This window comes from Diceros bicornis, chromosome 6 (genome assembly GCF_020826845.1).
Source record: "Diceros bicornis minor isolate mBicDic1 chromosome 6, mDicBic1.mat.cur, whole genome shotgun sequence".
NCBI classification, from domain to species: domain Eukaryota; kingdom Metazoa; phylum Chordata; class Mammalia; order Perissodactyla; family Rhinocerotidae; genus Diceros; species Diceros bicornis.
Window position 1 is genome coordinate 9,594,497 of NC_080745.1, and position 1,075,425 is coordinate 10,669,921.

The 1,075,425-nt window shown below is 46.5% G+C and overlaps 5 protein-coding genes across 11 annotated transcripts; 3 read left to right on the top strand and 2 right to left on the bottom strand.

Annotated features, from left to right (window-relative positions):
- Positions 1 to 10,069: 10,069 nt before the first annotated feature.
- On the bottom strand, positions 10,070 to 713,590 carry GRID1 (glutamate ionotropic receptor delta type subunit 1). Its single transcript, XM_058542810.1, has 16 exons — positions 713,499 to 713,590; positions 711,167 to 711,322; positions 561,807 to 562,091; positions 489,499 to 489,704; positions 263,263 to 263,316; positions 228,375 to 228,545; positions 214,280 to 214,441; positions 212,720 to 212,839; positions 123,787 to 123,888; positions 122,143 to 122,340; positions 118,559 to 118,883; positions 117,219 to 117,357; positions 53,044 to 53,239; positions 27,296 to 27,462; positions 20,857 to 21,097; positions 10,070 to 10,763 (listed from the first exon to the last, which is right to left on the bottom strand). Exons 1-16 carry the CDS (start codon positions 713,575 to 713,577, stop codon positions 10,335 to 10,337), a joined length of 3,030 nt encoding a protein of 1,009 aa, XP_058398793.1. The 5' UTR covers positions 713,578 to 713,590; the 3' UTR covers positions 10,070 to 10,334.
- Positions 713,591 to 778,781: 65,191 nt separating this feature from the next.
- WAPL (WAPL cohesin release factor) lies at positions 778,782 to 876,354 on the bottom strand. 2 transcript variants are annotated; one of them, XM_058542812.1, is made up of 19 exons: positions 876,026 to 876,354; positions 872,476 to 872,996; positions 848,562 to 849,605; positions 846,286 to 846,386; positions 806,018 to 806,113; positions 804,387 to 804,539; positions 803,982 to 804,118; positions 803,109 to 803,220; positions 800,587 to 800,814; positions 796,048 to 796,159; positions 795,581 to 795,678; positions 794,137 to 794,213; positions 791,596 to 791,771; positions 791,160 to 791,275; positions 790,612 to 790,776; positions 787,778 to 787,985; positions 785,265 to 785,353; positions 781,445 to 781,540; positions 778,782 to 781,141 (listed from the first exon to the last, which is right to left on the bottom strand). In XM_058542812.1, exons 2-19 carry the CDS (start codon positions 872,972 to 872,974, stop codon positions 781,076 to 781,078), a joined length of 3,573 nt encoding a protein of 1,190 aa, XP_058398795.1. In that variant the 5' UTR covers positions 872,975 to 872,996; positions 876,026 to 876,354; the 3' UTR covers positions 778,782 to 781,075. The 2 variants fall into 2 exon arrangements, with proteins under 2 accessions (XP_058398795.1, XP_058398794.1); XM_058542811.1 differs by having other exon boundaries at positions 846,286 to 846,404.
- On the top strand, positions 875,547 to 881,561 carry LOC131406928 (basic proline-rich protein-like). Its single transcript, XM_058542813.1, has 5 exons — positions 875,547 to 876,932; positions 877,709 to 877,786; positions 878,681 to 878,818; positions 880,139 to 880,209; positions 880,448 to 881,561. The coding sequence occupies exons 1-5, from the start codon at positions 875,680 to 875,682 to the stop codon at positions 880,450 to 880,452; spliced, it is 1,545 nt and encodes a 514-aa protein (XP_058398796.1). The 5' UTR covers positions 875,547 to 875,679; the 3' UTR covers positions 880,453 to 881,561.
- A 101,488-nt stretch (positions 881,562 to 983,049) lies between these two features.
- On the top strand, positions 983,050 to 994,086 carry OPN4 (opsin 4). The gene is made up of 10 exons (XM_058542748.1): positions 983,050 to 983,193; positions 984,429 to 984,574; positions 986,199 to 986,332; positions 986,910 to 987,113; positions 987,758 to 987,929; positions 988,354 to 988,518; positions 989,453 to 989,560; positions 990,546 to 990,726; positions 991,907 to 992,050; positions 994,048 to 994,086. The coding sequence occupies exons 1-10, from the start codon at positions 983,050 to 983,052 to the stop codon at positions 994,084 to 994,086; spliced, it is 1,437 nt and encodes a 478-aa protein (XP_058398731.1).
- A 2,985-nt stretch (positions 994,087 to 997,071) lies between these two features.
- Positions 997,072 to 1,058,038, top strand: LDB3 (LIM domain binding 3). 6 transcript variants are annotated; one of them, XM_058542814.1, is made up of 13 exons: positions 997,072 to 997,164; positions 1,006,865 to 1,007,016; positions 1,007,545 to 1,007,620; positions 1,009,043 to 1,009,410; positions 1,013,973 to 1,014,176; positions 1,019,298 to 1,019,467; positions 1,019,957 to 1,019,993; positions 1,035,659 to 1,035,801; positions 1,041,992 to 1,042,412; positions 1,043,642 to 1,043,822; positions 1,044,434 to 1,044,554; positions 1,049,821 to 1,049,936; positions 1,055,235 to 1,058,038. In XM_058542814.1, the coding sequence occupies exons 1-13, from the start codon at positions 997,072 to 997,074 to the stop codon at positions 1,055,322 to 1,055,324; spliced, it is 2,172 nt and encodes a 723-aa protein (XP_058398797.1). In that variant the 3' UTR covers positions 1,055,325 to 1,058,038. The 6 variants fall into 6 exon arrangements, with proteins under 6 accessions (XP_058398797.1, XP_058398799.1, XP_058398800.1 ...); XM_058542816.1 differs by lacking the exon at positions 1,013,973 to 1,014,176 and adding an exon at positions 1,032,291 to 1,032,473; XM_058542817.1 differs by lacking the exon at positions 1,013,973 to 1,014,176.
- The last annotated feature ends 17,387 nt before the right edge of the window (positions 1,058,039 to 1,075,425 follow it).

Here is a 1,075,425-nt window from a genome sequence, read left to right on the forward strand (position 1 = left end):
TTCTATAATAAATCTGACATGACAATGATGACGACAAAGGGACTCTTTTTCTATGGATGGTGCTGGAATAATCAAATATCTGTATTTTAAAAAATGTATTTGAACCTCTATCTCACATCATACTCAAAAATCAGTTCCAGGAGGATGTAAATGTGAAAGAACAACAATCACACATCCAGAAGGAAACATAAGAGAATACCTCCCTGGCCTGGGTTGGGTAACACTTTCAGAAACAGGACCCGCAGAGCATTGAGGATAAGGGAAAAGCTGGTACATGAGCCTACGTTTGTTAAGAACTTCCGTTCATCAAAAGATACCAGAAAGAGAGTGAGAAGGCAAGTCATGGTACAGAAGAGAGACATTTCATACAAAAGCAGATATTCAGACAAGCATATAGAAAGATTTCAGTCTCATTAGTCACCAGGAGAATGCAAATTAAAATCACAATTAGGTACACTACATTCCCGCTAAAATGGCTGGCATTAGAATATCTGACAGCACTAGTGTTGGTGTTAGAGGATGTGGAACAGTTGCAGCTCTCAAACGTCACAGGTAAAGGGCATAATCAGTACAACTATTTCTGGAAACTTTTCAGCAATATTGAAATAATGCCGAACAGATGCCTACCTATGACCCAGCACTCCAACAGAAAGATGTACATAACTTCGCCCAAAATCATATACAAAAAATGTTCATAGACACTATTTGTAATAATGCAAAATGAAAACAGACCAAAAGTCTATCAACAGCAGAATGCATAAATTGTGACGTTCACATAATTAAATCCTCGACTGCAATGAAGGTGAACTTCATGCAGAACAGTAGATAAATCTCTAAAGTCAATATGAATGAAAAAAGCAGGACAAAAAAAGGATAATTGATTCTATCTATGTATTTCAAAATATACGGAATTAATCAGTGGTTATAGAACTGATAGCTGTTAGGGGTTCTGAAAGTGTCAATTGGGAAGGTGGTAATGTTCTATTTTGTTTTGGCTCGTGGCTACATGAGAGTGCTCACCTTGCTAAAATGAATCGAGCTGTACACTTATGATTTGTGCACCTTTCTGAGTGTATTTTATAATTTTTTAACAAGTGTATTTCTAAACTGTGACCTTGTAGTCAGGCCCTTTGTGACCATCTTTCCTACACTGACGACGGTTATCGTGGACTGAGCACTCCCTATGTGCCAGCCATTAATGTTGTACTAGGTGCTTTATCCCAAGTTTTTGGTATTTCATCCTTTGAGATGGGATTCTGCCCTCATTGTAAAGGTTTCATAGATGTGCAAGCTGATGATCAGAGAGGGTGAGTGACTTACTCGTGGTCATATAGCTAGAAAACAGCAGAACCTGACTTTAAAATTACACCTTTCTGATTCCAACACACTGCCTCCCGTGTAGTGGCCTGCCTTGGTATTCTCTGGGGATCCATTCAGAAGAGTGGCCTCCAACAACCGCATCAGAGTTTTGCAAGATATAGGCATTCTGCCTCAACTGTGAAAAAGCGCACGACTGTTTTCTCCACAAATGCCTCATACTCCACTCTGCCTACCCTCACCCACAGGCTTGTAATCATGGTGGCTAAGCCCCAGATCTGGGGAGGTGACCCTCTGCCTAACGATGTCTCACATCTACATCTTCTGAACACGCAGGGCACTCTGGGTGGAAAGAGCACAGGTTTTACGTAGGCTCACAGACAAGTTGGACCACCTTGAGCAAACCACTTAATTATTCTGAGTCTCCTTTTCCTCATTTGTCAAAAACAGATTTCTTTCTTTTCCAAGGTAAGAAATGAATTAATTCTCCTAGGATACAATAAACATATAATCCATGTGAATCCCCTTTTACTCCTTCTGGACCCTGCTATATTAAATGTCCTTTATTTCTCCCCCTCACCCTACCTCATACCCGTTCCTCCTCCTCCACCCTGCTCTGTGCCCCAGGAAGCTGGTCCCTGCGAGCTGTCTCAGCAGGCTCCCTGCCCTCTGCTCTCTGCATGGGCAGGAGATTAGAGGGAGGGGGAATCAGAGTATGTGCTCCCCCAGCTCACTGCTTGTGAAATCACCACCGATGGCTCATTCCCTGGAGATGGACTCAGGCTGCTCTTTGCACACCTCCTCTCTCCCAGTTAGAAGACACGTTCCCTCCTACCCTTCCCGTGATAAGGGTGTGCTGCTCTTTGTATCCTCAGGCGTCTCTACTACGCTCATGGCTTTCCATGGCCAGCATGCATCTTTCTGAATAGTCTCTCTCCTCAAATTCCTCAGTACCCTCTCTTTCTTACTCAGCAGGATCCCTACTGATCTAGCTCTGTCATTTTCTCCTGAATGCGAGAGTCACCTTCCACATGGGATAATTAGCTTGTCCAAACCACAAGTTGCTGACTGAGGAAGACTCAGCTCCTGCGAGTGTCAGCCCTAAGGTAGTAGCAGAAGCTAAAAAAGAGGCACAGAATCAATGTAAAATTATTTCAGCACATATACTCTTTGTCGCTCCAGATTCACGCCTTTATTTTTTCCCTAAAACATGAGGAAATTGGATCCTACCTTGGAAGCAAAGGGCCATCTCCCCAGGAAGCTCCCTGAAGGTCTGGGGTTTTATGGACTATATGGACCTCGCCCTCCCTATATCCTGAGGACTCTTTAGGGCCTCTGCTAACTTCAGAGGCTCTTCCTCCCCAGAGCCTGCTGCTTCTTGTCTGCACGCCCTCATGAGTGTGTCTGGAAGTCAGGCACTGTGAGGGTTCTGACTGAACAGCTCACAGTCGAGTCACACCTCTCCAGGTGCGCCACGCTGCTTTTCATTTGCTTCCTGGGAACAATCAGAATTATTTCCTGAGTAGGTCTCAGCAACTGAGTGAGGGCTGCCAAAGCTGTCAGCTCCCCGTGGGACAGGGATGGGGCACAGAGCAAGCATCCCCGTGCCAAGGGGGGAAATGGAAACGCTACTATTTTCCACCCTGCCAGGCAACTCTGCCTCCTGCCCAAGCTGGAAGGAAGGGTTCTATATGTGAACACTATGGATGAGATGCTTGGCTCAAGTCAGAGGCTGAGCAGTTCCCACCGAGAAGTAGGATGCTGTAGGTATGCGACCATCCCAAGAACTGCCATTTGTGAGAGCATATTTGTGCAGGCACCTTACCTGCGTTATCACTGGTCCCAACAACAGCTCAGGACTCAGGACCCCTTCCACAGGTGAGGGGACACAACAGAGGCTCCCAGATGATAGCGATGGGACTGAGAATACCCATCTGCTGAGTGACAAAGACCAGATTTTAAGCCAGATCTGTCTGATCCCTGGTTTGTACCTATTGTGTGAGCACTAGGCCGTAGATTTGGCTCCAACTTAATGCAGAAGAAAGTAATCTGACCTTCTTGAAGCAAAAGTAAGCATGGTCTTGCTTGTCAGGAGCCAGCCTTGGCCTCTGGGATCTGTGTTGGTTCCACATGGGGCTCAGACGTCAGAAGAGAGAATCTTATAAACTAGGAAAATATCATTCTAGCCATCATGGATCCGATCAGATAGCACCAGAGATGCATTCTCATCACCTCAAATCCAAGAACACACAGCTAGAAAATCCAGAACCAAAATGAAAAACTGGGTCTCACTTCTTTTATTGACACTCAGCATTTGTGTAGCTGGAGGTCTAAGGGACGCCAATGCCTTCTTCCTGAGCCTGCCACCCAGGAGCCAGACTAGGAGAACAAAGCAAGTGCAGATGTGTCTCCGGCCCTGCGCTGATACTTGCAACATGAAGTACGAACATTGGGTCCTGAGTGGAAGCGTGGGCTCTGCACACAGACTGCCGGGACATCACATCCCTTCTGCACTGTGTGAGCACCACACTGAGCTTCTCCGAGCTTCATTTTCCTCATTAGCCACCAAGTCCTACTATAATAGTAGGAATAAACGAGACCCTGCAGGGGAGGCTCTGGCACATAGTAAACACTCAATAACTCCCAGCTACCCTGATGATCACTAACTATGGTATTCTCACAAAAGACAGAGATGGCTATTATTGTCATTAACATCTGATTGAAACAGTGAAACTGAAACAAGTAAAACACATGCACAAGATGTCAGGGCCAATACGTGCCCAAAGTAGGGTTCCAGTCCAGACTCGGGCAGCTTCAACATCAGTTCCTTTGCCTTGTCTGGCCCACTGTCCCGTGCACCAGGCTTAGGGCTTCAGCATTGCCCCGTCACCTCTGCATCTTGTGGGACTTCTCTGCCTCTGAGTTAAAGCCCCGGAGTTAAAGCACCACATGCAGTGCATTTCCCACACTCCCTCCTCTGGGTGCTGTTCTGTGATGATTTTCCCCCTCAGATGGGTACCGAAATGGGATTACACCTAAACATTTTGGCATTGGGAGAGTGGGACACGGGGGCTTGACTGACTCCCAACTCTTAAGGGCAGCGGCTTAGAGCTTTTGTAAGAGAATTTTAAGAATATATTGGAAGATATGAACCCTGTTCCAGGAAAAAATGCATACACATACAGTAACTCAGCAATATGACAAACAATTTTAGAAAGCTCTCAGTCACCTCTGAGATCTATCCAAGGACTTCCAGGGAGGAATTTCTGCTCTGGGGGAGAATCCTAAAGCTCTGTAGAGCACTAGTCTGCCCCAGAGCTTCCCTTGGCCTGACATACAGTTTGCCTTCAACAGATGGAGAGACTTTTTGGGGAGACAAGAGGACGAGAGAGCCTGGGAGAAGCAGCTCATCTTCCCATCTTCTGAGGGAACCTGGCTGACCCTGATGCTTCTGAGCAGGCACCTGGCCCAGGCTCTGCAGTTAGGAGTAACCCTGTTAGCCCAGGCTAGCCCCTGCCGCTTCAGGGATGCATAAGCAGATACTCACCAACATGCCCTGAGGCCACCGGAGAGGAGGCAGCAGACGCGGAGGCTGAGGGACCTGGTGGGGCTGGTGCCACCGCGCCTTGGGACAGAGAAGACCAGCAGGTTCCATCGGTGAGAGACAGCAGGAGCACCCTCTACCCGGGGAGAGCCAGCTGCTCTGACAGGAGCATGCGCTACGGGGTGGGAAAGACCAGGAAGCGTGGAGCCCAGCACGACCACTTACCAGCTCCAGGACCACATCTTTTCGAGTCTCATTTTCCCTTTTCTGTAAATTTTGGGTAGTAATTTCTACCTTGCGGGGCTGGTCTGAGAATGAAAAAGCATTTGTATGTAAAGAGTATAGTCCCTGGAACACTATACCTGATCAATAAACAGTCACTGATACGGATGTGATAGTGGGTGTTCTTATCTGGAAACAATTAGGATGAATTGGAGAATGCTTGAGATTTCTTTGCATATTTTGGGATCTGGTTGAAAATCAGGAGGGTTTCAGAGCAAGGGTTTGGTGACAGAGGAAATGTCTCTGTGCACACACCTGGCCAGAGAGAGGCCACTTTGTGGGAGCTGTGTCTTCCTCCACGGATGGCAGCCGATTGCAGAGCGTCACTTGGCTGGTTGTTGCATTGAGACTGTGCACTGGGCAGGGAAGACCTGAAACAGCCTCTTTCCTCCCCTGAACTCTGTTTTCCAGATCTGATGAGCACGACTTCATCTGCTTGCATCACCCAAGTGCATTGCTGTGTGCTTTTAAAGCCTACGTGTGTGTGCCCGGACTGGTGAGGGTGTGTGTATGGACCTCAATGTCTGTGCTTGAGTGTGTGTATATGCATACATGTGCTTGTGTATACTTACTTCTTATTTCTTATTCAGTGTGTTCTGAATATTTTGTTTCCCTCTGAGCTTGGACACCTGGTTGCTCCTGGCAACTGTATGCTCGAACCTACCAACAAGTGAGCACTCACTGAGACACATTTGTTCGTGCATCCTGGTGCTCCCTCCTCCCGATCCCAGCCATCGGCCATTGCAGATTTCTGTAACAGGAGTTTTTCTTGCTGTGGAGAGAACCTCCCCTCTCTTTGGAGCTCAGCACTAACATCAAGTTTGGAGGTGAGAGATCAAAAGCTGGAGGGAGGGTCTGACATCATTAGCAATTGTTCCTTCCTCCTTTGCAGGAGGTGACTATTAGCTCTCCAGATTTATCTGGAATATGTGCACTTCTCTCATAAGTAATCTGTCTGACTACATACCACGGAGAGGTGAAAAAAAAGATCATTAAAGTTATTGGCACAGGAAATTGTTAACCTATCTGGAGTTTCCTGGTATGAACAGTGAGAATAATAAGAATCAAACATAATTTCATTTATTAAAAGCAACTAACGGCATGAAATAAAATAATATTTTAGACATAAGAAACATTACATTGGGAACAGAAATGCTGTCTTTTTTATTGTGTCCATGGCAGGGAAAGGTCAGTTAAAATTTTTGGAGATTTTATCTAATCTCGTGTTGCCAAAGCTAGGAGCACAAAACAAGGCTTTTGTTCAGACACAGGCACTAATTCGTGAGCAGGTACCTGTGGGAGTGAAAGGTGAGTTCCTCGAGAAAGTTCCCTGAGAATGAAGGCAGAGGCCCGTGAGTAAGTAACCCCTTAGTCTCGGAAGCATAAGATCACACAGACACCCAAGTTCTCCATTGGACCTTGCCCATCCTGATTGTTAAACGAGAGGGCACAGGCCAGAGGAACCCAATGTTCCTTCCACGTCATAATGGCCTTTATGCTCAGTGGTCTTTCTTCCTTGATGTGTCCCTGGTCTTCATTCAGTGCTTGAAAAGACAAATTTAGGTATGGAATTAGTTTCACCTTGCTAAGATTTGGGAGGACTTAGAATTTAGGAACCGGGCAGCATTTTCTTTAAAGAATGTAGCCCTTTGGGAGTCCTGTCCAGATCCTTCTGTCTGTTCAGGTAATCTGGGAAGGTCTGTTGGGTCTCAGTGTCTCCCCGCCCCAGCCTTTGCAGCTCGCCCCCAACATCAGAGAAGCCTCTCATTGGTGCAGGCGCAGAAGAACAAGGAGTGGACTTTCTCCTTTCAGTTCCTGGAAGCTGAGACCTTGACCCTGAAAACCAGACTCCTCAGGTCCCAGCCCTATTTGGCCCAAGGCTGACAGCGGAGCTGTTTCTCCCACAAAGGCCTAGAAGTCAGAGGGGAACCTTGTGATACAGAAGATGGGGCTGGGGAGCATATGAATCTGGGGGTCCAGGGCCCAGGCTGGTGATCTTGGGCACATAGAGATGACTGGGCATATGGATGTTCATGGGAGAATGATACCCACAGACACTCTGAGGGCCACATACTGAGAAGCCAAGCTGTGGGTCCTCAAAGAATGACAGTCCCTTCACCCTGAGGCCTAAGCACAGGGAAGCAACTTATCTGCCTTCAGAATAAGTGTAGAGATGAGAGAAGAAACAAAGTTAGCTGACACTTGATGCTCATTCCACAAGGCCCTGGGAGCCCTTCTCTATGTAGGATGGCCCAATTCTCCCTTAGGAGCTTTCCAAAAACCCACATTTTACAAAAAACTGTCAGGTTAACCGAAAATTAGAATTGCTCCTCAGCCTGTCCCTCACATTGCTCCCTGGTGGATGTGGGAGGGCCTCTGGATGCACACTGTGTGAGGATGCCGTGCCTCCACCCCCAGGCATATCTGAGACCCACTGGGTCAGAGAAGTTTCTCTCACGACTGTCCACGCCAATGAGACAGAATTCAGCGTCTGACAGCAGCATGCCCAGAAACAAGCACACAGCATTTCTTCATCCCAGAGAAGAAGAGTGTAGGGAGCAAAGTCGAGTTGTATTATTAAACAACTTTAATCCAAATGCTGATTATTATTTGCAGTGTCTGAAGGCACAAAATATACCTAAAATGTATGGAATAGTCTAAACAGAGTTATAAATCCAAAGAGCAAAGCATGAAAAAACGATACATTCTGAGCTGACACAGAAATCTGAGTTGGGAAGATTTTTTTTTTCTAAAGAACTTGCTTGAATATCAATCATTTCCCCTCATGCCAAGGGTAGAAAATGTAAAAAATAACATAAACACGGTGAAAAATAACACCACGAGGTGTTAAATTTCTTTTGTGAGCAGAATACCTTTCCTTCAAAGATGCGCTTGCGCTCTCTCTCTCTTTCTCTCACACACAAATACACACACACACACACACACACAGACACACACACACACACCATCTCTCTCCTCTCTCTGACACCCATTCTAAGCAAAGGTGTCCAAGAAGACATCCACAGTATACCCCAGAAGACACGTCATCTCAGGGAAAAAACAGACTTGGGTGTAAGATAAGGCAGTGACACCAAAATTCGATTAAAAAAATAGAGAAATATATATGAAAAAATTGACCATCCAGGGCAGGGCCCCCAAAATGCTGATGGAAAGAAAATGAAGCCTGCTCTTCCTCAGGGTAACCAGAGCCCACCTCCGCTGCACTATGCGCATGTGTCCAGCTCCCGGCTCCACATGCTCTGACTGGAGAAATGTCAATGGATCGCCTCGGTAACGTTCATATCAGAGATAAATAATATAATTATAAACACTCTCCTCCCCAGCGTGCTTTTAGCTGACCACATGATGCAGCCATTCCTTACTGCTCAATCGCGTCACTCGAGACTTTAGGAAAGAAATCAATCCTGGGCTAGTTATCACCCTAATAAACACATCTCTGGAGCAACTCTACCAGGCCAGAGGACAGGCAATCAAAAGGACTTTGTATTTCTCCATGATCACAGACCCGGGCTCTCAGCTCCCTGATTACTGCTGGGCGAGGGAGCCCCCCTCCTCTCGGTGCTGGATGTGGGCTGTGTTCACCACCCTGGCAGGTTAGGAGAGCAGAATCACCTTTGTCTTCAGAAGGAGAAGAGCTGAAGTGATCCAGTTCAGATTACTCAAATTACTCTGCTCCTAGTGCTTCTTTCTCTGGTTCTGTAGTTTAATCGCCCCAGCAAGGGCAATGGACGGAGGTGGGGCTGTCAGGTTGTGCTAGCCTTAAGAAACAGAGTTTCCCAGCAGGCTCACTGGCTCAGGGATAGGCCTGGGAATCCCAGAGACTATACGATGCTCTCAGCCAGGAGGGCCCCTGCTATGGGCTGGATCACTGCTTGAGGGCTTCTGGTCAGGAGGAGGTGACAAAGCAGGTCACCTGGGTTTAAGACCCAGAGACATCCTTTTACTTTTTGGGCTACATCCCTGTGGATGGGGGCTACTTGTCTTCACATCACACAAAGTTATGCTGTTCCTTCTCTAAGCACCCAGGCCCCTTCCTACCGAATGTACATGGTCCCTTGGTCTATTCCCAGCATTCTCCGTCACCTAGGGCACTAGTCTGCTCCCCTCGGCTCCTCCCGTCTCTCTGCCAACAGGATCCTTCTACCGCAATGCTTCTGCTCCCTGCGTCTGTGGCCACACTTTCCTCAATCACCCGGGAGCACGGCTCCCAAACCCAAGGGAGTATTGTCCCTCTACCTGGCTCTCATCCCACCACCTCACCTGGCCCACACACCACACCTGGCATCTCCCTATCCCCACGGACAAGGACAAGCCCACCTCTGCCCTGCCTACCCAGGGCAATGATGGGACCTGCCCTTCTTCTCTCATCTTCTGTCACTTGTTGATTCTTCCAATTAGGAAAAGAAAGTAAAAAACAAGGCCAACAGAATGACCCTAGAGCATGTCGGCATCAAAGCCCTCAGAGACTGTCACCTCCATGTGGGTGCTTCTCTGGGACCCACAATGCACTGTGACATGCAGTGACATGCCATGGGGTGACCAACTCGTCCCAGATTGCCCAGGACTGCTGTGTCGTGGCAGCCTCCTCAGCCCCAGGTTGACAGGAACAGTTGATCAGCCCACAGCACAGTAACCCAGGAGCCAGGCCAATGCTGGCTCGAGGATCACCCTTTGTCTAGAGAGAGGACCAAAAAGGAACACGGGGCCAGGAGCGGAGGAAGATGGCAGGAAACCGTGGGACACGGCAGCAAGCAGCACATGGGGCTCCTCTAAGGGGACCAGCTCGTCATCTCCCCTCTCTCAGCAGGACAGGCTCCTGATCCACTCAACCCTCCTGCCCTCAGAAAGGCCCAGGAACAGGGGGTTTCTTTGGCACTTCAGAATGATCACAAGTAATTTGCCTTTTTATTCATATAGAACAAAATTTACAAAGTCATTCATACAGTTTTTGTGTTTTTTTTTTACTGACTTCGAAAATTGGGAATATTCAAAATACACTTTTACCCCACTCCATTCTGTCATTATTTACACATATGTACAAGAAAAATGAAAGAGTCTTTGTATGTGTGTGTGTGCGCGTGTGTGTGTGGTTTGTGTTGTTGTTTTCTTGTATTAAAAAGCTCTGCTGGTCGGGTGGGTGGATGGGCGGGCGGGAGGGCAGGCGGTGCGGTCAGATGGAGGTGCCGTGGGAGGTGTCCAAGGCCTCTGGAAGGACGCCTCCAGGCACAGGCTGGAAGGACATGGGGATGGGGGTCTTCACCGGGCTCTGGCGGAACAGCCCCCCATTGGGCGACCTGTGTTTGCACTGCATGGAGGGCATGGTGGCTGAGCTGCTCAGCGGCAGCGGCAAGCTGCTGCTGGGCCCTGATGAGAGTGTCCGGCTGGTGCCGTGGCTGCTTTGCTCTGGCAGAAAGGTGCTGACCGAGAGCTGGGTGTTCTGGTACTCCCGCGTAGGCTCCAAGGCCTGGCTGGGAGCCAGGCCCCCCATCTCCAGGGCCGAGAGCTCAATGGACGCTGGGGAAATCTGCTTGTGAGCAATGTCTTCATCCATTAGACTGTTCATGCGCCGATGGACCTGCTCCAGATTCACTTCTTTGTCCTGGAGGGAAAGCACAGGAAACTCAGGCCAAGTCCTGATGTGAGCCAAGGCTGGCTTCCTACAAACTCTAGGAGGTCTGGAAACCTCAGGCCTGTTCAGCTTGCTGGACAGTGGGTGAGCATGTCCCCATTTCTCCCACCACCCCTCAAGTGTATGGCCAGCCCTCCGTTACCTGGGGAACCAGTAGCCTAGGACAGTGCCCCTAGGTAGCAAAGACCCAGCCAGCGGGCCTTGGCAGCATGTGCCTCCCTCCGCACTCTGCTTAGAATTGCTGGCACTCAGAGGCAACCCTTGGGAGAAGATGCTTTGAAGAACTGGCAGAGATAGAAGGAGAGGAAAGGAGTCCCATGGGAATAAAATGGAATGGTCCTTGAGCCCCTAATGTGACCCACGTATTTGCCATTTAGACTTCACAGTGCTCAGAAGACCTGGCTTGACCATCCTCACCTTATACAAAAGGAGGCTTGGGTTCTGGAAGCCAACGACCTCCTCAGAGTCAGAAGCCTGTGAACAACAGAGGCAGCCCCGGAAGCCTGGAGTAGGGAGTGAAGTCCTGTCTCACCCTGAGGCCCCTGCTCTCCTTGTGAAAAATCTCCAGAGATGCCAGGGAGGAGGAATTTCTCTGTCTGGAAGGCTTATGGGGCCTCTTTCCTGGCTGAGGAGGAGGGGTGGGGGCGGTGAGGAAAGGGACCTCCCAGGGCTTAGCTGACTTTCCTGGTATCATGAGAGCTAGAGGCTGCTGAGATGGGTGACCTTCACACCTTTCTCCATATGGTGAATGGCGTCAAAGAAATTGTTTTCTTTGTTCATTTACTTATTTCCTTAAGAAAATAATAAAACAGAACAAATATTATTCCTTTCAAATAACCTGATGTTTTGTCTACAGTGTCAGAGTAAATCAAGGAGTCCCAACTGCTTGAAAACTCCTTAAAGACAAAGGCAATGTGATCTACTTCCTTGGTTTCCCCCAGTGAGGAGGGGCACAAGGCCAGGTGTCCATGGAGGAGCCACGCCAGCTCCTCGATGAGGTGTTAGAAGTTGCAGTCCTATTTCCAGGCAGCGTGAGTGCTGAGGTGCCAGGCAAGGCCATGCTTACTGCCTATGCTTCCCTGATGTCAAACCCTGAGAGATATACCACGTCAAAGCCCCACTCCAAGACAGAACACCACAGGCTGTCTAATGTTGACGTCCATGTAGTAGACAGATGAACCTGTCCCCTGTGCTCCCTGTAGGGTTGTTAGAAACACTATGAAATGTAAAAACCCTGAATGTGCTTTCAGAAAAAAAAGAAGGAACTACACAAATCTAAGGGCCATTCCACTGGCTGCTTTGAGCTCCTATGGGGCTGGTGGGAGAAGATTTCCCCCAGGAAGTGGGAACCCTGAATAACTGGTGTGAGCGCCCCCTCACACGAGTGCACAACCATGGGCTAACCCCCATGAAGTCTCAACCCAGTATTTCTCGGGCAAGGAAGCTGCCTCTGCAGTTCACTCCTTGCTCCCAACACCCCCTGGCATGGAGAACACGGGGCCACTGCTTTCTCCACACCTTTGCTGAGTTCATAACTGGCACACAGAGCTTGGCTTCTGGTGGGACACCTGCTATCTTTCCCAGAACCTTTTCCAGAACAAGAAAACTGACAACACTCGTGAGGCAATGAAGAATCCATTCCAGCCCAAGAGGAAATCTCAGTAGAAGAAAGCCAACTGGTTTGAAGGAGGAAGAGACCATGGAGCATGGCTCAGTGTCATAGCTGAAAACAACATCAGAAATCATGGCCACAGCCCCATGGGCAGAGCCAAGATTCCAGTGATCTGAAGCCCCATACAGCAAAGCTCAGCTCATTGATGCTGGGAGAGAAGCTCTGAGTTGGGGACACCTCTGGGTGGCAAATGTCATAGGTGAAATTAGGGAAAGTAGCTGGAGAATATTAGGCCTTTACTTAGCCAGGCTGAATATGATGCATGCACTGTCTTTCACTGACTTCTTCAACAGTTGGTAAAAGATATAACAAACTAAATTCAAGTTCTCATCTTAATTATCTTACAGCATGATTGATCCAGCTCTGTGCAACCTTGCTCTTTTCTCTGTGTTTTATTTATCTGTTTTGTTTTTGTTCTTGCATGTGAAAATATTTTAATAGTATTTTTAACTGCTATGTTGGGCACTGGCTGTTTTAGGGCCACTGAGCATCAATTCTCCCTTTCTAAGAAGACTATGGTTTATTTGATTTTGGGGAACTACTTCTTTCCCACTAGATAACAGTTTGACAGGTGCCCTGCCCACCTGTAGCCAAGAGGTAGGACCATGACCCAAGCAGGGACAGTAGGACTGAATCTGAATCCTGAACAAAGAGACAGAAAATAGTTGGTGTTCCATACATTACAGCAGTAGTGCTTCGCCAAACTGTATGTTCTGTGACCATCCTCCTAGATCCTGCCTCCCAGTCCTCTGCACAAGTCTTGACTCCTGCCCATCACCCAGCCTGCTTCTCCAGCCTTCTCATGGCTGCTATGAGCTCCTGATAAGCTTCTGATACAGCTGTTTCATCTGCATTAGCCAAGTCAGTGCCACAGCTGTGTTGGGAAATACACGTTATCTACAGGCTATTTTCATTTCAAACTGTATGAAGGGCACAAAACAGGTACCAGAGAGCCTGGAAGCTGGAGAAATTGAGAGAGAAATCCAGACACTTTTCAGGATCAATAATGTAACCTTCTCCTTTCTTTGCAGCCAGCAAAGCTTGGAGAAGGCTGGACGAGCTGGGTGCCACCACTGGCAGAGCCTTTAGTTTCCATCAAAGGAAAACTGACGACCATCGGTCCTGGGATCACTGGAAGAAAGGGTGAGTTGCATAATCTTGCCTTTTCCTTCTTTTTATTTTCTTTTAAGGGCTTTAAGGATCCTTTTGGGGATGCAAAGAAGTAAAGTTTAAGAGTAGACTAATTTGGAGTGGGAGGCGAGTGTCTTGGTCCCAGCTGGGTTCACTCTGGCTTCTGGCAGTTATAAGAGGGGGCCTGGCCCTCTTTCTCAAAGTCAATTGAACATGGAGCCAGGACAAGCATTAGGGGATGCTCCCCATTTTGCCGTGGTCTAGAGATAGAGAAAGGAGAACTTCCTGTCCAAGAAGGCCCATAGAGAGGCAGAGAGTTGAGAGTGGAGACAAAGTGAAAGGAGTCCTCTCTACCGAACGCCAGGGACACAAAACATAAGCAGAGCTTTGGGGGAAGACCAACCAACCAAAATCCTCTGAAGAAAAACGTGAGCCAGGGAGGTCTCTGAGATGGGATCGTTCACCACTGAAGTACAAGGGAGAGGAGGTTTGGGGGTAGTAGTATAAAAGTGGTAGGCACAGGCACCAATTTAGCATAATCATCACAGCTGTGAGGGTCGATCAGGTAATATCAAAGCATCTAGAATAAAGACCAGCCCAGAGTGTGGGTGTCGACACGGCCCAATTACCCTAGAGTCAGTATTTTTGGAGGAAAGAGCTTGAATATATAATTTCTTAAATCCATGTATGTTTTCTTGCCTCACATTAAAGACAAATGAAGCAGTTCCAAGAAGGACTGCAGAGCTGTGCAGTGGGTATCAAGCCCCACTTCAGGTTACTCATTAACCTGTAACCTCTCCACGTCAGGTCACAGAGAAAATGTCCACACCAACTGAACACACGTCCCAAGGAGACCTCTCCACCCCAAACGGCAGTCGAGAAATTCTCCCTCTCCACACCAGAGGCACCTCATTCTATTCAAATTCTATTACTGCCTGTAGCTCCAACACAAAAACAAACCCTGGGAGAAGAGGATGCCATCATGAGCTTCCTCTATTGATTATTTAACTGGATAAGAAAATGGGTAGAACTTCAAGCCGATGCCTCCATAGCCTCTCTGGAAAACACGTGCAGCCCGTTTCCGAGTGTCCTAATATGTCCTCTAAGCTGCCTGCTTCCGCCACTGCTTAGGGGGCCAGAGCTGAAGTGCAGAGAACTGGAGAAAACCACTTTGCTCGGAAACTCTGGAAGCATCGTCTCCTTGGACTACCTGGGGCCACAGATTTAGTACACACTAAGTCATGTCTGGTGGCCCCTGGCCAAGGAAAGAGGAGACAGAAATAATCCGCCTGCTCAAGGAAAGAGGCAGGAGTGATTTGAATAATTATCTATATTTTAGACAAAATGGGGCATTCTATTCTGTTACACAAATTCAAATAATGGACTTTTTTATGTGAACTACATCAGTTTACATCCTCATTATCTCAGGGTTTCGGCGTTCGACCAGGTAATGACAGCTGTGGAGAGAGACTTGGAAACTTGCTGCTGCCTGCACTAATTTACCGTCAGTAACTGACCTAGTCAGACATCCCTAAATATGATACAAAATTCACTGACTGCATTTATCCGTGAATCAAGCTGAATTCCAGCTCTGTATTTCTCACCTCATATTAAACATAACAACAGATGCACCAACAGAGGTTACTTGGGACCCTCTCCCAGGCATTGTCTTCCAGAGAGAGAAAGTTCTGTAATTAAGCTGCTGTTCACCAACATGGAAATAATACAGTGTATTGGAAAACGGTAATTAAGCAAACTATCTATGTAATAGCCAGTTACACGTGGGACTCATTAGAACTGACTTTGTTTGGAGTCCAACGGCTCCTACCTTAAGTTGGGCAGGAACAAAATAGGATGGGGGACTTCCCACCTGCCTGGGACGCTTGTAGGAGGCGTTCTCTTGTTACCACTGAGACCCAACAGCTGAGAGAAATACCATCAGCCTGATCTTAGGTGTTGCTCCAAAGACTTGCCTGACCCCGAAGGGCTGGGCTGGGGGCCTGAGAGTCATGGTTGTGTAAGAGCAAAGAAGCTGAACGCTAAGTCAATGAAGTGGTCTCAGGAGATGGTGGGCCATTTTTAGACCATCATGAGAAAAAGTTCTGATGGGCTCAATCACAGATTTCATAGGAGAGGGCAATGAGACAACAGAGCCAGCGAACACCTCGCACCACAGGTGGTCACAGCACATGTACGTGGGGTGAAGAGACTTGCTCAAGTTCATACAATTCCACAGTAAGTGGAAGGTCAGGATCAGAGTCCACATCTACCCGGCTCCAAAACCTGAGCCCTTCTCCACATTCCAGGCTGAGTGTTCCCAATTTCTTCTGGGAAGGATAGTGTAGACCAGTGTTTTCATTTTTGGGCAGGATATCAGAAGCAAATGTAGAGCTTCTAGAAATTATAGTTGTCCGGATCTACCCGATAAGACCCTTTGGGGGATGGAGCCCAAGCATCTGTATTTCTAAAAAGCTCCAGGATTAATCACCTCTGATGTTCAGCCAGAATTGAAAGTCATTGATCCAAGTGCAATGATTACACAACAATTTAACATTAATAATGTTTTCTTTAGAGGAGCCCAGACTGGTTCATTCATTCAATAAACACTTTTGAGCTCCTACTACCTGATAAGCTAATGTTCTTGGTAAAGCATCCATCTTGGTCCCTGGCACATAGAAGGTGCTCAATACTTCAGTTTCTTCATCACCCTTAACAAGAGGTTCCACTGATCCAGAGACCGGGCAAAGTGACGGGAATGCAGAGGTGGGGAAGCGCCAGCAGACTTGAAGCAGAGACAGGTAGGTAAACCATTAGCGACAATTCAAAGTCACACCCACCAAGAGTGTATACACAGAGAGGTGGCCTGTGGAGGAGGGCAGGGAAGTTTACGGAGGGAAGTGATGTCTGTGCTGGTTCTGAGGTACATACTGGTGTATGATGAGTGTCCAGTGCTTTCTTACTGACACGTGCACTCGCTATCCTTACCCTCATGCTGACTGGGCTGATGTCAGCAGGGTAGCCATGGGCCAGATTCAGTTTTCAGCAGAAGAGAAAAACTGGAGTCCAGAGGATATAAATATCTCGCTAGGAGCCAGGAGCCTGGCTCGGGGAAGAACTCCCAGTTACACCCCTCATTCTTCAAATTCTCCGGAAAATGCTAGGCAGGAACCCCTGCTTCTGCATGCATCCAATGGAAGGCCAAGCAGCAGACACATCTTTCATATGTCAGTTCTGCTCCTGCCACTTCTGAGTCCCATTTCTCCAGGGATACAGATGCCTTCCTCGAATGTCATTGAAGAGAGTCAAGGAGAGTTAAGAAGATAACATGTAATTTTCCTGGCACAGAGAAGGTTCCCTAAGGTGTGACTCATCTTCCTCACTGCCCATCACAAGGTCCTCTAAAGGAGTGGCCCCTTGGCCACCATTGACCAAGCAGCCCCAAGGGGCAGGAGGCACTTTAGACACCTTCCCCTGTTGAACCTCAGGGCAACACTATGAGCTGGCATAAATGAAGAGGGAAAAGATACAAGAGAGAAAGTCTCTATGTGGTGTTGAAGAAGCATCAGAGGAGTGGAGACAGGGAAGGGTGTAGAGCCAAAGGGAGTGTCCCTAGGACCAAATCTTCCACGGAGAGCAGGAGTGCATTGTAGGGGCATGCAGGCAGAAGCTGGCCCACTTGCCAGAGCAGAGGGGCCTGGCTGCTACTCTGCTGCTGCTGCCTGGTCACCCTGGCCTCTGTCAGCTCCTGTCTACAATGGAAGCAGGACTGGGGGAGGGCAGGCAAGGCAGGAAGCAACAAGAATTCCAACCTCCCAGGCCAGTGACGGATGATTCATCCCTCACCCCTCATGTCATCTCCCATTTGTGCAGTTCTCATCTTTATTTCATGAATATTTTATTTCAGAGCAATGGCTCCACTTCCCCCATAAATCTAGCGAGTGGCTCTTTACTGCCTCTGCGGAGCCTGGTGCACACACCGGTATTAGGCAACTACATAATCGTCTGATTCCTTAGAAAAAAATATGAATTCAAATCCACATGAATATTAAGGGGTTGAACGCGCATTACTACTCTTCCTCAAGTAGGTGTCTAAACTCTGAAGACAGCCCAGCACAAGCCATTAAACATGATTAGGACGCCACCCAAAGACAGGTCTCTGGCTCTTAAGAAATATGGCCAATGTCCCAAAATGAAGCATTCTAAGATTAACCAGACACTCTTGCCTAATTGCAAATGCTGCTCCATAAAACATGGGCAACCAGTAACACAAAGTAGTTCTGGATTAAATATCATCACTATTTGTCAAATGTTTAAAGATATGCTTTTAAAATCCTGTTGCTTCAACCCCTTTCCTGGTTCCTATTCCCTCTGTGATGAGTCAAACCCCCTAGGACCTGAGTCCTTCAGAGTGAGGCCCTGCCTCCTACCCCAGCCTCCTCCACCCCTGTCTCCTTGCTGATGCTGACGCTCCAGTCCCCAGAGTTCTGGGAGAGGCGATGACCTTGTTTACCCCCACGCTGTTCACCTTGCCAGAAAGGCAACTTCTAATCTCATCTCCAGCTCTAGGATTTGTACCAAATCTTCAACAGTCAGTTCTAACAACCCCAAGCCCCAAGAGCTCTTCACTAACCAATATCTCTACCCTTTGTGACCCCACCATGCCCTGGCTGGGCTTGGTGCCCCTTGGCACTTCCAGGGTACCTGCTGCTCACTTAAGGATGGCTCTGATCAACAGGATGGACCCACCTCTTTATCACATCTGCCCATGTCGGAGTAAGCCCCCTGAGAACAAGGGCCATATCCCTATAGGCAGACTCATTAAAGGAAGAAGAGGAGGGAGAGAGAAATTTCATTTGAAAATCAGAAACCCATAAAAATAGACAAAAGACGGAACATTTCCTTCTTTTACCATGCAACCCTTTTTAGCAACCCAGGAGAGGCTGGAAAGGCAGCTAGCGTGCTTTTCCAACCTACCTCTTCTTCAGTCCTCATTCCTGTCTAGAAGCAGTTGGCAGCCCGTGTGGAAAGTTCCACATTTTCCAAGTAGGACCAATGTATTTCATTATCTCCTCTTGTGCCTGAGACCCCGGGCTTATGCAGAAGCCAGAAAGGAAGAAGAGGATGCTTTATGGGCAAGAAGGGAGTTGTTCCTCACAACTAGGTCATCCCTTGGTCTCCTGGTCTTTTTCTCTTTCGTTCTGCCTTTTGTGTCCCTGCAATGATCACTCTGTCTCTCAATCCCTTTCTCTCTCCCTCTCTTTCTCTTTCTCTCTGTCTCTCTCTCCTTCTCTCTCTCTCTCACACATACACACACACACATATACACTGTGACAATTCATTGGGCTGTCCAGGCTGCAGTGGTCACTAAACATTGAACTAGGGGATGTAAAGGGACATGACTGGAAGCAGACAAGGACTTCCAATCCAGATGAAGGATGGCCTCTCCCTGTACCTGGCTCACAAAGGACATTCTGGAGGGCTGAGCCTGTGTCCCCTGGGCCCCCATTCTGCCCACACCATCCCAGGACAGCACAATGCTTGCTCCATGACAACACAACGCTCGCCCACCTGGAAAACCTCTCCTGCTCCCCTGCCCCAGTGGGCATTTGCACAGAGGAAATCAGGCTGCAGGCTTAGGGAAAAACAAAACACCAAACAAACAACATGGAGAATGAGTGCAATGTGAGCTGGTCCTCCCTGATTCCACTGCGGGTGGCTCTAGCACCGCTCCACCCTAGCTGCCCACTGATCCTTCTGTGCATATGGACCCGGGTGGGGATAAGCAGATGAAGGGTGCCCTGGCCACAACACAGAAAGGGAGCTGACAGGAGGAGCAGGTTGGAGCGGGGAGATATTTGTGGCCCTTCCTTAAAACCACTTGTCAGAATAATTCACTGTCCCTCTCAGTGACTTCTTCATAGAAAATTTTCCAGTAGCAAAAGAAGCTTGGGAAGGGACAATTAACTGTTCCTTTCAGTGGGTTTTCCTTAAATCTTTTCCCTCCTTCTCTCTTGTGGCTAGGGTTGATGGGAGAGCCTCTGAGGCTGTGGCAGACCCAGGCCTTGCATTTCCTTACATGGAGGTTTACAGGAGGCACGAGAGGAAGATGGATGTCCCCAGAACATTTCAGATATGCTGAGTCAAACAGCAAGCTCCTTCCAGGAAAAACTAAGTGTGATGACAGAGAGCTCCCTTCCTGGTATGAATGGAGAGTCTGTCCTCACCACCACCCCTGCCAGGGCTCCAGCACAGACTCACACACGGCAGTGCGGCCAGTCTCTCCAGGCTGCAGAGATGGTGGCCATGGCGATGCTGCCTCTTTGGATTTGGTGTTAGTTACTTTACTACTTCTTGTTTGAAATTCATACCTGTTTGTACCAACACAATTTACAAGTGGACCTGTGATTCTAGAAGTAGCTGAGGTAAACACAGCACACAGTGACAACCCCATAATGAAGCAGTGGGGCTGGGGCTGTCATGCCTGGGTGAGGTTTCTGCTGGTAGAGCATCATCATCAAATGACACTCCTTGCCACTCTCCCTTAGAAGAATCATCTCTGGGGGAACTTGGTGAAGGCTTTACATTAAAAAAAAAAAAAAATGAGCTTGAAGAATAACAAGAACCCTATGAGAAGGAAATGTCGAAGGCAGAATCAGCTTGTGGTTGGTGCACAGCGAGGGAAGTGTACCCGGAACCTGGAGTCTGGACAGAGCCACAAAGTTCCTTGTGCTGGGTGTGCCCTGGAGGGACATGGGCAAGGCTGGGCCCTGCCAGGAGGAGGAAGAGAGAGAGGAAGGGGTGGTGGGAGGGCAGGGGCCAGTCCCCACACACACGCTGGGACAGCAGGGCCCCGTGGCCCTTGGTGAGAAGGCAAAGAGAACCAGGAAGGAATGCAGTCTCCTCTCTTACCCTACAGTTGGTCTCTCCAGGTCAGGGTGGAGGCACATGGGCAGGGCAGGGTGGGGAAGGGCTCTCTGGCGCTGCTCATGCTGTACCCGCTCTATAGATAAATACAGGACTTTAGTGGCCATGGCTGGTGCCTTAGCACTTTGTTCAAGCATGAAAACATCCCCTACATTTGTTCTCTGGCTTTTAAATCATAATAAAGCAGTGACACCATCCCCCAATATAGAACACTGCAGCATCTGGACCAATGACTCTGGTAAACACTAACTGGGAGAAAACCGCCCACCGAGTGGCCCGGGGTGACTCTCCTGCCTCGAGGCTCAGGAATGGAGAAGTGGGACCCAGGGCACAGACCTCTTTGGGGGTCTCCTGGTGGCACCGGTTGCTGTTCCACCACAACTCCAGGGCGGCCACCAGGCAGGCGAGGAGGAGGCCGATGGCCAGGATGCAGAAGACCCCAGCGAAGCTGTGCAGCTTGAGGGACTTGCCGTCGGCCTGGGCACTAGTGTGGCTGGTGAGGTCGCAGCGGCCTGTGTGTGGCCACCACTTCTGCTTGAGCACATCTAGGTCCCCGGTGTCCTGTAGCTCCAGGATCCTGTAAGACACAATCCAGGTAAGCCGCAGCCACTGACCACATGAACACAGCCATGGGGGCCCTGACCCCTTCCCCACCACACTGGCCCCTCTGCGGTCTACACTGAACCATCATAGCAGCCCTCTCCCTCCCAACCCATTTCCCCCACCTCCCCGCCCCCAATCTGTTCTCCACTCTGCAGGAAGGGCGCTCTTCTCAAAATACACATCGGGTTTTGTCACTTTCCTCCTCAAAAGCCTCAATGCCCTCTCCCACCCCGTCCCACTGCCCACGGATAAAGTCCAACAGCAAAGCACATAAGGGGCTTTCGTGTGGGATTCTGGGGCGAGCTCTGAGGATAAAATTGGGAGATATGGAAATGGATGCAGCAAACCCTCAGACTGCAGACGTAGGGTGTTCATGCCTACAAAAATGCTTTCTTTCAAACTTCAATAACTATATCCTAAGTCTCTCCCACTAGAATTCACCAAATCATTCATTCATTCTTTTGATTTGAGGTGCATCTGCATTGTGCCAAGTATGATGTTCAGCATTGCTGAGCCTGCGATCCAGAGACACGAACACGAACATGAAAACAATTTGCGCAAGCAGTGTGGAAATAGAAGCTGTGAGCAATACAATGAAACGAAAGTACAAGTGCTAAGACATGGTGCATTGGGAGGGTGGTCCAGATGGGAGGGTTAGGGAAAACCTCATCAAGGAGGTGACAGGTAAGCAGAAACCTGAAGGACAATTAGTCATAAAATAGCTAATACTCATCTAGCACATTCCTTATGCCAGCAGGTATCCCAGGCGCTTGACAAATAGTGTTTAATTCTCATGTCAACCCTTTGAGATGGTTATTTCTATTTTTCCATTTTTACAGAGAAGGGAATTGAGGCACAGAGAGGTGAAATATCTTGCCAAGGTCACTTTGTGTTCAACAAGGATGGCATTCGATGAGGGGGAGGAAGAAGCTTCCTGAGACCAGACCCCCGTTTGAAAGTCTTGTCTGGAGTAGGTGCTTGGCATGTCTGAGAGACTAAAATGTGACCAGTGAGGTTGGAGAGCCATGGGTGAGGAGGACGAGAGTGTGAAATGAAGAGAGCGAAGCAGGCAGAGCCGAGAGCAGGGATCTGAGAGGGATTCAGGACTGCATCCTGCCTGAAAAGGTGGGGTGAACCCCTGCTGCTCCTGTATTCCCCATGCAGGTGGCTGGATGGCGGTTTTCCTTTGTTGCGGTATTTCATAGACTCCCTTTGTAATCCAGGAGTCTGAACAGTGAGCTAGCGGTAGCTGGTGGTCCCCAGGCTCTTCACACCTAAGCTTTTCCCCTGGGGAGGTGGGCTCTTTAAGCCTGGCCCATAGTGATATATTCAGCTGAGAACACCTGCAGTGATCTCTCTGAGCCCTCTGGGTGTGCACAGTTTGAGAACCGTGGTTCTGCCTGCCAGGAGAAGCTCACTGCCAACTGGCCAGCTGAGCGGAGACCAGGCCAGTCTCTGCCCCAGACCTGCTTGTAGGCCAGGTGTGACCACAGGCTGAGGCTGAGCTCAATTACCATGCACGGGCTGCGACTGGTGGAGAAGGAGGGTGACAGCCCAGAGGGGCTCCCCTGACCTGCCAGCATCATTAGCCCAGCATAACATGGCATCCTGCTGGCTGGGAACAGCCTGGCTCAGTGCAAAGAGCAGGCTTGGGAGGCACCAGATCTCAGCCAGGTGTCCCTAGACCAGTGAGCCCCTGGCTAACCTCGGTTTCCTTATCTTTGCAACACAGACCCACAATCCCCACTAGGTGAGCAGATCCTTCCAGACACGGGCTGTGGGTTACTCTCCTTGTTTACCCCAGAGCGGGCACAGTGACTGGCATAACCTGGGCTATCAGTGGATGTTTGGGGCATCAAGAAATGTAGGAATGTATTAACTGAATCAGGAAACTAATCTAAACTAAAATGGACATGGTGAGGTAATGAGATAATGTCCTTTAAGTGCCCAGGACATGGATCAGCACAGAAGACTTTGAATGTGGCTGTGCATGCTGGGGCTTGGTCGTTGAGATAAACACATATTTATATGTGCATTTGCATGGCTTGGGGTCGCGCTCAGTATGCTGCTGAGCACCATAAATCCCTTGCATGGTACACCCCATGATTAACTGGGCAGCTGCAGTGTCCCACTACCTCTGTGTGGCTTAGGACATGTTAGGAAATCTGCCTGATGTATGTCCACTGGCTCATGGTGACCGGCTGTTAATTAAAGTCTCCGCTGGCAGGGCTGAGTAAGCCGGGCCTCCTGGCAGTTACAGGAACCCCAGGGCTGGACAGGCAGGACACCAGGGCACTTCATAAGACTGTGGAGAGGCAGCAGAGCTCTGTGTTCATTGGCACAGGTTCTGCTCTGACAGACATCAGCTCAAGCCCAGACTGCACCATCACACCAGCTATGTTATGAAACCTCTCAACTTGAGCTCTCTCATCACTAAAATCTGAGATCATAATAAATGCATCTACCTCACACAATTATTGTGACAAAATGAAAAGAGGGAACACACGTGGACCACTTAGCTCAATGTCTGGCACCTCATAAGAGCTCCCTAAAAGCTGGTCGATAGCTGCCCAGGCTGATGGCCATACTGACGAGCAGCCCAATCAGCCCAGGATGGCCAGGAGCCACCCCTTATGGAGATCATAGTAGGGACTGACCATTTTACGTTGTTTTAATCCTTGTAACAGCCTGTAAAGTAGTTCTTACTATGTTTGGTTTACGTGTTGAAGTCCTGAGGCTCAGAATCTAGATGACTGGCCCATAGTTGCACTTGGAAAGTGGCAAAGCTGCTCTTCAGAGTTGGGTCCTGCTGACCCGGGAGGCCATGCTCTTCCCAAAACAGCAGGCTGCTAAGTCAGAACTCTGAGTTTCTAGCCTAGGGGACAGTGAGGCTATGCGGCTGGATCCCCATTCCTCTGCTCATCGCCTACAGCATCAGGCAGGCTGCTGAATTCTGCTGACTCTTCTCTTCTTCCTGCTCCTTATAATTGTATGCAATTTTTATGCCCAATATTATTCCAGAAGGAGGTAAGGTGATTTATAGGAAAACATAGAATAAAAACAAACAAACAAACCAAAAAGAAAATTTAAATACGTAAGTGACAAAGGAAAGATAAAACAAGGCCCAGGCGTGAAATGACTCCTAGCCCGAAGTAAGAGTAATGCACTCCATGATAATCTATACTCTTGCTTCCGAGTAGGCCGGAGCGATAATAGCCACTTCCTCAAGCCAGTTGTTCTCTTTTTCAGACAGATATAATTGTAGGTGCTTTCCCTTAGTCAATAGTTGTGGAGTCTGCTACACAGTAGGTGCTCTACAAATGGCTGTTAAGTTGCTAAACACTTATTGAATGCCCACTCTGCATGCCATGGTCCACAAAAGGCTTGCAGCACTCAACTGCCACCATACAAGCACATAGATCATAGCCTAGAGACCTTGTCTGCTGTCAAAGCAAAGGAGCATATCCATATTCAAAGAAATAGCTTAGTTCCCAGGACTAAGGGAAAGAAGGTTAAGCAGTTCCAGATAAGACTGGGCTCTGCTATTCACACAGGATGCTTTTTCTGTAAATGGCATGGAGCATTGCTTCCTGGACCTGCCGCCTTCCTCCTCTGAGGCATGCCACAGCTAGGGCAGCTCACAGTTCTGGATGCACCATACAACTGACCCTGCTAACGAACCATAGGCAGCATAAGTTGGAGGTCTGAGGGTTCCCCCCAATAGACACCCATCTGCCCAGGTAGGGGAAGGGAGGTGCGTCCAGCCCAGGAGGGGCTGCAACATAGAGACAGATGACGGTATTAGTAGAGGCCAGCACAACCTACTGGGGACATTTACCTACAGTCACAGAGCATGTGGTCTTCTGATGAAAGCAAACAGTAACAAATTACTTCTTGCTAGAATAACAAGGAAACTGGACTAACCACTTTTGTTTATAGTGACCACTGAGGCCACTGGAGTCAAGGACCAGTCCACAGGGGCTCTGTTGGGAGACAATCTTAACAGAACTTCACGGTCAGTGAGCTCTGCTTCCCTGACTCCATTGAATAATCCAGCCAAGAACAAAGCTCTCTTCTCTCTTTAGTGCATCAATATTCACTTCAGCGGACTTTTGGGAGATCTCTGAGCAGTGCCAGCGCCCGGAGACTCTGAGTTTCCCTCGCTGGGGACCCTGTGCTTCCGTGAGCACCGTCTTGGGGCACATTAGCTGTCTTGGTGGTGCTGCTGCTATGTTGGCCTCATGAGCTCCCTTACCATCTGTTCCAGAGAGCAGCTCACAGGTTGATGATCTGTGGAATGCCCTGAGCCTCCTGTCTCAGAAAACCAACTGGTGTAAACCTTAACACCACCAACGTATTACACATCCTGGAGAGAAGCCATTCTTTCTTCCTGCCTTTAATCTGAGCAATCAATATATCACTGCTCCTCCTTCTCTCTTGTCATCTTTCTCTGCTCCAGGGAGCAAAGGGAGGCACGGAATGTATACACGACTAAATTCTAGGGAAAATCCAAAAGCCTCATTTAACTTAATTAGTTCTACTCCTTTTCCCAGTTTTGCAAATGAGCCACTGAATGGATGGGTCCCACACCCTCCTCCTCGGCCCTTCTCTAATGGGGTTTAGGCAGAGGTGCTCATGATCAAAAGAACACAGTGGATATCTAGGAGGTAGGAGGAGGGAGGTGGGAGGGCTCAGAGAGTCCACAGCAACGTGGGCAAGCACTGAGGCTCAGGGGACCTGGATTCTCCTCCCAACTCGGCCAGCAGCTTCTCTGGCTACTGGAGGTAGCTTCTCTGAGGATGTTAGAGGGACGATCTCTAAGAACTCTTGCCCCTCCAAAAGAATGATCCTCAGTGCTGGACTGCATGCATTAATTAGGCAACTAGGGGACGCTCCGAAGCCTGGGCACCATGCTGGCTTTTTGGCTTGAACACTTCTGCCACATTTTGGATTTTGGTAGACCAAGGCAGAGTCTGTCCTTAGACTTAGAGCTTCCTCTCTGGGCTCTGAAGTTCTGCCCCCTTCACCCACTAGGATGTCACCTCGCAGACATTTGTGAGCGGTAGGCCCAGGGCGTAGACGTTGTGGGGACGGGAGCGGCTGTTAGCAGGCTGGCTAATAGGAAAAGGCCGCTGAGCTTACTCATGCTCTTCCTGTCCACCTTCCCTGGCGAGGCCAGGTCACCTGGCCAAGGACTAAGGGAAGCTCCTGTGGTAGAAAATGGGGGAGGGATGAGGAGTGGCAATTTTTCTCAGGGAGGCTGGCCAGGTGTCCAGACTGAGCACTCGGAAAATTGATCATGCCCAAGGGTCCAGAGATCGGGCTCAAGGGACGGACTGGCACCAGCAAGTCACACGGGAAGGTAAATAGGCCAATGCCAATGACACACACTGTATTCACTTCTAGGGGAGCATGTCCACGTGCCTTTGCTTAGGCTGGAGCACTTCTGTCTATACAGCCTCCTCTCCACCTTCCCCGCAACACATCTGCTGGGATTAATTACCAGGACGCTGATCTGGGGGTGATGGGGAGGAGGCAGGTAATTAGCCACTGGCCACTCTCCACAGTGGAGGGCCGGAGCCCTTCCTGCCCGGCAGACAGCATCTGCCCCTCAGCCCATGTGTAGATGAACGTAGAGTCTGCTTCTCTGACTCCACTTTTCTTCACATCTCCACATTGACTCTTCCCACTTTGCAGATACATTTATTTTAAAAAGTGATTATTAGGCCTTCCTAGATCCAATTAATTATTCATTTAATTTTAAATTACTGGCCTATCTGGCTAACTCCTAGTCATCCTTCAGGCCTCAGGTGTCACCTCCTCTGGGAAGTCCTCTCTGGTCTCCTGGGTCTGGTCAGATGCCCTCGTCTGCTCTCCTCTTCCTCCAGAATATCCTCTCAGTCCCACTTACTGCCCTGTGCTGGCATCACCTACTCACAGCACAGTTCCCACCCAGATATGCACCTGCACGGGAAGGGACCGTAGACTTCCTCTTCTTCATCGTGGGACCTGGCACAGGTCTAGCTGGGGGTGGGAAGAAGCTTGTACACAGTTGGTGCTGAGGCAAATGTGATGAATGAACATATTTGTGTTGGCCCTCATCTCCCAGGAGAAGATAATTCTCCAGCCCCAGCACGGGTTGCTGCTGGAGTTGCACTCCTGGGCGGCCTACCTCTGGGAGAAGAGGTCCCTGTAGGGGCTGCCGTGCTGCAGGGCGATCCCGTAGCCCTTGCTGCTGACGCTGTTGCTGACGACGGTCACAGAGCAGTCATCATCCGTCAGGGCTGCGTACTCCACCACAGCCACATCCCACAGAAAGGCGTAGTTCCCCTTCTTTGCCTAAAAGACCAAAATAACTGTGAAGTTAGGCAGGCCTAGCCTGCTGCATTAGTTTTGAGCAGCAAGTCATTGCAGTGGTGGGATTTGAGAGACCCCCTCCTAATCGTCCTCCTGCCCACCAGCCAGCACAGCAAACTCTCCTCCCATTTTTTTGGCCTACAAATTCCACCACTGGTTGACGCCACTCCCTGTGGTTAGACATAAAAGGACATGATGCTGCCTCTGGTAGGCTCTGGTGTAGCACATCTCACAGAGAGAGGTGGGGAAGATGAACTGTAGGTGGGCTTGAAGGCTAGACTCCTGGTCACAGGGGCATAGCCCTATTCCTCAGATTAGTAGATTCGTTTTGGGGAGTGCAGAAAGTCTGACCCCAGGGAGTTGAGATTTTCTGATCAGAGATTTAGGAGGAGAATAATAGTATCCATTTAATATTTCTACTGAGAAGCTGACTGAGCCCTGCTTAGGGTGAACGTGGGAGATGGCCCTAGGTTCAGCGCCCCCAAATGGCCATGACTTAATATCTAAGTCACAAGCTTGCTACGCATGGAGAGGAACCAATTAAGGACAGTGTCCTGATTGTTATGGTGCCAGGCTGGGTTTCTGCCACTTGCCTTTCACTGCCTACATGAGAGTGTGCACACACACATACACAAACACATACATATGCCCTCATGCACACACATTTATATGCACACATATATGCATGCATGTACAGGTACACACACATGCACAAACATACATGTGCATGCACGTGTGTGCACATACACACAAACACAGACAGGAGCAGGTTTCTCATGTCAGTGTTTCCATAGCAATGCTAAGGTTGGAGATTATTTCATCAGGAATTTGCCTGCAGCCACAGCGGAAGTCCCAGTCCATCACATCCATCCACAGCAGCCACTCAATTCTATCTTGAGCCATAATTCTGACTTTGCCTAGAGTTTGGGCACTAAGAAGGAATATGAGCTGCTTTGCTTTTTGGAAAAAGATGCAAACTAGACATTGTCACTTGGCCAGCTTAAAATAGAGCATAAAGTCTTAATGCAGCAAAGTGCCTGGTTTTAATTCTATAGTGAGCACACAGATGCCTCTTTGCCTTTTCCTTCCCTCCTACTACAGCTCACACTAGAGGCTGCAAGACCTGAATCTGGGTTTGGTGGCATGGCTGAAACATCACAGGCAATGATATGCCAAGCTGGCAAGCTACGAGCTTCATGACATTGTCAAGGGTGTTGTTCCAGTCTCCTGCCTTTATTCAGTTGAGTCTTCATGTTCACTGAGACTTTCCAAAGAGTGCCATAGTTGCTTAGATGAAGCTAGTCAAGATTTTACTTCTTTTGGGACCCTAAGTGTCCTTGGCCCAAAATGGCTCATTTTCTCACCAGAATTTTTCCATCAGAAGGATTTGTGGGCAAGGTGTGGCCTCCCCCAGCAGGAATAGGCTGCTCCTAGCCATTCACATAACTTTGCCCAATGACCTTGTAAGAAATGACATGCACCTGTGCCACCCATTGGCTTTCACCTCAGGGAGCAATCCCAATATTACATCAAAGCCTCTTTCCTCGGCCAAGCCAATTTCAGAAGTCCCAAAGGGCTTTGACCCAGGTTGCAAAATTACACTCATCTCTCTTCCTCCACATGGGAAGATAACAGTCTTTGAAATTTTTTCCTGTTGGCAAACATGTTTTCTCATGAAAAGATATAAATTTCCAACCTCTTAGTAACTGAGTTTCTCAGCAAAATATTGACTTATAACCTAATATTTGGCTTCAGTCTGACTTTGGAGCATTTCACATCCATGCTCACAATTTGACATGACAATCAGACACTGTTATTTGTACGATTTCAAAAGGGCATGTCACGTTGAAGGAAGAACTAGGATCAGATTTGTTTCTACCTTTCAAGTGATGTTCCAAGAAGGAAAAGAAATAAGCTGGCCCAGATCGAGTAGAAACTGACTCTGATGAAAGCCTGGCATGGCCACCTTGATGGCTTGCGTGGATTCCTATAAATCACGAGCATTCGTGGCTCCCGTTTGGGCTGAGTCACAGGTGAGCACAGCTGCATGAAGGAAGTTGCATTTACAGTCCTTCTGGCCTAAGCTGAGAAGGCAGGAAACATGCAAGGGATGCTGGCAATGTCTCAGCCACAAATCCCTGCTAACTGGGAAGGTAGATGAGGAAAAAGGGAGAAGTTCTCCTTCTTGAGCTGCTGAATGACCGCATTCAATCTCCCCATTCATAAACAGGGACTAAATTTACTATTGTATTTCTGACATCTGCTTCGTGAAGCACGTGGCTGGATCCCTAATTACCTGATCGGGACCTGAAGAGGCTGCTGTGCCACATCTTGTATGTGAGCCAAATCAAAAGCTCCAGCTGCAAAGGGACAAGGTAGATCCCAGGTCTACCCTTATGAAATATGCTAAATCCCCAACATCCCTTCCCCAGCACTCCAGAGCTTCCTTGATCCTCCTCTCTTAGCCCCACGCTGAATAAAATGCAGCAGCAAAAGCTTCCCTGGGCTTCCCAAGTCCATCAGTTTCCAGGAAAACTTTTTGGACCTTGCAGACTTCTCCCCAATCTTCCTGGTGCCTCACAGACCCTGTATGAGACAGAAGGCTTCTTAGGTCTGACCATGCTCTCAGGTACACTTCAGATGCCAGCTATAAGAAGCCCAAACACCCCACCCATCATGGCTCTGTCCCCTTTATATAGAGCCTCTTCTTTCCCCCATGCAGAATGAGCTCCACACACCCCCCTAAAATTCTAAGATGTGGCTCTTCTTTTTGTAGAAGCAGAACCAGTTTTCCATGTGGCCCCTAATAATTATGCATCCACCTTCTTGTTCTGTGCTGCTTGTCCACAAGGTCTGGCTTCTCCATACGTGGGGGACACCGATTATATCAGACATCTGCCTCCAGGAGAGCCAAAAATTTCCTCTCTTTCTCTCTCCCCCTATCACAAGCTCATCCTCTTTCTTTCTTGAGTCTGATCATTTCTCCCATCCTGCTCTGAGGCTGAGCTCCCTCCTCTGTGCTTAGCCTGGGATCTATTCTTCATTTCCGTGGGGACGGCATTCTTACCCCTCTCCCCCACTCTCCAGCCCCTCAAGCCCATGGCAGAGACTCCTCCCACTCTGAGACATGTGCCATTTCCTGTTTATATTAACTACTCCCCTCTGTTGAGGATTTTTTTCCCAGTCTCTTGGGAAGACAGTGTTGGCAGGAATCTAGTCTCTTCTCAACTGTGTGTCATTGGCTGCTCCTCACAGAGGGAGAAGGGTGAATCGGACACCTTCCTGCAGGAGCCCGGAATTCCCTCGGCCAAATGGCACAACAGATCTTTGGAGCTGGCTATTTTGCCATTTCTGGTTCATACTAACACTCTTCCTTGTGTCTCCCAGTCCTGTCCTTTCCTTCCTAGGTGGCTGTAGAGAGTGAAGGAGGATGTTATCTGAGAGCAAGCATGATAGGCAGAGAGCTGTTTACAAATTGTTGACCTTTATTTCATAATGCCTAAAAGATAAAAGTGATACCATACATTTGTGTTCTGCATTAAAACAAAACAAGAACAAATATTGTATTTCACCTCTTCAATGGGTTAAATTACCTTTATCTGGCTGGCCCATTTCTAATGTTAAATGTATTCTGAATTTCTAATCACTGGCTTACCATGCATCAATGCCTTGGAATGTGGCTGTTGGAAAATTAGGCTGGAGACAAGGCTGGTTGATTCAGCCAAGACTCTCTCAAACCCTTGGTGCTATGCAGAGCGTAGGTGGGCATAGAAACCCAGAGAGTCCTTTAGGACTAGCTCTGGGGTCCTGGGATTACAGCCCAGGATTCCTCCAGGAGCTCTGGAAGGAATTTGCAGATCATCTAAGAAAGTGGAGGTTTGAAAGTAATATGGCCTAGAACTGTCATTTGCTACTTCCACAGTGTTTTGTTTTGCTTTTTAATTGATAATAACCAGCGTAAGAGAGGTTCTGACAAAATGGGCATGATCCTTTGTGTCAATAGGCATCACAGAATGACACAACCCTATGGAAAGTAATGCAGCAATACATAACGTGAACATTTAAAACTGCTCATGTCCTTACCCTAGCAAACTGGGAACTTAAGCTCAAAAGTAAATCAACATATCTACGTATCTTAAAGATACAACAGATATTTAAAATGTAATGTTGACTATAAAGTAAGTATACAAAGAGTTTAAATATTCAATATTAGGGAAATAATTTAATAAGTTATAGTTCATGAATGTGATGGGGTTTTATACAACAGATAGTAATTTTAAAGACTATGCAGAAACACAGAAATATATATCTAATGAAAGCAGCAGAAAACAAGAGGATGAATAACCTGTTGTTACTGTTCTGTATACATGTGAAATGTAATATGCCAAAAGACAGACAATATGGTCACATAAGGGAGTGGGATTAATGACGACTCTTAGGAGAGGTTGATTAAAATGTTTTCTTTAATCTTGTTACACAGTCTGTGCTATCATATACTACATAGGTGCCAAATCCCATCTCTGCCGCCCGGGGGGCCTTCGGCTCCTGGAAGTGCCCTTGCCCATCAACAGAACACAAAGGCCTGGCAGAGAGCTCCAATTCCCAGGGCACTGGCTCCCTGGCACTACCCAAACACCTGGGAAAGTCTCCCTCACATCCCTGGCCCGCATCTAAACATTTTGCTTCGTTTCACTCTCTCCTTTCCCTAAAAGAAAAAGAAAAGGCATTTGGTTCACATGTAAAAAGAATAAATGTGAGGACTTAGGGAAAGGAGGAAAGAACAGTGTCGACACTGGAGAAAGGCAAGGGCATCTGGGCACCCATCCCCAGGATGCCAGGGCAGCAGCAGGTAGAGAGGCCACCCTTGGCTTGTCTCCCAGTAAGCATCTTAACAAACAGAATCCAGCCCATCCCTGAAGTCCACCCTGTCCTTATTCCACTGACATGCTGGAGCGCTACAAATGGAAAGAGATTGAAACCCAGCGCTCAGAGCATCCTCCCTAACATTTGGAGGAACATGATCAGCCTCTATTGCTGGAGGAAGGTTGGGCACCATAAACAAAGGCAAGAGTGAGCTGGGATATTGGATGACTCACTCTGCGCCGCTCCACACTGGTAATGAAAGGAGATTGCACTGCTTGTCATTGCACCACTGATTCCACCCTTCCCAGAACTCACTCAGAGCACAAACTTTCAGAGACAACAGCCTTCGAGGCAGAACTTCATTATGAAGTTTGAATCCATCCTGACTGCTTTTGGAAAGGGGCAAGCAAGCTCACTGTTCCCCCTAACCAGAATGCTGGTGCTGCAAACATCAAACACAAGTGGTATCAGAGGGAAAGCGTCTAAGGAAACCAGAAGCCCACAGTGTCGGGGACAGGGGCGGGTGTGGAGGGCCTGCTGGGCACAGGTGCCCTCAGAAACCACATTACTTTTCCATCCACAGTATAATTCTGAGGGGCACAACATTAACCTCATTCTACAGAGGAAGAAACCGAGGCTCAGAAAAATAAAGTGACTTGTCCCAAACAAACCCGGATGGTGAGTGGCGGAGCCAGGTCAACCTGAGGTCCCTCAGGCTCCAAGAAGCCTGTGCTCTCCCCTCTGCCCTTCCTGGACTCGCGAAGGGAGGGCTGGGGAAGTTGATCCCAGTTTCCTTGCCCTCTGAGGACTTCCCGGGGGAATGCTGTGGGTGATAGAACACACAGAATGGCAATGACTGTCTTTCTGCAGCTTTACAAACAGAGGTGGTTCACGGAACTGCTGAAATGTTGGAGAGGGCAGACATGGGGCCCGCACTGTCTCTGGACAGGGTCATTAGGATGTCAAGGGCTCCCTGGAAACCTTCCGCATCCTCATGTGCATTCACCATCCAGTGGCACGCTCCTTGCTTTTCCCTGCATCCACCCTTCACCCTAGTCATGCAGAACTGGGCCGTCTCAAGCATCCCAAATATTAGCTCCTATGGTCGTGTTCATAAAACGGGAACACATTGCCACACACAGCCTGAACCCAGGCTACAGTGATACCTGTACTATGCACTGTGCCAAATCACAAGATGCAACAGTAAAAACCTAGACCATCTGCGGAGAAAAGGACAATTTTACAGTCTGCTGGTAGGAGTGTGGGCTGGCATGATATTTCTGGAATGGCAATTTGGTGGGAAGAATCAAATGCTTTTAAAATGTGCATATGTAGCAATTCCACCCCTAGTGATTTATCCTTAGGAATTATTCCGTTTCTGAAAAGATGTTTGTACAAGGATTTTCAGGGCAACACTGTTTAAACCAGCAAGAATTGGAAACAACTTAACTGCTCAACAATTGAGAATTAGCCAGGTAAATGACAGAACAGATGGTGGAATACTGTGTTACCATTACTATGGTGTTTTAAAAGAACATTCATTGCTAAGGGAAACAACTGTCCATGGTAAACAAGAACCAGACTGGTTCTAGACTCCAACTGTATGGACTCGAATCCCAACTTCACTGCTTACTGGCTGTTTGAGTGCCAGTAAGTTCTTAATATCTCCAGGCCTCAGTTCCACTGCATGTAAAAAGGTCCATATCTCCCACACTTCTGATGAGGATTGAATCTCTCAATAAACGACATGCTTAGGGCCTTGCCTGGTATATTATAAATGCTAAATAAGTGATAACAGTATTATACTGTTTAGTGAAAAAGAACCTATTGCAATTGAGTATTTATATTGTGATATCCTTTTTAAATTGTTATGTAAAAACTTTATGTGTATGAAGAATCAAAACCAAGCACCAAATGCCAAGAACAGTCATCTTTGGGTGGTGCCATCTTGGGTGACTTCTGTTGGTTTCTTTCAATCTCTTGTGTTGCTCATGTTTTCTGCAGCTCAGCAAGCTTTTCTTCTGTGGTTGCAGCTGCCCAAGAGGGTATAACTTCAGTGATTCCACTTCCTTCCTTGAGCACACCGTGGTGACAGATAGGGTTCTGGATGAAGACACACCTACTGCTATATCCTAGCTCTTCCGAGAACCTACAGTCTTGGGGGCTAATAATCGCGCCCTAGAGGACTATTCTGAGTGTGAAATTACAGCATGCGAGGCACTGTGCCTGGACATAGCGAGGGCTCAGTGCAAGCCATGCCTCCCTCTCCCTCTTGCAGTCCCCAGCCTGATTCAGGAGATCAATCTGTCAGCCGTTATTGAAACATCTTTGCTCCCACCCACTTCCCTCCTGCCAGTCATTCCTCTACCTTCACCAAGTCAGCAACATGCTCTGCGTGAGTGGTGTGTGTGTGAGTGCGTGTAAGTATGTGCACATGAGAATGCATGTGCATGACTGTATGCGTGTGTGTGGGAATGTGTGAGTGTGTGTGTGAGCACCACAGCCCCCAGGGAAGCAGCATAGAAGTGAACTCAGGTACTGAGCACCTGGAGAGCCACAAAGGATTCAAGAAAAGCAGACCTTCAGCTGACGATCAGGACTCTCTCTCTCCCTAGTCTCTCAAAACAGTGGAAAGAAGTCATCCAAAGTGACATGAAAACATAAAGCAGACAATCAACAGGACCTTGAGAGGTGTTCACAAGCCTTCCTCAGGGGGCTGGAAGGAAACCTGTCGCCCAAGGAGTAAAAGATAATGACCCATTACCCAGATCCACCGCTGGACCAGCAAAGCAGGCAAACCAGAACAAGATTGGTAGGATGGGCAGCTGGCAGCTGGACTCTCCCAAAGTTAGTGGAATGGCTGCTTTCGTGAAGTGTCCACAGGGCACAAAGACAGTCTGGCTCATGGCTTCAGACCAGAGTGAACAGGATGGAGCTGGACGATGAGATTACACAACCAAAAGGGCAGCAAGGCCATCTGGTTGGGGGTGTCCTGTGTGTGTGTGTGTGCGTGCGTGTGTATGTGTGTGTGTGTGGCCATGAGCACAGGCCATGGGGCCACCCTGCAGGCTGTCACGGTGATCCAGTGAGGCTGCCCATGACCTGGGTAAGAGGACCGAGATGATGGAGATGTCCCAAGGCTACAGCAGCAGAAAATGGCTCCTAAAGGCCAGGCACTAGGACTGCAAGATGATTTCTGCACATGCTTACCTGTCTCATCCTGGAATTCCTGTGTCCTAGAGTAACAGTCAAAACTGAGGAGTATAGTAAGGGATGGGGAGAGGGGCAAGTAATTTCTCAGGCCACCAATGCTGTTACTCCTATATTATCTTCTCTTTGATTCCTTAACTTACTTTCTAGAATCTTCAACTCCCTTTCAGAGAGCACAGCACGGTATATTGGTGAGAGCAAGGATGAGACGGGCAGACCAGGCCTTTCCCAGCTACCTGAGTGACCCCATCTAGAAGACAGGGAGAGCAAGCCCACCCACCTCACAGGCTCATCACAGGAAGAGATGGCATGGAAAGTGTCTGATGCACTGAAGGAACTCAAACAATATGATGCTATCCTCATGATCATGATAATCATCACCAGCATCATCCTCACAGCTTAAAGTTTGCATCCTCATTAAAATGCAACTGCCTTTGGGGAAATAACACTTGAACTTGTCCTCAGTCATCAGCTTGGTAAATTAGAAAGACTGTTAGACTGGGCCACAGTCTTGGCCCAGTTACTGACTCACTATCAATTTGTAAAAGTGGAAGACGGGCCCATATAGTTCTTAAGGTCATTTCTAGCTTTAACATCTTCAAAGTCTATGATATAGACCAGTGGTTCTCAAAGTGTGTTCCCTGAACCAGCAGCATCAGCATCACCGGAAAACTTATAAGAAATGTGAATTCTCAGTCTCCATACCAGACCCACTGAATAAGAGACTCTGGGAGTGGGGCCCAACAATCTACATTTTAATAAGTTCTCCAGGTGATCCTGATGTATGCTGAAGTTGAGATCCAGTGATATAGACCTCTGTGTCAATTAACTTTCTGATCTTCTCTTGAGAGCAGGTTTAGACAAGGAGAGAGTATTATGGCTCTAGGGCCTCAGGTTCGGGCATTAAATGGAGGAGGGTAAATCACAGAGTTGAGAGATCAAGGCTACTGAAAACAAACATTAAAGGAAAGGCATACTTTATATCTTCTTCCCACGAAGCTCTCTACGTGGTGCTTTCTCATCCACTCTCTTCTTAGAAAGTTCAGGATAAACTTCCACAGTATAAACTGTGTCCATTTTCCAAGGAAATTGAGGCTCAAAAAGGACTGTGCCCGGGGCTGGCCCGGTGGCGCAAGTGGTTAAGTGCGCGTGCTTCGCTGCGGTGGCCCGGGGTTCGCCGGATCGGATCCCAGGCGTGCACTGACACACCGCTTGGCAAGCCATGCTGTGGCGGCATCCCATATAAAGTGGAGGAAGATGGGCATGGATGTTAGCCCGGGGCCAGTCTCCCTCAGGAAAAAGAGGAGGATTGGCAGATGTTAGCTTAGGGCCGATCTGCCTGACAAAAAACAAACAAACAAAAAAAAAACAAACGACTGTGGCCAAGACCACAGAATCAGCTATTGGCAGAGCTTGAATGTCTCCCCAGCTCTCCTCGACTGCAAATGGCCTTCCCCTCTCCCACATCAGAAGTTCAACATCAGTAGCCCCCAAGAGCCACATAGAGCCCCCTGAGCAGCCAGCTCTGTTATCATGTTGGTTTTTTCTCTTCTGCTGCTAGATTCTGGCCAAGCTTTTGCTAATGATGTCTGCCTCCTGCACTTGACCCTACGGGGGCTTCATGCCCACATTCCCTTTTAGGGCCTCTTACACTCTGGGGAGAAATGTTCTTATTTAATGAACCAAGTATTGTCTTAGTGGGAGAAGGTTTCTCACATCTCCAAGAGAGAAGGAGCTGGTCTGGTACAAAGGAAAAAGAAAAGTTCTAACTTGGAAGAATGAATGGCTCCTTCCTCAAAGTCTGAAATTGCACACTGTCAGCAAAACCAGGGGCCATAAATAACCTTCTCAGCAGGGCAAAGGGACATATTGATTTTCAATGATTTGTCAGAATTTTAAATTGTCCAAAGACCATGATAAACAACAATCTAATCTGAGTTATTCCATGGGAAAGATTAAGAATGATCTAAAAGAAGGAGTAAATTGGTTTGCTTAGATACAAAATAGATTAGAGAGAGAAAAGAATACAGAATGAAAAATGTCATCCTGGCAAAGGAAAACAACCTAAGAACACATGAACTCACACAGCAGAGGACAGACATCCAGGCAGTCAAACACCTCACAAAGAAGGACAGGGAAAGGGCACGTGCACCCACGCACACAGACGCGGGGAAGGATGTAACCCCGTGGCCATGCATGCTCTGTTCACTGCCCCAGCGTGACATCTGGCATACAGTTGGTGCTGAATAAATATGTGTAAAGTGATCAATGAAGAACTAAAGGGATGGACACTGGAATCTGGGAAGCCTGGGTCCTTGAATCAAAGCAAGCTGGTCTGGTTATGCCCTGTTTGCCCCTCCTGGTCTGCGCTCCACTCTTCTCCACTCTGCCCTCTCTTCCGGGGCAGGCCTTCATGGACAGTATCAATGGGCACCCTTGGCTTCTGGCTAAGAGTCACTTTCTAAGATTCAGGAATAAATCAAATACTAATACTAATAAAACAACGATCATAACAACAAGCACCATTCATTCAAGCATATGTCCTCAAACTTGAGAGGACACGAGAATCACCTGAAGCACATATTCAAATACAGATTCCTAACCCTCCTCTCGCTCCCCTCCCCCAGTTTCTGATCCATTGGGTCTAAAGTAGGGCCCAAGAATTTCACTTCTAAGATGTCCCCAGATGATGCTCATGCTGCTGGTCCAAGGACCACACTTTGAGAACTACTGTGTTAAAATATACTCTACAAGGCATTGCCCTAATCCCTTCACATCACCTCCAACCAGTACAGAAACTCTGGGAAGACCCACTACTATTATTCCTGTTTTTCAGATGAGGTAACTTTGTTCAGGAGTTAGTTAACTTGCCTGAGATCACACCTCTGGCATGAGATGGATGCAAGAACCAAACCTACTTCTTGTTAACTCAAATCCCACACTCTATTCACTACACTACGTTGCCTTCACTGAGCACTTGGCTTCATTGAGACAAAGTTCAAGTGAGACTCATGAAACTACACCCTGAGGCCGGGGTGGCTTTGCTATCTGCAGCCAACTCCTCTCAATGTTTCTTTAGCCATAAAAGGTTGTTGGGAACCAACAACTCGAACTCTACCGGAAGGAGAGAAGAGCAGTAAAATTGCCTGTGATCACAGTTAATATCAAAGACTCTCTCTTGCTGTGTTGGGAGACCATCCCTGAGGGATTTACGTTGAGGAGTATCATTCTTTAACCCCATTTGTGGCTAAGTATTCCTTTATGGTCTTTGTGAAAATGTCAGCCTGGAGAGAGAGAGCGCTCACACAATAGCCTTCAAGCACTTGGCGGAGCTACAATAGAGGTCACATTCTGACCAAAAAGATCCAAAGAGACTCCCATCCCTCACAACCAAAGAAGCTCTGGGCTCTACTTGTCAAGATGTACAGCTTTGTAAGGTCAAAGGGTCAGAAAGATTCACCACTGGAAGGGCCTGCCAGGGACACTGCCCTGAGAGAAGCCTGCTGCATAGCTGGGGGATGCCAAACAACTGACTAGAAAGTGTAGTAAACACTTCTCATCCCTTCCCGTGTAACTAACCGAGGCCTGACACCTGGGCTCTAGGAAATAGGGCCAAGACCTCTTCCATATGAAGATTCTTAACATAGTCGAAATACCAAATTTCACTGCTAAGGATTTTCTTTACTGGTCTCCGCCATTTCTGTTTCCTTTATCCAAACCTTGGGAGGCATGCTTTTCAAAGCTTACGCTGGTCCTATTACCCTTCCTGATTTGAGTTAATCCACCTCTCTCATCTCTCTCTCTCTATCTCTGTGTGTGTGTGTATGTCCCTCTCTATCTCTCTGTCTGTGTGTCTGTGTGTCTCTCTCTCTCTTTCTCTCTCTCTCTCTCTCACACATGCACGAAAATTTTAAAATGTAGAGTTCAAAGCCAATCTTAATACCTCTATGTCAGGGAGTAAATACATTCTTTATTAGAGCTACCCATCCCCATGGAAATATTTTTCTACCCAAATAGGTTTTATATTATTAATGATGACAATAATGATGGTGATGGTAATAATAGTAGTAATAATAATAAACACGTGATGGTAGAAAGGGTCCGATCATCTTTGGGCAAATTGCTTAACCTTTTTGAGTTTTGCATTCCTTATTTTCAAAATGGAAATATCACAAAATGCCCTCAATGGTGAAGATAAACTGCATAAGCACAATGCTGCACATAATAATTTCTTTATAAATGTTATTTCCTTCCTTCCTTTCTCCCTGTTTGTTCCTGGACAAACAACATTATACCAACAAAATGGAAATAAAAATAAGCTAAACAAAAATTGCCAACAATCTGGCTGACGCAATAAATCAAAATTGTTTTCATCAGCAATCGCTTCTTGATTTTAATGTAATCAAATAACAAAACAACTCAATTCAAAATGCAAAAACTTAAGTCATAAAACCAAAGTCATAATACTCAGTGGAACAAATAGAATGGAATCAGCCCACATTTATAGGCAGCACTAAGGTGAAGCATGTCAGACCTGGGTACAAAGCAAATTACAGGGCAGAGGAAATCTGAAAAATGAAATCAGATTTAAGGGGAGTGAACATCCTCCCACTCCTCTAATGAAGAGTTTGAAAATAATCAAAGTTAGCATGATGGCACGGATATTGGTTCGAGTCCAGAGCTTACCCTACCAAATTATAAAAATCGCAAAAGAAAGTAATTGAAGAATTCATAACGAGATTTGCTTGGCAACCCTCAAGACCCAAAGCAAAGTAATTTAATAAGGGAGGCACGGTGGGGGCTTTCCTTAATCTTTGGACTGTACGATCCTAAACCAATCAGCATCAAACAGAATTAAGCAGCAGGGCGCGATGAAGGAGCCAGCTTAGTCAATTGTATGGAAACCTGCTCCAGGAGACTGACTAAGGCCCCCTGTCCTCCCTGGCCCTCCTTGCCACTTCTTGCCCTCCCTGCCACTGGGTGCCAGCAATCCGCTCACTCATGTTGAAGAAAGAAGGACATGGCTGCATTTCTGAACTCTCATTTCTTACTCATTGAACATTCATTTTGTTTGATTTTTAAAAGGATAAAAGGCTTTGGATGTCCGTGTGCTTTGCTCCTGTGCCTACCTCTGCTCTGGGCTCTGGGGACAGACAAATGATTAAGAGAGGCCCAACTCTAGGGAGACTCCAAGTCCAGCGGAGGATGTGACAGAGCAGGGCACTGGGGATGGGGTGACATCTGATGAAGCTGTGCTCTGGGATGCACAGTGTATTAAGGGAGCCACTGGCCCTGCCCAGAAGAAGGAGGAGCTCCAGCGGGGGCTTAGGAAGAATGAATGCTTCGGCTCAGGCTGGGGGGATAACCAGGAACCAGCTTAGCCAATAAACAAAGGGAATGGTGTTCCAAGCAGCAAGTCCCAATGTGCGAAGGTGTGGAGAGGGGAAGGACCGCTCAGGTCTCCTATGACTAACTAGCACACTAGGTGACGGCAGGCAGGACCTGAGGCTTCACTTGGGTGGTGCCTGTACTCCATTTCTGCAGAATGTCATGAGGCAATGACACAGGCTCTGGGGTGAGAAAAACACTGAGTTCAAACCCTGGGTCTGATTCTGACTCAAGCTTGATTTTCAGCAAGTTCAATTTTAGTTTCCTTATTAATAAACAGGTTGTGTTGAAGCACAATTAAGCTAACGCATGGGAGAAACTTAACACCACACCTGATCCATCCTAGGCCTCTCTAACGGTAGCCATTATGATTAAATTAACCTCCTGATTGTCCCCAATAGAAGGAAGGAAAACCTCTGTTAAAGTAAAAAAAGGAAACAAAAATCTTTTATTTTTGAAATAACGTACTGTCCCAAATCATCCTTTTTCTTCACTCTGACCTTACACCAATTCTTTTTATTTATTTATTTTTTTGCAGGGGAAGATTCGCCCTAAGCTAACATCTGTTGCCAATCTTCCTCCTTTTTTCTTCCTTTTCCCCCACCAAAGCCTGAGTACACAGCTGTATATAGTTGTAAGTTCTTCTGGTTCTTCTATGTGAGCCACCGCCACAGCATGGCTACTGACAGACAAATGGTGTGGTTTTGCACCTGGAAACCGAACCTGGGCCACTGAAGCAGAGTGCGCCAAACTTAACTGCTAGGCCATCAGGGCTGGCTCAACCTTACACCAATTCTAAGTCACTTTTAGGAGGAAAGTATCAAGCCCACTTTGACATATTAACCGAGCTCAGCACTAGTAAATGAGTTGATAAATAAATGAATGAATAAAAGACAAAATACTTACAATAGTAAATCATTGCAGAAACACACATTTGAGGAAAGGGTTGATATGTGCATCAATTCTAATTATTGAACAAAGGTAGACATCTAACCATGATCTTACTCAATTTCCTTAAAGCCACCAAAATTCACAGGTCACTGATGACAATGCCTAATGCAGGCCAAGAAAGAAATGAGTTGAAAATAAGGTGATTTCTTCTCCAACAGAGTCTCCAGAATAATAAAGCAAAATAAAGCAAAAATACATATGTACCTATATAAAGAGAAAGAAAGAAAAATATCACAATAAAGAATATGAGAAAAGTAGAAAAAAATACCAATTTATAAAAAGATTTCTCCTACTAAAGATAAATCCACAGGGATTTGATGGAAAAATAAAAACAACACTGAAGCCTGAGTATTCTTTTGATACCAAAGATAAGAATGTAATTCTTTCAAAGCCTTGCTTTTGGCAATACTCAGCAATATTTTGTCAAAAGCTTTAAATGTTTATATCCTTTTTTGACACCATAATTCTACTTTTGAGAATTTGGCCTGAAGAAGTAAATGTAGTAACTGAAAAACAATTAAGCATGAAGATGTCCATTATAATGATATTTATATTTGTGAAAAATTGGAAATGACACAAATAACAATCAAGAAGGAAATATTTAAATGTTATTTTACATTTATTTGATGAAATATTAATGAGCCACTAAAATGATTTTTATAAAGGTTTACAACAGTGTTAGAAAAACATAGCATAAAATATAATTTCTATAACACTATAATTGTATAAAATTTTTGTAGAGATTCAAAAAAGACTAGAAAGAAAGGCACACAAAAATTCTTAGAGCCTTATTTTGGTGGTAAAAAAACCACATTGGATTGGTTCATTTCTGCTTATTTTTTATTTTTTGGAATATTCTAAACTTTTCTTAATGGAAACATATTATGTTTAAATTATAAATGTATATAACCTAAGATTTCCTCTCAGAAATCTCTTATTATTTTAAACACTGACGTGGAGTGAGGGATATTTAACCTTAGCGCACTTGCAGTCGGGTTAGACCACAGAGTTAATGCAAGTGAAGAAAGTCCAGCTATATTACGTGGCCCAGACACCTAGAACTCAGCCCCAGACCACGAGAAGGGTTCTGCAGATGGTGACTTAGCCGGGAAAACACTGCTGCTCTTGTGCTCCTACGAGGAAACTGCACATTTAGTAGAAACAAAAATGGGCTTTGTTCACATGAAGTTCAACTGTCTGTTTTACCTCTCTGGTTTCCATTATTTTTCTGTGTATTTTATTTTCTGCTTGGCAGTTTTCTTTCACATTCTTATATTTGAATCTTCAAAACTGAAAGGGAATTGAAGTACATGGATTGTAAAACGTGTGGGCATGACAGGACTGCCATAGGAAGCTTTCCTCAACCTCACTAAACAGGACCAATCCCAGCTCTCTGTGCCCACAGCCTTTTCCACATCAAATCACAGCCATCCGTTGTCCTCCAGAACTCAGTAGGGATGCCTTGAAGAAAAAGACTAAGTCTGATGCTTTATATTTTGAGCTTAATGATAATGAAAACACAACATATAAAAATCCATGGGATTCAGCTAAAATAGTACTCAGAGGGAAATTTATAGCTTTAAATGCTTACATTAGGAAAGAAAACAAGAGTAAAATCAAAATCAATGACCTAAGTTAACATTAAGAAGCCAGAAGAGGTAAGAGTAAGTTAAAGCCAAAGTAAATAGAAGTAAGAAAAAAAACATTTAACAAAAAAAGCTGAAATCAATAAAATACAACAATGGAGAAAATTAATAATGTCAAAATTAGTGTTTTGAAAGGAAAAACTGTGTTCATAGATTAGAAGATTCGATATTGTAATATAAATTTTCCCCAAAATGATCTATAGATTCAATGTAATAGCTATCAAAATCTTAAGCTCTTTTGAAGAAATTGACAAGATGATTCTAAAATTTAAATGGAAATGCAAAAGATCTAAAATTGCCCAAATAATCTTGTAAGAGAAGAACAAAATTGGTGGACTTATACTACATGATTTATGGAATTATTATAAAGCTACAATGATGAGGACATTTTTGTATGGGCGTAAGAATAAATATGTAGATCAATGGAACAGAATAGAGAATCCAGAAATAGATCAACATATACATGGCCAGTTGATTTTCAACCAAGGCACCTAGACTATTTGTTAAATAAATACAAATCTTTTTAATAAATGATGTTAGGTCAATTGGATATACATATGGAAAAAAAAGTGAACCTGGACCACTTCTTTATTCCATACACAAAAACTAATTTGAAATGCAACATAGACATAAATGTAAAACCTTCTAGAAGAAAGTTTGCAACTTTGGGATAGGAAAAATTTCTTAGGACACAAAAAGCATTAACCATAAAAGAAAAGAAAATTTGATATATGGGGTTTTATCAATAAAAATTTCTACTCCCCAAAAGACACTATTAAGAAAATGAATGGGCAAGTTACAGACTGGGAATTATATTTGCAGTACTTATATTTGATCAAAGACATATCAAGAATATATTAGAAAAACTCATCTAAATCTACAATGAAAAATGAAGTGCTCAGTAAAAATTAACAAAAGACTTGAGCACACACCCCTCAAAAGAAGCTACTGGATGGCCGATAAGCATATGCAAGAGTGTAGACAGCATTAGTCACCAAAGGAATGCAAATTAAAACAGTGAGATATCCTTCACATCTACTAAATTGTCTGCAGTCAAAAAGACTGACAACATTAAATGTTGGTTAGGACGTCCAGCAACTGGAACTCACAAGTATAGAAGTAGAATATTACCAGTGGGAGTGTAAAATAGAACAGCCACATTGGAAGTGGTTAGGCAGCTTCTCACAGAGGTAAACACACATCTTCCCTCTGAGCCAGGAATTCAACTCTTTCATATTCAGTAAAGAGAAATGGAAACATATCTCCACAAAAGACTTGTATAAAAATGATCATACTGTTTTACTCATAATAGCCCTAAATTGGCAACAACTGAAATATATGTCAACTGGAGGATGGATAAACAAATTGACATTTGTTCATACAGTGGAATACTACTCAAAGGAAAAAACAAAAGGAAAGAAGTAAGTACTGACATCCAAAACTTCACAGCTAAATCTCATAGACATTTTGTTGGGTGAAAGAAACTAAACATAAATACACGTATTTTATATTATTCCATTAATATGAATTACAAGAACAGGTAAATTTAGAAATTCGTGGTACTAGAAATTTGTAAGTGGTTGCTTCTGAGGGTAGGGAGATGAGTCTAGAAAGTGACATGAGAAAACTTTTCAAGGTGATGGAAATGTTCTATATCTTGTTTTATGTGGTGAGTGATTGATTACACAGTTGTATACAATTGTCTAAACCCAGGAAATAAACACTTAATATCTGTGCATTTTATTGTGTCAATTATATCTCATAAAAAGACTAAGTGCTATTTGTCTTTATATTTTTATTATCTTCTTTTCCTAACATATGGTAGGTGCTAAGGCAGTTTGCAGACATCAACTGAATGTCAACCTTGTGCTACGATCCCCACGGGACACTTTCTGCTTTATGCATTGGTGAACTCACAAGGAATCTGGGCAGGCTTTGCTCAAGTCTCACAGAGAGCTCAGAGAGGTGAATTCACTTGACCAAAGCCATAGATTAAATTAGGTTGAAAGTGGAACTTAAATTCACATCTCTAAACTCTTAGGCAGAAGCTATTCAAACTACATTTCTTGAATGGATGAATAAGTGAACAAATGAATAAACAAAGAGAAGAAACTATCCAACTTGCAAAATGGATATAGTGACCTTTGAGCAAGCACAAAAGATGTAGAGATGAATGGTCACCCAATGCGAATGTCTGAGAAGCAAGGAGGCATATAGAATCCCCGATCTGCATTGAATCAGAAGCAGAGAAAGAACAAAAATATGTTTTGGAGCATGCCTACAAGACCCACTGCTGCTACTGAGAGCAGCGTTGTTGCTTTCCACTGCACAGGCCTACCTAGTTCGTACCAGACCCTCTTCTGGGGGGTCAGACCTGCATCAAGGATCCCTTTCATCAACTTGGCCAAACCTTCCTGATCATTGAACATCTCCAAAATACAAAGGAGTGCCATGCCATAGAAGCCTCTTCCGCCTCCTCAGTAGAAACTCCCAGCATGCCTTGGAATCAGGATGCTTCCTCACCTAGCTCCTTCCAAATGGAGAGCACTGTGGGGCACCAAAGTTCCTGATCATCCCATGGAAGGCTGCAGTCCTTCTGGGGACCACCTTTCCTGTGACAGGGCATATGGCCCCTGACACTCAGCAGGGAGTGTGTGTGCAACAAGAGCAGCCCTTGTCACAGAGCAGACAGCAAGAGGAAGGAGCCAATACAGGTGCTGGTGGGTGATAGCCACACACAGTCTGGCGCCAGGGCAAGCATTAGATCAGTGTGGAAATAAATCAGATTTGTGGGCCCGTTTTCTCCCTGCATTTGCATTCACACTTTATGACCTCAGTGATATTTATCACATGGAAAAAACCACCTTCTGTACCACTACTGGACTCAAAAGCTACTTTCCTCTGAAAATACTATCTCTAGCCACGGGGTCTGAAACAAACTCCTCGTCTATTTATTCAAAATGTTCAATGAGCTGTGAAAACTGACATTTAAACTATTAACACTGCATTCTCTTTGACAATGTTATTAAATATTAGGTCTGATTTATGGAAAGGCTTAATAAATTGGCAGTCCAGGACAGCCCTGGCCCTGCCCAGAAATTGGGTTATGCTGGATGCTACATGATAGAGTTGATCAAGCTAAAGAGAAAAAAAAATCATACCTACAACATCCAAGTCTGATTTCATGTGATAAAGTTATCATCACATAAATTTGAACCACTTGCCAGCTCAATTCTGAATCTCAAAGTTTCTCTAATTGATATTTTTAATAGTTTGGAAATCAAAAGATAAAATCACAGACTTAAATAACCTTTGCTATGACACATGGAAGGAGAAGTAAGGCTTTTAAAAATGGGAGCCAGGCACATATCTTGCTACTTTGGTGTAAAAGAGGAAGGGAAATCAACACACCAGTAAAGAATACGCAAGGGAGTGGAGACACACTGATGTGTAGAAATGGGGATGTCAGGGCCGGTCCCGTGGCTTAGCGGTTAAGCACGCATGCTCCACTACTGGCGGCCTGGGTTCGGATCCCGGGCGCGCACCGACGTACCGCTTCTCCGGCCATGCTGAGGCCGCGTCCCACATACAGCAACTAGAAGGATGTGCAACTATGACGTACAACTATCTACTGGGGCTTTAGGGTAAAAAAAAGGAAGAAGATTGGCAATAGATGTTAGCTCAGAGCCGGTCTTCCTCAGCAAAAAGAGGAGGATTAGCATGGATGTTAGCTCAGGGCTGATCTTCTTCACAAAAAAAGAAACGGGGATGTTACCCCATAGGAAGGGCAAGGCTGGAGTGAGGCTCTGATGACTGTTTCTCGACTTACTCATGCCTGTGTGACCTTGAGCAAGCCCCTCAAACTCCCTGAGGCCCAGGTCCCCTTTCTACATGATGCAGAAAATAAGAGTCAAGTAGTTCTCTTTAGGATGAAAGAAATAATGTATGTAGATTATCTGCACAGTGCCTGGTACATGGAGACTGCTCAATAGATTTTAGGGGGAGACTAGGCCAGGCCAAGAGTAAAGCTGGGTCCCAGGGCAGTGAGGGAGAAATCTCTGATCACCAGAGTTAGAACTGAAAAGGACAAGAAAGGACAGTCTGTAGGCAGAGCCTGTATGCCACTAGAGGGTGTAGAGCAATGTGATACGCTACTCGATATGCCAGTGTGCTGTTAGGTGACATCGAGCTAGATGACGTGTTACTGCGTGGGCCTACGTGCTATCAGATGACATAGAACTGGAGGATAAGCTACTCTTAGATGACAGAACTAGATGATGTGTTACTGCATGTGTCTGTGCTATTAGATAGAGAGATAGGGGACGTTCCTACGTGCAATTAGATGACATGGATCCAGACGCAGTATCCCTGGATCCCCCACTGCTCTAGATTGGGGGTCCTCAAACTTTTCTGTGAAGGGCCAGGAAATAACTACATTAGGCTTGAAGACCGTATAGTCTCTGTCACAACTACTCAACTCTGCGGAAGTAGCAGGAAAGCAGCCATAGACAGTATGTAAATGAATGGGTATGGCTGTGTCCCAATAAACTTTATTTACAAAAACAGGCAGGGGGCCAGATTTAGGCCCTGGACCAGAGTTTGCCAACCCTTGGTCTGGCCTTTCCTAAGGTCTGACAGGAGCAGGTGGCTGGGAAGAATGAAGGCAGCCTCTCTCCTCTCTCTAAGGGCCAGCAGGGTCTTTGTCTTAAGAGAAGGCTTTCAAGAGACAAGCCTGAAAGGGACCCTGGAGATCTTCCCTTGTCCTTTCCATTATGGAACCCATGGAGGGTCACCTGCTAACTGACGGCACCAACTATGTCCCCGATTTATATGTCTCTGCTCAGTCAGACAGCAAACAGGTGACTCATTCAGGACAATCCAGTATTTATTGAGACTTATTGGGTGCCAGGCAGGTTGGTTGTAAAAACTTTATGCTGTGGGCTCTTAATAAATAAATAAAACTTCCCTCCCCTTCCAAATTTCTTTCTGCTCTCTTCACCAGGGCCCAGAAAGGGCTGCCCCCTCCTTACCTGAGTGGCCGCTGGCATGTAGAACTGAGTCACAGCACTGGGGTAGCCATGACATAATCCCTTTCTCTGGCTCTGATACTGTGGAAAAGTGATCACCTCTTGTTAAGGAATTTCCCACAAAAATTGGCTTCAAGTCCTTAAAAGCTACAGCACTCCCAAGGAAAAATAATAGCCGCTCTCCAAGGTCACCCTCCCTACCACGCTTCTTGACTCGAGGAGCAATTAGCCATCACTCCACTAACAAGCACTCTCTGGAAATGCAGCCAGGGTCACCAAAAAGGAACTGGAAATTAGAAGTGGGTCTTCTTTCCCTTTTCCTTGAGAAAGAAGTTTCCTGTGACATCTCTTGGGGGCATCCCTCCTCACCTTTGCCCAGCCGCCTGCACTACACAGAAGCAGATTCTGTCTGGGATGTAGAGAAGCCGCCCATCCCCGAATATCAGGGTCAGGCCCATATTTTCCAACATGCTGGATTTTCCTTTACAGTTTCTGGATTCAGGACAAGGCCCTCACTTGGGGCACGGCCATCCCCAGCCTGGTCTGCCTCTGGCCCGGGGATTCACAAGGTTTCCAAAGCTGTACTTTGGGGAGTGAGGGGCGGCTCCATAGGGGGAGGGGACAGGAAGAGTTTCAGACAAGCGTTTAGGTGCAGTGGTCACCCAAAGAGTCACGTGAAGGAGGAGAATTTGAGAGTGAATCTGAACTCTCTTTCCAGTAAAAAATGCAGCACACTCCATTTTCTAACAATACTATAAACTCAATTTTATGACACTAGTTATGAAACCCTTAACATTTGTCTAGTGCTGGCAGTCAGTTTTTTTCTTAAAGATCCAAATGCAAGAGGGAGATTTGTGAGCCCAAAGCCAGCTGGGAGTTTATAAAATGAAGGTGTCATAAAAGTAACACATCCTGTGCACTGAGAAAAGATCAGATTCTGTTCCATGAAGCTGTAGGCATTTATAAGGCATCCTCTATTTGCATCTTCCACTACTTATCTTTTTTACATTGTTTTATTCATGAGTCAGACCCTAAATATCACCAGAGGGTGAACGATTTCTAATGTGCCAGCGATGGACTAGGGGTAAGTAGGATGAGGAGGGAACGTTTCCCTGACAACCCATCTCCAGATGCATCTCCCTCCAGAGGGCTCCAATGGTGGTGTTTGCCCTCCTGGGGCACACCGGGAGCAAGAACAGGCAGGCACAGTGGAGCTCTCGAGGAGAGAAGGGGCTGGTGTGTGTGGGAACCAAACTCTGCTTGGCTTGGTCTGGACTGATTTATTTGGAAAAGAATGCGACTCATCACAACCCTTGTTAGAGGACTCCCATCCTTTGTCCAGGAATGGCCCTCTTCTTTAATTAATTCATTTATTGTTTATTATAATGAGAAATAAAAAATTAAAAAAAAACAACTTGTGAATCTAAAGTTAACACTGACTTGACTTACGTCCAACAACATGCATTTCCTTCCTGTTGTTCTGCCTCTCCCATCTGTGGTAACCTCTATCATGAATCTTGTATTTTATCACTACTTTGGATGTGTGTATGCCTGTGTTTTATACATTTTTAAAAGAGTATTATATTGTATGTTATTTTCTCTTAGTTGACCCGTATGAAATTGCCTTTAATGCTTTTTTTTACTCAATATGATTCTGCTAAGATTCATCCATACTAGTACATGAAGCTGTAGTCCATTCATTTCATTGCAGGTCATTTTTTTTTTACCTTGTTAATGCTCATTTGGGTTGTCTCCAGGGTTTTGGCTCTATAAACAATGCTACGAGAGCCTTTCTTGTCTCTGGAGTGCAGGCAGAGTTTATTGTGGCTGGATACATAGGAGTGAATTGCTGGATCATAGGGTACATGAAAGTTCCATTTTAGAAGAGATTGACAAACTCATTTCCAAAGTGGTTGTACTGAGCACACTTGCACCAGTAATTAACCACCTGTTACCCCTGTCCTCTCCACTACCTCTCATTTTGTGCCAGTCTAATTGGTGCAAAATGACATATCTTTATGGTCATGATTTGCATTTCCTGGATCACTAATGATTTTGAATATCTCTTCATATGATTATTGGCCATATGTGTTGCCTCTTCTGTGAAAGGCCTGTGCAAGTCTTTTGCCCAATTTTTTATTAAATTGTTTGAGCTTTTCTTATTGATTTGTAAAAATTCTTCATATAATCTTAATATTAATCCTGTATGGGTTACACACATTGTAAATAACAGCCCCTCCTGCCACAGTGTGTAACCTGCCTTTTTATTTTCTTTGAAGTGTCTTGTAATGAATAGAAATTTAATAAAATCAAAAGTAGTTTTCTTTTAAGAAGTGCTTTTTGTAGCGTTGTTGCAAAGAACTTCATAAGAATCCTGTGTGGATGGGAGCATTGGCTCTCTATGAGAGACAAAAAAAGCAGAGAAGGGAAACTTGAAGGCCATTGGGCACAGGCCTACATTCAGAAAAGGCCTTAAATCAACTTTGCTTCATTATTTCCAAATGAGGTCACCTACAGCCACTGTCAGGAATGAAAGTAGACCCAGCAGGTCGAGCTCAGAGCGCCATCCTTTGTAGTGCACTAAGAATGAAGAGGTTTTCATAAATCCTGTAAGCATGAGAATAGCACATTTATGTTGCATTCTATTATTTTTCTTAATGTACCACTTGGTTAAGTGCAAACATTCAAAACCTACCATAACATGAACTTTTGAATATCTTAAGTATTGAAGGAGACTCCAAAATGGGAAGTTGCCCAGGCCTCTCTCAACTCTGAGAAGTTCCAGACAGGAAGAGTGGTGTGCTCCATTTAACATAGTTGGTGAGTTATGGAACTGGGATTCACACCCAAATGTGTCAGGCCCCAGAGCCGAGACACTTTTTGGTGTTCAATGCCACTAAACAACAAGGAGGAGCCATCCCGAGCTGACTGCTGTGACAGAATGCGTGCCAGCGGGCTCCCACTCCACACAGCACGGCAGCCAGGCGCCGCACCCCTCCACTGGACAGATGCCACGCTCCGCCTCGGCCTCCTGCTGCTTCTGTAGTGGGACTCACGCCTCTGTCTCTCTCCCTGGGTCCCCTGGGGCTCTCCTGGGAGGGGCTGGCAGACTACTGAGGACTCTTCTCATCATGAAGAGCACAGTGATGGGCCCTGGTGGCCCCAAAGCTTTCCCCAGACTATCCCCTTTTATCCACTGCCGTCTGCAGTAAGGCTGAGTGATCACCAAAAGGCTGGGGATGTGGAACACAGGTGTGTGTGTGTGTGTGTGTGTGTGTACATGAACATGTGAGGGCATGAGTGTGAGTGTGTTTGACTATGTGTGGAGGTTGTGGGAAGGTTCCACAGAGATGGAATTGATGGGTAGGGAACGGAAGGGAGGAGATGTTGAGGCAGGCTGGACAGGCGTGCATGTGTGAATGCATGTATGTGTGTGAATGTGTGCGATTGTGTGTGTGACTGTGAGAAGGTTCCACAGAGGTGGTAGGTAGGTAGAGGAGAGAATGGAAGGGAAGAGACACTGAGGCACGCTGGACAGCTGGTCTGCTCAGAGAGGCAGCATTGCTGGCCACACGTGCACATCTTCCCCACATAATTCACTAGCAACCACAAGGACAGTAGCCACCACATGTGAGGGTCTCTAGATAGAAGGATGCCACCACCAACACCATCCTTATGACATCTGCCTTCATCCTACCATCTTCCTCCTCACTGGTTTTCAAGAGCTCTGCAGTTCATGGTGGATAAATGCCGAACTCCTCAGCCTCAACCCCAGGCATCAGAACCTAACTAGGACTGTGACCCCATGTCTCTGGTTCTCATCTGTATAATGGAATAATAATAATTAATTCGGGTCATTGTGGAAATTAACTGAAATAAATGAGCAAAGTCTAATCCACAGCTGAAGAACGTGATAACTTTTCTCCACCCTTCCTCTCTCCAGCCCTGGCCTCTTCCCACCCTGTCCTCCTTCAGTTCCCCCCGTACAGCCTCCATCCCAGGCTCACTGTCCTTATCACTATCTCCCAAGCATGCCTCTTCCCCACAGCACAGTCCCCCAGTGTGCCCACCCTCTCCTGAACCTCACCCCCTCACACCCTCCACCTCACACCTGGTTCTCTGCTTCTGCTTTTCCTGAGTATTCTCACCTGGGGTGGGCTGGCCCCCCTGGGCCACCATCCTATGAGTCCACAAGCAGGGAGGTCCATGTCTTGGGCTTCATCCTCCTGCTCTTCACTGACCATTTGGAAACTTAGAAAATACCTAACGAGCGGCCCCTCTGAAGAACAGCTGTCTACCTAAAGAATGTGTGTGTCTCCTCTTTAACACCCACATGTCTGTGACAAATGCCTGTCTAACCTGCTGAAGATGGATCACCCTGCAGGTGACAGGGCTATTCAAAGGAGATGCCTCTGGAAGGTGTTTCCTACCTCAGGGATGACCACACCCAAGGCCCCTGTGCACACATGCCCACCTACCTTCCTGATGCCTTCTGAAGGACTGGACACACAGTTGTCAGCCCCTCCGTTCTTGCTGATGGTCCGCCAGAGCTCAGCAAATGTGCTGTCTTGCTCCAGGGGGTTGGTGCCCTTGGCTCGGAAGTACTCGTACACAGCAGAATCCCGGACGGTGCCATAAGATATCTCCACTTGTTTGGAGAGATCCTGGAATGTCCTGAAATGCAAAAAGGCAGTGAAACATGGGCACATGCTGCACCCTGCAGGGATATAAAGGGCTGCAAGGCCCTTCTGAGGCCCAAGCCCAGCTGTGGCCCACTATCCACAGTCTTCACTCCGAACCCCAGCAGCACAAGTGCCTTAGCCGGGAGCATGACTTGCCCCATTCTATCACGGTTATGCTTCCACGGTGTAGATTAACTCAATAAGGTTATTGAACACCTAAAACCAGGTCCTGTGCTGAACTTGAGAGACAAAAGGATGAATCGGGCATGACTCCTGCCCTCACGGAGCTTATAGCCCAGCTGTAGAAATATATAGACAGTCACAATATAAAAGAGTCAGGGCAACACGAGAGGCTGGATGCTGAAGGTCTCCAACTCCAATGCCTACAGCACAGGAAAGAGAACATGTTGGCAATATTGATGGTAATGACTGGTCTCTGACACTCAGGGCTGGTGTGCGGCAGACACACACTCAGAGACTGGGCCAATTAAGAGGCACATCCCCTCCAAAGCTTGCAGCTGTTCCGGAATTCCACCCAATTGTTGCCTTTTGAGTACCTCCCTGCAATTCGTTTTTCAATAAAGAAAGAAAGCTGGGTTTTTATATGAAATCTCTTGACTTTTAAGTGTTAATAATTATTTAAAAGACGGTAAAGAAAAAAAAATAAGCACTTGTGAGGGCCTTGGGTTTGTTGTATGCGGAAGAGAAGCAGGTAGCTCAGGCCAGGTACACGTTGGAGGGAGGGAGTGCATCAAGAAGGCCCAGAACCAGCCCAACAGCAGACATCTGACCTGCGGAGAAGGAGGAGAACTTTCTTTGGGTTAGGGGGCATAGTCAGGCCAGGAAGGACCAATTGGCACAAAGTTCTTACTTGCCCTGGGGTGGGCACTACCTGGCTTGGTGTGTTGAGAGAATGTCACACAGAATAAAATTGCATAAAACAAAAAGACCAGTAGTGAGCCAGTTTCTCTCTCTGCGGCTCCAACCTGATTGCTCTTTATTTCTGTGCGGGAAATCTGTCTCTTCTTTTTGTCAACCAGGATCATCATCCCCACCTCTCACTGAGTTACTGTTCCCATGAGGAGACTCAACCTTCTCAACGTGATCTATACAGCCCTCCATCATCTGGTCTCGTCTGGCTGTTCCTCCTCCCTCCGAACAGCCCCATAGTCAATGTTGAAATGAGAAATCCCACACAGTCCTCATTTATGGCACCAGACCACGGTGTCCTCTCTACCTAGAATCCCTTTATCTCACTCATCTATCTGATACACTTCTGCAAACCCCTTGAATATTTAGCTGCTGCCTCTCCCTGGCAGAAGCCATCGCTATCCCTCACCTCCCTGTGCCTTCTCTACACCTTGCGTGGCTTCTATGGCAGCATGATCTCTCTGTGATCTCAGAGAGCAGTGTACCAGAGTGCGGGCAAGCAGACACTCTGGATTCCAGCAATCTGCCTTGCCTCCCAGCTCCACCATCCCTAACACTGCAGGCCTGGGCAAGTTAGCTAACCTCTCTGTGCCTCCATTTCCAAATCTTTGAAAAATAGGGCTAGAAGCAGAGCCTGTAGGAAAGGGCTACAGTGAAGATTAACGAGGTGATGTACGTTCAGCTCTTAGGTTAGTGCCTGATGCAAAACTCAGTGCCCAGTAACTAGTAGCAGTCATTCTGTGCTCTTAGTATATGTCTGGGTCCTCCAGTAGACGATAAGAATTTGGAGGACTGGAGCCAAAGCAGTCCTGTCTTTGTATCTGTGGCACCGAACCCAGGGCTGACACCAGCCTGCAGAGCATGCCAACAGAGGAGCCAGCAATGGATGCTTCCTCCTACTTTGGAGACATGCTCCATGGAGTTCCTTCAGGCCCTGCTACACGGCCCAGAAACAGAGCTCAATATTCTATTTCCATACATTACAGATGAAAGGAAACATAAAATAACAAATTCAATGAAGAAATCTTTCTAATTATTGTTCATTATTTATATCTAATTGAAGCAAGATGTTCCTTTGCTTGACAGGCCCCATGGGTTGTTACTCTGTCGTAATTTGCCTGTAATGAAAGGAGGGGGATCTTTTTTTCCCGCATTTTTTTATTTTTCTCATGGTAATACAAACAAACACAAGGCTTTGATGAATGGGAAATATCAGGATGAATTACACAGTTGAGTCTAAATACTGAACTGCTCTAAATTACTGCAGTTTCCATGAGTATGGAATGAATGTGTAACTGCCAAGGATCTCAGCACTACTATTTCATCTCCACATTTGAAATGGAGATTTCCTCTCTCCTCTCGGTATTTATTCACAACTGTGCCCCTGGCCAGAGGCTCAGGGAGCATCTCTAGAAGACAAGCAGGCAGCCCAAATCTTTATGGCTTCACATCCATTTCTGTCCCAGCAGAATTCATTGTTCCCACCCCAAAACACCACCTCCATCTTTGCTGTGCCAGCCCCATGGCTCAGCCCCACAGCCTCCATCCGTCACCTTTTACAGCCGTAAGTCTGGACAAGGGATGTCTCCCATCTCAGATGCACACTGCCTCTTTCAAGGAAAGTTTCCAAGCTCACCAACACGCCCAACACACAGTAGGTACTACCGTCATGTTTCAGAGAGAATAAACTTATAAAAGGCTATTTGGAGGTTTGAGCAGGAAAGTCCAACTATTCATGCACCAAAGCCCTCATCTCCCTGGGGCACTCGTCCTCTTGTCAGAGTGCCCAGTTTTGGAAGGGACACGTGGGGAAGAATGAAGGAGAACAGGGGCAGACAGCCATCCAGGCTCCAAGCCAACACTGGCAGTCAGCACAAGACAGATGTTCATGTCAGATAGGACACCCATTTGAACAAGCGAGGGATTCTTAGCCTAGAGAAGGCTACACTAGCAGCACAATTAATTTAGCATGTTTCTCAAATTAGTTTCTTCAGCAAGAACTGCTAGAAAGTGTCCAGGCACCTCTACCACAGAGAGATGAAGGAGAGCTGCCCGCCACAGGTGGGGTCTCTCTAAACTGAAATCATGCATGATGCCACTGGCTGAACTCACTCAACCAGTTGTTCCACCACCGGTTACTGAATTTCTACTAGGTAAGGCACAGTGGCACACAGAGCAAGGAATGAATGGGGAGCATCCTCAAGGGGTCCATAGTGAGAGGGGGGTGAATGCTCAGAGAAGTAAACCAGGAGTAATCAAACAACATGAGAGGGACCAAACTAGAGTTCTGCATGGGGGATCCTGGAAGCACACAGGAGGAACCACTAGCCCATGGGCACAGAGTGAAAGAAAGCCTTCCTAGAAGAAGAAACATCAAGCTGAAGAGGTAGCCAGATGGAGAACCAAGGGGTAGGGTGTTCCAGGAAAAGAAGGTATTACCTGAGAAGGCACCAAAGTGTGAAAAACCATGGTTCATTGGGGACATACACTGTGGGGCAATTCATATCAGCTAAGGTTTGGGAATCAGACAGATATGAGAATGAATCCTGCCTCAGAACATGTGCACTCTGCAGCTCACCCCTTATCCCTGGCTGTCTGAGGCAGATAGTAGTTCTAAAAGTGTGGTCTTCAGAGCTGCAGCATCAGAGGCGCCTGGGACCTTAGGAGAAATGCAAATTGTTGGGCTCCACCCCAGATCTACTGGATCAGAAACTTTGGGACTGGCCCTCAGCCATCTGTGTTTTCACAGCCGTCCAGGCGATTCTGATGTATGTGTAAGTTCTAGAACCACTGACTGAGGCAAGTCATTTAGTGTCTGAAGTCTTAGTTTTCTTAACTGGTACCTGTCTCACAATATTCGTGAAGATTAAGGATCACAGACATATACCTGGCACATAGTTGATGTTTAATAAATGCTCTTCTGTTAAGCGGTCAATGAGTAATTCAAACGGTTGAAGCAGAGGGGCTACGTGAAGGAGTTATGGGTGAGGGGACCCGGGCGGTCACACATGGATGGAAGCAAGCATGGACAGGCAGCACCTCTAAGCTTCCAGTCTCACAGGATCAGAGTTTCCCTCGGCATCCGCCCTTCTGTCTCCCCAGTAAGGAGCCTGTGGTGGATCTTGTTTCCATCTCATTGCCAAGGTACCTGCAAACTCCTCCCTCTCAGCACCCAAGCTACCACCTCATGAACAGTGCACATTTTAGGCACCCAGGACGCCTAAAGTGACAACCTGAGGAAGTCTGAACCCAGGATGAGCATGGAGATACCAAAACTGGCAGGCAATCTGGACCCTTGTTTTTGTGGACCATGGTGGTAACTGCCCAGCAGAGGCCTCCCTGGGGAAGTAGTGAGCACCTGGGCAAGGAAAGCTGCTAGGGGAGGATGTCCTTCAAAGCATCGTCCCCAGGCTGCCCACCTGGGTCTGGATTCACTAAGAGTCACATTGTGAGCATGTGCACTCTGCAGCTCACCCCCTATCCCTGTGGTCTGCTGCCTATCTCCTTACTTCACATTTCCCCACGTTTGCTGTTGGAATCCTCCATGGCACAGCTTAGCCTCTCCAAGCTTACTTTTGAGCCAGCATCTTTCACTCAATTGTGCCTCCTGGCCTGGACTGCTGATTTTTGGGGTCTCTCCTAGCTGAAAGCATAGCGGACTCCATCGTGTGACATCAAGCTGTCTTGCAAAAGGATTTTGGCAGCATCCCTTGTCTCTGAGAGCAGTTTCCTCTGATTAAACATACACCTTCTTGGAAGTCCCACAATGTCTCCTTCAGTCGTGGCCAAGGACAGTCTATCCAGCTCAGCACCACCTCCCTCCCTCCTTTCACCTTTCTCCATAAATCAATCTTACCATTTCCTAGATACATTTTCATTAACAAAGAGATAAATGTGTTTGCAGCATGAGAAAAATCAATAATACAGAATTTATAAATATATTTTTGCATGTTACAGAAATATTTACATTAGCAATGGAGATAAATACCCTTGCAACAAGAGCAGAATCAATATACAGTATATGTAAAACAGATTTCAACAACTGTGGAGTTGCCAAAATCATGATCCTAACAAATCTAAATTCCAAAGCCCTATTATTCCTCATGAAGGAGAAAAGAAAGTAGTGGAGGGGCCCAAAAGGCACGGGATGGTGGTCAGGCTCATCCTTGCAATTTGAAGCTGTCTTAACTACAGCCCACAGATGCCTTTACTATCATTCCAGCAGCCCCAATTCACCATCTCTCATGTCTCACTCTACAAGTGATGGTGTGCACGAATCAGTTGAGATTGCCTGGCTAAGTTTCCACAGTCTGCTTCCGGAACCTTCGGGCACCAGTGCTGCCACCTCGCTGCCCATTTACCTGCCCCTCCTGGGTTTCTTCCCCAGGGCTCCCACTGTGCCTCCATTCTCTCTGATCCTTCTCCCATGCAGTATTCTTCTACCTGAGGCTTTGCCACATTTCCCATTCTCTCCTCCCCCAGACCTGGGGTCTTCAGGGTGGACAGGACATCAGCTAAAGGCTGAGACACCCTAAGATGCCTCTCAGCCTTGGGCTCCCAAATGCTTCCCAGGTGTCTCCATTCTTTCATTCATTCATTCAAGAAAACCTATTAGCTGAGCATCTGCTTGTGTCAAGCACTGTTCTAGGTCTATGGATATGGCTGGAACAGCACAAAGTTCCCACTCTTAAGTGGTGGACGTGGGGAGAGAGGAACAAAAATGAACAACAACAACAAAAACACAAATAATTATGTGATGCCGGGGTCAGCAAACTTTTTGGAAAGGGACAGACAGTACATATGTGGGCAACAAGGGCCATATACCACTCTCTTGCATATGCCTTAGTTTTGTGGTTTAAAAAAAACTTTAAAAATGTTTCAAAAAAGAAAAATAGTCTTAGCTTGCAGGCTGCAGGAAAACAAGATGCAGGCCAAAAGTGGCCTGTGGAGGTGTAGTCGGTCGACCCCTGATATCATGTATCCAGTGATGAAAAGTGCTATGAAGATTAATAAAGCAGAGTAAGGGTTATAGAGAATAATGGAGGAAGTGATCATATACAGTATACAGGGAGTTATATTAGCCATTGGAGTTGACATCGAGGGCATGTATTTCTCCAATATCTTTCTTTCCTTGGGCTGGACTGAGAGGAGGTGAGAGAAGAGACTGCTGAGGAGCCTTCTGAGGAGCAGAGGCCAGCAGGCTCGGGGCTTATCAGCTCTCCTCCCCTGGAACAGCCCCCCTCAACATTTACCAGGGACCTTCCTGGAGGCCTGGGGAAGGCAATGCTGGGTATTACATGGGGCTCCTTTGTACCCAAAGTCTGTCATGAGAGTGACTGCAGACCCGAATTCCAGCCCAGGAGAACTGTCAGGTTAACATCTTATGAGGACACTTAGTGACCCACCAGGATGAGGGCCGCGTGGCCCATGGCAGGAAAATGCATCCTCGCAGGACACAGGAGACCACAAAGCCCTTCTTCAAACATGTGCCCACATGGTGGCCACGGAGGGCTTGGCGTGTGCTGAGTACCAGCTGAGGTGCACTTACCTCCTTCCCCAACCTTCCCTCCACAGTGTTTTCTCTCCAAATCCCATTTCTTTGACGACTGTTGAAATGAAAAGATGCCTAAAAGACGCTCACTGCTTCAGTGGCCCAAGTTCCCTTCCCAGTCATGGAAGCACAGCACCTGTCTGTGAGTAGCCATGCTGTGGGGGTGGCTCACATAGAAGAAACAGAATGACTTACAACTAGGATAGACAACTATGTACTGGGGCTTTGGGGAAGAAAAAAAAAGAGAAAAGCAGAAGATTGGCAACAGATGTTAGCTCAAGGCAACTCTTTGCCCACACACAAAAAAAAAGATGCCCAAAATTAACTGCTATGAAAAAAAAACCTCAATGTATTTGTATATAGTATATTTGCATTCTTGTAAAAAGTAACCATTAATAAATGTAAATAAATACACAAACAAAAATAGGAGGAATAAGCACTGAACAGCTGTGAGACTTCCACTTTTTACAAATGTATTTCTGTAAAATTTGCATTTTTTTATTACACTGTAAACACAAACGTGATCAGAATGATTTTGGGAGGCCCCTCTTCTGCCTTGTCAAACGCCTGCCCTGCTGGCTGTAAGGAGTGGGCTCCAAGGAGTCTGTGATATTGTATCTTCAGTCCTCAGAGCAAGACAAACATGCCCAGACTAACCCAGAGGGGCCCGAGCCATCCTGGGCATCTCCCATCAGGCCTCTCTCACCTGTGCATCTTCTGCCTGGATTCAACCCAGTCCTGGTGCCTTGGTTGCCAAAGCAAACCAGGTGGGCCAGATCTGAGTTTCTGAAAGGAGGGTATTTGTGGTCATGTGTTTCTGACTTGCCAAACTCAGCCTAGCCTGTGGGAGTGAGCAGGGCTCAGTAATAGGTACTAAGGGATGGAGCTATGAGCATCACCTCAATTAGGTCAGATAACACTGGGCAGGTACCAAACTGAGGCACTGGCATGTGGCAGAGGTTGAACGTCCACATCCTACACTAAGTCAACTCTGGGGACCTCTAACGCCATTGGCAAATGGCAGTCAGCTCCTCGGAGAGGAGCCTCCTGGGTTCTGCCTCCTCCAGCCTCTTCTCAGGCTACCCTGTTCTCAGGTGCCAGCCTGGCAGACGCCCTGCTCTCTCAGGCCTCCGAGCCTTCACCCAGGCTCGTTGTCTGTCCACCATGCAGTATCCCATCTTCTTCATATGAAACCTACCTGCCCTCCAGGAATCAGTTCAGCTCTCATCTCCAGTAGGAAAACAGATCCCCTGGATCCATGCCCACTCTATGTGTCCCCGGCTTAGCCTATCCTAATGTTTATCCCCTTGGACTTCATGTAGCTTTTGATGTGTTTGCCTCCTCACCTCCACATCCTCCCTCGGGGATAGACTGTGTCCATCTCTGGATCCCTGTCACCCCACGAATGGTCTGACAGACAATGAGTTTATGTTTTCTGGAAGAATCAACTCTGGTTTAAAACAACTCTGTGTTTATAGCTAAATATGGCTAGAGAAAATCCAAGTTGGAACCAGCACAGTAATGGGTCTAACTTTAGAATCACGACCACTAGCCTCAAGTGGACCCTAATGGTGCCTAGAAATCTTCTAAATTCCCCTGTTAAATTCACTCTCCCACTCTCTTAGATGACTTGCACACAATGACCTTGCTTCCTCTTTCTTAAGAGAGTAGAAGCAATCAGTACATAACTTTGCTTCTCTATAAAGAACTTTCTTTTCTAAAACCACCAAATACCTGCCTGCCCTCCTTTTAAAATGGAGGCTCTGTTCTTGCTCCTATTTATGTCTACCTCTGTTTGTCTCCTGGATCCCAGACTTTCTTGCCTTCTCAAGTTCATTGCTCTCCCAGTTGTCACCTCTACCTTCTACATCATGAAGTTGCTTCTCTCCATGGATCATTTCCATCAGCATGAAAACACATACATCTTCTATGTTTAAAAAATATCCTTCTTTACGATCACATCCTCCTCCAACCACTCTCTAGTTATCCTAGAGAGTTATCTATGGTTACCCTCTCCATTATTCTCTTCTCATTTCTCACAAACCTACCTTGATTAAGTTTTCATCCCACCACCGAACTGAAGCTGCTTTTGTCAAGGTCATTAATGATCTCTCCAATATGGTGGCCCATTCCCAGTCCTCATTTTACCCACCACCAGCAGAACTGGATGAAGTCGATCACTCTGTCCTTCTTAAAGACCTTCCCTCACTTGGCTTCTAGGACATCACTCTTTCTTAGTTCTCCCACCTTGTAGGCACCTCCTTATCCATCTCCTCTCCTAGTTATTCTTTTCCCAGACTCTGAATCTTAGGGTGTTCCAGGTTCATTCCACACATTCCTTCTCTTCTCTGGTGACACTCCTTTCACCATGATCTGGTCAAGTCAATTGGCTGTAGATACTTCTATACACTGATGACTCTAATGGACCACCCTAGTCCTGGCCCACCCCATCAACTCCAGGCAACTGCCTATCTGACATCTCCATTTGGATGAGTAATAGGTTCCCAGACTGAACATGTTCAAACCCAAGCTCTTGAACTGCAAACCCCAAAACCCACCACCAAATCTGCTCTTCCTCCAGTTCATCCATCTCAGTCAAATGTTGCTCTATTCTTTGAGATGCTGTGGCCGAAAGCCTTAGAATCACTGCTGATTCTTCTCTTTCTTGCATATCTCACATACAATCTCAGCATATTTGATCTCTTTGAAGATGGATCCAGAATCAGATCACTTCTCATCACCTTCACTGTGAACCATTCTGTGTCTTACCTGGATATTGAGATCATCTCCCTAATGGTCTCCCTGCTTCCACCTTTAACTCTATAGTCTACTCCTCAGGGGACAAGCAGAGTGATCCTTTGGCAGATTGTGTCACTTTGTTGCCCAAAACCCTCCAATTACTTCTCATCTTGCAGAGGAATACCCAAAATCCCCACATGGCCAGAAAGATCCCACACAATCTGGACACAATACCTCTGCTTTCACACACTGGCCTCCCTGCCCTCCCACCTCAAGGGTTCAGTAGCTGTTTTTCCCTCAGCCTGGCATCCTCTTCTCTCACATCTTTAATTGGCTCACTCCCTCAGTGTCTTGGGGCTTTGATCAAATGTCAACTTCTCCATGAGGCCTTTGCTGATGACCCCATATAAAATACCACCCTCCTTAAATTATACGATAGAAACAAAGAAATATATCACAGGCTGTTTAATGTCAGTTCTCCCCTTAGAGTGGGACTGGGTTGTTTGGTTTATTGCTACATCACCAATGCCTACAACTTCACGACCAATTATACTGGTTTGCATAGGACAGAGATTTCCTGGGACACAGGAATTTCAGTGCTAAAACCAGGAGAGTTCTAACCACGTTGGGAGGATTTGTCCCTCCACCTGCAACAGCGCCTGACGCACAGCAGACACTCTAATCAACGTGGGTTACATGCATGAATAATATATCAATGAATTAGCCTTTTTCTCCCCTTCCAAACATCTACTTGGATATTCTGTTGGAAAAGTCTTCCTCTTTGGTCAAAAGGGTTGACCAGCCTCCTTTTAGGACAAGTGTGGGTTGGTCATCTGCAGAGAAGCAGGCATGTCATGGCTCGGGGAACTTGAACGGAAGAGCTGCAGCCCGGAGGCAGAACACAGAGCCATGTGGTCAGAGCCAGCCCAGTGACAAATCACCCCAGTCGGCATTGGCTGAGAGAATCCTCCTGGGCCCGAACCCCTGAGCAGCCACTGCCTGCTTCCCCAGCTCTGTGCCCCTCCCACTCGGTGGAAGCCCCACACAAACAGCCCCAGCAGCCTGCAATACCTCCATCCCCAAAACACAGCTGCCTCCCAGCTCTCAGCACTGGCAAATATTTGCTGCCACAAATCAATACAAAAGCAGGATGCACCATTAACCTTTAATATATCAGCGCTAGGGCTCTTAATCCATTACAGACTGTCATAAATGTGACTGAAATGCAAATCAGAGCAGCAGCCCTTCTGGAGCTTGTGAAGGTGCCTTCGCTGCCTCCTGGCACAGCCTGCATGCCCCTCTGCTCCAGAGAAACAGCCCGAGTCTCTTCTCTGCCACTGGCTTTTGTTTTCACTGTTCTTCCCTCCCTCTTCTCCGTCTTTCTAGATGTCTCACTGAGCCCCTCTATTATGTCAGTTTCCCCAGCAGGCAGTCACTTGATATGCGGGAAGAAAGCTATAATAATGCTAACTTCCAGACACTGTACTAATACTTCATTTGTATTGCTTCATTTCACCTGGGCCAGACTCTTTCATAAAGTTATTATTCCTCCATTTTACAGATGAAGAAATCAAGGCTCAAGGAGACTAAGTACTTGTAGAAGGTTACGGAAGCACCAAGTACAAGAGTTGTCTTCCCACTCAAGACTGCGTGATCCCAAACCACATACACCTGATTGCCATTCTTTAGTGATGGTAAGCAGCCTGAAGCTAGGCAGGGAGGACTAACAAGAAAACAGACAATCAAAAATACCATGCAAAATGCATGGCTAGAAGTAGGCTCAGAGTCATCGGAACATGATGTCGAGCCTAGCCAAGCTTGACAGATGAGAGATTGGGGGTGGGGGCGAGGAGGGAGGGTTAGCAGGAGAGGTGAGGCTTAGGAGAAAGCAGGAATTGACACATAGAGGAGAGGAATAAAAGACGTTCTGGGCAAAGGTGACAGTATTTTCAAACCGTGGATGTTTTGAGAGAGCTAAATTTTCCAGGGGCCACTAACAGTTTACTACAAGGAAGCAGAAATGGTAAATAAGAAGCACTAAGGATATAATCGAGGAAATAATTACTTATAAAATACTTAAGAGGGTAGCATAATGGAATGAAAAGTGCAAAAATGATGGGAAAATGAACGATTGATGTTCCCTAGATAATTACAGGACCCGAGTATGTGTAAGATGAGCAGGCAGGCACATCCCGTACACTGGGCAGTGGAGAAGTTACTGCAGAAAGCTGCCAGGCATGTTTTAGAAGGCAGGGCTGACGAGCAGCAGTGAGCCCATGTGTTGTACATGTGTGTCCATGCATATGTGTGCACGTGTGTTTAGAGCCGGGGTGTGTGCATGTATGAGTGTGCATGGAAGAACCCCAGGATAGGAAGAAGAGAGGAAAGAGGGAGGAAGGCACGGCTGGAGAGCTGGGACACTCAGACTAAGGGATGTCATTTGCTATGACAAACTTTAAAATAAAGGAGCAGCTATGGGTTCCTCAGTGATGGAATGGTGACCCCATGAGAGGCAGATTTGTGTGACAGAGAAACCAGCCAATCAGCTAGTGCAGGGATCACAGCACACGAGACATCCTTCCACCAGCGCTTGTCTATGGGCCTGGGCAGTCAGCACTCATAGTGCAAGAAAACAGACTTGGGCTCTTCCCACGTGGGAAAGCTGGAGAGGAGATACTAGCACGCGTGAACCTGTCATCAAACAACACAAAACCAGCTGTAATTAAGTATGAAGCTACAGGATGTTAGTCATTCTGAATCAGTTTGCAGAAAAATCACTTTAACAAGGATATGGACTCTGATGGAAGGTTGGGAAGGGAGTTGGGAGGAGAAAGCTATGTTCTATTATTGATGAGTCTTGTTTGAGTGCAGGGGATAGAGGGGCCCGACTTTGTGCCAAGTGCTGTGTGTAGGTTGGCTCATTTCTTCTTCAGAACCACCCTTTGTGGTAAGTTATTCACCCCACCTGACAGATGAGGAAATTATGAGGTTTTTAGGGCTGGTCCGTGCCAGGGCCAAGTTGAGCTTGCTGGTCTACGTGATGCTGAGCTTTTCCAGCCCTGCATCTCCAAGATGCCTGAGAGACGGCCCCAAAAGAACTAAGGACGCTGTCCATGCCGTGGACCATTCAGTTATAGCCGGTTTTCTCCTGGACAAAAGGCCCTTCTAGCACCATTAGCAATGCCAGGTGCCAGCCACACCACCCAGGAGCCCTAAGAGCCAAACAGCCTCCAGCGGGCGCTCTCCCTGGCTGGAGAGGGAGACTGTCTGCTGCACCCCCAGGCGGGCACCATCAGGAGCCGCCTGTTTGATCAGAGGACACTGCCTACAGCTACAGCACCTGGATGCTGGCAGAACTGAGCGCGGTCCTGCTTTTTGTTCTCTAAGATAATCACTCATCCCATTAACTTCTGAGAGTTTGGACAGGACACTCAGGACAACTCTGCCAGTGTCCAAAGCACACTGTCCGATGGGAGCAAAACAGCCAGCTGCAGAACATTAGATAAACCACCGGGGAGGAGGGATTGGAAAAGTACACCATGGCTTCCACAGCCCATCAGACAAAGAAAAAGACACTGCCATTTAGGGGGCATCCAAACATATCCAGGCCTTGTGCTACTCGCTCTTTTATTGGATCCTCCTAATGGCCCTGGAGGAAGATATCACAGACCTCATTCTCAGGACCCTGAGGAACGAACTAACTTCCCCCAGCATTAGAGACTCACTCCAACTTACCCAGGACCCTATAGCCAGCCAGCACTAGAGCCGAGCATGTAAACTAGTCTGTTCTCGCTGCAAAGCCTGGCTCTATACCTTGACCTGTTACCTTTTGAGAAGCAAGGAACCCATTATGGAAGCAACATGGTCCAGTTTGGTGTGATCACACTGAGAGTCCAGGGCCTGGGTTCTAGGCCCTGCCCAGGAGACGCGGCACCTCCCTGCTCTGAGGGGCACCCATACTGGGGTGGCAGTGCAGGGCAGGGGTCCATAACTTGGGCCCTGGAGTCAGACTGTGGTTGTGAATATAACTCGACCACTTGCTGGCCCTGTGGCCTTGGACAAGCCACTCAACTCCCTGCGTACTAGTTTCCTCCTCTACACAACAGGGACATTCACGGATTGAGCGAATTCAGGCAAAGCACTGAGAATAGCGCTGGTCCATGGGAGACACTCAATATGTGTCACCTCAGTTATCCCAATTATTTAACGAGAGAATTACGCTGTTTTATGGTTATAAACTGCCAGTCTTCATGACAGGTCCAGAAGTGACTGGTTTGGCCAGCGTGGTGTTTGTTTGTTTTGAATGTGAATGCTTTAACCTGGACACATGATTTGTGGGTCCTCACAAGCCCCAGCACTCTCCTTGGTCTGAGACCCACACTGACCTTCTCTGCCTGGCCCTGTAAACATTTGTGATTGAAACCCTGGGACAAGATGGTCTCTCAGGGCTTCCTGCTGTGATATCTCATGATTCTATGGCCTGGGCTGGAACTAAAAACTTTATCTTATTTAGCATTCTCTCTTCCGACAAAGCAGCACCAAGGACTGTTTTCTCTGAAATATGGCTGTTTTCTCTGTAAACTGGAATCTCATTTTGCAGTGTCTGTTGGGAGTCAGAGCGACCGTGGGGAGGATCTCACAAAGAACAGGCCTCCACCAATTAAAATCCGGTCTGTCCAGATACCAGGAGCTTTGCTCCTATGGGGTGTTTGCAGCCACCTCCCCGGAGGCAGGGGCCTGTCTCCAAGTCACACCAGGTGGCAGCCACACCACACCCAATGGGGCAGAGGCAATTAATCACCTTCAAAGGCATCTGCTCAGGTCTCTGTGGGCTTCCCTGACTTTTAGCAACACAATATGTTCCTCATGGTACCTTGGGATAAAAGACAATGCACAACATCCAGCCAGAAACCCAAAACAAAGCCAACCCTTTCCTCAGTGGGGTGAGAGGGGGAGAGTTGGTAGTGAATTTTAGGAGTAAGCTGCCTGCCATCTTCAAGAGAAATGGAGCCTTCCATGAGTCAATAACATAGTCAAAAGACTGTGTTATTCAGAGATGGTATGCCCTGTGCCTGCCATCCCTTTAGATCGCTGTGTCCCCTGAAATGTCCCCCTCCTGCCACATTCATAGTGCATCTGGCCAGGCAGGACAGAGGCCGCCTCCTGTTCTCCCTGGATTCAGAGCCTAGAGTGCCAGGACCAGGCTATCGCTGTAAGTTTATACACAGATCACAAGAGTCACTCAGTAAACAACGCATTTCGATTTGTTTGAGTGGATGAATGATGTATAAGCCATGTATCTCTGCTGCCTCATCCATGGTGTTCTCTCTTTTTCTTCTATGCTGGAGGCTTGGGTCAGGTAAACAAACAGGGGACACTTACAGCTCTCTGGAAAGGCATTTCTGAAAATACCCTTCACAAGTTCGACCAGCTAGGCTGGAAAACGCAAAGGCAAAGGGACTGGAGAGAGGTTGACATGAGGAGACCACCAGGCAGAAGTGGGCTTGGATGAGAGGGTGAGGCTTCACAGGCCATGAAAGAACCCAGCAATTGAGTAGCAAGAAGCAGGGCCTTCCCAACAGAGCCCCACTGTCTCCAGCGTGGCACAATGTTTACTCTTCACTCTGCCAATGCTCCTCCCTCCCCACACGTCCAATGCCAACCAGGGACAGGCTCCCTTCTCTCTGCAAACCACAGGACTCGTCTCCCAGGAAGAGGCCGCATCCCTCCCATGCCTGAACTGAGCCCTGTACAGCGTTGCTCTATTGTTAGACCTAACAGGGAAATGCGACTGATCAGAACAGAGCTGCACCCTGCACTGTGGGAGGCACGGCTCCCTGCTGCACGGTGTGACAAGGTTTCCAGTGGGACGCTGGGAGGCTGTGATGGGTTCTGACCACCATGCTCGTCTGGACAGCCCTTCATGACTCCCCACTCCCCTCAGAACACGACCCCTCCTAACATGACTCTCTAGGTCTTGCAGGACTTGTGCCCACCTAGTCCTCCAGACACAACCCCGACACTTTATGTTCTGGCCAGACTGTCGCCCAAGCCCACCATGCTTTCTGTCCTTCCCATCTGCCACATGGAACACTTCTCCTTCCTAAACACATAGTCAGCTCCTCATATTCTAGTCTTGGGTTACATATCACTACTTCCAGGATTCAGTCTAAGACATTCCCCCTGTTTTAGGTTGAATTGTGTCTCCCCAAAATAGATATGTTGGAGCCCTAACCCCCTGTGCCCCAGAATGTGACCTTATTTGGAGAGAGGGTCTTTACAGAGGTAATCAAGTTAAATGAGGTCTTTAGGGTGGACCCTGATCCATATGACTGACATCCTTATTAAAGAGGGAAATTTGGACACAGAAAGTCATGCACACAGGGAGAATACCAAGTGAAAATGAAGGCAGAGATAATGTATCTACAGGGGTAATGCATCTACAAGCCAAGAAATGCCAAAGATTGCCAGGAAACCACCAGAACATCTTTGCTAGGAGAGGCATGTGGAACAGATTCTCCCTCTGAGCCCTCACAAGGAACCAACCCCACTAACACCTTGATCTTAGACTTCTAGCCTTAAGAACTGTGAGAAAATAAATTTCTGTGGTTTAAGCCACCCAATTGGTAGTACTTTATTACGGCAGCCCCAGGAAACTAACATACCCCGCATGTGCTCTGACAATCCCAGACACTTCCCCCAACACTTGTCTCACTGCACTGGATGAGTCACCCATCTGTTTGCTCCTCTTAATCGCCAACTGCCACTCCGTGAAGGTTGAGATCATGTTCTTCTCATTCACTTTTTTATCTCTAGAGCCTAACACAATGCCAGGCACATAATAGGAACAAATGATCTCTTTGTTGTAGGGATGTATGAATGAATGAATGAATGAAGAGGACAACCTCTGGTTATGGGCAACTCTTGCAGTATGATCATTATGTCAGTTACATGGTGATGTTACTGCAGCACTGTTACCCCACCAATGCCCAGCCCAATCTGGGTAGAGCAACTGCTCAATGACTGCTGATGGATGAATGAATGAGTGAATAAATGGGCCAGTTAACCTGTGAAGAGACTCAGTCCCTCCCAGAATATAGAAGGCACAGTTTCCCCTCTAGCATGAGTTCATTCCTTGAGAGGAACCTAGCCACATGGAATAATCACTTGATCTTGATGTGCAACAGCGCGGGAGCACAGAGACATTGAGACACCCAGCAGGAAGCTTCCAACTGGGAGTCAGAGATCACAGCCTCCTAGTGCAGTTGGTCTGAGAGGCCACATGTAAGGGCCTCCAGCAAGAGGGGTCACGCTGTTTAAAGAACACCTACTACATGTCAGGCACCCTGTCAAACCCTCGTGAAACCCAAGAAAGCTAAATACATGTTCATCGTTCTCCATTTTCCTATGTGGAAGCCAAGGCATACAGGTTAGGTTACTGTCTGTGGTCCTGCAGCCAGTAAGGATGTAGGCGAAGATTTCTGCCTCATGGCATCTGACTCCAAAATGTTCTTCTCTTGGAATTAGAGGATTACTTTGAGGCTAGACATGCATGTCAGACTTCACAGTCTACATTTTCAGTTTTTTATCTCGTGTAATGTCTGAATATATTCATGTTTTCTCATCTCACTTGGGCTGATGAAACATTTTCAAGGTCCCAGCCACCCTTAGCTGTGCTTGGGGAACCCAGGCGATGAGCTCAGTCTCCTCGCTGAGAGCAGAGCTTGAGGCCACAGGCATGGGTAACTTGGAGGTGGTGATGGCAGCAATATTAGAGTCTGAAGTTTCATTTCCCCAAAGGAAATGACACTCAGGAGGGCACAACAGTTCCCTTCTCAACTTGGAGACTTTCCTTCAACTTTCAACATGAATATTTTATTAAGCATTGGCTTTGATCCAAACAGGCTTACATTCGAATCCAGGCTTTGCTATATACAGTTGTGTGGACTGGTTCTCTGCCTCAGTTTCCTTATCTGCAATAATAGCTCAGTGTGGTAAAAATTAAATGATAAAATTAAAATGATAAAATTTATTTAAAGCATTTAGGCAACTCCTAGCAATAATTGTACTATATAATACAGTGTGTGTGTGTGTATATGTGTGTGTGTGTGTATATATATGTATATATAAAATACATATAAAAATATACATATAGAATATATAGTATATTGTATAATATAGTAAAATAATAGTAATTCTTCCTTAAGTGATACTCATTGATGTCATCATTATAATTATTATAATAATAATTACTATCACTAGTGTTGGTGTCAAAGTAATTTCCCACACAGAGTCAGGGAAAGGCTGTGACTGATGATTCAGTGGACTCCTTCCCCATCGGGCCCATACACTCCAGCTTCCGCTCCATAGAAGCAAACCCCAGCAGCCCCAGGGTCACACCTGGGCCATGACCAGCCCACAGCATGTGCTGAAAGCTCTGGGGCTCAGGATGGCGGGCATCAACGCATAGATCCAGAGGCCTCTAAAGAACCACCCTGGTCCACACTGCTACTTTTTCCTCCTCTTCCCATGACTGTAAAGGGTTAACATGGTAATTAAAGCATGAGATCCTAATTCTTATGACATTAATTAAAGTGAAAACTGCAGATGGTGTTTAATAACAACTTAGTCCCAGCAGGTTCGAGGCACTTTACCTAAATCAAACATATCATAAAGTTGGTGTGAGACTCACAGAGCCTGGCCCTGCCACATCTGGCCAGGGACACATGTTCTCACCTAGAGTAAAAGGAACAAACCGTCTCTATTACCTATGCAGATGTGGCTTTAAACTGCTTGACAGTCTGATTCCACTCTACCACCTCCTGGAGCCAAAAATAAAGGAGTATTGATTGCAAAGATTAATAACAGAGCTCAAGAAGGAAAATGGCACAAAACACCTTTTTCTCTCCCTTCGTGATATAAATGCCTGCCACCCCTGCAACCTAATTTTGTCACCCAGCACACGGGAGTGTATTAATTAAAGTGACACCAAGGACAGGAAAATCTGAGCTCTTGGGGTGATGACTGGAAATATATAAATATGCATCTCTAGGCTGTCTCAGGAAGGGAGGCACGTTGCCAGGCAAGATCAGCATAATTCCACCCCAAGGAGGGCGGGGAGAAGTGTGCACAGCTCATCCCTGGAGGTCACAGCTCTGGTTCTGGCAAATGCTGTCCCAAACCAGACAAAGGGTGACTATCTGATATCTCACCTCTTTTACAAAGAACTAGACCATCACTTTTGTAAATGTCCCCCAGGATGCCTGTGGAGCAGCTAATATTTAATGGATAGTAATTATGCACTCAATTTATTTTCACAATATACTGACAGAGATAGAGTGGTGGCATTTTATAAATGGGGAAACTGAGGCCCAGTATGGTTGGTCAATGGCTCAGCCAGAATTCAAAATCATGTTTGACTAAAACTACTCCCCAACACTGCTCTGATAAAACAGGAGACGGGGAGGCCAGGGTAGAATGAGCAGGCTTTATCCCAGAGACCAGTCCTGGGACAGTTCTCCTGGTGGGCCATCCATCCAGGGTCAGAGGTTCCCTCTACAAGACCATCGCCTACTGCTGCCTCTCCCACCAGCAGAGGCTACAATGGGGCTCTGGCTTCCCAGCCAGGGAGACTCTTCTCCCCAGAGAAGGTAGTATTGGTAAACTTGGGTGAAGAGGTATGAGATTTAGATGGGGTTAACTTGTAAGGCATGAGAAGATGATGGACGATTTTAGAGACTTTCATGTTTGCATTGTTTTATTTAGGTCAATTTCATTGTAGTCACTAAATCAGTTTTAACAGCCAACTGCTATGTGCCCTGATTTCCGATACTGCAGGGCTCATCCTGAGCTCTTTTACCATCGTCTTTTGTTAGGCATCTCCACCTGGACATCCATGAGCATCTAAAACTTACCTGGTCTCAACTGGACCTCGCTGTGCCCTCCCAAGCCTGCTCCTCCCCTGGACACCTCGTGCCAGGTATGGGCATCGCCAGCCACCCAGGCGCTGGAGCCTGCCCCCTCCCTTCAGCCTTTCTCCCATCTGTCATATCCCAACAGGCGTGATCAAATTGTCCTCCTCCATCTTTCTTAGATCTCCCTCCTCAGCCAACAATACCACTGCCCTAGTTCAAGAAAATATAGAGAAGGTTCATTGGGCTGTAAGGAGAAAAGGATTAAGCAGAAGCAGAGAGGAGCAGACAGATAGAGAAGAGCTGAGTCTCATTAATAGCAGAACAGTGGAGTAGCCCCCACCCCCCTCCTGCCCCCAGCATCCTTCTGTGACCCCCAGGTTACAGGGGCAGGCATCCTGACATGCAGCACCCTCTTTTTCTCAACCAAAGTCATACACACACACACACGCATATAATATGTCCAGTATTTGCTTGCTTGCTCTCCTAATAAGCTGTTATTTTAAAAAAGAAGAAGAAAGACAAATAAGGGAAGGTTATTATGAGTGCTTATTTTACACAGAGCACTGTTCTGAGTACTTGCAGAACAACCCTTTCAGTAGGGCCTATTATTATTCTCAGTCTACAGAAGAGGAACCCGGACGTAAGCTCAGGCAATCTGGCTCCCTCGTCTGCACTCCTAACCACGCTCCTGCGCTTTCAGCTCCAAGAAGATGTTCGACAGGCCTGGCTTCTTTCCCAGTGTGTCCCCAGAACTGATCCCTGTGCCTGGCCCAGAGTAGGCAATCAATAAAGAGTTGGTGAGTGGATGAGTGGGTGAGTCCAGCCTGTCCTATTGCAGGGCCTGTCGTTACTGTAAACCCTGATCATGGCTCGGTAACACTCTGCTCCTGGCCCCGCTGTGTGACTCGGCTTCCCTCCCCTACAAGAAATGGCACCTCCTCCTTCCCCACCTCTTCATGGATGTGGCTGAGCTAGCGCTCTCACTGGGAGGGCATCCACCATTCCCACCATTTCCTGATCCCCATGCAAAGGCCAGCCTCCAGAGATCACACTCATCTCACCAGCTGAGTTCTCCCCGTGTTCAGAGGAAAAGCCCGTGCTAACCTGCTGTGTGTTTTGACTGGTGTTATTATGATATGAGGCACACTAGCCATGTGAGGGCATCAGACATGCACACATATCCCTTAGCCTGTCAGACACAGAATTCAAAAATACTCCTTCACAGAGGCTCCAAGAGGAATCCTAGACAGAGAAACACAGCCCCAGCCCTGCCCTTCTCAGCCAGAATCAGAGAGGGAAACAAAAGAAGGCAAGGCACAAAGAGATCAGATTCCCTTCTGCATGTGAGCAACAGAGCACGGGGCTCTGACATGCGTGTGTGTGTCTGTGGCCACCTCTGAGTGGGTGTCTGTGAGCTGATGTGTCCTCTTGATGTGTTGCTCTGCAGAGGAGGGAAGAAACTGTCTATTCTTGACCCTAGACTGAAGCCTGCTTTTCTTAGTGTGCTGAGCCAAGGAAAGCCACTTCTGAGATGCTCTGTAGAAACTACTTTGTAAGACCAGAGTCGAAGTTAAGTTGTTGATAAGCTCACAAACTGTTGGAGTGGGAGGGAATTTTAGAAATCTTGTAAAATTCCTTCATTTTACAGAGCAAGAAAATGAGGCCCAGAAAGGACAGTCACTTTTCCAAGGCCAGACAGCTGCTGAGTATACCAGGCCTCTCAGTCCCTATTCAGTAGACTGTGCACAATGCCTGAGGGGCCGCACAGAACCTTCCACTGCTTACAAGTAGATTTTATCCCATGTTTCAGCAGTGGAGTAAGACAAGGAAGGCCATCAATATTCACACTCAATGAGGCACATCAAAGAGTCACATTGGTCAATGTGTTCTCAACAGCTCATGACCCTTCCTGTGAGTCCAGAAGCCAAGTCACAACAATGGAGTGTGGTCTAAGGGGTCCAATCTCAGGAGGCCAGAGAGAAAAGAAGTGACCCAAAGGACACATTGTCAACCCCTGTGGATTTGCACTGACAAAGTTGGGAGTTTGGAGAGCATTATCAAGTTAGGAATCCCCTTGATTCCACCGTAGGATAACACAGGGCTAATCATAGAATTCCCCACTCCAGTTCTGAACAAGCATGTGGCCCTAATCAAGCTTGACTCGACTTCCATGGCCAATGGCTCATTCATGGCCACAAACCAAATCCAGGGCATTGTCTTCTCCTCTGGCTCCACTAAGTCCACCCCAGGTGGGGCAGTAGGGTGAGTAGAGGTGGAAGATGGTGGAGGGTCTCCTATTTATTGAGAACCCCTATGTGCCAGGACCTGTACTGAGCACCTTACAGACAGCAACTCTTTTCACAATCATAGCACTGTTGGGAAGTCAGTGTTATCTCACAGAGCAGGGAACTGGGGATCTGAGAGGACTCTAACAGCCTCTCCAGGGGACATGAGGAGAGGCATAAAAGGCAAATGATTTCCAATATGGACAAGTCAGCTAGGGAAAAGAAAAAGCAAAACACCTCCACATACAACAAAGCCCACACTTTCTGAAGCCCCTAGCTTCACCCTCCATACTTCCACTCCTCTCACCTGACTCTTGACCTATTTTCCATCCAAGGTTTGCTCCTGCATCTCCACTGTGACTTCCAGCCCTACCCCTCGTGGCTTCCTACCTCAGCCCTGCTTTGTGGGTCCTTATTTTACCCATCCTCAGATCAAATTGCCTAAGGAAGGACTGCAGGCTCCCGTCTCCCACACAGATCTGGTCTTGGAGCCCCTTCCTGTATCCTGCCCAACTGGAAGCCACGTCCCTGGGCCTTGTGGGCAAGAGCAAGAAGTTGGAAGCCAGACTCCCTCAGCTTCCTAAAATGGGTTTCAAAAATCACCAGTTCGTGGAATCAACACTGAAGAGGAGAACACTAATATGTAAAGGAAAAAAACAAGCTAGATATCAAATGACTACAACCTAAAGTAGAAAAATAATACTTTTGTTCCACGTAGTAACTCATATTACTAAAGTTTACTTTTTCAACCAAGTTTACTTTTCGATAAATGAGCCTGAAGCATAAGCAATCAAAGAATCCAGCTTGATGAAAGGTGACCAACTGGGCTCATTTCTGGCTTTCATGCAAGAACATATTCTGCTGTGTTTTGGCTTACAGTGAGGGATACTGGCAAAACTGTGGCATAAAAAAGGATTTTGTTTCCTTTAAAAATATAATAAAATATTTTTATCAAGTTAGTTTACTGAATTGTCTTTCTCATCTTCTTTTAAGACATGAATATTTTTGATTTTTTAAAAAAGAGAGTTTATTTATAAAATACGTTTGGGAAATGCTGAGTGCTGTGGCTCCTTCTTGGAGACTTAGGATGCATAATAACATAGTAAAGACTCTGAGAAGTCCTTTAAAAGAAAACTTTTAACTTTATTTAGCCTAGCTTTTTCTATCTCAGGAAAATAGAGTCACTGTGAATTCCCTTTTGGAAATGTTGATGTATAGACCATCCAAAGACCAGAATGTTAGAAAATGGGTATCAAGTGCTGAGTCAACATCGAGACTTGTGTTAGAAACAGAGGATTCAAGACGTTTTTCCCCTTTACAAGCCCATTGTATTTCCATCTTGAATAATGAACTGAAGGAACCCCATTCCTCAAGAAAGGGCGACTACAAAGGAAGAGTCCTCAGAAAAAGGGCTAAAAACAATATCAGAAGTTTAAAAGGGGACCCAGGCACAAAAGAATATAAACATATAGTCTTTTGGGTCTACAAAGACAAAACTGAGCACATCTGCAAGCATGAAAAGCACATGTGAACCCCCTACAGCCCCCTCAGGTCATGCATCTCCACCTTCTGCTCCCACCCATCAGCCAATGGAGTATCCCATCTTGCTCAGGACCGCTACAGGATCAGTAGCCCCTATAGACCACCACCTTCTGGAAACTACTTTGTCTTTAGACTTCCATCTTGAAAATGCTCGGTTTTACCTTTTCTCCTTCATTTGTAATTGCAAATTCTCTGTCCCCTCCTTTCTCTCCTCTTCCTCATCCCATCCACTTATATATGGTTTGCTGCTTCTCCTTATCCCGTGGCCCTCTTTCTCTCATGGGGTTGCAACAAGTACCTCCAGGATGCCAAAATACGGATCTTCCACTCGGAGAACTCCACCACTCAACCCTCTTCTTCCAAAACTAGCTCTTCTCTATTTCTGCTGAAGACACTGCCATCCTGTCAATTTCCCAAACACAAAGTCTTAGGAGTGTTTAATAATCTTTTCCTTTTCTACATCTGTCATATTTAATCAATGGAATCCTACTGCCAACCCTCCCTTTTTTTCATTCCTGCTGCTTCACTTTTAGTTCAGTGTCTTTCTCTGTCACCCAGCTATCATGTATTCTCCTCACGGGCCTCCACTATTCTAGTCTCTTTCTGCTTTAGTCCACCACAAATTCCTCTCAGATCACTCTTCTTAATTTAAAGATCCATTTTGTTAAATTTGGCTTACATTAAAAATTGCTGACTCCTCTTTCCCATATCTCCCTGTTCTACTTGCAATACCTGTCCCAGCTGATGGGGCTTCACGTGTTCTCTCTTCCAGACTGGATGTGTGAGCTTGCCCTTCTCTCTGGTCTCTTCTCTGGCTCATGTGCTATGACTTGGCCAATACAAAGCTTGCTACAGTTACAAAGCTGTGGGCAAGTCTATTCTCCCCCTGTATTTACCTACGGGAAAAAGTCAGCATCTTTCTCCACTTTGTTCTAGATGTCCCTCAGAAAGCCTCTCACAGACCAGGTATCCAGGAAATGTGTGTTAAGTAGAAATCAAATAACAGAGAGCAGCTTCAGCATACCCTGCTGCACAACTCGAAGCTCAAGAAATACACATTTTAAAAGTCCTATTTCACAGACTGATGGATTATAAAAGTTTATTTATTATATCTCATAAGACATTTTACTATATTCCAGGAATCAGCACATAGATTACACTGATTGATCAATATAACTATCCTATGAAATCAACTGCTATTATCCCTACTTGAAAGATGAGGAAATGGAGGTTCTGAGAAGTTAAGGGTTATTTAGGATCACAGAGCTAGTATTTGGTGTGGAACCCTATCATCTACCCTTTCTGCCACACCAGTTCGCCCAAGAGTTGACATTGCAGATATTTTTTAAGTGCTGCATAAATCCATCCACAGCAGAGACAAATGGATTACCTGCCACTGACACACCCAGGGTATACTAATGGGACTCTCATTCATTATTAATGCAAATCATAACCAAAGGCACACCAGGTTCTTTATTCCAGGAGGAGATGTACATAGGACAAACATTGGACATGGAACTCAGAAATGTAGAGAATCGTTCTGCCTTAACTGTTGATATATTCCATTGGAGTTTATTGAAAATTATTTTTTAGAGCTCATTTCTGGGTTCATGTTCAATGCTCTATCAATGGCTTTACAGCTGTTTCGGAGGAGATAAGAGACTGTCCATCAGGCTCAATGCTGCTGGTTTGTGTCATTTTCTCTTAGGAGAATTGCACAGAAAAAAGAGAAACCTATCTCAGGGAAAGTTTACAGAAATTCTTCACACTATTAGAGGTCCAGACGGAACCTAATGTTAGTGTCTACCCTGGGGTAGCACACACATACGAGACGTGGGTAGGGGGGGTGATGAGATGCATTCAGGCTAGCAATTGACCCTGCATGGACAGTCTAGAACATGAGTGTCTGCCTCCTGCCCATCTCCTCTTCTCTGCCTCAGTTTCTCCCAGGTTAGGGGAGAATAAAGAACTCAACCTGGGGCAAAATCCTGCAGAAGGAGCTTGACATGACTGATGGCGGGAAGTCTGCTTGAGGAATGACATTCTATGCATGTCACTTGAGGGGCTCCCTGATCAGTCCTGTAGACTATGGCTCAAGATCCTTAGGGAGACATCTGAGAGGACAAAGCAAGTCAATTAAAACATGTGTATGTGGTGCAGAATGAACCCCTATCTCTCTTTCCATCTTTATCTCTCCCAAACAGAGGGAGATCATAAGCACAATGCAGTCAGTATTCGACCTTCAGAGATAAGAGCAACAGTATCTTTTCACTGTCCAGCAGGGCCGCTGGTATAAAAATGCTGTGGAGCCCGGTATGACATTAACTGACACAGGCAAACTGGAGGTGTCAGCTTTAGGTATGCACAAGAGGGACAGGCTTGGCTCTTGACCTGTGAGGCAAAGTCAGAGGCCAGGGGTGGGGTCCGTGTCAGATGACCGAGAGGAAGGACTGTGAGCATTCCAGGCACTTTGTGAGGGCTGGGACCTGTGAAGGGAAGCCATGACTGGGAACTGAAGGTCCACAGTCAGGTCCCGGGTTCAGAATCCCGGGCTTGGTCAAAGGGCAGTTAGCAAATTCTGCCTCCTGCCCTGCCTGTCCCCAGGTGGTTTTTATTAAAAAGGCTGTGTAATGCCACAATGCTACAGCAGGAGGATTTTCATGGCAGCAAAGAGGGGTAGGTTCAGAGGCTCCACTCCTGGAAGAGAGGTCAGCCAGACCTGCAGGGGACACTGCTGGTGCCCTGCCTAGATCCCTTTTGGCAAGGATGTACCCATCCCGCCTTTGAATGTTGGCTGCTAATGGCACAGGAGCATTGCCTTCCATGGAGGGGAGCTGTCTCCCCTGAAAATGACCCCCTCTCCCATCTCCTCTGCAAGGGGCAGCCCATAGCCAACAACTGAATGACATGAGGCTATAAAAGGCCAGCCTCTTTGCTTGAGGGTAGGACCAACTCTGTGAGACAACCTGCACATCAGAGCACTTGTGGGATCAATCTGGAGCTAGTTTCTAGCTGATATCCCATCCTTGCTTAGCATTTTTTCCGTGTCTTACCCTATTTCCCTCTTTCTGCTTCTCTGGAGATTCTCCCCTCCCACCCCCACCTCCCTAAACCATTTGTGCAAGAATCCTCAGTTCAGGCTTTGCTGGTAGGGGTCCCAACTAGAGGCAAGAGGCCTGGAATTTTGGGGTCAAACACACCATAATGGAGACGCAAACTCCAATGAGCCTCTCCCAGCCCCAGGCTGGCAGATGGAAGCTGGAAAGGCACATGCTTCCAAGTTACAAACAGCTAAGAGGCACAGAACAGAGCATGTCGTGAGCACTCATTAAATCCTGGAGGTCTGACTTGATTGATAAAACTCTATATTTTCATATGGTTGGCTCTTTGCATGTCTGCATTTCTACCCTCCCTCAAGTCCTCAGGAGCCAGGCTCTGCAAGGACAATTAGTTTCACATGCTCACCAGATTCAAGCACAATTAGTCACTGAGTTTGCCATCAGTTAATGGCAAGCAGAGTTATCAGAATGATGATTTTTATGTTTGGAGAAGGAATAAAATAAATAAGGCCTAGGAGACAACCTGATCCACAGTGGCTGCTGTTTGCAGACGAGCTGAGAAACCAATTCTACAGCCCACATGTTTGGACTGCACATTCTAAGCTGTCCTGATGATTTTGGACTGTGTGACAGGTCTCCTCCGATAATCTCAGAGCAGGGCTCCCTGACCCCCGGATAGCCTGGGTCATCTTAGTGTTAAACCTGGAATCTATTTCTAAAACAAAATCTCAAGGGCCAAAGTGTTCAACAGGACAAGAGATAAAGTGGAACTGGGGGAGGTAAGTGTTAATTAAGACCCAGGTCATGTGTGATGGCTGCAGGCAGCCCAAAAGTCTCCACCTGGCCAGCATACCCAGCACCAAGTGGCCAGTGAGCAGGAGGAAAAGGGTGTAGCCTGAGTCACCCTTGTGATTTGGGGGTCGGTGGGGAGAGTGGGGATCAGAAGTCAGTGAGTTCCTAGAGGCATCAAGAACCGGGAATTTAAGAAGAGGGAAAGAAAAGAGAGGCAATGATCCTCATGGAAGACCTACCATGTGCTAGATGCATCCACATGTGGTCTCTCGAAACCTTTTCAAGAGCCTTAGGGAGAAGGGATTCATATTTTGATCTCTAACAGCCCAAAGAAACAAAGCTGAAAAGATACAAACCCACATCAGTCAAGTACCAAAGTCTAGGTGATTTTCACCCCACCACAGTTCTATGCTCAATAGTTTCCTGGAATCCTAGTTGGATGGGACTTTCCCCGGAGAGAATGGGGTCTTGGGTCTGACCTGAGTCTCCCCTAGGAAGTAGTGTTTATGAGCTGAGCCATGAATGAAAAGTAGAATGTTGGAGGTAAATAAACTACAAAGAACATGCCATGGAGTAGGAACAGCATGAGCAACGATGGAGTAAAGGACATGATGCATTTTGCAGACTGGTGAGACTAGAGAGAAGTGAGGTGATAGAGCTGCATCTTGAGACACAAAAAACAGGAAGCTCAAGAGAGTGATGGTGCCAGAGCCTCCTCAGACACCAAGCAAGCACGAGAGTCTGCAGAAGGGATAACTAGAACATGTGCAGGCAGAATGCTGTTTCTCATTCTCCAGTTACATGGCACTAGAAGGCCAAGAATTCCATTTCTCCACCACCAGCCCTCCCCACCCAAACTTTAAGTTGGCCAGAGCTGAGACAAGGCCTGGGGTAGGCTTCCTGGCAAAGGCGGAATTGTCACTAATGAGCCTTTCAATTGAGGCCTCAGTGGGGCAGGAGGCTCAGGGTCCTGCTGGGTGCCAATGTGCCCCAAGAGAAAACCTCAACTAGGATGATTCAGCAGAGGAGTGTTCATTGTTGATGTCCTGACGGAAAAGATCAAAGGCTAGACATAATGCACTCATTTCTACTTCTCCACCAGCCTCCTTCAAACATGTTTCAAGACAATTAGGGCCCCAGCCTTCTCTTTTGTCCTTCCTCAGCCCGAGGAGCAGAAATTATGAACTGGGAACAGTAGACTTCCAGAAGGATCAAGACCCAAAGATAGGCTTGAAGCTTGGCTTCTTCTGCAGCTGGTGGCCTGTGGAGAGTTCACATCGCCTCAAGTGGTCTTTGCACCTCTATTCTCTTGTCCCCTTGTCCACTTGAATCTCACCTTTAATCTCATTTTCTCTCATCTTCTTAAAGACTTTGCCCCCTTGATCATTCCTTCTTTCTCTTACCTCTGGTTACTCTCAGTCTAAAGGCATGATCAGGTCTGCTTAATCTGAAAACAATAACTACAACATCCAAATCTCCCTGGAAGTTACTCCCCCAACCTCCAACCCTGCCATCACCACCTCCACAAGCTACTGCCTTCTCTCGCCTGCCTCCCACCATTAAAGTTCTCAATGACGATATATCCTCACCTCTTCAACTTTGGTTTATACTCCTTGAAATGTAAATTACACCCTTAGCATGCAACTAAATTTCTCTCTCAATGGATAGAGGAGAGGGAGCTACACTCAGCCAAGTTCCACGCTGCTTAACATGCATCATTATAGGTAATCTACACCTGCCATAAGAGAAAACAGGCTCTCAAAGAATGCTGATGACTTAATATGTTATTTAATCCAGTGTTCTTTCTAGTCTCACAAGCCCCATCACATCTAGAGATAAAACATCCTCCTGGTGGCAACAAGATCTTAGGGATTCTCAGTGGTAGTGGGGGGGCATAGTTTCAAACACCACAGGGAATTCTGATATGAACCCCAGACCAACTGCCTGCCCCACTCCTGCTGCATCCCCAGAAGGCCTGCTCCCTGGAACACCATGGCAATCCAGCTCCCTGGGCGCTTCCCACCTCCCTAACCACAGACCTCCCTCCTCTTCCTCGGCCATACCCTACATGTGATTCCTGCCCAAGGTTCTGTCCAAGTCCTCCTGCTTTTATAGTCTACTGTATCTCCACTGGGAATTCATTAACTTCCACAATGATGAGCGCACTCCTTGGCAGGAGACTCCAAAGGCTCTGGCTTTAGCAGCCCTTACTTCTTCCAGACCAGCAGGTGCACTTTTCCAGCTGTTCCTCAGCCCATCCTAGAGGGCTCTGGGAAGGCTTCTTGGAGGATGTAACAATTCAACTGAGTCTTAAGGGACAGATATAGAAAGTAGTGCCCTAGAGAAGCAGGAGAGCAGGGCCTTCTAGGCAGAAGGAGAAGGATGCACAAGAGGAGATACAGAGCCCAGGAGCGTCTGGTCTGCTAGGCAAAATGCGTTACTGGTAAGGATAGGGAAGTACACGTGGCAAGAATGTTTCCAGAGAAAATGCCACCCAGCTAGCTGAAAAGAAACTAACGGAGTATCTAGTGATATAACCAAGGCAGAAAGTGTCCGTAAATTAATTTCAGGACACAATGGCAAAACACCTGCAAGAGTCACTGCAGTGACATTAACACACTCGTCCCTGCCACCGAGGTAGCCCCACTCCCTGTAAGGACAGCACGAGAGTGCTGAGCAGGTGATGATTGTGATGGCCTAGACAAGTGCAGTGCATGAATGTGGGTGGTGACAGAAGACGTCACATGGCTCTGGGAAGGCAGCTTGGGCTCCACTGCGTCCGCCATAACTTTGACTACCTCAGGCCATGCGGTGGCCTGCATCACCGACCTGTTCCTCCTTCCTGTGCCCAAGCCTGTTCCTCCAGCCATTCCAGGGAGGTCCTGGAGCTCCTAGAAATATTGAAGGGTAAATATAAGGATAAGTGTGTGTGGAGTGGGAGTAGGGTGTGGAACGTGGCAATGGAACTAGGCAGCAGGCAGATCCGGAAAGGCCAAGCTTAACACCCTCCACACTCCTCCTCCTTCCAGGCCACATCCCATCAGCACCCAAATTCTGCCGGTCACCCTTTGCCACATCTTCTTCCACTGGAGCTTCTTTCACTAGAACTGCCCCCTGGAGACCACACCCTCACCTCTCCTTAGCTCAGGAGTCTACAGCTTGTCTCTCCAGCCTATTCACACAAACACATCTCCCAAATGTGCCACTGTGATCATCGCCAACTCTTGACTGAAACCCTCATTCATCTAGTCATTCAGTGCAGAAATCCTTGATGTTGTATGCAAGGCCTTCCATACAAGGACCTGGCTCAACCTCATGCCCAAGTTTATTCCTTTGGCTCCCCTCTGAGCCCTGGATCCAACATCTCTCATAAAGCAAAAATTAGTATTTTCATTTATTTCTGAAAAAAAAAATAGGATCAGAAAAGTTAAGTTGAACAAGTTTTATTAATTTCCATGACTTTGTCTGACAGTCTCCACCTCTTCACCCATTTCACTCCAATCTGATGCTTTCCCAGAATCTACTGTGGATTCCCACTCCTGCTTTTACCCAACATGCATTGCCTCTTGACCTGGAATGCCCTGTTCATGATCGCTTTCTAAATCTTACACCTCCTTCGTGGCACAGTGCCTTTCCTGCCCCCTCAGCTGAGAATCATTATTTCCTCCACACTGCCTTTGGCCCACGCATCTGACACATCACTCTGGGTTGTTCTCCTGGCATTTCTGCTTCTCTCTTATTTTCCATGTCAAACTGCAATCTCTCTGATGAAGGGTCTTTTCCAAGGACAACAGCATACGCCACCCCTCTCCCCACACATGCTCAGCACAGTGTTTATGCAGAGCTGATGCTCAACCAGAATTGAATAAGTGTTGGGGTACCCCAAGCAATTCACTCAAAAGCATGCTCTCAGTGAAATTCCTGGCAGAGCTTACTCATTAGCAAACATGAGGAGAGCATCCCATTCCCTTTCTCATCATTGTCTGGAGTATTCTCTAGGTGGGGGAAGCAGTAGAGAGCAACAGGTGCTGGATGACAAGTACTAGAAAGAGAGATTGCCCTCTTAGAACCAGAGGACTTCTCTGCAGTAAGACACAAGGATCCCAAACAAGGCCTTGAGGACGTAGGGAACAGGAAATGAGCCAATATGAGACGGTGAAGGATGAATCCCAGGACCAGAGCTTCTATGAGCTGTCAGGTAACAGTGAGCAAGTCTCTTATTTTCCCAGATCATCTGTTTCCTCTTCAGTGAATGGGAATTATATGGTACCCACCTCCCAGAGAGTTGGGATGATAATATGAGATTATGTTTATAAGATATATACTAGAGATTCCAGGACACAGTGGGTGTGCAGCAATTACAGTTATTCATCACTTAATGAAGGGGACATGGTCTGAGAAATGTGTCATTAGGAATTTCGTCACTGTGTAAACATCACAGAGTGTACTTACACAAACCTAGATGATACAGCCTACTACACATCTAGACTATATGATACTAATCTTATGTGATCATCGTCGTATATGTGATCCATTATTGACCAAAACGTTGTTATGCAGTGCATGACAGTATATTCTATGGCTGGTATGTTCAACAGACTCTCAAAAGGTAAGTTAGTTAGTAAATAAATAAAAAGCCCTAAACTGTAGAGTTTACCGACTTCTATGGTATAGATCCACCACGGCCAATTTCAAGCTAGTAATATGATGTCACTGAACTATCTATAGCTGGTTCCACCACACAATTGGGGTGTGGAGAGGAGAGTGAGACTTCAGGCCCCCTTCCTAGCAGAGGCTGAGGACCCCTCCCAGCCTACCTGCATGGCCTCAGCAACACAGACTTGATAGGATTGAGTCACTGTGTCTGGGGTCCAGCCAAGCTCATGGAATATAGGTGCTTGGCAAAACCACAAGCTTGCATATTCTGAGAATTCTCTTCAAATGCATAAGAAAAGCCTCCTTCTGGCATCCTTCTCCAGGGAAGATGGCTCACGGCTAGACAGCCTTTCAGTTATGGTCATTTCTCAATTTCCAAGGATGTGAAGTACATCCTACATTTTCCCTCATAATTCATTTCTACTTTGTTTCTCAGCTTGCTGCAGCCAGTCTGGTAAAGCAACTTCTTGTCACAATTAGTGCTTTAGTGTTACTCGGTTCCCATAGCAACATGTTGGCCTAGTAGCCCTGACACCCAGCTCACCATGACTCCCAGATAAACAATAATTCCTACAGATATTCCTTCTGTCTCTGCCTGAAACCTACTCAACAAGAGAGACTTCACCCTATAGAATGTTCTAGAGGCTTGTTGTAGGCATGCAAAATTTCACTGGACAAAAGTAAAGGTGATCTTCTCCTTCTACAGACATGTTTTGAGGGATGTGTGAGTGTCAAAGTAGATAGAGTGAACTCCAAGTCTCTCCCCATGACAAAATACAAATCCAATTGGAGAGATGATCTCTAGACCTTAAGAGAGGAATTTTTCAAAGTTTTGATCTGACAAAGAAAATATGAGTAAATCTTCATAATGTTGTTTTAGAGCCCTTAGTAAAGACTTGATGTGGGGCATAGGAAGTGTCCTGGGGACTGGTGAGCCGAGACATTGTGCTATGGACCATAAAAAGGTCATGAAACCAACTCTAAAGCAAATATGTTTTCTCCTTTCCTCATTTGAAGAAGCAGAAAATTGTCATGGAATCTTTGGGACCATAGTTTTTCACGGTCACTGTCCGTGAACAAATGTTTGAAAGTGCACTGAAAGTGTCAAGTAAAATCTGACGTGAGGAAAAATGGAAAACTTGAATAGTCCTACAAGTATTAAAGAAACTAAATCCATACTTTGAAACCTTCCCACACTGAAAACCCTTGCTCAGATAGCTTCACTGTAGTGTTCTACCAAATATTTAAGAAGTAAATATTTCCACTCTTAACTAAATTCATGCAGATAATAGCCAGCGAAGGTTTCCTCCTGTGATAAAGAGTGTCTCATTAAGCCTATTTCCCCTTATTGGACACAACAGAACACTACATTCTACACTCTTACTGGCAGTTAGGTTGGGGCCATCTGACTAGATTCCAATTAATAGCACATGTGCATAAATTATGGATAAAAATTCCAGACCAGGTCATAAAACCTGAGTCCTTATACTCCTTCTCCTTCCATGGAAACCTCAGACACCACACATTTAAGATCGGAGCCTTACAAGACATACAGATTCTGGATTTCTTAGTCATTCACATGCCAAAGAGAGTCACCTGAACTATATTAGACTGTAATGCAAGCCACAATGAATTGCGCTAAGACATTTTGGTATTTGGTTGTTACCACAAAATAGCCCAGACTAACCCAACAAATATCTATACCGCTAACGCAATTTATGAAACTAGCATAACTTTGATAACAAAATCTGACAAAGATAGTAGAAGAATGGAACACTATAGGACAAACTTAATCAGAAATATAGATATAAAAACCCTAAACAAAATATCAGGAAAATGAATACAGTAACATATTTTTTTAAAGATAAACATTGTAACCTAATTGAGTTTCTTTCAGAAATGCAAAGTTGGTTTAGCATTAGAAATATCAGTGTAATTTACCATATTCACATATTAAAGCAGAGAAAGAAAACCTATGATCATCTTCATAGATATAGAAAAAGCATTTAATAAAATGTAATATCTATTCATCTTAAGAAAAACAAAACAAAACAAAAACTCTTAGCTTCATAGAAATGAAGGAATTTCTTAATAACCGATATCTGTAAAACATAAATATTATTCTAAATGGAAAAATACTGAAAGTTTTCCCTCTAAGACAAGAAACAAGATGAATAGGTCCACTGTATTATTCAGCGCAGGCTGCCATAACAAAATACCATAGACTGGGTGGTTTAAACAACAGAAATGCATTTTCTCACAGTTCTGGAGACTGGAAGCCTGAGATCATGGTCAGATTCTGGGGGGACACAATTCAGTCCATAGCATTTCATTCCTGGCCTGCCAAAATTCATGTCCTTATCATATTCCAAATACACGTATTCCATCCCAACAGCCCCAAAAGTCTTAACTCATTTCAACATCAATTCTAAAGCCTAAAGTCCAAAGTCTCATCTAAATATCATCTAAATCAGATAGGGGTGGCACTGGAGGTCTGATTCATCCCAAGGCAAAATTCCTCTCCAACTGTGAACCTACAAAACCAAACATGTATGTGCTTCCAAAATACAATGGTGGGGCAGGCATAGGATAGACATTCCCATTGTAAAAGGAGAAACTGGAAGGAAGAAACGGATGACAGGTCTTGAGAAAGTCCAAAACCTAGCAAGGTAAATTCCATTAAATCTTAAGTCTGGAGAATCATCCTCTTTAGTTACTCTGCCCTCCAGGCCCACTGGGGTTGCCACCCCAGCATCTCCGCAGGGTCAACCCTCCCCTTCTTCTCTCTGTGAGGGCCCTGCCCATGAAGCTCTCTGAGAGAGCAGCCCCACCCCTGAGACACAGGGCGGGGTCATCCTAGCCCAATGAAACCAGACAGGTGGGCCCCACCCTTTGAAGCCAGGGAGAAAACATCTTTGCCACCTGGGCCTGTGGTGAGAGTGGCAGCCCTGATGATTTCTGAATCACCTTCACGCTCATGCTTCCCTTTCCTTGAAGAATAGCATACATTCACAGCTGAAAGCTCTATGATTCAGTCCTGTAGAATCCAAGTCCAACAGACTTCCTTCATTCCATCCACTTTCTCTGTCCCCTTTAGTTCAAACTGGCAATGTCTTTGCTGATATAATCCCATTCCATTCCTGGCTTCTGCTGAGATGGCTGATTAAGTCTATGAGTTGCATCTGTGATCTCTTTATTAAATGGTGGTTCAGCCACACTCTTAGTGTTCTCTTCAGGAAAAGCTTTCTCATTTTTTGCAGTATGGATAGGCTGATAATTTTCCAAATCTTCAAGTTCTGGTTTCTTTTTGCTTAACAATTCCTTCTTCAATTCATCTCTCCTTTTGCATTTTACTATGATCAGTCAGGAGGAACCAAGCTGCTCCTTCAACACTTTGCTTAGAAATCTCCTCAGCTAAATATCTAATTTCCTTGCTTGCAAGTTTTACCTTCCCCAAAACACTGAAACGTAGTTCAGCCAAGTTCTTTGCCACTTTATAACAAGGATTACCTTTCCTCCAGTTTCCAATAACTTATTTCTTTTTTCCATCTGAGACCTCACCAGAATTGCCCTTAACATCCATATTTCTAGCACGCACTTCAAAACTCTCCCAGCCTCTATCCATTACCCAGTTCCAAAGCTGCTTCCACATGTTTAGATATTTGTCATAGTAGCACTCCACTTCTCAAACCAGCATCTATATCAGCCAGCTCCGACTACCACAACAAAATACCATAGGCTGCACATCTTGAAAAACAGACATTTATTTCTCACAGTTCCAGAGGCTGAAAGTCCGAGATCATGGTGCCAGAGTGGTCGGGTTCTGCTGAGAGTTCTCTTCGGGCTTGCAGACGGCCACCTTCTCACTGTGTCCTCACATGTCAAAGAGATAGGGAAAGAGAGAGAGAGATCTCTCTTCCTCTTCTTATAAGGCCACAATCCTAACAGATTAGAGCTCCATCCTTATGACCTCATTTAACCTTCATTACCTCCTAGAAACCCTGTCTCCAGAAACAGTCCCATTGGAAGTTAGGGCTTCAACATATGAATTTGGAGGAGAGACAATTCCATCCATAGCACCTGCTAACATTGTTTTTATTCAACATTATACTGGAGGTCCTATTTAGTGCATTAAAAAGGAAAGGAGATAAAACTCTTAAGGAACAGAAAAAATAAAATCCTGAGTTTTCACAAATGAGATGACTGTGTACATAGAAATTCCAAGAGAATCTATAGTTAAATTATTAGCATTAATGAGACTAGATTATAAATCACGAAAAATAACTAGATTTTAAATCAATGTACAAAATAAATTGTTTTTCTTTTTTTTTTATAATTTTATTTATTTATTTTTTTCCCCCAAAGCCCCGGTAGATAGTTGTATGTCATAGCTGCACATCCTTCTAGTTACCGTATGTGGGACGCGGCCTCAGCATGGCCGGAGAAGCGGTGCCTCGGTGCACGCCCAGGATTGAACCCGGGCCGCCAGCAGCAGAGCACGCACACTTAACCACTAAGCCACGGGGCTGGCCCTGTTTTTCTATATACTTAGCAACATAAACATTCAAAATAAAATTAAAAATTATAAGATACCATTTAAAATGCCATGAAAATTTCAAGTACCAAGTAGTAAATCTAATCAAAGGTGTCTATCTTGATGGCAAAAACATTATCAACAGAAATTAAACTGAGAGAAAGAATACTTAAATAAATGAAGAGACTACCATTTACGTGGATTAAAATATTTAATATTGAAGAAAAATAAAATAAATAAATAAAAAATAAATGGAAATATAGATATATTATGTTCAAGAGTAGAAAGATTCATGTCATAAAGGGGCAAATTATCTCAAAATTTATCTATAAATATACTATGGTTTTATTTTTGTGAAATCTATGAAGCTGATTTAAAATGTACGTGAAAGAATAATGCTTCAAGGAAATTCTGGAAAAGAAAAACAAAGATGAGGGTGGCAATTACAAAAGTATTATAGTGCACAGGGACATCACTAGAAGAGAAAAGAAAACCCAGAGAGAGTCTCAGGGACATGCAAAGCCTGCTTATGTGATAGAAGAGGCATTGGGAACCAGTGGCACTTGTCAAAACCCGTAGGACTTTACAGCACAAAAAGTGAACTTTAATGCATACAAAGTTTTAAAAACAGACCAGGATTTGGGGGGAACCCAGGATAGAATATAAATCGTGACACAGGAATCTAATTGTAACACAAATGTATGACATAACCTCTGAAAGGCTTGGGGAAGAATCAGCTAACCTAAGCAACTTTGGGAAATGATGTTTTACTGGAAAGTGTAAGGCTAAAGACAAAAGGAAGTGTCCATAAACACTTCGAGTTGGCAAATTTGTCTCTCAGGGGAGTATAGGTTAACAATTCTGAAACAGGTGTACATACACACTGGGGTTGAACACATAAGTAAATGGATGGTGGAGAGTGGGATCCAGGTTTCTGACTGTTGGAGAGAGAAATGACAGAGAAGCAAAGGGAGGAAATTAGAATGAAACGTGGTACCAGATCAGAGTCAGAGACAACAGCATGAAGTCATGTTCAGCTTAGTAAAGATACAGATGAACAGACAAAGTAACAATAATGGACACAGGGTTTAGTCTACATACAGACAGTTCCCACCTCTAACCCCCAAGAGGCTCTAGACACAGTGATACCCCAGTAGCAATGAGCACACCTGGAGCCCAAATCTTAGATTCTAATACCATTCTTAAACAAAAAGAACCTGGCTCCCTGGAGAAATGCCTCATTCTAGGACTGGGGCATGGAATAAATATACAAGATGATCGTGGAACATCTCATAGCATCAGAAAGCAAGGAAGTGCTAAAAAATCTAAAGAATGGGGATGTGCCAAAGAGACACAGGAGCCAACCCAAAAGAGCTCCCATTGGCCAAAGCTGAAATAATTTGAGTAACACAATAAATAAGTAGTATTGGATTATAATTTGAAGATAAAATATTCATGAGTCAATACTAATATAAATTAATGAGTGAATAAATAAAAAAACAGAGAGAAGGGATAAATCTCCCTTACAGAATTCCAAATAACAGGTAGCTACTCCCGCCTGCAGGAAGTAGAACTTAATATCCCCTCAATCCTGAGTGTGGGCTGTGCTTAATGACTTGCTTCTAAAGGGTAGAGTATGGAAAGAAAGAAAAAGTAACTTCACACTGGAGAAATCTGGCAAACACTACCTTGGTGAACAAGGCTAACCAGTGGTAAGTAATGTCCATAGAATGTAAACCTGATACCATGTGATGAGAAGGGCATTTCTTCTTTATGGTCTTCTTCCAAAAATCCATGAAAAAAAAATCAGGCAAACCCACATTGAGGAACATTCTACAAAATATCTGACCAGCACTCCTCAAAACTGCCAGGGCCATGAAAAACAAGGAAAGTCCGAAAGTCACAGACCAGAGGAGACAAAGGTGACACGATAACTAAATGTAAGGTGGTATCTTAGATGGAATCCTGGAACAGAAGGACACTGGGAAAATGGGTGAAATCCAAATAAACCGTGGCGTTTAGTTAATACTAATTACTAATGTTGGATTTTAGTTGTGACAAATATACCATCATAATGTAAGATGTTAACAACAGGGGAAACTGGGTGACAGGTATGGAAGAATTCTCTGTACTATTTTGCAACTTTTCTATAAATATAAACTATTCTAAACTAAAATGCTTATTTAAAAAAATCACGGGAAAGCATGAACTCTTCAATAAATGGTGCTATAAAAATTGTTTATTCATATGGGTTAAATGATATTCTCCAAAATAAATTCAAGACATGTACAAAGCCTATATGTGAAAAGTCAATACTGTACCATTTTTACAACAAATTACATGACCTGGAGTTAGGGATGATATTTTTAAATAACACAAAAATAGAACAAACCCTAAAGGGAATAGCTGATAAAGTTGACTATATTAATAGTAAAGTCTTTTTCACAATAAAAGACACGTTGAAGAAAATAAAATATAAGCCACAGACAGGAAGAAAATATTTGTATACATGTAACAGGTAATGTAAGATTGATAAGATAAAACAAATAATCTAATTGAACAAAAGCAAAAAAATATGAATAGGAAATGTGCAGAAGAATAAGACCAAGTGGAAATAAACTTATGAAAAATGCTTAGTCTCACTTGTAATCAGGAAACTTCAAATTAATATAGCCAAAAACTATCATGCCATACCCATCAGATTTTCAGAAGTGAAAAGTATGAAATCAAATATTCATGATGTTGATAAACAATGTGTTCTCTCTTATACAGCTATTGAGAATGTAAATTTGCAAAACCACATTAGAGAGTAATTTGGCAATATCTAATAAAACTAAACAGGCCTATACCAATGAGCCAGCAATTCTATTTCAAGGCATGTATCTTAAGAAACACATCCATGTGTTCACAAGATGTATAAAAAAATGCACAAGGCAGTGCTGTGAATACTGGCAAAATGCTGGAAACAATCTCAATGGCAAGAGGGAGATGGGTAAATACGTATGGTTGTATAGTTAAAATATACCCCACTATATGGTGCCTCAGTAAATGGACTAAGCCTATACGCATAAATATTGATTGTAAAGGGCAATAGATTTTCTATTGAATGTAGATTACATATAGTACAATACTATGTATATACATTTGAAGATATTAAAATATTATACTAATGTTAAAGATATATATAAAGATATTAAATATATTAAGATAGTAAAAGGAGATGTTAAATATATTAAAAATAATCCTATATTTTATTTACAGATGTATATTATATATGGTAAAATTTTATATATATATGTGAACTCGACACACTCTGAATTCATGTCAGTAAATGCCTCTGCACAGAATAGAAAAAAAAAATGAAACTGGGGATAGGTTCAAATTGTGTTCAATGGTATCTATAAAATTTTATTTCAAAAACATAATTTGAAGCAAATTGATTAAGTAACATTTGTTACATGTGGGTGGTAGGGCATAAGTGTTTGTTATTTTAAATTTTTTTCACAATTTAAATGTTTTATACAAAACCCAAGATAACTAATGAGATATAAACTGTAATAAAAATACAAATATTGAGCAATCCCTGAATTCATTTACTTATAGAACTAACATTTGGCAATTCTGGGTTATTATGGTTACAGAAAAGGAATGCAGATATCATAATTTTTTACAATATAAATATAATAACTAGCAAAAATGGAAAGTAATGCTTAGGGAAATGAGAGGATACCAGTGTATAGTAATTTCCTTTTCTTCCATAGTAGAGACTCAAATAACTGAAGCAGGTGATGATAATGTCTACAAATTTCTTCAGTTTTCCATATTTGATTTTTATTTTTTTATTTCTATTTTTTTTGTGAGGAAGATCAGCCCTGTGCTAACATCTGCCAATCCTCCTCTTTTTTTTGCTGAAGAAGACTGGCCCCTGGGCTAACATCCATTCCCATCTTCCTTCACTTTATATGGGACACCGCCACAGCATGGCTCACGAAGCAGTGCGTCAGTGCGCGCCTGGGATCAGAATCGGCAAACCCCGGGCTGCCACAGAGGAGCGCGCGCACTTAACTGCTTGCGCCACTGGGCTGGCCCCCATATTTGATTTCATAACTACAGAAGGATGATTTAGGAACTAATATTTCCTGTGATAAAGAACTATCTACTAAATTTCAGTAATACCTTCAGTTTTTCATACATTCACTTTTCTCAAAGTATAGATTTGATCACATGATCCCATTTTTCCTACATTACCTGTCTATATACATCCATAGATATGCAGAGCTGGACACCTAAAATAATTTTCTCCAAATGAAAATATTGATTATTTTGGGGTGAAGGGAAGAATTCTGGTGATTCTTATTTTTTGTAATTGAAATTTTATGGTAAAAATAAAAAATATTTACTAAAAAATACAACCATTACTATTTTAATACTCATAAGGCAACAAGAATGAAGTGCAACATGCTAGAAATAGACAGTATGTGACAAGAAACTTTAAGGAAAGGAACACCAACTAAATTGGAAAAGTTCAAGAACAATTCAAGCAGAGCAGGCTTTCACCAGACCTGAAAGCACAGTCAAGCGTCATGAAGTACTGAAAGACTGAGGGCGCATTGGGGAGTGGGGCAAACTAACCTGAAAATGACTGCTTCACGATAGTGAAATGACTGTATTTAAAAGTGTAGGGAAGATAGTATATGAAGGACACAATTTCAACAGAGGGAGTTGGCCATTAATACTGGAATGTGAAAAGTGCTGGGAAAGCACAGAAAAATGGGATGTTCACAGAGTCTGGTGGGTCACAAACGGATTCACAAGGATGGAGCACTTGAATGGATTCTCTAATGGAAAATTATGAGTTTTCCAGGAATATGAGGGGAGTAAAGTATTCCAAGATGGAAAAAAAAATGCAAAAGCACAGAAACTTGCAATTAAAACATGTGTGAGAAGGAATGGAGAAGGGTGAAGCAGCAAAGGCAGGCGAGGGTTGTAACATGATTACCATCGGTGCTTTCTGAAAGGGCTTACACTTCTAGCAGAGAATCATTACTAGACTTTTTCTTGGAGTGGGGTGGCGCTGGGAAATAATATGATCAAATTTGTCTTTTAAAAAGATACTCAGAAGGTATTAGATGAAAGAAAAGCAGAAAAGATGGATTTAAACCCATCCAAAAGCATGAGGCAGTCGTCCAGGTGTGTAAGCACCTGCTCCAAAAGTACAGTGAAGAAGGGAAGATTTTGAGAAATAATTATGAGGCAGACTGAATCAATAGGTGGCAAATGATTTCCTGTGGGAAAGGGAGACGGGTGCGTTAAGGATGACTGTGTAGCCAGGTGGATGGTGATGTTCTTCAACTAATGAGTAATGTTGGTGAATGGTTTAGGGGTCGAGCTAAGGAGCTCAGCATTGAAAAAGCTGAGTTTGGGTGCCCGGCCTGGACCAGGACCACAGATGTCACCTCTTCAGCATGTAGTGGTAACTGAAGCCTTCAGAGAGGATGAGACAGCCTGGGAAGGGCAGGAGAGAGCTGATCAGCGAGCTGAATGTGTAAGCCTAGAAATATACCAAGTCAGGCATCCCCTACCATGTCCTGTACTTAAGTGGCTGATTACTTTTAGGCAACCTGTCAGACTACATTTATCCATCTTGTTGATATCATTTAGAGTCATGATTCTATCAGTCAAGAGATTAGCCATCCCAGACTTTCCAGTTCAAAATGGTTTCTGTCTAGCACACACTACTCTCCCAACTTCCTAATAAAATAATGATAAAAAGGACAAAATGTCACACAATCACTCAAAAATTACAACTTTGTAAAACAGCAAATGTGCCGTTTCTTTACAAACATTTTTGGAATTGGTATAGAAAACCTAAGAACAAAACAGCCGGAAGTGAAAAGTCAACAGGATGAGAGTAAAGGAAAATGGTTAATAAAATGAAGACTTGCAGGGGAAAGATTGTAGCTACTCAAATAAAATCCACATTGAAAGTAGAGACAACAGAATAAATCATTTGAAGAACACACTTCAAAAGTTGCCTCTGAATCCGGAGTAAAAGAACAAAGAAATGGAAGAAAAGGGAAAATAAAATAAAAATAGTTACAGAGGCTAAAGATGAGAGCCCCATCCTGAGAATACAGGAGTTGCTAAGAGGTATACAAACAGCTGCAGTAGAAGTAATAACCAAAGTTATATTAAAGAAAAACACCCTCAAATACAACAAAACAGCAAAATATAGGAGCACAAAAATTAAAATTGTTCCCCACATTCTAAGGAAATCCAATGAAAAGAAACATATACTACTTGTACACATACTAACAAAAATCTGTCAAAAATATCCTGCAGGAATTCAAGCTTAAATGGAAGGGGGACAGATTCAAAGGAAGAAAAATAAAGCTGGTCATTCATATCCTGCAGAGTCCGACATGGTAGAGAACATAAACTTGGATCCAACCAGTTATCGTTCATATATAAAGAACAAGAAATGAGACACATCTGCAGAAACGGAGTTTAGAAAAGAAAATGCCTATATTCTGTATTGAAACACCTATTGAAAACATACTTCTACCAATCAAGAGTTACATTGACAGTAAGAACCTAAATATAAAAAAAAATTGTATATAAAGTGATTTTCAAATTTCCAAAAAAAAAAGAAAACCCTATCAGCAGGAGCCACACCCAACCTATCAAAATTATCTTAAGGAGAAAGATTTTAATAAACCATACCTACTAGAGCTGGCTGTGAATTAAATCTGCAATAGAATAAGTACATATTGAAATATGTAGTCTTGTATTTTTGTACTTTGTGCTTTTATCTTTAAAGAGGATGTACTTTTTTAATAATAAACTTTGTATAAAACATTATATGTCCTTTAAATTTTATATCGTCTGTGAAATTGATTAGTATGTCTTTGCTATCTTAATGTAAGTCTTTGACAACTATTGAACACAATGGTTTCAAGGTCAGAACTTTATGCCACTCAACCAGACAATCATCTGCCAAGTTAATCCAAATATTATTTTATTAAAGCTCTGGGACAGTTTTTAACCAATTGCAAATCTATTTAACTATAAATCACATTTTCCATCTTATTTGCAAGATTACTACGTAAGACCATGAAATATATTGCTGAAATCAACATACACTATGTCAATAGAGTAATTCTAATTTGCCAGTCTAAAAAGCCTATCAAAAACAAACAAAAACAAATTGAAAGAGGTTAGCCTAACTCAACATGATCTGTTCTTGGGGAACTGGTACTACCTCCTGGAGATCACTTTTTCGTTTCTAAGTATTCATAAATCTCTTTTCAAATAAGTCACTTATAAATTTTGTCATGGTTGGGGGCTGGCCCAGTGGCATAGCGGTTAAGTGTGCACGCTCCGCTGCTGGCAGCCCCCTGTGGTGGCATCCCATATAGAGTAGAGGAAGATGGGCACCGATGTTAGCTCAGGGAAGGTCTTCCTCAGCAAAAAGGGGAGGATTGACATGGATGTTAGGTCAGGGGTCATCTTCCTCACAAAAAAAATTAAAAATTTGCCATGGTTGAACATCAAATTCACTGACACATCAAATCAAAAACTTAAAAATTCAGGGCTGGCCCAGTGGCCTAGAGGTTAAGTTCACACCCTCCACTTCAGCGGCCCAGGGTTTGCGGGTTCGGATCCCAGGCACGGACCTATGCACTGCTTATCAAGCCATGCTGTGGCAGGAGTCCCACATATAAAATAGAGGACGATGGGCACAGATGTTAGCCCAGGGCCAATCTTCCTCAGCAAAAAGAGGAGGACTGGCAACAGATGTTAGCTCAGGGCATTTAAAAATTCAATTGTTTTTCAAAAAGTTAGATATTTAACCATCATCAACAATCTGACACCATTCTCATTTTCAAATATTATAAGCAGTGCACTTACATATATACCTGCAAGTTTCCAATGTCTTGGGATAGTTATCCAGTTGGAATCTGGAAGCAAGATTTTAAAAGGCATCAAGGGAAAAATGGGTTGATTTATTTATTGAGGGCCAACTGAGTGCCAACACCATGCTGGATATTATGAAATTGAATTTCATTAAGTGGCATAACACACAGTTGAGCTAGTAGGATTGTTTCTATTTTGGAGGTGAGAAAGCTACGGCTCAGATTCATGAAGTGACCATCTAAAATCCCACAGACAGCAAGCCACTATGCTAGCACAATGTTCTAACCCAGCGATTTTTATATTGTAGCCATGATTCTGCTTTACTTTACCATCCATTAATACCATCCAGTATTTCTTAACCACTGACCTTCTCTTTCATTGTGACATTTTTTAAATCAAAACCAGAGTTTAGAAATTAATTCTGCCAAAACTTTATATTTGTTTTTTCCAGCACTTTTCCCCAGTTGAGGCTAATTCTGTAACTCGGCCCTACCTGCATGTGTTTTCAAGTGGACATCCTTGTTGTGTTTTATTACCCTGAGCACTGCCCCCCAACTTCTGTGCTCGTCTCTTAGCTAATCCCACCCCAAGAGAGAGCCACTGGGAGTCTGTCTGCTGTCCCTTCTTCACGGGATCATCTGTGATTAGACGACGACCATTTCGTCATTCAGACCTTTCCCTCTGGAATCCCCGCAGTCCGAGATCACTGCCAAGCTACGCCTAGCTCTTCCTTCTACTTCATGTCTATTATAGCAAATCTCAGGAAGACCATTTCTCTGTCCCCCAAACTTCCCATTACTTGCCTTATCAACCAAGTATTTTCTTTCCGTGATAATGAAAATGGAACAGCTCCACATGGCCATAAATTTGCCATAAATATCCTGGTTGTTTCCCAAGACACTTGACCTGAGCTTGTTAGAAGACAGTCACTGAAGTCCAAGAACACCTGGGTTGACTGGAAGATAGAAGGTTCCACAGTCATTGACCACCGAGAGCAATGACCAACTCGTCTAAACTACCTTGTTTCCACTTCAGAGGATACTGGATTCGGGGTCCCATTGCACACTGGGTGGTCTCACTTCAAGTTGTCACTCTATCCATTTTGGTAGTTCTTGAGATAGCCCCTCTGGCAGCCAAATGGTCCACACCACACTGTATAAGCACAACGAGGAGCTCATTCTCAGCATCAGATATTATTCTCCCTGGTTTCACTGGAAGCCCCAGTGCTACTTCCTCTCTCTACTTTCTCTCTACATCCATCCATTTCTTCCTCCAGCTTTCAATGCTCATTTTTATTATTACTTATTTTCCTATTAACTCTAGGTTCCTGAGTCTGTCAAGTTCCCTTGTCCATTCACTCATGCATTTACCCAACCCCTACTACATTCTAGCTAAGTGCCCAGCCCTTTGCTTACCATGCAGAATTCTAATATGAATGTGACACAGTTTCTACCCTCAAAGAGCTCACAGTCTAGTGAAGGAGATAACTTATAAATGGACAGTAATAACTCAATTTAATAAGTTCGATGATAGAAACACAAAGAGAACAAATAAATAAGCAGTTATGATTCTAATTAAGAAGCTCTATATAGAAGCTGCCATAGAAAATACTAAGGGAAGAAAACTACAGAAGATAAAAACAAAACAAAACTGCATCTTGAAAAATTCAACTCTTAAACTAGCTAAGTACAGGAAGTATATCTAGATGCCCACCAAGGCTTAGCAATTTGAGGCAGAACAGAACATACATGTAGTTGTAAAGTTAGATCTGGAAAGGTGGCCAAGGTCAAGTGAAGATGCTGTGCTAAAGAAGCTGGATTTTAACCTGAAAGATATGGGGAACCACGGAGATGTAAAAGCAAGGGACTGACTTGATCAGAATTTATTTTACAAAGATGTTTCTGCTGGCAATATGGAGAAAGGTTTAAAGGAGTGAAAAGAGGAGAGAAAAAAGAAAGTCAGAAGGCTGTTGTAATAAACTAAGTGGTCCTCAGGACCTGGATATGGCAGAATATAGAAATGACACACGTTAGAGAGATTTAAGAGGTAGAATGGATTTAATCTACCGACAGAAGAGTTCTGGAGAGTATGGAACAGGTAGGTGTTTAGAATGATCCTAGTTTCCGCTTAGTTAAAATTAATATTCAAGGAGAGAGAGGGTAGGATGAATAGGTGGAGCACAGGGAATTTTCATTGCAGTGAAACTATCTTGTATGTTACTCTAACGGTGGAAACATGTCATTACACATTTATCAAAATCTATGGAATGTACAACACAATGAATGAGCCCCAAGTAAACTATGACCTTTAGTTAATAATAATATGTCAATGTTGGCTCATCAAATGTACCACACTGATGCAAAATGTTAACGATAGGAGAAATTTGGTTGGGGAGAGTATATGGGAACTTTCCGCACTTTTCACTCAACTTTCCTGTAAACCTAAAACTATTCAAGAAAATAGTCTACTATTTAAAAAAAAATAGGAGGTGGGAGAAATATCAATTTGAGGTCTTCCCGCACCTTTGGCATGCCACTTTAGACTAGCCATAGAGGAGGGTCATCCTCTTGAACACAGTCTACAGAGGAAGCCTGTGGAAGCCCTGTCTCTACAGTTCCTTAGGAACCCAGCATCTGTCTCCGAGGGCTGGACTCCATCCCTTTGATGTTTCTTTCACAAACAGATGCTGTAGTTCTAGACGTGACAGGAGAGAATGTGCACCCCATCACAGGAGTTGCACAATAGGTTTGTCCCTTATGAACCCAGCTTTCTTGAATTATGTAATTTTTGCTAATATATTGTACATCCATAAGCCTGAGCATGAATACAAATTCTACAGCCAGTTTGTGCATATGGATGACTTATCACAGTTATAAAATCTGGAGCTTTTCAATTCATGAATCTCATGGTTCAGATGTGAAACAGTGCACAGATGTAAACTGCATTTCATGTGATTCTAATGGATTCATGAATACAGGGGCAATAGAGGAATAAACAGGATGAAAAAAATAAAAAGATGTGGAAAATCTCCAATTTCACTTTTAGGAAAAGGTGTCCTGCCCACACCTTGCCCAGCAGGAGACTGATGTGTATGCCCAACACTGATGTGTATGCCCAACATAATAATTTGCCCTCAAGATAAAAACAAATAGAGGAAAAACAAAAAACAAAAAAACAAAGCCAACTCCTTCCTTACATGTAGAGCTATAAATAGAGTGTGACCCAAAGAACAGGGAACAGAGAATACATGACTTCAGAAATTAGGAGTGACATTCGTGATTCTCAGCTATTGCAGACACACTTCTAGGGACATGCAATTCAGCACCTCCCAAGGGTGTTCACTCAACTTCAGGCAGGTGTGACACCAAGAAAGGACATTTTTTTTCTGAGCTCAACTCTATATCTTGAATTGTCCTGCCCAAAGTTCCTAATTCTCTATATATGGACCAAAGAGAACAAATCTGCCTTCAATAATTAATTCAACTATTAACATACATATTGGGTATACACACTGAATGGCTGTGTCACCTCCTCGTCCCCCAGTTCACATGTTGATGCCCTTACCCCCAATGTGATGGTTTTCGGAGGTGGGGCCTTTGGGAGGTAATTAGGTTGAGATGAGGTTGTGAGGGTGGGGCCCCCATGACGGGATTAGTGAGCTAATAATAAGAAGAGAGACCAGAGCTCCCTCTCTCTCTACCACGTGAGGACATAGCAGAGAGAAGGTGACCATCCACAAGCCAGGAAGAGGGCTCTCACCAGGAGCCAAATCTGCCGGTACCTAGATCTTAGGCTTCCTAGCCTCTAGAACTGTGAGAAATAAATTCCTGTTGTGTAAACCACTCAGTGTATGGTATTTTGTCATGGCAGCAGAGCTGTCAGGCATTGTCCTAAGCATTGGTTATACAATGGGGGACAAACAAACTCAGCCCCCAGATCCATGGGGTTTATTATCTGGAAGGATGGATGCACATTAAACAAAAAGTAAACACATAAATACATAGTTACACAATGTGATAATTGCTAAGAAAGAAAAGTACTAGAGCCTATGAAAGAGAAAAGTAGAAAAGGGTGATTTAAATTGAGGTGTATCCAGGAAGGTCAGGTAAGGAAGTGACATTTGAGCAGAGACGTGAAGGATGAGTCAGAGTTGCCTAGGTAAAAAATAGAGAGGAGTGTTCCAAAAATATGGACTAGCTTAAGTGAAGGCTAGAGAGCAGGAAACTACCTGTGATCTTTGAGAAACACAGAGAAGCCAGGGAAGCAAGATTACTGAGAAATAAGATTAGATAAAGTTGGACAGAGGGCATGCAGAATGCCCCTACAGCTTTGCAGAAAGTCTTGAAATCAAGCAGTGTTGGTCTTCCAACTTTGTTCTTCTTTTTCAAAATTCTTTTCCCCATTATAAATCTTTTGCCTTTATCTATAATTTTTCTAACATAATTTTTCCAGTTCTATTTTTTTTTAAAAAGTCTGCTAGGATTTGGATGGGGATTGCATTGAATTTATACTTCAGTTAGGAAGATTTGCCATCTCAACAATATTAAGTATTCCAATCCATGAATATTGGATACCTCTCCATTTATTTAGATCTTCTTTAATTTCTCTTGGTGACATTTTCCATTAAGTTTTCCACTAAGGGTATAATTCTTACACATCTTTTAAAAAAGTATTCCTAAGAATTTTATGCTTTTGATGCTATTGTAATTGTTTTTTTTTTATTTTGTTTTCCAGTAAACAATTGTTTTTTGTATAGTGACTTTGTTTCCTGCAACCTATGAAGATTTACTTATTAGATTTAATTTTATTAAAAGATTGTTAGGATTTTCTACAAAGACCATCATGTCATCAGCAAATAAAGACAACGTTACTTCTCCCTGTCAAGTCTGTACACCTTTTATTTCTCTTATTGTCTGCTGGTCAGGCAAGGACCGCAATACAATGTTGGAGGAAAAGCAGTCAAGATGTCATCACTAAGTATATTGTTAGTAGTCAGCTCTCTGTTTGTGCCTGTTTTCAGGGTGTGGAAGTTTCCTTTCATTTATTTATTTTGTGTTGAATTTTGTCAGATGCTTTTCTGTATCATTTGAGATGATCATGTGATTTTTGTCCTTTATTTTGTTAATGTTGTGAATCACATTGATAGGTTCTCAAATATTGAAACAAGCTTGTATCCCAGGGATACAAACTCCACTTAATATGATGTATTATCCTTTTATTGCTGGATTCAACCTGCTACTATTATGTTGAGGATGTTTGCATTTAAGTTCATGGAGGATAGTGGCCTGTAATTTTCTTTTCTTGTAATATCTTTTCCAGCCCTTAGCATCAGAGTTACGGCAGTTTCATTAAATGAATTAAAAAACATTTTCTCCTCCTCTCTTTTCTGAAAGAGTTTACAATTAGTGTTATTTCTTTGAATGTTGGGGAGAATTCACCAGTGACGCCATCTGGGCCTGGAATTTCATTTGTGGTGAGGCTTATAAATCCAATATCTTTACCAGATACATAGATATTCAGACTTTCTATCTCTTTTTAAATTAGTTTTTATAACTTGCACTTTTAAATAAATTTATCCATTTCATCTAAGTTGTTGAATTTATTGGCATAACGTTGTTCATAATATTGTCTTATTATCCTTTTAATGTCTAAAAGATCTATAGTGAAATCCCCACTTTCATGCCTGATATTGATAATTTCAGTTTTCTCTCATTTATTTTTCTTGATTAGTCTTGCTCGGGGTTTATCAATTTTATTAAACTTATCAAACAACCAACTTTTGATTTTGCTAATTTTCTATGTTATCATACATATTCAAGTTCTTAAAATTACTTTGAGTTTAGCTTGTTCTTATTTTTCTATCTTTTTAAGGGGGAAACTAAGAATCTTGAATTTAAGCATTTTTTGTTTCTTATATAGGCATTTGAAGCTATACACTTTTCTTTAAGCACTATTTTAGCTGATTCCACAAATTTTAATATGCTGTGTTTTCATTCTCACTTAGAAATATTTTTTACAGTTCTTTTGTGATTCTTTTATGTGACCCATAGATTTAGAATTGTGATATTTAAAATTCACTGGGGATTTGCTAGATTGTTTATTTTTACTGATTTCTAATTTAACTTAATTACAGTGATAGAACATACTCTGTAAGATTTTACTCTTTTGAAATTTATTGAGATTTAACTCTATGGTCCAACGAATGATCTCTCTTGGTGGCTGCTCCATGCATACTTGAAAAGAATGTGTATTCTGCAATTGTTGGTGTAGTGTTCTACAAATGTCAATTATGTCAAGTAGGTTGATAGTGTTGTTTAGATCTTCTATAGCCTTACTGGTCTTTTGTTTACTTGTTAGGTCAATTTCTAAGACAATGAAGTTCAAATTTGGATTATTTCAGATTTTTCTATTTTTCCTATTAGATTTGTCAAATTTCACCTCATAAACTTTGATGCTTCATTAGGTGCATACATATTTAGAATTGTCTTTCTGGTGAAATTGCTCCTTTTATCATTATGTAATGTCCCTCGTTATTTCTTGTAATACACTATGGCATAAAGTCTACTTTGTCTGATATTGAGACAGCCTCACCAGCGTTCTTATGCTTACTGTTCGCATGGTATATCTTTTCCCTTCCCTCTCAGTCCACCTGTGCCTTTATGTTTAAAATGCTTGCAAACAGCATATTTTTTCCAGTTTTCCAGTTGTCAGTGGTGGGAGGTCGAGTCAGACACCTGTCATTCCATCATGGCATGGAGAGAAAGTCCACATTCTTTTTCATCAGCAACATTAGTATGTACCACATTAACGGCTGCATCTAACAAATGTATTTTCACAGAGCTACATGCCAGCTTGTGATGCCCCAAAGGCAGGAACTGATGTGTAGCTCTGTTGAAATGCATTTGTTAGATGCAGCCAATCGCTTCAGGCTACTAGAATTTTATAGATCATTTTTTCTAATCAAGCAGTGCTTTCCAAACTTTAATGTGAATAAAAATCAGTTGGAGACCTAGTTAGACACAAATTTTGATCCAGAATCTGAGATGAGGCCTGAAGTTCTAATTTATGCCAGTAATGCTGGTCTGTGTGCCACACTTTGAATAGCAAGGTTGTATAGGTCTCGTTAACTCGCAAAGAGTCATTCAGGTCTTCTATGCCACAGGTTACCAACTTGAGTGACTTGATGGTGGAACGTGGGTATGTGAGTGTGTGAAGCCGGTGGGTTTAGTAATAAAACAGAGGATAGTGGCACCAGAGGCAAGCTGAAGAGCGCTAGCACCACCAAAGTCATTCAAATTTGAATATTTAAAACACTACGCTGCCAAAAAGAACAAGCTTGTGAGGTAAATTCAGGTCATATCCAACTGTTTATGATTCCTGTTCAAAGTCTTTATCCATATATTAATTTTAAAAATAGGATCCAAATTGACAATGATCCGTGTGTAAACAGCCTTTAAGTTCAGCCTGCAAAGAGCCATTGATCCACCTCAGGTTTGGCTGTGACTTCTTAGGTACAACACCAATAGCATGATCAATAAAAGAAAAAATTGGTAAGTTGGCTTTATTTATAAGGAATAATTGATAACTAGCCCTGCCCAGTTCATGTTTCTCCATTTTATCCACAAACATATCTTAAAACTGACATAAGTCTTAGTAGAACCCATATATTTCCCTCCTCTATATATACATATTTATATAAATAATTTAGAAATATATATAAATATTTGTTTATTTATCTATCATAAAACTTTCATTTGTCAATATGTATTTAAGGTTCCTCCATGTCTTTTCAAGGCTTGATAGTTCATTTCTTTTTAGCACTGAGTAATATCCCATTGCCTGGGTATACTCTAGTTTATTTATCCATTCACCTCTTTAAGAACATCTTTGTTGCTTCCACATTTTGGCAATTATAAGCAAAGGTGCCATAAAAATGAATGTGCAGGTTTTTGTGTGAATATGCATTTTCAATTCATTTGGGTAAATACCAAAGAGTGTGACTGCTGGATCATATGGTAAGAGTATGTTTTGTTTTATAAGAAACTGTCAGCCTTCTTCTAAAGTGGCTGTATCATTTTGAATTCCCACTAGCAACGAGAGTTCTTGTTGCTGCACGTCCTCACCAGCATTTGGTGGTGTCAGTGTTTTGCATTGTGGCCATTCTAATAGGTGTGTGGTGGTATCTCATTGTTGTTTTATTTTTCAATTCCCTAGTGACATATGACATTCAACATCTTTTCATATGGTTGTTTGCCATATGTATATCTTCTCTGGTGACATGTCTGTTCAGATCTTTTGCCCATTTTTAAAATGGGTTGTTTTCTATTGTTCAATTTTAAGAGTTCTCTGTATATTTTAGATATAAATCCTTTATTTGATATGTATTTTGCAAAGATTTTCTCCAAATCTGTGACTTGTCTTCTCATTCTCTTAACAGTGTCTTTGCCACAGAAGTTTTTAATTTTAATGAAGTCCAACTTATCACTTTTTTTTCTTTTAGTGATTTTGCTTTTGGTGTTGTATCTAAGAAGTCACCACCAAACCCAAGGCCATCTAGATTTTCAGTTTATCATAAGACTACAAATAATGATACAACATTTAAAATCAAAAGTTTACAGCAAGTTTTGTGTTACTAAAGGTTGTTTCTTTACCTTCATTGGTAAAGGAAGGAATGGAAGGAAAATTACCTTGAGATAAATTAGACTGCCAGTGAATTCAGTCTTTTAATTTTCCCTTCTGAAATTGTCTAGATGTGTGGACAAAAGACAAAGCTCCTATTATGGATTGCTTAACTTTCCCTAGCTTAGCACAACATTTATCTGTAGGAAGCATTTGCTCATTTTAATTTACAAATTTGATATTTCCAAATTCAATAAACGGGGGAACAAACATCTTAAATACCATGACTAGGCCATTTACACCAACCTCCCCATTTTACAGATGTAGAAACTAAGAATCAGAAAGGTCAAGTGACTAATGTCATCCAGCCAGCTGGTGACAATACCAAAACAGAGTTGTCTGCTTCCTAGACTATCATCTTCTCTCCTACATCTCCCAGTCAGGCTGCTTTTTCCTTAGTCCAGGATTTCAAACCTCAGAGCTACTCCTTTGACTACCAAGGTTCTAGTCAACAACAACAACTGAATTGATTTTTTGAATTGATTGAATTTTGAATTGTTTTCCTATGTGGATATAAAAAGAAATATACATGTATTTATACACTTATCTAGACTGATATGGTCCTTTTTATGTGCCAGGTAATGTTCTAAACTCTAACATATGTTGGTTAATCTCCTCCAATAGCCCTATGAGATAGATGCTATTTTTACCCCTATGTATAGATGAGAAAAGTGAAGTACAGAGAGATCAGGTAATTTGCCCAAGATCACACAGCTAGTAAGTGGGAGAGAGAGGATTTGAACCCTGGCAATCAAGCTTCAGTGTCTATGCTCATTACAACTACACTCTGTTATCTCTCTTAGTTGTGTCGCTGTGCTTCTGCCTTCTGATATGAACCTCTAGGCCAAATGTGATCCCTCTGAACATAGGGTGCTACTCACCTAGGATTTTTAACCAAAACATTTCCTAAATATGGGGCATTGATGTCTGCAGTGCTAAATCACCTGCCAATGCTACCTTTTTCTAATGACTCTGTTTTCATCATGACAACAGGTGAAGATCTATTTGTAACTGTAATGGAGATGAAAGTGATTACAACATTTTGAGACATTTTTAGTAAACTATAAGTGAGATAAGCCCTCCTCCCTGAAGGTACCTCATACCCACTGCAAATGAAAAAGCTAAAAATCCTTAAGGTAATTGCTAAGTATATCTCTTGTTCTCTAGAAAATTTCAGTCTCTCTTGGATACCAGCCTTCTCTATGTGGTTTAAAGAAATTTATAGGTTCCAAAGACTAGGACATTTATATGGATAGTAACTAGGAACATTTATAATGAGGATTTCAATCATTATTGAATGGTTTTATATTAGCTTGAGATGTATAGGTTGAAGATCATTTGGCTTAATAAGAAAGCTATGTTGATAAAGAAAGGACAGATATCCATTATCCAGCCTGCCAGATACCTACTGAAACTGCCAGATAATTTCTTAAACTATAGAGAATCATGTATCATGAACCTAGGGAAGGATGCTACCAACTTACCAAATATTTTGGGGAGATGGGAGCAATTAGTGGGAGACAGTAATAGGAGATTCAAATTCATTTTGCTTTGAAAGTGCATCTCAGTGGACTTCTTTTCATATCCACATAGGCAAACAATTCAAAGTAGCAACAATGGAAGTCCCCTGGATTCCTCCGGGTTCTGCAGGGGCCAGCAGGCAAAAGCCTCAGTTTACTGGCATTTGTCTCTGACACAGAAAATAGTAATGCCATAAAGGAGGTTAAAAAAAGATACACTGTGGCTTTTCTTACTGTTGTGGATGAATCAATCAGAATTCTAGAAACAAGGCAAAAATCTTTATCACTAGGGCAAAAATTCAAAAGGGAAAGATTTCCACTAAGGCACAGGACTGGTAATAGGAATTTATATCACAGTCTCCACCTACACTTGCAAGCCCAGGTTAAGATCTGAGAGGATGAGTCTACCTGCCAGGTAGTTCTATTACCTACCTACCTACCAGGTGTTCTATTAGGAGATCCAAGGAGACTCTACCTATTTGTCTATGGAAAGGGTTCTCCAGAATCTAGGAAGAGCAAACTAAACATCAAAACAACAACATGGAGGCATATAGAAAGGAGTCAGCACGAAAGAAATCATGTATAAATACATTTATATTATATTGCATTAAAGATACTAAAAAGATATTGTTCAAAAATATATGCTAAAAAAATAAAGTAAAATTTTAAAAATATTTATCTCACGATAGGTATAATTTACTACAGTGAGGACTCTTTATAACAAAAATTTTAAATGAAATCCATAAAGAGTGACTGAGAAATAAATAAGGTACTAACACAGTGGGAGGAAGAAAGAATGAAGGGGAAATCAAAACATACAAGTAGAATTTATATACTCATTAACATGGTTGAAAAGTATATGAACACTGGAGAAAACCTAATCAGAAATGTGGAAGACAAACTGAAGAATTCTCCCAGAAGGAAAAGGAAAAGGATAACGAATTAAAAATAATCAAAGAGAGTACAGCAGATATGGAGGACTCATAGTTCCAACATATGAAAAGTTAATGTTCCTGGAAAAAATACAAGGATAAATAGGAAAGATTTAATAGATAAGGAAAGATTTAATAGATGATAAAATTATTGAGCTAATGTACAAGTTTCTTGTCACATGTAAAAAGGACTCACAGTATTCTAGTCATAATTAATGACATACGGTTGACATTAAATATTGATGGAAGTTTTTAAATTCAAAGCTATTATTCAGGTTAATTACAAGGAAGAAAGCATAAGAAAGGAGGAGAGGTGGAGGAGGAAAAGGAAAATAAGAAGGGGAGAAGGATGATAGAAAAAGAAGGAGAAAAAGGATCAGAAACAGGGAGAAGTGGAAGAGGATGGGAGGAGGAGGAGGAAGACGAGAGGAGAGACAAGGAAAAAGCGGAAAATGAGGGCAAGAAAGACAGGGAGGAGAAGGAAGAAGGAGGAACAGTGGGGAGGAGGAGAAGGAAAAGAAAGGGAAGAGGAGAGTGACAAGGAGAGGGAGGAGGTGAAGACAAGCAGAGTGACAAAGAGAAGAACGGGAGGGAGAAGGACGAGGCAGGATTAAAGCAGAGGGAGGAAGACGAAAGACAAGAAGAAGAATAGGAGGGAGAGAGGAGGAAGAGGAAAAGAGAAAGGGAAGAGGAAAGGGAAGAGGAAGGAGAGAAGGGAGAAGATGGAGATGGAGAAAAAGAGGGAAGAATAGAGGAAAGAGTGAGAAGGGAAGAGAGGAAAGAAAAGAGGAGGGGAAAAGGGGGGCTGACTGGGGTATTCTCAGGCTTCTCTATAGCATCACATAAGGAAGAGCAATGCAGCAAATTCTACAGACTCCTAAGGGGAAAAGTTGTGACACAAGAATATTATACCCAGATAAATTTTAACTCATATGTAAATGCAAAAGAAAAAGATTTGCAGATATGCTGTCTCAGAAAATATACCACTCTTGCTAGATAGATTGCTCAAAGAGCTACTCTAGCTGAACAAAAATTCATTAAAATAAAGAAATAAAAAATGCTTAAGTCATAGAATAAAGAGCCAGTCAACAAACATTGAAACCACCTGGAAATAGAATTCAGTCCAAATAATGAATATAAATGTGGATGGGATAAAACAAAAAAATGCAAATGCCAAATATGTATCTTAGAGAAAAAATAAAATATTTTTTTAAAAAAGAAGAAAAGAAAGAACCATAGTACAGTAAGTCTAAAATCTCATATTCTATCAACAAAAAACGATTGAGTACGTGGAAGGAAAGGAGGAAAAAAAGGTATTCTATTATCATCTTATATAGGGAGAGATATGAATATATGGTTTTACTCTTGATTCTGAAAGAAAAATAGTAGTGCATGTATATTTAAGCCTAAAGGAAACCACTGGAGGTTAAAAGAGGATGCTAAACTTCCAGTGATGGTAGTGGGGAACCATAATAATAATAATGGTAATAGAATGTTAAACATCATGAAAACAATTTAGAATGCATAAATGGACATGATAGAAGTAAAATCAAATATATTTATATCGTAATACCTGTCAATTGTATGCCAAAAATTGGATAACCTAAATGAAATGGACAAATTACTAGAAACACACAACATACTAAGACTGAATCTTGAAGAAGTAGAAAATCTGAATAGACCAATAACTAGTAAGGAGATTGACTTAGTAATTAAAAGCCCTCTAACAAAGAAAAGTCCAGGACCAGATAGCTTCACTGAGGAACTCTGCCAAAGATTTAAAGAAGAATGAACACCAATCCTCCTCAAACACTTAACAGATAAATTCAACAGGAGGGAACACTTCCTAACTCATTCTATGAGGCCAGCACTACCTTGATACCAAAGCTCTAAAAAGACACTACAAGAAAAGAAAAATGCAGACAAATATTCCTGAGGAATACTTATGTAAAAATCCTCAATAAAATATTAGAAAACTGAATTGAACAGCATATTAAAAGGATTATGCACTACGACCAAGCAGGATTTATTCCTGGAATGCAAGAATGGTTCAACATATAAAAATCCATCAATGTAATGTACTACATTAACAGAATGAAGAAAAAAATATTATCTCAATGCAGGTAAAGCATTTGACAAAATTCAACACCCCTTCATGATAAAAACATTCAGCATGCTAGGAAGAATAGAAAATTACCTTAATATAACAAAGGCCATATATGAGAAACCCAAAGCTAACATCATACTCAAAGGTAAAGATTAAAAACCTTTCCTCCAAGATCAGAAATAAGAAAAGAATGTCCATCTCCACCACTTTTATTCAACATAGTACTGGAAGTCATAGTCAGACAATTAGGCAACAAAAAAAAATAAAAGATATACAAGTTGGAAAGGAAAAAGTAAAAGTATCTGTGTTGTCAGACAACTCAACCTTGTATGTAGAAACCCTTGAAATTAGACATGCACACACATACACACACACACACATTAGAACTAATAAATGAATTAACCAAAGTTGCAGGATACAAAATCAATGCAGAAAAATTAGTTGCTTTTCTATACATTAGCAATAACAATCTGAAAGGGAAATTACAAAAACAATTTCAGTTCCAATTACAATCATATCAAAAAGAATAAAATACCAAAGAATAAACTTAACCCAAAAGGCAAAAGACATGTACACTGAAAACTAAAAAAAAATGTTTCTGAAAGAGATTAGTGACACAAATAAATGGAAAGACGTTCTGCCTTCACGGATTGGAAGACAATATTGTTAAGATGTCACTACTACCTAAAACAATCTACAAATTCAATGCAATCTCTATCAAAATTCCAATGACGGCTTTTGAAGAAATAGAAAAATCCATCCTAAAATTCATATGGAATCTCAAGGGGACCTCAAATAGCCAAAACAATCCTGAAAAAGAACAAAGTTGATCTCAAACTTCCTGAGCTCAAAATGTACTACAGAGCCACGGTAATCAAAACAGTGTGGTACTGGCATGAAGACAGACATACAGACCAACGGAATAGAACAGAGAGTGCAGAAATACTATCCCATGTACGGCCACATGATTTTCAACAAGGGTGTCAAGACTATTCAATGGGGAAAGGACAGTCTTTTCAACAAATGGTGCTGGGAAAACTGGATATCTTCATGCAAAAGAATGATGCAGGACCCTTACCTTATACCATGTACAAAAATTAATTCAAAATGGATCAAAGATCTAAATATAAGACCTACAACTATAAAACTCTTAGAAGAAAACATATGGGAAAAGTTTCATGACATTGGATTTGGCAATGATTTCCCAGATATGTCAAAAAAAGCAAAGGCAATAACAACAAAAATATTTGGACTTCATCAAAATTAAAACTTTCTGCTTCCAAGGATGCTAGCAACAGAACAAAAAGGCAACCCATGGAATGGGAGAAAATATTTGCAAATAATATATCTGATAAGGAATTAATAGCCAGAATATATAAAAAAAAACTCTTACAATTCAATAACAAAACAACCCAATTAAAAAGGGGCAAAGGGGGGCCGGCCCGGTGGCGCAAGCGGTTGGGTGCGCGCGCTCCGCTGCGGCGGCCCGGGGTTCGCTGGTTCGGATCCCGGGCGCACACCGAAGTACTGCTTGGCAAGCCATGCTGTGGCGGCGTCCCATATAAAGTGGAGGAAGATAGGCACCGATGTTAGCCCAGGGCCGTCTTCCTCAGCAAAAAAAGAGGAGGATTGGCGGATGTTAGCTCAGGGCTGATCTCCTCACAAAAAAAAAAAAAAAAAAGGGGCAAAGGACTTCAATAGACATTTCTCTAAAGAAGAATGCACATGGCCAATAAACACATGAAAAGATGCTCAAAATCACTAATCATTGGGGAAATGCAAATAAAAACCAAAATGAGATACCACTTCACACCTATTAGGATAATTATTATTATGAAAACAAAACGGAAAACAGGTATTGGCAAGGATGTGGAAAAATTGGAATCCTTGTGCATCCTGGTGGGAACGTGAAATGGTGCAGCTGCTGTGGATTTGGTAAGGTAGTTCCTCAAAAATATTAAACAAAGAATTACCATATAACTCAGCAATTTCACTTCTGAGTATATACCCAAAAGTATTGAAAGCAGAGACTTGAATCGGATTTCTGTACATCCATGTTTATAGCAGCATTATTAAATAATAGCCAAAAAATGAAAGCAACCCAACTGTTCCTCGACAGATGAATGAATAAACAAAATGTGGTATATACATACAATGAAATGTTATTCAGCCTTATGTAGGAAGGAAATTCTGACACATGCTACAACATGGGTGAAAGTTGAAGATACGCCAAGTGACATAAGCCAGCCATAAAAGGACAAACACTGTATTATTTCACTTATATGAGGTACCTAGAGTAGTCAAATACATAGACACAGAAAATAGGATGGTGGTTTCCAGGGTCTGGAGAAGCGGGGAATGGGGAGTATCGTATAGACTTTCAGTTTTGTAAGATGAAGTATTTTATAGATGGATGGTGGGGATGTTTGTAGAACAATGTAAATATACTTAATGACACAACTGTATACTTAAAAACAATTAAAATGATAAAATGTGTTATATACATTTTACCATAATTTAAAAAATAAAAATTAAAAAACAATAAACATATTTTAATAATATATTCTAATATCTAGATAAACTTGTTTTTAAACAAATTGTGAAGTTTATTCAATAAGTAAAAAACAATAAAAAATAACTTAAAAACTAAATATAGAAGACCATCCATTGAACAAATTGGAAAAAAAAATTTTTAATTATCTCCTAAAAAGGAAGAGATCAGACTGCTTCAAAAAGGAGTTGTTAGGGAAGAGATGGAGTGGAACAGAGTGATATCCCAGGAGCAAAGTTTTCATGTTCTATTAAAATAAAGTTGGTATTAATCCAATCTAAACTGCTATAAATTAAGATGTTAATTGTAATGCCTAGGGCAACCACTAAGACCATAACTCAAAAAATATATAGTAAAAGAAACAACAAGGGAATTAAAATGGTATGCAAAATATATCTACTTAACACAAAAAAGGCAATAATAGAGGAAATGAGGAACAAAAAAGATATGACATATAGAAAACAAATAGCAAAATGGCAGAAGTGAGTTCTTCCTTATCACTAATTATAACAAATAAAAATGGATTAAACTCTCCAATTAAGATGTAGAGATTGGTAGAATGGGTTAAAAAACGTAATCAATTGTATGCTGTGTAGAAGCCACTCACTTTAGATTCAAAGACAAATATATTGAAAGCAAAAAGATGAAAAAATATTCTGTGCAAACAATAACCAAAAGAGAACTGGCATGGTTATACTAATGTCAGATAAAGTAGTCTTTAAGACAAAAATTTTTATGAGAGACAAACAAGGACAATGATAAAAGGGTCATTCACTAATATACAATTACAATAATAAACATATATACACCTAACAATAGAGCTCCAAAATATATGAAGCAAATTGATTGAAGGGAGAAATAGACAGCTCTACAAAAAAAGTTGGAGACTTCAATATCCCACTTTCAATAATTGATAAAACAACTAGACAGAAGATCAGCAAGTAAATGGAAAACATGAACAACACTATAAACCAACTAGTCTTGAAAATGAAATAGACAATATGAAGTGCCCTATAGCTATGAAAAAATTAATTCATAATTTAAAAGCTCCAAAAATGTGAAATCTTTAGGCCTAGGTAGTTTTCCCAGAGAATTATACCAAACGTTTAAAGAAGAATTAACACCAATTTTTCATAGTCTCTTCCAGAAAATAGAAGACAACAGAAGACTTCCTCAATCATTTTATGAAGCCAGTGTTACCCTGATATCAAAACCAGAGAAAGACAGTACAAGAAACAAAAGTACAAACCAATATTTCTCACGAATTTAGCTGCAAAAATCCTCAACCAGAATATCAGCAAATAGAATCCAACAATATAGGAAAAGAATCATAGAGCATGACCAAGTGAGATTTATTCGAGGTGTACAAAATTTGAAAAACAATCAAAATAATCTATAATATTAACAAGCTGAAGAAGAGAAAGGATATAATCATGTCAACAAACACAAAATAAGCATTTGACAATATCCAGTACCCATTCATGATAAATATTCTCAGCAAGTTATGATCTATTTGTTTAATGCAATTACACTTATAACGCAATTCCTATCAAAACCACAGAAAAATTTTTTATAGACATAGACAAGTTTATTCTAAAATTTATATGGAAAGGTGCAGGACCTAGAATAGTTAAAATAATTTTAACAAAGAAAAGTAAAATGAGAGGAATCACTCTGTCCAACCTTAATTAAGGATTACTCTGTAGCTATGTAATCAAGACAGTGTGGTATTAGCAAAGGGACAGACAAAGATCAATGGAACTGAACAGAGAACTCAGAAATAGACCCACACAAATATGCCCAACTGATTTCTAACACATTACAAAAGCAATTCAATGAAGGAAGGATAGCCTATTTAATAAATGGTGCTAGAGTAATTTGACATCCATAGACAAAAAAAAAGAAAAATAGAACTCAACCTAAACCTCACACCTTATAAAAAAAATTAACTCAAACATGATTGTGAACTGAAATGTAAAACTACAAAACTTATAGGAAGAAAGAATAGGAGATTATATTCGGAGTCTAGGGCTAGGCAAAGAGTTAGACTTGACATCAAAATCATGATCCACAAAAGAGTAAATATATAAATTGGACTTCATAAGAATTAAAGACTTTTCTCTGTGAAAGACCTTGATAAGAGGCTAAAAAGATAAACTACAGAATAGGAGAAAATATTTGCAAACCACATATCTGGCAAAGAACTAATATCTAAAATATATAAAGAACTTTCAAAACTCAACAGTAATAATCAAACAATCCATAGAAAATGAGCGAAATACACAAACAGATATTTCACCAAAGAGGATATACAAATAGCAATAAGCACATGAAAAAAGATGTTCAACATAATGAGTCATTAAGGAAATGCAAATTAAAATCACAATGAGATATCACTCCATGCCCATCAAGATGGTGAAATAAAAATAGTGACAACACTAAACACTGGCAAAGATGCAAAGAAACTGGATCATTCCTGCATCACTAGTAGTGATGTAAAACGGTAGTCACTCTGGATAACAGTTTGATAGTTTCTTATAAACCTCAACATGCAATTACCAACTGACCCAGCAATTACACTCTTGGATATATATCACATATAAATGAAAACTTATTTTCACACAAAAAACTACTCGCAAATGTTCATACAGGCTTTATTCATAATCACCTAAAACTGGAAACAACCAGATTTCCTGCAACGGATGAATCGTTAAACAAACTGTAGTACGCTGAATACTACTGAGACACAAAAGCAATGAAGTATTATTGCTAATTATTATTATTAGCAATAATAATGCACATTATTAATACACACAACAATCTGGATGAATCTCCAGAAAATTATGCTGAATGAAAAAGCCAATCCCAAAATGTATGATTCCTTATATCACATATTTGAAAGGACAAAATTTTAGGAATGGAGAACACACTAGTGGTTTTCAGAGGTTAAGAACAGGACTGGAGGGGAAGAAGTGTGAAGGAAGTGGGTGTGGCTATAAAAGGACAACAGAAAGGATCCTTGTAGGGATAAAATTATTTAGCATCTCTACCGCGGTGGGGATATACAAATCTATACATGTGATAAGACGGTATAGAACCAAATGCACACACATACACACACACAGAGAAATGAGTACAAGAGGAGAAATCTAAACAGAATCAGTCAATTTTATTAATGTCAATACCCTGGCTGTGATAATATGATGCTATAGTTTTGCAAAATGTTACCATTGGGGGAAACTGATTAAAGGATGCTATGAGGCCTTCTCTGCATTATTTCTCACAACTGCATGAGAATCTATATCTCCATACAAATGTCATCTAAAAAAAATCTATATAATACCATACTGAATTTTGAATCCTAGTCAAGGAGTCTGAACTCTTTTAAATAGACATTTGGGAGCCATAGAAGCTGGCTGAGTATGGATGACTTGACTAATGCTATGGATCAAAAGAATCAATATGATGATAGTAAGTATGATGAATTAAAGGAGAAATTAGTGAAGGCAGGGACACAAAAAACCATAATCAGGGGTCAAGTGAGAGGTGATATTGAAGCCGATAGTATACTCTGGGAAGAGTAGAACAGATCTGTGCTTTTGGTCACTTCAGCAATCACATATTCAATATATGTTCACTGCACTCAAGTTCTTCTGTAATTTACTCAGTATGTGGGAAACTGATCATAAAACAAAGGCATTTCCAAGTTATTTCACTATGTTGAACTAATTCTTTGATGCCATATTTCTAACATTTTGGTAAAATGAAGAAACATTTTTTAGTCTTTGGTTTTAATAATTTTGTAATTTTATAAATATAAGTGAAATAAGTTTTCTAATCACTGTGATAATTGACATGTTTCTAAAAATAATTTTAGAGCGTTTGAAGACTTGAAAAATATACTAGACCTGTGATTTTAATTAATTTTAATTAAATGTTTAGAAAATTTTGATTAAATAAGTTTGTAATCAATGTTTAAACATCAGAGGAAATTTAATTCATTAATTTTTAATGTTTTGATTTATTAGTCTAATAAGCAGCATTTAAATAGTCAGAGAAATATTATTAATGAATTTATACATTTATTTAATTTTGCCTGAAATAAAATACAACAGGAGGGAAGCTCTTCATGCATTAAAGATTACGATCATCAAGTTGCAGATGTGGGATCTAAGTCCTGTCCTGCCCGGACATGTTTGCATCCTCTCGTTACAGCCTCTGAGAGCTGAATGGTCCCAGATCTGGAAGGAGGAATGATCTTACCTTATGGGGTTGTCCATCCTGGACACTGTGAGGAAGGCAGCAAGATTGGCCGTGTAGGAGGAGCACACGATGAGAGTGAAGAGCCACCAGCTGCCCATTACGATGCGCATGGCCATGGAGTTCACTGAGGATTCACCACCTGTGGGAAACAAGCAAAACGGATTTGTCCTGGGCTTCCACTCTCACACCCATCCCCATGGAAATCCTCTGCCCTGCAGTTGGGCATAGGCAGCCATCACTGGTAATGGGCTGGGGAGCAGGGAAGTGACTGCCAGCTGGTTATGAGGGACTGTGACAATTCTGAGAAAGAATCCTAAAACCACCAATCTCAGAAAGAAATGGAGGACCACAAAATATGGAAAAGCCAGGACTGGCCTTTTAGTGACGTGATGTTTGTCAAAATGCCAAGGATAGAGTTCTGAATATCAAAATCTGACAGTTAGAAGATTCTACCTCTCTCGGTTGAGAACTTCCAGAGCTGCAACCTGATGTAAGGTCCCTTTCCAATTTCAGATTCACATAGAGCAGTCTGAGGAATTCTGTAAATATAGAATGACCTCCGACTCGGAGTGTTCCTTAGCCTTCTTTTAAACCTCAGAAATGAGATGTACCTATATCACTTTTATTCATATTCAGCCTTGACTTGATGACTTTTTTCCCTAGGATTTTCAGAAATCATTGTATGTGACTTTCAGTTAGAAGCTGCTTCTTTAAGGCCAATTACTTCTCCTTGGTCCCTTAGGTGGTATTGGAAGAAATCTTCTCACTGACTATTCTTATATAATCTCGCAAAAAGGTGACACATGTTTTGCCAGGTGCAAACAGGGCTGAGACTCACATTAGGAACTATGCAATTTGTCGTTTCCTGTCAAAATTGCACAATCCTTAACTCCCCGAGTGCTATTCGGACTTCTCAGACATAGGAGAGTTTGTGTCTAAGAATGGCTGGAGTACTGCGTAGATGATTGCAAAACAATCATGATTTTTTTTCCCATTAAGACTTCAAATTTAAGCAAGATACAGTTCCATTTGACAACCCCATGTGCATAACAATCAGTTTAATGTGGGAGGGGAGGAAAGTGCAAAGCAGAACTCCAAAGTTAATTTTATCTAAACTGAAAAATCAGGATTTGACGTTGAGTTCCTTGTTGTCATTTCATTTAATTTCTATCTGATATTACTCAGAGAAATAGGGTGCGGCATGATAACAGTACTGTCCTAGAGATTAAATAAAATTGCATTTAAAATGACTTTGGCAAAATCCATGTGGAAACTTTGCCAACAGACAAGTTCTTCCAGGCCCCTGGGCCTATTCCAACATCAAGAAACCAGGAAGGTACCTTGTTGTACGAAGGCTCCGTAGACGATCCAGATGGCACTGTGCAAGGTGGCAGAAGTGGAGGGTTGGGGCTGGGCAGCGTTCTGAGCCCTCACAGCCTGTATCCGGTTCAACACAAATATCAGCACGCCAACCACAGGGATGGCGGCCGCAATGCAGGCCCAGACCGCAAAATCAAAAGGAGCAAAAAGAGAGAAGATGCTGATTTTCTCCTCGGGCTTCTTGATTAGGATCCCCACCGAATAGTCCATGTACCGCTTGCTAAAGTCCACAACGCTCTCCCTCTCTGGGGTGATGGTGATGGCAGAGATGGCCAAGTCTGCTCTCTGAAAGGCAAAACCACCTCATCAGATGGCAGCCCTCAGCTTACTGCTGGGTTCTGCCCTGGGTCAAGGTCTGCCCTCTGCCCTTTGAGTTGTTCTGTTCAGAGGAAACAGAGCCGAGAGTTGACACTCTGTGCCCTTGAGTATTATAAGGAAAATCCAACACTAAGTTGTCTGTTATTACCTCCTTCACCTTACAAATTTCTCCCCCAAACCCTAAAAACTCCTGGAAACCTCTTCTGGAGAAAAGAGTCTAGAAAGCATCTTAATTCCTGTATGAATTACAGTTCTTCTTCACTCTCTTATTGTCCCCCTAGCAAACTTTAGCTATCTCCTTTCTTTTGCTGGTGTTTCCCTCTACCCCACCCGCCATCATACACACCCCGAGAAGTCCCTTGTCTCTTCTTCTAGGCTTATCTCCATCCTTCCTATACTTCAAGGCCACAGGGACACTCCATTTTTCCATTAAGCCTCTCCAAACTCCATAAGCTCACACTGATGTCTGTCTTGTCTAAAATACCGTAGAAGTTATACAGTGAATTATACAACTACCTGGAATCTCACTAACATATCAGCCCCTGATTGTTTTATATGCAAACTCTATGACAGAGAGCAACATTCTCCAAGAAAACAGGGGTTGTCTACTTCTTTAGTCTTCCACCTTCTTTAACTCATGGCCTGCAGATACATGGGTTGATTCTTCATATAGGAAAGCTGTGTGGTGAAGGGACTCTCTGGGCATGCTGCACCGTGTCCTCAAAAGTACCTCCCAAGGCTTTTGCTTTCCAAGATGGACTTAATTTTTAAAATGGACAAAGACCCCTTTAAGACGGAACTAGGCTGTGCGGATGAAGCTGCCAAGACTGGTGGAGGTCAGGATCCTTATCCTTAGATGGCTGATGACAGGTAAGAATGGACCTAAAGTACCCTCTTCAACCACAAGAGCACTAAAATTTACAGTGATCATCTTGATCTTGGCTCTTGGGCCTCCTAGTAGGAGGCATCATCATAACTAGGTTTATTTTAGAATGACCAGCTGTGATAACTGATCCAACCTACAGATTCAAATTGGGGAAGCACACTAGAAGCATTTTATCAGGTTTAATGTGTGGGCTAGGGGGGCAGATATACCAATGTCGCAAACTGTGAAGTCCAACAACATATCTAAGGTAAAGAGAAAAAATGTTGGAGGTGACTACGTCAGAGGTCTCCTCTTGTACTTGTCACATTCATTTGCATCTCTGGCTCTCACTTCTCAGAAACCCAAAGATGCACAGGTTTTTTTTGGTTTTGTTTTGTTTTTTAGGATTCAGAGAGTTTGGAGCATATTTGAGAACTGAGAAAGAGACTTGGTGGAGCAGAATAGGTTTACAATACAGGATGGAAGGAAACTAATTTTTGAAGCCAGGTCCAGAGGAGGCACAAGGGAACCAACTCGTGACACAGGTGGAGGGGTGACCTGCAACAGGAGGAAAAACACTCCCTCTTAACCTACAGGTGAGGGCCTATGTCTGCAGATGAGAATTTATAGGAAGCTGGAGTAGAATTTCATGCTCAGAAGTCTCCATTTCTTTCCCTAACACAGGAGCACAATCTTTTTTTTATTTTAACTGAGGAGAGAAGATTATTAGATTGCTTGAGGACAAAGGTAAACTTTTAAAGCAGTCTCTAAGGCATATAGGCAAGGGGCCAACCAAGGACAAGTCAAGGACCTCAGGCTGTCCTGATGGCCTAGCTGACGTTGGAGGCCACACATCGTTCATACATCCTCTGGACACATTTGTGATTTTCTTTTCTACCTGCAGGCAGCAATCTGAATGTCAGAATCAGAGGGTAAATAACAGAATCGAGTCAGGGTTGGGGTGGAACAAGAAATCAGAAACACAGAAAATCACAAGGGATGAAGAGAACAGTGGTTTGTCGGGTCAGCCACAGAGGGCACAATCAGGCACGAAAGGATGCAGTATCAGAAGGGCACAGAAATCTTAGAAAAGGATGAATCTCAAATACTTATGCTAAGTGGAAAGGGCCAGACACAAAAGACTACATATTGTATTACTCTATTTATATTAAATGTTCTCAAAAGCAAATTTATAGAGAAAGAAAGTAGATTAACGGCTGCCTAGGGCTGGGGTTGGGAATGGGAGTAACTGTAAAATGAGTATGAGAGATCTCATTGGGGTGATGGAAGGACTCTAACACTAGATTATGGTGATGGTTGCACAACTCAGTAGATTTATTAAAAATCATTGAATTGTACATATGGAATGGGTAAATTTCATAGTATATGAATTATACCACAATAAAGTTGTTTTTTTTTTTTAAGTTTAGGAGAAATGGTGAAATTATAGGCCTTGTGTCTGCCTTTACAGGTTTATAAAGCAAAGAACCTGTGTTTTAGGAGCAAAGGCCCGAAAGAGTCAGAAGGACAACAAGTTGTAGTCACGGAGTGCGACACTGACAGAAACATGTGTGATGCTAACAAGGTGCATGGGTGTAGGTGCTGGAGTGGAGCACAAGCAAAGGTCCCCGGAGGTGGGGAGGTCAAAGCACTGGGAGCCCAGGGTTGTCTCTAGGCATGTCACAATCATCAAGGTTGGTGGCAACAGTAGCAATGGAGAAGGAGGGCTTGAGGCAGATGCTACCATCATAAGTGATTGTGAGGAAATGACCTAGAGGTCATGGGGTGACAGGGGCAAGGATGGGGACAGAGTGAGTTAGCCTCATGCCATGAGTGTCAGTGAGGACCCAGGTTGTAGAGAGGGAGGAAGAGTAACGATTTGAAATTAGTATGAGGAGCTGAAGAACCTGCACACAGCAGTGCAGACACACACACACTCATTCACACACATGCATGCACACACACATGCATACACACCCCACTTATGGGCCATGAGGGAGAGAATAAGCACTCACCAGTACTCCCCAAGAGAACTAGGTACCTATTTCAGCTCAAATGTGGGGATGGTAGTCATGAAGGGTGCATTACAGAGCAGGCATGGTAGATAGGTTTCAAAGACATGAGAGCAATGGGCACAGAAGGAAAACACAGAGGGCCAGGGAGTGAGGAAATACAAGAGCAGAAATGGGTATAGCAGAGAGGGAGGGGGTTGAGCAAAAGAGGGCCTTAGTGTGTGCAGAGTGATACCTGTGGTCTGTTTAGCTGATCCCAAGGTTCCAACCACATAATGGGCCAAATTTAGACATCACCCCACAGGCAGACTAGTGTGCCCCTCCCCATGGACCAGCTTTTAGGACCTACCTTGCTGATGAGCTCCCCGATCATCCCGTTCCAGGAGGTGTTATGGAGCTGGTGACCGTACCTGCCGTCAGGGGCCTGGTAAATCTCATATTTGAAGCCCAGAGCCTTGGCCAGTGCATCCAGGACATCTATGGAGAACCCTTTGTAGCGCTTGGGCTGTCCAAGGATGTTCTCAGCCACCATAACAAAAGGCTCTTCCTGAGGACAACAGAATGAATGTTCTTCAATTAAATAACAGGTTCATTAACACATCTTTCCAGGGTATCATTGGAGAGACCAATCTGATGAATCATAACTGTAGAACCTTTGCAGACATGTGAATGTATTTACCCAATTTAGACCTGGAGTCTGAACCTCGCTGCCCTTTTCTAAAGCAGCTCATGGACATTCAGGGTACAGTGCACAGGAAGATCCCACCAACCAGCATGTGGATGGAGGAATGGAGATTTACCTGTCCTGTGTCATGTTATCCTAGGTTCTGTCCAGAACCCCATCTCCCAGAATAACATGGTTTGTTTTCATTCTTTCATTGTAACACTCAGGAAATGCCATAATTCTTGAGGACCCACATAAGAAATGTGAATACTTCTCATCCAGGATAATAAATAACAATAAAGCTCTGTGATATTAGATTGAGAGACGACAGTATCACATCTATCAGGTTGTACTAGAAAATAATGGTGAATAATGGGCCAAGGTCATATCACAAGTCAAAGGATAGGATAGAATTAAACCCCACAGTCCTCAAGTCCAAAGCCATGCCATGTTCACATTCACACATTTTGTACTGTGTCACATGTGCTCCTGTAGGGCACATGGCCATCTAGAAAACAACTCAGCCTTCCCCACCACAATCCCGTGAAACTGAATAAGAAGGCACATTTTAGTAACAGCCCCAGAGAACATATCTCATTAATTTAATTTCGGGGGGAAAATAGAATATAATCCTTATTCGTAGCGTGCATATAGGGAATGCAGGAATACTGCTGCCAAAGGCTTCTTAGAGCCAAAGAGATGCCAGTGCCTGGTGGGACAGAAGGGATAATTTGGACCATGCCTGACCCACTAATAAGAGGTAAATCTAAAATGTCTCCTATAGTTCTAAAATAGCGAGGAAAGAAATTAGAAGGAAGATGCTTCTAAGGTCTCTTAAAGATGTAAAAGTCTATGATTCCAGGACAACCATGCAGAAAAACTGCAACAAATGCTCTTCATTGCGAATTTTGTGTCACATGGGCCCATCAGTGGTGTTGGATACTGGAAGAATGTCCTCCCCCCTGCATCTTTCTGGGGACTCTGGCTACCAGCAAAGCTCCCCTAAGGACCACCACTAGGTCAAGATCCTGTTTACATCCAAGAACAAATAGAGCAGTGGTGCCAGCTCTGGAGCTCAGTAGTGATCTGGATTAGTGGTCTTTCTCCAGAGCAGCCCAGTGGAAAGCCGCAGAGGCCCTGGGGATTAGAGATTCTCCAATCTTACCCTTCCTTCATTATTCACAAAATTATTTGACTGAAAGGCTGTATGAAAACTCAAGCCACTACTCGAGATCCCCTTCTCTCCAAATCCAGCATTAAACCAACAGGGAGAAGCCTCTGACTCGAAAGCCTGAAGAGCGAACCTCCCCAGTATACCCATGATCCTACCAAGACAGTCACCACTTTGAGAGTCAGTCCATGGAGGCGGCTGCCAGTGGGCCTCTCTTGCAGGCTGCCATTTAGGCCCTTTTCTGAGTCCCACGTCGCCAGCTGTGAAGGAAAAAGGGAGTGTGAGGGACAGAACAGGCACCTGTGCACACCTTAGGAACTCGGCTCCTAACCTGGGATCCTGAATCAGGGAGGTAGGCAGACAGGAGATCTCTGAGTTTCCCAGAGACTCAGAGCCATCTTAAAACATTAGAAAGAATAAAGGTGTGACAGACAGAGAGTTCCACTTCTGCCATCAGTTCATCTGGATCTTTAGGACTTGCCACCTCCTTAAAATGAAACCAGCTGGTATCAACTTCTTTCTAGGATGAACGTTTATGTCCAATTTTATTCTGTCCACACACTGAGGTCATGTCACTGCGTCTCCACAAAGTGTCCTCTTTCTTTAATTACTCCTTTGACTTGCCCAGGCCAGAGGGCTCTTGAGTTCAGCCACTGCCACCATCAGGGCAGGATGAGGCTCAACAGGAAGGCAAGTAACAAAGGCCCTACTGCAAGGAGGGTCAAGAGGTTGCTGCCTGTCTTCACTGTAGTGCAAACTTCATAAGTTTCCCTGACATGCAGGTAGAGGCCAAGGATGCACATGCTCTGGACCCGCTATATCCTCCTGAGTCTGCAGGGTCCATCCAATAGCCTGATGCATCCCTCACAGGCACCCTAAGGCAGTTGAGGAGACCCTATCCCGGCTCAGAAACAACAGGAGACACAGGTACTTTTGGGACTGCTTCCCCGCCCTGCATCCCTGCAGGGCCTGGGCAACAATGATGAAACCTTCATCTGATCAATGATTCTCACCCATTAATTGGTGAGATGTAAAAGAATACAGATACTGGCCCCATCTCAAGGCAATTTAACAGGATCTCAGTGCTTGAGCATGAGGAATGTTAACACTTCCCCAGCGATCCTGGTTGAGAATCTCTGTTCTTCTAGGTCACAGGGCCTCTAACTTGGCTGCATATTAGAATCTCTTAAGGTGGCTTTCAAAACAAATTGAAGGCTGGGCCCCACCTCCAGAGATTCTGATTAAATTGGTACGTAGCGAGCTGGATTTGGATGTTTTAGCTCCTCAGGTGATTCTAACGCACAGCCAGGAGTGTGAGCCTCTGCTCCAGATGAAAGCAGCGAGCCTCAAACTGTGATATGCACACGCCACCCAGGGATTCTGTATGCACTTTCTGATTCTGGGCCTGAGATTATTCCTGTCCAACAAGCTCCCAGGTGCTGCCGCTGCTGCTGATCCATGGACCATCATTTCAGCAGCATGGGGCTAAAGAATCAGCCTGCCACAGGCAGCGTCTACTCCTCCTCAGGGAAAACCCTCAAGACCCTAGTTAAGCTGAGCAGAAAAACTCCCCCTCTGTGGAGAAGTGCCACCAGGTGCCCTAAAGAAGCTACCAACAGGACCAGAAGGACACTTCTACTCTCCCAGCATTTCCCATAGTCTTGACATCTGTGGAAGGGTCTGCACACTGAGCCTTGACTACGAGGCCACAGTTCCAGAACCTGTGAGACCATTCCACCTGGAAGATACTACAACCCTGAGGCCTGAGGCAGAAACATCAGAATGAGATGTGTGGCTCTGAAACTGCTTTAAAGGGAGCCTGGAAACCCCTGCTGTCACTTCAGATACAATACCAACAAAGACCTGCTCCACCCTAAGTAAGAGGATGCCTGGCAGTGACAAGTGAATGATTCAGTTAAGAGCACATCCTCTGAGGAGCTCCCATGGCCACGACTAACTATTTTGAGGGGCACTGCAGTGAAGAGCCAAGTTACCATCTACCCAAAGCCATGTTCTAGAATATCAAAGAGACCACACTCTGGGAACTGATATAAAGAGAGGGAACCTCATGGTTATTCTCCGTTGGGCCTCAGAATCAATTCCTGCAGCTGGATTAAAGTGCTGGTCACAGGGAAGAGAATAAACTCAGACAAAAGAAGTAGAGGTGCTGATTCCTTGCATTCTCTGGAACCTCCAAAATGGATTCAGGAGACTCATAATGTGTATTTGGGCTGCCTGCAACCCCCTAACCATTTAGCCCAATCTCCACTATGTATGTGAAGCTGCAGAGGAAATGATCTCCAGGGTCTTCCATTCTGGCCCTACATCTGTGATCCAACTGTGCTATCTGGGTTTCTTCCTCTGTTGCTGGGATCAAAATCCTGTCTTTATAAACTGTCCAGAGTCTCAGACTCTTGCTTATTCCCATCTCAAGGCTTCCAACCTTGCTTCGAATGCCATGTTCTCCTCTCAAAGATCAACTTGCTATAACTGCTGTAGATTTGGGAAAGAAGAGGAGAACTTGGAGGTGTGGAATTAGCACGTTTACAAGTCAGTAGACCTATGTTCTCATTGCGTTTCCACCACTTACCTGACTGACCCCAGACAGCACATTCTACAACACAGCACTTGAACACTGAAGGCAGTCAACAAATATTTGTTGAATAAATTTAACTTCACTGTGATTTATTTCCTTATCTATAAAATGGAATAAAAATACCTTCCCTGCCTACCATGTTGAGGAGCTGTTCAAAGGAGAAAATCATTTTGAAATAATCTGTTATAAAATAACTTAATCATCCCAAAGTAAAGAATCATGATATAATCCTATGCGTACAATACAACCTTAATTACGTTTTTTAAAAGAGATGGTAGTAAAAACGGGAGGAGATACGTTAAAATATAATATGTGCATATATCTAGGTGGTGGAATTATGAATAATCAACATTACTTCTGTATGCTCTTCTATGTTTTTAACAGCTTTTTCACTACTTTCACAGGAATGAAAATAAGCTTTTTATAAAAATAACTAGCATAGGTGATTAAGCAAAATCCTGTCACATGCACTTGTATGATTGAGGACAGAATGGAAGGGAGAAATCAGAGTCAAATTATCTCTCAGGATGTCAAGGTCAATCTGAGAGTCAGAACCCAATGAATCAGTCATCTGGCTGCAAGGAGCTGTGGCTGAGGGGTGCCCATCTCCCAGAAGAGGTACATTAAGACCTCTCCAAGATGGTGTAGGGCCCATGAGCCTACTGAGCTTGGAGACAGGGAAGTGGCCACTGTTGAGTCCCAGCTCCATGAAGACAGGCACTAAGGAAGAGGGACAGCACCAAACCATGTTACTTACTATTCAACAATTCTAAGGCAAGGCCATTTAAATCAAAATTGCAACTTCATGAAAGTCAAAAAAAATGCTCCATCTGCTGTTATTCCTATTTCTCTGTGTGAAAGTACTTAGGACATAAAGGTTTTTATTTTTTTTGTTTGTTTGTTTGTTTGTTTTTTAATACAGACTTCTCTCTCCCTGGCCTTCGGGCACCCAGTACTCTGACAAAGAAAGAAAAAATTCTTCAAAGCGAAACCAAAATTCTGCCTTCCAACACATCGAAGTGCAACCATGTTCCAGGACCCAGGATCCTTTAAGTAGGGCAGGAAAGTTTATTATTCCCTCACATCAGCCAGAAGCTGAGCACCTGAGGCTGAGTGAATCCCCCATTTCCACAAAGCCCTGTGCTCCTGCCCACATCTTAAGACCAGAGCGGTACACCTTCAGCATTTCTGAGTGAGGCCATCCCTCTGAGCACTTGATATATAAAACCAGAACAGAGAAAGTCACAGTCCAAGTGGTGAGGAAGATTGGTCCTGAGCCACACATGTTGCCAATCTTCCCCTTTTTGCTTGAGGAAGAGTAGCCCTGGGCTAACTTCTGTGCCAATCTTCCTCTCTTTTGTATGTGGGACGCCTGCCACAGCATGGCTTGATGAGTGGTGTAGGTCTGCGCCCAGGATCCGAACCTGTGAACCCTGGGCCGCCGAAGCGGAGCATGCAAACTTAACCACTGCGCCACCAGGCCCGCCCCAGTGGAATTTTTTTTAAATAAAATAAAGCCTTTCAATGGATTCCCAAACTTGCAGCCAACCAAGATCAGGAAAGACTGCATCCTGCCTCCCTACTGAGGGTGCCTGGTACTCTCCCTTCAGAATGCCGAGGAAAAAGGCAATAAAAGCCAAATGAGGCTGATAGCCTTGATGCATGGGAAGCCAGAAAAACCTTTCACCCAAAGAAGTCCTGACATTTAGTCATACAGCTGCAGACCATTTCATTTGTACTACATAGTGCGTCTACTCTGACTTCCCCTTGTAATTTGAAGACAGAATTTTGTTTATGGGATCGACGAATTTATGGCCACAGACACCCACTTTTGACAGCTGACCTGTCAAGATCAGTGCCTGAAAAACTAATTTCCAGCACTGTTAAACAAAATGCGGACTGCCAGTATTTGATAAGACAGCTACGGTTTCCATTCATTGCTGAGATCTGCTCTACCCAGACCAGATGCGTGGATAGAGCCAGGGGTTACAGCACAATCATCACTTGAAAGGAGATATAGGGTTTCAAAATCTGATTATGACAAACACCTGTTCAAGAGATCAGCCAATTGGAGAATAAATTTCATAAACCATTGGTCTCGGGAAAATATGTTTCCTGAGTCAATCAGGGTGTTCTTCATGTTAGCATTTGTGTTGTGAGATGTGGGGATTTGGGACTGTGTGGCCCTGTCCTTAATAAATGCAGGACTCTTAACCCTAAATGGGACAGGCATTCTTTGGAAGATTGGGTTTTGTAGTCTGTAATCTGATTATAGAGGTGTCTTAAAATGCTTTTGTCTTTTCATAAAGATGGGGGAGGGAGAAGGGAGGCAATCCAATCGCTTTATAGCCCAGAGACAGAACATGACGAATGTCATATATAGAGCCTTGCCAATTCCTGGAGAGAGAGGGAGGGAAGAAAGGGAGGGAGGGAGGGAGGAAACAAGGTAGGTTTGCTTAACCCCAAATCTCATATTTAACTAGTATATCCAACAAGACAATAGATCAATAACCTATATTGTCACATTTCACAACCGAGCAAGCAATACTTTGTTGGTAAGCTTGTCTCAAGAGAGCACTGGAAGCAGGAAGTGAAGTTTTTAATGACCATATCTGTCAGCCCTCACAGCTGTGGCTGGAGTCCCATGTGAGCTGTATCCTCATTGACCGGTGATTGCCATCAGCTAAGCGCAGACCTCCTTGGCTGGGATACAGGCTTCAGTCAAGACGGCCACAGTGGTTCATCATCATGTCAGTGCATGGGCTTTTCTAAAATAATAAACCCTCTATTAGCTTTTGTTTGTTTGTCCATTTTTATTGGAAAATAAATGGGTTCCATGTATGCTTCAAAGGATCACAGCCTTGGGTGGGGGTGGAGTGAAGGAGGAACCCACATCTTGAATCAGCTTAAATGGGAGCATTCAGCCAGCACTGATTTCAGACAGGCAATTGCACATCTTAAACTTTGGCTAAATGCAGGGACAACATGTTTAGACACAAACACAGCATCTTGAAAACACAGTATAAGCGTCTGAGGGAAGAACATTAATATTTGTAGCCAGGGTTCCTGAAGCAAGGTCTAATTTGAGAAATCATTTTGGGAATTCCAGTATATCAGGGCCACTAAGGGCCGGCCTTGGAGAGTATGAACCACAGGAGATGACCATCAGGTCAGCTATAGCCATCGAGAAAGGGACCAGGACCACTCTTGATGCTCCAGATACACTGTATAGCAGCGGGGAGGGGACTCACTGTGAGACAGAGGAGAACTGCAAGTCTCAGCCCATGAGCATTTGCACAGGGAATTGAGCATTTGGTGAAAGCTGTACTCTCTTAAAACAAGCCCCAGCAGAACCTGGGCTAGATGTCCAGACGACAGAGGCATGAGAAACCGAAAGAAGAGTGAAATAGGGCAGAGAGATATCACACAGAGGGGCTTCGTGAAAACCTTTAGCAAAGATGAGAGAGAGAGACTCCCCCAGTGGTGCTGGAGAAGAGGACAAGGAAAACTGGCAGAAGTGCCATTGACCCTGGCAACCAGGTCATTCATGACGGAGACATGCACATGCCTAAACTCCAGCCTCCACGATCCGAAAGTCCAGGGCACAGAGGGCTCACTGGGCCCACACTGACCGACTCCAGTGGTACCAGCAATGGAGACTTTCTGTCACATTAACAGTAAGGATGGACGAAGTTCCACTTCTGCTTAAGATATGGAAAGCAGCAAGAAGATGTTGCTCTCATTGTAACAGCAAACAAAAAGCCAGATAATCAACAAAACTATATTTAAAAAATGTATATATTAGCCTCCAAGAGACCTGAGGTCACAACACCATCTGGTAAACTGAATTTAAAAGATGACAAGCCCTTCCAAGGAGAGATAGGACACAAGAAATGTCTCATCTTTGGCAGATAATGAGACAAAAGAGGTGGCAGTTATAAAAGTGAGTAAGAAGGGAAAAAACTGAAGTTTTATCAAATTCTTAAAGACCCAGTATGGACCAGCATAACAGTCAGGCTCCTTGGGAGCCCAGACACAAGGGAGGCCACATCCACTCACCAGCTCCTTCCACCAAGCCTCCACTGGGTGGAGGGAGAGAAAGAAAAACCGAACAGAGCATCCCAAAGTTATGGGACAATATCAGATATATGTATATTTGATATAGGACTTGTGTCCAGTATATGTGAAGAAACCTTACAATTCAATTATAAGACGACCAACGATTCAATTTTTAAAAATAGAGAATGGACTTATTTTTCCAAAGAATATACGTGAATGGATAATATGCACGTGAAAATATATTTGTTCAATATCATGAGTCATCAAGGAAATGCAAAATCAGACCACAAGGACACACCACTAAACCTCACTAGAATGGCTAGAATCAAAGGCTGACATTACCAAGTGTTAGTGAGGATCTGGAGAGCAGAAGGTGGGGCCACCCTGGAAGACAGTTTGGCAATTTCCTCTAAAGTTAAACATACACTGACCACACCACCCAGCAATTCCATCCTAGTCATTCACTCAAGGGAAATATAAAATGTTCCACACAAAAGTTGGTATGTGGCTGTTCATAGAAATGTTATTCATAATAGTCCCAAAATGGAAACACTCCAAATGTTGATCATGGTGATGGGCGAATGGATAAACAAACTGCAGTGTATTTATACAATGGAGTACTACTCAGCAATAAAAACAATAAGCTACTGACACACGCAAAAGCATAGATGAAGCTCAAAAGCATTACACCCAAGTGAGTGAAGCCAGACACAAAAGGCCACATACTTTATGATTCCATTTACATGACTTTCTTGAAAAGGCAACATTATAGGTCCTGAAAATAGATCAGTGGTTGCCTGGGGCCAGGAATGGGAAGAGGGTATTGACGGTAAGGTGGAAGGAAGGCTATTTGAGGGTAATGGAAGTGTTCTATTTTAAGTGTTGGGGTGATTATACTACCATATACATCTGTCAGAGCTGATCAAACTCCGTATACCTAAAATGCATGAATTTATTGCAGATAATTGCATCTAAGTAAAGCTGACTTCTATACACATACACCACACACATAAACAAACATATTGATAGTGATTTGGAAAAGGATGGAGCCATGTGAGAGAGGGGTGGGACGGTGGCACTAACCTGTCATGTGACCCAACTACGACCCGCTGGCAAGGATGGTGAGAGGAAAGGATTCCCAAAATAACACGATGACCGGTGTTAGTACACTCATGTCATCGTGCATGAACTAGCTGGAGTGGGCATCAAGTGGCCAAGAAATTATTTAGCAATCTAGAAGAATTGAACGCATCTTTATAAAAGCTTAGGAAGAACATATGTGCAGTTTTACCTTCAAATAGTTTCTTAGTGTGTGTGGAAAAAAAAATAGATTACATAACGTTATATATACAGTATGATCCAACTTCTTTTAACACTTGTTTCTTTTTGTGAGATGCTGCACGTGCGTGCCCAAGACAAAAAGGTAGTGATAAGTGGCTACTTCTGGCATTAGGTAGAGTGATGGGAGTATAGGGAATGTTCATCTCTTACACTATACAATCCTGTAATGCTTGAATTGTTTTACAAAGAGGAAGCATTGCTTCTGTAATCAGAAGAAAAACAATAAACCTACTTTCATTTTGAAACTGCACTACAGTCTAGCTTATAACTGTAAAGTTGATTTTGTATCTCTCTCTAATTGTTTTAGGTGTATTGGTTTTGTCTCTCTAAATAAACTGCAAGTTCTAGTAAAGGCAGTTCTGCAGTGAGACAGGCCAGGCTGGAATTCTGTTTCTTCCACTCATGGGCTGGGGGACCTCGGGTAAGTTACTAGAATTGGTCATATTCTTTCTCTGGGCTCAAGTGTCCTCTTCTGTTATTAGTTACAAATAGTTAGTGTTACTGACAGTACTTTCTTTACTATCAGGTCTCTACTGTGCTCGGGCTCACACTAGCAGCTTAAGAAATTCTTGCTAGTTTGAATTGACTAGAAGTAATGGCACTATAGATGCTATACACACTATACACCCGTCTGAAGTGTGACAAGACACCGTCTGACAGCCAGTACTATGAGTTCTTGCGTTGAAAAAGCAGCAGGTGTCTCTCACCATACTTCCTTTAAACTCTGGGCCACATCCTCTCCCTAGAACACTCTCCTCTTCCTTTGTTATCTGACTCCTAATTGTCCTTTGAAGATCATCCTAGAGATGCCTCCTCGCACCTTACAACAGGACCGGCTCCCTCTGGCAATACCATAGCACTCTATCCTCGACCCTATTGGAAGTGTTTTTCACACTATGTTAAAATTCCATGTCTATCCATTCACAAATTCACTATAAATATGCTTAAAAGAGATATTTTAAGGCAGGGACTATCTCTTCATTTTGATTACTCAATAAAATTTTATTACAAAAATTAATAAAATTTATCATCCCCTGGGCACTTGCTCATTAACTGGCTGAAATTTCATGCTTTCCTCAAACTCCAGCTCCCAAATTATGTCCCATATCTGAAGATCTGTAAAACACTTTCTCACCTATCACTAACTTCTTTTTAATGGTTGAAAGTGCCAGGGCTGAACTTTCTCTTTTGCATGACTCTTTTTTTACAAACTTACTTTAAGACTTCTAGTCACGGAAAAGTGTTACTAAAATGAATGATTCCAAAGACATTTTTAAAAACCCATTTTTTATGTCTTTACCTCTAGACTTTTGTTACACAAAGTGAGGTCCATGGAGCGGGACCTCACACCACCTGGGAGCTTGTTTAAATCCAAGAATCCTGTCTCCATCCCATGTCTATTGAGTCAGTGACTGCATTTTCACAAGATTCCCAGGTCATGCATAGGCACAGTCGAGTTTGAGAAACACGGTTTCTAGATCCTGCCACCATCATTTCTTGCCTAGAATCTTTATGAAATGCTTTACCTATCTCTCAGTTTCTCTTTTATCTACCCCTTATGTACTCCCCACCCAGCAGCCAGAGTTTTCTTTCTTTCCTTTTCTTTTGTTTTTTGTGAGGAAGATTAGCCTTGAGTTAACATCTGTTGCCAATCTTCCTCTTTTTGCCAAGGAAGATTGGCCCTGGGTTAACATCGCTGCCCATCTTCCCCTACTTTATACGGGACTCCGCCACAGCATGGCTTGACAAGCGGTGCGTCGGTGCGCACCTGGGATCCAAACCTGTGAACCTTGGGCAGCCAGAGCAGAGTGTGCGCACTTAAACACTACGCCAGCAGGCCAGTCCCTCTTTCTTTTCTTTTTTAAGAAAACCGCTTTATATCACTCTCCTTAAAATTCTCAAGTGGTTTTCTGTTAAACTTGGATTAAAAAGCATATATCCTTTTCATGGCCCATAAGACTCTCCAAGACCTGGCCCATGCCTGCCCTTCAACCTTGCCCCATGCCACACTTTCCACCCTGCTCTCTATATCCCACCAACATGGGCCACTTTTCAATTACTCTCTCAAGCCAAGGTCTTTCCTGCCTCAGGAACTTTGTGTACATCCTTCACTTTCCTGATAATTCTTATCTCTATCTTTCACATCCCGTGGTTGGCTCTTTCTCATCTAGCAGGTCTTATCTGACGAGTCATCCTCTTGATAAAGCCTACAGATCACTCTTGCTAAGTACTCAAGCACAATACTTCGTTATTTTCTTTGTAGCTCTCAAATATTGTAATTGTTAAAACCACACTCCACGATAGAAATTTTTTGTTTCTACCTGTTTTGCTGTTTGTCTGTTTTGCTTGCCATCATGTACTCAACATTGGATACAATTTCTGGAATATAGCATGAACTTAACAAGTATTTGTTGCCTAGACAAATAAATTAATGAACTAGTCCCAGAGTCAGCAAACTTTTCCATAAAGGGCCAGACAGTAAATATTTTAGGTTTCTTGGGCCATCTGGTCTGGGTGGTCAACTACCCAATGAGTATAGCTGGGTTCCAATAAACTTTACTTACAAAATAAGTGACAAGCTGAATTTGGCCTAAAGGCCGTAGTTTGCTGATCCCTAATAGTTGATACCTTTATTTTTCTATTGTTCCCTCTGTCTAGAATGTTCTCCCCTCCAACTGAACTTTTCAAAACACTACTCTTCTCTCAAGGTTTAATTTGTCATTTTTTAAAATTGTTTAATTATATTTTCAGGAAACCTCATTTTATCCCTCCAACTAGAAGTGACAGATCCTCCTGCAGCCTTAAAGCCTTATGCTTGCCCCTTTTTCATGGCACTGATCACATTCAGATTTCCTTGACAGTTCCTGCAGCAGATTATATTTTCTAAAGATGGTTGTGACAATATTTCCCATCCCACATGCTCTTCTATAATGTGACTTCACCACCCCTATCAAGAAGTCAGGTTTAATTCCCCTCTCTATTAAAATCTGCTCTAAATCTGATGCTGCATGTCTTCGAGTCTAGGTTGAAAAAGGCCATGAAGCTTCTGCTTGACTCTTGGGATGCTCGCTCTAGGACAGGGCTTTTCAACCTTGATATCATTGACATTTGGAACCAGATAGTTCTTTGTTGAAGGGGCTGTCCTGTGCATTGTAAGATGTTTAGCAGCATCCCTGACCTCTATCAACCAGATGCCAGTAGCATCCCTTCCCCCAGTGTGACAACCAAAAATATGTCCAGACATTGCCAAATATCCCCTGGGGGACAGAATCACCTCCTATTTGGAACCATTTATCTAGGAGAAGTCAGCTACTATGCAAAAAGTTCAACAGCCGTAAGACCGCCATGCTGGAAAAGTCACATGTAGGTATTCTGGTTGACAGTCCCAGATGACAGATTCAGCCTTCCAGCCACCTCTGCCAAAGCACTAGACACATGAGTGAAGCTCTCTTGGGCCCTTAAGATCAGCCCGCCAGCCCGCTGAGTACCATCAGTGATCTCAGCTAATGTCAAAAGAATCACCAAGCCAAGCCCTGACCAAACTTCTGACATGGAGAGTACATAAGATATAATAAAATTGTTCTTTATCATAGCAAACTTTGTGACATTTGTTATGCAGTAGTACAGAATCTGATACCTGGAAACATGGCGGCAGCATAAGGAAAACATAGAATAGGTAGAATCGGCTTTGGGACTGTGTAGCAAGAGGAACAAAGAAGGACCTTAAGGAGACTTTTAATGAAAGCAAAATGGGCCTCAAGGAGAATGGTTGTGAGAGTTTAAAGGAAAATATTATTGGAAGCGAGAGGGAAGGGTACCCTTGTTATGTAGTGGCAGAAAATTTAGCAAAACTGTCACCTGAAATAATACCGAAAATAGAAAATATACTTAATAAACTGATGGATTTGGCTAAGAAAGTGTCAGGCAGAATTGGAAGCATCTTTTGTTTTCTCTTAGCTGTATATTATAAGGTAAGCATAGATGCATAGATAGAAGAGTTCACAGATGAACTAAAGAAGAAATTTTATTTTTAAGCAAAACTTAAAGAAAATATAGAGAAGCTACAATTTGTTAGATCCAAAAATAAAACTATTTTTCACCCCCAGTTTCTTCTAGCAGAAAATTCCAAAGTGACAGAAGCTCTTGATTCATAGATCAAATCCTGTAGGCTACTCAGAAAACGTGGACCCATGAAATTAAGGGTGTGACTGTAAAATCCTTTCTTAGGATCTCAGAAATACTTAAGGTAGTGTCTTATTGACCTTTCAAAGAAACAAATGGCTTTCTACAATCTGAAAGTTGTGTGTCACAGACCCTCTGTTAGACAACAGAGTTTCTAAAACTCCATAACTGTTAGGGAGCTCAAGGTAGAGAAGAGCCTCGAGAAATTTGTAGGCGTGGTTTTCATCTAATGTAGTGAGCAACCAATAAACTTTAAAAATCCACACAGTTTTTAAAAGAATTGTAATGACAGAAGCACAGCCAGGTTAGACTAACTGGGACAGAGAGAATGCAAAATGAAAAGAGACTTAGATCTCTGAATTTCTATGAGCAGGAAGCAGCTGAGAAAACCATTCAGCTGCAAACAGAGTATACATTTTTATAGAAAAGTAAAGATGACTTAGAAGGCAAAATCAAGAGCTCAGAGGATGGATCAGACAGAGAATCATTCCCAGGAAGCAGTAACAGTCCTTAACCAAAGAGCTAATGACGTGAGCCCAGGTGGATATCAGAATTGCTATAGACCAACAATTACTGCGTGCCTCTTACCTCCTCCCTCCCTTATGGATGGAAATGTTTATGGCAGTTATCCTGTCACTGTCTTACCTTTACATGTTGAGTGTGGGGCAGTCAGATAACTCGGGTCTTTGGATTGAGGTCTTCAGATTGAGAGGAACTGTACTTGCAGAGATGTTCAAGCATTTGTACCCAAGGAGCTTCAGCCTCACCTTGACATAATTTAGAGGATAAGATCCTGGACTTCGAGCCAATGCCATAATGGAGCAAGACTCTGGGGTCCGTGAGGGAAGGAAGGAGAGTATTTTTCATTGGGAGGGGTATGGATCATTGTGGCCAGAGGAAGGACTGAATCTTCCAGATTGTATCTTCCAAGGGTAGAAAGAACATCATGCATCTCATATGCTCTTCTAGAATGTGGCCTTGCTACTTCCTTATCAACATGTGGAGCCTAACCCTTCTTCTCTCCACTAAATCTTGACTGGTTTCACTTGGAATTTATAAATTGTGGTGTAGGTGACACTATGCGATTTCTAAGGCTGCATTCTAAATGCCCATGCAACATCTACTTGGTTCTATTGTGACAATTGCTCTGGGGGAAGCCAGCCACCATGTAAGAAATCCAACAGCCCTGAGACCACCATGCTGAAGAGGCCACATGTAGGTATATTGGCACATAGTTCCAGATGAGCTCAGTCTTCCATCAGCCCTGCCAAGGTGCCAGATATACAAGTGAAGCACTCTTGACCTCTCCAAACCAGCCCATGTGCCAGCTGAGTACAACAAAGTGATGTCAGTCGATGCCACAAGGAGCAAAAAGACACTTAGTTAAGCCCTGCTCAAAGTCCTGACCTGCAGCATCTGTGAGATATAATAAAATGATTGTTGTTTTAAGCCGCTAAATTTTGGAGTAGTTTCTTAGCATCAACAGTAACAGTTCCCCATGTGTTTGTCCTTGTGCTCATCTTAAAGGCATGAGGTGGTTCATTCCTCTCTGTATTCTCACAGCATCTAATAGATGGACTAACAGCATACAATAGGCAGACTTGTTTATACTATACAAGGCATCGTCACACACTACACCTCATTTGAGTGCCACCAACATTTTGTGAGTTAAGTTGAACAGGAATTATTATCCTCAATTTTGCAGGCGCAGAAACTGAAGCTCAGAAAGGTTACGTGACTTGCTGTGTGTCCATTAAATAGTTTAGGGAGGCTGTAAACTCAAGACTTCTGAATCCAAGTCCACTGGACTTTCCTTGTAAAATGTTCTTTCTGTACGTAACGGGATCTACATAAGCATTTACTTATTTCATAAAGGAAGAAGGAAAGGACAAATGTCCTCAATGCTATTAATTTCTACAGTAATGGAATCTCACCTGGACTCTGGAGCTACTGATGAGGTGCAGAACCCAAACACATTCCTAAGGTCAACATTCTCTCATTTTCCCAACATTTTATTTGACATTCGGGAGCCAGATGATTATATTGGTTGCAACTTGGAAACCTCACAGTTCTCAGACCTTCTTCCTCCTGTCCCTTCCTCTTAGCCCAACAGTTTAGAGGTCTCTCCAACTGCGCAGGTGTTAAACATACTTCATTCCCTTCAGCACCAGTGTCAAACAATTATTCTTACCCAGAAAATGTATATAAAGGTGACGATAAGAGAGCTAAAACCCACCCCTGAAAGTAGTATATATAACCTGGGAGTGATACTAGGAAATAGGAACCAAGAAATGGAGATTTTGAAAATATTTCGAGTTACGGAGGATAGTAGAAATCTTGAGCCCAGATGAGCTGGCTACAGAGACAGTGTAGGAAGAGAAAGATGGTTCTTCTCATTTCTAATTTCCCCTTTCATAGTCTATAATCAGAAGGTAAATGAAATTTGCTTCCAGTACCAGTGATCCTCCTTTAGATTATACGTGTAATTCAGCTCTGAAAATAACCAAATAAAGCGTCTTTATTTCTACAACAGTAAAAACAGAAAATAACCAGTATACTGCTTTGTAAGATTTGCAGAGGGCTCTGCCTCTGATGATCTCTAAGGCTATGTGCAGGGAACTAAGTCCTAGGAGTGAAGGGCATCTGGCCATCTTGACCATGTGCATCTGAAGGTTGGCAGCTGAGAGTATCTGCCTCTTTGTAGCCTCAAGAGACCCTAGGCTCAGAGCAAACACTCAATAAGGACATTTGTAATTGAAGTGAAATGAATGGGATGGAGTAGAATGTTTACATGACTCCCTATTGATTGACGTATAGTACGGTATGGTTGAAGAACTCACAAATCAAGAGTAAGATTGCCTAAGAAATATCATATGAGCTTAATCAATTAATTTGAAAATCCTATGTCTCATACCATCACTGAAAATTGGGGATAGGAATTTCTTATATTACTCTTTCTACTACTAAAACCATGTATGAAAAAAGAGGGTTGAGAGCTATAAAATGGAACAAAGAGTTGATCCTGTATTAATAATAGTAAAGAAATTGTTATCTTTGGCAGAATGAGTTTGGACAGACTTGAATTTAAAATCTACCTCAATCGCATGCTAATTAGGACCATCAGCAAGCTACTTAACCCTTTTTAACCTCAAGATTTGCTTCTTTAAAATAGAGAACATAATAGCATTGTTGGCAGGTTCTTGTGAGTTTTAAAATCCACCAATGTTCTGATCACTTCCAAATTTATATTACTATATCAGATTTCGTCCCTGGTCCAGATTCCAATGTTCAGGTTTCAACTTGACATCTCCATTTGAATACCTAATAAACAATTCAGAGTCAAAAATCTCCAAAATATAACTTTGATCCCCAAACTCCCCAAACACATATCACACATTAATCTTTTATTTTCTTCCTCATCTCAGGTACAAGCACCATCATCCACCTAGCTGCTTAAGCCAAAGATGTCAGAGTCATCCTTGATTTTACCTTTCACATAAAAGCCATCTGCTCTTGATTCTACTTCTGAAATACAGCCTGAAACTGAACCATCTCTATTGCTGCCCCCCAAATCCCAGCCACCATCATCATTTAGATCATTGAAACTGCTTTGTAATCAGTATCCCTATTATTACTATTTCCATGCCAGGCTCGTGTGGTTAAAGGCAGTTGCTGTCATCAAATATCAATACGTTCCCCTAAGTTTCCTCGCCTTGTTTCAGTGAGGTTGGGTCACCTCTAGGGAATATCTTCTCCACACAGTAACTCAGGGATCCAGGCAACATCTGTCCCACGATTTTTCCCTAACATGTGACCTCCATGGCACCAAAAAAGAAATATCAGGATAAGCACACAAACTTTTATGTGCTCTGGACCAAAAATAAGAATCCCTTTTGCAAACATTCCCATTTGTCAGAACTCGAGCACATGGCCTCACGACCGGCAGAAGGCTTTTACGTGGGAAGTAAAATCAAGGATGACTCTGAAGTCTTTGGCTTAAGCAACTAACTTTGTGGGAATGAGAAATAAATTTTTATAGTATTAATCCTGACAATAGCAGAGTCTAGCCCATCTTGACCATAGTCTGTCCTTCTTCCAGTGGGCAGAGTGTTATTTCAGAAACATGAGTGATTTCATATCACTCCATCACATTTAAAATGCTCCCTTAGCTCCCAATTAAAATAAGATCCAAACTACTAAGCATGACCTACAGCATTCTCCGTGATCTGACCTCTGCTTGGCTCTCTAATAACAGCCTGTCACTTCCTCCTAGTTATGTGAAACAGCCACTCTGGCCTTCTTTCTGTGCCTCAAACATTTCAAACTATTCCTAGTTTAGAGCCTTCGTGCATGTCCTTCTTCTAGAAACATTTTTACCCTAGAACTATTCTGAATTGGCGTCTTCACATCAGTCAGTCCCCATTTTCTCTGAAGGGACTCCTTGTCAATTCTACCTAAGTAGACTCCACTACCAAGTCCCTCTCCACCCTACTTTCCTGTCTCATTTCTGAATAGTATGTACGATGATATGAAGTTATCCAACTTATTATTTAATGGCTAAAATTTTTATAAGTGTATAGTCTAGCTCCCCTCACTGGAATATAAGCCACATGAGGACAGGATATTTTTGACCCATTTTCAGTAGTACCTCAGCACTTATTAAAATGCCCGGCACACAGAAGGCACTCAATAAAAGCTAATGATTATTACTATCACTATCACAAAAAATGCAGATGTACATGCCTATTTTTATAGTTAGCTGAATTCCAACAGCAACATCTATCCCAGTGCCGACAGGCGACTGAGGTGTGGATCTGGAAGAATCCTAATATAAGATCACATGAAGCTTTCCCTCACTCAAAATTCAGAGACAATTCAGCTATGCTCAGAAACACAAGACCGTTTTGACCCATTACAGGTAAAAATTTGGGCATCTGATCATCTGTCACAATTGATTGAAAGGTATGGCACTCTATGACTAGAACAAGGCTTCTGCCCTGGTGTCATAGACAGAATGCCTTGCAACATAAAACATTTGTGAAAATTCAAAAGAAAGAAAATCAGTAATTATGTATAAAAATATATATATTTCCTCAAAAAAGAATACGCAATTACCTAACAAGCATGGAAATATGTTCAATATAATAACATAAGACAAGTTGTAGTGATATCCTATTTCTTGCTTATAAAAATATTTTTTCTAAGTAAAATACCTAGTGATGATAAGTGAAATGAGCACAATCATAATACAGGGTAAATTGACACTCTGTGGAGGGTACTTAGCAGTATGCTTCAAGAGCCTAACAAATATACCTCTTGACCAGTCATTTCAATTCTGGGGGACTTTCATAGGGAAGGAATTCTATATATTAATGACAAAAACAAAAATTATCCACAAAGATGATCATCAGAGAACTAATGGTGAAACAAACCAAAAAGAAAACTACTTTAAAATCCAATTATATGAAAATTGGTCATTAGTTACGGTCCACCCCTAGATATAATATTATACAGTGTTAAAAATGATTATTAGAGGGGCCGGCCCGGTGGCGCAAGCGGTTGGGTGCGCGCGCTCCGCTGCGGCGGCCCGGGGTTCGCTGGTTCGGATCCCGGGCGCGCACCGAAGTACTGCTTGGTAAGCCATGCTGTGGCGGCGTCCCATATAAAGTGGAGGAAGATGGGCACTGATGTTAGCCCAGGGCCGTCTTCCTCAGCAAAAAAAAAAAAAAAAAGAGGAGGATTGGCGGATGTTAGCTCAGGGCTGATCTCCTCACAAAAAAAAAAAAAAAAAAAAAAAAAAAAAAAAATGATTATTAGAGATTGCAATAACATTAGAAAATATCATGACCCTAAATGTTGGATAGTAATAATCAGAAGGGGAACCTTGTAACTGCTGAAGAAATGTTTAGTCAGTAGAAATAGACTGTGTTGCATCTGTGGATTGAAGGCAGGCCCTGGGAGAAAGGACACGAAATGAGGGAGATTCTGGGTGTTTACATTCTTACAGTCTCCAGAGAGAAGGGAGCCAAGAGTGGATCAGAATCCAACTAAATGGAGCAGAAAGTCTGGCTAAGTCTGAATCGCAAAAGCACCTCTTCTGGTTGCCCTGGTTACAGGCCTCCTTCTCTTGGTAATGATATTATAAATGGACCCAGTCACATGCAAATGAAGTGAGCAGATATGAGGGAAGAGCAGGGTTGGTTCTAAGAAGCTCTGTCTTGCAGGTCTGGGGAAGAGTTTGGGAAGGGTTTGTGCAGGAGACAAAAGGTGACATTAAGAAGAGACAATGTCACATTCAAAATAAGAACGGACTGCTGCTGAAGGCTTGAGAACACCAGATCTGCTGCAGCTCCCACCAAGGCGGTCCCATCAATCAGTGAGTCCACAGGCCTTCACCTGTTCAGTCTGATGCCTTTTGTTGTATGGGAGAAGAAAGCTCGGGACCAAAAAATGGTAGTGCTCAATCTCTTCAGTGGCTTTTGGGATCAGTATAGGTAAAAGGTGGGGAATTGAGATTATATGATTTTAAAAAGAAACAAAAAAGTTAAATATACATCCTTATTACAACATATACATATTTAACATCATTCATGTATGTGTATATATATATATATATTATATGTATGGTATGTAGTATGGGGCTATATAATAGATATAAAAGTTAATAATGATTTCTTCAAGAAATGAAATTATTGCTGAATTTCTTTCTTTAGAATTCAATGCCTTTTAAAAACTTTCTATAATGATACTGACTTGCTTTTATAATGAGAAAAATAAACTGTAATTTTAAATTAAGTCATGCTTTTATGCAAGAAGGCATAGTGTTCACTGGCAGAGCAGCCCAGGAATACGGCCATGTTAGTGACAATGAAAGTAATCGTCCCCACATTTATGCTAGTCAGCCTTCTCTGACCGGCCAGAGCAGAGTCACAGCAGCCTTTCTTTAATCCACATTCTTTAATGAAGCTCGGAATAGACAAATTGTAGCAAGAGTTGATGTGCCCCTTGAGTGTATCTTTACAATCCTTATAATTGGTACAAGGCTAAAGCACACACAATCCCAGCCCTCAGGCCCTTTATGAGTGAGAATTGGTGGGAAACACATCCCAGTGTCAGCACTGAGCCCATGCTCTTAGAACACACGCCAAACGGAGAAAAGTCCGGAAACCCTGACCTGCACTTGCACGCTGAAGGTTGAGACGTGTCTGACCACCTTCTCCAAGGTTAGGAAGGCCTTGGAGGTGACCCCATGCCATGGTCTCCACATTTCCTGGTCACTACTCCTTCAGTGAAAGAATGTCAAACCTCAAAACAATATATGAATGCTTATTTATGATGTACCGATGTAATATATTTAGGATATGATACTTCTCATATATATCACATATATAATATCCATATATTATAACATATTGTATATATTATAAAATATATATAAGGTAGAATTTTACAAGTGGAGTTACAGATGCAATGAATTACTGTTAAATGTCTTGTCAAACTCAACAGACCATATTATCTTAGGGAATATCTCAAGACTCAATATACCCTTAAGACGAGGTTCATTATTAACCACTATAAATTTAATTTGATATCTTAAATAGTTCTATTGATAACTTGGAATTTTTTTCACCAGCTTCCTGTCATATCAGAATATGCTGTCACTGTTTTTACCTCACAATATGCTTATAGGGAGCTCAGACTAAGATCTGGAGAAATGGCTACTCCGTCATTTTCATTTGTTAGCTGTGTCTGCATTATTAGTATTATCTTCAATCTGTAAATTATTAACAGGTAACTTTTAAGCTGTTTTTTCCCCCATTCCCTAAGGATTATTTTAGTTAAAACTCAATATTATCAAGAAATCCCTTAACAGTCAGATATGAATTATAATACATAACAATTTATTGAAATCAAATAAAAACTTGGGCACTCTGGCAAACCATCTGTGTTCTGAAATCTCTACTTTTCCCTTGGGGTGCCCTACATTCCACACAGCAGCCCTGCTTAGAGTGTGCTCTGTGGACCAGTGCCAGCCCTCAAACCGTCTCTAGTCCTCAGAGGGTAGGTAGAGAAATCACAGGTAAGTGTTTATACAGACGTAGCAATTTGACAGATTACACGGTGTAACCTAAATTTAACTAAACAAGGGAGGGACTTGTATTTTGTGTCTTTTATTTCATTTTATCTTTTTAGAAATTCATTTTATTATAATTCATGAAAATATTGGTTAGCGGCAGATTGAAAATAAAAATAAGTGGTCCTTTATTACAGATAGTAGGGAAGCTCTGTCAAATATGACACATGGACAGACTGCTGTGTGGACAGAGTGAGGGCATTGTCAAGCACCTAGGCATGGTAAAGACACTACAAGCCACTTTTCGATTCAGGCAGTTTATTACTCATACAGACAGAGAAAGGAAGAATAGCCAGATGCGCTAGCTCCCCGGGTCCTTTTGCCACACACCAAAATGATGGCACTGAAACAAAAGGGTCCAGATGACCATACCACGAATGGTGGGGTACCCCATTGCTGAGGAGGCAATTCTAGACTTCAGCTAAGCAGTTCTATAGCCTGCGGCTATACCCTGTATACAGACAGCCTCACAACTCATCAGAACCTGAGAAGCAATGAGAAACTGTCTCATGATGGCCCCCCAGGAGAAACAGAGACGGGAGTGGGAGATGACCTCATAGCAACTCCTCTCACGTTCCAGGAGGATCCCAAGGTATTCCACCTAGACTTACATTAGCTGCAGTTCAAGACTTTGCCTGTGTGCCTATCTGGATACATGCAAGATTGTCAGGGCATCCTGGCAGAACCACTCCCCTATAATCACCAGTGTCAATCTATATAGTAAATATTGTAAAGCTTCATTTCCTTCTCAAGTTTTAGGAGAATAAAAACCTATAAAGAAATGTCCTAATTTTATCCTCTGTCACCCAATGGTCCATTTGGCTCATGAGATCACTGATCTAGTGAAATCCCCATATGATATCAGAATCCACATGACAGCAGCCTAAATGACTAGACACTCAAGAGATGGGGGGGAGGGCCTCACTTCCATCACAGGTGTCACTTTTCAAATCTGCCAATGGTTCACAGAGTCATTTCTTCCATTGAATCATCAATATATTCACTAATTAAACATCCTGACCCGGATGGGAGAGGTCTGACATGAACTCACTCTGAATTACCCAGGCCTCTCTCCTGGCCCTGGCCCTCAGTCATGTCATCCTAAAATGACAGGGTGGCTTCCTGGCCTCTCAGAGCCCTTCCATAGCCACAAGGACACATTGAGACTCTGCCATGTGCTGGAAACTACTGGAAGCAGCTCCAAACTTCCCTCACTGTGGTGATCTCTCTCCCACCCTCTCCATCCCTCTCTCTCTCATCCTCCACCTACTGATACACACAGGCATCCAGCCACTCGACCATTTGTCCTGTACACTGAGGCATTCGTCCCCTCTTTGTTGATTTAATCAACATAGACATAAGGTTGTGCTGGATGCTGCTCCGAGCACTGTCCAAATATGAACTCCTCTAATCCTCATGACAACCTAACAAGACAGGCACCTTACCAACTCCATGTCCAATGGGGAGACAGAGGCACCAAGTAGGTTTCAAGCTTAAGAGGAGGTGACTGCACTTTTTGATCAAAATGTGCTTGTAGGCTGCCAGCTCCTTGTGCACAACCCACAATCTAGCTGTTGAGTTGTTCCCTGAGCTAAGTACAGGACCTAAGGCATGAGAAACAGACTGAGCCAACAGAGGAGAAACCCTGGGGCTTAGGGTTCACCCATTCAGCAGACGTTCCTTCCCTGGCCTCCGCACAGCCTCAATGCCTCTGACTCCCTTTCAAGGCTCTGCCACCCTCACTACCTAGGAAGAAGCAGCCCCCCACTTAGGAACCCCTCCCTGCTCATTATCCATGAGTGAGCGGGAAGGACCTGCCCGTGGCAGAGCCAGATCCCAACCCCACACAGCTGTGAGGAAGCAAGCTGGCTCTGCTGCTGCTGTGGGGATGCTGAGAGGAGCCGATGCCCATTCTGAACGAGGGTGGGGCGAGGGCAGAAAACCCTCTCCTCTGTCTTCTGTGGGGTCGGCATGCACATAAATACAGGCATAATGGTCTCTGATCAGGGGACATGAGGAGGGGCTACCAAGTCTGGGCTGTCTTACAAACTTCCAAAGCATCCCAGGATAGTGGCTGATCTTGCTGTGGGGGGAAGGCTGGGAGGAGCTGAATTTGGACAGAGTTTAGCAAGAGCTTGAATAGTGTGAGAGAGCCTGCTGGAGGATGCTGAAGAGTGGGTGCAGGAGGGGATGTAGGGCCATGTCCTGTGTTTGGAGGTTGAGTTGAACCAGGTTCAGATTCTAGCTGCACTCCAAACATACCGTGTTAACCTGTGCAAATTCCTGAAATCTCCACACCCCAGTTTTCCTACCTGCAAGGTGGGGACAATCATCTTCCCTGCTGTAAGATTACATGATAAGGCTGCTAAAAAGTGTCTGGTACATTCTCGGAATTCAGTCAAGCCTGCAGCATGCCCCTACGCTGGAAAGCATTCTCAAGGGGGAATGTGAGCTCCAACAGACCAAGAAGCCCCGGGAGGCAGGGGCCAGGGCTCACACACCGCAGCACTCCCTGGATGGCCTCGCACAGACTGACCCTCCCAGGCACGGGGAAAATCCCTGGAGATGCACCAGCAGAGGGAGGAGAGAACAGTGGGTAGAGTACATTTCTGCATTCATACTCCTGGATTCAATTTCTGCAACTGCCACTTCCTAGCAAAATCATTTTGGGCAAGTGCCATAGCCTTTTGTACCTGAGACTTTTCATCTGCCAAGTGAAGTGAATAGGTGTTTCAATGATCTTTTGCTGCATTATCAAACAATTGCAAAACTTAGTGGCTTAAGACAAAAATCATTTTCAACCGTTTTATTTATTTGCTCGCCCTTTTGCAGTGTGGACAGAGTCCAGCAATAGCTCGTGCCTGCTTCATGTGGTGTCAGCCAGGGAAGATCACTGGGGCAGCAGGATCCACTTCCAAGAAGGCTTCACTCACCTGGCGGGCAAGGTGCTGGGGCTATCCGTTGGGAGCTCAGCAAGAGCTGTTGGCTGGGGCCTCAGTTTCCCTCCACATAGCTCCTCCTCATGGCTGAGTATGGTGGCCTCAGGGGAACCAGACTTCTTACATGGTAGCCAGCTTCCCCCAGAGCACAAAGTAAAGACTGACAAATGTCATTAGGTCACAGTGTCCGTTCTGCCACGTTCTATTGGTTAAAGCAGTCATAGGCCAGCCCAGGTTCAATGGGAGGGGACTACAAAAGGGCGTGAGTACCTGGAGTGTGATTCGTTGAGGACCACCAGAACAACAGCTCACCATGGTCCCATCTCCCTCATGAGGCTGCTGAGAGGAATAACCGTATGCATGAATCCTCAGCACTTGTCAAGTCGTCAGTGACCTGCTCATACTGAGAGGCAGACAAGTGGAGTGGTCAAAGCCAGACAACCTAGCCAAATGCTAGTGTCCCACCGCTCACCGGCAATGTGACCTGGGACAAGCTACTTAACCCCTATGTGCCTCAAAGTCCTCATTTATAAAATGTAGATCAAAATAGCCCTTGCCTCTAGAATTATTGTAGGGATTATATAAGTGGGTGCTTGTAAAGTGTTGAAAACACACTTTAAAAACACTAAAGCTAACATTAGTGTTAAAGCTAAGAGTTGTGTTTAACAACACTAAAGTTCCTGGCACATAGTAAATGTGATATTAAGTGCTTGCTCTTACTATAATCCTAATCCAAGCCAACTCCAATCTCTGAGTCCTTCCCTGGATCAAGTCGCTAGCATCAGCAGTTCCCCAGAAGCAAAGTGACTTCTCCAGAGGCACTGTCTTCTGCCTTGTTCCTGAATGTCAGTCAAGGTCACTGAGTGTGGTTCCTGACATCTGCCACCCTGGTGCTCCCTGCCAGGCAGCCCGGTCTGATGGGACGTGCTGCTGGCTCCTGGACCAGCCCTTGGCCCGCTGCGTCCTTACAACCCCAGGGCCTGGTCAAGCAGCTGAATACATCTGTTCTTGGGAAAAGACCTGGAGTCCCACCCAAGCTGGGTGCCACCACTCTGTCTTACTGAGAAGGAACCAACTTGTTGTGTATCTTCATCTTCAGGAACAACCAACTCCCTGTTGGAAGACATCTCCCTGACCTCCCTTGACTCATTACTGCCGGGAAAGGACCCTCGCTAACCAGAGACTCCTGTCCTCCTAGGTGATAAAAGGCGATTTGCACAGTGATAGAAAAATAACATTTTTTATCCAATCCGTAATTAGGTCTTGGAGAAACAAATTAAATGAAGGCAAAATTACATTTCTTTAAAGCATGAACACTGATCTGCATAGTGATATACATTTAACGGTTTAATTTCCAAGGGAAACTATTTTTAAAATGAGTTTGGAAAATGTATTTTTCCCTTTGATTCTATGTCTATAAAGTTGAGTCCCCAGGCCTGGTGCTGCACGGCCCCAGCCTGCAATCCTAGCTAATTAGTGGTGACATTTTAAACCTAATACAAAGCATCTTCTACCTGGGAGGTGCCCTGCACCCCAAGGCACCACGCCAGGTAAAGAATTAGCACAAGAAAGAAACAGTCCCCAGAGCATGAGCCTGAGGACTTGCTCTCTTGTCGCCCCACCCCCCCACACCTCCTCCAAGCCTCAGGCCCAAGCCTTCTCAGTGGGGTCCTTTATAGTAGCTACTGTTGTTACTATGAATATATAAAAGGCATTCTGACATCCATTTGTGTCATTAGCACTGTAGCTTACCTCGCTGGGAGGTGGTCTCGTAACAGGAAACTTGGAGTCAGACAGACCTGAATGACTTAAGTTAGTTAGTTCAGCCACAAATGACATACAAGGAAAGTGTTGACCTTCAACTGTTTTTGACCTGTAGAGATGGCAATTTTATATGGTTCAGCTTTATTAAATGCCTACATATGGCAAGAGCTTAATAGATTCCAGTCGGTATTATTATTATATTATTATTATTATTAATTGCATGATTTGGGCAACTCAGCTGTAAATGGAGATGTTATCACCTACTTCTCAGAGTGTTGGGTGAGTCAGATGAAATTATACGAGACAGTGTACTTAGCGCTCTTCCTGACACACTGGCTGATTTCAAACAATTTAGTTCCCACCCTTCGCCAGTTTTGGGTTTGCCCCATTCATTTGCTGCCAGGAAAACTGGATCAACTCCGCAGAAGTCATAGGGGCCTTGCACTCCTTTACCTTTAAGCCTGCTCGTGTCTTGGAAAAGCAGTTGAGGCTGGTCACACTCAGTGCATGAGCTAGTGAGACAGAGGTCAACAATAAGTGTATATTTGCAACCCTCTTCATGGTTTCTCTAGCACAGCCTCCCCAATTTTCCGATTTTCTCTCTCTTAAGAGCCCACGCGGTGAGAATTATGCCTGGATTTCCCGTGCAGTAGACGTTCTGCTTTGCTGTAGCGATCGGAGTGTCATGGGCCTTGATGAAACACGCCGGCCAGGGAAAGCTGTGTTTCATGGGTGCCAAACCCCAGCAGGGCCATCAGACTCCACCTGTGGCAGCAAGGTTCTCAGCCAAAAGCACAGAGGGAAGGTCTTTCTTCAACATGGGCAGACTTGCCCATCGACCACTCACACCCGGGAGATGTGGCTTCAGCCCCAAGGCATTGATAATCCAGTAATAGCAGCTCTAACCTTAAGTTAAGGGTCCTGGCTTTTGGATCCTTAATGAATTCTTGGCCAACCCTTCAAAAGATAAAAAGACTCTAAGCTTTGCTGAGCAAATAAAAAGTAACTTTTTATGAGTATCCCAGGAAGAACAGAGCACCTGTCACCTGCCAGGCACCTGCCACACACTATTTCAGTTTGTCCTCTCAAGGATGCCCGCAGTCACTTTTACAATCCTCAGTGAGCCCCAGAGAAGCTAACCCATTAGCTGCCAGTCACACCTCAAGTGGAAGATCCAAGTTTCACACACAATTGGTTTTATCTCCAGAGTGTTATAGATCACACCCCCAAACCAGAGATAACAGCTTTGAAGACTGTTTGTTTAGGCTTCAGCACAAGTAAGGATGTGTAGAGAGGAAGAATTGATTCCTCTTCTTTCCAGTTTTTGATCATCCATTTGGACAAATATTTACTAAGCCCTTTCTATGCAGGTGCCATGCTGGGGGCTGGGGAGCCAAGGCTGAGCAGAGTATGTGGTCACTGTTCTGACAGTGGGCGCCCACAGTGTACAGAGGGCATAGGCATATAAATCAGCAATGATATTGTTGTGCTGTGCAAGTAAGCGCATGGCACCTAACCCGACCCAGGGTCATCAGGGGAAGCTCTCTACAGAAGAGACAATGACAATAAGTTCTAAAGTGTTAGCCAGCCAAAAGGAAGAAGCTGGGATGGGGGCCAGGAGAAAGATTAACCTGACAGGGGTCCCCAACAGGTCAGCCTCCAATATCACAAACTCTGAAAACCTCGGGATCCACAGATTGCCACGGTCCATCTGTCCACCAGACACTCCCGTGCCACCCCCACACTCCGGCAAACACACACACACTTTCCAAGTCCTATTCAGCAACTCACTCAAGTATTCTAAACTGAATTCTGCAACTCCAAAGAGGTGAGGGTACCACAAGAACAGAGAACAAAAGAAATGCTTAAGACAGGGAAACATTTTTATCAGCCTACTTGAAATGTACTTTGCTCCTCTCCAATATGTTGAAAACATTGAAAAGCCTTTCCAAATATCTCAAACATCTGCTGAGCGGGCCAAATGCCCCCTCCCATTCGCTCCACCCACAGTCTCTGTATCAAGCCTCCAGCCATTAAGCCTCATATTAAGTGACACTCAATTATCACATGTATAATTTTGCACCATGTTCCTCAATCAAGGGCCTGTGCTGGGATAGCCTTTTCTGCACTGTCCTCTGGGTGTGCACCGTGATGCCCATGAAACACACGTGCATGATAATTAAATTTGGCATAATTAGTTTTCCAAATGATCACTGACACTCCATTGCTGCAAAAGGATTAATCCTCAGAGCCTTCCAAATGCAGTCTGTTCCCTGCATCTAAATGAGATTTCAAAGAATGTAATTTATAATAACCCCAATCCCTAATACACACTTTAATATACCCTTTCTTTGTAACAGTCATTTGCTGATAAAATCCTGCCGATTAAAATTCTCTTAGGGTAATGAGCTACCTACCCGCGGACGCCAGCTGTGCTGTCACAGACGCTCCATTGTAGAGCATGAGTGCGCACTTCACTCCCCAGTCCGCCCCGACGCAGGGGCGGTGCCTCGACTGGCTCCCTCCTTTCTACCTAAGCCCTACACTACTCCACGTGCCAGCCAGAGAGGGAACAGACTGCTTGCTCCCTTCCTGCTGACCAGAAAAGGTGACTGCGGACTGGGCTTTGCTGGGACAGAGGGAGGGCAGTGGGGAGGAGAAGAGAACCCCCGGTCTTGAGTTGTACAAATGCAGGAAGGTCGGGGTGGAGCATGTGGGAGGAGTGAGTGTCTGCTATGAACCAGTGATCTGCCAGGTGCCTGATACACATGAGCTCCTGAGGAAGCAGCATGTTCCTGGGAGACAGCTCTGTCCACCCCGCTTTAGCACATGAGGCCTCTGAGCAGCCTCAGTGGTATAATCTAGCCTAAAAGTCACACCTCTAGCCTGGGGCAGGGCGAGAATTTGCAGCTCTATCAATGGGGCTAGAAATAGCACGCTCTTTCTGGAAACTGGGAAACCACAGCAGAACATGGAGCATCTGGGGAGAGGGGGTAGGTGGACAGCAAACCGATAAAGACCCCCTGTGGCCAGAGCAAGAGGTGCTGCCCTTCTTCAAAACTCGAGACTTGACTTTGGGGAGGACAGGCAGGGGGCTCTGGAGTCTGGGTCCCTGTTGTCAGTGCCCTGAGCCAGCTGCCCACACAGCAGCCCTAATCCCCATTCCTCTGGGTTCCTACCCTGTCCTGTTCTCTGCATTCTACTGCTTGAGCAGAAAGACCTGTGGCCCTCTGCCCGAGGATGCCCACTGAGATAACAGGCTACACTTTTTCTTATGAAGAGAAGACGCAATGATAAACCTTGATTACAAGGCTGTGTGTGTGTGGGGGGGCATTTGTCCTCCCTCTCACCAAAGGCCCCTAGCATACTGATGTCTGACTCTCTATTTTCCCATCACACCCTGACAACACACCTCTACCCCACCACCTTCTGATTACATAATGCAACTTATCTCACAAAACATTCCCCAAATGCTATAACAGTACCAATTTATCTGGTTAAGAAAACTCCAAGTGACAAACATCATCTGCAGACATCACAAACATGGGTCTCATTTATAATACACATTTGTACCTTATCACTGGAAATAGAGAGCTCCAATGGCACTCACAGATTTGGCTATTGCTGCAATTTTAAACTGCATCCTCTGCATTAGTTAGAATCATCAGTATTTGGACAGATTTGAATATGTATAACATTTATTAACTGTAACATTAGCTCTGACATTTCAATTTAATCAGTGTTACTACAGACAAGTAAAGTAATTCTCCCATACTCATACATAAATAGTATTATCTTTCCATTTCCAAAAGGTAGCATTTTGTGATCTAAGACGCTCAGGGAATAAGTTCATCGCTGTGTGGGGAGGCAGATGAGGAAAATCCGGCAAAACCTCTGTGAGACTGCATTTGAAGATTAAATAATACATAAATTATGGAGGAGGCCACAGAGAAGACCTCTGGAGACTGCTGGATGCTTCCACATTAGTTCTTCATAAAAGTTAAATAAATATGTTTTCTGCCTGCAGGAATCCGGTTTGTTCAGGAACAGGATGCTGAGCCTCTGAAATGGTGAGCCTTTCCATGAAGGGTGATGAGAGGTGATCTGAAATGTTCAATAAATCCCTCCTGGGCTAAAGGGCGGCTACATTTAATAATCAGAGAGATCCAGTGTCTTTCTATATTGCTGGGTGCTGTCCTATAAAGGGGTTCTTCTAAAAGGGCAGCACAGAGGCCCCATGAGGAGCGCCATTTTTAGTAGGGGTACACCTGGGGAATGAACCCACCACAGGGCCTCCAAAATAAATGTGGGGCCTTTGCCTGGCTCCACATGGCACTCTTGGCAGCATTCACAAGCCCTCAGTGAGACCCTAAGGAGAGAGAGAGAGCAAGCCCGGATAAATGGGGCTTCCCTCATCCCCTTGACAGCCAGCCATCTTGGTGTGGAGACACTCAGCCACCTGAGCTGCTGAAGGGAGTCCATAGGCACCATGGGGTCCAGAGCAAATGAGGGCCCTGGAGCAAGTGACGGGTAGACAGAGGCAGGTGAATGTCCAGTCTGTGTTAAGGGGTGGTCCAAACCCCTTGAAAACACACTTGGAATTTATTCCTGAATGTACTCCGACCAAGTCAGTAAACCTGTGTCCTCAGGTTAGTCCTCCTCCACTCATGCTAGGTCAGCCCCTTCACTCCACTCACAAAAAGCAGCTAGAATTTGCTCTAATTTTAGCTTACACTCTGGTTAACGTTGGACATTAGCCAGAGTATGGACCCAACTATGGACAACTCAAGGAAAAGAGAAGAGAAAAATTGAAAAAAAAAATCAGGATCACTAAATTCAAAATTGTGCTTGTCTGAAGGTGAGAGCTTTACAGTTCTAAAATGCGACGGGTCGTTGGACAGTATGGGACAAATGCATCAGGGATGTTTATTGGGCCCAAAGAGGACAAAGCCAGTGGTTCGATGGTCTCTTTGAGGATGCTCAGTGTATCTTCATACTTGATACTGACTTAGAGCTTATGATGCACAAAGTCATCGAGCATGTATTTCATTTAATCCTCAAAACAGTCTCATACATTCATATTATGATGATCTCCATTTTCAAGCTGATGAAACGGAGGCTCAGAGAAGTGAAATAACTAGCCCACGGTCACACAGCAATAAAATGGGACCTGGTGTCTGTCTCCAAACCCTGTAAGTTAAACGCCCCCAGAAGGCATGGGAATCTAGCTACCTAGTGGAGCTCTGCATGCAGAGGGAGATTTAACTAAAGGGAATGACTTAGGCCTCAGGGTCCTTCTGTCACTCTGGCCTGACCAATTGCAAGGGAGGGGCCCTAGCCATGTGCTCCCAGGCCCCTTTGGTTTTGTAAAATTTGCAAAAGTAAGATGCTTAACTGAAATCAAGTAAGACCACTGTTCCACCCCAATTCCCTTTAGCCACACTTTCTCTCACGTCTACTGCTGTTGGAGCAGCTAGTAGAAATTTTGGAAGCTAAGTTTCAGTATGTTTGGTTTGAGTTAAGTGGGATATATTTCAGTGGTCTGACATCGCTTCCGTGCGTAGTTAACTTATTGCCAGCTGTCCCCAGGTGGCAATCCAAGATTTCTTTTAACCACCCCGTGTGCCGACTAACCTGGCCTCGTACCACCAAGGTGCACAGGTGAGGTCGTGTCGAGCTAGTATACGCCCTGCAGCCCTGGCACTGGAAGTGTGTGGCAGTGGAGGAGAAAGGCTTGAAATAAACAAATCAGAAGTTAGCTGTGGAAAAAAATCTTCCAAATCTTACAACATACAAAAACCCAATTTTGACAATAATCTTAAATTTACAAGACCTTAACGATAATTAGAAAATGAATAAAACTTTTCTAAACAACTACTAATAAAAAACTTTCAATAAACCATACCAAAGGAAAGGTTTAATTCTCTTTCTATTCTGACTATAGAAAATGAAATTCAAAAAGATTGTCATATAAAGAGAGGATAGCCAAACAAAATAGGAGCCAAAAAGAGGGAAAAAGAATTAGAGAACTGTGTGCCAGGCAGTGTGTGTGTGTGTGTGTGTGTGTGTGTGTGTGTGTGTGTGAGATTTTGCTGTATTTGTCAGCTTTTTTCATGTTTTTTATGATTTGTGTTATGATTTATATTCTCAGTAAATATTCTCTCTCATGCCTGATTTTATACTTACAATTTCATGTTCTTTTTCTTAAAGAAAACCCCCAAAATTGCACACACTTCATGTCTCACACAACTTGGATCCACCCTGCCTGCAAAGCTAGCCATAAGTGAAGGACCTTCTCCTCCACAGGTGAGGATACATTGATGCTCCCCTCGTGCCCTGGAATCAAACCCACGTGTGTCATTGTCAATCCCAGTGAGGTCTAGATTTCCTTAATAATGAGCATTTGGGCCTTTGGGAGAGCTAGCCCCAGACCTCGGTCTCAGGAAAAGCTGAGCTTCTCACCTGCAGCTCTCTGTCTTATTGTAAAGGTTGTGACTAATATTTCCATGTTTGCTTTGCCTGCTAGGAAATGCAGAGCCAAACTGGTGTGCAATATAGCAACTGTACCAACTCATAAAGTTCACGGTGCTGTGAGCCCGTGCTCCCCCGCCCCGCTGTCCCCCACCCCCAGAGTCATTAGTTTCTTGTCCTTCAGGATCTAGGCTCCAATTCCACCAGCTATTTGTTTGTATCTTTTTTTGGTTTCTTTAGCTGCTTCAAATTCTTTATTGTATCAGATTCATTAAAAATGCAAATAAGTTAAAAAGCATATCTATATAAAACAAGCATGTTTTTTTTTCAGTGAAGAAGATTGCCCTGAGTAACATCTGTTGCCAGTCTTTCTCTTTTTGCTTGAGGAAGATTGGCCCTGAGCTAACATCTGTGCCCATCTTCCTCCATTTTGTATGTGGGATGCCACCACAGCACGGCTTGATGACCGATGTGGGTCTGCGCCCGGGATCCAAACCCACGAATCCCAGGCTGCCAAAGCAAAGAGCGCAGACTTAACCACTACGCCACCAGGCCAGCCCCAAGCATGCTTATTTTTATAAGGGGGAAATAAACTTTATATAGAAATGCATAAATAGACAAACAGGACCCAGAAGTCCTGGGTCATATACATTTTGCTGGAGTTTTCAGCTTTTTGTTAATCATTCCATTGGCAAGAGTCGTTGGGTGGGGGAGATGGGGAGGGGACAAGGTGGAATTCAGGGGAAGGAGTGGGAATTTCTTCTGTTATCTTTTCAGATGCTTGACAGCTGACGTTTTCCTCTGCCTTTATGCTCTCCCTCCCCAAATGTAGCCCCCCTTCCACCTGGTGATATTTCTTTTGGTTGGCAGCACCCATCCTGTCCTGAGGCAGAATCCTTTGGTAGAAATAGCAAGCCTTGAGACATTTGTTGAGAGCTCTCTGCTTGCAAATGGCTGTGGCTCGTGCTGCAGCTGTAGCCACCATGAAGGCACATCAGACACATTGGGCCTTTATGTTGTTTTTTATAGGAAAAGAATCCTGTCATCAAGGGAAGCAACCACAAAGGCTTGGAAAGCAGGAGACAGAGTGAAGAGGTACAGAGTAATCCCAAACAGAACAGAAAATGCAAGCACCAGAGGCCTTGACAAAGAGATTTATCACCTTCCTAGGAAATCCCAGGCTAAAATCCATTAAGGCAAGATGAAAGTTCAGAGTGTTTTGCCCTTAACCAAACCGTAAGAAAGTATGGAAAATATGAATTATTTAATAAATGGTGTTGGGATAACTGGGCAACCATCAGGAAAAATATTAAGTGGGATCCATTCTTCATACAAGGCACACAGTACACCAGGATGAATTCCAAAAGGATCAGAGCTTTCAATGAGTCAAATTGAAGCTACAAAAATACTAGAAGAAAACATGGAAAAATTATTTAAAATCTAGAGTCCATAAAAAGAAAAGAATGGCAATCGGACTACATAAAATCCTTCCATCTGGTAAAAAATAATAATAATGGCAATATAATGATAATAAGTAAAGGAAAAAAACTAACAGTATTCTGGGGAAAATACTGACAATGTTGAGATTACAACATAAAGGGCAATCATCCTGATGTATAAAAACATCTACAAATCAACAAGAAAGAGACTCACCAACAACCCAATTTTTAACACAGAAAAATTATATGAATAGCAGTTAACAGAAAAGGAAAAACAAATGCCTCTAAAATATTTGGAAAGATAAACAGGCTCACACAGGGTGATAAAAACAAAAATTTTGATTACTGTATGCTACCATTTTCACCCATCATGTTGGCAAATATCTCAAAGTCTGGTAAGGCACTGTGTTCACAAGACGGTAGGGAAATTGGTTCCCCAGACATTGAGGATGTAGAGATTGACTTGACCCCTGTGGAGGGCAACTTGGCAATACTGAGCAAAATTACACACACACGCAAATTCTTTTAACCAGCAATTCTATTTCTAGGTATTTATCTTAAAGTTATTCTCACACACGTGTGAATTAATATATGTTCAACGATATTCATTCAACAATGTTTTCAATAGCAAAAGATTGGAAACAGCCTACATGTCCCTCCGTTGGGTACTGGTAAAATAAATCAGACTCCATTCACTCACAGGAAAGCATTGCAGCTGAAAACAGACAAATCAAAAACCTGTAAAATATACAATACACCTGTAAAAAAAGAATCAAAAAGTGCTTTCTGAACTAATATGAAAGTAACTGCAACAATATCAGTAAATAGGGGAAGAGGTTAAGTTCTATACATTCTTATTTGTTTGTACGTGGTTTAAAAAATGATATGCAAGAAACTAACAACATCAGGTATCGATTCAGACAAGGAAGAAGTGAGAATCAAACACACAGGAGTTATCCTATTTGTAGGAAAGGGGAGAAGAGAATTTTCACTATAGACTTTCTTAATACTTATAAAAAATTCTTTGAACCATGTGAATATATTACATAATCAAATGATTTACAAATTTAAAAAATTCTAACCTGATGAACTTTTGAAATAATATTTGCCTGAGTTCTAAACCATCAGAAAAACAGTCAAATACGTGCTGTTGGTGGTTGTTTTCGAGGTGGCTAGTGAGAAGCTGTGGACCGAGAGACTCAGGTGTGCATCTTGACCTTGGCGCTAACCCTTCCATGTTCCTGGACAAATCACTCCACACCCCAGGCCCTTGAATGTTGCAGGAGATGTGGGAAAGGCCTCTGCTTTCTGAGGGAGGGCTACAAAGATTTAGCAAGCAGCTCTTGAGGCTATAGGCCCAAGAATGAGCACCTAACATATGTGTATGAAATAAAAACTAATCCTCAAGGCAATCCTGTTTTATTTATTTATTTTTTGTGAGGGAGATTGCGCCCTGAGCTAACATCCGTGCCTGTCTTCCTCTACTTTTATGGGACGCTGCCACAGCATGGCTTGATGAGCGATGTGCAGGTCCACGCCTGGGATCTGAACCTGTGAACCCCGGGCTGCTGAAGTGGAGGGCACAAACTTAACCACTATGCCACCGGGCTGGCCACAACAATCCTGTTATATAAATCCTGTTATAAAACAATCCTGTTTTATAAATAAGAAAAGTGAGGCTTAGATCAATTTTATGATTTCCTCAAGAAAGGACATCGAACATATAACTGATAGAAGATAAAATATAAAAGGTTAATAAACAAATAAGAAATGCTTCCCCTCTCCCTCCACTTATGAGAAAAATAGAAAACACATTTACAAGACAGTGCCAGGGTCCTGGCTGGGGCAGAGCTGAAGGTCACGTAGCAGAGAATGGGCATGAGCTGGTATGGCCTGTGCTTGGATTTACACACAACATCAAGTGGCTGAAGGGAAGCAGCAAGAGGTAAGAGTACTCCCTGGAGGTCAGAACCCCAGACGGAGGGCTTCTACCAAGTACAGTGGCCATAGCCCCAACTCAGGCTGTCACATCGGGATGCTCCTACACAACAAGCAAGTACTACAGATTATCAGAGGGCTCAACACCCTCTCCCAGGGTAGAGGAGGTTGGCCTGCAAGGTCCATGGCTCTGTGAACTGGAAACCAAATTGAGCAAGGAAAGGCAGGGAGCAAGGAAAAGCTGAGAGCCACATTCTGGCAGAGCCCTCAAATCTCTGCTATGTTCACGGGACCCCAAATCCACTTGTCTCTGCATGGCCTGCTCACGAGCCACAAGTTCCAGGGTCAGAGGGATGAGGAAGGCAGTCTCTGGTGAGATTCCAGAAGCGGCAGCACATTTGTTACCTTTAGCTACAATAGATTGTGGCACAGGGAGCTGAAATCATTATCTGGATAAAAGCAAACTTGATGGCCCATATCAATAAATTTGTACACCGTAACTGGGAAGGGGCTTGTGTCACCTCCATCTCCAGTTCTCCAGCCCAACATACAATCACAGCTGGGCATTTTCTCTTCGGGCCCATCAACTATGCCCTTTGCGAAGAGTAAGCCTGGAAACCAGGGAGGTGGAGATGTTCCCAGTATTGGTAGTGAGGTAGAGACCAATTCCCTACTAGAAACTTGGGGTCCACTCTACCCTAGGCCCCTCATTTCTCCTAGCCAGACTACAATCTTGCCACCAGTGCTTTATCTACAGACCACTCAACAATCCATTCATCATTGTGTCCCCACAGTTCCATGTCACAGGGGCTCCCAACTCTGCTGAATATTAGAACCTCCTTGGAGTCTTTAAAGTAGACTGATGCCTGGCTCCCACCCTCAGACCCATGATTTAAGTGGTGTGGGGTACGACCTGCGCATTGGATTTTTAAGAGCTCCCAGGAAACTATATCTTATTGCTGCCTTATTCTGTTTCTTTGAAGCTCTCATTATCTGTGTTCACAGAAATTATAAACTAATGGAGGAGGCAGCAAAGATTGTTATAGTAGCAAATACCTAGCCTTTCATCTACTAAAGAGGCTTCTTAATTGGCCACAGCTCAAGATAGGAGGACAAACTGACCCTGGGACTCTGCCAATTTTGGCTCTGAAAATCTCATCTCCCAGGAAACCCCTTAGTCCCAGGAAAATTGGGATGGTTGCTCACCATAGCTCAGGATATCACAGTCTGCAGTTGAGTATCTAATGATTTAGCAATCATTAGACACTTTCGTATGCAGAAGTTTATACCTGAGATCATGGGAAACATATTGAGGAAAGCATGAACCCACACCCCCGGTGTATTTCTGTCCATGGTCTATCATCTCAGGACTCATTCATTTAACCAATTCTTGGGCATCTAAGTGCCAGATTCCTTGTTGCCCACAGCATGCACATGAAGAGGCCATGCCCCCTGAGGAATGTGAGAGGAGAGAAAACAGAAAATGAAAGCAGGAAACAACGAGATAAGGGCCATCAGAGAGGAGGAAAGAGGTTCTGAGGAGCACAGGGGCACCAGCTCTGCAGAAGGGGTCCTGCAGGTGTGCGAGCAACCGTGAGCTCAGGCTCATGCACAGAGGCCGCATCTGACACCGCTGTGAGGCAGGAGAGACACTCCAGTGGGGCTCCTGGGTTGGGGCTCAGGGGCATTAGTGAGGTAAGACATAGGCACCAAAGGGACGAGGGTGAGATGGTAGTGGGTGACACTGGGCAATGTTAGTACAGGGCCAGGTTGTCAAGAACCATGCAGTTATTCACCAAAAAAGAATACATTGTGCTCCTCCTCTCTGCTAGTCACTGTAGGCCCTTGGTATACTGTGATGAACAAAATAATGCAGAGACTGACCTCAGAAAGCACACTTTCTAGTGAGTGGAAGGGACCCATGAGAAATAATTTCAGGGCACAGGGACAAGTATGCCATGTGAGCTGTGCTGACATTCTGGATTTTAACTTATTGTCAATAGGAAACCAAGAATTACAGAAACAGAAAAAAACACCTCAGCAATGAACTTCAGCAAGACTCCTGAGCTGGAGATGAAGAAAATGCAAGTCCCTCAAAGCTGGAGCACGACAGATATTAACTGGGAAGAGTATGGAGCAATAGAATATCCCAGGAAACAACAATATTTAGAAGGATGTGAAGGGGAAGAAATCATCTAAGAAATCTGAGAAGCAGTTCACTGTTTAAACAGAGTTCTAAAAATGTTTTTTGTTTGTTTGTTTGTTTTGTGAGGAAGATTAGCCCTGAGCTAACATCTGTTGCCAATTCTCCTTTTTCTGCTGAGGAAGATTGGCCCTGGGCTAACATCCGTGCCCGTCTTCCTCTACTTTATATGTCGGATGCCTACCACAGCATGATTTGATAAGAGGTGCGTGGGTCCGTGCCCGGCATCCGAACCTGCGAAACCCGGGCCGCCAAAGCAGAGCACACAAATTTAAGAACAATGCCACCGGGCCGGCCCCTAGAAATGTTTTTAAGTTGTCATTTTTCAAAATAATTTTGGTGAAGTAAAATACCTTACTTTCTTCCTGCTGTTCACGTAACCGAGTTGCTGTTGGAGGAAAGCTGGGCGTGGCAAAGCTCGGATGCCTTTCCCACGAAGGGAACATGTAGCTCGGGAGCCCCCGGCCCAGGAAAGCCTGTCTCATTTGCTGCTGTTCTCGCTCTATGAACTGCTCCAGGCCAGCAAAACACATCAAATGGAAACAAGGCTCGATTTTTGTTCCCTGCTCCCCTGTCGGAAAAATCCAAACCTGCCTTGGGGAGTGAAGTCTCTCTTACCGGTGGGAGCCCTCTCAGTCCTCCAGGCAGGCTTTCATCACTGCCACTTGGCTCAGTCAGATGCTTCCTAAGCACCTACTCTGTGCCAGGCCCAGTGGTCCCAGCACACCCGACTCCCAGGTGTGTCAGGACAGAGACCAACAGGATGATAAACTCCTCTGCAAATCCAAAAGGACAGGCTCAACAGCTCCTCTCCCCGCCCAGCCCGCGCTTTCCTGTTTTAATTAAAGCATGTTGAGTACCAGAAAGACGGGCCAGGGCTTGACAGTGTTAGCCGCTCTACGAGCAGAAATGTGACGAGGTTAATTACATTGTCTACAGAGGTCCTAACTGCCCCTTCCAGGCGTGTTCTCCTATCAGTTTGCCCCTGAGCGAGCAGTTGGTAATACCAGCTAATCTCACACAACAGACACTGGTAAGCAGCCCCCAGATGAGGATGGAAAAGGGAAAAGGCAAGGCAAGTGCGGAAATGGTGGGTGGCTTTGATGATGCCACTGTGTTCAGGGAGGTGGTCCTTTGCACGGGGACCTGGTTGGTTTGCACACGAGCGTCTGTGGGACGATGGGAAGATGCCTGCAGGGAACAGGAAGGCAGTGCTGACCAGGGCAGGGTGCGGCCTTGTGCAGATTCTCATTTCATCTCCTTCCCACAGCACTAGCCCAGGCTGTGTCCTCTGTGGCAACTCAGGTGGTGCCAGGTCAAGAAGGGATAAAACAGAAGCAGCAAAGCAGCTCTACTTCAGGTCACTGCACAGGATTGGGAGGACGATGTGGGCCCCTCACCTACACCCAGCCCCAGGAGCAAATCTGCTAGGTGGGAGAGGAGGGTCCGCTAGACCCCTGTCCAATCAGAGCCTTGCTCCCATAAGCACTGCAGCTCAAATGGACTCAAAGCCAAGGCTACCAGCAGCTGGGATTCATGCTCACTTTCAACTGCTAACAGATCCCTGCACACCAAGGTCTGCTTGGAGGAGGCTGTGGGGGAGGGCTGGAGGGAGGAGAACCCGTGAGAACTAGGGTTCCACAGGGGACAGGAGCCTCCAGGCTAAGGTCCTGTCTCTCCCAACTACTATTCCTGTGACCTTGAGCACGTTACTTAACCTAAACCAGCCTCAGTTCCCCCACCAGTAAAATGGGGACGATAATCCCTCCTATGGGGGTGGCTGCCGGGACTGAGAGCTGATACGCACAAGGTGCCCAGCACACAGCAGGCGCCACGTGTGACTGGATATCTCCGTGACACCCATGAGCCAGCTTTCTTAACACCCGGTCTGGAGGCAGACCGTCTGGGTGAAACCCTGTCTCCACGCCTCCCGAGCTGTGGGATCCTGGGTGAGCTACAGCTCCCTGAGCCTCCTTTTTATAAAGCGGAAGGCAGCATCACTTCCTGAGTCACAGGAGTATTACGAGGATTAAACTAGTTATACTAAATTAGTTATATAGAAAGTGGATCAGAGAATTTCCGGCATGTAGCAAGTGTTTAATAAAGATTTGTTGCTATTACAATTTCCACAGTGTGCGGTCTTGTCAGGAGAGACTGCGATGCCCGGCTTGGCCCAGCACGGGGTTCCATGGGGGGCGCATGCCTGCTTACAAACCCAGACAGCAAGGGAAGTTAATGATCTTGTTTCCCAGGAAGTGTTTCCTCCAATCCCTGCAGAGCATTGGGAGCCTCTTCCTGGCTCCCCAACCAGAAGGGGAAATGAAACGGTAGGATTAAGAGCCTGCATTTGAATCTCTGCTCAGATTGTGAGTGTGAAGGCAGCAGAACCCGATTTTAAAAAATCGATATCGAATCAAGGATAATTTTTCCTCTACTAGAAAGAAACAAAAGCTAATTCCCCTGGACTCCTGAGTCATAATATCATTTGGGGAAGAACATTTCCCTTCAAATATTGAGACTTGTCTGTGTGCTCCCGCTACAACACATGAGCACTTCTGGCCCAGCCAGAAATTAATTCTTTGTCCTCTGAAATCTATACTATTATTTTTAATAGTGTGTCTCTGACAAATGAATAATCTTTGCTTTTGGAAAATGCGGCATTATTGATGACCTAAGCTGTAATATGTGGCGGTTGACCCTGTGAGCATGGAGTTCAGAGGGGAGAATGCCTGGATGATGCAGTTGATAGGCAGGTTACTGAGGTACAGACCTGCCAACCAGAGAGCTCGGCTTGGGAAATCCTACCTCATCCCTTTACACCTCCTGAGTAAAGCCTGTATTTAATGAACAACTACTACATGCCTGGCTTTGTGGTAGGCATTTTACACAAAGGATCATATTTAATAAGTCCGTGAAGTATATACCATTGTCTCCATTTTCCAGCAAAGAAACAGAGATTTATTGCACATTAAAAAAATGTAGTTCTGGGGCCGGCCCCGTGGCTTAGTGGTTAAGTTCACGTGCTCTGCTTTGGTGGCCCAGGGTTTGCAGGTTCGGATCCCGGGTGCAGACCTATGCACTGCTCACCAGGTCACACTGTGGTGGCATCCCACATACAAAATAGAGGAAGATGGACACAGCTGTTAGCTCAGGGACAATCCTCCTCACCAAACCCCCCCCCCAAAAAAAAACATAATTCAAACTAGTTTTCCCACAGTCAGTAACTGGTTGGGTCTGGATTTGAACCCCAACATGTCTGGTCTCAGAAGCCATGATCTTAATCACTAGGCCCTGACAAGGTCTTACAGAGCTCTCATGTTATTCAGGGGGCAAGGAATTCTCAATAGTTTAGCATTGGTTTGACCTACTTTTGTTAGTCTTTTGTCTCAAAATTAATCTTCCTCAAGGCATAAATTAAAAGTTTAATTATAACAAATCCAAATTAATATTCTTTTAAGAATTTTATGACATTCCTAAGTTGAAAAGCCAGCCAGGTCTGGGAACCACTAGTTAGCACAAAATGATAATGATAGCAACAATACTCATTACAACACCTACAATTAACCAAGACCAGAAATATGTGTGTGCGTGGAGACACACACACACACACACACACAGTAGCCTGAGTTTATATTATAATATCATGCCAAGGAAATGCCTGAATTATTGACAATCGATGTCTTTCACAAGATCTCTGTGAGATGGATGGTATTATTGTCTATTGACAGCTTGAAAACAGAATTTCTTCATTCACTTGGCAAATGTTGATCGAGCATGCCAGGCCCCATCCTAAACCTTGGGGATCCAGCAATAAAGAAAAGAAGCACAAATCACAGCTCTCCTGGATGCTACAGTCCACTGGAGAGAGACAGACAAAAAGCAAAACAAGTCAAACCAGAGAGTGTGTTAGACAGCATCATGGTTAATTTTATGTGTCAACTTGACTGGGCCACCAGGTAGCCAGATACTTGGTCAAACATTATTCTGGGCATTTCTGTGAGGGTGTTTTTGGATCAGGTTCACATATAAATCCATAAACTGAGTAAAGCACATTGCCCTCCCCAAGGTGGGTGGGCTTCATCCAATCAGTTGAAGGCCTGCATAGAACAAAAAGGCTGAGTCTCCCCAAGCAAGAGAGAATTCCTCCTGCCCCACTGCCTTCAGACTGGAACACTGGCTTTTTCCTGCCTTCAAGCTGGAAGGAAAACATTGGCTCTTCCTGGGTCTTGAGCCTGCTGGGCTTCCGACTGGACCGACACCACCAGCTCTCCTGAGTCGCCAATTGGCCAGCTCACCCCGCAGATCTCGAGACTTGTCAGCCTTCATATCCACACGAGCCAATTCCTTATATGAAACGTTACATATATTTTATATATATGTAAACCCTAGCAGATTAATACAAATGGTTATATGGGAAGAGGGATAGGGAATGTTTGGGTGTTGAAATTTTAAGTAAAGTGAACAAAAAAAGCCTCACTGAAAAGAAGATATCTGAGTAAAAACCTGACAGATTTGAGGAAGTAAGCCAAATGAATACTGGGAGAAGAGCATTCTAGGCTGAGGAAACAGCAAATACAAAGGCCCTGAGGTAGGTACATGCTTGGTAGATGTAAGGAGCAGCAGGGATGCCAGGGCAGCTGCAGTGGAGTCAGGGAGGCCAGGGGTGACACGTCACATTGGCTTCGGAGGCTATTGTAGAAAAGATTCACGTACAAATCAATGTGTTCGTGTGCACATGTCTAAACCTTCCAGAAGGGATTTGGGACAGCTTACACAGTTAATTGCAATAAAATAGTATACATTGCCATGGGATCAAAAGAAACAAGGGCCGGCCTGGTGGCTTAGCGGTTAAGTGCCCGTGCCCTGCTACTGGTGGCCCGGGTTCGCATCCCCGACGCGCACCGACGCACCGCTTCTCCAGCCATGCTGAGGCCACGTCCCACAAACAGCAACTAGAAGGATGTGCAACTATGACATACAACTATCTACTGGGGCTTTGGCGAAAAAAAAAAGGAGGAGGATTGGCAATAGATGTTAGCTCAGAGCTGGTCTCCCTCAGTAAAAAAAAACGAGGAGGATTAGCACGGATGTTAGCTCAGGGCTGATCTTCCTCACACACACACACAAAAAAAGAAACAAGAAAATAAACAAGGATGGGAATAAACTGGAGCCAGAACCTAACTAGAAATCAAAGACTGTCTCCACATCTCCAACAGGCGAGCTTCACTTCTGCTCTCAACCTCGTAGGAGTCAGCATGAACAGGGACACGCCACTAGTCACCAAATTCCTCACATCCAGAAGAGACATGCAAACAAATCACTGGTTTTGGCATTATAATCAGAGAAGACTTTCCTGGGGGATCATAAGCCCAGACTCTGTGAAACAAGGTGGCCAACAGCATCATTAGCAGCATCCTCGCAACGCGTGCAGCGAGCTGCTTTCCAGACCCTGTTTCTCAGGTGACCAAGTACGGGGTGATCAAACCACTTCTATCGAGGGTGTGGGGAGGGCCAGGCATTTAAGGGTGTCATCTTCAGACACACAGACTGACTTGAGAACGTATTTCATATTGTCAAGAAGAGAGGAGAGACCTCTTGTCCTTCAGGTAATCCTCACTGGATGGAGTTTCTTGCAGCTGACCTATGGACAGAAAGAGTGATGAACTCGAGACTGTCCTGGTCCTGCCCAGCACACTCCTGGAGGGTAGTTCTCTGCTTGCCGGTCGAGTAGTGACCTCTGAGACTTAGAAGGACACAGAGCCAGGTAGAGGTGACATCCTTTCGTAGAAGCCACAGGTCCTCATGGGAACGTGTCCCACCTGTGTCACGAGGGACGCTGAGGATTACCACTGGCAGGGCCAGGAATCACCTCCAACAATGGCCTGGAGTCTGCTTCAGTGCACAGACAAAGGAGCAATCGGGGACTGACCCGATGCTCCCTGTCATCTAGCATGGCCAGAAGCATTTTATTCTGAAAAAGTATAAAGCCATTGACACCAGACACTTATTTGAGCTAAAATAAAACCTCCCAAGAGCATGCAGAGAAGGGAGCCTTTGAGAATGGACAGCTAGACCACTGCACACCAGGAGAGCACATTATGTTGGGGGGATTGGCTAGTTGAGGTTGGGGGTGCCCGTGGCATCGGGGAGGGCGGGAGTGCCTTTTAAGAATAAAAGCAGGCAGTCTTCAATTTCTGTGTGGTTTCCTGCATGGGGCTATGGTGTAACCGCCCTCCGTCAAGTCGAACCTTCAGTAAAATCCGCTACAGATGAGAAAGAAGTGGGAAACATCTAGCAAAGAGAATAACACAAATTTTAAGAAAGTTGAAGAAATATAGACCTTCTCTTGGAAGATTTCTTTTGGAGGGTTTATTGTCTGACGAGAAATTTCTCCATTCTAGATATAAAAAGCATGTCAGCTCTCTATGAAAGAGTTTTTGACTCTCATGTCAGTAGCAGGGTTCATGCTTATCTATTAGCATATTTATATATATCAAACACAAGCTCTGACTATCTAAACCAGTTCTCAAGCCCATAATCATATATGCATACCCCACAGCAGATGTGGCCACGGAGGCTGATGGGAAAAGGGCAAACCTCTAGGGAGAGACTCAGGAGTCGCAGAGGACATGGGTCAAGGAAGCCTCCCCCGGACAGCAGAATTGGGCTCTGTTCAGGGAACTTCGTCCACTGCCAGGGCAGAGGAGCTCCGAGGGCCTCCCTGGGAACTCAGCACTGCTCTGATGACTGCCATGTGCCTCCCTCTCTTCTTTCACCTGAGTGGGAGCATTTCCTGCATTTATCCTGTCCCAGTTCTAGGACTGTGTATGAGGGGGTTTTGGGGACAAGGCTGCAGCTAATCAGAGGTATCAGTTTGCTGGTTTTAGCTCCTGAGTTGCAGGAGTGCAAGGCGCCTCATCGTAAGCCGATGGAGTCCAGAATCACTGGCCTTTGGACCAGATCTAGACAGCAGATGGGATTTTAGGGTTGTCCCCTTTGAGGATAGGGTGCATATGTTCTGTGTGAGGGAAGAAAGACGACACATTATAATCATGACCAGAAGGGCTAACTGTGGCAGGGTGTTATAGCTGATTACCAGGTTCTTTATCTTTTCTCTCTGAGCACACAGTTGGACTGGATTTCCAGCCTCACTTCCATTTAAGCATGGCCAGGTGACACTTCTAGGCCTGGCAACAGTTCTCCAAGGAGATCCCCATGCTTTCCCCTGTCTGCAGACAGGATATTCTCACTCAGTGTTGCTTTGGGACCAGTCATTCAGTTTGCGGCCCAGCATGACCGAGAGGAGCAGATCACGCACACACACACACACACACACACACGTGCACACTAGCGATCAGGAAACACTGGGTGTGGATTTTATATGAATGAGAAATAAACTTGACTGAGGTGGAGAAGCTTTTAAACTCAGAGGCTAAATAGGTGGGTAACGAACGCCCTATGCTGGTCTCTGAAAATCTCCAAACTTGCATGGAAACTCTACTACTGCAACAGCCCTGTGTTGGGGTCACTTTTGTAAATCAAAGGAAGAGTTTGGTTCCATAGTGGTTCAGAGCAACACCAGGGAAAGAGACGCACAGCAGGAGATAAAATGAGCATGAGATGAGTTCCAGGGAGGCAGGAAAGAGACGAGAACACTGGGTGACTCGGAGGAAGGCAGCTTCCCTGAGATGCCCAGAGCCCCCGGTGTGCAGAAGGGGGAGGTGAGGGGTTGCCACTGTAATTTAGATAAGGACTCAGCCATCTTTACATATTGATGGAGCACGACCTCCGGAGTCTGAGGCCTGCAGTCTGGAATGAGATAATTGTCTCCACCAGTCCCCAAGGACAGGGTTGGTGACTTCCTTTTGCTCTGTTCCTGTTGTCCAGTGTGGTCAGTAAAGAAGTCCCATTGGACTTCACAGCGAAGCCTCCAGTAATAAATGGTTTGTACCCAAGTCTCTATCACCACAACCACCACCATCCTCCAGACTTCCAAGCCCTAGAATCAAACTGCGAAATTTCTCTGGCTCAGGGTAAAACTGAAGACAGAAGATTAGCTCCACTCCAATAGAAGGAAAAAGAAAAATGGCCATGAAAGTGCAGCAAACAAGTGCACACACATACACACACAACACACCACACACAAACACACACACTCTCTCTCTCTGTGTATGGCCCAACTACATAATGCTATGTAAAATGAAATGTTTTTTCATAAGTTATCCCCCCAAGCAATCACCTTCCCCAAATCACAGAGGCACTGACAGACTTCTATCTGTGAGCCTATCCCGACTCGAGGAGAGAAAGCTGCCTAGATCCATGGTCAGCCTAGAGGGCACATTTTCTTTAATGCTGCTTTTACACCATTTGCCAAACACTTGTTAGGCTCCTACCATGTGCCAGACATCGCATTAGGCATTTGAGAAACTGGGTGTAGAGGAAGTCATCCTGTCCTCGAAGGACTTTGCACCCAGACTGCGGTGGCCACCTCCCAGGCACTGTAGCCAGTGGTGACTCTGGCTCCCAGGTCTAAGATGACCCACTCCCTAGGGAGTCACTCCACTAGAGGTGACGGGACAATCCTGCCTCTTTCCCAATGGCTCAAGGGCCCGCCCGCCTGCAGGCATGCTGTTCTCCAGTGGAAAGAGGGGCATCCCGGGAGGGCAGCAACGGGTTCGCGAAGGCAAAGGCGGTCACCATGGCTGTGTGGCTGCGTTCACCCCCACAGCCCTCCTCACCTGCCACCTCACCCAGGGGCTTATTTCTATTAGCAATCTCCGTAGTGCACATCCACATTTAGATAAGTGGCACTAAACAAAAATGGACTGTAATTATTGTTATAGATTACAGTAATTACAGAGGGGGAAAGGGCCGATTAGATTAGCATGCCCACCCCCGACCAGGACCTGGCTGATGTGAAGAGGATTTGTGCAGAGGGCAACGAACGTGCTGTGAGCTTCGGATGTCACCACGGCCTCCCAGGGCCCAGGCTGCAAAGGGCAGGGCGGCCGAGGAGGGGCAGTGGGAGGGAGAAGCTTTCAACCTGGAAATCAACCAGCCATTAAAGAACGGGGCCTCTTGCCTGTTCAGCCAACCTGGCCACCCATATGAGGGGCAGAGTCATGGCTGGGCTTCCCACCATGGCCCAGAGCAAACGGGGACTGAGTCCTCCTGTTATGAAGAGACTTTCCCCTCTGCCTCCAGCTCTGGTCTGCCATCTCCCATGGGGGCCACACAGGCCTGCCTGGAGCACAGCATCTACCAAGGACGACTGAGACACTAGCAGGTGACTTAGACTCCCTCTGAGCCTCACTCTTCTCCTTGGTGGATGGAGAGACCATTCTCATTCATGGAACGTTGTAGTGAGATCACAGACACAGAGTGTCCAGGACAGACTGTGCCTGGCAAGGAGAAAGGCCTGGTAAATGTGACAGCTCCCTCCCCTGCTCTGGCTGCTCCCAGACCCTGCTGGACCTGCTGCTGCTCCCATCCTCACACCCAGTCTGGCCCCCAGATCCAAATGATGGTGACCTTGGGTGAAAGGACTTTTAGCCTACAGCTGCCTTGGCCATGAAATCTGCATTGCCCTCTGGGTCACAGCTCTGCTGTCCACCTGGACTTCACTTATAAAAGGTCCCACGGGTAAGGCTGCCACCTGAGCAGCTTCTGACTTGTCCACAGGCTGTGTATCCCTCCATGCTAGCCTCCAATATCCAGGCCTCACTCCCTCTCCCTTGTCTCCCCTCTAGGAACTGAACCCTATTTTGAATCCTGGGGTGGGAAAACTGGGAGCTGATGTCATGGATCTCTCCTGCCCAACCAACTCTACTTCCCTTCCCAGACCCTGCCCAGTTTCAGTGACATCTACCACTACGTGGATACCCGGAACCACCCATTTGTTTGAACCATGGATGGAGTCAGGCATATGCCCAGCCAAGCGCACTGCCCCACCAGCTGGACCTCCACCTCTGGCCTATCTCCCAGGCCAGACCACCTCTTGGCCAGTCTCAACAGGTATGTCTACAGCCAAGGCCCAGCCCTTCTCAGATGAGCTGTCCTTCTGATACCCATCAGCAAGAGGCCCGTGCTGCCAGGCATTCCCCACTAAAGTTTCCTCCTATGCATGACACTTCTGCTCCTGGGCCTAAGCAGGGTCCCTGCGGCTCACAGAATCCACTCCAAAATCACTCCCCAGGGTTTGCTACTGGTTATGCTCTCTGCTCTCATCTCCTGTTATTCTGTAAACACTTACCAGGTCGTATCTGCTTAATCACTGGTCACCCTCAGAAGGCTATGAACTTCATGAAAGAAAAAAAAAAAAAAAGAAATCATTTTGCCTTTTAATTACCCTTAGCAGAGCGTCTGACAGACAGCAGACACCAATTAAGAGTTGATGAATGAAAGAAAAAAATAAGAAAGTATTGATGCCCAGAGCTTGCCAGCCTTTCACTTTCTTGCTTTACTCCTTCTTTGCGGGGAGAAACTTTCCTTATGGAATATGGTAAGGGGTAGGGAGGTGCAGAGATCCTGGCCAGAGGAGACAGGTGCTCACTGTAGGGCTAGACAGTGACTTGGGCCCAGCAAGTAAGGAAGGAAGGAGGGTGTGGCAGATTGCAAAGAGGGCACCCATTCTCTCTGGGGAGATGCTTGGAAAGAACATAGTGAACAGACCCTGAAAACACTGGAAACTCTTGCCATGGCAGGCTGATCGTACTCCCTGGAGATACAGTCTTAGTCAATGTAAGTAAACCAGCAGATTTGCGGTTCCATATGGCCTCCTCTTACCTGGTAGCTATTCTTGCAAGGGCAGAAACCCCAGGGTCTGACATGGGGCTTGTACAGCTTGGCTCATGTTGCTAGATTATTATCTCTGCTCCTTATATTCACCAACAAATATTGAATCCAACTTAAATGCTTTCCTGAAAATCTGCAAGCTGCTACCAGGCCAGCTTTTGTTTTCAGGTTCAAAGGTTTGCCTGTTGGCACCTGCCCTCTGCGTTGAGAACCAAAGTACAGATGTGTCCATGAACCGAGAGTGTTGGCAATGCTGCCACATCACCCCAACAATCAAGCTCCCAGCCCTATTTCCCTTGTCACACATGTGAAGGATAGCACTTCTAACACACCCAACCAACCTTGACCCAGGAGCCTCTGCGGTGATACAGAGCCTCAGAAGGATAACCACTCAGAGGAAATCTTGGGACCCCGCCTCCCATGGGATAGGTCCCATCCAAGACATCCTCTCTATTTGCCCTCCACATCCTCCCAACGTCCCTCTTGCTCTCTCTCTCAAAGTCAATATCTGATAAGAAGGAAGCAAGATAAGTCTAACCCGGGTCCTCCTGTACCACGTAATGCCCATGATCAGATCTCACTGGTGGGGGAAGCCAGGCAAGGTCACTTTCCTCTATGTCCTAAATATACCACTGAGTGTGGCCCCCTGGCCTCTATCCTGGGGACGAGGTACTTCCCAGTAATGGGTAAGCTGAGACAATGACGAGAGGGTCCCCACATGCAGTTCTTTACCATGCAATCCTCAGGGAATCGTGAGCTAAAAACTATAGCCATGGACACTTCTTGGAGGAACCCCTTGATCCCTGGAGGATTAGGGCTCCTCTTAGAGGGTGCCTGGCTTCCTGTCCTCGGTTCTCTGTTCCAATCCTTATCCCCAGATGTTAAAGGCATGAAGACTCCTATTCCAAACCCTCAGGCATGCAGGCTCCTACTCCGTTTCATCAGGGGAGGCTAATCCTGACCGCAGAAGATGAAGGCTCCTGCTGAAACACAGCTGCCCTGACCCAGCATCCACCCAGGCCTGGGGCACTCGTCGGCTTTAAGAGGCAGAACTGTTGAATCCTTCTGAGCCAATCCTGCCTCCGAGAAGGCCAGCCTCGCACCTGGACTAGTCTCAGAGGCAGGCTTTCTGGCAGAGGCCCCTGGAGCCCTAGGGCAGGAGAGGAGGTGTGAAGTCAGAGACACATGGAAGCCAAACTGACCTCCACTACTCCCTAGACCTCCCCAAGGGTTGTCTCACCCGGCTGCCTCTGCCCTCTCCTTTCCTCTGCTTGCAACACGGTTCCCTGGCTCTGCGTGTGTCTTTCTCCATCTCAACGTTTAGGTTTCCGTTTGTAGATCACCTCCTCGGAAAGAACTCTGCAGAACACAGCCCTGCAGCCAGCACCACCCCATCGCCTTCTGTCAGAACCCCTCCTGTTTCCTTCTTAGCATTTACCACGACCGTGAATTATTATGTTTAGGTGTGTTCTTGCCATGGCCTGGCTCCCTGTTGTCTTCTCTGCAACACCTGGCTCAGTGGCTGGCCCAGAGGACGGTCAGTAAGGATTTTTTGGCTGGTCACATGAATTTATTCTCTGATAAAAGGCAAACACTAATTGTTTCTAAACATACATCATCAACTGAAGATTTCTTCAGTCCTGAGTGCCGGGGGAAGGCTCATCTTCTCCTGGCATACCTGACTTACTTTTGCCTTAGGATAGCCTGGCGCTTTGACCAGGACTTGTTTCCTTCTTCACTGTGGCTAGTAGGAGGCTCCAAGGCACATAAGGAGCATCTGGAGCTGACCTCTAGTAACTGATCAAGTTCTTAGCAGATGAGTCACTGGGCACCAAACTGCACCAGCTGGGAGGGCTTGGGGTGACTTAGACACTTCAGCCCAAGTCAGGACTCTCCCAGGAAATACAGCTGGGCTGGAGAGCACAGTGGGTGGGAGGCGGAGCGGGCGCCTGTGTTCTGTATACTAATCTTTCCACCATCTTCGTCTCACATCCCTGCCCTCATTTTCTCTTTCCTCTGATTTCCCCCATTTCTTGATTAGGGGGGAAAAAAAAGAAACCTCTAGTTGTACATTAAGTATTTCTGTAAGCTGCTGCTAATCCCTTTTCGGGATGAGGCAGGATATAAATAAATACATATAAATAAATAAATAAGCTCCGTCTTCCCCCAGGGTGCCCTACTCCACTCGGATTTAGGTCACCCACATGTCTATTTATGATCTATTTTCAAATTTCGGGATTCTGACTGTGTAAGCAGGAGCCACAGAGCTGGCTCTGGGACCGAGACACCTGCCAAAGCCAACACTCCCCAGAACACTGCCGCTCACGTGCAGGCTGAGACCAGCCCCGAGGGCCTGGGCAAGATGCCAGGGCATCCACGGAGGGACTGCTGGCACCTCGAATCCAGAGGAATAATCAACGGTCGTGTCTCTCCCCGGACCTCAGCTTGCACTTATGGACAATGGGGGTTTTGGACAAAGACCGTCTGAGGGTAAAGAGTGGGTTTGCAGAGCTTCTGGTGCAGTGTGCGGGACAATGTATGGTTCTTGGTATCAAACAGCCCCTCTGGGGGCACAGGCAGGTTGGGGTGACGCCGTCAGCTCGGCCTTATGGATTCCTTTGCCACAGCTAAGGCAGCAAACACTCTCAGGTTTCAGAACAGAGGGGGAGGGCCTGGGCTGACTTCAGACCTGCCCATGGGGTGGACAGTCCCCAAGGCACCCACACGATTTGGGGGCCTCATTGTCAAGGTGGCAGAGGTACAGAACAGAGGTGTGGCTCTGTTCTCACCACCCCTCGGGTCCAGCCGCAGCGTGTCCTAATCATCCCCACACAGTGGCAGAGTAATCTCGTAAAATGCAAACCTCCCACTACTCTCGGAATACAGTCCAAACACACAGGTGTGGTTTCCAAGAATCTAGGTGACGGGCCCTGCTACTCTCCCGCTTCGTCTTCCCTGAAGAGCCCCCAGTTCCGGGATAGCAGCACCCACCTGCCCCATGCCTCTGGGCATTCACACCTGTTCTTCCACCTGCGGGGAGCCCTCTCTTCTCCACTCCTCTGCCTGACTCTGCTTCCGGCCTCAGCTTAGATGTTACTGTGTCCGGAAGCTTATCCTGATGTCGCCCCCAGCAGGGCTGGGACCACTGTTGTGTGTTCTCCTGGAGCACCCTGTCCCCCTCAGTGACAGCACTCAGAGCATCACCGACAATGTCTACTGGGTGGGGCAAGGACTGCCACCAGACTCTAATGTGGGAGCACAAGGCTGTGTCTCCTTCTGTCCGTTGTCATTTCCCCGACACCTAACCCATGACTGGTGGATACCGAGAACTCAATAAATGTAGACTGAGCAGAAGAATGATTAAACGAGACAACACTCAGTCCGCCAAGCACCAGCAGTTTATCACCAGGCGATTGTCCTCAGGGGACCTGGCTCTACACCTAGGGGCCATTTCAGGCCTTGAAAAAGGGAAACTTGCAAGAAACAAGCAAGGTCTGCATCTGTGAGGAGACGGCAGGACAGAGAAACTACAGGGAGATTGAGAGCTGGGCAGAAAGGAAGCTTGGTCATGGGGGACGGGCTAGCTGAGCAGAGCTGGGGGCGGCAGATGGGATGAGGTGGGGAGGGTTCAAGCCCCATCATGAGGGGGACCAGGACACGCTAGGGTCACTGGCTTTGGGTCTGGCTCTACCCTCGGTGAGACCAGGAGCCGCCTGGCGGGAGTAGCCAGCTGCTTGGTCCACTCTGGCTTCTGGCTTGGTCAGGCACACACGGGGATGGACAGCACCCTGCTCGACGAGTGAGCATCCAGAGGCCGAGAACAGAGGTGGTTGCGGATAGACACGAGGCTGTCACAGAGTCGGGCACCTGTCACTATAGGGGCATCCGGCCTGTCACTCCTCCTCCTCAGCCTCCTCCTTCCTACCCCTACCAACCACCCCAACCAAGCCCTCGTCACAGGTTGCAGGCAGTGCTTTGCCACCAGCTTCCGCTCTCCTGTTAGAGGAACTTTCCCAAATACCAGCCACATCCTGACGCCCTCTGAAGCAGAAGGGAGAAACTCACTGGCTCTGGCCCTGGTCTCCCGAGGGCCTGGGAGAGGCACACTCTACTGCCCCCATAATCTGCTCCCCCTCCAATCCTGCCTTTCTCAAAGACAAGGAGGGACCTTCACCCCCACAGACTTCAAACCACAGTGACTGAGCACACTGCCAGGTGGTAGCCCTGAGTAAAGAGACAGCTGCTAATGAGCAGAGCACAGGTGTCCCCAGGTGAGTGTTGCAGAGCCCACAGAAGAAGTGAGTAATGTCACTGAAGAGTGACATTAATGTCAGCCCCTAAACACAGCAGGGGACTGAGCAGGGAAAGGCCTTGCTGTGGCCTCCAGCCGGACCTGAGCCAGAAGAGAGACTGCAGACGAGGTGGAGCTGAGGGCAGGCAGCCCAAGTCAAAACAAGGAGACTGAGGCTCTTAAGGCGATTTCCTGCAAGTCCCTTCAAATTCTGAATCCTGAAAACCATGAAGAGACACACACCGAGGACAAAAGAATTGAAGACTTTGCGCGAGAGCATCACGGATTCCCATGGAGGTAGAGGACTGCCCCCGCTCCCTCTCACCCCAGCCCCAACCCCTCCCCGAACTTCCTTTAACAGGGAGCTAGCACGGGTCAAAGATGGGTGACAACCAGAAAGAAAGCAACGATCAATATGAAAACAGAATATCCCCCCAAAATGGGTGGCGGAGGGAGGAGCAAGCACAGGGAAGAAAGGAACATCAGAAAGAGCGGATCAGGGGCCGGCCTCGTGGCGTAGCGGTTACGTGCGCCGCACTCCGCTGCTGGCGACCCCGGTTCCGATCCCACCGGCGCACCGCTTGTCCGGCCATGCTGAGGTGGCATCCCACATAAAGTGGAGGAAGATGGGCACGGATGTTAGCTCAGGGCCAGTCTTCCTCAGCAAAAAGAGGAGGATTGGCATGGATGTTAACTCAGGGCTGATCTCCCTCACAAAAAAAAAAAAGAGCAGATCAAGAAAATGTAATATCCATCACAAGGAATTATGTCTTAGGAAGAGAAGAAAGAAAGATGAAGAGTTCAGACACATATTCTCCCCAGTCTCAAAGAAGTTACAGATAACATGGTCTCAGAGGGAAAAGAAATCTAAGAAGAGAGGCAAAAGTTGAGATTAGAAAGCAACAGAAGGAGATGAAAAGGAGATGGTGGAGCTCAGGAAAGAGAAGCGGGGAGACCCCGGGCCTCTGTGTAGGGGCCGCAGCAAGGGGGGTGGAGGGGAGGGTCCAGCTGTTCAGCCAGTGGGGAGGATGGCAGCACGAGGAGGCAGGGAGCAGCAGAGGCCCTGAGGCCTGGGCAGCAGGAAGGTTGCGGGGCCAGCAGAGGAGGGAAGTGCCTTTACGGGCTCCATGTAACTCAAGTTCCTGTCCACTCCGGGCCAAACCGTAGCCTGCCTTTCCCCCAATCTCCTTCCACAGGCCTGGGACCTCGGCCTCCCTGGAACCGTTGCCCAGCCCGCTGGAGGATCACGTCCCACTGCCAGTGCCGGCAGAGAGCCACCGCGACATGCGCAGCTCCCGAAGGCAGTGGCGGCGGCAGCAGGAGAAACAAGCTGTGGCTGTCGGTTCTGAAATGCAGACAGCGGCGTCCCCGTCTCAGGATGAAGCCACGGGGCTCGGAGCCTCAAATAAAACTTGTATCGATATTTCCACCAGCGGAGGGAGCCCTGAAGAGGTGCCTTTCAATCTTTTTTAAATGATTTTTCCTCTGGGCCGTACTTCATAGTAAGACATCAGACACTGGAAGCCAGAATCCTCTTTCTTGCTGAAATGGTTTGTTCTCCGGCGGGATGCAGGGCTTATTACCCTGGAATCCAGCTCATGACCCGAGCTGAGAGTTGCTGAAGGCCTCCCCGCGACGCTCCTCACCACGCAGCCTACACAAAGCCACAGCTGCAGCTCTGTCTGAGGCCCAGATCCACAGGACAGGTTCAAAGGCAGGGCCGCTCCAGGCCTTCTCAAAAGACGTTGTCTTCTTCCTCTTGAAATTGAAGTCCCTCCCTCCTGATACCCCAATGCAACAATGGAAATAACACCCCAGAGTTCTGCAGGGGGAGCCACAGTGATCCTGAGTCTGCCTCCCCTTCCAACAAAACTAAACCAGAATGCAGGGCTCCTGAGAGAGGGGCCAGCAAAGCAGAGGGCAGTCAAGGCTCTGGCCCATCAGAAAGACAGCAACGAGGATAATGCAGAACATCTCAGACATAGTCAGGTGCCTGCTCTAGGGCTCTGCCACACCCTGTCCCTCTCCACTCCCACCTGAGGCAGGCACCCAGCAGCAAAGAGGTGTTCCATGTGGGTCAACACGGTCCTCTCTTTTTACCACCTTCAAAGAAAATAATTGTTAATGGATAACATACCTGATAGACAGACTCTACAACAGAGGAAATCTGTATCAGCATCCTCAGGGAGATGCAGGTATGAAGCCCAACATGCCTAGCTTTGGCCCTCAACATGCACTGGGATTGGGGGCCCACAAATGGTGGACACGCACCCCATCCTGAGCCGGAGCCACCAGGTACCCACGTGGGCTGACGCAGGTGTTAATATGCTTCCAATATGAAGGATGCAAGATTGCCCAGCCTGGATCCAAATACGCAGATCCCTCTGTCATGACAGAGAAGAAAACGCTGCATTTCATGTCATTTGTGTGGTTTGGTCCTAAATCTGTCCCCCTCTTTATGACTACGGTTTTAGGAACCACCAACTACCTCAGAATCTGGAAGAGCTCAGAATTACAGAAACCTAGAATTGGAAGGACTTCTGGAGGTTAGTTAGTCAAATCCCACTGACAATAGAAATCTCCTTCATAGCATCTGGACTCTGCTTGCATACTCCCCGATGGGGCTCTCACTACCTCACAAAGCAGCCTATGCTGTCTTCTCACAGCTCTGTCAGAAACTCACTCGAGTTGAAAGCTGTCTTCTGATAGTCTTGTCCTTCTGGAACAACACAGAGCACACTCCACTCCTCTATAAGACATACGGTCCTGGGACCACTTCCAGGCTCATGTGTGCTTCTAGAAGTCAAGGCCCCAGTTATCAATGGTAACCTCGTCCTCCAAGCAGCCAAGTCCCATCTCCCTTCTACTGCTCCTTTGAATCCGTCAACACTTTCCAGCCTCCCTGCCGGTCTTCGTCCATACTCCCAATATCTCTCTCCTAAACTATTTCAAAGGCCTCCCTCCCATCCCTCCCACCTCCAGTCTCTCTTCCCTCCAACCCCTCACTACACAGAATGATCTTTCTAAAATGAAACCTAACCACGCCACCACCCCTTTTAATATCCTTTGGTGGCTCCCCACTGCCTTTGGACATATCCCACATTCCTCAGTGGCTATTCCCATAATGGATAACTAGCTAATTACATAACAGGTAATCTATATGGAACACAGATGATGCCCCAGGCACTGGGTTAAGCCCATACTATCTTATTTAAGCCTTGCCAAAAGTCCCATGAGGTGGGCTCCACTTCTATCCTCACATAACAAGTGAAGAAAAAGGTCTTTACCAAGTTTCTAAGTAGTTTTCTCAAGATTAAACGTCTGGCAAGTGTTGGGTGTTAGATCCCAGCTCAAGTGTTTCTTGCATAGCGCGGATGCATGCCCTCTCTCTGTAGTTCAGCACCCGAGGATGGGCCTTGGCAGCCTCTCCAGGCCCATCTTCCATCTCCCACCTTCATCTCCCCAAGAGTTCTATGGTCCAGCTACCCTAAACCCAGTGCCTTAGGCAGAAGCAACTATTGGCTGTTCCTTCCACACATCTTTGTGCTGCGTGCCACAGGGATGTGGCTTGTGCTTCCTCTGCTGGGAATCTTTAGCCTCCACCCACTTGGCAGCTCCTGTCCATCCAGCAGCTCAGGTGTGCTCTGAGCTGACTAGTCTGAACCTCGACTAGTCACTTCCTCTTCTGAGTCTCTTGCTCCAGCTCCTGTCATATGCTGGGCCCCTGTGTGTCACTTGTCTGGCACCACTCAGGATGTTAAGCCCTTGGAGACAACGTCTCTATCTTATTTGTAACTTTACTCACAGAATCCAGCACAGGCCTGGAAGAAGGTCAGTAAAGATGTGAATGAAGGACCGGGTCCTGCTCCTGGATCGCCAGCTGTCACATGCAGTTCTCCAACCTCGGTGCCAGATGGTCTTTTCAGGGCCCCACCTTTCAGCATTCCTGTTATGCTTATTGATATTAACTTTATACAAGGTATAACGTGTCCCAGACACCCCACAATGGGAACTATTACTACTATTGTAAAGAAAATGTTCCAGGCAGATAATGAAGAGTATATGGAAAAAAGAGCATTATTATAGCAAGAGACAGTCGGTGTGAGGAAAATCTCACTGGCCTTAGGCTGAAGGATTTAACCCAGCCTTTTCTAAAGTGAATTCTACAGAGTACTCCTCAAATAGTACTAGGTCCTATGAGGAATACAGCAGAAGCAACAACAAAAGTCCTGTAGTAAATGAACTTTGGAAGAAAAAATGGATACAACAAAAATTAAACATATTTCTTTACTACAAACTTTTAATATGCTAATGTGTGTTGTGAATCATCATAAGACAGATTTAACATACAGCGTTTCCCATATTTAGTTTTCCCCAGGGTCCCCCTTCCTTTGGGAAGCATCTCCTCAAAGAACAGTTGCTCAGAACACACTTTTGGAAATGCTGAATTAATCGCGCTGTCAGGACAGGACAGGTGTTTCAATTGATTGTTTTTACCCAAATGAAGGCTGTAGATTTTCCCCTGCTGAGGTTACTTGGTGAGCCTCTACCAGCCCGCCATAATGATTTAAATATCAACTCTCTCACCCATCATTTTAGCTACTTAATATGATCAGTAATCTAATCATTGACTTGATTTATAACATCACAGGACAAAAACAAGCATAGCTATTTCTGTCTCTGAGACTGAATCTCAGTGCATGGGTGCTTATAGAGAAAACATGTCAGGCCGTGAATCTTTTCATCGTGTTCACAATAAAGTCAGTAATGAGTTTCATAAGTGTGTTTCTAACCATGTCCCTCGATGACAGTCAATGATATCACACCAAAAATATTTGATGAAATGGGTCTCCATGGAGGAAAGCAATTCTCAACAGATGAAGCTTGTTGGAGCCCAGCTTTACCAGATTTTAAACACTACGGTGTCCCAAGGATTGACAGATTGAATAGCTTTCAGGGAATCTATGACAAATGTTTTTCTCTCAACTCACCTTTGATGGGGATTAAGTAGTGGCAAGTTCAAAGTTCTACTTCTAAACCAGTGCCGGGGGTGCAGCCAGTATTTACCGCTGGGTGCCGACAGAGCCACATGCTGTGAAAGGCAGCTGAGCCAGAGATAAGAACCTGAATTTGCCTGCTGTAATCATGAGACAGCACAACCATGCCCTGGAGGCCAAACACTCAAGGGGAAGTGTAAAGTTGGCATACTTCCAGTGCTTGCTTTCCCTGCCCCCAAAGAGACAACAAATTCAGTGTGGATTATTTACCAACCTCTTGCACCATTTACACGGGTCTCTGATTTAAAATGGCAGATAGCACATTCTCTCCCAACTTCTAACTAAAATATTTGTGAAGACACAAAAATGATTTTAAAAAAAGGGATCAAAGAAAAAAGATGAAGACAATACTGGTAGTCATCCTACTGTAAATACCGGGAGAATTTCCTCCGACTATAAGGTCGATGGATATGGATTGAGAGATATAATCATTGGAATACCTATGCTTTCCTGCAAAAGACAGGAGAGCCTTGCCTTTCTGAAACACCACAGGCAGGTATTCTAACATCACCCTTCCCTTCTTTGCTTACCCCTGAGATTGGAGCTCAGGGTCTACACTAACCTGAATAGTGTGCATCAATTCTCCCAGTCAGTGCTTCCTGCTCCTTGGCAGCCAGGCAATTTTCTACATCTTCCCAAACACGTGACAGCAAAGATTCCCCACAGGTGCTCTGCAGAACATCAATCTTACAAGATGCATCTCAAAAAGCCTGGTCTGGCTCCATCTCAAGGAGCGACAGAGCCATCAAATGCTCTCAGAAGCCACTCAGCAAAGAATCTTTTATGGTTTTGTTTCCTTCAATATTTCTTAAACGCATTTGAATACATGGCATTTTTATTTTTTCCTGAACATCTATACATATTCGGAAGAACTACTGTTCCCTGAAACATATTTTCAGAAAATGCTCTAAATCCATTCATTAACATCCATCCAAACAATTTCCAGAGAAGTATCGGGCAAGAAGTGGAGTAGGAGGGGGACAGGCAAGGACATGCTGGATCCTGGGAAGTGTAGTCCCCACCAGCAAAACACATCTGGCCGAGACAGATTTAGAAAGAAGTTTAACATCTGAGAGCAGGAATTGCAGTTGCTTCCTGACTAATCTATTTAGAATCCCATAGAAAGTGGCCATAGATGGAACAATACACAGTGGAGTAAATGATATGTTCAAAATAATTCAGAGAACGGTTCTTTTTTATGAAACTGTTACAAAGAACTAAAAGAAGAAAGCAGGCTAATATGGAAAGTCACAGGAAGAGATAGAAAAATAACAAGCTGAGCTTAAAAGGGAAGGATTGGTGAGCTAAGGAAGGAAGGGTTGCAAATAAAACCAAACTTCCAATTGCCACATTCAAGTCTAGGTTGGAATCGAGGAAGAGAAGACTGAATCAGTGAGGAGACGCCTCCTCTCCCTGGCAGTCTGAGGGGCAGCGGTGACAAGGGTGGAGAAGATGGAGGCAGGGGAGCAATGCCGGGATTACAGAAGGTTCTTGGGAAATACATGCACAAACTGCAAACACACAAAAACTTTAATAGAACCAAAAAAGACACAAATGAAGAAACAGTTCTTTTGAATTTCAAAAGAATAATTATAAATCAGAGGGACTTACAGTGCTCTAAACAAAATTACTTAAAATAAATCTAGGGGCTGGCCCAGTGGCACAGTGGTTAGGTTCACATGCTTCAGTTTGGCAGCCCAGGGTTCATGGGTTTGGATCCCGGGCACGGACCTACACACCACTCATTAAGCCATGCTGTGGCGGGCGTCCCTCATACAAAAAAAACAGAAGAAGGTGGGCACAGATGTTAGCTCAGGGCCAATCTGCCTCACCAAAATAAATAAATAGATAAATAATAAATATAGACATATTATGGTAAAAAATATTTTAATTGAACAAACAATATATACTACAACAAATTCTTACAGAGAAAAAAATGGAGTTAACTGAAATCAGTTGGATTTCAGACCTTCCCTTTTTTACACTGCAAACAGAAAAAAAATAGGAGTAAATGTCTCCAGCTTATGTAATAATACAAGAAGTGCATTCTAGGTTAAGAAGGGCTTGCCAGATATAAAAGGCTCAGAAATTAATAAAAAGTGACATACATGGAAAAATTGCATGAATATATATAATCCAGCATATTGGAAAAACAGCATGAATATATAATCTAGCCACCCAAAAGAGATCACAGAGTTCAGAAATCAGGATGGGCAAATCATAGTAGAAAAGCAATGATGGTGAACACTGAAATAATTTAAGCATGTGGTTTATATGTTTTACCTCGAATTTTTAGATTTCTGACAATTATATGCCAATCTGTCACTTTTCACTCAAAAGTAGAACATCAAGAAGGAATACTAACCACGCTCATTTGGAACACAGGACTGCAAGGTGAAGGAGAGAAGCAGAAGCATTCCTGGACTGCACTGGCACCACAGAGAAGCAGAGGAGACGGCAAAGGAAGAGACAGACAAAAAGCTGTCTGGGTGGGGGCCTGAGGCATGGTGGAGGAGAACATACATGAGGAAGCTCGGGAGATAAATTTTCCAAGACTTAAAGAAAGATGTATGGCCTTGGATTGAAAGTGTCACAGGATGAAATATAGCAAAATAAGAAAATGGAAGAATTGATGTTCTAATGAAATTTAAGAATATCCGAAACAAAGGAAAAATTCGAACCATTTACTGAGAGAAAGAGCAAATAATCTATCAGAACCATCAGACATCAGACTTCTCAGCAGCAACACTGGTTTCATGAGACAATGGAGTGGTATTTTTTAAGGAGTCTGAAGCAAAAGAACATTAACCCTGGAACTTTGTATCCAGCCACACTGCCTTTCAAATGTCACAAAACACTTCTCAGACACACCTGGCTTCATTACGTTTGTCACACAAAGGCTCATTTTAAAAAGTCTTTGTAAGTACTCAGATAAGAAAAGGAACAAATCTACCTGTTATAGGAGATTCATGAAGTAGGGGTGAAAAAATACCTGTAAAGCTTTTTTTTTTTTTTATCTTTCAAAAGGCTAAGAGTGCCCCCAAAAGGAAAAGACAAAGTAGATTCATAACAAACCAAAATAAAAATTCTAGAAAATAGCAAGATGATGTGGGTGATGAGAGAAACTAATGGTACAAAGCAGCTAAATTTCTTATCATTTGGGAAAATGCAAAAATGATTTTAAAAGGCAGAAAAAAGTGGATAATATAAAACAAATCTTCAATGATAGAAAAATCCAAATTTCTTAGTAATCACAATAAATATCATTTCCAGTTTAAAGACGATAATTTTGGAAAAATCTGCTGTGTATTGTTTACAAATTGTGCTTGAAGGACACAGAGAGGTTAACAGGAAAAGAATGAGATGGGGCCAGCCCAGTGGTGTGGTGATTAAGTTTGGCACACTCCACTTCTGTGGCCTGGGTTTGCAGGTTCAGATCCCAGGCATCACTCATTAGCCATGCTGTGGTGGTGACTCACATATAAAATAGAGGAAGACTAGCACAAATGTTAGCTCGGGGTTAGTCTTCCTCAAGCGAAAAAAAAGAAGAAGATTGGCAACAGATGTTAGCTGGGGGCAAATCGTCCTCAGCAAAAAAAAAAAAGGTAGTGGCATCTTTAAAAAAATAAAAGCAAAAGAATGAGAAAAATATGCCAAGCAAAACTAATGAAAAGAAACACTAAAACAATATCAGACAAGATAAACATTAAGTCAAAAAGTAGGAGGAATATTGTTACTACAGAATGTTGAAGTGTTTAATTAATCAAAAAAAATAATATGTCTAAATAAGTATATACGTAATAAATTAGCCTCAAAATGTATATAGCAAACATATATAGAATTGCAAAAAGAAATATAAAAATCCAGCAACATAGTGATTAATTTCTAATTAATTAAGTGATTAATTAATTTCTCAATTATTGGTCAAGCAGACCAAATAATCACCAAAGATATAAAAGATGTAAACAATACAATTTAATGGACATATAATTATGCATGGGACTATTTAAAAATAACATTCTTCTCAGACACATATGGTACATTTACTGATTAAATATTAAACATGAACAAACTATGTTCTTGACCAAAAGTTATAAGTTAATAACAAAAACATAAATTAAGATACCCCCGTATACGAAAAAAAAAAGTAAGTATTTCTAAATAACTCAGAAATCATAGGAAAATTCATAGTGGATAGTTCAAAACCTTCTAGAGCTGAATAATAAGAATAATAATAATAGTAATATTAATAACAACAACCACCACATAGCAAAATTTATAGAATGTAGCAAAAGTGGTGATTTGAGGAAAAGGTGTAGCTTCTAATCCTTATATTAGAACAGAAGCGAGACCTAAAAATTTAGAGAGAGGATCACAATAAATCCAAACTAAATAAGAAAGGAGATAAACATAAGAAAAGAAATGAACAAAATATTTATTTACTAAAAAATTTTGTATATATAAGTATTTGCCAGGAACTGTTCTAAGTGTTTTACAATCAGGAACTCATCTAATCCTCATAACAACCACACCACATAGGCAGAGATGGAAACTGAAACACAGAGAATTTAAGAAATTTACATGAGAGCACACAGCTAGTAATTGCTGCAGCCAGAATCTGGCCACAAAGTCTCAGCTGTTTCCTTTGTTAAAACAGAAAGAATCAAATAGAGATAAAAGTTATGTTTTTAAAAATAATAACAGAATAGACAGGCTTCTGGGATTATTGATTTTTCAAGAAAAAGAAGAGAGGGGGGAGAGAAAAGGGAGAGAATGTACAAATAAATAACATCATGAATGAAAAAGTGACATAATTACCAATCTAGCAGAGATTAAAAATGAGAGAATATTATTAATTCCTTTATGTTAATATCTTTTAAAAGTTAAAAAATGTGTTTGTTAAAACTAATATATAAATGAGTCAAGAAGAAATAAAACATGAAAATTCCCATAGCATTTGAAGAAATTATAAAGCAGTAGTGAAAAATTTTCCCACAAATAAGTTCTTGATAGCTTCACAGGCAACTTCTAGTAAATTTATAAAGAATATGTCCTTTTAGAAATTACAAGAAGAAACAGACCCTAACTCATCTCCTGATCCACTATAATTCTGAGCCCAAAAGAAACAAGAATAGTACAAGAAGGAAATTTTACCAAACCATTTCATTCATAAATATAGATACAAAATGTCTAAACCAAAATATCTGAAACAAAATTCTAAACAACTAAATACAAGAGCATATAAATTAGATCAAACACATTAATGAAGAAGACCCATGTGTCATCACCTCACAGAGGCAGAAAAAGCTTTCCATAATACTCAATATCTGTTTATGATAAATATCATGATATGTTAAAAAATAGGAAGAAAATTCTTTAACAAAAAGTATCTACAAAGTACTTTTAATTTTTAATATTTTTATTAAATTTAATTTTTAATATTTAAATATTAAATAAATATATTTAATAAATATAATCCTAAATGGGAAAATAGTAATTACTTTAAAATCAGAAAGATGAAAGGATGCTCACTATTACCAAATCTATTTGACATTATACTAGAGGTTCTAGAATATATAATAAGGAAAAAAAAAAGACCTAAGGATTATAAAAGAGAAAATAAGAGTCATTATTTTTAGATTACATGTTTATGTATATATAGAACAAACAAAAATAATCTTGAGGGCTGGCCCAGTGGCATAGTGGTTAAGTTCGCACACTCCGCCTGGGCAGCCCAGGGTTCACGGGTTCAGATCTCCGGCGTGGACCTATGCACTGCTTATCAAGCCATGCTTTGGCAGCTGCCCCACATGTAAAGTAGAGGAAGATGGACACGGATGTTAGCCCAGGGCCAATTTTCCTCAACACAAAGAGGAGGATTGGCAACAGATGTTAGCTCAAGGTTAATCTTCCTCACCAAAAAAAAAATAATAATAATAATCTTGAGAAAAATTATTAGCTCTAAGAGATAAATTTAGCACAATGAATGATTATAAAATCAAGTTCCTTAAAGTCAATTGTATGTTTATGAACCAAACAATTAGAAAAAATATCTTTAAATGATAGCATTAACAATAGCAGATTAATCTAACAAAATATGGGCAAGATCCATATGCAGAAAATTATAAAAATTACCAAATTCATTAAAAAACTAAAGAAATGAACAGCTAACCCATAATCAAGGAAGGACAGACATAATATAGTAAAGATATCAATTCTCCCTAAATTGATCTATACAGGTAAAGAAATGCTAATTGAAAAAGCAAATTTCCCAAGGAATTTGGAAGAATAAAGAGCTAAGAACAATTAAGACATTTCTGAAGAAGAAGTGGGAGAGGGGACTCAATAGATAGTATGATTTACATGATTTATTATTAAGCCAGAGAAATTATGATAGTTCAGTATTGGCACAGAGATAGATCAATTGATCAATGTAATAGGATAGAGAGCCCAGAAGCAGACTCACATACATATATGGAAATTTGCTATGGGGAAGAGAAATGATAATCATGATAAATCATTAGGGAAAGGGCAATTTAATAAATGAAACGGGGGTAAATGGTTATCCATAACTTATAAAAAACGAAATTATATCCAATTCATGTTAGACACAAAAATCACTTCCTGATCGATTCAGACCTTAAGTTTAAAAGGAAAAATTGTTAAACTTTAATAGGAAGGACTCTTAATCATGACCATAACAGAGTAATCAATATCACACTAGCCCTTCAAACATAAATAACTAAAAAGTTAGACTAACTATATGAAACAACTATTTTCAGACATTGGAAAAGAGGCAGTGTAAGACTGTGACCCTTGAGAAAGGAGAGAGATGAGAGAGCCTTACCATCTCACCAGAATCCCAAGCAGGGTACACACACACACACACACAAAACACCAAGGCACATTATAATCAAATTGCTAAAAAAAATAGAAAATCTTAAAAATCAGAGAAAAAAGAAGTATTACTTAGAGTAGAAAAAAGTATAAAAATTCCTACAGACTTGTTAACAATTATAATACAAGCCAGAAGATCACGAAACAAAATTGTTGGTGGAAAAACATTTTAATTATCAAAGTAGAATTCTATATGCAGCAAAAATGAAATTCCTCAAAAAATATGGAGAAATAAAGCACATTTACAGACAGACAAATGCCCACCAAAAAATGTTAAATAAAGTTGTTCAGGCTGCTGGCAGATAATATTACATGGAAATGTGGACCTGACAGATCAATAAAAAGCTAAGGAAACTGTATACAGAGTATAGCTTTTTAAATTTTTTTCATTTTTAAAAGATATTTGAGTGTGTAAAGCAAAATCACTAACAATAAACTGTGGGTTTAAAACATAAGTAGAAATAAAATTAATGACAATAACAAAGTATGGGACAGTGAGAATTGAAAGTATACTGTTGTAAGGTTCTTACATTATTTGTGAATTGGTATAATATTGTTTGAATGCAGAAGATGAAAATTAAAGATGCACATGATAAACTATAGGTCAAGCACTAAAAATAAATTTAAAAATTAAAGACATATATCTAATAAATCAATAGAGGAGATAAAAGGGAATACTAAAACATAATACAAAAGAAGATGGTAAAAGAGAAAGAAATGACAAAAACCCAGATGTTACAAATAGACAAATAGCAAAGTTACAGACTTAAATCTAACCATATAAATAATTACACTAAATGCAAATAAAATAAACACACAAATAAAAGGTGAAGACTATCAGAATGAATTTTTTTAAGCCAAATATGTTGTTTACAAGAAATCCTCTTTTAAAGGAACAGGTTAAAAATAAAAGGATGAAAAAGATATACCATGCAAAGCCTAGCCACAAAAAAAGATGTAATGGCTATATTAATATCTGATCAAGTACCCTGCAGAGCCAGGCCAGCCTTCCTTCCTTCCTTCTTTCCTTCCTTCCTTCCTTCCTTCCTTCCTTCCTTCCTTCCTTCCTTCTTTCTTTAACTCCCTGTGTCTAGGTACCAACAGATGAAAAGAGAAGACCCTCAGCCATGGCAGAACCCTGGCATGGCCCTGGTTACATAGTGGGGCAGGGAGGGAAGTGTGTGGAACTCATGTGATCCTTTTGGGTGCCTCTTGGTACTGCCTTGACCAGTCGTGACTACACACACTGAGAAGTATGATCACCAACGCTCAGACTCCTCAGGAATTAGGGTTTGGGTCATTTCACTAGGTAAACCGTGGAGACGAGCAGAGGCGATATATGACGGCAAGACAGTGTATCAAGGAAAGTGAGGGAATGAGCATTAGTTGTGGCTTTGAGTATAGGACTTTTTACAATAATAAAAGTAATAATTCATCTCTATATAAACCTGATAAAAGAAACACGTGAACCAAATACATGAACCAAAAAAATGACAGAAAGTTCTAATATTCCTTACTCAGTAATTGGTATTTTAAAAAAAGACCAAAATATTGGTAAGTAAAAGACTTGAAAACGCTATGTACAAACTTCACCTAACTGGCATTTAAGGAAGACTGCATTTAACAATGGCTATGCAAAGGAATGACAGTTCACCTAGATAAACTATTGTTTGTAAGTCTCAATAAATTTAAAAGGATTAAAATCATACAGATAATATTCTGTGACCACAACAAAATCAATTCAGAAATTAGTAATAAATGTAGTTTTCAAAAAGCTCTAAATAAAATTTTTTAAACATATGCATAAATAACTAATGGGTCAAAACATCACAATGAAAATTAGAAAATATTTTGAACTAAAACATAATGCACATCCAATATATCAAAGTCTGTGGGAAACAGCTAAAGCAGTACTTAGCAAAATATTTATAGTTCTAAATACTTACATATTTTTTCTAAAAAAAGGTATAAAATCATTAACCCAAGATTTTCATTAAGGGGGTAAGAAAAACAGCAAATTAACACAAAATAGGCAGTATTAAGAAAATACTAAAAAAGGGAAATAAATGAAATTGAAAAAAATGTGATGCCAAATATTGGTTCCTGAAAACGTCAATAAAAATTGATAAAACCCTATTTAAACTGATCCAGGGGAGAAAAAAATAAAAGAAAGCATAAATTCCCAATATAAAGGGTAAAGAGGAAACATCACTACAGATTCTACAGACAGAAAAATGATAAAGAACTGTCAAAAATATGCCAATAAGTTTAAACAGTTAAATGAAGTGGAAAAAAAATACTTTGAGATTCAAATGACCAAACTGACACTAGAAGAATTTGGAATTCTGAATAGATCTATACTATTAAAGAAATTGAATTCATAATTTGAAAGTTTCCCCACAAAGAAAACTGCAGGTCTAGATGGCTTTATTCAAAGATCCATTTGAGGAAAAAAACAATACCAATTTCACACAATTTCAAACAAAAGGAGGATACTGCCTACCTCATTTATATGGCCAGCATCATCCTCATTCTAAAACTAAAGACATTACAAGGAAGAAAAATGATAGATCAATATCCCTCATAAAAGTAAATTAAATCCACCTCCATTTAAAAAGAATACAGCATCATGACCATGAGGGAAATTATCCTGGAAGTGCCAGGTTGTTTTCTCATTCAAAACATCAATCAATATAATTCACCATATTAACAGACTAAAGCAACAAATTAACATAATATTCTCAATAGATGCAGAAAAAATTTCATTACATCCAAAGCTTACTTATGTTTAAAGTCTCAGCAAAGTAGGAACCAGATAAAGGCCACGTCCACAAAACCCTTCATTTCACATCATACTTAATAATAAAAGTCTGGATGCTTTCCCACTAATATCGGGACAAGAAAAGGTTATCAACTTTCACCATGTTTTTCAACATTATATTTGAGGTGCAAAAGGAAAAAATGCAAAAAGAAAAAACGAAAGGAAGAGAGGAAGGAAGGGAGGGAAGGAGAAAGAAGTTAACGGCCTTTTTTGGTCCCGTCTGTAGAAAATCCAAAGAAATCTAGGAAAAACACTACTAGAACTAACATAATATCCTTATTCAAAGTTCAAAACTAAAACTGGACAATGCTTTAAGCAGGAAAGGAAGCATAAATAAATATGTGATAGAATCATAAAAATAAGAGAACTTCCCACAGTCAACAGCTATAAAACCTATTAAAATGTATAAAATAACTGTTTTCAGGCTTTTATACATCAACCAATACAAGGCTACATTGGAGATAATGAAAAAACATAAGAGGAACCCAATATTCATACTAGATCTTCTTACCTGAGGACACTTTTCAATCCATTTAGCATGGAGATCGACACTGGCATGGAATGGCAGTCTCACTAGGTGGAGGGAACAGTTTGTGGTGCAGAAGTGAGACAAATTTGTGAACATACTAAGGGAGAGGAAGAAGTTGAAGTCAAGAAGTCCAAAATATCTCTGTAAAAATTGCACACAAGTTCTTGGGTGGCTCCTAAGAAATGTATCTAGCTTGCAAAGAATATGAGAAGATGTGATTGACCTGCCAGGAGGATGGAGAAACGAGCAGATATTTCACAGGTCACAGAATGCTGGAGATATGTTAAATTTTAGGCTCAGCAAAGTATAAATACCTTGATGAACAGCAATAATTTTCAACTGAGACTCCAGGAGGCCATGTCCTAAGTGTAAAAATCCTGTTCTAAGAGCAAGAGAAAGACTATAATACTCCCCCTTTATCCGCAGTTTTGCTTTCTGAGGTTTTAGTTACCTATAGTCAACTGCAGTCTGAAAACACTAAATGGAAAATTTTAGAAATAAACAATTCATGAGTTTTAAATTGTGCACCTTTCTGAGTAGTGTGATGAAATCTTGTGCCATCCTGTTCCGTCCCACCCAGGATGTGAATCATCCCTTTGTCCAGGGTATCCACGCTGTATATGCTACCCACCCGTTAGTCACTTAGTAGCCATATCAAGTGTCACAGTGTCGCAGTGCTTGTGTTCAAGTAACCCTTATTTTATTTAATAATGGCCCCAAAGTGCAGGAGTAGTGATGCTGGCAATTTGGAGATGCCAAAGAGAAGCTGTTGTTGTTAATCTCTTACTGTGCCTACTTTACAAATTAAATTTTATTATAGGTATGTATGTATAGGAAAAATCATAGCATATGTAGGGTTCAATACTATCAATATAGTGGATGCGGTTTCAGGCATCCACTCAGAACGTATCCCGCATGGATAAGGGGGTACTATTGTACAATAGAATCACCATAACAAATTCTGAAACCAAACCTCAATAGTATCAAGATGGTTTGTTAGTAACTTAAACATCTTTCAGTATAGCATTTGACAATCATTAGACAAAGATAACATAAGCCAGACTCTACAACATATCTCCCACAATGTCCAAGATAAAACTAAAAATTACTACTATACATGTGGAAAAAAGGAGACAGTAAGTGATAATCAAGAGATAAAATCAATAGACTTAAATCCTTAGTAGATGAAGATATTGGAGCTAACAGACCGATTGAAAATAAATAGCATATCTATGTCATAACTATATGTTAGGGAAAACAAAAGAAATGAGAGAGAATCTGAATGAAAAGTTGAAAAATTTGCACAGATAATTTGAATCCATAAAAATGAATTATAAATACAGTCAAGAACTGTAAAATAAAAATGCAAAATTAGAATGCATTGAATCAGTATAAAAACTGGACACAGCATTAGATGGGACTAGTTAACTCAAAGACATATTTATACCCAATATTCTACTGAAGCACAGAAAGTGAAAAAAAATGGAAAAAATATAACATGAAAGACATGGGTTCCTGCTAAACCTGTCTATTAGATGTTTAATTGTCTAAAAAGGAGAGAAAAAGTCACAACCAACATTAAAAGAAATAATGGCTGAGAAATTCTCCAATCTAATGAAATACATCAAACCATTGACTCAACAAATACAGCGAGATAAAGGTAAAGAAACCACCTACCTAGTCATGTTATACTCAAACTTTTGAAAATCAAAGACACAGAAAATCCCAAAAGCCACTTGAGAAAAAAGTATACTCCCTTGAAAGAAGCAACAATAAGATTGATAACTGACTTCTCAAAAAAAAGTCTACATAGACAAGAGAATAATGAAATCACATTTGTAAAGTATTAAAAGAAAAATAACTGGAAATCTGAAATTTGATACCCAGTGAAAATATCCTTCAAAAAATAACTGAAAGTAGCTTGTGATGACGGCTGTGAAATAAAGTGGTTCTGGAAACCCTCCTGCAGATAGCAATTATACCCACTTTATTATTTCTTTTATTCTCTTAATTTATTTAAAAGGCATATGGAGTTCTAGTTCTGCCATGATGTCATATATCTATTATAGCCCATCACTCCTGCTAAGTGGAACTATAATTTCTGGACAAAATGCAAGAAACAATTACCTGAAGACTCTAAAGGGTGAATAAATGAAGGCAGATTGTGGAAGGAGTCTAAACTTAGAGCAGCAAATTGCACATGGATGAGTTTCTCCTCCCTCCCTCTTTCTCTCTCTCTCAAAGTAGACATGGACATAGACCTATGTATGTATTAATTGTATATATACGTGAATATGTATGTTTATGAATGTATGTGCATATTTCTCTCTCCCTGTTCTCTCTCTCAGTGAACTTGAATACAGAGCAAAAGAAACTATTTAGATTGCTGGGAATATGGGAGCAGAGGAGGACTCTGAACTCACTTCCTCCCCCAGACACAACAAATCTACAACTGCCTGTGGAACAATTTCCTCTGAGAAAGAACTGGAAATTGGATAAAGAGAACCCCCACAACAAGGGACAACTCTGACAGAGGTGGGAGAGGCAGAAATACCCCTCTGCTGAGGGAAAAAAACACATTCTAGCCTTGACACTTCATGGTCAGAAGCAATCTTAAGGTACGAAGTTTTCCTGGAGGAGCAGGGGATCTGAGTGGGAGAGCTATGCTACAACAAGCTGAGCCACAACATGCACCACTCACATGTCCCGCCCCACCAAAGCGGTCCTACTCACCCCCTGTAGAGGTTTCACATACCCCATCTATGAATTTAGCACAACGAAGACGTGTGTCATAATACCTGGCTTTGCTGGCTATTAAAACCAAGGGGGAAAACCCTCAGAAAAGCTACGGGACACAAGAGAAAGAAAAGCCTTCTTGTAAAGGGCCCACACACAGATTTACCTGTTCTGGAAACCAACACAAAATCACCAAAAAGAAAGGTGCATAGTCTTTTGGTAAAAGAGACTCACTTGATAGGCTCTGAGCGCATCTCTGAGTGCATCTCAGAGAGTCAGGAGGTAGTTGGGCCCACTTTCCCAGGGACTGAGACACTGGTAGCAGCCATTATTGCAACCTAGCACAGGCATGCTGATACAGATGCTGGCAGACACCATTGGATTTCCTCCTCTGGCCTGTTAGCACAGAGGTTTGCCCGCCCACTAGAGCACTGAATTAATCCAGGTCAGCCAGGACAGACAGCTCACCCTAGGGACTGGCCCCACCCACCAGCAAGCCCACAGGGAAATTCTGGGCCCATATAGATGGGGTATGTGAGACCTCTACAAGGGATGAGTAGGACTGCTTTGGCAGGGCAGGGCATGTGAATGGGGCAGAACTGCATTGGCAGGGTGTGTGGCCCCCCAGCAGTGGGACTTGTTGTCTGCAGCAGACTTGTGCTGCTGGCCTTCTCAAACAGCCACATAGAGGATCTGCCCCACTCTCCAACACTTGAAATGTTCGTGTGCTGCCATGCCTGGGGCGGGCCCCACCCAGCTGCTCTCCTGAAAGAACTGACAACAACCTTGCAGGCCAGAGGCCTATAGCAATTATGAGGCCCTGAGCCTAGCAACCAGCCACGCTGGGGGCTTGACTCACTTAACAGCAAAAAGCAGCAGATGTGTGCTATTAGACTTTGCAGCCAGCTGTGCTGGGGCTCCTCCTGCCCAATAAAGTGACTAAACTGACCACAGCAGCTGTACACAACGGAAACTTACAACCAGGTGGCCCAGGGGTCAGCTTAGCCTACCCATGGGTTGCAAGAGCAACCCACCACAACAGAAAGTCACATGTAACCCACACAGGGGTCACTCCTGGAACATTTGGAACTGGTGATGAGAGGGAAGCACATTGCTGGGCCCCATAAGGCATCTCTTACATAAGGTCATTTCTCCAAGATTGGGAGACATAGCTGATCTACCTAATCATAGATATAAGCACAGAGAAGTATGCAAAATGAGGAGACAAAGGAATATGTTCCAGATAAGAGGACATAAACTCAGAAAAAGAAATAAATGAAACATAGATAAACAATCTACCTGATAAAGATTACAAACTAATAATCATAAGGATTCTCATTGATCTTGGGAGAAGAATGGATGAACACAGTGAGAACTTGGAAGAATATAAAAGAATTGGAATTGGAAATTATAAAATAATTGGAAAATATAAAAAGGAACCAATCAGAACTGAAGAATACAATAATGGAAATGAAAATTCATTGGAGGGACTCAACAGCAGAGTAGACAACACAGAAGAACAGATCAGTGAGCTAGACAAAAGAGTAGAAGAAATCACCCAAGTTGAACAGAAAAAGAATTAAAAAGAAAGAGTACAGTCTAAGGGACCTCTGGGATGACATCAAGTGCACTAGCATCCATATGATACTTGTCCCAGAAGGAGAAGAGAGATACAAAGAAGCAGAGAATCTATTTGAAGAAATAATAGCTGAAGTCTTTCCTAACCTAAGGAAGGAAACAGACATCCAGGTACAGGAAGCAGAGACCACCAAACAAGATGAAACCAAAGAGGCCCACACCAAGACACACTATAATTAAAATGTCAAGAATTAAAGATAAAGAGATAATCCTAAAAGCTGCAAGAGAAAGGCAACAAGTTACATACAAAGGAAACCCCATAAGGCTATCAGCTGACTTCTCAGCAGAAATCTTATAGGCTAGAAGGGAGTGGCATAATATATTCAAAGTGCTGAAAGGAAAACTCCTACAGCCAAGAAGAGTGTACCCAGCAAGGTTACCATTCAGAATTGAAAAAGAGATAAAGAGTTTTCCAGACAAGCAAAAACTACAGGAGTTTATCACCATTAAACTGGCCTTACAAGAAATGTTAAAGGGAATTATTTAAGTGGAAAAGAAAAGACTAATAATAGGAATAAAAAAGTTATCAAAGAAAAAAAAAATCACTGCTAAAGACAAATATACAGTAAAGGTAGCAGACCAACCACCTATAAAGCTAATATGAAGATCAAAAGATAAAAGTACTAAAATTATGTATTTCCATGATAAGAGGTTAAGGGATAAACACACACAAATGATAAGAGGTTAAATATGATATCAAAAACACAAAACCTGGGGGGAGGGGAGTAAAAGAGTAGCGCTTTCAGTAAGAGGTCAAACTTAAGAGACCATCAACCTAATACAGATTACTATTTACATAGGTTATTATATATGAACCTCATGGTAATCACAAACTAGAAACCTACAATAAATATACAGAAAATTAAGAGAAAAGAACCCAAACATAATACTAAAGAAAGCCATCAAATCACAAGGGAAGAGAGCAAGAGAAGAAGAAAGGAAAAGAGACAAACTATTAAAACACTCAGAAAAAAAGTAACAAAATGGCAATAAGAACATACTAGTCAATAGCTACTTTAAATGTCAAAGGACTAAATGCTCCAATCAAAAGACATAGGATGGCTGATTGGATTAAAAAACAAGACCCATATATATGCTGCATACAAGAGACATACTTCAGACCTAAAGGCACTCACAAACTGAAAGTGAAGGGATGGAAAAAGAGACTCCATGAAAATGGCAATAAAAAGAAAGCTGGGGTAGCAATACTTATATCAGACAAAATAGACTTTAAAAACTATAACAAGAGACAAAGAAAGGCATTATATAATGATAAAGAGAACAATCCACCAAGAGGATATAACACTTGTAAATATCTATGGGCCCAACATAGGAGCACCTAAATATATAAAGCAATTATTAACAGCCATAAGAGGAGAAATAGACAGCAACACAATAGTAGTAGGGGATTTTAACACTTCACTTACATCAATGGATAGCTCATCCAAACAGAATATCAATAAGGAAACATTGGCCTTAAATGACACATTAGACCAGATGGACTTAGTAGATATATACAAAATATTACATCCAGAAACTGCAGAATACACATGGAACATTCTTCAGGATAGATCACATATTAGGCTACAAAACCAGTCTCAATAAATTTAAAAAGATTGAAATAATACCAAGCAACTTTCTTGACCACAACAATATGAAAATAGAAATCAACTACAAGAAGAAAACTGGAAAAGCCACAAATATATGGAGAGTAAACAAAATGCTACTGAACAATGATTGAGTCAACAAAGAAATCAAAAGAGAAATTTAAAAAATACCTGAAGACAAATGAAAATGAATTTATGACATAACAAAATTTATGGGATACAGCAAAAGCAGTATTAAGAGGGAAGTTTATAGCAATACAGACCTATCTCAAGAAACAAGAAAAATCTCAAATAAACAATCTAACAATACACCTAAAGGAATTAGAAAAAGGAGAACAAACAAAGCCCCAAATCAGTAAAAAGAAGGAAATAATAAAAATCAAAGCAGAAATAAATGAAATAGAGACTAAAAAGAATAAAAAAAAAATCAATGAAACCAAGAGCTGGTTCTTTGAAAAGACAAACAGAATTGACAAATCTTTAGCTAGACTCACCAAGAAAACAAGAGAGAAGGTGCAAATAAATAAAATCAGAAATAAAAGAGGAGAAATTACAATGGACACCACAGAAATACAAAGGATTATAAGGAAATACTATGAAAAGCTATACGCCAACAAATTGGATAATCTAGAAGAAACGGATAAATTCTTAGAATCATACAACCTTCCAAAACTGAATCAAGAAGAAATAGAGAAGTTGAATAGAGCAATCACTAGTAAGAAGATCAAAACAGTAATCAAAAACCTCCCAGAAAACAAAAGTCCAGGACCAGATGGCTTCCATGGTGAATTCTACCAAACATTAAAGAAGACTTAATACCTACCCTTCTCAAACTCTTCCAAAAAATTGAAGAAGGGAAGCTTCCTAACTCATTCTACGAGGCCAATATTACCCTGATACCAAAACCAGAGAAAGACAACACAAAAAAAGAAAATTACAGGCCAATATCACTGATGAACATAGATGCAAAAATCCTCAACAAAATAGTAGCAAATCAAATACAACACTACCTTGAAAAGATAATACACCATGATCAAGTGGGATTTGTTCCAGGGATGCAGAGATGGTTCAACAACAGCAAATCAATCAACATAATACACCACATCAACAAAATGAAGAATAAAAAACACATGATCATCTCAATAGACGCAGAGAAAGCATTCAACAAGATACAGCATACATTTATGATAAAAACTCTGAATGAAATGGGTTTCATAGAAAGAAAGTACCTCAACATAATAAAGGCCATATATGACAAACTCACAGCTGATCTCTTACTCAATGTTGAAAAATTGAAAGCTATCCCTTTAAGAACAGGAACCAAACAAGGATGCCCACTTTTGCCACTCTTATTTAACATAGTATTGAAAGCCCTAGCCAGAGCAATCAGGAAAGAAAAAGATATAAAAGGTACCCAAACTGGAAAGGAAGAAGTAAAACTGTCACTATTTGCAGATGATATAATTTAATATATATAAAACCCTAAAGAATCCACCAAAAAACTATTAAAAATAATAGATGAATACAGTAAAGTTTCAGGATACAAAATCAGCATACAAAGACCAGTTGCATTTCTATACAGCAACAATGAAATAGTAGAAAGAGAAACTAAGAATAAAATCCCATTTACAATTGTAACAAAAAGAATAAAATATTTAGGAATAAATTTAACCAAAGAGGTGAAAGACCTATATACTGAAAAGTATAAAAGAAATAGAAGAAACAAGGAAATGGAAAGATATTCTGTGTTGTTGGATTGGAAGAATTAACACAGTTAAAATGTCCATACTTTGGAGCTGGCCCCATGGTCTAGTGGTTAAGTTCATTGTGCTCCACTATGGCGGCCTGGATTCAGTTTCTGGGCATGGACACATACCACTCATCAGCGGCCATGCTATGGTGGTGAGCCACATACAAAATAGAGGAAGATTTGCAACAGATGTTAGCTCAGGACGACCCTTCCTCAGCAAAAAAAAAAAGTCCATACTTCCTAAAGCAATCTACAGATTCAGTTCAATCCCTATCAAAGTCTCAATGACATTTTTCACAGTAATAGAACAAAGACTCCTAAAATTTACATGGAACAACGAAAGACTTTGAATAGCCAAAGGAATCCTGAGAAAAAAGAACAAAGCTGGAGGAATCAAACTCCCTGATTTCAAAATATTCTACAAAGCCATAGTAATCAAAACAGCATGGTACCAGCACAAAAACAGACACAGAGATCAATGGAACACAATTGAGAGCCCAGAAATAAACCCACACTTTTATGGACAGTTAATCTTCAACATAGGAGACAAGAACATACAATGGAGAAAGGATAGTGTCTTCAATAGTGTTGGGAAAACCAGACAGCCACATGCAAAAGAATGAAAGCAGACCATTATCTTACACCATACACAAAAATTAACTCAAAAAGGATTAAAGGCTTGAATGTAAGACCTGAAACCATAAAACTCCTAGAAGAAAACATAGGGAGTATGCTCTTCAACATCAGTCTTAGCAGCATCTTTTTGAACACCATGTCTCATCAGGCAAGGGATACAAAAGAAAAAATAAACAAATGGGACTACATCAAACTAAAAAACAGCAAAGGAAACCATCAACAAAATGAAAAGACAATCTAACAATTGGGAGAAGATATTTGCAAACCATATATCTGATAAGGGGTTAATATCCAAAATACATAAAGAACTCATAAATCTAAAAGTCAAAGAAACAAACAAATCAATTAAAAATGGGTAAAAGACCCAAACAGACATTTTTCCAAAGAAGATATATAGATGGCCAACGGGCACATGAAAAGAGGTTCAAAGTCACTAATTATTAGGGACGTGCAAATCAAAACTACAATGAGATATCACTTCACGCCTGTCAGAATGGATATAATTAACAAGAGAAGAAATAACAAGTGTTGGACAGATGTAAAGAAAAGGGAACCATCATATACTGCTGGTGGGAATGTAAACTGGTGCAGCCACTATGGAAAACAGTATGGAAATTCCTCAAAAAGTTAAGAATAGAACTACCATATGATCCAGCTATTCCACTGCTGAATATTTATCCAAAGAACATGAAAACAGGAATGCATAAAGATACATGAACCCCTGTGTTCATTGCAGCATTATTCACAATAGCCAAGACTTGGAAGCAACCGAAGTGCCCATCGACTGGATAAAGAAGATGTGGTATATATACACAATGGAATACTACTCAGCTATTAAAAAAAAGGATGAAATCTTGCCATTTGTGACAACATGGATGGACCTTGAGGATATTATGCTAAGCAAAATAAGTCAGATGGAGAAAGTCAAATACTATATGATTTCACTCAAAAGTAGAAGGTAAAAACAACAACAACAAACGAACACATAGATACAGAGATTAGATTTGTGGTTACCAGAGCAGAAGGGGGGAGGGAGGAGGGCAAAAGGGGTGACTGGGCACACGTGTAGGTGACGGATGGTAATTAGTCTTTGGGTGTTGAGCATGATGTAGTCTACATAGAAACTGAAACACAATGATATACACCTGAAATTTATATAATGTTATAAACCAATGTTATCTCAATTAAAAAAAAAAGAAAAGAAATTATTTAATCTGAAGAAAAAGGGGTGGCAGTAAATTTTAAAAAGGACAGATTAGAGCCTGGGAACCTAATGGACAACATTAAAAGTTCTGATATATGTGCCATTGGAGCTCCAGAAGAGACAAAGGTTTTCCCACAAAAAATATTTAAAGCAATAACTACAGAAAACTTCCCAAATTTGGTAAAAGATATACATTTACAGATTCAAGACACTCAGTGAACTCCTAAAAGTATAAACAATGAGAAAATCATGCCTTAGACACATCTTAATGAAATTGCTGAAAACCAAAGAAAAAAATCCTTGAAAGCAACTAGAGGAAAACAACACATCACATACAGGGGAACCAGGATTGGAATGACCATGGATTTCCCATCAGAGTTACAGAGGCCAGAAGAAAAGAACTGTCAACTCAGAATTCTACATCCAGTTAAAATATCCTTCAGGAATAAAGAAAAATTAAGATCTTCTCAGAAGAAGGAAAACTAAGAGAATTTTTGCCAGCAGACTTATACTACAAAAACTGCTAAAGGAATTGCTTCAGGCTAGAGGAAAACAATGTTAAATGGAGACTGGGATTTTCAGAAATGAAAGAAGAATAAAATAAATGGTAAATACCTAAAGACTCTTATTTTCCATCTGAAGTACTTTTAAATGTGTATGACTGTTGAAATAAAAATAATTCATTATATTGTGTGGCAGGGTTTCCAGTGTATGCAGATATATACGATACCTGTAACACAAAATAACTTAAGGATAAAGGAGGAGAGTATAGGAACCTATATGTTACAAGGGTGCTACATTTTATATGAATTAGTACAATATTAAATCAAGTGAACTGTGAAAGCATGGATAGATATAGATACAGACATATAGATAGATATAGAGCCATATATCCCTAAATAAGCCTCTTAAATATTGATGCAAAGAGATAAACCCAAAAATCAAATAAATAAACTAAAACAGAACGTTAAAATTATTCAAATAATACAAAAGAAGGCAAGACAGGGGGCACAGAGTACCATGATAAAAAGAGAACAATTAAAAAGATAATAAATTTGCAGACATAAATCTAACTATATTAATAATTAGCTAAGATAGTAACGGTCTGAACACTTTAATTTAATGGCAGATATTGACAGAGTGGACAAAGCATTAAGTACCCTCCTATAAGCTGCCTATAGAAGTCACAATTTAAACATAAATGCCAGACAGATTGTCTTTGTCCCCATAGGCTTGCCAATCCCCTCCTCCACTGAGAGCCACCAGGGGGCATTAGCAAGAGGGCTTCTGCCACAACCATGATTCAGCCAGGGAAGTGCTCTCCACGCCCCATGGGCAAGGTAGTCTGGCCACAAGTGCCCCACCTAGGAAGTGCACCTCACTTTCACAGCACAGCGATTCCCTTCCTTAAACCAGAGGTACCATGTGGCCCATCCTGGAGAAACCCCTTCACTCTCCTCAGGAAGCATAAAGAATGAAGATGGAACAACAGGAGGCCCAACAGCACCACACAAACTAAGCAGACCAAAATAGCACCACAAGATACCACCAGTTCTTAAAATTAAGTAGTTATTAGAAGCACAGCAGACAAAAGTAGGCCAGCTTGTATGCTAAAACTAAACAGGGTGACTCCCTACTAAAATACTGTAAAAGATTTAAATAGAATACACAGTCTCCTAAGATAATTACAACAGTGTTGAGGATATAATCAAAAATTACCCACATACCAAGAACCAGGAAAATGACAACGTGGCTGAGAAAAGATAATCAACTGATGTTAAGATCAAGATGAATCAGATGCTGGAATTATCTGATGAGGATTTTAAATGTCATCATAAAAATGCTTCAACAAGCAATTACAAAGTCCCTTGAAACAAATGAAAAAAAAAATAGAAAGTGTCAGCAAAGAAAAGAAAATATAAAATAGAACTAAATGGAAAACAGGGAACTGAAAAAAATACAATAACAAAGCTTTAAAACTCACTGGATGGGATCAATCATAGAGTTTAAAAGACAGAGAATAGAATCAGTAAACTGGAGAACAGAATAATCAAATTTACCCAACATGAGCAGCAGATAGAAAATAGACTGAAAAAGAAATGAATAGGGCCTCAGAGACTTGTAAGATCTAACATTAATTCCACTAAAATACCAGAAGGAGAAGAGAAAGAGTGTGGAGCTGAAAGATTATTCAGATAAATAATGATGGACAATTTACTAAATTTAGTAAACCTATAGATTCAAGAATACGGGAACCACAAATGAGATAAAGAAAGAAATCCACACCAAAACATATCATAATAAAACTTCTGAAAACTAAAGATGAAAAAAAAAATCTTGAGAGTGTAATGACCTAGTGATTCCACTCTCAGGTATATACCCAACAAGAGACATACATACGCTCCCCAAAATGACGTATCTAAAAATGTTTAAAGCAGTATTATTGGTAATAGGCAAAATCTGGAAGTAAGTCAAGTGTCCTCAACAATAGAATAAATAAAAAAAGTGTGAAATATTCATAAAGGAAACTTATATGTCAACATGTATTAATCATGTCTTTTTATTTTCTGTATCTCTGATGCCTTGATATCTGGGGTCTTGCTAACCCTTGGAGAGACAGCCCCTCCCAGGATTAGCCAATTCCTAGAGACAGTAAATGACACATGTGCCTTTGATATGCAAACTAACCAATCCAGAGCCCACCCCAAAACCACCTCCCTTATGGAGCTTTTACACTCTGGGCTACTATTCCCCTGCCCTAATCATCCCAGGGCGAGATATCAGACAATGAGGGGCAGCCCCTATCCCTGGAGCCTGCTGAAATCATTCAAACTAGCCAATCCTAAGACTGCTTACCCTGCCTCACCCACTCCTTCCTGCAAAAACCACAATAAAGACCCTTGCCCACATTTTCCCCTGCTCCCTCTGTCTGCTGACTGACCCTGGTGCTGCCCTATGTGGCCCTCTGTGGTATGACATGCTCCCTCCTCTTGGGAATTGTAAGTAACAAACTATATTTTCAATGACAGTCGTTCTCTGATGTGTTGGCCTCACCATAGCTGAACAATAATAAAACCTACATTTCAAAACACAATAAAAATGAATGAACTAAAACTACATGCAATAATAATAATGAATTCCACAAACATGATGCTGAGCAAAGAAGGCAGTTAAAGAAGTGTATGGACTACGTGCATTACACGTCAATAGTGTTTCTGCTGGTGAGTGCAATGACCAGAAAGGGGCACAAGGGAGACCTGGGTGCACTGGTGATGTTCTGTTTCTTGATGTGGGTGTTGATTGCATGGATGAGTTTGCTTCCTTAAAATTCACTGTGATTTTCACTCACGATCTAGGCCCTTTTCTGTATGAGTGTTACACTTAGGTTTATACTAGAAAAACTACTATGATTCAGCCACAACTATATTCAGAATAAAATTGCATTCCAAAACTGAAAAGCATAAAAATAAATTATCTAACACCTCATATAATAAGTTTAAAAATTAACAATAAAACAAACACTAGGCAGCAGGGTGACAGGAAGAAAAACAATCAATTAGAGCAACATAAAATACAAAAAAATTGATTAAACAAATTAGACCTAGTTCTTTGAAAAAAATCAATTAAAAAAACTTCTGTCAAGTCTAATCAAGAAATAAAGGGAGACAACACAAACACACAATATGGTCACGTGTCACTTAACGATGGGGACGCGTTCTGAGAAATGTGTTATTAGGCAATTTTGTCATTGTGTGAACATCACAGAGAGTACTTACACAAACCTAGATGGTATAGCCTACTATACACCTAGGCTGTATGGTACTAATTTTATGGGACCACCGTCGTATACGCGGTCTGTCATCGACCGAAACGTCACTATGTGGCACATGACTATAGTAGCAATGAAAAGAGAGATATTCCAACAGATATTTTGTAAATTATTTGCAAATACTATAATAGAGCGTTAGTAATGAATTTGAAAATGCCAGTGTTATACAAGATTTTCTGTAGATTTTTAAGAATGACTCCAAGCAATGTAGAAACCAGGAAAGAAAGTTTCCAAGATATCAAAGTAATAGCTCCAAGACCAACAACCAGCCCAGATCGTTTTACAAGTTCACTTCTTGCCAACTTTCAAGAGCTCTGTCCATACAAGTGAAAAAGAATGAGCAATTCCCCATCCGCGTTATGAAAGGAGTACAAGCCAAATACAAGTTGAACACGAGCATCTGAAGGAGAAAGTACAGGCCAATGTCACATATGCATCTAGGTGGAAAACCTCAACTTCAACAACAGACAAAGCAAAACGATTATTATATAAAAACGGGAAGCCCAGGTCAACTCCTGGGAAAGGCCTCCTCATTTATAAAAGGAGACACTCAGAAAGGAATGACCCTCTTCTTCCACTTGCTGCTGACTTTCTGGGCATGACAATTGGAACTACCACAGCCATCCTGAAGCTAGGAGGAGTGCTCAGACTACGTCCTGAGAACAGCCAAGTAGAAAGATGAAAAAGACCTGAGCCTTTGATGTGGGCTCTGCACATCTGAACTGGCCAACCCTGGAGCACCCTGACTGCAGGCCTCTTTCTATGAGATAAGAAATCTTCCTTACGGTCTAATCCACTCAAGATGAGCATTCTGTTACTTGCAGACAAGTAATTCTAATAATGCACAAAGTTAAATTAAATTTAAGCTGAGAGAAAAGAGTAAGAATTTTTTTAAAAATCAATGAGGAGATATGCAAAATTTAGTAGAGCATGTGATAAATATGACATTCAAGTCAATGGGGAAAGGAAGGATTACTAGATAAATAGTAGTGGAAAACACCACTGAAAAATGTAAAAGCTAGGTCATCACATCACAATTTATCTCAAATCAATCCCAAGTGGATGGCGGACTTCACTGAAATAAAATCAAACCATAAAAATACTAGAAGATAGTATGGATGAATAGTATCTACTTTGCAAATTGGATATGACTTTCTAAAAATTACAAGCATTAGTTTTTAAATGTCTCAATACATGAAAATATTTTCTTAACTCAAAGGCCAACAGGGCCGGCCCCATGGCTTAGCGGTTAAGTGCCCGCACTCCGCTACTGGCAGCCCGGGTTCGGATCCCAGGCGCGCACTGATGCACCGCTTCTCCGGCCATGCTGAGGCAGCGTCCCACATACAGCAACTACAAGGATGTGCAACTATGACATACAACTATCTACTGGGTCTTTGGAGGGAAAAAAGGAGGAGGATTGGCAATAGATGTTAGCTCAGAGCCGGTCTTCCTCAGCAAAAAGAGGAGGATTAGCATGGACGTTAGCTCAGGGCTGATCTTCCTCACAAAAAAAGAAAAAAAAATAAAAGGCCAACAATTTATTGGAACAAAATATTTGACACAAATAACTATCAATTCCCTTCTGAAAGAGAAGTTATATGAGTTGACAAGAAAAATTTCATCCCCAATGTAAAAGAGCAACGGACCTAAGGTATAATTTACAAAATGAGAAATACAAATGACCAATGATAATATTTTTAAACGTACAATCCCAGAAGAAATGTAAATTTAGCAACATTATTTTTTCATACAGCTACCAAATTAGCAAAAAATGTTTAATACATCACTCACTTTTCTGAGCACGGATATAACAGAGATTTCCATATATTACTGGTGGATGTGAAAATTATTAAATCTTTCTATAATCAATTTGAAAATATGTGTCAAGTACATCAGCAACCTAAAACAAATATTATCCTTGGTTTGGTAATTCCACCTTTTTAAAAAATATAAGGAACTAAAGATGTAATTAAAATTGTATATATTTTGGATGCTCATTGCAACACTATTCTATAATAATATGGTGAAAATATCTAAACATTCATCATATAGGAAGATAAAATAAATGATGACTCCAAGTAAGTTGACCAATGTGTTTCCATTAAAAATTATAGTTGTAAAGAATAGTTAAAAGAATGAGAAAATATTCCCAATATAGCATTAATTCGGAAAGTCAGGATATGAAGTGTATGTACAATAAATAGCAACTTGATAAATATACATATCACTACCTCTATCTCTATGTGTTGAGCAAGGGAAAAAGGAAAAATAATAAAGAAAATGCACCAGAAATGCTAACAGTATTGATTTCTTGGTTCAGACATTATAGCCGACTTTTATATTCTTCTCTTCATCTACCTGTATTTTCTAAACATTCTACACTAAATGAGCATATATTGATGCTATCTTCAAAATGAAGCGACAAATATTACGTAAAATGAAATACTTAATTGTGTCTTTTTCTTATCCCTTTACTAGGACAAAGCAGCAGTGTTTGTTTTGGTTCTCAGCTCTGTCAGAAGCAGTTCCGCGCAAGGGGTTGGAACGGCTGACATTTTACTTGGGAAACACGCTGCAAGAATGCTGATCCATGAAGAGACTGAAGTTTATTTCTCTTCTGTGACTCACCGTGCACAGCCAGAGTCTCTATCATAGCAGCTTACGAGACACACGGCACAATTCTGGGGCTGGATCCTCCCGGCCCCACCACCGCCCACCTCCCCATCTCATTACTAAACCCACTGCGCAGCTCCTGGCACCAGCTGCTGGAGCCACCGGGGAAAGGATTCCACCTGAGCTCTAAGAGGCAGTTCCTACTTCATCACCAGAGCTATGCTGTCTCCTGGCTGCTGCCTTTTCCACCTGGCCTCACTGCTGAGAACTTCTGAACCCTGAGAACGTGCGACAACTTGTAACACAGCGTAGCAGACCTGGGCAAGAATGTTAATGATGTTCATGACGTACTTCCAAGCCCAGGGAGGGCTCCAGTCCTATGGGGTGGCAATCGCTGCATGATGAGCAATTATTACTGTCAATTATCAGCAGCCACGAGGCCCTCCCAGGGACATGACATCAAGAGGGGCATTTGATTCCTGTGCAAAGCCAAATTTTATGAAGGATCAAAACTGAAAAAGACAGAAGAAGTGCCTTAAACTAGTGAAGGGGAACAGAACGAAGCCCTCACATATCCCTGGGTAATTGCTGGAACAGGGAGGCTGAGCCAAGGGCATTGGTGGAACTTCAAGTTAGCAGGCTCCAGGCCAATGGGAAGGGACTATGAGGTCCTAATGCTGGCTTTGGGGGATGGAGGGGAGGCCAATGGACAGGAGGATGGAGTGGACAGTGGGCTGAGGGAGTCACAGAACTGCATCATCCTAAGTTCAGAAGGGATGTTCCGGGTCCTCTGCCTCACATCGCACCCAGGAAATCTCCCTTCCAGCCCCAGCACAGCCACATGCTCCTTGGTGCTACATAATCGAGTCTCTCCAGTCTCTGGGCCTCAGCTTCCCAAGTGGAGCTGCACAGAAAACCACAGAGATGCTGGGGACGGGGGAGACTGTGCAGGGGAGCCTCGGGGTCCCTTACCCCAATTCCCCACCTATTGCAACCGCCACATGTCTGCTTCTACAACTGCTTAATATAGGTCTGGGTTCCAGTAAGATTCTGCTGGAACAGATTTTCTGCAGTTAGGGGAAAGCTTGAAAACCACTGGACTAAATTCTTTCTCAGTCTCTCGGTCCTAACTCAATTCTACTCTATAGAAACGAGAAGAAAACAACTCCATTCTCTCTCTTCACACCAGGGTGTCCTTTGTCCTGGAATGGCAACACATAAAGCAAACCCACAGGCTTTCCAGATGCTTCCCGCCCATTTCTCCACCCTCCTGCCCAAGGAGACAGGCTGCCCTGCACTGAGCCAGTCAATCAGGTGGATGGCACCTGTGGGAAATGAGGTGCAAAGAACCTGAGAGCAGTTGGCAATTTCCCCAGGGTTCCACTGCACCAGGGACCCCGTGTCAGTGGAAGGGAATGAGTCCCCCACACCGGTATCATTAGGACAGAGAAGCAGGGATACTCTCAGCAATCATGTACTGGAAAAATATTTCTGCAGGACTATAGCTGATGGTACGTTCCAGGCAAGTCATGCTTAGGGAAAAAAAGACGTTTTCCGTCTTCCATTAACCATACCAAAATAGTCCTAAAAGTTAAATCTCATCAGAGGTGAAACTCCCAGCATCCTCTCAGCTCTTGGTCTTGACATGTGCTCCTAGGCACGGAAGGGGGCTGAGCACTGCCTGGGTACAGGGAGCATTCCCCCTGCCTACAGCCTCAGGTCTGGCACATAGTGAGGAGCTGTGGTCCAGGGCAAGTCGAAGCCGTGTTCTATGCCTGCCTGTAACTCTCTGCTCTTGTGGGGTCTGGGTTAGAGCACTCAGAAAAGGTGTCCAGCCCCATCTACCCGAAGCTGACGGCCCACACCACACGAGAGAGTTCTCACAGACAAGTGAGGGTAATCTCACTGACTGTCCCACTATTCAACCAGCAGGTTCCTATTCTCTGCACCTCCCATCAGAGAAAATGAAAGTTCAGAGAAAAGAAATGCCTGCAAAAGCTCAGGAGAGGCAGAGCCAGGAGTGACACAAAGGCCCCAAGTCAGTGAGACAACAGACGTGTGACGCATCTCCAGCTCCCTTGCGTCCTGTGCTCAACAGCTTTCCATGCCCCCACCTTTGGAAACTTTCCTACAGGTGGCTTCCAACAATCCCATCGCAGCTCATGTCAAGAGCTAAAGACTTGTGCAGGGACAAGCCCATGAGACCCTCCTTTGGAGATTTCTGTCTGAACAAAGAGAAAGCCAAGTAGAAATTTGTGGAGCTCCAATAGGAACAAACGTGGACCCCCAGGACAAATGTCAGGCCAAGTCCTGTGGGAGCTGGACGTGACTTTCCCGCAAAGCCTGCCCCCGGAGGGGTTGCTTGGGGAGTACCCATGCCAGACAGCTACAAGCAGGACACAGAGATGATTAATATTTCGCCTGGAATTACCCAGCAAGCTGGTGACACAGACCTTTGATTTTGCCATCCAGCACTCCCTGAACAAGAGCTCGCTTCCTGGATGAGATAATTTAATTAGTGTTTGCCCAGCACCCTGCTGCGATAGGCGATCACCCACTCCTTCCATCTTCTGAAGGGCTGAGTAACCCAGGTCTCCTGATGCCACTTCATCTAAAACGTCTGGGTGACTCACCCTCCCCGAGATTTCCCTCCAGGGTATTTACTTTAAGAAAACATGCATCGGCTCCCTGATTTAAATGATTCCTCTTGGTTTAAATCTTAAAGAAACTACTTGGTTTGATTTTTGTGTGTTTGTTTGCTGTGGTTGTTTTTAAACTAACATATGTATTGTGAATATATATAAAGTACATATATGGTATACACATAGGTATGTAAATATGTTAGGATATATACATATATGAAGATACATACCATCTTTGCAGGGACCCCCTGACCCTGCTCTCACATAACAGCGCCCAGCATCTCAGCCCAGTTTGCTCCTCCAGTAGCCCTGCATTGGGCATGGCCACAGAGATGCAGTTGAGGGTGGCTCCTCAGAGTTGTCCTGCCTCCTTAGGATGACTGGTCTTGGCACTGCCTTTCTGTGCCTCCAGATCCTAACCCTACCCTCAAATCTGCTGCCCACCCTCAACTTTGCCTTTAGGTTGCCCCAGTTTCCCAGCTCATCCCTCACAGCCCCATCTTCCGCCAGGAACTCGAGCTCAGCCCTGCCTTCAAATGCTGCCCTACACCGGTGACACTCTGTCCCAGTCCCCTCCCCTTGCTTCATCCTGAAACCTCCCAGACCCTGTTTTAATGCACCCTTGGCCTGAATAACAAACATTTGCTATGGTAAATCCCATTCCCTGCCTTCCAGATAACTTCTCCTAAGCGAGATAAGCTGCCAGGCAGACAGATAACAACTGGGATATGCAGTTATTAAGGGCAGATTTTAAAATGACAAAAGGATACATTTTAAAATAAAGCCCACTTGAAAATCAGCTTCCCTTCCAACTCAATTACATTCAGGCCTCCTGCTTGGAAGCTCCTTATAGGGAGAGATTCCAGCTCCCACTGGCCTCAGGGCATTGGAGGAGCGTTGCCGTGGCAACCTGGAAGGCCCAGACATCTGAAACAGAAGTGGAGGACACTGCCTCCAGCCTTCTCAGGCACCTGGAGTGGCCCCCCATCAGCTGCCTAAGACGAGGCAGGGACCTCCACAGCCAACATTCCCACCCGCTGTGGGGACCTTGGGGTTAGAGCTGAGCTGCAAGAAGGGGGATGGGGTAGCAAAGGAGCCAGTGGGCAGGGCCTGATTGTCCCTGACTGTGGCAGACATGAACAGTAGCTTCGGCAGGTAGCTACACTCTGCAAGCTCCTTTCACCTCAGAGTGGCTGAAAGGGCTCCCAGGTCTTGGTTTCCCCTTACCAAGTGGCAGTCCCAACACCAGCCAATTTCTACTATGGTCATGAGTGACTCAGACCAATGCTGACCACCCACCCATCCCCAGTCCCTGACCCAGGTGCACAGCTTCGGGCATCCCTAACAGACATCATAGATCATCCTTGCCACCCTTGACATTGCAGGTCACACTCTGGCCCTCCATGGTTTCACACCATAGTCATCAAACCCCTCTGTGATGCCACAAACAAACCTCTGAGCTCCAAGACCATGTGTGTTGCCATTGCATCACAACCAATTATTGAACCTCCAAATATTTATAAGTAACTCATGACTCTAGCTCCTGTCACAGGATGGGCTGAAAGTCTCCCACCCCTACATCACCCATGGACCCAGGCCATCCCAGCGTCTCCCTGGGGAGCCAGTCTTTTTCCCATGTTGTAACTCCATGAAAGACCACTCCCTCCAGGCTCTCCAGCTCTCATACTCTCCATAACTCTAAACGTGCATCCTTTCTACCCTGGTCTCAAGGAGCACAGCCCAAGAATACCCTCACCCAGATCAGCATCATGTAACTCTTTCCTGCCCCTCTGCAACCCTAGCCAATGCTAGAGGCCAGGCCAGAGGGCTCTCTGCCAAGGGTTTCTCCTGCCCCGATGACAGCTCACTATGCTCTTCATCTCCCAGGCACTGTCATTAGTAGAGAGGGCTTCCTCTCAGTGTGAGTGTGTGTGTGTGTGTGTGTGTGTGTGTGTGTGTGAGTGTGATTACATGAGCCTGTGCCTGAGTGTATGCCAACCAGTTAGTGCTTCAATGCTTTCCTGATTAGACTGAAGCCTGTGGCCCCTTTCCATCATGAGCACTCCCGTCTCCGACCCCACAAGCATATGAGCCTCCTGTGTGGGCATTTCTGGGAGTGCATCCAAGCCAGCTGGGCTGGCCAGGCCCTGGGCAGCCAGCCACTGCCCTTACCTGCCTCCCCATGACAGGCTCCACACTGTGGCTCACAGTGACCATATCTCAGGTCCCTTGTTGGATAATTGTTCCATCCCTTGCTTGCCACACTGACCTCTTGATGCCAACACCTATTAGACTCTTGACTTCACAGGCCCCACTGAACTTTGGGGGTTCCAACTCTGGGTAAAGACCACCCCCGCAGTCCTCAGTGTTGAAAATCACCCATAAGAGGAGGGAAGAAGAGGCAAGGTATCACTGGAAAGAGCCCACAGGCCTGCCACTTGCATTAGCACCAAGTAAAAAAGCCAGACCCCACCCTGAGTCATGCAGCTGGTCTGTCTCACTTCTCTTTCCAGTGGCCCCAGCACTCCCCACTTCTCATCCACCTCGTGGCTCATTTTTCTGTTCATGGCCATGTCTCACTCTTGGCCCTGGGGGACACTTTCTGACTATAACCCCTGTGTCCTGTCTCAGCCACAGTCACACCTGTCCACATGGTTGGGCTGATTTCAGCTGCTCTGGGAAAACATGTTGTCCCTTCCAGCCTCACCCAGGACCACAAGGCTGGCCCTCCAGACCCAAGCAGCGGGACCAATTGGCGCCGGGGGACCCTGCTGTACTCAGAGACTGCATTAGCGGCTCTTTCTGTTCAAAACCTTCCTGAGCCTCCTCCCCACCATACACCATGAAAACCAGCATCAAGGGTGGCATCAGCAGAGAGAGACTGGGAGAGGGGACTTCTATGCTAGTTACATCTGCTCAGAACACAGTGCCTGCAGTACCGCAGAGGAAGAGGGGGAGGTGGGCGCCCTGAGGCTTACCTTACGCATGTCTTTGCCAAAGGTCTCACTGTAGGTCGTGCCAAGGATTTCAAACTGGACGTAGGGATTCGAGCTGTCCTCGCGAAACTCCATCACTCCTGTGAGGCCAGTGATGTGGCCCTGCAGGACAGAAGGAAAGACGATTGGAGAATGGGGCCAATATGTACCGGGTAAGGGAAGGAATCCCAAAGGCAAGGAAGAAAAAGGAAATGGTCACTAAGAAGGGGACAATCCAGGTCTGGGGAAGCAATGGACACCCTGTAATAAAGAAAGAGTCATAGGCAGTCCCAGGGCCTCGGAGCAGGATCAACACTTCCCAGGCCTTTGCTCACAGAGGAAATTCCTAAGGCTTGAACCCGTCATGCACACCATCAATATGACCACAGCACCTGCTCTGTGCCACACACTGTGCTAGCCATGAGATTACAGAGTGACAGCTTTTGTCCCCATGCCCCTGGATCTTAGTCTTCCCTGGCAACCTGCTCTAGGGACTCACCTCAGCCTGAGCCCAGAGGGAAGTCAAAGGTCAACAGGAGCCGTATCAGGCACACGGCGGTAAGCTGCAGGGCATGGGCACTGGAAGCCAAAACCCAGCTCCAGTCCTGGCCTTGCCACCTGTGCCACCTTGGGCAAGTCAGCTGCCGTCGCCCAGCTTCAGCCTGGAGTTGTTTAGATTCATGTCACAGGTCCCGCAAGGGCTGAAGGAGAAAGTGTGCACAAAGCATGGTGTCCGGCACAGACTGGGTGTGTTGGGTGTGCAAGCCCTCACCTCTCTCTGGTGGCTCAGTGGGCTCTGGGGGAGCAGGCGGCAGAGGGGCTGAGTGAGCGTGTGGTGTGCCCTCTTCTTCCTTCAAACCTGGGGTGGGGGTCTCACCCAGCCTTGATCTCCCAGACTGTTAGCTGGGAGAGTCCCAGAGACCGAGCTGGTGCGAGAGGAGCCCTGGCTCTGGCTTGGGCGGCAGTCGATTCAAACCAACACCAGCATGTGTTCCCTGCTCTTCAAACCACGCACGATTAATTGTGACTAAGACTCCTAGCACTGTAGATTTCCCTAAATGATCTTTTGAAGCCTCTAAAAGCCAATTCATTCTAATAAGTCTTCTGTGGATTACCCAATTCACTTCAAATCCAGCCTTCTAACTTGGTGTCAGGCCTCAGCATGTCATGGGACACATCACAAGTGCAGAGTGTGTGTGCACATGTAGGCACATGCACACACACATGCATGCACACACACATACACATACACAAACACACACAAGCTGAGGTCTCCGCTGATCAGCACATGCACTGCCAACCTAGACAATCTTTCTCACAGACAGTGGTAGCCTGCATGGAGGGCTACCTGGCAGACATGAGCTAGGCAGTTGCCTCCATTTTTTACTTACTCGTGACCCTGGGCATGGTACTTAATCTCTCTAAAGTCCAATCTCCTTATATAAAAACAGAGACAATAGTAATAACACATATCCACCATCCCTGCAGTGGGCAGACAGTGGGGGGGTGCACGCAGGGGCCTGTCTCCGGCCTAGGCCTGGGAGGGTGCCCCCTTGCACACACCTTTTTGATGGTGTCCAGCATGGACCTCCCTCCATTCCACGGCTTGGTGGACTTGCGAATACAGTTGAGGCTCGCCATGCTGTGCCACTTCCTGTCCTCCAGCTTCCTGTGGAAGGCGTTGGCCAGCATCAGAACACTGTCATACAAGTAGAGGTTGGAGATCTGCAAAGACAAGGTGGTGAAACGCTTTCTACTGACGCATTTCCAGAGATGGGGAGAAACCAGTAGAGGGCTGGGGTGAACCAAGATGCCAATACTAAGAAGTGGTGCCCAATATCGATGCCACATCCTCTGGCTTATAGTTGTTCATTCAAAAACCCAGGCAGGCGCTGAGTTCTGAGTAGAATATGACCTAACCCTGCCTCAGGAACTAGAGCGGGAAGCAGATCCACACATCAACAGAAGCAGTGTGATCAGCACCATAACTGAGACTTGCACACGCAGGCCCTGAGCAAGACTGGAGGGGGGCATCCTGCTCACATAACAAAGGATGGAGGGAAGGATTGGCAGAAAGCTCAGCCTGGAAGGATCAGCAGGATAAAGGGTGGGGAGCATTACAGGGAGGGAGCAGCATTATGCAAAGGAATGAAGGTGCAAAGGAGCAGGGCCCGTTAGGGCAGGGTCTGCCAGTGTCTCCTGTAAAGGACTAGATAGCAAAGACTTTAGGCTTGTGGGGCTTACAGTCCCTTTTGCAACTGCTCAACCTTGCTATTACAGCAGGAAAGCAGCCACGTAAGCTGCGGATGATACGTAAGCAAAGGATGTGCAAATAAAACTTTATTCCCCAAAACAGGCAGTGGGCTAGATTTGGCTCATGGGCCAGCCCCTGGGTTAGAGGGACTGCAAATAGTCAAGATGTTTGCATCAATGAGTATAGTAGGGAGGGAGGAGGATCAAGAGGGAGGCAGGGATCAGGGATCTAGCTGCCCTGAGCCTCATGGGCCGTGCTAAGTAGTAACAACATAGATGACTTCAGGGAGAAGGACACCATTGGAAGATCTGTGCTCAGAAATCAGATCTGTGCCTTGGAAAGACCACTCTGGTCTCCGGAGGGGCCTAGGGTGGATGGTGGCCTGAGGGACGCTGTGGCAGCTTGTAGTGACAGATTCTGGAGGCCATGGAGCCTGCTCTGCAGTGGCGTCACTGCCACCCCAGGGACGCATTGGAGATTTGCAACGGTGTGTATCTGAGAACTACCCCTCCCCTTAGCTGTCCACAGTGGAGCTGGGCTGTAGAGGAGACAGCCCATCTCAGAGCTCTGGAGAGCAGGCTTGCAAGAGAGAAGTTGGAGTAATGAAGAGTGAGAAAAGCAGCACCACGGCAGTGAGATCCCGGTGTGGACAGGTCTGGCTCACCCTCCTGACCGTGATTAAAGACCCCCAAAAGGATGAGCCCAAACACCAGCACCTGCCCTCTCAGGGGTCCAGCAAGGTCCCTCTGCAGGGAGGAAGACAGCCCCATTCTCAGGTGTTACCCTCACGCCACCTCACTCCCCCCAGGGGGCGACATGGGGCACGAGGGAGGAGACAAAGGGGAGGGGGTGGGCAGGAGGTCACATCCACCCTCCACCAGGTTTGTGACCCCCTCACGGTAACTGTTGCACAAACACCCATCAGCCAAAGTGGGTTAAGGGGATGATTCTCTGCACACCTAAGCAGCAAGGTGTCTACTAAAAATATTTCAGGAAAACAGAATCACTGGATATAAATAGGAGAATATGTCAACCTCACAGGACTCCTGAGAAGATCAAATAAGGTCCTTGGGCTGCAGGAAGAACCCTCGCTGTCGCCCAGCCTCACCTCCCACCATTCCCCAGTATGCCCTGCGCACCCCAATACCTCCATGCCTGCAACTTCTTTCCTCACGTGTCTTAGACTGGGTGCCTCAAAATCAGACCCTCAGACATGAGCTTGGGTGGTAGGACTCGTCCTCTGCAACTGAAATCAGAGGTGGGCCAAGGGAACTAGCGCAGGACATCGAAAACATTTGCTACATCATGCCTGTTCGGCACCTCATGCTAATCCTCAAGGGTCATCTCTGCAATGACACATCCAAGCAGAGCTGACCGCTTCTTCCATGGGTGTCCCTGTGCTTTGACCATTCCTACAGACCCCTGTCCTATCTGCCTTCAACCTGCATCCTTGCTGTGACCACTGTGGGCACAGGGATGTATGCCACTAAACCCTGTGTGCCCGGCGCCTCTCCACAGTGTAGGTGTAAGAAGTGGATGGAGGGTGGACAGGAGACGCCTCAGTGGTGGCAAGAGTGCACCTGGGATGCACAACCACTCTGATCAAACAGCAGCCTCAAGCCAAGGGGAGGAAGGCATGTCAGTGTCTGGTGACCTTCCTCTGGGCCCATCAGCCCAGAGAAGTTATTCCCACCACCGGGCATTCACTCCCTTTCCTACGGGGAACACCATGAGAGAACCATGTCCCCGGTCCCTCGAGCCCTGGGGTAGCATTTCCTGGATGAGAAAGACTAACCCATTCCCCGATCCTGTCAGCCCCCCAGCTCTCAGGAGCCCCAACCACTGAAAAATTATTTTTGACACATCTACTACTGTGGATTACAAATGTAAATGGAGATGTTGTTATAAGAGAATGCAAGGCACTTAGAGTTGGCTTGGTTTCATTATTTCTCTTTTTCCAAAAGGATAACTCAAGGCTGAGACTCCTTGTTAATGTGAAGATTTCTCTTCTCAAGACATTCATGGATCTCCCAGCCACCCATTCATGGCCTATGCCATTCAATCAGTGGGACCATTTGACTGCCATCTCCACCTATACACGCACTCAACACACAAGGGGCAGCCACCCTGCTGTGACCCAGACTAGCACCCAATGGAATTTTCCCTCCAGCACTTCTATTCACAATGAACTAAGGTACTTAACAAATGTATGAATGCAGAGAGGCCTTCAATGAAGAGGAAAAAACAGAATGTGACTCAGAAAGGCCAAAGGAAGCCCTCAGCCCACCCACAAGTATATCTGCTGGGAAGGGTCAACCCATTTCCGTTCAAAGGAACAGGCTTGAGCAATGCTCTTTTCCAAGCATGGACAGGCCTTCCCAGTGCCCCCATATCTATCACTCTGGGCACCTTCTTCCACGATATACTACACACTGTCAGTTCATAACTGCATTTACCTCACCAAAGTTTGAGCTTCTTAAGTGCAGGGGTTTCTATATATATATATACACATATATATGTGTATATATATATATTTTTTTTTTCTTCACTATCTCTAGAACCCAGCATCCAGCACCAACCAAGGCACATGGTTAATGTATGTTTGATGGATAGATGCATGGTGGATGGATGGAAGGATAAACGGATGGATGAATGAGCGGGTGACTCGGTGTGTGAGTGGGTGGGGGACATGGAGGAATGAGTGGATCTCCTGCTAAGAAGGTACACACGGATCTTGGTTCATAAAAAAAGAATATATAGGGGCCGGCCCGGTGGCGCAAGCGGTTAAGTGCGCGCGCTCCGCTGCGGCAGCCCGGGGTTCGCTGGTTCGGATCCCGGGCGCGCACCGACGCACTGCTTGGTAAGCCATGCTGTGGCGGCGTCCCATATAAAGTGGAGGAAGATGGGCACCGATGTTAGCCCAGGGCCGTCTTCCTCAGCAGAAAAGGAGGAGGATTGGCGGATGTTAGCTCAGGGCTGATCTCCTCACAAAAAAAAAAAAAAAAAAAAAAAAAAAAAAAATGAAAAAAAGAATATATAAAAATAGACAGCAGGAAAAAGATATTTTCTGCCTCCAACTTTGACTTGGGAGGAAATCTCTTTTGTTCAAACAACAACTTGCTTCCCATTTATAGCCTACTCAAAATATCTTCTTGATTCTCACTTGTAGATGTTCCATCTTTTCCACTCACTCCCGCCCCTTCTGGTAAGATGCTGTCTCAAAACTTCTCCTTGCCTTGGGCAGAAGCTGACACTTCATATTGATTTGTGGCTCCACCTCTGCTCTCCAAACCTCAGCATCTTCACTTAGGTGACCTGCTAGGTTTACTGGCGGGGACACAAAGAGAGGGGTGCTATCCTCAAGTCTGGCTGTCCCGAGAAGGGGCTGTTGGGGGTAAAGATCAAGAGCAGATAGTAAAAAGGCAGCCTTTACTTGGGCCCCTCCAAGTCCCAACAAACATAAGAAGCCTTTCCTCAGGGTGGGTGGAGACCACTGTCAGGGCTTGATCATGCCACGCCCCTGAGCCAAGAGGAGAGGTCTAGAAGGAGAGAGGCTCCCGGTTGCACAGACGGTCACTCACTAACAGCCTAAGCTGGAGCTACAGGCCACAGGGACAGAGAAGGGGTCCTGGCCAGAGGAGTCTTTGCTGCTCTCCCTCACGACTCAGGTAAGGCGCAGCAGAGTTCACTGGCAAAAGACAAACAAGCAGAACAGATACTGTCACCATTTAAACTCTATCCCTCTTCCAGCAGGAGCCTGGGGCTCTGGCTGCCTTAGGAACACTGCAGCACAAAAGCGACAAGGAACAAAAAAAAAAAAAAAAAACATTTCAGGTGAGAGTAGACTTGAGAAGCAAAAGAGAGGTCAAAGTGTCGAGGCCAAAGGCATGGCAGAGGAAAGACCCAGACACAAAGCAAAAGATATGGAATGTCAGAGGGAGTCAAGTCAGAAGGACACAAGAGCCAGTCAGGAGAGGGCCCGAGGCTGTCCTGGGAGCCTGTGGCCTCCATTCTAGGTGGGGACAGAGCTGGAAGGGGCCCAGCTGGTTCAGCTGGCCATCCTAGAGACACATGCGAAGTTGCTTTTTTGCTGTCACACAGCATGACACTTACTCCACTGTGTGTGCAGCTTGGCTGGGTGGCCTGGTAGGATGAGCAAGAGCTTTGGATTCATCACAACCTGCTTTGCTCACTGTTGTGTGCCCAGTGTCAACAGCAGTGCATGCATATAGCAAGCACTCAATAAACGCTTATTGAATGGGTGAATGGAATCTCCATTTGCTCTCAATTGTTGAGTGCTGTTGAACAAATCATTTAACAATCTAGACTTAAATTGATGACAATAATATACAATGTGATCAGTGGCCCTGGAGGGGGCAGTAGGGCAGCCCCCCTGTGAAACGCAGATGGGATACCCCTGTGTGCCAAGTACTGTCCTAAGCTCTTTGCTTGCATTTTTGGTTTGGGAGGGAGCAGAGACAGAAAGGAATGGAAAGAGAAGTAAAGGACCCAAGCAGACTCTTGATTTCAATGTGGGTGAGCTGAGAGCTCCTCCAGGGATGTGTCCAGTTGCTGGGACCCAGCACAGATCTGGCACACAGGAGCGTGGAGACTACTGGGAGAACAAACTTGTATCTGTGAACAGCACTTGCCCTCTCCCCCAATGCCCCTTGGTCCGAAAGCTTTTCAAGGGTGAACAGGAGTAGTCTCTGGCTTCTGCAGCTTGTGGGTCCAAAGACTGAGCAAGGATCAGCCCTGAGCATTACATCCCCAACCCTGCCTGAAATCTGCGCTCCTGGGCACATGTCCCTGGCCTTCTCCGGGCCCCAGCGGCAAAGTCATGGCTGCCACAACCCCCTGGGCCTCCACAGGGCCTTTCAGGGCTGCATGCCCTGAGGTGTTGCAGGGTTGCCCTTTGAGGGAAAGGTCAGTTCCCTGCTCCAGGGGTGTTCCATAAAAGGTGCTGATCCACGAAGGCCCAGAGTGGGGGCCTTCATAATGCCCTGAGCCAGGTTCCCAAAAGGGAGGCGGCTTGGCCCATTGCAGTCAAAGGCCTGACATTGGCACTGCAGGGCTGGCTCAGCCACAGGAGGCTCCCGTGCAGCCAGTCCTACAACAAGGAGACGACGCAGGTGAGCAGGGGAGGGCGGAGGCAAGCAAAATATGACTAGAACAGGGATCGGCTGCAGCCCAGCACCGGTGGGAGGCGCCATGCTCGGCACTGTGTCACCTGTTGCCCATCCCCTGCCCAGGCTTAGAGGTTTCAGTCTTGGGGAAGCTCCTTATGTCCTTTCTACATGGTCACCTCCCATGGCCACAGCACGGTTCAGATGCCCTCATTTCTCCCTAGGGAGACAGTAACCACTGGTTATTTTGTCTCCAGCCTCAGGACCTCCACTTCCACCCCGCACAGAGTTGTCTTTCTCAGATGCACATCCTGCCCTGTCCACATCTCCACCCTCAGCATCCTGGCAGCTGCCCTCCTCTCCGATTGACCTCCCAACAAGTCTTGCCTCTCATCCCTTGCTTCAGACACACTGAACTCTGCCTCTGCTTCCCCAGGCCTCTGTATATGCCATTCTCCCTGACTGGAACATGCTACAAAACGGAGATTAAAATTCTCAACTTATTTGGAGTTTGTGAGAATTAAGAGACAGAACATTTGCAAGATGTCTAACATAGGAACTGGCACATAAGTGCTTATGGGTGTTTGTGGAATTAATGAAGGTTGGATAAATAGTTTAAATCTGTTCTTAGAAAAAACACTAAGGTAAAGAAATGTCAAGGTATTTGCAAAGACGATGCCTCTTAGAACACAAGTGATGCAGGATAGAAGCCACGCTGGGGAAGGATATGGGAGCTCTGCATGGGTATACTCCATGTGGAATTGTCCATCTCCAATCAGAATCTGGGGTATGTATTTCCATAAGATGGGGGAGTCCAGGCAAGGCTTGCATTTCCAAAGCCAATTACCTACGCAAGAAGTAGGTCCTCAGAAGGGAAATAGCGGAAGTGGGAGCACATCTCTGGGAGGCAGAAGAGAGAATTCAGCCATAAGCTCATGACTTGCAGCTCAGGAGAAATCCAGGTAGACACTCCTGGCTGCTGGATAATTAAAGACAACCACATGAGGACCAGGGATGGAAAAATAGATTTTATTTTTTAAGGGTTAGCATGAGAATTCCCATTTCACCAGTAACTATATTTTATTTAGGAATATACCTTGTGTCAGCAGGAGCAAAGGCTACCAGTAAGATTGTTAAATTGACTTTCTGAGAAAATAAGGAGAATTTACTTTGGAGTTAAGACTCAGGAGGACAAAATAGAGGGTGCATAGGGAAGCCAGCAAGATGTGGAGAGAGGATAGGGCACTGGCAGGGAGGGAGGGCAAGCAGAGAAGATTCCCTAGCAGGAGAGGACTTGGCACATGAGAGGCTGTTTGTGCAGCAACAATGCAAATGCCCATCGCAACTCTCACTATGTATGACAGCATCTCTGAGACCTGGATTTCTTGTCTTGTGGAAACCAGGACAGGCACTGATTTCCCATCTGGTCAGCACTGGGTGGGGTGGAGGCAGCGCCATCAGAAGACCTGAGACCTGTCAGCCTGTGCCCACCCCGTCAGACTGGAAGGGAGAGGCCTCTGGAAGATGGTGGTCCTGCTGTGTACCCAGCTGTCTGCCATCCCTACACTCTGCACAGGTGTCTCTGCAGCAAATCTGAGAATTTAAGCAAGTCGCATTAGGGTGCTCCAGCCATGTCTCCTTTATTCTCCAGGGGCCCAGGGACTTGCTGTCCATCAACATTATCAAGGTAAGAATCATCCTTGAGGGTAAAGGAAGATGCATGGCAGGCCAGGGTCTGAGCAACCCGGGCCAGCTCCACCTCACCGCTAGACCATTATCTGCCCCACACCAAAGCTGGAATCGCGGGAAACGTTTTCATTAAGAAAGGCTGCACTTGGGCCCGCCCCGTGGCTTAGCGGTTAAGTGCGCGCGCTCCGCTGCTGGCGGCCCGGGTTCGGATCCCGGGCGCGCACCAACACACCGCTTCTCCGGCCACACTGAGGCCGCGTCCCACGTACAGCAACTAGAAGGATGTGCAGCTATGACATACAACTATCTACTGGGGCTTTGGGGGGAAAAAAAAATAAATAAAATAAAATTATAAAAAAAAAAAGAAAGGCTGCATTTTCTCCAGGCTTCTAAGGAGACCAGTTTTCTCTTGCCTCCATCATTAATCACGTGATGTAGACATTCACGGAGTCCTCACAGAGGCAACAGCAGGAACTGACCTCTGACCAGATCCTCAGACAGGCTCTGGTCATCCAGCAAAGTCAGACAAGCAGCCGGCAGACGGTCCAGCTGGGAGGACAAGCTGATGCCCAGATGTCACAGCTTGAGAAATCCATCCCCAGGCGAGGCCTCTCTGCCAAACTGCTGCCAGCCCACCTGTCCTGAGACAGGGCACCACAGCCAGGCCCGAGGAGGGAGCAGATGGTGGCAGAGGGCAAAGGAGACAGAGAGCTCTGCTCATTGCTGAACCAGAGGGGGTGATGTGGAGAGTGGGGAGTGGCATCTGTCCATACCCGAGGCTCTCTGGGCTCCAAATGCACACATGACCACCTGCGGCCAGACCAGCAACCAGTTGCACCCAAGGAGACCACCTGTGCAGTTGTCTCTGACAGAGGCATCAATGACCATGCTTCTCCACTCTGGTGGCTAAACGTTCCATCTGGGTCTTCAGGGTGAAGGAACCCAGTGAAAGTGAAATGCAGTGCAAGGCGGTTTCCACCGGGGGTGCTCAGCGCTGCTCCAGAGAAGGGATTCTACTAGCGGGTTGACGGAAAACTGGCAGCCAGGGAAGAGTACAGAGCATCTTAAAGAAATAGGGCCTCGTGAGGGAGGGGGGGATTCTGAAACGCGTTTATAGATTGAGCGTGGGAGGAACGATGCCACCTATCAAGCCGTTCAACAATGTTAAAACGCACAAAGAAGAAAAATTCCAACCTGAGGGCGCATTTTCTAATAACACCACATTAGCCCCCACAGCTTCATTCAAGGCTCAGGCTCCACGGTGACCAGACAACACAGCTTATATCACTTGTCTGTCCCCCTCTGAAAACACATTTGAATATAAATAGAGTGGCGGTGTGACAATATGTCTGCTTCTTCAATTGCAGCTCTGAAGTCACCAGGCAGCATCGTTCTGAAGACGGAGTTGGTTACAGATTCCCTCTGAGCAAGGCTGCCCGCGAAATCCTAGCAAAGTCTCAGGGTTCTTAGGGACTGGTTATCACTCTTATTAACTAGCTGAGTCAGACAAACCCTAAACTAACTTGTCAAGAAAATCAGAATGAGAAACACCCAAATAAGACAGTGCTTGGTAGGAAAAATAAACAACAGTCCTGCCCACCAGCCAATGCGATGCTTTTGGAGCCACTAGCAACCACTTATTTAGGTATTTTTCATCCAAAGGACTGTCTCTCTACTGAATAGGGACCAAACTGATCAGCTATAACAGCACGTGGTTGGTTGTGGAGCACAAAAAGCCCTGACCACAGTCTAACAGAAGAAGATGGAGTTTCTGAGACCAGCTCGGTGCAGAAGCAGAGAGATGGATGACCTTGTAAAAATCCCCTGTTCCGGATGGTCCTCATGAAAACTTCTAACCCAGAATTATCATCCCAAGAGCAGCTGTCTGGGAGAGGAACTAAAGGAACTAAAGATGGACTTGAGAGCTCCATTTCCAAAAGGATTTTCATTAATTTCCTCAATACAAAGTTAATAATGCATGACATAAATGTGGTTTTTTTCATTAAGTTGTTTGTTCTAAACATGTTAGAGTCTTCTCTATAAATCTCACAGCTAGAGGCTAGTAGAAATTAGCCTGCCTTCTACACTGTCATTAAGAAAGAAAGAAGTGGTAATAGCTACTGAGGAAACTTGAAAGGAATGGCTTGCAAATGAGATGAATCTACAAGCTGCCCAAACGGTTGTTGGGCAGGATGAGTAAATAAATCCACATTTCCCTCTCGTCAACCCCCGCACAAGGAAGCAGATGCAACAAATGGAGATAGAGATGCCTTTAATAAAGTATTTTATTTATAGATGTATAAAGAGGCTTCTAAGGACAGCTGAACTTGTGTTAAGACCTGCATTCTTAACAGATCCACTCCATCAGTCCTTGACGAGGGTCTCTAATGAGCAGGTCTTGTATGAGGGGCTAAGTGGGTCTCAAAGACATGGCCTCTCCTCTCCCACGCAAGGCAGCTCTGACTGAGTGCCTGCGTGAGCGATGTGGACAGTAAGTGGTGCACGACACGCATGATAAGGGGCTGGACCTACGGGAGCTGCTCTCCCACCTGCTCTGATGCTTTTCAAGAGCATGCTCAGGAATATAGGTGGACTATAGCACACAAAAAGTGAGGCCCTCTTCAGCCTTCCCAGAAACCCTCAACATACCTGGCTACCTCCTCTATCACGATCCTGTTAGGAACTCAGCCTTGTTCTAAATGCTCTCTACATGCTCTCTCATTTAATTTTCATTATGACTCTAAAGGATAGGTCACATTTTAATCCCCAACTTATAGAGGAGGAAACTGAGGTACAGAATCACAAATAAAAAATAATAAATTAAATAGTAACTAGAGTTACTGGGATTTGAACCCCGGCAATCTGGCTTCTGTGCTGCTGCTGCTGCTACTATTACTACTAATACTAATACTGCTACTGCTACTAATACTACTACAGCTACTGCTGCTACTGCTACTATTACTAGTACTACTGCTACTATTACTAATACTACTATTGCTACTACTATCACTATTGCTACTAATACTACTGCTACTATGCTGCTACTACTATTACTACTACTACTGCTGCTGTTACTGTTACTAATCCCACTATCGCTACTGCTACTAATACTACTGCTACTACTTTTGCTCATGCTGCTACTGCTACTACGCTGCTTCTACTATTGCTACCACTACTACTACTGCTGCTGCTACTATTACTAATGCTACTATCGCTACTGCTACTAACACTACTGCTACTACTATTGCTGATGCTGCTACTGCTACTACACTGCGTCTACCATTACTGCTACTACTACTGCTGCGACTGCTACTAATACTACTGCTACTACTACTGCTACTATGCTGCTACTACTATTACTACTACTACTGCTACTATCACCACAAGATCTCTGTGATGTCGCTCTTAAATCTTGCTCTTTATGTAGTACTGGGTCTCAGCAGGAACAGAGAAAGGTAGGGAGGCCAGGGTTCTAGGTCTGATATTGCATCCACCACATTTGATGACGATGAGCCACACACCTCAGAGCTGTGGCTTTCTTTACCCTCTTAACAGGTGTGTGTCATTTTAGAATACCCTCTACTGTATCCCTCATCAGTACTGCCATTCTCTCTTTATCTCTTGTCTTCCAGGACAGATTCTTTGCATCCATTGTGTCTGATGTGTTATCAGAGAGCTCCCCCGTACCTTTTAGTCCACGGCAAAACGAGTAATCACAGGTCAAGTGTCTTGACGAGACACTTTCCCCTCTCCCTCCATCCCCAACCTGTGCAGCACACGTTTGTACAATGGGAAGTGGCCCCTCCTTTGCTCCTCAAGCAGAAGTGTAGTATGACTAAGCAAGATCTTGGAAAATGGGGCCTGGCCCTGTGGCTGAGTGGTTAAGGTTCCATGTGCTCCGCTTTGGCGGCCCAGGGTTCACCGGTTCGGATCCCAGGCACAGACCTACTCCACTCACCAGCCATGCTGTGCCGGTGTCCCACATACAAAACAAGGGAGGAAGATTGGCGCAGACGTTAGCTCAGGGTGAATCTTCCTCAGAAGCTAACGAACAAACAAAATCCCTTTACGAAAAAAAAAGAACGGGGAAAACGGATGGGGGATATGAGGCAGGGTGGGGGCAAGGCTGGCGTGTCCTTGGAGAATGACAAAGCCCGTCAAGGAGAGACAAGCTGGGGAGACCTTCCAGGGAGTGAGACCCTCCCAGGGTCTGGCCCCAAAGAGTGATGGGGTTCCCCTCTCCTCCCTGCCCCAGGTGGGGATGTGGGGACAGGCACACACGGCCCGAGCCATATCATCTCACCACACTGCCACCCACATAGGGAGCAGAGGTGATAAATACAGAAGACCTCACTTGGCTCTCACCTCTTCTTCCAAACTCCAGACAGGAGTGTGGGGGATCAGAACCAGCCACCCTAAAATGTGTCTCTTTACCTTGGCTTGATTATTTTTAACAACAAAAGACTCTGAAAGAAACTTTGGCCTTCCCCCTAACTGCCTAAAAGAATTTAAGATAGAGCTGGCCCAGTGGCGTAGCAGTTAAGTGCGTGCACTCTGCTGCTGGCGGCCCGGGGTTCGGATCCCAGGCGCGCACCGACACACCGCTTGTCAGGCCACACTGTGGCAGTGTCCCATATAAAGTAGAGGAAGATGGGCACAGATGTTAGCCCAGGGCCAGTCTTCCTCAGCAAAAATAGGAGGATTGGCATGGATGTTAGCTCAGGGTTGATCTTCCTCACAAAAAAAAAAAAAAAAAAGAAAGAATTTAAGATAAACGCCCTGTCCCCAGGATGGGCCATCACCATAGATAACTCTAGGTATGGGTAGACTGCGAGGGTCCTTGCTAAGCCCATCCTTATCAAAGTTCTGTTTACCAAACATTTGCTTTTCCATCTCCACGTGAATTGCCTTCCTCTCCCTTGAAGTCCCAAACCACTACGGCCATCATCCTCCTTTGTCTTTAGCTAAAGATACTATTTAAAATGACAACCTCGGCCAGAATGCTGAGTTACGCAGTTTCCTGGGTTTCTCCCATGTATACATGTTATAAAGTTTTGTTTGATTTAATCCTGTTATTCTGTCTCACGCAATTTAATTTGTAGCCCAGCCAGAAGGACCTAGAAGGTGGAGGAAATCTCTTCCTCCCCTACAGGAGGAAGGCAGAGCAGGCCAGAGCATCCAAAAATATAAAACCTTGCATCAAGCACCTTCCACTCCTGACCCACATGCTCTAGGCTCTCAAGTCCACGGGTCCTGCAGAGGCCTTTGGTCCACTCTCTTGGCCAACCCTTCACCGCCTTAGAAATACCCCAGACATTTTGATGGCTCCCCGCAGCAGTGGACATGGGAAGAGTGGGAGTTACTCCAGCTAAAATCACAGTGTCTTCTGTGTTTCTTCATCAACCAAGAACATATTTCTAGTGTTTACCATCTGTTGGGACATGTTCCCCTCCCCCCCCCAATTTAAGACTATAAAATGGAATCGATGCTTTGGCAAATTACATATGTACCCAGCCCACTCCAGAGATTCTAATAATTTCCCTCCCCAAAATGTGTGCCCCCTGAGAAAGTGATCCAAAAATGTCCTGGGGTGGGACTGATACTCAGGTGGCAGATACAGCCATCTCTGTCCTGCAACACTGATTTGCACTCCTTTCACCTGGCTGGGTAAAGAAGGTGTAACTAGTTTCAAGTGCTGAATGGCAAGCATATTACGTGCAGAAACTTCTGGACAATTTTCACAAACCCAATTGGGAGAAATATCCTTCTGTTATGTGGCTCCCACCAAGCATCAAATGAAAGTTTTCTTGTGCATGATATTCCTAATGGAGAAGTGGATTCTGGGCCCAACAGACAGTCTCCACAGTGCTTCATTGTTACCCCAACCATCCAGGGAGAAATCCACCTCTCACGACAGGTCACAGCTCCACATCCTACTCCCAGGCGCCAAGAGAAGCTACCAGAGATTGCACCTATGCCGAGGGAGTGGTGGAAGGACTAACCATGGAACTGTAGTCTCATCTTGGAAGGAATGGAATAGGTGGGCAAGTGACAGGCCTGCCCTCTTGCCCCTCCCTGCTTGTCTGCAACTCCAACAGTGTCCTGGTTGACCTAAGCCTCAGCATTCACCAGATGAGCTGGGACAGTCCCTAGTTGTTTCACAAGAGCCATGTCCATATTATTGACTTCTGACAGGGAAGAACTTAAAACAGTCATCAAAATGATGACTTGCCACAGGAAGACTCCATCCCCAGTCCTGCCCTATGAACCCATCCTCCACGAAACAGTCGTCACAGAAGCCTCAGAGAAAGGACTCTCCTTACTCCCTAAGCATGTGACTTTTCAACACAAGAGGCACCCAGTGAGTTGATATGCCCTGTCTGCTGACAGTGGGCATAAACGCCTGCTGACGCTGCTCAGAGGCACTGCCCGGTCGACTGGTTTCAATTTCAGCAAATGACAGAGTTCTAGTCATTAAAGTTGGTGGGCAAGAGTGCTCAGCCAGAGTTGAGGCACATTATCGCCTATGGCAGGCCCAGGTCACGGGCCAGACTCCCTCCTGGAGGGAGCTCGCGAGGCGGGCACTCACCTGCAGCATCTGGAGATAGCCTTCCTGGGGGTCACAGAGCAGGGAGGAGATGCGGTGGTTGTTCCTCATGCATTTCTGGTTGTCCTTTGCAGATGGGAAGATCTGCCGGACCACGGTCATCCTGCCAAGGGCGCTGTGGACCAGATCCAGGATCTCTGGGTCGCTGATTTCCTGGGAAGATAAACAGACTCAGGCTTACCACTGACTCGTGAACTATCTCTGCAAAAGGCCTATCAGCAGGCATCTAGATCAACAGCCAAAGGGGTTAAGGGATCGCCTAGGTCACACAGTTCATTAGTTGCTTATTTACAAACAAGACTTGCTAACCCTAAAACGCAAACAGGATTATTCAACTTCTTCCCTGAAGGCCAGAAAAAGATATTGGAAGCTAAACCACCAATGCATTGGCTTCCATGGAGTCAAGCTCTTAAGAACCAGTGCTGTCAAATGTCCTGGTAGGCATTAGCTGGAAGTAAAGGCTAAATTTCCTATTGGGAGTCATCTATCTGACTTAGAGAGGGAAAACTGGTTTTCTCTGACATAGCTAACCAAAATGCAATGAATTTTCCCTAATTCTTTAATAATTAGACTTTTTTAAAGATTTGCATATAAATTTTGAAAATGTATCCATTCATTCACTCAGTCATTGCACAAAATCTACCCAACATCTCCTCTGTGGTCTGTTCTCTATTAAGCACTGGGGATACAGCTATGAATGAGTCCGGCCTAATCCTATCCAGTGAAGTTCAAAGTCATCATAGGATGAACTATACAGAGTGATGCAATAAGGAAATCTACGGGCAAAGGAAACCATTGTGCTTCCATGTTAGACTGTTTGCTAAGCTCTTTACATACATTATCTCATTTGGTGCTCACAACCACCCTTGGAATTCTGTGAGGTAGATCCTATTATTGAGCACTCACAAGCATAGAAGTAGCAAAGGGAGCAGGCCAGAGGGAGCTCTGAGAGGAACCGGCACTGAAGCTGCACCTGAAGGATGAACTTGTGAGGCAAAGTGCTTGCATGTAGGGGGAGGGGCCGTGCAGATTGAGCTGGGGGTGGTGCTGCTGAAGACAGGGGCAGCGGTGGCCCTTGTGGCACTCTCTTCCTGGTAGAGGCAGCAGGGTGCCCCTCCAACCTGGGGAGGGCAGGGCCACCCACAGAAAGGACGAGTGGTCTGAGGCAGCGCTGGCTCTGCATCCTGGGCCGGATGTGGCGGGGGGGGGGGGGGGTGCTCCGTAAACCCTGCTAACACATCCACCCTAAGGGCGATGAAGGGCCCTAGAAAGATTTGAGGCAGAAACAAGCCACAATCAGATTTACATTTTTAAAAACCTCTGGCTGCTGTACTGAGAGAGGATTAGAAAGGAACAAAACTGCTTCATGGCTGGGAGCAGCACAGGACAACAAAACATGGAAACTCACATGAAGCCAGGGTTTTAGCCATGGGAGAGAGTCAGGTTAAGAAAGCTCTGGTTCACCGACTGTCTCAAAAAAAAGTGACTAAATCGGTGTTGGCTGTAGGTCAAGACGATAACTGTGAATAACTATGTTTTAGAACCAGTCTTAAGTCTTCCTCCTTGCAGAGAACACATTCTAGCTTTGAGAGAATGAGATGGTATAAGTGGAGCTAATGAGGTCAGTAATTAGTGAGCAGGGGCTTCAAAATCCCTTAAACAAGAACATGACATATTGAAGGGGAAAAGGGTAAACAATGTATTTCAGGTTCTTAGGGACCTGATGTGAGCATGAAGACTGCTCAGTTGAAACCACATGCTGGAACCAGAAGAAAGCAAGAAATGAAGTGCTATATCCTTGTAGAATGAATGATCAATAGTTCCCAAGCATGCTGAATTGCACCCATCTCAAGAGAATTAAAGTGCCATTACATATTAAATCTGGGTTGAAACCACTAAACTTTTTATTTCAGACAAAAGTCTGTTTAAGGGCAGATGATCTTTTTGGATTGGGACCTACAGACAATCAAAGGTGGGGAAATTGCAGTGTTCACATCTCAGGACCACCAGCTGAGATGGGCCCAGACCCCTGCTGGCCTTCAGGACACAGAGCAGAGAATGTAGCTGAGCCTGGAGGTCTGTGCTCTGCTCTCTTCTGAGCTGCCCTGCCCACGGAGGCCCCGCCTGAGCATCGGGTCGTAGGATGAAAGAAATCACATTCAAATCTAACACTAAGCGGGACTGTAAGAAAGACTCCTGTAAACACAACATACTAGATTTCTTCACATCCATCCTTGCCTTTTTAGGAGAAATCTCAATCTATTAAATTGGACTATGATTACTTATATACTTGGATTGATTTGTCATATTATCTATATTATACATTTTACTGTCTTTTTTCTTCCATTTTTTTTTTGCTTACCCTTGGAATGATTTTTTTTCCTAGTTTCATTTTTTTATCCTCTTTTGGAAGATATAGTCTCTGTTATTGTTTTATTGGTTATCTTGGATGTTTTAATATGCATACTTAGTGTGAAATTAATCAGTATTTTTCATTCTTCTCTTCGATGTTTATCTCTAATCACCATCACCCCAACTAATGTGACAACAATGTCCAGTATTTTAATTCTATCTTTCTTTTTTTTTTTTTAATTTTTTTTTTATTGCAGTAACACTGGTTTATAACATTGTAAAAATTTCAGGTGTACATCATTGTACTTCTATTTCTGCATAGATTACATCATGTTCACCACCAAAATACTAATTACAACCCATCACCACACACATGTACCAAATTATCCCTTTCACCTTCCTCCCTCCCCTCTTCCCCTCTGGTAACCACCAATCCAATCTCTGTCCCTATGTGTTTGTTTATTGTTGTTATTATCTACTACTTAATGAAGGAAATCATACGGTATTTGACCTTCTCCCTCTGACTTATTTCACTTTGCATTATACCCTCAATGTCCATCCATGTTGTCACAAATGGCTGGATTTCATCGTTTCTTATGGCTGAGTAGTATTCCATTGTGTATATATACCACAGCTTCTTTATCCATTCGTCCCTTGATGGGCACTTAGGTTGCTTCCAAGTCTTGGCTATTGTGAATAACGCTGCAATGGACACAGGGGTGCATGTACCTTTACAAATTGGTGTTTTCAAGTTCTTTGGATAAATACCCAGCAGTGGAATAGCTTGATCATATGGTAGTTCTATCCTTGATTTTTTGAAGAATCTCCATACTGTTTTCCATAGTGGCTGCACCAGTTTGCACTCCCACCAGCAGTGTATGAGAGTTCCCTTCTCTCCACATCCTCTCCAACACACGTTGTTTCCTGTCTTGTTAATTATAGCCATTCTGACGGGCGTGAGGTGATAGCACATTGTAGTTTTGATTTGCATTTCCCTGATAGTTAGTCATTTTGAACATCTTTTCATGTGTCTGTTGGCCATCTGTATATCTTCTTTGGAGAAATGTCTGTTCAGGTCTTTTGCCCACTTTTAAATTGGGTTGGTAGTTTTTTTGTTGTTGAGATGCATGAGTTCTTTATATATTTTGGAGATTAAGCCCTTATCAGATGTATGGTTTGCAAATATCTTCTCCCAATTGTTAGGTTGTCTTTTCGTTTTGTTGATGGTTTCCTTTGCTGTGCAGAAGCTTTTTAGTTTGATGTAGTCCCATTTGTTTATTTTTTCTATTGTTTCTCTTGCCCGGTCAGACGTGGTGTTTGAAAAGATGTTGCTAAGACCGATGTCGAAGAGCACACTGCCTATGTTTTCTTCTAGAAGTTTTATAGTTTCAGGTCTTACATTCAAGTTTTTAATCCATTTGGAGTTAATTTTTGTGTATGGTGTAAGGTAAGGCTCTACTTTCATTTTTTCGCATGTGGCTATCCAGTTTTCCCAACACCATTTGTTGAAGAGACTTTCTTTTCCCCATTGTATGTTCTTGGCTCTTTTGTCAAAGATTAGCTGTCCATAGATGTGTGGGTTTATTTCTGGGCTTTCGATTCTATTCCATTGATCTGTGTGTCTGTTTTTGTGCCAGTACCATGCTGTTGTGGTTACTATAGCTTTGTAGTATATTTTGAAATCAGGGAGTGTGATACCTCCAGCTTTGTTCTTTTTTCTCAGGATTCCTTTAGCTATTCGGGGTCTTTTGTTGTGCCATATAAATTTTAGGATTCTTTGTTCTATTTCTGTGAAAAATGTTGTTGGAACTTTGATAGGGATTGCATTGAATCTATAGATGGCTTTAGGAAGTATGGACATCTTAACTATGTTAATTCTTCCAATCCAAGAGCACGGAATCTCTTTCCATTTCTTTGTGTCTTCTTCAATTTCTTTCAGAAATGTTTTATAGTTTTCGGTGTACAGATCTTTCACCTCTTTAGTTAAGTTTATTCCTAGGTATTTTATTCTTTTTGTTGCAATTGTAAATGGGATGGTATTCTTAATTTCTCTTTCTGCTACTTCGTTGTTAGTGTACAGAAATGCAACTGATTTTTGTATGTTGATTTTGTATCCTGCAACTTTGCCATATTCGTTTATTACTTCTAAAAGTTTTCTGGTGGATTCTTTAGGGTTTTCTATATATAAAATCATGTCATCTGCAAATAGTGACAGTTTCACTTCTTCCTTTCCAATTTGGATCCCTTTTATTTCTTTCTCTTGCCTGATTGCTCTGGCTAGGACTTCCAGTACTATGTTAAATGGGAGTGGTGACAGTGGGCATCCTTGTCTGGTTCCTGTTCTTAGAGGGATGGCTTTCAGTTTTTCACCATTGAGGATGATATTAGCTGTGGGTGTCTCATATATGGTCTTTATTATGTTGAGATACTTTCCTTCTATACCCATTTTATTCAGAGTTTTTATCATAAATTGATGCTGTATCTTGTCAAATGCTTTCTCTGCTTCTATTGAGATGATCATGTGATTTTTATTCTTCATTTTATTAATGTGGTGTATTACGTTGATTGATTTGTGAATGTTAAACCATCCCTGCATCCCTGGAATAAATCCTACTTGATCATGGTGTATAATCTTTTTAACATATTGTTGTATGCGATTTGCTAGTATTTTGTTGAGGATTTTCGCATCGATGTTCATCAGTGATATTGGCCTGTAATTTTCTTTTTTTTGCATTGTCCTTGTCTGGTTTTGGTATCAGGGTAATGTTGGCTTCGTAGAATGAGTTAGGGAGCTTCCCCCCTCCTCAATTTTTTGGAAGACTTTGAGAAGGATAGGTATTAAGTCTTCTTTGAATGTTTGGTAGAATTCACCAGGGAAGCCGTCTGGTCCTGGACTTTTATTTCTGGGGAGGTTTGTGATTACTGTTTCGATCTCCTTACTGATGATTGGTCTATTCAAATTCTCTACTTCTTCTTGATCCAGTTTTGGAAGGTTGTATGATTCTAAGAATTTATCCATTTCTTCCAGATTGTCGAATTGGTTGGCATACAGCTTTTCATAGTATTCTCTTAGAATCTTTTGTATTTCCAAGGTGTCTGTTGTAACCTCTCCTCTTTCATTTCTGATTTTACTTATTTGTGCCTTCTCTCTTTTTTTCTTGGTGAGCCTAGCTAAAGATTTGTCAATTTTGTTGACCTTTTCAAAGAACCAGCTCTTGGTTTTATTAATTTTTTCTATTGTTTTTTGGGTCTCTATTTCATTTATTTCTGCTCTGATTTTTATTATTTCCCTTCTTCTACTGATTTGGGGCTTGGTTTGTTCTTCTTTTTCCAGTTCCTTTAGGTGCATTGTTAGATTGTTTATTTGAGATTTTTCTTGTTTGTTGAGATAGGCCTGTATCGCTATAAACTTCCCTCTTAGAACCTCTTTTGCTGTATCCCATAAATTCTGGCATGTCGTATTTTCATTTTCATTTGTCTCCAGGTATTTTTTGATTTCTTCTTTGATTTCTTTGTTAACCCAGTTGTTGTTCAGTAGCATTTTGTTTAATCTCCACATATTTGTGGCTTTTCTGATTTTCTTCCTATAGTTGATTTCTAGTTTCATACCGTTGTGGTTAGAAAAGATGCTTGGTATTACTTCAATCTTCTTAAATTTATGGAGACTTGTTTTGTGGCCTAATATGTGATCAATCCTGGAGAATGTTCCATGTGCATTTGAAAAGAACGTGTATTCTTCGGTTTTTGGATGGAATGCTCTGTATATATCTACTAGGTCCACCTGTTCTAGTGTGTCGTTTAAGGCCAATGTTTCCTTATTGATCTTCTGTTTGGATGATCTATCCGTTGGTGTAAGTGGAGTGTTCAAGTCCCCTACTATTATTGTGTTACTGTCTATTTCTGTTTTTATGTCTGTTAATAATTGCTTTATATATTTAGTTGCACCTACATTGGGTGCGTAGATATTTACAAGTGTTATATCCTCTCGTTGGATTGTTCCCTTGATCATTATGTAATGCCCTTCTTTGTCTCTTTTTACAGTTTTTGTTTTAAAGTCTATTTTGTCTGATATGAGTACTGCTACCCCAGCTTTCTTTTCATTGCCATTTGCATGGAGTATCTTTTTCCATCCCTTCACTTTCAGTTTGTGAGTGTCTTTAGGTCTGAAGTGTGTCTCTTGTATGCAGCATATATATGGGTCTTGTTTTTTTAACCAGTCAGCCACCCTATGCCTTTTAATTGGAGCATTTAGTCCATTGACATTTAAAGTAGCTATTGATAAGTATGTACTTACTGCCATTTTTTAACTTTTTTTTTTTTTCTCAGTGTTTTAGTAGTCCTTCTCTGTTCCTTTCTTCTTCTATACAGAATTGATGGTCACTTTAGTTTGACCTCTGTCTGAAAGCTGTACTCTTAACTCCCCTCCTCCCTCCTTTTATGTTTGTGATATCATATCTAACCTCTTTTTTTGTGTATTTGTATCCATTACGTTCTAATCATGGAAATAGATAATTTTTCCTATTTGTTGTCTTCTCTTTTCCCCTTAAATCAGTCCCTTTAACATTTCTTGTAGCACTAGTTTCTTGGTGACAAACTCCTTTAATTTTTGCTTATCTGGGAAAATTTTGATCTCTCCTTCCATTTTGAATGATAACCTTGCTGGATAGAGGATTCTTGGCTGTAAGTTTTTTCCTTTTAGCACTTTAAATATATCATGCCATTCTCTTCTAGCCTGTAAGGTTTCTGCTGAGAAGTCAGCTGATAGCCTTATGGGGTTTCCTTTGTACGTAACTTGACATTCTCTTGCGGCTTTTAGGATTCTCTCTTTATCTTTAATTCTGTACATTTTGATTATGATGTGTCTTGGTGTGGGCCTCTTTGGGTTTATCTTGTTTGGGGCTCTCTGTGCTTCCTGTACCTGGATGTCTGTTTCCTTCCTTAGGTTTGGGAAGTTTTCATCTATTATTTCTTGAAATAGATTCTCTGCCCCCTTGTCTCGCTCTTCTCCTTCCGGGACACCTATAACATGGATGTTAGTGCGCTTGATGTTGTCCCAGAGGTCCCTTAGACTGTCCTCACTCTTTTTAATTCTTTTCTCTTTTACCTGTTCACCTTGGGTAATTTCTCCTAGTCTTTTGTCCAGCTCACAGATCTGTTCTTCTGTATCCTCTACTCTGCTTTTGAGTCCCTCTAATGAATTTTTCATTTCCAGTATTGTATTCTTCATTTCTGATTGGTTCTTTTTTATATCTTCCATTTCTTTGTTGACATTCTCACTGAGTTCATCTATTCTTCTCCCCAGATCAGTGAGCATCCTTAACACTCTTAGTTTGAACTCTCTGTCAGGTAGGTTGCTCATTTCTGTTTCACTTAGTTCCTTTTCTGGAGTTTTGTCCTGTTCCCTTACTTGGAATGTATTCTTTTGCCTCCTCATTTTGCCTCTTTCCCTGTGCTTGTGATTACGTATTAGGTAGGTCAGCTTTACGTCTCCTGCTCTTGGATTGGTGACCTTATGTAAGTGATGCCTTAGGAGGCTTCCAGTGTGCTTCCCTCAGTTCTCAATGTTCCAGGGGTGACCCCTATGTGGGCTACATGTGTCCTTCTGTTGTGGCCTGTTTGCTCTCCCTGTAGGCGCCCAGGGAGGCTGAGTTATGCTCCTGGCCAGCTGTTGTAATGCTCAGCTGCTTGTAGTTGTTGTGGGCCCTTCAGTCTCTTTATCAGGTGTGGGGAGCCCCAGCACAGTTCACTGCAAGTTCTAATACGACATTTGTGTTGCAGTATTTCTTTTAAGTGAGTAGGCCCCCAGCGTGGCAGGTTGTTAGGCTCAGGGCCTTACAATTGCTGTAAGCCTCTAGCCTATTAGGTCTCTTGTCAGCTCTCTGAGGATTGCAGCTGGGTGGGGCTGGCCTCAGGCACAGGAACACCCAATCGTTTCAGGCTTTGGAAGGTGGGGCAAACCTCCTATGTGGGTCTTTGAGAAGCACAAGTCTTCTGCAGCTGACAAACCCTGCCGCCCACAGGTCCACACACACAGTCAACACAGTCCTGCCCCGTGTGAGCGCCCTGACCTCCCCAAGCGGACCCAGTCTCTCCATGGCGGGAGCCCCACACACTCCGCCACCGCCCCACACTCTCCACCCGCTCCTTGTGCATGCCCTGCCCCGCTCAAGTCGGCTGAGTCGCCAGGCTGCAGAGAATCCAGTCACAAATCTATGCAGGCCCACAAGTTGCCTGAGGGCTTGTTGTTGGGTGGGGCCAGTCTCTTGGGTGGGCTGCCTGCCCCGGCTGAGCTGGATTAAATCGGGGCTCTAGCGGGTGGGGCAGACCCTGGGCTAGCAGGCCTCAGGGAGAACTCCAATGGCGTCTGTGTCAGCACGCCCACACCAGGCCACAACAATGGCCACCGCCAATGTCCAGCCCCTGGAGAGGCCTCACCTCTCACCGAAATGCACTCAGGGCCTATTAGGTGAGTCTCTTTTCACCACAGCACTGTGCACCTCTCTTTCTGGTGATTTTAGGATGCTTTCTGAAATGGGTGAGTTTGCGCGCAGGCCCTTTAAGAGCCAGTTTTAGTTTCTTTGTGAACCGGGTTTTCTGGGGGTACTCCCCAATGTTTTAGTAGCAGGCCCAGTCAGATATTATGCCGCTGGTCTCGATTGTGCTGGGTCCACAAAATGCCCACAGCGGGGGCGCTCCCCGGCTCAGGGCCCCGCGCCTCCAGGGAGGCTGCGTACCTGTGAGCTGCTCCCGGCAGCCGTGAGGCCAGCGGCTTGTGAAGGTGGCATTTTTCCTCTCCAGAGGGGAGTCTCTGCCTCTTCCACCTCAGTTAGGATTGTCCGTTGTTGCAGGAGTTCCTCTTATCCAGTTTTCAGTTCTGTCTCAGGGGTAATTTTTCCACGAGTAGTTGTAAATTGGCTGTGTCCACGGGAGGAGGTGAGTTTCGAGTCTGCTTACGCTGCCATCTTGACTTCTCCCATTCTCTCTTTTTTTTTTTTTTGTGAGGAAGATCAGCCCTGGGGTAACATCCATGCTAATCCTCCTCTTTTTTTTGCTAAGGAAGACCGGCTCTGAGCTAACATCTATTGCCAATCCTCCTTTTTTTTTTCTTTTCTCCAAAGCCCCAGTAGATAGTTGCACATCCTACTAGTTGCTGTATGTGGGATGCGGCCCCAGCATGGCTAGAGAAGCGGCGTGCCAGTGTGCACCTGGGACCCGAACCCAGGCCGCCAGTAGCAGAGTGCACACACCCAACCGCTAAGCCGCGGGGCCGGCCCGAATTCTATCTTTCTTTATGCCCTCCTATTATGCATAATTTTCAGTGTTTTATACAGTTATTATTCGTCTCTTTAACCAATATCTATCAACATATTTGTTAGACATTCTTCTCTGGACCTCAAACTTCACATCTGGGATCATTTTCCTTCCCCTGAAACACATTATTTACAATTTCCTTTAATGTGGGTTTGTTGGTGATAAACTTAGTTTTTGTTTTCTATAAAATATCTTTTTTTGATCTCATTCTTGAAAGATAAAATTCTATGTTGACCACTATTTTCTCTTAGCACATTGAAGATAATAGGACCCTGTCTTCTGGCTTTCATTTTTGTCCGGTGTATTAGTGTCCTTTGGCTGTAAAACAAACTATCACAAACTTAGTGGCTTAGAACAAGAGAATTTTATTCTGTCACAGTTCTGCAGGCCAGAAGTCCAAAATCAGTCTCACTGGAGTGAAATCAAGATGCTAGCAGTGATGCTCTCCTTCCAGAGGCTCTAGGGGAGAATCTGTTCATTTCCTCTTACAGCTTTTGATGGCTGCCAGCATTTCTTGGCTTGTAGCCACATCACTCCAATCTCTTCCTTCATGATCACAATGCCTTCTCTTCTGTATAATTAAATCCCCCTTTGCCTCTCTCTTATATGGACACTTGAGGTTGCATTTAGGGCCCACCAGGATAACCCCAGATAATCTCCCCATCTCAAGATCGTTAACTTAACCACACTGCAAAATCTCTTCTGCCACATAAGGTAATACTCATAGTTTCCAGGGGTTGGGCCCTGGATATCTTTGGGGCCATTATTCAGCCCACTACCTCAGATATCAGAAATCAGTTTAACTGCCATTCCTTTGGAGATGACCTGTATTTTCTTGCCGGATGCTCTTTGTTTTTTACCTTATCTTTGGTGCTCTGCAGTGCCACACTATGAGGTGTCTGGGTGTGGATTTTTTATTTTTATTCTGCTCCTGATCCTTGGGCTTCCTAGATCTGGAGTTTGGTTTCTTTCACTAATTCTAGAGAATTCTAAACTATAATATCCTTTAATATTATTTCTGCCCCATTATCTCCTATTTCATTCTAGAAATCCAATATTATCATTCTATCTTCCATGGGTTTTAGCCTCCCTTTGTATTTTCCATCTCATTGTTTCTCTGGGCTATGAGGTAAATAATCTCTTCATATTCCTCTGTTCATTAATTCTCTTTCTATACATGTGCGTTTTGATATTTAATTTATCCTTTAAATTTTTTAACTTCAATTATTAGGTTTTTAATTTCCTGAAGCTCTCTGTTTCTCTGTTTATTTCTCAATTCTCCTTCATTTTTAAATGTCTTTTATGTCTTAAATGTGTTTCACTCCTTGTTCATATTTCCAAGCATCTCTTTAATTTTTGGAACCTATTTAAGCATACTTATTTAATCGTCTATGCCAGATAATTCTAATATCTAAAGTCATTTCAGATCTGTTTAAACTGTCCTTTTTTCTCCTGTCCTTCCTTTCTCTTTTTCTTTTTCTTTTTGTTTCTTTCTTTTTCCCTTTTCTATCTCTTTCTTTCTTTCTCTCATGTATGGAATCTTATTTTCCTTAGAACTTCCTTATGAATTCCTTGAAGTTTGCGTGGAATTGGCATTACTTCAGCAATATTTATGCTTGCTTCTACCACCTACCTAGGAGCACTACCGATCTATAACCGCGGAATTTAATATTAAACTTTCCTTTGAGCTTTGTTAGGCACCGTAGGTGGTATGACTTGAGTCACAAACCTGCATAAGACTTATCAGTTCTCAAGAAAATTTCTCCCCTCCACGCAACTCCAAAGTCAAGATAGAAAATTTTCCTTGCTATTCCCTTCTGCACAGTGAGTTCATGTCTCATTAACCTTTCCTCTGAGGATCTGAGTTTCTAGCTTTATGTGGAAATCTCTCATTAGGCCCCACAGTTGAGTGGTTCTTACACTTGGGCTCACACGTTCTACGCTCCACACAGCCAGAAGAATAAAAGCTCCAGGTCTCCACAGTTTGGCCAACAGATTCAAGGCAAAAACTAAATTTGAAACTCACATATTTCCCAGAGTTTCCCTTTTCACTTTATATTTGGCTGCTATGGACATTACTCTTGACGGCTCTGTGATCTATTTTAAAATATTTTAAAATTTTTATCCAGTTTTTTTAGTTCTTTTCCTTTTGGGAGTGTCATTCAGGCTAATTATTCTTTCATAAAGACATATGACTAAATTTTTATATAGAATTTTCATTCTTTATCTCATGACCTGCTCTTTTTCTGGGACACACACCCATCTCCCAAACTCCTCATATGTCTTGATTGGGTATCTGGCTAAACCTTAGTTATTATGATACAATTTATATTTGCTTCATTTGACTGCCTTTTCCTACGTTCATTATCATTAATATTAGAAAGAGGGCTATTTCTGAGGAGCCCAAGAGAAGCATGTGCCACCTTTTCCATTTGGTCAAATCCCAATTGTGTTCTTGAATCATCTCACTATCGTGGGTGCAAGAAAGTAAATATTCTGCAGGTTCCACCTTATTTTATCTGTTGCTCCAGAAATGTCCCCCCTGAATTTCTCCATTACCTTCCTCTCCTACAATCAAATAGGTTCCACTCATAAACCCTCTCTCATCCATACTGCTCACTCAAGAGACTACCTCTGTGAGAGATGATGGTGACTTGGACTAGGACAGCTACAAATGGATCATCACTAGAGATAATTAAAACATCTAGTAAAATCTAGAGTACATATTCATTGTTGGAACTGGAATAGAGCGATGGCAAAATACTGCTGAAGCTAGCACCTTTTTCAATGGAAGAAGTACTTTTAGTTTGAAAACAAAATATTGTAACAACTAAAACAAGTAAAGAAGAAAACAGAGATAGAGTTCCCAGTTAACATCACATCCTTCTTGCCAGTCATCAGGAGGAAAAAAGGCACACTCTTTTGTGCCTTGTGGCATACTTAAAGGAAGATTTCTATAAAAACAATAAAATGTGAGACTTCATGCAGTAAATAATAAAAATACTCATGGCCTCTAATTTTGTACTAAGAATGTACACTGAAGTTCAGACAATCTTCATTGTGAGTCAAATAAATTATTAGGAAACCTCTACAAATATCTACTTCACTTACAAAGACTTAAGACTAAAAAAATGTTAGATGAATTCTAAAGAAAAGCTAATCCTTACATTCCTCTAGAAGGCTTACTTAATTCACTGACGGAAAGCAACGTTGTCCTTCTTATAGAACATAATAAGGAACAGAATGAGATCTGATTGTCCCCAGTCAGAGGCAACGCGTGTCTTCAGCCGGGGGCGCTGGCTGGCTTCAAGGGGGCTTGCTGTTCCAAAAACAATGTAAATATACAAGTATGTGTGCATTTTCCTGTAGAGAAAGCCTGTAGGCTGCATTAGATTTTCAAAAAAGGCTTTGACTCAGAAAAAGGTGATGAACAACTGATATGGAAGCTAGTGATGGTTTTTAAAGTCCTCCTTGTTGTGAACTACAAGAATAAGGAAAACAGAAAAGAAAGAGCAAGTTACAGAATGATATATCAAATAAGGTGCATTTATAGTAGAGATGTAGGTAAGGTAATAAAAACAGATGTGAAGGACACACACTGACTTCAGGAGAGTGGCTGGCACTGGAGACATAGCGGGGATGACAGGCAGATTTGCAGCCTACCTGACAGCCTTGCACCTCTTCTTCTGTGCTGGTGGAGCCTGAGTATGAACAGGGGCCCTTCCCTCCACCATGGGATTCGAGGTGGTAGGAGGTGACCCCTATAGCCAGAATCAGAGGTATATCTTGCTTGGTCTGAGCCAACCTGGGTGGTCCTACTACTTTGGGCATTTTTGGAGGAAGGTACATGACTCCATTTCTGGTTGCTGAGATGTGAGGGGGTTCTCCTTGGGGGATTCTGAGAAGGTTTGCTCAATCCTAGGAAGAGACAGCACTTTTCTGCCTCTGAAGGTTTGAATCTTGGGGAGATTCCCCTTAAAGGCAGGCCCAGCACACTGAGGACAACAGACAAAACAGGGGACCTGAGGATACAATTTAGCCTCTGAATCACCCCGCCCTATAACCTCATGACCTATCTCTGAGCCTTCTCCAAGGCAAGATAATAAAATCTCAGACCATTTAAGGAAATTGGATTAAGATTTTTCTGCAACTTACCATCAAAAACAACCTGACTGATACAGAATTTAATGGGACTGGTAAGTGGGTACAGAGCAGACTTCAATTATATCTGCAATGGTCAATTTCTTAAATTTGATCTCAAATATGGCAAAATTTGAATTGTGGGCATGTAGGTGTTTGTTATATCATGCTCTTTATCTTTTAAGCTTCTTAAAAATATTTTATTTAAAACGAGAGAGAATCACTGCAGAAGTCTCCCTCTAAGTCTGTTTGAATAGCAAAGACGATAAATTTTTATAATGAGGAGAAATCTTCAAAGAAGCAATTAAAATGGTAAGGATCTCCTTCTTCTAAAGATACATTTTGGCGAACCAGATGCCAAACTCATGCACAAATAAGTTTTTGTCTGATCTTTATGACTTCAGTAAAATTTCTAAACCTTCTGATATCAGAGGAAAATATTATTAAACATTTATATAGAACTCTAAACTTATATAGTGCTATGCAATCACATTATTAGTCATTTCCTTTTACTCCTTAGAAAGATCTATATCTATCAAACATCTGTGTGATACCAGCATTATTCCATCTCTGGAGAAATAATAAAGTTTATTTCCCTCCTAAAAACCAAGGTGTCAGTAATCTAAAGTTGATGATAGTAGAGAAACTTCACAGACCAAGCTGGCTGAGAAAAGTTGAGAAAATAGAAGGAAGATTCAATAAAGTCGTGATGAAAAAATTACTCCCACCGAAGTCAACAGGCTTTTCAGAATGTCTGCTGTATTCAGATCCCTACGGAGTGCTTAAGACAGGCAAGCTAAGGCTCCACGGAGACAAGGACATCCTGGTGAAAAAGACAAGGTAGGAGAGAGCTGCCCAAGCTTGGAGCTGGTTACATTTCCAGGACAAAGGATGGCAGAAGGAAAGCATCTTCTGAGTGGTTGTTCTGACCAGAGATATACCCTATCTCATTAATCATCCTCTAAAAACACATGGGATATGCCTGAGTCTCCCATTGTACATAGGATATAGAAAATTGCCATAAAGGATCCCCTTACTCACCAAAGTGTGGTCTGTAGACCAACAGCATCAGCATCATCTGTGAGCTAGTTAGAAATGCAGAATCTCAGGCCCTACCGCAGACCTATCTAATCAGATCTACATTTTGACAAGAGCCCAGGTGATTCATATGCATGTTAATGTTTGAAAGGCCCTGGTCTATGATATTAGACAGTGAAGTGAAGAGAGTGTAGGATCTGGAATCAGATGGGTTTGGGTTCCAAGTCTTGGCTTCTCCTCTTCCTGGCTGTGTAAGTTGGACAAGGCACTTAATTCCTTGGAGTGTCATCTGTAAATGGGATAACAGTACTTCCCAGGGTTTTTAACTTAATTCATTGAGTTTAATTCAATGGGATTCAACGTGTCTAGCACAGAGCTTTGCAACAAGTACTCCTTATCCTTCTAACTCAAAAGTAGAAGCTCTTCTTACAGCCTTGGAAAGCCAACAGAAGACCTACCTCAGCCTGACCTCCGGTGAGCCAGAGCAGCCCTTTTTCTGCCCCTCTGTCACTCCTGCAGCCTTCTCCACATCCCTAAGGGAGCCTGTAGCAGACCACCCCAGTCTGCAGGTAGCTGTTTCCTGCTCCTCATCTCCAAGAGACCCTAGGATACTCAACCATCCTATTGTTAAATAAAATGGCCCATTGGTTGAAAATCTGTATGGCTTCTTTTATTTTTACAAACAACACAAATGGTTTCTACTCCAATGAAGCCCGTACTCTGCCTGCCCCTTTTATCCCAGGTTGCCCAGGTTACAGGTGGCAGACCTCTCCCCCAGCCCACCTCCTCCATCACAGCCCATTCCCACGAGCAGGCCCAGTCAGACCAGCCAGCAACAAGCAGCTGACCTTGTTCCCTAAAGACCTAACCTGGCTGTGGCTCCAGGGCAGGACGGATGTCCCCTCAGACTCTCCGCACAGTTCGCAGAAACCCTCCCCAGGCCTGCTGGTTTACCAGGAGAATCTGCTATCTCGCCCAGAGAAGCACAAAGAGAGTCCCTGGAGCTTTGCATGTTTAGTGGTTCTTTTACTCTATTTCATTTAATTGAGTTTTTATTTCATCACATTTTATTCTATTATATTTGACCATGAGCAAAAGGTGGACATCTGCCCTCCAATGAGCCAGGGGACCCAGGCATGTCCCCAGCATTTATTGGGATAGTCACTAAAGCTCCTCGGCTGGCTGGTTATTTATGGATGATGGCAAGCTTGAGTAGGCTGTCTGTGAGACTTATCCACCCTTCCCCTCAGCTCTCTTCTTTCTTTCCTGTCTCTTGCTTTAACTTTCTCCTTTCCTGTTTCCACTGTCTCCTTTGTCTCACTCTTCCTACCCCCACTTTGTCCTTCCCTCACTTTTCCTCCCATCTTCTTTGGCCTTCCTGCTTCCACCAACCTTGCAAGTTCTGAATTCTCACAGCCCCATGTCACCCACCACTGCTCATGCAGTTTCCCTTAATTCCAGTGGACTCAGACCGGCTAAGGCAGGTCAAAGCAATTCCCAGAGTGGTTCAGCGATTTCTCAGACGTGATATTCCTGAAATATGCTCTAGGTTGGACCTGGTTTTCTCAGACGTGATATTCCTGAAATATGCTCTAGGTTGGACCTAAAATGTATACTTCTGCAGGTCTGGCCTGGGTATTAAAAGCCGAAAAGAACTGTAGGGACAGGCTAAAAATAGCTTTGTCACCATTTGAAGGGCAGGGCAAATCTAGAGTCTGCAAGGTTCAACAGCTCAGGGCAGAGTGTGAGTAGGAGCTCTCCAGGTAACAGGACTCTCAGTCACAGGCAGAGAAGTGGGCCTTCATGCAATCCTATGTCCCCAGCAGAACAGCGTGGAATTCACTTGGAAAGGGGGGTCTCAAGAGCTGCATAAGGAAATTCCCTTTACTCAGATCCTCTGGTCCTTTCTTGTGTATCCACAACTCTGATTCAGATCCGGGGGCACTGTGACTTCGCAGTGCCCCCTGCACAAACCGGAAGGAAACTGCACGTGCTAATCCATCGCTCCGTCTACACTGGAGTTGGAACCAGAACTAGCTTTCAAGGGCAGGACGTGGCTCTCATATTCTGCTATCTTCCTAGCGCTGAGCACCAGGCCTGGCAAATTCTTATGAAGGAAGAAGGGAAGGGACAGGAGAAGAAGTGGAGGAGGAAGAGAAAGAAGGAGGGAGGGAGAGAGAGCAAGGGAGGAAAGGTGGGAAGGAGTCCGTCAGAATTCCACACACAAAAAATGTGAGCCTGAAAAAATGTTAATATTTAAAACTCTGGCCTAAGTAACTATCTCTATAACACAAAGCCAGTGTTTTTTACTATGTTGTTAAATTTTTAAAAGCTTGTTGGGGCTTCAATTTGCAGCTTACTCCCCAGGCAGATATTCAAACAGAAAAATAAATATAATAGCAGCTGATCATTCACAGCACTCATTTGCTTGCTTGCTACAAACCACTTTAATTATTTTGTTTGCAATACCTATTTGCTTGTCTCAAGAGAATATTTAAATCTGCTTTTATTTGTGCACAACTATCTCTACCACTAGGAAAATGTGACCTTATGTTTCACATTAACACCTCACAGTTTTTGATCCCAAGAAGCTGACAGGAAAGTATGATTTTTAATTGCATTTATCACTTAAAATCCAGAAATATTATCAAAAAAAATTTCCAAAGATGACTTGAAAATAAAATTGCATGGTCCAGTGCCCTGGAGAGGATGGTTCTGAAGGTTATAGCCATATGTTTGACACATCAAAGCCCTTACATCTGAACTAGATCCAATTGTGTAGATGCAAGTGTAAAGAACTGAGAATATAAATTCAGAAGAATTGAGGATATATAGCATGGTAATTAAGTGTGTAGATGCTGACCATGATGGACTAATAGGGGCTGAACTTACCTCTCAGCCTAAATAACTACAGAACAAACAAAACCTATGAAACAATAGCTTTCAGACCTTGGACAACAGGCATAGCTGAACAGCGATACTCAAGAGAAAAGAAACAAAGGAAGCGAGCCTGAGCTTCTCACTTGGAGAGACTTTCCAAGTTGCAGCAGAGGAAGCGGAAACCTAGGCAGAGCCTGATGGTCTCCATGAGTTGAAGAGAGAGTTTGAGTTTTGAGGAGGCCAAGGCAACTAGAATTCATAAAGCAGAATTCCAGAGAAGAGAGAACTACAGAGAAAAATCCCTCTAGAAATGTGCAGAAAGTTCCCTTTGAGTCTTTAGCTGAGTATTGATTAGCGCGTGTGTATCAGGAAACTACAGAGAAAGGATCACCTGAAAGGATCAGGTGTAACAATCCTCAATAATGGATCAAATTAGCAACAGACTAAAGACTGTTTCTGATTTGCCTAACAAAGCTTCAAAGCAAGTCTTGAAAAATCAAAATATTCCAAAGGAATTTAACTGTGCCCCGAGGGAGAGAGGGAGGGAACGTATTTAAAGGAATAAAAAGGAATCAAACATCCAACCATGTAAAGTTCACAATGTCTGGCATCTAATCAAAAATTACCAGGCATGCAAAGAAACAGGAAAATACAACCCATAATGAGAAAAAAAATCAATCAATAGAAACAGGCCCAGAAATAATACAGATGGTAGAATTAGTAGAATAGGACATTAAAACAGATACTATAAATATCATAAATACACACCGTATGTTCAAAAAGATAGAGGAGAGTATGTGCATGATAGGGAGAAAAATAAAAGACACAAATTTAACTTCTACAAATAAAAGATGCAAAGTCTGAGATGAAAAGTACTCTGGATGAAATCAACTGCAGATTAGACACTGTAGAAAAAAATAAGTGAACTTGAAAGTGTGGAAACAAAAAGTCTCCTAAATGAATCACTGAGAGAAAAAAATCACTGAAAAAATTAACAGAGCATTAGTGAACAGTGGAACAACTTCAAGCAACCTAACATACCTGTCATTAAGTTCATGAAGGAGAAGAGACAGAGGGAAGGGCACAAAAAGTATTTGAAGAAATAATAGTAGAACATTTTCTAAATTTGATGAAATCCACACCCAAGCACATAATCAGAGAGAAAAAGAAAAATCTTAAAAGCAACCAGAAGAAAAAGACCCAGTATGCAGAGAGAGAGAAAGATAAGAATGACAGCTAACTTCTCACCAGAAACAAGGCAAGCCAGAAGTCAGTGAAATGACATTTTTAAGGAATGAAAAACAAGAGGTGGAGAAGTCATCATATACCAGAACTACAAGAAACTTAGATGAAAGGGACAACTTCCTTGAAAGGCGCAAACTACCAAATTTCACTCAGAAAGAAAAAGATAACCTAAATATTCCTATATCTACTAAAGAAATTGAATTTGTTGTTAAAAATCTTCTCATGGGAGGTGGGGATGACCTTCCAGGCCCAGATGACTTCACTGGTGATTCTACATAAATTTAAGGAAGATATAATACGAATTCTATACAAACTCTTTCAGAACAGTGAAGAGACGGAAATACATCCCAAATTATTCCAGGAGGCCAGCACTACCCTGAAAACAAAACCAGACAAAGAGTTTACAAGATAAGAAAACTACAGACTACCATCCCTCATGAACATGGATATAAAACTTCTTTAAAATATCTTAGCTAATAAGTGAGCTAAGTTTAAATCTAATAGTTCAAAAAAGAACAAAAACAACATGATCAACTGGGGTTTAGCCCAGAACTGTGAGGTTGGTTTCACATTTGAAAATAAATCAATTTAGTTCTCCATATTAGCAGAATAAAAAGGAAAAACCACGAGATTACCTCAATAGATACATAGAAAGCATTTGACAAAATCCAACTTCCAATTATGTTTAAAAAAACCCTCAGCAAACTAGGAATAAAAGAAAACTTCTTTAACCTGATTAAGGGTATTTATGATTAACCTACATCTAACATCAAAATTAATAGTGAAGGGGCCGGCCCCGTGGCGTAGCGGTTAAGTGCGCATGCTCCGCTGCTGGCGGCCCTGGTTCAGATCCCGGACGCACACCGATGCACTGCTTATCAGGCCATGCTGTGGCGGCATCCCACATAAAGTGGAGGAAGATGGGCACGGATGTTAGCTCAGGGCCAGTCTTCCTCAGCAAAAAGAGGAGGATTGGCATGATGTTAGCTCAGGGCTGATCTTCCTCACAAAAAAAAAAAATTAATAGTGAAAAGCTTAATATTTTCCCCTAAGACTGGGAAAAAGGCAAAGATGTCCACTCATTACTTCTATTCAACATTGTACTACAGGTTCTAGCCAGTGCAATAGGGCAAGAAAAAGGAAATAAAAGAGATCCAGATTGGAAAGGAGGAAGTATAACTGTCTTAATTCACAGATGGCATGATTGTCTATATAAAAAAATCCCAGGAAATCTACAAAAGAAAGCCATTAGAACTAATAAGTGAGCTTAGCAAGGTTGTGGGATACAAGGTCAATACTCAGAAATCAATTGTATTTTCTACCTGCCAGCAACAAACAATTGCAAATTTGAATTGAAAAAGCAACAATATTTACAATTGTATTCAAAAATATTAGATATGTAGGGATGAATTTAACAAGACCTGTACACATAACACTGGAAAACATTGCTAAAAATAATTAAGGAGGATGTAAAAAATGAAAAGATATACCTTGTTCATGGATCAGAAGACTTGATATTGTGAAGATCTCAATTCTCCCTCAAATTATCTCCAGATTCAACACAATTGAAATTAAAATCCTAGCAGTCTTTTTCTAGAAACTGCCAAGTCAATTCTAAAATTCACATAGAAATGCAGGGCCAGACCTAGGGTGAGGCCCTTGCACAAACTTGAGAGTGAGTTCCTCCTTAAATTTTGTGCCTCACTTGCCTCACCCTAGACCCAGCCCTGTGAAAATGTGAAGGATCTAGAATGGAAAAAGCAAATTTTTAAAAAGTAAAAAGGTGGAGAACTTACTCCATTTGATTTCAAGACTAACTATAAAGCTCTAATTATAGAGACAGTGTTGCACTAGTGTGAAGATAGACGTATAGGTCAAAGGAAGAGAACAGAGAGAGCAGGAATAAAGCCAAACATTGAAGGCCAATCGATTTTCAGCAAAGGATCCAAAGGGGAAAAGATACTATTTTCAACAAATGGTGCTGGAACAATTAAATATCTATGTGCAAAAATAAAATAATAATTGACCTCAACCCTTACCTCACACCAATTACAAAAATTAAACATCAATATATACAAGAACCTGAATGAATCTCAAAATCACTATGCTGAGTGAAATAAGCTAGACAAAAAAAGAGCATGTATTGTATGATTCCATTGATATAAAACTCTAGAAAATGTAAAGCAATTTATAGTGACAGAAAACAGATCAGAGGATGCCTGGGGTGGGTGGAGCAAAAAACTGATTACATGGGGGCATGAGGAGACTTTTGTGGGTAATACAAATGTGCACTATCATGATGGTGATGATAGTCTCACAAGTGTATATGTCAAGACTCCAAATGTAACTCATCAAATTGTGCATTTTTTATGTTAACTATACTTCAAAGACCTTGTAAAATAATAAGAGTGTAGGCACTAGACTGCCCAGTTCAAATCCAGGCACCCTACACAAAACACTGCTCACCTCGCACACACCATCAAACCCCATCTCTCTTCCCCTGCTGTAAACACTTGCCAGGTGCCTGCCCTCGGGCTGGTCCTTCGTCCTCTCTGTACATCAGCTTGGTCAGCGATGCCTGTCAGCCATCCCTTCTAAATTCCAGAATGTGCACACGCCTCACTCCCCATGCTCACACCACCCAGGTCCAAGCCACCATCATCTCTTCTTAAAGGCCCTAATTTTTTTAACTCTCTTTCCTTTTTTCTGCCCTTTCCCACTCCAACTCCCACAGTGTATTTTCAATACAGAAGTCAGGGTGGTCCTTCTAAAACATATTTCAGAAGACATCACTCCTCAGCTCAAAATGCTGCACTGGCTTCTCAGCTCACTCAGAATAAAAGGCAAAGTCCTTGTAGCAGCAGATGCAGCAGAATCTGCTCGAGCCTTTTCTCACATATTACCACCTTATACTTCAGGCCATTGCCCAATTATTAAATATCTGTCCCTAATTTCACCCCAGTTGTCACCACACTTCCCAGTCCAGTGGCTCGTTGCTGTGACTCCTTCTCACACGGGGTCCACGTCCCTCCCAGCACTGCGTCATGTGAGCTGAGGTACAAACCTCTAATGGATAATAGAGCCCCTCTTCCTGAAGCCAATATTTGGAGGAGGAAATGGCGTTTTATATTAAACTGAACCATTATGCTAAATTGGAATTTCCCTTGGAGGCACCGAGCTTTAATGATATGAAATTCCATAGTGAAGTGCCTGGCATACATGCAGATTGGCCAAGGGAAATGACTGAGAACCAATTTCTTGACTCTCAAAATTCTTACCCACAAGGATGTAAAAAGTCCAGGGGAGTTAAAATTGAGGGAAAGAGGATTTAGTGCGGACCATTTCTCTGAGGGGAAAAGAGAACTTGGATGTGATTCTACTCCCTGTAGGACTAAGGAGGGCACCTGCTCCCTCACTGCAAGTCTTCTTGGAGGGGCTTTCTTTAGGGCCATTGAAGACTCCCACAGAGCCAGGGCCTTGAACAAGCAGGATTCTTTGGGTTTAATCATAAAAGCTACTTGATGTTGTCTTCTATGGGCCCTTTGAGCCCACTCATTCCCTTCAGTTGGATGAAAATTAGCAAATTTTCTGTTTATTAACTAAGGTTAATAGAAAATTCTATGTCACTTTAAGTGGAAAAACCAAGTTTTGATTCAGAAATTAAAATGATCTAGTCCAATACAATAATTGGAAGATTTACTTGGCTTGGTACAGAAACGTTGACCCTTAAAAGACATAAGTCAACACGTCTCTCCCATTAAGGTAGGACTGGGCTGGTTCAGAGGCAGTACTACATGGAGATCACACAGGCTTTGCAATGAGACCAACTTGCGCTTAAAATCCCCACTTGTCTTTATACACTTGTGATACCTCAGACCTTTTCTGAGCCTCAGTTTCCTTATCTGTACTCTAGTGTTAATAATACCTCTCTCAGAGGTTGTTGTAGGGATCAAATCATATGACAAAAGACTAGGGCCGGCCCCGTGGCTTAGTGGTTAAGTGCGCGCGCTCCGCTACTGGCAACCCGGGTTCGGATCCCGGGCGCGCACTGACGCACCGCTTGTCCGGCCATGCTGAGGCCGCGTCCCACGTACATCAACTAGAAGGATGTGCAACTATGACATACAACTATCTACTGGGGCTTTGGGGGGAAAAAAGGAGGAGGATTGGCAATAGATGTTAGCGCAGAGCCAGTCTTCCTCAGCAAAAGGAGGAGGATTAGCACGGATGTTAGCCTGGGCTGATCTTCCTCACAAAAAAAAAAAAATTTAAAACAAAAGACTAATACATCTGCACCAAGGACATGAGCAAGCAAGTCACAAAACTAGAAACAGACGTGATCAGTAAATAAATATTTATAGTGTTTGATGTGTCTAATAAGCAATGAAATACAAATTAAAACAATGCAGTGAGGCTTTGTTCATCTATAATATTGGTAAAAATGAAAAATGTTGATTATATTCATGTTCACAAGACGCAAGTTTGGGGAGAGACAGGCACTCTGGTAAAAGGGACTCAGGCTCTTTGAGAGCTCCCATGCTGTGAAACAATACCTTTACCATCAACATAAATCAGAGAGACATCAGCAGATCCAGGTAGAAGGATGTTGATTGCAGTATTACTTACAATAACATTAACCTAAGTTTCCAAAAACAGAGATTTGCATAAATTATGATTCATCCATATGACAGACTACTACACGGCCATTAAATATTATCTCAAATACTATTTACTGACATGGTAAAATGTTAATGATATATTATTAATTGAAAACAGTTGGACACAAAACTGAACATAACAGGAAAATCTCAATTTGGCAAAATAAACTACATATCTGAGGCTGCTTGAAAGGCTAATTCATTGCATATTAATATGCATTTTGTTTTACTATTGTAGAAGAATCAGAAAGAATTAGAACAGTTTTTCTCTGCTTTTGTTCTATCACTGTCCCTTCCCTCCACCACACACACTCACACATAGCCACAGAGGCAAGCAACACCTTATGCTTTAGAAAGTTTGCGCTCTGCTTTCTCCAAGATATTTTCCTTCAATAAACAGGTGAACTCACAATGATAGTTGGCTGGGGAGCATCTGTGGCTTAGAGAATGGGAGTGGTCACAGTGGCCTGAGCCAGAAGCTTCTGGCAGAGATAGAGAGGGGACAGAAGAGGAGCTTGGGGTTTCCCCCTCCCCTTACATGTCAGTCACAGGGTGGGATATTCAGAGAGGAGTGGCTGGTATCATTTAGGAAGGCTGGAACCCAGGCATGGGGTTCTCTCAGGCTTAGAAAAAAAAATCATCATGCCTAAACTTGAGGTCCAAAGTGGATTGGAACTTCCTGAGTGTCTACAGAGATCTTTCTATGATTGATCTTGACAGTGTAAAACCCAGGAACCTTTGCACAACCTTCATGAGGGCAAGGAGGAAGATATCTTGTTATAAGCGGTTTTAATTTCTTGCCATCGCTTTAACTGGGGATTTCACTGATAGATTTAATTTGTTTTCAAATAATGTCTATAAAACATCCAAAGCAGGGCCTGGCACACAGTAGGTACTCAACAGTGTGAGTTTCCTTGCTTCTGAGGGAAACCACTCGGCTTGCTGTTCTTGCACTGCCTCACCGCAAACAAGCAAAGATCTGAGGGTAGGGAGGCGGCCATTCAAACCCCATTGGCCTCACAAGGTGAGCTCTTCAGCAATACTTGATCAGGAGCCCCGCTCTGCACCTGGCCAGGAGGAATGCCATACATGATGCGGGCAGCACCTGGCTGCCCAGCCCCCTCATCACCTCAGCAGCTGACAAGCCAGTCTCCAGGGCTACAGGGAACTGCATCCTAGTTCTAATCATGGACAGTTAAAGGGTTTCCTCACTCCCATTTCTGACACTGCATGATATTCATTTGAGATTCTTCAGCCAGCTCTAAGAGACAGGCTGGTCCAGTTCACATAACATCCTCTGGTTTGAGACAGTCGGAAAAAGAACCAAAGCTGAGCCCACTGTCTCTCTGAGCCTTCAAACATCACTTAAGACACTTCACCAGAAGTTCTGGTGGTTTGAATTGTCTCCTGCCTCCATTTCTGCTTCCATGTTCCAGCTTTGAAAGAACTCTCCTTGGGAACTCCACAGGGGCCTGCTGTACCCCACGTTGCTCGTGAAGGCAGCAGCCTTGTGTGTCTGTGTCTGTGTGTGTGTGCGCGCGCACACGTGCGCTTGTTTCCAGCCTCTCCATGGGGCGCATGATTATCCAACCTGGCAAAGGAGGTGTAATAACAGGGTAGAAGGCACAGATAATAGGGTCTTTCTGGCACAAGCAGCAAGTTCATCTGAATCCATCAGAACCCATTTGTGGGAAGAGCGATGGATAGGAACGCAGAAAGGTAGAGACACTAACCTTTAGTTTTCGGATACATTTGCTGCACGTGGTAATTAAAGCTATTTTTAAAACTCCCCAAGTGTCAGCACTCCCTTTCCCAAGCATACTTCTGTCAAAACTCTGCAAAACGACAATGTACTTGTTGGCAACAATTGACTCACGTCTAAAACGTGGAGTCTGATTCCACAGCAATGGTAGGGGTCTGGCTGAGCTTGAACTTGAACTTTGAACTTGACTACAAATTGCAGAGGATCTGGAGTGGCTCCTACAACAATTGCCTACCTGTAGTTTAGTGATCCAGGCACACTTGTTTTTGTGTGATACTATAAGCCCTCTGAGGGTATGGAACACATCTCTCAAATTCTCATAAGCATCCCCAGTGACTCATAGGTATTTGGTACATGGATAAGTGAATGATAGATTGTCAAGAGTTATATATCTTGGTAGGGAGACAGGACATGGAAGAAGAAGTTAAGGGTCACTAAAGGATCACAGTCTGAATTCTCTGAGGTGTTGGAAGAAGGAAAGGTCATGAAAGAAATCAAAAGGTGTTGCGAATTGGGGGGAGGGTAATACGAGCTGAGTCTTAAAGGATGCACAGGAGTCTGAAAGGCAGAGATAGGGAGAACTAAGGTCTTCACAAGCCCAAAACACAGTTACAAATGCTGCAATTCAGGTTCATCCAGGCAATGAATCAAGCCATGCCCCATCCCCATGCTCTCCTCATAAAGACAGGCACTGACCTGTTATCAATTCCTTAAATTTGGGTGTTTCCTTAATTAAGTTCCAAAGATGAACTTTCCCGCAGGACATTAGTTATTTGTTAATAAGAGGAGCTATCTTTTAAGAGTGCTTGCTATATGCCAGACCTTGTGATGGGTCACTCTGTTGAGTTATGTTATTTAATCTTCACAACTTTCTGTGAGGTAACTACCATGAACCCTATTGAGCAGATGAGGAAAATAAGGTTCAAGGAAGGAAGTAAAACAATTTGCCCAAAGTCAAAGAAGTGGTAAGCATCGGAGACAAATCATCTCCATGGTGTGTTCCCAAAGACTGATCTAGAACACGATGGTACATCACTGCTTTCTCAATACTGCTCCCCAAATCCACCATCTGTGCAGCTCCAAGGACCCTCCCCACGGGGCTTGGAAAAGGGCTGAAGAATGGTATCACATAACAATAGTTTACTCATATATCTGTAACCATAAGTGTTAAATCTCACAGATTTCTGGCTGAGAAAGGAAAATAGATATAGTCTGATTAATGAACGGAAGTACATTTCTAGTAAATACAGTTTGTTCCCTTCAGATACCACTCATGTGACAAGTATTAGCTGATTTGTGTGGGCTTTTGCAGGATTCTTTCACCTTTTCCATAGGAGATTTAAAAAAGAAGGTGCCAATATGTAAAATAACATAAAGGGAAGAAACCTATTAATAAATAATAAAAGTTTTATAATAAGACTTTCTACAAGAACTATATTGCTGCTTCCAAATTATGAAAAAATTCAAATATTGCTGGTATTCTGTCATGTACTAAGCATCTAGTTAGTGCTGAGTGTGAAGGGGAAAAAGAAGAGAGGGGCAGTGTGGCAAAGAGTACATATTTCTTAATTTGGAGTCACTTGCACCTAAGTTCAAATCCTAACTCTGCCACTTACTATATGACATTGGAAAGTCAATCCATCTGTCAAATGGAATTCTACAAGTTGAAGCACCTGAGACTTGGTCCTCTAACCCCTCCCCACATTCACCCCAGGTCAGCACAGCCTCCTGGCAGCAGCACCTAACATCACTGATCAATCCCTCCTCTTTGAACGGTTTCTCCACTTGGCTTCCACGACTCCACCCTCTTCCAACCACATCAATACTCACATTAAATGTAAATTATCTAAGCACTTCAGTTAAAAGGCAGAGTGTTACAACGGATAAAATAGCAAGATCCAAGTACAGGTGGCCTGTAAGAAACATACTTGAAACAAAAGGAAACAAGTAGGTTAAAAGTAAAAGAATGGAAAAAGATATATTATACTAACACTAGTCAAAATGAATCTGACCTAGATGCCGTAATATCAGATACAGTATATTTCAGAGCAGAGAACATTTCAGAGCAGAGGGATAAAGAAGGCCGTTTCGTAATAACAGATCAATTAATCAACAGGACATAAAAATCCTAAACATTTATGCCTCTTGTAACAAAGCTTAAAATATATTAAGCAAGGACTTTTTAAACTACAAGGAGAAATAGGCAAACTTACAATTAAAGTTGAATATTTTGATACCCTCTCTCAATAATTGATAGAACAAATAGACAAAAAACCATCAAGGATACCTAAGACAGATACAATATTATCAACTAAATTGAACTGACATTTATAGAACATTCTACACAACAACAGATTACACATCCTTTTCAAGTGTACATAAAACATTTATCAAGAAAGACAATATACTGGACTATCAAATAAGTCTCAATAAATTTAAAAGGATTCGAGTAACAGAACCTATGTTTTCTCACCACAACAAAACTAAATTAAAAATCCATAAGAGAAAGATCCCTGAAAAATCCCCAAATATTTGAAAACTAAATAACACACTTCTAAACAACCCATGGGTCAAAGAAGAAATCAAAAGATAATATAAAAAGTATTTTGAATTGAATAACAAGGAAAACACAACATAAAATTTGGAGGATACCATCAAATCACTTAAAGGGAAGTTTATAGCACTAAAGAAAAATAAAGCTCTCAAATCAACGATCTCAGCTTCCCCCCTAAGGAAGATATATAGACGGCAAACAAACACATGAAAAGATGCTCAGTGTCATTAGTTATCAGGGAAATGAAAATTACAGTCACAATGAGGTACCATCACATTCCCCTACAACGGCTGATATCAAAACCCCTGACCACACCAAGAACTGAAGAGCATGTAGAACAGCTGGAATTCTCATAGAACTTGGACGTTTCTTAAAAAGTTAAGCATACATCTACCCTATTACCCAGCAATTCCGATGGCAAAAATGTACCCAAGAAAAATGAAAGCATATGTCTATACAAAGACTTGTACAAGAATGTTCTTGGCAGCCTTATTTGTAAGCACCAAAAGTCTAGCACAATGCAAATATCCATCAATGGGTAAATGGATATCCAAATTGTGGCATATCCATACATTTGAATACTCCTCATCGATAAAAAGAAAAGAACTATTACTATACATTGCAATATGGATGAATTTCAAAATAATTATCAGGAAGGAAACAGCCATAGCAAAATAGAAAATGATTCTATTTATGTAATACTCTAGGAAATACAAATAATCCGTAGTGCCAGAAACAGATCGCCTGGGAGTGGGGAAGGTGGGGAAGGGGCGTGGGATTACCAAGGGGCACAAGGACACTTTGGGGTGATGGAAATGTTCACGATCTTCCTTGTGATTATGGTTTCATGGGTGTACACATATGTCAAACGTAAGTTGTACACTTAAATATGTGTATTTATTGTATGTGAATTAAACCTCAATAAAGCTGTTCATTTTCATGTAAAAAATAGATAAAGAAAATGATGCTCAAAACCAGTGCCCGGCTCTAATGTCTGATAAATGGCAACTGCTGTTCTTCATTCTGGGTTCTCAGCTGAGGCTAAAGAGGTGGGTAGGATGTGGTCCCTGCCCTCAAGGACTCCTCAGTGGGGCTGGGGAGAGAAACAAGGGAATCAATTACACCGAACATAATTGTTTTTGAGTGTTACTAAATTAAATTTGCAGATTGTACATGGGGACTTAATATCCAAACAGTATTGGAAACTTCGAAATGAAAGGAAGAAAAAAAATTAAATCTTTTTCCTCCCTCTCTTTCTCTATGTCCCAAATAGAGATTTCTTAAAGCTATCTGATTCAGCATTCATGTCATGGTCTTGTTTCTTGTTCTCTTCAGTTAGTGCATTAGCATTTCTTTTCCCCACATTATACATCTGTAGCCTAATCTCATTTTCATTTGTTTTAACTCAGCGTGTGTTTGGGGGTAGGGAAGATTTGAAAGTCAGGAGTGATGTTCTCCGGATTGTTGACAGAAGTCCCCTCTGGGGCAGGTCAAGGTCAGGACCCAGAGGATCCTTCTGGAGGATCTGTTGGTGACAAACCAGAGAAAGTGATAAGGTGGAGGCTGGGGCCTGAGGGGCAACAACAGGAGAGCATTCTGGGCAGAGGAGGCTGAAGAGGCCCAGACACTGGGACGACCCTGTGCTTGGGTGGTGGAGATCTCTTAGGATACACTCAGAGCAGCTCGGTATGGCAAGAGGTGGCAGGAACTGAGAAAAGGGCTCTGAAGTCAGCTCATGAACAGCCTCATGGGTCACATGGAGGAATTTGAAGTCTACCCCATGGGGCCCTGACACCACCACCTGCCGACAACCTGTTCCAGCACAGAGACGAGCACCTGCCAAGACAAAAAGCACACGAGTGTGTTGGAAACACAAATGTATGACCTTGGAAAGCACGGCATGCATTAGAGACCAAAGACACCTGCAAAGACACCTGTTTCTCACTGTTATCCACCCTCTTTGATCACAGAATCCTTTTTCCATAAAGCCCTTACAAATTAGCAGAACACGTGTTCCTCCAGCACAATTTGGAAACTGCTGTCGGAAGCCTGGCCAGTGCTTCCCCTGCCCCCTCCCTGGCTGCGCCACCACTTACCAACGGCCTTGTCCAGGGCTGAGGGGAGCAAGCATGTGCCTCACAGAAAAAGCTCATACCCCACGGGACTCATAACGCAGGCACAGGAAAAGGAGGTGCAATGGAACAGGGGGCGCTGACGGCTGTAGCTCACGGAGCAGAATCACAGCTTTCTGAGTCCATGAATTGGGATGGTTAGAAATGCCTCTTCCTCCATGTGTAGGCAATTAGACAAGCAGCATCAAGGTGAGAAAGCAACAGGCAGACACAGTAGCGGGAGGCTTAACCCAGCACCTCCTCCACCTGTGACCCTTCACGCTGGGGACTCTAGAAGGCCTGAGAGAAAGGAGGCCCAGCCCTCACTTACAGGCTGTTCAGGGAGTCAGGCACATGCATCAAGTCTCCAATACAGCATAGCTGCGGTGAGGAGTACACAACAGCAGGAGAATAAAGAACTCTAATGGGGAACTCCAGGAAGACCTGTGGGCAGAGTCGATGTTTAGCAGACCCCTGCAGGAAAGATAAGTCCTTGACAATCAGAGATTCAGGAAGGGCACGCTAGGCATAAAGGGAAATCCTGGCACAGGCCCTGTGGAAAATAGATAGAGAAGAAAATAAATCTAGGAAACAAGTCACACGTCTGCAGGGATGAGCCATGGATAGTAAGAAGGCTAAGAAGTAAATAAGGATGCAAAGGTGTGGTCAGGGTCATCCTGGAGTAGGTTCTGAGGCAAGGAGCATGATGTAGGCTTTTCTCCATTGGCTAGGGAGCCAACCAGAAGGATGGGGATACTGGCCCCAAGACTGGAGCACTGAGTGAGAACCAGGTTAGGGGGAGGAGGATAAGCTCAGAGAGAAGCACTGAGCTGAAGGTGGTCATGAGGCTTCTAAGTGGCTGAGTTAAGAAGGTGTCTGGATCTCTGGGTCTGGAGTTCAGAGACAAGGTCTGGAATGGACATGGGAGGTGGGGGTCATCAACATATGCTGGCAAGAGGGCAGGGTGCCAAGGGCCTGCCAATTGTGCCTCCTCCCTCCTTAGAACCCACCTCCCCCTGGGCCCCTGTTGAGCTACAGATCACAGCTCAGTGCTTTACTCGCTGAGAAAACCCAAGCACAAGGGTTATGTGTGCTTCTGCATTGCTTGTTAAGCATCTTAAACAATGTCCACCAAAGCGTGCTTTGTTTCCATGTCTGGAAGAGCTAACAATGAGAGCTGTCCACAACAAATGGAGTGCTTTAAGTCAGCATCACAGTTGGTTCTGGAAGAAGCTGGAAGTTATATATATATTCCATAAAAGAATTTCCTCCAAAATTTCCCAAGAGGCCAGATTACGAGGCGGCACAGCTCCTGCCTGGACGCAAAGCTTCAGGGGGAGGATATTCTCCTCTGCGTCCAGACTCCACCGGCACTGAGGACACCTGTGCATCACTGGGCCAGAGGGATGACAGGCTCACCTGGGATCTGCTGGAGAGGAAGCGCTCCAGCCCAACTGATAAAGAGGCTCCAGAAGCCACCTGGTTCAATCAAAGTCAAGTCTGACTGGTCCCAAACTGGCAGCGTCTCATGAACGGCCACGAGTGGTCCCCTCCATCCCTGAGACGTGGGTCTTCATTGTTGCCTTTGTCTTTTCTTGGAAGCCACCTGGGAAGTGCTCATCAAAGCAACTTGCTCTGTCCTATGTGGACAGAAGGCAGGTTGGACCTGCCTTCAACCAAACCTTTTCAAGAATCAACTCTTGGGCCAGCCCCAGTTGCCTAGTGGTTAAGTTCGGCACGCTCCGCTTCCGGGTCCCAGGCCCGGTTCCTGGGCACGGACCTACACCATTCGTCTGTTAGCAGCCACACTGTGGCAACGGCTCACACAAAAAAAGAAAAAATTAGGAAGATTGGCAATGGATGTTAGCTCAGGGTGAATCTTCCTCAACAACAGCAACAAAAAAGAATCGACTCTTTGCACGGGGCATGGAGGATTCAGAGATGAGCTGGATTCCGGCCCTGCCTTCAAGGGACTCAAAACCAAGTAGCCACCTTGACTAATGGTTCATTTTGCTCTCCACAAGTGTTTTGAATCCCCACCCTCCTCCAAGTTAACGTGTAACTTAGCCAGTGAAAATATAGTTTAGGGCTGGCCCCGTGGCTTAGGGGTTAAGTGCGTGCGCTCCGATGCTGGCGGCCAGGGTTCAGATCCCGGGCGCGCACCGACGCACCGCTTCTCCTACCATGCTGAGGCCGCGTCCCACGTACAGCAACTAGAAGGATGTGCAACTATGACATACAACTATCTACTGGGGCTTTGGGGGAAATAAATAAATAAATAAAAAATTAGAAAATATAGTTTATTCCGCAAAGCACATCTGCTTGGCAGTGTCCCCACAGTGGAGCCCAGAAACCTGTAGAAACTGTTGGTGAGGCTCACAGACTCACAAGCCTTCCTCTGCACCCAATTACCCCTTCTCCAAATAAAACAGGCCTGTCATGCGCAACACCAATATTCATGGGTGAGGGGGTGGACATATTAAGAAAACTACCGCATAAAGAAAGCAAACAGAAAGATGTGCTCTTGAGTGTTTATCTTGAATCTGGGAAAACACATTAAGCGAGTCAAATGCAGACGGGGACCATGGAGGATGGAGCCTGTGAGGAATGAGGGAAGCAGCTGGGGACCACTTCTTGGGACCACCGTGCAAGCCTCCTTGGGGACAGAGCCACAGATCTGGGCTCGTCTGAGGGACTAAACTTCCTCCAGAGAAGCGGGAGCAGCTCAGGAAGAGAGAAGATGGGGCCCTAGTGTAGTGGCTGAATGCTAGAGACATGCCGGAGCCACCACACGCCTGCTCCTAACTTGCTTCCCACCTTTGTCTGGCCTGGCCATCACACAGGAGCAACAGAAACGCAACCGGGATGCTATTTGTCTGCGGCTCTGTATTTGGATAGAGCCTAGAATGACATAACTGTCACAGAATAACAGGATTTTGTTCCCGATGGGGCCATGAGTGTGCTGGCCCAGGGTGTGCTGCTGACCAGGGGGTGACACAGCCATTCTCCCGGGTGAGGCTGTTCCAGTGGCTCTGATGAGTGTGCTCACACCTGAGTCCTCCTGGTGACACTAAGGAAGCCCTGGGTTCCAGCCGCCCCACAATGCTCTGGGGATGCTTCGCACTGGACAGGCTAAAGTTAACCTCAGCCCTGAAGAGGGACTGAGGAGGGACAGGGAGAGGACCCAGGGATGGGTCGGATTGCAGGGGAGAGAAAAGATAACAGGTTAGAAATGTACCAATGCAGCACATTTTAAGACTGGCAACAGACGAACACTGGCTATCCAATGTGGAGGGGTCACCAAAACAACAAAGCCAGCGCCGGACATTCACCTTAAGGGCACATGGATGCTTCCTTTCTCTGGACCAAAGAAACCAGACCGTGAAGAACCTGTGGACAAGCTGGCAAAGCCCAGAGGGTCTAAACTTCCCGAGGACCAAGGAGGACTTGTGCAGGCTCTGAAGACCAGGGAGGCGGCCGTCATGTTCCCTCTCCTAAGTACCAGCACAACCATCCACAACCTCAGGGTCAATGGGCAGTTACCACACATGTCTGCAACTAGCCTGTATAGAAGTGGAGCTAATAAGATGTGAATTTATGGAGGAAAACCATGAAAAGTGGGCCTTGCCAGCAGTTACTATCTGATGCTACCTGCAAAATTATTAAAATAAGCCACCCAAAACTATAGTAGCACTGAGCTAATGAAGAACACGCATCATAAAAGAAGAAATTACCAACATAATAAACCTTGCGTCTTCTAGAATGAGGCCATTAGAAATTGATCAGTTAATTTAGGAGCAGCTGAAGGCCACAGCCCTGACGGAAGCACACACCAGGAACCCATCTACAGGCAGCTCTGTCAGAGCGAACTGGTGAAGACCAGACCAGGCCACAGTGAAACCTCAGTGTTCTCATTCCTCCTGGGGCCCAAACCAGTGGGATGGCCAGTCGTGGGGAAGACTTCCCATTCACCCCCTTTAAATGGTTACTCTGATCTCCACCCCCACCAGCTGCACAGGAGTGTGTGCACACACGTTTACACTCACACATGCATACACAGCTCCACACACACACATGCCCACACACACACATCCATACACATATACTCGCATACACACTTAAGCACACATACATATCCACACACACACACATACACACTTACACTCACACACGAACCTTCAACCTCCTGCATGAAATGCAGCCCCCGTCCCCTCCTCATTCCTTTGCCCTACCACCCCCTCTGCACCTCATTTTCTAACCTGCCCTAATCTCTCCAGTCCCTGACCCCTGAGTGGCTGCCTCACATCACCCCACACATCTAATGCCTGACACCACTTCTCTTTTTTTCTATTGAGGTCACACTGGTTTATAACATTAACTAAATTTCAGGTGTACATCATTATATTTTGACTTCTGAATAGTCTGCATCGTGTTCACCACCAAAAGTCTAGTTTCCATCCGTCACCATACAAATGTCCCCCTCTACCCCTTTCGCCCTCTGCCCATCCCCTTCCCCTCTGGTGACCACCAATCTGTTCTCTGTATCTATGTGTTTGTTTGATGTTGTTGTTTTTTTTCTCTTTGACTTTTGACTTCCTTGTGGACTCAGGTCTGGATTCTTCCCCTGGTTCCCACCTGCTCCAGGTGAGCCTCTTGACAGGTCAAATCCAGCTTTCTGACCTCCTGTCTTGCACAGTGGAGCCTAGCATTCACTCCAGCACCCCAAATCACAGCTGGACCTGAAAGGATCGCTTTGAACTTTCCCAAGGGGCAGGGGGCTCAGTGCAGGGCGCATCCCTCACCATTCTCAGGCTCTTACCTCGTTCACAAAGACCCAGTGGCTGTCCTTGGAAGCCAGGTTGGTCTCCACGGCCTGCAGAGAGAAAAAGAAAATGAACATGAACAGAAGCAAGCCAGAAGCTGGCAGACACACAGGATGACTGCCGAGATGGGGTTTGATAAACATTGTTCTTGGAGAATTTTTTCCTCACAAAACATGCCATCCCCCTGGGGCCAGTTCTGGCTGCCTTCGCTAAAAGACGCTTCATTTGAACACAAACATCTGATTTCCTGCTGTTGTTCCGCCCTCTCATCCACCAGCCCCGAGCAAGGTTAGAAGCTCTAGTTCCAGCAGGCATCACAAGGCCACAGGCGTGGGCAGCCCGCCCCTCCCTGAGAATGTCTGCAAACATCTTTCTGGAGGGGCGCTGAGGGGATGTGTCTCATCATTGCCCAAGGCGAGAGAGTCAGGAATCTGAAACAGGGATTTATGGGGCTTGACCAGCGGTGCTGAACAGCACTCAGAAGACAGCGGCTCACAGCTGGGGCTCTGAGCCGCCTTCAGTTCTTTAGGAGCCATAGATCTGGCTCTTTCCTGCTCCTGGGCAGGGATCCCACCCCCATCATTCTCTCATAGTATTTTGTTCTATTTCTTTATAGCACTTGCCATTTCTCTGCTTCAATAGTTATCGGGTTTTTATTTCTTATTGTGTATCTCCTCCACCAGGTTGGGGTCTCCATGGGGTCAGGGGCCACATCTGTTTCTGTCACAGTTGTATCCCAGAAACTTACGCTATACCCAGCACATAGCAGGCATTCAATAAATGTTGTTGAATATATTAATGAAGTGTTGGAGGGCCGGGCAGGTAGGATCCGTTACTGATCTTGTTTCTCATATGTTTTTAGGAGTGCTTTTTTCCTCCTTTAATTGGAAAGCCAACAGATTGAAAGAAGTAGAAGGAAGTAATAGTTTTCAGGCATGTTCTGTGAGAACATTCACAATTTGTATGTGCCAAGTACTTGCTGGGTACCAGGCACTGTGCCCGGCCATCTATGAACCTGGGAGAGACCTATCAGACTGTGGTCCTCTTTTATTTATTTATTTGTTTGTTTATTTATTATTGTATTCTTGTAATCTTTATTACTCTTCTTATTTGAAAAAAATACATAAAAATAAAAATGTTCAAAATCATCCCATAACCCTGCCCCATTTTTTAAAAAATGTGCTAACGTAGTGAAAATGCCCCATTTATCCCTCCAAATTCATCCCCCAGAGATTGTCTGAGGTGTCCCCTTGCAGTTGTTAGTCACACCTGCAAGTACATATCTCCATACACATATCAGACAGATGTTTTTGATACCGGTTCAAGACAAGGTTGACGTAAGGGAAGCAATGTTGTAGAAAAGAAAATCTCTGTTGTAACTTTGAAAGACCTCTGAGAAACTAACCCAGCTGGATATGCCCCCTCCAGGAGATCTAACTGCTCTGTAGATTTTACAACCCCTGCTTGTGCATGTACCTCCCAGCTGCGATAAGATGATAAATTTGTTCTTTTGAGTTCCTTAGGAATGTGATGACAGCCCCTCCACACACAGAGAATCTATGCTAATAGCCATCATCAATGAAAACTGAAAGATCTGGTGTGGCCACTCCCAGGCTGTAAGGCCAGAAGGTCAACATTCCTAACCCCCTCCCCCATAACCCACCAGCCTATATAACTGCTGTAAGACTTTGGGCCCCTTAAGATGGTTTTTTTCAGATATTAGTTGGCCATCTTCCCTCTTGCTGGCAAGCTGTAATAAAAAAGTCCTTTTTCTCCTACCACCTTGCCTCTTGACTATTGGCATGTCTTGTGGTGAGCAGAAGGCCCCATGTTGGGCAGTAACAATTTTATTAAAATGGGATCATGAAATACACACCAGGATACAACTGTCATTTTTGATTTATCAATGTATCAAGCATATCTTTCCTTATCAGTACATAGAGATCCAACTCATTCTTCTCAAGAGATGAGGCATAGAAGGGTAAGGAGCCTGCCTGTTCCAGTGACCAGCCATATGTGGGACCCAGGTCACTGCACTGTCTTTGCACAGGATTCTGTTAGAACCACACCTACACAAGGAATGGCAAGTTTGCTGGCCAACACAATAAGCATGTGGAAATAGAGGCCATGGGAGGGCCCAGGCCAGCTCTAGCATCCTAGTCCTTTATGGGTTGCTCCCCACAGGACACTAAGGGTGGGCACAGGGGCCTTTCCTGGGCCATGTTGCATGAAGGATGCAGACTCTCCTTCTCTAGCCTATGAATGAGAGGGTACCAGCCTCTGTGAAGACATACAGGGACAGGAGTCTGTCCCAGGCTGGAAGGGGACTGCTTCCAGCAGCTATCATTTAACCACTCTGGTCTCAGTCCGCTCATCTGTGAAATGTAGACAACACTTGCCCCTTCTTGTCTGCCAAGTGTGTAAAATTTTAAGTTCTCAAGTCTCAAGAAGCAGCAAGCACACAGAAGGGCGTCCACACAAGTCCCAAGCCTTTCCCACGAAGCAGAGATGTGAAGCAGAGATGTGAGTTCCACCCCTGCTCCTTGACTTGCCCCAATTCTTGGATCCTGAGAGTCTTTTCTAGCCACTCAAGTTCCCCTTCTCTTCATGAGCCATGCCCCCATGAAACCATCTCTTCCTCAGGATAAATGAGTTATTTCTACAAATCCCTGAGCCACTTCCTCCCTTACCTCAGGAAGAAGGCTCCAAGTGTTCCCTCTCCTCTACCTGAAAGAAATGAGTCCCGAGAGATGCCGAGCCCTGTACCTGGACACCGCATGGGGCCATGTCCCGAACACTGTCTGTCTCGTTCTACAAACCCAGTAAACCAGGCCCTCTCCACAGAAGCCACGAGGACTTAAGGACCAGTGGCTCTCTGAGGAGCCTCAGACCCTGGGACAGGGTGGGTCACAGCCACCCAGCCCTGAGCTTCTCTCCTCTCAACACTCAGACTTGCATGAATGTCTTCAGAGGCCCAGAGGCCTGGGGAGGAAATCGGGGAGGGAGACGCGGACACGGGGTGCTCTGAGAACACTCTGCAACACACTTCTGGGCTCTGGCTGGCGTCCACTCCCAACACCTCAGCATTTCCTTAATGCTCACTTGGAGGACACCAGTGACACCCTGTCAAATCTGCACATGATACAGAGCTGAGAGGGTGTCATACGTCTGAGAAAGCTGGAACAAAGAACTGACTCTAAGGAGATGTAGTTTAACAAGGCTGAACTCCAAGTCCTACACTTAGGGTCCAGGAGCAGAAGGGCAAATGGGGAGATGAGACTTGAAAGTAACACCGCTGAGTGAAGACCACGGGAAAGCAGGGGGTCTGTTCTGTCCTTTGGGGAGTTGACTACTGGGCCGCCCCACTGGATGGAGGACACTGCAGACTGGAATCCAGTCAGAGTGGGACAGTGTAAACTGACGGCCAGTTAAAGTGACCATGGATGCTTAGAAGCCAGGACAGTACAGGTGTCTTTAAACACATGAAGAACTGTCATGTGAAAGAGAGATTGGAATTGCTCTTTGCAGCCTCTGAGAGTTGATTTAGGACCGAGGTCTCCAGTAATCAAAGAGGCAGATATCAACTCAATATAAGAGAGAACTTTCAGACTTTCCATGTAGTTCAGGATGGAATGGGCTGCCTCAGGAGGAGCGAGGCCTCATCACGGGAAGTGCCTGAGTGGAAGGCAGACATCTGTGCCACGAAATGTATTTAAGTGTGAGCATGGAGGCTGACAGTGGGTGAAGGCTAAGAGTCCATCATGCATCAACATTCTGCAGCAATGATTCTCAAGTCTGGCTGCATGTAAGAACTTCCTAGGGAGATTTTAAAGATGCGGACCCCCTGGGCCCCAGTCCTTGGGATCCTAATTCACTGGGAATGGTAAGGTGCCTGAGATCCTGTGTTGTTTCAGAGCCCCGACCCTCACTCTTGGCCTCCAGGGCTGGAGGCCCTGCTCCGGACTGTGTAGTTCTGTGAATCTGAAGGCATAGGTGCACCTGTGCAGGTGAGAGGTTCTCTGCATGTCCCTGCAGAAGCCAGCCCCACAGAAGACCTGACTCAGTTGCAGGGAGCAGGTGCAAGCCCTAGTTACTCTAAGGACTCTTTCCACTTGGTCCCAGACTCACACATGGAACATATTGATGGAGAGAATTGATCAGAAAACCCCACAGGACAACTGGCCAACTTTCCTGTCCTACTTTCCCTCCCCAATTAAGCATCAGCTAATTTGTTAAGCCTCTTTTCCCTACACAGAGATAAACAGCACTTAGCTGCAGCCTTTTCCACAGGGCACAACTAACACAGAAGCTGAGATAGATGGTAAGAAGGAGAAGCTACTGCAGATTTAGCAAGAATACCCGTGTTTCCCCCGCCTAATAACTGAAGAGCTGCCAGGTCCGTGGGAAGAGCCCTAAACGCTCACAGCCCAGTGGGCACTGTCCCTCCTGGCACCACTAATTCTCCTTCTGTGTGCTGTCCTTTCTGTCTTCCTCCCCAGCCATGTCTGCGGCAAGTGCAGGCTGAGTCCTCCCTTTCATCTCAGCGCAAGCAAGGTAAGGAGGAGGCAGGCAGAGCATGTTCGAATCCCAGTCCCACCACTGCCTAGCTGAGTGCTCCTGGGTGAGCTACTCCACCTCTCTGAGCAACATTCCACACCTATAAGGCGTTCGAATGCCAACAGTGATATCGATGCTCTGCCCACGTCCCCACTGGAATCCCATTAGGATTTTTGAGCACATTGGCGCCCCATGTGCGTTCATTCCCAATGGCAGACATCGTGGCTCAGGCTGCCTGAACCCTGCTTGGCACTCACAAGCAAGGGCTGGGAATTTACAGCCCTAACCAAGGACTGAGGGTGTCACATACGCAAATCCCAGCTTCCCTGTTCCCTGAGGGGGACTGCTCCAAGCGGGAGCTCAACTGTTTCCAGAATCCCGCTGCCAGAACTGCATGCTTGATCACTCACGCTCTCTGGCTTCCTTTACTCCCTATTCCACGTTCCCACTCCCCTGCTGTCTTCTTTTTTTTAAAAAAAATCCCCCTGGGAAAACTCTGTGTATTTTTTGTTTGTTTGTTTTTTTGTGAGGAAGATCAGCCCTGAGCTAACATCCATGCCAATCCTCCTCCTTTTGCTGAGGAAGACTGGCCCTGGGCTAACATCCATGCCCATCTTCCTCCACTTTATATGGGATGCCGCCACAACATGGCTTGACAAGCAGTGCGTCGGTGCGCACTCGGGATCCGAACCGGCAAACCCCGGGCCGCCGCAGCGGAGCGCGTGCACTTAACCGCTTGCGCCACCGGGCCAGCCCCCTGGGAACACTCTTAATAAATCATTGTCACACAAATCCTGGCCTCAAAGTCTGCTTCTGGGAACCCAACCTGAGACAAACACCTCCCACCTTGGGGTTACTGTGAGAATTAAATGAAATGACCTGTGAAGCTTCCAGCTCAGACAGGAACTCACTATAGATGATCAGTTAACATGAACATCCTCCCTATTCCTTCCACTCACGTCTCCTGCCTGGTCGTCATTCAACGGTCTCTTTTAGACGTGTAGAAGTGCATAATCTCTCGTGTGTTCCTTCCTTCATCATTCAACAGACCGGGCCAGACACACACCAGCAGCTGTCCTAACTCTCCTGGATACTAGTGTGAGCCAAGAGCCTCGTCCCTGCCATCAGAGAGCCAGCAACGGCAAGAAGACCGATAATAAACCCCCACTGTTCCATGGGTGGGGTGAGGAGGGGAGGGGAGTTGGCCTCCTGCTCGGGGTAGAGTCACTCGCCTTCAGCAAGTAGGAAGGCTGGTTTCTGGGAACCGGGCTCCTGTCTTGGAGCTGGGCACCACAGCTGTGGGACAACCCTCCAAATAATGCAGTGCAGGTGGGGGAGGCCCGCACCACTGCAGGAGCTCCACACAGAACCTGTGGGAGCCAGGAACGAGGTCTCAAAGGACCCGAGGGACCCCTGCAGCGGTGCAAGTGCCTCGACGCAGCACAGACAGCCCAGGTTAAGTTGTTGCTGTGAGTCCTTCAAGGCCTCGCCAAACCATCAGAGCCAGACTGCCTGGCTCCTGTGATCCATCAATAGGTTGGCAAACATAAAACTTGAGAAGAAGAGCTGAGGAAGTGGAAACTTACAAAGGATCGTGCTGTCTCCTCCTTTAGCCTCTTTTGAATAGAAGAGGAGACCCAAGACACTTAAGGTGGCACGCAGCCCATGGAAAGGGCTGGGATAGTGGACAGGGGCAGTGGGTTAGTGGGGAGGGGCGTCACTTGCAGAGGCAGAGCTGGATGTCTACACTTGTGATGATACCACGTACCACCCTCTTGACAGAAAAGTGCGCTGTCATGGGAAGACCCTGTTAAAGGAAGCGGAGGGCACCTGGGAAGGGAATGTGTCCCCTTGTCATGAGTAGCAGCCCCTGTCTGAACCTCAGGATGACTCTTCCCTAGGCCAGTGGCATCAACAGAGCTGGAGTATCAGTGATGCAGGACACCCACATGCCATCCTGTGGGCCCACTGGGGGCCAGGGGACATTGGATCCTGTCCTGGCCACCCAGGCGCCCTGATTCCACAGTTTCCATGGGGAAGTAGATGCAGACCAAGCGCCAGCTCCTGGCTCCCAAATCCTCTGGACAGAAAGCAACCCTGAGCACCGGCGGGAACGGTCTGTGCAGGGCAGCTCGCCTGGACGGGACCGAGGAGGCCCCTTGACCACATGGAGGTGAGGATCAGTCCTAATACCCAAAAGCCTAGGAGGAAGCAGAGAAGACAGGGGTTCTGAGGGATTGGAGGAAGCACCACCAGCCTGGTCCCCTTCCTCCGTGTTCTCAGCCTTTCCTGTAGGACCAAGGCTGAGCCATTCCCAAGGACGACGAGAGCCTGCTTTTCTCAAACACCCAGCCAGACACTTCCATACGACATCTCCACTTCACAACCCACAGCCTCGCTTTACTCACAACACCCTAACGAGCCAGGCAGCACTCTCATCCCCATTCACAGACCTAGATCTAGACTCCGACCTCGCAAAGGTCCCTCAGCTCGTACACGGCAGAGACTGGATTTGAACTTGGGGCCATCTGTCTCCAAAGCCTGTGTTCTCTTCCCTGCGTCATGCTGGGAAGCCTGAACAACTGTCAGGGCAGGCATACGAGCCTTTGGGCCTGGGCCTGGCCCCTGACAGAACAAAATGATTCTTTTTCTCATAACTGAGAAAACACCATTACGAGCAGCAGCGCCTTCCTTCTCCAGGTTAACTCATTCTCATAAGCCTGAAACCATTATTCCACTTGCATTTCTTAAGTATGAGCCTGTTTCACTTTATCTTGGCCTAAAGAAATGGTAAATGGAGTGGAAAAAACCTCCACATGGAAGCCTTCCAGCAACATCGCTGAGGATTCATTTCACAAAGTGCAAACGCCACCGATTATTTATGTGTGTGAATTGTTGGCCACTTATCTAGGCACTCCCCAACACTGGGAGCCTGAGATAATGAAAGCTTGTCGACAATTAGCATCTTTTGAAAACCCCAACTCTAACATTTCAGAACATTCCCCCCATGGAGCCCAGGCCCTGGCACTTTCCCAAGGACAGACACTGAGGTAACTTTAAAGACCCACTGCTGCCTCTGCAACAAAACGCTATTTAGGAAGAGTTCTCTCTGTGCAACATCACCCCGCTGAAGCACGAGGGAGCAAATGCTCCCCATTTGCAAGGAAGGGGAGTAGCTGGCTGCAAGACTAGGGATGATTTGGGGAGCCCATTTACAAGGAAATGAGCACAGCAGCCACATAAGGCTCAAGTTTCAGAAGCTATGCCCAGAACCACGAGACAACCCACAGAGGGCAGTTATCAATGAACTGTCTCAGGCCACTCTGGGCTTCCCAGGGGCCTGCCTTCTCAGGAAAAGGGCCTGAGATTCTGGCCAAGCTACTTCTGTTTACCCTGCCTTGTCTCCAGAACCTCCTGGGGCCTTGCTTTCACTGCAAAACTGCCTTAAGCTTCTCCCCAAGTCTATGGCTCCTATTTCTGGCTCCATCCTTACTCCTAGATCCCAAGGGGAATCTTGGACCCTGTGTGGGTCTCTTTTCCGGTTTCTTCTCCCAGGCCCTTCCCAGAAGATGGCCCCTCCCAGCCAAGCGTGAGTTATCTGTTCCCACCTCCTCCATCACTCTGCTGGAGCTTCCTTGAGGCCCAGGGCCCTCATCCTTGGCAGGAGCAGGAAACACAGCCACCTGAGCACATGGAAAGACAGCTTAGTACGTGTGTCAGGGGGAGGAGGTTGGTCACTGGAGGATGATGGAGACAAGGCCATCACCTTCAGCTATACAAGGCCATCTGGGGAAAGCGTGGCAGAATTAACCCTGTGTAGCTTCCAAACCCTGGGGGACAGTGAGAAGGCTCTTTCGCTGAGGGAGACCTGAGCCTGCTGCCTGGAAGTTCAGGGAGGCTGCTGGCTGGGAAAGGCTGGAGGTGAGGGCTGCTGCAGGCTGGGGGCAACTGCTGGCACTTATCAACACCTCCTTTCCCTGGCCCCTGAGCCGAGCCCTCTATGCATGACACCTCACTTAGTCCACCCAACTGCCCACTGAAAGGCTTCTGAGCTGAGCCTACAGTTGGGGAACTTGCCCAAAGTCTCCCAGTAAGTCAGCGTAACCGAGGCCACACAACGGACCTTTCAGACATCAAAGCCCATGCACTTGCTAGTGTGTCACACCGACTTAGGGACCGAGAGAAGATAAACTCGCTCTTGGCACTTTTTGTACATGTTTATGTAAAAGCAAGAGCTGAGCTGGAAGGTGATGCAGATGGTGGTGAGACCTGGAGAGTGGACCTGGAAAGCCACAGGAACTTCTGTCAAGTTTGGTCCTGGATCCTAGTGTTTCCTTCCACCCTGTCCCCAGAACTCCCGGGTCAGGTGGTCCTCTGGTTGCCAAAGGATTTCTGTCTATGGGGAGGAGTCTCCAGTCCCTCACTAAGGCTAAGGCCTGGGCTGCTTGCCATGCAGCCCCCTGCCATACACAGCGCCTGGCAGACAGTGAACTTAGAAAGATGTCTGTGGAATGAATGAATGGGTGGATTCACACTCCTGCATATTTCCCTGGTGCTGAGTCTGAGGAAAGTCGGGGACATAAATAGCAAGCCCCATCCAGTGAAAAGGGATATTGACGTACAGACAGTCTTCTCTTCGCGCGGCACCACGTTAACGGAAACCCATGCAGGGCATACTGCGTTCTCGCTCTGCACGGTTTGGATATGCACTTGATTTTCGGTTAACACTGTGCCGTGCAAAGTAAGTACTGCCTGTATTTGAAAGTAGCATCCTTTTTCTACAAATCTGAGAGAACCTGAGAGTGAAAGGAAGTGAACTTGAAAGGTGGATAAATGCAAGAAAGCGTGACCTTTGGAAGCTGATGGAAACACAAACACATTTTAGAGCTTTTCTATAGGGATATAATTGTTTCTTCATTTGTGCTAAGTGCTGAACCTCCTGATGCACATTCCCATATATCTTGCTTAACAACATAGTAAGTTCTGGACTAGTTTGCAATCAATGGCACTTTAAAAGATATTACTGTAACACTGGAGAAAGAGTATTCATCATTAGACTTTTTTTTTTTTTTGACACTGGCTTTGATCTCAGAAAAACTATTATGTTGCTATTGGGGAAAAAAAGCAAGCATAATTAACTAAATGCACGTAAAAATCTGATCTGAACAATTTCTAGCCAATCATTAAACCCCCATGGCCTTAGCCCTCACTGTTTACAAAGTTTGAGATAAATAGCTCTTCCCAACTGCCATCCCACTTTGTTCCGGGGGCAGCAGTGCCAGCTCATGGCCTCCGGGGATAAAGATTCATTACAGATCATTTGTGGATCCTTCAGATGAAATAGAGACAGGTTTCAGGGCTGTGCAGGAAGTGCAATTTACTGTAATAAAAAGTGAGAATATGCTACATGTGGACAATTTATGAGGAAACGTTAATACCAGCAGAAAAATGAAATGGAGTCTGCTCTCAGGCACGATCTGTTTAATAAGATCAACTCGGAGAAGGGAAGCCAGGCAGTGCCAGTGAGTGTCAGCTGATGGATACTTGGATTTTAATCAATGGTCCATAATTTCCCTGCCACCTGGAGGGCACAGAAGGCAAATAAGGCCCTCCATGTTGTCACTCTCACAGACACAGAGGCTGTGTCCTGACCGGAGGCGATGGGAGCTGGCTTTTCTATCTGATCTTGTCTCACGGAGGAGAAAGGTGTTGCCGGCCCTCAGCCCCATGGATGCACACGATCTCTTTTGAGGACCGAGATGTACAATAGAACAAATTGCTTCTGAGCATATTTACGCCCTGCTCTGGTTTGGCGACAGTAGCCGCCAGCCTCTGCAGTGGGCTGTGAACAATCTCACGACACAGTCCCCCAGCGGGCAGGGGACGCAGCTCTTGAGTGGCAGGTGGCTGTGCTGAGCCATTTCTCATACTCTGCTGTTCAGCTCCAGCTTCAAGCGGTTTTTAGTTACAAGAAAAGCAAAGTCCAAAACTGATTAGAAATGTTTTCTTCTCCCTCCCACGGGTATTTGCACATTCATACTGGAGTTGAGAAGGCATTGCCTGCATCCGAAGTCTGGCTCTGGGGACCCACAGTATCAGATGCTCCTGAAGGAGGGGGTAGGGACCGTTTTGGGCAGAAAAGTCCCTCCCAGCATGGCTGGATCATGTAAGGCTCAGCAGGCCTGTCCCCTGTGTGCAGCTGTCAGCCCTAGAGACCCACACCCACAGCGGGATGTCCACTGGGAGAACAACTACACGGCCTGGGCTAGTCAGTTACAGCATCGGTGTTCAAGGTTAATACAGCGACCCTTTCAAATCATACCAAGCAATCTGCTTCTGCTCACAGATCTAATTCCTTTCCTCAACCTAAATTGTTTTTAAAAGATGGAAGTGTTTGAATTCTTTTTAAGGCAATAAAGTTGAAAGTCGCAATTCTTTACCAAGCTGATAAGAGCTGCTGGGTATAATTTGTATTCTTTTTTATGAGCCTGACTTTTCAGAGAATGGACTAGAAAGAAGTATATCTTCTTTTCAGCTCTGGAGACAAGAGCTGCTTCTTCCTCAGGGTGCTGGGGAGGAGTTCCCTGGCTCGGGAATTGTCGGGAAAGGAGTCCCTTATTTGTGACGTGGGAAAGCAGGGAGGCACCCTCCCTGGCAGAGGGGTGAGGGAGACAGGAGTACACACCGCTGCTCACCTTGGCGCTCAGCCTGGGACTATGGCCCCACTGAAAATGACTCAGAGAGGCTGTGAGTGGAGCTCTGAGGTCTTGGGGAGTAAAGAGGAGAAGATACTGCAAACTCAGCAAAAAGAGAAGAGGGAGGAGAAAGCTATTTTCTTTAGAATACAAAACATAAATTGCTCTACAGCCTTTGAGATGGCTTCTCTCCAAGTACAAAGTCTCTGTGCAGTTGGGGCCCAGACCGGAGCGTGGCCAGGAGCATAGTTTTCGCCCAAAGCCCTCTGGGCCCAACAGCAAAGCCATGTCACTCTGCACTCAGCTGCTAGGAGAGGTAGAAGCAAGCCAAAAACACATACGCTTTGTCCTCAGGGGTGTGGTCCACCCGCCCCACCCTCCTCCCCCATTGCCGCACAGAGCACCTGGAAAGGCCTACCCACTGGATAGCAAGGCTAGGGAAGAAAACTCTAAACCTAGGGCTTCCAGGCTCAGTACCTGGAGTAGAAAAAGCAATGAGAGAGCTCACCACCAACCATGTCCTACAACCTGCCTTGGAGCTGTAGGTCTGAGGCACCCCGCTGGTCTCATCTAATGATCCTGGTGACAGGCATGAGGGTGAGGCAATCCGACTTGACACCCAGGGCAACTTTAAACCTTAAGCTCTCCAAATACTCCAGTGCATGTGGGCATGTGCACACACACACACACACCCCCCACATACAATTCCACTTCATACACTGTATGGGGGAAAGTGGGGCACAAATAAAAAGGAAGTAATATCAATGAATCAACAAACACAAAAGGCCTAGCTTAGGCCTTATTGCATCTCTCGTAAATTCCTGCCCCGGATCCACACTGGTCTTTCTTGCTTCCATGACCACATTTTCCATATGGCCTCCAAGGTGTCTATTCTAAAATGTAAACCTCAATCTATGTTGTCACTAATTCTTGTTACAATCCTGCAAGGTGACCACTTACGATCCCCCTTTAATACAAGAAGAAATTGAAGCTTACAAACTAGTAAATGACTAAATGGCCAGCTCTTTGGGGTCACAGACAATAGTATCATTTTGCGCAGGTTGGAGAGCCAGAAGTACAGCCCAAATAACAACAGCATGAGACAGCCTGCCAACGCGTCTGGAGCAGCTGTCTGTCCCACCAGACCCCAAGGACCAGGAGGCTCGTGACGGTCTCAGCCCCTGCCCTGGTGGTCATTCCGTGAAGACTTGATGCTTCTTGACTCTGTCCTCGCTAGGGCTGGGTTGCCTGTGGCCTAGGGGAAGGGCCAAGTGCCAACTAGTGGCAGTACAGGGTCCAGGAAGGGGCACTGGCACAAGGCAAGAGACTTCAGGGCCAAGAGACCAGCCCCATACTCCTCCTATGGAATTTGCCCCATCTAGAGGAACCACAAGGCATGAGGGAGGCCCAAAGGAGACAACCACGCTTCTCTGACTCATCTACTTTGGGGATGTATAGGATTAAAACGTCAAAGAAGCAGGTGTCACCCTCAGGAAAATCCATGAGCAGGTGGGAGGGAGACAACAGCCGGACCCACCCACCCATTTAACAAGCATGTCCTGGGCTCCTACCAGGTGCCAGGTGCTGTGAGGAATGCTGGACATGGAGATAAGGCAGTCTTGAGCCCTATCCTGAGTAAATGCAGCCTCCTGGAGAGACAGACCCATACAGAGAAAGAATTCTACTAGATAAAGGGGGAAAGTACAGTGATAGAGATGTGTTCAGTGAATCAGGAACCAGATACCAACTCCTTCCTGCAGAGTAGAAGTTCCCATGCTGGAGTGGGTAGTAGTGGGACAGTAGGCTATTCCAGTCTAAGGAGACAGCATGTGCGAGCCTGGAAGTGAGAAAGGGCATTAGGTTAGGAATGGTGGTTAAGTCACATCTTCACATCTTGTGGACAAGGATTTGGTTCTAAAATTATTAGATGAGGCAAATATCAATTACAATCAAAATTAGCCATGAAGATTTCTTAGCTTATGGATAAAGTATTACACAGAAAATATAATTTGTGCAAAGAACCCTATATCTGTTCCTCTAACCTGTATTGATCAATGTTTCTCTACTGCCCTCCATTAGAGCTTCAGTTTCTTCCCTGAGGGTATTGACTAGATCATCACTCACTTGCCCAGCCGTCAAATGCCAGGCTCCCTATCCTGTCCTGTCAGATCACTGTTCTGTCCAAACAGTCAGACCAGACAGCTTTGTTATCACTTCCCGCACCACAAGTTAGGATGGGAGGTGCATGGTCAGATCTGCATTCCAGAGAAGTCATTCTGGCCACGTGGAGAAGCCCTTGTGACTATGCACACATTCTTTCCAGCAGGTTCTCTCACCGCGTCAAGCTTTACTGTGCCCCATTGCCTGTTGAGGAGGCAGACATGGCATTGTCTGGCCCATGGACCTATTGACTGGAGTTAAATGTGCACGTGAAGCATCCCCACTGTTGGCCATGCTGTGGCTCAAACTCAGGGGTGGGAGGATCAGCAGCATGAGGCCTGAGTTACGACCTGAAATACTGCCAGGTCCCAAATGGTGGGGCTTTATGCCACGCAGCGGAGCCTGGCTTTTACGCTGTAAAGCGGGAGCTCTCAGATAGTGTTCTATGGAATGGAAGGAGCTTAGGAGGTGCTAAAAGTTCTCCCGGGGGAAAAAACATCTACGCTTAGAAAGCTTGAGATGTACTGCATTTGTGTCCCCACCCTGAAGAATCACAAAGGACACTAACAAAAATGTCCTCAGAATGTTATGGGCTGAATTCTGGCCCTTCCAAATTCATATGCTAATGTCCCTATCCCCAGTACCTCAGAATGGAACTGTATGTGGAGATAAGCTCCTTAAAGAGGTGATTAAGTTAAAATGAGGCCATTAGAGTGGGCCGAATCCAATATGACTGGCGTCCTCCTAACAACAGTAGGAGACACCAAGTATGTGTGCTTACAGAGAAAAGGCCATATGAGGACACAGGAAGACAACGGCCATCTACAAGCCAGGAAGAGAGGCTTCAGTAAAAACCAAGCCTGCCAATGCTTCGATCTTGGACTTCCAGCCACCAGAACTGTGAGACAATGCGTTTCTGTTGTTTAAGCCTCCAGTCTGTGGTACTTTGCTGTGGCAGCCCTAGCAAACTAATACAAGAGATGCTAAAAGTTCTCTTAAAAAAAAATTGCCTGTGAAAAAGTGTGAGATACACTGCTCTTATATCCCTACCTTGAAGAACCACAAAACATACGAACAGAAAAGTCCTCATATCACAGAAAATCATCAAACTTGGCAGAATCCAGTGTTTATCAAATATATCTCCCCAGAATATTAAGTTTCTTTGTTCAAGGAACACACTGATATTTCACAGGATACTAAGGTTACAACAGAACAGGGTGGGATAAATTACACTCCAGGCCACCGGGGCCTAGAGAGGAAGTTGGGATGAGAAGAGTATGGTCAGATCTGGATTCCAGATAGGTCAGAATGGCCACCTGGAGGAGAATTTCACAAGCATGAGAAATTTAGGAAATCAGCTAGAAAGCAGTTACGGTGGTCCAGAAAAGCGGTGATGAGGACCAGAGCAGAGTAGAGGTCACTGGGCTGGAGAGGAGGGGACAGAGTTTGGAATGTTTAGAAAGAAAACATGGACAGGGTATGGTCATCAGTTGGAAACCGAGTGAGGTGTGAAGGAGATAAAGGAATCTGACATGACTGCTAGATGCAATTACATAACGACAGAGAGTAGATCAGGCTAAATGAGGAAGATGATGAATTCGGGTGTAACTTCCTGGGGCAGCAGGAAGTTGCAGAGGAAAGTCTCAGAAGTTTGGGAGAGATGAGTAATCACAGGTGTGAACACAGACAAGGCAAGGGCTTACCTCAGGCAGAAGGTGAAAGTGCAAGGGCAGGCAGGTTACACAGTACCAAGTCAGCCTAGAGTCCCCATCCTCCAGTGTGAGAACTGGCAATGGCTGGCTCCAGCTAGAGTCACATACAAGGGCTCCAGCTGCAGGACCAGTGACCTGTGAAGGCTGGGAGCCGCTGGGAGCCGCTGGGAAGGACAGAAGGACGGGAACTTCTTCACCCGCGCCTTCCCACCACTATTGCTTCCACCAGTGCAGGCCAAGCCACCACATTCCTGGGAACAGCACAGCGCGCATCTAGCTGTCTCACTTTCAATCCCCAAGGATGTATTTTTTCAAATTATGAGTTGTACGCACACACACACACACCCCACCTCCCCTCTATACCTTGTACTGATTCAGAGGGTTCTAAGCATAACTGAAAGACTTCATATTATCCCTGTAAGTTTCTTGCTATTGCAATCTGTCCACCACCCCATCCAAACTGTTCAGACCCCATCCAAACTCTTCTTGCCTTGCAACATTATCCTTTTCACCTGGGATTTATTAAAGAGGAAAATTTTATCAGGCTAGCCCCACGCTGATTAGCCAAGGGAGATGCTGGATGTGAAGGAGACCTGGGTCCTAGTCCTTGCTTTTCCTCTATCTCATTTAACTTCTCTAGGTTTCATTTTCTTCACCTGAAAAGTCTGAGAGATAAACAAGGCTGATGCTTGGGTCTCAATATATTCTGAGATTCTATGGGCAGTTTCCCAAAGGTTTGAGGAACCCAATGGTTTGGGAGAGAGTGAAAGGATATCCCGCATGGCAGTAAGAGACAGTGGTAGCATTTTGGCCCCTCAGTATCAGAAAATCCTTGATTTGTGGAGACACCCACTGTGTGTGTCTTGGCTAGATGTAAGGGGCTGCAAAGTGAGGAGCAAGAAGGTTCCTCTCTCCAGCCTGCACAGGCCAGCTTAGGATCTAGGCTTAGCACAGTGGATTCCCCTAAATCTTGAGACAGTGACCTAAAGATCTAATTGAAAAGTCAATCTCATTGACGAGGGCAGTGCTGTGAGTCCAATGATGGTGTCTTATCCAGACTGTGCTTGGGGATAACCTTGACCATGTCCCCACCATCCGGCCTCTCATAGATTTCCAGCTCTGGTTCTCCAGCCTTCCACTCACCTCCGTGAGTTGCCCAATACATTTGAATAAATTCCCTTTATTTCTTATTAACTCTGTTTTAAAACTTTCTACAAGCAATGGGGAAAATACTATTTATTTTTAAAATCTGAATATCAAACACTGGTAAGACCCCAATGTGCTAAATAAGAACATAATCAAATTTTTTAAAAGGGAGAATAAGTGGAGTAATTTCAAAGCACAATGTGACAATCATAAACTACAGTTTATAAATCTGTAATTCTATACTAAATCATAGTGTAAAAATCAAGTGGTATTAAAAGCCTTCCATTTACAAATGGCAGTCCCTGGTCCTACCCCCACCCCTAGTCCTGGCCTCCAGAGGCAAACACTTGTAACTTTTAGCTATTTCTTTGAATTTACTTCCATATTTCTTAATTATATGTTCATCCTCCTATACTTGGTTGATCAGCTTTAGACATTGGCATTACCTATTATCTTCCTGATATGGTAATGAGGACTTAAGTCTTTTATACAACCCCTCATCCTTTCATTTCCCCTCCCAATGTTCCCAACCTAGTTGTGTCGCAGTTTTTAAATAAAATCAAAAATGTTGACTTTATTACAATTATGAAAATACTATCCCCTGCTAAGCCAAGTAGTGGACTATGATTATATTATTTCCTTGCTCATACCATTGTTGCTTTCTTTGCGTTAACACGTGCCCTGATTTGTATTTATTATACAAGGTCTATAACATATTTGTCCAAATGTTCAACCATACAGAATAGCGCTTCAGTTTGGTCTCCTGTTGATGACAGGGGCTATCCTGAGACTTTCCTTTCTGCTCTCTGGTTGGAGTCTCTGTACTTGCTATCGTTTACTTTTACCTTTTTTGAGTTTCATTTTATTTTTATGAAGCCCATCCTACAGTATCTTCCTAAGAAAAGGTACATGAAGTGTGAATTTTTGAGTCTTTGCATGTATGGAATTTTTTAAAATTTTGCTCATATCGATCGGTTGTTTCACTTAGTACAGGACAGGGTACACTCATTCTTCCACAGAAACAGTGTTTCTCCAGTTATCTTCTAGCATTCAGTGTTACTCTTAAGCATCCTAATTCCTGCCCCTTTTAGGTCACCTGCCTTTCTTCTTCCTCCCTCCTCTTCCTCATTCTTTTCTTCTCTCTCTTTCTCTCTGCTCCGCCCCATACTCCGCCTTGGTGCTCTGAAACTTGCCATTGAGGTGCCTTGATGCGGGTGTTCTTTTCATTGGCTAAGAGCTAAATGGTTGGTAGGAGTCTTCGGTCTGGAGACACATGTCCTTTAGTTCTGAGACATTTTCTGGTTTATTTCTTTGATATTTGTCTTCTCTCCATTTTTTTCTGTTCTCTCTCTAGAATTTCTGTTAGAAGAATATTGAACTTCCTGGATTGAGTGATTCACTCTTGTCAACTTTGCTCTCCCATTTTACACATCTTGACTTTTTGTTTTACTTTCCTCAACTTAATTTTCTAATACTTCAATTGGATTTTTAAAATTTCAGTTATCACATTTTTTTATCATCAGTTGCTACTTTGTGCTCTTTGTTCTTCTTCATAATATCCTATTCATATCTTAAGGATGTAATTTTTTTTATCTCTGTAAGATTATCAATGATAGGGTTTTTGATGTTTTTGTCTGTTGCCTAAACTAAGTTTATCCTGGATTTCTTTTTCGTGTTTGTTTTGTACTTTCTCTTTCATGTATGAGGAGTTCTTCAAGTGCATAATGGGCATTACTGGTTCTTTCATATTTAAAGTGAGGCATTCAAAAGCCCAGTGAAGGGCATGGCTGTGGCTGGTGGATGGATGGATTGGTGGGCTTCCTTGCCTTTGCATCGGAAGACACCTCACTCCCTCACCACATCAGCACCTGCAGGTCTTTTCACCAGAGTTGTTCTGAGTCTCAGAAAAGATTCTTCCAATATCCTGCCTGAAGGTTATACTCCAGCTGCTGGCATTCTGGGAGCAGGGCAGGAAAGGGAAGTACTAGTCCCACTACCCACTGTGCAAATCTCTGTTTAATTTCCACTGGTTTCTGCCACCTGCCTCATCCCCATTTTCTGGGTTCTCTGGTGTTGCCGAGATTCTCGCAGCAGGGAGAACCAGCTCATGTCCCAACAGCATCGTTATTGTCAGGCACTGAGGTTGTAACATCCTTATTCTGCTGAATCAGTTTCTCTTCCTCCATCCACGTTCTATTTTTCAAAAACTAGCCCCAAGCTCTCACTCACTGTTGTCTCCTCTCATGTATTCTTTGACCTGACGGGTTTATAACATTTAACTTTACTGTCATTTTGGAATAGTTTGGAGGAAAGGGGGAATAAACATGGGCAACCAATCGGAACTGTCTAATCAATCAGAAGTCCATAAATCACAAGTCGGTCAGAAGTCAATAAATTCCTTTTTTGCTCAAGCCACCCAGAGCAGGTTTTTTTTGTCAGCCACTGAGAACGCTGACTGATACAAGAAGGCTGGAGGAGGGCACGGTAGCAATGAGCATGCACTGTGCCAGGGATGATGGAAAAGGGCAAGACAGAGGCAAAACCAGAAATAAAAACAATATTGTTTTTTGGCACTAAGGCTGGAAATCTAGCTGAGAACCAAAACTCCAAACTTCTCAGACAGAACTTATTTTCATAGCTTTGGGGTGGTAGACTGCCCACCTAGACCTTGGGATGAGAGAGGGACGGCTCCTTTCTCTGCTCTAGTCTGCACCCCTGGAGGCTGTTTGGGGCAGTGTGTTCTCTGGTAGGCCATGAAGCCAAACAGGGACAATTTCACAGAGAATTCTTATTTGTTTTCTTTTTATGGTGAAATTTTTGTTGTACATTATTGTTTATCAGTCATTGTTTATAAGTGCATCCCTCCAACCCTTGTGCCCAGCCTCCACCCCCCGAGCCCCTGGTAACCACCAAACCGTTCTATCTGTCCGTGTGTTGGTTTATCTTCCACATATGAGTGAAATCATGTACTGTTTGTCTTTCTCTTTCTGGCTTATTTCACTTAACCTAATACACTCCAGGTCCATCCATGTTGTTGCAAATGGGACGATTTTGTCTTTTTTTATGGCTGAGTAGTATTCCATGGTATATATATACCCCATCTTCTTTATCCAGTCATCAGTTGAGGGACACTTGGGTTGCTTCCATGTCTTGGCTATAGTGAATAATGCTGCAATGAACACAGGGGTGCATAAGCCTCTTTGGATTGTTGATTTCAGGTTCTTTGCGTAGGTACCCAGTAGTGGGATAGCTGGATCATAAGGTATTTCTATGTTTAATTTTTTCAGGAATCTCCATACTGTTTTCCATAGAGGCTGCACCAGTTTGCATTCCCACCAGCAGTGGATTAGGGTTTCCATTTCTCCACAGCCTCTCCAGCATTTGTTGCTTTTTGTCTTGTGATTATAGCGATTCCAACGGGTGTAAGATAATATCTTAGTCTGGTTTTGATTTGCATTTCCCTGATGATTAGTGATGTTGAGCATCTTTTCATGTGCCTATTGGCCATTGTATATCTTCTTTGGAGAAGGGTCTGTTCATTTCCTCGGCCCTTTTTTGATTGGGTTGTTTGTTTTTTTGTTGTTCAGTTGTGTGAGTCCTTTATATATTATGGAGATTAATCCCTTGTCAGATACATGGTTCACAAATATTTTTTCCCAGCTGGTGGGTTCCCTATTCATTTTCATCCTGGTTTCATTTGCCTTGTAGAAGCTCTTTAATCTGATGAAGTGCCACTTGTTTATTTTTTCTTTTGTTTCCCTTGTCTGAGTAGACATGGAATTCAAAAAGATCCCTTTATTGCTGATGACGAGTAGTGTACTACCTCTATTTTCCTCCAGGAGTTTTATAGTTTCAGGTCTCACCTTCAGGTCTTTGATCCATTTTGAGTTAATTTTTGTGTATGGTGAAAGATAATGGTCTACTTTCATTCTTTTGCAAGTGGCTGTCCAGTTCTCCCAGCACCATTTACTGAAGGGACTTTCCTTTCTCTACTGTATGTCCTTAGCTCCTTTGTCAAAGATTAGCTGCCCATAGATATGAGGTTTTATTTCTGGACTTTCAATTCTGTTCCATTGATCTGTGTGTCTGTTTTTGTATCAGTACCACGCTGTTTTAATTACTATCGCTTTGTAGTATGTTTTGAAGTCAGGGATTGTGATTACTCCAGCCTTGTTGTTCTTTTTCAGGATTGCTTTAGCTATACGGGGTCTTTTGTTGCCCCATATGAATGTTAGTATTCTTTGTTCTATTTCTGTGAAGAATGTCTTTGGGATTCTGATTGGGATTGAACTGAATCTGTAGATTGCTTTAGGTAGTATGCACATTTTAACAATGTTTATTCTTCCAATCCAAGTGCATGGAATATTTTTCCATTTCTTTACGTCATCATTGATTTCACTCAGTAATGTCTTATAGTTTTCATTGTATGGGTCTTTCACTTCCTTGGTTAAATTTACTCCTAGATATTTTATTCTTTTTGTTGGAATTGTAAATGGGATTGTCTTCTTGAGTTCTCTTTCTGTTAGTTCGTTCTTGGTATATAGAAATGCAACTGATTTCTGTAAGTTGATTTTGTACCCTGCCACTTGGCTGTAGTTGTAGATTATTTCTAATAGTTGTCCAATGGATTCTTTAGGGTTTTCTATGTATAAGTCCACGTCATCTGCAAACAGCGAGAATTTCACTTCTTCGTTGCCTATTTGGATTTCTTTTATTCCTTTTTCTTGCCTAATTGCTCTGGCCAGAACCTCCAGTACTGTGTTGAATAAGAGTGGTGAGAGTGGGCACCCTTGTCTTGTCCCTGTGTTCAGAGGGATGGCTTTCAGTTTTTCCTCATTGAGTATGATGTTGGCTGTGGGTTTGTCATATATGGCCTTTATTATGTTAAGGTACTTTCCTTCTATACCCATTTTATTGAGAGTTTTTATCATAAACGGATGTTGGATCTTGTGAAATGCTTTCTCTGCATCTATTGAGATGATCATATGGTTTTCATTCCTCTTTTTGTTAATGTGGTGTATCACATTGATTGATTTGCGGATGCTGAACCATCCCTGTGTCCCTGGTATAAATCCCACTTGATCATGGTATATGATCTTTTTAATGTATTGCCGTATTTGGTTTGCCAATATTTTGTTGAGGATTTTTGCATCTATGTTCATCAGGGATATTGGTCTGTAGTTTTCCTTCTTAGTATTGTCTTTGCCTGGCTTTGGTATCAGGGTGATGTTGGCCTCATAGAATGTGATGGGAAGTGGTGCATCTTCCTCTATTTTTTGGAATAGTTTGAGAAGGATAGGTATTAAGTCTTCTTTGAATGTTTGGTAAAATTCTCCAGAGAAGCCATCTGGTCCTGGACTTTTATTTGTTGGGAGGTTTTTGATTACTGTTTTGATTTCTTTACCTGTGATTGGTCTATTCAGGTTCATTATTTCTTCTTGATTCAATTTTGGTAGGTTGTATGAGTCTAGGAATTTATCCATTTCTTCTAGATTGTCCAATTTGTTGGCATATAGTTTTTCATAGTATTCTCTTATAATTTTTTGTATTTCTGTGGTATCTGTTGTAATTTCTCCTTTTTCATTTCTACTTTTATTTATTTGAGGCTTCTCTCTTTTTTCTTGGTGAGTCTGGCTAAGGTTTTGTCATTTGTTTTTACCTTCTCAAAGAACCAGCACTTTGTTTCATTGACCCTTTCTACTGTTTTTTTAATTTCAATTTCATTTATTTCAGCTCTGATTTTTATTATTTCCCTCCTGCTGACATTAGGCTTTGTTTCTTTTTCTTTTTCTAATTCTGTTAGGCGTAATTTGAGTTTGCTTATTTGCACTTTTTCTTGTTTGTTAAGGTGGGCCTGTATTGCTATGAGTTTCCCTCTCAGGATCGCTTTAGCTGCATCCCATATCAGTTGGTACAGTGTATTTTCATTTTCATTTATCTCCTAATATGCTTTGATTTCTCCTTTAATTTCATCAATTATCCATTGGTTGTTTAGTAAGTAGCATGTTGTTGAGTCTCCACAGCTTTGTCACTTTCTCGGTTTTTTCATTGTAGTTGATTTCTAACTTCATGGCATTATGGTCTGAAAAGATGCTTGTTATGATTTAAATCTTCTTAAATTTATATAAGCATGCCTTGTTTCCCAACATATGGTCTATTCTTGAGAATGTTCCATGCGTGCTTGAGAAGAATGTGTAATCTACTGTGTTTGGATGGAGTGCTCTGTATATGTCTGTTAAGGCCATCTCATCTAGTTTTTTGTTTAGGTCCATTATTTCCTTATTTATTTTCTGTCTGGATGATCTGTCCATTGATGAGAGTGGGGTGTTGAGATCCCCTACTATTATTGTGTTGTTGTTAATATCTCCTTTTAGGTTTGTTAATAGTTGCTTTATGTACCTTGGTGCTTCTGTATTGGGTGCATATATATTTAAAAGTGATATGTCTTCTTGGTGGAGTGTCCCTTTTATCATTATATATTGCCCCTCTTTGTCTCTCATTACCTGTTTTATCTTGAAGTCAACTTTGTCTGATATAAGTATGGCAACACCTGCTTTCTTTTGTTTGCCATTAGCTTGGAGTATTATCTTCCATCCTTTCACTCTGAGCCTGTGTTTGTCTTTAGAGCTGACATGTGTTTCCTGGAGGCAGCATATTGGTGGGTCTTGTTTTTTAATCCATCCCACCACTCTGTGTCTTTTGATTGGAGAGTTCAGTCCATTTACATTTAGGGTAATTATTGATATATTGGGGCTTGTTGTTGTTCTTTTATCACTCTTTTTCCGCTTCTTTTGCATTTCTTTTGTTTCTCATCCCGTGTGTTTCGGACTACCAGTTTAGTTTGGTAGTTCTGTATGGGAGTTCTCTTAGTCTTCTCTTTCTTTATCGTGTGTGATTCTGTTCTGATTATTTGGTTAGTGGTTACCATGAAGTTTGTATAAAAAATCTCCTGGATGTGATAGTCCATTTTTTGATGGCCTCTTATTCCCTTAGACTAAGTCAATTCGATCCCTTTCCTCTTCCCCTTCTAAGTTATTGTTGTCACATCTTATTCCTTCTTGTGTTGTGAGTTTGTGTTTAACATGAGGTTATATTTATGCTTGGTGCTTACCTTCCCTTGATCTTTGGTTTTATAATTAAGTGTTTGCTAATGTATTTTGGTAGAGGACTGCAATTGTTCTGGTTTTGTCAACCTATTTTCCTCCTTGTTCAAAACTTTGAATCCCCTTACTCTGTTTTTCCTCAGGGATGAGGGCCTTCGTGAGCACTTCTTGTAGTGGGGGTCTTGTGGCAATGAACTCCCTTAGCTTTTCTTTATCTGGGATAGTTATTATTTCTCCATCAAATCTGAAGGATATTTTTGCTGGATAGAGTACTCTTGGCTGAAAGTTTTTGTCCTTCAGAATTTTGAATATATTGTTCCACTCTCTCCTAGCCTGTAAAGGTGCTGTCAAGAAATCAGCTGAGATCCTGATAGGAAATCCTTCGTATGTTGTTTCTTTTTTGTCTAGCTGCCCTTAATATCTTTTCTTTGTCGTTGGCTTTTGCCAGCTTTACTACTATATGCCTTGGAGAGGGTCTTTTCGTGTTGATAATTTAGGAGATCTATTTATTTCATCTTGGTATTTCCAGCTCCTTCCCCATGTTTGGGTAGTTCTCAGATATTATTTCTTTGAACAAGTTCTCTGTTCCTTTTTCCCTCTCTTCTCCCTCTGGAATTCCTATAACCCTTATGTTGGATTTCCTCATTGAGTTGGATATTTCTCAGAGAGTTTCTTCATTTCATTTTAGTCTTAGTTCTCTTTCCTCCTCCATCTGGAGCATTTTTGCATTGCTGTCCTCAATATTGCTAATTCTTTCCTCCATATTGTCAGCTCTGATGCTTAAGGCTTCCATATTTGTCTTTATCTCCTCTGTTGTGTTTTTCATCTCTAAATTTCTGATTTTTTTTTTTACAGTTTCAATCTCTTTTGTGAAGAAACTCCTGATTTCATTGAATTATCTGTCTGTGTTTCCTTATATTTCATTAAGCTTTTTTATGATGGCTATTTTGAATTCTCTGTTGTTAAGGGTATACATTTCTGTGCTTTCCGGGTTGACTTCTGGGTGCTTGTCATTTTCCTTTTGGTCTGCAGATTTAATATGTTTTTGCATGGTGCCTGTCGGTGTTGTCTTACTTTTCCTCATAGTGAAAATATGTGGTTGCATTTTCCTCTTGCTGCCACTGGGTGGGGGTCAGGGGCTGTGTATTCTGGCCTGCCTCAATCCGTGGGCACTCTTGTTGGCCCCTGGCTGATCTGAGGTGTGGCTGAGTGGAGGCAGCTGGTGGGGGAGAGCGTGGGAACAGCTGAAGCTGGAGCATGGGAACAGCTGAGACTGGAGTGCAGCTAGGCCAAAGCAGCTGGGGCTCGGGTGCAGGTGGGTTGAAGCAGCTGCAGCTGGAGTGCCACTGGGCCAAAGAAGCAGGGGCTAAAGTGCCACTGGGCTGAAGAAGCTGGAACTGGAGTGCGCTGGGTCGAACAGTGAAGGGCTGGAATGCCTCTGAGCCAAAGAAGCTGGAACTGGATTGCACTGGGCCAACAAAGGTGAAACTGGAGTGTGGTGGCCGAAGTTGCTGGCGCCAAGTCAGCTGGAGCCTCCTTCCACTTCCTCTGGGGATTCCAGCACCTCTGTCCTCGGGTGTACTGCTGCCTGGGTGCCTCAGACGTCCCCTGTGTTGTGTGAATAGCTTCTGTTGGAACATGGATGTCCTTCTTGTTGTGTCTTAGAGGGGGAGAGTTCAGTGGGAGAAGCTCACTCTGCCATGATGCTGACGTCACTCCCACAGAGAATTCTTGATCACACCCACAAGCACATTTTGGGCTCAGGCTCTGTCTATCACTCCTAGAGGGGCAGGATGTCAGATTCTTCATTCTGCAGTCTATTTAAATAAACATACATCAGACAACCCAAGGTAAGTGGAGGGGAGGATCTATCAGTAACCTTAGGACTGACATTATATCAATCAGATGTGCATGAGGTCTGGCGATTTATAATCATAGCCTGCTCAAAGAAATAGTTCAAACACACTGGCTCACTTTGATCAACACATTCCTTTAGAAGGATGAATGATTTAAAGTCTACAGAATACAAGGATCTGGCTCTTTCAACATAAATCCAGGCTGAGGGTTTCCTGGGCATCCTGTCCTCGATGAAAGTGAGCTTAAGGGCAACAAGGGAAGCCATGGATGATGTCTCTTTCCTCAGTCACACCGGGTTCTGCGGGGAGGAGAGAGATGGAGGCAGACAGCTCATGCATTTGTGGGTGGGTGAGCTGTCTGGAGCGGCCTCTGACAGAGAGAAGTGAGAGCAGGTTGGGAGAGGTGGAAAGGCTTCATAGAGGGGCTGGGCTGGAAGGGTGAGGAGGTTTGGATAGGCAAGAGAGAGCAAAACATCTCCCAGCCCTCAAAAATAACAGTGAGTACACAGACAAATCACTGAGTCCAAAGTGCCCACAGTATGCCCCAAAATAGTGGTTGGAAGTAGCCCTATGGCAGAGATGGGAAACACAAAAGAGCCCACAGTAGAGACAGCTGCTCACCGAGAGCAGTGCTCAACCGAGACGGCCCATCACCAGGCCAGCTGTTGGTCAGAGCTAGAGTCTGGCCTCCCTCTGAGAGTCTACATTCACAGGTATCCCCAGCATCATGCACATTCAGGGGTGTGTGTATGTGTCCTTCCAGATTTCTGCAAATTTTTAAGATTTCTGCAAAGCCTAAACTTATGGCTTCCTCCTTGATTCTAGGACACAGTACACTATATTTATATTAACAAAGTCATATATTCTTCTAACAAAACCATTCCACATATCAGCTTCTGCACAAGTATAATGAAAAGTATTAAATTCTTTTTCCTAATTCTTTTCTTGTAAAATACTTGTGTGTCTTTTAGAGCAGGAAATGCAGTTGTCATGAGCAGGGCAGTGAGAAGCCCATCCTATCCTGGATGTTCACAGAAAGATGGGAGGCCAGCAAGCACCGGCCAGGGTCATGGGCCAGGCCTGGGCCTCAGTGCCAGGCTGCCTACCTGCTGTGGGAGGGCCCTGTGGGAGGGGCTTGTGCAGGGAGCTTCTGTAACTTCAGGCTTAGGTGGGTGAGCATCAATCCCTGCCCACAAATAAGTCCTGGGGACCTTAGTTGGGATAAAGCCACCTTGAGACTTTAAGGCGTCCAGAGTTTTCATGGTTATTTTCACAAAGATGAATTCTAAAGTGAGTTCATGACATAGAGAAAAGGCCGGGTGGAAACTTCAGAGAAGCGAGTTTCACAAAGTCTAGAGCACCAGCATCTAACACTGAGTGTGTGCTGACCACATGCCAGACCCCAGCCAAGCCCTGTACATAGATGATCTCACTGAAGCCTTCAACAGCCACCCTGTCAGGGTTACCGTCATCCCTATTCTTAAGACGAGAAAGCTGAGGCTAAAGATGTTACATAACACACCCTAGTTCACACAGGAAATAGGTCACACAGGAGACTGAGCCAGGAGAGGACCCCAAGTCTTCTGGTGGCCAAAGACCCCTCAACTCCCTCCCAAAGGAAACCGAGGCAGTGTGAGGAGCCACCGGAAGAAGGCTGGAAAGCCTCAGAGATGGAGTTCCAACCTCGGAATCACAAATATCCTTCCACAAACCTGCCCCAGTGTGGCTGGACAGGGAGCTTTGAGAAGGATGCACGTGGTTGCCCAACCTCTGGACAGAGGCGGCCTGGAGAGCCAGTGAGCATGGGTGTCAGGCCAGTTCCCTGCATGCCAAAGAGCCTGAGCACAGCTGCTTTTGAGTGACCCACAAGAGGCTATGTGCCAGGCCCAGCATGGGCACACCTCAGCCCATCTGCCCACTAACCCTGGAGAAAGAGCTGCTGGGACATCAGACACGCCAGTCATCTCAGCCAGTCACACACACAGCAATATCTATGCACCAGGCACTGGACCAAGTACGTTCTGTAGATCTATTCCCTTAATTCCCTCAGCAATCCTATGAGGTAGCCACTATTATTAGCCCATGTTACAGATGAGTAAACTGAGGCACAGAGTGATTCTTTAACTTGTCCAAGGTAGCAGAGTTAGAGAGTGGTAGAGGCCCAAATATGAACTCAGCAATCTGGTGCCAAAGCCCAGACTCTAACCAATCCGCATACTACCTCTCCTATACCAAGAACTACTCTGAGTTATTATGTCTAATAAATACCTATGAAGGCCTACTATGTGCCAAAGCCACTGTGTGAGCTGGGAATAGGAACATAACCGAGGTCATGCCCACCTTTCAGGATCTCACCATCTTTACCACAGACACATAACCGGGGATAATGAGGTGGGGGCTCTGCGGAGGGGAGAGGTGCACAGGACCCTGAGAGAGCACACAGTAGGGCACCCAACTCATCCTCAAGGAGTCAGGGAAGGTTTCTTGGAACAGACGATGCTGGAGCTAAATCTTAAAAATGAAGTAGAAGCTAGCCAGCAAGACAGCCTAAGAAATACCACACTTTAATTCTTCTAAAGCTTTTAAACTCTACCTTGTGCCAAGTCAAATCCCTAGGAAGCTCCAGGTCTGGATGATATCATTTCAGCTTTCCACAGAAAAACTCACACTGAACCAGAATATCACACTGTTTATGCCTTTGGCTTTCAGCCAGGACTGATACAAGAAGCAGCCACATGAATCACATTTGCATTGTTCGTAAAATTGCTAGCAAAGACACTATCCATTATGTTGTCCTACGTCCCTTATCTAGAGACTCATTTGATAAATGCCTCCCAAAGCACTAAACTAAAAAAATAAAATTCCTATTTTATTATGGAATTCTTTTTTCCCCAAGGACTGGTATTCTCCTTTGTAGTAAGTATCTAGGGCTATGCATTCTGTTGGGTTCTGTTGTTGCCTTGCCTACCAGGAAGCTCAGAGTTGAGGTCAATATTAAGAGTTTCCCTTAGCCTATGTTTTCTGGTACACAGATCCCTTTGCCCTTGGTTATTTAGCTTTTAATATTGTGACTTTATTTTAATGGATTTATGGTTTTATACATCTTTATAACTAGACTTCCAGTTATCAAGACTACTGTGACACAGTGCAGCACATGGAAAACAGTTGAGCAGGCTCGCTTAACACTCAAAATCCACCCTGCTTCCCAACTCAAATCGATGTCTACAATTTCCCATTATTTATTTTCTTCAAACCCTGAGTGTTCTTTCAAACCCAGGAGGAATGAGTCCAGATCTTCAGTCAAATCTGAAAGGTCCATGGGCCAAAACCACCCCACGTGCCACCTATGGGATCTGAGACACCTATGGCATCTCCTCGCAGAATAGAAGAAAGAGCTGCCCCTCACACCTCTCCAGGCATGACCTTCACAGGACCTCAGGGCAGCTCTGAAGATGTTCCTCAGGAACTCCCAGCATCAGGGCCAGCTGCTGAGAGGCATTTGAGGTAACTCTGGTAAAACGGAGTGTGTGGCCACCTTTCAGAATGAGTGTGTGTGTGTGTGTGTGTGTGTGTGTGTGTGTGTGGATGCCCAAACCCACCCTAACTCTCGAGCTTCATCTTGGCATGACCGATGCTGTTTTCTCCCCATCCACAAAATGACGTTGCTGTGCGGCGTTACAAAGATGATGCAGACGCAGCAGCTGTATACAGCAGGCCCGTACAAAGGCGCTCTCTTCACATGCCCTCTGCATGCTAGATCTCCATGAGGGTGAGGACTGTAAATGTCCCACTGACTGTTGTAATCGACAGTGCCTAACGCAAATCCTCATTTATAGGAGCTACCCGTTAGATATTCGTGCTTAGAACACAACACTCACTTGATAAATATTAAAAACAAACAACTGATCTAACAGACAACAGGATATATAGCTGAGTCACAAATTTAGCCCCCTTCTTACTCAGATGTGCAAAGATAACATAGCCTCTTTATTTTCCAGAACTTTCTTCACAGGTCTCCATACCCACCCTTGGGCACCAGGGAAACAGACGTACCCATACATTGTGTCTCATCACTTCAAGTTTAGTGGTCTCTCGAGCAGATGCTCAGTCTTCTAGATACCCTTTTCTTGCCTCTTCTCCTGATGGCAGGTTTTCATGACCTAGGGGTGTGGAGGGGCCTCGGAGCAGAGCACTCGCCTCTGACCCAGCTGGTCTGGTCTGCTCTGCTCCTTCACCCCATTGCTGGTCTCACTGGCGGGGGTGGGTGGTTGGCTTCCTGGCTGGGTGAGGGCCTGGTGGTCCTGCCTGGCTGACTTGGCTCCCACAATACTTGGACCCCTCCTGAATTTCTGCCATGTCCTCCTTTTGACCACAGCTTGCACAGTCCTCCCCACAGCCCCTGTAGGAGGGACATTTCATCCTGCTCCATGGTGGTTCTGAAGCCAGCTGTCTCCTGCCTTCCCAGAGGACATTTGCAAATGTTAGATCCCTTAGCTGTTCTGCGTTCCCCCTGGCCTGGCACTGGACAGCTGGGTGGATGAACAGACCAAAGGCAGAGTGTATGTCCCCTGTGTCCTATGTAGACATTCCTCAAGAGGCTGTTCTCCACTCCTCCGCCTCCTGACCGCTAGGGTTGTGCTGGGCACACAGCAGGCACCATACAGGTCTGCTCGATTGAAGCGAGCTGACCGAACTAAATACAACTGAAAGGGTTTGAACTGGACACGGATCACTCCTTATTTCCAAGTTTATGTTAAGGAAAAATGGATCTTTTGAAAACTAAATCGTAGGATCTATTCGAGAAGAACTTGCATCTAGTTTGAGAGAAAAAGCTGACTTTCAATATTTTTATTGAACTATTTTAATGTTCAATTAAAAAATATTTAAAGACAGTGCATTTTAAAACAGCATTAATAAAATCCCTTCTGGCACTAACTTTAAAGATTGGTTTAATAAGTTAATTTTAATTCACATTTATTTTTCAAATCAATGGAGTTTAATTTTATAAATTAAAACAACGCTTTCGTTTCCTGGAAGTGGCCCTTCTCCGTTCACTGACGTTGAACCAGCCCAGCCCTGGCGAGCGGCTTTCCAGAGACGCAGCAACCCACCCCCTGGCCCACCCCCGTCCCTCAACCCTCGCTCAATCTCTTCTCTCTCACTCACGCCCATGGTTCTCCACCCTGCACACCGATTCATCCTGGAAGCTTTAAGAAATATCTGTGCCCGGGCTCCGCCCCTCACAGTTCTGACTTAATCAGCCCAGTGGGGCCTGAGCAAGCGTCAGCACTTGGAGAGAAGGGCAAGAACGGTGCAGACAAGACAGACTAGCAGCCATCAGAAGCGAAAACTGCCCAATCTAACGTGAAAAACAGACACAGGAAGTCAAGACGTAGAGCAGTCTGGGTCATTTGCTGCCGGGACAAAAAGTAGCACCCTCTGACTGAGCCCTGTGGCATCAGGAAGCCAAAAGCCATATCCATAGTACTAACCTCTAGTCGCAAGAAAAAGACCGCTGGCCATTGCATCCAGCAAAGCAGCTGTGGGGAAGGTACTGCCCACCTCGTCCCTCATCTCAGTCTCTCTCACCTTCTGCGGGGCTTCAGCCCAGTGGTTAACCCGACTGTGCCATCAGGGCCCACTGCTCAGGGGTAGGGGTGGGGGGTCTCCCTCTAAACTGAGATTTTCCATGCCAGGGGCTGAGTCTGAGTAATTTTCATAACCCCATTGCCTAGCCCAGTGGTTCTCAACCAGGGGCAATTTTGCCCCCCGACCCCTGGGAACATCTGACAATGTCAGGAGACATTTTGAGTTGTCACAACTTGGGGTGGGGAGGATGCTACTGGCATCTAGTAGGCAGAAGTCAGGCATACTGCTAGATATCCCACAATGCACAGGGCAGTCCCCCACCACAAAGAATTATCCAGCCCCAAATGTCAATAGCGCTGGTTTAGTCTAACATTCGACACAGAGTCGACACTACATATCAGAAAGATATTCCTACCGAGAACTTTCTTCTCCATACATATTCATCATCCACATAAGGCCAATGTGATCTATAAACATCTAAATTCCTCACGCCAGATCTGTTAGCTGTTTGGTCTTAATTTGACAAGCTTTTGAACTTAATATATTAACCAACAGAGCTCCTCCAGGAGGTCCGAATGCCTCCATTCCAAAGATGATGCCAAAGCTCTTGCTGGAGGAAATGTGGAAGGGGGAAACTGGCTCCCTAGAGCCAGTTCTCCAGGAAAACCCACCTGAATTAAGGAGGAAAATATCTGGACACATTTATCTGTAAGTAGGACCCAACATTGAGGGAGAGCTTTCAGCCACACCCAGGACCCCTATTGCATCTCCAGCATCTAAATGCTCACATGGGGTTAAATTCTACCCTCTACTCTTGCCCTGACCCTCAATACAGCATTCTCCAATTTTTCATATATATATTCCAGATTTAGAACAACAATAAGAGAAATTGTTATTTTCATTTGAGCACTTAGCATATGCCTGGTGATGTGCTCAGAGTTTTATATATGGCTTAGCTCCTGTAATGCTCACAGCAAACCTATGGGTAGTTTCTATCATTATGTCTATTATAAGATGAGAAAAAGGGAGTTCAGAGCTGTCATAATATGCCATGATACAACACAGCCAGGATTTGACCTCAGGGATGGTGAGGAAGCCTGCTGAAAACCTACAAAACCCTCTCCAATTCTAACCAGCAATATTCAGAGGCCCAAACAGTTGTTAACAACCCAGTGCTCTGTGGGACATCACCTGTAACAACATAGCGACAGATTGGAAATAGGCCAGAACCAATTTTGTTAGCCTCTAGCTGGACAATCGGAGATAGTCACTTGACTCAAAAAACTTTCAAAAACTAAAACGTGCTAATGCCAGCAATAAAAAAAAAACTCTCATATTACTCAAAGAAGTTACAAAGAAATGCATTAAAATCCCTTTTTAAAATTAATTTCCTCAAAAAAATAAAAATTAATCAAATAAATTTGAGCATAGGTGTTCAAACTTGCCAAAGGCTGATTGTTTTAAAAAAGGACAATGACAGTTATGGCCCCTAGAAAACTAGCCCTAGCCAAGTGGCTGTGCCCTGAGGCCACCCCGCTATAGATAGGTCATTGCTCAGCCCCACTTCCACCTGGAGCCTGGTCTGTATGATCGCCTCTCTGCCAGCTCACCTGAACTACCTTAGAGGCCCACAATTGCTCTCACCTGAGCCAACAATAAGCCAAGTTCATGCCTTCCCACCTCACCCTGCCCAAGTAGGTCTTGTTGGGCCCCATGACGCAGACTGAGATTTTCTTCTTACTGATTCATAGAAAAGATACCACCTATGTTAGCTCTCTATTGATGCTGCAACAAATTACCACAAATTCAGCAACGTAAACAGCACAAATTTATTATCTGGAGTCCTATAACTTAGAAGTCTGACATGGGTCTCGCTGGGCTGAAATCAAGGTGTCAGCAGGGCTGTACCCCTTTCTGGAGGCTCTAGGATAGAACCCATTCCTTGTCCTTTCCAGCTTCTAGAAGCTGCTCGCATTCCTTGGCTCGTGGTCCCTTCTTCTGTCTTCAAAAAATCAGCAATACTGCATCCCTCTGCCTTTCTTCAGTAGTCACCTCTTCCTCTGACTCCTCTCTTCTCCCTCCCTCTTGCACTTTTAAAGACTCTTGTGATTACATTGGGTCCACCTGGATAATCTCCCTATTTTAAGGTCAGGTGATTAGCAACCTTAATTCCATCTGCAACTCCTTTGCCATGTAACCTAACATATTCACAGGTTCCAAGGGTTAGGACGTGGACTTCTGGCTTTCCACCTACCGCACCACCTCTTGGATGGGCTAGCAAACTATCAGAGGACTTGGCCCCATAATATTTCTCAATTGAATTTGAAAGACTTTCTATAGGATACATCCTCTCTAGTTTGCCCAGTCCCGACTACTCTCTGTTGTCTTTCCCCAGCCCTTTGCCCTCATTTACATTATCTGCCTGGACCAAGGAGGCATTTAGGTTTCCAACTGCAAAATTGCGATTTATGAGAAATACATACATTTATTCATGTTTGACTGACCAAATAGATCTATTTCTCAGATATATGTGAGCTGCATCCACCGTTCCTGGCTCACAGCTCCTTAAACCCTTGGAATTTCCTGAGCAATAAGAGCACTGGGGCATCTTTTGTTATAACATTTGGTCTCTTGTCCTTGGTACCTGAAAACGCTTCGGGCCATAAAGGTGAAACTGAAACGGGCGTCTGGTTTATGTCAATGAAGGTGATGTTTGGACCCCACCCATGGCCTGAACCAGCCATGTGGTCAGAGGATTGGAACTGTCAGTCCCACCCCATGACTTCTAGGGAAGGGAAGGGGGACTTGAGGTTGAATCAGTTGCCCATGGCCACTGACTTAGTCGCTCATGACTACCTAATGAAGCTCCATAAAACCCCAAAAGGACAGCTCGTCAGCCCTCTTTCAGGGAGCTTCCACTTTGGGAACCAAAACGCTTCCATGTGCCACTGTGCTGGGCCCCAAGGTCTACGAGGACAGAAGCAACTTTGTTCAGGAGCTCGCCCTAGGTATCTCTTCATCTGGCTGTTCACTTGTATCCTTTGTAACAAATCAGTAATCTAGTGAGTAAACGGGTTTTCTTGAGTTCTGTGAGCCATTCTGGCAAATTAATTGAACCTGAGGAGGGGTTGGTGGGAACCTCTGATTTACAGCCAGGTCAGTCAGAAGTACAGTAACAACCTGGACTTAGCAACTGGCATCCTGAGTTGGAGGGGGTCATTGAACCTCCAGGCTGTAGTCAGTCCACTGGGAGCACAGGTGACAACCTGGACTTGTGACTGGCGTCTGAAGTGGAGGGCGGTCTTGTGGGACTGAGCCCTTTGACTGTGGAATCTGATTCTTTCTCTGGGTAGGTAGTGTCAGAAGTGAGTTGAATTCTCAGGCACCCCGCTGGCATCCGAGAACTGCTTCTTGGTGTGGGGAAGCCTCCACACATGCACATTGGAATTGGGTCCAGGAACCCTTTGCACCAACCCATGTCTAGTGAATCCTCAAGAGAGAGCTAGCTTGCTTAGCTTGGGCTCTTGTCTTAGGAAGCCAAGCTCAGAGGAGCGATCTTATGAATGGACCCCAAGAGTTCCCGGCACCATGCCATCCACAGTTCTCTCCAAAGCTATTGGAGTGAATAATGAATGCAGATTCTGGGATACACACACTGATGTGACTTCTGAAAAATAAATTGGAGAAGCATTCATTTCTATTGATGTCTGGGTAACTTACAGCCCTAGATATATATCTCCAGAATGATTTATCTGAATTTTATAGACCCTAGACTTTTCCCAGCTGAAACCCAGTTACTGCTTCCACAATAACTCATTGGATTGATTGCTTTAAATTTAAAGGGGCGCTGGGAGAACTTTGGCTGCCAGAACTGTTTAAATCTTGTCCTCTGTGGAAGGTTCTGTTATACTTCTGGATGACCTGGACACAAAAGCACTGAGGATCCATGGTAACAATATGGCGCCAGTGGGGGTGGGAAATGCCAAAGAGACAGAGCCAGAGCCTGGCTGGAGAAGGGCGTCAGCCAGAACCTCGGAGAACAGACCAAGGCAGAAGCTCAGGTGCCAAAGGGAAGAACTCTGAATGTAGCAGCTCAAGCAACAAGAGCCTCTGTGGAAGGGTGGTTATAAACCAAGACCGGCAGAGGCAGGAACATAAGGACTGCCCTGCCTGGGGAAAGCAAGGTGGAGAGGGTGGAGGAGAATTTTATCTATTAAGAACCCACACATGTCACGTACTTTACATCAACCTATGACATTTATTCATTTATTCTTCCAACCTTGGGATGATTGGTCTTAATAATCAGGAAGATGTAGGTTCAAATCCCAGCTGGACCATACGTTAGCTAGGTGTCCTTGGGTAAGTTAATTAACCTTTCTGACCCTCATCTTCTGTATTTAGAAATTATTATATATATATATAAACATGTATTTAGAAATTATTTTATACATATATTAATTATACCATATACCTCACAGAGCATGTACCTTTTAAAGTGTGTGTTCATAGAATATTTAATAGCATGGGAAAATGCTCATTAACAACATTAAAAGAAAAAAAGTAGACAGTAAATTGCAGTATAATTCTGATTTTATAAAAAGAATATATATTCTTTGAATATACGCACATTTATATACTTTGAATATAGATGCACATATACATATAAAAGAAAATAAATAAAAATATTAACGATGATTATTTTACATGGTGGGAATTCAGATGATTTAATTTTTAAACGTACTTTTCATATTTTCCAAATTGCCGACAATGAACATGACATACTTTGAAATATTTTTCTAGATTTACATTTTTATTGCAAAAGTGATCCATGTTCAGGGTAGGAAATTAAACTTTGTTACCACTGGGAACAGCTTGTTATGAATCCTTCCAGATGTTTTTCTATGCATATCTGAATACATATGCAGAGGGCATGAGTTTCACAGGCCACAGATCTAGGCATGCAGAGGAGGATAGCTTCAGTTTTCTGTAACTGAATTTCGTTTCTATTGAGCCCCCATTCCACCTAGTGGCAGAGACTTCATTTTAAGCAACGGAGAGTGAGCTCAGACAAATAAGAATCTTCTCAGTCAAATAAAGGTTTTCTCTGTGGATTTAACTTCCCCCTCCTCCTTTTCCCTGGAATCGTATCTTCATCCTAGGGGCTGACGTGGTACCCAGGTGTGGGGTGTCCGGTTCTGGTGCTCACTTAGCATCTGGCCTTGGCAGTGTGAGCTGAGATGTGCTTTTATCCTGGCCTTGGTCTGCAGGACCCACCCCAACTGACGGATGTGGAGACATCAAGTTCCCCACGTGTACTTATCAACCATGCCGAACACTCTGGGACATCCCTGTCTCAGCTGTGAGGCCTCTTCTGGTCCAGGCCTGAGGCCTTCAGTTTCTCAAAGCCTCTTTCAAGGGGCCACATGGAAAACTTCTGGATACTCTCCCACTCATCCCTGGAAGATGAGGCTCCCTCTGCCTGAGAAACTTCTACTCCTCTGATGCTGCAGCCACCTGGCTCCGGGGAGGTTTGTGAGGGCCTCCACCCCTACTGAGTTCAGGTGGGGTCAGGTCAGGACTCTCACATTGCCAGCTATCTGGGGCCTGTGATCCAAACCTCCCTTCCCCGCCCTGGAAGGGCCTCAAAGACACAGAGCCCTTCTCAGACACCCCCCTACACTCCAAAATCCAAGATCTCCAAGCTCACTCTCTGCTCAGATTCTCCTCCCCCGCTGGTGCGATCTGTGATCTGTGATCCTCTGCCAGGACAGCATGCTTGGGTATCCGAGGTTTATGACATAAACCTGATGTTCGGAGCCCTTTGACACAGCTTGGAGACTACACAAGCCTTCCCCTCTAACCAGTATCTCTATCGTAGATTATAAAAAAGTCTATTTTGAAATTCCAAAGCCAAAAATTAAATTTTGTTTTGTGGTCTCATATTCTGCACTAGCACCATCCTCCCTTCCTTATAGCAGAAGCAAGAAATGACTTAATTGCAGCCTGAAATTGGATGGGGTTGAGGGGCTGGGCACAGAAAGAATAGAAAAACACATTTGTTAATATTTTAAAATATAACTTACTATATTCATGTCTGTGGGTATGTGAAATATAGATACATAGTTTAATAACAATGTAATGTGGGATCATACCACACATACTTCCCACAGTGTCCTTTTTTCCCCTGAACACTATGTCTCGAAGTTATTGGGCTAATACATTCTTTGTAACAGCTGACTAATATTCTATTGTCCTATTTGGTTATCTAATCCTGTTTCAGAAATCGAGTTGTTTCCAATTTGTCACTATTACAGTGCTGCAATGAACATTCTTGTACATACCTCTTGTTCACTTGATCAGCTCTGGACGATACACTCCTAGAGATGGAATTGTTATGTCAAAGGATATTGCTATACAGCCACCACCAACAAAATATATATGGGAATATTATAGATTTAAAAAAAATAACATTTCAATTCCATGGAAAAAATGATGCTTTATTTAATCAATAAATTTAATAAATAATGCTGGAATAGAGCAAAGGTATATAAGATACATACCATTTAAAAAACTATACACCAGGGCCGGCCCCGTGGCTTAGCAGTTAAGTGTGCACACTCCGCTACTGGTGGCCCGGGTTCAGATCCCAGGCGTGCACCTACCGACATACCGCTTCTCCAGCCATGCTGAGGCCGCGTCCCACATACAGCAACTAGAAGGATGTGCAACTATGACATAAAACTATCTACTGGGGCTTTGGGGGGAAAAAAAGGAGGAGGATTGGCAATAGATGTTAGCTCAGAGCTGGTCTTCCTCACCAAAAAGAGGAGGATTAGTATGGATGTTAGCTCAGGGCTGATCTTCCTCAAAAAAAAAAAAAAAAAAACTATACACCAGACAGATTAAAGCTCTAAACGGAAATAATAAAATGTTTATAAGGGAAAAAAATACCAGAAACGAGTATTACCTCACTTTGAAATGAGGAATAACTCCTAAGCCAGATCTTTTTTTTTTTTTTTTTTGGTAAGGAAGATTGGCCCTGAGCTAACATCCATGCCCATCCTCCTCTATTTTGTATATAGGTGGGGAGTGCGTGGGTCTGCACTAGGGATCCGAACCTGCAAAACCTGGGCTGCCAAAACAGAGTGCGAGAACTACAAGGCCGGCCACCCCAGATCATTTTTAATACAGTAAAAGATACCACAAACAAAGCCAAGAGATAAATGAAAAATTATAAAATATATTTACAATGTATATGACACGCAACTGGTTAATATCACTAAACAAAGAGCCCCTTTAGAACTGATACGGAAAAAAAGGGTAAAAGATTGCAAAAAGCAACGCAGAGAAGAAGAAATTGAAAAGGCCAATGTGGTAGATTGCAAACAATGGCCGCACGATTTTCCCCTCCCTTCAGGAGGTAGAGTCTATTTCTCCCACCCCGCCCCACCTGAGTCCAGATTGGTTATATGACTTGCTTTGGCCAATGGAAATTAACAAATATAAGGCAAGCAGAGAAAGTACCTGCTATAGGGGCTTGCCCTGTCTTGGTGGTCTGAGGAACCCTGCCACAGCCACCTCAGGAAGGCCCAGGCTAGCCTGGTGGATGACAGGAGACACACAGCCACTCACCTCCCTCACCCTAGCCAACAGCCAGCCAACTGCCAAGCACCAGGGCCACTTAACTGACCACTAGCTAACCACAGACCCATGAGGGGGCTGAGCCACGACCAGTAGCAGAACTGCCCAGTTGAGCTCAGACCAAACTGCTGACCCACAGAATTGTAAACTAAATAAATAGCTGTTGCTTCAGGCCACCAAGCTTTGGAATGGTTTGTTATGCAGCAAAAGCTACCAAAAACAGCTAATAAATAAAAACACGTTCAAACTCACAAGCAGCAAATTTAAACAGAACATCATTTTTTATGCATCAAATCGACAAAAATGAAGAAGAATGATAACTTTGATTCAGGCAAGGATGTGAAGAAATAAATATTTTTATTCATTGCTGACAAGACGGTAAATTGCTGCAAACTTATTTGAGAAGTAATGTGACAATACTTATTAAAATTGAAAATACATATGCCCTTTGACCACTTTGGGGGATCTACCTTACAAAAATAAAAACTGTATATGGATACTTATTGGAGCACTGTCTGTATTGGGGAGGAAATCATCAAAGAAAGAAGGGAGAAAGGAAAAAAGAGAGAAAGACAGAAGAAGGGAAGGAAAGAATTCTGGGAAAACATGCATATCTCTCAAAAGGAAAATGTTTAATATAAAATGTGGTACATGCATATTATGAATTATATCAATATTAAAGGAATGAATTAGAGCCATAGCTACTAACTTGGAGGAATGAATTTGTTGAATTTTTTAAAGCGGGTTACAATGTAATGGATATAATTCCATTTTTCTAAAATAAAAAATGATGGTAAACATGTACACATTTTAGCAGGATAATATTGACTTATTTTCATTTCACTAATTCCTCTTATCCAGTGGCCCACCTAAAAACATGGAAATAATGGATGCCACAGCAGATTACAGAAACAGAGGTTAATTCATGGCTTTTGAGTTTCAATTCTGAGGTCCTGTCTACACCATGACTGCAAACATCCTAGCTCTGTACAACTATCAGCAAAACCTTTGAAGCAGGTGTCCAGTTATTCGTGTACTTAGGTACGTACTTAAAAATTGTGTACATGAAGTACTATAGAGTATGAAACATATACAAAAACATGAATATTGAAAGGAAAGCCAAAAGAAGAAATAAACTATTTTAAATGTTATATTATTATATACAATTAATTAATAGTCCAAAATCCTTTTGCTCTTAATAAAAATATATTTTCAATCATATCCAATTTTGAACTAGAGCAATGTATTTGAAAATGCTTTATTTTGTTTAAATCTTAGTTTAACCATTTGTGATACAGTAATTCAAAGACCTGGTTCCAGTTTCAATTTATTTCAATACTTGATTTAAATGGTTATTGTAGCTGAAAGAGGTAACTCTCAGAGTTTCGTATGTTCTAACTGAAGAAGTTCATCTTTGGTGGCATTGTTTCTCAATCTCAGCCACCAAAGATTATGTCAAAAGTTGGCAAAAACACTTTTGTCTTCCCAGATGTTAATCAGTTCTTATTACAAAGGCTTCAGAACACACTGAAATTTCATGTTTTTAGGAAGTCATTTCCAAACACATTGAAATTCTTCACACTAGATTTTTATACATGGGTTACAATATTCTGTTTCCTAGGTTTTGGGGATGGTTGAAATTTTCATATTTTTAATAATTAGTTTCAAAATAATCTGAAACTCTACACTCTGGAAGATTTTTATATATAAGTTAGAAAATACTGTTTCCTAGGGTTTTTTTTAAATATGCAGGTATGAGAGGGGTTTTTTAAATTATTATTTATGAGTGACATATGTTGTTTTCAGCAACAACAACAAGAAAATAATAGAAATATTTCCAAACATTTGTTTTCAGAATGGTCTCTCAAGAGCAAGAGTTTCTTTCAAAAAGCCATTACTTTCTCAAGTATTGTTAAAACATGATCTTACATTGAAGGAACAGATTAAATATGTTTAATTTATTTTTCAAAAATATCTACCAGGTAGCATTTGACTGATATTGTCATCTCAGACAAAGATCAGTAAACTTCAATACCTGTCTGTTTGTGAAAGAAAAAACATCTTAATGTCAATTTCAAGGAATCTTTTAAATACTCAGCATGAGATCATCAGTGAAGCTCTGGGTAGTATAGAAGAGTCCAAAATTTCTCCCCATTTCATTACAAACTACTGTAAAGAATTATACCATTTAGGGAGTGACATCAGCATCATGGCAGAGTGAGCTTCCCCCCTTGAACTCTCCCCCTCTGAGACACAAGAAAAGGACATTCATATTCCAACAGAAGCTATTCACACAACACAGGGGACATCTGAGGCACCCAGGCAGCCATATACACAAGGACTGAGGTGCTAGAATCCCCAGAGTAAGTGGAAGGAGGTAAGAGGAGCTCCCTTCCTTCCCCAAGGACTGCAACCCTGAGACTGAGACCATGCAGCAGTCAGAGGAGGGGAAAGGGCGGCTCGCCGCGTGAAAACCAGTGCTCTCCAAGACCCCTCACAGCCCGAGGGGATCTCCCAACAGAGGGAGCAGAACTGTTGCCAGGGTAGTTTCAACAAGCTAGCCCCTCAGGAGAGCAGAGAGCCACAGCAACGGGAGAAACCTCTGAGATGAGGGAGGCAAAAGTAACCACCCCTGCCCCACCCAGCCCACCCGACTGGCATTTCGGCACAGCAGCGCTTCAGCTCAGCCCTGTCCCCAGAGGCAGCGGCCCCCAGGATCCCGGGCCACACCAGCAGGGGCAGCGTGACTGCACCCCACGCCCACAGGAAGCAGCCCCCAGGTGACCAGCAGTGGGGTGAGCCTGTGCCTCCACACCATAGGCAGAGGCAGCTCAGGCCCCACCAGGCCACAGCCCTGGCTGCTCCAGCTGGACCAAGCCATGGCCCCAGATTCACCGGCTCCACCGTGCCATGGCCACAGCTCCTTCGGCTGGACCATGCCCCGCCCCCAGCTCCTTTGGCTTGACTGTGCCCCCTCCCTCCAGCTCCAGCTGTTTCAGCTTGGCCTGTGCTCAGGCTGCAGCTGACGTGGCACCAGCAACTTTGGCCCAGCACACTACAGTTCCAGCTTCTTCGGCCCAGCGGCACTCCAGCTCCTCCTTCTTCATCCCAGCGCACTCCAGTTCCAGCTTCTTCAGCCCAGTGGCATTTCAGCTGCAGCTGCTTCAACCCACCTGCACCCGAGCCCCAGCTGCATTAGCCCAGGTGCACTCCAGTCTCAGCTGTTCCCACGCTCCAGCTCCAGCTGTTTCCATGCTTCCCCCCCGCCCAGCAGCCTCCACTCAGCCACACCTCAAATCAGCCAGGGGCCGACAAGAGTGCCCATGGATTGAGGTAGGCCAGAATACACAGCCCTTGATGCCCACCCAGTGGCAGCAAGAGGAAACTGTGACCATATATTTTTACTATGAGGAAAAATAAGCCAACACCAATAGGCACTATGCAAAAATATATTAAATCTCCAGACCAAAAGGAAAATGACAAGCACCCAGAAGTCAACCCAGAAAGTACAGAAATGTATGACCTTGATGACAGAGAATTCAAATTAGCCATCATAAAAAAGTATGAAATACAAGAAAACACATACAGACAATTCAATGAAATCAGGAGTTTCTTCACAAAAGATATTGAAACTATATTAAAAAAACCAATCAGAAATCTTACAGATGAAAAACACAACAGAGGAGATAAAGACAAATCTGGAAGCCTTAAGCATCAGAGCTGACAATATGGAGGAAAGAATTAGCAATATTCAGGACAGCAATGCAGAAATGCTCCAGATGGAGAAGGAAAGAGAACTAAGACGGAAAAAAAATGAAAAAACTCTCTGAGAAATATCTGACACAATTAGGAAATCCAACATAAGGATTATAAGAATTCCAGACGGAGAAGGGAGGGGAAAAAGGAGCAGAGAACTTGTTCAAAGAAATAATCTCTGAGAACTTCCCAAACCTGAGGCAGGAGCTGGAAATACCAGTGAATGAAATAAATAGATCTCCTAAATATATCAACACGAAAAGACCCTCTCCAAGGCATATAGTAGTAAAGCTGGCAAAAGTCAACGACAAAGAAAAGATATTAAGGGCAGCTAGACAAAAAAAAATAACTTACAAAGGATTTCCTATAGGGTCTCAGCCGATTTCTCAACAGAAACTTTACAGGCTAGGAGAGAGTGGAACAATATATTCAAAATTCTGAAGGACAAAAACTTTCAGCCAAGAGTACTCTATCCAGCAAAAATACACTTCAGATATGATGGAGAAATAATAACTATCCTAGATAAAGAAAAGCTAAGGGAGTTCATTGCCACAAGACCCCCACTACAAGAAGTGCTCAAGAAGGCCCTCATCCCTGAGGAAAAACAGAGAAAGAGGATTCAAAGTTTTGAACAAGGAGGAAAATAGGTCGACAAAACCAGAACAATTGCAGTCCTCTACCAAAATACATTAGCAAACACTTAATTATAAAACCAAAGATCAAGGGAAGGTAAGCACCAAGCATAAATATAACCTCATGTTAAACATGAAGTCACAACACAAGAAGGAATACCATGTGACAACAATAACGTAGAAGGGGAAGAGGAAAGGGATCAAATCAACTTAGTCTAAGGGAATAAGAGGACAACAAAAAATGGACTATCACATCCAGGAAATTTTTTATACAAACTTCATGGTAACTACTAACCAAATAATCAGGACAGAATCACACATGATAAAGAAAGAGAAAACTAATAAAACCCCATACAGAACTACCAAACTAAACAGGTAGTCCAAATCACACGGGATGAGAAACAAAAGAAATGCAAAAGAAGCGGAAAAAGAGTGATAAAAGAACAACAACAAGCCCCGATATATCAATAATTACCCTAAATGTAAATGGACTGAACTCTCCAATCAAAAGACACAGAGTGGTGGGATGGATTAAAAAACAAGACCCGGGGCCAGCCCGGTGGCGCAAGAGGTTAAGTGCGCGTGCTCCACTGCGGCAGCCCGGGTTTAGCTGGTTCGGATCCCAGACATGCACCAACGCACCGCTTGTCAAGCCATGCTGTGGCAGCATCCCATACAAATGGAGGAAGATGGGAATGGATGTTAGCCCAGGGCCAGTCTTCCTCAGCAAAAAGAGGAGGATTGGCAGATGTTAGCTCAGGGCTGATCTTCCTCACACACACACACACAAAAAAAAAGAAAACAAGACTCAACAATATGCTGTCTCCAGGAAACACACCTCAGCTCTAAAGACAAACACAGGCTCAGAGTGAAAGGATGGAAGATAATACTCCAAGCTAATGGCAAACAAAAGAAAGCAGGTGTTGCCATACTTATATCAGACAAAGTTGACTTCAAGATAAAGCAGGTAATGAGAGACAAAGAGGGCCAATATATAATGATAAAAGGGACACTCCACCAAGAAGACTTATCACTTTTAAATATATATGCACCCAATGCAGAAGCACCAAAGTACATTAACAAACTTAAAAGGAGATATTAACAACAACACGATAGTAGTATGGGATCTCAACACCCCACTCTCATCAATGGACAGATCATCCAGACAGAAAATAAATAAGGAAATAATGGACCTAAACGAAAAACTAGATGAGATGGACTTAAGAGACATATACAGAGCACTCCATCCAAACACAGCAGATTATACATTCTTCTCAAGCGCACATGGAACATTCTCAAGCATAGACCATATGTTGGGAAATAAGGCATGCTTATATAAATTTAAGAAGATTTAAATCATAACAAGCATCTTTTCAGACCATAATGCCATGAAGTTAGAAATCAACTACAAGTAAAAAACCGAGAAAGTGACAAAGCTGTGGAGACTCAACAACATGCTACTAAACAACCAATGGGTCATTCATGAAATTAAAGAAGAAATCAAAGCATATCTGGAGACATATGAAAATGAGAATACACCATACCAACTCATATGGGATGCAGCAAAAGCGGTCCTGAGAGGGAAACTCATAGCAATACAGGCCCACTTTAACAAACAATAAAAAGCCCAAATAAGCAAACTCAAACTACACCTAACAGAATTAGAAAAAGAAGACCAAACAAAGCCTAAAGTCAGCAGAAGGAGGGCAATAATAAAAATCAGAGCACAAACAAATGAAATTGAAATTTAAAAAAACAGTAGAAAAGATCAATGAAACAAAGAAGTGGTTCTTTGAGAAGATAAACAAAACTGACAAACCCTTAACTAGACTCATCAAGAAAAAAAGAGAGAAGGCTCAAATAAATAAAATTAGAAATGAAAATGAGAAATTACAACAGATATCACAGAAATACAAAAGATTATAAGAGAATACTATGAAAAACTATATGCCAACAATTTGGACAATCTAGGAGAAATGGATAAATTCCTAGACTCATACAACCTCCCAAAACTGAATCAAGAAGAAATAGAGAACCTGAATAGACCATTCACAAGAAAAGAGATTGAAACAGTAATCAAAAACCTCCCAAAAAATAAAAGTCCAGGATCAGATGGCTTCTCTGGAGAATTTTACCAAACATTCAAAGAAAACTTAATACCTATCCTTCTCAAACTATTCCAAAAAATAGAGGAAATGGAACACATCTCAACGCATTATATGAGGCCAACATCACCCTGATACCAAAGCCAGGCAAAGACAATACTAAGAAGGAAAACTACAGACCAATATCCCTGATGAATATAGATGCAAAAATCCTCAACAAAATATTGGCAAACCAAATACGGCAATACATTAAAAAGATCATATACCATGATCAAGTGGGATTTATACCAGGGACACAGGGATGGTTCAGCATCCGCAAATCAATCAATGTGATACACCACATTAACAAAAAGAGGAATGAAAACCATATGATCATCTCAATAGATGCAGAGAAAGCATTTCACAAGATCCAACATCCATTTATGATAAAAACTCTCAACAAAATGGGTATGGAAGGAAAGTACCTTAACATAATAAAGGCCATATATGACAAACCCACAGCCAACATCATACTCAATGAGGAAAAACTGAAAGCCATCCCTCTGAACACAGGGACAAGACAAGGGTGCCCACTCTCACCACTCTTATTCAACACAGTACTGGAGGTTCTAGCCAGAGCAATTAGGCAAGAAAAAGGAATAAAAGGAACGCAAATAGGCAACGAAGAAGTGAAACTCTCGCTGTTTGCAGATGACATGGTCTTATACATAGAAAACCCTAAAGAATCCATTGGACAACTATTAGAAATAATCTACAACTACAGCCAAGTGGCAGGGTACAAAATCAACTTACAGAAATCAGTTGCATTTCTATATACCAAGAACGAACTAACAGAAAGAGAACTCAAGAAGACAATCCCATTTACAATTCCAACAAAAAGAATAAAATATCTAGGAGTAAATTTAACCAAGGAAGTGAAAGACCCATACAATGAAAACTATAAGACATTACTGAGTGAAATCAATGATGACGTAAAGAAATGGAAAAATATTCCATGCACTTGGATTGGAAGAATAAACATTGTTAAAATGTGCATACTACCTAAAGCAATCTACAGATTCAGTGCAATCCCAATCAGAATCCCAAGGACATTCTTCACAGAAATAGAACAAAGAATACTAACATTCATATGGGGCAACAAAAGACCCCGTATAGCTAAAGCAACCCTGAAAAAGAAGAACAAGACTGGAGGTCTCACAATCCCTGACTTCAAAACATACTACAAAGTGATAGTAATTAAAACAGCGTGGTACTGATACAAAAACAGACACACAGATCAATGGAACAGAATTGAAAGTCCAGAAATAAAACCTCATATCTATGGGCAGCTAATCTTTGACAAAGGAGCTAAGGACATACAGTAGAGAAAGGAAAGTCCCTTCAGTAAATGGTGCTGGGAGAACTGGACAGCCACTTGCAAAAGAATGAAAGTAGACCATTATCTTTCACCATACACAAAAATTAACTCAAAATGGATCAAAGACCTGAAGGTGAGACCTGAAACTATAAAACTCCTGGAGGAAAATAGAGGTAGTACACTACTCGTCATCAGCAATAAAGGGATCTTCTTAAATTCCATGTCTACTCAGACAAGGGAAACAAAAGAAAAGATAAACAAGTGGCACTTCATCAGATTAAAGAGCTTCTACAAGGCAAATGAAACCAGGATGAAAATGAATAGGGAACCCACCAGCTGGGAAAAAATATTTGTGAACCATATATCCGACAAGGGATTAATCTCCATAATATATAAAGGACTCACACAACTGAACACCAAAAAGCAAACAACCCAATCAAAAAATGGGCAGAGGAAATGAATAGACACTTCTCCAAAGAAGATACACACATGGCCAATAGGCACATGAAAAGATCCTCAACATCACTAGTCATCAGGGAAATGCAAATCAAAACCACACTAAGATATCATCTTACACCTGTTAGAATGGCTATAATCATCAAGACAAAAAGCAACAAATGCTGGAGAGGCTGTGGAGAAATGGGAACCCTAATCCACTGCTGGTGGGAATGCAAACTGGTGCAGCCTCTATGGAAAACAGTATGGAGATTCCTCAAAAATTAAAAATAGAAATACCTTATGATCCAGCTATCCCACTACTGAGTATCTACCCAACAAACCTGAAATCAACAATCCAAAGAGGTTTATGTACCCCTATGTTCATTGCAGCATTATTCACTATAGCCAAGACATGGAAGCAACCCAAGTGTCCCTCGACTGATGACTGGATAAAGAAAATGTGGTATATACATATACCATGGAATACTACTCAGCCATAAAAAAGACAAAATCGTCCCATTTGCAATAACATGGATGGACCTGGAGTGTATTATGTTAAGTGAAATAAGCCAGAAAGAGAAAGACAAACACTGCATGATTTCACTCATATGTGGAAGATAAACCAACACACAGACAGATAGAACTGTTTGGTGGTTACCAGGGGCTAGGGGTGTGGGGATGGGCACAAGGTTTGGAGGGATGCCCCTATATGGTGACTGATAAACAATAATGTACAACAAAAATTTCACGATAAAAAAATTAAATTAAATTAAAAAAAAACAATTCTACCATTAAAGGTGGTGTTTTCATCAAAGCAATCAGCCAGTGGCATCTCGTAGCAGGCTGAATGGGATGTGCTATGATACCCTGAAGATAAACAGACAGGTGTGGTCATCACTCCAAACTCTCTCCATGTCCACTTCATCGGCCCAAGCGCCAACTCATATTAAGTGTTAGGAGAGCTTAGTTCTTTTCCATTTTGATTTAAAAAAAAATTAGAAGTTTTAATATTTTCCTCTCATACCCCAGGGGATCTGTCGTTCGTCCCACTTTGGAGATCACTGCTCTAAATAATCCATTTGGAAAAATACTTTCTATGGAAAATACACTCTAAGGAGATAAAAACACCTTGCTAAGGCAAGAAGAGAGACTTGAGCAAGATTCCAATGTGGTCTCTTGAAAAGTGTGTTGTCCCCACTCCCTGGGTCCTGGCCCCCAGCCCAAGGTCAGCCTGGGGCAGGGGTTGTTGAGGGAACAGCCCAGTCAGTCTTGGGTGGCTCTGAGTAAAGGGGAACAGGTCTTTGATTTCACTGGGAGGCTGTGATGCCAAGAAGCCTAGTGTTCCCAGGCATCCAGGAAGACAGGTGTCAGGCTGAGGTGAGGATGAGAAAGACAAAGTCACAAGTGCCAACAACCAACGACATGGAAATGCAAATACACAGGAGAAACAACAGCCAATGAAGTCCAGAAGGAACAGTGTATGAGTCAGAAGAAGGGGGCAGATGACACCCCTGGACCAGAGCAGTCTCCACCATCAATACCCCACACTACCACCATTTCCACCACCAGTCAGAGAGACTCCTCCAGAAGAAGGGAACAAGGGGAAACGACACGGCTATCACCACTTTCTCTGCCCCTAGGCAAATAGAAAGCTCAAGGTAAAAATTAAGTTCAGCTGTAGACATAGAAAGTTACATTGTTTTCACTTCTATTTTGGGGTTCGAGGTAAGTACCTGTTACATATGTTGTACCTTTGTACCTACACAGACGTGTGCGAGGGTACTCTCCAGGCTGTGAATGGGGGTTAGCTCAGCAGGCTGGGATTGGAGGGTGGCATGGGGTCGAGAGGAGGGGGGAAAATCACTGATTTATGCTTCTTTACATTGTTCTACTTGTTCTGATGGCCATCTATAACTTTATAACTCAGATAAAATATGTATATAGAGCATTTAGCGGCAGGCTGTTTTGTGAATGAAGCCGTGGTCAGACTCCCCTGGAAGACCTGGCCCAGGTGCTGGGTGAGTTGCAGTTTGCCCACAGGCCACCCCCAAGCAGTCCCGCATGGAAAGCGTGTGATATTTCTACAGGATGCTGTGCCACAGGAAGGCGCGCAAGCAGCAGCACCCAGGTGCTTCAGTCCACTCCATAGAATTTTCTCAAAAATGCTTCATAAAGAAGAAAACCATCATGTTTTCCATGCTAAGGAGAGAGGAAAACTTGAAGACATGACAAAAGTATACAAGCCTCATTTTGGAAGCCTTATTTCCCTCTGAAGGGGAGAGAAAAGAGGTTCAAGAGTCTCATACGCTGAATAGCCTCCTTCAACCCTGTTCTTGTTTGGTCTGCGTGTCACCCAGCCATCAAGGGAGAGCATTGTGGAGATGTTGCAGAAGAATGGGGAGAATGTTGAATAACACTGCGGATGACAAGCAACCTTATAATAAGGCTGCTAAGCTGAAGAAAATTTTAAAAGTGATACTGCTTTACCAGGTTAACGGGGAGTCAGACGTAGGGAAAAAGGAAGTTATCTAAATGCAGTGTGGGATCCTGGATGGGATCCTGGGGCAGGAAAAGGACTTTAGTGGAAAAGCTGATGAAATCCAAATAAAGTCTGGGGTTAATTAACAGTAATGTACCAAGGTGGGTTTCCTAGTTTTGACAAATGTACCACGGCAATGTAAGATCGGATTAGATTAGATAGTTAATGTTAGAGGAAACTGGGTGAGGGGAGATATGAGAATTATTTGGACTATGTTTAATAATCTAAAATTATTCCAAAATAGAGTTTATTTTCTTAAAAGAGAAATTGTCAAGGATAGAAGGAGCAAGACCGCAGAAGAAGAGGAAGAAGATGAGGATGAGGTAGTTGAAGATAAAGTTGGTGAATTAGATGGTTCCAGGGCAGCTTTTCCTCTTCTGCAAAGGAATTACCTGCCCTACACACCTTATTTACTTTTTTCAAAAAAGACCTTTGAAATGATAAGAATATGTAGGATCATTTTTTTGAATAGTAAACCTAGTAGTAAGATAACCCTGTCTTTCAGTGATATTTGCAATAGCCATTACTCTTGTATGGTACAGCATGGGGGCTAGAAATTGGCAGGGAAATTTAAAGTAGGTCACGCATAACACAAATTAGATATTGGATGGTAGTTTTGCTTTTGATACAGCTTATACTAAATAATTGTTCTGTGAACTGAATACCAACTTATAATTGAAAAAAAAAGTTGCATCTGTCTTGTTGACATTCTGAGTGCTTCTAAGTATATACATTATTTTTTAAATTTTAAATAAACCATGAGCTTTATGGACAAAATAATTTTAAATGTAATAACTTCCTCCCTAAATATCTTGACCATTCTAAAAGGTAATATTATACTTTATTGTTGTCTTAATTTACATTTTTTATTATTAAGTATTATTTTTATAATCAGGAAAAGGTATACAAAAAGAAGCTTTAAGCCCACACAGAAATACACAAACTGGTGAGGAACGAAACCATCTGGACACGATGGCTAAATGTGGGCAGAGGACAAAGGAAAAGCTTCACTGTGAGAACAAGAGAGATGCTTGGGAGGGAGAGGGGGAGATAGCAGCATGTGTAGTCAGAAACAGGCTTTTAAATTTTTATAATAAAAATATTATTGTTATTAAAATACTAATATTTATAAAAAGTTCAAACAAGTTTTAATTGAAAACTCCTTTCTATCCCCCAATCTCATTTCCCAGAAGCAACCGCTGGTAACTGCACACTTTTGGGCATCCTTCCAGACTCTTTCTATGCATATATAAAGATATAAAAATAATCTTAACAGAAATGGGATCATCTTACATATACTATTGTATAATTTGCTTCTTTTATTCATTAAACAATATATAATGGACATTTTTCCACCTTTTGTGTATACAGGTCTAATTCATTCTTTGAAAGAAGAAGCTGCACTATATTCCATTTTATGGATAAACCTTAAATTATTTATCCAGTCTCTTATTGATTTTCATTTACAATGTTTCCAGTTTCTTGCTATTATAGATGGTGCTGCCACACTGTCTGTGCTCTGATAAGCACAATCTTTATATCAAGCTCTCTGAGCTACCATGCTGGCACCTCCAAAGAGTAACTCTCTGTGTTTGGATGGATTCTTTAACCTCCCTGAAAGTCAGTACCCTTGTTTTAATTGGAGATAATATCTACTTTATAAGGAGGTTGTATGGATTAAATGAGTTTATGTTAATGAGTGAAATTGAATGAAAATGTCTGGTAGTTTCCCTGATATGTGTGTGTGTGTGTGTGTGCATGTGCGTGCGCGCGCGCCTATAGATGGAGAGAGAGGAGAGGGAGAGAGACAGAAACAGAGAGAGAGATGGAGGAATATAGAAATAAAGATGGATGACTGATGGATGGACCAATGGATGGATGGATGGATGGATGGACAGATGGATGGATGGAACAACTGATAGATAGATAGGTAGGTAGGTAGATAGATAGATAGATAGATAGATAGATAGATAGATAGATAGATACCTGATAGGTAAGGAAGCCTAGCAAGAGTTATTCGTCACTAACAGGGCATGGGGGAAATTTTATAAATTAATGATCAATAAACTTAATACCCTTCCGTGTCCACTCACAGAAACAGGGAGCAGACAAAACACAAGTGCAATGGGAGATTTAGGTCCTCTAAGGTACCTGCTTGAAGAGCCATTAAACGAAGAGCAGGGCACCTGGGCGTGACAGTCACCTGACTCAGAAGGTGGAGGAAGCGATGGAGGAGATGGCACTACTCTGGATCTAAGGAGAAGGGGTTCAGGAAATAGGAGTGGCAAGAACACTGAGAAAAAGTGGCCCTGTCATTTTAATAGCACGAGTTAGCCAGGGAGGGTAAAGCTCTATATAATCACAAATGTATCCAGACTTTGGCCAGAGAGATTGTAAAATATGCAGAGAAAACCAAGACTAAGAGTCTTAAAAATGATACAGCTACAGATGTGGGAGGTTCCCAGAATCCAAACCTGACCAGAGTAGAATAAATTGTCCTGGCAAGGAGCAGAAGGAGAGATATCTCAAAAGGCCTATGAGATAACAAAATATTTAAAAGCAGGAGCACAGCCTTACAGTCAACTTTGATTCATCCTCTAATTCAGTCAGTTCTCAAATCCCATAAACCTTATGCCCAGTACAAACCTCCCGCTGGAGCGATCCTCCTTAACCCATTGTTGATCATGCCAGGCCCTGTAGTCCTCTGTGGTTTGCAGGATAAAGTAAAGTCCTGGCCTGGCATTCAGAGTCATCCCAAATCTGGTCCCAGCCTGACTTGCACCCCTCCCCTCGACATGCCCTACACTGTGATCACATGACCACTCAAGAGTCCCCCTCCATGGTAGCGATTGCCTGAGTTATACTCTGGGCCTGGAGTATACATGGTAGACACCTGGAGTCTGGGGCCTGTCTGGCATCCCCATTCCACTTGGAAATGATCCCTACATGACCTCACCTGGTTCTCATTGGATACCACTCACAAGATCCTACTCTACACCTGGCCATTGGCAGTTTCCATCCTCCTGTTCACAGTGACCAGCCCACAGGATAGGAACATAACCCTAAGCCAGACCAAACCCCGCCTTTCTAAAAGAGGTGATAGATGAAAGTGGAGAGAGACTCAGCCTCTATTTTCCTTGAGATCAGAAGCTATTAAAATGTGGGCTGGGGCTGCCAGCCACCATCCTCCCCACCATGGAGAGAACCGGCCTCTGAGCTCCACAAAGGTAGGGGGTTTCTGTCTGGCACATAGTGCAAGCATATTTGTTGAATGAATAAATGAATATGACAGGATCAAATTAGATCAGCAAGCAAATAATAGCACAAACAGAACCAGTGTGCAGAGAGAGAGAGATTTCTGAACAAGTGTTCTTTAGACCTCCCAGTTAAGGCCCCTCACGTGCTCCATTTCTGCACTTCTGCTTATGCTAACTTGCATTGGGTTTCTGTCACATGCAATCAACAGGCCCTTTCCCCTACATGCTCAAAAGCTCACCTCTCTCCAGATTTGTTTCTTGTGCTAGTTCTTTCATGCAGTCTTCCCAGATGCTCCCAGATCAAGGTACCCTCTATGCCTTTGGAACTCCAATTGCACATTACCTAAATCTTCTAGTAACATTTACTATTTTTGTACCTTGATTTAAGGCTCTTTATTTACACAACTGCAGTGGACACCATTGGTGCTCCACCTGGACACACCCCAGGATCCCTTTTACTGGTCTAGCAGCTATGACCCTGCCCCAGAGGCTGCAGGTGCTGGGCTAAAGGCTCACACCTGCAGCCTTCCTGGAGCAACCGAAGCCCAGAGGTGCCTGGGAGTTACCCACAGGGCCACATCCCCATCCTGTGGCCACTGACTGGAGAACAAAAGCTGGCCCTCTCACCTCAGGGTGACGCCCTGCAGCGCCACCATGTGCCTCGGGGGTCAGGCTGAAGCTAGGTTTCTCTTGAAACCACATTTTCGAGTAGCTCCACGACTTCCTCTATCTCGTGTCCCTCCTCCTTTCTGAGTTTCTCTCATCCTCAATAAATGAAGTGCTCAGGAATCGCCAGGCCAGGCTCTGCTTCTCAGGAATACAACCTGCGGTAACATCCCATCTTCCAACAAACCTCTTAAAAACAAAATGCCTGTGGACTCCCCCTTCTCTATCTCGTAGCACGGTGCCTTCGTGGTGCTCTAAAGAACAAGCAGGAGGGGCTGTACGAATGAAGGAATGAGGAAGTGATCCAATGGAGTTAATAATTTTTAGTAAATGAGGAGGAGTGAATGCTGTGACACAAACCTGTGAACACAGCATCAGGAGCAAACTTCAAGAACAGGTTAAAACTTCAAAACAATTCCGAGAACAATAAAAATGGCCTATTTTTTAGCTCTATCCAGAGGAAAAGCTAGACGTGGAAATTGACTGTTTTAGAAATTCTTCTTTTCTTTTACTGATCCTCTTCAATGTCTCCTAAATCCTCCAACTCAAGTACACTCGCCAACTCATCTAAATTTCCCAGTTCCTCTGTGATGAAATGGGTACTTAGGTATCAACTGCAATATTACTGCACTGCCTTCAGTCTCAGCACAAATATTATTTTTTAAGGAGGTTTGTTTTCCTCCAAAGCTTGCCTCTCTCTCCAAATAAAGTCTTCTACCACCAAAAACAACAACAGAAAAACCAGGAACAGGGCCTTGCAAAGCGACTACATCTCCCACATCTCGGTTCCGTGGGCTCTCTGGCGGGCAGTTTTTTCTTCCATTGATTTGGGCTATCACCTTGGGAGAACTGTACAGTTTCAAGGATATTTTTTAAGAAGAAACTTCGGGATTACATAAAACTGAAAAAGGCTTCCCCACTGTGCAGAATCCACGGGCTCTGGGATCCTCCCGGCTTCCCAACCTTAAACTCTATCCTGGACCCCTCTCTCTCGCTTCAGCCCCTGAGGGGTCAGTGTGTAACCATTTCACAGTCTCTCTACGTAGGTACATCGATAATACGCATGAAGGCCCAGGCATAACTCCTTCCCAGCACAACATATGCACACCTCACAGAAGCCTTCACACAGAAACATCATACTCTCTGGTTTTAATATTCATCGGCGTCTTCTCCTCCCAGAGTCCCTAATTCTCAGCGTGGGACAATGTTTTCCTATTAAACATTTTCCCCTAAGCCTCATTACCTCTCTGTGGTAGAAAATCATTGAGGTGCATTGGCTGCCTTTGCAGAAAAGGAAATTAATTTACAGAAGAGGACAAAATAATCTCCAAATAATGAATTCTTCTGAGCTTGGAATTTGGCACTTCACAACCAAGTCAGATAGAAGGGGAGGCTGTGACTGCTCCACACATTATGGGGGGTAGCTGAAACCAACCTGAAATTAACAAGTGTACAAAATGGAGGAAAGAAAGAGAGCCAGCGGGGAGCCCTGGCCCTGGAAAACCATGCCGTGAAATGCCACTAATTGAGATAATAATTGGGTGGCACTCTCAAAATAGTGGGTGACAACGAGAGAGAGAAGGATGTGCAATTAAATATAAGATCTCACAGAAAGAACTACACTTCCACTGCAAATCAATGGCTGCCAATCATTGCAGTGATTATAAATATTGTCTCTCCTTATCCTATGCCCTAACTATTTAATGAACTGAGAGGAACTTACAGGAACGGGAAATTTTCAGAAATTAAATCTACATGAAAGTTAAATTATAAATACAGGAAATACAAATGACCCTTTTGTCAGCATTCTAGGTATGCAAAAAAATCTTTCTACCTTTCATTTTAAAAGGAATTAGCTCATGAAATACAGATAGTTGGCCCTTGATATATTTGAGAAAGCTGTCCCCAAATTGACAACATTACTACACCATGTGGTTCCTCTGATAAACTATGTATTCTAGTATAAGCAGAAAATAACAAAATCAGGTGATATTTGTCCCTACGCCTGCCTCCCAGGTCCTCATAAGCTTGCTGAACTGTGTTAAACCCCAAAAATGCAAATCAAGGTAGTGAATTACATTAATAAGTGTTGAAGTCATGTGAACTCAAACACTTAGTAATTGTGTGATCCAGCATAAGTCACTCAATCCCTCTGAGCCATAGCTCCCACAGTGTTGTTGTGAAACTTAAATGAGGTCATGGATACAAAGTGTCAAACCCGTTGCAAACACCGGTTGAATATGAAAGTTTTTTCCCCTTTTCTAGTACATACTCTGAAATAGGTGTAAAGGATTGGAGTCCACAGGTACAAGACTACTAAGTGCTCCCACACATGACCGTCGGCTCTCAGCCTCTTTCCCTGGGGGGAGCACACACATGATGGAGTGGAGAGAACCACTGACGCCCCTCAGTGACTCATGGTTTCAGACGATGAGCTGCTGGGGCTGGAAGGAGAGAATCCTCTCCTTGTCCCTTGGATGGTGCAGAGAAGAACTCACTTACCAGCAGGAACTGAGGAAGAAAAAGCTTTTATGACCTGGCCCAAGAGTCCCAGCCCACAGGGACTAGTGATCAGTATCAAGGTGGCAAATCTCTAGCCATGAGCAAGCAACATATTGGAGACCCCAGGAGGCCCTTCAGAACCTGCATCCAGGTTGCCAACCTCTAGCCATGAGAGGCTTGGAAGTACAAAGGACCTGCATGCAAAGGCCTCCTTTGGGAGTAAACCTGGTGAAATCAGTGGAGAAGGGTCTGGCAGGCCCCCTACCCAGCCCCCTGCCTAGGAGGGTCTCTGCAGTCAAAGCAGGAACAGCAGGGCCTAGGAACACAAACTCATCAAGGGTATTGTTCTACTGAAAGACACAGGGCAGGGTGAAGGACAGACAAGTGTTTCCAGGCCTCCAGTTTTGCCCAGGATAAGAAAAAGAAAGCTCTAGCCAGCTACAGAAGGATCCACTGGGACAGAAAGGTCTCTATGGACAGACAGGCGGAGGTTTCGGGCATCCAGGATTCCTTCTTTCAGTCAGTACATCAGTCCACAACTTTACTGAGCATCCGATGTGCCAGGTACTTTGCCCCTATCTGCCAAAAGGCACAGCAGACAGTGCAGCCAACTCGTCCCTGAGTCCTGGAGTGGGCTCACCTCTCCTTCTCACTCTCCCAGCACCCACATGCTGCCAGACCCCCACAAAGCTCCCCAGCTCAGTTTGCACAAGAGGGCCTGCTGGCTGGCTACCAGCCATTGTGGGCACCCAGGCCCTTTCTAATTCTCAGTATAATTAGGAAATTGGGATCTGACATGCACAACAGTTTCTTGTGAGCCACATTAGGTACTCTGGCAGACTCGAGTCTCAATCCTGGCCCTTGAAGTGGAGTACCATAGTCCACATTTGGTTACTCACGACCAGTGATGCTCAATATCTTGGGCAGCCTCACTACCAGCCAGACATCTCCTACTTTCTCCCTTTAACACCCATTATTCTCATGTTCCATTATCCACATATTTTTTCTTATTTTAATTTTAACCAAAATAAGTTCCTGAATGTGACCATAAGCTATTGCCTCAAATGGTCTGTGTCTGCCAGACAAGTCCTGGGCTCCAGAAGCCCAGAGCAAGGTCCATTACAACTGGGCACACTGACTACCTGAGACTTTAGTTGGCTGTGCCAACTCCCTTCCCAAACAATTCCTATTCCAGCCAGCTCATTCTAACCCAAACCTCCCCAACACTCTTCTCTGGACACTCGCAAGCTGCCAACACTCGTTCCTCTCAAAGTTCAGGAGGATATATGCAACTCTGATACCTTACATAGATGTCATGTATTAAGAAAGTATGAAATAGAGGTTCAGGATTTCTCTTTTCAAAGGGAGGCAGGTGGAAACTAAGAGCAGTTTTGACTCAAGGGACCACCTCAGCCTGCTTGTATTCATGCGTGTGGTCTGATCACCATGATTTGCCCAAACATTCGGTAGTGGCACAAGACAGCCCCTCACAGTCCAGCACTCCACAAATTCTAATTAAAAGAGTTTGAATTCACTGAGCTGAATTGAAAATGCCCTTCCTCACTTTGATGAGGTCAGTGCAGAACAGGGTAGGAACGGGAAGCATCAGTTTGAAATGGGTCCAGAAGCTACCACTACCACTGAGTTTTTAGTACAAGCAACAGAAATTAATTCTAATTAAAGTCAGGGAATTATTGGAAGGAATCTGGGAGCTCACAGAATCACTGCCAAAGGTGGAGAATGAAGCTGGGATATAATGCAGCTCTGGGGGTGGGAGAACAAACTACAGAAGTGACCTTGGAGCAGGAACGGTGTGACCAGACTGTCCCCCAGCCCCATGCCCCCAGATGAATAAACTCTAGCTGGGTCTTTGTTCTTCCAATTTTCAAAGTCCCACAAAAAAGCATATGATGGGCCAGGTTAGGTCTTGGTGCTCCCTCTGGTTGTACTAGGAAGTGGGAAGAAATATCAGGCCCCTTTGCCATCTGTAAGTGGAAAAATCCCCCCCGACTATACGCAGGGGCAAGAGGCAGCTCTCTAAAAGAAAATCAGAGAGCCGTGGGAAGGAGGAAAGGATGAATATGCCCCCCAGTGAAAATGAAGATAAGAGTGTCCCGACACCGAGAGCCCTCCTGGCAGGGTCACCCCGGTCTCAGACACTCTGGCTCCCAGCCGGGGTTGGCCTGGCAACACCCCAAGGCTGCTGTGCAGACTGCTCTCTCCCTGCACCCATCCTGAAGGTCAGCCACACTTCCCCACTCAACCCTTCCCCAGAGCTTGCAAGTCGAGGGATTAACAGAAAGGCAGCCAGGCTCGGGATGTCTCGTCTGGCTCACCAGGTGAAACTGCCCCTCAGAGGCACCTTTGCAAAGCTGGCTGTCACCTGCCACACTGAGACCAGCTGGAAGCAGGGCCTTCCACTAAACTGAGGATTCCTACTTTTGATTAAAATGAGAACGGACCTTGTGAAACTCCTCCTAAGGGAGGCCCGGAAGTGTGCTAGCGAGTCAGGTTGGTGATGGCAGAACCCAGCGAGTGGACACCAAAGGCAAAGCTCGCAGACCTGGGGCCAGCATCCTCAGGACACCCCGACTGACACCCTGCTGCTCAGCTCACCCAGGCCGGCTCCTGGATCGCAGACGGCTGCTTCGTGGACATGACTGCGGTTTGAATTTTACTTCCCTGAGTAACTACTTATTGCTGATGGTCTCTCTCTGGAGCATAATCTCCCCAAGGACAGGGACCCCATCTGGTCCGTCTCTGCTCCCACAAATGTCACCAGCATTTAGCATCCGGTCCATGGAAGTAGGAGCTCAGTAAATACATGCTGAAGGAGGCAATCAATAAATGGATGAACAAACTGAGTCTGACCCACTTGCTGTCCACAGCCCAGTTACTCACGTGTCACTCCTCCCTCGGTGTGGCCGAGGTGCTACAGCAAATACTGACTGATTCAGTATCGCAGCAGCGATTCTAAACGTGGACTGAGGGGTGGTGGGAGAGCAAGTCAGATTCTATTATGCGGAGGGGTTTGTTACAAACTACTTTTCCTCCCCTACGGGTCCCCTGGTACACGGAACCTGTGGGCATACACTAAATAATACCACACCTGTCTGCTGCTCCAAGGCCCCACAGTGACCCCTGTGATGGTTAATTTTATGTGTCCATTTGACCAGGCCATGGAGGGCCTAGGCATTTGGTCAAACATTATTCTGGGTGTGTCTGTGAGGGTGTTTCTGGATGAGATCAACATTTGACTCAGTAGACTGAGTAAAGTAGATTCCCCTCCCTAACGTGGGTGGACCTGACTCAATCAATTGAAGACTAAATAAAACAAAAAGGCCAAGTAGAGGAGCTCCTGCCTGCCTGTCTGAGCTGGGACATCGGCCTTTTCCTGCCTTCCACCGTGAACGAAACATCAGCTCTTCCTGGGTCTCAAGCCTGTTGACTTTTGGACTGGAACTTACACTTTGGTTCTGCTTGAGTCTCAGGCCTTCGGACTTAGATTGGAGTTACACCATTGGCCCGCCTGGGTCTGCAGCCTGCTGACTCAGAGCCTGGGACTTCTCAGCTTCCATAACTGCATGAGCCAATTCCTCATAATACATCTCTTCTATATGTATACACATCTTACTGGTCTGTGTCTCTGGACAACCTTAACACAACACCTCTCAGTAACATCCCTCCACTGTCTTGGCTATACTGGACCCTCCCCTAGGAGACCGTGGGCCTCCCCATGATCAGGCAAATAAAGGGGGTAAGACGTGGCATAGCAAGGCGTCTCCAGGACATTGCCCCGTGATCTGCCAGCATCTGCTTTGAGGCGTGCAGGTCGATGAGTTGACAAGTGTACGTACCTGTGCACCCACCGCTATAGTCACGATATAGCACACTTCCTTCCTTCACCCTGGAAAGTTCCTCGTGCCTTGCCCAGTCAGTCTCCCACCCCACCTCACCTCAGGTAGCCACTGACCTGCTGTACAGCACCATAGATCAGATTAGTCTTTTCTAGGGGTTCACATACATGGAATCATACACAAAATACTCCTTCTTTATCTGGCTTCTTTTCTGCAACATAACACTTTTGAGATTCATCCTTGTCATTGTATATATCAATGGGCTGCTTTATTTTATTACTGCATAGTTTTCTGTTACTTGAGTACATCAGAATTCCTTTAACTATTCACCTGTTGATAGGCTTTTGGATTATTCCCAATTTTTTCTATTATGATTAAACTCCTCTAAACACTCATGTCCAGGTCTTTGTGTGGGCATATGTTTTCATTTCTTCTGGGTAAATATTTAGGCACAGAATAGGAGGCTCGTAGGGTAAGTTTATGCTCAACTTTAGAAGAAATGGACAGACGGTCTTCCAAAGTGATTGCACCATCTTCCATTCCCAGGAACAAAGTCTTAGTATCACTCTGGCCCCACAGGCTGGTGGAGAGGTGTTCATACAGGACCTGCAGGGTGTGTAGGCTGGAAAAGGTTGTGATTGTAGCACAGCAGACAGGCCTTCCCAGCCAGGGCTGGAGCCCCCTCCTGGCTAGAGCCTTCTCTAGTCCTCAATTCTGAGCTCTCCTCTGTTCCTCCAGTGTGCAGTGACATGTACCCATAGAGTGTGCACAGCAACGTGTACCCATAGAGTGTGCACAGTGACATGTACCCACACTGTGTGCACAGTGACGTGTACCCATATCGTGTGCACAGTGACGTGTACCCACATAGTGTGCACAGTCACGTGTACCCATAGAGTGTGCAAAGTCACGTGTACCCATACTGTGTGCACAGTGACGTGTACCCATTCAGTGTGCACAGTGATGTGTACCCATTCAGTGTGCACAGTGATGTGTACCCATACTGTGTGCACAGTGACGTATACCCATAGAGTGTGCAGTCACGTGTATCCATAGAGTGTGCACAGTCACGTGTACCCATAGTGTGCACAGTGATGTGTACCCATAGAGTGTGCACAGTCACGTGTACCCATACTGTGTGCACAGTCACGTGTACCCATACAGTGTGCACAGTGACGAGTACCCATACAGTGTGCACAGTGACGAGTACCCATACAGTGTACACAGTCACGTGTACCCATACCGTGTGCACAGTCACGTGTACCTATACAGTACTGGCCATGATGAGGAGAAAGAGCACTATATGCTTCCACCAGTCAAGGGCTCAAGGGCAGGGCTCCATTTTATCTACTTGAGTGTCTCTCCTCCTGAGCCCCATCCCCGAGAATCTTGCACCATACCTGCCACTACCATTCGCTGGTTCATGTGTGATGAAGAACCAAATGAATGAATGAATGAATGGACCCTGGTTTAATCACTTCTATCTTCATGCCTGCCTCACTCAATTGGAACACTGCTTTCTCCACTTGGGTGCATGATTCTGAGCACTGACCTCTCTCAGGGAAAACATTTCATTCAGTTTTTTGAGGAGAACACTAAGCATGATGTTGATGGCTTGGGGAAGGAGGCAGGACTTCTGCAGAGACCCCAAGTGACCCTTCTCTTCACCCTGAAGACTGAAAGAGGGAAGCCCCCCCCGTGGAGTCTCTCTTCTGGCACACACAAGCTGGCAAACAGCTCTCCTGAGTGGTTGTCCTGTTCCTGGGAGGGAAGGGCTCCAGGGCTGGGTCTCATGAATCTCAGCAGTGGTCCCCACCTTGGTTGAGTGGCAGGACCACTCTAAGCCCAGATTTTCTCCTCTGAAAAGAACAGAGTGGTAATAACACATTCATAGCGTAGTTCTGAGGACAGAATGAGATAATGTAAATGAAAGTGCTTTGAAAACACTAAATTGCTCCCCAAACATAAAGCCCTGTTATCATGCGGCATTTGGTTCTCCTCACACAGCCTGCCCCCAACCCAGCCAGCAGCACCAGACTCAATAGCTGTGCCAAACGAGTCCTCATGTAACTGTCAGTCTAGAAGCTATGAACAGACCCACCATCAGCACTCACCAGTGACTGTATGATGAGCACAGTGAGGCCAAGACCAATTAAAGGGGTGTCTTATTACTGGAGCTCTGAGGCAAAATGAAGTATGTGCCCCAACGCATCAGGCCACAAGACGCACAGGCTACACCCTCCTTCCATCCTTCCTTCCTTCCGTTCTTCTTTCCTTCCTTCCCCCTTTTCCCAGTGTTCTTCCCTAGCATCCACAGATTCACATTTTTGGTTACAAAGCTGCTCAGCATCTACTTGGACCAGGATGGTCCTCCCTATAGCGCTCTTTCCCAGTTTCCACTTTGCTTCTCCACTTAAGGAGACAACCTGAAGCTGCTTGTTTCTAAAACTAGAGAAAGCGCCAGCTCAGCTAAGTGGTACTGCCCAGCGCCCGGCAAACTCCATGACTATTCAAAAGCTCCACTCAAAAAGGAGACCCGGGGAAGTTACATTGCCTGAAGCCATATCAGCTCCCCAGAGCAGGAGGGATAGGAGAATACACCAACACAGTGTTGTTTCCAGTACAGCCTGGGCCTCTCAGCAGAGATCCTGGAAGGCAAGATGGCGGCTCTAGAAAAACCATTGTGCATCAAGAGCCACCCTTGCCCCAGGGAGGCTGGGTTTTCTAGCACTAAGGAGGGATATGACAATCTCATTCCTAACCAGTATGCAAGGGCCCAGTCCCAGAGGGTGGCCACAGTCCTGCTAAGCCCATGGTTACAGGAATGGGAGCTCTAATTCAGTGAGCTCTTCCCCCCAAGTCAGCACAGGAACCTCACAAGTGCCTTGGGGAAAAGAGTCAATAGAGGCTGGGAGAGGAGCTAAAGTCTCACATGACGTCAGCAGCTACACAGAACAAGGATTGGCAGATGCAAGTTAAGGAATGGCCAAGTCAGAACTGGCCATCCTGAGTTGAGAGGGGAAGCTCCTCACTTGATATGTATTCACGATGCTGCCCACTCTTGGCACACTGATCACTGGGCACCAGGGCCACAATCTTTGGACTCTCAGCTCTTTGAGGTGAGGACATTGAACACACTTCTCAGGCTTGAGAAGTCCCGAACTTGGAGAGGGATTTGGGAATTGACGGAATAACTCAGTACTAGCCTGTCAGATTCCCTTTTCCTCCCAATCCCCTACACCCACCCTCAGTTCAAAGGACAAATTGTGAAGCCCCTACTCTGGAACAAGCTAGCAACACAATGATGAGTAAGACTTGGTTTCTACGCTTAAAGCACTTACAGTTTACAGAGAAAGATAGACACATAAGCAGATAATTTTAAAATATTGTGCTAAGTGCTTCATTGGGGATAAAAAGTAGGTTCTGTGTGAGCCTAGAAGAGATGCCCCACTCAGTCAGGGGAGTCTGGAAGAATGATCTGTCTTGCTGACGCCTGAGCTAGGGATTGCTTCTCTATTCTCTTCTCCTGCTGCAAGTGTATCATGGATTCTGGGATGTGTTCCTAAGGGAGCTGAAGCCAGAACTCTCCATGTGGAACAAACTACATCTTTCAGACACAAAATAATTCTTTTAACCTTTTCCTCACAAGCAACTAGGTCTCAAGCCCCAAGACTGCCACTACTGACTTCTCTCTCCACTCCATCTCTTCCTTTCCTTTTCTATTGCCATGGCCTTAATCCCAGGTGCTGGCCATCACTTCTCTGAATAATTTGTATGGCAATAATAGTACAAAGGAGGGGAGAAAACAGCTCTACTGGAGCAAAGTTTTTGTATAATATTAAAATTAAGCTATTATTAATCTCAACTAGATTGCTTTAAGTTAAAATGTTAATTGTAATCCTCAAGGCAACCACTAACAAAATAACTCAAAAAATATATAATAAAAAAAATGAGGGGCCAGTAGTGTAGTGGTTAAGTTTACGCACTCCGCTTCAGCGGCACAGGGTTCACGGGTTCACATCCCAGGCACGCACCTACACACTGCTCATCAAACCATACTGCGGCAGCGTCTCACGTACAAAATGGAGGAAGCTGGCCACAGATTTTAGCTCAGGGACAATCTTCCTCAAGCAAAAAGAGGAGCATTAGTAATGGATGTTAGCTCATGGCCAATTTCTTCACCAAAAATAAAAGACAAGAAAATTGAAAGCTTACACTAGAAAATATATATTTAATGCAAAATAAGGCAATAATGAAGGAATAGAAGAGCAAAGACACAAGGCATATGGGAAAAAAATGACAAAATGGAAGATGCAAACTATAATTTATCAGTAATTACATTAAATGTAAATGGATTAAACACTCCAATCAAAGGCAGAAATTGGCATTTATAAATTTTTAAAAAGATCCGACCAAATGCTATCTACAAGAAACACACTTTAGTTTCAAGGACTAAAGAATAGATTGAAAGAAAAAGATGGAAAAAGAAGTACTATGTGAATAGTAACCAAAAGAGACTAATAGCAGACAAAATAGACTTTAAGATAAAAAGTGTTATCAGAGACAAAAGGGGACATTTTATAACGATAAAATGGTCAATCCATCAGGAAGATATAATAATTATAGATATATATGCATCTAACAACAGAGCCTCAAAAATACATGAAGCAAAACCAACAGAATTGAAGGCAGAAATAGATCATTCAACGATAATGGTTGAAGACTACAATACCTCACTTTCAATAACTCATAGAACAACTAGATAGAAGGTCAACAATGAAATAGGCTTGAACAACACCATAAACAAATTAGACCTAACAGACTTCTATAGAACACTCCATTTAACGAGAGGAGAATACACATACTTCTCATAAGCATGTGAAACATACCCCCAGGATAGATAATATGCTATGGCATTAAACAAGCCTCAATAAAATTAAAAGAATTAAAAATCACACAAAGGGGCCGGCCAGGTGGTGCAAGCAGTTAAGTGCTTGTGCTCTGCTGCGGGAGCCCGGGGTTTGCCAGTTCGGATCCCGGGTGCACACCGACACACTGCTCGGCAAGCCATGCTGTGGCGGCGTCCCATATAAAGTGGAGGAAGATGGGCACGGATGTTAGCCCAGTGCCAGTCTTTCTCAGCAAAAAACAAAGAGGAGTATTGGCAGATGTTAGCACAGGACTGATCTCCTCACAAAAAAAAAAAAAAAATGGGCCGGCCCCGTGGCTTGGTGGCTAAGTGCACGCGCTCCTCTGCTGGCGGCCCGGGTTCGGATCCCGGGTGTGCACCGACGTACCGCTTCTCTGGCCATGCTGAGGTCGCGTCCCATGTACAGCAACTAGAAGGATGTGCATCTATGACATACAACTATCTACTGGGGCTTTGGGGGGAAAAGAATAAATAAAAGAAAAAAAAATCACACAAAGAGTGATATCTGACCTCAATGGAAATAAAATTAGAAATCTATAACAGAAGGAAATTTTGGAAATCCATGAATATGTGGAAATCAGACAACACATTCCTCTATAACTAGTGGATCAAAGAAGAAATCACAAAAGAAATTTAAAAATACTTTGAGATGAATGAAAACAAAACACAGCATACCAAAACATGGCATACAATGAAAGCAGTGCTTAGAGAAAAATTTGTAGCTGTAAGCACTCACATTAAAAAAAAAAAGATCTTAAATCAGTAATCTAAACATCCCCCCTAAGTAACTTAAAAAAATGAAGAGTAAACTAAACCCAAAACAAACTAAAGGAAGGAAATAAAGATTTGAGTAAAAACAAATAAAATAGAAAAACAATAGAGAATGTCAGTAAACGAAAGTTAGTTCTTTGATAAGATCACCAAAATTGACAAACCTTTAGCTAGTCTGACCAAGAAAAAAGGAGAGAAGATTCAAATTACTAGGATCAGGAATGAAAGAGGGAACATCATTATCAACCTTACAAAAATAAAAAGTATTATAAGAGAATACTATGGGTAACTTTATGACAAATTATCTAATTTAGATGAAGTGGACAAATTTCTAGAAAGAAACAAACTACTAAAAATGTCTCAAGAAAAAAATAGGATGTCTGAATAGACCTATACCAGTAAAGAAATTGAATTAATAATTTTAAAATTCCCCACAAAGAAAAACCAAGGCCCAGATGTCTTCAATGGTGAATTTTTATTTAAAGAAGAATTAATACCAAGTCTTCACAAACTCTTCCAAAAAGCAGAAGAGAAGGAAACACTCCCAACTCATTGTATGAGGCTAGTATTACCCTGATACTAAAATCAGACAAAGATATCACAAGAAAACCACACACCAATATCCCTTCTGAATACAGACATAAAAACTTTCAACAAAATAATAGCAAACTAAATCCAGTAGCATAAAAAAAAGGATTATACACAACGATCAAGTGACATTTATCCCAGGAATGCAAGATTTGTTTAACATCTGAAAATCAATCAATGTAATACACTGTATTAACAGAATAAAGGACAAAAACCACATGATCGCCTCTATAGATGCAGGAAAAGCATTTGAAAAAATCCAACATCCTTCCATGATTAAAAACATTCAACAAATTAGGAATAGAAGCAAACTTTCTCAACCTGATAAAGGGCATCTATGAAAAACCCACAGTTATACTTTTTTTTTTTTTTTTTTTTTGTGAGGAGATCAGCCCTGAGCTAACATCCGCCAATCCTCCTCCTTTTTTGCTGAGGAAGACGGCCCTGGGCTAACATCGGTGCCTATCTTCCTCCACTTTATATGGGACGCCGCCACAGCATGGCTTACCAAGCAGTGCGTCGGTGCGCGCCCGGGATCCGAACCAGCGAACCCCGGGCCGCCGCAGCGGAGCGCGCGCACTTAACCGCTTGCGCCACCGGGCCGGCCCCACTTTTTTTTTTTTTTTTAAAGATTTTATTTATTTATTTTTTTACCCCCCAAAGCCCCAGTAGGTAGTTGTATGTCATTCAGTAGGTAGTTGTATGTCATAGCTGCACATCCTTCTAGCTGCTGTATGTGGGACGCGGCCTCAGCATGGCCAGAGAAGCGGTGCGTCGGGCGGCCCGGCGCCACTAGCGGAGCGCGCACTTAAAGCGGTTAAGCGGCTTAGCGAAGCTGCGGGGCCGGCCCAACCCACAATTATACTTAATAATGAAAGACTAAATGCTTTTCCTCTAACACCAGGTACAGGACGAGGATATCCACCCTTGCCACTCTAATCATGCCACTTAGGCAAGAAAAAAATTTAAAAATATATAGAAGTTGGGAGGAAGCATTAAAACTATCTCTATCTGCAGATGACATGAACTTGTATAGAGACAATCCTAAAGTATCCATGAAAAATATTAAAGCTGATAAACGAATTCTTCAAGGTTGCAGGATACAAGATCAATATACAAAAACCAATTGTATTTCTATATGCTAGCAGTGAACAATCCGGAAATGAAATAATAAAATAATCCCATTGACAATAGCATGAAAAATAATAAAATACTTAGGAATAAAATTAACAAATCTAAGTGAAAGCAGATGCAAGAATTCCCCAGTGGTAACCTTTCCCAAGAGTCATTCAGTTTCAGACCTAGACGTAAAGGGTAAAACAATAAAGCTTCTAAAATAAAATACAGGAAGATAGCTTCATGATCTTGAAGTAGACAAAGATTTCTTAAACAGGACACAGAAAGCAGTAACCATAAAACTAATGGTCAATCTAGTCAACTAATGGTACTTTATTAAAATTAATAACTGCTGCTCATCAAAAGATACCAGACAGCGAAAACGACAAGTGAAAGAATGACAGAAAATATTCATAATACATATGTCCACAAAGGACTCATATTCAGAATACATATTTTAAAAATTCTCCTACAAATCAAAAAGAAAAAGACCAACAACCCAACTGAAAAAGTAAAGTGGGCCAAAGATCTGAACAGGTTCTTTGCAGAAGAGGATATCCAAATCCAGAGTGAGACACCACTATACCCCCTTCAGAAGACCTACAATTAAAAAGACAGACAACCCTGAGTGTTGGTGAGAATGTCAAGTTTCTAAAACTTGCACACATTGCTGGGGAGAGTAAAAATCCTGCAAACACTCTGGAGCAAAGTTGGCAGCATCTTCTAAAGCTACACATTTGCCTGCTTCATAATCCTGCAATCTCATTCCTATGTATATATATCTGAAAGAAATGAACACACATGTCCACCCAAAGACATGGACAAAAAACATTAACAGCAGATTTATTCACAATACCACAAAATTAGAAATAACCCAAATGTCCATCAACTAGGAAATGAATAAATAAATTGTGGTATATTCATACGGTGGAACTCTATACAGCGACAAACCCCTGATAGATATACAACGTGGGAAAATCTCAAAGACATTATGTTGATGACAGAAGCCAGAAATAAAAAGAGTACATCCTGTATGATTCCACTTATATGAAGTTCAGGCAAAACTAATTGATGCTGATAAAAGTCAGTGGATACCTTCAGGTGAGGAATACATGAGAACTGACTGGGACTAGAACACAGTGCAAACTTCTGGAATATCATTATGTTCTCTATCTTGATCTGGATGGTAGTTACGTAGGAGTATACATATGTAAAAATAAACTACGCTGCACACTTAAAAATGTTTTCATGCATTTTACCAAACCGTGATTAAAAAGGTTTTATAAAAAATTACATCATAACAGATAAAATTAAAATATATTAAATAATAATAAATAAAATAAATTTGTTGTTGTTGTTGTTTTGGGTTTTTCTGTTTTTGTTTTTGGTGAGGAAGATTTGTCCTGAGCTAACATCTATGCCAATCTTCCTCTATTTTGTATGTGGGATACCTCCACAGCATGGCTGATGAGTGGTGTAGGTGCGCACTCAGGATCTGAACCCGCAAACCCAGGCCACCGAAGCAGATCACATGGAACTTTAACCACTTGGCCACTGGGTCAGCCCCCTAAAATAAATTATTCTTAAAAACTGCACCCAGGACTCCAGCCTGGGTTTGCCCCAGCACCCAGCACACAACTCATCTAGTCTCCCATTCCCACGGGCCTCATGATGTGTCTCAACAAAAGCAGCCAAAGATTTCCGAGCATTTTTTATTGACCCAAAATATTAATGGCTCATAGCGGACTTGCAGTCAACTAAAATTCCTCAATGTCTTTTTCCTTATGCATAGCTAGGCCTCATCATCCTCATTCTGTCCTCTTGCATCTTTTAAATATTTTTTAATGTTATTATTATTACTTGTTACTGCAAAATGTAAGAACCCTAATGAAAATCAAATGCAATTGGGAAGAGGAGAATTTCCCACAGGCCTGCCATCCCACGAGTCGTCAAGCTCCAGGGTCCTCCAGTCTCTGTCCACTTACATATTTAATTTTTATGTACTTATAATCACCTCATAGACGCAATTTTGCTCTTCTTTTTTATATACATACTGTTATATCATAAGTATTTCCCATAATCTTTATCATTTTTATTGTCTACAGAATAGTCCATTGTGTGGCTATGCCCATAATTTACTTAGCTATTCCCTACACTGAATATTTAGGTTGTTTACAATTTTTCAGTATGATAAATAGCACTGCAATAAAATCTTTATATATTCATCTATTTCTCATTTAAATTATACTATTGGGCTAAATTCTTAGAAGTGAGATTGTTGGGTCAAAATGTACGATTCTAGGTATGTTTTGCAAATGGTTTCCTAATTGACATGGCCACCAACAATATATAAAGATACTAGTTTTATCACAACCTTGATATCATTATTATAACTTTTAATTGTATATAATAGATATAAGATGATTTCGTGGATTTCATTTTTATTTTCCCATTCTTTGATTACTCCAGCAGTTCTCCATTTTGCCATGTTTTTTCCTGAAATGTTGGTATTTAACTAACACAGGGCCAGGCACAGAGAAGGAGCTTGGTAAACATCCTTTTGAGGTGAACTAAACTTTGTTTCTTCTGTTGTTCACTAATGCCTTTTGTCTATTTTTAAATCAAGCTTCTAATATTTGCCTCACTAATTAAAATGAGGCAAGGTAAATATTTCCATCTTGTCATATTCGTAACAAATAACTCTTCCCACTATGATTTCTGTCCTTTTTGTCTGCGTAAACAAGTTTTTAATTTTTATCAACTTTTGTCTATTTACCTTCATAATATTTTTTACCATTTTAAAATTTAGGAAATCATTTGAAAAATCTTGTGGTCTATTTTTTGCTAGTTTTCCATGATTTTTTAAATTTTTCATTCCTTAATAAAACTATTATTTATTTTTGGCTCATCATGAGGTGTGTAGCTATTTTTTTTCCAAATAACCAATAAATTCTGCCAACATTATTTGTTAAACAATCCTTTCTTTCTTCAAGGTGTTTGATTCCTCCTTTATCTTTGATTAAATTAGTACATGTAACAGGATCTCTTTCAGACTTTGTTGTTGCTGTAAATCTCTCTTTTGTACTAGTATCTCTCTGATTTAATTATTATTGGTTTATATGTCCTAAAATCTGTTAATACTAGTCCCCCTCACTATTTCCTGTTTTCTGAGTATTTTCATATTAACCAACTTTCCCAATCCAGCATAGTTGTCTAATCACTTTGTAAAAGTCCAATAAAAAAGTTGATTGGGATTTTGATAGAGATTGAACTACAATTATAAGTTGAATTGAGTTTTTTTAATATTTAGCCAAAAGACTACATCCTGGAATATAGTAAGTCTCCTCGATTATTCTTCCTAATTTCTTTCAATGAAATGTAGTGAAATGCCAAAGAGTCTGGGCTCTGGAGTCAGGTTATCCGGGTTTGAGTCCCAGCTTGGCTATAAACTGGAGATATATATCAGTCAGTGTTGCTAAGTGACAATCACAAAATCTCAGTAGTTATGCAACATTGACCATGTATTTCTCACACTGGCAGGTCTCTGGGTCAGCTGGATGGGTCTGCTCCACATCTGATTCTTGGACTCAGGCAGGAGGGCAGTGAGTACCCAGGGCATGTTCTTGTGGTCACAAGTGGAGGGGCCGATGGAAACATGCCTTGGCACTGAAGGCCTATGCTCAGAACTTGCACATTCACTTTTGCCCACATGTTTTTGGCTAAAGCAAGTTCATGGCCAGTTCCAATAACAATGGTGCATGGAAATAAACTCATCGATGGATATTTAGGGGAGGGAATAAATATCTGCTGTATAATAATTTAGTCTACCACACCACATGACTGACAGAAATTTACTTAAAGCCCAAGACTCAGTCTCCTTTTTTTTGTAAAACAGGGAATATCACCCTGCCTCATGCGGCTGCCATGAGGACTACATGGGATAATGTCTGAAAACCACTCAGCATCATGCCTGATGAGTGGCATGAGCACAATAAATATCACGTGTTATATTGTTTTTAATTATAGACCAACACTGCAATTGATCTTTTGAACCCAGGTGAAAGACTTTCCATTTTTCCGCATCAGATTTTATCTTGTTATCTCTGACACATTGTTCCAGTCGTTGGAGATATTTGGGGTCGTCATCTATCAAGTAAATAAACAAATTCTGAGAGCACTACACTAAGTAGGATCCCATATATTACCTGGCGGGCTTCACGAAATAGCTGTCCCTGTTGACTTGCTGTAATTTGCACGTTCAATCATCATGCCCCCACTCTTCATGGATGGTGGACGTGTTGAGGGGACAGGGCCAACTCTGAAGCCCTCTTTTGACTGACATCAATCAGTGAATCAATCACCTCTGGGTACATGTGTTTAAAGTTACATAGCAACTAACAGTCCTGCTTAAAGTTCTGTGTTTCTCCATTTTCTCTACCAGGGCTTTATTCAGGGCCTCGTATAAATCTGAATATGCTGCCTTCAGCATCCTCACTCACTCATCATATGTCCATGTCCTAAGTATGATTTTGTGCAAAATCTCCACATATGGCTCTGTTGGTCTATCCTGACCTTCCCTGTCTCCACTAGGGGCATTCACGACCACTTGCCCAACATTCAGTTCAGAGTCTCTACAGACTGAAGAGTTGCCTTCCCTTATTTTGACAGAAACACTGGGATTTCCTTGGGCCTTTTGAAATCCCCTTTACCAAGGGGTAAGGTAAGCATGTGCTTGCCAGGCCTTCCCTTCCCAATTTTGGTAAACTGAAAGGCCATCTGGGCAGCTGTCACAAGCTTCCCCTCACTTCTCCTTTACAAACGTTTCCTCCATATTATCCACAATGAAGGCCACAGTAATTTTCCCCACCGGGTCCTCTGTAATATGGGAAACAAAATTGTCAGAAAGCTATAAGACGCTCAGTGAGACCTAGCAGATGGCTAGTTTGTGATTGGAATCAGCTTGGGGGTCAGCCTACAATCCGCAGAGGAAGCCAACTTGCCTCCCTGTGGATGATGAGCTTGGCCAGTTTGTAGAAGGCTTGGCTAGAACCCAAAATTCCAGGACCGACTTTTCTTGGCCCAGACTTGTGGTCAGTGGGTCTCCAAGAAGCCCTCCTTCAACCAAGCCCTCACAAGGCAAGAGTAGGCCCAACAGGTGATCAAGAAAACCAACGCTCAAGTCCAACTTCTTTCATAGGCCATCTTTGCCAAAAACTAGGTTAACTGGTGCTCCCAAAAAAACATGATAGTAATTTTTTCCTATAAAATATGTTTTACCAGGGCCAGCCCAGTGGTGAAGTGGTTAAGTTTAACGCGCTTCACTTCGGCAGCCCGGGGTTCGTGGGTTCAGAACCCTGGCGTGGACCTACACACCGCTCATCAAGCCATGCTGTGGTGGTGTCCCACATACAAAATAGAGGAAGATTGGTGCAGATGTTAGCTCAGGGACAATCTTCCTCAGCAAATAAATAAATAAATAAAATATATTTTACCTACATGAAACATATTAACAGATTTATGTTTTTTTCTTTATTATTCTTCTAAAATCTACCATTTAGAAATGGTGTGCTGCATGTGAGAGTGCCAGGAAGCCCTGAGAGAGCTCTCCTAAGGCTCAGGGCCCTCTCTGCCTCTCTCCTCTAGCCAGCTAACTACTGGGCTGGCAAGTGATGTCTACAAAATGCCAATGCCTCCGTGTTGTGTGTCTTGTCTTCTTAGAATCCAAACATGTTTGTGCTATTCTCTTCCTTTTTTCTCATTAATGTAAAAGCATTTATTTTCTCTAATTTGATTATCGGTTTTTTGTTCTGTTTTCAAGTAAAAACAAAATGACCAGAGATCAAACTGTGATCATTTCCTGCAGCAATTAATCTAACTGTGTGGCTGCGTTCTGCTGAGCACTTTAATCCACGTTAATCACAGCTCGGGACTGTGCTCCATCCATACTGCACAATTACTATGATGGTCCACAGTCAAAAGATTTGGAACCACTGCCCCGAGGAGTGGAGATGCCTCCCAACTAGGGGAACACAGGCTGAGCTGTTGCTCACCAGACTCAGGCCTGGCTCTCCGCAGAGAAGGTTGGCCCTTCTCCCAGCTCCCACTGACCCTGAAAGAAGGTTCCAGATTCTGGCTCCTCCCAGAACTCACCAAGGGGGCAAGCTACTGCTTCCTTGTATTCGAAAATCTGACCCACCCAGCGAGCCTCCCTGCCGCTCACCACCCCAGGCCCTCCCATGTGTGTGCACCAACAGGAGGAGTGCTGGCACCCCAGGCTGATATCCAGGAGACACAGCCCTCCTGTCCCCCTGTGTCCCTATAGCAGCCTGAGGAGAAACAGCAGCTGCTCCTCAGCCATAGCCCATATCTCCTTATCTCTGTCTTGCTCTTCACAAACTTCTGCCTTCAGGCCTGACCGTCTTCAAAAGCTCCAGATGATAAGCAAAAACAGAAATGCAGAGTCGCCGAGGACCCAGGAAAATACAGCACATTGGCACAGGTTTGCTCCGACCATGATGGAAACTGATCTGTGAACTGTGGGAGCACAAGTGATCTGAAATCCTCGGGGGATCCACTCTCCCTCTCCTGGCCCATGTGGGAGACACTTAAGGAAGATGTATTGCTAAGCGGCAGGCACTGGCCCATGGATTCCAGATTAGTCTTTTCCCTGACAAAGCCCAGCTCCCAGCGGTGAGTTGAAGCCCACGCAGCCTGTGTAGAAGCCAGGGATGCTTAAATCCTGGAACACACTCTTCTTACACATTCGATCTGGAGTTCAGCCTCTTCCACTGTAAACGTGGTTAATACCTACACTATCGGGTTGATAGAGTTTGAAGAAGGTGAGAGTTGTAAAAATGCTCAGCAAAGTGACTGGCACGAAGTAGCTGCTCAGTAAATGCTTCTCTTCCATCCTATGGCCTGTTGTGGTCAAAACGCAGATACTGGAGGCAGCACAGACTCTGTCCCAGGGGGTGGCACAGTGAGGAGTGAGGGGAGCAGACAGGGATGAGCCCACGACAGAACATGAGACCAGTGTCTGACCCGAGGGTGACACCCTGCCTAAAGGCACTCCAACGTGTATGGTAAAACTCATTATGCCGGCCACACAAACACATCTCTGAGCTGGGGTCAGCTGATGGGCAGTGAGTTTTCAACTCTAGAGGAGAGAAAAATCTGTAAGGAAATAATCACAGCTGTAGGCTATTTCTAGCAACGTAAAGTGAGCAGATTGGAGCAAGGCCCCCACACCCACCTGCAGAGCCTAGAACCTCACCCCCTTCCACATACACACTCATGGCTGCCCCCTCAGGACATAGTGCTGCAAGGTGGTCTCCTTTACTCCCCGAGATTAGACCACAAACTCCCAATTCCCCTGCAGAAATACCAGGCCATTCTGCATGGCAAACACCCACTGCCCACTTGCAGCAGCCTCCCCCCACCACCTATTATCAAAGAAATATCCCCAAAGCCACGTCCTTGGGGTTCAAGCTCAACACTGTGCAGCTGCTAGGGCAACTCCACTCGCCTCTAACAGTTTGCTCGTCTAACGGACCCAGAACGGCTACACGATGTGCCGACTAAAGTCTAAAAATGTATTGCATTTACTTATTAACACTTTCTCCAGAGGAACTGGGGTGGCTTAACACAAAGAATATATATGATCAACTGGAACAACATAAATAAAGCATACATAAGTTAGAACAAGGGAAAAGGACAATACAATTGTGCTAACACAAGAATTAATATCCTTGACCCTCCTGGGAGTAAGAGCAAAAAGGGAGATATATTCAGTTACATGGATCCCGTGGCCAGGGAGGAGGAAGCAGACATTCACTAAATTCTGCAAGATATCCCTCCAAATTGCGTAACAGACAATTTCTTCAAGGGACAAAGAAAAGACTCACTGAATATCCACTACATGCTGGGAACACTACAGGACCCTTGACGTACAGGGCCACCCCAGCCCGTAGGAGCTTAGAACAACACGACCCAGTGTGGAAGGGCTAGCGAGCGGTGTGCTGACCAAGTCCAGCCCTGACTCACCCTCCGGCCACCCTGTGCAGGACACAACCTGCCCAGCTGTACATGGCAGCCTTGTGTATGCACATCCTCTTTGCATCCTTACGGTGATCCTGCAAGGACACGATTCCACCTCACAGACAAAGAAGCCAGGGCTCAGAAAGTGTGTCTCGTCCAAGTTCACAAAACCAACGAGTGACAGAGCTGCATTCTCTGACTCCCTCGTCCAGCTTCTTTCCACTACACCTATATCAATAACTATGTCAGCCGCAGAGACTGGCAAATTCCATATGGCTTGTTTCCTGTAGGACCCTTGGCAAAAGCTGCCACTTTGTGTAGGGGACTCAGAAGGATTCTGGGGGCATAATGAAGGCCACATGCAGAGCTTTCTGGTGGTCAGGCTTCTCCCAAGGATAGAGCTGAGGACCAAGGGTGCAAACACAGAGGGAGGCCTCCACGGGACCTGGCTCTGCAGCCCTCCCTCCCCACGCCTGGGATGCTCATCAGCATCACCTGAAGAGCTGACTCCCCACCACCACTGGGTCTGCATCTCTAAGAGTGGGACCCAGGTGTGCTGATGTTTTGGAGGTCCCCAAGTTTTCTGTATGAAGAGAGAAGCAGATATTCATTTGCTAGGGCTGCCATAACCAAGTACCACAGACAGGGTGACTTAACAGAAATTTATTCTCTCCCAGTTCTAGAGACCAGATGTCTAATATCACGGTGTCAGCTGGGTTGGTTTCCTCTGGGAGCTGTGAGGGAAAGATCTGTTCCAGTCCTCTCTCCTTGGCTTGTAGATGGCCATCTTCTCCGTGAGTCTTCACATCATCTTCCTTCTGTATGTGTCTGTCTCTGTGTCCAAATTTCTCCTTTTTATAAGGACACTAGTCATATAGGATTAGGGCCCACTCTAATGACCCTATCTTAACTTGATCATCTACACAGACCCTATTTCCAAATAAGGTCACATCCTGAGGTACTGGGGTCAAGATTCCAACATATCTTTTTGCAGGGACACAATTCAACCCATAACTGAGGGCTACAGCACAGGTGTCCTCTGTGACAAACGCTGGTCCACAGGAATCAGGAAAGGGCCAGGAGGCCAGGCAGAGAACAGGCCTCCTGCCGGGTTCCAGGTCTATCCACCGTCCTATGCCAAGCCACCTTCGTCTGTTGCCAAAACAGCTTCAGAAGCCTCCTAGCTGGTCTTCATTTGTCCACAATTGTCACCAACATCCAAGCTCCACACAGCAGCCAGAATGAACTTTTCGATCAAAACACAAATCTGATAATAGCAGTCACTGTTTAAAAGCCTTCAATGGCTGCCCTTTAGTCTCAGGGGGGAGACCAAAGCCACTCCATCCTCATTACCTCCCAATGCTGTGCGGGGTCCCAAAACACTCGCCCTTTCCTCCTCCCGCCACCTGGGACTCACCTAGACCTAGTCACAGTTAAGTTCCTCTCACCTGTCAGGCCCCAGCTCGATGTCTTCTCCCCAGGGTCGCCCACCCCACACCACGGCCCCCGGGATGGGTGTGTCAAGTCTGTCCTGACCATCACTGGACCCAGCATCTAGACCAGTGTGCGGCATATGGCAGGTGCTGAATATTTGTTAAGTGAAGACAAGGAGTGACAGTGATGCATTTCAGTGTATCATCCTGGATACTTTCTCTCTTTTCGTGAATGTTTATTAAATCCTTACAATGCATAAGACACTAGGAGCTGAATTTCTGAGACCAGAAATGACTGTCCAAGGTCACACAGCTAATGCAGTCTGATTCCCAATCCTGACTTCTCAACCACAAACCCCTACTGGCGCCCCAGGCGGAGGTTCCCCAGGATAGCTCTGATTCCTCCTTCTGCAGCTCATCTCTGGGTGTTTCCTGGCCACTAGACAAACCTCCCTGCTCCTCCTTCTCCACGGAAAACACCCTAATGTTCCCACCCGGAGGTCACGGGGTGAAAGGCTGATAGAGTCATAAAGAAAACAGCCAAGAGTGCTGGCCGTGCCCCAAGTGGGGTCAGAAGGGAGATCTGCCTCCTGAACATATTGTAATGAATCAGCCACTGGACCTGGAGTCCCCAGATGAGGCATCAGATCCTGCTTCTGCTACTTTCAGGGGTGAGAACTTAGGCAAGTCTCATGGCTTCTCTGAACTCCACTTTCCTCCTCTGTAAAATGTGAGGGAATACTGAAGCCCGTTTCATAGTGAGGACTCAGGAAATCACAGATGCCTAGCTTGAGGCTGGCCACTGCAAGCACCCAGGAAATGACTATAATCTCTTCCTTCCTCCAGGGAGAGCTGTAGCTTGGGAGGCCCCAGTGTGGAGGGGCCACTGGCTCCCACGAAAGCTGTGGGGCAAGGTTCTGAGTGAGGATAAATCTCAGTAACCCACCATTTGATGGTGGCCCATGAGCACAGAGAACCAGGAACTGACCAGCGGGCAGCAAGTTCCAGTCCAATCCCTGGAAGAAATGACCACAGCAGCCAACCGTGGAGAACGCGCCTCTCCACACCTTGGCAAGAACAACCCACACCTCTGCTAGCAACACCTGCAGCCAGATACGCAGCGGCAACGGCAAGACCTGCCTGGTTTTGTTCTATTTTATGCCTTGAAATGTGCAGGCAATGGATATGAGCCACAGTCACTCCAGAGGAAAGCCCGCACGGATTCTCGGCCTTTGTGGAAGGGAATCGGGAAGCGCCTGGCTGCCAAGGCCACTACCTTCACAAGGGCCTGATTGTCTGCCCAGCTTTAGACGGGAGCTCAGCAGCCACTAGGAGCCTGGGCAAAGGGCTTCATGCTGGTCTCCTCCAAAGGGGCCTAGAGCTCCTCCAGGCTCTGCCCTCTTGCCCCCGGCTCCCAGGCAAGCCAGTGTCTACCTTTGGAAGTTTTGTCTGATAGACGTGGCCTTCTCTTTCCTTTACTGTCACTCTCTGTGTTTCCCATGCCCACTGCCCCTTTGATCCGGTGTTTGTTCAATGAAGCCTTTGTTCACCAAATGCACTGAGTGCCAACTGTGTGCCAGGCACCACTGCCAGCATAGAGGCCACAACAGGGGCAAGACAGGCACAGCCCCTTTGATCGCAGCCCGGCAGGAGAGCCATCAACTGACCGTCAAACTAATACAGGACAGAACGTCAGGTCATGGCAAACACTACGGAGTAGAGCAGGGGAAGGGCCAGAGGAGACGGGAGGGGGCTGTTTTAGGAAGGGCAGTCAGGGGCGGCCTCCCTGAGGAGGCAGCATCCCGCAGAGGTCCCAACAAGGTAAGGAAGTGAGCCTGAGGCTACCTGGGAAAAGAGTGATCCATTAGAGGGGCAGACAATGCAAAGGCCCTGAGGTAGGAGCTTGCTAGGCAAGTTTGAGAACCAGAAAGGAAGCACCAGGTGAGCATGGGGGATGGCAGTCAGAGATGAGGCCAGAGAGAGCAGCAGCCATTTCGTGAGAGCCGTGGAAGTGATGAAAATGACTTTGGATCTTATTCTGAGAACAGAAACCATTGGAAGCATTCTGAACAAAAATGATCTGAGTTATAGGGGCCGCCTGGTGGCATAGTGCTTAAGTTTGCGCACTCTGCTTCGGCGGCCTGGAGCTCGTGGGTTCAGATCCCAGGTGTGGACATATGCACCATTCATCAAGCCATGCTGTGGTGGCATCCCATATACAAAACAGAGAGAGATGGGCACAGATGTTAGCTCAGGAACAACCTTCCTCAGCAAAAAAAGGAAGACTGGCAACAGACATTAGCTCAGGGCCAATCTTCCTCACCAAAAAAAAAAAAAAAAGGTCTGAGTTATGTTTATAAGGGTCAGTCTGGATGCTCTATGGAAAATTGTCTCCAGGGGTCAAAGGTGAAACGTGGCTACCCCTGAGGACTCCTGTGGGCGTGGTCAGTCAGACGAGAGCTAAGGGTGGCCCAGGTGGTGTTGTTGGCAGGGGAAGAGGGGAGGAGACTCCTGGTGAGCCCAGCCCTCGGCAGCTGTGTGACTTGAGACAAGTCAGGGACTTCTCAGAGCCTCAATGTCTGTCTCTGGGCAATCCCAGCATCCCCAGGGTTCCAAGCAGGAATACAATGAGATAACATCCGTCAACGGCTTTGCACAGCGCCTGGCTCATATCAGGACTTTCTTTCCCTTCCACTATCGTCTCTACCTTTGGGGGAGGATTTCTCCCCGTAGTGGCTCTTGCAACTGGAAAAGGGACTCCCTCAGACGAGGCCCAGGTTTCTCAGCAAGAGCAACCCACAGGCGAAAACAGGAAAACTCAAGAATCTCTTAAATCAGGACCTTAAAAACCATCATAAAAAAGACGACCTGGCGCTTTTATGGCTCCCTCAAAAACACTTTAGAAACACACGTGGTGTCTTCCTCCTGAGCCCTCTGTTGTCAATCCAATTAGCCAATTTGAGGCCCAGAAACAACACAGATTTCCAGAGGCTGGAGGCCTCCAGAGAGGGCGGAGCTGCCCAAGCGGGAGGGGACGCTGGCCATGACCTGGACACAGGCCTCCGGGGTAGCAGGCGGGCAGCCCCGCTCCTGCGCCCACCACCTTGCCTAATGAGTGTGGCAACCTCTGGTGAGTTGGAAAGTGAGGAAATGGAGTCTCTCTCCCACATGCTGGTCAGCCCTGGGCTTCGGTAGGGCCCGGTTCAACCAGGAAGGCTGGGGGAGCCACATGCAGAAGGCAGGGAGGGGAAGACAGGAGCAGGGCTCGTGTGCAAATTCACCAGGTGAGACTGAGCTCTGTGCCCCACGGCGCTGGGCCCCAGCCCTGAACGGCCTGACTCTGAGCGGCCCCTCAGCTCTGTGGTAGCTCTGCAGTCCACAGTGGTGCACCGCCTCAGGAATGAGCCCAATTAATGTTCACAGCTGCTCTGTAAGATGGACAGGGAAGAAATGACGATCCCATTTTGAAGAAGAGAGAACTAAGGCTCAGAGAGGAGATGTGAAGACTTGAACAGAATTGACCTCCTTCCGATATGACCCAGGAGTCCTAGTTGCCCAACCTCCCTCGGGCCAGGGTGTCACAACCAGGGTTGTCAGACCAGAATGAGCCTCTGGATCCTGTGATGGTCAGAAGGAAGCAGCCAGGCCAAGGGAGGTCCCACAGAGTCTCCAGGGCAGTGTCCAGCTGCTCCTCACACTGATGCTCCATTGCTCAAGGACCGTCCCTTGCCATGTCTCCGTCAAGGGAGGGAGAACAAAGACTCATCACTAGGGCCATGATACTGGGGACTGCCGAGAGAAGAGGGCTCCTTGCCTTCATCCTTCACCGCACAACATCATTCTCCCGCATGCCCCCCAGACCCCTCACCCCCCGCAGCTCCTCCTCACGCCTGCTCCTTCTCCTCCCCTCTCCCATCTCCTCTAGACACCTGGGGGTCAGCCTTTCTCCTCCTCACCCTGCTGACCTCCACACCCTGGCCATTGGATGTCAGGAAAATTGATGGCCTCAGAAAAGACCTGGGCCGGCCCCATGGCTTAGCGGTGAAGTACACCTGCTCCGCTGCTGGCGGCCCAGGTTCGGATCCCGGGCGTGCACCGATGCACCGCTTCTCCGGCCAAGCTGAGGCCGCGTCCCACATACAGCAACTAGAAGGATGTGCAGCTATGACATACAACTATCTACTGGGGCTTTGGGGGTGGGGGAGGAAATAAATAAATAAAATCTTAAGAAAAAAAAAGAAAAGACCTGGGACAAGTCAACGTGGAACAAGGAAGAGACACAAGAGTTTCCCTCCTTCCTATGGACTCACCACACCTAGTCTAAGCCTGAGGGTCTCCTTCAAGCCCAGATCTGGTGGGGTCTAGTATCCATCTACCACCTGGCTGCCTGAGGCCAAGACATGAGCTACTCATACCACAACGAAGCCCTCTGGGGAGGGATTCTGTGGAGGAGATCCCTCCTGGCAGCTGCAGGCAGGTGGGACATGCCTGGACCCAGAGCTGGGAGGGAGTGGGCAGGACCCCTGTGAAAAGCCCTGGTCCTGGCCAGAACCCAGCACGTGCCGGCCCCTGGGAAGAATCGTCAGAGCCTGACTGCCCTCAGAAGCTGTCAGACATGTCGCATCACAGGCGGGGCAAGCGAGGCCCCAAAGGGGAAGGGAAGTGTCCTCCATCAGCAGCAGACTCAGGACCCCTCGTGCTCCCGATAAAGAATAGCCCCCACTCGCAGCCTCTCACCCTGGGTCCCAGAGGCCAGCTATGGAGATCAGAGTGTCTAATGGGAGTCCCGCTCTTCACACTGAATCTAATGCAATTCACCATGATTAACACCCTCCTGGGTGCTAAGAACTAGGTGAAGCTTAATCATTGACACCAGGGTTTCTCATCCTCAGCACCGCTGACATTTTGGGCCAGACAATTTCTTGTCGTAGAGGGCTGACCTCTGCATGGTAGAACATTTGCAGCATCCCCAGGCTTTACCTACTAGATGCCATAGCACCTTAGCCCCAGTTGTGACAACCATATATGTCTCCCGACTATATATGTCTCCCGACATTGCCAAATGTCCTCTAGGGGACAAAATCATCTCGAGTTGAGAACCACTCGTCTACACCATTTAACCCTCATGATAACAGTAGATATTGCTATCCCACGCTGCAAATGAGAACACGGAGACTCAGAGAGGTTTCACAGACTTGCCCAAGGTCACCAACACGTAGCAGAGCTCCTATTTGAACCCAGGGCTTTCTAATTCAAAGCACAGGGCACTGTCCACTATGTAACTCAATTTCCAGATGCAAAGAGCAACACTAAGCTGCTGCCTACCTCAGTCTCCTGCAACTGTAACCAAGAGGAAAAGGCCTGAATCCGATGAGTAAAACAGAAGTAACCTCCGTGTGTGTACCTAGACTACAGCCTTCAGAGGCCAGAGGTAGGTCTTATGGCACAGTACACTGAGCCCATGGACAGGCCTTCCTTGTAGGAGCCATTCTCAGCACAAAACCAACATTCCTAGTGACCCAAGACAGCTGCGCAGAGCCCCTGGAATGCCACCCCCCACCGTCACCGCCTGGCTGAGCAGCTGTCTGTGTCTGTCTCCCCGGGGCACCCCCACTGCGAGCTCTTCTGTTCCCTCCATCTTTCTATCGGCAGGACCTAAACCAGTGCCTGGAGGAAGTCCCATCTCCATACACAGCCCGGCCCACAGGGAGAGGCAGAAGTAGAACGGTCAGCCGTCGGTGGCCTGCGTCCCCCACTGTCACGTTCACAAGGGGAAAAGAGTCTGGTCTCTTGGTACGAATCCTGACACATTTGGAACAAGTAGTTTCATCTCTCAAAGCATTTCCTCCCCAAGAGAACAAAAATAATAATACCTACCCTCAGGCACGTGGTGGAAATAAACAAGACGTTGGAGGCTAAATGCCCAGCACAGCGTCTGTTGCATTCGAGGAGCTCAGTAAATCATCCATTTAATAAAATTAGGAAACACTAAGTATGACTAGGAGAAAAGCTTCACCTGCCTCCCAGGTGTTTTTGAACTTACAGAGATATTGGGTGGATAATAAATGTTTGCTAAGAAGCCCGTGGTAAGCCACGCTCCCGTATCTGAGGCAGCCCAAACGTAATGGAGAAACCCTGAGAGGTAATGAAGTTGTCTCAGACTGCCTTCGTCTGAAAAGCAATCGCCTGCAGATAGCAAGCCCAGAATATTTCCAAATGAGAAGCCCTGGGAGAGCCCTTGGTAGGCACCAAACCAGGCAGTCCGAGAGAAAAAAATAATAATACAGGCTGTTGTCTGAGGCGTTTGTCTGTGCATCCTGTTGCGGAAACAGCATTAGCCGCAGAGACAGGCTGACAGGGAGGCCGGCGGGAGAGAGCATCAGGGGATGCAGCGGCCTGGAGAAGCTCAGCATCACCGCCTATCCTGCTGCAGCCGGCCCGCCGCCAGCCACACGGGGGAAGGGAAAGGTCTGCGCAGGCGGAGGCACGTCAGCACCGGGCCACAGAGGTGAGGAAGCGGGCAGGGATGCCGCCAGGGCCTTCTGGAGCTTGCCCTGGCCCCTCGGTCAGCTCAGCCTGCACCTGCACTTCAGTCTAACATATGTGTAACACTCATTTACTCAACAGGTGTTTGCTGAGCACTAATTAAGTCCAAAGAATTGTTCTAGGTTCTGAAGGCACAGCAAAGGATAACAGATAAAGCTCCCTTGTCTGTCAGAGCTTCCACGTGAAGGAGAAAAAGAACAACAGGCCCCATTTGCTCAGTTCATCCAGTAGAGCCGGGATTCTGCCCACTCCCCCGTTCAGCATCCTGGGACAGAGCAGCCCCATGCGGGCATGGCTGCAGTCCCAGCCACGGGTGCTGATTCCCAGGTGAGGACTGCCAGCCTGAGCTCCAGAATGAGTCAGAACTTCCCTCCCTGCCCCACCCTAACAGCCTCCTCCCATCTAGTGCCAGTCTGGGGGGTGTGCCCCAGCACACACCAGGGCAGCCACCCAACACCCATGCCTCAGAGTTGCCCCCAGCCTGCCAGCTCCCCAGCCCAGCAGCTGAGTGTTCTTTCTAAAACCTACCCTGGATGGGTAGGTCCCTACCTTCCAAAGGTTCACTCTATGAGGATCAGACCACCCCTCTCAGCCTCACCTCCCCACCGCCAGCCTCACCTCCCCCCCGCCAGCCTCACCTCCCCTCCTCTCAGCCTTCCTGGCTCTACTCTCACCCAGCCCTTTCTCCCTCTGGGCCTCCATTCCTTCCTCCTGGAGTTGTGGATGCTCTTCCGCCATCACCGCCTGTTTCAAGCATTCTCACCCTTCAAATCCAAGTGTAAGTGACCCTTCCTCAGGGGCCTTCCCAGGCCCCACATCTGAAGCAGACCCCTAACAATGCTGTTCCACATCTTCACATCCTCAACTTTTCCTTCACAAACATCATGATTTGCACTGTTTTGTGTGACTGAGCGATCACCATCTGATGTCTCCCCTTCCCGCAACCGAAAACTCCACCAAGGAAGGTAAAAACATCGAGTTTGCCCACCACTGAATCCATTGCCCCTAAGACAGAGAGGCATTAATAGGGGCTCAGTAAACAGCTACTGTACACAAATGAATAAAGATCTGGCATGTTCCCTCCACCCCAATTATTCACCTGATTCCCACCCATTCTTCAAAACTTGGTTCAAGTATCACCTCTGCTTCTGACTTCCCCCCATCTTCCTGCCAGGTTTGAGTGACCCCCCCTCACGGCTTTCCCCAGCCCCTGTACTTTCCTCCAGAGCAGCAGTACCACATCGAGACACAATCAACCGACTGGTGTTGGAGGCAGAGGAGGCTTAATTTGACTTTGTGTTCCCTGCCCTTAACACAGAGCCTGACACAAGTTCAACAGATGTAGCATGAATAAAATGTAGGTACGTAGGAAGGAAGGAAGGAAGAAAGGAAAGCAGGAAGGCAGGAAGGAAGGAGGGAAGGGAAGAAGGGAGGAAGGAAGGAAGGAAAAGTGCAGGGAAGCTTTTGTTAAGGCTCCTCAGACTGGAAGCTTTGTAACTACTGGCAGAGGCTCCATTATCAAATGAACCATTTACAAGAAGAGGAAGTGATGTTTTCACACTTTCTGGAAGTCTGCTCTCCCAGCTGGGCCCTCCTGGATCCCTGGGCCTGGAGAAATGGGTAAAGATGCCAAGCAGAGATAATGATCCACTCAGGGTCACCCTCCGTCCACAGGGGATGGACAGCTCAAGTGCCAAGGAGGCCATGGGCCTTGGCTGTGGGTCCCAACCTCCAGGGGTTGCTGAGCCACAGGCTGATGGTGCTGCCTGTAGTGCTCAGGATCCACGTGGGTGTGGGGGAGGTGGATCTGTGGGGTCCTCCAGGCTAAGGACACTCGACCGTGGGAAGTTGTTTTAACATGTGCCCAGGATTTGTTTTTATCAGTTACAGTAAGACGTGCAGACATGGAAATGACTGTCACGGAGGAAGCAGTTTATATACTCACAGCTGCCTAGGAATGGGAGGCACAGCCCGCCATGCAGGGCCATGCAAGGAAGCACCAGGGTCAGTCAGGAGGCAGAAAGAGAGTGAAGGAGACGTGGGCAGGAGCCTTTATTGTTATTCTCACAGGAAGGAACAGGTGGGGCAGGGTGAGCGGGTTAAGGACTAGCCAGTGTGAATAATTTCAGTGGGCTCTGGAGTAGAGGGGCTGTCCTGAGTTTGTGGCCTCAGGGTGATCAGGGCAGGGAAATCGTGGCATGGCCTGTGAGAGTTTACAAAGGAAGTGGTGGGGTGTGGCTCTGGATTGGTTGGTCTGTGTACAAAAGGCACACTCACAGGGGCATCATTTGTTCTCCTAGAATTAGCTAGCCCTGGGAAAGGCAGTCTCTCCCTGGTCAGCAGGGCTCCAAGATGTCAAAGCATCATAAAATACAGAAAATAAAAAGCACGATTAATACAGAGGTGTTCTACAGGAAGGAAGAAATTTATTTTAATCTTACTTTTCCAAAATTCTCCAAAACACATGACCTTGTCCATCACATTGCCTTAGAAGTAACCTATGAAAGTTCAAGAAGGGCCCTACAACTTGGCTTCACTAGCTTCACAGTATCCCCCACCTCTGCTCAGCAGAGAAATCAAAACATCTTGCCACTTGGTGTCTAAACCCAAGGAGAAATAGTTGTTCACAGCAGCATCAGTAGGTCAGCAAGTAAAATGAATTTATTCTTTCACCCAACAGACATTTACTAGTGGCCTACCCCACGTCAGAGCCTAAATTCGGCTCAGGGGGGATGACTGTGGTCAAGGCAGGGATTATCTGCTCTCACAGGACTCACTTAAAGGAGACAATAAGCACCAAAATAAGCAATCCAACAGATAATAAAGTTATAGGTGCTAAGATAGAGACATAAAAAAACCAATCACGGGAGACGATGGATTTTCTACCAAAGTGCTGTTAAGAAAGATGAGAAGGAAGCAGCCAAGACCTTTCCAGGAAACCAGAAAATCATATGCAAAGGCCCTGGGACTAGAAAGAGCTGAGTGCTGAGGAAAGGAGGAGTGAGGGACTCAATTGCAGAAGGCAGTAAAGAGAGGGCCCTGTATGGGTGGAGATGGGCAGTAGTCTATGCATAGAGGCCCCTGTGAGGAGTTCAGGTTTTATTTTAAGTTTAATGGAAAACTTTTGAAAAGTCTTAAACGGAAGGTGATATGGTCACATTTACTGTCATTGGTTTATTGAACAATCAGAACTCAAAATACAGACAGTTTCTTTTCCTTCAGTCATTCTACTTGGTTCCAGAATGATACCCCAAACTTAAATTAAGACACTTTTAATTCTTAAAAAGTCCAAGTTCAAAAAACAATTTTTTTAATACAATAAATAAAATTAAAAAAAAAAAAAAGATTGGCAACAGGTGTTAGCAGAGGGCCAATCTTCCTCACCCTCCAAAAAAAAAAAAGTCCAAGTTCATTTTACCCCATTTAATGCTTTCCTTCACTGTCCCCCAAGGCATGGCTAATCTTTCTCCCGGGGGAGGAAGCATGATCTCCTACGAGATTCCTTTCATATCCCTCCCTACTCCTCAGACCCCCACCCCTCTGGCCTACAGGGGCAGAGAGCAAGTATAGAGACATGGCCAGTGTTTTCTGAGGTATCTGATCACCTGTCCATGAGGTGAGGTGCCCCCGGTCTCCCTCTGGCTGGATCCGGATCCTTGATGTTGGTGAGTCCCTCAAATAGAATGTGGAGTGTGAGGGAAAGGGGGATCAGGCATGATTTCATTTTGGGCTCCAGCATCTGGATGGCTGTAGAGCCACTTTGTGAGGTGGGAAAACGGGGAGGAATAGGTTGGAGCATTCTCTTCAGAGTGTGTTAAGGCCAAGGTGTCCGGGAAACATGCAAGCAGGTGTCAAGGCTCAGATAGCAAGTCTGGGCTAGAGACTAACATTTGGAGTAGTTTAACATGTAAATACTTAAAGCCATTGGTATAGATGAGATCACCAAGAGATGGGTACAATGTCCTCCCTTATCCAGGGGGGATGAGTTCCAAGACCCCGAGTGGATGCCTGAAACCACAGATAGTACTTATCCCTATAAACACTGTTTTTTCCTATACATACATAACTATGATAAAGCTTAATTTATACATTAGGCACAGTAAGAGATTAACAACAATAAGTAATAATAAAACAGAACAATTATAACAATACACTGTAACAAAAGTTACCTTAGATCTTAGCAACCTCAGCATGCAATTTTTTTTTCTTTCCTTATTAAAGTGGAGAACTTTCACCTTTTCACTTGAAGGCAGCACTTTACGGCTTCTCTTTGGCATAGCCAAACTGCCAGCATCACTCCTCTTGTGCTTTGGGGCCATTATTAAGTAAAATAAGAGTGACTTGAACACAAGCATTGTGCCACTGCAGTGGTCGATCTGATAACCCAGACAGCCACTAAGTAACTAAGGGCAGGTAGTGTAGACAGCATGGATACTCTGGACAAAAGGATGATTCACGACCTGGACAGGATGGAGTAGGATGGTGTGAGATTTCACCATGCTACTCAGAACAGCATGCAATTTAAAGCATAAGAATTATTTCTGGAATTTTCCATTTAATGTTTTCAGACCGCAGTTGACCACAGGTAACTGAGACTGTGGAAAGCAAAACCACAGATAAGGGGAACTACTGTATAGCAAAAAGAGAAGCGGTACACACTGCCCCCGGGGGACAGCCAACAGGTAGAGTTTGGGCAGGAGAGAGGGAGCCTGTGAGCAGCTGAGAAGAAGGGCCTGTGAAGCAGGAGGGTTTCAGGGTGATGAGAAAATCGTGGAAGACCAGAGAAGAGAACGTGTCAAGGAGGTGGGGTCCAACCTTGTCAAATGTCACAGAGAGGACAAGGAGGGGGGATGAGTGCTGGACTGGAAATATGAGAACAGTTGGCCTTGACAAAGGTCGCTTCAGGGGAGGAAGGGTGACGTCAGTAGCCACACTGTGGTGGGTTGAAAAGTGGACAAAAGGAGAAGGAATGGAGATGGGGGAAACAGGGCAGTAGCTGGAGGGGAGTGTGGGAAAATTTGTAGGGTTTTTTTTTCTTAAAAGATTCTAAAACAAGTTTCTAGGCAGAGCAGCAATGAACTAGTGGAGAGGGGGAAACTGATAGTGCAGGAAAGAGATGGGAAAGGGGGAAAGGAGAGTCCTGGAGAGGGCGAAGGGGATGATTCCAGAGCCCCGGAAGGAAGGGGCTTTTGCAAGAAGGAGGGACACCCACTTGCCCTGGAGTAACAGGATGGGCTCAGGAGCCAAAGGGTGCAAATGCAGGTGGGGTTATAACCTTGGAGATGGGAGATGAGGGGGGTTCCCATCTGATGGCTGAAAATGGGAAGAAAGGACTACAGGGGTTTGAGGGCAGAAGACAAAGTATGAAATGGGGGTTTAGGGAGGTAGAGTAAAAACCCTGGAGATTTGTGACCAACATTGCACAGGAAACCCAGCCACCTGGCTCTTGGATTCTCTACAGCAACACTCATGCTCTGCAACAGGATGCAAAGGTGGTGGCCAGGTTCAGCTCCTGCTGGAGTTTTGCCTGGTGAATATCTCAAAGGAAAGGGATCCAGGAAATTGGGCAGGCAAGAGAGGGGTTATTATGGAACAATATTTTGAAGCTTAACTCCGAAGACATGAAGACAAGGGTTTTGTGAAAAAATGTGGGGTTGGAGGTCTCACTAAGGTTGAAGAATATCTCAGGCGAAGAACTGGGGATGGCTGGAGAATGGTATATTGTGTTTGCGATCTCAGAGATGATACAGTTATCGCTGATGGGCATGTCCACGACAGTGGAAGGCTGAAGTTAGTGGGGAAATGTAATTGGAGATGAAGAGATTAAGGAAATGAAAGGCCAAGACGTGAAAGCCATGAGGAATGAGCCAGATCTGGGATGGAGAAAGAGCCAGAGTAGTCGGTGAATGGTAAGAAAGAGGAGTGAAGTGACCGTGAGGACATGGAGAGGGTGGTGGAGGCAAATGGCACGAGCTAGAAGGAGCAGGGGTGTTGGAGGAAGAAGGAAAAGAAATCGTGTGCAGGTGGTGATATGAAGCAAGGAGGATGCCTCCTGGGGAACATGGAACATGAGGGGAATAAGACCTTCAACCTAACAGCCTGTCCCCAGAGGACAGGCAGGTGTGAGTCAAGGTAAGGAGGGGAAGGGAAGAGAAGGAGGAGGTCAGGGTGTTTTCTGGACCCAGGGCGGCAGTTGCAGACGGAGAGAGGAAGGATGTGGGAGGGGAGGGCAGTGAGGTTGTGCAGGTTCGGTTCGGGGACAGCTTCGACTGAAGTAAGCAAGGACAGTAGCATGGTGGTTGATAGGTGCATAAGGAGAAAGGGACTCAGTTCTAGAGCTGAGGTCTCTAATTCTCTGGTCAATGGTGTGGTTAGTCCCAGGACACTACCACACTTGGGCTATTCTCTGTATAAGGGTTGCCTTTTTTTATATATTAGCAAATGTCTCCAAAGCATAGACACGTATATTAATCAAGGAGGGTTGGGAGGCAATTAAGATTGAAACCCCCTAGTCCCAGGACACGTGTATTTGTGTCCCATTTAATCTCCCCACAAGTCTGCAGAGAAGATATTACTGTTCTAACTTTACATCTGAGGGAAAGGTTCAGAGAAATTAGGTACCACACCCAGGGGCCACAGCTAGTAAGTAATAGAAGAAGAGCATCATTTAGATTTACTTGGTACTTACTCCGTGGCGGACTTGTAGCTAATTGCTTTTACATGCATTGCCTTATTTAATCCTCAAGACAAAATTATAAAGTAAATTATGTTATGTACCCATTTTATAGATGACAGAATTGTGACTTAGAGAGTAAAGAGCTGAGACTTTCCAAAGTCAAAGGCAGGCACCCTTTCCATTGTTGGACATGATTTTCCTTGCACAGCAGCCCGCCCACAGAAGTGCTCCAAGCTCTGTCAGGCAGCTGCCCCATCAAGAGACAGATTTAGATACAGAGCAGTTGCCCCTGCCACAGAGATGGATACCACATCTTTTAAGTTCATTGGACTATGGCCCTGCTGAGCCATCCTCCATGGTGAACCAGCTAATCAGACATGTCCTGGGCCAGGGGCTGCAAGCTGTTTCAATTTTTCAAACACAACAAATAACAGGAAACAAAAATGAGTAAACCAGGCCCAGAAACGGGCTTGACCCAATGCCCCCAAATAGCTCTTCCAACCAAGAAACAGACCCTCCATCTGGGCTTACAGATCTGTGCAGTGACCCGGAGCCTGGCAGCCTGGCCTGTGGGGCAGCCGTGAGGATTGCAGTGATGGCTTCTGTGAGGGGGCAGAGGTAAGACAGGGTGGTTTCCAAGGGGGAAAGCTGACTCAGGATTGAAGTTGCCTGAAATCCAGCCAATAACTGCATTCTCTGCACCCAACATCCCTGCCCTGGAATCACACCCCTGGAATCAGAGGCTGAGGACCACACAGAACCCCTGCTGCCCTCTTCTATGTAACTATAAAACCAAAGAGATACTGGGGGGCCCTAGGATGGAGAAATAGAGGTCTGTCCTGGCCGGAGCACTAGGCATGCACCTCATTTATTGGTGAACTGTGGGATGCTCAGCGTACGATTGTGCAATAGAGACAATGGATGGAATGCATGGTTCACCCTGATGGTCACCTGATGGTCTGGGAACCAAGGCTGGAACCTTATCTCCAGCTACCCAGGCAGGATTAGGACATGTGGCCTGTGATTTTAAAGAGAGAGGCTTCTGTGGACAAGAATCCTCTACTTTTTATTGCACTTTAAAACTTCTTGGAACAATAAGAAGCACCTAATCTGTGAGATTTATTAAGAAGAGAAAATGGTATCTTCAGGCCCTATGACACTGGGCTTATAGTTTTAAACATTTCTGCCCCAGCCCAGACCAGGCTGAAACAGACACAAATGTAAAATTAACCTTCAAAGACCCTGTTTGGTTTCACAAACTTACTAGAAATGTTTTCAAAGGCACATATTTGTGTTTTATACTCTTTTCACTTAGTTTCATGTTAGATTTGAGACTTTCCAAAGTCCAAAGTTAGATTTGCATGTTTTTATCTTATAAACTGATTTTCCAGAAGTAGAATCCTGTACCCATAGAAAATAATGCTGCACCCATAGCAAACTGAAGCTTCACATGTAACAACTCAATGCAGAGGCATCATCCGGGAACAAAGTGGGTCTCAATATGGTATCACAAGCCAATTCTTTGATTTGCCATCTATCAGCTATCCCATATTTGGTTTCTGGGTAGACCAAGTACCCTAAGAGCATGCGGCTAGCAGAGCAGTCCCCAACTAATGAGCAGCTGGATCCTCGGCACCCCATCTGTTGGCTCTGTCTCAGTTTCCAGGGACCTCCCCACCATGGCTACACTCTTCGAGGGTTTCCAGCCTTAGGGGCAAGGAAAGGTTGTGAACCCCACTTAGAGGGCTCCATAAAAACTACACAAGGGAAAAAAACATTCCACAGCTGATTTAGAAGTGCACATCTGGTGAAGAAGCACTGATAGGACATGACGGAGTAGTCACCTCCCCCCATGTTTCTCCCCATGAATGTGGCCATAAAACCTAGACTGAATGCACGGGGCAGCTATTGGAGGAATCTGAGGAGTATATAGTATATAGCGGCAGGAAGATAAGAGGAGAGGACAAGAATTTGAAGTACCACCAAACTAGCTTTAAGTTTACCAAGTTTTTATCCTCTGTTCCTCTCGCCACTTGGCCCTGGACAGGTACAGCAACAAAAGTGCACAGCAGGTCTAGATCACAAAAGCCACAGCTATCTGGCTGAGGGACCATCAAAGGGGAGCCCCCAGGAACAGGAAAGTACTGCGGATCTCACAGAGAGGGAGAAGCTAGGGAAAGTAGCCCCAACAAGTTATTTATTAACTCCTGGGCTCACTTCTGAACTGCTCATGCCTGGACAGGATCCTAATCAGGATATAAAAAACTGAGAACAGTATTTAAAGACAAATTACCATCCTGGTTCCAGACTAGCCACTGGGTGGCACACACACAGGACAGATCAGAAGAGCACTGCACATGCTTTGAAAACTGGACTGACATCAGAAACGGCCCACTGGCAACATGCTAGAGCTTGTGGCCTTAACCTAACTTGCTAAAACAAAAATATCAACGTACATCCTCTACAGGATGTAAATGAGACCAAGGGTCTCATAACATAACATCCAAAATGTCCAAGATAAAATTCAAACACGCTCAGAATAAAAAGAACCAGCAAAATCTCAACTCGCATGGGAAAAGGTAATCAACAGACATCAACTCCAAGATAACAGATGTCGGAATTTTCTAGCAAAGGCTTTAAAACAACTATTATAATAATGTTCCAAGAAGCAATTGTGAATACTCTTAAAACAAATGAGAAAATAAAAGTCTCAACAAAGAAATAGAAGAGCTAAAGAAAAACCAAATAGAAATGTTAAGCTGAAATATACAATACTTTTTTTAAAAAGTCATTGGATCAGGTCAATAGCAGAATGGAGAAGATAAAGGAGTCAATAAACCTGAAGATACATCAATAGAAATTATCCAATCAGAAACAGAGAAAGAAATAAGATTTTTAAAAAATAAACAGAGCCTCAGAGAGTGGTAGAGCAAAAACAAAAGGTCTAATATTTGTGTTAGCAAAGTCGCAGAGTGAGAGGAGAAGGAAAAAAAATGCTGAAGAAATAACAGCTGTAAACTTCCCAAATTTGGTGGAAGTCAAAAACCTATAGATCTAAGAAGTTCAGCAAGTCTCAAACAGGATAAACCTAAAGAAATCAATGTATGGACACATCACAGTCAAACTGCTAAAAACTAGGGACAAAGAAAAAAACCTTGAAAGCAATCAAGTTTATAAATAATAGACTATTTTCTTAATTTCTTCTTGATTTCTCTAAAATACGTTTGATGGCTACAAGAAAAAGAAACATAGCATAGTCTGGTGGGGTTTTTGATAGGTGTACATTTAATATATAAGACAACTATAACATAAATTGGGGGAAAGTAAAGGGAACTAAGTGGTAGTAAGATTTATACATTCACTTGAAGCACTAAAATATTGATTCTCAGTACACTGTGAAAAAGAAAGTATGTATATTGTTACCTCCAAGGCAACCATTGTAAAAAATAATCAAAGAAATATTGTCAAAATCATATACATAAATCCAAAAGGAATGCTAAAAAATATTCAAATAAGAATATTTTCCGGCCACAAGAAGGCAGCAAAGAGGAAAGAAACAAAAAACAAATAAGAAAATGGAAGACCTAAATCTAAACATATCAACAAATGCGTTAAATATAAATACCCTGAACATACCAATCAAAGGACAGATGGTCAGAACAAGTTTTTTAAAAAACACATAAAGCAATAATACCCTGCCTACAAAAACTCACTTCAAATGTAATGATATAAGCAGATTAAAGATAAAAGGACGGAAAAATATATCATGCAAACACATAATCAAATGAAAGTGGCAGCAGCCATATTAATATCAGACAAAGGAGACATCAGAGCAAAGAAAATAACCACGGATAAAGAGGGACATTACATAATAATAAAAGGTGCAATTTCCCAAGAAAATATAACAATCTTAAATGTGTATACATCTAAAAACAGAAATTCAAATATACAAAACAAAACCTGGAGGAACTGAAATGAGAAAGAAACAAATTCATAATTATAGAGACTCCAACACAACTTTCTCAGTAATAGACTGAATTAGTAGATGGAAAATAGTAGACAGAAAACCAGCAAGGATATAGAAGAACTAGACAACCCCCTCAATCTACTAGATCTTATTGACCTTTATAGAACACTTCACACAACGACAGCAGAATACACTTTATTATCAAGTGCACATGGAACATGCCCTAAGAAAGACCACATCTTGATCATAAAACAAATCTTAAAAGATTTTAAATTATTGAATCATAAAAAGTAGATGTTCTGACCATAATGGAATTAAACTAGAAATCAGAGAAAAATAACAAGAAAAGCTTCAAACACTTGAAAACACAGTCATAAATAATCCCTGGGTCAAAGACAGTCTAAATGAAAATCAGGAAAATATTTGCACTAAACAAAAATGAAAATATAGCATTTTACAATTTATGAGATGCAGATAAAGCAGGGATTAGAGGGAAACTGTAGCATCGCAATACTTATACAGGCATACCTTGTTTTATTGCACTTTGCTTTATTGTGCTTTGCAGATATCGCATTTTTTACAAATTGAAGTGTTGTGGCAACCCTTCATTAAGCAAGTCTTTTGGCGTCATTTTTCCAATAGCATTTGCTCACTTCGTGTCTCTGTGCCATATTTTGGTAATTCTTGCAACATTTCAAACTTGTTCATTATTATTATATTTGTTATGGTGACCTGTGATTAGTGATCTTTGATGTTACTATTGTTACTGTGTTGGTGTCACGACGAGCAAAGAAAGTGGTTTCTTGAGAAGGAAGCTACTCCTGGTAAAGATGCTGTGAAGACTGTTGAAATAACAACAGAGGATTTAGAATATGACATGAGCTTAGTTGATAAGGCAGTGGCAGGGTTGGAGAGGATTGATTCTAATTTTGAAAGAAGTTATACAGTGGGTAAAATGCTATCAAACAGCATTGCATGCTACAGAGAAATCGTTCATGAAAGGAAGAGTCAATCGATGTGGCAAACTTCATTGTCATTTTATTTTAAGAAATTGCTACAGCCATCACAAACTTTAGCAACTACCACCCCGTGAGCAGCCATCAGCATTGAGGCAAAACTCTCCACTAGCAAAAAGATTATGACTCACCAAAGAATCAGATGATGGTTAGCATTTTTTAGCAATAAAGGATTTTTTAATTAAGGTATGTACATTTTTTTAGACATAATGCTATTGCACACTTAATAGACTACAGTATAACATAAATATAAGTTTTATATGCCCTGGAAAACCAAAAAATGTGTGTGACTCACTTTATTACAATATTTGCTTTATTGTGGGGGTCTGGAACTGAACCCACAATATCTCTGAGGTATGCCCATATTAGAAAAGAAGAATTCAAAGCAATAATCTAAGCTTCCATTTTGAGAGACTACAAAAAGAAGAGCATATGAAACCCAAAGCAAGCAGAAGGCAGGAAATAATAAAGACATGGTCAGAAATCAAAGAGACTGAAAACATAATACATCAGATAAAATAGATGGAACCAAAATAGGTTCTTTGAAAAGATCAACAAAATTAATAAACCTCTTCAAAGAATAACAAAGAAAAAAGAGAGAGAAGACACAAGTTACCAATGTCAGGAATGTAAGAGGAGACATCACTACAGAGTCCACAGGTATTAAAAGGAAAGTAAAGGAATACAATGAACAACTCTACACACATAAATCCAGCAGCTTAGATGACACGGACTAATTCACTGAAAAATGCAAATACCAAAATTCACACAAGATCAAATCAATAACCTGAATAGTACTATAAGTACTAAATAAAATTAATGCACAGTTAAAAGCTTTCCCAAAAAAAGCTTCAGTACTAGATCATCTTACTGGAAAAATCTACCAAACATTTAAAGAAGAAATAAAACCAATTCTATACAACCTCTTTCAGAAAACAGAAAAGAAGGGTACCCTCCCTCCTCATTTTATGAGGCCAGTATTACTCTACTACCAAAACCAAAGAGAGTACAAAAACAGAAAATTGCAGATCAATATTCCTCATGAGCATAGACAAAAACCTTTAAGAAAGTATTAAATATTAGCAAATTGAATCTAGAAATACATAAAAGAATAAACCATGACCATGTGAGAGCTATCTCAGAGATGCAAGACTAATCCAATATTTAAAAATGAAGCAATGTAATACACTATATTAACAGTCTAAAGAAGAAAATCTACATCAATAGATGAAGAAAACTTATTTGACAAAATTCAGCATGAATTCATGATAAAAACTTTCAGCAAACTAAGAATAACAAAGGACTTCCTCAACTTGATAAAAGGTATCCACAAAAAAAACACTATGTCTAATATTATACTTAATATTGAAAGACTGAAAGCTTTCCCCCTAAGATCAGGAAAAGGCAAAGATATCCACTCTTACTATTCTTATTCCTCATTTTTTTTTTTTTGTGAGGAAGATCAGCCCTGAGCTAACATCTGATGCCAATCCTCCTCTCCTTTCTGAGGAAGACTGGCCCTGAGCCAACCTCCATGCCCATCTTCCTCTACTCCACATGGGATGCCACCATAGCGTGGCTCAACAAGCAGTGTGTTGGTGCGCACCCAGAATCCAAACCAGTGTACGCCGGGCTGCCACAGCAGAGCACGTGCACCCAACCACTTGCGCCACCAGGCCAGCCCCTTATTCCACATCCTATTAGAAGTCATAGTCAGTGCAATAAGACAAGAAAAAGAAATTAAAGCACGTGGATTGGAAAGAAAGAAATAAAACTGACCTATTCACAGTCAACAAGATTGCCTCATTAGAAAGCCCCAATTAATATACAAGACAATTTCAGAACCAAAAATTGAGTTTATCAAGGTAGCAGAATACAAGGTCAACACACATAAATCAATTGTATTTCTCTATATTAACAATATAGAGTTGGAAAACAAAATTTAAAAACAATGCTATTTAGAATAGCTCCAAAAAGAGAAATAATTTATAAAGCTAACGTAACTTTTGAAGAATCTTTCCAAAATATTGATGCAGGAAATCAAAGACCTGAATACATGGAAGGAAAAACAGTGTTCACAGATTGGAAAACTCAACATAGTAATGATGTCAATTCTCCCCAAACTGATCTACGATTTAAGGCAAATATGATCAAAATCCCAGGAGGATTTTTTTAAATACAGACAAGTTGTTTCTAAAATGTATTTGGAAAGGCAAAGGATAGAATAGCTAAAGCAATTTTGAAAAAGTTGAAAGAATCACTTTATCCAATTTTAAGACTTACTATAAAGCTATAGTAATCAAGATAACATGATACTGGTGAAGGGACAGACAAATATATCAGTGGAACAGTGTAGAGTCCAGAAATAGACCCACACAAATATGATCAATTGATTTTAATGGCGCAAAAGCAATTCAATGGAGAAAATTCAACAAATGTTGTAGGAACAACTAAACAGTCATATACCAAAAAAAAAAAAGAGATCTTGAACTAAGCCTCACAACTTACACAAAAGTTAACTCAAAATAAATCAGCCATTCTGGAAAATAAATCAGCCATTCTGGAAAAGTTTGGCAGTTTTAATTTAAGTTAAACACACACTACCATATGATCCAGCAAACCACTCCTGGGTGCTTATCCAAGAAGCATGAAATCTTCACACAAAAGCATGTACACAAATGTTTTCAGTAGCCCTATTCATAATCACCAAAGAGGCTAAACAACCCCAGACATCCTTCAGCAGGTGAATGGATAAACACACTATTGTATATCCAATAAAAATACTACTCTGCAATAAAATGAGTGAGCTAGTGACACACACAGATGAATCTCAGAGGCATTATTCTCAAAAGGCTACATATTGTCTGATTTCATTTATATGACAGTCTTCATATTATAAAACTATCATGATGGAGAAGAGATCAGGGCTAGGGGTGAGGAAATGGTGGGACTATAAAAGAAGAGCATGAGGGAGTTTTTGATGGAATTGTTGTGTATTCTGATTGGAGCAGTGACCCAGTGAATCTCTGTATGTATTAAGATTCAGAGAACTGTAAGCAAAAACAAAACAACAACAAAATGACACAAACCAGATGGGACACTATGGCAGCCCTCAATTAGTCTCCAAGGTCTTGCATGAGAGCTTCTTAGGTTAAAAACTTACAAATGAAACAAAAAACATGTTGAAAACCGGAAGACACAGGAAAATGATAAGGCATTGAGGAGGCAGATGTGGGCCCCCTCCTTAGCCTGGAGCACTGTTCAGTCACTCTTCCCTGAACCTAGCAAGTACTTACAATGCTGGTCCTCAAACTTGCTTGTACACAGAGTCTAAAAAGGTTTTCTAAAGGACTGTGGCCTTGCAAAGGAAGGGCATCTGTTGTGAATGCACATATTCAACTTCACTGGAGTCTGTGACTCTACCACACAGCTTAGCATCTAATGATCCAGAAAGGTCCCTTATCATCTGTGGATATATGTCTGACAATTAGCTTGATTGTTGCAACTACAGCTACGTGAAATGTAGTAGTTTGCTAGGGCTGCTGTAATAAAGTAAGCACAAACTGGGTGGTTTAAAAGAAAGAAATGTATTTTCTCACAGTTCTGGAGGCTAGAAGTCTAACAAAAATCAAGGTGTTGGCAGGGCCATTCTCTCTCCAAAGCCTCTACGGAAGGATCCTGCCTTGCCTCTTCCAGTTGGTGGTAGCCCCACGCATTCCTTGGCTTGTGGCTACATCATTCCAGTCTCTGCCTCTATCTTCACACGGTCATCTTCTCTCTGTGTCTGGGTCATCATATGACGTTCTCCTCTCTGTGTGTGTCTGTGTTCGAATTTCTCTCTTCTGATAAGGACACCAATCATATTGGATTAGGGTCCACCCTAATTAGACCTCATTTTCATTTGGTCACATCTGCAAAGACTTTATTTCCAAATAAGGTCACATTGACAGGTATGGGGACTTCGGACTTCAACATACCTTTTGGGGGGATACAATTCAACCTACAACATCAAGATTTCATAGAAAATAGGAAAGGAAGGGTAAAGCAATAGTACTGGCATTAGTTTGTTTAATGTACTAAAAGCAATTGATTCTAAAGAGGTTCACTGGCATTAAGTCTCTCCTCCCCTTATCCTGAATCACCTTTTTGAATTGCTCAGAAAAACAAAGCATCCTCTGAGTTGTATATTTTAATATAATGCAGGCTGCACCTCTTTTTAAAGTTTTCAAACCAGCCCTCACAGATGTAAAATTTAATGAGTTTTTGTTTGCACTCTCCTGTGTTTCGATTTCCCAGGTCTCAGCAAAATCCTTGTTTAACTGTCTGGCCTTTTCTCAAAATTATCATGGTAGTTACTGGGCCTGGGAGGGGTATAGACAAACCTCTCTCCCCTTACAGCCCCCTAGATAAGCCCCGTGTTCTAGGAAGAAGGAGCCATATTTACCACTGTGTTCTTTTGTTTAAAGGAACTACACTGAATTATGCATACATTAAAAGATCATAGAATTTAAAAATTTTAGTATACAGAAACAAATGTGACATTTCAAAGCCATGGTTGGCGAGGATCATTATACCTTCCTCCACTGGTTTATTTATTCACTCGGTAAATAGTCACTGCGCACATGCTGTGCTCCACACCCCATGGATTGTACTGGGGATACAAAGACGAACAGGACAAAGGCATAAAACCGATAAAAATTCAGTGTCTCAAGTGTTCTCATGGGGTTAGGACAAGGTCCCTCAGGATCTTGGGGCTGCCCTAACTCTTCCTGGAGGGTGAGGGGTAGCTGCCCTCCAACTACTTTGATTCATTTTACCAAGTCAGTGGCAAACCCATAAGGACAAAGACGTCTTCCCTCCTTCTGTCTCCCCTCCCAATGCAGCCCAGAACCTCCAGGCGACCAGAGACACTTGACACATTCACCTAACAAATGAATGTGCACGTCTACAGCACACCAAGCACTGTGTCAGGCAGAGGAGCCAGAGTGACGGTGGAGCGCCACGGGGCGGCTGCCCTCCCTGAGCCCTCATCTACTGAAGACTTGCCCCTAGGAAGCCAGGGGGCTGGGAAACGGGAGCCCTCGGCAGCCGTGGCTGGGAGAGCCCACGAGGCAGCCGACAGCTGCTCATCCAGATATAGCCCTGCTGTCCTGAGAACACGTCAGCTTCTTATTCAAAAACAAGAAGTATTTTTAATTCTCTGGCACTCGTGCCCCACTTAGAACATTGCTTCAGTCAGTAATCAGAGGAACCCAACTGCTCTGGACTCCTAAGAGCTCAGGCAGCTTCTCAAAGGCCACCAGCGGCCAGCAGGTCACGGGGCAGCTGACTTATGAAGCCCCAAGTGGGCCTGACCCCTTCCAGTCATCCCTAGGCCCAAGTACATGGAGAAGGTTGCCATCAGCAGACACCAAATGTGAGGGTAGCTCTCTTTCTGTAAGGCTTTGAAACCTAAGGCCAATGAGTATCTGAAAATGTGTTCAAACACTTGCAAACAGGGAGATGTACATGATAACAAGGCACCACCTATACCCATCTGACAGGCAAAGATTTTGAAGTCTAACAATATCAACCAAGTGTTTGCCAGGATGTAAAAAATAAAGTACAACTAACTTGGAAAGTCTTTGGCAATACTGAGGGCACTGGCCAACACACCCGCCCTACACTGAGCCCGTCCCCCAGCGCACAAGGAGGGCCACGGGCCGTGTTTATCCAGCCCTGCTTGTTACACAGAAACATTAGAAAGTCCCTGTGGGAGATCAAAATTGGCCACCCTGAAATATATCTCTTTACCTTGATTATTTTCTCTGACACACATTTGACCTCCCCCAAACTGCCTAAAGAAATTTAACTCTGGGTGTAGACAGACTAGCAGAGTCCTCCCTAAGCCCATTCTTAACAAAGTTCTGTTTACCAAATACTTACATTTGTAAAGGTATCTCCCTCTGTATAGTGGGAAGAGTGGGGGATGACCTTATCTGTGAAAACTCTTATCAGGACGGAAGAAGAAGAAGAAGACTTAAATCTACATACTCTTGGTTACTCTAATTCCTTCTCTCCAGCCACATTCTCTATAGGTAGCCCTGCAAAGCATTGTCTGACAAACATTTACATTTCCCTCTTTATGTAAATTGTCTTCTTCCCCTCTGAAATCCCAAAACACCACCCACCCCCAACATCCTCCTTTGTCTTTAGCTGAAGATAATATTTAAGATGAGAATCTCTGCTATTGTGTTGAGAAACTCAAGTTTCCCTGGTGTCTCCCATGTATACACGCTATTAAACTTGGCATTATTTTCTCCTGCTAACCTGTCTTTTAATTGTTTGGCCAGCCAGAAGAACCTTAAGGGAAAGGGTAGAGGGGGATTCTCCCTCTCCCCCGACATCCCCAACATCCCCAGTGGAGACACAGGAAGGTAAACTGTTCATACAAAGGAATCCAATCAGCAGCTAAAATGAGGCAAATCCCTATATACTCAGAACTGTAGGATCCCCAAAACATATTGCTGAGTGAGAAATAAAGCAAGTTACAGAATATTATGTACAATAGGATACCACATTCCATCATTCGAACCACAGAAAACATTGCTATATCTGTTAATGGATATGTAGTTAAAATGTAGAAAAACAAGTGCCAAATTAGACACCAAGTTTGGGACAATGCTGCCTTTGAGAAAGGAGAAGGGGAAATGAGTTTGAGGAGAGCAACAAAGGAGGCTTCAACTATATATAATTTTTCATTAAAAAAATTTGAAGCAAACGTCATAATGTTAAAATTTATTACCCCTGGGAGGTGGGTAATAGAAATAGCCATGTGTCAGGCCCTGATCTAAGCTTTACAGACATAACACCATTTAACCCTCACTGCAATTCTGTGAGGGAAGTGTACTATTTAACACATTTCCCAGTGGGGAAACTGAGGCACCAAGAGGATAAGTAACTTGCCAAAGGTTACACATCCAGGATTCAAACCCAAGCCATCTGGACAAAATCTGTGCTCTTAACCACTCTGGAGTCCAGCCTTTTTGGAATGGCCGTGGAGGTATGCTGCAATTCTCCCTGATGTTGACATATGTTTGAATAGTGCCCTAATCATTGACAAGAGGTAGAGGTGCTACAAGAAAGAACTTCTCAAAGCCCCTTTGTGATGCTTAATTATATGTGTCAACTTGGCTGGGCCGTGGTGGCCACATATTTGCTCAAACATTATTTTGGATATTTCTGTGAGGATATCTTGAGATGAGATTTACATTTAAATCAGCGGGTTTTAAGTAAAGAAGGTTGTCCTCCAAAATATAGGTGGGCCTCATCCAGTCAGCTGAAGGCCTGGATAGAGCAAAGGCTCACCTCCCCCAGCAAGAGGAAATTCTCCAGCAGGTGGCCCTCAGCTTTCATCTGCAACATTGGCTCTTCCTGGGTCTCCTGCCTGCCGGCCACTTTACAGATTTGGGACTCGCCAGCCTCCATAATTGCAAGTGCCAATTCCTTAAATCTCTCTCTCCACACACACACACACACACACACACACACACGCACACACACGCTGTTTCCCTGGAGAACCCTGACTAATACACCCTCCCTCCAGCCGTTGCCCAGCAGAGGCAGCCCTAATACAGCTGTTGATGGACAGATGGAAAGAGGCCTGGCTGGGTTGCTCCTATTCCTTCCCGTCTGGAGTCTTGAAAGAAAGAACCACAAAGAAGCCATTAATTATCAGAACATCACACTCCAAGGTAGCTATTGTTAATCCCATCGTATAAGGAGGAAAACTGAGGCTTCGAGAAGCTAAATAACTTGCCAAGGTCTCCCACCAGAACACAAAGGGACAAAGTGCTTTCAGGCTCCCCCAACACCTTTCCCTAAAGCACACAGCAAGGGCCCAGAGAGTGGGTGCACGTTGGTTCTGCCAACAACCAAACACAAATGCAGCAAATGCCAGGAACCCTAAGAGCTGGTCAGTGTTGGGACTAGGGCTGCTGATTTGAATATGCTTCTCCCTGCAGAAGACCCTATGCTTCGCCCACAGCTCCAGCCGGCCCACCGCGATGACTCTGCCCTGAGCTCCCTGGATACCCTCCTGCCTCAGGACATACATTTTTGACTGCTTCCGAGGGGCCAGCTCCACTCAATAAGTGTTTGTTAAATGAATGGGGAACAAAGGCAAAACTTACAGCCACCCTGCCCCGCAGAAGGGGCCTCCCTTAAGACAGTAAGGAGAGAAACCAAGGGCAAGGGTGCATGTTGTTGGGAGTGTACTGGTTAATCATGTAGATGAGGGAGCAGGTGAAAGAGGGTGTGGTGTGTGATTGAAATACCTACTAACAAAGCACAAGATACCTGGACTACCAAGAAAACAGCGCAAAGAGAAGTGAGAGCAAACACCTATAGAATCACTGATAAATGAACTCCTGAGCTCAGAGAAGAGATCTCACAGTGTGGCCACAATCCTGACAGAGGGCTCAGTGATGGCTCCAATACACACGCCCAGACTCCTCAATGTCAGACCACCATTAGCAGCTAGTAACCTTGAATAATTGAACAGACCTTGAATTAAGACAATATACAGAAACGTACAATTATGGAGCACAGTGCCTGTTATGACTATGGTGGAATAGACAGTGAGGGCTTCTCATGGCAGCAGGCAAGAGAAATATTGGAATACAAGAAATACTGGAATATAAAAAGAGGAAAACTTTAAGTAAATGGAGATACATACCGTCCTCATGGATAGGAATATATAATATTACGTAGATATAAATCCTTCCCAAACTTATCTGTACATTTAATGCAATTCTACTCAAGATTCCAACAGGATTTTCATAGATCTTTGTAACCCCATTCTAAAATTTACATGGAAGATAGACAATAAAGAACAGCCAATACACTTCTGAGAAAGAAGGCTGATGAGGAGAGGCTTGTTTTACTAGATATCAAGAATTAGTATGAAGCTATAGCAATTAAGACCTCATGGTACTAGTGCAGTAAGGGATAAATTAAGCGACAGAATGGAATACAAAGCCCTGAAACAGACATTGTAGGTATATGGACATTTTCTAGATGACAGAAGTGGCAGATCAGGTCACGGGACACGTGAGGGACTGTTCAATAAATGAAGCCAGAAAATGTGGTTACCCGCTTGGGAAAAAAGTGAATTTCAATCCCTAACTCACTCCAAACATAAAAATTAATTGTAGTTGGATGGAGAACGAAAATGACAAAAGTCAACTTGAATACTTTTATGTAAGTAAATATCTTTCTGATTTAGGGATAGAAAAGGATTTCTTAAACCAAAAAAAACACCATATAAAATAAATGATTGATAAATTTTGATATTTCCAAAGTAGGAACTCCTGTTTATCCATTAATAAACTTTCAAGAAAGTAAAAAAGGCAAATAGGAAAATAATATTTGTAATGGTTATAACTGACAATGGATTCATATCAATAATATATAAAGAACTACAAATTCATAAGAAAAGGATCTTCAAACCAACAGAAATATGAGCAAAAGATATAAACGGGCAGTTCATAGACAAGGAGACACCTGTGAACAATAAAACCATAAGATCTTTACTTTCCTTGGTGATCAGAGAAATGCAAACGAAGACCGTAATAAGTTATCATTTTACACACATTCTGCCGACACAGACTAAGAAGCAAAACACGTGGATAAATAGCATCTCCTATATGTTGCTGGTAGGAGGATAAATTGGTACAGTCAATTTAGAAAATAATTTGTAATTTTCTTGTAAAATTGAACATTTAGTCCCGACAATCTAACAATGCTGCTCCAAGAGAAACTTGCACATGTATAGAACAAAACATGCACAAGGATGTTCATAAGAGTGAAATCTTGGCATCGTGCCTAATGCCCATCAACAGCAGAATGGATTAAAAAGGAGACACCATTCACAATAGCATCCCATTGTGGTATTATATGGTACTCAAAATGCTATATAACGGACTCTGCCTACACGCAATAATAATGAAAGTGTGTCATAAACCAGGGATTATGATTAATCCAATTCTGAGGTCCAACATATAAATGAAAAAAAATGGAAAAATATTTTTGAAAGGACACCTATCTTTCCCCAGTCGGGCAAATGCTGTGATCTCATCCTTGCAAGAGGTATAAATGTTTATTGCAGGAGAATTTTTTAACAGCAAGTCCCACCTGACATTCCTCAAACCAATACCATAAATGAAATTTCTATGCCAGCATCCCAGAGTGAGATAAATTAGGGTTTAAGTGGCAGAGGATAGGGGTTTAGCTGCAGCCATTTTTATTTATGCATGCATTCAGGCAGAGCGAGGAGAGAATTCTACAGCCCTGATGACGAAAGTTAACAGGAACATCAAGCTATAGAATTTGGGAAGGAAATAGTTTCTAATCAGTCTGTCTGCTGGACGGATTGCCTGAGATAAAGCCAGGCCATGCTACTGAAGATGGATAATTGGGAGTTTATTGGACAAATGAGACAGCAATGATAAAAGAGGTAACCCTGTTGCTAAGAGGAAAGGTAAATATAGTCAGAATAATGGAAAAAGCTGCTGTTATATTCCAGTGTTCCAGACACTGTTTATGCTCCTCTCCTGCAAAGGCTTTCTCACTTTCCTAAAGAACTTCGAAGAACAAAGAACATGGACACATTATCTGGAAGTTTTCTAACCAACCTAAGCTGAAGTCTTGAAAGTGCCTAAATTCTCTGTATCAGACACCAGGATGGACAAAAAGGGATAAACCCAAAAAGCTGGGTCATAATCAAAATCAGCAGGGAAGTTACAAGGCTGAAAACCCATGTCTCAATGGTCTCCAGTGGCTGACACGAAAAGGCCACCTCTTTCCACTTCCTTGACTCCAGACAGTGATTTCAGACCAACAATTACCTCGTCCAGGTTTGAATATCAGGCACAGAAGAGGACCCAGAACAAAAAGACCCAGGCTACCGTCAAACACTCATTCAGAGACAAACTCAGTTTACTTCTTGGTTCAAACTCTTTCTCCTCCAGGAAAGCCATCCATGATTGCCCCCGGAACCCTTGAAGGGTCTCTTACCCAAGTGACAACAGTATCAGTACCATGCCTATTTCGGCACTTAGAGATTGAGCAATCATTAGAATGGGTATCATGATGTTATTAATGCATTAGACAAATATCACTGAATACTACCACATGCCAGACAGTGTGCTGAGCACGGGGAATATAGAGGAAACACGGCACCTGCTGTCTGGGGGCCCACTTGCTAGCAAAGGAAAACCCTGCATCAGATAGTTATGATAGTGTATGCTTGATTACAAACCAAACTAAGGGCTGTGAAGCGCAGATCATGTTGGCAGGGGTGGGAGTGGGGTCAGGAAGTGAAGTTTACATTGATTTATAAAAAATGAAAAGGAAGTACAGGCATATCTCATTTTATTGTGCTTCACACATTTTGTGTTTTTTACAAACTGAAGTTTTGTGGCAATCCTGCTCACACAAGTCTATCAGTGCCATTTTTCCAACAGCATTTGCTCACTTCATGTCTCTGTGTCACATTTTGGTAATTCTCACAATATTTCAAACTTTTTAATTATTATTATATCTGTTATCAGTGATCTTTGATGTCACTACTGTAATTGTTTTGGGGACCCACACACCGTGCCCATATAAGACAGCGAATTTAATTGATAAATGTTACGTGTGTTCTGACTGCTCCACTGACCAGCCATTCCCCCATCTCTCTCCCTCTCCTCGGGCATCGCTATTCCCTGAGATACAGCAATAGTGAAATTAGGCTAATTAATAACCCTACAATTGCCTCTTCAAGTGAAAGGAAGAGTCACACATCTCTCACTTTAAATCAAAAGCTAGAAGTGACTAAGCTTAGTGATGGAGGCATGTCGAAAGCTGAGATAGGCCAAAAGCTGGGCCTCTTGAGCCAAACATTTAGCCAAGTTGTGAAGGCAAAGGAAAGGTTCTTGAAGGAAATTAAAAGTGCTACTCCAGAACACACGAAAGGTAAGAAAACAAAACAGCCTTATTGCTGATATGGAGAAAGTTTCAGTGTTCTGACTAGAAGATCAAACCAGCCACAACATTCCCTTAAGCCAAAGCCTAATCCAGAGCAAGGCCCTAACGTTCTCCAATTCTATGAAGGCTGAGAGAGGTGAGGAAGCTGCAGAAGAAAAGCTGGAAGCTAGCAGAGGTTGGTTCGTGAGGTTTAAGGAAAGAAGCCATCTCCATAACATAAAAGTACAAAGTGAAGCAGCAAGTGCTGATGTAGAAGCTGCAGCAAGTTCTCCAGAAGATCTAGCTAAGATAATTAATGAAGCTGGCTACACTAAAGAACAGATTTTCAAGGTAGATGAAACAGCCTTCTATTGGAAGAAGATGCCATCCAGGACTTTCATAGCTAGAAAGAAGTCAATGCCTGGCTTCAAAGCTTCAAAGGACAGGCTGACTCTCGTGTTAGGGGCTAATGCAGCTGGTGACTTTCAGTTGAAGCCAATGCTCATTTACCATTCCAAAAATCCTAGGTGCTTAAGAATTATGCTAAATCTACTCTGCCTGTGCTCTATAGATGGAAGAACAAAGCCTGGATAACAGCACATCTGTTTACAACATGGTTTACTGAATATTTAAGCCCACGGTTGAGACCTACCGTTCAGTTAAAAAGATTCCTTTCAAAATATTACTGCTCATTGATGATGCACCTGGTCATCCAAGAGCTCTGATGGAGATGTACAACGAGATTAATGTTTTCATGCCTGCTAACATAACATCCATTCTGCAGCCTGTGGAACAAGGAGTAATTTCAACTTTCAAGTCTTATTATTTAAGAAATATATCTTGTAAGACTACAGCTGCCATATTAGTGATTCCTCTGATGGATCTGGGCAAAGTAAATTGAAAACCTTCTGGAAAGGATTCACCATTCTAGACACCATTAAGAACATTCGTGATTCATGGGAAGAGGTCAAAATATCCATTAACAGGAGTTTGGAATCAGTTGATTCTAACTCTCAGGGATGACTTGAAGGGGTTCAAGTCTTCAGTGGAGGGGTAACTGCAGATGTGGTGGAAAGAGCAAGAGAACTAGAACTAGAAGTAGAGCCCAAGATGTGACTAAATTGCTGCAATTGCATGTTAAAACTTTACAGATGAGGAGTTGCTTCTTATGGATGAGCAAAAAAGTGGTTTCTTGAGGTGAAATCTACTCCTGGTGAAGATGCTGTGAAGATTGTTGAAGTGACAATAAAATGTTTAGAATATGACATAAACTTAGTTGATAAAGCAGCAGCAGGGTTTGGGAGGATTGACTCCAGTTTTGAAAGAAGTTCTATTGTAGGTAAAATGCTATCCAACAGCATCGCATGCTACAGAGAAATCGTTCATGAAAGGAAGAGTCCATTGATGCAGCAAACTTCATTGTCGTCTTATTTAAAGAAATTGCCACAGCCACCCCAACCTTCAGCAACCACCATCCTGATCAGTCCGCAACCACCAGCATAATCAACAAGACCCTCCACTGGCAAAAAGACTCACTGAAGGTTCAGATGATGGCTAGCATTTTTTATCATTAAAGCATTCTTTAATTAAGGTATGTACATTGTTTCTTTAGACATAATGGTATTGCACACTTACTAGACCACAGTATAGTATAATATATAACTTTTAAATATAACTTTTATATGCACTGGTAAACCAAAAAGTTTGTGTGAATCACTTTATTGCGATGTTCATTTTATTGCAGTGGTCTGGAATTGAACCCACAATATCTCCAAGGTATGGCTGTAACTTATTGAAGGTGTGTGTGTGTGTGTGTCTGTGTGTGTGTACATGCATGTGTGTGTCTGAATGGAGGAGCAAACAAGGCAGAGGAAATACATGCAAAGTTAGGTGGCAGATGGACGAAAAAGACCACCTTCAATATTATGGTCTTTATACAAATTCAATGGAAATTTTAAAAGGAATTTGGGGTAGGAGAGAGTAGGTGCAGGAGATGACTTTTGCATTTTGCCTTTTGAAAAAAATCACTCTGAATGAAGATTAGAGGAGGTCACAGTGAATATGTGAGAATAAGTTAAAAGCCTATTGCAATAACAAATACTGAGAGATATCTGGGATTGATATTCTGGCCCCATTGGGGGCTAAAGTAATGAAAATCTTGTCGGGATTCAGGAATGAGATGCTGAAAACCAATGCTCCACAGTGATGAAATAACTCATTAAATTGTCACCTGTGATCATCTGAAATAAAATGTCTGCTGGATTGGGAACTCCATGAGGTCAGGGATTTTTCTCAATTTTTTGTTTTCCTCTGCTATACTCTACCACATAGAATAATACCTAATAAATAATAGATGCTCATTAAATATCTGTTGAATGAATGGATTAATTAATTAATTAATCGAAGGCAAGGCTTTGGAGCAGTAAGTTGCCACTCCCAAAAAGCAGTAGGAAAGGCATGATGAGATCAATGACAATAGAAGTAGTTAGAATGACAGTTTCTAACTGCACTGTATAAATGAAAGAAAGAGAAAGAAAAAATCAGATCTCCGAATTTTGGGTCCTATAGGTGCTGAATTATAATATTAGTTGCATTCACAACCTCGCCAAGTCTCTTTTGGTGGAGCTGGGCATTGACTGGGAACAAGCAAAGAGTTGAGAATTAAAATGGGGAGGAATGGGAGAATCTAAGATGACTCTCTAAGAAGCGGCCTCTTCTTCCTTCCCTATTGGTCCTGTGCTCCTTTGTTTGAAGACCCAAAACTCCCTTGCTTGTAGCTTCTAGTTCAAAACAAGAAACTCATTTTCATCATGCCCTAACACCGCTCCAAACTACAATACACACGCACACACTTCACTGTTTCTATATCTGTAACTAGAGTATTACCCCAGCATCTTCTGGAGGACAATTACAAAGTTAAGCCTGGGAGGAGAAGGCTTACTCGCACAGAAAATATAGCAGGACTTAGCTAATTGACACCAGGAATGTGTGTATAGGAATGGACCCTGAGAAGACTAGAGCAACGAGAGAGGAATATCATCTCAGATCAGACTGAATTCATTGGTATGAAGGCACTTGCCAGATTGCTAAATGCAATGTGCTAGCTCAAGCAGCTGAAAGCGGTCCTAATTGTTTGCTCAGCTATTTAACAGAAATCTAAACTCAACAGTGATCTACTCTAAATGAAGTTGAGATGCCAGAACTTCTTTGACATAATGTAGATGAAGTAGTCCAAAGACCACAGGATACGGACACTGATGTATCACGTGCTATCGCCCTCTGCTCACCCTGAACCACACTCCCAAAAGCCACTTCCTTCACCAAGTGTTGATAAATACAAAGGTGAGGGAAGCGCCAGCATGTTGAGGGAAATACCTCAGTGCTTGGTCACTATCAGCTATAAAGTGCTGGTTCAACTGCAGTTGGAATTGGACCCCTGATTTCAACAGAGAGGGGCAGAGGCCAAGAGGCAGCACCCAAACACCAGAGGTAACATGACCCTGGTGACTGGAAGAAGCAGCAGGACCAGAGGGCTCATCAGAATGTTCTCACCCACAGGGAGAGATGATGGTGATTAATTGACCCTGAAGTCCCTAAAACAAAAGTAGACAGGTGACCCACCAAGATCTTACCTAATTTGTATCACTGGGGAAAAAAGAGGCCTTACTTAAGCCATAAAAATGGAGGCGCAGACTGTTTTCATCCAATGTCCAAACCCTGCACCCCTTGAATGACCCTGAACTCTTTCAGTGAGAGGGAGACCTGAACTCTCCCTAGAGCATCACAACTGAGTATCGTGAAGATTCTTCTGAGCCTTTCTCAAAGGGACTGGAAAATATTTATCAGGATAACTTTGCACTGGAGGAAAGGAAATACTATGACCTATTGGGCATTATTGAATGCTGACTCCTGGCTAATCCTAAGTGCTAGAAACCTGGAACATCACTGTCAGAGTGGGAGCTAATGGTGCTCGAATGAAAGATCAAGTTTCCACCCAAGTCAGCCTCACAGTAAGTCCAAGGGACCCCAGACTTCTTCAACAGTTGTCTCTCCATTTTCTGAGTGGATGTTTGGAATGGATATCTTCAGCAACACGAACTTCCTAACTGACTCCCTGAAAATCGACTCAGGGCTAATAAGGCAGAAAGGGCAACATGGGAACCATTTCCCTCTCCCCACCAAAACAAGCAAACAAAAGCACTACTACATCCCTAGGGAAATCAGAGAAACTAGCATCATCATTAAATATTTGAAACGTACAAAGCAGAGGATTCCAATCACATTTCTATATAACTTTCTAGGTTGGCAGATACAAAAGATAAATCATATGCAGTGACAGTGGATTATAATCAACTTAATCAAGTGGTCGCTCCAACTGTATCTGCTGTTCTTGATATAGTCTCTTTAGTGGATCAAATCAATACGGACCCTAGCAACTGGTACACAATTATTGATCTGTCAGTATTTTTTTTCCTCTGTCCCAACAGAAAAAAAACCACTAGAAGCAGTTAGTTTTCTCCAGGTAGGTATAGCAATAAACCTGCACTGTCCTACCTGAGGGCCATATCAACTTTCTGGCTCTGAGCCACACAGTCTACAAGAATTTGACTGTCTAACCATCTAACAGAACATCATGCTAGTCAAATAACATTGATGATATCGTGCTGATAAGATATGGAGAGCATAAATTAGCAGCACCAAGTGCCTTGTCAGGACGCATATATATATATGTATGTATGTATGTATATGTATATGTATATGGTAGAAAATAACTTCTACGAAAGTACAGGAACCTGCCAAATTTGGCCAAGGTTTTTGGAGTCCCAGTGCTCTGGAGTCTTTCAAAACATGCTCTACAAAATAAAGGACAAGATGTTGCTCCTTGTATCCTGCGTCATCAAAGAGGCACAACTCTAGTGTTGGGGTGGGGGGGGCTCTTCCGATTTTGGAGGCAATAGATAATATATTGAAGTGTGCTGCTCCCATCCACTCACTGGATAGGTTGAAATTCTGACAACTTTGAGTGGGGCCCAAATAAAGAGTAGGCTCTCCACCTTGTCCAGGCTGCAGCGCAAACAGCTCTGACACTCAGCTCCTGGAACTCAGGACTCAAAATGGCTACACTAAGTCAAAACGTTGTATAGAGCCCACACAAGTGAAGCATGCAGGAGGCTCCTAGGGTTTGGGAGCAAAGTTAAGACCTCTTGGCAAATAACTATTCTCATTTTGCAAAGCAGCACCTAACTTGCCAAGAGACTTAGGAGAAAAAGAATGCCTCACAATGGAAACCACATTTCACCACGTAGGCTGAGTTGCCCAAGGTAGACTGGATGTTTTCAGATCCCCTGAGTGAAAAAGTTGGGTGTGTGCATCAGCATTCTATCATCAGGTGGAAGTGGCATACACCTGGTCACGCTTGCTCAGGTCCTGAAGCCACAAGAAAACAACCAGAAGGTTTCTCACCACCTGCACACTCTGGCCATGCAGCAGCCCCTCTCTCAACCCACATCAACCCACACAGGACTGCCTTTAGTTGAGAAGAGAGGAGTAAATTCAAGTGTACTGTAAAGATCACTTGGCAAAATATGTAGATGCCACCCAGAAGCAGATGCTATAGCAGTACACTCCACCCAGTCAGTGAGCGGCTGACTTACTGGCCACCTTGTTATAGACGTAAAAGAAACAAGTTTTCAGACTTAGTACATTACCTCCCTGACTTCATATCCTATTACTCTCTGTCTGGCTCATGTGACTCCAGCCACGCTGGCCTCCCACCTGATTGGACAGCATTCCATTCAAGCCCCACATTAAGGCCTTCTCATTTGTTGTCCTCTCTGCTCAGAATGTCCTTCCCCCAGTTATTCAGAGAGCTCATTTCTTCACCATTTGGGTCGGTGCTCAAACGCCAACTTCTTAGTAAGACCTTCCCTCACCACTATATTTAAAATTAAATCCCTCTAAACACTCACCATCTCCTTTTCTTGTATTTTTTCCATAGAACTTATCACCACATAATATACTATATCCTTACTCATTGTGTTTATTGTCTGTCTCCCCAAAGTTTCATCTGAGCAGGAATTCTTGTGTTTTGTTCACTGCTCCAGCCCCTATAACCAAGCCAGTCACATAGTAGGTGTTAAAAAATATTTACTGAATAAACATGGGCATGTGGGTATTGGTCAGCCAAAAGAGTAGAACATAGTGACCATTTTGCTTTCTTTGGGCTGCCCAGCATTTAAACTCTGTTCTAGTTTGGGGGAAATTCAACCATGATTTTAGTCTTTGTAGAAGGAAAGGCCATTCCTCTTGCTAAGGATACTGAATGGGGCTAGATATTTTCTCTTTCAACACCCTAGCAGCTCCAGTAAAAAGTAGAAACTGGATAACCTTACCCAACTCTCTAAGATTGAGGAGAGCACACAAGGGTGCAAGAAATCTAAGAGCGTAATGACCCCATGGTCGTGGAATCAAGAGTCCAGCCATGGTGGCAGTGGTGGGTGGGGTCGGGTAGAAGTGGCGGCCAGAGTTCAGCAGTGGCCTGTTGCCTGACCAAACTGTTGCTAAGAGTGTGACTTAACTGTGTTCTCTGCAGCCCAGACTCCCTTGGTTGATGCCCATTTCCTTAATCTGATTCTCAGACTTCCCACTGATGCTGTGAGCGGCTCAATCTCCTAACAATTCATTATTTTCACTGGTTGGGTTAGCTGGAGCTGATTTCCATTGTTTGCAATCAAAACCCTGAAGGTACAGGAGGCAACTACGGAGAGGGAGGTATTATGGATGTGGTCAGAAAGCGGGAGCTGGAAGGTGGAGTCACTTCAGAGGATGCAAAGGACCAAGGTGCAGCCACGAGGTGGGAAGCTGAGGGGCAGTGGAGGAGACGGTCACTGGAAACAAGGTCAAGAAAATGAGAGGTCACAGAGCCGAAGAGTCACCGCAGGGTCAGTGAGGTCACCCAGCATTATGTGTGGACTCAGGCTGGCCAGCAATACGGTTATCCACGGGCCAAAGTCTTAGATGAATGATTGAAAGTAGACAGAGGCTGAGGCGAGTTGTCAGATTGGCCCCGAAGAGCAGCGTATCTTACAAGAGTATCAGGGCTCTCTGAATGCCTAGGGCCTAGAACAGCACATGCTTGCTGAGAAATCAAAGGAAGCAAGCCCTCTTCATGTTTAACCACATAAGTAAAAGTTATACATAAGAGTTTACCCCCAGGACTCCTCTCCAAAGTGTGCATATGTGAATAGACAGACTTTTTCTGTCTTGTTCACTCTTATCCCTCAGGGGCCTAGAACAGTGTCTGGCACACAGTAGGTCTTCAGCAAGTATTCATGGAATATAAACTGAATGAATGAACTTGAGCCTCTCTTTCCTCCATTTCGCATCTTTCCTACTTCTGTGATATTTCATTTTCGATGGCTCTGAAGAATGGTTAGGCATATACCTTGGTCCCTCACTCTCAGAGCCTTGGCTTCCATTTCTAAACTCACCTCCCTCCTGTATGTGCACTATTCTGTCTCCCACAGAATGACGAGCACCCTAATGGCTAGAAGCATGTGGCTGAGAGACCACGGACTTCAGAGTCGAGACCTCATCTCTCACACTCAGCATTTACAGAACAAGGGTGCTCTGATGAGCAACAGCATCAGTCTTGAGTCCAGTACTGGCTCGTTCATTCATTCAATAAACCTTTTCTGAGTGTTACCATGTGGCAGTATTCTGCTAGGCCTTTAGCTAGAAAAGGTCTAAAACCCCAAGAAGAGGTCACGCACATGTAACTCTGGAGATCAGAAGGTACAGAAAAAAGACTGGACTTGCTGACAGGTATTCCTGGGTTCATATTCTACCCAGCACTTACTTGCTGTAGTGACACTGAGCAAATGACCCAAATCTCCGAGGCTCAGTTTCCTGATTTATCTATGGGGATAATAACGAAACATTAAGAGTCCTGGCATGTGGATAAGTATCAGGAGATGTCTATCACCGTTCCTTGTTCTCCCTCTTCTTTCTCTACATCTCCCGTGGAGCCTAATCCATGGCTGGACACACAGGAAGTGCTCAAATTTACATTGTTGGAGAAATTTGAGCTGAAAGATGAGCCCTGCCCAGCCCCAGACCACTGACTCACTTTTTGCTGCATACCTGCATCCATCAGCCTCCAGGGGCAGGACTGGGCACCAGGTTGCCCATTGCCCCAGTCTTGTTTGCAGAAGTAGGGGCTCACCAGCCACCTTCTCTGGAACCCTTGAGCAGAAACCCCTGGGTCACTGCCCAAAGTCATAGCCCATTTGGCTGTGTTGGCCCTGGTGTCCCCAGGACAAGGGGCAGGCATGGATGGCAGAAAGCCAATCTAGAAAGCCACACTGTCCAGCTGACAACTCAAATGTCCTTCCACTCTTGAGTCATTTGAATCAACGTAGCCAGTCTTGACAACTGAGAATGATTTGGTAACTCTGGGCATTCTGAGGCAAGAAAAGCAGGTCTGGGGATTTCAGCTGGGGAAGATGAGGAAGAGGTGGGAGGACGCAAGTCCTCTGTGGACTTTGGAAAGCCACTGAGAGAGAAGGAGGCAGAGGGAGGAGATTGGCACACCCACCGTGCTTGGCCCATCTCTGAGCCCAACAGGCCAGCCCCAGGCTCGGCACCACCTCCCCACAGACCTGCTTCACCCTCTTTGCTCCTCAAGCACAGACTCGCCCAGGCACCTCACCCCCAGCTACCAGGTGGTTTGCTTACTTCACATCTCTGGAAAAAGGGAACAGTCTGGGGCAATGGTCACATCAAGCAGGATGACTGTCACTAAGTCAATTCAGGGGTAATCCAGCCCTGGTCTACCCCCTTCACCATGTGGACCCAGACTCCTCGTGAGCCCCTTTATGCCGTGAGCCATAGCCAAACCCTGGTATCAGAGACCTCTCCCTGAAACACACCAAAAAATGCCCCGGCTTGGTCAGAATTCTGGGAGCACCTGCAGTAGATGCAAGTGAAGCAGCCACTCACTCTCTGGCCTCCCACGACTCTGTGGAGGGAGATAAGACAGGCTTCTGCGAAGCAGTCAGCAGACACTACAAAACAGACAGCAACCCATGCCAAAACATCTGGGGGAGCTCCATCGCATTACACACGCAGCATTCTCAGCACAGCATGACGCCCCATCTCTCACTCTGACAACTCCTGGGTTCTTTATTATAGCTCCGAGGCCAAAAGCAAACAGCTGGCTTTGGTACAAGCCACGCGACTACAGGTGCCCATGCCTTCTGCTGGGCTGAGCCTCAGCCTTCCAGAGCTGCTGGGAGGCGGAGGCTATGCCTGCCAAGACCGCGGGGCCCACCAGCTCTGGACAGCCAGCCAGAATGCTGGGGCCAAGACACACCCCCAAAGCTTGCTCACAGGGCCTCTGGCCTGTCCCTGAGAGGAACAGCCCCATCTCCCAACCCTGCCAGAGGCTGAGTGGTGAGAGGCCACTGTGTGCTGGACGGTTTCCACCAGCCACAGACCCAGGGTTCTGACACCAACCACAGAACACTGTCCTCTCCTTCCTCATGATGCAACCAGATCCTTTTCTGCACTTGGGTAATTCCAAGAGAGCACGCACATCCAGCCCACAGTGGCCCTCCTCCAAAAGACACTTGAAATGTGGGGTGAGGAGTCTGAAAACCCCAAATCAGGAGGCACAGTCAGGAGAGCTAATACTGGATGCCAGTCTGCGAGGACACTCCAGGACACAGTGGCTCTTATCAGACAGGAAGATGCCTCTGATCAAGGCAGAGTAGGGGAGGGATACAGGCAGTTTGAGCCAGAGGCCTGGCAGCTCCCTGGAAGCCCACTCAGGAGACACATCCAGACCGGGTTTGGCTTCTGCACCGCAGAGGGGCCAAGGGACACTGCACATCCCCTGCCCCAACTTGCTGACAATTGCAAGCCCTGCCTCACAGCTGCCCCCTCCACCTCAGCTGCCCTCTGCACAGACACCGAGCCCCTTGATGTGACAGTGCTCCCACGGGCACCACAAGAGCAAGGCCCCCGATGCCTCAGCCACAGGCTTTCACCAGGATGGTCACAGCATCCACATCAGGGAGGAAGCAGCAGCCTTCAGCTCCTGCGAGACTGTGGGCTTCAGGACACCGGATGCTTCCCCTTTTCCCACCCATGACCCCAACCCCACTCCAATCTGCTTCCTCAAACCCGGCAGGGTAAGTAGGTGGCCTCTGTGCTCTTACTTTACAGATGAGGAGAAGCAGTTCACATGCATCGAACATCCTTGCTAGGCCCTTGTCAGATTGTCCACGTGATCCTCCCAGAAACCTCTGGGTGCACGTTAGCATTCAGGAGCACAGCAGGTACATGACCTGCTTTGAACCACGCTCTAGGGTGGTGGCTAATAACTAGTAGGTTGGGATTCAAATAGAGGTCTGTCTGACTCCGAGCCAGGCCTTCACGGGCCAAAAGAAGGCAGAGGCACATCTGGTCAGGGCTACGGGGCATCCTGGGCAGGCACGTTGAGGGTCACAGGGCCCTGGTGACATTGCCAGCGCACTGGCAGCCCAGAGCACTGCTGGCTCCATCCTGGTGATGGCAGAGGGGAACCGGCAATCCCAAACACTCCGGAGGCTCAGAAATGCCCACCCCGAAATAAATGAGCTCTCCTCTAACTGTCCTACCACGGGGAGAAACGTGACAGACATCATACATCAGCTAAAGCCAACTTCAATTTGTACCCATTTAGAACACAAACAGGGAGCTCATCTAGCATTCTGCACACTCATCTCCAAGGGCTGGCAATGCACGGGCAGAGGAGAAACAGCACACATCCACTTAGGAGCAAACTCGTTCCAATGGCGGAGAAAAATTGTTTACTTTAGACGTCGAGGGAGACCCCTCACACATTTGTAAAGTGCCAGATGGAGCAAGGTAGAGCCCGGCACAGGAGAGGGACAAAATGGAGCTGGCCGCTCCCATCCCCCTGACTGCAGGACGGCTCCGGACACTGGTAGCCTGACAGACAAGCCTGGCAAGGGATGGGCCTCTCTGGGTTTCCCAGTGAGAATCTCAGGAGAGACTCCTTGATAGTCAGGCGGCTCCTGGCTACGGCTCAGCCTTGTGCGGTGTGACGGGCGGCCTCGAGGATGCTCAGATGATGAGATGCTTTGATGAGCAGGTGCCTTCCCTGATTAGTAGGGATTAATTGAGCAAATTTCTTTTCCAAAAAAACACTGATGGCACTCTGAGATGTCTGGTTTTGATATTTGTTTGTTGTTTGTTTTTCTTACTCTTCTGCTTGAAGTTTTTCTTTAATAGACCTTTTTTTTTAGGGCGGTTTTAGGTTCACAGCAAAACTGAGCAGAAAGTACAGAGAGTTCCCATCTGCCCCCTGGCCCCACATGCACAGCCTTCCCCTTGCCAACATCTCCCACCTGGGTGGTCCATTTGTTACAAGCGATGAGCCTGACTTGACATATAATTGTCACCCAAAGTGCAGAGTTTACATTACACTTGATATCTGTTTCGACTCTGCAAATCTTCCCCGTTCACCCCATGGTGGATTCTCAAGGTGAAGCCCAGGGCCACGGGCTTCTCAGACCAGAGACTGAGCCAGGCCTCCCCTGTGCTCTGTGCTCTGCCATAGGCACCGCAGCCTGCATCACCTCACTGAATTCTCACAACCCCACAAGCTGAGGACTATTAGGATCCCGCTTTGCAAGGGTGCCTTGACCTCCCACTTCCTTCTCCCACCTACTCTGGCTGTGTCCCTGAGTCCATTTTCCTCCTAGACTATCTCTCCGAGCAACCTGCTCCAGGCCCACTGCTCCTAGTAGCCACCTTAAAAAGGTAAAAACCAACAGGTGAAATTAATTTTAGTAGCACATTTTCTGTAGCCCAATATATCCAAAATATTATCATTTCAACAGGTAAGCAATATAAAAATTATTAATAAGCTATTTTACATTCGTACTGAGTCTTCTAAACCAGTGTGTATTTTACAGTTACAGCATATCTCACTCTAAATGCTAAATTTTCATCAGAAATACTTGATCTGATTTTAGATTTCATAAAATTTACCTTTAGAAAAGTAGATTCATGTAATCAAGTTGTTCCAAACATACTTAAAATTTCTCTAATGCTTGAAGAGAGTATCAGTTTTTTTTAACTTAAATTAATTAAAATTAAATATTATTAAAAATTCAGGTCCTCTGTCGCACTAGCCACATTTCAAGCCCTCAGGAGCCACATGTGGCTGGTGACCCCCGTGCTGGACAGGGCAGGACTATAGGGCAAGGCCAGGGGAGGCCCACTGCTCGGCCGATGCTGCCTTCTGCCCACAATGGTCATTATCCCCATGATCCCGAAGTTGATTAAAGGCGGAAAAATGAGAGTGGTTCTGAAATTCTTTTTGTCCCAAGATCTCCTTGAGGGGCTAGTTCAAGGCCGCTAGTCTACTGGGGAATGAGTGGTACCGAAAACGCCTTTTTCAAGACCAGCAAGGTTGTTAAGAGACCAAGGCCCCAACCAGGGTCACGTGTTGGAAAGGTCCATAGGAGATCTGAACCACTCCTGGGCAAACCAACTCTAGCTCTCCTGGCCTCCCCTCCAGCCCTGGGAGCTCAGAGGTCCCCCCACCCCCTTGCACTGCCACCTCCCACTCTGCCTTCAGGATCTCCTCTGCACAGCTGAGGGATGTGGTCAAGAGCCCCAGCTCCCCTCCCCACTCACGTCTGACCTAGTCCAAAGGTGAAATGTGTGCCCCAAGAAAGGATGGAGAAACTAATCACCACCACAGTCCACAACAGCAACCAACCCGGCCTGGAGACCCTGTGCTCTGTGCTCTGCCGCAGGCACTGCAGCCTGTACCACCTCACTGAATTCTCACAACCCCACAAGCTGAGGACTATTAGGATCCCGCTTTGCAAGGGTGCCCTTGACCTCCCACTGCCCTTGCCCGTCTACTCTGGCTCTGTCTCTGAGTCCGTTTTCCTTCCAGACTATCTCTCTGAGCAACCTGCTCCTACCACCACCTAGAGACCCAGGCCTCCAATCCAGACCCCTCTCTTGGACACCATTGCTTTATTACAGTCTGCTTACTGAAATTACCTCCATGGGTACAACATACAAACACTGCACACCCAAAATGCCCAAGGCTGGATTCACCACCTCCCCTGGCCAAACACGTTCTTCCTTCTGACTTCTTATTCTCCACAAATCACATACAATTTACACAGCCGTGCAAGCAAGCACCGAGGGCTCATCCCAGCCTCTGCCTATGTCTCATCTGTCTCCTACCTCCAGGAGTTCAATTACATCTACACACAACTCAAGTTAGCTCCCCTTCTCACCCCCGTGCTGCATATGACAAAGCCTCCAGCTCTCACTTAGGCTACAGCAAAAAAAACAAGTGCACACACACAAAATAGGAACCACAGCCCTGTCTGAACACCTAGCATGCAGTGATTCAGTGCTCATTAACTGTACTGAATTAATGCCTTCTTCTTCCTCTCCATTCCATCCTCTACAGCCCCTCTGAACCAAGGCCAGCCACTATGTCTCCAAGGGGGTGCAGATGGTATAAGAACTGTCAGATTTACCTGTCAAGGGCCCCCACCCTCCATCAAAGGATGAGGAGGAGGAGGCGGGTGTCCACACTCTGACAACCCACAAGCCATGGACAGGTGAAGAGACAGCTGCAATGGGCAGTCTGGGAGGGGACCACCCAGTTCTCAGACAGGTGGGCAGAGATGGCTAAACCTGGTTAGCATCCTTTGGAATAACTCTCCTGCTCCCTCTTTGCCACTCCTCTTCCACTATCCTCCAGCTGACTGGTAGGAACGACCCATTTAAACATCTTCGAAGTGATGGTGAGAAGCGGGATAATGAGGTAGTCAGCCCCGGGGCCCCCAGGCAGCAATCACTGTGTGCAGGAGAGAGTGCACGGGCCTCCCTGTCGCTCTCATCTGTCACACGTCAAGTGAGAAAAGATCTATTTTTTCCCCAGGCAGCATGCCTACAACTTCAATTGGCCCAAAATACGCTTGGCTAAATTTGCTGTGTGATGCTCTAAATGGTACACAGTGTTCTATAAGAAGGCGTTGTGAGAAACCTCAGCGCAACATGGCGGGGCATTGGGGGGGCAGGGGTGAGGTTCGGGGCTCCACAAGGTGAGCAGAGCTGAGCCAGGTGCAGGGATCCTCGTGGCAAATGGCATCCCGGGCTCTGAGCCTCACTTCTCCGGCTGGTTGCAGTCCAGACTTCCTTCTGGCCACCACGCTGCTTCCCAGTGACCTCGCAGTGACCCGCTGGGCCAGAGCCCCTCCCCTCTCTGACCCTGGAGGGCTCCTCTTTGAGTACTTAGCCCGGTCTCCTCACTCACTCCTGGTGCAGGCATGCCGGGGACCGCCGGCTCCCTAGCACAGGGGACAGTGGAGTCGGAGAGACCCGTAGTCCCATCTGCCAAGACATAAACAAGGAAAACCCCCAGAGTAGATGAGGTGAGGCAGGCGTCCTAAGACGTCATCAGAGGCTCAAGGACCTTTATACCAGACTAAATCCAGGACAGCAGGCCTAGGGCGTCTGCAGTGCCAGTGCCAGCGAGCAGAAACCGGAAACTTCAAACAATGGTTTGAAACTGCTTTAAACACAGAATGTGTGATGAGAGGGGCTCAAAATGCGGAAACTGTCCCCACACGGCCAGCACTGTTTGGGGAGAGGCTGCCCTGGTGGAAGCAGACAGCCACAGAGCAGCATGCTCTGGACTCGGACAGGGCTGAACTCAAATGCTGGCTCCCTCTGACGAGCCCTGTGCCCCGGGCACACAGCTTCCACTCACAGAGCTGTAGCTTCCTCAGCCATAAGCCAGCAATAGAAATGGTACCATCTCTCCGTTTTGGGAGGAATATATAATAAACTGCACATAAAGCACTTAATGCCTGGCACATTGTAGGTTCTCCAAAATAGTGACTATGGCATTCCCCTGTGTCTGGGCTGTGTGGCGGCAGGGCCAGCCCTAAAGGGATGATGGTTGCATCCCTCTGCACTGTTCACTGATTGGTGCATTGCTATCACCCAGCTCCAGTAAGGAGACCAAGCAGTCTTCTCATCAGAACTGGCTTCTCTCTCATAGCTTTCCTACAGTCATAGTCACAGTCAAGGGGCCCACCAATTGGGCATCTTTATACAGGCCAAGTTCTTTCCAAATTGTATGAGTTTGGTCTCCACCATAACCCCGAGAGAGCACCCACTCTCTCCTTATTTTACAGAGAAAACAGAGCCTTAGAGAGGTTGGGTGCTTCCCTCGGGTGTCACACACACAGCCAGTAAGTGGCAGGGCTAGATTCTGAACCCAGAGCAGAACCTGATGTCTGTGCTCTGCACTGTGTCAGCCAGGGGAACCCACGCTACTCAGGCAGGGTGAGACTCGAGCCCAGCAGACACTGGACTTCCCACCATAGGGAACCTAGTCTCAGGGTTTCAGTTAACCCAGAACAGTGCCTCTGGCCCATGCACTCCCCAGGGCCCCTAGAAAATTGAATTTCAGGCCCGGAAAACTGAAAGCCGGGCCCCCAGCCTGCGGAACCTGCATCTAAGCCCTCTGCCCCAGGGTCTAGCCCCTCTGCTCCCTGGGGGCAGGTAGCCAGGCTCCCTCCCAGGCCACACTGCCATCCAGCTGTCAACTGCAGCAAGACCTTCCCCAGAACCACTCCCAGGCCTGCGAATGTGTTGTTAACACACCCCTCACAAACCTATCTAAGCTCAAAGTTTTAATGACAATTAGCTCAAACTAACATATGTGCAACATCCATATTATTGCATAATTTATATACATTTCACACCATTTGTGGGAGACATATGCACCACACCACAAACTATTTGCATATAGATGGCGGGTTACAGATATATGCTTGTATTTGATGGGCAACATCTGAAATACACAGGTATACACATTGTTCTCGCAAGGGCTGAAATGCTTGCTTTCTGCCATGACTTGAAGTTCACTGATCCTTTAACGGTTTGCTAATATTTAAAATTTTCAATACTGAATCATCCATTTCTGCACATATAAATGATTTTCAACTGCTTGATGAGCAGTGGCTGCCAAATATCAGGGAAAAGGAGGATGAGGGTTGCAAGAAGCTTTACTTCAGAGAAGTTAGAAGTCAGGCTCACTTTTGTTGAAATTACTCATGTTAACGGTTGTCAAAGAGAACTGTGCATTCTCGGGATCCAGTGCACAATCTATCACCCAGTCAAAATCTCATGAAAAAAACCTCTCATTTAGGGCCAGCCCCATGGCCTAGTGATTAAGGTCAGCGTGCTCTGCTTGGGTGGCCCGGGTTCGGTTCCTGGGCACGGACCCACACCACTCGTCAGTGGCCATGCTGTGGTGGCGACCCACATACAAAATAGAAGAAGATTGGCACAGATGTTACCTCAGGGTGAATCTTCTTCAGAAAAAAAGAAAAAAATACCTCTCATTTATTGATCAAACACACACTCATGTTCTACCCTTTGCAAGAGGTCAGACTCTGTGTAGGGGACCAGAAGAGAACGCAGGTGAGAAGGCAGCCCGGACCTAGCTTGGAGCCCAGCACAGAGTAGGAATCACTCAATAAATGGCAACGACTATGATGATTGACAAGAGACTGGTGCTTGTGAGGGCAAGTCCAGCCCTAACGTGCAGATGGACCAGCCAGGGTTTGATGCCAGCTCAGCACACGCTAGCTCTGTGACTTGACAAAATGAATGACACCCTCTCAGCCTCAGGTTCCTGGTCTATAAAGCAGGACTAACACCACCCCCTCATAGAGCTGCAGTGAAGCTTAAGAATGTGTCTAAAGCGTTCTGCCCTGTGTCTGGCCCATGGAGGGGTGGTAAGAGGCAGGAAAAAGAGCTCCATCAGAGAGCCTGGCAGGGTAAGTTCCCAGGCTCCCTTCTCTGATTATTTTTTAACTCTTGTAAAATACACATAACATAAAATTCACCTTTTAAAGTGTACAATTCAATGGCATTTAGTACATTCACAGCGCTGTGCAACCATTACTTCTATCTACTTCCAGAATATTTTTATCACCCCAAAAGAAAACCCTGTACCCACGGGCAGTCACTCTCCATTTCTCCCTCCCCCCAGCTCTGACAACCACTAAACTGCTTTGTCTCTATGGATTTGCCTATTCTGGACATTTCATATAAATGGAATCTCAGAACATTTGTCCTTTTACGTCTGGTTTCTTTCACTTAGCATGTTTTCAAGTTTCATCCAAGTTGTACCATGTATCAGTACTTCATTCCTCTTTATGGCTGAGTAATATTCCCTTGTATGGATATACCACATCCTGTTTGTGCATTCAATGGTTGATGACATTTAGATTGTTTCCACTTTTTGGCTACTGTAAATAGTGCTGCTACTAAACGCTTATCTGATTTTAAAGGACGGGACCAATATCACTTCGATTTCAGTGTTGTATTCATTAACTCAGATCATCATATCATCCTTAGGGGGTCTGGAGCTGCTCCCCACAACGTCGCTTTCAGACCAAGCTCTCCTCAGGGGAAGCCAGCAGTGGGTGGCTTTTCCATTCGTGCACACTGCCTTTGTTTTGCTTATACATCAGGCACTCCCTTATGCTTCCTCAGCTCAAGTTTCCTAATTGATTTATTGACATACAACCCACCCTCACATTATTACAATAGTCATTACAGAAACTGTTCATCATTAACCTGTAACTATTATCACCATGAATTTCTTGTTGGCTGGTATAGACGAGGAAAGAGAATAAACGGTAGGTAAGCGCCGGGCTCATGCCAGGCTCTGCGCTGGCTCCTGTATCTGACTTGATCCTTACAACCACCCTTGGAGGTAGGAATTAACATTTCCCTCATGTGGATGAGAAAATTCAGGCTCAAAGAGATGAAGCGACTTGTCTCAAGTCACACAGCTAATGAGAGGCTGCGGGGGCCTTCAGCCTCCGGGTATGTTTGGCTCTAAAGCAGCCCCTGCATCACAATGTAAGGCATCCTTGATGGAGACTTATTAACCACAGGCCGTCTTCTCCTGCTCCTGCTTGTCTCCAATTGCGTCCGTTTGCTTCCTGCCCCATCAAACTGAGTACCACTGCATCTCTATGAATTAACAAAGCTCCCGCCCTGGTATGCTGAGTGTGGGGGCAATTCTACCCCCTTCATTCTAGGAGGTAAAGGAATTCTATACACTCAGAACACGCATGGAATGGGGGTCCTGGGGCAAGGGACTAGAAACCCTGGTCTCCGGTACCCTGAGTTACTGTCTGACTTCAGGGGAGCCAGTCCACTGGCCCTCATCTTCCCGTCAGCAAAATGGGCATCTGTTGACCGCCTAGACTATTCTAGGACTGGTGAGAATTGTCTTTAGATACTGGTATCTTTAGCTATTCGTGCGTATTCACACACAGGAGCTGGGCTCAAATCCAGAGAAGGGGAGCGTGTGATGTTTGGACTTACCAGAGACAAGGGATCAGAACAGCCAGGGCTCTGCTGGCCACCGCCCCTCAGCCTGTGCCCAGGGCGCTGGGGCATCCTTGCCTCCGAAGGGGCATCTGGTAGAAGGAATTCAGGCGCCTTGAGAAAAGGGGCATTATCCATCTCAAACAACAGGTTTGTAACTAAAAAAATGTTTGCATTATCATAAGCAAAATATCCACACTTTTTAGGAATTGTCCCAGGTCTTCCGTTGATGTCCCAATCGAAAGACTCAAAGGTCAAAAGTTTCCAGTGAATTCTCATGGGTGAGAAGCAGGAGGTCACCTTAGGCTCCCACCTTCAGTCCTTACAACACCTCTGGGACCAGTCCCCAGGCATCTTCTCTTCTGGGCCTTCACTCCCTCCCTCAGCTCTCGGTCTCGTCCAGCATCCCGGCTTTTCTCATCTGTGTGATGGTAAGTGTCAAAGTTGAATCTGCAGTGCTGACGCCCCTGACCTCCAGCAGGGCAGGCCCAATGCCTCCTCCAAGCCTCCAAATGGATGTCGAGGGTGCGTCTCCATTTCTGCGTGTCCAAAACCAGGATCCCAGTTTTCGTGTCCCCCAAAATCCACTCCTCCGCAGCCCTCCTCACCCCAGGAAATAGCCGCACCATTCTTCCCGTTGCTAGAGCCAAAAGCAATGACCGCATCCTTGACTCTTCTTTCTCTCAAGACTCATATGCACATTATCTGTAAATTCTGTCAATCAGTCTTCAAAATACATCCAGAGTCTGATCACGTTTCCCACCTCTGCCCTCCTTGTTAAAGCCCCTAACACCTCTTGCCTGGATTGTTTCTGTAGTGTCCTAGGGGGCCTCCCTACTTCCCCTCTCCCACTATCGTCTGTTCTTCATGGCCAATCTGCTTAAAATCGTCTAACACTTTCCATCTTGGAGTAAAATCCAATTTCCATACCAAGCCCTACAAGGCCCTACCTGACCTATTGCCAGGCTGCTTCCCTGACCACACTCAATGGCTTCCGGGCTCTTGATCATGCCAAAGACTCTCCTGCTCAGAGTCTTCGCACTTGCTGTTCCCTCTGCTTGAATGCTCTACCCCCAGTGTCCCAGTGCCTCACTCTTGCACCTCCTCTGGACCTGTTCAAATGCCCCCACGACAGAGGGCCCTCCCTTACCCTCCTCTGTGTAATAGGACCCTCATCCCTATCTTTTCTTTTTACTCATCTTTATTTCCCTCTATCATGTCTATCACCACCAAATATATTACATGTTTACATGGCTATCTGGTTATTATCTGTCACATTTCACTAGAATGTAAGTTCTATGACAAAGGAGCTTGGTCTGGCTCAGGGGTATCTCACTGGCTGGCATGCACTTGCTCACTAAATATTTGTAGGAGGGAGGAAAGGATGGTGGGAGCAAGGGATGGAGGTAGGGAGGGAATTTTATACACTCAGCAAGGTTATGGAATTGGAATTGTCCTTAGATATTGATATCTTTACCAATAATGAGAATTAAAGCCCAGAAATTCAAGCTTGCCCTAATTCATCCAGCTAGAAAGTGGGAAAGCTAGAATGTAAGCCCAAGCTGTCCAGCTCCAAAACCTTTGCTCTTTCCTCAGCAATGGATTGGCTCTCTAGGCCACATTCTTTGTAGAAATTAAAATCACTGTCCTGAGTCAAGCAGAGCCAGAGACAGATACCATTTCTAAGAAAAATGTGAAAAATAAATGTTATGGTAACAAATTGCCCATGATCTAATTATAATCAGCAAACATTTATTAAGGGGCCCATGAGCACATGGTGCCCTGCTTTGCAGGCTCCTCAGAGGGAGAGAGAAAACTAGAACAGCAGACAATGGAGGCCCATTAATACGAATGATGCTTCAGCCTTCTGTACTGTCCATGGGGTGGGAGAAAAAGTGGAGAGTCAAAGAAGGCTAGCAATTGAGTGTAGATGAGAGGGGAACTGGACTTCTTTTTTAAAAACCCGATGTAGGCCTGCGTGGAAACCTCCTGAAGCCGTTGCAGGATGACAGCAGCCTTGCCCTACAGAAGCATGGACTGGAAGACAGCCCCGAGGAGCACCCAGACAGGAAGGCATTACTGCTTCCTTCCCCCACAGCCCCAGGATGATGGGTCACCCGCAAGTTAGGGGCTGGGTCTCCAGACTAGACCAGCCGCCAGGTAAGCAAGAATGTCAGCTCTCTCCCCTCGGTGGCCCACAGGGGGTCCCACAAATGGAAATAGTAATCACTGTCTATCACAGCCACATGAGCCAAATTCCCACCAACTCAGTTCCAGTGTTAAAACCTGCTAACTACGTTCCTTCTGAGTTAGGTGTCATCCGCATTTACCCTGGGGTCTCCCCTACAGAAAATGTGGATTCTATGTCTACAACTTGGATTCATTGGAAAAAAGTTTTCAGGGGACAGTGTTACTCAAATTTACAACTTCAGAATTGTAAATTAGCTTATATTAAGTAAACTCACCCTTCAGAGGAATCAAATAGAAAGCCCAAGGCTCTTGCTATGTGTGTTAATATTTGATTTTTTAACAAGGTACTTGTACATGTGCTAACACAGCTAATGGCATCGAGGTAACAGATGTCCTTCTGAGTTGCCTGGGAAAAGGGAGAGCTTTAAGGCTGAATTCAGAGTTTTAAATTCTACGGATGTGTGTGAGTGTATCTATATAAAATATGGGATATATAAATATCTCTAAACAGGATCTGTATTTGATAAATAAATTAACCAAAGGTAGGCTTAGCATAGGACAAAGAGAAGGAAGGACACCAAAATTTACCCTTCAGCTACTAATGGCAGGCATTCTGCTGAGACCTTCAAAGATGTCATCTCACTGAATCCTCACAGAACCCTGCTGGATATCACTGTCTCCATTTTTGAGGTGAGGAAAATGAAGGCTCCAAGAGGTTCCATAACTTGCCCACAGTCACTCAAATCGTAGGCAGAGCCAGGATTCAAGTCCATTTCTGACTAATTCCAAAGCAAACATTCTTTCCACAATACCTCACTGGTCCCCAGGTACCAGCTAAATCTTCACATCCCAGTAAGGCCCTCTCTGGGCTCCCATAACATCTGAAAGGGCCCCCTTAATCACACTCATCACGTACTATTGCAATCGTCTGTTTTCTCTTTGGTGTCCCTCACTGGACTGTGATTTTCTGAGAAAAGAGGCCTTGTCTACCTTGTCACCTTTGTATTCCCAACTGTGCCTGGATAGGAGGACAGACAGATGGGCAAGTGGAAGGACAGATGGATGGATGGATGGAGAGATGGACAGACAGGCAGGTAGGCAGATGGATGGATGGATGGATGGATGGATGGATGGATGGATGGGTGATTGGATGGGTGCATGGGTGGGTAGATGGATGGATGGAATCATAGGGGGCTTACTGAGTCCAAGTGCTAGCCTTCGGGGATTATGGTTATTTGTTCAGGCCTTTTGGAGCTGGGCTGCCTCTCTCCCTGGCCAGTCAAAGGGAGTGACTGTAGTCAGCCTCTCCCTTTATTTTATCTGCTCTGTTCTAATAGGCTTGTTATCCCTCCATCACAGCTGGTGGTGAGATTTTACCTAACAGCCCTGGGATGGATTTCTCCAGAAAGGGAAGCTCCCTGCTAACAGTTGCTATTCTTATTCACAGAGGTTTCTAATCCCTCCTTAGTCATGCTGAATTATTTGCCTCAATGATATCCTGCAGGATTGAGTTCCAAAGGTTGATTAATTTTATGTTGCCAAAAAAGGATTTCCATGGGTCTATTTTAAATTTACAGCCTTTTAATTTCATCAAGTGCCCTCTTGACTACAAAAGCACTGAGGGTGGGAGTGTGTGTGCAGGAGCTGGATGCCCACAGGTCCCAGAAGAGGAGGCACCGGCCTGGCAAGTGCCATGAATGGACGGTCCAGAGTCAAGGGTTGGCAGCGCAGAGTGGGTCAAGGAGATGCTCCTGGGCTCCCCTCTCAGGGCTGAACTTTCTGTGCATTCAATGGCTATTTTACTGAACACCCACCAGGAGCCTCGGGCTAGGCACAGGTATGCCCTGGGGAACAAGACAGATGTGGTCCAGGAGGGAAACAGACAACGCACAGAAAGTAAATAAATAAATACACTTATAAGTATTGATGGTGCTCAGGGCAAGCTACCCCAGGAGGCACCACTCTGGTATGCGGATTATTTCGAGCTGAAGACAATAAGGACTCAGAGAACTCAGGAAGAATATTTGAGTTTCCCCTCCCAAACTGCCTGAAGAATTTAAAACAAAAGATCTGTTTCAGGAAAGAGTTGTTATCATGATGGCTGTAAAGATAATGTAGGATAGAGGTTACAATAGGAAAGGCACCAAGCCTCTTTTATCAAAAACTCTGTCTCTCCCTGACCACATTATCTATAGATGACCCTGAAAAGAATTGTCTTCCTGCCCTCTGAAGTCCCAGGCCACTACCCACCCCCAACACATTCCTCGCCTTTAGCTGCAATACTTAAGCAAGCAGCTTAGACAGAGGGACGAGTTGCTCATTTCTGAGTTTCTCCCATGTATACATGTTATTAAACTTGGTATTATTTTCTCCTGCTAACCTGTCTTGTTGATTATTTGGCCAGCAAAAAGAACCTTAAGGAAAAGGGCAGAGGGAGAATCTTCCTCTCTCACGACAGTATATAAATGTAAATAAACAGATATTTATAAGCTGAGATGCACACTCCCAATGAAAACAGCAGGAGCTCTGCTAGAATAACATGGGGGTGGCAAAATACGGGAAAATATCAGAAAACTGACATCATCAGACACTTGGGCGGAACCCTCAGGTGGAAGCTTTGAAGGGCCTCACCCCAAGTGGCCCTGGTGTGACCGCAGAAGGCAGGGCTGCAGGAGCACCTCACCAAATGTATTATAACCAGTTTGGGGGAAAAGAAGGGGAGGTGATTAGCCTGGAACATCAGGAGGGAAGCCCAGAGAGGCAGACATTGGCAGCATCCACGCTATCCAAGTGCTATCAGGGAAAGGGTGCCCAGGACCCCAGACTTGAGCCACCAGGCCCTGGGGCGGACAGGACCCGGGTGTTGCTCAGACAAGCGCTGTCCCCACTATAAGACCGTGCCCCCTGAGCGGGCTGTCCATGGGGGATATGTGGGTTTTGCAGTCCCTGGTATTCTGGCCTGGGGTCACACATGGGTTTCCTTGGCTGGAATTTTCCTCGTTGAATTTGTCCCGGGAAGGGAGTCCCTTTAAATGTGCTGACAACATGGAGCATCTAAGGATGCAGTCCAAAGACCCCATCCTGCACCTTGGTGAATCTCCCAAGGGATGTCGTCCCCTGGAAGTCTTAGAAGCCAGCTCTAGCACTCCGACCACATCCCTGTTCACCTTGAGCATGTCACCTCCAGCCCCGAGGAGGCCCAGTCAGAGGTCCAGAGCCAGTTCCTCTGACACCCACTATGGCCAGCAGAGGCCCACAGGAAGTGCCCCTGTCCAGCCTCCCAGTCCTGGGGTGCTTGGAAACCAAGAGCCCCCTCAGAACACTGCAACCTGGGTGGGAACATCCAGCAGCTGACAAGCAGGGGGCCCTCCGCTGCCCGCTTGGTGGGAGAGGGCCGGCCTGGGGGAGCACGGAGTCCAGGAGGACTTCTGGCCTTACAGGGCACAGGCAGAGGATCAGCTGGAACACATGCTCATGACACAGGCAACCCAGACACCGGGCCCACGCCTTCTGTAGCCCGGAGGGAACACTCCACTCTCCCACACTCTGCCACTTCCCGTTTAGTGGTTCAAACAGTGTAGGCTACATTACAAATCAAAATAAGCAACAGTGCATTTTATAATTAGCCACAACTTGACAAATTAATTAGTACAGCAGCACAGTATGTTCCCTGCAACATGGCTTACTATATTTTGCTTAGAGAATATAAGTCACAAATTACAGATGTATTATTAAAAGTACTTATGCAATCAGAGTGAATTCTAAAGGTGCCCTTTTGACACCACTTTCTGGGATGGAACAAGGGGCTCAAGGAGGCTAGAAATATCCAAGCTTCTAACCACAAAGGTGTTTGCAAAGACTTCTTTTCCTGGAGGGAGAACAAAGGCCATCAAAGATCAAGATCTGGCCTCTGGAAAAGAGTTAATAACAATTAGTTACTTGAAGTGGTGTCAAGTGAGAGATGCCAGGCCTCAGGAGCCCAATGATCAAGGGCATCAGACTGCAGGGCTGGAATCCTGACTCAGCCGCCTATCAGTTGTGTGGTGTCAGGCAGATTTCTCATCCACATATTGCTATGGTAATAATAATAACACCAACCCTGCAGGGCTCCTGTGAGGACTGATGTGTTACTTCTTGCCACACACTTAGACTGGAGCCTGGTCCATAGGAAGAGGCCAATAAAAGTCGCCACTATTATTCCAAGATGTACTTCCACTGGAAGACTCAAGAGGATGTTGTCTTAGGAAGCCTTGCAGGCTGGTAGCCAAGATGCCTCATCCTGTCCTCCAGGAACAGTCCAATGCCTGTTCTTAGCCTTATTTGTTCAGAAACTGTTTCTCTGAGGAATCACCAAGTTCATGGAAATGGATATACAAACAAAAGCCAATGAATGAGTTGGCAGAGAGAACTATAACCAGTGGTGTGCTGGTAAATGTTTAACAACCAGCTCCCAGGTGAAGGGGGGACAGGGGAAGCCCTGAGCTGTAGGATTTGCCATGCTATAAATACCCCCCCCACGGCCGATTTCAAGCTATCAATGCGATGTCACTGAACACAGCAGAGCTGGGAAGAGACACGCACAATCAACTCCTGCGGGTACAAACTGGTCCAGTATGCCACTGCTAAAACTGAGCCTGGGATTGAAATCTTGCATCCACGAGACAAGCTGCATTCTTTTTTGGGAGGCAAACCTCCTGGGCTGCTGAATCAGAAGCAGTAGGTGACTAACGGGACAAGTGGAGTTGGCCAAAGGCACAATTATCTGCAGGGCTGAGGGTGTTACCCATGAACCTGGAGGTCCATTAGCTTTCAGATGCTGTGCCCACAATGGTAACGACACTGCCAAGGAAAACATGCTCCTGCAAGTCCAGGGTCTCCCCTGACCCCTTGTGCTGTGTTTAGATGGACGTGGACAACATTGGCCCCTGCAACTCTCCTTTGCCTCTAGGAGGACCAACCTCCACTTCTAGGTCTTCTGAATATCCCATTTTGTCCAGGCCCAGAAGCCCTCCCTCTCCTCTGTCTTTAAGAGAGCCATTCCATGCTCTCTTGTCCATGTCTACGCAGATCTACTTTGTGTTGGCTGAAGTGGTAACTCTCCGAGGATGGTCTTATTGCTCTTATTTCCTAGTTCTTGGAGTAGGGGAGTCACCTTACAACATCCCTCCCTCTTTTGAACAGGCTAAATGTGTAACCCCAAATCCTACTCCAAGCCAACGTTATCCTTGTGGTGACAAACCAAACAATCAGCAAGTCCCGTCAATTTTGCTTTGTCAATAGTTCTGAAATCTATCCCCACTCTCCTTCTCTACCACCACTTCCTTTCCTTAGGTCCTCATCGTCTTCTACCAAGACTATTCCATTGTTCCCTAGCTAATCACACTTCTTTAATCTCACTCCTTCCTTTCCTTCCCCCTCCACTCAACTAGAACGAAAGAGAATTCAAACTGCAAATCTGACCTTGTCACTCCCCACTCCCGACCTTTAAAGTCATCTTCCTCTGTTCTTCCACCCCCTACCCTCAACTCTGGTAGTTCTGGATTATATGATGGACCCCATGCTGGTTTACAACTCTGTGTCTTTGCATATGCAGTTCCTTCCACTTGAAATTCCCTTCCCCACCCCAAATGGACTACCTGGACAACTTCTCTTCATCCTTTGAAATCCCTTTCTGAGTTTTTCCAGTCAATGTTAATAAATCATTAAGAGGAACAGCTTATTCTCTTTCCCATGTCTTGTCCCAGATTCTAAAGAAGAAATTTCATCCTTTAAATGTATTAAAGAGAAAGCTCCTATTCTTTCTCTCACTTTTCATAAGCTCCTCCTCTTAGGAAGGAGAAGGTTTTACCTGCTTGGTGAGAGGGCAGGAGTTTGACACCCATTGGCTCTCATATCTCTAGTGACCAGCAAGAGTGAGTAGAGGATGAGGGCTGAGGCCCAGGCCGGTTGAAGGTCAGATCTACAGACGACTGTCTCCATGAGTAAGGCCCAATAAATGAATTTGAGGGGAAATAGCAGAAAGCCCATTTTTACCTCAGCTCCAAAGCAGGTCTTTAATTCAGCAATGAAACAGATATTTTTATCCCTATCTAACTCTAATGTATATTTCTCAATGGTCCAGAACTCACAGAAGAGTCGAGTATGAATAATTAGCCCCTGGAAGTCGGAAGTCGTGTGGCAGGAAGGGACTTGTCCTCAGAGCAGTAATTATCCACTAACTTCCCAGTCTCCCCCAGTGGACCACAAACTGGAGGGCAGGGGCTGAGCCTTCTCCATGGAATGAGATGCACTCTGGAAGCACCAAATGCCCATCCCATTTCAGGTGGGGCATCAACTGTGGTGGGACCTGAACGCTTAGAAAGAGCAGGGCCAAGGTGGTCTCTGGGCTACAGGACCCAAGCCTGCTGCAGCTCAGGGTGGGGATGCACCCACCACGGAGGGGTCCGCATGGGCTCCGTCTGTGGTTCTGCCTCCCTCTGCCGCTTCCTCTCTTGCTTTGTTCCTTTTACTCTTCCTACTTCTCACTCTGCCTCTCTCGCTTGCTGCATCATGATCTGTGATGTGGCTGCCCATTGGTGCTGGGGGGCCAACCACTCCTGGATCCCAGAGGGAGGGGCGTCCCACTGCACCCACTCATCCACACAAAGACCTTCCAGAATACCTCGGAAAAGTGGTTTTTAGGGCAGATCTACTGAAATCTGCTCCTGCAAACCAACCAAGGGTGTCAGTGGTGGGGCAAGGCCTTGAGCCCTTGTGGGGCCTCCTGCAAGGCCTAAACTCTTGCAAATGCCACAGCAACAGAGCAGAACCCTCATCTGCTTCCACCACTACCACCACCAGGGGCTCAGGGAGAAACACAAGGGCCTTTGAGGTGCAAGTCCATGAGCCACACTCTGTCCCATGACCCACAGGGAAGAGGCTGACCTTACTTGAAACCTCCCTGGCCAGTGCCATTTATGGGGTGGTGACTTGAAATGGGGTAGGAGGGGGGCCTGATGGTTTTCTTTCATCTGATGGCCTGATGGTGGTGCCAGCCAAGGGAAGCAACCTGGCTTTTTCAAAGAGTATGGGCTCTGGTTTCACACTTCCTGAGTTCAAATCCCAGCTCCCCTTCATCCTAGCCAGATAATCTGGACGGGTCCCTGGACCATATTGAGCCTCAGTTTCCTAATCTGTTAAGTCTGCTGTGTTGCTCAGAGTTGTTGAGGGGTTTAACCGAGAACACAAATGTAAAGTTCGTAGCCCAAGAGTTATTCCATAAACCCGAAGGTCATCAGCTTTGTCATCTTAACGGAGTGTTGGGGCAAAGCTGCCTGCTGGAGCCCTGGTGAAGCCTTGACTCTGTTTCCACCACTTTTCACCTGAGGTGTTAACACGCCACCCCTCACTGCAGATACCAGGCCTCATGCTGCCTGTCATGGGGCACCAGCCTGTCAGGCCCTCCCACCTGGGTAGGTGAACCCTCCTTCTGGTTCCAGCCCCATGCCATGGACCTCTCCAAGGGGACCAAGCAAAGCCAACCATCTTGTCTAGTGGCAACCCCTCCAAGCAGTCTCCACTCTGCAACAGGAACAGTTCCACCAGCTCCTCAAACAGCCCTCGCCATGCGACGGGGAGGCTGCATAGGTGCCAGAGGGGGCTCATGAGGGCTTCAGACAATCCTGTAAAGAGCTGTGTCAGCACAGACGCTCATCTGGTCCTCACCCCTTCCTTCCAGATGAATGTCTCCAGCTCCCCTGGCACAGACAGGAGGTTTGTCTGTGTGCCTAGGGTCTTCCCTTTGCCAGAGGGGGTCAGCCTGGCCTGGCAGTCAGGCCTCTGGGCAGCCACACACCACACTCATAGCCCACAGAGCTTCCGGAAGAAGAGTGGGAGCTCCTTGAGAGACAGAGTCACCTCTAGGTGCAGGGTGGGGCCAACAGTGCCTGGAGGATGGGGAGAGGGGAAAAGGACTCAACCAGGGGAGATAAAGCCCCATCCGCCCAGCTCCTGAGGACCAAAGGGTGCACAGAGGCCCCCGGCATGCTAGGAGATCTGCTCTGCGGTCCAAGAAGCTTCTAGGAGCCTGGAGGATTATAAGTAGCCAGAGATGCTGCCAACACCAGAGCAGCACGTTAATGGCAAACTCCAGTCCTACAGGGCTGCCTCCAAAGAAGTCCATGGGAACCAAAGGACCTGCGAGGAGCAGGTGGTGGTCCCGCCCTTTCTCCACCAGCCCAGCTGCACTCTGAGCATCTTCCTCTTCATCTCTGAGGAGCTCAGAAAGCTGAAGACACCAGCACAGAGAACAGACTTCCCGAGAGGCCATCAAAAACTCTTATTCCGCAAGCAGAGAGCCGCGTTACACAACCTCCACTCCCACAGGGACACACCTGACACTCTCAACCAGGAAATGCCCTCCCTCAGCCCCAAGCCTTCACCCCAGGGCCCCAGTGGGGCCTCTCTCTCAGACTCTCTCCTCTCTACACATCCTTAGCCCTCCATTTCTGCAGCTCCCTCAGAAGCCTATAAAGAATCTGAGGACCAAAAACGAGAACAGTGCTCCCTCTCCATCCTGATGGAATTAAATCAGTGTAAGGAAGACCTTCCTGACAGCCAGGGGTTGGGGCCACACACTGAGGATGTCAGAGAGCCCAAGGCAGGCCTCCCCTGGGAGTGTGTCCTGAAGGCTCCCCCGCAGGCCTCTCGCAGAGGCTCCCTGCCCCCTGCCCTCATTCCCTCATTAGCAGCTGGTCGGGGCTGGAGGCTCGGGAAAGGGCACGGGTGGGCAGGCTGCGGGCTATAGGTGACCTACCTCGGCTCTGCATCCAGCTGGAGCTTCAATTTGATCTCAGGCAAATTCGCAGCTCTACTGAATTCAATAAAACCCCCTCTGGAACTGTACTCTACATCATAAATAACCCAACTGCCAGATTTTGACCACTCTTACAGAAACCACTTCTCACATCCTCCATTTCCGTTTCCCAAACGTCAGCCCTTACACTGAATTTCACCAATCTACAAAAACTCGTACTTTCTGGAGCTTTAAATAACTGGATCTTTATCTACAAGGTGAATTATTCCAGGTGAGGTGAGCCTATGAGACTGTAAACTTCAGTGAGAATTAATGCATGACAATAGAAAATGAAAATAAAATATTTTAATACGATTATTGAAAGACAAACATCAACTACAATATGTATTCAATATTAAGAAAGCAAGCAATATTATATAATATCAGTTTTACATCTCTTTTCAAGAGTCCACTAAAGAAATGTCAGCTGTTTTACAAGCTCCCATACAGAAACACTGCTCGAGCGAGCAGGCTTGTCTACGTCAAGAACTGAACTATGCTATCTTAAATTCTCTGTCCCAGTGCCTAGCAAGTGACATACAAATGTTTGCTGAATGAAGGAGTGACAGACGTAATGGCACTCCAGTGCATCAAGTGTTTGATTTTCAAACCCCAGGCAAACACCAACACAACCTGCCTCCTTTCCCTACGTGGTAACCACAGTGCATAAACTTACAAACCTGTTGTAATGGTTGGCCCAACCATTTCTGACATGCCAGCGAGCAACTGTAACTTTGGTTATATTTTAGTTGCCAGTCCTTCTGCAGAGTCAGGAAGGCCTGAAACATTGCTGATGTACAGAAGATATATGATTTTGCTTAGAAAAGAAAAACTCGGTGTTCACAAAAGCAACTCTGTCTCTCCATCCTGCTTCTCTCTCGATTGAATATCCAGTGAGAAGTTATTACAGCCCACCCAGTGTTCCCAGGGCTTCCCCAGACTTCATCTCCCACAGAAAACCTTACTCAAAGGAGGAAAACCTACTAATCGCATCAGAAAGGTGCTATTACAAGGTCCCCCAGGGAATTCCCAACTCCTTAGGATATGCAAAAGTGGCACGGGGCAGGGCAGGAGAGCAACAGGAATGATTTCCAGGCTATCAGGGAGCCTGATGGAAATTACACATTTATCTGCTAAAAAAGAAGTCAAAACCTTTTGTTCTTGCATGGAACTTGGCAGCTCATTTTGACAAGCTGTCTCATACAGGACAAAAGTACATTCAAACTGGTTGCTGCAGCAAAGAGCCCTGGTCCAGTGCAAGAGCATCCTTGGGCTCTGTGTCAGTGTCAGAATCATGAAATTTATCACACATTCATTCCTCAGATGTTTATGAGGCAACTGCTATGTGCCAGGCCCTCCTCTCAACACTGGGACATAAGGACTTACAAACCCTTGCTCTCTGGGATTTTACAGTCTAATGGAAATTATTTCAACATTGATAACATTTACTGAGTGCTTATCGTGTGTCAGATAAGGTTCTTGGAGTTTTATTTGTATTAACTAATTTAATCCACAAACAACCCAATGTGGTATATTCTCCATTTTTATTGAAGAAAACTGAGGCACAGAGAGGCTAAGTAACTTGCCTAAAGTCACACAACTATTAATGGCAGAGCTGGGATTTGAACCCTGACTCTGCCTCTTGAGTCCTCACTTGCAACCACTGCAGCAGCCACTGGGTTACCACATCCACATATTCTCTAGCAGTTACTACAGAGTCAAATGAACATATAACGTGGGGATCAGTAGAGTAATGAGTGGGGGAAATTATCTTGTCAGGTGAGACTGGGACTTTTCTTAGGGAGAGAACTGTCTACTGAGGACAGCATTTGACAACCGCTAAGGGCAGCAGATGAGCCACATAAGGCCTGAGCGTTGACTGGCCCCTAGCTTCAGAGGAAGGGGAATGCAGCCTGTATAACAGAGGGAAGCATGTGGGGTTCCTGGGACAACCTAGGAGGGAAAGGAGAAAGAGCAGAGATGGAGACACGAGAGAGCAAGACGGTGGAAGGAAGGCCAGGCACCCAGTGACGGCTGACCATCTCAGGATGCCCCACCCAGGAAATCACGAGGAAAGTCTACCAATCTCATGACTGATCGCTGTGGTGATCACTGACGTGCGTGAGGGTTGTTCTCACGGTTGTTGGAAGCAGAGGAGGGCTAGGGTTCTCACTGGCAAGGCTGGGTGCAGGGCAGAGGCTGCATATGCTGAAACCGCGGCTCGCAGAGAAAGGGGGCCAGCGGGTTACAAACCCTTGGAGACGTGGCTGTCTCTGGGTGAGCTTTGGCCTTCCACTGGCCATGGACTTGGACAGGGGGGTTTAGGGTGATTTCACCTTGCTCTCAAGGCACAAAGTTGCCCGTTCTGAGTTCTTGGTTATAGCTGCATGACCACATCAGAGAGACCGTTAAGAATTTTTCTCTTCACTCTCTTCTTAAAGTTTATTCCCCCAAAGAGTTGATTTTATAAAGATCGCACGTAATAGTTAAACCCTAAACTCACCTTGATCCATCTGGATTGGTCTCCCCATGCCAACGGAGGAGGAAAGAGGGATTATTATCCTGACAAGTGACACTGTGAAGGAATGCAATGCCATTTGCTCATCTCTGGAGAATTATCCCCATAAAACTCCCCATTATTGATCAATAATGCAGCCTCTTTATATACGTAAACACATTAAACTCCTGCAATGATGCTGCAAATTGTTAAGCCCATTTCACATAGAATACATGGAGACTCAGAGAGGTCACATCATTGCTGAGGCCACTTGGTTACAAGCAGTCAAGTGAGGACACCACCCAGGTCTGTCTGTCTGACAGCGAAGACAACGTCCTGCCACCACTCACGCTTCTCTCAAAGCGGGCCACTGCAACAATGGTTGCAGAACTTCTCCATGGCTCGGTACCGTGTTCTCTGAGCATCAGAACAAAGGAATGCCTTAAAACTAATTAGCTGCTCATATTAAAAACCAATTGATCTTAGCTAAGCTCACTGAAGGCTCACCCTCATTGATTGAAAATACCAAACCTGAATTCGTCATCAAAGATGGCTCCCCAGCAGGAAACCCACTCATCTAAATAACAGCCTCCTGAGCTACCTGGGCCCTGATGGGAGAAGGGAGCATGGCCACAGGCTGAACAGCAATCCACAAGTGTGGAGCAGAGCCCAGCCCTGAGCACACGGACCTGAGCCAGGCTCACATTACTAAAACATAAGCTGAAAATCACTTATTCTGCATGAGGTGATTAATAGTGCTGGCCCTTTCCTGGGACACGGTGCGGCCCTGAGAAATGATGCAATTACTCCCAGTGAATGGAGATGTTAAGAGACTTGTTACTACCAGTGTGGTGTGTACAATTTCATGGTTAATTAGGACTTTGGGGGGAAGCACCACTACATTAGCCAGCCTAAACAGAGCACCCCCCCACCCACCCCGCCCCTCTCCTTGCCTTTAAACTGAGATGAAGTAAACTTCAAGGATTGAGGAAATCAAAGAAGCTCTGGCCTAATTAGAATCCAGCAACGATTGCCGGGGGGGATTTTTGTGGAAATCCTGGACGAGCCAAGTCCTGATGGCCTTTCCTCCACACTGGAGCCACCTCAATGCCCTCCACGGAACAGCAGAAGCACCGGAGATGTGGTTTCCAGGGAGAAAAATGACTTTTAATCAAGACTGGGAAATGGAATTACATGTGTAATTAGATAGAAACAGCCACAAAACCACAAGCGAGAGAGCTCACTGTAATATTGAGCTTCCCTTCTCAGAGGTTAGCAAGAACCTAGGCATAAACTATGCTGACGAAGGCATTTGGATTTTCGCTCTCTGGCTGACCGGAACTTCCCAGGAGGAAAATAATAGCTGCTCTGTCCTCATTGGAAACATCCCACGTGGCAATGAGGCGGCTGCACGCCCTTCCTCGGCTTCTGCTTTTTGCTCTCCTGGCCCTGACCTCAAGCTTATCACCCTGGCAGACAAATAAACACATGTGTAGGTTTTCCTCACTTTTGGAAGAACACTCCAAATGTCTAGTGAAGTCTAGTGAATTTTGAGGCTCCAGAATCAAAGGTCACCAGTGAAGGGCTCTAATTTGCATTCACTTCATTTTAAGTTCATAGGCGTATGAAGCAAAGTGCCATATTTTTGTTAATAGAGACAATGACTTCTTTGACCTCTAAAGGATCACTTGAGTGCTTGTCTTTAGGCAAAAGTAGGGCAGAGAGGCAGCCACTGCCTGGGATTATGAGTCTATTAACACAATCACTTTCCTTAGAGCTTTGCAAAACTTACAGGGGCCTCTGAGAGAGAAGGGACCCCAACCTCAATGGTTGCACCCTAATGTTCTAAGTTAGAGAGACAGTCAGGGTAGGCCAGCATGTCTCCTCCAGGCCCAGTGGCAGAAGTACACAATAAGACTTGGAAATAAAACCATTTCAAGAAAAAGTGGGGCTAGGCGAGCAGCCTGCGCTCAAGACCTAATGCATGGGGTCCATTACAGAGCTTCCAGCTGATGCTAACGGCCTCTCCCCTTCTGCGCCAGGAGTCTGGGTGAGTGCTTGTGAGTACAAATGTCATTTGGGAGGGGGAAGGGAGAGCTGCAAATCGTGGATCCATGTGGCCTAAATCCATGTTAGCTTTTAATTCCTGACACATCACTCAAGACTCACTTTGCTTGTAATGTCAAAAATAATAATACTACTATGGAATACTGTGGGACATGTGGAAAGTGCACAAGCTTTAGGGTCCTACAGGCCTGGGTACACATCTTTGATTCCTTCTCTTTTCTGAGGCTCAGTTTCCTTCCCTGTAAAATGGAAATAGTAACTCACCTCTCTCACAGAATTAGTGCAAGAATTAAAATAGGAAAAAAGAGCTCTTCTGCACATCAAGCCTCCTGCCAGGCACCCTATATATGTTGCCTCATTCTCAGTCACTCCAGGAGCTTGGCATTACCATGATCCCTATTTTACAGATAGGAAGTTGAGGTTCAGGAAAGTTAGGCAACTTGATCCAAAAGCCATTAGCTAGTAAACAGCAGAGCTGAAATGTGAACTTGGTGTGTTGACAACAGGTCCTGGGTGCATCACCATCACACAACGGTAAGGCCCTCAGCAGCTTCTCATATGGCAGTCAAGGCCTCACTCTCCCCACCCCAACCCTACCTCTCACCCCTGCCAACAGACTGATCAGATGATGGCGGATGGTGGTGGGGACCTATCTCTTATACATTGCGTTGATCCATATCAAATTTTATCCTGTTACATCTGACCCAACATTCTAACACCAGGGAATTGTTTGGCTCTTAGAATTTCCTTCTTAAAGGCTTTATTCCTGAATAAGGAGGACTAGTGGAGAGGAGGCTGTTGCATGGCCCAAGGAAAACCTGGCCTGGTAGTGAGGTTGCAGGACTGAGCCAGAAGGCAGAAAGCAAGTCTGATTATTATAAGCCAAGGACAGACATACTTAGTCCCTAGATAAGGCAGAGGCTGCTTCTCACCAGCATTGAGAAACTCCAGCCATTACATAGCAATGAGGACCCCGCCAGAATCAGGGTGACCTCAGATGTCATGCATTTCCCAGAACACCAGGCCCTTTGGTGGGTATGGCTGCATTGCTTCGCTTCGACTACTACTGGGACCAGATTCCATCCCATGAGTCTTACCTGTGCAAGCCCTTAAGAAATACAAAGCTCTTCTTGAAACATATTTGGGCCCTGCCTGCAGCTCCACCCTTCCCTTCTCCTCGTTGCCGCTCAAGCCTGCCACACTGTTGTCGGTTTTCTTTAACAGAATGGCCACGTTGCCCCTCACGTCACGCAGAATGGCCACGTTGCCCCTTACTTGGAAGGTTTTAAAAGGTGAGGATCTCTTTCCACCGTTCCCATGGAGCACACACATGCGTGTTAAGCACTCACCAGAGTTCAGTCTCAAATTATCAGCTTATCCAAGTCTGTCAAAACCTGGCAGGCAGTGGGGAAATGATGATTTCTATGCACACACAAAAATCCCGGTGCATTCCCACCAGACTCAGCCAGGTGTGATTTCACAGATGGCATATGTTCAGGGATCAGTAGAAAATCAAGTCAATAAATTTACAAGAGGTGATCATGTGAAAGGTTGATAATGACACTTTATAAGAAATGTCTGTGTTTCTGATTATTTACTTAAGCTTTTAAAAATAAAGCACAGAAATTCGCAACTGCTATAATCAATTTGCAACTTACAATGCTCAAAAGTTTTTGTAGTATTTAATCAGATGATTTTATACATTTTGAACACTGTTTTTTTTTTTTTTTTAATAATGGGTGTCAGAGTTTTTAAATGTGTAAACATGGCTGACCTGGTATAAGAACTCTGAGAAATAAACGAAGAAATGCTGATCCACTTTTGGTAAGCAAATAAAGAGAAAATTTAGTAATATGGCAGGACACAAAATCAACCCAAAAAGGTCAATAATTCTCATATATACAAAAAATGACTAGTTATAAAGATTTAGGAAGGAAAAAAAGTTTCACAAACAAAGATAGAAAATAAAATACCTAGCTGGGGCCAGCCTCGTGGTGTAGTGGTTAAGCTTGGTGCGCTCCGCTTCAGTGGCCCAGGTTCACAGGTTCAGATCCTGGGTGCAGACCTACACCACTTGTTAGCCATGCTGTGGTGGCGTCCCACATACAAAATAGAGGAAGACTGGCACAGATGTTAGCTCAAGGTGAATCTTCCTCAGCAAAAAAAAAAAAAAAAAGGACAAGAAAAGAAATAGGAATAAACTGAACTAGAAATGCATAAATCTATATGAAGAAAATTTTTACATAGTACCAAATGATGCAAAGGAAGTCTTGAAAAACAGGAAAGACATACCGTTTTCTTGAATAGGACTCAACATCACAAAGATTTGGACTTTCCCTAAGTTAATTTATAAATTTAAAGTAATCTCCATTAAATGTCAATAGGCTGTTTTTCTGGTACTAGACAAACTGATTTTAAAGTTCAAAAGGAAAAATGAACAAGGAGAAGAGCTAGAAAAAAAACTTAAAAAAGAATAGCAGGGGGTTTAGGGAGACCTAATCCTACCACGTATTAAAATATGGTGCATATTAGAAAACATCAACAATTAAAACAGCGTGGTACAGACATGTGAAAGGTTATAGGAAAGACCAATGAGACAGAATAGAAATTCTAGAAACAGACTCAAATAGATGCAGGACTTTAGTCTATTATAAAGTACATTATAAAAAATATATAAATTTATATTATAAATTTGGCATTGCAAATCAACAAGGAAAAAATAAAATTTTTAGTAAGTGGTATTGAGACTACACACCAAGCAAAATTCTAAATGGATCTTAGATTTAAATGTTTAAAATGGAACTATAATGGTACTCATAAGAAAAATGGAGAAAATGCTTTATAACTTTCTATTGGGCTATGTTTTCCTATGAACTAAAATTCAGAAGACACAAAGAAAAGATTGATAATTTTACAACATAGAAATCAAAAATTTCTTCATCAGAAAAGCAAAATAACAAACAACAACAAACCGGGTTCAAGATTTTTAACTCACTCCAATGATAAAATCCCTAATATAACGAGTTCCCCAAAACCAATAGAAAAATAGGCAAAGTACATGATTCACAGAAAATAAAATACAAATAACTCCTGAGCATGTGAGAAGATGCTAATCTCACTCAAAAGAGAAATGCAAATTAAAACTATCCTCTCATAATATTTTTAATCCATCAGATTGGCAAAAATCCAAAAGTTTGATAACATATTCTGTTGAAAAAACTATGAGAAAACAGGCATGCTTATACATTGCTGGTGGGAGTGTAACTTGGCACAACCCTTTTGGAAGAGAATTTTGCAATATTTATCAAAATTACAAATGCAATAATCCTTTTACTCTGCAATTCCATTTTTAGCATTTTATCTGATACTTGCAAAAATGCAAACTGACTTAATTACAAGATTATTCTTTGCAGCACTGTTTTTCACAGCAAAAGACTGGAAAGAACCTAAATGTTATCATCAGGAAGCTGGTTAAGTAGGTTATGGCACATCCATACAATAAAATACTGTGCAGCTGGGAAAAAGAATGGGAAAGTCCTTTAGGTACTAATACGGAAATCTCGCTAAGATGTGCTACCGAGTGAAAAAAAGCAAGGTGCAGAAGAGTATACACAGCATGCCCCTATTTGCATAAAAAGGTGGGAGAATGTGAATTTATATTCATATCTGCTTATAATTCATAATGAAAATCAGGAAGGACCCGCCCAAAACTAATAATGTGTTTATCTGAGGAACGGGGAGGGATGGAGCAGAATGGAACTGAGGAGGATTTTCACTCTACCTCTTTTCACACTGTTAATGTTTGAACCATGGGAATGCATTATCTATTCAAAAATTAAATAAATATGTTAAAGTGATTTCTTCAGAAGATAAATAAATGCTAATGGAATAAATCATAGAGACCACAAAAATAAAGTGATACTCTAGAACTACCGAGATAGAGAAAATAAAGAAAGAGATGAATGATGAAAAAGGAAAAGAGCAAACCTCTGCAGGACTAAATAGAAGTGCCAAATGCAAATAATTGGGACTGTGAAGGAACAGAACATAAGAAATACGCACCCTGATGTTTTTGAACTATTCATATACACAATATAAAACTCATGTGTTTGTGCACCTATATATATATTTCATAATTCAAAACATTTCAAGGAGCAATGAATGCTCTTTGTCCCCAGCAATTGCACATCTAGAAATCTTTTGTAAGGCAATCATTAAGAATGCACTCAAACCTTTGGTACAAAGCTGTACCTCACACGCAAATGCCCTACAATAGATGATTCATTAAATAAATCACAGCCTCTCATACCACGGAATGCCAAGCAGGCACCAAATTTATGCTGCAGAATATTTAATGATACCAAAAGATGTTTACTCTGCTGGCAAAGAGATACACTAAAATATTCACTGCAGTTATCTCTGGGAGTGGGATTATGGATGACTTTTATTCTTTTTGCATATTTATATTTTCTAATTTTTCTACAATAAATATGTATTACTTGTGTAATCAAAAAACAATAAAAGTTATTAAAAAGGAATAATATAAATATAAATAAAAAGAGAAAAAGCCCAGCTTAGTTGATTGATATCCAAGAGAGCTACCCTAATGGACATCACTTGTCTAGATTCCATACTCCAATATTTTTTAAATTGCACTATGATGAAATCCAAAAGGTTTCCTCAGGGGCAGCAGAGGGTAAGAGGGAAGGATGTAGGATTTGAGGCTCTGCTCCACACCCCGGCCTCCCACCCCCACACACTCACACACACACTCAGAGTCACTCCACATTTTCGAGTTTTAGAAATAGGACTTCTGCCTAAGATTTAACTTTAACAAAGGAGTCTGCAAATGAAAAACCCCGGGAATACTACCCCACAACCCTCTGTCCTTATGCCTAGTCTGAGTACCAAGAAACCACTTAACTCTCATTACCCCTGAAAATGCCTTCTCAGAACTCAGGTAATGAGTCTGAAGGGCTTTATCCCAGGAAGATGGAAGCATGAGTGAAGGCCCAGAGGTGTGACTCAACAGGACTCACTGAGAGGCAGAGAGTCTCTAGAGAGCAGAATGCGGGGTGGGAGGAGGCCCTGGCAGGCAAGATGAAACCCGAGTGGGCACCTGAGAAGCAGAGGCCCTCCCCTCCACAGGTGCCAGAGCACAACATGGGTTGGTCTTTGAGAACATGCTGAGCCACATTTCCCATCAAAGATGACTTGGTGCTGAAGATTCAGACTTGGCCTGGCCCTCCTCCAACTCAAAAGGGTCAAGACCAGCGTCCTGCTGGCTCCCCTACTAGATGAGGGCCACACACTTATCCACAGCTTTCCCCCATGTGAGTGTGAAGGAGGGAGCAGTGCGCCCTGCAAAGACTGAGGCCAGATGAACTTCTCACGTTGGCCCCTGCTGCATAAAGTGGCTGACCCTGCGTGAGTTCTGAAAAGTCAGCAGTCTAATCATAACAGAATAGCAGCCATTATTTAATGCGTTTTCACTATTTATCAGGCGCTCCAACAACAATTTTATTTAAGCCTAACAGCAAGACTAAGAGGTAGCATAGAAACTGACTGTAAAAATGGCCCCACTTCTGCACTCCTTCCTGCATCCATGCTCTTTGCCTTGTGACTTTGCAGCTCCTCCCAATGAAAAGTGGAGTCTACACTTCCACCCTTGACTTTGGGCAGATAGTGTGACCTTCATGGCCAAAGCAGTGAGGCAGAAGTGATGATGTGCCAATTCTAAGCCTAGGCCTCAAGAGCCCTTGCACATTTCCACTCATTCTCTTGGAATCCTGCCACTTTCATGAGAACAAGCCTGGCCTAGCCTGCTGGAGGATAAGACCCATCCCAGCCAAGGCTGGCCACCTAAACCAGCCAACCCTCCAGCTGACCACAGACATGAGTGAGCCCACCCAAGACCAGCCAAGCTGGGCCCAGATCATCAGGACCACCTAGTAGACCTGTAGACTCATGAGAAATAATACATGGTTGCCGCTTTAAACTGCTAAGTGTGGGAATAGTTTGTTATACTGCATCATTGTGGTGTTAGACAACTGCATACAGGTAAGTACCATTTTTGTTGCCGAACTCAAGCTGAGAGAGGAGAAATTGTACTGTTATGGACTGAATGTCTGTACCTTCCCAAAGAGAGCTGGCAGAGAGGTAGAACAGAGTGCCCCACCTCACCCCCATCCCCTCCCCTCCTCACCCCCCACCCCTTGTGCTTGCACGATGGCTTGCTCTATGGCGCATGCATGCGCTCTCTCTCTCTCTGCTGTGAGAGACCAAAGTGCGAAGTCAGCTGTCCGCAAGCCAGGAAGAGGGCTTACAGCAGACCCAGCCTCGCTAGCACGCTGATCTTGCCTTCCAGCCTCCAGAACTGTGAGAACATAAATTTCTGTGTTTAAGCCACCCAGCCTGTGGCATCTTGTTATGGCAGCCCACAAAGACTAAGATCTCACAGCTAGCAGGTAACAGAGGGAGAGTCTACAATGTGTGCTCTTAAGGAGCAGTCCACAGCTTCCTGTCCAGCCTTGGCCCTATGACCGGAGCAGGCGGACTCCACTTCCGGGGAATTTCTCAGCCATACCCATGGGGCTGCCCTCTGCCTTGAGCTATCCTGGAAACCTAAATGTCCCAGGTACATGAAATTCCAAAGCTGGAAACAGACTTGGAGGGCATTAATTCCAACTCCCTGGTTATACAGATAGCGACGTTGAAGACCAGATGATCAAATGAATTGCTCAAGATCAGGTTGTACAAAAAGGCAAAGAAAAGACTGAAGCAAAGGTCTCCTAGCCCCCAGAAAAGTGCTCATTTGTCCACGCTGGGCTGATCTGCCTCTCCAGGTGTACTTTGAACAAGGAAGGAGTGTCCTTCAGGAATTCTCATCTTGCTCCCAACCTCAGTGCCCCAAGAGTCCCAGTCTTGAGCTCCAGGAACCAGAACTCCTAGGAGCTGCTTATGAATTCCTACCCCATCTTCCCCCCTCCCCAAATCAGCCTGCTGAGCCACACAGTCAACATAGAACGGGCAGATGCTAGGGCCTAGGTCCCTACTGGACATCCAAGGAAATGAGGCTGTTTCAGCCCACCAGTACCATCAAGGCAGCAGCACCCTGTGCCTATGTAGGAGACAGAGCCCCTGGGTCACCCTCACAGCTTCTCCAAAGCCTCAGAGTGGATCTTGTAGCAGAGGCTGTAGCTTATGGAGGCAGTTTGGCTGTTGCCATGCATATGGCAGCCTGGCAACTACTTCCAAGAGCTCGCAAACCACACGGCAATCAGGAGTCCCTATGGTTTCAGGCCCATCTGCTATGCAAAGACAGAGCCTCATTTCAGCTGCCACAGAGCATCAGAGAATGCTGTGTGCTTCCCTCGGAGCTGGAGCACTGGCCCAGCCTTTAGGCTGCAGTGGAACTCTTAGAGAAGATGAAGTTCACTCAGCTCACAGGCAAAGGGCTGCTGTCTCTGGGCTATGGGAACACTCTGATGAACAAGCCATGGTCGTGGCCCTCGAGGAACCTCCCAGTATAGTAGCGAGAGTCCTACAGATGTTTATACAGTAATGAGCATGCACAGAGGGCAACTAATTCTGGTCTAGAGGGAGAGAGGGCAGGAAGAGTCTTAAAGAAAGCTTTTCAGAGGGCATGACCTTTTGGCTGGGCCTTCAAGGAGATCTTTCCTGCAGTCACTTCTCTGGAGGTTGCCTAGGTGTTGTCTGGCATTCAAGTCAGGAATAATGTAGATGAGAACTTTGTCTCCTGTGGTACCCAAATATTGACCTCCTAGATGTGCCAGGCTCTCAGCATCTGGGCTCATTTTCTCCTTCAATGGCCAACAAAATGGCTTGGATCAGCCCCCTACTTACTGCCACTATGCTGCTCAAAACCAAGCTGTGGCTTCCCATTTTTCTTAAATGAAGATTATAGCCCTCAATATGGTCTGCAAGATCCCGCACGTTTGGCCTTGTCCACTCCATTGGCCTTTTTGGTGTTCACTCTCACCCTCCCTCGCTGGGCTCCAGGCATCCTGGCTTTCCTTCCGTTCCTTGAGCCACATCCCTCACACATAGGCCATGGCACATGCTGTTTCCCCTGCCTTACGTCTCAGTACAGGGGTCACTTCATCAGGGCACTCTCCCCTGACCCTCCAGGTTGGGTGAGCTTCCTCAGATCTACTTTCTCATAGAACCACGTCCCTTTCTTTCAGTCCTTTAATGCATCTTGAAGTTATATTCCTGCCGATGTAATTTTTCAGTTAACGTCTATCTTTCCCATTAGTCAGTAAACCCCATGAGAGGAGGAATCCTGTCTGCTTCTGCTTACACTTGTATGCTCAGTATCTAACACAGCGCCAGGCACACAGTATACACTCAACAAATATTTGTTGAGTGAATGGATGGACAAATGAGCACTGCAAGAATTCTTATTGGGAGTTTTGCTCTGGAAAATGGACGACCCATTGTGTCTTAGGTTGGGTGCCCCTAGAAGCAGATTCTGGGGCAAAAATTGAATATAAGCCAGTTTACTGGGGAAGTGAAACCAGCAAGAATTGATAGGGGAGTGGGGAGGAGAAAAAGGGAAGGAAGAAAGGAAGGAAGGAAAGAAGGAAGGGAGGAAGGAAGGGAGGAAGGAAGGAAGGCAGGAAACATGAGACCACTGGAGACGTTCATGAGAGGCCTGGAGGAGAAGGGAGGAAGAGAGAAGGAGAGAGTGGATGGAACACCCGTGTGCACGACAGGTCAGGTAGGAGAAAGGGAGAAACCGACACATTTCTGCTTTGTTTTCTAGTTGATCTGTGGTGACTCCAGCCCCAGATTCTAGGCATGCTGACACGGGAGCTATCAGGTCCAAACTCTCTGTTTCCACTGCTACTGGTTCCCCATTAGCACATAATTTCAACTCCTCCAGTACAGGAATCTTTTTAGCTAACTCTCAGTTCCTGGCTCCATGGAATACCAAAACTGGCTGATTACACTGAAAGGTCCAACTCATGCCCTCCAGAGGAAAAAGTGGCACCTTGTGTGGACACCATGACCCACAGTGGAGGCTCCAGGCATCCACATGCCTTTATTTCCTGAACCCATCATATTTATGCAAAATGACAGAAACCAACAGCTGCCAGAGCCTTGCAGGAGGGTGTTCAAGACCCAGGAAGCAGATCAAGATTTTATGAATAGCACTCTTCTTGCTCCATCAAACTTCTTAATCTGCAAGTACCGTGCACTCAGCCAAATGCCCAGCAAACGTTGTCTTGAGCACCTGCTGTGGGTCTGGCACCGCGCTGAGCCCTGGGAGCACAGCTGTGAAGGCAGATGAGGTCCCTGACCTCGAGGAGTTCTAATCCAGGGGATGAGACATGCATCAACCAACCAACCACCCAAACGCATGGTCAATTCCAAGCTGGGAAGGAATGGTACTTGGCCCTATGAGAGCATAACATGGGAGGGGGGGACTGACCTCACTCAGAGGCCAGGGACGCCTCCCTGAGGAAGGGCCACCAGAGATGGATGTAGCAGTTAATGAAGAGAATGAGGGGGCAGGGGAAAGCATGCACAGCAGAGGGAACACTGTATGCAAAGCCCTTTAGTGGGAGGATCACGACAAAGTGGATCAATGGACGCGGTGAAGGCAGGTGTGGTCTGAGATAATGCAGGCAGAGGAAGCACGTGTGGCCAGTCCACGCAGGTCCTGAGTCCCACTGCAGGACGATGTCAGAGGACCCCAATAAGCATCGTGCCATATGCAGGTATCTATGACATCTTTAGATTCATTCATTCATTCACTCAATTCAACAAATAGCCTAGAGCCACTGCTAGGCAAGGGTAATTTTTTCCACAATCACCCTTCAAAAAAAGTGAGTGAATTTATATTCAAATTCCTGACAAACTCTCCTATTAAAGGGCAGTTCTCTCATTTCCTTTATTTTAACCAACAAAGTACCATTTGGGGAAAAGATATTAGCCTGAAATGACCTCAATCAATGCTAGTTTTAGACGCTTAGAAGAAGTTGCCTGATGGAATCATTAAAAAAGGAAGCAAAGATATTTAACCCCTATTTAATAATTATCCCCGAGTATGACCCTAGAATTGCAAGCCAGGAATGTTGTTCTAAACAAGGCTTCTATGAATCACTTTAAAAAGCAAGCCAGTAAGTAGTCACACTGTGGAGATCATGAATATAACTACAGAACAAACGGAAAAAAAAAAAAAAAAACCCACTCTTCTAATGTCATGCAAATGAGTACAGTAGGCCTGGGATAAAATCTCCAGTAACGGCATTTTACAGAGATCCATAAAGTGCTGGATCTCAGACAACTCCCAGAGAAGCGGAGAGATTGCACCCTGGAAAACTGGGTTAGCCGCTGCACACAGTGGCTCTGGTGATGACGGAAGCGAGGCTGCCGAGGAGGCCTGGGAAGGCTCTGAAGAAAATTGCTCCATAAAATTCGAGAGGGGGAATAAAGCAGTATTTCTAAATTAACATACTGTTTTACATAACATGTGAATTTAAATATGTATATGTAACTAAATTAATAAATCCAGTGCTACAAATAGACATCTGACTTTCATCTACCTCTCTAAGCGTTTCTATGTTCAACTTCAAGTTGACTCTCCCCCTAAATATAGGATCTTCCCACTGGGAAAATCCAAAAAGCACTTTCTACTGGGAGCTGTTCTGTATTCCAGAATTTATGGGAACCAGCTTTGGGGGCGGACTGGAAGCTCGCCCAACTTTACCCACCAGACAGAAGTGGCCCCGCCAGCCAGAGCAGCAAATATGCAAACCCAGGCTTCAGAGCTAATGTATCTCCATTTTACTGATGAAGGATCAGGTCCAGAGAGACCCTGGAGGCTGACCGGCTCAAGGACATGGGCACAAAAGGCAAACCAGGAATGCAACCCCGTCTGCCCCCTTGGAAGTCTTGTCACCTAACTGTATCCGATGTCCCTGGGTGTAGGACACTCTACCATAGCAGGGCCCTGGCCTCAGTGACCCACCCTCGAGTGTTCTGGTACACGAAGAATGCTCTAGAGCTCAGAGTGAACAGAACCCCCTACTGAAAACACGGCACTCAGTCTAGGCTCAAGACCTCCCCCCTCCAGGCCACTGGCAACTGGCCTACGTCCAGCAAGCCCCGTAGAGGCCTCGGGTCCTTCATGGACTGACACTTGCACCTGGCCCCTGTCCACTGGCAGCTCCTTCCTCTGCAGCTGTCAAAGCCCCCTGTACAGCCGTGTCCTAACAGAGCTGGATGATGAGTGAACTGAGCTCTCACCTCCTGGCCACCAGGAGATCAAGGGACTCCATGTGCACCCATCCCAAAGCCCCTGTGGGAAAGGACAGAGCAGGCCCCCATTCTGCAGGCCCCCACATCTCCCCTGCTGCCTGCACGTCCTTCTAGTGGCCTCATGCCCCTTGGCCTGCATGGCCCTGGGCCATCCTGGTGCCTGCTGCTCCCTCCTCCCTCCTCCACCTCCGAATGTGGACTCGAAGGGCCTCACTTACTGCTCCACTCTGCAGAGCTTGGGACCCTCCATTCCAAATGCCCGTGGGCAGCTTCACTTTGTCGTGGTCCCAAAGGCAGCTCCTGAGAACCAAATGCCAATTCCCATGTCCCCCATCAGTTAGGTCCACTCTGCAAGGCCATGCCAAGAATCCTTCAGGCAGGAAGCCCTGGCAACATCTCTGACTGGATTGCTTCTGTTGGGGAAGGATACCCCATCCCAGGACCGGGGATGTTGGGGACTTCCTTTCCACCCTGAAAGCAGCCACCTCACATTTGACATCAGCCTTCAAAATGGTGGCCCTGCCATCTGGCTCTCCCCCTCCAATCTGTCCTGCTCCTGTTGCCAGATTCATATTCCTCAAAGCACAGCCATGGGTTCATCAGACACTGTCAGGGGCCCCCGCTGCTTAGCAGGGAGAGGCAAAGCCCTCCACTGTCATTCCGGATGGTCACTCAGGCCTCTCATGACCCATCATGAGGACCCACTTGCCTCCCATGGTTCCAACCTGCTCTGTCCCTCATGCCACATTCAAAGTGCATCAGCGCCACACAGAAAATCTGGCATTGCTGCCATCTCTCAGGCTAAACTAAGGCCTCTCCTCTGGGAATCCGTCCCTGAGGGCTCCCACTCCTCAAAGACGAGATGATCGCCCTGCCTCCCTGTGGCATCATGGCATCAGGGAGAGAGCCCAAAAGGCTGAGCCACAGTCCTGACTCTTCCACATGCTGAGATGAGTTATCCAACTTCTCAACAGCTGAGTTCCTTCCTCTGCACAACAGGGTCAGTAACATAGTAGTTCAGGGAGGATGAAGCTGCGTTGTGCTTTCCACCCATGCACCCCGCCCTGCGGCTCTTCTTCAGAGGACGGCCCTCTGGCTACTGGAGGTGCGTGGAAAAATCTGAGAATCACCTACACACACACACACACACACACACACACACACGCTGAAGATGACAGGCGGGGTCCCTTTACCTCAGGGACATTCCAGGGTGTAACTCTCCCTCCTGAGCTCCCTGTGGGTCAAGCTGACACCTGTGGGACTTCTCCTGAGGTCGCACCCTGGCTTGGCCTCTGCCCCTTCCCCGTCCTGCTTCCCCCGCCCTTCCCAGTCTCCTCTGAGAGAAGCTCCTTAGGAAATCACTTGTACCTGAATCCTCATTTCAAGGTCTGCTCCTGGGGAAGCTGCCCTCAGCCAGAGGCCTGCCCCGCAGAGTGTCGTGAAGTCAGCGTGTGCACAGGAAGTGCTGGCCCACTGCCCACTGCACAGATGTGCTCCCAAAGCCATATTTACTACTCTACTCAGCAAGCTTAGTTCAGATCTTGTCAGCCAAGTGTGTGTCATCTCCTCTCTGGACCATAAGCTCCTGGAAGGCAGGGACCTTGGCTTCCACATCTGTGTGGAGCCCCGTACCCAGCACCAGCCCAGCACGGGCAGGTCCTCTGTTGGTCTTGTGGCTGCAGCGGCCCACATCCCCAGGGCCATCAGAGGCCTCCCCTTTGGTGCCAAAGCTTCCCTTCACTGTTGCTCCCCGGGGCAAGATTAATTCAATCACTGCCCTCTCTCCTGAGCTCTCAGAGGTCTACCGGTGGTGGGTGGTAAGTGAACATGGGAGAACTAAGATGCGTGCAGGGGTCCAGTGCAGGAGGCCGTCACAACACCCAGCCCAGGAAGAGAGAAAGGGGGAGCCCTCCACCTCCACCGAGCACAGGTATCTGCCTGCCGAGGGCAGAGGCAGACCACTGAGGCAGCTGCACTGAAAGAGGCTCTTTGAAAGCAAAGAGGAAGTCAAGGTTCAGGTCCACTTGCATGTACACATGTGGAATGGTGAATACACACAATGTACAAAAACAGATGAAGGAACGGCATGAAACCGAGAGGTCCTAGAGCAACACGCTGGTCACAGGAAAGTGTAAAGGGGTCCATGTGAACTAGACAAAGAACATAGAGGTGGATATGAAAAACTGGAACGGAACCGAAGAGAGACCAGAGGGAGCAACTAACGCTTTAGACCTACAGTGCCCAGACTCTAAAGAGGTTATTTCAAAACTAGACAAGTGTGTGAAGATGTAACATATATCTTATCCTCAGTATCACTTCTTAATAGAAATGAGTTGGAAAAGCACCCAAAGTACTAGACTGGTTAAATCAATTATGTATGTACCATACTTTATTTAACCAATCTGCTATTATAAGAAATACTTTGCAGCTCTCAGAAATGAAAATATAAATGAATATATATTTATATGAAAGATTTTCATGCTCTATTGTGAAGTAAAAAATCAGATTAAAAAAGAAAAATAAGGAATAATTCCATGTTTATAAAATCCAGAATATACATACAACTTTGCATAGAGTAAAGTCTAGAATAGGGTCAGCAAATTACAACCTACAGACCTGCTTTTACAAATAAAGTTTTATTATAACATATCTATGCCCATTCATTTATGGACTTTCTATAGCTACTTTCAGGCTACAAGGGTAGAGTTGAGCAGTTTTGACAGAGACCACATGTGCTGTAAACCAACGATATCTACTACCTTTAAGAAACAGTTTGTTAACCCTGATCTAAAAGAATAGATATCAAATGTTAATATCAAAATGTTAATGATGTTTATTTCAAGGTAGTGGGAATTGGGTAATTTTAATTCTCTTGGGTTTTTTTCTTTATGCCTAGTTACATATTTATATTTTTTCTACCATGTTAATGAACAATATTCTAAAAAGCACATAGCTTAGAAAAATAATCTATTGGCATATTTACACTAAAAAAATTTCATTAATGCTCACAATGATTTTCTCCATTTTACAGCTAAAGAACCAGGTTTGAGAAAGTTCTAGCAATTTGCCTAAAGTCACACAGCAAGTGATGCATGTGAGACCCCAGACTGGGTCTGTCTGACCCAAAGACCTTCTCAGGACCGCAAAGGAAGGAAGGGCTCCTCTCCAGAGAAGACAGGGACAAAGGACCCTGCTGAGGAGAGGCACCGCTGTAAACCTGCAGCCCCTCCCCCCAGAAGCTGGCCTTGATGGGAGCGTCTCACCGAGAGGAGAGGCATCAGAACTCCGCATGCGGCTCACTGAGTCTATAGTGCCTTCCCGGGCCTGCCAGGCCCACGGCAATGGGCCTCAGTCTGCCTCCTCTCTCCTAGGACACAGAAGAACTGAGGGCAGCAGGCACAGCCAGTCAGGTTGGAGTCAGAGATCTGACTCATCCAACACATCTAACTCTTCCCCGGCTCCAGGGGGCTCTTCCCCGCCTGCCTCTCACCTTCTCCTCCACCCCTCCCCTCCCCTCTCCAGGGACACCCACTCGATGCTCCAGCCAATCAGAAGGCTTTGCACTTCCCCACTCAAGGTATTTTATCCTTTTGGGCATTCACACACAAGAGTCCCTTTGCATGAAAAGTCCTTTCCCTCCAGGCCACTTGGCAAATTGCGATTCATTCTTTAAAAGAAAGGTTGCAAACTAAAAACTCACTGACCACATGAAGGCTGCAGATGTGTTTTCTCAGACCCCTGTGGCATTGTCAAAATAAGGACATTTTATACAAAAAATTTGAGATTCCCAGTCTTTCCAGACCAAGTGGAAGATCTAGTAACACTCAGCCCACATTCCCACACAGCAACCACAGGTGTGGCTGAGCAGCGGGTGTTCTCTCTTCATGGGATGTGTGCTTCTCAGTCGACCCTGGACCTCACCAGCGCCCCCAACTGACCCCCTGCTGGCCTCTCTAGGCGTCTGTCTAGGATTGCAATCCTGAATTAAATGCTCTAGCACAGTGGTTCTCAAAGTGTGCTCCTCGGCCAGCAGCATCAGCATTACTTGGAAACTTGTTAGAAATGCAAATTCTAGGGCCCCATCCTAGACCTACTGAATCAGAAACTCCGAGAGCGGGGTCCAGCAATCTGTGTTATATTAAGGCCTCCAGGAGGTTCTGATGACTGCTCAGCTGTTAGACTCCCTGCTCTAGCACCACGGGGTCTCACTCAAGCAGCAGGTGAGCAGGGCCCTCCACCAGCCTTCTCCACCCCTGCCCTCCATCCTTCTTTCCTCAGCCCTGTGTCAGCTCATGACCGCATGCATTACCCTTCTGTCCCATGCACTCCCCTGCCCTGTGGCCACCGGCCATTTACCTTTCTGACTGTCTTCCTACCTGGTGAGATCCTTTTGAGCAAGGGGTATTTCTAATCCTTCCCTTCCCAGCACCTAGCACAGAGCCAGGCCCCCAGTCAGGGCTCAGGGACTTCTACAAAACTAAATCGACTCACATGGTGATCACTTATGTCCCCTAATTTGTGGAAGCAAGAGTGACAGTGAGGCAGCCTCAGCCCTCCTCTGACATGACAATGATGTTGAGAATCAATGCTTGCAGCTCCAGGAGAAGCGATATTTCAGCGGAAGATGAAGTAATTCCTATTCACAGCATCTGTTAATCACTCAAGATCCTTCTAGATGCGAGGGGCTACAGAATGGAAGGTGTTATTAATGAAACCATACAGACTAGGAGGCAGTTCTGAATAGCAGCCCTCCTTTCTCACAATGCCTTCTCCCGCAAGTTAATCCCCTTCCATTATTTTAAATTCTTCTAGTGCTAGAGAAGTCATGTAGGTTGTTTTCCCAAATAGTCACTTAGCTGACAAGCATTTTCTAATTGACAGAACATTCTGAAAAGACAGATTAAAGAGGGGGGAGAGAAGTATTAAGATGGTGCAATTTCCCACACACAGCAGGAGGCTAGGTTGACTGAAATGTAAGATTTGGAAGAGAAGTTATTCATCATGCCCCTCAACCCCACAGCCCCTTCCCAGAGAGAGGAAGTCAGAGATGTTCCTCCAGGTATTACTGCACAGAACTGGGCTTCTCTTGCCCGATGTGTATAAACAGCCAATTAATTAGCTTTTGGGGAAGAAATCAGCTTTATTCTGTGAGATAGATCTACAGGGAGACAGGCGGCATGTGCCCTCAGATCTGTCTCCTTGATTCAGGATTTGGGGTGAAATTTAAGAAGTTAGGGAGAACAGGCTGGCACGCGGAAACGCTGGTGGGACAGGTTTTGATGCGTGGGCTTCAAGCATTTATGGTAAGGTTTTAAGTATTTATGACAGGGTTCTGAACATTTATGATGAGGTTTAAACATTTATGATGAAGTGGGGAAGGAATTTTAACACCGGATCTTCCTGGATGAGGGACCCCTCACTTCTTTTTTTTTTTTTTTTTTATTTATTTTTTCCCCCAAAGCCCCAGTAGATAGTTGTATGTCATAGTTGCACATCCTTCTAGTTGCTGTATGTGGGACGCCGCCTCAGCATGGCTGGAGAAGTGGTACGGTCGGTGTGCGCCCGGGATCCGAACCCGGGCCGCCAGCAGCGGAGCGCGAGCACTTAACCCCTAAGCCATGGGGCCCCCTCACTTCTCCTAAGAGTCTCACTTTCAAGTTCTGGTCATGTCCTTGGGTTCTGTGAGGAGGGGAATCTTTGGTTGCACCGTCATCTCAGGTCAAGATTTCTTCTTCTGCACATGCTCTGGCTACAACTTTGCACATTTTCTAAAAGGCAATTCTTAATCACTTTGTTGATGAGATGGGGTCAGTTAAACTGGTCCTGGAGGGCCTGCGGTTACACATGGGTGGCTCTGATCCGAAGACGTGCCCAGAGGGACCCCACTCCTCCCACAAACTCAAACCCAAGCTGCAAATTAAACTGCAATAGCATTAACAATCATTACTAACAGTTGAGCAGCTAATATGTGTCTGGAACTTTGCAGCAGGCTGTGTGCCGGGGGGGGAGAGAAGGGGGAATGGTTACACTTAAGATCCCTGAAAGGGGGGGGTTTATCCCCATTTCCCAGGTGAGGAGACTGAGGAACGCACCGGAGCTCACACAGCTTAAAGCGGCAGAGCTGAGGGCAAACCTAAGTTTGCTTATCTCAGGAGGCTCCTCATGCTCTTTCCTCTCAATGGGCCTCCTCCTCCCCTTTAAGGAAACTCGCCTCAGAGTGACTGCAGAGTGGCAGTGGGCTCAGATGGCAAACACTCTGAGCCACAGCCCAGACCCCTTTCAGGCCTGCCCCTGGGCACAAGCGCCCCACAGGTGCTGGCAGGACCCGGGGCTTTCCGTGGGCTGTTGTCACACCTGCTGGGACGCCCCTGGTGCTGCACAGCCTCTGGCTAGAACGAACCTATCAATCACCCCTCCTTTACTATCACGTGGAGCCGATGGATTTCCCCCGATGGCCTTCAAGCCATGTGAGCTTTCAACAGCTAATGAGGCATGCCGGATGGCTCTGAGTCTAATGTTTTCAGATTTCCCGGAGTGAGATAATGCCTCTGATTGAGGGAGCAACCCTGAGTCATCCAGAACACTGATAAGGTGTTAATAAACCTTAGCAAATGCTGATTAGAGGTGGCTCCAGCAGCCAGAGCCGCTGCTCTCAGCACACTCGCTGGAGGGCTGGCCAATTAAAGCTGGGGAGCTTCTCCGTTTGGAACAGGTCCTGAGTCAGCAGCAGAAACCAACTCCACTGCCCTAAAGCCTCCGGCAGGTCGGGGTTGCCCGTGGCATCAAACCTGAGTTTAGGGCCAAGGGACAGTGTGAGCACTGAGTATTTCACTGACCTCATCCCAAATGGCCGGAGAAAAGGAGACACATCCCTCACACCCCAGATAACCTTTAGGTATCTGGCATTCGGGAATGTTACTAAAATTTTCTCGAATATGCTTACATTTATCAGCTGATACAAAAACTCTTGAGATAAGTTTCAAAATAGGGGCTGGCCCAGTGGCGCATGCGGTCAAGTACGCGTGCGCTGAGGCGGCCCGGGGTTTGCCAGTTCGGATCCTAGGCACGCACCGACGCACCGCTTGTCAGGCCATGCTGTGGCGGCGTCCCATATAAAGTAGAAGAGGATGAACATGGATGTTAGCCCAGGGCCCGTCTTCCTCAACAAAAAGAGGAGGATTGGCAGATGTTAGCTCAGGGCCAATCTTCCTCAAAAAAAAAAAAGAAGTTTCAAAATAGGCAAGGGGAATGTAGTAGGCGCTGCTGGTTCCCCACCTGGACGCCTTCTGCCAGCGGGGGCACCCATCACCCAGCTGCTGTGCCCGTGGCTCTGCCTCACCCACAAATGCCTGGGAGGTTCCCTCCTCCCTCTGGGGGCAGCCAGCCTGCAGCCAATGAATGACTGTGATGGGACACAAAAGTCCAGCCCTTTTGCCTCAAGTTGGGGTAACTCTGTGGTACAATTTCTACTCCAGAGCTCCTCTTGGGATCAGGCTGGAGCCAGACCTCAGCTGCACCCTCAGCTTTGCCAAACTCCTTCTCCCGCCCTGTGCTGCTTTCTTCACACCCTGGAGGTCTCAACTGAGAGCTGCCCCGGATACCTCACACCAGGCTCCACTTCCGGGGAATCACACTTAAGCAGGAGGAAAGGAGAGGCGTGAGGACTATGAATTTGGGGTCACTGTTATGCACCAGGCACTGTTAGACACTTCCCATTCTGTTTCACTCGCTTTCCTCAGTTAACTCCTGAGGTATGGAATAATGTCACCATCCACAGATAAGGAAACCGAGGCTCTGAATGGGAAAGCGACTTGGCGACGGTCACACAGTGCCTAAACGGCAAAGGCAAGATTCAACCCAGGTCTGGTTGGTGCTGAAGTCAAAGCAAAGCTGTTTCCACGACACCTTGGGGCTTCCCCACATTTACCATGAGCTGTGTGAAGTCAGAAGAGAGAATAAAGCTTCAGAAAGATACAGATCTGAAAGAATGCACAAGGCTGAAAGCTGACAGACCAGCAGGAAGAAAAAACCTCCCCACACTGAGCTAGGGGCTCAAATACCCGTTCTGTTCACTCCCCGTCACCCCTAGTGGAGCCCACACATACTGCTTGGCAAGAAACACATTGCTTGCCACCTCTCTGATTCCCGATTGTAAAGCATATCCTACATTTTAACTTCGGATGTATATTTCACTGGTCAGTAGATAGAGGCCAATGCTCCCACTTTGGGCTCCTGCCTAAGGAGCTAACAGTTTCCATAAAGGGAAAGAAGGCTCCTGCCAGCGACGGTGCCTTCTGATACAGTCACACATACTCTAGCTTAATTAAAACAGGCTCCACGATGAACATCTCAGGAGAGGCAACCTGCTTGGATGGTGTCGCCCAAGGATACTGTCATTCCAAAGAGGGCAGGGAGTCTCACTCCAGTCCAAACAAACCAACAGTGAAACCTGCGCCCCTGCGCAGGCATGCATTACTGTCCCAGGGATCTCAGCTGACAGGCAGCCTGCTGTAAGCAGGAGCCGCGAGTGGGGAGGCCTCTTTCTCACAGTCTTGCTGTTCTGCATCCACACCCCCTCCCTAGTGTCTGGCAAGTCCTAGCTTCCGTGGCCACAGTCAGAAATTCCAATCTGGTCTGTAGGCCCTTTACCTGTGGCTTGATTTGACCTGACAATCCCCTGGGAAAGCCATGGGGAGAGGGAGTGTGTGCAGACACCTAGGGAAGGTTAGGTCGCGGAGGACAAGGGAAGAGGCACGAGGTGGAGCAATTACAGTCACACGTCGCTTAGTGACGGGGATACGTTCTGAGAAATGCGTCGTTAGGCGATTTCGTCATCGTGCAAACATCATAGCATGTACTTACACAAACCTACACGGTACAGCCTACTACACGTCTACGGTATATGGAACTAAATAATCTTATGGGACCACCATCACATATGCGGTCCGTCAATGACCAAAACATCATTAAGCGGCCCATGACTGTACACGTTTAGGTACTTGTAGCTCCCTAATGAGAGCCACAGGCAGGAGGGGGCTCCGCTCACCCAGGCCAGGTTTGCAGCCATGCTGCTGCTGCAGACACAGTGATAGCTGCTGAGTGAGCTCAGCCCAGACGTGAGCAGAATTCTAAGTAGGTCCCAGCTTTCAGGCATGTGGGGGCTGCTCCGGACCACAGAGTCAGACCCCTGAGAGCGCTGCAATCAAGAGCACGTCCTTCCCCCATATCCTGAACAGCCAAGAAGCTTCATCAGTAAGACCATGCTGAAGCCCATTGAAAATGGGAAAAACGCTCAGGAAGTTTCCAAGCAAGCTGGTCCAGCAGCCTCTTCATTTCCAGAGTACTGCTGGAAATGGCCAGAGTACTGCTCTACGCCTCTGTCGAGATCTGATGGAGGGATAAGGTCATTCGGGGTGCAGAAAGCCCAGAGAGCCCCAAGCAGGAGGTGACTAGGGAGGGGAGTGAGGCCACTTGCTCCTGCCCATGGAGAGACAGAGGCCCAAGAGGAAACTCCTGGCTCCCTGTGGGTCCTGATACGGTGCCTGCCAAGGATGACGAGCTTGCAGAAGGACAGCAGGGAGCCCGGGTGAGGAGCTGTTGTGGCTGTGCCAGCTCTCAGCTTTGGAGCTGGAAAGACTATTTCTCAGAAGGTATGTGGGATGGAAACCTGGTTATAAGCCCCAGGAAGGCCAGCATTTTTATTTATGCTTCACACACCCCTGTGTACCTCCTTATTATTTCCTCTCAGAGTTCAGAAGAGGTTTTGGAAGTTCAGTTTTCTCTTGGCTGAACTAACCGGAGGAGTACCAGGCATCTAGGCTTGGAAGTGAGCACTGGGGGTGAGGAGCGGTCACTGCCAGGATCCCGGGAGCAGTGCAAACCAAAATATGAACCCCTGATGGGAGCAGAGTCGGGCTGTATGATCCACACCCTTTACCCGGCCCCACCTCTATGGAGAGTCTCCTTCCAGGACCAAATCTTTCACAAAGGAGGCTATTTCCTCCCGGCATAGTCCTTGGGGTCTTATGCTCAAATTAAGGGAATTGTTTCAAACTGTGGACTGGCCAGGCGAGGAGGGGCACGGGCTCCAGAGCCCTTTCTCTGATGTCCATCCTACCTGCTCCCACAGTCCCCCAAAAGCCTCTCCCCAGGAACCCTCACCCGTATGGTGTCTGGACCAGAACAGGGTAAAGGAAATCCCGCAAGGTGCTCAACCTTTTCTCCACAGTGGACACTGGGAAGTATTCGTCGGCCTTCTCAGAGCCCCCAAAGCAGCAACGAAAGCAAGCAGCCCCAGTGACAGGACTCCTCCCACACGCAGGCCTATACCCACCCACTCACTGTGCATCAATCCGTCTCTCATCAAACATTCACCGACTGTGCCAGGCACTGAGGTAGGCACTGCTGGTACAGAGACAAACAGGGGCGATCAGATTCTGTTCTCACCTTGCAGGAGCTCTCGGCTAATAGAGAGGACCCAATAAAGAGGGAAGTGTCTGGGAAGGCCCAAGAACCACTGCATGCCCCTCCCTGTTCACCTAAAGCCATCGAGGAGGTATCCCCAGGGGCCAATGTCTGCACCCTGCCCCTCAATTCTAAGCGGGCTCATTGCAGGTGAATGTGAAAACTCAAGCTGGCCTCTGGGTGTGCAGCCCTCAGCTTATCAGCTTCCGTATTGAGTTAACTCCTGTGAACAGTTTTCATCGCTTGGCCTGTCTCGAACATCTCTATAAGAAGAACGGCTTAGGAATAACCTGACACGGAGCATCCCCCCAACAGGCACAAACAGGCACAGCCGGCCTACGCCCAGCCTGTCCTGAGCGAGCTCCTCCCGGGGAGAGTAGAGAAACCAGCCCCTTGTCTCGAGAACAAGCAGAGTTCTAGTGCTGCTCAGAATGTCCGCCTGGCATAGATGCACAGAGTTCAAACACAGAAGCTGGTGGCACATGGACTGTGACCCTGGTTCTGCCAGCCATGCTGTGGGAATTCAGCAACTTACTTACCCTCTCTGAGTCTCAGCTCCCTCATGCATAAAATAGGGTCCATAACACTTTCACGGGTGTATTGTGACCGTGTGCAAGATGCTCAGCAAATGGTAACTCAGGCAACAGCCTCTAAAAACAACACTTTTCTTCAAATCCAAGCCATTTCCTGTTCTAGTTTCATCCTCCTTCATTAAGCTCATATACCTTCCTCCTTACTAAACAAAGATCGGCACCTTCCTTTTTACAGGTTACAACATCTGCTGAGCACCTGTTACGTGCTGGGTTCTGTGCTATCTGTGTGCTGAGGGAGGCGGTGGGCAGGTGGGTGAGGACCCAGCCCTTGAGGAGTTCATGGTCTACTTGGAGAGACAGAGATACCCCTAAGTGACCCATAATGTTAGCATAAGAACACAGCCAGTGGAGAGAGGGGCGTCCAGACTGCCATGAAGGGGACACCCACCGGGATGGGTGCTCAGGAAGGCTTCCTGGAGGAGACAGCACCCGAGCGAACATCGAAGGATGTGAAAGAATAGCAAGGCGAAGAGGGAGTGGAGGCAGAGGGACCCACAAGAGCAGAAGCCAAGACAGGGTGATGAGGAGGAGAGGACGCGGGGCATTTGGTGCTGCTGGCAGAGAAGGGGAGGTGAGGGAAATGGGGGCTGACAAAGGAGGGCTGGCAGCTCTTTGAGGACCCCACAGGGGCTAAGGGAACAGGCCATCATTCTGGAGCAGTGGAGAACCAGGGAAGCGTTCAGGCAGGGGACTGACAAGGTGAGGTTTATACCTGAGCCTTGCAAGTTTAAGACGGTGTCTGGCAACCATCCATACCTCAGCCAACTTCCCTCCAAAAAATCTATGACAACTCGGCCAAGATGAAAATGGCAAACTAGGATTTATCACCAACCAAGGGCCTGATGCCAGGAGAAACTTCTGCAATTTGTAACATCTAAGTTGCTAAAAGAAGACTCATGGGCAAGGCATTGCCTGGCCATATTTCAGGCCAGTAGACCTTTTTTCCTCAGATACTAAGAGGTACTTCCTTACTTTATCCAGAGAAATCAAGAGCTGCTCTCTCTTTTTTTTCATTCTATTGAGTAAAGAAATACAGGCATGTTTCAGGGAACATAGATATGTTTTTAAAATATCATAGGTAATTAAAGATAACACTATAGAAGTAAAATAAGACATATTCATTCCAAATTACTAAGAAAAATAATCACCTAGGGAAGCCCAAATCACATATCAAAATATAAAACCAGAAGAAATAGGAAGAAAACAAAAATATAAAATGAAATATCAGAAATAAGACCAAATAGGGCCAGCCCAGTGGCATAGTGGTTGGGTCCGCACACTCTGCTTCAGCGGCCTCGGGGTTCGCAGGTTCAGATCCCAGTGTGGACCTACACAGTGCTCGCCAAGCCATGCTGTGGCAGCGACCCACATACAAAATAAGGGAAGATGGGCACAGATGTTAGCTCAGGGCTAATCTTCCTCAGCAAAAAGAGGAGGATTGGCAACAGATGTTAGCTCAGGGCCAATCTTCCTCACCAAAAGAAAAAAAGAAAGAAGACCAAATATATCTTTCAGGATGACAAACATAAAGAAGTTCTCAAGCTGAGTCGAGAAATAAAATCCAACCACATGCCAACATTGGGAGCCATACCTGCAACAAAGCAGCTCAGATCAGATCAGCACAGTGAGTTTCTTATGTTTTTAGTGTCTGTTTTTGTCCATGTGTTTTCATCAATCTCTCCCATACTTATCCCATACAGACCTCTGTCTACACCAAGGAGATTAACCCTTTTGCTAGTGTAGAAAAACAAGTGACTTACTTGCCCTCACTTCACCCACACTACTGCAGCCTGAGAAATGTGTAGATTCCTGTATAGGCACACAGCATCTACACAGCATGCAGGTGAGATGAAGTTTCTTTTAATTCTATTGTATCATCTACCCAATGCCAAAGGCACAATATTTGGACACATTGAGCTAACTGATAGAGTCCCCTTCTTATCCAGATGTGTGGTTTTGTGAGCTTGAGAATAAGGAATAAATAGAGAGAAACAGCTCCATTCACATTTCCTGTTGGTAACTTATTAGTAAGGGAAAAATCTTTGTTTGTTGAAGGGATTTAGGAGGAGACATTAACACCCCCAGATATTTCAGTAGGTGAAATAATTCTGAATAAAATGATTAGCAAAATAGAGACTCTGTAAACATCTAAGCAGACATGTGCTCATAATGCAGCTTCTCTCTCCAACAGGGTGACCCTTAGGGTGGGACAGCATCACTCAGCCCTGTGCAGCAGGAAACCAGTGTTTACTGCCCTTACATACTGGAGCAGGGTGAAGCGAAACACTCTCTGTGTCCTGGGAGAGCGGCTGCTGGTCAGATAGGAGCCGCTGCCTTCCTCACGGGTCATGTTTGGTTCCCATTGTCCACTTCTACAACAGGACTTGGTCTGGTGGACTCATGGGGATGTGGTCATGTGGCCAGGAATCAGAGTTTGCTAATGATCCTCCTTCCTTGCCTCCTGCTGGAATGATCCAGGGGGAGAAGGAGGCTGGGTGCCCTGTCCTGCTGGTGGGAAGCTGGAGTGCACATCTTTCCACCAGAGACAACCGAGGACACTCCCAGGCCTCCAGAGAGCTCCAGGTCACAACATGGGCACCACTCAAATGCCAGCTTGAGGCTGGTCCAGGCACCAGAAAACAACATCACTGGGCTGGAATCCTCAGAGCAAGACTCAGCACCTGGACAAAAGCAGAGGGTAGGAGGAAGGGACACACACATCCTGCACGGCTGACCAGCAGGAATGCCCAGGCTCTCCTCTTGCTCAGAGAAGTGTGGACATTCAGGACAGTAGCAGACAGGCATCTGGCTTCAAAGGAGTGCATTCCAGGGATCTGTGATGAGAAAGCAGGACATAGCTCTCCATCCCTGCCAGCTGAGGGACATCCTCATTCTTCTGAGCAGAAGTAACCAAGAGACCAAGGGCACAGTCAGTCTGTAGATCCATTCCTCACCAAACCATTATTTTCCTTCAGTCTTGGAAAACCACACCACTTTGGAGACACTGAGATCACTCAACAGTTCAGTTGTCAAAAACTGTAGAGAAAAAATCCCCTCCCTACATTCTGAGTCCTGCAGAATGCTATCAGGGAAGGGATGGGTGTTATTAAAATCTGACTTCAGCTCCTAGCACAGTGATAGGGCAGGACAGGGCTCCACTGCCTTTGATAAGGGATTGAATGAATGAATGAATGAATGATGGAATGAATGATGGAATGAGTGTTGATATGTGAATGATGAGGGAAGGAATGAATAATTCAATATTACTGTGGTTGTTGAATAAATGAACGATATGCATAAACCGTGAATGAGTGAATCAGAGTAGGAATGATGAACTGAGTAGGTGAGTAACTGAGTGTGATTGTGCAGGCTGAATGAATGACTGAACATATGAAGTGAACGAGTAAGCTGCAGCCTGAGCATAACATCCACAATTAGAGGCACAGAGGACAGGGCCCTGGCTCAGCTCACCCACCGTGGTCTCCACAGAAGGCTCCTCACACATCACCACCCTGCCCTGCCACTTTGACTCAGTGACAGTGGTTGAAGTCTGTTAGGGTTGAATTGCATCCCCTAAAAATTTATATGTCAGAGTCCTAACCCCCAGTACCTCAGAATCTGACCCTATTTGGAAATAGAGTCTTTACAGAGATGATCAAGTTAAATGAGGTCATTGAGGAGGTCAGATTGGAGTATGACTGGTGTCCTTATAAGAAGGTGAAATTTGGAGACAGACATGCACACAGGGAGAATGTCATGTGAAGATGAAGGCAGAGATCAGAGTGATGCTACTACAAGCGAAGGAAGGTCAAAGGTTGTCAGCAAACCACCAGAAGCCAGGGGAGAGTCATGGACAGATTCTCCCTCACAGCCCTCAGAAGGAACCAACCCTGCCAACACCTTGATGTTGGACTTCCAGCCACCACAACAGTGACACGCTTCTGTTGTGTAAGCCATCCCAATGTGGTACTTTGTCACAGCAGCCCTAGCAAACTAATACACAGCCACGGTGAGGTTCCCCCAAGGGCCAGGCTCCGCTAATGGCCGCCATGACGCCAGGAGGGTGGAGCGCTTGTTTTGCAGCAGATGCCCAATGGAAGAGGCAGGCACGTGGCAGCTCCTCGGGAGAAACACAGTAGATCCCTCTGCTCATAGGCAAAGAAGCAAAACATTGCACACAGTGAGGTTGGCCAGGTGTTTGGGAAAGCTTCAGAGGAACTAGACTGTGAGGGCCACCATCAGGCAGCTGGAGGTAGGCCTACTGCCTCCTCTGCCCCAGCCCTCCCTGCACTGTTGTAACTGCTGGAGCCTCCACTCTCCTCACAGAGCTAAGCCAGTCAAAACCAAGACTCTTGTTGGTACCCTAACTCCTGCCCCAGGCCTGGCACCAAGTAGGTGCTCTAAAAAGCTTTTAAGGGGAGAGGGAAGCATGGAGGAAAGACTCATGAAAGCTAAACCAAAATGGCTCCTAGTGTCCAGGGAAGGCCCCGCCACTCTTCTCAACATGCTCTCAGCTGCTGCAAGTGTGTGGGAGATGACATTAGATGGCAAACATTTTTAATAGCTATATATTTATTTTAATTAATTTTAATTGGGAAATTATTCACTGCTAATATATCGAATCCATGATTTCACAGAAATTATTTCTGGAGATAAGGCAAAATTTAAGAAGTGAATTGGTTTAAAGAAAAATGGTAAGTAATTAACAAGTGGTATGGAGATATGGCAAAAATTGTGAAAGTCACTGGAATTTAGGCCCACTGGTCTGGGGTACCTGAAGCTCTGCAGCTGCTACTCTCAGCCAACACCCTGGTCAAACTTAGTGTGTTAATCAGGGCTCTCTAGAGAAACAAAACCAATAGGAAATGTATACATATATAGAGAAGGAAAATATATATAGGAAATCCAGGGAAGAGGTGATGCTACAGTTGAACTCTGAAGGTCATCAGGCTGAAGACCCAGGAAGGAGCCCATGTTGCAGTTCAAGTCCAAAAGCTGTCTGCTACAGAGTTCCCTCTTGCTGAGGGGAGGTCAGTCTTTTGTTCTATTCAAGCCTTCAACTGATTGGATAAGGCCCACCCACATTATGGAGGGCAATCTGCTTTACACAAAGTCTACCTATGTAAATGTTAATCTCATCCAAAAACACTCCCACAGAAACATCCAGAATAATATTTACCCACATATCTGAGCACCGTCGCCCAGCCAAGTTGACATAAAACCAACCATCACACCTGGGGAATGAAAGTTTGAGGAGCTGCTGGAGAAGACTGAAGGTCAACACAGAATGGTTCCCCCAGATCTCAGGCTCATCAGAATAGTGGCCAACACAGCACTGGAAAAGGGCCCCCTCGGCCTTTACCCCTTGGGCCCTGCATCAACCTCCTCACTGCCCTCCTGACCTCCAATCTGCCCCCTCCAATTCCTCCTCCAAAACTAAACACAGGTCAGATTTTAACATTCCCTACTCAACGGCCCTTTTGTTGACACCTTCCTTCTCCCTCCAAATCACCTGCAGAATAAGCCTCAACTCCTTAACACAGTCTCCAAAGCCCTCCCTGCTCCGGTTGCCACCACCTCTTCCATGTGAAGATCCAGTCATGCCAAACACGCGCCACTGCCCGAATGCCCCCTGCAGCCTCCAGCTACCATGCCTGTGCACCCGGAGTGTCCTTCCCGCCTCTCGCTCTGCCCGCTCTGGACCTCGTGGTCTGGGACAACTTGGGACCCTCCTCCATGAAGTGTTCCCTTCTCCCTGCAGACAGAATCATGTTCTCAGTTTCCTACGTCTCCATCTCCACAGACCTCCATCAAAACACGTACTATGTGACTATGATTGGTGATTCATGCATGTTAAAGGAGGAAGGAGGAGTCTGTCCCCACCATGATGTAACCCCTGGCTGAGCCATCTCCACCTGTAGATTTGGAGCTCCCTGTGGCCCTCTGAGGATGTATTGGGAGATGGGTGTCAGGATGGGAGGTGATAAACAAATGGATGGAAGGCAGATGAATCATGGAGGGGAAGAAACCTCAGCTTCAGACCCCCACACCTCTGCAGGGACATTAAGTGACAAGGACAATGACTCAGTTGGCAAGGCAAGCCCAGGGAGCTTTGATTCCAAAGTTCACCTGGAAGCTTCCTCTGAGGCTGCCCAAGGAGCCTGCAGGAGCCAAACTCTTGACCCCCAGCCAGGCTGGCAGCTCTAACGCTCAAGGGCTCTCCAAGACACGGATTACGGCAGGAGCTGGCAGTGCTGGCAGTGCTGGCACTCATCTCTCCCTTGGCAGGCCTGACCCTGAGCACCCACAGGCTGCCTCCAGGGAAATGCACAGGGCTTGATTTTCAACTCCAGAGCTAGAAAGGGGCTGCAATCACACTGCTTATCTTTCCGAAAGGCCAGGAGACAGCGACAACTCCAGGATATGCTTAGCAAAGCCCTGGAACAAATTTAACGGGCGACACAATCGATCCTTTCCTGCCTGGGCTTTTTGCCTCCTTCTAGTTTCCTGCTACCATGCACAGCTGCTTCTTCATTGCAAAAACCCCCAAGTGTAAAATCTGTAAATCAGAAATGTCCTCTTGTGGATGGGCAGCAGCTGGCCGCCCTGGGCACCGTCGGGAGGTAGAGGGGGCACTCGTGCACCCATAGTATCTCCTCCACTTGCCATCTCCTTGCTCCGCTTCCCTCTCGCTCCCTCTTCTTCTCTCTGTCATGTAAATCAGGGGCTTACATCTTCTTTCTCAGAAGCCTTTAGGTTCTTGAAAGCCTTGCCTCATGTTCTCTGTCCCCTCTGAACAAGGAATAAGACGCGGGAGGGATACGAGAGCGCGTTGCTCTGCCTTCAACACCATCCTGTTGCACTATTCACAGAGCCACGGGCACGACTCAGGGCCCAGGGCTGGCTGGGCAACGGGAGCCCCGCGTGAGGGCACATATCCAGCCCCAGCCCAGGCACCCTTGATCCCCTGGGCATTGCAGCAAAAGCCCTGGCACTGTGCTCGCCTTCTCCCAGCACCCCCAGCATCAGGGGCAGTGAGGGGAACCAGCAAGGCATTCGTCGCTCATGCAAATACGACTGAGAGCCTGCCTGGACCAGGCCCTGTGTCAGGAGCTCTATGGACTCAGGTCCCTCTCCAGAGAGGCTTGGCAGGCACGAGCAGAGACCCTTCCAGGGCAGAGCCGCCCCGACGGCATCACAGCCCCAGGAAACTGAGTGACAGACCCGCAGTTGTGGGTCCCTTCACACAGCATGAAGGGACTCCTGCTTTGTACTCAGCGCCTCGTGCTCCCTCACGGGGCCGCAGCGCACATCTCAGAGCAGCGAGTGTGGGGCTGTGGGCCCTGTCACTTCCAGGAAGCCCCATTATCAGCCTCAATGGCTCAGGCCAAGTCACACGGCCCATCTGGAGCGGCCGGGTGAATTACTCAGCCCTGTGTAGCAAATGGCCTGGATGGGGGCTGATCACCCTTTGAATACTGTTCTGAAAAGGGATCTCTGAGTCAGCCTCGTTCTCCCTGATGGAGGTTGAATGCTCCGGCAGGTGGGGGCGAGGGCTGCCTGCGAATGGCTGGGGCTCCACACTATTGACGATTCACTCATTCGTTTTCCCCTGGGGCTTATTCCACGGTTCAGCCTAGTCAAGGCTCGGGGCACTGGGCTGGAGGGAATAAGGCATCCACCAGACCAGGAAGTAAGGGAGAAAGAGGATGGAGAGAAACCAGGGTCCACTTTATGCACAGCTGTCTCAGGCCGCAGCTCCCTCCATGAAGGAGAAGGAGTGCGACAGCCTGGGTCCAAATCCCAGCACCACCCCTGGGTGTCCTTGACCAAGCCACTAAGCTGTCTGAGCCTCTGCTTCCCCCTGCCCCCATATACGGTGATAAATAGCACCTCCACTGGGGGCTGGCTGTCAGGATCAAATGAGTTAATGTTGCAAACAAAGTGCCTGGCACACACCCAGCCTCAACAAACAGTCACCTCCCCCTCGACAGGAAAGTCAGTGAGAAACTTAACACCCACTCTGTTTGCTCTGTTGGAAGTGCATGCTATCTCCTTTCCATATGTTTTGGCTGATCTCTCTGGCTGTGGGTGCTGAGGGCAGGAAGATGAGAAGGAGCTGGCAAAGAAGCATGAAAGGATCAGCCAGTGAAATAAACCCAAAAGAGAACAGTGTCCCAAAGTCCAAGTGAAGGAGGTGAGGAAGTGACCAACAGGGCCAAAGACTGTCGAGAGATGGAGTCAGATGACACCCAGGGAATGACCTGGGCTTGGGCCCACGGAGGTCACTGGTGACCACACAGGAGCAGGGCCTGGGACGGTGGGCGTTGCCTGATTGGAAAGTGCCTGACTTTGGGTCCCCAGAAGCAGAAACTCTGAGACAAGGATTCAAGTGCAAGGGGTGCATTTGGGAGGCAAAGAGAACATCAGAAGGTAGGGAAGTGATACAGGGAAGGGAAGGCAGCCAATAATGCAGAAGCTTCCACATAGAGACTGGAGCTTCCTCCTGCAGGGAACCCCTAAGAAACACTGTGGGCCTCAGGATAATGCCACCCGTGGGACGGGGGATGCAGTATCTATGCAGCGACACCCATCCATCTTCAGTTGAGGGCTGCTCCCAGGTGTGCTAGTTCCCCAGCACTTCCTGCCTGCTACGAGTACAAGCAGAGCACAGCCTTGGAGGTTCCAGAAAAAACCCTAGGGCACAGCAAGGCAGATGCAGGCAGAGCCCACTGAAATGGGAGGGTCTGAGGGGTGTGGACCAGTCACCACCAGTGCCTGCTAGCGGGCACCGTGAGAGAACAGGAAGAGATGAAGTGCAAACAGCAAGTACAGATAACTATTTGAAGAGTTTCAGGGGCCGGCCCCGTGGCATAGTGGTTAAGTGTGTGCGCTCCGCTGCTGGTGACCCGGGTTCGGATCCTGGGGGCGCACCGATGCACTGCTTGTCAGGCCACGCTGTGGCGGCGTCCCATATAAAGTAGAGGAAGATGGGCATGGATGTTAGCCCAGGGCCAGTCTTCCTCAGCAAAAAGAGGAGGACTGGCACAGATATTAGCTCAGAGCTGATCTTCCTCACAGACACACACATACACACAAAGAGTTTTGCTTAAAGGATAGCAGAGAAATGGGGCTGGAGATGAATGTGGGATAGAGAGAGCGTTATGCAACGATGAGAAGAATTACAGCATGTTCGAGAGCTAATGGACATGGTCCGTTTGAAAAGGAGCCATTAATGATGCAAGAGTTCCATCTTCGAGTAGGTGACAGGGAATGGTTTCCAGTATCCAAGGAAAAGGGTCACCTTTTCAAGGGGCCCGCAGTGTTCACACACAGCCAGACAGAGTCTGAGGCCCACGGGTACTGATGACGGAAGCCAGTGGGCATGGCAGTGGGTGCACAGATCAGCTCTGTCCTCATGGCTACTGTTTTCTCAGTGATTTAAATAGCAAGGTCATTATGTTTACAGCAGCTTTATTCATAATTGTCAAGACTTGGAAGCAACCAAGATGTCCTTCAGTAAGTAAATGGGTAAATAAGCTGTGGTATATCCAGACAATGGAATATTATTCGGCGCTAAAAAGAAATGAGCTATCAAGCCACAAAGAGACATGGATGAATTTTAAGTGCACACTACTAAATGAAAGAAGCCAATCTGAAAAGGCTACATACTGTAGGAGTCCAACTATATGACATCCTGGAAAAGGCAAACTATGGAGACAGTAAAATGATCAAGGGTTGTCAGCGGTTAGGGGAGAGGGAAGGATGAACAGTGGAGCACAGAGGATTCTCAGGGCAATGAAACTATTCCATATGACACTATGATGGTGGGTACACATCACTATACATTTGTCAAAACCCGTAGAACGTACAACACCAAGTGTGAACCCTAATGTCAGCTATGGACTTTATTAAGAATAATGTATCAGGTCGGCCCCATGGCTTAGCGGTTGAGTGTGCGTGCTCCGCTACTGGTGGCCTGGGTTCGGATCCTGGGTGTGCACCGATGCACCACTTCTCCAGCCATGCTGCGGCTGCGTCCCACATACAGCAACTAGAAGGATGTGCAACTACGACATACAACTATCTACTGGGGCTTTGGGGGAAAAAAAGAGGAGGATTGGCAATAGATGTTAGCTCAGAGCCAATCTTCCTCAGCAAAAAGAAGAGGATTAGCGTGGATGTTAGCTCAGGGCTGATCTTCCTCACAAAAAACAATAATGTATGAATGCTGGCTCATCAGTTGTAACAAATGTACCCCACCAATGCAAGATATTAGCCGGGGCAGTTGGGAAGGAGAGTGAGGGAGTATATGAAACTCTGTACTTTCTGTTTAATTTTTCTGTAAACCTAAAACTGCTCAAAAAAGTAAAGTCTATTAATTGTTTAAAAAACAAAAAATAAGTACAGAAGAAGAAGTTATAGAGAACTGGGGGGAGGAAACATGTGAAATATTCATCTAGGTGAGCGGGAGAATGAACGGCCTGAGGGAAGGTGGTAGGCTCGCCAGGCGGCACGGAGGGCCTATGGGAGGTGGGCAGCCGCCCACAGAGAGAGAACAGTTTCAGCCTGCTTGTGTGTTTCTCTCCAACCACCACCCACTGCCCGGGGGCAGCGCAGGTGCAGAGCGGGGAGGGAGTCGGATTTAACCAGGATTGGCTGTTCTGGGCCAGCCTGCTTCTTCAGATGTTCCCTTTGCCCCCTCCATCATCTCTCATCTGGACCACTGTAACAGTCTCTCCCTGGGCCCCCGCCGTGAGACTCCAGTCCATCCTCAGCATTACTGCCAGAGGGAGTCTCAAAGAAAACTCACCCAAGAAGGTCACTGCCCCTCTTCACAGTCTCTGCTGGTGCCCAGCTGCCTAGGATAAACACCAGGCTCCTTCACACGACACACAAGGAAACCTTTAGCCACCCCGGCCCAACCTGGCTCTCCCGCTTCATCTCCCATCCTCCCCACACCCTCCGCTCCTGCCATGCAGGGTTTCCCAAGCCATGACTCTGTGCCCTTGCACACACTGTCCCCTCTGCCCGCTGTCCTGCCCTCTTTCTTTGCTTTAATGCTCAATGCCCGGCTCACATGTGCCGTCCTCTGTGGCGCCTCCCAGCTGCCCGGGTGGAGTTCGTGGAAGCACTCTGTTCGTGGAAGAACTCTCACGGTTCTGGGCACCTATTTCTATTCCCACAGTTATGCCGTGCAATGGAAGGCTCGTCTGCCTTTCCTCTCTCCCAGACTGGGAGCTTCCGGAGGACAGAAGATGTCACGTTATTCATCTTGTCAGCACACCCAGCATTGGCACAAGGCAGACACATCGTGGGGCTCAGGAAAGTCTGTGGAATGACTGAGTGCATGAGTGAATGGAAGTGGACAAAAATACCACCTGGCCCAGTTCCTACCCAAAGCCGGAATTTAAAGAGGGATTTTCTTCTTCCCTTGAACATGATATTCTCGTGCAGAGTCATTTCTAATGCGTCATTTGCTGGGAGTTGCCGACTCTGAGAAGGGCACAGGGGCTGCGGCGGGGCTCGGCCCTGAGCATGCTGGCTGCCAGGGAGCTCCCTGCTGCTGTCTCCACCTTGCAGAGCCCAGCACGGCACTGCTTCTGTCTCTACCTCGTGCACTTTGGGAGGCCATGGTCAGGTAAAGTGCACTGGCAGTTTGCACCGTGCTGACACACAGTAGGTGATCAATGACTGGCAGTTAATTCCCTTCTTCGCAGTAATGGGACAATTCCTGTCAAAAAGCCTGCTCCTTCAATCTTGTTGCAGAAGCAGATGTTCTCCCAGGTGATGAGGACGGCTACAACTTATATTGCTTTTTCAAGTGATAGTAAAAAGCCATCCTGCCTTCAGATTCGAGTCTCGGCTGGTCTGAGGAATGAAGTGGCTGTCACTAAATCACACAGAACGTGAGTTACGTCATTATCTTCATCATTGGCAAGAAGAATGATAAATCCACTGCCGTTAGCTTCAGGCGTCGGGTCACCTTGGCCAACACTGCCAGTGACCTCCACTCAGCACACACCTGCCGTGCAGCTGTCACCTGAATACCCCACTCCTGCGCAGACCACGCTTCAGCACACACTGAGTTGTGCTTCTGTTTTTTCAGCTATGAGACCCCGCAGCAGCGTTCGGCTGCTTTCCAGAGTTGTGCCAGCACCCACAAAAAGCTCTCCTGGTGTGCTAGGGCCAGCAGCCCCAGGGGAGGGGACCAGGCTCTTCTCTCTGAGTCTGGAGTCCCTGCTATCAGACCCTAGAGACCAGCCTGGGTCTGGGGGTTGTGCATTCATCCCAAAAAGATGTGCCTCTTATGAGTCAGACCCTGGCATGGCTGAGGGACAAACACTGAATAGTCACAGTGTGTTCCCTCTAGATGTTCACAGACCTGCAAGGGAGGAGACATGCACACAACCAAACGTAATCAAGGGAAGCACAGGGCACTGAGAGGAAATGGAGTACAGGCTGGGAGCATCATGGAAGACTTCCTGGAAGAGGTGATGGCTGACCCGTGTCTTAATAAATGAAGAGGCCTTACACCCACTAAGTTGGCTACTACCCAAAAAACAGAAAATAACAGTAGTGGTGAGGATGTAGAGAAATTGAAACCCTTGTGCATTGCTAGTGGGAATGTAAAATTATGCAGTCACTATGGAAAACAGTATAGCAGTTCCTCAAAAAATTAAAAATAGAATTACCATATGATCCAGCAATTTCACTTCTGGGTATATGTCCAAAAGGATTGAGGGTGGGCTCTCAAAGAGATATCTGTACACCCATGCCCATAGCAGCATTATTCACAACAGCCAAAAGGTGGAAGCAACCCCAATTTCCCTTGACAGATGAATGGATAAACAAAATGTGGTACATACATACAATGGAATACTATTCAGCCATAAAAATGATGAAAATTCTGACACATGCTACATCGTGGATGAACTGTGAGGACGTTATGCCAAGTGAAATAAGCCAGTCACAAAAGGACAAATACTGCATGATTCCACTTACGTGTGGTATGCAGAGTAGTCAAACCACGGAGACAGACAACAGAATGGTAGTTTCTCTCATTCTCCCCCGGGAGTGTCCAGGGGAGGGTGTTTGCAGAAGCAGCACTGTGATGAGCCTCTCTCACCACTTCTAAGGAACTCAGAGCAGGGAAGGCAGAAATCCTGCCCTTGGAGGGAGGGCACCACCCCGCAGGGACGGCTGGGGAGGCAGCCCAGGCCGTAAAGAGCCTTCAGGGTCCGCAGTTTGTCCCACCCGCCTTTCGGGGCTCACCTTGCTCTGCGACATGCTCTGCTCCACCCACATCTGCCTGCCCACAGAGGTTCTGCCCCCCACTGCCCATTCCACAGGCCCCACCATGCCAGTGCCCAGAAGGACAGTGTGGCACCCAAGGACGAGACGGTACAGTGGGACTAGGAGATGCGGGCAAGTGTGAGAAAACGCTGGAACCAAGAGTAACAGTAGAAACGGCCCTAGGGCAAGGTCAGGAGAGGAGGGCTGGTTGGGCCAGCATGAGAAGTGCACGCCCCGCCCCACTGCAGCCCAAGAGAGCTACACGCTCCAGGAGGTGAAGGTAAACCCCCGCCCACCCCAGGGAGAAAAGCCAACAAAGCTGAGTCTTCCCATAGAACAAATAGAAAAACAAGGAACGTCTCACATCTCCTTCATTCCCTGGCCACCCAGGAAGGCCAATGGCAGCTGGTCACTGAACCTCTCCACCCGGCAGTCTCCATGTCCCTGTGGGTCCCAGGGTGCACAGGGCTTGCAGGCAGAGAGAGGACATTGGCCCCAGGCACCCTGCTGATCACACGTTCTTCAGCACTGGGCCAGCCACAGCTTGGGGAATAGGAACGGCCCTGACGCTCACTGAGCACGGTGCCCTGTGAACAGAACCCAGGCTCCCCCACTGCCACCACGGCTCCGTGTTGGGCCCTGCCCAGTGCCCTGACCTCACCTCAACCCCCTGACTTTCCAGCGCTCTATGACCAGTCCCACTGGGCTTCTTCCTGTTCCTCAAATTCACCAAGCCCTTGGGAGCCTCACGGCCTTTGCACTTGCTGTCCCCACCACTAAGACTGGTGCTCCCCATCTCCCCAGGGCTGGCTCATGCTCATCCTTCAGGCTTCAGCTCAAAGGACACCACCTCCAAGGGGCCCTCTCTGATCACCTAGCAGTTCTCTCATAGCCCCTGCTCCTTCCCTCCACAGAGCTCACCACTCTCCACAATCATCTACCCCACTTATATTGTCTCCATTTATTCGCTTACTCCTGTGTTGTCCGTCTCATCCTACTGGCATAGGGTGTCATGAGGCTGGGGTCTTGTCTGTTATTTTTGGCCTAGTACCCAAACTCAGCTCTGGGCACATGGGAGTCAAAAATATTTGTAGAATAAATGAACGAATGAATATTATCTGCCAAGCACTTTTGCACTGATGGTCTCATTTGATCTATCAGGAAATTGCTTTGAGATAGGAATTACTGTCCCCACTTTACAGATGAGAAAAGTGAGCCCAGAAGACTGACTGCCAGCCACAGAGTGAGGCAGTGACAGGCTGGGATTCAAAGCCATGTCTACTGAGGGTCCTGCAGAGCCCACAGAGGGTGGTAAGAAGCAAATGAAAGAGTGTGTATGAATGCTGGTGCCCCTGGGCCTGCACATGGCTCCATCCCCCAGGTCCAGGAGCTCTCAGAAGAGAAGGACCTCATCTTTTACCCATTTCTATGCCCAGGGAATTCCACAGGGCCTTCAAGCGACCTTCAGTAGAAGTTTGCTGAATTAATTGCAAAGGGCAATGCACACATGAGGGCTGTAAACACGTGAGCTTTCTCTGTTTCAAGCTCCTTTGCTTTTTTGCGTGTGTATGTCAGGGGAAATGAGTGCGCTGCAGTCTCTAGACTAGCAATAGTTTAGGGTTAACAAATGAATGTGCTTACATGGAGGGCATGGGGCCTGGAACCAACATGGGCTCTGATGTCTCTTCAGTGGCTCTATGCACTTCCTGTCTGGGCCTCTCCATTCTGCCTACTATCGTATCTCTGCACTGGAAGATGGAGTGTATGTGTGTGCATGTGTGTGTCTGGGTGGGTGGAGTCTCATGTGTGAGTCTGGGGGTGTCTGTGCATGTGTGTGTGTGGACTTGTGTGTGATGTGTTGCCGGGACTGTTTATGGCTAAGAATCTGCGTGCAGATCCGAGTGTGTGTAGGTCTGTGTGTGTGTATGTTTCCTGCCTTCAGACTATAGATTCTGGACAGAGAGAGACTGAGTGGGCTCCTCCTCTGTTTTCTCTCGTTGGCCACCTTCTGGGTGTCCGATAAGCACAACTGACTAATTTGGTAATTAGCAGCAGGTGAGCTCAGGGTTCACCCTTCCCCTGGATCCCTGTGCACACGGCCTCCCAGCATCACAGTAACGAATGCCAGCCCAGACAGCACAAGGGAGACAGCCCCCACACCTCCACCACATGCCCCTCCCTCCCGTCTGGCCCAGCTCCCTCCATCCCCCCAGGACCGCTGACACCCCACCCTGAAAAGGCCGCCCAAGTGCTCAAGGGTCTGCTCAGGTCAGCCTGCAGTCACCAGCTCCCTGTCCAGGCCCCTGCGGAGGCTGGTCCTCCCCACCCCCTTCACCCTCCATCCACTCATGCAGGGCACGTCCTGCGGTCAGTGCAGAAGGAGGAACTGTCTGCAGAGCCCCCAACACTGGCCGCCTCTGTCCTCACCAACAACTGCGGACTGTTCCAGCCCCACAAATGCTTCCGCGGCTTTGTCTCCATTAAAGGCACAATCTTGCTCAACCAATTAATGAAGCACCTTCTCTCCTGCAGTTCTTAAATTTCCCCATGTAAAGTGTGTACAATTACACAGCCTATGGTTTGATACAGGAAGGCTTACATCTTTAATAATTCTCAATTATTAAAGAACATCCTGTGAAGGAATTGTTTAATTAAAAGACAACAATAGGATAAAAGGCAAATAAAAAGGAAAAGAGAGAGAGAGAAATCACAACTGTTAATTCAGAACTAAATAAATATCCTCCACTTCAGATTTCTTAAATATTTTCTTAGGGTCCAGATATACTTGTTTAGCATGCAAATGAATTCTAGTGTTAAACATGTCTGAAAAACGAGCAACTGTGCTTTGACTCACTTTGCATCTCCCTGTTTAAGGAACAGCAGACATGCCCCAGAGAACACTGGAATCCTAGCTCCGAAGCAGTGACTGATTCTCTAGGACAAGTTTGGGATCATTGGGAGGAAATCTGGCTCAACAAAAAGGGGTTTGAATATTTGAGGGCAAGCCAGAGTGAGGACTTGTGCTTCCGGGGAAATGGAGTAGACATACTTTTCCCTATTCTTCCTACTAAGTATAACTAAAAACCCCAAACATTATATAGAAAACAAACATAAGAGGAATCTGAACAGCGGAGAGAAGGCAGACCAGCTAATGACCTCAGAACCCAAGGAACATGGTGATGAGGTCCCTGGGTTTTCTTTTTGCCTCATATATTCCAGGCTTAGGGCTGAGGAGTTGGCAACCCAGAAACACCAATAGGCACAGGTGGGAAAAAAAGAAAAAAAAAAAAAAAAGAAAAAAAGCCTGCTTCTCTCTAGCCAAAGGTCCAGGAAAGGGGCAGCCTAGCAAGACAGAAAACTTTCAGACAATAACCATTCTACTCCAGACAAACACCACACAACAAAGTGAGGCCCCACCCACACTCCACCAGCAAAGGCTCAGTGGAGAGCCTAGACTTCTGCCTTCACCAGGCTGTAACAAGTTTCTCTTTCCCCCAGCAGGGTGATGTCAGAGGAGGCTTAGTGGAGAGTCAGGATTTTCACCACCACCCAGGGACAGAGAGATCAACACCTCCAGGCTATTAGTGCATGTGGGGAATAGTAATGGGGCCCTCCTACTTCTCCCAGCCAGGCAGGGCTCAGGGAGGCCTGACTGGGGAGCCAGAACTCCTACAACTCCCCAGCAGTAACAGGGAACCTTACCTCAGGTGTCAACAGAGGCCAAGAGGAGAACCTGGCCTTTACTCTCACTTGGCAGTAATGAGGCAGCAACCCTCTCCCCAGAGCAGAGTCAGAAGAAAACGAGTGAAAACAGGAAGGTTTAAGTAAGACCCAGAGCCTCATAATATAATAACCCAAAAATGTCCAGGATTCAAATGAAAATCACTATTCATACCAAGAACCAGGAAGAACTCAAACTGAATGAAAAAAGACAAGCAATTGATTCCAGCATTGAGATGATGGAAATGTAAGAACAATCTGGCAAAGATTTTACAGCAGCCATCATGAAAATGCTTCAATGGGCAATTGTGAACATACTTGAAAGAAATGAAAAATAGAAAGTCTCAGCAAAGAAATATAAGATATAAAGAAGAATCAAATGGAAATTTTAGAACTCAAAAATACAAAATAACTGAAAATAAAGCTCAGTAGAGGGGCTCGACAACAGAGTGGAGGGAGCAGAGGAAAGAATCAGTGAACTGAAAAATGATAGGACGATAGAAATTACCCAATCTAAACAACAGAGATAAAATGGACTGAAAAAAATGAACATAGCCTCAGGGAATTGTGGGAGTATAAAAAACAAAGATCTAATAATTGTGTCATTGGAGTCCTGGAAGAAAAGGAGTAAGAGGGTCGGGCTAAAAAAGTGTTGAAGAAATAATGGCTGAAAACTTCTCCAATTGGGTAAAAAACACAAATCTATAGATTCAAGAAGCTGAGTGAACCCTAAACAAGAAAGGCCCAAAGAAATCCATATCAAGACAAATCATAGTCAAACTTCTGAAAACTAAAGACAAAGAAAAAATTCTTTAAGGTAGCAAGAGATAAAGAACACCTTACCTACAGGGGAAAAGCAATTTGAATGACAGTAGATTTCTCATCAGAACCATGGAGACAATAAGGAAGTGACACAACATTTTTCAAGCACTGAAAGATAAGACCTGTTACCCAGAATCCTATATCCAGTAAACATATCCTTCAGAAATTAAGGGAAAATGAAGATATTCTCACATGAATAACCTCTAAGAGAATTTGTTGCCAGCAGACCTACCCTAAAAATGGCTAAAGAAAGTTCTCTGAACAGAAAGGAAATGATAAAAAATGGTACCTTAGAATATTGCAAAGGAGGAAAGACTAAGGTAAAAATAAAAAAATGAGTAAATACAATATACTTTCCTTCTCCTCTTAAGCTTTCTAAATTATATTTGAAGCTTGAAGAGAAACTATAACACTATCTGATGTGGTTCTAAATATATGTAGAGCAAATAAGTAAGATAAGACAATTATATATTATAAATGGGAAGGGTAAAAAAAATAAAGGGAAGTAAGGTTTCTATACTTCACTTAAAGTGGTAAAATGCCAACACCAGTATACTGTGACAAGATTATATGTGTGTGTGTGTGTGTGTATGGCAAGAGAGGGAATGCCATACTTAACAGCAAATATTTCAAAAGCTAGTCAAAGAGATACACTTAAACCCTCTATAGATTAATCAAGATGGAATTCTAAAAAATGTTCAAGTAACACAGAGGGAGGCAGGAAAAAGGAAACAGAAACAAAAAACAGAAAACAATAAATAAAATGGCAGACTTAAGCTCTACTATATTAATAATGACATTAAATGTAAATGGTCTAAATATAACAACTAAAAGACAGAGATTGGCAGAGCAGATTAACATACATGAGCAACTATATGCTATCTACAACAAACTCAGGTTTGTTGTAGGAATATACTTCCAATATAACAAAATAGAGGTTGAAAGGAAAAGAATGGGAAAAGCTATATCACGCAAACATTAATCAAAAGAAAGCAAGAGTTACAACATTAATATCAGATAAAATAAACTTCAGAGCAAAGAAAGTCAACAGAGACAGACAGGACATTACATAATGATAAAAGAGTCAATCTACCAAGAAGACACAGCAATCCTTAATGTGTATGCACCAAACAGAGCTGCAAAATACGTAAAGAAAATTGATAGAACTGAAAGGATAAATATTGAAATCCACAATTATAGTTGGACAGTTCAACATCTCTCTCAACAACTAATAGAACAACTAGACAGAAAATCAGCAAGAATATAGAAGTACCTAACAGTACCACCAACAGAACCCGATACACATTTACAGAATATTCCACTAAACAACAACAGCAGAATACACATTCTTTTCAAGTGCCCAGAGAACACATACCAATGTAGACCATATCTTAGAGCATAAAACAAATGTCAACAAGTTTAAAAGAACTGAAATCTTACAGAGTGCATTCTCTGATCACAATATAATCAAACCAGAAATTAATAATAGAAAAATAACAGTAAAATCTCAAAACACTTGGAAACCAAACAACACACTACAAAATAATCCAGGGATCAAAGACGAAGTCACAATGAAAACTAAAAAATACACTTAACTGAATGAAAATGAAAATGCAATGAATCAAAATTTGTGGGACACAGCTAAAGTAATCATGAGAGGGAAATTTATAATGCTAAAAGCACACGTAGAAATAAGGAAAAATCTCCAATCAGTAAACTAAGCTCCTACCTCAAGAATCTAGAAAAAGAAGAGCAAAATAAACCCAAAACAAGCAGAAGGAAGAAAATAATAAAGATAAAACTCAAAATCATTGAGACTGAAAACAGAAAAAAAGTAGAAAAGATAAATAAAAAAAGAGTTAGTTCTTTGAACAGATCAATAAAATTGACAAACCTCTAGCAAGACTGACAAAGAAAAAAGAGAAGACACAATTATCAATATCAGTAATAAAACTGGGATATCACTATAGAACTGCAGACATCAAAATAATAATAAGGGAATACTGTGAACAACTCCACCATACAGTCATGTGCCGCATTAACGACATTTCAATCAAAGATGGACTGCAGATACAACAGGAGGTCCATAAGATTAGTAGCATACGGCCTGGGTGTGTAGTAGGCTATACCATCTAGGTTTGTGTAAGTCCACTCTATGATGTTTGTACAATGACCAAATCGCCTAACGATGCATTTCTCAGAATGTATCCCTATCGTTGTGACACATGACTATACATCTAAATTTGACAACTTAGATGAAATGGACCAATTCCTCAAAAAATACAACCACACATATTTCCTATTTACCCATTAAGAAATAGACAATCTGAATAGCCCTATCACTATTATGTAAATTCAATTCATAATTTTAAAACTCCCCAAAAAGAAATCTCCGGGCCCAGATGGTTCCACCAAAGAATTCTATCAAATGTTTAAAAATGAATTAACGCTAATTCCACACAATCTCTTCCAAAAAATAGAAGAGGAGGAAATATCTCTCAATTCATTTTATGAAGCTAGTATTACCCTGATATCAAACCAAAGACCATAAAAGAAAGAAGAAAATATTAGACCAATATCACTGAAGTATATAGATGCATAAAACCTTAACAAAATGTTAGCAGACGGAATTCAATAATATATAAAAAGGGTTATACAACATGACAAAGTTGGGCTTACTCCAGGGATGCAAGGATGTTTCAATATTTGAAAATCAATCAATATAATAATCCACCATATTAACAGACTAAAGAAGAAAAATTACATGATTATATCCATCAATGCAGGAAAAGCATTTCACAAATTTCAATATCCATTCATGGTAAAAACTCTCAGACAAAGGAATAGCGGGAACTTCCTCAACTCAACAAAGATTATCTACCAAAAAACCTACTGCTAACATCATACTTCACCATCAAACTTGATGAAATAAAACTGAATGCTTTTTTCTTTCATTTATTCTTCATTTGATAGGGAACAAAGCAAGAATATCTGTTCTTACCACCCTTATGCAAAATAATACTGGAAGTTTCAGCCAGAGCAATAAAGCAAAAAATGGAAATAAAAGGCCTACAAATAGGAAGGGAAGAAATAAAACTGCTTCTATTTGCAGATGACATGATTGTACAGAAAAATCACAAGGAATCTAAAAAAAAACTTTTAGAAATAATAAACGAGTTCAGCAAGACCACACGACATAAGATATACATACAAAAATCAATTATATTTTTATACACTAGCAATGAACATACAGACACTGAAATTTAAAATACAATATTATTTACAGTTGCAAAAAAAGAAATATCTAAGCGTAAAACTAAAAAAGAAAAACATGTACAAGACTTTTATGCTGAAAACTACAAAATGCTGAAGAAAGAAATTAAAAGCGAGAGAGAGAAACAGAGACATGTCGTGTTTATAGATAGGAAGACTCAACATAGTAAAGATATCAATTCTACCCAAACTGATAGACAAGGTTAAGCAGTTCCTATCAAAATCCCAGCAAGATTTTCTCTAGATATAGACATGATTAATCTAAAATTTATTTGGAAAGGCAAAAGAACTAGAATAGCTAAAACAATTTTGAAGAAAGAGTAGACTAGGAAGAATCATTCTAGCCAATTCTGAGACATTGTGTAGCTACAGTAATCAAGGATGTGTGGTACTGGTGGAGGGAGATCAATGGAGGAGAATAGAGAACCCAGAAATAAACCCACACAAACAGGCCAAATGGAGCTTCAGCAAAGGTGCAAAGTAATGCAGCGGAGGAAGAACAGCCTTTCTAACAAATAGTGCTGGAGCAACTGGACATCCAGAGGTAAAAAAAGAAAATTAACCTCAAACTAAGTCTCACACCTTATACAAAAATTAACTCCAAATGGATCACAGACTTAAATGTAAAACCTAAAACTACGAAGCTTTTAGGAAAAAAAAATAGGAGAAAATGTCCAGGGTGTAACCCTAAGCAAAGAGTTCTAAGACTTGACACCAAAAGTGTGATCCATAAAATTAAAAGTTGACAAATTAGACTTCATCAAAATGTAAAACTTTCTCTCTGTGAAAGATCCAGGGATCTTTCATACAAAGGCATGAAAAGACAAACTACAGACTGGGAGAAAATATTTGCAAACCACACATCTGACAATAGCCTGCTACCTAGCATATAAAGAATTTGCAAAACTCAACAATAAAAAAGCAAACAATCCAGTTAGAAAACGGAAAAAGACAGGAAGAGACATTTCCCTGAAGAGGAAATACAGATGGCAAAGAAGCCCATGAAAAGATGTTCCACATCATTAGCCAGCAGGGAAATGCACACTAAAACCACAACACACCTATTAGAATGGCTAAAATGAAAACCGGTAACAACATCAATGCTCGTGAGGATGAGGAGAAATCAGATCACTCATACATTGCTGGTGGGAACATAAAATGGTACATACTCTGGAAAACAGTTTGGCAGCTAAAACAGAAAACATGCAACTACCATACAAGCCAGCAATTGCACTCCTGAGCATTTATCCTAGAGAAGTGAAACATGTTCACGCAGAAACCTGCACGTGACGTTTATAGCATCGTTATTCGTAATACCCAAAAACTGGAAAAACAAAACAGATGTTTCTTAGTGAGTTACTAGTTAACAAACTGTGGTACATCATACTATGGAATACTACTCAGCAATAAAAAGGAATGAACTATGGATATAGGCAACAATCTGGATGAATCTCCAGAGAATTATGCTGAGTGAAAAAAGTTAATTCCATAGGCTACATGCTATATAATTCCATTTATATAATGTTCTTGAAATGACAAAATTACAAAAATGGAGAACAGATTAGTGGCTGACAGATTAAGGAGGGATGGGGCTGGGAAGGAGGTGGGTGTGGCTCCAAAGGGCAACATGAGGGATCCTTGTGGTGATGCAAGTATTCTGTCTTGGCCGTATCAATGTCAATATCCTGGTTGTGATACTGTAGTGTAGTTTTGCAAGATGTTACCTTTGGGGGAAACTGGATAAAGGTACATGGAATCTCCCTGTATTATTTCTTACAACTGAGTGCGGATCTACAATTATCTCAAAATAAAGTTTAATTTAAAAAAAAGTTGAGGTCAGAGAAAATCCAGCATCCAGGATGCCCCTCAGCACCCCTGAAGATCACTTGCATGAGTCTCCAGAAACTGCAGAAACAAGCAGCCCAGTCCCTGAGCCTAAGTGGCTGGTGGCACTGGAGGAAGGGAGGCCAGGAGCAGGATTGTCCTCCCAGAAGACCACTTCTCTGAGGTGCCCAGATGGCAAAGGAGACGCTCCATGGAATTCTATTATGGCCACAGTCTTTTGCTGCCCATCACAGCACCTTTTCTTGAGGGGAGAGAGCCATGAGGCTGAGGCCGTGAGAGGGAGATGACGGCAGAATCGCCCAGTCCCAAGGGCACAGCTCCGGGCTCATGAATACACTGGCAGGATAATGACAATGAGGCTGGATCACTCTGGAAGGTACCTTCCAGCCCAGCCATAAACTCTGAATGTGCCAAGCTGAAAGGGCGTCAACCAAGCCTCTTGTCCAAGGTACATTCTGGTGAACCCTAGGAATACAAGCTATTCTGGGGAAAAGGACTCAATGGTCAAATTAGTTTGGGAATCATCGTATTTTGCATACTTCTTGACAATTCACAGTGCATATTAGCATATTAAAAGTACTAGAAGTCCTACCATAAAGAAGCTGTTTAATTTTGTTTAAGGCAGCATTTTGCAATTTTATTGGTTAGAGAACTCTATTGCCATGCAACTTCCTATTTGATTACAAGAAACACACATTGACAAATGAGGTCTACTCCTAACTTCCACTGGATTCAAGACCCAAAAGAATGGTCACGGGCTTCTGCCTGGAACAGGAGGTCACGCGCAACAGCAAGGAGCTCACCACCTCACCAAGCAGCCCATTCTCCCAGTGGACAGTACAGCTGGGCATGGTCCAAAGAGCAAAGGTTCTGGAGAAGAACAATTGTGTACCTGAATTTAGCTTTACTACAAGAAGTGGCTGTGGGCCTCGGGCAAATTGTATAAACGCTCTAATACCTCATGTGTAAACCAGAGCTAACAACATCTGCTTTACACAATGGGGATGGGGGTTCATCAATAATAACAATAATGATAAGACCCACCTTTATTGATGACTTACTATGGGCCAGGTACTGCAGTCAGTGGTCTCCTCTACCCTGAGATGCTGCACTCGGTGGTCTCCCCCACCCTGAGGCGCTGTGCTCCGTGGTCTCCACCGCCCTGAGGTGCTGTGCTCCGTGGTGAGGCGCTGTGCTCGGTGGTCTCCACCACCCTGAGGCGCTGTGCTCCGTGGTCTCCACCACCCGAGGCGCTGTGCTCCGTGGTGAGGCGCTGTGCTCCGTGGTGAGGCGCTGTGCTCGGCGGTCTCCACCACCCTGAGGCGCTGTGCTCCGTGGTCTCCACCACCCGAGGCGCTGTGCTCTGTGGTGAGGCACTGTGCTCGGCGGTCTCCACCACCCTGAGGCGCTGTGCTCGGTGGTCTCTATCACTCTGAGGTGCTGTGCTTGGTGGTCTCCACCACCCTAAGGTGCTGTGCTCGGTGGTCTCCACCACCCTGAGGTACTGTGCTCGGTGGTCTCCACCACCCTAAAGGCAGATACTCCTACGGCCAGGAGAGGAAGCAGAAACTCAGAGATGGTAAATAACTCCCCAAGGTTACCATCAGCGCTGGAAGTGGCTGCCCTGGAATCTGAACCCAGACCCATCAGACACTGATGTTTGTGCTCCTAAACAGGGCAAAGCACCCATCACTCAGCGGATACTCAGCAAACATTCTGTCCTTCCTCACCTCTAACCTGTCAAAGCCCTGTTAAGAACGCAGTACCTGGATGAAACATCGCACCTGGGTGTGTCCAGATCACCCCAATGACACCAGGGCTCTCATGAGCTAATGATGCCTCAGCCCCACCGAGCTGGTGTGCAGCCTCCCATGGCTGCCCCTAGGAAGCCTGGGCTTCCGGACCCACCCTAGTCTTTGTCACATGACATAAGGCTCACAAAAGCAGTTGCCCTGATTGGCCAGAAATCAAAGGGCTGGCCTGGGTCTATAACAAATAGTCCCAAAGGAACACTATGGTAGATATCTCTTTGTGGAAGTATGTCTTAATTAGTTCAGGCCACTATAACAAAACAGCATAGGTTGGGTGGTTTAAACAACAAACATTGATTCCTCACAGTTCTGGAGGCTGGGAAGTGCAAGATCAAAGTGTCAGCAGACTCAGGTCCTGGCGAGAGCTCTCTTCCCAGCTTGCAGACAGCTGCCTTCTTTTTTTTTTTTTTTAATTTTATTTATTTATTTGTTTTCCCCCAAAGCCCCAGTAGATAGTTGTATGTCATAGATGCACATCCTTCTAGTTGCTGTACGTGGGACGCGGCCTCAGCATGGCCGGAGAAGCGGTGCGTCAGTGCGCGCCCGGGATCCGAACCCCGGCCGCAAGCAGCGGAGCGCGCACTTAACCACTAAGCCACGGGGACAGCCCGACAGCTGCCTTCTTGCTGTACCTTCATGCGGCTGAAAGAGGGAGCTCCAGTCTCTTCCTCTTCGTACAACACTAATCCCATCATGGGGCTCCACTCCCAAGACCACATCTCAACCTAATTACCTCCCAAAGGCTGCCCCTCCAAATATCAGAACACTCGGGTTAAGACTTCAACATACGAATTCTGGGAGGATACAAACATTTAGGCCATAGCAGACTGTTTCTGAAGAACACGTTCTCAGGAGTGGAGTCAACAGATACGAGAATTTTTAATTATAACAGATATTGCTAAATTGTCATCCAAAATATTTATACCAATTTACACTCCCATCAACAGTTTGTGAAAGAGACTATTTACCTACAACTTCTATATAACTGAAATAGAAAAATGTTCAAGATATGTTGCTAAATAAAAAACAAGTAAATGCATACTATGACCCAATTTTAAATAATAATAATAATAATAAACTATAATTATTATTATTTATGTGGGGAAAGATGGACAGATTCATAGCGAACTCTTCTTGATGGTGATTATCTCTGAAGGGTGGGAAACAAGACTTGTTCATTTTCAATTGCATGGGAATTGATCATGGTTGAAGTTTATAAACTATCTCAAGTTTGTAAGCAGAAGAAAAAGATTCAAATTACTTTTTAAGAAAAAGAGAAAGTGATAAGAAACTAGATGTGAAACAAAACAAAAAAATTACAGATATGAAGAAAATTCAATTAGAGTGGTTATTTTCCAGCATGGCTTATCATCGAAAACAATCCTTTTGTTTTCCACAAAATGAATTTTAGATGAAAATACTACATAAGAAAGCAGTTTCTTGACCCAGCTTGGCTGACCATGGCACCTCTCTTCCGGCAGCATCCAGGTCTCCACTTACACCTCTAAGTCCACGTAGTTCCTACGCTACTGTTCCAAAATGAAAGGAGTGTATGCTTACTATTAAAATATGATTTTAAGTCACCCATATTCATTCCACCCTCACACAACCACGGTTAACATTTTTGTTTAACTTCCTTCCATATTTGGTTCTATGCAAGATCTCCAGGGTATCTCACATAGTTGTAATAAAATGATACGTACAATCTTGTGGTTTGCTTTTTCCCTCACAGTCTATGTGTTTACCTCATGGAATTTGTCAAACATTTGCGGCACGGCTGCAGGTGTGACACTCAATCACTGGGCTATACCATAGTTTTCTTAGCCACTCTCCTAAAGTTGGCTCTTGATCACCAATTTTTTATTCAGCTGTTTTGAACTACATCATGCAGAGAGCTTTCTGTATAATTAGGATAATCCCTTGGGAAAGATTCCTAGAAATGGAATAATCAGGTCAAAAGTTTTAAAATTTTTATGGTTCCAGATACTCTACTAAATTATCTCCCAGAAAGTCTTCAGCAGTGTACAGTAAAGAGGCAAGAGCTCATTTTGCCAAAGTCTCGCCAGCACTGGGTGTTCTTTAATTGAGTGATGAAAAATGAGATCCTGTCTTAATTTGCTTTGCTTTGATTACAACTGAGGTTTGCATGGTTTTCCATATGTTTGTTAACAAGCTGTATTTCCTCTTGTGATTTGTTTGATCACGTGCTTTCACATTTACTTCCTGAGAAGGATCAGTATCAAATTTAAGTTTCTCAAGGCCTCTTGGTCACACTTCTGCTATGACTCCCCTATTTACAGACTGCACTGTTGCCCACCGGAAATAATCATAGTTATGACATTTTAGATTATAGAGAACTCCACATGAGCACACTCTGGTTTGATTTTCACAACAGCCCTATCTGGAGGATTAATGGGATTTGTAATCCCCATTTTACAGAGGAGAAAGCAGAGGCTGAAGGTGATTAGATGGGCTTTTCCAGGATCACATGACCACTAAATAGCAGGACCAGAACGTGTCCCTCAATTTCAGGAGGCAAGGTAGTGCAGTGGTTGACTCCAGGTCTGCAAACCAGCTCTGCCCTGACCACCTGCACCACCTTGGACGCAAGCCGACCTCTCCAAGCCCCAGGACAATAGCTGCAACTTCCTCCCAGGGCAGGTGAAAGGGTCAGATGAGATCACGGAACTGTGAAGCTGAGCACAGAGACTGGCTCACCATAACTGCTCTCTATATAAATCATTCATTTCACAAATAATTACTGATGCCGTTGGGGCCACTCTGCTGGGCCCTGGGAATACAGTGCTGAGCAGGAGCTCAGAGTCTGGCAGGGAAAACAGAAAGACACTGCTAACTGCCAATCCGCATGGCAGGGCCCCCACAGAAGTGCGTACAAGGCCCTGAGCGGGCACAACAAGGCCCCTTGTCCCCTCCCCAGGGCAGGATCCATCACTCAAGGTCAAATTCATCTTTCTGAAGTTTCACATTTGAGCAGTCTGGCTCCTCCAGCCCAATGTCATCCATGAGGGGTCATCAGACTAAACAGAATGACTCTCATAAATTTTCCCATGTCCCATCCATCAAGTTCTCCCTCCTTAACTCTCTGCTCAGCAGAAGGAGCCTTCATTTTTCCTGATCACGTGTATCTGTGATCTTCTCTGCCCAGAGGCCCAGCTGCCCATCCTCATGGTCTAATCGCCTCAGAGTCTGCTGAGAGCTGCCCCTCTGGGGTCTCAGTGTACAGGGGCTGATGGTGGCTGGAAGTGGCTCAGGGCAGCCACCAGTGTCCTCAAGGCCCCACATTGCACCTCGCTCCCAGGGAGCCAGGAGGGGTGTTTGAGATCAACCTTCTTCACCCTCAAGGGACTGGGCTCTAATCTCATCACTTATTCTGACTCCACAGGGCCTCTCGTGCTGAGAAAGAGGGCAGAGCCTGGCAATCAGCATGAAGGAAGGTGCAGAGGCAGCACAGCATTGGGGCAATGCACAAGCCCTTGGTCAAAGACATCCTAGCTGGCTGGGTGACTCTGGGCTAGTGACAACCTCTCTGTGCCTGGACACCTTCTCTCAGAAACCAGAATTAAGAGAAATCTTGCTTCAAAGGTCTATCATGCGTGTTATTGCAATCACGTGCACAACTGAGTTGGCACAGCTCCCAACAGCACTCTGACCGCAGAGTAATAAGAGCCACCGATTACTGAGCACTTCCCGCGTGCAGGACTGCGGTTTAAGCGCGTCTCATATATCATCTCCATAATTTCTTAGCATAACCCATTCAATCATTTAGCCAAATATTTATTGAGCATTTTTCTAGGTGCTGGAGATACAGTAGTGAATGAAACAGAAAAATGTCCCCACTTTGGTGAAACGTACATTCCAGAGAGGAAGACAGAAAATAAACAAGGTAAGTAAAATGTATAGCAAGTTATACCATCATGAGTGTTGAGGAAAACAATAAAGTGGAGAGGAAGGACAGCACATATCAGGCTGGGGTTGAAGTTTCAGTAGGTTGGCCAGGGAAGGCCTCCTTGGGAAGGTGATGGTGACAGCTTGGATAATTGGTAATATTCACTCCTCTCCCCCGTGGGTGATGTATACTGCACAGCTCCACTTGCTTTGGCAAATGAGATGTTAACAGACATGACACAAGCAAAAGCTTGCAATATGTTTGTGCAGGCACTTGCCTTCTGGTGCGTCTGCCACGGCCAAAAGAAAGCATCCCTTGGGTAGCTACTGCTCCTCTACCCGCAGCCCAGATGAGACGCCAGGAAGCAGAGCCAGAGGTGGAGGCAGAAGCACTAAGCCTGGCCTGGATGAGCCACCCCAGCCAGCCTGCAGGGATGCACAAGATACTGGCTGCCCACGAGACTTGGGGTTGTTTGTTATGCAGCAATATGTGCATAACAATGTTCAGTGACTAACAGAGGGACTTTTGGGTAAAAACCTTAAAGAAGAGAGAGAAGGAGCTACGTGACTATCTGGAGGAAGACTGTTCCAGGAATCGAGGAAAGCAAGAGTAGAGATTATATGTAGGGGCCCGCCGACATACTCAAGGGACAGCAAGGAGGCCTGTGTGGCTGGACTGGAGAGAACAAGGAGGGCAGTAAACATGAGGTCAAAGAGAAGATGAATGACTGCATCAAGTAAAACCTTAGAGTTGGGTGACCACGTAATTTATCATCCAAACCAGAAAATGTTTTTAAAATTGAAGTATAATTTGCATATAGTAAAACGCATTCCTTTTAGTTTACAATTCTTTGAGTTTGATAAACTTAGGCAGTCATGTAACCAATACCATATGAAGATATAGAACAGTTCTATTCCCCACAGAAATTCCCTGTGCCTCTTGTAGTCAATGCCCCTGGCCCTGGCAAACACTGATCAGATTTCTGCTCCCATAGTTTTGCCTGTTTCTGAATATCATTAAATAGACTGATGGGGTACAAGGCCTTTTGAGTCTGGCTTCTTTCACATGGCATGTGCTTTTGAGAATCATCCATGTTGCTGTTTGTTCCTTCCATCAGTAGGTTGTTCCTTTTCAATGCTGAATAATATTCCATTGTGTGAATATACCACAGTTTGTTACCCATTCACCAGCTGAAGGACACACAGGTTGTTTCCAGTTTGGGGCTATTGTGAATTAAGCTTCTGGGACAGAGGGAGTAAATGGGGACCATCCCATGCAGACCGAGAAGTCTATTCACCCAACTTAGGTCAAGGTAGGGACGCTGGCCGTCACCTTGTCAGATGGGAAGACCCTGAGCAGAGGAATGGTGCCATCAGCCGACAGCAGCAGTGTCGCTCTGGCTACAAGAGCAAGGGCAGGAGCAGGAAGGCCAAACACAAGGCTGTTGTGGTGACAGTGGCGGCTTAGACAGGGAGGTGGCCATTGCGGTGGCACAGAGTGATCAGAGTCCAGATCCCTGAAGGCAGAGCTGCCGGAATTGCTGACGGACTAACTATGAGGTGTGAGAGAAAGAAGTATCAAAGACAATACCAAGACTTCTGACCCAAGCCACCAAAGAAAGGGTGTTGGGCCCTTTCTACAGAGACGCCACTCCAGGCTTAGAGAGGACAAAACACTTGCTCGTGGCCAGACATCAAGAAGCAGAGGCAGGACTGGTGATCCAGCAGCCAGCTGCTCGGCATCACCACACCACTTGCCTTGTCACAGAGAGAAGCAAACGCTCTCCTGCTAAGGAGAGACCGCACGTCAGGAGAAATCCCGACGCGATCCCAGCAGCACGAACGAACGTGCCCCAGTCCAGGAACAGCCCTGCAGGGGCTGCTTCCAACAGGCCCCGAGGGAGGGAGCCGGGCCTTCCCCTGAACTGTTCGCAACCAGGATACCAAGTCTGGGGACAGGCAGGGGAGCAGGGGTACGAAGGAGCACAGGCAAACAGGAGCGGCTAGCAGCCCCGGCCACATTCCACCTCGTCAGCCGGCTGAGCCTGTGTGCGTGGCAGGGAGGACGGCCGGAAAGAGGTAGTGCTGGAGTCCGCCGCCACTCTGCCTGAGGCCAGCCACCAGCCAGGCAGCCTGGCTCCTTCTGAGGCCAGAGGCTGGAGCTGGCCCTGAATTCCCTATGGGGCCCGGGCGGGGAATTCTGGGCCCTCAGCAGTTCTGTGTGAGCCTGTGACAGAGAGCATAGCCCCCTGTCTACCCGAGGCCTCCGCTCAGTGCCTGGGGCAGACTCACAATTTGCTATCCAAGGAGACTCTACCACACCCCCAGTCCACAGCCGCCATCCTGGCTCACGGGCCCCGGCTCCCAGGGGCAAGCGTCGGCCTGGGGAGCTGGGAGGCCCTGTGGATAACGCTGCAGACAGGAGCAGCAGGGAGGGGACTCCGCTGCTGACAGACCATGCAATACCTTCCTGGGGGCAGGGGGACGGGACAGGTTGCCCCTTCCTTTCACAGTGTCTCACATTCTTCCCCAGCTATGGTTCTTAAGAAATGATAAGCCCTACACCCCAAGGGTAGCAAAGGAGAGGGCAGAGTCACCCTGGTACACTGACCCCCTCCGCCCACCTGAACCATGTCACCGGGAGAGAGAAAATCATTACTAAGCACTGTTGGGCCGAGCCCTGCACACTGGGAAATAAATTAGTCATCCAGTGACGGATGCTGGGCACATCTCTCAGTGTCCCCCCGCCCATCTCTAGGCATTTATCACAAACTGTTCATCCCGAACCTCAGAAGGATGGCTCCCTCTGCTGTACTTCCCCGTAGCACTGCTCTCGGTGTGGCCCTCAGAGTGATTCCTGCTACACACATGCGCACATGCACACGCACACCCCAGTCTGCAGAGAGGGAGGTGGGACCCCTTCCACAGGGCAAGGCCCCATCCCACTGCCTGCCTGACTCTTTCCAAAATCACAGAGTTGACAGGAGTAGGCTTGGAGACACAGGGACCAGGTTCCAATCTCAAACCTGCCACTTGCTGGCTGTGTAACTTTGTATGGGTGACGTAGTCCCAGAGCCTCAGCTTCCTCACCTGCGAGACGTCTCTCTCGGGCTGTAAAGAGTAAATGTGCTCATGTGTCAATATGCCCACAGGCAGGAAGGGCTCAATCTTCTTCTTTTTTTTTTTTTTTGTGAGGAAGATCAGCCCTGAGCTAACATCTGCCAATCCTCCTCTTTTTGCTGAGGAAGACTGGCCCTGGGCTAACATCCGTGCCCATCTTCCTCCACTTTATATGGGACGCCGCTACAGCATGACTTGCCAGGCGGTGCACTGGGATCCGAACCGGCGAACCCCGGGCCGCTGCAGCGGAGCGCGCACACTTAACCACTTGCACCACCGGGTGGGCCCCAGCTCGCTCTTCTTGAGAAGCTGCCAGCCAGCCCCACTCAGAGCCTGGGGTGCATCTGTGCCCGTGCCCATCCCATTCCCATGAACCTCCTCAGGCAAGGCCTCAGCAAGTGCAGGGGGCCCGGACCCTCCTGTGAAGGCCTGACACAGGCCTCCCACACCTGTATCCTTTAACCTATGGGGGCATAGCTCACACCCACTAGCTTGGCAGCAGCCCTGCATCCCCTCCCAGGGTGCAGGTCCCAGCTACAAGGACGGTCCAAACAGGGGCGTGCCCACCACACTCAGTGCGTCCCAAGGCCCAGCCATAGCTGGCAGCAGACAGGCAAATAGGGAGGGCCAGCCCCTGTGCGTCCAGAGAACAGCTCAAGTCACACATCAGAGGCAATCCTCAGCAGACTGAAAGCTAAGAGCCATCCACGCCTTCTTTGGTGAGATCTGGCCTATCCCTACTGCAGGGCCCCAGGACAACAGGGCTCTGCCTCCGTCCCTTCAGGTTCAGAGACATGCCTGCACACAGGCTCACATCACACTCAAGGTCAGCTGACATTCAGCCCAATACCTCGCTCCCACGACCCTCAAGAGCCCAAGACAGTGCACTGGGCCTTTCCACGGGGCCGACGGTCAGGCTGCACAGTGGAAGGCAGGGGCCGGGGCTGTGAGTGGGGAGGACGGGAGGGCAAGAGGCAGCAAGCAGAGCGGGGAAGCGAACAAGACCTGCAGCAGGTGACAAGGCTGCGACAGAGCCCGAGCCCCCACACACCTCCACCTGCTGCTGAGATGACTTTACCTGATGAATCAGTCCTTCTCACTTCTGACTTCATGGTTTATTCACTTAATTATACCCAAGTTTTTAAAAAAATAGTAATTTACAGTTTCTCTGAACTTCTGGGTGAGAATATCACCACATTCCTTCCCAGAAAGTTAAAGAAGCACTTTCAATTTGATGGACCGTGTTTTCACAAGAAGTGTTACCCCAAATACTGGAAGAAAGCCCAATGATACGGGCACTGGGGTAGCTTTAATATGCCCAAGGAGACACTGAGGGCAATGAAGTTCATTTCCTAGTCCAGAGGGGCACAGTGTGTGCCCATCATCCAGGTGAGAAAGCCGAGACCCAGTGGCATTGCTTGCTCTGCCCGAGGCCCCACAGTACTGAGTGCAGAGTTGGTCAGAAGCACGTCCTCTCCTGCAGAGCCCTTGTTTGTCTCACTGCACCATGCTGTCTCCCAAGAATGTCACAAATCTGCCCACCATTCTTGCCTCCTGTGGCTCTCACTCAGTTCTCAGGCTTGAGACGTAACCTTCCAAGGCACACATCCAGATTATGCAGGGAACAGCTTCTTTAAGGAAAGCAGAGTGCAAGGGCCAGCCACCATTACCAGTGGTGTCCTGGGCACATGGAGCCTTCATTCCTCATTCAGCAAGCACTTAGGAAACCCTTCTGCATGCCAGGCCCTGGGCTAGCATTATGAGGAGAAAGGTGGCCATACTCCCCTCTCTAGTGCAGATTAGAATCTAGTGGGCAAGACCAACATTCATCAAATACTTACATGACTGATGTACCATTGCAGAGTGAAGCATGCGTTCTGAAGGAAAAGCACAGAGTGCTGTGCACATGTCTAACGGGCCTGGGTTCAGTGGGGCGCCCGGAAAAGGCTACCCCGAGGAGCAGTGATCAGGCTGAGATGGAAAGGATGATAGGAGTTAACAACGTGTGCAAAGGGGGCATAGGAGCAGTGAGGGCTGCTCCAGGAAGAGGAAGCCGGTGGGAGAAGGTTCTAGAAAGGCCAGTTTTCTCATCTGTCAAAGGAGGATGCCATAGCCACCACTGGGTGTGGCAGCCAAGACCAAGATGAGGCTGTTCAGGAGCCCAGCACCCTGACTCTTCTGACCCACTCCTGGAAATTTCCCAACAGCAATAGTCCAAGGAGAAAAATAAAACAGGACACATGAAGATTTTCACTGAGACATTGTCCAAAAAATTGATTGAAGAGTTGGAAACTGCTACAATGTCCAATGACAGGAAACATTAGGTAGGTTATAGAACATCAATTCTTCATCTCAGTGCAATCATTAAAAATGAACATTAGGAAGGCTTTGCAACAACACAGGAAATGTTCATGGCAGGATGTTAGGTCAAAAAAGCAGAACACGAAATTGCATCTCGATTATGAGTACCTCTATATGAAATAGGTGCGCATGTGGTCAGAGAACACAGAGAATGAGGAAAGCGCCTGGGCTGGATAGTAAGGTTATGAAATTCTTCCCAATGTTGTCCTAATGCCTTTAAAATAGGCAAAATAGGTGTTAGGGCATGAGGAGGGACTACATTCAGGTGTGGGGATGGGAAAAGGAACCCGCATCCAGGTGTGGGGATGGGCGAAGGTACCTGCATCCAGGTGTGGGGATGGGAGGAGGGACCTGCATCCAGGTATTGAGGAACCTGCTTTCAGGTGTGGGGATGGGAGGAGGGACCTGCGTCCAGGTAGTGAGGAACCTGCTTTCAGGAGTGGGGTGGGAGGAGGGACCTGCATCCAGATGTTGGGGGTGGGAAGAGGGACCTGCATCCAGGTGTTGGGGATGGGAGGAGGGGCCTGCATCCAGGTGTGATGATGGGGGGAGGGACCTGCATCCAGGTCTTGGGGATGGAAGGAGAGAGACTTGAGTTCAAGTAAAGCTCTGTTTCCAGGCTGCATACTTGGGCCCAGTCACTTACCTCTCTGATTCCCGCTCATTGATGAGGGGAGGACAGGGGTGTCTCAGTAAGGCCAAAGGACATGTCTAGGGAAGGACTGGGGCAGGATGGAAGGTTTGAATGGCAGAGTCAGGACGTGGAGCTGTTCTGGGTCTGGGTGGGCTCCAGGTTGAGGTCGTAGGAGCTGGTAGCTAAGATGGGGTGGAGGTAAAAAGGTAAAGGCGCCCAGAGGTGAAGAAGAAAATGAACTGATGATGGCAAGAAGGAGGTTAGGAGAGAAGGCTTCTAGGTCAAAGAATCCAGAGGCGAGAGAATCCAGGCAACTGTAGTAGGCTGGCGTCAAACCTGCCTTCGGAAACCCCAAGTGGACACAAATGGAACCTGCACTACAGGCCCAGGAAAAGCAGGTCTTCCCCGTGCAGGCGCAGCAGGAACAGCGAGGCCTGGAACCCAGATGTCACTCCTGGCGAGGGCTCACTGAGCATCAGCGTGATTGCCTCAGGCCACGTAGCCAGGGGCCAGCAGTCCTTCAGCCTGCAGATTATCACTCCCGTAGTCTGCTGGGCCTCTCCCTCCTCCAGGCAGCCGAGACACCAAACTTCAGGGGCACGCCCGTGAGCTTCCGAGGGGGCCCTGGGGAGCTCGTCTACTTACCTGCACCCCATCCACACCTCACATTCCCACAGCTCGCTTGCTGCTCTGGGAGGGAACTCAGGAGTGGGCTGGAGCCCTGCAGCCCAGCCCCAGCCCAGAGAGCTGTTCTGCTCAAGACCCATCGACAGCCAGAAGTGTGTCGTGATACCTATCCACAGCTACGATGACCACGATCTGAAGGGTGGCCTTTGAAGTTGTGCAACGTGCAAGCAGCTCAAGTGTTAGCAGCACGCCTTGTAGGACAGCCCTGAGCCAGACTGCCAGCCCAAACCCTTGCCAGGTATGTAACCTTTGCATCTCAGTTTCCCCAAATAAAATGGGGATCAAAAACAAAAACAAAAAACCCTACTTTCTGGAATTGGGATTCAATGAGACAAGACACAAAGAGTGCTCAGAGAGGCCTAGCCTGTGGTAAGCCTCAGCAAGTATTAGCTGTTATTACTGCCTGCTTGGAATGGAGCTTTGTCCACCAAGTTGCCCTGTTGTTCTACTCTGGGACTGGAAACCTCTATGAGAAAAGATGTACACACGTGCATGTGCACACACAAATGCATACACATATATGCACACACACACATATATGCGTGCACACACGATATTCCAGGACCAGTTCTATCTCGGTGGAGGAGGGAACTCCCGGGGTGGAGCAGCACAGGCCTCACACCCCGCCACCTGCACCAGACTCCCCTCTTCTCTTCTCCCCAGGGTTGTTTACATTTTCTTATTTGCCTTATTTCTAGTCTTTCTGATTTCCCACATTCTTTGATTTGTCTGTCCCGTGTTTAACAGGGGAGGTCTTTGATCACTTTCAAAATTCTGTCAACACCTTTTGGAGAAGGCCCCCCCAGCACCAGAGGGTCCGCCGGTGCCCAGGAGTCTGGCGGTCGCTGCGTTTGATCAACTGGTTCCCGAGTGTTTCAGGGCAGCCCCTGCCGCAGCTGGCTTTCATCAGTCCCCACGCTGGCCGCTTCCCCCTCGGAGCCCCCCCACTGCTCGCCAGTGTCTGAGTCCCTCCTGGGCCCAGCCCTGAACGCCTCCCACGTTAAAGAAATCCAAATAATCATCCCATTTCCCCTTCATCGTCCTTTCATCTGCTTTTCTCCTGACCCCTCTCTAAGCAAACATTCTTCCAGCTGTGGTTATAGATTGATTATCTTTCACAACACATATGTGCCTTCCTGTTTATCTTGCTTCAAGGTGGTATCCCTCCAAGTCAAAACCACCATCCCCTTAACGCCAGCGAGGGCTTCTGTCTAGCAGTTAACAGGACATGGTGAATGAAGGGAGACAGGAGCACACCCAACACGCAAGAGAAAGAGAAACCGTGTGTTTACAATGACACCCTCTCCCCTGCCCTGCCAGGCATGAGCACAGCTTACCAAGCTCTCAGCAAAGAAGTTGGGCTCTCAACACTCAGGGCCTCACTCACCTGCTCCAGGAGCCTCTGTCCTCAGGCCCAGGGACAATGGCCACCCTCAAGGTCACTGTAGCCAAGCAGGCTCAAGGCTAATGGAAGCCCATGTTGGCTCCCTCTCACACACAACTCCAGAGAAGGACAGCCACACCCAATACTGTGTCGCCATGCCAGACAGGCCCTCCAGCCCCACCCCAGCTGCAGGCAGTAAGGCTTGCCCTGGATATGGCATGATGGTTTCACCCTGATGTTCATCAGATCACCTGGGGAGATTTTTAAGCTATGATTGGCCTCACCCCTAGAGCTCTCTCTTAATTGGTCTAGAGTGGGGCCTGGGCCTTCGTCCTCTCTGAAGGCTCCCTAGGTACCTCTAATGTGCAGACTGAGGTGAGAACACTGGGCTTCTGAGAGCTCGAACTCTGGAATTAGGTGGCTGGGATCCAAATCCCACTTTCACAATCTGCCTCCGGCAAGTTACCCAGCCTTGCTAGGTCTCAGTGTCCTCAGCTATAAAAAGGAAAATCAAAATAGCACATCTGGTAGGTAAAGAAGAAAATGCATGTAAAGAGCCTAACACAAAGTAAGCACTCAATAAATATTTAGTGCTATCATTCATTCATCGTGAGTCATCTCATCCCAGGTCCAATTCTCTCCCCGCTCTACTACTGTGCAGCCTCCGCAAAAGGCTTTTCAGAGGGAAGTGGAAAGGCCTTCTGGGTCTGTCTCTGGGGTTGGGCCGACTGCCCCAGGTAGTGGGGAAGATGGTTTGGGGCAGAGTGCCTGACATGGGGCTCTTGAAACATTCTATTAGCAACCACCTCCTGGGAAGGAGGACACCATTGCCTAGAGGAAACAACGGGTACACTGGGCCTGAGGGTGACTTCTAGTCTCCACCACCCAGCAGCCCAGGGTTCACTGAAGGCCACCGCTGGGACAGCCATTCCAGGACCAGGTTGAGCATTCCATGTTTTTCTCATGGCCCATTCTTCCTCCTTTTCCCCAGCTGACCCTTCATCCTAACAAAACTCTGAAAGAGTCAGCCAGATGGGATGGGCACCCCAAAGCAGACAGCAGACCTTCAGGCTCAGAGTGTCCACGTGTGTGTCAAATTAGAGAAAGGAACAGCACAATAATCAGGTTTAACAACTGGATAAAATTCTTCTGTCATTTATTCATTTGCTCATTCAGTAAACAGTTATAAGAGCCTCCTCTGTACTAGGCACAGTACTGGATGTAGGGAACACGAAAGCAAATACAGCCCAATGTATCACTTAGCTATTGCCAAAATGATGCTGTGTAACAAACCACCCAAAACTCAGTGGCTAAAACAACCATCGTTTATTCTCACAGATGCGTGGGTTGGTTGGGGCAGATCTGTTTCTCACTGCAGGTTTGTGGGTCAGCTCAGTGCCTCCAGTCTGCCCCTTACGTTTCTCATCCTCTTAGGACTAGTGGGTTATCCAGGGCTTATTCTTTCTCTTCTTGAAGACGAAAGTGGTAGAAACTCAGGAGGAGAGGTGGAAATATCCAATATTTCTGAAGTCCCGGGCTCAGAACTGGCACACAGTCATCCCTGCCTACATGCCACATGCTACACCCAAAGCTCAAGTACAGGGACGAATACTCCACCCACAGGAGGCCACTACAGGGTGTGAAGAATTGGGGTCGCCATTCAACCAGCCACACCCAGCCTCTGCCCTTTAAGAGCTCCTCCGGGCCTAGACAGGGAGAGCAGTGTTTTGAGAATAATTGCAGCACGATGTGATTTTGCCCCAATCACTGGGGTTACTTGGGACCTAGAGTCTTTTCTAGCCTGAAGGACACCTGGCCCGTCTCAGTTCCCCTATATACATGTCCTACAAATTACACCAGGCAGCTTTCACCCCATTGGACAGGTGGAAAAGAGGCAACTTGGAAGGATCAAGGGGCTTGCCCAAGACCCACTCAACTGCCCCAGTTCCCCATTATTATTTGCATTTGGTGAAAGTGTTTATTTGAAAAAGGAAGTGGATCTGGTACGCACAGCTTCCCAGGCTAACAGAAACCAAAACTGGGTTGGTCCAATCAGTCATGCCATTTAAGGAGGTCAGAAAATTCAAACTGATGAGAAGAAGCACTCATGATTAGGCACAGCCTTAATCCACAGGAAAGTACCATCTTTTGGAAAGAAGGAAACTTCCGGAGGACCTTCCATGTTCTGGGCCTGTTACAGACACTGTCTCATCGAATTCTTCCAAGAACACTGTGAGGTGCTATGAGGTGCCAGCCCCATTTGATGGATGAGGACATGGATGATCATAGACACTCGAGTCCTTGCCCAAAGTCCACAGCTGATGAAGAGCACAGACAAGGCTGCAGAGAGATGTCTTCTGTTGCAAGACCTGAGTTGCCACTAAATCCCTTAGATTAGATGACTCAATGCAGGAGTCGTCCGTGTGGACTCAGGTGAGGACAGAGCATAGGCCAGGCCAACAAGGACAGATGGGCTTTAAAAGAATCCTCATGCTGCGTCTGCAGGATGAGGGGTGGCCCGGTTCTCACGCATGCCCTCCTAGAACCGATCTCATTGGCCAGTCGCAGAAATATGCATTCTCTTCCCAGCTCCTCAAGTGAACATCTGTCTTTCTCAAAGCTGTGAATGTCACGTCAAGAATTTCCAATTACCTTCCCCTTGGTTTTATTTAGCATCAGTGCATTGGAGGCATAATTAGTCTAAGATGAAAACCTGTATTGTTCCCTTCTCGTCTGCAATGAAATAGATTTCCAAATGTGCTAACAGAGAGGATCCTTCTCCAAAAATGACAAACAGCAAGTGAAGGTTGAAAGCAGGAGTGAAATACAGACACATGACAACTGGGGCTGGGTTTGGGGCGGGGGTGGGGGATGTGCCGGTGGAATCTGCCATGGAGCTCCTGCTTCAAATCTCACCTCCTAATGAGGACGGGCCTTTTCCACAACACAAAAATGATGCTGATGAAGACGAAAGGCCAATTTCCACTGATATGTTTTCTAATGATACATCACGAGAACGAGGCGCCTCCAGGGATTGCTGACTCAGAGGTGTCACGAGCAATCTTCTCCCCGGGCCTGGCCATGCTCAGACCCTTGGCGCCTCAGCTGAGGAATGTAGGCTTTGCATTGGCCAGGGTTAGCCAGAATTGGGGAAACAAAGATACACAGTTTGGGTATTCGAGGACCCAAGACTCAGAGGCTCTCATTGACCCCAGTTCTTGCAAGAGACTAGACCTTCAACCTCTGATTTGTCCAGTGCTTACCAAAGTGAGTGTTCGAGAATGCTATTCATGCAATACGTGCAATGATACCCATTCTGCTCCCACTCTTCTCTTCTTACAGGCTCATCCCCACAGAGCAGCCAGAGGGATCACTAAATGGGAAACGGATCATGTCACTGCCCTATAAAACCCTCCAATGATTTCCCATCAAACTTAAAATAAAATCCAACTCCTCACCTGGGCCGCAGAGCCCACGTGGCATAACCCCCAGCCACCTCTCTCACCTCACCATATCACGTTCCCCTCCTCTCACTATGCTTTCTGTTCTTCTGACCAGCTAGCCTGTATTCCCACTGTGGGACCTTGGCAGTGGCAAAGCTCTCCCTTACAAAAGCAAAGGCCTTCATGAGCCTGACTTCACCAATCAGGTGTCAGCTCAAAAATCTGAGAGGATGGCCACACAGTCAGAAGTAGCCCCCAGTCATTCCCTATCACCTCATCCTGTTCTGGGTTCCTTATGGAACGCTTCACCATTTGATATTATCTTGCTTTTTGCCTCTTCCTCTTGCACCTATGATGTAAGTTCCATAGGTGTGGAGACCTCACCTGTCTTACGTCCCACCATATCCCGGCACCTTGCAGGGTTGCAGACACACAGGAGATGCTCAGTAAATATTGATGGACTCCAGACCAGTGTCTGGTCTGGGGAGCTGGCAGGATTTGGCTTATCAAGAGGATCACAAGGTACATGCATGCTATCTTCGGATAACTGAGGGGCTGACATAGGGAAAAGAAAGTAAAATTGCCATGTGGCCTCAGAACGCTGATACACAGCTGATGGAAGAAGCCACTGGATAGATTTTGCCTAACATTAAGTAGGAGCTTTCTCACTGTGGAGCTGCCCAATGATAGAATGGGTTTCCTTAATAGATGGTGAGTTCCCCATCTCTGGAGGTATGTAAGCAGAGGCCACTGCTAGAGCCCACGTACTGGAGAGATGAGCATCCTTCTAAGTCCCTGAGTCCATGAGCCATCATCAACTTCCACTTTGGTTTCTTCTGTCTTGGTCTTATTCTCCCTGCCAGATCATAATCCCTGAGCAAGGGCAGCGACTCATTCTCTGGCAAGGCCCCATGGTGCCTCGCACAGTGCAAGGCCATGGTGACAGACAGAGCACACACATCCACCAGACATGGAGTGGAATAAATGTGCCTGATTCCCTTTAAGAGGAAAGCAGGAGGCCCTAGGTGGGGCTGTCTCCATGGGGCCACTGGCAGGACTTTCCTGGCAGGACTGAGCTTATGGCCTGCACCTTCCTCCAGGGACACAAGCCCGGAGAGTGAACAGGGAAGGAGGTGAAAGAGGTGGCAGTCACGGAACACCACACCCAGCTCTCTGATGGAGTATCTCCGTCGGTCCTCCCCACAGCCCAGTGAGGGGATGACACGACCTGCATCCCACAGACAAGGAAACCCAGGCTCAGGGAGGCCAAGTTGCTTGTCCAAGTCCTACAGTGGGTCTAGGTGGTGCTGGGAGTTGAGCTCAGCTCTGACAGTGCCACAGCCTGCAGTCCTGCCACCTTGAACTCCACACTTCCCTTCCAATTTTAGACCTATTCAGCTGGAAACATTCTCAACTCATTCTGCCTTTTCTTCTCCCCAGCTTCTGAGAAATTGAGGCCCCTTAAATCCTCCAAGTTGAGCCCACGGCTGAACTGCACTCAGTTCCCTGTTCAATCATCCAGCCCTGGGCCCATTCAGAAGGAAGCTGGTAGAACACGCACGTTCCCACACTCCCTCCTCCAGCCATGTGCAGGCTCACAGCTCCCTGTGCAGGCCACAGTCCCCTGCCCCTCACCTGGCACAGGTGCTCATGCTTGGATGTGCCAAATAACCACAGCAGAACAAAGGCACATCTGAATACCCGTCCCTCCCAGCCCACTAAGCGGGATCCAATAACAGTCCCTGCATTTTCTCTACTTCCTCGGGCTTCCTCGGCTGATTCCTGGCCTTTTGTGGGAAAAAAATAGGGGCAGAAAGAAAGAGGAGAGGGGAAGGGAAGCAAGAGCACATAGTCATGGACGTGAAAGGTGACACATCTGAAGAGTTTGGGGAGACAGTGACTTGTAAGGGACAAAGGGGAAGAGAGAGAGAACGAACGTTCTAAGAAGTGTCGCTATGAGTTACGAACTGGATCCTCCAGCAGCCTTCAAAGGCTGTAGAGAATTGTTAAGCACATCTTTAGTTCTCCTGTTTTTTCCCTAATGTGACTCTACAAAGAGACAGGGACATGAGGCACCACCAGTTATATTCGGATTACGAATGAATGAAACTCTAGTCTCCTGTGATAGTGCCTGTGACTTACTATGTTGGACGTATTCAGAATTAGTCATACAAAGAAACTTAGCTGTTTTTTAATCTCACAGTAGAGCCTACTGTCCCCCCTACACACACATAAAAAAGCCTTTGAATGAAAACTTTGAAACTATAAATGTCTATTTCAATCTCAACTATGAAAGAATCTGTGAATATACATAAATACATTTAATAAATTTTACTGGTCATGTTAAAAAAATTTTTAAACAGATGAATGAATGAATACATGAATGAGAACCCAAAATCCATTGTTTAGCTCACCAAGTCATGTCTCTCCTGCCTACGTTAGAAATGATCACATCTGACATTTCCCAGGTAAAGGTTTGCTCTGTGCTGGGCACATTTTTACATATATTAACTCATTTAATCTTGGCAACCATCTAGGAGGCAGTTAATAACATCACCTGCATTTTGCAGGTGAGGAAAGTGAGACGCTCACCTCAGGTCCCACAGTTAGGATGCGGTAGAGCAGAATTCCAACTCAAGAGGATGGTTCCAGACCCACTCGCTTAGCCAGTCTCCTAACCTGGGCAGAGACCCAACCTGCTTGCCAACAGGCACTAACAGAGCCAGCCACCCCACCACACGGTGTCAGCCCCACCCTAGCTACTCCTGTCGCAAGGACCCTGCAGGCCGTGACCCTGGGAGGCCAAAACATGTGTGTATCTTCCAACAGCTTAGGGACAAATGGCAGAAAAATCAACCAAATGCAGCTGTCACCTTCTTTGCTGAGACCAATAAGTGCTTGCAAAATTTTATTTCACAGAAACACAATAACACATCATGGAAAATAGGTATTCGGAAAGGACTAAGTCTTGAATGTTGAGACTGAGGCATGTCTGCAAAGCCTCTACCCCAGAATCTGTCATGTAAATGCCCAAAAGTAATAATGCTGCTCTCTTCTCATCTCCCCAAAAAGCACTTAGGGAGAAGCCCCGGGGTGAGAAGCTGGAAGGAGCAGGGTCGGAAACTCAGGCAAATTGAGCTCATCTTAGAGAGAAGTCTTGGGGCTGGAGATTGCTCATGGGAAGATGGGCACCCACAAGTGGTGAGGCTTCTCAGGGGCTGAGAATGTGTCTTACTCAACTTTCTATTTCTGGAGGTCAACCTGGATCTGACGCTCAAGCAAAAGTCCACATGCAAAAATGCTTGTGTGTTTGACTTGACTTGAATTAAGCTGAATTGAATGGCCTTCTCCACTTCACAGGGAGAAGAGCACCAGAAGCTGCAGGACAGACCACATGGCCAGGGGCTGCGGCTCACTGAGAGGGGGCTCATTATTATGTACCTGGGAGGCCCAGCATGTGGCCCAAGTCCTCCACCCACCACTAGTCGGACTGTCCCTTAGAGCTAAACCCAGAGGGGCACAGGTGGCCCAAAGAATAATTCTCAAGGAAACTTTGCAGCCTTTCCTGCCAATCTGTCCACCATCAACCCCACAGGCCACAACTAGCTAATTTTCTTTTTAAAAAGAGAATTGGAATCTCCCATGCCCAAGAATTCCAAATAATGTATGCAGAAACTCCGCCCTCGAGGAGGTGGAGCATAACCCCCTACTTCTTAAATTTGGTCTGCACAGAGTGACATCTTTCCAAAGAGGACAGTGTGGAAAAGGGGAAACAAAGAGTAACTTCACAGTGGAGAAATCTGAAAACACGACCTCAGCCAAGTGGTCAAAGTCAACATCAACAGTGACCAGTCATGTTGATGGCATGCACTCTTGATATGATGTGATGAGAATGGCTTTTCACATCTGTGGTCTTCCTCCACAAAACCCATAACCCCAGTCTAACGAGAAAACATCAGATAAATCCCAGTTGAGGGGCATTCTACAAAATACCTGACCACACGCCTCAAAACTGACAAAGTCATCAAAAGCAAGGAAAGTCTGAGAAACTGTCACAACCAAGAGGAGCCTAAGGAAACGCGATGACTAATGTAATGGTGTCCTGGATGGGATCCTGGAGCAGAAAAGGGACAGTGGGTAACAACTAAGGGAATCTGAATAAAGCATGAACTTTAATTAATAAAAATACCAATAATGGTTCATTGATTGCGACAAATGTACCACACTAATGTAAGATGCTCATAATATGGGAAACTGGTTATATGGCATATGAGAACTCTGTGTGCCATCTTCATAATTTTTCTGTAAATCAAAAACCATTCTAAAATTAGAAGTTTATTTTTAAGAATTGGACTTATCCCAAGTTCTTTAAAATATATGTCTAGGGGCCAGCCCAGTGGCGTAGTGGTTAAGTTCACGCACTCCACTTCAGCGGCCCAGGGTTCATGGGTTCCGATCCTGGGCACAGACCAGTGCACCACTTGTCAAGCCATGCTGTGGTGGCGTCCCACATAAAGTAGAGGAAGATGGGCACGGGTGTTAGCCCAGGACCAATTTTCCTCAGCAAAAATAGGAGGATTGGCAACAGATGTTAGCGCAGGACTAATCTTCCTCACCAAAAAAATATATATATACTTCTAAAATAGTCATCAAAAGTGTTCCCTTCTCCCCAATGACCCCTGCCTTAGTTGGGTTTATGTCAACTATCACCCCAAATATTGGTACTATCCTTCCTCCTGGTCCCAGGCCCCCCATCCAATCCATCCTGTTCCCTGAGACTACCCAGAGCTTTCAGCAACACAGACATGATGAGGCACGCCCAAGCTGCAATAGCTCCCACTGTCTTCAGGACTGATTGCAGACCCTAGCACTGCATCCAGGGTCCTTTCACAGCCTTGCCTCCTGTTCTTCCTTTACACGCCTCTCTCGATGTTGCCATATTAGAATATCTATTGCTCTTTCTCCAAAAACGATTCCTCTAGCTCCCATGCACTTCCCTTCCACACTCCTGAATTTGCTGATCCTCACCTGGGATGCCCTGTCCCCACTGTTTTCCCTGGCTGACACATGCCTGTCCTTCAAGACTCAGTTCAGACACTGCTTCCTACAGAAAGCCTTCCCTTGCCCAGGATAGATGTGTTGGCTGTGGTGGATGCCACAATGGTCCCTACGCTTACATTTATCTTCTATTGCCCATGGTTGTCCGCTTTCCCTGAGGATAGGCACGGTGTTCTCGTCCATGTGTCTCTAGGGCCAATCTTCACCAAATGTTTATTTAATGAGTAAATCACTAGGAAAAAGGTGGGGTGAAAAATCAGAGCCAGCAATCCAGGGCTTTTGTTCCTGGATTTTAAATTATAAATTCTACTCTTTAGAACACCATTATCCTCACTAGAGTCCTATATAACCACATTCCATTATATGGCAATGTAATGGATTACTAGATTTAATTATAACAGGATAATTAATGTCAAGGTATTGCCAGTTTGGACATAAATATTAAATATCACCTTCAATGTAACTATTCTCTAACTCTGTGATTACCAGGCTTAGAAATACCACATTTTGATGAGAAGTGCCTTTGTCGTGGGGGAAGCAAAGCCAAGTAGAACATCTGGTTTACCAGCTGCCACTGTCCTCGAGGCAACATAACTTCTCCCTGGCTCCAGGCTGGGCTCCCAGCACCACTGGCCCTGAGATGGGCCCATCTCTCACACACCCCAGTGTCAACCACCACACCTGGCCTTGCTCTGGCTGAGCCAACGACCTTAGGCAGAGGAATTTCTCAAGGGATCTGTCCAGGCCCCTTGGGAGGTCCCTAAGGAACACATTCCTTCATGACCTCAATTTCCCTCCATAAAAAGAAGAACAACCACAAGGAGTGAGGGACTCTCAGAAGCTATGACAAGGCAGAAACAGCACAGCCAAGTCAGTGAGGGCATGCTAAGCCTGCTGTAGACCAGGAAGGCCCCAGCTTGGCCTCCACCTCTCTACCACACCCTCTCCTCCAGCCACTCACAAGCCTGGCTCTAGCTCCGTCCTGAGTCCTTAGAGTGATTGTGACCTCATTCTATGCCTTGACGAAAACATTGCTTCCTGTCAGTCACCTTCAGGCCACTCTCAGATGGTAGGACCATGAATGTTCACACCACAAAAGCCAAATACAGGACGCAGTGCCCACCCTAGCCCCTCTCTCTCCCTGGATCCAGCAAGGACTCTGGAACAGACAAGCCCAAGCTTCCTCCCGGCTTGCTGGAGCACTCATACTGGAGCCCTGAGTAGCCACGTAAGAAATCCTACCAACCGAAGGCTGCCACGCTGCGAGGCAGCTCACTCGAGTATTCAGAGAGAACATGTGAAGATGGAGAGAAGCCTAGCCAGCCTCCAGCCTCTCCCACCCCTCACTCTTCCAGATCCAGCCACTGTCTGACTAGAAGAGCATGACAGGCCCCAAGCCAAAACTTCCCAGCTGAGCCCTTACCAAATTTCTGGCACAAGGAAAACATGAGAGATAATAAAATGACTTTTGGTTTAAGCCACTAAGTCTTGGGGTGGTTTATCACACGGCAATAGATAACTAGAACAAAGGTCCAACATTAGAGCCGCTGCAATGAACGGCTCTCGGATCCTTCTTCCAGCAGCCAAAATTGACTTCAGCTTCTTATAGTGACCCTGGTCCCACTGTGGGACAAAGAAGGATGCTCTGTCTCTTCCCTAATGTGCTGGTGCTCCTGGCTCGAACATCTCCCTGAAACTTTCATTCAAACCCCATAACCACAGGACCTGGGATCCCTGGACCCCATTAACCCCACACAGTAAAGACTCCTTGTCCCTACCTCACCGCCACCTACCAATCAGAAATGAAATAAATCACTTTTGAGCACTCTGAGATTGAGCTGAGACCTCTGGGTTACTTACGTTTCCGAGTAAGACAAATGTGATGCCAAAGGCAGTGGTTCTGATAGGAAGCATAAGCTACATCGTTATCAACATCATCATCACTATCATCATCATTACCATCCTCACCATCACTGTCATCACCACCATCATCATCATCATCACCACCACCACCACCATCATCATAACTATCATTATCATCACCACCATCATCACCACCATCACTATCATCATCATCACCAACATCACCACCACCAACACCACCATCACCATCACCATCACCATCACCATCACCACCATCACGTTCATCATCACCACCATCACCTTCATCATCACCATCACCATCACCACAGTAATACCAGGGACACTAACTGAGCACATAACTGTTTACCAGGAAGTGTCCTAAGCACTTCAAATGCTCCATCTTGTCAAACTCTCATCAAATCCTCATGATGTTGTTCTGCTACTATCCCCACCTGAGAGAGGAGAACACGAAGGTTTGGAGCAGTTTTATAACCTGCACACAGCCACCAGGCACAAGGCCAGTACTGGGATCCCAACCCCCAAAGCACTAACTCTATAGGCCATGCACATTCTCACTGCTCTGGCTCCTCTTCCCGGAAGCCCACTCTGCGGCTCCTCACCCTGAGTTACCTTAGAAGTATTCCACTGGACACTCCAGGCCCCCAAATATAACCCTGCGGTGCCTCAGTCTTTGCATCTGGAAAATGGGAGTGGTGATAACAGCCTGGATCTGGACAGAATGTCAGCCCTGAGGAGCCCTGTGCCATGGCAGGGAGCAGGGTGGTCATTTATTCATCACCTGCCCCAGCCCCGGCAGTGCTGGGCAGTGCCCACACGCTGTCTCTACAGCCCCGGGGTGCGCAGGGACTCAGTTCCCATTTCACCAGTGAGCCCACATTCAGCGTGAGCCCATCTGTATCACTCCCGAGCCCTTGCTCTTTCTGTTGCCTCCACTGTCCTCTCACTTTGAGGACAGGTCCCACGTGCCACATGCCAAGCCTCCTCTCTCTGACCCTGTTGGAGAAGCAGGGTCATTCTCTGCACATTCACTGAGAGCAATTAATGAGCCAGGGGTGTGTTCGCTTTGCATTTCCTGGGGCAGGTGGCCATTCTGGGTGCCGCTCCTTCCTCCTGGGAAGAAACACCACCAGAAGAGGGATGGGCAGCCCTGGGGCCAGAACTCTCCCTGCTCAGCCTCTCCTGGCTCCAGACCCCAGCTGGGTGCCCGGCTAGCTTATTATACAACTTTCCCTCTTTCGGAAGCTAAAAGTAGCCAGATTTGAAAGGATACTTCCCCTCACAGAAAGTAAAAGTCATGATTTTTTTAATTAGCCACTGAATTAAATGTGCAAATAGTGCTCCCCATTACACAGAAAAAGGGATTTTTTTCCATCTTTCATTTGCCTCTGAGGTTTCCCATGATGCCTAGGTATAGTTGTGGCCCCTGATGGGACTGACCCTGTGGGCCACCCCACGGTGTCTGAGCACATGGAGAGCCCTGGTGGGTTGTGGATGGAGGCCATGGGGGAGGCCGTGGGGGAGGGGTGGGAGGCAAGCCATAGCCCAGCCTGGAAGACCAGTTGGGACCCGCCTGCTGCAGTCCCTTAGCATCCTCCCCGGTGGGCCTGGGCAGCAGTCAAGTTCAGTCTACAACTGGGCCTCATGGCAACAGAGCCAAGTGATCCAGGTTTCATAGGAAAAGCTCTAGAAGGCCCCAGCTCTGGGGAGGCACTCCACAACTGTTTGGTTATGCATCAAGTAATGTAACGATTTTGGCTGTGTGCAACGCCAGGCAGGCCTACTCCCCACTGCAACACTGCAAGTCCCCTGGGGGTCTGGAAGGAGCGGCGGGAATGAGGATTTGAATCCACTGGGTCACAACAGGAGAAGGGGGGCACTCCGCCCATGGTGTCCTAAGGGGAAAGCTGCAGCCCAAACCCAGGGAGCAGAGGTCACAGCTGCAGCCACAAAGCTATGGCCTAGAACCTATGGGTGATGCTGAGCATGGAGGGGCCACAGTCACGAGCAATGAAGGGTGGGACAGGCAGAGGCAGAGTCCTGCATCACTGTCTCCCACAATGCTGGTGGGTCCTCTGTGGGGGCAGGGGGGCACTGCACAGGTTCACAGTGCCAGTGTGGAAGCAGGCAAAGGCCAGACACATGAGCAAACCGCCCCCTGTCACGCACATACACACACACGTACAAGCACACAAACATACAACAGCAGCCCAAATTTGTCTACCTATTGGCACAAGTGGAAACAACAGAAGCCCGCAGGCTGGGGAGGTGCGCAGGGGCCCGGGGCAGGCCTGCCCGACGCTCACTAGGTGACTGAGGAAAAGGTAGCTGGGGTTGGGTTTGTTGTTCCTGCTGCTCCCTTGAACCCCTGGGGAAGGAAAGAGGAAAGACTGCACTGCAAAGGGCATGTCCTCTTGGCCCTTCCAGAAGGAGAGTCCTTGGAGCAGCCAGGCAGGCCCATTTGCACACGCAGTAATAAAATGCAAAGCTCTTTAGGCTGATTATTTGCTCTTCGCAGGAAGCCGCCATGGGTGGCTGCAGGAGGCTGTGCTCACTCGCTCACTGAGATACGAAGCAGGAGCCTGTCTGATCTCCCACACTGCGGGCCCATGCAGGGAGCCCAGAAAGAGGCTGCCCACCTGGGGCCCTGTACCCTCCCTGCAGCTCTGGCATGCAGAGGGGGCAGAGGGAACATCTCCCCCAGGGTAGCCCTACTCAGCTCCACATGCTTGGCTCTCTGTGGCCTGTGAATAACCTTCCCCTTAGAATTTCCGTGCCCCTAGGCTACTCCCCATAGAGTCAAAGAATGGCAGAGATGACACCTTCAGCCTGTTCCCTTCCCAGATCACAGCCACTGACCTGCTCACAAACCCCCAGAGACTTCTCATTAGACTGAAACCAAGATCAAAGTCCTACAACCGCCTGCAAGGTCTTCTGTGCTCTGACCTGGACCCCTCCCCACATTCACCTCCCACCACTCTTTCTCTGGCTTCCCCTGAACCAAGCACGCCCTCCTCCTCACTGATCCTCCAGTGTGCCGAGCTCATTCCATCCTCAGGACCTTTGCATGTGCTATTCCATCTGCTGGAATCACTCTGCAGCCAGATCTTGCTTGACAGGCTCCATCACATTCTTCTGGTCTCTCCATAAACACCTCCTACTAGATGGCTCCGTCCCTGACCACATCTAAAATGGCACCCCCACAAACCACTCTCTTCTTTCCTTGCTTTATTTTCCCCATGGAGGTTATCACTACCTGAATTTCTTTGGGTTTATTCATTTATTTGCTTAGTGTCTGCCCCCACCTCCACCAGAATGCCAGCTCTTTGAAGTCAGGGACCCTGTCCGTCTCAGGCCCTCTGTGACCCCAGTGCCTAGAACAGGGTCTGCTCCATACTAGATGCTCAGTTAACATTCAATCCATTTCAAGACAAGCAAACTGAGACCTGGCAAGGTAGTGCAGGGTAGTGGCCTACAGTCACACCGGGTGCAGCATCTCAGGGGAGCCTGGTCCAGCCTGGGCTCAGGCATTTACTGCCTTGGGCTGTGGGCTCACTCTCCATGCTTTTCTCAACCATGTCTCACTTGCAGGAAGGGACCAACCTCACCTCTCAATTGCTTCCCCAGTGCTCAAAAAGGGCTATGCAGAGTTGGCACTCCATGAGTCACCGAGTACATCAGCCAGGCTTTTAGGAGACTGCCCACTTCCCTGTATCATACTCAATAGCTCTCAGGGCCCTGGAGAGCTATAAGACCCGTGAACTGAAAGCTGCCGGTCCCAAGATAAGTAACTAGCAGCAATACTGTGGAGTATTGTTAGAGGCACAAACCAATACCAACAACGACCCTCTATCTAGAGAGTTGACCTCACACGCTCAGTTAGCAATTAACGGGGACTTTGAGCAACGGCAGATAACAAGGCCAAGAACTCCCTACAGATACAAAGAAGGATCCTAAGGCAGCTCAGCAAGGACAAGAAGAGTACTGGATGCACAGAAAATGGGGGTGGTACCTTAGTGATCCAGGAGACAAACGAGAACTCTTAGGAACACTGCGCTAAGGAGGATGGCTGGTCTTAGAACAGGAGGAGGAGAAGGGGCTCACATCACACCACCCCCATATATAATATGCTTCAGTTGACCATATAGAAGTGGCAATGCAGACATTGCCACTTGGCATCTGCAAGACTTATCGGCCCTGCCACAGGCAGAGTTGGCCAACAGAGAGCTTAAAAATTTTGTAATTAGTTGCCAACATTTAAAAATTAAGAGATTTCACAGTAAAGTTCAGATTTCTGGCTCCTCTTGAGACACAGGAAGCAGTGGCCACACCAGGCCTTCCCCTGGGAACCTCGCTGGAGCCTGACCATCCCCTTCAGGGAAGGATGTGTCCTCCAGGTGCCCACGGTTGCTATATTCCCAGGTCATCGTATAGCCCACCTCCTCTATGCTTTAATATTCCTGCCTGGATGTCGTGAGCATTCAGATTTGTGACTTGTGTTATATCTGTGTGGCATGCCAAAGGGTGGCTTTTGCCATTCTTATCTAATCCTTTGGCTGTCTTCAAAAGCCCCAAGTGACACAATTATCCCAGAGTGGTTCCTTGGTTGCCTAGGTTGGATGGACCCACTTGACTCTTGTGGATCAGAGAGGGAACGCAGCCACGCAGCTCCGTTCCCGCACCACTGTGCTGGGTGTGGAACCGTCTCCACTGTGCACTCACAGCCAGGCGCCCCATTCTCTTGCTCACAGTTCTTCCTGAGTGCAAGTTTTCTCTCCGGTTAAGCTTGGCAGCTCTTTAGGGACAGGGCCTGTGTCTTTCTCCCCCAAAGCACCCAGAGCACGGGGTCCGGGGACAGGGGCTTATTCTGTCTTGGTGCTGGCTGGCCACCTGATGGGCTGCTGCAGGAGTCCTTCTCGTCTGAAGAGTCACCCTGCAGGCAGAGAGCACAAGCAGCAACCCTCCTTCTCTCAGCCCAGCGACCAGCAGTCCTGAGACACCTCTAGAGCTGTGCCTGCTGGGACCGGCCAGTGAGAGCCCAGAGGAGAGGTGCCCTGAGCACTCCCGCCCTGCTCCGGGCAGGACCTGCGCGTGCCCGGCCAGCATCAGGGGGCTGAGGGGGCACCAAGATGCCCTCTCCTCCGCCATCCCGCACGGACCCTAACTTCTCTCCAGTCGCGTGCTGGACAAAAGGCCAGTCCTCAATCCCAGCTGGGCTGGCTGAGGGCCATGAGCACTTGGTCACTTTTTGCTAGCCCCGTCCACCACCCCAGGTTTAACTCACTTGGCTCTGGGAGCTATGCTTCCTGACACCGAGCGAGTGAGGAGCGTCCTTCTACGAGGCTGGTCACAGCGCTGCTCCTCTGAGCTGTTGACACTTCCGCCCTGGACTCCAGCAGCCCAGGTTGGTTCTACAATCTCAGCCAAACACCATCCACAGACACAGTAACAACTACCAACCACGGAGCACCAGCCCTACACTGGGTCCTCTCGTGAGATCTTCATCTCACTGAATTCTCACAGCAACCCTAGGGGGATGTAGTGTTATATCAGTTTACAGACCAGTAAACAGGCTCAAAAAGATGGCACCGAGAGTGAGCTAGGATCTGACTGTGTGTCTATTTGTTCCAAAGGCACTGCCCCTTCCTCCATGCTGCTGGCAACCCTAGCCCCTGAAGATGCACCACCATGTCCCGAGCTGAGTACCTAAAAGCCTCTGATTTCCTGTGAAGAGAATGGGTAGGTGTGGGAGGGAGAGAGGAGGGACACACTCCGGTCTTCGGCCCCATCTCTTGTTCCTGAGATTAAAGTGGTTCAAGTGCTGCCTCTCCCACATAAAGGGAACCCAACACCTGCCCTCCCAGCCTGCCGGTGCGCTAGGGCTCCGTGGATGGGGTTGGGGGATGCGCAACGTATTTCTCCTGGTAAATGTCTCCTTCGATGTTCTACTTCATCTGGTCCTTTTCTCCCACACCTCCACACTGGTCTCCTACAGCAACTCCTTCCTCCCCAGTCTCCATGGCTCCAATCATGGACCACAACCTCCGTTCCTTGCTTTCTCCCTGACATCCCTCATGGACGCAGATACCAAAGATGTGCAGGTAACGTACTGGGGGGAGGCAGACGCCACGCCATTCTTGCACAGCAAACCGCTGAGAAATGAGTATTAGATACGCCTGTTAACAGTCCATCAACCATGCCCACTTCTCTCCTTCAGTCAATAGACCCAGCAGCAGGTCACTGTCAGAATCCTTGATGTCAACCACTAGCACATTTCAAAATTTGGAATGTTGACCTTGCCCAGAATCACAGAAGATTTCTTTTTGTTTTTCTCAATGCCCTCAGTGCCCCATATCTTTACAACTGGGAGACTCATTCATCTCCCCATTCACGCGACAGTTACTGGGCACTCTCAGGGTGAGAGAGGAAAAGGGGAGACCTGCACCCTGGAATGCTCCCCGTGCTTAATTCTTAGAGTAACCTTCTGAGTCAAGTGTCATGAACTCTGTTGTATAGATGGGGAACCAAAGCTCAGACAACCACATGGTGAGGAGGTGGGACAGGAGCTGGGCCAGGTCTAGAACTCTGCCCTTTCCTTGCCCCACTGACCACACCTTGGAAGGGTTATGTGAAATGCCCTCAGATTCTCTGGTAACTCAGGGTCTCAAGGAAGCTTCTCTTCCAGTTGCCAAGAAGAGAGGCACAGACAGCCCGCCCAGCCCCTCATGCTCTCTGCTGCTGTGCTGGCCGAGACAGGACCAGCAGGGGTGAGAGGAGGGGTCTCTTGTCCCCCAGATGAGTTCTCAGAGGTGTCCAGTCCACCTTCCCCCATCCCACCTGTTCCTCAATGGCAATGTTCATCGAGTCCATCCTTTGTCATGTTCTAGGAGGAAAATGGGCTTCCCCTTGATCTGTCAAGGGCAACAGCCTTCCTCTTCCTCCCAATGACACAAGGTGGAAAAGAGCTGGCTCTGAGTCAAGGAGTTCTGAACTCATGTCCCAGCTCTGTCACTTTATCTGTGCGAGCGTGAGCAAACCCCTAAATCCCCCAGGCTCCAGCACTCTGTACTAGCCCTTCCCTTCCAGCACTGTTGAGAAGGTGAGGTGAGTTAATGGGTCTAAATGAGAGAGCTTGATAAATAAACGCCTGTTCCATCTCTCTCTGTTCCAAATCCCCCTTCTCACCATCCTCACTCCAAAGTTGGGCAAGGCTGAAACAAAATGAGAGTCAGGAGACACATAGCCTCCGTCAGCCACAGACCTGCGAACTATCTGCTTCCTCCCGGGAAGCTCGTCTACACACTGGGGCATGGTAGACAGATGACAAAATGGCCCCAACTCGCCACCCTTTACTGTATCCACTCCCTCTGCAATGTGCCTTTGCACTTTCCCCCAAGAGGAGTTTCCTAGGAATCTCCCTCCCTATCCCTTAAATCTGGACTGACCCCCTGGCTTGCTTTGGCCAACAGATTTCAGCAGAAGCAACAATGCACCAGGTCTAAGCCTGGGCCCCAAGTGGCCCTGAGCACTCACATTTGCTCACTTGGAACCGTGCTGCTGCCATATGAATAAGTGTGGGCTAGTGTGCCTGGTGATGAGAGACCCGTGGCCGGGCACCCGTCACTCCAGCCTAAAGCCAGCCAGCCGCCATCCTAACCAGCCAGTCCCAGCAGAGCAGCCAGCTGACCACAGATGCCTGAGTGACCAAGACAAGATCCTGAGTCTGACCCAAGTCAGCTGACCGGGAGACTGAGTGACAACAAACGCTCATTGATTCATGACACTGAGTTTGGGGATGGTTTGTTACACTGCACCAAGTGACTGATGCAGAAGCCTTCTCTTCTCCAAGCCAACTGGCAGCGTGGGCCCAGGTGACCAAGGCCAATTTCCTGTTAGCACCAAGCAAGGGCTCCATTTGGAAGCACGCAGAGAACGGCACTAGCCGTGGGCTGCACAGCACAGACAGCTTCTCCCAGATGAATCCATGCCAATTTGGATAAGCTCATGTCACTTCTGCCTCTCCTAACACCCCCCAGCCTCCCTCTGGCTTCCTACAGTGCTGGGGAAACTGCCACTTCCCCACTGGGCCCCCCAGCCAGTCTTTCAATCAGCAATCACTGACTCACCACGTCAGGGAGGCCCCCCAAGCTGAACGCCCTCGGGGATCCAGAGCAGAAAGGGTAATTGAGTCATTTCGCTGCTGCAGGCTGTGTCCCTTTGTAAAAGCCTATTTCTCATGCCTGCCGCCTCCCCAGCCAAAGGGGCCACCTGCTAATAAGCCCCAGAGACTCCCACAGGGAGGAACTGACACTTGGCTGGCTATTTAATGGCCCACAAAGGAAGGAAAGAACCCCAGGTGTCTCCAGGCCCACACTTGAGGTTCACGATCCCTCTCTGACCCCAGGAAGGAGCAGACAGGCCTCCCCGACAGCCTAAGGCCTTTCTGTGCCCCTGAGCACCGGGAACAGGGTGGTGTGATTCATAGAAACAACACTCAACCAGAAAACTCACACCGGAAGGTCTGGCAGCATTCAGCATTTTCCCTGATGAGGGCTTGGAGGCTCCTTTGAAATATCAAAAATCAAACATTAAATTCTTTCTAAACAATGTCTTACTCAGCTGCCCCTGCTTTGCCGAGCGTTGAGAACGTGTTTAGTCTGCCCGCTGGGCGATCAACCTTCCAGAGAATGTTTGCGTGGGGCAGAGGTCGGAGCTCCTGGGATTCCACATCCATCTGCTTGCCAAACATTGTCCACAGGCCCCAAAAAGGCGATTAACCAAGATGAACACATTCCAGCGTCTGCTGGCAAGCCCTCCTAAGCCCCACGGGGAGGGAGATACAAACAGACCCCACAGCACCAGTGGTGGGTGCTGTGCACCCCTGGGTTGAGGGTGACCATGGCGTGTGTTCAGGACACGCAGGCCCCTGGATGTGACAGTGCTGTCACCGAGAGGGGGCAGTGGGCCGGGAAGCACAGAGGCTGGTAAGACCAGAGCTGGTTCGTGCCCAGGGAGGGAGACCACGACGGCTTCCCCAGCATGCACAGGGTTCAGAAGGATGAGAGGAGTGTGGGGACAGAGAAGGAAGGGGCCAGTGGCCATGTGGAGTGTCGGACACAGGCCCTGGCAGGACGGCTCCCTGGTCCCTTCCCCGTCTCATCCTGGCCCTGAGTTCTGGCTGTCTTGGGCATCCATCCACTGAGTTCCAAACCTGCCAGAACAAACTCTAGAGAGTATCTCTTCCTCCTGATCTCATTTCTAAGAATTTCTAAGGGAAACAATAAACTTCTCAGACTCGTAGCACTTTTGCTAAAGTACTAAAGGCTTTCAAATCCGTAAACAGTAGGATATAATTAAATGCAAATGTGAGGCCACATTTAAAAATTAATCTTCTATAATTAATTAGTAATTTAAAATATTCCAGTAAATGATACTTAAATGGCACAGAATTATCCTAGCTCTGAGTGATAAAGTCGTCTGCTAAAGATTTATCGTGTTGGAGAGAGAAATATTTGCATATATCATGTGGGACAACAGAACATTGTGATTACTTAATTTACCTTTGCTATAAATGTATTAAAAAGCACAGTCTTTATATTCAAATTGTGGAGGCAAACTCATTCAACGCAGCAAACTCTGAGAAGCAACTGAGTCAAAGCCAGGAGTTAACCCAGGCTGTGCTTCTAGTAAGGATGAAATTAGCCTCTAGGGCAGGCCTGGTGGTGTGGTGGTTAAGGTCACACGCTCTGCTTCGGCAGCCCAGGGTTTGCGGGTTCAGATCCCGGACGTGGACCTGTGCACCACTCATCAAGCCATGCTGTGGCGGCACCCCATATACAAAATAGAGGAAGATGGGCACAGATGTTAGCTCAGGGCTAATCTTCTTCAGCAAAAAGAGGAAGACCAACAATGGATGTTAGCTTAGGGCCGATCTTCCTCACCAAAAAAAAAAAAAAAGAAAAGAAAAGAAATTAGCCTCCAGCCACACTCCTTGCCTGGGAAGCCCATCTGGGCGGGGGTGGGGAAGGATGTTGGGAGTGGCCCTTCCATCTTTGTCCCCTCACCTTCACCTGCTCTTCCCAGCCTGGGTGAAAGGTGACCCCTACTCCCGGAGCAACGGGGAGCTGCCCTACCAACAGCCTGTTCCCCTCACTGTTCTTTCTCCCATCCTTCTCGCTACAGAAAGAGATCACTAATACCTGTCTAACCGCACAGGTGAACGCCACCTGCTGCCGCTGTCACTGGGACCTGCCGTCTCTTTCCGAACCTTGCAGTGCCTTCCCCAGGCTGCTCTGCCACCAGCAGTGCCGGCATCCTGCTTGTGTGTGTGTGTGTGTGCATTTATGTGTAGGTCTGCATGAGTGTGTGTGTGTGTGTGTGTGTGTCTGCCTGTTGGGTTGTGCTAGTCCAAGAGTCTGCTTGTACCAGTGTATGTGGCTGGTTGGTTGTGTCATTGTGTCAGCCTGGGTCTTTGTGTGTGTGCGTGTGTGTCCAGTCTCCCACACCCGCCTGCACTGCTGCTTATCCTCAACCCTCTCCCAACACACTCATCTCTGCTCACTGCTCTCCTCTACTACGCACCACAGCTGGGCCCAGGAACGTCCCACCTGCAGGGCAGCCCAGCCCCCATCTGCTGATCTACCCAGGCCAAGGGCAGGGTTCTTAAACACATTTAAGTCTTACATTAGCAGATGTTTTAAGACCAAAGCCCTTGCTGATATGATGGCCAAGGACTTGTTGACCAGCCAAAAAGGCAACCAAGGCACACACAAGAAAAACCCAGCTTCGGGCCCTTTCTACAGAGGTAAGAAATAAAAAAAATATCCACTCATTTATTCCCTCACCAGCTGCTGTGGGCCAGGCCTTGTGCTGCTCTCGGAAGACAAGATGGTGGATACCACTGGTGCCTGCTCTTGAGGGGTGACATTCTCGTGGGAGGGACAGACTGCCCAACATCGCAGGCCACACGGAGACGGACGGTGCTCGGACTATGGGGCCTGGACAGGTTGCACCGTCTGCCTCATGAACTGTGAGCAAGGAGTGGCAACTCTTCTCCACAAAATGCACAAATGCCTTAAAATAGTTCACTTTTGCTATTCTTTCCAGTAAAACAAAAGAGACGGAGAGGGAGAGAAGAAGAGGAAATAAAGAGGATACAAAAGGAAAGGGAGAGGCCTAAGTACAGCCAGAGACGGGGGCACAGAGACGACACATGAGAGCTGAAAGGACAAAGTCTTGGAGTCCCCACACATGCCCAGAGGGGGCCTCAGTGGACGAGAGCCCTGGGGTGTGCCCTCTCGGCCGGCCACTGGGAATGCCTCGCAGAACTATGGGCATGGTGCATGGCACTACCTCTGTGTTCCCAGCCAGTACTTGACAGTTTCTGGTCCGTAGTTGGCACCTAATGCATACTGGAGAGATGGATGATTCAGTGGCTGAGGGGATGAACGGATGGATAGATGGATGGATGGACGGATGGATGGATGGATGGACGGATGGATGGATGCATGGACGGACGGACGGACGGACGGACGGATGGACGGATGGACGGATGGATGGGTGGTTGAATGGATGGATAAACAGATGGACAGATACACAGATGGGTGGAATCTCCTCCAGGAAGATGAGATGAAGCCCAAGGCCAAAACTGACTGTGAACTGGAGATCTCCCCATCAAACCTGATCTGGAGAAGAAGGAACAGTAAGACACACATACCCCAACAGCCCTGGGGCTGTGGTTATGCAGTGCAGTGTAGGCCGTTAACCTCGAAGACCCTGAAAAGGACCCCAAGAGCAAACCAGTTCTAAAGTTCAGGGTCCCCGCCCTGGACTAGGGAGCCCCTTCCTGCTGACATCCCAGCCTCAGCTCCAGCACCTCCCTGCCCTGCCCACTCACTGCTGCAACCATGTGACACACAAGGCCCTGGATATACTGGGGCTCTCCAGACCCCACTCCCCCAGGCCCACCTTGGCTATGGGGCTAACGAGAGTTTGTTCCTAGAGACCCAGCCACAGTGCCACCTACTCCAGGAAGCATCACTGACCCTCTGGCCACCCCTATCTCTCCCTGACCATACAGCATTGCTCCGTCCTTGGTGCTCTCACAGGACTGGTCCACACCTCTGCTTTTGCAGATGAAGGGGTCTGTTGACACCTCAGTCCTCCCCACCAAGCTGGGAGCCTGTGAGAGCAGGGACAATAGCCTCAGTGCCCAGCACAGAACTTGGCTCAGCACCCAGACTCATTAAATGCTGGAGAAAGGAAAGAAGAGACCCAGGAGCAGAAGAGAGAAGGCTCAAGCAGCCATAGCAGGACTTCCAGGAGCAAGGCCTCTGCCTCGGCCCCCTCGTGGCTGCCACGTTGATCACTTCAGGACTTCCACGGCCCTGGAGTGAAGAGAGGACACCCACATCCCCACCTCCCCCTGCTGGTGGTTCAGGCTGACAGGCTGCATGAGGATAGCATCATGGTGACTGTCACTGCCACTGAAACCCCGCTCAGCAGCCAGTGGTCCAGAGAAGAACCGAGGCCCCGCTGAGGAAGAATGAGTCTAACTCACTTCCCAGTTAGGGGGTAACTGAAAAGAGCCCCCTACCCCCACTCAGACAGCTCCAACGCTGAGCCCAGGGCAGAACAGCCTTCCCTGCCCGAGGAAGGGCTCCCTCCATGGCCTGTGCCCTCGGTAGCCCCCAAGGGCAGTCCCATGGTGGCTCCAGGTCTGGGACCAGGAGACCAGAGTGCTGTCACCCCTGAGGGCAGTCTCCCCAAGGGGAGCCTTTTAAAGATAATGCACTGATGTGGCGGCTGTTAAGACTATGATGAAAAGACCTCAGAGAAGGGGACGTGGAATCAAGACTGCGTGACGGAAGGAGAGGGGATCTTGAGCTGGGGCCTGTTACGTGAGCCCACAGGGCCCCACAGGCAGGCCCTGGTGCCTCAGCCTGCTGCGCTGCCCACCCACCCACCACCAAGGTTCCCTGAACTTGCAGCCCCCAGCCAGGGTAGCCCCTCGTAAAGCGGGACCACGGAGAGGCCAGTGGTTCACGGGCCCCCCAGGCCGAGCCCCCCACAGTAAACAGGTGCACCCTGGATGCTGGGCAGAGAAGCAGCAACCAACACAGCACACTGACAGCCTGGCAGGTCCCAGGCAGCCATTTCCATGTCATGTAGAATTTGTCACTAATGACAATGTAAGTGCCAGCCTTCCCAACTGATTCACATGTAGCTAAACATAAAAGACTGAGGCAGAGCCATCTTCCTCTCTCACTCCCATCAGCCAGGAGTTTTGAGTGCGGAAGGGAAGTAGTGACAGTGGGAGCGCCACATACTCGACCCCTCCTGTAGCTCGTCCATGCCAGCTGATTGGGCACAATATCAACACGTTATCAATAGCAGTGGGGCTGTGAGGCAGTTACTTCCCTGCAACAGTGTTTTGAGTTTCATGAAATTCAGGACATATCCTGGGAGTGGGCCACCCTTGCACATGTCCGCCATCCTTGTCACAACAAAGAAGAGGCTGGGGCAGTCTGCTAATAAGCCCAAGCAATGCCTCCGGGCAGTGAATGAAGGCTTCATGCTGGGACCGCAACCCCCAGGTCTCTCCGAGGGGACCTGCTGGGCTAGCCAGCCACACAGGTCACGTCCACCTCTGGAGGCCAGAGTCCTTCCCCCATTGCACCTAGCTGATACACTAAAATTCTTTGAGCATAGGTACCCTAAAAACCTCTGCCAGACCATGGTGGGAGGCAGCTGAACCACCCTTCCCCATGAAGCCCGCAGGCCGTGTTTTCCCCCTACAGTAACTGCAATGCATTGTCTTTTCTGAAGTCATCCCAGCAATGCAGCAGAGAGGACTCAGGAGTGGCTCAAACCTGGATTTGAATGCTGTTCAAGCCCCAGGTGGCTACTTGCATGACCTTAAGCAAGTCATCCAACTTCTTCAGCCTCAGTGGCCTCTTTTGCAAAGTGGGAGGACTGGAAGACTCACGCAAATGACCAGGCCTGTGGTGGACACCCAGGAAATGATGGCATCCCCCGCCTCCCGATGGCATGGGACCAGAGACTAAGACCCTGACCAACTAGAGCTGCAGGCAACAGAGCCCAGATGCCATCCTTCCCCACAGTCGCCAGCCACCCCTCCCAGGGACTTGTCGCTCTTGCCCAACGTGAAGAGCGGCCACTCCAGGTGCATCCCCAGCTCTGCGGCACCCAGCAAAGCAAAGGCTTTGCAAACATGGTCTGGGAGACTGAGGAGGCAACAGGCCAAAGCCAAGCCGAGCTTATCCAACACTGCAGGAGTTTGCATAATTAACCACTTTGGAATCATATCTTCAGGCCAGTCTTGGTTATGTGTTATATCTTTGCAAAGCCTAGAAACAAAGTAAGGACTGAATTCATCTGGAAGGGAAATGATGAATGCGTGCAGTGAAAAGAGAAGGAATGCTTCTTGAGAAGCTATAGGCCAAATGCTTTCTCGTATCTGTCATCTCCTTCATCCCTACTTTACAGATGAAGAAACTGAGGTTAGGCAGGTGATGCAAATTACCCAAGGTAACACAAACAGAGAGTGGGGGAGCTGGGACTTGACCCCAAATCTGTTTAACTCCAAAACCAATATTCTTTCCACTTCTAAGCTGAATAGCAGAGCAGTGACAAGGAGGAAAGGAAGCGAGGAGAGGAGTCAACGGATTGGCACGTAGAGAGAAGGGGGGAGGCTGTGAGGGAATTACCAGACACCATCACCGGAGCAGACTCCGGCTGGGGGAATTTAGCAAGGAGAAAAGCTTTCCTATGAGCAGACATTGGTACTTCCACTGCTGGGAACATTCTGAGAAAGCCTGACACATTAGTGCTGCTAGTCCTAGGCTGCCCATTATCGGCCTGAATCAGTTCATACAGGGAAATGTGTTCTGGTGAAAACGTCGAGTGCCGACAAGACGTCACAGACTGGCTGACCACCAGCGGGATCTGGGGCCTGATTAGCCAAAAGCATCAGGGCTGCCATCCAATTGCACCAAATTAAGCGTTCTGAATTTTCAGTTCTCCAGCAGTGGGCTTTGTGCTGGTTCTTGATGCATGAGGCAGCATTTTGAGTAATAATTAATAAGAGGGGAACGCAGAATAAGCAAGCAAAAAACATCAAATGGAATTAGTATAATTCTGCTCTTTACTTCAGTTTACTTTCGATCAGGGAGGGCCAACAAGGTGACTGGGGCTGTAGGGGAACCACAGGGAGCTTTCGACCACCCTATGACTCCTTCAGTCCACCCCTGCTCCCAGATACACCACATCCCTAGCAACTCCAGCTCGTCACCTCTCTGCCATTAGACCACCAGGGCCGGCACCAATCAGCCAGCTCATAGAGCACTTCTAGTTGTCTGTTCTGAAATTAATGGACTCTTTGTTAAATGAGTGGGCTCCGTCTTCATGAGAAGGGCCAAACCCCTAATACAGGTGTTTTTTTAAAAAATCTCTGATTAGCCCAGGCACCAGAAAAAAAAGCACGTGCACCAAGTATCATTTGGTGATATGCTACCGACACATCCTCCAGGTGATAATAAATCCCAAGGCAGGTCTGCCCACCTCTGCAGAGTGCTGGAAATTTATTTTATCCCCAGAGGCTTACACCTGTCAACAAAGAGAGGAAAATTAAAAGGAAAAAAATAAACCAAAGGCCTGAGTTTTGCCTTAGAAATCTCTGGCAATGACTAGTAAATAGGCTTCCCAGCAGCCATCCCCAGCTTCTCAGAGCCTGGGTAGGCCTTGGGTCACCTGCTGGGGACCAGTCAGGAGCCAAGTTGTGCTTGGGGTCTCCCCCTTCCTGGCATGTGCTGTGGGCCCAGCACCCACGGGTCCCCATGTCCATGTGTGAGTGGACTGTGCCTGCAGTCCACCTGAGCCACCCCCGTGGAGTCCTGGGCAGTGGCTTCTATGGCCCCAGGCCCCACAACCTACCTCGTTGATGAAGGAGTGGGCCCCCTGCGGGCTGAGCAGCAGGATGGCGCGGCGCAGCGTGTCCCGGTAGCGGTTCAGCTCCTCCGTCTTCATCGTGGTGAAGAGGCTGGTGAACACGTGGCTAATGTTCTTGTCTACCTTTTGTAAAGAGACGTCAAGGCCCAGCCGCGAGGCCTGGTCCAGAAAGCTTTGGAGCCCACGGATATCTGAGCAGTGGAGAAGAAGAGGAGGAGAGAATGGTCTTTAACGGGACGTTGGAGGGTATCTAACTCCAACACTCCCCCTGTACAGGCCACCGCCAGAAGCAAGGGCTCAAGTCTGCCTCAGTGACGCACTGAACAGAGGCGAGAAGGCATCTATTTAGTCCCAATGTCCCTCAGCGGCATCCAGCCCCAGGGTAAGTGTCTCGCACCACGGGGAGCACTTTCTGCCATCCAGCACGTCCTGTGACCTGCACGTCCTTCAGGAAGAGCTCCCTTTCTCTCCCTACTGCTTTCACCCGATGGGAGTGAAAGGTCTAGCAGATCTGTCCCCACAGCTACATGTGGTGGTGGGTCCTAGCCCTGGCCCCGGGTTCCCACCACCTCCCTCTCCTTCCCGCGGCAGAGGCTCCTTGGTCTTCAGTGGCGAGCTGAGGCCGCTGACTGCCATGACCGGAGCAGGCGCAGCCTCAGTCCCTGCCCCAGTCCTGCGACTGAACAGCCTGGACCCTCACACCCCAGCCCTGAGGCTTGGGACCCTGTCTCCTTCCAAGGACCTGATTTTCCTGGATGAAACTCTCCTCCTCCACTCTCTTTCCAGCTGGGGTGACCCTCAACCCAAGTCCAACCAGAACTTCCAATCCTGAGTGGTTCAGGGGTGAGCAGGGGTCCAAGATGGTCCCCTGAGCGCCATCCTGGCACTTTGGTGGAGCACCTGGGAGAGAGGCCTGCTCTTTCCCCCGTGGTCGCCAAGAAGGCAGGATGCAAGCCTAGGGCAGGAAGGGAGCAGGGGAAGCTGGAAGAAATTACCAGGGAACAGGCGTCCAGAAGGAGCTTGGGGCCCAGCTATATGCACATAGGTGCAAACCTACTCTTGTGAGGGCCAGGGGCTGCTGAACATTCCTGTTAACCAGGGCCCAGTCTTCCCTCAGCAGCAACCCTGCAGGAGCCATCCGGCTTCTCCAAAGGGAGGCCTGCCCAACAGTAGAGCCAACACAGAGGCAAGCAGGTCTGAGAGTGAGACACCGTCCTGATGATGTCATTTAAGCCTCTGGGTCCATCTGTGAAGGTGTTTCTCCGAGATTTTTCAGTTCCATGAGCCAAAGAATACCCTTTCTTTCCTAAGCCACCTTGAGCTGGATTTCGGTCACTTGCAGCCCGAAGTCTCAACCCATAACCACTTTTTCAAAGTGGTTGTTTCCTTCATCTGGCCCTTAGCTGCACTCCAGCTCCCAAAGGCCAGCCCACACCTTAGCCACCCCCTTTAACGGACGCTCTACCCACACCCCACAGGCTGTACTCTCCCCGGGCCTGCGATGACCATGCGCTGCCACAGGCACGCCCCGGCCCGTCCAGCCACCCAGAATCAAATTCAAAGTAAACAGTGTTAATTCAACCAGATCGTTTTCTCAACCAGTTCCTCTTCCAAACTTTCACTTCATGCCCATTCCACAAACTTCTTGAGCTCTACACACACATGCAGGCCCCATGTGTGCTGCTGAGCAGTCCCCTAGCTGCCCATCTTGCCAGGAAGACAGGCTCACCTGTAAATCTAGTTCCAACTGGACATGACAACAGCAGCCATGGAAAGCCAGACACAGCGCTGGGGAGGAGACCAGAGCACCATGGCAGTCAGGATTGGGGTGCCAGGGGGAATGTGCACAGGGTCCCTATTTCCCACCACAGCGGGAATAGGGTCTGAGCACCTGCCGTGGACTCCAACACTTAGGATTTAGCATAGTTCCTTAACACTTGGGCAAATCATCTATCCACTTTGGGCCTCAGTTTGCTCATTTGTAAACTAGGATGAAAGTCCCTGACAGCCGTTCTCATAGGACTGTGAGGAGCCACAATTCTTGAGGGTCCCCCTGCTTACGTCTCAGGGCCCTGCACCTAGGCGGCACTGACAGCCAACCTCCTAATGGCCCATGGGGAGGGCATAGCAGTGCCCAAATGAGAGCCCTGGGAGCCTTCTAGAGATGGCAGATGCGTGCCTGATATTCAAGCCCGTGGCACTCATGTTCCAGCACAGCCATGAGTTCAGCCAGCTTCATCCATTGGCAGCCTGGCTCCTAGAGCTCAGACACGTGCCCAGAGCTGCTTGCCCAGCAGAGCACGAGGGGCTCAGTGTTGCTCTGCCCACCTAGTCAGACAGAAAGAAGGTGCCAGGTAGGAGGACAGTTCCTCTTAACCAAGCCCCAGGACCCCCAAAGCTGCCAAGTGAAGAAAGGTGACCAAAAGAAGACCACACAGTGCCTCACACCTGCCCCAGCACTGGGGGCTCCAACACACAGGCCCTAGTCTGTCAACTCCCCTGGGAGACCCAGAGATGCCATGCAGTCCCCATCAGTCTCCTCCTGCCCCAGAGATCTGTAGCCCCAAAGCCTCCTGAAAGAGAATTTTGAAGAGGTTCTTCAGAGCTTCTTCACCCATCAGAGGGAATGGTGGGGCAATGCGCAGAGATGGCTCAAGGAGCGTAAGTGCCAGAGGGGGAGGGGACCCCTAACTAGAAAAACACAGGGCTGGTGTCAACCCTGGCCCTCCCTTTCCTGAGCACAGCACAACTCACACCTGCCGATAATAAGCTTGAACCTCTCAGCACTAAGCAGACATCCATGCCCAAACCAGCAGCAGACTCCTGTGCCAGGCATGCAACTGCTTTCACCTGTGCCCACGACAGTTTCCCCCTCCATCTGTGCTGTCCAACATAGCAGCACTAGCCACATGTGGCTACTTTAAAATTAAATTCATTAAAATTAGATAAAATCACACAGTTCCTCAGTTCACATTAGCTACATTTTAAACACTCCATGGCCACACCTGGGCTGGTGGCTACCATATTGGACAGTGCAGATGTAGATCATATATGATGGATCATCACAGAAGGTTCTATTGCACGATACTGGTTGAGAAACTATCTTTTAATCAGCATGGTGTAAATGATGTTCCCAAATATGGCAGATTAGCTGCATTCAGGCCCCTGGTAATGGCCCCCCCCTTCCCATGCCTCTTGCCTTGTCACTTTGAAGACCCTTCCAACTCCCACTGTGGGTTCGGCCACATTACCTGCTTTGTCCTACGAGACGTTTAATTTGGCATAAGCAGAGGTTTGAATAAGTGTTTATGCATTTCCGTGTCCACTCCTGGACCTTGCCACCGCCATGAGAACATCCCTGAGCCAGCCTGCTGGAGGGATGTGGACATGCAGGGAGAAGCAGCAGGTCGGCCTAGGCAGCCACCCCCAGCCCCTCGCCAGCCAAATTCCGACGCACAAGCAAGCCCAGAGCAGAACTGCCTGTTGATCTATAGACTCATGAAAAATCTAAGCCACTAAGTTTGGGGGTGGTTTGTTTCTCAGCAATAACTGACTGACAGATGGAGTTCATCAGGTGCATTATGTCTAGTAAACCCTATGAAAACTTCAGTGAAAGATCAGGGCCTGTGTCTAAAAAAGCTGCGCCACACACAGCTTTCCCACAGCACCATCCACGTGAGGCTGAGTGCGAGCCAGTCCCAAGGCAAGGCCACTAGCGGCTCCTGCAGCCCCGTCCCTTCACCTAGACACCAACAGTCCTCACTGCTCCACGGCCTTGGCTCTGACCCAGATCTGAGCACAGCTGAAAGGACCACTTGAGAGCCGCCTGGGACAGGCATGTAGGTGGCTCCCTGAGACTACCGTCCACCAGTGCCCACTCCTCTTCCAGCAACTTCCAAGGCCACTGCGAGTCCTTTAAAGTGGCAGCGACTGGCCATGTCCGCATAGGCATGCTTTCCGCACATTTACGTGAGCACGTCCTCAGGGAGGGCTCCAGCATGATCGTGCCCATGGGTCCACGAGTCTGGTAGGGCTCCTGGGACCTCGTGCATCACAACAGCATGGCCAGTCCTCTCAGGCTGGGGGAGAAGTCCCCTCCAGTCCCGTCCCTGTGGTCCCCCTGCCTAAAACCATCTCAACCCACAGGACTGTTTCATTTTCTCGGGGAATAGGAGGTGTCAAGGGGGATGGCAACTGTCTTGAGACCCACAAGTACACACGAGGACATGCACACATGGCGAACACAGCCCTCAGAGCCCCTGCACGCCCTCAGCTGCTGCATTTCTACCTTCTGTTCAGGCAGCCCCTGGTGGGACTGAGCCATCAGAGAGAGTTTAAGGTCCCTGTCAGCAGCCGGCTCCTCACACCTGGAAAAAGTGATGCAGGCTGAGGCAGCACCCCCAAGGGACCACAGCCCCAGCTACAATCGCCTGCTCTTACTTGGCTGAAAAGGTCAGCTCTCAGCCTCTGAAGCTCTTATTCAGCTGCACTGGGGGAGGGCTAGGGGCAGAATAACAGTCAAGAGTACAAGCTAACTTTGCAGCCCTTCTGCCATTCCCCAGGAACAGGGACAAGGAATCTGCTTCTCCAACAGAAGTCCTTTTCTCCTTACAAGAGACTGTTTCCAACACCACCCTACCCCATCCTCCCAAGAAAGCCAGCTGTCCACTGCTGCTCCCCGGGAAGGAAGAATTCTCCAAGAAGGTTGATGAGGGACAGAGCTGGGGCTTCTCCCATGGGCAGCAGAGTGGGCACCCTAGGAGCCCCTTGGACCTCAGGGAGTTCTGGACCTTGGCCCGGGCCCCACCCTGTGCAGACTGGCCAGCCCAGACCCACTACCACTGGGGAGGAAGCTAATGGGGCCACACTGGGGCTCGCATAGCCCCATCCTAGAAAGGGCGGGAGATGGCAAAGGGCCCCCAGCTCTCCGAGCCGGCAAGGGGAGGTATGAACCATGGAAAAGAGCATTGATCCCCCAAACAGGGACAGGGAAAGGCTCTCAGGAGAGGCATCCTGCTCCCCAGAGAAAGGATGCAGTTCAGCGTACATGGGCGAGTGCATTACTATGAGGAATTTGATGTGATAATGCCTCAGGACAGGCCTCAGTGTCCTTTGGACCACTCTCCGGGCTCTCAAGGGACCCAGTCACCAGAAGTCTTTCGAATACCCGAACCTGACCAAGTCATCCTGTCGACACTCATTCATCCCTTCTTTTCTCCAATATTCACTGAGAGCTTTCTCTGTGTTGGTACCCCTCCCAGGTGCTGAGAAACAAGAATGAATGAGCCCATGATGTTTCTGCTGTCAGGGAACTTAGATTTCAGGGGCTGCAGAACCGACCGGAACAAAAAAACAATGTGCTAAATAGATAATTTCCAACAGTGGTAAGAGCACTGAAGAAAACAGATGTTGGGCTGGAAGAAAAAGCAGGGGGTGGGGGTGGGAAAGTCCCCTGTGAGGAGCATCACTGAGAAGGAGCCAGCTCTGGAAACCTCTCAGGGAAGAACACTCCAGACAGGAGAAACAGCACATGGAAAGTTCCAGAATGAGGCATCTGTGATGCCAAATGAAGAAGGGCCTTGCTCACCCCATGATGGGGACCAGGAATAGGGAGGATGAGGGGCCTGGACTGTGGAGCTGCCAGGGAAGGAAGCTGGATCAGCAGGCACCAGGGAGCACCTCCACCAGTGGAGGACGGGAGGACACAGGTTCCAAGCGCCTGAGTCTGGGGCCTCCTCTGCCCCATCCCTCCTCTCTCCGACAGACCATCTTCCTAATGCTGGGCCCATGCACACTCTGGCACTTACCAGCCACTCACCTCTCTGCCCACTGCCACCCACATCGCGTTGCTCTAAAGCTCTTGCCAAAGTTGTCAACAAATGAGGCTCCTCCTCTCTCTTCGTTTTTCATGGGTTCTCCAGAGCACCCAGCCTGTGACCACCCATCCTTGAAGCCCTCTCCCCTCTGACCTTCCAGACACTACGTTCTCCCCCTGCTCCCACCTACTTCCCGAGCCCTCCCCTTAGGCACTCCTGCACACATGCCCAGCCAATCCTGGGCTTCCCTCCGGCATCACACATTCCGTCAGCCGGGCTTGGAAAACCTCAACACCAGCACCTAGACTGGCCACGGGCTCTCAACTTCTCCTCCGACACATCCCTCGAGCCCACCTGCATGATCCCTTCCCAGGTTCAGGCTCCATCAACTCCTGCCTGGGACTTCTGCCACAGCACCCTACGAGGGGCCCCTGTCCCTGGGGTCTGTCCCTCCAATGCCTTCGCCAGGATGTTGTGTAAGTTCCCCTCTGCTCATGAGATAGCCTTCCTCTAAAACCTTCCATGAACAACACAAGTTTATTTCCAAGTTGCCAAGAAGTTAATATCCTCAAAAGCATCAATCCATCACAGACAAACAAACAGCCTTCTAGAGACTTTACTACTGTATGTAAATAAGCTCCATACATCTTAGCCTGGTACATAAGAGACTCTCTGGTCCCAACGGCTTCCTCTGCTTTTGTATCACCACGACCCACTTCCACCACCACCACCAGAAACCACGCACCCAAACTCTGGAAAAAGAAGCTCTTTGCCCTTCCCTGGGCATCTTCCATCACACACATACCCTCACACACACCACACCACACATACACACACACCCCCCCCACACACACGCATATGTCTGCCTGGATGCTCCCAATTTGAAATTTACAGAGCCCCACCCTCCTTCAAGACCCAGCTGAAATGATGCCTCCCCTCAGGCCATCTCAGGTCCTCAACTCAGAAGTCATGCCTCTCGAGTTTCATACTCAGGGACATGGGAAGCAGGAACTAGGTCCTTCTCATTTCTCTACCCAACCCCAAGGCTCACTGCCTAGCCCAGAGTCAGGGACAGTAAAAGTCTGTGGAATCAAACTGGACCAAAGCAAGAACCCGTCTGAAGCCCAGCGCAACCTCAGCAACCACACAATGGTCACATACCCGATGGAGGCACAGCTCTACTGGGCAAGGAATGGAAATTGGACAAAGCTTTTTCAAAATCTAAGGCTATAGCTGTGACTATCCCACCACTCCTTCTGAAAAAAAAGCAGATAGTCATGAGTATTTTAAATACTTTCTTTCTGAAAAGTAATTGAAACGAAAGAACACACTTTAAATTGCTTCCCCTACTATTTTCAATTTCCCAGAAAGTTCCAAGCATTGAGAGTACTTATAAAGAATATTTTACCATCTGTAATATGCATATATATGTATGAAGGCTGCCACCTCACACCCAGAAGAAGTTCACAGTTAGAAGTGTTTAGGAATTATTGGCAAATTTTCCAAAAGCTGAGACACAACTTTGATTCTTTTTTTTAACTTCTTTCTTATCTGGCCCCCAAATATATGTTTCAAATTTCTTCCAGATTTAGTTTACCCAAATTCAAGTTCATTCCCAAGACCGCTGCCAGGCTCCTCTCCTCCTTTATTGCCCATTCCCTTCCCGACCACCAACTCAAAATGCCCCCATCTTTGCCACAGTCATGGAACAGCTACAGAAACGGGGTGTGATGGAGGCTGAGGCTGCAGGTGAGGAAGCAGCCACCACTTCCAAGAAAAGAGATGGCCAAGACCTACCTGTTGTGGCTGCAGCCAAAAGTTAACACCCTTCCCTCTGCTCAGCACCCCTTTGGTGCCTCACTCTGTCACACCTCAGCAGCCCAGCCGAGCACTGCCTGCTTCCCCTCCTCCTTCCTTCCTTTCTGGTATCCTTTCTTTCTTCCTTCCTGAAATATTTCCTGAGCATTGTCCTGGGCCAGGCCCTAAGCTGGGCCTGGAGCGGCAGACTTTTTAAATTTCACAGCCCCGTCCTCAGGGAGCTCTCAGTCCTGTGGGTAAGACCGAGCCCAAAGCAGAGAGCGGCCCCCTCTGCCCTGTACCGAGCACCTCCTATGTGCCAGACTGCATTCCATGGGTGAATTAACGCACTGCAGTCCATCCACGTAGGTGTGGCAAAGGAGATCTCTCTGGGTGTCAGGCGGGCAAAGAGGAGGCTCACGGGACTTCAGTAAACAGAGCAGTAGAGACACACAGATGTGGCCCATCCACCCGGCTCTCAGCAAAACAGCAAGCAGGCTTCTCCCCGTCATGGCGTGACTAGGACTCCCAGGGCCCCAGCAGAGGCTGGCTTCAGGTGAGCAGGAAGACCCTCAGGAGGTGTCCCACTGTCCTCAGGGGCACAGTGCCCCATGTCTTCTTCCCGAGGGTCTCATCTGGGTGCGAGATCTCACCTGTCCTGGTCACAATCTCAGCTGCCCAGACAACAGTTACAGCTGACCTGGCCCTGGGAGTCCTCCAGAGTGACATCCCATCCCCAACCCCATAAAACACCCCGCTCTCTGTGTTAGCCATGCCTTTTGTTGTCTGTATGCGGCTCCTTTGACGTCTGGGCCTTGCTGTCCCTCGAGGACTGCCCCTCAAAGGGCTGGCCGATTCCTAGAGACACTAAATGACCTACCCCAGAGCACCCTTTTCACATGCAAACCAATGACTCCAGAGCCAGCACCCCCAACCACCTCCTCTGTCAGGCTCTCACACTTTGGGCCACTGTCCCCCTGTCCTAATCACCCCAGGGCCAGATACCAGGCAACTCAGGACACTCCTGTGCCCCAGAGCCTGCTGAAATTATTCAAACTAGCCAATCCTAAGCCTGCTCACCCCACCCCGCCCATTTTCTCCTGCAGAAATCACATTAAGGTCTCTTGTCCAGAGTTCCCCTCCTCCCTCTGCCTCCTGACCAACCCTGGTCTACCCTCACCCCCTGGTGCCCCCCCCTGGAATGGCATGCCCACTCCTCCTGGGATTTATGAGTAACAAACTGTCTTTTCAGTGGCAGGCATCTCCTGTTCTCTTGGCCTCACCACACCTGAGTAATAATAAAACACTCCCTCCCATGGTGACCCACGACGCAGCTTAGGGAGGGGCACACAGAAGCAGCCCCACTGGCCACATTCCCCTGAGGGGGCACAGAATAAGCTCAGGCATGGATTCAAATCCTACCCTTCACTAACTGGGTGAGTTTGGGCAGCCACCTCTCTGAGCCCATTTCTTCATCTGCAAAGAGAGCTAACCCCCCCTTCCTCGTAGGGGCACCCTGATCCTCCAGTGAGGGGCACACCTTACTGCCGACACAGTGCAAAACAGATGCTCAGTGGCTATCAGCTCCCTTCCAACCTTCTCATCAGCACTGGGAACACCCCCAAAAGGTTCCGAAATGAACAAATCATCTCTCTTGTTCTAGAGGCTCATCAAGAAGGGAGATGCCATCCTGACAATCAAATGACACAATAGAAGACTAAAAAGGTTGGCTCTCCCTTCTGTGATAATGGAAATTACAAAGTTGTAAAGTGGGGAAAGGGGAGGGTCTGTCATTGAAACTTCCTGAGAAAGAGAATAAATTTCTGCCCATTATAGGGGCCCATAATATCTGGGGGCCTTCTGCTCAAATAGGTTCAGAACCAGCCAAGAAAGCATGTGAGAGCAGGTTCTGGAAAGGGGAATGGGTCATCTGGATAATTCCTCGTGGGCACATTTACACGGTATGTGTGCACACATGTCATTTCAGATATAGAGGCCCATGTGTGAGCCTTGCCCCAGCCCCTTCCTGGAGCCCCGGCAATGGAGGGCATTGCCTGATCACAACACGTTCACTTCTCCTCAAGCTCTGTTCCTTTCCATTTAAAAAACAAACACAAGGGGAAAACATTTTAAATAATCAGGCTGGAAGATCGAGATTAAAAACAATTTAAAATAAACGTCTACTCTGGCACTTTGGAAAAAACATACCACGCTGCATTAAGTGCTTTGAATTAAGTAAATTACACCAAGTAACTAATTTACATAATGATCAAAATTTGCATTTTACACATGTTATGATGAAAACCAGTTTATAAAATAATTCTTCACCAACTTCTATTCCGAGTGAGGTTCCAGTATTTGGATAAAATTCTGTGGTGTTGATCTGCACTGTCTTTCATGTTTCAAATTTCTGGCACCTTCAATATTTTTTTAACCTGGCAGGTTCCTATTCCCACTGCAATAAATAGTCCCTTTGATTTGCAATTCCCTTTCTTCAACTGAGTGAGATCATATTTTTAAAGAATCCATAATATGCTAATGCTTCTCAGAATTTTCACAAATAAAGTTTGATGTTCCTGTCACCTTTCACTTACGAGGTACTTGGTATTGATTTTAGTTCTTCCCCCAAGATTTGCAGGGTCGGTTTGCAAAGCCCTGCAGCTTTGGATGCCATATTTTCAGGATCAGGAATCAGAATGGCATTTCTCAACAGGCTTCTCTCCTGTGCTGACAGGCCTCCTGGGAAGGGAGAAAGACCCACTGGACAAGCCTGCAGGAGGCTGAGCACGAGGCCCTCAAAGAGACTGGCCGCCAGCCCCCAGAGGCCACTCTACGCCTTCAGGTCCTAGTGCCTGGTAGGCAGGCCCGGAGCCAGAACTCCCTCTCCCCAAGCTGCTGGATGCTTAGATGCTTCATGTCTTTTCCCCTTCTCCAAAGCCTGTGTGGAAGGGACAACCATCCCATTTCATAGATGAGAAAACTAAAGCCAGAGAAGCTGAGCCCATCCATCAACACCATATAGCCAGCAAGAGGAATGACCCACAGTCATACTTTGAGAAAGTTCTGGATATTTTCCTGGACTTCTCTCTGATGTAAGTAAGGTCCAGAAGCAAATGAAGAAAAGTAATTTCCAAGTGTTTACCCAAAACAGCCACATTTGAATTTCCAAGGGGCCCCAAAGCGAATGACTTTGCTTTTTGTTAATGCCACAGTCAAATGACCTCCCTCCGTTGGCATGGCGGGACGCATGCCCCACGCGGTGAGGAGGATGGAATCATCATACAGCACTTGCTTATGAAGGTCTGACTTTGAGCCGGGGACTCTGCTCAGCATTTTGTGTGTAATGTCTCATTTAATCCCCATGACACCACAATGTCTGGCCCGAAGTCATCCAGGCCTCTGGTGCCTGGAGCTCTTTACCCACATTGACCAACCAGTCAAAGGCTCCTAGGAGGGATGGGAAGGAGGCAGGTCAGCGCCCCTAACCATGTGCAGGTGCAGAGCCAGGTCCCTGACACACACACTTCAGAGCCTCGAGCATCCTTAGGGAACTGCCACATTACGCCCACTTCACAGATGAATTCTGGCTCAGAACAGAGCTGGGATTCAATCCCAGATCCATCTACTGTCAGAGGCTCTGCTCTCTGTGCCACATCAAGGCACGGGACTAGCTGGTGGTGGCCAGAATCCCCCCACCCCAGCCCAGGCCTACAGAGTGGCCACTCCAGACACACAGACCTCCAGAGGGACCACACAGCACACTAGTCAGGGCTGGAGTTGAGCTTTTAAGAACGGCAAAAAGATGAAAACGTGACGCATGCCATTATGGCTGTTAATTTGCAATCAGTATTAATAACTGACATTACACAGTGAAATGCAACATCTTCATTAATTCTGTAAATTACCACTCTGAGGAAAAACCCACACTCCTGGAAATAGCAGCCCCGACCGGGCTGACTCGGAAACAACCCTGGGGATGCCGCCTGCCGACCCCATTCCTCACTCGCTCGGGGACCAGCAGCCTCTCACCTCCCAGTGACAAGGGTGTGGGACTGTCCCACAGGCACCTCCCTCACTCAGGCTTTCCCCAAACACATGTCTGGTGCCCACCCCGTGCCATGCCCATTGTGGAGGCTAGAGAGATGGATCAGACACCTGATGGATCAGACAAAGAGCTCAACGGAAACAGATAAGCAAGCAATGCATGAAGATCCGCTAGGAGCCTCGGGAAACGCACGGGAAAGAGTCTGCTGGCTTGGGCAGTGTCTGGCAGAGACAGGTCTCTGGGAACCTTCAGAGAGCTCAGCACAGGAACTGGGGTCTGCAGGACGAAACAGCTTTTTCTGGGTAGACAAGAGAGGGAAGAATACTCCCAGCCAAGAGGATGTCAGCATCAAAGGCCTCCTGGAACCCAGCGGCCCACCTGGGGACCCACTGATGGCTCTGTTTGGGTGTGAGGAGCATGGGGCCTGGTGTGCCCCCAAGGAAGATGGCCCCACTGGCATTCTTGGGACTGGCCAGAAAGCAGCAGGAGAGAAGGAGGGGTGTCAGGGTGGCCTGAGGGTCAGCTGAGACCAGGACTTGTGGCCCCAGCCACGCCAACCCCATCCCTCCTGCTCACTCCAAGTCAAGTCTCTGAGGCAGAGGAAGGACCAAGAGGCAGCAAAGTCAGCACTCTGGAGGCAGCCCAGAGCACCCGTGTGCGCCTGAGCACCCCCCACAGCCAGGGCCAGGGGGCAGAGCAGCTGCTACCCAGCCCTTGTGGGGGCCTTTTCAAAGTAGGGCTGTGGCTCCCAGGTAGGAGAGAGTTAGGCTTTGGGGCCTGACACAAGGAGACAGGCTCATCCCTGTGGCCATCTGTGGCCTGAACATGTCTTCTCAGCTCTCTGGGCCTCAGTTGCCACCTCTGTAGAATGGGCAGGGTGATGCCTCCATCGTGGACCATCGTGAGGTGCAAACAGGACAACGGACACAAGCACCTGGGACGGAGTCCGCGTGGGGAGGGCTCCAAATGACAGGCACCACCACCCCACCCCTCCTGCTCCTTGCCAGCCCTGGCAGAGGAAGCGTCCATCTTCACAGCTCTCCGTTGACCTCATGACAAATGTTCTTTTACTTATGTATTTAATTTACATAATTATGCTCTGATATTTACTTGAGTTTAATTTGTTACCAACCAGAGCCAGTAGTGAAGCTCAGCAAGGGGCCCACGGATGCCACCGCCCTTCTCTGGGGCCCTCCGAATGCTGCCTCTGCAGGACCCATCCTGCCCGAGCGCAGGCACCAGGCACGGAGCCTCACGCCTCCCTGTGCCAGATGGGTACCAGGTCGGGGGGGTTCGCTGCCCACGAAGACCTCACATAGAGAGGGAGAGACACACAAACACCGTCCCGGGAACAGCTCTCCGTGCCAGCCCCAGAGGGAAGTGTGGGCAGTGCCAGGCAAGGAGGGCAGGAGTCCTCTGCTCAGGGAGTGTGGGGAAGGGGCCGCGCTGGGCATCAGGCTGAGCTGGAGTCAGGGGGCAGTGGTGTGCTGATGGCATTGCCAGGGCCTCTTTGGTGCAGAGGAGAGTAGGGGGACCCAGGGGTGTGGTGCAGATGAGGCTGGAATCCAAGGCAGGGCAGACCACAGACGGCAGTGTGGACATGCCCTGGAGTGGAAGAAGGGTTTGATTTTGAAAAATCTGGTAGTTCTGTAAGAGGGGGCATGACCTGGAGGGCAAAGGTCCAGAGGCCATCAGAAGCCAAGGCTATGGCCCAGGCAGGACCCAGTGGCACCTGAAGGCGGGTGGGAGAACATGGTGCAGAGGAGGGCCTTTGGCTGCAGAGAAGGAAACGAGGAAGGAGTAAGGATTATGCCTGCCAGGGAGGGGGATGGGGAACCAATGACAAGGGACAGAAACGTAGGCAAGGGGCAGGGGCTCAGCCCCGGGAGAACAGCAGCTCAGTCCCAGGCCTGTGCTGGGTGTGCACCTCCCCTCCTTCACCCCGCACATACACACATATGCACATGCACATACTCTCGTGCACTTATGTGTCCACACCACACACAGGCACGCTCATGTTCACACACTCACATATTCACACACACACCTTCACACACTTGCTCACACACATACACTCCCTTACACACTTGTACTCACACTCACTCACACACTCACACAGTCGTATGCTGGAATCGGCTTGTACCATCTCATGAGAGCCTGCTGTTAAATTTTTAGGAGCCAGTTATTAAACACAGCTACCATAAATTAAACTATATTAATTTATAATTAAAGAAATTATATTACAAACAAAATGGATAAATACACAAAGCTCATCACTTCTCAATTATTTTTGCTGCATTTTACTATTATCTATGCTTGTGAGGCGACTCGTGTCTATTCTATCTGAAATACCACATAATGAAGTGTCAGCCCTTCCCAGCTCCTCGTTCAGTGACATCAGTAAGCTCAACTCAGCCACCATGGGAGCATCGACACTCCAGAAATTAGGGAAACTACGAGGCCTTCTGTTTTCTTGGAGGGTTGGTTGCTAAACATTTACCAGCATGCCACTGCTCACAATGCTCACACACATTCATGCCCCCCACACTCACATGCACACACACCCACTCACACCTGCACTCACACTAACACACTCATACAGTGGCACTCAACTCACATACACACTCGCACACCCACACACACACTCATTCACACACAATACACTCTCACTCTCTTACACATGCTCCAGCATTTCATCTCCCCTAACACCACGCAGACGGTCAGAAACCACAGCCACACCTGGCAGGGAGAACGGAGCTGCTCTGAGGCTGAAGGAGCTGTACACCCTGCTTGCTCTGGCCTCTCCCTTCCCTGGGCCAGGGAGCTGACCCCACACAGGAAGGTGACTGTGCTGCGGCCTCCCACATTGTCCTGGAAGCAGAGGCTCAGCACCTCACTTTGGTAATTGAAAGCAAGACGAAGGCAGAGACGGGTCATAATTGGGCCAGTGGTCAGCAGAGGCTGGGAGCTCCTCAAGGATGAGGTGACGCGGCTAGACACCCTGACCCAGGCAATCAGGCCATTCTGGGAGCAAACACAGGTGGCCAAGGGCCTCTGTGGCCCCACATAGCCCAGCTTTCAAAACATGCGTACTGAATCCCAAAATTAAACCCACATCTATATTAATTAAGAGTCAGGATCCGCAGGCCTAACAGGACTGCCGGTTCATCCATCACAAGCTAGCTAACCCCTGCCAGAACCTCTTGGGCCAGATTACAAATGGGATTCAGGGTGGGGGCCAGGGGAGGCAGGGCATTATCCTGAAATTTAATTTCAACTTTCCTTCCAAAATACCGTCCTCGGGCTAATCCATCATATGCCCGTGCCAGTCTGCTACAAGCGAGGGCTGGACCGCGGGGCCATCCATCACCAGACACTGGAAGGCCCTGGAAATGCCAGGGCTGCTCTAGGGCTGCGAGGAGGACGGGGACAACTGGACTGACATGTGATCCATCCCAGTGGGCACAGGACAGCAGTGACGGGAACGGGGCCGCCTGGGCCAAGACCACCCTGCCCCTCCTCCCAAGTGCACGTGTCCTCTCCCCAGGAGTGCGGGGTAGGGGAGGGAGGGAGCAAAGCCCGAGTCACGGAGCACCTTCTGCATGCCGCCCCGACGCTCACTCCTGGATGCCTCCCAGCAAGCCCGTGAAGGCAGCGTTAGCATTCCCGGTTTCCAGACGAGGAAACTGGAGGCCAGAGTGCTACAGTGACTCAAGACATAGAGGCAGATCTGACTGCACCCCACTCTGCTGCCTCCAGAAGAGGGAACACAACAAGACCGCTGACTCCCGTCTGACTCAGGGCTGGCCTTACCATCCGAAGGGAGGGCACCACCCCAGCAGCAGCAGGTGTCTCTGGCCTGTGGCCCAGGATCCTGCGTGTCCTGTTCACCACTGCATGTCCTGAGCTCCAAGCACGGAGCCTGGCAGAAAATGCAGCTCAGTAAAGCCACATGGGAGAAACGTGTGGATTAACTGATGAAAGGCAATTCTCTGTCCAGTGGGGGAAGCACAGGTCCAAGAAGACCCTCCTGGGTTAAAGCAGAAGCCCACATGGGGGCTGGGTCGTGAAGCTGGAGAGGAGGGGCTGGCGGGGCTGCCATCACAGGCTGGCCAGGAGCACACACCTCCACCCACTGCATCCTCTCCAGGAGCAGCGACGACGGAGGAGCCCTGTGCTCTCTGCATCTCATCTACTCACCCCAGCAACCCCAGGAGGACAGGTCTATCATTATCCCCATTTTACAGATGGCAAAACGAGGCTCAAGAGAGGAATGTGCTAGAGCCACAATTCCAAAGCCTCTGCCCTTAGCCTCTCTGCTTTATGGGGACATGACTGCCACACAGAAGCCTCTCATTATTGTTTGCTACCTTGGCCTTCCAGGAAAACCAATAATCACAAATAAATCCACACTCTGCCCAGCGTCCTCCTCCCAGACCCAGCACCATGGGCTGGACAGGGCACTGAAGGCTGGAGACTGCCCTATGGTGGCCTGCAGCTGACAGCTCAGCGCCCACGTTATCAGGCTCGAGCGGGCCAGGCCTGCGGCCAGCCTGCCATCCTCCACAGCAGCAGCCACGCAGCCTCCGCTCAGGGCACCCAATGGGCTCTTTCATAACCCACAGCTGCCTTTTTCAGCAACTTCGCAAGAGCCATTGAAGACGCAGATTCCGATTCTGAGTCCGAGTTTTCATGGTGATCATAGTGATTTCCAAGTTAGAAGGAAATGAGCACCCCAGACAGCATTTAGAATTAATCCTACCACTCTAGAGTAGCAATAAAACTCCATTAGGAATGAAATATTTGCAGTTTATCGCGAGCCCTGTCACAGGGAGAAAAGACAGATCCAATTGTCTGTTGTCTGGCATGGGTTCCCGGGGCAGTCGGAGGTCTCAGAGCTCCAGAGGAAGCTCCCCCTTCTCATCTCCACTCTCCTGCCCTTTTCCTCTGACCACATGCGTCAGCTTAAGGAGGTACAGGGTAATAGTCCTCAGGGCTCTCCTCTGGGAGGGGAGTGGGAGAGAGCAGGAGGGAGCAGAGTCCTGAACCTCCGGTGGGGCTGGGCTGTGTGCCCCCTCCAGGAAGTTCTGAGGATCTGCTGCAGAGTGAGGCCTGGGGAGGATGAGAAGGCAGAGAAACAGCGGGGAATGAGGACAGGACAAGGCGTTCAAGGGTGACTCAGTTTGCTGATGGGTAGGACCAAGCCCCCCAGACACCCAGGGCGTGGTCCAGCCGCACTCTGATCTCCTAGAAGCCAAGAGGTCAGAACCTAGAGAATGCCACACACATGCTGGCTTACCAACTCCTTTACAGCGGCAGAACCAGGAGTTCAGCGGTCAGGTCCATAAAGGGGTCTCAGAAGGAAAGGGAGAGACGGGCTCTTAGGTGATGGAGAGGAGCCACCTGGGGGCCTCTATTTTGCTGGGATTCAGAAGTCAGCACCCCATTCTCTCCAGGGTCCTGACCAGCCTCTCTCTCTCCTAGACAATATCGTCCAGTCCTGTGGCTTCAAATGCCATCCACACCTGACTTACATCCTACCCTGGACTCTGCCAGGATTTCAAGACTCATCTGTCCACTTGGAAATAGGCATTTCAAACTTAACCTAGCCAAAATGGAACTCTCGATTCTCAAGCCCCATCCCAATAAACAGCATCACCAACCACCCAGCTGCTCAAGCCAAAAGCCTGGGAGTCTGCCTGAAGACTCCTTTGCCCTCCCTCTTCACCTACGACTCACAAGATACTTTAGACCCAGTCTCTCCTCCCCATCGCCACTGCTGCACCCTGGTCCATGCCACCACCCCCTCTCCCAGAGACTATTCTGACAGCCTGTTACCTGGCCTCCCTGGCTCCACTCTCTCGCCACTGCAGTCTGTCCAGCACACAGCAGTGACAGCAACATTTCTAAGCATGAAACAGACATGTCTCTGCCCTGCTTAAAAACCCACCAGTGACATCACAGCATGCTTAGAATAAAATCCCAACTCCTTACCCAGGACCCAAGAGGCTCCCCGTGACACGGCCCCTGACCCGATCTCCAGCCTAACTCCTTTCTCTCCCCTCCTTCCTCACTCTCCCAGCCACACAGCCCTCCTTTCTCCTTTTTGAACACTCCAAGCTCATTGACACCTTGGGGATTTCACACTTCCTGTTCCCTCTGCTGGAAAGCTCTTCCCTAGTTTTTATCTCATTGTCTCCTTCAATACACTGCATTATCGATTCAAATGTCACTTCCTCAGAGGTACATTCTTTGAGCTGCCAGGTGGCCCCTTTCCATCCCTACCCTCTCCCACACCCCCGTCCTTCTTCTTCATAACACTTCTCATCTCCTGAAATGATCATCTTCATTGATCGGTCCTCATGTCTTGTCTTCCACTGTAACCCCACGACCCAGAGCAGTGCCTGGCACATAGCAGGCACTTACTAGATGTTAACGATGGCCCAAGTAAAACTTAGGGGCAGCATGCTGCAGTGGGGACAGCCCAGCTCAGCCCGGCCCCTCCTAAGCATGTGACCTTGGGCAAGTCGCTTCAAACCTTTCTAAGCATCAATTTTCTCATCTATAAGGTGAGACTAATAATACCCACTTTAAGGAGTTGATGCTGGGATTAAATGCGATAACAGGTGTAAGGTGCTTGGAATGAACTTAGCAAAAAGTCACTATTATTATTCATGACGATAACAGCAGATGTGAAAATACCTACGTAAAGCAGGAATTGGAAAAATAATAGGTGAGCCAGGAAAAAGGAAGAAACATACATACACTGGGCATCCACCATACACCAGGCGCTCTGCAGGCCCAGGAGACCCACAGATGAACAAGAACGAGCACCGCCCTCAAGAAGCTGGTGGGCTGGGGGAGAAACCAGACGGAAATGCTGTGTCAAGTGGCAAAATTCAGAACTCTCTTAGAGGCACATGTAATGCTACAAAAGCACCAGGGATGCCGCCCCTTCAGGAAGACGTGGAGGAAGAGCAGACGAGAGATGCAGTGGATGCATAACTGGTTGTCTGCCCAGCATGTCCCTCTTCTTTCTGGGGACAACTCCTTGATCTTGTTCTGGGGAATGTCTCCTTACTCCTCTCTAATCTTGCAGTTCTACTGGGGGCTGCCACCCAGAGCCCCCTCTTCCCCACACACTGGTTCAGGAGAGAGCATATGATCCAGGCCGGGCCAACAGAGCCCTTCCCTGACGTTTTCAAGCTGGAATTAAGAGGGGTAAGCCTTCCAGTGATAAAGTCCACCAGGTGTGGCTCAGGAGGCGAGAGCCACCAGTTGAGGCTCAGGAGGTGAGAGCCGCCATGTTTCTTGCCATGTGGAGGAAGCAAGGCTGAGGGAATTGGCCAGTGTGTAGATGAAGAAACAAAGGGGAAGGTGGGAGGAAGCCTTGGCCACATGGAAAGAAGGTGGCTTAGGCAACTGTGGGGCCTGGCAAATCTGAAATCTGTAGGGCAGACCATGGGCTGGAAACCCTCAGTCAGGAGCTGACGCTGCAGCATGGAAGCTGGATTTTTAATTCCTCAAGGAAAGTTTTGGTCTTAAGGTTTTTTCAACTGATTGGATGAGGCCCACCCAGATTATCCAGGATAATCTTCTTTATTTGAAGTCACCTGATTGTGCATGTTAACTCAATTCATAAAATATCCTCACAGCAACACCTAGATCAGTGTTTGATTGAGAAACAGTACTATTGCCTCACCAGGCTGACACATAAGAATGTCTCTGAGGAGGCAGTAAAGGCAGTAAACATCGATGACACTTTCAACACATCCATCTCTGAGGGAAGATGGGAGCTTAGAGGAGAGGCAAGATGGCAGAGGAAGGAGCTGGGTACTTCCCTGTGCTGTATGGATGGGGGAAATGAATGGGAAGGAACTGAAGCTAGGAAAAGACTGATATTATAAGAAACAGAGAAACTGATCCGAGAGGGAAGGCCTCTGAAAAAAGCAAAGACGACGAGAACTGGGTGGGGCAGGAGGGTTCTCTCATTATCCACTGCAACAGGGTGACAGTCAAAATCTACACAGGCAGTCCAGTATGGACACCAAACAATCCAAATGGATGCTGGCCACTGAGCAGGACCAGAGCAAATCTGCTCCAAATCCTTGCCACACCCTATAAGGAGGTATAGTCACCCCAACTTGTGGATAAGGAAATGGATGGAAGCCCAGAGATATTAAGTAACTTACTTGGGGCTGCACCAATAGGAAGCAAGGCTGTAGACCTTGATACAGGAAGAAAGGAGGAAAGGATGAGAGCAGATTCTAAGTATCGCATCCCACTTCTTGCTGGGAAACCTAGAAGCCCACCTCAGTGGCCACGAGACCCTACACCTTCTTTCCTGCTGGGCTGGAATAGAGGGCAGAGGCCCAGCGCTCTGCTGCCTCTGAAATCTCCACCAAGGAAGAAGCGCTCAGCAGAGATCCAGGTAGGGCCTCGTGCCCTGCAGGCTCCCACTGTGGGACGGCACAGACACACAGTGGGTCCTTCAATGATCCGTGTCCTAGTTTAGGGCCCACAGGGCAGAGAGATAACCAAGGCCTGCCATGCTGAACCCTCTGTCTCCTTAAAGCACAACTGATGGTGTCCACCTGCAGAACACCCCCCCACCGGCAGCTCAGAGTTGGGGGCATTTCCCAGTGACCTAAGTTCTTAGACCACCTCTGTTGTCCCATGAACAAAACAGAGGAAAAGACCAGGGAGGTCACCCTGGTGATAAGCTGGAACCTGCCCAACTTATAAATGTAAGTCGATAGCAGGCAGTCAATAAAGGTGTCACCAGCATCCTCTCCATAACCATCGGTCATTAGGAGCACCATCCCGGGACAGCCCACTGCTGATGGGGCTCCCAGGGGTGCTGCATTCCACTGTCAGGGCAGCTGTCTCTGTCTGACTCCAGCTGTTCACAGCCTGGCTGGGTGTCTCCCCCAGAATGATGCCGTAGCCCCTGAAGCATGGACCAGAAGAGCCTAAATAGCAACAGCTATCCCAAGGAGCCCATCCAAACAGGGCGCAGCCTCAGGATTTTCCAGTGGGTCAGCACATGCCACCCCCAGTTTATTCACTGAGCTAAATAAAATGCTGTCTCACCAGTCATCCCTCTGCCAGACTTGGCCCCCAACACACCTCTGTTCACAAGCCTGGTCCCCTGGTCCCCTGGTCCCTGCGAGAATAATTCCCATTCCTCCTCCTGAGCTGAGCCTGAGTCCCTGACCAAGGACAGGGCCTGGCCGTGGGAGTCAGGCAGCCCTGGGCCTCTGTCTCAGCTTCACTGCCCATCAGGGGAAGTGCCGCTAGCCTCTCTGAGCCTCAGTTTCCCTAGCAGCAAATCCATCGATTAAAATAAAAAAGGTCTTACATCTACATTATGGGGTTGTTGTGAGAATGGCAGGCACACTGCCCAGTAAATGGCGGTTACAACAACCACCAGCAGAAATCCACCCCCAGACTAACCCACCTCCTGACCCCCGAGAAAGTGGCAGATGTGACCGGCCCCCACTCCTGACCTTTCCAAATTCTCTGTGACATGTAGGACTCAACTCCAGCCCAAAAGGGCTCCTGGACAGAAAGAAGCACCTGTGTGAAGTCACAGAGGTACAACTATGTGGGGAGTGCGCTAGAGAGTCACAGGCGAGGGGGCGGGGGAGACAGGACATGCTGGAGCCATAGCTAAGGAGTTTGTGCGGCAAATGCAAAGCCAAAAACAGGGTGCTCTGTCTCCCAGTCAGGCTGTGAGCCACGAAAGGACAGAGCATGGGTGATTCCATGCTAGCCACAAGCCACATGTGGCCACTGAGCGCTTATAACGTGGCTACTCCAATTGAGGAAGGCTGCAAGTGTAAAATAGACGTTGAACTTCAAAGATTAGCACAAACCAAAGAATACAGAATATTTCATTATAATTTTTTATGTTGATTACATGCTGGAATGACAACAGACTAAATGAATGCACTGAACTAAATAATATATATTTAATTAATTTTACCTGGATCTTTTTACTTTTTAAACTTCAAATTTTACATGTGGTTCACATTACATTTCTGTTAGATCACTGGGCCACAGCCTTGTCTGCCCCACAGGACGCCGCCTCACTCTGCGTGACTGCTTGGCATGCTTGGGAAAGAGGAAGAGTGGCGTAGTGGTTAAGTCAGCCAGGGTTCAACAGAGATCTGTTGATGTTGGACACTTTGCTGAACTTCTCTCTGCCTCTGTTCTTCAACTATAAAATGGAGATAATAATAGTAGCAAGCTCATAGGATTCTTATGAGAATTAAATGAATTAGCCCATGCAAATCAGGTAGATCAGTACCTAGCATGTGATAAGTACTGAATTGGCTCTATCACCACCATCATTACCACCATCATCATCACCATCTTCATCACCGTCACCACCAGTATCATCACCACCATCATCATCACCACCATCATTATCACCATCACCATCTTCATCAGGATCACCATCACCACCACCATCACCACTATCATCATCATCACCACCATCATCATTATCATCACCATCATTACCACCATCACCATCTTCATCACCATCACCATCATCTTCATCACCATCACCGTCATCCTCACCACCACCACCACCATCATCATCATCATCATCATCATCGTGTGGCCCAAAGCGCACTTGTCTATCCCATATCTCCAGGACACCAATCCGTAAGCTGGGGGATTGGGCTAGGTTGACTCTGATTTCCATACAGAGAGACCATCATATGTACATGCTATTCCTAGTGTTACCGAAGTCCCTGGCTGAGGACAAAGGTGCCCTGTAAGTGCCCACGATGTGCCTGTCCTCCCTCTGTGCTGAGCACACTTCTCCAAAGCACATATTCCATCTCAACCATGTGGAATTCCCAGCTTAGTCCAGACCACCTACTCTGTCCCTCGTCTCCCAGCTGCCATGCCTCCTGCAAGCCAACCTGGTGCTGCCGCTCCCAAGTAAGTCTTTAGGAACAATGATATCAACAGTTTATACAACCATGCCAACAGGGAGGAAATTCAGTGTGTACCTTCTGGCACTCAGAGGGGACGGAAGAAGGAGGCATGGCCCACAGAGGGTCCAGGAGCCAGCAACCTGCTAGTGGTCCCCATTCTTCAGCCCAAGTGCCTGCCCACAGCTCTGCTCCAGACGTGCTGAGCAGAGAGAAGCTCATCAGTAGCAACCCCCAGTACTACAAGGAGAAGAAAGCCACACACACACTGAGGGCCCACTGTGTGCCAGGAACCAGCCCTATCCTATTTAGCCCTCAAAACAAACCTTCCAATCCAATTTTTAGATCAGTAGCCTGAGGCTCAGAGAGGTGAAGTAACTTGCCCAGGGTCACACAAGGCATAAGTGAGGAAGCAGGGAATGAAATTTAGGGAAGCCCAGCTCAAAAGTTGTTCTCTTAAAATGGTGTAGCCCATTGTCAGAGCACATACTCAGCACACGTTATTCTTAGAGACCGAAAGCCTTCACCGATCTCTCAACATCTGTCTGGAAGTTCCTCTCAATACTCAAGAACCAAGGAGTTCTTGTTAAGAAGTGTTTGCCCAGCTGGCTCTCAGGAAAGCTGTGCACCCGGCCCAGGCCTCCCACCTCTCAACTGTTACTGCTAGCAATGACAGACAGGCTGACTATGTGAAACCTGAAAAAAGCCACAACCACGCAAAAGCCGCCTCCCCCTGGTCACCCAACCCAGTGACCCAGAGAACCTGAGATGAGCCACGCTCCTTGGAGTAAAAGATGGCACGAGAAAATAAGCTGACACCACGAGTGTCAGGAGGGACAACACAAGTTCTGGGCCCTGGTCTGACATAGCACATTCAGGTGGCTCAGGAAATGTGGGGATTTTTATGCTGGGATTTCTGCAGCCTTGTAGGGTGGGTGGTGTAAGAGGGGAGAAATGCCCTAAGCCCACTACACAGATGAGAACACTGAGGCTCAGAGAGTGTGTCAAGCCAGGAAATAACCTCAACGGTGAGGCTGGGGCCTTGAGGGAGGGCCTCTCTAGGGCATGAGCGTTTGTCTTTGCATCAATCAGAATTCGCCTCCCTGGAAATGCTGCAAAACTCTTAGCCACATGGCCCTGGTTCTTGGCAGCGCATTCAGCATAAGGAGGCAGCAATGACCTGCTGGCTGATTTGCCCAACAACAAGTCTTGCAAGCAGGTGATGGTGGTCACAAAGGAAATGGATCACAGAGAGGACCGGGGGTGGACGAATTGATAACAACATCTCTATCCACTTGGAAACCAAGAGGAAAATCAAACCAAAATTACATCTAGCTTCTTCCTGCTAAAACCAAATCAATAGAGAAGGCAGAAAAACAAGTGCGTTTTATTTTCTATGAATTTCCAATTGTCACCCTCTGTTCACAGGAGGAAAATGCTGATGGTCACACAGGAAGAGCTCACGGAGGCTGGCTTAACCCGGGCCTGCTCTGGGGGCCGGCAAGACACATAACCAGCAAAGGGGCGGGGACCGGACGTGTTTTGGGGATGTCATTTTCCTTCTAATTAAAATTAAATGTTAAACTAATGGATGTGTTCTGGTGTTAGCAATTTATCCAGATAGATCCTGGAGTCCTGGGCAGCAAGGCCTGGGGAGGTCAAGGGTTAGGCGGTGTGGCCATCACAGGGAGGGACTGCCCAGGAGCAGAGACAGAAAAAGGGCAAAATCATGTGGCCGTCATCATTGTGTCCCTGAAGCCCGGGGGCCCTCACCCTTCTGGGACCCAGGAGGAGGCACTGGTACCTGCAGCCCGAGACCAAAGCCCAGTCAGCCACCTCCCAGCACAGCCCATCCGAGGAGGCCATGAAATCAGCAGTGTCCACAAGGCTGGGCGGGATGGCAGCCGTCCAGCACAGCCCGCCTCAGTGTTCCTTCTCAACTGTCCTGCAGGGTCAGCGTGCTGAGGGGCCCTCCTCGCTTCCTGAAGGGGAGGCTTTTCCAAGGGCCCTGGGGTACAGGCCAGCAAACTCTGCCTGGCAGGGAGGAAAAGAAGTAGGTCCATAAGCTGGGATCCTTCTCAGCTACGTCCTCTGCCCCTGGCCTGGGCTCCATCCAGCCTACACGACAGTCATTGTCTGACCAAGGGGCAGCCAGGGTCCGGGAGCAGAGGCACAAGTGTGGGGCAGGTTGTGAAGTCTCAGCCTCTGACCGCTTCTCCATGTCTCAGGGCAGCCAACTGACCATTCAGTCCAGGATGGCACGCTCCCGCCTCTCAAACCTTCATCACTGGCTTCAAGCTGACACGTCAACAGAGTGTCTTGAAGACACGTGCTGAGAGGGGCTGCCGTAGGGCCTGTGCTCAGGGAAGTGCTCTCCCCTGCAGCTCTCTCCCCCACAGACAGGGCATTGAGAACCTCGTCTTGGCCAGAGGTGACGGGGCAGCAGCAGCACCCAGGGCAGCCCACGGGGCTCGGAGGCAAGCGCCCGGCCATTCTCCACTGCTCCCGCCTCCATCGCTCTGGGTGGCTCCAGCCTGCCCTGCACAGGCCCAGGATGGGGAAAGGCCCGGGGGCACTGGCCCATCACATGTCCATTGAGCCGCTCTTTATTCCTTCCTCCTCGCTTTCTCTGCCTCCCACCCTCTCTGGTCCTGAGTCTCAGCCCCTTTGTCTCCCTCAGACCCCTGTGCTCTAATGTCCTACAATTTGGCAACCTGCCCTAAGACTAGGTTCTGGAACCCCTCAGGCTCACATCCACAACTGTGAGTCAGACACACCCCAGGCCCCCTGCCAGGCTGCCCACACCAGAGAGAAATCCTCAACCCACAGGACCCCACTTGTCACAGCCCAGGGCAAAATAAAGCCAAGACTGATGTTTTCTCCAGGCGACACGCCCAGACTCAACGGCCCACCACACCAATGACAAGTCACCTGGGCCGCAGCCGCCCCAGCCACAGCTTAGACGCTCCACTAGCCATTCACTGCACCCAGGACAAGCTCTCTCCCCCAATTCCCACCAGCCACATCCCTCCCTCTCCCCTCCCCCAGGGAGCTAAAGCCCCCAGAAGGAGCTCTTGTTGCCCTGCAAGGGGCAGGGGCAGCCAGGAGGACCAGGCTGCTCCCTGAGGGGCAGGGGGCAGGCAGACAGACAGAAGGATTCACTCTCCACTGCCGTAGGTCTGAGGCCTGCCCTCTCTGGGCTCCCCGGGCTGCCCAGGGAGAATTTGGAAGGTGGCTGGGCATGCCTGTCTGCATTAGGAGGGAGGGAGGGATTGCTGCCGTCCTAAGACAAGAATGGCATGGGCCCTGGACAGCCCAGGGGCCCAACAGCTTCCTCTGGGGCCCTGGGCTCTCTGTTCCGTTCTTCCAGCCACAGCCCAGCCCTGCTCTGCCTTGCCTACAGGCCTCCCTGCACACCTGCTCAGCCTGCCTTTGTACTGAGGCTGCCTTTCCCTGCTAAAGGCCGACCGCATCTCCTCATCCGCTCCTCCTCACCCCTGGGCTCCGAGGCCACCACGCCCCTGCCCTGCCAGGAAGCCCAGCACCAAGGAAGTGCACACGCTCAGCCAGGCGGGTGGGGGCCCCAAGCCAGCATCTGTTTGCCCCATACCCCAGTCTTCCTACTCCACATTTCTCCATCTGCACCCCACCCCATAGGTGGGCACCCTTTCATAGACGAGGGAATTGAGGTTCAGAACGGTGAAGTGATGGGCCCCACGCCCCTCAGCCCTGAGTGGCAGAACCTGAACTCACGCCCAGGTGGGCAGGCACTAACGCAGTGCTGCCCTGACACACCGGGTAGGACTGCTGCCCGTCGCCGGCCCCGATCCCCAGAAAGCCCACCAGGTGGTAGAGCCAGGTCGGCCCTGTGGACCAGAGCTCCATCCTAGCTTTCTTCTGTCATCAGGGCCTTCCTCTAAAATATCTCCACAGCATCTAAGCAAAGGCCATTTCCTCCCCTTCGCCCAGACCCCTTGTCACCCTCTCCAGGACCAGGGGAGCCTCCCTTCCCCACAGCCCCGAGCGCCCAGCCTGTGCGTGCTGGCAGAACAATCAGCCCCACACAACACCCTCGCCCGCCCACCAACGCACACCCAGCCCGCTCCACATCCAGACGGGCTCTGCGCCTTCACGCTTTTGAAAAGATGGCCCTCAAGATCCTTCTCATGCACGGTAAACCCTCTGTTCTCAAAGATTGGATATGCAGAATTGGGGATGGAAATTGGGTTTGCGCCACTATACATCTTACCTAAAGACAGCTCCTAAAAACAAAAAAGATTGGCAGGTTTATGTTCTTATGAAGAAGCTCTTTTCTCTGGGGCACCCAACTACCTCTGTTTTCAAGTGATAAATAGTATGCCACTCCCACACCAGGAAGACTGACTCTGGAGAGGAGGAGAGAGCCACACCTGCTGAGTCCCTGCTAAGTGGCAGGGACAGTGTGGGCCACCCGTCTGTGGTCTCCTATTTAATCTTCTTTCTAGGGAAGTATGATTATCCCCACTGAATGGCTGAGAAGATGAGGAGCAGAGAGGATGAAGAGGGGCCCCGGGCCCCCGCTGGTGAGCGGCTGCCTACACAGCCTCTTGCATCCCGCACACTGTCCATCTCGGAAGGCGCTGGTGTGGCAGGGGAGGGTCCTGGCCTGAGGCCCCTGCAGCACCCCGTCCTGCTCACCCCAGCTGGCCCTGGAGCCCAGGTGGGGGCCTGACGTAGAGACCAACCCCAGCCGCACTTCCATGGGGCAGAGTGGGAGGGGCCGTGTGAGCTCAGTGAATAGATTACCCGCTTCAATTACTTTATCTAACGATGACATTTGTACTGTAAAAGTCAGCACAAAAATCAATGAATTTTAAAGGACAAAATCTGGGGGAGGCTCCAGCCCAGCGACCTGGAACAGCAGCCCAGGAACCAGGAGAGAGGCTCAGAACTGGGTGGTGGGTGAGACTGCCAGGACGCCAGGGTGGGGCCCACCCCCATCAGCACCCTGGAGCAGACAAAGAAAGCGCGGTCCTGAGGCCCAGCCCTGCACCCCCAGCTCCAGACAAACATGTCCTGAGGGGCACCAGTGTTCCAGGCAGCCCGCTCGACACAGGCGTGGGGCACAATCCCCGAGCTGCCCCCGCACACCGGAGGAGCCAGATGTGCAGCTTAACGGACAATCGCATGACCAAGTAGTTACACTGCAATTACACAAGGGCAAAGTGTGCTGGTCAGAGGGGTCAGGGAGGGCTTCCCGAGAGGTGACTTGAAGCCGGGGTCTGTGCATGAAGGGCATTCGGGCAGATGGAAGGGCAGGAAGAAAGGCGGGAGCTTGGTTTCCTCTAGGACCCGAGAGAAGCAGCGTGCCCTCCTCTAACTGCAGCGCAACTATTTGGCGGTGCGATTATCAGTTTAGTTGCACACCTGGCTCCTCCAGTGTGCGGGGGGAGTGCAGGGACTGGAGCCCACATTTACTCAGGGAGGGAGCCCCAGGGGGTAGAGGATGAAGGTGGGGGCACGGCACGGGGACGCTGTGTGGGCAGTGGCGAGCCTATCTGTACCTGCTCACAGACCAGAAGGCAGACCTGGGGTCCAAAGCCAGGGAGAGGCAGCAAAGGACAGTGGACAGAAGCAAATGAGTGGTGACAGATGGAAATCCAGGAACCCAGCAAGGGCAGGGCTGCCCTCAGCTGGCCTACTGTGTGCTCCCAGAGGCTGACTGTGCTTCTGGCAGGACCCACAGCCACAGAGCAGCCATAGGGGTTCCCAGTGGCCCCAGCTATGTCCAATACAAGGGAAAATACTCCTAGGATCCCAGAGGTTTGCTCTCAGGGCACATTTCCTACTCTGCTTTACTACATCCTGGGGGCAGGCAGCACAGGGTGGGCAGGGAGCCCTGGCGAAGAACTAGACCTGGGACAAGGGCAAGAGCAGCAGGCATGTCAGAGCAGCGGCAGGTTGCTGTGTTGCTCCACTCAAGCCTTGTTGAGGAAATGCCTGAAGAGCCCTTTTGCTGTACGAAGGACCAGGACCAGGCCCAGGCCAGATGGAGGAGGAGGGGGACAGAGAGAGCCTGGGCTCTGTGGATCAAGAGGCAGAACCTCAGCACTGTGCGCTGGCCTCCTGGAGGCCGCGGGCTGGGGAAGACGGGAGCCGCAGAGCATCAGGAGACAGTGTGAGAGGGGCTCCGGGTCAGTACCTGCTGGAGCCTGGGGGCCGAGGAGGTGCCTGCGGCTGGAACAGTTGACAAAGAGCAGATCCAATTTCAAGCTCTGGGTTATGTTTAGGGTTAGGACCGGGGCCGGGGCTAGGGGTTAGGACTGGGGTTAGTTGGGGGGCCGGGGGTAGGAGCGTTAGAGCTGGGGTTGAGATCAAGGTGAGCGGTCATCGCTTCCTCTGTTCCGGAGTGTTGAGTGAGTCTGTCCATGGACCTCCTCGTCCTAGGGCTGCTGCAGAGGAGGAAGCAGGGGCAGCTTCCACTGCAGGGCGGGGCGGGGCTGTGAGCTGCCTGCAGGGCAGTCTCAGGAAGTGACACACAGCAGGTACCAACATTCAGCAGGACCTGGGATTCGAGGTGAGACTCACCTCCTGCTCACACCCCCAGAAATCCTGGGCACAGCAGCGGCTCCCACCACTCTCAAAGGAGGCTGGTGTCATCTGCTGAACATTAGACAGCGGGAGACGCCGGGATGCTGAATATACAGGAAAACGTTTCACGGTCCATTATGCCTAAGCTAATCATGGAGCAAATGCGACCATGGATCGCCTTCATGGTGGGGGAGCTGTCGTCCTCGGCAGTCTTTTCTGTCATCGTCGTCGTCTTAGGGCTATCTGCTGAGCCTTGGGCCCAGCTGTCCTGGTGCCTGACATATGTTTTTCACTAGTTCTCACAAGAATTCTCTAAGGTCTATGTTACTGTCCCATTCTGCAGATGAGGACCCGAGTCTCAGTGACAGTAAGTCACTCAGGGCAGTCCCACAGCTGGGGGGCATCAAAGGCGGACCAGCAGGACGGCCCAATTGCAGGTTCACAGTAGAAGTTGGCTCAGCTGATATTTAAAGTGTAGGAAGGAACAAACAGCCCAGCCTTGGGCTCCCAAACCAGAAGGTTACATGTGAACAGGATGCAGTCTCCATCAGTCCCCACAGCCATATCTAAGCTTTTCCTGTACAGTCTCTACATCCACACCGTTTGTGGCAGGGTTGGTTGCCACCCTGCGCCCAGTACCTCCTCACCTCCCAGGTAAGCCTGAGCCAGGCCCCAAACCCAAAGTCCCGAGTTCTCAGGCTCGGAACCTTCCTGCCTTCGTGTCTGAGAGCCTGTGGGTGTCTCCACCTGCCTGCAGCAGCAAGGATGCTGGGGCTTTGTTGGCAGGGAGGCTGGATGAAGAGCATCCCCCAGCCCAGAAAAGGCCCAGCAGACTGGGGCAGAGGGACACCCCTCCCTCCCTGTAGCACTGCAACCTTCCCCACAAACCCTGGCGCCATCTTGTCAGGGATCCCAAAGGCCATTCCACAGTCTGAGTGCTGGTCGCTTGGGGAGCCAACTTGGGGCTTCCAATGAGGAAGCACAGAGGGCCCAGCCCTGGGAGGATGTCCAGCCAGTGGCAGGAGGCAGCCTGCTTGCCAGTCAGGATCTGACCAGATCCTCCCTGCTTCTGTCTTCCTGGGGATGGGCAGGGGGAGGAGGAGCCACAGAGGCAGCCTGAAGGCCTTTGTATAGGCCCCACCCAGAGAGAGTGCCTATCTTCCCGAAGGAATCACCGACACTGAGCCAGCCCCAGAGTGCTTGTCCCCTCTGGAAGAGAGGACACCTCCCCACGATGCAGAGGATAGCTCCCATAGGCCACAGGCACCCCTGCCCCTGGCTCTTCCCAAGGACACTAGGACTAGGCAAATGGACCCAAGGTCCTGTGGGGAGAGGAGCTGCCGCCTGGTGGCAGGCAGGAGGGCTTCCCTGCAGCGTCCTCCAGCTCTGGCCAACATGCTGGGCCTGGACCATCCCCTGCGTCCTCACCAAGGCCAGGCAGGGTCCATAGCATCGTCCCTGCTTTACAGATGAGGAAACTGAGGCTCTGCCGTCTTCTCTGCCTCACAACCACTGTGGGGTCAGCCCTCCCTGGCCTACTCCTCAGCCTCTGGCTTTTGGACACAAAAGAGGGCTGACTGAACACTGGGCTCAGTTTGGGCCAGCTACTGCCCAGGCATCCTTCCTGAGCATCTCAAAGGACACCTGTGAGACAGAAGACACTGTCTTTCAGGGGAGGGAACACCCAGGGCTAAGCAGTTGGGTTTGGAGGGAAGCACCAGGCCAGGCCCACAATGGGTTCTCAGGGAAGGAAGGAGCAACAAGAAGCCACGTGGACCCAATAGCTTCTGAGCACACAGGTCAGGCTCAAGAACCTCACTGAGTGCAGTGAAGGCAAGAGAAGAAGGGAGCAGTCAGGGCAGGCTGCCTGGAGGAGGCAGACACAGGCATCAGTGGTTTGAAATCCCTCACAGGCATGAGGGCAGCCCACAGAGATCCACACTCTACAAGAGGCATGGAGGGCGAGGCCAGTCTGCCATGGGTGGACCTTGGTTCACCTGCCTCAGGCAGTGCAGCAACTACAGAGAAAGAACACAGGCCTCCAAGTCCAAGACAAATCTTTCCTCTAGTATTTATGGGCTGTGTGACCTTGGACGGGGACTGAACCACTCTGAGCCTCAGTTTCTACCTCTGAAAAATGGGCATAGTGACATCTCCCTCAGCAGGCTGGTGCGCGGAGCCGGTGAGACAACGCAGGCTAGGTAAAGGAAGCGGCCCCTGCCCTCGTCCACCACACAGAGACCGGCGGTCCCTGCCTCAGTAGGAGACTGTGTTCCCCGAGGCTGCATCCGAGCCCTGGAGCACCCTCAGGGACTGGGACATCTCACCTTTGGTCCCAAGATAATCGCCAGCACCCATTGAGCCTGCTGTTCACACAACACCCTCTGAGGTGGCATTCCCTGCAGGTGCGGGAGGAGCCCGAGCTGACTGCCCGCTGGCCCCTGGGAAGCTGCCCTTCTTCACGGGCTCCGGCCCCGAGGCAGGCCCCACAAACCCAGGGTGAGGCGGCAGCTGAGGCACTGCTCGTAGGGAAAGAAGACAACGCAACACAGAGACACCGGTTCACATATCCACATACACACACACACACACACGCACGCACGCATGCGATGCATTAAAGTACCCGCCTCCACACAACCCTCTTCTAACCCCATCCACATACCTGTGTAGACAGGGCAAGGGGCCTGGGGAAGGTGTGCATTAGAGGGAGGAGACACGGGAGGCAGCACCGTTCAGAGTCCACAGGCCCCGAGAGGGTGAGCTGGACTTTGTGAACTCAGCCTGGCCCGTGGGGCAGGGAGGTCAAGCTAGAAGGGGCGCAGGCCCACAGCTCTAGCCAGCCCCGTGCTCCCACCGACACGCCTCCCGCAGGGTGCTCGGGGCTGCGGAGGCGTCCAGGCACTCCAGGGAGTCTGCAGGACATGGCGCTGACGTCAGAGGTGGCTTCCGGGCAGTGATCCAGGCAAAAGCCAGACCCCACAGCAATAAGGACTTGAGTCAGACTTCCGGATCCAGTCAGAGCAGACCCAAAAGGCTGCAAGTGGCCTCCAGAAACATCGTTGCGAGAAAGCTAAGTACACAGGCGCACAGTGACGCTGGGCTGGCACACATGGAGAAAGCACCGCCGGGCTGGGGAGCCGCCCTGCAACCTCAACGGTTTAACAACAGGCTCTCTGAATGTAAATACATAAATAAATCCCCGATCTGGAGTATTCGCAGATTTCCTTGCTGTAAATACTTCCACCATGGTCGATTTCAAGCTACCAGAGCAACATCACTGCACGTGGAGTTGGGAAGCCAGCTGGTGTGGCCACTTCCAGCACACCGCTGCCCCAGGGCACCCACATGGGCCTCATTCCATTTTGGAGGTGTGGAGGGGAGACCACCAAGGAGAAAATGGGGGTGGGCACCAAAGAGAGACTTCAGGGCATGCTAACAGCAGGACGGTAAGGCCTGCTGAGTGGAGCTCAGAGTCAGAGGAGCTCAAAATCCCTCCAGATGTTTCCCGGCAGCCATCCAGGCCGGGGTCTCTGGAACACGGTTGCTCCCAGGCCGAGGAAATGCCCAAGTTCCAGAGGCAAAGCCCCATGATATCTTACAGGAGGAACTGCCCGCAGAGCCCCATCCCAAGAGATCTGCTGTTCAAACAGTCCAGTGGCCATCCATACGGCCCAGCCAGGGCTTCTGAGCACCCCTCTTCTCTGAGGTACAGTCACCTGGTCTGTCCTGCACTCAGGGCACAGTCAGAGCTGGCAGGGGCAGGGGGGCCAGCAGAGTAGCCCATACAAGTGCCAAATCAGCAGTGCCAGGGCTCTTAGCAGGCAGGCTGTCCCCCATGCTGAATGAAAAGCAACTGTCCCAAGCCACCTCTCCCAGGAGATCCCCAGGGAAGCCCAGGACTGCAGGGAATCAAGAGGCTGAAGGGAGCACCCAGAGCCTGAGTGGCTCCAGCCCAGCCCGGGACTGGGTTCCTGCACCTCCTCACCCAGGCAGCTGCAGTGTCATCTCCACAGCACTCACCCCTGCATCACCACTGCCTGAGCCGGGAAGCAGGCGGTGTGGTCTAATCCGGGCTCTTCCACCCACCATCCACATGTCCTCGGATGCATCCACTCCTCCAGCCTCAGTTTACTCCCCTGTGAAGTGGAGGCACGACAGCCCATCATCGGAGTGAGGTCTGAAGCCTTCAGGAGATAACAGACCTGGCACAGTGCCCCCTCCAGAGGCCCCTCCCCGGGGGAGGCTGACACCCTGTTCTTTAATGAATGGACCCCATTCTTCTCCCTGGGGGGCCTGCTCCTCTCTGGGAGGATACACATCTCTGCTCCCCCAGAGACAGGCAAACCACAGAGAAGCAATACGAGAAGGGCCCTCGGCCAAGCAAAACCTCCCTGTTGTCACACCCACGTGCGCACACACACGCTCTGAGCGCCAGAGGACAACCACCGAAGTGCGTGGTTGACAGAGGAGAAAGAGGGGGGCCTGAGGGTGTGTCAGGGCAGAAGGAAGCTATTTTGGCCCATGCGCTAAAAGCTGACTGGATTACTGGCCCTGTGCTTGCTGTCTATTTTCAGTAGATGCCAACAGTTTAACACAGCGTGTTTACTCACAGGGTCTCCTCGACACATAAGACAAATGTTTACCCTCCGCACTTCCTCCTCCACTAATTAACAACTCCTGATCCTCCTGCCTCCAGACCTCCCATTGGGCGTGTCTTCCTCTGAGGCAGTCACAGGGACTCAAACTTGGCTGCATGTTAGAATCACCCGGAAGCTTTTCATCATCTCTGCACCTGTACCTGTTACATCAGAGCATCTAGAGGCAGGACTGCCGCATTGGTGTTTTTTTTTAACTCTCCAAGTGATTCCAATGTACCGCCACTAACGGAAGCATGCTTTGTTCCCACCAGGACAGAAAGGTTTAAATTAAAGGAACACTCCTCATTTACCTCCTACTCCAAGGAATGACCAGGGAAGGGACCTGGGGCAGCAGACAGCCCCAGACCTTCTGCCTCGAGCCCACGGATTTGGTCTGCAAGCCTGGAACGTGAAGGAAAGGAAATCCCCAACATCAAGGGCAATTCTCAGTCACTTCTGTGGGTCAGCTCTCTCTCTGTCTCTCTCTCAATAATTCCTTCCTTCAATAAAGCATTATTGAAGGAGGAGAGATAAATTAAGAGATGGTGAATCAATTAGATTAGCTACTAATTAGTTTTATATCTGTTAAGGAGGTGAGAATCTAAAGGGCGAAGCTGTACCAACATTCAGACATTCACTGTCTAAGGAGAGAGGTACTGGGGGTGGAGGGTGGGGGGACACTGCAAGGAAACACCAGGTCATAACTGTCCGAAGTATTTTCAAGCTTCTTCACGAGAGTTTTGTGTTTTGTGTCTTGTGTTTTTTGTTTGCTGATGAAGATTGGCCCTGAGCTAACGTCTGTGCCCATCTTCCTCTATTTTGTATGTGAGCCGCCACCACAGCACGGCCACTGCTGTAGATCTGCACCCAGGAACTGAACCCAGGCCACCGAAGTGGAGTGCACCAAACTTAACCACTGGGCCATGGGGCCGGCCTGAGAGAGTTTTTTTTAAGACTAAGAATGTGAAGAGATATGAATAACCTATTTCAAGGCTGCCTAGAAGACTTTTAATTCCAGACCAGCGTATGGCCATTAAAATCACAAGACGGTACATGACGCATATTAAACATTTCAGAAATTAAATGCTACAGGAACATGCCCTCCCCGGCGATTTTACTGAAGCATCTAGAATTATAAACCCTACATGACATGCCAGGCCCTCTTCTAAGCACTTTACACGCAGTATTTTATTTCATCTTAACTCTATGATGTGGGTTGTTTTTTCCAAACAGCTTTAATTGAGATACAATCTACATGCCACAAAAGTCATCCATTTTAAGTATACAATTCCATGGTTTTTATTATATTCAGAGTTGTGCAGCCATCACCACAGTCTAATTTTAGAACATTCCCATCATCGCAAAAAGAAACCTCATGTCCATTAGCAGTCACTCCCTGCCACAGTCTGAATGTCTGTGTTCCCCCAAAATACACATGAGGAAATCTTCCTGTCCTGGTGTTGGGAGGTGCTCAGGTCATGAGTGTGGGGCCCTCATAATGATATCAGTGCACTTAGAAAAGAGACTCCAAGAGCTCCCTACCCCCTCCCACCATAGGAGGACACAGCAACAAGTCAGCAGCCTGCAACCGGAAAAGGGCCCTCAGCAGACACTGCATCTGCCGGCACCACGATCCTGGACTTCCAGCCTCCAGAACTGCGAGAAATCAATGTTTGTTACAAAAAGCCACTCGGCCTATGGTATTTTGTTATAGAAGCCCAAACAGACTGCGAGACCCCCTATACTCCTCACCTGCACCCCACCCCAGTCCCTGGAAACCACTTTCTGTCTCTATGGATTTGGCTATTCTGGCCATTTCACATAAATGGAATCATAAATATGTGGTCTTTCGTGACTGTTTTCTTTCACTTACCCTAATGTTTTCAAGGCTCATCCACACTGTAGCATTTTTCAGTACTTCATTCCTTTCTGTGGCTGAACAATATTCCATTGCATGGGTATACAGTAGGTGCTATCTTTATCCTCACTTCGCAGATGGGGAGTTACTACCCAAGGTCAGAGGATAACTACGTGCAGAGCCCGGCAGTCTGCCTCCAGACTCCACACTTAAGCCTCTTTGAACCTCCCCCCATAAAGTACTGGCCTATTTAATCCCATGGTATGAATCATTTCCTTGCAAAAAATAATATGACTATATTACATGCACGTAATTTTGCAGAAATACCCAGGGATAAAAGCAAGCTCTCCAGGAAACTCAACTGATAGTTTCCTGTTCTCATTAATATTTGCTCATTACTTATCCATTCATCCTGCCATCCGTTCCTCTCTCTAGCCAGCAAGTGATCACAGCACCTAAGATTCCAGAAAAGTTAAGGCAGAAAACCTAAAATAAAAACAAACAAGATTCCTTGCATAACTAGAAAAAAAATGCTATTGTATGATATTATTTTACTTTGTATTATGGAAAATTTCAAACATTCAAAAAAGTATAACCAGCCCCCATGTATCGATCACTCAGCCTCAGCTCCGATTATCTATACCTCACCCAACCCCAAATTATTCTGAAGAAGATCTCCAACATCATATCTTTCACATATAAACATTTCAATTGTATCTCTAGAAAGAGAAGGGTTTCCTCAAAAAAAATGTAAGTACAGTGCTGTGAGTACCCCTAAAAAAGTGAACAATCCCTTAATGTCTTCCAACATCCAGTCAATAGTCAAATCTCTCAAAGTTCTCATAAATGGGTTTTTTTTTAACAGTTTTTCAAATCAGGGTTCTGACAAAGTCCATTACATGTTGCCAATTGTTTTGTGTACCTCTTTAGTCACTTGAGTCTATACTTTGCCCCTCTGTCTCCTTTCCTCCCCCAAAGCAGCACACAGTGTTGCACGGGAGCTTTAAGAGTCATGGCAAGTTACATGAGAATACGTGTGTGTAGGTGTACATGGGTGTATATGTGTACAGACACAGATGAAGATACAGACCTAGACACAGTGTCTCCACACACTGATCTGGTTACTCCCCGTGCACATATCTCCCTCTTCCCTTACTCACTCACTCCCGAAGGGGCACTGCCTCTACTTCCCTACCCCTGGTGTATCAGGAAAAAAGAAGAAAAACTCAAAGTGCTACCCTAAGCTTGAGAAGATTCAGGGCTAGTTTTTCATCTTTCACTTCGAGATTCTAGACAAGTCCAGCCCAGGGGAAGGGGAGAGCGAAGCCCAAGTGTAACTAAACAGCAAATTGGGGAGAGAGGGATAGAGGATCAGGCCAAATGTTCTATAAGAGGGACCAGGAGAGAGAGGAAGACTCGGAGGTGCCACTAAGGTGGAATCCCCCTGCCACCGACCCACCGCCCATCCTTTGGCCATCCTGCACGCTCGGAAGCCCTCCAACCAGAGGGTAAGGGTCCTGGATACTCTGTGTGGGGATGGGGGGGACAAAGGGGCCCTGCCCAAGGTAGAAATGAACTGTTAGCAGGGGCAATGGTGGCCACTGTTACACGTAACCCACGAGCATGAACGGACACAGAGATGGAGCTGGTCTTCGTCTTAACAACTGTTGGTTAGCACCTTCTCCACTGGAGATACAGAGATAAGTAAATGATGGATGGGCATGGACAAACCACACACCAATAGAGACAGACGGATGGAGGGATGCACGGACACTTTCCTGGTTGCTGCTCGCACACGCACATGCACACACACGTGTGGGCCTGCACACACACATGTATGCACATGTGTGGGCCTGCACGTGCACATGCATACACATATGTGGGCCTGCACATGCACACGTATGCACAAGTGTGCACATGCACAAACTAGCTGCTAGACATAGAGGGAACAAGAGGCAGATGCTGAGTACTCTGGGCCCGGGTGAGGGTGTGCCTCGAGCCATTTCCTGTCAAGGGTACTCACCCCCACCCCATGACTCTGGGCCTTGATTCATGCTATTCACTCTGCCACAGACACTCCTCGCCCTGCTTCCCGTCCACTCCACCTCAGGCCCCAGGAGGCATTTCTGGACCCTGCCCTCCCCCTTCAACCAGCTGTCACTGCCTGGAACTGTCACTTTGTCTACAAATAAACACATTAATGACTTCAGACATGTCAATCCAGGACACCCTAATAAGAGCTAATGGCTTAACTTTCAGTGAAGGTTCTGGACATTCCGTGGGCTTTGGGGTCAGGCAGACCTGGTTCCTACACCAGCGCTGCCTCTCACAAACTGTGTGGTCTTAGACCAGTGGCTCAGCCCTCCTGTGTCTCAGTTTCCCCACCTATAAAATGAGGTGATGATGTTGCCATGAGGATAAGATTAAAAATGCAGGTTTTCTGGCACAGACTTTCCCAAGAAGTAGGTGCTTAATAAATGTTTCCTGAAGAGCAGTCCAGCATCCAATCCACCAGCAACTCCTTAACTGTCATGCCAGAGAAAAAGAGCTGCCACCATGAGAAGCACAAACCCTGCGGCCCTGAATGCCCTGTGAGCGACAACCATCAGCAACAAGGGCAGGGAGGCTGCCAGCGAGGCCACGGTGCAGTGACGCTGCATTCTGGGTGTGGGTGCCGCCAGCAGGCGGGGATGGCTCAGCGTCGAGGCAGAGCAAAGGCGCCTCAGTGCAGGCTCATGGTTGCTGGTTTGGTCCAGGAGCTGCCTCCTTGCCTTCGCCTGGAGAGTGGGCTCATGACAAGGTGAGCCCCCAAGAGGCCTTCAAGGTGGGCAGGGCTGCTGCAGTCTCCCCGAACCACAAAACATGCATTCATTCATCCCGGCCCCAGCGTGGACTTGCGTGATCCAAAGAGCAGATGCAACGTAGGGATGCTGCCCCAGGCCCTCCCTGGCTCCTGGCCTTCGCATCTCTCCTCTGCCCTGGCTGAAGCCACCTGACACCCCCAACACACACACACACACACACACACACACACACACACACACGCCTCTGCAGGACCCAGGACTCACCCTGTGTGGATTTAAGGAACCTCAGCCCACCTGAGCCTCAGGGTCACGTCCTCCTGGCGTGGAGAATCACACCATGGCAGGAGCCTGACTGTTTTGCCACTAACTGGCTGTGGGACCTTACAACCATTCTGTGACTCCTCTAAGCCAGGTTCCTCATCTGTAAGCTGGGAACAATAATTTCAGACTCAATGAAGAACAAACTACATGTGAGAAATACTTGTTGAATGAATGGGTGGATGAATAAATAACCTACCCAAGAGCCTGGCACCTAAAACTAATGACTGTGTGTTCCTTTCCCCGGCTGATCTGGCATAGATATCGTGTGACAATGCTGCTGAGTGAGCTCTGGCCTAGTCCCCACACTGCCCCCACTTCCCACTACAGGACTTCCACCCTGGCCTCCTCTGCTTAGCGCCCACCCTGGCCCATGCACGTCTGCCCAGCTCCTGAACTTGGCTCTGACTTATCCCTGATTGTTTTCAACCTTCTTCAACAGGAGCTGGCAGCTTGAATGTGACCTTGGCCTCAGCCTATCAACTGCTCTCTGCTAGTCCCAACCAGCCCGGACATCTGTGAACCCCACCCTAATCGCTACCACCACTCAGACACTACATGCACCATTTCTTCTCAAGCAACAGCACAGTCAGACCTGCCCCCAGCCCCGTTCACCCAGCCCCAGCCTGCTCTGACTGTCTTGTTACCAGGGCCATGCTGCCATATCCGTGGAGCTGCTCCACCCTGCACCTGCTCACATCAGAAGTCCTTGCAGTCATGACCATGACACTTAGAAACGGTGGGGAAAGGACAGCCCTGCAGATCTCTCCAGTGCTGAGCTCATCGGCGGCCAGCTGGTTAATGGTGCTGGGAGAAGCCAGACGAGGCTCATCTCACTTATGACACACGCACCCTGAGCACCAGATCCCATCCCCTCTGGCCGACTCAAGGACATCACTTGACCTGTTGTGCTTTCTCACTTGTATGCAGCATGCTCTCTGCAGGGACATTCCATAAGGATGCAAGCACACTGTCACATCTCCCACCTTTATAAAAACATCCCTCCCTTGACACCACCACCCCTGCATGACTTTGCTCCCCTTCACAATGAGACTTCTATAAAAAGGAGTCTATACCCGCTGGCCCCTTTTTCTCTTCCCATTCTCTCTTGAACTCATTCCCACCACCTTTGGCCCCACCACCCTGAGGCAACACCTCCTGTCAAGGACCTCAAATACCTTCCAGCTGTAAGCCCAATGGTCAACACTCACCCCTCATCTTCCTCCACCCACCGGCACCACTGGATGGAGCTCATCCCATCCTCCTCCCTGAAATGCCTTCTTCTCTTGGCCTCTCCTCCTGGTTCTCCTCCTACTTTGTTGGCTGCTTCTTCTCAGTCTCCTTTGCTGGTTCTCAGTGGCATCATCTGACATATTTACTTATTTATTTGTTTATTATCCATCTCTCCCCACTAGAATGGAGGCTCTATGAGGTCATGTTCATTGCCATATCCCCAGTGCCCAGAGTTGTGCCTGGCATAGAGTGGGTGTTTGATACACATCTGAGGAATGAGCCCATTTGGGGAGAATGGACCACCATTCTTGAGGACCACCATGTGCCAAGTCCTGAGCCAGATGCTTGGGATACAGAGGTGGACAAAGCACAGTTCCTGCCCTCAAATGTCACACCCAGGGCAGGGGTAAGAGGAGAGTAGGATATGGAAACAAATTAATAATACAGCACAGTGTTAGAAGCCAAATAGAAGTCACTCAAAAAAAAAAAAGAGGAAGAAGAACAGAACTAGCACAGGGGAGAGTGTATCAAATAGTACCTATAGAACAGAGAAGATGTTCTCTGAGATGGGTCTTGAAGGCCTATTAAATTCACTGGGGTACAAGGTAAAAGGAAGGCATTCTCAGACAGGAAGATGGGCATGTGCAAAGGCACTGACGCTTGGAAAGGTGGAGACACTAGAAGAGAGCAGTCCATGCATGTTCTGTGAACTAAAGCAATGCACTGCTACTGGAAATGAATGGCAGAGGTGGGCGAGTGTGACAACACGATACTGGAGAGGAAGGAAGGGTCTTAGATGTTACACTGCAAAGCTTGAACTTGACCCTGAGTCAAGAGAGAGCCACCAAAGGCTTTCAAACTAGGATTTGACTGATAGATCTGTGTCCCCAAGTCCCTCTGGTGGCCATGGGGGTGGATTAGAGAGAGAAGATGCTGGTTGAGGAAACTTAGATAGGTCACTATCATACCAACCCAGGTAGGAAATGATAGAGTCTGCAATCGTGGGGATAGGGAAAGGGCAGGTCAAGAATGCTCCGAGGAGCTAGTGATCAGTCAGCTGAGTGCCATGAGAAAAAGGGAGGAATATCACCCAGTGACAGTGCTGCCACCAGCCAAGACAGGAGGGGACCAGATCTGGAGGAGAAACAGTGAATTCAAACACTGTGCCCATGAGACAGCCCAGACACACACGGCACTGCTTCCGTCATGTCACTGTCTGGCAGTTACCCCACCCACCCTGCAGGGAGAGAGATGAGCCCGTCCTCCAGGAAAAAGCGCTTCCAAAGCAGCAAGAAAACCCAAGGAAGGAAAAAGCTGTGTCTGCTCCTGGAGAACTATTTGCCTTTAACACCCAGCGAGGAGGGTTATTTAGACCAGTTACAGAGCGTTGTCTTTCCCTACTCCCTCAGTGATGGCTGCTCTCTGAGCCTCCCCATGGGAAAATCCTGCCCAAAAGCCAACTCACTTCTCTGGCTGCTTGAGGCAGAAGAGAGAGAGAGAGTGTGTGTGTGTGTGTGTGTGTGTGTGTGTGTGTGTGTGTGTGAGATAGAGAAAGAGAGAGAAAGAGAAGGAGAGGGAGAGGGAGAGAGAGATGGGGGAAAACCCGAGCGCATCATGGTGAGAAACGTGCTGTGCTGCCCTCCATGAGGAGACAAGTCTCAGCCTTGAGGGGCACAGTGGGTGAGGTGTGAATTTTCAGAGGAGGAGTCCCCTGGCTTCCTATAACTTCTGTGCTGACATTTCACTTCAGAAATCAGGTTAACTGAACAAAAACCAAATCTCCCAAGTCAGTTCTCCAAATGACAAAATCATCGAGTGACCAGTTCTCCAAGTGGCCAACTCACCAGAAGCCCAACCACACGATCCCTTGTCTCCCAAAGGCCAGCTGGCATTATGGAGGGGTTTCTCCTAGGTTTCATCCTCATCTCGCCCCTCCCCTGCCTACCATTTGCATATAAAACAATAGCGGAGGGAAGGAAGGCACAGGGGCAGAGGGCAGGGAAGCAAAACTAGAAAATACCTTCAAGCTTTCAGCAAACTGGCTATTCAGTGAGTAGCTCTAAGGGCAAATTGGCCTGATTTTTGGCAAAGTGCCTGAGGGCCGTTGGTGTGGATATCCAGGTTGCTCCCATCCACGCCCCAGAATCACGCCCACTGGCCATTTCGCTGCTGCTGATGGGCCCCAGGAAGGGTTTCAGCCAACTGCCCCAGAGGACAGACCCAAGAGAGACCACAGTCCCACACGCCCACCTCCAGGTGACCAATGCATGGCTGGTTCCTCAGAAGCAGATTCTCACACCGTGAACCAGGGGCTCCTTCAATTAAGCAGCCCCTCAGTACACTCCAGAGCCTAGGAGCCGCCACCAGCTTTTCCTGGGCCTTCCTGACTTTGAGAAGCTCTGTTTTCTCTCCCTCCCGCAGCCCACCCTCCTCCCAGCTAATGTCACCCCAGCATCCCTGCTTAACTCTGAGTGGGATCATCTATCCCAGAGACCCTCAAAATTAGTGCCATTTTTGACCAGGGAGGCCTTGATAAGTTTTCTGATGGGGACAACTTTCTCTGTGACTTTGAGTCCAGGACCTTGACCTCGGGCGGGCAGAACTGCAGAGGCTGTAGGGTCTGGTTGATCCTCAGGCCTTACTCCAGCCCCACTCTCCTCAGGCTGGTGGTCCAGAGTACCAGCCTGGCCTGAGGGAAGGAGGTGATGAAAAGCACAGGGTTCTGGTCATCAGACCAAGCTGGGCGCTGCTAGTCTCCAGCAGCTCTGCCCCTCCGCCTCCACCATTCTCCTTGTTCTCTCAGGATCCAGAGGAACATTAACTCATTCAGGATCCCCCTGACGGCGTGCCAGGCATCTTCACCGAGGTCACCTCCTCTGATTCTCTCTGCAGCCCACGCAGGGAGTCACTTCCACCCCCAGCTTTCAAGGGAGGAAACTGTGGCTCAGAAAGTTTCCCTTCTTTGCCTGGGGTCATCCAATTTGTAAACAGAAAACCACAATATAATCCCAGATTTCACTTGCTCTGACGGATGATGGGATTTTGCAGGGCTCCGAGGCCCCTTCTTCTCCTCGGGTCCTCCCCGGTCACTGCTCCAACTGGCCATGGCACAGTGTCCTTCCTCTACAGGACCATCTCTACGAAGCATGGGGCCACAGCTCACACAAACTCTGTGCTGGCCCAGGTACATGTCATCGACAGCCACAGAGGACCCTCCTGCCCAAACCAGGGAATCACATCTGAATAAACGCTGGCAAGGATTTCAGCCACCTTAACCAAGAGAGGTCCAACAGTGAAAAGTCACCACGTGACCCTCCCCAGGGGACCCTCCAGAATGTCAGGAGGAAGCCCCTCTTCCCCCCCAAAAGCCAGCCTCCTGCAAAGGGAGAGGGGAAGGGGGCCCACGTTATCACTCATCCACCTCCATCCAAACCCCTCTGCTGTGCATGGGCAGGGAGAGCCCCAGGCTCTGGGTCCAGAAAGACTCCCAGAGGAGTCCGCATCACTCCTAGAGGCCTGAGGCACCACTAAGAGAATGGCGCTCCATTGACCTAAAACAGGCAGAGCTGAGAAGGCAGGGCAGAGCAGAGCAGGAGGAGCAGGGCTGAACAAAGGGAGGAGCGCCCCAGGTGGTGGCCGCAGGTGAGGCGACTTGCCAGCAAGCCCGTGAGGGGAAGGCTCCAGCTGGTGCAAGGGAAGGAGACCCAGGGAACACGGTGGGCGGGCACTGCACCAGGGGATCCTGCAGAGGTCACCTCCTCTCCTCAACCCCATGAGCAGCTGCGGTCTCCCCATTTTACTGACAAATGGCACAGAGGCCCCAGGTGATCTAATGGCTGCCCAGGGTCATGCTTGGGCAGGTGCGATGGCCTTACTCTCTGTGGGGAAAGTGACTCTGGGATCCCATAGGTTGTCCTCAGAGCGCCCCATACTGACGGTGTCCCAGTCATAATCAGAACTTGTGGTCTGCTGAATGCAGGGGGTCAGGCCCTGGGCTCAAGGGCAAGGACCATTTGAGGGACCGAAGTAGCCAGCCCCATGTGCTCCCTGCTCCAAGCTGGGCTGAGACAAAGGCACGGGCACCAGGGAGCCTTGCGGGAGAAAGCCCACGTGCACCCACTCACTCCTAGCCGCCCCCTACATTCTCCTGGGGATCATCCACAAAAGGCCGCATCTCTATGGTGGGCTGCAGGCAGGAACAAGGCAGCTGTCAGAGCCTGCTCCACCGCCTGAGAACAGGGCCTAGAATTAGGCCATGGAAGTCCTCTGAGACTGGGGCACAAACAGCAACAGGTGCTCCCCCGGCCCCCTGCAGCACCCTCCTGAGATGGGAGCCGAGGGAACCCAGGGCCAGAGCAGAGAGGCCACAGGCCCTTGCAGGGTGAGCTCAAGGCAGGCTAACCCGGAAGGTCTGAGGTGGTGCTGAGGACCAGGGTGGGCAGGGTGGGGTACCTGCTTGGACACTGAACAAATTTCAAGGCTTAGACTTGAGGTCCAGTGGGTTCCTGAGCGGCCTTTATTGAACTGGACCAGAACTGGAAAGCAAAGGTTTCTGAGCATAGCCCATCTGCTGCCCCCAGGCACCCACAGACACTTGCAGGCCCGCAGACCCCAGCTCCAACCAGCACCAGCAGCTTTGTCTGCTGAAACAAAGAAGGAAGAAATGCCCTCCATCATCTCTCAGGTCTTGTGAACATTTTGTTCTAGAGAAAATGTCCTGAGACACTAGGCACCAGATGGCAGCAGGCATTCCATGGCTCCCTGGGACCCTTGAGCCAAAAGAAATTCTGGCTGTGACCCACGCAGATGAAAAGTGCCCTGAACTCGGTGGCGTGCAGCGTGGGGAGGCTTCCAGGGGAGGCAGGCAGGAGCTGCCCTGTCGGGAAGCACAGACACCCTAGTGCCTGGCGGTCATCCACACTGACACGGCTAAAAAGCATGAACTCACGGCCGCTGACGTCTGCCCTGCAGCACTGGGAAATGCGTGCCAGGGGCTGGCGAGGGGTTCAGCACTGAGGATCTAGCTCTCTGCATACGGTACAAGTCTCTGCCCAGGCTGCGAGGGTGAGTGAGGAGAGGAGGGCAGGGCTGGCATTGGCGGTGCAACTGCAAAGAGCCCCAGAGGCTAGTGTAACACCCAGAACAGGGCTCAGACAACCTGCTGGATGCCTGCAATGATCCCTGTAGTTCCCTTGTCATCTCCCAGCAGAGATGCCAGGAGCAGGACATAATCCCTAACATGCCCCAAGCTTCGGCCCCAGGTGGGCTTGCTTTTGAACCCCTCACCCAAACCCCCATGGGTGTACTTGGTTACCTGCACTCACCCAACCTGGCCTGCACCCCAGGCCTCCCACTGCAGCCATCACCTTACAGAGCCAGGCAACCAGGCCGGGGTGGCAGAGCTGAATGGTCCCCCATCCAGCTGCCCCTGAAGCCCTGGCCCCCAGGACCTGGACCTCCCACCATAAATGGAGACCTGTTCTTGTAACTGCAGGGCGACTTCGTCCTGGGGCACAGTGGGCCCTGCCACTCAGAAAGCCAGATGTGACCCAGAGAGGGTGGCCACAGCTCAGAGCCCAGCTAGGAGAAGGGAACACAGACCTCTCTGGGAGTGAGCTGACTCCAAGAGACAAGGAGGAGGTCACGAGGGCCCAGGAGAGGGTGAGGAATGGACATCTGTGCCCATGGACATGAGAGGAGTTGGTGAACTAGAGCCATGGGTCAACTTTTCCCTGGAACATGGACAACTTAAGCATTTGATGAAAACTATGGACTTTTCCCAGAGAAAAAGTAGAAACACGCATGTGCACAAACACACACACACACACGCATACACATACACACACTTTTCCAAACAATTTCAAGGAGCTATGGAGTCTGTGAACCCAAGAAGAGAACCTCTGAATGAGAGGAAGTCACATGTATTTTGTGCATTAAGTAATAACAAGTATTATTAATTACTTATTGGTATGTATCTTCTTGCTTCCTTATATATTTACTCTCTGTCTCCTGTGCTGGACAATAAGCCCCATGAGAGCAGGAACACTGACTCTGTCATTCTCTGTGAATCCCCAGTACCTAGAACAGAGCCCAGCATGCAGAAGGCACATAGTAAACCCTTATTCGATGGATAAATGGATTTACAACTTTGTGCTTCAATACTTAGAAGCTGCTGTGGCCTTGCTCCCACTGGTCCACAAACCAGCATGGGGCAAACCACAGAAAAGAAGTGGACTTTTTTAAGAGCTTGACTTGGCAACTTCAGACTACCCCCTGACCAGAACTAGACCCTAGGGTCCATTCCACACCAACCTCCACAGAGGCAGAGAGCCTCGGCCCTTCCCGCGGGGAGTTTGGGGTGAGCTGGTGGGGGCATGCAGAATTCCAGGGCCTGCGGGCACTTCCCAGAAGCCTCGCCCTGAGGAGGCTGCCCACCAGCCCTGGAGAGCAGCCAGGGAACTAGCATGTGGACCTCTACCTCCAGCCATGGAGATCCAGGGCAGTGGCGGGGGGCCTCCACACTGCTCGCCATTGATCTCCACTGATGAGTTTCTTTGTAGAAAGAAACAAACTGCTCCACAGCGAGACTGGCCAAGGCCGCCCCAGCGTGGCTGCCTGGTGTCTCAGGCATGCTAATAACCGTGCTGTCTGAGTACATCTGATCAGCTTCTCCCCACCACTGTTCCATAACCGACACACTAATCTGTCCCCACCTGATGGCTTATGAGCAGGCCAGAGACTTACTAATCAACCCTAAAGCGGACAGTTGATAAAGGAAGAAAATTATAACATTGAGATTAAGAACCATGATGCCAGCTTCTAGAAGATCACGATTCACTTAGTTCCTTTTGTAGTGCACTTCAAGGACTATTAGTTGAAGCTGCTCGTTGCATTCAGAGCCCCTAACATAATCCTGACCGCTCCACCCTTTCTCTCCTGTGTGTGACAGAACCCCAGCAAGCCAGCACGACTCACTTATGTGGTGGATGTTACGCAGATTGGATTAGCACACTCACACATCTCTGGAAACCATAAGGGATGTGCAATTGTTTGAATGAATCCAAGCATGATGGTTTCTTTGGCATGGAAACAGAACCCCTGTGACAGGCAGCAGGGTATCTGGAAAAGGCAATGGAATTTGTATAACAGCTTTATTGAAGTATAATTGAGATGCAATAAATTGCCAACATTACAGTGTACAATTTAATACATTTTCAACATACGTACCACCACAATCAGGAGAGTGAACATATTCATGAGCCCCCAAAGCTTCCTTGGGCCCTTTTGTGGTCCCTCCCCGCAACTCCCTTCCCAGGCAACCACTGATCGGATTCTGTCACCATAGATTAGTGTGCGTGTTCTAGAGTTTTATCTAAGTGTAATCATACAGTACATACCCTTTTTTTTCTGTCTTCTTTCACTCAGCCTAATTATTTTGAAATTTACCCACGCTGTTGCTTGTACCAATAATTGACTCCGTTTTATTGCTGAGTAGTATTCCATCATATAGATGCACCACAATTGGTTTACCCATTCACTTTTTGATGGACATTTCAGTGGATTTCAGTTTTGGCTATCACGAATTAAGCTGCTATATAAGTCTTTGTGTGGACATAGGCTTTCATTTTCTTGGGTAAACACCAAGGTGTAGAATGGCTAACATAGTAGGTGTATGTTTAACTGTTTAAGAAACTGTCAAACTGTTCCGCAAAGCAGTTGGGCCATTTTACATTCCCACCAGCAGTGTATAAGAATTCCAGTTGCTCCGTAACCTCACTAACACTTGGTATTGTCGATCTCTTGTAATGTTAGCCTTTCTAATAGGTATATAAAAGCTTTCCATTGTGGTTTTAATTTGCATTTCCCTAATCACTAACAAGCATCTTTCCATGTGCCTATTTGCCAGCTATATATCTTCTTTGGTGAATTGTCTATTCAAATATTTTGCCCATTTTTCCTTGTGGTGTTTATTACTGAGTTTTTTGTGTGTGTGTGCATGAGGAAGATCAGCCCTGAACTAACATCCAATGCCAATCCTCCTCTTTTTTGCTGAGGAAGATTGGCCCTGAGCTAACATCCATGCCCATCCTCCTCTACTTTATGTGGGACGCCGCCACAGCATGGCTTGACAAGCACTGCATCCGTGCGCGCCCAGGATCCGAACCTGTGAACCCCGGGCCGCTGAAGTGGAGTGCGTGCACTTAACCATTTGCACCACCGGCCGGCCCCCTATTACGGAGTTTTAAGAGTTCTTTATATTCTATATGTGATTCCTTCCTCAGGTATGTGATTTATAAGTATTTTCTCCCAGTCTATGACTTGTCTTTTTATTCTCTTAACAGTGTCTTTCAAAAAGCTTAATTCTTAAAGAGGTCTTAAAGAGTTCTTCACTCTTAAAAGAGTTCTTAATATTAATGAAATCTAGTTTACCAATTTTTTTTTATGGATTATGCTTTTGGTGTTGTATCTAAGAAATCTTTGCCTAACTACGGCCACAATGATTTTCTATTGTGTTTTCTCATAGAAGTTTTATAGTTTTAGGTTTTTCACATCTGTGACCCATTTTTTATATATAGTGCAAGGTATGGATTGAAGTTTACTTCTTTGCACATAGATATTTACTTGTTCCAGCACCATTTGTTGAAAGACTATTCTTTCTCCACTGAATTGTCTTTGCACCTCTGTTGAAAATCAATCATCCATACATGTGGGGGTCTATTTTGGGGTTCTCTATTCTTTTCCAGCATCCTATTTGTCTATGTGTACACCAAAAACACACTGTCTTGATTATTGCAGCTTTTTAATGTTTTGAAGTCACATAATTCATCTTCCCAGTTTATTCTTCCTTTTCAAATTTGTTTTGGCTATTCTAGGTACTTTCCTTTTCCATATGAATTTTAAAATTGCCATGTCAATTTCTACAAAGAAAAAAGCATGCTGGGATTTTTGTTGGTATTGCATTGAATCTATAATTTGATAATAATTGATATTTTAATAGTAATGAGTCTTCCAATCCATGAACACAGTATATCTCTCCATTTATTTAGGTCTTCTTTAATTTCTCTCAGCAATCTTTTACAGTTGTAAGTATACGGACCTTGCTGATTTTGGTCAGATTGATCCCTAAGTATTTCACATTTTTTATGCTCTTGTAAATGGTATTCTTTATTATTTTGATTTCAATTGTCCATTGCTAGTATATAGATACAACAGATTTTTGTATATTGATTTTTGTTGTACTGCAATGTTGCTAAATTCACTTGTTAATTCTAGTAGCTTTTTTTGTAGATCCCATTGAATTTTGCACATAGATGATCATGTCATCAGTAAATAAAAAGTTTTAGTTTTTCCTTTCCAGCCTGGATGTCTTTTATTTCTTTTTCTCGCCTAACTGCTCTGGCTAAAACCTCAAGTACAATGCTGAATAGATATGATGAGAGTGAACATCCCTGTCTTATTTCTGATCTTAAGGGGAAAGCATTCAGTCTTTCACCATTAAGATGTTAGTTGTAGGCTGTTCATAAATGCCCTTTATAAGGCTAAGGAAGTTCCTTTATATCCCTAGCTTGCTGAGAGTTGGATGTTGGATTTTGTCAAATGCTTTTTTTTTTTTACAACATTATCATATGGTTTTTCTTTTTAAGTCTGTAGTCATGGTGAACTATATCAACTGAATTTTGAATGCTAAACCAAGCTGGCATCACTGGGCTAAGCCCCACTTGGTCATAACGAAGTATCCTTTTTATATGCTGTTGCTAATATTTTGTTGAGATTTATTATGTGTCTGTGTTTATGAAGGATATTGGTTTAGTTTTCTCGTAATGTTTTTGTCAGTTTCAGTATCAAGATAATACCAGTCTCATAGAATGGGTTGGGAAATATTCTCTTCTCTTCAACTTTCTGGAAGAGTCTGTGTAAAATTGATAATATTTCTTCCTTAAATATTTGACAGAATTCAATAGTGAAGCCATTGTGGTCTGGAGTTTTCCTTCTCCAAAGTTTTTTAACTACAAATTCAATTTCTTTGATAGATATAGGGCTATTCAGGTTTTCTATTTCTTCTCAAATGTGTTTTAGTAGTTTGTGTCTTTCAAGGATTTTGTCCATTTCAGCTTGCTTGTCAAATTTGTTGGCATAAAGTTTTTCACAATATTCCCTTATATGTCTTTTAATGTCTATAGAATCTGTAGTGATGTCACTTCCTTCATTCCTGACATTGGTAATTTGTGTCTTCTCTCTTTTTTTCCCTGATCAGTCTGTCTAGAGGTTTATCGATTTTATCTTCATGAAGAAGCAGTTTTGGGTTTCATTTATTTTCTCTGCTGTTTTTTTGTTTTCTATTTCTTTGTTTTCCGCTCCGTTCTTTATTACCTATTTTCTTCTACTTATTTTGGATTTCATTTGCTCTTCTATTTCTCGTTTCTTAGGTTGAAGCTGAGGCAACTGATTTGAGAACGTCCTGCCTTTCTAAGAGGCAACGGAACGTGAAGTCACATAGCCATCAGTCTTTGTAACTTGGTGGCTAGATGATCTTAGTCTGGCTAAATAACCTGTCTGAACCTCAGTTTTCCCACCTGGAAAATGGAGCCAAAAGTACCTACCTTACAAAGTTATTATGACAATTCAATGAGATCACATTTTAAACATGAAGCCCAATGCTAGCACACATTACTTGCTTACTAAGTGCTTCTTCCCTTCCTATGACAAGCAATCACCTCCATCACCTCCGTGGGTGACACCGAGGGCACATAAGTACCCCACAGCCACAAGATACAGAAATTGACGCAGCCACAAAAGTCCAGCAGATCTGATCTATTCATTCAGAGAGAAACAAACTGAGGTGCAGAGACTAACTCCCAAGCAGAGGCACCTGGTTCCTGTGGGTTAGCTTTAGGAGTAGAAACTGAGGAAACCAAAAACCCAGAGACAGGTTTTCCATGACACCAAGGGGCTTGGTGGACATCCCAGAGAACAGCCAAGAAAAGGCATCCCCTGGTCCCTTTTAAATTTTACCCTAGCATCTGACCCTTCAATTAACAACCCTCAGAGGACACAGATGCAGGTGGGCTGTAGTAGAAGTACAGTCTTTGGGGCGAGAGATACCTGCTCTGGAACTTGCTGGATCTGTGACCTCAGACACATTGCTTAACCTCCCTGAGGGACAATTTCATTGTTAACAAAACAGAGTTGATAATAACACCAAACATCTGATGCGCACTTTCTCCGTGCAGCCGCCGAGCGTCACGCCGGCGCCAGCTCTTCTCAAGCTCACTAGCAGGCTATGGCGTAGGAGCCTACAGGCCATCTGGGCACGGAGAGGCCGACCACCTTTCCCGAGCTCACATTCGCTAGAAAGGGTGGCCTCAGACAGCCTGCACAGAGCCGGAGTGCTAACCCACCGTCGCTGCTGCTAATTGCACCATCCTCCCAGGGTGCTGTGAGAATTAACGAACATATCCAAGGGGGTCAGCCCTGAACTGAGTCAGGAAATGAGATCCCCAGGAGCAGCTGAGGGCCGCGGAGCCCCAGGCAGAACAGGTAATGCTCCTGGCAGCTGCACAGGTGCTGAGAAGCACGGGAGCCACTCTTGGGGCTGCCCTAGTTCCCGGGGAGGTATTTATAGTACAGGAGGCAACACGCCTGCTCAGGCTGAGCTGAGCCTGCAGCTGATTTGCACCTAGAATTGGCCATTATCAGTTCCTTTCCATATAGCAGCTACGTGGGGGGAATAATTCAAGGAGAAGCACCCCCCACCCATCTTCTAAGGAGCTTCTACTTCGCAGCTGCTATACAAGACACACAGGCAGAGACGTCAGAGCCACAGGGACCACCTTCCCCCAAGTCCTGAGTCTCAGAGGACGAGACCTACCCAAGGCCCACTGGTCAATGATGGCAGGGCCGGGTACCTCGGGTCTCCGGGCCTTGGCCCAGCCCCGCCCCACCCATCCTTTGTGGGCGCCAGCAGAATAGATCTTCAACTAGCACGGATGAGTGACACATACACACTCGAAGTGACAGACATGACAAAATGAATGGAAGAGTGAGTGTGTGTCGCCCTCTCCACCTAACACACACACAGGGCCCAGGAAGCTGTGGCTGTCCCACCAGGGAGACACCTCAAGAAAATGCTGGTGGTGCCCCGGGGGAGGGGAGGGAACTGGATGCAACAGGATGGTGTGCAAAGGAGAAATCTGATTTTTACTTTGTGTACTTCAGTGTTGTTTTCACCTTAACAATCAGAAAATACATATTCTCGTTACTGGAAAACTTACTTTTAGGGGCCACTGAAAGCCTTTGCTTTTGTGCTCTAGATGAGGGGAGAGCTTGCAGCTGATGTCACTGGGGCCTGACCTCCCACACCTTCCAGACCCCACACACTGGGGCCCAGACCCAGACGCTGGCCTCAGCGTGGGGAGGAGAAGGGAAGGGAACTCACAGGAACCCCCGCTGTGCCAGGCACCCTAATTGGGCTGCAGTGAGGTGGGCATTGATTCTTCAGTTAATTTAATTCAAGGGCAGTGAGCAGAAGAGCTGCAGGAGTTTGAACTCTACTCCGCCACCTGCACCAGGCTGAGGTCCCCCGGTGGGGCCAAGGGCAGGTGGACCCCATGTGGCTGGAACAACTCAGTTGTGCCAATCCCCAGGCTGGCCAGAGCTCAGGCCCTTGCTCCCCTCAGGGAAAACCAGCTCACTTCCCACAAACCAGCCCCGAGGGAAAGCGGGAGCTGTAGCCCAGAGAGCAGCAGCCCGGAGAGCAGCTGGCACCCTACCCTACCGAGCTGTCACACCCCCCTGAGCCTGCCACCTAAGCCCAGTAACAGGTTCCATTGCCAAGATCCATGCCCCGGGGACGCGGAAGCCTCTAGTTGAGGGTGCCAGAGAGCTGGAGGGGCGGGCACAAGCATTTAAAGCAGTATCTCTGCCCCGGGTACCAGCAGGCTGGCAGAGCTGCCCTAGGGCTGTGAGACACATGTCACCTCCACCCGCCACCCCCCACTGCCAACCCCCTCTGTTAAAAAATAAACACTCATAACACCCACTCATTGCTCCCCCTGCCTGGTACATCAATGATCTCATTTAATTCTCTGACAATGCCACAGGATAGGTGCAAGTGTTATCTCCATTTGACAGAGGAGGAACCTGAGGGTCAGAGTGATCCAGTTAAGGAAGTGGCAGAGACAAAAGCTGAACCTGTCTGGGACTGAAACCCCGAGGAGCACAGGGGAACTAGGTGTCTGGGTCACGGAGGGCACAGGCAAAGCTGCAGTCTGCCAGGCCCAGGACTCTCCCGACACCTGACTCTTCCCCCCTAGGAAAACAGCAGGTGGCCTTATTTCTAAAACGCTCCTTTTCTAATGGCCAAAGACACTTTCCTCTGATTTCCTGATGTCTCAAGTCCACAGGATCCTGCTGCCGCTTTTCAAGGCTCCATTCCTCTCCTCTGAAAAGAGAAGTGGGTGCAGAGGGTCATTTCTGTAACATTGTTACCCTGGAAATCCATGACTCAAACTGGACTCGCCATCTCTCCTCTCAACTCTCTCTCTCTCTCTCTCTCTCTCTCGTGCTGTTCTCTGGGATGAATGAACTACAGCCCTTCCCAGCGGGCAGTGGGGCCCTCAGGGAGCATCTGATGCTCACCTCCCCACTCCACCTGCCTCAACCAATCTGCTTCCAACGCCTGTCTCTCTTCCTCTCCCTCTCCCTCCCTTTCTCTCTCTCTCTCTCACACACACACACACACACACACACACACACACACACACGTCCACTCTACTCCACACACTGAACTAAAACTATGACTTTATATACCCCTGATCACGAACCTGCATTAGCTCCAAAAGCAGGGTTTTCCTAACTTCAGCACCACTGCCATTTTGGGCCAGAAAATTCTTTGTTGTCGGGGGCTATCCTGGGAGCAGGGGGACTGGATGTTTAGCGGCACCCCTGGCCTCTACCCACGGGATGCCACCAGCACTCCTGCCCACTCCTGTTACGACAACCAAAAACGTCTCCAAACATAAGCCGATGTCCCGCTAACAACCACTGCTCTACAGGATAAAGTCAAACTTCTAACCCAGCTTTCCAGGCCCTTCCAAGCCTGAAAACTTATCCAACGCTATCTCCCACAATTCCCAGTCTCAGACCCTTGATGCTTTTCTATGCTCAGGCTGTTCCCCTCCCAGAGCATCCTTGTTTCCACCTACCCAAATCCTCCCTGCCCTTCAGGGTCCGCCGTGGGGCCCACAGGAATCCTTCCCATGATTCAGCCCCATAAGCCCCGTAAACTATGCCCTTAATTCTCCTCTGCATCACCATCTTGTCCCTCACCCCGAAACAGATAACAAATACCAGGAGCGGGACATGCGGTGTGGTGCTAAACTGGATCTCCAAAGTAAAAAGCCCTGGTGCACTTGCTGATTTCCATGGTGCAAATGCTCCCACATGGCCGATTTCTAGCTCCCAAAGTGCCATCATGGAGTGCGGAGTTAGGAAGAGCAGTGGCTCTCGTGAGCCCGTGCACGCAGGCTCAGGGCACCACAGACAGAGGTGGGGGCCCAGAAAGCCTCACCGTGCTGGTGCTGTGCCCTCCGCGCGTCAGAGAGGCTGGGACAGTGCCCCATGGCCACGGCCTGGCTTTGTGGGCAGGGCCTCTGACTACAGTGGCAGTCACCAAGGCTCGAGGGAGGTCCAAGCATCTCCCCCAGTCCCTGTCCCCGGGTCTCATGGCGCCCCTGAAGCGCCATCCCCATCCTCAGGTGTGGAGTACACCTGACACACACGTTGATTACCCCTCTGCACAGGCCGGCTCACCGGAAGTCGCAGGAAGAATTTCACCTTGAACTGCCCTAGGCCCTCCAGGAAAACATTGTGCCGACTTAGAAGGGGGCAAATTTATTGATCTTTCTTGGTGACTGTTAGCAAGATTCACAGCCAGCCGTGGACGGCATTCATCTGCGCCTTTGACTTTAATTACCCAGGCACCTGAGATGTGTGTCCACGTGTGTCTGTGTGTGTGTGTGTGTGTGTGTGTGTGTGTGTGTGTGAGAGAGAGAGAGAGAGAGAGAGACAGAGAGAGAGAGAGAGAGAGAGAGAGAGAGGGAGAGAGCCTCCAGATGTCTGGTCTTTTCATTTCTGTTACATCTAACCCATTTTATCCAATAAGCATCAGCTCAGTGCCTCCTCCATGCTCCTGGCTCCCTCCGGGGGCCCCTCTGGGAGGTCCCGTTCCTGCTGGGTGGTCCTGGCTCCACAACTGTCTCTTCCACGTGTCCCTGAAGCCCTGGGTGTCCCGGTCTCTCCCACAGTTGTTGGTCGGGGCTGCTTCTACTTCACCTGTTTCACTTCTGCTGACCTTGCCAGTGGTCCCCCACGTCCAATACCCTCCTCTGAACAACCTGGAGCTACTGTGCTTCCCTAACTGCACCCCAACTGACACATCCTGTGTAGCCAGAACATGAAGAGTTGGAGCAAGTGATGAGGAGAGGCCGGGAGGGAGGTGAGGGACAGACCTTGAAAGGCCCCGTGGGCTACCTGAAGGCAGCTGAACTTGACCCTTGAGGAGAGAGGGGGCCACGGCAGGGCTCTAAGCAAGGTGATGAGTTTAAGGAAGGTGACTTTGGTGGCAGACTGAAGATGAATGGATGTCTTCCCAAAGGTAGAACATGCAAATGAACACCACACACACACATACAAATCCATACCACCTACACACACACACACAAGTCCATACCACCTACACACACACACCAACCCATACCAGCTACACACACACACACTCACACACAAATCCATACCACCTATACACACACACTCACACACAAAATCCATACCACTTACACACACATACTCAAACACAAATCCATACCACCTATACACACACACACACAAATCCATACCACCTACACTCACACACACACAAATCCATACCACCTACTCTCACACACAAATCCATACCACCTCCATTCACACACACTCACACACAAATCCACACCACCTCCACTCACACACACACACACAAACAAACCCATACCAGCTACATACACACACACTCACACACAAATCCATACCACCTACACATGCACACACAAACCCATACCACCTACACACACACACACAAATCCATACCACCTATACACACACTCACACACAAATCCATACCACCTATACACACACACACTCACACAAAAATCCATACCACCTATACACACACACACAAACCCATACCACTTACACACACACACCTAGAGGCTCCTGAGAGACCACTTTTCTTCCAATGCCCTCAGAAAGCAAAGTGGACAAAAGATGGAAACAACCCAAATGTCCATCGACAGATGAGTGAATTAACAAAGTATGGTAATACACACAATAGTATATGGTTCAGCCTTAAAAAGGAAGGAAATTCTGACACATGCAACGAAATGGAAGAACCCTGAAGACATTGTGCTGTAAAATAAGCCAGTAACAAAAGGACAAATACTGTATGACTCCCCTCATATGAGGTCCCTAGAGGAGTCAAATTCATAGAGACAGAAAGGAGAATGGTGGTTACCAGGCACTGGAGGGAGGGTGTGGGGAACAGGTAGTTAGTGTTTAATAGGGACAGAGTTTCAACTTGGCAAGATGAAAATAGTTGCGGAGATGGATAGTGATGATGGTTGCACATCATCAACAATGTGAATTTGTTTAACACCACTAAACTGTACACTTAAAAATGACTAAAATGGTAAATTTTATGTTGTATATATTTTACCACGATAAAAAAAAAGAAAAAAGCGGGAAGTTCCCGGCACACAGGCAGACTCCAGTGCATGTCACAAGGACCAACAGGTGACATCCCTTCACACCTACCTTTGTGGCAATGCCACAGAGCCATGAAGGTCTCCAGCAGCAAAATCCTGACAGGCCACCTGATGAGGGGCAGCCTCCGGAGCAGGCCTCGGAGTTCCAGCCCTAAGTGTGTATGTTGTCCCTCAGGGAATGGTGCTGGGAGGGGCCGGAGTGTGTGTGTCAGGAGGGCCCAGGGGATGAGAGGCAGGGAGGGCATGAAGAGACGGCAGAGCAGACAGAAAATGCCTCCTGGCCTCAAGGCCTCATCCCGCTACAGCATCTCCTGACCCAAGGGACTCAGGACGCCGCCTACCCCACCCCCCCACCCTCCCCTTGCCAGGGGCACTGTGCCCAGAACACACTCATCTGTTGCTCGGAGCAGTGGGCAGGCAATCAGGAGAAGGAAGGTTTGAGACTTAACTCACCCCAGAGACTTGAACCTCTCCCAGCCTCAGCATCCTGGACCAGCTAGAGTGCGGGTGCTGACCTTGTCGAGTGGCTGTGAAGACTGTGAAGGTGCCTGGCACGGGGTAACCACACAGTACGTGCTCTATTCCCTTCCTTTGCGAGAAGCAGTGCAGGGCACGTCACTCTGTATAGGATCCGTAAGTGAAGCTCAACCAAAGGGGCTTTAGCAAGTCACCGGGCCCAGGGAGATAATGCGGAGGTCTTCGGAGGAGACCTCTGATTAATAATGACTTGTCACCCAAAGATGCTTCCCCCCCACCCGAGGTGGACTAGGGACAAGGACCCTTCCTGCCACAGTGCCCCAGGGCTCCCTGGGGAAAGGGAGCAGCCTCTTCTAGCCCAAACCAGTTCTGATAACTGGAAAGTTCCTTCCTGTATTAAACCCGATTTCCTGTACCACTTCCCCCTCTTCCAGGTCCTGGTCCTGGGGCCACTTAGAGCAGGTGGGCCCCTCAGCTCACATCAGCCCTTCCTCCAGCCCCCGGCCCATCAGCTGCTCTGCCTGAGACCTCAAGATCGGTCCTCTCTGCACTCATGTCAGCTTGGCTCAGTCCCACCAGACAGACGTGGTCCCTTCAGAGCAGGACACACACAGGGACCATCTGCCCACCCCCAGCAAGCTGCATCTAATACAATTCTCGACCTGTTCCTCACAAGAGCTGCTGCTGACCTAGAAGGACCCCTGCTCCGTTTCATCTGGTTCTCTTATTTTGGATTTTGTCCCTGACTTTCTGCCGAATCACACTTCTCCTCAGCAACGACATCCAAGAACTTATCTCCCTCCAAGCCATCGAAAAAACAGGGAACAGAACAGGGTCTGTTCTCCTCCAAAACACTTCTCTTCCTGCCTGCCTTATTTTGGAACCTGGCACCTCACCACTATCTTTCTAGCTTCCCAACTGGAAAACACAAAGTCCCCCGTAACTCAGCAACTCTACTTTCTACAACCCTCCCGCAGAGATATGCAGATGTATCGGAGCTGTGCAGTCCAGGGTGTGCGTTACAGCACTGCTCGTGAGAGCGATTTAACTAGAAACCGCCTAAATGCAGAAATGAGTGAACAGAGCCCCCAGGCCCCTGAGCGATGTCGTGTAGCAGGCGAGAACCAGGGAGAACCGCGGGGTCGACACGGGGGAGGCTCTGAAGCACAAGCAGGAAGCACGGCACAAAATGCTGGTACACGAGGCGTCGTCCACTTCGGCTTTTGACAGCACTGCGCGTGTGACTCTGAACATCTGCACGCACGTGCGACACGCCAGGAGAGGCCTCACTTACCTCTGGAGAGGAAGGCAGGGAGGGGCCTAAAGGGCTTTTGTACTTTTCACCTTAAATGCCCATGTTGTTTACATTTTTTCAACAAGAATATATTCGTTTCATGTATTACTTATACAATAAAAAATAATTTCAAAGAAAAAAATCACAAAGAAAACAGAGAAGAGTAATCCACCCTTCCATGTTCCCCCATTGCCCTTAGAATACACAGCCCCTGCATTCCATGTTCCAGCTCCTGATCCGACTCTAGACTCCAGCTAGGCATCATCTCCTCCAGCTTCTGGAACACCCCTGCTTTCACCACCCCTGGGCCTCCACAGCTGCCCACATTGCCCTCCCCCTGCTCTGCCCTCCTCACTCCATCAGGACTCAGCTCAACTCCGCAAGGCCTTCCCAGGCTCTGCCACAGCTCCCGTGACCCTCACTGCACGGCCTCCATCACGACCCTCGTCCCCACTTATGGCAGTTCCCACTGGGGACAAGGGTACAAAAGACATGCCTGCCTCGCTCACCTCCAGTTCCCCAGGGCCTCAGAGCCCCCGGAACTCAATGGCCATCTGTCCGATGGAACTAGACTGGTTGGCTGCAGGAGGCCTCACGTAGTAGGCAGCACAGAATGCCAGAACAGGAATGTATGGATTCCACGGCCTCTGTCAAGGCCAGCCTGAAGGAAGCTCACATGGGGGCAGTCTGACTCCTGCCCTCCTCCGGGAATGGCGAGTGCCAGCTGGGGACCCGCTAGGCCATGAGAAGGCGACACTCCAGTCAGCAAACTGCACTTGACTGAGAAACCGCCAAACAAAACCCACCTCCGTGTTTGCTTTAAAGCTGAGCCGGGGGGCCGGCCCGGTGGCGCAAGCGGTTAAGTGCGCGCGCTCCGCTGCGGCGGCCCGGGGTTCGCTGGTTCGGATCACGGGCGCGCACCGACGCACTGCTTGGTAAGCCATGCTGTGGCGGTGTCCCATATAAAGTGGAGGAAGATAGGCACAGATGTTAGCCCAGGGCCGTCTTCCTCAGCAAAAAAAAAAGAGGAGGATTGGCGGATGTTAGCTCAGGGCTGATCTCCTCACAAAAAAAAAAAAAAAAAAAGCTGAGCCGGAGTCACCACCCACCCTGTCTCGGTGTCCCCTGCAGAGATCACGTCCTTCTGGGGGAATTCTCTGCAGCGCTGGAGAAGCCTGTCCCTCTGAGGAGAGAGGCACCCTGCTTCTTCCTTCCCAAGGACGGAGGCCCTATAAGCCGCAGCTTCCTCCCTGTTCACTCTGGCTGCCAGGACAGCGTGATCACAGGGTCCCTGCCACCCTCCCCGCCAGCACAGCCACCATGGCAGTGTCTTGATTTTCTGACTTCAGATTTCTTAACCTCATCGTCTCTCTAAGCCTCATTAGAAGCCTCTGCGTACCCTCACTGGATGTGTGCAGAAAATAAACAAAGAAGCAAACAGGCAGAGGAAGCAACCCAAAACAATTAAGCCCCAAATCAAAAGACAGCGTGCCAGGCCCACGCAGAGGCTTCCACCCTGGACAGGGGTGGCAGCAGGCAAGCCCTCACAGGCACCGTGTCAGGTGGCAAGAAACTGGATACACAGAGGCCTGGAGAGGAGACACAATGCTATCCACAGGAAAAATGGCCATGCCAGGCATGGCCCGTGTCTTCTGGTTCCAAGGGGCCTTGTCCCCACTCCCAGAGCCTTCAGGGGGCAACATGGGGTGGGCAGCTGCCCCTAAATCAAAAGCACCAGCCTTCTTACAATGGGGACCTGGCCGCACGATGTACCAGCAATTTCATCCTCGTCACATCCCAGGGTGATACAACCAAGGAGAACAGGCTTCTGTTCCTGAGCATCCCACTGGACAGCAGAGTTCCCACAGAAGGACAAGCATCAGTGGCAGAGCACACACCTCGCACCAGAAGAGGAAAAATCCTACAGTGGACAGGATGAATCAACCACTCAGATGCCCCTGTCCGACCACGTGAGTCTGTGTGACGCAGCCCCCACCCACCCTTCCCACCGATGCCTTCCATCACTTCCCAGCTCTCACTCAGCGTGACCTGCTGGCCCTCCAAACCCTCCTCCCTCTCGAACACACGATGCTATTTCACATTCTCATGTTTTACACACAGGTTTCCTCTACCAGGAATTTCCTCCCTCCTTCCTCTACCTGATGAAGCCCTCCTTGCTCCCAGCTGTAATTCAAAATCCACTGCCTCCCTGGGCAGAGTCAGGGCTGTAGGCTTCAGGACTCAGCACTGGGCTCCATCATACACCAGCACACCACCATCCCACCCTCCCCGCCCCCCGGCGCTGTCCAGGGTACTGAGGAGGAGCAAGAAAAATGAGAACAGTCGGGGCCACAGGGAGCACAATCGCTCTCAGATCCATCATATCACTGTGTTTAAACAACCCAAGAACCCTCTGAGGTAGGCATTTTTATTATCCTCAGTACCAAAATGAGAAAACTAAGGATGAGAAAGATTTGTCAACATGCCCAAAGATAAGTTAGAAAAAGGCAGAGGCAAGAATGGAACACAAGCCCTCCAACAGGCTCACCCACAAAACCTCGGCAGCCACTACTGCCATCACACTGTGATAGAAACATTTAGTTTGTGTTCATTCCTCCCATGAAACTGTGGACTTTCTCAGGAGACAAACCTATTTAAACTCTCATCCAGCCCCAGCCCCTGGACCCACAGGCACTCCCCACACACTTGCCCAAGAGGAAGGTGTGGACAGAAACTCAGCAGGCTGAACACGCTGGTTCACTGGTGGGAGTGGAGGAGGCACAGCTTTGCCTTCACACATCTTTGGACTCCACAGTAATCACATATTTCTGTTGTAATTAGAAATCTCAAATAAAGAAACCAATGCTTCCTGGAAGAATAAATGGGCAACAAAACACCCCAAAATACAGAAAGGATATTTATTGAGCATTTCCTCTGCTCCAGGTGCTGTCTACATGCTGGGTTTGCAGCATCATCCAACAAAACAGACAAAACCCCTGCCTGTGTGCAACTCACACTCTAGTTGGGAGAAGGCGAACATCAAAAAAATAAATGGCAATAAATTCAACGAAAAAAATAAGGCAGAGAAGGGGGAAAGCGGTGCCAAGAGGAAAAGGAGCTCCACTTTTGAGTGAGTTGGTGAGGGAACTCTTGGGGCAGACGGAATGGAAGCAAAGCCCTGCAGGTGAGGAAGCAGCCTGCAGACATCTGCGGGAAGAGTGCCAGGCAGAGGGAACAGCCAGCACAAAGGTTCTAAGGCTGGACTGTGCCTAGCACACTCATGGAGCAGCAAGGAGCTGCAGGGAGCAGACAGGGTGGAAAGAAGAGAGGAGGCGACGGTGGGCAGGGCGTGGAAGCCCACTGTAAGGACAGTGGCTGTTACTCCAGTGCAGAGTGGGAAGTGCCAGTGGCCACCGTGGACCTGCAGATTAACACCTGAGGATACCACAGGACACTTCACAGGGAATCATCTTAGGTGCTCCCAGAGCCTCCTGCCTCCCGAGACTCCCAAGGGGAAGGATGTCTATAAAGCTGTTTCAGAGATGCTATCTGGACACAAGCCAAGTAAGATCCATGGCCTCCCTCCCACAGGCCCCTGCCATAGCCCCTACCCTGCCAAGTCAATGCTGAGCAACCGGCAAGAGAAACCCACTTCCCAGGCCTCCAAAAAGGCTTCTTCAGAGCCAAGTGGCATCAGCTGAGATCCCTTTTCAAAAGGAAAACTTTTAAAGTATAAGGGTCTCACCTTGCTACTGTGTGCTGAGCACATGCTGAAGGCCGGGCCCCACCAGCCGCCTAGGAGGGCAGTGCTGTGAACCCATCTTACAGACCAGGACACCAAGGCTCTGAAGGGTACGTGGCTCCCCCAGGATTCAGTAAGCAGTGGAGCAGGGACTTGAATCCAGTTCTTTCTGACACTGAAGCCTGTGTTCATAACCACCCGAATGCCACCTCCCAAGGAAGTGCCGGGCGTGGCTTGGCAAGGGATGAGGAGCCATCCCTGGCCAGGGAGCAGACGGTCAGTGCTCTCTTCCCAGCTGGAGATGGCTTCAGCCCGAGCGCCAGCCTCAGCTGCCAAAGGGCTTCCCTGGCTCCCCCCACTCCCCCTGCCTTCCACACCTCCCGTCCTGCTCCCTCTCTCCTGGCCAGCCACATCGACACTCCAGGTCCCGAGAACCCTCCTAGGAGCAGAGAGGCAGCTACGGGGATGCTGCATGTGGGCTCCAGGCATGGGGTCTGTGGCCACCTGACCAGTGCTGAAGTGCGTGGGGTCAGGGCCAAGTGACCTACCATTTTCTCTCTTCAAAACAAAGACATTTCTATACGTGGCAACGTCCCGCACCTCAACTGGGATGGTTATGCTGGTGCATATATTTGTCAAACCCAACAAACAGCACATGCGTAATGAGTGTATTTTATTACATGCCAATTGTGCCTCAATACAGCTCATTTCAAAAAGCGAAGGCACTCTCCTGACACTGTTGCATGCTATTAGGAAAGAGCCGTGCTCTCCCCGACAGGAGGGGAGGAGACGGTGCAAGGGAAACATAAAGAGGACGTGATATTCCATTTCACTGAGAGGGTGGAAGGGTCCCAATTGGGCCAATGGTCCTCCCAGATGTTGGGGCCACATCTTGCTGGCGTCTTTCCGGGGATTCTGGTATTTAACAACAAAACCTGTTCCCTCTCGTGTGCCGGGCCGAGATCTGGGGAAGCGAGGTCAGAAGGAGGGGATGGCCATGGTGGCCACATCTGTCCCCCAAGGGGGACTGCGGCGTGGCATGGGAAGGGGGAAGCGCAGAAGGTCCGGCCAAATTCTTGCTACAGGGACTCCTGCAGCCCCCGATGCACAACGGGGCACGTGTGGGGCCACACAGTCTCGCCTTCCCATCCTCCGTCCACGCTGCATCAGGCATCTCCTCACGTCCCCAGACGCGCTCTGCAATCTGACGGAGGGCAAGGGAACTTCAGAGTTAATGAACTTTAATCTTCCAGCAAAGGCTACAATTAACGTGCCCCCAAGTATAGCTGCTTTGTAATTAGATCGAAGAACAAAACCCAAAACACTCGTCCTGGTAAAGTTATTGTCGAACTCCTTGGTAGGTTTCCTAGCAATTAAACTTACTTACTCATTTCATCTGGAAAAAGTATTTGTTACTTCAATTTAAACTAATGCCATAATGATACGATGTGTGTTATTAATGAGATGGCTCGCCACTGCGGTTCATGCGTCTGCTCTGCTTTGCCAGGGGCCGGAAAGGAGACGTCGGCACAGAGCACTGATTAAAATAGCATTTGTCCTCATAATTCTCTTTCTTCTGGGGAGTTGCACTGCAGAGAGACTCAGGGGTGAGGTCCAACAGCTGAATGATATTTGCCATGGGAACCCATCAGGCTGTCCAGCCCAGAAGGTGCGATGGGTGAACGTGCAGGGAGACTGCAGGGAGGCCCTACAGCTCAGCCCCACCGCCGGGTGGGCCTGGCGTGTCCCCCGCAGGTGAGAGAGCTGACCCCCAAGCTCTCTCTGTTTCCCCAAGTACCAAGAACACAACCAAGATGTGGTGGGCCACAGAGCAAACCACAGCAAAGATGCACCCGCTCAGAGGCCAAGAGAGAATGGGCCTCAACGGGCGGCCGCTGGGCACAGTTCCTGAGTAAATAAGTCTTCCTGAGCATTCAGCATGTGCCGGGCTCTGGGCTAAGCCCTTTGCATGTATTAACTCATTGAATCCACATATCTACCACATGAGGCAGGGATGATTATCTTATCCCCTATTTTACAAATGAAGAAACTGTTGCACCAAGAGGTTGAGTGACTTGCCTAATGTCAGGATTCAACCCAGGCAGACTGCTCCCGAGCCCATGCCCCTAATCACTCTACTTAAGAGTAATCCTGAGCCAGGGTAGAGGGGCAAAGAGCCACACCTCTTGTGCCAAGACTCTACCAAGGCCCTGTGCCCACACCCAGCCCCGGGAGGGAAGAACGCTGACCACTGTCACTCCTGGTTCCCACGCGTGGTTTGTTATTATCATATAGACCATTTGCCCCGTGCCAGGCACTCTGCTGGATGCCTTACCCTTATAGTTGATAAACTGCCACCCCTGGTCCACAGACAAGGAAGCTGAAGCTCAGAGAAGTCACCATAGGCAGTAAGTAGAAGGCAGGGGAGGCAACCCACACTTCCTTTTTTATTTACTTATTTTTTTTGCACTTGATACAAAACTTAAAAGGTACAAAAAAATGTGCAGTGAAAAACATATCTCCCATCTCTGTCCCGAGTCATTGTGTTTCCCTCCCTAACACAGCACTTCCTATAGTGACACCGTGTGTACTCACATACACACACTCAGGAGCTTGCTTTTGCACAGTGACACTCCACACCACCATTTTCACTTTGCTATTGTCAGCTAACAGTACCACGCCTCCTAGTACAGAAAGAACCAGAGGCGTCCATTAAATGTATATACCATAATACACTTAACCAATTTGCTACAGGTGGACATTTAAGCTGTTGGCAATTTCTGCTGTTCCCAACAATGCTTCAATAAATCCTTGTGCATTACAAAAAGAGTCTACCTGTGGCATTTGCTCCTCACGCCTTTGCCACAAGGACGGAGAGGCTGTGAGCACAGCTGTGATACCGGCTTTGGGAATCAGACCTGGCCAGACCCCACTCGCCAGCAATATGACCTAGAGCAAGTGTGGTTACTTCCCTGAGCCTCAGTTTCCTCATCTGTAAAATGGGGATAGGGTTGCTGTGAGGATGATGTGAGCTGGTGCAGCTAAAGTGCTTGCACAGTGCCCAGCACAGAGGGAGGGCTGGAGAGAGGTGAGCCGTTACTCACTGACACCTGGGTCGTCGGGGTCACCTGGGAGGTTCAGGCCTTGCCTCTGGCTGGGACTCTGAGCCTGGGGTTTGTCCTCAGTCAGACCATGGTTCTTCTCTGTGCGTTAGTTTCTTCCCTTTCCTATGCAGCCAATGAGTCTGGACACAGGCTGCAGAGGACTGGAGCCTTCTGGAGATGAAGACCCCCAAGTCCTGTGTCTGCCCGTAGGTCTCTGGACTGGGCATTAGGAATAGGGCCCAAAGGTACCATCTAAGGTAGCAAGGTATGGGTCCCAGGGATTTCTGGGATTCTGAGCTCATCAGGGAGGCCTCCAAGGCCTCCCCGGCCACAGCTCCAGCCCCACCCATGGCCCCTGTCCACAATCCAGCCCTATGATCTTTCCCCCTCTTTACTGCCCCCAGTCCTCCCAGCATGATCTTCTATCTGCCTGGAACACTCTTCCTACCCTTCTCCCCTCAGAGCCCTTTACCTGCCTAACTCCTACCAGTTCATTAGGTCTTTGCTTGCATGTCACCTCCTCCAGAAAGCTCTCCCTAACCACCTAGCTGTGTAATCACCACCAAGAACAATGTTGGCCCCCAGGCCACAGCAGAGCAGAGCAGTGTCAGGCCATAGCTGCAGGGAGAGGTGGTCTAGCATCATGACCCAGCTGTGGACACCCAGCCAGGAGGACAATATCTGCTCTCAGTGCAGAGTGAGGTTTCAGCAGGAGAAGACCTTTGTGACGGGTGGATAGGGAAGGACTTCTTGAAGGAGACAGGAGAAAGAGCTACCCACATAAAAGATGAATAAACTTGACAACAACACAAGATAGAACGTCTGTGCATTAAGACAACTAACTGAAAGAAGACATCTGCCACATCTAACTTACAAAAGAAAAGGCTTAATGTAAAAAATGGGCACAAAGAGCCAGCCCTGACGGCCTAGCAGCTAAAGGTCGGTACACTCCACTTTGACAGCCCAGGTTTGGATCCCGGGCACAGAACCACACCACTCGTCTGGCAGTAGCCATGCTGTGGTGGCAGCTCACAGAGAAGTACTAAAGGACCTACAACTAGAATATACAACTATGTACTGAGGCTTTCGGGACGAAAAAAAATGGAGGAAGACGGGCAACAGATGTTAGCTCAGGGCGAATCTTTCTCAGCCAAAAAAAACAGAGAGAGAGACTTAAAAGATGGGCAAAAAATTAAAAACTATAAACAGGCATTTCACAGAAGAGAAGAAAAAATAGCCCATAAAGATAAGAAAAGATGCTCAACCTCATCTGTTATCAGGAAAACATAAACTAAAATCACAGTAAGATACCATTTCACACAAAAATCTTCAAAGTAAAAACAATAACAGTGTTGATGAGGTTGAGGAGCTTGGAGAACTCTAGTACGCTGCAGATGGCAGCGTAAATAGATAGGAATGCTCTGCAAAACAATTCGGAATGACCTAATACAGTGAAACACGCATAGACCCAATGGTCTAGCAATTCCACGCCTCAGGACAGACCCTTAAAAAACTCTTGCACTGGAACCCCTCAAGACAAACACAAGAATGCTCTTATCAGCATTATTTGTAAAAGCAAAAACCTGGAAACAACCCAAATGCCCATAACAACAAAATGGATAATGAATCAGGTGATACTACACAGCAATAAAAATGATTGGAGGCACCCACTGCATCAAATGAATGGATCTCAAAAATCTTATGTTGAGTGAAAAAAAGCAATCACAAAAGTGTACAGAAATGTTATTCCACATATTTAAGACTCACAAAGAGACCAAACTAAACCATATGTATGTTAGGATCCACCCTTGTACGATAAACTATAAAGAAAAGCAAGGAACTTGTTAGCCCACAATCAGGAGAGTGGTGATGTCTCCTCGATAGGGGAGGACAGGACAGGAGTGGGACACACAAGCACTCCTTTACATTTTTTCAGCTGGTATGTGTTCATGGGAGTTCAATTTGTTATCATTCTTTTAACTTGACATATACATTGCAAACGTGTAAATTTTAAATTTTTTTAAATAATTTAAAAACTAACACAAATAGATAATGGCCACTCATGCAGAGCCTTGAGCTTTTGTTTCTGTGGCATCCCAGCTCCCAACACACCAGGCCTGCAAGCTGGCCCAGAGGCCAAGAAGGGACTACCACACCCCAGAGACGCTACGGAGGAAACAGCCCTGGGGTCCTGACTCCCATCCTATCCCTGAGCAACTTCGGCCAAGTTCCTCCACCCATCTGTTCCTTCATCTAAAATGAGCACCTAGCAACATAATTGCATACGGTAGGGACTCAGTGGATATTTGTTGAATGAATGAGTCAGTGATTTCTAAGATTCCATCATAACTACACCCCTCATCCAAACGTATTCACTAGGCAGAAATTGTGGCTGCTGCTTCTAGCACCCACCCCCCCAACACAAATGAATATCCCAGAATTTTAACCGGCAAGTCAGAAAGTTCTCTGTTCTGTTCCATCCAAACTTTTGGTATTTTAATGTTACAGATTTTCTCTCCCAAATGTCAGCTTCCCTTTTATTTTTCCTCTCGCTGTCACAACAAGCATACAAGTATTTTCGATGGAATTTTACCAAATGGCACATCTTGCATTTTGTAAACCATATACATACAAACTCCTCTCTTGCCCCTCTGCCAAGTTCTGTCTTAGGACCCAATACTTTTGCTTTTCTGGCCCTTGACTCTTGACTCAAATGCCCGGTCCTCAGGCTCCACCCAGGGCAGGTCTTTCTTGGGTTCAAAGGGAGGCTGAGGGGCAAGTGAGGACAGATCAGGCCTCACCCAGCAAGGGTGGGACCTTATGCATGACATTCACTGAAGTGACTGATCACACCAGCCTGGGGCATGCCAAGTCCATTCCAGACCATCTCTCCCTCATTCTTGGCATCAAGAATGGCAAGAAGTGCCTGGCTGGAGACAGGAGAAGGGAGCTGGAGCCTAGCAAGGCTCAGATTACAGAAATAGGATGGTGCCTTCGCTAAATGCATGGGCATTAAATTCAAAAAGAATCTCTCTGAGCATCATGTTCCTCATCTGTAAAATGCAGCAATAATCCCACCTCAGAGAGTTATTGAATGGCTGAAATGAAATAACATATGTAAAGATACTTGCAGACTGGCATCAAAAAAAGTCCCTATATCCCAAACCACTTCTGTTTGACTTTGGAAGGAACGAAACAGTCTTTACACTCAATTTGCTTTTTAATTGGGCTCAACTGCAGCCAGTGCTGCAGAGGTGGGGTGGAGGAAGGGCCCCACGGAGTTGTGGAGGCACCATTTGTCTTGGGCGTGTGAACAACGTAAATCCACCAACGGCCCTCGGACAGGCCGACGCCAGCCACACGGAGGGAGCGCCCACACCCCGCACTCTTGGGGCCGGATGTGCTGCATCAAACAGCACGTGGGCTCCCACCGCCTCAGCTTGTCTAACACAAGGCATGTTGGTAAATGGGCCAGAGGGCCGGCCCCATGGCTTAGAGGTTAAGTGCGTGCGTTCCGCTACTGGCGGCCCGGGTTCAGATCCCGGGCGCACACCGACTCACTGCTTGTCTGGCCATGCTGAGGCGGCGTCCCACATACAGCAACTAGAAGGATGTGCAACTATGACATACAACTCTCTACTGGAGCCTCGGTGAGAAAAAGGAAAAAAAAAAAGGAGGATTGGCAATAGGTGTTAGCTTAGGGCTGGTCTTCCTCACAAAAAAAAAAAAAAAGAAAATGGGCCAGAGAGTGGGCTGTGCATGAAGGGCACGGCCAGGACAAGCAGCAGGGTTATCAAATCAGGGGGCCGATAACCAAGGTGGGCAAAAGCAGGAAGGTCTGCACAGAATCCAACGAAAGAGCTCTGGCCTCCAAAAAGCCTCAAGCCACAAGGGTCAGCACCCTGGACAGCGACAGTCAAATGTATGGCAGCTCTGAGGTGCTCGATTCGCCCCATCTTCCAGATCAGACTCTCCCCTGCACCATGGAAGCCTCACAGAGCAATCGTCACACTTTCTATTGCTGAGCCCACATACAGCCTCAGAATCCTTCCCAACACAGCATTCAAGGCTCAACCAGTTGCCTGCAGCGGTCCGCCAGAGGAAAGCTATTGGTCACCCAGCATCTTTATGAAATTGCTGATAAAGGCCAATCTGGTTGAAAACTAATTTCAACCCCACCAAAGGGAGCAAAGGAGTCCACGTCAGAAAAGAAGGCTCAGGGGCCGGCCCCGTAGCGTAGCGGTTAAGTGCACGCGCTCCACCGCTGGCAGCCCAGGTTCGGATCCCAGGCATGCACCAATGCACTGCTTGTTAGGCCATGCTGTGGTGGCGTCCCATATAAAGTGGAGGAAGACCTGCACAGATGTTAGCCCAGGGCCAGTCTTCCTCAGCAAAAAGAGGAGGATTGGCAGACGTTAGCTCAGGGCTGATCTTCCTCTAAAAAGAAAAGAAAGAAAAGAAGGCTCACCGTTTGGTTTGATTGGAGGTTCTGGTGGCGGAGGAGAGGGGAGGAGAGGGGCAGGAGAGTGTCTGCAGAATGAAACATCTGTCTCCTAGTCCACCTCCCCTACCTCAGAGGTCAAACTATGCAGTGACTTGTCTTTCTCCCTGCTTCTCCTTGTCTTGTGCGAAAATTGTTTGAAAATTCCATGTCCTCACAAATGAGTTGGTTCATTCACAGTGACAATTTCTTAGGGCCTATTCTGTGCCAGGCACCATGCTAAGCAGCAGGGACAAAGCAGTGAATAGCACATGGCCTGCTCTACTGGAGCTCACAACCTGGGTGGGAGTGTAGGGTTCCTCAAGGATTAGCCCTCCTAAGTGTGTCAGGACAAGCTGAGAGCAGACCAAGGGAAGGAAATGTGTGTCTGTGAGAGCATGTAACCAAGGAGCCAGCTTCATGGAAAAGGGAGGAGTCTGCAGACAGGTGGGGATCAGGGCATCTCTCCTCGAGGACTTGATTCTTGAGGTGAGTGGAGCTAAGGGCTGTAATAAGAAGAAAACACAGAGTTTGAGCAAGTGCCATCAGGTGTCACTCAGTCTGTAAGAATTACAGAACCCCAGATGGGGTGCGAGGCTGGAGAGCTGATACCGGCCTCCTGTGGCTGAGGTTCCCACCAAAGCTACCTTGAGGCCTCAGGGACAACCAGGGGCTGAAGCGTTTCTATAGGCCAGGCAGAAGGGGAGCAAAGGTGCCAGGAGAAGTGAGGTGAGAACGGCCTGCGGACACTGGACCACAGCATCCTCCAGCCCTGGCAGTGTCCACATCTCCCCACAGGGCCCAGCCTCAGAGCAGACCTGATGTCAGGGTTGAGCCACAAAGTGTTGAGCACAAAGTGTTCTCAGGGGAAGGGTGGGCCCCTGGGAGATGTCGTGTGGGCTACTCAGGGCTGTGACAGTCTCCAACTCCTCCCCAGGGCCAGGGATTGAGGAGGGGTGGGAGGGAGAGGCCAGGTCCTGGACAGAGTCCACGTCAAGCGCCCGGAGCCTGGGGCCGCCCTCGTCCACATCCCACCTCATCTTTATTTCAGCACAGTGACTGTTTGCTCTTTCATTTCCTCCTGGAAGACTCCAAACAGCATATTTGCTCAAGAGCTGAGGACGACATTCCGGTCTTATAGAAGCAGAGTATTTAGGCAAATGCAAACATATGCTGGTTTCTCTTCTTAGTTACATTCTTGGCAAAAGAATTATTTCACCAAGAGACAAAAGCAGGACTTTCAAGGGCCCATCTCTTTCTGTCCTGGCCCCAGCTACGGGGCTACAGACCCTCACCAGGCCCCCACACCCTTTACGGACATGTAATGTGGGTGGCTGTGGCTGTAAAAGGGTAGCACGGGGATCCTCGTGAGGGAACTGCTCTGCACCCTGACTGTGGTGGTCATGTGAACCTACACGGGATATAACTGCACAGAAGCGAATACATACACCCAAGTGCACGTAAACTGGTGAATATGAGCAAGGCCTACAGATTGTGCCAGTGTCAAATCCTGCTGTGATATTGTATGACAGTTACGCTAGGTATTGCCATTGGGGAACCTGAGTAAATGGCGCAAGGGATCTCTCTGTGTTATTTCTCATAATTGCATGTGAATCTCAATTATTTCAAAATAAAAAGTTTTTAAAAAAAACACATAACATGGAAACCATCTTATCTTGGGACTGGGGCTGGTCTATTTTACAGAGCAGCCATAAGAAAACCTAAAGCTATTTCTACAAAGCCCATTTTTCTGGTTTCTTAACAAGCAAATTATGATTTTTTTCATATGAAAGGTCTTCAAAGAAGCCATATCTGGCCATGCCCAGTGTCCCCAGACCCACATGACACTCAGGGTGTCCCTCCCTCTGACCTTTGCCCCAGCCTGAGACTCTGAAACTGAGGGCAGATCAGGACAGAGGGAGGCAAGGAGTTGGGAAGGCCGGGCGATCATCCAGTGTGAGGGGCAATCTTTGGAGAAGAGGTTTCCAGGAGGACCCACGCTGGCTGGCCTCCACCACCGCGGCCTGGTGCAGCCCTTCAGATCCCTGCCAGCAGTTTATTAATATTTTATTGAAAACTCTAAGATGATTCAAAATTCAGCTGTCAAGATAAGGTGTTGTTGCTAGGCAACTTTAGTGCCTGTCTACAGATCTGTTTTCGCAGCTCTTCCCCGACTCCTGAAGCTCAAGGTTGGGTCCCACCACTCTGAGACCCACTCAGCTCAGACTACCAACCGCCGTCCACACCCAGCCCACTCTAAAGTGCTCGACCAGCATGGGCAAAAGCCCAGCTCTCAGGTGCCCCAGCGCCCGCCCACGCCTCCACCAGATCCCCAGAGCAGCCTCTGCCCCTGCCCCACCCCCAACTCACCATACTCGCTGTCGTAGAACATGACGAACTTCTGCCAGCGCAGCTCTGTCACCAGCCTGAGCATGACATCGTTGAGGCGCACGGGCGGTCTGGAGGCCAGTGTGTAGGCCTCACCGTCAGGGCTAGGGTTCAGGTGGCAGGCGGTGCGTGGTGACCCCCCTGGGTTGCGCTGGACAAAGAGGTGTGGGATGTGCATGGCGTCTGTCAGGGACTGCAGGGCGTTGGCAGATGCGCAGCCAGTGGACGTGACCAAGGCCAAAATCCCCTGGGTCATGAGGTCACAGGCTGAAAAGAGAGAGAGAGGGGGGTCAGTATGGGGACGATGCTGCACTCACTTCCATCTGCACGGCCCACACCCGGCAGCTCGTGCCTGGGGCCCCAAGAAATGCTGCCTCCCTCCAGGGACCGAGAAGCCACCCTGGCCCGGCTGGCAGCTCTCACATGCACCATCTCACTGATGCCCTCAGTGACCCTGTGATCTCGTGCCCATTCAACAGATGAGGAAACAAAGGTCAGGAGAGGCAAAATCATTTGCCCTAGACTACTCCAGGAGGGATGGTAGAACAAGGATCAGCACTGCTAAATTAGCCATCCCATTTCCCACGTGGACTGTGGGCCCCTTAAGAGCCGAGAATTCATTTTGTTGATCTGTGTATCCCCAAAGCCAAGCCACAAGCCAGGAATACACTGTGTGCTCTACAGCTGTTGGCTGAACTGAACTGATTGGGACTGAAGGGAATGAATTACGTCAGAAAGTCAGGGAGACACGTACCCCAGAGGACCCCACTTGTAGGCAAAAAAATAAAAGATAGAAACCCAAGGTCTTCTGGCCAAGTCCACTTGATTCACATCATTAAAAACACTGGGTCAAACCCCAGATGAAGCAGTTGGTTCCAGAAGCCCAGGATTATTCAAAAGCCACTTGACAATAACAAAGGAAGATGCTCCCGCAGCTATAGCCGTTACCGGGCGCAGAGGAGGAACGGGGCGGGGGAGGCGCCAGCAGCCGTTTCTAGGGTGCTGCACTCAGGGCTCGCCTTTCGAAGTCATCCAGTCACCATGAGGGTGCCCCTTTTGCCCACACACTTATGCCTTTTTGGGACACAGACCAATTAATAAAAAGATGCACCTCCCAACACTGCAACCCACTGCACCAGTTTTGAAGCAAACATTTATTAATAAGGCTTTATGTGACGGCAGAAACGTGGGAAAGCAGATGCAGTTTCAAAACACAGCCTGGGAATGTCAGCAGGCCATCTGCTGCAGACGGTAGGCTTTTGAACAACTTTGACAACGCGGTTCTTTCGGTTGAGAGCCCTGGGCTCATGTGATGCCTCAGACAAGGCTGAGAGATGGAGAGGAGAGCAGGGGAAGCAACCCCAGGGAGCAAGGCCTTGGGGGCGGAGACAGTGCAGGAAGAGGAAGACCCCGCCACACTCTCAAACACCAAACGCCAGCTGCTGCCCACGAGAGGAGGCTTGCCTCGCACATCCACCAGCATCAGCAGGATGAAAACTCAGATGCCCACGGTTCTCCCTGCTGCCCCCTTGGCCTCCAAACACGGCAGGGGGCGGGGTGGTTAAACAAGAGATTCTCCCAGTCTCTCTTGGGAATCACACAGCCACCCAAATGCTTGGGACCCTCCCATCCAGGCTTCACACAGCCAGCGAGTTCTCTCCTAAAAAGAAATCCCATTGTGTCAGGCTCCCTTTAAAGCCCTTGGGTGACTCCCAAGAGCCTCGAGGATGGAGTCAACTCCTTAGGGTGGTCTTGCAGGCTCCCAATGCCTGCAGGCTCACTCAAAGAGCCTCCACCAATACTTCCCCTTTGGGCACCGGGCACCTATCCAAACTATGGGAGTGGCTTTAGATCCAAAAACACCCCAAGGGTACTTATCCATACTCTTGATATATTGCTATATATGAGCAATCTTGATATATTGCTAATGATCTAAAACACGCAAATAGGTGAGTGGTCATAAATGCTCCATTTGTTGGGGCCGGCCTCGTGACAGAGTGGTTAAGATCACGTGCTCCACTTCGGCAGCCCGGGGTTTGTGGGTCCGAATTCCAGGCACGGACCCACGCACCGCTCATCAAGCCATGTGTGGCAGCGTCCCACATACAAAATAGAGGAAGATGGGCACGGATGTTAGCTTAGGGCTAATCTTTCTCTGTAAAAAGAGGAGGATTGGCAACAGATGTTAGCTCAGAGCCAATCTTCCTCACAAAAAAAAAAAGTGTTCCATTTGTTGAAAGCATATGCAGCCTTTAAAACTATTTGTGAAGATACTACAATAACTTGGGAACGTGCTTTTCATTAAAAAGTGATGTGAAAATAATACAAAATCGTATGTATTTTATGGTATCAATTAAATAAAACTCAAATGCACGAGACAAAGACCAGAAGGAAATATTGCAAAATGTTAAAAGTGACTGCATTTTAGAAGAAGCCTACTCTTCCTTGTTTTCTATATTTTGACAAAATTTCATACCATGAACAGATAATTCCTTTAGAAAAGGAAAGTAATCCTCCAATAATGGATAAGTATGAAGCTATGTAGCAGGGAGGACTATTTTGTGAGAATTTTCTCTGTGCTGAACACTCTGTCAAGTGAGTACTTTATATACACGAGTTCACATCACACTCATGACATCCGTGGAGAATAGGTGTCATTGCGACCCTTTTCCAGATAACCAGGTATGAAGCCACACAACCAATAAGGGACAGGGCTGTACTGAGATGCCATCCAATCTAAAAACGCTCCTGAGAGGTGGCTGAGTGACAAAACCAGGACACAAAATTATACGCTCACAAGGATTACAACTCGGTAGAAAGCATGTTTATGAAAAAGGCAAGACACCGCGCTAAAAGCCAAGGTTCTGGAATGAAGGGATTTCTCTTTCTTCTCTTGTACATACTCTCTTTAATGCCAATACATTGCACTTGTAACTTTAAAAAGTAATCTTATGACATAAACTATACATCACTGGGGCCTAAAGTTGTCCAGGAACTCCAGCCCTCAGTCCCAGCCCAGGACACCCACGAGGGCTCTCATTGTGGCCATCGTTGGGTCTTGGCTGTCTGTCACCCACCCCGCTTGGCTCCCTCTCAGGTCATCACCTGACTTCTGGTGGCAAGCCCTGTCCCCACTCCATAAACGCCAGGTTCTGAAGTCACTGAACCTCTCTGAGCCTCAGTTTCCCCATCCGGGCACATATCCCACTGCTCACTGCAGGCTGGCTCCTTCCCTCCTGTGTGTTTCATACACACATACACATAACCCCTATGTGCAAACCCTCGCAATGAGTACTGGGGGGCGGTGGGGGAGGCAAAGAGCAGGATGACAATGGGCCCCATCTTTGAGAGGGAGCTAGGATCCCTCCTAGGATCTACCAAGGAGGCAGACCCCACAGTTCGGCCTGTGAGGAAGGAGGGACGAAGTTCCCTGGCACCCAGAGGAGAGTGAACTCATGAGGGGTTGGCATCAGGGCCTCAAAGGAAAAGAAGGATTTAGACCAGCAGAGATGGGGGAGAGCAGCATGAGCGAGGGGTACAGGGTGACAGACACAGGGGCCAGCAGCAGGAAGGTGCTCAGGGAACAGAGAAGAGCCTGACTGGTCACCCCGCCCCAGCCCTGCTGGCAGCCAGAGACACCAGCTTCTTGGCCGGGCCTGGGCTCACTGGGGTCAGAAGATGAAGCACTAGAACCACAAAGACCCAAGTTCAGTTTTGGGCTCCTCCAGTCAGTCATCGTGTGGCCACGGGCCTGTCCCCTTCCTGAGCCTCCATTTTCTATTAAATGGAGATAAGAACCTATACCTAGCAGAGCTCTGGGAGAACTGACTTAGGATGTGGACCAGAAGTGCCAACCCCGTGCTGTGCACAGGAAAGATGCATAGATGTCAGTGTCTTGCCCCTCTCCTTGGGCATCCGCATCTCTCCATCAATGTCCCCACCCAAGTCATGCCCTGGATCCCAAGAAACAGTGACTTCAACCCTCACTGCTGACGGTCCCCCCCCACCCCCGCCGCCCTGGAGGTGGGCACCACTGACCCGCCCCGCATACGGCCACCTGCAGTGCCACTCAAGCTCCTCAAGCCGCCGGCCTCAGGGAACAGGGCAGGCAATTAAGGCTGGAAGCCTCTTCCGGGCGCTAATGGAGAGGTCTGTCGATTTCCAATCTGCTGTGAATGGCCTGCTAATTGGGGCACTGTGGAAATGATGGTTATTTAGAGGCTCCTAACATAAAAATAATAGGATCAAAATACATCAGATCAAAGCCAAATCAGCTATTAGCTTAATCAAGGTTATGTGCTCATTCCCAGGATGGGACGCTACACAATTCATGCCCCAGTTGTGGAGAGAGATGCTGAACCCCGGCACTGGGGTCCTATGCCCTGGGTCTGAATCCAGGCCCCCCCCACTACATGCTGTGGGACCCTGGCCAGGGCGCTGGCCCTCTCTGGACCGCTGTGTTTTTTCCCGTCAGATAAAGTGGATGGCACCCACTTCACAGGGCTGTTGTGCCTATTCCGTGAAAAGTCTTTGTATGTGAAGAGCCATTCGCACTGCCTGGCGCGTAGGAGGAAGGCAGAAGTCACCACTGTTCTCGCCTCTCCAGCTTAGAGGTGTTTTTGCAGCTCACTAGAAGATAACAGCCTTTGTTATAATACTTTGCCTCCGATATCATATGGTCATAAAGCTGATCTCTCTCTTGATGATAACAATGCAGGCTTGATGGATTGATAAGGGCTCCCTGAGAACGGCTCATCAGCTGGGTAAGTGAGAAGTAGAGATGAACGTAAGGAGCAGCTTCGAGCCCCCTTAACCGAGCTTGGTGGCTTAGGAGAGCACAGGGTCGCTGTGAAGGTCTCTGGGCCGCTCAATGGCTTCCCAGGAATTGGAAGAAAAGAGGCTACTCAGAGCTCGGAGTTGGGCCCAGACAAGAGGATGGATGGGGCTCAGCCAGCATTCCCAGACAGCCCACTATCACATTCCCGCCAGCTTCCCCTGAGATGTCAGCATCCTGCTGATCCAGGCTTCTCCAGACACAGGACTCTCAGGGTAGGATGTGCTGGGCACAGCACTGGCCATATCACAAGTCAGATGGGATCTCTGTTAACTCTCACCCCAGGTGAACTTTCTGATCCCCTGGTGAGAAAACTGAAGCACAGAGAGGGCTGGATGCCTGGCCAGGGCCACACTGCCAGAGAACGAATGACAAAGAGAGCATCAGAACCAGACCACCAGGTACCTCTATAGCCAGTCCCAGGAAGAGACGGTGGCCAGTAGCTGACAGAGCCCAGGATTCCGTGGCTGACTCTACCCAACCCTTCCCTGGATGGAAACTTCTGGGACGGCTCCACACAGCACAGGCTCCAGGGAAGGAGCCAGCAAGCAGGAACAAGGCCTCTCTCTGCTGAGGGTAGATCCCTGGTTCATCAAGTCACTCGGTGCCTGCAGGTGGTTGCTGGAGATAAGAGAGGGGCCCCTAGACACTGAGGTCACTCTGGGTACCACTACTGATCCATGCCTACTCTTCTCCACGCCCATGGGGATTCCTAGAAAATTCTCAGGCCAAAGCTGGAGGAAGCAACACCCCAGAAGGCTTGTGCTAGAAGAGACACAATTCCTGTTGCCACCGCCTGGTAATGATGCTGGCCACGGCCATCCCAGCCCTCCTCTCCACCAGGTGCCCTGACTGCATTGTGCCCTGGGCACATCCACACCTGCTCCTCCCAGAAGACCAGGCATGGTCCTCGAATAGGCGAGATCAGCCTGTGTGGCCCCTGCTACTCTGAGGCCACAAGCCCTCACAACTTCATGTGCTAACTGGCCTCTAGGTAGCCCCTTAAAGAATGACAGGACTTTTCCAGATGGACAAGGCAAGAGGGCACTCCGCCTGGGTAGAAGCAGCCTGGTAGAGGGGCCCTCACCTCAGAGAAGCCTGGCAAGGCTCCGCTGGTCTCAGCAGGCAGCAGAGGGAGAGCCAGGATCTGGGCAGCCCTGGGCTCAGCTCTGCCCTCCCAGGAGGAATGATCTCTCTCTAGGGGGGTGGGGGGTCGGCCAGACCAACCGCAGGCAGTCCAGCACCTCTGCCGGCCCCGCAAGCGGGGCTCCCAGGGCCACCTCATTACTCCAGTAATCTTAACAGCCCAGAGCACTCATCCTCCCTCGAGCCATCCTTGTTATCCGTGCCCTTCTTTTCCTCCTTAAGTGGGCACTGGCTTTATTAATATTTGAATTCTAATGGCTAATGCTTTAAATTAAGGTAGCATTTATAAATACTTTATAGTTGATGAATAATTGACCAAATTTAGTATTGTCATAACTCATAGTAAATTATTGATCTAGGGAGAATAAACATTTCTTCATGTTTTATTAAGACATTTAAAAGGTAAACAAACCCATGAAATGGAGGAAACGGGCGGCAGGGCCACACAAAGATGCGAGCTGGAGCTCTGGCCCTGGAGCACCTTGACCCCTCCCTCGCCGCCCACCATGAAAAGGCACCAAAGGGGAGGGTCACCCAGGCCATACCTCCTGCCCGAGCACAGGACAGACTGGACGAGCACCCTGTTTGCAGACCTTTTGCTTAAGTAACTCTCCCACCACTTCCTTCTGCCTTCACTCCCCTCCCACCTGGTTCAGTTTAGTTTCCCATCCATCTGTCCATCCATCTGATGGGACAGTCACTCTCCTGCAGACTCCCCTCACCCTCACTCCCCTCTCTCTCCTTATGTAGCATGGCTGGTGAAAGCCACTGACCAGGGTCAACCCATGGTGGATCAACCTGCCCACCCACTTCTCCATGCAACAGCGAACAGTGAGCAAACAGCAGAGAGCCAGAGACAGCCACACACGGCAACGTGGGGACCCTAGCCAAGCTGTGTCACCAACCTCCACAGGGATCTCCCTGTCATTCACCCTATACCCTCTCCACCACCTCCCTTGCCCATTCTCCTCAAACTACCCAGACTTCTCCCCCAAGCTCAACTAATGACCTTGCTTCATTCTCCATAGAGAAACATAGAAGCCATCATCATAAGGAACCCGCTCCACTTCTTGCCACTAGATCTGCACACCTATCTGCATTTGTGCTGAAAGTTGCCCGCGAAAGTTGAAGAAGAAAGCCTCTCCCATCTTAGGCTGGCACCTGCTCATGAGCTCTGGATGCTCCCACCTCTTGCCTTCTCCCAGACCCGACCCATCACTTATGTCTTCTCTCTATGGATTTATCAACCTTCCTTGTATATTTGACCCATCACTTTAAAAGTAAAATAACCAGCCCTATTGATGATTATTGTTCCTGCCCACAACCCTATCCTAGGCCCCTGACCCCCAGTCAGGGGTCTCCCTTGGTGAGTCCTTTGGCAACTCAAACTTGACATGTCAACACTAAGCTCCCCGGGATATGATCCTGCCCCTCCTGATCTCTCGATCTCAGTAGAGGGGCAGGTCTATCCACTCACTTGTTCCTGACCCTTCTCTCTCCCTGACCCTCTGCACCCAAGCCATCATCAAGTCCTGGATGTTTTATCTCCAAACTATATCTCGGATCTGTCAACTTTCCTCCATCCCCACTGCCACCACCTTGATCTGATCCACTATCGCCTCCCATCTGGACCCACACACACCCAACCTGCCCCCAGTCTACATGCTACCCGTTCTACACACCCCAGTGGAGTGGCCTTCATGAAACACCAACCAGACTATACTGTCTCTGCTTAAAATCCACATTAGCTTTCCCATTGTCCTTAAAATAAAATCCACACCCCCAACAGGGCCCACAGGCCCTGCATAATCCACACCCGTGCCCTGTGTTCCAAGTAGCCAGTGTCTGCACAGTAACTCAGAGACCCCAAGCTCTCACCCATCTCTGGTCTCCTCACACACTTCCCCTCTGCCTGCAATGCTCCTCCCACATCTGTCCGGCTAACTCTCCTCATTCTGTATTTTTGTGGGTAACTGTCACTCCCTCAAGAGAGCCTTCCACGACCCCAATCTTCCCCCACCATACTCTGCCTGCATACCACCCACCAACATTTGCAACTGTAGACTATTTTGTGTGGCTACTGCAGGGGTGTCTCATTCCCTGGACCAGGAGCCAGTGAGCAGAAGCACCTGCATACTGCTTACTCTCCCAGGACCTGGCCCAGTGCCTGGCATGTCATAGCAGAGCAATAAGCCATTTAATACTCCTAACAACTCTACAAGATAAGCACTATCGGTGTCTATATTTCATGCGCATGACACAGAGTTTTCAAACTTTCCATGGTCCCCTGATGCTAATGTCCTCCCAAAAGTAAAGGCACATTCCACAATTTGGAGAAGAGGAGTTTCTTAAAGCCAACCCTCCACTCTAAAGAGGGTTTCACCAAGAGCTCAGAGGGTACCAAGGGGCTAGTGGAGAGGAAAGTTGGCTGTGCCCAAGGTCTGGCCTGGGCAGGTGTGTCTCCCGGAGCACCTTCAGGCTGGGGGCTCCCATGCCCCTCTGCCCTCATGCTCAGCCCAGCCCAGGGTGGGCGACAGGAGCAGGGCCAAAGGGTCCCACCAGATGATGGACTGTAGCCCAGGACAGGTGGGCAGCTAGTACAGCAGGATGCACAGAGCCAACCAGGAGGGTGGGGAAGAGCTGGCGGTGCCACGCCCATCTCTGGGGCCTCATCCTCATGCCAATTAATGAATCAAAACTGATTTCCTGCTCCTGCAGATTCAAAACCCAAGGAACACTGGGTGGGATCGTGCTGGCTTATTTATAGCTCTCCAGCTCCTCGTTAATGACTTTTACTGCTCCACCAATGGAAGACCAGGCACCCAGGCTGGGATTCACACAGAAGCCTACACTGTGCAAGTTAAATTAGGACAGTGATGAGTCCTGGGAGACACAGAGAACCTCGAAAGCGGCCGAGGATCTCCTGCAGACTCTCAGCGCCCGAGTCCAGATGTCTCTTCCTGGGGTCCCCCTCACCCCGCCTCTGAATGTCACCCCCAACATCTGCCCACATCCTCCATCAGCCTAGTGGTCTCCCTGCCTCCCGGCTCTTCCTTCTCCAACACCCTCCACAGACCGAAGTTCAGCACCAAGGACGCCCCCGAAATACCTGCTATGCTCCTCATTGTCTGGGAGTCCAAGTCCAGCTTATGAGATTCACCCACCATCCCTAACTCCACACACCAGCATGGCCCCAGTCTATCTTCCAACCTCCCATGCCCATGCTCTCTGGTCCTGTCACTATGCCTGCACTAATCTCTAAGTTTGAACCTGTCAATTCTCTTTTCTTAAAATGCCCTTCCTCCTCTACCATGCCTTTCAAACTCCTACTCATCCCTCAACACCCATCCCAAATGCTTCCTTCTCTATGGAGCTTTCCTTGACTTCTCCTTGCTATGAAAAATTAATAATTCCTTTACCTGCAGGTCCCAGAGCACTGCATCCTAGCACACTTCTACCGAGGATGTATCATATCACTTCATGCTTCATACCTAAGATCCCAAGAAAAAGGACTGAGTTTCATGGCTTTCCATATCTCCAGGCATAAGGCCTCATACAGAGATGCTCAGAGGACACTGGGTGAAGGAATGAGTAGTAGAAGCACAGGTGCACACGTACTAAGGCAATGATCTGAAATATCAGTGCATCAAGGTAAACTAGTCACCCAGAGAATCTATGGGACAGGACTCGTGTCAGGAATGAGGCGATGGAACATCCTGCCTTGTCCAAGAGCAGGGCTTGCCTTGTGCAGCCCAATGAGGAGAAAGATCTAGGGCTTTGGGGCCCCCTAGGCTTGGTGCAGAATCTCATCCCCACATGGATGAGCCGGGGAGCCCTGGGAAACTCATGCCGTCTAATTCTGCCCAAGAAGGAGGGGTTGTTGAGAGGCGAGAAAAGAACAGTGAGAACCTGGGAGAAAGCAGTGACGCTGTCCTGGAGCTGGCAGGGCAAGGGCTGGACAGGCAGCCAGATCTGAGAACTGCTGTTCCACGGGACCCGGAGGCAGGACAACTCGGGTCCTGAGCCCCTGAGGCAGACCGGCTCAGAGAGGACAGTGACGGAGAGCCGGGCAGCACAGGGAGCTCTCCGGGGGCTCAGCTGTCCCAGAACGTGGACAAAGGGAAGAAGGGGCACCCCTGTGTGGCCACATCCAGGACAGGCTGAGGCCAAAGAAGAACCCTCAGGGTACCCAAGAAGGTGCTGTGGCTCCGTTTAGGGCAAGAGGGAAGGGGGGGAGCGGTGGCAAGCTTGGGGTGAGGCGAGGATGCAGCCCCCTGCTTCTCCAGACTGTGGGAGGGGAGGAAGGGAGCCCCTTCCACAGAAGGCCGCCAGGTGCCACGCGGGCCTGCCCGCCTAATCACTGAAGCCTGTGCCTCCCTGGGAAGCGGGCACTGCTACCCCTTTCTAGACAGGAGGCACAGGAGCAGAGACCCAAAGTTAGGGTGGTGCCTAAAGTCACAGGGGAACCTGGATTCAAACCCCGAACTGCCTCTGACCTCCAAGTTAGACACACGGGCTGAGGCACCCAGGAGGCAGGCAAGGCCACTGCTATAGCTGTGTGCCCTCAGGCAAGTCACTTAACCTCACTGAGTCTCAGTCTCTCACCTGCAAATGGGCTAATAGTAGCCCCCACCTTGAGGGCTATCAAGAGGATTAAATGAGCTAAATGAACCAGAGGCCAAAGCTGGACATACACGGACGGGCCAGACCACAGAGCCTGACCTCAGCCCTCCCCACATCCCCAGGCCACCCAAGGCCAGTCCCTGGCTCTGCCTCTCCCCTCCCTCCACCTGCACTTGTCTCCAGAAAGCCGAGGCCATCCAGATACCAGACCCCAGGCTGGCCTGGCTGCCCCTTCCTGGGCCCGCTGGCCCTCTCAGATGGGGACATTTTTGGTTCTCCTTTTCCATCTCAACCTACGTCTGACTGTTTCTAGCTTTCTAGGCTCTCTCTCATTCTCTCTATTACTCCTTCTCACTTTCTGAGTCTCAGCTCTCTCTCAGAATATGTGTGTATGTGTGTGTGTGCATGTGTGTGTGTGCATGTGTGGATCTCACTCTCCCCCCAGCAGCCTATGCCTTCTCTCCCTGATGGCACTGACTGCCCCAAAGGGACAGAGCCCACGTCTGTACCTTGGCTCCCAGTGTCCATCCTGGGCTTGGAGGCACCCATGGATGCCTGCCTGCTAGGCCCTCAGCTCTCCAGTTCCTCCCACCCCGGGGGGTTAATGTAGCAGGAGCAAGTGTCACCTCTCGGCCAATGGCCCTTCTAGGAAAATTTGGAAAGCACGGAAACAGCCCCATCCTGCCAAGCTTCAGCACCAAGACCTTGCACTAATCCTGCAACGTGGCCTGCCAGCAGGCTTCCAGGAGCAACCTCCAGGCTCTGAGTGCGAAGCAGGGGTCCTGGAGGCTATGCGGTCAGGCTCAAATCTCTGCACCTGCGCTCCTCTGCTAGAAATCCACACCACTGTCCCCTCGTCATTCCAGACACAGTGCAAGTGCCTCCTCCTCTCCAGAGGCCCCCTTCACGGGCCCTGGACAGGACAACGCGGGCCCTGCCTCTGCTGCCCCTGCTTTACACACGACTGCAGCTCAAACAGTGTCAGTGTTTGTTCGTGGGTTTCTGTCACCCCCTGGGCTGAGCCCCCTCAGGAGCTCTCTGTCCCTAGCACCCAGCTTGGATCCGGGGCGAGAAAACAGAGAGAAATGAAGTGCTCTTCCCTTGTAGAGACGCGGAGCAGCCTGGCGGTCAGAGGACAGGTTCTGGCGCTGAACGGCCTGGACTCAGGTCCCGGCCCTGCGTCTTCAGCTACCTGTGGCTTTGGGAAAGTCCCATCCTCTCTGGGCCCCACCTCAAAAATAGGCTCACCACAATGACTTCAAACACAATGTCTCCCCTTATGCACGAAGGCTCCCCTCCAAGGCCCCCAGCAGATGCCTGAAACCGCAGACAACACCAAACCCCACTCATACTGTGTTTCCCTAAACATATACACCTGTGACAAAGCTTGATTTATACATTAGGCACAGTAAGAGATTAACAACAATAACTAACAATAAAACAGAACAATTACAACAATACACTGTAACAAAAGTTACGGTAGATCTTAGCAACCTCAGCATGCGTTTTTTTTTCTTTCCTTATTAAGTTGAGAACTTTCACCTTTGCTCTTAAAGAAAGCTCTTGTTGGCTTCTCTCTGGCTTATCCGAATTGCAGCATCACTCCTCTCGCGCTTTAAGGCCATTATTAAGTAAAATAAGGGTGACCTGAACCCAAGCACCACAATACTGCAACAGTCCATCTGATAGCCCAGACGGCTACTAAGTGACTCACAGGAAGATGGTGTATACAGTGTGGAGCCGCTGGACAAACAGATGATTGCTGTCCCAGGGTGGGACGACACAGATTTCATCTCGCTATTCAGAACAGCATGCAATTTAAAACTTATGAACAGTTTATTTCTGAAATTTTCCATTTAATATTTTAGGGCAATGGTTGACCACAGGTAACTGAAACCGTAGAAAGCAAAACGGTGGATAAGGGGGGGGACACCACTGCATAATAAATGCATTTAACCAAGCAAAACAAAACGACAATAACAACGAAAAAAAAAACCATAGTACCAGGGCCGGCCTGCTGGCACAGCGGTTAAGTGTGCACACTCCACTTCGGCAGCCCAGGGTTCACAGGTTTGGATCCTGTGCACGCACCAACGCACCACTTGTCAGGCCATGCTGTGGCAGCGTCCCATGGAAAGTAGAGGAAGATGGGCACAGATGTTAGCCCAGGGCCAATCTTCCTCAGCAAAAAGAGGTGGATTGGCATCGGATGTTAGCTCAGGGCTAATCTTCCTCACAAAAAAAAAAAAAAAAACATAGTACCTATCTTATAGAGTACTAACGAGAAACAAATGAGTTAGAACCCAGGAAGCATTTGGCCGCTAACTGATCATCTACTGCGTGAGGAATGAGCTAAGACCAGAGAAGAAAGCAGCCCAGCCAGGTTCAAAAACACAGGGAAACCCAGAACCAGGCCACGGGAGCAAGGGCTGGGCTAACGGTTAAGGCCGGGCATGCCCAAGGCCGTCCCTTGCCCACCTGTGCAGATCCCCCAGCAGGGTGCCCAGGTGCAGCTCTGCAGGTTGGGGGCTGAGCAGGGCCGACACCCAGCCTGACTTCTACCTGCCAAAGCCCTCAGCTGCTTTCCTCATTGACCCCAAGGCCCTGCATGGCCTTGATTTCTAACATCTCATCATCATGCTAACAGCCATCATGACAACACACAGCCTCCAAAATTGTAGAGACGGAGCCACTTCTAGAGAATGAGTCTAGAACAGGCAGCTGCCCCTGCTCCCAGGGGCCACTGCCTGAGGGTCTCTCAAGAACAGAAAAGAGGATGGTATAGGTGCTGGCCTAGCCTGCAAAACCAGCTCTCCTAGCTGGACCAGCCCTGCACCCTAAGGAAGTGGAGGCAAAGCCTTCAGGACACCGGCTGTGGCCTGCCCTGGCCTGGTCATCAGGCCAGCCCTGCTGAGCCCGGCTTGGAGGACGGCTCACTCCTGAGACCTGTGAGAATGAGCCGGCTGGCCCAGGGACATTACCCATCCCAGCTCCCAGATGCTTTGGAACAGACAGGGAGAGAAATCAGAAATCTCCTGCAGCCAGCAGGGATGAGAGGGGATCTTTGCCAGCGATAATGAAAATTTTCACAATAGCAGATGCTTGGAGAAAACTGAAAAACAATACAACAAAATTCATAAACCAGAGAGGGACTTAAGAGAAACCTGATCGGTGGGACTCAATTTTCCCATCAGCACCTTTCCAGCCATGAGAAGACCAATTGGAAGCCAGGTTCTCCCCGCCAGGTAATCAAATTGCCCCCCAGCGCCCATCACAATTCTCTCCAAGCCCCTACTGTGTGCCCAGCAGGGGCCCACGCTGGGAACACAGTGACGAGGTCCCAGGTCCAGAAACGCCGTCTGGAGAGGGAGCTGGGGTGTGGACTGGGCCGTGGTTCAGCGTCCACGGAGGAATGTCAGGCAGGAGGAGTGTGGGCAGGTGGTCATGTGGCCTGGGGTGGCAAGTGGGCTTCACAGAGGACAGAGCAGCTGATTCTGGGGCAGAACACAGATAAAAAGGGGACCAAGAGGCTGCCTGGCATGAGCCAAGGCACACACACGACCTCTGTGGATCTGCCAGGAGTGGGCCGTCACGCTGGGGTGAGGGGGACACAAGAGGGAGGGTGGTTCACAGTAGAGTCTTGCCTGCTTGGCTGTGGGGCTTTGTTCTGATCCCATGAGCACCAGGGAGCCTTGGAGGGCTCCTGAGCACGGTGAGGCCTGCTCAGAGCTTGTCTTTGGAAAGGTGGCCCCAGTGAGGACACAGCAAGAGGACAGGAGGCCTAGGCTGACGCCTCCTGCTCCTTGCCCTGCAGGACTTGGGGCAGGGAGGGCAAGGGCAGGGGAAGGTGAAGACAGTCAGGGCCAGTGCAGGTCAGGGGTCAGAGTCAGCTAGAAGTACAGAGTCGGGGGCAAGCAGGTGGGCAGACCTAGGAGCCCAGGGCCCCAGAGCCAGCAGGACGGGGGAGGGGCCCGCATTCTCCACGGGCCTGGGAGGGCGTCACCATCCTGCCTTTACAGGGGGGACACCTGAGGCTCAATGATGTGCAGTCTCCTGCCAGGTATGACCCACACGCCAGCTAGCGAGCGTGAGTTAGGTCGAGAATTCAGGCCTTCCGAGGGGCACAGGCTGCCGGCCCTACGCCTGGGCCCTGTGCCCAAGACGCAGAGCAGGCCGGGGGCCAATGCCTCCCAGCCCTGGGGGAGCGTGGCCAGCCCTTCAGGCCTCAGTCAGCATCCAGGTCGCCCCCAGACGCTTGAGAGAGCTTGGTGGGACCTGAGTGCCAGAGAAGGAGCTGGCGGAGGAGAGGGGATCATGGTGGAAGGGAAAACAGGACCCTCACCCAGCCCTGCCCCTACCGGAAACCCATGGAGGCCGTGCAAGTTGCCAGCCAGGCTGAGCCTGGGGGGCCGCCCGCAGGGAGGCCTACCTTGGGCCTGCTTACAGAAGGGATGGGGATGTCTCTGAAAGACGCACCCTCAGAGAGGCGGCCTGGCAACACAGGACATAGAACCGCGGGGAGACCCTACGCACGGGGGCCTGTCACTGGATTGATCAAGTCCAAGAGCTGACCGAGGCAGAGGGTGTAAGCACGGGCACAGCTGTATCAGGAAGCTCTTCAGTCACAGTGGGCACAGCAGCACAGCCCAAGCCCTTCCCTGGAGCCCAGCTCGAGGGGGGCAGGTACCCCCTTCCTCAGCAAGGAGCACCAGGGCCTTAGCCAATCAAGAGACAGCAGGACCAGGTGCACACCCAGCACAGGACCGTCACCAGGTGAGGGCACGTGTGAGGCTGCCCCTTCCCCGGGGCAAGCTCAGCTGGCACAGGCCCCCTGTGTGGCTCACGCTGGCCGGGAGAGGAGCCTGCACGTTGCCATGCAGCAGGCCTGCTTCTGGAGGGCACTGTGGTGCATCCAGGGCAGGGAGGCTCCAAGAATAGACAAGAATCACCCTTCCCAAAAAAACAACACAATACGTTGCTCATTGTGATTTGCGCTCCCTCAAGGCATTTTCTTGCTGGGAAAGAGGCTCCACATGGATGGCTGGGCCTAGAAGGCACAGTAGGCTGAAGTGGAGCCCAGCTCCAGCCCTGCCCTGGGCATGGGAAGTAGGACCCTCTCTCTCTTCTCTGCCGAGACACCTTCCCTAGAGAGAGACAAGGGGACAAGGGGGCAGGAGGACACAGCCACCAGGACCCACACCAGAAGAAGAACAGGGAAGCTGTGGGGCTAAGGGCTTGGTCCCTCCTAATGCCCTGCCCACATGCACGTATGCACAGCACCTGTGCCCACATGGCCCCGCACAGGCACACGCAGGCTGCTCTGCACTGAGAGGGAGTTCCCATGTGGCATGGGCAGCGGACACATCCCAAGCCACTGAGCCTCTCGGGATTAGGCCAGGATGATTCCAGGCACTTCTGGAGATACTGGATGGGACCATGTGTCCTGTCTCCCCTCTCTGCAGGGACCTCCACCCCAATAAAGGGCAGCCCAGCTCAGCCCTTTGGGCAAGTGCACTCCCTCCCATGTGAACGGGCAGCTCCCAGCCAGGTCTGAGTCTGCTCTCCGAGATGTGGCTGAGGTGGCATGGGCAGCAAGTGACAACCACATGCTGCGTCTCATCACACAGACATGATGATACTGTGGGCAAAACAGGCCAAAGGAAGGACCTAACTTATTTTTTTTCTTCAGGGAAATAGTTGCCCTGAGCTAACATCTGTTGCCAATATTCCTATTTTTTTTTCCCTCCCCAAAGCCCCAGTGCATAGTTGTATATCCTAGTCCTTCTAGTTCTTCTATGTGAGCTCCTGCCACAGCATGGCAACTGACAGACAGGTAGTGTGGTTCCGCAACCAGGAAACAAACCCGGGCCGCCAAGTGGAGCACACTGAACTTTAACCACTAGGCCATCAGGGCTGCCTCAGGACCTAACTTACTGAGCAAACTGCTCTGTGCCTTGCAGCTTCCCTTCCTTGTCTCATTTGACCTGCCTGACAATTCTGAGGTAAGGATTATTGTCTCCCTTTTTCAGATAAAGGACACTGAGGCTCAGAGAAGCAAGTCACTCACCCAAAGTCACACTGCAAGACGATAATAGAGCCTGAGTTCAAATTTAGGTAAGTCTGGCCTCACAGACTGTGCTAGTCCCACTCTCCCAGATGGTGAAGGCACTGGTGAAGACCAAGTACTAGCAGAGGAAGACCAAGGGCCAGCAGGAGAAGGCTAAGGACCAACAGTTGACAGACTGATTTTCCAAGTCACATGAAAGAAGGAAAACCTTTCTGCTCTCATCCCAGGCACATGTTCCCACTAACTGGGCTCTAGTTTTCCCCCTTCCCACCTCCTACTGAACCCCGAGAATTTCCATCCTCTCAAGCACCCCCTCAACACCCCCAAGATACACAGACTCACAGATCTATTTCCTGCATCTATTTAAACCATAATAGCACTGGCTGAAGGAGGATGTTGCTGGTTGGATGAATGGGCCTAAATGTCTGCACCCATCTGGGCAGAGCCTTAATAGAGAGGGGCATCACTCCCCGACCCAGCCCACACCACCCTCAACGTCTTCTCAGAGAGCTGCCTACACTTCCAAGCAGTTCATGGGAAGATGATCCCCAAGCCTCAGAGCCCGGGAACGCACAGAGGGGGCTACAAGGAGGTATGGGCCCTGGGATGCTGCAGCCCACCCAGCCATGGTCAGATCCATGGCCACCCTCCCCCACCAGCCCTACCTGGGCCCTCTCAGCATGGCTGCTTCTGCTCTGACAGGGCCACACGGAACTGGGCACAAAGGGATGTAGGGGTGACACACAAATAGGAGAGACACAGCTCCTTCCTCCCAAAGACCCCACCCCCAAGCCACACCCCACCCCCCACACCTCCATCGTGCCATAGGGAGACAGCCAGCTGACATCTTTAGGGTGCATTCCCTCAACACAGCCATCCAGAGTACTGGCCATTGTCACACCAATACCCAAGCTCCTTGTCCCCCACCTCCTCCCCTTTCAAAGCTCAACTCAAGTGTGCTGCCTCCAGCAAGTCCCCTGAGACCTTCCACCCCCTACACACCCAGAGCTCAGCTCAGCCTGGCACTTGTCACTCTGAAGGATCACCCTCTATCTCTGCCACCAAACTGAGCTGTTGGAGGTCACGGACCATGTCGAGGCCACTTCAGGGTCCCCAGTTGCCTGGGGAATGTTTACTGAAGGAGTGAATGAAACTGTTGAGGTAGATCCAGCTGAGGTGCTGAGGACTAGTGTCACATGGAAAGTATCGATTTTGCCCAAGAGAAATATGGCTCAAGCTTTCCAGCTGAGGACCCTGGTGTGAAGACGGAGGGGAGGGGAGGAGGACGGGGCATGCCATTTCCCAGTCCCTCCCACCGGCCGGGGGGAAGCCGAGCGGGCCCAGTGACTGGTCCAGGGTCCCAGGTAAATCCCGAAACTGAGATCCAAGCTGCTGCCCACCCTCTCCATTTACTCTCTGCATCTCTGCAGCCACAGCGCCAGCAAAGGCAAAGCCCAGAGCAAGCGCAACACTTTTTTGCCTTAAATGGTTGACTTCTGGAGTGGTTTTTAAAAGGATATAACACCAAGGGAAGCACTACTCAAGGCTGAGAATTACGAATATTTATAGTGTTTAAGCATAATCGCATTGAGACGAGGACTATATATTGCTCACTGCAATTTGCACTTGCCTCAAAGCACATTTTTTTGTGGGGAAGGAGGCCTGATGCCTGGAAGTCCTGGGGACAGCAGGGTCCGGAAGGTGCCTTAAGAGGTGCTGGCGTCTGGCCCCCAGCCCCACCCCAGGCATGCAAGGTGGCGCCTGCCCTAGAGCGGGGACAAGAAGCTCTGAGGGGGCCCAGCTTGTCAGGGAGACAAGCAGAAAGATCCACTGAGAATCTGTCCTCCTGGCTGAGAGGTCCCCACATCCCTTTGAGTGACAGCACCCTTTGTTAAAGTTCCGAAACGGCCCCTACCTGAGGTAGCTGTACTTCTAGAACCCATGGACTGAGAAGGTTCATAGTGAGCAGATGAGCCCCCAGTAAAGAAACTTGCATGTTGTTACACCAACCATGGCAACTCCCGTGGGTCAGGATGGGAGCACTCACGGATTCACGCCCCCTTTCTATAGAGCTGGGACCCCCGTGGGACCCACTAAATGGGGCTTTGGAATTCCAGAGCCTGGTTCAGTTAATAGCCACCTGATGCAGGTGTCAGGAGCTGCAGGTGGGCAGATGGGCTGATGGGCACAGGGCAGAGACATGAGGAGCAAGATGAGGGCGAAGATGTAAGAGAAGAATCACATCACAGGCATCACAGAAGATTCCCAGAGCCACACACCAGGAGAGAGGGGACCGGTCTGCTACCTGCCCTCCCTCGGCCACCACACACAACATACACACACACACACACACACTACATATAACACACACGCTTCATGTAACACACACATACAACACACACTGCTTATAACACACACTGCACATAACACACACACTGCAGATACACACAACACACACAACACACACACTGCACATAACACACATACATACCACATACACCACACACACACCACGCACCACACACAGTACACTTCCCACACACATTGCACAGACCACACATACCACAAACACACCACACACACAACACGCTGACCACATACACATGCATACACACAGAACTCACTCATACGCAAGACTATTAGAAGAGCCACCTTCCTGAGCTGACACTCCCTGGAGCTGTGGGCAGAGCCCATCCAGCACACACTCCCACCCTCTGTGCTGCCCAGAGGAGTGGGGGTGTTTGCAGCAGCAAGAGCCATCCTGGGCCAGGGGCCTGGGGTCCCAGCCCAGCCTCTCTCTCCTGCCCTCCAGAAGCAGCTCAGGCAGCAGTCCTAAGAGAGAAGCAGGCAGACCCCCCCACCCCCAGCCCCGTAACCAGGCACAGTCCCTCCACGAGCTCAGCCAGCCTGCAGCACTAATTAGGAACCCAAGCCGCCAACGGTCACCTGGAGACAAGCCGGAGAATCACCGTGCTCAGCCTTGCCACTTTCTCTGACTTGACGTTGTGTGCCGGGCCCGCACAGGCTTCACCCTTCTCTGCACTATCACACGCCTGAGCGGGAGCCACCCTGTGTTTGTGCAGCTCGTGGGAACAGTCAGCCCCGATGCACACGGAACTGCCAGGAGAGTGGAGGCGTCTCCGGGAGGCGCCTCCCCTGACTGCCCCTGGGCCCGAGTGCAGCCACAGACAGTCCCCCTCCCAGGGCGGGAGACGCCCAAGAGGACAGACCGAGCCCAGGGGAAGGAGAAGCTGGGGGAAGGTGTGGTCAAGAAAAAGAGGTCACAGGACAGTGGCAGCTGCAGCCACTCCATCCACTCGAAGAGGCCCTCCTGCAGCGGGGGAAGCATGGGCCTTAGGCACCACGGGGAGTCCACATGCCCAGCACTAAGGCCCAGGGGGCCACTCTAAGGAGTCCCGCAGAGCTAGCTGGACAGTAGCAGGGCCTGCAGCCTTCGAGGAGGAGAGAGAGGAGGCCTCAGCACAAGGCAGGGAGCAGGGCTCTGAAGCAGGGCTCATGGTCCTTCTTTCATCTTCCAGCCTCCATCCTTGCCCCTTTGTCACATTCCTACCCAAGCAATCTTCCAAAAACCCTCCCCTGCTTAAGACCCTCAACGATTCCCATCCCTATGGAACCAGCGGCTCCACAACCTGGCCCCACACCGTCAAGAGCTGAGCCTCACCCAGCTCCCCACTCCCTTCCCCAACACCTGCATCCCACAAACGACTTCCTGCCCCTGCTGCCCTTCTTCCCACCTCTGAGCCCTTGCCATGCTGGCACTCTGCCTGGAGGACTGAGCCCTATCCCACCCAGGAAGTCCCCGCTTGGTCCCCAAGACAGAGCTCGAGCACGGATCACCTCCCAAGGCAATCCAGTGCTCCTGTGGTGGCGTGCTCCCCTCCATCACAGACCCTTGGTGCCCTGTCCCCACCTCTAGACTGTGAGCCACTGGAGAGTCGAGGGTCTTGGATCCCAGCACGGTGCCTGGCACATGATGGTAGATAAACAGTGAATACTGAAGGAGGGACTGAATGAATGATGACAACAGAAGGATGGATGGATGGATGGATGGATGGATGGATGGATGGATGGATGGATGGTGGATGGATGGATGGATGGATGGTGGATGGATGGATGGATGGATGGTGGATGGATGGTGAATGGATGGGTGGATGATAGATAGGTGGATGAGTAGATGGGTAGACAAGTGGGTGGGTGAATGGGTGGATGGGTGATGGGTGGCCAGAAGGGAGGGGAAATGCAGACAACCAGGGGAAGTCTGACCTTGCTCCAGCCTTGGCCCCCCACCCTCACTCCACACCGCCAGAGCACAAAGGCACTCAGAAAGATTAAGCCTCCTTGATACAATTGGAGCTGCTGGAAATAACTCTGTGCAGCCTGCAGCCGCTGCCTCCCAGCAATCAGCCTCAATCAACACCCACCTGTCCCTGCTGCCAGTTAATTCCACCTGACACCTTGGCCAGGAACCTCAGAGCCGCCAGGTGTCGGCCCCATATGCGGGATCGCAGGGGCTGCGCCTGCTCAGCCAAGGCCAGAGCAAAGTCACCCTCCTGAGTCCCCAGTGCCCCATAGGGACAACAGTGCCCATGAGCTGCAGCCCAGAGCAGAGCTTGGAGACCCCAGGAGACCACATGCACCCAAGGGAGTTGGATGGACCTCAGGAAAGGGACATGTGGGTCCCCTCTGCGCCAGCCACTCTCCTCTCACACTCACCTGACACAGATCACAGCTCCAAAGAGTTGGCACCTCAAGGAGGGACATTTAAGGGCTTATGCATTGGAATAAAGAGTGTCTTCAGCACCAGAAAGTAACAGTGGCATATTAATCACTATGAGGGAGTGAGGTGGAGGGGTATGTCCCCTCCAGATTCTCTGCTGGCCCAGGGGTGCCCCCAACAATGGTGGGCAGTATGGAGGCAACTGGCACACCCAGTGGGGAGGGGCTGCCCTGGTCCAGAGGAGGCTCTGTGCCCTCGAAACAGGGACTATTTGAAGCTCAGGAAAGGGTCTCCACGTGATCTCCTCCGGGCCTTCCACTTTGGGACCCCACTCCCGGCCCCCTGGCCCCTCAATCCCTCCAGCCATATACCCTCCATGCGTCCCACGGTAACCCCAGGGACTCAGCCCCAGCAAGTGCATGGGGCCAACATGGCCCATGCCCCTCCTCCCGGGGCAGAGGGAAGGCCCCCCAAAACATCAGGCACCATGCCAGGAGAGTGTGGGGTTCAGAGCAAGGATATGGGAGCCAGGCTGCCAAGTTCAAAGCCAAGCTCTGCGACTTAATGACCTGTGTGACCTTGGGGAGACAGATAACTTCTGTGTGCCTAACTCCCACACTGGTGAAATGGGCTAATCATGGCACCACCTCACAGAGCTGAGTGAATAAATAGTGTGAAGTGCTTAGCACAGAGCCTGTCCTCGTGTGCTTCAGCCAAGATCCAGAGTGGGCAGTGGGGGCATTTCCGGGAGTGAGTGGACTCCCGTCATTCCAGGGGCCATGGAAGCTTAATTCCTAAGTTGGTTTGTTATTGCCCAGTGCCGCCTGGAGCACAGGATTATCCAAAATGTCCCCTCAACACCTGGCCTGTCACTGCTCGGGTCACAGAATTTCCCTGGGTTCTGCTTTACTGCGGGGGCTCAGGGAGGCCCCACATCATGCTCTGCTGAGTGATTGCAGCTCTAGGGCACCCCGCCTTCCCCAACCCCTGCACCCTCCAGGAGGGCTGCCCCACACAGGGCAGCCCGGGAGGCCACAGTGCCCTCAAGGCCTCCCTGAAAGCGTGGCCAGGGCAGAGGGCAGGGCTGCCGAGCCAGACCAGTGCCCCCGCTCAGGCCCTGGCACCTGCTACAGCTCCTCCACGGCCTCCCCGTTCACTGAGCACAGTTGGGACGCCCCTGGCCAGCCCCTGGCCCCAGGCTAGGACGCGTCCTCTGGAGGATGCTGCCACTTCACACTGCCCCTCTCCTCGGGGCACTCTCAGCATAGAGCCACATGTCTGGCTCACCTGGGAATCCCCACAGCCTGCCACGGAGCAGGCCCTGCGGGCCTCTGTTGACTGAAAATATGACTCTCGGTAAGTGACGGAGCAACATCCTCCAGACATCCCCAGCTCCTGGGCTCAACTCACAGAAGATGCTCCTCCTCCCCACCTTGGCCCTCCCGCCTGTCGTGCCCACCCCCTCACATAGCCTGACCTGCCCCTGCTTCCTACACCCAGCTCCAGACTCTGCCTGGCCTCCCTTCCCATTTCTGCCGACCTTAGAGCCTCCACTCACCTCACCGCGCCCAGGGCTGGGAGACAAGCAAAAGAATCACAGGGCACAGAGGCCACCCCTGGTCCCACTCGTCTCTGGTCACACTCAGGACCAGCTGTGGGAGTTGTCACCACGATCTCCATGTCACGGAAGAGGAGATGAATCTCCGAGTAGGGACAAGAACACCGGGCATTCCTGTGCCACCTCTCCCAGAAGCCACTCGGTCTCGTGATAGACGACGGAAGGGCGGCAGACAGCTCATGTGGCTTCTCCTAGTCGACGCTGGGTGAGCCACCATCAGCATCAAGCCCAGATCAAGGAAATAGGCATTCCCTTCCATCTCCACACCTGAACAACTCACTATTCCCTGAACCACCTCACCTCTCTTTCAACATTTTGTACTTTTGCACGCCCTGCTACTCCCATCTGCAGAACTCTCTCCTGCCCACTATAAACTCCTACTCATACTTCAAGAAGTTGCTCTGCTATCATCTCCTCCAGGAAGTCTTCCCCAATTTCTTCCAGGTCCCTCCTTTGTGTTTCCAGTGCTGCCTCCCACTCTGGTCTGTGAGCTCCTCCAGGCAGGGCCATGTCCAAGCCATCCATTCATCTCCTGCTCAGCGCTGGCAGGAAGGGGCCTTGGCAGATGGGCTCCTTCCAGGATGGTACATGAACGAGGCACACTCACTTCTGCCCTGCAGCGTGGACAGTGACGGGCCTCTGGTGGCCCCACATCTGTCCACGCTGCCATCCCAGCTCCCCTGAGATGTTCCTGAGGACTGAGCCTTTCAGCTCTTTCCAAGGTCTCTAAACACAACCCTGGCTCCAGCAAACCTGGAAACCTGAGGTGATGGCTGGGACAGAGGAAACATTCGCCTGCCTACCCAGGCTTCCAGAAGTGGCCTGTGATGCACATTTCGCAAATGGCAGGAGACATGCATGTCAGAAAACTGTCCACGATCAATTTCTAATTCCAAATGGAAATGGTTGGTTTGCTGAAGTCCCTGCTAATGTGCCTGAAAATCTGAAGAGAGCATCTCCCGGGAGGGCAGCAGAAGGATCCAGGGCTGGCTCCTGGGAGGTCAGAGATGCCCTCTTGACCCCCACCACCATCCCCGATGCTCAGGGCACAGCCCTCTGCCTGGCAAGCAGGGACCAGTCATTCTGTGCTCAGAACAGAGGCTCTGGCTCTGAGGGCCCCTGATCCAGCAGGCCACCTGTAACGCTACTCCAGCCCCACTCTGCGAACCCCTGTGCCCTGAGCCAGGGGCGAGCTGAGCCTGGTAAGGCACAGGGTCCTATGGCACAACCACTCTCTCAGTCCACAGCACCCACAAAGAGACCGTCTCCCAGGTAGGTGTCCAAGTAATGCCACGTCCAAAGCTCTGCACGAAGAGCACAACTGGGCTGTGGTGTCCCTCAGGGCCTCAGTTTTCCCGCTACACAAATGAGAAGACTAACCTTTCCAACTCTGTCTCAGAAGAACACTTGCTACCACAGGAGGCAGCAGAGGGTGGGCAGCTGTTATAGACCACCCATGGGGGTCGTCAGATATTTGATGTCCATCCAGCACCTATTCTGTGCCCACCCTCTGTGTTTAAAGACCCAGTGCCTTCATTTACTCATCGGCAAAGCCCTCCACAGTAACCTGCACTTGCCTGACTGTCTCCCCCAGAAAGCAGGCAGTCCAGGCCCTCTGTCACCGTGATTCCCCAGGGCTGGCACATAGAACACATTCGACACACTTCTGTGGAGTTGGCACTGGAGTGAGGGTCGGTCCTGCACTGCAACCCTCCTGTGTATCTGCACTGACTTTTTTCCTCCATCCCAAGGATGGAGTGCCATGTTCTCACTGCACTTGGGGATTAGAGAGGGGAAGAAGGGTAGAGAAAGGGGTCACGGGAGCCCTGAGTCCTAGCTCCCTTTCCATGTAAAAATGCAGCAATTGGGAGGCCAGGAAGGGCCCCAGAGTAACAGAGCAGCCATCGTATTGGGGCCAAGAGAAGGGGAAAGCTGAACAGCCCCAGTCCTGCAGGCTCTAGAATGCTGCTCCTTCAGGAACTGACCCGCTCAGGCTTCTCTAGCTGGCAGTGGCTGGGCATCTCTCTGAGCCTCAGTTTTCCGGTCTCTATAATGGGGACAGAGTTGATGTAAAGACTCAATGATGTTTCCTAAGCCCGCGGCCTGCACAGTGCCAGGCACCAACAAGGCAGATCTTCATCCAGCCGAGCTTCCTCCTCTACCCCACGTCCTGCCCACCCCGGACAAATCAGGCCAGCCTCCAAAAGAGAGAGACACTGAGAAGTAGTTGGAATAAAAGGAGGGAGAGAGTTTAACAAAGGGAAGTAGAGAACACTATAGTACAAAGGCCCAATTTTAAGTTGTTCCCAAAGAATAGGGAAAGCTTAGCAAGGCTCAGAGCGAGGCTTCCTTTTCAGGGTATTAACAATTTGTATTTTTCACTATCTGTCTTTGTCTTCCTCGCAGTCCTTTGCAGGGAGGGGAAGTCTCTAAATATTTTTTTAAGGAACGACTGAATTTTGATGAACTCAGCTCAGCGAGTGCTTTGCATATGAATGGGACCTGATTACCCGGCACTTTCCCCCAGCGGAGTGGCCTGCAACTTCGAGCTTCGCAGAGAGTTAAAAAGTTGAAGCGGCCACATTTATGTGGCTCCTCTAATAAAAAAATCATGCAGCATGTATTATTAATGCTCAGCTCTGATAAATATCCTCATCTAAATAAAATTCCTCACTTGCAGGAACTCTTCAGTATAATTTCTCAGGATAACCAGAGGGAGCACTTCAGCCAGACCTTCGCGGAGGCCACAGCGTCTCTTGGTGGCCAGGGGATGCGAAGCAGGACCAACGTAAGTGGCAGGCAGAGATGTCTGGGTGGGAGCCAACCAGCCCCGGCCACCTCGCAAGGGAGATCCGTCAGCTCCGGGGGTGATAGGCTCCGGCTCTGTGGTCACAAGCTCACTCAGTGTGGCTCCTGAGCAGACTGGCGCTCAGATCAAATGCCAGGGTGAGACAGTTGGCAAGCAAGGGGCCAGGCTTCCATAATCCAGAGGCATCTGCTAATTGACATCTATCCTCCCCAAAGTCGTGCTGTGGTGTGGTGGCCGTGCTCTGAGTGGGCCGCGCTCCCACTCCCACCTGCTCCCAGTCTTGGGGTGCTGAGGCTCACAGCTGCCCTCCCTCCAGTGAACTGCCCTCACCTGAGGAAGCCACCGTGCCCGGAGGTGACAGACCGCTCCCCACCTGAGGGCAGCTCACAGCCAGTGACCCATAGTCATGGTGGTAGAGAAGGCTGCCCCTCCTTGCCTTCAGAGGGGACAACCCTATGTCCCCGAGTCCCCAGATCAGGACAGGCTAGACTTACATGACACCACATCCTTGCCTGGCTCTTTCTTCTTCCCTCAAGAGATCACACACACCCCAACTTCTGTCCCAGGCTCTGCTCCTAGGGAACCTGAGCAGAGACGACGTGCCCTTCCCTCCAGAGCCACTCCTGTGCTCTGGAAGGCTGACCGCTGTGGACGGCATCACCAGGACTCCCTGTCCTCCGGCTTCCTTTGGGATTTGGCCAATGGGGACCCAGGCAGGAAATGAGAGGGTGGGAGGGGAAAGGTGGGGTTCTCCCTTGCTCCTTCCTTGCTAGGTTGGCCGTGGCTGCATCGTGATCTGGCCACTGTCCCCTCCCTCTGCTCCCTCAGGACCAGGGACAGTAACAGCTCCCGGCAGTGCCAACCCAGGTGCTTCCACAAATCTCAGTTGGTCTCCTTCCCCTCGCCCACACTTTGTAAAGTCTCAGTTCACTGACCTCGCTCTCATTACCCTTTGAGCGTGCCCTCTCTTCCCTGCCCGCCCTTGGCTGGTCCAGGGGCAATGCTCCAGCCTCCCTGGCCCTCCTCAACGTAAAATGGGCGGTTTCATCAGCGGCAGCCCCAGCAACAGAAGTATGAAGCTCTCAGGGTTATTGAGACTCCCCCAGCCTGGCATCTGCTCCTGGTTAATTTACCTGACACGGAGCGCAGCTCCCCACACTAGATAATGGGCTCCCCCCACAGCAGGGCCATACGAATGAACGCCAAGCAAATGAACTGGTTTTTCCCAAATCCCCAAGTGTGCATCCAGACATGCAAGCTCACCCTGCCTGCACCTTCAGCTCACCCGCTCCTTAGTAACTGACAACTTAGGAGGATGCAATATGAAGCAATGGATTAAAATTTCATGCATTTTCTTTCAGAAATCTATAAAAACTAAGTTTTTTGGAAGAAAAAAGAAAATCCTTTTCTTCAAGCAACACAAAAAGCAAGCCGTGGCCCAAGCCCTCCCCTGGTTGGTATTTCAGCGTAAATCTTTAATTTCATTTGCTGCTCTCATCTTCTGACCCCAGCGGTATCCATAAATATTTAGGCAGCAGGCACCGGTCTTTGACTTTGGACTGCTAATGATGGGATGGAAGGGCGAGAAAGCGGCCTCCGTGCTCGAGCCGGCTCTCTGCCCATCAGCAAAATACAACAGGCGTTCTGGAGGCCCAGGGAGCCTCAGGCTTCCTTAATGAGCCAAGATGCGGTTCGCAGGGAAAACCGGGCTGTGCTCACCACCTGCAGGCGCCCGGATGGCAGAACCACCAGCCCAATCAACACGGGCAGAGAAACCTCGAAGGGAGTGGGGCGCAGTTGAGAGGAGAAACAGCTCCACGGATACGCATACAGATAGACTGTGCAGAAAGGACCTGGAGCTGCCGGGCCAGCCTCTCAGCCTCCCCAGCCCTGGGTCCAGACCCTCACATACCCTGCACATGTGCACACATACCCTCTGGAAACTCGGGGCCTTCCAAGAAGGCACTTCCCAACTTCCCAGTCCTTCACTCACCACCAAATGGAATTGTAACCTCACCTGGGGCTCCACTCCACAGAGGGCAGAGGTCTCTCAGGTCCCGCTCAGGCTGACCTCTCTGTCTCTACCTGGCAGTGGGGGCTAGAGGCCAGGGGCTCTAGAGAAGGCTGGCCTTGGTTTCACTTCTGTTTTGGCCATTCACAAGCTGTATGGTCTTCAGCAAGATTGTTTTAACAGCTTTACTGAGGTTTCATTTACCATGAAACTCACCCATTTTAATGTGCAGTTCTTTGAGTTTTAGCAAATTTATATAGTTGTGCAACCATCACCACTATCCAGTGTTAGAACAATTCCATCACCCCCAAAAAGTTCCCTTGTGCCTATTTGCAGTCAATCCTCGCTTCCGCCTCCAGCCCCAGGCAACCGTTAATCTGCTTTCTGTCTCTAAGGTTTTGCCTTTTCTAGAAATTTCACACAAGTGGAATCATACACTATGTAGTCTTTTGTGCCTGGCTTCCTTTACTTAGAGCAATGTTTTTGAGGTGCATCCATGTTGTAGCCTCTCAGTGTTTCATTCTCTAATTGCTGAGCAGTAGTCCACTGAACAGACATACTCAGTTGTATTGGTCTATTCACCAGCTGATGGACATTTGGGTTGTCTCCAGTTTAGGACTATGATAAACAAGGCTGCTGTGAACATTCATGTACAAGTCTTTGTACAGGACACATGTGTCCACTTCTCCTGTGTGAGTTCCTAGGAGTGGAATTGCTGAATAATATGGTTAAGTATACTTATCTTTTTAAGAAACTGTCAAACTGTTTTCCACAGCAGCTGTGCCATTTTTCGTTCCCACCAGCAGCGTATGAGGGTTCCAGTTGCTCCACATCTCGCACCACTTACCACTGTCTTTATTACAGCCATCCTAGCAGGTGTAAAGTGGTATTTTGTGTCTTGATTTTCATTTCCCTAACGACTAATGATGTTAAGCATCTTTTCGTGTGTTTATTTGCGATCTGTAGATCTTCTTTGGTGAAGTATTTCTTCAAATCTTTTGTCCATTTTGGATTGGGTGGTTTGTCTTATTATTGAGTTGTAAGAGTTCTTTAGATATTCTGGATATAAATCCATTATCGGATACGTGATTTGCAAATATTTCCTCTTAGGCAATATTTCAACCTCTCAGGTTCTTTATCTGGAACATGCAGCTCATCCTAGCCCCTGGCCACGCTGGGGTGAAGAGCAGGGATGATGTGTGTGGAGTGCCCAGCATGAGGCCTGCCGTGCAGTAGGCCTTCAGTAACCAGAGCCACCACCATCGCCACCGCCCTGGAAGTCAAGGTCCAGTCTCTGCCTTCGACTGAAAGCACCCAGCGTGGGGCCTGGAGCAGAGGAGGACCTCAGCCAGGTTGGCATTTCCCTGCGTGTTGTCTCCAGGACCCCCGTCCACCCTCAGCAGCACCGGCCCTGGTCCTGGCAGAGCAAAGTGCAAGGCAGAAGGCAAGACCCCATGTGAGCACTGAGAAAGGAGCACAATCTCAAAGGTGATGGGATATTAGCAGGGGGAGGATGACAAGATGTCCTGGCAGAGGGGACAGCATGAGCACGGCCAGAGAACAAGGCACATGGGTCATTCTGGGAACCCGGAGCAGACCTGCAGCCAGACCCAGGGAGCGTGGCTGGCCGGCTATCAGGGTCACCAGGAGGGCGGGAAGAGGGGCTGGTGCTCTGGAGAGCCAGGCCATTATGGAGCCCTGGGGCTTCTCTGCTGAGATGGTGACATGGAAAGATGCATTCATGAAGAATTTTTAATACCACACGCTGCCAGGACAGCGCAGTCCTCTGCTTCTGCTTCTGCACGCCATCCCCTGGGGATCCCTCTGTGCCAGGGGCCACCTCATGGTCACTGTGCCATCCCCTCACTACGATCCTGGGAGGAGGTGACATTACCCCATCCTATGGTTGTGTCCCCAGTAATCCATATGTTGAAGTCCTAACCCCTAGCACCTCAGAATGTGACTGTATGTAAAGAGAGGGCCTTTACAGAGGAAATTAAGTCAAAATGACATCATTAGGGTGCATCCTAATCCAATGTGACCGGTGTCCTCATAAGAAGAGGAGATTAGGACACAAATACACACAGAGGAAAGCCCATGTGAGAACACAGGGAGAAGATGCCATCTGCCAGCCAAGGAGAGGGCTGGAAGGACGGACCCTGTCGACACCTCGATCTCAGTCTTCCAGCCTCCAGGACTGTGAGATGATACATTTCTGTTGTTGGAGCCCCCCGCCTGTGGTACTTTGTCATGGCAGCCCTGGCAAACTAAGACATCCCATTTCCAGAAAAGGAAATTGAGGCTCAGAAGGTGGCACCATGCCTAAGACCCCCAGCTGGAGAGAGGCAGGCCTGGACTATCCCGCTTCAGGGCCCTAGACCTCCATCCTGTCCCCCCACCCCACCCCAGGACACGGAACCTTGCCTAGGACTGTGCCTGCCATTCAAAGGGGCTCGAGGACCCTCTGAGGGATGGGGATGAGCGCCCTCTCCCCCTGCACCAAGCCTCATGCTGGAGGGGTAGGCGGCACCCAGAGGGAGAAGCGGAGAAGGTGGCAGGTCAGTGAGCAGAGAGGAAGCAGGTTCCGAGGGAGACCTTAGAGACTGGGTGTGTAAGACTGGAAGGAAGTGTGCCCCAGGGCCCTGCCTCCTCAGCAGAGGAAGCAGCCAGCCATGCTCTAGGGCCCCAGGGGCAGAGCCGGGTCCCACGACAAGCAGATTTTATCTCCAGATGAGGAAAGACCAACTGCCCGCCCATGGGATATGCTTCCTGGTAGAGAGTCCAAGTGGGCGCAGCGGAATGGAAAGGCCTGCACACAGGCCCAGAAGCCAAGGAGGTGCTCTCCACAGCACCCTCAGCTTGGGGGCTGTGCCGTCCCAGGATTCCCTACCAGCCAGCATACAGCAGGGCTGCAGCCAGAATATTCTGGCATCCCAGCGTGGCATCAAGGCCATTGCCAAGCAGTGGCTCACCTGCGCCCCGCCCCAGGTCCTCATCCTACAGATGCAACAGGATGGGAACCCGAGGCTGGCCTCAGGGAGTCCAAAGCACAGAGCGGCAGGAGAACCAGGTAAGAAGCCGCATCCCACGCCGTGGAAAGATGTGGAAGGTGTCCTTCCCTCCACTGGGCACCTCCAAATACCACCTGCCAGGCTGAGTCAGTGTCCCTGAGAAGGCCTCTCGGGCCCCCCAAGGACCTGCAGACTGAGTGGACACCATCTCTTTACAGATCCACAGGAGGAGACAGCCTGATGCTGAAGTCCAGGCAACGAGGCTCTAGAAGGAGGCCACCACCCTGCTGAGTGGGTGGCTGTCACCCATGCTTCCATGAGGGTCCAAGACCTGGGCTTTAAGCCGCCCCCCTCACCCACTAGACGAGGACACTCACTCTTTCATCTTCTCCTCCTGATCTCTCTGCCCGCTCGCCCCGGGCCTCTCCCAGCCCAGCCAAGGGCACTATCTCCTGCTCTCCTCACCTGCCCGGGGCTCTGAGCCACGTGCTCCCTGCACTGACTCTGGCTTCTCTTAGTGACCCAGCCCACACTTCAGCCCCTCTGGGGAAAGACTCCGCCCCCTGGCAGGCCCTGGTCACTGGGACCCCCTTGTCCCAGGCAGGTTGGGAGTGGGGCATCCGTACAGGTCCCCCAGCTCCAGCACAGCCCCGGCCCCCTGGGCAGCACCCCTGAAGGACAAAGAACCACCAGCAGCCTGCACTCCCTCCCCAGTGCACACCCAAGGTCCTCAGGCCAGTCCACACGCCCCATCAGCAGGCCCCTTCCTCACTCTCTGACCATCGCGGAGTTAACAGCACTCACTTAATCCCAGAGTTTGCATAGTTATTTGCACTTTTTTGTTCAATTAATTATTGCAATATCAATAGATCTTTAATTTTCTCATCAGTGAGTAATGGGAATGAGTCTCAATTCCACAATATAATTAATTAGTTACCAGTGTTCAAGCGCAAGTTCCAACTCAAAGTCCTGCTGGGACGAACTCACAGCCGCTGCCCCTGGAGGCCGGCACCAGCAGGGCAACGTCCTGCCAGGAGCTGGAGGACACACGGCCCAGCCCAGCCCAAGAAAGGGCAGGAGACACCCCAACCTGGCCAGCGCCTGGAGGACGGTATTTTGCTGAGTTGAACAGATCTTCAGGAAGCACCTCCCATGTGCTGATGCCCATGCTGGGCCCCTGGACACAGGGATCAGGCAGCCCCATCCCCAGGGAGAGCCCTCCTCAGGGGCTCACACGGAGGAGAGGACAGTGACATGACATGGACAGAGAGAAATAATGTGCGCGAATTCAATCACACAAATCTTTGTTGACCATCTGCTATGTGCCAAGCCCTGTGCCAGCAGGCTCTGGGGACACAGTGGAGTGTAACGGAGGCAACCAGCCGCTTGCCAGGGGTGGGGGTTTCTAAAAGCATGAACTGAGCCTTGAAGGCTGAGCTGGGTTCAGCCAGTAAAGTACAGGGTCAGGCACCGCAGGCAGGAACAGCAGTCTGTGCGAGGACCTGGAGAGAGGAGGACACGGCGGTCCAGCGACCTGCTGGTTTTGTGATCGTAGAGGAGCGTTTGCCCACATGATGCTGAGAAGGGCAGGGAGGGACAGGGAGACTTCCCACCCCAACCCTGATCGCTGAGAGCCTTGGGGGCCAGGCCGGGGGGTTGACACACTTCCACTTCCAGGGGGGAACCAGGGGCCCATGGCAGTCTCCAGAGCTGCCCGCCAAAGAGGGACACCCCGCGGGAAGACTCCCCCTGACAGGCCCTGACTCAGCCCACTTGGATCGCTTCAGCGGGCCATTATGGGTAAGACAGGGCGGGAGCCGAGGAGCCCCCCAGTGAGGGAAGTGGCCCATGTCAGCCCAAGACCTCGGCACCCGCTCGAGGCCCCCTCTTCTGGGAGGCCCTCTCCAGGGGCACGTTCTCTCCACCCCCCCCGACCCCAATAACCAGAGCTTCCCATGTGCCAAATACGGGACTAAGTGCTTTACATGGGTGAACTCACCCCACTCTCTCCAAGCGATGACACCCCAGGTCACAGATGGGGAAGCTCAGGCACAGAGAGGTGACTTGCCCACAGTCACAGCAGTAAGTGGCAGGGCTGGGATCTACCCCTGACAGCTGATGGACAGATGGACACTGCCTCTCCATCAGCCCCTCACCCAGGCCCCCTCCAGCTGGCATGGCCTGGGACCGGGTTCAAGCCCCCTGTGCCTCGATCCTCATCTGTAAAACAAGGGTTGTATGGGCACCCACTTCCAGGACGGGGGTGGGGGGCAGTACCTGGCGCATGGCACGAGCACAGTGCACGTCCCTGTCATTCTTGGCGCCGCTGCTGCTGTGGTAGAGGTTGTGGCTTGTAGCAAGGAACCTGCATGGGTGTGGCACCTTCAAGAACAGGCACCAACCCCAAGGAAGAGGCAGAGGCCTGACTCGACAGACCAGAGCTCAGCGGGGCAGGTCTCCACTGGGGAAGCTGGGATAGGGGTTGAAATCCTCAGATGGAGCCTTTGAGGGCTCAGTTACTTACTGCAGAGCCCCACTACAGGCCTGGGAACGCAACACTCCGGGCTGTGTCCACCCTGCCATCCGTCTACACGGCCCCCAAGCCACCCGGCTGGCTAGGTCCTGTGTACCGGGTGCCGGCAGGTACCCAGCTCCATACACCACCCTGTGAGCCAGGCAACATTAAACCCATTTAACAGATGAGGAAACTGAGGCTCAGAGAAGTAAAGCAACAAAAACTAACAGTGAACAGAGCTAACACTTGCTGAGCAGCTGCTCTGAGCTGGAGCCCAGAGAAAGAGCTGCAGCTGCACGATCTCCCTTTATGCTCAGAAAGAGCCTCTGAATTCAGGATTATTGTCGCTAGTTTGCAGACAAAGAAACCTTGGCGATCAAAGTCACTTGCCCAAAGTGCCACCGCTACTGGTTAGTGGCTGTGGCATTCCCATGGGAGGCCTGGCGACCGTCACTCTCCTTTACTCAAAGCCCCCAACACAACGAGGGCACACGCCGGGGGGGGCAGGGGCCACACGGGGTCTCCAGGATGTTTAATGCAGCTCTCCCTGGCCACTGCCGTCCCTCCACGCTCACGCATGCACACACGCACACGCACACACACACAGCTCCCCCTTTCCTCTCCGTGTCTCTATTGCCAAACTGGAGGCATGATCACGGCCAGCAGCGGACGGCGGAGCCAGGACAGGGAGGTTTTCTAAACCAACCCACCGCCCACCACCACCACCCTCCTTGCCCCCCCAAGAGACAGCGACTACACGGGAACCCTCAGCAACGTCAGTAGGCCTATCACAGCCCCCGACTGGCGGGAGGGGTCTCGTGGAGGAACAGGCTCTTCTTCAAGCGGCCAGCTGGGTGTCCAAGGCCAGGCTCAGGGCTCAGCAGGGCCAAGGCAGCCCCCGGCCCCCTCAGAGGCCCAGGCAGGCGCCAGAACAAGAACTATTGTCTGCTAAAGAGACACGGGGATTTGATGCTTGAGCCCTGATTTCTCTAACTGCTACAGATTAAATTGGGGATAATGTCCCCGATCCAGGAACCAGATCTGATGCATCTTAAATTCTGCTCAGACGCCGCACCATTATGCTAAGCGGCGTGGCTGCGAGGGGCTGCGTCGCCTCCCCTCGTTTATCATCCCCGGCAGCAGGAGCACAGCCAGCAGGGCCACCACCTGCTCCACCTCCAGCTGGAAACAGGACGGGCAGCAAGGCCCCAGGGCCTTCCCCCTCTCCTGGATGGACAGACAGACTGAGGGCAGCTGCAGCTCCCTCCCTAGGCTCCCAGGCCCAGAGGGGCAGCCACAGTGAGAAGCCATGTTTCAAGACATCGTGTCTGAGAGCCTGAGCCAAGCCAGTACTTGAATATCCTCAGAGATGTAAATTATGTGGGTTGAACTAATGAGCTATATATGTATCTTTCATCCCCTAATTAACTGTGGTTTAATGAATTTCTCAGTGCATTGCTGCCAGAATAGCCTTGCAGCCCAAAAGATTTTTTTCCCCTCCATTTCAGGTAAATATTTAAACACCCCAAATTAAAGGGAGCACCCGGGCCCAAAGTTGGAGGCTGATGCCACCCAGGGTAATTAGACCCCTGTCTCATTGATTCAGTGTTTTCATTTTTTCCTTTCTCCTTCCCAGGTGATGGCAGGTACTTTAGGCCCTGGGAACCTGGCCTGGCACAGGCCTGGGGCTTCCTGCAGACCAACGGGCCTGTGTCCAGCTCCCCACACGTGGAAGCTCCTCTCCCAAGCTTTCAGGACCGCTCCCCCCAGGTGAAGGGAGCAGACGACCTTACTCACCAATCTGTCAGGGGTTGGCAGAGAAACCCCGTAAAGCAAGGGCACCCACGACACAGCCTAGTGTCCTGGAAGGTCAGGATGCTGCCCACCCAGAGGCTCACATCCCAGCACCTGCCCCTCCCCTCTGATGGTCAACTATTCCCGAGGCTCATTATTATTATTATCACAACTCCTACTATCATTTAGCATTACTCTATTACTCATAGCTGATATGTATCCGATGCTTAAACCACCAGAAATCTGGGGACCAAGCCTGGCCAGAACCATCCCACCCCCGGGCCTCTCTGGCTTCAGCTCAGGGCCAGCCTGGGGGCAGAGGACGCTCTACCCTCACCTGTTCTCACTGGTCCTGCTACTTCCTGCCACCCTCTGACCAGGGCCACTCAGGCAAAGCCAAAGGCCCCTGTGAACACGCACGGCCCACCTGGGTGCCCTGAGGGCCTGGCATGGACACCCCTCCTCGCCCTCTGTGGCCTCTCTGGTGATGGGGATGGTGTGTCTGGGACCTGGGCTCCACCCACCACCAGAATAAACAAGCAGGGGAGCTCCTAATGATGACTCCAGCTGGCTCTCGGTGCCCCAAACCTGGCCACCCACAGGACCAGTGCACAGGCCAGTGGAGTGTGACCCTGGGAGGAGCCTGAGGGTCCTCCAGCCACACATGGCCACGAAGCCCAGTGTCCCCTTGCTGACATTCCACGCTGTCCACCCAGTGCCCCTCACTCCAGCCCACTGCCCCTGCTTCCCCTAGGCCCATCCTTCTTCCCAAGGGAGCTGGGTCACCACTGCCCAGAGCCCCTGCCCATCCCATGCACAAGAACATCCCCTCATCTTCCTAACACCACCTGAAAGCTTATTCCAGACCTTGGTGTCATCACCGTGGCCACCTCTCCAAAGCCACGCCCACCCAGGGCCTCCTCCGACCAGTCCCTGCTCCTGTCTGCCCCTCCATGCCCCGCTCACAAGGCCTTCAGTGGTAACCATGGTGATGAGTCCACTTGTTCAGAACACCTGGGCAGCTCGCCAAGCTCATGACAGCCTTGGGTCACTGAATAAGGCCTCACAACAGCCCCGTGAAGGTGACCAATGGCCCCTCTGCACAGATGAGGAAAGGGCTCAAGTCTCAACTGCAGCCAGGCCTCATCTACTTGAGAGTCCCTGGTGCCTGGCACCATGCCTGGAACAGTGCAGGTGTCAATAAATACTCAGATGGATGGATGGATGGATGGACAGACAGACAGACGGATGAACAGATAAACTCTCAAACTAATCACCAAAAAGAGACCACAACCAGCCCCCTAAATCCAAAGAGCTGGCTGGACACTGTCTTCAAGGGCAGTAGGCCAGGAAGAGAGGCCCTGGGGCTTCAAGAAGGGGCCATGACTGGCAGGCTTGCCCTCTAAGGTCTCTCCAAAGCAGGGGAACCAAGAAGGGAGAGGCAGGAGCTAGAGTCTGAGGCGAGGGGAAGTGACAGAGAGGGTAGGACCAGCGGCACGAGGCAGAGCAGAGACCAGCACGGCTGGGCCCCAAGAGGCCCCAGGGAGCACCAAGCCATGAGCTGGAGAGACGTGATGTGGCAGGACCCCACCCTCGAGAGGGCCTGGCAGAGTCTGAAAGGACCAACATTGGCCTGATGCCAGACCGTCTGAACAGCAAGCATGAGTTAGTAGCTGTGTCTATCCGTCTCCAGGTGCCCCAGGCAGGCCCAGAATGTGGTTCTGACAACTCTGACAGCCAAATGCCATCACAACCTCTGTAGAGACGGATAATCAAGGAGTCCTGCCCCAGCGGCCCCGGCACAGCTGGGCAGTGGAGGGGCATTGTCCCCGGGCCCAGCCTGGCGGGGGGTGGGGTGTGTCCTGGACAGAGCTGGAGCTTCTCCTTTAAGCAGAACAGGAGGCCGGGGGCCTTCGGCTTCAATCTGGATCCTGTTTCTGGAGCCTAAGAAATGAATCCTTGGGCCCAGGGACCACCAATAGAGGGGGCTGCCCACCCCTCGCACTGCCTCTCACTTCCCCTAGAATATATGGAGTTCCCGTCCTCGCTTTATTAAAGTCCATCCCAAAAACCCACAAGCAAAGCAGGGAGACAGTGCAGAAAGAGTGGCTTCAGATGCAAAGGCACTGTCTAATGAGGTGGCCTCTGCAGGTAACCAGTCACCTTCACCCACCTTCACCCCCCAGCAGGCTGAGCACTGAGGCCTTACCCTGGGCGGTGGCCGTATTCAGACAGATCCGCAGAAGCAAATTGGGACGACAGGGCAGGGGAGAAGGGGTGCTGCCTGGAGTGGTTGAAACAACAATAACAATATGATATGAATCAACGAAAAATAACCATGAGCTTCGGATTAGCAGACTTGGAAGAACTCTCTACTTTCTGCCCTGGTCATTTAACCTCAGATAAATCACAGCTCTCTAGGCCTCAGCCCCCGTCTGTAAAATGGGTGTGATAACCCCCACCTTCCAGTTGTCAGGATTGACGGGGCTGGAGAAAGCACACCAGTTCCCAGCACCCTGGCACGTTGCAGGCGTGGTGAATGGAGCCACACCCACTCTCGCTTTCCCAGGAGAGGGTGATACCTGCCCCTCTCTGCAGGAGGGGCCGAGACCAAAAAGGTGCTGACACCTGCACTTTGGTACAGGGCAGCCCACAAAGGCCCCAGAAAACCCTCCTGTCCCCAGATACCTTACCCTTATGACTGCCATGATGCCATCAGATGGAGAGAGGCTCCCCTACTAAGGCCCCCCCTATTCCTTAGGAGGCAGAGGGTTCCAGGGTACCCCTTCCTGACAGTAGGACCTGTGCACTGGGGTTGGGGCTGGGAGGCAGGAGACCCGCTGGGGTCACCATGGGTCCTACCTTCAAGGACTCATCTGGAGTTGAGCCCGTTCCTCCCCCATCCACCTGTGCCCTCCTCACCCCCTCCTCACCCTCTCCAGTCTCTGACATCAGACAAACTGACCTGAACACAGACCTGAAGGTGCTCCCCACTCGGCCCTCAGACCAAAGGCCACCAGTTCACACCCTCCTTGAGAGTCCTGCCTACCACCCAGGCTCTTCTCCCACCGCCCTCCGCCTCCATTTGTCCTCCCCCGACCCCAACTCACCTCCATTTCCCCACCCGCTCCCCCACCACAAGGAAAGGGCTGCCCAGGCCTCTATGCCTTTGCCCAGGCAGTCCCCTCTGCCTGCAACTCTTTTCCCTCAATCACTTCTTTGCCAAGCTAATGCTTTTTAATTTCAGACTCAGCCCAGGGGTCCCCTCCTTGAGAAAGCCTCCAATTGCCACCCAATTACTGGGCCTCCAGGTCCCCTTATGCGTGTTTGTTTGTATGTCTGTCTCCCCACAATCGACCCTTCCAACCCCCAGTTACTGCTACAGGGTCTGGCTCATAGAGAGCCTCATCAAGGTTTGATGAATGGATGCACAAATGGATGAATGAATGGATGCACAAACGGATGAATGAATGATTGCATGAATGTAAGCATGAATAGATCCAACAAGAATGCCACACGAAGAAGACGCAAAGGCAGGAGCCAGTATGGACATTGTCTCCAGGGGCCAAGATTCCCTCCACACAGATAAGACTCCCCTAGACTGTGAACATGGCGCCTTTCCCTCTGTGCCGGAGATTCAGGGCAGCCCTACACAGAGGCAGAGGTATGGACAAGAGGGCCTCTACAGCATCCCCCCAGTATTAAGTTTTCCTCTCCTTCTGCCTTTGAACAGCCCCTTGGTTTCCACAGTTACTTTCTCAGGGCACAGACTTTCCAGAAGAAGAGGCAGTTCGGGGAGGCCTCAGCATCGGTGTGTTTTCGTGGACAAGGGGAAATGCTCGCAGTGAACAGCAGGCTGCCGAGCCTCCAACTTTCTCTACAGATCTAGCTCTTGCGAGTGTGCTGCGTCTCGGTTCCGCAATGGGACACTCAGCAGGCTTGTCCAAGGAACACGTAAATAATGTATTTTTATACGCAAGATGAAAAAATTACCCCAAATTATGCAGAGCCTCGGGGCTGTGGCCAACCTCCACATCCGTAGCTCCCAGGCCCCTTATTTCTGCAGGGAGCCGGTCCCTCCAAGCTTTGCAGGGCCACCGCCCAGCTTTTCTTGGAAAATCCTAGATTTGCACCCTTCTGCTCAGTTCCCCAGAACGTCAGGCCCCAGACGGAGTGGCCTGCAAGTGTGGAGTCAGGGGGTAGGCACTGCCACCTGAATCCACTCAATCCATTGCCAGGAGGGGCCACACAGGAGCACCTCCTCCAGAAGCCTCACTTTGGAATCTGTCTGCCAATCACTGCCAACAAGAGTCAGAGCCAGGACGGGGCGGGGGCCAGAGTGAAATAGGCCCTCAATCACCCGGCTGCCTCTATGGTCACTCAACAGTATCACCAGGGATCAGGGAGCATGGACACCTGGAACACACAGATCCCTCCCACACACCTGCGAGGCCGGGAGGCAGCTCAGAGCCAGGCACCTGCTGAGGCTTCTCTAGGTCCAGCAGGGCCAAGGGCTGTCCTGGAAAGCTCCGCGCACACAAACCCTCCAAGGAATTTCCTGATGGGCGCTCTCATTGCCTAAATGACCTGCAGCTGCACCTGCATGTTCATGTGTTGTTTCGTGTCATCTTCACGACCACTCTAGGAGTAGTATGAGTTGCCCCATTTTATACATGGGGAAAGTGAGGCTCTGGCCTTACCTGAAATGGCCCTGCTACTACGTGGCAGAGCCAGGTATAGAGCCCAGGTCCAGCTGACCCCCAGGCCCACTGGGGCTCTCCCTCTACCCCACAGACCTCTGAAGCGGTGATGGGCCCAAGGGGAGGCAGGGCGATGCCAGTCCTCTCTGCAGCCAGGGACACTGGACTTGGCCCAAGAGGAAATTCACTATCACACCCAGCCTGGAGCATCATCCTTCAGCCTCAGGCCACCCAAGTCCAGCACATCCACTCAGACCCTGGTTGAACGCCACGTTCCCTGCGGGCCTGCCTGGACTCCCCCAGACAGTTCACATGCCTCCCCTCCATGCTTCCTCCTGCCCCAGCACCCCTAGTACCCCTCCATCAGAACGCCCATCATGGTGCACCATAATGACTATTGATGGGGCTGTGTGAATGGATCCACAAGGCACATGAATAAATGGATAAACACACAAATATGTGGTTTGGCACCAACTCTACTTTGGTGTGCAAATTCTTTGTCTCCAGGAACAGAGAGGAAACACGTCTTCCCCCTAACAAGCTGCAGTCAATGACTTCCATTTTCCTAGACCAAACACACTCAGCATCCGTTATCTGTGTTGGTAGCCAAGTGACACCGTCTGACGCCCACCGAGGCCGGGTGTGGAAGGATGTATTTACATAGTTTGTGCTCCCCAAGATAACATTACCATCTGCGGGGGCCTCTGGCTGCGTGTGAGATATTGGTGCACAGCCTGAATTTCCTCCACGATGATTTCATGCTGAATTTGCTGAGTCTCCGAGCAGAGTCATAAATGTAAAGGAGGAGTGTTTCTCTGGGCCTTCAGCACATCTTTCATCCAGAAAATAAGTGGTGATAATATTTGTAATATGTTTACTGACAGGACCAGGGGCTCTGTGCTGATAACTCTTTTATGACACAAAGTACTTAACTAAGATGGAAAATGGCATTACTCATGTTAAATTCAAAATGAGCATTTTGTCCCAGATTGCTAGAAACCCAGTAAATGTCATTAGCTATCTGAGGTTACAATGAAATCCGCAAAGGGTTACTCTTTGGTAATTACATTTACTGTAGCTATAGAAACCAGGGACATCAGACTCAGCCAGGCTGACAGCTCTGTCTTTTCCCCCAAGAACCACTCATCTGCATGTTGCCATCTCCCAAGACCGGGCTCCAAATCGCACATCCCCATCTCTCTATCTGGGCAGCCTACTTTTGGGAAAATTGTTTTCCCCCTAGGCACCAGGCTGGAGCCCCAGGACACGAGCTGCTGTGATTCTCAATTGGAAACTGATGATAAAAGAGACGAGGACACTCTTCCTGTGGCTTCTGCATTGAAATGTGCCTCCTGAATGTGTGTCGGGAAGTTTCACTTCCTGGGGCCAGCCTTCTGTGGCAGATGCATTATTTATGGCCCGTGCTATTGTGCAAAGCATTTCCCCACCACAGAGCCCCACACTGCCCCTTAATAGCCCTCCCTCCGAGGCCAAGACACATTCACCCTAAAGGAGGCCTCGGAGCTACACTGGCCTTCTCGGACCCCATCTCCACCACAGCACAGAGGGACAGACAGGCCAGGCCCAGAGCACATCAGGAAAGGAGAAATGTGAGGACACGCAAAGGAACTGAGGAATAGAGGTCACTTCAGCCTCAGTGGCAAATGGGGCTGCATATGCCCCTATCCACCAACTAGAAAGACCAGCACCTTCCCTGTCTACCTGTAACTGACAACACCTTCTCTCACCTCATGTGTGTGACCACGAACAGCTTTCCTCATCACCCACCAACATTGACACCTTCCTTTGCCACCTGTCATAGCCAGCACCTTCCTTTGCCTCCTACACTTACAGCCAACAGCTTTCCTCATTACCTGATACCAGCCAACGCCTTCCTCTACTACCTGTGTCAGCCACCTTCCCATACCACCTATGGATGTGACAGCAAACACCTTTCCTCACCACGGGGTAGCAACCAGCACCTTCCCTCACCACCTGTGACAGCCAACCTCTCCCCTTACCATCTTTGACAAACATCTCTCACCACCTCTGTGTGGCAGTCAACACCTGCCTTCACTACCTAGGAGAGTTGATACTCGCTCTCACCACCTGGGAGAGCTGATACCTGCCCTCAGCACCTGGGAGAGCTGATACCTGCCCCCACCACCTGGAGGAGCTGATATCTGCCCCACCACCTGGGGGAGCTGATACCTGCCCTCAGCACCTGGGAGAGCTGATACCTGCCCCCACCACCTGGAGGAGCTGATATCTGCCCCACCACCTGGGAGAGCTGATACCTGCCCTCACCACCTGGGAGAGCTGATACCTGCCCTCAACAGCTGGAAGTACCAGGATTTTCCTCGATCATCTTTCTCTAGGCCAGTGATTCTCAAAGTGTGGTCCCCAGACCAACAGTATAAGCATCTCCTGGGAACTTGTTCAAATTCAATTTCTTGTCAATTCTCAGGTCCCACCCAAACCTAATGAATCAGAAACTTTTGAGGTGGAGCCCTGCGATTACTGTTTTTTAAGCCAGATTTCCAGGTGATTCTGATGCACATGAAATGTGAGAACCACCATGGCTACTCTTTAGAATCACCAGGGAAGCTTTTCAAACCCGATACCCAGGTTGCATCCCTGGACTGCAGGGGCCCTGGCGTCACTGATTTACAAGCTCCCAGGTGATTCTAAGATGCAGCTGGGGCTGAGAGCTAAGTCCAGCCCTGTATGCATCTCCAGAATGGCAGATAGGGCCCAGCTGTGCTGCCAGCAGAGCCATCTAATGCCTGAGACTGGCCATCACCTGTCTGATGTCCAACAGCTGCCTCTAGGCCACGAAAATGCCCAGGGGGCCAGAGGTCCTGGGAGCAGACCTGGCCAGACCCACACCTGCTGCACCACCCCAGCCAGGCTGCAGAGGGACCCACTGGCCATGTCTGCCTGGTACTGCTTGCTACCTCACCGACGGCCACCTGCATTGACAGGGGAAAGCCTCAAGGATGCAGGGAATCCAGATAAGGACCGGCTTCCAGGGCAGCCTGCCTGAGGACTGCTCTCCTGGCCCCATGGATGTGTCTGTATGAATTTTGTCTGTGACTCTTGCTCAGGTCTGCCCTGGACACAGGGGCGACTCCATGGGCACCCATCCCACCCCTTCCTCTCCTGGGGGCTCTGCCTGCTCTTCTTCCCTCTCTTATCTGGCCAGGGCAGGGGCTCTGCTCCCACCAGGAATGGCCCAGCTAGCTCCCACAGGCATTTAATTTGCAAAAATGATGTAAATGTCATCACATCCCCACGACTGCAATTAAACTCGCCCTGTTGGCAAGAGAGTCCACAGGAGACGACAGACAAAGAAGCCTTCTCTCCATCCCAGGGGATCAGCCACCAAACAAATATTCAATTCACAGGACTGTCTGGGACATTAACGAGTAACCACGTGTAGCCCCAAATGGAGGGTAGGTAGCACTTTTGTGGAAGCGCACGTGCTCACAGCCCGACCCAGCGAGCTTATTCTGCTTGCACCTCCCCATCCGCCTGTTGTGTGCCCTGCGAGGGTGGCCTCTAGGGACTCCCCTGCCGGGCTCCCTTGCCCCCCGGCTTCTACAGGCAATCGGAGGGCCCAGCTGGGCCCAGATGTGCATGGCTGTGCCCCCATCTGAGGACACAGTTCCCGCCGGCAGCCCCTCTCGGCCTGCCGCCTCCTCCTCTCAGGCTCAGTGACGCCGCCCCTGCTCCTTCAGGCCCAGGGATGGGGCAGCTCCCCGCAAAGGAGAGCGAGACCTTGAGCACTTCCCTGTGTCTGGCTGGTTCCTCCTCATTCAACTCTTGCCAAGACCCTGTGGAATATGTGATCTGCTTCTTGCCCAACACTGACTAATTCACCTGGAGAATCTGCACCTTTAGGCTTTGATGTAAAGCTGGATTTCAGTGAAGTATTTCACACTCCTCTCTGAGGTGGGCTGGGTGCCAGTACAATTAGGTGGATTCAGAGACTGAATTAACCAGATCCAAAGTAGGATAATTCTTAACAACTGGCAAAGTGTCTCTAGTGATATGTCTAAGGGCTCTGCCCTCAGACCTGTCCATTTAGCATTTTTATGAGTGACTTACCAGAGGACATTGACTGCTACGGATCCCACTGCACAGATAGTTAATACACTGAATGCCAGTGTTTGAGATCCAAAGATCTCAGCCGTCTGGAACAATGGGCCACATTCAGCAAAATACAACTCAACAGAGATAGATGGAGGCGCCGAGGCTCAGAAGACCGAAAGCGTAAGAAGAAGTAAAGACCCAGTGAGAAGCTTGTGGGAGACAGACTTGGGTGCAGACACCTTTAAGCTGAATACGAGCCAACAGACTGACGTGGCCACCGCCACGTAAATTAACAGTGTGACCCCAGGACAAGGAGAGAGAGCCCGCCACCGAGCAGGTCAGATGTCAGCCGAGAGCTGAGTTCCACTCTGGGTTCCACGTTCAGTAGGGACAGTGGTACAATGGGGAAGGTTTGGAAGAGGGGTGGCGAGGCCAGGTGTACAGGACACAGAAACTCATCACAGGGCTTGGCTGAGGCTGCCAGAGAGAGCCTGGGAAGAGGGGGGCCAAGCAAGAAGGTGACATGGGAGGCAGCTCCAGACACCTAAAGGGATTATCTCCAGGAAGATAAAGAACAGGGGAGGGCCGGCCCCGTGGCTTAGCGGTTAAGTGCACATGCTCCGCTACTGGCGGGCTGGGTTCGGATCCCGGGCGCACACCTACGCATCGCTTCTCCGGCCATGCTGAGGCCACGTCCCACAGCAACTAGAAGGATGTGCAACTATGACATACAACTATCTACTGGGGCTTTGGGGGAAAAAAGGAGGAGGATTGGCAATAGATGTTAGCTCAGAGCTGGTCTTCCTCAGCAAAAAGAGGAGGGTTAGCATAGATGTTAGCTCAGGGCTGATCTTCCTCACAAAAAAAAAAAAAAAGAACAGGGGAGTGGTGCCGAGGACTCTCTCCGTCTGATCCAATTGGTACAGTCTGCCATCACCAAAACCAAGAGCAGTAGCAGCAGCGATGAGCGAAAAACCTGCAGCCTCAAACCACACGTTTCCTACCACCAACCAGGGTCCCAGGGTGAGTGTCCCCCCGCAGCCTTACAACCTGGCTTTCTACCCCAACGAGGCTGCTAAATCCCTCAGCAAAACAGGAAGGGGCAACAGAGAACACTCAAAGATGAGTCAATAGGTAAAAGAAATAAAATCCCCACATTCCAATAAAGAAAAGCAAGCAGTACAATTTCAGAAGAATAGCCAGTCCTAAAATAGACCCACATACAGTGTATAAGAAGATTTTAGAAAAACGCTACCAGTTGTTCTTAAAGAGAGAAAGCACATTACATCAATTGAATAACAGAGTTCGAAACAAAGTGAATGTCTCCGGTTCTAATAAAACCACTATTAGAAGCAGTTAAAAACAGAATTGGCCCTGCCAACATATTGTACTGGCAAAACGAAACACATTTGAGAAACGTTAGTATTAGGATTGTATTAGTCAGTTTAAGCTAACATATGCTGTCGTAACAAGCACCCCCAAATCTCAGCGGCTTAAATCAATAGAAAGTCATTGTCCCCTCACACCATTTATTGCAGGTGGCCTGCAGCTCTCTTCCGTGGCATCTTTATCCAGGCTGAGGGAGAAGCCCCATCTCTTAAGGCAGAGGGAAAAAAAAAAAAACATGCCAGAGCCACATGACGGCTCTTAAATCTTCTGTTAGAAGAGGCTTATGTCAGCCTCACCATTGGCCCAAGAAAGCCACATGGCAAGGTGCGACATCATCAGAGCAGCCTGTAATCCCCACACAGAGAGAAGCAGTAAGACAGCCTACCACACGTATCCAGAATACAGAATAACTGAGTGGAGGCTTTGTTAAATGGGAAAGATGATGATGACAACTGCAAGAGACAAGCAGGAAGAGCCCAACTCCAGGGCTATATTTCCAAAGAAGACGTAAGAACAGATCGCAGCTACCTTCATCAGCCCAGCGGAAGAGTTCCCGGAACTGCACGGAGAGCTGAGCTCAGAGATCAAGAGCACCACCTGTTCAAGGAAAAGTTTACACCCAGAAAGTAACGCTACATTTCAGCACTGAATAAGGTTTGCATTTCAAAGAAAAAGAGAGGGAGACATTTTGAGGAAGGAAACGGAGCATCTGCAGCCTCACACACGAGGGTGCTGCCAGGCAGACGCCGGCTGCCATGAGGAGGGGCGATCTGTCGTAGGTGCTCCATGGCTGTGCCCTCAAAGCCTCGAGAGAGCCCGTAAGAGCATGGGTTTCTCCCTTCCACAAGCTCGGCCCCTGCCGCCGGGCGGACGGCCCAGACTGGACTCGGCAAGCTGCCGATTCCACGGTTTACCCCCACAGTGTGGGGACAAGACTGGCTGCTCCCGGAAGCCTGCAGCTTTCTCTCCTCTCCCTCGTAAAGCTGCGTCTGCCCGTGGTTACCGAGGACAGCCTAGCGCCTGGCCTTCGTCTCATGTGTCTGTACACTACGTGCATGCAGAAAACGAGTGTCTCTGAATCATTAAAGAATAGGATTAAATCAGATAAACATATATCATTATACATAAAATTATATACAGAAAAATATTAAAATATAAATTAGAAAAACAGGGGAGACGGGCACCACCAACATGGGGGAAAAATCTGCAAGTTTGAAATCAGGATAAAAAGTTAAATTATTTCAAACTGAATCAAGCCTAGAGCCCAGCTGGACTTGCAGCCCTAACAGTGCACGTCTGCATGTGTGGCACATCTGGGTGAGGGGACAGAGAGGAGAGAGAGAGGAGGCCAAGGCAGGAAGAAGAAGGTGGATGGAACGAGTCCAGTAAGGAAAGTGGAGCAAGCGCAGGAAGCCAGGCCTGACTGCTTTCCAGAGCAGGCTCCCTCCTGAGCCCCACCCGGCAGGGTCCCTCCAGTGGAGACGGCCTTGGGAAGCACCTAATCACCTGGCTCACGGAGAAGCGGGCTGAGATCGGACACCCCACTGAGATTTCTCATTTGGGGAGCACATGAGAGCCCAGACAGTGGTCTCTCCGTGTGAATTAATGTGCTGGCAGGTATTCAACCAAAAATCCGTCTCTCAAGATCCTAATTAATGTGAGTCAGTCCCCATCTGGTTCTAAGACAACCAGGAGTCTGTCTCGCCCTCCCCGGCCCATGGAGCCTACCCCACCCCATGAGACATCCACGTGAGGTGGCCTAAGCAACAATCGCCCTTTCTCTCCCACGCCTTGTTCTCTGCTCTACCTTCAACAGGGAAGTTCGGGTACTGCCCACGTGGCTTCTTGCCACTTTTGAGGCAGCATTTCTAAGCACTGACTATGTGCCAGGCACAGAGCTACACACTGTGGATGTTACTTGGTGATAATCCTTATACTAACCCTTATAGCCAGCAGATACCACTATCACTCTATTTTAGAAATGAGGAAAGTGAGACTCAGAGAAGTTAGGAAACTTTCCCAAAGTCACACAGCAAGTGACAGAGCTAGATTCAGAAGCCAGGTCTGCCTCTGAGGCTTGTGCTTCCCCCAAGTGCCCTGCTGCCTTCCTTGAATGTCTTTGGTGGTCCCCGTGGCACACTTCTGCCTGGACCCCAACCAGGTCTTCAGGAGCTCGTGGTCTCAGCAGGGACACAGAGACACAGTGAAGCGAATGACACTCCCTGTGGGCCAGGGAGGGCTGTAAGAAGCTGGGCCAGCAGAGTCAGCCAGCAAGCAGAGGTGGAAGCTGCGCCTCCAGAAAACGGAAAATCACCGGTCAGACCCTGCTTGCCCAGCGTCCGCTCGGGAATGTGATAACTGATAACAGACGTGGACAGTGATGGAAGCGAGCCTCCCAGGGGAGGCCCCACAGCCAGACCACAATTACCAGCCCCGCACTCAGCGGCAGCTCTGCAGCTGACGAGACAGACAGCTCCTTCACTGGCGATGCGGGAAATGTTTGTGTTTTCTGCTTCAGCTTTAATTTGCAGCTAAACAAAGCCCTGGCGAGCGGGAGATGGAGCGCTGCCTGGGGAGCCCGCTCCATCCTCCCAAACACGTCTCCAAAACTGGAGGAACGGCAGAGGCTGGGGCAGCAGAGGACACCACTGGGACCTCCGGGCCCACTCCCCAGGGAACGAAACACCCAGACACACTGGACATGCCCCACAGCAGCGCAGGCGCTGTGCTTGAGGGCTTCCTCCTCACGGCCCTGGGAGGGGGTATGAGTAGTATCCCAGGTCTGCGCATGAGGAAACGGGCTCAGACAGGTATGTGACTTGCAACGTGACAGGACAGAGTCCAGCTGTCCTGGCACCCAGTCGAAGTCCAGCGCTCTATCCTGGCAGGGCTCGCAGGACCCTAGGAGAGAGGGAGGGCACACTGGACCTGCCAGCATGGGAGGGAGTGGGGCTCCCAGCTGGCCACAGACTGTCCCTTCTGTGGTGAAGATTCGACGTGAAAAGCACTAGCACGGAGCCTGGCCCTGCGAAAGTGCTCAGTAACTGTCATTCCTCAGAAGACTGAAAGCTCCATGAGGACAGGGACTTCTGCCCCCTGGGACCCTAATGCCTGATGACACCTGCTGGGAGATGCTCCAGCAATGATTAGGGGTCTGCGTCTGCACCCCTTGGACCAAGCCCAGGCCCAGGGCATCTTGTGAATTTTCCTTTTCCAACCTCTGGGCTGGACGAGGCAGAAACCCTGGTGGAGGTGAGGAGGAGAGGGAAGGCATGAAAGAGGAGGGAAAGGCAGAGCAAACAGAGGCAGCCCACTGCCCCAAAGGGTAGATCCTGCCAGATGCAAGAGAACCCCAGGACTCACCCCTGAGGGCCCTGGGCAGGTGCACACTGGTAGCACACAGGGACATGTTACGCATCTAGGCAGCCACCAGCACACAGGTCAGCCCTGCTCCCCAGTCCAACCCCCCAGAGGCCACAACATGGCTGCCTGCTCACCACTGTATCTCTGGCCACCAGCCCAGGGCCTGGTACAGAGGAAGCGTCTCATAAATATTTGTTACAGAACATTACTTCCCAAAGAGCCTACTATGTGCCAGGTACTGCTCCAGGGGCTTCACGCTTCTTAACCAGTCTGTCAAACCATTGGAAGTACTATTCCAGTGTCTGCAGGTGGCAAAACTGAGGCTCAGAGAGGAAGCAATTTGCCCAGAGTAACACGGAAAGGAAGCGACAGTAGTGAGTCTGGCCTCAAAGCCCATGATCCTTCCACTGCCCCATGTGGCCTCTGGAAAGAGGAAGGAGAGGGAGAAAAGGGCTGTTCCGGAGCAGAAAGCAGTTCACCTCCCCTGAACAGCCTCTATGAGCCCTGCTCCTGCTGAGCCCAGGGCAGCAGCTCACTATTGCTGTCTTGAACCTTACCCCAGGGCAAAGCCAAGTCTCCCCTGAGGTTCTGGTCCTACCAGTCAGGGGCCTGCCAGGCACCAGGCCGGCCTTGGGGAGCTGGGACGGGGCCTTGTTCCCCTAGCCACCTTGAGGAACTGGGATCCTTCAGCCCAGCCCCTAGTCCACACCACAGGGTCAAGCCTCAGCAGTACAGCAGTCTCTTGGGTCCCCACACCCCACCCCACCCTCTTGGACATCAAGTCTGCAGAGAGAGGAGGCAAAGCCTTGGCGTCGCTGCACCCATGGTCCGTTGGCTGCGGCTGCTGCTGTCCAGGTCCTTCACGCTTGTCTGCGTTATCTCATTACTCCTCACCACAGCCCGGGTACAAGGGGCTGTTAGCCCATTTCACTGATAACGACTGAGCTCAGAGAGGTTAAATAACTTGCCTGAAGATCGCACAGCTAGTGAGCAACACACAAACCCCTAACCACCACACCACACTGCCTCTCTAGCACCTCAATACCAGTCCCATTTGTCCATAGACTCCTGCACTGTCCACACAACTGCAAGGTGGCTCCTTACTCCCAGAGTCACAGAGGCCTGGTGACAGAGAGCCCAGGAGCCAGAAGCCCCTGGGGCCAGCGCCCTGGCCTGGCAGGAAGCCCCGCACAGTTCCCAGGCCAGCACGGTCTGCCCTCCCCCGCGAGCTGCGCAGGAGCAGAGGCTGCATTTGTGGGAAAGCGGGATTCAGCGCACCGAGAGGGAGTCAATTTATTCTGGAGAAAACATCTTTGTTCTGCGAGTGAAGGGGAGCCATTTCCAACAATTTAATGCTCTGTTCGCGGGCCCGGGTGCCAGGGTGGCTGCGGGAGGCTGGTTCTTCAAGGCAGAGCGCACATAATGAGGCTTCTCACTGCCGCTCCCAGTCAGCCTGCCAAAACCCAGAACAGTTATTTATCCATTAATCTGACATTACACCCCCTGCATTTTCTCGGCTTAAATAAATTTGGTGGTTAGACTGTGTGCCTGGTGGAGGGACTCCCGCATTCAACTTCCTACGCACCTACGCGTGCGCCGTCGCCGTCATAAACTCGCCTTCGATGTCGTGGCCCCGGAGGTCCCAGCTGGGAAATGGAGAGGGCAGCCACGGGGATCTGGCCTCTCCCAGCTCACCCAGTCCAGGCCCCACGGGACAGTTTTCCAGAGCCTGTCTGTCTGGGGTCCGAGCATGCAGCAACAGCCCCTGAGTCACTGCTAGGGGACCTTTCTCCCAGCAGAACAAGCCATCTCCTGCTGTCAACAGTAGGAAAACCCAAACCTAGACCCCCACTGCCTGGGCTGGAATCCTGGCTGTGCCACTCACCAGCTGTGTGATGTTGAAATGTCCCTTTGCCTCTCTATGCCTCAGTTTCCCCGTCTCCTATTCCTAGAGTTGTTGTGTTAACGTAAATAAGTTAATATTCGTAAAGTGCTTAGAACAGTGACTGGCATATATCAAGTGCTCAATAAAAGTTGGCTTAACATACACATAATTTTTTAAATCTAGGACAAGTGTCTATAAGCAGGGCCGTGGAGACAAGCTAGATCCTTGGGTTCCTAAATGTGTCCTGCAATAAGGGAGAAGGTGGGCAGAGCACTGACCAGCTCCCCGCCCCAACCCCACCCTCTCCTCCCACTTCACCTGGTTAAGAATAGGAGGGGTCATGGAATATTTCATTTGAACAAGGAGTCCCACTGCTTGAAAATGTTCCAAAGCCCTTTTTCCACTCCATGGCTTGCATTTTGCAGATGAGCAAATTGAAAGTCAGAGAGGGGACGGGACCTGTCCAAGGCCCAGCAAGTTCATGGCAGAGCTGGGAGCAGAATCCAGGCCTTCTGCCCCTCGGGTCAAGTTTCCTTTGTTTGCAGCATGAGACCTCGGGGTGCTCATTCACCTCATTTTCAGTAAGGATCTTACCAGCCTCTCTACCCACTGCCAGATCAGGCTGACCCACAAATGATACCAGTGGGGAACCCTCCTCTCCCATCCCAGCAGCTGAGCACCACCCCCCGTGGAACTAAGAGCCCAGCCCCACAGCCCTCAGACCTCAACATCCCCCACTCTGGAGGCTGCCAATACTTTGTCCATTCGTCCTTCATTTGTTATTTCCTTTCATCCTCTGGTTCTCTGCAGCATCTCCTGGGCCTGGAAACTTGCCTGAACCGGCTCTGCCTGTCCTCCCCATATCTTGTCTGCCCCTTGGCACTCGGTACCCTGACCCCCAGGGCTGTAGTCTGCACCCTGCCCCACAGGCTGGAGACCAGCCCAGGGCTGGGTGACACCTGGGCGCTGCTCCCCCCACCACACAGCGTTGGATGCAGGCCCCTCAGATGCAGCATCGCCCAGCTCACACCCAGCCTGAGCTCACCACACCCCTCTAGGGGCTGTCCCCAGCCAGGCCCGGTCCCTGAACACCTCCAGAGGGCTGGCTGCTCCGCCTGGAGAATGAGACTTCCACAATCTTCTCACTCCGCAGAACCTGGCCCGATGCCCCACGCGGACTGTCGAGGTGAGTGGGGAGCGAAGCTGTGTCCCACGCAGGAGCCGCTCTGCCCAGGCAGCTGCAGGCCCAGCCCCTGCCTCCTTCAGAGCAACAGAGAGGCAGGCATGCGGGCAGACAGACGCCCAACACAGAGACCTCCCACACGCTCGCTGTGTCACTACTGCCCCTTCTTCCTCCGCCCCGCAGACGAGGAAGCCCCTCCAACCTGCAGCCAACCAGAAGCTCCCAGGGGAGCATGGCTGCTTCCTAACCCCCAGGAAGTCCCCTGAACATTGCCATCTCCCATTGAGGCCTGGGACCAGCAGGCGGGACCTGCACATGTCCACCCCTTTTCTTCCTAGCCACATTAAAGCAAGTAAAGGGCCATGGGAAAGGAAAGGCTCCTGGCCACACACCGGGGACAGACTGTGGCTGCTCATGCCTCTGGGGCAGCCAGCCTGGCCCAGGCCTTCAGAGTGAGCGGCCCACCCTGCCCAGCTCCTAGCAGGCATGAGCTCCTGACACCCCTACCTTGGGCACAGTCTCATCTTACAGACTGGTCCTCGCCAGCCTCCTACTCTACTTCCCTGCCTACTCCCTCTCTTTCGACCTTGTCCCGCCCTCAATCTCATGCTCACCCCTGATCCATGTTGCTCCTGGGAAAGTGCTCTGAGTCCTGGATCGCATCAGCTTCTGATCATTTCAGCTGTCCCAGCCCAGCCCCCGATAACCTGTGCCAGGCACTGTGCCGCGTGCTTTCAAGCCTAAGACTTAGCTAGGTGCACCCCTCCTGTTGACAGCTGAGGACACTGAGGCTCGCCCATGGCACAAAGCTTCTAAGTGGCCCAGACTGGATTTGAATCCAGATGTTTCTGAATCCAGAGCCCCGAGTCTTACCCCCAGCCCTGCCACATGGCTAGCATGCCCACAGATCTGTTCTTGCCCCATAAGTGAAATCAGACACTGAGTCCCACTCCTGCAGTCATAGAGGAAGGAGGGACGAGAGCTGGGCCTCACAGGCCATGTTTTCTTTGGGTTCCAGCCAGGGGTCTGTCTTCCTTCGGTGGCACGAAGACTCACCTGTTGTTGGCAGCAAGAGGAAATCAACATTTTACAGCAATAAAAGGCTGCTCCTGGTTAGACATCAAACGAATCAATCTTCTCCGACAGTTAATTTTCATTTTGCAACTTTCCCCAGTGACAACAGCAAGTAATGACCCTGAGGATCTACAAAGTCGCTGAGCAGCAGCCCAGCCTCCCACACTTCTGGCTCCTCGCCGCCCTGCTCAGGCCCTCCCCTTCCGTGCCCACCCTCGCCTCCCCTTGCCCCGAGACCCAGCACGCAGAGATGGCTCTCTGCCCAGGAACCCCTCCAGGAGGCTCAGGCCCAAGCGGCCCCCCTGGGGCACTGAGACAAGAACACACACTCCAGAGCTCAAACACGAAGCCACTAGGACAGGCACTGATGAAGCCCTGGCCAACAGCACCCACCCATTCTCACTGCTCCCCACCCCTCACTATCGATGATCCTCTCCAAATAGCGTATCATCGCTGACTCCCCAACACACCCACGGCCCCAGCTATGATCCCAGGATCTGCCACCAACCCCCAAGGCACAGGACCAATGAGCCCATCAGAAAGCTCCCCACAGACACCCCTCTGACTCCCAAACCCCACCATGGAGCCTCCACACACATGGCCTTCCTGACTAACCCCCATGCCATCAACAACCCAAAACCACCACATCTGGCCCCCAAATGCACTTCACATATTCCTAGCACTTTCACGCAGCTAGAAAGCCCCCCGGCTCTGCACCTGTCCCCAGTGCTGCCCAAATCTGGCCCAAGGCTTCCCCCCTCCGTGTGTGAGCAAGTGGCAGGGTCAATGTAACAGGAGCAGATGAGACGGGGCCTCTCCCAGGGGAGGGCCCTCTGCCCCACTCCCCGGATCCCAGGTCCCTGATGAGGTGTCGGCTCAGCTCAGAGCCTCCCATCCCGGTTTCCCACAGCCAGCTCTGTCACCTGCTAAGAAAGATGGAGGAAAGGGCCACTCAGCCCTGGACTGTGGCTCCGTGGTGAACTGTGGCCCCAAAGCCAACGGCAGCAGCTTTCAGTGCTCAGGACACCCTCTCTGGCCCCCTGCACCCTGGGACTCACAGCCAGGATGGAGCTTACATCCACGGGGGTCTCTTCATTTCCATCAGAGCTATAGCACCGAGGAGTGGGGCTCCCCTTTCCCTCCACTTCCCAGAAATGCTTGAAACCTACGGGGACTCCTCTCCTAGCCCCTGCAGAGCTCCTGACCTCAAGAACTAGTAACTACCATTTAGTGAGTGTCCCTCTGTGCCTAGCATGGTGTCAGCCAGACTGTCCGCTCACCACGGGGCCATGTCAGCCTCAGGTCACTGCATGGACTCCAGCCCTGGGACAGTGCTCGGCACACATGAGACAGCAACAAACATGCATGGAATAAACGAACGAATGGAAGGCTTTCCCCCTATTCTCTCATGGAGTATCTCAGCCATCCTACAAGCTGACTATTATTACCCCAAACAATTTGAGGAACCAGAACGCAGAGGCCCTAAACTCACACAGCCACGTTCAAACCCAGGTCTGTCCCCCTCTGCTCAGCTCTGACCCACAGAGAGCCCCATTCAACACAGTTGACGTGGGAGAGGTGGCTCAGCACAGCCCCGCCCTGCTCAGGACAGGACTCAGCTCCCGCGCTGAGCTGCCCATCTCTTCTTGACACCGAATTGCAGCTCCAGGAAGTACAGGCAGCAGCCCCTGCATCTCCCTGGCAACCCAGGAGCTTTTGTTCTCGAAGAATGGAGCTGATTCATCCCCCCAGGGTGAACAGCAGGGGCTGCCAGCAGGGGAGCAGGAGCTAGACCCACTCTGCAGCCCAGAGCAACCCAGGCTGGGCTGATGCAGGCAGGGAGGGGGCTGAGCTGGGGTTCCAGGGCAGGCATCCCTAGTAGTACCCACGACACCCACCAGCCAGGACTCCACCACCCCAGCTCAGCAGGGAGATAGGGAAAGCCATGGAAGCCGCACTGCTGGCCCTCCCACCTCTCCAGCCCTTTCCCCTCCACCACCCTCCTGTAGGCCCCCAGGGCTCCAACACACAGGCTCTGGCGATCACCGGCACCATGCTCTCTGCCTCTGTGCCTTTGCACACGCTGCCCCTCAGACTGCAGAGCCCATTCCTTTCTTGTTGGGGATCCCTCACTGGGGATTTCCTATCTTTGAACCGGAGGTTCAGACGCTGTCCCCTCTGCTATTCTCTCTATACAGAATGCGTCACTGCTCCTGTGAACCCCAGAGCCCTGTGCTTGCCTGTGTCACACACAGCTCCTCTCATTCAGAAGAGTTCCTTTCTTGGGGCTACGACTGTCCCTCCACTAGATGGTGAGCTCTTGGAGGAAGGGAGCAGGGCCCTGCTCTCCGGAGCAGCCCCAGCTCCAGGGCTCTGAAAGTCGTCACTGATGAGACAGTGCAGAGCGTCCACTGTGGACTGTTCTTGTCATCAATGCCCAATACACTCCCCCGTGCCACTGAGCCAGGCCTGGAAGGTCACCTGCTCTGGCCAGTGAAACGTAAGCAGTTGTGATATATATGCATTCCCGGCAGAAGCTTCAGAGCTGGCTCTTGCTTCTCTACCATATCACCAACATCATTTTGGACAGTAGCTGCTCCTCAGTCTTGTTCCTGGAATGCGGAAGGTGACAACAGGCTAGGAGCACCCCAGGCCAGCCCACAATGAACATGTAGCCTGAACGAGAAATAAGTCACCATGATATGGAGACCATTTGTTACTGCCACATGGGCCAGCCTACCTGGCAATGGTAAGGAGTGAGAGAACAGACACTTCCTGCCCCTGCCCAGGACAGTACAGGGGTCAGGACTCTGCAGGATGTCACTAACACCCCTGGCTAGCTTTGCAAGTAAGTTAACTTTCAGGTGTGTTGTAGAGGCTTGTGATGACCAAATGACTAAACCTGAAAAAGGAGGAGAAACCATGGAGCATGTTAGAAAGATTGACGTTCGGAAGCCTACACACTTTGGTTCAAATTCAAGCTAAGACACATCCATGACCTTGAACAGGTCCTTTCACCTCTGTGAACCTCAGCTTCCTGATCCTAAAATAGGTGCAACAATACCTCCCCCCAGGGCATTCTTAAGATCTCAGGAGAACTAACACTGCAGGTAAAATGCCAGCACGTTTTCAGTCCTCCACTGCTCATGGCTGCCCATCCCTTTGATTAACTCCAAGATACCTGGAGGGTGGGGAGCAGTGAGCCAGCCTGAGCCCTAAGCCCTGGCCTGGGCCAGCTCAGGTACCATCCAGCCAACTTAGGATGGGCCATATCTGAGATGATGCCACCTGTCACCCATATGGGGCACAGAGAGGCGCCAGGCTCCTGTTGAGCTGGGCTCACTGAGGTCACCATCCAGTGCTCTGAGTTATGCCCCCCACCCCACCCCACACACACACACACACAGACAAGTGGCAGCATTCTGAGAAGTCCGATTTCTGGCTCTGCTGGGGCACCTGAACCCTGGCCTGCATTGATGCCTGTTCATTAGGAGTCCTCCTGTCCTCGTCCTCATGCCTCTCCTGGTCCTTGGTCCTTCCTTTCTTCCCCCCTTTCCTCAGGCCCCATTTAGGGCTGCTTTCACTGCCCTTTAGTCTCAATTCCCAAGCAGAAGACACTTTTCAGGCAGGTTGGCAGCAACTTCTTGGAGATCCTGTCTGCTTCCTACCGTCCCTCTAAGCCTTCAGACTTGTCTGATTAAGGGGCATAACAGGGTGTGACTCCTAATGAACAAGGGGTCCCATAAGAGTCAGAAATGGCATCTCTCAGAATGCAATGCATAGACCAAAGCCCCCACAGCCCCTGTCTGGGGCAGCTCCAACTCTGGCAGGCGTAGGGACTTGGGACTCATAAGGAAATGCCCATGAGAGCATCACACTGTACAAAGACACAAACCAATGACTCATTCTGCACAAAGACATGGGAACCACATTTCTGATCACCTTCTAGATGTCAGACACCTGCTGGATGCTCTACATGTGCACCCCATGAAAACGCTACACGATGCCATTATCTCACTTTACTTCCATGTGGGCACTTGAAGCTCCCTGCAGGGAAAGGGTCTGACCCCAGATCTCAAGCTCCTTCCTACAGCCTCCTCACAAAATCAACCATCCTCTTCCCTTAATGGCTGAACAAATCTATCCTGATTTGTAGGCCTTCCTGGAATAGCATTTTTAATTGAGTCAATGAAAAATGTTTTAAATAAATCTAATTCTTCATAGTTTGGAAACATGAAACATCTGCTTTATCTCAACAACTGTATCTCCTGATTAAACAACTATAAACCATTTCCCCTACTCCCTCAGATCATTGAAGGCAGGGCGTATGAGTTGTTCCACCCAATACTCACAGGAGCCTCACAAAGAGTATTGATCAATAACAGACTAAAGAATTAAATCGTCCCTTCTCACTTCATTCCAACAATTGTCCTTTCTCCATCATCCTTCACATCTTCATCCTCTCCATTCACGCCATCACTAAATAAACCCAAATCATCAATATTAAAAATAATAATAATTTGGACTTCTGCTTCTGACCAAGATGGAGTAACAGGGACCAGATTTACCCTCCCTCTCAAAACAAACCAAAAAATGGATAAAATATATGAAACAATGGTTTTCAAGACACTGCACACGAGGCAACACAGGACAGTGAACCCTGAGAGACCAAAATAAAGCAGGGTGAGCCCTAGCATCGCCTCAGCCTACTCTCTTAAGAGATCTTCCAGGGTGACACAGGGAGGACGGCACTCAGGCAGAGTCCAGCAGATGCCCTGAGTTAAGGATTTGAAGTTGCAAGTTCAGGAAGACCAAGACAGCCAGAGTTCACAGGACAGAGTCCCAGAGAAGAGAGAGATATACACAGGGAGAAAAATTTGAGGATTTTTCAGAAGGTCCCACTTAATTATTCAGCACAATGACTCTTTTCCAAGGCCAGGAAAAGAACTTTCCAAAAACATTTAAGGAAACAGTGCCTGGCAGTCACACAACAGGGCCAACAGTACCTATTTCCAACCAGACTGGAAAACCTCATGATTCACAAGACCCTGGGTAGATTACACAGAAAGGTCCTGTCTCAGCAGTAATAGCTGTGGTCCTCACTAACAAATGGTAAACGCAAGACTCAAAGGGATCAAACTATTCCCAAGTTATTTAACTATATCCCAGAAAAAGTTCAAGAATATTTCCAGGAATACAAAAATATCCATCACAATGTCTGTAATCCAATCAAAATTCATGAGGTATGTAAAGAAGCAGGAAAATACTACCCATACGAAGAGAAAATCAGTCAATCAAAACCAAACCATACCTGGCACAGATGGCAGAATTAGCAGACAAGGATATTAAGACAGTCATTATTACTCCATGCCATACATTCAAAAGTTAAATAGAGACATGAAAGATTTAAAAGAAGATGAAAATTAGACTTCTAGAGATAAAAACTACAATGTACAAGATAAAAAATAAACTGAATTGGACTAATATTGAATTAGATACAGCATAAAAAAGACTAGCAAATTTGAAGACATGGCAAAAGAAAGTAACCAAAGTGAAATACAAAAAAAAGAGGAAAGAAGGAAGGGAGGGAGGGAGCAAGGGAGAGGGGGGGAGAGAGAGAGAGAGAGAGAGAGAGAAGGGAAGAGAGGAGGAAAGAAAGGAGGGAAGAAAAGAGGAAAGAAAGAAAGAAAGAAGAGAGGGAAGAAAAAAAAAAGAATATTAGCGAGCTGTAGGACAACTCCAGCGGTCTAACATATGTGTAATTGGAGCTCCAGAGGAGAGGAGAGAGGGGAGGAAAGGAAAAAATATTTATAGAAATAATTCATGAAAAATTTCCAAATTTTATAAAAACTATAAACCCACATATTTAAGAATCCTAACAAACCCCAAGCACAAGAAACATGAAGAAGAAAACTACATCAAGGCACATCATAATCAAAATGTTCAAAACCAGGATAAAGACAAAATCTTAAAAGCAGCCAGAGAAATAAGGCATGTTATGTACAGAGGAACAAGGATAAGGATGACAACAAATTTCTTATCAGAAACAACACAAAAGAGAAGACAATGGAGCAACATCTTTAAGGCACTGAAAGAGAAAAACTATCAACCTAGATTTTTATACCCAGCAAAAATATCTTTCAAAAAAATGAAGGTGAAGCAAAATGGCAGAATCGGCAGCTCCAAGCTCTCATCTCCCAACAGAAACGTCACACACACACCAAAAACCCACAAGCAGAAACCACCAGAACCAACTTTGTCAGAACTGTGCAAAAGAGTCAAAGGTTTATAGCAACCGAGAGAATATTTAATCAAGAAAAAGGCAACTTGAAAACAGTAGGAAAGCACTGTGACGTTTTTATTTGCCTTTGCCCCACTCCCCCTCCAACGTGGCAGCAGTCTTCAAATGGCGGCAGCTGGCACTCCCAGTGTGGAACCCTAATCCAGAGGGAGCAGAGCAGACTTTATTCACTAATTATTGTGTATGTCTGTTACAGACAGTCTAGGGGCTACCTGAAGGACTGACACAAGGTACTAGTCCATGTTTTGCCTAACTCAGAACTTAGACCAAAAAGCAGCAGGCTTTGGTTGAAACACTGTAAGAGACAATAAAATATGTCTTGGCGTCCAGATGATTGATCTAAGTGGGGACCCTTCTAAGTGGGGACTGATCTAAAGTGATCTTTAGAGATTGATCTAAAGTGAGGTGGCTTCCCACCCTCTGGGGCAAAAGACACAGTTGAGGCATACAATAGACTGACTGAGGCTCAGGAGCAAAAGCTGGGGAGATTCTTTGGGAAATTAGGACATTCAAAAGGACCCACCCAGGGCCAGTCCTGATGGCCCAGTGGTTAAATTTGGCATGCTCCACGTTGACAGCCAGGTTCGGTTCCCGGGCGCGGACCTACACCACTCATCTGTCACTGGCCGTGCTATAGCGGTGCTCACAAACAAAAAGTCACACTATGCACAGAGAAACATGTATGCTCAGAAAAGACTTGAAAAGACTCTAAGCTGTCATCTCAGGCTGACCCACCTAGACTCAGTGCAAGCCTCGCTAAGTGTTGAAGGAGTTCTGTAGCACACAGTCAATCTGTAAAGACTGGGAGAGATGTTTGGGGTTTTTTCATTTTTTATTTGTGTTTGGTTGCGGTTGTTGTTGTTATTGTTGCTTTGTTTTGTTTTGTTTTGTTTTTAACTCCTGGCATTCAAGGAAATTTTTATCAAAATATTAGCTGAACACAAGCTAAAGGTACAGAGACTTCAGTGACCACACAAAACAAGGTATACAGTGTTTTCAAAAAATAGTTTGGAAAAATCACTAAACAATGGACTACTCAATCTTCAACTATTTAAAAATGTTAAACTCTGGGAAAGGGAGAGAATCTAATTTCCAGAGTTACTGCATCATAATACTGAAATATCCCAGTTTTCAACAACAGCAACAAAAAATCACAAGGCCTACAAGGAAACAGGAAAGTATGGCCCATTAAAAGGAACAAGATACATTTACAGAAACCATCCCTGAGAAAGCTTGGACATCAGAACTACTAGATAATAACTTTAAAACAACTGTCTTAAATGTGCACAAAGAGGTTAAGGAAAACATGAACAAAGTATTGAGAAAATCAGAAAAACTACATATAAACAAAATGAGAACATCAATAAATAAACAAAAATTATAAAAAGGAACCAAACAGAAATTTTAGAGCTGAACAGTACAATAAATGAAACGAAAAATTCACTAGAGGTGTTCAACAGAAGATTTGAGCAGGTAGAAGACTCAGTGAACTTTATAGAACAATTGAAATTATCAAGTCTGAGAAGCAGTAAGAAAAAAGAATGAAAAAACGTGAATTTTATGTTATGTATATTTTACTACAATAAAAAAGTGAAAGTAAAATTAAGATATTCCCAGATAAACAAAAGCTGAAAGGGGCCAGCCCAGTGGCATAGTGATTAAGTTCACACACTCTGCTTTGGCGGCCCGGGGTTTGAGGGGGATCTGAACCCTCAGATCTACACACTGCTCATCAGGTCATGCTGTGGTGGCGTCCTACATACAAAATAGGGGAAGATGGCACAGATGTTAGCTCAGGGCCAATATTCCTCACACACACATAAAGAAAGCTGAAGGAGTTTGTTACCACTAGACCTTCTTTATAATAAATGTTAAAGAGAGTCCTTCAGGTTGAAATGAAAGGACATTAGACAATAACTCAAAGCAGTATGAATGAATAATGATTTCCTAAGTGACTACTATAGACTGAATTGTTTCCCCCCAAAATTCATATGTTGATACCCTATCCCCCACCATGTGACTGTATTTGGAGTAAGGAAATTAGTTAAGGTTAAATGAGGTCATAAAGGTGGAGCCCTGATCTGATAGGATTAGTGTCCTTATAAGAGACATCAGAAAACTAGCTCTCTGTCTCTCCAGCATGTGAGGACACAGTGAGAAGGCAGCCACTTGCAGGCCAGGAAGACAGTCCTCACCAAGACCCAAATCTGCTGGCAACTTGATCTTGGACTTCTCTAACCTTCAGAACTGTGAAAAAATAATTTCTGTTGATTAAGCCACCCAATCTATGGTATTTTATTACAGCAGCTCAAGCTGACTAAGTCAGTGATCTGCGGGACACCATCATACTCCTTATGGGCATCCCAGAAGGAAAAAAAAAAAGAGAGAGAAAAGGTGAAAGAAAGAATATTTGAAGAAATAATGGCCAAAGACTTTCCAAATTTGATGAAAGACATATTTACAATTCTGAGAAGCTCAGTGAACTCCAAGGAGGATAAACTCAAAGAGACTCACACAGAGACTCATTATAATCAAACTGTTGAAAGATGGAGAGAATCGTAAAGGCAGCAAGAGAGAAGTCACTAATCACATACAAGGGATCCCCAACATATTGGTTTACTGGAGGTGTTGTAACAGAGTACTGCAGACTGGGTGGCTTAAACAACAGAATTTTACTGTCTCACAGTTCTAGAGAATAGAAGTCTGAAATTGAGGTGTTGGCAGGGTTGCTTCCTTCTGGGGGCTGTGAGAGAAGTATCTGTTTCATACCACTCTCCTTGGCTCGTAGACAGCTGCCTTCTCCCTGTGTCCCTTCTCATAGTGTTTCCCTTAAGTGTGTCTAGCTCTGTGTCCAAATTTCTCCTTTTTATAAGGACATCAGTCATACTGGATTAAGGCCCACCCTAATGATCTCATCTTAACTAACTACACCTTCAATGACCCTATTTCCAAATAAGTTCATATTCTGAGATACTGTGGGTTAGGACTTAAACATACGAATTTTGAGGGTTGGCCCAGCGGCATAGTGGCTAAGTTCACGCACTCCACTTCAGCAGCCCAGGGTTCATGGGTTTGGATCCCAGGCAGCAAAAAAAAATGAATTTTGCATGGGGTAAAAATTCAACCCATAACACTCAGTAAGATTAACAGCCAATTTCTCATCAGAAACCAAGGAGGCCAGAGGCCATGGGGATGACAGATTTAAAGTGCTGGGGGGAAAAAAGCTGTCAACCAAGAATTTTATATCCAGTGAAACCGTCCTTTAAAAATGAGAGAGAGATTAGAGCAACTAGAAGGATGTACAACTACGACATACAACTACCTACTGGGGTTTTGGGGAGGAAAAAAGGAAAAAAGGAGGAAGATGGGCAACAAATGTTAGCTCAGGGCCAATCTTCCTCAAAAAAAAAAAATGAGAGAGAGATTATGCTAAGTGAAATAAACCAGTCACCAAAGGACAAATACTGTATGATTCTACTTATATGAGGTATATAGAGTAGTTAAACTCATAGAAGCAGAAAGTAGAATGGTGGTTATCAGGGGTAGGAGAGAAGCAGTAATGAGGAGTTATTGCTTAATGGGTACAGAGTTTCAATTTGGGACGATGAAAAAGTTCTGGAGATAGAGAGTAATGATTGCACAACAAGGTGAAGGTACTTAATGCCACTGAACTGTACTCTTAAATATGGTTAAAATGGTAAATTTTATGTTATGTACATTTTACCACAAAAATGATAGTGAAATTAAGACATCCCCAGATAAACAAATGCCAAGGCAGTTCATTACCACTAGACCTTCCATATAAGAAATGCTAAAAGGAGTCCTTCAGGTTGAAATGGAAGGACACCAGACAGTAACTCAGAGGTGTATGAAGGAATAATGATCTCCAGTAGAGGTAACCACACAGGCAAATATAAAAGCCACTGTCACTGTATTTTTCGTTTGTAACTCCACTTTTTATTTCCTACATTATTTAAAAGACAAATGCATTTTTTAAATTACAAATCTATGCTAATGGACACACAATGTACAAAGATGTGATCTGTGATAGTAATAATATAAGGGAGGGATGGAGCTATATCGGAACATAGTTGTGTATGCTATTGAAGTTAAGTTAAAATCAATTCAAATTACATTGCTATAAATTTAGGAGGTTAAATGTAATCCTCATGGTAACCACAAAGGAAATAGCTAAGAAATACACACAAAAGGAAATAAAAGGGGAATCAAATGGTTTACTACAAAAAAATCAAATATACCCAAAAAAAGGCAGCAATTGAGGAAAAGAAGGACAAAAAAGCTGTTAGACATACAGAAAGCAAATAGCAAATTGGCAAAAGTAAGTCAATCCTTATCAATAATTACTTTAAATATAAATGAGTTGAACTCTCCAATAGACAGCAGAGACGGGAAGAATGGATTTTAAAAAACATAATCCAACTATATGCTGTCTATAAAAGACTCACTTTAGATCCAAAGACATAAGTAGGATGAAGTGGAAGGATGGAAAAAGCTATTCCCTACACATGGTAACCAAAAGAAAACTGGAGTGGCTATACTAATACCAGGAAAAAAGAGACTATAAGTCAAAACTGTTACAAGAGACAAAGAAGGACATTATCTATTTATAAAAGGGTCAATTCAATGACTTCAGTTTCTATCATAAGAATCTGATTTAAAAAGAAGAGTAGACTTTCAGTTTCCTGTTCTGCATATAAGGAGCTTGGAAGTTGTCACTCTTGTCCTAAAAATAAGCAAAAAGCTGAACAGACTGAAAAATCAACAACTCTTCTGGGAACCATAAGAGGAGAAGACATAGAGCAAATTGCTGTCCCAAGACTGAAGAGACAGGTGAGTACAGGTAGTCAGGTCTCACTGGAGCAGACTCTGGAGTGGAAACCACTGTGGGAACCAGTTCTGGGGTAGGAAAACCTGCACTGTGATTGATGAGTTGCTGGAGGCTCAGTGAGGACAACTCTGAGAGTTAAAAACTCCAGGGGGACCCAGCCTAGGAGGCCTCCCACAATATTGTAAGATTTACCTCCAGGAGATCAACCAGGTTCCCACAACAAAAATCAGAAAAAAATCCCCTCAGGCTTCTGGCAGGGGGAGGGGAAAGGAACAATTTTGAAATACGCGAGAGCATTCTGTTCTTCTTAACAAGGTGTGCCCTCAGAAGAAACTAGTTTCCAGAGCCTAACCAGCTGGGGTATTATCAGACCGTAACGATCTGGGGAAGGGAAATACCCAACTCCAGCCTACTCTACCAATCCTGTCCCAACTAAGACGAAGAAAAAAATTGAGCAATACTTGTGAAATTCACCATCCAGAGTCACAGGCTCACTAAAAGACTGAGACCTAATCATAGAACCACAGAATATTTTCCCTTCCCCAGCACACCTCACCACCACATTACTAAATGCCTATTTACGGCAGTTCCTTTTTCCAGGTACATCACACCCAGCTATCAAAAAAAAAATTACAAGGTATACCAAAAGGCAAAAAAATCAATTTGAAAAGACAGAACAAGTATCAGAACCAGACATGGCAGAGATGTTGGCATTATCAGACCAGGAATTTTGAAAAACTACAATTAATATGCTAAGGGCTCTAATGGACAAAGTAGACAGCATACAAGAACATACGCGTCATGTAAACAGAGATGGAAATGCTACAAAAGAACCAAAAAGAAATGTTAGAAACTTAAAAACTCTGTAACAGAAATGAAGATTGCCTTTGACGGGCTTATTAGTAGACTGGACATGGCTGACGAAAGAATCTCTTGAAAACCAAAAAAAACAAAGAAAACAAAGACTGAAGAAAAAAAAAACAGAACAGAATATTCAAGTACTGTGGGGCAACTACAAAAGGTGTAACATACATGTAGTGGGAATACCAGAAGAAGAAGATAGAAATGAATGGAAGAAATATTTGAAACAATAATAACTGAGAATTTGTCTCAAATTAATGTCAGACATCAAACCACAGATCCAGGAATCTCAGAGAACACCAAGCAGGATAAATGCACAAAAAAAGAAAACTATACCTAATGCATATCATTTTCAAACTACACAAAATCAGAGATAAAGAAAAAATCCTGAAAGAAGCCAGAGGGGAAAAAAACTTTACTTATAGAGGAACAAAGATAAGACTTACATCTGGCTTCTCCACAGAAACCACACAAGCAAGAAGAGAGTGGAGTGAAATATTTAAAATGTTGAGACAAAAAAAATCATCAACCTCGAATTCTATACCCTATGAAATTATCCTCCAAAAGTGAAGGAGAAATACAGACTTTCTCAGACAAACAAAAATTGAGGGAATTTGTTGCCAGTAGACCTGACTTGCAAGACATATTAAAAGAAGTTCTTTAGAGAGAAAAAATACATAGATCAGAAACTCAGATCTACATAAAGTAAGGAATAGCATCAAAGAAGGAATAAGTGAAGATAAAATACAAACTTGTATTTTTCTTATTGTTAATTCACCTAACAGAGCACAGTTTGTTCAAAATAATACCAATAGTGTATTTAATTATGTAGGCTTATATATATATATATATCTCAATAATCACTTTAAATGTCAATGGTCTAAATGCATCAATTAAAAGATATTGTCAGAGTGGATCAAAAAACATGACCCAACTATATGTTGTCTACAGGAAATCTGCTTGAAATATAAAGACGCATATAGATGTAAAGTAAACAAATAGAGAAAAATATACCATGCTAATACCAATCAAAAGAAAGCAGGAGTAACTATATTAATTTCAGACAGAGCAGATGTGAAATTAAGGAAAATTATCAGGGACAAAAAAAGGGCATTACACAATGATAAGGGGATGAACTTTCCAAGAAGACATAACAATTTTTTGTGTGTGTGTGTGAGGAGATCAGCCCTGTGCTAACATCTGCCAATCCTCCTCCTTTTTTTGCTGAGGCAGACTGGCCCTGGGCTAACATCCGTGCCCATCTTTCTCCACTTTATATGGGATGCCACCACAGCATGGCTTGCCAAGCAGTGCCTTGGTGCACGCCCAGGACCCGAACCAGTGAACCCTGGGCCGCTTCAGTGGAGCACACACACTTAACCACTTGCGCCACCGGGCCAGCCCCAAGACATAACAATTTTTAATGTGTATGTGCCTAACAACAGAGCATCAAACTACATAAGAAAAAACTGATAGAACTGCCAAGAGAAATAGCTTAATTTCCTATCATAGTTGGAGATTTCAACACCCCTTGCTCAGAAACGGACAGATCCAGCAGGCAGAAAATCAATAAGGATATAGTTGAACTCAACATCATCAATCAACTGGATATAATCGACATCTATAGGCTACTTCATCCAACAACAGCAGAATGTACATTTTTCTCAAGCTCACATGGAATGTTCATCAAGATAGACCACATCCTGGACCAAAAAACACACCATAACAAATTTAAAAGAGTAGAAATCATACAGTGTCTGCTCTGAGATCACAGTGGAATTAAACTTGAAATCAATAAAAGAAAGATAGCTGGAAAATCCCAAAATACTTGAAGATTGAACAACACACTTCTAAATAACATGAGTCAAATAATAAATCACAACAGAAATTTTAAAATATTTTTAACTAAATGAAAATGAAAGCACACCTTATCAAAATTTGTGGGATGCAGAGAAAGCAGTGCTTAGAGGGAAATGAACAGCATTCCACATTAGGAAATCAAAGCTAGTTCTTTGAAAAGATCAATAAAATCAATAAGCCTCTAGCCAGGCTAACTAAAAAAAAAAAGAGAGACACAAATTACTAGTATCAGAAGTGAAAGAGGGGACATCACTACAGATCCCATGGAAATTAAAAGGATAATAAAAGAATACTATGAACAACTCTATGCCCACAAATTTGATAACTTTGATGAAATGGACAATTCCTTGAAAGACACAATCTGCCAAAACTCATACAGGAAGAAATAGATGATATGAATAGGCCTATATCTATTAAAGAAATTGAATCAATAATTAATAACCTTCCAAAATAGAAATCATCAGCCTCAGATGGTTTCACTGGTGAATTCTATCAAACATCTAAGGAAAAAATTATACTAATTCTCTACAATCTCTTTCAGAAGATGGAAGCAGAAGAGATACTTTCTAACTCACACTATGAGGCCAGCATCACCCTAATACTAAAACCAGACAAAGACCTTACAAGAAAAGAAAACTATAGACCAATATCTTTCATGAATATAGATGAAAAAAATCCCTGACAAAATACTAGCATATCGAATCTGACAATGTATAAAAAGAATTATATCCCACAACCAAGTAGGATTTATCCCAGGTATGTAAGACTAGTTCAACATTCAAAAATCAATCAGTGTAAACCATCACATCAACAAGCTAAAGAAGAAAAGTCAGATGATCATATCAATAGATGTAGAAAAGGCATTGACAAAATTCAATACCTATTCGTGATAAAAAAAACTCTTAGCAAATTAAGAATAAAGGGGAACTTTCTGAACTTGATAAAGACTATCTACAAAAAACCTACAGCTAACATCATACTTAATGGTGAGAAACTCAAAGTTTTCCCAGTAAGACCAGGTACAAGTCAAGGATGTCTCCTCTCACCAATCCTTTTCAACATCACCCTGGAAGTCCTTGCTAATGAAAAAAGGCAAGAAAAAGAAATAAAAGGTATACAGATTGGGAAGGAAGACATAAAACTGTCTTTGTCCACAGATGACATAATCGTCTATGTAGAAAATCCAAAAGAATTGACAAAAAAAACTCCTGGAACTAATAATGATTATAGCAAGTTTGTGGATACAAGGTTAATATATTGCTCTCCTATATACCAAAAATGAACAAGTAGAATTTGAAATTAAAAACATAATACCATTTATATTAGCACCCCAAAAAATTAAATATTTAGGTATAAATCTAACAAAATATATATAAGATCTATATGAGAAAAACTACAAAACTCTGATGAATGAAATTTAAAAATAACTAAATATATAGGGAGATATTCTATATTCCTATCATTCCATGGATAGGAAGACTCAACATTGTCGAGACGTCAGTTCTTCCCAAATTATAGATTCAATGCAATCCCCATCAAAATCCAGAAAGTTATTTTATGGATACTGACAAACTGATTCTAAAGTTTATATGGAGAGGCAAAAGACCCAGAATAGCCAACACAATATTGAAAGAAAGAACAAAGTTGGAGGACTGATGCTACCCAACTTCAAGACTTACTATAAAACTGTACTAATCAAGACAGGATGGTATTGGCAAAAGAACAGACAAATAGACCAATGGAATAGAATAGAGAGCCCCAAAATAGACCCACACATATACAGTCAACTGATATATGACAAAGGAGCAAATGCCATGCAATGGAGCAAAGACAGTCTCTTCAATGAATGGTGCTGGAACAGCTAGACATCCACATGCAAAAAAATAAATCTAGACACAGACCTTACACCCTTCACAAAAATTAACTCAAAATGGATCATAGACCTAAATGTAAAATGCAAAACTATAAAACTCCTAGAAGATAAAATAGGAGAAAACCTAGATGATCTTGGGTATGGTGATGCCTTTTTATAGACACTAAAGACACAATCCATGATAGAAATAATCGATGTTAGATTTCATTAAAATTAAAAACTTCTGCTCTGCAAAAGACAATATCAAGAGAATTAGAAGACAAGCTACAGACCAGGAGAAAATATTTGCAAAAGACACATCTGATAAAGGACTGTTATCCAAAATATGAAAAAGAACTTTTAAAACTCAACAATAAGAAATCAAATAACCCAATTAAAAAACGGGCCAAAGACCTTAACAGACGCTTCGCCAAAAAAAATACACAGATGGCAAAAAAGCATGTGAAAAGACGTTCCACATCATATACCATCTGGGAAATGCAAATTAAAACAACAGTGAGATACCACTACATATCTATTAGAATGATCAAAATCTGGAACACTGTGACACCAAATGCTGCAAGGCTGTAGAACAACAGGAACACTCATACAGTGCTGGTGGGAATGCAAAATGGTACACGCCAAGATAGTCTGGCAGTTTCTTACAAAACTAAACATACTCTTACCATGCAATCCAGCAAACACACTCCTTGATATTTACCCAAAGGAGTTGAAAACTTACGTCTACAGAAAAACCTGCACAAGGTTGTTTATAGTAGCTTTACTCATAATTGCCAAAACCTGGAAGCAACCAAGATGTCCCTCAGTAGGTGAATGAACAAACTGTGGTACATCCACAATAAATACAGCAACATAGATGAAATGGACCAATTCCTTGAAAGACACAAACTACCAAACCTCACTCAAGAAGAAACAGATATCCTGAATAGCCCTAATACCTACTAAAGAAATAGAATTTGTAGTTAAAAATCTACCAACAAGGAAAACTCTACGCCCAAGTGTCTTCACTAGTGAATTCTACCAAACATTTAGGAAAGAAATGATACCAATTCTACACAGACTCTTCCAGAAAACTGTAAAGGAATGAATACTTCCCAATTCATGCTATTAAGCCAAAATAACCCTGGTAACAAATTACCCTGACAGGCCTAAGAACATTACAAGAAAAACGAATGAAGTATATGTCACTATCTTTCATAAATATAGATTTTAAAAACTTTAGCAAGTCAAGTCCAACAATATATAAAAATGATAATTCATCATGATTAAGCAGGACTTAATCCTAGGAATACAAGGTTAATTTAACATTTGAAAATCACTATATTAACAAACTAAAATATATATATTTGATGATCTCAATAAACACAGAAAAAGCCTCTGACTTATTGCAACAGCCAGCCTAATAAAAACTCTCAAAAAACTAGACAGAGAAGGCAACTTTTTGACTTGATAAAGGACATCCACAAAAAACCTACAGTTAACATCATACTTAATGATGAAAGACTGAATGATTCCTCCCCAGGCTCAGGAAAAAGACAGGGATGTTCACTCTAATCACTTTTATTTAACATTTTAATGGAAGTTTTAGTCATTGCAATAAGGCAAGAAAATGAAATAAAAGTCATCCAAATTGGAAAAAAAAAAAAAAACATCCACAGACAACGTGATCATTTATGTAGAAAATTGGATGTAAGCTACCCAAAACAGCTATTAAAACTAGTAAGTGCATTTAGCAATGTTGGCAAGTACAAGACTAATAAACAAAAGTCAACTGTATATCTACATACTAGCAATGAGCAATCAATCACAAGTTGAAATTTTAAAAAATACAATATGATTCACCATAGCATCAGAAATAGGAAGTGTTTAGGGACAAATCCGTCAAAAGTTCTATCACAACAACCTCCTCCTCTTCATCCTTCTCTCGTCTCTTCTTGCTGCCCCTTCAATGATCCCCTACTCTTCCATTTCAGGAGCAGAGTCAAGGCCAAACTCAACAACGCGTCAGTGTGGCCAGTGAACTCAGAACAGCACCGGTATTGGTTGCAATCAGAGTTTTAATAGTTAACATGGGGATGATTCCTTATGATAAGAATCCTTGTGAAAGCCGGGTAGCGAGGCCCTCCTCTCTGAGCCATGGGTCACTGGATTGTAACAGGGGCTGGGTGGCTCTCCCTGTGTTCCCTCTCCCCTCTCTTCATTTATTTTACAAAAGCTGTCATTATGTCCCCCTGCTATAAAACCAAGTCCAGACTCTAGCAAAGCTTTCAAGGCCACGACCTGGCCCCTACCTACCTTTCCACCGTTATTTCCCATGCCCGCCCTTCAGTGACCCTATCGACCAGCTCCTGATTCACTGTTCCCCATGCAGCCCCCATGGTGTCCCCTGTCAGTGCATAAAATTTCCAAGTAGTCTCTCTCGCCCCGACTCCTCTCTCCCTCCTTGTATGGCTCCCTCCCCAGCCTCAATTACACTTCCTTCTGCTCACATCCTAATCCTCCCCAGCCCTGAGACCAGCTGAAAATGCCTCTCCTCCAAGAAGCCTTCCCTGACTCTACTAGGCAGGGGGATGGCCCTTCTTCTGAGCTCCCAGGGCACTCTGTCCCTCGACTGAGGCCAGGGCCACTTTCCCTTTGAGACGTTTCTTGTCTGATCCCTGTACTGACTGAGAATTCAACAGACAGGGGCAGAGACGGTATCTGGCTCATCTCTACAACCCCCAAAGCCCCTGCAACAGGGCTTGGCACAGACAGAAGAAACCATCGGTAAGTGTGGAGAGGAAGGGAGGAAGGGAGGAAAGGAGGAAGGAAGAAAGAAAAGAAGAAAGGAAGAAAGGAAGGAAGGAAGGAAGGAGCTTCTGGAAGGAGGAGAAGAATGAAACACGTGGATGAAGAGAGGCAGGAAAAGGTGAGGGGAGGAGGGTCTGACATTTACCTTGTGTCTGGCACTGAAGTGCGGGATTGAGGAAGAAGTTGAAGGGCACAGAGGAGCTGCACCCAGCATAGCCAGGGGCTGCTAAGGGGTTACAGGTACAGCAAGGAGGGCCAGGTCTTCAGAGAGAATCTCTCACCAGGGCTGTGCTGGGCTGAAGGGAAATTGTGGCATTCTTGCTTCCTCACCTACAGTCCTCTCCTGCCCACCAGCCAGGCGCTTGGGCCTACAGAGGCCTGTTCAGAGTTCATCTGAAAACTCAGCATGAAAAACTACAGCCAAAGTAACTTTGTTCTTCACGAGACTTTCCAGACTCAGGACAGCCACGTCCAGCAGACAGAGGGAGGAAGCGGGGACTCTGGGCTCCCTGCTGCCCACACACCTACCCCGCTGAGGCCTGGGACCAGTGGTCCTAAGCCTTCACGGGGCATCAGAATCAGCTGGGATGGTTTTTTAAAATATAGATGCCCATGCCCCACCTCTGGAAATGGAATTTCGATTAACCAGGCATGAGCACATTTTAAAAGCTCCCCAGATGATCCTCCTGGACAGCCAGGTTGAGAACCTGGGCCTGGGAAGGACTCCTTACTGTCAGCCCACAGGTGTAGGGAGGGTGCCTGCCACCATTGGCAAGGCCTGCCTAAATGCCACTCCTCCCTGGACACCTCGGCAGCAGGCAATAAGCCTGGCGGTTCGGTGCAGATAGACCCAACATCAGTCACCTGAATTTGCATCCCAGCCCCACAGAGTGGGACCCTGGGAAGTGACTCCACCACTCAGAGTCTTGGTTTGCTTATGCAAACTGAGAAGACACTCCTTACTTTGAGCACTTGCCGGGAGAATGAAACGAGGAGGTGGATTTCAAGAACCCCACAGAGATCCCAGCACAGAGCACACGTTCAATCAGAGCGCTCACGCCCCCATCCTGGCCTCTAAGGTAGGGACAGAGGCCTGGGTGTCCCCCTTCTCCCTGGGTGACTGGAGAAAGTCAATGGACCTCCCTGGGCTTCAGCTGCTCATCTATAAAATGGAGATAATCACAGGCAGGAGCTAAGCCTTTCTTTTTATTATTACTATTTTATTTGAGCCTCTCTTTTCTTCACCACATCAGGAAAATCAGAGACAGACCGTCCTCAGAGCACAGCCCTTCCAGGGGGTCCAGGCGCTGGCTGCGCCCGTGCTTTCAGGGTACCCATGGCCCATCTCAGGGGGCAGAGTGAAGAGTGGGAGCCTTCCCTGAAGACCCTTCCCCAGGCTGGGATAGGAGACCTCTGGGCCAGCCCAGCCCCATTCTGTCCCTTCAGTTGTGCTGCTTGCAAAGATAGGAGTGGAGGGCAGGGGAGGACTCAGACCCTCTCAAGGCCAGGCGCAGGACTTGCACCCCATTCAGCTCCCCACAGGTGGTGGGTGCACCCAGAGTCCAGCCCACCGTCTGGCCTGTGGAAAGGCTTCAGCAGAGCGAGCTGATTTTAGCAGAGCCCGCCTGGTTAGAGAGAGAGAACTGCCTCGGGCACCTGGTTAGAACAAGCTGTAGCTGTGCAGCTTGCCCACGTAAAACAAACATGTGCGTGCATGTGTGCATACACCTGCCATCATACATGCACACCTGCCCTCACACACACCTGCCCTCACACACACACACGAACATATACCTGCACATACATGCCCATGCCCTCACACACACTGCCCTCACACACTCCTGCACACATACACCTGCACACACACCTGCACAAACATGCCCATACGCTCACACACTCCTGCACATACACACATGCACACACACCTGCCCTCACACACAGCCTGCGCCTCTCTGATCACTGCCCCATTTCCAATTACAGCTGGAGAGCCCTCCAGCAGCTCAGTCCCCCTCTAATCAGGCTCTGCTTCACAGAGGCACACAGGAATTGGGAAGCTCTGTCTCCAAGCCAAGGAGACTACAAATGCTCCTCTTTGAAGGAGCCCAGAGCACCAGCTCGCATAACAGCACCCACTTCCACCACTGCTGAGCTGGGGCCGCCCTACCCACTGCTGGGATGAACCAGCGCTTCCTCTGCCAGCTCCCAGGGCAGGGGCCAAGAAGGCCACCAAGCGCCATCACACACCTAGCCCATTTGGAGAAGGCCTGAAGTGACCAACGTGGGCCCTCCAGGCCACGCTGCAGCATGGCCCAATAGGGGACAAGTATGGCAGGCAGCGCAGACAGAAAGACGAGAAGCAGATGCCGCGGGGAGGTGGACACCATCTGCTGTCAGGCACCAACATGCCAGGGCAGAGTCTGAGGAAAGGGCAAAGTAGGGGAGGTTAGATGGCAGAGCAGGGTGGGTGGGCACTGTGCCCCATGGGAAGAAAAGCGGACCTGTGGTCACTCAGGTCTGGTTCTGCCCCGACTCACAGGGTGGCCTGAAACAGCCCTGTCATTCTCAGGCCTCAGCATCATGATAGACAGCAGGGACAATATCAGTGGGGTCGCTGGAAGGTGCAATGAGATCGCGCCCGTGCTTGCACCCAGCCCCACATGTGCTTCGTGGGCCTCACACTCCATGTGTCAACAGTTCTCCCCCCATGGTGAGGAGGTGTCAGGACGGGAGAGAAGTGGGCCCCCCCGATGGTCAGGGACCTTTGCCTCTGCCCCTCCCAGGCCCGGTGAGGGTCCAGGGTGCTCCTGCAAACACCATCCCAGCCCTGGCAACATCAGACTCAGCAGCCTGGTGAGGCCCCACATCGCCTGAGCCAGGGCTCTGCTGCCGTCAGGGTGACACGTGGGCCAGACACCATCTCTCACTCGGTCTCAGACCACCAGCGGGGGAGTTCTTATAGAGTCCCTTCAGGATCACCCTATATGTGAGGCTCCCAGAGAAGCCCTGTGGTGACACGCTTACCGAAACCAAATGCGACATTCTTAACAACCCACAAAGGGGCTGCAGCAGGGGGACTGCAGACACAGAAACAAAGGGAGCAGCTTCTAATAAACTTGTGATTTAAATCCCCAGGCCCAGAGCCTCTGTTGAACGCGTCAACAAAATGGAAACCTGCGCCACACGATCTGCAGGTCAGGCCTGGGGGCAAGGCAGGCCGAGGAGGAGGCAGAGGCAGCGTGGGATGGGCAGCGTAGGGTGGGCATACCTCCAGGCCCTCGGAGGGACCCGCACTGTGACCCCGCACTGTGCCTTCAGTAATAGTAATATAAGACAGCTAACACACACAGAGTGCTCACCGCATGCCAGCACTGCTCTGAGATAGGCAGATGTAGGTGTAGGTGTAGGTGTAGATACAGATGTAGATGTAGGTGTAGGTGTAGATACAGATGTAGATGTGGGTGTAGGTGTAGGTACAGGTGTAGATTAGATACATATATAAATGTAGATGTAGGTATAGATTAGATATAGCTGCAGATATAGATACAGGTAGAGATATATAGACGTATAGATCTACGTATATAGGCTCAATCATAATCCTACCACAAGACACGAAACAGATATTTAATCTCCCCATTTTCCAGATGAGGAAACAAGGATGGCAGAGAGCCTGGACCACCACCCGGCAGTGACCCTGGAAGCTTGGGCCTCATCAAGAACCTAGGAAAGATGCCTTGGGGAGCAGCCTGTGTACCCCCATCTCTGGATGGTCGAGGGATGGAGATAGAGGCAGGCGCCATGGCTCTGTCATCGGGGAAAGGATTCCTGACCTGGGTATCTTTCCCTGCCCTGCCTTTTCACCAGGTTGGGAGGAAGCATCTGGGCTCCACAAGGCCCCAGCTTCCTCCCAGGTGTGAGGCCAAGAGGAGCCCAGCAGGAATTTGTAGCAGGAATGCCCTCCGCGAAGGGCAGAGAGGGAATGTTTCTCAGCAGCTCGGCATATAGTTAAAATCCTGGAATCAGATCAGAAAGACCCAGGATGAAATCACAGCCCTGCCAGGCACCAGCTCTGTGACTGGGAGAGAGTGATCTGACTTCTAACCTCGCTTCTTCGTCTGTAAAGTGGGGATGACAGCAGTACCTACACCACATGATAGAGTCAACGAAGCTCTCTCCTCAGGGCCTGGCACCCCACAAATGCTCCGTCAGTGTCACCTTCCCTCCCTTGTCACTGGGAAGCAATCAGTGCCCATGTGGGGAACCAGAGGGGGAGAAATTTGGGCCCGTGGGACCCCTCCCCAGCAGGAACCCCACTGGGATTGGGCTGCCACTGCCTGGGCACCCACAAGGTCCCAGGCCCTGAACCACAGCCACAGCCACATGTGTTTGCTGAGTCAGACCGGGCTCTTACAGGCCATGCTCTCTGCTCTCAAACAACCCACAGACTGGTGAGGGAGCTGGACATAGAACACACGACTCCTGCTGGGGCAGTGGGGGCTTGGGGAGCAAGACAGGGTGACCACTCTGCCCAGGGACCAGAAGGCTCCACAGAGCAGGACCCTCAAGGACGAGAGGGTGAGGTCCAGAAGGATGCAGGAGACAGGCCTAGAGGCTTGGAAGTAGCTGGTATGCCTGGGGCACAGGAGGCCTGGTGGGGAAGGAGCTCCAGTGAGAGTGGAGAGGAAACAAGGCCAAACAGAAAGCAGATATGCAAGACGAGCAGCTTGAATTGTAAAGGGTCACCAGATTCTCCCAGGTGTTCCTGAGGGGCTGGGTGAGGTCATTCACTAATCCATCCCTAACTGACAACTGGGTGCCCACGTCAAAGCAAGAGATAATTAAGGAAGAGTTCAATTGGCCTGTCCCCAAGTAATTTATCACTCAATTAAAGGTAGCTGCTGCTATCATTTTATTAAGTGCTTTTTGCAACAAAGAAGAAAATGCAAATGAATGGCTGCACAGTGTGTGGCCCAGACTCCTGGTCCAAATGGGCTGTATGGACTGTGCCAGGACCAACAAGAATGGTGGGAGGCTCGTCCTGAGGATGCGACGCTCAGGCAGACCTGCGGCACATCAGGCCCTCACTCCCCGCCCCTGACCACCACCAGCTGAGCCATCAGAGAGCCCACAGGACAGAGCTGGCTGTCCCTCCAGAGTCCGTCCAATGCAGGGTAACCGCACGTCCTGGTTTGCCCAGCGCAGCCCAGCTGTACTTATTGTTTGGCATAATTACTAATAGCCCCACATTTCCCTCTCAGAAGTTTCCCGGTTTGGATAGTATCTCATGTGATCAACCTAAATTCTGAGCCCTGTGCTTTTAGCTCAGAACTCCTGTTGTCCTGGGATTTTTCTGGGATTTTCTGAGGTTACCTAGACACTAAACTCAGAAAGTGGCTGCGATCCAGATCAACAGAGGATGGACACACCAACTCCAGGAAATCCCTCCTTAGTCAGAGCTCAGCCGGGCGTGGCCCAGTCCTGCCAGGGCCTCCTCCAGCTCCACCCTCCGTGGCTGCTCAGTCCCGCCACGTTCTGCCTCCACCAAAGGTGCTGGCTGCTGAGTCTCCCCGTTGCCTCCTGGGGAAAAGGCTCCATGGCTGTGCCTGCGGCAGCCCAAAGATGCTCCGCCAGATGCTAAGCCATGCACGGCAGGGACCCGAGTCTGTGCACGTGGAGGGAGGACTGACCCCGGGGCTGCACTCGCCACGGGTCAGAATCTCACCACTGCCGCACCTGCCTGCCAGGGCAGAGCCATGCTCAGCAGCAAATGCCGAGACCCCAACGTCTCCTGAACAATAAGCCCCTCGGCTGGAAGGACCAGGCACAGCCTGCCAGGGACAGGCTCAAGGAGGTTGGGAGAGCCCCGTCTCCAGTGAGGACTTTACAAAGGTAATAATGTGCCTTCGTTTGGAGAGCGTGTGCTCACGGACATTTTGAGGGAGGAGGTCCTCTCTAGCTATGTTCAGCTCAAGGCCTGGGTCATATGCCCACGAGGGAGGCTTTTCTGGGGCGCTGTTATTCTAGAACGTGATCCCCACTCACTTTAGAAGCTTGCTCTTGTATCGTCTCAGAAATTGGAAACAAGGTAGAACCTCAGGAGGACCCAGAAGTCCTCCTGAACACCCATACTGGCCCTGCAGGTGCATTCCAGCAGAAAAGCATCTTGGTTGTGTCGCAGCCTCCTCAAAGTGGTGCCTGGGGCATCAGGCTCCCTCTCAAACCTCACCGAACCATTACCACCCTGACCCCAAAGTGGCAACACACAAACTGCCAGATAACTTCGCCAGGGTCCTTCTCTGAGCCGTTGCTGATGGCTGTGCCGGCCTCCTGAGCTGCAGGCAGTGCAGGCGCCAGGACACCCAGACAAGCTCCAGGGCCACAGCTGTAGGAGAGCGGCAGACCCTGGCTGGCTCCCGGCACTCAGCCCCACCCCTGTCCAGCAGCAGGAGCTGGCCCCACACACACTGCTCCTCACTTATGTCTGCCCCAGCTTAGATGGGAATGAAAATATGCTCTGCCCACAGCTCTTCTCTCTGGGCCCCGAGAGCCCACCTCCGTTAGAACTACAAGCTTGACAGGTGAACGCACAAGTCCACGTCACCCCAGGTCAGCACACAAACAGACCAATGGGCCCCACCACGCTGGCTGGGAGAAGCACAACCCATGAGGCCCAAAGCTCAACCCTCAAACTGTGTGACGAAGACCAATCAGCAGCCAGGAACCTCAGCCCCAGCCCCTGAGAAACAGAGCTCCCGAAGCAAGCACCTGCGTGAGGCAGACACGAAGGTGACATGAGACCACTGCTGGCATCACTGTCACTCACCTGTGAACCTCTGATACACAGAACACCAACAAGCTGAACATCCATACTTTACAATCCCCTTCACTCCCCTTTGTTAGTGATGCAGCACAGGCCAAATCAAGCTCTCCTCCCTCAGCCTCTTCCCCGCTGCTTCCACAGACCCAGGACACTGCCCCTGAGGACCCAGACCAACCCGCTCTCCTAATCACTGCTGGCTTAGTCTTTCTAAAGCACAGTTCTGACCCCCTCAGGTTCCTGCTTACCAGGCTCTGATGGCTCTGGCAGGGCCCTCACCTGCCCTGCCCAGCCTCCCATCCCCCATTTTCGTTTGCAGAGACACCCACCTCTACTCCTAGTGCATGACTTCTGGTGGGCTGGCCCCACTCCCCTACTCCAGTGGTGACTCCCACAACCCAGAGAGTGTTCAGGCATGGGCTGGTGACCCAAGCTTGGCCAACACAATGTCCCTCGGGCCTTCGCTGGAGCTCTCAGAACAGAACGCTCACTTGTGCTGAGACTGTGGATACCAAAGACCAGATAAGCTGGAGCATCTGGTGGTCATCTTTGTCACAGGTAGGGAGGGCATTTCTGAGGGTGATGCCAAGTGAGAGGAAAGGAGAGGCAAGAAAGACAAAGCAAGAGCAAGAGGCTTGAGGATAACACTTAGCCACTAGATCCAGCCATGCCTGAAGCTAGACTTATCCTTGACCACCCCGTCTTTAAGCTTCAAAAAAATTCCTTTTTTTACTTAAACCAGTTTAACATGGATTTCTGTCACTTACAACTAATACAGTCCTGATTAGTACAGTCTCCCATGCCTCCAAAAAGAAGGGGACTCAGTGATAAACAAGTAATTATCCTAGAACTCAATGCCTGATACAACAAAGGGGAACTGCAAAGCCTCTTGGGAGCACTGAAGGGGGGTGCACACTCTGAGAGCGATGGGGTGCTCCCCAGGGAAGAAGGCAGCCAAGCCGTTCCTTAAAGGATGTTCCAGGGAACAGCAAAGACAAAGCATGCAAGGCCACATGTCTCAGGAAACAGGAAGCAGTATAATGGAGCGAGGCAAGGGGCAGTTGTGGGATACACTCATATGTTATCTCATAGACAATCGAGAGAGAACTTGCCATCGGGCCACACAGCATCCCTGAGGCCCAGGCCAGAGAGAGCACCCCTGGAAAGAAAGCACCCCAGGGAGGGAGGTGAGATCCTCATGGTCCAGTTCCCAGTCCCAGTGAGGCACAGGGAGGAACAGCAAAGGTGCCGTGAAAGTCTCACAGGGACCAGGACACTTGCACACACCACGGGAGTCACAGGGCTCTGCTCCCAGCGGCTCAGAGCCAGCAGGAGTGTGACCACTCTGGGCCATGTGCATGAGGTCCAGTGATAAACCAGAGAAGGGGACAGGTGGCGGTAGGCCGAGAATTGGAGCCCAGGAGTCTCAAGGTCGACAGCCCGCACGGCAAGCTGGGGCAGAGGGATATGAGAACCCAGGCCCCCACTCCCAGGCCCCACAGACTCTGTGGCCCCTGCCGGCTCAAGGCTTGGCCCAGAGGCAATGTCAGAGGCTGCCTGGAGGAAGGGGAGCTGAGGAGGCCAGGGAGAGCAGGAAAGTGTCACTCCCAGGGAAGGGGCAGGCTGAGTCGGGGACCACACCCCCCACCCCCCCCCCCCCCCCCGGGCAGCACTGGCTCACGCAGCAGCAGCCTTCTCAGCCTCACGCAGTCCCGGGACACAGGAGAAGACTCCCACTCATCCTTCAGGCCTCAGCACAGGCCATCCTCCTCCAGGAAGCCCTCCTGGCACAGCCTCCTATGTGAGGGGCTACTCTGAGCTGCCTTACCCCCACCCCCATGCTCGTCTCAGCCCCAGTGCTGAGTTTCTGTTTCCGTGTCTGTCACCCCACCAGATAGAGAGCTCCATCCAGCTCAGCCCCAAATCCAGAGCAAAGTACTGTTCAATAAATGCTAACACAGCACCCCAAACACACAACACAGCACACGCCAAGGTCCTGTGGCAAGGGCGGGTGGCAGCAATCCAACACACAGGCCTAGATGCAGGGGTTAGCATCCCCATTTGACAGAGAAAACCAAGGGCAATGACCCAGCCAGGGCCCCACGACTAGAAGGACTCAAAGCCAGGCCGGAGCCTCCTCCTCCCCTTCACTGTCGTCATCACCTGGAGTCTGGGGTTGTCAACCCTGGAAACTGAGGCAGAGAGGGAGGCTGCAGGGCTGCACACCACAGGGGGAGGCCCTCCACAGATGCTCCTCCCACCCCAGGCAGGCCCAGGGGAAGCAGAGGCTGCAGGCCTGTCCCAGGAAGGAGGCTGACCCCCCGCACAGACTCAGGGGCGCCACCCGCTGCACTCAGCCTGCAGCCCTGCTGTGGGGAGGGTGGCCCATCCAGGGCTCCAAGTTGCACGAAGCTATTTGTCTGCTCATCTGCAAGCTCCATTTCAAGAGTCTGTCAGGACTGACAGCAGCCAAGATGCACAGGGTGACAGAGTGACAAAGAAAATGGATTCCTATGTCACCCTGCAGCCACATGCCCCAGGGAAGCGTCACCGTACTGGGAAGAAAGGCTCTGTTCTCAGGAAGGCAGAGCCAGCTGCATTTGTTGGTAAGCTCGTGTTGACTGCTCAGCTTGGGGATAAGTGTCAGCCACGGGCACCTCCTCTGGGCCTCAAGATCAGAGACCTGCTGCCCTGGGGCTGAGAGGGAGCCCACCTGTGCCCAGGCGTCCCTCACCTCAATCCCTCCTCCCTCTCCTCAGGGGACAAGATATTGCTGTGGGACTGTGTGTGTGGATGGGTGTGAGTGTGAATGTGAATGTGTATGTATATGTGAGCGTGTGATTATGGGGGCATGAGTATGAGTGTAGGTATAAGAGTGTGTGTGAGTGTGGGGTATGCATGAGTGTGTGAGTGTAACTGTGAGAGTGTGTGTGAGTGTGGGTGTATGTGTTAAGAGATGGATGGGGCAGACAAATGGACTTAGTGTGTGAGTGAGTGAGCATGTAGGTGTGAGTGTGGGTGCATGTGTTAAGAGATGGATGGGGCCGACGAATGGACTTCGTGTGTGGAGTGAGTGTGTGCGTAGGTGTGAGTGTGGGTGCATGTGTTAAGAGATGGATGGGGCCAACGAATGGACTTTGTGTGTGGAGTGAGTGTGTGTGTAGGTGTGAATGTGGGTGCATGTGTTAAGAGATGGATGGGGCCGATGAATGGACAGTGTGTAAGTGAGTGTGTAGGTGTAAATGTGTAGGTGTGAGTGTGGGTGCATGTGTTACGAGATGGATGGGGCAGACAAATGGACTTAGTGTGTGAGTGTGTGTGTAGGTGTGAGTGTGGGTGCACGTGTTAAGAGATGGATGGGGTCGACAAATGGACTTAGTGAAAGACAGTAGACAAGGCCGGGGGTCTAAGCAAACCCCAGGCCTAAGGGCCCCAGAGGCCTGGTCACAGGTATCTGCAGACCCAGGCCTCCAACCGCACCATGCCCACTCCAAAAATGTGTCCAGTGGTTGTTATGGGGAGGTCCTAGGGCCCCGGCCTTTGCCAGACATGCAGTCACTCCCCTCCTTCTCTCCGGAGCTCCTTCAGGGCTGCCCCATGGTCTCTGGGGCTACACACACCAATACAAGCAGGGAGAAGGAGTAGTCACAGCCCTCCTCATGTCCCGTCCCAATCCCCAAGGGGCACCCCTGAGGCCCCGTTGCCCTGGCCCCCAAAGCCACTGCCACTAGCTCACTCACAAAGCCCCAGAGGAACTTCTCAGTGCCAGCAAACGCCTGGGGAATCGAGGTGGGTATAAAAGAAGAGCCATTTGATTTGATTCCTTGGCTCTGCCAGAGCCATTTACCTGTTAAAGACGTTTTTCTTTAATTCTATACATTACATTTCAAACAAAAACCCCAAACCAGTGCTCAGAGCAAAGTCCGTCTGTGCTCTCCACAAGGCGAGCTATTGCTTGCAGCCCGTGGGTTCAGGGGGCGTGGCATCAGCACGAGTGAGGCGAGCAGCTATTACCCTGCATCCACATCAAGCCCACAGCAGGAAGACGCTGCCCTTAGGAGGAGCGTTATCCCGGCCATACACAAGGGAGGCGGCGTCTGGGCAATGCAAGGATGCAGGCGGAGCGGAATGCATGCATTCATTCAACGATCATTCATTCCACACACATTACAGGCGCTCACTCCGGTCCAGGCGCCATGCAGTTGACTCACCCTGGACAAAGATCTCTGACATCTCAGACCTCACGCTCTTGTCCAGACAATAGAAAATGACTGAATAGATCATGGAGCATATTAGTTGGTGATCATGGTTGTTGATAAAACAAAATAGGGGAAGGGGAACTCAGAGCCGAGGGCAGGGGGATGGAGGAGCGTTGGAATGAGGCTAGGGAACCCTCGATGAGGGGCTCCTTGAGCAAAGGCCACAAGAGGCAAGGGAGGAAGCCTTCAGGAGCTCTGGGCAGAGCATCTGGGCAGAGTCCTAGGGCAGGCATATCTGGTGCTTGCAGCAGCAAGGAGCAGCTTGGCTGGAAGCAGCCAGCTAGGGCGTGAGCCAGCAGGAGCTGGGTTGGGGCGGAGAGGCCAAGCTGCACTATCACAACATGAGCTTTTGCCCTGTGAGACGGGGAGCGACTGGGGGTTTTGATCAGAGGAGTGGCGTGATGTGAGTTGTTTGTATCAGCATTGCCCTGGCTGCCGTGTTGAGAAGATTGAAGGGGTAAGGGCAGAGGCAGGGAGGTCGTCCAATAATCCGATGAGAGAGGGTGGCGGCTCAGACCAGAGCAGCTGCGTTGGGGTGGTAAGTGCGGCAAGCTGGAAGGATGGGCCACTGGGGCAAGGGAAAAAGAGGAGAGTGAGGGGGATCCCGAGGAGTTGGGCCTGAGCACCTGGAATGATGGTCAGCTGGAGAAGACTCAGGGAGCCTGCTTGGGCTGAAGAACCAAGCTTGGCTGGGGACATGCTCATCTGAGAAGGTTATTCGCCATCCAAGGGACAAATGAGTCCGGAGTTGAGGAAGGAGGCTGGCTAGAGTGTGATCCTTAGGAGTCATCGGAGTGTAGGTGGTATTTAAAGGTATGAGAAGGGTCCAAATTATCAGGGAAGGGAATGTAACTGGAGAAGAGAAGACATCCAAGGTCTGAGGCATAGGACATTGCAATGTGTAGAGTTCAGGAGATGAGAAGAGCTGGGAGAAAGGAGCCTGCTGCCCGACCCCAGCCTGGTGGAAAGGGGGGAGGGGTGGTGTCAGGTGTCCCAGATGCTGCCAATGGGTCAAGTACGAGGAGGACTGATGTCACTGGACGGCGACATGGAAGTCTTTAGGACATTGAGAGGAGCAGTTCTGATAGAGTCATGAGGAGACTCACCTGACTGCAGTGGCTTTAGGCGTGAATGGAGGGAAATGCTTTGAAGACAGAGAGTGCAGATCCCGCTGTAAAGGGGAAGGGAGATGGGGCAGCAATGGAGAGGGAGTGGGGCCAAGCAAGGGATTTTTTAAGGCAGGAGATACCACAGTCTCCTCGTAATCAGCAGAGAAGGAAACTCGATGACAAAGGAGAGAAGGGAAAACCGCCAGAGCAGTGGTCCTGGGTGAGCCCCACGGGACCCAAGGGGAGGGGCAGCCTCGGGGGGGGCGTGGGCACTTCAGGAGGGATCCTGAGCATCGTTGGCACAGACAGGTGGGCGGGCTGACCTGGTGGTGAGGACGGGAAAGCTCTCTTCCTTCGGCTTCTCTTTTCTCTATGAAATATATAGGAAGCCAGTCTTGTGCTAGTGGTGGGTGGGCAGCACAGGTGAGAGAGGTGCTAGGGACCCGAAAAGAGATGAGAGAGTCAAAGGAAATGGGAGAGTGAATGGACTAGAGAAATACAACAGGATAGAGCCAGCCTCATATCATGGATTTAGAGTGAGACTGGTCCGCATGGATCGCTTTTCTCCACCAGAAGCGGCAGGTTGGGGCTTGCCCAGCGGTCTTGATGTGGTATTGATAATCATCTGCATCTCTCGCACCTAACAACATTCTACAGGCACTCAGTAAACATTTAAGAAAAGCAGTGATGAGGAAGGGAGACATACCAATGAGATGGACACTGTGCCATGTGGCATCAAAGCCAAAGAGATCTGTTAAGTATTCTGTTCATGCGGACTGTAGAGGGCAATTTCGATCATTTGATTCAAGTCGCCTCCCCCACTTCTCCTGCAGACAGTGCTTCTGATTCCTTGCTCCTCCTGTTCCCGGGGAGGTTCATGGAGCTGGGATCAGCCTTACCTGGCAAGCCCTACCGGGAGCCAGGCAGCCTCCCCATAATGCCCGCGCCACCAGCCCGTGTTAACCACAGTGGCTTCCTCACCATGCCCAGCAGCCACAGCCCATCTCCCACGCCCCCGTACGCTCCTCAGGACGTCTGAGAGCCAACAGTCAGACCCCACGGCTCACCGTTAAATGGGGTCATTAGCAAAACTCTGCTGCAAGAAAGAAAAATGCTTATGATATAATATAAGAGAAGCCGCGGGATGCAAAACGGACGCAGTTACAGCTGTGCGTGACGTCTGTCTGTTGACAAGTTCTAGAACAAGCTAGAGAAAAATCAAAACCATGTGCTTGTTAAAATGGTGAGATTGTGGGTTCCTCCCTTGTTTTCTTTTTGAATTCTGCAATTGTTATTGCCATATTGGTTATACAATAAATTAAAAGTATAATTTTTAAAAACTAATTATTCTACGACTGAATTGTGGACAAGCACAAATGTAAAACAAAGTGAAAGGAGATCCCATTCACAGAGGCAACAAAGAATAGAACTACTCAGGAATAAACTTACCTAGAGATGTGCGTGATCTACTAAAGAAAAGTCCCAGACTTGACTGGGAGTTACACAAGATGACTTGAATAAATAGAGAAAATAACTGTTCCCCGATGGGAAGACTTTGCTCTAAAGATGTCAGTTTTCTCAAAAGTTACTTTATAAATTTAACTTAATCTCAATCAAAATCTCAAAAGGATTTCTGCAAGCAATTAAATAAAATTATTCTAAGATCATTTTGAAAATAAATAGATGAGAAGATTAAATAAAATTTGATAAAGAAAAAAATGAGAGGAAACAATATAAAAATATATTATAAAGCAATAATAATTAAAGTGCTATAGAACTGGCACAAATATACAAATATGGATCTAAATAAAAACCCAGGAATAGACCTAATTGCAATAAGAATTTAATGTATTACAAAGTAGACACCACTAAACAAGGGAGAAAGAAATTCTTGATTAATAAATTGTGCTGTGATAACTGAAGGTTTTGAGCAAAAGTAATTAATTCAGAAACACCCTTTACCACCACACCAAAACGCCCTCACACACCAAAAAATAAACTCTGGAGAGATTAAAGAGTCAAATCAAGAAGTCAAATGAAAGAGAAACTCAGCAGGAAATATTTATCTGTTTTTGGAGGGAGTGATAACTTTTCAAGTTTCATACTGATAAAAAGAAAGTACAAATAAAAAGATAGCAGATTCAACAATATAAAAGCACAAAAGCTTTATAGAAAAGGAACAAGATAACAAAAATAAAAATAGTCTAGGAAAAATATTTGTAGCAATGTGTCAGGCAGAATGTTGACAAGTCTACAATATAAAAGAGTTTACACAGATCGTTACGAAAACTTCAAGATGCCAAACAGATGAATGCGCTGAAGAGAAAATCCACATACGAAGAGACCCCCCAGGTAAACACACATAAGGAGAAAGGCTTCCTCTCTCTGGTCATCAGATGGGAAGTCATTTCACATCTATTAAAACAGCAACAAAGAAAAGCAAAGGTTTGTAACTGCAACACCAAATGCTTGTTGAGTTATAGCTAAACGGATCTTCTCACATAGCCGATGGAGAAGTGGTCCTTTTTAAAAACAATTTGGCAATATCATTGCAAGTACCATGAAAATGCCCATACTCTCTGACCTAATAATCTCACTTTTTCTGAGAAAATAATTCATTAAGGAAAAGGCCACTTCAAGATGTTCAACCTTACATGATTTATAATATCCAGAAACTCACAACAATCTAAACCTCTAACAAAGGGAGATGTTTAAATGAATTAAAAAACATCGACTTAATGGCAAAGTTACGCAGCCATTGAAATGACAATTATGAAAACTCTGTAGCTACAGCGAAAAATGCTTACAGTATAATAAAGAAAGCTGTAACCAAAACCGTAGTTGTGCTATGATTAAAAATATGCCTGTGGACCAAGGACTGGAAGGGATTATAATAGACAATGCAAAGAGAACCGTGGGGTTTGGATCTATTATTTCCATTCCACTGTAATAGCATTTTTGTGTATTAGATAAAAACTTAGACAAAGGATTCTCTTCAGCTATGCAGTCAGCCTCACCTGACCCTCACCCCTGAGCTCCAGAAACCATGCACTGGGACCGAGGGCTCACGGCACCCCCTGGCTGTTCTTGGTCAAACCCAGGGCCCACCCTGCTCCAACCCGCCCAGGCTCCACGGGAGCTCCAGACCTCTGCCCTGCTTCTCCTGGGGGACCCGAAACACCCTCCCACCTCCCTGGAAAACTCCCCATCTTTCAGGCCTCATCCCAGGGCTCACCATGCTCCATGAAGCTTCCTCAACTCCCTCCCTGTACTGCGAACAAACTCCACCATCACAGCACCTACACCTCTCCTGGACACAGAGTTGCCAGAGCGTCTGTGTCCTGCTCCTGCCTAACCTGGGACTTTGCTTGAGGGCAGTGAGTCTGTCCAGTTTGCCTTTGGAGGCCCAGCACTGAGCTCTGACCAGGTACAGAGCAGACATCAGTACAAGCTGCTCATCTTTCATGCATCACTGGCCTCCAACTTTATGCAAAACCGTGGCGGGCAGGTAGGAAAGTACATAGGAGGAGGAGACAGCATCCTGCTTTCTAGAAGCTCATGGTTTAGCTGGAAAGGAAAGGCAGTCACATTTATGTGGCACTGTCAGGTAGTGCCCATGCCTTATCCCATCCCATCACCCGACCCTGTAAGGGGCAATTCACATCACCTCCACTTTCTAGATGCCCTGACGGCTCAGGAAGGTAAAGTTACAGCCAGGAAGGTGGACACAAGTTTCTATATCCAAAGCGCATAGCTTTGCCCTAAACTGCAAGGTGCCTGTCTGTCCCATAGGGACTGCAGACCCGGGACTGGCCTTCCACGTGAGCAATAAGAACTCAATAACACTTTGCTAATGCGGATTATGAAGGCTTAGCAGAAAGCCAGCAGAATATCCAGGGCTTGTCCCTGCCGCCCAAGGCCCATGCACAGTCAGAGGCTCATAGCATTGACACTCTCATAGCATTAGTGGCCACGCCAACTGGACGATGGGACAGACTCATAGGCTAGAGATAGCTTGCAGGCGGAGAAATGCCAACACCACGAACCACCTCTGCCTGGGCTGCCCAAGCCTCTGCCTGGATCCAGCCAGATGGGATATGACGTGGGTTTAGTAGTGTCCCCCAAAAAGTCATCTCCAGATGGAACCTCAGACTGTGACCTATTTTTGGAAATAGGGTGTTTGCAGAAGTAATTAGTTAAGATGAGGTCATACTGGATTAGGGTAGGCCCTAAGTCTTTATAAGGCCTGGAGTCCTTTAAGAAGATGAGAGGACACACAGAGACACACAAAGGGAAGAAGATCTTATGAAGACAGAGGCAGAGACTGGAAGGATGTGTCTACAAGCCATGGAATGACAAGGACTGACTTCTGGAAGCCACCAGAAGCTAAGAAGAGGCAAAGAAGGATTCTTCCCTAGAGACTTCAGAGGGAACATTGCTGACACCTCAATTTCAGAATTGTAGCCTCCAAAACTGAGAGAAGAATAAATTCTGTTGTTTTAAGCCACCCAGTTTTTGGTAATTTGATAGACAGCCCTAGGAAACTCTTACTGGATACCAAGATACTGCCCCAGTCCACTCGGAAACAGCCTTTCCTTATACGGGAGTTCTCTAGAGGCTCCAATCTCTGGTCTGGTCCTGCCCTCGGGGCCACACAGCCTCTTCAAGGTCCCACTGGAGCCATCAAACCCTTACAAATGAAGCTGTAGTAACTTTGAGGTAGGAGGGCAGAGCCTCTGAAGCCCTGGGACTCCAAGCAAAGCATCTGCCTGGGCTCCACCCCGCTGGAGCCCGCCATTTCCCACCCCTACCTGGAGAATGGGCTTAGAGTCCAGAGTGGGACCCAGGCAGCCTGGGCCAAGAGAAAAGATGGGAGAAAAAGACACACCCATAGCATCATGAGGCAGCAGGAAGAGGAGTTTTGGAAGCAGGAAGACTGAGTTCAAATTCCTCCTCCACCATTTACCAGCCAAGTAGTCTTAGAGAAGTCGCTGAAACTGAGCGATCATGGGAGAGAAGGGAGTATGGCATTCCTGTTCCCCTCAGTTGCTAGTCCATTCTGTACAGCTAAAACGTATATGCATGCCCTGGAGAGTCCTCCTGCCCTCCAAGGAAGGGGAAGGGAATAAATCCTTCTTTGAAAAGAAAAAATAAACCCCCCACAGGAGCAGAAAAGAGATAGCTGGGCCGGCTCACCACGGGGACCAAGCCGTAGGTCACAGATAAGCTGGGAGGTATGCAGGCCTAGGGCCTGGCGGCCACAATGCCCTAGGTTGGCCCTGCTGCCGGGGCCCTGGCCCATCTGGCTCAGGGTGGCTCATCGATTTTCTGCTTCAGGTTGCACTGAACAAAAACCCAAAATCAATCAGCCCCATCTATCTCTGCCACTGACACCCTTCATTTCCATTCATTTTCCTTCCTGTTGTGCTAATGGTGTGTGGCTAAGCCACAGTATAAAAGAAGATATAAAATTATACAGCATTATCTTTCCCCTGGGCCTGCACACATGTGCTTTTCTCTCCAGCTCTGCTGACTCTTTAAAGAGGGGAGCAGGCACAAACCTCACCCAGATTTAGACCTGTCTCTCAAGGGGCCCACCGCTCCAGCAGATGAACCCTCAGATACGGAGGACCATTCCAACCTTGTAGCCCAACTATTCCGAGGAAAGGGGCAGCGGGGACCCCAGAGGCCTGGGAAGGAGAGAGGCGACACAGCAGCCCCTCACCTCACTTCTGAGCAGTGTTTGCCTGAACCACTGGCACCACTGGTCCTAGGGGTTGACAATTGTCACTGATAACGGACCCCAGGGTCCCCTTCTATGATCAGGCTCCTTACCCTTCTTAAGGCCTCAGTACTGTTAAAGAGCAGCTGTCCACAGCCTTTCATAACGGCTACTCTGATTCAATAGAATGAACACAATAGAACAATAGAGTCTTAGGTCGTTCTGTACCTGAAGGAGCCTCTTAGCCATTAAGGCTATCCTGACATCCCCAAAACTGGGCTTCAGACACAGGGCCTGGTTCGCCACCCCTCTGCTGAGTCATTCACCCTGACCGGCCCCGACTCCACTTCCCACTCTCCCTGGCTCCTGGCCCGGCACTTGTTTCTCTGTGGAAAGCCTCACCCACTCTGCACAGCTCCATATCTTTGACCTTTCGCTTCTCTCCTCACCCTGGCCTCTGGTCCGGACCACGCCCAGCCACCGTCCCTACAGGCGGATTGTGGACGCAAACAGCAGGGCCCATGACCCAGCTGGGACTCACTCCACAGTTGCAAACATGCCTCTCTGGGAAACACATCTGTAGCGAAAGGCGATAGTCCTCACCCTGCAGAGGCACTCCTGCAGGTGAGGAGATGCGGCCAGTGAGAGGAACCAGGGACAGCTCTGATGTCCCTCGAGGGTTTGAGAAGCACGCTGGGTGAAAACTTCTAACACCTCTTTGAGAATCTCATGCAACTAATGAATCCTTTCCCCACCTCCCCACGTGTGTACACTTACATCCAGCAGCCCCTGTCTACAACCCCAAGGGGTCGAGGACACTTTGATGCCCAACCGTGAATCACACTGAAAGATGTTCTTTTGTGCCTTTTGATATGATGCAACATGAAGCACACAGTGCCCTGAGTGATGTATTCTCACCACACCTGTCTTACCTGGATCATGCTCACCTCCAGACCTGACTTCCAGTTTACTGGCAATACACAGGGTAGACGAACAAGTTAAATGACACCCTGAGGAAGCAACTGGCTATATCCAGTAGCAGAAACATCCCACAGGACAACTAGCTCATGTTCTACAACAAATCAACGTCACGGGAAAGAAACAGGGGGACTGTTCCAGACCCCTGCTACTCAAAATGTATCCACAGATCACCAGCAACAGCATCACTTAAAAGTTTGTTAGAAGTGCAGGTGCTCAGGCCCCTCTCCTGCCCCCTGAATCAGAATCTGCATTTTAGCGAGAACTCCAGGTGATTCGCAGGCACACGTGAAACTCTGACAAGTACTAGTCTAAATAAGAAGGGGCTTAGAAGAAATAGCGTCCAATGGCAACATATAGTCCTTGGTTGAAAACTGACCTGAACCAATCAGCTGTAAGAGATACTTTGGGGGTACTAGGGAAATTTGAATATGGATCGTTAGATGATGATAAGAAATTATGATTATTCTGCTAGGCATAATAATGGTATTATGATTATGTAGGAAAATGTCCCTAAGTTTTTAGGGATACGTACTTAAGTATTTAGGAGTGAAATGTCTTGATGTCTGTATTTTACTTTAAAATATTTCAACAACAAAAAAATAGACGAAGCAGATGTGCAGCAAATTGTTAACAACTGCTAAACCTAGGTGATGGATATGTGGGTGTCCCTTATACTAGTCTACCACTTTTCTGTATGTATGAAAAATTTGTATAATAAAAATTAGAAATAAAAGGAAATGGGCCCGCCCCATGGCTTAGCGGTTAAGTGCATGCGCTCTGGCTACTGGCGGCCCGGGGTTCGGATCCCAGGCGCGCACCGATGCACCGCTTCTCCAGCCATGCTGAGGCCACGGCCCACATACAGCAACTAGAAGGATGCGCAACTATGACATACAACTATCTACTGGGGCTTTGGGGGAAAAAAAGGAGGAGGATTGGCAATAGATGTTAGCTCAGAGCCAGTCTTCCTCAGCAAAAAGAGGAGGATTAGCACGGATGTTAGCTCAGGGCTGATCTTCCTCGAAAAAAAAAAAAAAGAAATAAAAGGAAAGAATCTTTTACTTCATTAAAGAGATTTTCTACGCAAAAAGGAGAATACTGCTCAGGTGGGAGTCGGCTCAGGTGAATCCCCCACCTGGCAGGGATCTGGCTCAGCTGGAAGGTGGTGAGTGGGGGAGGGGGAAGCAAGAGAAGAACATGCATTTCTTGAGCACCTACTATCTACTAGGAAGGAGAAGAGTTGATACTTGTTTTCGTCGTTTGCCTTCGCATCACCCCACAATGTTGGTCTTATTAGCCCCATTTTATACACAAGGAAACTGAGCTCACGCCACACAGCTAGTATGTGCTGGGGTTGGGATTTTGATGACAGCCCCAGTTGTCTCTAATACACCAGCAGCCCATCTGGTTCCACAGGGTGCTATTTGAGAAGGCTCACTTGAACCCTCTTCTGGGCACCCAGATGCTGGCATGTCCCAAGCTGTTCCCACCCACAGTGGTGCCCTCCCAGATACTCCCTCCCAGACTGGCCTCTGCAAGCTGTCTCCAGGCTAACTGACCTCATGGCCACTTACCTTTCAAAGACCCAACAAATTTTCCCTTTTTAGTCTCAGATCATTATTTCTCGTTACACTGCCCTTTCCCATCCCCAGTATTTCCTTCCCCTCCGGCCGGATGCTCACACAGGGTACCTGTTGGCTGTGCCATGGCAAGATGTAATGTTAAGTCTTCTCGACCACTCTTCCCCAGCAGGCTATTGGAGCCCCTGACCCTGGTGGTGACCCTCTCTGCTCTTACCTCACTCAGAGGAGGCGTTGAGAGGGTCCTGAGGGTCCAGTCCCCAGCTCACTCCACTGCACTTCTCTGCACTGCCTACCTGTACTGCCTCCTCAATAACCTGTGCTCTGCCCCTTGGCACATCATGTGATATTTCCTGGGGAACCCAGAAGCTACGTGTTTAAGATGCACCAAGACAACAGAAGGGCATGAGCAGGGACCTGATTATGATGAGGAAGACATCAGTAGAAAGGATTCCTCACCCATTCCTACACCTGAACTCATTCTCCATGTCACCCATCCTCAGCTGCCACACTTGGCTCCCATGAACTCTGGCCCTTCCCTAACCCCAGCTCTGCAGAGGGTCCCACCTGCTCCTGGACCCCTCACAGGGACCCCGCAGGCACCCACACAGCCCTGCAGAACTCTGCCTCTGCCCACTTCCCTCAGCCCGGAGGGCATGGCAGGTGTCACAGCTGCAGGCAGAGGCCCCTCAAGGCAGGAGAAGAAATTGGGAGGAAACTATCATTGTGCCTGGCCCTGCCATTTCCATGATTTCAGTCAATCTCCAACACTCCTGTAAGATACAAGCTATTATCTTCATTTTGCAGATGAGAAAATTAAGGCTCAAAGAACGAGAAGAGCACGGGGAAGCAGAGGTCAGAACCCAGACTGGCATACTCCAATCCACACTCCACCATGGTCAGGGTGTGGGGAGTTCTCAGATCTGAGCCTCTTGAATTTAAACATGGACGATGGGAGCATTTATAAGCCACTGGATGGCATTGTCCCCATCTGTGATGGCTAATTTTATGTGTCAACTTGGCTAGGCTATGGTCGCCAGTTATTTTGTCAAACACTAGTCTAGATGTTGCTGTAAAGGTATTTTTAGATGTGATTAACATTTAAATCAGTAGACTTTGAGTAAAGCAGATTATCCTACATAATGTGGGTGGGCTTCATCCAATCAGTTGAAGGCCTTAAGCAGAAAGACTGAGGTCTCCCAAAGAAGGAGAAATTCTGCCTCCCAAACTGCCTTCAGACTCAAGATTGCAACATCAACTCTCTCCTGAGTCTCTAGCATGCTGGCCTGCTCTGCAGATTTCCGACTTGCCAGTACCTACAATCATGTGAGCCAATTCCTTAAAATCTCATTACCTGTCTCTCTAGATAGATAGATAGATGGATAGATGGATAGATGGATAGAAGGATAGAAGGATAGATGGATAGATGGATAGATGGATAGGTGGATAGGTGGATAGGTAGATAGGTGGATGGACGGATGGACGGACGGATGGACGGATGGACAGATGAAGAAAGAAACATTCACAGTTCTGTTTCTCTGGAGAACCCTGACAAATACACCATTTCCTGGGAGAAGCCCTCCCTCAAGATTCTGTCACTGGTCAAGAGTATGTGGGTGCTGAGAGGCAAGCAGAAAAGCAAGGCCTATGCCTACCCTGAGATGTGCCCCATAAACCTTTCTTTATTTCTCTTAAAGTGATTGGAAGTGACATGGCTAAGGATTGATCCTGGCTTTATGATTGTGTAAAACTCAAAAGAAAGAGCTGTTAGTTTCTAACCAAGTGACTCTCAGACCTCACTCCCCACCCCTTATTCCCTCCTGGCCTGGGAAGCAATGGAATATCTAACATCCACATCAGAGGCCCCAAAGTCTGCGGGGACAGAAGCAGAGGGGGAAGGGCTGCCACACTGGGACCACCTCTACCCAGAGAGGCTCCTCGGTCCAGCCTCCCCCAGAAGAGAGAAGGGAGAGGGGTCTTCATTAGCCCGAGGCATCAGCTCCCAGAAACCATGGGAAGTGGGACTTCTGTGGCTCCCCCTGTGGACTTCAGAAACGAGACCATACAATGTCTTTGATCCTCTGAGACTCCCACTGAGCGCGGTCTACATTTTGTCTCTCATCTTTGCAACAATCCTGTAAGGTGGGCAACACTGTCCCCACCTACACTTGAGGAATCCGAGGCTGCAGGTGTTGTCACAAGCCCTCTTTCCAAAGACCTTGCAACAAGACAGTAGGAAGCCAGGTTTACATACGAGTGTTTCTGACTTCAAAATGCACGCTCCTATGTTCTAGCCCAATGCCTCCCACCAACATTTGGGGGGTGATCAATGCCCCGACATTTACCCTAACTGCATTTAGAATGCTCCTTCAGGGCCGGCCCCATGGCTTAGCGGTTAAGTGCGTGCGCTCCGCCGCTGGCGGCCCGGGTTCGGATCCCGGGCGTGCACCGACGCACCGCTTCTCTGGCCATGCTGAGGCCACGTCCCACACGCAACAACTAGAAGGATGTACAGCTATGATATACAACTATCTACTGGGGCTTTGGGGGAAAAAAAAAAAAAAGAATGCTCCTTCCTCGATGTCTTCCAGCCATGGGAAACACTGACTCCACTCAACACGTGACCGCAGAGAAAAAGAAAGGCCTTCAGGGGTCCTCCCACCTAGACCCTCTAAGCAAGTCTTTAGGAAGACAACTGGGGTCCCAGCCTCTTCTCCAAATCTTGAAAGGAAGAGTCCTCCAGCCCTAGTGGCCCATCTTGGGGCCCCTCCTACTAGAGCCCCAGGCCTCAGCTGGCCCCCTGCTCTGGCCTTGGCTCCCACAAGAGCGGTGAGTGTTAATGAGCCCTGGTGGCTTGTCTGGGGCTCTCTTAAGCCAAGGCCAATGGAGAAGGCTCTTTGCTTGGGTAACTGTCCCCAATCACATTCCTCTCACTGATTTAAAATAGCTCCTAATCACATTTGGCACTCCCTTACCTACGTCAAGGAGACTTCCACATCCCAGGGAGAGTCTATTTGGAAACTCCCAAGTACAAACTTGTGGTAACCTAGGCTCAGAAACAAAAGGGTCTCCAAGATGGGAAGAACTCGTGTGTCTGGGCTCGATTCCCTCCATTCTCTCCCTCCTGTCCTTGCCATGAATCTGGCTTCCATCAGCCAACAGTCAAAGCAATGAAGAAGAAAAAGAGGAGGGAACAGAGAGAGACAGAGAGAAAGGAGGTCTGTTTCCCAGGCTAGAAAACAAGGGCCTTCCCTGACACCAAGATCCAAAGTCCTTGAGGACATGTTGGCACACAGAGATCCAAGGTCCCCTAACAACTAAAAGTTCCATACAGAGGGCAGGGTGCCCATGGCAGTCTGGACTGGAGCTGGATTGTTCTACCTCAGAACTACTTAGGATAATGGCACTGCCCAGGCACTCTGCGAGGTGCTGACCTGCCCTCCTGAAGTGTGCTCTGACCAGAGTGGGATGGTGAAAACCACCATTCTTTATCCCCACACCTGGCTGCCACCTTGGTGTGAATTCTACCGTCCAGAGTTCAGGTACCAGGTCTGCCCTCACCTCCTGCCACCCTGTCCTTCTTAGCTGCTCTCCCTAGACTTTCCAGCCTCACCCTGCCCCAGAAATGGCTTGCCTTCATCTTCATGGACCCACGAACTGCGCCCACCTCTGAGTGGCCAGCGGGGTCCCTCCACCCCCAGACCTAAACTAGGGCTCACCAGACTTTGGGGTGAGGCCCTAACTCTTGGCAGCAGCCCCAGAGCCACTTCCAGAATCTGTGGCTATTTGGTCCCAACAGGCTATTGCTCCTATACATTCTGACAAGTTGGGGATTCTATGCCCAAATGTGGAATAAGAACACAAAACACCCAGCCTCAGAGCAACCTCATGTCACTGTTCACAAGCCATAAACCCTCCTGTACGATGGTATTAATCAAAAGAGAAATCTGCTGTGCTGGAAAAAGAGGATGTATTAGGTTCAATAGTAAGTATATAAAATATACCTGGTTAGAGGGTTTCTAAAGATATAATTATTTGGTTATTTATGTTTGGAAATAGTCTATACTTTATGTTAGTAGAAAGATGATACAATAAATTAGTGGATTTAGGAGAACCCGTCTTAGAACTTAGGATTTATAAAGTCACAGGGCACATAAGGGCTGGGAAGCCCCAGAGCATTAATTTTCTTGAGACCACAAGAGTGAGTCCTAAACACAGCCGGATTTGACAAAGTGAAAAAGAAAGTCAGCTGAGACTAAAGCCTCCAGGCTCCATTCTCAGTTGCCTTTAAGGGGTCCCCTCCTCACGCTAATGAACGATAATTAACAAACCCACAGGAAATGAAGGAACCAGCAACAGTTGGTCCTATAAGAACTACCCTGGGGGAGATACTGGGGCAGAATTTGGATGGGTTGAGTAAGGGTAAAGAAAGAGGACATAAGGGCCAGGGCTGGGGTGATCCACAAAAGGAATCAACTGAGACAGTGTTCTAGAGAGTTCTGGGCATGGTACCTGCTTGTCATGTCTCCTATGGGTTTCAACCAGGGTAAAGAATCCGAGGAGTCTACATGTCTGTCTGCTCTACCTGGCAGCACACCTACCTGGAAGGAACCCTGGGCTGGAAAAGGCAGCGTTTGTTCCCCTGGCAACTCTTAGGAGGGGCTTGAATCACTAGCAGTGTGGCCTCTGGCCTCCATGGTTACTGTCATCAAAGAACCCACCCAAGGGAAGTCCAATAAGTGGAGTGGGGTCAATACCCTTCAAAAGCCTTCCTTCTAGAACACATCTGTGCAGTTTGCACACAAAGGTTGCACTGACGTTCCTCCTCCTACAAAGCCCCCTCGTGGGGAAAGACCATCCTCTCCAGTGCATCTTCAAAGCTAGTGCCTCAGTGAGCTCAGCCCCTGGAGCTCTCAACCCTGCCCTCCATCCACCCCTTGTGATATTCAAGCGTCCAGGACAGAGCCAACTCCACTCTTCCCCACCCCCAACTCCTCAGAACTCACAACCAGATCTGTTCAAGCCTGACACCACAGATCCAAGCCAGCTGGCCTGAGGCCACCTGCCAGGGTCAGCAGCCTCAGCTCCACCATCTGCACAGCTTCAGATCGCTTCTGTTGTCACCTGAGCCAGAACCCAGTGCACAGTGCCCCCCTCCATCCTGCTCCCCTGCTGGTTCTGCCCTAACCCAGAGAAATTTAGTGGCAGCCTTTACACCCTCCTTCCCCCATACCCAAACCCAGATCCTTCTAACCAGACCCATAGCCACTAGTGGATTCCCACTGTGAACAGACACAGCCCATTGCCCCAAATCTTTCCCCACCCTTCTCAATGGAGTGAATCCCAAGGTGCTACTCAGGACAGAGCACACAGGTGCTTTATACACTTGGACTTGGTACCTCCCCATCCCCCAGCACTCTCACAGGGCCAGCATCTGCAGTGGGTGTCCCAACGCTTGGTGGGGCAGAGTGTTGGGAACAGGGCTCCATCAACTCTCAGCCTGTGCCTGACCCCTCCATGAGTCTTGAGTCCCCAGGACCCCAATCGCAGTCTGATGCATCAGCCCACCAGTGCTCTTGCAGGGGCCCAGGTGTCTGAGTGCTGGGGAGAAGGGCACACATGGGTCCAGACCCCAGGCTCCCACTGCCTAGTCTGTGGTTTCTACAGAGGCTGGAAATTCTGGAAGAGGAGGTTGATCCCACTCAGACCCAACCAGACACACCTGCTGCCCTTCTGTCATCTTGTCCCAGAGACTCCACTTGCACTCCAGTCTGCCGGAGACTGAAATGTCCCCCCATTTATTTTTGGAGCTTCCAAAAAGCCAAAGTCAGAGGAATTTACAACTTGGCCAGCTTTGCTAACACAGTGCAGCAGTCTGCACAGTAATAGCCTGTTATCTCTGAGCTCAGATATCTCCGTCCCAGACAGCAGAGGGTACAGGAAGGTGAGCATGATAGATTTCCAGCCAATCCATCCTCAAAGAGCCTCATGGGTCAAGACAGAGGAGGAGGAGCGAGAGAAGGAGGTGGGGAAGAGGACAAGAAGGGGGCAGCGGAGGACGAGGAGGAGGAAGAGGTTTAGGAGGGACAGACTAACCTTTTCTGAGCACCTCTTCTGTGCAAGCCAGGGAGCTAAGACATCATATACTGATATCTTGTTCAGTTCCCCAAGAGCCTGTTAAGCACCTATTATTCCCTCTTTACTAATGAGGAAACCAAGGCTCAGAGAGGTTAAGAAACCTCCTTGAAATCACACAGCCAGTAAGTGCAAACTCAGACTGTTGGGTGTTAAAGACCATCCTCTCTCCACCGTATCATGCAGTTTCCAACAGGCAGTGAGAGAAAAACTGGGGCGGCTGGAAGATCTGGTCACAGCAGACGGGTGTCACCTACATGCTTGTTCCCACAACATTCCATCGTATCATGCATGGGCTGTGACCCCCCACAACAAAACTTCTCCCCATCAAAGCCTCAGAGTGTTACTGGTTCCCACGCAGATGCACACAGCCAGGCAGGGCAAATACCTAGACCACACTTTCTGACCCAATACTAGAGAGTTGTCAGGCGCTTCCCAGCTGCTGAGAACACCGGGCCCCTGGAGTGAAGAAACGCACCATGATCTTTCTCTCTCTTGCTCCCTGTCCCTCCATCCCTCCAACCTGAGCTCAGGGTTCAGAAGCTAGGTCAAAAACCCACTGGCAGCACCACAATCTGTTTTGATTAGCTGGTTTTGCAACCCTTAGGTCTACAGTTCCAAGGGTCCCCAGTGACTGGGCCCAGGGTACCTGCCCCACACAGACAGAAGCGGGGAGCCTAGGAGGTCCCTCAGGGCTGACCTCTGTTTCCCAGCACTTGTAATTTGTGCAAAGTGTCTCCTGGCTGAGTGCCACCGTGCAGGCTCTTTCCGCTGATGGGGGCACTTTTGTAAAGTTCAGACCACCTTGGCTACTGTGAAGTTAAATGTGGGTGAGAACAAAGCAAAGCTATCTCCAAATGTTTCCAGATGGTTTAGCTCTGTCAAGCTCAGGTGACATCAGAGTCATTGTATTTTCAAAACAGAAATTCCTGCAACCTGGAAAAATGAGTTTGCATGGCAGTGCTGAGAAGTGAATGGAGAAAATGCACCTTTGGTCCCCACCCCACCCTCAACATGCCATCCCTTTCTCTGCCGGAGCTAATAACCAGAGCACCTAGCCACTTCCCAAGGAGCAGGCTTGCCCCTCATTAGTCAGTGAAGGGAAAGTGATTGCTTTCCTTTCCTTCCAAGCTGCTCCCCCAGAGAGGGGTTTCTCTCAGTCTGCCTCTAGCAGTTGAGTCAGAGGCCTTGGTCCTGCCTCCCCAGACTGCAGAGAAGGGCCCACCTGAGACCTCAGACCCACCCCAAGGGCCAGCCTGGGCCTGGAGGCAGTGGAACAGGAAGAGCTGGTGGCATGAGCAGGGAGGAGGGTTCAAATCTTGGCTCCATCACTTACTAGCCCTGGACCTAGCCCTCCATGTCCTCCCTTGGAAGTCACCATCGGTCACATCTCACAAGGACCAGGGAGACTGAGCCCCTTGTAAACTGTTAAGTGCTGTCGGGGCTGCCACCTGCCCCACCCCAGGGGCGCCATTCACCTAGACTGCAGTGAATGGTGCCCGGGGTTGTGCCCCCTGCAGTCGGGGGGTGTGGGAAAACCAGGCCCAGGGACAACTTCAGCAGGGCCCACCCACTTTGGCATCCCATTTGGAGGAGTGATGGGACCTCAAAGCGGCTCTGAGGGACAGGAAACCAGGACAGAGGATGCCAAACTCAGGCGCTCCTTGCCAGTACCATCAGGGGCTGTGGCAATGACAGGACAAGCCCTGGACTCAGTCACAGCACAGGCTCCACAGCTGAGGGAGAGGCTGAGAGACCAGGCGGAGCAGCCAGTCAGGGCCCAGGAGGATGAGGAGGCAAGAGGCACGTCCTATAGAGGGGACCAGGGCTGAGGGTGGGCAGCGAGGAGAGGGCACCAGAACCTGGGGCTTGGCAGGCTCTCGTTAACTCCCCTGCCATTACTAGTATGGTAACTATACTGACAGCTGCCATTACCCAACACCAACCACATGCTGCGCTCCTGACACACATCTTCTCGGGTAATCCTCATGACAACCTTGAGATGCTGACACATGAGGATGCAGAGGTTCCACAGGCTCCACAACCTGCCCAAGTCACTCAGCCACTAAGTGGCAGGGCCAAATTGGAGCCCAGCCCCTCCGTCCTGGCTCTTCTCTTGGGCACATGAGCTGAGCACAGGCGTGTTTATGTAATGAATGGAGGACTCTCCAGGCTCTGAGAGCCCCTGCTCACGTCCCCTGTCCCCCAATCTCGCAGTGTGGCACAGGAGCAGAAAGAGCCACCTGGGGGCCTCCTTTCCCAGGCCCCATGGCAGGGAGGTCTCCCCTCTAGAGGAGGAGTGCCAGAGGACCTGGCACGGGATGCAATCATGTCCCAAGACCAGGTGACATCCCCGGTCTTGCCCGCCAAGCCCGGTCACCAAGGCTTCCCCCAGTCCCCACCCCCAGTCCAGGTTCCAGTCTCCGGAACCTCAAAGCTAAAGCCCAGGAAATACACGGGACAGGAACAGCCTTATCCTGGCTGGGGAGCAGGTGAGACCTGGGCTGTCCCCCAGCGGAGGCATCCAGCTGCCCCCGCAGCCACAGCCCACAGACGCGCTCCTGGTGGCTGGCTCCCTGATGGACAGCTGGGCCTGCCAGCACTTGTTGTTTCTGCTAAACTTGACGCTGTTACAACAAAACCCCTGTGTTTCTTGCAAACAATTTTCCCCTTTGCAATCTCATAAATTAATTTCCTCCTTTCGAGCTGACTGGCTTCCTGCTAATCTAACCACTAACCTATCACCAGCCGTTAACTAAATGATCCGTAAACACTCTCCCATCTCTAGCCTAATGCACCAAAATTACTTTTCTGTCTTTCCTGCTTTGTCTTTCTTCTCTAAGGCCAGCTCAGGTCCAGCTTCCTCTCTCCTTCCTCCCAAACCTGGGGGCTTCCTGCTCTTCACTCCTGAGGCCCCATTTCCTGCCCCGTGGGCTCCTCCACTGAGAGGTGGGGCTGGCTGCTTCAGCTGGCACCCAGGGTCTGAACTGATGGGGGCTGACTCCCCCAGCCTGAAACGCACCATAAAGTAAGCCGCACATGAGCATGGAGGTGACAGATCTCAGGTTGTCCCAGTGCTAATGTCAGAAACTACAGACAAGGGTGGGTGCCACGGAGATGGCTCAGATCCCCAAGACCAGGGCTCCTCCCATCCCTTGGGCTCCTGTGTCCAGCGGCCATGTGCTCCCCCAATCCCTCAGGATGGGATCAGCTGTGCCTACAGGGCCAAGCCTGGGGAAATAGCAGAGGAATCCCTGACTGGGCCCAGAGACAGGGGCAAGGAGGCTTTAGGGGTTCTGAGGGCACTTCCTGCCAGGCCGGGGTAATCATGTCAGGGTGCCCATGGAATGAAAGTGTCGGTGGGCTGCAGGAAGCCCCTGCTGCTCACCAGAAGACCCTGAGGAGGCAGCTCTCTGAAGGCAGGCCCTCTTATGAAGCCGCCTCGGCTCTCGGGCCAGCAGTCCCTTCTCCCAGCGCTTCTCACAGGCGCACCAGCTGCCAAACCCTCCGGGCTGAGCCGGGATATGGGGCTGCCATTCCAGAGCCCTGCCCAGGCCCCTAAGACCTAGTGCAGGAGCATCAGAAAGGCACATGGGCATGGGGCCCAGAGAGAAGACCTAGGGCCCCACCGCTGAGTCACCAAGCACCTGGTGTTCATTCATTCCACAGGGAGTGCTCCCTGGGAACTGCCCCTGCTTGGACCTGCAGTCAGAACCCTCAACCCACTCTGCCCTTTCCAGGACTCACCTCCTGCCACAGACCCACTGCTGATCTGATCCCGTCGTGACGCCTCTAGTTCAGAGCCCCCAGCCTCTGCTGGACCTCAGGCTCCACCCCTGTCAAACAGCATGCCCTTGGGCCAGTCACCCTCCCTCCCTCCCTCAGCTTTAGTCTCCTCCTCTGTGGGGCAGGCCCCTCCACAGCTGACATGAGGATGAAATGGACAGTGTACACAAGGTGCTCAGCACAGTGCCTGGCCCTCAGCCTTTGTCCTCCAGGCCCCACGTCACAGCTCTCACCTTGTCACCCAGGCCAGCCACAGCCACATCCCAGGCAGGACTCCCAGACTCCAGACGGCCACACCCACCAGGCAAGGATGGCTGAGCTACAGGGAAGAGAGCCACTCTCAGGGCAGGAATATGGTCTGCACGCTCCAGGGAGGAGTTCAGGGTTGCCTCCCCTACTGGGTCTGAGGCTGGGCAACTCCTCTCAGAACCCCTACAGCCTCTCTGAGTCCCACCAGAAACCTGGATTTTTGCATATCTGGCTGCAGCTTAATTTTATATTACTTAGCCTCATCACCCACCTAATCTGCCTCCTACCCAGCAACCCATCCTTCCACCCCCATTAACCATCCACCTGTAATCCATCCATCCATTCACCCTATCCTTCATCCATCCATTTTCCCACCCACCCACACATATACTCCCATCTATCCATCTTTTCCTTCAGCTACCCTTATATATCTTCCTCCAATCATCCATCCATCCATCTTCTCCCATCTATACTCCATCAACCCTCCCATCCACCCAGCCATTCCCATCCTCTAATCCATCCATCCACCCACCTATCCAACTCCAATCACCATCAATCCACCATCTACACATCCTTCCACTGACCACCCGCCCACCCAGCCAACCAGCCATAAACTCAACCAACCATTCATCCATCCATACATACATACATCTACCCATCTTTCTAAATCCTATCAACTCCATCCACTCATCCATCTAGCCCCTATCCATCTATCTATCCATCTACACATCCACCCATCCACCATTATCCACCCACCTACACATCCAGCCAACCTCTATTCCCCTGCTCCTCTCCTAAGATGGAGGAAGTGTATCATAGAATGCACCATGGGAGGATAGCACTGGCCATGAACCCAGCCCGTGGCAACCCTGTCCACTCCGGTCCATACTAAGAACCTCTACTCAGCTAACACCCTCCACAACTTTTAGGCACTGCACTCGTGAAAGTCTTCCTTGATATCCCAGACAGATTCTGTGCCTCCAGCATGTTCCAACAGGATCACACCTCGCTCACTCTCCACCCTCCCCACACACTCCCATAAGCTAACACTGCCAGCTGCTTCACGTCAGGGACTTCACAGCCCTGACTTGCAAGTGAATCCAATCACAAGGCACTGCCCTGCGGAGTCTCCAGAGCAGTGGTGGCCCCATATGGCAGCCTGGCCCCCAAGGCTCTGCACACTCCTGAAACCAGACAAAAGAGCCCTTCACCAGTGCTGGGCCCAGAGGCCCCTCAAATCTGCCCCCAGCCAAGTTGGAACAGCACAGGCACGACTCCTAGGCTTGGAAGGGCTGGACCTGATGGAAGACAGGCACATGGGGCCCAGCCTAAAAGGATCCGGCAGTGAGTGGTCCTTGACACCAGCCTTCTGTGGCTCCAAGGTCATCTTTATTGGCATCGGTCACAAACGTATAAACCCCAAACTAACCTGCTTGGCCTCCAGATAAGGTGCCTGTCCTGATCTTTGTGGTTTTCTCTGAGACAGGGACCAGCTAGAGCTCAGAACCACCTTATTCCAAGCCAGTGATTCTCACTACAGTGTGCACAGGAGTCACAAGGACCACCCCTGCTAAAACGCACATCCCCAGGCCCTTCTCCAAGAGACCTAGGGGGGCTGGTGGAGGCAGGAAGCTGTATAAAAGGCCAGCCATGGTGATTCTGGTACAGGTGGCCCCAGGGCCACTAACTAAAGAACACTACACGTCTAAATCCCCTCAGAAGATAACTGCCTGAGTCCCCACCCCTCGCCTCCCTGCAGAAGGCAGACCCCCACCCCCATCAGCCCACCCTGGGCCCTTGCTCAGGGCCGCAGGGCTCAGCCTGAGTGTACATAGCAGCCCCTTCGTCTGACCTCCACATTCCCTGATTCTAGACACTGGGCTTGCAGCTCACGGCTAGGACCAGGCTGTGCCCTGTCCTGCAGTACACAGAGCCCCTAATCCAGTCCTTCCTCACCCCACCTGAGGCTGTCCCTGCAGGCCTGCATGCTCCTGTCTGCTGAAGCCCCCCACCCCCCCTGAACAAGACAGACTCCGCAGAGCAGAGGAATGTGGGCCTGTGAGGTTCTGCAAGTGTCATGAATGACCCAGGGAGAAAGCACTTATAAAAGTTATGACACATAGCTTGACAGTGATTTCAATTACCCACAATTACATCTCACCTTCTGAGAACGGATTCTACACACTGCCGTGTGCTTTTCTTGAAAGCATCCACCTGGCATTCTCACACCCTCCCTCTGCTGGGATGGCAAGGAGAGGCAGGCAGGCCACAGGCAGCAGGCTCCCTGCCCCAGGTGATCTCGGCCTGTGCTCCTGGCTGGGCCATGGGGGCAAGTGGGCCCACTTCCCTGGCTCTGACCTAGGGAGGAGGAGGCCAAGGGACATCCCTGAGTTGTGTCCCTTGGCTCATATAGTCGAAAAGGCCATGCTGGGCTTACCAAGTGGAAAGAAAAGGCCCCAGGTGCTTGGGCAGCCTCACCCCACCCACTGCTGGCCTGCTCTTCAGAGGCATGGCAAAGGCCATGGCCCCCATCAAAGCGGGCAGGTACCAGCAATGACTCAGTGCCGGCGCTGAGGGATGGCGCCAAGCGTGGCCACCTTGCCTCCACTGCAGTGGGCCCCAGTGCCCACTCTGCAAGGGCAGAGCACCCAAGAGCAGAGGTGCCCCCGACAGACACCTGCCAAACCCTTCTGGTGGTTCTAGCCTCCTTCCAGCCTCCCTGCAGCAAGACGCCCAGGCCTCTCTCTTAGACCGTGAGGGCCCCAGCCTTTCACTATTCTTTCAACAGATTCTGACTCCTCTTTCCAGCTGTACCCATTGTTCCTGAGCAAGCATGGGGGGCTGGTTCTCCCCATAGTGCCATGCCCCCTGCTAAGTGTAAGCACAGCCAGGAATTGGTAGGACCCTCAGGGTAAGAAAGGCAGGGAGCAGCGGCCGTGGGCCCAAGAGACACACAGGAGGTAAACAGCCAGCCTCCATGCTGTCCACCAATGTCCCTCTTGATAAGGGAACGAGGCTGACCCAGAAATCTGGCTCACTCTGGCTTTAACTCTGCATGTTGCATTTTAACTCGGACATGGTGATGGCCATCACTGCCGTGCAAAAGCTGTGTCAGGGCTAAAAACTGCCCTGTCTGTCCCCAGTCAAGCTCTGCACTCTGCTCCAGTGTCTACTTCAAGCCCCCTGCCCTCCACACACCAGGGCCAGCCCACAGCCAGGGCCACACCAGCTGACGGGTTGCGGGTAAGGCTCCATTGCTGCCCCCTCCTGCTGTGAAAATCCAGCTCCTGATGTCCTAGGGATGTTCTAGGGGCTGAAGGACAAGAGAAACCACCAGGCCAGGCCTAGTGTCCTGCCTGTCCCCCCCTTGCTGGGACACATGTGAGCCAGTAAGCGGGGCTGAGGTCCTGGGCAGAAGGAGGGAGTATGCGAGAGGAAAGACTCGCTCTTCCTGAGACCCTGTCATAGACAGGACAACTTCCCAGACCCTGTCATTCACTCACTCTTTCATTCAACTGAGCACCTACCATAGACCAAGCACTTGGGATTCATCTGAGAACAAACAGACTTTGAACCCTATCCTCATAGCAGGAGAGGAAGGTACTAAAAATAAGCAGGTAAATTCATTCATATAGTACCTACGCTATATTACAGGTGATGAGCGTTCTATGGAAAAAGGAAGGAAAAGGAAATCGGGATTGAGGAGTGGGCTTTAATTCAAAATAGAGATTAGGGTGGGTCTCACCAAGAAGATGACATGTGAGCAGATACTCGGAGAAGGTGGGAGGAGAAGCCATGTGGGTAACTTGGAAAGGGCACACCAGGCAGAGGGAACAGGGAGTGCAAAGGCCCTGAGGCTGGACCATGACTGTGGTGCTCAAGGAGCAGGGAGGAGGCCGGCATGGCTGGAGAAGAGGGAGCAGGGAGAGAGGGAGGAAATGAAATAACAGGGGACCAGCTCATGAGGGGCCTCGTGGATTTCAAGAGAAACAGGGAGCCATGGCAGGTTATAAGCAGAAGAGTAACATGATCTGCCTTTGTTTTAAAAGTCTCACTCTGACAGCTGTGCTGGGAATAGAAGCACAGAGACTAGACCGACATATCAACCTTACCCAGACTCACCACAACCCGTGGGGTTACAGGAACAAGGGCCAAGGCTCAGAGAGGTTAAGCAGGTGATCCCAGGTCACTCAGCCAGGATCATAGAGCCAGGAATCCTCTGGGTCTCTAGCTTGCTGCCTCCAGGACCTTCTGTCCACTGCAAGCTGGCTGGCCCAGCCCCACACATTCTCCAGGGCAGCCCCTGCACTGGGCGAGAGGTGAGGACATGCCTGAACTAGCAGAGCTCTGCCGTCCCTTCCAGGCCTGCTGGGGGCGAGCCCCAGGGAGTGAGGAACAGGAGTGCAGGGGACCAGTGATCAGGATCCCCTGCCTCCACCATTCCAGGCCCCGTGGACCTCCGACTGCCCTCACCTCTCCCCTCGCTCCCGGGGATAAAGCAACCCGAGCTGCCCTGAGGCACAAACTTGAGCTGTGACATCGGGCAAGGAGCCTCCATCTACCCATCTATAAAATGGTCATGGTAACAGCTCCCTCAGAGGGCTCCCTGAGATAATCTGGGAGGTAGGAAGGTGTCCGCAGACATTGACGACGAGGACCGTGAAAGTGGCCAAGACGCTGCTGATGGCTTTAAAGGAGGACCTGCTGGGTCTGGTGCCCAGGGTGCTACCCCCGTGCTGCCCCTCTCCCTCCCCGCCTTGTATTCTATCAAATTCCCTCCTAGGGTCAGATATTAAACCATGAGCTGCAGCGGGAGGCAGCTGTACCAGGAGCCCCCTCGCTCCCTCGGTGACAGCAGCAGCTGTAATCAAGTAATAAAAACGCAATTACATGTTTAAACTGCATCCCCTCGCTGTCACCAGCCCCACTCACCCCACAGGCACAGAGCATCCGGGGGCCTCCCCTAGCGCCTGGGCCCCACAGCCCATCACGGCAATGCATCTGGCAGAGGCAGGAGAAACAGAGCAGGCAGAGCACAAAAACTCAATGTATAGATTACTGTAAAGCAAGTTTATGAGCACTAACTTTCAGACCAGCCCTGCTGGGAATAAAATTCCATTTCATTTGGCTCTGGCTCTAAGACGAATCACTAAGCGAGCGAGGATGGCAGAGTCTCCGGGAAAAGCCTTTCTGCACACGAATGAAGACAGACACCCGGACCACCTCCTGAGGGAGCCCTGCTGATTCCCAAACATGGGGAGGGGGGTGGGGGGGGGGTCTCGGGGGGAAGAGGGACAGAATGGGCATTTTAAAACACACATTGATAACATGGATGAACCTCAAAAACATTATGGCTAAGTGAATAAGCCAGTCACAAAAGGCCAAATATGTATATATAGGTGTATGATTCCCCTATATGAGGTGCCTAGAGTAGTGAAATTCAGATACAGAAAAGTGAATGGTGGCTGCCAGGGGCCGGGGAAGGGGTGGGATGGGGGGTTGTTTAGTGGACAGGGAGTTTCAGTTTACGTTGGTAAAAAGGTCTGGCGCTGGATGGTGGTGATGGTTGCACAGCAATGTGAATATACTTAATGCCACTGAACTGCACACTTAAAAATGGTTAAAATGGGGGCCAGCCCAGTGGTGCAAGCAGTTAAGTGCGCGTGCTCCGCTGCGGCGGCTCAGGGTTCGCCAGTTCGGATCCTAGGCACACACCAACGCACCATTTGGCAAGCCATGCTGTGGCGGCGTCCCATATAAAGTGCAGGAAGATGGGCACGGATGTTAGCCCAGGGCCAGTCTTCCTCAGCAAAAGAAAAAAAAAAAGAGGAGGATTGGCAGATGTTAGTACACGGCTGATCTTCCTCACCTAAAAAAAAAAAAGGTTAAAATGATGAATTGTGTATATTTTACCACAACAAACACACACACACACACACACATTCATCCCCTTAGGACTCTCTACCTTAGGAAAATAGTCCCAAAAGTGGACAAAGTTTCAGGCCCAAGGTGTTCATGGCAGCATTTTTTATTACAGTAAAACGTTGGGAAGAAAAGGGAGATGGTTGAGCCAATTAAGGTACAGCCACTAGAAGAATCATCATGCAGTTGTTAAAACAGTGATTACAAAGAACTTGTAGTGACCCAGGAAACGATCACCATATCATGGTAATTACATGGAACTGTGTGCAACATCGTCAGGTCATCTGGAACAAGGTCATCCATAAAAAATGAACAGAGACTGGATCAAAACGGTGGCCTAAGGACATACTCAGCCTCTCCTTCTCAAGACAAAACCCTTAAAATGTCACAAAAGGTAAAGAATTTTTAAAAATCTGTAACAGTGCTAGAAAACAAGAATGGGGTTCTTAATAGGGCAGAAATCAGCAGGAATCCCTGAAGGGCTGATGGGTTCAGATTAGAAACGGCACCATAGCCCAAAACACACCCAGGAGAGGGCCACCGTGAAGGAGGCAGCTCCAGGCAGGAAGCCGAGGAAACGGGCACACGGAGGAAGCCCCAGGGCCAATGTGAGGGTGGCTGACAGTGGGCCCCTGGGAGAGGCAGCCGGGTGTTCCGTCTTCACAATGCCAAAAAGAACCGCAGAAGGGACTGCCCACAGGGCAAAGAGTAGGAGTACCTGATTCTCAGGGGGCAGGCAGCCCTAGAGGGAGACCAACACCTAGCAGGAAAGGGGAACCCCCACACTCCAAACACTAGAATCTGGTGCCACCGACGCAGCAGCCCCAGGACCCAACCCAGCCATTGCTGGGGACAGGTTCAGCCTCACAGACACGCCAACAGGAAATGTCCAACACAAAGACTAGTACACAGCCCAGAATCACCCACCTATATTTAAGAAGACCACACATTGAAAGAGGGATGCCAAACTCGTCAACTATGAGAACTAACACCTGAGGACACAGAGGTCCTCGGACAAGCAGAACGACACTATCGTACAAGAAAACTCAGAGCGATGGGACAGGCTATCGCATCCGTAAAAAAAGAATGAACTAGATCTGGGAACCAAACACCTCCTTGTGAAAGTATAAAAAGGGGCTGAATAGCAGCAGGCAGCAGATGAAGATCAAACGAGTGACCTGGAGACCGAAACAGGAATTCTCCCAGATGGCACACAAAAACCCAGAGATGGAAAGGCTGAAAGTCAAGAGGAGGGAAGTGGAGGATATAAGCTCAACCACCATCTAAAAGGAGTTCCAAAGAGGGACCTGGGACAATACAGGAAATTAGCAAAATCAATAATTCCAGAAAGACACAAGTCCTCGGAGTGAAAGAACTCACCACATGCAAAGTAGGATTATGTAAAAAGACAATATTTAGGCACAGAGTGGTGAAATTTAAGAACCCAAGGGAAAAAGGAAAAATGCCAAATTCTTCCAGGGAAAAAAACGACACAGATTGCCTACAGCGCTACAGAAGTCAGAGTGATTGATATCGACTTGAGAGCCAGGGGGCCTGGATGTGAACGCAGTGCTCCCTTCTTGGTTGCGGGGCCCCTCCTCACGCTGCCTCGCTTTCCCACCCGCCCGTTGTGTGGGGAACAGTATCCGCCTCCTGGGGTTGACAGCAGAGTTAGATGGGTTGACGCGTAAAGCCTCAGCACAGAGAGCTCACTATGGAAGACGTAGCTCTTACGATTACGAGAACATCAGACGCACACAGATCAATAAAACACTGTCTCAGAAGTGCTTAGAGGGAAATGATATAAACCTTCAACTCTCTACTCAGCCTTTAGGAAGGGAACAGGCATTTTCAGACATGTGAGGACACAGAAAGTTCATCATCCACAAACTCTCTCAGAAGGAATTACCAAATGGTGTGCTCCAGCAACCATGAAAATGAATCCAGAGAACAGATGGGTGGTTGCCAGGGGCTGGGCAGAGGGGGAATGGGGGGTGACTGCTAATGGGCACAGGGCTTCCTTTCAGGGTGATGAAAATGTTCTGGAATTAGATAGTGACGATGGTTCTACAACATTGTGAACGCACTGGCAGTCACTGAGTTGTATATTTTATTTTTTGTGTGTGTGAGGAAGATCAGCCCTGAGCTAACATCCATCCAATCCTCCTCTTTTAACTGAGGAAGACCGGCTCTGAGCTAACATCTACTGCCAAACCTCCTCCTTTTTTATTTTTCCCTTTTTCTCCCCAAAGCCCCAGTAGATAGTTGTATGTCATAGTTGCACATCCTTCTAGTTGCTGTATGTGGGACTCTGCCTCAGCATGGCTGGACAAGCGGTGCATTGGTGCGCGCCCAGGATCCGAACCCGAGCTACCAGTAGCGGAGCACGCGCACTTACCACTAAGCTGCGGGGCCAGCCCCCTGAGTTGTATACTTTAAAATGGGTAAAATCATGAATTTTATGGTATGTAAATTTTACCTCCACAACAACAACAAAAATGAATCCAAGAACGAGATGTGGAATACAAAAGCAGCAGTGAGAAAAATTTTAAATTTACTGTTAAAACCATCTACTATCATTAAGTATTAAAATTTGGAACTAAAATTCCAGTTGGTCTCATCTTAAGTGGTGATGAGGTTCAGGTGTGGGAGAAGTTAAGGCCTATTAAAGTTCTTGATTCATTCAGGGAAACAATAGAAACACTGATTATATGGTGCGAGTCAAATGTGGGCTTAAATATATCTTTAAAATATAAGTAATCACTAGAAAACAGAAATACAATATATGATTTGACCCCTTAGAAGATGGTTCCCCACTGGGAACAGAAGGAAGGGACATTCTGGTTGTCACAGTGATGGGCCTGTGACACAGAGGGTCTACTGTGATTTAGTGTCCAGGGCCAAGAATACTAAATGTCCTAGAACACAGGGAAGAGCGCCACTTCCCTAAGGACAGTCCTGCCCAAAACGACAGCAGTGCCCCTACTGAGAACACGGCTGTAAGGACCAAAAACTGGGACCAAGAAAACCCAATCAATCCAACAAAAGGCAGGAAAGGGGAAAACTACAAGAAAGCATAGTAAACAAGAAACACGAACTAAAATGGCAAGAAACAGTCCAAACAGGTAATCTCATTAAATGTAAATAAGTTAACTTCCCCTAATTAATACCTCAATAAACAGATCAGATTTTTAAAATTTCTTTTACAAAAGATACAAAGATAAACACCCAGGAAGGTTTAAAATAACAAGATGAGGAAAACAATACCAAGCAAAAGCTAAGCCAGAAAAAGAAGGTGTTTATCAGAAAAAAATGGCACTCAAGGTGGAAAGCACTCAAAGAACTAGACAGGGAAACTTCATATCATAAAAGACACAAGCCACATCAAGAATATAACAATGTGGCGTTTTATGAACTTTAAAACACAACTTCAAAATAGATGATGCAAAAGTGACAATAATTAAAGAGGAAACTGACAAATCCATAATCATAAAGGTGACTTCAACACCGTTTATTTCAGATTCAGTAGGCAAAAAATAACATGGAAGATTTGCATATCTCACCTATGTATAAGTTTATCTAATAATACTTATTTAATTAAATACTTAAATTACATTTCAGGTTCTATTTTAAAGTTTGCATACATTAAGTAATTTAATCCTTATACAATGCTATTAAGTAGGCACAACCGTGATGCCCATTTTACACATAATGAAACTGGTGCCCGGCCACTTGCCCACCATTATGCAGCCAGTAGGAGGCAGGCTGAGACCCAAGTCCAGGCTGGCCCCAGAGTCTGCTCTCAACTCCCACTTCTGCTCTCTCTCATGGGACCCAACAGAGACAGCACAGTCTTTTCCACGCACACCTAGCTCTCCACAGTGGAAATCTCAGTAAAATCCTAAACGAGAAATTATTCAGAAATGCATAGTATATTAACTGAGTCCCCAATGCAATGAGATTAGGAATTAACAATGAAAAGAAACTCCTACTCCAATCTATCTTCTTAGAAAATTTTAAATATTCATTTTTATAACTGCTGGCTTAAAAAAACATGACAAAAGAAATTCCAAACTATTTAGAAATAAATTCGAATTGGGGCACCTAACGGGTTTGACCAAAATAGTGCTCTTAGTAACTCTTAGTACCTTTAGTAATTCTTGGTAAGCAAGGGATCAAAAGGAAGTACTCTAACCTCACAAAGAACAGCTAGAAACCTACAGCAACCATCATGCTTAACTGTGAAACTTTAGAATATTCTACCACAATCAATATTTAGCATTGTCCTAGACAATGTGATAACACCTGAAAAAGAAATAAGGATAAATGTTGAAAAGGAAGAGATTTTTTGCCTTGACTTGTAGAAAATATGAGTATATACCTGTAAGCTCCAAGAGAATCAACTAACAAACTATAAGAACTCATACGAGAGTTCAGCAAAACTACTGGATATAAAATCAATATGTAAAAATCAATAGCTTTCGTGTATGCCAGCTCTCCCAATTAGAAAATGTAATCCAAAAGAAAGCTCATTCATATTAGAAAAAAAAATCTATAAAATCCCTGAGGATAAACCTAATAAGAAATGTGCAAGACCTATATGAAGAAAAATGTAAAACTTCACTAAAAGCATTAAAAAGACTCCAAATAAATGGAGAGATGCACTATGTCCCTGGATGGTAACTATCAGTATTTGAAGATGACAACTCTTGCTTTATTAATCTATATATTCAAAGCATCCAGTGACAGACACACCTTTTTATTTATAACTGCCGACACCGGCGGGTGACAAGTAGCTAATGACGGTTTATAACAACTACATTCATTTTCCGAGCATTTATTTACTTAATCAAATGTTGCCAAGTTTTAAGAAGGGTAAAATGGTCTGAACCTATATATGGACAAACTCCTGAGAAATCAGAAGAAAAAATTAATGAGATAGTAGAAGGCAGTTCAAATAGACCATGAAACTAAAATTAAAATCTAGGGCCACAAAGACACCCAAGGGCATAAAAGAAAGAAAAGAGCGATGGGCCATTGGGAGAGAAAATAGAGCACTACTGGACCAAGCAAATGGTGGTGCCAGGCTGCAGTAGTCAGGGGGCTGCAAGGCCCGTGGACGCACATACCATGGGAGGTACGGCCAAGACTGCTGGCGCGTCACAGATTACACTGGAGGCAAGAGCGCAGCACTGCCACATGACCCGCAGACGGCCAGCAGGGCGGGGCGCCAAAACAAAACACATTTTTAAAAGAACTTGATTTCAAAGTCACCCTGAAAAAACTAACACCTTTGCTGGGCATCCTTACCTTTATGTTACAGTTTGGTGCTGTCTTTATTCTGAACGGGACATGCAGGTAGGGCCACCTAAAATCCCAGTGCTCAGAGACTGCCAGGGTCTCGCTGTAACCCTGTGATACACTAGTTATCTATACCCGGTTACTCTGCCCACTGCTGGAGACCCCACCCGTGGACAGCAGGGTCTTAAAGAATGTACACAAGCAGAAAAAAGTGCAGGAAATCCACATGAGAACAACAGCACACACATCGGTGGGCGCCAATCCATCCATCACTGGCAGTACTGAGTCCCGGAGCACACATACAGCTCTTTCAAAGGTTCCATCTGTGGGCTCATTAAGTGTTGTATCAGAGGAGAGTGCCTTTGTTAATTGTGTTTTCAATGAACTATTTGGATGAATAAATTCAAATAATAATATTTTTATTAACAATTCAGATCTGCTAGAATGGCACAATATCATGTAGGTAATATGAAAAGACTCAGTAATTAGGGAAATGCAAATTAAAATAACAATGAAGTACCACCTATTAGCTATCAGATTGGCAAAAAATCAAAAGGCAGGGGCCGGTCTGGTGGTGCAGTGGTTATAAGTTTGGCATGCTCCACTTCGGTAGCCCAGGGTTCGCAGGTTTGAATCCCGGGCATGGACATACACCACTCATCAAGCCATGCTGTGGCAGTGTCCCACGTACAAAACAGAGGAAGACTGGCACAATCTTACTCATCAAGAAAAAAAAAATCAAAAAGCTGATAATATCAAGTGTTGGCAGGAACGTGAGGAAGTAGGTGCTCTTCTTACACTGTCGGGTGGAAGTGCAAACTGGTTCAGCTTTCTGGAGGGTGACTTGGCAGAAGCTATTTAAAAATTTTACTGCACGCCGTGCAGCTAAGCAGTTCCACACCGTGGAACCTACCTGGATAAATACTCACAGGCTTGTATAAGAATTTTAATCACAATATGGTTTGTAACCATGAAAAACCAGAAATAACCTAAATGTCTATTTACAGGGAAACATGTTATGAGATTCTGTTTAAAACGTGGTGGATTTATATGAAATAGCACAGCGAGCTCACGAAGACATACTGGTGAGTGAAAATAAGCAAGGTACAGTATAATATGTGTAGTCAGCGTTATTTATATATTCAAAACACACACAGCAAAACTCTGCATTCCATTTTGCGTGTACATAAATGTAAACAGAGAGAACATTCTGGAAGGATATAGAGCAACCCGATTTCAGTCTTCTCTCTAAGGAGGGAAATGGGACTTTTATTTCTTTTAATTACTTCTTAAATCTTTATTAATGAGATGTATTTGTATAGTATTTGTAACACTTAAAGAAATAGAAGCGTTAAGGTTGAAGACAAAAACAGGCGAATAGTATGAGTTCAACTGCATGAAGAGGCAGTCTGCAAAGACGAGAGGCTGAAGATGTGGACGGCGGTTCGCTGCGTGGTTGGGTTCCAAGCAATGTTTATCTACTTTCCTGTGCTTTCTGTACGTCCTAATTTTTCCGTGATGCCTGTGTATTGCTTTTACAATCAGAAAATTTCGGGAAATGTTTTCATGTGCAGATGGCCAATGCCCCACGGCTCCCACTGGGAGAGAGTCCCTGTAGGTCTCTCACATTCTGAGAATTGACTCGGGGTCAAGAGGGAGCCCCAGAACTCTGCATCTGGAAAGACCCCTGCCACATGTGCCAGCCCCTCAGGCTCGCCACTCCTGCCGCCCGAGAGAGTCACTGGACTCGGGGAATCACTGCGTGAGGCCCTTCACCTGGCCATGTCCCTCTGCAGGCCCCCAGGGCCCCTGGCCCCCTGGTCCTGTCATGGGCCCAGAACCTCCCTGCACGGCTGAGCACTCGCAAGAGAACGAGTGGGGGGCCTGGGATTCAGGGACTGAACTGCAGACCCCCGAGGCCATGAGGATTGGCCCCCAGAAGTCCTGCTGCCCTGGGATGGGCGGGCAAAGCCGAGAAGCCCCGACCGAGGGGAAGAAGCAGCGGTGCGGGAACTCAGCAACTCTGCCAGCGCCTCCCTCCCCGTGCAGCGCAGATGCGGGGGATCCTTCCCCACCCTCTGAAGTGAAACAATAAGGTGGCTGCCTGGCTCCCTGCCCTCGCCGCCCTGCCAGCCTCACACGTGCACGCTGCCCGCTGCAGGCTCCACCTGGCCACCGAGGTTGGGCTGGCCGCCCCCCGCCGTTGTAGCCCCACCACGGCCTTGAGAACCCCCAACCATTTCAGGACTTGCCTCTGAGGCTGGTGAACACACTCTGGTTACAAAGGGCCACCAGCCTCTAACAGCCAGGGGTCTATGGTCCACATGGTCAGAGGACAAGGACCTCAACATGTCACCGTGAAAACCAGGAGGAGGGAAGAGAGCTGAGGCCCGAGAACCAGAGCCTGTGGGCCACTTGCCCTGGGAAGGGCTTTGGGCAAGGGACCCCCTGCCTTTGTGTCCAAGGATGGGAGCTCCTCAGGCAGGCACAGGACACCCCTCACAGAGGGCAGGAGGCACCGCCCACCCACACAAGCCTGGCCCCTGGTCCAGCAGGCTTGCAGAACCACCGGGTCTGGGCAGGTCTCCCCACACCAGCACCCCCTCCACAAGCCCAGCCACAGCCCGGGGCTCCAGAGAAGCCACCTGGAGCAGAGCCTGGAGACTGCACAGGAACAGCAATGGCGGCTGCACCATGTCCCCGCCCTGCCTGAGCACACACACATCATCTCACGCAGCCCTCGCCCACCCTGATGGGGCAGTCGCTGTGAGGGTCCCCACCTGGCTGAGCTGCAAGGAGAGGCCTACACAGGCTTTGTACCTTGTGCGAGGCCACGTAGCCAGGAAGAGAAGAAGCTGGAAACCAATCCTGGTGCGGCTCCTGGCAAAGCCCAGACGAGGCCAGGTGCAGAGGTTTCCTGGAAACAGAAGCCAGGAAAGCCTGGCCGGAGGGTGGACCAACGTGCACAGGAAGCCTCCTGCGTGACCCACAGCACCACCCTGGGAGGGGGCGGTCATCACATTCTCATCACGGCACGGGAACTGAGGCTCAGAGGGCCGGAGGGTCAGTGCAGCAAAGGGGCAGACTCGGAGGGCCGGAGGGCAGGACGGCGGGCCTAGAGCCCCCACGCGCTCCATGAGCAAGGAAGGAAGAAGGGAAGAAGAGCCGGGTGGAGGAGAGCATGACAGGCTGTGCAACCTGGGCCAGGCTCAAGCCCAGGCCTCTCCAAGGACATCCATCACAGAAGGGCCAGCAGGGGTCCTGCTGTAGACAGTCGTGGGGAAGTATGGCAGGCGGGGTCTCGAAGATGATCATTGTCACCAACGTAGAGCGGCAGGCTCGGCTTGTTCTCGTGGGATGTGCTCCAGACTCCACCTTTCCCCACCCCTCACCTTTCCAGCTGCCCAGAGCAATGTGGCCTCTTCAAGCACCTCCCCAAATTCCCACCGGGCATTCTGGCCTCTGATTTCCATGCTGGGCACTCCTGGATGGGGCAGGAAACACATCCAGAGCCGCCCTGAGAGGTCTCCCACCTAGGACAGGCGAGCGGAGCCTGAGCAGCTCCATGAACCGCAGGGAGGGGTGGCTCAGGAGCTCGGCTGCCACGGCGATGCCCCGCTGCTGCCCAACCCCAAGTGAGGTGTGCATGGTGCCACAGCACCATGAAACTGCACAGCCCTGGGCAACATAGTGCTGGACATTCCCACCAGTGGCCCCAGCCAGACAGGGCTGGAGGGGGACAGAGACCTCCAGGAGGTCCCCCCAGGGGCAGGAGCAGGTAGAACAGAAAGAGCCCAGAATTGGGGTCACCAGACCTGGTTCCCAACTGAGCTGTCACTTCCATCCCAGCTCTGTTCCCCTGAGTCCCAGTTTCCTCCTCTGCAGGTGGTGCTGAGACATGAAGGCACTAGTGCTCGTAATGCACCTGGCACAAGACAGGTGCTCAGTGAAAACAGGGCCGCTGCCTCTTCTCCAGAGAGATGGGGGTCAGGCCCACTGCCACTGCCAGGTCTTACTGGACACTGTGTGGCGGGCAGAGCTGAATCAGACACAGGTGCCCTGCCCGGGACACTGGCCACCTCATTGGACGGGGATGACACAGAGAGCAGAAACTGACTGCAGGGGGCAGCCCAGACAGAGGCCGGGGGAGCCCAGGGCAGGCCTGCAGCACCAGAGCCACCTGCAAACGTCAGAACACGCCGGGTCCAGACTATCCACTTCAGAGATGGAGGAACCGGAGCCCAGGGAGGGGGGGACCTGCTCGAGGTCACACAGCTGGCCAGCGGCAGGGTGGGGCACGGAATTGGCTGTCCCTGACCTTCCCCACCCTCAGGGCTGGACTGCCTCCTTCACAGCCCTCCCCTACCCCTCCAGAATCAAGGTCACTTCCTGCCCAGGAAGGGGAGGCTGCCCAGGTGAAGGACGGGTAAGAACAGGCCCATGGAGAGGAGAGGGAAGCCTTCCAGGAGGAGAAAACAAGATGGACAGAGGCCAGGAAGCCAGAAGAAGCAAGGGGTGGTCAGGGGCTGGGAAGCTGGGTTGGGGATCCTCTTCTGGTTTCCCTCAACACCATGTGTGTGGGGCACATTGGGACGTGCCCCAGAACCCCTCCAGAAGTGAAGGACTCTTTCAGACAGCAATTCGCTGTCAGCCCCCAAAGGGGGTCTCCCCAGCTGATGAGAAATGGTGTCCCCAAGGCACGTCCCGTTCCTGGGGCAGCTGCCCCCAAGGACTGAGCAGTGTGGGGTGTGAAGGGCCCACCCTCACTCAACTCAGAACACCTCTAAAGGGTCATGGCATCCCATCTTCAGAGCCCCAGGTCTCTGCCCAGGCCTGACTGTACCTTTCCTGCCCCTCCCCAGGTGTGGATGCCCAGGAGTGTCCCCACCGAGCTTCCTAACAGCCAAACTCTGTATATACAGGTATCTCTGGAATGAACCTCTTATCAGACACACGGTTTGCAGACATTTTCTCCCCTTCTTCTGCCTTGTCACACGCTGATGGTTTCCTTGCTGAGCAGAAGCTTCTTAGTTCGACGTAGCCCCACTTGTCTATGTTCACTTCTGTTGCTTGTGCTTTTGGTGTCAGATCTGTGAAATCATTGCCAAGATCAATGTCAGAAAGCTTTTCCCCTATGTTTTCTTCTAGGAATTTTACAGTTTCAGGTCTTACATTTAAGTCTTTAATCCATTTTGAATGGATTTGGTGGTTTGGTTGTATGGTGTAAGATATGGGTCCAGTTTCACTCTTTCGCACGTGGCTGTCCATTTTTCCCAGCACCATTTGTTGAAGAAACTGTCCTTTCCCCATTGTGTAATCTTGGCTCCCTTGTCAGAGGGACTGCATATGTGTGGGTTTATTTCTGGACTCTCTACTCAGTTCTATTGGTCTATATGTCTCAATAGCAAAAAAAAAAACAAAACAAAAAAACTCTAATAACCCAAATAAAAATGGGCTAAGGACTTGAATACACATTGCTCCAAAGAAGACAAACAAATAGCCAACAAGTAAATGAAAAGGTTCTCAACAACATCAAACATCAGGGAAATGCAAATCAAAACCACAATGAGATACCACCTCACTCCTATCAGGACCGCTATTATCAAAAAGGCAACAAGTGTTGGCGAGGATGCGGAGAAAAGGGAACCCTTGTGCACTGTTGGTGGGAATGAAAACTGTGCAATCACTATGGAAAACAGTATGGAGGTTTCTCAAAAAATTAAAAATAGAACCACCATATGATCCAGCAATGCCACTTCTAGGTATTTATCCAAAAGAATTGAAATTAGAATCTTGAAGGGATATTTGCACTCCCATGTTCACTGCAGCATTATTCACGACAGTCAAGATGTGGAAACAACCTAAATGTCCATCAATGGATGAATGGAAAAAGGGAAATGTGGTATAGCCATACAATGGAATATTACTCAGCCTTAAAAAAGAAGGAAATCCTGGGCCAGCTCCAGTGGCCTAATGGTTACATTCGGCACGCTCTGCTTCAGCAGCCTGGGTTCGGTTCCTGGGCATGGACCTACACCACTCATCAGTGGTCATGCTGTGGTGGTGGCTCACATACAAAATAGAGGAAAATTGGCACAGATGCTAGCTCAGCGCGAGTCTTCCTCAGCAAAAAAAGAGGAAGGCTGGCAACAGATGTTACCTCAGGGCAAATCTTCCTCAGGAAAAAAAAAAAGAGAGGAAATCCTTCAATCTGTGATAACATGGATGAATTTTGAGGACACTATGCTAAGTGAATAAGCCATCACAGAAGGACAGATATTGCATGATTCCATTCATATAAAGTATCTAAGGGAGTCAAACTCACAGAAACAGAGAGCAGAATGGTGGTTGCCAGGGTTGGGGGGAGGGGAAACAGGGAGTTGCTGTTCAAGGGGTATAAAGTTTCAGTTATGCAAGATGAAGAAGTTCTAGAGATCAGCCTACAACATTGTGCCTGTAGTTAACAATACTGTATTGTGCACTTAAAAATCTGTTAAGAGGCTAGATCTCATGTCAAGTGTTCTTATCACAATAAAATAAAGATAAAAAATAATTTAAAATTTTTTTAAAGTTGTTTCCCAGGTCCCTGCCTCATCCCTGCTGAGGCTTCCTTCCCCACCTTCCGACAACGGCTCCCACAGTGTTGTCTGCAGCACAGTCCCGCACCCTGGAAGGCTCACCCGGGAGGGCCCACAGGCATCCCAGACCCACGGTCTAGACCAACCTCGCTCCTTCCCCTGTTCCTCCCCTGGAGGCCTGAGCCCAGACTAGCTTTCACCCTGACCCTCCCTTCCCTCACTCCAATATCCCGAGTCAGCCTCCATGCTCCCGCCCTGGCCTTCCCGAAGCCCCTCCTCACTTCTCCCCCAGGCTGCATCATCAGCCTCTCCATCCCACCTGCCACCCGGATGATCCCCAGAAGCACAAACCTCATCACATCACCCCAGCTTCAAATCCATCCCAGCTCTTATCTACCAACAGGCTGAGGTTCAGACCCGTCCTTGAGAGACCACTCACCACTCAAACCTCCAGCCCCCTCTCCCACCAGATTTTTCCTCATGCCAGTGATCCAGCAAACCATCAGGCACTCCCTGCACATCCTATACAGCTTCCCTTCTCTGCTTAGAATGCCATCCCCCACCACTATCTCCTATCCTTAACCTTAGACAACCTGGTCAACTCCTATTCACACTTCAAAACCCCAACTCAAGTGTCCTCCAGGAAGCCTTCCCTGACTTCACTAAAGAGCAAAGCTTTCCCCCTAGTCTATGCTGCTTCTATGATAACTTCTCATCTATTCTGCAGACTGTCATTATTTGTTTCCACATCTATCCCCCTTCCCCCACCAGACTGGGAGCATGTTAAGGGAAGGAATCATACCAGAATCATTCCGGAATCCCCTGCGTTTAGCACACAGCCTGCCTTGCAGCAAGCTCTCAATAAATGCTTCTTGAGAGTATAACTGAATGACTAAATGAATAAATGCACTCTAGCATTGGACACCAGCCACCTCCCCTCCCCTGCCCTCCTCCCCCTCCCCTCCACTCCTCCTTTCTCATATTGCGCTCAGTCCATCCAGGGCAGGACCCTCACCTCCTGCATCACTCAGGGCAAAGGCTGTTGCCCCCTCCCCCGGGCCCCTGGCCCCCTCCCAGCCCTCCTCGCCCATCCATCTGCCTGACTAATGAAAAAAACAACCTGTGCTCCCTTCCCAGGGAACATGCCTGCCTTCAACTGCTTGGAAGAGCACAGCACCTGCTCACATATCAATTAAAATTATAATTAGGTGGTGAGAGTATATAATTAAAATAACACGTTCCATCTCCCTCATTTATTACTCCTGCAGCTGTCAGAAAGAAGTGAACCCGTTCTCCAGAGTGGGGTGGGGGCAGCAATCACACCTGTCTCTGAACACACCGCGCCTCCCTTCCTGGTGTCTCTTCTGGCATGGAAAGCAGATTCCCAAGGCTGCCCTAACCAACCTGAGTGATAAGGGTTTTCTGTCACTTGCTCGGTCCTTACACACTCCCTGCACCTCTTTGTGCATGATTCATGTCACATGTCAGACTTTTTCAGGCTTCCATGCCTTTGTACATGGCATGCTAGGTGCCTAGAATGCCCTTCTCCTACTGTAGGCATAAGAAACTCCTATTCATCCTTCAAAACTCAATTCTGATTTTCACTTGTGCTGGGTTATGGGGACACAGTGGGGGAAAGATACAGTTCCTACTTCAAGGCACACATAGTGTTGGGCATAAGGCTCCCCATGTTCCAGAGAAGTAAACTGAGGCTCCCCGATCCTGCACCACGGCTGGGAGGCTGAGGATGTAGTTGCGTCTGCAGAGCCTCCCATGCTCAGTCCCTCCTCACTTCAGGGGCTGCAAGGACACCCTGTTAAATCCACTGCCATCCCCGGGCCAGCCAGTGGCACCAGCAGGTAAATCCGTCCAGCGGTGTGTCCTGCTAACAGGACAGGAGTGCGGCCTGGGAGGGGCCCTTTGCTATTGACAGTGCTTTTCAAAGACTGCCCTAGCCAGGAGCTACGCCCACCCCCAGCACACCTGCTGCAACACTGACAAAGCCTTGTTCTGGCAGAGCACAGGGGACACTACTCCACGCCTTTTTAAAACTAAACCCACTTAGACTTAACCATTTAGGTTACCATCAGGTAACCATTAAAACTTGAGTGTGTTAGCTACCATCAGCTCCACTAAGCTGACTATGGGCAGTGGGGCCTGCTTTGTTGCTGTGCCTCCTTTAGGACACCAAGGCAGGAGAGCTCACAGTTATGGAGTGCCTCCCGGGCGCAAGGCACTCTGCGGGGCAACTCACATGTGCTGCCTCAGCGTTTCCAAAACAAGATGTTATTAGGTGCTCTGCCAAAGAAAGCTCCACCTTCAACTGAGCCTGCAAATGCTAAGTTCACAAAAGTTAACAGGCTTCTTGACTGCAGGACTTCTCAGAGCCTTAAAAACACCAACGTGCATGGTCACACCTCCAAGAGAAGCATCTAGCAGGGCCACATGCATGAAACCACAGAGCCTGTTTCTCCCACAACGTTTTGTAGAACTAGTTGTGCAGAACTCCGTTTGGGACATGCTGTTACTTCCTGTCATTCCTTGCCAGCCCCGGGAAGTAGCTACAGCTGTCCCCATCTTAGAAATAATGACACAGGCCATGAGGTCTCTCCCACTCCTGGCCGTGTGCCCAGCACCCTGCACAGAGACTGATGCACGGCAGGTCCTCAACACACAACTGGGAACTGTGTGAGGAGATGTCAAGTGAATGGCACGCAGTGGGGATCTGGGACAGCCCTCTGCAACTGACTCCCAACTGCTTTCATTTCCCATGGCCACTTCTCCAAAGAGGATAGGAGGGCCCCTCTCACCCTGCCCTCCCTAGGGGGACTGTGAGATAAGATGGGCAGGATGTACAGGCATCCGGCCTGGCCTGGCCCAGGGCAAACCCTTAGGGAGGCCTTCCCAGGTTTGGCTGAGCTGGGGCCTCGCCAGAACGGGAAGGGGCCGGAACCCAGCAGTCATGTGAATATTGCGCCTATTGATCACAAATGTCGGCCCTGATTGGAGGCAGGAAGGCAGCAGTGGCACCCTCTTTCCGAAGCCTGCGTTGGTCATGAGCAGGTTTAGCTTGCCCTCCTAGAAGTTTGATCACTGGACTTATTAGTCCAATGTTGTGTCTCAGAAGGAGATTTTTTCATTGTATTTACAATAAAATGTACACATGCACACTGTAGGAGATCAAAATTGGCCACCCTGAAATATGTCTCTTCACCTTGATTATTTTCTCTGATGGACATATTTGACCTCCCCCACTAACTGCCTAAAGCAATTTAACTCTGGGTGTAGACAGACTGGCAGGGTCCTTGCTAGACCCATTCTTTTCAAAGTTCTGTTTACCAAATATTTACATTTGTAAAGGTATCTCCCTCCGTGTAGTGGGAAGAGGGGGGATGACCTTATCTCTAGAAACTCTTATCAGGACGGAAGAAGACTTAAATCTACATACTCTTGATTACTATAATTCCTATCTCTCTGGCCACATTCTCTATAGGCGGCCCTGCAAAGAACTGTCTGACAAACATTTACATTTCCCTCTCCATGTGAATTGTCTTCTTCCCCTCTGAAATCCCAAACTCCCCACCCAAACATCCTCCTTTGTCTTTAGCTGAAGATAGTATTTAAGATGAGAATCTCTGCCATTTTGTTGAGAAACTCAGTTTCCCTGGTTTTTCCCATGTATACATGTTATTAAACTTGGTATTATTTTCTCCTGCTAACCTGTCTTTTAATTATTTGGCCAGCCAGAAGAACCTTAAGGGAAAGGGCGGAGAGGGATTCTCCCTCTTCCCCGACAACACGAAGAAAACACTCACGGGGCTCAGGATGACAGATGCAGATACTAAAGGTTAGTCTCCGCTGTAATCCTCAGCCCCTAGCCCCTAGCCCCAGGCCAAGGCATCCGAAAGAGTTTGGTGACTGAATGAAAGAACTGTGACACCTCAGAGACAGGAGGGCAGGGAGTGAGAGCCTCCAGGGACATCAGTGTTCATGAAGCAGAGTCACAGCATATGGAGCCTGTGGGCTCAGGTCCTCTTCTAGAACCCAAGCAGGCAGCCCAAGAAGAAATCCAACTGTGTGTCCACAGCCTGGCCTCTCCACCTGGGACAACTAGGGCTACTTCCCATCCACACCAGCTCCGCACCTTCCCAGACGTGGACTGGCTCCCCCCACCATCCCCTGGGCACCTGGAGCCCTGTGGTGCCCCCTGCCCAGCCCAGCGCCAAGGCTGGCTTTCATAACAGGTACTAAACTGCAATGATTAGGTGACAAACCTCATTTGCCAGGAGGCAACATGCAAAGTCACAACCAAGCCTGGCTCCATGGGAGCATGGCTCTAAATCGTTTCTGACAGTTGTTTCATTTCATGTGAGTGTTGCCCATTCATCTGTACATGTTCTGGACAGACCCTGACACACAGCCTAGCTGACTGCCTGGCCCACTCTATCTGACTGATCGATCAACAAACGGCCAGATCACAAGCCCAGCCACCAAGAATGCAGCCCAGCCCCTGCAAGAGAGGTCCCCCGGGAGCCCACCTTCCCCTCCAACCTGAGTGTGGACAGGACAGGACCAAAGGCTGCCTCGGGGTGTGGCAGGAGCTAGGACCTTCTGATCCTTGACCTGTGTGCCAAGAAACCTGTGGCCAGAGTGTCCCCCCAGGAACATTGTCCAGTAAGGAGCAGCAGCTCCCAACCACAGCTGGGCCCCAGCTACCCCACCACCGCAGCCCCTGCCTGGGGGAACACTGACCCACCTCTGAGACCCTCCCTGGAGCTGTGAAGGCAACAGGTGCTGCCCTGAACTAAGGGAATGCCCCCCCAGCAGGGGAGGCCCAAGTCAGCCCTGAAGACAGCATGGTGAGGACAACAGAGGAATTCCACAAGAGGTGGAATCACTCTGGTAGTGGCCACGGCAGCTACAGTTCTGAATGACCAGCACATTAACTCATTCACCTTCTTCTGCTAACAGCCTTTCTCTTTCGGAACCTTTCCAATTCCACGCAGTCCTGGAGAGGAGGTAGGCACAGGGCTGGTCAACGAGGATAGCCCCGTCCCTGATAGCACTGTCTGGTTCATGGATGGGCACATGACTCCGGCTGGGCCAATCAAGATGTCCCCATCCCTGGTAGCACTGATTTCGTGGATGCGCACATGACCCCAGCTGAGCCAATCAGAGTCCTCTGAGGTCCCCTCCCTTGGAGTGAATAGGGAACTGGTCTCTCCCCTGGCATTTTTGCTAAGCAGGAAGAAAGACCGACATACGGAGGAAGCCTGGCAAAAGGATAAGTCAAGCAGAGACACAGAGTCCACTTCAAAGCCCAGGATCCAGCCTTTCCTGAGTCCCCTTTTGGCAAAGGCCAGAAAGCTAGATCTCTGTCCTGTACAGCTGAGGAGCCCTGCCTGGTCTTCATTTAGGAAGCCTGCTGCTCCCTCCCATGTCACAGGTCCACCTGCCATCAGAACCCGACAATGATGCCCCCCTAACAGCCACGGGGTACCTCCCTGCTTTTTCGAAGCTCAGCCTAACCCCTTAAAGGCCGGCACAACAGCCCTCCTGTCGGGGCCCCTCGAGGGGGGCTTTCCACTCTGTCCTCCTCTGTTACTCTGTCCAGCATGGCTCTCACCTTGCCCTCCTTCCTCTCCTCGCCTCTGCACCCAGAACTCTGAGGCCGAGTTAGAGTCCCTTCTGCATTCCTCATAGAGACCTGGGCATCTCCGAGGAGCCTCCCAGGAGTCTTGCCCTGCCGAGGAAAGCCCCTGGGAGGAGCTGCAGGGAAGGCAGGGGAGGAGGAGCCGCGGAGGGCCTGTCAGAGGCCAGGCCAGGGCACCTCAGAGCCCCACGCAGGAGGGCTGGGGGCGGGCACTTGCCTGACCTTGCCCATGGATTCAGTGATTACCAGCACTGGCTCCAGCCACACTAATTAACGTGCTGCTCCCAGGGGTGCGGTGGTTCCTCGGCACCCTGCAGCTGGGCCAGGCGGGCAGAACTGCGCTGCAAGACAAGCACGGGAAAGAAGTTCTCCCGCTAGGGAGGAGGGCCCCGAGCTGGCCTCAGGGATGGCCACACCAAGCACCCTGGTGGGCAGTGACAAGGCCAGCCACACCTAGCTGAGGAAGCCATGGAAACAAAAGGGAGTGAGGAGAGGAGGAGGAAGACTGGGAGTCAGCAGACTGGAAGTGACCTCAGGAGGGAGGCGCCAAGGAGCCACTGGGGGGACTCTTGAGCGGTCACAGGACAGCGTCCTGAGCCGGGGTCTGGCAAGCAGCTCAGAGGTATTTGGTGGTTCACGCAAGCCGCACTGACTGGGCACCTGCTGTGTGCTGGGCACTGTGCCAGCGATGGGGGACCCAAAAGGCAGCAACCCTGCCCTCCCAAAGCTTCCACTCGGGATGAGGGTGCACGAACAACAACGAGCTCAATCGTCTAGGCGAACGGCACGTTAGCAGGAGATGAGTTCCGTGGAGAAAAACAGGGCGAGGTCGGGAGTGCCAGGGGTGGGACGGGGAACAGGGTGAAAGCAGAGATTGGGGGGGAGGTGAGAGTGAGCCTCACAGACATTTCGAGGGAGAGTGCCCCCTGCAGCCGTTGGAAGGCACCAGGGGACATGAGTCAAGAGGTGGATTGGAAACCACACTTTAAACTATCTGCATGTATAACTTTGATAAAAATAAAAATTAGGGAGGGAGGAAGGAAAGGAGGGAGGAAAGAAAGGGTGGCCAAGAACTCCCGGCCCCCTGAAGCTCCCAGGGCATCCAGGGCCTGCGGGGGCTGAAGGGCAGAGTAGCTGGGGTGAGGACTGGAGGCTGCCTGGAGGAGGCGGCCCTGGAGAATGCATAAAGGATGTCCAGGGAGGAAGAGAAAGACCAGCATCCTCTGCCCCCCTAGAGCCCACCCCAGCTCAGGCCCCTCATAGCTGAGGACTAAAGGTGGTCCCCCTACTCTCCTCAACTCTGGGCCTCTCCTATCCAGTCCTTACAGTAGACAAAATCAGTCCAGCTGTTCCAATCCTCTAACTCTCAGAGGCCTCCCAGGGCTCCCAGGCTCCTCCTCAGGCTCTGCAAGCTCCCCACTCCCTACCTCACCCTCCTGCCTTAACTTCCTCCAGGGCACCCACCCTTCTGCCTCTCTGCCTTTGCATATACTGTTCCCTATCCCTTCCCTGGCACAGTCCTCCTTATCCTTGAGGCTTCACTTAAGACATCACCTCCACCAGGGACTGTCCCTGATCCCCCAGGTCCATCTTTCAACATGAACCCCCAAAACACAAGAATAAGGGAGCTAGGTGCTCTAGGGATAGAGAGCAAAGCCTACTGCTGACCCAGAGATCCGGAGACACATGCTGGTGGATCCCCAGGGCTCCATTGCCCAACTAAACAAGCAGGAGGGCAGCAGAGAATCCCGGGCTGACACCCTGTCGGCCACTATCCCTCCTGCAGCGCGAGGCTCTGGGGGTCCACGCTGCACCCTGCCCCTCCCCCCGACACATTTCTGGAAGGGCCTGCTCAGGGTAACACTCACCCAGGGAGGTGGCATTTCTGCAGCCGGTGAGCGTGGGCAGCCCTCCCTCAGCCCAGGCACCCCCTTGCACAGTTTCCAGAGCTACTCAACTCCTCGCCAGCTGTAAATACCAGACACACTGAAAGACCATGTGTCGTGAGACCTCAGTCACATGTCGCTCGTCTCTCGCCGTGGGCTGGGCATTTACACCGCAGAGGAGGCGCCTCTGGCAGTGAGGCAGCACCCCTCCTCCCCACCCCTGCCCACCTAGAGAGTGGGGGACTGGGCTGGGCTGAGGTTCTGAGCTGAGTCTGGCTTCAAAGGGGTGGGTCAGGGTTCTCTAACAGGGAACCTTCACTTGGAGGGTCCGGCCTAGAGAGCTCTTCTTCTGAGGAGTAGATGTAGAGGTTTGGACCCCAGGTTTTGCTATAGAGAATCTAAGCCTGGGACGCTATGCCAGGGTTTCTGAGTCTAGCAAGGGGTCCAGATTTAAGGTACTAATTCTAGAAGTTCTCTCATGGGCTGGGAGGGGTTCCTGAGCTCAAAGTTCTATGCTGGGAGGGCTTGTAAGAAGAGCCGCTCTGGCCTTTCCAACGGAGGAGCTGGTGCAGGCGAGGGGCAGCTGGACCTCCGAAGCCTTGCCCACCCTCTCACTCCTGAACCCTTGAGGAGATTCTGGCCTTTTCCCCACACTACTGTTAAGAGACCCTTAGTCGACATGACTCCAAACACAGTGCCAGTGGCCTCCAGTAGCAGGGACAAGACGGGAGCGCTGGGGAAGGAATGGTCGCACTGCCCTCACGCTGGAGGGCACGTCTCCCTGAGACTGCAGTAGAGGCACCACTGCACACGCTGCCACAGTCAGCGTCAGAAACAGAGAGGGCAGTGACTCACAAAGGCCACACAGCACTTCCAGGTCAGCCAGGTCTTGATCCCAGGGGTGTCTCAGCCCCAGACCAGCGGAACCAAGGAGGCTGAATCACACACACACACCCCCCCCCCAACACACACACACCCACTGGGTCCCCAGCCAATGGCCATCAATCCAGGAGTCTCTTCTGGAGACTCGACTGGCCTGACTGGGGCAACCTCACATGGTTAAGAGTTCGGCTGAGCCAAAGCTGGGCCCTAGTAGATACCCAAGGAGGGCCTGAGACAGGGCCAAGCCCTCAGGACAGAGTGGGGAGGGCAGAGCTGAGGGGTGCTCTGGGTCTGGAGCCCAGGTGATCTGGCCTGGCCCAGCCCCACTCTCCAGGAAGCCCTGGGGAGCCACGCTGCTTCCTTGCCAGGGGCAGCCTGAACCACCCTGACTGCACCCTCCTCAGGGTTCCGTGAGCAGCAGCAGAGGGTGGGCTGGTGTGCTGTGAGCCCTGCCCAGCAGCCCAATCCGAGGGAGCACTGACCACTGGAAAGGTTCTACTTGAGAATCATATGTATAAGTGTTTCTCAGGACAGCCCCAGCTCTTTAAGGATAAAGATCATGACTCTCCTTGCTGTGTATCCCCAAGTTCCAGGCCAAGCGCACAGTAGGTGCTCAAGAAATGAACAAATGAATGAGTGAATGAAGGAATAACAAATGAATAAACATTCTCCTTCTAATATCCCCACTGAAGGATCAACAGAAGAATTTATAAGCACACAAATGTTCTCTGCTGTGGTCAGAGCAACGCTGACAGCTCTCTACATCACTTGTGCTCTTAAAATCTCATTCCGGAGACGAGAGATGCTGGAATTCCATCCAGGAATTGGGGCTAGGTTTTCTGCAGACATTTATTTGCCTTCTTCTCACATAACAGAACCTCCCAATACTCATCTGAAGCTACCTCATAGCTAGTTTTCTGAATATCTATATATAAAATAAATCATTTAAGAAAAAAATCTGTGTCTACAGTGTACGGAACAAAGGGAGATTTCAAAGCCCATTAACTCACAGGGATGGTATGTTACTGGGAGAATATGGGCTGTATAATTAAAACAATTTAAATCCGATTATAAAAAGACAGTAGGCTTACTGCCTGCCACCATCTCACTAAAGAAAAGAAAACCAATATCTTGAGTTTTTTTAAATCACTGTAAAATTATGAATTAGAACATGCACACCCCACCGCTCCACTGCTCCATGTTACTGATAAAATGAGATGAAATACTCCTCGTAGAGGAATACGCTTTACAGAGAATGTGAACCATCTTCAGCTCAGAGCTCTGCTGGGTCTACACAACATCTGGAGGCTGAGGCTCCGGAGTTGGAAAAGGAGGTGGTCCCCAAGTCAGCCAACGTGAGGGGGCCCTTGTCTGGAGACCCCAGTCTCAGAGTTAGTGACGGCTGGTTCCCCTTGTCTTCCCTCTACTGAACTCCAGAGCCGAGTGTCTGGGGAGGGAAAACCAAGGGGCCTGGGACAGAGGGATGGACCAAATGACAGTCCACGGCCCAGCCAGGGACCCTTCCCTGGGAAGCAGAAGTGTGCGTTTCAGTCTGAACTGGAGGAGCAGGCCCGGAGCTGTGATGAAGGAAATCGATGGTGATGAGCACCCCCGTTAGCTCACGCATAGAGAGCCAGGAAGGATCCAGGAGGCCACGCCCAGCCCTCAGCATCTCTCTCTCCATCATTAAGGGCCGGCATTGATTGGCTGGTCCCAGCTGTACATGAGCACCACCCAGGAAGCTCTTAAGCAATACTGGGCCCGGGCCCCACCCTGGCTTGTGACATCAGGATCTCTGGGGTGGAGCCTGAACACTGACACTCGTCTCAGATCCCTGAGGCTGGGGACCGGGTCTGCTGTGCTCACACACCTAGCACAGTGGCCGGCACAGTGTCAACCCCTGGTAGACATGTGGGCAGGGAACGAATGGGCACCTACTGTATACAGGCCCTGTATATATACCCTTCCTTTGGACTTTATGAACAATTCTTCAAGGTAGATGTGAGTGTCCCCATTTTACAGATGAGGAAACTAAGGCTCAGAAACATAAGGGGAACGTGCCCTTAATCACATAGCCAACATGAGGCAGAGGAGGAATTCAAGCCCAGCCAGGTTGTCGTCTAGTCAAAGGCCATTCAGGGACTTCCCACTACCCCACCTGCCTTCACCAACCAGAACTGGCCAAGGGCTGACATGCGCCCCATGCTGGGCCAGAGGCTGGGGGAGGAACAGGGACAAACCAGAGCCAGCTGCTGCCTCTGAGCTGTCCGAGTCTATCGACGACACCAGGCACTGGAGCGAGATCAGGGCACCAGCCCCTCCTCTACCAGCCTCTTTTGGGACCAAAGTACACCTGTAGGATGTGATTTCCAGACACCAGGACAGTCCCTGTCCTGATGCCTGATGTTTCACCACTAGGTCCTTCTAACAAGCCTGGAGAATTTGAGTCTCTAGACAACTTCTGTGGCCCACGTCACATCCCTTGCCCCACCTGTGGACCTGCTGCCATGGTGACCAGCTGCATGCAGGTGCGTCGGGGCAGCACGCACCTCCCATGCACCAGGGCCTCCTGCTGGCCCCACGAGGGCCCACCAGAGCCCGTCCAGCCCAGCTGCCGTGCAAACTTGGAACAGCAGGGGAGGGAACCCCACGGCCCACTCTGACCACTGGGGATGAGCTAGTGGATAGATACCAGGGGGACAACCCGAGGGGCAGTCTACGTGGCTTCTTGGAGAGCCCCAGTGAGAACGAGCCCCAGCTGCCCACTGCAGTGACCAGCTCAGACTGGCCCTCCCCGCGTCCCTGGTTGTTGCCTCCTATTCCTGCTCCCAAGTGCACTGCTGCACATCCCCCTCGGTCTCCGGCTCTGATTCGGGCCTGGGCAGGGGCCTCAGGCTTTGGCACCTGTGAAATGCAAGTGCTCTTGTCATAAGCCATCACCATCTCAACAGTACATGTAATAAAGTGACTCCAAGAGCCTTTGCTCACACTGTTCCACCAACTGGAGTGCCTGCCTCCCTTTCTTCACCTGACCAACCCCTATTCTCCACTTCAGACTCAGCTCAGGAGCCCCTTCTTCCAGGAAGCCTCCCCTGGTTGCTCCCGAGCCCAGCTTGGGTGGCTGGGAACAGAGAAGCCCAGGCTACCACCCCTGGCAGCAGGAATGTGGGGCTCTGGCGCCCTGATCCCCCACCAGGATAGGGGCCTGGCAGCACTTCCAGAATAGCCCGGCAGCCTGCCTCTCCTCTCCCCCTCCCCATGGGGCACCAGGCAGGTGTGGGCATGGAAGGCAGGAGCCAGCCTATAGAGATGGGCCACGCCATGCAGAAACCCTGAGATTTCCCAGAAGGGCTTGCCCCACGTGTGGGATCCTCAAGGACAAGCCCTCACCCTCAGCCCCTGAGCCCAGAGCACAGAGGCCTGCAGGGGCAGGGAGTGGGGGGCCGACTGTCCCTCTGGTTTTCGCCATCCCCATGAGTCTCTCCCCTCACAGCTCGAGGCCTAGATCTAGGTGTACAGCTCTGAGCCCCGAAGTCTCCTATATGTTCTACAGCCTGCACCCCCTGCCTGCCCTAGGCTCAGTCCCCACAGCCTGGGCAACTTCTGCCAGGACCACAGAGAGGACACTCTAAGACCCCTGCCAGCTGTCAGTACCCTCCTCCTCCACCTATGCCCAGCAACCCTGGACAGCTCATAGATCTGCCATTCCACACCTCTGAGCCTTTGCTCACACTGTTCCACCAACTGGAGTGCCTGCCTCCCTTTCTTCACCTGACCAACCCCTATTCTCCACTTCAGACTCAGCTCAGGAGCCCCTTCTTCCAGGAAGCCTCCCCTGGTTGCTCCCGAGCCCAGGCCAGGTTAGGCACACCATCTGTGCTCCCACAGCCCCAGATTGGCTTCGTTCTCTTATAGCATGGATCACACTCTTAGCCCACCTGTCTGTCCCTGCCACACCTAGCTCTTGGCCGCAGCACACAGGATGGGCAGCCTGCCAGGGGTCTCCCAGAGAGTGGTCTTGGCTGGACTGGAAACCATCTCCTCAGCCCTGGCGGGCCTCACACTCCATAAGGAGGCTCACATATCTTCCTCGCCCCCCCCCACCTGCTTTCCAGCTGAAGTTAATAATTTTAAAGTAATTAAGTCCAGTAAACCATAACCGATTAAGTAAGGACCAGTGGTGGCCGGCTGAGCCGCACTGCCTCTCCTCTGCCCGGCCTGTGTTTGCAGGGCAGCTGGGCGGGGCCTGACCATCCCATGGCAGAGATAAACCTCTCCGAGCAGCCAGCCGCCTAATGAGACTATCAGGGGACCTCCTAACGAGATTAGGCAGGGCCTGAGCTCTGCCTCACGGTGTGCGCAGGATTTCTATTCAATTAGTCTTGCCGAGTGGGGCAGACGCTGCCCAGGAGGCTGCGGGAGACTTGCCGACAAGGCAGCCCCCTCCCTCCCGGCACTTGCAGTTCTGGGGTGGCCGGCCCAGCCTCCTGGGGTCCACAGTAGCCTGGGGCAGTGTCCCCACCAGACAGAAGGGTGAGCAGAGCACCCAGGGCATGGGGCAAAGCCGGGTCTCTGCCTGCCCGCCCAGGACCCCTCCCGCTCCCTTGGAACCTGGGTGAGCTCTTGGTGTGGTCACCAACGGGCCATCTGGAGGAGGGCAGCAGAGACCCCTGCCCACAATAGGTGCGTGGGGATAGGAAAGACCTGCCCTGGTGGGGGAGGCTCAGTCCAGGACCACGAGCGTGCATTGTGGCTACATATAAAGTGGGGGCCAAGTGTGTAAGGTCAAGACCCAGTGCCCCACCCTCCCCCTGCAAATAGGACATTCACATCACACTGCAGTCCCCCAGGAGCCGCAGGAGCCCAGGGAGCAGGGAGCTCCACCTCCTGGGGATCAGGCCCTGCCTCCTGTCAGGACTTGGCGGTGCAAAGGGAGGTGCAGGTCACACCATGCCCACGGGGACCCTCAGGACAGCCGGCGGGAGGGGGCTCAGGTCCTAGGTCCACCTCCCCTCTTCCCATCCCCCACCCCTGCCCCACCAGGCTGGCCCCAACTCTTCCCCCAGGGCCCCAAAACCCACCCACAGCTCAGCTCACTTGCCCTGCTCGCCTGAAACACACACCTCCCTCCCTCAAAGCCGCCAGGCGGGCCTTCAGGCCAGCAAGCCTCCAGAAAGCCTTCCTGAACTGCCCAGCCCCCGTCCTCGTCTCCTTCCCCCGCTGCCCGCGGGTACATCGCAGAGCTCAGAGCCTGGCTCCGCCACCTCCTAACCCTGCCTGCCCCAAAGAGAGGCTTCAACTCAGCATGGTCTGGGGTCTCCTGTAGCCCACTGTGTAGGAACATCCTGTCACGGGTGTGGCCCCAAGGCTTCCAGTCCAATCCCAGGGCCAAGTGCCCCGGGGACAGAGAAGCCCCACGCTGAGCAGCTGCTCTCCCTCCCGGAGGGCGGCAAAGAGAAGGTGTGAGGGCATGCTACTGCTGTGGGCCTGGCATCCTCTCTCTTCTTCCGTGACACCTCCCACGTCTGTTCTGCCCCTTTCCCTCTCGGCTCAAGGTCTGGGGCAGCCCCAGGCCTGGCCAGTCAGGGCATCCCACTCCCCTGGCACCAGGACTGATTCGGGTAGGAGCCTGTCCCCATGCCAGGCCAATGAGCAGCATACTGGGACCCTTGTGAGACTCTTGTTAAATAGTCCCCCTCTTCCCACGAGGAGGGACCAGGAGGCTGGGCTAATGAGACATCAGCCTGCAACAGCTGCGGCCCTGAGTGAATAGGGCTGCCTGGGAAGGAAGCCCGCCCAGGGGAGGGCAGGGACAAGGGTGTGAAGATGGAGGCAGAGTCCTGGGGATACCATTTGAGCCCCTGGATCCAGCCACACCTGAAGTTACACAACCTCTGGCCTTTCCCATTACAAGGCCTAACAAATATCCCTGTTTTGCTTAGGCCAGTACGAGGGTTTCCGATGCCGGCCTGATGAATATGGCTAATACAGAGGGTGATTTCAGACCCTTGGCAGGCTTCCCTGACGTGAGGCTAAGAGGTGGTATTCCCAGATGGCCCAACTTAGCGTTCCCACAAATGCATATGGGGCAACAACTTCCTCTCAGGCCGTGGGAGGTAGAAACTCTCTACACACCCCAGAGCGCGTGGCTCAGCCGCAGTCCCAGCGGGGTCCTCATGGCGCATGCCAGCAGGCCACCTGAGAGGCTCCCCAGCAAGGGGCTCTCTGGGGAGATGATCCCTGGACCACCCACACTGGGGTCTCGGCCTGTCCACAGGGTGTGACTGTCAGCTTGTCAGGACACACAGGATGCACTCCTACGTGTGTCTGCAGGCCCATACATGTATGTGCCATAGGTACAGTCAGACAGCCACTCAACAAACACTCGCTCCGGCCCTGCATGTGCCTGGGAGTCCTGAGATGCAGAGCTCATGGTGTCTGCGCTCACAGACCTCACAGGCGCCGAATAAGGCACAATGGGAGATGTGCAGGACACTGTAGCAGCAAAGAGGAAGCCCAGCCCCAGCTAAGGGAGCAGAGCAGTCAGGGAAGGCCTCCTGAAGAGCATACTGAGCTGAGACTGCAAGGTGAAGGGGAGACTGAGGCACAGGGGCAAGTGGCTGGGTGCCGTCAGGGGAGAGCAAGGCCCTCTCTGGTGGCACAGCAAGGGCACCAGGGAATGCGGCAGGGACAAGACTGGACACCTGGCCAGGGCCAGACCACGAGGACTCTAATGCCAAGCACAGGCATCATCCTGCAGGCCGGGACCCTGGGGGCCCGGCCAGACATGGGTGTCAGGAAGACGCCCTGGTGGGCTGTGTGCGGGTCCTGGGCTGTACACATGTACAGTGTCCCAGACGCATGGCCAGGGCAAGGCTAGCACGCAGCCCTGTCCGGCTGGACCCCGCCACCTAGAAGTTCCCTGTAGCTTCACCAGTACTGATCAGGGGGTGCTGTCCTCCCGCTAAGGAAGTCGATGTTCTCGGCAGCAGCTAAGGAGCCTGGCTCAGTCGGACCCACCGGTTTCTCCTGATGAGGTTTTCATCATTAACAACAACAGAGCCTCAAAGCCCCTCCAGCCCCTGCTCACAGGGACAGATCTAGCTCCTGCTTCCTCAAAGGCCAACATGGCAGAGGCGGCGGCGACATCCTTGCCATGGGCCCTGCTTACCAGCCCCCGGGGCGCCCGCCAAGGCGGTGCTGGTGGGCATGTCGGCAGATGCCCTCCCCACCAGGGTCGGAGCTACCAGGCTCGCTCATCCCAGAGCTGCAGTGGCTCCCCCCTCACCTGGGCCCTTCTCCTGCCCCAGCCTGGAGGAGGCAGTGGCTAGGACAACGACATCCCCATTTCACACACTTGAAGACTGAGGCCCCCAAGCCCACCAGAGGATTCCCAAGTGGGAGATGAGAATGGAAACCCAGGTCCTGACTCACACCTAACACCCAGACAGCCATCAGCCCACACATCCCCCAGAGTGAGCTGCCACTTCCCCTGTGTAGACTCTCCCCACGCCACCCACTCCCACCCCCCAGGCACATCTCAGGGCTACAGAGGGGGTGGACGGGCCAACGCCCCGAGCCCCTGACAGAGCAGCTCAGGCAGGGAAAGGCCTTCCCAAAGGGGGGCCTCCAGCCGGTGAGCATGGGCAACCCCTCCCTGTGGCTCTACCCATTGCGCTGGACTCTGGAACGCCCCCACAGGAGCCAGGGAGAGGCTGTGCTGTCGGCTCCTATCTTTTCTTACCACGAGAACAATCTTCAAATCCAGAAGCTGGCAGGGAGAGAAGGGCCAGCACAAGTGGGCCTTAGGCGGCTGGACGGGGCTGCTTCAAATGCAGCAAGCCCCCAAGCCCCACATGCCATGGGAACCTCCGTGGCGGCGGGTGTGAAGGCAGGACCATGAGCTTGGGGGGTCTCAGAGCAGAGGTCCCCTGGGTCCATCTGTCCTGTCATCCATCCCGGGACTTTTACTGAGCACACATGACTGGCCGCGTACCAGTCTTGGCTCTGGGAACTCAGCAGTGAACAAGACACACTTCCCTGTCCTCACAGACCTGATGCTCCTCACAAATAACATATTTGCAGATGAGGAAGCAGGCAAGAAGGAAAAGAAGGCTTTGATAGGGAATAAGAAGGGCCCTCCTTGGAGCTAAGGGGAGCCTCTCTGAAGAGGTGAGATCTGAGGCAAAGCTGAAGGCTGAGAAGGAGCCTGTCATACGAAGAGCCTTCCAGAAAGAAGGAACAGCGTGTGCTGTTCCCTGAGGCGGAAGCATGCTCCGCCTGTTGGAGAAACAGGAAAAAAGCCAACGTGGCCGAAGCAGAGAGGTCAAGAGGAGCGGCAGCAGGGAAGCAGGTGCAGTCAGCCCTTGCTGGGGTACTTGGGAGCTTGCAGGCTCCGGCAAGGGGTCTGGATTTTATTCTTAATACAGCTGGGAGCCACTGAAGGGCTGCAACAGGAGAGGGAGGTGACTGGACAGATTTTTCGGATAACTCTGGCTGCTGCAGGGACACAGGCCTGGAAGGGAGGGCGGAGGCAGGCAGCAGTGAGAAAGTGACCGCAGGGGGCCAGGCCAAAGCTGGGGAGATGGCAGTGGAGGCGGAAAGAACCAGACAAAGGCCAGGCATAAAGGGAGGGTCGTGTGCATGGTGGGAGGCCAGGCAGGAACAAGGAGAGTGCTGGCTTCCACCCATCCTTCCCGTTTCCTAAGCAATCCCTGCTTCCCTTTGCTCTCTGTGTAGATCCCCCTGCCACCTGGGTTGTCCCTAGAAGATGTGCACACAGCCCCGGGCACGAGGTGTCACAGACGCTGGGTATCATACATCTCTGACTTTTAACAGGCCACCACCAGGGGCCTGTAGCAGAACAAACGCTGCCAGGCCCACCGCGTTCCTTCCCTTGGTGGCACTGCCCAGGCGACCGTCCCCGAGGCCTCTGGACTAAAGGGAAGATGAACTGAAAAGGCTCCAGGCCTCCGCAGACTCCGGGGAGCTGAGCCTGGACATAAGAGCATGTACAAGGACAGAAATGGCGGCGTGACGAGGCATGTGGGGAAATGCGGGCAGCTAGCGGAAGTCAGTGATGCCCATCTGACCAGACCCTGTGTCCCTTCAGTGCTGCTCCGTGACACAGTGTCAGCCACAGAGCAAACTGCACTTTAAAGGCATCGTGTAAAGTCGCACACTGGAGCCAAACAGCCAACCGCACACGCTCCGGGCAGGGGCGTCTGATGCGTCACCCTGCCTGGGCAAAGGCACCAGCGCTGGAGGACCAGAGGCTCACCCAGGGCCCCAGCGGGAGGCGACGCTGAGAGCCAGCACTCACTCAGGTGCTTAACACCAGCAGAGCATCCAGAACAAGCAGAGACCAGCCCTCTCCCTCTGCCTGGTCAGACGACACCATGAGGAAAATAACCATGGCTCTTGTTTACCGAGCACCTCCGTGGTGCCAGGCACCGGCTAAGTCCTGTGCAGATATCATCTCATTTGGTCCTTAAGACAACCTGTTAGGGGAGGTGCCATTGTCCCCATCTGACAGGCAGGACAGCTGAGGTCAGCAACTGAAGCCCCATGCTGGGGCACATCAGGGAGGCTGTGTGTTAAGGGGGCAGTGACGAATGAACAAGTCCAGAAAAGAATCGGGTGAGAAACAACCACGCTCCACAATGTGCAGCCTGAAAAAGTCTTTGAGGGGCACAGTGGCTGTCTTTAAACCTCTAAAGGGCTGTGCGGTGGAGATGACCTCAGCTCAGCATAACGGAGGTCAGAGATGAGAATCAGCATCCTCAGAGGTGCAGGGGTCCCCAGGCCCTGGAGGGGCAGGGGATCACCACTCCCTCAGGAAGTCCGCTCGTACAGCGTCTGGCCCCAGGCCAGGGTTTGCCCACAGCCCATCCCCTCCTGTCTTCGTCAGATCAGCTGCCATAACAAAATGCCACAGACTGGGTGGCCTCAACAACATTTATTTCTCACAGGCTGCAGGCTGGGAAATCCAGATCAAGGTGATTCAGCTCCCGGTGAGAGGTCTCTTCCTGGCTTGTAGACGGCCACCTTCTCACCGTGTCCTCACATGGTGGAGGGAGGGCAAGCTCTCTGGTGTCTTTGTATAATGAATCCCATCATGAGGACCCACCCTTAAGACCTCATCTCAACCTAAAGATCTCCCAAAGCCCCCCTTCCAAATACCATCACACTGGGGGTTGGTGCTTCAACATATGAACTGTGGGGGAGGACACAACCATTCAGTCTGTAGCACTCTGGACCATCCCTGGGCCCAGCCTTGGCTTTGCGGGGCCCTCTCCCACCTCTGACACCAGAACCCTGTGATGTCTACCGACCCACACGGCTGGGACCCCAAGAGAGCTGCTCCCTGCAGTGGGCAGGCAGGCTGGCTCCCGCTCTCACCCCACTGACATGACGCCAAGGTGCCACAGGGGACGCCAACACTGAGGCAGGGCCCAGGCTGCTGCCCACAGCCTCCTCCTGACCTTGGCCAAGTCAAGCAGCCACCACCACAATGACCATCCCATTGGGGCGATCTCCCAGAGGTCCAGGGTCGGGACCTCACATCTCGGCCCAGGGCTGCTCCCCAGAAGGGAAGCAGAAGTGATATTTATTGCCCTGAACTGCGCTGTCTTAGAGCTGGGGATACAACAGGGCACAAAAGAGACTGCGTCCCTCCCTTTCCACAGCCCACAGTCTCCCGGAGACCTCACCAAACACAGGGCGATGGGAGCACATGGCAGGGCCAGCCTCCACTGGGCACTGGGGGGGCTCCCTGGGGATGCCACTTCTGAACTGAGACCTGAAGGAAGTCCAGGAGGACGGAGAAGAGGAGGGGTCTAGAGGGGCTCCAAGCAGCAGCTGCAACCACTCGCTCTTTCTGCTGAACGTGCAGGGCAGCATGGGTATCTGCAACACACACACACACTCACACACACGCACATATACTCGGACAGGCACACATACTACACATGCACACATATACACACTCACATATACACACATACACACACATATACTCACACAGGCACACATACTACACATGCAGACATACTCACATATACACACATACATGCACATATACTCGCACAGGCACACGTACACACGCACACATATACATACACACTCACACATGCACACACACAGGCAGGGTAGGGGTGCTCTGCCCAGATTCCACAGGATGCCTGAGGACCTGACCCACCTCCTAGACAGTACCCCCTCCTCAGCACTGCCCATCACCCCACCTGCCTGTCCCTGGAGGAACAGTGGCCACAGGCACCCTTGCAGCCCTGGCTCAGGGCTGTGGGCCATGCAGTGTCATGCCTCAGCCCTCGAAAGTCTTCATCAGGGATGCAGGGGAAGCCCCGAGCCAGCCCCGGGCTGAGGCTCCAACTTGGGGCTAAGTGACAGGGAAAGACGCCCCCTCAGAGCTCGAGGCCCAGGCAGGCAGCCTACAGGACCCAGGGGCGGCCCGCCAGGTTGTCTACCGGAGCTCTGGGGGAGAGTCGAGTGAGGGCAGGTGTGCCGGGCACCACCCAGGACTGACAAGGAGCAGCACTGGATGTCTGCGTCCATGACAGGGAAGGTGGCAAGGGCTCTGGGGCCAGGTCAGGGCCACTTCAGCATCTGGCACCAGCCTCCATACGGACACCATTGAGACAAGCACTGGGAGTCCAGCTCAGCGCCCAGTTCAGGTCTCAGAGCTTCAGGCCCACCACCCAGACCAGAGCCTGGAGTGTGGCCCCTCACCCTCTCACTGTGCCTCTGGGTGCTCAGACAAAAAGATGGAAGAAAGCCCCCAGCCCCGGCGCAGGCAGAGCCAAGGTAAGACCTCCAGGCTCCACCTCCGCACCGAGCAGGAGAAGCCGTGTGGGAAGGGGAGAGTGAGGAGTCGGCCTGCCAGTCCAGGCTGAGGCCGTTTGCAGGGGCTGAGGCCATGCCAGGGCCAGCATAGGGACAGGCTGAGCCAAGATCTTCAGCCAAGGGCAGGATGGGGAAGGAGTCCAGCCTGCACAAGCCACATCTCTGCCCTGATCTGAGGGCTTGTAGCACCCAGAGACCAAGGGGTGTCATGTACCCTTGGCAGGGGCCCAGGAAGACAGAACAAATGGTGGCCAGGACACAGGGAGAATGAACGCCCACTGTGTATTATGTGCCACCACCCACACCCTTAACCCCAGCATGAGGCTGACCACACCTCTGCTGGGCGCCCCCATGGACCACGGCTTGCCAACAGCCTTCTTCCTGCCAGGCATACACCACCCCTCTAGATCCATCACCACAACCCCAAGGCAGCCCCATTTCACAGACTTTGAGACTGAGGCTCAGAGAGGGCAAGCGACCTTTCAAGACCACACAGCTAAGCAGTCACAGAGCTGGGATTTGAACCTGGATCTGCCTGACCCCTCTCCATCAAATAGAGCAAGCTATGCTTGCACTGTGGCCAGCTCCTAGGGGGCTGGGCCAGGCTGGCTGGATTCCGGCCACACTGTGCACTCAGAGCAGCAGAGCTGCAGCAGGACTGCAACATCGTGCGGCGACGTCGGCAGGTTCTGGAGCCCCGGCCCCCACAGGAGGCTCAGGCTGCCTCCGGATGAGCCACACCATCAATACCAACCTCCTTCCCAGCTCTCCCAGGGTAGTGCGGGGGCTGGGGGAGGCTGCCCAGTCAGGCCAGGAAGTGGAAGGAGGCTCGGAGCCCCCGGAACCACGCAGGCTGGTAACATGACAGCCATCCCGACCTCTCTGCTCGGCCCTTGGCGAGGCCTGTTAGTGACTTCCTCAACTGACCCTCACGGCTGTCCTCTCTGTCATCATCCTCATCTTTCGGTCAAGGACACTGAGGGAAGCTGCCCAGAGTCAGAAAGCAGAACAGGGACGGGAACCCCAATCTGTCCAGGGGCAAGACTCCTGCCCCCAACTCGGCTCTTGGGCACCATGTCTATTCTCATGTGGAGGCGTGGCAAGGCCAGGCTGAGCGCTGGCCGGGGACAGGCCCACGTGCAGGCAGATGGAGCTGCAGCGTGTGGCTGCTTCTGTCTGGGTCTGGCGAAGGACTGAGCTGAGGGAAGCGAACTGGGTAGACTGGGCCAGCCAGGGCCACATGTCGCAGGTCTGGATGGAGGAGGAAGTGCCACCTGGGCTGAGGACCACCCTGGGCCCCCAGCTGGCAGCCCCTGGCTTCAGGCCCTGGGAGCCTGCCCCGCCCACAGCTTTGGCCCAGGAACAGATAGAAGGGGGCCCTCTAATCACTCCCAGCCATCCTGCCTGTGCTTCAGGCCAGAAGGAAGAACCCTGGGTCTTTCTCTTCCCAATCCACGGCCATTGGCCAGGAAACTGGCTGTTTATAGGTGGGGAGGAAGGCCTTGGAGAACCAGCTGACGGAATATTGGACATGAACCCAGCGCCTTCCTGGGCCCCATGCTTATCAGAGAGGCCAGACTCCCCGAGAAAGGAGCTGTTACAGGCCAGCCCATGGCAGAGAGGTGAGCCTCTGCCCCATCCCAGGGCTGAAGCAAGAGGGAGAGACCTGCTGCTGTGGGAAGGCAAGGGCAAGGAGGGGACAGGCGGAGGCAGGGGGAGTCTGTAGGAGGAACAGGCCACAGGGAGCCCTACTGAGGCCACAGGAAGCACAGACCTACTGAAGCCCAGCTGCAGGGGCTCACTGGTGCTGGCCCCGGCAATGGCCAGGCCTGGACACCAATCTTCACCTCATTACTTAGGAAGCACTTAGTTCCAGTCTTCTGAGAGCTGTGGCTGTCCAGGCCCCAGTGTACAGAGGACAAGATCGGTAGAGACAGAGAAAGGTACAGGGGAGAGCCTGGCCAGGGCTGGGGACCCGGCCTTCCTGACTTCCTACCATACCAAAGGGCTGCCCAGAGCTCTCTGGAGCAGAAGGACAGTACACGAGGGGGCAAAGGGGAACTGATGGAAGCCAAGGATCCGGGCCCACCAGGATCCGATACCTATACGACTGCCTTGGTTTTTTGTTCCTTTGTTGCTGTTGCTGTTGTTGTTTTAATGAGGCACCAAGGAAATGGGAGGGCTGTTTTGACACGCATAGGGTAGTAAGTATTTGTGTAGTTCAAATATTCCAAGTTCTCCCCTCCAGGTACCTCCTAGACTGTGCTTCCAGGACCCCTTATGACTGGCTAGGACCACATGACTAGTTTCAGCCAATAAGTCGTAAGAAGTGACGCAGGTCATGTCCAGGCTAAGCTCCCTGCCCGCCCCCCAGCTCTCTCTCTCTCTGGCACAGCAACTAGCAATATTCAAGCTGAGTGACCATGCTGAGCCAAGCTCCAAGCTGACCAATGACAGACACATAGCACAAGCAGGAGATAAATTTCTGTTAAGTCACTGAGATTTGGGGATTGTTTGTTACTACAGCATAACTTAGTCTATCCCAACTGACACAAAGGGAATCACAGAACAAAACCAATGGGCAGAACCAAATAGGCACTTCCCTGGGTAGCCAAGTCTAAAGAGATTCACATCTAGGATCAGACCAGCTTACAAATGATTTGGGAACAAGCAATGCAGACTCAGTGTTCCAAGTGTTTAGATGACAGCATTTTCTGGGTAGTGAAAAGGCCAAGGAAAAAGGGAAGATAGCTGCTGGAGGAGACAAAGCTAGGGGATTTTGACCTGGTAACTACCAGAATTTGGAAAGAATCTGTCCACCTTCCAAGATGTGGGTCTGAGTGCTAAGGGACAGCCTGAGCTGCCTTCCAAGAAAAACCTGGAGAAATGGCCCCAACGTGCTACTCTAGACAGGAGGTTGTTAACGTACCCATGTCACCAGGAATGGGAACAGCGGCAGCTCAGAGGCAGCATGAGGACAAGGGTCTCACTAGACCTCTGGCCTCCTGCACACACGTCTGGCTTGAGGTGCCCATCTGTTCACGGCAAGTTAAGCCCAACCTCCCAAGCTGGGGGCAAGGCCATGGCAGTAGAGATACTAACGGGAGCCTCTAGAACCCAAAATATGAGGACATAGGTGGGGCAGGAGCATAGTCTATAAGGTGAGAAAGTGTGTGTGCATGTCCATGTGTGCATGCATGTGCGCATCCGTGTGTGTGCACACACAGGAGTGACCCTGGAATGATGCAGAATTCTGACACCTGGGAGCTCAGCTGAGGGAAGACGGCAGTCATTCCTTTACACAGCCACAGGCTTGTGAGGAATCCAGAGAGGGAGCTAGATGGTTCCCTGTCCCCATCCCAACTCTAGCGAGGGGCCATCAGCACCTGTGGCCGTGGCCACTGCCATCTTCCAGCTTGAAGCATAGCTGGCAGCAGCCCCCGTGGGAGCCACAGAGCTCTGTGTAGCGGCCAAGCAGGGCTGACCTGTGCAAGGGCCCCACCTTGGGCTCGAGGTGGGCGAGGTGGAGGACAAGGGGAAGAGGGGAGTTCAAAGAACCTGCCCAGGCAGAAAACGAGGCCATGGGCCTGCATGGTGGCACAAATTTACAGTCAGACTATTCAAGAAGCAGATTCTTCTAGGAATTTCCTTAGGCACAAGCAGCTTCCACGTCCAGGGAAGGAAGTCGGTGTGTCACTGGAGAACACAGGTAAGTCTGCAGGGGCCTGCAGCCTTACAGCGTGCCATCTCCAGAGCGAGCTTGGCAGACATGGAAACATGGCCATACGTCCCAAGTGACTCTAGCAGGTCCGGCTAAGACAAGAGGATGCCACTCAGTGAGCAAGAGGGCAGTCATCCGCGCGGAAGAAAGTGGGAGTGGACCACATGCACTGGCTTCGACGGGCATGGACAGGTGTGCTAACGGGATAGCAGAATACCGGCCACAAAGACATCCACGTCCTAATCCCCGGAACTATGACTAGGTTAGGTTTCACGGCAAAGAACTAAGGTTGCAGATGGAATGAAGGCTGCTAATCAGCAAACTTTACGACAGGGAGAGTATCCTGGCTTATCCAGGTGGGCCCAATGGAATCACAAGGGTCCTGGGAAGAGGGAAGCAGAACAGTCAGAGGTGGAGAAGGGGATGTGATGACAGAAGGGCTGTGAGAAGGACCTCACCCACCACTGCTGGCTTTGACGACGGAGGAAGGGGGCCACGAGCTGAGGAAGGCAGGCAGCCTCTGGAAGCTGAAAAGGCAAGGAAATGGATTCTCTCCTAGAGCCTCTGGAAGGAATCAGCACTGCTGACACCTTGATTTTAGCCCTGAGAGACCTAGGTCAGGCTTCTGACCTGCACAATTGTAAGATAATAAATTTCCATTTTTAACCAGCTAAATTTATGGCGAAACTTGTTTCAGCACCAAGAGAAAAATAATGCAGCCAAGTGGATGAGAATGAAGGTGGTGGGCCTACAGGCATCTTTAATGACACTAACATCACACTCAGGGAGACCCCGACAGTGTCTCCCGGGCAAGAACCAGTAAAGCCTCTCCCAAAGAGAACGGTGGGTCTGCCAGTGGAGGCTGCACAGATACGGCCTCAACGGCCAGATCCGTCTGAACGGAAGCCCAGGAAGACGCCAAAGGCAGCAAAGCTCAGGGAGGGAGACCATCTAGCAGAATGTCTATATACCAGGATGGCACATGACCAGCTAGGAGTGACCAACAGAAAATGACCAAGACCACCAGATGGCCATCAACAAGCTCACTGTGCTTTATTTTCCATTTATTCCATTGTTCCATTGTTTTATTCCGTGAACACCAAGCTATACTTGGGTGATTTTTACCCTGTCTTCCTAAAATGCTTTTATGCTTATTACAACTATAAGGAATATTGCCTCACATACATTCTTTTTTTCTTCCTCTTCCCTAAATTGTTATCTTTCCACTCTATGACAGATATATCTACAGCATAACCAATAACTCAATAACTCAAGTCTTTTACTTACAGTAAAAGGTAATACTATGAACGGAATAGACTCGTGTTCAGCCAGTTCTTTTATGCATTTATATAATCTTCTACTTGAGCAGGCACTTTAAAACAACATGAAATTTTTTTATTTAACAAATTAGTGTCTCTTCTAGTACCTAGAAGACAAATTTTCACACTTATTGCTAATGTGGACTTTGCCAACTAAATCTAAAATACATTTTAGAGATTTAAATATCATGTCTGTGTTAACATTTGCTGACTTTAAATCAAATGCATATTTAATTCAATGTCATCCATTCCTTTACATAAACTGACCAACAGTCTTAAAAGGTGGTTTGTAAGGAGCTTGGACAAATTCAGCCTGAAGAAATTGTAGGTATAAATCTCAGGACCAACAAATCAAAGTAGAGTTTCTTGTTTTCTTCAGTAATACTTAAGCATATCTCAGCACAAATGATTCCATTTTTTAAAAAAAATAAGTTGTTTTGAATATTGAAAAATATATGCAGCCACTAAAAGTAATGTTTACAAATAGTTCATAGTGATTTCAGAAAAAGCCAATGATAAGTTAAATGAAAAAAGCAGTTATACAACTGAACAGAATAGGAGCTCTCAGCATTTACAAAATAGCAGGGGAAAAAAGACTAGAAGGAAATAGAATTTAGAACGTTCTGAGCAGAATTCAGAACGTGGTAGAATTCAGAACGATTTGTTCTGTCTTTTGACGCTTTTCTGCACCTTCCACATTTTATATAATGAGCATGCATTGCCCTTTTCCTTTTTTACATTTTTAAATTACTTCATGCTCATTGTAGCAATGCATTTTTTTATAATCGGGGGAAGTTAAGTAAAAAGCAGGAAATGAAAAGGTCAGTTAGGGTCTGCTCTCAAGGAATTCACTAGCTTAAGAAATGATGCAACTGAAAATAGCAACAGCCTCAAGAAAAGCTGAGATGGATGCACAGTTGGATCAAGGAACGGAGAGGGAATTCGTGTTTACTGAATACCTACCGCAGGCCTCCTGCAGACAATTTATACGTCTCATCTCATGTAATCCTCACGATAATCTCAGGAGGCAAGTACTATGATTATTCCCTTTAACAGCTATGGGAACAGAAGCTCAGGGCAGGGCTGACTCCCCCAGGATCACACAGCGTGTGAGGCCAACAGGATTCGAACCTGGTTTCTTGGGCTCCAGCAACCAAGCTCTTATCCCTGCATGTCCCGAATCCACCAGGATGTCACTGGGAGTTCACGATGGAGACTGAACCCCAGTCTGCCTTTGCCCTTCATCCTTGGCCACTTCCACTCTCCCTAAAAGTCCTTTCCTTTCTCACTCAAACTGTGTCTACCACCCCTGTCCCGCTGCAATGACTGTCCAGACCCAGGAGCGAAAGAAGGTATCCATCAAGCAGAGCCAAGCCACGGGATGGACAGCACCCCACAGAGCACAGAAAGAAGGACACCAAGCCAGCTGAGTGCCTGCCCAGCCAAGCCCTGGGCTAGGAAGAAGGAGCCTCTGAGCACTGCTCTGCACTCCCCGAGGCCCTCGAGGGGCTGGGTCCTCCCATCCCTTGTAGACATCCAAGGGCTATACAAGGTCACGGATAACAATGTGGATTTCTGCCCATGAGGCTCATAAGTTGAAAGCATAAGCCAGCTTTACCCAGCACACACTCTGTGGGCAGCGGGCAGCCCAACAACGCCTGGTCAGTGTCCCTTTACCTGGACAACTGTCTGCCATCAGAATCCAACTCCCTAGTTCTGGGCGTCCAGACACACTCCCACTCACACCCTCCTGAGACTGTCAGCCTGCCACCCTCGGACCCTGAAACACTCTTCCAGTTACACACAGAGACACTGAGACCCAGAAAAGCCAAGTCTCGACCAGAAAAGGCCCCCGGCGGAGCCATGTGTCTCCAGGACAAAGGTGCACCGGGGCTCGAAGGCTGAATGGCCCATAGCTGTTTTGTTTGGCTTGCGCTGTGTTGCTTAAATTACTTGATTAGTTCACAAAAGTTAAAAGTCAGATTTTACATTTAAGTCCATATTTGGGGCTCCTCTTTAAAAAAAAAAGTCAGCACATCTACAACACTAGGATTTTCATTCCCAAATGGCAAAATCAGCTGAAGCTGTGTGACAGCTGCTCCTTTAACAGAGACGACCTCTCCAGACCCCACACTCCAGGTCCCACAGGGCCCAGCTGCCCAGCTCACTCACGTGCATCACCTGCCTGAGACGGTGACCTGTACAAGAGCGTCACCTTCAGTCCCTAGGGAACTGCTGATGGGGGGGAGGGGGGAATGGGTCAAAACAAAGGCGCACAGAATACTCCACACTGCAGAGTAGCAGCCAAAGGAAGCAAGGTATGTCAGCAGAGATGGTCAGGGAGCCAAGCCGGAGTGTGGAACACAGGCAGGGTCCCATCACACTGTGAGCTCCCCAACACAGACAATGACCGTCCACAGACACAAGTCTGCGGTGACAGTGTCAAGGGAGCAGGAGGCATTGTGAAAGTTATGGCATGTAACTGGAAAAGCCTGTGTCACCCCAGATCCCCACCCCAATGAGGGTCACTCCTGTCTAAGGAGACCCCGCCCTCCCCTGGCTGGAGCCCAGCCCAAGACTTGCAATGAGTTGTGATGAGGGCACACAGAAAGGAAGTCCAGTGGGGGGGGCGGGGACACACATGTGGAGGCAGGACTGCAGGTGAGACATGACCAGACACCAAGAAGGACAGGGACTCCTCCTCCTCACACCTCAGTGGACAGCAGACAAGGGACAGCTGCCAAAGCTGGAAGCAGCAGTTCCAGTGACAGACAACACAGCCTCGTCCCACTCCCCACCACCCCAAACACACTCAAGACTCCGGGCTGAACAACCACCCAAGACACCCTTAGACCTTCAGGCCCAGAGCTGGGCCTTCTCCCTCCTCTGCTGCACCCAAGAATAGAAACTCAAAATAAAACCTCCTTCCAGCACAAAGTTCTCCCCAGCACCAGCTCCACCTTCTGGACCCAGACCAGAGGCTTCACTGAGTCACCCTATCCTCACAGGTACCCAAGAGACCTGCAGCCAACCTACAACCACGGCAGGAGGGGGACTCTGGGCCCAGCAGATGTGGGGAGGGACAGCTGGCCTGGAGCCCTCCGCCAGCCCACCTCCTCCCTGCATCGCTGTCCTGTGGGTTCCTTGAAGCCCTGCATCTTGTGCCACCAGCTGGGCCTCTCCATCCTCAGCACTCCAGAGCCAGGGCTTCGGAGTCGATCCCATGGATACAGGCAGCAAGGAGAACCCATGGAGACGGGGAGCAAGGCAGAGGAGAGGAAAAGGGACAGAGGCTGGGCAGATATCAGGGGCGGAGAGAGCCCGCAGCCTTGACCGGGCAGCAGGTGGTGTGAGGTTCCAGGGCCGAGCCTCGAGTCGGGTGGGAGGAGGTAACGGGAGAGGAGAGAATAGCGAAAGCCCCCCGCCGCGCACCTGTTGCCTTCGCCGGCGATCCCGACCCGAGGCTGAGGCTGCGGATCACAGCGGCCCAGGCGCGGGCTAGGATTTCCCCGCAGTCGGGCCTGGCCCATCTCGGCTCCTTTCCTGGTCAAACAGCGCCCACCTCCGGCCCAGGCGACGGCGCCTCCGCCCGCGGCGAGGACAGCGAGAGAGAAACCGGCTGCTCCAAACCTGGAGAAGGAGCGCGGCAGAGACGCCGCGCCTGAGGCACCGAGGGGCCGCGGGGCGCGAAATGCGGCGCATACTGGGCCGCGCTCCGGAGAGGGGAGACGGAGGGCTCCGGCGCCGGGCGCTCCTCAGTTGGCAGCAAAGACCCCAGCCCCTCGGGGTCTGGGGAGGTGCATCGACACCAGTTACCCGGCACGCAGACACGCCCACCCACAGACACTGGAGAAACAAAGACGGCCCTGAGCCCCACACGCCTGCGCGGCCGGCGCTGGGTGCACACACGCGCCCACCAAGCTACATGTGAGCCGCACGACCCCGCGACACGCCCGGCAAGGAGCCCGGCTCGCTGCGCTCACAAGCTCTCTGCTCCGGCCCCGCTGCACAGAGCAGTCCCGGCGCCCCTGCGTTGGTGCGCTGCGGAGAGCGGCGCACCCTGCGTGGCACCGCAGCTGCCCAAGCGCACAGGGGGCTCCACGCGGCCGAGTCCGACGCAACCCCGCCAGTCTCCACTGCTGCGCCGCCTCGCAGGCTGCAGCCCAGTTAGCCCTGGGCGCCGCGGCCACTCACCTTCCTGGACGGCCTGGAACGGATTGTTGGCCTCGATGACCTTGATGGAGTAGGTGATCTTCTCGCTCTGCAGGATGTCATCGTTGAGGCTCAGGTCGGATACGGCCAGCTGGAATACCCTGTCGTCCTTGGCCGCGTTCTCCTCGAAGATGGCACCTGGAGGAGAGGAAGGGTCAAGACCAGGCCTAACGAGGAGCTCTCCCCTCCACTCCACCCCACCCCCACCCCCTCGTTGGCCCTCGGATCATGGTGCTGGCAGAATGGCTGGTTGCCAGGCGGTGGGAGTTATGGACTGGGGTTTCAGCTTGACAGGACAGTTAAACGCTCTCCTCGGTCAGCCAGCACAGGAATACGCCCCACACAGTGTTCATGTGCACACAGTTGACCTGAGTTACACATGCACATCGCACATGCTTCCACCAGTTCACACACCTGTCTCACAACCAAGCCACCTCATGTCCTGGCCATACCCCACACAGCGGACTGAGCCAAGCTGGGGTGGCCTCAGGCAGCAGCCAAATGCCCTGACTGGGCCCATGAGTCCCATCCCAAGAGCCAGCCAGTTCCCCAGCAAGGCAGTGTGCCCGCCCCAATCTCAAGATTGAATGACGACTTCCTTCTGCCCGGCGCATCTCCCTTTGAGTGGAGCTAAGCAGGCAGGTCGACAGTGGCTTTCCTGCGCCAGGAAGCTTCTTTATACAGGGGCCTTAGATGACCGGCAGCTCAGTCCCAGCCTCAATCCCGCGCCACGCTGCCCAGCCTGGGTCTCTGGGCTCCGCCTCCTGCTCTCCCTCCATCTCTCCCCGCTTCTTCCTGCGCCTACGCTGGGGGGGTGGGGGGGTGGAACGGGACTGTCCCCTAACCCCTAAACCCCTTGCCTTCTGATCCAGCAGAGCTGAGGAGCCCAGAAAGAGCAGCTCTTGAAAGGGCCTTCTGGAACCGCCAACGGCTCCTCCAGGGCGGCCTCCAGCTGGTCCTTTGCGCGCTTAGCACAGCCTTGGCCGACTCTGCGCCTCCAGCGGAGATCGGACCGACTCGCCAGAGCCTGGCCCTACAGCCTGGGCAACTCTGGAGTTCTCCTCCCCTCGCCAGGCCCGGAGGGTCCCCACAGTCCCAGAGCTGGTCCTGATGATCCCCCTAGCTGGGGGCTGGGCAGGAGGAGAGAGGCCCCGGTTCCACGTTACACCCAGAGCCGCAATGCTGACCGTGAGGCCCGAGCCCCCATCGCCACTGGCCGGGAAGCAGGTATTACCCTGGGCCCCTGCGGGGGGCGTTGCAGCTCACTCAGCCCAGGCCTAGTCCCCCACCACGCCTCCGCACCCCCCGCCCCACCTGTCCCATCATCCCTGCCTTCTCACGCCTCCCAACCCCCAGTTTCTCCGTGCTTGCTGGTCTTCCCCAACTTCCGGAAAGGCAACTGCAGAGGGGCTCCCCCAAAGCAACCGCTGTCAGCCCCCCAATCCGGCCCAACTTCCTGGGATTCCTCCCATGCCGCTACCAACTCCCACACATTCCCCCTCCGCGCGCTCTGTTCTCTCCTCTGTCTCATCTTTTCTCCCGGTTCTCTCCTTCCATCCATCTCTTCCCGCTCAGCGCGCGCACACACACTCCCTCCTCCCCCACCGCCCACGCTTCTCGCCTGGCTCCCACCACCCGACCGTCTGCCGGCCCCCAAGACTTGGACCACGGGAAACTCTGGGACTGTGCAGGATGGGGCTGCAGTCGCCACCACCAGATAGACACACACCCACACATACACCGAGAGATACACAGATACACACCGGGGGAACAGGCAGACACTGTGTCCACTCTAACAGGCTGACAGTCGTGCACGCACCAACACAGGCTCAGATGGCCTCACACACCCCAACGCCCTCTCGCAGCGACACCAACACGGTCCCAGGCGCACACACAGCGACACACGCTCACAACACCCACCCACCCACATTCACTCGGGGTTCCAGTCGGGCCTCTTTGATCCTGCCCTGCCAACTTGGCGAGACCCCGGGCCGTACCCGCCCCCTGCCCCCCGCTGCTCTGAGCTGCGCGGAAGGGCTGGCCTGAGCCCTCCGACGGCCCCGCCAGGGGCGCAGGTCTGCACGCGCGTCCAGCCCCGGGTTCCCCGCAGCCGCGGCCCCAAGTGTCAGCAGAGGCCGCGGGGACTGAAGCCCCGGGGAGCGGCGAGGAGCCCGCGGCAATGTGGCGCGGCCCTTCAGGGGAGCACCGCCTGCCGAGCCCCTCGACCCGGGGAACCTCCAAGTTTGGACGCCGCGCACCCCCTGCGCCGCTGGGGCCCCCGCCCAGCCTCGGCCCGGCCTCCCGCCGCGCTCACCGATGTGGATGATGGAGTCGGCCCGCACCGACACGCACTGGCATATCCAGGGGAGAAGCCACAGCGTCAGCGTTTCCATGTCCCCCGGGCGCGCGGCTCATCCGCCCGGGCCCGGGGCGAGGCCGAGGGCAGCGAGGAGCGGGGAGGCGCCGGTCCCGGTACAGTCCCGGGCCGCTCCCCGGCAGAGCCGAACCCGCCCGTGCGTCTTCCCCCGCGCGCCCGCCCCTGCGCCCTGCGCCCGCCCCAGCCCAGCCCAGCCCAGCCCAGCCCAGCGCGGTCGGGCTCCCGCTCCGGCTCCGGTGGCGGCTGCGGCGGCGCTGGCAGCCCGAGCCCAGGCCGGCGCGGCGGGGGTGGCCCGCGGCGGCGGCGGCGGCGACGCTCCCCACGGCTCGGGCGGCTTCGGAGGCGGCGGAGGCGGTGGCGGTGGCGGTGGCAGCGGCGGCGGGCGGGCCGGCACGGCGGCTCCGGGCTCGCTGTATGTCTGAGCCCCAGCTAGGAGCAAACTGCGGAGGACGCCCCCTCCCCTCCCCCTCCCCCTCGGCTCCGCTCCCCCTCCCCTCGCTGCCCGCCTCCCTCCCCTCCGCCCTCCTCGCGACCACGTGACTGCGGAGCCTCAGCCTCGCCGCGCAGCGCTCGCCCGCTTGCGACTCGGAGGGGGCGCCGGGTGCTCCGCGCTCCCAGCTCTGGGGATGCTCGGAGCCCGGCACGGCGGCGGGGACCGGCCGGAGCTGCGACGTACAGAGACTTGGCGGCGCTGGGCCTCGTGCCCCCTCATTTGCCGGGGACGGGAGGATGGAGACGGGTTGGCCACTGACTGCCCTCGGGGGGTCCCGGAGCGCCCCGGCGCCCGCTGGCCTCGGCCGCCGAGCGTTTCGGGCTGTGCCTCCCGCCCCGGGGAGAGAGCCCCTCGCGGAGCCCGACCAAGGGTAGCCTGGAAAGAGACGGGGACGCTGAGCCAGGCCCCGGGATGCAAAGAGAGCCAGAGGGGCTCGAACCCTAGCTGGCCTCCCGGATCTCGGCGGGTGCCCATCCCCCGCCCCGGGGGCCCCCGCGCTCCGCCGCAAGTCGGGCAGGAGGCTCGTACTCTGAAGCCCAATTCATGTCCGGAAACCGGCGCAGCCGTGACCGCGGCGCCTGGACGTGAGGAGCCTTCCAAGCGGCCGGCGCGCTCAGACTCCGACCCTGCCGGGAGCCCGGGCGGAGAGCCCGCTCCTCGCGGCCAGCGCCAAGCGGGGCTCCCTCCGCCGCCCGGTGACTGCCTCGGGCCGGCCACTGCCAGATGTGGCGTTAAGCTGTTTGGGCTCGAGCCGGGAGGAGGTGGCAAGCCGGACGCGCAGCCCGCACACGCACCCCCGCCCCCAAGTCCCAGACGGACTGGGCTCCACGTGGCACACCCAAAATTTCCGTGAGACAGCGGAGCCTTCCCGACCCGGATTTCGCGGTAGCTCGGTCTGGGCGCGCTTGGCAGAGCCTCTTGCAAGGGCCCGCTCCCGAAAGCGCAGGAGCGCCCCTTGGCCCTGCCATGCGCTGGCGCAAGGGATTCGAAGAGGCTCAGCAGCAGACCTTGCCTGGAACTCCCCGCGCAGGGGGAGAGGCAGACACCTAAACAAATCATTAAAAGATGTAGCGAGGACCCTGAATGAGCTCTTTATGCACAGGCGCGTCCTGGGCTGTGATCCAGCCTGGGAGGAAGAGCCAGGGATGGCTTCCTGGAGGAGGTGACAATTCTAAAGGCTGAGTGTGGGTTACCAAGGGAGAAGGAAGAGAGGCTACCAGGCATCGAATGCTGGCTAGCGAGCCAAGGCAGGAAGAAAAAGAATTGTCTGTGTGTGTGTGTGTGTCACAAGCTGCCAGCCAGGCAGGAGTCATTGGCAAATCTTACTTTAGAGAGGTGGGGGAGGAGGCTGTGCAGAGGGGGCCAGTGCGGGCTTGGAGAGCAGCGAGGCAGCCCTTGCAGTGGCTGGTGTGGTGACTCAGCTGGGCAGGGGCAGCCTGGTGGAGAGGAGAAGCTGGGTTGAAGAAATGGCAGGGAACCACATGGGCAGGCAAGGTGACTTCCAGGATGAGGGGGCCAGTGGGCAAGAAGAGAGGAAGGACCATGTCTGCAGGAGCTGGGGTGCCTGGCTGGGTGTGGTGGCCACAAAACCCTCTTCCTCAAGAAACCCATCTCAGGGGCCTTGAATTGTAAAACATGCCCCACCCAGCCTCTTCAACCCCCCCATGCCTCCAGTATCATTCCCTTGAAATTCCACCATTGACTGGCTGAAAAGTTGTAGGGAGAAGGGAAATAAAGGATGGATTTTATTATATAACAGTTTGGTTCCTGTGGGGACTGTCCCCACCTTGGAAGGGTGGTGGGTGTGGTCATCCTGTAGGGGCTCAAACCTGAGGTCGGGAGCCGCAGAATCAGGGATCCCCAAGCTCACTTGTGTGGGCCCCTGCAGTGTGTTAGTAAAGCGGGCGTGTGACCTAGTTAGCAGTTTTTCTTGATGTATGTTATGCTGGGCAGAGGGAGCATGATTGCAGTAGGACAAGCCTCGAGACCCCCGTGCAAATATTAAGAAGGCAACCTACCAACACACACAATGCACAGTTTTGGGGAGACTTCTATCAGTTTCTAGTTTGGATGATGAGGTCCCTCTGGTTTGGAACCTGAGGGTTATAACTTAGGTTGGAAGCTGTGGGCCTGGGGCAACTACATCTCCTGCCATGGGTACTCCCTTCCCCTTCATCTCCCACAGTGTGGGGTCCTTCACCCTCCCCAGATGCTATCTCCTAATGCTCAGCCTCCTCCACTCTTGAGCCAGGCCAGTTTTGCTGCCACACTGGAATGGCCTGTGTACCCCTTGCCTGGCCCCAAGGGGCACTCTGCACAGGTCCCATTTCTCCCAGAGCTGGGAGGCAGGCCCGGAGATCACTGGAACCCTGTGCACACCTACCTACTGCAAGACTATTTTAATCCTCTCTGCCACCTGATGTTGGGATTGCCACATTCCAGGGACATTGGCTATTATTGGGGGCTTTATCAGGCTCATCAAGCCCTTAATTACTTATTGATCCTGGCCAGCCCAGTCCCTTTAAGCCCTGATAACCTCTGAGACTGCGAAAGCTGCCCCCCAAAACCAGGCTTCTGGGGAAGCAACTCTACCTGATAAACAAGTTCACATCTACTGTAATAACCTGGCTGGAGAAGACAGAGCAGCAATCGGGAGCATACGATGCATGCCCATTTCACAGAGGGGAAAACTGAGGCTCAGAGAAAGAAGTGACCTGCCCAAGGCACCAGGTGAGCTGCCAGCAGACACAGGACTCAGTCCTCTAGGTTTGCTCCTCACTACATTAAGGTGTATTCACAGAAATTAAAACTGACTCAATAAACTCCTTCTTTTGCACAGAGTTCAGCCAATACAAGTGATGCTTTTTCTAAGGAGATGTTCCATTACACTGATTCTAACTACATTTTTTTAGGATTTACCACATCCAGGCGCTGTACTCAGCACCTATATCTTACCTGTGAGGTGGTATTCCACTTGACACACGAGGAAACTGAAGGAGGGTGCAAAATGATAAACGGGGCCTTCAGGAATCTCCTCTGGAACACTCCTAGAAGCCAGTTGTTTGCTGCCAAAGCTGCAGATGAAATGTCAAGGCAGAGAGAGGCCACGGTGGTCCACCGGGAAGCCATAATCATTGTAACCTAAAGCTGCATCATTCCAAAATGCAGACCTCTTCTTTCTCACTCCAGCCAATAACTGGACCAAGCAAGGGTCAGCTGGAATCCTGACTCTCCCAGGGGCCTATTGCCCTGGCACAGACCCTGAGGAGCTGCCTGCTCCATGAAGAGCCATCACTGCCGCTGCAGAGGTGCCCCCCCAATCATGTTCCTCCTAGAGAGCCCCCAGACTAGACACAATACTGCACCCTGAAAGACTGCCCTTCTCTCCCCCTCCCCAGCATGGAGCCCACCCATAATGTCTTAGAGGATTCAGCCCAGGCCCTGCCTGAAGGTTACTGCTGGCAGGAGAGATCAAGGCGCAGCCTGGGGGATTCCCCGCAGACTTTGTTGGAAGGCCAGCTCTCCCAAGTACATAGGAGGAGGCCAACCCAAGTCCTGAGGTCAAACCCCCCAGGAGAGGTCAGCCAGCATCTTAGCAGGAGCCAGGCATGGAGCCCTGCAGCCTGAGTCCCAGGCTCAGCCCTACCCACGGGCTCCAAGGAAGCCACCTTCTGCCAGGATCTGAGCTCAGAAAATCCCACTGCTACCTTCCTCCCTTAACCCACCAGGTTTTTCTCTTTTTAAAAAACACCTTATTTATTGCTGATTTCATCCTCTCCCTCAGTACTGCCTTTGGCTCTTCAGCTGTATGTTGATTGCCCATCTCTACTTGCCAATCTTTTTCATCTCATTTTTACTGTTTCTCAGCGTGTATGTACTCTATTTGATCTTCTTTTATATTATCGTAGTTTTTATTTTCACTCTTGGTTAGCCTCATGGGTTTTTACTTTTCAATTTCCCAGGCCGGCAATCTTTTGCATCGAGCATTCTATTATTTGAGCCTTCTATTCATTTAGTCTTTGGTTTTCCCAAGGTTGGGGTGGGAGGAGTGAGCCTGAGGGTGCCCTCCCTGCACCTGCCTTGCTAAACCACCAGGGCAGGACCCACTGGGGTGCCCACACCCAGCCTTCACTCCACTGCACCTTTTCCATGGCACTGCCAACGGCACAGTGCGGGCGCCCTTGGCTGGCAGCCCAGGTTGGGGAGGGCTTCTGCTTGCGGGAAACACATCCCACAGGCCATTGAGGTGGGAGGAAATCACACGGAGTACCCCCCCTAGATAGGAGCACCTCACGTTTGCAGGGCCATTAGACGGTCCCCATTATACAGTCAGGAAACTAGGGCCCAGGATGGGATGCTCAGTCTGCTTAGAACCAAAGAGTCCAACAAGTTAACTGTGTGAAAAGTTGCTTCCTTTGCAAAGCAGGCTGGGACCACAGAGGTCTGGTCCCTGGACCCAGGCTCTCTAGGCAGGGCGATGGCAGGACCAAACACCACCTGAGGCCCGTCTGGGGCTCCCACGCTGACATCCAGGGCTCCCTTGGCCCCTCGAAGTCCAGCAAGGCCTATCCCTTCCTTAGGCCCCTCCGAAGGCCAGAAGAGGCAGGCTAGAGTTTGCACAAAGGTGTTACCAAACGCCAAGGGACAGCAAAGGGGAGGTAAGGCTCGGCTCCCAGGCCGGACCCCTGTGAGCTGTCATCTCAGTCCTGGCCTCCTGGGGCAGCCTGTGTCCTACCTTCTCCTAAAGCAGTGATCCTCGTGTGTGCGCCCCCCAGCCTGGATCTAGGAGGTTTTTTGGAGGAGGCTCGGGGCTTCTGGGGCTCTAGACACACCGCACTTCCACCAGTCCTGCACATGGATGCTCTGAGTTCGTTGTGTGTGAAGACAGGGTTCCACTCCTGAGAGTCTGAGTCTGAAAACCACAGCCCGGAAGAGTCCCTCCCTGAGCCTGAAGGCTGGCCCAGGCCCCTCCCAGGTTGCTTGCTGGAGTCCCTGCTTCCCAGCTGCAAAGTCTTGGGGGGCTTTTCCCTTTTCTCCCCAGCACCTGGGCTCTGCAACTCTGTCCTTTTTGCATTTGGGGGAGCACCCAATTCCCCAGGTAGGACCAAGTGGCAGGGAGCCGAAACCTGGCCTGTCTGTTCCCAGAGCCAAACCCACACTCCCCCACCCTCATCAGCCACAGCCCTGTGGACCCAGGACGTGGAGCACCACAGAGACCCCCCACCCCTCCCACCACTGCCCAGGGCTTCTCCTGCCCCCCGCCATCTGCTGCAGTGGGCTTCATGCAGGCTGAGCTGAGATCTTGAGCTGAGTTAAGGAGGAGGGTGCACATTCCAAGCAGAGAGCAGCAAGAGGATAGGCATGGAGGTGGAAGCACGTAAAGGAACACAGAGGGGAGAGCAGCAAAATGTGGAGGAGGAGTCGGTGGAAGGGCCAGGGTGGAAGCTGCCAGAATGGTCCTGGTGGGAGATGCTGAGGCCAGACTTACTCCTTTCCAGACACATCGCTACAGGGTCGGGGCCTGCGGTGGCCCCATGGTAGCCAGAGACATGTCAACCATGATGTCTTCAGTAAGCATCCTGGGGAAGCCATAGGACCACTGATCCACAAGAGAGTAAAGACAGAAGGGTGAGGCCCTTGGCCACCAGGGAGGCCCTTGGCTCACAGGAGACTGTCCCACCCTGCCTCTACACAAGCCACTCTGTGCCAGTCATATAGCCCCTGCCCTCCCCAGGGATGGGGCTATAGGTGTCCACATGTGACATGGGGCCCTAGAACTCACTGGACCCCGACCCAGTATGCTCCACGTCTGTGATAGGGCACCCCAGTGTCAGCCTGCACACTGGGCTGGGAGCTGCATAGTAGAGACCCCCCAGACCCTTTGTTAAATGAACATGAGAGGCCCACCCCATCCCACCTTATCTCATCCTAAGGCAGGTGCATCCCAGCAGCTCCCACCAGCCTGGGCCTGCAGCCCCTCAGAGCTGAACCCCCAATTCCCCAGGGGAGCAAGGATGAGGGGAGCTGAATCCGCCTGGAGCCCTGGCTCATCTGGCAGATAGCCCCTTCCCCAGACCCAGCCCTCCTGCTAGACATGGCCCCTAACAGATTGGATCATCCTGCTCATGGACACACCCATTTCTAAGAGTAGGTTTTCAGGCCTGTAAACCTCATTTTTTATCCAGCAATAAAATGAAATTGTGATTGATTTTCTCTGTCTGGGTGTCACGGTGCATTTAGCACCCTGTGAACTCAAAGGATGAAGGTGCTACCTCCCAGGGATGCTCCTGGGGCCTCAGCCTGGTGCTCCTTCAGACGAGGGGAGGACGGCACAGCCCCTGGATCCACTGCGGATGTGCTGGGCAACCTTGGGCAAGGTGCCTAACTTCCCCGAGACTCGTCTGGAAAATAGAGACACAGGGTTTGGGTGTGGGGAACAAGAGAGGGAGTCAGAGGGAGCCGAAGCCCCAAGGGGAGGCACCCAGGGGAGGAAGAGAACCTGCATGTGCCTGACCCCTTGCCAAGTGCAGGCCTGTGCTCAGCGGCCCTGTGTAGGCTCACTGCAGGGGGCCAGCAATGCAAGGAGAAGGGGCCAGAGATGGGGACAGGGGCCTGCAGATCGGAGCGCCTCGGGGTGCATGCCTCCCAGGTCCCCTGTAACTGTCTCCAGGATCAGGACAGGTCAGTGACAAAAGGGGCGGGAGGGAGAAGCTGCCCTTGGAGATGAGAACAGCCCTCAGAGGTCGGGGGTGGGGGGGCAGGACTGAACCACAGAGGGGCCCGGTCCTCCTGTTACCTGCTCGTATGGTTGGTGATCCACACCATACCCTGGAGGAATGGGCTTCTCATCCCCTTTCTACAGATTAGTCCATTGAGGCTCAGAGCAGAAAAGACACTGCACAGCTAATGGGTGCGATAGGATGAAAGATGGCCCCCGAAAGATATCCATGTCCAGGGGCCGGCCCAGTGGCATAGTCAAGTTTGCGCTCTCTGCTTCAACAGCCCAGGGTTCACATGTTCAGATCCCAGGCACAGACCTGCACACTGCCTGTTAAGCCATGCTGTGTCAGCATCCCACATGCAAGATAGAGAAAGCTTGGCAACCGATGTTAGCTCAGGGTGAATCTTCCTCAGCAAGGAAAAAAAAAAAAAGGTATCTACATCCACATCCTAATCCCCAGAACCTGTAAATGCGAACTTATTTGGAAAAAGTGTCTTTTTATATGTGATTAAGAACTTGAGGAGATTGTCCTGGATTGTCTGGGTGGGCCCTAAATGCCCTCACAAGCGTCGTTATGAGAAAGAGGCAGAGGCAGACACACAGACAGGAGGCAACGTGACCACAGAGGCAGGGACTGGAATGATGCAGCCACAAGGAGCCGGAAGAGGCAAGGACGGGTTCTCCCCCAGGGCCTCTGGAGGGAGCACGGCTCTGCCGGATTTCAGACTTCTGGCCTCCAGAACTGTGACAGAAGACATTTCTGTTTTTAAGGCACCCGGTTTGTAGTAATTTGATACAGCAGCCACAGGAAATGAACACAGTAAGGAAGCCAGGATGGGATCCCAGGTAAGTCTGGCATGGGCCACTAGGGCCTGTGCATGGGGACAAACTCTAGTTTGTTTGCGGAGAAAGGCCCAAGTCCCAGTGGGCCCAGCCCTGCATCAGCCCTGGCTGCACCCATCCACCCCTCCCACAGCAGGAAGCAGAGAGAGCCGGGCAGGCGGCAAGGCGGCAGCAGAGGGGAGCCGCCCTCACTGGGGCAGCCACGGGCCTGCACGTCCCTGCGTCCTCTCAGAGCTGCCCTGGTCTGCAGGGACCCACAAGACCCGGGGGTCGGGATTCCGTGGAGAGGCCTCAGAGGCCTTGCGGGTGGGTCTGCTCCCACTTCTCATGTAGCAATCCACCCCACCCTATTTCTTAAAACATGAAAAGCCCTTTGTTTCCTCCATGCAAAAGCTTGTTCTAATATCTGGTTTGACTTAGCAAATGCTGGAAATCATGGAGAAGATAATTACCATCACTCATAACACCACCTCCATATTCCTCCCCACCTTCCTTGAGCTACGAGTGGCCGTGTGGCCCTTTCTGACCAATGAGACTTGGCTGAAGCTCTGCTCCTGGATAATAAGAAGACAGCGCCTCAGGAGGAGAACGACTTTGTTCTTCCCTCCTCGCCGTTCTTCTGTCGGACCCGGGATGTGGACAGGAGATCCAGAAGAAAGGCTGCCATCTGCGACCTTGAGAAGCCAAGCATCGGACGGACAGCCTCGTCCCAAGATGGCAGAGCCACCAAATGACAGCGGTGGGCTTTTTCAGCCCTGGACACATGGGACAGGTAAGCCCTCGACTGTTTAAGCTACTGGAGTAAAATAGCTTTTCAGTTACTTGTAACACAATTCCTAACTTACACCACCAACCAGAAACAACCTCTGTTGACATTATGACGTTTTTCTTTCTGTCCTGTTTCTACTCAGGTATAATTTTTAAACAGAAGCAGACCAAAGTATCCCTACCTGAAATTAATCTATTTCTCCCTTGTTAATTGTCTGTCTCTCCCTTTGGAAAATAAGCCTCACCAGAAGAAGGATAGTATCTATCTTCTATATCATTTTATTCCCTGTATCTAGAACAATGCCTGGCATGTCTAGATGTTCAATAAATGTTAGTTAAATCAATGAATTAATTAATGTGTGAATGAACATTTTAATGTAAGCACTTCCTCCTGCCATGAAATTGTTTTCTGAAAACATGATTTTTAATGGCTGATTACAGTTCTATCCCGAGGATCTATCAGACTTTATTTAACCAGTCACTTGCTGTTAGACTTTTTTTTTCCAATTTTCACCATTATAAAAACAATGCTACTGTAAAGATACTTATCCATGCATTTTCAGCTCTTATGCAATTACTTTGTTAGGATAAATGCCTAGAAAGGTTATGCATAATTTAAATCTATTAATACATATTTCCAAAATTGCCCTCAAAAGCTGGTTTTTAAAACCAATTTACACTTCCATGAGCAATTCATGAAAGAGTTTATTTCTCTGCACCTCCACCAACATTAAGAATTATTAATTTCTAACATTTTCTCATTTGATAAGTGAAAAGTTGTATCTTAAAGTTGTTTTAATGTGCATTTCCTGATCACTGGGGTCACTGACCCTTCTTTCACAACTTTGTGGCTCTTTGACGGGTCTTTTCCTGCCCCCTCCCTCCACCACCACACCCGATCCTAAAGGGGGTGACCTGCATCTGCCATCACCTGCTGGAGGGATGCGACCACCAACGGTGAGGTGGGGTCCCATGGGACAGAATTCAAACTCATCCAGGAATTGTGGGGGAGGGCAGCCCAGGGCTGGACCCCTGGAGTCCCTGAGGTTGCAGGGTGGAATCACCGAGCTGGGCCCTTTCTTTTCAGAAAGCTAAGGGCCATGGTGGAACCACACGCGCCCTAGTGTGAGGCCCAGAGCCTGACAGTGGGGCCTAGGGTAGGCCCAGGCAGGGACAGGGCTGCTGTTGGGGTCTGGCAGGGGCCAAGGAAAGCTGATACCAGGCCCTGAGAGACCTAGAAGGCTGTTAAAAACTTCTGAGAAGCCTCAGCGGGGTTAGAAGAAGAAAGAGGGAGGCATTCCAGGAAGGACGAGCAAAGGCGCTGAGCAGGTTCAAGAATGGGGTGCGCTCATGTCCATGTAAGCCCCCTCTTCAGGACCACACCGCCGGCCACAACCTGGAGCAGAAACCCGCGTGCACAACAGCACGGCCACACGCCCCCTCAGGTCACACGCGCACAGATAAGCCCCCAGGCCTGATGTCCACCCGGCCCAGCCCAGCCCACTCCTTAAGGAAGGCCATGGGGGAGGTTGTTAAAACATCTCCCGCCCCTCCCTCTGCAGCCGGCCAGGCCAAGCCCTGCGACCCCGCGCAGTCACCCCCCGTTTCACAGAAGGGGAGACTGTGCACGGGGTGAAGGGGCCGCACAAGGGGCAGAGACAGTGCCAGGCGCGCCACGGGATCAGGAGCCTAGCGGGGGAGGCGGCAGGGCGCCAGACCCCGAGGAGCCCCGGGCCGGGCAGAGATCACAGTCTCCCCGCCCCCCGCCCGTGCCCTCCCCGCCCGGCCGGAGGGGACGGCGCGCGGGATGCAGCGAGGGGGACCACGCGGGCCCGGCGCGGCATCCCAGGCTGGACCTCCTGCGCCGCCCGGGGGGCAGCCGTGGAGCAATGCTGCCCCCTGCCGGCGGGCTGGGGAACAGGCCGGGCTGCGGCCCGCCGCGAGGCCCCCATGAGTGAGGGCCGGGCTCCTCGGTTCCAGGTGCCTTGACCTGGGCCGGGAGGGCTGCAGGCAGCTGGGCGGGCTCGGAAGCCGGACAGGGCCTGGTCTCCATGAAAATAACAACAATAATCCCCAAATTTACTATGAGCAAGACACTGTTCTAATGCTTTATATACATGATTAACTCATTCAGTTGTCACTCAATCCTTAATGAGGGAAGCATGCTTTTTATTCTCATTTTATAGAGGAGGAAACTGAGGTACTAAAAGGTTCTGCAACCCGCCCAGTTAGTAAGTGGCAGAGTAGGATTTGAATCTGCGCAGTCTGGCTCTGCAGCCCTTTGAACCACTTGCTGGTCAACAAGGGGAGTGGAAGAGTCGCCTTTACACATGCCCCCATGGCCAGGCCACTGCTGCAGAACAGCAGAGAGGCATCCTACAGTCCCAGTTATAAACCATGCTCTGCTTGGACCATGTGGAAGGACTGAGGCCCTGGATCTCCCACCGGCTGGACTACCCCGAGCCTTCCCTGGGAGCTTTAAAAGGCTAGGATCTCTGCAGACCCCAGAATCCAAGGAAATGACCTGGATCACCCTCATCCTAGGCCACCCAAGATCCAGAGCAGGAAGAGGGCCCTGGGAGGACTTTGTGGAGCGTGTCTGTGTGCAGCCTCTGTCCTCCTGCAGTGGCGGCTCTGGCCCTCCTCTACTGTCACCCTGATCACTGCACAAGTTTCAAGCTCAGTCCTCTCCAAACCGTGGGTCAAATTATGACCTCGTGCACAAACCCTTTACTACAACTCAACAACAAACCACCGGATGAAACATGGGCAAGGGACTTAAATAGGTATTTCCCCAAAGAAGATACACAGATGGCCAATAAGCACATGAAAAGATGCTCAACATCTTTAGTCATTAGGGAAATGCAAATCAAAACCACAATGAAATACTACTTCACATACATTAAGACCAAAAAAATAACAAGTGTTGGCGAGGATGTGAAGAAATTGGAACATTTGTGCACTGTTGGTGGGAATGTAAAGTGGTGCAATCACTTTGGAAAGCAGTATAGCAGTTCCTTAAAAAGTTAAAAATAAAATTACCACACAAGAAAAACAATTCTATAACTATGTATGGTGATATATGTTAACTAGACTTATTGTGGTGATCATTTCACAGTATATACAAATATTGAATCATTATGTTGTACACTTGAAACTAGTACAGTGTTATATGTCAATTATATCTCAATAAAAAAATCCTAGTTAGGGCCGGCCCAGTGGCGCAGCAGTTAAGTGCTCGCACTCCACTTTGGAGGCCCAGGGTTCGCGGGTTCGGATCCTGGGTGCACACTGGTGCACTGCTTGTCAAGCCATGCTGTTGCAGCGTCCCATATGAAGTAGAGGAAGAGGGGCACGGATGTTAGCCCAGGGCCAATCTTCCTCATCAAAAAAGAGGAGGATTGGCATCAGATGTTAGGTCAGGGCTGATCTTCCTCACCAAAAAAAAAAAAAAAAAAAAATCCCGGCAATATACAGACTAAATAAAAAGAAATAAAATTACCATATGATCCAGCAATTCCACTTCTGGGTATATACCCAAAAGAATTGAAAGCAGGATCTCATAGAAATATTTGTATACCCATGTTCATAGCATTCACAGTAGCCTAAAAGTGGAAGCAACTCAAATGTCCATCAACAGATGAATAGATAAACGGTATATACACACAATGGAATATACTCAGCCTTAAAAAGGAAGCACATTCTGACACATGCCACGACATGGATGAACTCTGAGAATATTATGCTAAGTGAATAAGCCAGTCACAAAAAGACAAATGCTGTATGATTCCACTCATATGAGGTTCCTAGGGTGGTCAAATTCACAGAGACAGAAAGTAGAATGGTGGTTGCCAGGGGCTGGGGGAGGGAGGATGGGGAGTTCTTGTTTAATGGGTACAGAGTTTCAGTTTGGGAAGATCAAAACGTTCTGCATAAATGTACAATTCTGCAGTTCTGTGATGTCTTTTTTACTCAAAATTGATTTGAAAGTTAATTTTGTTTAAATTTTTTATATTTAATCATATAAAATGCTGTTTAATGTACATAAATATGAAGCACATAACTGAATTGTCTAAATAGTATTTCACTCCAGTATATTTAGGTAACAGGGATGTTATGAATGATAACTCATGCTGAAATAAGTTATATTTCTTACCACTAATAAACATAATAGCAACATTTGTTTTTAAAAGCTCTGGAGATGGATGGTGGTGATGGTTGCCCAACAATGTGAATGTCCTTAATGCCACTGAATTGTTCGCTTAAAAATGGATAAGATGGTAAATTTTATGTTATGTATGTTTTATTGCAATTAAACTAAATTAAACAAATTCTTTACTGGTCCCTCTCTGCAGAGCAAAGGTCAGACTCCTCAAGCTGTAGGGAACACGTGCAGCGCTGTCCCCACTAACGCCTCCTCCCTGGGACCTGCACCAGCACTTAGGGCTGCAGAAGTAACCAAGTTCTTACAAGACCCCGCCCAGCCCACGCCTGATTGGTCTAGGGATGACTGGGCTTATCCAAAGTAGGCCAATCACCCTTCTCCAGAATGTCTTTAACAGGAATAGAGAGACTCAGTCTCTCTCAGGTGATAGTATTCTAAGATAGGCACTCGGGTGAGGTGGGCTGACATGATTCCTGCTGAGCAAAGGAACCCAGAGAAGCAAAGGCAAGAAGTGGCGGCCGGCCACCTGCCCCCTGCAGCTGCGATGTGCGTTTCTACCATGTGTTCTGGTCACTAGTAACCAAAGGCTAAGGCCTAAAACAGAACCTTCCAAAGGCCCAATGCAAAACAATTCAGTAACACTACTGAGCAAGCTATTGCCCACCTCCCAGCCCTTGCCCACACTATGCCCTCCCCTAGGAATGCCTTCTCTCCTGAGGAGTCCAGGGAAAACGTACTCAACCTTTAAGAAAAATTCAAGCTCCACCAACCAGGAAGGCTTTGTTCCCCAGACCCAACCTCTGTAGAACCAACCCATCCTTGTACTCCCTTTGGCTGTGGCACCCCCCACATCACACGTGTCTGCCTCCCAGCTGGCTGGAAGAGTCTCAAAAGCAGAGTCTCATCCTTGTGCCCCCCTGACCCAGGTCACGATCTGGCACCTGGTGGGCACTCGATGTGTCCTGAATGCATGAATAAATGCTACGTAAATATCACCAGCCCTCTTTTATAGAACCAACAACTGAGGCTCAAAGATGTGGAATCCCAGGCCATCCCCCTAAAAACTCCATCCATCCCCTCATCTGATCCCATCTCCCAGCCCTCCCCAGCTCCTAAAACCCATCCACTATGCCCTCGGAACTCCTGGTCATCACATGGTGAGAAATCCACATCTGCATACGTCACAGAGAAACAACAGAAAACCAAAGACACAGAGAAAATGCTTAAAAGCAGCTGGAGAAAAATAACAGATGTCTTAGACTGACAATTGACTTCTCAACAGCATGCACGTGCGCACACACACGGCAGAAAGTAGCGGAATGATAGCTTCAATGAGCTGAAAGAGCATTTCTAACCTAGATTTCCAGATGGAGGAAAAAAATATCTTTCAGGAATGAGGATGAAATAAAGATTTTCAGGCAAACAAAAACTCAGAGAGTTCACTGAGAAGCAGATATTCACTAAAGGAAATGCTAAAGGAGGCATTTCAGGCAGAAGGAAAGTGATTCCAGAAGGAAAGACTGATAGACAAGAGGGAATGAAAAGCAAAGAGTATTTAAATATGTGGGTAAATATAAATGAACACTGTCTACAACAGTAATGTATATGGAGTTAAAAAAGAAAACTGGAATTAAAACACAAGACAATATATGTGTTGTCTAGGAAAATGGTAGAAGTATTGTACTGTAGACTTGGGTAAATTAAGAATGCAGATTTTGATTTTGAGGGGAAACACACACACAGAAAGAAAGACAGAGAGAAAACTTCTGGGGGAAAATGGAATGATAAAATATAACCAAACCCAAGAAAACAAGAAAGGAAAGAAAAAAGAAATATAGAACAGGGTGACCAATGGAAAGCGCAAAGTAAAATGGTATTTTAAACACAAATATATTAATAGTTATATTAAATGTAAGAGAATTAAATGCTTTAGTTAAATGGTAGTAAACTGGATTTTAAAAAAATCCAACTATATGTTGTTTATAGAAGTCACATCTAAAGCATAAAGATACAGAAAGGTTGAGAGTAAAAGGAATAAAAGTAATATGCTATGTGAACAGTAACCAAAAAAGAGTTAGTGTGGCTATATGAATATCAGACAAAATAAATTTTAAAGCAAAAAAATATTATTAGAGATAAAGAGTGTTATTACATTATGATAAAAGGTTCAATTTACCAAGGAGACATAACAATTTTAAATTTATATGCACTTAATAATGGAGTCTCAAAATAGTTAAAACCCAGAAATAGACAAATCCGAAATCATCATGGGAGAATTTAACACAAGTCTCTCAGTAATAGACAGAAAAAACAGTTAAAATTCAGTGAAGAGACAATTTGAACAATGTTATTATTAACACATTTGACCTAATGGACACATATAGAACTCTGCATGCAATGGCAGCAGACTACACATTCCCTTCAAGCACACACGAAACATTTACAAAAGGACCGTGCTTAACTGAAACAGTATTCAACGTGATTTGACAATAATGTAATTAACTTGGTAATTGACTTAAAAAAAGATAATTAGAGAATCTCCATATATTTGAAAATTAAGAAAAACACTCCTAAACAACTCAGTGAACCAAAAGGAATGACAAATGAAAATTAGAAAATATTTAGAACAGAATAATAATAAAAATGCAACATATCAAAATTTGTGCTTCCGTCTAAATAGTCTTTAGGGTACTTAAAAGGAGATTATATAGTCTTGAAGGAAGAAAGACAGAAAATTAATGAGAAAGCATCCATTTCAGACATTAGAAATAAAAAAGTAAAATAACCCAAAAAAGTAGAATAAAGAAAATGATAAAGAGTAGAAATTAATAAAATATAAAACAAGCATACAATACTTACAATAGAGAGATCAAAACAAAACAAAAAGCCAAAAATTAGTTCTCTGGAATGACTAATAAAGTTGAAAAACCTGGCAAGACTGATCAAAAAGGGAGAGAGAAAGAACACACACAAAAACAACCAAGATTAAAGAAAAGAGAACTTAGCTAAGGATCCTATAGACATTAAAAATCATGAGAAAATATTCTGAACATATATTTGAAAATTCAGATGAAATGGATAAATTTTTTTCAAAAATACAATTTACCAAAATTTATACCGAAAGAAATGGAAAATCTGAATAGTCCTCTAATTATTAAAGAAACGTAAATCTTCCAGACCCAAATGGCTTCATTGGTGAATTCTACCAAACATTTAAGGAAGAAGTAATGTCAATATTACACAAACTCTTCCAGAGAACAGAAAAAGAGGAAACACTTCCCAGCTCGTTTATGAAGACAGCAGACCTTAATACTGAAACTTCACAAAGATACATGAAAATATATCTTTGAAATGAATTTTTGCAATTTCTTTCATGAAAGCAATCAGCTTGTAATTTTCATTTCATATGAAATATCAAATATTTCATATGAGATATGTTTTGGAACTTGTCAAGTCATTCCAGAATTTGTATGGGTGTAAAGGGCCAAGACAGCCAAGACACTCTTAAAGAACAAGATGGGAAAACTTACTCTGCCAGACAGCAAGACCTATCACAGTACAACAGAAAGTCAGACAGTGTGGCACTGACCTAAGGACAGAGAAACAGAATGGAACAGACTGAGAGCCCAGAAAGGACACTCACATGCACAGACAGCTGACATGTGGCAGAAGTGCCACCACAGAGCGTGGGGGAAGTACATTCTTAATAAATGGTACTTAAATACCCACATGGGAAAAGACTACTACTTCACACCCACATTAAAGTAAATCGCCGGTGAATTAAAGGCCTAAATAGGAAAGACAAAGTTAGAAAGCATTTAGAAGTTGAGAAAGTGAGAACCCTTTTAAGAGAATATTTCACGATCTCGAGGGAGAGAAAAACTTGTTAAATAAGATTCAAAAAGCATTAGCCACAAAAGGGAAAAAGACATAAAGAGAGTGAAAAGAAAGCCATGATGAAAGAGATCATTCCAAAACATGTAACTGACATTAGACTAACACAGAATCTGTTAAGAACTCCTGCCAATCGATAAGAAAATGCTCCACCACCGAAGATGAGGGAGGACTACCAATTCCTTGCTATGCTCTCATCGTAAGGTACAGTCTAATTCCTCTCCCCTTGAATGGGGGCTGGCCTCAGGGACTTGCTTGACGAATAGAACACAACTGGGACATGAAAGACTAGGTCAGAAGCCTTGCCGCTTCCGCCCAGATCTCTTGCAAAGCTTACTCTGGGGGAAACCAGCTGCTGTGTAAGACGTCTGACTACCCTGAGACCGCCATGCTGTGAGGGAGCCGTTCTCCAGCTGGTCCAGATCCAAGGCACTGAATCATCCCAGCTGAGGCCACGCAGCTCAAACTGAAGATTCATGAGTAAAGCAAAGTATTGTTGCTGTTTGAAGCCACTAAGTTTTGGGGTGGTTTATTTGTGCAGCAATAAACAACTGGAATAGCAACCCAACAGAAAAGTGAACAAAAGATTTGAACAGGCACTTTTCAAAAGAGAAAATCCATTAGTGATTGGAGAAATGAAAATTAAAACTAGAGTGAGAAACCATTACACACCCATCAAATTATAGGAGTGTAAATTCATATATCCACTTTGGAAACAGTTAAGAATCATATATTCAAGCTGAAGATACACACACCCTCTGGCCCAGCAATTCCACTGTCCCCTAGAGAGACTCCCACACAAATGACAGACCCACGAATGTTCACTGCAGCACTCTTTGTGACAGCCAAGACCTACAAACAACCCAGGTGTCCATCTCAGTAGAATGGATAAATAGTGTGAGCTATTTCTACAATGGAATACTATGCAGTCATGAAAATGAACAAGATAAATTATAGAAAACATGAATGACTTTCACAAACATAGTGTCGAACAAAAGAAGACAACAACAAAACAAAAAAGACAATATGCTGTAGGTTGCTATTCAAATGAAATTAAATAAGCCAGGCAGAGCAAGACAAATACCATATGGTATCACTTATCTGTGAAATCTTAAAAAAAAAAATTGAAATCATAGAAACAGAGAGTAGAAAAGTGGTTGCCAGGGGTTAGGGGTGGGGGAAATAGGGAGAGGTTGGTAAAAGGATAAAAACTTAGTTATAAGATGAATAAGGCCTGAGGATCTAATGTAAAACATGGTGACTGTAGTTGATAAACTGTATTTATATGATTGAAATTTGCTGCAGAACTTCAATGTCCTCACCAAAAGAAAAAAAAAGTAAATACGTGAGGTGATGGATGTGTTAATTAATTCAGGGGAATCCTTTCACAATATATACATATATCAAATCATCTCGCTGTACACTTTAAATATCTTACACTTTTGTCAATTATACCTCAATAAAGCTGGAAAAATATAAATTAAATTAAAATTTTAAAAAACAAATAAAGTTAAATAAGAGCCAAAAATGGTTTAGGGATGCATTTAGATAATAAAACTATTTTTTAAAATACCGTCAGTGAACCCAGAATGGTGGCTAACATCTAGGGCTGAAGGTAAGGATTCTGATTGGAGAGGAACACTGGGAAGACTTTTCAGGGTGTTAATAATGCCCTTTTTTTTTTTGCCCCAAGTGATGGTTACCTAGGTACCTACCTTATTCATAAAATGTTATATACGTGTTTTATGTGCTTTTCTGTAAATATATTTCACAGGTTGGAAACAAAACAAAAAGAGAGAACTTCCGCAAGCTCCCACAGCTGCCCCTGTGCACACATAAACTGCTCTCTCCTCACTATGGGTGCTGTGTGTTCCCTCCTGGAAAGTCAGGCTCTTCACCCCGGGGCATTGCCCCACAACCTCCCCTCTCCTGCATCCATATGTCCACCTCTCTATTGGAGCTGGACCTCTCCCATCTCCCTGCAGCTACTACCGGCTCTCTCTCCTTCCCTTTAAAGCAAATACTGTCAGAGGCTAGTCTAGACTCACCTTCTCCAATGCTCTCTTCTGGTTCTCTCTAGAACCCACTCCAGTCACGCTTCACTCCTATCATTCACGCAAACTGCTCTGTCAAGGTCAGTAATGGCCTCCATGTTGCTAAATCCCATGGCCACCTCTCAGTCCTCACATTACCCCATCAGCATTTGGTACAGCTGACCATTCCCTTCTCTATGAAACGCTCTCCTCACTTGGCTTTCACTCTCCTTCCTGCTCCTGCTCAATCTCCTTCACATCCCTCCAAGCACACATGCACACGTGGGCACCTTCTTTTCTTTCCACACTCACTCTCCAGATGATCTCATCCAGTTCCTTTAAATACCGTCTCTACATTCATGATTACCAAATCTTGATTTCCAGCCCAGCCTTCCCGTGAATTCCTGTCTCTTTTACCCCATCAGCATCTAACCTGCACCATCACTTAGAGGTGGAATATCCAGCTCTAACTGGACGTGTCCAAAGGTGAGCTTCTCATCTCCCCACCCCTAAACCTGCCTCTCCTACAGCCTTCCCCATCCCAGATAATTCTATCCTACCTGATGTTCAGAAACTTAGGAGTTTCCCTCAAACCGCACATCCGATCCAGCAGTAAATCCCATCCGCTCTCGCTTCAACTTAGATCCGCAATCAGCCACTTCTCACCCCTCCACCGCCGCCACCGTGGTCTCCTGCCATTGCAGTAGCCCCTGACTGGTCCCGGGACTCCTCTCGTCCCCTGCAGACCGTTCTCGACAGCAGCAGCCAGGGACACTCCGTTACTGTGTGTCAATCCTGTCACTCCTGGCCGGAGAGCCCTCCGGCCTCCCTCCTCCCTTAGAGGAGAAGCCCAGCTCCTCACAGTTTCCTCCCTGCCCTCACCCCACCCTGCCTCCAGCTCCCTGGCCTACTGGAATCCCTTGAACACACCTCTGCACCGGCTGTTTGCTCCACCCGGAATGCTCCTCGTCCAGACAGATGTCTGCATCTTCACGTTCTTACTCACATGCCCCCCTCTCGTCCAGACTACTTAAAATTGTAACCCTCTTTCCCAAAGTCCTCATCGTCCTTCCCTGCTTTATTTTTCCCCTAAGGACTTATGACTAACATTCTATCCTTTTTTAAAGCTGTTTATTTTGTTTATTATCAGTCTCCCCACACTAAACTGTAAGCTCCAAGCGGCTTTATTCACAGCGGTTCTCCCAGTGCCTGGATGAGTGCGTGGCACGTAGAAGGAGGTGGGTCACCGTTTACTAAAAGGATGGAGGTGACTTGCACAAACCACGTTGTAAAGCGGCAGAGAGAAGGATTTGCACGCAGGCGGCTCTAACGGATCCTGAGAAGACCCACCTGGACACCGTCAAGGAAACTGAAGGGGCAGGGCCTGCGTGGGCGGGGTCAGCGCCGGGAAGCCCCGCCCCCGGGCCAGGCTCGCGCCCCGCGGGTTCTGTGCGGAGGGATCCCCCTCATTCCCGGTGGAAAGCCAGCGGGCAGGCTGGGCCCGGGGAGCGCTGTGGGGCCTGTTCTCCCGGGGTCGGGGGGGGGGGGGGGCGCCAGGCCTCGCAGGGCCGGGTGGAAGGACCAGAGGCCAGGCCCGCTGCTGCCGCCAGGGGGCGACAGAGCCCGCAGGGCGCACCTGGGTGCCGGCGGCGGGCGGAGCCGGCGCCCGACGTCGCCTCCCGCCTCTTCCTCGTCCCACCACTGGGGCCGCGCCGGCCAGAGTAACGGCGCCCGGGACCCTGGCCAGAGGCATCGCGGAAGGACAACGGGTCCGGGGCAGGGAGACCTGCGGCTTTGAGCTACAACTTGAAGGATGTGTCATTATCCAGGTAAAGAGCGACACAGTGTCGAAGCCTGGGGCCTTTGAATGCTGGGGCCGGGGGCGTTCCCTGCAAGAGCAGACAGAAGGCCACTGTGGCTGGACTGAGGGGAGCAAGGCAAGGAGGGCTGCTGGGAGGAGCAGGGGCTTGAGGTCTGGCTGAGGATTTGAGCTTCTCCCCAAAGTGCCGCTAATATTTGTACTGTTTGTTAACAGAGTGACAGGATCAAATTTGTCTTGTAAGCATCCCTCCCTTGGACAGAAGGGAGTGAGAAACTGAAGCAAAGAGGGCCCCGGGTGGTGGCCTGGACTAGGGGAATGGAGGGGTGATCACTAGAGAGGTGATCGTTGTATTCTGGAGTTGGAATCGATGGGACATGGGGCTGAGTTGATGGCATGTGGGGGTGAGGAAGCAAGAGGGACCAAACCAGATCCCCGGGGGTTCTGGTTTGAGCAGCTGGGGAGATGGAGCTGCTGCTGCATGAACGTGGGGGTGAGGTGTGGGGAGAGTTCCAGAAGAGTTCCAGGGCCCAGTTAAACCTTAGACACTGATGAGAGTAGGTCAAATCTGATCCACTTTCCTAAAGAAGTCACTGGGAGAAACTGCTTACCAGGGGATTTCCAGCGACGCTGCGGATCTTTTTCCTCCAATGACTAAACTGCTCTTGTACTTGGTGAAGCTGGACTCGGTTACCGCTGGGCTGGGCCCAGATAAACGGTTACAGCTAGCCTCAGTCTCGGGGAGAGGCATTCAAGGACAGCAATATAAAGGCAGCAGCAAATGAGATTGTCAAGCGTATCTCATGATGGCAGTCCACCATTTGCCTGCCTGTCCTGTGCCACCGTGTGCCCAGCCAAGGAAGCCAACCCCACCAGCCACTGTCCCCATGAAAGCGGCAGCCTCGCTGCAGCCAGCTCTGTGGTTATGAGTGTGGACAGCTGAGCCAGAGTGTCTGGGGTTGTAATCCCAGCTCCAGCTTCTGCTACCTGCATGGCCTTGGGCAAGTGTTTGTGCCTCAGTTTCCTCATCTGTAAAATGGGAATAATAATACCTATGTTGTATGATTGTGGCAGGGCACTTAAAACAGTGCCAGGTGTGTTGTAAAGAGTTTGCTATTTGATTAGGAAGAACCGTGAGCCTGTGGGGGCAGTGGGTGCCTTGGACCTGTTCAAGCTGTCCACCGCTTTTTTTAATAAGCTCAGCAGATTTGTTTACAAGTAACAATTGGTTCTCTTTCCGCCCCAATTATGTCCTGAGAAAGCCGCCAGGTGGAGCTGTCACACTGGCAGCTGGCGCTCCGTGGAGAGCTCAGGCTGGGAGGCATGCTGGGCATCAGAATCACCTGGGAGCTTTGAAAAACTACCAGTGACCCTGCCCCTCACCTGGGGGCGTGGTCGCAATCTGCTGAGGCCTCAGCATTTTACAGAGCCTCCCAGGTGATTCTCATGCATAGCTGGGGCTAAGAACCTCTGGTCTGGGGAGGTCAGGCAGAGAGGGAAGCAAGAGCTGAGCAGTGGTGAAGGAGGGCAGGGGTGCCATTTTAGAGGCAGGCTGAGGAGGAGGGGCGACCAAGGAGACTGAAACCGTCCGATCCTGGGGTGGGAGCAGGTCGAGACGTTGCAGAGACAGGAAGGAGCAGGCGTTAACCAAGCAGGCGTTAACCGTAGAAGTCAAGGGCTGCAAGGCTTGGGTGTGGCCCCCAGAGGCCCCTGGTGACCTTAGCAGATGGGACACTGAGTGGAGATAAAAGCCCAAACCAGACAGTAGAGACACAAGGGAGACAGGGAGAGGAGAGGGTGAGTAGGTGGGCGTGTGTAGACAACTCCTCTGAGAAGCTGGTGGGTGTAAAGAGGAGGAGACAGCAGACCGGCAGCTGAAGGAGCTGTGGAGTCAAGGACAGTTTGCTTTGTTTTCTTGTTAGGATGGGGCCTCCTGGGCATGTTGGGGTGCTGGGGGAAGCCTCCAGGAGAAAGAGGAGAGAAGGAGGGGGTGTGGGAGCAGGTCTTGAGGGACGAGAGAACGCTGTGCGCCCACCTCAGAGTGAAGAGAGAGGAAGGAGGTGCCCAGCAAGGTGTGTGGAGCTGGGGAGAAGAAGGGCTCCACCGCGGCTTGGCTGTCCTCTGAAGACACAAGTGGGGAGTGCAGGGGTCAGAGAGGGCAAGTCTGGAAGGAGAGGAGAAATGCTCTGACAGCAGCAAGGAGGACAGAGGCTCCACCATCTCCCAGGCCCAGTTGCTGGCGGGGGAGAGGAAACAGTCCCCCACCCCACCCACTCTCCAGAGGGGATAGGGCCCCCCACATCTGTTAAGGCAGCAGGGCAGGAATGCTCAGAGAAGGACAGGGAGGGAGGGGAGAGTGGAGGTGGGGAGAGTGGAGGGGCTGCAAGGGGCAGAGTGGGCAGCAGAGGGGGCACCTGCCATGGTGAAGCAGCATCGCTGACTCTGGCCCCTGGGCCCCTCACACCTCCCTCATACCTGGCCACCTCCAGCCCCACCCTCCTGGAGATCTTTCCGCACACTCCCAGAAGAGCTCAGGTCCTCCTTCCCGTCTGTCCCTGTACCCTGAGCACACCTCTGGTGGAGCCCTCTGGAACCTGCCCTCTGCTCACCATGCACGAGGTTGCACTCCTGCAGGGCCTGACAGGAATCTCCCCTGGGCACCAGTGCCAGCCTACAGCCCAGGTCATATGTGGCTCAGGCAGGGCTGGGAGGGATGAATAAACAAAATGAATAGTGAATGATGTTTAAAAAATAATATTTGGGTGTCCCAGGAGATCCACTGGGATGGGTGAAAGCAGCAAGAACTTCCAAGTCAAATGAAATGGGAAGACCAAGTCTTGATTCCCGCTGGCCTTCCGCCTACCTCCTCCCCCAGAGTTGGGACCCCTAGGCTGTTGCCATCCCCTCACCACACAGGAGACTGAAGCTGCAGGAAAGTGTGTGCAAGTGATATAATGGTCAGTGAGCACAGCCCAGCCAGCCCAAGCACTGAGATGTGGGGCCAGGAATGTGGACATGCCTGGGAGGAACACAGCTATTGGGGTGAGGTAGTGACCGGGGGCGGGGGTGGGGGGGGGATGTTGCCAATTTTTCTTTTTGAAACACTCATTTTGTTATTGTATTCTGCCAGTGAGACCCAAGATGATCTCACACGTGTATTTCCAGCGCTGCCTGTGCTATGAAGCAAGGACGTGTACGGGGAACAGAGGGGAGGCTAGAGGTGGGGTGCAGTAGACAGGGTGGAGGGCACTGCCTCTGAGCAGGATATCAGGCTGGATCAGGGGTGGGGTGGAGCAGTGGGAGGATGAAGGCAGCAGTATGGAGAGCCTCAGGGAAAACACTTGTTGGGCACAGGCCAGGCACTCCCATGCCTCATCTCAGGCTTTCCCAAATGCTGATAAGGTGGGAAGTGATTTTCAGATCGCCAGGGTTGCAACTTTAAATAACACTGAACCAGAGTGATAGTTATTTCCTTCTTAATTCCTTTTCAACTCTTCTTATTACTTCATGGGGGAAAAGAAAAGTACCAGGGTGACATCAGCATCATGGCAGTGTGAGCCCTTCCCTTGGTCTCTCCCTGCTAAGTCACAACCAGTGGGACATCCATAGACCAACAACATGTCCTCTGCACAGCACAGCAGGATGCCTGAGAGATCCATGCATCTGTACATCTGAAGGTGGGCGGACTGGACCTCGTGGAGGTAGCAGAACCAGAGAAGCAGTGTCAGCAACTCCCGAGACCAGAGGCTCCAAGAACCACAGTGGCAGCTGCAACAGGAGACACTAGGAACTTCAGCAATGCCCACAAAGAGAGGATCCAAGAACTGGGGTTGTGCCTGTGCCTAGAGGCTCCAGGAACCACGTCAGCACCCACAACCCAACTCTCTCACCTGCAACCCTGGCCCTCCTAGCCACAGGGGCTGCGTCCAACACGCTGGTGCCCTCAGCAGCAGCGCCCGCAACCTGAGATTCCAGAAACCACAACAGCGGTTAAGGCCAGAGCTCCAGAAACCACTGCAGTGTCTGCAACCAGAGGCTTCAGGAATCACAGCAGTGCCTGAGACCCAGGTATCACACTCCGTGGTGGTGGCAGTGGTGCCTGTGACCCCGGCCTGCCTGGCAGTGGCAGTGGTGCCCATGAACTTGACGCTCCCAGCAGCAGCAGTACCACCACCGCCAGAAAACCCAATAGCAGCAGCAGAGGCAGCACACATGACTCTGGCCTCCCAGCCACAGGTAACTGGGCAGCAGCAGCAGCAGAGCCCATGACCCCAGTCCCCCGCAGCTGCAGTGGTGCCCACAACCCTGACCCCCCTACCCATGGTGGTGGTGGCACCTGTGAACCCCACAACCCTGGACACAGCAGAGGTACCTGTGATTTCAGCTCCTGCCCCACCTTCCCTGTCACCCTGCCACAGAGGGGGAACCGGTGCCCTAGACGACCCCAGAAGCAGCAGAGGCACTCACCAGCCCAGTGACCCCAGGAGTGATGCCCATGACCACAGCAACACCAGCAGCAGCAAGGCACCAGTGGCCTTGGAGGCACAAGCAGTGACAACAAGAGCACTAACAACACCTCTTGTAGAGGCAGTAGAGGGTAGAAAACACTGGTTCTCAAATATAACAAGAAGCAGCTCAGAATCAAAGTAAACAAAGCCTTATCTAAATAAGAAGAGTGTTCACTACTACAAATGACCAGCAGAGGACCAACTCATCAAGCACCAAGAAAAATTATGCTAACATGATATTATATAAAGAAAATCACAGGGGCCAGCCCAGTGGCACAAGCAGTTAAGTGCACGTGCTCCACTGCGGCAGCCCAGGGTTCACCGGTTCAGATCCCAGGTGCGCACCAACACACTGCTTGTCGAGCCATGCTGTGACGGCATCCCATATAAAGTAGAGGAAGATGGGCACAGATGTTAGCTCAGGGCCAGTCTTCCTCAGCAAAAAGAGGAGGATTGCTATCAGATGTTAGCTGATCTTCCTCAGAAAAAAGAGAAAAGAAAATGACAATTCTCCAGAAACTGAACTTGAAAAGTCATGGAAGCTTGCAATCTGACTGATAGAGAATTTAAAATAGCTGTCATGGCAGAATTTAAAATAGCTGTCATGGCCGGCCCCATGGCTTAGTGGTTAAGTGTGCGTGCTCCGCTGCTGGCAGCCTGGGTTCGGATCGCAGGCGCGCACCGACATACCGCTTCTCCGGCCATGCTGAGGCCGCATCCCACATACAGCAACCAGAAGGATGTGCAACTATGACATACAACTATCTACTGGGGCTCTGGGGGATAAATAAATAAATAAATAAAATTTTTTAAAAATTAAAAAATAAAATAAAATAGCTGTCATGAAGAAAATCAACCAGCTACAAGAAAACTCAGAAAGACAGTCAATGAGCTCAGGAATAAAACTAATGACCAGAAAGAGTACTTTACCAAAGAGATTAAAACTCTAAAAAAGAACCAAGCAGAAATTCTGGAGCTGAAGAACTCAATAAATGAGATGAAGAATACAGTAGAAATCATTGAAAATGGAGCAGACCATATGGAAGAGAGAATTAGGAAGCTTGAAGATAGAAATCTAGAAATGATTCAGGTAGAAGAGAGAGAACTAAGATTTTTTAAAAATGAAGAAACCGTATGAGAAATATCCAACTCCATTAGAAAAAGCAACATAAGGATAATGGATATCCCAAAAGGAGAAAAGAGGGAGAAGAGTGGTTATTTAAAGAAGTAATAGCTGACAACTTCCCAAACCTGGGGAAGGAATTTGATATACAAGTCCATGAAGCTAATAGAACACCCAGTTATCTAAATGCAAAAAGACCTTCTCCAAGTCACATGATAATAAAACTGTCAAAAGTCAATGGTAAAGAAAGAATTTTAAAAGCAGCCAGGGAAAAAAAGACAGCAATGTACAAAGGACCCCCATTAGGCTATCAGCAGATTCTCAGCAGAAACTTTACAACCCAGGAAAGAGTGGAATGACATATTCAAAATATTGGAAGATAAAACCTGACATCCAAGAATACTCTATCCAGCAAAGTTATCCTTCAGATATGAAGGAGAAATAAAGGCTTCCCCAGACAAACAAACGCTGAGGGAGTTCACCACCACTAGACCTGCCTCACAAGAAATGTTGAAAAGAGGTCTCCTACCTGAAACAAAAAGGCAAAAGTACACGAAACTTGGAGTACTAGGGGATAAATAGACCAGAACATTCCAGAACTATTACAGAATAGTTTGCCAAACACTTAATTATAGCATAAAGATTGGGGGGGAAGCATTAAAAATAACTAAAGGTACTTCAGTATAGTAATCTGCTCAGTACAAAAAAGGGATAATTTGTGACAACAAAAACTTAAAAGGGAAGGGGAAACGTGTATAGGCAAATTAAGATAAGACATTATCATCAGAAGAAGTACTGTTTTATCTATGAGATGTTGTATACAAAACTCATGGTCACCACAAAACAAAAATCTAGAGCAGAGACGCAAAACATAAAAAAGAGGAAACTGAGAAAAACATCATAGAAAACCATCAAACTAAAATGGCAGACAGAAACACAAGGGAAAAGAAACAGTGGATCTCAACAACAAAAAAACTACCAAGCCAAGTAAAAAATGGGCAAAAGACCTGAACAGACATTTCTCCAAAGAAGATATACAGATGGCCAACAGACACATGAAAAGATGTTCAAAATCACTATCAGGGAAATGCAAATCAAAACTACAATGAGATATCACCTCACGCCCATCAGAATGGCTATAATTAACAAGACAGGAAACAACATGTGTTGGAGAGGATGTGGAGAGAAGGGAACTCTCATACACTGCTGGTGGGAGTGCAAACTGGTGCAGCCACTATGGAAAACAGTATGGAGATTCCTCAAAAAATCAAGGATAGAACTACCATATAATCCAGCTATTCCACTGTTGGGTATTTATCCAAAGAACTTGAAAACACCAATTTGTAAAGGTACATGCACCCCTGTGTTCATTGCAGCATTATTCACAATAGCCAAGACTTGGAAGCAACCTAAGTGCCCATCAAGGGACGAATGGATAAAGAACCTGTGGTATATATACACAATGGAATACTACTCAGCCATAAGAAACGATGAAATCCAGCCATTTGTGACAACATGGATGGACATTGAGGGTATAATGCAAAGTGAAATAAGTCAGAGGGAGAAGGTCAAATACCGTATGATTTCCTTCATTAAGTAGTAGATAATAACAACAATAAACAAACACATAGAGACAGAGATTGGATTGGTGGTTACCAGAGGGGAAGGGGGGAGGGAGGAGGGTGAAAGGGATAATTCGGTACATGTGTGTGGTGATGGGTTGTAATTAGTATTTTGGTGGTGAACATGATGTAATCTATGCAGAAATAGAAGTACAATGATGTACACCTGAAATTTTTACAATGTCATAAACCAATGTTACTGCAATAAACAAAAAATTAAAAAAAAAAAGAAATGCAAGCAGAACATGTTTGCAGAACAATAAATAAAACATTTTGGCTGGAGCAAGGCGTTTCTGCATGGAACAATTAAGAAGTAAATAAAGTCAGTGTTACAGACTGAAAAAAAAAAATTTCATAGTAAATAGTTGGGGGGGGCGGATTTAGCTTTTACCAAGACTTGAACTTTAGAAATAAAACCAGAAATTACAAAAAAAAAAAAAGAAAAAAGAAAAAAAAGAAACAGTGGAAATCTAGAACAATGAGGAAACAAAAGATAAAATGGCAATATTTAGCTCTCATATATCAATAATCACCCTAAATGCAAATAGATTGAACTCACCAATCAGAAGGCACGGAGTGGCTGGATTGATTAAAAAACAAGACCCAACTATATGCTACCTTCAGGAGACTCAGCTCTCAAGACAAACATAGGCTCAAAGTGAAGGGTTGGAAGATGATACTCCAAGCAAATGGCAACCTAATGAAAGCAGATGTAGCCATAATTATATCAGACAAAATAGACTTCAAGCCAAAAAAGGTAAGAGACAAAGATGGACATTATATAATGATAAAGGGGGCAATCCACCAAGAGACATAACATATATTAATATATATGCACCCACCATAGGAATACCAAAATATATTAAGCAACTATTAACAGACCTAAAAAGAGAAATTGACAGCAGTACAATAATATTGTAGGGGACTTTGACAGCCCACTTACAATGGATAGATCACCCCACAATGGATAGATCATCTAGACAGAAAGTCAACAAGGACACCTGAAATTTTTACAATGTTATAAACCGATGTTACTGCAATAAACAAAAAATTAAAAAAAAAAAGTCAACAAGGAGACAGCCTTAAATGAAACACTAGATCAGATGGACTTAATAGATTTATAGGACATTCCATCCAAAAGAGCAGAATACACATTCTTCTCAAGTGCACATGGAACATTCTCAAGGATAGAAGATATGTTGGGACACAAAACAAATCTCAATAAATTTAAGAAGATTGCAATCATATCAGGCATCTTTTCCAGCCACAATGGTATGAAACTAGAAATCAACTACAAGAAGAAAACTGGAAAATCACAAATATGTGGAGATTAAACAACATGCTACTGAACAACTATTGGGTCAACAAAGATATCAAAGGAGAAATCAAAAAATACAGAGACAAGTGAAAATACCAAAATCTATGGGATGCAGCAAAAGCAGACTAAAAGGAAAGTTCATAGCAATACAGGCCTACCTCATGAAACAAGAAAAATCGCAAATAAACAATTTAATCTTACACCTAAAGAAACTAGAAAAAGAGAACAAATGAAGCCCAAAGTGAGTAGAAGGAAGGTAATAAAAATCAGAGCAGAAATAAATGAAATAGAGACTAAAAAAAAATAGGAAAGATCAATGAAACTAAGAGCTGGTTCTTTGAAAAAAATAAACAAAATTGACAGGCCTTTAGCTAGACTCACTAAGAAAAAAGAGAGAAGGCTCCAATAAAATCAGAAATGAAAGAGGAGAAGTTACAACAGACACCTCAGAAATACAAAGGATCGTAAGAGACTACTGCAAACAGCTATACACCTACAAATTAAAAATCTAGAAGAAATGGATAAATTCTTAGAATCATATAACCTTCCAAGACTGAATCATGAAGAAATAGAAAAGCTGAATAGACTGATCTCTAGTAAGGATATTGAAATAGTAATCAAAAACCTCTGCAAAAACAAAAGCACAGGACCAGAAAGCTTCACTGGTGAATTCTACCAAACAGTCCAAGAAGATTTAATACTTGTCCTTCTCAAACTCTTCTGAAAAATTGAAGAGGAGGGAATGCTTCCTAACTCATTTTATGAGGCCAACATTACCCTGATACCAAAACCAGACAAGGACAACACACACACACAAAAATTACAGGCCTATATCTCTGATGAACATAGATGCAAAAATTCCCAACAAAATATTATCAAACCAAGTACAACAATACATTAAAAGAATCATACACCATGATCAAGTGGGATTTATTCCAGGGATGAAGGGATGGTTCAATATCTGAAAATCAATGTGATACACCACATCAACAAAATGAAGAATAAAAATAATATAATCATCTCAATAGATGCATAGAAAGCATTTGACAAAATCCAACATCCATTTATGATAAAAACTCTCAATAAAATGGATATGGAAGGAAAGTATCTCAACATAATAAAGGCCATATGTGACAAACCCACAGCTAACATCGTACTCAGTGGTGAAAACTGAAAGCTTTTCCTCTAAGATCAGGAGTAAGACAAGGATGCCCACTCTCACCACTTTTATTCAACTTAGTACTGGAAGTCCAGGCCAGAACAATTAGGCAAGAAAAGGAATTAAAAGGAATCCAAATTGGAAAGGAAGGAGTAAAGCTGTCACTATTTGTGGATGACATGATTTTATATATAGAAAATTCTCAAGACTGCATAAAAAACTATTAGAAATAATAAATGAATACAGTAAAGTTACAGGGTACAAAATCAATATACAAAAAATCTGTTGCATTTCTATACACTATCAACAAACTATCAGAGGAATTAAGTAGACAATCCCATTTACAATCACAACAAAAGGAATAAAATACCTAGGAATAAGTTTAACCAAGGAGGTGAAAGACCTGTACAATGAAAACCATAAGACTTTATTGAAAGAAATTGAAGAAGACACAAAGAAATGTAAAGATATTCCATGCTCATGGATGGAAGAATTAACATTGTTAAAATGTCCATATTACCTAAAGCAATCTACAGATACAATGCAATCCCTATCAAACCCCAATGGTATTTTTCACAGAAATAGGACAAAAAATCCTAAAATTTGTATGGAACCACAAAAGACCCTGAATAGCCAAAGCAATCCTGAGAGAAAAGAATAAAGCCAGAGGTATCACACTCCCTCATTTCAAATTATACTACAAAGCTATAGTAAACAAAACAGTATGGGACAGGCAGAAAAACAAACACAGATCAATGGAACAGAGTTGAGATCCCAGAAATAAACCCACACATATATGGACAACTAATTTACAACAAAGGAGACAAGAACGTACAATGGAAAAAGGAAAGTCTCTTCAATAAATGGTGCTGAGAAAACTGGACAGCCACATGCAAAATGAAACTAGACCACTGTCTTACACCATACACAAAAATTAACTCAAAATGGATTAAACACTCAAATTTAAGACATGAAATCATAAAAATCCTAGAAGAAAACATACTACACTCTTTGACATTGTTCTTAGCAGTATCTTCTTGGATATGTCTCCTCAGGCATATCCTGTATCCCCTCAAGGGAAACAAAAGCAAAAATAAACCAATGGGACTACATTGAACTAAAGAGCTTCTGCACAGCACAGGAAACCATCAACAAAATGAAAACCTATCAAATGGAAGAAGATATTTACAAATAATATATTCAATAAGGGATTAATATGCAAAATATGTAAAGAACTTATACAACTTAACAACAACAAAAAGCAATCTAATTAAAAAGTGGGCAAAAGATCTGAATAGACATTTTTTTCAAAGAAGACATACTGATAGTCAACAGGCACATGAAAAGATGTTCAACATCACTAATTATCGGGGAAATGCAAATCAAAACTACGGTGAGATATCACCTCACACCTGTCGGAATGGCTATAATTCACAAGACAAGAAATAACAAGTGTTGGAGAGGATGTGGAGAAAAGTTGTACACTGTTGATGGGAATGTAAATTGGTGCAGCCATTATGGAAAACAGTATGGTGATTCCTCAAAAAATTAAGAATAGAAGTAGTATAAGATCCAGCAATTCCACTTCTGGGTATTTACCCAAAGGAAATGAAACCACTAACTTGAAAACATATTATTTGCAATAGCCAAGATATGGAAACAACCCAAGAGTCCATTGACAAATGAATGGATAAAGATGTATATACAATGGAATATTGTTCAGCTATAAAAAGAGATGAAATCTTGCCATTTGTGACAACATGAATGGACCTTGAGAGTATTATGCTAAGTGAAGTAAGTCAGAGAAAAACAAATACCATTTGATTCCACTCATATATGGAATATAAATAACAAAACAAAAACAACCTCATAGAAGCAGACAACAGATTGGTAGTTACCAGCGGGGGAAGGGTGAAATGGGTAAAATGGGTCAATTGTACAGTGACAGACAGAAACCATGCTTGTGGTGGTGAGCAGGCTGTAGTATATACAGATGTCAAATTATAATGTTGTACACCTGAAACCTATATAATGTTATAAACCAGTGTTACCTCCATAAAAAAAATATACCACCACAGAGGTAATATATTTTACTTATAAAACTTTTAAAGATTTTATTTATTTATTTTCCCCCCAAAGCCCTAGTAGATAGTTGTATGTCATAGCTGTACATCCTTCTAGTTGCTGCATGTGGGACGTGGCCTCAGCATGGCCAGAGAAGCGGTGCTTGCCCAGGATCCAAATCCAGGCCGCCAACAGCAGAGCGCACGCACCTAACCGCTAAGCCATGGGGCCAGCCCTAACTTATAAAACTTTTAAACATGCAGAGAAGTAAAGATATAACAGACACCCTTGTACCCATCATGCAGAAATAACCACAATGTTCTTCTGCTTTGGAGCTCCTACTCTCTCCATTTAATAGAAATAAGTCATTCTAGGTATAGCTGAGGCCCATCCCTTCCCTTTACCCCTCCCACCCTCCCGCTCCACCTCGGCTGTTGGTGTATATTATCAGTTATTGGGTTAAGTATTCTGTTGTAAGGTCTAATGGACTTTTCTACACTTTGGCATATGTGTATATCTCCATTTATGATGTATGTTACAGTTTCAGTGTGTTTTCCCTTTACATAAATTATTTTAATGCTGTGCATGTTTTACTGCAACTTGCTTTTTCCTTGCACGTGTTTTTGATTTAGATGCGTTGCAGGTGGAGTTCTTCCTCTCTGGCTTTGCTGCTTTACAGCAATTTCAGAGTTTACTCACTCATTCCCCCAGAAGGTAGAGTTGGGTCATTTCCACCTTTCTAAAATTATCAACAGTGCCCCAGTGAACATCTCGGTACATGTGTCTTAATGGATATGGGCAAGGGCTTCTCTAGAGCAGAGACTTACAAATGTCTCCATCACAGGGTATGCAGAGATCTAAGTAGGACTGCCAGGCTGCTCTCCAAGTGGTCAGGTGATTCATATTCCAACAAGCAGAGTATATGATTTCCTGTTTCCACCACAGTCTCACCAGCTCAGTGTATTAGCTTTTTAATTTTTTAAATTTTTAAATTTTTAATTTTTGCATATCTTATGTGTGTGTAAAAGTATCTCATTTTTTAATTTAGTGTTTCCCCATTGTTAGTGAGGTTGAGATTCTTCATGGCCAATCATGTTTTTTCCTTCGCAAATTACCTATTCTTATCCTTTGCACATTTTTAATTGGGTTGCTTATCTTTTTCTTATTATTTTGTGGGAGTTTGTTATAAATTCTTGCTAATTGTTAATTGTACACATTGGAAATACCTTGTCCTACTCTGTATTTGCCTTTTCTCTTTGTTTATTTTTGGTTTATAAGTATAGTATAGTCAAATTTATCATTATTTTATTTTATGTGTTTTGTTTTTTGTGTCTTGCTTTTCCATACCTCTGATATCATAAGGTACTTTCCTATATTTTCTCATAAAACATTTTACAATTTTGCTTTTCATGATTAGGGCTTTAATCCATCTGGAAATTTCCCTGAAACCACTGCTTTAGCTGTATGCTGTGAGTTTTGATATGCAGTGTTTTCACTGTAGTTTAGTTTTAAATGTTTTTCTAATGTTCATTATGATTTCTTTTTTGACCCCTAGATTATCTAGAAATATGTTCCTAATTTTCAAATCTATAGAAATTTTTACTACTTTTTGTTTTTAATTTTCATTAGCATTATATGATCTTCATGATATTGGTCCTTTGGGATTTGTTGAGGCTTGCTTGGTCAGGGAGTACATGATGAGTTTTGTGTTTCATATGAGTTATATATTATATTTCTATTTTGTAGTGATTGTCTTTAAGTTTTTAATATTCTCACTTAGCAAAGCCTAAAATTAATCAGTATTTCTATTTTCCTCCCACACAATACAAAGACTTGAGAAAACTTTAACTTCAGTCGCCCCTTACATCTTACATGTATCTTTGTCTAGCATTTTCAGTTCCACTTCATTTTGACTGTGTAAAATAATAAAAGGAGTAGTGATAAAATAACAATATCTAATTTAGGAGGCATAAAAATGAAGAACTAAAAATGCTGGACAAAGATAACCTGTGAGATGAGTAAGAGGCAATTTTTATGCCTCCTAGATTAGTCGCCATTATTCTTATTACTACCCCTATTATTGTCATTTTATACAGCCAAGGGTTGTTTGGACTTGGACATGCATTTACCCATTTCTTGCCCTCTGTGTTTCTTGCACTCCACTCCTACCATCTAGGATTCATTAATTTCTTCATTAAATACATCCCTTCACACTCTCAATGAGAACCTGAGAGTGGCAAACTCTTTGTCTTTCCTTATCTGAAAGGTTCTTATTTTGCCTTTACTCTTGAAGGATAGTTTAGAATCAAAAAAATCTGGACCATTTCTGTGATCTTCCTTTGTCACTCTGAAGATATCATTCCCTTGTGTTCTGCCCTTAATTGTTACTACTGAGTGGGTCTCATTGATGTTCCTTTTGGTAGTCTGCTTTTCCTCCTCTGTTGTAATAAAGTCTTCATTTGTCCTTAATATTCTACAAATTAATTACTGTATGGCAAGATTTGAGTTTATTTTTATTTTTCCTGCTTAGGACTTGAATCTGGAGATCCATGTCTTTCAATAATTCTAAAAATCTTCAAATATTGTCTCTTCACCACTCCTATTTCTCATCCTAAAATTTTGATGTATACTAGACTCTTTCTTTCTATACTTCACATTTCTTATTGTACTTACCCTCTTTTTATTTTCCATCACTTTGTCTCTCTGCAGCATTCTGGTTCACTAATTCTCTCTTCAACCACAGTTAATCTATCTAACCCATCCAGTGGCGTTCTAATTCTATGGCACTGTTTTTTTAGTTCTGGAAATTCTTTTTATCTTGTTTTGTTTTTCTAATTTTCCTGTTCTTTTTTCATAGTGTCTTATTCTCTTATGGTTTCAATGCAATCTTTTAGGTTTTTAACCAATTTAGAGGAATTTATTTTATAGTTTTATCAAGTTATTCAATTTCCTGAAGTTCTTTGGGGTTCTAATCTTTTCATTTGTAGTGTCTGCTGACTCTTGTTCATGGTGAGATCAGGGTTTGTTTTGGTGACAGTGGATCCTTGGTGGCTTTGGGGTTGAGATATATATATAGTCATGCTAAGGACATTTCTACCTATTGCTATTTTGTTAAGTGTTATTTTGATTTTTAATCAGAAAAGTATATTGAATTTTTTGAAATGCATTTTCAGGCTCTATGGAGGTGATCATATAGTTTTCTTAAATATCATTTCTTGCAGCATAATGGCGGAGTGAGCTTCCCCCATTGAACTCTCCCCCTCTAAGACACAACAAAAAGGACATTCATATTCCAACAGAAGCTATTCACACAACACAGGGGACGTCTGAGGCACCCATTCAGCTGTACACCCAAGGACTGAGGTACTGGAATCCCCAGAGTAAGTGGAAGGAGGTAAGAGGAGCTCCCTTCCTTCCCCATGGACTGCAACCCTGAGACTGAGACCACGCGGCTCTCGCGGGGGCAGGGGTGGCTCACTGTGTGAAAACTGGCACTCTCCAAGACCCCTCACAGCCCATGGGGATCCCCCTGCAGAGGGAGTGGAACTGTTGTGAGGGTACTTTCAGCAAGCTAGCCCCTCAGGAGAGCAGAGAGTGACAGTGAGGTGAGAGACGTCTGAGATCGGGGAGGCGAAAGTAAGCACCCCTCCCCCACCTGCCCACCCACCCAGCACTTCAGCACAGCAGTGCTTCAGTTCAGCCACACCCCCAGAGGCAGCGGCTCCCCAAAGCCCTGGTACCCATGGCGGCAGTGCACCCACACCCTGCCCCCAGAGGCAGTGGCCCCCAGGTGCCCAGGCCCCACCAGTGGCAGCAGCGTGCCCATGACCAGGCCCCAGAGGCAGCGGCCCCCTGGCACCTGGGCACCAGCAGCAGTGACCTCCCAGCACCCTGGCGGTACCAGTGGTGGCCGCGTGCCCGTGCCCTGCCCCCAGAGGCAGCAGCCCCCAGGCACCCAGGCACCACCAGTGGCAGCGGCATGCCCATGCCCTGCCCCCAGAGGCAGCAGCCCCCAGGCACCAGGGCCCCAGCAGCAGCAATCTTCTAGTGCCCTGGCCCCACCAGTGGCGGTGGCATGCCCACGCCCCAGCACCAGAGACAGCAGCCTCCAAGTGCCTGGGCAAACAGCGGTGGCAACAATGCACCTGTGCCCAGGCCCCAGAGGTGATGGCCCGTGGTACCCAGGCACCAGCAGCAGTGACCTCCCAGTGCCCAGGCCCCAGCAACTGCAACCTCCCAGTGCCACAGCCCCACCAGTGGTGGCGGCGTGCCCATGCCCAGACACCAGAGGCAGCGACCCCAGGCACCCGGGCACCAGTGGCGGTGACCCCCCAGCGCCTGGGCCCCACCAGCGGTGGCAGTGTGCCTGCACCCAAGCCCCAGAGGCAGCAGTCCCCCAGTGCCCGGGCTTCAGCGGTGGCATCACACCTGTTCCCAGGCCCCAGCGATGGCGACCCCACAGCGCCCCAGCCCCACCAGTGGTGGGGTGTGCCTGGGCCCCTGCACCAGAGGTGGTGGGAGCTTAGGCCCCACCAGGCCACAACCCCAGCTGCTCCAGCTTGACCATGCCATGGCCCCAGCTCCTTCAGCTCGACTGTGCCCCAGCCCCAGCTGCTTTGGCTTGGACACACTCAAGCTCCAGCTAACTTGGTGCCAGCAACTTTGGACCAGCGGTGCTCCAGCTCCTGCCTCTTCAGCCCAGCTGTGCTTCAGCTGCAGCTGCTTCAACCCACCTGCACCTGAGCCCCAGCTGCTTCAGCCTAGCCACACTCTAGTCCCAGCTGTTCCCACACTTCACTCCCAGCAGCCTCTGCTCAGCTGCACCTCAGCTCAGCTGGGGGCCGACCAGAGCGCCCGCGGATCAAAGAGGGCACAGAATACACAGCTCTCGACCCCGACTCAGTGGCAGCAAGAAAAAACTGACACTATATATTTTCACTATGAGGAAAAATAAGCAACACCGACAGGCACCATGTAAAAATGTATCAAATCTCCAGACGAAAAGGAAAATGACAAGCACTCAGAAATCATCCCAAAAAGCACAGAAATGTGTAACCTGAATGACAGAGAATTCAAAATAGCCATCATAGGGGCTGGCCTGATGGCATAGTGGTTAAGTGCGCACGCTCTGCTTCGGCGGCCTGGGGTTCACAGGTTCTGATCCCGGGAGCGCACCAATGCATTGCTTGTCAAGCCATGCTGTGGCGGTGTTCCATATAAAGTACAGGAAGGTGGGCATGGATGTTAGCCCAGGGCCAATCTTTCTCAGCAAAAAGAGGAGGATTGGCAACGGATGTTAGCTCAGGGCTAATCTTCCTCACAAAAAAAAAAATAGCCATCATAAAAAAGATCCTGAAATACAAGAAAACACAGATAGACAATTCAATGAAATCAGGAGCTTCTTAAAAGAGAATGAAACTATAAAGAAAAACCAATCAGAAATCTTAGAGATGAAAAACACAATAGAGGAGATAAAGACAAATATGGAAGCCTTAAGCATCAGGGCTGATAGTATGGAGGAAAGAATTAGCAATATTGAGGACAGCAATACAGAAATGCTCCAGATGGAGGAGTAAAGATAAAGAGAACTAAGACTAAAAAGAAATGAAGAAACTCTCTGAGAAATATCTGACTCAATTAGGAAATCCAACGTAAGGATTATAGGTATTCCAGTGGGAGAAAAGGGGGAAAAAAGAGCAGAGAACTTGTTCAAAGGGATAATAGCTGAGAACATCCCAAACCTGGGGAAGGAGCTGGAAATACCAGTGAATGAAATAAATAGATCTCCTAAATATATCAACATGAAAAGACCCCCTCCAAGGCATATAGTAGTAAAGCTGGCAAAAGTCAACAACAAAGAAAAAATATTAAGAGCAGCTAGACAAAAAAAAAAATAATGTAAAAAAGGAAGTCTATCAAGCTCTCAGCCGATCTCTCGACAGAAATATTACAGGATAAGAGAAGGTGGAATGATATATTCAAAATTCTGAAGGACAAAAACTTTCAGCTAAGAATACTCTATCCAGCGAAAATATCCTTCAGATATGATGGAGAAATAATAACTATCCCAGATAAACAACAGCCAAGGGAGTTCGTTGCCACAAGACTCCCACTACAAGAAGTGCTCAAGAAGGCCCTTGTACCTGAGGAAAAAAAGGGAAAGGGGATTTGAAGTTGTGAACAAGGAGGAAAATAGGTCAACAAAACCAGAAAAATGCAGGCTCCCTATCAGAATAGATTAGCAAACAATTATAAAACTGAAGATCAAGGGAAGAAAAACACCAAAAATAAATATAGCCTCATCACTTTAAACACAAATTCACAACATAAGAGGGAATAAGATGTGACAACAATAACTTAGAAGGGAAAGAAGAAAGGGATGGAATCGATTTAGTCTAAGGGAATAAGAGGCCATCAAAAAATGGACTATCACATCCGCAAGATTTTTTATACAAACCTCATGGTAACCACTAAACAAATAATCAGAGCAGAGACACACGCAATAAAGAGAAAACTAAGAGAACCCCCATACAGAAAAAAGAAAACTGAATTACCAAACTGAATTAGTAGTCCGAAACACACGGGACGAGAAAAAAAGAAATGCAAAAATTCCTGGAAAATGAGTGATAAAATAGCAACAATAAGCCCCCATATATCAATAATTACCCTAAATGTAAATGGACTGAACTCTCCAATCAAAAGACAAAGAGTGATGGGATGGATTAAAAAACAAGACCCGGGGCCAGCCCAGTGGCGCAAGCGGTTAAGTGCATGCACTCCGCTGCAGCGGCCTGGGGCTCACAGGTTCGGATCATGGGTACACACCAACACACCACTTGTCAAGTTATGCTGTGGCAGCCTCCCATATAAAGTGGAGGAAGGCAGGCATGGATGTTAGCCCAGGGCCAGTCTTCCTCAGCAAAAAAGAGGAGGATTGGCAGATGTTAGCTCAGGGCCGATCTTCCTCACAAAAAAAAAAAACAAGACCCAACAATATGCTGCCTCCAGGATAAACATCTCAGCTCTAAAGACAAACACAGGATCAGAGTGAAAGGATGGAAGACAATACTCCAAGCTAATGGCAAACAATAGAAAGCAAGTGTTGCCATACTTATATCAGACAAAGTTGACTTCAATATAAAACAGATAATGAGAGACAAAGAGGGGCAATATATAATGATAAAAGTGACACTCCACCAAGAAGACATATCACTTTTAAATATACATGCACCAAACACAGGAGCACCAAGGTACATAAAGCAACTATTAACAAACCTAAAAGGAGATATTAACAACAACGCAATAATAGTAGGGGATCTTAACACCCCACTTACATCAATGGATAGATCATCCAGACAGAAAGTCAATAAGGAAATAATGGACTTAAATGAAAAACTAGACAAGATGGACTTAATAGAATATAGAGAGCACTCCATCCAAACACAGCAGATTACACATTCTTCTCAAGTGAGCATGGAACATTCTCAAGGATAGACCATATGTTGGGAAACAAGGCATGCCTCCATAAATTTAAGAAGAATGAAATCATAACAAGTATCTTTTCCGACCATAATGCCGTGAAGCTAGAAATCAACTACAAGAAAAAAACCAGGAAAGTGAGAAGTTGTGGAGACTCAATAACACACTACTAAACAACCAATGGATCATTGATGAAATTAATGAGAAATCAAATCATATCTGGAGACAAATGAAAACAAAAATACACCATACCAACTCATATGGGATGCAGCAAAAGCGGTCCTGAGAGGGAAACTCATAGCAATACAGGCCCACCTTAACAAACAAGAAAAAGCCCAAATAATCAACCTCAAACTACACATAACAGAATTAGAAAAAGAAGAACAAACAAAGCCCAAAGTCAGCACAAGGAGGGAAATAATAAAAATCAGAGCAGAAATAAATGAAATTGAAATCAAAAAAGTAGTAGAAAGGATCAATGAAACAAAGAGCTGTTTATCTTTAAGAAGATAAACAAAATTGACAAACCCTTAGCCAGGCTCACCAAGAAAAAAAGAGAGAAGGCTCAAATAAATAAAATTAGAAATGAAAAAGGAGAAATTACAACAGATACCACTGAAATATAAAAGATTATAAGAGAACACTATGAAAAACTATATGCCAACAAATTGGACAATCTAGAAGAAATAGATAAATTTCTAGACTCATACCACCTCCCAAAACTGAATCAAGAAGAAATAGAGAAGCGGAACAGACGAATCACAAGTAAGGAGATTGAAACAGTCATCAAAAACCCGCCAAAAAATAAAAGTCCAGGACCAGATGGCTTCTCTGGAGAATTTTACCAAACATTCAAAGAAGATTTAATACCTATCCTTCTCAAACTATTTCAAAAAATAGAGGAAGATGGACCACTTCCCATCACATTCTACGAGGCCAACATCACCCTGATACCAAAGCCAGACAAGGACAACACAAAGAAGGAAAACTACAGACCAGTGTCCCTGATGAACATAGTTGCAAAAATCCTCGACAAAATGTTGGCCAACCGAATACAGCAATACATTAAAAAGATCATACACCATGATCAAATGGGATTTATACCAAGAACACAGGGATGGTTCAACATCCGCAAATCAACCAATGTGATACACCACATTAACAGAACAAGGAATAAAAACCACATGATCATCTCAGTAGATGCAGAGGAGGCATTTGACAACATCCAACATCCATTTATGATAAAAAAAAAAAACTCTCAACAAAATGAGTATAGAAGGAAAGTACCTCAACATAATAAAGGCCATATATGACAAACCCACAGCCAACATCATGCTCAACAGGGAAAAACTGAAAGCCATCCCTCTGAGAACAGAAACAAGACAAGGGTGCCCACTCTCACCACTCTTATTCAACATAGTACTGGAGGTTCTGGCCAGAGCAATTAGGGAAGAAAAAGGAATAAAAGGAATCCAAATAGGCAACGAAGAAGTTAAACTCTTGCTCTTTGCAGACGACATGATTTTATATATAGAAAACCCCAAAGAATCCATTGGAAAACTATTAGAAATAATCAACAAGTACAACAAAGTCGCAAGGTTCAAAATCAACTTATAAAAGTCAGTTTCATTTCTATACTCTGATGATGAGCTAACAGAAACAGAACTCAAGAAGACAATCCCATTTACAATTGCAACAAAATGAATAAAATATGTACGAATATATTTAACCAAGGAGGTGAAAGACCTATACAATGAAAACTATAAGACATTACTGAGTGAAATCAATGATGACATAAAGAAATGGAAAGACGTCCCATGCACAAGGATTGGAAGAATAAACATAGTTAAAATGTCCAAACTACCTTAAGCAATCTACAGATTCAATGCAATCCCAATCAGAATCCTAAGGACATTCTTCACAGAAATAGAAGAAAGAATCCTAAAATTCATATGGGGCAACAAAAGACCCCGATTAGACAAAGCAATCCTGAGAAAAGAGAACAAAGTTGGAAGCATCACAATTCCTGACTTCAGAATATACTACAAAGCTATAATAATTCAAACAGCACGGTACTGGTACCAAAACAGACATACAGATCAATGGAACAGAATTGAAAGCCTAGAAATAAAACCACACATCTACGGACAGCTAATCTTCAACAAAGGAGCTAAGAACATGCAATGGAGAAAGGAAATTCTCTTCAATAAATAGTGATGGGAAAACTGGACAGCCACATGCAAAAGAATGAAAATAGACCATCTTCTTTCTCGATACACAAAAATTAACTCAAAATGGATCAAAGACTTGAAAGTAAGACCTGAAACTATAAAAATCCTGGAAGAAAACATAGGGAGTACACTCTTTGACATTGGTCATAGAGGGATCTTCTCAAATTCCATGCCTACATGGACAGGGGAAACAAAAGAAAAAATAAACATGTGGGACTTCATCAGACTAAAGAGCTTCTGCAAGGCAAGTGAAACCAGGATCAAAATGAAAAGACAACCCATCCACTGGGAGAAAGTATTTGCAAAGCATATATCCAACAAGGAGTTAATCTCCCTTGTCGGGGTTAATCTCCTATAAAGAACTCACACAACCGAACAACAAAAAAACAAACAACCCGATCAAAAAATGGGCAGAAGATATGAACAGACCTTTTTCCAAAGAAGATATATGGATGGCCAATAGGCACATGAGATGATGTTCAGCATCACTAATCATCAGGGAAATGTAAATCAAAACTACACTAAGATATCATCTTACACTGTTAGAATGGCTATAATCACCAAGACAAAAAATAGCAAATGGAGAGGATGTGGAGAAACAGGAACCCTCATTCACTGCTGGAGGGAGTGCAAACTGTTGCAGCCTCAATGGAAAACAGTATGGAGATTCCTCAATTAAGAATAGAAATACCTTATGATCCAGCTATCCCGCTGCTGGGTATTTATCCAAAGAACCTGAAATTAACAATCCAAAAAGGCTTATTTACCTCTATGTTCGCTGCAGCACTATTCACAACAACCAAGACATGGAAGCAACCCAAGTCCCTCGACTGATGATTGGATAAAGAAGATGTGATATATATATATACAATAGAATACTAAGCCATAACAAAAGACAAAATTGTCCCATTTGCAACAACATGGATGGACCTGGAGGGTATTATGTTAAGTGAAATGAGTCAGGTGGAGAAAGACAAACTCGGCATGATTTCATTCATACATGGAAGATAAACTAACACAAGGACAGAGAGAACTGTTTGATGGTTACCAGGGGAAAGGGGTTGGGGGGTGCGCACAAAGGGTGAAGGGACGCGTTTATGTGGTGACTGACAAACAATAATGTACAACTAAAAGTTCACAATGTTATAAACTATTATGACATCAATTAAAAAAAAATCTTTATCCTGAGTCTGATCCAGCCTCTGGATCCAGTAGTCAATTCGCAGGAAAATGAAGAGAACAGAAGGATGTGTTGAACTGCACCATGTGAATGCAACCTGCAAAGTCCGGACTGGACAACTCTACAGGGGAAATGGCTCAGGTTCTTCCATGGATACATTACAAGGAAAAGAAAAAGATAGAGAAGGAACCTACAGATTAAAAAAGATTTAAAAGACATCAACAAAATGAGTGAGACTAATCTCTAGCGTCTAGAGAGGCACATTTGCTGATAAAAACTATAAAGAAACTCAAAGAGAGTAATTACTATAAAAGTCAGAACAGTGGGTACTTTCAGAAGGAGAGAGGTGTTGAGATTGGAAAGAGGCACAGGGAGGGTATTCTGGGGCGGCTGGAAAAGTACAATTTCTTGGCCTGGATGGTAGTTACAAGGGTATTCATTTTATAATAATTCACTAAGCTTCACATTTGTTTTGTGTCATTTTCTATATATTGGAGATTTGATTCAAATCAACAACTTGTAACTCCAAGGCTCAAGGCTACAGCCTGCGGAGGGGAAATCGGCCAGGTAGAAGAAAGAAAAGCTCTGGGGGCCGCTGGTCACAGCTGGGTTTGGGAATGTGTCCCAGGCGGCCGTGCAGGGGACTCACTGAAGGGGGCGCACTGGGCACCAAGGAAAGGAGTGCAGTTCCTGGACCTGGCTCCAGCGACGCCCAGAGGCCTCTCTCTCCCTTCCCAACTCAGGACCGGAGAGCGAGGGAGGGACAGCGGGACAGTCCCCGCGCAGAGTACCCTTGACCGCTGGTGCGCAGTGGCCGCAGAGCTGGCGGTCAGCGGGCCCAGCGCAGGGCAGGACCCGGCCCAGCCAACTGGACCCGCGCGCTGGTGGGGAGCGGAGCCGGGGGCTGCGGGGATCCGGGCTCGGGGTCAGGTGGGCAGGCCCGGGCGCGCAGCCGAGGACCCGGAGAACCAGCCCCGCAGGCAGCCCGGCGCGGGAGGGCGGAGGCGGCGAGCAGCGGCCTGCAATGCCCCGAGCCTCTCCAGCTACCGCGTCCGGGAGGAGGCGGCCCACCCGGTGCGGCGGGTGGCTCCTTTGGTCGGACCGACCCGGTTTCTCTCCAGGCCTCGGCTCGCAGTCGCCAACGGGAAACCTGGGCGGACTGCGGACTCCCAGCCGGACTCTGGGCTCCGGAGCTGTGAGTGCCGGATTTGGGTCAGCCCCGCCGCCCCGGCTTCCCCTGCACCCACACCTTCCAGGCCAGGAGGGAGGGTGGCAGCCAGCCGGAGGATCGAGGCCAGGGCGCCCCGCTGTCCCCAGGCATCAAGGTCCCCAAGGCGGGCCGGGGTTGGTGGCGCGGGGACAGAGGAGGCTGGAATTGGGGCTGATGGGCTTCTCTAGGGACGGGCGGAGTGGGAGAGGCGGCTCGGCCCGCCTTCCCTTCTCCGAACACTGCCTTCGCGGATTGGGCGCTCGAGGCCGCGGGCGTGACTGGGTCCCGCAGTGCCGGCGCCTCCAAAGGCCACGCCCGCCATCCCCAGGGAGGAAGCCGGGCAGAGAGCGCGCCCAGGAGGAGGCGGGTATACATCACTCCGCCCACCTACTTACACAACCACCCAACCAGGTGACACCTCGCAACCTGCCCCTGCCCCCCAACCCCTCGCTGCGGGCGAGATGCCAAGAGAAGACAGTAAAGGACAGACAGGCGCGGGGCCCAAGGCCGTCCTCCGCATGTGGGGATGCGCCCCTCCCTGGGCCTAGGATTCCTCCACTGGCTGATGGGAGCAAAGCGGGGTCATCGGGGCGGGCGAGGGTCGGCCACCCGCTTTCATCCTCCCGCCAGCCAGTGTAGAGGCGCCCAGGGGCAGGCGCTGGGCTGGGAGTCCCACCAAGGACGGGCTCCCGCCCTCCCCCGGCTCCTGGACAGGTTTGAGCTGGTCTTGGGGGCAGAAGGGCGAGTCAGCCCTGTCCAGCAGCCTCCGAAGAGGTTACAGCACGGCGTGGGCCAGAGGGAGGGGAGGACACACCAGTGGCCCTGAACAACGAAGTGTCCTAGAAAATGAGCAGGGCGGCGCCGGGGCTCTCCCACCCCACCTCCGACATCCTCCGAGGCCGCGTCCTTCCCCTCCTTCCGCTTGGACCTCTGTCTTCAACGTTCTTCTGTTCCCTTCCTCAAAGGACATCGCTCCCGGGACTGCGGCGCCCGGCCCCCTCCGGCCGCCTCCCGAGCTGGTAGATCCGCCTGGGACTGGGAGTCGGGCGCGGTTCTGAGGGCTGGGGAGCGGCGCGGGCGAGGCCGACTCGGTCCCTTCTCTCCTGCAGCCTCCAATCATGGGGGCGGGGGGCAGCAGAAACCGGCACGTCTACTTATAATATGCCAGGTGGTGACAAGTGCCTGGAGAACCAGGCCATGGGACGGGGACAGGTGTCCTAGACGGAGCAGGAGCGTTCTCGCTGTTTATCTGTTTCTACCTTGTGAATGTTGGACCATGTATATTTCTTTCTATTCCAAATACTATTTCGAAGAGAAAATATTTCAAAATAAACAATAGTAAATAAGACGGTAGGGGTCATCAATACATAAAATATGATATAATTTATGTGAAGAAGTAGCAAAACTTTATTTCTTTATAAAACTGTATTTCAAGGCCAGAAGACATCCCAAATGGTTATGGAGGTTCTTCTGAGGAGGGGAGCCAGATTGGAAGCAGAGGGGATCAGTGGGACTCCAGCTTTATCACTGTGGTTTTTATTTTTACTAAAAGGAAAAAAAAAAAAGGAATTTATTTTATGCATTGTTTGTGAAACTGAATATTTGTATTTAGTAGAATAACCTGAAGAAAACAGGAAAAAGCATTTATCCTGGAGAGGACTCCCTGAGAACTGAGCCCCTGTCACGCCCACAAGTGCTTTTAAGGAAAGGGGCGTGGGTAGAACCTTCCTGGTCAGTGGCAGCTTCGCTGACTGGTGCAGGCGCCTTTTGAAGTGAGAACAGAGAGGGGCGTAGATGGAACAGGGGAGCCGTAGGAGGGGAAGTGAAAGAGGACAGGGGAGTTGTGGGAATGGCTGGACTGCTGGCAGGGGACTGATGCACACGTGCTCCTGAGGGCTGGTCACCACTGCTGAGATGTGTCCTGACTTCTCATGTCTCCATCCCTAAGGGACCTGAGAGGGTCGCTGTCCTGTGCAGCCTGAGAGGGCCTAAGGAGCATGTTCCCGCAGGTGGAGTGAAGAGCAGGACAAGGGCTCCTGAGGAACAGAGTGTGAGCACACCAAGGCCCAAAGTGAGTACGTTCTGTCACAGTTTGGGTCACTTGTAGCTGAGAGGAGGGAAAAGTTTGAGAGGCAGTGAAAACAAATCATATGGGCCTTTAAATGTTAAGGTGAGATGTTCAGACTTCCGGAAGGAGTGGACAGCCATGGCCAGTTCCGTAGGGCAGGAGCAGTTTCAGAGCTAGGCTGCAGACTCGTGCGTCTGGAAGCTGGAGAAGATGGTTTGCCTAAGGGCGAGCCAAGACTGGTTTGGCACCAGCACAAGAGCCCCAGTGAAGCATGAGATGGACCTGAATGAGGCGGTGGGGATGGAAAAGCAGGAGTCAGTCTGGCAGATGCTATGGAGGCCAGTGTTATAGGGACTGATGTGGGAGGAGATGTGGGTCAGGCTTGTGGAATAATGTGGGGAAGGCCACTCAGGCTACTAGTAGGGGGAAAGGGGGTATTTTCTGTAAAGGCAGAAATGAAGCAGAGGCAGGCCTCATGGGAGCAAGGCCAGGGTCTGGAAATCATTAAGATGGGAGGAGGCTCCACTCTGCATGTGTGTGGGGTCCATGTCTCTCCTTTCTGTGACTCTACCCTGTTCTCCATGGTTCCAGGTTTCTGCTCCCTGTGATTCCATCTTGCAGTGGTCCAGGGTTGCCGTGGCACCAATTCTGACCTCTCATCTCTGTGGCCTGGAAGTTCCCATGCTCCACACTTCTGAACACAGATTGGGGTCTTGACATTGGAATACTTGGCCAGCATTGGGCCACACGTACATGTGTCTACTTTTGGGTGAGGTCACCCAGGCTGCCCCTCCCTGAGTTTTGGCAAAGCAGATTAGGTCAGAAGTTGAATGACATATCTGCTAGAGATGCCAAAGAGAACAGGGACAACCCATTCTTACTGGAAGATGTTGCTGCAATTCACTGAAAGCAAAACATGAGGGGGAGCATTTGATGAAGTTCAACACCAGGTCATAATGTTCTAAAAAATCTACATCAGACATTATTGTCAAAGGGGAAATGTTAAAATTCCTTTAAAACCAGAAATATATAAAGGATGACCACAATCGCTACCTCTACTCAATATTATATTGGTGATCCTAGCCAGTGCAGTAAGAGAAGAAAAAGAAAATGAATGTATAAAAAAATGGAAAGGCAGAAGCAAAACTGTCACTACACAGGTGATATTATTGTCTAATAGAAAACCAAAGAAATCTATCGACAAATTATTATAATAATAAGAGCTTATATAAAAATCAATCGCATTTCTATACACCAACAGCAATTAGAAAACAATCCTAAAAATAGTACTGTTTCCATTAGGAACAAAGAAATACAAGGTATCAGTGGAAAAATCTTACAAAAGATGTGTGACACCAGTATGGAAAAATTTAAAGCCTCTATTGTAATACGTAAAAGACCTACATAAATACAGGAATATACCATGTTCTTAGGAAAGCTCAATATTGAAAGAGGTCAGTTTTTCCCAATTTGACTATTTAGAGAGTCAATGTAATTTTAAATGAAACCTCAATAGGGTCTTTTTAAGGAACGTGACAGGCAGATTCTGAAAGTTAATTGGAAAAGCAAAGGCCTAAGAAGAGTCGAGTAGCCAAGACATAGGGTGGAGGAGGAGAATGAAGGACCCACTTTACCAGATATCAATATTTATTATAAAGCTACTGTAATTAAAAGTGTGGTGTTGGCAAAAGGATAAATAATAGACTAATGGAACAGAATAGATTGCCCAGAAACCGCCTCAGAAGAATATGAAACCTTGATATGTATGACAAAGGGGGTGTTGAAGACTGTATTAGTTTCCTGTGGCTGCTGCAAGAAATCACCACAAACTTAGTGGCTTAAAGCAACACAAATTTATCATTACACAGTTCGGGAGGTCAGATCTCTAACGTGTCTACAGGGCTGTGCTCCTTTTGGAGGCTCTAGGGAAGAATGCATTGTTATGCCTTTGCCAGCGTCTAGAGGCTGCCTACATTCCTTGGCTCATGACCCCTTCCTCTTTCTTCAGAGTGCATCACTCCCATCTCTGAACTCTGCTTCTGTCTGTCCATCTCTCTGACTCTAAGTCTACTCGTTCCTGTCATGAGGACCCCTCTAATTACATTGGGCTCACCCACGTCATCCAAGATAATCTTCCCTTCTCAAGATCCTAACTTAATCATACCTGCGAATTCCCTTTGCTGTATAAGGTAACATATTCACAACTTCCAGGGATTAGGAAGTGGACATTTTTGGGGAGCCATTACGCAGACTACCCCAAAGACCAACAGAGAAGGGACAGAAATGGTGCTGGGACAATTGGTTATTCATATGCAAAAAGTGAAATTTGTAACAGAAAAATAAATTCCAAATAGATCAAACACTTAAGTGTGAAAAACAAAGTTTAATACTTTTAGAAGATAATATAGGAGAATGTCTTTATCAACTTGGGTAGAGAAGGATTTATTGAACAGTATAAAAAAGTTCTAATCATGAAAGATTAATAAATGCAACTACATTAAAATTAAGAACTTCTGTTTGTTAAAAGACACTGTAAAGAAAGTGAAAAGTCAAGCCACAAACTGGGAGAAGATATTCACAACATACATAACTAGAAAAGGAGTAGTATTGAGAGCAAAGAAGTAACTATAACAGTCAATAAGGAAAAAACAAACAACACAGAAAAATGGGCGAAAGACCAGTGGTCCATAAATATGCTCCAGCTCATTAGTAATGAGGAAAATGGAACTTAAGATGACAATGAGATACCATTTTGTACCCACCAAATTAGAAAAAATTTTAAAACCTGATAGTTCAAAGTGCCGGGGAGTGGGGGGACATGGGGCGAGGGGGGCACCTTTAACTGCAGGTGAGAGTATAAATTGGTACAACCACTTTGAAAAACAATTTGACAGTATTTTGTAAAACTGAATGTGTACATATCCCATGAGCTGGATATTCCACTCCTGGGTATATATCCTAGAGAAACTCTGGCACAGGTGCACAAGGAGATATTTGCAAGATGGATCATAACAGCATTCTTTGAAATTTAAAAAAAAAATTCTGAGAGCAACCTGTATTTCCATGGATGTGCTAATGCATAAGTAAATTGTGAAAAATTCGTGTAATGGAATATTATCTAGCTGTGAATAGAGATGACCTACAGTTACATGAAGCAATAAAGATGAACCTTTGAAACATAAAGTGAATGAAAAAACAAAAGACAGTCTCAGAAGACAACACACTATAGGACACTATTTTTATAAATCTCAAAAACAATCAAAACTGAACAACATGTTCAGAGATATATTCATATTAGGTAACACTATTTTTAAAAGCATGAGAAGGATAAACACAAAATTCAAGGCAGTAGTTATCTCTGAGGGAGTAGCAAGGTGGGAGCAGTTGGCAAAGTAGGGGTCATGTTCTAGATCTAAAATTTGGGGTAGGTTTGCATATATTTATTTTATTAGCATTATAACTTACACATACATTATATTTTTAAAAAGATAAGTCCTGGTTCATTAAAATTAAGTACTTACATTAAGCGAAAGACAACATTAATAGGCAAACCAGCTACCTGAAGAATAGATTCGTAGTACATATATCTGTCAAAAGAACACCTACATGTCAATGAGAAAATGACAGACAATTAGAAAATGGGCAAAAGACTTGAACAGGCACTTCATAAAGAGGATATCCAAATGGCCAATAAGCACATGAAAAAGTGCTCAACCTCATCACTCACGGGGGAAATGCAAATTAAAACCTCAGCAAGATACCACGACATACGAGACAGGGCAGCTAAAACGTAAAAGACTGACAAGATTAAGTGCTGACAAGAATATGGAGCACCCAGAAATGTCATTAATTGCCAGAGAGAGGGTAAATTGGTTTACCCACTTTGAAAAACTGTTAGATGTTATCTACTAAAGTTAAACAAATGCCCAACCCTATGTTCCAGCAATTCAGTCCTAGATATTTACCCCAGAGAAATGAATGCACATGTCCACGAAAGACATGTACAAGAACGCACATGACAGCTTTATTCATAATAACCCCAAACTGGAAACAACCTGCACATTCATCAACAAGGTCAATCAATTGTGGCATATTCATACAATACAGAACAGATTACTGATACACACAACAACATGTATGAATCTCTGACATGTCAAGCAAAAGAAGTCAAACACACACATGCTGTGTAAATCCATATATATTAAGTTCAAGGACAGGTTAATTAATCTATGATGATAGAAGTCAGAATAGTGTTCCTCGTGGTGCCTAGGAAGGTGCACAAGGGAACCTTCTGGAATGATGGAAATGTTCTAGATCTTGATCTGAGTGGTGGTTACATGGTGTATACATATGCAAGTTTTTATAGCATTGTACAATTAAGATTTGTGTGTTCTATCATATATAGGTTATACTTGGAAAAAAAGACCTCTAGCATCTCCTTTCAACCAGGTTTCTCCTCTCCAGCATGCCCTGTATAAGAATTCTGGAACCCTTGATGTTTTGCCTGAGGAAAGACACTTGAATCACAGCAAACACAGCAAAGAAACTGCGTCTTATTAGGAACACAAAATGACACACAAGATGAACGAGAAACCAGCAGACAGTTGAGAGGAATGTGTTTCGCTGATGGAATGGAGATAAGTAGAACGGGAAAGCCAACTGCCTCATGAATCCTTTTGTTGATTCAACAGATACTTTTTGCCATGTGCAGACATTGTGTAAAGTTCTCCTCTAAGGATGAGGCCGTCTTATTTACCTCTCAGCAGCAGAACTAGCTTGATCTTCCTCCTTCGTAGGGACTCTGTTCCCCTCTGTACCTTCCTCATTGTCTCATCTTTCACCCTCTTCTCTGTGGACCTTTCATGTCTCATGAGTTTAGTTTACTTGGATTCAACCTTGGCCTATGAATCTATGAATCTTTCCAGCTTAGGCTCTTTCTAATAAGTGTCTGTCTCAGTCAGCTATAGCCGTGTAACAAAGTACACCAAAACTGAGTAGCTTAAAACAGCAGTCATTTTGTCAGTCAGGGATGGGTCAGGGATGTGAGCAGGGCTCAGGTGGCACAGTTTCTCCTCCACACAGTGTCTTCTGAGGCAGCTCAGCTAGGGCTGACATCTTCTTAACGATGCCAACTCCTTGGGAATTACTTTAACACATCATCTCCTTTTCCGTTGAGCTCTTGTGAAAACTTTCAAATAGTGGCTCCCACAATCCCTAAAAAAAACATAAACAGATGCTAAACCAGGGCCATGGGCTTTGCACAGCATCAGGGGTCCTCTGTGTTTCTAAGAAACCATGCTTAAGGAAACACACAGAGATGCTGTCCATTCTACAACTGGGAGACTAAGGCTGGTCTAAAAATATTTTATTTTCTTTGTTTTAAGAAAGGAAAGAAAGCTTCATCTTGAGTAAACTCCAGATTGGACAATTAAGTCAGTCCGTTCTCTTGGCCCTGTTCCCCACTACACCCGCTTCTTCCTGGATTTCTCATTCAGGCTAGATCTTCATAACACCAAAGCATCAGAACAAATGCAGGTGGAGCAAAACAGAACTAAATGTCAAAGACTGCACAGATGAAATACATCAGTCAGCTTCCAACCCAGCAGATGATTTCAGGAAACACCCATGGAGCAGAGACAGGAAATCCCTGTGCCCTTCAGAGCTTGCAGAGGCAGGGAGCTTCGCCGTCACAGGACAGCTTGGAGAAGTGGGTCGCAGCACTGCGTCAGCCCTTGTCTACTGCCTGTGGTCCTAGCCTTCTCTGGCCACAGCTCCCACATCTGTCGGTGTGACGATTGATGCAATGTTCACACACACAAAGGCCCTAGCACTATACACAGCACCTGACAGGTGTCCAGGAGATGTTGGCTTCTACCGGGACGACTGGAGCAGCACAGCCCTGCGGAGAGCTGGCCGTGCCTGCCTGCTTTATCAACCGTCATGGAACCAGCCCCTGGTAGGCCGTCCCCACTCGGCACCGCCCCCTGGAAAGGAGCTGTTCATTTTTCTACCACACAAGGCTGTACACACCTGTGGCTCGCCCCTATATGTACATCTCTGTCAAGTCATTTTACCAGGTAGGAGATTTGATTAAAACACTGTTGTATTCATTTGATGTGTAGAACAGATCTACATGTCATAAGTAACTCACCTTCCAGGCAAGGCCTAAAGTCAACCTCCATTCTTTTTGAACTTCACACTGCCATGAAAATTATTTAAGGGGCTGGCCCAGTGGCGTAGCGGTTAAGTGCGCGCGCTCCACTGCGGCAGCCCAGGGTTCGGATCCCGGGCGCACCCCAACGCACTGCTTGTCAAGCCATGCTGTGGCAGCGTCCCATGTAAAGTTAGAGGAAGATGGGCACGGATGTTAGCCCAGGGCCAATCTTCCTCAACAAAAAAGAGGAGGATTGGTGACAGATGTTAGCTCAGGGCTAATCTTCCTCACACACACACAAAAAAATTATTTAAGAGTTAGTTTGTTCACCTTATGAACTCTTCAAGCATAGACCTGGAACCCCAGAACTGAAACATCAGCTCTTCTGGAAGTATCTAAAAATTGCAGGCTGTGCCAGGCCCATCTTAGGGGCTCAGTAAATGTTAGCAGTTTCTATTAAAACATCCTCAAAACATCATCCTAGTTTGGAGAGGCAAGACAGGGTAGTAGTTGGGAAAATAAAAGGTGCTTAGAAAAGATGATTTATTTTACTCCATTTTACTTTCTGTTGTATGTGATTTTGCTATGTCACTTACTCCTAAAACCCTAAAAATAAATGTTATGTTTAATATTAGTCCACTTAAACTATTTCTGGCTGTACATGGTAGATTGTGCAGAAATCCATGCTTACTGTTTCAGAAGCTGTTTGGTGATCTAAAGGTTAAAGGCAGGATGTGGTTTCTGCAGGGTCTGGGATATATATATATAGTGACTGTTCAGTACAGGTGAGCTCTCTTTATGAAAATATGCTCACATTTTCACCTCGGATGACAGCAACAGAAGACAGAAAAAGTTGGAGTACCAATATGTGCTAAAGTAATATTTGATTGTATTGTTTTATTTTCCACAATATGCCATATAGCTAGAGTACTGATGACTGTAGCACTGAAACCCTGAAAGTTTATTTTTTATTATTTCAGTTTAGTCACCAAAAATTATTTGATGCTTCACGTGGCCAGTCATGCAAGAATTCACACTCAAGTACTTCAGAAACTGTTCCACGGTCTAAAGGTTCAACTCAGGATGTGGTTTCCACCCTGAAGCCAGTCCCAGCTGCCACTCACTTTACTTGTATAATTTGTTTTATCTCTTTCAAAGTAATATGTGTATATACCTTAAAAAGTCAAAAGTTTTATAATGGAAAAACAGCGGATCCCTGGCTCTCCTCCAATGCAGCCTGATCCCCGTTCCCCAAAAGCCCCCACTTGCCACTTCTTCAGCTGTTTCTTCTGCCTGTTACCTCCATATTTCTAAACAATCTGCTTATACTGCTATTTCTTGATTTTTCCATTGACTGGCTACCCTAGAAGGTTAGGATTTCCTTCTCCTGTGTCCGCCCCACCCCACATACTTATCTTCCCAGCAGAGCTATATCACAGGTTTTGGTGAAATCAATATTTAGTATTCAATATTCATTATTACAGCCATGTAAATATTATTCCCAGATGAGCCATATATACTATACATGATGACATTTGTGCAACTTTCTGTTACCTCTAAGTTAATAGTTTCCTTAGTTTTCTTAGTATCTATCTCTAATTCATCCCAAATTGCCAACTGACATGTAAATTGCTTCTCAAAACATTCCAACCAATGAGGTAGCCTCTCAGCTTAATTTTTTTTTTGACTCTGTCCCTCCTGGAGTCTTCCCGCTTCTAATTACTCTCCTCCTTAGAACTTTACATGGTTTCTTCTTTACTGTAAGAAATCAGAATTTATTTTAGAAATTGGTCGAGATAAAAATTATAAGTTATTTTAGGCTAGTTTCATCAGGACCCTGAGCATTCAAACATGAATAAGTCCTGCTTCCTGCCCTCAGCAAACTCAGCCTGGATGGGGAAACCCGTGAAACGGAAAGAGGCGAGGACACTTACAGACGCGGGGGATACAACGAGGGGTTGCCCCAAGGAGGACAGCGTGGGGCCTGGGACCCTGCCTGCCTGCCTTTGGAATCAGGCAGACCTGTGTTTGAATCCTGATTCTGCCCCTCCTGGACCTCAGGTAACCAACCTAGCCTCCCGAAACCTCGATTTATTTCTCTGTGAGATACAGATACCACTCACCCTTCAGGACGGTGCAGAGATGATATCAGAGAAGAAGCGTGAAAGCACTTACACCACGTTAGACCCTTGAAATAACCGTGCCCTTCCATCTCAATTGTCGCAGTGACAGAAAAACTCTCCAAATACCATCCAAAGGTCGCACACCTTAGGATTTGTTCCACTATTAATTGCATATGGCAAACAAAATCACCATAAATGTTTTGTACTTTTACAGTTTTGTAACTAGAGGAGTAAAAAGTTCAGTTTTACTAGAAGGTAATAACTTCATTTCAGTTCATGCCCATTTCAGAGCTCAGCTCCAGTTCTGCATGTCAGCAATTCCTTGTGGTGGTTCTAAGAAAAATCCCCCCAGTAAAAATTCTGATGTTTCATATTCTAAGAGAAGTATATGCTTTCAGTCAGCCATCAGTTAGTATTACTTGAAAGCTAAAGGGACAGTATGAAAAATGCAATGATCCTATGGCACCTCCCTCAGCTGGGCTTTCCAGCAGAGGGCGGGGCTCAGGCTGTGCACTCTCCTGCTTTTCCTCCCCAAGTCGCGACTGTTTATCAGCATGTGATGGCCACGTTCTCCTCACATCCTTGCGCAGAGTAGCTTTGAGTTACACCCATGCTCCTGATGTTTTAAAACACTTTATACATCTTAAACTGTTTGGAAATTGATCCTGTTTTCAATCATATTCCCTCTTTTCTAGGGTAGTTTTAGAGGATCGAGACATTCAGTAAAAAGATCTAAGAACCATTCCCAATTTTGCACTAATCTGTTTAAATGATGCTTGTTGAAATATGCATTACCTGTTAACTCCTCAAGAACTCTTAGTTGCAGATAACACATTAATTATATTCACCACCTGCCACCGACAATAAATAATAATCTGCTCCCACAAAGGTCAAGTTTCCACTGAGCTATTAGGACTATTTTAATTAAATTAGGTGGGGTTTGCTGGGACACTCTTGAATGTAACCAGATCATCGTTTAGGCACAGCTCGGTAAGTAGCACCCTCTGCAGACAGCTACTAAGTAGCAATGCTAATAATACCAACTTTTGGTCTCTTCATTTGATTTTCTATCCTTTTAAATTTATGAAATGAACAAGTATATTCTCATTTTTAAAAAATCCAAATCAATACAGATTAAACAACGTTTGCCTTGACATCTCCCTCATCTCATCTTCCCCTAGAAATAATCGTTGTTATCAGTTTGATATATAGCCTTCCAGAATTTTTCTATCTATGCACTCCCAAGCATATATAGATATTATATAAATATATACTTTAACTGATTATGATACACTGTACACATTACTACGAACTTAAATTTCCACCTTAACAATATGACTCCAAGCTCTTGTCGGTACAACCAGAACAATGTGTGATATTTCAGCAGTTCCAAATGCTTGAAGACATTCAGGTAATTCAACCTTCCACTATTCTGATGTTGTAGAGAACATATTCATATTCACTCTGTGCACAAGGCAAATGTTTTCTCCAATGGATTGCTAGAAATAAAATTTCTGGGTCAAAGATAAACATCTTGAAAATTTCAATAGACACGGTTAAATTGACCCCTAAAAAGACTGTAACAATTTCGCTCACACTCACAGTATATGGATGTGCACCTGTGACCCTACATCCTTACAAAATTGATGATATCAGTCTTTTAAGTTTTTGTGATGTGTGAAAATTACTGTAGGTCATTAACTGTAAAAATATTGATTGGGTGCCTACTACTATGTGTGAGGCACTGTTCTGGGCACTGGAATTTAGGAGTAATGCAAGAGAGAGGGCCCTGCCTCCGCGAAGCTTGCATACTAGTGGGGGAAAGAAATGATCAACAGATAAATAATAAAAATCTAATATCTAGCAATGAGAAGAGGTGGTGAGTAGTAGTTGGATTCTGGGCATCTGAAGATGATGATGGATGAATTCAATGTAAAGGGATGTGGAGAGGGTCTAAGCCATTCCAAGTTTGGAGCACAGGAAATCAGTGAAAGAAAATGAGATATAAAAGGCTGATGGGGTAAGGACAGGTTGGAGGGACCCAGACATGTTAGGTAGACAATGCCTACTAGATGTCCAAGGGGAAAGGGTGAGTAGGCACCTGGATATATAAATTCAGGGAGAGGTTAGGATTGAAGGTATCAGTTTGGGAGTCATCTAACACATAGGTCATATTCAAAGCCATGAGTTTAGATAAGACCACCAAGGGGTGAGGGAGGATAGAGGAGGGCCACAAATTGAGATCAAGGGCACTCAAGAAGCTTTTGTACATACACCCTGCTTGGTTTTTTGTCCTAATATAAACTCAACTCGGTTGTGAGGTATTAACATTTTTATATATTGCTAAAATTGACTCACTAATATTTTATTTACTATTTCACATCTAAAATCATGAAGGATTGGATTATAATTTTTATTCTTATAATGTCCTTGTCAGGTTTTGATATCATGGACAAAATGGTCCCATAAAATTGGTTGGTTGGGAAGTGTTTCCTTTTTTTCTATTCCCTTAAAGAGTTTGTGTAAGACTGTTATTTTTTTCATTAAATGTTGGAAAAGTCACCAGTAAAGGTAAATGGGCCTAGTGTTTTCTTTATAGGAAGGTTTATTATTTTTAACAGATTTATTGAGGTATAATTGACATACAATAAACTACATATACATAAAGTGTACAGTTTGGTTAAGTTTTGACATAAATATTACCAATGAAAGCATCACCACAATAAAGATAATGAGCATATATATCAACCCCCCAAAGTTTCCTCATGCCCATTTGGAATCACTCCCTCCCGCCGTTCCCACCCTCTGCAAATCCAGACAATCACCGATATGTGTGTTGTGTTTAGTTTACTTTGGTGAAGTGTTGAACTCTTTTGCCCATTTGGTACTGAGTTGTTTGTTTTCTTACTATTGAGTTTTGAGAGTTATTTATATATCCTGGATACAAGTCTTTTATCTGATAGGAGATTTGCAAATATTTTCTCCCCATCTGTGGCCTATGTGTTCATTCTCTGAGCAATGTTCTTCTAAGAACCAAAGTTCTTAATTTTGATAAAGTCCAGCTTATCAATTTATTTATCATTAGAATTCTAGAAATCATTGCCTTATGTATTTTGAGGTCATATTATTTAGGTGAAAACAATTTTTTAAATCTACCTGGCAAATTGACCATTTTATCATTAGGAAATGACAATATAATGTTTATGATTCATGATACTTTTTGCCTTAAAGTTTCTCTGTTCCTTCTTCTGGACTAGCAAATCCCTCAGGGCAGAATTGTGAGTGCTGGGTTCTTCCTTCTCACCTTCTCTCAGTTAGGCCAAGTAATATCTTAATATCGTGTTAGCTTTTCAATGCTTCTTAAAAAAGATTTTAAAAAATAGTTTTTCCAGCATTTTACTTGTCTTCAGCAGGATGTTTGGTCTAAACTCTTTTGTTGGCTGTTTGTTTTTTAATTTACATCTACCATACTGCTAAACTATCTTTTTATTTCTAATAAATCCTCCATGGATTTATTTGGATTTTGTGTGTAGATAATCATATCATCTGCAGATAGTTTCAGGCTTAGTTTATTCCTTCCAAACTTTTATGTCTGTAATTATTTGTCTTGTCTTATCACACTAGCTAGGACTGCTAATATAATGTTAAAGTACTAACATTGGAAATCCTTGTTGTGTTTCTCACTTTAAAGCAAATGCTCTAGGATTTTACTATTAAGATAAATTTCTATAGGTTTTTACTAGATACCTTCGGTTGTTTCAAGGAAGTTCTTTTCTATTCCTACTTTGCTGAAAGACTTTTTTTCTTTGAATATCTTTGAATTTGTTAATATGAAATCTTCAAATAAAATATTTCTTGCAGCTAGTCTTTCAATTTATCTTATTTTGAATATTTATCTTTGAATATTATTTGAATTTAATTAAATGCTTTTCATACATCCACTGAGAAGATCACATGGTTTTCTTCCTTTACCTTATTAATGTGGTGAGTTACAGTTACTGATTTTTCTGATGTTAGTTTACTATTGCATTCCTGTGATAAATCCAACTTGGACGTGTTGTATTGTCTTTTTGTAAGTTGCTCGACTCAATTTGCTAACATATTTTAAAGGAATTTAGTTTCTAGTTTAAAGGAATTTAGTTCCAAGTGGGATAACACTACAATTTTCCTTTTCCTCGTTGTCTTTGTCTTATTTTGTTATCAATGTTACATAGACTTCATTGAGTATTTAGGGGAGTTCCCTCGTTTAAAATACTCTAGAAGAATGTGTATAAGATTGGAATTGCTTATTTTTTGAAAATTTGGTGGAAATAACTTTCAAAACCATGAACTTTGTATTATATGTGTTATGGAATTTTTTTTTTTTTTTTGTGAGGAAGATCAGCCCTGAGCTAACATCCGTGCTAATCCTCCTCTTTTTGCTGAGGAAGACCGGCTCTAAGCTAACAACTATTGCCAATCCGCCTCGTTTTTTTTCCCCCCAAAGCCCTAGTAGATAGCTGCATGTCATAGTTGTACATCCTTCCAGTTGCTGTATGTGGGACGCGGCCCCAGCATGGCCGGAGAAGCGGTGCATCAGTGCACGCCCGGGATCCAAACCCGGGCTGCCAGTAGCAGAGCACACACACTTAACCGCCAAGCCACAGGGCTGGCCCTGTTATGGAATATTTTTAATGCTGATTCAATTTCTTCAGAAGTTACAAAAATTTCTGCTTTCCATTTCTTTTTGTGTCAGTTTTTGTTCACTTTATTTTTCTAGTAATTTGTTCAAGTTATCAGATTCATTAGCATATATTTATTGAGTATTCAGTTAATGTCTTTAATTTCTGTCTCTGTACTTATGTATTTTTATACTTAATTTTTAAATTTGTACTTCCTCTCTTCCCTCTTGGTCAGTGTCCCTCAAGTTAGGTTACTCTTTTCAAAAAATCGATTTTTGGCCAATTTTTTTTTCTATTACCTTCTTTCTGTTTATCAAAGGTTTATTCTACTGCTCTTGTTCTACCTTTAAAATGGAGAGTTTGTATTTTAGAATTTTCAGCCGTTCTGGTTTTCAAATATAAACATTTAAAATTAAACTTTTCTCCTTAGGTATTGTTTTGCTGCATCCCATGAATTTTGATATATTTTATTTTTGTTATCATTTAGTTCTAATTTTTAAAAAATTTCCATCATAATTTCTTTAACCCATGAGTTATCTAGAGGTGTGTTTTAAAATTTCTAAACGTATAGAATTTTTCATTTAACTTTTTGTTATCGTCTTCTAAGTGAATTGTTGGGAATGTTTTCACTAGTTTTGCCTGTTCTATGATTTTGTATCAGTAGATTCATGTTATATGTATGCTTTTTTATTCAACTTCTTCCACTCAGCATTGTGAATATATTTATCCACATTGTTGGTTGAAAGAGTAGTTCATTCCTCTTTATTGCTAAGTAGTATTCTATTACATAAATATATCATGATTGCTTATCCATCGCCTGTTGATGGACATTTGGGTTGTTTCCAGTGTTTGGCTATTGTTAATAAAATAAATGGCTGTGAACATTTTTCCACAAGTTTTTCTGTTGAATGTTTTTATTTCTTTTGGACAAAATGGAAATGCTGAGTTGAAGGACAGGTGTATCTTTAATTTTACAAGGAATTGCCAGAACTTTTGCAAAGTGGTGTTATGATTTTACATTCCCACCAACAACATTAACAAAGTTCCAATTGCTCATTTGTGCCAACATTTAGTATTATCGTCTTTTGAATTGATTGTTCTACTGAATAGAGTAGTATCTCATAACTTAAATTTGCATTTCCAAGATGAGTACCTTTTCATATGTTTATTAGTTATTCATATGTCATCCTTTGTGAAGTACCTATTCGATTTTTGTCCATTTTAAAATTGGATTGTTTGCTTTTTGAATTGTAGTTCTTCATATGTTCTGGATACAAGTCCTTTGTCAACCATATGATTTGCGAATATTTTCTCCCAATCTGAGACTTGCTTTTTCATTTTCGTAATGGTGTCTTTTGATGAACAGAAGTTTTTGATTTAGATAAAGTCTAATTAATCAATTTTTTCTTTAATGGTTATTGATTTCTATATAGTGTCTCAAAAATTTTTGTCAATCCCCAAATCATGAAGATGTTTTCTCATGCTTGCTTCTAAAAGCTTTATAGTTTTAGCTTTTACATTTAGATCTATGACCCAACTGGAATTAATTTTTGGCATGAGGTAGGGATCAAGATTTGTTTTTAAATGGATATCCAGGTGTTTCAGAACCATTTGTTAAAAATACTTTCAGGCCAGCCCTGTGGCCTAGTGGTTAAGTTTGGCATGCTCCAGTAGCCTGGGTTTGGATCCTGGGCATGGACCTACACCACTCGTGGGCGGCCATGCTGTGGCCCACATGCAAAATAGAGGATTGGCACAGATGTCACCTCGGTGTGAATCTTCCTCAGCAAAAAACCAAAACAAAAACTTTCCTTTCTACATTAAATTCCTTTGGTGTCTCTGCCAAAAATCAGTTTACTGTATATGTAAAGTTCTATTTCTAGGCTCTCTCTCTGTTGTACTGATTTGTCCTTATGTTACTATCACAGCATTTTGATTACTGTAATTTTATAGTGAAACTTGAAGTTCAATAGTGTATGTCCGCCAGCTTTGTTATTCTTCAAGATTATTTTAACTGCTTTAGATCCTTTGCATTTCCATATGAATTTTAGGTCAGCTTGTCAATTCTACTTTAAAAGGAAAATAAAAGAGTAGAAGTGTTGAGATTGGACATCTCTGCCTTGTTCTTGATCTTAGGAGTAAAGTATTATACATTATATTATTGCACTTTCCATATATGCTCTATCTGATCAAGGTAGTTCCCATCTATTTCCAGTTTGCTGAGAGTTTGGGTTTTAATTATGAATGGGTGTTGCGTTTTGTCAATTTTTCTGTCTAAAGAGATGATCATATGATTTTAGTACTTTATTTTGTTAATAGTTTATCATCTTGAATTTTGAATGTTAAACCAACCTTGTACTCCTTTGATAAATCCCACTTGGTTGTGATGTATTATGCTTTTTATATATTAATGGATTTATTTTCTAACATTTTGTTAAAGATTTTGCATTTATGTTCATGAAATGTTGGTCTGTAGTTGCTTTTTTGTTTGTTTCAGTTTGTTTTTCCTTTGTCTGCTTTTGGTATTGTGGATATATGGGTAAGCCTCATACAATGATTTGAGAAGTATTCCCTTCTCTGCTTTCTCAGTAAGTCTAAGATTGATATTAATTCTTCCTTAAATGTTTTATAATGCAACAGTGATCTTCTGGGACAGGACATTGATTTGTAGGAAGATTTTAAAATGTAAATTAAATTGCTTTTTATAGATATAGGGCATATCAGGTTTCCTATTTCTGGAGTCAGTCTTGGTAAGTTTTGTTTTTCGAAGGAATTCCTTCATTTCACCTAAGTTGTAAAAGCTATTGGCTTAAGTTGTTCATAAAATTATAATAATATTGTTATCCTTTTAATGTCTGTAGTGATTTTCCATCTTTCATTCCTGACATTGGTAACTTGTGACTTCTCTTTTCTTGATTAGTCTTGGTAAGTGTTTATCAATTTTATTAACTTTTCAAAGAGCAAAATTTTGGCTTTGGTTAAAATTTCTCTTTTGCTTTTTTTATTTTATTGATTTCTGCTCTTATTTTTATTTCTTTCCTTGAGCCTACTTGGGTTTAATTGATCATCTTCTCCTAGCTTCTTCAGGTAGAAATTAAGGTAGTTGATTTTAAGCCTTCTTCCAAAGCATTTAAAGCTAATTTTCCTCTAAGCACTGCTTTCGCTGTACTCCACAAATTTTTATATTTGTATTTTCAGTCATTCAGTTCAACATATTTTCTAATTTCCCTTGTGATTTTGTTTAACCCATAGGTTATTTAGACCTGTATTTAATTTTCAAATATTATTTTCTAGATATTGTACTATATTGTCTTCTGATATAATTCCTTGTGGTCAAGGCTTCAATCATCTGAAATTCACTGAGACTTTTTTTATGACCCATCATGTGGTCTATCTTGGACAGTTTAATGTGCGTTTCAAAAATTGTTGAGTCTAGTGTCCCATAAGTGTCCACTAAGTAAAGGAAGTTGATACTGTCATTCAGATCTTCTCTTACTGATTTTAAAAAATATATCCTATCAATCAATTCCTGAGGTGCATTAAAATATCAAACTATGATTATGACTTTGTGTACTTCTCCCTTGGTTTTCTCTGTATTTTAAAAGTTCTACTACCAGTTGTACAGACATGATTGTTATTTCTTACTGATTGATATATTTTTCCCTTCCCCTAATCATTATGACATGCTATATTTTTCCCTTCCCCTAATCATTATGACATGCTTCTTTGTAGACCTATTAGTATTCTTTTGTCTTAAAAGTCTATTTTCCCTGATATTAAATAAAGTCACTCCAACTTTTTTATGATTGATTAATGCTTGCATGGTATATCTATCTTTTCCCATCCTTTTTCTTTCAAACTATTTGTATTTAGTGTCTCTTCGCTTTTCAGTTTGACAATCTCTGCATTTTATTTGGACTATTTGGTATACTTACATTTACTATAATTATTAGTGTTGTTAGATTTAGTAGACATCCTTGGCTTGCTCCTGCCTTAGAAGGAAAGCATTTTTTGCTTTTTACTTACATCTATTTGTTCTTGCTATTTGTTTTGTTTTTCTCATTGGGTTTTTGTTACCATTACTCTTTTTTTCCGGTGTTCCATTTTGATTCTTGTAAGCAGCTCTAGCTGTATTTCTTTGTAGTATTTTTTACTGGATGCTCTAGGCATTATAACTAATGCATCTTTAATTTATTACAATCTACTAAGTATCATACTACTTTAAGATTTATGAACCTTACATTTACCATTTACCTACACCCTCTGTAATACAACTCTGGATAGCAGACAAGTCCTTTTAGATAGATAACTAAAAACTAACTAGGTAGCATATAGATATGGTTTTCTACTTTTGCTCCTTTAGCTGATATTTGGCCTTTGGCATATTCAAACTGCAAGCACAGAAGCTAAGGAAATAGAGGTCTGACCAAAACACTCAACAGCATTTATTCAAATTCTTTGTTCAGTTTAAAGACTTTCTCCAAGGTTATTAATCTATGCATCCAATATCAGGAGAGCATTAACTGATAGTGAATTGTGCAAACCTCTTCCAGACCTTCCTTCTAATGTAAGAAAAAAAAACCAGAGGGATATGTTTTAATGATCACTGAAGTTTGTTCTGTTTTCCGCCTGCTTTATTATTCACTACCAAGATATTAACAATACCAATTTTGGAAAAAACCACCTTAAAGATCTGCTATTAAAGTAACCCAAACCCAAGGACCTCACTGATATGAAAAGGCATTATCCCAGGTGTCTGAAATAGTTACAACAGTCTATTCTGTAGTTTAGAACATTTTAATTATTTCCCAACAGAGTGAAAACAGAATTGTCTGGTAAAAGCTACCACTTAGCAAGACCTAAGTTTGGAACATTGTGCTCATGCTTCACATGCACTCTCTTAATCAATCTGTACAACCCTGAGGTAAGTACTATCCCCATTTTCTAGTTGAGGAACAGTATACAACTTAGTTCAGGAATTTGCTCAAAGTCAATAAAACAAACATCAGTGCTAATATTTGAATTTTATGCATGTGATTTAGGTCTTTCTATATCCACAGCCTCTAGGTTTATACACTATGTATCTAAGAGGGGAAAGTAGATGGGAACTCCCAGGAGAGGTCCTTCAATCTAGTTTTGTGATTACAAACAGTGAGGAGACATTGAGGAATCCACTTGTAGTAAATGCAGGCAACTTAAACGCTGACAACCAAAAAGAAAACTGAAAATCTAAAAAGCAGCTGTAAAAACTCAAAAGCAAAGAAGTCTTGGGTGATGATATTCAGAGGAGCAAAAAGACTAAAGTAACTTAATCAACATACCAAGGGCATAATTATACAACCAGAAAACCACCACCCCTGATGAACCTGAGTTGCTGACAGTTCACATTATATTCAGATGAGTATTATTAAAAACATGGACAAAGTACACGTTTAACAAAAACTGGCAAAATTTTTACATGTATGTTGAAACCGTGAAATTCACTTAAGTGACACATCGTGTATCCCATTAGTTGGCTATATCAAATTTATGAGACTTCTTCCTCCAAAGTAGTTCAAAATAGATTTATGTTAAAGACAACATGTGTATTGAAAGTAGCAATTTTATTTGAGTTAAAATTATTTACAAAAACCCAAAGACATACTTCATGAAACTCGTACAAACTATTTTTTTCCTGCCGTTGGCTTTTGCTCCAAAGATCACAGCTGAGAAATACTGTATAAAATAAAAATAGGATTGGATTCAGAAAAGTACTCTACTGTTCTAATTTCCAATTGGTACTATTTACAGAAATATTTACAATGGAAAAAAAGGTTACTTTAAAACTTTAGTTAATTTGCAAGTCAGCCTCAAGTACCCTAAAATGCAGAGTTCTCTGAGGGTTAAAAACACACAAATGCACTGCAGTTGGTGAGGTGATTTCTCCCCCACCATCCCCCACCAAAATCTGCATCTCTATCAGTGCTTGACAATTAGTTATTTAAAAAACAAAACAAAACAAAACTGTTAAACACTGAGGTAAATCAATTCTCAAATGATTACCAGTGTAACAGAAAAATGTAGTTCGCCCTGATTGTACTCATCCAAATGTTTTATAATATACCTTACCATCTGCCACATGTCAGTTTTACCAAAAATCTGTTCCTTTTCCTAAATCCAATGATTAATAAATATCAACATATCTTAAAATAATTAAACAAAATATACCTAATTCAATTTCATGAATATCATTTACCAATATGCTTTTAAAATAGTTTGCTAAGTAAGCTAGCTTTTATACTCAGGGCAATACAATCTCAATCTTTCCCAAGTTACACTGGCATACTATGCTCTTAAAAGGTGATGGGTGGGGGTTGGGGTGGGTAGGAGGAAGAAAACAATTTGCCTGGAATCAGTTACTTCCTTATAGATTTCCCAACAATCTGCATTATCAAAAATAGGAAGACAATAGAAGGCAGCCACTGCATTAAAAAACATTACAGCTGGCACTGATACAAGAGCCCCGATTTGTCACTTTATACAAGGAAATAACCAAGTCTAAATTGGTAAAAATTAGACTTTTAGCTATTTTCCCCAATACACACCAAACTAATATTTTTATGGCTTCAAGTTTTACAAATCCAATGAAGAAACATGATATAACTACCTGCAAGGTATTTAAAAGTATTCATGAAACAGATCTCTGGAAAGCCTGTAATGTATTCAGGCCCAATCAATAAAAAAGAAAAAAAATGTGTAACCAGTGGTCTGAACAATCATTAAAACAAGAAAAATTTGCAATGTTGTGAAATTAAATATATAAAACATGTTTTGTGTGTTCCATGACTGTTTTCCAAACAACACACTGTTCTATGAACTAAGAATCTGAACAAAAAAAGGATCTTCTCTAAACCAGCAATTTAAGGCTTTGCGTTTATGCATTTGATCCCGTCACTCTATAGAAGAATATACAGGTTATCTGGAAACATGAATTCCACATTGGTGTTTTAGCTTCCTTATATTTATTGTACTGAACATTAGAAAATATATCTAGAGAGTCCTCCCTCAAAACTTAATGTTTCAAGAGCCTCCCCTAGCATTAAGCGTAAACTACCCTGGGTTTGTCTGTTTTGCTTAATCCTGTAACAGGGCACATCATGTTATATAATATTCCCTCAAACTGTTATTTGTCTTCTTGTGTCTTTAGCTATGACTCATTATGGTATGATAAGGAATATGGTCATGGTCTCAAAAGTGAAAAATAGTTTGACAACCCAAACCAAATCAAGAATAAAAAAAATGTACTATTAATCCTTTGCGTCTTTGGATTCCATCTAATTTTAAATATAGGCAGTAGTTCAGGGAACAACAACAAAAAAAAATTCACAAAATTATTAAAAGCTTTATTTACGATTGGAATCATTCAACAAAAAAGCAAAAGCAAATGAGCCTGAAAAAGGAACTAAGCTGTTGTCTAGAATGTCCTCAGAACATTCAATACCTCAGTAGCTAAGCTGCCTTTGCACCTGGCTGGCATGACAACAGTGGCTCAACATACACAGCAGTTGCACTAACAGCAGCACAAATTTTCCCCTGAAAACTTGCCCAGAATAAAGCAAGAGAACAAGGGGAGAGGATAAACTCTGCCAAAGTAAGTGTACTTAAATACTGCATGGAATTGTTAACAGCCTGAACCTTTTCCCTCATTTTTGATAGTTGCAGATTGATGTAGTAACTGTCTTTTAGCAAATGCAGAATGCATGACGAAGAAATCAGGTGGCCTTAAAAATCCAAACATGAATGATACTGATGAATGTTCTTGGTATATCTTCAAGGACTTCTTTCTTTGTCTAAGAATAGCTCCAGCATTACCGAGCACCTGAAGCAAAGGTAAAGCAGCTAGCAATGTTCCAAGTATTCAATCACTCTAGAGATAGATTTCTGGCCTGTGGTTCCAACAGCACACTGAAAGGGGGAGGGTGGAGAGGAAGTAACAGTTAATATTTAACAAATTTTAAAGTATTTAGCTTTACTAACCTGAACACTATGAATCAAAACACACTGATATTAAATTGTGGCTTCGATAATCTAGCATCAACAAATTTGGCCATAACAATTAACAATTATCTTAAAGAAATAGAACACAATTATTAAAAGAGACTTCCTTTTTGCTTCTGCTCACTATGGCCATAGTATTTTTATTTCTCCTGTCATTAATGTATCATACTTATATTTAAAACTACAGAAGCTGCAACAGGTGCTACTTACAGTAAGATTCATGAAGCTCAGGAATTTTTTGAGCATCTCTGTCATTATTGAAAAGTCCCCTTCTGGCAGATACTCCCGCACAGTGGTCACATTGATCTGCAGAAACAGATCAGAAATACTGGTCAGGCAGCAGAAAACATGAGCTTGCACCTTGCACTGTTGGTTTTGGCACACACCCTGTTTCAAACTTCTATAATGTCCTTGAACTCTTTGGTTAATATGCAATTTCCTTTTCTACACTCCTCAACTCTGAGTGTGTGTTTCCATTCCCGAACCCAACCCATCCTCAGAAAGAAAGGAAAAAGGTAAAGCTGGCAAAGGCTACAAACATTTGTGTGCCTATTTACTTCTGTAAATGCAAAGAAAAATGCCTGAAATAACAAAATGCACTGTTGTGTGCGTGTGTTGGGGCAGGGGGCCGGGGGCATGTTAGGAGAGGAAGGGGAAGGAGGGCAGATTTAAAATTTTATTAACTTTATTTGATATATGGAATAAAAAGATCAAAGAAAATTCCTCATGTTCCTATGCAGGCTAGGAATTAACTAGATCTTCCCAAAGGTAATCTAGTATCATCTACGAGAAGGAGAAGGTTGGCGATGCCAGGAGAGATTAAGGTGTTTCCCTGCGTTGTTAGCAAGAAGCAAGCAAACTATCTATGAACCAATCTGTTACAAGGAAAATATATAACCTGTTTAAAAAACTGTTCTATTTCAATATATTTTAAAAACGCTTTAACAGTTCATAAAGAATAAAAGGAAAAGCTCTCCTAAGAAGGTTCATCTATAATAAAAAAGCACAAAAGAAAATATCTTGGAGAGACTACGTATTACTCTTATAGGAAATTTGCTACCAGTCCCCTCTCTGTTGTTATTCCTGTCAGGGTATTTTGAAGTGGAGAATATGTTATAAGGGTAATGGCTATGGTAACTCCAGAGTTAAAGGAAAGCTGGATTTAAGAATGTCTTTAACCGATTTCTAGCAAAGAGGCAGGATAGCATAGTGGTGGGAAGAGTGGTAGCTATGGTGTCTAAGAAGACTGCTCAGTAGAAAAGTGCACTTCTATAATACAGAATAAATGATCAGATCCTAGGTTTTGAGTAAAAGCCCCTCAATAATCCAAATCAAATCCTTTTCTATCAACACACTACAGAATGCAACACATAGTGGTTGGGACAGTCACAGCATTTATTTATTTTTTTTTAAGATTTTATTTATTTATTTCCCCCCCCCCAAAGCCCCAGTAGATAGTTGTATGTCATAGCTGCACATCCCTCTAGTTGCTGTATGTGGGACGCGGCCTCAGCATGGCTGGAGAAGCGGTGTGTCGGTGCGCCCCCGGGATCCAAACCCGGGACGCCAGCAGCAGAGCACACGCACTTAACCGCTAAGCCACGGGGCCGGCCCAACAGCATTTATTTTTAAACAGAGTGCAGCAGGTACAAAAAGAAAAGGTGTGAAACGGCATGCCCATTTGGGAAATTTACTAAGTACTCAATGGGTTTAGATTTAGAAACTGGATTTAGATTTAGTGTTAAGTTTGGGGTCTTGCAGACTTTACAACAAAGTCATCATCCCCTAGATGACGATGGGCCGAGAAAGACTGGTAAGAGAAGAGTAATGTAATCAGATGTGTTCTTAAGGAAGTTAGCTATGGTGGCAGTGTGTAAGATTTTGGGAATGGAGAGAGTCAAGAGAGCAGGAAGGACAGAAAGACCACAGACTGACCACTGCAATGCTCCACATGCCTGGCGGGCAATGGAAAATGATACCAGTGTCTCCTGGGCTTCCTAAGCATGCTGCCCTTCACCATAAAGCAGCATTTACTGTATACAACCACTTGCCTTCTTCTCTCTCTTCCACTTACATATTAGGGGAACCAATTTCCTTTACATTTTGTGGTTTTGGCAAGCCTTTTTCGGTTAATCATAATGATCCCCGAGGCAAGAAAGACATCTGGTGCTCTAGGAATTCGTAACATTGCCCACAACTTAAGGATCTTATGATTTCTTGAGAGACAAGAGAGATACAGAAGAATATGACTTTATTAACATGCGAAATATGGCCCAAAATAAACCACATGTGGTAATGACACAAGTTAATTTCAAGAACCATTATTTAAGAAAGAACATGATCGAAACTAGGGTGTCCGCAAAACAGAATACCTAAAAATCTTTAAATTTAAATAGTATGCCCATTGGTTTTGTTGAGACTTGCCTCTTTCGCCTTCCTTTTGATTGATATGTTTCTTATTTGCCCCTAAAATCTCTGGATTTTAAGGAAATAAGGAAAAGGGCTGAGCTGAAGAGATTCCAGGAAAGGGTATAAAGATCTTGCAGGACCTCCAGAGCCATGATAAGCACTTTGGTCTTGATCCTGAAAGCAGTGGTGCCAGCAAGGGCCACAATGGAACAGGCTAGTGTGCATTTAGATCAGAGGTTGACTAAAATATAAATATGGAAGAGATGGACAAGAAAGATTCAGAAAAATACACAGGACTTAAGACAAATAGATACAGGAAAAAAAAAAAAAAAAAAGGCAATACAGGAAACCTGATGGCAAAAATGCGGAAATGTGGGTGGGTGGGTAGACCCACAGAACAAGGACCTCTCCTGTTGAAGCCCTTCACGGTATCGTTACGTTTTTTTCTCCAATCCTCCAGCCTCAGAAGCGACACTCACTTTCCCACTATATAACAGACCTCCTGAATGCCCTTGCTCCTAACTACCCTCCCTTTCATTTTAAAATCTGGCACTTCTAGGGAACTTTCCCTTAAAAATATCCACATGTCCCCCATTTTAAAGCAGACTATCCCAATAGCCAGAACCGTCCATTTCCATGCTGACTCAGCCCAACTGTCTAGTCTCTCATACTTCTCTTGTAGTTAAATCTCAATGATCTAAACAGTAATCCCATTTTCTTGGCCAATGAGCGAGTCAAACAAAAGCATGTGAGCCAAAGCTGGCCAAGATGAGAGGAAGTCTACTTGGTGCAGTGGGTGTGGAGGGGTCCTAGGGAAAAACAAAACAAAAACAAAAACATTGCTCTTAACAAGAAACATACAGGAAGAGGCCACCTTCTTCTGCTGGACATTATTTAACTAGAAGAGATGCGTAGCTAGAGCCAGCACAGGGCCATGAGGAGAGCTAGCAAAGGACAAGACAATATGCAGAAGACGGTAGAGTTTAAAGACAGAAATTATCTGAGTCCTTGATGATATCACTGAGGCTAGACTTTTCCATCAGAAGCAAGCTGAGTGCAGGTTTTATATTATGCTCTTTTACTTCAACCAAAGGCATGTGAATTGATTCACCCATCAATTAAGAATGTTCTGGGGCCGGCCCCGTGGCTTGGTGGTTAAGTGCTCTGCTACTGGCGGCCTGGGTTTGGATCCTGGGCGCTCACCAACACACTGCTTCTCCGGCCATGCTGAGGCCGCGTCCCACATACAGCAACTAGAAGGATGTGCAACTATGACATACAACTATCTACTGGGGCTTTGGGGAAAAAAAAAAAAAGGAGGAGGATTGGCAATAGATGTTAGTTCAGAGCGGGTCTTCCTCAGCAAAAAGAAGAGGATTAGCATGGATGTTAGCTCAGGGCTAATCTTCCTCACAAAAGAAAAAAAAAATTAAGAATGTTCTCATTAAACCCAATGTACTCTTAACTTTGGAATGTACCTTTGAAAGTTCACCAAATATTTGAAAGTTTTTAACATGAGGGGAAAAAAATAACTAATAAATAAGTTAATCAGGTAATGGTATGAAGTTGTCAAAATGGAATCTTTTAAAGACACATAAAACAACACTGAACTATTACTTACTGGACTCTCCTGGCAGAGACACCCGAGAAGTAGTGCTGTGTATGAGGCCACGATGCAATCTTCCATGTGTTTCCCAGCATGCTGAAGGGCTGAGAATATTTAAACAAAAAACTGTTAACAGTATATCAAAAAATAAAAAACTCAGGAAACCAATAACTCTGTCAGTTATCTTTTGTTGAAAACTGCTAAGTATCAATAAATGCTGCTAGGAAAATGGGTTATCCACACAAATTAACAAAAAATAACACAAATGGAAACCTTAAAGTATAAGCTAAAACCATAAAACTCTTAGAAGAAAACACAGGACTAAATCTTTGTGACCTTACGTTAGGAAATGGTTTCTTAGATACAACACCAAAACCACAAGTGACAAAATAAAAGATAAACTGGACTTCATCAAACTTAAAACTTTTGTGTTCAAAAGACACCAACAAAGTGAAAAGAGGGGCCTGCCCGGTGGCGTAGCGGGTAAGCGCGCCTGCTCCGCTGTGGTGGCCTGGGGTTCGGATCCCAGATGCACACCGACTCACTGCTTGTCAAGCCACACTGTGGTGGCATCCCATATAAAGTGGAGGAAGATGGGCAGAGATGTTAGCCCAGGGCCAGTCTTCCTCAACAAAAAGAGGAGGATTGGTAACAGATGTTAGCTCAGGGCTAATCTTCCTCACAAAAGAAAAAAAAAAAAGTGAAAAGATAACCTACAGAATATATCTACAAATCATGTACCTACTAAGGGTCAAGTATCTAGACATAAAAAGAATTCTTACAACTCAGCAACAGAAAGGCAACCAAATTTGAAATATGGGCAAAGGATCTGAATAGACATTTCTCCAAAGAAGATATGAAAATGACAAATAAGCATGGGAAAAGATGGTTAAAACCATTTATTCATGAGAGAACTGCAATCAAGTGACATATCCTCACCCACTAGGATGGCTAAAATAAAAAACACAAATAATAACTGTTTGTAAGGATGTGGAGAAACTGGAACTCTTACACATTGCTGGTAGAAATGTAAAATGGTGCAGTCACTTTGGAAAAAAGTTTGATAGTTCCTTAAAATGAGTTTTAAGGAACCTAACCTTGAAAACATTAGGCTAAGTGATGGAAGCCAGTCACAAAGGGCCACATATTGTATTATGTATTATTCCATTTGTATGAAATGTCCAGAACAGTAGATTAGTGGTTGCCACTAGCTAGGGAAGGGGAGAAGAGAACAGAGAGTGATGGCTGCTAATAAGTATGAGGTTTCTTCTGGGGCTGATGAAAATGTTCTGAAATTAGATAGCGGTGATGGTTGCACAACCTTGTGAATATACTGAAAACTACCCAATTATTAACTTTAAAAGGGTGAATTTTATCTTGTTATGAGCTGAATTGTGTCCACCACCCACAAATTCATATGTTGAGCTCCTAACCTCCAATACTTCAGGGTAAAACTGCCTTGAAGACAGGGTGTTTAATTAAAGAGGTGGCTAGTTTAAATGAGGTCATTAGGGAGGGCCCTAATCTAATATGACTGCTGTCCTCATAAAAAGAGATTAGAACAAAGACATACAAAGAGGGAAGAACATTTAAAGACATAGGGAAAAGCTACCCATCTACAAGCCAAGGACAGAGGCTTCAGAAGAGACCAACTCTGCTGACACCTTGATCTTAGACTTAGAGCTTCCAGGACTGTGAGGAAATAATTTCTGTTGTTTAAGCCACTCAGTCCATGGCACTTTGTTATGGCAGCCCTTGCAAGCTAATACTTATCCTCATAAAGCTGTTATTAAAAAAGACGACTAAGCAACCAAATATATTTACATTATGCTAAAGGAAACATGAAAACTGAGAAAATGGAATAGAGATTTCTTACCATATCAGAACTAATGACACTAGATTTGGGGAGCAGTGGGCATAAGAGAAAGAGCCTAGGGTCAGAATAAGACACTGCTGGGGCTCGTTTCCTAGCTGGGTAAAGCTGAACATATTATTTAAATTTCATAACTTGAGTGACAAGAAGTTACAAATGGCTATTTTGCAGAACTTACATGAACAGTAAATCAAGGATCACAGCTCTGGACAACAGTAGAACTGTTTGATTAAGTGAAGACATTACCTTCTTTACTGCATTTGCCACCTACTCCATACCATTTGAGAACTATTGCTGTCACTTATGACAACAGATCTCAGTTTTTATAAAGTGAGGCCAATAAAGGAATCTCAAAATTTCAAAACTGTGAAAACCTTTAGGGGTCATATTGCTCAGCTGCTCCTCTTTACAGATGAGTCAAGGTCAGCCCAGGAAGGAAAGGCAGACCAGTTCTGCAATGCACACGTGCCTTGCTCGCTGCCCGGAAGCCAGCAAAGAACAACTCCTATGAGCACTGAAGTATCAAAGCTTGTCTGCACTGAACTAGAGAGGCCATAAATAACAGCAAGATTATGACCACATGAATTAAAAGAGTGTTTTGGAGAAAAAAACCAAACCATTATTTTCAACTTGACACCACTCAACATAAATATACCTTTATTGAGGTCAAGTTCTTCATCATCCTCCTCCTTCTTATGTTTCTCTTCTGTACCATCGGTCTTTTCAGTTGATACCCACTGTATCTCTCCACTTGTTTCTTGCCACTCTCCACTCTTATCATGCTGAGTGGTGGGAGCATCTTTGATCAACTCATCTGTTTTACTTTCTGCCAACTGGGCGGCTCGCTCTCGCTCAAGGAATAGCTGATAAAAATTATTTTTTAAGATCATTAAAAGGAGATCACCAACCAACATGTATGTACCCAAGTATAAGGTTCTATTTGGTTTTAAACATCACTAATCTTAAGAAGCATATTGCCTGGTACAAAGAGTAAGGATCAATAAAAGCCCTTGTTCTATAACCAACTGAAGGCCAAAGCAAAAGTGTAAATGCTACTGGGATTCAATCAAGTAAATTAAGTATATCTGCTAATGACCCGGCACTCTGTTTATAAGAATGAAAATCTAGGGGCCAGCCCAGTGGCGCAAGCAGTTAAGTGCGCACACTCACTGTGGTGGCCTGGGGTTCACCAGTTCAGATCCTGGGCGTGCACCGACACACTGCTTGGCAAGCCATGCTGTGGCGGCGTCCCATATCAAGTGGAGGAAGACGGGCATGGATGTTAGCCCAGGGCCAGTCTTCCTCAGCAAAAAGAGGAGGATTGGCAGATGTTAGCACAGGGCTGATCTCCTCACAAAAAAACAAAAAAAAAAAGAATGAAAATCTTAACACTTGCCCTCAATTTGGATAATACTGACAGGAAACTGAAGCAAAAAATACAAACTTGATTTAAATTTTTTTTTTTTCACGAGAACAGACTGGATAAACTAACTGGAAGGAAGAAAGGACACTGAATAAAACTACATATATTGGGGGAAAGCAACAGGGCTTCTTTAAAAGAAATTTAGGGACCAGCCCAGTGGCGTAGCAGTTAAGTGCGCGAGCTCAGCTTCATCGGCCCGGGGTTCGCAGGTTCGGATCCCAGGTGCGCACTGATGCACCGCTTGTCAAGCCATGCTGTGGTGGCGTGCCATATAAAGTAGAGGACAATGGGCACGGATGTTAGGCCAGGGCCAGTCTTCCTCAGCAAAAAAAAAGAGGACTGGCAAAGGAAGTTAGCTCAGGGCTGATCTTCCTCACAAAAAATAAATAAGTAAAAGAAATTTAAAGACATAAACACCAGTAAAAGTAAAAAGCAAAAGGTCTCAGAGAAAGACCCAGAACTGGATCCCAACTGATATTATTGTCAATGGAAGTACACAGTGAAAAGTTGAAGTCAAAATGAAACACACTCAATTCCTTGCCTTCACTTACTTTATTTTCCCTGTGCTGGTACAGTGCTGAATATATAGAAAGCATTGAATGTACTCACTGATATGATTTGGGGAAAACCTCAAGTTACAAAAGACTACCTGAAAATCAAATACCAAGTAGATCTCAAAGATTTGCTGAGTATATAGAGGAGTGGTACATAAACTTTAATACTCTTAAGAAAATAAAATTTAAGCTTTCTATAAAGCAGTATTTCTTAAAACTGGTTCAAGGATCCCTAGGGGTCCCCGAGACCCTTTCAGGGAGTCTGTGAAGTTAAAATTGCATTCATAAGACTATTAAGAGGTCAACTGACTTCCTTCATTCTCTCATGACTGTACTGTGGAGTTTTCCACAATCTAGAATGCCATGTGATTATGTTATTGCTCTAATGGCTGATGGAATGAATGCCTGTGTTTTATAATTTTCTCAGTTTTGCTTTCTAAATTCCGTAAATATCAATAGATAGAGCATACATAAACAATAGTTCTTTTGAGTCCCCAATTTTTTAAGAGTATAAAGATTTAAGAGTATAAAGTATATAAAATTTAAGAGTATAAAGAAGTCCTGAGAACAAAATGTTTGAGAAGAGAATGACAGGCTCCTAGTTATGATTTAGCAAAAGATCAAGTTGTTGTGGAATACTTTCTGAAGACACAAACTGAAGCATTACTAGTTTCAAAAAGGCCAAAAGGATCAACAGATTAGCAAAGTATTTGGAAACAATGAAAAGGATTTCATTGTTCATTATCATTTCTAAACATGTGCAAGCTGTCACTTAAGGAAATGACAAAGGTAGCTAGGAACTCATTAGACAGGCAAAAAGTAAAAATTGTTAATACCCAACATTGTCAAGAAACAAAGACTAACATACAGATTTTGGGGAAACATAAACTGAGGGGAGAGGGAGTATGTGTTTGGTGATTGGGGTGGGGCACGCTGAGGACATTAATTTTAAATATACATATTTTGACACCATTCCTAGTCCAAGAAATTACTCCACAGACATAGTTTGAAAAGTATGGCTCAATATTTAGGTACATACAGCCCTGGGCACAGATCAGACCAGTGAGTAAATCCTGGAGGACTTGAACTAGATGGGATAGGGCTGGAACTTGATTCCTAATTTGTTATTAATAATCTACTTTGGATTCATAAACAAATGCCTTGCTTCCACTTTTGGCTAACAATGCCTAAAGAGTGATGACAATAGTTGAAGACAGTCAGTAGAGTCAAGTAACTAAGGGTACACATACTAACCCAGTGTACCTCTCACTGAACTGGTGAGAGTGACAGTGAGAGAAAGAGGGCAGGGAGGAGGGAGGAAGGGGGGGGGGGAGAGGGGGAGAGAGAGAATGAGAGGGAGAACGAGAGGGAGGGGGAGAGGGAGGGGGAGGGGGGAGAGGTAGAACAAGAGGGAGAGGGGGAGAGGGGGAGAGAGAGAGAGAGAAGGTACAACTGATAGAGAAATCAGATGGATGCAACAAACTGAAGGTGTTAGTTTAAGTTGCTGCTTACCTGCACTAATGCCTGAACAGCATGAACTTGTCCAGCTATCCTTAAACTATCATCTCCTTCTCCACTACAGAAGGAAGAATCAAAAGAACATGATGTTTCCATGTTGACAAGACAGTGCCGATTCCGAGCACTATACTCCACTAGATTGATCAGTAGACCTAAGCCCTACAAAAATTAATACATGTACATTAACACAGGTGAGAATGAAAAGCAAATGAACACAATATACATAACGTTTATTGACAGCTGGAAACCTAATCAGTGTTCTACCATCTATAAAATGGTTACAAGCTAGCATGCAAGATAACGGTCTTCCCCAAAAATGAGTTCACCACTTTTTTAAAATCACCACTTTTAGTTCTTACACTTTTTATTTTTACACAGGGCCCTTCATGGCTCTCCTTTGTACAATAAGAGGTTATGTTCACAAGGAATCCACTGAAACTCACAATATACTGAACAACTGGTTCTTAAACCCAAAACTAAGATGAAGGTTTTATCATCTTAACAGATCAAGTACTCATTTTGAAACAGTCACTTCAACTCACCAGCACACGAATATCAAATCTCTGCTCCTGAGGTAGGTACTTTGGAACCTGAAGCACACAGTTCATCGCTGTGCCAATCAAGCCATCCTGCTCTCCTGTTTTGGTGCTGCCCCACTCTGAAATAGGGAATGGAAAGAGTATAAAAATTGATTCTTCTTTATGAGACTACAAGCAATATTTATTAACATGGATATTAAAAGTTAGAAATACATAGCTATTCCTTTATAGAAATACATGTTGACTGTAGTATTTCTGAGCCAAGCTACCAGGCTGATTCTAAAAATATAAACTCCTAAAAGCATTTAAATCTATACACGAATAAGTGAATTACATGATGGCAATTAAAAAATCAGTACACCAAGAAAAGGAGAATAACTTGTTTTTACATGTAATATATAATCTTCGAATCAGACTATATGTACAAAATATTTCTTACCATTATCATTAGTTAAATTGAGCAACACCCCGATGATGGCCCTCATGCAGTCTTCCACTGCTTTGCCCACATGGTTAGTTACATTCTGGTGAGGCAGAGGCTTATTGTCAGGTAAGCATATACTGTTCTCAGCACGGTTATACTGCTGAATCAATTCTTCACAATGTTGTAATGCTCTTGAGAGAAAACAAAATGTAGACTATTATGCTAAACAAAAAGTCATACTAAGGATTTCTACTTACTTGGAGCTTAATGTTTTAAATCTGACATAAATGCTACCACATTAATTTCTTTTTCACTTCTGAATTTCATTTAGATGTTTTTCATTTAGAATGCAAGCTCTTAGCAGGTAGAGAACATTATTTATATTAATATTGCATAATAAATAACCTTGTATAGACAGGTATTAAATACTTCATAAACATTACAGCAAATCATATTTTTTAATATGAGGTCATTTAACTGACATGTCTCCTGGCAGCCATACAAGGGTATCAGCTGCACCCAACGATTCTCACGATGCTACCCAAAATAACAAGGAAATGTAATCCTCAAGTGAGTCTAATATTTCTGAAGACTCTCTTTAAATCGCCAAGTCCATTAATTTAAAAAGTCTATGAGAGATGAAGTAAGCTGACTCCGTCAGTTGAGTCTTCAAGTATTATATACCACACAAAACACTTAAAGAAAATTGTACTATCAAATCCCCCTCAAGCTGCTCCTTAAAACATACCCTTTGGTTAAGAAGGTGTTTCTCATGTCTAATCTAAAATAATTTGTTGTTTAGATGTTTGGGGATGTTAGCCAGAACTACCATGCTGTTTTTGTTAACTCAACTGCCTTAAGTAGTACTAAGCTCAATTGCAGTTTTGCTATCCCTGCATTTATCAGGGTTCTATTAAAAAGTTCAAAAGGCCAGATGAGTGGTCTTTCACAAACATCCAGTTCTGACCTCTACTGCCACCTCCAAGACATTTGACACAAAGTTCCTAAGCAAAATGAAAGAGCTGAAACCCATCATATTAAATACCTCCTTTAGAAGGCACTTGTCAGGGGTCATGAAGCATACAAGAGATATTTTAAAAATAAGAAACAGATTTAACTTGCAGGAATTCTCTTTGGTAAGGGATGGTAAAAAACAGTAACAAGCAACTAGACACATGCCTTAAGGGTACTAAGTGTGTGATACAAAATTTACAAATACAAGACAAAAAAAAAAGAGATGGAGCGGTAACCTACAGATTTAAAAAATCTATTGGAAACTAGAGACTACTAGAAATTTGAGACTATTGAAAATTTGAATATTGACTGGACATATAACATTAACCAATTAATAATTTATAGGATATATAAATGGTATTGTGGTTATATTTTGAGTCCTCTTTTAGAGATTTTATACTCAAGTATTTATGGATGAAATAATACAAAATCTGTAATTTGCTTCAAAATAAGATAGAGGGGGAATGGAGAGGGTTACAAGATGGAAACAAGACTGGTCATGATTGATCATTATTCAAGCTGAATGATGTGTACATCAGGAGTTTATCATACTATTTCGTTTACGTTCATCTTATGTCTGAAATTCTCCAAAACAGGAGATAAACTTGAGTCAGGCTGTAGTGGGCTTCTGATACTATACTAAGGACTTTGGACATACATCCAAAGACAATAAGGAACCACAGAGATTTGGTGTTTGGGATTATTTTACAAAGCAGAGATTTAGGGAATGTTAACCCTCTGTGGTATTGTGTTGGACAGGCCAGAGAACTAGGGCACAGACATCAAGAACCAGGATAGAGATATCAGGAAGAAGCTGTTGTAAGAAGCTAGAACCAGGACTGGACAGATGTTTAGAAATTTTACATGCACTGAAGTGACAGCAGTAGCCTCATGTCATGCAAGTTGGGCAGAGAAAGTGTGGAATGAGCAAACCTACATATAGATCTGGGAAAAAGGTATAAATAAAGGGCAGAAGAGGGGTAGTAAAGTTCATTTATAATAAAAATAAGGACTAATACTTAAGTGCTTACTATATGCCAAATATTGTGCTATGCTTTACATATATAGGTGTGTATATATATTAACTCTTTAATATTTATTGTACATGATATATATTATATACAACATACGAAAGAGATATTTAAAATTCATTTAAAAAATTTAAAAATGTGTTTTATATATACATATATTTAATATACACATTTTTAAAATCTTACATATATTAACATATGTATCAATTCTTTTTATTGTAACAACAACCTTAGGTAGGTAGATACAATTATTACTCCCCTTCTGAAGAACTTGTAGCAAGTAAGTGACTTGCCCAAGGTCACAGAGCTGAAGTTATGAAGGTGGAAACCACATACAAGTCATTCTGGCTCCAGAATCTGTACTCCTAACTTGTGTACTGCACTATATTGCTTCTGGTTCACAGAACTCAACAGACAGAAGTATCTATGGAGGAAGGTGATACAATCGTATTTCCTTTATGGTCAATCCAAATGCTTTCAATAAATAGCCTGATATTTTAGAAAAACTTACTTAGCTGATGAAACAATGAGTTGTGAATCTTTATATGCTATCAAGTAGCTTTGATTCTCTGGATTATGCACTGTTACCTAAAAGGGAAAAATTTGAAATGATTGTGGCAATTCATAACTTTCACTCATTCACATACAACACACTATGCCTGGCACTCTAAAAGACAGAAAGATGAGGAAGAATCAGCCCTTGTCATCTAAGGGAACAACAACCCACATGTTCCCAGACTTAAAGTAATACAGCTATCCCTTTATTACAAACTAAAACATCCCTATTATAACTGCTTGCACATAATTTAACATATTCTGTACTATACATTCACTGTAATAAATTAACAAGTACTTTGAATGTCAGAAAGGAGCAGTTTCGGGCCAGCCCTGTGGCTTGGCGGTTAAGTGCGTGCGCTCCACTACTGGCGGCCCGGGTTCGGATCCCGGGCGCGCACCGACACACCGCTTCTCCGGCCATGCTGAGGCTGCGTCCCACATACAGCAACTAGAAGGATGTGCAACTATGACATACAACTATCTACTGGGGCTTTCGGGGAAAAAAAGGAGGAGGATTGGCAATAGATGTTAGCTCAGAGCCAGTCTTCCTCAACAAAAAGAGGAGGATTAGCACGGATGTTAGCTCAGGGTTGATCTTCCTCACCAAAAAAAAAAAAAAAAAAAAAGAAAAGAAAGGAGCAGTTTCCAACTTATAAACAAACTAATATTTGAAAGTTCTTAAGTGGATTCCTTTAGAATAAAAAAAATGGTACATTTATCTAATGTACCTGAAGCGCTCTAAAAGAGAGAAGGAACAATTTCAATTTTGTCTATGCCAGGAACTTTTAATTCACACTAGATGATTTTCCCATAGATGTTTCAAAACGTACCTAACTAATCCAATCTGGTCAACACACAATCTATGCATCCTGAAATTCACTGGCATCTTAAATTCTAATCTATATTGATCCGGGTTCAGTCATTCATAAAAGGCAAAGAACAAACATACTTATGGCATACAGTTCAACAGTATCATTCTTCAAAGCCAAATATTACTATAAGCTGTGATTACAATCTGACTCAAATAATAGCTAAATCAAGAAAATCCTTATTAATTTAAAAAAACAAAACCTGACTACATTTAACTACCATTTTCCACAAACAAGTTGATATATTTACGCAGAATTCTACATTAAGGAAACAACAACAACGTTTAGCAATATAAACAAACTTGACTGCAAGGTTTCATATGGAGCATCAATATACATATTTTTTAAAAACTAAACTGCTCATTTAACTTGTTCATCAACATAGCTCAAAGAATACATTACAATTTCAATTTGGATGAACAAAAGGGAAATTCTAGGGATATATAACACAGAATATTTGGCTCACACACACAGTCACAATTAAGATTAAATAATTTTCCCCAAATAGTTGTCCATACTTATACTTACACTTTCTAAAACTCGTAAACATCTCTCTGCACCCCATAATGAGGCTACTAGTTTCTCTTCATCTTCATCTCCACTTAAATGATCCACACATTCTTTCACTAGGAGAAAAGAAATGGATATAAATTATTTGTCTCATCATCTCAGTACTTACCCCCTTCACTAACATTAAAAGCCATCTGTACACGTGCTATGAAAATGCTGGAAACTCTCTGGATGTTACTTATTCTAAGTTTTATACTGTGAGATGTTGAAATGTATAAGACAATGTATTATAATTATTTTATTTCCATAACTTCCTAATATCAAAGTGTTAATGGCTTTTTCTTTAAAAGTTAGAGATTTGCAAGATACTACTAAAAGAACAGATCTTTTCAAACTAATGCAATTATTTTTGAAGGACGTAAATAGAATATTTTCTTCAGGCTTTAAATAATACATAAAAAATGTTACACATGTGTACATCGTACCTTTATCTACAATGTGATCCAGACCACCCAAAAGCCGGAGTTCTTCTTTAAACCAGTCTCCCGCTCGTTTAGAAGTAAGGGACAGTAACGTCTCCATAGCTAAATGCCCAGTCTAAAAATCAGAAGCACCATTAATGAATATTGACTCTTAGCAATAAGTCTGAGGCAACACTTCTAGAGATTGTTTTTCTTTAGAAAAGTTCACTACATGCTACCAGCCCATAGTATTTTTTATAACACAGTAAGAGCTTTTATAAGTAGAACTTAACTAATTTTAATTTTTATCAGACTAGTCTAAGCTGAAGAAATGTTCTTAACCATTGGCTTTTCACAGAGAAAACTCATTATTAAAAGTAGTCTAGGGGGCTGGCCCTGTGGCCTAGTTGTTAAGGTTGGTGCGCTCTGCTTCAGTGGCCCAGGTTTGGTTCCCAGGTGCAGACCTACTCCACTTGTAGGCAGCCATGCTGTGGCAGCAACACACATACAAAATAGAGGAAGACTGGCACAGATATTAGTTCAGGGCGAATATTCTTCAAGAAAAGAAAGGAAGACTGGCAACAGATGTTAGCTCGGGGCCAATCTTCCTCAGCAAAAATTAAAAAAATAGTTTAACATTTGTCAGTTCAAATAAAATATATATTAGTGCTGTTATTTCTACAGTATAGAGGCTCAAGGGTGGGACTACTGAATCAAAGTGTGTATAAACTGTAAATCAATACTGGATTAATTTACCATACTGTAACAAGTAACACTCCAGGAGCAAAGTATGGGTATATCAGTTGCCCTGAATCCTCAAAAGCACGAGTTATCACTAAATTTTTTCCTGAGGGTAAAAAATGGTACCTTATTGTTTTGGTTTATATTTTTCTGAATACAGTAAACTTGAGCATTTTTTCACATATTTATTAGTTAACTGTATTTCTTCAGCCGTGAATCCTATGTCAATTATTCTTTCCTTATTTTCCTGCAAGGTTGCTTGTCTTTTTCTTATTGTTCTATATATTTCTCATCTATTCTGAATAAAAATCCTTAGTTACTTTTAGTGTTTCAGACTCATAGGTCTTAAGCTTTACACCGCAGGGTCAGCAGCTTGGATCCACATCGTATGGCCACCATGACAAAATGACATGTATATAATGATTCAGGACCACCACTAGAGGAAGCATAGAACAGTAAGAGCCATATTTGCTACTAGACTCAAGTTTTTCTTTCTCTTTATTTACCTTTAATTATTATTTTTCTTTTTCACTGTATTTTTTATTAAAAGCATACAGCCACCCCAACAAAGAGCAATCTGGTTCCTGTTGCAATAAGGAACTTCAGCATAACAAAAGAAATGCCTTAATCAGCAACGCTGAAAAGATCCGGTTTTCTTCCCTAAGCTTCTTTTCTTTGAAAGATGCAAGTTTACATTAAATCCTCCTGGCCTATTTGAAACTGAATATAAATCAGATATTTAGAAAAGCAAAAAACAGGTCTTACCAGCAAAAATCTTAGTATTACAGGTTTAGAAGAGATCTAGCATATTTTATTCTATTCTTTAAAAAAACAAGGCTGAGGGGCCGGCCCCGTGGCTTAGCGGTTAAGTGCGCACGCTCCGCTGCTGGCGGCCCGGGTTCGGATCCCGGGCATGCACCGACGCACCGCTTCTCCAGCCATGCTGAGGCCGCATCCCACATACAGCAACTAGAAGGATGTGCAGCTGTGACATACAACTATGTACTGGGGCTTTGGGGGAAAAAATAAATAAATAAAAAATAAAAAATAAAATAAATAAAAAAACAAGGCTGATGTCCAAGGTGACAAATGTGGAACTAGAATTCAATACTATAAAAACAGACCCAATTCTGCCCAATTCTCATTCTAAGTCCCTGAAAGAATAATTTAATGAGATCAGTTCAGGCATACTAGCTCATGAGTTACAGTAGTGAAGCTGAAGCCTAATGAGGTTTGCTTTGTTTAGGAAGAAGGGGGATAGTAATTTCATGTTAATATAGCAAAAACTCCTAAGTTTTTATGCTAAAAAGGGATTTTGTTTGGGGCCGGCCCGGTGGCGCAAGCGGTTAAGTGCGCGCGCTCCGCTGCGGCGGCCCGGGGTTCGCTGGTTCGGATCCCGGGCGCGCACCGACGCACTGCTTGGTAAGCCATGCTGTGGCGGCGTCCCATATAAAGTGGAGGAAGATGGGCACGGATGTTGGCCCAGGGCCGTCTTCCTCAGCAAAAAAAGAGGAGGATTGGCGGATGTTAGCTCAGGGCTGATCTCCTCACAAAAAAAAAAAAAAAAAAAGGGATTTTGTTTGTTTCTATTGGCATGAAAAGGATTGTCTGATATTTTAGGCTACATTCAGTACATTATAAGCTAGCATTTAAAAACAGCCTAAGGCCGGCCCCATGGTGTAGCGGTTAAGGGCGCGTGCTCTGCTGCTGGCAGCCTGGGTTCGGATGCCGGGCGCACACCGATGCACGGCTTATCAGGCCATGCTGTGGCGGCGTCCCATATAAAGTAGAGGAAGATGAGCACAGATGTTAGCCCAGGGCCGGTCTTCCTTAGCAAAAAAAGAGGAGGATTGCCATGGATGTTACCTCAGGGCTGATCTTCCTCACAAAAAAATAAATAATTAAAAATTTAAAAATAAATAAATAAATAAAATAAAAACAGCCTACAATTCAAACATTTCATTTGAAAACTAGATAGTTCTCAAAGAGTTAAAGCACAGCCAAATCATTAATTAGAATACTATTCACCAACTGTTAGTTCTCAATTATTTGAATTATATCTGAAAACATTATAAGGTTAATATTTTACATTATCTTCCCATGGCATATCAGCAGTAGCAGTATATTTCAAGGAAGAAGTTAAGTAATTAATAAAAACAAAACTAATGTGTAGGGGATAGTCACACAATGTCTATCGTAAGATTTAAAACAAATACAATATATTCAAAAATAGCTGAAGTTAATTAGCATCCTAAAATTAGCAACTGTGTTCTGGGTTTTAATCATGTGTGTAAACTATTTAACACAATATAAGAAAGTTATTATACTGGTATTTAGCATCCTAATAAATTCAACAAACCATGGATAAAATTCAATGAACACGTTTATCATCCTGTTATTTAATAGCAAATGCTTGGAAAGAATCTAAGTGTTGAACGATATGGGAGAGAAAAAAAAAAAGGTACATTTATTCATTATGCAGCAAACAAATATAATAGGCTCAAATTTATTCTTTTATATCATTAAAAATTTGTATATGTTATGAAAAAATGATAAAAGTATGGGCCGGCCCCGTGGCTTAGCGGTTAAGTGCACGTGCTCCGCTGCTGGCGGCCCGGGTTCAGATCCCGGGCGCGCACTGACGCACCGCTTCTCCGGCCATGCTGGGGCCGCGTCCCACATACAGCAACTAGAAGGCTGTGCAGCTATGACATACAACTATCTACTGGGGCTTTGGGGGAAAAAATAAATAAATAAAATTATTAAAAAAAAATAATAAAAGTAAATAAAAATTACAAATCCATTTTAAAAGTAGTATACAAATAAATAGTTTGGTGAGACAGAGGGATTCATTTATCCACCTTCTGGGTATAACAGCTATTTTTCCAATTTTAATAAGTGAAAGTACTGAATACATATCAATTTTGTATCTTGCCTATTAATGTTAACTTGATCTCCCCCCTCAACTCCCACTTTACCTGAATCTATTCCCTACTCTACCCTAACTAAACAGAGCAACACACGCCTAAATTGTACCTGGCTAGCACAAAGCATTCTGTAATTTTTGAGGCAAATGCTGCAGTCTTCGGTTTAGTAGGCAGTAGAAAAAACAATGTTTATATAGTTTTGATGTTGGAAATGGCTGAAAGTCAGGTTATATATAAACAAATATCTCATTTTTTCAAAATGACAAAGCCAATTATCTTCTACTGGCCTAGTAACCTTTGGGGATCTAAAAGTAAAAAACCCAGAAGAAAGTAGAACTGGAAGTAACCAAAAGCAAGACAGTCATCTTAAACTTGGGAAGTTGTGTTAAGCATAAGGGTAGCTACTGGCCATGACCCCAATTATCAGAGACATTGCTCCAGGGAGGGCAGGTGCCTAGGAATCTTCCTTCTGAGTCTTGGTCCCTTGAAGCAGTTAATCAGACACTCACAGATACTCTGGAACTAGTGAATGCTCAGTGAAAACGGCCCTCGCAAATCCTCCAAATCTTTATTCCTGAAACTCACAGAAAATAAGAATTCGAATGTCTAATAGCCAAAATGTAATTTCTACCTTAAAAAAAAAAAATCAAGAGAAAAGGATTAGGCAAAATGCAATAGAAAATTTACTGGCAAAAATCTAAATATAGAAGGGCTAGTTTAGGAATTTTAGGCAGGGAACAGAATTATGCTCAGAGCTAAACCTTAGAAGAATTAGCTGAATTGTAAACCAAGAGGTTAAATGGTTGTCCAAAGTCACACACCTGCTGTGGTTAATTAAAAAATTTCTGAAAGTAATTTTCATTTTATAATGGAAGGAAGGAAGGAAGGAACCCACCGTTATATTTTCTAGATCAAGATGCTTGTTATGTACAGTTTCACAGAGCCTTCGAATTTTTTCTTTGATTTTGTTCATGTCTTTTTCATTCAGTAGCTTAGCTGAAGAAGCATCTTGTTCCAGTTCTAGAAGTCGAATCATTAGATCTAGGCTAGCTCTATCAAGATCCATGTTCAAACGATCTCTACTCAATATGTACATGAGGGCAGCGGTACAAAGGGACAAATTCTTCAAGAGACAAAAAAAAAAAAAAAAAAAAAAGTTAATGTAAGCAATTAGTAACAATTTCAGGAAATAAGACCAGTTTGACATTTGTTCACATGTTGGAAACCCTGAAAGTATTTTATTCAGTGAAACCCCCCCTCTTAAAATATTCAGAGGAAGTAAGGGAACTAGGAAAATGTGAATCAAATAAATAAAGCACTGTTGCTTTAAAATTTTCCTTTCTATAGACCTTCCCTACTTCAGTGCCCCAAAGCTAGAATAATATAAGTGGAATTACATATTTCTTTGGCCATTCTCTGCTAAATAAAGAGTTTAAGGAACATTTTTCTCAGCAATATATAAATATATAAAATCTTATTTTATAATACACTTTAGTCTTTATTCTTTATGATATAGTAAAGTCGAATTTCAGTTTAAAATCAATAATGTGTTTTAAAATCTCTATCAGAGGGGCCGGCCCGGTGGCACAAGCAGTTAAGTGAGCGTGCTCCACTGCAGTGGCCCGGGGTTCGCCAGTTCGGATCCCGAGCATGCACTGAGGCAATGCTTGGCAAGCCATGCTGTGGTGGTGTCCCATATAAAGTGGAGGAAGATGGGCACGGTTGTTAGCCCAGGGCCAGTCTTCCTCAGCAAAAAAAAAAAAAAAAAAAAAAAAAAGAGGAGGATTGGCAGATGTTAGGACAGGGCTGATCTCCTCACAAAAAAAAATAAAATCTGTATCAGAAACTTAGCTATCGTTTTCTGTAAAGTAAACACAACTTAGTTTGTGTCAATATATAAGGCTAGGATGCTCAAATAAACGTATTTAGACTATTTCTTTAAAATAAACCAAACAGGTCTGGTTGAATCAAGTAATTTTTAAAAAACCATTAATATAATATACTCTCAAAATCATTGAGATCAAGTAGTCAGCACACTCTGCTTATAACAGGTACTAAAATCTACAAGTACTAAAGATGATGTATTTTAGGTAACCGTTAATATAACAAAAAGGTCTATGTTGGGATATTCCAACATTTGGGATATTATGTACTTAAACTTATTTCAATGCACAGAAATACAACTAACTAAAGATTTAAACTTTGAATCCCCAAAAGTAGAGAAATTTCAGATTAGGTGACTAATTAAATGCTTACATGGCAAATTATTTTTGGAAATTAAGAGGTCATAGTATAGGCCTTGGGAGATCCACTGTCCCCAAGAACACACATTAATGCCTTGGTCCTCTCATAACTGCATAACAAAGCAAATTAATTCTTAGTTCTCTTCTCTTCCCCCTCATTGTTCTATATCTACTACAGATTGGTAATACAGTTACTCTCACTCAGGGTAAAGTACATTGCTTACAGTTTTGGAAGATTCAGTGTTAGATTGTGTCACCGAATCTTCATGTGGAACATAATTTCCTTGAACAAAACTATAATAAAGCCACCTCAAAATACCACTATTGATAATGATAAGTAATGATTATTTTTTTTCTAACTTCAATAATGTTAAACCTGACTTTTATTACATATGCTTTATTTTTAAGAGTGTCAAAGTCATAATGAAAATGAGAAATTCATTCTTTTTCACAATGGGCTATATTGTCCTAGATTCAACATCCAGACAAAATGCTAGGGGGAAAAATTTTTTTTTTTTAAATTTCAAAACCTTTTTTTTGCTGCTATTAATATCAAAGACTAATAAAAGATTTTTTTCCAAGGCTTTCTGAATAGAGGAAATCAATGTGTACAGAATTAAATATCCAGCATGGTAGGGTATATTAGCTGTGGTTACTGAATAATGTTTTAATAGTATAAATTAACAAGTTAAGGGGGCCAGCCCGGTGGCGCAAAGGTTAAGTGCGTGCGCTCTGCTTCCGCATCCTGGGGTTCGCAGGTTCAGATCCCGGGCGCGCACTGACGCACCACTTGTCAAGCCATGCTGTGGTGGCATCCCATATAAAGTAGAGAAAGATGGGCAGAGATGTTAGCCCAGGGCCAATCTTCCTCAACAACAACAAAAAAAAGAGGAAGATTGGCATCGGATGTTAGCTCAAGGCCAGTCTTCCTCACCAAAAAAATAAATAAATAAATAAATTGACAAGCGGGAAAAAATGTCATGAGAAAATAATCTTAAATGATTTATTAAGCAAAAACTTCTGGCATTAAGCTCTATATATTTAGCAAATAAAATGAACTCAACCCATAATTAAGAAATATTTATATATGAATATCCAATGAAGATATTTTTCAATATCCAAACAGACTAGAATTTTTAAATAATGCTTCTCAATCCCAGAAACTTAAAAATACCTGATGATGCTGGGAATCATCCAAAGTTTTAAAGACCATTGCTACCATTCCGTGTGCTCTCAGGTGCATTCGAAAACTGGGCATGGCACATTTAGTAGCCAAGCTAATAACACTAGGAGAAAATAGACTAGATTACTGGGACTGAAAATAGCTAGCGCGTTAGTTTTTTGCTTGCACAATACCAAAGAAGCAAATCGGGGCGGGGGGGGGGGGGGGGGTTGGGGACGCCTAGAGAGGGTATCAAAGCATTGCTCATACAGATCACAATATAAAACACACGGGCAAACTGAATTATTAAAAATTTACTGATGCACAGTATGTGATTAAGTATGCTATACTAAAAAATATAAATAACATGTGCTCATTACTTAACACAATATATTACTTACATTACTACTACCATTAAAAGCAAAAAGTCTCAGGTAGCTTTCATAATGCTTCTGATACGTGAAGACTATAAATAATACTTGATTGGACATATTCTAACTGACTGGATAATTCAATCAAATCAAGATATTCAATTCATTATAGTATGCAAAAAATCCAAATCAAAACATGCTTAAATTAATCAAATTTATCACTTGTATGTCTAATATTTCAGGCTGAAAAAGAATTTAAAAGAATCTTTAGCATAACACTTCTTTTAAGCATCTGCAAACTAAAGCCTATACTGTACTATGACACTATGATCACTCATCTTTTTTCATCCGTGTAGAATCAAGTCCCTTATAAGAAATCAATCATATTTTAACTTATCATGGCTATAAACTACACCCATGATAACAAAATCACAAATGTTTGGCTCTACCCAGATGCAAATTTTAATGAGATATATAGCATGCACACAATTATCAAATATAAATAAGATCTTACCTAAGGCAACGTGTGTTTAGAGGCTGAGTGCTCTTTAAGCCACTTAACAAGTACTCAATGTCATCAGTGAACTCTTGATTTTCACCAAATTCCACCACATCATTGAAGTGCTTCACGTGCTGAACAACAGTATATAACTGCCAAGAAAAAATAAGTCCACCTCTTTCATAACTATAACTAGCATATTTAAATTTATGGGCTTGCTGTACTTAAAGTGTATAAAACAGTTCATTAGATGACAACCAAAAGAAATGTTTTAAAAACACTGGCAGTAGTAGGACAAGATAAGTTTGTGGCTCCAAACTGTGAATATCAGTGTACTAATATTTGTTCAAGACATTAAAAGGCTAAGTATTACACACAAAAATCTATCCACATGCAGTAAAACTGTATATGACTCCTTACTTCTTTGTCTTCTTTTCTGCATTTCAGTGCAGTAACTATATCTTGGTAGGGCTGAGTAGGTATTGTCACAGTTTTTATCACTTTGGGTGGTGGTGCAGGAGCCTTAAAAACTCCATCATCTTTTTGATTTGGTTCCTTTGAAGACAGCCTCACCTATTAATAAAGGTATTAAATTAGTTGTTCTAATATATAAAGTAGTAACATCTCATCTACCTGGCAAATTTAGCTTAAAAAAGATAGTAATAAAGGCAAAAAAAAAAAAAAAAAAAATAGGGTGGAGGGAGGCCTCTGAAAGGTCATAAGGGATATTTTAAAATTCCATGCACTACTAGGTAAGACTCATGTAGGTTTTACTCGCAAAAGAATCACTCATGCATTCCTTCTGGTCTTTTTTAACCTTACATTTCACACAATTTGTTATTTGTCTCCAGGACCATTAAAAGGAATAAAGAACCACAATTATATACATAAATAGCATTGATGGGCAGCTAGGGATGGGACAGGAAAACTACAACCGACAAAAGAATTTCTAAAGTACAAGAATCTGTAGTTTAGGGTAGTAATAAATAGCCATAATAAAAGCATGGTACTTAATTACTAATACGTACAATGACGACTTTATACCAGTAAAAAGAGGTTAATATATTCAACATAGAAGACAGGGAACATTATATTTTAACAAGATCTCTATCCCTAATTTTTTTTGTTGTTATAAAGAACTCAATTCCTTGATAGCTCCAGATGACTGAGTTGTTACCATTAATCTAAAAGTATTAATGTATGGTCCGACCAGTTATTCTGAAGAAAATAATTTGGTAAGAATCTTTTTTAGATGTTTTTTGAATTGAAAGGTATTACTAGAATGCAGGAAAAAGTTCTCCTCTGAAAAGCAAATTAATCACTCAAAGCCACTTTAAGATCTATGTAGGATGTAATTTATAATATTGCTCTTAATAGTTAATACAAACTTCAAATATGGAATAATCTGCCCTTAAACAGTAAATCTTGTAATTCCATTAAATGTAGGTTAGGAGTAAAAAGTGGTCTAATATTTTTTAAGGTTTTTATTTATAACCTAGTAGCAGGCTTTTATTTATAACCTAGTAGCACTAGAATTTCTGAAATCCTGAACATTATCCTCAGTTTTCCAATGAATTAAACTGAAACCATTAAATTTTGGTGACGGAATCTATAATAAGCTGTTAAAGAGAAAAGTCAGAGACTTTCAAATTATGAATGAAGATAGCAACTGCTTAATTAATTTATAATTTATTGGGGCTGGCCCCGTGGCTTGGCAGTTAAGTGCATGCGCTCTGCTACTGGCGGCCCGGGTTCGGATCCCGGGCGCACACCGATGCACTGCTTCTCCAGCCGTGCTGGGGCGGCATCCCACGTACGGTAGCTGGAGGGATGTGCAACTATGACATACAACTATCTACTGGGGCTTTGGGGAAAAAAAGGAGGAGGATTGGCAACAGATGTTAGCTCAGAGCTGGTCTTCCTCAGCAAAAAGAGGAGGATTGGCATGGATGTTAGCTCAGGGCTGATCTTCCTCACCAAAAAAATAAAAATAAAAAAAATAAATTATAATTTATTAACAAACACAAAATTAAGAAGTACAGTTCACTTACTGTGACACTCTGAGGTTTTACTACTGGTGGTCCAGGTAGTTCTTCCGAGTCTGGATGGTTCCAATGTCTGGCATTATATACAGCTTTTGTAGGAGACTAGAGAAATGAGAAAAAGATCAACTGTTTCCATCTTATTGTCCGTCATTATAAAATTGTCTCATTTAATAAATTAAAAATCATAAAAAATAATTTAAATGCATAAACAACTAGACAGAGCAGGATAGACAATTACTACCTGGCTCATATTCCCACCATGCTCCCATGCCTATGGCAGACATGGAGTCACTGTGGTATTCTGTTACAAAATCAACAATTAGTGCTCTAGGCAACTATTACCAACCAAGAGATGAAACTAAACCTCTTGCCAGGCTTATACTAACTTAATAATCAATATAGTTAGTGCAACATGTTCTCATTCCTCATACTACTGATTCATGCCCCACATTCTTCCAACAATGGAAATCAGGCAGCTTATGACAAGTGATAAGGGTCCATATTCATTTAAGTGAAACTTGGGGCCAGATAAGTGCAATTATTCAGAAGTTTTCAAATTTTATAAAGGTAAATATGGTACATATACCACATATTACATAACACAGTGGAGTCTAAAGCAGTACTATGTAACAACATATGTGATTTCTACAGCGAAATATATACATATTCACAATGAGTGCGATAAAGATGTAAACTGCCCCACTTCAGTTCAGGTTAGTTTGCTGGCAAATCAATTTACTATAAACTTAATGAAAAAACCTTTCAGTTTTAACACTTTGAATTTCAGAATTAAGAATAAAGGGCTGTGAGTCTGTATAATCAAATCCATAGGATTAAATCTGTATAAAAGGGAACAAATCCTTGCTTTCAAAAAGATTGATTAAACAGAGACCAACAACATTTTCTCCATGCTTTATACAGAAGTGATGTTAAATTTTGTCCTTTCAAGTTCAAATAAATGGTTTGATATCATTAGAGATTTTCTGTTTATAAGAGTGTAATAATCTTCATGTTCTCAGTACTACACACAAAAAATTAGAGGACAAGTGGAGAAACATACTTCAAGATTGGCCAAAAATCTACGTCAAAAAATTAAGCATCTTCCCTTACTAGTTGCAGTGAACTAAGATAATTGGAATTAAGCATCATCCAAGGTTATCTTTTTATACAAATATTATCTTTAAAATAACCATGCTGTGACATCAAGATAACAGTGTAAGCTCTACAGGAACTGGTTTATTAAAAGATAAAGTTTAAACTGATTCACATATTAAATGTTAGAAAATCTTAATGCTAAAAGGAATCCTACTGTGAAACTTGCATAATGCAAAGTCTCTCATTTGTATTGGGTATAGAAACCCATTATCCTTATACACCAGGGTTTGCATAAAGTAATGACACATTAGTAATCTAAACCAATTTATGCATTCATGCAATGACTTGATCAGGCCTCTTGAGGCACAACCACATAGAGTAGACTCAACATAAATTTTAAAACCTAGCTCTCTATTCCTTACTGTTATTCTCTCAAACATCAGCTATATAATCTAAATGTCTCCTAGTTGTTAGATCCCTCATTTAAGCAACCTCTTATACCCAAAGCACAGTCATAAGTCTAGGAAGAGAACAGACTTTTGGAAAGAATAGGTGCCTCAACGCTCAAGCACTTTACTCCTTTTTTAAAAAGCACTGATTCCAGGTAATAAACAATCTTCTGGATAATAAAAAAGTCATCTGATTCCATAGGTAACAAAACAGCAGGGCAGGTAAAGGTTCTAAATTAAAATAGACCCCCTTCTAGTTAATTGTGAATGGCAATACATCCAATAGTTAACAAAGCAGATTCAGGAACAAGACTGTCTAGATTAAAATCCAGATAAATAGTAAGCTCTACTACTACTTGTTACTCAACATTTTTCTCATCTGTAAAATGGGGTTAATAACAGTACATACTGCAAAGGGCTGTTGTGAGGATTAAATGAATATATGTAAAACACTTAGAAGAGTGCCTGAAACAATATGTGCTATACAAGTATGAATTATTATTGATAATATTAATGATAATACTTGATATGTGATGATGTGTAATTTTGTCTGAGCATATTCATAAGAAAATTGGAATATAAAATCTACCCACCTAACAGAGCGACTGCAATAAACAAATAGGATAACTGACATGAAAACACTCTGTTAATAAGTATCTGTTATTATAAAAAACAGACTAGGATACACTGTTCTAGCTCATCTCAAAAGTCCTTGAACAATATCCCTGATGAATATAAATGCAAAAGTCCTCAAAAAAATACCAGAAAATCAAATTCAACAGCACATTAAAAGGATCATACACCATGACCAAATGGGATTGCTCCCTGGGATGCAAGGATGGCTCAACATATGAAAATCAACCAATGTGATAACACCACATTAACAGAATAAAGGACAAAATCCACGTGATCATCTTGACTGGTGCAGAAAAAGCATTTGACAAAATCCAACACCCTTTCATGATAAAAAAACACTCAACAAACTAGGATAGAAGAAAATTACCTCAACATAGTAAAGGCCATATATGAAAAGCCCACAATTAACATCATAGTCATCAGTGAATAACCAAAAGATTCTCTAATGGAGAACAAAGCAAGGACGCCCACTCTCACTACTTCTAACACAGTACTGGACATACTAGTAAAAGCAATTAGGCAAGAAAAGGAAATAAAAGGCATCCAAATCAGAAAGGAAGAAGTAAGATCTTCTCTGTTCACAGATGACATGATCTTGCATGTAGAAAACCCTAAAGATTCCACACAAAAAAATCAAAAAAATTCCATTAGAACCAATGAATGTATTCAGTAAAGTTGTACAGTACAAAAATCAACATACAAAAATCAGTTGCTTTTCTATACAACTAACAAAGAACAACCCAAAAAGGAAATGAAAAAAATCCCATTTACAACAGCACCAAAAGAATAAAATATTTAGGAATAAACTTGACCAAGGAAGCAAAAGATCTGTACATTGAAAGCTACAAAACACTGCTGAAAGAAACTGAAGACACAAATAAATGGAAAAACACCTTGTGCTCATGGATTGAAAGACTTAATATTGTTAAAACGTCCATACCACCCAAAGTGATCTACAGACTCAATGCAATTCCTATCAAAATCCCAAAGGTATTTTTTTCAGAAACAGAAAAAACAAACCTAAAACTCATATGCAACCACAAAGGACCCTGAATAGCCAAAACAATCTTGAGAAAGAACAAAAAACCTGGAGGCCTCACATTTCCTGATTTCAAAACATATAACAAAGCTACAGTAACCAAAACAGTAGCATACTGGCATAAAGATAGACATATGTCTTCCAAGGGAACAGAACAGAGAGCCCAGAAATAAATCCACACATATATGGTCAAATGCTCTTCACCAAGGGTGTCAAGACTACACTTGGGGATAGTCTCTTCAATAAACAGTGTTGAGAAAACTGGGTACCACATGCAAAAGAATGAAACTAGACCCTTATCTTACACCAGACACAAAAATCAACTCAAAATGGATTAAAAGACTTAAACTTAAGACCTAAAACTATAAAACTCCTAGAAGAATACACGAGAGAAAAGATACGTAAAACTGGTCTTGGCAATGACTTCTTGGATATGACACTACAAGCACAAGCAACAAAAGCAAACATAGACAAGTACGACTACATTAAACTAAAAAGCTTCTGCACAGCAAAGGAAACAATCAAAAAAGTGAAAAGGCAGCCTACAGAATGGGAGAAAATATCTGCAAACGATATATTTGATAAGGGCTTACTATCCAAAATATATAAGGAACTCTTACAACTCAATAGCAAAAACAAACAACTTGATTAAGAAATGGGCAAAGGACTTGAACAGAAATTTCTCCAAAGACATACAAAAGGCCAACAGGTATATGAAAAGATGCTCTACATCACTAATCATAAGACAAATACAAGAGAAATACAATCTAAAAATCACAATGAGATATCAACTCACATTCAGCAGGATGGCCACTATTAAAAGAACAAAAAATAACAAGTGTTGGCAAGGATGCAGAGAAATTGGAACACTTGTGCACTGTTGGTGGGAATTTAAATAGTGCAGTGATTATGGAAAACAGTATGGAGGTTCCTCAAAAAATTAAAAATAGAACCACCATAGGATCCTGTAATCCCACTTCAGAGTATTTATTCAAAAGAATTAAAAGCAAGATCTCAAAGAAATATTTCCACTCCCATGTTCACAGCAGCATTATTCACAATAGCCAAGAGGTACAAACAACCTAGCTGTCCAGCAACAGATGGAATGGATAAAGACAATGTGATATGACCATACAAAGGAATATTATTCAGCCATACAATAGAAGGAAATCCTATCATATGCTGCAACATGGATGAACCTTTAGGATGTTACGCTAAATGAAATAAGCTAGTCACAGAAGGACTAATACTGCATGTTTCCACTTATATGAGATATCTAAAGTAGTTAAACTCACAAAAACAGAAAGAAGGGTGGTTGCCAGGGGCTGGGGGGAAGGGGAAATGGGAGTTGCTGTTCACTGGATATAGACGGATATACTTCAATGGATACAGTCATGCAAAATGAAAAAGTTCTAGAGATCTGTTGTCTAACATTGTGCTTACAGTTAATAATACTGTACTGAACACTTAAAAGTTTCTTAACAGGGAAGATCTCATGTTGTGTTTACCACAATAAAAAATTTTTTTTCAAAAAACCCTTGAAACCTAACAGTATACAGAATACTGAATAACATATCAAAAGGACACATTCAATGAACTTTTTATTTACTCTGTTGAACAAGGCGATTTAGTAATACTATTATTTTTAAAGTTTTTGATGAGGTTTTACCATTTTAATGCTAATGAGTAATCTAAAAGAAAGTGGTTCCAATTAGAACTTTTCCTTGACTCTTATTTGAAAGCTTTACATGGTCAATATAGGGTTTATTACAGGGAGAGGGAGGAGATGAAGATACATCCTACTATCTAAAAATTAAAATAAAAAACACCCTCTGGGGCCGGCCCCATGGCTTAGTGGTTAAGTGCGTGCGCTCCGCTACTGGCGGCCCGGGTTCGGATCTCGGGCGTGCACTGACGCACCACTTCTCCAGCCATGCTGAGGCCGCATTCCACATACAGCAACTAGAAGGATGTGCAACTATGACATACAACTATCTACTGGGGCTTTGGGGGAGAAAAAGGAGGAGGATTGGCAATAGATGTTAGCTCAGAGTCGGTCTTCCTCAGCAAAAAGAGGAGGATTGGCATGGATGTTAGCTCAGGGCTGATCTTCCTCACACACACACAAAAATAACATCTGGATGTGGCCAATATATGGGGGGCGGGGGGGCCTGTGCACGATACTGACTTGACTCCAAGTTCTTTATATCATTCCAAACTATGATATGACAATTCCACATGCACGTTATATATGGAAACTATACAACACTACATCGCATGCTAATGTCACTTAGTGAAAGTGATTGTGTACAGTATCTGCAAAAATACCATACAGCAATCAACTTTTCATGGAAAATGAAAATCATCCTTACCATTTAGCAACCTAGCTAAGTTTTAACTGGGTCATTCTGATTACACCACAAGGATTATCTTTATTCTTGTTAATTTTATTCTGGTTTAAAAAGCAGATGAAACATATTAACCAGATTCCTTAACTTTTCTCTGTGTTAAAACATTTGTGGATTCTGTTTGCTCTGCAATCTAATGAGAAGAATATTTAGAACAAAATAAATAGAAAGCTCTTAAGAATACTCTAACATTCTAAAGATTTGGAATCATTTTAGCCTATTTCAGTCCTAGTAATCTTAAACATGCTATTCTTTTCTATTCAATTCTCTAGGGGCACGACAAACAAGGCGAACCTCAAATGTAACACACTATTAGTGTCAAGGAAAAAATACGCCAATGACAGACCTACGGAGCATTTATCCATGAGACAGAATCCAGTTTCTAGGAAAACACTGGATAAAAATTGGTTACAATTATAATGTCAAGGCTGTAGTCAACAGACTGGCTTGTTGAATCACAATTGTAAAGCAGAGAAAAGTAGAGTTCCTTCATAAAAAGCTAAGAAGAAATGAGAATATTGTGCTATCCTTCATTGAGCTGGCTCCTAAAAGGAAAAAGATTGGAGTAACTGCTATTTTAAGCCATACGAATTTTTTTTAACAACAGTACCAAATTTATTTCTGAGTTTAAAGTCGACTCTGTACTAAATGAGGACAAACATAGTCAGCTGATCAGAATTCATCCAGCCTTTCCCACACAAGGATATCATGAGAAGAGAATCACACTCTTGAGTAATTCAATCAGCATGCTCTACAACTAAATGAGTTCTGAAAAAACAAAGTACTGCAATGCACAACTGTGTGTGTGTGGTACTTTAGTGGCAATTCAAAACGGGGAAATTAATCTGGTTTCGGCCTTCTAAAAAAATTAAGGATTTTTTTTTAAAGATGGGTGGTAGAAGCACGGAGAATTTGAAGGAGAAAGTTTTACAAAGATTAGGATACATTTAGCTCTTTAGAATTTAAGCATAATCGTATAATCTCAAATTGTCCTACACTGAAAAAAAAAGCCTTAAAATAAATTTTCATAGTTTGTTAAATATTCAAGAGTATTATTTGAGGGAAACCTGCAGATATTCCTAAACTAAAACCAAAAATGTCTGTAGTGCCAAGCAGACATTCAGAATACGTTAATACAGAGCACTATGCAGAGAATATAATCCACAGGTACAAGGGAGAAGCAGAGCTGAAAATCTTTCTTTTCTGCCTAATTCAATTAAGCTCTACAGATAAATCTTTTAAAGATACGGCTGCTATTTTTATGAAAAAATTTTCAACTATCTACATGAAGAACAATGCATAATTACTACTCAGTTGTTTGTGAGTATAATTTCAAAAACATAATTGGTAGTGACAGTTTTATAGAAGCAGGCCATTGTCACATCAGAATATCATCTTGAAATAGCATAATTTGAGCATAAACTCTAAAAAGTTCAGGTAACAAAGCATAAAATCCAATATTTGGCACTTTTTAATACAACTTAGCCTACAATTCAACAATTACAAAATAGAAGATACTATAATGAGCCATGATGAAAATATCAGCTGAAACAGGCGTCACGTTTTATAACTAAAAAACCATTAAATATATAATGGTTCAGTTGTAACAGGGAGATTATTATCAAATTTAGAAATATGAAAAGAGATATAAATATCTTGGGACACCTGTGGCTACAGAATATTCATTCTCTCCTTCATTTTCCTTTTTTAAGAATATTTAGCTAGACACGTGCTCATCCCGATTTTTCAACATCTCTTGCTGCTTGTGTGGGCACATGACTAAATTCTAGTCAATGATGTGTGAACAGAAGTGCAGTACACCTTCTGGGTCCTGGCCTTCTAGGGATGGTTCATTGCCTCTCTTCCCATTCCTTCCATACTCTTCAATACTCTAGAGATGGTCAAACACCACCACAGAGGAAGGTGATCCCTGACAAAACAGCAACTTGAAAATGGTCTAGAGATAAATACCCAAGGATTAGTAACCCAGAGAAAAATAAGCTACCTATTGAAAAACTAATCTGGAATTTCATTTACAGCAGCTAAATCAAATCCTAAGACAACAACCTTTGAACAATCTGCAACTGAAATTAGGACCAAATAATGATAGGGATGTGCTGAATGAATACACAAAATTTTGCCAACACTGGATTTGTATATATACATAACCTACACACATAACCTTAAAAAGAAACAACTTAAAGGATATAAACAACATGAATGGAGGAAGAAAGAAACTAAAGAAAAAATACAATCTAAATCCAACTTTTTTTTTTTTTTTTTGTAAGAGTTGCTCTGAGCTAACATCTGTTGCAAATCTTCCTCTTTTTTTTGCTTGAGGAAGATTAGCCCTGTGCTAACATCTATGCCAATCTTCCTCTGTTTTGTATGTGGGTTGCCACTACAGCATGGCTTGACAAGTGGTGTAGGTCTACACCCAAGATCCAAACCCACAAACCCAGGCTGCCAAAGCAGAGCACACCGAACTTAACCACTATGTCACAGAGCCAGCCCCTAAACCCAACTTTTTAAAAACTTGTAAATATATATCTCTGAGGAGATCTCTATGAGCCAAAACAGAGTGATTTCCAAGAGTTATTACTGAATAAAAAAGAGCAAAGTACAGAAAAGCACATAAGAAAGGGAAAATAAGAAAATCTGTGCTTATTTTTATAAAAAGAAACACAGAAAGGATAAAGCAGAGAATAATGAAGCCGGTGCCCTACAAGGGGTGGTGATGGGCTAGAATACATGTTAATGAAGTGATCCTTCACTGACCTTACCTTTTTGTATAGTTTTGACTTTTAAAAGCATATTAATGTTGTACATATTCAAAAAATAAATCAATTAAGAATAGAAGGGGAAAAAAACCTAAAACTGAAAGCAAACCAGAACAAACCTACTCGTAATTCAAATGAATAGCAAACACACTGAACGGAAGACAAAGACAGACCAAGAGGCAGGCAGACAGAGTATGAACACAGCATTTGACTTTATACCCTCAACTGGGAGCAGGGTAGGGTGGGGCAAGTGCATAACCACAAACAAATCCCCAACAAATTAGTAGATTTATTTACTGTAGTGGAATGGACAAAGCAATTCTGTAACTATTTCAGATGTATCACAGGTTTGAGTAAATGTGTTGATGCTGCTGGGAGTCAGGGTTAAGACAGAAGGCAAGAAAGAACCCGGTATGAATGGATGAATATTGGAGATAGTGTGAACTCATGGTTTCCAGAAGAGATACGTGCATATGCAGGAACCTATATGCATATACATGCATGTTCCGTATCACCATCTGCTAAAAGGGCCAAGAAGCAATAAGCACATCTAGTGCCTAGATCTTGGTCTCTAACACCATTCCCCACTAAAGGGAATGAGGACTCCTCAGAGAATAGGCCTGATTTCCAGGGCTGGAGCAGAGCAGGAACAAGATGAACCTGGAACACTGTTAGGCCAGAACATAAGGAAGTACTCACAGAACGATGGCATGTCACAGGGACAAAAGAGCCAGCTTGAAGAGGCTCCACTAGCCAAATCAGGACAAATTTAGCTCCAAAATAAGTAATGAATTATGAACCATTAAAAAAAACAACACTCAAGGGTTCATGAGTCCATACTCATAAAAGAAAAATAAATAAATGAGAAGGGCAGGCTCATGCATATAGCAGAGTGTTGAGAACTGACTGGTGAATATGGAGGAAGCATGAGATGGAAAATGATTATTTTGCAACCAGCACAATAAACACTGGATCAGGAAAAAATCAGCATGTATACTAAATTTAAGAACATATTCTAACGAAGAACAGGGTATTTGAATATCCTTAAAGTATCTCTTCAAAGACTGCTTTTTAGTTGCAAGGGAAAAAACAGTCATTATACAGTAGAGGAATAGACAAACTCTTGACTGCGTGATCATAATTAACATCCTTCAGATGTGGTACACTGACAAGAATACATCATCCCTTACACAGTACAGTATCCAGGCCTAGAATGAATAACCTGAATCCAATCCTGAGGAAACTTCAGACTAAACCAAAATGAGAAGCTTTTTTTAAAGGCATCAGGGGTGTCAATGTCATAAAAGACAAAGAAAGACTGTGGAAACGTCCCAGGTTAAAGGAGACTAAAGAGAAATAACAGCTAAATGAAATATCTCACCCTAGACTGGATCCTGTACCAAACAGAAGAAAACGCAACAAAGGATATTATTATGTCAACTGACAAAATTGACATAACAGTAGATTAAGTAAAAATACTAGAATAATATTAAATTTACTGAAGTTGATTACTGTGATGTGGACATGGAATTGACTAGGACATACGCACTATATTTAGGGATAAAGTGCATGATATATATAACTTACTCTATATTCAGAAAAAAATTAAGCGTGTACATATACACAAATACAGAGAGAGAAAGAACAATGAAAAAGCAAATGTTAAGATAATCAGGGTAAGGAGTGTTTTTGTACTATTTTATTTTTGCAACTCTTCTGTAATTCTGAAACTACTTGTAAATAAAAACTTTAAAAAAAAAATTTTTAATTATTTCCAAATAAAAAATATTTTTAAAAATTTAAATTCTCTCAGAAAACTTGTAAAACAGAAAAGTATAAATCATTTATAATTTTATCAATTAATATCTTAATTTCCATGAAGCAACTATATCAAATACAGACAAGAGTAAAAGAAAGTAAGAAATCAAATAGTAATAAGAAGATGACTATAACCTTAATACAGGCAATCCTACAAAATGGGAAGAGATAAAGATATCCTTCATTTATATTCTGAAATTAAATACTGTTAATTAAATAACCCATCAATAACAAATGAAAGTTTAACAGCAATACTTACCTGGTTCAGGCATAGAAAAAGATTAAAACATAACGCATACTTGGCCCAAGGGTACTAAGTTTTCTATTTTTAACAGTCTTTCCTACAAAGCAAAGGGGCCACTGACAATCTTCTCTGTCCTGGCTTCTAAGAAGCTCAAAGTTATATGTGTGGTAGTTCCTTAGGAAATCTATCAAGACTCTAAAAAGGCTTGAATTTTGGCTTCGTCGCATTCTAATCCTTACTTTTTCTTAACACAATTTGCTCGTTTATTTTCAACCTAGTTCTACCAAGTTTATATCTATACACTTTCTCAAATGTTTTTTATAAGGGCAGCATATAAATCATAACTAAACATGAGTAGATACAACTGTATTTCAGTTTAATATGGAATTCCAGAGTAAGTCAGGTCAAAAGTAAGGCTAGAAAAAAAGAGAAAAAAAAGAGAAGGAAACAAAAACGGATCATTAGTTTTGGAGGTACTCATTATATTCTTAAGTTCTCATGAAAAATAAAATCTTATTTTCTAGACTACAAAGGTACAGAACATAACGATTATCATAACAACACATATATGAATCTAGGTTTTCCATTTCTGGACAAGATGAAGCAACAGGGACCAAATTTACCTTTCCATCTGAAACTAACAAATTGGACAAAATCTATGAGACAGTTTTCAGACACTGGACATTGGGTAGCATAGCACAATGATCCCTGAGAAGGAAAAACAAATGAGGTAAAGCCCTACAACTGCCTGAGCTTCCTGGCAACGGCACAGTGAGGGAGAATTCAGAGTCCAAACAGTAGCAGCAGTCTCTCTTAGTTGAGGAAATGGAACTGGGAGTCCAGAGAGATGAAAGCAGCTTGAGTTCGTAGAGCACAGTACCAGAAGGAGCTGCAGAAAGAACTCGGGAGATCTACCGAGGATCCCCCTCAAATATGGAAGTGAGTACTGATGAGCAAATCCATTAAGAAAGTAGCCGATGCTTCTTTTCCAAGTCAATTTGATTCATAAGCCAAAACTTACAGGGAAATATCCAGCACCCAACAAAGTAAAAGTCTAAATGACCAGCATCCAATCAAAAATTATCAGGCATACAAAGAAGCAGGAAAATACGACTCATACTGCGAAAAATCAATCCACAGAAACAAATCCAGAAACAATAACAGTAGCTGTTAGTGCCACAGAGTCAATTCCAACTCCTTGCGACCCTGTGCATAGCAGAACAGAACCCTGCTCGGTCTTTTTTGTGCCATCCTCTCATTTTCCAGCGGTATATCAGACGATGCTCTCCTACTTTTCATGGCCAATTTTTTTCAGAAGTGGGTGGCCAGGTCCTTCTTCCTAGTCTTAGCATGATTTATATGCTGCCCTTATAAAAAACCTGTCCATTACAGGTGACCCTGCTGATATCTGAAATACCGCTGGCACAGCTTTCAGCATCACGACAACAGGCAGCCGCCACAGTATGACAACCAACAGACAAGTGGTATGGTTCCCTGACTGGGAAACAAACCCGGGCCACAGAGGTGAGAGTGCCAAATCTTAACCACTAGACCACCAAAATTTGTAGACAAGGACGTTAAAAATAACTATAACTATATTCCACATATTTAAGAAGGTAGAGCAAACAATGAATATGTTAAACAGACAAGAAAGATATAAAAATAGACCCAAACTAAACTTTCAGAGATGAAGATCATAACGTTTAGGATTAATAGCTGATTGGATACTGCAGAGCAACTTGAAAATGTAGCAAGAGAAACTACCTAAAACGAAACCAAGAGAAAAAAGACTGAAAAAATTTAAAAAGACAGAATTTCAGTGACACAGGGACAAATTCATCCAGTCCAACAAATGTATGAGAAGGTAAAAATTAACTGTGACTGTAAAAACCTGCCCTGTCCTTCATCAGGCTGGAATAACAGACAGTTAAACCAGCTATAAAGTTAACAGGAAACAATATTGCTCTGAAGGACATGCTACAGCTGTAAAGTGTTACAAAGACACTCTTCTTCCACTGCTACTACTCCAGTCGAAGTACTACTTGATTTACTAAAACCATAAACTAACAGAAACTTTGCTGTTTGAAATCATATCAGTAAGATTAAAATATCCCACTCTTGCTTGGAGGATCTAAGACACTTTGGAGAGATGCAGAGCTTCAAATAAGGGGTTTCTGGACACAGCATTCCACAATTACTTCAACTTCACAGTTTCCAAGTAAAGAGGACCCCTTTGCAGCCCAGACCTGATGTTGATCCCTTCACGCTTTGCTCTGACCCTCTCAAACAGTTTTTTTCATTTGAATTTCACTAAAAATCCCCAGTTCCCTCAAAATCCTACAAAAACTTCGGGGGCCGGCCTAGTGGCCTAGTGGTTAAGTTCGGCACGCTCCACTTCGGCGGCCCAGGTTCAGTTACCAGGCACTGACCTATACGACTTGTTGGTGGCCATGCTGTGGCAGCACCCCACATACAAGATAGAGGAACACTGGCACAGATGTTAGCTCAGGGCAAATCATCTTCAGAAAAAAAAAAAAAAAATCCTACAAAAACTTTTCTTTGTTAAGATGCCCCACGGTTCCTCTGGTGTGCGGTATCCTTTATGACAGTAAGTCAATAAGCCTGATTTTGTTAGGCTACAGATTTTACCTGTTGCTTTTACGCTGACTGAGGTAGAAGAAGTGTCACTAGAGGCCTCAAAGGGGGATAGAGACAACAAATATTTAAAGAATACTTGTTAAAATTTTACCAAATTTGGTAGATTTACCAATTTTCAAATATATAAGAAAACTCCAAATATTTAATACTAAATGAAGACTCTTGGCTAAAAGATACTTCCAAGAATCCCAAAAAGAAACATTTGTGGACTTCTTCTTTATCTCAGACACTGAGAATATAAAGGTGAAAAAAATACGGTTAGCATCCTTAAAAACTCCCAATATTATACATCTTATGTTAACTTGTGGTCATCATTGGCATGAAGTCATCAGAGTATCAAGAAAAGAAAGTCCAGCACAGAGTTTTCTGAATGTCTGAATCCCAATGAACTCTAAATAATATATATTACAAATTGGAAAAACAAATTCCAAACTATAAACATCCTAATACACACACACACATACACACACTCTTTGGCTAGGTGTCAAATGTATGTTAAAGTTCTTAGGCTCTTGATTCACCTACAGCTACATTTTCTCATTTCAAACTTAATTTTCTGGGAAATAAGCTAAAATGAAATTTTTTTTTTTGGTGAGGAAGATCAGCCCTGAGCTAACGTCTGATGCCAATGCTCCTCTTTTTGCTGAGGAAGATTTGGCCCTGGGCTAACATCCGTGCCCATCTTCCTCTACCTTATATGGGACGCCGCCACAGCATGGCTTGACAAGCGGTGCGTCAGTGCACGCCCAGGATCCAAACCCGCAAACTCTTGGGCCGCTGAAGCAGAGCACACGCACTTAACCGCTACGCCACCGGGCCGGCCCCTAAAATGAAATATTTTGAACCTTCAAACTCTAAAGGCACTTAAACAAAAGAAAAAGATTAACAGTACTTTTATTCCTTATTAAAACCCTTCTAGAATAAAATATTACAGGAAAAAAACACAAGAATTAGATCACACAGAGAAAATAGTTTACATTTTCCTAAGTCTTTATATAATACAGATCAATGATTTAAGTACCTGGTTTAATATTTAAGTTTAAATACTACCTATATAAAAGCAAGCCAGATGCTTCTGCTTTTGAACAAACACACTAAGGAAATACTAAGAGTACTCAAAAGTTTCCATGAGGGAAAAACATTCTTCTTCACCAGACAGCCTTATCTTATTCCTTTTTGTAACCGCAGCACCTAAGCACAGTGACAGGCATGCAGCATACGTTGGATAAAAACAACGGCAAAGAAAAGCCAACTAAAACTGACCCTCTTCCATACCCAGGCTTAGCCAGAACATGCTCAGCTTCAACAACGCTTTGGATCACCACCCTAGGAGCTATAAATGGGTTATAGCAGTGGCTTTTTACTTTTACACTTTGGCCAGTATCCCTCATCAGCAAACCAATGGGTAGAGTCTCTCTTTTTTTCAGGCTTCACATTGATCTATGTCTCAGATTTCTACTCCGTGAGAATATAGCAAATCTCACACTGCTATCTTGATGACTGGATCCCAGGATGGTCAGTGAATCCCCAGACACAGAACAAAGGTAACCATGGGTAAAACAATTTGACAGAAAAATAAGCTGCTTCATGAGAGTGAGTTCTAATCGCTCGAGAAGGATACTGTGAAGGAACATCTGTTCTTGGGTGGGAGGTGGGACTACTTGTCCTTTAAAATCTCTTGCATTGTTAAGATTCTGTTTTTAAGCTGACAACCTATATAAACTCATTTTATGAAACAAAAAAATGAGTTTATAAAATTATAAACCTACATTTAACTTTAAAACTGCAGCTTTATGCAATTTTAACTTTCTAATACAACTAAATATATAACCATGATTTATGCTGATGATCAAATTTTAATTCAATTGCCCAGAAGCCCACTATCCAGTGTCATATTGAATGACAGAAGGAAAGAAAAAAATAAAGCCCAGAATGTTCCTCCGAGAGTCAGGCAAAAGATAGTGCCAGATGGGCCTAACATTAAACCACAGGGACATGATGAAAGTGAAGTTATAAATATTTGAGAATTAAAACCGAGATTGACATTATGGTTAGTTTCATCAATGACCCAGCAGCAGTCTTAACTGGCAAAATAAGACAGCAAAAGTCCCAGGTAAAAAATAACCAAGCACTGAAGGTTAATTAGGACGATTATACAGACAATGCCTGAAGAAAAGGGAAGACAGGCAGCAGCTGAATAGAAAGCTAGAAATCAAAAAGCAGGGCAGGTAGAAGAAATGCTCTAAGTTTATCAACACATATATGACAATTGCAAAGGATGGGATGCAGATAAACTGTAGCCAGCAATCAGAAATAGGATGGCATTTAAAACAAAAGCATTAAAATTGCCAGATTATCAATAAAACCATACATAGAAACAACAGGTACTTAAATCTAGCTATGTTCCAATCAAATCCCTCAAACCCTATCTTTATTTTTCTCCCTAGCAGGTGACAACTTTTCTGACAAATCATTTCAACTATGTTCTCACCAGAAGTTTTCTTCACCCTCCTCCATCTTCTTTCTGCCCCATGTGTTCCTCCAGCCAGCCCTCAATCCTGTGATGAACAACCCTTCTCTATATCCCTGGTAAAACATTGGGGAAAATTCTCACAACTGGCATGCTTAAAAAGTTAAAGTTTTCTAACATGAGGAGGTGGGGAGAGGGAAGAGGGACCTCTTGACTAGTAGCTCTAAAGCTGAGGAGACGGCCTATGTGGTCAGGAAATTGGTTATATTCATGAGAATTGAGCAAACATATAAATATGCTGGAGGATAAAGGGAACCAGATTTCTCACTGTCCGAGAAGTGAAAGAAAATATGTAAAGTGGGAAGGCTAGAATAAAACATGTGGTGTTGAACTAGAATTGGAGGTATCAGTGTGAACTCATGGTTCCAATTATACATAGATAACAAAATAAGTATGTCTGTGTGTGAGAGAGAGAGTATGTGCACATATTTACATGTTTCCTAGCTCAGTCAACTCAAAGGAAGCCTAGAAACAATGACGCCCCAGAAGAAATGACCATACCTAGTGACCAGATCTTTATTTCCAAATACCATTCTCCACTAAAAGAAAACAGGGGTCCCTGGAGAAATGGCTGATTCTAGGGCTGGGAATATATACGACGTGTCTTGAATATTTTAGTGTTGTCAGTAAATAAGAAAATGCAAGATGGTGGGACACGTCAAAAGCCAGTTTGAAGAAACACCCACAGGCCAAATCTAAGAAAATCTGAGTATCAAAAAAACAACAGCACTATCATTCAAACAGTAACAAATGATTGAATAAAACAGGAAACCATGTTCATAATGACATAAAGGAATAAACATATAAATGAATATATAATGAATATATAATGTATATATATTATATAATGAATATATGAATACATATATTCTTATATACATGGAGGGAAGGAAAAAAATTCTACCTTACAGTAGGCGGCCAACTACTAATAACTGTAGAAGGAATGATATAATTAGGAAAAAACATTCAACAACCATCACAGTAAAAATTGATTTAGGCAAGAATCAACGCATAAAGGAATCCTGAGAAAAAAGAACAAAGCTGGAGGTATCACATTCCCTGATTTCAAAATATACTACAAAGCTATAGTAACCAAAACAGCGTGGTACTGGCACAAAAACAGACACACAGATCAATGGAATAGAATCGAAAGCCCAGAAATAAACCCACACATCTATGGACACCTAATCTTTGACAAAGGAGCCAAGAACATACAATGGAGAAAAGAAAGTCTCTTCAACAAATGGTGTTGGGAAAACTGGACAGCCACATGTAAAAAAATGAAAGTAGACCCTTACCTTACACCATACACAAAAATTAACTCCAAATGGATTAAAGACTTGAATGTAAGACCTGAAACTATGAAACTTCTAGAAGAAAACATAGGCAGTACGCTCTTCGACATTGGTCTTAGCAACATATTTTCAAGCACCATGTCTGACCGGGCAAGAGAAACAACAGAAAAAATAAACAAATGGGACTACATCAAACTAAAAAGCTTCTGCACAGCAAAGGAAACCATCAACAAAACGAAAAGACAACCTAACAACTGGGAGAAGATATTTGCAAACCATACATCTGATAAGGGCTTAATCTCCAAAATATACAAAGAACTGATACATCTCAACAACAAAAAACCTAACAACCCAATTTAAAAATGGGCAAAAGACCTGAACAGACATTTCTCCAAAGAAGATATACAGATGGCCAACAGACACATAAAAAGATGTTCAAAATCATTAATTATCAGGGAAATGCAAATCAAAACTACAATGAGATATCACCTCACGCCTGTCAGAATGGCTATAATTAAGACAGGAAACAACGTGTTAGAGAGGATGTGGAGAGAAGGGAACTCTCATACACTGCTGGTGGGAGTGCAAACTGGTGCAGCCACTATGGAAAACAGTATGGAAATTCCTCAAAAAATCAAGCATAGAACTACCATATGATCCAGCTATTCCACTGCTGGGTATTTATCCAAAGAACTTGAAAACACCAATGCATAAAGATACATGCACCCCTGTGTTCACTGCAGCGTTATTCACAATAGCCAAGACTTGGAAGCAACCTAAGTGCCCATCAAGGGACGAATGGATAAAGAAGATGTGGTATATATACAAATGGAATACTACTCAGCCATAAGAAACGACGAAATCCAGCCATTTGTGACAACATGGATGGACATTGAGGGTATTATGCAAAGTGAAATAAGTCAGAGAGAGAACGTCAAATACCGTATGATTTCCTTCATTAAGTAGTAGATAACAACAACAATAAACAAACACATAGAGACAGAGATTGGATTGGTGGTTACAGAGGGGAAGGGGGAAGGGAGGAGGGCAAAAGGGCTAATTCGGCACAGGTGTGTGGTGATGGGTTGTAATTAGTATTTGGGTGGTGAACATGATGTAATCTATGCAGAAATAGAAGTATAATGATGTACACCTGAAATTTATACAATGTTATAAACCAATGTTACTGCAATAAACAAAAAATTTAAAAAAAGAAAAAAAAAGAATCAATGCTACAACTAGCAGGTGAAAGTTTGATAAAGAAAGGTGAGGAACCTGACAGACAACAAAGAATCAATTAACATCAACAGTAATGGTACAAACTGACATTGTGTGCCACCTGACATGATGCAGTGAGAACACAGCATCTCTTTTGTGGTTTTTGCACCAAATACATATAACCTAAATCTAATCATAAGGAAACATCAGACAAACACAAATTGAGGGACAATCTACAAATAACTGATCTTAACTCTTCACAGATGTCAAAGCCATGGAAAGACCAAGAAAGACACAGTTGTTGTTCCAAATTGAAGAAGAGTAGAGACTTGTGACAAATAAATACAACACATGATTCTGGATTGAATCATGGGCTCCCTGTTTGGGAGATGTGGGGGGTGGTTTATTTCTTTTGCAATAAACGCCATTACTGAGACAACCAGTGCAATTTGAATGAGATCTGTAGATCAGACTATATTATTGTATCAATGGTATTAACTTCTTGGTTTTGATGGGAATACTGTAGCTACACAGGAGAGTCCTCTTGTGCTTATATAAAGTACAAACTAAGGTATTTAGGAGTAATGAGTATCAAGCATGAAACTTACTCTCAAGTAACATACACACCACACATACCCACATACCCCAATAAGAGGAGGGTGGACCATTTTGACCCCTACAGGACATTTAGCAATGTCTGAAGTCATTTTTGGTTGAAACAATTGGGGACGGGTGAGGAATGCTACTAGCATCTAGTGGGTAGAGGCCAGGGATGCTGCTAAATATCCTCCAACGTACAGGGTCACCCTCCACAAGAAAGACTTGCTCAGTCCAAAACATCAACAGTGTTGAGGCTAAGAAAGCCTGATAGGTATGCAGGGAAGCTCTCGCCACTACAAGCCACGGGCTACCTCTTTACCACTTGAAAATGAGGTCATTAGTGTCTTTAAATCTAATCAGATTAGAGAAGACCCAGATACTTCCACTGACCTATCAGCTACACAAGGATGTTTCTATTACAATGGAGAACTAAAACAACTGCTACCTAGCCTGACCCCTTTCTTTTTTTCTCTGGAGATTTGGGGGACAACCTACATAAAAATTCCTTGGAGAACTGAGCTTATCTTATTTTTTCACAGAAAACATGAATCCTAATTTCTTATATATAAAACAAATCTAACATTTCCACTGTATCAATTTATACATGCCATTTAACTAAAGGCTTAAAACTCTGATCCCGTTTATTTCCCCTATTCCTTTACACTTTCAAAACTCAATAGGTAAAATTTCCCTTATTTCTGTTTCTCAGTGGTTCTCTCCTTTTTAACAACTCTTAAGTAGTCTTTTAGTGTCTTGAAGGCAAATGGATGACCTATTTCTTACAGTAAGACCTAGGGATTTTATACTGCTTAACTTCTTGTTGCTCTCTTCCTGAAGTAGGCTTCTAAATACCTAGATATTTTCATAAGGACACATACTTCCATGGAATCTAAAGCATTCTTTATTACTTTTTATTAAAGTACTATAACACTTATGATCAAAGGTTCATTTTTGAAGTTTACTGATCCACCTAAATAGCAGTAATATCTAAGTGAAGAAACTGACACAATTCCACTTAAAATTAAAAAGGTTTTGGCAAATATTTTAATAGGAGGTTAACAAGGAAATTAAAACATTTACTTAAGTAAGTCTCTTCAGGGAATAAAATGTTAGGACTATTTTTTTAAGGCAGGGCTTTACCCATATTACATCTTTCAAATGAGTTCAATCTCATAGCTCTTTTGGTTTCACAAATTAGCAATGATTTTCTTAATTTTCCTCTGACACTATCCGTCAACAGTAAATAGGTCTTCTCCCTACTAGGTTGCATGACCCGATTTACTTTAGGCCAGAGAGATTCCTTCATAATCGGGTCAAGTACATGCACACTGCTGCCTTCTAAGTGCAGCACTTAGAAGTGCCATGTTAGTAGCAAAGAAATGACTCCAATAATAAGTTGAAAACTAAGTTAAAAAACTGAACACGAATAACTACAAATGAACTCAAATGAATACTGAACATAAGCATACAAGATAAAATTATTTCACAACTTTTGAATACATTACTATGACTTCATCCTTAGTGAAACAACCTAAGGACAAAAAGAACTGGAGAGAAATCTTAAACTCTACTCAGTGTTTTTATAATTTTAAAAGTAATGTGTGCTGTAGGATAAAGCAAGTAAGCTAAGTACAAAATTCTGTAATGTTACATTTGAAATGAAACTACCAATATGAACTCATAGCTTATTTTTCAACATACTTCATAGCTCTGTCCCATGAAAGAGCCTAGAAGCAATGAATAAACGAAGCACTCAGATCTGGGTTTCTAAGTACCAATTCCCACAAAAACAACCAATGATCCTTGGATAAATGGATGATTCCACGACTGAAACAGGTACAGTACAAGATGAGTCTGGGTCATCTTGTGCACAAAGCAAGGGAAGTGCTCAAAAATGATGGGGTTATATCAAAAGGTGATAAGAGATAGCCTGAAATGATTCACAATGGTCAAATTTATTGTAAATAAATATAAGTAAAAATTTAGTCTATAGCAATAGAAGACAGAGAGTGAAAGCAAGGGGCAGGGGTGAGGGAATTCCTCTTTCCAGAATTCCAGTTATTAAATGTGGAAGAAATAGCAATTAGAAAACTCACCATTCGCAACTGTCAGTGTAATAAATGATGGAGGCAAAGATCAACAATGGATGCTAAAATGATGAGGTGAAATAATAATGGGGAACAAGATATTCACACGGAGCCAGAGTAGCAGCCAGAAACTTACTTACTAATTAAATTATAAAAGGAAAAATGTACCTTTATTTTGGAGGAGCTGGTGATCACAACCTTCACTAGGTGGTCAAATAATATTAAGAGTAGAATGACCAGGTGTTGTGTAGCTTCTGAGGTGAAGCAACATACACAATATCACTTTGAAGTATTCTTGCCAAAATATGTTTAACCTGAACCTAATCAAGCTTATAGACTAGAACTTCCAGGGTTCTACGACACTATTCTACTTTAATATACCGGAGTAATACCTTAAGTGACATCATCAGAAAACAATCAGATAAATTATGAATGTGGAACATTCTATAAGACAAATACCTGTCTTAAAAAAAAATCAGGGCCGGCCCCGTGGCTTAGCGGTTAAGTGCATGCGCTCCGATGCAGGTGGCCCAGGTTCGGATCCCGGGCGCGCACAGACGCACCGCTTCTCCGGCCATGCTGAGGTCACGTCCCACATACAGCAACTAGAACAATGTGCAACTATGACATACAACTATCTACTGGGGCTTTGGGCGAAACAAAAATAAATAAATAAATAAATAAATAAATAAATAAATAAATAAATAAATAAAATCAGTGCCATGGGGAATTTCAAAAAGATGAGGAGACTCTTCAAGACTAAAGAGATATTACAACTGATATGCTCTAGGAAAAAAAAGCACTAAAAGACATTTTGGAGACAGCTGGGGAAAACTGAATATGCGCTAGACATCAGATTATATCAAAGAATTATTAATATGCTTATATACTGTAATCATATAACCACAGTTAGGTATGATTTTCCTTTTTCATAAGATATATATGCTATCAACAAGTCTACAACTTATTTACAAATAAGATAGAAAAAAATTACATATATATGGGGGAGGACAGGAGGGGAGGGAGAGGGGACCAGGTGTGCAATTATGTCAACATGTTAACTGAGGGGACTAGCCCAGCGGCGCAAGAGGTTAACTGTGCACGCTCCACTGCGGCAGCCCGGGGTTCGCTGGTTCAGATCCCAGGCGCATACCGATGCACCGCCTGTCAAGCCATGATGTGGCGGCATCCCATATAAAGTAGAGGAAGGGGCCGGCCCCATGGCTTAGCGGTTAAGTGCGTGCGCTCCGCTGCTGGCAGCCCGGGTTCGGATCCAGGGTGCACACCGACACACTGCTTCTCCGGCCGTGCTGAGGCCACGTCCCACATACAGCAACTAGAAGGATGTGCAACTATGACATACAACTATCTACCGGGGCTTTGGGGGAAAAAAAATAAATAAAATTAAAAAAATAATAATAAAATAAATAAAGTAGAGGAACATGGGCATGGATGTTAGCCCAGGGCCAGTCTTCCTCAGCAAAAAGAGGATTGGCAGATGTTAGCTCAGGGCCGATCTTCCTCACACTCACAAAAAAATGTTAACTGGGAATCAATCTAGGTAGAGAGAGACGGGTAGTCATTGTACTGTTCTTCTGCATTTTATGTATATTTTAACTTTTTCGTAATAAAATGTTGAAATGAAGAAAAATAAAGTAGAATGCTATAAAACAGCAATTCTCAAAGTGTGGTCCATGGACCCACAAAACTCCTTCAGGGTGTCTACAAAGCCAAAACCATTTTCACAAAAATAATTATATACTATTTGCCTTTTTCACTGTCTTGACGTTTGTACAGATGGTACAAAAGCAAGAGTGGGTAAAGCTGTTGGTACCTCAGCATGAATCAACGTAGAAGCTCAGAACTGTATAAGTAGTCATCTTCTGCCACATACTTCAGAGTTAAAAAATAAAATGCCAGTTTCACATAAAGAAAAGCCCTTCATGAAAGAGTAAAAAGTATTAATTTTGCTAAATTGCAACCCTTGAATGCACTAATATTCTGTGTGACAAAACAAGTACACATAAAACACTTCTATTTGTGTACAAAGTATGGTGGTTCTGTCAAAGAAAAAATTATTATTGCTCAAGTTGTGAGCTGAACTAGCCACTGTTTTTCTGGAACACCATTCTGTACTTGAAAGACTGACAAACTATCTTTATACAGACTTGGGTCAGACATTTTCCCAAAAATGAACAAAGTGAGCCTGTCACTGCTGGTCGTTTTCTTTGAAGTATCTTCTGTCAATGAAAAAATTCCAATTTTTAAGACAAAACTAAAATTTTAGAGAACTTTTATCTACCACTGTGAACTTGATAGCTTCCCAATACATAACGATTTTTCTAATGAGTCTTGCAGTGATATTGATGTGACTTTTTTGATACAACATAATTGAGATGTGTCATGATTTGAAAGATGTGCATAAGTCAGTGTAACCAGCATTTTCCAAACGACCAATGTATGAGGTTACAAAGCATGCATGTGTATGTAAAAGAGCCATTCAAAGTGCAAGACAGACCAACAGATTTTAATCTAACAGTATGAAAGCTTCCCTCATTGGCATGGTTTTAGATTCCAAGTTGCAAATAATCTTTAAGAAACTCCCACTTGTTAAGTTTTGGTGTAGTATCAAAGAATAATGCTCACAATTACCTGAAAAGGCTATTTAAAATACAGTTACATATCTGGGTGAAGCTAGATTTCCTTTATATATTTCAACCAAAACAACATAATGAAATACACTGAATGCAGAGGATATCAGAATCCAGCTGTCTTTTAAGCCAGACTTGAAAGAGATTTGCAAAAAATGTAAAACAATGCCGTTCTTCTCACTACTGTTTTGGTTTACAAAAATAATTATCATAAAAATGTTATATTAACATATAATAGGTTATTGTTATTTTAAGTGAATTATTAATAAGTATTTTTGAGGGCCGGCCCCGTGGCTTAGCAGTTAAGTGCAGGCGTTCCACTACTGGCGGCCCAGGTTCGGATCCTGGGCGCGCACCGACGCACTGCTTCTCTGACCATGCTGATGCCGCGTCCCATATACAGCAACTAGAAGGATGTGCAGCTATGACATACAACTATCTACTGGGACTTTGGGGGAAAAAAAAAGGAGGACTGGCAATAGATGTTAGCTCAGAGCCAGTCTTCCTCAGCAAAGAGGAGGATTAGCATGGATGTTAGCTCAGGGCTGATCTTCCTCAATAACTAACTAAATAAATAAATAAATAAATAAGTATTTTTGAAATGTGTTTTCACTATTAATTTCATGAATATTGATAGATATATAATCAAAATTTCTTTGGTACTCTCAATAAGTTTTTTAAGACGGAAAGTGGTTCTGAGACCAAATAAATTGGTAACTGTTGCTCTGGAAATCAATATATGACATAAAAAAATTTATTTAAACGAGAAGCCTCACCTAAGCATTAATGACTATAGTCTTTACACCACACTACCCTGGCCCCTGGCACCAGAACAAGTAGCTCTGATGAAATCACCATTAAGCCTTTTTTTCTGGTGGAGAATGGACACATGAAGGTGCAAAAGTACAGCACGATTACTTTGAAAAGATTCCCAATTGGCTCTTTACAGAAGTAAAAGAACAAAAATACAACAAGGCCATAAAAAACACACACTCGTTCTTTAGTTGTTTAAAAGCAGTTCAGGGGGCCAGCCCAGTGGCGTTGCGGTTAAGTTCGCAGGCTCTGCTTCGGCAGCCCAGGGTTTGCAGGTTTGGATCCCAGGTCCAGACCTACACACTGCTCAGCAAAGCCATGCTGTGGTGGCGATCCATATAAAGGAGAGGAAGATGGGCACGGATGTCAGCCCAGGGCCAATCTTCCTCAGCAAAAAAAAACAATCTACAAAAGGTGTTGACAACTTCAAACTGTAACTTTCAATAACAAAGCTATTTAATAGTATAACAAGCTATTTAAGAAAACGAATATTTTAATAAAAAGGTAAATTCAAGCAAGTTGTTCTCAATACATATGCTGGACGATCTTATAATGACTTACATAATCCATAAGAATAAAGTTAGACTCAACACCACACACAAAAATTAACGCAAAATGGATCGAAGACTTAAATGTAAAACCTAAAACTAAAAAACACTTATTAGAAAACACAGGGGAAAAGCTACATGACATTTGATTTAGCAATGATTCCTTGGATATGATGCCAAAAACATAGGCAACAAAAAAACCCGATAAATTGGACTTCGCTGAAATTAAAAACTCTTCCGCATCAAAGCACACTATCAAGAGAGTGAAGAGACAACTCACAAAATAGGGAAAGCTATGTGCAAATTATGTATCTAATATGGGATTAACATCTAGAATACATAAAGAACTCCTGGGAGAGTGACACCAGCATCATGGGGGAGTGAGTTGTTCCCTTTGTGTCTCCCCTCTAAGTCACAACTAAATGGACATTCATTAACCAGCAGAGGATTCCCTGTATAGCACAATAGGATGTCCGAGAGAGCCATGCAGTGCATCTGAAGGTGTGGACACTGGATCCCTGGAAGGCAGTGGAACGAAGTGAGCACAGACCTTCCCATCCCTGGAGACAACAATACAGGTTGTGGGTCCTCACAGAGGCCTGTGGGACTGTAAGAGAAGGAGGGGGCAGCCTGGCATGCAGGAATGCTTTTGGAGTGGTAGCCAGGCAGATGCCAGTGCCTGCTGTGCCACAGCACACCCCCCAACCCCCACCGCCCAAGAAGGAGCCCCCACCAAGCACAGCAGCTCAGTCAAGCCGCCTGTGAGTGCAGAGCCGGCCCGCACACAAAAGAAAGCGCCCCTGCTCTCCTGCCTAGTGTACCAGCTCAGCTACTCCCCTGCCAAGTGCAGTGGTCCCCACACCAGAGTGACCCACCTGTGGAGCACAGAGGCCCCACCTTTGCATGTGAGTGTGACCTGCTATGTACCTGCGGCCAGCGTGCAATAACCGAGAAGCCCTACCGGCACAACTTCCAGCAGATTGGATGGGATCAGAAAACACAGCTCCTGCACCAACACTCCCCCCCATCTCCCAGCAATGGCAAGTGGAATCTGCAACCTGATACTACCACAAATTTGTTGGCAAAAGATCACTTCATCAATACCACGAATAACTACATTAACACTTCAGAACAGGAGGAAAATGACAAATCTCCAGAAACCAATCCTGAACTCACAGAAATTTACAATCTAAATGACAGAGAATTCAAAATAGTTATCATAAAGAAACTCAACAAGTTACAAGAAAACTCAGAAAAACAGTTCAATGAGCTGAGGAAGAAAATTAACGAACAGATGGAATACTTCACGAAAGAGACTGAAACTGTAAAGAAAAAAAGAAAACCAGGAGTGACGTCAGCATCATGGCAGAGTGAGCTTCCCCCACTGAACTCTCCCCCTCTACGACACAACAAAAAGGACATTCATATTCGAACAGATGCAATTCACACAACACAGGGGACGTCCAATGCACCCAGGCAGCCGTACACCCAAGGACTGAGGTGCTGGAACCTCCAGAGTAAGTGGAAGGAGCTGCTTCAGCTTGGCCTGCGCCCAGGCTCCAGTTGACTTGGCGCCAGCAACTTCGGCCCAGCACACTACAGTTCCAGCTTCTTTGGCCCAGCACACTCCAGTTCCACCTGCTTCGGCACAGCACACTCCAGTTCCAGCTTCTTTGGCCCAGCGGCGCTCCAGTTCCAGCTTCTTTGGCCCAGCACACTCCAGTTCCAGCTTCTTTGGCCCAGTGCACTCCAGTTCCAGCTTCTTCAGAGCATCAGCACTCCAGCTTCTCCATCTTCTGCTCAACACACTCCAGTTTCAGCTTCTTTGGCCCAGCGCACTCCAGTTCTAGCTTCTTCGACCCAGTGCACTCCAGTTCCAGCTTCTTTGGCCCAGCAGCACTTCAGCTGCAGCTACTGCAACCCACCGGCACCCAAGCCCCAGTAGATTTGGCCTAGCTGCGTCCAGCTCCAGCTGTTTCCACACTTCCTCCCAGTAGCCTCCACTCAGCCACACCACAGATCAGCCAGGGGCTGACAAGAGTGCCCACAGATTGAGGCGGGCCAGAATACACAGCCCCTGACCCCCACCCAGCAGCAGCAAGATGAAACTGCGACCATATATTTTCACTATAAGGAAAGGTAAGCCAACAGCAACAGGCTGTAATATATTAATACAAAAATATATTAAAACTCCAGAAGAAAAGGAAAATAACACGCATCCAGAAGCAAACCCAGAAAGCACAGAAATATATAACCTTAACGATAGAGAATTCAAAATAGCCATCATAAAAAAGCTTAATGAAATACAAGAAAACACAGACAATTCACTGAAATCAGGCATTTCTTCACAAAAGAGATTGAAAGTATAAAAAAAAAAAAATCAGAAATCTTAAAGATGAAAAACACAATAGAGGAGACAAAGACAAATATGGAAGCTTTAAGCACCAGAGCTGACAATATGGAGGAAAGAATTAGCAATATAGAGGACAGCAATGCAGAAGTGCTCCAGATGGAGGAAGAAAGAGAACTAAGACTAAAAAGAAAATAAGAAACTCTCCAAGAAGTATTCGACCCAATTAGGAAATCGAACACAAGGTTTATAGGTATTCCAGAGGGAGAAGAGAGGGAACAAGGAACAGAGAACTTGTTCAAGGCAATAATATCTGAGAACTTCCCAAACCTGGGGAAGGAGCTGGAAATACCAGTGAATGAAATAAACAGATCTCCTAAATAAATCAACATAAAAAGACCCTCTCCAAGGCGTATAGTAGTAAAGCTGGCAAAAGTCAACGACAAAGAAAAAACATTAAGGGCAGCTAGACAAAAAAAAAACAAAACATACAAAGGATTGCCTATCAGGCTCTCAGCTGATTTCTCAATGGAAACTTCACAGGCCAGGAGAGAGTGGAACGATATATTCATAATTCTAAAGGACAAAAACTTTCAGCCAAGAATACTCTATCCAGCAAAAATATCTTTCAGATATGATGGAGAAATAATAACTATCCCAGATAAACAAAAGCTAAGGGAGCTCCTTGTCACAAGACCCCCACTACAAGAAGTGCTCAAGGCCCTCATCCCCGAGGGAAAAAAGAGAAAGGGGATTCAAAGTGTTGAACGAGGAAGAAAACAAGTCGACAAAACCAGAAAAATTGCAGTACTCTATCAAAATAGATTAGCAAACACTTAATTATAAAACCAAAGATCAAGGGAAGGTAAGCACCAAGCATAAATATAATCTCATGTTAAACAAGAACTCACAACACGAGAAGGAATAAGATGTGACAACAGTAACTTAGAAGGGGAAGAGGAAAGGGATCAAATCGACTTAGTCTAAGGAATAAGAAGCCATCAAGAAATGGACTATCACATCCACGAGATTTTTTATACAAACCTCATGGGAACCACTAAACAAATAATCGGAACAGAATCACACACGATAAGGAAAGAGAAAACTAAGAGAACCTCCATACACAACTACTAAACTGCATCAGTAGTCCGAAACACATGGGACGAGAAACAAAAGAAATGCAAAAGAACCAGAAAAAGAGTGATAAAATAACAATAACAAGCCCCCACCTATCAATAATTACCCAAAATGTAAATGGACTGAACTCTCCAATTAAAAGACACAGAGTGGTGGGATGGATTAAAAAACAAGACCCAACAATATGCTGCCTCCAGGAAACACATCTCAGCTCTAAAGACACACACAGGTTCAGAGTGAAAGGATGGAAGACAATACTCCAAGCTAACGGCAAACAATAGAAAGCAGGTGTTGCCAATCTGATATCAGACAAAGTTGACTTCAGGATAAAACAGGTAATGAGAGACAAAGAGGGGGCATTATATAATGATAAAAGGGACACTCCACCAAGAAGACATATCACTTTTAAACATATATGCACCCAATACAGGAGCACCAAGGTACATAAAGCAACTATTACCAAACCTAAAAGGAGATATTAACAACACAATAAGAGTAGGGGATCTTAACACCCCACTCTCATCAATGGACAGATCATCCAGACAGAAAATAAATAAGGAAATAATGGACCTAAATGAAAAACTAGATGAGATGGACTTAAGAGACATATACTGAGCAGTCCATCCAAACACAGCAGATTACACATTCTTCTCGAGCACGCCTGGAACATTCTCAAGAATAGACCATATGTTGGGAAACAAGACATGCTTATATAAATTTAAAGAAGATTGAAATTATAACAAGCATCTTTTCAGACCATAATGCCGTGAAGTTAGAAATCAACTACAAGGAAAAAACCAGGAAAGTGACAAAGCTGTGGAGACTCAACAACATGCTATTAAACCACCAATGGATCATTGATGAAATTAAAGAAGAAATCAAAGCATATCTGGAGACAAATGAAAATGAAAATACATCATACCAACTCAAACGGGATGCAGCAAAAGTGGCCCTGAGAGGGAAACTCATAGCAGAATTAGAAAAAGAGGAACAAACAAAGCCTAAAGTCAGCAGAAGGAGGGAAATAATAAAAATTAAAGCAGAAATAAATGAAAATGAAATTAAAAAATCAGTAGAAAGGATCAATGAAACAAAGAGCTGGTTTTGTGAGAATATAAACAAAATTGACAAACTCTTAGATTCACCAAGAAAAAAAGAGAAAAAGCTCAAATAAATAAAATTAGAAATGAAAAAGGAGAAATTACAACAGATACCACTGAAATACAAAAGATTATAAGAGAATACTGTGAAAAAATATATTCCAACAAAGCGGACAATCTAGAAGAAATGGATAAATTCCTAGACTCATACAACCTCCCAAAATTGAATCAAGAAGATAGAGAATATGAATAGACCAATCGCAAGTAAAGAGATTGAAACAGTAATCAAAAACCTCCAATAAAATTAAAGTCCAGGACCAGATGGCTTCTCTGGAGAATTTCACCAAACATTCAAAGAAGACTTAACACCTATCCTTCTCAAACTATTCCAAAAAAAGAGGAAGATGGAACACTTCCCAACACATTCTACGATGCCAACATCACCCTGATACCAAAGCCAGGCAAAGACAATACTAAGAAGGAAAACTACAGACCAATATCCCTGATGAACATAGATGCAAAAATCCTCAACAAAATATTGGGAAACCGAATACAGCAATATATTAAAAAGATCATACACCATGATCAAGTGGGATTTACACCAGGGACACAGTGATGGTTCAACATCCGCAAATCAATAAATGTGATACACCACATTAACAAAACGAAGAATAAAAATCATATGATCATCTCAATAGGTACACAGAAGGCTTTTGACAAGATCCAACATCCATTTATGATAAAAATTCTCAATAAAACGGATATAGAAGGAAAGTACCCTAACATAATAAAGGCCATATATGACAAACCCACAGCCAACACATACTCAGTGGGGAAAAACTGAAAGCCATCCCTCTGAAAACAGGGACAAGACAAGGGTGCCCACTCTCGCCACTCTTATTCAACACAGTACTGGAGGTTCTGGCGAGAGTAATTAGGCAAGAAAAAGGAATAAAAGGAATCCAAATAGGCAACAAAGAGTGAAACTCTCACTGTTTGCAGATAACATGATCTTGTATATAGAAAACCCTAAAGAATCCATTGGAAAACTATTAGAAATAATTGACAACTACAGCCAAGTGGCAGGGTACAGAATCAACTTACAAAAATCAGTTGCATTTCTATATACCAACAACGAACTAACAGAAAGAGAACTCAAAAAGACAATCCCATTTACAATTGCAACAAAAAGAATAAAATATCTAGGAGTAAATTTAACCAAGGAAGCGAAAGACCTATACAATGAAAACTATAAGACATTATTGAGCGAAATCAATGATGACATAAAGAAATCGAAAAATATTCCATGCACTTGAATTGGAAGAATAAACATAGTTAAAATGTCCATACTACCTAAACCAATCTACAGACTCAATGCAGTCCCAATCAGAATCCCAAAGGACATTCTTCACAGAAATAGAACAAAGCATACTAACATTCATATGGAGCAACAAAAGACCCCGTATAGCTAAAGCAATCCTGAAAAAGAAGAACAAGGCTGGAGGCATCACAATCCCTGACTTCAAAACATACTACAAAGCGGTAGTAATTAAAACAGCATGGTATTGGTACAAAAACAGACACACAGATCAATGGAACAGAACTGAAAGTCCAAAAATAAAACCTCATATCTATGGGCAACTAATCTTTGACAAAGGAGCTAAGGACATACAGTGGAGAAAGGAAAGTCTCTTCAATAAATGATGCTAGGAAAACTGGACAGCCAGTTGCAAAAGAATAAAAGTAGACCATCTTCTTTCACCATACACAAAAATTAACTCAAAATGGATCAAAGACCTGAAAGTGAGACCTGAAACTATAAAACTCCTGGAGGAAAATATAGGTAGTACACTACTCACCATCAGCCATAAAGGGATCTTCTTGAATTCCATGTCTACTCAGACAAGGGAAACAAACGAAAAAATAAACAAGTGGAACTTCATCAGATTAAAGAGCTTCTACAAGGCAAATGAAACCAGGATCAAAATGAATAGGGAACCCAACAGCTGGGAAAAAATATTTGAAAAGTGTATATCTGACAAGGGATTAATCTCCATAATATATAAAGAACTCACACAACTGAACAACAAAAAAAGAAACAACCCAATCAAAATATGGGAAGAAAAAATGAACACACACTTCTCCAAAGAAGATATACAGATGGCCAATAGGCACATGAAAAGATGCTCAACATCACTAGTCATCAGGGAAACGCAAATCAAAACCACACTAAGATATCACCTTACACCCGTTGGAATCGCTAAAATCACCAAGACAAAAAACAACAAATGCTGGGAGGCTGTGGAGAAATGGGAACCCTAATCCACTGCTGGTGGGAATGTAAACTGGTGCAGCTCTATGGAAAACAGTATGGAGATTCCACAAAAAATTAAAAATAGAAATACCTTATGATCCAGCTATCCCACTACTGGGTATCTACCCAACGAACCTGAAATCAACAACCCAAAGAGGCTTATGCACCCTTATGTTCATCTCAGCATTATTCACTATAGCCAAGACATGGAAGCAACCCAAGTGTCCCTCAACTGATGAATGGATAAAGAAGATGTGGTACATATATACCATGGACTACTACTCAGCCACAAAGAAAGACAAAATCGTCCCATTTGCAACAACATGGAAGGACCTGGAGTGTATTATGTTAAGTGAAATAAGCCAGAAAGAGAAAGACAAACAGAGTATGATTTCACTCACATGTGGAAGATAAACCAACACACGCACAGATGTAACTGTTTGGTGGTTACCAGGGGCTATGGGGGTGGGGGGTGGGCAAAGAGGTGGAGGGATGCACTTATATGGCGACTGATAAACAATAATGTACAACAAAAATTTCACGATAAAAAAAAAGTCAATGCTTATAGCAGAATGGAAACTATGTGTAAGAACACAGAAGTCCCAGAAGCATAAGCACCAAATATATGAGAAAGAATGGACAATTAAAGTGGCCATTGAAATATCAATATAAGCATAAATTAAGTATAAAATACATGCATATATGTATATGTGTATATATATCTATATATAATGTGTATATAAAATTTTAGGTTAATTAAATAAAATAGTTATTACATAGTACCTGGAAATAAATACTAAGCTTTCTCATTTTAAAAAGCAAAACGTCTGAAATAAATTTAGTTGTTATTTCAGAAAATGAAAAAAAACAAAAATAAACGTTCATTGCCACAAAAAATAAAAAAAAAAAAGAAAACCAAACAAATTCCAGACATGTAGAACACCATTAATGAGATAAAAAAATAACCCAGAATCAATAAAAAATAGAGCTGACATAGAGGACAGAATTAGTGAGTTAGAGGATAGAAATATAAAAATGTTTCAGGTGGAGGAGGAGAGAGAACTAAGATTTTAAAAAATGAAGAAATTATCCGAGAACTATCAGACTCAATTAGGAAACGCAACATAAGGATTATATGTATTCCAGAGGCAGAAGAGAGGGAGAAAGGAGCAGAGAGCTTCTTCAAAGAAATAGTAGCTGAGAACTTCCCAAACCTGGGGAAGGAATGGAATGTCAAGTAAAAGAAGCTAATAGAACTCCTAACTACATCAATGCACAAAGACCTTCCTCAAGGCATGAAATAGTAAAACTGGCAAAAGTCAATGACAAAGAAAATATATTGAGGGCAGCAAGGCAGAAGAGAAAAATCTTCAAAGGAACCCCTATCAGGCTTTCAGCAGACTTCTCAGCAGAAACCTTACCAGCCAGGAGAGAGTGGAATGATATATTCAAAATACTGAAAGAAAAAATTTCAGCCAAGAATACTCTATCCAGAGAAACTATCCTTCAGACATGATGGAGAAATAAAAACTTCCCTAGATAAACAAAAGCTGAAGGAGCTCATCACCAAAAGACCCCTCCTACAAGAGATGATTAAGAATGCCCTCATACCTGAAACTAAAAGGCAAAGGTTTACAAAGCATTGAGCAAGGAGATAAATAGACAAAATCGGGAAATTGCAGCTCTCTATCAGACCAGGTTAGCAAACAATCATAACATTAAAGATTAAGAGAAAGAAAGTGTCAAAAATAACAATAATCATTTCATTTTAATCACAAATTCACAACACAAAATGGAATAAGCTGTGACAATGATAACTTAGATGGGGAAGAGAAAAGAGATGGAAACTGATTAGGCTAATGGTGATAAAAGGCTATCAGAAAACGGACTATCTCACCAGAAGATCTTTTATACAAACTTCACGGTAATCACTAAACAAAAAATCCGAACAGAGACACAAATGATAAACAAAGAGAAAATCATCATAGAAAATCACCAAATTGAAATGGCAGTCAGAAATACATGGGAAGAGAAACAAGGGAAATACAGAACAACCAGAAAACAAGTGATAAAATGGCAGTATTGGGGCCGGCCTGGTGTTGCAAGTGGCTAAGTGCGCGTGCTCCGCTGCGGTGGCCTGGGGTTCACCGGTTTGGATCCCGGGCGCGCACCGACGCACCGCTTGTCAAGCCATCCTATGCTGTGGCAGCAGCCCATATAAAGTGGAGGAAGATGGGCATGGATGTTAGCCCAGGGTCAGTCTTCCTCAGCAAAAAGAGAGGAGGATTGGCAGATGTTAGCTCAGGGCCGATCTTCACCACAAAAAAAAATGGCAGTATTAACCCCTCATATATCAATAATCACTCTAAATGTAAATGGGTTGAGGGCCGGCCCCGTGGCTTAGCAGTTAAGTGCGCGCACTCCGATGCTGGCGGTCCAGGTTCGGATCCCTGGCGCGCACCGACGCACCGCTTCTCCGGCCATGCTGAGGCCGCGTCCCACATGCAGCAACTAGAGGGATGTGCAGCTATGACATACAACTATCTACTGGGGCTTTGGGGGGAAAATAAATAAATAAAATTATAAAAAAAAATAAATAAAAAATAAATGTAAATGGGTTGAATTCTCCAATCGAAAGACACAGAGTGGCCGGATAGATTAAAAAACAAGACCCAGGGGCAGCCTGGTGGCGCAAGCGGTTAAGTGCACGCACTCCACTGCAGTGGCCTGGGGTTCGCTGGTTCGGATCCCGGGCGCGCACCGATGCACCGCTTGTTAAGCCATGCTGTGGCAGCGTCCCATATAAAGTGGAGGAACATGGGCACAGATGTTAGCCCATGGCCAGTTTTCCCCAGCAAAAAAAGAGGAGGATTAGCAGATGTTAGCACACAGCTGATCTCCTCACAAAAAAAAAACCACAAGAAAACAAAAAAACAAGACCCAACAATATGCTGCCTCCAGGAAACACATCTCAGCTCTAAAGACAAACACAGGCTCCAAGGGAAGGGATGGAAGATACTCCAAGCTAATGGCAAACAAAAGAAAGCAAGAGTTGCCATACTCACATCAGACAAAGCAGACATCAAGACAAAAACGTCAAGGAGAGACAAAGAGGAGCAGTATATTATGATAAAAGAAACATTCGACCAAAAGGACAAATTGCTTATGAATATATATGCATCTAAAACAGGGGCACTAAAGTATATAAAGCAACTATTACTAGACCTAAAGAGAGAAACTGACAGCAACACAATAAAGGTAGGGGACCTCAACGCCTCAAATACATCAACAGATATATCACCCAGACAAAAGGTCAACAAGGAAACAGTGGCCTTAAATGAAATACTAGACCAGATGGACTTAATAGATATATATAGAACATTCCATCCAAAAACAGCATAATATACATTCTTCTCAAGTGCACATGGAACATTCTCAAAGACAGAGCATGTGCTGGGAAACAAGGCAAACCTTAAGAAATTTAACAAGACTAAAAGCATATCAAGCATCTTTTTCAACCACAATGCTATAAAACTAGAAATCAACTACAAGAAAAAGGCTGAAAAAGTCATAAATATGTGGAGACTGAACAACATATTACTGAACAACCACTGGATAAACGAAGAAATCAAAGGAGAAATCAAAAAATACCTAGAGACAAATGAAAATGAAAACACAACATACCAACTCTTCCTCAGATGAGCTGCAAAAGGTCTAAGTGTAAAGAGGGAAATTTACAGCAATAGAGGCCTACCTAAAAAAAGAAGAAAAACCTCAAATAAGTAATCTTAAACTATACCTAACAGAACTAGAAAAAGAACAAACAAAGCCCAGAGTCAGCAGAAGGAGGGAAAAAGAGCAGAAATAAATGAAAGAGACTCAAAAAACAAGAGAAAGGATCAGTGAAACTAAGAGCTGGTTCTTTGAGAAGATAAACAAAACTGACAAACCCTTAGCCAGACTCACTAAGAAAAAAAGAGAGATAGCTCAAATAAATAAAATTAAAAATGAAAGAGGAGAAATTACAACAGATACCACAGAAATACAAAGGATTATAAGGGAATACTAAGGAAAAGCATATGACAACAAATTGGACAACCTAGAGGAAATGGATAAATTCTTAGACTCATACAACCTCCCAAAACTGAATCAAGAAGATACAGAGAATATGAATACACCAATCACAAGAGATTGAAACACTAATCAAAAACCTCCCCAAAAACAAAAGTCCAGGACCAGATGGCTTCTCTGGAGAATTCTACCAAACATTCAAAGAAAATTTAATATCTATCCTTCTCAAACTCTTCCAAAAACCTGAAGAGGAGGAGAAGCTTCCTATCTCATTCTACGAGGCCAGCATTACCCTGATACCAAAACCAGACAAGGACAACACAAAGAAGGAAAATTACAGGCCAATATCATTGATGAACATAGAGGCAAAAATCCTCAACAAAATATTGGCAAATTAAATACAGCAATACATTAAAAGGATCATACACCATGATTAAGTGGGCTTTATACCAAGGACGCAGGGATGGTTCAACATCCACAAATCAGTCAATGTGATACACCACATTAATAAAATGAGGAATAAAAACCACACGGATCATCTCAATAGATGCAGAGAAAGCATTTCACAAGATCCAACATCCATTTACAATAAAAACTCTGAACAAAATGGGTATAGAAGGAAAGTACCTCAAAATAATAAAGGCCATACATGACAAACCCACAGCCAACATCATACTCAATGGGGAAAAACTGAAAGCCATTCTCTGAGAACAGGAACAAAACAAGGGTGCTCACTCTCGCCACTCTTATTCACTATAGTACTGGAGGTTTTGGCCAGAGCAATTAGGCAAGAAAAAGAAATAAAAGGTATCCAAATTGGCAAGGAAGAAGTGAAACTCACTGTTTGCAGATGACATGATTTTATATATAGAAAACCTAAAGAATCCATTGGAAAACTATTAGAAATAATCAACAACTAAGCAAAGTTCCAGGGCACAAAATCAACTTAAAAAAATCAGTCATTGGGCCGGCCCAGTGGCACAAGCGGTTAAGTGTGCAAGCTCCGCTGCAGTGGCCCGGGGTCCGCCAATTCGGATCCTGGGCGCGCACCGAGGCACCTCTTGTTAAGCCATGCTGTGGCGGCATCCCATATAATGTAGAGGAAGATGGGCATGGATGTTAGCCTAGGGCCAGTCTTCCTCAACAGAAAAAAGAGGAGGACTGGGATTGGATGTTAGCTCAGAGCTGGTCTTTCCCATGGAAAAAAAAAAAAAAAAATCAGTCATATTTCTATACACTAATAACAAACTAGCAGAAAGAGAAATCAAGAATACAATCCCATTTACAATCGCAACAAAAAGAATAAAATATCCCGGAATAAATTTAACCAAGGAGGTAAAAGATCTATACACTGAAAACTATAAGACATCATTGAAAGAAATTGACAATGACATAAAGAAATGGAAAGACAGTCCATGCTCATGGACTGGAAGAATAAACATAGTTAAAATGTCCATATTACCTAACGCAATCTACAGATTTAATACAATCCCAATCAGAATCCCAAAGACATTCTTCATAGAAATAGAACAACAAATCCTAAAATTTATATGGAACAACCAAAGATGACAAATAGCCAAAGTAATCCTGAGAAGAAAGAACAAAGCTGGAGGCATCACAATCCCTGACTACAAAACTACAGTACTCAAAACAGCATAGTACCAGCACAAAAAGAGACACACAGATCAATGGAACAGAAGTGAAAGCCCAGAAACAAAACCACACATCTATGGACAGCTAATCTTCGACAGAGGAGCCAAGAACATACAATGGAGAAAGGAAAGTCTCTTCAATAAACGGTGTTGGGAAAACTGGACAGCCACATGTAAAAGAATGAAAGTAGAACATTATTTTACACCACACACAAAAAGTAACTCAAAATGAATTAAAGACTAGAAGTTAAGACCCGAAGCCATAAAACTCCTAGAAGAAAACACAGGCAGTACACTCTTTGACATCGATCTTAGCAGCATGTTTTTGAATACTACGTCTACTCGGGCATGGGAAACAAAAGAAAAAATAAACAAATGGGACTACATCAGACTGAAGAGCTTCTGCAAGACAAAGAAAACCATGAACGGAACAAAAAGACAACCCACCAACTGGGAGAAAATATTTGCAAATCATATATCTGACAAGGGGTTAATTTCCAAAATACATAACAAACCCATACAACTCAACAACAAAAAAACAAACCACCTCATCAACAAATGGGCAGAGGATATGAACAGACATTTTTCCAAAGAAGACATACAGGTGGCCAACAGGCACATGAAAAGATGTTCAACATCATTAATTATTAGGGAAATGCAAATCAAAACTACCATGAGAAATCACCTCACGCCTGTCAGAAGGGCTATAATTACCGAGACAAAAAATAACAAATGTTGGCGAGGATGTGGAGAAAAGGGAACCCTCATATATTGCCAGTGGGAATGCAAACTGGTGCAGCCACTATGGAAAAAACAGTATGGAGATTTCTCAAAAAATTAACAATAGAAATACCATATGATCCAGCACTCCCACTACTCGGTATTTATCCAAAGAACTTGAAATCAACAATTCAAAGAGATGTATACACCCCTATGTTCACTGCAGCATTATTCACACAGCCAGGCCATGGAAGCAACCCAAGTGCCCATCAACTGATGCATGGATAAAGAAGGTATGGTGAGTATATATATATACATATATACACAATGGACTACTACTCAGCCATTAAAAAAGACCAAACTGTCCCATTTGCAACAACATGGATGGACCCTGAAGGTATGATGTTAAGCGAAATAAGCCAGACAGAGAAAGACAAACACTGCATGATTTCACTCATATGTGGAAGATAAACAAACACATGGATAAAGAGAACAGATTAGTTTTTACCAGAGGGGAAGGGGGTTGAGGGTTGGGCAAAAGGGGTAAAGGGGCACATATATATGGTGAAGGATAAAACTTAGACTATCAGTGGTGAGCATGATGCAGTCTGTACAGAAAATGATATATAATAATGTACACCTGAAATTATACAACGTTATAAACCAATAAAACCTCAATAAAATAAAAAAATAAATTAAAAAGAAAAGAACTCCTGTAACTCAACAACAAACAAATAACTGGACACAAAAATGGGCAAAGGACTTGAATAGACATTTCTCCAAAAAAGACATACGAACAGCCAGTAAGTCATGAAAAGATACTCAACATCACTAGTTAAGGAAATGCAAGTCAAACCACAGTGAGATATCATTTCAGACCCCTTCGGACAGCTATTATCAAAAAAACTCAGAAAATTAGTGTCGGTGAGGATGTGGAGAAACTGAAACCCTCGTCCATTGCTGGTGGGAATGCAAAATGGTGCCAATAGGTGAAACAGCCAAAAGGTGAAAACAATCCAAGTGTGCACTAACAGATGAATGGATGAACAAAATGTGGTGTATTCAATATTCTCCCCTTATTGGCGGTTTCAGTTTCCACGGTTTCAGTTCCTTGCAGTCAACTGCAGTCTAAAAATATTAAGTGAAGAATTTCAGAAATAAACAACTCATAAGTTTTAAATTGTGCGCCATTCTGAGTTGTGTGATGAAACCTTGTGCTATTCCGCTCCTTTCCCCCACAGGACATGATTCATCCCAGTAAGTACGATACACTAAGATATTCTGAGAGAGAGAGAGAGACCACATTCACATCACTTTTATTACAGTATGCTGCTATAATTTCTATTTTATTAATTATTATTGTTAACCTCTTACTGTGCCTAATTTATAAAAAAAACTTTATCACAGGTATGTATATATGGGAAAACACATAGTATATATAGGGCTCGGTACTATCTGTGGTTTTAGGCATCCACTGGGGGTCTCAGAACGTATCGCCCTCACATAAGGGGGGGATGTTATTGCACATACAATGGAGTCTTGTTCAGCCATAAAAAAAGAATGAAATTTTGATATATGCCACAACATGGATGGATCTTGACAACATTATGCTTAGTGAAATAAGCCAAACATAGACAAATATTGTATGATTCCACTTATAGGAGGTACCTACAATAGGCAAATTCATAGAGACAGAAAGTAGAATAGTGTTTACCAGGGCCAGGGGAGTGGGGCAGGGACAAACGAGGAGTTATTGTTCAATGGGCAGAGTTTTTGCTGGAGATGATGAAAATGTTTTGGGTATAGATAAGGGGGATGGTTACAGAACATTGTGAGTGTATTTAATGTCACTGAATTGTACACTTGCATATAATAAATATTATGTATATTTTACCACACTTCAAAAAAATGGTTACAATGTTTTAAAAAATGACTTACGTATATCCTTTGAAAGACAAAATTTAATTGCCATGATGTTAGTAATTTTCAAATATAAAAATTAAGAGTTGAGCCCTCTGATAATAAATAAATAATACAAATCACTGATAACGCTTTACTTACCCGTTTGGGGCCACTAAAAATCTTTCTGGTATTTTCCTTTGATTTATCTCCTTGTTTATTTGGAGGCTTCTTCACACTTTCAGGCACACCAGGCAAGTCCTCTGTAAAATCCAAGTTTTCTGAAATGGTAATCAAAACTAGCTAGCTTCCTAATATTTCAAATTATCTACCAAACAACCTATGAACATTGGGGGAGGGCATACTGTAGGGAAAAAAGAATAAAGGAATAAAAGTACCATATAGTTGACAAAATACTCCCAACGATATTAAGTCCTATTCTCCCATTCTTACTCCCTGCTTATTCCCAGCTCTAAGAAAATCAGAAACCTAGCTGGTATGTATGTGCTCCAGTTTTATTTTGTGTAAATGGCAAAATCAATTATTTTCCAAAATAACTGCTGGATATCTATGGACATTGACATTCGTACAGTTTAGTTTAAACATACACACACAACATCAGGTGGTATCTATGTAACATTTTTCTTGAATTTAAGTACAATGAACCATGTTGGCCTTCAAAGAATGCCTGCTAACATACACAAAGACTACATTTTAAAAAACCAAAAAAAGAGGATAGCTATCCTTGGCAAAAGATATAAAATGACCTAGTTCAATGATTTGTGGGTCTTCACACAAAACTAACCAAAAGATTAGATTAATCCTCAAATAATTATAAATGTTTATTTTTTTGTTTAGGCTACAAACAAAAAAATAGCCTAAACAAAAAAATAAAAGGAAGACGACTTTTCTCTAGCCCAACCCTTAAAAATATTTGTTACTTCCTACATTATATGAAGACTCAAATTCTACCTTTGGATATATCAATCAAATGGTCTCTAATTTTTAAATTTTGTTTGGTATCAACTTGAAGTTTTTGAAAGGGAGCCTAATGATTTCAAACTTTAAACTTTAAAAAGTTACATTACCCCAAGATTACGTAAATTTCAGCCACAAATTTTCAACTGCCAATTAGGATAACTTGCTATCAAGGTTAGCATAAGGGCTAAGTAAGTTCAGTTGCAGCAGGACAGGAGCTCAGGATTTCTACATCATTACTTATCATCCTCCTGAGAAAGCAACTGTAAAGCTATCTGCCCAGTCATATCTCAAGTGACTAGCAAGGCTGCTGCAAACTTCAGTTCTCCCAGAGGGTCAAGACAACATTGGATGAATTCTGATAATAACCTTATTTTACTTATTTATTCTTTTGCAGCAGGGAGTAAGGGGTGAGCCCTTAAGAGGCTACTCCTACATAATTCTAGTTTTGAAGATAAAAGTGATTCTAATCTAGCAAAACTATGTTTAGGCCAAATAAAGCAAAATGGCAGGTAGTCTCAAGCATGACTTATACTCTATGGGAGAATCTATACGTAAGAATATTATTAGAATTCTAATTCACCATAATGACACTTCTTCTATGACCCTAACAGGACAAAAGCTTTATTTAACAAGTAAACAAATTCAGAAAAACTGTATTCGGTTAAATATAAATAAATATAGCCCCTGTAACCCAGAAGCTTTCACATCTTCTTCTTCAGTCAACAGTCAATCCACTTCACAAAGTCCTTGTCAGATAATGACTGAATTATAGCAATGCTAACCTATTTCTTTTGTGTGTCTCACCCAGTGGAGACTATCAACTCTTTGAAGACCTCTAGCTATTACTGGTCCTATTATCTTAAGAGACAAATTAAATTTTCACTGTTAAGAGTGAATAAATACTTAACTGGTACTTTTCAATTTTATTAAATCAACTTTATGATTTTTAAGATTAAGACTTAATTTTACCTTTAAACTTAAGATGTCTTGAGAATGTTTTTAACATTTGTTAGTTCACTAGTTTTGAGCCAAATACAAAGGCTACTTATTAATTTTAATTTTCTAATATTTCCCTTATTACAACCATCTATTACCCATATAGTTCTAAATATCCAAAGTCTATCCTTATGTCCCCACTGCATTTGAATTTTCAAAGTTGAAACATCAAGATGTCTGGTATCTCTGTACACAAATACACACTTTAAGATTCTGAAGTGCTAATGGTAGAATTAAAACACAAATATGAAAAGATTTCTCAATCTACCAATTGGCTCCTTATAACGTGGGAATTGATTATTATTAACATTTAAAATGCTGTACTTTTGGATAAGGTAATCTGTGGTTCTAAATAGTACTTCTATTAAAATTAAACATAGTTAAAATTGAGTATCTAGGAGGAAACTAAAACTGATTTAAGCCTGAAAAGCATTTACTTACAATTTTTTTCTTAATCTTACCTGCATTATTAGTACTAGACTGACTGTCCTGGGAATTATCATTGCTTTCTGGAGGAGGCTGCAAGGAGGGTGATGGAGCTGTTTTAGTTCTTTTTTTGCTTGTCTTTCTTTCCACCTGGCAGTCGTCATCTTCATCATCTTCACTTTCACTGAGATCATCAAAGCCAAAATACTTAATTTTGTAATTAGAACTCCCAGAACCTCCTTCATCACCTCCTGTCTCATCATGATCTTCAAAACCAAAAAATTCAAGTTTAACATCCTTTTTGGATTTAGTATTACTAGGTCGAAATCTAGTAGTGGTCTTAGAAGTTGCAATATCTGCCTTTTTTCTTAGACGGCCAGCTTCTCCCAAGTCTGCAGGAGCTGATGGAGTGAACTCATCCATGCTGCGTTCCATAGTATCCTGTATGGTAACATTACAAACTGACAAGCAAGATGGATGTAAAACAGTGTAATCTCTAGTCCGTCCAACCGTCCCTCTAAAACTGGTCCCACAACTTACACTGCCTTTCTTTGCCTGATTCAGGCCATCTTTACTTGATTCACTGTTTGCTTTGGCTAAGGCCTGACTCTTGCCGTCCATTAGCTTATCAAAATTTGATGCTCCTTGTGAGGATTTTGCTTTATTTGCCCTACAGTACGTCCTACAGTTGGTTGGCCTAAGAACACTTTGCACGATGTCTTCCTCAATGGCTTCATTTAGATTTTCCAACCGATTTTTAAAATCCTCATCCTTCATCTCCAAAAGAGGATCACTATCCAAACTTAAAATACAGTCATCTGACCTGATATCTTCAAAATCATTATCCCATTCACACAAACCAGTTCTTACAGATCCCTTAACTGGAGACATTTCTGATGGAGATTCTGATCTTTTTCCAAGTTGGGAATTCCAAGTATCATTTGTTTCCTTGATTTCATCAGCGTTGTATCCAGAAGCCACTGTAGTTTCTGCATTGGGTTTCTTAGTACTGTCTTCAGCATTTTTGTAAATATGGTGACTATTCTTTTCATATTCTTCACTAAAATTCTCCATTTTATCTACAAAAATTAAAAATAAGTCGAAAGATAAAAACATGAGTGATATCAATGTAAAAGTTAACAAATAACAGGGATATCTGGCTAATTAATAGTACAGAAGCAACCAATCTTAAAATAATTACAATAATTTTAAATTGTGAAGAAATTAGTGTTTACATATTTGACAGTTCCCCTTCCAACTTCTTAGTATATAGCTCTCATGTCTGCTAGTGACCTCTCCCTAGGCATTCAAGTCCCTTAAAATTGTTACCCTAAATTCAAGAGATTTCAGCAGTGTTAAGCAACTGGATCAATTCAGAATGACATATAAATGACAGGCAAACCTTCTCAGAGAGATTATGGGTTTTTCAAATAAAAATGCTTAAATTAGAAACTATTTAGTAGAATCTAATAAGACAATAAATAAAAACATTCCAGCAGTATCTGTATTTCTCTGAGGTAGGGCTGCCCATAAGGTATGCCAGCTCTGTCTAGAAATCTGTCCCAGGGTCAGGTTTCTTTAGCTATTTCTGCTTCCCATTCTTTCTCCTAATCCTAAAAGCTATATAACTCGAAGGACTTTTTTTTTAACAGTGGCTCTGGTGCCTAAGTTAAGTAGCCATTTATGCATATCAGCCAATAGTAAAACTTAAACTGCCTATTCATTTTGTCCTTGGGGAATTCATTTTTGTTGTCTTTAATTTTTATCATCAGAAACAATTTTTTGTTAACCTTTCTAAATGACAGATGAAAATATGATTCAAATTGGTATTATGATTAATTCTCCCAGGGTAGAAAAACAATGACAAAATGTTTACGCCAGACAATGAAATTACTTTAAAAAAAAAAGTGCATCTACGTTTAAGAAAAGCCATTTACAGATCTCAACTAACAAACCACCAAATACAGGCAAAGGGATGCTTTGCATGAATTCAATGCACAATTTCTAATACTACCCAATGAGTTTAAAAATAATTTAACTCAAGATTTATACGTACTTACCTTTAGAAGGCATCTAATTTACAGCTATATCTGTTTTATTCTTGAATATTTCCCAGCTGAAGGCAAGGAACTATAGTTTTCATAATCTCAGAAGTACCAGTCATTAAGCATAAGATACTGAAAAGCTAAAAATTAAAAGCTGATTCTGAAATCTGATACCCTAAAGGGGTAGAAGGAAAGCCAAGTCTAAAACCAAACCGGAAGAAATAATACCACTGCTTTTATAGCAAGTGGAAAGAGCACTGGTAGCTTGAGTCTGGAGACTTGTGTTGTCCTGGTTAAACTAGCTCTTTAGAGCTCAGGCAAGACCTCAGCTTTGGGAGTTTTCCTAAGGGCGTAAATTTCCTCATCTACTCAAAACGGAAGCCACTGACCTAGACTACTTTACAGTTACTGAAGGAATTATTTCCTAATAAATGCCTATGGGAATGCTTAGTACACTTAGCTACACAAAGGTCTATGAGATGTTATTAAATGTCATACTACATCATTTTTATAATTATATAGCATTCCACTGTCTTATGTCACAAAATTTAGACTGTTTATAATTGTTTTATGTAATAAACATCCTTCTGACTAAAAAAAAGTTTATGTGAACAATAAACTTTATTATCCATATTTTTTAAAATTACTACTTCAAGTTTGATTTATTACTCTCATTTTCCCTAAATTCAGAGAAGGTATGTGTTGTGTTTAACAGTTACTATTCTCATAAACAGGCTGCCTTTCATACAAGTCTAACTTTGTTGTAAGCTTACCTTGTAAATTTGTTTTGAGTGTAAAGTGTAAGAAACAGCCCTACAGAAAGAAGTAGTCTCACTAAAAGTTATATAACTAAGTTACATCAACAAGTATAATCTATTCATGTATTCAATTATATAGCATAAATAATCCTACACGTGAATTACTGAAAAACATTATATATTTTTAAACTTCTGAAACACATTACATAGATAAAAGCCTAGTTTAATCAACAAAGTTCTACATAAGAAAAGCTGTCCAAGTTCTCCACAACACTATTCTAATACAGGAAATAAATGCTTTCTATAGTCCTTCATCATTTAGCTCTCCAACAAATATCCATAACTTCACCTTGAAAGAGAGAGCAAGGCTATCTTATCCTAAAATGCAGAACAGCAACTACTTTCAACTCCCCTCCTCCCTCAAACAACCCAGCTTCTCCGTCTGATAAACCCACTTAACATCTCAAAACATCAAGCATATAAAGAAAAAAAAAAAAGAGATAAATAAAGATGAGTTCTTTTCTTACAGAGAGGCTAAGCATTACTCTGTTTTCATCTAAACCGACTATATAAACAGAAATGTATTTCTAGCTAAGATAACAGTTCAAGAGTTAAAGGAATGAGTGCTAGCTCTGCCACTTACTGGCTAAAATGAGGCCTTAAGAAGTTTTAAGTTCCAGGATACAAAATCAACATACAGAAATCAGTTCTATGTCTATACACTAACAATGAAGTAGCAGAAAGAGAAATTAAGAATACAATCCCTTTTACAACGGCAACAAAAAGAATAAAATACCTAGGAATAAATTTAACCAAAGAGGTGAAAGACCTGTACACTGTAAAACCATAAAACACTGTTGAAACAAACTGAAGAAGACACAAAGAAATGGAAAGATATTCCACACTCTTGGATTGGAAGACTTAATATGGTTCCTAAAGCAATCTACAGATTCAATGGAATCACTATCAAAGTTCCAACGACATTTTTCACAGAATTAGAAGAAAGAATCTTAAAATTTATATGGAACAACAAAAGACCCCCGAACATCCCAAGGAATCCTGAGAAAAAGAACAAAGCTAGAGGTATCACTCTCCCTGATTCCAAAAGATACTACAAACCTACAGTACTCAAAACAGCATGGTACTGGCATAAAAAGAGATACACAGATCAATGGAACAGAATCAAGAGCCCAGAAATAAAACCACACATCTACAGACAGCTAATTTTTGACAAGGGAGACAAGAATATACAAGGGAGAAAGGAAAGTCTCTTCAACAAATGGTGTTGGGAAAACTGGACAGCCACATGTAAAAGAATGAAAGTAGAACATTATCTTACATCATATACAAAAATTAACTCAAAATGGATTAAAGACTAGAAGGTTAGACGTGAAGCCATAAAACTCCTAGAAGAAAATACAGGCAGTACACTCTGACATCGATCTTAGCAGCATGTTTTTGAATACCACGTCTACTCAGGCATGAGAAACAAAAGAAAAAATAAACAAACGGGACTACAACGGACTACAGAGCTTTTGCAAGGCAAAGAAAACCATGAACGGAACAAAAAGACAACCCACCAACTGGGAGAAAATATTTGCAAATCATATATCTGACAAGGGGTTAATTTCCAAAATACATAACAAACCCATACAACTCAACAACAAAAAAACAAACCACCTCATCAACAAATGGGCAGAGGATATGAACAGACATTTTTCCAAAGAAGACATACAGGTGGCCAACAGGCACATGAAAAGATGTTCAACATCACTAATTATTAGGGAAATGCAAACCAAAACTACGATGAGATATCACCTCATGCCCGTCAGAATGGCTATAGTTACCAAGACAAAAAATAACAAGTGTCGGAGAGGATGTGGAGAAAAAGGAACTCATACACTGCTGGTGGGAATGCAAACTGGTGCAGCCACTAAGGAAAAGAGTTTGGAGATTCCTCAAAAAATTAAGAATAGAACTACCATATGATCCAGCTATTCCACTGCTGGGTATTTATTCAAAGAACATGAAAACACGAATGCATAAAGATATATGCACCCCTGTGTTCACTGCAGCATTATTCACAATAGCCAAGACTTGGAAACAACCTAACTGCCCATCAAGGGACGAATGGATAAAGAAGATGTGGTATATATACACAATAGACTACTACTCAGCTATTAAAAAAGATGAAACCTTGCCATTTGCAACAACATGGATGGACCTTGAGGGTAAATAAGTCAGACGGAGAAAGTCAAATACCATAGGATCTCACTCATAAATAGAAGATAAAAACAACAACGCACAAACACATAGATATAGAGATTAGACTGGGGGTTACCAGAGTGCAACGAGTGAGGGAGGAGGGCAAAAGGGGTGACTGGGCACATGTGTATCATGATGGATGGTAATTAGTCTTCGAGTGGTGAACATGACATAGTCTACACAGAAATTGAAATATAATGATGTACACCTGAAAAAAAAATAAATAAATAAAGGTGCTGTTTCCAAGAAACAAAAAAAAATTTCTTCACCTGAAGAAACGAACTAGTAAAATCTGTCTCAAGGGCAGGGTGAACAGATAAAAGATAATATACTTAAGGATATTTTGCACATTATAGAGCATCATATAAATGTAAATTATCACAGCTACTACAATTTGCCATAATACAGGATACATTTTTAATAATCTTTTATTAAGACAAGTCTTTGTGGAATCTAATCTGCAAGTTCCTCAATACTCCCTCATGCAAGGAATCCAAAACCACACTCTAAGGCCTATTGTTCCTCCTCAAGCTACAGAGTAACGACTGGATGTTTAGGAAGTTCTCAGTACAAGACTTAGCCTAGCACCATTTGCAGTCGGATACTTAATAAATGCCTTTTAATATCACTAGATTTTAGCATCACTAGATAGTTACTCAATCTTTTGTACATTGGGTAACATATAAGGGATGGAATTTACCTTAACGAAGAAGGCTACATGGAATTTGGAGTTTGAGAAGCACAGAGTTGGAAAACACAGCTAAGCCAATAACTAGATGTATAAAAATTCAGCAAGTCATTTTACCTCTCTAGGCTTCATTCTGCTTATCCAAAAAACAGTAACCAACCTCACATACAAGATTAATTAAATGTCTATTATTCCCTTAAAGAGTCTTAATTTTGAAAGAAAATAGATGGTTCCCTTAAAAATAATAACACAAACCTATCAGTACTTGCAATAATATGAGTATACAGTCACGTGCCACATAAAGTTTCAGTCAACCATGGGCTGCATATACGATGGGAGTCCCACAGGATTAGGACCATATAGCCCAAGTGTGTACACTGTAACATCTAGGTTTGTGTAAGTATACTCAATGATGTTCGCACAATGACAGAATCACCTAATAATGCATTTCTCAGAACTTATCCCTGCCATTAAGCGATGCACGACTGACTGTACATAGTTTTACAAAGGAAAATAAACAGGTGGGATGATTTAAGGTCTCTGTGAATGAAGTAAACTCTTTGAAGTATTTAAAAAGTGGGAAGGAAAATTTGATCAGAGATCTACGAATGGGTTTCATGGGTCCTGCAAATCTTATGAAACTGTACGAAAAGAATGTGCACACATTTTTCAGGGACAGTACCTATAGTTTTAGCAAGTTTTCTAACACTCTGAAATATATTTTTTAGTTGGTTCAAAGGACAAAAGAAGGAGCAAAATACATGAAGGAAATCAGTATATGTTGATTATGGAGTTTCAAATCTCTACAGCAAAGATGGATTATTCAATAAACAGTACTGGAACATCTGGGAAAAAATTAATTTGGTTTTTTACCTCAAACATGAAAATATATTCTAGATGAATCAAAGAGTTAAACATGGAAAACGGGGGCTGGCCCAGCGGCATAGTGGTTAAGTTCACGCGCTCCGCTTTGGCAGCCCGGGATTTGCAGGTTCCAGTCCCAGGTGCAAACCTATATACTGCTCAGCAACCCACAAACAAAATAGAGGAAGACTGGCAACAGATGTTAGCTCAGGACCAATCTTCCTCACAAAAAAAAAAACATGGAAAACAAAACTAGATACATATTATAAGATGAAAAGGAATTTAAAAAAATACATTACCCTGGAATGGGGAAGTTCTTTCTCAGATACAAAACCCATAATCCATATTAATTTATGTAAAATCTAAAATTTCAGCATCGGAAAAATGTTAAGTCAAAAGGAACAATAAAATGTGAAAAATATGGGGGCCAGCCCCGTGGCTTAGCAGTTAAGTGCGCGCGCTCTGCTACTGGCGGCCCGTGTTCAGATCCCAGGCGCGCACCATCGCACTGCTTGTCCGGCCATGCTGTGGCGGTGTCCCACATACAGCAGCTAGAAGGATGTGCAACTATGACATACAGCTGTCTACTGGGGCTCTGGGGAGAAAAAGGGAAAAAAAAGAGGAGGATTGGCAATAGATGTTAGCTCAGCGCCGGTCTTCCTTAGCAAAAAGAGGAGGACTGGCATGGATGTTAGCTCAGGGCTGATCTTCCTCACACACACACACACACACACACACAAGTGAAAAATATAACTGCAACTCATATTATGAAAAAAGAAAAGTTGAGTTCCTTAACTTAAAAAGAGTTCCTACAAATCCAGATGAATTAGAGACCTAAATATGAAGGAGAAAATGTAAAGTTTTTAGAATACAGGAGTATATCTTTACAACCTCAGGCAGGAAAGAATTCTTAAACAAGATACAAAAAGCATTTACCATAAAGGAAAAGAAAGAAATTTAATTGCATCAAAACTAAATCTATCTGTAAAAAAACACTAAGAGAACTACCAGACAAACCATAGTGGGGGATATTCAGACTTATGTAAAGAATGCCTACAACTCAATAACAAAAAGATACCCAATATAAAAATGATCAAGAGACTTGACCAGTCACTTCCTAAGAAAGGATATCCAATAAACACATAAAATATATTAAAAGGTGCTTATATTCATTAGTTATTAGGAAGATGCAAATTAAAACCATAATGAGATATCACTACACAACCACCAAAAGAGCTAAAATTCACAATGCCAAGCATTGTGGAGGAGGTAAAACCACTTCAACTGGTGGGAGAGGAAACTGGACCAACCTCTTGGGCATTATCTATAAAAGCTAAACATCAACACTCATCCTATGACCCAATAATTCCACTTCAAAATACTTACCTAGCAGAAATGCATGCATACATGCACCAAAAGCATATTACATTGAACCACATGAAACTTCCATTTTTAAAACAATCAAATATTAGCAATTCCACATGGTTTAACATAATAGAAGTACACTCATAACAACATCATTCCCAAACAGTGAAACCTAAATATTCATTAACAATATAATCAATAAAGTGGTCTGTTCATAGAAAGAAATACCGCAGAGGGATAACAATAAATAAAACTACATTTCTGCAGGAACATATTTTAGTACAACCACTAATTTAAAATTAAAAATGTACATGTCAAAGAAACGGACTTACCCTTGAAGTAAGTTAATTTTATTTACAAGTATTTACTCTACAAATAACTTTCCATGAGTATGAAATAACATAAGTAACAAGGAAATTCACTACAACATTGTTTCCTGGTTTTTGCTTTCATAAATACAAACATCTATCAATAAAGAACTAATTAAATATAGCCACTTATCTGAATACTATGTAGCTGTTAAAAAGAATAAGGTAAGTCTACATTATGTACAGCTATCGTTGCCCTTCCCAATGGAGATGAGGGAAAAGCTGTTCCTACTCTTGAACTGTATACTGTCTATAGATAGTCTGTTCAAAGGCTAAAAATGTAAAAACTGGCAAAGGTATATATTAAGTACCTTAAAGTGTAACAATGGTACTGTAGTTATCTTCTTTGGAATCCTTATCTGTTAAAGAATTATATTTATATATGAAATACAATGCCTGGAATTTGCTTCAAAATAATCCATTGTGGAAAGAGAGCAGGTGGGGATAAAAATAAAACCAGATTGGCTACGAATTAATTTTTTTTAATTTTAAAATTAATTAATTTTATTGAAGCTAGATACACGCACATATACATCTGTATAACTGTATGCTAGTCTGTATACATTAACTGACAATAGATACTTCCTTCACCCTTCTTATAAGAAAGTGAAGATATTTCCTTTCAGTTTTCACCAAACGCATCATTACACAGATGAGGAAAAAGAGGCCCAGAGAGGCTACTGATGGCAAAGGTTACGAATTAAACAAACAGCCAAAAGACCCCATAAAAGGACCCATACCAAGTTCTATTATATTACACTACCTATAGTGCTGGCTGCTAAAAATTGAAACACGAAAGCAGATTAACCATCCTAATCCACATTAATAGAAGAGGTCCAGATGAAGAGGTTAAAAACCTAATGTGTTGGGCAAATGGTAGTATCACATGATGTGCTGAGGACTAAATTTAAACAGAACCTTTGGCTTCTGACTAACGAGACTGTACAGATGATAGAGAAGTGGCTTTGGAGACTATAACTCACAAAATACAGCTGAGGAAACCAGAGAAGTTTAACTTAGGGAGTAAGCGAGTGCCGCCATTATATGCAAGGTGCCTTTAAATATCTGAGTGGCTGTCATAAGAGGAAACAAATGTATTCAATGTGTAGAAATCATCCAGTTCATGGAAACTATAAAAGCTGATGAGCAAGAACATTAAGATCAGTCAGAGCTGTCCAACAAAGAAAGGGGTGTCTAGGGAAAAGAGCATATTCCCTTGTCATAGAAGCAACAGTTGACAAAATGGGACTTAGTAAAAATTAACTTCTGCTCTGCAAAAGACACTGTTAAGAGAATGCAAGGACAAGCCACAGACTCAGAGAAAATGTCTGCAAAAAGTATGTCTGATATGGGGCCAGCCCCGTGGCTTAGCGGTTAAGTGCGTGCGCTCCTCTACTGGCGGCCCAGGTTCGGATCTCGGGCACACACCGACGTACCACTTCTCCGGCCATGCTGAGGCCGTGTCCCACATCCAGCAACTAGAAAGATGTGCAACTATGACATACAACTATGTACTGTGGCGTTGGGGGGAAAAAAAAAAGGAGGAGGATTGGCAATAGATGTTAGCTCAGAGCTGGTCTTCCTCAACAAAAAGAGGAGGATTGGCATGGATGTTAGCTCTAGGCTGATCTTCCTCACAAAAAAAAAAAAAGAAAAAGAAACCTTTGTCAAAAAAAAAAAAGTATGTCTGATAAAAACACTTGTATCCAGAATACATAAAGAACTCTTAAAATTCAATGAGAAAATAAACCCAATTAAAAATGAGCAAAAAGTTTGAACAGACATCACCAAAGAAACTATACCGATATCAAATACGCACATGAAAAATGTTCTTCATTAGTTATCAGGGAAATGCAAAAGGCTAATTTCCTTAATATATTAAGAATTCTTACACATCAATAAGTCCAACGTTCCAGTAAAACACAGAAGCTAGAGACAAAAAGAGGCAATTAAAAGATTAAAAAAAATAGAAATGAATGAATAACTTATGAAAAGATGCTCTATTTCATTCACAATTAAAAATCAAAGTACAGGGCCAGCCCCGTGGCTTGGCGGTTAAGTGCGCGCGCTCCGCTGCCGGTGGCCCGGGTTTGGATCCCGGGCGCGCAGCGACGCACCGCTTCTCTGGCCATGCTGGGGCCGTGTCCCACATACAGCAACTAGAACTATGTGCAACTATGACATACAACTATCTACTGGGGCTTTGGGGGAAAAATAAATAAATAAAATTTAAAAGAAAAAAAAATCAAAGTACACAATGTTATATGTCAATTATATCTCAATAAAGTTGGAAAAAAATCAAAGTAAAACAAAGTTGAACTATATTTATACTTACTAAGCCCTCAGTATGTGTCCGGTACTGTTCTAAACACTTTCCATCTATTAATTCATTTGATCTCATAGCAACCATCTGAGGTAGGTACTATTACAAGTTCACAAATCTTTATCCAACATCCAAAAAGTTCTGAAAACTACAAGTTGTCTCATAATGCATTCTGAAGCAAAACCTGACCTCACCTAAATGAAGCTATTTACAGTATTTATCTTACTTAGGGTGATATTTTCTTTTTCTGAAGAACCACTGTCTTTGATTAGAGTGCCGCCTCAGACCCTGATGGGGTGTTAATGTAAAATATATACACTTTCTATATTCCAAATAACCCAAAATACAAGACAAATCTGGCCCCACAGCTTTCAGAGAAGGAAATGTGAATCTGTATCCCATTCTGCAGATGAGGGACAATAGACATAAGTTACTGGTTGACAGTCACTCAGTTATTAAGTGGTGTTTGTCGGAAAAATAAAGCAATTTAAAAAAAAAAACAAAAACACTGGAAGCAACCCAAATGTCTGCTTTAACAAGGAACTGCTTAAGTAATTTACAGCACATAACGGAAATCAACACACCATGCAGCAATATTTTAAACAAAAAAGGGAGGGAGGACAGAAAGAAAACTTGCCTATACTGACACAGAACTATCTCCAAGCTATTTTAAGTGAAACAGCAAGGTACAAAACAGCATGTTATCATTTTGTGGATTTAAACACAAGTATGTAACTGTTTGTATCACTTGTATGGGCACAACATATGTCAGGAAGGCTAAAACAAATAACAATAAATGGTCACTTGAAGGAGAACTGAGGTGACTGGGAAAAAGAGCTGGGAAGCTTTTAACTACTACCATTTTGTACAATGCACAAATATTACTTTTTAATTTAAATTTAAAAAAAACAAAGATGTACCTATTCTAAAATGAAAAAATTAACCTTCCAAAATAAACATTTTTCTACCTTTCAGCTAGGCAAAATCCCAAGTTTGACAGGAGGATGATGCAAAAAAACCCAAAAAAGCCACACTGTTACTTGGAAATTTGGCAATATCAACTGAAAATTTAAATGTTATATGCCCTTTCAATTCCACTTCTAGAAACATCTCCTACCACTATACTGAGAGACATGATGCTCAAAAACATTAGAAAGATGTTCAATGTAGCATTTATTTGTAATAGCAAAGGACTAGAAACAGCCAAAATATCCCTAAGAGACTAGTTTAAAGTATAGTACATCTAGAGAATGGAAAACCATGAGGCTGCTAAAAAAGAACAAGGTAGATCTATAAATATTGATAAGTGTACATCTTAAAGATTTTTCCTTAAATGTTTTACAAGGCACAATATATATATATATATATCAGAGAGAGAACATATATATACACACATACGCGTGTACCCACATATATCACGCTCCCATTTGTTTTTGTTTTTTTTTTTGTGAGGAAGATCAGCCCTGAGCTAACATCCATGCTAATCCTCCTCTTTTTGCTGAGAAAGACCAGCTCTGAGTTAACATCTATTACCAATCCTCCTCCTTTTTTTTTTTTTTTTTCCCCAAAGCCCCAGTAGACAGTTGTATGTCATAGTTGCACATCCTTCTAGTTGCTGTATGTGGGACGCGGCCTCAGCACGGCCGGAGAAGCAGTGCGTCGGTGTGCGCCTGGGATCCGTACCCAGGCCGCCAGTAGCGGAGCGCGCACACTTAACCGATAAGCCACGGGGCCGGCCCTGTATGTGTTTTTAAGGATACACAGACTCACATGCTATGCATATTAAAGATTGTGAAAAGCTATATAAGAAACTGTTAACAGTATTTGCTTTTGTGGAAGAGAACTGATTTTTTTTTACTGTCAACAAGGGTATGTGGCTATTTATCAGAGGCACCTAAAAAGCCACAGGAAAAACATGGCACATCTTCCTCAATGGATCAATTTTACTCAAAGATTTGGAAAATAAAAAGAACTTCAAAATGATGTTAAGCATTTCAACTGGTAATTTATTTTTTTTTAACTTTATTTATTTATTTATTTATTTGGTGAGGGAGATTGGCCATGAGCTAACACATCCATTGCCAATCTTCCTCTTTTTCCTGAGGAAGGCTGGTCCTGAGCTAACATCAGTGCCCATCGTCCTCTATTTTGTATATGGGACGCCACCACAGCATGGCTTGATGAGCGGTGCATAGGTCCACACCCGGGATCCAAACCTGCAAACCCCAGGACACCGAAGCAGAGTGTGCGAACTTCACCACTATGCCACCAGGCCAGGCCCTCGACTGGTAATTTAAAACACTTTTATATTTTATAAAGCATACACATCAAACACAAAATTTGTACGTAATTTTAAAGGTAAAACAGTAAACATAAAACAACTCAAAAGTGCTCCTCAATTGGGCCCACTACATAGAGCAGTGTAAGGCAACTGAACCTTCCCATATCCCCCAGCAACATAGCCTGTGAAGAGTCTTACTACCTACTACCATAACCCACCCACACACCAAGGAGCTTGTTTATTCCCGCGGCTTCCTGCTCAACCTGCCCATCTCTGCCCACCAGTAGAGTAGGAAACACACAACATACCCCAGCCCCTCCTCAACGAGTGGGCCTCCCTTCCAGATGGCAATAACTCTTCAAACTAGATACAAAGATCCCTAGACTACACTAAGACCTTCCAAAATATATACAGACACAATTAAGTTTCAAGGAAATTCATTTCTAAATCCTCAACTTCCAATGTACTCTGGTCCAAAAACTGATCTGCCAACCCACCTGGGATTAATCATTCTCCCACAGTAGGAATAATGGCATATCCCTCATCTATCCCTAATCTAACTATGGTACATTGCTCCAGCTCTGGCATGACCTATAAAGAAATAATGTGATAGATTATTGGCTTCTGTGCTTAATAACTGAGTAAGTCTAATGTTGGGTAACAAATCCTTTGCATGTCAGGTGGTTTCCAATTACTGCTTTCCAAACAGAAACTCCTACAACAAAACTCTATTATTATTTTTGTCAATATGGTTTCTTAATATTTACATGTACTAAAAACTAAAAATAGATTGATGCCAAAGTCTTTTCTTATTCTAACAATGATATTCATCCACATACACATGAACTAACTGAAAAAGCCCCACCCATGTCATTACGAAGTATATTTCCAATAAATTTTGCCTTTAAAATGTATAACGTTCATATTTGATCAATTATGCATTAATAATTGTGGTCATAACAATCTAGAAGAATTTTTAAATACTTAGAGCATTATAATCACAGAAAATTCTTAAATTTAAATCTATATACATATTTTTGTACAAAGAATTATGAAAAGGATGACCATTAAAAGCCTAACCGTAAATACATTCATTAGGATAAAATTCTGAGGGGTAAGTGGTAGAGGGGTAAGTGGAATAGAAATACAATTTCAAAAAGAAAAGGGCTATTATAAATCTTCTGGCTGTTAAAGAAGCACTTATTTTTTTTTTAATGTATGAAAGTAAACAGGGGGCGCCAGCCCGGTGGCGGAGCGGTTAAGTGCGCGAGCCCCACTTTGGCGGTCTGAGGTATGCAGGTTCGGATCCTGGGCGCGTAGACACACCGCTTATCAAGCCATGGTGTGGTGGCATCCCATATAAAACAGTAGAGGAAGATGGGCATGGATGTTAGCCCAGGGTCAATCTTCCTCAGCAAAAAGAGGAAGATTGGCATCGGAGGTTAGCTCACGGCCAATCTTCCTCACAAATAAAAAAGAAAAGAAAAGAAAGTGAACAGCAAATAATTACGGCATTTGCAAGCAAGAAGGTGATTATAATAAAAGACAGGATAGCAGCTATTTTGGGGGTGAAAGAGAGAACACATGGAAGAGCTTCCGGAGTGTAGCTGGCAAAATTCTATTTCTTGATGTGGGTGGTGGTTTATAAGGGTGTTGCTTATAAATAATTCATTAAACTAAACATATATTTCTATATATCATATTGTGTGGTTTTCTATATGTTTTATTTTATAATAAAAAAATTAAAAGAACTCACTATGATCCCTAAATTGCATGTTAGTTTTATTTTAAAATGTCAATATTTACAAGAAATTATATTATTTATTATTTTACAAGAAATTATATCCTTTGCAAGCATTTAAATTTAAGATCAATATTTTCATGACTAGCAATCCCACACCTAGGTACTTAGCCAAGAGAAATGAGGACATACATCTACACAAAAACCTAAACGTGAATTTTTATAGCAGCTTCATTCATAATTGCCAAAACCTGAAAACAATCCAAATGTCCTTCAACCAGTGAATGTATTATGTTACAGATATACAATGGAATACTACTCGGCAATAAAAAGGAACGAACTATTGACACAAAAGCAACAACATGGAATATTCTTAAAAGATTATGTTAAACGAAAGGAGCCAGACTGATACGGCTACATACCGTATGATCCCACGTACATGACATTTTGGAAAACACAAAACTACAGGGACAGAAAACAGATCAGTGGATGCCAGGGGTTGGAGGTGGGAGAAGGGACTGACCACAAAGGAGCAGGAAGCAGGTGATGAAAATCTTCTTTATCTTGCTAATGATTACATAATTGTATACATTTCCACAGAACTTTACAGTTTTGTTTTGTTTAAGACATTACACCAGATATCTTCCTCTTGTCCTTCCTTGTCCTTGACCTACTCTAGACCCTGATCTCAGCCCCAGGAAGCTGACCTGTATCAAAAAGTTTCCTTACCCTCAGGCTTCCATTGGGTTCTACCCATGAGGAGCCCGAGGAGGACAAAGGAGAGAAGGAGGAAAGTTAGGCTGAGGTATTTTTTACTCCTCCAGCGCCTTCCTTATGAGGCCCCTCAACAGAAGGATACTGGTCCTCTTAAGGTGGCTTCCTCTTTACGGCTCAGATAATCCCTTGCCCCTGTGAAAATGGCTGATAACAGCTTCAACGCAGCTAACCAAGGCTAGGGCACTATTCCTTGTGCTTTCCCTAACATTGCTCCCACACCCTTGTAAATATCCCTTTTATAAATAAACCTTCCTAGTATTAGCCTAATTGGGGAACACCATCTGTTTCAAGTTGGGACCCTGACTGATAAATCAAGATGCAAACTTTAAAAATATATGGGCGAGGGCCGGCCCTGTGGCTTAGCGGTTTAGTGCGTGCGCTCCGCTGCTGGCGGCCCGGGTTCGGATCCCGGGTGGGCACCGACGCACCACTTCTCCGGCCATGCTGAGGCCGTGTCCCACATACAGCAACTAGAAGGATGTGCAACTATGACATACAACTATCTACTGGGGCTTTGGGGGAAAAAAAAAATATATATATATGGGCGGGCCCGCCTGGTGGCTTAGCGGTTAAGCGCGCGCGCTCCGCTACTGGCGGCCCGGGGTTCAGATCCCGGGCGCGCACCGACGCACTGCTTCTCTGGCCATGCTGAGGCCGCGTCCCACATACAGCAACTAGAAGGACGTGCAACTATGACATACAACTATCCACTGGGGCTTTGGGGAAAAAAAAAGGAGGAGGATTGGCAATAGATGTTAGCTCAGAGCCGGTCTTCCTCAGCAAAAAGAGGAGGATTAGCATGGATGTTAGCTCAGGGCTGATCTTCCTCACACACTCACACACACACACACACACACACACACACACACACACAAAATATATATATATAGGCACGGGGCGGAGGTGTATGAAGTGGGGACAGTTTTAAAAAACTTTTCAAATGATTTGTGAACAAAGGTCTGAAAACTGCTCTAGGAAAATTTGGTTCTAAAGCCACCATGCCTCTCATCTGTTTCTACGGGTCATGATCCAAAATGTAAACACATCTTGTCATCTACCTTCTTCTGTACTCTAATACTCAAAATGTATCAGTACTTTCCAATCTCATAATCCAACAAGCCACCACCACCACCCCCTACACCCTTAAATCCAGAGTATCCAGGCCTCAGTGATCAGCATACTCACATATACCTGGGGATTCATTCCCTCTACCATTTCCTTGCCCTAGCTGAAACCTGACTAAGAATGCTTTTCTCCTGCAGCCCCCTCTAGTAGCGCAGAGTAGGATGGTTTGGGGTCACTGGTATGCTGGCTCTCCAGAGCCTCTTTATAAAACTAATACTTCTCCACCCTCTAATAAAAGCCCTTTCTTTTGAGGCTTGTGTCACCTAGCTAGTTACCCTCTAATCTACCCCATACCTGTCATCTAACAACCTCTTATTTCTTCATTTAAGGATTTTACATGAGATTTATAATCTACCTCTCCAAGCCAGTTTTGCTATCATCATGAATTCCACCAAATCCCAACCTCCTGACCTCCCAATTCTTTAACCTCCCATTAACCGTCTTCTACATTCCATCTCAGCCACTAGTTACCACTATTTCATCCAGGAACTTGTCATGGCTTCACCTCTTAAATATTAAAATCAGATAACTCACTTTTTAATCACAACCTACCAACTATCCAACTTCCTTATTCCAGTAATCCCATTCTTGACTTTTATTTAAAAAAAGACTCTCAGTATACTGACTCCTCTTCTCTCCTTTCTCCTATCCACCACCAGCAATGCCCAGTTTCTAAACATTTTCAATTCCACAGTCCATCATTTCACTCACTTTCTGAGCAATATCCTAAATTCTCTTTCTTCTCTGTTTATCCCACACCTTGTCAGTCAAAATGCCAATCCAGGATAAATCTCATTATCCTATCCAATATTCTATATTCTGTGCAGGTTCTGGTCAACAGGGCCTACTAAAGGACGGGAGGAAGCACACTCACTCACATAATGGGTAGAGTATGGCCATGAGTTTTGGGGTTTTGTTTTTTTTTTTTGGTGAGGAAGATTGTCCCTGAGCTAACATCTGTGCCCATCTTCCTCTATTTTGTATGTGGGACACGGCCACAGCACGGCCTGGTGAGCAGTGCATAGGTGCGCACCCGGGATCCGATGCCCTGAACCCCAGGCTGCCAAAGCGTAAGGAACGAACTTAACCACTACACCGGGCCGGTCCCATGACCATAAGTTTTTAAGGATACAAACTTCAACTAAGGCCTCAATAATGTCCTGCAATTCTCTCTCTAGACAGCTCCTTTTTCCACTTTCTCCGACATCTGTTTGAACCCTTTGTTCCTCCCCTCCAGCCCTCACACTACCCTGCCCTTCTTTCTTTCTTTCAGAGAGAACCCGTACTGTCATGGGGGGGGGGGCGCGGCACGCACATGGTTTCATCCTTAAACCACCTTATCTTCCATCCTCCCACCAAGCTCACATTTTCACCCAGCTTTCCTCACGTCCAGGAAATGCAGCATCCATTCTCCCAAGACCACTCTCCCCCTGTGCTTTGGATCCTATGCTTCAAGGCTTTCTCATGCAATCAAACCTTCCAGAACCCCTCATACATCTCTATCCGCCCTTTTTCTTCTCTCCTTCAAACATCTTTAATAAGCTGTGTACACTTGCTACCCCCATTTTCTTCCTCACTGTGTACTCACTACCCAGACCACTCCAATCCAAGCTGCAAACTCCAATGCCTGCTTTACAGTCCTCATTTCTGTTGACTTTGCAGCAGCATTCCAATTCAGTTGATCCTTCATGAAACACCTTTCTGCTGGCCTCTATAAAATACTACTTGCTTGATTTTCATTCAGGTGCTCTAGCTGCTTCTATTCAATTTCCTCATCTAGTTTTTCTTCCTCTTCTCTCCATCCATTTAGTATTGCAAGTTCTTCACAGCTCAGTACTTTTCTCTTACATTCTCCTTAATGACTTCATCTAATCCTATACTTTCTAATAACAATTTATATGCTGAATCTTAAATTTATCATCTCCAACCAAGACTTACCTAAGTTCCATACCAGCAGATCCTACTGCCTCTTGAACATATCACAAACATCTCAAACCCAATGTGCCCAAAACTGAACTGATGAACTTTCCCTCAAAATGTCCCCTTATCTCAATGAATGACACTACCAGCTGCTCACATTAGATACCTAGGAATCATTCTTGATGTCTCCTTCTTCCTCAATGCCCATGTCACCAAGCTCTGCCCTTTTTGTCCTTTCTCAGTAGCTCTCAAGTTAAATGTCAGCCTTGCCCCCATCCCTCACTCAGACCAGGTAAATGAGCCTATTATGCACTCTTACAGCACTCTATATTCTTCTGTAATTTTCAGCACACTTATTCTTTATTCTATCTATCTTGCCCACTAGAATGTGAATAAGGTAATATCTTGTTCGTGGACATACACCCAACATTCAGCACACGGGGAACACTATAACAGCTGGATGGTTGGAAGGAAGGCACACCCAAGACCTTCCTATGAACAAGTTCATCCTTCTCTACCATCAGAGAAGAGTTGAGGACTGCTTTCTAAACAGTCAGAGGCTGGACCAGAAAAATTTATGATGCATCATCTGGCTCTAAATTTTAAGAATATGGAATACGTATGGAAAATGCTCTGAAAAGCATCAAGTATCACACAGATGTGCTGTCATTGCTTTACAAGCACTTATTTATCATTACCAGCAGAAGTCAACAGCTCTATTGCTAGAGGGCAGAGACTATGCTTACAGTTTTCATGTACTACCCCATGGCTGATATTCAACCTGGAACTGAGGGGAAACTCGTTAGTGGTCACCTGCACTTTTGTTATTGCTCAAACCTTGAGAATGATCCTCCCTTCACTAAGAAAATCTTTTACAAGAAATTAAAGCTCTACTTTAAGACAAAATAAATTTAATTAAAATTACAGTGTCCCGTAATTTGCATATTGTTGAATTTCAAAAAATAAAAAGTAGAAGATACTTATTACCCGTAAAAATAAGGTCAGTTTTATTCCCTAAGTCCTAAGGAGTTTGACCATCATTCTTATTAAAAAGAAAAATTTAATAGCAGCAAGAAGGAATCCATAATTTTTTGTTTGTCAAAATAAAGTTATTTCCAACATCAAGATAAAACTGATCATATAGTGACAGTCTTTTATTTAAAATATAGGGCTTTAAATAAACAAAATTAAGTTCACTCAAGTCAGAATATAGCAGCACTGTATGAAAAGAACACTGGATGTTTCTCAGATCTTCCACTTAATAGTTCAAGTTACTCAACCTCTCTGAACTGTGCTTTACTATCTATAAAATGGGAGTAAAGCTTGCCTTACACAGTTGTGATTAAGGATCAACTGATATACAAAGGGCTCAGCACAAAGTAGGAACTTAATAAATAACAGGTCTCTTATCCACTTCTTAAATAGCAGCTGATTTTAAGTAAGACTTAAGTGTATTCTACACAACAATTACATTCAATATCTAAATTAAGGCAAGTAACTCTTGCTGATACTATAGTTTCAGAATTCTTCAATAATCCTCATTAATCACCTGTATTTTATCCAATAAATACATGACAACCTCACCTCAGGTCACAAGTTCCTGGCCTACTTTTAAGTTTTCAGGAATGGAACAATTCATTTCCCCTTCTAAAAATTATCTTCAGTTTTAAATCAAAGTTCTTAACTTCCTGATAATAACATCCCTCTAACTTATACAAATACTCAGTGCAGCTTTAAGCAAATGGAAAAAATTTATTGGCTACAAACCCAGTCATGCAAATTAAGAGCCTATGCAGCAGTTATCTCAATATTTGGCAGGATGTGTAGACTGAATCCCAGCTGGCTGGCAAGTAAAGTGTGCCAAGTACAAATATAAGTCTTTGCACACTCTATTCTAGAGTTCAGATTAAAAACCTGCAGCAGACAGCACAAAGAAAATGGAAGTAGCTTCATATAAAAGTCAAGAGAAGCCTTCTTTTACCCCTACTGCACACAGCCCTCGGTTCCACACTTTTAAAGAATATTCCAAGATCTCTTAAAAGGGCAAACTTTAGGTCCTGCTAACAGTCATTTTTAAGTGGCACACCTGTTTGTGAACTCAATGGCTTTAATATTAACTGCTACTCAAGTATTTGCAGATAAAATAGTAAATCTTGAATTTGCTTTAAAATAATCCAGGGGGTAGAGGATGGGAGGTGGAGAGAATAGGTGAGTACAGATGAAACAAGATTTGCCATTTACTGACAACCACTGAAGCTGTTAAAAGTTTTTTGGGTTTTTTTTGGATGAGGGAGATTGGCCATGAGCTAACATCCATTGCCAATCTTCCTCTTTTTTTGCTGAGGAAGACTGGCCCTGAGCTAACTAATCTGTGCCCATCTTCCTCTATTTTGTATACAGGATGCTGCCACAGCAGGGCTTGATGAGCGGTGCGTAGGTCCACGCCTGGGATCCGAACCTGCGAACCCCGGACCACCGAAGCAGAGTGCAAACTTAACCACCACCGGGCAGACCCCACATTTTTTTTTTTTTTAATCAAGAGTTAGGACATTTTAGCAACTCAATCCTTCCTTGCAGTTCTCATTCACAATTTGTAATCTTGCTTCTGGTTCCCTTACCCATCAAGCATCTATTTGGAAAACGGCAACCATTATATGTCTTATCATGACCTCATTCTGAGTTTCCTCTTCAAATAAGCCACAATTTTTAAAAGTACTATCCGGTATAAAATATTTAAAACAAAGAATTTTAATAGTACCTAAATTTTAATTTAACCACATATTCCCCTGTAGAGAAAGGGGTGCACTTTAAAACTTAACGCCAAGAGAAATGATATAATAAGTTTGAGCTGGGATAAGCCCTTTTCACTGATGTGATGTAATTCTACAGTGAAAAATGGTCTGAATGAGCTGGAACGTTCCACTGGAAAGGTTCTGTGGAACTTGTGCACTTCGAACAAGCTTGATCATAAAATTTCTCGAAGGTTCTTGAATAACATGCCTGCACATGACCTGCAAAGGATTTCTGAGACTTCTCAGACCTAAGTAGGTGCACAAGCACTTTCATCTAAAGTCCAAAATCTTATCATTCTCAAAAGGATGTCTAATTCAAAAAAGGTTAGGAATCACTTTAGATTTAGAGACCTCTTTTATCAAAAACTTAGGTTTGAGTTTCTAAAATTCAACTAAAATCAGAAGGCTTTCTGAATGAGAGTAAAGGCAGTAACAATCTCACAGACATAATGCAACAGCAGTCTAGACAGAGGGAAATGCCCAAATTTCAGAGGGGAGAGGCAAAGAAACGGAAGGTCATCACATAAAGAAGTATTCCCAGAACTATAACCAACTTACAAAAAACATATGAACTTATAAATGGTTTATAAGAACAAATTAGGATACTACCACCATGAGAATTAAAAGCACTCCCTTAAAGTTCCCTTCTTATCCTACTGGGGGCTGCCAGGGTTGCTGCAGCTCTGGGGGGCCAAGGGAGAGGAGGAAAAAAGAAATATTCATAGTGCTACCCCAATTCCCTTCCCACCAAGGGTGCCTTGTGAAGGAGAAAGGACAAGGGACGAGATGTTCTTGAACGTCTATTTATCTGTATTTTAGTATACATTATAATGGAATTTGAATTCCCAGTCAGTTCAGCGTATCAGCACCAGAACTACTTTTAGCTACATTAGACTGGGAAGCTAATATCTCATTTCCTCAGAAAACTGTTTCCAGTTCCCACCAAACAACTTCAAATGGCCATATGGACATATATAGACGTAACTTCAGCAAAGCCATATAAGCAATTGCTGCCTATGAATATCTAACTTCCTTCCAAGTTCCTGTTATCCTTCCACCTAACCATTCATCCTACTGATACCATCTGACTGCCAATGATGCCCTATTCTCCAAAAGACAGCACTTGAAGACATCTGTGTCTGCGTTCCTTGACCAGTTTCACCACTTCCCCAGCCTCATCTTCCTTCAGCCTATCTGCCCCACATTGTGGAGTAACTATCAGAGGACAACAAGATATGACAGAAAGAACACTAGATAACTGAAGTGAAACAACAGTCCCAGAGCCTAGCACAGTGAAGGACACACAGTAGGTGCTCAACATGCTGAAAATCAATAAATGAATCTCATTCCAATTCTGCCACTAGCTGACCTTGGACAGTAACTTGACCTCTTTGAGCTTCATCTATAAAATGAGGAGAGCTGAGTTAAAGTTCATTTTGGCTCAACAGTTCTACGATTATAATACACTTTTAGGAGCTGATCTGAGAAACAGTTTTTATGTTGTTTATTTTTTTTAATGAAAATTTAAGCTAACCTTAAGTTATGAACAATACTTCAGGAGAAATGTGGGCAAAGCATAAGGAGCCAAATCAGAATTAACCAGGAGGATCAAGGGAATGACAATGACAGCTGGCTCATCCTCTCACCCAAGGGTGAGAAAAAGTGAAAAATGTTCAGCATTTTTAGTAAAACTAGGCAAGGCAAAGTCTTTTATCATACTGTTTGGGGCGTCTTATATTAAACCTCCAAAGGACAAATTCCTCTTAAGAATTCAGTACTAGGAAAGTTCTGTCTTTACTTCCTTTCAAAATATGAGACCTATATAACCTTTCGCATCAATAAACTTTGCCAAGAAGTCAAGAACTAAGATTTGTTTTCAACTACAGCGCCATCCTTGTCCTATTTCCCCCTGCCACCTCCAATCTCAGCTTTTCAGTCTTTTCAGTTAATTGCACTTTTATTCACTTATAATAAGTCTCAAATCGTTTAAAAAAGGAGTACGGGTACAACTGGTAAAATCTATTATTTTAGGAATGAACACTAGATGCCAGATTTACAAATTGACATTTTAAAAATACAACTGGTTTTGTGGATTAAAATCTATTAATACAAGTTGCTATGGGCACCAAACAGACTCCAAACTAATCTCAATTTGCAATAAAGTTCAATTCTTCTATGTTTCCACTCAATTCCTCCTTAATCTTTTTAAACTAGTTTTGGAGGAAAGTCTAACACTCCTAAAACTAATCCTCATTGTAAATGCTCATCTCATTTTCATTATCAGTAATCATCCAAATCCTCCACAGTAAGAGAAATGAGAACCTGTGTAATCCTAACACAACAAAAAGAAATGCTTCTTACTGGAATCAGAGTTAGGGATTTATGAAAGGCTGTTCCCAAAATGCACCATGAGTTAATAGTCTGGAAACATTAATATCCAAGTTGTTTAGTAAAATTTTACTCCAAATGGTTTCTTTCTAGTTCTTAAATCTCTTCTATAAAATCATCTATAGTCTCCATTAATCTTAAACGCAGAAAGAAAACCCAAGAAGTATTAACATTTTAGAATTTAAATCATTTAACTAAATGGCTTACACAAAGCTTTCTTGGCTCAGAATAAACAAAATCAAAACTTACCTGAAGTCATTAATTTAGCACAGCTACTTTTGCTTGCATCTTCTTCTAAGATTCGGTTTGTGCTCTTTTCTTTCGCAAGCAAAGTATCCTCCAAATGTAAGCATTTATCAGATACAACACTGTCTTCACCCACTGCATGACTAATTTTGCTATTAGCTTCAAGTACAGAAGTCACATCTTCCAGCTGAGCAGCTTCGCTAGATTCTGAATAAGAGGAGCCCTTACCCTGGGCTAAACTCTTTGAAGAAACTGGTAAAGACTCATCATCACTATCAAATCCAAAAGGATCTCCAGTATTTTCTTCTTCTACCTTAGGTTTCTTCGGAATTTCTTGGATATCTGGTTTGAAATTGGGCCTCTTCTGTCCTAATTTAGCCATAAATGTAGTCTCTCCCCATTTTGTGCTAAGGGTGGTCCGTTTGTTGGAAAAGACTTCATCAAATTTTGAACTGCCATTTCCTCCTTTCCTACTGTATGTTTTCCCAAATCTGGATGTCATTTTGACACCTGTTTCATATTCTCTGTGGAAAAAAAAATGTAAGAAAATAAATAATCACCAAATACCTAACAAGTGTTAACACTGAATATAAACATAAGAACCCAGGGATTCTCCCCATGTGGCTTTTCAACATTCAACATACAAATCTTTAAGAATGGTTCAATAAATATGGGGAGGGGGTGTACAGAGAGAGGGTCATTTTTTACCCTATATACTTCCAAATGTCAACTTTTTTTTTTTACAATGACTATATATTCACACGCTACCTACAAAGTGAGAAAGCATAACGACTAATAATACAGCATCCACAAAAGTAACTTACAGAACATCAATTTTTTTTTAAAGTTTCAAATGAATCTACTTACTATTCTCATAAACATCACTTTTACCTTAAAAAAATAATCTGAATAGGGTAATTTCCCTTAATATAAAATCTTAAGCACAAAATGTTAATTTTTTTCAAGATCTCAGAAATATCAAATAATTGACTAAATTTAGTTCTTTGAAATTTCAGAGCACTTACTCATGTAAGGGAAAAAAAACACCAGAAAAATGGTGCTACTTTCTCATGTATTAGAACCTGCAGCTTTTAACCCAACCTTAAAGATTCTGATTCTTGGTATGATGTAATCTGAACTGTGACTTCAAAAATCTTACTTACTTAGTCATCTCCCTAAGCGCAAGAAACCATACTTATTTTGTCTTCCTTGTCCCTATAGTGCTGTGCTCATTTGCTGAGTGATATGTTCTGGAGCTGGTGAACTGCAGCATACTACACTGGTCCACGGATTATTAAATGAAGCAACAAAAACATATAACTTTATTTTCCTCTTCACTTTATAAAAGATAAATTGATTCACCTGATTTATCTACATAATAATAACTAGGACAAAAAAAATTTTCAGGACAGTAAATCAAAAGAGTCAAACAAGTTACAGTACTTTTCCAACACTAGCAATCCCTACCCATTTCTTCTACTTTGACCTTCTAGAGTTTAAATATCAACACATTAACTATAACTAGAAAAAAATGAACAATTGCCTAGGGGGTTGGAAAAAGTCTGCATCCTTTGAAATTTACAATACAATTGGAATGATATTTGACTTATACTTTCGAATGTTTTTTTTTTTTTTGTGAGGAGGACCAGCCCTGAGCTAACATCCAATGCCAATCCTCCTCTTTTTTGCTGAGGAAGACTGGCCCTGGGCTAACATCCATGCCCATCTTCCTCCACTTTATATGGGACGCCGCCACAGCATGGCTTAACAAGCGGTGCGTCGATGCGCACCGGGGATCCGAACCGGCGAACCCCGGCCGCCGCAGCGAAACGTTCGCACTTAACCGCTTGCGCCACCGGGCTGGCCCTACTTTTGAATGTTTTTATCTATACTTTAAATATTTTCCCTTTATTAACTTAAATTCTTGCAATTCATAGTGAATTACTATAAACTTAGTTTTATATACATTCAGTGGAGCATTTTCCCCTCATATGTCTGGTTAGAAGCTAATTCTAATTTCACAAAATAATAATTAATTTAGTCATCATACACACCTGCATTAAGAGAAATTGTTTGAAGACCTTTTAACACGTCACAAAACTTTTTCCTAAGGGAGATCTATTTCCCCTTCTACTGTTGATTTACACAAGAATCTTACTGTCTTTCTTAAGTATAGCCTAAAGAAAACTAAACATATTTGGCAGCTACAAGAACAAAAAAATAAAGTCATATCTCTTCATTTCTCCAAGAATGTAAAGCCCTGATCTGAAGACCTACATTTACATATACACCAGTAAACCTGGAACGTTTTGAATACACTTACAGGATAATCACCTAAAAATGCTGACTAAAGGCCAAATCAAAAATCTAGACTTGAGCTCCTTTAGGCCCACACCAGAAAAACTCACTGTAAAAATGGTCCTAGAACCACAAAGCATTCACTGTTGCAAGCTGAAAACTCTGCAGATGTTAAGGAGTTAATTATTTTAAGCGATAAGAAGATCATGCTTACTTTTTTAAGAGTCCATGCCTTTTACCAATATATAATGAAATAATGACGAAATAATGTCAGCGATTCTCTAACTTTAAGGGGTGTGAAATGGGAAGTGTGTACATGAGAAAAATTTGGTTAACAGTTAACAACTGTTGAACATGAGCGATGAGTACATGGGAGCTCATTATATCTCCTACTTCTGATCTCCTTTATAGTTTCCCACAATGTGTTTTTTTGAAAGTCACTAGACAGACTATTGTGATGGCATTATCAAACCCCAGAGTATAAAGTATGTATAAATTAAAAAATAGGTGTGCAAATTTGACGTTAAATTTTATGCATGTTTCAAGCACACAGGCCGTCTTGCTCAGACTTCAAACTCCAAAGACTACCCTAATTAAAAAGGACAAACTGATTCACAACTAAGTCTTTTCGGTCTTAGCTTCTTGGCCTTTGGCTCACCCAAAGCCAGGTCGCATTTTCAGGGAAGTCCGCTGGGATAAAAAGTCCTCACACACAACCCCCACCCGAATCTAGCGTCTTTCGGATCCCCAAGAGCTTAGGGGCTCTCATTAAAGAACGAAGGCCAGAAAGGGCCAACCTCACCGCCCAGAAATCCTCACCTGGGGGTGGCCGGCGCGGGAGAGGCGGCCCCCTCCGGCTGGAAGCTCACGCAACTTTTCCCCTCCCCACCCCCACCGCCGAGGAAAGGGATGTTGCTCCCGACGCCCCGGAAGCCTCTGCCACCGAGTCCCCTGAGCAGTGGAAGGCCTCGGCGGCAGCCAGGGCCGGAAAAAGCGACGGCAGAGGACTCGGAGCTGAAACCATCACACTGGACCGCGCCTGGGGAGGGAAGTAAATCAGCAGCCGCCCGCAGAGAACTCAGCAAAAAGGAAAATAAAAGAGGAAAAGGGGAGTTCCTCAGGGCGTACCCCTGTCCAGCTTCCTTAAAGGCCGGCGGGTGGGATAGCAAGACCCCCATTACCCGCCCAGACCCCTGCCTCCCCCGCCCGCGCGGGCTCGCTCCGGGCCTAGGCGGCCGCCCGAGACCTCACTTACCCTCGGCGCCTGGCGGGTGCTCTGGCCTCGGGCCGCCTCCGCCTCTCCCGCTCCCAGCGGCCCCCGGACGGGCGGGAGCACAGGGCCGGCCGCTGCACGAAGGACGGCAAGAGGCTCCGCCACCGTCAGAACCCGCGACTCAGCTCTCGGTAAATAGGAAACCGGTGGAGGGGGGAGGAGCGGCGGCACCGCAACTTCCCTCCCCGCCTGGAGCGCCGCCGCCCGGGCCCGGGCCTAGGCCTCCCTGGCCGCTGCCGCCGGAGCGGGTACCGGAGTCCGCTACGTGCCCCCGCTGGGCCGCCGCCGCCTCCAGCGCCGCCGCTTCCGCCAGTGAATGGTCAGCGCTGGAGTTTGAACAGGGCCCTGAACCATCTCAACGCCATTTGCGCTCCCGGCCCCCACCTCCTTCCTCCAACAGCCGCTCGCTCCGTCACTCCGCTTCCCACAGGCCCCGCGCGGCCGCCCGACCCCGCAGCCAATCGCGCGGCCGCTTACTCAAACCGCCGCGCAGGCGCCGCGCCCCGCATGCTCTGGCGCCCGCCATTGGCCCGGCCGCGGGGACCGACGGGACTTGTAGTCAGCGTCCGGGAGGTCGAGCTGTCGAGAGCTGGGCGCGGGAGCGGGCGGCGGGAGGAGTGTTGGCGGCGGGCCTGGCCCGTCCGGGCCCGGGAGCCAGTTCCAGTTCCCGGCCCCGCCGGGAGACGCAGGTGCAGCGGGGGAAGGCCGGGGGCGCAGTGCAGGCAGCTGTGTCAATCGTTTCCCCTCCAGGGACCCGCCGGTGTCTAGGGACGGTGGGTTGTGCAGCTGCGCTAGGCCTGCTGGGGCCGCCGCCCCGGAGCGGGGAGGCGGGGAGCTCGCGGCTCGGAGCCGCCCTCGACCCGGCCTGGCCAGTGCTGGCCCGGCGCAGGTAACGGCTGCGGGACCTCGAAGGCCCAGGGTGCTGGGCGACGGCGGGGGCCGCAAGCGATGTCAGCCCCGGATCTTTAATGTGCCACCTTCAACCCCTTGGCCCTTACCTTCGTAGTCCTCCTTCCTTCTGTTCTGCACCAGTTAAAAGTGACCCGGAGAAGACTGGATGATATTAAGGAATTTATCGTTAACCTTGTTGGGTGTGATAACGGTAATGTGGTTAAAAAAAAAAAAAGACATACTAAAGTTTTGACGGGTAAAATGATCTGGTGTCTGGGATTTAAACTTCTACAAAAACTGGGCGAGCGAGAATAATGCAAGCCAGCGAGATGTTTTTCGTTATTGATGCTGCGTGATGCGTGCACACGGGCTCATTATTCCATCCAGTCTCTCTACTTGTATTTTACAAATTTTCCATAATAAAAAGTTTAAGAAAATAAACCAGTGATTATCTCTAGGGAGGATAGGGAGGTGGGAGATGATAGGAGGAAAGAGTATTTATTTTTTGCTGTACACTCTTTTTTGCTGTTTGAGGTTTTTTCCGGGTTAATGTATTACCTATCCAGACAGTTGGAAAGTTGGTTTTTTGTGTGTTTCTTTTCTATTTTTTGTGTTTTTTTAAGGCTGCAGTGGGAAAACGGCATTCTAACGAGTAGCACAATCGGTTTGTCCTAAGAGAGGTGCATGATTCATCAGGCTAGGACGGCCCTGCTGTTTGGTGGGTGGTTAATAGAGATCCACCTGGGAAATTAGAAAACTACTGATTGCTTTCAGTGAGAAGCCTGCCCCTTCTTCCACAATTGGATATTTACTTTGCACCCAGAGGGTACCAAGTTCCTTCAATATATTCAGGTAACTCCGAATAAAGAAAAAATAATTCAGACATTCTGCAGCCCTTCCCAATAGGCATTTAAGGTGGATTTTAGCGTGGTTGAATAGTTTTACCTTTGTGTGACTGCTTGCAAATTTTATATTCCGACAGTTACGATTTCCCAAATATCATACCAGTACTTTCTCTTGACTGTTTCAAAATAAATCAACTCTTTGGTAGCTTACATGAATGGAAGTTATAACAGGTCTGTGTATTCCACTGTAGGTGGTATGTGCATGACATTTATTTGGGTCAGTTTTGTCTTTTTAAAAAATCTGCATAAGATCTTGTTTTATCAGTTCATTTGAAGATTGCCGCAGAAGTGCAAGCTGCACTTAGTATAATTATTTAGATGACATGGTGGAGGGTGCTAATTAAGGGGTGATTATCATCAGAGGCAAAGGCTAAGATCAAAAAGCCAAAAGTGGTGGAGAGACAATTGCAAGATCTTCCTGCAGAAGAGTGCTGTGAACCCACCAGGAGCAAAGGATGTATTCTTTATGCTCTGGCCTGGCTGGTGCTGTGCACTTGGCTGGGTCAGTGACTCTGCATGAAGCTGATGTGGAAGAGTTAATTTTTTAAAGAAATAGACAATCTGTGGAGCCCTTTTAGGGGTTTTTTATGTGGTAGTTGTGTTAAGTAATTTAACTTAGTAGAGTTAAATTCTTGCTCTCAAAGAGTGATCACCAGCTGGCAACACAGGCATACCCTGGAAGCTTGTTGGGAATGCAGAATCCCTGTCCCCAACTCCACTGAATCAGAACCTGCACTTTAACAGGATTCCCCCAGGTAATTGGCCCACACCTTAAAGGGTGACAAGCGCTGTTTTAAAGTATACCTGTAACATTTGACAGCAATCTAATCTTTTTCATTAGGATGGGGGAGGGGGAGAACATGAAGAACCTACTCTGCATCAGGTGTGATGCCAGGCTCTTCCGGAAGGCTTCATTTGCATCCCTGCCTGTTATCCCTGTTTTACAGGTGAGAAAATGGAGGATTGGCATCTGCTCAAGGTATTGTCACTAATGAGGGAATCAAATTGTTTTTTAAACATTGGATATTCATTATTACTTATAGACACTCTTGACTCTTGTAGAAAATGGTACATGATTTGAAAAGTAAAGAAGTGTGTATGTTTCTGTGGAAACTTAATATGTGAATACTAAGCAGAGCTCCACTAGGCGTGTCAGCCTCATGTGTCCCACGCTGAAGACAGGTGGAGAGCCTGCCGGCTCTAGGGCCCCTCCTGGAGGAAGTTCCGACTCAGCCTGCAGGGTGTACCACCACCTTTACCCTTTACCTCCCCGGTTCCACTGAGGCAAGCAAATGCCCTGAGAGCGCCACCCTTATCCCTTGCCTTGACCCTGACTTCCACACCAGAGTAAGCAAACTGGACTCCAGTACGGATAACGCATGGGCAAGCAACTTTTTGTGTTATTTTTATTTTGTTGCTTTTGTTTTCTTAGTTCTCTCAGCTTATACTCCACCACCTGCCCATCCTCCACCCCCACCCCCTAGATTGGTTCTCTTCACTTCATTCCAGTCTGCTTCACACACACACACCAGGTAGCCAGCCAGTAGATGCTTTTTGGTTTGCTAGAATGCCTCTGTGCAAGCTCTCAGATGTCTGATTTTTTTCCTATTAATTGTCCTATTTATACCAAAAACTGAAATCATGGATCTGAGCCAAGCTTGTACCCTTTGATGCTGCAGGCTGCACTCCTGTATGCTGCCTGGAGGAGGGCAGAATCCCCAGGACCTTGAGTACCACTCAGGTGGACTCACTTTTCTTTAGCTAAAAAGAAAAAAATCCTGCAGAGAAAACTAGTAGAAGCATCTGTTTTGCCACTGTTGTGCCATCGTTCTAGCCCAGGGGTGGAAACTGTCAGAACTGGAGCTGCTAAATAGAGCTGTTTAGTCTTTTTCTGATAATGTGTAGTAAAATGTATTACACCTTATAGAATTCAGTTCAGAGAACTACAAGTCAGAAATGACCACATTAGCTACTGGAAAATTTTCCTTGTCATAGAATGCGGAATAAAATTATAAATCACACACTTGTACGTTGTAGTGGTTGTGTTACAATGCCCTATGGGATGTGGGCTAGGCCCTGCCCTTATGTCTCTGACACTCCCCAGCCCTTCTCTCTGCTCTGCCCTTACTGGGCAGATAAGGCTTTTCAAGTAATCTTCCCCCTGACCAGCCTATTTTAAATTGCAACACCACCACTCCCAAATGCTCACTATTCCTACTTTATTTTCCTCCAGGGCATTTATCTCCTCATCTAACATGTCGCATGTTTGTGTGTTTCTCTTATGTGTTTCTCTTCCCAGTGAGGGCAAAAATCTTTGCCTGCCTTGTTTTCTGCTGTATCCCTGCCGCCTCCAAGAGTGTGTGGCACATAGTAGGTGCTGAATAAATATTTGTTGAATAAGTACACCTTCTTTTATGTAAGACTTGAAAGTGACTTGAAATTAACAAGAGTTTCACATAACCAGTGGTTCCATAAATTGTTGATGGTTTTCCCAGTGGGAAGGGGAGTGCTGTCTGGAGTTACCTTTTGTTCTTGGCTTTGGGTAGGTTTTCATTCTGAGAATTGAGAAGATGAATACGACTATAAACCCAATTACCTTGTTTTCCAGGATAATTGGAATATGTTCTCCAGAGATAGTGACATCCTTTGGGCAATAAACTGCTGTCTAGGTAGTTGAACGACAAAGCAAGGGAAATTCCTTGGGGACATGTTGCCTGACAAGGATTGGTACCCAGCAACCTCTAACCCTTGTCTCGAAACAGCCCTCCTCTCCCCAGGGTCCTCACCCCTAATGCTCTATGATACCCCTCCCCCCCAACAAAAACCCTCCTGGAGCTTCCCATCACCAAGACTAAAATCCAAAATCCTTATCATGGCCCTGCATGATCTGGCCCCTGACTACTCCTATCCCTATTCTTTCCCACTTTGCCAAGCCTGCTTCTGTCTACTTCTAGAACCTGCCAAATGAGCTCTTGCCTCAGGGCCTTTGTACATGCTGTTCCCTCCACTAGTCCTGGAGATATGCACAGGACTCACTCCCTTGCCTCTGTCAGGTCTTCACTCACATGTCTCCTCAGTAGTGCCTACCCTGATGCTATTTAAATTAAACCCCCCACTTTTCCATCCCAGCCCTTCGTATCTCTCCCTGTTATTTTTCTCTGTAGGAGTCATCATGTTTGTTTTACATATTAACTTGTTTATTATCTATTTCCTTCTACTAGGATATAAACTCTGTGAGGACAGGGGTTGTTGACTTGTTCCCTGCTGTATGCCCAGCACACCTAGAATCGTACCTTACATGCAGAAAGTGTGCCATAAATATTTTTGACTGCATACCTCCTAAATATGTTCAACTCTTCTATATCTTTACTAGTTTTTTGTGTGTGCCTGGCCTATCAATAATTGCACAAGGTACATTGAAACCTCCCACTATAAGAGTAATTTTGTCAATTTCTCCCTATAGTTCTATTTTTGTTTTTATATTTTGAGGATATTTTATTGGGCACATACAAGTTTAGCATTGTTATAACTTCCTGGTGGAGTTGAAAGCTTTTTAAGTATAATGGAAGATTAGTTGCAAAAATCACCCAAATTTTCCCTTCCTCCCTGAATGCACACCTTTTGCAATGTGACTTTGCAGCTCCTCCCAGAAACTGGGCTGGCTTTGTAACTTTTGATGGCCAAGAGAATGTGGCAGAAGTGATGTAGTTCTGAACCTGAGCCTTAAGAAAACTTGAAGGCTTCCACATTCTCTCTTGGATCCCTGCCTCCACCATGAGAACAAGCCTGGGCTAGCCTGCTGGAGGATGAGAAGCCACATGGAAAAGAGCTGAGGTCATCCTACACCAGTCAACAGCCAGCAGACCCCAACATTGCAAGCCTAGCCAGGATCAGTATAGCCACCTGCCTGACCTGTAGCTGTCCACAGATGCATGAGCCCACCTGCGACCAGAACTGCCCAGCTAACTTCTAGACACATGAACAATAATAACTAGTTACTAAGTTAAGCTTCTGAATTTTGGAATGGTTTGTTATACAGCATTATTGTGGCAATAGATAATTGATGGTTAATGCCGCCTCATTTGGGTCTCAGCCTCAGATTGGCTTTCCTAACTACCCAGGCAATCTAAATCAGCTTCCCAGTCTATATAATCCTGGTATATTATTTTCTCAGTAACACTTATCACTCTCCAGAATTGTTTGTTTACTTCTTTCTTACCTGTCTCCCACACTAGACTGTCAACTTTGTGAAGGCAGAGACCTTGTGCATCCTGGTCCCTGTTCTGTCCTTGGCACCCAGCACAGCACTGCACTGTCCAGCTATGGGTGTCCACGGAGCACTGGAAACATGGCTAGTTCAACTTGAGATGTCTTGAATATATAATATACACACTGGTTTTCAAAGGCTTAGTACCAAAGAAAAACAATATAAAGTATCAATTTTTATACTGATTAAATGTTGAAATGATAATATTTTGAATATATTAAGTAGAATATATTATTAAAATTAATTTCATCTCTTTCTTTTTACCCTTTTTAATGTGGCTACTAGAAAAAGTACATTTGCCACTTGCATTATATTTCTTTCTTTTTTTTTTTTTGGTGAGGAAGATTGGCCCTGAGCTAACATCTGTTGCCAATCCTCCTCTTTTTGCTGAGGAAGATTAGCCTTGAGCTAACACCTGTGCCCATCTTCCTCTATTTTGTACATGGGACGCCATCACAGCATGGCTTGATAAGCAGTGCGTAGGTCTGTGCCCAGGATCCAGGCCTGCAAACCCCAGGCTGCCAAAGCAGAGCGTGTGAACTTAACCACTATGCCACTGGGCCGGCCCCTTGCATTATATTTCTATTGGACAGCACTGATATGGAAGCTCAATACATACTTGTTGAAGGAAAATATAAAAAATAAACTTACCAAAAGAAATGAGCTATCAAGCCACAAAAAAACATGGAAATTCATATTAAATTCATGTGTAAATTCATATTACTAAGAGAAAGAAGCCAGTCTGAACAAGCTACATGCTATGTTATTCCAAGTACATGATGTTGTGGAAAAGGGAATACTCTGGAGATCAGTGGTTGCCAAAGGGTTAGGAGGAGGGCGGAGGAGTAATGAATAGGTGAAGTGCAGGGGATTTTTTAGGACGGTGAAATGATTCTGTATGATACCAATACCGTAATGGTGGATACATGATATGCATTTGTCAAAACCCAGAGAACTGTACAACACAGAGAGTGAACCTTAAGGTAAACTATGGGTTTAACAGTATATCAGTGTTGGTTCGTTAATTGTAATGAAGACACCACACTAATGTAAGACATTAATAATAAACTGTGGGGGTGGGGAAGGAGGTATATGGGGACTCTGTACTATATGCTCAATTTTTCTACGAACCTAAAACTGTTCTAAAAAAGCCTGTTTAAAAAAGTGAATTCACCCTTGTACAGCCACCAGAATATTTCCAAAACATAAATTTAATAAACAACTTCCCTCTTTTAAAAAAAAATTGGTGACTTCCCACTGTCTACGGAGAAATAAGTTCATATCCTTTGGCATTTACAGTTGTCTGCCACCTTACCACACCCTCATTTCCCCCCTCCTCTCCTCTCTAGCTGTACCAAGCTACTCAAGCCTCCACTGTGGAACTCATGCAGTCCCCTGCCTGGAACATCCTCCCTCTCCTCTTGTGGAACTTGATCATGAGTCATATACCCTCCCGTATAAGTCAATCATCCTCTTCCTTGTTTCCATAGGCTCCAAATTAAAAGTAGGTATAGAAAATCGGGCATATGGCATCTTGGTCATACTGGCATTTCATGCCTCTTTCTAGTAAGTTTGGGAAATGGATATGATGAGTGTATATACTAACTTTGGAAATGTTGAAAAAAAAAATTCTGATAGCAGTGGGCCGGCTAAGATTAATATCCTTGAGATGGAAACAGTGGAAGCAGAACAAGGCTATTGAGTGTCAGTGAAGATCTGCTTGGTCTCACCTAGGCAGGAGGCAGTGGGATACCCTGCTGGGAGCAAGATCCATCCCAGCAGCGAGGTGGTGTTAGCTGACCGCCTGCCTACGACAATAGGAGAGGCCCCTGGGCTGTCACCTGCCCTGAAAGCCAATCTGCCTCTCACTGCTGCTCACCCAAGCCAGGATGCCAGGGCGATTTGGTTTCAGGTACTTAACTTCCAGGGCAGATGACAGTGTGGCAATGACATTAACCTCTCTGTACAGTCATATTGTGGAGCCTCCAGGGAGCACGTGAGAACACAGGTGAACAGGCTTCCAGGTGCTGAGTTTACAATGCAGATTTCCCCTTCTGCTTTTCAGGGTGTTCAATTATGGGACCACTTCAGGAAACTTAAGGAATACACTGGACAAAGTAAATGACTTGCCCAAGGTCACCCAGCTACTTAACAGGCATCTTTCTCCAAAGGTCACAGGCATGAAGTATGTGCTATCCTGGGCCCAAAATATCAAGCTAGATGGAAGAACTCCATCCTCCTGCTGTGCTTTCAAGCCAGAGATCCGGAGCTGCCTGGAGGAATAAGGATCTGGTTGAGACCTCAGGAGTGTTTAGAGGAACAGGCCAGGTTAGAGTGAGGAATGGTCTAGCGCCTGCAGGAAGGGATAGCAGACCTGGGAGGAGTTCGTGTATCTGTGAGCACTGAAGGTAGAGGGACAGACAGCCTATTCAAGGCCAGGCTTCTACACCAACTCAAGGCCACAGCGCCTTGTCTTAACCAGGTGTACAAGCTTCCCACCCTGCCCATTGGGAAGGAACTATAAGTTGTTCTTCCTTCCCTATGTCCCTCAACTGGCCCAGGGTGTCCACAACTGGTCCTTGGGGCAGAGAAAAAGGAGACATTGGGATTTCTAAGAAATGCTTATAAATAATCTGGGCTGGAATTTCTTCAGGGGACAAACTCCAGCCTTTTTGTGGGTAGGAGGGCTCCTCAGTGAGCCTCCACCCCTCTGTATACACCTCAGCCTGGCCCATGGTTTGGGTAGTTTGGGCAGCTCTGAAGATTCCCTGGGCAGAGGGGCCTCTCCCAGGAGAGTGGGAAAGAATTCTGTCCTTTGTGTGACTTGCTTTATTATGTATGAGTGTTGTTGGCTCCCATGGTTGAAAAATGATCATTCCTCTATTGGGTTTTCCCAGCTTGAGGCAAAAGCTTTTGGAAGACCAGGCAGCGCCTGCTTGGAGGATTTAGTGGATCAAAGAACGTTAAAGTTGGAGAATTGTGTGGGGCTGGCAGAGTTCCAGGACCACGATGGTGCCCTGGTGACTTCTGCAGCTCTTCCCCAGCACACATCAGCCCCGGGCCCTTGGAGTCACACCTGCACAAATATCCAGTGAGGGCGCATGCCCCAATTTGCTCTCATCCCGCAAGGACGGATGGAGAGCAGGTTATGTACCTGCTCTAGAAAGAGGCAAGTCTGTGACTTGTGTCGCCTCATGACAGATTAATCCATGTGAAGGGCTTGGAACAGTTCCTGGCAGAGTGTCAGCGCTCCCAAAGTGTTCGCGGGTACTATTATCATCGCTGGCAGCTAGGTGGGCAAGGGATCCGACTTGACAATATTTTGGCAGTAACCCGACAAATTGTCAAACGTGGGCCGTGGCAGGGCATGCCCAGGCTTTTAAAAATCACCTGCTGACACCCCTGTGTCCTCCCCGGGCGCGGTGTCCGGGCGTATTAGGCTCAGGCCTATCAGCCAGAGACACCCAACTTCGCTATGGTCAGGGCTAGCCGAGGACATCCAGCGTCCCAGCGGCCACCTGGCGGCGGAGCTGCCGGCGGCGCTGCGGCCCCGCAGGCCCTGGGCGGGGCCTGGTTTTGGCTCCGCCCGAGCGCAGCCCCGCCCCGCCTCCACCTGTGACCTGGATTCCTCCGCGCCTGCGCCGGGACGGGAGGCGGCGCGGGCCTGGAGGGTGCGGATAAGGGTCTGTTGATTGGGAACTCCAACTCCTGGAATCGGTGCACAAAGGAGTCTTTTTAAAGCGAGTGGCAGGGGCTTTGTAATAATTTACCCACGTTTGTCTACTTACATCTAACTCTCTCTTTTAGACCAACAAATGTATACCCAGTTCCCACCCAAGCCAAATGCCAGTTTGTTTATTAATCCCAGAGGCTTCAGTCCGCTTGTAAGAGGACAGATCCGGGCCCAGAGGGAAGCTTCAAAACATTAACATTTCAAATGAATGCGCTGCGGAGTTGTCGGGGAGGGGGCCAGGGTGGCTCGGGCTGCTCCTCCCCCGGGGCTCCACTTTGCCCGGGGCGGGACCCAATATTTACAAGATAGAAGGCCCTGCTTGGGGCTGCCTTTGTTGTGCCGATGACCTCGAGGCCACTTCCCGGACTGATGGATGGCCCGGCGGCTCCGCGGGGCTGTCGGGCTGCGGCCCGGGAGCGAATTCCCGGCGATGAGCGAAGGCCGGTGCGGCCGGCCAGAGAACGTTCGGCGGCCGCCTTCGCCCGGGCGCGCCGGCTCTGCGGTCCTGCGCCGTGCTGGGAGCCGCTGGGGACGGGCTAGCGGTCGCGAGATTGGCCCGTCCAGCCCCACCTCGGCTTTGATCTCCTTCTCTGAGGCTTTTGAGTCCAAAAGGGCTAGCAACGACGGGCACTGCGCCAGCCCCGACGAGGCGGACACCTCGCACTTGTGCGCCTCCCGCCTCTGCGTCCCATCGAGGTGCGGCCTGCGCAGCCCGAGGAAGGAAGTGTGGGCGCGAACTGCCGGTGAGAGCGGGCCTCGGGCGCCCGAGGCAGCCTAGTTGCTCGTCACCGGCTGCAGTGCCCACCCCGCCACGCCACGCGCTACAGGGGTCTCTGCCGCCAGATGCGCGGTTCCGGCACTTCTTTGTTGCGCTCCGCTTTCTCCCGCGCTCACGTCTGTGTTGCTTCCTCGGTCCCGCTGAAGGTGATCGGCTGAAGCTGAAAGACACAGCAAACCCGAGGCCTCCGGGCCCGTGGCCTCTTCTCTGCCCCCTCCCCCCACAGCGACCGCTGACAGCCTCTACGAAGTTGTAGTTGCAATTATAATGAACTGTGTGCGCCCTCGGCTTCCCCAGGCCTTGACCTCCCTCGGGACAGAGTCCTGGGTCTCACCTGGAGGATGAATGCACGCAGGGTCTCCCGTACTCACTCAGGCTATGCACCCCATTCTCAGGAATCACGGAGATACCTCTGAGAGGACCCCTAGGATTGTGGAAAGGGAATGAGGTGTGAGTTTGGGTAAAAGCACAATTATACCAGTCCCCTCGTCCCTCCCACAAGGGTTTCAGTAGGCACCAATGAGCTAAGGGCTACGCGACCTCAGGCCCCGTTGATAAACTGTGAGGTCTGATCCCAGGCAGCTTCCAGTTTTATCTGGCTCTGCCTAGAATCCGCAGTGGTCTCCTGACGCTCCAGAGACGCAGTAGTGTCAGTCTTTGAGAAATGAATGTGTTGTTAACTCTGTGCCCTGAAAAACGCACACGATCTGCCAATTTTGCACTGTTAAAAGACAAAATTCAACTGAGTAAATTTGAAGATCTAACTGGCTTTATTTAAGCTATTCATGAATCAGCCAGCATCCCATCTAATAAACACAAGGGCGCTCCCAGGAGTTGTACAAAATGGAAAGTTTTTATAGTCAGAAAGAAGATAGGGATAGGAAGATATCAACAAAAGAAAAGGTATTGTTTCAGGCCAAGTCACCTTGTTTTTTTGGGGGGAAGGGAAGGGCAACAGTTTTATCATGTAGACTGCCTCTTCTTTTGAAGGAGAGGAGAGACGGAGAGGGCCCATGTGACAGATGACCTCATTGGCACAGACCAGAAAATTCTAGACTGGTTGATTAAGATTGCACTTCTGGGCAAGGTTGAAAGTGCAGTGAGGTCAGATATTAAGTCTAGGTTTGGTATCATGGGCTTTAGCACAAGTGACGCCACTTAGGGCCTGTGGTTTTCTCTTTAAGGCACCCAGATTCAGGATCTAGGCCATGAAATATATCCAGGCCCATGTTTAAAAATGGTGTTCCGGAACCTTCCCAGACTGCACTTCCCTGCTTAGCCCCCTTTCTCCTTCCAAGCTGGCCTTCTTGTTATTCCCCAGCAGGCACTGGGCTATCCAGCTTCAGTGTTTCTGCTAGAAGTGAGCTCGCCTACAGGAATGCTCTACCCCTTGAAAGTGACAAGAGATTTTCACATATTGAGGTATATGGGGTAACTATTCGGGTTCGAAACTGATTCGGCTTGAACTAAAAAGCCTGACTTATGGCCTATCAAACATATATTGTACATCTGCTCAACCATTAAAGTAAAGCATGCACTGAATGCACACTTCCCCTCCTATGCCCTATTCCTAACTCCTGGATTAGTCCCTTTCCTGACCTCAGGGTCATGTTGACCTGCTAATTTGCAACTGAACACCTCTTTGAAACTTTGATGAAAATGTATCCTGGGTGTGTTTTATGTATGTTCTTTGTTCTAAAAGCATGTAAGACTATACTGAAAACCATGCTTCTCTGGAACGCTTTCTAAGGCCTTCCGGGGTTATAATCCTCGCTCTGGCTCAAGTAAAATTCACCTTATTTCTCTTAACTATAGAATGCTTATTGGTTATTTTGCATCAACGAAGGTCTTTCCCTCCACCACAGCCAGCAGCCATCACTTCCCAACTGCCAAGCAACTGGTTAAATCTTCTGAGGTAGCCCATTGCTGCCTCCTAAGCTTTGTCTTCATTGGGTTTGTCTCAGCTCTGGAGACTGCCACACCCCTGGGACAGGGCCTTTTCTTCTCTCTTCTCTGTCCCCCTCCTCACCCCATTAGTCCAGCCCACTCTCAGAACTCATCGAGTTGCACTGCTGACTCGAGGACCCCTTTGATGACTTCACCCCCGAGGTAATCTCCCAAATGCTGCTTTGAGCTGAGATGCCACCTAGGATGGTTCAGAAATCCCTAGAAGACACACAGAATAAATTCTTAGGCATCAGAAACTTCACAGGATTCTTCCTCCTAGAACAAGCAGCAGGGCTGGAGAACTACCGTTGGGCTTCCCAACTTGAGGGCTCTGCTAATATTCTGTGGGCTGCTCTGAACTCAGTGAAGTGGGACCATCAGCCGGTACTGATGGGGGTCTGCTGTGGGCTAGGCAACAGATTGGGAGTTAGGAGTACCAAGAGCATGGGGTCTAAAAGATGACAGCCATAGTGTCTGCTCTCAAGCAGCACTTCCTCAGCTGCTCTCAAGGCTTGAAATTTCTTCCAGCTTCTCCCCACTGCATTAGTTTTTCCCTCCTCTGCGCACCTGTACTTTCCTCTCTTTGAGAATTTATACGTTATCGTTTGGTAGTTTTTTCAGTGCCCACCAGAGCCAGGCTGGCACTCACCTGAAGGAAGGCCACCAAACAGGTGGTGGTCAGGACAGCCTCCAACCCTGACTCTCAAAGAACAGCGAGGAAAGGATTCCAAGGTTGGATACATGCCAGTTGGGGGTCATTAGCCCTGGAGACTCTAATAGCTTTTTTATTTGGGTCTTTTTTTTTTTGTAGTGTAGCAGGATATAAAAATTACACCTACCTCTCAGATCTTGGTTGCAAATACCATTCTTCAATAAAAGGAACCAGGGCCCCTAGGAGAAATTGCTTGTCCCTAGGACTGGGGCAAAAAATGTACAAGATAAGCCTGGAGTATCTTGTAGTACCAGAAAGTAAAGAAGTACTGAAAAACAAAAAAATAAGTAAAACCCCACAATGCTGGCAGCATCAAAGGGACACAGAAGCCAGCTGAAAGAACTCCCAATGGCTAAAGCGGAGAAATTTGAGCAACAAAAGTAGTATTGGATTATAACCCAAAATATAAAATAAATATCCATGAATCCATACTGATATAAATGATTGAATAAATAAATAAATGGGAGAATAGACGAATCCCTCATGCAGAATTCCAAATAAGATATGTTGCTGACAAGAATTAGCTACATCTTTCAATTCATTTTGTATACAAGGCTGCTCCTGGGTTTTTCGTTGCAATCTGACCTCCAGGGCATGCTAGGTCTTATCTCTAGTTGAATGGTTCTCAGTCTTGGTTGCAAGTTAGAATCTCTTTGGGAGCCCCTAAGACCCAAATTAAATCAGAACCCAGGCCAGTTAAATCAAAATTCTGGGCATGCAATATGAGATCTGGTGTTCTTTAAGACCCCCCAGGTGATTCCAGTGTGCAGCCAAGGTTGAGAACCACAGTTCTAGTAGTAGGTCTAGATCCAGCACCTGCTGGGCTTGGCCTCCTCTTGCAGGTAACTCACTGCCAAGTCTCTGAGGGGTCTTCAAGCAAGGTGACTCCTCAGACAGACGAGGCTGAGTGTCGTTATGAGTATGTAAACCTCGTTGCACTTCTGAGAATCCTACTCTCCTCATCATTGCCTTAACTTTCACCTAAGAAACCGTGAGGGTATGAATGCAACTGATACTGAAATTCATCAAATTACTGTTCAAACTTTGGGTCTGAGTTTTGGCTACCTCAGCCGCGCAGCAACAAGAGGTTAGAAATTCTTTTAGCACAATCGTAAAAAGTCCCTGGGTCGCACTTTAGATTAGGAATTTATCACATTTTCTTTCTTTTTAACGTTGAAACAATCTCAGATTTGCTTTTCTTTGTTTCTGGAACCATTTGAGAGTAAGTTGCTGACGTGAGCATCCTATAATACTAAAGTGCAGCCTTTCTCAACCAGAGTTTCTCAACTGAATGACAGAAGAGAAGAAAATTATTTGAGTGACTATTTATTCCAGTTCTCCCACTGGTGGTACCTACTTGGTATCATGATGCTCCAGAGAGAGTTAATTCATATTATATTCTGGGTGCCTTAGGATTTTAGGGCTTACTTCTCTCATAGAACTCTAAGTTGTTGTGTATTTCCTGCAAAGAATCAACCTATGTCACAGTCAGGAAATTAACATTACTACCATCTAATCCTCAGACACCATTCAAGTTGCCAAATGTTCTAGTAATGTCCTTTAGAACAAGAAGATCCAGTTCAGATTGGCACATTGCTTTGAGTTTTCATGTCTCTTTAATCTCCTTCACTCTGGAACAATTCTTCAGTCTTTCCTTAACTTTCATATCCTTGATATATCGTATCCTTGACATTGGGAGATTATAGTCCAGTTATTTCGTTGTAGTCGCCAATTTTGGTTTGTCTGCTATTTCCTCATCATTAGATTCAGGTATCACAGGAACGATACCATGTTCTTGTATTTACATACAATCAGATGGTGCAGGATTTTTGATTTCGTTGATTTGTCGTATTATTGGTGATGTTCACTTTGACCACTTAAGTGAGAGAGTGTCTGCTAGGCTTCTCTACTGGACAGTCACCTTTTTCCCTTTGAAATTAATAAGCATTTTATGGATACTTTGAAACTCTGTAATCCCATTTCTCATCACTGTACTCATTTATTAATACATATGGTGTAGACTCATGCTTTCCCATTTTGTTTCAATGGGTTATACTTTCTTAATGTCATTGTTTATTTTGACTGGCTCAAATTGTCGCACAGTTAGTGGGAGCCCTTTCAGCAGGAGCCCTTTCATGCTGGCTCATAGGTCCTTTGGACATGTCCCCAGTATTCTTTGAGCAACTCCTTGCTTTCCGGTGCAAAAAGATGTTTTTGGCTCATCTTGTATATTCCCTGCTCTAAGCCTGGAATCTGCCATTTCTTTACGGAACACTGGCTTCTTTTAGGGGAAATGGTATTTCTGGGTGCTAGGTATGCTCCTTGCTATTAGAATTCTGCTCTTCCAGGCTCCCTGGACAACAATAGGAAACACACACACACACACACCTTTACCTACCTATCTATCTATCTATCTATCTATCTATCTATCTATCTATCTATCTGTCTATCGTGAAAACCATGAGTTCACATTCATACCTCCAGTTACCAATCCAACATCACAGGATTTATGTTACTTTTCTCCCTTTCTATATTTGTAACTCACTCTTCTGACAGTGAGAAACCCATTTCCAATTATACTTGATACATTTACTTATGCAATCAATCCCCTGTATGCAAACCATTTTGCGACACTGCTCTCACACCCACTCAAGCATAGACACCTCCTTCAAACACACTTGGGCTCCAACTCCTCATGCCAGCCTGTTTCTCTCACACAGATGCCTTCTTCATCCTACTTGGGCTCTGAAAATCCATGCCAGACTTCCCCTCTGTGTGTATGCCCTCCTTACCCTGCTCAGGCTCTGAGAACCAACCCCGGGCCAACCTTCATTGTCTTCGGTAGTGGTTTTAAGATATGTCTGTGAATTCTTTGATACTCCTCCCTTCAAAGGGTGGAAACTTGGGCCGGCCCTGTGGCTTAGCGGTTAAGTGCGCGCGCTCCACTGCTGGCAGCCCAGGTTCGGATCCCGGGCGCGCGCCGACGCACTGCTTCTCCGGCCATGCTGAGGCTGCGTCCCACATACAGCAACTAGAAGGATGTGCAGCTATGACATACAACTATCTACTGGCGCTTTGGGGGGAAAAAATAAATAAATAAAATTATTAAAAAAAAAAAGGGGAACCTAATTCTCCTCTCCTTGACTGTGGGCTGGATTTAGCGACTCACTTCTAATGAATAAAACATGATGGAAATGACGCCGTATGACTTTCTAGGCTAGGTCGTTAAAAGGATAATTTCTTCCTGGTTCACTCTCCGGGATCACTGGCTCTTGGGAAAGCCCATTGCCGTGTTGTGAGGACACTCGGCAGTCCTGTGGTGGGGGTCACATGTAGATAGACCCACATGGAAAGAAACCAACTTGTTAGCACTGACTTTCCAGGCATGAAGTGAGCCCCACCTTAGAAGCAGATCAGCCAGCCTCAGCCAAGACTTCAGATGATTTCAGCCCTCAGCCATTGAGTCTGCTAGACAAGGCCCCACGTGTCATGGAACAGAGACAAGCCATTCCTGCTCTGCCCTGTCTGAATTCTCGACCCACAGAAACTGTGAGATAGTAAAAGATTATTGTTCTAACCTATTAAGTTTTGGGGGTAATTTCTTAAGCAACAAGAGATAGCATACACTTTCGTTTCCCTGCTCAGGCTGTGCCACCCTCAGCGAGCTACTCTGTGGTGCTGTCCTCACCCTTCTTGGGCTCTGACACCTGTGCTAGGCCATCCTCCTATGTAAATGGCCTCCTCACCCAGCTCAGGTTCTGACTCTCCGTGCCAGGCAGCCCTTCTACTCAAATGCTCTTCTTACCCAATTCCATTGCCAATACCCCACTCTATGCCTCCATAGTTTCTTCGACTCCAGGCACAAATGCCTTCCTGGCTCTGTTCTACCTAATGCCTTTGGCATTGAAGTTTTCAGGAAGGTAAGGAAAGAGAAGAGAAGAGAAGAGAAGGGCAGAGGAAAAGTAAAAGGAAGTGGAAGAGGAACAAGAATTTACGATCTTTCCTTAAATTGTCCAGCAGAGTTCAAAGCAATGGTATCCCCCATAGTTCTTGTTTCCTTTATGATGTTTTTTGGTGGCAGCCACTGGGTCCCACAGAGTCTTGCCTCAATGAATACTTAATTATGGGCAGTGCTAAGCAATAGTTAAATCACTTATTTCATCACCACATGCCCTAACTTGCAAGTTCCCATCCCTAAATAATCACTGTGTTAGTTGTCTATTGGTGCATAACAAATTACTCTACAATTTAGAAACTTAAAACAACATATACTTATTATCTCAGAGTGTCTGTGGGTCAGGATCTGGGCGCAGTGTATCCTCCATCCTCTATGTCAGGGTGGCAATCAAGGTATCAGTCAAGGCTGTGGTCTCATATGAAGACTTGACTGGAGAAGAATCCATGTTCAAGCTCACTCACATGATTGTTCACAGGATTCAGATTCTCATGAACTGTTGATCAGAAATCACACTCAGTACCTTGCCATTCTGACCTCTCAAACATGTCACCTTGCTTCATTAAAACATGCAAACATAGAAGGTAATAAAACAAGGCAGATGTCATAGTCTTTTGTAACTTAATTCTGGAAGTGATAGCCCATCACTTTTGCCATATTTTTTTTGTTAGAAGTAAGTCACTAGGTCCAGATTACACAATAGCATGGATAGCAGGAGGTGGCGATCTTTGGGAGCCATCTTAAAGGCTGCCTACCACAATTGTCTTCGTCCCTATCTAGGGAAGATGACCGGTCTCAGATTCTCTCTATTTCCCCAAGATTCTAGAGCTTATACCTCACACCTCCTATGAGTTGCTGTTCTATTTAGGGTTTTTTTTTTTTAATTGATGTTATAATAGTTTATAACATTGTGAAATTTTAGTTTTACATTATTGTTTGTCACTCACTATATAAATGTGTCCCTTCACCCCTTGTGCCCACCCCCCGATCCCATTCCACCTGGTAAGCACCAAACTGTTCTCTCTGTCCGAGTGAGAGAACAGAGTGAACACATATGAGTGAAATCATGCGGTATTTGTCTTTCTCTGTCTAGCTTATTTCACATAACATAACACCCTCCAGGTCCATCCATGTTGTTGCAAATGGGGTGATTTTGTCTTTTTTAGGGCTGAGTAGTACTCCATTGTATATATACACCACATCTTCTTTATCCAGTCATCAATTGAGGGACACTTGGGTTGCTTCCATGTCTTGGCTATAGTGAATAATGCTGCAATGAATGTAGGGGTGCATAAGCCTCTTTGGATTGTTGATTTCAGGATCTTTGGATAAATACCCAGTAGTGGGATAGCTGGATCATAAGGTATTTCTATTTTTAATTTTTTGAGGAATCTCTATACTGTTTTCCATAGAGGCTGCACCAGTTTGCATTCCCACCAGCAGTGAATGAGGGTTCCCGTTTCTCCACAACCTCTCCAACATTTGTTATATTTTGGCTTGGTGATTATAGCCATTCTAATAGGTGAAAGGTGACATCTTAGTGTAGTTTTGATTTGCATTTCCCTGATGATTAGTGATGTTGAACATCTTTTCATGTGCCTATTGGCCATCTGTATATCATCCTTGGAAAAATGTCTCTTCATATCCTCTGCCCATTTTTTGATAAGGTTGTTTTTTTTGTTGTTGTTCAGTTGTGTGAGTTCTTTATATATTATGGAGATAAACCCCTTGTCAGATACATGATTTGCAAATATTTTCTCCCAGCTGGTGGGTTGTCTTTTCATTTTGATCCTGGTTTCATTTGCCTTGCAGAAGCTCTTTAGTCTGATGAAGTCCCACTTGTTTATTTTTTCTTTTGTTTCTCTTGTCTGAGTAGACATGGGATTCAAAAAGATCCCTCTATGACCAATGTCAAAGAGAGTACTGTCTATGTTTTCTTCCAGGAGTTTTATAGTTTCAGGTCTCACTTTCAAGTCTGATCCATTTTGAGTTAATTTTTGTGTATGGCAAAAGAAAATATCTACTTTCACTCTCTTGCACGTGGCTGTCCAGTTTTCCCAGCACTATTTATTGAAGAGACTTTCCTTTCTCCATTGTATGTTCTTAGCTCATTTGTCAAAGATTAGCTGTCCATAGATATGTGGTTTTATTTCTGGGCTTTCAATTCTGTTCCATTGATCTGTGTGTCTGTTTTTGTGCCAGTACCATACTATTTTAATTATTATAGCTTTGTAGTATATTTTGAAGTCAGAGATTGTGATGCATCTAGCTTTGTTCTTTTTTCTCATGATTGCTTTAGCTATTCAGGGTGTTTTATTGCCCCATGTGAATTTTAGTATTCTTTGTTCTATTTCCACGAAGAATGTCCTTGGGATTCTGACTGGGATTGCATTGAATCTATAGATTGCTTTAGGTAGTATGGACATTTTAACTATGTTCATTCTTCCAATCCATGGGCATGGGATATCTTTCCGTTTTTTTATGTCATCATCAATTTCTTTCAATAGTGTCTTATAGTTTTCATTGTATAGGTCTTTCACCTTCTTGGTTAAATTTATTCCTAGATATTTTATCCTTTTTGTTGCGATTGTAAATGGGATTGTCTTCTTGAGTTCTCTTTCTGTTAGCTTATTATTAGAGTGTAGAAATGCAACTGGTTTTTTTAAGTTGATTTTGTACCCTGCAACTTTGCTGTAGTTGTTGATTATTTCTAATAGATTTCCAATGTATTCTTTAAGGTTTTCTGTATATAAGATCACGTCATCTGCAAACAGTGAGAGTTTCACTTCTTCACGGCCTATTTGGATTCCTTTTATTCCTTTTTCTTGCCTAATTGCTCTGGCCAGAACCTCCAGCACTATGTCAAATAAGAATGGTGAGAGTGGGCACCCCTGTCTTGTTCCTATTCTCAGAGGAATGGCTTTCAGTTTTTCCCCATTGAGTATGATGTTGGCTGTGGGTTTGTCATATATGGCCTTCATTATGTTGAGGTACTTTCCCTCCCAATTTGTTGAGAGTTTTTATTATAAATGGATGTTGAATGTTGTCAAATGCCTTCTCTGCATCTATTGAGATGATCCTGTGGTTTTCATTGCTTGTTCTGTTAATGTGGTGTATCACATTGATTGACTTATGGATGGTGAACCAACCCCGTGTCCCTGGTACAAATCCCACTTGATCATAGTGTGTTATCTTTTTAATGTATTGCTATATTCGATTTGCCAATATTTTGTTGAGGATTTTTGCATCTGTGTTCATTAGGGATATTGGTGTATAGTTTTCCTTCTTTGTATTATCCTTGTCTGGCTTTGGTATCAGGGTAATTTGGGCCTTGTAGAATGTTTTAGGAAGTATTCCATCTTCCTCTATTTTTTTTATAGTTTGAGAAGGATAGGTATTAAATCTTCTTTGAATGTTTGCTAAAATTCTCCAAAGAAGCCATCTGGTCCTGGACTTTTATTTTTTGGGAGGTTTTTTTTGTTTTGTTTTGTTTTGTTTTTGTGAGGAAGATCAGCCCTGAGCTAACATCCATGCCAATCCTCCTCTTTTTTGCTGAGGAAGACTGGCCCTGAGCTAACATCCCCTTGCCAATCTTCCTCCACTTTATGTGGGACATGGCCACAGCATGGCCTGACAGGTGGTGCATCGATGCACACTCAGGATCCGAACCCGGGCCACCAGCAGCGGAGCATGCACACTTAACCACTACGCCACGGGGCTGGCCCCTATTTTTTGGGAGGTTTTTTATTACAGCTTCAATTTCTTTACTTGTGATTGGTCTATTGAGATTCTCTATTTCATCTTGATTGCATTTTGGGAAGTTGTATGAGTCTACATACATTGACAGACTCTACATACATTTGAGTCTATCCATTTCTTCTAGATTGTCCAATCTGTTGGCATATGGTTTTTCATAGTATTCTCTTATAATCCTTTGTATTTCTGTGGTGTCTGTTGTAATTTCTCCTTTTTAATTTCTAATTATATTTATTTGAACCTTCTCTCTTTTTTTCTTAGTGAATCTGGGTAAGGTTTTGTTAAGTTTGTTTATCTTCTCAAAAAACTAACCCTTTGTTTCATTGATCCTTTCCACTGTTCTTTTGGTTTCAATTTCATTTATTTCTGCTGTAATTTTTATTATTTCCCTCCTTCTGCTGCCTTTGGGCTTTGTTTGTTCTTCTTTTTCTAATTCTGTTACATGTAATTTAAGGTTGCTTATTTGGGATGTTTCTTGTTTTTTAAGATGGGCCTATAGTGCTATGAGTGGTCCTCTCAGGATCGCTTTTGCTGCATCCCATTATAGTTGGTATAGTGTATTTTCATTTTCATTTGTCTCAGATATTTTTTGGTTTCTCCTTTAATTTCTTCAATGATCCATTTGTTATTCAGTAGCATGTTGTTTATTCTCTACATCTTTGTCACTTTCCTAGTTTTTTTCTTGTAGTTGACTTCTAGTTTCATAGCATTATGGTCAGACAAGATGCTTGTTATGATTTCAGCCTTCTTACATTTATAGAGGCTTGCCTTGTTTCACAACATGTGATCTATCCTTGAGAATGCTCCATGCACGCTTGGGAAGAATGTGTAATCTGCTGTGTTTGGATGGAGCGCTCTATATGCATCTATTAAGTCCATCTCATCAAGTTTTTCATTGAAGTCCACTATTTCCTTATTGACATTTTGTCTGGATGATCTATCCATTGATGTAAGTGGGGTGTTAAGATCCCCTACTATTATTGTGTTGTTGTTAGTATCTCCTTTTAGGTTTGTTAATAGTTGCTATATGTACTTTGGTGCTCCTGTGTTGGATGCGTATATTTATAATTGATATGTCTTCTTGGTGGAGTGTCCCTTTTATCATTATATATTGCCCCTCTTTGTCTCTCATTACTTGTTTTATCTTGAAGTCTACTCTGTCTGATATAAGTATGGCAACGCTTGCTTTCTTTTCTTTGCCCTTAGCTTGGCGTATTATCTTCTATCCTTTCACTCTGAGCCTGTGTTTGCCTTTAGAGCTGAGGTGTGTTTCCTGGAGGCAGCATATTGTTGGATCTTGTTTTTTAATCTATTCCACCGTTCTGTGTCTTTTTATTGGAGAATTCAATCCATTTACGTCTAGAGAGATCATTGATATATGAGGGCTGAATGTTGCTATTTTAACGCTCATTTTCCAGTTCTTTTGCATTTCTTTTTTTTTTTGAAAGATTTTATTTATTTATTTTTTTCCCCCCAAAGCCCCAGTAGATAGTTGCATGTCATAGCTGCACATCCCTCCAGTTGCTGTATGTGGGACGTGGCCTCAGCATGGCCAGAGAAGCAGTGCCTCGGTGCGCGCCCGGGATCTGAACCCGGGCCACCAGCAGTGGAGCGCGCGCACTTAACCGCTAAGCCACGGGGCTGGCCCATCTTTTGCATTTCTTTTGTTTCTCGTCCTGCTTGTTTCAGACTACCAATTCAATTTGGTAGTTCTCTATGATGGTTTTCTTAGCTTTCTCTTTCTTTATCATATGTGTGTCTGTTCTGATTATTTGTTTAGTGGCTATCACGAGGTTTGTATAAAAAAATCTCATAAATTAGATAGTCCATTTTCTGATGTCCTCTTATTTCCTTAGACTTAGTCGATTCCATCCCTTTCCTCCTCCCCTTCTAAGTTATTGTCACAACTTATTCCATCTTGTGTTGTGAGTTTGTGTTTAAAGTGATGAAGTTATATTTATTTTTTGTGTTTTCCTTCCCTTAATCTTTGGTGTTATAATTAAGTGTTTGCTAACCTATTCTGAAAGAGAGCTACAATTTTTCTGATTTTGTCTACCTATTTTTCTCCTTGCTCAAAGCTTTGTATCCCCTTTCTCTCTTTTTTTCACGCGTGCGAGCCTTCTTGAGCATCTCTTGTAGTGGGGGTTTTGTGGCAATGAACTCCCTTAGCTTTTGTTTATCTGGGATAGTTATTATTTCTCCATCATATCTGAAGGATATTTTCACTGGATAGAGTACTCCTGGCTGAAAGTTTTTGTCTTTCAGAATTTTGAAAATATCATTCCACTCTCTCCTGGCCTATAAAGTTTGTGCCAAGAAATCAGGTGAGATCCTGATATGGATTCCTTTGTATGTTATTTTTTTTGTCCTTAATATTTTTTTCTCTATCATTGACTTTTGCCAGCTTTACTTCTATATGCCTTCAAGAGGGTCTTTTCACGTTGATATATTTAGGAGATCTATTTATTTCATTCACTGGTATTTATATCTCCTTCTCCAGGCTTGGGAAGTTCTCAGCTATTATTTCTTTGAACAAGCTCTGTGCTCCTTTTTCTCTCTCTTCTCCCTCTGGAATACCTATAATCCTTATGTTGCATTTCCTAATTGAGTCGAATATTTCTCAGAGAGTTTCTTCACTTCTTAGTCTTAGTTCTCTCTCCTCCTCCATCTGGAGAATTTCTGCATTCTTATCTTCAATATTGCTAATTCTTTCCTCCATATTATCAGCTCTGTTCTTTAAAGATTCCAGATTTTTCTTTATCTCCTCCATTGTGTTTTTCATCTCCAACATTTCTGATTTCTTTTTCTTTATAGTTTCAATCTCTTTTGTGAAGAAGTTCCTGATTTCATTGAATTGTCTATCTGTGTTTTCTTGTAGTTCATTGAACTTGTTTATGATAGCTATTTTGAATTCTCTGTCATTTAGGTTATAAATTTCTGTGCCTTCAGGATTGATTTTTGGGTGCTTGTCATTTTCCTTCTTGTCTGGAGATTTAATATATATTTGCATAGTGCTTGAGGGCATGGGCTTATTTTTCCTCATCTGAAGCTATCTGGTTGCAGCTTCGACCTGCCGTGACAAGGTGGGGGTCAAGAGGTGTGTATTCTGAGCCCACTGTGACCCATGGGTGCTCTGGCCAACTGGCTGTGCTGGTGCTCTGGGTGAGGGGAGGGGCTCTTTCTTTCACCTGCCTGATCCTTCTCGTTCTTCCCTCGCTATCTGCTCCTGGAGTGCTAGCTTGATGAAGGCACTCCTGCAATAGTTCAGTCCCCTCCATTTGGGAGTTTCCCATGTGCTGTGAGGGAACTTGGAGAGCGACAGTTTTCCTCTGAAGGGCCACCCCTCCCCCTTCTCTCTCTCAGAGCCACACATTCCTGGCCCCAGGGTCACTGTTGTTGGGGAAGAAGGAGAGTTCTCTTTGCCTCCTTCCACTTTCTCTGAGGGTACCAGCACCTCCACCTTCAGACGTAAGGCTACATGGGTCTCTGAGACATCTTTTGTGTTGTGTGAATGTCCTCTGCTGGTATTTGAATGTCCTTTTTGTTGTATCTTGGAGGGATAGAGTGTAAGGGAGGAAGCTCACTCTGCCATGATGCTGACATCACTCTTATTTAGGGTTTTTCATTGCAAAATTAAAAATCAACTCTGGTTAACTTAAGCAAAAATTGTCTCTATAAAATTAAGCTTGGCATTCTAAATAGTCCTTGATATTCTCACAAACTACCACTAGGCATGTAGTGAACACTTGGTGGTATTTTGAATGAGTGAGTGAGAGAGTGAATATATAAATGAATGAATTAACAAATTCTCCAGTGGTAGGTGGATGTTATCTTGTGGCGTATTCAGCTTGGGAAAACTCTTAGAAACCAGAGCTTAATACTATGAAACTATTTTTTTTTTTTAAGTAGGATATCTATATTTACTCACTTGGAAAGTTGTCAACAATATATTACTTAGTAAAAAAAGCAAGTTCTGGAACTTGTTCTGAACCAAAATTCAGGTACACTTAATTCCAAGAAGTTATCAACTTTTCAAGCACCCAGGAGCAAAATCCAGGACAAGACCATGGTGAAACTAAAAGTTGGAGATTTGGAGATTTTAAAAGAGAATTAGAGAAGAGTGGTCTCCTAGAACACATTGGACACACCAAAGAGAGTCAATATTGGGGGCTCCACCACTCCTATGCATAAGGAAGTTTATCACTTTTCCATTGCTGTGTCACACATTATCCCAAAACTCAGTGACTTAAAACAATGGCAGTCATTTTATTATTATTATCTCTTTCCGTCCTGGAGTTGACTGGGCTTGGCTAGGCAGTTCTCAATGGGATCTCTCGTGTAGTTGTAGTTGAATGATGGCTGAGGCCCAAAAGCTTTCTCACAGCTTAACCTCAGTTGGGATTTCAGCTGGATTACCTATATATGGTCTCTCCATGGGCCTAGGTCACCTCACAGCATGGCAGCTGGATTGAGTGTCCAAAGAGGAGAGAGGCAGGCAGAAGCTGATCTGCTTTTATGACCTAGCCCCAGAAGTCATGCTACATCATTTCTTCTGTATTCTATTTGTTAGAAGCAACTTCCTAGACACAGCCCGTATTCAAGGAAAGAAGAATTAGACTCAACACCTGATGGGGAGAATTTCCAAAAATTTGTAGATGTGTTTTAAAAACCACAGGAGCTATTAAGGGGAATGCTCTGGGCTCTGCAAGCAAAGGCTTCCTGGGTAAATGCAATGATGTCTGAATAACGAGGAGGGCACACACCAACTTCAGGAAAGACAGAAGTGGGACTGGACCCTGGCTGTGCAGTGCTCTAGGGCATGGAGTAGAAGAAAAGTCCATTCCCTAGGACCAGTGCTGGACCTCATCCTGGGTGCCCAACTTGCCCATGTCTCAGGCAGGCTCCTTCCTGGGCAATGCAGTCTCACCTGGCAAAGGATGCAGACAGACCTGTTTCCTAGTCCAGTTACACCACTTACTAACTCTTAAACTTGGTTGAGTTACTCCCTATCTCTTTAGCAATTATATTGGTCAGTGTCCTGGCAGAAAATAGATGACATACTCTATTGGGTAATTTGAGGAGAGTTTAATAAAGGGCCTATTTACATAGGTGCGAATAAGGTGTAGAGTAACCAAAAGGGACAGTGCAGTACTCTGGAACTAGGGACTAGGGACTAAGAACTATAGGGCTGTCAACGTCCCCTGGGCCTGAAAGACAAAACCTGGAGACAGAGAGGCTGTGTAGAGGGCCACCCTACAGGAGGTGGGACCATTGGTGGCTGGACGCAGCCAGCCAATGGAGGCTCTGCAGAGGGAACTGGGGAACAAATGCCTCAGGTGCTCTCTTCTCTGTGTGCCACCTCTTGCTGGTGCTCCCCATTGGCCAAGCCTAAGGGGAAGCCAGAGGAGGAGGGAGGTGGATGGTGCTGTCTCCACAGCTCAGACTCTGGGAGCACATGGTGGGTGGAGAGGGGTGGAGAGTGGATCTGGAAGGGGAAACAGAAGACACAGAGATTAAATGGAAAAATTTTTGAAAACTGCCTGGCCCAGAGAAGGTACTTGGTAGACTTTACTTCCAATTCCCTGCTCAAAAGATGTTTCCAATTCACTGGGCTTTACTTGGCATAAAAATGGATACAAGTGTGTCCTAACACAAAACATTTAAATGGATATTTGTCATTTCCCCACAGGAAGGAGAAAAGGCAAACATAGCCTGTTTGGGAGGCACATCATAGCCTAGAGCAGCATCTAGTGGCTGTTTAAAACATGAAAAATGTGAGGTTTCAGATATTCCCATCAAACCAAGTGTTATAAACCTTAGTAAAGATTTCCATCCAAATTTGACAAATTTGTCCAGGCTCCTAGAATTTAGACACCACATTTTATATTCATTCTTTTTTTTTAATTGATGTCTTAATAGTTTAGAATATTGTGAAATTTTAGTTGTACATTATTGTTTGTCAGTCACCATATAAATGCATCCCTTCAACCCTTGTGCCCACCCCCCAACCCCCTTGCCCCTGGTAACCACCAAACAGTTCTCTCTGTCCGTGTGTTAGTTTATCTTCCACATATGAGTGAAATCATGTGGTAGATGCCACATTTTAAATCACACCTTTCTTGGAACCCATCTGAAGAGGGAACCAGGCAAAAAGTGCCAGCAGAAGATTCAGAATAAATTTCAAAATCATAGAGAGATGTGCTGCCTGACAAAAAGGAAAACTGATATCAAAGAGAGATCTGCACTCCCATATTTATTACAGCATTATTCACAATAGCCACGATATGGAAACAACCTAAGTGACCATCACGGGTGAATGGATAAAGAAAATGTGATATATATCCATTGGAATACTATTCAGCCATGAGGAAAAAGGAAATCCTGCTGTTTGAGACAACATGGATGGATCTTGAGGACATTATGCTAAGTAAGATAATTCAGGCAGAGAAAGGCAAATACTGTATAATATGTCTTATATGTGGAATCTAAAAAAACTGAACTAAAAAGAAAAGAGAGAGTGGAATGGTGGTTACCAGGGCCTGGGAGGTGGGGGAATGGGAGAGATGGTGTTTAACAGCACATACTTACAACTAGTAGATAAATAAGTCTTGGAGACTTAATACACAATACAGTGATTACAGACAACAAAACTATATTATAAACATCAAACTTGCTAAGAGACTAGATCTTAATTCTTCGCACCACTAGAGAAGAAATGATAATTACGTGATGCGATAGAGGTGTTAGCTAACGCTACAATAGCAATCATATTACAATACAAATGTATGAAATCAATATGTTGTACACTTTAAACTTACACAATGTTTTATGTCAGTTATATCTCAATGAAAAAATGAGAGCTGATTTTTGGTTGTCACTCATCAGCCAAACTCAATGAAGAGTCTGGTTTGCTTTTGTCCTTCCCTTTTCTTTTTATTTATTTATTTATTTATTTATTGAGGAAGATTGGCCCTGGATCTGCACTAACATCTGTTGCCAATCTTCCTCTTTTTTTCTTTTTTCTCCCCAAAGCCGTAGTACATAATTGTATGTCATAGTTGTATAGTGGTAGCTCTTCTATATGGGACGCCACCTCAGCATGGCTTGATGAGCCGTGAGCAGGTCCGTGCCCAGGATCCAAACCGGGGAACTCTCCGCCTCCCAAGTAGAACGAGCAAACTTAACCAGTACGCCACCAGGCTGGCCCCTCTCCTTCCCTTTTCTTATTGGAAGTACAACATAAGGACATGAGTGATATTTTTTAAAAGTAAAATGACCTATAATCCCACACCTTAACACAGCAACTTTTTTTTGGAGTGTGTTTTCTGCTCTTTGTTCATGTAACTTCATATTATTGTATAGCTATAGACCACTTTCCCCACTTACGTGTTTTTCAATGGTTCAACAAAGACTTCGTATTTATCATTCTTTAACCACTGTATGATATCTATTGAGAGGATATTCTTTATCTATCATTCCCCTATTGTTATACATTTATGTTATTCTAGATTTTTTTTTTTTTTGCTTTTATAAAAAATACCCTCATGGACATTTTTTTGTGTGTGTGTGAGGAAGATCAGCCCTGAGCTAACATCCGTGCTAATCCTCCTCTTTTTGCTGAGGAAGACCGGCTCTGAGCTAACATCTATTGCCAATCCTCCTCCTCTTTTTCCCCCCAAAGCCCCAATAGAGAGTTGTATGTCATAGTTGCACATACTTCTAGTTGCTGTATGTGGGACGCAGCCTCAGCATGGCTGGAGAAGTGGTGCCTCGGCGCACGCCTGGGATCCAAACCCGAGCTGCCAGTAGCAGAGCTGCACACTTAACTGCTAAGCCATGGGGCCGGCCCCATCATGGACATTTTTATACATCAAAGTTGGTCCCTCTTGTGGCTTATTTTCCCAAAGTCCTTGAAATGAGATTCTGGGGTGTGGGCCTGAAGAAAAGATACATGGTATCAACACCAAAAACTACATATCTAAGCTAAGTCCTGCAAGATTGGGGAAACTTTCTACTTTGTTAAAACAAACGTGCTTGGGACTCAGAGAAGGGCCAGGATGTGGGGTGGAAGGCTCAGAGTCAGACGGGCTTGGGAGTGCATCCTCGGCTTTGTGAGGTGATGTATCAAAAAATAAACACACCACGATGAGATACTACTTCATACTCTTTAGGATGGCTATGATATTTATTTATTATTATTTTTTTCTTTTTCCTCCTTAAAGCCCCAGTACATAGTTGTATATTCTAGCTGCAAGTCCTTCTAGTTTTATGTGGGCCACCACCACAGCATGGCTACTGACAGACGAGTGGTGCGGTTCCATGACCGGGAACTGAGCCCAGGCTGCCAAAACAATGAGAACACTAAACTTTAACCACTAGGCCATCAGGAATGGCTATTATAAAAAAAAATGAAAAATAAGTGTTTGCAAGGATGTGAAGAACTTGGAACTCTCTTACATGGCTGGTAAGAATATAAAAAAGTCACTGTGGAAAACAGTGTGGTAATTCCTCAAAAAGTTAAATATAGAATTACCATATGATCCAGCACTCCCACTTGTGGGCATATATCCAAAAGAACTAAGAGCAGGAACTCAAACAGATATCTGTACACCAACATTCATAACAGCATTATTCACAACAGCAAAAAGGTGGAAGCAACCAAAGTGTTCGTCAACAGAGGAATGGATAAACAAAATGTGGTTCATCTAAACAATGGAATATTATTCAGCCTTAAAAAGGAAGGCGATTCTGATATACACTACCACATGGATGAACCTTGAGGACATTATTCTAAGTGAAATAAGCCAAACTCAAAAGAACAAATGTATGATTTCATCATACAATTTCAAATTGTAACTGTGAAAGAAAATTCACTTTCACAGATTCTCTATCCTATTCCCATTATCAAGTTTTTACCTCCAATTGCTAATTGGCTGAAACTATCACATGCACATATGTGTCAAAGCTTCGCAGCAAACTTCAGATACTAGCCTACGCCAGGACTCAGGTCCAGCAGCATCTTCTCAGGAAGCCTCTTGTGTTCTCACGTCTGACTCCCACCCTCACTGCTGCCCTGTCACACACACATACACACATACTCTCTCTCTTTTAAAATTGGTGGGACTTCTCTACCCTCTTCTCTCTTTCTTTTCCACCAGGGGTACCAGCCTGGAGATCCCTGCTAGGCTGTGGGTTCCCTTAACTGCTCTGATTTCCAGCTAGAGAACCCGTGATGCAATCCAGATGCCTGAATCAGGGTTATTAGTTGCAAGCAACAGAAACCAGCTCTGAAAGATTTAAGGAACATGGAACGTATAGAATGAATATAGGGAGAGTTGAATACCCAGGCCAGGAAAATCGGCAGGTCCAAAGGAAGTTACACAGCCAGAGCCACAGCAAAAATTATGTTGTAAAATGAAACTAGTGATGTAAAATGAGGCCACTGCTGCATTCACTTGGTCTGGCAACAGGGGACCCAGTACCACCGCTGCACCCACTGTCAGCCCTGGACTCTCTGCTAACATTGGTTCCAGGATACCTCCACTACCCCAGGACCTGGATGGTGCCCCTGATGCCGTTGATGACTCTCAAAGAGATTCTTTATTCCACTAGCTCCCACTTCAGGTTCTGGGGAGAATGCAGCTGGTTGGCTGAACCTGTCATATGTGCCCATGCCCTTTTTGCAAAAGAAGCTGGAAAAGCGAGTATCTGGACTTTATGGTTTCCATAGTGGAAAATGATGGTCTCTGCCTCCCACCAAAAGTCATAGATAGGTTCATATGCTTGTCAGCCTTAAAAGAAAGTCAAAACTCCATTCTACCCATCTTCAGCTAGATTTTTCCCAGCCTCCTGTGTTACTGTGCTAGTCACTGCCCAGCCATCACATTACTTGGTAGTGCACAGCAGAGTAACTGAAGATTTAAAGAAAAAATCAACTGAATAATGATCTCTGATGCTGGCAATGAATGACACTTGCTTGACAGAGATGGAGCCTGTGTGTTTGTGTGCATGTAAAATAATTTTATCGTATCCTCACTAGATTTAATGATATCACTGTTGTTGGGTTTTTCTTAATTTATTTTTTTGTTAAGGTAATAAATTTACCTGATTCAAATAGCAAAATAATATAAAAAGGTGAACACTTAGAATTTGCTTTGGGGCCGACCTGGTGGCATAGCTGTTAAGTACACACGCTTCGCTTTGGCAGCCCAGGGTTTGTGGGTTCAGACCCCAGTCGCGCACCGACGCACCGCTTGCCAAGCCATGCTGTGGCGGCATCCCATATAAAGTGGAGGAAGATCAGCACAGATGTTAGCCCAGGGCCAGTCTTCCTCAGCAAAGAAAGACGAGGATTGGCATTGGGTGTTAGCTCAGGGCAAATCTTCCTCACCAAAAAAAAAAAGAAAACCAATCTTATAGTAAATAAACTTGTATACACATCGTTTTGTCCATATGTAGGAATATCTGTCAGATACATTCTCAGAAGTGGGATTGCTGAGTCAAAGTGCATGTGCACTTGTATTCTTGGTGGATATTGCCAAATTCTTTTCTATGGAAGAGGTGCCATTTTGCACCTGGGACCAGCTATGCGTGAGCTGCGTGCGTGCATGACTCTCCTACATGACTGTTTTCCCACAGTCTCAGAGAGTGCATGGTCAGCTTTTTCAATTTTTGCCAGTGTGATAGGTGAGAAATGCAATCTCAGTATGATTTAGGTTTGCATTTATATTATTATAAGTGAAGTTGAATATTTTTCATATGTTCAAGGGCAATTTGTATTGCTTTTTCTGAAAACTATGTGCATGCCTTTTCTGCATTTTTTAAATTGAATTGTTGGTCTTTGATTTCTTGATTTCTAGAGGTTCTTTATTATTAAGGGATTGGCCTTTGTGATCTGAATTACAAATATTTTTTAAATCAATTTGAAAATTTAAAAATCAGCTCAATTGAGGTATAATTTACATACAATAAAATGTTCCCCCCAAAATAAAATAAAATATTCCCATTTTAAGAGTACAGTTTGATGAGTTTAGAAAAATGTATACACACATGTAACCAGCACCCACAATCAAGATAAAGAACACTTTTATCATCCCTAAAAGTTCTCTTGCGCCCAATCCCAGATGATCTCCATCCGCCACTCTCAGATCCAAGAAATCGCATATCTTCTTTCTCTAACTATAGATTTGTTCTTTCTAAATTTTGTACAAATGGAAGGTACAGTATGTACTCTTTTCTGTCTGGCTGCTTTCACTTAGCAGATTGTTTCTGAGATTCAGCCATGTTGTTGTATGTATCAATAGTTCATTCTTCTTTCCTTTTGCTGTGTAGTATACCACTGTATGGATATACAACCATTTGTTTATCCATTTATCTGTTGATGGACATTTATATAGTTTCCAGATTTTGGCTATTATGAATAAAGCTATTATGAACATTCACATACAGGTTTTTATGTAAATATATATTTTCTTTCTCTTAGAAGTACAATTGCTGAATCTTATGGCAAGAATATGTTTAATTTTTTTTTTAAACTTCCTGCTGTTTTCTTAATTGGTTTTAGCATTTAACACTCCTACCAGAAATATATGAGAGTTCTGGTTTATCTCTATAATTGTACACTTGCCAGTCTTTTTAATTTCAGTTGCTCTAGTGGGTGTAGATTGGTATCTGATCATGGTTTTAATTTGCATTTCCCTGGTGATTACAGTTTATGAGTGTCTTTTCCTGTGTTTATTGACCATTCATATATCTTCTTTGGTGAGATTTTTCTTCATATCTCATTGAGATTTTCTCTTATTCCTTTTTTTTTTTCTTTTTGAGGAAGATTGGTGCTGAGCTAACATCTGTTGCCAATCTTCCTCTTTTTCTTTTTTCTCCCCAAAGCCCCAGTACATAGTTGTATATCTTAGTTGTAGATCCTTCTAGTTCTTCTATGTGAGATGTAGCCTCAGCACGGCTTGATGAGCGGTGAGTAAGTCCACACCCAGGATCTGAACCGGCGAACCCCAGGCCACCAAAGCGGAACACATGAACTTAACTGCTACACCACCGGGCCAGGCCTTCTTATTCCTTAATTGTAAGAGTTCTTTATATGTCCTGGATACAAGGCTTTTATTAGATTTGTGTATTGCAGATATTTTCTCTCAGCTTGTGGCTTGCCTTTTCCTTTTCCTAATGGTGTCTATCAAACGGCAGTTTTAAATTTTTTTGAAATTTATTTAACCATTTTTTCTTTTATGATTTGTGCTTTTGGTATCCTATCTAAAAAGTATTTGTCTACCACAAGATTGCAAAGGTTTTCTCCTATGTTTTCCTCTAGTAGTTTTATAATTTTAGCTTTTACGTTTAGTCTATGATCCATTTTTAAATTATAGCTTTATTGAGATATAATTCACATACCATAAACGTTGCCCTTTTACAGTATATAATTCAAAGATTTTAGTATATTCACAGAGTATACTACCTAATTTTTGAACATTTTTATCATCCCCAAAATAAACCCCATATCCATTAGCAGTTACTCTGAACTCTCTCCTTCCCCCAGCTCCCACCATCACTAATCCACTTTCTCTCTCTATGGATTTGCCTGTTCCAGACAAGTCATATGAATGGAATCATAAAACATGTGAACTTTTGTAGCCGGCTTGTTTTTTTTTTTTTTTTTTTTGGTGAGGAAGATCAGCCCTGAGCTAACATCCATGCCAATCCTCCTCTTTTTTTTTTGCTGAGGAAGACTGGCCCTGAGCTAAAATCCATGCCCATCTTCCTCTACTTTATATGGGATGCCACCACAGCATGGCCTGACAAGCAATGAATCGGTGCACGCCTGGGATCCAAACCTAAGCCGCCTGCAGCAGAGCGTGCACATTTAACCGCTATGCCACAGGGCAGGCCCCTGTAGCCGGCTTTTTTTACTTAGCATAATGTTTTTGATGTTTATCCATGTTGTAACATGTACCAGTACTTCATTCCTTTTTATTGCTGAATGATAATCCATTGTATGTATATATCTCGTCTTATTTATCCATTCATAAGTTGATGGACATTTGAGTTGTTTCTACATTTTAGTACTATGAATAATGTTATGAACATTCATGTACAAGTTTTTGTGTCAACATATGTTTTCAATTCTCTTGGATTGGAAGATTCTCTTAGGAATGGAATTGCTAGGTCAAATGGTAACTCTATGTCTAACTTCTTGAGAAACTGCCAAAGTGTTTTCCACAGTGGCCGGGCCATTTACATTCCTATCAATGATGTATGAGGGTTCTAATTTTTCCACATCTTTGCTAACACTTGTTATTTTCCATTAAAAAAGATTACAACCATTGTAGTGGATGTGAAGTGGTATCTCATGGTTTTGATTTGCATTTCCCTACTGGCTAATGATGTTGAGTATCTTTTCATGTGCTTATTGGCCATTTGTACATCTTTTTTGGAGAAATGTATAGTCAAGTCCTTTGCCCATTTTTAAATTGGATTTTTTTATTGTTAAGCTGTAAGAGTTCTTTATATATTCTGTATACAATCAATCTTTTACCAGACGTATAATTTGCAATTATCTTCTCCCATTCTATGGCTGTCTTTACATATTCTTGATGGCGTCCTCTGAATCCCAAAAGTTTTTAATTTTGATGATGTCCAATTTATCCTTTTTCCTCCCTCTGTTTTCTTATACTTTTGGTGATATACCTAGTATAAAGTCATGAAAGTTTCATTCTATGTTTTCTTCTGAGTATTTTACAGTTTTAGCTCTTACAGTTAGGTTTATGATCCATTTTGAGTTAATTTCTCCATATGGTGTGAGGTCGAGGTTCAACTTAGTTCTTCTAAATGTGGATATCCACTTCTCTCAGCACTATTTGTTGAAAACACTATTCTTTCCCATTAAATTGTCTTGGCATCTTGTCAAAATCAATTGACTATAAATGTAAGGATTTATTCTTGGACTCTCAATTCTACTTTATTGATATATCTATCTATACTTATGCCAGTACTACACTTTCTTGATTACTGTAGCTTCATAGTCAGTTTTTAAATTGAGAAGTATAAGTCCTCGAATTTTTTTCGTCTTTTTCAAGATTGTTTTGGCTATTCTGAGTCTGTTTCATTTCCATGTGAATTTTAGGATCAACTTGTGAATTACTGCAAAAAAAGGGCACCTGGGACTTTGATAAGGACTGTGTTGAATCTTTAGAACAATTTGGAGAGTATTGCCATCTTAACAACATTGTGTTCCAATCCATGAGAGTGGAATGTCTTTCCATTTGTTTATTTTATTTTTTTAATTTTTATTTATTTATTTTTCCCCCAAAGCCCCAGTAGATAGTTGTATGTCATAGCTGCACGTCCTTCTAGTTGCTGTATGTGGGACGTGGCCTCAGCATGGCCGGAGAAGCAGTGCGTCAGTGCGCGCCCGGGATCCGAACCCGGGCCACCAGTGGCGGAGCCCGCGCACTTAACCACTAAGCCACCGGGCCGGCCCCTTTCCATTTGTTTAGATCTTCATTAATTTCTTTTAACACTGTTTTGTAGCTCTCAGTGTACAAACCTTGCACTTCTTTTGTGAAACTTATTCTAAATATTTTATTCTTATTGCAGTTATGGCAAATGAGATTATTTTCTTAATTTCCTCTTCATATTATTCATTATTAGTGTATAAATACAATTGATTTTTGAATATTAACCTTATATCTTGCAACCTTGCTGAACTTGTTTATTATTTATCAGTTTTTTGGTGAAATTTTTGGGATTTTCTATATAAAAGATCATGTCATCTACACGTATAGTTGTACTTCTTCCTTTCCGATCTGAATGCCTTTTATTTCTTTTTGGTACCTAATTACCCTGGCTAGAACTTTCAATACAATGTTGAATATAAGTGAGGAGAGAGGATATCCTTGTTTCTGATCTTAGAGGGAGAGCCTTCCGTCTTTCACCATTAAGTATGTTACTTGTGGGTTTTTCATAAATGCCCTTTATCAGGTTGAAGAAATTTCCTTCTATTCCTAGTTTGTTGAAGGCTCTTATCATGAAAAGATGTGGAATTTTGTCAAATGCTTTTCTGCATCTATTCAAGTGAGTGTGTTGTTTTTGTCCTTTATTCTGTTAATATGGTGTATTACGCTGACTGATTTTCAGATATTAAACCAACCTTGCCTTCCTAGGATAAGTCCCATGTGGTCATGGTGTATAATCATTCTTATATGTTGCTGGATTTAGTTTGCTAGTATTTTGTTGTTGGGGATTTTTTTTGTATCACATTCATAAGGGATATTGGTATATAGTTTTCTTTTTCTATGATGACTTTGTCTGGTTTTGGTATCAGGGTAATACTGGCCTTGTAGAATGAGTTTGGAAGTATTTCCTCCTCTTCTATTTTTTGGAAGAGTTTGTGAAGGACTGGTATTAATTCTTCTTTAAATGCTTGGTAGAATTCACCAGTGAAGCTGTCTTACCCTGGGCTTTCCTTTGTGGGAAATTTTAAAATTAATAATTGTATCTCTTTACTTTTTATATGTCTATTCAGTTTTTCTATTTCTTCTTGAGTCAGTTTCAGTAGTTTGCGTCTACCTAGGAATACATCAGTTTCCTTTAGGTTATATAATTTGTTGGCATACAGTTTTTCATAGTATTACCTTAAAACACTTTTTATTTTTGTAAGGTTGGTAGTGATTCTCCTCCTTCATTCGTGATCTCTCCAAATTACTACTTGATCATTCTATCTAAAGATTTGCCAATTTTGATAATATTTTCAAAGAGCCAAGCTGTGGTTTTATTGAGTGTCTCTATTATTTTTATATTCTCTATTTCATTAATTTCTACTTCTGCTTTGATCTATATTATTTCCTTCCTTCTATTTACTTTGGGATAAGTTTGCTCTTCTTTTTCTGTTTGTTTTTTTTTCCCAGTTATATTATGAAATAATTGATGTATAACATTGCATAAGTTTAGGGTGTACAATATGTTGATTTGGCACACTTATATATTGCAAAATGATTACCATCATTGCCTTAATTAGCACTTCCATCACGTCACATAATTACCATTTCTTTTTTTGCAGTGAGAACACTTAAGATTTACTCTCTTAGCAACTTTCAAGTATATAATACAGTATTATTAACTATAACCACCATGCTGTGCATCAGATCCCCAGAACTTCTTCATCTTATAACTGGAAGTTTGTACACTTTGACAACACCTCCCCACTTCTCCCACCTCCAAGCCTCTGGTAACCACCATTGTACTCTCTGTTTCTATGGGTTCAGCTTTTTTAGATTCCACTTATAAGTGATATTACACACTATTTGTCTTTCTCTCTCTGAGTTCTTTCACTTAGCATAATGCCCTCAAGGTCCATCCATGTTATTGCAAACGGCAGGATTTCATTCTTTCTCATGGCAGAATAACATTCCATTGTAAATACATGCTGCATCTTCTATATCCATTCATTCATTAATGGACACTTAGATTGTTTCTATATCTTGGCTATTGTGAATAATTCTGCAATAAAGATGGCAGTGCAGATATCTCTTCAAGATCTTTTTCATTTCCTCTGGATATATACCTAGAAGTAGGATTGCTGGATCATATGGTAGTTCTATTTTAAATTTTTTTAAAAACCTCCATACTGTTTTCTGTAGTGGCTGTACCAATTTACATTCTCATCAACAGAGCACAAGAGTTCCGTTTTCTCCACATCCTCACCGCACTTGTTATCTCTTGTCTTTTTGATGATAGCCATTCTAACAGGTGTGAGGTGATATCCTGTGGTTTTGATTTTCATTTACTTGATGATTAGTGAGGTTGAGTACATTTTCATGTACCTGTTGGCCATTTGTATGTCTTCTTTGGCAAAATATCCATTCAGTTTCTCTACCTATTTTGTAAGTGGATTGTTTGGGGTTTTTTGCTATTGAGTTGTATGAGTTTTTATATATTTTGGATATTAACCCCTTATCAGATGTATGATTTGTAAATATTTTCTCCCATTCCATAGCTTGTCTTTTCATTTTGTTGATTGTTTCTTTTGAAGCAATCAAAAGCTACTTTTGAGCTACTTGGTTTTATGTAGTCCTACTTACCGATTTTTGCTTTTGTTCCTTTTGCTTTGGGTGTTATATCCAAGAAATCATTGCCAAGACCAATAGCAAGGAGCTCACTGCCTATGTTTTCTTCTAGGAGTTTTATGGTTTCAGTTCTTTTGTTTAAGTTTTTAATTCATTTCAAGTTAATTTTTGTGAGAGGTGTAAGATAGTGGTCCAATTTCATTCTTCTGCATGTAGTTATATAGTTTCCCCAATACTATCTATTGAAAAGATTATCCTTTCACCCATTGAGTATTCTTGGCTCCCTTGTCAACTATTAGTTGACTGTGTATATGAAGGTTTATTTCTGGGCTTTTGATTCTGTTCCATTGGTCTATGTGTATATTTTCATGCCAGTACAATACTATTTTGAGTACTACAGGTTTATAGTATAGTTTAGAATCAGGAAATGTGATTCCTTCAACTTTAGTCTTCTTTATCAGGATGTCTGTAGCTATTTAGGGTCTTTTTTTTTTTTTTTTTTAAGATTTTATTTATTTATTTATTTTCCCCCCAAAGCCCCCGTAGATTGTTGTATGTCATAGCTGCACATCCCTCCAGCTGCTGTATGTGGGACGCGACCTCAGCATGGCCGGAGAAGCGGTGCGTCGGTGCGCGCCCGGGATCCAAACCCAGGCCGCCAGCAGCGGAGGGCGTGCACTTAACCGCCAAGCCACGGGCCGGCCCTAGGGTCTTCTAGGATTCATAAAAATTTTATTTATTTATTTATTTTTGGTGAGGAAGATTGGCCCGGGGCTAACATGTGTCACCAATCTTCCTCTGTTTGCTGAGGATGATTAGCCCCGAGCTAACATCTGTGCCCATCTTCATCTATTTTTGTATATGGGACGCTGCCACAGGAGGGTTTAATGAGTGGTGCATAGGTCCGTGCCCAGGATCCAAACCCATTAACCCTGGGCAGCTGAAGTGGAGCACACAAACTTAACCACTATGCCCCCAGGCTGGCCCCTCCATACAAATTTTAGATTGTTTTTTCTATTTCTGTGAAAAATGCCATTGGAATTTTTATACAGTTTGCATTGAATCTATAATGGCTTCAGGTAGTATGGACATTTTAACAATAACAACATTAATTCTTCCTATCCATGAACACTGGATATGTTTCCATTTGTTTGTGTCTTCTTTAATTTCTTTCATCAAAATCTTATAATTTTCAGTGTATAGATTTTTTACCTCCTTGCTTACATTTATTCCTAAGTTTTATTGTGTTTGATTTGTTGTGAATGAGATTGTTTTCTTTCTTTTTCAGATGTTTTCGTATTAGTATCTAAAAATGCCACTGATTTTTGTCTATTGATATGGTATCCTGCAACTTTACTGAATCCATTGGTTAGTTCTAGCAGTTTTTTGGTGGAGTGTTTAGGATTTTCTATATATAAGATCATATTATCTGAAAACAACAACAATTCTACCTCTTCCTTTCTGATTTGGATGTCTTTTATTTCCTTTTCTTGCCTGAATACGATGGCTAGGACTTTTAGTGCTATATTGACTAGGAGTGACGAGAGTGAGCACCCTTGTCTTGTTCCTATCTTAGAGGAAAAGCTTTCAACTTGTCACCATTGAGTGTGATGTTAGCTGTTTACTTGCTGTATGTGTCTTTTATTATGTTAAGGTATGTTCCTTCTATACCCAATTTGTTGAAAATTTTTATCATGAAAGAATGTTGTATTTTGTCTAGTGCTTTTTCTGTACCTATTAAGAAGATCATATGATTTTTGTCTTTCTATTAATGTAATGTATCACATTTATTGATTTACATATGTCGAACTATCCTTGCATCCTAGGGATAAGTACCACTTGATCATGGTGTATGATCCTTTTAATGTGCTGTTTAATTCAGTTTTCTAATATTTTATTGAGAATTTTTGCATCTATCTTCATCAGGAATATTGGTCTGTAGTTTTCTTCTCTTGCAGTGTCATCTGCCTTTGGTATCAGGGTAATGCTGGCCATGGAACATGAGGTTGAGAGTGTTCCCTCCTCTTCAATTTTTTGGAAGAGTTTGAGAAGGATTGGTGTTAATTCTTCTTTAAGTGTTTAGTAGAATTCACCAGTGAAGCCATTTGGTCCTGAGCTTTTCTTTGTTGACAGGTTCTTGATTACTGATTCAATCTCCTTACTCATTTTTGGTCTACTCAACTTCTCTGTTTCTTCATGATTCAGACTTGGTAGGTTGTATGCTTCTAGGAATTTTTCTATTTCTTCTAGGTTTTCCCATTTGTTTCTGCATAATTGTTCATAGTAGTCTCTTATGATCCTTTGTTTTGTGTGGTATCAGTTGTAATGTCTCCTCTTTCATTTCTGATTTTATCTATTTGAATGTTCTCTCTTTTATCTTAATTAGTTTAGCTAAAGATCTGTTAATTTTATTTATATTTTTAAAAAAACAGGTCTTTGTTTCATTAATCTTTTCTGTTGATTTTCTGGTCTATATTTCATTTATTTCTGCCCTGATCTTTGTTATTTCCTTTATTCTGCTAACTTTGGGCTTAGTTCTTCTTTTTCTAGTTTCTTGAGGTGTAAAGTTAGGTTGTTTATTTGAGATCTTTCTATTTTCTTAATGTCGGCATTTACTGCTACAAACTTCCTTCATAGAACTGCTTTTTGCAGCATCTCATAGATTTTGGTATGTTGTGTTTCCATTTTTGTTTGTTTCAAGACATGTTTTGATTTCCATTTTGATTTCTTCTTTGACCCATTGGTTGTTCAGGAGTGTGTTGTTTAATTTCCAATATTTGTGAATTTTCCAGCTTTCCTTCTGTTATTGATTTCTAGTTTCATATAATTGTGGTCATAAAAGATAGTTGGTATGATTTCAATCTTCTTAAATTTACTAATACATGTTATATGACATATAATGTGATTTATCCTGCAGGATATTCCATGTGCCCTTGAGAATAATGTGTATTCTGCTGCGGTTGGATGGAATTTTTTTCTATTTTCTTAAGGTGGCACATTAGGTTATTGATTTAACGCTTGATGTTTCCTTTTAATATAAGCATTAACCAATATAAATTTCCCTCTGAGCACTGCACTAGCTATATTCATAAATTCAGCATGTTAAATTTTTGTCTTCATTTATCTCAAAGTATTTTCTAATTTCCCTGTAATTTCTTTCTTTTTTTTTTTTTTTTTGAGGAAGATCAGCCCTGAGCTAACATCCATGCTAATCCTCCATTTTGCTGAGGAAGACCAGCTCTGAGCTAACATCTATTGCCAATCCTCCTCCTTTTTTCTCCCCAAAGCCCCAGTAGATAGTTGTATGTCATAGCTGCACATCCTTCTAGTTGCTGTATGTGGGATGCGGCCTTAGCATGTCAGAGAAGTGGTGCATTTGTGTGCACCCGGGATCCAAACCCGGGCTGCCAGTAGCAGAGCGCGCACACTTAACTGCTAAGCCACGGGCTGGCCCTCCCTGTAATTTCTTCTTTGGTTCATTGGTTATTTGAGAGTTGTTTACTTTCTGCATATTTATGATGTTCCCAAATTTCTTTCTGTTATTGATTTCTAAGTTAATTTCTTTGTGGTCAGAGAACGTGCCTTGTATTATTTCAATGTTTTAAATTTATTAAGGCTTATTTTATGGCCTAACATATGGTCTATCCTGAAGAATATTCAATGGGCACTTCAGAAGAATGTGCATGCCAGGGGACGCCACATGGGGAAGCACTGGGGTCAGTCAGGAGGTAGAGGGAGAGGGAGAATCTGTGAGCAAGAGCCTTTATTGTGGTTTCTGCAGGAAGTAATGTGTGGGGCAGAGTAATCAGGATTGCTGTAATTAGGATTGGCTAATTTGAATAATTTCAGCAGGGTCTGAGGCATAAGGGCTGCCCCTAGTTTTATGGTATTAGATCCTGGAGTGATTAGGGCAGGCAGATAGTGGTCCAGAGTGTGAGAGCTCGATAAAAGGTGCTTGGGGGTATGGACTCCCGATTGGTCGGTTTGCATTTGAAAGGTGTGTTGTTTGCTATCTCTAGGAATTGTCTAATCCTGAGAGGGGTAGTCTTTCAGGGTGAGCAAGGCCTCAGATGTCAAAGCATCAAAATACAAAAATTAATAAACATGGTTAATATAGTGAGACACCATTGCTATACTTCCCTTTCATTCTTTAGACATGGTTTCTTTAGTTGTTTAAATGTACATATGATAGCTGACTTAAATTTTTTGTCTAGTAAGTCCAATATCTGGTCTTACTCAGATAGTTTTTATTGACTGCTTTTCATCCTGTGTATAAGTCATACTTTTCTGTTTCTTTGTGTGTCTAATAATTTTTGCTGAAATTAGACATATAAATAATATAATGTGGCAATTCTGAAAATCAAACCACCTCCCCTGGGTTTTGTATTGTTGTTGTTATTGCTGCTAGTGTATGTTTAGTGACTTTCCTAGACCAATTCTGTAAAATCTGTATTCCCTATTGTGTGTAATCACTGATATCTCTGCTCAGTTAGCTCAGTGATTACCTAATAGTTGGATAGAGATTTCTTTTTTTTTTTTTAAAGATTTTATTTATTTATTTTTTCCCCCCAAAGCCCCAGTAGATAGTTGTATGTCATAGCTGCACAACCTTCTAGTTGCTGTATGTGGGACGCAGCCTCAGCGTGGCTGGAGAAGCGGTGCGTTGGTGCGCGCCCGGGATCCAAACCTGGGCCGCCAGCAGCGGAGCGCACACACTTAACCGGTAAGCCACGGGGCCGGCTCATGGATAGAGATTTCTTTAAATGCCTTAAACAGATAAGTCTTTCACCCTTTGCCAAAAAGCTCTGTGCATGTGTGTTGGAACAAGATTTTAACATTCCAACACTTCATAACTCTGCCTTAGCCTTCCTTCTTGCTTGCAGAGGGCCTCAAAGTTAGCCAGAAGTGGGAGATTAATGCATTCTCAGATCTTTCCTGGGGCTAGCCCAGTGACATAGTAGTTAAGTTTGCATGCTCCTTTTTGGCAGCCCGGGGTTCGCAGGTTCAAATCCCGGGCACGGACTGATGCATAGCTCATCAAGCATGCTGTGGTGGAGTCCCACGTACAAAATAGAGGAAGATGGGCACAGATGTTACCTCAGAGCCAATCTCCCTCAGCAAAAGGAGGAGGATTGGCAACAGATGTTAGCTCAGGGCCAATCTTCCTCACTCCTCCCTGAAAAAATCAGGTCTTTCCTGGGCATGCACACAACTTTGCTCATGCGTGTGCCTTTCTAGTCCCCTACGGACACCTCGTTTCCTAGATCTTCCTTTTAAAGTGTTTGTCCAGCATGCTGTTTGCCCCAGCTGGTATCTCTACCTCAGGCCACTTCTGTGTTACAAAATTGCCACTGTTTTTTTTAAACAGACTCCCTGGGGACTTTTCCCACTGACTGAGTTTTGAGAAATGTCAAATAACAATAAGTCTTCAAATAGGACTTTTCCAGGGAGCTACAAGACAGGTCAAAGAATGACAATTATCTGAGGATGGGACTTTTTGGGATATCTAAATAAGGTCTTCTCCCTCCTATAACTGTTAGGCTCTTGATTTTTCACAGCTACTGTGATTGTGAGGCTGCTGATTTTCATGGCTACCATAGAGCTAGTGAGAAGGGATGGGAATAGGGCCAGTTACAACACCACAAAGCTAGATGTTCTGACTGGAATCCAGCCATTTTTCTTCAACAAATGCTCCACAGGTTATTGCAAGCCTTTGGTTAATTTCCAGAGTTTAAAATAAAAAATATTTTTGCCAGTGTTCTCCTTGCTTTTATGGAGAAACAGATTTTTGACATCCTTACTCTGCCATTCCAGAAGTTCCACCCCTCTATGACTTAATTTTAAATCAAAGTTAATTTGGAATTTTGAAATTTTGTGGATGATATGAGATAAGGGTTGAGGTTCATTTTTCCCCATATGAATGTCAAGTTGTTCCAACAGCATTTGTTGAAAATGTTATCATTTTCCTGTTGAATTACTTTGACATTTTTGTAAAAAGTCAATTTGCCATATATATGCATGGTTATATTTCTGTACTCTATATTCTTTTTTTATTGTTCTATATCTCTATTTTACAAAAAGGCCACACTATTTTGAAAGCTACTGTAGCTTTATAGTAAGTCTTGAAGTCAGGTAGTATAAATCCTCAAAGTTTGTTCTTCTTCTTCAGAATTATATGTATCCAAAATTTATAGACTAATTTGAGGAAAAAGATTATCCCAACAATATTTAGTCATCTAATCCATGAATATGTCATGTCTCTCCATTTACTTAAATATTCTTTCATTTTTCTATGAACTTTGGTTCTGTAGTTTTCAGGGGACAGTTCTTGGAAATATTGTTAAATTTTTCCCTAAGTATTTCATGTGTTGTATAGTAATGTAAGTCATATTTAAAAAATTTTAATTTCCAACTGTTTATTGCTAGTATACAAAAATACAACTGAATTTTTCTTACTGATCTTATGTCTGTGTCTTTCTAAACTCCCTTTCTAATTGTAGTAGCTTCTTTGTAGATTCCTTTGGATTTTATACATATATGATTATGGTCTGCAAATAAAGAGTTTTACTTTTGCCAAAGTTTCAAATGTGTAGGTTTATTTTTTCATGCTCTGTTGCTCTGGTGAAGACCTCCAGTACAATGTTGTGTGGAAATACTCAGAGCTAACATTCTTGCCTTATTCCCAATCTTGGGGGAAAGACACTTTAGTATTTCACCATTTAGCATGATGTTCCCTGTAGGTTTTTTGTAGCTACCCTTTATCAAGTGCACGATGATTCCTTGCATTCATCATTTGTCGAGAGGGTTTTGCTTTTGTTTTTGTTTTTAAATCATGAATGTGTGTAGAATTTTGTCAAATTCTTTTACTGCATCTCATGAGAAAAACATATGGTATTTCCACTTTATTCTGTTAATATATTGAGTTACATTGATTGATGTCACAATGTTACTAACCTTTCATTTCTGTAATAAACTCCACTCGGTTTTGATATCAAAGTTATGTTGGTTTAATAAAGTGAGTTGGGGAGTATTTTTTCCCCCAATTTGAGTAGGATTGATATTATTTCTTCCTTAATTGTTTAGAGAATTCACTACTGAAGGCTTTGGCTCTGGATATGTTTTAATAGGATAGTTTATAATGATAAATTTTATTTCTTTAGTAAATAAAAGGATACCCAGATTTTTTATTTCTTTATTGGTAATTTTTGTCTTTCAAGAAAAATTTCCATTGTGCCTAAGTTTCAGAATTTACTAGCATAAAGTTTTTCATAATATTTTTATTACTATCTTTTTTTTTAATTTACGTTTTTTTTTGCTGGGAAAGATTCACCCTGAGCTAACATCTGTTAGCCAATCTTCCTCTTTTTTTTTCCCCCTCAAAAGCCCCAGTATATAGTTGTACATTCTAGTGGTAGGTCCTTCTAGTTCTTTTATGTGAGCTGCTGCCACAGTATGGCTACTGACAGACAAGTGGTGTGGTTCTGAACCCAGGAACCAAACCTGGGCTGCCAAACTTCAACCACTAGGCCATCAGGGCTGGCTCTCTTACTGTTTTTGTGGGCTTTTTAAAGTTTTTATTTCTTTTTCTTTTTTTATTTACTGTGAAATTTTTGTTGTACATTATTGTTTGTCAGTCACCATATAAATGCATCCCTTCACCCTTTGTGCCCAGCCCCAACCCTCTTGCCCCTGGTAACCACCAAACAGTTCTATTTGTCCGTGTGTTGGTTTTTCTTCCACACATGAGTGAAATCATGCAGTGTTCGTCTTTCTCTTTCTGGCTTATTTTGCTAAACATAATACCCTCCAGGTCCATCCATCTTGTTGCACATGGAAAGATTTTGTCTTTTCTTATGGCTGAGTAGTATTCCATTGTATATCTATACCATATCTTCTTTATCCACTCATCAGTTGAGGGACACTTGGGTTGCTTCCATGTCTTGGCTATAGTGAATAATGTTGCAATGAACATAGGGGTGCATAAGCCTCTTTGGATTGTTGATTTCAGGTACGTTGGATAGATACACAGCAGTGAGAGAGCTGGATCAGAAGGTGTTTCCATTTTTCATTTTTTGAGGAATCTCCATAGTGTTTTCCATAGAGGCTGCACCCGTTTGCGTTCCCACCAGCAGTGAATTAGGGTTCCCTTTTCTCCACAGCATTTGTTGTTTTTTGTCTTGGTGATTATAGCCATTCTAACGGGTGTAAGATGATATCTTAGTGTAGTTTTGATTTGCATTTCCCTGATAATTAGCGATGTTGAGCATCTTTTCATGTGCCTATTGGCCATCGGTATATCTTATTTGGAGAAGTGTCTGTTCATTTCCTCTGCCCATTTTTTGATTGGGGTTTTTTGTTGTTCTTGTTCAGTTGTGTGAGTTCTTTATAGATTATGGAGATTAATCCGTTGTCAGATATATGGTTTGCAAATATTTTTCCCAGCTGGTGGGTTGTCTTTTCATTTTGATCCTGGTTTCATTTGCCTCGTAGAAGCTCTTTAATCTGATGAAGTCCCACGTGTTTATTTTTTCTTTTGTTTCCCTTGTCCGAGTAGACATGGAATTCAAAAAGATCCCTTTATGGCTGATGACAAGTAGTGTACTACCTCTATTTTCCTCCAGGAAAATAGTTTATATAGTTATAGTTTATATAGTTTAAAATAGTTTATGGTTATAGTTTCAGGTCTCACCTTCAGGTTTTTGATCCATTTTGAGTTAATTTTTGTGTATGGCGCAAGATGATGGTCTACTTCTATTCTTGCGCATGTGGCTGTCCAGTTTTCCCAGCACCATTTATTGAAGAGACTTTCCTTTCTCCATTGTATGTTCTTAGCTCCTTTGTCAAAGATTAGCTGTCCGTAGATGTGTGGTTTTATTTCTGGGCTTTCAATTCTGTTCCATTGATCTGTGTCTGTTTTTGTACCAGTCCCATGCTGTTTTGATTACTATAGCTTTGTAGTATGTTTTGAAGTCAGGGCTTGTGATGCCTCCAGCTTTGTTCTTTTTTCTCAGGATTGCTTTGTCTATTCGAGGTCTTTCATTGCCCCATATGAATGTTAGTATTCTTTGTTCTATTTCCGTGAAGAATGTCCTTGGGATTCTGATTGGGATTGCATTGAATCTGTAGATTGCTTAAGGTAGTATGGACATTTTACCAGTCCAAGTGCATGGAATATTTTTCCATTTCTTTATGTCATCATTGATTTCACTCAATAATGTCTTATAGTTTTCATTGTATAGGTCTTTCACTTCCTTGGTTAAATTTATTCCTAGATATTTTATTCTTTTCGTTGCAATTGTAAATGGTATTGTCTTCTTGTGCTCTCTTTCTGTTAATTTGTTTTGGCATGTAGAAGTGCAACTGATTTCTGTAAGTTGATTTTGTACCCTGCAACTTTGCTGTAGTTGTTGATTATTTCTAATAGTTTTCCAATGGATTCTTTAGGGTTTTCTATATATAAGATCATGTCATCTGCAAGCAGCAATTTTCACTTCTTCATTGCCTATTTGGATTCTTTTATTCCTTTTCTTTCCTAATTGCTCTGGCCAGAACCTCCAGCACTATGTTGAATAAGAGTGGGGAGAGTGGGCAACCTTGTCTTGTTCCTGTTTTCAGAGGGATGACTTTCAGTTTTTCCCCATTGAATATGATGTTGGCTGTGGGTTTGTCATATATGGCCTTTATTATGTTAAGGTATTTCCCTTCTATACACATTTTTTTGAGAGTTTTTATCATAAATAAATGTTGGATCTTGTCAAATGCCTTCTCTGCATCTATTGAGGTGATCATATGGTTTTTATTCCTCATTTTGTTAATGTGATGTATCACGTTTATTGATTTGCAGATATTGAACCACCCCTCTGTCCCTGATATAAATCCCACTTGATTATGACATATGATCTTTTTAATGTATTGCTGTATTTGGTTTGCCAATATTTTGTTGAGGATTTTTGCATCTATGTTCATCAGGGATATTGGTCTGTAGTTTTCCTTCTTAGTATTGTCCTTGTCTGGCTTTGGTATCAAGGTGATGTTGGTCTTGTAGAATGTGTTGGGAAGTGTTCCATCTTCCTCTACTTTTTGGAATAGTTTGAGAAGGATAGATATTAAATCTTCTTTGAATGTTCGGTAAAATTCCCCAGAGAGGCCATCTGCTCCTGGACTTTTAGTTTTCAGGAGATTTTTTATTGCTGTTTCAATCTCTTTACTTGTGATTGGTCTATTCAGGTTCTCTATTTCTTCCTCTTTTTTGTGTGTGTGTGAGGAAGATCAGCCCTGAGCTAACATCCATGCCAATCCTCCTCTTTTTTTTTGCTGAGGAAGACCAGACCTGAATTAACACCTACTGCCAATCCTCCTTCTTTTTTTTTCCCCCTTTTTCTCCCCAAATCCCCAGTAGATAGTTGTATGTCATAGTTGCACATCCTTCTAGTTGCTATATGTGGGACACCACCTCAGCATGGCCAGACAAGCGGGTGCATCGGTGCACGCCCGGGCTCCGAACCCCGGCCACCAATAGCGGAGCATGCACACTTAACCGCTAAGCCACAGGGCCAGCCCCCTCTCTATTTCTTCTTGATTCCGTTTTGGGAGGTTATATGAGTCTAAGAATTTATCCATTTCTTCTAGATTGTTCAATTTGTTGGAATATAGTTTTTCATAGTATTCCCTTATAATCCTTTGTATTTCTGTGGTATCCCTTGTAATTTCTCCTTTTTCATTTCTAATTTTATTTATTTGAGACTTCTCTCTTTTTTTCTTGGTGAATCTGGCTAAGGGTTTGTCAATTTTGTTTATCTTCTCAAAGAACTAGATCTTTGTTTCATTGACCCTTTTTACTGTTTTTTTTTTTATTTCAATTTCATTTATTTCTGCTCTGATTATTATTTCCCTCCTTCTGCTGACTTTAAGCTTTGTTTGTTCTCCTTTTTCTAATTCTATTATGAGTAGTTTGAGGTTGCTTATTTGGGCTTTTTCTTGTTTGTTAAAGTGGGCCTCTATTGCTATGAGTTTTTGCTTTTGCTGCATCACATATGAGTTGGTACGGTGAATTTTCATATTCATTTGTCTCCAAATATGATTTGATTTCTCCTTTAATTTCATCAATCATCAATTGGTTGTTTAGTAGCATGTTGTTGAGTCTCCACTGCTTTGTCACTTTTCTGGTTTTTTTCTTGTAGTTGATTTCTAGTGTCATGGTGTTATGGTCAGAAAAGATGCTTGTTACAATTTCAATCTTCTTAAATTTATAGAAGCATGCCTTGTTTCCCAACTTGAGAATGTTGCATGTGCACTTGAGAATAATGTGTAATCTGCTGTGTTTTGATGGACTGCTCTCTATATATCTATTAAGTCCATCTCTTCAAGTTCTTCCTTTAAGTCCATTGTTTCCTTATTGACATTCTGTCTGGATGATCTATCCATTGATGAGAGTGGGGTGTTGAGATCCCTTACTACTATTGTGTTGTGGTTAATATCTCCTTTTAGGTTTGTTAATAGTTGCTTTATGTACTTTGGTGCTCCTGTGTTGGGTGCATATATATTTACAAGTGATATGTCTTCTTGGTGGAGTGTCCCTTTTATCATTGTATATTGCCCCTCTTTGTCTCTCATTACCTGTTTTATCTTGAAGTCTACTTTGTCTGACTTAAATATGGCAACACCTGCTATTCTTTGTTTGCCATTAGCTTGGAGTATTGTCTTCCATACTTTCACTTTGAGCCTGTGTTTGTCTTTAGAGCTGAGGTGTGTTTCCTGGAGGCAGCATATTGTTGGATCTTGTTTTTTAATCCATCCCACCACTCTGTGTCATTTGATTGGAGAGTTCAGTCCATTCACATTTATGGTAATTATTGATATATGAGGGCTTATCATTGCTCTTTTATTGCTCATTTTCCAGTTCTTTTGCATTCTTTTCTTTCTCGTCCCATGTGTTTTGGACTGCCAATTCAGTTTGGTAGCTGTGTATGGTGATTCTCTTAGTTTTCTCTTTATTTATCGTGTGTGACTCTGTTCTGATTGTTCGTTCAGTAGTTACCATGAGGTTTGTATAAAAAATTTCATGGGTGTGATAGCCCATTTTTTGATGGCCTCTTATTCCCTTAGACTAAGTTGATTCCATCCCTTTCCTCTTCTCCTTCTAAGTTATTGTTGTCACATCTTATTCCATCTTGTGTTGTGAGTTTGTGTTTAAAGTGATAAGGTTATATTTATTTTTGGTGTTTTCCTTCCCATGATCTTTGGTTTTATAATTAAGTGTTTGCTAATCTATTCTGATAGACAGCTTCAATTTTTCTGGTTTTGTTGACCTATTTTCCACCTTGTTCAAAACTTTTTATCCTATTTCTCTTTTTTCTCTCAGGCATGCGGGCCTTCCTGAGCACTTCTTGTAATGGGGGTTTTGTGGCAATGAACTCCCTTAGCTTTTGTTTATCTGGGATAGTTATTATTTCTCCATCATATATGAAGGATATTTTCACTGGATAGAGTATTCTTGGCTGAAAGTTTTTGTCTTTCAGAATTTTGAATATGTCGTTCCACTCTCTCCTATCCTGTAAAGTTTCTGTCAAGAGATCGGCTGAGAGCCTGATAGGGGTTCCTTTGTATGTTATTTTTTTTGTCTAACTGCCCTTAATATTTTTTCTTTGTGGTTGATTTTTGCCAGCTTTACTTCTATATGCCTTGGAGAAGATCTTTTCATGTTGATATATTTAGGAGATCTATTTATGTCATTCACTGGTATTTCCAGCTCCTTCCCCAGGTTTGGGAAGTTCTCAGCTATTATTTCTTTGAACCAGCTCTCTGCTCCTTTTTCTCTCTCTTCTCCCTCTGGAATACCTATCATCCTTATGTTGGAGTTTCTAATTGAGTCAGATATTTCTCAGAGAGTTTCTTCATTTCTTTTTAGTCTTAGTTCTCTTTCCTCCTCCATTTGGAGCATTTCTGCATTGCTGTCCTCAATATTGCTAACTTTTTCCTCCATATTGTCAGCCCTGATGCTTAAGGCTTCCAGATTTGTCCTATCGCCTCTATTGTGTTTTTCATCTCTACAATTTCTGATTGGTTTTTCTTTGTAGGTTCAATCTCTTTTGTGAAGAAATTCCTGATTTCATTGAATTGTCTGTCTGTGTTTTCTTGTATTTCATTGAGTTTTTTATGATGGCTATTTTGAAATCTGTGTCATTTAGGTTATACGTTTCTGTGCTTTCAGGGTTGATTTCTGAGTACTTGTCATTTCCCTTTCATCTGGAGGTTTAGTATATTTTTGCATAGTCCCTGTCAGTGGGGCTTATTTTTCCTCATAGTGAAAATATCTGATCATGGTTTCCTCTTGCTGCCTCTGGTTGTGGGTAAGGGCTGTGTATTCTGTGCCTGCCTCAATCTGCAGGTACTCTGGTTGGCCCCCAGCTGAGCTGAGTCATGGCTGAGCTGCTGGTGCCGGGGCTCCGAGGGGCTGCCGCCTCTGGTTCAGGGGCACAGGCACTCTCCACTGCTCATGGGGCTGGGGTGTTGAGGGGATGCTGCTGCTGGGTCCTGGGCGCCTGGGGGCCGCTGCCTCTGGGGGCAGGGTGTGGGCCTGCTGCCACTGCTAGTGGGGCCCATCTCTTACTGTTATTTAATATTTACTGGACCTGCAGTAATGTCCTCTTTTTCATTCCTAATGTTGGTAATTTGTATTTTTTATATTTTTATCTTTATCATCTAGTTAAAGAGTTATGAATTTTATTGATTTTTTCAAAGAACAACCTTTTAAAAAAATTTTATTGAGGTCATATTGGCTCTTAACATTTTATAATTTTCAGGAGTACATTATTATATTTCAGTTTCTATATAGACTGCATTGTGTTCACCACCAATTGTCTGGTTTTTATCTATCACCATACTTGTGCCCCTTTACCCCTTTTGCCCTCCCCCCAACCCTTTTTCCCCTGGTAACCACTAATCTGTTCTCCTTACCTATGTCTTTGCTTATCTTCCACATATGAGTGAAATCATATCGTATTTGCCTTTGTCCGACTTATTTTACTCAGCATAATACCCTCAAGGTCCATCCATGTTGTTGCAAATAGCATGATTTTGTCTATTTTTATGGCTGAGTAGTACTCCATTGTGTGTGTATATATATATATATATATATATATATATACACCACATTTTTTTAATCCATTCCTCAGTTCAAGGGCAGTTGCGTTGTTTCCACATCTTGGCTGTTGTGAATAATGCTGCAATGAACATATGGGTGCATGAATCTTTTTGAATTGTTGATTTAATATTCTTTGGATAAATATCCAGTAGTGGAATAGCTGGATCACATGGTATTTCTGTTTTTAGTTTTTTGAGGAATCTCCATACTGTTTTCCATAGTGGCTGCACAGTTTGCATTCCCACCAGCAGTGTATGAGAGTTCCCTTTTCTCCACATCATCTCCAACACTTGTTATTTCTTGTTAATTATAACCATTCTGACAGGTATAAGGTGATATCTCATTGTAGTTTTGACTTTCATTTCCCCAATAATTTGTGATGTTGGATATCTTTTCATGTGTCTGTTGGTCACCTGTATATCTTCTTTGGAAAAATGTTTGTTCATGTCCTCTGCCCATTTTTTGATCAGGTTGTCCATCTTTTTGTTGTTGAGTTGTATGAGTTCTTTATATATTTTGGAAATTAACTCCTTGTCAGATACATGATTTGCAAATATTTCCTCCCAGTTGGTAAGGTGTCTTTTCATTTTGTTGATGGTTTTCTTTGTTGTACAGAAGCTCTTTAGTCTGATGTAGTCCCATTTGTTTATTTTTTCTATTGTTTCCCTTGCCTGAGTAGACTTGGTATTCAAAAAGATACTGCTAAGACCAATGTCAAAGAGCATACTGCCTATATTTTCTTCTAAGAGGTTTATGGTCTCAGGTCTTACATTCAAAGTCTTTAATCCATTTTGAGTTAATTGTTGTGTATTGTGTAAGATAATGGTCTACTTTCATTCTTTTGTATGTGGCTGTCCAGTTTTCCAGTGCTGTTTTTTGAAGATATTTTCCTTTCTCCATTGCATGTTCTTGGCTCCTTTGTCAAAGATTAGCTGTCCATAGATGCGTGGTTTTATTTCTGGGCTGTCAATTCTGTTCCATGGACCTGTGTGTCTGTTTTTGTGCCTGTACCATGCTGTTTTTATTATTATAGCTTTGTAGTATATTTTGAAGTCAGGGATTGTGATGCCTCTAGCTTTGTTCTTTTTTCTCAGGATTGCTTTTGCTATTCGGAGTCTTTTTTTGTTCCATATAAATTTTAGGATTCCTTGTGTTATTTTCATGAAGAATGCCATTGGGACACTGATTGGGACCAGCTTTTTATTTATTTTTTTCTAGATTATTTGTTTTTTGTCTAATTAATTTCCATTTTAAATTTTTTTCCTTTCATCTACTTATTTTGGATTTAGTTTGTTGTTTTTCTAGCTTCTTGAGGTAGTAAATTTGATTACTGATGTTAGACTTTCTTCTTTTTTAATATAAACCTTTGAAGTCATAATACGCCGTGTTATTACTGCTTTAGCTTCATCCCACAAATTTTGATATGTTGTGTCTTCATTTTCGATGAGTTAAATATATTTTCTGATTTTCCCTTTGATTAATAGGTCATTTAGAAATGTTTTTTAACTTCCAAACATTTGGGGATTCTCTAGATATATTTTTAATATTGATTTTTCATTTAATTCCATTCAACTACTAATTTTTAATTTTATCCCAATCATACATATGTTAGACTATTTGATATTGTCCCATAGCTCCTTGACTGCTGTTCACTTATTTTCAGTCTTTTTCTCTGCTTCATTTTGTATTGGTATAATTTCAATCATTTTAGTATCATTGAGACTTGTTTTATGGCATATGGTATATTTTGGTAAATGTTCCGAGTGCACTTAAAAATTATATATTGAGTAGAGTGTTCTATGAATTTCAATTAAGTTGATTGATAGTGTTTTCAAATTTTCTATATTCTTTTTTTTTTGTAAGCAAAAAACAAGCCTTTATTGTATTCACTCTCTGAGATATAGGGATTTGTCTGTTGCTTCAGTTAGCTTTAATTATTCTAATAAACCCCATAACTGAAAGCAGTATTCTCAGCCCTTATGTGTTTCAAAACATTTTAAAATACTATTTTTGGAAGCACATTTCTTTTTTTATTTTTTTTTATTGTGGTATCATTGGTTTATAACATTGTATAAATTTCAGGTGTACATCATTATTTTTATTTTTATTTTTTTTTGTGAGGAAGATCAGCCCTGAGCTAACATCCATGCCAATCCTCCTCTTTTTGCTGAGGAAGACTGGCCCTGTGCTAACATCCGTGCCCATCTTCCTCTACTTTATATGGGATGCCACCACAGCGTGGCCTGACAAGTGGTGTGTCGGTGCATGCCCGGGATCCGAACCCGGGCCGCCAGCAGCAGAGTGCGCACACTTAACTGCTACACCATGAGGCCGGCCCCTGCTCAAGTATTACAGTTGTGTGTTGACTATTATTTGATGTTTGAAAGCAATTAATTCATATATTTTGTCCAGTTTTTTGTTTGTGTATTTGTCTTTTGGTGTGATGCTAAATCTGGTCCTTTTTATTCCATTACAGCCTGAAATGGAAGTCTGTCATTTGTTTTGGCAATTTGTTTCTAGAGTTTTTGTTTTGTTATTTATTGATTGATTGATTTATTTATCTTTTGCTGCACAGAAATGTCTGAATTTTATGTAATCAAATTGATTGAATTTTTAGTCTGTAACTTCTGGAGTTTGAACTTTGGAGTTAGAAAGGACATCCCCACTCCAAGCTTAGGAAGGCATTCTTGGCCATTTCTTCATGCTGATTCTAACCTTGTTTGCTATGCCATTCATATCCATGTAACCTTGACTCAAACTCTTCTGATCTCTTTCCTAGGTCACATTTGTCCTGCCCATCCCCAAGGCAGTGGAACTTTTATCTCATATATGTGAAGTGGGATTAATTTGGCATTTTACCGACACTTTCCAAAACAGTTATTCACGGCAAAAGTTATATGCCCTGAGTTCTTTTGTGTTTTATTTTTGACTTAGAAGTCAAGAGAAAGCTTTGGGAATTCTAAAACCCTTTCTATCAAAGTGTTGTCTTAGTCACAAGTTCCAAAAGCCTATTTTAAAACTCAAAGAGTTCTTTGATATCTGTGCCCATCTGAAGTAGTTGACATCTCTTGAGGCAGGATTGGGAGAAGGTCCCGGCTAATTGGTCTGGGAAGGGCCACAGGTACTAGGAAGTGAAAAGGGAAAAGCACAAAGATTAATATTTCAAAATATGGTTCTACCACCCCCTCTGTCTTCTGCACGTTCTGACCCACCAGCCTGGTACACCATCAAAGGAGAAAATAAAGTTAGTCTGATACTGCCTATTCTTCATTCTGAGGCTCATTGCCTTTTTAGGTGAGCTCACAAACCAACCTCTCCAAAAACGGGGTCTAGAACATGGCCTCAGATCTGCATGAAGCTCACTGTGGAAAATTCCTTTTATAAATTGGAAGGGGCAACCAACTGCAGTTTTGTTAGCTTATTTGCAAGTTTTCCAGAATGTAATTCATCAGATCATGTAACCAGAATATAATTCACCTGTGTCATTTTGAAAAGTTTTCTTACTAGTGCCTTCACCCATCTTTGGATCAACTCCCTCTTGGTGAACTTGGTTCTGTACCTTTCGGTATCATAAACAAAGGCTTTTTCACAGTCATCTATCAATATTGTGCCTTCAGTTTCCAGCAAAAGACTCCATTTATTGCTCTGTAAATTATTTGTAGTCAAGTTTTGCATTCCTTGTCTTGTTTTAAATATCAGTTGAATTCACAATTTTATATGTCTTTTAAGAGACTAAGTTGCTTTTCCTTCTGGGGGCTGCTAAATGTTTTTCTTTTTTTCTACTGGGACAGTACTCTCTCCATTAGGAAATGTGACCTATTAGCATAAAAGTGAAAAGTGAAGTGGAAAGCTTGTCTTGAGCTTGGAAACGAAGACATTGAATGCCCCACTGTCAACAGAGATGTAGGAGTATTTCCTGGCTTGGCTGCACAGCCCTAGGATTCTCAGGCAGAGAGCACTGCTGCTGGACTCATAGAGCCTAAGGCAGCAACTGGCCTTACCTTCCACCCAGCACCCCATGCTGGCCAGCTGATTGCTCAGCCTCTCTTTCTTGTCCTGGAGCAAGGATCAGTAAACTACAGCCTGTGTGCCAAATCTAACCCACTGCCTTTTTGCAAATAAAATGTTATTGGGACGCAGCCACACCCATCCTTTGATGTATTATCTATGACTGCTTTCCTACCCCAGTGGCAGAGCTGGGCAATTGCAACAGAGACCATGTGGTCCATAAAGCCTAAAATATTTACTATCTGGCCCTTTACGGAAAAAGTTTGCCCACCCCTGTTTTAGAGCACTGGAACAGTGAGGGAAGTTTGGTATTCTCCTCTTTCTAGGTTGTTCCAGAGCCCTAACCTGGTATCAAGGAGCCATCTGGGTGTGCTTATCACCCTCAGACCTCTTGGTTCTTCCATCCTGGCTGATTCCCATTTCCAACTTGCTAACAAAGCATAGTGTCTTAGTTCAGTATACCCAGAAGCGGTCTTTAAGATAAGAATTTAAGTGAAAGTAATTTATTTGGGAAAAGTTCCCTTGAACCCCATTAAATGGAAAGTAAGATAGGGAAGGAAGTCAATACATTATGTTATCAAGCAAGTTACCATTGTGGGCAGCTGGAGGTCAGTCTCTATGGAATTCTGGAAGCCCATGTAGAACTGACTCCATGATACCCCACCTGAGGAGCGAGGGAGCTGGGGTATTTACACACCAACTCCTGCCTGTGGTTAAGTAGAGGGCTGCCACCAGGAGAGATGAACTCTCTGTCATTTCTGGACTGTTCTGAAAGCAGAGTGGGCTCCAGCAGCCAGAGAGCTCTCAGGTGATTAGATGCAGGTGCTGGCATTCAGAAGTCAGGCCAGTGTACAATGAAATGATAAAGTTAAGAGGGTACAGGCAGGGTATTGACAGCATCTGCTACAGGAAAATACAGGATAAAAATGTGGCTGTACCTAAAGATCCTGAGGGCAGAGGGGAGGCTCCCAGAAAAGGCAAAACAAAACAAAGTTCCTTGTGAGGCATCTAGTTGAAGAAGCGTGAGCACACACTTCTGTCTCTGTGACCCTACCAAGCTCCCTATCCTCCTGGGGGTTCCAGGAGCCCATCTGTAAGACAGAGGTGAAGCAATTGGCCTCCTCCCTGACCTGGAGAGGGGCAGTGTTTTGTTTTGTTTTGTTTTGGCAAAATTAATGCTCAGAGACTGAATTTGTCTTTGTCAGCAATTTATTTAACATAGATTCACTGTGGGAATTTCACAAGCCAAGAGCATACAGGATAGGGTCTCTTAATAAGCCAATAAAGAACTAACACGCTCCAAATCCATGATAGATTAATCACACTATTATTCCAGGGAAGGGGAGATGAAAGGAATAAAGTCCAAATTTAGTTCGAGGTGTACCTTTATATGAGTTAGTACTCCAGAGAGACGCTTGGCCAACCACAAGCTGATGTCCAGCTGCCAGCGCAAAAGTAAAAGTCCCGTTGCTAGAGCATGTTGCTAGGCAACGACGATGGGCGACGGTGTTGACGGGCAAGATGATCTCCTTCCCAGGGTCGCTGCACGGCTTTGGTCACTGCTGGTAAGAGTGTCTTTACCACGGCAGGAGCTGATGCCCCAAAGGTCTTCAGAGGGCCATCTAAATCAGCAAAGTGTCGCCTTGCGCAGATGGAACACTCCCGGATATTCCTCACAAACTCTGGGTATTTATAGTCTAAATGTCCCCTTGTCATAGTTGCTTCTCCACATGTTCTTATCGATAAGCCCCCAGCGGGGCCCCTCAGCAGCTGAGCTACTGAGTGCTTATCAATGACAACAGGTGAGATGGTGACATCCTGACACAATTTACTTCATTCTTGTATCAAAACAACTTCACTTCTAAAAACAACTTTTCCCTTCTTTGCCATAAACAAGTGGGTTAAAACAACTTCACTTAAGTCATAAAGTGGATTTGAAATCATATCAAAACAATACACAACAGGCAGAGAACTCGTAAAACATCCAAAGATACAGGGATTAAAATGTTGGAATGTTTGTTTTCTCCCTAGATGGGAATCCTATTATTTTTACTGATCATAATACTGAAAAAGTACTGAAATAATACTAAAAAAAGGTTTTGTTTTTAAGTCCAGAAGTGTAGAAAATTTAAAATCCATCCCAAAGCTAGTCACTCATAAAAGTTTAATGTGCTGTGTGACTTTCCAGATTTTCTACATATACATAGAATTATATTTTTACATAGAAGAACTCATAGGGAACAAACTAGTTTTTAATCTGCTTTTTTTACTTGGCAATATATTGAGGACGTATTGGCATACATCAAGAGGTATGGCTCCACCTTATCCTTTTTAATAGCTATATGGTGTCCCATTGTATGGTTGTACCATAGTTTAGCCAGTCTACTCTTGACGGACTTTTATGCTTTTTCCAATTTGCCTATATAGAAAATAATGCTACAAGGAAAATCCTTGTATATCTGTCTCTGCTTAATTGGGCAGATGTGTCCACAGGATAAATTTTGAAAAGTGGAATTGCTTGATCAAAGAGTATACACATTCAAAATTGTGAAACTATTCTCAGTTGAAAGATTGTATAAAATTACATTCCTAGTCATACAAGGTGAGGGCCAGTTTCACCTAACACTGGGCATTTTTAACTTTTTTTGTGTGTGTGTGTAAGGAAGATCAGCCCTGAGCTAACATCTGATGCCAATCCTCCTCTTTCTTGCTGAGGAAGATTGGCCCTGGGCTAACATCCGTGCCCATCTTCCTCCACTTTATATGGGACCCCGCCACAGCATGGCTTGACAAGCGGTGCGTTTGTGCGCCCCCCCGGATCCGAACCTGCGAACCCGGGGCCACCGGAGCACAGCGCGTGCACTTAACCGCTGCACCACCAGGCCGGCCCCTTTAACTTTTTATGAGTTGTATTTTTCATGCCTTTTGCCCATGTTTCAATTGGGGTACTCATTTTTTATTTGACTTATATGAGGTCTTTACGTATTAAGATTAATACACCACCAAGATATTGACAAAGTCAACAATAAGCTCTGATTGATGGAAAGGCCAGACACAACATCGCTTGCTTAAATTTACATATCTAAAATTTATAAAGGGAATTCAGTGGTGCCAGGATACCCAGCAAAGAGAACAGAGGCATTCTGCAGAACAGATGAGGGGTAGATAAATTCCCAGGTCCCCAGAAAGCCCCTTCTGGGACACACAGCTGCAGGAAATAAACCTATGCCTAGGAGTTGCATCATGCCTTCTGGAAACTCAGTTGCCCTTCCTCCAAGGCCAGCTTTCTGTGCATAAAGCTGAAGAATTTCTGCACCTAGTCTGGTCTGAGCCGAGAGCTCTTTATCAATTTGCGGATGAAATTACAAACAATCTGACGACAGAGTGTGGTACCCCAAAGCCTGGGCCAAGTGCGTTTCTTGACCTTACTGCTGCATGACTCTTTCATCTATACTTTTAAAAAGTAATTGTTTAGGAGCAAACAGGGGCAAAGGCGGAGGGGAGGGTGGGACCGGACCTCCCTTAATTCCCATCAGCTCCCCTCAGGCCATCCTCCCTTCTCCCCTCATCATTATTCAAATAGATAATTACATAAATTTTCTGTTGTTTTGCAGTGAAATGTATAAATAAAAGCATCTTTGGAAAATTGCAATTTTTGTTGATCTGTAATACGCTATTTAAATGAAAAAGTTGTGTGTGCTATGTACTTGTAACCTGGAGCAAAGCCCCTTGTGCCTCTTCTGGAGTCTCTAAAAGATGACCTGGACTCTCCGACTGGGGTGGGCAAGTCTGGGTCTGGGTCTGAAAACTGGTGGAGGGGAGTGTGAGGAGAAGTCCCCTCCCTGGCAAATTATGGGCTCCTCCAAGGGTCCTTATCACCTCTCAGCAGCGTCACTTGTAAGTGACAAAAGGAGGAGCAGAGAGTATCTGTCTGAGATGACACACGGGGCCTGGGCCTGCAGCCCTCTGGGGCGCCCTTGCTCCGCCGGCTCCTCTAGGAGGAATGGGGGCAAAAGCAGGCGCCCCCTTCAGGTGATGGGCGTGTGGGAGAGAGTCTGGCTAACCCCTGGCAGACCCCTCACCGACCACTTGTGGGGTCTTGAAGCCTGGAGTCACACACCTCAGCCAGTCCACCTCTGCTCACAGTTTGTTTTAGGAAGCCGATTTTAGTTCAACCATTTGGATGTTGGTTTCAACACCATGATGGGTTAACTTCTGAATAGAAAATTTGAAAGCAAAATCTTTGCTCCATCTTTAAAAATTTAATGAAAATATGTCTATCTACTAGATATTAAACCGTTTTCCTGCTGCAAAGCTCATCCTATCAAATTTTACAGACGCTGTGGAGATGAATTGCTCTCCAAGGACAAAGATATATTCTGGCTTTCTACTGGGCCATGTTCAGGCCTGAGGCTAGCCAAGGAAGTCCTCTGCCCCCAGCTGTCCTACCTCCCAAAAGAAGACCAGGGTGTGCCTTCAGATCAGCAGCAAACAACATGGCTGTTCTTGTTGCTACTTGACTTGTTTCCCCCACCTTGTGGCTTCTGGCTAACCTTTTTCGTTTTTCAACATATTTGTACACACGAAAGACTCCTTTTACAGATGTAGTCACTGAGCCCAAGACCTGCGGTGTCTGGGCCCAGGTTCCACAGCAAGGTGGAGCCAGAGCTGGGACAGGAGGCTGAGACCCAGGAAGGCACAGCAAGAGGACAGGAGGCTAGGAGACTTTCCTCCCTGCTGGGGGCTTCCAGCATTTTCTAGTCATCCTAACACCACGGGTCTCTCCTCCATGTCCCTGAGCTAAGTGCTTCATGGAGACAAAGAGCACTCTGGGAGTGGCCCGCTGAAGCCCCTGTGCACAGAGGCCCACCCTTCTGCCACCTGGGGCAGGAGGCTGAGGAGGCCTCCAGCCCCCATGTCCCTACCCGCTGCACTCCTAGGGACTCTGCAAACCCTCCTCCTCCACGCCCAGGTCTGTGTGCTGTGCTCTGGGAGCCAGCACCATCACAGCCATCCTGCCCTAGAATGGCCTATCGCTGAATGCTACATCAACACTCAGATGCCGCCTCCTCCCCTGGGCCCTTCAGTTGGAACCAGTTGTTGGAGCAATTAATTATGTCTATTATTGGAGCAATTAATTAGATATCCATTTGTCTGTCTGTCCCACCGTGGGCTCTTAGAAGGCAGAAACTATTTCTTGTACCTCTTTATAACCCGGTGCCCAGCACAGGAGGGCCCCGGGGGGTTCCCACTCCTTGTGGCCTGTCTCCCTTTGGGTGCTCTTTCCTGTCTGAGGAGCTGCAGTGCCACCCAGTGGCAGGCTGGCGGTACTGAGGCGAGGGCCCTTCCACCCTACCCCCTGCTGGTGGGGGCCGCTTACTGCAGGATTGGGGGTGACCAATGGGTCATCTTCCCTGCAGGGCTTTCCAGCCCTCCACAGCTAAGGTCAAAATGGGGGTGGACAGGCAGAGAAGCACACCCAGAGCCTTTGGGCTCCTTGGGCACAGAGACTTGCCTCCATGTCGCCGTGTCTGCTTGAGGCTCCTGTGGTCCTTCTCCCTGTCCTGCCGGCCTTTCTCCCTGCCCAGTCTACCATATTGCACTTCCAAGGCTCATTCAGACACCACCTTCTTCCCTCGCCCCTCATGTGTGTGCACCCACAAATATCTAGCTCCCTCAGCCTAGAGTCACATCCCAGCTTTGCCCATTATCTGTTGTGAGACTACAGGCGAGTGACTGAAGTTCACTGGCCTATTTGTTGATCTATAAAACAGAGACTAGTAACAGTACCTGCCCCTCGGGATTGTGAGGCGTAAACGAGTCCATACGTAAGTACGGGCCTGTTGAGTCTGTGCTATTACCCTGCAGGCCGTTACCTGCCTGGGGGCAAGCACCAGCTCTGACCCCCACTGTCCTCACAGTGCCGGCCAAGGCAGGAACTCAGAGGTGCTGCACCTGCCACATGGGTGGGGACAGGCAGCCTTGGACTTGGATCTCAGTGAGCAGCAGGAGCAGGGGAAGCCCACTGTCCTAGTCCTGGCTATGACTCATTGTGTGGCATGTCCAAGGCCACGCCCCTCTCTGGGCCTCAGTTTCCTCATGAGTAAGTTGAGGGTGTTAGGCTATCCTGTTACAGGGCCGTTCTGACCCTCCTTGGCCCCCAAGACTCCTGATCTCAGAGGAGGACCCAGTGTCCCCCCCCCGCCCGTTCCGTCCAGTCCCATCCCTCCCCCATGAACAGCCCCTACCCTCAAGTCATTTTCTTGATTGACAAGACTTTTAGTTACAGGATAAAGCTTCCCTGCTCAGCGAAATAGATAAGAGCTATACTCCAGAGAGGAAGGGATGGAATCGGCCTTGAGAGAGGCAGGAGCAGCTCTGGGGCGAGAGGAAGGGATGGAGGACATTCTGCTTCCCCAGGAAGGGTGTATCTTTACAGAGCGAAGGCAGAGAGCAGAGACACCTCAGGCCTTGGTTCAGATGGAGGGCAAAGAGGGGACCTGGCTGTGCAAAAAGGGGATGAGGCTGCCCTTGTGCACCAGAGAAGAGGGGGGAGGGAGCAGGAACACAAAATCAGCTTTCGGCGTTTGCATGCTGTGTCCATCCAGCAAACGTGTGCCATTGTGCCCAACAGCTAGGGGACGAGTTACAAAGTCAAGTACATGAAGTGATTCTTCACCTGGGGAAGGAGAGGTCCTGCTCTCTGGAAAAAATGCCAGAATATCAAATGTGGGGGGCCTTCAAAGGTCAAAATTCAATAAACCTGGGATTTTAATCAGATACACAACCCAGTGCACAGCTCAGCCAGTTCTCCTGGAGATGCACAAAAGCTGGACTGAGGAGGTGTGTGGTGGGGCCTTGGTTAGAATCCTGGGATGCTTTGGTTGGGACCCAGACCTCCTCAGCCATTGTTGTTGTTGGCCTTTTTACTGGAGATTGTCGCCAGCAGGCAGGCCATGCGCGTGGGTCAGCAGGTCACATATTAGGGTCCAAACTCCCACCACTCTTTGAGGAATCGATTAGCCCCTAATACCAATGATCCTTTACAATTATGCTTGTGCTTTGTCTTAAAAAATTCTGCCTCTAAGAATCTCTCTGAAAGAAATAATGGTAGGATGTGCATCAAGATTTATTTACAAGGAGATTTATCACAGCATCCTTGGCAAAATTGAGTGATTGGAAGTAATTGAAGAAGCCGCCAGTAGGAGACAGCGGTAGATCCATAGAATGGTACCGTGGTCAGCCATTAAAATGGAGATGTGAAAGAAGTGAATGGGAGTTTGCAGTATGGTTGGGTATAGTGACTGGTGATTTTTACTTCTTTACTTGTACTTTTCTGCCTTTCCAAATTTTCCGCAATAAATATGTATAATTTTTGTAATCAGGCAAATAATTATTAAAAGTAATTTCCCTGTAGCTAAGGTCAACCAATCTAGAATGTAATGAAGCTGCACTGAAAACTCATCAGTAAGTTATCTGTAACTCAGGCGTAACGAATATCTAGTGGACATCCTAGATGCCAGCTTGTTTTCCACCCACCCTCACCTTTCATCCTCACTATACTCCTAGGAGGTCGATATTATTATCCCCATTTTATTGATGAAGATTCAGACTCAGTGAGTGAGTGATTTGGCCAAGGTTACATGACAATTTAAGTGAAAAAGGCACAAACTCTCAGAGTGTTGAAGATTTTGTGGATCTTGTGGAGTGTGAAATTTGGAGCAGCAGAGATGTTTGTTAGAAGAGCTTGGATGCATCTTCTTGTTCCAGGAGAGAGAAAAGAGCCCACAGCGTGATGGAATCATGTTCCCCACAGAGGGTAGTTAGGGAGCTGGGTGTCCTGGGCAGTTTCACTGTGGCTCTAGATGAGGCACTGACAGTTGCCAGCAGGATGTGTTATTCTTGCGCATTTGAATGTCATGAAAACGTTTTCCCAGCTCGAGAACAAAAGGATCTGTCATTACCTGTCCTCTGTTCTGTCTCCCCATTTTCCCCCCAACAGGCTACATTTATATAGCCAAATGGGGGGTCAGCTTGATGCCCAGAAATGTAAACGTTGAAAACTTCTGTTCTGGGGCCGGCCCTGTGGCGCAGCGGTTAAGTGCGTGCTCCACTGCTGGCGGCCCGGTTTCGGATCCCGGGCGTGCACCGACGCACCGCTTGTCAGGCCATGCTGTGGCGGCATCCCACATAAAATGGAGGAAGATCGGCACGGATGTTAGCTCAGGGCCAGTCTTCCTCAGCAAAAAGAGGAGGATTGGCATGGATGTTAGCTCAGGGCTGATCTTCCTCACAAAAAAAAAAAAGAAAAGAAAACTTTTGTTCATGTGCTAGAAAGTTGGAGGTGGAGGAGCTTGACTTGCACAAGGTAAAAGGAGAGAGAGATGGGTCCACAACTGAAACCAGTCAGAACAACTCACCCTTGGGAACAGTCTCGAGCCCCACTCCCTAGACAGTCTTCAGCTTTCAGGAAAACTAAGTGTGCAGAAGGGGACGTCAGGCATATTGGCTTAGACGAGAAAAAGAGACAGACCTGCAAAGTGAGTAACGGTGTGACTTGCTCCCAGCAAACTCCCAGGCCCTGCAGAGGAGACACAAGGGGGAAAGCTGAGCTTCTGCTGGAAACCAGAGTTCATAGAAATAGCGCAAAGAAGCTTTTCAGATCGCTTCATTTGAATTTTAAAATATATTTCAAAATTACCAAAACAATATCATCACATTGTGGAAAAGCTGGAAAATAGAGAAGAGAAAAATAATACACTCATAATGCAACCACTCTGTTCACGTGTTCGTGCCTCATCAACCAGATGCTGCGTTTCCCTGTAGTGAGATCTGGGTTTGAATCCAAATTCTGCCACTTGTGGGCTATGTGACCTCAGACAAGTTACTTCGTCTCAGTTCTGGCAACTGTCTACTGAGACTGCTTTTCCTTTCCTCCCTGGGAGGTTGGGGATAGAAAACCACTCAGAGAATGCCCCAGGGAGGCAGTGAAGTCATGAGGGCTGGAGGGAGACCTGGATCCGAATGTGACGCTGCCGTGTCTTAGCAGTGGGTCTGGTGCGGGTTCTTGACCCCAGCACTGCTGATATCTGGGGCTGGTTAATTCTCTGTCATGGGGAGGGGGGGCTGTCCTATGAATTGTAGGATGTTTAGTAGTATCTTTGGCCTCTACCAACTAGATGCCCATAATACCTCTCTCCTCCAGTTATGACAACCAAAAACATTTCCAGCCATAGCCAGCGTCCCATGGTTGAGAACCACTGGTCTAGCAGCAAGATTGTGGGGTCCCTTCTCAGGTGGCCACATAAGGGTGGAAAGAGCACAGAGATACTAACCGCTTTCAGGATGAGCAGCCTGAGGCATAGTTCCACCCAGGGCATTAATGACAGAAAGGATCTCAGATGTGTGGACCCCTCCTTTCTCCCATCTCCCTGGGGACCTTACCAGCCCTTGCCAAGAAGGCTTTTCTGGGGGCCCAGTGACTATAGATCCGGGCAGGAAAAATTTAGGGAATGTTCCTCCCTCCAGAGTGGGAGCAGGGCAGTGACCCAATGAGAAGCTCACAGGCCTCTGAAGGGGACTCTGTAAGTCTGGGTGGCACTTCCCTGTTCCCCAGATGCCCTCTCCCTTCCCTGAGACTCTTCCCTGGCCTCATGCTGAACAGGAAGGAAGTCAGTCAACACCTCACTCTGGGTGGGAAGTGGGGGACCCCTCCCTGCACCCCCTGCCCAGCTCCTCCAGTGTCTGCAGCTCCCACCGCCAGGCCTGTGGATCGAAGTACAAGTCCCTTGGTACCTCTGCCTCTACATGGCACATGCCCTCTTACCTGATGTCAACCTAGACAATGTTGGGGTTTTTTCAAATGAATCTTTCTCAAGACGAGGAGCAGGGAGCGACCATTCTCTGAGTTCCTGCTCTGGGTAGATTCTGGGTTGGGCATGTCACCCACATGCTCACTGATCCCCACAGCTGCTCTGGCAAGCCTGGTGCCCCCTTGGCCTCCCCTCTACCCCATCCCTGCTAGCCACCCCACGAGCTGGACAGAGCCTGGCCTCCTCTGCTGTGTTTTCACTGGGTGCCTGAGCCCAGGCTCCACGACACCACCAGACCATACACAGCAGATCCCATCTTCCCGGTGACATCTCTACCTCAAACCAGCCTCTTCCCAAAAGTGGACCCAAGGGAAAGTCTGAATTTTAGTCAAGGACAGAAACCAAGGGTCGAAGCCAGAGAGCAGTACCTTTTTCAGGAACCAGAGAAGTGGCGAGACGGTCAAGGAGAAGATAAGTGGTGAGGCTGGAGCAGGAGGGTCAGAAGAGGGTCCTGGATAATGGAGCCACATGACATAGGGTAGGTGGTGCAGGACTGCAGCTGCAGTCAGGTGGGGAGCTGGGATCTGGTGATGCGGTGTGATGTCAGGCCCTTGGGACAAGCCTGCTGGGCCCCGAGGTACAGCCCAGGGCCTTGCTCCTGCCCACGCTGAGAGTTCAGCACCCGCGCCCTGGACAGAGACCTCCCGCTAGGAAGTGGTCAGGAGAGGGGGCGGCATGGCAGGTCTGCCTCAGTATCGTAGCAGTTAGACAGTGGTGTTGGCTCAGTACCCCTCTGCAGATCACTCTTCTGGGAGTAAGCCTGGGCTGCCCTGCCCGCCTGTCTCCATCAGAGAACCACAGTGCACAATTGTAGACTGAAGGCTCTGGAAGTCATGCAATGGAGGTCTATTTAACTTTGAGGAGAGCTTTCCTCAGTTTTATTTAGCCGAGCAACCCTTCTTCCTGGAAATAATTCCTCCTTTCCTCTAGTTCCAGGGACCATGGTGGGGTGGGATGGTGAGCCATCTAGGTAGTCTTGCTGAACAGCCTGCCCTCTGCCAAGCCCTGTGCTGGGGCGGGGGGAGGGGGGAGCTGCAGCAATGATAGAGCGTGACCCTGCCTTGGAGGGCCTGTGTGCCTAGTGAGGGGACACGGGTATAAGCACATAAATATAACATTATAAGGTAAAGTTATCAGTAAAGCAGTTACTGGGTATACTTAATACAAACAGAGGAAGGAATGACATAGGCCCCTGGGAGTGGAACAGTTGGTGGGTCCAGATGACCTCCCCAAGGAGGAAGTGTGAGAGCCGGTTTTGAAGGGTGAGCAAGAGTCTTCACTCCCGTGATGAATTGGGGCAAATCCATCTCTGAGGCTCCCAGGGACCAGCTGACTGGCACCTGGACCTGGACTCGACCTCCAGCCAGAATGTTGGAAGCACCTGGGAGGGACCAAATGGGAGCCGCAAGGGCAGAGAGACAGAGCTGCTGTTGTCACCTGTAATCTCCTCCTTGCTGGGAGCTGGAAGGTCCAGGAGAGAGGGCGCTGGTGGTCCTCCAGCCGGGCCGGGTGTTCCCTGGGACCTGGCTTGGTCCCTTGGGGTCCGTAACCCACCCAGGGAGGAATCCCATGGGTGTGGCTGTCAGCCTGCTCTGGGGAAAGGAGGCTGCACCAGGGCCCCAGACTGGGCCTGACAGGCCCTGGCTCCCCACAGCTTGCTTCTGAAGACCCTGAGGTCTTCAGGGGTGTGGAGGAGGCACAGGGAGGTACAGTGGTTAGTGCAGCCCCAACCCTAGACCAAACTTCCCCTTGGATAGGTGGCCTCCTCTCTCTCCATGCTGGATTTCCCCTCCTGCCTTTGACTTGTAACTCCTTCAGATCTTCTCCCTGTTTTTTAACTACCTGTAACTGATTTTCAGTCCTTGGCCATTCTCATTTTCCATGATGCAGCCCCCTTTACATCACACACAAGCTCAAGTTGACATCAGACTCAAGTCAGAAGGATGGTACCAACACAGCAAAGCCACAGAAGCCTCGCAGGCAGAGATCTGAAAGACAGGTAGGCAGAGAGGAAGCGGAGTGGGGCAGGACCATGGATCCCACTTCCCCTCTCAGTAGTTCTTGGAGAGAAGAAAGTCAACTACAGGGGACATTTCAAATTCACCAAATGCAGCCACTTCTCAAAGCCGTGTAGGGGCAGCAGTTGAGTGGAAATGTTGGGAGCAGGAAGTTGTGAGTGGACCAGCTCAGAGATTGCTGCAGCTCGAGGTGTGGGATGGGGATTGGTTTGGTCTCTTCATGGATCTTTGCTGTCAGCTCTGGCTTTGGGGTAACATGAAGAGAGAGCATGAGAAGCAGTCAAGGGCATGAGAGACAGAGGCAGAGCTAGAAAGCTGGTTAACAAGCAGGGACCAGACCAGAGAGGTTTCAGACAGGCCCTGAGGGTGGTGGGAGGGTAGGAGACCTGAAGGGTAAAGCTGAGCATTCAGCCAGGGAGGTGTGGGGGCCATCAGGGTCATCTCTGGAAATGCATCAGTCCTAGTACTGATGGGAAGGGGCAGCCAAGGCTGGTCTTGACAGGAAAAAGAATTTCATTCCTTGGAAGAGACTCCAAAGATGACTTCATCTCAAAACTGTATGGAGAGGGTTTAGGAAAATTAGCAAGGAGTGGTGAAGCACCATGTATCAGTTTCCCGGGACTGTCATAACAAAATACTGCAGACTGGATGGCTTAAACAACAGAAATTAATCTTCTCATGGTTCCGGAGGCTAGAAGTACAAGACCAAGGTGTCAGCAGGGTTGTTTCTTCTGAGCCCTCTCCTTGTCTTGTAGATGGCCACCTTCTTCCCGTGTCTTCACATGGTCTTCCGTCTGTGTCCTAATCTCCTCTTCTTATAAGGACACCGGTCATATTGGACTAAGACCCACCTCAGTGACCTCATTTTACCTTAACTACCTCTGTAAAGGCCCTACCTCCAAATACAGCTACACTCTGAGGTATTGGGAATTAGGGTTTCAACATTTGAATATTGAAGGGACACAATTCAGCATGTAACACACCAAAAGCTAAGTCATGAGCTTAGTCGTGAGAGGGCAAGAGGGAAGGTAGCAGTTCCTGAAACGCAGATAGAAATCTCCACAGGAAGGACGACTCGGCAGGAGCTGTGGCATTAGGGGAGGGATGGAACAATCCATGGAGATAGTGGCTGTTAGGGAATGAGGGGAGGGGATTTCTTATGGGGGTGATGGAAATGTTCTGTAATTAGATAGCCATGAGTGGTTGCACAACACTGTGAATGTATTAAAACCACTGACTTACACACTTTAAAATAGTTAAAATGGTAAATTTTATGTTTTGTGAATTTTATCTCAATTTTTTAAAAAATTAAAAAAACAAAAATCCATGGCGACCTAGCAGGGAAGAAGAAGGAAATAAGCACTCTGACAACCTCACTCTAGCTCCACTCTCTGGATCTCCTACTGGTGCCTCCTGCTGGCTGAACCCGTCTGGAAGCTAGAGGGTCAGGGCACTCAGGATGCCGTGCATTTGGGTCTGCTTCTCAGGAGAAGAGCAAGGTGGAGAAGTGTCAAGGGTCCACCTGGGGAGGCAAATAGAAGGATATTCAGCAAAATTCCCTTGAGTAGCATTTTAGAAGTTTCTAACAACATTGAAAGAAAGGCTGCATGTAATGTAGCTCAGCACTTCTTTATACAAGTCAGGGCTGCCCTAGGAAAGGAGGGGTGAGGGGTCAGTGAAACCAGGACAACTGGACACCTCGCAGGGCTCAGGTGCTGGGCTGAATTAATTCTCCCAGTTGATTCAGTCCTTGAGTCACTTGGCTCATGATTCAAAATCCCAAAAAGAAGGAGTCCTTCCATTGGACAGCCAAGTCCTGGCTGGCGAAGAACAGGAGCCCTGACTTACAGGTCCAGAAGGCAGACACAAAATCATGTGTTCACCCAATGGATTTGTTTTTCTCCTGGGCAATATAGGAAAGTCACATTTTCCAACGCACTGGCATCAAAGTGGCCATCTAATTCTGGCCAATGGAGGTGAGTAGAAGTGATGCGTGACTTCTCCAGGGCTGGCCCTTAAAATTCTCAATCAATCCCCCATTTTCTCCCATCACAGCTGGCCAGATGCAGGAGAACAGTCCCCGCTGGGGATGGATGGAGAGAGCCTGAATCCCTGACTCTGCTTGCAGGAAAGCCACCCATCTGGGTTGGACTTGGCATGAATCAGGAAGAGACCTTTGCTGCGTTGAGCCTGGGTTTTTGAGGTTGTTTTTACAGTGGTTAGCATACCCAGACTATCACACCCATCAAAACTGCGTGCAATGAGGGAGAAGGAATTTACAATAGAAAACCAGGAAGCTATATACATAAAAAAGAGAGAAACTAAGTATAAGTAACGTCTTTTACCTTACGGTGGACAAAACAATCAATATTTCCTTTATGCTTTCTGGATTTATTGACACGCTTAGCTACCAAGATTATAAAAATACTTTTCTCTATGTTTTCAAGGAGTTCATGTGGTAGCCAAACTCCAAGATGGCCCCTATGATCCCTGCTCTTAGTGTTCACACCATTGTATAGTCTCCTCCTTCACTGTGCCAGAGTTGCTACAATGTGACCCAAATAAAGTGGCAGAAGTAATGGTAGGTCACTCCTGATAGTAGGTTATAAATGACTGTACCTTCTGTCTTGGACTTTCTTTTTCTCTTGGGCCACTCACTCTGGGGAGAGTCAGCTGCCCTATTGTTAGGACATTCAGCCAAACTGTGGAGATGCCCCTGGTGAGGAACGAGGTCTCCAGCCAACAGCCATTGAGGAATTGAGGCCTGCCAACAGCCACCTGAGTAACCTTGGAAGTGGATCCCCTTCCAATTGAGCCTTCAGATGACTGCAGGCTGGGTTGGCGTCTTGACTACAACTCATGGGAGACCCTGAGCCGGAACCATCCAGCTAAGCCACTCTGGGATTCTGATCCACAGAACCTGAGATGTTTGGTTAAAGCTGCTAAATTTGGGGTTAATTTGTTGTGCGGAAATAGAGAACTAATCTAGTTTGTTTGTTGTTTGTTTTTTGTTTTTTTTCATGTGTGAGGAGGATCAGCCCTGAGCTAACATCCATGCCAATCCTCCTCTTTTTTTGCTGAGGAAGACTGGCCCTGGGCTAACATCTGTGCCCATCTTCCTCCACGTTATATGGGATGCCCCCTCAGCATGGTCTGACAAGCGGTGAGCACCGGGGATCTGAACCAGGGCCGCCAGCAGCGGAGCACGCACACTTAACTACTACGCCACGGGGCCGGCCCCTGTTGTTTGTTTGTGAAGATGGATAAATCTTGGGTCTGTTTTGGAAACTATATTCATTCACAGTAGGAGGTGTAGATCAAACTCTGTTTTTCAAATGAATAGCCAACGGTCTTGACAGCATTTATTGAATATTCCATCCTTTCCACTCTGACTTGAAATGCTACGTTTTTATTTATTACCTTACCGTATTATAGTGAGTCACGTGGTGTCTTGGTATCTAGACTCCCTTTACCAGGCTGGTACACCCACCCCCTTGTCACTGGGGCCCTTGGCTGCTAACAGCTCACACTTGCATTGTTCTTGGGAGGGCTGACCTCCAATGATGGGAGCTGCCTTGCCCAGAGATGCCTGGGAGGTCCCACCTGACCCCATGTATGCCACTGACTGAAGGATGCAGGGTGTCCCAGGCCCCTGAAGCTGGGAACAACCTCTGTGGTGCCAGTCATGCTCCAGAGCCCCTGAGGGGTCAGGCTGAGGCTGGGCTTCTCCTGAACCACCGGCTTTGCCTAGCTTCTGCCCCCCTCTTATTCTGCTTCCCTCACTCCTCAGGAGTTCTCCTGAGAGCTCTCCCTCAGCGAATCACTCCATAAGAATCCCAGAGGCACGCACTCCTGAAGTCAAATGTACCCAGAGCTCTGCATCTGCACTGTTTGCTCTGGTCCATTGATGGGATTTCCCACCTCCGCCCAGTATCACACCGTGTTGATTGTTTTAGCTTTTTTGGATTTGATCCAATAAGTTGCCACTCATTATTATTTTTTTAATTAACTTTTTAAAAATGGTGGTAAAATGTACATAACATAATATTCATCATGTTAACCATTTGTAAGTGTACAATTCAGGGCATTAAATACATTCACTTTTTCACCATTCCCAATATAACCGTTAAACTGTACCAATTAAACAATAATGTCCCCTTTCCCTCATCCCCCAGCCCCTGGTAACCGCTATTCTGCTTTCTGTCTCTATGAATGTGTCTATTCTGGGTACCTCATATAAGTGGAATCACAGAATATTTGTCCTTCTATCTGGCTTATTTCACTAAGCATAATGTTTCAAATTCTACCATGTTGTAGCATATATCAAAATTTCACTCCTTTTCATGGCTGAATAATATTCCGTTATGTTTATATGCCACATTTTGTTTATCCATTCATCTGTTGATGGGCACTCAGGTTGTTTCTACCTTTTGGTTATTGTGAATCGTACTGCTATGAACATTGGCGTACAGATATCTGTTGGACTCCCTGCTTTTAATTTTTTGGGCATATATAACCAGAAGTGAGATTTGCTAGATCATATGGTAATTCTATGTTTAACTTTTTAAAAAATTGTAGTAAGAAAGCACATAAAAGTTACCATCTTAACCATTTCTAAGCGTATAGTTTAGTAATATCAAATATAGTCACATTACTGTGCAACTAATCTTTAGAAATTTTTTATCTTGCAAAACTGAAACTCTATACCTATTAAAAACTCTATACCTGTTGTTAAAAAAACAACTCCTTATTTCCCCCTCCCCCTAGCCCCTGGCAATTACCATTCTACTTTCTGTTTCCATGACTTTGACTTCTCTAGATACCTCTTATGAATGAAATCACACAGTATTTGTTCTTTTGCGATTGGCTTATTTCACTTAGCATAATGTCCTCAAGATTCATCCACGTTGTACCATGGGTCAGAATTTCCTTCCTTTTTAAGGCTGAATAATATTGCTACCTTTAAATTTGATCAACCACCAAACTGTTTTCCACAGTGGCTGCACCATTTTACATTCCCACCTGGCAACACAGGAGGCTCCAATTCCTCCATGTCCTTGCTAACACCTATTATTTTCCTTTTTTTTTTTTAAATTAATGGGTATGAAGTAGTATCTCATTGTAGTTTTGATTTGAATTTCCCCAAGGACTAATGATGTTGCCATTCATTATTATTTATATACTAATTGTTTTTCTTTAGTCTCATTTGGAATTAACTCCTTAATTCAAAACACTTTGTTCCAACTGGCAGGGCAAGACCCCAAGGAATCCACTTTTCAGCATAAGGGCTCACTTCTGCCTGATGAGCCAACCAGCTGTATGTCCTGATCCCAATCAAGACAGAAGAGAGAGAGGTATAAACCAGTCTGAGGTTCTGAGATGGTCGGTTGTGACTCAGTGTCACACAGTGTCAAGGGAGAGACCTCTGGAGTGAAGCCGCCCAAGACAAAGTCCTAACTCTACCATTTAGGACATACGTGACCTTGGTCAAGTTACTAACACAGACACTGACATTGAGTTGTTCGTTTTCAAAGACTCTTTTGGAGAAGAGGAAGTAAGAATCTAGTCCTTAAAAGCTTCTCTTACGGGATATTCTCTAAATTAACTCTGTTTGAAAAACAAATTTTTGCAAACACTTTTTTATTTGTTTTATTTTTCAATATGGAGATGTCATACTTAAAAGTAGAGAGAATAGTAAAATCATCCCCCAAGTGCTCATCACCCAGCTTGACCAATCATCAACGGTGACCAGTCTTGTTTCCTCTTTACTCTCTCCCCAACACACACACACACACACACACACACACACACTTCCTCCCTGTCTCCTCCCCAACCTCTGCTGCTGGATTAAAGTAAATTCTAGACATTTGGTATCTATAAGAAAAAGACTCTTTAACATAAACACCATACCATTATCTCATCTTTAAAATAAACTGCCATTTCTTAAAAACATCTAATATCCAGTCAGGGATCAAATTTCCCTGATTGTCTCCAAATGTTGGTTTGAGTCACCCATTGCATTCTGTTGACATGACTCTGACTCTTACATTTCTTTTACTCTATCAAATTCCCCTCTTTTTTTTTAACCTTAGCAACCCTTTTAGATCCTTTGTCCATGACCTAATCTATGTGACCATGTCACAAGCCCCAGGGTCCCTTGCTTTTCCCACCTGTTAGTAGACCGTGCTTTGGGTATTCCCACCAGTGTCACACCTCCACAGACTGGTCAAGTGGGTCCCCATTTCCACCTACAATAAGCGCACCATCTGAAAACTTATTCCCTTGAGACCTTTTTGATGGTAAGAAGGGAATTGGAATTTTCAAGGCTATTTGGTTTTGTTTTTCTCAAGAAATGAGTTTTTCAAGAAACCTGTTGGATGACTCAGCAGGAGGCTCTAGAAGTGATAAAGACACTGGGTTGTTTCACAAAATATGGAATGGAAAAAGGAAACATTTCTAAATTGAAATATTACTTCATAAAATATGTGGTTTAAAATATGAGTAACAAAATTAATAAACAAGATGAATACAGACATAACTATTTCTACTATATCTCAAAAAGTTTAATATATTTGTGATGAACAAAAGTTGGAAAAACTGAGATATTTTGATAAAGAGCTGTCATGCGTTGGATTATCTAAGGTGCTTTTCCAGTTACAGAAGGACAGACTCATTTCCTGAGAAGACTCTGCCTCCCCCTGTCCTTCTATACATATTTTTTTGACTTTGTGAAGTCACTCCTCCTTCCACTGCCCTTGATTAGGTCTCTCACTTCCTCCATACGAAGAACTCTCGGAATATGTTCTGGATTTGGTCCCTGGTTATTGGCCACCCCTGGGTACCACCAGCTCTGCCCCCTTTTATCTGAGTCTCTGCTGGTTTCTCACCGACTCACTTCCCCCAGTTGCTCACACCCTTCATGCTATGTGGGAGCAATTGCTCGGGTGCAGGAGGCAAGGCAGACACAACTTCAACAACCTCAGACCCTAGGAGTCAAGGAGTTAACTTCCTTTTCATTTCCTCCCTTGGCCAGGAGGTGTGCTGCAGTGGCTTCTACTCGCCTTTTCCTATTACAGTGTCCCCCCTCATCCACAGGGGACATGTTCCGAGACCCCCAAATGGACACCTGAAACCGCAGACAGTACCTAACCCTACATATGCTGTGTTTTTTCCTATACATACATACCTAGGATAGAGTTTAATTTATAAAGTAGACACAGTAAGAGACTAACAACAATAACTAATAATAAAATAGAACAATTATAACAATATACTGTAATAAAAGTTATGTGATGTGGTCTCTCTCTCTTTCAGTCCAAGCTTATTCCTGAATCTGTGTACCCAGCCCTCATTTGCAGTAAAGGGGTTGGTGTCATTCGTTTCAGGGAATCCCTTGCAGAGGTCTTCATACAGGCTTGATGCTTCAGAACAGGACTGAGGGCCTCAGTCAGAACACACTTTCTGCTCATGTCTTCCCCCCACAAATTCAGTGCCTTTTCTGTCTTAACTAAGCGCTTATCACGCACTGTGGCTGTAACTTTTGCACTTTGAGGTGCGACAGCAAAACTAGCATGAATTTCTTTTTTCTTCCCAATTTCATGGATAGAAAATTCATTCTTATGTAGATCTTAGCAATCTCAGCATACGATTTTTTTCTTTCCTTATTAAGTCGAGAAATTTCACCTTTTCACTTAAAGGAAGCACTTTATGGCTGCTTTTTGGCATATCCAAATTGGCAGCATCACTACTCTGGCACGTTGGGGCCATAATTAAGTAAAATAAGGGCGACTTGAACACAAGCACTTCGATACCGTGACAGTCGATCTGAGAGTGGAGACGGCTACTAAGCGACTAACAGGCGGGTAGCATACACAGGGTGGATCCACAGGACAAAGGGATGATTCAGTCCCAGGAGGGATGGGGAATTACAACATGAGATTTCATCACACTGCTCAGAACACCGCCCGCAATTAAAAACTTACTAATTGTTTATTTCTGGATTTTTCCATTTAACATTTTCAGACCACAGGTTGAAATTGACCGCGGGTTACTGAAACCGCAGAGAGGGATACCGCGGATAAGGGGGGACCGGACAACAGACTCACTCTTTTACGCTGGGAGCAGTTCACGCAGTGAGGCATCCGCTCCGCCTGTACATTCAGAAACCGGGCAAATGGCCCTGATGATTGCTGCTTCTCAAGGCCTGTTGTTGACTCTGGCCAAAGTTTCAGTTATCGCCTGATGCTCTTAAGGCCCTGATTGGTGGATCAAGTTGGTGGTCTGAGTATCAAGGAATTGGCTTTATCTCAGAACCAGAGTCAATTGTAACTGAAATTTTGGGGGCTTGCTCTTTACCTGGCACAGTCACTTAGCAAAGGTTCCTTGGGGGAAGACTAGGAGAAAGGTGCATAGTATGTACTTGTGCTGTTAAAGCTGGTCAGGGGTCCTTAAGTCTGGAAATGGGCTTACGAGGGGCTGCAACTCTAGTCAAGTTGGGCCTCTATTCAGCAGACCTAGAGCACATTTGATGATATAGTTCATATGCAGCTGGATTATGCTGTTACCAAATATTTCCTGCTCTCTACCTTCAGGGCACCTGGTTGTTTGGGTGGGGAACTACATGACTCCCTGGCCCCCTTGTGGTTGGGTGGGGAACTACATGACTAGTTCTGGCCAGTCAGTTATGAGCAGATGATGTGTCACCTCAGGGCTAGAACATCTACAGTCATATATCGCTTAAGGACAGGGATATGTTCAGAGAAATGTGTTGTCAGGCGATTTCATCGTTGTGCTAACATCACAGAGTGTACATAAACACACCTAGATGGTATAGCCTACTATACACCAGCCTATATAGGATTAATCTTATGGGACCGCTGTTGTATATGCCGTCCATTGTTCACCGAAACGTTGTTATGCAGCTCATGACTGTAATTGCCAATTTGTCACCCTCTAGAACAATCCCTCTGCTTCTGAGTCTGACAGTGTTCAAGATCACGACTGCAGCATCAGCCTGGACCCTAGAGTGAGAAGGTGTAAAGTGAAGGGGCCCCAGTAACTGGCAGTAGACGTACAGCATGAACAAGAAATAAACCTTTGTTATTCTGTGTCTTTAAGATTTTGACATAATCTGGCACATTTGAGTGATACAGAAATTGATGCTGAGAGATGGAGAGCGTCTTAACAAAAATCTGACTTTTGTGGCATTGACTTAGGAGTCCACTGATGGGGCAAGAAAGCTGACTTTGGAAGCTGATTTACACAGTACATTCGACAAAACCTACACCTACAATAACTTGGAAGGTAGATAATGAACCTAGATAGTGTAGCTCCAGGAGAGGGAGACTAGAAAACAAAATGTTAATAGCATGTGTTGGTCAGTGCTGGCTACAGAGGACAAGATACTTCAAGAAAGAGAAGTACTCAGAAAATAATGGACTGATTTATTGTAAGTAGGAACGGAATGGAATAGAGTATAGAAATTCAAGAACTCACAGGGTTGGGAGTGGCAAATGCTTCTCACTCTCAGTCGGTAAACTATAAAATTGAGAAGGCCTTTAAACAGAAAGGTTATATGAACTAGGCCCTTAGGCGAGGATCAAATCAAGGGAATTCCTGTCACACCCTACATTAAAATCTGAATGGATTTAGGTGTCACCAGTAAACTCTTTCAATTGGATGAAATGGCTCAGGAAGAAGAGAATAAAGGTATTGCTCTCCATATTAATTTGCTAGGGCTACCATGACAAAGTACCACAGACTGAATAGCTTAAACAGCAGAAATTTTTTTCCTCACAGTTCTGGAGGCTGAAAGTCCAAGATGAAGGTTCTGGCACTGTTGGTTTCATTCTGAGGCCTCTCCCCTTGGCTTGTAGATGTGTTAGTGCTGCTTAAATAGCTGTGATAGAGATGTAGTCACAGGTTAGCATAAGTTAGCATAAGGGAAGCCATCTTGTGGAAGGGAATCATGTTGGAGCTATAACTAACCCTGATCCACAAGGCATCCCTTTGTTGAGTCTGCAATGCTTTAGTTTACACGTAGTCTGGATAAGTCCACATCTGCTTGTGAGCAGTATGCATGCTCTGCTACTTTCTCAGCCTTAGCTTACACATAGACCTCCTTATTGTGATAAGACAGTAACTTTTTGTTCTTTAAGTTTTCCCAGAAATGTAATGACCTTCAGAAAGGAGCCCCTATGCTGGTATCCATCGCCAGTGACAAGAAAAAGGGATGGTCCAGCGTCTCAAGGACTACACCACCAGGTGGTCACATTCTGAAACCTGCCCCCGGTTTCAGCCCATTTGCCCTATATAACTGCTTCAAAAGTTTGTAGTTTTAAGATGGTTCTTTATGGACACTAGTCTGCCATCTTCCCCCTTGCTAGCAAGCTGTAATAATAATTAAAGAACTTTTCTCTCCTACCACCTTACCTCTGGACTATTGGCTTTTCTTTGCGGCAACTAGAGGACCCCTATTTGGCCGTGGCAGATGGACCATCTTCTCCCTGTGTCTTCATGTGGTCTCGCCTCTCTGTGTGTCTGTCCTAATTTCCTTTTCTTATGAGGAGGATACCGAACTCCTTAATCTCAAGTTTGTGTGCCCGATGCCCAGCAAGCCAAACACTGAGACATCAGTGCTTGGAGATGAGAAAGGTTTATTCGAATTGGCCAAAATGAGTAGGTGGGAGCCTGGGTTTGCTCAAATCCACCTCCCCTAGAACAGAAAGCAGGGGGCTTTTATAAGCTAAGGGGCTTGGCAGAGGGGCTTCAGGGAAACAAAGGGGTCACTCCCGATAAGCCTCTGGGCAACCTGACTTCTGGGCTTCAACAGCTGCTGAGGGCCGGCCATCCGTCTGGTGATTGGCCGTCTGGTGATCACAACCTCCCCGAAGGCATTCTCTTTCTCCTGCAAAACAAGCTCACAAATCCTTGAGACTCCTGAGTCACCCCTCAAGTTAAACAGGAAAAAACAGCAAATTGGTTTAATATCTACAGTACCCCTCAGATACCCGGCTTCAAGGACACCAGTCATATTGGATTAGAGTCCACCCCAATGACATTATGTAACCTTAATTACCTCTTAAAGACCCCATCTCCAAATATAATCACATTCTGAGGTCCTAGGGGTTAGAACTTGAACATATAGATGGGAGGGGGTGGCACAATTCAGCTCATAATACTCTCTCACCAAGCTTGATGAGTTCAAGGTGCCTGGAATTAAGTAGTAGATAGATGAAGATGAGAAGAAAGAACTGTGGGTAAGCTATTGTAAATAAAGCAATAGATTGGAATCAAATAGTTAAGAAAGATAATGAAATGTCCCTCTTTAGCTATGGTAGCACTCTTTACCTTAAAGTCTAGTTTGTCTGATAATAGCATAGCCATATCAGTTTTCTTATGATTAATGTTATTAGGTATAACTTTTCCATTTTGTTTTCAACTTATGTGTAAACAACAGATAATTGTGTTTTGCTTTATTATCCAATCTGATAATCTCTGCTTTTTAATTTATTCCCCAGTTTCATTGAGATATAATTGACATATAACACTGTATTAGTTTAAGGTATTCAACATAATGATCTGAGATATGTATATATTGCCAAATGACCACCACAATAAATTTAGTTAACATTCATCACCTCACATAGTCACAAATATTTTTTCTTGTAATGAGAACTTTTAAGAGCTGCTCTCTTAGCAACTTTCAATTATACACATCAGTATTAACTATCACACTATGCTGTACATACATCCTCAGAACTTATTAATCTTATAACTGGAAGTTTGTACCTTTGATCACCTTCACCCACTTGCCCTGCCTGCTACTCTCTGCCTGTTAATTTAATTTAATTACTTCCATTCAGTGTAATTTTTATATGCTTAGGTTTAAGCATTCCATCTTGCTATTTGTTTTTCATTTGTCCTATTTATTCTTTGTAACACCTCTCTTGGTTTCTATCAGGTCAATTGGGCTTTTTTTTAAGTATTGTATTTCATCTCCTTTATTGGCATTTTACCTAGAGCTCTTTGCACTATAATTTTAGTAGTTGTTCTAAGGATTACAATGTGCAACTTTAATTTATCAAGTCACTGAAATTCTGTTCATTTTTTTCCTGATCTTTTTTCTCTGTTCTTCAGCTTGGATATTTTTTATCGACTGTCTTCAAGTTTCTTAATCCTTTCTTCTGCAGTGTCCAATTTACTTTTAGGCTCTTTCAATACATTTTTTATTTGAGATATTGTTTATGCTTAGTTTTAAGATTTGCATTTGGTTTCTTTCTTAGAATTGCCATATCTCTCCTGGAATTCCCATCTCTTCACTTTTTATATTTATCCTTTCCATACGTTCTTTACCATATTTATAACACTTACTTTAAAATCTTTGTCTGCTAATTCCACCATGTGTATCATCTGTTGGTCTGCTTCTAGTGACCATTTCTCTGTATATTATGAGTCACATTTTTCTGCTTTTTAGCATAGCTACCAAATATCTATTGGCTTCTAAATATTGTGGTTGATACAATTTAGAGACTCTAGATTTTGTTATCTTTCACTTATGAATGTTGAGTTTTGTTCTTGGAGGCAGTTAAATCACAGGTGGATCACTTTGATCCTGTAGAGGATTAGTTTTAGACTTTTTAGAGCAGGTCTATTTCAATTTTGCTGTTAGTCCTAGGCTGTAGTCCTTAGTCCCAGGAGGTGGTCTTTACTTCTAAGGTGTGTCCCTTCTGGGGTTTCAATGGAGAGCCAGAGCGTTTACCAAGCTCTTCTAACTTGATGATATTTGAGCTCCAAACTCACATTTCTCTAGCACTGGTTAGCTGCTGAAATTTCCATTTAGCTCTTGCTGTCCTCTGGCTTCCTTGGAGTCTTGCCCTGTACATGTGCAGTTTAGGAGTCAGCCAAGGATTTGAGAGGAGTTTGTACACAGATTTGGGTGTTCTCTCTCTGTGGCTCACTTCTTTCTGGGATTACCCCCTTCAATTTCAGCTGCTCTGAAGCCCTGACCTCTGGTCCCTTAGACCAGTATGTTGGCCTCTTTCTGCTTGACATTTGTTCCCACTTGCCCTCCACCCACACCTGCTCCACCCCAGTCCTGCACTGCAGAGACTGGGGAGTGATCTTGGGGAGAAAGGCTGGGTAAACGGGCATCTCACTCCAAGTTCTTCCCTCCCTTCAAGGACCTCATCCCCTCCAGTTTCTGCCTGCTTTGGGTTGCTCTCAAATGACTTCAAACAGTTGGTTTTTTAAAATATCTTGTCCAGAATTTACAACTGTTATCAGCGGGATGGTCAGTCTGATACAAGTCACCTTTACCAGAAGTGGAAATTCCTGAAGAATTTAAGCCATCTCATTGCTTTCTTAATGTGCATTTCTTTGTTATTACTCAGGCTTTGTGCTTTTCCTATCCTTACTGGCCATTTGTATTTCTTTTGTGAATTGGCTGTTTCATGTGTTTGTCCAGATGACAAAACATTGGGATGTTCATTTCTTTTTGTTAGGATTTAAATATTAATGATATTAATTTCTTGTCTGTCATACCTGTCATAAACGCTTTTCCTGGTTATTCATCTGCCTTTTAACTTTGTTTATTGCATTTTCTGTAGATTTACATTTTATGTAGACAAATCTGTCAATATTTTCCTATGTGGCTTTGTTTTTCTTGAAAAGTTTGGGAAAAGTCTGTAAGATTATGAAAATATACTCCCATAATTTCTTGTTTGGTTGGTTTGGTCTGGTTTGTATTGTTTTTGCTGTTTTGTTATGGCTGATTTTTTTAAACTATTAAATCTTTGCTCTAAGATTTGCTCTGGGATTTTTGTGAAAGTGACATCTCTTTTTAAAATGGATCAAAATTACCTATTTAGATGTTTAACAACATCATTTATTGAGTACTCTATCCTTTTTCCAGAGATTAAAGTGCAGCCCCGTCATATATCCATTTCTAGTTGTGTGGGTCTGTTTCTGGTCTCTGTTCTTTCTGTTCCATTGATCTATTCACTCATCCTTCCATTTGTCTCACAGGGTTTTATTACAGCAATTTTCTGGCACATATTTTGTTTATATCTGCTAAGACATAGGCCTCTCTTTGTTCTTCTTTTTTTTCTGATATATGTTTTTGAGAGTATTTTTTTATTGAGGTCATAATAGTTTATAACATTGTGAAATTTCAGTTGTACATTATTATTTGTCAGTCACCATATAGATGTGCCCCTTTATCCCTTGTGCCCATCCCCTCAACTCCTTCCTCTCTGGTAACCACTAATCTATTCTCTTTGTCCATGTGTTTGTTTACCTACCACATACGAATGATATCATGTGGTGTTTGTCTATCTCTGTCTGCCTTATTTCACTTAACACAATACCCTCAAGGTCCATCCATTTTGTTGCAAATGGGACGATTTTGTCTTTTTTTTTATTTTTATTTTTTTAGAGAATCACCTGTGCTGCTTTTATTTATTTATTTATTTATTTATTTATTGTGAGGAAGATTAGCCCTGAGCTAACATCCAATGCCAAGCCTCCTTTTTTTGCTGAGGAAGATTGGCTCTGGGCTAACATCTGTGCCCATCTTCCTCTACTTCATATGGGACACCACCACAGCATAGCTTGACAAGCAGCACATCGGTGCATGCCTGGGATCTGAACCTGCAAACTCCAGGCCGCCAAAGCAGAGCACACATGCTTACTATGCCACCGGGCTGGCCCCCTGTCTTTTTTATGGCTGAGTAGTATTCCATTGTATATATATACCACATCTTCTTTATCCATTCATCCATTGATGGGCACTTGGTTTGCTTCCATGTCTTGGCTATTGTGAATAACGCTGCAATGTACATAGGGGTGGATAGATCTCTTTGTGTTGTTGATTTCATGTTCTTTGGATAAATAGCCAGTATTGGGATAGCTAGATCATATGGTATTTCTATCTTTAATTTTTTGAGAAATCTCCATACTGTTTTCCATAGTGGCTGCACCAGTTTGCATTTCCACTAGCAGTGTATGATGGTTCCCTTTTCTCCACATACTCTCTAACGTTTGTTATTTTCTGTCTCGGTAAATATAGCCATTCTAACAGGTGTAAGGTGATATCTCATTGTAGTTTTGATTTGCATTTCCCTAATTAGTGAAGTTTAATATCTTTTCATGTGCCTATTGGCCATCCATATATCTTCTTTGGAAAAATGTCTGTTCATATCCTCTGCCCATTTTTTGATTGGGTTGTTTGTTTTTCTGTTGTTGAGTTTGTATGAGTTCTTTATATATTTTGGAAATTAACCTCTTGTTGGATATATGATATGCAAATATTTTCTCCCAGTTGGTGGCTTGTCTTTTTGTTTTGTTCATGGTTTACTTTGCCTTGCAGAGGCTCTTTAGTCTGATTAAGTCCCATTTGTTTATTTTTTTCTTTTGTTTCCCTTGCCCGAGTAGACATGGTATTTGAAAAGATGCTTCTAAGACCGATGTCAAAGAGTGTACTGCCTGTATTTTCTTCTAGGAGTTTTATGGTTTCAGGTCTTACATGCAAGTCTTTAATCCATTTTGAGTTAATATTTGTGTAAGGTGAAAGATAATGTTCTACTTTCATTCTTTTGCGTGTGGCTGTCCAGTTTTCCCAACACCATTTATTGAAGAGACTTTCCTTTCTCCATTATATGTTCTTGGCTCCTTTGTCCAAGATTAGCTGTCCATAGACGTGTGGTTTTATATCTGGGCTTTCAGTTCTGTTCCATTGATCTGTGTGTCTGTTTTTGTACCTGTACCATGCTGTTTTTATTACTATAGCTTTGTAGTATATTTTGAAGTCAGGGATTGTGATGCCTCTAGCTTTGTTCTTTTTTCTCAGGATTGCTTTAGCTATTCGGGGTCTTTTGTTGCCCTACATGAATTTTAGGATTCTTTGTTCTATTTCCATGAAGAATGTCATTGGGATTCTGATTGGGATTGCATTGAATCTGTAGATTGCTTAAGGTAGTATGGACATTTTAACTATGTTTATTCTTCAAATCCATGTGCATGGAATATCATTCCATTTCTTTATGTCACCATTGATTTCTTTCAATAATGTCTTATAGTTTTCATTGTATAGGTCTTTCACCTCCTTGGTTAGATTTATTCCTAGATATTTTATTCTTTTTGTTGCAATTGTAAATGGGATTGTATTCTTGAGTTTTCTTTCTGTTAGTTCATTGTTAGAGTATAGAAATGCAACTAACTTTTGTAAGTTGATTTTGTACCTTGGAACTTTGCTTAGTTGTTGATTATTTCTCATAGTTTTCCAATGGATTCTTTAGGGTTTTCTATATAGAGAGTCATGTCATCTGCAAACAGCGAGAGTTTCACTTCTTCCTTGCCAATTTGGATTCTCTTTATTTCTTTTTCTTGCCTAATTGCTCTGGCCAAAACCTCCAGTACTATATTGATTAAGAGTGGCGAGAGTAGGCACACTTGTCTTGTTCCTGTTCTCAGAGGGATGGCTTTCAGTTTTTCCCTGTTGAGTATGTTGTTGGCTGTGGGTTTGTCATAAATGGCCTTTATTATGTTGAGGTACTTTCCTTCTATACCCCTTTTATTGAGAGTTTTTATCATAAATGGATGTTTGATGTTGTCAAATGCCTTCCCTGCATCTATTGAGATGATCATGTGGTTTTCATTGCTTGTTCTGTTAATGTGGTGTATCACATGGATTGATTTGTGGATGTTGAACCATTCCTGAATCCCTGGTATAAATCCCACTTGATCATGGTGTATGATCCCTTTAATGTATTGCTGTATTCGGTTTACCAATATTTTGTTGAAGATTTTTGCATCTATGTTCATCAGGGATATTGGCCTATAATTTTCCTTCTTTGTGTTGTCCTTTTCTGGCTTTGGGATCAGGGTGATGTTGGCCTTGTAGAATGAGTTAGGAAGTGTTCCATCTTCTTCAATTTTTCAGAATAGTTTGAGAAAGATAGATATTAAATCTTTTTTTAATGTTTGGTAGAATTCTCCAGGGAAGTCATCTGGTCCTGGACTTTAATTTTATTGGAGGTTTCTGATTACTGTTTCAATCTCTTTACTTGTGATTGGTCTATTCAGATTCTCTATTTCTTCTTGATTTAGTTTTTGGAGGTTGTAAGAGTCTAAGAATTTATTCATTTCTTCTAGATTGTCCAATTCGTTGGCATATAGTTTTTTGTTGTGTTTTTTTTTTTTTGTGAGGAAGATCAGCCCTGAGCTAACATCCATGCTAATCCTCCTCTTTTTGCTGAGGAAGACCGGCTCTGAGCTAACATCTATTGCCAATCCTCCTCCTTTTTTTTTCCACCAAAGCCCCAGTAGATAGTTGTATGTTATAGTTGCACATCCTTCTAGTTGCTGTACGTGGGACGCGGCCTCAGCATGGCAGGAGAAGCGGTGCGTCGGTGCATGCCCAGGATCCGAACCCGGGCCACCAGTAGTGGAGCACGCGCACTTACTGCTAAGCCATGGGGCTGGCCCTGGCATATAGTTTTTCACGGTATTCTCTTACAATCCTTTGTATTTCTGTGGTGTCTGTTGTAATTTCTCCTCTTTCATTTCTAGTTTTGTTTATTTGAGCCTTCTCTCTTTTTTTCTTAGTGAGTCTGGCTAAGGGTTTGTCAATTTTCTTTATCTGCTCAAAGAACCAACTCTTGCTTTCATTGATCCTTTCTACTGTTTTTTGTTTGTTTCTATTTCATTTTCTTCTGCTCTAATTTTTATTATTTCCCTCCTTCTGCTGACTTTGGGCTTTGTTTGTTCTTCTTTTTCTAGTTCTGTTAGGTGTAGTTGAACATTACTTATTTGAGATTTTTCTTGTTTGTTAAGGTGGGCCTGTATTGCTATGAATTTCCTCTTAGAACCACTTCTGCAGCATCCCATATGAGTTGGTATGATGTATTTTCATTTTCATTTGTCTCCAGATATTTTTTGATTTTTCCTTTAATTTCTTCATTGATCCATTTGTTGTTCAACTAGCATGTTGTTTAGTCTCCACATCTTTGTCACTTTGCCAGCTTTTTTCTTGTAGTTGATTTTTAGTTTCATAGCATTATGATTGGAAAAGATGCTTGAGATGATTTCAATCTTCTCAAAGTTATTGAGGCTTGCCTTGTTCCCCAACTTCTTTGAGAATGTTCCACGTGCACTTGAGAAGAATGTGGATTCTGCTGCTTTTGGATGGAGTGTTCTATATATCTATTAAGTCCATCGGGTCTAGTTTTTTTGCTTAATTCCACTATTTCCTCTTTGACTTTCTGTCTGGATGATCTATCCATTGATGTAAGTGGGGCGTTGAGGTCCCCTACTATTATTGTGTTGCTGCTAATTCTCCTTTTAGGTCTGTTAATAGTTGCTTTATGTACTTTGGTTCTCCTGTATTAGGTGCATATGTATTTATAAGTATTATGTCCTCTTGATCGAGTGTCCCTTTTATCATTATACACCGCCCCTCTTTGTCTCTCATTGCCTTTTTATCTTGAAGTCTACTTTGTCTGATATAAGTATGGCAACACCTGCCTTCTTTTGTTTGCCATTAGCTTGGAGTATCATCTTCCATCCCTTCACTCTGAGCCTGTGTTTGTCTTTGGAGCTGAGATGTGTTTCCTGGAGGCAGCATATTGTTGGATCTTGTTTTTGTTTTTTTTTTTCCCAAAAATTTCTCCACTGTTTGCATGTATTTCTTCCTGTAATGACATTTTACAGTCAATCTCTTGGGTTATAAAAACTACGTTTGAGTTTGTTTCTACTGCCTTAAATGTAGGGATTTTCTGGAGGAGAAAATCAAACCTACTCAGTTGTGAATGTTTTGGCTGAAGAAGGAGTCAGATGCTTTGGTAGCTCCAGGAGAGGAAGGGACGGGAATGAACGTGGTAGGGGTGAGGGGGGCTTTTTTTGTAGTGGTTCAGGCAGCAAAGCCTCTAATGGGATTGCCACTTCTCCAAGGCCCCTGCCCCCGCTCCTTTCCTCGCAGCCGCAGACTCTTAGGCCCCGGGGTCACTGAGATGCAGGGCTCTGGCCAGGGCGAGGCCTCTGCAGCGCTCTCTGTGATTGCGATGAGGCCCCTGCGGCGGTCCGTGGGCTCCCCCCAGGGCTGCTCTCTGCCTTCGCGCGGGGAGGGTTCAGCGTGGACCCGAGCGGGGCTCCGGGGCCCGCGCCGGGCGTGCTGGCTCGCCGGGTGCCCTGGAGGACGCCCCGGCGGCTCCGCGCGCCTGCGCCGCATCTGCGCGATGGGCGCCTTCTGCTCCCCGGCGGCCCGAGGGTGCTGCCGGTGGTGGCGTCGGGCAGCTTTAAGGGCTGCGGGTGCCGAGCGGGGACCCCCGGGCGCTGGGTGCCGCAGATTCCGGCCCCGCACATTGGCAACCGCTTGAAAGGGGCCGGGAGCTAGGAGGGTGTGAGGGCATCGCCTCCCGAGCAAGGGGCGGTGGACGCGGCCCGAAGGCCCGCGGTACCCAGGGCTCGGGTCGTAGAGACGCCCAAAGGCAGACGGCGGTCAGTCCCCCGAGCCTGGGACTCCAGGATGCATTTGACGCGGTTACCCGGACCCCAGGACCCTCCTTGAGAATACGTGCTCCCCTGGGCCCCAACACACTAACCTGGGGCCCAACCCTACAGGGCGTTAGGTCGAAACTATGTAAGGTAAAAGGTCAACTTCCCTCTCCCCTTGCGTTTGTTTTTTAAAGGGGATAAGATTTCAGTTTGAATATTTTGGAAATTGGTTTCAGAGCCTGATCGAGTATTAACAGGATAGTAGGTTAACCTTAGAACAAGAATTTTGAGGTACCAAAATCAACAGTAAATATTTCCATAAATGAAGAAAAGAGAGAACCACCTCAATTAAAATTGGGAACTAGAGGCAGACCCAGCTGTCACCATTATTACTTAATATTGTTTAGGAGATTCAACGAGAGAAAATGAGAAAATGAAATAACTGGTATGAACATCTGATAACGGGAAATAAAGCCATCTGTTTCTCCTATAACTGGACAACCAAAGAGACTCTGGTAAAAAACAAATTCTGGAGTAGGTGAATTTGGAAAGTTTGCTCAACTAACCTAACTAAACGTGCCAAAATCGATGGCTTTTGTCTACTCTAGCAACAAGAACCTTTATAAATAAATTTCGTAAGAAGGCTACACAATTGACATTTTAGACGAACTATATCTTTGTCTTAATGAAAGAGGAAATAAGGTCTGACCAAGTAGAAAAGCATAACAATGATGGGAAACTAAAATATAAATGTCAGTTCGCCTAAAATCAATCTCTTCCATTTAAAGCAATTCCAACAATCCCAAATAGTAATTTTTTTCTTTGGAGGAAAGGAGATTTAATAAAATAACGTTAAAATTTATCTGGAAGAATAAATGCCCAAGAGCAGCCAAGAAATAAACGAGAATATTGAGGTAAGACTTCACTTAGCGTGAGCATAATCTAGAGCCTCTGTAATCAAATTGGTGTGGTATTGGCATAAGCATGGGTAAATGGATTGAGGGACTGATTAATTAGAGGACCTAGAAATATACTGCAGCCTGTATGAATATAGAATATATAATTTAGGGGGTAGTTCATCGTAGTGGGAACAGCACATGTATTTAATAAATTGTGCTGGTACAGTGGCTAGCTATGTGAAAGAAAACAAACATGTATCATCCACCTTTGCTTAGGGAACATCTTTAGTTCCAGTTCCCTGGACCACAGTGTAGGAATGGCTGAGCCAGCGAGGTGGGACTCCACTGCCGTCCAGGTGGACTTGCTCAATGGCCTCCAGGCCTTCCACTGGTCACTGAGGTTGCAGCAATGACTGAAGCATGACCCCACCTTGCAGGGCCTCAGCTCCTGCAGGGGGAGAGAGGGACAGCACAATCAATCTCTGTCTATGACAGAGAAGGAGTGACAGAGTCACCTGGGGAGGGACATGTGACCTGGTTTTGAAGGGTCAGCAGACATCTTCACTACTGTGGCTGGGTTAGGGTGAGTTCATCTCAGAGGCTCCTGGGGCTGCTCGCCAGTGACCACCTGACTAGCACCTAGTGCCAGAGCAGACCTCCAGACAGGATGTTAGAGGCACTTGGGAAGGGCCCTATGGGAGCCAGCTGGTCATCCAGGGGCCTCGGCAGACAATGCAGGGGGCAGAGTTGACTCCCTGTCTGAGTACTGCCTGTGCAGCCTGCAGTTCTCTCCTCAATGAGAGCCAGAAAGTCCAGGAAAGAAGGGCCTGGTGGCCCTCCAGCCAGGCTTGCTGTCCCCTGAGGCCTGGCTTGGTCTATGCAGTAGCTACATGAGCCAGGTTCTGTAACCTGGCCAGGGAGGGATGCGTGTGTGTGGCCCCGGGCCTGCTCAGGTGAGGTGGGAAGGCCATCCCAGGAACTCCAGACCGGCCTGACAGTGGACTTGCGTTCCTCAGTGGCCAGAGTATCTTTGTGTGTTTCTTTGTGTTGTCCATTAAATGATAGACACAGGCTGAATCCACTTCAGCCCCACTTTCTCCAGGAAGGACACCCTAGTCTCTTCCTTTGGGCCACCCTACTCTGTAGCTCTCTGGCTGGTGTGGCCTGTGGTTGTTTGGGGTGTGTCAGTCTTATCTCCTCAGCTTGACCTTTGCTACCAGCCCTGGCTTCCAGGGTAGAGAAGGAGGAGACTAAGGACAAGTGAGGGCTGAGTTGGTGGTCTCCAGGGGATGGTCAGGAGTCAGGGACAGAGTCCAGGATGTTTGGGTGGAACTTGGGTGTGGGGAAGTGCAGTGAGGTGTGAGGAGTACCGCTGGTCATCAGGCCTGGGGGGGAGGGGAAGAAGGGGTCACACAGTGGCTGTCCTAAGAAACAGGTCTGTGTTGGTGCACAGAGGCAGGTGGGCTGGGTGTGTCCAAGAGGCAGGGCACTATCAGCTGAGGGGCCCCAGGGTGCCACAGTCCTGGCAAATGCAATAGAGTGCGCCCGTGACCCTCCCAGATGTGAGCAGATTTACTCCCCCGGGCTCACTGGAAATTGACATTCCGGGCCCTGGAAGAATGCTTTCCCGTGTCAGGGTCACGTTACCTGGGCCAGGCTTCCCAACAGTTCTCTCATCATGGCACACAGAAAACACGCTCATCTCTGCAATACATGCTAAAGTTAAACTGATGGGGCGTGTAGAGGGCCAGAGGGGACAGCCCGGGGTCTCCAGCCACTTTGGGCCGTGCCCGGTCCCAGGAGGGCTGAGGAACTTGACTTCTAAGTAGCCACTTGAGGAAGCTCAGGGCTGATGGTCCCGGCAGATAGTCTCCCTAGTCAGGCATGTGATGCCTGGCTAGGTTTCTCTCTGTACATGACGGTCACACCCCTGCACTGCCTGCCAAGGAGACCCCAGATCACCAGGAGGAGTGATGGGGCTCCCTGAGACTTTAACCACACTCTATCGCAGACAAGTCCAGGTTTGCTTAAGGATGGGCATGCATACAATTGAGTGTGTGAAGTCTTATTTTATTTTTGAGGGACAACATTATTTCTATTATCTCCAGTTTCTTTGAGAGCATCCCAGTGTCCCCCCAGTATCATACCTTCACCATTTGAATACACAGCAGAGAGGCTCCTGACCAGCCCCCAGGTAGGGGCAGAGCTCATCTAGAGAACAACAAAAATAAATGTCAAATTTTATCAAATGTCCTCTGATTATCCATGGAGATGCTCATATGATTTTTTTCCTTTAAACAGTCAATATGTCTGTTATATTAATCAGTTTCCTAATATTGTATCTTTCTATGCAATTCTGGTAGAAGCCATACTTAGTCATGGTATATTAATCTTCGATGTGCTGCTAGATTCAATTTGCATCCTTCTTTGCTCTTCGTAAGTGCCGTTAGGCCTTAGTTTTCTTGTCTTTTGCTGTCTGAGTCCTGCCCTAGGGAGAGTGCAAGAGGCCCTGATGTTTATAGGGAATCAGAAACGTAACTTACTGCTGAAATAAGGGGGCACAGACGTGGCTGCTGTCTCCTCCTGTCCATCCCTTGACCCCCATCCAGTGTAGTGACCGTTGTGCTTGATTTCCCAAAATTTACCCTCCCAACTCCCTTCTTGGTTCATCTAAACCAGTGCTGTCCAATAGAAGTTTCTGCAATGATGCAAATGTTCTATGATATGTGCTGTCCAATACAGTAGCCGCTAGCCACGTGTGGCTATTGAGCACTTGAAATGTGACTGGTGCAGCTCAGGGACTGAATTTTTAATTTTGTTTAATTTAAATTTTAATTTAAATAGTCATATGTAGTTAGAGGCTACTGTATTAGATAGCGCAGATCTAAACCAGTTGTGATAATAACGCCATTTTCCTTGCCAGCAATTGGTTTATGAGTGGGCATTCGACCCTATCTTAAGGGATGAATACTTGGGGCCTTCCTAAGAAGAGGAAATCCCTCTTCTTCTTTGGAGGTGTCACTTCTGGAAGTGACCCTTGCCTCATCTAGGCTAGGGTCACTGACCAGTAAGTGTGGCCGTTTTAGTCTGAGCCTAAGATGATGCCCAGTGAAGAGGAAGGCAGAGGGGGCCGGCCCCGTGGCTTAGCGGTTAAGTGTGCACGCTCCGCTACTGGCGGCCTGGGTTCGGATCCTGGGCGCGCACCAATGCACTGCTTCTCCAGCCACGCTGAGGCCGCGTCCCACATACAGCAACTAGAAGGACGTGCAACTATGACATACAACTATCTATTGGGGCTTTGGGGGAAAAAAGGAGGAGGATTGGCAATAGATGTTAGCTCAGAGCCAGTCTTCCTCAGCAAAAAGAGGAGGATTGGCATGGATGTTAGCTCAGGGCTGATCTTCCTCACAAAAAAAAAAGAGGAAGGCAGAGCAAAGGGCACCGCAGAGAAGCAGGGCTGGGGCCCAGTGGGCTGAGACTCAGCCTCCAGTTCTGGTTGTCTGCTCCCATGTAACAAGCTACCCCAAAGCGTAGAGGCTGCAACCAATAACCACTTTGTTAGATCTCACAATGTTGTGGGTCAGGAATTGGGGCAGGGCTTTGCTGGGCAGTTCTGTGCGCAATGCATGAACTGAGATCCAAGGCGGCTCCCTTCATGTGCTTGGCACTGGCCGGGGGGCTGGAAGTCTGGGATCCACTGGGCCTGTTGACTAAAGCAGATGCCTGTGGCTTTTCTCATCATCAGACTCCTTGCATGGCACCTGGGGCTCCCCACACAGAGCATTCCAAGAGACAGGAAGTGGAAGCTTTCAGTCTCTTAAGGCCTGAGCCCAGAATGTGATATGACATGACATCTGCTGTAGTCTACTGGCTAAAGCAGTCACAAAGCCTGCCCAGACTCAAGGGTCTCACCTTTCAATGGGTAGAGTGTCGGGAAATTTGAGGCCATCTTTTTTTTTTTTTATTTTCCCCTCAAAGCCCCAGTAGATAGTTGTATGTCATAGCTGCACGTCCTTCTAGTTGCTGTATGTGGGACACGGCCTCAGCATGGCCGGAGAAGCAGTGTGTCGGTGCGTGCCCGGGATCCGAACCCGGGCTGCCAGTAGCGGAGCATGCGCACGCACTTAACTGCTAAGCCACCGGGCCGGCCCTGAGGCCACCTTTAATACACAGTACCAGTGATGCTCACTGTGGAAACCACTTTGAGTCAGGGCAGCCAAAACCATGAGAACCACCCTCTCAAGCTGCATATGTCTTAGCTCCATAATGCCCACTCTTGCCTTCTGGGCTGTGGAAGGTTCTGGGCAGTATGCTCCAACTCCTTAACACTGGGTCCCCCAGCCACTCCCCTCCTGATCTACCATCCCCTCTTCTGCAGTCTCAGGTCCTCCTCTGCTGCTTCCCAACACCTCCCCGCGGGAACCAGGGCTTAGAGGACCTGAGCGGGTGTGGGCCAGGCACCCAGCTCTGATGGAGGGGTGGCTTTTTCTCCTACAGCTGCTGAGAAAATGCTCACGCTAGACCTAGTTCATGTACCTTCCTGGATTTGCTCAGTCACTGTTGTCTGCCTGATGTTACAGGTGACCCTTCCGTGTGGAGGGCCACCTGGCACTACCACATCCTTCAGGCACAGGGAAGGTTTGGATCTTCATTGGATGGAGTTTGCTGAGCTGGGCACAGCCTTGTGGTACAGGCCATGTCTGCCTAGTGCCCCACCCACCCAGCCACCTGACCCTGTGGCACCCCCCCCCCGGGTCCCACCACCCCTGCTCATGCTGCATGACTCTTTCTTCCATCCTGGAGCTTGTCCCTATCGAGACGCAAGCAGCTGCAGACCCACTTCATGCCTATGCATGCTTATGGGCTTGCTGGGCCAGCCTACAGAGCTGCAGGCTGCAGGACGGCAGGTGGGGGTACCACTGGCTTCTGCCAAATGGCTGGCTTACCAATCCGTGCCAAAGATGTGCCACCATGGCCTTGGGGTTCAGCTCCTCTGGTGCCTGCTGGGCCCTGGAGTGCACCACACACAAGTGCCGGGGTGGAGACGCCCCTGGCATGGCCACCCAGTAAACACAGCAACCGGCAGGTGGAAGTGTGTGGGTCAGTTTTTCTCCCTTCCTCTTCTGAGGCAGACTTCTTGGCACCTGAAGACATCTTACGTGGCTGAGCAATCACCATGCTTATTACAGTGCTGTGGCCAGCTCAGTCATGCCCTCCCATATGCCTTCCCTCTGTCATTGCCTGCCTCACTCCTGCTTCCCTGGGATTCGCTCCTTCAGACAGTGTTAGCATCTAAGCTTTGCCTCAGACTTTATTTTCCAGGGAATCCAGGCTAAGACAAAGCTCATTCTCACACTTTGTTTTACAAAAATCTCCCTGTGACATCAGCTCTGCTCAATGCACAGTCACCTAGCACCTCCTCCTGTTTGCTGGGCACCGGGAGAGACCTCGGGATGTAGTGGCGAACACAGCAGGTGCAGTCCTTGACCCCAGAGCCCTCAGGGGTGGGGGAGGCACCAAGGGAGATAAGGGGGACAAATATCCCACTACATAGAAAGCAGGAAAGGCAAATTCTAGACACTCAGGCCTTTACATTGATTGCTGGTCAATTCTAAAACCTGTGAGCATGTAGAAAGGGAGCAGTGGCTAGATTCACTAGAAATTCTGCATGCCAGATCGTCTCTTTCCTAAAAGTCTACTAGAATGGATGGGCAGGGGTGCTGGCTGGCTGAGTTCTCGGGTCACAGCAGTCATCTGAGAGACATTGGCCAAAGCCCTTCTAGCAATTTGTGGGTCAGCTCAACCACACAGGCTGGAAGACAAGACACTTCGGTGGACTTGAGAAAGAATGGCAAATCTGGAATGTTAAACCTTTGGTGGGGAAGGGACTCTCCCTAGCCCCAGAGAGGGTGTGGCAGAAGCTGGGAGTCTACCTGTAATGACATCTGACCTTCCTTCCCACTCTGGGATTCAGTGTCCCACTGAGCACCAGGTGTCTTTTGGAGAATTTAATTCCAATTACTTGCTCAATGCAGCAAGCGTTTTTGGTGCTCTGCCTGGGTGCTGTGGCCACCATTCACCACTCCTGTGCACCCAGGCAGTTCTGAGGCTGGCGTCTAGGAGTTTCCCATCCCTTGGGCTCTGGAGTGAGCTGGAAATGCTTGGGTGTCTGTGGACCTCCGGGGAAGCCCGTAGCCAAGAACTGCTGGTGAAGGAAAGCTCAGCTCGCTTGCCTAGAGGCTGATCAACTCCCAGGGGTAGTTTATACCCCAGAGTTCCCAGCAGGATCAGGCAGAGGCTGGGACTTTGCCTGAAATGGCACCTTTGGCTGACTTTCCCTTCCCTCCTCTGCCTACCCCACTCCCAGGTCTGGCTGAGCCCTTCCCACCCTGATATTTCAAGGTTTCTTGAATTTGAAGTCCCAGGAATTCCAAATCAAAAGCAACAAGAGCATCATCTGGGTGAGCCCTCACGAGCTGGCCGAGAATGCCCCTGCTCATGGGCTCTACACACACGGGCAGGGGGCAGGACCTAGTGGCTGGCAGGGCAGGGGATGGCCTAAACTCACCCAGGTCAGCCCCACCCAAACACAGCCCTGGAGCATGGTCTGGTCAGGAGCCAGCTCTGAGCAGAGGGTGGCTGAGGCCAAGACCAGGGCAGAGGGGGAGGCAGAAGGGTGGGGAGAGGCTGTCCCTCGATGAGACCTGCTCCTGCTGCTGTGGCCCTCCGTGAGGCACATGCACACTCAGGTGAGCCCCTCCACCTTTCTCAAGCTGCCTGAGGCCTGGCTCTGAGGGCAGCTTCATCTCTCTTGATGCCAGTTTCCTCTTCAAAGCCCAGCCCTGCAGACTTCTGTCTTTGTGTATTCAGCAGGTGCTGGACCCAGGAGGGGCTCAGAAGTGCCCAAGGCCCCACCCAGGCCCCCTGGGGTCTAGCCTCTCCAACGGCACTAACCAGAGGCAGGGGCAGCAAAACCTGTGATGGAGAGAAAGACAGCTCCGCTCTCTTCCATGAGGTTGGAAACAGAACACTCAGGAGTGCCGAGGCCTGGATTCCTCCTCACAGGGAGGCATCACTTCTGTGCAACAAGTCTAAAGATCAGAAAGCTGAACACAAGGAATCTCCAGGTCAGGGCTGGGCTGCTGGGGAGAGGAGTCTGAAGCTCTGACTGTGCTTTTCAATTAGACCTGTGATTTGAGGAGGGGGTCGAAGGGCGAGTGTGCTTAAAAAACTTCTAGGTTTTTAAGCTTAAGGTTCTGTAAAATCAAATAAGGTTTTCATTTTAAGCCCCCAATTTAAGGCAGTTTGTTCTAATTTGGGCTTTTTGATTCAGCGCAGTCCAGGGTGTGGCTGCATGCAGGGTGGCTGTGCTGTGTGGAAGGACTGGGCTGTGGAGGGGGAGGCCAACCCTCAGAGCAGGGGTCCACAGCCCTGACCAGGCCCACACCCCAGAATCCTGCTTCAGGCAGTTTGGGAAAATAAGCCTCAAGAAGGACCAAATTGATGCACAAGATGTTTATGGAGAGACTTCCAAGGCATGGATTCAATAGACAATGAAAACTTCCTCATGGACATTCTCTCTCCCTGTAAGCTAGAAAATAAATAATAAAAACCCAGCCTACTCATTAATTAATTAACCATTTTTAGAAGAGAGAGCAGAGTGCAGATATTCTAAGAAAGACTGGCAGTGCCTCGGCCCAGCACCCCTTGGCCTTCTGTCCACTCCTGCCCCCACCCGTCCTCTGAGCTTATAGAGAAGGGGGAGAACGTACAACACACAGCCTCAGATGGTACCCCGGAGCAAAAACCAAACTGGGGACTTCTGGATAAAGACGGCAGATGGAACACAAGAATTGATTTTGCTCTCTCTCCAAAACTTCCACTAAAATCACAGTAAATGGATTTTACTGACATAAACCCTCAAAGATAAGGAGAATGACAGAGGAAGCAACAACAAAAATCTGGAACATAGAAGCAGGTGTATGAGTGGAAACTGACTCAGAAGCCCCAGGAAACCCAAGTCCTAAACTAGCAATGGGAACAACGCTGAACATCCACAGGCCTGCAGGATCCATCAGAGGCTTTGCCATGAGCAACACCAGGAACCTCAGAAGAGGTGAAGGGAGGGGAGGCCGACAACGGGATTGCAGAGCACCGTTGAGAGCCCTCGGCGTCCCCCGCCCCCTGCACAGCTGTCTCCCCTCACAGTAGACTGGAGGGTCTTCTCTGAAGTGAGTAAATCAGGGGGCCTCTGCACTGGGGGTACTGAGCCAAAACAGGAGTCTAAGTGGATGCTGGTATATCTCCCTCCCCCACCAGCCCTCTTCTCCACCTTGCTCCTCTCTGGGAAAACTGAAATCCGGGGTCCCCCAACAAGTAGCAGAGCCACATATCCTTGGGGGACTCACCCAGCCTCCAGCTCCATGGGCGGAAGAACACCAGCTCACTCCCCACAAATGCTGGGGCTGGCTGGGGGTGGGGGCAAGGGCCAGTTTGGGCTCCTCTGAGGTGGCCTTAGAGGGTCTTCAAGCAGCTCTATGACATTATTTCTAGAATGTGGGGACCCTTAAGCCTCTTGACTTCTGCTTTGAGGCCTTAACCAACAGCAGGAAAAGTTTCTTTCCACATCCTTCTAAACAATATCCAGCAGCATAAGCCTTTTATTTATAAATATGGAGATAGATAGCAGAACTCCTAAAGGGTTGAAACCAGTTGCTTCCAGGAAGTGGGACTAGGGAGAAGGAGAGATGGGACAGAGGACTATTTTTCGTGTAAGCTTTTCAGTGCAATTTCATTTTTAAAGGATGCACTGGTATCAATTAAATCACATAAATAAAACTACAAAACCAATCTGGGAATTCCTCGCCCTGACCTGTCCTCGGGGACTTGTGGGGAAGGGGGCTCTCTCTCTTCAATCCCATCTGCCGTCACTCACCCCTGCCCACTGCTGCCGACGCAGAGTCCTGGAGTGGTGACGTGTGGCAGGGGTGTGGGAGCAGCTGCTTTTCACACTGGTGTGAAGTCAGAGGCTTCCTGGTCCTCGGTTGGTCCTCGGGGAGAAGCTGTGAAAGTTTTGCTCTCAGAATATGGTTCCGAGAAGCTTTTAGATGATCAGGGAAATGCCGAGACTCCTGGTAGAGACCATAGCCTCTTGGAGTGAAAAGAGCAGAGGGGCAGGCCTGGCTGGGGGTCCGCGCTAAGGGGCATGAGCCTGGGCCTCCCTTCCCTTTGTGTCACATGGTGGGGGAGTGGGGACCCCTGAGGCACTGAAAGTCAGCCCCGCACCTGTCTCCCACCTCTTGGTCCGTCCCCCCTCCCAGAAGGCCCAGCAGCTTCCCGGGCCTGGCCTGCAGCCAAGGCCGCTCCTGCCTCTCCAGTGAGGCACTGCCCCTAGCCCAGCCCACCTGCTCAGACTCTGTCTCGGGGGCAGCTGCCACACACGGGGGTCCCCTGGTCTCTGGGCGGCCCAGTCCTCCCGTAGACTCTCCACCCTCACAGTGTTGGTCAGCTCTGCTGGCTGCAAGGAATCACAGTTTATCTGAGGAAAGGGGAAGGCAGGACTTGCGGCCAGATGCTGGGGCTCAGGGGTCAGGACGAACAGTGGGGCCTCGAGGCCGGGAAGTTCTTGTCAGAATCTGGCTGGCTCGGCTGGCTCAGGGGACCTAGGCAAAGCTGAACAACCAGGCCCGGCACAGACAGGCATCTTCCAGTGGAATGGGCTGTTCTTACAACGCCCAGGCAGCCCTTGAGGGGGCCTGGGAAGGCCACCTCCAGCCCCCACCATCAGGGCTCCCGTCTCCTGGTCCCTGAACACTCCCTGCTTCACCTTCTGCTCTACAGTTCCTAAGCTTGTCTGTGCAGGGGCCTCTGGAGTCCTGCACAGCCTCTGGAGCCCTTTTCAGGAGTGTTTTCAATCCACGAAATAAAATACACAGGATTACAAAGGAAGCCAATTACAGTGAAATCTCACTAAAATATTAGACAATGAATTTGTGGTGGAGTAACCTGCGTGCTTCTTAACAAATCAACAACAAGATCAGTTGGTGGGTCTCAGCAGGGCCGTCGTTTTGAAGTAGTGATGAGCAAAACCAATATTGCGCCTTGATCTGCAACAACTCTGCTGACGTATAAAAGTAGCAGTGATTTCCACTGGTTCATAATGAAGGGAAACGCTAAATTTCAGCTAGAGGTTAGTGCGAACAACAGGATCATTTTTTTTTCCCACCTGAGTTCATGGATGCCCTAAATTCTACCCACAGACCCCGGGCTAAGAACCCTGCCTCCTCTGCCTGGCCCCCATACCTCATAGCTTCTGCTCATCACAGCCCTTGCCACCAGGCTCCTCTCCTGTGCCCCTCTGCCCCTCAGCACCGGGTACCTGGATCCCCCATCACTACCCCTTTTCCCCACTTTTCAGGGACTCAGACCGGCCTGGGTGGTGCCTGAATCCAGACCTGGCCCCGAGCAGCTGCAGGTCGGAGAGGGTGGGAGACTTTGCTCCTACACACAGCCTGCAAAGCAGCAGCAACGTGTAGAGCAGACGTTAGAGCCTGGAGCCAAGGGGACCTGGAGTGAGTGGGAGGGGTGGGGCGGGGCTCACCTGTGAGTCCAGGTGTGTGCATGGAAGGCACTGGCATAAAGATGCAGGTCAATGCTTAAAACTTTGTGTTAGGCGGTATTTTAAAAAATCCCAGTGCCTAGGCCACACCCCAGGCCAACTAAATCAGAGTCTCTGGGGGTGGGCTCCAGGGGCCGTAACTTGTTAAACTCCCAAGTGACTCCAACATGCCTTGGGGGCTCGATGTGAAGGCACAGGGCTGAGTAGTGGGCAGGCAGAGAGAGGAGTGAGGCCCCAGAGGGCTCGCAGAGGTACATCTGTGTGCTGACCCGGAGCTCAGCCCGAAGCTTGCACTGGCCCAAGTGGGGAAGGGAAGACAGGAGAGGGGACTGGGGTCCCCTGAAGCTTTCTGCTGAGTTTAAGAACCCTAATGTTGAGGATGCCAGCCATCACCAGTCCTTGACTTTGGCTGCCTGAAACTGCTAGCAGTGCCTGGAGTTAGCTGGTCTTCCAAGAGGAGAGAATGAGCACCTTTCCTACCAACCCACTGCCCTGCCAGTAACCAGCCCCACATCCCCTGAAAGAGGGGGAGCTGGGGCCTCTGGACACCGTGCGGCTGGCCATGTTTGGCCGAGAGCTCCTGTTCACGGCAGCTCATTTGCCCTCTCTGGGAAAAGGGCTGTGGCCCCCACACCTGCCTTACCTCCCACTGCTGCTCTGCCCCCTCCCAGAGGGCTTAGAGAGGGGCTCATTCTGCCACAAAGCGGGCAGTGACAAGAGCTGCCTGGGCCCCAGAAAGAGAGGGAGAGCCCTGTTACCCACCCCAAGCCCTCAGCAACCAGGTGAAAAAGAAGGGGGCGGACGTTGCTGAAGCCCGCTGTATTCCAGGTGTGGTGGGGGGTGATTCATGACTCTTGTCAAATTAGAGCATTGCACCCAAGGTGGCTGCCATTGCTATCTCCATTTTATAGATAAGGAAGGGGGCTGGCAGGGCAAGAGTCGCCCAAGGTCACACGGCTGCCCACAGCAGTGCAGGCCTGGCTGACCCCAGTGTCCTGGAGGGACGGTGCAGGCATTTGTGCCACAAACATTGCAGCCCCAGGCGAAGCCAGGACGTGGCCTCTCCTGCTTCAGCAGCTTCTGCAAGCCTGGGGCCCCATGCTGGGGGAGGCCTGCTAGAGTGCTCTACACACTGTCTCATGAAGGAAGCAAGTTTTAGGACTGTCATTCTCTGGGTGAGAAAACTGAGTCTCAGAGATGCGAGGTGCCTGGTCACTTCCCAGGTCCTTGCATCAGCTGGGGCGCAGCTGGAATGCCAGACCTGCTGGGCCGATGTGAGAGGGAATTTACAGTGTTTACAGCTTTGGGATTCTGCCTGCAAAGCTGACATGTTTACAGTCTCATCAAAAGGCAAAGTCAATTCAAATGCAGGGTTTTCATTCAGAAATCTTCCAGTGCCACTCATGCAACGCTCAGATAAACCAGGGCTGGTGGGGCGGTCACTGAGACCAGACCCCGGGACACATATTCGACGCCAATGGCTCTTCACTAAGAACGTCTCTGGGTTTCATGGAGATCTCCATCCTGCCCCATTTGTCTTCTGTACTGGCCCTCTCTGAGCCCTCAAAGATTGCTCTGGCCTGTCATAAATCAAAGTGGGCTCCTTCCTTTCTTCCTCTCTCCCTCAGACAAGGCCCCACTTAGTAGGGAACAGCTCAGGAACTTGGTTAAGATCAGCTGAAACATTTCGAGGCAGAAAATTGCTTCTCCTGCTGTTCTAGCATGTCACCAAAAGGTCAAAAAACAGTACATAATCCCTAGAGTAGATGGAGCCTCTCTCTGTGTGCCCAGAGCACTCTGTGTCCAACTAGGAAATGTCAAAGAATCTAAGGAATGAATTTCGTGTTTTATTTTATTGAGATATAATCAACATATAACGTTATGTTAGTTTCAAGTGTAGAACATAATGAGTCAATATTTGTATATATTGTGAAATGATCGCAATAAATCGAGTTAACATCATTCACTACACATAGTTACAGAATTTGTTTTTTAAGATCTACTCTCTTAGCAACTTTAAATATGCAATACAGTATTGTTAACTATAGTCACTATGCTGTCCATTACATGCCCAGGACTTATTTATATTGTATCTGGAAGTTTGTACCTTTTGACCCCCTTCACACATTTTGCCCACCCTGAATTTCATTTTTTAAATCCACTTGCAAGTTCTTGCTTTCAACGGGCTGCTGGATGTGCCCAAGGCGTGTGAAATACAGGACCGCCCACTCGATGGGTTTTTCACACCCACATATGCCTCTAGGGTGTGTAGTTAAGATTGTTCTTTTGGCCTTACTCATGTTCTCCTTAACTTTCTGTTTTCTAATTCCTCTCTTTCACCTGTTAACTGGCTCAGACTCCCTCAACAGAAGCCTCCAACTAAGGGGAGGAAGAAGCCACTTTCTAGGGGCTGATTGTGTTGCGCCCCTCCTGATTACACAGCAAGCTTGCCCAGGGCAGCCACTGTGACTGATGCCAGCCCAGGGCGGGGCACACTGCTATAGTTGTTGGATGAATGCGTGGCAGCTGGAGGCGTGACACCCCCCCAGACTAGACTCACTGAGACAATGCACACAGACCAGGCAGGACTGGCATAGGGGACAGCTCTGAGTGCCCCAGGTCAGGACCCCAGGCCAGGAATGTGGGCACCAGGAGGTGCCAAGCCCAGGAGTCACAACGGGTGCTCCTGACGGGACAGGAAAGGGTCCCACAGTGCTGTGTAGACTCTGCTCCATGGCTCTCCCCCTGCCTGCCCCGCTTTGGCCAGCGTAGGCTGCACAGGAGGGAGCTCAGTGGGCGCACCCAGGAGTGGAGACTAAGGGTAGGAGGATCCAGAGAGAGGTGGGCCACAAGGACCAAAAGGACCCTCAGATGCCTCTCGAGACATTAGTAGGACCACTGGACCAGCTGGCTGGCTCCTGAAGGGCAGGTGTGTACTGGTGGGGGGGCATGGATGGCACCTCGAGGCCCAGGTAAACGGGTAGAGCTATGCCTGCTGCTCTATGGCATGGGAAGGAGGGCCCTATCTTGACAGGATTTGCCTGGAACCCAGCAGGTTCCAGGTGAGCTGCTGGCCAGGTGCCTGCAAGAATATGCTCGTTGAGACATTTAATCTTCCCCTGGCAACAGCTCCTGGGAGTTTCCCAGGAGTCTCTGGGTAACCAGATAACCCTTGCCAGCCCTGGATGAGGAAACTGATCCCCAACAGCAGACAGGATGGAATGGCATTACAGTGCTGCCTGTGAGGCCAGGCCACAGGGCAGGAAGACCTGCCTCCCTAGACCCTAGGCGCCCTGGCCAGAGGTACAGAAACGCGGGGCCCGGGGCATCCTGTCATCCTGGCTTTCCTATCAGCCTTTCTTACAAGGGCCTTTGGGAGTTCTCTACAAAAGACAGGAATTCTGGAGTTCAGAAGACCTGTAAGTAAAGTCGGCCCCGGGGCCCTATGGACAGAGTCCGTGACGCTGGTTGATTCAGTTCCCCAACAAGTGCAGGTTGCGTGTCTGCCGAGGGCCCACTGCTGAGTTGTTTCTTACTCCTGCCTGATCGAACATAAAACATCATACCCCTGCCTCCCTGGCCCCCAGCTGCGCGGATGCCCAGGCCCTCCATGCCGCCCCAGGGCGGCTCTCAGGCCTCTCCCTTCCTATGCCCCTGGTACTCCCCAGTGGATAAGGGCCTGGAAAGCTTTTCCCACTTCTAGCCATGCCAGCGAGGTGTGAAGAGCAGGCAGCGAGTTGGGTGGGGGCAGCGGGGGAAGGAGTGTGATTGCCCGTAGACTTCCAGGCCAGGCTGAGCAGAAGGGTGGCTCGGGCTGGCCCAGGGGAACCACAGAGGCTGGCCAGGCAGAGATCTGACGCTGCTGCCCACCCAAGGCTTGGGCCATCTCTCCATGAGCAGCCCCCGGGGTGGGGTGAGAATATCCAGGAGCAAAACACCCACAGGTGAACTGGGAGGGCTGACTTGCTGGCTGGTCGGTGGGGGGGGTCCCACACTGTCTACTGGCTACAGGGGTGGGTGGGGGTGGGAGGGAGGGACGGCACGTGTGTGTTCCACCACCCTTCCCTGCTCTGCTCTCTGTCCCAAGGAACCACATCTCTCCAGCCCCCCACGTCTGGCTGCCAGGTAGGTTTGGCCGTTGGGAGGCATCTGCAGAAGACAGGAGACCCAAGAGGAGAGCAGTGGGAATTCATGCCCCACACTCTTCTCACTGTGGCTCCTCTGCCAGCTGCCACGTCCCCACCAAGGCTCCAGCTCCCACCGCTGAGCACCCTCTCTCTGCGGCACCCTGCTGGACAGCCCCAGCCCTGGAATCCTGGCACCTCCCTTCCTCCTGCTGTCTTTCCAGCCTTGGGTGTGCGGTGCATCCTGCTATTGCTAATCTCTGGGGTGCCTCAGTGTCCCCTCATACCGGCTTCCACCACCTGTTCCCAGACCTGAGTCCTCTGAAGATCTGGACCGGCACCTCCGCCATTACAGTGTGGGTGCTCACCTGCTTCAGTGGGTCTGGAGCGTTTCTAACAAGCTCAGGTGACACTGACGTGGTCAGTCCTTGGACCGCACTTTGAGAAGCAAAGACCAGGGACATTTTTATTTTCCTGAAACAATGTGCCAGGCACTCTGCTAGGTCACAAAAGTGAAACAAATAGACCTGTTTGTGACCAAGGGAGGGAGATAGACACAATCATATGACACAACCACACTTCACCATAAATGACCCCATTCGTGAGTGCTCCAAAGGATGGACAGGAGGCTGTGAACAGTCAGGGCCTCAGGATGGCTTCCTTGACACCTTGATGAGGTGGTGTTTGAGCTGAGATCCAGAGAAGGGGTAGGGGAAGATTTCAGGAGTAGTGCATGAACAAGGCTGGTTCACAGAGGTGCTGTGTGTATTCTGTGGTCCGAGAGGAGGCCAGCCTGTAGTGAGGACGCCCAAGGGAGTGGGCCCAGAAGCTCGGGTCGCCAGGCACAGAGCTGGCTCCTCCTCCCCCAGCAAGAGGGTCTGCACCTGAGCTCTACTCCCCATGTGTTCAGGCCCCCCTTTCTCTGGTGGCCTGAATCCAGCTTCCAGGGCGGTCTCCAGGTGCTGGCAGCTGGCGCTCTCAGACACCTCCTGCCTGGCTGGCAGCCACCCCCAGACTGCCTGGCGCCGGAGCTTGGCTTCTCATTCCTGAAAACACGGCTGTTCTGGAGCACACATTAAAAAGGGGCGGTAGCAGAGGGCAGGTCCCTGCCCTGGCACACAGCCCCCTGGTGTGACAGCCTGGCCCACACACACAGACACGGAGTGGGGACAGCATGCCTCTTCTTGCTCACCCTTGGTGGTTTAGGACAAAACCCACTTCTTACTCCCAAATGCTGGGTGACGTTGTAGTATTTTCCTTCACCCCCTCGCCACATTAAGGCTTTGTCTATGTCTTAAGAACAATGGAAGCCATCGAAGGGGTAAGTGTGGGGTTATCTGAGTGAACCAAACACCTTTAGGGCTGCAGCATGAAGAGTAGGCTGCAAGGAGAGGGGCAAAAGAAATGGGAAAGACCATGGAGAGAGGAGCTGTGTGTGGGTATGTCAGCCCTGTTATCAGCTCAGGGGTCCCTGGGCCACAGAAGAACCAGGAGCCAGCAGCTGGCACTGAGCACTGAGTTCAGCCTGCTGTCAGCAACTGGCACTGAGAGAGGAAGTGATACCAGGCCCATCTCTGAGTGAGTGGGCACTAGCCAGGGTGGGAGCTGTGAGGACTTTGAGGACCCTTCCCCATTGGTCCCTGTGCTGAGATTCGGGATGGGGCAGGGCCCATGGGACTGTCGATGGGGAAGCCAGGATGGGCATCGAGAGGCTGGGCCCCACTCTGGGCCAAGCTTGGAGAGAGATGCAAAGGACAGAGTGGGGAGTAGAAGTGGGGGTCAGGCGCAGGACGCAGCTGGGTACCTGGGAAGACAGGAGCCGCCTGGTCTGAGGAGAGCGACGGAAGGCCAGGGGCACCCCCACCTCAGACCCATGGCTTATAGCCAGGACAGCTTGGGCAGTGGTGGCCATAGAGGACAGTTAAACACTCCATCCTTGGAGGCTGAGGCTGCCTGCACAGCCCTCCTGGCTCAGCCTGGACAGCAGGCTCTGGGCAGGTGTCGGGTACAGAAGGGGGGAGCGCCAGGGTCACGGTGGGCCCTCCCCAGAGGGACCGCAGCACAGGAAGAGGTAGTGGGGATTTGGGTCCTGAGGAAATCTCAGCATCACCCCTGAGGGAGTGTGTGTGTCAGCCATGGAGAAAAGACACAGTAAAGCGGACCGTGAGCTTCGGAAGGCCCCAGGCACAGGGGGTTCAAGTCCTTGGCCTTTAGGCGTTGCTTTGAGTCCTTTGGTGCCCTGGGTTTGTGGTCCCTCCTCATCTGTCCACCTGACAAACACTTCTCCCAGGGACCGCCGGTGCCAGCTACTTCACCTGCATTCTCCCAATTATCAGATTGGAAAGTGGGGTAGGATATGGAATGGGACTTGGCGTTAGCTAAGCATTGCTCCCAGCTGAGACCAGCAGTTAAAGCCCCATATTCAAAAACCAGCAGTTGGCAAGTCCACGTTGGACTTCGTTGAGAAAGCGAAGCCAGTCCTTCAGCCTCACCCACCACCCAAGGTGAGCCTCCCTGAGCCAAAGACCTGACGTGGAAGGCCCCGGGAGGAAGTGCATCTGAGCCACGGGTTGGCGCCTGTTGGGAAGTGCAGCTTCTCTCTCTGAGTGTGGGTGCTCACACCCCCCAGCCCAAATCTGGGGCTCTAGGAGAACTGTTTGTGAAGACTGGGGGACGCCTGGAAGAGGAGATGGCATCTCTGTCCACTCCAGGGCTCCACAAATCTCAGCACTGTGCCTCGAGACTGGCTGCCAAGTAGGGAAGCCTGGCAGCCCTTCCTGGGAGCTGAGCAGACCCCCTGCAAAGCACTCACAGCTCCCGTGCTTTCCAGGTCTGGGCGTCAGTGCTTCCGCTCTCCTGCAGCCTCCAAGAGGGGCGAGGTGCAGGCCCAGGGGTCCCCTCCACCTCCGACATTCATTCATCTCTGGCCAGAATGCAGGCCTGGCTGAGCTCCCAGATCTCTACCAGCATTGTGTTTTGGGGTTTTTTTAATCTTTATACTTCAGTAAAAAAGTTTGTTATCAAAAAAACGCAGACAAAAATGCTCTGTGATCTGATCTCGCCCTGAGTGTGTGCTATCCCGACTCGTCCTCTCAGCTTACTCCTCTGTGAAATGAGTGACCAGCCCTGGTTCTGTGCAGGGTGGTTGTGGCGATGTGAGGGGCTCATGTGGGCTGGACATGAGGGTAGGAGGCCCTGTGGAAAGGGTGAGGCTGGCCTCCACAGGGACCCTGCCCACTGGACAGCCCTGGGGGATCTTGCGGGCAGCAGAGGCTGTTCTCGATGAGCTCAGGGAAGAAAGAAAGCCTGGTCAGTGAGGAGGACAAAGCCTCCTCCCCGATATCCACGGACCTGTGCCCAGCAATCTCTCCTGAAATACACACACACACACACATTCACATTGACACACTCTCATACGCACAAGCACATACACACACACTGACACATGCGTGCTGCCATCATCAGACCTTCTGTGGACAGACGCCCAGGGACCTGTGTCTGAGGGAGCCAGCAGCACCGAGCAACTGGGCATGTGCACTCCCAGCTCCGCTACTTAAAGGTGGGGACAGACCCCGTGGCTGTGAGTTGCCATAGCTGTGACACTCGCTCCTTTGTGCTTCACTGGATACAGAGCAGCCACCAGCCCCAAGAGCAGCTCCAGCCTGGGTCCATGCTGGACGCAGGAGCAGGCAGCCGGCGGAGCGGGCAGGGGTGCTGAGGATGGAGGAAAGTTGGGAGACTGGGCACAGCTAACGTCCTGAGCTCCCTGTACCCTTGACTTCTCTGTGGGCTCGAGAAAGGACCACTTCACCTCAGGATGAACCCTCCTTCAGAGCCGCGAGTCCCTCTGGGCCCAGGCCAGGGACCCAGCTGTGTGGCCACCCCAGCCTCACCCAGCAGGTGGGACAGCTCCCGGAGCAGCGCCTCCAGCCTGGGCCAACCTCTGCCTGTCAGTCCCACGGTAAGCCTGAGGCGAGCATGTGCACACACAGGGCCTTCCCTCCCCCAACCCTGGTCCCCCTCCTGGGGACACACAGGGGTTTTGACAGGGAGAGAGAAAGGGCCTAAGCTCTGCTATGGGACCTTGGGCATGTTACTGGACCTCTCTGAGCCTGCCCTACACAAAGAGGCCAAGAGAGGACAGTGGGGAAAATGTCCTTCGCCATGGGGAGCATTCAAGGAACAGAAAGGCCAGTGCTGAGGGACAGGGGGCTGAGATGGCCCAGGCCTGCCCTTGGCTGCATCCACTCCTTTCTGAGGGTGGTCAGATGCCCCACATAGCCTTCCAGAGAGGAAGGCATATCCTAGGCCTCTGGATTTCTCCTGCCCAGAGTGAGGCATTAGGAGTCTTCTGCTGCCTCCATCATCCTAGCCAGGGCCCCAGGGCTGTATCCCACCAACTCTACCATTATTTGGGGAGGGCTAAGGGTATCCTCAAGACCCAAGGATGCTGGCCTAGGTCCTGGCCAGGATGGGAGGGCTCTGGTAGTTCTAGGGGCCAGGACAGGACAGAGACTAAACCAATCCTTTTCCTCCCAGAAAGGAGCTGCAGGGAGGGGTCTTTAAAGCCCACTGTAGTGGCCTCATAGGGTCAGGACCTCCCTGGGAGGCCCAAGCTTTCTTTTTAATGAGAGTTCTTTTCCTCTCTCTCATGCCAGGCATCAAGGTCAGCCCTACCCAGTTATACCGTGGGAGACTACGACCTCTTCTCTGAGGCTCAGGAGGGGGTGGGACACCTGAGGATAGGGGCTCACCCCACTCCACCCCACCAGAGTCCAGGGGGCCTGGAATACCATTGCTGACTGTCTTGAGCACTTGGGACAGGGCCCATACAGCGGAGAGGAACCCACCCAGGAGATGGCTCTGCCTTCTCCCCAAGGATAGTAGAGTCACTCCAGCTACGTCCCTGCTTGCCAGACATGTGTCTGTCGGTCCCACAAGCCTCCAACAGGTGATCTGAGCCCACTCCTAGAAGCCTTACACCTCTGCACCATGGAATAGGAGCTTGGGCTCAACATTTGAGAGACGGGCGTTTCCCTTCTGGCTCAGCCACTTGCTAGCTGTGTGGGCAAGTGGCTTTGCCACTCTGAGCCTCATTCCTCCACCTGCCCTACTGGGACCCCTAACTCTTCCTTCTTGGAGCTATTTGAAAGTGACAGGATAACGTGATGCCCTTGTTTCTCTGTCTCTCCACAGGCAGCCAGGGCTCAGGCTGATGCCTGGGTCCCCTTCCCCACAGTCGATGTTCCAGACCACGCCCACTACACTATGGGCACAGTGATCCTGCTAGTGGGGCTCACGGGGATGCTGGGCAATCTGACGGTCATCTATACCTTCTGCAGGTGCCCAGTTGGTGGGGATGGGGCCTGGGCATTAAGGGTGGCCAGCCATGCAGAGACAGGGCAGAACACACGGCAGGAATGCTGGTGCCAGCTCTGCCAGGGCACTGTTGGGGCTGGGTGGGGAAGCAGGACCAAGCCCTCAATGGTCTCAGGCCCAGGCCTTGATCTTTAAGCCCAGGGAAGGGGCCAAAAAGTAGTTCAGGGCACATGCCAATTGGGTCTCAGGTACACCCTTTGTGTAGGACAGGTGTCCCTACGATATACAGGTCTCGGCCTATTCTGCCCTGCTCTCCGTTCACCTTCACCATCGTCGGCCCCAGTGGGCATCCTCCCTCCGCCTTAAAGAGCAGCCCTGGCGCCAGGGTGCTGAGTCCTCAAGCCCCTTAGCGACCACCTCTGGCTTCCTTCCCCACCTGCTCCATTTGCAGGCCAAGTGGCTGAGACACGTAGGTGGAGAAGCGAACCCCTAGCTCTACCACCTACTGGCTGAGATGACTTTGGGCAAGTCATTTATCCTCTTTGAGTCCACTTTTCTTGTCTGCATAATGGAGTTGTGATTTACTTCGTGGAGTCAATATGATGATTAAGTGAGCTCGTGGAGGTACAGTGCCAAGCGAGTGAATGTTTGAATCCTGGCTGTGCCACTTTCTGAGTCCTGTGATCTGGAGCAAGCCACTTCACGAGTGGGAGCCTCAGTGTTCTTATCTGGAAAATGGGGGCATGGATGTGAAGATGGATGGTGGGTGAGGGTGAGGACTGCAGAGACACTGGAAGAACGGGGACAGGGAAGGGTGTCCAAGGAGGAAAGAGGTGTGAGAAGCTCGTGGGAAGGCATAGTCTGAGCACACAGGAGGAGGAGCCTAGGGAGACGCCACTTAAAGATCTTGGCCTGGGGCCGGCCCAGTGGCGCAAGCGGTTAAGTGTGCACGCTCCGCTGCGGTGGCCCGTGGTTCACCGGTTTGGATCCCGGGCGTGCACGGACACACCGCTTGTTAACAAGCACCGCTTGTTAAGCCATGCTGTGGCAGCGTCCCATGTAAAGTGGAGGAAGATGGGCATGGATGTTAGCCCAAGGCCAGTCTTCCTCAGCAAAAAGAGGAGGATTGGCAGATGTTAGCTCAGGGCCGATCTTCCTCACACACGCACACAAAAAAAGATCTTGGCCTGGAGGAGCTCAGAAAAATGAAGAGTGTGTCCAAGGAGAAAGTGTGAGTCACGGAGAGGGAATCCAGAGGGTGAGAAGAGGGAACAGATGCATCTGAAAACCAGCTTCTGCGGGGCCACACAGCAACCCTGGGAGAGGTATTGCTCTCCGCCTCATTCTGAGGGAACTGCCCCCAGAACACAAAGCAAGAGTTGCCGCCCTGAGGGTCTCACTTCTCAGCCCACACTGCCAGGTTCCAGAGCTGTTTGGCTGGTACTTGCCGGGCAGCGGGGTGGGTCTGTGGCCCAGCAGCTCACGCTTGCGTGCGTGCACACGCATGCATGTGTGTGTGCATGGGCGTGTGTTCGCTCGTGTGTGTGTGTGCGTGTGTGTGTGTGGGTGTGTGTGTGCGCGCGCGTACAGGTAGTTGAGGGAATCTCTCCAGCAGAAGCACCTCCTGACAGCTTCCCCCGCCCACAGGAGCAGAGGCCTCAGGACACCTGCCAACATGTTCATTATCAACCTCGCGATCAGCGACTTCCTCATGTCCTTCACCCAGGCTCCTGTCTTCTTCGCCAGCAGCCTCTATAAGCAGTGGCTCTTTGGGAAGGCAGGTAGACACTTGGGGCTCCCTTTTGCTGGAGGGTGGAGGAGGGTTGTGACAGCGGATACCCACAGTGGAGGGGGCCCCAATGAGGAGGTGATTTGCTCTTCCTGGGCAGAGAGTGGGTAGCCACCCTTAATCCCATGAGTAAGCAGGAGGGAAGACTCCGGTTCCCATCCTGAAGCCTCTGCCAGCCTCTGCCAGATGTGGCAAGTAGGCAAGATGCAGAGGGACTCAGGGCTGCTTTTCTTTTTTTTTTTTTTTTAATTTTTATTTATTTATTTTTCCCCGCAAAGCCCCAGTAGATAGTTGTATGTCATAGCTGCACATCCTTCTAGTTGCTGTATGTGGGACGTGGCCTCAGCATGGCCGGAGAAGCAGCGCATCGGTGCGCACCCAGGATCCAAACCCCGGCCACCAGTAGTGGAGCACATGTACTTAACCGCTAAGCCATGGGGCCAGCCCAGGGCTGCTTTTCTTGAGAGGTGGGGGCAGGAGCCAAGTACACGCCATCCCCAGACGCACTTTCCCCTCGGGAACTTGATGGGCTCCTGCCAAGGGCTGAGGTCAGGGAGCTGTGCCCACAGGCTGCGAATTCTATGCCTTCTGTGGGGCTCTCTTCGGCATCACCTCCATGATTACCCTGACGGCCATCGCCCTGGACCGCTACCTGGTGATCACACGCCCACTGGCCACCGTTGGGGTGGTGTCCAAGAGGTGGGCAGCGCTTGTCCTGCTGGGCGTCTGGCTCTACGCCCTGGCCTGGAGTTTGCCACCCTTCTTTGGCTGGAGTAAGTGGGCTGGGAGAATTGGGGTGGGGGGAGATAAGCTGGGAGGGGCACGTTCAAGGGGCAGGTAGGTGGACTTGGGTTGATCGGCTGGCAGGAAGAGCCAAGGGACTGCCTGAGCCTCAAGGCAGATGAACATTCAGGGGGCATGATGAGCAGCAGGGGAAACTGAGGTTGCACCATCAGCGATCAGAGGATGACCTGGGCTCCTATTCCTAAATACAGTGGGGAAGACTGCATGCTTCCTTGGTGGCAGGAAGCGACAGGTGCATCTAGTTTGACAGGTGCTGAGTTTGCAGCAAGTCAGACGGGCAGGGGTTGGGGTGTGAGGCCTCAGTAGGTAGGAGGGTCAGCAGCAAGGCACCCGCCCTTCTGGGGCAGGACCAGGAAGCTGGCTGAAGCCCAGGGCAGTAGGACCCTGGGGCTCTGGTGAGGTCTCTGCTCCAAACTGGCAAGAATGAGCACCAGTGGGCTTTGGCAGCTGTCTCCTGAGCTGGTGTCCCTGCTAGAACCAGCTTGGAAAACTCCCCTCCACGTGCCCCGGCTTCCTCACTGCACTGGGCAGGGCTGGGCCTGGGGCCAGTGTTCCAGGACCCCAGACCCCACATCCAAAGCCGCAAGGCTGAGTGCCTGCCCCTGGATCCCAGGTGCCTATGTGCCAGAGGGGCTGCTGACCTCCTGCTCCTGGGACTACATGAGCTTCACGCCGTCGGTCCGCGCCTACACCATGCTGCTCATCTGCTTCGTGTTCTTCCTCCCTCTGCTTGTCATCGTCTACTGCTACGTCTTCATCTTCAGGGCCATCCGGGAGACAGGCCAGTAAGAGCTGGGCATGGAGGAGGGGCTGATGGGAGGGGGCTGCGCCCCTTCACCAGGGCCACCTCTGTCCCACCCCAAGGCACCCATGCCCCCTGGGCCCTCCCCGCTCCAGATGAGCAAAGACAAGCTGAGCACATGCTTATGGGGTGGGTGCCTAGATCCCAGAGTCTTCTGAGGAGGAGGCCTTTAGCTTGGTCAGGGGGCCTGCGGGGCAGAGAAGACACCTCAGGTAGACCCACAGGAAGCAGCTCAGGTTGGGTGTAATGGAGAACTTGCTGGGATTCAGGGCTGCCTGCACTGGAAGGGATGGTCCCCTCCCGAGTGCCCCCAGGGGTGGTTCAGGGAGGATCCCCGACTGTGGCCATGACCCTGGCACTCACTGCAACCCCAGTGGGGTCAGACCCAGACTCCCCGCCCTTCCCAGGGCTCTCCAGACTTTCCAGGCCTGCGAGGGCGGTGGTGAGTGCCCGCGGCAGCGGCAGCGGCTGCAGAGCGAGTGGAAGATGGCCAAGATCGTGCTGCTGGTCATCCTTCTCTTCGTGCTCTCCTGGGCCCCCTACTCTGTGGTGGCCCTGGTGGCCTTTGCTGGGTGGGCAGTGGCTAAGGGGCTGGGGCAGGGGTTAAAAGGGCGGGGGAGGGAACCCTGGGACAGCCTCTCCCTCCCTAGCCCAAGACCAAACCAGCAGTCCTCACACCCCAAGTCCAGCTGCACAGCCTTGTGCTCCCCACTGGTGTGCGGTGCCCCATCCCAGCCAGTCCTGCCTAGTTCCTGGAGGACACATGCGGGAGACCTCTGGACCACACTGGGTTTGGCCTGAGGGTCTGCGGGGGCAGCCAGGCCCTGCTGGACCTCTTGGGAACTCACGGCTCTCCTGGAGGTTCTGGCTCCCTCTTCACCTGGCCTGTGGGCACCCAGCCAGGGGTGCTGCTTCCCTCCTGCCCTCTAGTCCTTTGTGGCTACAGTGTGGGGACTTGGACATCTGCAGCAACATGGACGTAGGCTAGACTTTAGAAGCACTTTTGAGACAGTGAGAACTATTAATCCTGGGAAGTGTTTGGGTACTTCTCCTTGTACAGAAACAGCCTGGTCCCCTCTCAGGCCCTCCTGTGAAGTTACTCTAAGGGAAGCAGGGAAGCAGTGGGCATCGGGGTTGGGGTGGGGTATGGGAAGAGCTGGGCAGAGGGCCAGGGTCATTGGGGGTGGGGAGGGTTTATTGTTTGCAGCACAGGCTCCAAGGGACAGTGAGACCTGGCGAAACCCCCTAACCTGGCACATCTTCTTCCCAGCCCCTCCCTGCTGCCCAGGCTCCTACTCACCTCAGATCAGAATTCTCCCTGGCATTGCAGTCCCTCCCACGGGACTGACTTGGCTGTGTTGGTTTGGGCTGGGCCGGGCTGGGCCAGGCTGGGCCATACTCTCAGCAGGGTTTGGTCTAGAGGAAGAAGGTTCCTGAGAGGGTGGGTGGGCTGTGGAGTCTTTGGGGGGGCCAGCTGGCAGGGGGACCACAGCTTCTCTGTCCTAGGTATGCGCATGTGCTGACACCCTACATGAACTCGGTGCCAGCTGTCATCGCCAAGGCCTCTGCCATCCACAACCCCATCATTTATGCCATCATCCACCCCAAGTATAGGTGCGGCCCTCCTCCAGGCCCCAGGCCCAGGCCCCCAGGCCCCAGCCCCAGGCCCCCAGGCCCACCCTCATGGGCATAGAGGCCTGAGCCTGCGAACAGAGGAGGAGGCTGGCCATCTTTCCTGTCTCTTGTCTATGCATTGGGTGGGGGCCTCTAAGAAGCTGAGAGCAGTCAGTGATACTGGGTGGAGTCTAGAGCTGGTACAACCCCCTCTGGTGCCCCAGATTCCAAGGGGACTCAATTGGAGGGATATCAGGGCTCTCTGGGCAGTGTCCTACCCTAACTATGGGATTTTTGGAGGCGAGGCCCAAAATCTGCAGTGCTGCCCCCTGCAAAGAGAAGCCCCCGAGACAGCGACATCCTGGAGAGTCCAAAGCAGGGAAAGCTCGGTGGCTCCACTTCAAAGGCCCTGGCCAAGGCCTGGCGGTGGCTCTGGCCCAGTGCTCTCTGCTGGTAGGATCCCAGCATGGATGGCCTCCCGCACGCGGGGACCTTCAGTGCTTCCTTTTGCCTGGTGGTGTCAGTCACTCACCGCCCTGCTGAGGCAGCTTCAGGCCTCAGCCCACCCAGCTCAGAGGCTGCCCAGGAGTGTCCCAGGTCCCATTTGCAGAGATGTGACTTGGGCCAGCCACTTGAGGGCTAGAACCAACCGCCTGGCTGAACCTGCTACCCTAATTGCCTTTCTCCATGTCCACGGCCCCATCATCTGTCTGTTCATCCCCATCCCTGTGAGCCTGTCAGTCTCCTTCACCCCAGCATCTGTCTGTCCTTCCTCATCACTTCCTGTGACTCCCAGTGTCTTTCTGTCCATTCCCATCACCCCATCGTCTGTCTGTCTCTCCTTATAACCCCAATGTCTGAACCTCCCTGTTTCGCCTGTGGCTCTCTGTCCACCCCCATTAGTCCTGTACTGGTCTGTCCATCCATCCCCATCCGCCTCATGTCTGTCTGTCCATCCCCCTAACCAGATGTGCTGTCCCTGCAGAATGGCCATCGCCCAGCACCTGCCCTGCCTGGGGGTGCTGCTGGGCGTGTCAGACCAGCGCACTCGCCCGTACACCAGCTACCGCTCCACCCACCGCTCCACACTGAGCAGCCAGGGCTCGGACCTCAGCTGGATCTCTGGACGGAGGCGCCAAGCGTCCCTAGGCTCTGAGAGCGAAGTGGTAAGGATGCTGGGCCCTCCCTGGCTCGCACCTCGCCATCCTTTCCTCAACCAGGCCAGCCTCTGGCCTCTGGGCAGGGCTGCCTCTGAGACTCAGGGACCCTCAGGACCCTGGGACACTGGCAGCAAGAGCTCCTCACAACCTCCGCATGGCCTTCCCATGCATCATCCTCTCAATAGGCAGGGGCACTGGGGCCAGAGAGGCGATGGGTTGGCCTAAGGTCACCCAGCAGCAGGGCCGGGACTGAACAGGGGTCCTCCAACTCCAGGCCATCTCTTTTCCATGCTGGCACTATCACAGAGGCTTAGAGCCACAGATTGAAAAGACTAGGATTTTTGGCCCTCGATGGGCCTCTGGAGAGAGAGGCAGGAGCTAGCTTAGGGCCCTTTGTTCTCAGCATTAAGTCCCCTCCTTCTGGGAACCTTGAAGATCCCACAGGATACAGTAGAAAGAGCACTGGCCCTGGAGCCCAGGGACCTGGATTCAAGCCTGAGCTCTACCATGTCCTCACTGTGTGAGCTTGGGCAGGTCACTCACCCTCTCTGAGCCTCTGTGTCCTCCTCTGAAAGGGAAAACTGTTGTCTCTACGTCCAAGACTGGCTAGGGTGCCCATGGGTAGGTGCTAACCCCGCAGTTGTTGTTGGCCCTGGGAGCTACCAGCCTGCCAGCCCTGCCTTGGGGCCTGGAGCTGCGATGGCCCCTGATGTCCCCAGGACAGCTCCCTGCACCGTGGGCTCCTGTCCCCAGCCACACTCAGGCTCCTCCATCGTTGTGTCTACAGGGCCCACTGTGGGCCTCACCAAGAGCCTCCACTGACCTTCTCCCACTGCCCGCATCCCTGGGGGTCTCAGTTGAGGCGCTGAGGAGGAGCTGTCCCTTCCCTGAACCACTGCAGTGAACGACTGCAGGAGTGAATCTTACCTGTTGACGAGGCCTAGATCCTCTTGAAGTCACACCATCCCACAAGCCTAAGAAGGCGCATGAGCACACACACACGCCCTAGCACATGCACTCACAGTTCGCAGGGATTTGCTGACCAGCAATCCTGCATACAGCGTCGTGGGCCTCACCCCAGTGAATATCTGTGGGGAGGAGAGAGAAAGGCCTGGTCGGGGAGGGGGCAGGACCAAGACTGCAGAGTGTCCCTCTTACCTCACAGTGACTCTCCCACCTCCCCCAGGGCTGGATGGACACGGAGGCAGCAGCTGTGTGGGAGGCTGCCCAGCAAATGAGTGGATGGCCCCCCTGCGGTCAAGGCCTGGAGGACATGGAAGCCAAGGCTCCTCCCAGGTCCCAGGGATGGGAAGCAGAGGCTCCCCAGAAGGTGATTGGGCCCGGCACCTGTCAATCTGTAAAGGGTGGGGACAGGGGGCATGTAGCCCCGGGAGTGGCCAGGTAAGAGAGGCTTGTTCTCACGGGCAGACGCAATGCCCTCTGGGAATCACCACCAATGCCCTCCCTGCACCTCCCAACTTTCCCTTGCTGCCCTCGGGGTCTTGGGGGGACTCTGTGACTCCAAGATGCTCCGAGCAGGCCCCAGTGTGGTCTGTGATTGCACCTGAGTGTCTGACCCTGACGATGCACATACACAACAGGTGGTGGTGGCTATACCACGCCCTGATGAATGTACGGCCTGTGTGTGTGTGTGACCATGAGGGTATGTGACGCGCAGCCGGTGGAGTGTGACTCATGCCTGCACATGCTTTCCGTCACTGTGACACCACAGGGCATGGGATTGAGTGTGCCGCAGAATGTCTGCCCTGAGCTGTGCGTGTGACCAAGTGCAAGTGGTGTGTACCTCTCTGTGCGATTGGAGGCTGAGCATACCTGGGGGGGTGTTGCAAGTTGTGTATGTGCTCGCTCTGAATGCCCTGAGATTAGGATGTCACCCAGAATACTTGTGGCTATTAAAAGAAGGCCAGCTGTCAGCCCAAGTGCCTATGGAACGGAATGTCGATGGCGATTAGAGAAGGCCATATTCTGGAACGCTGGAAATGCCATGTGCGCAGGACCCGAGGCTGTCCTTCCTCCTTGGCTGACAGCTCCCCACCTTGCCCTCCGCTCACACCCACACAACAGCTCCGGGCCTCTCTCGGGCTTCCCCAGCAAGCCCAGGACCAAAGGCACCTTTCTGCCTTCCTTCCCCAAGGCTGCTCATTGCGTGTCCCAGAGAAGGCCAGCCCTGGGCTGCTCCCTACAGTTGTAGAGGCTCTCCCTCCCCCAGCGTTCCCATCCCAGGGAGCACCCTCCCCTGATGCTCCAGCCCTAGGGAGGACTCAGTGCCCAGCCCTGGGCCCGGGCACTGTGCATGGCCACGGAGGCCAGCCCAGCAGGCAGTGCCCCCAGGCCGGTGAGGGAATGATGAAAGGAACAGAGCCTGTCCTGGAGGGAATACCGGGCTGGGGTGGGGCGCTGGGCAGAGAGGGACAGCACATCGGCAGTCACCTAACACGTATGATAAGCACTGCCATTGAGGTGTCAGCACACAGGGTGCTGAAAGCAGAGGCAAGTCCCCGAGGGCTCCCTAGGTAAGGCGGAGGTGAAGCAGGGATTGCCAGGCAGGCTGGTGGGGGTGGATTAGAGGTTCAGGCTAAAGAAACAGCTCATGTGAATGCAGTGGGCCACAGGGGAGCTCGGTATGTCCTGGGACAGAATGTCGCCCTGTGACCCCAGGAGCAGCCAACGGACCCTGGGAGCTGGCAGTGGGGATGTGGAAGGGAAGAGGGGCAGGAGGTGGTAGGAGCCGCGGGGAGGCCCCGTCAGGTGCTGGCCTGAGGGGCCTCCAGGCGTGACCCTGGGGACAAAGAGCCCTGGGAGGACTTAGCGGGGGCACTGGGGTAGGCTTGGTCAGCTTTGCAGGGTAGCTGGGCCCCTCTACAGGGGCTGGGGAAGGACAAGCTGAGCGGAATGCGCTGTCAGGAGGAGACCGGAGGAGCTAGTGCTGTAGGACAGACAAGGAGTGAGGCGTTCAAGGCGGCAGGGAGAGAGGAGGTGCCAGAGCCTATTCATGCGGATGAGGAATGGAGGGAAGGGAAGAATTGGATGGTGGGGGTGAGGAGAGCTCAGGCTGGAGTCCGAGAGCCTGGGGGACATCCTAGGGGGACGTCCTGCAGGCGGCCTTAGATATTGCCAGCTCCATCCTCCAGGTCACATTGCATGTGGTCTGGTGGACGGTCCATCCCCCAGCCAGGCCACAACCTGGCCCCTCCATGCCCCCTCCCTTCACCATTTGGTGACCCTAAGCATAGATGGTCATTGGGAGACTGTTCCCAGTGGGACATCCTTGGGTTAAACAGATGTGTGTGTGCTGTTTGCTTTCAGACCAAGGGGCTGCTCCCCAGCTTGGACCCCAGGACGTAGGGCGACCATTGGCTCCCTCTTTCTTCTGGGACATGTCCAGCTGCCTCACGTCTCCCTCATACTCACAGACCCAGGATCACCCTGTGAGCCTGCGGGCTTTGGAAGTAGCCCTTGTCACCCATGCTGTGCTGGATTCATGGCCCCATACCACAAAACTCCTACCCTGCTAAGTGGTCTGAGCCCACTTCTCATCTCAGCAGCCTGCACCCCAGGCCCAGCCTGAAGAGCGGGGGCCCAGGCCCTCCCGCTTCCTGGAGTTCTCCCACCTCTCCTCCAAGGCTGTGTGCTGTGATTGTCCAGGCGATGACAATGGTGATGTCTCCGTGGGACACGTCAGTTATTTATGAGATGCCTCTGCACCCGGCCTGGGCATGTCACTGGCACGGGAAGGCCAGCACTGCATCTGCCACAGCCAGCAGTTGAAGACGAGCACAGACCTTCATGTGCTGGAAACTGTTACCTCTAGCTTCTCCTGCAGCGTACCTTTTCCGCCATGGCCCACGCTCTTGTGCACACATGCATTTTCGGGCACACTCTCCTATATGTACATATTTGCATGCACACCAAGCACAAACTGCACCTGTGGTTTGTTTCAAATCAGTGGTCTAAGTTCATCCCAGTGCTATGTGTCTCTGACGAGGTATAGGAAAATAAAAAACAAAGAAGGTCTTCTCAGACAAGCATGGTCTCTACTTATTGGTGCTGTGATGGGAGAAAGACCTGGGACCTGGCCTCTGATGCTCACAGTAGCCTCTCTTCCTCCCCTCCCTCTGTCCCACACCTTATAACTCTCACTCCTGAAGCCCCCATCTCAAACTGCAGGGGACAGAGTGGAGGAGGGACAAAGACCAGGCCTGCCCCCACCACCCCCCAACTCCCCAGTGAGCTGCTGTTGTCAGGAAGCAGCTTCCGCCCAGGCTCTGGGTACCAGCTGCTCTCTGGCTAGCTTTGGGTCTCCCAAGGGAGGCAGATGGAGGGAGGATGGCCTTCCCCTTTAAGAGCATCCTTCCCGCTGCCCCTCCCTTTCCCCAGAGGCAGCAGCAGGCATCAGGCGGGTGCCCCAGTTCAGAGAAAGAGCCTGCAGCTCAAGGTACAGCCTAGCCCGGGGCTTCCCCTCCCTGTGCAGGGTTACCTCCTTCCTTTCCCCACACTGGCAGGCCCTGCTGATATGCCCTGCTGCTGGGTCCTCCCCAGCCTGGCAGGACAGACCTGGCTAGGAAAGGGGATAAGGCTGGAGTCAGGGATGGATGGGATAGAGCCTAGGGGAGGGGCAGAAGATAGTATGGGGGAGGGGAGGGTCAAGGCGCTGGCCATGAGCTGCTGGCTGGGTTGCATGATATGGGCAGAGGAGGTGGTAAAGTGGGGGAAACAACACAGATCCCTCCTTGGCTTCTCCCAGTTGATATTTTTGTGACCTTGGGCAAGTTACCAAATGCCCCTGTGATGTGGGGACTCCTTCTACCATGCGCACTGTACATGCCAGACCTAGAGCATGAGGTGGGGTGCTGGCAATTCACACCCAGGCCTGCACAGAGTGCTCAGGGCCCAGCTCAGGCCAGAGCCCTCTGGAAGAACCAGAGAGATACCAGCCCGTCACCTTCCTCGAGCCTCAGTTTTTCCAGCCTGGAGCTGCAGTGGGCCCTAATCTGTCTCCTGACCACACGAGGCCTTAGGTCTCTTCTAGAGAAGGGCTTCTGAAGGTATCTGGGCCCACACTGGCAAGAGTCCCGAGAGGCCCCCACCCAGAACACACTGTCTCTGGTTTACCAGCTGAACACATCGCACACACTCCCCCCTCCCTGCCCCCTCTGGCCCCAAGTCCCAGCAGCTGAGCAAATGGCATCTTCTCCCCTCCTCCCTGCCCCCTGCCATTCCTGCGCAAAGGGCACCAGGGCCTGGCATGCGACACTGGCAGCTGGAGCTTTCCATGCTGCTGTCAAGTTTTCCAGAGCGCAAATGAGACAGGAGAGCCAGGAATAATCGCTGGGCCCCCAGAGGGTCTGGAGGGTGTGGACCTGACCCAGACCTACTTTCAGATCCTGTGCTGAGGGTGCAGGCAGGTCCCCCGACTGCCCCGCCAGACATTATAAGGCGCCTGCAGCCACTAGGAGCCCATTATCCGGCATCAGTCCCCAGCGTGGCCTGGGTTTACTCCCTCTGTGACCTTGGAGAAGTTTCTTAACCTCTCTGAGCCTTGTTTCCCATGGGCTGAGGCAACAGCCTCTCAGGATCTGAGGGGATAACGGCATGAAGAGCCCAGAGCTGAGCTTGGCTGTTCCCAGCTGCTGCTCTTATGATGATCATTTTTATGGCTGGACAACCCTGGGCCAGTTGCCGGGCTCCTGAGTTGAAGCTCTGTCCAGACCAGCTGGAGGCTCAGCTCAGTCCTAGATACCACCAGGGCTCCAAACTGGATAAGGCACAACCTCAGGGTCCTCACCTGGGAGCACATGGCAGCGAAGACATACCTTACAAAGCTCTGCCCAGGCACTCAGCCATGGTCTTCTGGGCAAAGAGCTGGGTTCAGCTGGGCAGAGAGAGCACACATCTGGGCTCTCCAGAGGGCACAGGGAGCAAGGAGAGGAGAGCAGGGAAGCAAGAGCATTATCACCAACCTGGCTGGTCCCCTATCCTGCCCCCTGGGGGGATGCTGGGTGCCGGACAGCCCTCCCCAGGGCTATATTAGCCGCGTGAGTCACGGTGGACTGGCTGGGAGGCCATGGGTGGGCAGGCACAGTGTAGGGTTACAGTCCATTTATGGGCGCAGCAGAGGGCAGATATCAGTGTCGATGGCATTCGTTCCCAGCTATTCTTAGGAGCCTCTCAGGAGCTCCACACAGCCTGGCCAGGCAGCAGGGGACGGAGCAGGCAAGGCTGAGGGTCGGGGCAGGGGCTGGGATATGGGCTGGCGAGGCGGGCGCGTGAGGGCTCTCTCACTCCACTCTTCTCCCCTCATCCGCAGACGCCGCCGCTGTCAGCACCAGCATGTCCTACAGTGTGACCCTGACCGGGCCTGGGCCCTGGGGCTTCCGTCTGCAGGGGGGCAAGGACTTCAACATGCCGCTCACTATCTCCCGGGTGAGTGTGCACTGCCCACAGCCTGGCACCCGCCGGGGTGGGGCATGCTCAGAGGAGTGTGTGTGCATCTGTCCGTCGGTCCTTCCCGAGACTTTCAGAAAGCAGAGCATGCCCCATCCCAGATCTGGGGGTGGGAATGGACCCAGCTGGATGTTGCCACAGGCCCCTGGTCTTGGCCACTGCTGTTGCCCACCTGAACTAGCCAGCCTGTTATGAGTGCGGAACTTGGCCAAGTGGTGGGTGTTTCGAGTAGAGAAGGAAATGCCAAGTTTGCAGGGCAGGCAGGCAGGTGGACAGAGAGTACAGTGCCTTCCTAAGCCCTTCCCAAGGAGGGTGGGCTCAAGGTGTCCCTAAGCCTGGAGCATCTGCCTGGAAGTGGGCAGCTGCTTGGGAGAGAGAGCACTCCTAGCATGGGGAGGGCAGGTGACAGGCAGGCGGATAGATCTGCTGGTGTTGGCTGCCCTGCTGTCGGGTCTCAGGGCTGGGCTGGGCTGGTTACTGGGCTCCAGCACCTGCTCCATCCCAAACCTGAGATAATAGCCACCTCCTCCATCCGCCTTCCTGAGCTTGCCAGGGGCCTTGCACTGGTGTCATGGAGTTAGGCCTTCCTCCCTCACCTGCCCAAGTACCTACCCACTCACTCAGGGCTGCTCTGCCTGCCTGTCTCACGTCTTGTTCCCCGTGCTCCCCTGGGGAAATGGCCCGTGTGTCCTACAGTGTCTGTGGTCGGGGCACAGCACTACCTGATGGGGATGTCACAGAACATTGGAGATTGTCTGAGTAACTCTATTGCCCAGCTAGAGACACTAGGCCCAGAGAGGTGAAAAGCTAGATCTGCTCGAGAGGAGGGGACTTTTTTTAACCACTGCTGTGTCCCCATCACCTACACCAGTCCCAAGAACACACAAGGTGCTTAGGTGACATTTGTCAAGTAAATGGACTCCCCAGCAAGTCCAGCAGAGCTGGGGCTGAAGGCCCCAGGGCTCAGGGTGAACTGTGAGGTATGTGAGGGCAGAGACAAGCCCTGCCTAGTGGCGTGAGGCCAAGGCTGAGCCCCCACAATGCTAGTGCAGGCAGAGGGGGAAGGCTGAGGCCCTGGGCTGTCACTGGAGCGTGATGGATGGGCAGTGGTGTCTGGGCTGCTGCCCACCTGGGACCGAGAGACTGTTTCTTCTCCAGAGCAGCAGAGACTTGCCTTGGCCCTTGGCGGGAGGAGGTGGGGGAAGGCCTGAAAGCTGCTTGGCAGAGGGGGCAGGAGACAATGCCCCGACTGGAGGAGAAGGCTTGGTTGTGGAACCTGATGTGGGCACTTGGGGGCCCCCAAGAAGGAGAAGCCCCATTCAGAGGTGCCATGAAGCCTCGTAATAGCTGTAGAGGCCACATTCCTCCAGGGAGGGGCACCGGCCTTCCAGTCCAGGGAAAAGGCCTTCCCTTCCATCCTTCTGCTGGAGATCTGGCTCATTCTAAACCGAGCTCATTCTAACTCCACCCCTCCAGACCCACTACCGTGGAGACCACAGGGTCCGGTACTAAAAGGACAGCCAGAGCCTCGCACACGTTTCCTGATGATATGGTGACACATGGGCATTTGAGCCCCGTGGACTCCACCCTCCCCGGGACCCTGCACACTCCCCACCCCCATGTCTGCAGGTCTCCTCCCTGTATGAGGCGGGACCATCCACTCTCACTCTCATGGGTCCACTGGCCTCCCACACCTGGGACAGAGCTCAGATCCCCCAGCCCTACATCCTCAAGGCCACTTGCTGGTGCTCCCTGTCCCGTCCCTGAGGATGGAAATTAGCCTCCTGGCTCAGCGGCACCCAGGATAGCCAATTACCTCACCCAGGGTCTATGTGCCACCTGGCCCCAGCTGGCCCAGGGCTTAAATTGCAGCACAGAGGCCTTAAGCTAGACAGCAGGAAGAATGTCCTCACTGAGGGGAGGGGGTGTATTGGGATGTACTGGAGTCAGTAACTAGGGGAGACTTTTAAAAATAGAACTCGCAGCTTAGGCAGGGCATCGGGGGATGGACATAATGGCCTCTCAGCTTCCTTCAGGGGCACCCCCCAAATCACCAAGGCCATGGAGCAAGACGGACTGGATGCTGGGGCCTCCCCAGTGCTTAGAGTCTGTGGATAAATTCCTCTGGTGGGCCACTGATACCCTGGGCTTGGTGTCCCAGGCTCAGTGCTTCTGGCCAGGCAGGCCCTGGGACACTCAGCCTTGTCATCCCACCAGGGCTGTGGTATTTCCTGCTGGGGCTCTCAAGGCCTTTCTGCACCAGGAACTTCTCCCTCAAGGGGATGCAGGGCCAGAGCTCTCTGGAGGAACCCTACTCCCACCCCAGCCATGACCCACTTCCCACCACTGGCCAAGGGATGCTCAAGTGTCCTGGCCTGAGCCTTTGCAACAGGGCAGTAGTGGCATACTGCAGTGGAGGATCAGCAAAGGCAAGGCCTGCTCATTCTCAGCAGGGGCTGGCACCCGAGGCACATGCACAGCAGGCAGGGCTGGAATTACCATCTCACTTCAGAGCTGGGTAAACTGAGGCTTGAATTTGTTCGTGAGCTCCTGTGTCCTTGGTAACCCCTAATTCCCATGCCTGCCCCCTGACCCCTCTGGGTAGGGAGTAGCAGAAAAGCACTGAGTGGGGCCTGTCCCTGTCAACTGCAGCATCTCCTGTAAAAAAGCTGGCAACCTGCAGGCTGGTGGTGGCTCCCTCTGGCCCCGCAGTATCAACCTTGGGGCAGCAGCAGCCCCTCAAGGCCTCCTTTCAGTGGGTCTCAGCCTGAGGACCCACAGAGAAGCGGGTTCAAGAGGGAGACTAGGAGGGTGGGGGGAAATGCCTTTATTTATCCTGGACAGGTGCGGCTGGGCCTGCAACATGAGCTGCCCTCTCACCCCACCCTCCCCCAACCTTAGCCAGTCCTCCAGGAAGCGGGGGAGGGGTGGGAGCAGCCGCAGGGGGATTGCTCCAAAGGCCAGCCCCACCCTCTCAGAGCAGCTAGGCCAGGGGCTGGGGCCACGTCTGGGCCTTGCCACCCCCGGTGCAGGTCACAGCCCTCTGCACGAAGAGGCTTGTGCTTCTGTTCAACTCAGCTGCTCACACCTGTGTCACCTTAGAAACGTCAGTTTCCCTGCTCAGCCTCAGTTTTCTCATCAGTAAACTGGGGACACTGCCTTCCCAAGAGCACGTGGGTGAGAGAGCTTTCTAACACACACTTATGAAAACACTTGAGGCCTGCTGTTCCACAGAGGCGGATTGTGAGGATGGGGGAGTTGTGGAGCTGGGCCTGGCCCCGGAGGGCCTGTCTCTACGCTCCAAAGCCTCTGTCCCTTAGGGCCTCACCTACTAGCCCAGGGGCCTCTGCCCCTTTGCTGTGTTCGGTTCCAGTATTTATCAGACTCTCCTGGCTAGATGGGGACGCAGAGGACGGAGGGTCCCCAGGGAGGGGGAGGGGGACAGGCCAAGACCATTCTGGGGTGGCTGTGCCGGTGATTCCTGGAATTTCGAGGCCGTCGTGCTGTTTCCTGGGCAGCGCCTAGCAGTGCTGACAGGCCGTGCTGTTTATAGCCATGCTGAAGGTCAGGCGAGCCTCCGGAGGGCTCTGCGAGGCTGGCCGGGCCTCCCCGAATCAATGAGTGGGGAAGATAACGGGACAGAGGCCCCCCGCTGGGGAATGCGTTCTTAGAGGTCCCCAGCGAGGTCCTCTCTCCATATGCGTCCCCTCCCTGGTGCTCAGAGCTGTCTCTGACCCTGAGGGCCCTGAAGGGAGTGGGCATGAGGCTGGCACAGTCCTGGGGAGCAGACTCTCTAAGGCCCTGGGCCAGGACACAGGACCAGTGCAACTTCCTGGGCAGACCCCAGGGCTCCTGGGGCTGAAGGCGTCGTGGACAGCAGCAAATGTGAGGAGAGCAGGGCTTCCTGAGCGACGCCACTGGACCCTGCTGGGGCAGCCCTCCTGCCAGGGAGATGTCTCCCCCTCCGCCAAGTCCTCCGTCCCTCTCTGCACGGTCCCCTCGCGTCCAGGGGCTGTCCATGATAGCAAAGGCACCGCAGTGGGCCCTCCCATTCCCAAATGCAGCTTCTCCACCACTTTGGAGCCAGATTCCACCTCTGCCCAGGAACACGAAGCCAACCTTGCTGTGTCCCAGTGCTCTCTGGGGCCCAGTGAGAGTGACATGTCCACGGGAGCATTCTACCGGTGACATCCAGGACACAGACAGAACTGTGGGCCTGGACAAGAGGAGAAGAGAGAGACTCAGAAGACCAGGGAAGTGTGTGGTCAGCTAGAAAGGGAACCGGTGACCCCTAGCTTTGGGCATAGGGAGGTCAATGGTATGAGTGGTGTGGTGGAGACCAAAGCCAGATGGCTGTGTGTGAGAGGGACAGGAGACTGCAGAGGCAGGACCTGCCAGTCACTTCTTAGAGAAGCCTGGAGGTGAAGAGAGGGAGAGACCTGTGACAGGAGCCGGTTGGGGCAGCTAAGGCAAGGAGAGGAAGAAACTTTTTTTTAAGACTTTATTTTTTTTATTTTTTTATTTTTTTTGTGAGGAAGTTCGGCCCTGAGCTAACATCTGCCAATCCTCCTCTTTTTGCTGTGGAAGACTGGCCCTGGGCTAACATCCATGCCCATCTTCCTCCACTTTATACGGGACGCCACCACAGCATGGCTTGACAAGCGCTGCCTCCGTGTGCGCCCGGGATCCGAACTGGCGAACCCGCAATGGAGCGCACGCGCTTAACTGTTTGCGCCACCGGGCCGGCCCCTAGACTTTTTTTTTTTTTAAAGCATTGTTAGCTTCACAGCAAAATGGAGTGGAAGGTACAGAGATTTCCCGAATGCCTCCTGCCCTTATGTGCACACAGCCTCCTTCACTATCAACATCCCACACCAGAGAGGTACTTTGTTTCAATTGATGAACCTACATTGACATTTTATTATCACCCAGAGTCCATAGTTTACATTAGAGTTCACTCGATGTTGTACATTCTACGGTTTGGACCAATGTGTAATAATGACATGTATCCACCACTATAGCATCATATACAGTAGTTTCACTGCCTTGAAAACCCTCTGTGCAAAGAGATGCTTTTTGAGCATAGACCAGACTCTGACTTGTTTATCGGCCAGGATGGGGTTGAGGAGTGGATCCATGGGGGACAGAATGTTCCAGTGAGAGGGTGAGGAATGGAGCCAGGCCCCAGGGAGGCCAGACGGGAGAGGAGTGGAGCAGGGCCTAACGGTAATTTAATCACATGATGTTAAATGCACTTAGGGCTCCACGGGAAATCTCCCCAGGGTGGTCAGCCTCGGAGGGTTGGGAGGAGATGCTGGAAGTTGCACAGTTCACAGCATCCACTAGCTGCCCTTGCCCCTCATCCCACCAACACCTACACCGGCAGATCTAGAGGGGAAGGAAGGCAGCGGCCTGTCTGGTTTTGAGCACAGGGAGAGATGGCTGGGAACTTCTGGAGCCCGGCTGCCCCTCTGCTGCCAGGGAGCTGGGGAAACAGGAGCCGAGGGCATGGGCTCCAGCTGGCGCCTTGCTTCCCCGGAACCCTGGACAGAACTCCTCTTCCCTCCAGCTGATGCTCTAGGGACGGACAGCAGGCTGGCTCAGGACTGGTCACTTGGGGCTGACCCCTGTCACCCCACCCTCTGCCAGCTCCAGATCTTGTATCCCGCGGAGCTGAGGGATGTACCTCCCAGCCTTGGCCTCTCTGTCACCTCCAGCGGAAGGGGCTGGGAGCAGCCCCTGCACATCCTCAGTTCGGAGCTTCCCTGACGCTTTCCCAGCCCTGCACCCTGTTGTCTAATATCCTATTTAATACTGTAATCCTTACAGCAATCCTGGGAGAAAGGCATTGTTGCTGTCTTTACACGGAGGGCATGGAGCCTGGCCCTGCAACCTCATGTCCGGCTCAGACCAGAGTCCATGCTCTTTACTTTGCTGCCTCCCACTCCTACCAGACACCCACGTGTCTCTGGGGCCACAGATGCTCCCTGACACCACCTATCCCTGTGCCCCCTGTGGGGTGCCCTAAATCACAGCCCGGCAAGGAGGAAGGACTCCTGGGGGCCAGGCGGCAATCTTGGCCCCAAACACCTAGAGCCTGTCCTAGGGAGCTTCTCAGACAGGCCCTCAGTCCTGGAGCTCTGCCCACTGGTGAGTCCCACTCGAGAGGTGGCTGGTGACTGAAAAAGACTGAAAAGCGAAGTGGGAATGAAATAATCATTACGAAGTTTTTCAAATGCTCAAAAGGGCCTGGGAAGACTTTAAAGAAAGAAAAGTCCTCTAAGGATTTGGCAGCTTTGGGTCCTTTCTGGGACAAGGAAAGCAGAGAGAGGGAAGTAGAGAGCCAGATAAGAGGTACATGGGTACATCATGCCTGGACTGCACTCTTCACAGCCCTGGTCTCTGGGCAAGGGCTCGAGGGTGGCCCCACCCTTCTGCCGGGCAGGCTCTTCCTGTGGAGGAGAGAGGGGATCTGGTGGCCCTCAGGCTGAGCTGGGGGTGACCTCCTTAGGGTCCCTGCCTCCATCCTGCCTCCTTCTCTAAGGAGCACCCTCCATCCCCCGCAGCCCGAGGGGTCTTGGGCCCTGCTCAGGGCAGCGAAAGGCCAGGCCAGCTGAGCCCTGATGGGCAGACACAGGTGCAGGGAGAGAGGCGCTTGGGGCAGGCAGGAGCCAGCTCGGCGGCTCCCCTCGGGAAGTTTGCTACTGACCAGGCCCAGGGGAGGCTGAGCTCTTCCCCAGGAACAAGGATCGCCCCAGTCCATACCTGAGGATGAGGGAGAGCCGGGTCAGGGGAAGGCAGGGGACCCAGCGGGAAGGATTGGTGTTAGCTAGCCCATGCCTGAGGGAGAAAGATGTCCCCAAGGCCCTCCACAGGGAGGGCTTCCAGGCGGCCCCGCGGCTTGCCCTGGCTGATCTGGCCCCAGCCTCTCTTGGATGTTATTCTGGTGTCCTTGCTCACACTGTCGTCCATGACCTTCTGGGCACAGCTCTGGTGCCGCCTGGCAGGCATCCCCTCTGCAGGCACGGGGCCTGCCCTTCCACCTGGGGTCTGCGGCTGTCCCACCAGCGAGCTCCCTGCTGCAGGGTGAGGGCCTTTCTCTGTGGATTGTTAGAAGGGTCCGGGGGAAACCTGGTGTGGGGGATCCCAGGTGTGAGGGTGCCCTGTGGGCAGTCCACTAGGACAGCAGAGGCATTGCACAAATCACCCTGAATGAAAGCATACTGGTATCTGCTACTTTCTCGGAAATGCTTCAAAGATAAGATGGGTGGATGGCCGGAGAGAGGGACAGACGTGTGATACAGCAAGTTGAGTGAAACGCTACAGTGGAACCTTGGTGGTGGGTATTTGGGTGTTCACTGTAGAATTCTTTCTGCTTTTTCTGTGTCTGAAGATGTCTATAACAAAATGTTGGGGCTAGCACAGGCCTGAACGTGGCACCAGAAGGCGTGGGGAAAGGCAATTTTCTGCAGGACAGGCCTGCCAGGCAGCTCAGCTTGCCCTCAGGTGTCCCCTCTCAGCCTAGAAAGTGTTTGGTTTTTCTTTGCTGTTTTTCACCCTTTGCTCAACCCCTTAAATCAAAGGAAACAACACATTCCCGTCATCAGCAGAGGCTCCCCATGGCCATGAATTTTGGGGTAAGGGCGACATGTATTCTGAGAAGGCCCAAGTAGTTCCAAGATGCTCCATGGGGACCTGGAGAGCAGGCTGGGCTTCGCCAACAGACGACGTGGCTTCCTGGCAATCTAGGAGTTTGTTTCTCTACAGTCTCAGCAGATCCTCATCTCAGCAGATCCAGGGGCTGGGGGAGACTGCTCTAGGCACAAGGTAGCCAGTGTTTAAGAAGGTAGCACAGTGCCTGGGGCTGAAATGGTGGGTCGGGGCAGCGGGCAAGGGCTCCCCGGTCTTTCTGCTATTACTAGGCTAGCACGTGTGGTTTCTGGCCCACCCTGTAGAGCCCATCTGGGAATGGGCTGGTGCCTGGTAACTGTAGGGGCCCTGGTTTGGAGGGGAGTTCCCTGTGAGGGGCCAGGCAGGAGGCTTCCATCCATGTCTGGAAGCCCAGGGCCTGGCCAGAGGCCCACCCAGGCCTGGCACCCAGGGTGTGGGACTGTCCCCAGGTCCTCTCTGGGCTCCTTTTAGGACGGTCCCCAGGCCTTGGCCAGAAGATGGCTTCTGCCAGCATTAGGAGCTGGCCTTATCTCTGGGGTGTAGCCAGGAAGGTGACTGGGATGTGCCCAGAGAAGCCAGGAGGACTGGCTGGTGGGCATGTGGAGGAGGAAAAGCCAAGAGACACCCTCCAGTCACAGCTTAGTGGAAGGTGGCTCCCAGGGGCTCCTCTTTCCTATGATGCCACTGGGGCGAGGCCTCCATGGCACTCCATGTGATGTCACAGGGGGACTTCTACATGATGTCATGGGAGTCAGGTCATCCAGTCATTCTGTGTGATGTCAGCAGAGGGTGGGGCTTGCATAGTATTCCATGCAATGTCGTGGGGGGTGGAGCCAGAGTCTCCATGATATTCCATGAGGCATCCTTAGGGGCGGGGTTTCATCATATTCCAAGTAATGTCACTAGGGGCCAGCCATCAAGCTATTTTAGGTAACGTCACTAGGCCCTCCAGGATTTTGCATTCCACGTGATATCACTGCAGGGAGGGGTCACCACAGCACTCAGTGTGCTAATACTGGGGGCTGGGAATGCAGAATTTACCATTGTGCATGATGTCATTGGGAGTGGAGTCTGAACCATCATGGCATCCCAAGTAACGTCCCTGGAGTGTGGCTTTCCTGACACCCCATGGGGTGTTCCCAGGGTGGAGCATCCATGGCATTCTGTGTGCTCTCACTGGGGGTGGGGCCCTCGGACTCTAACATTCTGTGATGTCACTAGGGTGCAGGGTTTGGGAACTGGCCCCCACACCTGGAAGTATGAAGCCAACTACAGAGCACTGAGCCCTGCCCATGTCCCAGCTGACCTTGCTCCCCCAGGCAGGGTTGTCTGCTCCCCCAGCCCTCTGCAGCACTGGGCACTTGCACTAGGATGCTCTGTGAAGGGACATTTGTCCTGCCTGCTGGCCTGGCAGTGCCTCCGTGGTGGTGCTGAGTCCTAGTTCCTGTGTATCGCCTCCCTCCTGGATCCTCCCGCTCCATGGCTTTTTGGGGTGCAGGTGTTATAGTAAGCTAATTGCTGTAACAAACAGCCCCAAAATCTCAACGGCTTAGCACAACGGAAGTTTATTTCTCACTCATGCAACACCCAATGCGGTGCTCCTTAGTCATCTCTCCTCCAGTTACTCCAGAATCCAGGTCCCTTCCAGTTAGTGGCTTGGCTCTCCTCCTCTGCGTCCTCTGCATTGAGTCAGCCAACAAGCAGAGAGAGTGCAGAATGGCAAGGACGGTTGCTAGGGGCAGGCCTGGAAGTGGCGTGCACTGTCTCCACCCACATTCCACCAGCCAGAGCTGGTCTTATGGCCACACTCAGATACAAAACACGAGGAAGTGTGGTGGCTGTGTGCCAGCACAAGGAGCCAGGCTTGGTGAGCAGCGGGTACTGGCCATAGTAAATGCAAGACAAAAAGGCAGGCCTCTCCCAGACGGTCCAGGTGACTCTTCCCTGAGGACTGCTCCCTTTCAGCCCCACCTGCTCATGCTCACCCCCTCATCTGCCATCCTCTCAGATCACGCCAGGCAGCAAGGCCGCCCAGTCCCAGCTCAGCCAGGGTGACCTCGTGGTGGCCATTGACGGCGTCAACACAGACACCATGACCCACCTGGAGGCCCAGAACAAGATCAAGTCTGCCAGCTACAACCTGAGCCTCACGCTGCAGAAGTAGGTGGGGGCTCTCCAGAGCAGGGGGGAGGCCGGGGTGTGGGCCTCAGGGGCTGAGAGAGGGGCTGTCCAGCAGTAGTCTCGTGGGCCCAGCCCTGTCTACAAGACCTCTCAGGACAGTAAGGACAGCCCCTGGACCAGAGGAAAGACCAGGTCCAAGTCTCTGTCAAGCACCTGCCACCTCTGTGTGTCACTCCACAGATGAGGCTCAGAGAGGGTGGGTCACGGTGCTGCCAGGATGTGGGCATTCAGGCCTGGAGTCCAGGCTCTTCCCTGCTTCCTCTTCACCCGGGCAGCCTTCCAAGGCAAGCAGAGGCCTATGGCTGCAAAGTGCTCAAGGGCCATGACTTCTCCATCCTGGTCAGGCCCAGTGCCTTCCTGGGGGCACCCAGCCCACAAGGTGGACAGTGGGCCTCAGGCCCTCTCACTCAACACTCCCTTGCTCTCCCCTCGCCACCCTTGCCCAGGCAAGAGCGCCTGGCCCCAGGGTCCACTGTCTTTACTTGGTCCCATTTCTGGTTTCTCCAGGTCGAAGCGTCCCATTCCCATCTCCACGGCAGCGCCTCCCATCCAGTCCCCTCTGCCGGTGATCCCCCACCAGAAGGTAAGTGTGACTGTCGGTGGCTGGCTCCATTCTCAGCTGTGGTTCCCGGTGTGCAGTCCCTGGTCTGCCTGCCTGACACTTGGCTGGCCCAACTGGGGGAGGTGGTGGGGTCAGCCCTGCCCCACACCTGCCCCTGCCACGGCTGATCCTGGGGAGGCAGGGCAGGCCCTCGGGGAGGGGTGCTTGAGCCCCCATGAAATACTGGGTGTGGGGATGCCTGCCTGAGTGCTGGCCACACCCCAGGCCTCGTGGCTGGGCTGATGGGAGACCAGCTTAGGCAGCCATGTTCTCAGGAGGGGGATCACCCTCCCAGCCAGAGGGGACAAGTGTCCAGAAGGTTCTGACCCTCATCCTCCTGAGGTGCTGGGGAGGGCAGGTGACTGTGGCATAAAAGTAGGAGGCCCCAGCTTGAGCCAGTCACTCCAGGAGGAGCTCCCAGGCCAGCTCCTGCTGGCTCTCCGGGCTTCTCCTCTGACATAGGATCTCTCCCTCTGGCTTCAATTTCTCCTCCCAACAGCACACCCCAGAGTCCAATCAGAAGTGCTGGTGGTGGCCAAGAGGCAGGCACCGGGCAGAAGGTGGACCCCTGGTCCCAGACCACACCACCATCCCCCAGGCCCCTTCCTAGCTCCCTCGAAGCAGCTCAACTCCGTGACCCCAAGGCATGGGAAGGCCTCCACCACTCCTGCAGGAGCCCACTCCCATCCCTCCCTGCATGACCTCATACCGACCCCTGTCTCTCCAGTGGGGCAGAGTGGGCGATGGGCAGGGTGGGGAGAGTGGAGAGGAAGAGGTTGACAGGAGATTGGGGGCAGGCAACAGATTGGGGAAGCAGGCAGAGCGCTGCCTGGGAGAAGTTGCAGAGGCAACTTTGACATTTGGCAAGGGAACCAAACGTCAGCTCCCTACTTCCTCAGTTTCCCCTCCTGCACCTCTACTCTGCCTGTGCACTGCCAGCCAGACAGGTCCCCTCTCACCAGCCATGTGGGGACATTTCAGTGTGGGTCAGTAGAGCAGGAGGCTTGGCCATGCCCACCAGGTGCCCCTGCTCGGGGGAAGGGGGAACAGATGTAGGATGGAGGTGGGTCCCCCTACTCCCTGAGCCCCACAGTCCCCTTCTCCAGCCCTTTCTCCAGCCCACAGGCAGGCTGGCTTGGCTTGGCTTTCTGTGTGGGGCTTTGCCATTTTGTCCAGGCAGATGCCGGCTGCAGGGCCAGGAGCTGTGTGCCCGCCCCGCTCTTCCCAACAAGGCTCTTCTGTTCCAGGGGCCGAGCTCTGTGAGGGAGCTGTGGGCTGCAGGGTGGAAGGCTGCGGGGTGCCCGCACTAACCCTTCTGTTTCAGGTCCACACAGAAGTGCTGGGATGCGTGTGGCCTCTAACTGCTCTCTTCTCTCTCCCTGCATGGCGGCCACCCTGTGCCAGGACCCTGCTCTGGACATGAACGGCAGCCTGGCAGCGCCCAGCCCCAGCCCCGAGGCAAGGCCCAGCCCTGGCACCCCAGGCACCCCGGAGCTCAGGCAGACCTTTAGCTCCTCCTTCTCCCAGACCTCCGTCTTCTCCTCACACACGGAGGCCTCTGACCTCGGCCCTCCGCGGGGCAGCCCGGGGGCCAAGACCAGCCCGGAGGGAGCCCTGGATTCACTCAGCCCGAAAGTGCCGCTGGGCTCGAGCCAGCCAAGGCAGTATAACAACCCCATCGGGCTGTACTCGGCACAGACCCTGAGGGAGATGGCTCAGATGTATCAGATGAGCCTCCGAGGGAAGGCCACAGGTGCTGCACTCCCAGGAGGGTAGGTAACGGGCCCACAGCTTCCACTGGTGTCTGGGGCCACCTAGGTCCTCAGTGCTTGGTAGAGGCCTGGTCAGGTGGTCAGAGTGAGAAGCTGGCCTCAATCTGGCCGGCCTCAAGCCCAGGAGGCAGAGCAGGCTGAGGGCAATGAAAGCAATGACCCTATTGACATTTGCCATGAGCTGGGCACATCATTGCTTTATACAACCCTGAGGTGACATGTCGGATTTTGCAGAGGAGGAAACTGAGGCTCAGAGAAGGTTAATTTGAGGTCTAGCTGGCCAGCTACTAAGTGCCAAGCCAGGCCTGAATGCAAGAGACTCTGACTCCCAAAACAATCCCACCAGGCCACCCCCCAGGACAGGACAAAGCCTGCTGCCTCCAGGAGCTTTGGGGCAGGGGACAGGCTGTCCTTACCCTTCTGGGAGCCGTGAGGCAGAAGCAGGGATGAATTAGAGAGGTGGGAGGGCAAGCTCTCTAGGGCCGGTAGTGGTCTGGGTAGGCTGCCTGGAGGAGGAAGCACCTGAGCGGGGTGCAGAGAGACTCGGCAATGGTGTGAGGGGAGTGGGCTTGCAGGACTGACCTTGGCTAGGATTGGGCAGCAAGAAAGCAGGACCTCGAGGAGAAAGGGACTGTGCAGGAGAACAGCAGCCCTCCCCCTACCCCCCACCCCCAATCTAGCTAGTGGGACTCTGCGAGCACAGGAGTTAAAAGAACCAGGAGCTGCGATGGGCATCGCGGAGGGGCTGAGGAGAGGGAGCCCCTAAGCAGGGCATGTATTAGCTTCCAAGTCCTTCACTCTTATTATCTCATTGTAACTTCTACCATGTACCATGCAATAGGTGTATTATCTCTGTGTGCTAGATCAGAGCAGGCTGAGTGAGGCAAGGCAATATCGCCCAGTGGTTAGGGGTTCTGGGCTCGTCATCTTCCCATGGCCATGAGACTGTCCGCATCTCAGGATTTCTGGGAGGATTGAATGAGACAGCACGTGCGCCATCCTGAGCTCTGTTCTGGCACACTCAATACATGCTACCGTCAGCATTGCCTGGAGTCACACAGCTGGCACACCACGGAGTCAGAATGGCAAACCGGGTCAGCCTGACTCACACTCATGTCCTTCCTTTGCCCTTGCTGCAGGAGGTACCGTGCCTGCCAGCTCACTGCTCTCCTCGGGATCCCCAGCTTCCTCAGATCCCCCAGCTCCTTCTGGGATCCTGAGTGAAGCTGACTTCAGGCACTCCACAGTCTGAGCACCTGGACCCCGGCTTCCCTGGACCAAAGTGGCAGAGCCATATATCCCCGGGCTTTTTCCAGCAAGGAGCTTCTGCCAGAAAACTCAGGGAATGGCAGAGAAGAAATGGTCTTCTTCTCCTGCCTTGGATGGGCTGGTAGCTCTTCCTGGTCCTCTCTGGGACTGGCCCCTGGCAGAGAGGTCAGCCTCTGGTGGACTAGGACCTCCCTGAGGCCCACCTGCAGTGATGGTCCTGTCTCCCTTTACGGAGCCCTCAGTTTAGGTTGGCTAATAGTCCACACACTTTATCTAACCCAACTCTCTCAGCAACTTCAGAGGTGGGCATCATTTCCCCCACTTTGCAGCTGGGAAATAGAAGTTCAGAGAGAGTGAGTAATTTGCCCAAGGTCACACAACTAATGAGTGGCAGACACGACTGGCATCTGGGTTGGCCTGACTCCTCTCTGCATGGAGACAGGGACCGACCTACCTGCCTGGGGAAGTCAGGGGCCAGACCCCCGCCGCTTCCCATGACTCCCGTGTTGCCCTCCACTGGCACAGGGGCTTCTCAAAACCTGACAAATGTTAAATTATTACCCGACACTGCAGCAGGGTCCAGCAGTTTCCTCCGGGAGATGGGCTATGGGAGAGAGCGCAGTGGTTGCTTCATCTGGAGTGAAGGCTGATGCTGCAGTCCCCTGCAGTACGGGCAGGGGGCAGCCTCTGACAGGCCGAGGCCAGCACCTTCAGTAAGCGTCTAGCTGCTCGCGGGCAACAGGGCAACTGCTAATCCCTCTGTGCATCCGTTCTGTTTAGTCTGCACACCCTGTCTGTGCAGTGGGCAACGCCATCTTGATTTGACAAATGAAGGGACTGAGGCTGAGACAGTCACAGCGCTAGGAAGAGGCTGGGTCAGGATTTGAACTCTGTCCCACCTGGCTCCAAAAGGAAGCTCCTTCCCCTACTCGCTCTCTGGGCAGCTTGTATCCTTGCAGAAGGAGTGCAGAGGAGCCAATGGAGGGCGAGGGCAGCCAGGCCTGAGCATCCCTGAAGCCCCCTTCTCCTCGTCCTCTCTCGGGCTGGCTCTGAAGGGCACTGTCCCTCAGGCCACTAGGTGCAAAGCCCCTGGGCAGGTCTTACATCTTTGGGTCATCCTCCTCAAGACCGGGGTGCTGGCTCCTCTCTGAGCTGTGTCTGCTGCAGGCATACCAGCCTCCAGGTCCTCAGGTGAAAGCTAAGCAGGGGGCAGGAATCAATAACAAAGAGGGACCTGGCTTCCCCTGGCAGGGAAGGGCAGAGGCCAACACTGCCCTCTGCAGGGGGCACAGCTGGTCAGGGCAAAGCTGACCCTGCAGCTGTCAGCACTGGCCAAACATGGAGAAGGAACGGAAGATCTGTGCTAGCCCTTTCCTAATATAGCTCCACTTGGAGCTATTTCAAGCCTGGGAGGACAGAGAGAATTTTATCAGCTCTGACACAGGGGCCTGGGGCTGAGCAGAGGCTGCCTGGGGCTGGTGGCCCCCTGGCTTTGGCCTGGCTCCCCAGGGTCCTGGCCAAGGGATGACCAGGCTCCCCTAGCCAGAGCCCACAGTGGTCAGATCTGGGAAGGTGGCAGAGTTTGGGGGCAGGGACACCGCCTTCTGCATTCTTTCTCCTCGGGTTTCTGACAGGGCCATTGGTGCTGCCAGGGTCTGCCGCTGCAAAGAATTTGCATTTAAAGAAACATAAGGCAGGCAATGCCTCCCCCAAGGAGACGATGCTCCAGGAGGCTGGCTCTTAGATAAGAGTGAGAGGTGGGGTCCCATTAAACGAGGGTTAGTCAGAGCCGCTGTCTGGCCAGGAGGCACTGCCTTCTCGTAGCAGCCACAGCTGGACCTGTCTCCATCTCCAGCTTCCTCTCCCGGGGTCTACAGCCAGGTCGTATGTGGGGGATTCACGTACATGGTACATAAGTGCCCACGAAGATGAACAAGAAAACTCTTCTTCCTGGCAAAGTTTTGGGTACTGTGGACCTACCAAGGAAGAAACGCTGCTGTCGGCATCTCTGACCCAAACCAAGAGGCCGTGATCTGACTCTGAGCTCTTCCCCTCCTCACTCCACACTCTCCTCACCCAGTGCCGGTCCAGACCAGCTCTGCCTCCACAATGGCCAGTCTGAGGATGGTCCCCGCGCTCAAATCTTTAGCAGGAGCCTCACTCTGATAGCCCTGTCTTCTTTGCTCTTTCTCTCCTCCCCAGGTGGTAGCCAACTCTCCAGCCAAGTTAGTATCAAGGAAAGCATGGGTGTGTCCTTGCGTGCACATCCCAGCATGCGTCCATGTGTCCATCGGTCTGGACAGCGTGTGCCTGTGTCAGCATGTGTACATGTGTGTGCATGCGTGAGTGGTGGTGCATTGGTGTCCCTGAGTGAGCCTGCATGTGTGTGAAGCTGCGAGTATGGAGTGGAGGCGTTGGGGAGGGGTCCTGGGGCTCTGTCTGATGCCCCCCAGCTGCTCTGTTCCCAATATCCTGCTGCAGCTGCTTAAGACCGGCAGGCTGGCTCTGGGGGCCGGGGGTGGAGTGCCATGCTGACACTGGGTTCTGTATGAGCCTGAAGACATTTCTGACGTGGCGGGATGCTCACAAGGGCTGCGCCGGACCTTGTCTTCACCGGGGAGTGCACCTACCTACTGGAGGGAACAGCCCTGATGGGTAGAGACTGGCTGCCACACAGCAAGTTGGACTTGAGGAGGCTTGAGCAGCCTGAGCCCTGCCCAGAGGAAGAAGCACACGCACTGAAGTGTCTGGAGGAGCAGAGCCCCAGGCCACCAAGGGGGTGGCCAGCAGGATGAGCCCCTGCGTGGAGGAACCAAGCTCAGAATCCCTACGGCTGCCCAGTGGGGCTGCTTTCCGCCTTTGGGGCCTTCCGGTCTCTGCTTGGGCTGCTGCTGCCTCTCACGCTGGCCCAGCTCCTGTCCCCTACCCCCAACCCCACTCCCCAACCCTTTTTGTCTCTGCTGCCCGCAGTGTGATGAGAGCTTTCAATGCCTGGCGCCCCATGCCGACCCTGGGAGGTGGCTCAGCTGAGCGGGCCTCCAGGGATCTGGGAAGCTGAGATGGGCCAGAAAACCCTCTGCAAAGGGCTTGGGGAGGGTGCCCAGAATTTCCTGACCACACCCAGCCGCCCACAGTCGGGGACCTGGGATCAGACTGTGGGAGCTCTCTCTCGACACCCTCCACCACCAACCCTGGCCTTGACTGCCCTGTAACACCACCTGTTACCCTTTTCTCCTCCCACCTCCCTCTCCGTCCTCCCTGCCACCTCCCCCCTGCCCGCCCCCCTTCCCCAGCGCTGACTACCAGGAACGCTTCAACCCCAGCGCCCTCAAGGACTCGGCCCTATCCACCCACAAGCCCATCGAGGTGAAGGGGCTGGGCGGCAAGGCCACCATCATCCACGCGCAGTACAACACGCCCATCAGCATGTACTCCCAGGACGCCATCATGGACGCCATCGCCGGGCAGGCCCAGGCCCAGGGCAGTGACTTCAGTGGGTAAGCGCCTCCCCTCCGCCGCCGTGACCGCCACCGCAGCTGGCCGGGCCTCGTCACCCGCGGGCCGAGGCCGCCTGGCCGCTGGGCGCCATCGGAGACTTTAGCCATCAGGACCAGCTTTCCTTCCTGGCATCAGGTCTCCCCGGGCACAGCCCTTAGAGGGGAGCCAGCCTTTGCCCAGGCCTTCCAGAACGTGATGTTCTCTCTTCAGAGTCAATCTCACCGTCAGCTTTAGGAGAAAGGTGGAGAAATGCAGAATACGGTGGTTCCTCCAAGTGCTTTTGACGGCCTCTGCATTTTCCCAGGCTCCATGATGGGGCTGGTTTAGAAGGAGACTTCTGGAATCCTGTTAACCAGGGTCACATTCTGGATACCCCAGTCTTCTCACAACTAAGCTATTATTTGGGGGGAAGTTGTTGCATTCTTCCGATGATAAGAGCAATTCCAATACGTGCCTGGGTTTCTTGTTTGGGAAGGGGCCTCTGGAGCAACCCTCCGTGGTGCTGTTGGTGGTCAGCCCCACTGCAGAGCCTGGGGAGCCCCCAGGACTGGGCGGCCACCTCCCTGTTTGCCCCAGGAAAGCCTGGCCTCAGGGTGGTGGACTGAGGACATCCTTGGTTCCTGGTCTTGGCCTGTCAGGGATGGTTGAGGAACACGAGGGCTGAGTAGGGAAAGAGTGGGCTGAAAATCACTGTGGATGAAACTGCTAATAATACAAACACTAGTGGGGACCTCTCTCCCTCCTTCAGTCTCTCTTTCTCTCTCTGTATTTCTCTCTTTCTGTGTGTGCCTCTCTCTCTCTCTGTCTTCTTCTCTGTCTCCGTTTCTCTGTCTCTGGTCTCTCTCTTCCTTTCATACACACACTCTGACCCTCTCACACACACTCACAGTTTCTTACTGTTTTCTGCTCGGGAATACCATTAGTGTTGAATTTCAGAACTGACTGGTGATCTCTTTGGGCAACATCTTATCCCTGAGTCAGGATCCCCAGCAACCTAAGGCGAGAAATCTTAAAATGGTGGTTGTACTTGGAGCTATGAAAAACAGATGTCGTAAGAGGGATAGAGGGGTTAAAAAGTCCTAGAAAGGGGCCCGCCCCGTGGCTTAGCAGTTAAGTGCGCGTGCTCCGCTACTGGCAGCCGGGGGTTCAGATCCCGGGCACGCACCGACGCATCGCTTCTCTGGCCACGCTGAGGCCGCGTCCCACATACAGCAACTAGAAGGATGTGCAGCTATAACATACAACTATCTACTGGGGGGCTTTGGGGGAAAAAAAAAAGGAGGAGGATTGGCAATAGATGTTAGCTCAGAGCCGGTCTTCCTCAGCAAAAAGAGGAGGATTAGCACTGATGTTAGCTCAGGGCTGATCTTCCTCACCAAAAAAAAAAAAAAAAAAAAAAAAGGTCCTAGAGAACTCCTATAGTGTTTGGCCTTTCCAGAACCCAGCCCTTGTAGCCATGATACGTGGGCAGGTTATACCGGGCAGGCTCCAGAGGCCAAAGGATGGAAAGTTGTGTGAAGACTTCTTGGCTCTCCTAGGGAGCCCCGCCCTCTCAGGCACGCAGTATTGCCTTTGGGCCACCAGGGGGCGAAGGTTGCTCGCCCTGGAGCCGTGAGTCTCAAACTGGCAGGACTCAGGGGGGCAGCTCTTTGCAGAATTTTAGGCAGTGTTGATTTACTGAATCCCATCGTTCAAAGCAGAAAATATGACCATGCAAGTTTAAAAACACAACCATTAGCTCATGTGTACCCAGAAAAACAAGGCTGCCTGACTAAGCCAGAGGGCTAACCGAGATTTCCTGTTAACATTTGTTTGCCACGTGTCCTTGGTGTGCTCTTAGAAATAGTAACCGTCGCCAAAGGGAAGTTCAGTGGAAGATAATGGAAGAACTGCTCTTCACTAACTTTATATTTTCTGCACCTTGGGAAAAGACTGCTCTCATTTGGTTTTACCACTAGGGCACTCATGATTTTTTTAACATGATGCACCGTTGATCTAATCTAGGCTTCTCGAAAGACCTACCTCATCTCCCTCCTGTCCCCCCCCCTCCCCTCCCTTTGCCTTCCCTTGCGTGTCTGGGAAGCAACATCCTTTCCCCTCCCTTCTAACCCAGTCCTGCTGGGCTGATGCTGCCGTGGTGCCTGTGGTAAGAGCTTCCCCTCTCTGCCATTCGGTGCTCCGTGCTGCTGTTAATTTCCATGATTCCTTCCTCACTGACAGTTTTCTTTTTGTCTCTCTTCCTCCTTTCTGTGCCCCACTCCCATAACTCATTTCTGATCCTAACCCTGCTCCCTTGTGTGTGCGCCGCCCCTCTGCCATCCCTTGATGGACCCGCACTCACTGCTGGGCTTTCCTCTGCTTGGCAGGGCATCGCCGCTGGCGTAAGTAGACCCCACAGTGTCTGTTCCGTCGTCTGTCTGTCTGGTTGCGGGATGTGTGGGTTTGGTGGGATTGTGTCTGAGGACAGTGGCTCTGTCCACATTCTTCCTCACACCCACCTCACAGCCAAATGACATGCCCTGCAGCCTACACAGGCAAGTACTTGTCTTTGGAGGTTTGCCCCAAATAATGTCACTATGGATACAGAAATGAGAGTACCAACACCCACGCTGCCCCCCAAGGCTGAGGGTGTATCTGTGTTCTCCTTGCCATGTTTTGTGGGGGCTCCCCCGGCCTTTCCTGTCTGCACTGGGACAACATAGCCCTGAATGTCAGAATCCACGCTGGGCCATTTTTCAGGGGAGAGGGTGACAATGGGGCCTCTTAGAGGCCACTCCCCAGAATCCTCATGGAAGATGGATCTGGAGCAGCCAGCACTTGCCAGGACCACCCATGAGAGGTGAAAGATGAGTCAGGTTTGGGGGCAGTGTACAGTAGAGTAAATGCCCAGAGGTGACCTTGACGTTATAGTGACCGTGGAGTGTTTTTGGTGGCAAGAAGACTCTGCTGGGAGCAGCTCCAGAGAGTGGCCTCGGCCCCAGAGTCCCAGGACTGCAGGGCTTTTTCTATCCTCTCTCTCTATGCATTCTCCCTGAGCCCCAGAGACTCAAATGGCACAGCAGTTCCTTTATCTGACTCCCAGTCTCTGTCCTGGCAGCAACACCATTCCTTGTACAGTGGGAAATGAAGCCAACAATGGGAATCCCAAGGGTCTCTCTCCTGGCAGCTTTCTTGAACCCTTGGAGCAGTGGAAGGAACAGGAGAACACCTCAAGGGCCCATGCAGGGAAAATGGCAGCAAACGCGTTCTGTCTCCTTTCTGGAACACAGTGCTCCATTCAGACAGGCTCAAGGGCAGGGCCTAGGCGTGGAGCCACACCTTCCGTCTCCCAGGGCACAATCCACACTTCCTCCCCTCTCCTCCTAGCAGACCAGGGAGTCCTGGTGGTTCCTTCCTACTGCCCGTCTTACCCAAAGACCTAGCCTTTTCTTTGGGAACCCTTGGGACTCCTCCCTCTGCCAGAAATGGCCTCCCCAGTGAGATCCTCTCCTCTGCTCTCTGGGCAGCCCCAGGTTCCTCCCTGCCTGGACCCCAGAGGGATCTGCTCGTCTTCCCGATCTGATCACAACTGTAGGCTGCCAGTACCTGTAGCTCTCCGGGCCAGGGCAAAGCCTTTAGGAAAGTAGGGGCAGCCCCTCCTAACCTTGGTCACCTTTTGTCACTTTTCTCCACCTCTGCTGTCATAGCCCACCCTGAGCCAGACACGGGGGACCGATCCTGAGAAACTACCAATCCTGGGAGACTAGGCCAGTTCATCCATCCAACTCCTCGCAGAGAGGGTAGAAGTCATGGGCCCTGGGGAGGTCCCCTCCCAGCCAGCTGCCCCTGGGGGGCAGGTAGAGGCAGCCATGGCGGCAGGCAGGGGCATGCTGGACAGGGCGAGTGTCTGGGCTGGGCCGTGTCTCCAGGTGAGGAGTATCTGGAGTATGCAAGGCCCCAGTGGGCAGAAGTGGCCTTTCTGAGCCGTTGTCACCACAGAGGGTCTGATGGAAAGGACACTGCTGGGAGCCAGGAAGCCTGGGTTTTAACTCAATGGCACCCCTACCTGCTGTAACATTGAGCTAGTTGGCTGGCCTCTTTGCACCTCAGTTTCAGCATCCGTAAGAGGAGCAGGTGGGCTGCTGGCCCATAGGCTGGGGAGGCAGGCTGTTATTGCTGTGAGCTTTGCCCGAGCCCGCTCTGACTCCTGAGAGGGTGGGCTGGGCGGCCTGGATACTCCAGCCCTCGCTGGCCAGGGGGAGTGGGCCCTCATAAAGCTTTTGATATATCCTGCCCTGCAGTCTGGTCTGGGCTGGGAGGCACTGGACCCAAGGGGCTCTGGGGTCCCTTCTGGCTCTGATCTAGGATTCCTTCATTCAACTAAGTTTTGAGTACTTACTATGTGCCAGACCCCGGGAGTCTAAGGAAAGGTCACCGGGTCCCCCTCAAAGGCTATACTGCCCTGGGGCAGAGGACTAGCTCTCTCAGCTCCCCCAGGCCACAAACCCCACCGTCTGCGGCAGTGCCAGGCCACGTGGGCAGTGCCGTGTTTCTCCCACCACCTCGGTGCCGAGCCTACCTGTTCACGGCTGAGCCAGAGCCCCCAGGCCTCTTCCCGGGCAGGCACAGCATTGGCGGCTCCCCCATTTGGATCCAAAGGTGTGAGAAAGACAAGGGATCGACCCTGAGGAAGCCTCTGGGTCCCCCGAATGGCCTGTCCTCACCAGCCCCAAACACAGGGCCTGCTCAGGGAGGTCAAAATTACTTCAAGAAGACCTCTTCTGCCTCCTCTTTCCTTAAAGGAGACCCAGCCCCTGGGGTGGGGGTGGTCCTCAGGCCTGTGCCTAGAGTAAGCGTGGGTGGAGGGGTGGTTGGCAGGAGGGAGCTGAGCCCTCTGACCCTCTGTGAGAGGAATCACTGTTCCGCTGTGACCACTCTGAGCACTGAGGAGCCAGGCCAAGCCCTCGTCCCAGACTCTCAGATGGCAGGGGGTAAAGGGCGTGGTGGGTTCAGACAAGTAGGGGCCACCAACGGGCTTGGGGATGCAGGGAGTGCCAAGGAGACGCGATGTGGGGGGCGTGCAGGGGTGGGGAGCAGGGTGCCAGCCCAGCCCTCGCCCACGGCCTCTTTCTGTCCTGCAGGAGCCTTCCTATTAAAGACCTCACTGTGGACAGCGCCTCTCCCGTGTATCAGGCTGTGATCAAGAACCAGAACAAGCCGGAGGATGAGGCTGACGAGTGGGCCCGCCGCTCCTCCAACCTGCAGTCCCGCTCCTTCCGCATCCTGGCCCAGATGACCGGCACAGAATTCAGTAAGTGAGGGCTGGGGGGTGGGCAGGAAGGGGAGATGCTGGAGGCCGGGAGGGTCCTGGGCCCTACTCCACAGTTGTCAGGCCCACAGAAGCCAGGAGTCAAGCTCCCCACCCTTGAAGATGAGCTGGCCTTGATAGATCCTTAGCAGCCTGTTGAGCCCCTTTGGGGCCCCTTGGGGCAAGAAAATGACATCAGCCTTCTGCTCAGCTCCCCGACCCCCCCAGTGGGCAGCAGGCTGGCCATGGTGCTTCCAGGAGAACTGACTGGCCAGAGCTGGGATAAGAGGACCCCTCAGGCCACACCTCTGACCACTCCCCCAATTGCACATTCCCTCTCACGTCGCCTCTCTCCCCCCACCCTCCGCCCAGCACACAGGCTAGGGACAGTAACTGTTCAGTCATTGGTGGGGACTCAGCACCACAGGGCTCCAGTGGCTTTTTTTCCTTATGTTCTGTGATTCTTCCTGACCAGCAACTTTCTGCCCACAGTGCAAGACCCTGACGAAGAAGCTTTGCGAAGGTCAAGGTAAGTGGCTGGACTCAGGCTCTGTGGCCTGGCCCTTCCCAACCCCATCCCTTCCCAGGGCAGCCCCCGGGTCACAAGACTCATGGAAGGACCCTCTCAAGTTCATGTGTTTGGACACTCCTGGCCCCTGAAGGGCTCGGGCAGACACTGGCCTGGGGCATTTGTCTGGGTCAGTGAAAGGGTACTGAGCTGAGACTCTATCCCCCAGGCCCAGGCTGCAGGAGTGAGGACTCTGGGCTCTCTTGGCTCTGTCCCTGGGCAGGGGGCAGGGCTGCTTTGGCCTTCGCTGGGCTGTTGAGAATGAGGCATCTCTCCCTGTGAGGGTACCGAGCCGGCAGCCTTGCCTGCCCGCTCATCTCAGGGCCTGTCCCCTGTGCATCTGGAGGCTAGGCACTGGGAAGCGGGCACGCAGAGGGCTGCACTGGGTATGGGCGCCTGACCCCTGGACTCACCTGTCCAGACCTACGTTGAGGTGTTAGTTCTGTAAATTGCTCAAAGCACAAAGGCTGCTGCAAGGGAAGACCAGCCCTGGGCGTGAGAAGGGGCTTATGCAGGACCAGGTCTCTCCGGGAATGGTCTCCCCATCTGTGCAGGCCTGAGGCCACAGCCACTAACCTACCACCTGCCATCTGTCAGGTGCTCATGACCCTGGGCGTGAGGGGGTCACACTGCCCTAGAACCCGCCGGAACCTACTAGGGCCTTCCATGGTGAGGCATGGGGCCCAGTGTGATTGTGCTTACACTTCTGGAGGCAAGCGTGTCGTTTGCATGTTCTTCCTGGGAGAGTCTGCCTTGGGCCAGCACATCCTGTGGCGGCCTCCATGTGAGGGGCTGGGCTCAGGGGCCCTCTTCCACCCTGGGCCGGGCTTTCTGTACTTGTTCACCAGCATGTGGCGGCCACAGGACTGTGCGGAGAGTGGGACTTTGCGGTCAGCTGGAGTTGATGTGGATTTTATTTTTGAACCTGTATTTTTGCCAATCCAAGTTGCTTCCACTGTTTGGCTGGGACATCCAAGCCTAAAGTGTGGTCCTCCCAGGCCTGCTAATGATGGCATGCTGTTGCAGTAATGGTTCTTAACCTTTCAGTGCCTGCAATGTGTTTATAAAGAGCCTGAACTGAGATGATATGTGATTTAGCTCAAAAGTTAGTATCTAGCTATTTTACGTCTGACTGAGCTGTCAGGTCTCCCCTCTCCTATGCTCCACTGCTCCTGCGTGCTGGTTCTGTGTTCATCCCACCTCCTCATTGAAGCCACCCACATAGATGCTCTGGTGAGCTATATAGACTTTACCAAAGATTTCATAGAGAGGCGTTATAGCACACCCCCCACAGCAAACAGCCTAAAAGTCCCCAGGTTCCCTCCATCCACAAGCCAGCAGGGGCGTTTGCTCCTCTCCCACAAGGCTCCGACCCCTGCCTCTCTGGCCCCCACTGTCTCCTCTGAAGTACTTCTGATCACTTTATGTTCTTCTGGCCGGTCCCTCTAAACTCGCACCTCATTAACCAGACACTGTGTAGAAGGTGGAAGGGCACTGGTGCAGGTAGATTGCTATATTTCCCCTGGGATATTTGCCGGCTCTGTGAAGTTATTGAGTGAAGAGAACACAAAAGGCAGTATTAAGGGTGAGTCCCAGCCTCATCGTTGGCCTCCCCCTTCCCCCTTTTTGGAAGCATCTCTTGGGTCTTGTTCTACCTGGTCCTGCAGATATGTGGGGAGGTTAACCATTCCCCTTGGGGCCTAACCCCACACAAGCTTGGCTCAGCCCCCAGCAGAAGGGCCAGGGTGTCTTGGGGTCTTGAGAACTCTGTGGCGGGTCCTGGAGCCCCTCCCTCAGCTTCCACAGGGTTTCATTGTAGGGAAATCTGGAAAGCGGGCCCCAAAAGAGGCACCAGCCTGCTTCTTCCCCCAGTCCCAGGCTCCTACCCTGAGAAAGCGGCTGCCCCTACCCTCGGGGGTGTCTGGCCCTGCGGTGAAGGCTCTGGGGCACCCAGCAAGCCTTCTGCCCAGGACTGGAAGTGCATGAGCCTCCTGCTCTCTCCCTTTTCCTAACTTTAATTTCTGGAAGCTTGTCTTCATAGCATCCGCCAAAATGCCCATCCTCCTCATGGCCACAGGAGGAGGGTGATCTTTTTCATTTCACTGAGTCCCACACAGCCTGTGGACCTAGGGGTGGGGAGTGCAGCCATTCAATTCTGTTTGCAGTTAAAGCCTGAAATAGCGACTGTGGCCGCTGGTCACAGCTGGGGCCCCGACTCACCCGAGAGGCCATCTGAGCAGCAGGGAGCACGCTTGTCCCCACCCCGGGTCCAGGCTGGTCAGGGATCTTGCTCCCCAGGGCCTGAGCCCCACTTTCATCCATCCCCACTCCCAAGTCAGAAACTGCTGTCCCCAGACCCTGCTGACCCGTCTTGTTGGCTGAGGGCAGCCGTGGCCTCTGTCTCTTTCTCATCCCAGTTTAGCAGCACTCACAGTGAGGAGTCCAGGGGTCTCTCAGGAAGGCTGCATCTCCCCGGGGGGCTTCACTGCACACCGCTGCCAAGTAGCTTACTCCAGCAGAGCCTGAGTTTGCCACATCCTGGCCGGGCAGTCTGTGCATGGTGACAGCCTGTACAGTCTTGTCCACATGCAAAGGTGCTCTCTCCTTCCTGTGGCTGTGTGGTGGGAAAGCTGGCGGGAATGCCATGTGAGCGGTGCTGGGCATTCTGTACCAGGCAGTGGACTGGTGGCCTGGAGGGCAGGCGTCAGTCTGCATGTCAGAGGATCCTGCAGACTCTCCCCTCACATGTCATTGCTCCACCTCCGAGGCCTGCCCCACCCAGAGTCCCAGAGCGCTTGCAGCCTTCTCCTCCCCTCCCTTCCTCTCTCTGGGCCCTGGCTCCCTACGCTCTGATGTTGTCTCTGGTATCTGGTAGCAGATAGCTTCCCTCTGAGGCTCCAGTGCCCACCTGCTGGCCAGCCCAAGGCAGAGCCTAATCTTGAGGACCCTATCTCAACGGGTGAGGCAGGGTGGGCCCCTGAACAGCCCAAACATCAAGCGTGGACTTGGCTCCCCTCCCAGGAAAGACCCCAGCACCTTAGCAAACTGTCCATGCGTGCTTAAACACTAGCTTCCTGCCAGCTTCCACACGGGTGCAGGTAGTACTATGGCTCTGGCCTCCACCTGAAGTAGCAAAGTACAAATAGCGTGTCCATCCAAAAACTGAGCCTTTAATCTGAGAGGTCACCACAGCTTCCCTCTGACTTCAGGGAAGCATTCTAGGGCCTGATGGCTCAGAAGTCAGGTCCATGTTGGGCAGCCCTGATGGGGGTGGGAGTGGGTGCAGGCTAGCTTCATCCGAGGCAGGGCTTGAATCTCTGAGGCATTTGGATCCCACTGCTTGGCTGTAACCATCCCAGAGAACCCCAGTATGTAACCCAGACAGCCCCTGGCCCCACCATGTGGAGCAGCTGTGTACAGGTGCTGTCTCTGTGTTTACCTGACGCTCACCTAGGTAAGGAGCTCTGCGTCTCTCTTAGTCCCTGGTGTTAAGGAACAAATTTGATTTTAGTGACGAGTTCACAGAGAAGTTGAAGGTGAGGGTTGCCTTGCACACCCCTCCACAAACACCATAAAAACCCTCCCAAGTCCCTTCCCCATTGTGCAGCCATCCAAGGTTCTCTTTCCTCTCCACCCCGCCCCTCCCCGACAGAGCGCCCAGACTTACTGGCTCCTTCCTCCTTCCCCTGCAACCTCCCTGGGCACCTCAGGTCCTCTTCCCTCTCTGGGCACACTCAGCTCTGTCGTAGCTCCTGTGGCCAACCCTCGTGGTGCAGCACAGCTCGGTCCTCCCCCACGTGGAACCCCCATGAGGAGGCCGTGGGCAGCTGTCGATACCAGAGTTACCTGCGTTTCGTGGATTTTTAGTCCTTGGTGTTCTACCAGCCTAACAAGTTTGAAAACCACAACTGGAGAGACCAGGACACCGTGTGCCACCTGAGCAGCCCTCGTGGTTGTCCCTCGACCTCTCTTCCTTTCTCCCTCGCCCGCTCTCCTCTCTCTCCTCCCCTCTCTCCTCGTTCCTCTCTTGGCTGTCTGTGAATTTCCAAACCGCTCCCAGCAGAGCAGGTCCACTAGACCTGCCGGCTCTCCAGCACTGTCCCTGGCCCTGGCAGTGAGCACTGATGACAAAGGCTGCAGGCCTGGCTGGACAGGCTGGCCGCATCTGCGTCCTGCGGGGGTCTCTCTGGGACGATCGATTGTTGCCGCCCGTGGTACTGTCGGCGGGGCTGTGTGGGCCCTGCGGCGGGGCCTCTGCTCCTGCCGTCTTCGCCCCTTCTCCCCGACCTCAGAGAGGCAGGCAGCAGCAGACGCATGGCACTTAGACTGTGGTTCTGCTGTTGAGTTTCTGTGTGGCTTCAGGGCATTCACATGATGTCTTTGGGCCTCGCCTTCCTCTTGGTATTAGGAAAGTTTGGACTCGACCATTGGTTTTCAGATATATTAGCAGTGGGCCCCTTTTGTCAAACAGAATCTTACACAGAGACCCAATATGCAGGACTCAACGATGTATGTAGGGGACTCTGCCCAGTAATGCAGATGTGGGAAGGCGGCCAGGTGTAAATGTGCAGACACAGGACTGTTACCATGCAGAAGTGTAAAACCAGCACTGCCCTATCCTCTGATTTTTGAAGACCTAAAGCTGGTCTTCCTGATTTTTATATGCTGGCAATTCATTTATTAAACTATTTATTTTGAAATAATTGCAGATGGGCATGCAGTTGTAAGAAATGATACAGAGACATTCTTTGTACCCTTTATCCCCAATGGTAACATCTTGCAAAACTACAGTACAATATCACAACCAGGACATTGACACTGATACAGTCAAACGCAGAACATTTCCATCACTCCGAGGACCCCCCCTTATTGCCCTTTTATGGCCACAATCCCCTCCCTACATGCACACCCTCTCCTTGAACTGTGGCAGCCACTAATCCGTTATCTGGTCTCTCCCTCTATCATTTTGTCATTTCAAAGATGTTGTATAAATGGAATCATACAGCACACAACCCTCTGGGATTGGCTTTTTCAGTCAGCCTAATTCCCTGGGGATTCATCTGAGTTGTTGAGCATACCATTGGTTCATTTGTGGCTTTCTATTGCTAAGTGGTATTCCATGATCTGGATGTAGCAATTAATTTTTAAAAGGAGTTTTAAACACTGTCCTGGTTAAACACACTGTATTTGTGGCTAGACCCGGCCGCTGGGCCCCCAGTTTGCACCTCCAGTCTGGAGGACGGTAGAGGCCCCCAGCCTAGGATTCTGGCATCCGCGGCACTAGCCTTTGCCAGGCACGCCATCCTCCATCTCCACGTTTCCGGCTGCTCCTTGCCTGCTTTGTCCTACGCCTTGGGCTAAGCAGGCCGTGGGTTGAGCCCCAGAGGCCCTGCTGGCGAGAAGTCCCGGCCCTCTGTATGTGTGCCAGTGGCCTTGTGAGTATGCGTGTGCACGCGTGTGCCTGGCTGTGCTCAGGTCTAGGTGGGTGGGGACAGTCGGTGGTGTTTGAAGGCTTGTCTCTGTGGACAGAGAAGGGTTGGCAGAGGCCAGGGCAGCACAGGGAGGTGACAGGTCTGCTCACCAAGCCTCAATATGGGAACAGGCATTCCTCCTTCTTAATGCCCAGCTTGGGGACAGAGACCATGCTAGGCCCACCTGCCAATTTGGTTCAGTCCCGAGAGCCCACAGCCAAAGCAGCCCTGCCCAGCCCTAACCACTTGGGCCAGGGAGAACCCAGAGATCCCCTTTGCCCAGGTTGGTCCCTCAGGCCCACTAGCCAGGCCCCTTCTCTACAGCCCCCCACTCAAGTCAGGAACTTCAGCCCCTTGATTCTGGTCCTTGGGATTCTGGTCTTGCCCCAAACCAGGCCTGACTACCTGGAAAGTACCCCTGGATGGCAAAGCCTCTCCAAGCCAGATTCCTCCCTCCCACGCCCTCTGCCCCGGCTATCAGGGGAATGGCGGACACATCCCCTAACCCCTTTCTCTCTTCCTTTCTTCTCTCTCTTTCTGTCTCTCTCTGTCTCTGTCTCTCTCTCTGTGCCACAGGGAAAGGTTTGAAACGGAACGTAACAGCCCACGTTTTGCCAAATTGCGCAACTGGCACCATGGCCTTTCGGCCCAAAGCCTTAACGTTAAAAGCTAAAAGGCTGTCTGGAACCTCCCACCCCTCCCAGGCTGGACCCCCTGTCTCCTTCCCCCACACAGATCTGGCATGTGAGCCCCATGGTGATGCTTGAGAATGTATAGCTGTGCCCCGGGGCACCTTGGACAGCCACCTGCAGCAGTTCTGCTCTCTGCCCAACCCCAAGCAGCACTGCACCCCCCCACCCCTCACTGCCACCCTCACCACCCCCCAAATAGCCCGAGCCCAGGGCCTTAGCCGTAGATCAGAGAGGACGTGACGGGGTTTGCTGGCGTAACACCCAGAACCAAGGGAAACAATGTGCCACTGGTCTGTTTCCCACCAGCTTCAGGTCCAGGGAGAGGCAGCCTGGCCCAGTGCCATCCTGGAACGAGTCACCTGTAGGTCAGGGTCCTGGGAAGAGGCCAACTCCCTGGCCCCACTGGCTCCCTCGCTGCCCCCTGGAGCCCGGGCAGCCGGAACAGGGCTCTCTGCAGAGGAAGTGGAAGCCCAGGGTAGATGAGACAGAGGCCCCTCCTGGCTGTGGTGAGGTTGGGGTGTGCGCTCTCCTCTCCGTGCTGTCTGTGCTGGCTACCTAGTTTTCTCTCCTGTACATACAAGTATGCTGTTCTGAAATAAAGAGGATTTGAAATGAAGCAAAGCAGCCCCAATCATGCTGTCCCTGTGTGCATACCACCCGAGAGGGGAATGTCTGAGACGAGGAGAAGACAGGCACCATCTGAAGAGGGGCAGGGGGTGCCTGCTGGGGCTGGGACAGGGGAAGCTCTGCCCACCAGCGATTTCCCGCCTTGAGGGCCCTGCCTGGGCTATGGCACTCAGGCGGGGCGAATGGCAGGCGGGAATCTGTGCTGCAGCCTGGTGGGCAGCCGTAGCCTCTCACGGGGCAGTGTGAATGAGGAGGGTACTCAAATGCCCCCTGCCTCTCCTCCCACACCCAGCTGCAACCAGCACGCTGAGCTGTCCATCCCTCCCCATCAGAAAGCATGCCGCAGGCCCCTGTCCCAGGAGAGTGCTGCTTACCCTCAGCCCTGGTCCAGGAGGTGAGAGAGGGGGTCCAGGCTAAGAAGCAGTTCACAGGGGAGCTGCTGGGGAGCTTCAGAGGGCCGGGGCCATGGCTTGGGGGAGAGGAGGTGGAAGATGTACCGAGTAGAATCTTGCTCAGGTAGCAGGAGGGCAGGAAGACCTCCAGCTGGGTATTTCTCCTGGCCCTCACCCAGCTGCAGCCTTGTCCTAGTACTGAGGATTTAGGAAGGGCCAGGCTGACAGCCTCACATCCTCCCCACCTGTCTACCTATCAGCCTATTCCTTGATTGCAGGAATCACAGGCTGAGAATACGAGACCAAGGGCACTTAGCAAATAAAGGCAGATGCCGAGGCCCGTCCCTCAGGACTCCGCCACCTCCTCTGTGGCTGAACTGGACCAGAGCCTCATTCCCACTCCTGCCACCTGGGCACAGGCTTTCCTTCTGCCTCCAGGGACCTTGGCACTCCCACCTGGAAGGGCCAGCCAGGGAGCCTGCTCTATCCTGGCCACCACCCTGAGATGCTCCCCAAAGCCCCCCGGGGAGCCTGTTTCACCTTGGCCTCCATCTCTCCCTGCCTCTAGCAGTCTGACGCCAGGACCAGGCAGGGCTGGCTGGCTGGGGGAGTGTGTGCTCCTGCCTACATCTAGGCATCCTAGAGCACACCCATATTTAGCTGACCTTTTATTGAGGACTTCCAAAGCCCAAGAGTGGGTTGTGGGGCCGGGGCCTGCCAGACAGAGAGAGGCCCCAGGCAGTGGGTATCCTAAGGCTGGCAGAGGACCTGAGCCAGTCAGAGCTAGTGACCTCACAGTCCCCTGTCCCCAGCCCCCGGCCTGTCAGAGCCCTCTTGGAGCCACCTGGCTGAAACCCTGGAAGGCTCTCGTTTGCTTTCCAGCCTGCCTGGTACCTTCCTAGCGTCCCCAGGCGCCTGCATGCAACAGCTTGGGTGGCCCCAGGACAGGGGTCCATGTGAAGCTCTCTGGAGTAATCAGGAGAGATGTCTCAGCATTCTGTGCCCGTGGACATTAATCAAGGTGCCATCCCTGGCTGCTGTGGGTGCCAAAGGAGTCAGAAAGGGCCGATGTGGCTGTGCCTCACCATGATGCAAGGTTGATCATGTGAGGTCCAGAGACGGGGAGCACTCCTCCAGCTGGAGGATCCAAGAAGGCTTCCTGGAAGAAGGGGTCTGTGCGTTTGGTCTCTAAGAACAGCTAGGATTGGGCCATGTGCAGTTAGGGAAGGCTGGACAGGTACTCTAAGCAGAGGGAGCAGAGATGCTGATGAGATGAAGGGTGTCCCAGAACCCCGAGTTAACCGTTTTGGCTGGAATGGAAGGAATGCAGAGGATGTCATGGTTAGTAGTGGTCCAGAGCTGGAAGGCCAGGCTGTGGATTTTGACTGTGTTCTGAAGGCAATGTGGAACTAGTGAAGGTTGCAGGGCACCATTCACATGACAGCCAGTGGAGATTGCTGTGCGCAGCACAGTGCTTGGGGAGTGTCATTCGCCTAGACTCCAGTGTCAACAGGGCCCCTGGAGTTGTGCAGTGTAGCAGCCCTGCAGCAAAGTGACGTGGTCAGGGCTGCCCTGAGCAATAGTCATCAGGGTGCAAGATGGAATGTCAACTAGGTGGGTGGCAGCATGAAAGGTTTCAAGACCAACCACCTGACTGGTATTCTGTCATCATCCAATCAACAAAGATGTTCATATTCTCATCTCTTAACTGATACAAATAGCATCATCACCACAATAATGGCAACCACTCCCCAGCACCATCAGTCACAACACCCCCACCATCACCAACAGTTCCAGCTTGAGCCCAGTGACCACAAAGCCCAAGACCCAGCACCACCACCAATACGCTCCCCATCCTTTTCATACATAGTCTCATTGCCATCAATAAGAGCATCCACCAAGGGCCACCACAACAGAGCAGGGGCACAGGGTTGGCATGCTCTACCTTGAAGCCAACTGGTTGAGGGAAGAGAGAGGCTGAAAAGGGGACTGTGGCCAGGCTGTTTCTCCTCTGGCCACACCCTCCCCATGCAGCCATGAGCAGTTGAGGATAGTTGGTTTGGTTTGGTTTTTGCTTAGATGTTTAAAGTGAAATATGACCAAGGCAGGAGGCAGCCGTAGAATCCTAGGCCAGGCTCGGGTGACCTTGTGGGCACTGTCTTTGGGACTGAAGCCAGGGCCAAGTAAATTCTCTGTGAGGCTTGCTCTCTGAGACCCCCTCCTTGGGGTTTCTGGAGGCTTGTCAAACTTCAGGCAGAAACTTATCTGGGCAAGAACCCAAGATCCTTCAAGATGCTTTTTAGTGCTGCCCCTACTTACCCTGTGCCCTGGCTGCTTGGTGTCTGCAGACAGGAGTCTAGACAGGATGCCACTCAGCAAGAACCCCAAGCAGCAGGCTCATGTGCATGCCCTTTGTCCTGGCCGTGGAGTAGAGGACCCACATTCATGAACCCAGGGTTCATTTGGCTCTATGCCTGGGGAGAGCAGCAGGTAAGCAGGTCTGACAGGGAATTGAAGCACGGGGGACAGGCAAAGCCAATTTTCTATTTGTCCTACAGGATGCTATCCTCAGCCTGGACATTTTCATCACTCCTGTTCTGTGCAGTGTCCTTAGTTCCCAGAAGCCCCCTGGAAACATGGGACAGGGTCAGGGAGAAACAGATAAAGGAGCCTGGGTATCCTGTGTCAGCCAGACATTCCAGACCATACCTGCCCACGCTGTGAGGGGCTGAGCAGTCAGCTCAGTGGCATGGCTTCAGGGCCTACTGCTACTTCTCTGAGTCAGCCATTTCATAGGCGCGGCTTCCAGAAGCCAGGTTCATTCATGGAGGGTGGGTGAGCGGCCTCGTGGGGGGGCAGGGCTGGGCACTGCCACAGGCCAGAGAGCTGGGCTGCCGTAGGCCTCCTCTCTGAACCACTAACCTGGGAATGGGCTGGACAGGACATGGCCACTGCCTTTGTCCATCCTGGATGCGTCCTACGTGGTCACAGAGAAGAATGGTGCTCCCTCCTGTGAGGCAGCCAACCTACGATCTTGCCACTCCTCCAGCTCTCTTCTTCCCTGACCCTCTCACACTATTTCATGCTTCTCTCTACTATTATCATACACCACACTGGATGGAGGAGAGCAATTCAGTGATGCTTTGGTAAACATGCATTTACTCATGGCCCACTGGCATTCCTACCTGGGACAGACCTCTGTAGCACCTTGCTACTCCAGGTGTGGTCCACGGACCAGCAGCATCAGCATCACCTGGGAGCTTGTTAGGCATGCAGACTTGCAGCCCTGTCCCAGACCCACTGAACCAGAAGCCACATTTTGACAATATTTCCAGGCAATTCGTCCACATACTAAAATCTGAGAAGTGTGGTAGCGATTAGGGATCACACCCTTCTGTGCCACTTGGCAGCTGTGTGACGATTTAGCAGAGATTCAACCTCTCTGGACCTCAGGTTCCTCATCTGTAGAATGAGGATCTTGATACCAATCACCCAGCGAGGTTGAAAGGATCGGTGGCGTAATGGAGTCATGCTTACACAGCTGTGTAGCACAAGGCCTGGCATCTGGTAAGCACTCACAGAGGGAAGATGATTATTCTAATTATTTCAAATAGGAATAGTGTCTTTTGGTGGGGAAAGATTCTACTTGACTGATCGCTGGAAGAAGTTTCTTTCTTCCTTCGTGAGGGGCCACTCGAGGTCCCGGCTAAGGCTTCGAATCCAGACGCCCCTCGTCAGATCCTGCTGTCACTACTGATAAGTTCTAGGAGCTTGAGCAATTGAATTCTCTCAGTCTGCACGCCCTCATCTATTAAATATAATCCATGGTACCCACATCAGGAGTTTTTTGTAAGGAAGTAAAGACATCTGCCTGGCACAGAGTACGAGGTCGATGAATGAATCCTGTAGGATGGGAATGTCATCCCCCTACAGGGGTTGAAGTATCCTGTTGCTGTTGCAGCAAGTACAGGTCTGAGACCATCGACCCAAATGAGCAAAGAATGTGCTTTTCTTTGCTTTCCTAAAATTTAACTTTTAGTCTCTGCCCTGTTTCACAGGTGATAGAAATCGAATCCCATCAACCAGGCTCTGATGCTCCTCTCTTCTGGTCCAGATAACCTTGAGTGGTTTGGGGGAAGATGTGCTTACAGAATGCCATGGCAGGCGGGGCAGGGTGTCCAGGCACCTGGTTCCTGGTCATAGTCTACCTGTGCTGGCATCTGCTGGGATGTCCCCATCCCATCTGGTCACGCTGGTCCACGCTGGCGGAGCAGTCACCTCTCTCATTCCCTTTCAGATGTACAGGCACTCCGGGCCGTGTCTGTGTCACTCTTGGGTGTGTGGGAAACCCTTCATGGCCCCCAGGCCACATGATGGGCTGTCTCGGGTCTGCCTGCCCTTCACCGTGAGCAGAGGGGACCCGGGGTCCTGCTTTTCCCGGGGTTTACCCAGAAAAGGGGCACGCTGCCTCTATTCTCGAATACCCCGTGCCACGTTGCCCCCTTTCTGATCCAGATGACCTTGACCTGCCTGGCACGGTAGCTTTCGTCCATCTTCCAAATGTATTGTCAGTGCCCTGAGTCCTTCACAGCCTAAAGCCCCGGCCCACAACAGCCTAAGCCCTCAGCAGTCGAATGTCTTACCTCTGCTTTTGTCATTGTATCATCCCTTCTCAAAGGCAGTGTGTGCCTCTGACTAGATGGGGAGGGGGAAGGAAAAAGGAAGGTAGGATGGGAAGGAGCCATGACTGATAGTTCCATCTACTTTTCCCCCACGCTGTGTTTTTGTAATACATGCTGAGAAAGAACAATTAGGAAGTACACAAAAATGGTGGGGGGCACTCACCAGGCTTGAGGATATTTTTGATGTTACCATGATATTCTCCCTGTGGTCTGAGCCCTTCCCTCCCGGAGTCCTGGGGGGCTCTTTCCTGAGCCTGGGGACATGCCTTCTGGAAGATCTGGTCTGTCTGCAGTACGGATGGTGCCTTCCACCCAGCCCGCTTCTGCTGCAGCCACTGCCCCCATGCAGAGGGGCCCCCTTGACCTGTTGTCTTTCTTGGTCCCACCTCATCAGCACCCCTATTGAGCATGCTCCAGTGTGCACCAGCCAGGCCACCACCCCGCTGCTGCCTGCTTCTGCCCAGCTGCCTGCCGCTGCCTCTCCCAGCACAGCCTCGCCACCCCCGGCCACGGCCGATGCCCACACTGCCACCGCCTCTGCCACAGCCCCCGCCTCAAGCCCAGCGGACAGTCCAAGGTAACTGGCCCACGAGTGCTGGCCCTGACCGTGGGGACGCAAGGCAGGAGAGGCTCACGCTGGGTCCATCTGCTGGCAGCTGTGTCTGGCCTCAGAAAGGCCCATCCAAGGTGGTCGGGGCCCTGGGGAAGCCAAGGCCAGCACTGCTTGGTGCTGACAGTGAAAGGGTAGCTGGGGTGCATTTCCGGGGAGTGTACTATGCATGGCTGAGGACAGGGCAGGGGTGCGTCGCCCTGCTTCCCGGGGCACATGCTTTAGTGAGGGAGGTAACAGTCATACCCACACATACACAGTTAGATAACAAAGGGAGACTGTGCGGAAAGACTGTGTTCCCGGGACTGGGATGAGGGAGAATGAAAGTTGTCCCTGCGGTCTGAGGATGTCAAGGAGGTCTCCATGGAGGAGGGAGCATTGACCTGGGCACAGAACGTGGGTCAGATTTGGCCAGATATTTAGCAATTAACTTGCCCTCGTCCCTTACCCTCTCTTCTCTTGAAGGAGAAGCATGCTGACTCCAGGGGTGCCTGGTATGGTGGGAGTTAAATCTCTCCTCCACCACTTACTGTCTGTAACCTTCAGAAAGTGACTCGACTTCTCTGAGCCTCAGTTTCCTCATCTGCTAATATGCTTAATGCAACATCTGTTCTATAGGATCGGGATAGAAAAAGGGTACATAAAACATCTAGCACATGTAGTGTTCTCAAGTATTGTGAGTTACTGCATTCCCACCTGTCCTCCTGGATACCCAGCAAAGGCGGAGGGTGGTGGTGAAAAGGGTATGGGGAGGCGGAGGGGCAGGCTGGACAGGTCATTCTGGAGAGGGCAACCAATGTAACAGGCCGGTGGGCCCAGCTTTTTCTGGGCTGCGTGGAGCTGTCAAGTTGGTGTTTGGGGTCACAGTCAGCTTTTCTGGTCTCCCATGCTCCCCTCTCAGGGTTCTGCTGGAAAGGACATGCTTCTCTGGGTCAGGGCACATAGGTCCCTGGTGCAGCCTGAGGCAGAGTGGCTGCAGGCCTGTGTGCTGTGACGCCACCCCAGGGCCTCACAACAACCCCAGGGGTGCCAAGCCCAGCCTCTCCTCAGTCCAACTCAAGCCTCAAGGGTGAGCCTGGCCTGGGCCTCCAGGGGTTGTTTTATCCCAGCTTACTGGGGGCACTCAGCAAGCTGCTTCCCTTCTGCACACCAGAATCTCTCCAGGTAAAGGCACAGAGAAGAAACTCTGAGGAGGGTAAGAAACGTCCCTGCTGTTAAGTGGGAAGACCCCTCCCCAGTTTGGATGAGGAAGCTCTAGATGCTGGGGCCCTCCTCAAGGGGGGGCTCCAGCCCCACGCTCCAGGCCTCTGTGTCCTGTGGCCCTCCGGACTCCCTCAACAGGGCAAACCCTTCCTCACCTTGCCTTGCAAAGAGAGATGAGGCCTGAGTGGAGGTTAGATAGGGACCCGCAGGGCTCCCAGCATCGGGCTGGAGCAGAAGGAATCAGGAGACCACACTCTGGGCCCGGCTACCTCCTCTTCTTCACAGGGGCTGGGATGGAGCTAGAGGGAGCCAGTGGGAGGCAGATGGACACCGCAGCCTTTCACTGGAGCATGGCCTCAGAATTCTTGCTGGGTGTCTTAAGCCTCTGCTTCCTCCCCCACCACCAATCCCTGATACAGGACCCATAGCTCCTGGGATGCTGGGAAAGCATCTTCCACTGGTGGGAGAGTCTGGCTGAGATCCACCGACCCTTGGCCCTCTCCCACCACAGTGGAAGCTGGGCACCCCGTGGACACTGCCTTTTCCTCCTCCATTGAGGCTCCTACTCTACTGGTCTTAACAGCGGTTTATCAGAGAAGGGCAGGCAGGCCCAGGGAGGGGAGACAAGGGCCTCATTCGACCAGAAACATGGCAACTTGGCAGGGCAAGTCTGCACAACCCCAGTCTGGGACGCTGGCTGTTGGAGGCTCGTCCTACCTGTGCACTGTCTGGGGCAGCAGCGTGTGCCCTTCTGGATCTGCTCAGGAGCTTGGCAGTAGGTTCTTAGCTTGGACCACCCCCTCCCAGAGACCTAGAGAGGAAGGTATTCCCTTATCCTATGGCTCTGCCCAGCAGGAAGGGGCAGGCCCTGGGCTCATGAGGAACAGGTGGAAGGAAGGCAGGAAGCCATGGGCCAGGGGGCAGTATATTTCCAGGGCCTCACTTCCCCAGCAACCCCAACAATGGCCCATTTGCCCTGAGTGTGGTCATGTGGTCCCCATTGGGATCTGAAAGATTCAGGAAGGGACCAGGGACGTGTTCTGTAAGGTGTTTGTTAGTTTTAAACGAAAAAAAAAAGGTTTCACAGACAAATGAAATTGGGGAACACTGGATCAAAGTTAAACGGGCTGCTTAACTTCAGGAGTCCTTGGAGCCATTAGCTCTCCAAGAGGAGAGGCCAAGGACAGCATTTCTTGAGGGCAAAGAACTGGGACACTTTTTTTTCCATCTCTTTGGTCCTACGATCCCTGGGTCACAAGTGGGAAAAGGCTGCTCTAGGCCTCTTGGCAGCTAACCCAGTGAGAAGAGGGCGATGGGAATTCTATACGGAAGAGAATCCTGGGTGTGGGTGTGGGGGTGTGTGTTGTGTTGGGGGGTCTCCTGGCTTCCCATGAGCCCTCCTTGGAGCACTCTTGCCCAGAAACCTGAGACTTTGCTGCACCCTCCAGCAACAATGGAAAGGAGGAGGGGAGGAGGCCAGGTAGTGTGAGCCTGGGAGGTGCCCCAGAAGGTCAGAAGGTCGAGGTGGAGTAGCTCTGACCACCGCCATCTCTCTCTTCGCTCCTGCCTCTGCGCCCTCCAGCCCCAGCCCCACTCTGGCAGTTTCTCCCCATAAGGATGAAGGGTTTTCCATGCATCCTCCTGTCTGGCTGGCGGCTTTCCTCCCTCTCCTATGGCGGTGGCACCAGCAATAAGCTGTATTTCTCAAGGTGTCTCTGCTGCTGTAACCAGACTATCCAAGACTCAGCACCCAAGGAGCAGCTTCCTCTCCTCTAAGACCCCCATGGACTTTCCTGCACAGCCCCTGGCAGCTCCCCAGGATCATCTCCGTCAGGTTTCCTCTCACAGAGGCTCCTGAAGATCGGGCAGCCAACCTGCCATGGCTGCAGGCCCTGGGGCCTGGGTGGGGCTGACCTTCTGGCTGCTAATTCTTACCCCCTTGGTTCCAGGCCCAAGGCCTCGGCCTACAGTCCCACGGCTGCGACCTGTTCGGCACCTGCCGCCCATACATACAGCGAGGCCCCACCTGCCCCTGTGCCCAAGCCCCGGGTTGTCACCACTGCCAGCATCCGGCCTTCTGTCTACCAGCCAGGTGAGAAGCAGAATGGGAGGGGCATGGGCTCCAGGAGTCGGCTCTGAGGCCACATGCCCAGAAGGATGGTGGTCACTGAGGCCCTGATAATGAGGCCCAGCCCTCCAACTGTGGGCCAGAATCCTATGGAGCCTGCCTCCAGCCCTGGGAGACAGGTGGGCAGTGCCAGGCAGGGATGGAGCTTCTCAGCTCTGAGGAAGAGGACATTCCTGGCTGGGGATTTCAGGCTCAAGGTGAGAGAAGAGAGGGTTTAGAGGGGAGGAGCTTATTCCTCCAGGAGTCTGGGTCTGGCTCAAGCCCAAGGAGAGGCAGCTATAACGAAAATGCCATGGGCTCTGGACAGACCTACTACATCATGGTGTCACCCTGGGCAAGCTGCTCAACCTCTCTGGTTTTCTTTGGTTTCCTTAGCTGAGACAGGATAACCAGAGGCATGAGAGTACAGGTAATAGGCAGCAGAGTGGCCAGCACAGGGTCTACAGATGGCTGAGCTCACTGGCTGTCTGTTCCATCTCTCTGGTCCCCATTCTCATCACTGCCCCCTCACAGGAACAAGGGCTCAGCCCCATGACCCCGTCTTTTCGAGGCAAAGTTGGGCCTGCTCCCCAGGGCCCGAGGACAATTCTCAGGCTGGCTTGCACCCCACCTTCCCTTGCCTGGCCCTGCTCAGTGAACCTAAAGGCTCTTTAGCAGGTAATATCCCAGGCCAGGGGAAAGTCCCGTGTGCCCTACTGTAGGATGTGCCCACAGTAGGGCTTCTGGCATCCAGGCCCTGAGTGCTGATATCACCATTTATCCCCTCCTTCCCACTGGATTCTGATTCTGAATTCCAGGAAGGCAGGGCTGCGGCAGCTTGTCTCCACTATATCCCCAGCACCTGACTCAGGCCTGGCACAGGGGAGATGCTCAGCAAAGGGAGTGAATGAAGGAACAAATGAATGAATGAATGCTGGTTAGAAACGCAAATGGGGGCAGGAGGCTGTGAGCTGTGCCTTCCGGTGGCTGAACACACAGTGGTAATGGATCACTAGGGTTCCGAGTGGCACCTTGGTGCCTGTCCCACGGATGGCTGAGATAGGATAGTAGGCAGGCACCTGCTTTTCATTTAAAGCATTATACTGTCAACATATTTATCTTTACAGCCATCATGAATTTATGGAAAGCAATAATGATTTTCCACTTGCAGTAGTGATACAAACTGTTCCTTTCCCCCAAAATTATTGCACACGTACCATTTTTACATATGGTAAAACTGATGAAGTGAGGAATTATGTCTTGTTTGGGAAAGAATGAGGTAGCTAATTCTACGGCAGTAGGGAGGGGGCTTCTCTATGTCATGCAAGACAGGGAGAGTGGGCCAAGCAACTATGTGGTGAAGGAACAGCAAAGTCTGGACTCAGAAGCACGTCCTGTTACGGAAAATGAGAGACCCGAGTGAGCCTTCTCACTGTGGCTAGACAGGAAGGGAGGTAAGACAGGGACTGAGTGAAGAAGGGCCTTGCCTCGGAGAGCTGGGACGTGATGTGTAGGGTGCTGGAGCCAAGCTCAGCCCCCGGAGTTATAGAACTCGCTGTGACAGCAGTGTTCAGTGTGGGCCATAGAAGGGACTTTAGTATCAGACAGACCCCCGTGTCAGGGCCTGCTCTGCTGTCTAAGGCCAAGCACTTCATCTCCTGGGCCTGAATCCTCTCGTTTTAAAAACAGGCATGATACTATGTACGCTTCTCGTTCTGGGTAAAATGAAGCACCAGCACAGTGCCTGGCACACAGGAGGTGCCCTTCTCTGTCCCTACAGAGGCAGAGACACCAAATTCTGAGGTTAAGAGCCCACAGGATAGGTAGCATTTGGAGCCGGCTGCAATGATGAAAAATCGCAGATGGAGCTCGAGGCAGCGAAAAATCGCAGATGGAGCTCGAGGCAGCGGCTGCTCGGCGGAGACGGGAACACCGGAGGGAGGGTGGAAAAGCAGTTTGGATGAGCAGCGGCGGGGGGAGGTGAGGCTTTGTCGGGGCGCAAGGAGGGCGTTTGCGTCCCGGCCGGACAGGGCTCTCCTCCCAGGCGGGTCCTTTGGGGCACCTTCCGGGGCGGGCCCCTGGCTTCGGCGCCCCGGCCTGGCCGCCGGCTCTCCTCGGCAGGCCCGACAGGGGGCGACACGGCTCCGGGGGCGCGCGCTGCCCGGCCCGCCCGGCGCCCCTCTCCTCCTCCTTCCCGGGCTGGGGCCTGGGCGGCGCTCCCAGGCCGTGCAGACGTTAACTCATTCCTGCCCGAAGGGAAGGAGGCGGCCGGCGGGCGCGCGCCGGAGCCCGCCTGCCTCCACCCCCTCTCCCGGGAGGCTTGGCCGCCGGGTGGGGCCCGGGGGTGGCTGGCAGGAGGCCCAGAGAGAAGCTGGGAACGGGGGCCCGAGCCCCCTCTCCTCCTCCGCAGACCCCGGACCCCGCTCCTCGCGGGGCTCCCCGGGCCGAGGGTGGCGTTCGCAGCCCGGATCTTATCGCTGGCGCCGCGGCTGGGCGGCCGCTCCCCGGAGCACCTGGGGCCCGGGAGGGGTTCGGGCGGCGGCGGCGGCGCGGAGGCCCGGGCGGCCTGGCCGTGGGCGGAGGGGCCCCGCGCGGCCGGGGGAGGCCACGTCGGCCCGCGGGCCAGGCGGGGGCCGGGCGCTCGCGGGGAGCCAGGCCCGACCTGGAATGAGTCAGAAATCACCTTGTTTAATTACACATTCCCGAGGCCGCCGAGTGCGATAGGGGCCTTTTGAACTTGCCAATTAGAGTTGAAATATCACCTTCTAATTTGGACAGGCTTAATTCCGCCACGCAAAAATAGCAACAGCCCGGGGCGCGGAGATGGGGTATCAAGTCTCTCTCCTGGCATGTCGGGGTGGCATGGCGAGCCAGGCTGAAGGGCACAGAAGGAAGGGGCCCGCGAAGCAGTTGCTCCCCGCGCCCCGACCCCACCCCGCCAGGAGTGGAGGGACCGAGCGGGGAGGGGAGCTGCCAGGCCGTGCCTGGAGGAAGGAAAGGTCCCCAGCTCAGGGTAAGGGTAGCTCTGGGCACGGAAGCAGCCCAGCCGGGGTCCAGATTCCGGCCTGCCTCTGACCCGCTGAGACCCTCGTGTCGTGGGGCTTAGGAAAGGAGGGTGGACCAAGGAGTCTGGAAGGCCTTCCGAGGAGAGAAGAGAATGTGTGCCCGGCCGAGGGACTAGAGTTAGTATTGCTGGAGGGAGGCAGGAAAAGTGGGCAAGGGCCCTATTTGGAAGGGGCGTGCTAAAGCGTGTTTTGCCGCCGAGGGCGTGGTGAAGCCGACCTGGAGATGAGTGTCACTCCGCGACCTCCCGCCTCAGCCAGGTAGTTCAGGAGCTCAGTGACTTGGAAGCAGTCACTGAAGCTGCCCGAGCCTCAATTCCTCATCTGCAAAATGGGCTCGGAAATAGTATGTGCCTCATTGGATCGCAGCGGGTACCACATGAACTAATGCACAGAAAGGGCCTGGCCTGGGAAAGCAGTCAGTTCTTGGTAGCCAGTGTTCTGATTAGGACAGCACTGTACAATAAAAATACATTTTCTAGTATTTAAGTTGGTATATTCAAAATATATCAATATAAATTTATTAATGAGATATTTTACATTCTTGTATTATACTAAGTCGTCGAAGTCTGTGTGTGTTTTACCCTGATAATGTTTCTCAATTCGGACTAGCCACATTTCAAGAGCTCAACAGCCACATAGGGCTATGTGTTGGACAGCCCAGGATTAGGGTTCTTAATCTCCCCTACTTTACAAAAAAAAAGGAAACAAAATCTTGCACAGAACCCCATTGTAGATAACAGAGAGGGATGAAACTGCTCTGAAGTCCTGCTTCAGAGTCCACCCCCTCCCTGGTGGCATGCCCTGTCTCTGTCCCCAGCATTTTGAGACCCTCTGCTCTGGACACTTGGGAGCTATGCAAGGTTGTTAGAGAGGGTGACAACACGTTGAACTTGGGCTTCACAAATTTACCAAGTGCATGTATCGTGTCACTACGGTAGGTCCCCACCCTTCTCTGTGAGGCAGGCAGGGGTGTCATGCATTCCACCACCAGGGAGTAGACTCAGTCCCAGGTTATCTGCTTTCAGGGTGTCACGTCTCCCACTCCCACCCCCCACATCCCACAATCTACCTGGGCTGGGCTCCCCTAGGTGACCACCAGGCTGAGTAATGAGTTGACAGTTCATCCTGACCCTGAAACCCAGGAGTCACCATCCTCACCATCCTCACTAACATTTAATGACACACACACTATGCAGGTATTAGGCTAAGCACTTTCTAGTTCTCATCTCCCTTAATCCTCATAACAACCCTGTGAGGTGCTAAGAATTATTGCCATTTTTAGACAAGGAAATTCAGGCCCAGAGATGTTAAGGAACTTACCCAAGGACACACAGAATATAGTAGAGCTGGAACCTGAACCCAGTGCTCTTAATGGCTGTGCTACATGCCAGAGCATGGGGCCTCCTCTATGTTGACAGTTACTCCTCGATGACACGGTGCACCAAGATTTTCTGGAAGTTAGACTTGTGTTCTTTACAGACACAGCTTGGGTTGATAGAAAGTATGGTTTTGGAGACTTGCTCTCCACTTCCTGGCTCTGCCTGAGCCTCGGTGACCTCAACTGTAAAGGAGAGTAACCCAGATGATTTGTTATGTGCGTGGTCTACCTCCTTGTTAAGTGGGAAGAAGATTCCTCATGAAGAGGGTTTTACTTTTGGAAGCCAGCATCACTCCCGGGATGGCTCCAGGGCAGGGCTGTGGAAGGTTTTACCCCTTCAGCTTTCCATAACACAGGCCTGGTCCCAACCCACCCCCAGCGCAGGGGTTTCCATGATACCCAGCTCTGAGGACCAGTCAGCCAGAAGCAGAAGTTACAGAGTTGGAGCAGCAGGCCACAAGTCACCCAAGGTGATCCAGGGGAACCAGGTGGGAGAGAGCAGATGCCAGGCCAGAGCCTTTAGCCCTGAAAAAGGCCTGCCTTTCCAGGCTGGTGCCTGGTAGGGGCTGCCTCAGCGCCCCTCAGCACAGTCCATTCACCCAGGCCAGGCTCAGGAATGGGGAAGGAGGCTGCCCTGACATGCTTCCCGGGGTGGGGGTTATGAGGCCTCTTTCCAGAGGAGCAGACTGTGACTGAGGTGAGGCTTCTGGAACCTCCTTTGCTGGAGGAGGAGGATGCTGCTGGACTGTGTGTGCAGGATACACGCAGCTGGGTCTGCCCCCGCTGGTTCCACAGTGGAGGCAGCAGAGCACTAAGAAACGCGAGTTTTGAGGGCCCAGGCCTCGGAGGGCTCCAGGTGAGCAGCTGCAGTGGTCCTTTGTGCTCTCGCCCCAAAAAGGTTCTCAGTTCTCCATGAGCTGGAGAATGGGGTTCCTGAGTGGGGCAGCACATTCTCTTTCTACACTCTGCCTTCCTTGGGAACCTCTACACAGTCACTCGGATGCGCTCTCACTTTCCACCCAAGTGATGTGGGGGAGCACGGGTCCCCCAGAGGCAGCTGGACCTGGGCTGTGTCATCCCAGCCTCTCTGCCCAGGCTCCCTCCGAATGACTCCTTCAAGAACCCCCACTCTAATCAAACCAAGGTGGAATATCCCCCCCATACAAATCAAGCCAAGCTGTTGTTCAAGAAAACGATTGTAACTAAACCTGAACCTGAAAACGCACTGCCATCTGCTTTGTCCCGAAGGCTAGACTAGGTCCAGGTTCAGCAAACGCATGCGATTGAGGCATTTCTGATGTCAAATCACTGGTCAGAGTGCGACTGAAAGCATGTTCCAGTCAAGGCCAAGCTGAGCCACACCCACCTTCTTCCCACCCAGGGGACAAGATATGAGCCTGCCCGGCACCCCCAGCCCCACTCCGATCTTCTGCAGGCCCCCGGCAGCCGAGGCCTGGCTGAGCCACACCCCGCACAGCTGCAGATATTTATAGCCGTATCCCTTTCCCAGCCCGGCCAAGCCCCAAGGGCTCTGCTCCAGTTGCTCTCTATCTCGCCTGGCTCCCTGCTGCACTTTCAAATCTGGGGCATCAAGAAGTTAGGAACGTGTCTCCTGTAAAAACTGGAATTGTACCGATCTAATGTTCAAGTCGCCTTTCTCTGGCTGGGGGTGGGGAAAGCTGGGGGAAATGAATTCCTGACACAGTTTTCTTTGGATGTTTTTGGCTTGCAGTGCCTGCAGCTACCTACAGTCCATCCCAGGGGGCCAGTTACAGCCCAACTCCCTACACCCCCTCTCCTGCTCCTGCCTATACCCCGTCTCCTGCCCCCACCTACTCCCCCTCCCCGGCACCAGCCTATGCCCCCTTGCCTGCCCCAAGCTATAACCCTGCACCCTTGGCGGCCTACAGCGGGGGCCCTGCGGAGTCAGCCAGCCGCCCCCCGTGGGTGACAGATGACAGCTTCTCTCAGAAGTTTGCCCCTGGCAAGGGCACCACCTCCATCAGTAAGCAGACCCTTCCCCGAGCGGCCCCTGCCTACAGCCCTACAGGTCCCCAGGTGTCCCCACTTGCCAGGGGCACTGTCCAGAGGGCCGAGCGCTTCCCAGCCAGCAGCCGGACTCCACTCTGTGGCCACTGCAACAGCATCATCCGGTATGGTCCAGCTGTGCCCCTGTGCTGGGGTGCTGGAGGGCGGGGGTGCAGGGTGCTTGCCCACTGTCTGAGCCCTGAGGTGGGGCAGGGGAGGTAGGAGGCAGGTCTAGGGAGAAGGCCACATGCAGGGCAGCCTCAGGTCCCTCTGGCTCGCCATCCGGTCTGACCCTCTCTGAGCTTTAGCTGCCATACCTGTGTGACGCCCACTTCCCTGGGGAGTTGGGAGGATTCCATGAGGTAAGTGGGTGAAGCTCCCAGCACAGAGCCTACTGCCAGGACCTCCCCCTTGGGCTAAGGCCGGGTTCTGGGAATCACAGTCTTGTCAGTAGGTTTATTGGGCATGTCGCAAGCTAGCTGACCATGCTAGTTTTGACCAAACTCTCCTTTAGGGTTGCTTCTGGGTCTTTCCACAGACAGGCCCATGCTGCTCAGGGCTGTGGTGGGCATCGGCCACACTAAAACGGAGACAAGTCATTTCACGCTTAGAAGCCAGGGATCGTGGCGGGTGCCTGCTTGAATGTAGTATGTTTATAGTGTGTGTGTGTGGAGGGGGGACTGGTGAGCTTGTATATATGAAAAACACTTTTATTTAAAAATAAAGTAATACATACTCATTAGAGAAGAGTTAGAAAATTCGGAAAAGTGAAAATTAAAATATAAAACATTTCCTCATAGTCCCACTGTTCTGACTACTAATCTGGAACTAGACTACCCAGGTTTGTGTCCTGGGTCTACCATGGCCTTGAACAACTTATATTAACCTCTCTGTGCCTCAGTTTCCTTATCTGAAAATGGGTATCATAATAGTACCTACTTCATAGGATTGTTGTGAGAATTTTTAAATTCATTAAAGTTAATAAATGCAAATTTCTTCTTGAATAGTGCCTGGCACAGAGTAAGCACTTAATAGATGTTAGCATCAGCACCACCGTTATTGCTCTTCTTATTATAATTATCAGTAGTCAACTGAATGGATAGTCTATAATGCGCTTCCCCAGTCCTTACTGGTGGATGTTTGAGTTGCTTCCCCATTTCTCTTTATTGTTAAGTGGTGCAACAATGAACATCTTTTTGCATGGAAATTTTATCTAAATTTCACATTATTTCATTAGAACAATAGCAAAAGTCAGGGTTATTGGGTCAAAGTATGAATATTGTTGGGGGTCTTGAAATATCTGGTCTCAAGCTTTTGGGGCCACCTTAGTAGGTGCTGTTCTCTGCTTCCCCAGGGGCCCCTTTCTGGTAGCCATGGGCCGCTCCTGGCACCCAGAAGAGTTCACCTGTGCCTACTGCAAGACCTCCCTGGCAGACGTATGCTTTGTGGAGGAGCAGAACAACGTTTACTGTGAACGGTGTTATGAGCAGTTTTTTGCCCCAATCTGTGCCAAGTGCAACACCAAAATCATGGGGGTAAGTGGGCAGCACCCCTCTCCCCTGACCCTTGTCTTTTCCCCAGCGGATCTCTCCCCCTTCCCAAGATTGTGGGGATCCCACTAGGAAGCCAAGAAATTGCTGCTGACAGAAAGAGAACAACTCCGTTTCTATCCTAGAAGGGAGTTGGTTTGCCACCAATGAACTAGGGAGCAAATGAACTTGAAGCGAGAGATGATTACATGACTGGGCCACACAACTTGAAGTGGTGGCGGAGCTTCTGCAAAGCAAGTTGTCGCTTCATAGCCTGACCTCACCATGCACCTGCATGTAGCCTTGACCCTCCACGCCCCTTTGGTAAAATGGCAGTAACAAGCAGTACCTCCCTCCCAGGTGTGATGGGAGGGATAAGCATCACAGCTTATGTAAGCACACACAGAACCTGGCACCCAGCAACACTGCATGAGTGGGAATCCCTCCTCTGCCACCCCGGGCCTTTCCTCGGCCTGTCCAAGGCCCGCTTCTCGGGCTCTCCTGCCCTGCTCCCTGATGGGATGCCCCGGCAGTGGCTAGGGCCTGGTGGAGAGTCAAGCCCAGCTCCCTCTCTCCCCTGGACCTTTCTCTCCTGAGCTGAGGCTCTTTCCCCCCAGGAAGTGATGCATGCCCTGAGACAGACGTGGCACACGACCTGCTTCATCTGTGCAGCCTGCAAGAAGCCCTTCGGGAACAGCCTCTTCCACATGGAGGATGGGGAGCCCTACTGCGAGAAAGGTAGGACCACTGTGCTGTGGGGAGACCCCACAATCTGGGAGAAAGGGGCAGGCACGGGGACCCCCTGCATATGTCCACTCACATTGAACCATCAGGAGCCTCCAAATGGCAGAATCATGCTTTCTCGGAGGGGGGAGGTGTCTGTAGCTTCTTTTTTTCCACATTCAATCTCTGGTCCCTTCCCTGCACCAAATATGTGAACCACAAGTTGGCATCTTGTCACCACTTGGGAAACCTTTCAGATGGTTTTGATTTGGAGACCACAAGATCTAGTCTGAAAAGGCTTTGCCTCTGGACTTCATCCCAGCTTCTGTTCCAGGCTCCACCTCAGGCTGGCTTTGAAACCCAGAGTGAGTTACTCAACTCCTCTGAGCCTCGCTTTCCCCATCTGTAAAAGGGGGAACTACACACTTGCCTCACAGAGTTGTGGTGAGGATTAAATCAGAGAAAGTGGGTAAAGCATCAAACATGTGAACGTCTCTTCCCCTGCTCCTTTGATGTTCCTTCAGAGTCTGTCATCTCTCTGTGTGAATTCAGAGTTGCTCTGTTCCCCAAAGTGCTATATGTTATCTTAAAACTTGGAGTAAATTATCATAAATTCTGAAGACAAAGCACTTGATTAGAGAGTTGGGCATCCTGGCTAACTAGCCATTCACTCACTCACTCATTCACTTATTCACCCATTTACTCGTTTATTCGTTTATTCCTAGCCTGCCTCTTTCAGAAAACGATTTGAAGCAGGTTCCAATGAAGGTCACATAGATGTGAAGGCTAAGACAATAGAATGAGAAAATCAGCACCAAGTAGAAGAGGGAAAAGCAAGCATGCTGATTAGGAAGGATAGCAGAGCAGCAGGGACTGGGTAGCAAATTTGAGGGCAAAAAGAGAAACAGTAAGTTAGTATACTTTAAAATCAGAATGAAAACATCCCAGTTCCTCAAGGGGAAAAGCAAAACAAAATAAAACTTCTTTCCCCTGACAATAAATTATAAAAGAAACTTCTTGAGTTCTTATATACTGGTGAATTCTCTTTACAGCTCTGAAGTTAGTTGAATGACTTAGTCCCTCTGTGCCTCAGTTTCCATATATGTAAAAAGGAGAAGATAACACCTGTCTCTTCCTTTCTTATGAGCATGTGGCGATGATTGGTAATTAATGAGTGCCGTTGTGCCAATACAAATTGCTATTACTAATAGACTAAAAGCATTATAATTTTCATAATTTGTGATAAGCCACAATTTGTGTCCGAGCCTTGCAAAAGAATGATAGATTTCCGGTATCACTACTGCCACTCTCCATAGCAACCCCCCAAAAAATTGATGGACATTTGAGTTGCTTCCGCTTCTTGGCTATTGTGAATACTACTGCTATTAAACATGGGTGTGCAAATATCCCCTCAAGACTCTGTTTTCAATCCTTTTGGGTATAAGCCCGGAGGTAGGATTGCTGGATCATATGGCAGTTCTATTTTTGATTTTTTGAGGAACGTCCATACCATTTTCCATAGCAGTTGCACCCATTTTGCAATCCCACCAACAGTACAAAGGGTTCCAGTTTCTCTACATCTTTTCCCACACTTGTTATTTTCTGTTTTTTTGATAGCAGTATGAGGTGGTATCTCATTGTGGTACCTTGTCATCATTTTTATCAACAACTTGGAAGAAGACACCGAAGGGAGGCTTGTCAAATCTGAAGATTCTGTCAAGCCAGAATGATAGGATCTAGATTCAAAAAGATTTCAGTTGGCTGCAATGATGAGCTGACACTTTTATATAATGATATCTTGCATATGAGTAAGAGAGGTGGAGGGTCAGTCCGTTACTGATGGGCCTACACCTGAGCAGTGCCCAGGCCTGGCAGGGTGTCGCAATCACCTGGGGAACTTTAAAGATATAGAAAAGATACATTTCCAGACCTACAGAAGGAGAATTTCATAGGGTGCTGCTCTGCACCAGGTGATTCTCCTATTTGGTTAGGTCTGGGAATCAAAGTGTGGTCCCAAGGATGGCAGCATCAGCATCATCTGGGAACCTGTTAGAAGTGCAGATCTTTGGGCCCCACCCCAGACCTGCTGAATCAGAAACTCTGGGGGTGGGGCACAGCAATCTGTGTTTTAATGAACCCTCCAGATGATTCTAACGTTTGAGAACCACTGCTCTAGTAAAGCACTAAGCCCTTCTTCGATACAGAGCATTTGTGATTTGATGGATGGAAATCCTTTTACAATAGCGATAAAATCCATTAAATACAGGGTATGAATTTAACTGGGGGCATAAGACAGTTGTCAAAGAAAATTATAAAGACCTAATAGGAGAAGTAAGGGAAAGAATAAGTGAATGAGGAACTAGATTATGCTCCTGGTGGGAAAGGCCCATGCACAAACTTGATTCAATACCAATTACATTCTCCTTTTGTAGAATAAATGAGGAAAAATATCAACTTTTTTTTTAACGTATTAGGGTCAAATCTGTGCTACCAAATTTTAAAACAAAGTGGCAATTCTCCAGATCATACAGAATCAAGTTTAAAATAGAAAAATCAATCCAGGAATAAATTCAAGCCATTGTAAGAGCTTAATCTGTGAAAAACCATAGGCTGCACAACAGGAGAAGGAATCGCTATTTAATAAGGTTTTTTGAACCATTTCTTTGTCCATTTATCATTTATCCATCAAATGTGTGCCAGTTCCTGTGAAAGGTATTGAGCATAGAGGAGGGGGTCTCTGCCCTCAACAGCCTCAAACAGACCCATCATCATGTGATATGCCAGCACATAAATGGACAGTTAAGAGAGATGAATGAATGAACGGAGAGGGAGGGAAGCCCAGGAGATGCCCTCAGGAAGGCCATCTCATCTCTCTTGGTTGGGGTGGTGGATGAGGACTTCCCAGGAGGGAGGCCTGGCCCAAAGGATTGCAGAGCTTCAGGTAGACAAAGTGGGGAGTGTTTTCTGAGGCCAGGAGGTGGTTCATACAGAGGCATGGGGGTCGAGGAGAGAGCCTGGGGCACCTGGAGACGACTGGGAGTAATGAGAGAGAAGTCAGAAGTGGGGTGCACTTGTCCTCCAGTGGAGATGGGTTCGCTGATAGCCCTGTTCTCACCCCACTCTAGTAAGTCCCTACCGAGCACAGAGTGAACCATAAACCTGCCATGACTTTCTTTTTTTGTGTGTGAGGAAGATCAGCCCTGAGCTAACATCCATGCCAATCCTCCTCTTTTTGCTGAGGAAGGCTGGCCCTGGGCTAACATCGGTGCCGCTCGTCCTCCACTTTATGTGGGATGCCGCCACAGCATCGCCTGACAAGCGGTGCCTCGGTGCACGCCCGGGATCCAAACCCAGGCCGCCAGCCGCGGAGCGTGCGCAGTTAACTGCTACGCCACGGGGCCAGCCCCTGCCATGACTTTCTAAAGGAAGCAGATTAATGTTTTCTTAGCTCTGGTGAGGTGATAGATTTCTGCCTCCTGAGGAAATTAAGTATTCTGTCAGAGACAAGATTGATGGACTGCGATGTATATAAGAGCATTTGCATGACAAGTTATAATTAAACTCCAAAGAGGAAACCATATATTGGAAAAAATATGCACGAGATATAACTCATCAAAGCTCACCAGCAAATAGATAAGTGGAGACAGTGTACAGTCATGGAAAGAGGGTGAACCTTGGAGTCCATCAGGCTCCTTACTGCTTCTGTGATGGAACCTCTTACAGGCAGTTTCCTTGACTTTAAAATGGGAATAACACTTCTTCACAGAGCTGCCATGAAGATTAAACAAGAAATGTAGAAAAGCACTAATATTGGATTGGGACATAGTAGGCACTCAAATCACATTTCCTTCCCTCCTTTCATCATTTGTAAAGACATTCAAAATAAGAGCCAAAATCTTTGAGTATTTGTGCCAAGTACTTCACATACATTATCTTATTTAATTTGTATAACCCCATGAGTTAGATACTACAGTTATTCCCATTATTTAGATGAGAAAGTTGAGACGCTGAGCCATTAGGTGACTTGCACCAGGTTTGAAGAATTCCTTTACAAAGCTGGGATTTGAACCCAGCTCTGTCTTTCCTCAGAACCCAAGTTCACAACCCCCATGGCACACTACCTCTCAGCATGTGGTAAGACAGTGAACGGGCACACTGTTCATGAGGAGATCTGAGCAGAAACTCGCTGTAAGAAAAAGCCAACTATGGCAGAGCCGTGGAGAGACAAGTACACTTCTGGGGGAATGAAGGCTTTGTAAAAGGCATCAAGCTTTTCTACAAGAATCTGGAAGACTTCCAGAGTGAGTGCAGTAGAACTGCTGCCCCAGTGACCCAGAGAGGACAGCTCCTGTGGTGGAGAAGCATGGGACCTGGCCCCTGTGTCTCAGCCTTGTGACTCTGGCCAGGCCCTTCACCTCTTTGAGCCTCAGTTTCCTCATCCACAGAATAAAACAAAACAAAACAGAAAAACAATAATAGGTCAATCTCTGAGGGATTTTGTGAAGATTAAGTTCATTCATTGATTTATGGATTAATTGGTTCATCCATTCACTCATTCATTCAACATTTATGTGTTGGGTACTGACTTGCCTGCCAGGAACTGTGCTGGGAGTACAAAGAAAACTAATACATAGACCTTGGCATTGAGATGCTGGTAAATAATACCATCTATGTGAGAATGCTTGGTAAACTGTAAAGCATTATACAAATTATATTTGGTATTATTATCTCCTTGGCTGGGGGGGGTGGGGGCTATGTCCCAAGAAAGTAGCTTAATATTGTTTCTAGTAGTGAAAATTTGTTATCAACACAAATGCCCAATGACAGAAGAATGGCCAAGTAAAGAACGTTCTATAACTCGTAAAAATATTACAGGCTCTTACTCTTCCAAATAAGCATAGCTGCTGGGAAATGTGATTTTTTTTTTCTTTTTGGGGGTTGGTCTGTTTGGGCTATAAGAGGTGACAGAGGCGGAGGAGAAAATCATCCTGCAGAAAGTTAATGACAGTTCTAGAAAGCGTTTGCAAATCAAACCAGCACAGGGTAGTGACTAGCCTGAATCTGCACAACCCCAGTGCGAATTATTGGAAAAGGGAAAAAAAACCAAACCCAATCATATAACTGAGTATTTTGTCTACAAGATGACAAGTAACCAGTTGGGTTTCAGCCACTGCCCCCAGCCCAGTGATTTGGGGAGTTGTCCTGGCACTGGGTTGATGTGGCCGGGATGCTCCTCCCAGCCTGCCTGGCTGCCGGGTCCTCACTCTGCCTTTCATTTCAGACTACATCAATCTGTTCAGCACCAAGTGTCATGGCTGCGATTTCCCTGTGGAGGCCGGTGACAAGTTTATTGAAGCCCTGGGACACACCTGGCACGACACCTGCTTCATTTGCGCAGTATGTTTTTAGCCTGGGGTTCTGGCTTTCTGAGAAGGGGCAGGAGGGACCAGGTGGGGCCAGATGACCAACGCTCCACATCCCTTTCAACTCTGGCATCCTGATATTCTAATCATTTTTAAAAGCTTGCAGATACCATGATGCCTTGATATGTCACAGCTGAGCAAAGTTTTATTACTAATAATTTATAAACCAATGTGGCTTTGTTACTTTCCATTTCATGAAGGACAACAGAATGTCCCAGGATCTGGCAAATCAGCAACTTGCCTCACCAGTGGTGCTCTCAATAGGTGGGATCAGCCAGTGACGCTTGGATTTAAATAGGGGTGGGTGGCTTCCTATGGTTATACGTTGTTTTAGATATGATGAAGTGATTCAAGGGTTTTCCCCCCAAATTTTCACCATGAACACTAGGTTGGAGCTTATTGACTAATCCTATGAAAAGCTGAGATAAGGTTTCTTTTGATAGAACCTTTAGAAAGCAAAACTATCATTTCATTTTCCTAAATGGTCCTGTTCTTGATATATTGTTGCCAGGAGATGAGCCCTAGATTAACTATTAACCATATGCAGTTTATTTCTGCTGAACAGCCAGGTCATTTTCACCATGAGATTGGCATTTTCCTTCCAAGGGCTTTGGGTTGGGGAGGGGACACAGCAATGAGCCCAGTGATGTTTAGACTCTGCAGTACAGTTAGGAATAGTCCTCCCTGATGAGGCCCTGTAATATGAGTCTGTAATGGACTGAACTTTATTTGGGAAAATTAATGTGCTACCATTACTATTATTATTATTATTTTTTAACCAGAGCTGCTCAAGGTAAATTTTAGGAATGTATGAAAGAGTTATATAATTTAAACCTGAATAATTTTTATAGACTTATGATATAGGACAATCCTAGTCGTAAAGTTTACTGTAATACACTTCAGTTTTCACACTTTATTTCTATATGCCCCCCCATTTGTGGGGTGCATTGTATTTATTCTGTGTATTAGTTTGTTAGGGCTGCGTTAACAAAGTACCACAGTCTAATGGCTTCAACAACAGAAATTTATTCTCTCATAGTTCTGGGGGCTAGACGTCCAAATCAGCAGGGCCATGCTTTCTCTCCTAGCTTCTGGGGGTTGCCAGTAATCCGTGGTGTTTCTTGGCTTACAGCTGCATAGCTCCAGTCTCTGCCTGCCTCCATCGTCACATAGCTGTCTTCTCTCTGTGTGTCTGTGTCTTCATATGGCATTCTCCTCTGTGTGTGTGTCTGTCTCTGTGTGTTGCTCCTCTTCTTATAGGGACACTGGTCATATTGGATTAAGGGCCCACCTTACTCCAGTATGACCTCATCTTAACTTACGTCTTAATTATATCTGCAAAGACCTTATTTCCAAATAAGGTCACCACTGTGTCCCTGCACTGGCTAGGCTGGAGCTACTGGGGTTTAGGACATCAACGTATGAATTTGTGGGGGGCACAATTCAATCCATAACACTCTGGTTTTTCAGCTCTTTGAACAGATTCTCTAGTTGCCTTTTAGGGTCCTTTTAAATACATCAGGGCCTCTCCTCCAAAAAGAGACAACGATATAAATATACTGGCTTTAGGGTTGTCCTCTGCAGAGCCATGGCTTGGCACAGCACAGCATCGGGCTCTCTGACCCTTACATTCAAGCCATGGCTTGTCTGATCCTAAGATGCTGCCTGCAAATCTAGTTACTCAACTTCTATCCAGGGAAGACAGTGGCCCAGAAGGCCTGTTCTCCGAGGGCAGGCTGAGGAGAGGTCTGTGTTGCGTGGAGAGGGAAGCATGGCAAAGGTGAGCGTGCATCTGCTCCCTCGAGCCTGCCATGTTTGGCTGAGAGTCACGAGTGCACAAATCCCAGAGAGAGACCAGAGGAAGCAGCAAAGCTTGGGGTTGTTCTGGCTGAGGTTACAAATAAGTTCTGGCCAGGTGTGAGATACCCATAGCACTGCCCAAAGGCTCTGCCCAAAGAAACCAGGTAGATCCCATCCTTCAGAGAATCAGCATGGATGATCATCACGTCTTTGCCCAAACTAGCCCTGTGTGGCACTCACTGCCCCATTAAGATAGAGCAAAGTGGAACCTGGTTTTAATTTTTGGAAGGCAATCTTTTGATTGGAAAACTTTGAGGGCTTTTTTCCTGTCCTCTTTCCATCACTTTATATTTCCAAATCACTTCTAATGAGCATATATTTTCATATAACTTAAAAGAAAACTAGTAAGAAAGGAAGATCAGGACCAGCTCTCCCAGCTGATGTACTGTTTTCCCATCAGTTACATCTCAGGAGAGCACATACTTTAGACTAATTCAGTTTACCCAATATTCCTTGAGTTTTGGGAATACAGAAGTATCCCAGAGCAAGTCTCCACCTTCAAGGAATTTAGAATCTTGAAAGGAAAACAAAGCTGACATATATGAGCAGTTAAAGAACAGAACAAGGCAGCATCTCTGAAGTCCTGAGCATATAAAATGAAGGCTGAGAAGAGCAGTGTGGGTCAGGGTCAGGTAAGCTCCTGTCTGGCTTTGGCACTTAAATTCCAATGGAACAGATTTGGGTCCTACCTTAGTGGGTAAAGATGTCTTATTGGCCCCTCTTTTCCTCCAAGTCTAGTTGGTTTCCAGCCCTTCCCCACTGGTGTGGGTTTCAGGAGGGGATGGGTGGTGGTGTAACTTTTGTGGGCAGTCCTAGGGGCCACTGCAGATGGCATATTTCAGTGCCTTCCACTCTGTGGTCAGCACTGTCCATGGCCACCACTCCTTCCCAGCCAGGCCCTGATGCCCCTTCACCATGGAGCCTGGGGGTTGGACTATCCTGCTGTGCCCGTGTGCTGGGTAGGCTGGAGGCATCCTCCACCATGAGGCCAACTTGCATCCCACCTGCAGTCTCCTGGCCCAAGACACTGAGCATGACTTCTTGATGACAGTTCATGCCCTCAGCCCCATCTTATCAATGAGCCACCTCTGAGGTTCTGGTCCTTCCTCACTCCTTAGTGTTCAGTCCCCCAGTACCCTTTCCAGCCTGACTCATCCCAGAGTTCTCAGAAGCAACCAGCACTGTCCCAGACCAGGCAGGGTCTCCTGGCCAGAGCCCCAGATGTTGACAGGCTGCACCTTGCCCACTCACTCCAGAGCTGCCCTTCTTTTTTTTTTTAAGATTTTATTTATTTATTTTTTCCCTCCAAAGCCCCAGTAGATAGTTGTATGTCATAGCTTCACATCCCTCTAGTTGCTGTATGTGGGACGCGGCCTCAGCATGGCTGGAGAAGCGGTGCGTCTGTGTGCACCCGGGATCCGAACCCGGGCTGCCAGCAGTGGAGTGCGCGCATTTAACCGCTGAGCCACGGGGCCGGCCCAGAGCTGCCCTTCTATCTCCCCCGAAACCCATCCTCACCAGTTGGGTCTTGGGTGCCACCTTCTTGGACTTGTCTCCAGTTTGTCACCAGCAGCTTGAGGCCACCACAAGAGCCTAGTTACACTCAGCATCACTACAACCACCTGGGATGTTTTCAGACACTTTTTCAGGTCATTGGCTTCCAGAACCTATTGGCAGCCCTGTGTGATCCCATGTATAACATCCTCAACTGGCCATCAGGGCCTTGTACATGGAGCCACCATGATGGCACTTTTCTTTCCAACTCTCTTGGAGTAGACACATGCTCACTGACCCAAGCTCATCTCAGGAGGGTGATTTCTCTATCCTCATGCCTACTCGTATGTGAGAACTCCATCTGCACTTCTTCCACTGTCATTGTCCTGGATGTGGCCCCCAATTCTGCTCCCTATTAGGGATCCTCATTGCCCTTTCTGAGGCTGGAGCCCATCCCAGTCAACGTGACTTCCCAGCCGACTGTGATACATTGGCATATTGCCCACCCAGGGCCAGCCTACATATTGGTAGTCCAACAAACTCAGAGGGCTACCTCTGTATAAGTCCGTAAGCCCAGAACAAATTCAAGTAAACACAGCCCCTCTCTGCTGTGGGGCGTGGGAAAAATTAGCATAGAACCGGAGTCTTGTAGACCTAGGTAGACATGGATTCCCAGCTCTGCAACTTAGTAGGTCTGTGACTTAAGCAAGACACTTGGGCTCTCTCAGCCTCGGTTTTTCAATTGTGAAATGGGGAAAAGTCATACCTATCCCCTAAGCTTTTTGTGAGAAGTAAACGAGATTGTGTATATAGAGTGTCTGACATCCTGCTTGACACAGTAGCCTCAACAGATATTCCTTATCTCCCTTCTTTTTGTGACGTCTCTGTCTTCAAACTGCATTTGTATGCTATCATCATGGGGATATATAATTTTGCCTCTGTTTTTTTACATATAATATTTCTGTGCATTCATTTTTCCATATATGATTTCTTATTTTCATAGTGGCATTCCGTTGGAAAAATGTACCATAAAAATTTACTTAATCATGACCCTATTGAGAGAAATTCTAGTGGTTTTCGGTTTTTAGTTGAGCACACATTGCTTTCTTGTTCTATGCAGTAGTTTCTGCAAGATCAGAGTCTCCAGAGTGGTGTTACTGGGTACATGGCAGGCACATCTTTATGGCTCCTCCTCAGGGTTGCCGCATCCCCTACAGAGACTGAGCTGATTCGTGTGTCCCTGGCAGTGCACAAGTAGGCCTGATTCCCTTTTGGCATTGCTGACTTTTGATTGATTCCATTTTTTTTTTTTCCACTTTTTTGGCTACACTCTTGTACGGTTAAAGGTGACAAGCCATTGAGTTTAGTGTTTTATTTATTTTGCTAGATTCACAGATAGGTGTCTAGTGGTATCTCATGGAGGTTTTCATTTCTTTTTCCTTTAATTGTTAGTGAGGATAATTTTTTCTGACATGATTGTTAGTTTACTAATGGTATTTCCTTAGATATTAATGGTATTACTACCATAATGGTTTACTAACGGTATTTCTTTAGATATTAATTATCTCTGTGGATATTGACTTGTGAACTTATATTGGTTCCTTATAAATTTTGGATAGCATCAATTGGTCATCTTCATCGTGTATATTTTCTCTATTCCATTAAATTTAGTTAATTTAAGTTAGTTTGAGTTTTATTCCATGTTCTTCTTTGGAAGTTTTTAATTTTATATAGTTCAACCCATCTACTCTACTTCAGTCAGGAAGAATGTGAAGTGGGAAGAAACAGCCTGTTACCTTTTCTCCAGTTTGCGTGTGACAGTGCTTTGTCTTAAAGGGGTGACTGAAATCTTTTGCCCATGTTCCCTGCCTCATGGGCTGTGATGTCCCGTCTCATGACAATCTGTTCTCTGTCCTAGGTCTGTCATGTGAATCTGGAGGGGCAGCCATTCTACTCCAAGAAGGACAAACCCCTGTGCAAGAAGCACGCGCACGCCATCAACGTGTAGGGAGCCCAGGGCGTCTGTTGCGGACAGGCTGGGAGCTGCTCCTGCTGCTGGCAACAAAGGATTCAGGGAGGCTGATGTTTCTTTTAGGGGGAAAGGGGGAAGACAGGAAGCAACTGAGCCCTTTTGAAGTATAATTTTAGTCCTTTCTTCTGCACTCAGATCATGTATTTGCATAGTTCAGACTAGAAGCCAAATGAAGATTCCTAAACCAAGCTAGTAATTAATCCAAGACTGGAATTGTACTTCAAACGTTTAGGACAGGAATCCAAGAACTCAAAAGTGAAATACGAAAAGTAACTTTCCCAAAGTGATACATGTCCCTGAGGTCCCCAGAGCAGGGACGGGGCTCAGAGCAGTTGTGGAGAATCTGAAGCGTCTATGGAGTTTTCTAGAGCTCCTCTGGCAAACAAACGAAGTGCCAAACAGTCCTGGCTGCAGGGTATTTTTAGAGCCATAGCTGAGAGCTTATTAGCTAAGGCCGATTGGGCTTTCCTCACCAAAAAAGGAAGTGTTATTCCATGACCAGCGCCATGGAGCTACCTCTGCACATCAGACTTCAGACCTGAACAGACTTGAGCATTCTGAAGGGAGCCCAGACATCCGAAGAGATGTGTTCTGGGAGCCCTGGGCAGTTGACGGGGCTTTGGGAGGGCTGGGGCTCACCCTGCACACTGCTGAGCAAAGATGGGCTCTTCAGTTACCCTCTTTCGGTCTAAAACATTCAATATCCCCTGAAGGCTTCGCTCCTGTTTGAATTGTGACGGGAAAGTGGAATTGGGTTTTTCCAGTTTTGCTTTGCTGTGTGTGAGAGGATATTTTAAAACCACTCTGGGTTGTGTTTGGCCTTTGTTTCGCTTTATGAGGTTCGTTAGCATGAATGTCTAGTCCTGTGCATGTATTTCACTCCCAGTCCTATGACTGCTCATTTATTACGTCTTCCTCAGCACCCTTCCCCCAACAGACTTAGAGTCCTGTGGAAAAAAGAGAGAGTGTCTGAAACGGGATGGCAGAATAAGCCAAGAACATGTTCAAGCTCTGGGTGGAGAAGACGAACCTTACACTCTGCCAACCTCAGTAAGAACGCACGAGTTGGCAGGACCTCCCACCTCAGATCTGCACTATCCTTCTCATATGTTCTTTTAAATCCATCACACTGATTATGTATAATTGTGTTGACTGCCGGAAGGAAGAGATGGACTGCTATATGTAGTCATTCGCCATTTTGGCCAATATTTTGAAAACGTATGAGCTGAGTTGACGTAGCAATTATTTAAGTATTTATTGAAATAGACTTGGGTCTTCAAACTTCTTTAAAGTGTTAGTGATAGTCTGAGTTAAGTAAGCATTTTAAAGCTGTTTGGTGATAGAGAGAGAAGCTTAGTTTCTGAGGCTGGAAATGGGGTCGTCCCCTTCCCTTGTAGGAAGCACTGTTGTGTGCTCCTTGAACCTGGCATTGAGGCGGGCACTGGGGGTGGGTGTCTCGCACTTGAGCACAGTACTTAAGGCACTCTTCCAATTCACCGCTACTCTCTCCTCACTCGTGGTTTGGATTTTCTCTTTGCACGTTTGAAATGTTTTATGGGAATGCATTAGAACACTTTTTCTTCTGAGAACTGAGGCTTCCAGGGGACTGCCATTCTACCTGAGTGTGTCCCTTCTCCCTGAGGGAGAAGGAAGCAGCTAGATGTGTCCCTAGCAGGAGGCCCGTATTTTTTTTCCACAGGTGAAGCCACCACCATCCCCAGGGAGCATCAGGGCCCTCCTTTACCTTTGGTGCAATGAGAAAGTGAATATAAAGTACCAGGCAGTGAATTCTGCTGGGAGCGCCTGGAGGTTTTCCAGGAGTTGCAAACAAGTACCTCAGAGCATTCTGTTATTTTGGGGAAGTTCAAATACACAGAGACAAGGAGGTTGCTGACTGTACAGAAAGGCTCTAGGCAGGATTTTCCTTAAAAAAAAAAAAACAAAAAACTATTAAATTATCAGGGACTGGTCTTGAGAAAAGGGAAAATGTTCCCTAGAGTTAAGTTTCCAAAAATATCTCTTAAAAGAGTTTACACGCTCGCGCACACACACACACACACATGATCATTAAAAAGTGTATGATTATTAAAAAGTGTATGATCATTAAAAGGAAAAGTGAACTATCTCAAAGGAGAACTTCATCATGGTCATTTATTGAATTGGTGTTTCTACATCCTAGAGCTAGTGTGGATTCTGAGGGACTCGTATTTACCAAAACACAAAACAAACAAACAAAATATTTTAAAGGTAGCAAGGAAAGGAGGTAGTTTTCAGTATGGTTCCCTCGGTGTTTGTAAGTTTGGCATAGCATCGGGGTTCAGGTTGTACCGTTTCAAGTGAACGTCATGGAGATGCTACAACACCAGCACGATTGTTACGCGTTCCTGGTGGGGAGTACACGTGGGATCTACAGTTCTTGTCTCTTCATTGTTGACATTTATTTAACATTCATAAACATTCACTTTTTGCAACTGAGTGGCTTGTGTCTGCAGTGTTTGTGTTAGGAATCTAGCTTTTATAATGTTAACTTTTCAACCAAGATACTCTTGCTTTGGGATTTTTTTTTTAATTTTAAGATTTCATAAGTGGAATGTAGTGTGTTAGAGGTGTGCACAAAAATATTTTGCATGGTTTTTATTTTTTTGGCCCTTGTGAATTCTACTTTTTAGCAAAATAAAACCAAAAAAAGGATGTGCAAATACAGATATTTCTGTGTAAAGTTTTTTCGTGTGACACCAAAAGTAGGTCATTTCTATGTGGCTGCAAATAAAAGTTTGAGACGAAACAAAATACCCTATGGAGAAGAAACACATACAACTCACTTGCTCTGTTGGCTGTGTGGCCCAACAGTAGTCTAATTGCCTTGTTTAAATAGACAAGGATATGTGAATAACACAAATGTTTTGCATACAAAGCGAATTTACCAGGTAAATAAACTGAAGACTAAGTTTTGCCTTTTCTTTTTGGAAACATTTACTTATTTAGCTACTTGGTGATTAAATATTTCAGACTTATTTATTTTTATTCTGCTCTAAATGGCTTCATTTCTAGAAATTTGCCATATTTTCTTCCATATCTATTGTTTTGAAATAAGCTCAGAGAAAAATCCTCTCATAGCATTTTTTTTAATAATGAAGACCCTTCGAGGGCACTATGCTTAACAAAACAAATTCGTTCTTTTTCAAGGTATTCTATTTCTAGGCAGTATTTACAAAGAAAGGGAAAATTTCCATAATTTATTTGATATTTAACACCCGAATCAGATTTTTGAAGAGCTGTGCAATTACAAGTAGAAATGAAATCTCATTATTTTACTACTTTCTAAAGCTATAGCAATTTTTTAAATAGGTAATGGAGAAAAAAAAAAGGCTGATAGAGTCATAGATTTTAAAGTTGAAAGTAATCGAAGAGATCATTTGGGCGTTTTTCAGACGTGGAAACCAAGGCCTGGAAAGGGGAGGTGGCTTCCCAGAATGCACAACTGGCGAGGGAGGCAGCTGGGTGCCATGGAATAAACATGGACTTTGACATGTTAAGACCAAGGTTTAGAGCAAGGCTGATCTAATACCACCTGAGTGGAGAGAGGCTCTTTAAGCCTGCCTATCTACCTGAAAATGAAGGTCATAACACCTGCCTCACAGGGATATTTTGAGAACCAAATGCAATAACTTTTGGAAGAAAATTAGAATACAAATGTTAGTTATTATTATCACCTATAGAGTCGAGTCAGAACCCAAGGCCCTCACTCCTGCTTCATTTTCTTAACTCTTCCAATTTGTCCATCCAGAAAAAATACCCTGGGAAGACCAGCAGCAAGAACACATATCACACAAATAGCCTAGGAACATGAACCACATAGATCAGAATTTGGTATAATTACCTTGTACCAAAATTTCTGCCCCCTTCACTGAGGACTTGGGGACAGAATAAAAATTGTTTGTTCACTTCCTCATTCATTCTTTCAACAAATATTTATTAAACACCTACTATGTGCCTGGCTGTGCTCTGGACACTGGTAACATGACAGTGAATAAACAGACAAAAAACAGTGTTCTCATGGAACTTAGATTCTAGTGGTTTGGAATCAGCCACACAAGATAAATAACTAAATTATGTTGGATTAGTTCTAAGGAGAAGTATTTGGACTATTTAAAACTGCTCTACAGAGTAACACTGGCATTCAGCTGGACTTAGGCTCAGCAAAGATGAAGACATGGCAAGAAGAATGGGTTTTGGATCAAATGTTAGGAAACAGCTGTATATGCTGTTCATCCAAGAGACTCACAATACACATGTGAGCTGGGTGAATACTCAGTGCCTCAGTAAAGAAACCTGTTTAACTTATTTGAGCACAGAATATGGAACTCCAATTTGGAAAACACTGCCTGAAGTTTTGCTTTAGGCTTCCCTGAGCTCTAGCTTTCCCAGAGCAATCCTAAAATCAAATAATCTTTCTCAGTGTTCCACTCACACACTTAAACCATTTTGACAACTTGGGCACCATATCTTTTTTTTTTAATAGACTTTATTTTTAGAGCAGTTTTAGGTTCATGGCAAAGTCAAGCGCAAAGTACACAGATTTGCCATATACTCCTTGCCCTGACTCACGTATAGCCTCCCCCATTATCAACATCTCCCACCAGAGTGGTATATTTATTACAGTCGATGAACTTACATTGACACATCGTTATCAACCCAGATTCCATAGTTTACCTTAGGGTTCAATCTTGATGTTGCACATTCTATGGGTTTGAACAAATGTTATGACATGTATCCACCATTATAAGATCATACAGAGTTGCCCCGAGAATCCTCTGTGCTCCACTTATTCATCCTTCCCTCCCTCTTAACCCCTGATCTTTTTACTGTCTCCATAGTTTTGTCTTTTCCAATATGTCATGTAGTAGGAATCATACAGTGTGTAGCCTTTTCAGATTGGCTTCTTTCACTTAGCAACATGCATTTAACTTTCCTCCATGTCTTTTCATGGCTTGATAGCTCATTTCCTTTTAGTGCTGAATAATATTCCAGCACTCTGTCTTTTCATTCCACAAGCATTCACGAGTAGGTAGGCTCTGTGGTAGGGAGGGAGGATGACAATGCAGACAAGGTTCCTGCTTCCATAGAGCTTACACTTTTGAGGGAAGAGATGAGCAATAAACAAGTAATACTTAATTGATATAATTTGAGATAGTGAGTGCTATGGGAAAATAAAACAGAACAATGTGTTGGGGGCTGGAGTAAGCTGCTTTTGGTTGGGTGGTCAGGCAAGACCTTGGCTGAGGAGGTGACATTTGGGCTGAGGTCTGAATGATGAGAGGAAACCAACCATACCCAAGTTTGAGGCAGTGTTCCTGACAGAGGGGAAAATAAATGTGCAGGCTTTATGGGAACAATTTTGGCGAGGAGACGGCAGTAGGAGAGGAGGTAGGGAGTGCAGAGGGCCTTGTAGGCCATGGTGAGACACGCCAGACAGTGGCTCCAAAGCCCTGCCATTTGCAAAGAGAGAAAATAAATATTTGACTACAAGTGAAGAACCTCACTTTGATAGAAGAATTAATTTTATTTTTCCTATAAGACTTTTCACTTGAAAAAATTTTGAAGCTGTGCATCAAGCTGTTCCGGATGAACATGGCAGAACTGTCACAGTCATACACTGTTGTCTAGTCTGGGAAACATCATTCTGTGTGCATGTGGCACAGTATTGTTTTCTGAAATCTGGGAAACACAGACATCTGCTCGTATACACACCTACACAAATTGCACACCCGGTGTTTTAATTAATTGGAATCATACTATACATACTGTTCTGAGATTTGCTCTCTTTTAAAAACAATGTATCTTGAGGGCTGGCCCGGTGGCACAGCAGTTAAGTGTGTACGCTCTGCTGCGGCGGCCCAGGTTCGGATCCTGGGCGCGCACTGACACACCGCTTATGAAGCCATGCTGAGGCGGCGTCCCATAAAAGTAGAGGAAGATGGGTATGGACATTAACCCAGGGCCAATCTTTCTCAGCAAAAAAAGAGGAGGAGTGGCATGGGATGTTAGCTCAAGGCTGATCTTCCTCACAAACACAAAAAAAAACATGTATTTTTAAACTATGAATGTCACTGTTTGATCCTACTTAAACCTCTACAAAATACATTAAGTATTATGATCGTGAGTTAATCTATTTACGAGCTCGTGGAATAAATCCTGCCATTAATTTTGTCAAGGCAATCAACTGCTTTTCTGAGCCATTAGATATCTACACCTTCAGTGTCGTGCTCTCTTCTGAGCCTCAGGCTCACATAGCCAGATTTTGCTCTAGCGCCTCACCTGGATGTCCTGCAGCACCTCCACATCTGCCTGTCTCTCAGGCTGGAGGGATGGCCGTATGTGTGTTCTTCCCATCCTTTCTGCCGGTACAGACCCTGCCCCTTTAGGCACAGTGATCAGTTCAAGAAGTGGCTTTGTGAATCAAACCAGAACAATCAGAACCTTTCTCTGAGATTTCGTTAAAACTGAGCTTGGACAGAGAGATTCTCTTCTCACTGGTGGCTGAGCAGAAAGAATGTAGTCCAAAGCCCTCTGTTCCCTCCTGTGTGGAGAAAGTCTGTCTGCCATAGGAGAGAAGGAAGCCAATAGGCATTAAGAAGCAAAGATTAGAATGAGAGGGAACAAGTGTTCTGCCAACATGAGGGCTCCTGGATCTCGTCAGTCCTGAGGCTCCACGGCTATCTCTTCCTTGGTTTGATAAATTTCCCCTTGATCCTTGAGCTCATTTAAACTAGGTTTCTGTCACTTGCAACCAGAAGAATCTCAACGAGTACAATGCCCAATGCTGAATTCAGGATGGTGGGGGAAATTTAAGCCCCCATAATCTGCCACTCATCTTACCCATGCCATCCCATCTAAACACACGTACAAACAGAGTGCTGATTATTGTAAACAGTTTCGAGATAAATCCCACAGTCCTGCTGCCCTACGCCTCAATTCTGGAGCTGCCACTGGCTGAATTTACCAACCTATCTCCCAACTGGCTTCTCCTCTTGTATTCTTTCTTTCTGTGAATTGCAGGTACCACCCAGTCATTGAAACTAGAAATCTGGGAGTCATCCTAAGTGTCTTTCTTCTTCCACAACTGCTCTTTCTGACAGCCAAGATTATCACAGGCTGCCAAATTTACTTCCTGAATCTGTGTTGAATCTGTTTCCTCCTCTCCATCCTCAGGACTCCTTCCTGCCTTCAAACATCTCTCCTCTAGGTTACCTCACCATCTTCCTAACGGATCCTCCTGTCTCCATTTTGCCCCCTACCTACCCCTAACTCATTCCCCATACTGCAGCTAGAGAGAGCTCTTCAAAAATAAATCTGACCATGGGGACGGCCCTGTGGCATAGTGGTTGAATTCACGCACTCCACTTCAGTGGCCCAGGTTTGCAGGCTCACATCCCAGGCACAGACCTACACCACTCATCAGCCATGCTGTGGCGGCAACCCACATACAAAACAGAGGAAGACTGGCACAGATGTTAGCTCAGGGCTAATCTTCCTCAACCAAAAAAAGAGGAAGACTGGCAATAGATGTTAGCTCAGGGCAAGTCTTCCTCAGACATAAATAAATAAATAAATAAATAAATAAATAAATCTGACCATATAATGGTCTCGCTTAACAGTCATAAGTGCTTCCCACTATCCCTCGGTAGAGCCCAAACTAACCTGCATCCAAGACCCCACATGCTAGGCACTGTGACCTCTCTAGCCTCTTAGCCCGTCATGGACCTACCTTCTCATAACACGCCATTGTCCTGGCCACTCTGTGCATCAGCATTCTCTCCTCAGTATTTCCACAACACTCTTGGATGTTCACATTATTTAATAATTGACTGTTTACATATGTCTTCCTCACCTGTTTACACAGGAAGCAGCTATGAGGAACAACTATTTGGAGCACACTTATGTGTTAGCCAAACTGTGAAAAATTGAATACTTTTCCACAGCAGTCTATGCATTGGATTATTTTTTTGGTTTTTTTCCATATACATTTAGGCATTAGATTGGAGAGATTTAGAACTGAAATGACAAAAGGTTGCCATCATTGTTATTGCTTAGCTGGGAACTGAGCTCCTTTTTTCACAAACAAATTCTATTAAAAAACCAAAACGTTTTATTAAGTAAATTCTTACAGACTACTTTCCCATTTGCAAGTCAGTTATCCTCTTATCTCACTCTAGTTCAAAGTTTATTTGATGCACAAAAGTAGGTGTAAAGAGACTATTTCAAAATAGTTTTTAGATTCAGGGGACAAGCCAGCTAATAAGGGTTTTGTCTTGTACTTCTAATGGAGCCCTTGGGAATGCTAGAGGGCCCTAGCATTTGTGGAAGAAGAATTGGTGTAAGACCTGCAATGTGCCTGCGGTAGAAGACAGAGTGCATGTAGTGAGGGTGATTCTATCCCGCAGGTAGTCTTCGCTACAGAGACCCCTGCAGTCTCCTCCCATACTTGTGACTTTCTGGTGAGCTGCAGGATAGGGAGGCATTGGAGAAAAGTAAGCACAGATTGGAGAAGAATCTGATCCAGCCTGGGATCCAGGTTTTGTCCATCTTTAAGAAAAGAATATAAATTTCAAACACAAAATTAATTACAAAACTGAGTATTCACTTAGAATGAGAAGAAAGAATCACAACAAATTACTGGAATCGTGGAGCTCTAGGTCTCTTGCTTCTGAATCTCTTTAGGCAAGTCATCAGAAAAGCTTACCTAGGAATGCTCCCTGATTGCAACCTGACTTCCGCTCTCAACCTAGAACATTCCAGCAACTCTCAGCATTCACAGGGGCCTTTGAAAGTGAGGGACCTTGAAGCTTAAGCTTCCTTAGTTTCCTGGTAAAGCTTCTCTGGACGCAGGGCAGGAGAATCAAGGACACGCCCATTTTGGGATCCCGATTCCCTGGCTCAGGCTCTACGTTAGGAATTGGCAACATTTGTCCAGGGGTGTCTCCAGAACCAAGACCAAGATATGCCTCAGAATTGGGAGAGTAAATCAGATCACTGGGTGAGGCAAGGCTTGAAACAGGCCCTTCCTCTGCAGCTCTCGCCTTCTAACAGGTTGAATTACCTTTCTCCACCTTCTAGTTGAATTATCCCTATTTTACAAGCCCAGGTTTACTGTGAAGGCAACTGAGACAGTAAGGAAGCTGTTGAGTGGTATGGTAATATTAGGCTGGAGGTGTAGGAGGAGGGACCAGGATGTTGCAGAAGCCCCAGGCAGTGACTCAGACCTGAGCTAAGAATACCACGTCCTTTTTGAGTTGCTTGGAATGATTCAAAAGACCAGAATCATCTCTTAGCTTGTAGATTAATAACCAGAGTGTGACTTTAGAGGAAAGTAAAGAAGCTTTTTTTCATGCACCTTCTATGTGCCAGACATAGCGCTCGGCACTTTATGAGTCTTTTCTCATTGAATCTTCACAATCCTACCAGGTTGGGAAGCCAAAGGTCAGATAGGTTAAATATCTTTCCCAAAAATACAGCTAGGATTGTATTCTCTCCAATAGGTGCTTATGTGAAGTCCTGTCAGTTAAACTGTTTCAAAGTTCCTCTCCTTGGTGGAAATGCTACATTCTTCCCAAAGAACTGAGAGAAGACAGAGAGTTGAGTTCAGTTCCACAAATATTCATGGAGCCTCTACTTTGAGCCAGGCCTTGTGCTAAGCAGGTAAGTATTGTGAATTCAGAGGTGAATGAGGCACAATCCCTGCACAGTCTGGTGGAAGAAACGTATAAGTTACAGTGTAATTTTCACTATCATATGGCAATAAATGTTTCTCCAACTTTTCTGCAAAGCAGACCTAAAAGCAAAGTATAATAAATACATGTCCTCTAGGGATCCTCTGCAATCATGAAATTTATTTTATAATCTAATATTTTAGCTTAAAAAAAATGCCCTTTGTTTTAAGTTATTTATTATTAGATAAAACCGATGCCCTGGAGAAGCTGCCTTATAACATCATGTACTCCATGCTCAATGCTAGGTACCCTGGTTTGAGAAGCAGAATGCAAGGTAAATGAAAGGACAGAAATAAGCTTGGGTGCCATGGGACTACTCGGGAGGGACATAACTCAGCCTGGGAGTGGGCAGCAGAGGCTTTCTAGAGAAGGAAATTCCTGAGCTAAGGCTGGAATGAAGAACTGGAGCCCAGCCCAGGCTGAAGCAGAACTCATATACTAATTACTGAACTTCACTGGGCTGTATTTGAAGTATGGCTCATTAAGAGTTTTACAGTTTGTTTTCTTTCCCCTTCAACATAAACACTAATAGACCAATCACTTTCTAGAAGGAAAAAGGAAAGGTAACTAAAATTAACTGAGTGTTGACTTCATGCCAACTGTTTTCCATAGACTCTCAGTTAATCCTCACATCTGTCTCATTAGATTGATTTTATTTATCCCCATTTTATAGATGAAGAAACTGGAATTCAGAGAGGTTGACAAACTCTGCCCAAGGTCAAAAGTTAGGAAGTTCAGCCAGAATTCTGTCTCCAAAGTTGGTGTTGCTTAGCCTGCTTCTGAAGTGTCTCTCTAGCGGCTGGCTGCAGCAGCAGTCCAGAAAACAGTGGATCAGCTGCATTTCAAGGAGGAAAGGAAAGAAAAACAGAGGCTTTCCATGAGCTCTTGGGCCATGTCCTTTGGTTATGGGAAGTTCTGGAAAGGGACTTCTGGGATACTCCTCTGCCTGGCATTGCAGCACCCTACCTCACCAAGCCGGATCTGCTGAATCTGGACTTGGAGAAGTAAGGGTTTATGGGACATCCTCTGGGAGTGTCCACTGAGGTCTGCTTTATACAGTTTATAACTTGCTGTAAACAGCTTGCTGTTCCTAATTAAACCTGTATGTTCATGCCTGAACTTTTGGGAAACGAGGACTTCTTTTTATGGTTCTCTTCTCAGTGGTAAAACTAGAGCCCTCTTCGGCTCCATGAGCCTCCTTAACGTGTTGGGCCTGGATTCCGAGACTCTGGACTATAGTCTAGAAATGTGCAGATCCTGGCGAAATGCCCAGTAAACGCCTGCGTGAGAGGATTGCTAGCGATCGTGAGCCATCTCTTCCAGAGGGACGTTCTGTGATTCTACTTAGCAGGGCTCTAGGGCACCCAAACGCAGATTCTCTGATGCCTTACGTGATAGGATAGAAGGAATCCAGATCTCTCAACTAAAAGCTGCTGGCTGAGAGTAATTTTTTAAAGAAACAGTTACTCAAAATGACTACTTCCTCTCTTAGAGACAGGGGCTAGACGAAACCACCTCAGTTTGAAATTGGAAACAAAGAAATGCCCGGGTTTAAGTATCTTAAGTGTAATTTTTACTAATTAAGAAAGGAGTACATGCTTATTGAATAAAATCTGAAAAACATTTACATATAAACAGGAAGAAGAAAAAAGTAATCATAGTCTCACTACCAGGAGACAACCATGATTAGCATTTTGGCCAATTTTCTACCAAAAATTCATTTAGTTTTTATTGTGGTGAGAACACTTCTTACATAACTGTAACTTTATACCTGTGGAATAGCAACCTCCCATTTCTGGTGCTCTGCATGTTCAGAGAAACTTCTCTCGTAAGGAACTATAGAAGTGATCCCTGAACGTATAGTCTTTCTGCCATTTATTTTGAATGGTGAGAACAGAAACATCAGTACAACAGATGGGCTCAGATACTGCTCATGAGGCCTGAGCTGAGCAGGTCAGTCTATATCAGTGCTGCCCAATAGATCTATGAAAATGGAAATGTCCTCTATCTGCACTCTCCCAATATGGGAGCCACTAGCCTCATGTGGCTACTGAGCGCTTAATGAGCCTAGACTAAGAAACCTAATTTTATTTACTTTTAACTAATTTAAAAATTATATAGCCACATATGGCAAGTAGCTACTGTATTGGACAGGTCTACACAGAGGATTTATAAAAGAGTCACTTGCTGGTCTCAAAGTGTATGGTGGGCAGGAATTGAAAGTTGGCACTGAAAATGCAGCATCTGTCATTTCAAATAACGACAGAACTTGGAATATTTCTCAGGACCGAGAAAGGCCACCCTAAGAAAAAGTATACAGATGGGCTCACAATCAGTCTCTGAAAAGGAAGTCAGTCGTTAGTTACCTTCTGACATCATAGCAATTAGCCAGTCTTGAGAGAAGAACAGGTATCTCCAAAGAGGTGCCAAATAAATAGGAGATAAGAGACTATAAAAATGAAAAGCCCTTCGGTCTTTCATCACAGGATAATCCACCTCATGTGAATTAATGGTGAAAGGCTCAATAATAGCCTTTGTGAGGAAATGGGAGCAGTGTAGCAGGATATCCTTTTTCCGCACTAAAGCACCCAATTCTTTCAATTTTATATACAGCGGAAGCAATTAATTGTACTAGAAAGAAATCCACAGCTGGCTTTTCCTGATGGCCCCATAAGCAACAAGCACTATTGTTCAGCTTCCAGGATAGATGTAAAGTCATTCTACCGCACTGTTGAGATTTTTCTGATTGTTTAGTTTGACTTTTCCAAAGATAAAAACGTGTGTGTTAACATCTAAAATTTAATTCTTCTTGTCATCGCACATTTTCAGTATAATCAGCAGTCAAAAAGTTAATTTTTTATCTGTAATATAATCCAAGCAAGTGACTTGATGCTAGTATTTCTTCTAAACTTTATGTGACTGAATCATAAGTTATTCACTTTTGTTTATTCTACGTGTTTATATGCAGCTGAACTGTACTGTCTCTGCTTTTGTGGTTAACATTCATAGTGTGGATATTCGAGGACTGCGAATAACTAACAAATAAGATTATATGTCAAAACCCTAGAAACTCAACATTTCAAACTACTGGCCTGTATAGTGTTGTTTTGCCTTTTACATGCTCATTAAAACATACTGTATTTCATCAATTCTTAGATGCACATCTCTGAAATTAGGATGTCTTACAATTGATGATGTGTCATAGTTTAATTGGCAGTGTTTTTCTTTCCTAGTTGTACATAAAATAATGCTTATGATCAGTAATATCTTAGTTTTGATGAAATACGTGTATATATAGTTAAAATTTGATTACTATGATGCATTATTCCAAGTGCAACAACAGAATAACTTTTGTTGTTAAGAAGAACATTCACATTGATCAATGAAAATTTTGATTAATTACACATCTTATATGGGATTCTTTTTTTTTTTTTTTAAGATTTTTATTTATTTATTTCTTCCCCCCAAAGCCCCAGTAGATAGTTGTACGTCATAGCTGCACATCCTTCTAGTTGCTGTATGTGGGACGCGGCCTCAGCATGGCCGGAGAAGCGGTGCGTTGGTGCGCGCCCAGGATCCGAACCCAGGCTGCCAGCAGCGGAGCGCGCGCACTTAACCGCTAAGCCACGGGGCTGGCCCTATGGGATTCTAATTGACTTCATTCTGACAAATATGCACCTTGCCACTTTCATTTCCCCCCAATCTTTTTATCAGCCAGTTCTAAATATTTTTCTGATTATAAAAGCAATATTGCCCACTGTGGAGAGAGAAAGCTTAGTGAAGAAAGCAATAGCCATTTAGGCCACCACTCCGACAACTACTGCCAACATTTTGTTTCTATTTCCTTTTAATTTATTTATTTGCATGCACACATATTTTGTAATATAGAATTAACAAAAGCTTAAAAATATCTTGCCAAATGCCCTGAAAGGTATATAACGTTAAACAATAAAAAAGCTGACTCTCTTTAAGCCAGCCAGGGACTAGGTTCCCTACCTGCAGTCTGAATGGCGCTTCCATGGTGTTCAGTAGGCCCAGGTGCAGGTTTGGTACCGCACAATCCAGGGAGCACCTTTCACACACGGCAGGACGTGAATGGCGCCCCTTGCAGTCCTGCAATGTGATTACCCTGGGGCTCAGCACAGTGACTACAGCAATAGTGGTAACAACCTGGCAGGGAGGGTAGAAAGAAGGAAGGAATAGGAGCGTCCTCTTTGACCTTGAGGGACAGAGCAGCACAGCAGATGCACTGATGAGTTTGTGACCACCTTTCACCTCCAGTTGGACCTTGACAGCAAGTGGATTAGCAGAGGCAAGGATTTCAATAATTACAATAGTAGGTCCCAGCCTGGGGCTGCTATTTTGATACCTTGTGTATTTTGACACCCCCTCTAAACTGTCCGTCCCCAGGCTGGGAGGCTGGGAGGCCCCTATTCAGATGTAAGTGAATAAAGATATGAAATCTTATTTGGGAGAAAGACATAGGAATAGCTAAACTGTGCAAAAAAGTCAATGAGATAGACTGTAGAGAGAAAAGCCTAAGGAGTTTAGAACAGAGCAAAGAGGGCTTCCTGCAAGAGGCGGTCCTTGGGCACTGCAGGCAGGAGAAGGGCATTAAAAGGAGAATGAATGTGGCCCATTCTGCAGGAAGTGGAGAGACCAGGCTAACAGAATGTTGCCAAACATCAGTGGTTCCCAGATTTTGATAAGAGTGGTGTTTCATTAAGAAAAATCCGGAAAAACTGGGCACGATCAGTTGAAAGAGGGAATGACCAATTAGGAGGACAGCTAGTATAACTCAGGTATGCAGTGAGGAAGACAGGTTTTAAAGGGGGTAGCAAACTAAATGTAAAATAATCTACATTTTAAAAGAAGCACTGACAGGTATCGGTTACTAGTTAAATATATGATTATGTTCCCCCACGAAAGAATCGAGGAAGTAGTTTTAAAGAGCAAATGGAACTCCAGAACTCAAACGTTATTTATTGAAAATGAGCTAGAATTTAAAGTCAATGACAGTTCTGTGTTATCATGTACTGCATCTGTTAGACTCCAATTTCATCAAGAGAAGTGCTTTCTCATTAATCCTCAAAAATATTGCAAAAAACCCCCCCAAAACCCAAACCCTTCCTTAGTTGATATAAATAAATGAGTGAGGGCAAACTATCAATAAAGAACAAAATGAAGTATTAACTGTCTTAAGGGAAGTAAATTCTGACTCAGAAACAAATGTCAAACGAAGGAATTATGTATAGGTCTTACTTTTACTAGATTTTAAGCTTTTAGAGGACAGGCGTCCACTATAATGCCTAGTATAGTCATTCATTCAACAAGTATTTATTGACTACCTACCGGTGTGCTAGGCAGCACACTAGATCCTAGGGACACAATGGAGTGAGAATAAGCCAGTTCCTGTCCTCTGGAACTTCAAGTCCAGCATAGGGATGGGTGCCCCCAACACACCCGGTGCATAAGCTTGTATGCCTGGTCACATTAGTGGCACTGCACCACACCTAGAAATATGTCTGGGTAACTGTGTAGACCACATACAGCAGGTACAGTATGCTGAGTTAATGATTCAGCATTCCTGAACCAAGACTGTATCTCCCCTGTTATCTCAGCTTGAATCTTTATCATGACGCCTTGCCTTCCTTTGACAAGTCACTTACAAGGTAATCACACTCAGCTCCAGATGCTGGGATTTCTCGACTACTCGTCCCAAAGGAATTCTTGAGTTGAATCAGTGTTTAGGAGTAGTAAGAACAATCAGACATGGGTTTTTCATATATATATATATATATATATATATATATATATATATATATATATACGTATATACACAAAATATGATATACACACACACACACAACCCTATTGCACTTTGATTATTTTTTAACCAGATAAAAACTACCATAGATATCTATATAGATATAGTTGGTTTTTGTTTTTATCGGTTAAAAAATAATCAAAGTATAATCGGTCATAAACTCACTGCTTTCACCCTGTGGAGAAAGGCAGGGTGGTGAGGGTGGTGAACTGCTACAGGATGGGGAAGGACAAGATTTCCCATGGGCTGAGCGCGAGCTGGGGTGGGGAGGCCCCAGCTCCAGGTGCTTGGTGGGAGGCACGCCAGACCTCTAGGCAGTACCTGACAGCCAGAGAGCAGTGAGCAAACAACAGGTGGTAGTCCAGGAGAGCGACAGGCATCAGGATGTCCAACCTGAGGTGATGGGAGGAAGGAGGCCTGATAAGTGGATAGAATATGGACGCAGAGAATCTAGGAACAAAGAGCTGGAGCCAAATAAATGTTGCCACCAGGGGTATCTACTAGTGCACAGCAGAGTGTGTGGTGCAGGGCTGGAGCAGACTCCAGACAACAGGCACAGAAATCAGTTTCCACACAGGTTAACAGGCCAGGGCTCCAAGCACAAGAAAAGGGCTGCGAGTCAGGTCTTAGAAAGGGGCCAAGGTCAGGGGTCCCCAAGTAAGCAAAGGCAGCAGGAGGCAGAGTCCTGGGCTTGGGCCTGGAGCTGTGAGAATTCTTCCTGTCTTGGGGCCTAGGAAAGGATTGGGTTCTATGGTGAAGGGTACATTGATAGTAGAGAAAGGAGGACTATAGAGACTATGGACTAGGTAGGACCAAGGGGTGGCTACTTTGTAGCAATTGCCTTAGTGAACCATCAGTAACCCGCCTTTTTTTTTGGTGAAGAAGATTGGCCCTGGGCTAATATCCACTGCCAATCTTCCTCTTTTTGCATGAGGAAGATTGTCCCTGTGCTAACACCTGTGCCAGTCTTCCTCTATTTTGTATGTGGGACACTGCCACAGCATGGCTTGATGAGCGGTGTGTAGGTCCACACCCAGGATCTGACCCAGCAAACCCAGGGCTGCCAAAGCAGAGTGTGTGAACTTAACCACTACACCACTGGGCCAGCCCCAGTAAACCGTCTTTTAATCATAATAAACAAGTGCTTTGAAGCAAAGAAAAATGAAAATGGAAATGGGAAAAAGAGCAAGCAAGAAGTAAAAACAGAAGGATATTGTACCGTTACAAAGAAAAGAACAAATTTAAACTTTTCTCTATTTTGTGCACTAATTACATTTATATATATTCATCTTTTTCTTAAACACAATTTTGTTTGGCTTGGTCTTTCTAAACTATGATGGGGTATTAGTAGCCAATAAAATGATGTAGAAGTGTCCATGCTGAAAAACGTGGCTATCTACTCTTCACCACACTCTTGTCCATTCAATATTGGGTTCGAAACCAACCTAAAGCATCACCCTGCCAAGGGCACCCTTTCACTAGTCCCTGCTTACCGGGTTCTAACTTACCTTCATACCCAGAGACTTAGTGCTGTCTTTTGCCTCATAAAGTCTTTACAACAGGAAAATGTCTCCGGATGGATTAACTTGGATTAATGTATTGAACTATTGCCTTCCCTGAAGGCAGACGTCTCCACTTCACTGAAGAGGGTATAAACCATAGCTTCCCTGACCCACCCTCAAGTTTCTCGTCATAGTCCATGCCATCCTCTAAAACTGGGTCTTGATGACAAGGTTCAGAAATGCTTAGAGGAAATTCTATCCTTATCTCTCTCATCCGTTTAACAAATACAGTCCTCCCTTAGTATTCACCAAGGGATTGGTTCCAGGACCCCCGGAGATACCAAAATCCGTGGATGCTCGTCTGTTATATAAAATGGCATTGTATTTGCATATAACCTAAGCACTTCCTCTCATATACTTTAAAGCATCTCTGGATTACTTATAATACCTAATACAATGTAAATGCTATGTAAATAGTTGTTATACTGTATTGTTTTGGGAATAATGACAAGAAAAAAAAGTCTGTGTATGTTCAGAACAGACACAACCATCGTAGCCCTTTCAATCCGCAGTTGGTTGAATCCCTGGATGCGGACCCGAGGATATGGAGGGCCACTGTATAGAGCACTTGCCATGTGCCAGGCACTAGGCTCTGAGGAAACAGTTGAGAATGAGATTGACAAGGTCTTTGCTCTCATGGAGTTTACATTCTAGTGTGTCAGAGAAATTCAGACCATAAACAAAGAACTAAATGATAGCAAAAAGCAGTATAAAGATGATGAAATTGGCTGTGATGGGGCGTTAATTTAAGATAGGTGATCAGGGTAGGTGTCCTGGAGGATGTGAGAACTGTATGGGAAGGGTCACTTTCCATTCCAAACTAAAGCCTCGTGATTTGGGCATGCAACTACCATTCCTGGGACCTATACCTCAAACTAACTCTGCAGAGAAAAAATGCCCATTTCCAGCCCATTCCATTAACCTACTTAAAGGAAAACCATCACATTAGGGAAAGTTAAATTTGGACCTTGAGGTGTTGCCTTTGAGTATGGGGGCCAGAACATAACATGTCCAAAAGTCTCTTTGGGCTTCCTGGCTGCTCTGTTCATTTAGTGCGCAGGCAAACCAGAGAAACAGGCTGGTATGCATACACATGCTAGGAACCAGAGAGAACACCAGGCCCTGCTCAGTTGTTGGCAGGTAGGTTGCCCACTGTGATAACACTAAGGATTTAAGCCTGGGCACTAGGTGGGCCTTATCTAAGGAGAGCAAAGGATGTCAAGCAAAATCCTCAAAGACTTTTGATGAAATTTTTGATGAAAAGGAGATCCTCTTGTAGAGAAGCAAAGATACAACTAAAATGTGATGCCTCAATTTTGCTCTCATTTCCACGGTGGCATATAACACAACCCACGCAATGTCGATTTGTACATCTCAGAAACTTGATGTACACTAAAGTTCCAATCTGAGATTCCTGTCTATTTTATAGACCGATTCATCTGCCTGAGAATGGAACTAAGCTGTAGAGAGTATATTAACACACTTGTCATGGTTTTATCTGTCCTGACACATTGCTCAGCATACATCAATGAGTTCTTTGGCCAATCAGCCTGAATCTCCTCGAACAAAAGTTCCACCCTTTCCCCTAAAATTAAAGCAGTGTACTATGTAGAAGACTTGAAAAAGTGACAAATTTTAGTTAATGCAAGGAAACTCATGTATCACAGGTTCTTCCTGCATAGCAACATACCGTAACCCAAGACTCTCAAGCCTGAGACAGCTCAAGTTCAGAAAAAAAAATTAGAGAATTCAAAAATAATTCGGAATTACCGAGGGTATAGAGGCATTAAGGGCAAATTTACCTTCCTCAGTAAAAGGAAGAGGAAAAGGGGATAGAATAAAAGATGGTAAAAAAAAAAAAATCTTTAAACAAGAATGTAAGGGAATTTAGACATTTAAAGAAGAATATAAGGGAATACTCTGGAATCTAAACATCCCTTTAGGGAGACTGTTTGTAAAAACAAATAGTGCCTGGCACATTTTCTTTTCCTTCCCTCTTTCTTTTTGCACACAGTTTAAAAAGTGGTTTTATAGAGGGACCTTAAAAAAAGAGTATCTTTTGTAAAGCGACATAATTTAACACGATATATTCGTTGAAATACTTACCAAAGAGATTAAGGCCACATGTGGCTGTTAAAAACGGGCTTATACTCTTTCTCCACATACAGGACATGAAATACTTTTACCAGCATTTTCCACAAAGAATGAGGGGAAAGGAAAGAAAAGAGGTCGTGGCAATTATTTACATTTTCCAGATGGAGGGACTGAGCCTCCGGAGAGTATACGAGGTCACCAGAGCGAGCCAAAGGTAGAGAGGGCGGCAGTATTTATAGTCCGCTGACTTCACATCTGCTGGGTTCCGCCGCTCATCTTCTCCCTTCGGAACTCCCGGGCCCGGAGATCCCCGGGCCCCGGCCCGAGCTCCCGCACCGACGCGGCAATGCTTCTTTCCGCCGCAGCTCCCTCGGACCCAGGCCGCCTCCACATCCCTACCTGTGCCTCGGCACGCTGGCAGAGAGCCCAGAGAGAGGGGCCGGGCAGCGGTAGGTGAATAATGGCTGCAGTGGGGCTACGTTTTTTCCTTAGTCGCAACGACTACTCCCACGACCTGACAATCCCCGCCGTGGCGTGTGAGTTCTGAGCGATCAGGCTTAGGGCACGAGCCGGTTGCCCAGCGCTCACGTGGCGTATTAAGAGTGTGTCGGAGAAAGGTCCACGCGGACGACCCGGGGAGAACAGACAGTCCGGGAGGGACCGCCGCGCGCAGCACCCGGTGCGTGTCGGCGCCCCTCCACCGCGCTACGTCGTGTGTCTCCCGCGCGAGGCCTCTGCTCGACATAGTTTCCGGAGACCAGTCGGCCCCGCCAAGGCGGCGGTGGGGCTGCTTGGTGAGGAGGGGCCGGCGGGGCCGGGGGGAG

Coding starts and splice junctions, on each gene's coding strand:
- OPN4 (XM_058542748.1), top strand. CDS start 983,050: ATGAACCCTCCTTCAGAGCCGCGAGTCCCTCTGGGCCCAGGCCAGGGA. Junction 983,194..984,428: donor CTCTGCCTGTCAGTCCCACG/GTAAGCCTGAGG, acceptor GTCTCTCCACAG/GCAGCCAGGGCTCAGGCTGA. Junction 988,519..989,452: donor GCCCTGGTGGCCTTTGCTGG/GTGGGCAGTGGC, acceptor TCTCTGTCCTAG/GTATGCGCATGTGCTGACAC.
- LDB3 (XM_058542814.1), top strand. CDS start 997,072: ATGTCCTACAGTGTGACCCTGACCGGGCCTGGGCCCTGGGGCTTCCGT. Junction 1,019,468..1,019,956: donor GATGACCGGCACAGAATTCA/GTAAGTGAGGGC, acceptor TTCTGCCCACAG/TGCAAGACCCTGACGAAGAA. Junction 1,019,994..1,035,658: donor GAAGCTTTGCGAAGGTCAAG/GTAAGTGGCTGG, acceptor CCTTGGTTCCAG/GCCCAAGGCCTCGGCCTACA.
- GRID1 (XM_058542810.1), bottom strand. CDS start 713,577: ATGGAAACGCTGACGCTGTGGCTTCTCCCCTGGATATGCCAGTGCGTG. Junction 122,341..123,786: donor TCAAAGTGGTGACTGTCTTG/GTAGGATCATGG, acceptor TGTTGTCCTCAG/GAAGAGCCTTTTGTTATGGT. Junction 53,240..117,218: donor AGGATGGACAACCCCATAAG/GTAAGATCATTC, acceptor TTTGCATTTCAG/GACATTCCAGGATCTCTCCA.
- WAPL (XM_058542811.1), bottom strand. CDS start 872,974: ATGACATCCAGATTTGGGAAAACATACAGTAGGAAAGGAGGAAATGGC. Junction 804,540..806,017: donor TAAAACCTCAGAGTGTCACA/GTAAGTGAACTG, acceptor CTTTATTAATAG/GTGAGGCTGTCTTCAAAGGA. Junction 785,354..787,777: donor AGAACTTGACCTCAATAAAG/GTATATTTATGT, acceptor AAATATTCTCAG/CCCTTCAGCATGCTGGGAAA.
- LOC131406928 (XM_058542813.1), top strand. CDS start 875,680: ATGTTGCTCCCGACGCCCCGGAAGCCTCTGCCACCGAGTCCCCTGAGC. Junction 877,787..878,680: donor AGTTCCTTCAATATATTCAG/GTAACTCCGAAT, acceptor CTTTTTCATTAG/GATGGGGGAGGGGGAGAACA. Junction 878,819..880,138: donor AGGATTGGCATCTGCTCAAG/GTATTGTCACTA, acceptor TTCTCTTCCCAG/TGAGGGCAAAAATCTTTGCC.